This window comes from Elephas maximus, chromosome 10 (assembly GCF_024166365.1).
Source record: "Elephas maximus indicus isolate mEleMax1 chromosome 10, mEleMax1 primary haplotype, whole genome shotgun sequence".
Taxonomy (NCBI): Eukaryota; Metazoa; Chordata; class Mammalia; order Proboscidea; family Elephantidae; genus Elephas; species Elephas maximus.
This window is the reverse complement of record NC_064828.1, coordinates 78,619,608-79,773,040: the sequence shown is the minus strand read 5'-3', so window position 1 is coordinate 79,773,040 and position 1,153,433 is coordinate 78,619,608. Positions and strand designations below refer to the sequence as shown.

The following is a 1,153,433-nucleotide window of genomic DNA, read 5'->3' as shown; positions in this document are numbered from 1 at the left end:
ACATATTCACCGTCACTGGGAAGACATAACACCCATTGAGCAGGAAGAAACAGGGTCACAAGGAACCTGCGTTAGCACAAGACTCAGGGTCCACACCCTTCCCTTCTTCTCGGAAGCTCCCTCCCAACTATGCCATCATTTGCCACAACTCTCCTCATCTTTTCTCAGATTTGCCACTTCCTCTTCCCTCTGCATCCTGATGTCCATTTCCCTTTGAATTCCCTGGTCTGGCAATGGACAGAGCCCCTCTCCTGCCTGTAGCCCCTCCCCGCCTTTCATTCTTGGCCTTTGAAGGGCTCCTTCTTCTGCAAGCACTTTGGGTGCCTGGACTGGGCTAGGGGCTGGCGAAGTTGGTTAATTCAGTGAAGTCTTTGTTATAAAGAAGCCATGTAAGGAGAATGCTGGGGAGAGGTGGTCAAAGGTAAAGAAATAAGGCCATGTCTAGAAATGGCTATTCTAGACATTTATACAGATGGTCACTTAATTTTTTTAATTCATTCTTGCAAACAAATGCCCTCCCTCAGTCTTTTTATGCTCCTCTCCTTCCTGCTTGGGACACTGTTTTAATAGAATGTGATGTTTGCTGCTGTGGCAACAATGAGTAATAACATCAACACACTGAGGGTAACCAGGCAGAAAAACGGGAAAAGTCTAGTTCTTTGATGGCACCATTGAGCCACTGAATCAATTTTGGAATCATCTACCCCCAGGCTTCTTGTTAAGTAAATAAAAACATCTCCTAGACTAAAGCCATGGTTGGTTCATTTCTTTGTTACTTGCAGCCCAAAACATTCTGATATATATTTTATTCCATGCATGAGATAACGAAGTTAAGGGTGGACTTGGGGATGGACAAATCACAGCTCTGGTGATCAGTCTGGGGCAGGCCCAACTTCTCTAAGGAAAGGGACAGAAAGCCGTATGGTAGATGGACCAACTTCATCTTTATTCATTTAACTTATTCAACCAATATTTATGAGTGGCACCTACATGCCAGGCATCTAAATCAAGAGCAAAACCAACATGGTCCCAGTTTTCATGAAGCTTAGAGACCAATGAGAGAGTAAGACATTAATCAAGTGGTAATCCTAATAAGTATATAATTAGAAGCTAAACTAACTATATGAAGGAAAGGAACAGATACTGCGAAAACATACAATATACACAATATAAAGCTTGGAAGCCAAAAAGACCTCCCTGAGAAAGTGATATTTAGGCTAGAAACTGTAGAAGAAGGAGGAGTGAACTAGGCAGAAGCTAGAGGGCTGAGTGTAGAGGGAACCATGCGTACAAAGGCCCTGAGGCAGGAGGGAACCAAGTTGGCTTGAGAGACCCCAGAGAAGCAGAAAGGAGTTTTAAACTGGTTGAAACATTTGCCTTCGGTGCGTCCCCAAGATCTGGACTTCCAATGTTCTACCTAGACCTACTCTTCCCTCTATCCTACCCTTCAAATGACCTTCCCCAGCTACCAAGACCCCCATTTCCTCAGAAGGGCTATAGAACTGCATTTTAAAAAGAGCAAATTCCAGCCTCTAATTGGTAGACTTCAGACAGTGAAGCAAGAGTTTTAGGCAGGAGGAGGGCCTGGTACCTGGATATCACTCCTCCTACAAATAACCTTACAGTCTTCTCCTAAGATGCCCGTGGGCATTTCGTGGGAAATTTCTGGGGCTGGCTACTTCCTTTTCTTTCTTAGTTACACTAATAACTTCTCCTGAGCTGCTTGGGAAGGCAGGGCCACCCTTGAAAGCCTTACTTTCAAAGGCCTGCAGAGGGACAGTGGGTCCATCTACCATAGGGTCAGTGGGAGGAGCCTGGCTTTGGAGCCAGACTCTAGGGGTGGGGCCTAACCATGGCTTGCTGTATGACCTGGGGGTCATTTAGCTTCTCTGAGCCTCAGGTGCCTCAGTTATAGGTACAAAAAGGGAGTAAGAGTATCTTCTTTCCAGGGTTGCTGTGAGAATTAGAAATAAGTCTACCGTCACAAGGAGAAAAATCCCAGGGCATCCCCAGAGCATTTTAGGCCCAGAACTGCAGGCCCAGGTTTCTCTCTGGATTTGTGCTACAAAGGTGTCTGCCCTCCCAAATTCCTCCATCTCCCATCCAGGCATTCATTCATTCACTCAGTCCTTCTTTCCATTCAGAAGCCCCACACTTAGGACTCTGCACTTGGTTTAATGCATTTCTGTCACCGTCTTGAAATTCCTTTTAGAAGAGCTGCCCAAAGCCATCTATCTAACTTCTTGCCACCCATGGTGTGGTCCCCATCCCGCAGCACCAGTGTCCCTTGAAAGCTTATTAGAAATGCAGGGTCCCAGGCCCCGCACACACCTCCTGAATTAGAGCTGCATTTTAACAAGTGGTTCACAGGACATTCAAACTTGGGAAGTACTGGTCTAACTGGTGCCTTGTGGTACCAGGATTTGAACTCAGGCAGTCTGACTCCAGGGCCTGTACACTCAATCATCATCTGTCTTCTCCTTCCATTTCTGTATTTACTGGAAAATTATCCTTAATTCCATAGGAAAGACCTCAATTTCTGACCTTCGAGAGAGAAGAAGATCCACCCTGCCTGTGGGAGATGGGACAAAAAGGCAGGACTAGGGCACAAAATTTAAGAAGGAACTCACTCTCAGATGCCAACCCTGAACTTGCATGATCCTGAGAGTGCGTGCCTCCTTAAATTTTGAGCCCTGGGTGCCTCACTTGCCTCATTCTAGTCCTGGCCCTTCTGACTGCCTATGTTGCACCCAAGCTGTTCTGCTACTTGGGGCCCTTAGAAGCGCCAGGCTCCAGTCCTGGGAATTCTTGGTTAGAACAGCGTCTAGGCAGGGAACTCCAAAAAGGATGGGATGGCTCAGAATCAGAGTTCAGTGCAACCATCATCACTTTCTGCTCTTAACCCCTGCCCCTGATCACATGCCTCTCAAACTTTATTGCTCTGCATTGGAGATTGCTGAAGTTGGCTTCATTCCTCTTTTAATCTCCCCAGCAAACTCCTCCATGCAGTAACATACAGCCCCTCCCCGGGACAAAGCTGGGGACTATGGTGAGGGGGGACGGGGTTTGCTTTTATATCATTCTCAGAGTACATGCTGCCTGAAGGCAGCTCCAGAGCCTGTAACATCACCTGGGAGAGGCAGAGAATCCCTTGGGAAGGTTGGATCTCTGCTTCAGCAAGGGGGCTAGTCTTCAGCTGGCGAAGCATGGTGGTGGAGTTGAGAGAGTCCTTCTTTAAGAAGGGCTGAGAGACTCAGGAATTTTCCAGGGCCAAGACTCCCAGAACAGACTCTGCTTCAGAACCAGCTGGAGGGAGGTCTTAAAATGAGGATCCCCCAGCCCTAGCCCAAATCCATGAATCAGAATCTTCTGGGAATGGGCCATGGCCCCTGCTACCTTTCTATGAAGGGGAAAAAGGCAGCCATTCTGGGCAAATGCAGCACTGCTGGGATGTGAGCCTTTAGGTGAAGAAAACCTCTCTCTCTCCCCCCACCCCTCACTTTGAGGGAGTGCAGCCTGGAGCCAGAAAGCCTGGCTTGGATGGTGGAGCATGGACTGCACTTCATTTGCCCTCTTAGCTGGGAGGGCTCCTTTGCTCAGTCTACAACCTGCACTGCTGTACACTGTGGCCCTGGGCGGGGCAGGTAAAAGCCCTCCAGGTGATTCTGATGATTCAGCCAGGTGGGAGCCTCTGAGGCTTGGAGCACAGTTGTGACCAGGTGTGATGATACACAGCCACCCCCTTCCTGTGCTGGAGTTCCACAGACATTCTCAGTCCAGTTTCTGTCCCTTTCTTTTTTATCTATCCCAAATAAATAAAAAAGAAAGCCTAGCCTCCAGGAACAACATGAAGGAAAGAAGAAAGGGCACGAAGGTCAAAGGAGGGGGGGAGGAGCCCTTATCTGTATCAAACAGGTTCAGCCCTGCCTTCTCACACAGCTGAGTCACTGCTGTGCATCCTGCTCCATCCCCTTTCCACCCCTTCAGGGCTAGGTTCTAGAGGGTGGGCAGGGCTGATGGCATTGATGGGGAAGTGGGAAGTCGGGGCTCTCATTCCCACCAAAGGCTTGCTGAGCACCCTGGAGAGAATGACCATCCTCTCAAGGCTCCCCAGATTCTTCAGTGGAACAGGGAGGTGGGTTTCAGGGTTAGTGTAATGAGAGGCACTCCACACCTCCATGTCAGGTAGGATGTTCCCAGCCATGTAGTCCTTCAGGCATTTCCCTGGAGCACCATGGTATGAGGGGAGAGTTGGGATGGTGTATCAGTTAGCTTCCACTAATTTACATTGTGAAAATAATCCCCCTCCCCCAAATCTCAGTGGTTTACAATAACAAAGTCCTACTTTTCACTCCCATAGGCTGCAGCTCTTTGTTACTGAACCAAAGCTATAGGAGTAGTCCCTACCCGGGCCATGCTGGGTTTCTGGCACAGGGAAAAGAACAATGGTGGGACAAAGTGATGGTGTTTAAAGCTTCCACTAGGACATCTTACTGATATTCCATTGTTCAAAGCAAGTCACATAGCCATGTCTGAGTCAGTGGAGAAGGGAAGGAGAATTCTATCACAAGGATGTTGTTGTTACTGGACTGTTGTGACCCATATGGTTCTTGATGGCTGATTTTCAAAAGCAGATCACCAGGCCTTTCTTACTAGTCTGTCTTAGTCTGGAAGCTCTGCTGAAACTTGTTCAGCATCTTAGCAACACACAAACCTCCACTGACAGTTGGGTGGTGGCTACACATGTGGTGCATTGGCTGGAAATTGAACTGAAGTTTCTCTCATGGAAGGGGAAAATTCTACCACTGAGCCACTGCTGCCCCATCTTCTCCAGGTAAAGCATCAGTATTCCAGAACTATTGAAACCACGGGATAAAAGTAGAGCAGTTTGAAAATATGCAACAAAAAATTAAAAAATTAATGACTCAGCACAGAAAATTAAGTGGAACAAAGAAACTGTCAAAAATACGAAAAAAAAAAAAAAAGACATCAAAATGACAACACTAAACTCATACCTATCAGTAATTATGCTGATTGTAAATGGACTAAATGCATCAATAAAGAGAAAGAGAGTGGCAGAATGGATTAAAAAAAAACACCATCCATCTATACGCTGCCTACGAGAGACACACTTTAGACTTAAAGACACAAACTAAAACTCAAAGGATGGAAAAAAATATATGTCAAGCAAACAACAGTCAAAAAAGAGCAGGAGTAGCAATATCAATTTCTGACAAAATTGACCTTAGAGCAAAATTCATCACAAAGGATAAGGAAGGACACTATATAATGATTAAAGGATCAATACACCAGGAGGACATAACCATAATAAATATTTATACACCCAATGACAGGGCTCCAAAATATATAAAACAAACTCTTACAGCATTGACAAGAGAGATAGACAGCTCCACAATATAGTAGGAGACTTTTGCTGAAGGACAGAACATCCAGAAAGAAGCTCAGTAAAGACACAGAAGATCTAAATGCCACAATCAACCAACTTGACCTCATAGACATATACAGAACCCTCCACACAACAGCAGCCAGGTGTACTTTCTTTTCCAATGCACATGGAACATTCTCCAGAATAGACCATATATTAGGCCATAAAGGAAGCCTTAACAGAATCCAAAACACTGAAATATTACAAAGCATCTTCTCTGACCACAAAGCATAGAAGTGGAAATCAATAACAGAAAAAAACAAGGAAAAAAAATCAAACATATGGAAACTGAACAACACCTTGCTCAAAAACTATTGGGTTATGGAAGAAATTAAGGGCAGAATGAAGTAATTCATAGAATCAAATGAGAATGAAAACACATCCTACCAGAACCTTTGGGACACAGCAAAAGCAGTGCTCAGAGGTCAATTTATAGCAATAAATGCACAGATTCAAAAATAAGAAAGGGCCAAAATCAGAGAATTAACCCAAAAACTCAAACAAATAGAAAGAGAACAGCAAAAGAAACCCTCGGGCACCAAAAGAAAGCAAATAATAAAAAATAGAGCAGAATTAAATGAAATAGAGAAGAGAAAAACAATCAAAAGAGTTAACAAGAACAAAAGCTGGTTCTTTGAAAAGATCAATAAAATCGATAAACCACTGGCCAAACTGACAAAAGAAAAACAGAAGAGGAAGCAAATAACCTGAATAAGAAATGTGATGGGCAATATCACAATAGACCCAACTGAAATTATGATTAAAAGAATCATAACAGAATACTATGAAAAACTGAACTCTAACAAATTTGAAAACCTAGAGGAAATGGACAAATTTCTAGAAACACACTACCTACCTAAACTAACACAAACAGAGGTAGAACAACTAAATAAACCTATAACAAAAGAAGAGATTGAAAGGGTAATTTAAAAACTTCCAACAAAAAAAAAGCCCTGGTCCTGACAGCTTCACTGGAGAATTCTACCAAACTTTCAGAGAAGAGTTAACACCACTACTACTAAAGGTATTTCAGAGCATAGAAAAGGATGGAATACACCCAAACTCATTCTATGAAGCCAGCATAACCCTGATACCAAAACCAGGTAAAGACATCACAAAAAAAGAAAATTACAGACCAATATCCCTCGCGAACTTAGATGCAAAAATCCTCAACAAAATTCTAGACACTAGAATTCAACAACATATCAAAAAAATAATTTGCCATGACAAAGTGGGATTCATACCAGGTATGCAGGGATGATTCAATATTAGAAAAACAATCAATGTAATCCACCACATAAATAAAACAAAAGATAAGAACCACATGATCCTATTAATTGATGCAGAAAAGGCATTTAACAAATTCCAACACCCATTCATGTTAAAAAAACTCTCAGCAAAATAGGAATAGAAGGAAAATTCCTCAACACGATAAAGGGCATTTAGACAAAGCCAACGGCCAACATCATCCTAAATGGAGAGAGTCTGAAAGCATTCCCCTTAAGATGTGTACCAGGCAAGGATGCCCTTTATCACCACTCTTATTCAACATTGTGCTGGAGGTCATAAAAAAAAAAAAAAGTCATAGCCAGAGAAATTAGGCTAGAAAAAGAAATTAAGGGCATCCAAATTGATAAAGAAGAAGTAAAAGTATCTCTATTTGCAGATGATATGATCTTATACACAGAAAACAGTGAAGAATCCATAAGACAACTACTGGAACTAATAGAAGAGTTCAGCAGAGTATCAGGATACAAGATAAACATACAAAAATCAGCTGGATTCCTCTACACCAACAAAGAGAATGTCAAAGAAGAAACCGCCAAATCAATACCATTTACAATAGCCCCCAAAAGATACAATACAATACTTAGGAATAAATCTAACCAGAGACGTAAAAGACCTATACAAAGAAAACTGCTTCAAGAAGACCAAAGAGACCTACAAAAGTGGAAAATATGCCTTGCTCATGGATAGGAAGACTCAACATTGTGAAAAAGTCTATTCTACCCAAAACGATCTATAGATTCAGTGCAATCCCAATCCAAATTCCAATGGCATTTTTTAATGAGATGGAGAAACAAATCACCAACTTCATATGGAAAGGGAAGAGGCCCGGATAAGTAAAGCATTACTGAAAAAGAACAAAGTGGAAGGCCTTACACTACCTGATTTCATAACCTATTATACCTCCACAGTGGTCAAAACAGCCTGGTACTGGTACAATAACAGACACATAGACCAATGGAACAGAATTAAGAATCCAGACATAAATTCATGGACCTATGAGCAGCTGATATTTGACAAAGGCCCAAAATTCGTTAAATGGGGGAAAAGACAGTCTCTTTAACAAATGGTGCTGGCATAACTGGATATCCATCTGCAAAAAAAAAAGGAACAAGACCTATGCCTCACACCATGCACAAAAACTAACTCAAAATGGATCAAAGACCTAAACATAAAATCTAAAACAATAAACATCATGGAAGAAAAAAATAAGGACAATGCTAGGAGCCCTAATACATGGCATAAACAGTATACGAAACATTACCAACAATGCACAAACACCAGAAGAGAAACTAGATAACTGGGAGCTCCTAAAAATCAAACACTTATGCTCATCCAAAGACTTCACCAAAAGAATAAAACGACAACCTACGGACAGGAAAATTTTTTTTTACAACAAATCCAATCAGCATCTAATCTGGAAAATCTATAAGATACTGGAAAACCTTAGCAACAAAAAGACAAATAACCCAGTTACAAAATGGGCAAAGGATATGAACAGCCACTTCATCAAAGAAGACATTCAGGCAGCTAACAGATACATGAGGAAATACTCATGATCATCATCCATTAACCCAAAAAACCCAGTGCCCTTGAGTCGATTAGAGAAATGCAAATCAAAACTACAATGAGATACCATTTCACCCCAACAAGGCTGGCATTAATCCAAAAAACACAAAATAATAAATGTTGGAGAGGTTGTAGAGAGACTGGAACACTTATACACTGTGGTGGGAATGTAAAATGGTATAACCACTTTGGAAATCGATTTGGCGCTTCCTGAGAAAGCTAGAATAGGAGTACGTACAATCTAGCAATCCCACTCCTTGGAATTGGATAATTTTCAGGGGTTAGATTCTGATTCTGATAATCTCAATGAGTCAAGGTATTCATTGTGAATAAGACTTCATCGATTATCCTTTTCCCCTGTATGTATCTTAACCTAGGAATTCTTATGTGGAGCAAAAGGAATGACTCTCTAATGGTGGAATTTCACATCAGGCTACGAGTCACTGACACTCAAACACTGACCTTATAGCTTTCTATAGCTTGTATACTCTAGGTATTATCTGGCCCTTCATGACAAAGGGGTCGGGGGGATGGGAGGAAGAGAAGTTTCTGAATGGAAGAGCAGGACAAGTTCCTGCGTTGGGGGCTTTCTTCCCTACCTTATCCCTTCCCCCCTCTCAGCTGTTCACTGCTGTCTGCTTCCTTCTTTCTCTATCCTCCTCCCTGTGGTTGAGTTGCACTTATGTCACTGTGTTTCTCTGGTGGACTGGTGGCTCAGCTACCACAGCATGGGGAGGGAAGGAGTGTGACTCATGCCCCAGGTCCAGTGAGTCAGACTGGGGCTGGGGGTGGCCTGGACCAGGGGCTTTCCTAGAATGGAGGTCGGTTCTAGGTGTGCACCTCCAGGTAGGGGGAGCTCCAGGAGAGAGGATCAATCTTTCAACCTTCCTCATTTTTATGAACTCATTCAAGAACCCCTCTTGCCAAGGAAAATGTCAACTCTTGTAGGTTGTGTCTGGGTAGGGCCAAAACAGCTTTGGTACCAATTGTCTGCTCTCCTGGCATCTGGGAGGAAGAAGGAGAAGAAGCAGATGAACAGGCCATAACCTTTTGCTATTGAGACAATTCCAACTCTTAGCAGCCCTATAGGACGGAGAACTGCCCCATAGGTAGCTTTGAACTGCTGACCTTTTGGTTAGCAGCCAAGATGTTAACCATTGCGCCACCAGGGTTCCGAACATGCCATAAAAATAGTTAGAGCCAAAGAGAAGAAACTCGCAGCCCAGCTTTTCACATCCTGGGTTTGAGCCCAGCAAGGTTTCAGAGCTGGAACAATTCCTTTTTGCTCTTCCCAGCAGGTTGACTGAGAAGCAAGCGCACTCTCACTGCCCTTGATTTGAAATCCAGGCTTCATTACTTATTAGTTGAGTGAGCTTGGCGAGTTATTTAACCGTCCCAAGTGTCAGTTTCCTCAGCTAGAAAAGCGGGGTAATAAACTCATCTCATGGGGGCGCTATGCATTAATTACAACCTAGCACTCACTACAGGCAGTTTTGAGTCTCCCAAACAGAGTGGAAGCCCAGTGGATGCAGAAGCTGAGGTGGGCATTACCCTGGCAGTACAGTACCCCAGCGCTGGTGAGGTTTCCTGGGTGGGGCAGCAGCGTGGCAGAAGTTCCAGCGAGGAGCACCAGAGTTGGTTGGAGAGTCAGCTAGCTGCAGGCTGGTTCTGACAGGCACAGTTGGCCTCCCCAGCCTGGGGCACCTTCTTCTGCTCTAGGCTTCTCTTCACTTCCAGGCATGTGGGGGCCTTTCCCCTTCCTGTTGGAGAGTCCTAACTAGTCCCTTCACATCGGAGTGCAAATAATGAATAAGGGTGACTGTGTCCTTTGGATCACGGGCAGGACCAGAATCACTAATTTTTCCTTTTGTCTCAGGCTCCACATGGCCAGGCAGGTCATCGTTGCTGATCCTGTATTTAAAATTTGGATATTTTGATCATCATGGATTTTTTTTGTATTAATTTTGATTTTTAAAAAATATATATTGCATGAAAATATCGTTTATCTAGATTACTGAAGTTCTTGGCATACCCTTAAATTTTTCCATAATGATGGAAGCTTAGGATCTAGCTTTTTGGGGGGAGGAGGGGTGCATTTTGGGAGAAAAGGGCACCTGCAGACTGTGCCTGCCTCCTTAATGACCTTCCCACTGGAGGAACCCCGGAAACTATGGTCCCTGGATGCCCTTTTAGCCCAGAACTGAAACCATGCCCAAAGCCCACCCTTCAGACAAAGATTAGACAGGACTATAAAACAAAAAATAATACACCTGAGGAGCGTGTTTCTTAGTTCAATCAGATAAAAGAGACTAAATGGGCAGGAACTGGAACTGGTTGAGCGGACATGGGGAACCCGGGGGTGGAAAGGGGGAGCATGCTGTCACATTGTGGGGACTGCAACTAATGTCACAAAACAGTATGTGTATGAATTTTTGTATGAGAAATTACCTTGAGCTGTAAACTTTCACATAAAGCACAATTAAAAACAAAACAAAACAAAACAAAAACCTGTGACCTTCCCAAATGGGAACTTTGCTCTGCTCCCACCGGAGCCCAGAATATCCTTCCCAGCCTGGTTTCACACCATCCACTCTCCCACTTCCATTCCCATTGACCTCGGGGATGATTCCAAACCCGTGAAATCCTTTCAGTTCCGTTTAATTCCATAAGTAGTCAAGGCCTATCGGGTGCCAGGCCAACACCTGGTGATGGCATCTAGCGTTCTGACGGCAGGGGGTGGAGGAAGAGAGCAGGTGGGCAGAGAGGTCGGCGGTAAGGGGAGCAGAGCGCAGTGGGGGCACCGGGATGGGCGCGGGGCTGGGGCGTCGGGATGGGTCATTAATGGGTTATCCCACCCAGCCTGAGAGAGCCGGAGCGGGGAAGGCTCCTGAGGAGGCGACAGCAAGGCCGGACTTTAAGAGTCAGCGGAATCCGTACCTGGAGAACTATCACGGGCTTCGGGGCACCTTTGCGGGGAGGATCAAGTCACGAAATTCCAACGTGGTCTAACTTCCTGCCGGGGAGGCCCGGCGGCCGCGGCCTCTGGACTCGGGCCAGGGAGGCGTCACCGCGGCCGTGTCGGAGCGGCTTCCTGGGCGCAGCCGGCTTGGACGGGCGCGGCCGCCGCGGAGCGCGCGGAGGAGGGAGGCGCGAAGGCCTGGGGACGCGCACCTGGGGGACACGGCAGCCCCTCCGGCGGCGGCATGGAGGACAGCGAGGGCGGCGTGCTCAAGGAAGGCTTCCTCGTCAAGAGGGTGAGTGCGCGCCCCGCCCGGGCCTCGGTGGACACCGGCTGGAGCCTCACCTCACCTGAGTGGGGTCAGACGCGCGGGATCCGGCGTCCTCCCTTCCCGTTCCTAGCCCGGGTTGGTAGGATCGGGCTGCCTGGGGTCGGCTGGGCGGAGCAGCGGGGTGCACGGCGATTGAAGGTTGGCATGGAGGCCCAGGTAAGCTTTAGATAGAAAACCGGGGCTGTGGCAGCAGGCAGGAATGAGAACCCCGCTCGGTTAGTGCAGCATAGGGGGAAATGGATGTCTTCAGTAAAACAACTTATTAAAATATTATGAATTGTACAGTGTTTAAATAAAAGTTATTAAAGTAACATATGTGAGCTCTGTAGCTTACAGCGCACTTCCACGTAATTCCTCTTCTCCGTTCTCACAGTAACCCTGTGAGGTAGAAGGGAAGCCTAAGCTGCTTAAACACTGAACTGTGTGAGACTTAAGGGCAGGATCTCGGTTCACGCCCCTCCCCTCAATCCAGCAGGGTCAGTTTTACCACTTATTCCCTTTCACCCAGGGGAAAAACAAAGCTCAGAGAGGTTAAGTAATTTGTTCAGGGTGGCAGAGCCGGAGGGTAGGGGAGCCAGGATTGAACTTCACTCAGGTTGACTCCAAACGTTTTCCCATCCACCCTACAGCCTCCACCGTGGGTATTATTATCGCTGTATTGGAGCTGAGGAAACTGAGGATCAGAAAGACAAAACGGCTTGCCCAGAGCTAGTTAAGAGAGCTGGGACTGGAGCCCTGTGTTCTGACTCCCAGTCAGTCCTTCACATCGGCCCACGTGGCCTTTCCCACAGTGAGCAAGAATCCAGGTGAAAATGGGACACATAGGATAAAAGTAAAAAAGGAGTGAAAGAGTAGCTGAGGAAGACAGTTTGATATTTTTGAAAATTTTTTTAATGTTAACATTGATGTTAACACTAAACATTATGCTAATGACAGCACCAAAAGCAAACAAACCAACCCATTGCTGTCAAGTGGAGTCTGACTCATAGCGACCCTATAGGACAGAGTAGAACTGCCCTATAGGGTTTCCATGGAGCGCCTGGTGGATTCAAACTGCTGACCTTTTGGTTAACAGCCGTAGCTCTTAACCACTACACCACCAGGGTTTCACACAAGTACATAAATCTGGGGATATAAAACAGGGACCAGAGTTTACAGCTTGGGAGGGGTGATGAGGAAGAAGGGGCCCTTCCTCCTACTGCCCTAGCCTGCCAGCCATATCAGTCCCAACAGCCCTGAATCCCAAGTCACTTTCTTGCTCCACACATAACATACCTACATTGTGTTGTGAGTTATTTGGTATAGGAAGGCAGGTGTGTTGTTTGCTCAAAACTTTGTAAATGGGAGTGGTAGGAGGCTGTTGCCCAGATCAAGGGTCAAACTAGATTCAACCAGCAAGTACCAAACTCCACCCTTGCTGCACATGGCTGTGGTGATAGGCCTGCTTCCTCATGGTGTATGGAAGTGGCTGTGCCTCAGAGAGACAACATGTGGGGAACCTCTGTTGTCTCCCACTTTGCTGCAGCTTGTGAGGTGAGAGGAAGAGTGTGAGGTGGGCAAGGGGTTTTGGTCAGCACTGCTGGTAGTTGGGATGGCTGGGCGCTGGTAAGTGGCGTGTGGAGAAGTGGAGTTAACGTGAAGACAAAGCTCTCAGATGGGCCTTTGTGGATGTCTTAGTGTCCTAGGGCTGCTGAACAAAATGCTACAAGCATTTTAGTTATGGAGCTAGAAACCTGCAATCAAGGTATCAGTAGGGCCATTCTCCCTCCAAAGGCTCTAGGGAAGAATTCATCCCCGCCTCTTCTAGCTTCTGGTGGTTGCCAGCAATCCTTGTTGTTTGTTAGTTTGTGGCAGCAAAACTTCGGTCTCTGTCTCCGTCTTCATATGGCCACCTTCCCTCTGTATCTTTGTCTAAATTTCCCTCTTCACATAATGACACCAGTTGTTAGATCAGGGCCCAACCTACTCCAGTATGACATCATCTAACTTGGTTACGTCTGCAAAGACCCTATTTCCAGGTAAGTTCACATTCACAGGTATCTGGGATTAGGACTTCAACATGCCTTTTTGAGGGACCCAGTGCAAGGCTTCCCCCTTACATGATTCTTCACCACCACCTCTGCACAGCCAGGGGAGGGCTAAAGGGAAACCAAATTGCTCCTCAGGATATGCTGGGAGAAGGGTCTGAGTTCTCTTTGGGATGGGCCCTGTTCTGAGGGGCTGGGTTAGGAATTACAAGGTGTACAGAAGCAAGGAGAGTCAGCAGGTCTGGCCCCGAAAGCCCACAGAAGGAGCTTGGCCAAAAAATCTGAAGTTCGTTCCAGCCAAACAAAGTGGGGTTTGGAGCCTGTCCCCAAGGCGAGCAGCAGCCGGTCCCTGTGTGCACAGTGAGGGATGTGGCCCCAATGCCCTGGCTACGGGGCCTGCCTACTGATCAATCTAGCTTTTTCCTCTCCCCTCTGCCCCTCTGCCGTCTGGGTGACAAGAGCAGCCCCTCTGTCCAATGGAGAAGTTTACAGGGCTGTGCCCATGGCATTCCATGCAGTGAGGAGAGTTTTTACAGCCCAGAGGTGGGGCCGGCCCGGAGCTGGAAGCCAGAGTACAGAACAGTCATCACAGGTGAGAGGGAAGGCAGGAGACAGGCAGGGGCATGGCAGATTGGGCTCTTAAATCCTGCCCAGACAAGAAGGAGCAAGGTTCCAGGCTGAGACTCAGGGAGCTCCACTTTAAGGGTTTTAAAGAGAGTGAGGGTGAAGGAGGCACCGGGTCAGCAGTGGGCACGATCGCTTTTCCTTTAAAAAGAGGCAGAGGCACTCTCAGCATTGTTGCCTGGCATGTACACTGGAGCAACACTGTTGGAAAACAGCATTGCAATGTTTACTAGAAGTTGGCCTAGGGATTTTATTTCTAGGACTTCATTCCAAGGAAAGAGTCCCCGGCTGGTACAAAGGTTAATACACTCGGCTGCTAACTGGAAAGTTGGAAGTTTGAGTTCACCCCAAGGGGCCTTGGAAGAAAGGCCTGGATATCTACTTCTAGAAAAAAAATGAGCCATTGAAAACCCTGTGGAATACACAGGAGGTAGCCATGAGTTGGGGCTGACTCGACATCAATATTTTTTTTTTATTCCAAGGAAATACCATAAAAACTCGATGAACAAAGTGTTATTTATGTAGTGAAAAACTGGAAACTATATATCCCCCTGAATAAACAAATGATTAAATAAATGATTATCCTGATGTCAAAAATGTTTGTTTTATTACCCAAAGAGTAAAAAGATTTTTAAAAAATGAATGAAGAAAAAGTATGCATAGAAAAAAGAATAGAAGGAAGCATGAGGAGATGGTAAGAGTTTAACTTCCAATGTTGGACGCAAAGACCCTCTTCCTTTTACTTCTTAGTATTTCTTAAAGTATCTATATTGGACATATATTCATTTTATAATAATAATCACAGTGTACTTTATTGTTTTTAGATAGAATGAACGTGGGCTGGTGGGAAGAATAAAAGATTTGGATTTGAGTACCATCTCTGCTTCTTCGAGGTGATAGGGCTGAGGGAAAGACCTTTCTGTGCCTCAGTTTCCACATCTTTAAAGTTAAAGCATAGAGTAAGTCTTCTGTAAGGGCCCCTCCAACTATAACATTCAGTACCTCTTAAGTCCAGGCCTGGAGTTGCCATCCCCGTTGATGGACCCACTTTCTCCCCTAAAGGGACTTTTGGAACCCAAGCCACTCGATGGTCCAGCGAAACCCAGCCAGCTGCCTGCAGATGAGAAGCCTGAAGGCAAAGGAAAAGTGCTTTTCAGCTTATGCTGCTGTTTTTTGGCCTCTGATCCGCTTTGTCTTCTGCCTTTTGATCAGTTGCTTATACTCTCTGAATATCATTTGGCCTACCTGTAGAGCAAGAATAATGACTCTTTCTGTCAGTTTTGTGGATTACTGGCCTCCAGCTGAAATTGCCCCCCACCCCTAGTCTAGCCTTTTCCATTCAGTGGTTTGGCCACATGGTGGTCAAAGTGATTTTTTTAACCTAAACGTGTCCCTCTCCTGCTTAAATTCTTCAAAGACTCCCCTCTGGTCACAGGAACTCTGCCACATGGAACGTGAAGTCATTGCCTGCTTGGTCCCCATCACTTCCCCCGTCCCTTCACACAGACCAACCTTTGTACAATGTGAAAGGGGACTACACAAGGTGTGAATACCAGAAAGCAGGGATCGTTGGAAGCCATCTTGCTTGAAGGCTGGCTATCATATGCCCTGTCCAACCATCTGTGCTGGAGCTTATCACACTGGGTGGGACCGTTGTCTGTCTCCTCTACTGGCTTGGGGCAGAGTCTCGTTCATCTTCGTTTTCCTTTGGCCAGTACAGTGCTTTTTGCAGTAGTATTCAGTCATTGTTTGTTGAATGAATAGATGGATAAATGAATTATTTCCCTCATCATCTTGTCAGGATTTTTGTTTATTTGAAATTAGTTCTTCCATTATTAAAATAATACATATATATTATTAGCCCACTGCTGTTGAGTTGGTTCTGACTCATAGCAACCCTATAGGACAGAGTAGAACTGCCCCATGGGGTTTCCAAGGCAGTATATCTTTACAGAAGCAGCCTGCCACATCCTTCTCCCATGGAGTGGCTGGTAGGTGTGAACCACCAGCCTTTTGATTAGCACCCAAGGACTCCTTATATATTTAAAAAAAAAAAAAAAAGTTCTCAAAGGTATAGAATGAAATTTCCATTCTCCCCCGTACCCAGTCTTACTCCCTAGAGATGACTATTATCATTTCTGAGGTATCCTTCCAGAATTTTTCTAAAAAGTAACTACTAGTTTAGGTATTATATAGAGTAATTTACATTATATAAAGTAATGTAAATAGAAGTGCTTTGCCCATGTTACTGTGATTCTTGGTGGTCCAGACCCCTGAGCCTCATCTCAAGGCCTCCACCAGTGGAATTCCTCCACTGCAGCCATGCCAGGCACCATATTGTTAAACATTATTTTCTATAATGTATCCTATATACATTTATATTATATCCTATAATATCCCTACAATATATATTTGCTCAATACATAAAAACTTTTTCATATTTTAGATGATTTACTTAACATAGACCCCTGGAAGTGGGATTATTGGGTCAAAGGATATGAATATTTATATGAGGGTCACCAGCTTCTTATTCTACCTACATAGCAAGTCCTTTCTCATCAGCCTTTCTTCTCCTTTGATATCAGTCAGGATTCTTAGTTGCTCATAATGTATTCTACTCTAGCAAGTTTATGCAGAAGGGATTTCACGGAGAGCATTAAACATTAAATGACTTGGGAGGGCCAGAAAACCAGGCTCGGTTTGCTATACAGCCAGGGATGAGACAGCCAGACAAAAACACCCAAAGCCACTACCAGACTGTTTAGTGGAAACAGCACTGCCAACACTGTTGGCCACTTGTCCCTGATAACTCTAGAGATGGGTGCCAGAAGAACCTATCTTCCACCACTGTCCTTGCCAAAAATTCGTATTTCCCCACGTTTGCCCGTTGCCCCTGAAGCTCACTTCCGATTGGCAGAAACTCAGTCACCTGCCTGCTCTCAAAGTGCAAGGGATTCTGGGAAATATAACATTCCATCCAGGAAAGTAGACTGCAAGGGATTTGGAATGGCTATTGAGTGAACCAAGGAGCCCTGGTGGCGTGGTGTTTAAGCACTCTGCTGTTAACTGAAAGGGCAGTGGTTCTAACCCACCAACTGCTCTTCAGGAGTAAAATATGGCAGTTGGCTTCTGTAAAGGTTACAGCCTTGGAAACCCTATGGACAGTTCTCCTCTGTCCTGTAGTGTTACTATGAGTCAGAATTAACTTGAAGGCAACGGGTATTGAGGGAACCGACTTATAATATTTACATATTTTATAATATTTACATCATCTGTTGGTTAACAGCCTGCTTCCTCCTTTCCCCATTTTCAGGTTTAAGGTTCTTTTGCCCTCTCCCCTCTCACCTCACACTACCTCAAGCCACCTTCTCTCTGCACCAGCCACAGCCTTGTGTGCCAGAGATTTTCTGCCTTGAATTCTTCAGCTCCCAAGCACCTCAGGCCAGCCCAGTGAGCTCACAGCAGGACCCCTTCAGAGCGGTGTCATGGAGTCAGGGCCATATGGAGAGCAGTAGAGAAACCCAGTAGCTGAAAACTCAGATCCAAATCCTTTTTGTTTCTTTAAACGTCTCTGCCTGTGACAGGGAAAATTGTCAACCCTGACATTATATGTAGACTAAGCAACTGAGAAAGTGAGGGGAGCAAAAATCTAATATTGAATTTGTCCGCATGTCATTTCATGTGAACAGCTTGATCATCATGTAGAGTAGTAACAGACATATTCATAAACTCTTTGTCAGATTAACTTTGTTGTAAAATTTACATAGTTGCCACAGTAAATGCTGTATATGCACAGGGCAGAGCTCACAAAGCCCACCTTTGTGCACAAATAGCTGTGGTGCAGATGAGTCCTTCTTTATGTTTGGTTCTCTAACAGCTCGCAGTACTTGCTGAGCACAGAATAGAATCACAGCATCATAGACATGTGAATTGGAAGGGGCTTTGCTATTAATAAATATCAGGTAAGGAGATGAACAAATCAGGAAAAGAGTCTTTGATTCAGATAAAGTACTTGGAGTCCCTAGGTGGTGCAATGGTTAGCACACTTGGCTGCTAACTGAAAGGTTGGAGGTTTGAGTCCACCCAGAGGCACCTTGGAAGAAATGCCTGGTGATCTACTTCCACAAAACCAGCCACTGAAAACCCAACTGAGCACAGTTCTGCTCTGACCCACAGGGGTCGCCATGAGTCAGAATCCACTCCATGGCAACTGATTCAGCTGATTACAGCTTTCTTGGTTAGAAGCTAGCCCTAAGTTGGGCTCTGCTCTGGGAAATATGCCCAGAAGTTGCTTACATGAGTGAGTACCAAACTCATTTCTTTCTGGTCCCTCAGCAGACATTTCGCCATCCATTGGTCTGTTCTAGAAACATGCCCTCTGCCTCTGCCTGACTGTCCTGGCTGTTGGCTCTGACCCGCCTGAGAGCCACACCTGCCCTGGCTTTTTGACCTGTCCTACCTGGCTAGATAAGACTGTTAGGTCCTTAGCACTGGTAGACTGTTTGTGGCTTAACTTCAAAAATCGCCCTCATCCTTTTAACTAGTAAATATGCTTTATAGGACTCTATCAGAGGAAAAAATCAGAGATGCAGATCAAAATGTATATGCAAAGATATTCATTAAAAAGTTGTTTATAACAGTGAAAAATGGAAATAACCTCAGTTATAAACAAAAGGGATTGGCAAGTAAATTATGCATCCATATGGTGGTCATTTAAAAAGATGTTTTAAAGACATTTAATGGTATGAGAAGATGCTCAGCAAAACGAAACAAACCCTGAAACTAAAGCTATATATAGCACGGTCTTGATTTTAAAAACAAACAAACCTAGAAAGAAAAAACTAAAAGGGAAAAAAGACTGGAAAGAAATACAAAACGTTAACAATAACTGTCGCCAGTGGTAGAATTACATGTGGGTGATTTTTCTCTTCTTTATATTTTGCAAGGAGTCCTGGTGGTGCACTGGTTATGTGCTGGGCTGCTAACTGAAAGGTTGGTGGTTCGAACCCACCAGCTGCTCCATGGGAGAAAGGTGGCAGTCTGCTTCCTTAAAGATTACAGCCTGGGAAACACCATGGGGTAGTTTTACTGTGCTCTATAAGGTCACTGGAAACCCTGGTGGTATAGTGGTTAAGACCTACGGCTGCTCACCAAAAGGTCGGCAGTTTGGATCCATCAGGTGCTACTTGGAAACTTTATGGGGCAGTTCTACTCTGTCCTATAGGGTCGCTATGCATCAGAATCAACTTGACAGCAATGGGTTTTATAAGGTCACAATGAGTTGGAATTGGCCACAGGTTAGGTTTTTTATATTTTGTAGTTTCTTTCAAGATTTATACCCACGAAAAGGCCAAATGGAAACTAGAAGGTCAATTCCAAAGATATCTGCTACGCACTCAAAAGGGATGACAAGGGACCTGGTCAAAAGTAAGACATTCTTCCTGGTTGGAGAGTTGTCTCCGTGGCAGTCTGGTTCCCTATGCCATGGGGGCTCTCTCCCTGAGTAAGATATCTTCTCTTGACAGTTCACCTGTAACAGGGCACTTTGACTTCCTGTCTGTCTGCAGGGTCACATTGTCCACAACTGGAAGGTGCGATGGTTCATCCTCCGGCAGAACACGCTGCTATACTACAAGCTTGAGGGGGGCCGGAGAGTGACCCCTCCCAAGGGCCGCATCCTCCTGGATGGCTGTACCATCATCTGCCCCTGCCTGGATTATGAAAACCGGCCTGTAAGTGAGAGCCCCATTTCTCAGCTTCTCCCTGCCTCAGACCCTTCCCACCTCTGGTCTCTCTTGTGAAGGTGGTGTGGGTAAGGGCAAGAGCTCAGAGTTATAACCGGAACACCTGGATCCAAATCCTGGCTCCACCACTAACCAGGTATGTGACCTTGGGCAAGTGGTTGAACCTCTCTGAGCCTTAGTTCCTCGTCCATACAATGGTATAAAATAACTATACCTATCTCGCATTTTTTTTTTTTTTTTTTTTATCTCGCATTGTTGTTGTTTTTTGATGAGGATCATTAGGGTATACCCCATTGCCATTGAGTCAATTCTAACTCATAGCAACCCTATAGGACAGGGTAGAACTGCCCCATAGGGTTTCCAAGGAGCAGCTGGTGGATTCGAACTTTTAGCTAGCAGCCGAGCTCTTAACCATTGTGCCACCAGGGCTCCATCATTAGGGTGGTGATTCATTAAGACACTCTGTAGACTAGGAGGCCCAACACAAATGTAATTATTGGTATCTTGGGATTTGGCATGATGACTTTCACCCCCTGAGGTATGTGGGTTCCAGAAATCAGGGGTAGCTCAACCCTACCATCAGAAAAGTAACTGAATTGATCAATAATTTGTTGAGGGCCCATTATGTGCCAAGAAATTTGCTAGGCATGGAGGACTCACAGATGACAATGGTAAGATCATTTCTTCTCATGGAGCTGATGATCTTGTGAGGAAAGCAAGTCGTTAACTGAAAAACAATGAGAGTTCCAAACACGGTACAAACATTGTTAGTGCAGAGAACGTTCTATTCCTGAAGAGGAGGAGGATTTCTTTAGTGGCTGGCTGGGCTAGGTTTGCCTTCGAGAGGAAGAGAGATTTGGGTAAGAATCTGAGAGAGGAGGGAGCAGGCGTTCCCAGCAGGTGAAACATCTTAAGTATAAGTGAGGAGAGGAGCATGTGTGGAGAGAGATGAGGGTGAATTCTGGGGATAAGGACCTCCAGTGTGGCAAAGGGGAACATTTCATAAAGGAGTAGTGGGAAACTGATGGCGAGCCATTGAAGGGTTTTGAGTGAGAGAATGGGCTGATGAAAACTCCCTCAGGAAGACTGACATGAGGAACTAAGGCTCAGTTCCTAATAAGATTGATTACTGGTCCACAAAGAAAGGGCCTTGCCATTTTCTGGGCTACACAGCCTCCTAGATTCTGTGCGGTCCGGTCCCGTGGTTTTTGCTGCCTGGGATCCTTCCACCTGCTCTGTCCCTGGAGTGCTGGTTTGACTGGCTGTCTCTTCCCACAGCTGCTCATTAAGCTGAAGACTCAAACATCCGCGGAATACTTCCTGGAGGCCTGTTCTCGAGAGGAGAGGGATGCCTGGGCCTTTGAGATAACAGGGGCTATTCATGCCGGGCAGCCAGGGAAGGTTCAGCAACTCCACGTACTGAAAAATTCCTTCAAGCTTCCCCCTCACATCAGCCTGCAGTGAGTGCCCCACCTGCTCCCACCCTTTGAGCTTTCTGGCTTTGCTGCAGCCTCTTCTGTCTGTGGGGAGGGACAGGCCCTTCTTGGGGTCCCTGTTGGAGCTGCGCAGGCCTGACAGGCACCCCTATTGTGCTTCAAGGTCTTCAGCTGCAACCCATTTATATTGTTTTCTCTGCCTGGCATGGCCCTACCCACCCACCTATGCAACCTCTCGGGGCCTCTGCTGTCTGTGCCCACTTCAGTGACCTGACACCTCCCTTTAGTTTCAGCCACAGTGCTCAGGGCTATGCCGCAGCTCCCAGGAATCCTTACCAGCTGAGTCATTCGTCTTGTTTGCAGCCTGGTGCAAGAATGATGTGTTCTGGTAGCCATTGCCTTCTTGCTGTAGGGGCTACTTCAGTCATTCATCCAAGAAGCACTTACTGAGTGCCTACTACATGCCATGCACTGTGCTAGATGCTCAGGCAATGCAAATAGGAATAAACAAGGTCTCATCTCAGGGGCCTTCCAGCCTAAGCACATAAATGCCCATTGCCATTGAGTCGATTCTGATTCATAGCAACCCTACAGGACAGAGTAGAACTGCCCCATAGGGTTTTCATGGAGCAGCTGGCGGATTTGAACAGCTGACTTTTTGGTTAGCAGCCAAGATCTTAACCACTGTACCACCAGGGCTCCAAGCACATAAACAGGAAATGAGAAAAGATTTTCTGTTGGCAGCAGTCATTGTCCCATGGAATAGAAGGAAAGCAGGTCAGTGGTGGAGGCGATATTATAAAGGGAGAATGGATGGAAGGAGTTCCCGTCAACAGTCCATCTGCAGAAACAGTCACTGACCACCCAGGCAGCAGAAGTGGAATACTGACTTAGTCATCTAGTGCTGCTATAACAGAAATTCCACAAGTGGATGGCTTTACTAAAGAGAAATTTGTTTTCTCACAGTCTAGTAGACTAGAAGTCCAAATTCAGGGCATCAGCTCCAGGGGAAGGCTTTCTCTCTGTCGGCTCTGGAGGAAGGTCCTTCTCATCAATTTTTCCCTGGACTAGGAACCTCTCCACAGAGGAATCCTGGGTCCAAAGGACGTGCTCTGCTCCCAGCACTGGTTTCCAGGTGCCACAAGGCCCCCATGTCTCTGCTTGCCTCTCTCCTCCACATCTCAGAAGAGACTGACTTAAGACACTATCTAATCTTGTAGATCTCGTCAATATAACTGCCACTAATCCACCTCATTACATCATAGTGATACAATTTACAACACACAGGAAATCACATCAGATGACAAAATGGTAGACAATCACATAATGCTGGGAATCATGACCCTAGCCAAGTTGACAGATATTTTGGGGGGACACAATTCAATCCATAAGAGATACTCGTCAAAGACGTGATATGATGCTCACCAAAGACTCCCAGTGAGGCATTGGAATTTTGATTGTGCACCCTCTGTGCGCCTAGGGCCTTGCTAAACCACGGTGAGCTTGGGAAGGAGCGACAAATAGAGTGGGGAGGTGGGTGGAGCCTGGTGGTGGATGACTTTTAGAATTAGCCGGAGGAGCTTAGACTTATTGCAGTAGATCACAGAGAAGCATTGTGGGTTCCTGCACATGCTTAATTTGAAGCTTAATGTGTTAGCACTTTAGTCTTATTACAGCAGTAATACCTGTTTAGTCTAGAAATATTAGAACATTTAGATGAACAAAAAAGAGAAAAGCAATCTGCTAAATCCTACCTCTCAAATTCTGGAGTGTAACCGAATGCACCTCTTTCTTCGTGGTGTGTATCACACAATTTGCCACTTGCTTTACACACTTAGTGGTGACTCTTGGACACTCCCTCATACCTGTCAGTGTGATAAGGGCCCCCTCACCTTTCCTTCCTTCTGTGCAGTCGTATTGTGGACAAGATGCGTGACAGCAGCAGTGGGATCCGGCCAAGCCCCAACATGGAGCAGGGAAGCACCTACAAAAAGACCTTCATAGGTGAGCCCACTCCTCTCAGGGTGGGGGCAGGGCAGTGGACCTGGGGACATGGTGCTGTTATGACCCACCAACCTGCCTGAGATGGCATTGGCTGTGGCCACAGCTCTGGGCAGCAGGTATGGCCTTCAGGCTGCTTTTGGGTAGAGCCCAAAGGCTACCCATGAGGTCAATGTCATTGAAGTCACAGCTAAGCAACCCAAGGAGTCCAGGCTGTAGCCTCTTGTCTGACTGGCGCTGCCTGTTCCCTGATGCAGGCTCCTCCCTGGTGGACTGGCTCATCTCCAACAGCTTCGCGGCCAGCCGTCTGGAGGCAGTGACCCTGGCCTCCATGCTCCTGGAAGAGAACTTCCTCAGGCCCGTAGGCACCCGTAGCATGGGAGCCATTCGCTCTGGGGATCTGGCCGAGCAGTTCCTGGACGACTCCACAGCCCTGTACACTTTTGTAAGTTGGGGGGGGATTCCTCCCACCACCACAGCAGACAGCGGAAGAGGCAACACAGCAGGGGCCGGGGGGCTCACTGTTATGAGTGAGAGGCTGTCTTAGTTATCTAGTGCTGCTATAACAGAAATACCACAAGTGGGTGGCTTTAACCAACGGAAATTAATTTTCTCACAGGAGGCTAGAAGTTTAAATTCAGGGTACCAGCTCTAGTGGAAGGCTTTCTCTCTCTGTTGGCTCTGGAGGAAGGTCCTTGTCTCTTTCAGTTTCTGTTTCCTGGTCCTTGGAGATCTCCATGTGGCTTGGCACCTATCTTCCCCATCTCTGCTTTCTTGCTATGCCTTATTTGCTCTTTTTATATCTCAAAGATGATTGCCTTAAAACACACCCTACACTGGTATGGCCTCTTAACATAGCAAAGAAAATCCATTTCCAAATGGGATAATAACCACAGGTATAGGGGTTAGGATTTACAACATGTATTTTGGGGGGACACAATTCAATCCATGGCAGAGGCCTAGGGGTTGGGGCACAGCATCATCCTGAGGTGGAGTAGGGTGTCTGTATTGAGTGATTTCATTTCCCCTGCACTAACCCCAGATCTTGGGCCTGGGTCTTCTGTAACAGAGTACTTGCTCTCTCATTCCCACTAGGCTGAGAGCTACAAGAAGAAGATAAACTCCAAGGAAGAAATCAGCCTCAGCACTATGGACTTAAGTGGCACAGTGATAAAACAAGGCTATCTGGCCAAGCAGGTATGGCTGCCCTTTGAGCTGGGAGGAGGAGGACAACAACCCCCAAACTTGGGAAGGTGGGGAGGGGCTTGGGAGGACTCCACAGGGAGGGCAGAGCCCAGGTTTCCTACAGCGCGCAGATTACCTGCCAGCAGGATCTGCTGAGGCAGAAGCCCAGCGCCAGCCACAGGGAGCAAGTCGAGGACATGCACATCCACACACTCACATCACATGCTCACCAGCCACCAGGACTGTCCAGGAAAAGATGTACGTGCAAGCAGTGATCACATTAGCAACAACTTCTACATCACTGCCCAGTTTCAAGTATTTGACTTGAAGGACATTGCCAACTGGTTGATGTTTTACACCTGCTGGCCTTCTACTCCCTGAGGCTTCCTGGTGTCTCTGCCTTCCTTTGTGGAACTCTGACCACCACCTTGACACACTTTCTGAACTGAAGGAGAAATAATGATTTTCTCCACTTGCTTCAGTCGACTGAAGACCCAATTCTGCATTATAAGCTCAATGCTTAAAAACTGACCAGGGCCACCCCTCCTAGACCTCATTTGGGAAAGCAGCCATGTTGAGTGGGAGGCACACCTTGTCACAGTCACACCTGCAGCATTTGCACGTGTGCCTAAGGTGGTACAAGCAGTGTACAATTGGCTGCTAACCCAAAGGTTGGTGGTTTGAACCCACCCAGCAGCCTCACAAAAGAAAGGCCTGGCAAACTGCTTCCTTAAAGATTACAGCCAAGAAAACCCTATGGAGCAGTTCACTCTGTAACACACGGGGTCGCCACGAGTCGGGGGTCAACATGACGGCGGGTAACAACAATAACATGAGCACCATCACTGTGTCCGGGCACATGAATGTGCAAGCAGACCTTTTGCACACCCTGGTGTTTGTGCACACGTTATGTGCTGTGTGAATGTGTGCATCTGTACCACAGATATGGACACAGCACAACGCCCTTCCCATTCCTAGTCTGAGCGCGTGCTTAGCAGTCACCTGCTTCTTGATATCAGGATCCCCATCTGCTCTTAGTTACCATCCACACAGCTACCTGTCTATCCCCAGGGTCCAGCTTCTCCTGGCCTGATGGGAATCCTAATGAGGGAGGCAGTGGGACACCTGGAGGTGTATGAGGAGGCCATGGGAGAGATTGAGGGTGTTCCAGATTGAAGGGCTAAAGAAGGTTTGTGGCCTAGGGAGTGAAGCCAGCCACACACACACCAAGCACACACACACACACACACACACACATTAATATCTTTTTATGCCTTTACATTTTAACATATAGTGTTTATTGTTGTCATTCTTTATGAGATGGTCAAGTTAAGATGGTTTTATTGCATATGTGTATGCACGTGTATAAGTGCAGCTGTAGGTTTGTTTTTGAACTAAGTTAACCCTTATAAGGCTGGTGCCCTTGAGGTCAAGTTTGCATGTGAGCTCCCAGTCCAATTGATGCCTCCGGCCTCCTGTCCTCCTTATGCTCTGAGCTTCGTCTGGGAAATGCTCCCCTGCCTCCTTTCCTTCAGTGCTGACTCTCCTTGCTCCTTGGTGTCTACTAAATGTGACAGTATTTTTGCAAACATGTCCCTGAGCAGGGGATGCCGTCAGGGAAGTCTGTATCATGGGATTGCAATCCTTGGGCTTCCTGCAGACTGTTTTTAGGATGAAGGAGCCCTAGTGGTGCAGTGCTTAAGCACTAGGCTGCTAACCGAAAGTTCTGCTGGTTGAACTCACCAGCTGCTCCGCAGGAGAAAGATGTGGCAGTCTGCTTCCGTAAAGATTACAGCCTTGGAAACCCTGTGAGGCAGTTCTACTTTGTCCTATAGGGTTGCTACGAGTCAGAATCGACTCAACCGCACCCAACAGCTTTTAGAATGTAGTCCTGCTGGAGCGGGCTGGCTTGAAGGAGGTTTGGCATTAGACGCATGGAAATAAGAGAGGAAGGGATTTCAGGCTGTCACCAATGAGCCTTGAACCCTTTCTTTGCCTCAGGGGCACAAGAGGAAAAACTGGAAGGTGCGGCGCTTTGTTCTGAGGAGGGACCCAGCTTTCCTACATTACTACGACCCTTCCAAGGTGAGTGTGCCGCTGCATGTGCTCTGGGTACCTGTGTTGTGATGCTTCCAGACACTTCTCTCCCTGCACAGCAGGCAACTGGTTGGACTTCCTTCCTTTCTCTCAGGGCCCGCTGTAACTCCCCTGCACTGTGCCTTTTCCTCCGCAATCCAAGCTACTCATAACAAAATCAACTCTTTTCTGTCATCACACAGTTGCCTGCTCAGTGGTTTCTCTATGCCCTTTTCTGTACTTCCTGTGGGAGGGGATCTTCATTATTTTGAGGGGAAAAGCCTCTTTTAGTTTCTCCAAAGAGTGAGGTGGGCTGATAACTAGACTTTTAGCTGGCGCTTCCCAGCCTCTTCACCCTATTCTATCCAACCAAAATCAAAAACCAAACCTGTTGCTGTGAAGTCAATTCTGACTCATAGCGACCCTATTTAGGACAGAGTAGAATTGCCCCATAGAGTTTCCAAGAGCAGCTGGTGGATTCGAACTGTCGACCTTTTGGTGAGCAGCCGAGCTCTTAACCAAAGATCCCATTAATTCTGCCCCCTCAACCTTTTGTCCTCACCTTTGTTTTGAAAAATTTCTTTTACCTTATAATATTTAAGCTATAACTTATTAATTTTCTTGGTTAAAAAATAATAACCAAAGAGTTTTTATTCTGAGTTTCAGAGAATAAATATCACCACATGCTGAGGTAATCTAATTGCAGTCAAAAGCAAAGAAAAACACCCTTTTAGTCAGGCTGTTCAGGCTTGTCTTGGTGGATATATAATTTTCATTAGTTCTTTGAAGTAGTGAAAATAGTGTGCAGACCCTCCCTACTGGCTTCAGCCAGGACCCTGCACCTGGGTGGGGGAAGGATTGTGAAGGAGCACAGCAGGCGGCCGTTTGAGCCCCTGCCTGACCTGCCAGACCACAGGGAGGGCCAAGGGCCTGGAGGGGCGTGGCAGGAGAGGCTTCCTGAAGGGTCAGCCACCTGGTCCTCCACTGGCTGACCTCTGCCCGGGTTGGGTTGTGGTGGCCTGGCTACAGGATAGAGTTCAAATTCCTTTGTGGCCACCTTAAGCCCTTTTGGAAGTAAGGCAAATAAATAAGCTCTCTAGCTTTGCTTTTAATTCTCGCCACAGTCTAGCCCAAACTTTCTTTGTGCTCTTGATGACTCTACTGCCTCAGCCTGGTCTCCGTCCTGAAGACTTCACATGCTTGGTTTGCTCCCTGGCTTTACCCTCACTATTCCTCTCACTTGCCCTGAGTGCCCTACTCCTGCCCCCAGGATCTGCTCACCTCTCAAAGCCCAGTTCAAGTCCCAAAATCCTCTGCCGAGGCCGCCCTAGAGCCCCCCAGGTTGTGGTGGGTGTCGTCTTCGATTATTCCTTAACTGCATTATGTTCTGCCCTACCTAGTGCTGGGCCTGTAAGGAGCCCTCGTGGTGCAATGGTTAAGTGCTCGGCTGCTAACTGAAAGGTCTGTGGTTCAAGCCCACCAGCCGCCCCTCAGGAGAAAGATGTGGCAGTCTGCTTCTGTAAGAATTATAGCCCAGGGAACCTTATGGGGCAGCTGTACTCTGTGCTATAGGGTCGCTATGAGTTGGAATAGACTCCAAGACACATAATAGCAGTGCCAGGCCCACCACGCAGCACGAAACCCAAACCAAACCCACTGCCATCTAGTTGATTCCAACTCATAGCGACACTATAGCAGAGTAGAACTGCCCCATAGAGTTTCCAAGGCACGCCTGGTGGATTTGAACTGCCTATCTCATGGTTAGGAGCCGTAGCACTTAACCACTACGCCACCAGGGTTTCCATGCAGCACGAAGATGACTGATTAATTGAAGGGCTCCTGCAGCCTTCAGTACTGTTTGATGCCTGGTATGTACAATTGCTCTGAGTCACCCCAGAGAAAATATACACCCGAATTTTGTTTCAGAGACGTATAAACAGCATCCAGTGTACAGGAATGCCTCTCAGTTTTCCAGAAATGGTCACTACAGATATGTCTTTTTCCGACCAGTGGATGAGATGCACACAGGGCTGAGGACTCTGGCGTGTGGTTCTCCTGATAGGACTGGACCAGAGGCTCTGTTTGCAGCCTCTTCAGGAATGAAAAGCAGATGGGCTTTGAGCCTGTCTGACTTGGTAATGGCAGCATTATGAGCACTGCTGCTGCTGACCATGAAATAACTGAACTTCCTTACTGGTGCGTGTAGCTTGGCCACGTGAAGTCCAAGTTCAGCTGGCCTGACTTAGGGTGGTTAGAGGGGAGAGTGCAACTCTTTCCTTTTGTGTATTCACAAAATTCCTAATTAGATGTCTGCTCCTCTGCAGGAAGACAACAAACCAGTCAGTGGGTTTTCTCTTCGTGGTTCACTCGTGTCTGCTCTGGAGGATAATGGCGTTCCCACTGGTAAGGTGCAACTTCTGCCCCGGCCTGAAGACCTAGGGGGCCTCCCTCCTTCACTCTCATTAATGCTTCAGTAGTAAAAGGCTGAGCTTTGGGAGCTGAGTAGGACTTGCTCAATAAGGCAATGAAAGGTGTGAGTTTTGAAACCAGTTTCAGAATTAGAGAAAAAGGTATGTCTTTAATATTCTTTCCCCTCAGTTTCTGAACTTGCTGGCTTATAAGCTCCACCCAGGAACAACAGCTAAGGTTTACACAGCACTTTAGGGTTTACAACACAGTTTAATACTATTATCTCACCTAATTTTATAAGAGCCAGCTAAGGTAGGCAGATGGTATCATCCCTGTTTTATGGATGTGGAAATTGACATTCAAGGAAGTTAAACAATTTGAAGTCAAACCTGATAGCTTCCTGCCTCCAAGTTGGCACAATTGTGCCCTACTTTGTTCAGGAAATACTAGGATCTTCATGTGTTGAAAAGATGACACTCATCTCTACTGCTTTTAATGTGAACATATTGGACTCTTTCACGTGAATGGATGATTGTAGATCTATGGCTGGCAAGACAAAAGGGCTTCCAAGCAATGTTCAGGCACACCATTGGTGGGCCTTAAGGCTTGGGTGAGGGAGGGGGAATGGGAGGGAGGAAAAAAGGAAAGCATGCATCTGGTGGGGATTCCCTAACCGTATAATTTGTATTTACGAAATACTTCACTATGCGTGTGTGTGTGTGTGTGTGTGAAGCTAAAAGCAGACATGAATATTCACTCACTGATTTTTTTCTGCCTAGGAGTTAAAGGGAATGTCCAGGGAAATCTCTTCAAAGTGATTACTAAGGATGACACACACTATTACATTCAGGCCAGCAGCAAGGCTGAGCGAGCTGAGTGGATTGAAGCTATCAAACAGCTAACGTGAATTCGGCTGGAGTCTGAGGGAACAGGACCTGGATGCCTCCCTGCTACCAGAGGATACATACAGGGTTTCTTGGAGAATGGGAGTGTGTTAGGACTTCTGACAAAAAGTTTAACAAGCAGGTAACTTCTTCGTCCATTTTGGAGTGAGACTGGGGAGTGCCTCAGTTACACACAGCAGTGTGGTGCCATTTCCTTCTGCATTTTCATGTTATCAACCTGGAAAGGCTACAACAGCCACTGGCATCAGCATCTTCACTTTTGCCAACCACCACAGGCAGGCCTTTCCTTGGGCACCAAAGTAAGTTCCCCTTGTTGTAACAGTAACACTGGACATGTTGCAACACTGACTAGAATTCTAGTCTCGTGGCAGCTCTCTGAAATGACATCTAAAACAACTCTTTCTTTGGAATTAATAAAAATAATAAAAAGTGACATTTGTTTCCAGCTACTACCGCAATCCCAACAAAAGTTTTATAGTGTTCAAAGGTGTCTCACGCTTGAGGCTGATTATGCAAACATCTCAAGTGACTGCCATCACCAAGACAAACTTCATTTAAAAACGGGAGTGGTGGCAAAACTTTAGTTGAACATTTATAGTTTTGCTCTGAAAATAAGCCTGTACAAGTACTATACATTGCAGAAGTCACAGAGTAGGTTGGAGTGACTAGTTACACACACACACACACACACAGAGTTACTTTTCAATGAAAAATGGATGCTCAAAAGAGATGCATAATAGGAGCAGCAGCTGTGAAATTTAGATGAAAGGACAGAAGGATGTAAATGGGAAAGAATTAAATCAAGGCAAGAAATTTTGGTTTTAAAATGAACATTAACTGAAAAAATAGGTATTAAGAAATTTCACCAGTTGGGAGGTAAATCTGAAGTAGTGAAAAGTCTGTATCATGCAGTATTTTTAAATAACGTTTTTATTACTTTCAAGTTTATACAGTGATTTGGCACAAACTATTGCCAGCATTCTTGCCAAGTACAAGTGCTCAGACTTGCTTTACTGAAAAGACTAGATGTATAACTTTCATTTAAGGGGAGTGGATACTGCTAAAGTGCTCAAATAAACGTCCTCTTAGTTTCAACTTTCTCCTTTTAATAGTTTAGAATACCTGACCTGAATCATCAGGAATTCCAAGCTAATGAGGTTTTACTGTATGCCTTACACTGTAAGTTTAAGAGACCTTGCCTTTTTAAAGCACCATTTTCCATTTAGCATTTTGCCAAGGCCTAATGCCCCTGGAATTAGTTTATTGCTTTGTGAATATCAGCAGGTGTTCATCTGAATTAAAAAACTACATTTGGTTTGATGGCTTTCTGCCTTCAAATTGGCACAATTGTGCCCCACTTTGCATAGGAGATACCAGGATCTTCACATGTTGAAGACACTCATCTTGAGACAAATTAGTGAACATGTCTCGGTAGGATACCGGCACTTGAATTTTTAAAAACTTCTATTTTAATTATTTTTGGTGTAAAAGTACCCAGGTCATGCATGCTTCGAAGTACAACTGAGTTATAACTGTACCGCCTGGCACGACGTAATGTATGTCTCTGAAGGCTCCCACTGTTTGCCTTATTTTGCTATAAAACTGATTATAAACAATGGTTTAAATGTTCCAATTTTCTCTTGGCCATTTTTGATTTTCAATTATCTATGCATAAATGCAACCCAAACTATAGCTAATTTTCAGTTTTAAGTTGATAACCATTTGACCTCTATTATCATGAGCAGTGTAGGGAGTAAATGAAATTGTCAACATTTTAAATGAAAAGGCTTTTGGGGGAGAGATCCAAAATTTGGGCAAGCTGTTCGATTTTCTTTATCTGTCTTCTTCCTCAAGTTATCCTCATGATTGAGAGATATTTTTAGGTCAGCAGGGTGTATGCATACTTTAGTTCTCTCCTTCATGGTATTAGTGAGGCACTGATCTTTCCCTGGCAAGGATCAAAAATTTGCAAAATTTTTATGCAACTGAGCAAAAGGCTTGTATAAAATCATTCACCATGGAGGCCACCAGTGTTCCTAATAGTCATGGCTTCTGGAGTATTAAAACAATTCTTCTGCCTGTAGCAAACATTTAAGGAGCACCTGTTATATTTAGGTAACACTTCTGACACTGTGACCTTTATTGACTTTTTGATACCTCAGGAAGACAGAGTGAAAATTATGTGCCAAGGTAAAGATAACACCTTGATTACATCCAAATTCTCCTCTAAATCCCCAATGTGGCATGCTAGCTAGCAATCATGGCTCACCTTTGGAAATATGCCATCTAAAGTCAGACTTCTGGATGCTGCTACAGGCTGCTCAATTAAACAAAGGGACAAACCTTCACAAATGCCACACACTATCTTCCTAACCCATTCTTCTTATATTTTCCAGTCCCTTTAATATTAAGTCTAGTTCTGGTTTTACTAGGGTGGGTTAGGTTTAATCTTCTAGATATTTAAACAGCTATTATAATTAATAAAATTAAATATATCTTGTGCCTCAATTATATGGGTGAAGACAAGAAGACCAAAGAAACTTAAGATTTCCTCTGTTTTGACTACTGTAGTTATAACTTCAATGTTACCTGTAAAACTTATTTTACACATACACCTTTAAAATAATTAGCTCTTAAAGATAAAAACTTGTTGAAGAATTGCTGCAACTGCGTTCGAGCAGATGCCTGTTTTTTTATAAAGAGAGCTGAAGCTCCAGGTGGCATCTAGTGGCTATTTTAGTGGAAAAAAAATCAAAAGCTGGGTGATGAGACTCAAAATAACTACATCAAAGCAGCAGCATCTCTCTCGCTTTTTTTTTTTTTTTAAACATAATTTATACCCTGAAGTACGAACTCAGACAAGCAGCTTAAGTACACCGACAAGAACCACTATGATAAATTCTCCTTCAACCACATGCTGTCATTGGTCTCAAATAGGTAAAAGGCACACAACCAATGTAATTCTGTAATTGCATTTTTACAATTTTTCCCCGTTAAGAGTCAGCTTTCACTGCTGTTAAAATTTGCTCTAAAATCTCCTTTTGAAAGAATCTGCTAAACAGATCCTTTCTAGCAGGTACCTTTTTTTTTTAATTCCAGAATTAATCTCTCTCTTATTGTAAGATGTTCCGAAGGCACATAAAATGCGCTGTTCATCTGCCCTCATGTTTCTGTATCAAGACTAAAATGAGTAGAATTAAGGTCTTAGTATTCAGAATGCTCTTAACTAGTGACAAGAAGGAAGAAGCCTATAGTTAAATATCCCAAAAATTTATTTAATGTTTGCTCGAATACATTTTATAGAAAGACTGGGACTGTTTGCTTTGAGTGCCCTTGGTTAAATCTCATGGAGGTACTGAATTACAAAGGAGTGCCAATCTGGAGACATCAGAGAAGGAAATCACATGCCCAATTTTATGACTATTCTTAAAGATTTTAGTCTCTGGTGAAATTAGGCCACTCCCTTAAAAAATGCTCCATGTGTTGGAGCTACTGTGTGAAAACAGCTGATATTTAGGAGGGCATTTCACGGTCTGGTCTGTCGGAACATTTAAATACTTGGAAATAAAAAATATTCAGCTTTAAAGTTTTCAATACTGGAAAACTTTCAAGTCTAGGGTTTATGCAGTCCAGCCAGGACGGGCTGCTTTGTTTTCCTTAAATTGGACTCGGTTTCCCACAGTTAGTCTTCAGCTTTGGCTTCCATTTCTTCTGCATCGTCATCTCCATCCACTTCTGCATTTTCTCTCTCCAGCCTCTCCAACTGCCTCGCCAGCTCGGTCTCGTCGGTATCTGTGACCACTTTGGGCTGTGGAAGCAGAGGCATAATTTCAAAGTGAGGTAGTAAAACAGGACACAAATTCAATTTCACCGTCTAGTATTTTAACTCAAGGAAACACTTTTCTTCCTAACAAGTCTGCCGTATTTGTTTATTTCTGAGTGCTGACATATTACCAGTAACTTCCAGTAGATAAATAATGGAAGAATTTCTGAAAATAAGACAACACAGCAAAATGATATGTGGGTGTATTAAAATGGAATACCATGTTCTGTCATCTTTACAACTGAAACTAAAAACATATGAAAACAACCTTAATGGCTATATATCTTTAAAGCAAGCCCACAAATAATAGATATCCTGTTTAGCAAACAAACAAAAAATGCATGTCTAGACTCAAAATAAATTACTACTCTTTTTCAGAGGGAATCATTACACACACGCACCACACACACACACACACGTACACACATGAGGAACTTAGGTTTCCTTCTTACTGAGATGAGGAAAAGACAGGCTACTCTTGTTTCTAATTCTGAGGTCAAATTTTAAGCATTCCACGTTCAAATTCTGATATTACTCCTTTTTATTGTCTATATTTTAATGGGAGAAAAACCCAACACCACTGTGCTATGATGAATTACTCAGTACAGTCCTTCTTGCCAAGGTCTTCCAACTCACACCCAGGTGACTGGGTGGGGCTGTGCAAACAACTGTGGTCCACCAAGGGGATTGGTCAGTTTTGCCTTAAAAGAGAGCCAATTCTACAGCACAAAGAAGAGCCCACCACCACCAAGGAAGGAGAGACCAGGCAGCAGAGACCCGGCAGGGAGAAGGCATGGTGTGCTTCCCGCCCCACAGAGAGAAAGTCGAGTGCCTTTGAGCACAGGCCAAAGGAGAGGCTGTCCTGATGGAAAAACTGTATCCTGAGTGTTCCTCAGCCTGAATGGTAACTGTGACTTCCCTAATAAACCCCATAATCCTGAGTGTGGTCTGTGAGTTGTAATGTGGCCACTGCAATGAATAATCGAACCCAGCAGAGAAGTAGAGTGTGCTGTAGAAGGGACGGCTGGTGTTGGAACCGGAAAAGATGGTGAAGAAGAGAAGACATGTCTGACCTTCACCTCATGGGAATCAGCCTTGGGCTGTTGATCTTTTATTTATTTAATTAAACTTTAAATGAAAGTTTACAGAACTAGTTTCTCATTGAACAGTTGGTATACACACTGTTGTATGACACTGGTTAACAACCCCAAGACATGTCAACACTCTCCCTTCTCAACCATGGTTTCCCTATTACCAGCTTTCCTGTTCCCTCCTGCATTACAGTCCCTGCCCCAGGGCTGGTGTGCCCCTTTAGTCTTGTTTTGTTCCATGGGTCTGTTCAATCTTTGGCTGAAGTGTGAACCTCAGGAGTGGCCTCATTATCATTACTGAAGTGAAAGGGTATTCGGGGGCCATACTCTCAGGGTTTCTCCAGTCTCTGTCAGGCCAGCAAATCTGGTCTTTCTTTTTGAGTTAGAATTTTGTTCTACATTTTTTTCCAGCTCTGTCCAGGACCCTCTATTGTGATTCCTTTTGTTTAACATAATGTTCTCCAGGTGCATCCATGTTATGAGATGCTTTACAGGTGCAACACTTTATCGTTGTGTAACGCTCCATTGTGTGTATGTACCGCTGTTTGTTTATCCATTCATCTGCTGACAGGCATCTAGGTTGTTTCCATCTTTTTGCTATTGTGAACAATGCTGCACTGAAGATGGGTGTACATGTACCTATTCATGTGGTGAGTGCTTTTTTTGTGTGGTGCTAACATTTTCTTTGTTTCTCTTACTCTCCTGTGCTGAGTTCCTTTTGCTTGTGGATTTCTTTTTCATTCTTTCGTTTTTGAAGATTTTGTTTTTATTGAGAATTATATGTTTTTCTTCTTTATTTTGATGAGTAGGTTTGGTAACTTTCTTTGTGGTTACCTTGAAATGTACTCGTATCTAAGTTTGAGCTAGTCTATTATTACTTGGCATCACCTTGCCTTCCTCTCCATTAGAAAGTTTTATATCTAACTGTTTATTCCCTCTTTTATTGTTCTGACACTGTCGTCATTTATAGATTAACCTCTCTCGTTCCCTGTTGCAAATGTTTTGGTTTTGGATAGTCCTTGAGAGTTCATTTCCTAGGTTGGTATCTGGCTGGTACAATCTTGTGTCCTAGATTCAGGCTGTGGTCTGATGTCCTTTGTTCTCAGACCAAAGGACTCCCTTTAATAATTCTTGTAAATCTGGTTTGGTTTTTACATATTCTCTTAATTTCTATTTATCTGGAAATGTCCTAATTTGACCACCTTATCTGTATGAAAGTATTGCAGGATATATTATTCTTGGTTGGCGATTTTTTTCTTTCAAGGTTTTATACATATCATCCCATTGTCTTCCTGCTTGGATGGTTTCTGCTGAATTATCAGAGCTTAGTCTTACTGTTTCTCCTCCGTAGGTAACTTTGTTTTTCTCGAGCTGCTTGCAGGATTTTTTGTCTTCAGTTTTAGCGAGTGTGATTATGATATGCCTTGGTGTTTTTCTTTGAGGGGTCTATCCTATGTGGGGTTTGTTGAGCTTCTTGGATGGTCAGCTTTTCATCATTCATGATATTAGGGAAGTTTTCTGTCAGCAATTCTTCAACGATCCTCTCTGTGTTTTCCGTTTCCTCTCCCTGTTCTGGAACTTTGATCACTCAAAAATTTTTGCTTTTGACTGTACCCCACGATTCTCAGGGTTTATTTTTCTTCATTCTTTTGTCTGATTTTTCCTCAAACAGAGTTGTACCAAGTATTTGTCTTCAATTTCGTTGATTCTATCTTCTGTTGTTTTAAGTCTGCTCCTCAGCCCTTCTGTGACACTTTCCATTTCTGAAATCTTAGTTGGTTATCTTTTGGATTTCTAATTGTTGTTTGTATGATTTCTAGTTGTGAATTTATCTTGGCATTTTGTTCCTGTATTACTTTTCTGAATTGTTCCATTTTTTTGTCTATATTTTCCACGAATTTGTCTGCCTTCTCCACAAATTTTTCTATTTTTTCCTTATTTTTGTCTTCTTTTGCTTCCGCTCTTGGATTGCTCTGAATATTAGAGATTTCAGTTCCCTGTCAGGTAGTTTTAGTGCCTTTTCTTCTACTGGCAAGTCATTTGGTGTTTTCTTTTGGATGGCTACTGGAACCATCCTGTCCTGCTTTTCATATGTTTTGATACTGTCTGCTGTCTTTGGGACATTCAGTAGTTATTTTCTTCATTTCTTGATTGCAGATTTGTTTCGTCCTATTTTTTTGTTTTATTTGGTTATTCTAAACAGGTGGGCTGTGCAATCTTTGATGTTGCGTCTGTAGTCACCATTTCCAAAGGGCAGGGCCAGTAATTCAGGTATGGTACAGCAGGGCAGGTCCAGCTGAAGGGGAGGGGCTGGCATGGGTTGTTTGTGGCACATACAGGTGCTCTGTCTCTCCTGCTGGGAACTTCATGAAGCTGCTTTCCCGTACACCCTGTCTGCCGAACTCCAACGTAGGTAGGGTGAAGCCAACTGGCACGAACACTGTACTTCCCAGCAGCCCAGCTACTGCAGCCAGCCAGGAAACTCAGAGGTAGAGCAGTGGGGAGAGAATGGGGGGTGGAAAAGTGTGTATTGCTGGTTACCAGGTGCTGTCTCCTGCTGGGAATTCCATGAAGCTGCTTTCCCATGCTCCCAGTCTGCCCATCTCTGACAGGAGTCCAAGATGGTGGATGTGTACTGCGTTAGCTGATGGGGCCCTCCAAATGTATCTCTCTTAGCTCTCTGTCCTCTGTCAGGTTTTTATTCCACTTGGTGCTTGGCTGAGTTATCCCTTCATTTGGCACTTCAGGTTCCCACAATGATATTTGTCTCTGTTTTATTTAGTTTTTTGGGTTTGCTGTGGAGGGATCGTGTGGTGCTTCTGTCTATGGCGCTGTGTTGGCCGGAAGTCTGGGGTGTTGATCTTGACTCTCCTTTCCCCTTGTGAAGTTAGAGGAGGTCTGACACTACTCCTACACTGTTTTTACAACCAATGACTACAGTCCTGAATAGCCATCCTGTGATATACATGACAGTCCAGTGCTAATGGCTCTTATTCACCTATAAAAAGCCCTCTGAACTAACGATTATTTTTATGGTTAGCAAATTAATAATCCTAATTGTATCTGATGTTTTAAAAAGCAGTGGTTAGGTATCTTAGGATGCAAATCATTTAGATGGTTTAAAAGTTCTTAAAACACTTAAGAATAAGGCAAAAAAAAAAAAAAAGGGTACTGATCTCACCTCCATTTGAACATTGAAGACACCCCTCTTTTCTTCAATCTTTTCTTTGATAACAGCCATAGCTTGGTTGAGGACAGAGAGACCTTCTGTTCTCTCCAGGGTGGTTGTAGTCATCACATACCGAGGAGGAGCTATTAGGTTAATCTAAGGGAGAAAGACAAAAATTCAATTATGAATGTACCTACTCAACATACAACTATAAGGATGTCCAACGACTGTTTTGTTAATATGCTGCATCAACATAGCACCCCAAAACTAATCTCCAAATTCTGCAGTTCAGCAATTTGGGGTAGTTTGTTAATTCAGCAAAAGCTAATTATAGTGATCTAGTCCAGTAGTACAAGCAGTCCACTGCAATACTGAATATAAAGAATTATGACTTCTTGGTGTGCTATGGTGGCTAACCTAACTACAGCCATCTAAACTAACGGAAGAAAGAGATGCTGAGCAACAACCATCCAACTTATTTTATCACTAATGAAACATTCAGACTAAACCTCTTAAAAGCTGTGACTGGGGCACTATAAGCATTACAAGGTGCTATGAGCATTTTGGGCCTAGCAACTTTTTATTGTATAGGAGGTTTAAAATGATAGCCCCCAGCACTAAAAACCAGCAGGAATCTCCACCCACTGTGACAGCAGCAACAATAGCACCACCACCACCAACAAAAAGTCTCCACTTAATCTCAAACATCCTAGAAATAACACCAAGAACACTGCTCCAGGTTACGGGCAAAAACATACTCCTGTTATGAAACGTGATCATTACAAAAAAAAAGAAAACAAGGTTCTGATTTGGTTTGGGTGCATGCTTCCGCAGGGAGATTACTTACCTTGATGGGCATGGTTTCTGTGGAACAATTCAAACCTGCTCTCAGGGCTTCTTTTACAGCATCAATACCTTCATAACCATAGCAAGCCACTTCAATATCTAAAATTAAAAATATTTAAAAGCTGATACCAAAAATTATAAAAATATCTCAACGTTTAAAATAAATCAGAGATGTGGCAGATACGCTAGTATTCAAATACTTAGGAATGCTTTCATCACCCTTTCAATTAGAAATCAATCCCAACTATAAACTTTCACAATTGAAATCTTTATTATGAAAACTTTCAAAATTAGAAGAAGAAAAAAAAAAAAAAAAAAAGCCTGTATCTTCTCATCCACATCAAGCCACCTAAAGAAGAAGCTATAAAAGACAGAAATTTAACAGACAACTTAAATTCTGGCTATGAAATTCAGGAAAGAGATTCAGGGTTTAGCTCTCGACTCATAGTGACCCTATACGACAGTGTGGAATTGTCCCATAGGCTTTCCTAGGCTGTAATCCTTATGGAAGCAGATCGCCAGGTCTTTTCTCCTGCAAAGCCGCTGGTAGGTTTGAACTGCCAACCTTTTGGTTGGACTGCTTGGGTTCAAATCCTGCCTCCAACCTTTCTGTACCTCAGTTCCTTATTTGTGAGATGGAGATAGGAGTATGTGGTGAAGACTGAATGAAGCGTAACCAAAATGGTTTAGAACAGTCACTGACCATGTATTTCACTTACAAACATGCATAAACATGCATAACCCTTAACCCAGCAATTCTACTTCTAGGTATTTTTCTTACAGAACACTGTAATGGTAGGTACATACATACAAGGTTGTGAATTTGCAGTGTTTTGTAATAGAAAAAAAATGGAACAACCTAAATGTTTATCAAGAGGGGACTGGTTTATAGTAGGGTTTATCTGTTCTAAGGAATACTACCCAGCCACTAAAAAGACTGAGAAAGATTATTATATTCTGCACGGGAGGATAACTAGTAGGGACCGAGTGGAAAAAGCTAGCTGGAGAAAATTCTGCACGGTATGATCCTATCTTTGCTAAAAAAAAAAAAAAAAAAAGGAAAAACATATTTATATTCACATACATCCCAGTATATGTACAAAAAAAGTTTGAGAGAATATATTCCAAACTATTAATGACAATTAATCCAAAGGCATGGGAGAATACTGTTATATTGTTAGAATATTTTAAAGTATGCACTAAAACACAACAATAAACCCCTTTTTAAAACAGGGCTAACTTAAAGTCAGTTGGGCTTATATGACTGTTAGCAACTTGTGTTAACATATACATTTTAAGATAATGCAGTAGAAGCAAAATAATTTAATTTCTTCAGCTCTTCTTGTTAGGAAAAATAAACACCTGGAAAAGTTCATTGATGTTGCTGCGGCAGTGTGTTCTCTGGCTCGTTACTTTAACAGTTTGTTTTTGGTACATGCAATGTATTTAAAAAATCATTAATACTTACCTGCTCGAATTTTAACAGCCTGTGGAGTCAAACGCCTATTAATATTGTCAATGAGTACTCGCCGTTCATTTTCATTCAGATCTAAAGTATCCAAAATAGACGGGTCTCTGATGAAAAACAAACAAACAAAACACAAAACAAAGATCAAGTTACTGGTAACTGTGAAACCAAACATGCTACCAGAGGACAATGGTTAAGAGGGCAGGTTTTACTGTCAGAATTTAAGTTCTAATCTTAGCTTTGCACTTTAATAACTATGTCTTTGGGCCTTTCTAAACCCTGGCGTCCAAATGTGTAAAACGGGGATGAAAACGGTATAACTCACAGGTTTATGGTGAGTATTAAATGAGACAATGCAAGTAAAGGACTCAGCAGTGTATGCCAAATAGAACACAATCAATGAATTTTGGTGATTATTGAAAAGAAAATTTTAGCACCCTGGCTAAAACGATCAATTTAAAATGTCTCCAAATACTTATGACATTCTACTACAATTAAGCATTTCCATGTAATTAGCAATTCCTGCTTCAAGGAGTTTATAACCTAGTTTGAAAAGAAAAACAGTATTGAAAAACTTGTAAAAATAAAGAAAAAGTGTATCCATGGGAGCCAGGAAGGGCCTCATGGAGAAAGTGGGTCTCATCTGACGCTCAGACCCTCCAAAGCAGCATGAGTCAGGGACCATGACCTTACTTACTGCTGTAGCCCCAGCACTGAGCACACCACCTAGCTGCCTGCTGAATGGACAAATGAAAACAATGAAATAATGACAACACTTTCACTTTCTTACAAGTAATTGTAAGAGAATTACCATTTATAAAAAAGGAACTGTATGAGCAAATACCAGTTTTAAAAAGCATGAGGTCTGGTTAAGGAATGAAAGGCAAAAGAATTTGGGTGAAGGGAACATTCATTCAGCTAATAACTAAGTACAAAGCAACAAGAAGACAAACCAACTGAAAACAAGCAAATTTTACAGGAAATACAAATGGTCAATAAGCGTATGAAAGATGTTAACTTCACCCACAGTCTGGAAAATGCAAGTCAAAACAAGATACCATTTTGATGGGCAAAAGGAAAAAATGTGATATATCTGGACAGTAATTTGGTAAAACCAAGTAAATTTAAAGATACCTATAATCCTTTTTTTTTTTTTAATAGTCCTATGACCCAGCAATTCCACTCTTAAGTGGAAACTCTCAAATACCTATACATGGAGACATATACATGGAAAAACGAAAAAATAAGAAGAAAAATTACTTATCAACAGGGAACAGATAAAACATATTCTCACAATGAAATACTACACCGAAGCTAATATGAATGAAGCAGGTATATATCTCTCGATTTGGAGAAATCCTGCTGAACAGCAGCTGAGTAAAAACGCAAGCTACAGAAAGATACAATGATACAACAAATACTAAATACAAAAAATGATTCGACGTATACTTTATGGATACATGTATTTAGTCAAGTATAAAAACAAATGATAACGATACACACTAATTTCAGAATAGTGATTACCACAGATGAATGAGGGGAATGGATAGGAGGGGTAAAACACTGTTTCCAACACGCTCAGAAATTTCTCTTAATTAAAAGAAAAAAATGTATGAAGCACATCTGGCAAAGAACTAAATTACTTAGATCTAGATAGTGGTTACATGAGTGATGAGGCAAGAGAAGACTGTTACAAGGGAAGGGAACAACATGAACCAAGGCCTAGTGTTAAGGGAGGGGGTGCTGGAGGTGGAAGCTAGAGATGTAAGCTGGGACCAGGTGATGACAGTAAACCACATTAATAAATACACTGACTGAGGATATAGAACTGAAGTCAAGCAGACAGAAATATAAAGCAGTGCTTAATGGTTAACAGCACCAACTCTGGATCCTGGCTCTGGCATTTGCTAGCTATGTGACCTTGGACAAATTACTTTAACTCTGCCTCAATTTCCTCATCTATGAGACAGGGATAATAACTTTTACACTAGAGTTGTTGTGAGAATTATATAAATGTAGTTATTATTATTGTTGTTCCCACTCTTTCCACAATATGATACGAAAAAAGACAAAACCAAAAATAAAGAGAAGAGAATTCTAGGTCACACAGGGCCAAACCAGATGGGATTTGGAGCCCCAGATGAGGCTGCTTGCTGGGGGTTCTGACAGTCGCATTCTGAGGGCTGAACGGACTAAAGCCCTGAGGCAGCCCATGAGTTGGAAAGTAACCTCAGTGCAGTGGTGAGGCTGCTTGTGGAGCACTAACATTTAGGAAGCAGTGGGGGGTGATGAAGTAGAGACAGTAAGTTGAGGTATGCTGCTTGCTACAGGAAAAAGTAGAGGGAAGGCTGAGAAGCCTGATTCTTAGATAAATGGGACAAACTGGAGCATGCTTTTATGCTGACAGAACAAAACTAATAAAAGGAAGGGGTAAACACTCAGAGGGAATAATGGATAGAAAGAGATCCTTGAGCAGTAGCTGGGCTCAGGTGGGAAGATTAGGTTGAAAGCAGGAAGGATAAGAATTCCAGTGTCAGGAGAGCAGGAGGAAATGACAGGTCGAATGGAGGTAAGTTTGCTGAGATGGTGAAAGGAGGTAGAGGGGGTTCTTGTGCAATGGCTTCTGTTTTCTCTACAAAACAGGTGGTGAGCTCACCAGCTGGGAGGGAAGGGCGGTGGAGTGGATAGGGCGTGGAGAAGCTCTAAAATAGCTACTCTAAGAATGGGAGGAAGAGCTGAACAGGAACCAGAAGCAGAGAGAATACGGGGCAGCAGGAGGGCCCTGCTGAGGTTGGAGACCACGAATATGAGGTGACACCAACCCGCAAGACTGTCATTTTTCTCTAGCAGCACTCAGCAGCCTACAAGTACAGAGAAGACAGGAACGTCACTTCAGGGTTGGACGTAACAAAAGGACAGACAGGGCAAAAAGTTCATGATATTGGCAAGAAAGCTGTTGAACTGAAGGACCATGGTGTGTCTATGCTGGATTAGAAATAGAAAGAAAAGGCAGGAGACAGGGAGAAGTCAGGGAGACGAAAAAAAAGTTTGGAATTAGAGCCCAAGATAAGAGAATAGGACTAACCATATGGATGAGAGCTGGAAGAACAGAAAGCTGTGGGAAAAGAATGAAACATGTGAATTAAAGGTTTTAGACAGAGCAAATCCTGGTGATTGTAAAGCCCAGGGTAAGGCTACAGGAAACAGTGGCTGAAGTAATGTGGGCTGAAAGTCAAAGGAATTGAGGTAAAGAAAACAGCAGGTTAGTTCTGAACAAGACGTTTACATTGGTCCTGAAGTTACCTAGGGCAATAACAAAACTAGGAGAAAGTGGAAAATGTAAAAGGGAGCAATGTGAGATGAAACCATATAGTTTTGGCCACGTAGGACTGGCCCAGATCATGGGTCTCTATACAGAAATATTCTAATTTAAATTTGGCAAGGGTTTAATACGTGAATGTTGTCAGGTTATCAACTTGCGTGCTAGACCTGGCAGCCGTGATATCAAGGTAGAAGCAGAACCAAGAAGGCGTTCTTACGAGACTGCATGCTTAAACGCATCATAGGCACCATATCCAGGTCTCCTGTACTTGTCATCAAACACCCAGGCGGTCCTCTGGAACAGGCTCTCCAGCTGCTCATCCTTGGTGTATTCTAACACCTCAGCCACGTGACGAAGAATGCTGTACACCTGGAAACAAGATGAGGGGCTCAACAATTCAAAGATGCCTGTAACACTTTATGGTGATCCATTTCCACACCCCAACTCTAAAAGGTTGCAATGATTTATAAACAAAGCTGCAAATTATTTAGTCTGTGGTAGTATGTAGTCCAAGCTTAGTTATTAAAAGTACCTAAACCCCGCATCTGAACCAACTAACCAGAAAAAAAGCTACATTTTAGCTTTTAGTAAGAAAAAAATAACTATATTGCTGTAGTTCAGGTCACAGAACTATCAAAGAGATGTATAAAAATAGATATTTTTACATTTTAGTAGAAAGCATATAAAAACAAGCCTTTTGTTGGTTTGACTACAATTCCTTAACAGTGAAAGATCTTCACACAAATTCTTTGTCCATAGAGAAATACTTGCTTTCCCATAGTAATAGACTCGTGCGCATATAATAAATAGAAATAGCGTACTTGATTTAGAGTCCCAAGGCTTGGGTCAAATCTTGACCTTCGAAAAAATTAACCTTTCTTAACTTCAGTTTTCTCATCAGAAAAATGTAGACACTAGTATCTTTCCTTCTTATTGCAGACAGCTCTTGCACAGATCAAATATATGCCAAGCACATTATAAATGGAAAACTATTATGCAAATGTAAGCTATTATTCTATTCTTATTCCATGAGAGTACAGAACCACAACTGAGATATTTTACACTCATTTTGGTCTGTTATCCTTTAACAATTACTCTTCAACCCTTCCTTCACCCTCCGCCACCAAGCTTTTTTCCTTTTAAAAATAACAAAAGGCTTAGAGAAGAGAGCCTAAGAGGAGGTGTTCATGTTAGTTATACATGAAAATTAAGTGAGGAAATGCAGTAACATTGGTTATTTCATTTTTAAGTCTCCTTTCCTAATGTAAGATCTACTAACAGTCATTTTAACATCCGATGAAGACAAAACAAAATGGAAGCTTCCTAGAGCAGTGCTTCTCACACTTGGTGGCGTCTGAGGGTCTGCAGTTCTAGTAAACAGCCAGGCGGTACCAATGCTGTCGATTCAGACTACATTCTGAGTAGCAAGGTCCTAGAGTTTAAAAAAGATTTTGCAGGAATTTTACTAAGGTGTTTTCAAACTATAGTGACAGTAATCACACCATTAAAACAAAGGGATGATCTGGCGATGGTCTGATAGCTTTTAGATCTTTATTCTCTCTCTTTTATTACGTTTAAGTAAGATTTTAAAAATCTTCTCATCACTTGAACATTGTTCTTAGCATTTTCCCTCGAGAACAGGAATACACATGGCAAAAGAGAACAAACGACATCAGAGAAGGGCAAAGAAAACAGCAACAATGGAATTAGTGCAATCGAAAGCTGAGGATACAGGGCGTGAAGGATGATCTAAGTTGGACCTGAGGACAGAGAAACAGAAGGAGGAGGAAATGACTGTGCTTGCTTTATTACTGCTTATTGCGAATGAGAAGCAGGTAGGGAATTACAGAAAGAAATCCCTGTTTTCTTGCATTCAAAGAAATTGTACAAATCCTCACTCAATGCCTGCTCATTCTTAACAGACAACAGCTGGTTGTCCCTACGGCCCTTATCCCAGAATAGGGTTGAAAGTCCAGAACTACGAGTTCTGACATCCCAGTGAGACATAAGCCAAATCAAATAAAGTCATCCACAGTTAACTTAACCTAAAATGGCTTGAAAACACTAACTCTTAGGGGGAAACAGGGAGTTAGTGCTCAAGGGATACAGAGTTTCTGCTAAGGGTGATGAAAAATTTGCAAAACAAATAGCAGCGACAGCAACATGATGAGTGTAATCACTGTCACTGTACTGTACAAGTAAAAATGTCTGAAATGACAAATGTTTCGTTGTATGTATTTTACCATAAAACAAAATCCACTAACTTTTTGGCACAGATCTGGGCAAATCAACATTCCCCATCACTTTAGGTAAGGAGAATTTTAGATCACAAGCTTTAAAGCAGTAGCGCCATGAGATACAAACACTGTAGTCATATTCCTTGGAAAGTAAGTCTTCAAATTATTTTTCCATATAGTGTATAATTGGAAGTATTTCTAAAAGTTACAGAAAATGTAGGGTTTTTTTGTTGTTGATTTTATTTTATTTTTTGGCCAGGAAGGACACATGCTGATTATTTATTCAGCACATCAGATAGTAAATTAATGTAACTCAAAAATCAACTTACAGTTTTGGACTTGGTGAATTTGTCTTCACATTTAATTGCTTCCTCTGGAGAAACTCTTCTTTTAGACAGATCAATATATCCTGTCATGAGAGAATTTTGAAAAAATTAGCATTTTAAAGCAGTATCTGTTCAGGTGCCATCGTATTACTGTGACTAGTTTTCATAACCAAATAGTTTGGTGGGTATACCTACAATTATTCCCCACTAAAATCAAAGTGACAAAATATTGCATAAGTACAAGATGAGAGATTTTGATTTGTTCTCAGAAATGCATTTTTATCATCAAGTGAATATCCTCTATCATTTTAATGAAGAGAATGCATACTTCACAATTACCCAGATGAAAGCTAGTCACATTCTCTCCCTGTGCTTCAGAGAATAGGAGTTCACTCTGATGGAGTTTCAGAAGCCATCCTGGGTCAACAAAACACCTGAAACAAATCAGAACTACCTTCTACTGGCTAACGTATTCCCGTAGTAGTAGCCGCAGAGGAGCCCTGGTCGCACAGTGGCTACTCGCTTGGCTGCTAATGGAGAAGTCAGTGGCTTGAACCCACCAGCTGCTCTACAAGAGAAATATGTGACCCTCCAGGGTCATTAGGTGTTGCAATCAACTTGAAAACAGTGGGTGGGTGGGTGGGTCGTAGGTGCTTTACTTGAGCATTTCACTGAACCCTCTCAACAGCCCTACATGATACCTCATCATCTCTTTCTGTACCACCCCTCCCTTTTTTTTTTTTTTACCTGGAGAAATTAGAACTCAAGAAAGGTTAAAAAATTTCCCAAGGTCAAATAGCCTGAAAATGGCTGAAATCCACAAACCTGTGCCTGGTTAGGACTTCTTGAGCAGTGCTGATGAAAGGTGGTGAGGGTAGAATGTCCTTGCCTTGTTTCCAATAAATTGGGGGTAAAGTGTGCTTGTAGATTTTTCACTATCAGATGAAGGTAGTTCCCTTCTATTTCTAGTTTGCTGATCTTTTATTACAAATGAGTAAATTTTGTCAAATGATTTTCTCCATCTATTAATTATATGTTTTTTTCTGTATCGTTAAATATACATGGATTTTCAAATTGAGTTTTTCATTAAAAATTTTGTATATGTCTACACACACAGTAAAATGCATTCCTTCTAGTGTATAGTTCTGAGTTTTAACAAAAGAATATAGTCGTGTAACCACCACCACGATCAAGATATAGAACAGTTCCATCCCCCCGCCCAAATTTTTCCTGTTTTCAACCCCACTCCAAGCCCCTCCCACCCACTAATGTTTTTGATCCCTACAGTTTTGTCTTTTCCAGAATGTCAAATAAATGGAAACCGGCACGCAGACCTTTAAGTCTGGTTTCTTTCACTGAGTACAATGCATTTGAGATTCATCCAGATTACTGCATATATCAGCAAGTCCTTTTTGTTTCTGAGTGGTATTCTATTGTAGGGATGCATCAGTTTGTTTTAACTCATTTACCAGCTGAAGGACATTTAGGTTGCATAAGGGCAATCGATGCAGCCTATTCTACTTGTCACACCAACGGACTGAAAATCAAATCTCACTTCTCGACACCCATTAAATTGAAGGAATTCAGTTCTACTCTAATTCCATTTCTGACTGCAGATGCAGTGCCATTTCTTCCTCTGACTCTAACCCCCTGGAGCTAAGTCGAAGCTCCCAAGTTAAAGGGCAGTCCTCTAGACTGCTAAGTCTGCCCAAGACTTCAGATGCCAGCCACAAGCTTGGGGGGTCCCCAGGCCCCCATCACTTCTGCCCTGCTGGCTACAAACTTGGTTTCCTTTACTCCCTTCAGGATTCCAGACGTAAACTTAGGGGTCCCCAGGCCCTCCTCACTTCTGACCTAGTGGCTTCCACCACCCCTTCGGATCCCGCGACTCCCTAGAATGACTCACGGAGCTGAAGAAAAGTGCTCTACTTCTGATTCCAGTTGCTGACTACTAAGAGATTCAGACAGAAAAACAGTCTTTCACATTTACCCATGTATTTTCCATTTCTGGCATGACTTCTCTTCACCCTGAAGAACTTCCTTTAGCATTTCTTGCCATGGAGGTCTGTTTGACAATAAATTCTTAGTTTCTATTTGTCTGCAAATGTCTTCATTTTACCTGCACTGCTGTTTATTTTCTCTAGATATAGAATTCTGGTTTAATCTTTTTTTTTTTTAGTACTTTAAAGGTGTCACTCCACTCTCTGGCCTCCATGATCTCCAATTAAGAAGCCAGCTGCAATTTCTATCATTGTTGCCCTGTAGGTGTCCTTTTCCTCTAGCTACTTTCAAGGTTTCTCCTTTATCTGTTTTTCACTTTCATGTGCCTAGATGTAGTCTTATTTGTATTAATAGGTTTGGTGAGCTTCTTCAATTCATAAATGTGTTTATTACATCTAGAACTTTTGGTCATTATTTCTTCAAATATATTTTCTACGCTTTCTCCTTTTCCTCTAATATAGACCTATAGATACTGGATAGGATGCTGAGGTTCTGCTCCATTTTTTTCCCTCTGTTTTTAAGACCAAATAATTTTCAATGAGCAATCTTCAAGTTCACTCACCCTTCTGTCACTTTCAACCTGTTGTTTAGCTCATGCAGTGAATTTTTTAGATATTGTATTTTTCAGTTTTAAAATTTATATTTGGCTTTATGTGATAATTTATAATTTCTCTGCTGAGATTTCATTTTGTTCATTCATTACAAGCACATTTCCTTTCATGTCCTGAACAATTATAGTATCTGCTTTAAAATCCTTGTCTGCTAATTCCAACATCTGGGTCATCTTTGGGTCAGTCTCCACTGATTGCCTTTAGTCTGTTTCTTCACGTTTAGCAATTCTGGATTGTACCTTGGACATTGTGAATGCTACATGGCAGTCTCTAGATTCCTTACGTTCCTCTCAATTATACTGATTTTCTTTGTTTCAGCAGGGAGTTAACTTGTCTGGAATCAAATTATAAGCTGTTTCCCTAGGTGGGGAGCAATCGAAATCCATTTTATCCTTTTGGGTTGCTTGAAGCCAGAGATCTGATCACAGCTTACATATCAACTTAGTGGCTCTCTGCTTTCTCTGATTCCCACCACTACCACTTTCCAGCTGCTGGATCATCCAGAACTCTGGTCTCTGATTCCTGGAGTCAGTAAGACTGTGGGTTTTCCACTATAGCTTTAGCTGCCCTGGTTGAAACTGTCTGCAGTCTCAGGCCATAAAAGCAGAAAACTTATGCAGTGCAATTCCCTTCTTCTGTGTCAATTCTATCTTCTGCCCGCTTTTGGTTGCTCTCCATCGTCTTCGGTTTTTTTTTTTTTTAATATTTGTTCAGAGTTTATAGCTATTATGGGTTAACGGGTCCATCCAGTGTGAGCTATGATATTATCAGAAATGAAATCTTTTACACTTTGCTTTTTTTCTTATTCTACCCTGGAGATCTCTGCGTATCAGAACATTCAAATCTCATTCTGTATAAAGTTCTATTGCATGGGTATGACATAACTTTTTTACCTAGTCCTCATTTTGGCTTCCTGTGTTTAATTAATACCATGCAATGCTGCTATGGACATATTGCTACACGTATCTATTGTACTTATGCAAGTACACCCTTCCACTTCTTTCTGATCTCAGTTGAAAATATATTTGATTTCTTCTTTTGTATATACGTTTATATAAAAAAAAAAAAATCACATAATCTATAAAGATTCTGTTCGAATTTAAAAGACGTGACCAGACATTTTGTTTGTTAAAAACATTATGTTAACCAGTGTCCAGAACTATGCACCATTCTAGGTCCTACTAGCGCAATGATGGACAGACTCACAGAAGTTTAAGGAATAGTCCCAGTCTTCAAGTAACTGGGACTCTTTTTTGGAGTGTTGCAAGTAAGCCACATCAAAACATTTAGAATAATCAACGTGCTAAGTGGTAGTCACTACCCAAAAAATAACATGTTCCCAAAGTCTGTCATTTAAGATTACTCTGAAAAAAATGAAGTGCCAATCATGTATAAAATTATTCACTTGGAGAAGTGAGAAAGTATCAGTGAACGGTATGGCTAAGAAGATTCAGAAAGACAAGTTTAATCAAGATGACTAACAGATAGTCTTTTAAGCATTATGGTAACTGCTAACTGGACACGAACAACTAATAAATTACAGTAAGATGGCTGGAACCAATTATATTCAGCCAGCTGAAGCCAAAACCTATTTAACGGTATTGTGCATTGTGTTAGAAAAAAATGTGTTCACAAAAGTGATGGTTCACATGGGGTCTAGAATAAAGGCACTGAATGAGTAAAAATTAATATTCATTCATTACTGTCTACAAGATCCACATAGAATTTGGGGGACACAAACATTCTGATTATCAGAGAGCTATATAATACTGGGTTGGGGGGCGGGGGGTAGATATATTGCTTTCTCAAAACTTAAATATAAAATATTCCTAAAACCCATGTACTTTTGTCCCATTTCCATGTTCTGATTACCATCTTAGCTTTAAATCAAAACAGGGGCATCCAAGATAAACCCATTCAAACCTACCAATGCATATGAATGAATTTGTACCCTGGTTTTCTTCTCTTCCAAGTTTGGCCAACGGGAGTCTGCTACCAAGATCCTAATTGTTGTTGTTGTGTGCCATCAAAGATCCTGATCACCACTGGAAATAAAATTCAAGTGTTTTGACCCACAAAAACTAGCCCCTGGAAGTATTAATTAAATCACTACCAATTTAAAAGAGGTATTGCTTAGACAGCTAACTGGCATCCTTTTCTAACAACTTTGTATAAAAAATAGTTTAAAAGAATTGTTTTTGTTTTTTTTTTTACTACAATAGGTAATTTATAAAAAACTGTTTTTAGATCTTTTTTTAAAACAACTAGATAAATAAATCTTTTTTTAAAACAACTAGAAAGCTAAATTACATTTGAGATAAATTTCTCATTTACCTTTTTCTTTGTCCACTCTAATGACAACCACACATTCGTTCCTGCCAATTCGGATGAGTTTGTTTATAGAACGGATACGCCTTCTGGACAACTCACTAAGAAGAATCATGCCTTCAATGTTGTTGTATTCTAGGAGGCTGACGTAAGCCCCCATCTCGGCAATGGACCTCACATTCACCATCACTACATCTTCCACCTCAGGAAATTTGTGTTGATAAAATCTACAGCTTAAACCTGGCATTCTGCAATTTAAACAAAAGAATCAAATTATACATTTAGTTATGATCAGAGAAGAAAAATCAATTTTCCATTATCTTGCCATTAGGAACAAAACACAAGATAAAGGAAAACAACGTTTATTAGTTTTCTCACCTTTTTGAATTTCTTAAATGGTACCTAAAAAAGACATAGATATTCAAATACGGAATTCAGGAAATCTTTATCAGTTTCATACAACCTTTATTCTGAGTAACATCTAATAAGCTCCATCAAGAATCAAGCTTTAATTTTTATTTTGTTCCACATTTTTGTAAGGTTTAGGTGATTCTTGCTACTAGTTTCAGAAGAATCATAAAAAGTAATGATCACTATAAAGTACTCTTAATCTAAGGATTAAAGGTACTCTCCAGGGCAAATACTACTTTAATACCACCACTTTAAGGAATAACCAAATGATGGGAAGCATCACTACTATTATAAACCTACGAGCAAAACTAAGCCACTCTAAGTCAGCTAAGATTGTACATACTACCATCCACTGTATAAAGGGAAAAATCCCTTCTTCCTAACTCTACTATTTGTTATGGCCAAAACCATAATTACAGTATTATGTGTCAAGGAGAAAAAATCGAAAAATTGATATATCACGACATTAAACATAACTAAAATACATTCTCCTTTCTTATTTTCTTCCTTTTCAAAAAAACTTGAATTTAATTCACAATTACCAAAATTTCCAGCTTCTGTTTTTTCCACTCTTAAGTATTTTTTGTTGTTGTTGTCAAATAAGTATACCTAATCTTGAGTATTGGTTTACAGATCTCCATCATAATGTTTACATAAGTTTCTCTTAACTTCCAAGTATTAAATATACTTAAAGCTATTTACTTTGATCCACCCAAGCTACTTCGGCACCACTCCTTTTTTCTACAACAGTGGTTCTCAAACTTGTTCAGGTGGTGGCGTGTCTAGAAGTCATTATTCTCTAGCAAACACGAAATAATTCATATTAATGCCATTAATATGATTCATGAGCCTGAAATCATACTATGGATAAATGCATATTTTAAAAAAGGAAGCTCTGAAGCTAATCAGGGCTGATCACATATTTTTCTGTTAACCTTCACATATTTACGACTGTCAGAGTTCTGAAGGTAACCAGCAACAGAACCTAAGATCTAAGAAAAAACTGTGAAAATTCATTTAATAACTTATTTTTTTTGTTAGTTGGGAAATAAGGCGGCTGTTGCTTTTCTTTAGTGGTAGGACACTCACATCCAGCTCATGGAGCACTAGACTTTGGCTGCAGTGTAGTTTGAGAACTGCTAACTGGCCCTCACATTATACTCCCAGTGGCTTCCCACTGACTTATACAGCTTTCTCCTACCTACAGGGCCCTATGTCATTTGCCCACTGCCTATCTCTCTAAGGTAACACTTAGAGAGTGCCAATGCCCTCCCATTTTACAGACAAAGAAATCAAGCACGAGTTAAAAAAAACCCAGTCCTTTCATATACTGCCAGCAAGTGATACAGCCAGGATTTCACCCATGCAGCTTGGAACCAGAGTCTGCACTCTTTCCACCAGTCTACAGTTCCTCAGTGTTACCAACAAATATCTTACAATTAGAAACATCATACTTCAACAAAAAGCAACATTAATATACATATTCAGTGCTGGATCACACAGCACAGATCAGGGCAAACTATTAGTACTAGTACTAATCTGTCCTATTTAACAAACAAAAAGCAACATATTAACAACAGTGGCAGAGATGTATTTCTTTTGTAGTTTAACAAAATAGGGATTTACCAAATAAAGGGAACCAGACATTTAATGGCCAGAATTATCCACCAAGAAACAGCTGAGCCAGTGTTTTTTTTTTCAGTGGTTTTAAACAGGGATTTTTTTGAACAATTGTTATCAAGTGTCTGTACGTATTCAAATTTGAGAGCTAAAAACAGTTTCAAACTAGGTATCAAAATAAATGATATAATGGAAATACGTGACACAGTTTAAAGAGATTTAACAGGTGTTAACCACACTTACTTACCAACTGTCCCCAAATGTACAGCTGATAATTTTGGGGATGAAATGCTTAATCTGATGGTTAAAGAACACAGGCAACAGTGTAAGAATCCTGAAAGTAAATAAGAGTGCTACTTCTTTAGGAGGTACAAGTCTCTTGGCAATATATAGACTAAATAAAGGAATACTGCTGATGGTTTCTGCGTGTTAGTCACACTAAAGATAAGTAGCTGATAAGGAGAAAAACAATCTATTTCACAAAGAACCTGTATACTGGTTGACAGATTTTTGACCACATCTCCTTATGAAGTGCAAATGCTAATAACACTAGCTTTTTGTATCACTCAGGAAACAGAAATGACATTAGCTATTTTGATTCAGCGCTTTATCGTTTTTCAAAGCACTTTGACATATTTTATTTGGACATCAACAACAAGCCCTCTAGTCAGGCACTAGCATGGTGAACTTTGTGAACTGCCCTAGACATGGGTTCCAGATGTTGTTCTTGTCTTACCAGCTATGGTTGCTCAGGGTACTTCCTTTAAATTACGGTTTTCTCGTCTTTGTCATGTACCACACATGCTTGTTGAAGGTATCAAATGAAATAAAATATATGCAATAACATTTTGATTTGTGTAATGTGGTATGTAAACATTTAAAAAAAAATTGCCGTCAAGTCAATTCTAACTTATAGCAACCCTGCAGGACACAGTAGAACTGCCCCAAAGGGTTTCCAAGGAGTGGCTAGTAGATTCAAACTGCCGACCTTTTGGTTAGCAGCTGTAGATCTTAACCACTATACCATCAGGGTTCCAGTATAAAAATATGATATTAAAATGCAAAGCAGGTATTATTTTCATTTTATAATTCACTAAACTATTAACTTTTGCAGTATCCACTAAGTGCCAAGCACTGTTGATGCAAGAAAGGCTCCGACCTAAGGAACGAAGTATACAGCAGGAAACCAACCAGTAAGTAACTACAATACAAAGTACTATGAAAGGAGCACAGTGAATCAATTAACAGAGAACTGAAGCACAGAAATATTAAGTGACTTCTCAGGGACAAATGCATGATGAGCACCAGAGCAGGAGCTAAGCCCACACATTCTGACATCAAATGCAAGGCATCCTTCTCTCACCTACAGAGCCTCAATATGTTAAAAAATACTACAATACTGTATGTGCTCTGAGATTTAAAAAACAAAAAACCACCCATCTTCAAAATATTCTGGAGTCCCTGGTGTTGCAGATGATGAAGTCCTTGACTACTAACGTAAGGTTGGCAGTTAAAATCCGCCCAGAGATGCCGTGGAACAGAGGCCTGAGGATCTGCTTCCTGACGAAAACCCTAGGAAGCACAGTTCTACTCGGAAACACATGGAGTTGCCGTAAGTCAGAATCAAGTAGATGACAACTGGTACTAGCATGTATTCTGAGATGAAAAATATTATCCATCTCTCAAAATATACTAACTGAACTCCAAGCTAATTTCAAATTGTCAGTAATTTTGCCTGGTCAAATGGTATGTTGGATTTCCTTCTTTAAACCAGTACACAGCCAACTCACCAAAACGCAGGCAGGGAGTCCACATTCCTTTGCAAAGTAAAGAGCATAATGTGATGGGGACTGGGGACAACTCTCCTGATAAGATAATTATAATTCCATTCTAACACAGTTGTGCTCTCTGAATACTAGTTTTTAGTATACAGAGCCTACACTAATAAATCTTTTAAGCTACTTTATTGTAGTTGACATATAGGAAATATCACCAGATTTCTGCACACACTACTGTGCATTAAGCAACTACATCTTTTGAGAACCAGTAACTGTAATTTGGCATCAAATGAACTGAAAACTGGCAGTAAGGTTCTATAACAAGTAATTCTGAAACTGCTGAAAGACAGAGAGTTACAAGTTTCTTCCTTGAAAAACAATTCAATCAAGAGAAAAATCAAGGCTTCCTTCGTTTTTCCCAAGAAAGTGTTTCTTGCTTAATGAAATTAAAGCAGCGTTAAGCTTTGGAAATAATTAAAAGGGCCTCAGACTGAATACTTATGTAGCCTGAAGTATTCTTTTATTGTACCCTTTTAGTTACGGATAAGTATACAACCACTGCGTGTTCCTACAGTTCTATTCTCCTTATTGCCGCAACACGGCAAACTGATACTAAGAGTAATAAACTCAGTAGTATGATTTAGTTTCAATTCAGGGGTTGACGTAGTCTACAGATATGCACAAGAGCGACAGAATAATATGAGGCTTTTTAAAAAACCAATTATTCGATGAATCAACTATTCTTGGATCTTCGTTAACTCAGATCTTTTCAACATGGAGACCCACTCCACTGGTTCCTTGAAGAGTCCGGTCTGGTTTCCATTTAGAAACCATTTTCGTAGTATTGCTGGGGCGGAAGAAAAAGGACAGCATACTCAGGCCCGGAAATAGCAAAGAGCTGCGTCCTAGGGCGGGGTAGGGGCTGACAGTGTTGTCCCGAGGCCGCCCCACCTCAAGCGATCTTCACTTTAAGCACACTGGAGAGGCTGTACTGTTCACTTGGCCCACTTTCTATCACGAGGTTCCTCTACTCGAACAATGACGACTCTTGCACACGAAAAGGTCGCCTCGGAATCGGCGAGGCGGCCCCCTGCACAACCGGCGGTGTCCGGGTACTTCCCGCTCAGGGACGGGAAGAGGGAGGGGGTCCCAGCCCGGGGCCCGACCTCGCGACCACCCGTCACGGGCCACAAACCAAAGTATGTTCTTGCAGAAATCGAGCTGGGGGATTAGTCACCTGAGGTCTGTGTGTGAGTCCCGCACCGGGGTCTCGCGCCGCCCTCTTTGATCGGAAAGATGAGAACTGCTCCACCAGCACCAGCGAGCGAGCCTTCTCAGCGTGCGCTTCGCTCACCCCACTGCGCATGCGGAACGCCCTCGCACCACGCAAACGCCAAGAGAATAGAGGCCCTTCTTCACTAATCATAGAGTCCAGGTCCTCCGAGAACTGGAAAGAATGTGGGTCACAGGAAGACCGGAAAAACGCGCCGTCTCGCTACCTTTATTCTTCATGTAGTAACCTGCAAGGCTCGGGGAAGAGGTAGGACTCTGATTCTTTGTCCGTGAAGAATGGATTCTTTCTCAAAGCTTTAGTCAACCACGAGGTGGCGCTGTGAAAATGGAAAAGGGGAGGAGGAAAAGGAGTGTCCTCTTATCTCCTGTCGCCAGTCGCGTCAACCGCCTTGCGCAGCCGCCGGGGGACCGAAGAGGAGGGCCCGACCGGCGAACCGGGATTGAGGGGTGGTTCCGCGGTGCGCGCGCCTCAACATCCGGGCACCACCTTTTCCTCGTCCCCTCCCTGTTCATGTGCTAACAGGAAACGGAACTGGAGTGCGTGTCCTGCTGCTTCTTAGCAACGCGAGGGGCCACGTGACCCAACCAGCTGACTCGGGTCGGGGAAGTCACAGAGGCTGCGGGAACTGGAGGTAGTGCATCCACGGTTGCCCGGCCGGGGACTCGAGCCGAATAGTCATCGTCAGAATGTCGGGCAAAGACCGAATTGAGATCTTTCCCTCGCGAATGTAAGTAAAAGAATGGGAAGAGCGGCACTCAGGCTCAGGAACGCTTGGCGGGAGAGCGGTCCCTTCATACTGTGGACCAGCAGCGAGGTTCCTTGTTTTCTGGGCCCATCCTGGCTGCACTCTCTCCCAACCGCTTTTCCTGAGTCTGGGGCGAGGCTCTTCGGCGGCCCCACACCAATTCCTCCGGAGTGAACCAGACTGGACAGAGCGATTACAGCCCATAGATCAGAAGCTTGGCCTGCTGGCTTTTGTGGAGGCGCGCTGTCTCTACGCATTAATCGAAGTACTCATTCCCCATACCCTTATTAAGGCCTACTATGTACCAGGCAGGGAGTCCTGGTGGCGCAGTGGTTAAGCGCTCGCAGTTGGAACCCACCAGTCGTTCTGCGGGAGAAGGATGTGGCAGTCTGCTTCTGGAAAGATTTACAGCTTTGGAAATCCTATGGGGGCAGTTGTGCTCTCTCCCATAGGACCGATATGAGTCAGAATCGACTTGAGGGCAGTGGGTTTTGGGATGTACCCGGCCCTGTGCCGAGCCCTGGGTTTATATAGCTGAACCGTCACCACCTCTGCTCTCACAGACTCCACAGCTTAGCCGATAGACAAGCAAATGAGGTTTGATAAATGCTCTGAGGGGGGAAGTTGAGTGCGGTGGGGAACACACGGAAGAGATACCTAAACCATACGGGGGACTGAATGGACTCGCTGTACCGTGGACATCAGATTAGATCGTGGATCCTCTTATTCCTTTTGTAAAAACCCATTGCTGTTGAGTTGATTCTGACTCAAAGCGACCCTATAGGTCAGAGTAGAACTTCCCCGTAGAGGTTCCAAGGAGTGTCTGGTGGATTCGAACTGCCGACCTTTTGGTTAGCAGCCGTAGCCCTTAACCCCTACTTAACCACCGTGCCACCAGGGTTTCCTTCCTTTTTCTATACCCAGTCAAATGTCGCTTGGAATGGGAAGATATCCTTGAGTTTCTGAGGCACTTCTTTTGCTCAGTCACCACCGCACCTGGTTCACACCCCTGTTAATACCATCCGTCACATCGTAAAGCGGGTATTTGTTTGCATATCTTTCTCTCCCACTGGACTGTGATCTTTCTTCAGGTGGAGAGAAGAGAACGTCTTGATTATTAACCCATAGCAGGTCCACAAAAAAAAAAAAAAAATGTTCCTTGAGTAAACTTATGCCTTGGAATCTGTTCAGCTATGGGGCTGCTTTTCCCTTTTGGCCCGAATTCTTTGACAGGAGGACTAGCATAGGCGTTTGACCAGTTTGTAAAAAAAAAAGACTTGAATTTTTCTGAAATGTGCCTAACAACCTGTGAAGAGTAAAAATTGTTCTTACCTGTGCTCTCTCTCTCTCCCTCCTCCTCTTTCTTCTGTTTTTCAATGAGGAAGCAGAAAATCAGTTTTGGCTCAGACATTTAGGTCTTCAGTGGTCTTATCTCTTTGAGGTTTTCTGTTGTTTTTCCTCATCTTGTCCTTTTTCTCAAAGAATCTGAGAACACTTAAAATAAAAATTATATTCAAATTCTAAACCCAGATCTCTGACTGGGTCAGGATTCCTATATCTCTTAATGAAACAAAAAGTTTTATTTTTTTCACTTTTACCTTCTGGCTTTCTAATAGCTGCTGCACTGGCTGGGGAGCAAGCCAGTTGTGTAGAAAGGCAGTTTCAGTGAAACAAATAAGGATCAGGACTACCCAGGGTAGTCAGAATGCTCACATTTCTTGTTTTTACTTTGTTTAGGACAACCAAAGTGAAATATGCTTGCCTGAGCTTGACAAAAAAAAATGATAGGTTTGTGAAGGTGAAATTGCTAATTGAGAGGAAAATCAAGTGCAGGAAGTAATTGCTTCTCTAAAGGCCCGACAGCAGGTACTTCGTCATATAGTCAGATGTCTTTGATTCAACTGGAAACAAAGCTGTCATCTTAGTTGAAGGTCAGACTTTTTTTTCATAGTGCTGAGTAGCTCTGAAAGATTTAAAAGAGCAAGTTTTTTTGAGACCTGGGCTAGAAGATGCACCGGAGACTACTGTTTCATAGACAGTTCTACTTAAAGTATTATCCTGCGAAACCCTACTTTTGCACCAGAGAAAGCAACCAAAAGGCTTGTAGGGTTTTGAGTCCACAGGGGTCTATCAAATCCAGGTTCAGCCACATAGCTAGCCGTAAGCCCTTGAGCCAGTCTCTTGTACAGTCTCAAAAATTTAAATTTGCCCAGTAGACAGAGGTGCTGTTGCCTTGGAGGAAACTAAAATTGGCATGTAGAATTTAATCTTAGCAGTCAGTTCACCTTTATACTATAGACTTGCTGCAATCTGAGTACTTACTAGGTTTTGGCTTAATTTGATCCAAGTCTTTTGAGCCTAAAGTCTGGTGGATAGTGTCAACAATAAAGTATGTTAAATGTACACAATGGAGCGGACAGCTCTTGCTCAGGCCGAAATCTGAACCAGCTTCAGTTGGTTCGATCTCCAATCAGACCAGTCAGTGCAAAGTCAGCCACAATAGATCTTTTAAAGAAAGATGCTACTTTTCATCTTTAAGGCGAGGCAGTGTGGCACGTGGTTGGGGCACAGCAGACTTAGGTTTGAGCCTTAGGCGATTCCCTGGAGCGAGACCCCTGTGGTTCAAGTTCCTACCTGCCTTTTCTTACAGAATGACTCTGGGAAAGTTGCTTCATCTTTCTGTACCTCATTTTCCTGATCTCAAATAATGTCTGGAGTTCGTTCCATCTGTAAAATTGTCTCAGTAACCTTAACCTGATGGTAAGAGATTTTAGTATAGTCCCAAGAATTTAGTCAAAAGACCCGTGAATACATGCTATTTTAAACCACCCGTTGTGTGAAATTATATCCCCATTAACAAATCACTTTAAGTGCCTAGGTTGTGCAATCTGTGGTTGAATTTTATTACGCAAACCCTTTTTTTTTTTTAAATTACTAAATTTTATGTGGCATATGGCAGCAAGAACAGAAATGTCAGTTTCTGCTGTTGTTTTCTTGACTTTGGTATTGCGGCTTCTGATTGGAAAAGATTAAAATAAGGAGGTGAGGAGTCCTCAGTGTAAGTTTAGCTTGTCAGTTCTCAGGATCTTATATATGTCATTTGCTACCTAGAGTCATTTAAAATTAATGATTGGTATTTGGGTCTCGATTGATGATGTCAAAACACCTTAATGCTGTGGTATAAAATTCAAAAGATACAAAAGAGTATAGTAGTAAAAAGTAAATCTGATTTTTTTTACGTAGCCCCATTCCCCAGAGGTAACCACTGTGACCAATTTCTGTGGATCCTGTCTGGAACTATTTCTGCATCTCTCTAAGCACATTTATTCATTACTTTGTATAACTGAGACCACTGTAGATGTTGTTCTGCTCCTTGCAGTAAAATATGAGGAGATTCTTGCATATGTGTACATGTATATCTTTCTCTCTTTTGTGGCTGCATGTCATTCCATCGTGTGGTGCACCATGATTTATTTAAAATTTAGCTTGTTTCCATATGTTTACAAATAAAGCTGGAATGTTTATCCTTGTATGTGCTTTTCCATACACACAGAGTAAATTGGTGGGATGAATTTCTCAGTGGAATTGCTGGTCTGAAGATAAATCCATTTCAAATTTATGTGTTAATGGACAGATTTTTTTTTTTTTTAATCTTTAAAAACATCTGTTATGTAGCAGATGAGAACTACTTTAGGTGACGAGAAAGACAACACACAATACAGGCAAGGTCAGCACAACTGGACTAAACGAAAAGCAAAGAACTTTCCTGAATAAACTGAATGCTTTGAAGGCCAGCGGACCAGGGGTCGGGGTTTGGGGACCACGGTTTCAGGGGACATCTAAGTCAATTGGCATAATAAAATCTATTAAGAAAACATTCTGCATCCCATCTTGGAGAGAGGCGTCTGGGGTCTTAAACGCTAGCAAGCGGCCATCTAAGATACATCAATTGGTCTCAACCCAGCTGGATCAAAGCAGAATGAAGAACGCCAAGGACACAGGGTAATTACAAGCCCAAGAGACAGAAAGGGCCACATAAACCAAAGACTACATCAGCCTGAGACCAGAAGAGCTAGATGGTGCCCGGCTACAACCGATGACTGCCCTGACAGGGAACACAACAAAGAACCCCTGAGGGAGCAGGAGAGCAGTGGGATGCAGACCCCAAATTCTCATAAAAAGACCAGACTTAATGGTCTGACTGAGACTAGAAAGACCATGGTGGTCATGGTCTCCAGACCTTCTGCTGGCCCAGGACAGGAACCATTCCCAAAGCCAACTCTTCAGACAGGGATTAGACTGGAGAGGGATGCTGGTGAGGAGTGAGCTTCTTAGATCAGGTGGACACTTAAGACTATGTTGGCATCTCCTCCCTGGAGGGGAGATTGAGAGGGTAGAGGGAGTTAGAAGCTGGTGAAATGGACAGGAAAAGAGAGTGGAGGGAGGGAGTGGGTTGTCTCATTTGGAGAAGAGCAGTTGGGAGTATGTAGCAAGGTGTACGTAAGTTTTTGTGTGAGAGAGTGACTTGATTTGTAAACTTTCACTTAAAGCACAATAAAAAGTAAAAATATTTTAATTTACAAATCAAATGAGTATTTAAATTATGCTGGCATCATAAAATAGGGCTCCTGATAACTTATTATGATTTAATCAATATATATTCTAGAGAAATAGTTGTTTATCAGAATAATTCTTTCTGTTTTAAATGAACTTCTCATCTACCAAACGCTCAGTGTGGAAAAACGGTAGTATTGAAAAATCAACCAAACCTGTCAGCCACAAATGCCATATATTCTCACTGTCACGGCATCAAAGAATAAAACATTTTAACACTGTGTTGGGGAGGTATTTTGTTTCTTTTAAACAATGGGAAGAAATGTCTTTGACTCTCTTTTTTAGGGCACAGACCATCATGAAGGCTCGATTGAAAGGAGCACAGACAGGTCGAAACCTTCTGAAGAAAAAATCTGATGCTTTGACTCTTCGATTTCGACAGATCCTAAAGAAGATAATAGAGGTAGAATGAACTTTGCTTAGAACGATATTTATTTGAGAATTATCTAAGGAAGATCCAGCCTGGCCCTTGGCATTTTTAATTTTTCTCTAAGTTATTATAATTATTTTTTTTTTCAAAAGTAAAAATGGCATTGTCTTTATAACAAGCTTCAGACAGTTCATTTAATGAAATCCAAACTCCTTAACCTTGCCCGAAAAGTCCCGCTTGATCTCTAGCGCCTTTGCATTAGCTGTTTTTCTACCTGAAATGCATTTTCCCCAGGTCTTCTCACCACAGGCTTCTCTTACCATTCCGTTCTCTTCAGAGGGGCCATCGTTGATCACCCAACCAGCAGTGACCCCTGTATTTCCTTCTGTCACATCTTGTTTTATTTATACGGTAGCACTACTGCATGATGTTTTCTAGTTTGTTTCCCCTCACTAGAATATAAGCTTCATGGGAGCAGGGGCTTTATCTATGCAGCACTATTTTTCCAGGGCCTAAAGTAGTACTGACATGTACATTTTAACTAATGCTTTTTGGATAAGCGATATGTGAAATACATTAAAAAAAAAAAAAATGCTTTTTCTCCCATAACCCCTGTCTCCCCATAACCCTGGCATCCATCCTTCTATCATTTCCCACAGGTAGTTCCTTTTTATTTTTTAATATTTTGTTGTATTTTAGGTGGAAGTTTACAGAGCAAATTAGTGTCCCATTCAATAAATTGTACATAGTGTTCCATGACATTGGTTGCAGTTACCACAAAAGGTAGTTCTTTCTGACACTTTGGTTTATATACATAAAATTCTAGAATTCTATAACATTCTCCCCTTCCTTCCGTGGTGGCAGAACGTGGACAGCTTTCTACAGTAATACACACCAAAAAAACCAAACCCAGTGCCGTCAAGTTGATTCCGACTCATAGCGACCCTATAGGACAGAATAGAACTGCTCCATAGAGTTGCCAAGGAGTGCCTGGTGGCTTTGAACTGCTGACCCTTTGGTTAGCAGCCGTAGCACTTAACCACTACGCCACCAGGGTTTCCTCAATACAAACATCTGTTTTCTTCTTTGTAATTGCTTCATGGTACTCCATTGCATGGATAATGGAATGTAACCACTTCTCTGTTGATGAATATTTAGTTTTACCTTTCTTTTTGCCCTTAAATTCTTATGTGTGTATATGCTAACATTTTTCTACAAAAGAAATCTTAGAATCTAGAGCCAAGGATATATCCATTTAAATTTTTAATAGATAACTTCCAAATTGCTCTCCGAATTATTATACTGCTTTGTTATATTCCTACCAAATGATGTGTCGGGGTGTTTTTTCCTTAAAGTCTTCCTGATTGTGTATTAATTTTTTTTTTAATTTGTTGCCAGTTGATCAGACTAAAATCGGTATTATATTAATTTGCACTGCTTTTGATTATTTGTGAGGTTGAACGTTTTTTCATGTTTACTGGTAATTTGATTTTTTTGGTAAATTTCTTCTCATGTTTATTTGTGGATATAGACATGTATGTATATATGTGTGTGTCACATATTTATACATATATATATATGTACGTACACACACACACTTTTAGGGGAGGCTAGTGTGTATAACGTTAAAAATATTTTCTCCAAGCCATTTTTTTTTTTTTTTTAATGATATCCTAATTTTTGTTTGGTTAAATATGTTAGTCTTTATATAACATCTGGGTAAAATATTAGAAAATACTCTATTTTACTCATTTTTTTTAACTTTTATTTTTAATATGTCTGGAATTTTTTTTGGTGTGATGTGATGTGGGAATTTAACTTTATCATTTGCAAATGATTGCCAGTTGAATGGTCTCTTTACTAAGTTTCCATGTAGAACTGGGGTTGCTTCTGAACTCCCTTCCATTTCATTCACTTACCTGTACTAGTATCAAACATACTTCCTTATCATAGCTGTACATTTTTTATACCTGATAAGGCAATTCCCCACCCGTCTACCTCAGTTTTTCTTCTCCTTCAAAAAAATTATTGGATATTTTCAATATTAAATTGTCCAGAACCAATATGCCATTAAGATTTTGACTACAACTGCAAAGAATTTAGGAGATTAATTTGAGTAAACCTGCATGTACCCATTAAAGAATAAGATAGGTCCTTTAGTAAAGCTTCGTAGTTTTCTATTATGCTGTTTTAGTTATAAAACTCATGGTCTTGCAACATTGTTAGTGACCGTAATCAAAAACATTCAAGCAAAATTGGAAATTTTTGTTTCATTTTGTTATCACATTATCAAATTAATATTTACGTGCACGCCAAGCATAAAATACTGATGGTTATTAAAGGAACGTAATTATGATTTCCTTGCTAGAAACTTGATTAAATCTGTTGGTGTATGTTTTTCCAGACTAAAATGTTGATGGGTGAAGTGATGAGAGAAGCGGCCTTTTCACTTGCTGAGGCCAAGTTCACAGCTGGAGACTTCAGGTAAGAAGACTAAATGAGGTGTTTTGAAATTCATAATTTTATTTAAAAACCATTCTGAAATTTAAAAATATATATGCTTAAAGACAAATTATGTAGTAATAATAAAGAGCACTTTTAACTCCATGGCCTTAACACCCTTGTTTCCATTGCCTTCCACATGTACCTTTTATATAGTTGCATACAGAGAACACTTAATATTTAGTAGTTTGTTTTCATTTAACATTGTATCATAAACATCTTTCCACGTGGTCACATTGTTGCATAATCTTTATCTTTTGTGTTGTTAGGTACCATGGAGTCAGTTCTGACTGATAGCGACCCTACATACAACACAACGAAACACTGCTTGGTCCCCCTGTGCCATCCGCACAATCCTTGCCGTGTCACTGTGTCACTTTGAGGGTCCTCCTCTTTTTCACTGACCCTCTACTTTAGCAAGCATGATGTCCTTCTCCAGGGACTGATCTCTCCTGATAACATGTCCGAAGTATGTGAGACGAAGTCTCGCCATCCTCGCTTCTAAGGAACATTCTGGCTGTACTCCTTCCAGGACACATTTGTTTGTTCTTCTGGCAGTCCATGGTATATTCAGTATTCTTGCCAACGCCATAATTCAGAGGCATCAATTCTTCTTCAGTCTTCCTTATTCATTGTCCAGCTTTCACATGCGTATGATGCGAATCCTCAAAGTGACATCTTTGCTTTTCAACACTTTAAGGAGATCTTTTGCAGGAGATGTGTCCATTGTAATACATAATGTGATTTCTTGACTCCTGCTTCCATGGGCATGTTTACCTAGCTACATCATAATTTATTAACTCTCCTAATGCTGGACCTTTGGGTTTATTTTTAGGCTTTTGGAATATTAGAGAATGTGTGCAGTGAATATCTTCATGCACATACATCTTTGTTTCTATTGAAGTATTTTTTTAGAATAAACTTTTGAGAACAGAATTGATTAAAGGGCACTAACTTTATAGCTTTTGTCATATCAGTTGGAGTCCTTGAGTGGCACAAATGGTTAAGCTCTAGGCTACTAACTGAAAGGTTGGTGGTTCAGACCCACCCAGAGGTGCCTTGGAAGAAAGGCCTGCGATCTGCTTCTGAAAGGTCATAACCATGAAAACCCTGTGGAGCACAGTTCTACTCTGCAACTCAAGGGGCACTGTGAGTCAGAATCGACTTGACTGGTACTGGTCATATCAGTATATGCATAAAGTTGTATTTAAGCATAGAAAATGTTTTACATTATTGCTTTACAAAGGGGTTGTGCCAATATGCATATGTTATTCTCAAAATAACTCTATGGGGTAGACAGGGCAAATGTTACTATTCTTAATTTAAGTTAATTATCTTCCTGAAGTCACAGGGCTAGTTAGGGGCATAGGTGGAAGTTGTTTTCAGGGTTTCCGATTTTAGTCTTCTTTTCCCAATGACATGATATGTCCATTCTTTTTTTTTTTTTTATTACTTTGGCGAAAATACGATACATAGGCCGTTTTAACAATTTTTACATGTACGATTCAGTAACATCGTTTACATCCTTCAAGTTGTGGAACCATCCTGTCTCTCCTTTGTGAGATCATTTTGCCACCGTTAACATAAACTCAGTACCCCTTAAGCAAACATCTTCCAGTGTCTCCATTTTTAACCATTAACCAGTTGCTGTTGAGTTGATTTTGACTCATGATACCCACATGAGTAGAACTGTGCTCCCTACGGTTTTCAAAGGATGATTTTTCGAATGTAGATTGCCAGGCCTTTCTTCTGAGGTGCTTCTGGGTGGACTTAAGCCTCCGATATTTCAGTTAGCAGCCTGGCACTTTAACATTTGTACTATACGTGGACTCTTCCTCCATTCTCAGAGTGTGTTATCTAAGAGCTTTACCTGGTGATAGGTCTTTCAGCCTGAGGGGCATACTGCCCTTACCACTTTGGTAAGCCTTAAGTTTTGCCACTGTTGGTAAGAGAACAAATAGCATTGATTATTCCAGCAGAAAGAGGGAATCAGTAGTGTTTCTTATGTGAATGTGGTTAAGAGTAGTTATGGAGAAAACACATTTTATGATAGTAACGGGGGGGGGTCAGACAAGGCTGATGGAAATGAGATAGGTTCCGGAGTAAAGGAATTGAACTGCTTAACCAGTTGAGCAGGAAACCTAGAAGGAAGCAAAGTTTTCTCCAAATTACATTAGGTGAATAATTCCTTAAAGTCACATCCGTGCACCACATGTATGACTGGAAACTCAAGCATTTTTATGTGCTTTCAAAGTCATTGTTCATTGCTAATGCTTTGACTGTGGAGCCCTGGTGCCTCAGTAGTTAATCACTTGGCTGCTAACTGAAAGTTTGGTGGTTTAAACCCACCAGCTACCCCATGGAAGAAAGATGTGGCAGCCTGTTTCCGTAAAGATTACAGCCTTAGAAACCCTATGGGAATTTCTACCCTCCCCTGTAGGGTTGCTGTGAGTTGGAATCCATTGGACCGCAACAGGTTTAATGCTTTGAATGAATGATTTTCATTTTCTGCTCTCTGAGGCCCTCCTCTGGCAGCAGAGATTTCTCTCCTTTTCTGGAAAAAGGCAATTATCAAAATTTACTTAATTGTGACGTCTCATGACTCGATGGCACACAGCAACAACATTATTCATGGCCTAATTTAATGTTGAAAGTATCCAATGGGCCCCTGTAGGTTTATTTCTCACTCTAAAAATACAATTAATAAAGGCTTTTCTTTTTCTGCAGCACCACCGTTATCCAAAATGTGAATAAAGCCCAAGTGAAGATTCGTGCAAAGAAAGATAACGTAGCAGGTAACTTTTCAATCCTGTAGAAGCCATGGGGGAGAAAATATAACATTTAAAAATTAACCTGTTTATATAGCATGAGCTTGATTTCCCAGTTTCTCTCTTCACCTTAGAATCAGTTGATATGGTTTTACATGTTAAAACCATTGTAACAGCCAGGTTGATTTGACTTTTTTCATTCACTGAGACTGGCTGCAATCCCAAACTTAATCTCTTGACTTTTCAGTATTTGATGAAAAAGAAACACTGGAAGCAGTGATTGAAAAACAGTACTTCAAGGATATTTTGTGACTCCATCCATACTTCTCTGTTTAACAGGTGTTACTTTGCCAGTGTTTGAACATTACCATGAAGGAACTGATAGTAAGTATGAAACACTTTATGTAAGGCCATGGCCCTTTCTTTGAGAGTAAATCCACCAATTCGACTTCTGTGTTGTCTTTCTGTAGAACCATAATGTATTGTTTGTAGTTTCCAGTTTGGGTCTTTCAAAGTATGATAGGATCTTAGACACTGATGCAATCTGACTGCTGAATCTTTGTAGATTTTTATAGCTTCTTCCCAGTTTTTTATAATTGCCTCACCCATTCCTAATTTGATAGCGTTTTTCCTTTTTTTGATAATAACATCTTTCCAAAGGTAATCAACTTTTTTTTTTGTTGTTGAAACAGTGTTCTTTTTTGGGCACTCATAGCTCATTGGTTTATATAATATTTAATTAAGTCACATAGAATAACAAATACATGCAGTCCCTGACTTAACAACAGGGTTTCATTCCAACTCTGTTGTATGTTGTTCCTGACATGTCAGTGGAACACCTCTTTTTTTTTTTTTTTTAGTTTTCGTTATTATTGCCTTTTACAAATCAGTATCTGTATAAATCTGATCTTTGAACATCTGTGAGTAAACATCTGAGAATGATAACATCAGCAAATTACACCTTGCAACATTGTAGTACGCATTACCGATGATAAGATGTACCAAAAAACACAACAGTCGTTAAGTCTAGTTCGTTGAAACTCGAACATGTTCTGAGTCACCTGTACAGCTTGAATAAAGAAGCAGAGCGTCCCAGAGTGTCGCCTGTTAACAGAGCACGTTACTATATTGTAGTCATCAGGCAGTATGATTTACAAAGGGAATGTGGGACATTGCTTCATCTAGCAAGCCAGTGAAGTGAAGGCTGGGCAAAAGCTTTTCCTGTGGTTACGTTTAGAATAGTGTCTTTGTGGAAACTATTCTGCAGCATAGTCCTGTGGTGAGATGGGCACCTCATGTTTGCATTTAACAGGGGTCTGAATTTATCTTTGCATATTCAGTAGTAGTCTGAATTATCTTCTATTTTGGAATTTTATGAGGAAGATTGTTTATTCTCTGTAATTACAAATGTTGTCTGCCTGGCTCTTTCAGGTTATGAGCTGACTGGGTTAGCCAGAGGTGGAGAACAGTTGGCTAAGCTAAAGAGGAATTATGCCAAAGCAGTGGAACTCCTGGTGGAACTAGCTTCACTGCAGGTGAGTAGCAGCAGAGCTAGAGAACCCCTGCAGTTTCATTTCTGATACGCAAATGGGAGGATCAGGTCTTGAGTCAGTGCATACTGCAGTCAGCAATCCGAACTCTCCATGAACCTGTGTGAAGCAGGCACAAGATCTTTTAATTTCTGAAGTGGTGCCTCCTGCATCATTGTCACTACTTTTTATTACTAACAGAATGCTATGCAGTTTTGCTAGGTGAAAAAAGCAACAGTTACTACTAGACTTAAGTATAAGTATAGCATGGTTTATGTATGAAAGTCACTTTTTTCCTTTGTTAACATAGATCTGGCTTACTTTATGTCTTTATTTATATGAGTCTGGAGTAAACAAATTATACTGGCCTGGAAATACGGTGTTAGGTGTGTGGAAGTCTCCCAAGAATTTCCTGGTTTTTAAGCATGTTGAAAAGTAGTGGTGTTGGTTCCCAAATATTTTCTACAAGTGCAATCCGAGTGGAATCAAGTAAACAGGGCAGGAGTAGGAAGACGTTGTGCTTACCTTAGTTGTCCTCTTAATTTTAGACTTCTTTTGTTACTTTGGATGAAGCTATTAAGATAACCAACAGGCGTGTGAATGCCATTGAACATGGTGAGTATAAGCTGCTGTGGAGGCCCTTGGCCCATTCACTTATCCACACCACCACACTGCTTACCAGCCTCTAGGAGTCAGGTGCTGTACGAAGCACTGAAGATTCAGAAGTGAGTAAGACGTTGCCCCTGCCCCAAGTGGGGAGGGAGAAGTGTATTAGTGGCACAATGAAGTGTGAAGGGCTTCAGTAGAAATGTGTGTATGCTTGGGGGTTGTTATAGAGGAGAGTGGTGAGTTAAAAATAGAATGTCTTCTTAGTTTCTGGTTATTCATGGAGTTTGTAAAGGGTGCAAGAGCATTTCAAAGAGCCCCCCATGTTTCCTTTAGTTCCTTTCATTGGTCAAGCGATGCATCTTTCTAATGTCTTCTTTAACTTTAAATTTCGCTCCTTTAGGCCTTATGTCCTATACGTTCTCTATTCTCCTTGATTTCAAAAAATAAATTTTCCCGTTTTGATTCATTTATTTTCCATCTCTTTTATTAGTTTGAAAATATGATTGTTAATGTCGACAATACTTTTTACTCAATTTCCATTAAGAAACATTTCAGTTTTAAGGAAAGAAAGAAGCCAGATCTGACCAGTAAAGAAGTTATTTTACATAAGGCTCTATTAATGTTTCAAAGGAAGTTATCTCATGTTTTAAAAATGCAAAACATTTCTTGTCTGCTTCCTCTAGTGCCTTGTACATAGAACTATAAGCAAAGCGAAATGAGTAACAGTGCTCACCCTTAAGGAGTTCACGTTCTAGAAGCAAAACAGACAAATTCTGTATAAAGTAGAGCCTAGTGACTGACATAAAACTCAATATATTCCAGTCCTTCTGCTCATCTTTTTAACCGTAAATTGCTCTAGTATTTAAAGTAACATCTGTGGTTCAATGTTAGATATTCGTATATAATCAGTATATTTGATGTGTTGTGCATATTTTAGTCTAGTATGTTATCTGTAGATAGAAGAGACACCAGAAGGGCATATACCAAAATATTTACAATAGTTACTTTTGAGTGGTTGGATTACATTTCATTTTTGGTTTTTCAAGATTTCTGTATTAATATGCATTAATTTTACAATTAGAAAAAAAATAAGTAACATCATACAAATGAGCCCTGGATTTTGAAAGGAGATTTGAAGTTCTTATGTATTTTTTTTTAGTCATCATTCCGCGGATTGAACGAACCCTTGCTTACATCATCACAGAGCTGGATGAGAGAGAGCGAGAAGAGTTCTACAGGTTTGTTGGAATTGACAGTATTGATCACTTTTTTCCACATTGCAAAGGCTTGATTTGCCAGGAGTCTAGTGGAGTTATGTTCTTTAGAATTATACTTTATTCTAATAAATAGGAAGCAAGAAATAATATTGCCAAAGGCTGTGGAGACAAATTTTTGTCAAGTTTTGCACATACCTAAAACATGGTATTTCCAGAAACTTTAACAGGCTTGAGTATTCTTTAAAATGAAACAATGATTTAGATTGGATGTCTCCCACATGCAAAAGATGGAAGAAACTGGAATGAATTGGTTGATCAATAAATATGTACTGCATGTTGAGTATGTTCCAGGAGAAAGAAAGTATAAAGCACTTGGGGGCATCATCGTCTCTACCATTAGACAATTAGCATAGTACTTTAGGAGAAATAATGAATGTATAGGAATTGGTTGTGAACTTTTAGAGCCAGTAGAGTTAAATAAAAGTAATACTAAGTAGGTGGTACAGGGGTCAGTGAAGTGGGAGATAGGGGAAGGCAGGATTCTGGAAAGACATGGCAGTTGTAGACCTTGAGGAATATTATCCGAGTGTATGCATAATCTTACTTATCAAACGTATTTAGCTTCTGCCCATTAATGACTTTCAGAGTTGTATTAGAGATTATTCAAATTGAGTGAGCCGACATTTTAATAAGTGTCTGAATGCTCAAAGCCTGTTCTTTAGAGAATGGATTTCGATATTTAACTTGAAATATGAGCTTTTGAAATCAGTTATTTAAAATATATGAGCATGTATTCTACTTTTTAAAAAAGGGTTATAAGTAATATACTGAAGTTAAAATTGATAGAGGTAAATTTTTGTTCTACCTTGTGGGTGTTTATTATCCTTATTACAAAACTAGAAGAAGACAAATCTACTTAGTACTGAAAGAGATCTATGGCACACGGCATTCAGCAAAACTCCCCCTTTACAGGTTAAAGAAGATACAGGAGAAGAAAAAGATTCTCAAGGAAAAGTCTGAGAAGGACTTGGAGCAGCGAAGAGCAGCCGGGGAGGTGACAGAGCCCGCTAATCTTCTTGCTGAAGAGAAGGATGAGGATCTTCTGTTTGAGTAATCTTTCCTGCTCTGGTCCTTTTGGAAGCCCTAACGCTGGCTCCGTTCTAACTCACGGTGTGTAGGCTTGTTTGTGTGGCTATTTATTTTTTTGGCCTAAGAATCTCACTGGTTGTAAAATTTCCCTGGGTGGGAATTTCACGGGATTACTTCTGCAGGATCACAATTCAGCAATGGTATCAAGAGATTTGTAGAACCCTGCCAAGGAACTTGCAGGATGTATCACAGGGAAGTGTCACCTATTGCATTTAGGTCTGTGTTACAAGTGATCTGCTTACCCGGCATATTAGGGAATACTGCCATTGGAAACATCAGTGGTCTCAGGCCAACACATGCAGGTCAGCTACCGCTGTGCACCCTCTGTTCCTGTGTACTTGCAAACCTAGTGCTGTTGTCTGAGATTGCTGCAGCCGTCCTTGTGTTACTGTGGCCCTCCTCTCCAAGTTTTATGAATGCCTTCACTTATTTTTCCTTGCATGGCAGGTCTCTGTCCTGTCATGGGAGCACTTCTGCAAATTTAAATGTGACTGGTGTAAGCAGAGTAAAATTATTTAAAAATAAGTTGTTCCCTTTTTATTAATTTCTGAGAATAAGTCTTGTTGTCATCCACAGAGTTTTCTTTACAAACATGTAGGAGGTCATGGGTAGCCTCCCTTCTGTGTTCCTCCAGACACCAGCGTTTTACTAATAGGCTCACTGTGTTGTGTTTTGGGATACTAGTAAGTATGATTGCCAGTGAGTTAGGAGGGCTTCACAATATCATTTCTTTCCTAATCTTTAAAGAAAAATTCTCATTCCCATTTTGGAGTAACGAGGTAGCTTTTCACTATTTTATAAGCAGTAACAACTCACTGTCTTTCATATATGAAGGTTTGAGTAGACATAGCAGGTGACTGAGGTTCTCAGTGCTGTTTGATTTGGTGTGAGCCATCCATGATTACTCAGTCTTTCTTGCAACCATTCTAGGCATTTTTGACATGATTGGCCATGGGACAGTTTTTTAGTGAATGAAATTGTGACACTAGTCTTATTAATATTTTAATTGATAGCACAGCCTAAATTAAAACACAAACATTGCCATTGAATGGATTCGGAGTCATAGTGACCCTATAGGACAGGGTAGAAATGCCCCATAGGGTTTCCAAGCCTGTAATCTTTACAGATGCAGACTGCTGTATCTTTCTCCCACGGAAAAGCTGGTGAATTCAAACCACCGACCTTTCGGTTAGCAGCCAAGGGCTTAACCACTCCTTAACGTAGCCTAGACTTTTTTAAAGTAGTATATGATTTAGCAAACATTTAATACCTGCTATATAAAAAAAAAAAAATTTTTTTTTTTTTTTATAAAATTATAAGTTACTATGTGCCAGGTACTATTTTAAGTTGTTGCATATGTTATCTCATTTAGCACAACCACCCTAAGAAACACATATTATTTTAATCCTTCATTTCACAAATGAAAATTTTGAGGTACAGGGAGCTTGAATAATTGGTCCTAGGTCAAAAAGCTAAAAAATGTTGAATCTAGGATTTAAATCCAGGCAGTCTACTTTCAGAGCTTTAACTTCTATCCTTTCTGCCTTCTCTTTATTTAAAACTTTGAGTATTAAAGGTAAGATACAGGGCCTGTCCTGAGAGAGCTGCTTTTTAGGAAATCCTGTTGCTGTTGACAGGATAACATCTCAGATTCAATGTAAATTCAGTAGTGATTAGAAAAGCAGTAACAACTCCGTTCACAATCTTTTAAAAATAGGTAATTTTGAACTACTTAACATTAATCCTCACAACACCTTGGTGAGGTGAAATATTTCCCTCTTGTAGATGAGGAAACTCAGGCCTTGACAGGTCAGATAGCACAGCTGGAGCTCAAGCCACGCCTGTCTTGACTTCAGAGCCTTGGTTCTTAAGCACTACATGCTGCCTCCAGGAAGCCTTTATCACTTGGAAGGTGGGAGTAGGGGGCCAGGTTAGTGCTTTTTCATTTAGGTAGACTTTCTTTTTTTAATTGACAGTTGAATAATCTTCACATGTACAGATCAGTGACATTAATTGCATTCATCATGTTCTCAACATTTACTTTCACTGAGCCAAAAAGTACCCTAGTTTTCTCCTGTAGCTTCTTAAAGTTCTGGTATTTATCTGCTTTGGTTAAAATACCTACAAAAGTGAAGATGGTTTTATGGCTTAGCATATTGTTAAATCAGAAGGAAAAAGTGGAGGTGCTCTGGTAGGTGGGGGAAGGAAACACAGCAGCAGTAGGAACAGACAGCTGGGCTGGGGTTGTAAGTGTGTGTGTGCGTGTGGAAGTGTTTGCTGGTGTCTGGTTTGCCTCTGTTGGGTAGTAAAGAAGAGAGAAAGAATGGAGAAATGAAGTCCATGCCAGCAACCCACATCTTACCCTCAATGTCCTCAAATCCCTTGCTGCGTATAAGCTAAATAAGCCTGAATATCATTTACCTTCTTCCCCAGAAAACTTCCAAATTTACAGCCTTGTCTGTCCATCCTTTTTTTTTAAAAAAAAAACAATTGTGGAAACAGGATCTACATCTTTGTAAACAGGGGGAACTCCCACAGCGTAGCCTGAAATTATTGAATAATAATTTAATAGGTATTTTGTGTTCTACTTAAAGGTTCTAATAGTCTTGCTTCCACAAAGGCCTTTTTTGAGGGCGGGATGGTTGCAAAAACTTGAAAAGGATGGTAGATGTGTGGAGGCCTTGAATGGCAGAGGATATGCACACAGCAAGACACAGCTACTCAGTGGATTTTTTTATTTGAAATATAATTTTATTTTTACAACACAGTGTGCAGTATGACATCTCAAGAGTGCAGATACAGGATAGGAATACAAAGGGGATTAACAACAGGTCTCAGGTTACCTTTATTAAGGCTAAGTCCCTGGTTTATATTTTCCACACACATTCACAAAATTACATTCAATTTATTCATTAGCAGTACTTATTCCTCAGGCCAAGAGAAAAGGAAAAAAAAAATCCAGATATTAGATTTTCATAGAAAGCAAATCTGGATTAGTCTAAATACTATTCCTTCTGTTTGTTCTGACTTATGAAATTTTAGTAAAGGAACTTATTTTCTTATTTGGATTTTCCGTGTACATTTCATTAGCTGTTGGTATCACTTCTATAGTAAGTGGTTAAGATGAATACCTTCCCCACACTGGGGTCTTAAATCAGAACCACAGAGGGACAGGAAATGGAATTTGGCCAGAATGGTTAGACAGCTAGGCTTAGCCAAAAACAAACAAAAATAAATCTGCCATTCGGTCGATTTCTAACTCATGGTGACCCTGTGTGCATCAGAGTAGAACTGTGCTCCACAGGGTTACAAGGCGTATAGCAAGGTTTTTTTCCCCCATTCTTCTGAGGATGTCAGCAACAACTCACTTCTCACTTTGTTTAGGGACCGTTTTGATAATCAGCACATCCGTCTCACTTAGATTGAGAAAAGTTCTGGGCGTAAACATTTCTCTGTTGTCACTGCTGATGAGGAAAGAGAACTACAGGACATCAGTGACCCTCAAAATATCTCACCACCTTGAAGACTTCCAAAAAGTATACCATGGTGTGTGCCTGTGTGCTGGATCTGATGGGTAAAGCCCCAGTGCGGTCCACCCGTCCGCAGGTTAGCTCAGACCAGCACGACAGCCACTCACTCACACTACCTAAAATCTCAGTCTAACTTAGGCAAACTGAAAGCATTGTAGATCTTAGGGTTAAAATTAGTTGTCGGTTTTGATAAGCAGATCACAAAACTCCACTGTCTACCATAGACTACCCTTCATTCCTGAGGAGAAAGTAAACTGTGGAAAACTGAAAAGATTAAGTGCTAAGTATATTCCTTGGTTTTCAATACCGAAAATCAGTGTGACCTTTGCATTTTGCTGTCATAAGGTGGGGTGTTTCAGATTTGAAGAGACAGTATATATGGCATTCGTTCCTTCTGTCCAGGAATGTTACTTTCTTCCTAAGAAACATCTTCACAATTTTCCACATAAGACACACTCCCCAGGGAATGCAGAGGCCATGCATATTTGTACAGGAAAAAGCAACACATAAAAACTGTCTACATTTGTTCAAATAAAATCTATGTGGAGGAGAAAAATCAAATATATACACAACACTGAGACAAAATTACTCATTAAAAACAACTTTTATGTTAAATTAAGTTACAAGTCAGTATTATTCCAGTGTTTAGCTTTGGGAACAGGAAATGCCATAGCTAAAGTCTTCATAAAAAGAAAATCAAGACGTTCACATTTGAGGTTTTTGGTCACACATCACACTGTCCCTAAAAGCTTGAAAAGGATACAAGTTAACTTCTCATGCCAATTATAGAAATTGCATTTTAAAGCTACAGCTAGAGAGACAATACAAAAATACAACGAGCTTAATTTAAACATTTCTTTTACGATTTAGCAAGCTGTGGCATTCTGATCATAAAGAGAACTTCTTAGGATAAAAACCTGTGTGTAAAAGATTTTTTCCCAATGTTCTTTTCCTAAAATGTTCAAATAACTTTCAGGTCTTCTTTTCCTTCTGATCTCAAAGTCAACTGTTCATAGTATTTTCCTAGAATATATATATATATTATACTCCAATGCTGAACGAGTGTAATCAATGATCATTTGTCAATCTATGAGATATCAGTATACAGTACAGCAGCTAGCTTCATCAACAGAATTCCAGTTTATTACCTACATACAGCACAGCCACAGGACCATCCTGTGCTCATACATAAAAATGCCAAAGCTGTCAAAGTGTTACATTCTCTGTTGTATATAACAAACTATTTCCATCATGAGGAAGAAATTTAACAGTTGATAGAATGTTCACCACTCATGCAATGTAACTTACGCATTCTGCTGTACTATGCAGATCGAAGAAAGGAAGTGAGGTTATCAAATTAGTTGAGACCATGTAAGAAAAACAGCTCAAAAATCATTACATTTTTTAAAAGATGAGCATATGTTGTATAACTTTCACTAGACCACCGTCTGCTGAGTATGCAGAAGTCTGATCCACAAAGTTTGAGCTTAAAAAGCTAGTGCTGTTAACAATGTTTTTAGAATTAAAAGACATACAAATGGATTCTAGCCTAACAGAGTAGCTCCAGACCAAAGTGGCACCATTTTGGTTTTTCTTCATTTTTCAGGAAAAGTATTTCTGATGACTAAACCAATCTCCTAAGCAAATACTGTCTCTTGCCCAGTGCATAGAAGCACAGTCCTAAAAAGTTCCCATGAAGCATTTAAATGTTAAATAACACCAATATTTACAACTATGTGAGGCATGGACTGATGTGAACACACACACACACACGTTTTTCCTGGAAATATGACTAGGCAGAGAAGATTTAGGTAGGTGAAAAAAAAAGTTTTCATATGGATAAAATGAAACTGCTCTACTGAAAGCTTTCATTTATGAGGCAAGAGGTAAAGCCATTTGTAGAGAATAAAGAATGCTGTACACAAATTGATCAGGGGACTTTCTTCTCACTAATGTAAGAGATCTACAGCTTATTCTGCCTGCCACCTTATACTCAGGAGAGTCTCACTGAAATATGGGGGCTATCCTCGTATTGGCAGTTTCCCAGATCAAGTCTAGTCATGCCACAGAATGGACGTTTCCTTCACTTCAGCCAAGTGGATGGCACCCACTGAGGTTCAGTATCAAGTTTGTTAATTAACCTAAGCAACTCCTGATAGGCTTTATCAAGATCTGAATTCACAATTGCTGTGTCAAAGTAGTGGCCATTGTTCTGCTCCATCTCTCTAGTCTTCTCAATGATTTCTCTCAGCTCTTCAGGCTGCAAAGAGAAGATAAAAACAGGTAATCTCCTTCCTTAACAAGATATAGGATGAGTCAGAGAGGGGTGAAGAACAATAAGGAATGAATTGCTTTCCTTCTCTCTTTCAAAAGAGTCAACCTTTAGTGGCTCAGCTGAAGCTGAACATCCTCTCAGGAGCTCTGCCCCAGCCCCACTGTGGCCACAGTAATTTCTTTTGCTCCAGTGTCTACTGAACTCCAATTACGAGTCATTTGGGACTCAACATATTCAGTTTTATACTGCTATTTAGGTTTTCCTATATTTCTGTCTTAGTCCACTGAGATGACTGTAAGCTTCAAGAGCTCAGACTGTTACTTTGAATTCCCTATACACACTTTGGAAACATTTTAAGGCATCATAATTTTTCTTAAAATTAACATCTTATGTAACACAGAGCGGACCTTTCTGGTTTGCAACCAGGGTGGCAGGCTCCAAAGCCCTAACTACTCTTGGCTCACATGAAGAACACCCGTCCTTTATATCACTTGCAGAGTTAGGCAGGGTAAACATTATGGGAACAAAAACTAATCATTAGGATGGGTTACCTATTTCTCTGAGAATATTGCTGGTCAGCCCAAGATTTAATAACTTTTTTTTTGAGAAGTGCTCATCTTAGTATTTTAAATTACTTCTGTTTCAATACACGAAAAAGGTATTTACAACACAAAAAAGTATCCTAACAGTTCTGGAAACTACATACCATTTAAAAATACTGGGTAAAGGAAAGGTGTTTCACATTGACAAGCAGGTGGCAAGGCTATGTGGAAAACTTATCCAGAACCCTCTGATTATCAGGCCCACGTGTTCAAGAGAAACTACCCTAAAATCACCCCTGTAAGTGAGAGAGCTAATTAAACTCAAGCCCAAGTGTGCGACATCACACATCAATACTGTATTGGAACCACAATATAAAAGAACTTAAAGCATTTAACTGCTTGAACTTCTGAGACAGGAGGGAAACGTTACAAATAGGGCAGCACCGGCTTGTCCTGAGGCAGTGCCTTGTGTCACTCCCTAATTTTCATTCTGGAATGTTGTACATCTGGCTATGATACAGAGGGACTTTTGTTCCCAGCAGGGATTCTACTTCGCCATTGTAACTGAACACACAGTGACATTTTAGTCAAGACTGATGTCCACTCAAAGCTTGAGATTACTGACAGAACATTCTAGGACTCAGAATAGAATCTAAACTTTGTGATGCTAGAACTGAAATGTAAATACTAAGCTCCATATCTTACATAGATGCACATGAATATTCAAATTTAAAGAATTATTCTTTCTTTTGCCAAAGATGGCTTACATAAGCTATTGGGTACTCTGTTTTAATTTCATCTTATTTTTAAAATTACAACCAGAGACTAAGATGAAAACAAAATGTTTTTTGTTTAAAATTTTTTGGACTGAGAAAATATGCCAGTGGCAAAACTGACTATCAATAAATACTCAAGTTAACCACTCTCAATCCCTCATGCAAGTAGAGCAGAGTTAGAGACTCAGCAAATTTAGATAACTGATTAAGTTTTTACATCCAATGAGTAACACCATCAGCTTCCTAGCTAGCACAATTTCATAGAGTCAAATTGAGGGTTTGTTTTTAGCTCGATAACAATTCTACTGTGTGAGTAGTAAGGCACTACTGGAAATATCAAAAGATAAAAATATAAGAGGAATAAAAAAAAGTCAGGTACACCACCCTCTACTATAGAATACACATTTCTTTCAGGTGCACATGTGTCATGGATTGAATTATGTCCCCCACCCCTCACCCCCAACCAAAATGTGTGTATCAATTTGGCTGGGCCATGATTCCTGGTATCCTGTGATTTTCCTTTATGTCGAAAACCCTGCCTCTATGATGTTAATGGAAACCCTGGTGGTGTAGTGGTTAAGTGCTAAGGCTGTGTACCAAAGGGTCGGCAGTTCAAATCCGCCAGGCACTCCTTGGAAACTCTATGGGGCGGTCCTACCCTGTCCTATAGGGTCACTATGAGTCGGACTGGGTTTGGTTTTGGCTTTTATGATGTTAATGAGGGAGGATGGGAGGCAGTTGTGTTAGTTAGGCAGGACTCAATCTACAAGACTGAGATATAAAAGAATCAGACAGGCAGGGACTTCATACCACCAAGAAAACAGCACCAGAAGCAGAATGTATTCTTTGGACCTGGGGTCCCTGTGCCTGAGAAGCTCCTCCACCAGGGAAGACTGAGGACAAGGACCTTCCTCCAGAGTCCACAGAGAAAGAAAGTCTTCCCCTGGAGCCGACGCCCTGAATTTGGACGTTTAGCCTACTTTACTGTGAGGAAATAAATTTCTCTTTGTTAAAGCCATCCACTTGTGGTACTGCTGTTACAGCAGCACTACATAACTAAGACAAGATGGAATGTTGAACAAGATAGATGTTGGGCCATAAAATAAGAATTGACAAATTTCAAAAGATTAGTATCTTACAGAGCATGTTCTCTGACTGTATTATAAATCAGTAAGGTATTTTTTAAAAATCACAAATGGGTGGAAATTAATATATGTCTAAATAACGCATGGGTTTAAAAAAAAAAGACAAGGGAAATTAGAAAATATTTCTAAGGAATGATAATGACAGATGTAACAGAAAGAATGTGTAGGATGCAACTGAAGAGCTGCTTAGAGAGAAATGTATAGTTTCAAATGCCTGTATTAGAAAAGAAGGTTTAAAAACCAATTATTTAAGTTTTTACCTCAGAAACTAGAGCAAGAAGTGCAAATTAAAGCCAAACTAAGTACAAGAAAAGAATAAAGGAAGTCAATTAAATAGAAAAGTGACAGACAATAAAGAAAATTAACAAAGGCAAAGTCATCCAACTTAGTTTTTTTCCCCCGAGTAGTTTGGTTATTCCTGTTTGATTTCCATATAAATTTTAAAATCATCTTCTCAATTTCTACAGAAAAAACCCAGTAGAAAAGTCTAAAAAAACAAAAAACCAAATCCGTTGCCATCGAGTCGATTCCGATTCGTATCTACCCTATAGGACAGATTAGAACTGCCTCATAGCGTTTCCAAGGAGCACCTGATGGATTCAAACTAACGACCCTGTACGCCACCAGGGTTTCCACAGTAAAGCCTACTGGGATTTATTTATTTATTTTGGTAATAGCTTTATTGATTACTGAAAGAATATTCCTAAACCATACAGTTCACCCTTTTAAAGTGTACAGGTCAGCAGTTTCTAGTGTAGTCACAGAGTTGTACAACTATCACCACAATCAATTTTAGAACATTTCATCAGCCCAGAAAGAAACCCTCTACCCTTTTTCATTCACACCCTTCTATCCCCACCCCCAGCTTCACTCCTAGGCAACTGCTACATAATTTGTCTCTCTGAATGTACCTGTTCTGGACATTTCATGTAAATGGAATCACAGAATATGTGGCCTTTTGTGGCTGGCTTCTTTCACTTAGCATAGTATTTTCAAGATTCATCCATGTTGTAGCATGTTACCAGTACTTCATTCATTTCTATTGCCTGTTTTTCAAGACTTACAGTAATCAAGACAGTGTGATTTGGCATAAATAAAGACATAAAGATAAATGGAAAGGAACAGTCTAGAAATAGCCCACACATATTTGGTCAGGCTATTTTTGACAAAGGTAGCAAGGTAATTCAGTGAAGGAAAAGACAGCCTTTTCAACAAACAGTGCTAAAGCAACCGGATAGCCACATGCATCGCACTGAAGGAAAGGGCACTGAGATGGATCACAGACCTAAACATAAAAGCTAAATCTAGAAAGCTTTTAGAAGAAATGTAGGATTAAATCTCTGCAGTCTTGGAGGAGGCAAATTTTTCTAGGCAGACACAAAAATTACTAACCATAAGAAAAAAAATGCTAAACTGAGCTTTATTAAAAACTTCTGATTTTCAAAAGAACATAAAATTTCAATGGGAAAAAGGAAAAGAAAAGCAAGAGCATTCAAGCTTAGCTCCCTGCAGATGTGGATAATCTGTAGAGAAAAGAGGGTAATCCATGAGAACCTGTTGAGGACTCTGGGTGTCACATAATGCCCTGGGAAATGCCACAGACTCATGTGAAGAAAATCAAGTCCATGAGAGCCAAAATATGACCTTGAGTATATCCCACCTGAATTTAGAGACCATCTCAAGAATAGATTTGAGGCACTGAACACTAGTGACCGAAGGGCAGACAAGTTGTAGGATGACAGGAAAGAAAGCAAAGACCAAGATGGATGTCAGAGGAGACTCTCAAACTTGCTCACGAACGTTGAGCAGCTAAAGCAAGAGGAAGAAATGATGAAGTAAAGAACTGAACGGAAGATTTCAAAGGGCAGCTCGAGAAAACAAAGTAAAGTATTATAGTAACATGTGCAAAGAGCTGGAGATAGAAAACCAAAGGGGAAGAACACGCTTGGCATTTCTCAAGCTGAAGGAACTGAAGAAAAAATTCAAGCCTCGAGTTGCAATAGTGAAGGATTCTATGGGGAAAATATTAAACAATGCAGGAAGCATTAAAGAAGATGGCAGGAACACAGAGAGTCATTACACCAAAAACGAATCAGTTGATGTTCAACCATTTGTTCAAGAGGTAGCATATGATCAGGAACCGATGATGCTGAAGGAAGAAGTCCAAGCTGCTCTGAAGGCATTGGCAAAAAACAAGGCTCTAGGAATTGACAGAATATCAATTGAGATGTTTCAACAAACAGATGCAGGGCTGGAGGTGCTCACTCGTCTATGCCAAGAAATCTGGAAGACAGCTTCCTGCCCAACTGACTGGAAGAGATCCATATTTATGCCTATTGCCAAGTAAGGTGATCCAACCGAATGAGGAAATTATAGAACAATATCATTAATATCACACACAAGCAAAATTTTGCTGAAGATCATTCAAAAACAGCTGCAGCAGTATATTGACAGGGAACTGCCAGAAATTCAGGCTGGTTTCAGAAGAGGACGTGGAACCAGGGATATCATTGCTGATGTCAAATGGATCCTGGCTGAAAGCAGAGAATACCAGAAAAATGTTTACCTGTGTTTTATTGACTATGCAAAGGTATTCAACTGTGTGGATCATAACAAATTATGGATAACATTGCAAAGAATGGGAATTCCAGAACACTTAATTTTGCTCATGAGGAACCTTTACATAGATCAAGAGGCAGTTGCCTGGACAGAACAAGGGGATACTGATTGGTTTAAAGTCAGGAAAGGTGTGCGTCAGGGTTGGATCCTTTCACCATACCTATTCAATCTGTATGCTGAGCAAATAATCCGAGGAGCTGGACTATATGAAGAAGAACCGGGCATCAGGATTGTTGGAAGACTCATTAACAACCTGTGTTATGCAGATGACACAACCCTGATGGCTGAAAAGTGAAGAGGACTTGAAGCACTTACTAATGAGGATCAAAGACCACAGCCTTCGGTATGGATTGCACCTCAATATAAAGAAAACAAAAATCCTCACAACTGGACCAATGAGCAACATCATGATAAATGGAGAAAAGACTGAAGTTGTCAAGGATTTCATTTTACTTGGATCCACAATCAACACCCATGGAAGCACAAGTCAGGAAATCAAACAACCTGTTGCATTGGGTAAATCGGCTGCAAAAGACTTCTTTAAAGGTTTAAAAAGCAAAGATGTCACCTTGAAGACTAAGGTGTGCCTGACCCAAGCCATGGTATTTTCAATCACATTATATGCATGTGAAAGCTGGACAATGAATAAGGAAGACAGAAGAACTGACGCCTCTGAATTGTGGTGTTGGCAAAGAATATTGAATATACCATGGACTGCCAGAAGAACAAATAAATTTGTCTTGGAAGTAGTACAACCAGAATGCTCCTTAGAAGCAAGGATGGTGAGACTGCATCTTACATACTTTGGACATGTTGTCAGGAGGGATCAGTCCCTGGAGAAGGACATCATGCTTGGCAGAGTACAGGGTCAGCGAAAAAGAGGAAGACCCTCAACGAGGTGGATTGACAGTGGCTGCAACAATAAGCTCAAGCATAACGATTGTAAGGATGGTGCAGGACAGGGTAGTGTTACGTTCTGTTGAGCACAGGGTTGCTATGAGTTGGAGCCGACTCGACGGCACCTAACAACAACAACATAACAACTTTACCTTTGGATTCTTGCCCTCTTTGGCCAGCAATGCCCGAAGTCTTTCTTGTGAAGGGGGTGCAATGAAGATAATGTATGGTTTCAAGTCTGAATTCCGGAGGGTCTTCAGTGACTGGAAAAAAAAAGGTATATGGATTTTTAAAATTATTTCCATCCATTATCTATTTCCCAATTATGTACTTGGAATACTACAATGTCTTTTTTTAAATACTGCCTATGACTATTTTCCAAATATCTTCAAATAACAAAAAATATACAATACTTTAAGATCATATCATTCAGTATAAGAATGTACTGTATGTGTATTATTCTATAAAATGTTAGTGCTTGCACTTTTATGTAATGAAATATAAATGAATGACACTGCAGGAAGATAACAATGTTATGCTAAAATACCCTGATAACAAGATCACAGATTTTAACACCCATATTAAAAATCTATTTCGGAGGAGTTAGAAATGAGGCAGTCACCTTACTATGTACCAGGTACTACATGTAAGCAGAATCAGAAAGAAAAACTGCATACCATGCATGCAAAAGAAAATTCCAGAAAAGCACATATAAGAAAAAGTGGACACTGTAGCAATGAATGTAGGTGAAGTGCACAAAGCTTGATCAAGGTAAACAATGTCATTAAAAAGTGCATAAGGGGAAAGGATGTCTTTGGTAAAGGATATGACAAATAAAATTCCGCAATAACACCAACAACACACCAAAAAATATGTGTGTGGTTACACAAATATGTATCTAGGCATATGAATATATGAATATGAATACATGAGTACATATGTGTACAGACAGAAGTATCTATAGGCATATATACATACAAGTATGTGTGTGCATGGATACATATCCATATCAATAAACCACATACGGGACACAGGTACAGACACTTCTTAGACATAACCAAACAATTCGCAAGATTGGTTTTTGGGGTTTGAAGATTTAGTGACCATAGTCTCGTGGGACGACTTAGGTAAATGGCATAATATAGTTTATAAAGTATAGGTTCAACATCCCAGTGTGGTGAGTAGTGTCTGAGGTCTTAAAAGCTTGCGAGTGGCCATCTAAGGTATAATTATTGGTCTCTACTCGAATGGAACAAAAGAGAAAGAAGAAAACCAAAGACTCAGAGAAGAAAGTAGTATATGGGACTCATAACTGACACGAACCATGGCCACATCTGCCCTGAGACGAGAAGAACTAGATGGCGCCTGGTGACCACTACTGACCATTCTGATCAGGGTCACGATAGATGGATCCCTAACAGAATGGAAGAGAAATGTGGAACAGAATTCAAATTCTTAAAAAGTCCAGACCAGCTGAGACTAGAGGACTCCCTGAGACTATTACCCTGATACATTTTAAACCTTAAACCAAAATTATCCCTTGAGGCTGCCTTTTAGCTAAATAACAGATGGCTCCTAAAATAAAGAATATCACCTGCAAGTAACGAGTTTAAGAGAGATCACCTACAGGAGACCAAATGGTCAAAATCACTCTAAAGCAAAGATGAGATGGCAAGGGGGCGGGGAAACTACAGTACTCGAAATGGTACAACCAAAATGGAATGAATAAGAATAATGATACAATGTGAAAAATGAAACCAATATCACTGAATAATATGTATAGAAATCGTTACATGGGAACCTAATTTGCTATATAAATTTTCACCTTAAACACAATAAAATACTAGTTTAAAAAAGAAAAGCGGACTGTTTGTATTAGACTGTAGTTTTCATCTTGCCACTGCATGACTATGTGTTCTTAAACTGAAGAGCTCTACAAATACGGGGATGATAGAGACATGCCCTTTTCTATTTAAAAACATTAAGAAAATTACGATGATATGCTTAACTACGCTAAGTTCTTTGGTAAAATCTGTTAGCCCAATGATATAAAGAACTCTGAAAGAATTCGGTAAGCACGGTTTTCTTAAATTTTTCTTAACTAAATATAGAGCCAAAGCTCTTTGGTCAACTAAAAACAAACAAAATTTGATTACTATTTCAGGAGAGCCATTTGAGAGTCAGTTCTCCTTTATGTACATCTCTGTAGTGACCATTGACTATGCTGCCTGAATTCACATAGCAGTAGATCCTATCATAGTAAGGAAAGTTTTATTCTGAAGATGTGTAGTCCAGGAAAAGAAAAAAAATCTGCAAAATCTAAACAATCTAAAAAATGCACGTTTCTAAAATTATTTTATCTTTTTAAATAGAAATCTAAGAGGCATTTGTTAGTAATGTGAAGCTTTTGCTTAGCCTGAAAATAGAAACAACTGAACATTCACTGTGATACTTGTTATTACATGTATAGTGGCATTTAAAACCATAAAAAGCAGCTTTAAATTTTCAAATTTTTCTCAGATCAGAACCAGAAAACAGAAATTCTTTTATAATACCTAAAATACTTAAATACTGGTAGCACTATATTTTAAGTTTCAGGAAATATATACATGTGTATATATGTAGGTATGTATGTATTTTTCCCCCTGAGGAAACTGAAAGAGATTTGGCAACCTGTCTAATGTTACAGAACAAGTTAGTAGAAAAAAAATACAACTTAATTAGGTCCTCTGGTTCTTAGACCAAAATATAGTTGGTTCTAAATTACTTTGCAAAACATGCCCTCAAGTTTAACACCCTAAATTCAAAATTCTAACTTTACCTGTGCACGAAGACTTAAAAGACATATTTTGCCAGAGTTGATCACTTGCCGTACAGAATCTATGCTGGTTCCATACAGATTTTTCTCAAATTCACCATGCTCGATGAACTTCCCAGCTGCTATGTCGGCTTCGAATGCTTGCCGTGAAACAAAGTGGTAATCTCTACCAGCTACTTCATGGTCTCGCCTACTCCTAGTTGTATCTAAGCAAAATCGGGTAAAAATGATGGTTATGGATGAAAGTAAGGGTGGGAGATAATTCTGCTAGTCAGAAAGAAAGTTTTACTTTGTGATACAGATTATGAAATAATGAATTGAGGACAATATTAAGAGCTCGTGTGTTTAACATGGACTGTTCTTATCTCTAGACTAAGAAATGACCAAAAATGTGTTTTCAGTATCTTAATAATAGTCACATTTGAGCAGAACTGTGCTCCACAGGGCTTTCAATAACTGATTTTTCAGAAGCAGATTACCAGGCCTTTCTTTCAAGGCACCTCTGAATGGACTCAAGCCTCCCTGCCTTTTGGTTAGCAGTCAAGTGTGTTAACCATCTGCACCACTTAGGGATTCCTCCACGGTATGAGGTACCATACAATCTTAAAACATAACTTTTGTTTTTCGAGATTAAGTCTAAGTTTTTATGTTCTGTATCAGTATTAAAAAATCAGGAAGCTGACTGCATACTGAACAGGGAATTATAAGCCCAAACTGAAACTCATTTAGAAAGAAACTAGTATCATCCTCTTATCTTTAGTAACAAATTACCAAAAGATTCAGTTAAACAAAGTTCCAGTTTCATTGACAACACTGGCTGGATGAAATGCATGAGAAATTTCCCTACATAGTTAGATGTTCTAAGGTGGTAAAACGGAAAAGCACAGGAAAATTGGAATGCAGCCACACTTACGAGGCACTGCGGATGCAAAACGGTCTTTTTCTTTGTTCATGAGCCTCTGACGCAACTCATTCTGGCCACAGTTCTGTGGACCAATCAAGACGATAGGTCTTTTCCTATTTGCAGGTTGATGATAAAGTGACATTTCCTCATAAGTTAAGATCTCCTCATTGTCATAATCTTTGGAAAATAAAGTTAAACCTTCAATCAGAATTATTGCCATGTAACAAAGATATAGCTCTTCCAAAAAAAATTGCAAAGAAGACAATTTATGATCATTAAAAATGCTTAATTTTTTGGATAATGACAGTAATAACTGGGTAGTATTATATGATGACCATTTCCCTGTCGTTATATCCTTGCTGGGATACTATGAAAATGAATCAGATAACTACTGTATATATTAATCCTTCCTAGGAATTCTTACTGCTTCTCTTGTTTCATACCATGTTCGAATGTCTAATACAACATAATTATACTACTGCTTATGTAATATAGCTAATTTGCAGCCAATACTCTGACATAGGGTGGGGCACCAAGAGATAAACAAATGAGAATAATACCTCTCATTTTTATAAAATGGGATACTAATACTTCATTTGGAGGGTTGCTTTAAGGATCAGGCATAATATGTCTACTGAGCAGAATACCTGGCATACACAAATATTTATAAATAGTAGCTAAAACTAGTGTTATTAAGAGAAAGCTGGAATACCTTCCTGTAACTGTACACCTTGAAAATAGGTTATAACTGTGCTATCCATACTATCTGCATTTATAGTTATTCTAGAATATTAACCTGGAATCATGACTCAAGATGAGGTGTAAATTATAATGGGTGGGTTATATTCTGATAGCCTGTAATCCAGATGAAATCAGAGCTGTCAAATGGTGAAAGCAAACACAGACAAGCAGCAGCCTGCTATGGCCTTCCTTGTTATTTTGCCTGACTAGGAAAGACCATCCGATGTGCAGTCTGACCTCCTCAGCTATATGTTTCACAAGGGCAGGGACCATCTTGGTCTTGCTGGTCCTTAGCACCAAATCTGACACATAGTAGGAGCTCAAAATATATTTGTTCAAATTCCAACTCAGCCATTGTATTAGCTGTGAGAATTGCAACAGGTCACTTTAATATCTGAACTTGAATTCATTCATCTGTAACCTCAAGGAATTTATTTTGAGAGCTAAATGGACACATGTATCTAAGCATCTGATACTGCCCCTGGAACGAGGCAGTTACTTTAAATGGTAGTTTTTAAAAATACTGATAATGATGACACTATAATGAACTGCAAATACAATCTTTTCCCTTTCCAAAATGCTTTCCCCACTGAAGAATCTGAGTCCCTTCTTCAAACATGTATGATCAGATGTACCTGTAGCCTTTAGCTCTGCCAAGTTTCCTACAGTAGCCCTTACAGCTGAATCAGTTAATTTTAGTCTGTTTCAAAAGATGAAGAAACAGAGATAATCACTTACCCAAGCAGAATTAAAATTCAGTAAATCTTCTTAGTTAAATAATTTGTCAATTAGCATTTAAAGATGCTTATTTTAGAAAAAAAGAATTTTTTTATTAAAGTCAATAGAATCTCAGAACTGAGTTTGTATGGAATGTGTCAATAATCTGTAACATTTTAAATTTATGTTAGGTGCTGACAAATCAGTTTTTGACTCATGGCAACCCTCTGTGACAGAGTAGAACTGCCCCATAGGGTTTTCTAGGCTGTACTCTTTACAGAAGTAGACCGTCTGGTCTTCCTTGAAACCACTGATGGGTTCAAATTGCCAATCTTTTGGTTAGCAGCTAAGCTCGTAACCATTGTGCCACCAGGGCCCCAAAATATTTCAAGGTATTGAGAGAATAAACCTTAAAACTCTGTAAGTATCTTTGTTTTATTATTTGGCTTGTTTCTATGACCTAAAGCAGTAGCAGCAAATTCAAATGGCCAAAGGACCAACCAAGAAGGTAATGAAAATCAGTAAATCAGGTTGAGAGTGGTGAAGACTGTTGAACTAGACAGTACGTGCCCAATATAAATGCAACAGCCATTATTCAGGTTCAGCAGACTGTTGTCACTTGGGAATATGAGCCCAGTGTTGTCCAAACTTTTAATTTTTAATCTTAGCAATAAATTAAAATAACAGAACAAAAACCACTTCTGTGTGCCTGACTCAGCCAGCAAGTAGTAGGATTGTGGAATGTGTTGCTTTTGTGACATGAGTTATTATTGTAGACGAAGTCTTCATTCTTTACTTTAAACACAGCTGTATTGTTAGAGCTGGTAAGAAGTTTGTATTACTTTTACAAACAAAGAATTTAAGTAGGAGAAAAACTGAGGAAACTATCAATATTGTATCTGGACATTAAATAGTACTTTAATTTTTATCCTAGTTTTTCCCAGAATTCATAGTTTCCCACAGAAAATAATTTCTGTCAAATGACTTTCTCAAGCACAAATGATACATCAGTGAACAAAACAGGCCTAAAAGAAAAGCTCTCTGAATATTGGTTTAATTTTTTTAAAGTGTCAGGACTGGACCCCTTTCAGATATAACTTCAACTGCATCTGAGAGTAGAACTTACCATCATTTTTATTGGCATTATATAAAACTTTTTTCCTCTTCTTTTTATTCTTCTTTGCACACCATAGTTTTCCTGTTGAGCAACCATAAGTACGACTATAAATGTGGTATTTGTTTTCTTAAACCAACCTACATATTACAAATTGAAGAACACAAATTATTTTTAATTTATATAATTTATAAACACTTATTACACTGTTCACAGAAGAACTATTTTTGGAGATGTATTTATAATTTTCCACTATTAACAGATAATCTTTAACACTTAAATCTTGTCTTTTTACAGTCCTAAGATAATCAGTTTTGCCTCTCACATGAATACATCTTTCTTAAAACTTCTAACTGATTTGCAAATTTAAACATGGGTCCAGATAAAGACCCAAGAAACCTCTTATTAATGTCAAATATAAGTGTCCAACCTGATTTTTCTGGCTCCTTATCTTCTTCTATGGTCTGCTTCATGGCTTCTCTTTGCTGCTGAAAGCTTTTCCCTTATCAGCAGAAAGAAAAAGAAGAGTAAAATATTTACGATAAAAGGAAGAGGATAAAAAGTTTTTTTTTTTTTTTTAAATCAAGGGGAAATATTTAAAAGAAGTAATTCTTCATTTATATTCCTCTCCCCCCATGACATGACAGTGATGTTAGCTGTAATATCTAAGAGCCTACGAATGTGTCAAGTATTAAGTAAACTGTGCTCTCAACCAATACTATGGCATATATTATTGGAATATATATCATCTATTAGAAAAGATCTATTAAAAAAGTCGGAAACAACTTTTTTTTTTGTTAGAAAAGATAAGTAACAAACCAGTCCTAGAAAATCTTAACAGTTCAATTTTTTAAAAGTGTTCACTGAGCTTTACTGTGTGGAAAGTACTATGGTAGGTGTTAGAATGATTCTGATCACTTAGAATTATCTCAAATTTAGTAAATCAATTCTGGGAGTTAACTTTCCAAAATAATATATGGTCATTCATTATCACTTTTCAATTCCAGGACACTATTCTTTTATACTGCATTTATTATTCTTGTCCCTTTTGGGGGGGAGGGGAGTTATATATATGATGTACGCATATGTATGCATGTATGTATATGGTTACAATTTTTATTTCCATCTTTAAGCTAGCAATGATACAGATAAATGGAAAACACATTATGTTTTTCCTCATAGGATTAAGATTTTAATATAGGGGACTTCCACAAGGTTTCTGACCTCCATCTAATTTTCAGACCTGTACCTTAAAATATTTTTTTCTGAAGAATAAAAGTGGTTTTACTTGGAAAATTCTGTATTATATTACAGTTCTATACTTTTATATCTAATTCTTCCAGTTTCAAGCCAGGGATTCTTAAAAATCAGTAGGTAAATTCCATTCATGTGGATAATCCGTAGAATTTACTGCGTTTCGTAAGAGTGCAAGCAAAAAGATTAACAGAGTATGACACACATAAGAAATAGTAAAGGACACCAAGTTATCTCCAGGAGCTGTACAGACTGCTTTCTAGGAAAACAAGTAACTATGATTAGAGGAAAATATTTAAGAACACAATTAAAAAAAAAAAAGTATTTGACTTTAAAATACTTAAAAAAAAGTTAAGAACAAAATAGATTTAATCATTTACATTTAAAAAATATTTTAAAACTATACAGTGATGTACTTCTGTGGCATATTTCTACAGCAGGAACAATGATTGGTTATTGTGTAATAGGAGCAGACAATAATGGGAGATAGACATTATGACCCCTTAAAATTCTCTTAATTTTGACAGAAAATATTGTCTTTTTGAACTATAAGGCATGAATAACCCTATAAACTAAAATTAAGGTGGGTCTATTATTAATCCTATGCAAAAAGTTAGAAACGGTGTCATTGAAATGCCCTTGGCTCCTATATCTACTTTCAGAAACTCAATGTAATCAATCAATCAATAAACACTAGTTCTAAATATTTACAGGCTAAGGCTGGCATGGTGAGAGGATATCAAACTGACACTTGGCACAAGCACTAGGTAGAACCACGATGGCTGTCCAAGAATCCAGAATTCTAGAGGAATGTCCTATAATGCGAAGGGCAGAGCCCTGGACAGCTCTGGTTCTTTTCATCTAGACTACAGTGGGACATAGGGAATAGAAATGAGAAACAGGGACTTCCAGTAAAAAAAAAAAAAAAAAAAACAGAAAGGAAACAACAACAATGAAAAAATATCCCATTGGTTTTATAATACAAAGTTTAAAGTCTTCCCAACTAAACTGGAAAATAATACTAGAAAGCCATTAAAACCAAAGGTTATAAATAATCCTCTAAACTTAAGATTAAGAACCTCATTCTGCCTTACTAAGGACTATGCATATAGACAAAATTTATTTGCAGTTTGTAGAATTGGGCTCTCTGAGACATTACACACATCTTAAGAAAAAAAAGTAAATATTATACAGAAATTTCTTATATCTTAGAAAATCTTAGTTTAGTCTGAGACAGAAGGGAGCCTTTATAAATTGTTCCAAAATCTCTGGACAGCTTCCTCTGTTCCCACTACATGTTTCTCTAATAGGGGGCATTTCTTAGGGCTCATTGTCATCAAGCCCTCTTTTCTACAGGATCTCTTGCCCTCTTTCTCCTAAATCTTCAATTACTTTTAGTCAAATTCATGTAAGGCAATCTGTGATGGTTGAGATCTTAGGGTATGAGTAGGAGGGATGATCTTAAAAAATTATAATGGCAAATATAAAGCTAGGAAAACTTACAAAAAGCCTGAGGTCTAATTCAGAAGCACCGCTGCAGGAACAACTATTTTTAAAAATCACCTTTTATTAATTTAGGAGACACTGCCTGGATTAATAAAATAAGTAAGTTGTAGTCTCTGACCTTAAGAAGTGTTTAACTCAGGCCAGTTAGTGGTAGGGAGGAGAGATAAAATGAGTATAATGTAGAAAGTATTATAATAGAGGTATACAGACATGATACCATGGAAGTATAAAGTAGGGGACATTAAAAAAAAAAAAAGAAAGACCTGGTAAGTATTAATGGATATGCTGTAAAGTCAAACAGGGAAGAAAAGCGTATGCATTTCAGTACAAGCACAGTGGCTTATACGATGCAGATATAACAAATATTTACTAAACGAATACCCTCATCATAATATATGTCTTCCTTTGCCTTCTTTAATATCTTATTCTACTCCCATTTGTTCTATTCCTCTCATTCCATCCTATTCCCACCCTGTGAACTGTTAGAACACTTTGTAGGAACAATTATATGTATACACTTCATTCTACTATGTATCATCTTTACTTTTTCTGAGAAACACGTCCCCTTAATAACCTTAATGTCCAATGTGAGTTTTAGTTTCCTGTGAGAGATTTTCTTCGATAATAATAAAAATTTTTGAGGACCCTATTTCCATACTAAGATACCTTCTTGCTACCTGCCATCAAGTCGGCCCCATGAAATGCTGCCTGGTCCTGTGCTATCTCCATAATCAGTTAGAGATCAGGCTGTTGCGATCCACAGGGTTTTAACTGGCAGATTTTTGGAAGTAGATTGCCAGGTCCTTCTTCCTAGTTTGACTTAATCTAGAAGCTCCACTGAAACCTGTTCAGGATCATAGCAACACACAAGCCTCTGCTAACTGACAACTGGTAGCTACACACGGGATGCATTGGCCAGTAATCGAGCCAGGGCTTCCTGCACGGAAGGCAAGAATTCCACCACTGAACCACCACACGGCCCTGCTAAGATATCTTAGAAGTGATGAATTCAGCAGTGTTATTACTCTCCTGACTTCTTATAAAGCAATGCATTTTAACATATTCTTTCTTATACATCAAAACTTTTAGATACTCCAATTGATGATAATCTATTGTTACAGTACGAGGGTTTAATACAAGTTTTGTTGTCTTGATAGCAGGATAATCTACAGTGAATGTAGTAGGACATGGGGCTAGGTGATGAAGTAACATCGTTCCACTCTAAAATTCCCCAAATTGGTCATACTTCTACTCAAGATACTTATGCTACAGATACAACATAAAAACTCAATTATAAAAATTACACACCTATATCCCTTTTTTTTTTTTAATCCCTTATGAGCTTAGATGCAAAAATCCACAACAAAATTCTAGTCAATAGAATTCAACAACATATCAAAAAAATAATTCACCATGACCAAGTGGGATTCATACCAGGTATGCAGGGATGGTTCAACATTAGAAAAACAATTAATGTAATCCATCGTATAAATAAAAGACAAGAACCACATGATTTTATTAACTGATGCAGAAAAGGCATTTGACAAAGTTCAACACCCATTCATGATAAAAAAAACTCTCAGTAAAGTAGGAACAGAAGGAAAATTCCTCAACATAATAAAGGGCATTTATACAAAGCCAACAGCCAATACCATCCTAAATGGAGAGAGTCTGAAAGCATTCCCCTTGAGATCAGGAACCAGGCAAGGATGCCCTTTATCACCACTCTTATTCAACATTTTGCTGGAGGTCCTAGCCACAGCAATTAGGTTAGATAAAGAAATAAAGGGCATCCAGATTAGTAAGAAAGAAGTAAAAGTATCTGTATTTGCAGATGACATGATCTTATACACAGAAAACCCTAAGGAATCCTCAAGAAAAGTACTGAAACTAATAGAAGAGTTCAGCAAAGTCTCAGGATACAAGATAAACATAGAAAAATCAGTTGGATTCCTCTACACCAACAAAAAGAACATCGAAGAGGCAATCACCAAATCAATACCATTTACAGTAACCCCCAAGAAGATAAAATACTTAGGAATAAATCTTACAAGAGATGTAAAAGAACTATACATAGAAAACTATAAAACGCTACTGCAAGAAACCAAAAGAGACCTACATAAGTGGAAAAACATACCTTGCTCATGGATAGGAAGACTTAATATTGTAAAAATGTCTATTCTACCAAAAGCCATCTATAGATACAATGCAATTCTGATCCAAATTCCAACGACATTTTTTAATGAGATGGACAAACAAATCACCAACTTCATGTGGAAGGGAAAGAGGCCCTGTATAAGTAAAGCATTACTGAAAAAGAAAAACAAAGTGGGAAGCCTCACTCTACCTGATTTTAGAACTTGTTATATCACCACAGTAGTTGAAACAGTCTGGTACTGGTACAATAACAGATACATAGACCAATGGAACAGAATTGAGAATCCAGACATAAATCCATCCACGTATGAGCAGCTGATAGTTGACAAAGGCCCCAGTTCAATGGGGAAAAGACAGTCTTTTTAACAAATAGTGCTGGTATAACGGGACATCCATCTGCAAAAAAATGAAACAAGACCCATACCTCACACCACGCACAAAAACAATCTCAAAATGGATCAAAGACCTAAACATAAATCTAAAACAATAAAGATCATGGAAGAGAAAACAGGGACAAAGCTAGGAGCCCTAATACATGGCATAAACAGTATACAAAACATTACAAACGATGCAGAAGAGAAACTGGACAACTGGGAGCTCCTAAAAATCAAACTCCTATGCTCATCCAAAGACTTCACCAAAAGAGTAAAAAGATTACCTACAGACTGGGATTAAGTTCTTGGCTATGACATTTCCAATCAGCAAATGATCTCTAAAATCTACATGATACTGCAAAAACTCAACTACAAAAAGACAAATAACCCAATTAAAAAATGGGCAAAGGATATGAACAGACACTTCACTAAAGAAGACATTCAGGTAGCTAACAGATTTATGAGGAAATGCTCACAATCATTAGCCATTAAAAAAACCCACTGCCGTCGAATCGATTTGGACTCATAGCGACCCTACAGAAGCAAATCGAAACTACAATGAGATTCCATCTCACTCCATCAAGGCTAGCATCAATCCAAAAAACACAAAATAATAAATGTTGGAGAGGTTGTGGAGAGACTGAACACTTATACACTGCTGGTGGGAATGTAAAATGGTACGACCACTTTGGAAATTGATTTGGCGCTTCCTTATTAAAAAAAAAAAAAAAAATTTTTTTTTTTTTTAAATAAAACTAGAAATAGAACTACCATATGATCTTGCAATCTTACTCCTTGGAATATATCCTAGAGAAATAAGAGCCTTTACATGAACAGATATATGCACACCCATGTTCACTGCAGCACTGTTTACAACAGCAAAAAGATGGAAGCAACCAAGGGGCCCATCAACAGATGAATGGATAAACAAATTATGGTATATTCACACAATGGAATATTACACATCGATAAAGAACAATGATGAATTCGTGATACATTTCATAACACAGAGGAATCTGGAAGGCATTATGCTGAGTGAAATTAGTCAGCTGCAAAAGGAAAAATATTGTATAAGACCACTATTATAAGAACTTGAGAAATAGTTTAAACAGAGAATATTCTTTGATGGTTATAAGAGGGGGGAGGGGGGAAGGGAGAGGGGTTTTCACTAATTATACGGTAGACAATAACTATTTTAGGTGAAGGGAAAGACAACACACAATACAGGAGAGGTCAGCACAACTGGATGAAACCAAAAGCAAAAAAGTTTCCTGAATAAACTGAATGCTTCGAAGGCCAGCACAGCAGGGGCTGAGGTTTGGGGACAACGGTTTCAGGGGACATCTAAGCCAACTGGCATAATAAAATCTATTAAGAAAACATTCTGCATCCTGCTTTGGAGACTGGCGTCTGGGGTCTTAAACGCTAGCATGCAGCCATCTAAGATGGATCAATTGGTCTCAACCCACCTAGAGCAAAAGAGAATGAAGAACACCAAAGACAGAAGGTAATTATGAGCCCAAGAGGCAGAAAGGGCCACATAAAGCTGAGACTACATTAGCCTGAGACCAGAAGAACTAGATGGCCTGGATACAATCGATGACTCTCCTGACAGGGAATACAACAGAGAACCCCTGAGGGAGCAGGAGAGCAGTGGGATGCAGACCCCAAATTCTCGTAAAAAGACCAGACTTAATAGTCTGACTGAGACTAGAACAACCCCGGAGGTCATGGTCCCCAGACCTTCTGCTAGCCCAAGTCAGGGACCATTCCCAAAGCCAACTCTTCAGACAGGGAATGGACTGTACTATGGGATAGGCAATGATACTGGTGAAGACAGCTTTTTGGATCAATTAGATACATGAGACTATGTTGGCATCTCCTGTCTGAAGGGGAGATGAGAAGGTAGAGGGGGTCAGAAGCTGGCCAAATGGACACGAAAAGAGAGTGGAGGGAAGGAGTTTGCTGTCTTATTAGGGGGAGAGCAATTATGAGTATATAGCAAGGTGTTTATAAATTTTTGTATAGAAGTCTGACTTGATTTGTAAACTTTCACTTAAAGCACAATAAAAATTAAAAAAACTCAATTATTTGAAAAAGTAAATGCATAATTTTAAAGTGAATTTTTCTTTGCAAAATGCCTGCATTTTAGATGTTCGTTTAATACCAAGCACTTTCTACTATGTTGTCTCTTACCTGGAATGAGCCCAGCAAGGGGCTGATTATCTTCATCCCCTTCCCGGTAGGCCTGCCACCAATTTGGATCTTCTTGACTGATGACGTGAAGTATATCCCCTTTTTGAAAAGACAGACCTAACTCTCGACAGGGAACATAGGGGTCATCTGAGGGGTCATAGTCAAAATGAGCTTTTACATGGATCTAAAAGATAAAGGTAAAAATAACATAGCAACAATAATAAAGAAATGGTAACAAAATATTCAGCACAAATATAAAGTGTTACTATTTTTCACTGGTGCAAGGAAACTATGAGTTGAAAGGAGGGTATTTAGTTAAATAACAGTACTTTTTGGGCAGTATTTTCTCAGACTCATCTCTTGTCTTCACTCACGTTAGTCTCTCTGTTGATTGCAAACATGTATAACAACGTCCAAAACACTGTACTGTTAGCAGCTAACAAGCTGGGGTGCAAAGGTGTTTCAAAGGCAGAAGGGATGCAGAGAACTCCCAGCCCCCTCCAATCCCTGACCTGTGAAAACAATGACTCTGCAATAAATTATGCAATTCCTAAGCCACTACTATCAGAAAAGGGAGATCTTAGATGTCACCAAATCTGGTTATCTAAACAGGTATGTGTGTGTCAGCTTCTCTGAGGCTGTCCTCCCTCCTGGTCCCATTGTAGTGCAAAAGTGCCTTCATCTCAGTGTTTTTTCTAAAGGGACATGTTTAGGTTCATGACACAGGTAACAACTCAAAATGTTAAAATTATCAAGTTTATAATCGATTCCTACTTGGGGTCTATGTACGTTTTGAAATAATTACTCATGATACAAGTTATTTTTGCTAAAAATAATTAGCAAAAGTAGTTCTGAATATCTAAATAAATCAAAGAACTGTGTTATGCTATTTTACATTCAAGGTAGGTAAGAATTCACAGAAACTTTATAGAAAGCTATTTCTTGGCCTTTTTTTTCTAATATGCCTCTGTAAGATTTAACAAAGTACTCTGTATTTCTAAGAAGATATAAGGGAATTCTCTTTAACTTCTCTCTCTCTTAATTTTTACCTAACCTGGGCAAGTAGCATTTCCAAAGTCTGTAAGAAGCCAACCATCATCTAATGAGATCCAACACCTACAGGCAATGAGCGTTTTTGCCCACATAGGTTAAAGTGCAAGTTCTGGTTCAACGAGCCAAACAACAGATTGGCAGCCTGAACATTTTATAATTCTGAGTCCATTTTTGTCCCTAATTGCTGTCTGGCTTTCCTTAAGTCGGAAAGCCCGGTAGTGCAGTCGTTAAGAGCTACTGCAGCGAACTAAAAGGTCCGCGTGGCAGTTTGAATTAACCAGGCACTCGCTGGAAACCCTATGGAACAGTTCTACTCTGTCCTACAGGGTCGCTGAGTCAGAACTGACTTGACAGCAATGGGTTTTTGTTTTTTTCCTTAAGTCTTTTACCTTCAAGTAACTGAAGCCATGTATCATAGAGATAATACCAGTCTGCCTGATTATCTTCATGTTAAAATTTGATAAACTATTTTTTTTTTTTAAGTTTTTTTAATTGTACTTTAGATGCAGGTTTACAGAGTAAACTAGTTTCTCATTAAACAATACATATATTGTTTTGTGACACTGGATGCCAACACTACAACATGTCAACAATCTCCCCTTCTCGACCATGGGTTCCCCATTACCAATTTTCATGTACCCTCCTGCCTTCTAGTCTTTGCCCTGGGCTGGTGTGCCCCTTTAGCCTCATTTTGTTTTATGGGCCTGTCTAATCTTTGGCTAGCGGGTGAACCTCAGGAGTGACTTCATTACTGAGCTAAAAGGGTGTCTTGGGGCCATACTCTTGAGGTTTCTCCAGTCTCTGTCAGACCAGTAAGTCTGGTCTTTTTTTTTTTTTGGTGAGTTATAATTTTGTTCTACATTTTTCTCCAACTCTGTCTGGGACACCCTACTGTGATCTCTGTCAGAGCAGTTGGTGGTGGTAACTGGGTACCATCTAGTTGTGCTGGACTTAGTCTGGCGGTGGCTGTGGTAGTTGTGGCCCACTACTCCTTTGGACTAATCTTTTCCTTATGTCTTTGGTTTTCTTCCTTCTCCCTTGCTCCAGACAAGGTAAGGCTGCTACAAGCCTTTAAGGCTACAGATGCTACTCACCAAAGGGCAGTGTAGAACATTTTCTTTATAAACAGTTATGCCAATTAAGCTGGATATTCTTCAAGACCATGGTCCCCACAGCCCTCAGCCCAGTAATCTAGTCCCTCAGGGAGTCTGGATGTGTCTATGGAGCTTCCATGACCTTTCCTTGGACAAATTGTGCTGGTTTCCCTAGTACTGTGTACTATCTTACCCTTTGTCAAAGTTATCACTTATTTATTATCTATTTAGTGATGATAAACTATTTTCTAAGTGATAAAGGCATACATATAGATGTCCTTCCAGTATGTAATAGCCTAGAATGCTCATAAAAGCAACAGCCTCTTTCAGAAATTTGACTTGGGGGTGTCATTAGATAACTTTTTTTTTTAATTTCAAAAAAATATTTTAGTAACTACTATATCTAACTTAAACGTGGAAGGTTAAGGCTCAATATACAAACAGGGAAACTGAGGTAAAGCAACTGATCCAGTTAAACCTGTAAAATACCTAAAAATAGAACTTAAATTTTAGTCTGATTTATTTGTAGCTTTTTGTTGATGTGCAAATACCCTTGGGAATCTAAAAATGGAAATTTTAGGGATCACCTGAGGTAGTCAAAAGATAACTTTTTGTATCAGATTCCCTAGAGACCTATAAAGTCATGCTACTTGTTAGCCTGATGATGATTTTATCAAATCACTTTCTGAAAGCAAAACTCACAGAATGTTATTTTTGAAAGTGTTATGCTCAGATCACCTACCTGGGATGTTTATTGAAATACTGAATTCTCAGGCCACATTTCAAACTTTCAGACTCTGCATTTTAATCTAATTTCTTGGGTAATCCCTTTGTACACAAATTTTAGGGAATTATTGCCCTGGGGAAATCAGATATAACAGTAAGGAGGGTGTATCTACCCCTTCTGACCTTTACCAGATGTCAACACAATCATCCAGAGATGATTCCTTCCCCTAGGCTATTCTGGCCTAGGTCTCATCCCTTAAATATTCTGATTTAGCTGGTTTGGAATGAGGCCCCTCCTTGTTTAAGCCTGGGAAAGGCTGCCAGGAGTGGTATAGAGGGCACACTTTCTGGATGTATTTTTCCTAAGCAAAATTTATCTCCTATTAGAGAAATTACCCATTTAACTAAAATCTAGGTATTGCCTTGCTATGCAGAATGTGATTCTATTCATATACTCTGCTGATCTATTCTAGAAGTTATCTCCACCAGTCTTTTCCTCTCCAGCTTTGGTGGCTGATTTATTTTGTTTTCCATATAAAGGAAAACAAAGCCCTTTGTAAACGAAGGTGAGATGTGACCCCTATGTGAAAGCTTCAAGGCTAATAATGCTGTAATAATACCAGTACGGGTGTATCTGATCAAAGCAGTGTTTGGTTTCTAAAACAAATTAAACTTTTTCTGTTTAAATTTCAAATTATAGGAGTCTTTAGAAACAATTCTCTTTCAGCACAACATTTCCTTTTTTTTTTTTTTTGAGCTATTCACATCTGAAGTCCTAGTGATGAAATGGGAAAAAGGTAAAGGGGTGATGATCACTACAGTTTGCTGACATCTTTCCTAAGGGATTCAGTGCTCTAGAATAATATTACTTTGTAATTTTTATTTCTATATTTATTATTACAGTAAATTTATCTTTAACTTCTAAAATTACTTGTGGAAGAGAAATAATAATCTACAAAATAGTGGAAGTGAATCTTTATCTTTAGCCTAGCTTTTACCCCTAAAGGAAACCCCAGTGGTGTAGTGTCCTACAGGGTCACTATGAGTCGGAATTGACTCAATGGCAATGGGTTTTTTTTTTTTTTTGGTATTCATATTACCCTTAAAGCAAAAAAACAAAAAATCCATTGCCATCGAGTCGATTCCAACTCATAGTGACTCTACAGAAGAGTAGAACTGTCCCCATAGGGTTTCCAAGGAGCTGTAGCTCTTAATCACTACACTACCAGGGTTTCCAGTAAGAGACTAGAATTAAGGACAGCATTAAGAAAAGTCTTTGCTGTGTTAAGCAACAGTATAAAACTCCATCCCTCAGTCCTGGGATTCCTTTCCTCAAGCCCTCAGAAAGGAGAATGTTTATTATTTGTTCTCTTCCTTTTTTTTTTACGCAAGAAGTTTGAGATATCCGTGGGACATCCAACTGATGTGTAATATAATAAGCAGAGTTGGAATTGACTTGACGGCAGTGGGTTTGGTTTTGGTTTTTTAAACAGTCAGAAATATGAACCTTAGGGCAACAGCAAACTTAACAGAGCAATTGCCCTAACTTGAACAGGGATCTCAGTCTAATATGCACTGATATTTTCTGTATTTCTGATAAGATATTTATAAAAGTCTTACTGCATTATAAAATTCCAGATCTTCTCCCAAATGAGAAAAAATTAAGATGAAAATTGTATAATACATTTTTACCTCTAACAGGAAAGTAAGGAGCCCTAGTGGTGCAACAGTTAAGTGGTCTGCTAATTGAAAGGTCGGTAGTTCGAACCCACCCAATGGCTTCGCAGGAGAAAGACCTGGCAATCTGCTCCCGTAGATTACAGTCAAGAAAATCCTATGGGGTAGCTCTACTCTGTCACTTGGGGTGGCTATGAGGTGTAATCGACTTAACAGCACCAAACGACAACAGGAAAGTAAATGCATTTGACAGCAGTGATACTCAACTTTTCCTTACAACCCAGTTATCTTTATAGGCTGCAAAAATCCTGAAACAACCATTTTTAAAAATCTGTAGAATTTTTTACATGCACATAAAGTACATGTAAACAGACTGCTCCTTGACCTGCTCTCCCCACAATAAACACAACTATAGCCGAGACCTCTCCTTTGGGCTCCAGACTAACGTATTCACCCCTCTGCACTACCTATCTCCACATGGATGCTCCACAGGGATCTCAAACTTGTGAAACGGAACTCTAGATTGTTCTCCCAAAACCTGTTCCTCCTCCCATTTCCTTTTTAGTAAGTGGCACCACTACTCTCTACCTAGCTGCTCAAGCGTCCTTGCTTTTTCTCTTTCCTTCACTCTCCATATTCATTACAAGATCCCGTCACTTGTACTTCCAACAGAAAGACTGATTCTTTCATCTTCTATTGCCCCTGTTATCATCCAAATTTAAGCCATCATCATAGTTTATTTACCCTTACTTCAGCAACCATTTCCTCAATCTCCTTGCTTCCATATTCTAATCCAATTTCCACACAGCAGCCAGAAGTATTTTTTAAATACAAATCAGATCATGTCACTACATTTAAAATCCAAACTCTTTACCATGACCAAGGTCGCCTACCTGGTCTGACCTTGTCTACCTCTCCACCCTCATCTCTCTCTTTTTTTAAAGTTTTTAAAATTTTTACTGTGCTTTAACTGAAAGTTTACAAATCAAGTCAGTTTCTCATACAAAACCTTATATACACCTTGCTATATACTCCTAGTTGCTCTCCCCTTAATGAGACAGCACATTTCTTCTCTCCACCCTGTGTTTCCATGTCCATTCAGCCAGCTTCTGTCCCCCTAGGCCTTCACATCTCCCCTCCAGACACAAGATGCACACACAGTCTCATGTGTCTACTTGATTCAAGAAGCCCACTCCTCACCAGTATCATTTTCTGTGTATAGTCCAGTCCAATCCCTGTCTGAAGAGTTGGCTTCGAGAATGGTTCCTGTCTTGGGCTAACAGAAGATCTGGGGACCATGACCTCCAGGATCCCTCGGTCTCAGTCAGACCATTAAGTCTGGCCTTTTTACTACAATTTGTTCACTCTCATCTCTTACCACCCCTCCCCACTTCCATTCCACACCCGAGTTTGCACCACCCACACAGGTTTCCCAAACACAAAGCCTTTTAGAAATTATACCTGCAAAGCTCTCCTCCTGGCAATTAAGAGGCCTGGATCAATCACATCCTATGAGTTCCAGCTTCAAGTTACCTCTTCCAAGAGACTTTTCCTGATCACTCTAAGTTAACCTCATCTTTTTCTGTTCTCCATGACCAAAAAAAAAAAACCCACTGCTGTCAAGTCGATTCTGACTTATAGTGGTCCTATAGGACAGAGTTTTTTTATAGGGCAGAGTAGAACTGCCCAATAGAGTTTCCAAGGAGCACCTGGCGGATTCGAACTGCCGACATCTTGGTTAGCAGCCGTAGCACTTAACCACTACGCCACCAGGGTTTCCTCTCCATGACCACATCCTGCTTATTCCCACCTTAGCACCTACCACAAGCTATAATTGTTTTATGTAATAATTATTATTAACCCAGTGCTTAGCACAGTGCCTAGTACACAAAGGAATTCAATAGATACTCAGTATAAGGAAAAAAAAATTGTTTGGGATCCCTAAGAATATATTTAAATTATTAATACCACTGAGCTAATGTCTAATTCTATGATTCGAATCCCTGAATTGTGATTTTAGCAGCCTCATAAAGTTCCTCTTAGACCACATCTCTCTTCTGTCCTCCTAGCTCAGACCCCATAAATTATCACATGTGTAGCACTTGAAAAACATCAGTTGTAACCTCAGTCATATTAGAGTTCTCAAGTCTCCTACAGGCAAAGGGTAGAATTTCAAATATAAAAGTGCTTTCATGGTCTTCCTCAGGAGAAAGAAGTGGCAGTCTGCTTCTGTAAAAATTATAGCCTTAGAAACCCTATGGGACAGTTCTACTCTGTCCTATAGGGTTGCTATGAGTTGTCAGCAATGGGTTTGGGTTTGGGTTGTCCTCCTCAGAATCCAGACTTAACCTGTCATAAACACAGCTACTATGAGGTTAACTCATCTACACTTCCAATTTCCTATCATGGTATTCTAATTATTTTCTTTAGATAAATAGTAATGTAGATCTTTTAATATTTAGTAGCTGTGTGGGACATAACATACTAAATTGCACAGCAGTTAAAAGCATAGATTCTGGAATGAACCTGGGTTCCAGTCCTGACTGTCACTTACAGAGAGTGGGCTTGGGCAAATAACTTGACCTTCTAAGTTCTAGTCTCAATAACTGTTAACTGGGAATAATAGAGATATTTATACTTCATAGGGATGCTATGAGGATTAAATGAGATACAACATATAAAATGATTAGCACAGTGCCTGGCACCAGAGTAAATAATTGTAATAATAATAAAAAAAATAGCTAACATTTATTGAACAATAATCTCTAAATCAAGGGAAGAAATAAAAACAATGATGATAGGGAAATAAAAGACTAAAAAGTTGTGGCAGAATTGTGAGAGTGGCAAGTAAGTATGGTCAAGAAATAGTGATAAATTCCAAACATGCTGCCTGCATGTGAAAAAAGAGGTACATTTTTAAGGGTGGAAAAGAAGAATTCTTTTGACTACATTAGTAAGATTCCATTAGAGCTTATTCAGCATTCAGTGATAAATGAATTAGGCACAACCATACCTATCAATTATCTAAATAAGGTAAACAAGATTCTAAAACCTACTTGAATACTAACTTTAAGCCCACTGCCGTTGAGTCGGTTCCAACTCATAGCAACCCTGAAGGACAGAGAACTGCCCCATAGAGTTTCCAAGACTGTAAGCTTTATGGAAATAGACCACCACATCTTTCTCCCACAGATTTGCTGGTGGGTTTGAACTGCCAACCTGTCAGCTAGCAGCCAAGCACTTTCAGTACTGCACCACCAAGGCTCCTTAGTACTAACTTCAGCACTCTATATTAAGCAGACCAGGCAGACTTTCTGTGTGGAAACATAGAGCTTTTCAGTTAAAATCACAGACTGTTAAAAATGGGAGGGACCTTAAGAATCATCTAGTCTAGTGAATTCCTCATTTTACTGCTGAGGAAGCTGAAGCTGACAGCAGCTAAGTGATTTGTCTATGCAGCTTCAGTTGGTGGTGTTAGGTGTTGTGGAGTCAGTTCTGACTCAGAGCGACCCTGTGCACAAAAGAACAAAGCACTGCCCGGTCCTGGGCCATCCTCACAATCGGTACGCTTAAGCCCATTGCTGTAGCCACTGTGTCAATCCATCTCATCGAGGGTCTTCCTTTTTTTCTGCTAACTCCCTACCTTACCAAGCACGATGTCCTTCTTCGGGAACTGATCCCTCCCACCCCCCAAACATGTCCAAAGTATGTGAGATGTCGTCTCACCATCCTTGCTTCTAAGGAGCATTCTAGTTGTAGCCAGGAAAAACCTTAAAAATAGCAGCTTTAGAAGGAGGCTGGAATGAGAATTCAGGTCTCTTGATGTGTAATTTGGTACTCTTTTCATTACACTGTGTTGAATCAAATTGATCTATCCCCTCCAGTACAAAGTATAAAGTGACCCAACAACTGGATAATATTCTAAAACCTCATTTACAAATCATTTCCTCTTGGTAACAATGTTGCAAATGACAACTGGGTTCCTAGAGAGCCTAAAGAAGCCTCCTGAATCGATTATACAGCCAGTCCCCGGGTTATGAACGAGATCCTTTCCTAAATCTGTCTTTAAGTCAAATTTGTAAGTAAATCGGAACAGGTACATATAGCTCTTATTTAGCATTAATCAGTCAAATGCTTGTCTCAGTATATATTTTACCTTCTCATGCATGTAAAACACTTAAGAAACACTGCCAAATCATACAATGTTTTCACGAGCGTCACAAAGTAGTATGTGGGTTCCTTATTAAGAACCATTGTATTTAACTGAAATTTTTAATATATTAGCCTTTATGGCAGACCATTCTTAAGTATGAACTGTCTGTAAGTTGGACGTTTGTAACCCAGGGGCTGCCTGAATAACAAATTAATTTACGGTTCCTCGTGAGTTGACCTACCTACATAGTCACTAGTCTAAAGGAAGGTTCTTCTACTCCTTTTTTGGTGAAACAGAAAGGACAATAATGACTACAGCCAGGAGATGTTGGTTCTAATAAGCAGTGTGATGTCCCTACATTTCAATTTACTCCTGTAAGAGTTAGATATTAGACTAAATGAAAAAGAAGTCTCTTTCAGCTAAAAAATTCTAATATGTCCTCCTCCATAATACTTCAATTACAGAGTAATCTAAAGTTTTACATATTAGTCTGGGAAATCCAAAATTTCTTTTAAAGGGCTTCATGAGAGAAGGAAAAAGCACAGTGTGAATAACGTGTGTCCTAGGATAAATGTCCCAGCACCCAGGAAGTGAACTGCAGAGGTGCCCTCTGCTACCAAGAACGTGGCCACTGGCTACTATGTGTGGATGCAAAAGAGACTTAACTACTCCTCCTGACATGATTTCCTCTAGCAGTACATCTAACAAGTGCTTACAGTAAGGCTTCCAGTAACACCTACTTTGTTAATCTTTCTTAAACACGTTTCTTTCTAACATCACAAACCGTAGATCAAAAAGATACCTGCTCTTGATAGATCATGACCTATACTATAATGATGCTTGATAAATTGGTTTTAATTTCTTTTGATCATTAATCCAGTAGATAATTATTCTGCATATGCCAACTAAAATTATGATTTCCTATCATTGTTTTCTTTGTGGAAAGTGTCAATATGAGCCTTAATGACAGTAGTTGATTTCAAACCTGTTAGGTTTGATTAAAAAAAAAATTTGTAAGAATATTACTTGACAGCTCTTCAAAATAAAACGAAAAAAATTGCACATCGTTATTTCTGTTTTAAAAAGACTCTTAATAATCAAATGCTGTATTTTAAAAGGCATAAGCCTGGCATCCATCTTCTCTCTCCCTCTTTCCCTACCATCTTTCTTAAGTTATTTCATTTTCTAGTTAAGTAGCTCCTTCATTTTCTACATAAGTAGCTCCTGAGATTGCTCTAGTTAAGTAGCTCCTGAGATATCCACATACCCTCCAAGAGACATTCCTTTGGTCTTCAAATTAAACCAGTCATCTATTCTTAATCAATGACAGGTGGGAATTAAATACCCACTGAAAGATGAGTAAAAGTATTTTATCCTTTTATCAAAATGATCCGTGTTCTAATTTAATTAGTAGGATATTCTAATTCTGCATACAATAACAAGCAGCAAATATCAGTATAACACTTTATTTTATCCATAAAGGAATGACTTTTTGAAAATTCCAAACTCTGAAAAGTAGAAAAGAAATGTCAACATGTCATAATGTCTGAAATTCATTTTCAAAATACAAATGTCATTTGCTCAGAAGGAGGAACAGATTATTATAGATATAAAAGTAAGGGCATATTCCAGCCCTCCTCTACTGTATCTCCTAGTCTATAGAGCTACTTTTGAAGTTACAGACCAGGTAAGTAGAGAGATGTATAAGGGCACAGTACACAGAGAATCAGGCTGTTTGAATTCAGAGACAAACTCTACTTCCCCATTTCTCTTGCAACAAAGAACTGTAAACAGAAGGAAGGGTGCAGATGCAACATCAAATTCAGTATGTTCCTTTAAGATTATGGGAAAACCATGGAATAATAGCTGAAATATAAAGCATAACTGTGATGAAACACTGAAAAAAAATGAAACTATGTTCTCTTTTGAACTGCTGTGCTTTTATAAAAGTTAAGAATAATAACAGATGCAATGCATCAGGCTTCCGTGTTAATCCAGCACTTTGAAGTCTATCAATTTTAACAACTTTATTGAGATATAATTCGTGTCATACAATCTGCCCGTTTAAAGTACACACAATTCAGTGGTTTTTAGTACACTCACAGAATTGTGTAACTATCACCACCATTGATTTTACTTTATCAGCCCAAACAGAAACCCCATACCCATTAGCAATCACTCCTAACCCCTAAACTTCCACTCCCGTACCTGAGGAAACAATAGCTTATTTTCCGTCTCTATGGATTTGCCTATTCTAGACATTTCACAGAAATCATTCAATTATGTGGCCTTTTGTGATGGGCTTCTTTCACTTAGCGTAATGTTTTCAAGGCTCGTCCATGTTGGAGCACGTATTAGTACTTCATTCGTTTTTATTGCCAAATAATATTCTGTTGTATGGATGTATCATATTTTGTCTTCCATTCATCCAGTTGGTCGACATTTATGTTGTTTCTACTTTCTGACTATTATGAATAATGTTGCCATGAACATTCAGGCACAAGTTTTTATGTAAACATGTTTTCAGTTCTCTTGGGTACGTATCTAGGGGTGGAATTACAGGCAGTCCCCAGTTTATGAATGTCTGACTTGCAGACAACTCACACTTAACGGGCTGCCGTAAAGCCTATTATATTAAAAATCTGAGTTAAACACATATAATGGTTTGTAATAACAAACCCATGCACTACTTTGTGACTCTCATGAAAACACTGCATGGTTTAGAAGTGTTTCTTAAGTGTTTTATATGCATTGAAAGGTAAAATATATACTATATGCGAAGACAAACGTTTGACTAACTCACGTTAAATAAGTGTGTACCTGCTCTGACTCATCTACAAATTCGACTTAAAGACAGACTTAGGAATGGATCTTATCCGTAACCCGGGGACTACTTGTAGTGGTCATATAGTGAGGAACTCTATCTTTTGATACAGCAAGCTGAGCAAATGTTTAATACATGCTCTAAAATAAGAGTTGCACATATTTTGTAAACGCACTTCAGCCTATACTAAATGTTGTTAGGTTAAATAAGCCCACTGTAACTACAGAAAAGGACAAAGTTAAATGTCAGAAATTATAAAAATGAAATATTTTCTACTTTTTATTTAGAAAAAATTCAGAGTTTACTAAATTTGAATTATTTCATGTTTCATTATTTCACTTTTTTTTTATAGTTTTTCTTTCATTTATTTTTAAATTGATTTTTCACCATGGTTTTGTGACACAGCAGACAAATTTCAGAAAAGTGGGCAGGGTTGCTATGTCAGCTAAAACGAATTCTTGTTATATCAGAGGATCTTTGTCTTAATCCATCTTACTTCTGGCTAAAAAAAAAGAAAACCAAAAACCCTTGGGTCGAGTCGATTGCGACTCATAGCAGCCAGTTGATTTTTAACATATTTTTAACCAGCTCCTTGCAACACTTTATCCATCAGTAATTTTGGTGGTATATTTGGTCTTATTTACTGGGACACCACATTTATTTTATTTGGAAGCTATTAAAGTGTCTATTAATGTGAGATAATTTTAACCCATGAATTGTATAAATTAATGTTATCTCTACATATTCACATTTGTTTAAATCAAACCTACTGAAGTTAGCTTACTTGAGAGTTAAGAAATATTTAAAGTGACACTGCTGATACTCAAAAGTAAACGGTAGCCCAGGGTAACAAACATTAGAACACAAAAATCACTTACTACTGTTTCCTTGGCAGGAGGAGGCTTGATCTGTTGACTGGGAATCAGCACAAATGTCAAAGTACCATGCATATCAGACTATAATAGAAAGATTGAATTGTTTTTTTAATTTATTATTTATAAAAACTTTTCATGATCTTATGATTAATATTCCCTAAACCAGACTATTCTAGAACACTTCAGTAGACTTAAAAACAATAAAGATGAATCCCATTTCATCCAAAGCACAAATCATGCTTTTCATGGACTCCATTAAAACTGTCCTGGAATATGGCATTTTGCAATTCTGGTCCATTGAAGAAAGCCACTTAGTCCGTAAGTCTTGGTTTTTGTCTTCCATTCAGTGTCCAGCTAGGAAGATTCCACAGTGAAAGGTTGGTAGGTGCCACAGATATTTACTCTGACATACATAAATTCTAATACAGTAGAACCTGAATTAGTAATTGTGACCAGGATTAGAAAAGTAATCTAAATATGCAACTATTCTCACTTTCCAGATGGCTTGTCTCAGTCATCCATTCTATTTTTTTATTTTATTTTTTATTGTACTTTAGATGAATGTTTACAAAACAAACTAGTTTCTCACTAAACAATTAGTACACATACTATTTTGTGACACGGGTTGCCAACCCCACAGCATGTCAACAATCTCCTTTTCTTGACCCTGGGTTCCCTTTTACCAGCTTTCCTGTCTCCTCCTGCTTTCTCGTCTTTGCCCCTGGGCTGGTGTACCCATTTAGTCTCATTTTGTTTTATGGGCCTGTCTAATCTTTGGCTGAAGGGTAAATCTTAGGAATGACTTCATTACTTAGCTATAAGGGTGTCTATTTTTTAACTGTACTTACTGGTAGGTTCATTGTTATTTCTCAGTACACCACTGACTGAATAAGGAGTTGAGGATGTTTCCCAGATTCCACAATAGACATTAGCAGACATGAGCGATTCTAATGTAGCAACTGATACTAAGTAATTAAGAATATAAACTGGATTTGCGGGTATATAAAAAGTTATCATATACTGTCCTAAAAAGGTGACTATAAATGACTTCCTGATTATACCAGCACTGTCCAATAAAACTTTCTAAAATGATAAAAATGTTCTATATCTATGCTGTCCAATATGGTAGCCAACATGTTGCTTCTGAGCACATGAAGCACAGTTAGTATAAATGAAGAACTAAATCTTGAATTTTACTTAATTTTTACCTAACTTAAATAGCCCCATGTAGCTAGTGGCTACTATATTAGACAGTGCAGGTCTATACCACCTATACTGACTAGTATTGTTAGGGAAACAATAATCAGTTTTAGATAACAGACAACAAAATAAACATAAAAACTATGAGGGCTCAGGACTTGGATTTATTCCTGTTCCCCCAGTGGCTAGCACATAATGGGCACTCAATAAATATTTGCTGAATAAATTAATAAGTTACATTATTACTGATTTCAGAGACAAAATGCAGTCGGTAGTAATAAAGCTCAAATAAAGTAAAAAGAACTATTGGTGGCATCCCTCAAGAAGTAAAAAATCTAGTAACAATGTGCAATTACATATGAAAATTAGGCTAGAAACTGTCTAGTGCTCTTAACAATTTTTAAAAATATATTTTATTCTTAAATCTAATAACAAGGAAAACAGCTTTTAAAAAACCTATCAATGATTCTTTAACTTGTGTCCACTTACCAATATGTCAAAAACCTCATTGACATCTTTTCCCCGAATTTCAATGCCATTTATCTCCAGAACTTCATCTCCTTCATGTAACAGACCACTTTTCTCTGCAGCGCCTCCTTTTACTATTCGACTAATGATGACAGAATCCATTTCATTACGAACTGTAGCACCCTAAAAAAATTCAATATCAATTTTAAAATAAAAAATTTTTAAAGATTTCTTCATTTTTAAATTATTTTTTGTATTTATACATATTCAACAGTATCAGCCTTCAGTTATCTAAAACCATGTATGAAACCTATAATCAAATTTGTTCTGTATATATTGAATGCTGTTCAAATGGTTACATTACATCTAGATGTAATCAGTGGCCATGACTTATGACCATAAAAGTCTTCCTTTTTTAATTCAAAAGTATAACAGTGGGATGAATACCAATCTGGTTGATAATTCAACATGTTAAATATTGTAGCTGTATCCAATTCACATTAAAACGTAATGTTTATTAATATTAAATATTAAATGTATAATATTTATTATACAAATCAGAAGCACAACTGTAAAATGTATGCTCAAAATTTGGAAATATGACCTAAAGAATAAAACTTTTACTTGAAAATTTTCTCATGACTTTCCAAATTCCTTTGGGAGGAAAAAAACCAGTTACACAAACTGTCTATAAAATAGGGTTCATATGTCCTCTGAAAGGGGGGGTGGGGGGAACTAAAGCACTGAGAGAAGACTAAAAAAAGAAAACAAAAAGTTTTACATATAAAAACTATAAACCAAATACAAACATTAAGGAATACACACTTCTAAGAATATCTGAAGTATACAAATAAATGTGTTTCAACAAATTTAGCTGAATAAAAACATCAGAATTTCTAACTATTGTTAAGGAAAGTAAGCTGGGAGAATAATCAAATTATCCCTTCTTTGTATCTCAACAATTATTTCACAAGCTATTATTTCCACCATACAGGTGAGAAATGATGATGAAAAAACCTTTCTTAGCCAAATAAAGGGTAAAAGCAGGAATATAAAACAACTAACAAATGAACCTCAAAAGATAAAAATCACCAGCAATGCAGTGCGGCCTTAAATCATCTGCTATTTACAAGACCCCCTGTGCAGAATTAATCTCAGATCAGAGATGTGGAACACTTACCAATGGAATATCGCGAGCCTTTTCTATACGAACTATTTTTACAGTTTCTCCTCCATATTGCCCAACGCTTTCATAAACTCTCTCATCTGTAATGGGCTCTAGCTGCATTTCCTGCTCAGCAACCTTATCATGGGCCAGTAAAAGTGCCTGTTTCAAAGAAATAGAGCATTTTAATAAACAGAATGATCTATTTATGTAGAGCAATTTTTCAGCTAACTGTGTATATAGTATTCTGATCATTAAATCTCTAAAAGACATGCTATAATTATTACGCAGACCTATTTCCAAACTTCCTACCTTACGTTCAGATGCAATTCTATATGCTTTACAGCTAATAAATGTGTTAGGTATGTCAGGGCATACACTGGGATGAGTTATGAAAGTCTAAAATACTTAGGACACTTAACACTTAAACACTCTAGGTAATTAAGGATTTATGAAAAATGTGTTACAACCAAAAAAAAGGAGAAAGTTTTGTCTAATTTTTAAAGAATAAAAAGTTGTTTTAAAAAAATTTGGTTAATTTTAAATATGAAAATATATTACCCAACAACAACAATAATTTTGCTAAGGCAGTTGCAAACACCAAAAAAGGTCTCTTCCAGTAACAGGAGTCTAATTTTTTTTTTTTTTTTAATGATGAATGCTACGAAAACCATATAATGCTTTGTCTATTTTCTACCTGAATATGCGGGGCATTCAGCAAGGCAGTTAATTCTTGCCCTTCCTTCTGATGAACTGGCTTCAAAACAGCTTGTACCTAAGAAATACCAATAAATATTACTCTTCCTAGGCTGCAGAAAATATCAGGAGCACTTATACAGGTTAGTATTTTTTTTTTAAAAGTATAAATTAAAGTAGTTACGACGGAAAAGCACTAAAAAGGACTATAAGGAAAAAAAAAACATAAAATTTTTCCCCCCAGTTTCCAATCTTGTTATCATGGTAACATGATAATTCCTTATTAAAAATACTAGATAAGATTTTAATATTTAAGCCTATGAATGAAATATTTTCTTTTTGAAAGTTATAGCCAACATACTATATAATAAACTAATAATAAGAACATAAGGAACTATAAGGAACAGAAGCATTAAGGGAAGAAAACCTTGCTATTTTACAGTTGTATAGCCCTTGTTTATGTAACTATCCTGTAAATCAGAGACAGTTTAGGGGTTACAGACTAACAAGATAAATTTATATTAGAGTAATGAAACAATAACCTTAATATAGTGAACTATATTACTTTTCCTTAAGTCAAGCAATCCTAGGATAAACTCCACTTGGCTATGATAAACCTTTAGTATGTATCTTTATCTGTAAAATGGCACCTACCTTTTAAGTTTTTAAAAAGATCAAGATAATCCATATAAAATGCTTAGCACAGTACCTAGCACGTAATAAATTATTACTTTAATATATTTCTTGATGAGAGATATACGTATTTTAAGATTTCTGCATTACTATTCCTAAATTACATTGGTGTATAGAAGGCTGAACATAGTTTTCGGAACTACTATCTGGTTTTAATATCTAGGTTACACTATCCTAGTATAATGAGTTAGGGATCGTTCAATCTTTACATGTTAGAACAGTTTATTTAACATAAGAGTTATATGTTCCTGAATGTTTTGATAGAGCTTAAGAATAAAATCATCTGGGCCTGGTACCTTTTTTAAGGGTGGATTTCTGACTAACACTTGATTTCATCTATAGTTGCTGGTCTATTTTGTTTTTGCTATCTCTTCTTGAGTCACTATGGCATTCCTATTTTCTTAGAATAAACACATACTTGATGGCACTTTGACATTTACTCATATGAAGATATAATTAAATTTACTGTTCTTTCAATTTAGTTTCTTCTGCTTTATTTAGTGTATTTCCCTTTTCGATTTCTAATCATTTGAATTCTATGTTCAGTGCATTTATTGTTTTAATATAAATATTTAAGGAACAAATTTTGGTCTATGGACTATACTTTTCCCCAAAAGAGTGTGCTGTGTGTGATCCCACTGTCAATACCTTTGATTTTCTTCCCTTTTCTGTCCTCAAACCCCGGGTTCCTCTTTCTATAATTAACCTGTTGCCATCAAGTTGATTCTGACTCATAGAGACCCTATAAAACAGAGTAGAACTGCCCCATGGGGTTTCCAAGGAGTGGCTGGTATATTCAAACCGCTGACCTTTTGGTTTGCAGCTAAGCTTCTTAACCACTGCGCCACCAGGGCTCTGCTTTTCTAATTACCCACCAAAAGGAGTGCTTTGCGGTAACTCAGATACCAAAACCAAAACTATCACCATTAATGAAAATGTGCAGAAGTGAATCCACATACAGTAGAATTTTTAATAAGACTAATTCATGATTGAAACAGGAACCCAGCAATGCTATAATATCTTTTATGACTATTGTAAATCATTTTATTACTAGTTCCCCTATCAAATGTAAAAGATAATAATTCGGGGATTAATTAATTTGACTGCAACAAGTGGATACAAAGCAATGACAGTACCAAAATCAGCCTGACTTTTTTGGAGGTGTTTGAACCTAGAAAAACAAGTTTCCAATTACAGAGTTCTAAACAGGATAGCATGGCAATTATTATCTTCTTTAAGAATTCCATTAAATCTTACTAATGGACAAGGGCAGTGATCCAAAAAAGCTGATTTTTAAAATACGGTGTTTACTTTTCTAAGATATACAAAATTTAGGTTAATTTAAAACGAAATTTATATTCCCTGATTATATACCTTTTGACAGCTGGAGAAGGTAACTAACTATGAAAGGAAAAAGACAACTCTGGATTAAAAATGTGCCAAAAAACCCACTGCCATCGAGCCGATTCCAACTCATAGTGACCCCGCCCCATAGGGTTTCCAAGGAGCAGCGGCTGGTGGATTTGAACTGCCGACCTTTAGGTTAGTAGCCGAGCTCTTAACCACTGTGCCAAAGTACCAGGTCAACTCAATGATAATTTTCTGTACTAGACATTTTTTCCTATTTCTACTTTTAGGTCAGTTCCTCAACATCTATGAATCCTCCCTTCTAATGAAATCAGAACTCCTGTAGTAACAATTACTCCCTTCCCATTACTCCTTTTTTCTGTCTTAATCTTCCCAGTTGCTACCTATTCTAGTGTTAACACACACCACCAGCTACTTCAACAAAGGCCTCGGGAATTAGAAGGCTATTGTTACATCCCAATGTCTTCTTTCTATTAGCCTATTAAAGTGTTCAAATTTCTTATTTTTAAAAGAAAATACACTCTTTTGATCTTGTACTCTTCTCTAGCTATACTATTTTCCTTCAGAGCCAAGCTTTCTTATTTTTAAACTAATTTTTTTTTAATAGAAATGGTATATATGTTACATGTAAAAAATCAGAATAGGTAGCCAACAAGAAGAAAATAAAAATGATCATAATTCCCAAACCTAGGAATAATCTCTTTGGTATATATCCTTCCTGTATTTCTATTACCAAAATATTCACCATAATATATCTATACATGACAAAGGACTTGTAACCTGAACATATAAAGAATGCTTATAACTCAGACTAACAACTGATTTTAAAAATGAGGAAAAGATCTGAACAGACATTTCACAAAAGATGATACAGGAATGGCCAATAAACACATTGAAAAATGCTCAGCATCAATAATCATTATAGAAATACAAATTAAAAGGAGATAACATTACACACTTGGTAGAAAGATAAAACTTATAAAGACTGATAATACCAAATGTTGGTGGGAATGGGGAACAAATGGAACTCTCATATATTGCTCACGGGAATGTGAAATGGTACAGCCATTTTGGAAAAAGTCTGGCAGTTTCTTGTAAGATACACTTAGCATATGATCCAACAATTCCATTCCTAGGTATTAATCCAACAGAAACGAGAACATTTGTTCACACAGTGACTTGTGCACAAATGTTTATAGGAGCTTTATTCATAATAGTCCGAAACAGGAAACAACACATGTATCTATCAACAGATGGATGGATAAACAAACTATGGGACATTCATACAAGGTACTCAGCAAGAAACTGCAGGCTCCTGAAACACACAACATGGATGAATTAGAAAACATTATGCTGAGCAAAAGACTACATATCGTCTGATTCCATTTATATGAAAAGGAAAACGCAAATTTATAAAGACAGAAGAGATCAGAGGATGTCTAGTGCCTGGAGCGGGAAGGGGATTATTGACTACAAAGTGGGAGCTTTGTGGAGTGACGGGCGCTTCTATAATTCAACTGTGATGGTAAATTACAAGGTGTATACATTTACCAAAATATATTGAAGTATATAATAAAATGCACCCATTTTAACTGTGTATGAATTATATCCCAATAAAGCTATCACCAAAAAAAGCATCCATAATTCCTAAATTTAGGAAAAATCATTTTGGTATATATCTTTTCTTTATTGTTTATTCTTATTTTTACCAAAATGAGATCAAACTACTCATACTGTTTTACGTTTTTCATAATTCTTATTTGAATCTAATAAATTATTAAAATATCTTTTTTGATGTTATTCAAAACGGTCCCTGGTGGTACAGTGGTTAAAGTGCTCAGCTTCTAATCAAAAGGTTGATAGTTTGAACCTACCAGCTGCTCCATGAGAGAAAGGTGTGGCAGTCTGCTTCTGTAAAGATTTCAGCCTTGGAAACCCCACAGGGCAGAGCTCTACTCTGTCCTATAGGATCACTATGTGTCAAAATCGACTCGACAGCAACAGGCTTATGTTATTATGTTTTCATTTCTATAACACAAATATGACCATTCTCATTAGCTATCATTTATAGTTTCAAGTCTAAGCTCCTCAGCCTTGAACAGAAGGACCTCCAGCTTTGCCTCTTTTCCAGCCTTGTCTCATAGCATTTCTCATGTCTTTTTTGCCCCAGCCTTAACATGCCTGTTGTTTCCTCCACACACTATGCTGCTTCCCCACTATGACTGTGATCATGCCAGCTATTCCAGCTTCCTGAGTTGCCTCTATTTGCCTAAATGATGCTGCTTACTGGTCCAGCTGTGAGAATTTCTGTTTTCTTTATGTTGAAGTGTAATCCATACTGAGGGCTGTAGTCTTTGATCTTCATCAGTGCTTCAAGCCCTTTTTACTTTCAGCAAGCAAGGTTGTGTCAACTGCATATCGCAAGTTGTTAATGAGTCTTCCTCCAATAATGATGCCATATTCTTCTTCTGATAGTCCAGTTTCTCCGATTATTTACTCAGCATACAGACTGAATAAATACGGAGAAAGGATACAACCCAACACACACCTTTCCTAATTTTAAACCACACAATACCCCCTTGTTCTGATTGAATGACTGCCTCTTGATCTATGGACAGGTTCCGCGTGAACATAATTAAAGTGTTCTCGAATTCCCATTCTTTACAATGTTATCTATAATATGTTAAGATCCACATGGTCGAATGTCTTTGCATAGTCAATAAAATACAGGTAAACATCTTTCTAGTATTCTCTGCTTTCAGCTAAGATCCATCTGATATCAGCTATTTCTCTCGTTCCCTGTCCTCTTCTGAATCTGGCTTGAATTTCTGGCAATTCCCCGTTGACGTACTGCTGCAACCAGTTTTCAATTGTCTTTAGCAAAATTTTACATGCGTGTGACATTAATGATATTGTTCAATAATTTCCACATTCTGTTGGGTCACCTTTCTTCGGAATGGGCAAATATGGATCTCTTCCCATTGGTTGGCCAAGAAGCTGTCCTCCAAATTTCTTGGCATAGACAAGTTTGTTGAACTTGTTTGTTGAAGCATTTCAATTGGTATTGCCAATTCCTGGAGCTTTGTTTTTCGCCAATGCCTTCAGTGCAGCTTGGATTTCTTCTTGGATTTCACTACCACAAGTTCTCGATCATGTTACCTCTGGAAATGGCTGAAGATCAACCAATTTTTTCTGATCCTTCCATCATGATAAAGAGAGAAAATATTTAAGTTGTCAAGGATTTCATATCATTTGGATCCACTACCAACGCCCATGAAAGCAAAGCAAAGCAAACCAAACCCAGTGCCATTGAGTCGACTCCGACTCGTAGTGACCCTCAGGACAAAGAACTGCCCCACAGAGTTTCCAAGGAGCGCCTGGCAGATTCGAACTGCCAACCCTTTGGTTAGCAGCCATAGGATTTAACCACTTTTCCCCCATGAAAGCAGCAGTCAAGAAATTAAATGATGTGTTGTACCAGACAAATCTCCTGCAAAAGACCTCTTTAAAGTGTTGAAAAGCAAAGATGTCACTTTGATGACTAAGGTGTGCCTGACCCAAGCCATGGTATTTTCTATCGTCTCATATCCACGTGAAAACTGGACAATGAAAAAAAGGGAGACCAAAGAAGAATTGACGCATTTGAATTATGGTGCTGGCAAAGAATACTGAATGTACCATGGACTGCCAGAAAAATAAACAAATCTATATTAGAGGAAGTAAAGCCCGGATGCTCCTTAGACATGACGATGGAAAGGCTTCATCTCATTTACTTTTGACATGTTATCAGGAAGAACAAATCCCAGAAGTACATCCTGCTAGGTAGAGGGTCAGCAAAAAAGGGAAAGACCCTAAAGAGACGGAATGACACAGTGGCTGCCAACAATGGGCTCTAACACACCTACAATTGTGAAGATGGCGCAAGACCGGGCAATGTTTAGTTCTATTATTATACACAGGGCCACTGAGAGTCAGAGCTGACTCAGGTATATAACAGCAACAATTTGCCTAGATAATACTTGCTTGTCTTAGTTATCTAGTGCTGCTATAACAGAAATACCACAAATAGGTGGCTTTAACAAACAAATTCACTTTCTTACAGTTTAGGAGGCTAGAAGTATGAATTCAGGAGAATGACTCTAGGTAAAGGCTTTCTCTCCATCAGCTCTGGGGGAAGGTCCGTGACTCTTTTCAGCTTCTGTTCTTCGGTTCTCTGGTGATCTTCATGTAGCATGGCATCTATCTTTCCCCATCTGTGCTTGCTTTCTTCTGTGCCTAATTGGTCCTTTTATACCTCAAAAGTGATTAGGTCTAAGACACCCTACATTGAAATTGTATCATTAACATAAAAAAGGAAATTTTATTCCCAAATGGGATCACATCCACATGTACAGAGGTAAGGATTCCAACACACATTTGGCAGGGAGTGTTCCATAACAGTGTTCATCTTATAAAACTGGCCGCATCTGATTTAAAACTACTAATGTTACTGTATTCCCACTAATTTTATTGTACTAGCTAGTACTATACTAAGCTCATGGAAGACAGGAACTATACATTTGGTTGTAGGTTAAAAACACACAAAACAACTTTGCTCCTATACTGTACATCTTTAAAAGCACTTCACAAATGTATCATTCAAGAAGTTTATTTTCTATATGCTTTTCCTTAAACTAAGAAGTCTTTTTCTCATTAATTCACAAGAGTTCTTTATGCATTTTTTACACACAAGATTTTGTTATCCATATATATATTTATATATACACACACATCTCATTACCTCCAAACCAAGTAATCAACTATCATTTCCAGTCTGTTGGTTTGCTATTTAACTCTCTTAAAGGTGTCTTTAGATAAGCAAAGTTCATTTAATAAAGTCCCAAGTTCTCAACTTTTTCTTTATAAAAAGTTAAATTACCAAAAAAAACTTGTTCAGCATTCATTAATATCTTAGATCATCAAAAATATGTCCTTGAATAATTCTGACAAATATTTTTCTTACTATCCAATTTTACAGTTTTACATACAAAGTTAACTCTTTTCATGAAATAAAGCTCTGCTTAAAAAAGAAAAAAAATTGTTTTTTCAGGATAAAGTGCATGCTGCAAGTTTTTTTTTTATCACAATAAATTAACATGCGATCAGTAGTAATTTATTCAAACAAGCTTATATTCACATCAGTGTTTTCCAGTAACACTGCCTTACTATCAGTAACAATTACCTTGTAGATGTCAACAAGATGTTCCAAATACATACCTCTTGTACAAGATCTTGTGCATTGGAGATAAGAGGAAATGGTGGACTGGCCTTGTTCATATGTACTGTGACAGCGTTGTGTATCTTAAATGCATTCTGGAAATCTTTATTTTGCACAAGTTGTAAAAGCAGTGAAATATCCTCCTGGCTCTGAGAATCTACCAAAGTATGTTGGATGTGTTTAAGTGAAGAAAACAAGTCTTCCACTTCTAGTAGGAGAAGGAAAAGTTATCCAAAAATTAATCTTTTCAGTCTTAACTCACATACTTATTAAAATAAAATTTCTTGAACTGGTAACAATTTAAATTAAAAAAAAAAAAAACCAAAAACCCTAAACACGCATATTTCTGAGTGCCAAATCACTGTCATTTCACTGATTTTTAAGTAAAACTCTATAAAAATTGTATGACAGAATAACGTGGCTTTTTTTTTTTAAGTGTTTTAATTATAAAACTAAAACGTCAGGTACAAAAAACAAAAAACAAAAGGTGATACAGAAAGTTAAAAATCAACAATAACCCCATCACCTGGAAACAACTTTTTTTAAAAAAACATTTTAGGGTGTTTCCTTTTTCATTCAACAGTACAGAACCAAACCAAAAACCAAACCCAGTGCCATCGAGTCGATTCCGGCTCATAGCAACCCTACAGGACAGAGTAGAACCACCCCATAGAGTTTCCAAGGAGCGCCTGGTAGATTTCAACTGCTGACCCTTTGGTCAGCAGCTGTAGCATTTAACCACTACGCCACCAGGGTTTCTAGTAGCTCCCCCTTATTCACAGCTTCGCTTTCCGTGGTTTCAATTACCTGTGGTCAACCATGGTCTGGAAATATTAAACGAGTAGCGTGATGAAATCTCGCGCCACCCCAATCCGTCCTGCCCGGGGACTACATTCACATAACTTTTATTACAGTACATTGCTATATTTTATTATTAGTATTGCTGTTAATCCCTTACTGTACTTAATTTATAAATTAAAACTTATCATAGGTATGTACGTATAGGACAAAACATAGTGTTTTGGTACTATCCGTGGTTTCCGGCATCTAAGGGGGTCCTGGAACATATCCCCAGCAGATAAGAGGTGACTACTGTCTATTGTAATCATCTTCCTACATACCAAATAGTCTTTAAAAACATTATTTATAAGAGCTACATAATATCAATGCCCATGGAAGCAGCAGTCAAGAATTCAAACAACAATTTGCATTGGGTAAATCTGCTGCAAAAAATGTCACTTTAAGGACTAAGGTGTGCCTGACCCAAGCCATGATGTTTTCAATTGCCTCATATGCATGTGAAAGCTGGACAATAAATAAGGAAGACCAGAAAACTGATGCCTTTGATTTACGGTGCTGGTGAAGGATACTGAATAGACCATGAACTGCGAGAAGGACAAACAAATCTGTCTTGGAAGAAGTACAGCCAAAATATCCATTCGAAGCAAGTACAGCTAGACTGTGTCTCACATACTTTGGACATGTTATCAGGAGGGCCCAGTCCCTGGAGAAGGACATTATGCTTGGTAAAGTAGAGGGTCAGTGAAAAAGAGGAAGACTGTCAACAAGATGGACTGACGGTGGCTGCAACAATGGGCTCAAGCATAACAACTGTGAGGATGGCGCTGGACCAGGCAGTGTTTCATTCTGTTGTACACAGGGTTGCTATGAGTCGGAACCAATTTGTCAGCACCTAACAACAACACATGATATTCTATTATATGGCCACACCATAATTTGTGTAGCCATTACACTAAATCTGAGCATTTAGTTGCTTTCGATATTTTGCTGTTATAAGTAGTAATTCTCATTTTAATATATAATGATCATCCTTGCATATAAATTTGTCTGAGATCTCAATGTTTCCTTAAAATAATTTCTAGAAATATAATTTTTAAATAAAAGAATCTGAAATTTTTAAAGCCAACAAGCTTCCTAGGGAGGTTTTACTAATTTACATCCCACTGGCAATATTTTAACCAATATTAAATATTACCATTTTTTAAAATCCTCTTTCTTTGATTAACAGGGAGGCTGAAGGTTTATTCGTATTTCCCATGCACTTCTTTTGTGGTCCATAAACTCTCAGGAATATGTGAGTCTCTTAAAATTGTATGGAAAACTTGGGGTTTATGTATGTGTGTGACAGCCTCTGACTGTGCACAGACAGGCATGCATTTTTCTTGGAGAGGGTCCATACCCAGTTATGCAGTCTCATTATGCCGTAATGGTTAAGAAACCAATGATAATCTCTGCTCCCCCAACAGGTGTGTGTACATTTACCATATTTGTTGCAAATATTTTTCTCATTCAACCATTTGCCTGTTAATTGTATCTGTGGTAGCTTTTCCTACAGAAGTTTTCTATGCTTACATGTTAAGAATGATCCACCAACTTTGACTTCTTTTACCATTTTTATCATTATAAACTCCCCTTAGGCCATTAAATAAATCTTTACTTAAATGGCTTCTATTTCATAATTAACTTTAATTCACCTGGAATTTATTTTGGGCACAGATTTAGGGTGAATTTTTAACTTCATTTCTTCCTCCAAGCGATTAACCAAATTATTTGAGCACCACTTACTAAATACGAGTTGCCATCAAGTTGATTTCAACTCTTGGCAACCCCATCGTGTCAGAATAGAACTGTGTTCCACAGGGTTTTTAATTGCTGATTTTTTGGAATTAGACTGCCAGGCTTTTCTTCTGAGGCACCTCTGGGTGGACTAGAAACTTCATTAGTGGCTGAGCTCATTAATCATTTGTACCACCAAGGAACTCGTTTACTGAATAATCCTTCCTCTTTCACTGAAATATGATGCCATCAAATTCTTACACATATCAGGGTCTCCTTTTATTCAATTGGTGTATCTGTTAGAACCACAAAGTCTTATTATAGTAACATTATTGTCTTTGTTCACATATTGATATTGAGCACCTGCTTTATCACTGCTATGGATTGAATTGTGCCCCCCAAAAATGTGTGTTAACTTGGCTAGGCCATGATTCCCAGTATTGTGTGGTTGTCCTCCATCCTGTGATCTAATTACCCTATGTGTTGTAGGTGCTAACCTTTACGATGTTAATGAGGCAGGATTAGAGGCAGATATGTTAATAAAGCAGGACACATCTACAGGATTAGGTTGTATTTTGAGTCAATCTCTTTTGAGATATAAGAATGGAGCAGAGAGGAGAGGGGCCTCATACCCCCAAGAAAGAAGAGCCAGGAGCAAATCGCATCCTTAGGCCCGGGGGTCCCTGTACTGATAAACTCCTGACCCAGGGGGAGGCTGAAGACAAGGGCCTTCCCCCATAAAAAAAAAAAAAACAAGAAAAAGAAAGCCTTCCCCTGGAGCTGGAGCCCTGAATTCAGATTTCTGGTTAAGAGCTACGGCTGCTAACTAAAAGGTCAGCGGTTTGAATCCATGAGCCGCTCCTTGGAAACCCTATGGGGCAGTTCTACTCTGTCCTATAGAGTTGCTATGAGTTGGAATCAACTCGATGGCAAAATGGGTTTGTTTTTTTGTTTAGACTGTGAGAGAATAAATTCCTCTTTGTTAAAACCATCCACTTGTGGTATTTCTATTACAGCAGCACTAGATAACTAAGACAATCACTTTTTCAAAGATTCCTTGACTATTTAAAATGAGTTAAAGAACCTTTTTTTTTTTTTTTTTCAAGATACTCCTCATTCCCTCTTTTCCATTCTCTCAAAAAGAAAAGTTCTACTGAGACTTTGACTGAAATTAAACCACTAAATAAGTCTGGGAAAACTCATATTGGAAATTATCTGTCTTATTACACCATTAATATAAAAAATCTCTCCATTTAAGTCTTTTTGTTAGTTTTCTTCACATAGGAACTGCAGAAAGGCTGTTGGTTTTTGTATATTTATCTTGTATCCCACTATTTTACTGATCTCAATTACGGACTCTGTAATTCTTTAGTTAATTCTTGAGGTCCCCTTTTTTCCCCCAAATGAAAGGAGCTTCAGTTCTTATTATAAAACATATGGTCATTAGTACAGACACTCCTTGATTTACAATGGGGTTCCATTCTAATGACTACTCCATTGTAAGCTGGTTCTGATGTAAGTCGAATACCTCAGTTTTTTTTTTAAGTTTTCATTATTACTGCCTTTCATTATCAGTATCTTTATAAATCTGATCATTATTTGTCTTTGGGGGTTGGAAACATCACATCTGAGAATGGTAACATCAGCAAACTAGTGCACTGCAACATTGTATGTAGTACATGTTACTAATGATAAACTATAATTCCTCATAACTTGAATGTGTCATAAGCCAAGGACTGCCTGTAGTTACAAATACAGCAAACTGAATGATTACAAAGCCATAGCTGTCATTAGAATAACCTAAGACGTTGTGACCCAGAGTTAGATAAAACTTGAGAGATAGCCAGAATTTAACCATGCTAATATTCTGTCCACAAGAGTAGGTAAGAATATGAAAGGTCAAATTACATCAAATTGACAGATGTTACCACAGAGTTACCAAGAGTGTAAAGAATTTTTAAGAGTGTAAAGGATTCAAGAGCCTTAAACTGTCTTTAAAGCGAGACAGAAAATATTTAAATATTTTAAGCAAAAAAAAAAAACAAAACCAACAAAGCCATTAAGGTAATCAGCTACAATCTTATGGGGACTACAGACTTCCCTGAATGGAACATAACTCTGTAAATAATGAGATTCCTATTAAAATGATTAGTAAATGCTAAAACAAGCTCATCCTGGGTGTCAGGGCAAAGATCTTACCTGAGCAAAAGCCTAGAGGGTAAATGTCTCCCTAGTGGTCTCTTCAACCCCTGAGAGATTAAAGTTTTAAAGTAAAAAAAAAAAAGCTTCTGAATAATCCTCTCCTGTGAACCAAGCCAACCACAAGAACACTAAAATACTAGTACTAAATACATTTTAAAAAAAAAAATCTGTAGTACTACCTCTCAGCTATAACTACTGGTCTTATTTTGTTATACTATACAGCTTTTCAGACTTTTAATGCTGATATAACCATACAGATTATACTGTAAATGCTGTTCTGTAATCTAATTTTTCCAATTACTCCTTACAATAAATTTTAGGATAAAGCTGCTGATTAGATAATAAAAACATTCACAATTTTGATTCATACTGCCAAATTGCCTTCTCTATATACTAATTCACATTCCTACCAGCAATGAACATTGAGTGCCCATTTTCACAAGCCCAGGCCAAATTAAAAATGATCAATCTATTAATTTTTGATGATCTAGTAAGGGATAAAGAACTTTTTTCTTTGCCTAGTACTGAAGTCGAACACATTTTCACAAGGTTAATAGCCATTTGTATTTCTTGTTTTGTCTATTTTCTGTTTAAATGATGCTGCCTCAGTCCAATAACATTCTAAAGGTCACATAGATGGGTATTATCACATTAGCCAGAAATGAAATAAGTTCACTGTCTTTACTCAGTTCTTTACTAATAAATTCTGAATGCAATTCTAACAAAGGGTCTTTTCTTTCATATTAAGTATGATGTCATAATGAATCATAATTTTTGGCAACATGAATTCAGGGATTCTCATTTCGGCACACATTCTCACTCATATTTTTCACATAAAATTCTTAATTTCAAAGGTCAGAATATTTGGTTGTAAGTTAAAAAAACACAAAAAACTTTGTTTCTATACTGTACATCTTTAAAAGTCCTTCACAAATACATATCATTCAAGGATAGTTTATTTTTTTATACACTCAAAGAAATGGTCCATTCGCTGATGGGGCAATTTAGGTTTTATCTGTAATTTAAAAAAACCAACAAAAAAAAACCTCAGTTCTTTAATAATCTGTACAATTCCAGAGGGAATTTTGAAAGTCGAATCAGCAGCTAAATCAGACCTGGCAAATTAATATTCTCTTCTATAAAGATGAAGACCCACAGACAACAGAGCAAGAATACAGAAGAGATAGAGAAAAGAGACCCCCTCCCATACACAGAAAGAGATGAGAGACCTGCTTTCCCACTCCCAAACACATAAAGAGAAGAGACACAAGGAGAAAGAGTCACATGGACAGAGAAATAGAAAGGGAAATGAGAACCACAGAACTAGAGAGAAAGACCAACACAAGTCAGGGTGGGGAGTGGGCAAAGAGGTACAGAGGGGTAGGCAAGATGGAGGGTGGGCACAGGTGGAGACACTCTGCAGAGGGGAAGGCAGAGGTAGGCACAGCAAATTTGGCTTTGGTAACAAATTCCCTAGCAGGAAGCTCTTCAGTCTTAATTCTTTGTCCTGAGTTGTATCTATTTTCTCTTACTTGATTTTCAGTAGAAATTGTTTTAAGTATCCATCATCTTCACTATCATTTCATACAATATTTCAATCTTGATTACTTAATGTCAAAAGAGGAGACATGTGATTTAAAAGAAAATAACTTATATTTACTTGTACGACACAGCTATTTGAGCAGAGAAATACAAACATACACGTAAGTCCACAAATCTACCTCCTGAACTCTTTCCTCTCCCAGCAGCCTAAAAACGTAAACGAATGAAGACTCTAAAATAGGCAAGAGAAAGAAACCACTAAGAGCTGCCCTATCTGAAAATTTTGTCTTCAAACATTCTCTTAGCCTTAAGCCATAAGTGTAAGACTAGGCAGCCATATTAGCGTTAAGACTAGGCAGCCATATGAAGAATTTTTTGGCTGTGAGGATAGACACTAAAACAACCCAAGGAAGCTGAGGAATCTCCATCTCTGGAGATCTTTCAAAGCAACAGTGATAACCATCTTGCCTGGATTAGCTTTGTTTATTTTTACTTATCACTCTTATATACCCCCCCCAACATGAAAGCAAACAGTTTCTAGAGCTCTATTCCAGCATTAAAATTCTTCCACTTCGAAATGAAGAATAATAATAATACCAGTTCTTTTAACCTATCCTCAGAAATTTCTAGATTCCAATCAACTTCATGACTTTTTTCCTAAAACTTTTAAGATTTCTTCTTTTCCCCTAAACTCTATAATCAAATAGACTATTCAGATGAGGGACTTCAAATTCCTGAATATGAAAAAATTCTATCAGTTTGTTGTTTGTTGTTAGTTGCCCTCAAGTGGATTTCAACTCATGGCACCCCCATCCCCCATGCCATATGGTGAGTAGAACTGCTCCATAGGGCTTTCAAGGGTGTGAACTTTTGGAAACAAATCACCGGGCCTGTCTTCGAAGGCCTCTCTAACGGTTCAAACCACCAGCCTTCTGGCTAGTAGTTGGGCGATTAACCATTTGCACCACCCAGGGACCTACCCTATCTATCTGCGGGATCGAAATCTAAAGGTTCATTCACGAAATCTTTGCTTAAATAGCTTTTTCACTTAATAACATAAAATTCAGATCTCTGAATACCTATTTTTAGTGGACTAGGTCAAATTGAATTTATTAGAAATAATCGGAAGCTTATGAAAGATCCTCAACAGTAATCGCTTAACAAACTGCCTTAAATTAAAAATAAATATGAGGCTATTATATAAGCAAATACAGTTGAGAGAAACAGCAGAGCAAAAATCCTACCCCTAAACTTGGTAAGACAATGGAAAACTATCATTGAAATGACCACTATTCAACCAAGGAAAAAAATTTCATAATTTTTCACTGGACAAAATTGAAAGGAGCTTGCTGAGAGGAAAAAACCCCAAATTCAGAGTCAGAATACCCAGGTTCTAGCAATGGTTTGATCACTTATTAGTTGTATTATATATCACTGACAACCCACCTCAAGTCCCTGGTCCTTTTTATAAAATGAGGGTGTTTGAGTAGGACAGTATTTCTCAAACTTTTTTTGTCAACAATCCATTAAAAAATATATGTACTTTATTTCTCAACTCAGTATACACATACCTATTTGAAACAAAAGGTTTATGAATACTTATGTGCAATATACTTTGAGATTTTCTATTTTATACTAGTTCGTAAAAAATTACTGGTTGGTCACCAAAAAACCAACACCTGTTGCCATCAAGTCGATTCCAACTCATAGCAACCCTACAGAACAGAGTAGAACTGCCCCACAGAGTTTCCAAGGAGTGCCTGGTGGATTCAAACTGCTGACCTTTTGGTTCACAGCCATAGTACTTAACCACTATGGCACCAGGGTTTCCCACTGGTTGACAGGAGGGCTAAAATAAAAAAGACAAACAATGACAAGTGGTGGTGTGGATGTGGAGAAACTAGAATCCTCATACACTGCTGGTGGGAACGTAAAATGGTGCAGCTGCTGTGAAAAACAGTATGGCAGTTCCTCAATTAATTGAACACTGAATTAAAATATGACCCAGATTCTACTCCTAGATCTATATCCAAGAGAACTAAAGGCACACTCACATAAAAACTTGTACAGCAGCACTATTCACAATACTAAAAAGGTGGAAACAACCCAAAGGTCCATCAAACTAATAAATGGATAAATAAAATGTGGCAGAGCAATATACTAAAAAAAAAAAAAAACCCTTTGCCACTAAGTCACCATTAAGAGGAAAAAAGTACTTATTTCATGTTACAACTTGAGAAGAATCTTGAAAACATTACGCTAAGTGAAAGAAGGTAGTCCAAGAAAGACCACATGTTGTATAATTCCATTCATATCAAATGTCCAGAATAGGCAATTCCACAGAGACCAAAAGTAGATTAGTGGTTGCCAGGGGCTGGGGGAAAAGGAGAAAGGGCTGTGACTGCTAATAGGCATAGTTTCTTTTTGGGGTGATGTAAATGTTCTAGAATTAGATAGTAGTGATGGCTGTACAACCTTGTGAACCTACTAAAAACACTGAACTGTACACTTTATAAGGATGAATTTTATAGTGTATGAATTGTATCTCAATAAAACTGTTATTTTAAAAATGAAAAAAAAAATTGTTGGTTAAGATCCAAATTGATTTCATGAACTAGATCAGATGATCTCTCTAGTAGCTTCTGATTCTCACAAAAGTTAAATTTTATTCAAACCTACAATGCCCAACATGTTTACCTACATTTTTTTAATGTAGTTTTCAAGACAATTCTGCCAATTGAGGCTCAGAAAAGTTAAGTAACTTGCCCGAGGTCATCAGCAATTACATGGAGATAAAAAGTATTTAGTTTTGACTCTAAAATCTCAACTCTTCTAATATGCCATGATCATGCATTTCTGAATATATCATAGTTGTAATGAACAAGGAAGTCCTGGTGGCGTAGTGGTTTAAGTGCTGCTAACCAAAGGGCTGGCAGTTCAAATCCGCCAGGCACTCCTTGGAAACTCTATGGGGCAGTTCTACTCTGTCCTATAGGGTCGCTAGGAGTCGGAATTGACTTGATGGCAGTGGGTTTGGCTTTTGGTTTTGTTTATAATGAAGCAAGCTTTTGAAAGAGAGAAAAAATTAAAAGACTGATTATTACTTAATAGCTGGAACTAAGTTTTGACACATTTAGTTGTTCAAAGACCGAATGATACAGCAGTTGATTATTCTTCAGTAGAATTATACATTTAATAACCAAATCACACATCTACACATATATTCTAATTTTTAATATTTAGCTTAGTTCTAATTTTAGTAATTTGATCAAATCCGAAAAATTTCAAGTGGTTCTAACACTTTAAACATAAAACCTAGAATTAATAGGTTTAACCATTTCAGTTTGGGGGAGCGGGACCATTGAAACAATGGCTAATAAAGTTTGTTTGGAAATATCTACAGCAGTTGAAGAAAAATGTGATAGCTAAAATAATTAACTTTTTAGAAATATGCCGAACTAAAACTCAAGGTTTCTTGGCAATGGAATTTTGTTTACTGGTTTTAAACTTTACTTTAAAAGTCAACCTTGAAAAAGTTTATTAAAATCAGCCAAAATTCTAATATAATCAATGGTCACTCAAAAGTCAGAAAGAAATGTGGAAGAGATATTTTACTTTAAAATGTCCAACACTGGAATACTTCTTTAATAGCCTGAATGTCCAGAGGATATCTGGCAAAAAAATATATACACATTAATCAAGACTGATACATGCTATTATTAACATTATGAAAATGTTTTATTCACCCTAATTTTCTTCCCCTTTTTGGGTCTTTTTTTTTTTTTTTCCTTATTCTTCTTCACAATAGCAGCATCTGGTATAGATTAGAAAGCCCCTAATCAGAAATATCAAGAATTTCCTTGTTAGCCACAAAACAGCTCACCATGGAGGTGTGTGTATATGTCTGTCTTTTCCTGGGATCTCTTCGAAGGAATATCATATAGTTACACATAAGATAGCAGTCTTTCCTAGTTTACCCTTTTAAATATTTCATCACCTGTATTCACTTGTCCACTTTCTTGGCCCAGAATTACTTAGCTGTGAACTCAAAGAAAGTGAAATCTATAATCTAGAGATATATGAAAATTATTCTACTCTACTCCATCCACTCTAACCTGCATCCTGTTCTTTCCTCAAGCTTTCTCTCACAAGGTAGTTTGCTTTGCTAACAGAAGAGAAGACAGTGATATTTATTTGTATCAGTCTTAAAAACCCATGCCAATTTAAGGAAAGTTGCTTCCCTAAGATATCAAAATTTTTACTATTTATAGTATTTATAATACTAATATTAAATATTCACTTGAAACTAAGTTCCCATGTTACTAATCTCTAATTTTAGATAAAATTCTCACTGCTTTCAAGCATATTCCGTTCATCCCATCTATTTCTATCAATTCCATTCCTGTACTTCTATTATTTATTATACATTGTCAAATTTACAAATACTTTCATAAAAAACACACAATCCCAGTCAATTAAACCTTTCCAATCACATTTTCAATTCTTAAATGAGTACTTTGACTACTCACAGATAAACGATGATGTATCATTTGGAAACTGAAGGCTCTCTCTCAAAGAAATTAATCAGTTGCCCCATCCCTTCCTTACTTAAAACCAGCTGCTTCTGGCTGTGAAAAAGGCTGAGACATTGTCTCCTATAATGTGTGTATTAATCAAAATACTGGCAGGGGAGTACTATTTCCGGGAGAACTTCTGCTATAGTTTGATGAGTTAGCAGATTTTTAACATGAAAAAAATGTTCGTTACTACATTTCATTTTTAAATGAAAACTTAAAACTGATTATATCCAAAAATAGGCTATGACCGACCATCACAACTTCATAATTTGTTAACTTTTCATGCTCCCTATAATTAGCAGATATCTGCGTTGCTGAATATATTAACATTTAATCTATCACCTATTTCTCAAAATATTAAATCTTCTCCCATCCAAGAAACGAATTAAAAAATACTTGGTATTGTACTTCAAATTACGCTAAAATAAAATGTTTAAGAAAATCTTAATTTCAAGAATCATGCAAAGATATTCTTGAAAACCACAAAGGATTGCAAATCGGAAGAAAATGTAGCTGTCCTTTAATCTACACTTGTAGCAAAGTTAGCAAAGGAACGTACGATACATACAGACATACGAAAAAGCAAAAAATTTAGAAGAAATGTTCTCCAATTTTCTGTGCTTACCAAACAAACTTTTTCACTAAGTGAGTTGGCTTAAGCTGTATTTGCTTCTTTAATGCGATTATATAAATATTGTCTATCAGATGAACATTTATGCTTAATACAGATGAAGCAAATGGACAAATACATTCATCTTAAAGAAATCTAAACAGAAAACCAGAAGAATCAATCCAGACTTGGGCTGGATATAGTACAATGTAAACTTCCTTCATGTCACAGAGAATATTTACAGAATGTTCTAGTAAAACAATTAAGGGATGGTGGATGATGAGGGTTAGTGAGAGACAATCAGGAATAAAGTATTTTTATTCCAACGAAACTCTTAGGAAAAAGAATAGCATAAAATTCCTTCATATAAATGTATTTTAGAAAAAATATGAAGTCTTTCAGTTCTCACTATAACATCTAAAGACATTTAACAGACTTCACTATCACTTAACACATGTCTACGGTTTCTTAAAACACACAGAAGCACGCACATTTGCTTTATCAACAAATATGGACCCTTGCATTCCCCTTGAGAATGGGAACAAGACAAGGATGCCCTTTATCACCACTCTTATTCAATATTGTACTGGAAGTTCTAGCTACAGCAATAAGGCAGTAAAGGGTATCCAAACTGGAAAGGAAGAAATAAAACCACTCTTAATCACAGACATCAAGAAAATCCCAGAGACTCCACAAGAAAGTTACTAGAATAGAAGAATTCAGCAAGTGACAGGGTACAAGATCAGTGCACTAAATCAGTTGGGTACCTATACACTAACAATGAGGACTCTGAAAAGGCAATCAAGGGGACAATACCATTTAAAATAGCCCCCAAAAGGATAAAATACCTAGGAATAAACCTAACCAGGGACGTAAATGACTTATACAAGGAAAACTACAAAACACTACTGCAAGAAATTAAAATAGATCTACACATATGCTCATGGATTGGAAGGTTTAACACTGTGAAAATGTCAATACTACCAAAAGCAATCTATAGATAAAACATAACCCAGATCCAAATCCCAACAACTTTTTTTAATGAAATGGAAAAACTAATCCTCAACTTTATATGCAAAGGAAGGAGGCCCCAAATAGCTAAAGCCATATCGAAGAAGAAGAACAAGGTAGGAGGCCTCATGTTTCCCTATCTCAAAACTTACTACACAGCCATGGTAATCAAAACAGCCTGGACTGCTTCAATGACAGACACACAGACCAACAGAACAGAATTGAGGACCCAGAAATAAATCCATCCATCAGTAACTGATCCTCAACAAAGGGTTCATTTAATGAGGGAAGAAACAGTCTCTTTAACAAATGGTGCTGGCAAAACTGGATATCTATACGCAGAAAAATGAATCAGGTTCCATACCTCACACCATGCACAAAAACTAACTCAAAATGGATCAAAGACCTAAATGTTAAAGCTAAAACTATAAAGTTCCTGGAAGATAACAAGATCAAAACGAATTTTTGACATGAATAGCCTACTAAACAAATGTACAAATGATAAAACTTAGGTAACTGTGACTTTCTAAAAATTAAATACTTACGCTTATCAAAAGACTTTACCAAGAAGTGAAAAGAAAACCTACAGACTGGGAAAAAAGTCTTTGACAGTGACAGATCTGATAAGGGTCTAATCTTTTAAAAATATAGAAAACTTCAACAACAAAAAGACAAACAATCAAATGGGCAATGGACATGAACAGACACTTCACTGAAGAAGACATTCAGGGAGCCAACAAAAACATGAAAAGATGTTTGTGATCATCAGCCATTAGAAAGACGTAAATCAAAACTATGACGAGATACCATCTCACCCCTGCACAAATGGCAATGATCAAAAAAAAAAAAAAAAACTGGTGAGGCTGTGGGGGAATTGGAACTCTTATATATATAAAATATATATAAATAGATATAAAATGATAAAACCACTATGGAAAACAGTATGGCACTTCCTTAAAAAAGCTAGAGATAGAAATACCTTGTGATTCAGCAATCCCACTGCTATGTACATATCCTAGCAATATAAAGAGCAGTGACACGAATATATGTAAGCACACCTATGTTCACTGCAGCATTATTCACAATAGCAAAAAGATGAAAATAACCTAGGCGCCCCTCAATGGATGAGTGGATGAGCAAGTTGCAGAACACACAAACAATGGAATACTACATGAGGAGTCCATGAAACATAACATGGATGAATCTGGAGGACATTACGCTGAGTGAAATAAAAAATAGTGCTATCGTGAGTGAAATAAGTCAGTCACAAAAAGACAAATTTTGTATGGTCTCACTATTATAAAAAATCAAGGATAGATATATACACAGAAAGCAAAATTCTTTGATGGTTGCCAGGGATAGGAGGGAGAAAGAGGGGGAATCACTTTATAGGTAGTAGACACTCGTTAGTGATGGGAAAGGCAATCCTAAATATAAGTGAAGTCAGCACAACTTGACCAAGGTAAATAAAGACACGAAGAAGTACACGTGAAAAACGGACAATTTCGATAAGTGCTGTAACACATACAATTCTGCAACAACAGCAAAACAACCAAAAATATGTGTGTGGTTATACAGGTAAATACAGATGCATGTATGTGTATAGGAAGGCATATGTGAGTAAATGCACATGCATGTATAGGTTTATCTGTAGGCATATGTACATACATGTTTGTGTGTGTTGCATATATATCTACATATATAACAAACCATAGGAAACAGTTATGGAGGCTTCCTAGACATATCCAAACAACTCGTGGGATTAGTTTACTGGATCAAAAGGCTTGGGACCATCGTCTTGGGGGACAACTTAGTCAATTGGCATAACATAGTTTACAAAAAAAATGTTCTGCATCCTAGTTTGGTGAGTAGCATCTAGTGTCTTAAAAGCTTGTGAGCTGCCATCTAAGATCCAACTATTGGTCTCCATTCACATGGAAAGAAACCCTGGTGGTGTAATGGTTAAGAGCTATGGCTGCTAACCAAAAGACTGGCAGTTTGAATCCATAGGCGCTCCTTGGAAATCCTATGGGGCAGTTCTACTCTGTTTTATAGGGTCACTATGAGTCGGAATCAACTCAACAGCAATGGTTTTTTGTTTTTTTTTTTTTTGGTATTCATATGGAGCAAAAGACAATGAAGGAAATCAAATGCTCAAAAAAGAAACTAGTCCATGGGACTAACAACCCACACAAACCACAGCCTCTTCTACCCTGAGACCAGAAGAACTAGATGGTGCCTGGCTACTGCTACTAACCCGTTTTCACCAGGAACACAATAGAAGGTCCTGGATAGAAAAGGAGGAAAATGTAGAACAAAACTCAAATTTCTAAGACAGGCCAAACCTACTGTTCTGACAGAGACTGGAGGAACCCCTGAGACTACTGCCTTAAGATACTCTTTGAACTTGGAATTGAAGCTATTTCTGCAGGTCACCTTGCAGCCAAATAATACATTGGCTTATAAGATAAACAGTATCACCTGTGAGTAATGTGCTCCCTTACACAATTAACTATAAGAGACAAAACAGTCAACATTTACCCAAAAGCAAAGATGACAAGGCAAGGAGGGGAAGGGAAGCTAGATCAATGGAAACAGAACAAACAGAATGGAAATAATGAGAACGCTGACACGTAAAAATTCTCAACAATGACTCAGAGCAATTTTATAAAATTATTCCAGGGGAAACTAATTTGCTGTGTAAACTTTCACCTAAGACACAATTAAAAAAAAAAAAAGAAATGTGGACCCTTAATGAATCTAATACAAAAGCTGATGATGCAGATGTAGTAGAAACTGCTCCAGAAGTGGGATAAAGAGACTTAGTGAGGGACAAATCTAGCCTTTGGGCAGGTGAGAAAAAGGTACTCCACTCTGGGTAGCCACAGCTCGGCCCCATGAAGCACATCTGGGTGTCAGTTCCCCACTCAAACTCTGCTTTGTGTAGTACACCACTGCAGAGCCAGAACCGGCAAATTCAAACACGGCCCTACCACTATCAGCTGTGCTGTCCTAAACAAGTGACTTAACTCTGAGGCTCAATTTCTTCACCTCCAAAATGGAGATTATAGAGACCTGTTAATAGGATTATTGTGGGTATATTACATACAATGGCATTTGCTAAATCACCTAGTACAGTGCTCAACAGACACTCAAGTGAATGGAAAAACAACAAAAACTCTCCTTCCACAGAAGAGTGGAAGTCTCCTTCTCTTCACATCTATAAATAATACATTGCCAAGAAATAAAATATTTCATTTAAAGTTAGCTTGGTTTCAAAGAGAGCACAATTAATATATATATATCCCAGCATTTCTCAAATTGAGTTGTACCAAGTCCTAACTGTAATTCAGTGAGCAGCCAGGTATGTGCAGGAAGGGGGCACTAAGTTCAATGAGCACTCAACATCAACTTCTCTTGGAGATTCATAACGCCTATTAGCATTCTAAAGGCTCCAAGAAGTTGTGTAGTAAGAAGCTGTTTATCTCGTTTAATCCAGTGTTCTCAAATTTATCTGATCACAAGAATTTGGTGGGAGGAGCATATTTTATGTGTCGATGCCATATGAACAATACCAGTCCCTCTTCTTGCCAGTCATTAATTTAAGAAATCAAATAGATTTTCAGCTACACATATTAACTTAATTACTATATTTTACAAACTTTAAGGAAATCAAAAATTCGAAATCTGAAAATTGCTTTTTCAGTTTGTGAGTTTCATCTAAAAGGTGAGTTTCGAGGATTTAAATGTTAGGTCACACGTAGAAAATTTTAATTCAAAGATTATATCTAAAAAAACATGTTGCAGTGACTGAACTTATTTAAGCCACATACTTTAGCTCTACCTGGCTCACAGTAAGAACTGACCTTGGTCTAGAATTTGAAGGTACCATTTCTTACATTCTCTTACCCCACTCTTCCTTCCCACACACATTTATGTTAAGGCATACATAAACTAAAGCAAAAACATTCTGCTGTTTTTACTCACCTAATATTTTCACAGCATAATGAGGACTTTCTAGGACAATTCCTTCTTCTGTATCAAATATAGGGTTATCTATTCCAGTCTTTGGAGGAATTTGGGCTAGTTTCTTAAGTCTCATGGAAGAATTAAGGTCAAGTTCTTGTTTTTTCCCTTCTTCCTCTCGCCTACGCCTCATGTCTTCCTGTTGTTGCCGAATGCGTTCCAATTGTGCGCTTCGACGTACTGGCATCATCCTGGTGCCCAAATCTCCTGGGCAGTCAACAGCCATCTCTCGGTGCTTCTGGTGTTCCTCTGGTGATGCAAGATCAACATTTTTTACTTCGTTGTCTGATTCCTCTGTAACATGCCCATTCATATAGGATGTTGTCATGGTTATCTATAAGAACCTGTACCACTTTTTATAAATCAATTTTTCCTATAAAGCCAATTCTCTTGATTCTGTAGTATAAAATCCATGTTACTTCCACAAAAAAAAAAAAAAAAACCACAAAAACTTCTCACATCACATAATAATGCTATGAAAAATATCCACGAAGGAAATCTATGGGGAAAGATGAGGGGAAAAATGTATAAGAATTACAATACAAAAGCAAATTTTACATAGCTCATTTCTAATCTCACATAATATAGAAATATCTAGCAAGTATATAATATAATTTTGCTACACTGGTGAGGCACTTTCCTTTCATTTTACAGATAATGCCCAGGAAATCAAGATGTCTCAAAAAAAATCTACAGAATCTGAAACATACTGTTTAATTTTACAGCTGAGAAAATGGATACACTGAAAAAGGAATTCGCTTAGTAAAGTTTAGCAAAGTAAGAAAGCTTTAGGTACTAGTTTGGTAGAGAACAGGTTGCTTAAGGTATAAAAAAGTGTTTAATCATCTTTGTATAGTTGTCTCAACACACTACTTTACACTCAACTATTACACATGGGATAAATAACTCCCTGGTTAACTGTTAAAGAAACCAATGAAGATCAATTGACTTGGTACAGAGCAAACTGTGCTGGTGGATCACCTGAGATATTAAACAATATTTGGGGGCAGGGGGCAATTCATCTTTAGGAGTTCATGAGATAAAGAAGATACTTAACAAACAAGAAATTTTAATTAGCAGCTAAGGCAGAAAAGGACTACTTTGGTTATCAATCTATATAATCAGTCACATTAAAAAGGAACAGGGTTAACTCTTTATGGGGAATCATTTAGAGAAAATAATAATATCTATTACCACTCAAAAAATTTTAAAGTCATAAACCAAAGTCATAATGTACAGCAAAAAGAACATATTGGAAAGCTTATTTTTAATTCTGGTTCTGCTACTTCTTCTGGCTTTATGATTTGAGGCCAGTTAGCTACCCTCTCTGAAGAACCTCAGATTTCTCATTTAAAAAACTTACTTATAAGATTGTTGTGAGTTTTAAATGAAATAATACATGCAAATTTTAAAACAAAATACATATATGTATATTAATTCTTATATTAATTTGATTCTCCTATTTTAAGAAAAGTCCGTTGACAGTATTTTAGACAAGAAAAATATTTTACTGATGACACTGGCGTGTCTTCAAGCCATTTCTCAGTCATAAACAGGCAGATTATTTATATCTGTGTAAACCCACATATTAAATCTAATTAATCTTCTTTCACTCAAGGTTTCAAAAATATTTACAATAATAAACCAACTTTCTCCTTGAGTTGAGCCATCACTTCAGTAAATAAGTTGGTTAGAGCATGATGCCAACTAAGCAAAAGTTGTTTTTTCAGATAATATTCCTAATACCAGGCAATCTTCTCTCAAACAAACACCTAGAGTCACACTGAAAACAGGTACAGAAGACCTAGACTACCAGGAAAATCACTAGGCCAACAACGAAAAAAATGGAGGCAAGCTACATGAACCATGAGAACTACATTTCCACATGAATTTTAGTAGATTCTTCTGACTTCCATCCAACTTTACCACTCTCTCTTTTTAACTATAGTGATCTACTAAAAAGTACTTATTTACCACTAGATTTCTTTCTATTTCATTAGAATGAGAGCTGTTAGATTTATGTCAGGCAATTTTTAAGCTTCATATGTTGATTACATGCAGATGCAAATTCAGCTAATTTAATGTTTTCATTACAAGTAAGCAGAAATTTGTGTAGGAGTTACTGTAGTGCTCTGCTTAAGTTTAATTTCAAAAACCTAAGAGTGTACGTACTCCCAGAAAGTTAAAACTCTCAACCACCTCTATTTACAAAAATTTACTGGATATTAAAAACCAAAGTTAAGAATGAGTAATATATATTGTACTTAATATGTATGCTAGTTTACAAAAACTATGTATCTGAAATTAAAACTCTCAGCTTAACAACCAACAGACTGCAGTCTTACTCACTACGCTAGATCATGGGGGGAAATTACAGACCATGCAAGAGACTGGGTCAGGTGCTCAGGGTCAGAGTTCTCACACTTAGGCTACTATCATGCTTGTCTATCTGGATCTAGCCTTTTCCTCTGCAAAAAAAATTTCTGCAACCCGGTATTAATCCACTTAAAATTCCATTTGATCATCTCCTCAAAGTATTCACAGCCTACTGGGACGGAATGTAAAGAAAATAAATGATTATTCTTCCCCAGTTGGTCTCTCCTCACTAGATTAAAAATCCATTGAAGACAGGGGGTCATGTCTTATTTTTATACCCCAGTGCTTAGCATAATACAAGACCTATAGGAAATTCTAAAAAGTATTTGTTGAACTAAACTTTGAAATGTCACAAATTTGAAGGACACACAGTGGATTCTACAACTTGGTCTGTGGTAAGGGTGAGAGGAAACACTCAAAACATAAGAATACATTTCTTTGTGCTGTATTTCAAAGAACAACTAAAAATTAGCCAGATTCAAAACAAAACAAACAGCCAGATAGAAAAACAGTATGTTCCAAGTAGAGGGAAACACATGACCAACAGAAAGGAGGAGTATGATAGTAAGGTACTTTCAGAAAGCTGAATACAATGCAATAAAGCTGGATGGAACGATGGGAGGATATAATACATGAATAACTATGGAAACTGGGAAGGCAAGCAAAGGGCCAAACTGAGAAGTATTTGAGAGCTAAAGACTTTGGCCTCTACCCTGAAAGTATTAACAATCACTAAGGAATTCTTAAACAGAGGATGATATGATTATAGTTACTTTTATAGAAAGTGGAGGTTGAAGTGTGGAGGACTGACTAAAGGATGGCAATGGACCAGCTTAAAGGCAACTATAAGAAATGGGGAAACTCTGGCAGCGTAGTGGTTAAGAGCTACGGCAGCTAACCAAAACGTCGGCTGTTCGAATCTATGAGGCACTCCTTGGAAGCTCTATGGGGCAGTTCTACTCTGTCCTATAGAGTCACTATGAATCAGAATCAACTCGACGGTAACGGGTTTAGTTTTTTGTTTTATAAGAAATAAGAAATGGGGTCCTGAACTAAGACAGTGAGAGTAAAGATACATTCAAGAAATTCACAGGGCATAGAATCAATAGAACTTGGTGTCTATATTAATATAAGAGGGCAAAATGATACGAACAGGAGGAAGAGGATGAGTCAGGGGAAGTAGGCACAGTAATGCCAATAGTAGTAATAACAAGTACAGCTAACATTTCCTGAGCACTTTTTTATGTGTCGGGCAGTATTCCAAGCACTTCACACAGTGAAGTAAGTATTCACTTACTTAATATTCATTAGAACTCTAGAAGTAGGCCTCTTTTTCAGAACAAGGAATGAAGACTAAGGTAGGCCTTAAAGACAGGATGTAGGAATAAGGAAGGAGCAATACAAACTAAAACCAGGAAGAAAAAAGGCATGGGAAAAGTACAAATAAGAAGGGTAGTTTAACTAAAGCAGTCAGTTTGTACAGAAGAGTGGTGGAAGATATGGCCAGAAAACTTGATTGGGTACAGCTCATACAAGGTCTTAAATATAAGTCCTAACTCTCTAGACAGACAGTCATCAAAGATTTTGAAAAGAGGAATGATTTACACATAAATTTAATTGAACATTTATCCCTGGCTAGGAACTAGGCTTATAAAAAGTGGGTCTCTGCCCATTAGTCTAACTACCTAAATGTCCTGTCAGCTCAAACCAAACCCATTGCCATCAAGTCTATTCCGACTCATAGCAATCCTGTATGGCATAGTAGAACTGCCCCATAGGATTTTTAAGGCTGTAAATCTTTTTTTTTTGTTTTTGTTTAAATCTTTACCAAAGCAGACTGTCACATCTTTCTTCCACAGAGCAGCTGATGGGTTTGAACTGTCGATTTTTCAGTAAGCAGCCAAGCTCTTAACCACTGTGCCACCAGGACTCCTCAAATGTCCTACAAGGATCTAGAAATTCATGTGTCCAAAATTAAACTCATATTAGAAGTTCTTCTAGAATTCTGTAGTTTTAGCATGAAACAGGCAATCCATGAATATTCTAGCTCATACCAAAAAAAAAAACAAACCCAGTGCCCTTGAGTCGATTCCGACTCATAGCGACCCTATAGGACAGAGTAGAGCTGCCCCATAGAGTTTCCAGGGAGCGCCTGACAGATTCGAACTGCTGACCCTTTGGTTACCAGCTGTAGCACTTAACCACTACGCCATCAGGGTTTCCATTCTAGCTCATATATGTAGTCAATATATTTAATAAACAGTGAAAGAGTCTCTGTCCAAAGGAATTACACTATACCTCTCAAAAACAAAGCTTTTTGATAGTTCAGAAGACTAGTAAATGACCGAATGAGAGAACTACTTCCTTTTATACAAATAATAAACTGTCATTTGGAAGACAGGCCTGGAGATCTGCTTCTGAAAGGTCAAAGCCTTGAAAACCCTATGGAGCAGTTCTACTCTGCACACGTGTGGTTGCAATGAGTCGGAATCAACTTGACGGCAACTAACAACAACATGCAGATAACGGAGTTACAAGTTACTGGCCCTAAGAGTCTTCCTCCCTTCTCAGTCCAAACAAACATCTCAAAAGGTCCACATTTCAAATCCTTATCAGAATCCTGTCTCCCACACCCTCCCCAAAAAATAATAAAAATCTTTTACGCAGTCCACGAAGCAAGAAAACAAATTTTTCAAGCTGGTAGGCTAAAGCTGTTTAAAGGCTAACTTCAAAAGAGTGGGGGAGAAGAGGCTTTGCTTGTATGAATTAGCTATGATAAAAGGAAGCTAAATAAGCTTCACTGGAGATGTATAAATGATTGAGGGTGGGGGGCCTGAAATAGGCTGAGGGGTACAGGCCCACTGAAAGCTCAATACCAAGAAGCAGAATCATTTGTGTATGAGCTGTGGAACAGTACAAGTTAGCAGGAAGACAATTTCCTATATATCATTTTCCTGATTCTTAAGCAAAGGTAAATATAAAGCAAACACTTCATATGCATAAACATGGTCAGTATACACTAGTGTCCAGAACTCTAGAATTTTTTTCAGTTCATCCTTTCTCCCCATCTCCTGCAAATAATGCCCTTTGACCAGCAGCTGGGAAGTCTCATTTTAAGTGATCAGCATTCCTCAGACATTCATTCTAAGGGGTTGGACTATTTGCTTCCATAGAAACAGCTTTGTCAGCTAACATGGGATTCAGGCCAAGAACAGTGAAAAGAACTTACATTATTCAAATTAGAAGACCTTGTCTACTAACCTCTTAGCTTCTCTTCTCTGGTTTTTCACAGAATTCAGGGTTTCTTAGTCTGTAAAATAGAAAAATGAGATGATTAATCAAGTGTAAAAGTCTGCAGTGTTTTTTTAAGGGGAAGAAGGAGAAGGGAGGCAAATTAATTCAATGACACCCAATTCTGTTCATAGATTGCTATGATTTCTTAGTGGGAAGTTGTAAAAATGCACCCAACTTCTAAGTCTCTAGTGGACATCAGCTAAACTCAATATCAATCATCTAAAATCAGTGATGAGAAAGACTCAATTTAAAAGCTTTTTAAAAAGGGGATAAGCCATTTTAGCAGATTTTTTTTCATGATGCTTTTTGACTTCTAGGTTAATTAAAGGCTCAAACAAAAACGCAGTTGTTTCTTTTAACTACAACTTCTGGATCTATTTTAAACATAACACGTAATTGATGATGCCAAGAAAGTAAGACGTTTAGGATCCAGAAAGATCAAAAAAAACTTTTTTTTGACACACAGGAACCACAGTTAACTAACGGGGAAATGTTGGTGCTGTCATGAAGACCAAGAAAGAAGAGGATCCTGCACTAACGGAGTTTACATTCTGGTAGGACAACAATAAGCAAACAAACGATTTCAGAAAAAGGGCTACAGAGAAAGTAACACAGGGTAAAATAATAAAAAGTGATGTCTGAACAGGGCAAAATTAGATAAAATGGTCAGGAAAGTCTATTTTTAGGAGGTGATATTTGAGCTACATGACAAAAACCAGCCATCCGAATATCCAGAAACAAAAAGGTTCCAGGTTGAGGGAACAGAAAGTGCATTTCTTTATGGATGTTTCCCCCAAAATCTTAATTGTACTACTATCTCCAATATTTTTATCTTCCTTAGCTGTATCATCCAATCAGTTGCCAAACTCATCGATTCTGTAAGGATTTTTAGAATCCATTATCCTAAATTAAGCATTCATTCTTTTCTCATCTGACCTATTTTAATAGTCTGATTTCATTTCCTCCCTAATTATCCCTAGCCCCATGTGCCTAACACATTCTCTTTTTTCAAGTCCCAATTTAAATGCTATCTTCTCCAGGAAGTCACCACTGCTGGTGTGAATGTAAGATGGAAATCGATTTGGCGCTTCCAAAAAAAAAAAAAATTTTTTTTTTTTTTTAAAGCTATAAATAGAAGTACCACACGATCCAGCAATCCCACTCCTAGGAATAAATACTAGAGAAATACGAGCCATCACACAAATAGACATACACACACCCATGTTCACCGCAGCACTGTTCATAACAACAAAAAGATGGAAACAACCTAGGTGCCCATCAACAGATAAAGGGATAAGCAGACTATGGAACACTATGCAACGATAAAGAACAATGATGAATCTGCGAAGCACCTCACAACCTGAATGAATCTGGAGGGTATTACGCTCAGTGAAATAAGTCAATCACCAAAGGACAAATATATGAGACTATCACTGAAAAAACTCATGAAAATGTTTATACACAAAAAGAAACAATCTTTGATGGTTACGAGAGAGGGGAAAGGTGGGAGGGAAAAAACACTAAATAGACAGTAAATAAGTGGTAACTTTGGTGAAGGGTAAGAGAGTACACAATACTGGGGAAGCCAGCACAACTTGTCCAAGGAAAGGTCATGGAAGCTCCACAGACACACCAAACTCCCTGAGGGACCAAATTACTTGGCTGAGGGCTGTGGGGACCATGGTCTCAGGGAACATCTAGCTCAAATGGCATAACATAGTTTACAAAGAAAATGTTCTACATTACACTTTGGTAAGGAGCATCTGGGGTCTTAAAAGCCTGGGCAGTCATTTAAGATTCTCCACAGTTCTCACCCCTTCTGGAGCAAGGGAGAATGAGGAAAACCAAAGGCACAAGGAAAAGATCAGTTCAAAGGACTAATGGACCACAACTACCACAGCCTCCACCAGACTGACTTCAGCACAACTAGATGGTGCCCAGCTACCACCACTGACTGCTCTGACAGGGATCACAATAGAAGGTCCTGAACAGAGCTGGAATAAAATGTAGAACAAAATTCTCACTCACACACACACACAAAAGACCAGACTTACTGGTCTGACAGAGACTAGAGAAACCTCTAGGGTATGGCCCCTGGACACCCTGACAGCTCAGTACTGAAATAACTCCTGAGGTTTACCCTTCAGCCAAAGATTGGAGAGGACAATAAAACAAAACGAGGCTAAAAGGGCACACCAGCCCAGAGGCAAGGGTGAGAAGGCAGGAAGGGATGGGAAAGCTGGACAAATGGAAATAGGAAACCCAAAGTTGAGAAGCGGAGGATGTTGATATGTCATAGATTTGGCAACCCATGTCACAAAACACGTGTATTAATTGTTTAATGAGAAACTAATTTGCTCTGTAAACCTTCATCTAAAGTACAATGAAAAAAACTTAAAAAGTAAATAAACTTTCCTGGCCTTTCTCTCACCAATGCAGTTTTCAATTTTCTTAAAAATTTCTTTATAATAAGCCCCCGTCATTGTCCTGTGTCCTTCAAGAAAATCTACCAAGATTACCCCTTTGGAATTCCAAAAAACAGTCACCATAACCTTCTGAGTGGTTTCCCTCTCTTGGTTCATCTCTGAGGTCTTCCCGGCCTTTCTCAAAACACTTGATCCATCTAAAAATTGTTGTTTCACGTGGGGCAGCATTCCCATAAACTTGCTGCAAAGCTTCAATGATTTGGGAATATGTCCACTTGAGTTCTGTTAAAAATGTGATATTAGCCCTGACCTCAAAATTGTTTTTTTCCATGGGCACAAAAAGTATCCATTTTTTTCTGAAGGCACCCTAACGACACTAAGACAAGTATATTACTGAGAGAACTTTTCTTCTGCCATTCACTGATCACAGAGACATGTTTAAACAACTTTTGTTTGGAATAAACACATACGTGTATGAACTGGAACCCTAATAACAATACTTTTTTTTTTTTTTTAATTGTAAATAGTTATATTCATATGTGTGTTGCAAACATAGCTCAAAACAATGCCTGGTCTACAGTTAGTGTGATACAAGCGTTTACTATCATTATCATTACAAGGGGGCCATGATGTGGACTAATTTCCAGATGCATAGCACAGACAAGTGTTACAGATTCTTATGAGAGGGAAAATTTATGTGTAGTGAGAATGGTCAGAACAGGTTTCAACAAAGAGGTGAGAAGACGTAAATTAGATCTTGAAGGAGAGAATCACAGAACTGAGAGTTAATGGGGATTCAGCACTCACGCAATCGATGGCTTTACCTCACAGAAGATCAAGGGCCCCAGGGGAGAGGTGGACTTCCAGTGGTTATCCAGCTAGTTGGGTGCACGGCCCTGACTAGAACCCAGTTCTAATGATTTCCAGATCTGTTTGTTTTACCGTTCTGTCTCCAAGCAACTCCTGTCCAAGTCATTCTAGGGTAGCTAAAATTAGAGAGCTATGCCTCCTTAATCCATACGAATGCTTCCTCTTGGGGCACTAATACCAGTCTGAGTTTCATATATGACCTTTTCTCTGCCATTTCCTTGGGAAAGATTCAGCAGAGCAATGAATTTGACAATCATAGGAAAGATCTTTCACAGAAACATGGGAAATGGATAATCATGAACAGGCTCTAGGTGCTAACAACTAACATTTATTGAGTACCTTCTGTGTCAGGTACTACATTTTCTAATTTTAACTTCCACAGTAATCCTCCTTTATACAGAAAGAAAAACTAAAGTCTTAATTTCTTGGTATCTTAGCTTCATAGTTTGCCAAAGGTCTCATAATAACAAAATGATTGGACCAGAGTTTATACAATGGTCTATCAGAATCCAAGGTCCATATTCTAACCCTGGGACAGAAAGGTGGTTGCACTGTGTGTACAAACACCAAGTGATCAGTAGTGCCTGCCTGGAGCACTATCGTGAAAAACTGTGAGCACAGATGTTGGATCTGTGGCAGGAATAATGTACAGTCAGCGATGTCTGCCATGGGTAATAGATCCAGAATCAGCAGTACTAAAAGTGCATTTGCTGGGCTGGCTAACATCAGCCTGTACTACCCAGAGTCCAGGCTAAGGCTGTCAGTGAGAGGATTCACTTCTTTCAGAGAGAGGGGGTCGACTTGATGTCACACAACAACAACAGCATCTTATAGTCTCTGAGTGGCACAAATGGTTAAGTGTTCATCTACTAACCAAAAGGTTGGCAGTTTGAATTCACCCAGAGGCACCTCAGAAGAAGGACCTGATGATCTACTTCCTAAAGGTCACAGCCACTGAGAACCATACAGAGTGCAGTTCCGTTCTGAAACACACTGGGTCACCGTGAATCAGAATCAACTTGATGGCAACTGGTTTGGTTTGGTTTGCTTTAATAGAGTAGCAACACTTTTTGACTAACCCTCTATCCTTACCATACAACCAGATAATCCCAATCTTAGGTATCTGCTCAAGAGAAATGAAAACTTATGTTTATAAAACAAAAACAAAACCACCTATATGCAAATGTTCATAGCAGCTTTATTCACATTTGCAAAAAAAAAAAAAAATCTGGAAAGAACATAAATGTCCTTCCACTGGTAAATACATACACTGATAACCCACACAATGGAATACGTCTTAGCCATAAAAAGGAGCAAAGTACTGATACACTACAACATTAATGAATCTTAAATGCATTATGCTACGTGAAATAACATTGCATTTATATAGCATTCTGAAAATAGCAAAACTATAGTCGGAATCGACTCGACAGCACTGGGTGGTAGGTTATAGGGACAAAAAGCAGATCAGTGGTTTCCCAGGATGGGGGAAAGGGGTTGACTACAAAGGGGCACAAAAGAATTTGGGGGGATGATAGAACTATTCAATATCTCAATTGCGGTAGTAGTTACACAACTGTATGAAGCTGTCACAACTCATAGACCCATATACCAAAAGTGATGAGCTTCACAGTATATAAACTATAAAACACAGTGAAAAATGAAACTACAGTAATTAAGACGATATATGTGGTATCGGCAATGGAACAGAATATATTAATAGATCAATGTAACACAATTAAAAAGAAAAACCATTGCCATCTAGTCAATTCCAACTCAAGGCGACCCTATTTAAGACAGAACAGAGCTGCCTCATACGGTTTCCAAGGAGTGGTTGGTGAATTCAAACTGCTTGTCTTTTGGTTAGCAAACACTTAACCACCACACCATCAAGGCTCCGTGTAACACAAAAGAGTCCAGAAATTAACCCATATTTTCAACAAAGCTGCTAAGATATTTGAATAGGAATCGTGCTGTAACAAATGGATATCTATATGGAAAAATAATGAATGTAAATCTTCATTCACATCATATATAAAAACTAAGTTGAAATGGATCATAGACCTAAAAAATAGAACTAGAAGAAAGCACAGGAGAAAATCTTTATGACTTGAATTAAGCAAAGATTTTTTAAGCAGGATACAAAAAGCACAAACTATAAAAAGAAAACATGGTAAGTTGAACTCAAAGCTATAAACGAGACCAGACTTACTGGTCTGACAGAGACTGGAGAAACCCTGAAGAGTATGGCCCCCAAGACGCTTATAGCTCAATACTGAAGTCACTCCTGAGGTTCACCCTTCAGCCAAAGATTAGACAGGCCCATTAAACAAAATGAGACTAAATGGGCACACCAGTCCAGGGGCAAGGACAAGAAGGCAGGACGGACAGGAAAGCTGGTAATGGGGAACCCAACAGGAGAGTGTTGACACGTCATGGGGTTGGGAACCAATGTCACAAAACAGTATGTGTATTAATTGTTTAATGAGAAACTAATCTGCTCTGTAAACCACCTAAACAAAGTACAATTAAAAAAAAAAACTATATTTGTTCTTAAAAAGACACTGCTAAGAAAATGAAAAGGCAAGCTACAGAGAGGGAGAAAATACTTGTAAAATATTTATGTCAGCTATATATAAAGAACTCTTTGTTGTTACTTGTCATCAAGTTGGCTCCAACTCATGGCAACTTCACATATAACAGAATGAAATGCTGCCCAGTCCTGTGCCATCTTCATGATCGTTGGTATATCTGAGTCCAAGAGAACTCTTACAACTCAGTAATAAGTTAAAATTAGGGCTTCACCAAAGAAAATAAACAAATGGCAAAAATAAGCACTTGAATAGATACTCAACATCATTACTCATTAAGGAAATGCAAACTAAAACCACAATGAGATACTGGCATAAGGACAAGACATACAGATCAATAGAATAGAACTAAGAGTCCAGAAATACTCCCACATTTATAGTTAAATGATTTTCAACAAGGACGCCAAGACAATTCATTGGAGAAAAAACGGTCTTTTCAACAAATGGTCCTGGAACAATTGGATAACCACATCCCAAAGAATGCAGTTGGGCTCTTACCTCACATCATATATAAAAATTAACTCAAAAAGGATCAAAGACATAAATGTAAGAGCTAAACTATAAAATATAAAACTCTTAGAAGAAAACATACACATATCTTTGTGTATATCTAGGCAATGGTTTCTTGGATACGATATCAAAAGCAAAAGCAACAGCAAAAAAAAAGTCAGACATCATTAAAATGAAAAACTTTGTGTTTCAAAGGACACCATCAAGAAACTAAAGAGAGAGCCCACAAAAAGGGAGGAAATATTTGCAAATCACATATCTAATAAGGGACTTGTATCTAGAATAAAGAACTATTACAACTCAATAATAAAAAGACAAATAACCTAATTAAAAAATGGACAAAGGATCTAAAGAGACAGTTCTCCAAAGAAGATATACAAACAGCCAGTAAGCACATGGAAAGATGTTCAAGATCATTAGCCATCAGGAAAATGTAAATCAAAACTACAGTGAGATACCACTTCATAACAAAAAAGATGGCTATAAGTAAAAAGACAGAAAATAGCAAGTGTGGGGTTCAGAGAAATTGAAATCCTCACGCACTGCAGGTGGGAAAGTAAAAATGATTCTGTTGCTGTGATCGTTAAGGTTGTGAGTCAACTTGGCTGGGCTATGATTCTCAGTGGTTTGGCAGTTATGATGTAGTTTGGCAGCTGTATGATGTGATCGCTTTCCATGGTGAGATTTGATATAATGTGATCACCTCCATGATGCAGTCTGCTGTGAGCAGCCAATCAGTTGAAGGGGAGTTTCCTTGGGAGTATGGCCTGCATCTGAGTGGACACTCTGGCAAGGCTTGTGGACTTTTGCTTGCTCTGGATCCTGCAGCTGGTTCCTATTTGCCTGACCTCTGGTTCTTGGGACATGAACTAGGAGCTTACCTGTGATCTTGCCTGCCAGCCTTGGGATATACCAGTCTTCGCAGCCTCTGAGCAAGACCCCTGCTCTCTAACCTACCGATCTTGGGTTCACCAGCCCCTGTAGCTAAATGTACCAGGAGAAGCCTCCAGCCTGACTTACAGATTTGGGACGGTCCAGCCTCTACAACTTTGTGAGCTATCTCCTTGACAGAAATCTCTCTATATACATATTTACATGCTTTGCTGGTTTTGCTTCTCTAGAGAATCCAGCCTAAGACAGTCGCTGTGAAAAACAGTTTGCCAATTCCTGAAAAAGTTAAATATAAAATTACCATGTTGTTGTTGTTGTTAGGTGCCATGGAGTTGGTTTCAACTCATAGCAACACTATGTACAACAGAACGAAACACTGCCCAGTCCTGTGCCATCCTCACAATGGCTGTTCTGCCTGAGCTCATTGTTACAGCCACTATGTCAACCCATTTCGTCAAGGGTCTTCCTGTTTTTCGCTGACCCTCTACTTTATCAAGAATGATGTCCTTTTCCAGGGACTGATCCTTCTTAACAATGTACCCAAAGTATGTGAGACATAATTTTGCCATTCTTGCTTCTAAGGAGCGTTCTGGTTGTCCTTCTTCTAAGACCGATTTGTTCTTTCTTTTGGCAGTCCATTCATTGCCAACACCTCAAAGGCATCAATTCTTCTTTGGTCTTCCTTATTCACTGTCCAGCTTTCGCATGCATATGAAGCAATTTAAAACATCACGGCTTGGGTCAGGCGCACCTCGGTCTTCAAGGACACATCTTTGCTTTTTAAGACTTTAAAGAGGTCTTTTGCAGCAGATTTGCCCAATGCAAAGTGTCTTTTGATTTCCTGACTGCAGGTTCCATGCGTGTTGATTGCGGATCCAAGTAAAACGAAATCCTTGACAGCTTCAAACTTTTTTCCGTTTATCATGATATTGCTTACTGGTCCAATTGTGAGGATTTCTGTTTTCTTTATGTTGAGGTATAATCCATAATGAAGGCTTTGATCTTCATCAGTAATTGCTTCAAGTGCACTTTCGGCAAGTAAGGTTGTGTGATCTGCATAACGCAGGTTGTTAATGAGTCTTCCTCCAATCCTGATGTCACCTTCTTCATAGTCCAGCTTCTCGGATTACCTGCTCAGCATACTGATTGAATAAGCATGGTGAAAGGATACAACCCTGATGCACATCCTTCCTGACTTTAAACTACGCAGTATCCCCTTGTTCTGTTCAAACGACTGCCTCTTAATCCATGTACAGGTTCCTCACGAGTATAATTAAGTGTTTTGGAATTCCCATTCTTTGCAGTGTTATCCCTAATTTGTTTGTAAATTATCACATGATCCAGCAATTCCACTCCTTGGCATATACTCAAAAGACTTCAAAGCAAGGACTGAAACAGATACTTGCACACCAACATTCACTGGGGCATTATACACAACAGCCAAAAAGTGAAAACAACCCAGGTGTCCATCAACACACAAATGGATAAACGAAATGTGGTTTACACATACGATAAATAGTAATCAGCTGTAAAGATAAATGACATTCTGATATATGCCACGACATGGATGAACCTTGAAAACATTATCCTGAGTAAAATAAGTCAGGCAAAAAAGGACAAACATTGTATAATCCCACTTATGTGAAATATCTATAATAAGCAAATGTACAGGTACCAAAGTTTACTAGTGGTTACCAGGGTGGGTGGGAGGGCGAAAATGTGGAAGTACCGTTTAAGGGGTACTGAATTTCTGTAAGGGTGATGAAAAAACCTGAAAACGGATAGTGGAGACTGGTTGCACAACATGGTGAATGTAGTTAATGTCACTGAATTATGCACGTAAAAACTGCTGAAATGGCAAATGTTTTCTTATATGTATTTCGTCAAAATAAAATTTAAAAAGAAAAACGCTAAGCTGATACATTCCTCTTATTTTACAAATGACAAAGGTCCAGAAAATTTAATTCATTCAGCGAGGCTGAACAAACACTCCGTGGCAGAGATCAATAAACTCATAAATTCAACAAAACAATGATAAGCAACAGAGCAGCAACAGAGTAAATGGAATAAAAAGTACTGCCAAATAAACTGCCTTACGCTGTATATTGAAATCTAAGTGCAAAAGCAAACACATTTTTAGTAATACATTCCAGCATATAATATATTCTCCATCATCAATTGCTTACGATCTGGCTGGAGAGACAAAACATATAGAAATGATAAATTAAATAGTTACATTAAGGGTAGCCCAAAGAAAGAAATACTAGAAATGTACAGGGCAAACATATTTAACAGCTAATATTATTTATTAACTCCCTCTGCGTGCAGACCAGTGTGCTAAGTACTTTATATAGTTAATTCTCAAACAACCCTCCAAGTTTCACTACCATCATCCCCAATAACAAATGAGACATGTTTAAAGAAGCAAAATATCTTGCCCAAAGGACACTTCAAAATAAACATACTAGATAATTCTTACAATATCTTTGTGTGTAACTTAAAAAGAATTACTAACCCTATTTTATAGTAGGATGGTTACTTAAATGGTCTGAGTACCTAGTGATGTTGGTAGTAGAGGTGGTAGTGGTTATAGTAGTAGAGGTAAAAGCAGTAGCACTATTTACCAGGCACAGTACCACAAATTTCACATACATTATCTCAATTATCCTTCCAACTACCTTACGTTATCATTAGTTCACAGATGAGGAAAACAAGTATGGAGAGGTTAAGTTGCTTCCCAAGATGATAAATGTAATAAGTGGCAGAGCCAAGACTCATACTAAGTCTGTAGAGCTCCAGAACAGAAGCTTTTAACTTTTGCCATTCGTCTTAACCACTACTCAGCGGAGAGAAAGAAAAATTCCTATTGCTCATTAAGATTAATTCTTGGTTTAGTGTTTTGAAGGGTACCTTCTTAAGATTTCCTTCACTTGTTCATAAAGATTCTCTGAGAAACATTTGCAGACCCAAGTAGCTACTACAGGCAGTCCTTGGATTATGAACAAGTTCCATTCCTAAATCTGTCTTTAAATCTAATTTGCACATAAATCAGAACAGTTAGGTATAGTTCATATCTAACATCAGTTAGTCAAATGTTTGTCTTAGTATAATAGTGTATAGTGCACTTGCTTTTTTAATGTCTAAAGTTTGGCCTTACAGATTCCAGAGAACAATGGGAGTGCATCCTTCCCCATGTCCTTCTGTAAATTTGGGTATTGCTCTGTTATAGCAGTACCTTGCAATACAAAGAAAAGTTGTGGGAACAAGAGATCCTCATCACTTTTTTTCTAAATCAGATCATTAACCTCCTTATATACTATGTAAAGAGCCTCGGTGGCTCAGTGGTTAAGTGCTCCGCTGCTAAGTGAAAGGTCGGCGGTTTTAACCTACTAGCTGCTGTACAGGAGAAAAACGTGATAATCTGCTTCCGTATACATTACAGCCTTGGAAATTCTATGGGGCAGTTCTACTCTGTGCTATAGGGTTGCCATTAGTTGGAATTGACTTGATGGCACATAAGAACAACATGGAAACCCTGGTGCCGTAGTAGTTAAGTGCTACAGCGGCTAGCCAAAAGGTCAGCAGTTCGAACCTACCAGGCGGTCCCTGGAAGCTATACGGGGCACTTCTACTCTGTCCTATAGGGTTGCTGTGAGTCAGAATTGACTCGATGGCAACGAGTTTGGTTTGTTTTAAGAAAAACATATATTATGTGTAACATTCTTTGCAGTAAAAAATACTGTAAAAAAAAAAAATCAGTGGAAAAATTCTCCATTTGCTCAGATCAAACACAAAGTTGAAGGTCTTTGGAGATATTCAAGGCCACACTGGAATGGTAGGAATTGGTTAGAAGCCAAAGAGTATCAAAGATATCAAATGTTTGGTTACTTGAACTGCCCCATTATCACCTTCAACTCCTCAATAATAAAAGATTAAATGCATCCAAAAGATTAGCAAAGTTTTTGAAAACAATAAGTACTACGACTAAAGGTAATTTATAACATTTCCGAACTGGCTAGAAAGGGATTTTGAACACGTGGGGGTAAAATTACCTGCAATGTGGCTTTTCAATATATTGCTACCAATCAAGAATATATACAGCCTAGTTGGAGAAAAAGAAGAATGGTCTAGACAAGGAATAGAGCCAGTGTAAGAGATAGACGATAAAGCCAGAGTTGACTCTGAATGCTAAGCTAAATTGTTTGAATCTTCTCTTGCAGGCAGTAGCAAACTATGGGTTTCTAAGTTGAAGGAAAAAAAAGAGAAAGTGTTTTTTTGAAAGATAAATGTAATCTACACTGTAACCAGAGTTATCTGAGAGAGGCCACTTGGGACAATGTTTTTACATATGGGTAGTAAAGGAAATACCAGAAAAAATGAAAAGAGATGATTTCAAACAATGATTATTATAAAGGATGATTTGATAGGATCTGGAGACCAAGAACCAAATATAATGCTACAATATTGAGCATGAAAACTGAACCTGGGAGAATTATGAAACCTTAAAAGAAACAGGAAAATTCAGAGAACAAGTTTTTTCCTCTGAGTGGGGATGGGGAGTAGAATTGGAAAGGACATGATAAATTCCACTTCAGAATATATTTCAAGTGGGAGTGTTTGGCAGGCTATTAATTGCTAGACAGTGACTCCAAAGAGGTCAGGCTAAAAATGACAATTTGTAATTTACATATTCATAGCTTACCTTTGTAAAGCTTTTAAGTTTCTACAAGAGTTTCAAGCACATTATCTCATTTGATCTCCACAATTGCCCTGAAAGGTAGGCAGATCAAGTACCTCCATTTTCCAGAAGATATGTGGGCATTAAGAGTTAAGTCATATACATCTAAGTCAACTGGCATAATAAAATCTATTAAGAAAACATTCCTCATCCCACTCTGGAGAGTGGTGTCTGGGGTCTGAAATGCTAGCAAGTGGCCATCTAAGATGCATTAACTGGTCTCAACCCACCTGGAGCAAAGGAGAATGAAGAACACCAAGAACACAGGGTAATTATGAGCCAAGAGACAGAAAGGGCCACATAAACCAGAGACTACATTAGCCTGAGACCAGAAGAACTAGATGGTGCCCGCCTACAGCTGATGACTGCCCTGACAGGGAACCAGCCGAGAACCCCTGAGGGAGGAGAGCAGTGGGATGCAGACCCCAAATTCTCGTAAAAAGGCCAGACTTAATGGTCTGACTGAGACCAGAGGGACCCCAGGGATCATGGTCCCCTGACCTTCTTTCAGCCCAAGACAGGAACCATTCCCAAAGACAACTCTTCAGACAGGAATTGGACTGGACTATGGGATAGAAAATGATACTGGTGAAGAGTGAGCTTCTTGGATCAAGTAGACACATGATACTATATGGGCAGCTCCTGTCTGGAAAGGAGATGAGAGGGCAGAGGCGGTCAGAAGCTGGCCGAATGGACACGAATATAGAGAGTGGAGGAAGGAGTGTGCTGTCTCATTGGGGAAGAGCAACTAGGAGTATATAGCAAGGTGTGTATAAATTTTTGTATGAGAGACTGACTTGATTTGTAAACTTTCACTTAAAGCACAATTAAAAAAAAAAAAAAAAAGAGTTCAGTCACATAAACCAAAAAAACCCGTTGCTGTCGAAATTGATTTCAACTCAAAGTGATCCTATAGGACAGAATAGAACTGCCCCACAGAGTTCTCAAGGAGCAGATGGTGGGTTTGAACTTCCAACCTTTTGCTTAGCAGCCACACTCTTAACCATTATGCTACCAGGGCTTCACAGCTTGAAGTAATAAAACAGGAACTAGAGTCTAGATCAGTGGACAGTTATGTGGATCCATGGTGCTATATTACTTGCATCTTTGTAAAACATGATACCATGTTGAGTACATGCTTCCTTCAAAAGTCACATAACTAAGTCAGTTCTTTTAAAACTAAAGACAATTCATCTTTGCCCCTCAACTGACTGCTTTGTAAAATGAATTTCAATATATTAATTTCACAGACTACAAATTTACTAGAGCACTCAATTTTGGTAGCATGGCATCTACTGCTCAAAGTTTGTAAATTCTCAGTTAAACAAGAAACAGAGACAATCAAGTAGAGAAATGGTAGAAATGTGTAGGAATTTTCCTACTATATTTGTAAAGTGAAACAAAGCTATTAACATTCTTAGTTTCCTAGTGACATTATAAAAATGTTATTCCTTACTCTGCACTGCCCCAACTTCAGTATGTGCTGCCCAAGTGAGCCCCATGTCCTAACCTGACAAACTGTTTTAATAATAAAATATTAATTTGCAGCTTGAAAAACAAACATCCTAAAAATACAATAGACTAGCTGCTATCAGATAAATTAGCTGTCCCCCTGGGGTGAAATTTAAGTATTTTGAAAATTATAATTGCAGTATCCCCTAAATACATTTATATATTTTTTCCATCAATTCTATCACCATAACACCTCACATACACCACCAGCTTCTCCATTCTCATACCACTATCTTAAATCATATACACATTACCTCTTCCCTGGGTTTTTCTATAAGCTTCTCAACTAGTCTCTCCAACTTCGGTCGTTCTGGTTGCCAATCATTTTACAAAGTACTGCCAGAATAAATTTCCAAAAGGACACATACTACTAACACGGTGGCCCTTTTCAAAAGTTATTGCTTTACTGAGGATTTACCATGTATCATTCATTCAGTCATTTATTCATTCAATCTGTATGCTGAAAAACTAATTAGAAAAGCTGGACTATATGAAGAATACCAAGACATCAGGATTGGAGGAAGACTTATTAACAACCCATGTTACACAGATGACACAGCCTTGCCTGCTGAAAGTGAAGAGAACTTGAAGCATTTATTGATAAAGATCAAAGACCACAGCCTTCAGTATGGATTACACAACATAAAGAAAACAAAAATCCTCACAACTGGATCAATAAGCAACACCATGACTGTCATGGATTGAATTATGTCCCCCCCAAAATGCGTGTATCAACTTGGTTAGGCCATGATTCCCAGTATTGTGTGGCTGTCCTCCATTCTGGGATTGTAATTTTATGTCAAGAGGATTAGGGTGGGATTGTAACAGCACCCTTATTCGGGTCCCCTCCCTGATCCAAGGCAAAGGGAGTTTCCCTGGATGTGGCCTGCACCACCTTTTATCTCTTAGGAGATAAAAGGAAAGGGAAGCAAGCAGAGAGTTGGGGACCTCATACCTCCAAGAAAGCAACACCAGGAGCAGAGCACGTCCTTTGGACACAGGGTCCCTGTGCCTGAGAAGCTCCTTGACCAGGGGAAGATTGAGGACAAGGACTTTCCTCCAGAGGCGACAGAGACAGAAAGCCTTCCCCTGAAGCCGACACCCTGAATTTGGACTTGTAACCTACTAGGCTGTGAGGAAATAAATTTCTCTTTATTAAAGCCATCCACTTGTGGTATTTCTGTTATGGTAGCAGTAGATAACTAAGACAGAATTTGGTACCGAGAGTGGGGTGTTGCTCTAACAGATACTCAAAATGTGGAAGTGGTTTTGAAACTGAATGTGTAGAGCTGCGACAGCGGCAGAGGACCAGCGCAGCAGAGAACCTGCAGCCGCCAACAAGCAGCAATGACAGAGAACCAGGAGCAGCGAAACCAGGAGAACAGCGCCAGACAGCGCTGGAGCCAACCCACAGAGTGAGAGAGCTGAGTGCCTATGCGCAGGCTTCCTGGTGGAGTGGGGTGCCTCTGGGCACTTATTGGTGGAGCTACTGAGCTTTGGAACACTTGCCCCAGCAGGGCAGATGCGGGCATGAGGCCCAAGGAGCCGAGGGGCCGAGAAACCAGGAAACAGAAGCTGAAGAGACAAGGAAGACAAGAAGCTCAGCTGCCTCAGTCTCGAAAGGTATGGCCATGACCTCAGGGGTTTCAATGGGTGGAGCCACGGCCTCTGGTGTTTCTAAGGGTGGAGTCACCACTTAGATGGAAGAATGCTGTGCCTAAAGCCAAGGGAGCAGAGTTGCTGTTCCAGTAGGCCTGGAAGGCGGGAGTTGAAGCCCAGGGCCAAAGGGCCTCCACTCAGAATCTGGAGAGTATGGCCAATACCTAGAGTCTAGAGGGCAAGGCCACTGTATAAACTGTCTGAGAGAACAGAGGATTATTTTCAAAGCTTTGAGGGCTAACGTAATGTGTTCTGCTGACTTGCTTGGTGCTGTTATGCCTTCTTTCCCTTCAGTTTCTCCCATTTGTAATGGAAATGTCAAGCTTGTGCCTGTTCTGCCATTGCACCTTTGGAAGCAGATAATTTCTATTCTAGATTTCACAAATGAAGAGGAATTTTTGGATTTTGGACTTGGAGTTAAGACTTTTGCTATGATATGATGGGATGAATATGTTTTGCATGTTTGGAAGAATGTGATTTGGGGGGCAGCCAAAGGGTGGAATGTCATGGATTGAATTATGTCCCCCCAAAAATGTGTGTATCAAATTGGTGAGGCCATGATTCCCAGTATTGTATGGTTGTCCTCCATCCTGTGACTGTAATTTTATGCTGACGGGATTAGGGTAGAATTGTAACACCACTCTTACTCAGGTCACCTCCCTGATCCGAGGCAAAGGGAATTTCCCTGGGGTGTGGTCTGCACCATCTTTTATCTATTAAGAGATGAAAAGGAAGCACGCAGAGAGTTGGGGACCTCATACCTCCAAGAAAGCAGCACCAGGAGCAGAGTGCTGCTTTCTTGGAGGTATGAGGTCCCCAACTCTCTGCAGACACAGGGTCCCTGTGCCTGAGAAGTTCCTTGACCAGGGGAAGAGTGAGGACAAGGACCTTCCTCCAGAAAAGAGAGAAAGCCCTCCCCTGAAGCTGACGCCCTGAATTTGGACTTGTAACCTACTAGAGACTGTGAGAAAATAAATTTCTCTTTCTTAAAGCCATCCACTTGTGATATTTCTGTTATGGCAGTGTTAGATAACTAAGACAATGACAAACAGAGAAAAGACTAAAGTTGTCAAGGATTTCATTTTACTTGGACTCACAATCAACACTCATGGAAGCAGCAGTCAAGAAATCAAAGACACACTGCATTGGGCAAATCTGCTCCAAAAGGCCTCTTTAAGGTGTTGAAAAGCAAAGATGTCATCTTGAAGGCTGAAGTGCACGTGACCCAAGCCACAGTATATTCAATCACCGCACATGCATGTGAAAGCTGGACAATGAATAAAGAAGACCAAAGAATTCATAACTTTGAGTTGTGGTACTGGTAAAGAACACTGAATATACCATGTACTGGTAAAAGAACAAACAAATCTGTCTTGGAATAAGTACAACCAGAATGTTCCTTAGAAGCAAGGATGGCAAGATTACGTCTCACATACTTTGGACACATTATCAGGAGGGATCGGTCCCTGGAGAAGGATGTCATGCTTGGTAAAAGTAGACGGTCAGCGAAAAAGAGGAAGACCCTCAACGAGACAAATTGACGCAGTGGCTCCAACAATGCGCTCAGGCATAACAAGGATTGTGAGGATGGCGCAGGGCCGGGCAGTGTTTCGTTCTGTTGTACACAGGGTTGCTATGAGTTGGAACTGACTCGATGGCACTGAACAACAACAACATTCATTCACTCTGCTAAGCATCTTACATGCATTATCTCATTTAATCCTAAAGAAAAACCTTCTTCTTCAATTTTGTACCTTAGCAAAGAGAAGTAACTTGTCCAATGTCAAAAGCTAAATGACACAGCTGGGACTCAAAATGATGTATTTCTGACCCCCAGGCCCTTTAACACATATTCTGTTGAACCTGGGCTTCTATCCGGTTTCATTCCAGTTTGAGCCCCTGCTGAGAATGTGCAATTCTAACAAGTTCCCTGATGAGAATCTGGATTTCCATCCTAGATACACTGAATCAGAGACTACATTTTAACAAGATACCCACGTGATTCTTATGTATAACTTCCTGGGAACTTGTTAAAGATGCAAAGTATCAGCAGGAAACTTGTTAGAAATACAAACTCTCAAAAGAGGTTCCAACCAGAATGAATTGGTTCCAAGTCCTGTAGAGAACACATTTCAAATTTCTTAGCTTGACATTTTTATAGCTCCCCCTGACTTGGTCCTAGAATATTATTTCCATTTTATCACTCACTACTCCCTTCTATGGAAACCCTGGTGGCGCAGTGGTTAAGCGCTACGGCTGCTAACCAAAGAGCCAGCAGTTTGAATCTGCCAGGCGCTCCCTGGAAACTCTATGGGGCAGTTCTACTCTGTCCTATAGGGTCGCTATGAGTCAGATTGACTCGATGGCACTGGTTTGGTTTTTGGGACTCCCTTCTATCTTCTGAATCAAACTACACCTACTTCTCACTTATCAACTATCTCATTATCCCACATTTCACATGTAAGACAATATTAAAAAATCTACTATCTGACTATTTTGTGCTTTAACAAGATGGTGGGCATGGCAGCAACAGCTGAAGGGCAACCCCTCCCTTGAGGAGGGTCTCTCTGGGCGGCCTCCAGGAAGCTGGGCTGTGCTGCCCTGTGTCTTCTGCTCCCTCCTGCCAGCGGTGGCACCACATCCAGTTGCCAAGTGGGGCTCCTCTGCAGCTAGGGCATCTGAGGGAAGGCACAGGCAGCACAAAGCCAGCGGATGCCTGTCCCGAGTTTCCAGCTGCTATACCGCCTGAGGCCTTGCAGCTCAAACTTGCTGTGGGGTAGGAAGGAATACAAGAAAGAAGCACTGGAGAGGGTGTGTTTGTAAGAAATGTGTTCCAATCTTAATGACATCCTGAACTGAGCTGAACTGAGCCGGAAGCCTCCGCCTTGGTAGGGCCGGGTGCACAGCCTGGTTCCCAGCACCCTCACAGGAAGCTCCAAGCCTTGGTGACTCACCAGGCCCAGAGGGTGGAGCAGGCTCTGGTATCATGGTCCCAGGGCTCACAGGGGAAGGAGTGGAGCCCTGGAGGCAGCTCCACAAGGGAAGTTCTGACCCAGCACAGGAGGAAAGTAAAATGGTTATGTTGTGGGCCCTCCAGTCACACAGCCTGGCTTTATCCAGTTTTGTTGTCTCTAAGCCTGCTTCTCCACAGAGGAGTAATCCATCGCAGAGCCCTGATGATGCCGTGGTTAAGAGCTTTGCTGCTAACCAAAACACTGGCAGTCTGAATCCACCAGCTGCTCCTTGGAAACTCTACAGGGCAGTTCTACTCTGGTGCTATAGGGTAGCTGTAAGTCAGAATCGACACGACGGCAACAGGTACGGTTTGGTTTTTGGTTTGGATGACACAGTGATGAACATATCAGTAAATCTTAGCCGTCATTATTTCCATGACTACATTTTCTTAAAAAAAAATTGGCTAAATAGATGGTCTGAAACAGAAAAGAAAAAATCCTCCATTTCCACATAACGTTGATTTTCACCTAACAACCTGATCTTTGGAACCTAACAATGTCACTAAGTGAGGAGTATATTTGCTATTTCTCATACAAGCCAAGCAATTTCCCACTTCCAAGGCTCTGACGTATTGTTATTATCCCAGAAAAAAATTCCCTGTTCAATTTTTTACCTGTTAAAAATTCTAGTCAAAAAAATTCAAGATCATAGCAAAAAACTAATATACCACAAGCAAGTGGGATTCATACCAGGTATGCAAGGATGGTTCAACATCAGAATATCAATCAACGGAATCCACACAAACAGAACAAAAGAAAATAATCACATGATCATCTTGAGCGATGCAGAAAAGGTATTTGATAAAAGTCCAACACCAATTCCTAACAAAAAGTCTCATTCCTCAACAAAATAAATGGCACCTATACAAAACCAACCACCACGTGTCTGTCAGTTTGTCATACTGTGGGGGCTTCTGTGTTGCTGTGATGCTGGAAGCTATGCCACTCGTATTCAGATACCAACAGGGTCACCCATGGAGGACAGGTTTCAGCTGACCTTCCAGACTAAGACAGACTAGGAAGAAGGACCCGGCAGTCTACTTCCGAAAAGCATTAGTCAGTGAAAACCTTATGAATAGTAGCGGAACACTGTCTGATACAGTGCTGGAAGGTGAACCCCCAGGTTGGAAGGCACTCAAAAGATGACTGGGAAGAGCTGCCTCCTCAAAATGGAGTCGACCTTAATGACATGGATGGAGTAAAGCTTTCGGGACCTTCATTTACTGATGTGACACGACTCAAAATGAGAAGAAACAGCTGCAAACATCCATTAATAATCAGAATCTGGAATGTACAAAGTATGAATCTAGGAAAATTGGAAATCTTCAAAAAATGAAATGGAACGCATAAACATCGATATCCTACGCATTAGTGAGCTGAAATGGACTAGTATTGGCCATTTTGAATCAGACAATCATATCGTCTACTATGCTGGGAATGACAACTAGAAGAGGAATGGTGTTGCATTCATTGTGAAAAGGAACGTTTCAAGACCTATCCTGAAGTACAACGCTGTCAGTGATAGGATAATATCCATATGCCTACAAGGAAGACCAGTTAATACGACTATTATTCAGATAAATGAACCAACCACTAGGGCCAAAGATGAAGAAATAGAAGATTTTTATCAGCTGCTGCAGTCTGAAACTGATCGAATATGCAATCAAGCTGCATTGATAATTACTGGTGATTGGAATGTAAAAGCTGGAAACGAAGAAGGATCAGTAATTGGAAAATATGGCCTTGGTGACAGAAACAATGCCGGAGATCGAATGGTAGAATTTTGCAAGACCAATGACTTCTTCATTGCAAATACCTTCTTTCACCAACATAAACGGTGACTATACACATGGACCTCGCTAGATGGAACACACAGAAATCCAATTGACTACACCTGTGGAAAGAGACGATGGAAAAGCTCAATATCATCAGTCAGAACAAGGCCAGGGGCCGACTGTGGAACAGACCATCAATTGCTCATATGCAAGTTCAAACTGAAACTGAAGAAAATCAGAGCAAGTCCACAAGAGCCAAAATATGACCTTGAGTATATCCCACCTGAATTTAGAGACCATCTCAAGAATAGATTTGATGCATTGAACACTAGTGACCAAAGACCAGACGAGTTGTGGAATGACATCAAGGACATCATCCATGAAGAAAGCAAGAGGTCACTGAAAAGACAGGAAAGAAAGACCAAGATGGATGTCAGAGGAGACTCTGAAACTCGCTCTTGAGCATCGAGCAGCTAAAGCAAAAGGAAGAATTGATGAAGTAAAAGAATTGAACTGAAGATTTCAAAGGGCCTCTCGAGAAGATGAAGCAAAGTATTATAATGACATGTGCAAAAAGCTGGAGATGGAAAACCAAAAGGGAAGAACACGCTCGGCGTTTCTCAAGCTGAAAGAACTGAAGAAAAAATTCAAGCCTCGAGTTGCAATAGTGAAGGATTCCATGGGGAAAATATTAAACGACGCAGGAAACATCAAAAGAAGATGGAAGGAATACACAGAGTCATTATACCAAAAAGAATTAGTCGATATTCAACCATTTCAAGAGGTGGCATATGATCAGGAACTGATGGTACTGAAGGAAGAAGTCCAAGCTGCTCTGAAGGCATTGGTGAAAAACAAGGCTCCAGGAATTGATGGAATATCAATTGAGATGTTTCAACAAACAGATGCAGCATTGGAGGTGCTCACTCATCTATGCCAAGAAATATGGAAGACAGCTTCCTCACCAACTGACTGGAAGATATCCATATTTATGCCTATTCCCAAGAAAGGTGATCCAACCGAATGTTGAAATTATAGACCAATATCATTAATATCACACACAAGCAAAATGTCGCTGAAGATCATTCAAAAACGGCTGCAGCAGTATAAAGACAAGTTACTGCCAGAAATTCAGGCCAGTTTCAGAAGAGGACGTGGAACCAGGGATAGCATTGCTGATGTCAGATGGATCCTGGGTGAAAACAAAGAATACCTGAAGGATGTTTACCTGTGTTTTATTGACTATGCAAAGGCATTTGACTGTGTGGATCATAACAAACTATGGATAACACTGTGAAGAATGGGAATTCCAGAACACTTAATTGTGCTCATGAGGAACCTTTACATAGATGAAGAAGCAGTTGTTCGGATGGAACAAGGGGATACTGATTGGTTTAAAGTCAGGAAAGGTGTGCGTCAGGGTTGTATTCTTTCACCACACCTATTCAATCTGTATGCTGAGCAAGTAATACGAGAAGCTGGACTATATGAAGAAGGATGGGGCATCAGGATTGGAGGAAGACTCATTAAGAACCTGTGTTATGCAAATGACACAACCTTGATTGCTGAAAGTGAAGAGGACTTGAAGCTCTTACTAATGAAGATCAAAGACCACAGCCTTCAGTATGGATTACACCTCAACATAAAGAAAACAAAAATCCTCACAACTGGACCAATGAGCAACATCATGATAAACGGAGAAAAGACTGAAGTTGTCAAGGATATCATTTTACTTGGATCCACAATCAACAGCCATGGAAGCAGCAGTCAAGAAATCAAAAGACGCGTTGCACTGGGCAAATCTGCTGCAAAGGACCTCTTCAAAGTGTTGAAGAGCAAAGATGTCACCCTGAAGACTAACGTGCGCCTGACCCAAGCCATGGTATTTTCAATCACATCATATGCGTGTAAAAGCTGGACAATGAATAAGGAAGACCAAAGAAGAACTGACACCTTTGAATTGTGGTGTTGGTGAAGAATATTGAATATACCATGGACTGCCAAAAGAACGAACAAATCCGTCTTGGAAGAAGTGTGGCCAGAATGCTCCTTAGAGGCAAGGATGGAGAGACTGCGTCTTACATACTTTGGACATGCTGTCAGGAGGGATCAGTCTCTGGAGAAGGACATCATGCTTGGCAGAGTACAGGGTCAGCGGAAAAGAGGCAGACCCTCAACGAGGTGGACTGCACAGTAGCTGCAACAATGAGCTCAAGCATAACAACGATGGCGCAGGACTGGGCAGTGTTTCGTTCTGTTGTGCATAGGGTCGCTATGAGTCAGAACTGATTCGACAGCACCTAACAACAACAACAACATACAAAACCAAAAGCCAACATCATTCTCAATGTAGAGAGTTTGAAAGCATTCCACCTGAGAATGCGAAAAAGGCAAAGATGCTCTTTATCATCCCTCCTATTTATCACTGTGCTGCAAAGTCCTAGCTACAGCAATAAGGCAAGAAAAAGAAATAAGGGGCATCCAAATTGGAGAGGAAGAAGTAAAACTATCCCTATTAGCAGATGATCTAACCCTATACAAAGAAAACCCCAAAGATTCCATATGAAAACTACTGGAACTAATAAAAAGATACAGCAGAATAGCAGAACACAAGATCAACATACATAAACCAGTTGGATTCCTCTACACCAACAAAGAGAACTTCGAAAAGGAAATCAGGAAAATAACAGCATTTATAATAGCCCCCCAAAAGATAAAATACTTAGGAATAAATCTATGCAGGGATGTAAAAGACCAATATAAAAAAAAAAACTACAAAATGCTTCTGCAAGAAACCAAAAGAGGCCTAAATGGAAAAACATACCACGCTCGTGGTTAGGAAGGCTCAACATTGTGAAAATGTCAACTCTATCCAAAGCAATCTACAGGTATAATGCAATCCCAACCCAAATACCAACAGCATTCTTTAACAAGATAGGAAAATTAATCACCAACTTTATATGGAAAGAGGCCCCAGATAAGCAAAGCACTACTGAAGAAGAACAAAGGAGGAGGCCTCATACTACCTAATGTCAGAACCTATTATACAGCCATGGTAGTCAAAACAGCCCGGTACTGGTGCAATGACACACAGACAGACCAATGGAACAGAACTGAGAACCTAAACATAAATGCAGCCACCTATGGTCAGCTCATCTTTGACGAAGGACCAAAGTCCACTGAATGGGGAAAAGACGGACTTTTTAACAAGTAATGCTGGCAGAACTGGATGTCAACCTGTTAAAAAAAATGGAACGGGACCCATACCTCACACCATACATAAAAATTAACTCAAAATGGATCAAAGACCTAAATATAAAACGTAAAATGATTAAGATCACGGAAGAATAAATAGCGACAACGCTAGGGGCCCTAACAAATGCCATAAATACACCATAACTAACAATGCACAAATGCTGTAAGATAAACTAGATAACCGGGAACTCCTAAAAATTAAACACTTATGCTCATAAAAAGACTTCACCAAGACTGTAAAAAAAGAACCTACAGACTGGGAAAAAACTTTTGGCTACGACATATCCAAGAAGGGTCTAATCTCTAAAATCTACAGAATACATCAACACCTCAACAACAAAAACACAAATAATCCAATTTAAAAATGGGCAAAGGATATGAACAGATACTTCACCAAAGACATTCAGGCAACTAACAGACACATGAGGGAACGTTCGCAATCATTAGCCATTAGAGAAATGCAATGAGATATCATCTCACCCCGACATTACTGGCACTAAATCAAAAAACACAAAAAATAACAAATGTCGGAGAGGTTGCGGAGAGATTGGAACTCTTATTCATTTGCTGGTAGGAATGTAAAATGATACAACCACTATGGAAAGCAAGATGGCACCTCCCTAAAAAACTAGAAATAAAAACACCATAGTATTCAACAATCCCACTCCTAAGAATGTAAAACCCGTTGCCTTCAAGTTGATTCTGACTCATAGTGACCCTACGGGACAAAGCAGAACTGCCTGATAGGGTTTCCAAGGAGTGGCTGGTGGATTCAAACTGCCAACCTTTTGGTTAGCAGTCGAGCTCTTAACCACTGCGTCACCAGGGCTCGGTGCCTAGGAATACATCCTAGAGAAATAAAGGCCAACACACGAATAGGCATATGCACACCCATGTTCACTGCAGCATTATCCACAACAGCAAAAAGATGGAAACAACCTAAGTGCCCATCAACGGATGAATGGATAAACAAATTATGGTACATACACACAATGGAATACTACACAACGATAAAGAACAATGATGAATCCTTGAAACATCTCACAACATGGATGAATCTGGAGGGAACTGTGCTAAGTATGTTAATTACAAAAGGGCAAATATTGTATGAAATTACTATTATAAAAACCCAAGAAAAGGTTTACACACAGAAAAAAAAACTTTGATGGTTATGAGGGAGGAAGTGGAGAAATCACTAACTAGACTGACAAATGTTAGATTTGGTGAAGGGAAAGACAACACGTAATATAGGGAAAGTCAGCACAACTTGACCAAGGCAAAGTCATAGAAGCTTCCTATACACATCCAAACCCCTTGAGAGACAGAGTTACTGGGGCTGAGGAACCATGGTCTCAGGGGGACATCTAGGTCAACTGGCATTAACATAGTTCATAGAGAAAATGTTCTATGTCCTACTTTAGTTAGTAGCATCTGGGGTCTTAAAAGCTTGCGAGCGGCCATCTAAGATACATCCATTGGTCCTATCCCATCAGGAGCAAAGGAGAATGAAGAAAACCAAAGACACAAGGAAAGATTAGTCCAAAGGACTAATGGACCATGTGAACCACAGCCTCCACCAGTGTGAGCCCAGAATTAGATGATGCCCCGCTGCTACCACCACGGCTGCTCTGACAGGGACCACAATAGAGGGTCCCAGACAGGAGAAAAATGTAGAACAAAAATCAAATTCACAAAAAAAAAAAAGAAATTACTGGTCTGACAGAGACTCGAAGAACTCCCAAGACTATGGCACCCAGACACCCAGCGAACTCAGAACTGAAGCTACTCCATCTAGCCAAAGATTAGACAGGCCTATAAAACAAATAATAACACAGATGAGGAATGTACTTCTTAGTTCAATCAAGTATATGAGACCAAATGGGCAACACCTACCCAAAAGCAAAGACGAGAAGGCAGGAAGGGACAGGACAAACAGACACAGGGAACCCGGGGTGTAAAGGGAGAGGAGGAGAGTACCTGCACATTACAGAAACTGCAACTGATGCCACAAACCAATCTGTGCATAAATTTTTGAATGAGAAGCTAATTTGTGCCATAAACTTTCACCTAAAGCACAATAATTTTCCTCTTCTTCTTTCATCAAGTGTCTTATGAAATCTTCCTTAATCCTGCCTGCCTCCCTCCACAAGCTATGTTTACATGGTACTTAATCTATGCCTCTGCTAGAGCATTTTATGCATTTTCTAACTTGAACTGAGGAATGTTCATTAGTCTTATCAACCCAAGTAAACTGCAAGCCCTCTGAGGCAGAATTTGTCTGATTCATATTTGATGATCTCATACAATGTGCAATATATACTGTGCTAGGTACAAATGTTTTTTTAATGAATCATACGTCAGAGTATCATTTATCAGAGAAATGCATATGAGGCTGAGTTCTAACCATTCTTCTTCCATCAAACTAACACATTCCTTTCAAGCAATGAGAAAGAGTAGTTTTTGTTTAAAGATCTTTTCTGGAGCCAATGTCCTCAAGTCTAGAATTCCGGTGGAATAAAGACGTAAAATAAACAGAAAGTTAAAGGAAAAGACCCTTAAGGTCTAAGTCAACATACAAAATACAGACATTCCAAAATTAATGTTAATTTGAAGATCATTGTAACAGATTATATTAAGGACTCATGAGAGTAGTTCATTATTTTTTTTACTTTAGTTCACTTCGGGCTAAAATAAAACTAAAAAGAAGGCAGCAAGCATAGAAACAGAGCATACATGTTTTGATGGTTAAGATTGCGTGTCAATTTGATTGGGCCATGATCCTCAGTGTTTTGGCAGTCATATAATATTGTGATCACGTCCCTGTTGAGATGTGATATGTGATCACCGCCATGATGGCATCTGCTGAGCGGTACTGGTGGGGGCAGGGCCTGTGGTGGCTCACCGCCCCCCTCAGCCTTCATCTCTCCACCCTCTGCTGCCTAATCCTTCCTGCTCTCTTTGCAGAAGCTTTCGCTTGTTCTGGGTCCTACAGCTGGCTCCTGTTCATCTGACCTCCAGTTCTCAGGACCTGGGCTAGCAACTTACCTATAGCCTTGCCTGCTGATCTTCAGATTCACCAATCTTCACAGCCTGCAACAGCCCTGTTCTCCAGCCTGCTGATCTTGGGTTCGGCAGCCTCTGCGGCTACGTGAATCCGGAGAAGCCTCTCTCCTGCCTCTTAGACTTAGGACATTACAGCCTCTAAATACCACGTGAGCCATTTCCTTGATATAAATCTCTCTCTGCATATATATATTTATATGCTTTACTGGTTTTGCTTCTCTAGAGAACCCAGCCTAAGACACATGTACAGAAATAAGATGTGTGTATACTATAAATACACACATCTAGGGTACCATTTATGACAATGTTAAAAATTAAAATCACCTAAAATTGTTGCCTTATCAAAAGAAAATAACTATTAAAGCAAGAAATTTAAAACTTAAATAATTTAATATGAACTAAAAAAAAAAATTTTTTTTTTCTTATTGGAAACCCTGGTGGTGTAGTGGCTAAGTGCTATGGCTACTAACCAAAAGGCTGGCAGTTAAAATCCACCAGGTGCTCTCTGGAAACTCTATGGGGCAGTTCTACTCTGTCCTATAGGGTCGCTATGAGTCGGAATCAACTCAACAGCAACGGGTTTGGTTTATTTTTTATTATTAGCATAAAGATTTGACAATGTCAAGGCAGCATTCTGATACATGCCATACAAATTTAAAGTGCCATGCCAAACTCTTACCTATCCCCATCAAATCTTTTCCATACTGCAAGGTACTAGGCCCAAGGCCAGAAGGGCCTACTGATGACTCCGGCTTACGATAATGAACAACTAAAGCACTTAATTTTCTGCCTACTTATTTTGTTATTAATGTGCCCTACGGTCATCTATTGGAGCCCTGGTGGCTCAGTAGTTAAAGAGCTTGGCTGCTAACCAGAAGGTCAGCACTTTGAACCCCCCAGCCACTCCTAGGTCAGCAGTCTGAATCCACCAGCCAATCCTTGGATACCCTATCGGACAGTTCTACTCTGTCCTATAGGGTCGTTATGAGTCAGAATCAACTTGACAGCAACGAGTTTGGGTTTTTTTTTTTGGTCATCTATTATTAAATGTTTATATATAAGTATCTAATCTTCCAAACTAGACTGTAAATACTCAGTAGCAACTCCAGTCCACTGATAGTCTGACTGCTTGGGAGTCTTTATTGAGAAGATTCTGAGACCCTACCCAGAAAAAATATTAACATGTATACCACGTACTTGCTACTGCTGTAATGCCCCCTTTCCGGCTTTGTTTTCATCTTTACTATTCCTACTGCCTCTTGGAAGAAAAAAGTACGACTATAATGCTCCTTGGAAGCAAGATGGTGAGACTGCATCTTACATACTTAGGACATGTTGTCAGGAGAGATCAGTCCCTGGAGAAGGACATCATGCTTGGTAAAGCAGACGGTCAACGAAAAAGAGGAAGACCCTCAACGAGATGGATTGACACAGTGGCTGCAACAATGGGCTCAAGCATGACAACGATTCTGGGCATGGCACAGGACCCAGCAGTATTTCGTTCTGTTGTACACAGGATCGCGATGAGTCAGAATTGACTCAACGGCACCTAACCACAACAATCCTACTACCACACATTGCAGTGCGATGGATCACTCTTAAATGGCCTTTCTCACCATGGTCTTGTAACATCTACCAAATGACTGGGTGGGTCTATAAAAATAAGGTGCTTGTGGTCCACCAAGGGGACTAGACAGTTTGCTAATAACGCAAACAAGGTGCATGGCACCCTTGTGGGGGTGGAATCATGCACATGAAGTGTAGGGAACCCTAATGAGATTGGTCAGTTTTGCCATCCCACTAGACTTAAAATAAGCCATCCCAGAGGCAGAAAGGTGGAACCTCACTACTACCAAAAAGAGGAGACGGGGTGGAGCGCATCCTTTCGACCTGGGGTCCCTGCCCTGAGAGCCTCCTAGGCACGGAGAGAGAGATGGAGGAGCTGTAACATGGAAGACAGCTAGAGATGGTGGCGCTGCAGTAGCAAGAGCTTTAGTGGCGCAAGACAGCAGCGGTGGCGCTTGCTGACCCAGAGTTGTAGTAACATTTGCCCCAGCAGCAGAGGGTGAGAAGAAGCTGTCCTGATCGAGAACTGTATCCTGAGTTGTTCCTGTTACTTCTGAGTTGTTCCTGATCCCAAGTTGTACCCTATTACTTCCCTAATAAACCACCCAACTGTAAATACAGTTGGTGAGTTCTGTGAGACACTGCAGTGAATTATGGAACCTAAAGACCCAAAGACCAGAAGCCTATTTGTTGTCTAACTGATTCCAAGTCATGGTGACCCGATGTATTACAGCATGGTTAGGCCGCTGACAATAAATCAATCCCAACTCACAGTGACCCTATAGGACAGAATAGAACCAACCCCATAGGGCTTCCAAGGCTGTAATTTTTACGGAATATACTATACCTTTAACTAAAAATTGAGAGGAAACTGGTTTACCAAAGGGATAAAAGCCTTAATTATAAGAAAAGTTTCAAACAGGATCACCAACATTTAAAAAATATAAGCCAAGGTGATAATTTTGATTGCACTGATTCATCATGTTAACAACGCAAATGACAAACTCTCAAAGAATCCTAATAACTAAGTTAACATGGCTATATTGCTTTCCTCTCTAGATGCTTAATTTTTGTGTATTCCACACAGGTTTTCTCCCCTTTAATTTGGTTGTGAATACTCTGGTCAATTACTTTCCCTGAAACACGTATGTATCTGAAATTTCAGCCCTCGAAAAGCATTAAAACCTCTGTCCTCAAGTGATTTACAGTTTACTACTAGAGAAAAGAATATGCTCCAAAGGTCAGCAAATCCGTTGCAATTCAAAATTGCTCACCATAAACAAAGAGAGAATAGTGTTTTTAAAGAAATACCAAGCAACTGATTCAGAGTTATCAGAACAGAAACTGAAGCAGTAACAATAGAGTATTTTCAGGATTAGAAGTAGGGTTTTGCAACTGGAACAGGAAAGGAGAATCTAAGAAAGAATAATTACAGGATTTGACTGATGAGAATACACATGGCACCAAGTTTAGAATCCAATGAACTCTTGGTACTGTAGTGTTGCTAACAGAAGGTATGAGTCATGTTCTGATTTTCACCAGATAGTCTTACAGGGCAGGAAAACATACAGGAGATATTATATAACAAGAAATAAGAACGAAAGGAGTCTAGAAGGTCACTAGACTGTAAATACCATAGTTATAAAGGTTTACTAAAATATACTTTCATTCAACAATGTAAGCACCCACTTTGTGCAAAAATCTTGGACAGTCATTGGCAAGAAAAAGACTGCTAGGAAAGAGTCCTTATTACCTTCGAGAAACTTAAAATATAGGATAGGAATCAGATAAGCAAAAAAACTATAAAATTACAAAGCAATTTGGTAAGTGCTGTACTAAAAATGGAAACCCTGGTGGCGTAGTGTTTAAGTGCTACGGCTGCTAACCAAAGGGCTGGCAGTTGGAATCCACCAGGCGCTCCTTGGAAACTCTATGGGGCAGTTCTACTCTGTCCTATAGGGTCGCTATGAGTCGGAATCGACTCGACGGCACTGGGTTTGGTTTTGGTTTTTTTGTATTAAAAATGTAGAGGAAGAATACCTTAAGAGAACTTATATAAAGGAGAAAGAATATAAGGCCCAAGACAGATAGGAAAGATGTCCATTACCCAAAAAGAAAAATAAAAAAAGTAAACAAAATATTAACATCAACTTTGACACTGGCAAAATTAAACAAATGCTATATCCAAACAAAAGACTGTAAATCACCATAATGAAATTCAATTCTGCAAACTATCATTTTTAAGCCTATTTAAAAATGTGTAGCGAAAACAATCTAGTGAAAAACACCGCAAGAGTAATGCTTAAAGAGTCAATAAGAGAAACTGCTGAAGCTGTCTACAGCTCGATCTCACTACATATGTAACCTATTTATAAGCAGGGCAAAAAATTGCTTTCTTCTGACTTTCACTATTACTTCCAAAATGATGAGAAAAAAAAAAAAAAACCTCAACACACAATTATACAAAATGTTAATTATTTATTACTGACCCAGTCTATGGCAACCGAGTCACACGACTCCTATAAATTACTGCATCACATCAATACTCACATGATCTATTTAAAATATATTTATTAAAACATACAACAGTTCATTGCTATTTCATTTAACTGTCACAAATCAGGTTTGTATTCTATCTACCTCTTATCTAACATTAAAGGAGTGCTTAATATAAACCAGGTATTGTGCTAACCATTTTTGATGCATCGTCTCAATTAATCCTAAAAATAAGGCCCTCTGCGTTAGATAGTAGTATCATCCCCCTTCCGCAAATAAGTAGTCAGACTTTGATAAGTTAATTTTCACAGTCACACAGAGGTACAGGAGGTATCTGAGTACAAGTCTATCTGATTCTAGAGTCTGAGGACTTCGATCAGTCCAAGTACTGTAACACCGCACTATAATGCCTGCCAGCGTGTACCTGGAGAAATGCAATAAAAAACCATTAACATGTTCATCAATTTTTGTTTATATCTTTGTTGTCAGGTGCCATCAAGTCAGTTCTGACTCATGGCAACCCCATGTACAACAGAACAAAACACTGCCCAGGGGGTCCTGTGCCATCCTAACAATCACTGATATGTTTGAGCCCACTGATGCAGTTACTGTATCAAGCTATTTCGTTGTGCGTCTTGCTCTTTTTTGCTGACCCTCTACTTTACCAAGCATGATATTCTTCCCCAGGGAATGGTCCCTCCTAGTACAAAGTATATGAGACGAAATCTTGCCATCCTCGCTTCTAAAGGGCATTCTGTACTTCTCCCAAAAAAGATTTGTTCATCCTTCTCGCAGTCCATGGTATATTCAATATTCTTTGCCAACACTATCAATTCTTTGGTCTTCCTTATTATCCATCTTTTGGATGCATATGATGTAACTGAAAAAACCATGGCTTGGGCCAGGTGTACTGTGAGTCAGAATCAACTCAACAGCAATGGGTTTTGGGGTCAGGTGTACTTTAGTCCTCAAAGTGACATCTTTGCTTTTTAACACTTGAGGGACATCTTTTGCGGCCGATTTGCCCAATGCAATATGTCATTTGCTTTCCTGACTGCTGCTTCCATGGGCATTGATTGTGGATCCAAGTAAAATGAAATCCCTGACAACTTCAGTAACTTCTCCATTTACCATGATGTTGTTTATCAGTCCAGTTGTGACGATTTTTATTTTATGTTGAGGTGTAATCCATACTGAAGGCTGTAGTCTTTGATCTTGATCAGTAAGTGCTTCAAGTTCTCTTCACTTTCAGCAAGCAGGGTTGTGTCATCTGCATATTGCAGGTTGTTAACAAGTCTTCCTCCATTCCTGAAGCTGCATTCTTCTTCATACAATCCGGCTTCTTGGATTATTTATTCAGCATACGGATTGAAAAAGAACGGTGAAAGGATACAACCGTAACACACACACACACACACACACACACACACAACCCTACCTTTTCTGATTTTAAACCACTCAGTATCCCTTTGCTCTGTTCGATCTACTGACTGCTTCTTGGTTTATGTACTGGTTCCATATAAGCACAATTAAGTGTTCCAGAATTCCCATTCTTCACAATGTTATTCATAATTTGTTATGATCCACAGTCAAATGCCTTTGCATAGTCGATAAAACACAGGTAAACATCTTTCTGGTATTCTCTGCTTTTAGCCAAGATCCATGTAACATTAGCAATGATATCCCTCGTTCGACGTCCCCTTATGAATCTGGCTTGAATTTCTGGCAGCACCCTGTCAATGTACTGCTGCAACCGTTTTTGAATTACCTTCAGCAAAATTTTACTTGCATGTGATATTAATGATATTACTGACTGGTCGGCAAGTTCCGCTTTCTGTTGGATCACCTTTCTTTTAGGTCTGTGATCCATTCTGAGTTAATTTTTGTATGAAGTGTAAGGTACGAGTTTCATTTATCTGCCTAATAGTTACAATACCATTTTCTTTAAAAAAAAAAAAAACTATGCTTTCTCCACACGCAAGAGAAAATCTTTATGACCTTGGGTTAGGCAAAGAGTTCTTAGATATAACACCAAAACTGAGAGCCCTAATGAAAAAAATTGATAAACCAGGCTTTATCAAAATTTAAAAACTTCTGTACTTCAAAAGACACTGTAAATGGATGAAAAGGCAAGACACAGTGGGGGAAAATATTTGCAGATCACATATGTGATGAAGGACAGTAGACTATAAAGAACTCTCAAAATTCAGCAATAAGAAAACAATTCAATTTAAAAATGGGCAAGAGATTTGGATATTTTTCCAAAGAAGATATACAGGCATCAAATAAACATATCAAAAGATGCTGAACATCATTATTCATTAGAGAAATGTAAATTAAAACCACAGTGAGATACGACTACACACCTGTTAGAATGGCTTAAAAAACAAAAACAAAAAAAACAGTGATAAAACCAGGTGCTGATGAGGATGTGAAGTAACTGGAAGTCTCATACACTGCTGGTCATATAGCCACTTTGGAAAACTGTTCGACAGTGTATTAGTTCCCTATGCTGCAGTAACAAATCACCACAAACTCAGTCACTTAAAACAACACAAATTTATTATTTTACAGTTCCATAGATTAGAAGTATGACCCAGGTCTCACTGGGCTAAAATTAAGGTGTTGGCAGGGGTGCAGTACCTTTTTGGAGGCTCTAGGGTGAAACCATTTTCTTGACTTTTTCAGCTTCTACAGGACACCCACAGTCCTTGGCTCGTAGTCCCCTTCCACCATCTTGAAATCCAGCAATGTTGCATCTCTCTGACCCTGTTACAACTTTTTCTGACTCTACACTTCTCCCTCCCTTTTCCCGTTTTAAGGGACCCTGTGATTACACTAGTCCACCCAAATAATCCAGGATAATCTCCCTTAAAGTTAGTTGATTAGTAACTTTAATCCCACCTGCAACCTTTGCCACGTAGTCTACCAAGTTCACAGGTTCTGGAAACTAAGACTTCTTTGGGGGCCATTATTCCGCCTACCACAGACAGTTTGTTTTTGTTTTTATGAAGTTAACACACACTTACCGTAGGACCTAGCAATCCCACTTCTAGCTAGAGGCTTACCCAAGAGAAATGAAAATTTATGTTCACACAAAAACCTGCTGATAAAGATTTACAACAGCTTTATTCATAATCACAAAAAACTAAAAATAGCTCAAATGTCCTTAAATTGGTGAATGGATGAACAAACTGTGGTACATCCATACAGTGGAATGCTATTAAAAAAAAAAAAAAACCCAAACCCATTGCCGTCAATTCTGACTCATAGCAATACTATATTCACCAGTAAAACAGAAAAAACTGCTGTTACACTCAACAATGTGGATGAATCTCAAATGTATAATGCTAAGTGAAAGAAACCAGATTTAAAAGGTTATATACTGTATGATTCCATTTACATGATATTCTAGAAAAGATACAACTACAGGGAAGACAACAGATCATTGGTTACCAGGGGCTAGCAGGGAAGAGGAAGGTTGACTACAAAAGGGCAGCACGAGAGAATTTTGGGTGGTGGGACTCTTCTGTGTCTTGATCGTGATGGTTGCACAGCTTTATACATTTGTCAAGATAACTGTACACCAGAAGGAGTTTATTTTATTTCATATAAATTAAGGACAATGTTAAAATCCTTTAAAAGGAGGGAAACAAAATACACTTCTCACCCACAAGTGGCAGATACTTTTAAAATCTAATAATGCCTAATGTGGGCAAGGATGAGAAAGCACTGAGACTCAAATTGTTGGCAGGTATGTAAACTGGTACAATTTTAGAAGGTACTTTGTATATAACTAGTAAAGCTGAAAATGCATATCAACCTATGACTCAGTATTTCTTCTTACAGGTAGGTATACATCTAGGGAAATCTTCGTACATGTGCTAAAGGTGACATGCACAAGAATATTCATTAAACATGGTTTGAAAAATTGAAAACAACTCTTCAGTAGGGGAATGAACAAACTGTAATTAGTGGTTATTAAAAAAAAGAAGAAAAATTTGAATAAGGGAAAGCAACCTCACCGATTTCATGTAATGATTTTGAGAAAGGTAACTTAGTGGTTTGTTCACTTATAGTAATAGAATATAGCGAAAAGAGCACTGGACTTGGAATCTGGAGACAAGTAGTTTAGCATTTACTTCCAACTATGCCACTAACTGGGCTGGGTATGCCACTAACTTAAGAGTCAGACTATGGGCTACTCAATTGCTACAAGCCTCACTTTTCCCTGACAAATAAGATAGGTAACAAAGTCACTAAGATTATTTCCAACTCAATGATCCTATGATTCAATAAGTGTACACTGTAATCAAAAATTATATTCCAGAGCACTTATCCATATTGAGGAACAATTTTTCCCAAAACCCCCCAAATCAGAAATCAGAGAAATAGGGCAACTTAGTATACCAATACATAAATGGACCAAATTTCTTGGAATATGTGTGATGAGGTTTTAAATAAAGACCATAATTCACGAAGAGCATATAAATAAACATTACTAGACCACATCAGCTAAACCGACTATACTGACTTGAGTCACCCTCAGGTGGACTGGTACATCTCTCCCTTTTTAATGTTCTGTAACAAGCTGAATTATGAATGCCTTTCCCTTTACTTGTCAACTTTAAGTTTGGCTAGCCGAAAGTCACTCAAGTACAGTGTTTAAGATTTATGCAATTTTTTTACAAAGATAAAATGAGGAATTGCTTTTCATACTTTTGCCTGTTTTATTTCTGAAGCTCTTACATTATTACTAATAGCTTCAGTCTAATACAATAGCCTTTTGAAATTTATGACATGCTATGTCCACAGGGATCTAGTTCATAATCCATGAAGTATGAATAACTTTTATTACCACCAACTTATATTTCAAAGACACCAATAACCAGTATTTCATTTGTGCCTACTGCAGAATTTAATAGGTAATTAACTTCTGGTATAATCCAAAGGCATAATTAGAATACAATTATTAATATCACTATGAGTCGGAGTCGACTGGACGGCAACTTTTTAATAATCATTAATATCAGAAATATTAACAGCTTGTCAGTCAACTTAAAATTTCAAAATTCTTATTCACAAGTTTTCCAAATGGAAATTCTTAACAATTCTAAACGAATATGGAGACAAAACACACACAACTACATACTCCTTCTAAAAACCTTCTGGTGATCAGATTTTAATTTTAGCGTAAACCGCCAAGAAAAATCTTTCGACCGAAACCTAAATTCCGTACTCATTACTGTACGTCGCATCAACTGAACAGGTGAGTTGTTATTAGGAAGTTACATAATTTGCTGCAAAAACCGAAACGCCTTTCATTGAAACGTAGCTTACAATCTCCAGCTTCAACGTTCACTTTGCAATCTCCAAGTATCAGAAACCATTAACCATTAGGCTCTTTAAAAAAAAGGGGTCACAAGGAAGCAAGAAGCTCTTTATTTGTTGAAAGAACGCAATGAGCAGCGGAATACCGGGAGCTGAGTCAGGCAGGGGAACGCATTCGGCCTTTTAAAGTGTTCCCCCCACCCCCACTCCCTGCCGACATCCCCTACCCGGCCAGAAGGGAGTCGCGAGCTCAGAGGCTGGAACGCAAAGGGCAGGCGATACCCGGCGCGTTCCTGCAAGCCGGGCCTGGCCGACAGGAGCCCCCGCCAAGGTGCGTCCCTTCGCCAGCCAGGACAGAAGGAACGGGTACTGCGCAGGCAGCGTTCCTCCGAGGGACAAAGGTTAGCCTCACGCCCTCGGCGGCCGCGGCTCCCGCTGCCTGGGGCAGTCCACAGAGCAGCCCCGGGTCCCTCCCCGGCGGAGCGCGCGGCGCGCGGGGGGCACAGGGTCCCGGCCGCCGCGGCTCCCGACCGCCCCTCCCCCGCCGCGCTCCCGGGAACCTGTTGATTAAGATCGCCACACCGAGCTGCGCCCCGTCTGCCTCTTACCTTCGCGCCACGGCCGCCGTAGATCCTCCCGCCCCAGCCGCTCCTAAGCACTGCAGAAGCGACGGCCCTCCGGCAGCCCTTGAAATATCGCATAAAGAATCCAGAAACTCCCGATTCCCCACCTCGCAATCCTTAGTCCCCGCCCCCGCCCCGCCGCCAGCCTCCTCCGTCGCCGCCGTCGCCACAGCCGCCAGCGGCTCCACCTCGAGACCGCGCGAGACCGGCCCCCGCGGCTTCCGCGAGACCGCGCACGCGCCCCCGGCACTCTGGCGAAGCGGACGCGCCTATCCCAGTGCCTCCCCAGTGCGCCCCGCCCACTGCTCCGCAGAGAGGCTGGCGCGGTTCGTCCAATCCTGAGACGGCGGGGAGAAAGTGCCTGCTCATTGGCCCTCTCTGCAGCTCCCGAGCGGCCGGTCGCGCGCACTCGCGCGCCTCTCAATATAAAATGCTAGCTGCTTCAGGCCCGCAGGCATCAGGCAGTTGCTTTGATTTAAGCCTGCAGTTTAGGCTGCATGGGGACGCAAGGGTACCTGAGCCAACCAAGCTCATGTTCTACAGCCCTTGGCGCTTCTTTCCTTCGATGATCGTCACCTACTGAAGAAAATCTGATTTCCCTCTGAGGTGACTGCTTGTTCTGTCAAGCACATGACATAATCTAACATTTGTTTCAGAAATAAGCCATGGCCTGATTAAAAATCTGGTGTGTGTAGTGTCCTACAGAAACATCCTCTACTACCGCAGAAGACTCCAAAAAGCTATCAGCTGGACACAGTTTTCTGAAAACCTGAAAGAAAGAATTCCTAGGACCAAAATCTTGCTTTTGGAATGGATTTAGAGTTACCTAGGCCAACGCCTGAATACTTCTGTTTTGGAAGAAGTACAGCCAGAATGCTTCTTAGAAGCAAGGATGGCAAGACTTTGTCTCATATACTTTGGACATGTTATCAGGAGGGACCAGTCCCTGGAGAAGGACATCATGCTTGGTAGAGTAGAGGGTCAGTGACAAAGAGGAAGACCGGCAACGAGATCAACTGACATAGTGGGTGCAACAATGGGCTCCAACAAAGCAGTGGTTGAGAGAATGATACAGGACCAGGCAGTGTTTTGTTCTGTTGTACTTGAGGTTGCTATGAGTCGGAACCAACTTGACAGCACCTAACAACAACAAGCCAACCCATGTGCAACACAAGGCTGGTCCACTCAGGACCTGTTTATGTTCCCTTCTGAATAGGGCAGAATTCTGGGAGTGAGTTCCATAGGGCAAGAAATTCAAAGCAGATTGAAATGCATTCTAACCATTTTATAGAAGCCTGATCAAAAGAAGGAAAGTACAAAACAGAAATTCAAATTTTCGTGGACTCCGGACTTCCTGGAGCCATGAATGTTGAATGAACCCCTGAAACTATTGCCTAATGTAATCTTTGAGCCTTGGATCAAAGATACACCCTGGGGCCTTCTTGGAACCAAACAATAGTTTAGCTTATCTAATGAAAGATATCTGCCTTGAGCATTGTGCTCTTTTAAGAACTACCTATGGAAACAAATTGACAACAGCAACCTGAAAGATTGGATGGGAAGCTTAGGGGGCAGTAAGTTTGTGTTAATGGAGGAGCAATTCTCCAGGGGAGTGGTTGCACAGGTCAAGGAGTGTGATCAGTGTCACCGGATGGTGCGCGTGGAGGCTGTTGAATTGGTGTATGTTTTGCTGTGTATATTCTCAACAACAAAATAATTTTTTTTTTAATGCATTCTAACTAGAAATAACAGCAAATTTACCTCAACACTTATAATAAATCCATTGTATGGTCTCTGCTTTGACAGTAAGCAAGAACTCTGTGTTCCAAGGCGCCGTGCCCCACTCTTGAACGGTTCTAATATTTACTAATTAACCTTTCTGTTAGGCTGAAATCTGCCTTTCTGTCACTTCTGCCTATTGATGCTAGTTTCTCCCAGAGGCATGCTTATTGTATTTAGCCACATCTTCCTCAAAGCACTTCTGTTATGTCAATTATCATGTCCTTCCTCTTTTCCTCTCATTTTCCCATCTTCAGTCGCAATATCCCCAGGTCTGTACTTGCAAGTTCTTTCACCTTCTTCTAACTCTCCTCTGGACATCTATGGGTGAACTGTGGTGCCCTCGACTAAGCAAATCACTTTTCCAGGTGGCCAAGATCTCTTTGGATCCCTACCCTTCCTAGAGTTTTTTTTTTTTTTTTTTTTATCATCCTCGTATCTGATCAGCATTCCATCCAAGTCTTTATCCCAGTCATTTATAAGTGTTTAATAAGACAGGGATGAGGATGGGACTCTGCAGGACGTCACTAGAGCTCTTAATCCTCCTGCCATCAAATGTTTATCGGTAGACTCTGAGTACAGACAATCAGCTGCAAACCTACCTGAGCTGTCTTCCTGCCATTTTCCTCCACGGAGATACCATGAGAATTTGTGAAATGTACAACCGAAATCCAGATAAGCAGTCTCCAGGATTCCCTAGAAACTGTTACTCATCCCCAAAAAGGAAAAATGGTTAGCATGGTATGACTTATTTCCTTTCTAAGTTCTTAAATGCATAAAATAAATAATAATTCAGGGAGCTTCCTCTAACTGAGCATTTCTCAACCTCGGCAGTATGGGCCTTTGGAGCTGGATAATTCTTTGTGGTGGGGGGCTGTCCTGTGCATGGTAGAATGTTGAGCAGCATTGCAGACCTCTCTCCATTAGAGGCCAGTAGGCCTGCTCCACTGCCAGTTGTGACAATAAAAAATGTCTCCAGACTTTGCCAAAGGTTCCCTGGTGGGGCAAAATCACTTCCAGTTAAGAACCACTGATATCTAGCTATTCAATGAATTGACCTCTAAAGAGAGTATTTCAAACCCATACCTTCTAATTACCTGGCCTCAGGCAGTACAGGTAGTCCCCGTCATAACAATGATATTCGAGTTACAAAGAATCTCACTTATTTTTTTTTAATGATTTGTTTAATATTTTATGTACACACGAATATATTAAAATATGTCTGTAAGTTTATATGTAATGTTTCCAACCCTCAAAGAGAAATAAAGATTGGATTTATAAAGATACTGACAATAAAAGGCAATAATAATGAAAAAATTTTTTAAATGAGGCATTCGACTTAGAACTAACATGACAGAGTCACTGGAACTGAAACCCATTTTAAGTCAGGGACTACCTGTATGCAAAACATCCCCGTTCAAATGAACCCTTCAGGTACCGAGCCCTTGCTCCCCTAGCTGCTCAGATCCCTCTGTCACAGAACCTCATCCTGGAAAAATTATGATTACTATCAGTTTGAGGTAGCAGCCACTGCTCTCAAAATATGTGGGAATTCCTTTGTGAAGTGTTATACGGATGTTTATTATTATTATTATCTCCTAAAAGTATTTTCATTTTAATAGAGGGCAGTAAACCCTATGGCAAATAAGGAATCTACTCTCTCATAAATTGAGACATTCTCAATTTCCAAATGACACAAATTACTGGTCTTGTTGAAGGGAAAAAAAAAAAGAAGGGTAACTAAAAGAGTAGAAAGTATAGAAACTGGAGGCAAGGTGATTGAATGTGAGCTTTAGCTTTGCTGAGAAGTAGTTCTGTAATTTGGATGCATGACAAGCTTCTTGGGCCTAAATTTTCTCATCTATAATGTAAGGAAGTTAACTACTAAGTAGTTTTTTCTAGATTCTGGTAGCCTTTGCATATGGTGTCTAACGTGAATACTATATCCATTGCTGTTAAGTTGATTCCAACTCATATTGACCCCATAGGACAGAGCGGAACTGCCCCCATGGGGTTTACAAAGCTGTAATCTTTATGGAAGGAGCCCTGGTGGTGCAGTGGTTAAGCACTGGGCTGCTAACCAAAAGATTGGCAGTTTGGACCCACCAGTTCCTCTGAGGAGGAAAGCATTCCATAAAGATTAAACCCTCGAAAACCCTATGGGGAAGTTCTACTCTGTCCTGTAGGGTCGCTATGAGTCGGAATCAACTCGACAGCAACTGACTTGGTTTTTTAATCTTTATGGAAGCAAACTGCCACATCTTCCTCCCATGGAGTGGCTGGTAGGTTCGAACCGTTGGGTAGCAGCCAAGTGTTTAACCATTGTGCCATCAGGGCTCCTCATAGATACTATAGGGGTTAAGAAAATATAATATTCATCTTAAAATAGAATGAAATGGGTAATCTGTGGTTTAAAACTGAGTCAGAACAGCTGTTCATCCTTGTCACGAGGCAGTTCACTCACTGAGTCATCCTGGCAAATTTGTAACCAAGTATTAAGGAGGAGGAGTGAAAGCCAAGCTGTAAAGTCAAGTGCACAAGGAGAGAAACCACTGTAAATACTTTTTGTCCTTCCTTATCTTGGCATTTCTTTAACCCATCATCTGCCAATATCCCCTATTACACGTTTATGTAATCAAATGTTGTGCTACTTTATTTCATTAAAGTTTTTAGAAAAACATACTAATATTACATCTGACCTATTTGCAACAGGTCTAAAATCTCACTTTCTAAGACTCTACCATTCACTATTATATATGAAATTTTTAACTAAAGTTATTATGTTCCTTATAGTCCTTTAACTAATGTTATTATAAGGTTTTATCACCTCTATGTACTAGTGAAGTCTAGGTTTTCATAACTAAATACTAGGTTAATTACTTATAATTTTCTGAACCAGATGATCACAGATAACCTAAATCAAAAGAGTAGATTCACTAATTCAAATATAAGAGAAGTTATGAAACAACAACAAATTAATAGTTACCTTTTTTAAAATTATTAAATAAATATCTAAAAGAAAAAAAACAAAAAGCAAACTGACAAACCAGGAACATTTCTAATTTAATTGGGTTTTATAATTATTATTATGTTTGTTCAGAACTTCTTGACCTTTCATAAATCTGGCAAAAAATACTGTCTCTAAGCTAAAAACATTCTACAGTTGTTGCCATGTAGAATGGGAGATCCCAGTATCTCCAGTTGGCATCAGTTTCATTCAGTACAGATCAGTATCACTCAACTCCATTGATTTTCACAAATATTCACTCACTAATTTAAAAAATATATAGTGAGTTCCTCCTATGTGCTTAAGCACTGGGTCACACAAAAACAAACCAAATTAAACCCATTGCCATCAAGTCTATGCCGACTCATAGCGACCTTATAGGACAGAGTAGAACTGCCCCGTAGGTTTTACGAGACTGTAATCTTTACGGAAGCAGAATGCCTCATCTTTCTCCCATGGTGGAGTCAAACCACTGACCTTTTGGTTAGCAGCCAAGCACTTTAATCACTGCTCCAGCAGGGCTCCTGCTATAAAATTACCCATATCTTTTCTCACCAAGCTCCAAAACAAATTTCCATTTTGTTTGTGTAACAAATCTCAGCTGCTGCTTTAATTCATACTAATATGTGAATACCTGTGACTGGGTCTTGGATGGTGTCTGAGCTGAATTCCATAGTTGTCTAAACTCACCATTTCTAATGCCTCTTCCCTAATGCTCTCTTGAACTCATTCCAGTTGAGATATAACTCCACCTCTCCTTTTGTCACCAGTTACCTCCACTTTGCTAAATGCAAAGATTGTTTTTCAGTCCTCACCTTACTTGACCTGTCATCAGCATTTGATGCAGTTAATCATTTTCTCCTTTTGTTCACTGGGCTCCTGAAATACCATTCTCTCTTTGCTTCTCCTCCTATGTCACTGGAACCTTTTTCTCAGTCTCCTTTGCTGGTTCTTCCTTATCTCTGAGTGCTAAAATTTGGAGAGTTTCAGGGCTGTACCACTGAATATTTTACTTGCATCCCAACTCTACCACTTGCCGACTACATGGCAATGGGTTTGGTTAACAGACCGCTTGCTAGTTGTTTAATCAAAGCAAGTCACTTAACTTCCCTGATAGTTTCCTCATCTACAAAATGAAGATAATAAAAATAGCTACTTCCTATGGTGATTGTGGAAACTAAGTGAATTCATGTATGTAAAGTGCTTAGAACATTGACCGGCACCATATATATTAACTATTCGACATTATTTTTATTATCATTTTCTTCATCACGCATTCCCTAGATGATTTCATGGCTTTTAAATTCTATCTACATAAAGTCAACTTCCAAATTTATCTCTATCCTGAGCCTCTCCTTTGAACTCCAGAATCATGTATCCAACTGTCGGCTCAACATCTTTATTTGAATTTCTTATGAGCATTTCAAATTTAACATGTCAGAAAGGAAAATATGAGCCCAAGAGATGGAAAGGGCCACATAAACCAGAGACTCCATCAGCCTGAGACCAGGAGAACTAGATGGTGTCTGGCTACCGCCAATGACCACCCTGACAGGGAACACCACAGAGAGTTCCTGATGGTGTGGGAGAAAAGTAGGGTGCAGAACTCAAATTGTAGTAAAAAGACAAGACATGATGGACTGACTGAGACTAGAGGGACCCCTGAGGACATGGCCCCCATACTCTCTGTTAGCCCAGAACTAAAATCATTCCCAAAGCCAACTCTTCAGAAAAAGTTTAGACTGGATGGTAAGACATAAAATGATACTGGTGAAGAGTGCTTCTTGGCTCAAGTAGATACATGAGACTAAATGGTTAGCTCCTGTTGGGAGGCGAGATGAGAAGCCAGAAAGGGACAGGAGCTGGTTGAATAAAAAAAAAATTAGACACGGGAAATACAGGGTAGAAAGGAGGAGTGTGCTGTCACATTATAGGGAGAGCAACTGGGGTTACATAACAATGTGTGTATAAGTTTTTGTATGAGAAATCGACTTAAACTTTCATATAAAGCACAATAAAAAAATTTTTTTTTAATGTCAGAGCTTCTGCTTTTCAACCAGTTTTTTTTTTCTTTTCCATTTCAACACATGTTAACCCCATAATTCCAATTGTTCAGGTTTTCTTTCACCCTGCACAGCCAATCCATTAGGAAATCCTGTTATTTTCACCTTCAAAATATATCAAGAGCCTAACCACGTCCCACCAGCCCCACTGCTACCACCTTATTCCAAGCCATCATCATCCTTGCCTAGATTACTACTTTATTTTCTCAATATAGAAAACAGAATGACCCTGGTAAAACAAAAATGAGGTCAAATCACTCCTCTGCTTAATAGCCTATGGCCCAACACTGTCTTCACCTCCTTGACCTCACCCACTACTTCTCTTTCCCTTTTTCATTTCACCTCAGCTTCTCTCTCAAGCCTTTGAATTTGCTATTTCTTATGCCTAAAAAGCCCAACCTTCACATGGCTACTCCCTCCCTTCCTTTAGGTCTCATCTCAAGTGTTTTCAGTGACATGTTTCCTGTGCCACCTGAGGTAAAATAGCAACATCTCCCTGCACACCCTATGCCCCTTACCAAACTTTATTTTTTGCTGTACTTATCATCATCTAGCATATTGTGTATTTGCTGTCTATCACTCCACACTTAAAGGTAAGCTCCATAAGGGCAAGGACTTTGTATATCTTATTCATCACTACTTTTATTTATATTCCCAGCATCTAAGCCAGTATCTGACACACAGATGGTACTCAATAAACGCTTGAATGAATAAATGAATGGAGTAGAAAGGGATAGGTAGACTAGGAATGATGAAAGGGTCAAAAGCTTTGTCAAATACTTGGCCTATGGCTACCTTTGTGTTAGGAATAATTTCTAGGTGGTAAGAGTGAGAGGGGAGATGGGGTGGCAAATGAAAGAGAAAACCATCTTTTACCACCTTTCTCCTTTGCTTCATAGGTCTCTCCAGCTACTGTAAGAATTCCTGACCTAACTGATACAGCCAAGAATTAGAAACCAAAAAGTCCCTTCAAAAGCTAAAATAGATATAACTAATTTATTGCACCTTACTTTTCTCCTGAATTTATACACGTTTCGGACAAGCTTAGATATCTTGTTTCTGACATGTAACAGATTATAAGGACTCTTTAATGTGTGACTCTTTAGTGGATGTGTCTGTTCAGAGCATACATACAGCTGACATGGAACTGGCTGGGGGATGGCTCAGCCTGAATAAGGGAGTTTCTGATGGAAATGACATATCAGATATAAGAGGAAATTTTCACTAAGAATTTGCAAAAGCTGTCAATGGAAGCAGATGTCTGAGACTTTACAAACTTCTTTCTCACAGAAAAGCCATAACCTAAACGTGAGATAGACTCCAGCAGAATTGGAATTGCTATTGGCCCTCAAACAGGTTTTTAAAAACGTGTGGATGGAATGAGAGATCTGGAATACAACGGACCCCTTTAGAGTCATTATGGAAAAAAAAAAAAAACTGTTACTTTTTCCTTTTTCCAGAGTAATTTTTTTAGAAGAATTTTTCTAACAGTATTTGGAAATACAACTTCTGAGATCACGTGAATGTAGACAATGTGTAGCTGGCCCCAGGGCCTGATAACCAAGTACTCTGACAAAGTTTTCAGCCCTCCAGGCCTCTGAGTAACACTTCAAACAAAATTCAGGAAGATGGAGCAACAAACATCAATCACGCAAACCTTGTGATCTCAGCTCACAATCTGGCAACAGGAATAAAAATGCACTGATTTTTTTTTTCTTTTAAGTATAGGATGAACGTAAGAGATGAATACACGTAGGTAAAAATGTATGAATTAGCTTTTAATGAAGCTGAACTCCAAAGCGTTCCCTAAACTCACCAAAAGGGGTTCAAAACTTCAGTTAACATATTTCATGAAAGGTTTGGGAGTTCTCATATAAAATATACCCAGAGGACAAGATCTTCTAATAGTAGATTTAGGGGATAAATGAGACTTTGTGACACAAAGTTACATGCAAAGGTAATCTCTCAGGTTCTCTGGGTCCGGAAACCCAGTAACCCAGTGCAAATTAGCTGGGTAATTCTGGTTCAGGGTCTCTTCTGAGGTTACAGTCAAGATGTTGTCTGGGGCTGAAGTCTTCTGAAGGTATGACTGGGACTCATGGATCCCTTGCAAGAAGGCTCACACGTACATGGCTGTTAGCTAGAGGTCTCAGTTCCTTGCAGTGTGGATTCTCCTTAGGACCCAACACCTGGCTTCTCTCTTGGCAAGTGATTCAAGAGAGAGTGCCACCAAGACAGGAACTACAGGGCCTTATTATAACCTCCTATGCAACTCCACACACAGTATCACTTCCAGCCCACATCGAAAGGAAGGGGAATTAGGTTCTACCTCTTGAAGGAAGAAGACTCAAAGAATCGGTTGACATATTTTTAAAATCATCATATAATCCAGTGTTTGATAAGTACTGTATCCTGTTACCAGTTAATGTCAAGTAGTTTGTGACCTTTCGGTACAGAAGATTACCAGGCCTTTCTTTCAAGGAGTCTCTGGGTGGCTTCTAACAGCAACCTTTGGGTTAGTAGTCAAGCATTTAACTGATTGCACCACCCACAGACTACTGATAAGTGCTATGTTGCTGTTAGGTGTCCTCGATATGGTTCCAACTCATAGTGACCCTATGTACAACAGAATGAAACACTGCCCGGTCCTCAGCCATCCTCACAATCATTACTATGTTTGAGCCCTTTGTTATAGCCACTGTGTCCATCCATCTCATTGAGGGTCTTCCTCTTTTTAGCTGACCCTCTACTTTACCAAGCATGATGTCCTTCTCCAGGGACTGGAGATAAACCATAAAAAAAAAAAAACCCAAACGTGAGTCAATTCCAACTCATAGTGAACCTACAGGGCAGAGTAGAACTGCCCCATAGGGTTTCCAAGGAGTGGCTGGTGGATTCGAACAGCCGACCCTTTGGTTAGCAGCCATAGCTTGCCGTAGCTCTTAACCACTGTGCCATCAGGGCTCCAGTATTTAAAAAAAAACCCACTGCAGTCTATCGACAGCAACAAATTACTGTGTTAACACATTTAGGGCTGAGGAGTATTTTATCTGTGATCTTGAAGTTTTTACTCTCCTCTGAGCAATGACCGCTAGGATCAGCTAGAGAAAATCGAATAATGTTCAAAGCATCATCACACTCTATTGTCTGTGTCTACATTCACTCTATTAGTAAGTGTATTATTTGCTTCCCTTCCAATCCTAATGAAAGCCTACTTCAGTTCTTGCAGAAAACCCTTATCCCTTCCCTCCCTTCTTACAAAGAGCATAGGAAATGCCTTAACCCCACAGCAGGGTTGCTTTCCATCCAAAGCAAAAGATTTTTTGATGTAGCACTTTATCAGAAGTTCAAATAAACTCATACTCCAAAATCCTATGGAGTTGCCCTTCTCTTCAAATTTAGTCCTAAGTGAACTTAAATTGATTCCCGTGGCATGAATTGCCCTCTCAGAAGTCATGTTGCTTTTCCCCTAGCAAGATAGGTTTGGATGGAGCCCTGGCGGTGCAGTTAAGCTCTCAGCTGCTAACCTGAAGGTCTGTGCTTGTGGCAGTCCGCTTCTGTAAACAGCCTTGGAAACCCTACGGAGCAGTTCTACTCTGTCCACCAGAGCGGCTATGAGTTGGAATTGACTCAATGGCAACAGGATTTTTTTTTTTTTTAAAGACAGGTTTGCCTTTGTGCTCAATGAGCCTCAGAGACTTTTTATCCCCCCCACCCCCCACCCCCCGCTCCATCCTCTAAATCTGCTGGATGTGTTCAGAGATCCTCCAAATAACAGACAAGTTATACTAATGGTGAGGTTTTCATACCAGTTCAAACACACACACACACACAAACAAAAAACACCCTAGTTTGACCAATGATCTACCTCTTATAGAACCTCCTCATCAATCAACTGGAAAATGTGTTCTTAGTTGAAGCTTCAGACTCTGGGAATTGAGCCCTTCTGCACCACCCATGCTGGCTCTCCAGTCACAATATCCAGGACCCTGGCTTTCTCCTGGTCTCATGCAATGGTGGCAGCATTTCTAGTAGCAGGGAAGGTGGCTGCCATCTCTGTGACAGGGGCTTCTGTGACAGAGGGAGTGTGTGACTGCTGATGGCTTAGGTAGTTTTTATGTAAAGGCTTTTCTACTCAAGTATTTTGCATTTAAGGACCAATCACAGAGATCATCAACTTCCATAAAATAAGCTCCAAATTCTTCAAAGAATTCACACAACATTCCTGGAAAGATAACACTTTGCACCTACTTGCAATAGCTGTATTAGCTTATTGGTCTTTAGTTGAATTTTGCTTAAATACCAACATTAGCCAGTCCATTCCATCACATTTGTCAGCCACCTGCACTCAACATTAATATCTGGTAGTTATACAACACCACTCATTTACCCATTCATATCAACATTATCATCATTTTCTTGATGTTTTAAAAGTATAGCTTTAAAAAAAGAATAATGAAAAAGCAAAATAGTGAATATATTTTCCTTATAGTAAGTTCTGTGTTAAGAATTGTGTTTGACAGCGCAGATACAGAACATTTTCATAATTGCAGAAATTACATTGGACAGTGCTGTTCTAAGGAATTAGTATGGTATCCTATGAACTAGTTTTACAATAGATTGATGTGGGAAATAAGAAACATAAAGGAGTACTGGTACACAATTCTAGAAGCTTCATGTTATTGTTTTTTGTGCCATAGAGTCGGCTTTGATTCATAGTGACCCTATGCACGGCAGAAGGAAACACTGCCTGGTCCTAGAAGCTTAGGTAAACTTAAAGGAAAATGTAATAAGTCTGTCCTGTGTGTCTTCACAAAGAATAATGAACATTGCAAGTCTTAGTGCTGCTATAACAGAAATATCACAAGTGGATGGCTTTAAAAAAGAGAAATTTATTCTATCACAGTTTAAGAGGCTAGAAGTCTGAATTCAGGGTGCAAGCAGAAGGTTTTCTCTCTCTGTTGGCTCTTGGAGAAGGTCCTTGTTGTCATTGATCTTCCCCTGATCTAGGAGCTTCTTAGCGCAGGGACCCCGGGTCCAAGGAACGTACTCTGCTCCTGGCTCTGCTTTCTTGGTGGTAGAAGGGCCCTCTGCTCTGCCCGAATCTCTCTTTTATATCTCAGTAATGACTCAAGATACAACCCAATCCTATAGATTGAGCCCTGCCTCATTAACATAACTGCCTCTAATCCTGCCTCATTAACATCATAGAAGTAGGAGTTACAACACATAGGAAAATCACATCAGCTCACAAAATAGTGTACAACCACACAATTCTGGGAATCCTGGCCTAGCCAAGTTGACACATATTTTGTGGGGACACAATTCAATCCATGACATTGCAGGAAGTTGAAATAACCCGGTTATGGGATATTAATAACTTTTCTTTGGCTACAAAGACTGTTTTTAAGAAATCTATTTCAGCACATTATTAAAAGAAAGCAGGGTTGTGTGTGTGTGTCATTTTTAAACAATTAAAATTTGCAATTTCATGCTAAACTTCAAGTTTTTTCTTCTATAAAAATATGGAATTACTTTCTAAAAATCCATTTATTGAGGTACAACTTGTATCCAATAAAATGCACTCATATTTAAGTAGTAAGTTCAATGAGTTTTGATAACTATACACACAATTGTAACCATTACCCCAGTTAAGATATAGAATGTTTCCATCACCCCCAAAAGTTTCCATGTACCATTTTACAACTGATACCATTCAGCCCACTCTAACCCAGACAAGCACTGACCTAATTTGCTTCTATTAATTAGTTTGCCTTCTAAAGCCTCATATGAATGGAATCATTACGTATGTAATCTTTTTGTGTCTGGCTCCTTTCACTCAACATGTTTCTGAGATTCACTGGTGATGTTTCTTTTTGTTGCTAAGTAGTATCACTGTAATAACATACCACAATTTGTTTAACTATTTACCTGTTGATGGGCGTCTGGGTTGTTTCCAGGTCTTGGCTATTATGAACAAAGCTCCTATGACCAATTGTGTATGAGTTTTATTCTGAATATGTGTCTTGTTGTGAACATGTTTTCACTTTTCTTGAGAAAACGCCTAGGAGTAGAATCGTTGGGTCACATGGTAAAACTATTTTAACTTTATAAGAAACTTCCAAACTGCTTTGCAAAGGGTTTTTCCACCACAATGTTGAAAGATACAGTTGTTCCACTTACTCACCTATGCTTGGTGTTGCCTGGTATTGCCATCAGAAGAACTACTAGGTAATAAGTCATGCTTGTGACTTTCTAAGAATCAATTTGCCCGAGATCATGTCTCAAGGAAAGATTTCTGTAATGAGATAGGTATCTTCCAATTAGAAATTGTTGGTTTATGCATATTCCTAATTTAAAAATGGCCATTTTGGTTGCATGGAAATCTTTTTCACACTTGATTGTGGAGATTGGAAAGAAATCGCTTTCATTTTTGGAGCAGCACAGAAAAGAGGAGGAGAAATCCCCTGGGCTCTGGGCCAAAGGGAACAGGTGGAGGATTTTCATCTAGAGGGCCACTGTCCATAGAAATATGTGAACTACAAATGCATTTTTTCACATATGTAATGTTAAATTTTCTAGTAACCACATTAAAAAAAAAAGAAACAGGTGGAATTAATTTTTTCAATATTTTTATTTAACTCAGTATGTATATAAAATATTATTTCAACGCATAATATTAAAAATTTTTAATTAGATATTTTACCACCTATTTTTTTAATACTAAGTCTTTAAAATCCATGTGTACTTTACACTTGTAGTACATCTTAATTCTGTATGAATTTTAAGATGAGTTTTTCTATTTCTACAAACACACACACACACACACACACAAATCACTACTGGGATTTTGATAGGGATTGAGTTGAATCTGTAGATCACTTTGTGCAGTACTGCCATCTTAACAATTTTAAGTCTTCCAATCCATGATCATGGAATGTCCTTCCATTTATTTAGGTTTTCTTTAAATTCTTCAGCAATGTTTTGCAGTTTTCAGTATACAAGTTTTTCACCTCCTTCATTAATCCATACCTAATATTTTATTCTTTTTGATCTACTATAAATGGAATTGTTTTCTTAATTTTCTTTTCAGATTGTCCATTGATGGTGTATAAAAACACAACCGTGCTAATCTTGTTCCCTGAGACTTTGCTGAATTCATTTATTAGCTCTAGTAGTATTCTTGTGCAATCTTCAAGATTTTCTATGTATAAGATACACCAATAGAGATAGTTTTACTTCTTCCTTTCAAATTTTGATGCCTTTTATTTATTTTTCTTGCCTAATTGCTCTGACTAGAACATGCATTCTTGTTTCTGATCTTAGGGAGAAAACTTTCAGTCTTTTGCCATTGAGTACGATGTTAAGAACATGCATTCTTGTTTCTGATCTTAGGGAGAAAACTTTCAGTCTTTTGCCATTGAGTATGATGTTAGCTGTGGATTTTTCTTACTGCTTCAGTTTTTAAATTTAAATTAATTAAAATTAAAAATTTAGTTTCTCAGTTGCACTAACTAGCCACATTTCAAGTGTTCAACAGCCACACATGCCTAGTGATTATAATATTGGATTGTGCAATTCTTGGGAGATAGCTATGGGACAGAAAGGGAAAGGTGGAGGTGAGCATATTCCCTGTTTCAACTCAATTCACAGTAGAAATACTAGTACTAATTGCATGAAATTCAAGTTAAACCTATTTCTATAGTCCATTTAAGAACAGAAATACCATTATCTCTACTTAAAAGGCATGAGTTCTGATGTGAATTGTGAATTTGCTTTTTATTTAGCCGTTGAACTGCTTGAGTTCAAATGCCACCGCCACTATTTTCTACCTGTGACTTTAAACAAGTAACTTAGAGCGTTTAAAAATCACTGTCACCATCTGTAAAGCAGGGAAAATAATAGTACCCCTCGGACTATTGTGAAAAATTAAGCGAGATAATGTGTACAAAGCACTTTGTAGAATGACTAACAGCTTTTTTTAAAGTGGTTGCTTTTAAATATCCCAACTATTCCTTGGGTGGGGACTGTAGTTTCTTTTTTATTTTTAAAAGTATATGGGGGAAAAAAAAAGTATATGGAATGTTTTTAGCTTTTTGAAAATGGCAATTGTCTTAGGCTGCATTCTCTAGAGAAGCAAAACCAGTCAAGCATATAAATATACTTAGAGAGAGAGATTTATATTAAGGAAGTGGCTCACGCGATTGTAGAGACTTGAGTGTCCCAAGTCCGAGGGTCAGGATAGAGGCTTCTCCTGATTCACGTAGCTGCAGGGGCTGGTGGACCCAAGATCAGCAGGACAGAGAGCAGAGCTTTTGCTCAAGGCTGCAAAGATAAATAATCCTATGATCGGCAGGCAAGACCGCAGGTCAGAGGAACAGGAGCCAGCTGCAGGATTCAGCTCAAGCAAAAAGCCCCCGATCCTTGCCAGAATGTCTGCTTATACTCGATGCAGACCACATACCCAAACAACTCCCTTTCAACTGATTGGCTATTCACAGCAGATCCCATTATGGGGGTGGTCACATACCAAATCTCAACACAGAAGTGATCACAGCATTATATGACTGTCAAAACACTGAGAATCACGGCCCAGCCAAGTTGATGCACAATCTTAACCATCACCGCAATCATTGATTCAATAAATGCTGTGTCTTCAGCTAGAATACACAGATGAGAAGGACATGGTCTCCACCCTCCTGGAGCCCACAGTGTCCAGTATGGGAACCAGCACACCGTTGGGCCAATATCTGAATGAGAAAATTAACCAAAGAGAATACCAATGACCCAAAGAAGCTGTATAGATAAAAACTGAGTTTATGAATTGAAAGTCTTGTAGTTTTACACAGTTCTCTAAAAAAAAATTCTCTAGCTTACTTTAAAATGGATTATCCACAATTAAAATACCTATGATCTAAGAAATTAGATGGACAGTGATTTAAATGCTTGGTGATCAGTGTTAGCCTTTATTTCTGCCACATGGAAGACACTGCTTTGTTTTTCCCTTGGTTGGCTGTCCATTTCCTAAGCGGTGCTTGTCTTTCAGTTTCATGCGTTGTATTTTTCTGACCAAAGAAAAAGTGAGAGAGGAAAAAAGAAAAGATGGAGAAGTGAGTTCAATGTATTCAAATGTCTGAAACACTAAATATTTTTAAAAAGTTACTACTGTTAAGTATAAAGTACTTTTAAAAACTAAATAGGAGCAAAATAAGCAATTGAAAAAGTAAAATTACATTTATGATAGTGTTTCTTCTTAAAATAAAAATAATGATCCTTTGGACATACAATGTCATATTTCAAATCTAGAGGTTGAAACAATGTCAAATGAACCTCTTATTTTCTTAAAATTTTGGCTTGTGAAAGGTATTTCTACACAAGTAAGAACTTAAAAGTTAAAGATTAGATAAAAGGGCTAACGAAGTGCTTTTATTCTTTAAGACACATACATATGTCACATTGTTTAAATTATGCACTTCTTCATCTGTGCTGAACTGTGTCATAAGATTCTGCACAGGTAAGAGTCACACCTTGAAATGTGTCTACAAATACATACCCAAATAACTTTCACGTTATTTCAATGGTAATAATATGAAAACTTTACTAGTAATGAATTATTATTTTCACCTTAAAAAAAAAATCATCTACCTTTCCCTATAAATCAGCAGGTCACAATTTAAGTATTTGGAAGCCACCTTTTCAATTCAGGAATCAAATTATAAGTATGGTTTTGTATATATATATATACAACCCAAACCAATTGCCATTGAATTGATTCTGACTCAGCGACCCTATAGGACAGAGCAGAACTGCCCAAAAGGGTTTCCAAGGAGCACCTGGTGGATCTGAACTGCTGACCTTTTGGTTAGCAGCCATAGCTCTTAACCACTATGCCGCCAGGGTTTCAGATATATATATATATATATATAAAATCATTTTTGCCATTCTTTGCATTGGCAGATGTCTCTTTTAATGAGGCTTCACTATATGAAGTTTTATTGTTCTAGAACATATCAAAGGATGAAATCAATATAAACTACTAGGCGATCTTCAACGGAATTTCTCTCTCTAAATTCTTTATGGTATAATGGGAGACGTTAGGGTTCAGGACTCTCTGTGGGTGGATGCAGAAACCAGCACAAATCACCAAGTGTGTCACCTCATTGCTGTCCACCACTACAGAACAAGTTAAAGGGACTAGTCAGAACATCTTAAGGGGGGAAAGAGGTGACAGAAGAACAGGTACAGACTAAGGAGGGTGTGGACCTTTGTGATATTTTGGCCGCATTGTTTTCCTCAAGTACATTACTTCTTGGACGTGTGAGCATCTTGGTGGGGCCCTGTTAATAAACTAAGTGCTCTGCCTTCCATGAGCCAAGAGGTAAGCATGCCACAAAGCTAGGCCAAGGGACCTTTTCTCTCACATGAGAGCAAACTGACATAAAGATAGAAAGATTGGCTGGTGGATCTCCATTCAATCAGCAGGTCAAGTGATTCCTGGTTCATCAACCTTCCCTTCAATTCTGTGATCTCATCTCCTGTACACACATATACACATAGCATTAGCTATGATGGTGGAAGCAGATGAAGAGAAGAACGAGCCTTTTAGCCAGGCCATGGATACAATGGCCAAAAGTTGTTATCGCTGCTCCTACTCTTTCTATGCCTCTAGATGCTGCTGCCATAGCTGAGATATGTTTCATTCTTGGCAACTCACTGCAAAGCTAGTGTCTCAAAGAAACCTAGAATACAGTAGATCAGGGCTGCCACACACAGCTGTGCAGGTTGTGCACTGTACCTAGGCTACAATGTGCATGGGGTCCCCAATCACTGTTGTGTGGAATCTGAACAACTGTATACAACAGCTCTGCAGGCACTCTATAAATATTTGTATAATTTTGGTATGAAAGAAAAGAGATCTTGGCTGCCTAATCTAAGAAAGTAGGTTGGGAGAGAGTATGGATGAGGCAAATGAATGAATCTGTCTTGGAAGAAATACAACCAGAATGCTCCTTAGAAGCAAAGATGGCCAGACTGCATCTTACATACTTTGGACATATTGTCAGGAGGGATCAGTCCCTGGAGAAGGACATCATGCTTGGTAAAGTAGAGGGTCAGTGAAAAAGAGGAAGACTGTCAATGAGATGGACTGACCCAGTGGCTGCAACAATAGGCTTATGCATAACAATTGTGAAGATGGCACAAGACTGTCAGTGTTTTGTTCTGTTGTACACAGGGTCGCTATGAGTTGGAACCGACTCGATGACACCTAACAAGAACAACAACATGGATGACGCTCAAAGATGAACAATAGGAATGAGAATGAAGTGTGGAAGAATGAAGCACTGCAGTAGCAGCTGCGTGTAACTATCTTCCAGTGCCTCACCCCGCCTCCGATGACACCATATTTTGACCCCGATGAATCCTAGAGCAGAAACCACAAGCCTGAGTGACTCCCCTAATGACATTTTATCTCTATATTTTCTACAGGAAGGTATCCCCAGATTTACTACAACAGAAATAAGAAGATTCCATGTTAAAAGATTCAATTTATTGACAACTTGTTGTGCAAGTGGCATATCTATTCCTTATAGCTATAAAGAGACATAATTTTGAAAACTACCTGTAGGCTGTCTTACATGCTTCTTCATCACATTTTTTCTCCTCACACTCATGCCCCTGAGAAATGGGGTGACAGATTAGGCACGGGATTGAGGAAATTAGAAGAGGACTTGATGTTAGGGGAGACAGCTAGAGGGAAAAAAGGTGGGAAAAGTGGGAAAGAGGTCATGCAAGAGGGGGAAGTGAGAAAGAAAAAAGACAAAAGCAGGGAGAAAAAAGGCACAGAGGGAGAGAGAATTTATCTGGGTCTTAAATTCAAATGATGTTCTCACCACCTCACCAAAAATGTCTTTATTCTTTCTAATGGAGCTCATTGTTAAACTTCACAAACAGGTTCCCTTTTAGGGTCCTCCCACCCTTTCTCTTTTTAGCCTGAGTTTCATAAGCAGAGAATATACTTGACTGCTTAGGATTCCAAGGAATTTAATTTTCAATAGTTAAGAGGGAAGTGGAGAAGGAAGATGGGTGGGGGTGGCAGGAGACACCCAGTATTTCATAAATGATTCCCCCCTCTCTTCTGGAAGCTCTATCCTTTGTCTCATTGAGTTCCATCTTAGAAAAATACCATAGAATCATAGATAAGCCTACTGTTGAGGCTCACTGTAAAGAAATCAGATAAGAAGAACGAAGCCTAGAAAGGTAAGAAATTGAAAACTCAAAAAAGAGATGGACTCAGGTCCAGAGAGAGAGTTTAGCCTAGACCCTGCCTTGCAGCCTTTTCATAAAAACAGCGCATTTGAAGGGTCACTTTATCCAACATCTTACTCAGAAAGAAAAAAAGTGTAATTCTTTCAAGCTTTGAGAGCCTCGAGAGATGAATTAGAGACAGTGGCCCCAAGTACCATTGTCCAGGAGCTGGTGAGTGTGATTCTGGAGACGTTAATAATACCTGGGATTCATTTTACTGCAGCAGAGAGCAGTAATGATTCTGGCTTCTGCTTAAAATTGAAGTCAGAATTATAGGCTCATTTCTAGTCTATAGTCAGTCTGAATTCAGTGGAACGAGAAATTAAGATTCTACTGATCTTTGCTTTTCTTGGGGTTGAGGGTGTAATTGTGAGTAATAGAATGTGAAAGAGGAAATAGAAGTGATTTAGAGGAGAGTGAAGATGGGGAAAGAAATGCCAATCAGAGGGAAAACTGAAAAACTATACAAGCCTAAGGAAAAATAGAGGAGAGAGAGATGGAAAGAATGAGAAAGAAGGTGAAAGAAAACAAATAGGGAAAATAATTAATACTTTGTGGAAAACTGCATACCAAATTTGTATATTGTGCCATCATTGGGATTTACGAAGTTTGTAGTCAAATTTTGCTGAACATTTGCTGCATCTTTGCTTGGCTCCTAATTTTCAGAACCCTGTTGCAAATGCCTCCTAAATTTTCAAAGAGGAGCTACCAGGACCTCAAGCACACCAGCTTATAGGATCATAACAGCAGAAAGGGCCTTAAGACACCAATCACGTCCTCAGCCATATGTATACACATTTATTGTTGAGGAAACTAAGGCCCCGAGAGATTAAATGACATGTTCATGTAACAGAGGAAGTACAGAATCAGGACTCAAATCTACGGGTTTTGATTCAATGTTTAACAGCTGGTTTCTTCATTGTTTTCTTCTAAATTTCCTCCAAGTCCTTTTCCCAGTTTGTTTCATGGACTCACTACCTCCCAGTCATGGAGACTCCCAAATGCTGTTATACCCAATTTTTAGCTTTTTTCCTCTTGGCCACACACGTAGTGAATCAATAAATCTTGTTGACTTTGTCTTCAAGCCCTCGTTTCTATTCTGATTGCTTCTTCCCTGATTCAGGACTTTGGCACCGTTTACCTGATCTATAATAATGGCTTCCTAACTGGTCTCCCTACCTCTTGCCTCCTCCAGGTTCTCTTGGGGCTTGCTGTCAAAGTAATCTTCCTAAAACATAACACTAATTTTGTTGTTTCTTTGTCTTTCAGTGGCTTTTCAGTACCTAACAGTAGTATCCTAACTAGCAAAGCCCAAGACCTCCATCATCTGGCCCCTGCCTAGCTTTCTAGCTTGCCTTTCTCAGTATTCCTAAACTGAACATGCCCAGTACTTCCCCCTCTTGATATTGTCCCATCATTCTCTATAGCCATCCAGGATATCATTTCCCCTTTCCTAACTCAAAGACTGTCTCTCCACAAAGTCTTTCCTAATTCTCTGTCCTCAGCTAAAAAGAGGTTCTCTGCTTTTCTCTTAAAGCACTTGTATTACATTATATGTTATTTGTGCATATGTCTTGAGGTCAGGTAAAATGTCTTACTTATCTTTTTACATCTCCCAGAGTCTGCCACACTGCTTCATATATAATGCTGTCATTGTTAGGTGCTGTCTAGTTGATTCTGATTCACAGTTACCCTATGTACCACAGAACGAGACACTGCCTGATTCCGCACTGTGCTCATAATCATTGTTACATTTGAGCCCATTGTTACAGCCACTGTGTCAATCCATTTCGTGAGGGTCTTCCTCTTTTTCGCTGACCCTTTACTTTACCAAGCATGATGTCCTTCTCCACGGACTGGTCTCTCCTAATAACACGTCCAAAGTACGTAAGACAAAGTCTCAACATCCTCATTTCTAAGAACCATTCTGGTTGTACTTTTTCTGAGACAGATTTGTTTGTTTTTCTGGCAGTCCATGGTATATTCAATATTCTTCGCCAACACCATAATTCAAATGCATCAGTTCTTCTTCAGTCTTTCTTATTCGTTGTCCAGCTTTCGCATGCATATGAGGCAATAGAAAATACCACGGCTTGGGTCAGGCACACCTTAGTCCTCAAAGTGACATCTTTGCTTTTTAACACTTAACCCTTTTGGGACTGGTGGTATATATAGCTACCACTTACTTTTGTGCATCTGGGGTTCACTGGGAAGCTACTGTCCCAATGACGGTACGTGCTGCTGGCAGGCAGGGCCCTATATAACAGCTTGAAATGGAAAAAACAGGCATGTGCTGCAAATTACTGTTTTTATAGGGTACTGAATGAGCTGGTGCTGAATCGCTGAATTTGTGGTAGGAAAAACATGAATTTTGAAAATTTTTATTGGGTAAACATATGTACCTCTGGGCTCTGTGGGTAGAATTTGTGTTCACAAGAGGTACACACATGTACCTCTGGACTCTGAGGGTATGATTTGTGGAATGAGGCATAAGACAAAAACCATATTACCTACAAACAATTCAGACACACTTAATAATTCAGCATGCCCTCCATTACTGAAAACACATAGTATCAACAAAAAATTAAAATGAAAAAATAATTGGGTCACAACAGGTTAAAGAGGTCTTTTGCAGAAGATTTGCCCAATGCAGTACGTCATTCGATTTCTTGACTGCTGCTTCCGTGGGTGTTGAGTGTGGATCCAAGTACAATGAAATCCTTGACAACTTCAGTATTGTCTCCATTTATCACGATGTGGCACAGTGGTTAAGACCTCTGGCTGCTAACCAAAAGTTGGCAGTTTGAAGCCACCAGCCACTCCTTGGAAACCTTATGGGACAGTTCTACTCTGTACTATAGGGTTGCTATGAGTTGGAATCGACTCAGTGGCAATGGGTTTGGTTTTTTGGTTTTAATCATGATGTTGCTTATTAGTCCAGTTGCAAAGATTTTTGTTTATGTTGAGATGCAATCCATATCGAAGGCTATAGTCTTTGATCTTCATCAGTAAGTACTTCAAGTCCACTTCACTTTTAGCAAGCAAGGTTGTGTCATCTGCATATCACAGGTTGTTAATTAGTCTTCCTCCAATCCTGATGCCATGTTCTTTTTCATATAGACAAGATTCTTGGATTATTTGCTCAGCACACAGAATAAATATGGTGAAAAGATACAGCTGTGATGCACATTTTCTTGATTTTAAATCATGCAGTATCCCCTTGACTTTTCGAATGACTGCCTTTTGGCCTATGTACACGTTAACAATTAAAAGTTCTCAAATTCCCATTCTTCGCAATGTTATCCATAATTTGTTATGATCCACACAGTTGATTGCCTTTACTTAATCAATTAAACACAGGAAACATCTTTCTGGTATTCTCTGCTTTCAGTCAAGATATCTGACATCAGCATGTTATTCCTAGTTCTACATCCTTTTCTGAATTCGGCTTGAACTTCTGGGAACTCCCTGTCGATGTACTGCTGCAACTGTTATTGAATTATTTTTAGCAAAATTTTACTTGCATGTGACATTAATGATGCTGTTCAAAAATTTCTGCATTCCGTTGCATCACCTTTGTTTGAAATACCCACGTAAATGGTAGGCACATATATGAATCTCTTCCAGTTGGTTGGCCAGGTAGCTGTTTTCCAAATTTCTTGGCATAGACGAGTGAGCACTTCCAGTGTTGCATTTGTTTGTTGAAATATCTCAATTGGTATTTGTCAATTCCTGGAGCGTTTTTTTTTTTTTTTTTTTGCCAATGCCTTCAATGCAGCTTAGACTTCTTCCTTCAGTTCCATCGGTTCTTGATCATATGCTAACTCCTGAAATGGTTGAACATCAACCGATTCTTTTTGGTACAGTGACTCTACATGTATTCCTTCCATCTTCCTTTGATGCTTCCTGTGTTGTCCAATTTTTTACTCATAGAATTCTTCAATATTGCAACTCGAGGTCTGAATCTTTTCTTCAGTCTTTTACATATAATAGGCATTGAATTTGTGCCAGAAGTGAAAGAATCAGTCGCATATAGGATAAAGATAACCATACTCAATGCCCTACATCAATTTTAAATTTCCACAGCTAAATAAACAAGGGCTTCAGAATGTACATGGAATGTACTAATATATTAATGATATGCAATGTTAGTAGTAATACTGCTGATAGATTTATCCTTGCCTTTAGCAAGGATGAGGAAAACATTTGCTTGTATTGGGCATCTCTTGATTTCTTCAAGTTTAGTTTGATTTCTTTTTGGAAAAATATTCAGAGTAGAAATCGATAGATGAAAATTCTGTAAAGGAGATTTGCATTTTTCTTGTAAAGTACAACAGCATTTTCTTACAATGTTCTCAGGTTCAATAATGTAGGTTGGAATATAGGCAAAATGACATTACAGTGAAGTTCATCCGGTACTTTTGGAAACTAAAGCCTAGTGGGAAGGTCCAATGACAAACCCCATTTCTACAAAAATCTATCCCATAATCATTTGCTTTTTTTTGTAGGACTCTTGCAAGTGTACCTAAAAATACCTTTCAAGTGTTCTTGGTTTCTGAAGTATTATTTTTTTTCTCTCCATTGAAGCCCAGTTAAATGTCCCTCTGTTCCTTCCACGATGTGCTTTTACACACATGACTGGAGCTGAAGCCTACTGCATCCATTCGGTTAGATAATAACTTACAGGAGGGTCAGCAGCCAGCAACAGGAGAGCTCCATAATTGCCTAGAAAACAACCTCTAAAGTAAACCTTTGTTGCTAAAAGTTAAAGGTTCTTATACATGGGACTATATAAAGAAAAAAAAAAACTGCTTAAAACATTGAACAATGTCTGCCCGGTGAGGTCAAGGCCAAAGATAGAAGCAGGAAGAAGAGAGAGCTAGATGATTTTAGATCTACAAGAAATTTAGGTGTGGATCGCTCTCCTTCCGAATCAGCAAAAATGGAGTCCCATTATTGTTGTAGTTTGGGTTCTGACTACAGAGCTCATCTTGGAGTGGCTGCTCACGCCTGATGCCCTAGAGTCAGGGAACTGGGAAGGAAACCCAATTCCACTGGTGCAGAAAAAGAATCCAAAGTGATGCCTACTACTTGAGAGACAGCTTGAGGATAGGCTTTGAGGAAGAGTTTCTCCTGTGTAGGACCCAGAATGGTACAAAGGCCATGAAGGCAATGTAGCAAAAAATCTGGCTGGATTCCTTTGCTCTTAATTACTCTATTCCAGAAACCCGAAATGACCACTGGATACCAGGGATCACAACGAATCATGTAGTGAAATTTGTTCCATACCTGAAGTGTCTGAGTAAGTTCTCATGCTCCTGTAAAAACAAACAGTACAACTCAATATTTTGCCAGCGTAACCACAAATATTTAGAAAAGAATTACTAGGTATGAGATAACCACTCATTCTCTAAATGCTTTGTGGGAGGTAATGAAACATGTTTAGCAAGCTTAGGATGTTATTGGTTATAATGAGTATTAGACTAGATTTACCTAAATTTCTATAACATGCAAGCCATAGACGTGAACTGTACCTAATAACATACAATCTATTTTAGTTTATCTATCACCAGTCCCCGGGAGAAAGATGTGGCAGTCTGCTTCCATAAAGATTTACATCCTTGGAAACCCTGTGGGGCATTTCTACTCTGTCCTATATGATCGCTATGAGTTGGAATCAACTTGTTGGCAATGGGTTTGGGTTTTTTTGGATCACCAGTCACTCAGAGAGGCAGCACCATCCCTGCTGCCTCCCCTGCCCCTTGGGGTTAACTGCTGCTGCTCAGGGGTTTAAGTAAGCAGAGTCAATTGTTTTGGGGATATAGGCTCTCACAGAGGACTGGGGAAAATTCTGGAATGGACAGATGCCTGGAGTTAGTAGAGGTTAAAACCTCTGCTAGCTTCTTCCCCACCATCTCTATGGCCTTGACTGGGCAGCAGCCCTTGGGAATCTTCCAGGCGAACAACATACCAAAGTGCTTGCCCAAGTTACTACATTTCTTACAGAGTAGTGGGTAAAACAGGGGACTTACAGTTAGTTTCCAGGTTATTTCACTTTCAGAAATGTCTTTGGATAAAGAAGTTCATTTTTCTGCACTTCTGACTTTTTAAAATTAATAACAGTAATTAAAAAACATATTTTCTTAATCTCACTGGCATGCTAAAACATAAACTTAAGTAACTTATTTTCCACCAAATCCTTGTTTTTTTGGCCACATTTTTAATAGATATTTTGGAAGTATTGCTGTTTGGGTAAAAGAAAGAGTTTGAGAAGAATAAGTACCCTTAGATATTATCTTCTCAGATAAGTGTAGAAAGACACAATTACGATACACTTTAAGGGGTCCAGCAAATATGGCCAGTTCAAGCTCTGCAATGAATCTCTCAGAAAGCAAATGTTAAATTAGTGACTTGCTGAGGTATTTGCAAATAAATACTCAATATACCCGTTGTCATTGAGCTGAATCTGACTTATGGTGATACCATGTGTGTCAGAGAAAATTGTGTCCCAAAGGGTTTTCAATGGCTGATTTTTTGAGAGAAGATCATCAGGCCTTTCTTTCAAGGCACCGCTGGGTAGACTAGAACCACCGACCTTTTGGTTAGCAGCCGAATGCCTAGCTGTTTGTGCCACCTGGCACTCTACAGATTCATATAAGCCTTCACCAAATGGGTGTGGTGATTTAAATGAAGGTTGAGCTCAGTGATAAAAGTTTTCAACAGGCTAAAAAATATCGAGTAAAAATACTTTAAAAAAAGGTACATATTATGATAAAGGCTGCCACTATTCTCTTTTAAACAAAGCTAAGAGTCACAGTGGCACTATTGTTAAAATACAGAAGAAATATAAATGCTTATAAAGTAAACCCTTCACTTCGAAAGGTCCTATTGTGATATTACACAAAAGTTGGAGACTTCATAGTTTTGCACTCTTCTGGATTTAACTTGCTTGATTTACATTTAAAGACGAGGGAAGCTGAGGACAGAATATTCAATAAGGTCATTGTTCAATTTTTTGTTGTTCAGTGTTCCAAAATATGCAATTACAAAGTGAAACTGAAATCCATGGTCTTGGAGAAGAAAAGTAATATAAAGAACTTATTTATCAACCTCGAAGTGTCCTGACTTAAATCCTACAAATGTCCCAGGAATAAAGCGTCAGTAGATTTCACTCAGTTTTTAGATATTATATCTTTCATTCACAATTAACACTCTGAAATTAGGTTCGAGCTAGTAATTGTGTTCCCGAAGTAAATAGGCAATAAAAAGGAATTCATCCTTGATTAAACCAGGCTTTACTTAGAATCAAAATTTGCTTATTTGCTTTGTTTTGCCTATTTTCCCTAACAGAGTCAGCAGATAACTGGCACAAGAAGCTGGGTAGCTGGAAGGGCAGGGCCTTGAAGAACTGAGGTTTGCTAACCTTCAAGACTTTGTTATTTTTAAAACAATACAAATTTTACTCTTTGTATTTACTTACTTGTTGCCATGAGTCGATTCCGACTCATAGCCACCCTAGAGGACAGAGTAGAACTGCCCCATAGCGTTTCCAAGGAGCTCCTGGTGGATGCAGACCTTTTGGTTAGCAGCCGTAGCACTTAACCAATACGCCACCAGGGTTTTTTCTCATACTTTCTAACAGTGATCATAATACAGAAAGTAACAAAACTGAGCAGCTGCAGAGCACTCTTCTTCCTAAAATTTCAAGTTATCCTTATAATTTTCAATATTTTAAAAAGCCGCTGAGAGCTAACCTAATGCTTCAGGGCATACATTATGTGCAAGGAGAAAGGAGAGAAGTTGAAATGATTTAAACAGTTCATGAAATTTTGAATTGTGGTGTATTTCTGAAGCATTAGAGAAGGGTGGGACATTGGGCTAAGGCAGGGGAATGAAATAAAACAGAAGAAAGACACAGGGGTGAAAAGACCCATCAATTATTCTTTGGGACAAATTCCTAAATTGGAGGGATGCATTTTTATCTTGCTGGTTTTTTAGAAATCTTAAGCTTTTCTATCAAAGTCATACTCATATACAGTGGTTAAAGGTACTTTTCCTACCGAATAACACCTCCATCTCTTTCTCTGCATCTTTTTTTTTGTTGCTGTCGTTGAGAATATACACAGCAGAACATACACCAATTCAACAGTTTCTACATGTACAAGTCAGTGACATTGATTACATTGAGTTGTGCAACCATTCTCACCGTCCTTTTCTCAGTTGTTCTCCCCTAAGTTTCCTAATTTTTCAAGTTGTTGTTGTCAGTTTGATCCCATATAGCTAGATCTTGAAAAAACACAATGCTCAGGGCAGACATTCTTTACTAGTTAAGCTAAATCATTGTTTGGTTTTAAGAAGACTTGAGGGGATATTTTTGGTTTAACGTTTAAAAATTATCCCAGGGCAAGAGTTCCAGAGTTTCATCCAGCCTCCATGGCTCCAGAAAGGCTGGATTCCATGAGAATTTGGAATTCTGTTCTACATTTTCCCCCTTTTGATCAGGACTCTTCTATAGAATCTTTGATCAAAATGTTCAGTAATGGTAGCCAGGCACCATGCAGCTCTTTTGGTCTCATGGCAAAGGAGGTAGTTAAAGGTACTTTTTCTACTGAGTAGTACCTCCATCTCTTCCTATGCACCTTTTCTTTTTTTTTAATTCATTTTTTGGAGGCCTCCATCTCTTCCTATGCACTTTTTTTTTTTTTTAATTTATTTTTTGGAGGCAACTAACCACACATTCCACATCCTCCTCCTATTTCTAACTCTTTTTTTCCTCTGTTGCTCCAGGCAAATAGAGCTTAACTGTTGTGCCTTGGATGGCTGCTTGCAAGCTTTTAAGACCTCAGGCACTGCACAACGAACTAGGAAGTAGAACAGAAGCACTAAATGCGCTATTAAGTCAATTAACTGGGCTGTCCCATGAAACTATGACCCTAAACCTCCAAACCAAGAAACCAAATTCCATGAGGTTTTCGGTTATACATAAGCAGCCACAGCAGCTACTCTTTTTTTGCTAAGTGTATCACATAACTTTTGCTGATTCAGATTTTCACAGGTGTACAACTTATTGATAGCAATTGCAGTAATTGGTTGGGGAACTCTACCCTTAATCTTCCTCCATATCTCATATGCCTTTTCTTCTCCCTTCTCTTACTGTTTCTGAATGATGGCTTCTGTTTCTATCTCCTCTCTCCTGTTTTGTTTTCTTTTTCTTCTTTGTCCTTCTTCCTCCCTAACACATCAGACTTATCAGTAGTCCTGGTCATTCTTTAATTCCACTGAAAGAGCTTAGTGGTGACTGTCAAGAAATAACAGATCAATGTTTTGAGGGAAACTTTTCTATTTTGGCTACTTCTCCACCTTGAATCTGAAGCAGAAAAATTTCCATGGGAGGTAACAGTATTGTCGTGTTGAATCTTATTTTTCTCTTTTTTCTTGTTTTTGAATCCAAATTTCAGAGAGCCTTGGAAGAAAGGCCTAGCGAGCCACTTCTGGAAAATCAGCCTTTGCAAATCCCGTGGAGTAAGGTTCTACTCTGACACACACGGAGTTGCTGTGAGTCAGAGCTGACTTCATGGCAACTCTAAAGTCATATACAAAAAATTCCTGAAAGAAGTATCCCTTGACTTTGAGCCGATCGTTCTTCCTCTGGCTATAAATGGGAATCCTTATTCTGACTATGGGCTGCAGGACAAGCCCTCACAAAAAAGACCTTTGCTAAGCCCACTTTGTGCCTAGGCGTGGCTTCTCATAAGGCTTGTAAACTTGAGCTGGCATTGTAATCACTTGGAGGACTAGTAACACAGAATGCTGTGCCCTGCCCCAGAGTTTATGATTCAGGAGGATTGGGTGGGGCCCTGTACATATCTAACAAGTTCCTCAGTGATGCTGCTGCTGCTGTTCCAGGAGCCATGCTTAGAGAACCACTGGTATAAGGAAGTGCTAGATATCAAGCAATGTTTACCTTGAGCAGACAACCTAAACTATCATGATTCAGATTCACCAGCACCTTAAATGTCTTGACCCTTGGAGCTGGAGGCACTGAGAAATTGTGAGAAACGTGGCAATGCGGGAGCTGAAGTAGAGATTACTCTGAATTTAAGGTTTGCCAATCTTCTAAGGATCAAGCGTATTCTTTCGTTTCCCTTGACTCCTACTTAAAAAAAAAAAGAGTTGCCATCGAGTCAGTTCTGACTCATGGCAACCTAATGTGTGTCAGATCAGAACTATGCCTCGTAGGGTTTTTGATAGTTGATATTTTTGGAAGTAGATTGCCAGGCTTTTCTTCTAAAGTCTGCCAACCGATCAGTTAGCAATTGAGCCCATTATCTGACCCAGGGACTCCTACCTCTACTTAGCTAGGAGAAAAGGTTAAAAAGAAAGCCAGCTTTGAGTAATTACTCTTCAGTTAAGATATTTTGTGTAAGCTATTTCTTGACAGAATAGCCAACTTTCTACACTATTGGAAATTATTAACGACAATAGTTATTATTTACATGGACCTCGTGGTACAGTGGTTAAGAGCTCCGCTGCTAGCCAAAAGGTTGGCAGTTTGAATCCACCAGCCACTCCTTGGAAACTCTATGAAGCAGTTCTATCTACTCTGTCCTATAGGGTCACTATGTGTTGGAATGGACTCGATGTCCCAAGCACTTAACATACTCTTGATCACTCTATGTCTTGGAACATTACAACATATCTACATGTGTTTACTATTTCAATCCCATCACATTCCCTTAAGAAATCCCTCAGAGCACATTAATATTTGACTTTGGCATGCATTCTATAATTTATTTTAGTAGATCATCCTAGTGATTGAAATTACGTAAGAAACATGAAACAGTCCAGAGCCTGGGCAGGAGAATGTCTAAAGTTCATTCAGGACAAACGACTTTATGCTCATTTTTGAAAGCTTCCAGGGACAGGCTCCACAACCTCTAGAAACTCCTTCTGTAGTTTACTACCATCTCATCAGATACGTATTTTTTTTTAAATGTGTTTGTTTACTGATTGTCTGCTATATTACTTCACTTTATAATAAAATTCTTCTTTGTATTCAGTTAAAAAGAGCTTTTTCTTTAAATTCACTTTTAAAATTTAGCCTTCTGTGGACTTGAGAACAATTGTTCAATATCTTCCTTATATACTGGAAGATGGTAGTTGTCAGTTGTTAGCATTCTTCTCTTCAGTTTACATAACCTCAATTTCCTTACTGCATTAAAAAATTATTTAATACTTCTTGCGCTCTTCTCTCCAGTTCCTCTCTGAGTTCAGTTTATTGGGTAGTATAGTGGAAAGATTACTTCAGAGAGTCTACATGATAGAGAATCATCTTTCTACTGTATTCAACGTAAGTCAAATCTACATTAGATTTGTGCTCAGTTCTGTTTGCGTTCTAACCTAGAATCTGAGCCTTTTATTCTTCCTTCCTTCTTCCCTTCCACGCTCCCCTCCCCTTGTTTTTTTTCCCCCTATATTTTATATTCCTATTCTTTTTTGGAGGAAATACCATGCATCTGGCATTGTGCATTTTTTGCTATCATCTTACTTAATCCTTACAACAACTCTGCTGTTGCGTGCTATGGAGTGGATTCTGACTCATAGCAATCTTACGTGACAGAGTAGCACTGCCCCGCAGGGTTTCCTAGGTGGATTCCTAGGCTGACTTCGGAGCTTCTGTGGGCTTAGAACCTCCCATTTTTGGATTAGCAGCTGAGCACTTAATTAACCATTGCGCCACCAGGGCTCCTTATTGCAAGAACATTTTAAATTACATTACACGGAAATGGTAATGGGAACATTCTTAATTTGTTCTATGTTTTAAGTAGAACACTTTTAGAATCTTTATTAAAAATAATGTTGGTTCTCGGGCTTCCTGGATCAAGTAGCCACATGAGACTGTGCTGGCATCTCCTGTCTGGAGGGGAGATGAGAGGGCAGAGGGGCCAGAAGCTGCCCGAATGGACACGAGGAGAGAAAGTGGAGGGAAGGAGTATGCTGTCTCATTAGGGGGAGAGCAATTAGGAGTGCATAGGAAGGTGTGTAAATTTTTGTGTGAGAGACTGACTTGATTTGTAAACTTTCGATTAAAGCACAAAAAAAAGAATAAGTATCAAAATTTACCAAATATATTTGAAATATCATGATTTTTCTGCTCTTCTATATTTGTGTAATGATTTATATTGACAATTTTCTTAATTTTTATTCTAAGCTTGCTATATTTTGCCCCCAAAAGTTCTAAGAATTTAACACTTATTGTCACAAGCATGAGTAACCCAGAATTTTCTGTATTCTGCTGTCTTTGTCAGATTTACAATCCAGATAAATTATTTGCTTTATAAAATTAGGAAAACAAGACTTGATATTTTTTCTATAATGAAAAAAGATTATATAAAATAATAGACTGTCTTTGCGTATCTGAAAAACAGTCCAGTAAAAGTCAGGGCTAGGTTCTTTTCTGTTATGGGAGCTCTTTGATCAACTTTTTCTATCAAGTTTCATTGTCTGATTGTGCCAGTTTGGGCCTCTCTGCATTTTGTTAAAATCATTTACTTAACTTAGGTTTTCGAAGTTATTAAAGCAAGGTTATGTATTATCTTTCTCAACAACATTTTACTATTCTTTCTATTGGTTGATATAACTCCTTTTAAGTTTCTAATTTTATTCCTTTTAAATAACTGCCCCAATGGTTTGCCAGATTTGTTGTTCTTTTTGAACAATTAACTTCAAATTAGTTTAACAATTTCTAGTTTATTTTCTTTTTAGGTTTATGTTTTCTGTTTTCTCCTTTTCTAAGGTATTCAAAATATTTAGAGATAATTCCCTTACATTCTTCATTTTCATTCTTGCTAATACAAGCATTTAGATTTCTAAATTTCCCCCCCCTTTTTTTTTTTTAGGTGTTATCCCAGAATGATCAGGTTAATGTCTATCTTTACAACCCTATAATACTCACTCAAATTCAGCTTGGAATTAACCTATGAAAATTATGATACTTTTATCAGATTGCTAAATTATTAGTTGGAAATGTAGAGAAGTATAAAGATAATAACAAAAAGTACCTATAATCCCTCACTTTTTTTTTTTTTTTTGCGCTTTAAGCGGAAGTTTACAAATCAAGTCAGTTTCTCACACAAAAACTTATACACACCTTGCTACATACTCTCAATTGCTCTCCCCCTAATAAGACAGCCCACTCCCTCCCTCCACTCTTTCTTTTCCTGTCCATTTTGCCAGCTGCTAACCCCCTCTACCCTCTCATCTCCCCTCCAGGCAGGAGATGCCAACATAGTCTCAGGTGTCCACCTGATCCAAGAAGTTCACTCCTCACCAGCATCCCTTTCCAACCCATTGTCCAGTCCAACCTCTGTCTCAAGAGTTGGCTTTGGGAATGGTTCCTGTCCTGGGCCAGCAGAAGGTCTGGAGACCATGACCACCATGGTCTTTCTAGTCTCAGTCAGACCATTAAGTCTGGTCTTTTTATGAGAATTTGGGGCCTGCATTCCACTGCTCTCCTGCTCCCTCAGGGGTTCTCTGTTGTGTTCTCTGTCAGGGATGTCATCGGTTGTAGCCAGGCACCATCTAGTTCTTCTGGTCTCAGGCTGATGTAGTCTCTGGTTTATGTGGCCCTTTCTGTCTCTTGGGCTCAGTCCCTCACTCCTGAGATAAACACCCCTAACTCTGAAATAAGGAGTGCTCGTGGCGCAGTAGTTAAGAGCTTGGCTGTTAACTAAAAGGTCACCAGTTCAAATCCACCAGCAGCTTCTTGGAAACCCTATGTAGCAGTATCTGTCCGATAGGGTCGCTGAGTTGGAATGGACTCAATGGCAATGGGTTTTGGGGTTTTTGGTAATGCAATGATTAAGCACTTGGCTGCTAACAGAAAGAGAGAAAAGACCTGATGATCTGCTCTAGTAACGCCATCAAGGCCATTCTGACTCATAGCAACCCTATGCCCCATAGGGTTTCCAGTGCTGTAATCTATAGGGTCACTATGAGTCAGAATTGACTCAACAACAATAGGTTTTTTTAGTTTAATCTTTAGGGAGGGGGCCCTGATGGCACAGTGCTTAAGTCTTGGCTGCTAACCAAAAAGTTGGAATTTCCAACCCACCAGCTGCTCCAAGGGAGAAAGATGTGGCAATCTGCTTCCATAAAGTTTACAGGCTTGGAAATCCTGAAGAACAGTTCTACTCTGTCTTGTAGGGTTGATATGAGTTGGAATCTACTTGATGGCAATGTTTGTTTGTTTTTTTTTAAATCTTTAGGGAAGTAGATCTTTAGGTCTTTCTCACACGGATCTCCTGGGTGGGTTTAATGCCAACCTTTCCCTTAGCATCCAGGTAAAAAATTGCACAATCAGGGCTCCCTCCTGTGAAGACTACAGCCTAGGAAACCCTATGGGGCAGTTCTACTCTGTCCTATAGGGTCACTATGAGTTCGAGTCGACTTGAGGGCACACAGTAATAACAACAACAACTCCAAAATGTGAACACTGTGAGTCTATTATGTTTTCTGCAGCCCACACAATTGACATCAAGCAGGCAGCCCAGAATGACAACTGAATGGTGGAGAAGCTGGCGGGACAATAAAAATTAGGCAAGTTTGAACCTAACGCGGATTTTTAGGAGTTGACTACATAGTCATTCAATGATACTACTTCTCTCTCTGAACAGGTGACAAGCACCTGCATTACACAGACTTTAAAGGACACACATATTTACATTACTTTAGGTCATAGAACCCCTTAGCATTCCCCTGCCTCACATACCTGGATTTTTCAACTTTGACAGCCGTATTTTTGAAATCGGTCTTTTCTTCAGAGGTTTTGCCATCCATCTCTTCACATATATTTGCCTCAATTTTTTCTGGAGTCAAGGTAGTTTGAAAACATCTTTCACCTTCAAAAGTCAGCGTTATGTTTGAGATGGTGACGTGTTTGGAGGGTCCTTTGGGCTCATTCTTAGTTTTTATATCTCGTAGACACCCAGTCCTCAGAATGTTTTCATCTTTTGCCTTTGAAAATAATAAGCAACAGCAAATTGGGTAATAGAAGAGCATCATACAGAAGTAGATTATTTATGCAGTGGTTAATAAAGTGATCACTCATTTCATTCATATTTGCTGAGTGCCCAGAGTGCACAGGTGCAGTAATGATGAAGGGAGGCTTGGTGCTGGGGGCCACTGGGAAGAGCAGAGACTGGTGTTAGAAGGAGGCTCTCAGGGTGGGGCCGGGGGCCTGCCTCACTGCTGTCTAATGCAATGCATTTAAAATCTCAAGTTGTTTCAGAATCCATTGAGGCTGGATGAACACCTGAAACTATTGCCCTGAGATAATGTTTAAACCTCAAACCAAAACTTTTCCCAGAAGTCTGCTTTGAACCAAGCAACAGTTTAACCTAATTAGTAAAGTATGTCTGCCTTGAGCATTGTGCTCTCTCAAAGAGTTATCTATGTGGGATCAAACAGACAACGGCATCTCGAAAAGTTAGATGAGAAGCTTATGGGGCAGTAACTTTACATTAACTCTGGAATAATTTGGGAAAGGATAGTTAGAACAGTTACACAACTTGAAGAACGTAAACAATGTCACTCAATCGTACATGTAGAATTTGTTGAAACAGGGTATCCTTTGCTGTGTACATATTCACAAAAAATAAAATTAAATTAAAAAAAACTCATGTTGTCATGCACATGAAGGCCACCTCACATGAGAAAGTTAGTACTTAATGACTTCCTTTCTTTGAGTTGTTGGGGTAAGGAAGGTTTTCTAGCAATGCCTTGCCACCTACTCCTCAATCTGAGGCTGTTCTTGATTCAAGAGCATCTAATAGGTGATGTGGGCAGGGTAATCATAATAACACTAGTTTTTTTGTTTGTTTTCATTTTTTTTAAACTTAGAACCTGTACCTAAAAATTAACACCCTACAACCTCCTTTTTCTCTTAATTTTCCAGTTTCTCTTAATGCCCTACCTGTCCTGGTCACTCCCTGGCTACCTCTGAATTTCTGTCAGGTCACTCAGCCCTACTGATACCATCCCTGTAATATTCTTTGTGTTTGTACCTTCTTCCTCCCATTGCCACCACCTAGTCCCTTACCTCTCCTACACTACCCTGAAAATACTGCAGTAATCTGTTTCTTTAAAAAATGAACTTCAACAGAGAACCCCTGAGGGAGCAGGAGAACAGTGGGATGCAGACCCCAAATTCTCATAAAAAGACCAGACTTAATGGTCTGACTGAGACTAGAAGGACCCCGGCAGTCATGGTCCCCAAACCTTCTGTTGGCCCAGGACAGGAACCATTCCTGAAGCCAACTCATCAGACATGGATTGGACTGGACAATGGGTTGGACAGAGATGCTGATGAGGAGTGAGCTACTTGTGTCAGGTGGATACTTGAGACTATGTTGGCATCTCCTGTCTGGAGGGGAGATGAGAGGGCAGTAGGGATTAGAGGCTGGCAAAATGGTCATGAAAAGAGAGACTGGAAGGAGGGAGTGGGCTGTTTCATTGGGGGTAGAGTAATTGGGAGTATGTAGTAAGGTGTATATAAGTTTTTAATGTGAGAGACTGACTTGATTTGTAAACTTTCACTTAAAGCACAATAAAAATTATTAAAAAAAAATTGAACTTCATTTTTTCCCCCGACGATGAAATATGTATTTACTACAGAATATTTGGAAAACCCTATAAGGCATAAATAACTACTACTCCTACAGTACATTTCATTCTGGTATTTTGGCTTATTTTGTATCTGTGTGATTTGAGATCATATTAGAGTTCTGCATCCTACCCTTCTCACTTACAATTTTACTGTAAGCATTTTCCTCTTGCTTTTAAAATTTTTGGTAAAACTACCCCAAATTTTTCTAATTAAAAATTAAGTACTTTTATTGTAGGAAACAGAATATACAGAAAAGTGTAAAGACAAAAAACATGACTTGCTTATAATCCCACAATCCAGAGATAAACTGCTGTTAACAAGATGGAGTTTTTCCCTTTTGTTGTGGGTGCGTGTAAATATATTTGTACATGATAGGGATAATATTCTTCCTTTTTCGCACAACCCTATATCCTGAGCACCTTTCTAAGTCAAGAAAAGTTCTTTAAAAATGTGATAATAACTGGATATTCATTCACTGAACAAATATTTCCTGAGTGACTATGATCTTTCCAGACAATATGGTAGGTCCTAAACAAGATGCACATGGCACCTGTCCTTCATGGATATACATTTATTTAGCTCTTCCTCTGCACTGGATATTTAGGTTGTTTCCATGTTTTCATTATTATAAACATGGTACGATTAACATCTTTGTAGCTAAATCCTCATTCCTATTTCTCATTAAGTCCTTGGAAAGACTGTTAGAAGTGGAATCACTGAATCAGTGGGTATTAATATTTTTAAGGTTCTTGATTCATTATGATTTCAAGAAAGTTTGTACCAATTCTCACTTACCAGGAATGTACACAAGTTCCAAGTTCACCACACCTTTACTAATGTTGAATTTTTTCTTAAATTAAGTGTCATAGATTAAATTTTTTTCTAGATATGCATTTCTTTGGTTACTAGTGAGGTTAAACAGTTTTTCACTCTACTTATTGTTTCTTCTTCTGTGAAATACTTACCCTTACTTTTGGCCATATTTCCACTGTGGCCCTACTGAAGGTTTTTCAGCAGTAGTCTTCACACTGACCTCTTTACCTACAATCTGTCCTGCCATCAGATTAGTCTTTTAAATACACGGCTCCTTCATTCCCTTCCACAGAAGACTTTGGTGGCTAAGGCTTATCCAAAGAGTGAAGTCCAAACTTCTTAATTTGGCATTCAAGGGTTGCAAGTAACTTCCCAGTCCTACATTCTAATATTTTCCACATGTATTATGCTTCAGCCAAACTGAACTAACCATTCTTGGATATGGCCCTGTGTTTTTTTACTTTCTGGCCTCTTCTAAAGCTACTCACTTCTTTCAGTTTTTCATTTTCCTACTTCCAATCTCATCTTTATCTACAGAAATTTCATTTCATCCTTCAAGGTATTGGGTATTTTTATATACACATTTAAATCTTAAAATAACCCTTGCATTATATTAATATTCTCCTTGTAGAGATGAGAAAACTGAGGCTCATGTAGGTCCAGTGACTAGTTAAAAGTCACAGAACTAATATGCAGCACAGTAAGATTCTACCCAAGCCTTCTAACTTAGGTTCCAGACTTTTTTTCCACCAGATCACAACTTTCTGATAATGGGTAAACTTTGATGGTAAGGATGTCTCAGGACATCTTCCAACAATTTTATATCAGATTCCCAGGGATCAAATCTCATTATCAAAATTAGGTCAGTTAGAATAAAAAAAAAAAATTTTTTTTATTTTTTAGGTCCCATAAAAAAAAATTTTATTTTTTATTTTTTTATGGTCCCATAGCATTCTGGTAATCAATGTCAGTCAGCCAACCAAGAAGAGTGAACTTGGTTATCATTTTTGTTCTTGATTATTAAAGAATTGAAAGTCCAAAAATTGGAAGCAGCCAAGATGTCCTTCAGTAGGTGAATGAATAAACAAACTATGGTACATTCATACAATGGAGTATTATTCAGCAGTAAAACAAAATGAGCTATCAAGCTACAAGACAATATAGAGGAACCTCAAATGCAAACTGCTAAGAAGCCAGTATGAAAAAGCTACATACTGTGATTCCAAGTATATGACATTTAGAAAAGGCAAAAATATAGAGACTGTGAAAAGATCAGTGGTTGCCAGGTACTCAGGGGGAGGGGGAGAGGGATGAATAGGTGGAGCACAGGGCATTGTTAGGGCAGTGAAAATATTCTCTACCATACTGGAATGTTGGACACATGACAACAAGCATTTGTCAAACCCCACAGGACTGTACAACAAAAAGAGTGAACCCTAATGTAAACTATGAGCTTTGGTTAATAACAACATTATCCATATTAGCTCACCAATTGTATCAAATGTACAAGAATGTAACACGTTAATAATAGGGGAAACTGTGTGTAAGGGAGACAGGGGACATAGGGGTGTATATGGGAACTCTGTACTTCCTTTTATTTATTTATTGTGCATTAGATGAAGGTTTACAGAATGAACTAGCTCCTCATTAAACAGTTAGTACACATATTGTTTTATGACATTAGTTAACAACCCCCTGTCATGTTAACTCTCCCTTCTCGACCTTGGGTTCCCTATTACCAGCTTTCTTGTCCCCTCCCACCTTCTAGTCCTTGCCCCGGGGCTGGTGTGCCGCTTTAGTCTCATTTTGTTTTATGGGTTGGTCTAATCTTTGGTTGAAGGGTAAGCCTCAGGAATGACTTCATTACCAAGCTAAAAGGATGTTGGGGGGCCATACTCTTGGGGTTTCTCCAGTCTCTGTCAGGCCAGTAAGTCTGGTCTTTTTTTGTGGGAACTCTGTACTTTCTGCATAATTTTCTGCAAACTAAAACTGCACTAAAAAATAAAGTCTACTAAAAAAAAATAAAAGAAGAATGAAAATCTTTCACATCACTTACTTTTTCCTCTTCCTTGGCCCTTAATATGTCGTCGTTTTCAAACACCACGGTGACCTCTGGCCTGTTTGTGTCATCAGAGATCTCTACGACTTCTGTGACTTCTGTGACAATTCTTACATCTGGGATCTCTGTAATCTCATTTTCTGGAACATCCGTGACGTCGGTGACGTCGGTGACGTCTGTGAACTCTGAGAAATCCACACTGTCCATGGCGTGGGCGGGGTCTGTGTACGGATGCACACACGGGGTCTGCAAAGCTGTGAACGCTGCAATATCCATGATGTCCACAGAGCCTGTGATTTCTGTGCTATTTGTGATTTCTGAGAGGCTTGAGACTTCTGACACTTTAGAAATTTTGTTCTTCTCCTGATTCAAGAGGGCAATGAGTTCCACCCACTGAGAAAATAAGGCTTCCTGTTTACACGCGGGGGCGCAGAGCTGTAGGTAGTAGGCTCGACCACTCACCAGCTTTACTTTGAGGCGCATGTTCTTAGCATCGTGCACAGAAAGAGTCACCAACTGCAGAGGAAGGAACCTGCAGACAAAGGCAAATGTAACATCATCTGGAGGTCTAATTGTAATAATATCTTTCATTTTATATTTTGTAACAGTTTGAAGAAGGAGACTCAGGACAACAGGCTTGTCTCTCAGACAGGTCTGAGTAGGGAAAGGCATGTTCGGGGCAGTACTTTATTGTGGTTGCCATGTTCCCAGGTCTGGTCCTTAGCTTTTGAGGCCTTGGACTTCAATTTTTAGTACACTGAGAAATAATCAGGCTTGTGTGGGCCATGTGGTCTTAGTCATATTCCTAAGACCTCAATGTATTAAAAAATTAGAATGCCATAGCTAAATAACATATTGGCCTGGAAAATAAAGAATATCACTCATGAGTACAGTGATTCTTTTAAAAAATCATCTATATGAGATCAAATGGTCAACAATTACTTTAAACAAAGATGAGAAGGTAAATGGAAAGAGAAACTAGATTGACGGAAATGGAACAACCAGAAAGGAAATGAGAATGTTCAAGCGTTGTGAAGAATGTAACAAATGTTACTGAACAATTTGTATAGAAATTGTTGAATGAGAACCTAAACTGCTATGTAAACCTTCACAGAATACACAATATCATTAAAAAAATTTGAACGTCAACTGTTATGGATTGAATTATGTCCCCTTTTTTTAGAAAAGATACATTGAAGTCTTAACCCCTGGTACCTGTGACTTTGTCTGGAAACAGCATACCTGAAGATGTTATCAGCTAGGTTAACATAAGGACATACAGGAATAGGGTGGGTTCTAATCTTCTGTGACCCCGTCCTTAGAAAAGGGGAGAAGATGCATAGAAACAAAGAGAGGAAGAATGCCTTGTACACTGCAGCTGCAAGCCAAGGAATGTCTGGAGCTACCAGAAGCTGGGAGGAGGGCTTGGGATAGATTCTCTCTCAAAGCCTCAGAAGGAGTCAGCATAGCTGACACCCTGATCTTGGACTCTCAGACTCCAGGACTGTGAGATAATAAGTTTCTATTTCTGTAAGCCGCCCAGTTTGTGGTATTTTCTTATGCAGCCCTAGAAAATGAATATATCGACGATTTACCGTGAGAAATTGTCCCATTTAGTAAATCCTACAACGTTGATACTTACAGAAGTGATTTGCTCAAGATTATACAGCTAATTCTTGGAAGAAAGACCTAGTGATCTACCTTCAAAAAATCAGTCATCCAAAACTGTGGGGAACACAGTTCTACTCTAACACACAAGGGGTTGCCATGAGTTGGAATTGGCTCAACGGCAGCAGTTTTTGTTTGTTTTTATACAGCAGGTTAGTTAGTGGCTGAAATAAGACCAGAGCTAATTCTGATGCAAGGTGAGAATTGGAGGGAGGTGAGGGGCATATTCTAGAGAGGTAGTTTATTATGAGGTTTTACTTCCTGTTATTTAGATTTAATTAAAACAAATTAACCACCTGTTTGGCCGCCAGTTTATGGTGAATGCTTTCCCTCAGTTTTAAGGATGCAACTCTTTTGTCATTTGCAACAGGGATGACAGCCCGTGGAAAGCTCCTTTGGAGCAATTGTCCGTGTTTTCATTTTCAGCTCCCGGGGGAGGGCAGGTAAAGCACATTTTGTGTAAGACTCTTAACCTCGTTCTTTTGTAACTCGCCTGGTAAGCACCAGTTTCTCCGCAGAAGGTGATGTCAGGAGGCTTTCAAACATGTGTTCTGTATCTTTCTGGGTGGTGGGTGTCAGGTGTGCCAGCAGCATCACGTTGGGGATCTTCTGGGTGTGACTGGAAGAACAGATGCCTACGGTCACCCAGTTGGCTCGGTTATGAAGGTAAATGGATTCACCTCTCCTGTTGACCTGAATGCAGAGAATGAGAAGAGTTTTCTGGTAAAGTACATGTTCCTGACCACCCTGCTTACCTGAGCAGTGTAAGGGATGAGAGAAAATAAAGGAGAAATGGATCATGATGCATTTGTTTTTTCACTTGTTCATGACACTGCTTAGAGACATGGTCCCTGGCCCATGGGGTTCTACCAGGGAAGGCAAACATTAGACAATCACGTGCTTTTACATATATATATATAGTTTTTTTTTTTTAATTTACTTACATATCATACAATTCACTCACTTAAGGAGTACAATTCAATGGTTTTCATTACATGAGTTATGCAACCATCGCCACAATCGATTTTCGAACATTTTTATAACAACAAAAAGAAACTTCATATGCATCAACTCCATTTCCCCCAACCTCCCCATCAGCCCTAAGCAACCACTAATCTACTTTCTGCCTCAATAATTTGCCGCCTTCTAGACATTTCTTATAAATGGAGCCATACAGTATGTGGCCTTTCATGTCTCGCTTCTTTCATTGGGCATAATGTTTTCAAGGTTCATTCATGTTGTAGCATATATCAATACTTATTCCTTTTTATGGCCGATTAATATTTCATTTTCTGGAGATATCACATTTCATTTACCCATTTATCAGTCTATGGACATTTGGGTTGTTTCCACTTTTTGGCTGTTTTGAATAATGCTGCTATAAACATTCATGTTCAAGTTTTTATATGGACATATGTTTTCATTTCTCCTGAATATATATCTAGGAGTAGAATTTCTGGGTATATGGTAACTCTGTGTTTAACCTTGTGAGGAACTGCTGGACTGTTTGACAATGAAGTACGTAAATATTATTTGAAAAGTGTTACCAAGTTCAAGGTGCTGTTGGGAGTGTATAACAGGGGACTTGACTTAGCTTAGATTGGGGATACATGCTGGTAAGTGTTTGACAACCGGCTCTCAGAAGACACACACACATACACGCACACTCACACTCTCCAGTTTGTTATAAATTTTACCGATATAAAAGATGTGAAGCACAAGTAATAAGATACAATATTCTTTATTTTAGATGCCATATAGCCAACTCATTCTCACAGAAGCCCTTATTGACTTTTGCCAAACTCTTGTGCCCGTAACCTCAAGAGCATAAATATTAGTGAAATAATAGAAATAATGAATTTTTAGTGTTTATTGCCTTTCTTTTGAATATAATTTATTCAAATATCAGTTTATGTAATCTAATTTTTATAACGGTTGTGTTTAACAACAGAACAACTTTGCAAGCTTCCTGAACACTTAACAATCAGCTGGTTCCAACATGCCCTAGAGATAGTATCCTGGAAGCCTCCCCTGAGGAAGAGACTTCTAGCTGAGGCCTGAACTGTGAGGGAGAGAAACTAGCTGGGCGAAGAGGAGAGCTTTCCAGGTATAGGGACAGCATGCCCAAAACTCTAAAGACCCAGAATCTTGGGCAGGAAAATCTCTGCCAGTTGGCAGAGGAGGAATCTGGAAAGTGGGCAGATAGGGATATGAAGGAAGCCAGGAAGGGGTTACACTTGGCTTCTCAGCCATACAATAAGTGGTTCAGCTGAAAAATGAATCACTTAATAACCAGTGTGTTTAGAAAGAGGTTGTTGCACACTGTTGATTACCTGCAGGAAGACATGGCCTTCTCCTTCCTGATTAACAGAATCCTGATTTTGTCCAGTATCCATTCTCAAGGCTGGTGACCCAGCTCAGGGGTAAATCCTGATTAACCTAAACCAGTCATGGTGATCCCAACCCCCTGGCCAGAGACTGCTGTCAGCAGGAGCATGTGACCCAGGCCTGGCCAGTGAGACGCAGAGGAGACCTCCTGGTGGCTTCTGGGAAAGGCTTCCCAGGCCTTACAAAGAGACACAAGGATTAGACATATCTCTTCTGCTGCTTGCAACTGTTGTTGTGTGGTCTGGATGTGATGTCAGAAAGGGAACTAGCTTGACAGTCACAGAACTAAAAAACAGAGCCTGAGTCTTTGATGGCTCCCTGGGAGTGAGGTGATACCCTGTGACTTTTTTGTTCTATGTGAGATAATTGTTTTTCCTTTTCATTTAGGTCTATTGGAAACCCTGGTGGCGTAGTGGTTAAGAGCCTTGGCTGCTAACCAAAAGATCGGCAGTTCAAATCTACCAGGTACTCCTTGGAAACACTATGGGATGGTATGAGTTGAAATCAACTTGACGGCAATGGTTTTTTTTTTTTAGGTCTGTTGAGTCAGGAATCTTGTTAGCTTGATGCCAAAGACATCAAACTGAGAGAAGTTGTATATTTTGAAGGGAACAAGTTATTAAATTATGACACCGAGCCATGCACAGTCTGCAGACTGCTAACTACCGCCTTGGGTGTAGTGCAAGTGCCATGTAATTTCATTAGAGTGCAAAAGGTAATTTGAAAAGGGCACAAGAAGAAATGTGAAAAAATATAATGATTACTAGTAGGAAAGAAGTATGAAGACGGTAAAACACAGCAAGTCATGACTTATTACATGTGTTCCAGGGGTCATCCCGTGAACATGAGATGTTTCTCGAGGCTTCACCTCTGCTGATGGTACACCGGAGATGAAGGGATCTTGCTGGTACCCAGGTATCAACGTAGAGAACATGTTTATGGATGATGAATTTTCCTTACCTTTTGAAGAAGTGTCTGTTGTCCTTCCTGTTCCCCCTCCATGGAGTCAGCTGAGTAGCTAGCTGCTTGAATATGTTGGAGTCAGAAGTAATAGCCTAGTGTTTAGTGTTAGGCTTTGATATGGCATTTCTATGGAGTTTGGAGGTGTGGCCTAAACTATTTAACTCATTTCCTCGTTTCTTGGTCTGAACATTTTAATGTTGAATGTTTAGAGGAAAGCTAGAACTGCTCCCAGCTGCTTTGAAAGGTACGTTCTTATGAAAAGGAGACTTTTCTCCTCAACACTATTTGACACTTATATTTTCCCTTGAGTCAAAATTCAGTTTAACCCCTAGTTGTGCCACAGATTTTATTCTTTAAAATGTCTTCTAAATCTGTGAAAGCCGTTACCTGAATGATTTCCTGTGGCAGGGTATTCTTAAAAATCACTATAATCCTTTCATGTAATTTTGGAAGAATGATAGATTATTTTGGTAGCATTAAGACAGAATTTCTTGATAAGAGTTTGGTGAGAAAATTTGAAACAGAGTCATTAGACTTAAACAATGTAATTATTTTTGACTGTTTAAAGTTCCAAAACTGACTGTTTTAATTGTACCACACATTTCCCTTGCCACATTTAAAACAATTCTCCACCCAACCTTTTCAGCTGTCTTTGAGAAAATTAATCACTACAGTTATGGGAAATGAACTCAGAGTGTGAGTGTTATTTACCTGGATAAAATTGCTCTCTAACATGGGAGGAGATACGAAAGGGGGATACTCTCCGCCATCTAACATATTTTGAAGATCCCCTGGATCCTGGGACTGTGGGATGTAGAGGTCACCAGGCTCATTGGTTTTTGTGGTAGATGTCCTGTTGTTCTTCTTCATTGTGCTTACATACAAACATGGAAAATTGAGAAAATGGGAATATGATTAATGGATATAGAGAGAATTTAATGTAATAATCGAATTGCCTCATTCGTTCATTCAATGAATTTTATCAACACACATGCTATGCCAGGCACTGTACCAGGCACTGGAGATATAAACAGGAGTGGTAAGATTCCTGCCTCATGAAGCTTATTCTCTACTGGGGAGATAGATTGTTGTTGCTAGTGGCTGTCGAGTCAATTCCAACTCAGGGCAGCCCCACGTGTGCAGAGTAGAACTACTGCATAGGGTTTTCAAGGCTGTGACCTTTCAGAACCAGATTGCCAGACCTTTCTTCTGAGGAGCCTCTGGGTGGATTCAAACTGCCAATCTTTTGGCTAGTAGTCGAGTGCTTAATCTTTTGGACCACCCAGATTAGGCAAGCAAAGAAAAAAGAAAAGATGTTGGATGATAAGGGCTATAAAGACTAAAACGGATAAACATAATAAAAACTGACTGGAGTGTAGGGCTGGCAACACTAAATATGGGGGTTAGGAAATGCCCATTTAGAAGGCCTCTCAACATATGCTCCCTACCCCTCAACCATTATTTTTTTCTGATCAATGGTAGGAGCCCTGGTGGTGCAGTAGTTAAAGTGGTTGGATGCTAACCAAAAGGTCAGCGGTTTGAACCCACCAGCCGCTCTGTGGGAGAAAGATGTGGCAATCTGCTTCCATAAAGATTTACAGCCTTGGAAACCCTATGGAGCAGTTCTACTCTGTCCTATGGGATCACTATGAGCCAGAATCAACTCGATGACAATAGGTTTTTTGGGTTTTAATTAACAGTACCACCACCCTTTCCACCATGCAGGGTTCCCAAATCCTTTTTTGTAATTGGGTGAGGTATCAAGACTATACAAAGCTGAGCCCTGGAAGACATGGCCCACGGACTCTCTGTTAACCCAGAACTAAAACCATTCCTGAATCCAACTCTTCAGAAAAGGTTTAAACTGGCCTATAATACATAAAATCATACTTGGGAAGAGTATGCTTCTTAGTTCAAGTAGACACATGAGACTAAATGGGCAACTCCTGTCCGGAGGCGAGATGAGAAGGCAAAAGGGGACAGGAGCTGGTTGGATGGACATGGGAAATCCAGGGTGGAAAAGAGGAATGTGCTGTCACATTTTAGGGAGAGCAGCTGGGGTCACTTAACTGTGTGTGTATAAGTTTTTGTATGAGAAACTGACTTGAGCTATAAACTTTCACTTAAAGCACATTTTAAAAAAAAGAGAGGAAAAAAAATTTAGTAAACTGAGATCACTCTTCCCAGATCATTTGCCCATGACTGAACCTTAGCTCTTGGTTGGGAGGCAGGTATCTCTCATTGATGACAGTCATTCATCCCCTGCCCTCTCACTTGGCTCTCCCTTTGGAAGCTACTCGACTAAGGGCAATGGCCTTGCTTCACAGGAGCTTACATTTCATCTACCAGAAAATGACAAAATTCTAAGAAGAGAGCAAAGTCAGATGCAGCTCTGCACATATGTTCACAAGATCACCCTCTCCTCTTCACCAACTCCAAAGCAGTTAGAGGTAGCAGACTTAACTGGCAAGCAACAGCTCTTGTATATCTATGTCCACCTCAGTCCTTCCTCAGAGACTCTGTTATTTGGCCTTCCTCTAAGATTTTTCTCCCTAGCTCAACTAAGGATAAGTGGTGAAAATGCCTCATTGCTGTCCCAGGCAGGGCTGGAGAATGCAGAAACCACATTACACTGTCTGACACCCTATGAGCATATAGCACTGGGGCATGGAGAGCTGTGAGAATTCCAGCTCGAGCAAAACCATCTCCATTAGGACTTCTATGGGTGTCAACCCAATGCCTTCCTTCAGCACATCTTATGCACGTACAAAAGGCAAAGTAAAATGAGTCAAGAAGAGCAGGAAGGTGAAATAGTCTAAGAAGATAAATGTGAAAAAGGCATGAGACAATAAGAAAGAAAATTCAGAATAATAGGTGAGATTAAAAAAAGAAGAAAACAGGAACCTAGAATAGAAAAGATGGGAAATAACAATCAATAATGTTTATTTAGTGCTATTTTGTGACAGGCAGGAAAGGCTTTACATGCACTCTCATTTCATTCTGATAACATGAAGCAATAGGCACTATTAAGATGCTGGCTTTATAGACCATGCAACTTAGGCTTAGAAAGGGAAAGTAATTTACTCAAGGTCACACAGCATATAAATCCCCACCCCAGGGCTCAGACACTTGCAGTCTGACTAGGGGAGTTTATGCTGTACCCTATTGTTCAATCCTGCCTTGAGTGCTTGAATAGATGGATGTGAGAGTTGGTAAAAGTAAGAGGGGTCAGGATAGGCCAAGATGGATGGGAAACAAGAGAAGGAAAGAGAGCAAAAGAATACCAAAAGTGCCCTTTCCTTTCCTTTTCCTCTTCTTTTCTCTGACAGAACAATTTAGTCCTAAATGCATCAGGTGGGAAACAGAGAAGTAGGAATCTGTGCTCAGTGGCACAGCTTAGAACTGAAGAAAGGTAGGAGGGTATGTATTGCTGCGGAAGAGGAGGGTAAGGAATCAGGGTCCAAGCAGAGTGAGGAGGGAGTCTGGGCTGGAGAGAGGATGGTGGAAGAGGTGTAGATTAATTATATATATGGGGATAGATGAAATAAAATTGGAAACTATGAGAATCTATGGAGTCCCTGGGAGGGGCAAACAGTAATGCTTGGCTGCTAACTAAAAGGTTGGAGGCTCAAGTCCACCCAGAGATGCCTTAAAAGAAAGTCCTGGCAATCTACTTCAGAAAATTCAGCCACTGAAAACCCTTTGGAGCACAGTTCTACTCTGACACACATGGGGTTGCCATGAGTTGGAAATGACTCAATGACAACTGGTTGGTTGGTTGGATGAGAATCTATACTGACATAAATACATGAATTAAAAGCTTGATGAGGAACAGAATATTTACATACTTTGAAAGTATCCCCACCAACATACTTAGGAATTTGAAAGAAGCCAGGCACATACTATCTAAATGAAGTGATAAAAGTGAACATCACCACTAATGGGACAGATCACCTGATAGGATGCAATAAGAAGCACACAGCATCTCTTGTGTGGCATTCTACCCAAAGATGGCATACCATGAACCCAATCAAGAGGAAACAGACACAAACCCAAGGACATTCTACAAAGTAACCAGCCTGTGAATTTAAAAAAACACCAATGTCATGAAAGTCAAAGATGGACTGAGGAACTGTTTCCAACTAAAGAAACAGGAACAACTAAATATAACCCACAGTCCTGAACTGGATCCTTTTGCTTCATAGGCCATTATTGGAACAATTGGCAAAATCTGAATGGGGTCTCCCAAATTAGATGGTGGTAATGTGCAATGTACATTTCCTGATTTTGATGGTCATATCTATATCTATATATATAGATATATGTTATGTATTACAATGACATGTGAAAAGACCTGGAGATAGAAAACCAAAAGGGAAGAACACTCAACATTTCTCAAGCTGAATGAACTGAAGAAAAAATTCAAGCCTCAAGTTGCAATATTGAAAGATGCTATGAGGAAAATATTAAATGATGCAGGAAGCATCGAAAGAAGATGGAAGGAATACAGTCACTGTACCAAAAAGAATTGGCCAATGTTCAACCATCTCAGGAAGTAACATATGATTAGAAACTGATGGTACCGAAGGAAGAATTCCAAGCTGCACTGAAGGCATTGGTGAAAAAAAAGGCTCTGGGAATTGACAAAATACCAATTAAGATGTTCCAACAAACAGATGCAGTGTTGGAAGTGCTCACTCATCTATGCCAAGAAATCTGGAATACAACTACCTGGCCAACTGACTGGAAGGGATCCATATTTATGCCTATTCCCAAGAAAGGTGATTCAATGGAATGTGGAAATTATCGAACAATATCATTAATATCACATGCAAGCAAAATTTTGTTGAAGATCATTCAAAAGTGGCTGCAGCGGTATATCGACAGGGAACTGCCAGAAATTCAGGCTGGATTCAGAAGAGGATGTGGAACAAGGGATATCATTGTTGATGTCAGATGGATCTTGGCTGAAAGCAGAGAATACCAGAAAGCAGTTTTCCTGTGTTTTATTGACTATTCAAAGGCATTCGACTGTGTGCATCAAAGCAAATTATGGATAACATTGTGAAGAATGGGAATTCCAGAACACTTAATTGTGTTCGTGAGGAACCTGTACATAGATCAAGAGGCAGCTGTTCAAATGGAACAAGGAGGTACTTTGTGGTGTAAAGTCAGGAAAGGTGTGGATCAGGGTTGGATCCTTTCACTGTACTTATTTAATCTGTATGCTGAGCAAATAATCCAAGAAGCTGGACTATATGAAGAAGAACATGGCACCAGGATTGTGTTGTGCATGTGGAACAACCTTGCTTGCTGAAAGTGAGGAGGACTTGCAGCACTTACTGATGAAGATCAAAGACCACAGCCTTCAGGATGGATTACACCTCAACATAAGGAAAACAAAAATCCTCATAACTGGACCAATAAGCAACATCATGAAAAACGGAGAAAGGATTGAAGTTGTCGAGGATTTTATTTTACTTGGATCCACAATCAACACCCATGGAAGCAGCAGTAAGGAAATCAAAATATGCATCGCACTGGACAAATCAGATGCAAAAGACCTCTTTAAGGTGTTAAAAAGCAAAGATGTCACCTTGAAGACTATGGTGCGCCTGTCCCAAGCCATGGTGTTTTCAGTTGCTTCGTACGCATGTGAAAACTGGATGATGAGTAAGGGAGGCTAAAGACGAAATGACAGCTTTGAATTGTAGTGTTGGTGAAGAATATTGAATATACCATGGACTGCCAAAAGAAAGAACAAATCTTTCTTGGAAGAAGTACAACCAGAATGCTCCTCAGAAGCAAGGATTGAGAGACTACGTCTCACATATTTTTGACACGTTTTCAGAAGGGATCAGTCCCTGGTAAGGACATCATGCTTGGCTAAAGTAGAGGGTCAGTGAAAAAGAGGAAGACCCTCAACGAGATGGATTGACACAGTAGCTGCAACAATGGGCTCGAGCATAACAAGGACTGTGAGGATAGCGCAGGACCAGGCAGCGTTTTGTTCTCTTGTACATAAGGCCGCTATGAGTTGAAACTGACTCGATGGCACCCAACAACAGCAACAACAACATATTGGTTATGTAGGAGAATATCCTTGATTGTGGGGAATGCATAGGTCATCAAATTAGCAAGTTACTCTCAAAAGATTCAGGAAAAAATTATTTGTACTGGATATACAACTTTTCTGTAAGTTTGAGATTGTTTCAAAATATTTAATGGGATTAATATTATAAAGAAAGAGGAGGTAAAAGAAGCTTTAGAGGAAAAATATAGAGAAAAGGAATTAGGGTCTGAGTTTAGACAGGGAGTGAAAAAGCTATATTTAACCATTTCAGGTTTCCAAAGAGGGAGATTTACAACAATTGAAGAATTCTCATGGTGATTGGAAGACCAGAAAAAGCGCCATTATTACCTGTTTTTCTTGCCTGAATAACTTATCCAGTAGGACAAAGCATTTATTCTACTATCGGTTGGTGGTTGAGAGACAATGAGGCTGCCTTATAGAATCAGAGGACACAGCAAGTGCTCAAAAGGTCAGTGGAATTCCTTGTGGCCTAAATATATGCAGTCTTCCTAGGATAGGAGAGGAAATGATTAGAAAATCATTAGATGAGAGCAAGGTATGATGTAGGAAGGAAAGCAAAGGTCAGCAACCTTTTGGCTCGGGGTTACAGAGCAGGACCAAGCAATGTCACAGTAACTCTTCACCCTTAATTTTTCCAGGACAGTTATGTCCCTAACAGTTCACATCCTCCTCTTGAGATATAGAAATATTGATCACTGAAGGCAGCATTCTTGGTATATTGAATTCCCAGGAGAAAAGAATAGAAAAGCTTTGAAAGTGAATTAAGTAGAAGAGGAAAGGAGAAAGAAGAGACGAGAGAAAAGGGAAGGAGAAGGTATAATGACGTAGCCTGCCTGTATGTACCATCAATTCTTACCTCAACACAGGGCCAAGCCACAATCTTTTCTTGAAGATGAAGTTTTTAACTCACTTCAGTTTGGGCTTCCTCCTTTTCATGATGAAGTCTTTTGTGAAAGAAACATAAAAACAGAAAATGAAGAATATAGAAAGGAAGCTAATTTCAATATTAATTTTATACTTTTCTTATTTCAAATGTGAAGAGCCTACCTTCTAACTAAATTAGGTGGGTGTAGTCAGAGGGCTGCTGTGTATGTCTGAACTGAGCCGTTGCTGATGATCCTAATCATGGTTTTTTGGTGAGTGAAATCAGTCATGAGTTCATAGGTCATAAACAAACAAACAAGCAAAAAATGAAAACAACCAAACCCGATGCTGTCGAGTTAATTCTGACTCATGGCAACCCAATGTGTTACAGAGTAGAACTGTTCCATAGGGTTTTCTTGGCTGTAATATTTACAGAAACAAATCCTTTCTTCATGGTGTTGTTAGGTGGGTTTGAACCGCCAACTTTTAGGTTAGTAGACAAGTGCAAACCGTTTGCATCACCCAGGGACCTTTCATAAATCATAATTAGCCTGAAACTGTCAAACGGTGAAGTCCTGGGCTCCTATAACCAATGAAGGTATCTGATAACATGACAGAGGAAGTAACATAGACTCAAATATCCTGTGTGCAGTGGAGGGTCATAATAAGCCTGAGAATTATTTTCTTCTCATAAAAAGCTAGAGCAGCCTATACAACTCTCTAACTTCCTAGCAGATGGTAGGTAGGTGTGTATACGTATATGTTTACACATGCATATGCTTACTATTTTGTCACTTTTATAAAGTTCTCACATCATAATGTGGTCGCAGTCATTGTAGATAAACCTCTTCTCCCCCTCCATAAAATTCTCAGCTAAATAGTCCCTTCAGGAATATCTGGACCGGGTGAACAACAGATCATTGTTGTCAGAACTCAAGTACTAAGCCAGTAAGGGGACTGGAATAGTAGGAACATAATGGACTTAGAGTCAGACATATTTAGGTTCTTTCACCTGGTACTTTTGTGACCTTGGTCAAGTCATTCAACATATCAGAGTTTGATTTCGTTATTATAAAATGAGGCTGATACTACCCAGCTCAAGGCAGTGTTGGGATGATTAAATGCACTGATGTATAGAAAACAGTGAACACTGTGGCTATCACATAGTGAGACTTGTACGGTGGCTGAATAGGGTATATATATATAAAAAAAATATATATACACACATATATATATATTTTTCCACAATCACTGTTTATATTTTTCCAACAATTTATGCCTTTTGCTAGGCCCATTAACTGCCCTTTACATCTAATTAAGCACGCAAGATACAGGGCAATATTGCAGATATGGACTTTAACTGGGTTGCCAAGCCAGGACAGCATAAAGGAATCTAAAACTGAGATAGACTCTAATTTATCCTATCACTCGTCGATTCTTTACATTTTTGGTTATTTCTTTTGAATTAGTGCTTTTTCCCTTTCAGTCTTTGTTTTTCTCTATTTTTCGGTTCCATTGGAGTGAAGAATGAATTCAGCAGATAGTCACACCAGATTGCACTTTTCTGGAGAATTACGGTATAATTCTCATTTGAAAAAGCATTGTTGGCTACGTTTAGTAAAGGAAGAGAGATTCTGTATTAAATCTGGTTACCAGACCAGAAACCGATGCCGACCATTTACTGTGGAAACCAACCTCAGGGAAGCAATGAGCTGTGTACTTTTCAGGGGTGAAATTACTTTAGCTTTGTTGTGGACTTTTTATGATGTCACCTGGACTTCCCCATCTGGGTCATGCTTCTAGGGGCTCCAAAGGCCCTTAAGGCTCACAGGAGTGTGAATATGAGGTAGGTTTACCCTGTGGGGATGGTGGGATATCTTTAATTTCCCAGGAATAAATGAATTACCTTCACTGCAGTCATCTGGAGTTATTAGGAAATTTGATGATTTGCTTTTTAATGGAAATCAGGTAAGGGGAGGGAGTGGGAGTCCTGGGAGCCAGTATCGAAAGGTTTTGGTTGGCTTTTCTGGCTGCCTAATTCGGAGGAATGTCTATAAATGCCCCCAAACGTTTTCCACAAGTGTTTGCTATTTACCATTCCCATGTGCCCCCGTTCAGTATTTTATTATAAGGAATTTTCAAACCTATGGCAAAGTTGAAAGAATTTTATAGTGAACATCCATACACCCACCAACTAGATTCTTGTGTGATCTTATTCTCTTTATTGTGTAATTTCTTGTTTATAATTACACAGTGTTTACCTGCCACTCATGAAAGATGTTCTCTGGGATACTTGGTGCTTTGAGATTAATTCTTCATAGTACTTAAAGCATACCATTTACTTAGGTGACTTTCTCTAAGAGTCTTAACACTCCAATAAACCTGTTTTTAGGATGGGCCCATCACAATCACTTCTAGGTTAGCGTTCTGGCTGCACCTTTGTGAAGGTCTGTGGCCCTCTCTCTTGACCTTGGTGCCCCAGATAACCTTCCAGCTTTGAACAGAAAGCCCTGTGTTCACCATTTTCTCTCGTATTTGAATAATTAAGAACCACAGGCTTTTCATTAATTCGTTCAGTTCTCAGTCACTTACGGAAGAAAATTGGGGTAATAGTTCCAAAAATCAAAATTTAAAAATAATCCAGAAATCTTATTTCAGTTCCAACTCAAAGCCTCAAGAAAAAGAGATTTAGTAACCAGGTGTTAATTCTCTGAGTTTTCCTGCTTGTTCTGGTTGAGGCACAGCAACCGAAACTAGAAGGGATAGAGGAAGATGGAAAGAGGATAGACACTCTGTCCCCGAGTTATTAGAATTATCGAAGAACAATCCACTCCCTTCTCCTTCATGTTCGCACCAAAGTTGCAGTAACCAGTCACTTACAGTGAGGTGAGGCTGAACCAGATCTCTAGAGACGTCCTGGATTTCGACCAGGAGAATAATCTCCAAATAGCACGTTTCCACTCTTTTCACATTTCATTAGCAGAAGGTGTTTCTTTCTGTCAACCAGGCAGGCTACTAATCACTTAGTGAAAGAAGCCCCAGGCAGGCTGCTATGGGCATTGTTCTATTGCTCCTGCATCACAATGTGCTGACATAGCCTCTGAAGTAAGAAAAGAACACAGGAAAGGAGCAGTCCCAAAGGTCAACCCTGAGATTCAGTGTTGTCAGCATCCCTGTGGAGCCAGGACAGCTCTGAAGAGGAAGTTCTATTTTGGTGTGAAGTTTTCTTTGGAAAGAAAACTCAATTCAGCGATGTTACAATCTTGGAAAAAATATCATACACTTTATGCCATTCAGTCACCCTATATCCTAATCCCCAGAGACTTGTTTAAGTCACTTTGGACCTCTGTGAAGAAAAGCTTCAAAAGAATGTAGCATTCTCAGAAGGCAGTGACCTTTTCTCTTTTATATTCCTACCTCCAGCATCTAGTGTATTCTGGACACATGCTATATCCCCTTAACCATCGAGTTGATTCCAACCCATAGTGAACCTACAGGACAGAGTAGACCTGCCCCATAGAGTTTCCAAGGAGTGGCTGGTGGATTTGAACTGCCGACCTGTTGGTTAGCCGCTGAACTCTTAACTGCTGCACCACCAGGGCTCCTGGACATGTGGTATAAAAACCCACTGCCCTCGAGTCGATTCTGACTCATAGCAGCCCTACAGGACAGAGTAGAACTGCCCCATAGAGTTTCCAAGGAGCGGCTGGCGGATTTGAACTGCTAACCTCTTGGTTAGCAGCTGTAGCACTTAACCACTATGCCACCAGGTTTGTTGTTGTTGTTGTTGTTAGGTGCCGTCGAGTCGGTTCAGACCGACTCATAGCGACCCTATGGACAACAGAACGAAACACTGCCCAGTCCTGCGCCATCCTTACAATCGTTGTTATGGTTGAGCTCATCATTGCAGCCACTGTGTCAATCCACCTCGTTGAGGGTCTTCCTCTTTTCCACTGACCCTGTACTCTGCCAAGGATGATGTCCTTCTCCAGGGACTCATCCCTCCTGACAACATGTCCGAAGTATGGAAGACACGGTCTTGTCATCCTTGCCTCTAAGGAGCATTCTGGCCACACTTCTTCCAAGGCAGATTTGTTCGTTCTTTTGGCAGTCCATGGTATATTCAATATTCTTCGCCAACACCACAACTCAAAGGCGTCAACTCTTCTTCGGCCTTCTTATTCATTGTCCAGCTTTCACATGCGTATGATGTAATTGAAAATACCGTGGCTTGGGTCAGGAACACCTTAGTCTTCGGGGTGACATCTTTGCTCTTCAACACTTTTAAGAGGTCTTTTGAAGCAGATTTGCCCAATGCAATGCGTCTTTTGATTTCTTGACTGCTGCTTCCATGGCTGTTGATTGTGGATCCAAGTAAAATGAAATCCTCGACAACTTCAATCTTTTCTCCGTTTATCATGATGTTGCTCATTGGTCCAGTTGTGAGGATTTTTGTTTTCTTTATGTTGAGGTGTAATCCATACTGAAGGCTGTGGTCTTTGATCTTCATTAGTAAGTGCATCAAGTCCTCTTCACTTTCAGCAAGCAAGGTTGTGTCATCTGCATAACAGAGGTTGTTAATGAGTCTTCCAACAATCCTGATGCCCCATTCTTCTTCATATAGTCCAGCTTCTGGTATTACTTGCTCAGCATACAGATTGAATAGGTATGGTGAAAGAATACAACCCTGACGCACACCTTTCCTGACTTTAAGCCAATCAGTATCCCCTTGTTCTGTCCAAACAACTGCCTCTTGATCTATGTAAAGGTTCCTCATGAGCACAATTAAGTGCTCTGGAATTCCCATTCTTCGCAGTGTTATCCATAGTTTGCTATGATCCACACAGTCAAATGCCTTTGCATAGTCAATAAAACACAGGTAAACATCCTTCTGGTATTCTCTGCTTTCAGCCAGGGTCCATCTGACATTAGCAATGATATCTCTGGTTCCACGTTCTCTTCTGAAACCAGCCTGAATTTCTGGCAGTCCCCTGTCAATATACTGCTGCAGCCATTTTTGAATGATCTTCAGCAAAATTTTGCTTGTGTGTGATATTAATGATATTGTTTGATAATTTCCACATTCGGTTGAATCACCTTTCTTGGGAATAGGCATAAATATGGATCTCTTCCAGTCAGTTGGTGAGGAAGCTGTCTTCCATATTTCTTGGTATAGATGAGTGAGCACCTCCAGCGCTGAATCTGTTTGTTGAAACATCTCAATTAATATTCCATCAATTCCTGGAGCCTTGTTTTTTGCCAATGCCTTCAGAGCAGCTTGGACTTCTTCCTTCAGTACCATCGGTTCCTGATCATATGCCACCTCTTGATATGGTTGAATATCGACTAATTCTTTTCGGAGAATGACTCTGTGTATTCCTTCCATCTTCTTTTGATGCTTCCTGTGTCGTTTAATATTTTCCCCATAGAATCCTTCACTATTGCAACTCAAGGCTTGAATTTTTTCTTCAGTTCTTTGAGCCTGAGAAATGCCAAGCATGTTCTTCCCTTTTGGTTTTCCATCTCCAGCTCTTTGCACGTGTCATTATAATGCTTTACTTTGTCTTCTCGAGAGGCCCTTTGAAATCTTCTGTTCAGTTCTTTTACTTCATCAATTCTTCCTTTTGCTTTAGCTGCTTGACATTCAAGAGCAAGTTTCATAGTCTCCTCTGACATCCATCTTGGTCTTTTCTTCCTTTCCTGTCTTTTCAGTGACCTCTTGCTTTCTTCATGGATGATGTCCTTGATGTCATTCCACAACTCGTCTGGTCTTTGGTCACTAGTGTTCAATGCATCAAATCTATTCTTGAGATGGTCTCTAAATTCAGGTGGGATATACTCAAGGTCATATTTTGGCTCTCGTGGACTTGCTCTGATTTTCTTTAGTTTCAGCTTGAACTTGCATATGAGCAATTGATGGTCTGTTCCACGGTCAGCCCCTGGCCTTGTTCTGACTGATGATATTGAGCTTTTCCATCGTCTCTTTCCACAGATGTAGTCAATTGGATTTCTGTGTGTTCCATCTAGCGAGGTCCATGTGTATAGTCGCCGTTTATGTTGGTGAAAGAAGGTATTTGCAATGAAGAAGTCATTGGTCTTGCAAAATTCTATCATTTGATCTCCGGCATTGTTTCTATCACCAAGGCCCTATTTTCCAATTACTGATCCTTCTTCTTTGTTTCCAACTTTCACATTCCAATCGCCAGTAATTATCAATGCATCTTGATTGCATGTTCGATCAGTTTCAGACTGCAGCAGCTGATAAAAATCTATTTCTTCATCTTTGGCCCTAATGGCTCGTGCATATATCTGAATAATAGTCGTATTAACTGCTCTTCCTTGTAGGTGTATGGATATTATCCTATCACTGACTTCAGGATAGATCCTGAAATGTTCTTTTTGACGACGATTGCAACACCATTCCTCTTCTAGTTGTCATTCCCAGCATAGTAGACTATATGATTGTCTGATTCAAAATGGCCAATACCAGTCCATTTGAGCTCACCAATGCCTAGGATATCAATGTTTATGCGTTCCATTTCATTTTTGATGATTTCCAATTTTCCTAGATTCATACTTTGTACATTCCAGTTTCTGATTATTAATGGATGTTTGCAGCTGTTTCTTCTCATTTTGAGTCGTGCCACATCAGCAAATGAAGGTCCCGAAAGCTTTACTCCATCCATGTCATTAAGATCGACTCTACTTTGAGGAGGTAGCTCTTCCCAGTCATCTTTTGAGTGCCTTCCAACCTGGGAGGCTCATCTTCCAGCACTATATCAGACAATGTTCCACTGCTACTCATAAGGTTTTCACTGACTAATGCTTTTCAGAAGTAGACTGCCGGGTCTTTCTTCCTAGTCTGTCTTAGTCTGGAAGCTCAGCTGAAACCTGTCCTCCATAGGTGACCCTGCTGGTGTCTGAATACCGGTGGCATAGCTTCCAGCATCACAGCAACACACAAGCCCCCACAGTATGACAAACTGACAGACCCCAAATGATTGTTTGTTGGATGAATGAATGAATGAATATAAAAAACACATGGTAGACTCTCTCTGAGTCCTGGTGACACAATGGTTAAGCGCTTGGCTGCTGAAAGGTTGGTGGTTTGAATCCACCAGCCACTCTGAGGAAGAAAGATGTGGCAATCTGCTTCCTTAAGGTTACTGCCTTGCAAACCCTATAGGGCAGCTCTACTATGTCCTATAGTGTCCCTATGAGTCTGAGTCGACTCAACGGCACACAACAACAGCAGCAGCAGCATCTCTCTGAAGGTATCCTGTCTCTTGAGGATATGTGATTTGTTTAGGAGATTCTCCTCTTCCTGTACTATAGCATCCTTCTTCACCTTGGTATTTTAGTCAAGTGCTGCAGGCACCCACTTGTCTGGCTGCCTCCTTGACTGCTCATGAGGATGGAAGGGTACCAGGAGATACGAGCTGACTACTCAGGCCTCAAAGGTGGCAGTACCCTGATTGTACTTCATTGGGGTCATCATATTCCAGACTCAAGCACTTGCTTTTTACAGGGCCCAAAGAAAGTTTCACTCTCTGAATAAATACAGATAATGGAAGTTTTGGGGTAGATGATAGTGCTTTTTCCTCTAAGAACTGTAACTTCCACTAGGCACAAGGCGTTGGTGTCGAGGGAGACCACTGCATCCTCTCCCATAGAATGCGTATTAGGCAGTTTTCCCGGAAGCAGTCGGGGTTCGGATGTATAGCTTGAATGCTAAATAGCAGCAGACTCTAGTGATAGCTCTCCAGAAACCACTGACTCAGTCTGCAGGCAAAGGTAGCCTCTTCCTGTGCAGGCCCGGAGGGCTTCCCCTGCTATCTTTGCCTCAGAACCTGTCGTTCCCGTGGTCTAAGCCAGGCGCCCTCTTTCGGAAGGACAATTTCTTCTTTAGTCATAAGTACTGTCAATGAGGCTTCTAATCCATTTCTTCATTCCACATATTTATCGCATGATCAGTCCTTGCCATGTTCCTGATCTTCCTGTCTCAGGTCCAGGAAACATTTTTGCACAAATCTGATCTCATCTCTTCAGCATCGATGCTATTAATTCTGAGGTAACTTGCCATAATTCTTTTGTATCACCTCACTTCCAGTTTTTGAGGCTCATGGTATATTAAAAAGGGAAGAAACACAAAAAGAGGGTTATAAAAATCATGGCATATTTAAAATTTTTGCCTTTAAAATATTAATGCTTTTCAACATGCACAGAATATAAAACCATGTGTATAATCTCATTTGGAGATGACACCGTGAGTCTGAATTTGAGGCTCTTTGTCAAAGTGAGGTCTGTGACCAATTTGCCCTCTGTCCTTGCCCCTTATGAGATGGGCCCTACTGGTTTCTGCCTATATGGGTTCTCTCAGCTGTGTGTTCTAAGCTTGGGATATGAAAGTTTCCTGCCAAGTTGTGTCTCTGGCTTCCTGGTGAATGCTATGTGAGGCCAGTTCTGTTGCTGAGTTCAGTAATAAGTACCCACTACTTACTGGGCACCATGCCATGCTGAGGCTGCAAAATGAACAATCTGTTCCCTCCAGGAATTTACTGTCCAGTGGGGGAGGGGTCATATAAGCTGATGATTTTAAGGAGATGCATTGATAAAAGAGAGAGGGATGCACGGGGCTCTGGGAGATGAGGGATACTTAGTCCAACGTGGGATTTATCAAAGGCTGCCTGGAGGAGTCAATGCCCAAGCTAAATTTTGGAAGATTAGCCAGCATGAGCAAAGGCACTGAGGCATGAGATGACATGGTTTGAGGGGGTAATTGAAAATGGTTTCCTGTTATATAGTTGGAGGGGAGAAAAAATGAAGTTGGAGGAGGGAGGCACTAGGTTGTGGAGGGCTTTGAATGCCATAACTTGTGTCTTGGGCCTCATCTGCTGTAGAGGTTTTCTAATGATGAGCTTTATCGTGGGGAGAGTTAATTCTGCACTGATCACTCTGGTGGTGGTGTGAAGGATGGCTCTGGGGAGGACAGTTCCTGAGGCACAGACACCAAGCCAGTGCCAATGGGAATGAAAGGAAGGATTTAATTTAGAAACTATTAGTCAGTAAATCTGACAGAATTTAGTGACTAACTGGAGGTGTGGAGGGAAAAGTAGGATGACTCAAAGGTTTCTGGTTTGGGAAACTGGATGAATGGTAGTGCCGTTAACCAGGACATAAAATATAAGCAGAGGAACAGGTGTAGGAGGCAGAGAGAATGAGTTCCTTGTTTGCAGGAACCCTTACCTAGCATGGTGCCTTGTATTCAATAGGTATTTAGTAAAGTTTTTCTTCTTAAATCTTCAGTGGCTTCCCCATGCTCTTAGAATAGGTGACATATATCATAACTGTGTGTGTATTTAGTATTATACCCAAGAACCTATATATTTGTGAGCTTGATCTGGCTCCATCTTGGCTCCAGTTCACTCCAACTGTATCTCAAACCATTTCCCCCCTAATCACACTTCTGTCTCCTTTCTGATGTCATTCTCCTCAAGCCCTTTTCTCCGTCTGAAATTCTCTTCTCCCATCTCTTAGCATGTGTGGCATACTTTCACTCTTCAGATCTCAGCTAGAATGTCATCTGTTTAGAGTCATTCCTAGATTGCTGGGCCAGCTGACAAATGATTGTCTCTCAGCTCCAAATCCATCACTGTACACTCTTCATTGTGATGCTGTGGCTGGAACTCTGCAAACTGTTTTTCTCTTTTGCCAGCTGAGTTCCTCTATATTAGACTAGAGGGAGCCTGGAAACCAGGAGGAGGGAAGAAAATTGTGTTCGATCTTGTTTGCCTGTTGTTTCTGTCAGGGTCACCCTGGCAACAGCAGCTCGTTCTAGCCTCCATTTTTTTCTTTTTTTGGCACTTTCAAATCAGCAGCTGCACAGTCTTCCCTCCTTAAATGGTTCAGTCCCAGCTCCAAAGGGCTCTGAGCCTCTATATTCTAATTAACCTCATCTCTTTCTTTTTTTGCCACCATTCCCACCCCCAGCCCTAGAGTGGTGGTTGCTTCCTGTGGTTATTATCTCTGACATCTCAGTGTTTCCTTTTGCTTTTCCAGGCCTCCAACACCAATTTAACTTATTGCTACATTGTCGTTTTTGTTAGTTACTGTCCAGTCAGCTCTGACTCATGGCAACCCCATATATAACAGAATGAAATGTTGCCTGGTCCTGTGCCATGTTCACGACCATTAGTATGTTTAAGTCCATTGTTGCAGCCATTGTGCCAGTCCATCTCATTGAGGGTTTTCCTTGCTTTTGCTGGCCCTTTACTTTACCAACCATGATATCCTGCTCCAATGACTGGTCCCTGAGTGACGTGTCCAAAGTAAGTGACTCAGAGTGTCGTACAATATTCTGTGATCCACATGGGTTTCACTGGCTTATTTTTGGGAGTAGATCACTAGGCCTTCCTTCCTAGTCTGTCTTGGTCTGGAAGCTCCACTGCTTCAGGATGAGTGACCCTGCTAGTATTTGAAATACTGGTGGTGTAGCTTCCAGCACTGTAGTAACACGCAAGCCACTACAGTATGACAAACTGACAGGCTGGTGGATTCCTATATTAAAGCCCCTTTATTGAAATATTGGAGACTTGGTGGCACAGTGGTTAACAGCTAGACTGCTAACCAAAAGGTCAGCAGTTAGAATTTACCAGCCGCTCCTTGGAAACCCTATAGGGCAGTTCTACTCTGTCCTATAAGGTTGCTATGAGTTGAAATCGACTCGATGGCAACAGTTTTGGGTTTTGGTATTGAAATTCTTAGTGTGATTTCTGCTTTTTTTAAAGGCTGGATGCTGACATAATCACCAAATCTAAATTAAGCCTCCACTCAGCTGCTATCTAACAGAGCTTCGAATTTTCTTCACAGACTTTTCATAATCTGTATTTTTTTGTTTCTTTGCCTTCTCATCATCTGTCTCCTCCACTTGGATATCAGGGGCTTTGTCCATTCATCCCTGTATTCTCAGTGCCCAGCATGGAGCCTGGCATACTGTAGGAGCCTAGCAAATGCTTGTTAAGTAAATGATTGAATTACTACAAAAATCTACAGGAGAAAATGTCCTGACAAAATAGCCAAAATTGAGCAATTCTTTAACCTTTGGTTCCAGCCCAAGTTATTATGTGCTCAGAGTACTGATGAACTCTATAATAGTGTAACTCTTTGTTGCAGAAAGACAAGGACAATACTTTTTATCATCAAGTTAGGATGCAATGCATTATTCAACCTATATCCTTCATCACTGGAATAATAAGATGGACAGTTTATTTGCTTGGAATTTTGTACTTAGTAAATCCCCACTTTCTAAAATTGGTAATGATAATGACTTACCTTGGTAGGTTTTCATGCAGATCAAGAGTTGGTGTGGGTTAGATCCACAAAGTTTTGTTGCTTAGCAAATAATTAAAAAAAAAAATTAAAGCCATCCAAAATATTCACTTGCTGGAACATAAAACATCACTTAATAACATTTACTTGGTAAAATTAATGTTTTCTTTTTTTCATTGTGTTACATGGTTTGAGACAACCAAAATATAGAACCATAAAAGCAGATTAAAAAGGAACTGCTTAACTTCCACACAATGATAAATAAGAATCTGAAAACGTCTTCCACAGTCTTTTATTTAAGTACCAACTACTGAGACAAAGAAGAATTACAGTAAGTCATATATGCTTAATTCTTAAATAATTTTGGTCAAATAAATGCAAATAGATTAGATGACATTGACTTGTACTGTGTCAAGTAGAATCATTTCACTGGACCTCAACTTTTAAAATTTTGCTTGTTATCTACCTCAAATGTATTCATATCTTTTTTTTTTTTTTTTCCAAATAAGAGGAAAAATGTCCCCTTTTTCCCCCAGGCTAATTGGGCCACTGTGCTCCTTAAATCCAACCTATCTTTCTTCTTCCTCTTGCTCCATCTGGGATCTTACTCTTTCATTTTTAGTATTCCCACTACTGTTATTTCTTGTGTCTCAAAAGATGCAAACAAAAATTTTCCCTCCATCTTGTTATGGGTTCAAGTTATCATCCTGTGTCTTTCTTTTCTATGGAAAAGTTTGAAAAAATTCATATTCACAGCTTCTATTCTGCAACCTGACTTTTGCCCTCAGTCCACTCTTGCAGTTCACAAATGATTGCCTAATCAATAAGTCTTTTTGAGTCTTCATCCTTCTTGCCATTTCCTTTGCATTTGACAGTTGATTATTTTTCCGTCTTGAAACTCTTTCCTCCTCGGTTTTTGAGACACTGCATTACTCTCTTTCCTCTCTTCCATAAACTGCTCTTTCCTTCACTCCATTCATGCCTTTTTCCTCTAGTACCCCAAATTATAGGTTCCCCATGGCCCTGTCCTCTTCTCTTGGCAAGACCTTCCTTGATATTCTTTTCTATTCATCCTTACATATCAAATACCACTTTTACATTGAACGATAAGGTTGTATCCAGTCAATATTTTTTTTTGTGAACTCTATCCTGTACTTTCCCATTTCTCCTTTCCTTCCTAATGTGATAAAAAATTTTTCCAGGTACTTATCTGCAATTTTTAGGGTTCATTACCTATTTTCTCCCTCTATTCTAAGGAGCTGTAGATTTTTGAAATTTACTTTTATGGCCTGTAAAATAAGTTTTGTTTTTTTTTTTTAAATCATTAAGTATCTTTCCTCCAAATTTGCTTATGATTCTTTGAGTATAACCTGGAAAAAGCAGATCAATAGCAGGTTCTCTCCTAGTTTCTAATCTGTGTTTTCTGGATCCCGATGCTATTTTCTCCAAATGTTGACAGAAAAATAGCTGTATTTCTTAATATTTTGAATCGCCTTTATGCCACTTAACCTTGCTAGATAATCTTAACTATTCCTTTTATCCAGACAGAACTCCATCAGAATGCCATGACAGTCTTCCCTTTTTCAATAACAAGGCCAACACAATAAATTTTTAAATAATGATCAAGGATTTTTTTTTTTTATTCATTAAGTTTCAGTATCATTACAGAAAATGTTATGGTACAGAGTTGTTTAACATTATTTTTTTCTTTGCTCTTAATTTCCACATGAATGCTGGTAACACTAATATCTGTACAAGATCAGTCTTTGATTTTAGTTTTTGTTCTGTACAATTTTAAATGTATTGGTTAAAAAGGCTGTCAGCACTTAAGGAAGCATTTTTACCCCCAGTTTGTTTGTTCAAATAAAAGTTTTCCAGTTACTGCCCAAGAGTACTGTGCCATGAGGCTACTGGGCTGAGAAACCTCCCTGAATGCTCTGCAGGGGAAAGTTCTCCTGGAGGTGGGGCAGGCCTCTACCCAGTCACTCTTCTTTTGGCACTGTGCACATAAACACGAAAGACATGATAAAGAACAAGCAAAGGCTCTCTGTAAAGCGGTTATGAAGCATACTAAGAAGGGAAATCCAAGTGTTGCCTACGCTAGTATAAACAAGCAGACAGCCTTGATTTAAGAGCATAAGTAGTTGTATTTTAAAGATGAGAAAAACACAAGTTCTGCAGGCACCTACCGCTGTCTACTAAAAGCTATCGCTATCAGACCTAGCATTGAACACACAAAGCAATTTGCAAGAAAGAAAAAATTTGCTTTGATATAATCAGAATAGAGTTGTCTGGTAAGGGTTATTTTTAGGTGTTTTTTTCTTTAAAAGGTATTTAAATTCATTTGAAATATAGTTCAAGATGTTGACTATACAGATCAATTTTTATCCAAATCAGAAAAACTAGCTGTGCCGTTGCATATGACAGGATACAGTCAATGATATGTGGACATGCATCAAAGCCTTCTCCTGCTGGTGGCCATCATAGCCGTCCAATGACCATGACGTCCACCACCTCGCCCTTGTGGAGCTCCACGTACTGCTCTGTCTTTGGAGGTAGCATCAACAGCCCGTTGGCACTGCGCATGCTCATCAGACGGCTGCTCATCTGATTACCTGGAGAGAAATACTCTCGTTACAGCAGCACAAGCCTCAGTCTGTACAGTTGGAGCCCTTGTAGTTCTTTTCAAGATGAGAACAGACAGCAGAGGTGTAGGTCTTTGAGAGGAGGAGAGATGATCGGACTTCCTGTACCTTTTTCAGGGGGCCATGCTGCTGTATCCTACCACCTTCTCACTAACACTTTAAAAATAAGCATTAAAAATTATTGCTTAAAAGAATAAAAGCAGGATTTTGTAACATTATGCAAGATGCTACCAGTTTCTCCATTCAGGCAGAAATGCTGTGGGTCTGAAAAGACTTTAAGACCTTTTAAAATAATGATGATGATAATAGCAGCAATTCCAATTTATTTAGTATTTACTAAGTGCCAGACATGATAGAAGGCATTTTACCTAATTATCTTATTTGATTTTTACAAGACTCAAAAGAATTTAGGCAACTTGTCTATGATCCTTGTAACTAGTTAGTAGCCAATTTAAATACAGGTCCCTCCGATGACAAAGCCCATGTGCTTCGTCATCTATGTTAGTTAATGTTTGCACTTGATAGGATCTTTGCTAAAAAGTGATACAATTTTCCTGTGGAGCATCAAAAGGTAGGTAATATATGACTACAGAAGTTGGGAGTAAAAGTTGAAAAGAGGCAATAGCTATCTAAATTAGTTTTAAAGAATTTAAATTTACTATTTTTTATTGTGGCAAGCATATATATTATAAAACATTTACCATTTTAACTTTTTTTACATTAATTACATCTATCATGTTATTATTGATATTGATTTCTCTGCCCTTAAAATTTACCAATATTTAGAGTATAGCAGAGGATACAGAGAACTACATTATATTTATAACTGGGCTTTTATCTCACATTTCAGGGCATGTTCTGGCATAGCCATAGTACCTTCTTTTCCCTGCAACCAAAGTTATACTCAGAACTCACTGGTTTGAACAATCTTCTATATATCTTACAGAAGATGTAGAACTATCTTCTATAATTTTTACATTTGTATGTTCAAGTGCCCATCTAGAAAATATGGTTCAATGAATAACTGAACCTTCATTTAATTTTTAAAAAATTTTTGTCCTGTTATGCTGTACTGTTTAGGAATAATTTAACTCATCAAGCCTTTTTAAAAGGAATGTGTATAATAATTAAAAAAACCAGATATACATAAGGAAGGAGATTATATATAAATTTGTGTTTTAACAGGATGGGTGCATAGGGTACGTGCAGTTGTGAATGACTAACCTGTACTCTGTGCCCAAGGCAGTGGTTCTTGGTGATGCCAAGTCAGTATACACCGATGGTATTCTGGGCGAGGATCCAGTTTCACGTCACATGATAACTACAGAATAAGGAGAAAAAGAAAACAAATCTGATTACCTGATCATCTCTCAAAAACACAGGGTGGTGGAGGTTATGCAAATTATATAGTGGACAGGGGAAATATCCTTGGCACTCTGCTCTGGTCCACCACTGCCACCTATGTTCTTAACAGAAGAAGTCAAGGGGCTGGGTTGCTCGGGTTGGAGGAAAAAAGAAAGCCAAGAAGCTGATATCCATGGTGAGGAAAAGAGCAGATGAAAAGGGTAGGGTTTATTTTTGAAGTCTACTTATATGGGTTGTGAGGACAGAAACCTCTGTACTACAAATTGAGAAATCAAAGGGGGTATATTAACACTGAAAATAGAGGGGGGTCTACCTCTTTTATTTATTTATAAGTTTATAAATAAAGAATTTATACTTTTTATAAATATATTTTATCATACACATTTATATGTTTTTTTTATAAATATATTATTTATAAGTTTAAAGACATAAGAATCAAATAAACAAGCTCATTGTCCACCTGTCCATCCATCCATCCATTCATCCACCTACCCATCTGTGCAGTAATATTTGCTGAGGACCTAACATGTGTTAGGTACTGTTCAGCTATTTATTTACACATCTGTCTTCAACATAAAAGGAATAGTAACTTTCTTTTTCTCTAGAATGGTCCCTAATGTCACAATACTGATACATAATTTCATTATGGCAAATAAAAGCAGTCTTTACCAAAGGTTATAAAATTTTGGTTTAGCCACATCATTAAAAGAGTTCCTCTGGATGACTCTTTCCTATATAATTGCAAAGAACAAAGTAATCCTTGACTTCAGAATAACAATTTCAGTTCACACACATGATATCATAAAATGACAAACTGATCTTGAAGCTGGTGGGTTTTTTTTTTTTTTTTTTTGCTGTGTGTGTATGTCATTAAATTCATCCTGAAATCTGATAAGTTACAGTAAAAATGTGTTGGTAGCAGGTACCTAAGAAGTATTCCTTAAACATATTTTACACAGTATATAATTCTTGATTAGTGGACTAGTTCAAGGGTCAGTTCAATGTTGGAAAAAATAAGACTTGTTCCAGTAAAAGAGAATCAATATTTTCTATCAGTACAATAATCATTTAAATTATTATATCTTAAAATGGTTTAGAAATCCTTTATTTAACTAAAAGAGATATTGCTTAGATCAAATAGTAAGACAATTAAAACTTGAATATCCTGCAAATTTTGACTCAAGTCTATCTCTAATCTATTCTGGCTACTATGTCTTTAAACATTCCAAATACTCACTCTGACAATCCAAGTTCTTCCTCTGGAATCCAGAATGAAACTCAGTTCTAGGGTGCTTTCCCTTGATTAAATCACGTCCAATTCTTTTGCTTGATATCGGTTATGTTTATACTCTATTTCACATTTACTGACGAGGTAAACCAAAAACCATACTCGTTGCCATCGAGCTGATTCTGATTCACAGTGACCCTATAGGACAGAGTAGAACTTCTCCATAGGGTTTCCAAAGCTGTAATCTTTATGGAAGCAGACTACCACATCTTTTTCCTGCGGAGTGGCTGGTGGGTTCTAACTGCCAACCTTTTGATTAGCAGCTGAGCGTTTAACCACTGGGCAACCAGGGCTCCTTACTGATGGTGTAACTTAGCATTATTCCTAAATTGCTTTGTGCTTCTCTCAGGGTAAAAATCTCTCTCCCTCTTTCTCTGTGTGTGGTGTTTTTCAGTATGAAATTATAAGAGCTGTTCCAATAGCTGTGCTATCTGCTAACAGTGTTTAAGCAAGGTTTCTTCCCAGTTGATGGCATTGATTGCTTAATGGTAGTACAAGCACTGGATTGGGCATCAGCCACCTGGGTTCTATTCCCAGCTTCCCTGCTAACTGGTTGTACTGTATTGGCAAGTTATTTTGCTTTCCAATGCCTACTCATCTAAAAATAGGGTTGTAATACATAATGGTTAAAGTGCCTTCAAAGTTTATGATTCCAAAGATTTTAAATGATTATTTTTCAGCCAATTTAAAAGAAACTTATTTTGTGTTAAAGGAAGATATTCATGTAAATTTAAGAAACCAGATCAGCTGCATCAAACTGAAGTGAATAATTTTTTTTTCACAGTCTCTTCACAAACTGCTATTCCTTTTGCAATAAGAGATTAAACTGATTAGATTTTTTATGGTGTTTGACTGAAATGTAGAATACTTTATTAACCAACTGCTTGTACAGACATTACAGTTCTCGCAATTTACATCACGTAGCTTAAGGAAGTACATAATTACTACGAGTTTCAATATGAATCATAGGTAAACATAGATACATTTTTTGGTGAAAAAGCAATGCAAATGACTGTTTCATTTCTGATGACTTTTTCTATTCATTCAAATTTGGGCAGTCACAGTGGGCTAAGACTTTTTCCTTTGAATATCTGCCTGGCACACAGTAGTCACTCAAGAGAGAAAACTGTATCATTTGGTATATATGGTCTACATGTAAATGTCTAAAGGAGAAAAATGAGGGGAAAAAAGGAGAATATTCTGTCCTTCCTCTTTGTCACGCCCATCTTGTCGTGAAGTGACCTCAAAGAATTCTCAAACAGAGCAAACAATTAATTACAAAGACAAAGTAATAATGTTACCACAGAACTATTCATGTGGTATAGGAGGGCACCCTTCTTAGGGATCTTGATAAAGGCTTCACAGGGAACGTGCTGCCTGAGTCTTACAGGATTTTCCAGGCAGAGAAAGGACATGTCACAAGTGAGGGGAAGAGACTTTCCAGGAAGGGGCAGAAGCACAGCATAGGCAGGGGACTTCATGCCCATGCTGAAAGTAGCAAACACCTTGGAACCCTGGTGCCACAGTGGTTAAGAGCTTGGCTACTAACCAAAAAGGTCGCCAGTTCAAATCTACCAGCCGCTCCTTGGAAACCCTATGGGGCAGTTCCACTCTGTCTTATAGGGTTGCTGTGAGTCAAAATCAACTTGACAGCATGGTTTTTTTTTGGTTTTGATACGGTCAGAGTACAGGATGGGAAGCAGATGAAACTAGAGAGGAAAACAGGCTTTGGAATGGTGAACCTCTTGTATTTTCTCTCTTTATATAAATAGTGGTAGATATATATGCAACAGAACATTTTCTTATGCTCTCTTGAGGAGTTTGCATTTAACCCTGGGGGCATGGGAAGCAATGAAGGATTTTAATTAAAGATTATGACATGACTAGACAGAAAAGCAATTAGAGGAGCCAAGATTAGAGGGCAGAAAACTATTAAATATGCCAAAGGTTATAATATTCATAAATGTTGGAACTATCATGTAAACTCAGGCTTATTTGGCTTCAAAACTCAGGGGACATCGATAGGAGAGGGAGCTTGAGGAGAGTGGTGAAGATTTGGAAGAATGCAGTAGGGATGGGGATTAAGTAAATAAATAAAGAATTGCCAAGGGGAATTTTGGGCCCTGCTGGAATTGGAGATTTACAAAGTATAAGTGATAACTTAAATAGCTGTATATGCCTTGTTATGGATTGAATTGTGCCCCCGCCACCCCCAAATATGTGTTGTAAATCCTAACCTCTAAACCTGTGGTTATAATCCCATTTGGGAATGGGTTCTCTGTTATGTTAATGAGGTGGGATTAGTATAGCTTGTGTCTTGAGTCAATCTTTTTTGAAATATAAAAGAGAGCAGACAGAGATGGGGGAAGATCAATGCCAAGTCACATGGAAATCTACAAGGAACCAGGAAACAAGCTGAAAAGATAAGGGCCTTCCTTCATGGCTGAAAGAGACTGAAAGCCTCCCCCAGAGCCGGTACTCTGAATTTGAATTTCTAGCCTCCTGAACTGTGAGAGGAGCCCTGCTGGCACAGTGGTTAAGCACTGGGCTGGCTAACCAAAAGGTCGGAAGTTCTAATCCACCAGCCGCTCCTTGGAAACTATAGGGCAGTTCTACTCTGTCCTAGGGGGTCACTATGAGTCAGAATTGACTCCATGGCAATGGGTTTGGTTTTTGAAACTGTGACAAAATAAATTTTTGTGTGTTAAAATCCACTTGTGGTATTTCTGTTATAGCAGCAGTTATCTGTTTTAGATAACTAAGACATTCCTTTACTTATGCTTAGTGGTGGCCTGGAATTAAAAGATAAAAAAAAAAAGGAAGATTGATCCAAGTTTGTGGATTCTCAGAGTGGGTTGCAGTGAAAGGCAGAAGAGGCAAAAGAGTTGAGGGTTTTGGCAAAAAGTTGAATTGATATACCATAGGATTTAGGTTGGATGAGGAAAGTGGTGAAGCCAGAAGGGGTCTAGGGACTGAGGGAAAAGGGTAAGGTCTGGGTGTTTATCTTATATCTACTGACAGATAACTTGCCATTATTCCTAAATTGTATATCTGAGTTAATTTTTTTTTTTAATTTTGAGATTGAGCAGTTCAAGGTATTGAAAAGGATGTGGGGGTAGGCTGCTGAAGTAGAAATAAGGGTATTCAGAGTTATGGAGGTAAAGCAACTGATGCTGGGAGGTGAGGTAGAGAGGAAGAGTATTAGACAATTGCCAAGACCTGAATGTCTGTGGGGGAATGGCCTCTGAAAGGCTTAAAGGCAGTGATAAGGAGAAGGTGACAGCTCCCAAGGACTCAGGGGAACTGCTGGGACTAAGTGCAGCACAGTATGAGGAAGAGAATTTGTGAAAAAACAGAGGACTACAAGAAACAAATCATATTTTGGAGGGAAGCCCAGAATGAAATGCCAGAGGTCCTGGTGGTAATGGAGGCCTGGACTCTTTTGGGGTCTAATAAGAGCTCCCAAAGGGTGGTTAAAGAAGCTTTATTACAGTTAAGTTTTTGGTAAGTGCTATAAAAGTTATGAGGCACTGTTTTCATTAGTCTGTTGTTGACTACCAGAGAGATATTTTTCCAATCATTGTCTGTGGCAAGCTGTTAATACTAATGGAGGTTATCTCAGGTTTGTTTGGAGAGAAAAAAGCTGAGAACGACAGTATAGGAGGCTCTGATGGAATATTATGGAAACAAATATTAAAGCTGTCCTTTTGTGGAAACATTGGGTCTACAATTCTACTTGATAGATTTGTGTTTCTGCCTGTGTGTTGAAAATCAGAAATATTTCAACTCCAACCATAACTGACCAAGGGAATGGCTAATGTATTTATCCTAAACCGATGATCTTCAGAAAGCTTTGATATAAAAGGATGGCATTTTCTGTGCTGATTCTTTAAAATAATAGAACATTGCCCTCCTCACAGGATGGCTACATTGAAGTCCAGCAGTGTGACTACCATCAGTGGCACTTAACACTCCAACTCCCTGCCTCAAAGCAGCAAGAGTGGGCAGAGCAGTGACCATGGCAACCACTTTGGCTGAACTGCTAATGGACAAGAGCAAGAACTGATGTCTTTAAGCTACATCTTTTATGGTCAGAAGTTAACATATGGTTCAAGGAAGTGAATAGGGTTATGTTCTAATGTTGCAGTTATGTATCAGTGAAGATATGAGAGTGATTTGGGATGTTACAAAAAAAAAAAAAAAAAAAAGAGGCAAACAGCCAAGCATATTAATAAGCCATTCTGGTAGCCCCAGTGACACTGCTCTGTGGGGGAGATGAGTTTGGCTGATTTTTGAGCCGGTTCTCAATTCCCTGAGCTTACATGAACAGTGCATTAAGCATCAGTTTGATTAAAGAATACCATCTAGTCATCCTTGTCAGAATGGATGGCTGCCACTATGTCAGTCTCAAGAGATGGTGGATATTAAAATGAGAGGTGTGCAAAGTCAAAGAGAAGACCTCTTTCTCCTTCATAGAAATGGGGATTTTTGTTTCTTAAATTTAGCAAATATGAAAATAATGAGTATTACTGGTTTAAATGTCTAAATCTAAGCTTTATGGCTCTGACCTTCCAATTTGATCAGAATACTTTTTGTTTATTGATGGCTTTTTTTTCTTTTTTTGATTTAATTTCAAATAACACCATCACTGTGTCACTTTGTTTTCAGAAATACTAAGTTGAATTTTTACTGAAATTTCAAGAAAAGAAGAAGTTTCATCATGTACTAGTCCACAAAATCTCAGTATTCAGGTTGATGTTAAGATTTTCTTAATATATTTACTTATCTGTTCTTTGACTTGATGGCAATGGGTTTATGGGTTCTTAGAGAAATATTTTATTAATATTTCCTCTTCTATGTCTTATGTTCTTCTTGTCGATTAATCAAAGCATTCTGCCATATCTGAATTTATTCCAGAACTCATGAAAAATAATGGTTTGATATTGTAGTTCATACTGCCAAGAAAGCTGTTCATTAGTAATACAGAAAGTATGTAACCTAATTAGTTCAATAAATCAAATTGAAGTTAGTGGAGAAGAGGACTCAATTTCCCAGTGACTTTTACCATAGGTGTAACTCCTTGACCTTAGTTGTCAATCAGCAGAATCTCTTTCTAGACCCTTTCATGGTTTTTTTGTTTTTTGAATTGTTTAAAATTTATCAGTGAGGCCACAGAAGAAGTGAACAGGTTAATTACTGCCCTGTGTGTGTTTACACTGGGGAAAGAAAATTCTTGTCCCTTCTTCCATACAGGTTTAGTGTTAGGGTGGTGCCAGCCACCATGCTAAGGACCACTTTCCCTTAAGTATCCACTCAAATTCTCAAGCTTTGCTCTCTAGACTCCCATATGGATTTCTAGGTGGAAAAAATAATTTGTTTTAGAAGTTGTGAAATAATGTAAAAGGGGAATAAAAGGGACCTCCTCCCCGCCCCAATTTTCTATCATTAAGGTAAGAATATAACCATATTTTTCCTCAAAACTGATACAAAATTCTAGATGTTTGTTTTGGGCAGTTAGGAAATCACATCCTTAATTGTTTCAGGCTTCAACTTTGGTTTCTAGTCATTACAAAACATTACCCTGGCTTTGATGATGGTCGGCCGAGGATCCAAGATTCCCTGCATCTTTCTCAGTGCAGGCACAACAAAGAGATTGCAGGTGACCACGGCTGACACAGGATTCCCTGAAAGTCAACCAAGAAGTTATTTATAGTACAGAAATAAAAACTTGCCAAATAATTATGTCTGTCTATTCCTTCATAGACAGCGACGGATGCAACTAATTACTAGTCTCCTTTTCTGAAGCACTTTGAATTCAAAAGATGCCAGAATATAGCTACAGTCAATCAAATGTCACAGAGGATGTAAACATTTGGGTCCACTAGGGAAATGCAAAGATGTCCCGAAGCTGTTTAACACTATTACAACAGAAATAACAATTTTATTTCTGCTTTCCTTATGACCATGCCTTTAAAGCCATTACTAACTTTGATAAATTTTAAATTTTAAAGCAGTTCAAAGGCCTTGTGCATCTGTATGCTATATTTTAAACTTTTAAAATTACCATAGTAATACATGCTCAGTACAAAAAAAAAATTAGAAAGTAAAGTATAAAGGAATGTTATCCATAATCCCCCACCCAGAAATATCCTTAAAATTTAAAAATAAATTTTGGATTTATTTAGGTAAATTTGTTTGGATAATTTGGATTCTTCAAATTCTTTTGATAACTTTGAAAGAATTTGGTATTTATCTTCAAGTCCTTCACATCTTACATAATTTGTTTTTAATTAATAATTTTATTAAAAATTTGGAATTTTAAAATGAAATTTTATATAAAATTTAAAAATAAACCAAAAAATTTAAAATAAAATTTTAAATGGTTCAAGATGTGAAGGACCTGAAGATGAACACCAAATTCTTCCCAAGTTACAGAAAGAATTTGAGGGTTCCAAAAATACTTCCTCCAAGAGCAAATCTGATATATCAGGCAGTTCAAAGGAAGGAGGGTGGGCTGTAGAAACAATACCAGGCTGGGAATAAAAGATTTGGTTTCTTGTTTGTTAACTGACCAAACTGTGAATTTGGGAACTTCCAAACCTTTCTGAGTCTACTTTACTCATCCCAAAACGAGAGATTTAGGCTACGTGTTCCTTAAGGTCCTTTCTGGTTCTAATTTTATTAATACTTTCATATAGTTGTACGTGAGTATGTCTGTATCTAATGGGGGTAGGAAATGGGCTATTAGATTTTTAGGTCCTCTTGGCTAAGTCCCAAACAGCTAAGTGTTGCAACTGCATCATTGAAGTGACAGGCAATGCTTAGTCTATGGTTAGCTATAACCATACCTTTCAATTCTCCCTAACTAGGACACACCCAGATTTGTTCTTGGAGAAGCTATTTGGATTCCTAAATTCTTTTTATAAGAGAACTTGTTAATAATTTTTGAGTCCTTCATATCTTAGATCATTTGTTTTTATTTTAGAATTTTAAAGACATTTCTGGGTGCGGGGATTATGGATAACATTTCTTCAAACTTATCTGTATCTTCTAAATCTTTTTATACTGAGCATGTATTACTATAATTTAAAAAGTTAAATTCTGTAACATTATTACTTTATAAAATTACACTGTGAAAAGCTAGTTATCTGTCTGAGAAAAAAGGCTGGAAGGATAGACACCAGAAAGTTGCAAATAGTGATTATTTCTGGGTAGAGGGGATTATGAACAACATTTCTTTATACTTACCTGAATTTCTTAATTTTTTTTGAACTCAGCATGTATTGCTACGGTAATTTTAACTGCTAAAAAAATAGTAAGTAGATACACAAAACTTTCAAACTGCTTTAAATCTCACCAAAATCAGTAATGGCTTTAAATGTAGATCCTTGAGGAAAGAAAGCAGAGATTGAATTTTGAATTAGAAAATCCTTGTAAACTCAAATTATTTTGCTGCTTCTACAATCTGAACATGTGAGTTGTTGCTGCCCTCTTTTGGTTCATTAAGGCTGAGCAGAGAAAATTCTGAATTAAAAGTACTAATTTGAAAATGCGTTATTTAATTTTAACTTCTTTGGCAGGTCAACATGTCAACAAACGTAATGGACAAAATAGGCTCCTACTATAAAGTCCTTTGTTATAGTATCAACTGATGGCATGTAGGCTAAGTCATATCTTCTGTAGATAAAATAAATAGTGTCTTCTGGGCAAAAGAAAGCCAGGAAGAGGAGCATACTTTTTTAAAAAATTTTTATTGTGCTTTAAGTGAAAGTTTACAAATCAAGTCAGTCTCTCATACAAAACCTTACATACACCTTGCTTTATACTCCTAGTTGCTCTCCCCCTTATGAGACAGCACATTCTTTCTCTCCACCCTGTGTTTCCGTGTCCATTCAGCCAGCTTCTGTCCCCCTTGGCCTTCACATCTCCCCTCCAGACAGAAGCTGCCCAGACAGTCTCATGTGTCTACTTGATCCAAGAAGCCCACTCCTCACCAGTATCATTTTCTGTGTATAGTCCAGTCCAATCCCTGTCTGAAGAGCTGGCTTCAAGAATGGTTCCTGTCTTGGGCTAACAGAAGATCTGGGGACCATGACCTCCAGGATCCCTCTAGTCTCAGTCAGACCATTAAGTCCGGTCTTTTTACTAGAATTTGGGGTCTGCATCCCACTGCCCTCCTGCTCCTTCAGGGATTCTCTGTTGTGTTCCCTGTCATGGCAGTCATCGGTTGTAGCTGGGCACCATCTAGTTCTTCTGGTCTCAGGCTGATGTAGTCTTTGATTTATGTGGCCCATTCTGACTCTTGAGCTCATACTTACCTTGTGTCTTTGGTGTTCTTCATTCTCCTTTGCTCCAGGTGGTTTGAGACCAATTGTTGCATCTTAGAAGGCTGCTTGCTAGTGTTTAACACCCTAGACACCACTCTCCAAAATAGGATGCAGAATGTTTTAATAGCTTTTATTATGCCAATTGACCTAGATGTCCCCTGAAACCATGGTTCCCAAACCCCCTGCCCCTGCTACTCTGGCCTTCGAAGCGTTTGGTTTATTCAGGGAACTTCTTAGCTTTTGGTACAGTTCAGTTGTGCTGACCTCTCCTGTATTATATGTTGCCCATCCTTTCATCTAAATTAGCTCTCGTCTACTATCTAATTAGTGAATCCCCCTCTCCCTCCCTCTCTCCCTGTTTTCTCTTCTCTGTTTAGACTATTTCTTGAATTCTTATAATAGTGGTCTCATACAATATTTGTCCTTTTGCAACTGACTAATTTCACTCAGCATAACACCTTCCAGGTTCCTCCATGTTATGAAATGTTTCACAGATTCATTGCTGTTCTGTATCAACGCATAGTATTCCATTGTGTGACTATACGATAATTTATTTATCCATTCATCTGTTGATGAGCACCTTGGTTGCTTCCATCTTTTTGCTATTGTAAACAGAGCAGCACACTTCTTAATATAATAGTTTTCAGAGTACCTTCCTAAGGAAGCTCTATGTTGTAGGTAAATTTTGAGACTACTTTACATGTTCTCTCTCTTACAATTTTCTATATGATAAAAATCCCATCTCTTTTATGCCGATAGATAAGGGTTAAAAATGTTTTAAAATCTTCTTCTGCCTTTTTTTTTTTTTAAATCTCTATTTTCAGGTTTGTTCTTTAATATAAAAAGCAAATAAATATCCCAATGCAACCAGAATTCAAATCTGAAAGGAGTAAATAGATTATTTTCTGAAGGAATCTGTGCCCCCAAATAAGGAATAGGACACTGCTACAGATCAGATTGCAATTTTAAAAGGTTAAGTTTAAAAAAAAAAATAGCAAGTAGATACACAAATATTTAAACTGCTTTAAAACCTATCAAGATTAGTAGTGGCTTTAAATGCATGGCCCTCAGAAAAGTAGAAATAAAAAGTTGAATTAAAAAATCCGTATAAACTGAACCCCTTTGCTTTTTTTACCCTCTGAACTTTCGAGAAGCTGTTCACAGGGGAGGGGGTGGGGGATGGCCATAGAGACTGGTACTGAGTCTGATTTGGCTGAGAAGCACAGGTACTTGTATCTCCTTCCTCCCTGCTCCCCATTCCCCCAGCCCAAATCTGGTAAGGACCAAGGGCAGCTTTGTTGTTTTTGCTATAGTATTTGCATGGGTGACTCAAAGCCCTTTAGTCTCTTGGGTACAATAGTTACAGTTTTAGGAGGTGACTGAGCTGCTAACTGATCAATTCAGGAAAAGATCTAGTAACAGCTAACACTTGATAATCATCTTTGGGTTTGGGAAGTACTTTGAAAAATACTATCTCATTTGACTTTCACATTAACCCTATAGAAGATATTATTCCCAGTTTACGGGTGAAGAAATGGGCTCAGAAAGGATAAGTGATGTGTCCAAAGTCAAAGAGTTAGCAAGTCGTAAAGCTGGGACTGGAGTCCAGGTCCTTCAGATTCCAAATCAAGTGCTCTGATATGGGACAGGTCATGTGGCAAGTCCAAAGAAATTTTGGTCATTTTTCTATAAAAGCAGAAGAAGCTACTTCAATGACTCTTACCTGGTAGTGCAAAGATTATTTTTCTTACACCATCAATATCCAAAGTTGCAAATGTTGTTGGCAGACTAGAGAAAAAAGAGGTTATTTGTAAGTGATTGCTAAGTAATCTGAGGAATAAATTAAGTACTCCAGAGTTCTTGCTGAGTGACTACCCACACAGATCATTTATCATATAAAAACACTTTTCTGTTGACTCTCTTTTAAATCTTTATACCCTGAAGTGTTTTAAGAACATTTAAATAAATTTGTTTTTAGCATCTTCTGTTTTCAAGTAATCAAACTTTCTGGTTTTCTGTGGCTTACTTTTTCTTTTATTCTTGTCTGTGTCACAGAGGTACATCTCAAATCCTGAAATTTGCCCGTACCTATAGTTAATAATATCTACACTATTGTTGCTGGAATAACAACCATCCTTATTATCAGAAGACTGCCTGATCATACATGTCTACCAGATAACTGCCTACTGTTCAAGATGAGTATTTTTTTTTTCTTTCCCATCACCAAAAGTAACATTATCTACTATCTAGGACAAGATGAGTATTTCTTAACATTGTAAAACCATACTCAGTGATAAACATAAAAGTATCCTTTACTCTTATGAAAGGAGCTTCTAGAGATGTTAAAATAAATAAAATACCATGACCAGAACAAAATTAAAATGATAGTAGTTTAAAAATATTCTCAAATTATATTTTCTCAAGATTCTGACAGAGCCCTTATCAGGGTGTGGGGAGAGATGAGTGACTTGGTGGGGGCAGTTGAGAATAGATTTTTTTCTATTGAGTACCATTTCTGTAGCACGTCAGGGAAACTTTTCATTATATTAATAATGATTGAACAATGCAGAATCTTTAGGGAATACTGTAATTTCCATAAAGCTGAAAAATTATCCCTTTAAGCATCTGAATTGTTTATATTTTTTCTACTTTTGCAGGTTTGATTTTTCAAAAATGGATTACTCCCACATTACTTTTTAAAAACAATACGGTGACATTAACATTTTTTGATGATTCACTGCCATCATTGTGAACCCATTCTACTCTGTTATAATAGAGTGGTATTAGGTCACATGGTATGGATTGTTTTCACCTATAAACTATAACCACCCCACGTTGCTGTGTTTCTATAATTCTTGTTTCTGTTATTTTTTCTTTTTTCCTAGTTTTTTCTGTTGCTTCTTTCAATGCTAAATTTTTTTTTTTTTTTCTTTCAATGCTAGACTGCTATCACCTCCACCCGTAAAGCTGACATTAAGGCTTAGGAACTAGATAGCAGTAGTAATAGCACTATTGTTATAGTGATAATAGTAATATGAGAAAATACTATTTTTAACCTAACATCTATGCACTACATCTATTATTTAATTCCCACAACAATCCCATGAGGTGACAATTTGTACCACATTTTATGGATGAGGAAATTGATATTCAGAGAGACTAAGCAATTTGGCCAAAATCACTCAGCTACTAAGTGAGGGAACAAAGATCTGAACCAAGATCTTTCTGACTCTATGGCTCATATTTGGATAAGACTTTCAGAGGTGTGCTGTGAAGTGTTGGTACATGGATTTTGTGACATCTATTTTGGCTTCTCTGAGGCCTTTTATGCTTACTTCTTGATTCTTTGCTGTGTTTTAGAAAAGTGAGATTGTCACATAGGTTTATGGATCAGTTATCTGTCAATGATTGTTACTGTGATAATTTCCAAGACACATTCTTGATAACAGCTATATTCTTTGTGGATGACCCATAAAAACAGTGATTGGTAGATTTGGTTGATAATATTCCAAATGCTTTTTCTAGTATCTCTTCTATAAAACGAAAAAAAAAAAAAGCATTCTGAATGCATTGTATGTGGGAAGAGCAAAGCTAAATTGCACTTGAGCTTTTTATATTTCTTTTTGTCCTACTATTAAGTAATAATTACTTTTAAATTCTTCTTACTTTTAGATAAGTATAAAATTCTGACAATTAAATGAGGCCCATTTAAACTTCTAAGCCACTTTCTTATAGCAAACTAACACAGATAACAGGAGTGAAGAGGGAATGCGTAACACCTTCCTCCTTCTATTGCATTTAAGCCAACTTAAATCACAAGGCTGGGCGTCTTTTGCATCCTGCAGACAGGTAATATAATATCTCTAAAGGTACTCATTTTAAAAGATTCCATTACAACAAAACATTTTGTACTTAAGCACTGCTATCATGAGTGTCCTGTTGCTAGACTGTGAGGCATTTGTTTAAACTCTAGAAAGCCATTTCCTTGGAACTTATCACCTATTGCTCATTCTCCTCCTTGAGACCACACTGTAATAGCATTTGAGCAATGACGGAAGTCACAGAGTTGTTATGACTTTAAGGGAGAAGAATAAACATTAGAAACTGATGAACTCCTGAGGTTGAAACAAGTTGTAAATAATAGACTGAAGAAAGAATATCAACATCATAAATGCTGAGATTATTTTAAATCATAAATAGTACACAAATAATTCTCTAGAGGTGAGATTAAGAAATGCTAGCTTCCTTCCCACTGCAAAGAGAGCAATCAGTTCAATTTTCGAGGTTAGTGAGAAGCACATTGATGCTTTTGGAATGTCTACTGTATTCTAACCAAATTAGTACTGTCCACAGGGAGAGGATTAAAAAAACAGCCTGTGTACCCCCACAGCATAATAATATTTGCTCATGAGAAAATATTATTCTTAATATGATGTAAATCCAAGAGTTTCAATAATAAAAGGACCTTGGCAGTGGCAGCCAAACTGGGGCACATCCGACAGGTAAGTACAGAAACATAGTGTCAAGAATTCTAAATTAAATCAAATGTGGAGAAAGCTTTAGGGATCATCTTACCTCTGAACTTAGATGGGTAAATCATGGAGGTAAAATCTGATCCCTGTTCTTGAACTGACAGTAAACAAACAAACAAAAATCCAAACTGTTGCCGTTGAGTTGATTCCGAGTTATAATGACCTAACAGGACGGAGTAGAACTGCCCCACTGGGTTTCCAAGCAGTGGCTGGTGGATTTGAACTGCTGGCCTTTTTGGTTAGCAGCCAATCTCTTACCCACTGCGCCACCAGGGCTCAGGTACCCAATAAATCAGTGATACTAAGAAAGCTGGCTTGATGGACACTTGAGACTGTGTTGGCATCTCCTGTCTGGAGGGGGGATGGGAGGATAGAGAAAGTTGGAAGCTGGCAAAATTGTCACGAAAGGAGAGACTGGAAGGGCTGACTCATTAGGGGGAGAGCAAGTGGCAGAACGGAGTAAGGTGTATATAAACTTATATGTGACAGTCTGACTTGATTTGTAAACGTTCACTTGAAGCTCAATAAAAGCTAATTAAAAAAAAAAAAAAAGCCTTCTGTAATTTGTTGATGATTGCCATAGCTCTCTTATAACAATTGGGAAATCCTCACTCTACTCTCTTTTAGGGTTCACATGAGTGCCCATCAGAGTATAATTCTGGACTAAAATATCATTACTGTTGTCTCTGGCAGCATGGAGGTATGCTGGGATGCTCACCCTTACACTGAAGACATTGAACAGGGCATCAAAGCTTCACTGAGTAACAGGGACCTAATGAGGCAGACTACTGCTTAAAGACATGGCCACACATGTTTCACCAACTCCAGTGTTTGGTATTCTTTGAGAATTTACAACTGATTGCAGAAAGTCCATCGGTTCTTCCTTAGGGGGTCATTAGTTTTTAGGACACATACAAGATCTTTGCATATGGTCATTTTTCTCTCCTTCTGAGGGGTATTAAAAAGCAATGTGAAACATCCCTTATGACATATTTTTGCAAAAACAGAATCTGAATCTAATCAAGTCTTTAGATCTAACTTCCAGTCTGTAGAATATAATGGAGATAGTGGAACAAGTTAAACACCACCACAAGGAAGCCATCAGCCAAATGTATTCTTTAAGACAAGTGACCCAGTTTCTTCAATAAGTTAATGGTACGAAAAAACAAAGGAGGGGGGAGGAGTAATTATTCTTGTTTAATAAAGACTTAACAATCAAATACAATAAGATGACTTTACTTGAATCCTGATTCAAACAAAATAATTACAAAGACACATCCTTTTTCTTGATATTTGGGGGTAAATTTGAATATGACCAGGGTATTGGATGTTATTAAGGTATTTTATTTTTTAGGTGAGATAATACCATTGTGATTACATAAGATAAAGCCATCATTGTTGTTCATGTTATTATTATTATTTGAGATGTGTACCAAAATAATGTGGTCTGGAATTTGCTTTAAAACAACCCAGGTCTCTCTTCCCCTACAAAAAAGGCAGGGGGTGGAGATTAATAAAACAAGTATAAAAATGTTGATAATTAATGAAGTTGGGGATGGGTATGTGGAGGGCTCATTGTACTCCCTAATTTTCATTCTAAAATGCCTAAAGAGAGAAGCAAATGAGGAGAAAGAGAAAAAGAGAAAGAAAGAAATTGGAACAGGAATTAAAAGGGAGGAAAGGTTTGGAAAGTTGCTTTCTTTATTTATATCAGACCTAGTGATTCATAAGGAAGATGAATTCCCATTTCAGGTAGGAGTTGTACAAAGAATTCTAATACTATAATATTTCTTGTTATTAGAATAATCTATAATAGAAAATGTAAAAATAAATCATTCAAATCTCTGTTAGTCAAAGTGAGCCAAACAAATCCCATATATGAGATAACAAGATTATTTCCATACCCTGGCTTCATAAAAACCCTGCCAAAATGGATCTGAGCATGAAGATCAATGTCCAGCACCTGCTTGAGATAGTCCTGCAAATACGAAAAATAGTCACTTTATTTTCAAACATTTTAATATCAGACTTTAAAAACTTTAAATTAAAAACTTTAAATGAAAATAAAACAAATGTACAAGACTGAAATGAAAATAAATATTTTTCTTATTTCAGTGAAGTTGATTTGCTTAAGACAAATATTTCTTCATTTATTATTCAATAAATGTTTATCGAGCATCTGCCATATGTTGAGTGCGATGGTAGGTGCTGGGGGATATGGCCCTGAACAAAAGAGACAATGTCCCCACCCACATAGTGAGTACATTCTAGTAGGGAGAGTTAGAGAATCAATACATTAACATATAATATTATCTGATGGGTTATGTCTCTCTTTTAAGACAGAATTTTATGTCTGAGAAAGGATGGTAACAAATATGCCTTAAGAAGTTGTACCTGGGCAGGGAAGCCATATGTATATATGCTACACTATTTTGCTTAATGGACTTGAAGCAATATACATTCCTTGAGAAGAGCCTTGATATTTTCCACAGGCTACCAAATCTAAATATGTCAACTAAAATGAAAAACAGCTTTTATTCAGGGAGGGAGCTCTAAAACAGAAAGTCAAGAGAGTTTAATTGCTCCAACTTTATATTCTGCCCACAAAAACACAATCAACCTATGGTTACAATCAACCGATAATGATCTGACAAATCCTGATCTCTGTAAATGAAAGGCAAGCTGCCTTGCAGTTGGTTTTGTAGGCATAAAGAAAAAAAAATTATAGGTCGTAATATTTTTTTTTTTTTATTACCTCTAGGTCTATTACTGAAATCCTGATTCACTAATCCAAGGGTAAGTATAGTAATCTATCCCAAATTTGAATATTTTATAAGCTATAGACGTTTTATTTTCTGTATGTTTCCTTCTATCTCCACAGCCTCAGCCAACATCACTTCTCACTTTAATTACTGATATAGATCTCCCTACCAGCAGTCTAGGAGCCCTGGTGGTGCAGTTGTTAAAGTGCTTGGCTCCTAACTGAAAGGTCAGCTCTTCGAACCCATTAGTTGCTCCAGGGGAGAAAGATGTGGCAGTCTGCTACGGCCTTGGAAACCCTTTGGGGACATTCTATTCTGTCCTAAAGGGTTGCTATGAGCTGGAATTGACTGGATGGCAATGGGTTTTGGCCAGTAGTCTTGCCCTCCTCCAATTCATTCTTACACAGCATTAACAGAGATATTCTGAAACCAAATCTGATCATTATATAATACTTGAATTACTTCCTGGTTCCCAGGAAAAAGTCTCATCTTTTTTATATTATATTTAACATTCTTGTATTTTCAAGCCCCCTTTTACCAATCATTGCTCTTACCACTCAACCCTCTTCCCACTCAGCCCTACTCCTCTCTTAGACTCTCTCTCCGCATTCCAGCAAGACTATATTTCTTTCAGTTTCTTAAGCTCTTTTGCCTCCTGATCTTTGAAAATGTTCTTCCTTTTGCCTGGAATACTATTTCTTCCTAGGGTTCTTTCTCCACGCCCATTCTTATCTCAGTCATTGTCTCATCTCAGACTCTCCTAAATTCCCAAGGCTGGATTATTTATTTTTCAAGACTATATTATTAGAGGAGCCCTGGTGGTGCAGTGGTTGAAAAGCCTGGCTGCTAACCAAAAGGTTGGTAGTTCAAATTCACCAGCTGCTCCTTGGAAACCCTACGGAGCAGTTCCACTCTGTTCTATAGGGTTACTATGAGTCCGAATTGACTCAATAGCAACGGGTTTGGTTTTTTTTTTTTTTTTGATTATTAGATGCAACATGTTTCAAATTGTTATATTTTTCTGATGAACTCATCCTTTTATGATTAAGAAATGTCTCTCCTCTGTATACCTAATATCGTATTTTTATGCAAATACAGCACACCTTCTGCATTTGCTTGCCAGCCTGGCCCCCCACGCCTCGCCCCCGGAATTTTCGCAAGCATGCTGTGCTAATTTTTTTACAGCAAAGTGTGGAAGAGGATTAGCATAGTGGCACTTGTGAGGATGCGCTGAAGGGGGTGAGAGGGCACGGCTGCCAAACAAATGCAGAAGGTGCATGTTATTTGCTTAAGAATATGGTAATCCTTACCTTAATTTTCTGTGATATCAATACAGCTACACCAACTAGCTTTTTTTTCATAATTTTTATTGTGCTTTAAGTGAAAGTTTACAAATCAAGTCAGTCTCTCACAAAAAAACCCATATGCACTTTCCTACACACTCCCAATTACTCTCCCCCTAATGAGACAGCCTGTTCTCTCCCTCCACTCTCTTTTTGTGTCCATTTCGCCAGCTTCTAACCTCCTCCTCTACCCTCTCATCTCCCCTCCAGGCAGGAGATACCAACATAGTCTCAAGTGTCCACCTGATCCAAGAAGCTCACTCCTCACCAGCATCCCTCTCCAACCCATTGTCCGGTCCAATCCATGTCTGAAGAGCCGGCTTCAGGAATTGTTCCTGTCCTGGGCCAACAGAAGGTCTGGGGGCCATGACCACTGGGGTCCTTCTAGTCTCAGTCAGACCATTTAAGTCTGGTCTTATGAGAATTTGGGGTCTGCATCCCACTGCTCTCCTGCTCCCTCAGGGGCTCTCTGTTGTGTTCCCTGTCAGGGCAGTCATCAGTTGTAGCCGGGCACCATCTAGTTCTTCTGGTCTCAGGATGATGTAGTCTCTGGTTCATGTGGCCCTTTCTGTCTCTTGGGCTTGTAATTGCCTTGTGTCCTTGGTATTCTTCATTCTCCTTTGCTCCAGATGGGTTGAGACCAATTGATGCATCTTAGATGGCTGCTTGCTAGCGTTTTACACCAATTAGCTTTTGGTGTAACTTTTTAAAATAATTTTTTAAATTTCAACTCTCTGTATCTTTATAAAGGTGAGCCTCTTATTAGTAGCATATAATTAGCGTTTCTTAAAAAAAATTTAAAATGACAACTTTTAATGGAAGAATTTAGCCTATTTACATTTAATCTGATTACTACTACATTTGAGTTTAAAACTATCACATACTATTTGTGTTTCATTTTTCACATCTGTTTTTGTTTTCTTTTATCCTTCTTTCATGCCTTCTTTTGGATTTATCAAATAGTTTTTTTGTATTTTATTTCTTTTCTATTAGCTTGTTAGTAATATATTCTTCTTTTTTTTTTTTGGTGGTTATTCTAGAGATTACAACATACATCTTATTACAGCCTGCCATAATTTGGTATTTTAATGACTTCTCAGATAATGCAAGAACCTTACCAAAAAACCAAACCCATTGCTGTCGAGCCGATTCCAACTCAGAGTGACCCTATAGGACAGAGTAGAACTGCCCCACAGAGTTTCCGAGGAGTGCCTGGCAGATTCGAACTACCAACCTTTTGGTTAGCAGCCATAGCACTTAACCACTACGCCACCAGGGTTTCCGCAAGAACCTTAGAACAGGTTAATTCCATTTACTGCCCCCCCCCCCCACTTTTTTGGTACTGTTGGTGCCATATATACACCACACACACATGGAATTGTGGTGGCACCATGGTTAAGTGTTCATCTGCTAACCAAAGTTTGGTGGTTTGAATCCACTCAGCTGCTCCATGGAGAAAAAGACCTGGTGATCTGCTCCTGTGAAGATTACAGGCTAGAAAACCCTATGGGGCAGTTCTGTTCTGTCATAAAGTGTTGCTATAAGTCAAAGTCAACTCACTGGCACACAACAACAAATACATACACACATACACACACATTTTATTTAAAACATATTTTAAGTATACATTTTACATCTGTTATATATGTTTTCTACGTATACTATATATAACAAACAAACAAACCCATTGCCACTGAGTTGATTCCGACTCATAGTGAACCTGTAGGACAGAGTAGAATTGCCCTGTAGAATTTCCAAGGGGTGGCTGGTGGATTCGAACTGCTGACCTTTTGGTTAGGAGCTGAACTCTTAACCACTTTGCCACTAGGGCTCCACATACACTACATAAACCGTATATATTCTACATATATTTTAAACCTCATTATTATTAGTTTATACAATCAAAACTCAGTTATATTTACTCATGTTTTAACCCTTTCTTTTTTTCTTCATTCCCTCTTGCAAATTTCCAGGCTTCCATAATTTTTCTCCCTGAACAAAATCCCTCTAGTGTAGGTCTACTCAGTTTTTGTTTGGCTAAAAATGTCTTTATTTCACCTCCATTTTTGAAGGAAATTTTTGCTGAATATACAGTTCCACGTTGGCAATTATTTTCTTTCAACACTTTATAAATGCCATTCCATTGTTTTCTGGCTTCCATCATTTCTTTCGAAAAGATGCTGTTAGCCTTATCATTGATCCTTTCATCCACTGATCCACTTTTTTCTTGGTTTTTAGTTTACCATCATTGCCTAGGTTTCTTTGTATTTACCCTGCTTGAGAGTTACAGAGTTTCTTGAATCTGTGGCTTGATATCTTTTATTAGTTTTCCAAAACTCTCCACCAATCTCTCCTAAGTATTGTTTCTGCCCACTCTCTCTCTTGTCCTTTGGGACTTCAATTACAGCTGGTTAAATCTTTTACCACATCCTACATGTCTCTTTTCCATATTTTTCAAACCTTCTCTAAAATTTCCATTTGATTTCTTTTTAATAGATTCCAGTTTGCTAGTGAAAGTACCCATTTTGTCATTTATTTTTCTTAAACATATTAATTACAGTTATTAAGCAGTCCCTATCTGATAACACAAATATCAGGATCACTTTTAGGGCTGTTTTATCACTTTTTCCTCTTACATTTTAGTCATTTTGTCCTATTTCTGGCATCCCTGGTAATTTTTTTTAATTGAAGCCCAAAATGTTATGTATGAAAAATTGAAGAGGTTCTGGATGATTTATTTCTCAAAAAGTATTTAATTTCTTCTGACAGTTAAGGTAAATGTGGAGATCTTGATTTAATAAGGGATGGAGGTAATTTGAGTCTGTATTTCAGTCATTGTGAAGGTTTATTTACAGTTTGTCCTTATTCCTAGAGCATAAACCTTCATGGGTTTAAACAGAAAGCCTGAGATGTTTGCAAGAGGCTCTCTTCCATGGCAGGCCCTGAACTCCTATGCTTGCTGAAGATTCTATTTACTTTATTAGCCTCTCAGCTACTCTTTAATGCTTGACTTCTTGGCCTCTTGTACCTTTACTCCCCTTAGTAATTAGTAAATGCCTTGACAGAAAATATAGTGAAGAATTCCAGTTCTACTTCTCTGTGGTTACTTTTCTAGGGATCTTGGTACTTTGAGTCCTGGCTATCTTGGTTGTTCTCTTCAAACATTTGTTTTTTCTTTCTCTTCTTTCAAAACACTTTCATTTTATACAGCTTTCATAGTTGTTCTTGTTGAGAAGGTTGGTCCAAATAAGTTACTCCGTATCAGCAGTAGGAATCTCCAGACCTTTCTTATGTGCTTGAATAGCACTATGTGCCTCTGACATCACACATTTAGCTCATATTGCAGTTGTTTGATAACTGATATGTATACCTTACTGAAGGAGCCCTGGTGACGCAGTGGTTAAAGTGCTCGGCTGTTAACCAAAGGTCAGTGGTTTGAACCCACCAGCTGCTCTGTAGGAGAAAGATGTGGCAGTCTGCTTCCACAACGATTCTCAGCCTTGGAAACACTACAGGGCAGTTCTACTCTGTCCTACAGGGTTGCTACGAGTTGGAAATCTACTTCATGGCAATTGTCTTGGTTTGGTTTGGTTTTACCTTACTGAACCACAAACTTTGTGAGAACAGGAACTCTGTCTTTTTTTCTTTTATTTAAAGTTTTATTTTGAGACAGCTGTAGATTCCTATTCAGTGGTAAGAAATAACAGAGATCCTGTGTACCCTTTACCCATTTTCCTCCAATGGTAACATTTTATTAAACTACAGTACAATATCACAAACAGGACACTGACATTGATACAGTCAAGGTACAGAACCATTGTATCATCACAATGATTCTTCAAGTTGTCTTCTTATTTTAGCCACACCCACTTCCATCCTACCCTACCTGCTCCATAACCATGTCAATCACTATTCTGCTCTGTTTCGATAATTTTGTCATTTCAAAAATGTTACATAGATGAAATCAACAGTATGTAGCCTTTTGGGGCTGTGATTTTTTCACTCAGAAAAATTATCTGGAGATTTATACAGGTGGTTGTGTGTATCAATAGTCTGTACCTTTTTATTGCTGAGTAGTATTTCATGGTATCACAATTTAACCATTCACCTGTTGAAGGATTTCTTGGTTGTTTCCAGTTTTTGTCTATTACAAATAAAGCTGTTATAAATATTTGTGTAGTGGATTTTGTTTGCGTGAGCTTAAGTCTTCATTTCTCTTGGGATAAAAGTCCAGGAGTGTAATTGCTGGATTGTACATTAGTTGAATGTTTACTTTTTAGAAACTGCCTAACTGTTTTTTTGCAGTGGCTGTTTAGGGTCGCTATGAGTCAGAATCGACTCGATGGCAACGAGTTTGGTTTTGGTACCATTTTATATTCCCTTCAAAAATGTATGAGTGATCCAGTTTTTCCACATACTTGTTGGCATTTGGTGTTGTCACTATTGTTTATTTTAGCCATTCTGACAGGTGTGAGATGATATATCATTGTGGTTTTAATTTGCAGTTCTCTAGTGGAATCGACTCGATGGCACTGTTTTTTTTTTCTAGTGGCTAATGATGAACATCTTTTCACTTGTTTATTTGCCATCTGTATTACTTCCTCCAGTGAAATGTCTGTTCATGTCTTTTGCCCATTTTCAAATTGGATTTTTTTACTGTTAAGTTTTAAAGTTCTTTTTAGAATCTAGATACTAGTCCTTTGTCTAGTAAGTGGTTTGCAAATATTTTCTCCTACTTTGTAACTTGTCCCTTCATGCTTTTAACAGGGTCTTTCACAGGACAAAAGTTTTTAATTTTGATGAAGTCCAATTTATCAATTTTTTTTCACAGATTCCATTATGTAAAACTATTTAAAAAATTTTTTTTTTTCTAACAGTACATGGATATACATTCTTTGCACAAATATTCAAAATAATAGAAAAGTATCAATAGCTGGTTTCCCATTTCACTCCCATCTTGATCCAATGAAAAGTAACCAAAACAAAAACCAAACCCATTGTCGTTGAGTAGATTCTGACTCCTAGTGACCCTATAAGATAGAGTAGAGCTGCCCTGTAGGGTTTCAAAGGCTGAAATCTTTACAGACACGGACTGCCACATCTTTCTTCCACAGAGCAGCTGGTGGGTTCAAACTGCCAACCTTTCAGTGAGCAGCCAAGCACTTAACCAGCTATGCCACTAGGGCTTCTTAATGAAAATTAACTACTCTTAAAATACAGTATACCTCTTTCCAGTGATTACTTAATATTAAATAAATGTTCAGGTTGTCAGTTTTGAAAACCATGTAATATTAATGATCAGCAGGATGATATTCATAATATTTGGTACCTGATAGGACATGGACTCCAAAGGACATGGGCCCTAAGAACTAGAGCAGCTATAATAGTGCATAACAGCTGAATATAAGTCCATAATATCATTATGAATATTTACAAATGACATGGGTATCAGGTCTTCTTTTTTATTCTTTCATTGTTCTGTTAGCCCTAGAAATTCATTCTAAACTCTAGTGATTAAAACATAATTTTCAATGACTTAATATTTGTGATAACAGGAATGGCTAATGCAAACACCCCTTCATTATTGTGTGTCTCAATCTATTCTTGTGTCCATTTATTTTCTTTAAGTGGGCTAATCAAGTTCATAGCAAAGGTACTATCCAGATTTAAAGGAGATCTTTTGTTTTATTTTTTCCACCTCTCTTGATGTGGCTTTCTCAGTTGGTCTCATTTAAACCAATTATTACTTTCCTAAAGCTTCAGAAATTCTTGAGGTCTTCAATAAATTAGGTTCTCCTACAATCCTCTAGATAGGAGCAATGGTGATTTAGTAGTAGAATTCTCATGTTCCACGTGGGTGACCCAGACTTGATTCCTGACCAGGGTACCTGAAGTGCAGCCACAATGTCTGTCAGTGGAAGCTTCCATGTTGCAGTGATGCCGAACAGGTTTCAGTGAAACTTGTAGACCAAGATAAGCTAGGAAGAAAGGCCTGACAATCTACTTCTGCAAAGCAGCCAGTGAAAACGCTATGGATCACAACAGTCCCATATGCAAACAATCATGGGTATGGCAAAGGACCAGGCAGCATTTTGTTTTGCTGTGCCTGGGGTCACCATGAGTCGGGGGTGACTTGATGGCAGGTCACAATAACTACAACAATCATCTGGAAGATTAGAACCAAGAAAATGCTGCCTAGGACCAGGCTAGACTTGATAGCCCTTACCCACTTCTGTCCATATGACCTCTCAACTTCAGCAGAAGCTTAGAATGTATTTGCAGTAAAGAATTTTGTCCCTGTGTGATTGAATATGCAGTGATCAAAAATTCATATGTTTTACAGAAGCAATCCTCAAACCCATTAAAATAGCCTTCAGGCCTTAGATTAAACTAGTCCTATTTTTTTTTTTTTATGGTGTGCTCCATTTAAACAAATAGTGCTCGCTTAATCAAATAATAGCTCCCCTAAAGAGCTCACTCACTGAATGAACGTTTTTCCTCAGGATTCTCTTCATTGCACCCAGATGTAATTTCTTTGGAAACTGCTTCTGGCAATGTATATATATGTTGGTCTTAATGTACTCATTCACCGTAGTGTTCAGTGATTCCCCATAGAAGGGGTTCCTGTTGAGAAATATTTTATACTATGGGAAACAACTAACCAAATCTGTCCTCCCTATCTGACCTTATGTGTCTGAGCCATCATTTTACATACACAGGTCTAGCCCACAGAAGTGATTAATTATCTTTAATTCCTTAATTATTTTTTATTGTGCTTTACATAAAGGTATACAGAGCAAAGTAGTTTCTCATTAAACAATTAATACACATATTGTTTTGTGATACTGGTTGCCAACCCTGCCATGTGTCAACACTCTTCCCCTTCTCGACTTTGGATTCCCCATTTCCATTTATCTACATTTCCTTTCTCCTCCTGCCTTCTCATCCTTGCCCCTGGGCTGGTGTGTCCATTTAATCTCATATACGTGGTTGTGATACGTGTATTATTGTTTGTTTCATGGGCCTGTCTAATCTTTGGCTCAAGGGTGAACCTAAGGAATAACTTCATTACTTAGCTAAAAGGGTGTCCAGGAGGCCAGACTCTCAGGGTTTTTCCAGTCTCCTTCAGACCAGTAAGTCTGGTCTTTTTTTGTGAGTTAGAATTTTATTCTACATTTTTCTCCAGCTCTGTCCGGAACCCTCTATTGTGATCCCTGTCAGAGCAGTCAGTGGTGGTAGCCGGGCACCATCTAGTTGTCCAATTTATCATTTTTTTTCTTTTATGGCTCATACTTTTGATGTCAAATTTAAGAACTCTTTGCCTATCCCTAGATTCTGGTGTCTTTTTTTTTTTAAACAATGAATCCCAAGTAAATTGCACATGCTTTCATTCATTCATTAGTTCAACAAGAATATTATGTTTGAAAATTCTATATGTGTTGGGGACTCAATGATAAATGTTTGACATGGTCCTAAACAAAGATGTATTGTTATATACTACTGGGGGAGGGGGCCTAAAATAAGTAAACCAATAAATAAAACAATTACAAATTGTGGTACATGCTATGAAGAAAACAAGCAGGTTCTAAGACAGGGAATAATGGAAGGAGATTAAGGAAAGGCTATTTTAAGTGATAATATATTAGCTAAGCCCTGAAGGATAAGAAGGATTTAGCCATGTGAAGTGCAGAGTAAAGAGAATTCCAGGTAGAGGGGAAGTACATACAAAAACTTCTGAAGCACTAAAGAGTGTCTAGAACTGAAAGGGCAATAGAAGGAATGAATGAGTGGGTGAGAAGCATAAGATGAGGTTGAAGAGATAGGCAAAGGCCACACCTGCAGGGCCTTGAAGGTTATGACAAAAAGTCTGGAAACCAGATGCTGATTATATATTTGTTAAATGAATTAAAGGATTTAATTTTTCTGAAAAAAATCCTCTCTGATGTTAAAGATTCCCTTTTTCATTATTTTTGAACATGAAGGACAGCTTCCAAGCTAACGTGATATCCTTGTGCCAGAGGGAAATCCTCTACCATATAGCAATGAAGGCTGAGAATCATCATTGTTCTTAAGACTTTATCTACCAAGAGAAGCAGCAAGGATCTCTGTCTGATATTCTGAGGCCCAGAGCCAGATAGGAAGAAAAAAAAAAAAGGAATGGTTAGAGCAAAGTCATTTCCTCAACTCAAAAATAAAAATGCCTGTTGCCCTCACGTTGATTCTAACTCATAGCAACCCTATAGGTCAGAGTAGAAGTGCCCCATAGGGTTTCCAAGGAGTACGTGATGGATTTGAACTGCCTACCTTTTGGTTAGCAGGTGTAGCTCACCATAGCTCTTAACCACTCCACCACCAGGGCTCTCGTGTCAGAAAAATTGTGAAAGACTTTGAAATGGGCAAAAAAGATTACTAGTTGTCCAGTGTAGTACAAACTTCTGGCTTCTTTGTGCCTTTCATTGTCTTTGGACTATTTTACAATATAAGTTATAGAAAACTGATAGGAATGTATATGGTTTTTATGCAAAGAAATGTAAATGAATTCCGTCCAATGGAGAGGTACTGATTATTCCTCTGTGGGTACAGACCTTTTTTTTTTTTTTTTTTTTGCATCTATTAGCAAATTTATTGCAGAATTCCTTATGATCTATGTGTGTATATTCCTCGAAAGCTTCGTTGAACTGGTCGTAATATCTTACTGGTTCCTTTATCAATTAATAGGTTAAATAAAAGCTTTGACATGTGTTTGTTTTATATGTTTATTAGAGTCATGATTTTATCTTTATAAATTATACTTTAACTGTTCTGGAGGCTCTACTGAGATGCCAATTGATTTACCTGACAGATCCAGGTAAACCTCATTGCCTGAGAAGTGTACCTTATGGGTCGCTTAGGCCTAGGTACATTTTTCCTTGTTTCCTAGAGTGAATCCCAAGCAGCAATGAAACTAACTTTACTGACTTTCTGTTTCTCTATTTTTTTGCCCTCTCTATTTTATTGATCATGGTTCTGCTTTTTTATTCCCCCTTAGTGGCAGCAGTAATTGGTAATTTGGTTTTATGGTCTGACCACTTAGTGATCTCTCTAAGTGGATGATAGAAATCTACCCTCTGTTGGGTAAGAGAAGACAGATAATTTGGCTTGTAGTCTTTTTTAATTCTGAGGTGCCTCTGGGTGGACTTGAACCTCTAACCTTTCAGTTAACAGCCGAGTGTACTAACTGTTTACACTACCCGGGAGTCCCTCTTATTTGTCAGTGTTAAGAAAAATAAAAGTATACATTTTACTTGGGTTTGTTTTTCCTAAATTCACATGGGGTTATAGGTCAGATAAGCTAACACTACTCCTGCATAACATAATATAAAAAATGTAAAACTGTATTCAACTCCATTGAATCATTATTCTGACAAACTTTTTATGTCAACCGTAATTATGTTCTATAGTATGTCAGCTTGAAAATGATTTTCAAGATCTTTAAGTAATTTCAAATCTTGAACTGATATTAAATCGAGCTAACTAATGAATAATCATCAGACACTTAAATGATTTCTAAGCAGGACAGAATACTGGAACATTAATTACTAAGCATAATTTTAAGTTAATATGCTTTTAAGTTAATATATTTTACTTCTTATTTTATATGCTACAGAGAGGCTATATCTTTGGATTGTGTTAATGAATGTGCTTGTGCATCTTTGCTATGTTAAGAAGGTGCAAAAGGAAAATTGTATTCTGTGTTTTTTGAGCTTTGATAGTCCACTAAAATGCTTGCTTACATATGATTTTTCCTTATTCCATGCTTCAAGTTTTCTCTGTGAAACAGAAATAAGTTATTTTCTTAAATGTTATAATTAATATGGGTAGTTGCAATTATACTGGGAACAAAAATGGCAGAGAAATAAAACTATGTGTGTTGTTTTCTTAAAGAAAAAGTTTTTTTCTTTGAGTCCATTTCTCAAGCTTTTGGTCTCAGGGTCCCTTTATGTTCTTACATTAAAATTTACTAAGGCTCCCGAAGAGTTTTTATTTATATGTGTGGTACCTATCTATATTTACTGTATTAGAAATTAAAACTGAAAAATTAAAAAATATCTATTTGTTGGTTCATTTGAAAATAGTAATGATGAAGCCATTTTATGTTAACATAAATAACATTTTTTAATGCATTATTTTATAGTTTTAAAAATCTCTTTAATGTCTGGCATAACAGAAGTCACCTGGAATCTCAGATCGGCTTCTACATTTAATCTGTTGAGATATCACACATCATATACCTGCTGGGAAAGCGCCACTGTATGCTCATGAAAGAAGGGGAATAAAAATGGCAAATAGAGTCTTACTATTACAGTTTTGACCTTGTGGGCCCGCTTAGAGGGTCTCAGGGGCCACCAGGAGTACTCAGACTACTCTTTGTCCTAAATTAAAGTGCCAGACTGCTAAACCAAGATCAAGCAGAACGAGAATTACGTAGGGTTGAATGAACTGATAAGGCAGATTTTACTGTGATTATTTCTTGGGAATATTGTTGATTAGTTTTAGTGTTCTACTGCTACATGGCTCTAAATTTGCAAAATAAACTCAAGGGGCCTTATATGGTTAATTAGCACTCTTGCTGCTGCTAAATAATAATCAGGTTAAGCCTAACCAGACCAGCCTGTTTTGTGATCAGTACTAATCTCTGTGCTTATTTTGATCATGTCTGTGTTCGGAGACCGGGAGAGACACTGTTAGGAAAAATCGAGATACTTTGAAAAGAGCAAAAAAGATTACTGGGTGTCCAGTTCAGCGCATCCTTCTGGGTTATCTGCACCTTTCATTTTCTTTGAGCTATTTTATAATTCTGTGGGTTGTAGAAAGCTTACGGTAATGAATATAATTCTTTTGTTTTGGGGGCAGAGAATGGATACATTTTTTTAAAATAGGTAACTGTTAAGCTGTAACTTTCGGTGTTCTGTAAAAATGAGAATTCTTTGAAAAGATTATGTGGGGCAGGGTGAGGTAGAGGTGGGGAGAGGTTTTGAGGGAAGTGACTATGCAAGAGACATTTCTCCTTAGGCTGGGTAGGCGACAGAGGCCCGTGGGTCCAACAGTAGCAAGGACCCTTCCCCCTACTCTCCTTAGCAAGCAATACATTGGTGAGGTAGCCAGACTTCACAGCGGGTGGCTGTTAATTACTCCCAAGGGTGCTGCAGCTAGATCCTGAGGCTTCCAGCCTCCCAACAATGCCCAGGATTGCTAGCATGGCCCAAGGGAGCAAAGACTTGGGCTCTAAAGGCACTGCATGGATACTTAAGAAATACCTAGTGTGCAGCCATGACCAGATGGGTCCTTGATGCTTTGGTACAACTTAAGGCCCTACTGGTTCCTTGGCATAATTCTTGGAGGGGTGAGGGCTAGTAGTGGCTTAAATAATATTTCCCTCCTGTCCTGTGGCAAAGGTGCTCAGAGTAGGATTTAAAGCTGAATCAAATACATAAATTTCTTACATACCTGAGTTTCTGCACTTAAGATTTACGCCTGCCACATAATGCCTCTGGATCTTTCTTTGACCTCCCTGTCTTTTTAGTGGCTGGTTTTCAGGCTCAGCCACTGAGCTAAAGAAGATGTCCCATCTTTTATGCTCTTCTTTCTGCTACTGAGGTACACTAAAATTCTTTCTGGGACTAGAACTTATGGGTTGACAGGAGTTTGCTACACTTATGCTTTACCTCTTTCTTCCTGGTCCCTTTTCTATCTTATTCCCACTGAAGGAGGTGGGAAGGATAATCATTAGCTCCTACTTTGGGATACCACATTCCTAAAATCTCTTTTCTAGCAAATTAAAAGTTTAGTGTAAGAACCTTATCGTACAGAGAGTAAAGTAAATAAAACCAATATTCTTTACTATTGGCTCTATTGTCAGCAAATATCTAGGACAACTGACATCTTTATTGGCACTAATAATGAAGGCTAAGGTTGAAAAATGTTCTGTTGTTAGCACAGCTAACAACAACTGCCAAGTCTGTGTTTGCTACAAGCTTGTTGCCTCTCCAGTAGTACTGGAAAAGATAATCTTTAGGCCTGCCAAAAGGCATTGTCCCACAGTTAAGATCATTAGGAACTAAGATAAATTATACATGAAACACATTCTGGAAATAACACATTTAACATTTAAATACCCCGAACTTCAGTTTTTGCTCGTGTGATATAAGAGTACCATAAGCAGTTTGATGGCAGTGAAAACAAACATGTTGCAAATTATTTATTGTTCTACTACACTGTATACCTCAGCCCCTTGCCTTTGTGATCTCAGGAGCGGTCTGCACCGATCTGCTCCACCTGGAGCTAAAGACTTATGGGAGGCTTTGAGGGAAGACTAATTTAGTAATCTGTCTGCTGTAAGGACAACACCCACCTACACTTAGACACCTTCACTCTGGGTGTAATTTGAGACAGTAGTCTTGGACTAAGATTCCCTCTTTTTCATCTACGGTTTTTGGCAGCTACAGTGCTATTCTCAAACATTCTAAAACTAAAGGTTGTGAATGGAAGGCAGGCATTCTCTGTTCATGCTACTGAATTCTGATATTTGCTCTCAGAGCCAAATAGAGTTCACTGTCCAGAGTCAGGATACAAATTTAGGCAGTTTTACAGCTAGAGAGGGCAGGGCCCAAAACAATCATATATATATAAGATCTGGCTTAAAATAAATCAAGCTCTTTGAAAATATGAATTTTCGGAAAAACTGTTACTATGATATTATGGTTTTTCAGGTTAGTCATTAATATGAGATAAAAGAAAATACATACAGGGATTATAGGCTGGCAAAACATTTTAGGATCTGAAATATTTTTGAGCCCAAACATAAGGCTATTTATTGTAGTAAAGAATATTTTGCTTTTATTGCTTATTATTCAATGAATTCAATAATTATCATCAACCAAACACATTTCATTGAGATATACAAACTTAATGATTCTGAGATTTCAAATTGGGATTTTTACAGACTAAGCACACATCATGTGCAAACATTAGTCCTATAAAATCCTATATATACGTGAAGGTATGTATTTTATTTTCATTAATCTTTCTTCTTTTTTTGCCAAGAGGGGCAAAGGAAATACCTAATTTTCAGTTTCTTTCCTGTGGGGAAAGGGAGCTAAGGGTTCTTGGTAGGGTTTGGAATATGTGGTGGGGAAGTTGGTCTCTCTAGGAGGTCATGTTTAAATTTAAGAAAAAGGATCTTGGAGCTTCCCCTTGGAGGTAAATATCATGTATAAGGGAAGTCTAATACAGTAAAGTTGAGTCAGAAACAAACCAGTAAGTCTCCAGGAGAACATCAAAACCATTGTGCAAGTTGTGGGATTCTCTGCTCTGCTCCTGAAGTAAGCCCCATGACCTACCCACACTGCATCCCTTTTAGAGTGCCCAGTAATCTTTGAAGTCCCGTGGATTTTCAGCTCTGTGGGTCCTGCTTATGGATACCAGACGTCTGTCAGACCATAGCTAATGGACTGTATGCAAGGACATTACAGTGGGCTAAATTTTCATGGGCCCCATTTTTTCATACCTTTTCCCCCATGGATACACCCCCTGATGTGATGATGACATCAGCACGACTGATACCCTCATTCAAGGCATTGAGTAAGTCATCTGGGCTGGAAAAAAATAAAGACAAATAAATTAACACACAGAAAAGATTTTAGATATATTGTCAACATAAAACTCAACTACCTTATTTCCTGAGTGGGCATTAACATGAGTAAAACACTATCTTCTGTATAAAGTGGGAATCTAAAAGGTCCCTGCCCACCAGAAGCATAACTCTTACTGCAGAGAAAGAACCTCGTAAGTGCTGAAGCAGTGGTTACTGGTGCTTTCACCAGGCTTTTTATCTAGTAACCAAAAAAACCAAACCCACTGCCATCGAGTCGATTCCGACTCAAAGCGACCCTATAGGACAAAGTAGAACTGCCTGATAGTTTCCAAGGAGCACCTGGTGGATTCAAAATGCTGACCTCTTGGTTAGCCGCCATAGCACTTAACCACTACCCCATCAGGGTTTCCTTTTATCTAACAGGGCAGTATAATGAGGGGAAACCGTAAGGTGTTGGTAGTGTATCCAACCACCCCGGTTCGCCTGGCAACGTCTGGGTTTTAGTATTGAAAGTCACACGTCCTAGAAAATCCTGGGCAAATCAGGGCAGTTGGTCACTCTACATAATTGTACAGGTCAAAACCCTGGGAAGAAGAGATGAACTGAAAGCAAGGATCTTATATTTTGGACAGGCCAGAGGGATAAGAAGGTCTCCAAAGATCTAACTTGAGAATGACTAAGTGAGAAAAAACAAAATATCAGGGATCAGGGCTTATGGAGGGACAGGATGGCATGGAAGAGCTGAAATGGACTGTTCTGTTAGCACTTTACATTCATGCAAAGCTACTGGGCACTTGCATTTCCCTTCAATTGATGAAGTTCAGAAAAGGTGCATTTGAGGAATATCTGTCTTGCCCACATCCTCATTTCCTGAGAGCTTCCTACTCTATAGGGCCAAACCAAGCCAAGCCAATTGCCACTGAGTTGATTCCGACCCAGGGCAACCCTACAGAAGAGAGTAGAACTGCCCCATAGTATTGCCACTATGGAAACTGGCTGGTGGATTCAAACAGCCGACCTTTCGGTTAGCGGCTGTAGCACTTAAAAACTGTGCCACTGCCTAACTTCTCTTTTCCGTTTCTCCCCTATGGGCATCTAACACGGACATCTAAAAAGGGAATAATCCTGGCTTCTAATTTTCTAGCTCCTGTTTTTTAATCCTTTTTGAGGCCCAGCTGTACTCTTGCTCTTCGGTTGAATGAAATAATCCTACATTAGCCCCAAATCGCCTTCTCTGCTTAAGCTAGCTGCAGTAGGTTATTAACTTGAAATCAAATGATTCCTCAATAAGACAGAATACATTCTCCCAAATCTCTCATTGTAGTGAGGTTTATTTATGTCCCTTTACTTTAATGTACTACTCGATGAGAGAGGAAAAACAAGGAATGGTAGAGACTCCAGATGGCATAATTTGTGACTAGGACATCATTTCACTTTTTATTCAGGGTAAAAAAGAGGAATCTGAGATCTACCATAGTTGCTATCTTCACAGGCTCTACAAGAGATAAGCTAGTTGGGAGGCAGAGATAAATTTAACAGTGTGAGCTCTGTAGTCAGATCGCCTGAATTTAAATCCTGGCTCCACTACTTTCTAGATATATAACTTTGGGCAAGTAGCTTAACTTCTCTTTGCTTCAGTTTTCCGTCTATAAAGCAGGGGTAATAAGGTTGACATGATACATAAAAAAGACTTGGAACAATACGTGGTGCAAAGTTTTCAAGAAAGGTTAGTTGTTATTATTTCTACTGTTGCACTGACAGAAGTTCACCATACAAACAACCTACACCCTGGCTTAAGTCCAACTTTGGCATGCTCTGAGTTCTTATCCAGGAGACTACCTATGACTAACACAAAAGAAAATAAAAAACTGGGGGCTCAAATACATTCACAGAGCTGCATGTGAAAAGCCCGAATGGTGCAACAGCAAGCCAAACCTGGCTGTAGCCTGAATAGTCCCATCTGCTATTAGGTTCTCTCACTGGACCTGGGTAGAATTCGCCTCCTCCTTACATACTGGACTCTCCATGAGTGCACTGGGGGTTGCTCTCGTTCTGGAGAGTGAGTTCCCGAGGAGGAGGTACAAAAGTCAAAGTTTGAAAAATGGCTCACATGAGGTTCAGCCAACCAACACAGGGACTCTTTAAAGTCATTCAGTTAATTGCTTTATGCACGCAAAAAAAGCTACCTGGGTATTCAGTGAAGGTAGGATCTATGTGTAAGATAACAAAACAAAACAAAGCAAACAAACAAACAAACTAATATATATTTAGATTTTTGAGGTTAAACTGGCTGGGCAAACATGTTAGAAGAATTATATTCAATAGTGAGTATATTTAAAGTATTTTAGAACTAAGTATTTTGAACAGATTTCTCATCAATTTTTTCATTTGGCTTTATGGAAAAAGATTGAAAATAATTCTGTTGTGTTGAAATACTACAAGATCTTGCTGGGTCACACTATTATCAAGGTAGGCCAAATGGTTGAATTATGGAGTAAATGGGAAAATATCACAAAGAGAACCATGTGGAACATGGTTCAAGTAAATGGATAATGAATATTATCAGCAAAACACAATTTTCTGCTAGTACGATGCTAATCTTACCAACTTTGCAATATACAATTTATAACATTTATTGACTCTATAATATTGACTCTATTGGCGTTGGGATTATCCTAAAGCCATTGGCAGCAAAGCAGGAATGGTGTACACATCATCATGATATAAATTTCTGAAAGTGGAGAAAGGCCCTGGGACAGATTAGCTGATGGTTACAAATAAATATACCCAGTGATTTTTTTATTATTATTAATTGTTCTGATATTATCAGTGAAAGGTTTTCTTCCATTTTGCAAAACTGCAGAGTCACCAACCCCTCACATAACATTTTTTAATTTGCAGAAACAAACTAAAAGGGGTTTTGTCCCAAATTCTTACTATAATTTATCGTGTTTCAAAGAACATGCTCAATGTTGCTTTCCACTCTGTAGTATATGGATTCACAAAATCATCACATCTCAAAGGTGGAAATGCTTTTGGAGGTCATCTTGTCCAGTATCACAGATGGGTCCATTACTCAGGTCCTGCCCTTTCCCTCTCCCTTTGCCCTTAAATCTGATTCTATGTCATGTACTTCTGGTGTCCAGAATCTGGTAATAGATCATGGCTTACAAGAGGGACAAGTACCAATGTGTGATAATAGTCAGAGGATCTGTAACTTCATTTATACTGCATGCTGTATCTCCACAATAAATCTGTGAGGTAAGCTGAATGGATATTATTATGCCATTTTTACAGAAAAGTGACAAGAGTCAAAGTAGCATGTTGAAGGGTAGACAGAAAAGTGGCAGAACCAGGATCTCGGTACTTTCTTAAGTGTTTATTCCATCCCACTGCCCAATTAGAAGAGATTGTTGAATTTTTTCAAGTATATGACATGCCGTACAAGGAAAAGTCTCATGAGAATGGACCCTTGTGTAAGAACATCACAAACAGATGATGCTAAAGGAGCAGGTAGGGATGTCTGGGATAATCAACAGAAGACTGATTGTGTGGACGTGTTCGTGTAGTCCCGGGAATAAAACAAACATAATTCTGAATCCTATATTTAGATGGAAACTAAGATTCTGATTAAACACAACTTGAGGACTTGTTCACAAGTCATAAATTTGCTTTCTTTTGTATGATTCAGTTTATATTTTTAATTATAAAATATTTCCAACATAAGATAACAATATAAAAAACACCCATATATCCATTTCTCTCATTTGACAAATGCTAATATTATCCTCTGGTGGCGCAATGGTTTAGTGCCTGGCTGCTAACTGAAAGGCTGGCAGTTTGAACCCACCAGCTGCTCTGTGGAAGAAAAGGCCTGGTGTTCTGCTCCCATAAAGACTGTAGCGTAGGAAGCCCTATCGGGCAGTTCTACTCTGTCATATAGGGTCACTGAGTTGAAATTGACTCAACGACATACGACAACAACAATATTATCTCATATTACTTCAGATCCATCCCACTGCATATTGTACACCTGCTGGGTGCACAAGTATGCTATATTCCTCTCACCATCTCCCTAGCTACTATGGGCATAACAGCTACTAATGGACATCAAGTAAAATCTGCGCCTTAGGGGAGATGATTGCCCTCTGAAGAAACGCAGAACTCTGTTAAGCTATCTTAGTGGGGTAAAGGAGGAAAGGCTGTTCCAGTAAATCTAGGATAGAACTGAACAGGGGCAATAAATGATGTCCATTGCCTACGGGAGGACTTCTACTTTTATTACCCCCTTTTGTCTTTTATCGCTCTCTTTTATTACTCTTTCCCCTACCTGTTCTCTGTACATGCTATCTGGCGTGCAGACATTGCTTATGCAGTTAGTATTTAATCCTGGGAGACAGGGACTTCAGGTGTTCTCCTCCTAAGATGTGAACATGGGCATGCTTGGATGCGATTTAACATCATCCTGTGGACGGGAGTCTAACTTTAGGAAACCTAGGCTGATGATGATGTATGCTGTTCTACTCATCCTGTTCTGTTTGTTTTGCAAGTAACAAATGCCTGTTGACCTCACCATTAGAACAGTGTCTGGTCTGTGCTCTACTCCAAGTGGCTTCACTAACAACTTGTGAATATAGTGATATTACACCTTCAGATAAAGGCTATTGACCATTTATTTATCTAACTACAAAAATCCACGGCAAATAATAATGATAAAAAAATCCAACTTAAATTTATTTTCAAAATATTTTCTTACCATTGTCAGTAGGGTGGCTGTTGGGTTAAGTAAATTAAGCTTTCTGGGTGTACACCAGTAGTTTTCCTTTTCTCAAAGAATGACATTTTAAAAGGATATTGTGATGTCATTTAATTCTTCCTTCATTAATAAGTGTAGTTTTAATTACATTTGGATAGTAATTAATCATTTCTTTAAAGAAAATTCTACTACTACATCAGCTTGATTTACTAATACTTTCATTTTAGCTTGAATTATTAAGTACTCATTGTTCTCTTAAAGCACCATTATTATATGAAAATATTCTGTAACAAGGTTGATTTAGTTCTAAATGCTGAGAATGTAAGTCCTAGGTGACAGAAAAACAAAACAAAACCCATTGCCCTCAAGTTGATTCTGACTCAGAGAGAAGAGAGCCATTAATTGAAAGCCTGGGTGTCATAAGGTCTTAGAATCCAGTTTTGTCTCTACTGATAAATAATGACCCTGAAAAACTAACATCATTTTCTGGGTCTCATTTTCCTTATTTGTAAAACGGGAACATTTGCACCAGGTCCCTTCCATCTCTAACATTCACTGATTCTAAGCACTTGAGGTTGGTTGGGACCTAGTTCATGCACAAAGGTATCATTTTTAAGTTAAACCAGAAGTCTACTTTGATGTTGTAAAAATTATCTCTTTCCTCCAGCAGTTCTGTTTTACCAGGAGCTGTCCTTAATGTTGTGCTTATTTTTCCACTCTCTGGTTGTTCCTTAAAGTCAAAATCAAACTAGTTGCTGTGGAGTCAGTTCCAACTCATGGCAACCCCATGTGTGTCAGAGTAGAACTGTACTCCATAGGGTTTTCAATGGTTGATTTTTTTAAATGTAGATCTCCAGGCTTTTCTTCCAAGGTGCCTCTGGATGGACTTCAACCTCCAACGGTTCACACCACTCAGGGACACACCACTCAGGGACGCTGGCTCCTTACATTGTTGGTATTTTCCTTGGTGTACTGAGACTTCTATTTACCCTTAGGGCTCAGGAAGTTGCTAGGGTCCCTTGGACCTGATGGGAATGGAATTGTAGTGGGAAAGAGGATCACAAGTGGTAAAAGGCACAGAACTCTCAACTCCTGAACTGGCGAAACATCGCTGACAAACTGCTAGTCCTCTACTGGAGTACCAAAAAAAAAAAAAAAAAGCCTCTCTGCTTCCTGGACTGCTTAGTTGTAAAGATTTGGATTTTCCCAGCCTTAGTAGTCACTCACTGTTGAAATTAACTTAGTGACCTGGGAGATCAAGTGGTAAAATACCTAAAAGCACAGTAAAAAAACACAAAGAGATAGATGTTGCACAGGATGTAATAAGAAACTTGAAGAACAGATTAAGAGACTAACATATTACCAATAGGAATTCTGTATGGAGAAAAAGGAACAGAATGGAGGTGGGAAATAGAGGGAAATTTCATTTATTTGAAAATACTCAAGCTTGAAGATGAAAAGGTTTACTGAGCTCCAGCTAAGATTGATTAAACACACACACACACACACACACACACACACACACACACACACACACACACACACACACACACACACACACACACACACACACACATTTAAGCATATCCTGGTAACATTTTGAAATTTCAAGAACAAAGAGAAAATCTTAGAAGCTGTCAGACAGAAAGATTGGGTTACTAACAAAGGAAAAAGAATACTGGCTTTGGAGTATTCACCTACAATACCAGAAACTAGAAAACAGTAGATTATTATCAACCAGCAATGCTCAAGTCCTATATCTAGTCAGACAGTGTTTACCTATCAGGATGGAAGAATGATATTTGTAAAAATGCAAAGAGTCTGATAATAATTCACCAAGGAATGTATTGGAAAAAAGACTCTCAATGAACAAATGAATCAGAACAAAGACCTCAAGATTGAAGAAGATGCAGAGGAGAGGAAATAGTATTGAAACACACACACATTTATTTATAAAAATATAGCTAAATCTAAATGGATAATGACTGAATAAAGTAAGAAATTATATGAACTAAACATGGATTCTCAAAATAGTAGAGACATACTATAAAAACCCTTAATAACTGTCCAGAACTAAAACCACTGTCTCAGTGGAGCGGGAGGAAGGAGGTAGGGAAGCAAAAGTATTCTAACAGTCTCATGTTACTGGTGTAGGGGAGTATGGGAGAAATAGGAGTGTCTCATTGGAGAGATATAGTTAGCACTTTTTAAAAAAATACTGTAGAGAAATGTTTATTTAATTATGAGTATCAGACATTGAAATTAAAGCCTGAGGGGAATGGTAAAATACAACATAACTTTCCCAAAATAATGAGGGGACAAAAGGGAACAAGTAGTACCTGGATCAAACCAACAACAGGGAAAAGAAAAAGGAAAAAATAACAAAGTTGTACAGATAGTAAACAAAGTAAGGTGGAAGAAAAAAATCAAGACAATCATTTAGTTATGTTAAATGTGAATAGGCTATTTCCCTCTTTATAGTCAGATATAAGATTGAGCTAAAAAAACAAATCCCATTTTAATGTTATTTACAAGGGGTACACTTAAAGGGATGAAGGGTTGAAAATAAAGGGTAGGACAAAATAGACACCTGGCAAATGTAAACAAGCAAGAAAGCATAACGGCACATTAAGTCAAATTGGAATTTAAAGTTAAAAGAACCAAAAAGGATAAAGAGATGCAACAAATCATGATAAAAGGTAAACTTACAAAGATGATACAACAACATATGAGTGTCTCACAGCACAGGGTCTTAATTCGTCTAGGCCTCATGATTGCCCTGGCAAATCCCTGCACGTTACAGTTACTCAATAAATGAACTGAATGAATCCTGGCCTCAACTCAATCTTTCCATAGTAGCTTTGGGAATGAATGGTGTTTAATTATTAAACTATAATGATATTATGGGCAAATAATATTGTTGGGGATGAAGAAGAAGACACTTAACATAGAGGGTAGAACTAGGACTGATGGATGGAAGGAACAGGGAGGTGGACTTTAGCTCAGCGTACTGGAAAAATATCCTTACAATAACCGCCATCCAACAACAGAAAGTTATGCCTTATGAGGCAATAAGATCTTTCTCACTGAAAGGGTTCAAACAAAACTTACGGCTCACTGGTAGAGATTCTCCTCAACACCTCCACTGGGTGGAAAGACTGGAGCAACTAACTTCACATGTTCTTTTAGATACTAAGATATACTGAGTCTATGGAAACACTGAAAGTTACATAAACACAATGACTGTTTTCTGTTTACATATAGACTAAAGCACAGATTGAGAAGCTGACTCCAGGATTGCAATAAGGTACTCATCTTGTTGACCATACTCTTCTTCCTCTCAATTTTTAAGCAGCAGAGATATTTGACTATTTGACTTGAGTGAAAAAATAAAAGCACCCTTTCTTCCTAACGCCATGACATTCACCTTCAATTGGGGAGATGGTTACCAATAACAATAATACTGTAATTAGAGTTCTAATTTAATCAGATGTCAAAAAAGCTTAAACTTAACAGAGAGAGAGAGAAAGGAGAATGGAGAGGCATATCTGAAAATAAACCTGTCAGAATGAAGGTGGCTTTCTTGAAAACTATGTACAAATCAGGTTCTGTGAAGGAAGACTATATGTAGATGGTATATGTTCTGAATATTGTATCTTTTTCGATTTTAATCTGATTGCTTTAAAGGCCCATTTTAAGTTCAGATTCTTTTGTTTTTTAAAATCTGCATCTCTCTTAAGTTACTATAACCCTGATTCTGGCATAAAGTTCTTTTTGCTTGAGCATGAAGCTTGCTCTAAAATTCAAAACCAAAACCAAGCCTTTACCCTAGTTTATATCTTACGGATTTCAGACAGAGCATCAGAATGCAAATGTAGTTTTATTTTAAAATATTTAATATAAACACACAGACGGACAACAGCCACTAATTAGTTTCCTGTATCATCTGTTACGCCAACTGTGAGCTGCAGCATCTTAAGATGAGTGAAGATGACGGTGGAATAGTGAGAAAAAGTTCTATGATTTGGAGATGAAAGAAGAGTAGCAGATAAAAAATAGTTTGAGAAATACACAATCATATACTAGTTTCTCCAGAGGTCAAGGATAAATTCCCCAACTACAGATATTTTCTGGGTATGTACAGAGCTCTGGTAGCGCAGTGGTTAAGAGTTTGGCTATAAGCAAAAGGTTGGCAATTCAAACCCACCAGCTGCTCCCTGGAAACCCTGTGGGGCAGTTCTACTCTGACCAATACGGTTGCTATGAGTCAAAATCTACTTGATGACAATGGGTTTGGTTTGGTTTTATAGAATCAAATTACATACTACATGTAGCCATAATTTAGTCCTTCTTCAGTCCTCCTGAGGTTCTGGCACTATGGAGTCATATAAAGAAATAAAGTATATCTCTGCCTTTAAATTTACAAGCTAGTGAAGAAAATATATGGAAAAAATTTAGAAAAATGAGTGAAATAAGCAATAAAATTAGTATCGCTGATGGAATTTAAATATATTAATTAAAATAAAAATACATATAGTAGGAAATGATATAAACGCCGAGTGGGACAGAATGATTAGAAGTCGTTTGGGATAATTAGAAAAGGTTTTCTGGAAGATATTACTTTTTGTAGGGTTAGTATAAGAAATTTCTAAAGGTACAGTAATACTTGGAGGTTATTCTTAGAAGAAACAGTAATACCAACCGTAATAGCAACTAGTGAAGATTAAGAAAGAAAATTGTAATTGGCAGTAGATAAGCCTCTCACCCAGGGTGGAGAGAATCTCTTGTTATTAACCATATGTTTGCTAAGGTAGAAAGAATATTATTGGTTAGCCAATAGAAAATGAGAAACTTCTGCTGATGTATGATCAGAAAACAAATCAGCTATGTTGACTCAGAAATTAAAACTGCATTTTGAGCAGAAAAGGGTTTTTTCATAAGGGAAGCAAGCAGTTTATAAAGATGGTAAGAACCAGTTATATTCAGATTTATATTCTCCCTGATGATGAGAAATTCCTACTTTAAGAACATTAGGTAAGCACAAGGAAGCTAGGATGTATTTGGTTCACAAATTGGAAGACGTAAGGCACTGAGCTTTGGCCAAATAATCACTGTACTGTTAAGTCTATCTTGATAATTTCAGCGCAATGTGCCAGTTTCATAAGAAGCCAATTTGCTATCTCAGTGCTTGTTCCTCTTCTGCTTCATGCCTTAACGTGAAGAGGCAGCTTTGCAAATTGGCAGCAGCAGGAGCAGGCAATTCAAATCCAAAACACCAACCTATGACAAAGCCAAGCGAGCCCAGCATGATTCGAGTGGGGCAGGCTTCTGTGATGGCAATTTTCCAGAAGGGGGAACCCTTTTCTTAATTATGGGAATTTCTCAGCCTTTCACGCTTTGAAAGGCTAGAGGGTCCAAGTGAGTAGTTTGAATGCTATATTACTGAGCTGTCTTAAAGTTGATGTAGCAATATAAACAGCTCAATAGTTAAAACCAGTCTTAGGAATGATATGAATTCAATTAATGTTGAAATTTATTTTAAAAATTTCCCCTAGTGGATTTTGTGTATTTGGATCACGATTATTGCTTGTCATATTCAAGAAGTAAATGTGTAAGATCATCTATTTAAGCTTGGAGGAGCAGCTCCCTGACTTTCTAAATTAAAAGCCTCCTAAGTCCATTTGGAATTATTCCCCCTAAGATCTTTTTCTTCAGAAATATAAAAGAATCACTCCAGACACCCAGTGCATTTTTTTTTTTTTGTGATGTGTGTCTCAGTTGCTAATACAATCCTGCTGTCAGCACCATACTTTATGGCTTGTTCCTATGGCCAAGATTTTTCGACTCACTTTTAGGGGGCCCTGTAAGATTCTTTTGGACAGCTGCACAGTTGGAAGTTTCCAGGCTCCATGGAAAGAGGGGGTTGACACAGGAAAAGATGGTAGGGTTGTCTAATCCAGGGGAGGTACTCCTCCTAAGTGCTGTGGATATAGTGGTGACAAGACATACCTTGTCCTGGTCTTCCTGGAGCTTACTACAGTCTGGTGGGAAACAAAACAGCCCTGGTCCAACATGAACAAATTCTTTTTCTACTCTATTCAGTCTACACAAGAGAGCAATTTCTCAAAGAAATGTTTCAGAAAACTGAGGGAAAAGACAAAAAAATTGTAAAAACACAGAATCACATATATACCCAAATGACCAAAATCTTTACTAAGTTCTAGCCACAACTGTCTTGGATGGCACATGAGTTGGAATTGACTCAACGGCAACTGGTTTCTGAATTGATTTTGGGGTTGCAAATACATTTTAATCTGTAGGCAAATATTCAAATACAGAATCCATGAATAATGAGAATCGGCTACATGTATATACTTATCTGCAGATGCAGATTTCCTCGTTTGTCTTTGACTCTTCCCCTACACCAGGGAAACAGTAGCTCATACTGCTTAGAAGGACAAAAGTTGGCTAAGAGGTTATTGAATCAAACATGGAAAGAAGAAAACTAGAACATCTACTGTTCCATATTCAAGGTAGAAATGGGATGGAGCTGAAAAGTAGCTTCGTATTATACAAATCTGTGCCAATTTGAAATCTCTAGGCTGACAAGTTTCATATTTGGGTCATACCCACTATTTTCCTCTTTCCCTTTCTGTTACTTCCTGGCATTTACGGAGCAGCTACCATGTGCTGGACCCTAATTGCTGAAGATAAAGCTATGAACAACTTGTTTACATGTTTACCAGCAGTTGAGGGTAGGATCTATGTTTTATTTATCATTTTACCCCCATCATCAACACAGCTTTGTGCTTTGCACATGGTAGGCACTAAAAAATTGGTCATAAAATAAAATAAAAATATAAAAGCACTCTCAGACAACTGTGGGTATGTGCCAAGATTTAGTTCCACAGATGATCATAATTTATTTACAACTGACAAAGATTTGAAACAATCTAATGTCTGACAAGGGATTGTTTGAAAAAAATCATATTATAATTTATACTGAAGAATAATATGTAGGCGATAAAGTAGAGGAATATGTAATGATATGCTCCAGCAGTTGTAAGGGTGGGTGGGAGGGTAAAGAGAGAGAGCTTATAAAAGGAAAGGGGCTTTTCTGTCCAGAAAAAGGAGAATTGTCTATTTTATAGTGAATAAGAAGTAGTTTAGTTAGGGGTGCAGAAAGTAAACTTAATAAATCCTCCTGTGATTTGTCACCACTTCTATATGACATAAAGATCTAGTATTCTGCAACCCAGGTCCTTATTATTCATTTGTAGCCGATTCTCGTTATTCATGGTAATTATGTTCTGTGAAGTCACTGTAAACATTGAATTAGGGGATACTGAACCATTGCTCTTAGGGGAAACACAGGGTTAGATTCCACCTCCAGTAGGCCAGCATATGGTTCAGGTTTTTCCCCTTTAAGTGCTCACGCATTTTGGGCTCTGTACACCATTAGGAGTTTACACTTAATGTCACCCATGGTATTGGTGTACAATAGCAAGATCGCATGGTCTTTGAGTGATCTAAAGCCACGGGCTTTGGAGATCATTTACAAACATCATTGTAAAACAAGCCAATCTCATCAGCTTTGCAAATCTGCTCTCCACATAACCCTTTTCCTATATAACACTTAGCAGGTATTTTTAAAAATTCTTCCGTAGCCACTTGATCTGCAGAACCTGCCTTGTCTCTAAGTTTAACATTTTTGCTCTGGACAGCCTTTTTTTTCATTGTGGTAAATATGTATGTAACATTTGCCATTTCAACATTCTTCACATGTAAAATTTAGTGACCTTGATTTTATTCATCATATTGTCTAACCAACACCATTGTTGGTTTCCAACTTTTCCCATCACCCTTCACAGAAACTTGTGTACAGCCTTTTGAAACATGTCTGCCAGCACTAGCCAAGGAGGGTTTAACATTTTCCTGACCATGGATAACTTGTCTGTAAATTTCTCTGGCTTTCATCTCACTATGCTTTTTAAAATAGGTGATTTAAGTCCTCTCGAAGATCAAAGACTATAGCCTTCAGTAAGTGCTTCCAAGTCCTCTTCCCTTTCAGCAAGCAAGGCTGTGTCATCTGCATATCAGTACGGACTACACCTCAACGTAAAGAAAACAAAAATCCTCACAACTGGACCAATAAGCAATATCATGATAAATGGTGAAAATATTAAAGTTTTCAAGGGTTTCATTATTACTTAGATCCATATTCAATGCCCATGGGAACGGCAGTCATCAAATGACGTATTGCAGTTGGGCAAATCTGCTGCAAAAGAGCTCTTTAAAGTGTTAAAAAGCAAAATTGTCACTTTGAGGACTGAGGTGGGCCTGACCCATGCCACGGTATTTTCAATCACATGCAAAAGCTGAACAACGGACAAGGAAGACTGACGAAGAACTGAAGCCTTTGAATTATGGTGTTGGTGAAGAATATTGACTATACCATGGACTGCCAGAAGAACGAACAAATCTGTCTTGCAAGGAGAACACCCGGAATGCTCATTAGAAGTGAGGATGGCGACACTTGGTCTCATGCACTTTGGCCATGCTTTCAGGGAGGACCAGTCCTTGGAGAAGGACACTATGCTTGGTAAAATAGAGGGTTAGTGAAAAAGAGGAAGAACCCTCAGTGTGATGGACTGACACAGTGGCTACAACAATGGACTCAAATATAGCCACAATTGTGAGGATGGTGCAGGACTTGGGCAGTGTTTTGTTCTGTTGTACATAGGGTTGCTATGAGTCAGAACAGACTGATGGCACCTAATAACAACAACAACATTGCTGGGCAAGTTACTTAACATCTCTGGGTTTCAAAATTTGTCCTTTTATTGTTCCAATAAAAGTGTGTCTCACACACTGTGAGAAAATATGTCTTAGGGAACGCATTTTAAAATACACATAACAGGCCTCTCTACAACCTTTTAGCTCAGTAATGAAGTCACTCCTGAGGCTCACCCTTTAGCCAAAGATTAGACAGGCCCATAAAACAAAACCAGACTAAAGGGGCACAGCAGCCCAGAGGCAAGGACTAGAAGGCAGGAGAGGACAGGAAAGCTGGTAATAGGGAGCCCGAGGTTGAGAAGGGAGAATGTTGACATGCTGTGGGGTTGTTAACTAATGTCATAAAACAATGCGTGTACTAACTGTTTAATGAGAAGCTAGTTTGTTCTGTAAACCTTCATCTAAAGTACAATTAAAAAATACACATAATATTTATAAATGAATGCTTTTCAAATACAGTTGTTAACTCTCAGGTATTTGATACACCCTACCTGTACTATTTACTGGAAACGCTGGTGGCGCAGTGGTTAAGCGCTATGGTTGCTAACCAAAGGGTCGACAGTTCGAATCCACCAGGCGCTCCTTGGAAACTCTATGGGGCAGTTCTACTCTGTCCTATAGGGTTGCCATGAGTTGGAATCGACTCGACGGCACTGGGTTTGGGTTGGGTACTATTTACTATATTTACCTTCTTTTAAAATAAAAGATGCAAGGAGTAAAGGTAAATTCCAGTCTAGCTCAATCCAAATAGTTACAAAGTCTTACTCTTCTATTTTAAACTGATTGTCAAAATTATGGTAGGTGATAAGGATAAGAGTTGAGAAGCACAATCATGCAGAATTTAAAAACTGTGTCAGAGCTGATTAAGGGTTCTGTGCCATTAACATTCTTGAGCTATTTCTCTCCTTGCTTTAAACATAGGGTAGGGTTTCTCCCCTGACCCTGCTTGTTTCCCTGGAGAGCTTTACACAGAGGCTTTTGTATAACAACATTTGCTTTCATTAGCAAATGGCTACGTAGAAAGGAGAAGAATAAAGAGGGAGGCAACATTCACAGAATACCAACAGGCTGTAGATTAAACGTACCTTGTTTCCCTTGCTAAACTCCCAGCACAGACTTCCATTACAACAGTTCTAAATTCTTTCCTCCCACATTCCACCTCTGCATTCTAAACCTTTCACCCTGGGCCTCTTCAATATAGCACTCTAAGGCTAAGAAAGCCTAGATTTGCATCAAATGTATATTTTAAAAATTGTTCTCAGTTTGATGTATGGTATTGCTATCAGAGAGAAGGGTATACACAAGAGACTTGCATAGTCTCGGAATAACCTACATCCTGGTTATAGTTTTGTTCTTCATGCTGTTTTTAAGGCACATACTGGAGTTAAACTTAATATCAACAATTTATTGGAAAATGTCTACCACAATCAATAGTGTGAGTCCCAACAATTAAATATTAGTATTCTAATATACGAGCATTACAGTGGTGTTTTGGCCTTTATGGCAAAGTCATGGCAAGTATGTATAGCATATATATGGCATATATATGGTATACTACTAAGTAATCATTTTTTATATATACATAAGTGCAATGAAAGGAAGGGGAATGGACATAATCATAGCTTAGGACAGAAAGGATAAAAAAGCTCCTTTTACCTTATAATATTGCTTAGAGCTCATTACTGCACTTGGAGGCAGGGCCTGAGCCAGGGCTGAGTGGGAAACAAAGACTGAAGAATCTGGTGAGTTTGTTCTGTGGGGCTTCAGGCCTGCTTGCTTTAGAGATCATATCTCTATGCTTTTTAAACCCTTGGACCCATTCTGCTGATTTCTGTGCCTTTTTTAAAAGCTGTAAAGTTGTTTTTTACCTTCTTTCAAGCAGTGTCTGCATCAGGATAGTTTTTAGGCGTTGGAGGTGTATATGAAAGGACCAGTTACTGGTCAGGTCCAAATTCAAATAAGCAGTTTTTTTTTTTTTTTGCAGTGGGTTCTTTCTACCCACTTCCTAGGGCCTGGGAGTCTGATGCAGGGTGATACAAGGCAACTTGTGACACTGGCTTCATCAGCATGGGCTTTAAGTTGGCTAAACATTCAGGCAAATACAAATGTTGAACATTTTAAAAGGAATGATGTTTGAAAATATGTCAAAGAGTCTTTACTCCAAATGTTCTCAGAGAAAGAAAATAAAACAAGGAGGAAAAATTAGAACTGTTAAAGGTGGGATGATATGATAGCTACTGCCTTTTAGGTTGCTAGCATGGTGCTTTGTCCAAGGATCCTAGTTTGAGCCTAAGCTGAGGTTGACAGGTATCAGAGCATATCTTGTGAAATAGAGCTCTTCAAAAACATCCATTTAAGGGAAGAAGGACCCAGGCATTATCTTACAAGACTGAAGTGACAAGGTGGTCATCGGAAAGAGAGGGGGTGATAATGGGTGACTGATATGTCATTGTATCCATCACTCAGATTTGTCTCCTGATGTCTCTATCAGGCTGATGAAGATGAACCTCTAACCAAAAGCCCATTGCCGTAGTTGATTCTGACTCACGGTGACCCTGTAGGACAGAACAGAACTGCCCCATAGGGTTTCCAAGGAGTGGCTGATGGATTTGAACTGCCAGCCTTTTGGTTAGCAGCTGTGAGCTAGTGAACTGGAGCTAGTGCTTGGTGAAAGATGGCAGAACAGCAGTGGTGTATAGTAGTGGGATACCAAGAAAGAGCAGACTTGCTTTTGATCGCATGTGAGACACTGCTGGAGATTTATAGAAATACTTGGGGAATTTAACAGAGGGCTGCGTTAACTGAGCAGATGGGGGCAAGATGCTTTTCAAGATGGGCAATTATAGTCAATGTGCCTCCTTTGTACTTATAAGTGGGTGCAGCCTGGAGAAACTTGTCTAACATAAGGATATCAAATTCAATATAAATGCCTTAGAAAACAATTTTACTTAAACTTCAAATAATCAGGTAGTGCTAATTTTGACATTCTCTTAATCTTCTAATCTATGTGTTTCCTGTCTTTCTTGAAACAAGTAAAGGTGTGACGAGGAATAACACCATCACCATTAGTTCCACTAGGATAAAGCCAACACTACCAAAAAAAAAAAAAAAAGCCCTGAAAATTTAACACACACGCAGGAAAGCAAACTATTTCTCCTGTTGTAATAGGCATTCCAACAGAATGTCTATTCCTAAAGGACATAGACACTTCTATAAGTCTCTGGTTTTTGAAGAATAAGATGAAGTGAAAATTATGGTTTCATATTTCTGTCTCAGCAGCAGCAACTCTACCTAGTTAGTACTCCAAAAATTCATATTTGCACAGTGACAACTTTTCAAAATAAAATCCAATACTTACTTGTCTCCCACAATTCCCAAGTTGATTGTAGGGTAACCATGTTCCTGAATTGTTGCTAGGAGGGTTGAACGATTACTATCTCGAATCTTTCCTGGTAAGAGGTCATCTTCAGGATTTAGTAGCTACAAAGCCAAAAAACCATCACAAATTATTCTCTTAGGATAATACTGCCTGTTATTACTGGGGAAAAAAGAAATCTAGTTAACAGTTTAGGATATTTAGCATCTAAAACAGTATCTGACACATAGAAGGTATATACTCAAAGGATCTTTGAATACATATTGACATAGGAGGATAAGAAAACGTTCCTCCTAGAATTAAAAAAAATGTACAAATTTAAATGGTGACTGAACAGTAGGCCAAATATCACAACAGCTTTGGCTAGAATTTGACAAAAACACCTTGGAGATATTGGCCTTCCCAGCAATTGGTTACTGGAACAAAGTAATTACAACAATTCTCTTTTTTCCACCAAATGTTATTTTCCAATTTGTTTTTCACTGAGAACATTTGAGGTAGAGGCTGCATGACATGATATTCTTATGTCTGAAGGGAATGACTGTTTACCTTTTCTTTCAACCTTTTTGATCTCTTTTCTGAAGTGGGCGCAATAGTACCAATTAAGTTAATCTTACATGAAGGAGAGGGAGGCATATGCTTTGTTTCCATTACTACAACTTTAAATGATTAACTCTTAGCTACACATACCTACAACTGCATGACTCTGAATTCAAACACCCTTTAGAGATTTAATATCTATTACTGTTTTGTCTATGGAGAAAATTTTAAGATGCTTATTTTATGCTAGGATATTTCAATGAAACTGTGGTATAGTAGGAAGAGCTTGGAAGTCACATAAGGTTCAAATTCAAATCAGACGAACTCCTTATGCTTTAGTTTTCTCATCTATAAAATATACTAATAAGAACTACCTTGCAGTGTAGGTGTTAGGATCAACAGAGATAATGGGCACTAAATTAATGCAGATAAATATTCATAAATGGAATTCTCCTTTCTTTCATTTTGATGTATGATGCTGAAAAAGCACCTATTTCTCCTGAGTAATTCACATACTGTTACTCCTAGATGCTAGTGTAGATGGAATTGGTTTATAATGTGAACATAACCTATTAGATTATAAAATACTTAGAGAAGGGTCCTTAACACTCACACACCACACACACACAAATATGTGAATTTATGTATCAGTTTTAAGAGGTACTTTGATTTAAAAAACATTATAAAGTGAAAAAAAGTACATCTTTGAATTGAAAAAATATGGAACGTTATCTTGGAAGGTTGGAGGCAAATCTGCACATTTTAGATGTTTAGGCTGATAATATGACCAATACTCAGGGCTTAATATTTCAGTTCTCTCAAACAAAAGCCTCAAACTCCACCAATCTTCTTTAGGCAAACTCCTTCGCTCTTTCTCCTGATTCTTTAAAAAAAAAAAAAAAAAAAATTTATTATTTTTTTTATGACCAATACTCAGGGCTTAATATTTCAGTTCTCTCAAACAAAAGCCTCAAACTCCACCAATCTTCTTTAGGCAAACTCCTTCGCTCTTTCTCCTGATTCTTTAGTGATACCATGTTGCCAGGCCTTTGTCCCCTTACGATACCCACTGCCCACTGCCATTGAGTCGATTCTGACTCATAGCGACCCTGCAGGACAGAGTAGAACTGCCCCACAGAGTTTCCAAGAAGCGCCTGGTGGATTCGAACTGCTGACCTCTTGAGTAGCAGCTGTAGCACTTAACCACTACGCGACCAGGGTTTCCCCCCTTGCGATAGGCTGGAGAAAAACTCTGACCATCTTATCGGGTGTCACCTGGAAGCCTTCCATTTAAATACTAATTTAACTTAATCAGATGCCATGTGAAATCACAATGCGCTTTTATCTTTAGTCACTGGTAGTGCTTGGAAAATTGCTATTGTAGTGCTAATACAGATTAATTTTCTCTGATCTTAATTAACACATGGTTATACGAAGTCATTATAATTAAAAAGGCCAAGGTTTGCAGCTCTTTAACTCCATTCATCATACAGGTTGCTTCAGACAGAAAATTGTGTAGTTGTATCATTTTTTTTCCCCCACAGCAGGGTACTGGCCACCAACTAGGTAAGATTTCCTTGGCATTAGGGTGTTTTCATTGCCATTCATGTTCCTCTCAATTATTCTGCTGCAGTTTCAGAAATAACAATAATTAGAGATCATATCTGCAAAACTGACATAATGAAATAGTAGCTAGTTAAATGAGAATGTGGGATTTACAGCGCATTTTCAGCATTTTCAAAGAAAACACAAAAATGAATAGAAGATTGATTGTAAGGCTAAATATACTAAAATAGCCACAATTTTCCCCTTAAATCTGAATCTTATTTTTTAGTAGCTTGTACTTCTAGCTTCTGGTCATTCTAAAATATTTTCACTGGATGCCTGACACATACCACAATTAAAATACAAAAGAAAAAACAAACAAAAGGTAAGCCATTACCACCACACCTTGTCACTTAAAAAAAATTTTTTTTCTTTTTTTTTATTCTGTTTTTGGTGAAAGTTTACAGAGCAAATAAGTTCCTCATTAAACAGTTAATACACATATTGTTTTGTGACATTGGTTGTCAATCCTGTGACATGTCAATTTTCGCTTTCTTGACCTTGGGTTTCCCATTTCCATTGTCCAGCTTTTCTGTCCCCTCCTGCCTTCTCATCTTTGTCCCTGGGCTGGTGTGCCCATTTAGTCTCATTTACATGGTTGGACTACGTGTTTAATAACCTGTTTATTAACCGGTTTATAAACCAGTTTAACCTTTGGCTGAAGGGTGAACCTCAGGAGTAACTTCAGTACTGAGTTAAAAGGGTGTCTGGGAGCCATACTCTTTGGGTTTCTCCAGTCTCCGTCAGACCAATAAGTCTCATCTTTTTTTGTGAGTTAGAATTTTGTTCTATATTTTATTCCAGCTCTGTCTGGGACCCTCTATCGTGATCTCTGTCAGAGAAGTCAGTGGTGGTAGCCGGGCACCATCTAGTTGTGCTGGACTAGTTCTGGTAGAGGCTGTGATAGTTGTGGTCCGCCTTGTGCCTTTTCTTTTCTTCATTTTCCCTTGTTCCATACAGGGTGGGAACAGTAGTTGTATCTTAGATGGACACTTCCAAGCTTTTAAGACTCCAGATACCTACTTACTGAAGTAGCACACAGAATATTTTCTTTATAAACTATGTTATGCCACTTGAGCTAGATGTCCCCTGAGACCATGGTCCCCAGCCCTTAGCCCAGTAACTTGGTTCCTCAGGGAGTTTGGAAGTCTCTATGAAGCTTCTAAGACTTTGTCTTAGTCAAGTTGTGCTGACTACCCCAGTATTGTGTGCTGTCTTACCCTTTACCAAAAGTATCACTTATTTATTGTCTAGTTAGTGTTTTTCTCTCCCCACCTTCCTTGTAACCATCAAAGATTATTGCTTTCTGTGTATAAATAGCGGTCTCATACAGCATTTGTCCTTTTGTGATTGCCTTATTTCACTCAGCATAATGCCCTCCAGGTTCATCCATATTGTAAGACGTTTCACAGATTCATCATAGCTCTTTGTCACTGTGTAGTATTCCACTATGTATGTACCATAATTTGCTTATTCATTCATCTGTTGATGGGAACTTAGGTTGTTCCAACTTTTTGCAATTGTGAATAACACTGCAATGAACATGGGTGTGCATATGTCTATTTGTGTGACAGCTCTTATTTCTCTAGGATATATTCTTAGGAGTGGAATTGCTGGATCACATGGTATTTCTATTTCTAGTTTTTTAAGGAAGCACCACATTGTTTTCCAAAACAGTTGTATCATTTTGCATTCCCACCAGCAGTGCATAAGAATTCCAATCTCCCTGTAACCACGCCGACATTTTTTATTTTCTGTTGTTTTGATTAGTGCCAGTAATGTCAGGGGGAGATGGTATCTCATTGTAGTTTTTTTTTTTTAATAATTTTTATTGAGCTTTAAGTGAACGTTTACAAATCAAGTCAGTCTGTCACATATAAGCTTATATACACCTTACTCCATACTCCCACTTACTCTCCCCCTAATGAGTCAGCCCTACCAGTCTCTCCTTTCGTGACAATTTTGCCAATTTCTAACCCTCTCTACCCTCCTATCTCCCCTCCAGACAGGAGATGCCAACACAGACTCAAGTGTCCACTTGATACAAGTAGCTCACTCTTCATCAGCATCTCTCTCCAACCCACTGTCCAGCCCCTTCCATGTTTGATGAGTTGTCTTCGGGAATGGTTCCTGTCCTGGGCCAACAGAAGGTTTGGGGACCATGACCACCGGCATTCCTCTAGTCTCAGTCAGACCATTAAGTCTGGTCTTTTTATGAGAATTTGGGGTCTGCATTCCACTGATCTCTTGCTCCCTCAGGGGTTCTTCATTGTGCTCCCTGTCATTGTAGTTTTGATCTGCATTCCTTGTCACTTTCTTATCTTTTAAATTTCAGTTTCCTGTTTCTGTTATTGTCCATGGTGCTACCATCCTCCCAGCTTTGAAACATTTACTTTTGATTTTCTTTTTCCCTTTATAGTCCACTCTGTTCCCAAAGGTCTTAATCATTAAGTGTTTCCTAACCCTTCTCCTCCTTGACTCTACATTTTAATTCTTCTGTTACCAACCTCTCCCCACGCAATTCCAGGCATTAATTATGTTATGCCTGAATTTCTGCAAAAGCCTTATAATTGGCAGTCTTGTCTTGAAACTCTTTCCTTCTGAGAAATAAAGTAGAAAAATCAACTTGAAAAGCTGTACTATTACTTGCATAACAGATAAACTACCAAACCATGACAAGCAATACAAACTATCTTAAGTCAAACTGTTTTAACACAAGTTTGCTCACACTTACATGTTTCAGGATAAGACCATGGACAAATTGACTTAACAGCAGCTCCATATGGAGTCCTGTATTTCAAAGATGTGATTGATTGTTTCAGCAACTCACCTATTTTACAAATTCTGACCAAACTTTGCTCAAAGCTTACTTACAAACTTCTATCTTAAAACTACCCCATGATCAAGCCCGCCCTCAAGACCCCATAAATAGTCATTGCTGTAGAGTTGATTCCGACACATCACGACTTCGTGTGTTACAGAGAAGAACTGCTTTATAAGGTTTTCTTGTCTGTAATCTTTATGGAAGCAGGTCACCAGGACTTTCTCCCATGGTGTCACTGAGTGAGTTCGAGCCGCCAACCTTTAGGTTAGTAATTGAGTGCAAACCATTTGCACCACCCAGGAACCTAACCCCATAAATACGTGTTATGTATGTTTCTGTAATGCTCTCAAACAACATATGTATAAGGCAGTGTTGTGTATTTTTCTGTTATATGCATATGTTTGACTTTGTAAAGCTCTTAAACCAATATGCAAAAGTCACTTATATGTGACCTAGAAGTAGAAATTTTCTGAATTTAAAAATTCACAGAAGAATGAGAAGTGTGTAAGGTATATCACAAACAACTTCTTTAAGTTGGGTTGGAACCTACATGATGTGACAAAAGAAAATGTATACTCAAATATCTAAAGTGGCTTTGAGATATAAGAAAAGTTATAAACTACCCCCTCATCTCTGACCTTTTAGAAAAGATGCTACATACTGCTAATCTCTGACCTTGGAGAGAAGATGTAACACACTAGTCTTTGTTAAACATGACATCATGAGCCTTTATCATGTGGGGCCAAGGACAGAAAATCACATATAAACCCAGAACTATGGCTCATTCACTGAGCAAAGGCAGAGGCAAGAGATATCTCTCTAGACCCTGCCACTCTCTGAAGACCATGAGCCTACCAGAGACAATGGATGAGTCTTTGCCTACCACCGCCATCCTCAGACCCCAGCTACAAGGAACCTCCACTGAACATGAGCCATGGTCAAGTTTTCCTTCCAAGGGCATCTGTTAAAGGTAAAAGCCTGCAGTCTAAAGGTGTGAACTCTAACCATTGGACTAATATCGTCATGATTCTCTAGTCCTAAAGGAATGGCTTGTGGTCTTACCTGTGTGTGCCTTGTCAAGACTACCTTGCAATAAGTGAGTTTATGCACGATAAGCTTGACCTTTTTTTTTTTTTAAACTAAATTTTAAAATAACATCCCACAGGGCAATACCCTTCTATAATGATCCTCTTTGAGACACTAGTGAGACTCTGTCCAGGTAGTGCTCTTCCTTGTTCAGAAGTTTTAATATATACAGCTTTGTATGACCAACAGGTTCCCCTGGTGGTCCTTCCCTGGTATTTTAGGACTTTGACAGTCATGGAAATCCCAACAAGACTTGGGCAAGACCCCATGCCACCAGTACGCACTATCCTGAGGTCTCTTGAGCCTCCTTGTTCAGGGGATTCCTTCTCAATAATGATAAGTATGGAACTTATTTTGAGCTCTTATTCTTTTTTGTTAAGTTCCCAAAGCCAGCTGACGTTTTTTTTGTTTGTCTTAGAAGATTTCCAGAACATTTTGGTTATCTGATCAGATTTGTACTAATTTTTGTTTTCTTTGGTGCAGGTCTGCTAAAGCATTGATGTGATACTAATTGTTCTGTCAATTGGCCACACTGTTGTGTGTTTATAAGAACTTTTTAAAGTTTTCTCTGTGTTTGTACAGTATTATGGATCGCTTTTATATGGTCTTTCTAGCCATGGTCTTATAACTCCCACCAAATGACTGGGTGGTGGTTGTTGTTAGGTGCCTTTAACGTCGACTATACACATGGACCTTGCCAGAGGGAATACACAGGAATCAAATTTACTACATCTGTGGAAAGAGACGATGGAAAAGCTCAATATCATCAGTCAGAACAAGGCCAAGGACTGACAGTGGAACACACCATCAATTTTTCATATGCAAGTTCAAACTGAAACTGAAGAAAATTAGAATAAGTCCATGAGAGCCAAAGTACAACCTTGAGTATATCCCACCTGAATTTAGAGACCATCTCAAAAATAGATTTAGCGTGTTGAACACTAATGACCGAAGACCAGATGAGTTGTGGAATGACATCAAGGACATAATACCTGAAGAAAGCAAGAGGTCATTAAAAAGACAGGAGAGAAGAAAGAGACCTAAATGGATGTCAGAAGAGACTGTGAAAATTGTTCTTGAATGTTGAGTAGCTAAAGCAAAAGGAAAAATGATGAAGTAAAAGAGCTGAACAGAAGATTTCAAAGGGCAGCTTGAAAAGACAAGTATTATGATGACATGTCCAAAAAAACTGGAGACAGAAAACCAAAAGGGAAGAACACAGCATTTCTCAAGCTGAAAGAACTGAAGAAAAAATTCAAGCCCTGAGGTGTAATACCGAAGGATTCTATGTGGAAAATATTAAACGATACAGGAAGCATCAAAAGAAGGTGGAAGGAATACACAGAGTCACTATATCAAAAAGAATTGGTCGACATTCAGCCATTTCAGGAAGCACCATATGATCAGGAACCGACTGTACTGAAGGAAAAAGTCCAAGACGCACTGAAGGCATTGGCAAAAAACAAGGCTCCGGGAATTGATGGAATACCAATCGAGATGTTTCAACAATCGGATGCAGTACTGGAAGTGCTCACTCGTCTACGCCAAGAAATTTGGAAGACAGTTACCTGGCTAATCGACTGGAAGAGATCCATATTTATGCCTACTCCCAGGAAAGGTGATCCAACCAAATGTGGAAACTGTTGAACAATATCATTTATAATGATTGGGTGGGACTATGTAAATAAGGTGCTTGTGGCCCTCCAAGGGGATTGGAAAGCTTGCTAAGAATGCAAATAAGGTCCATGGCACCCTTGTGGGGTGTGACCATGAAAATAAAGTGTATGGAGCCCTAACAAGGAAACTGATTAGTTTTGCCATCTGCTAGGCTTTAAAGAGAGCCAGTCTCAGAGCAGTGGGGAGGACGTCACTATCACCAAGAAAGAAGAGCTGGATGTGGAGCATATCCTTTGGACCCATGATTCCTGTGCTGAGAACCTCCTAGACCCAGGAGACAGGAAAAGAGAGCTGTACCACCTGAGACAGCGAGAGATAGCGAGACGCAGCAGCAGAGAAACAGAGGCAGCAGAACCAGGAGACCAGCAGGAGATGGCAAGGTGGGCTCCCTGGCCCACAGAATGAGAAAGCTGAGTACCTATGAGTAGGTGGCTTGCTGGCAGAGTGGGGTACCTCTGGGCACTTAGTGGAGGTAGTCTTGCTGATCCATGGAGTGAGAGAGCTGAGTGCCTTCTGGAAGGACGCTTGAGTGGAGTGGGTTGTCTCTGGGCACTTACTTGTAGAGCTAAAGAGCTTTGTAACACACTTGTCCAAGCAAGGCAGAGGCTGAGTTGGCCCAAGATGCCAGAGGGGCCAAAGGGGCCAGGAGGCCTGCCTGTGGGAATGGCTGAAAAGAAGCTATCCTGATCAAAGAACTGTATCCTGAGTAGTTCCTGATCCTGAATTGTAACTTGTTACTTCTGTTAGAAACCTATAATCGTGAGTATGGTTTGTGAGTTCTGTGTGACCATTGCAACGAATTACCGAACTCAGCAGAGAAGTAGAGAGTGTCATGGGAAGGATGGCTAGTGTCAGAATTGGTAAAAAGTTTGGAGAAAGGAGGTATGTCTGACCTCTGCCTCACTGGAGTCAGCCTTGAGCTGATTTTTGATTCTATCTCCTTCCCCTTGTGAAGTTAGATGACGATGTTGGATAACGTCATCATGCATTTTTACAGTTTGAGAAATTGGCTTTGGGAGAGAACTCCTCTTTATCCAGTCAGGCCCTGCTGAGTTTTAGCATCAGTACGCAGGAGCTCAACCCAAGTTGAGGACTTTAGACACAATATATAAGCAATGTTTTCCCCTTTGACCTTTAGTTAAAGAATTCATGGATTCTTCTACTAATAAGCTTGTGCTACTTCCTGGTGTTACTCTGGCTTCTGTTCTTTATAAAAATCATAATTTCATCAAGGACAACTTGGAATTGCAGTGGCCATTTTGAAGTACTTTTGACATGACTAAAATTATTCATTTGAAAAGCAGAACAAAAAGGAAATATGATTCTGAATATTCAATGACTAGCATTTATATTGTTATGAAAAGCTTCAAAATTAGAATTTAAAAACAATGTAAAAGAATCTAAAAGTTCTTTTGTTAAACTCTCATGAGGAGATTCTCTGTCTTGTCTAAAAGAAAAATCATTTAGTTTACTGTAAAAGACTTCTTTGTTTCCGTTATTCAGAGATTTAATCCTATGGTCTTGATGGAATTGTCAAGGACCTCAGACATCGTTTGATTGGGTTGTAGTGACTCACTTTCTCTCCTTTTACATATTGAAATCGGTTTTCTAGAATCTAAGACCTCCCTCCTCCTTTGATTAAATGGGATAATATGTGCAAGGTGCTTAGCATAGTGCCTAGAACATAATACTGTCTACTACTGTGCAGAAATTCAGAGAGAACTGCAAAGAGAAGGCTGGGGGTTTATTTATTCCTGGTACTTTTCAATTCAATTTCAGCAAATATTCAATGACCCTCTACTTTGTGCTAAGAATTGTGTTAGGAGCCAGTATTGTTACTGTTAGGTGCCGTTGAGTCAGTTCCAACTCATGGTGACCCTATGCACAACGGAACAAAACACTGCCCGGTCCTAAGCCATCCTTACAATCGTTGTTATGCTTGAGCTTATCGTTGCAGCCACTGTGTCAATCCACCTCGTTGAAGGTCTTCCTCTTTTCTGCTGACCCTGTACTCTGCCAAGCATGAGGTCCTTCTCCAGGGACTGATCCCTCCTGACAACATGTCCAAAGTATGTAAGATGCAGTCTCCCCATCCTTGCTTCTAAGGAGCATTATGGTCGTACTTCTTCTAAGACAGATTTGTTCATTCTTTTGGCAGTCCATGGTATATTCAATATTCTTCGCCAACACCACAATTCAAAGGTGTCAGTTCTTCTTCGATCTTCCTTATTCATTGTCCAGCTTTCACATGCATATGAAGCAAATGAAAATACTGTGGCTTGGGTCAGGTACACCTTAGTCCTCAAAGTTGACACCTTTGGTTTTTAACACTTTAAAGAGGTCTTTTGCAGCAGATTTGCCCAATGCAATACGTTGTTTGATTTCTTGACTGTTACTTCCATATTTGTTGATTGTGGATCCAAGTAAAATAAAATCCTTGACAACTTAATCTTTTCTCCATTTACTGTGATGTTGCTTATTGGTCCAGTTGTGAGGATTTTTGTTTTCTTTATGTAGAGGTGAAATAATCCACACTGAAGGCTGTGTACTCAGATATTCATCAGTACGTGCTTCAAGTCCTCTTTGTTTTCAGCAAGCAAGGCTGTGTCACCTGCATATCACAGGTTGTTAAATGAGTGTTCCTCCAATTCTGATGCTCCTTTCTTCTTCATATAGTCCAACTTCTTGTATTATTTCCTCAGCATACAGATTGAATAAGCATGGTGACTACCACAGAAAACCAAATACACAACCAGGACCCATCAAAAAAGTGGTGCAAATCTAGATTGATCACATCTCCAGAAGATAATGGTCTAATTTAGGCTGAGAAGTTACTAGAAGTAGGACTGAGAAATGAAACGGAAACCACATCTTCCAAAATTGCACTATGATTTGCACAACAGATTAATTGTGCCAAACTATGACATGTAACACAAGCTATCTCAGCTTAAATTGTTTTAATACCAGCTCATTGAGAACTATATATTTTAAATCCATGAACAAACTGATTTAATAGTAACTCCACATAAACACATGTATTCCAAGGATAAGACCAATAACCACCAGCAATTTGCCCAGATTACAAATTATGACCAAGCCTGCTCAGACCTCCCATGCTAACTGTAGCACACCAATACCCTATATAAGTATCCTTCTGAAAATTTCCCCAAATTATGACCAAGCCCTGCCAGACCTCCCTTGCTAACTGCCCTAAAATCACCCTAGGACTAACTCTAGCACAACAATACTCTATAAGTACTCTTCTGAAAATTTCCCCTTTGATACACTACTGAGCATCAAAGTCAAGTACTGAGTCAAGGTGGTGCTTTCCTTTATTCTGCAAATTTAATACCCAGTTAAAAAAATTTTTTTTTTATGATCAGTAAGTTTCCTTCATGGTTTTGTTTGGGGGTTTGGATACTGCTATAGCTCAGTATCACACATCAACTGAGATTATCTTTCTTAAATACCAATTTCATGCCTTTCTCCTCTTCTCCGAACTGTCTCCCATTCTACTAACCCATGATCATTTTCTACTTTATTTAAATACTATGCCAAAGGCTCAAAACTCACTTCCTTTGAGAAAACTGGCATTAAAAATTTTATTCAATTCAGTTGTATTCTTCATGAACTTTGTACTTAACACTTCTATCATTAGCTAGTTTTTTTATCTAATTAAAAAAAACACATATTTCTTTTAAAATTTCTTATCATAAAATAAGTATAGATTTACAGAAAGTTGCAAAATAATACAGAGTGGTCCTGTGTTCACTTCACCCAGTTTCTCCCAATGGTAGCATTTTACATGTTGCTGTTGTTGTCAGGTGCTGGTGAGTCAGTTCCGACTCACAGAGACCCTATGTGCCACAGAATGAAACACTGCCTGGTCCTGCGCCACACTCGCAATCATTGTTATGCTTGAGTCTATTGTTGCAGCCACTGTCAATCCATCTCATTGAGGGTTTTCCTCCTTTTTTTCTGACCCTGTACTTTACCATGGAAACCCTGGTGGTGTAGTGGTTAAGTGCTACAGCTGCTAACCAAAGGGTCGGCAGTTCAAATCCACCAGGAGCTCCTTGGAAACTCTATGGGGCAGTTCTACTCTGTCTATGGGGTCGCTATGAGTCGGAATCGACTCCATGGCACTGGGTTTCGTTTTGGTTTTGGTACTTTACCAAGCATGATGTCCTTCTCCAGGGAATGATCCCTCCTGACAACATGTCCAAAGCTGTAAGGCGCTGTCTCGTCATCCTTGCTTCTAAGGAGCGTTCTGGTTGTACTTCTTTTAAGACAGATTTGTTTGTCTTTTGGTAGTCCACGGTATATTCAATATTCTTCACCAACACCACAATTCAAAGGCGTCAATTCTTCTTCAGTCTTCCTTATCCACTGTTCAGCTTTTGCATGCATATGATATGACTGAAAATACCATGGCTTGGGTCAGGCGCACCTTAGTCTTCAAGGTAACATTTTTGCTTTTTAACACTATAAAGAGGTCCTTTGCAGCAGATTTGCCCAATGCAATGCGTCTCTTGATTTCTTGACTGCTGCTTCCATGGCTGTTGATTGTGGACCCAAGTAAAATGAAATCCTTGACAACTTCAATCTTTTCTCCGTTTATCATGATGTTGCTCATTGGTCCAGTTGCGAGGATTTTTGTTTTCTTTATGTTGAGGTGTAATCCATACTGAAGGCTGTGGTCTTTGATCTTCATCAGTAAGTGCTTCAAGTCCTCTTCACTTTCAGCAAGTAAGGTTGTGTCATCTGCATATTGCAGGTTGTTAATGAGTCTTCCTCCAATCCTGATGCTCTGTTCTTCTGCATACAGTCCAGCTTCTTGGGTTATTTGCTTGGTATACAGATTGAATAAGTATGGGGAAAGGATACAACCCTGACGCACACCTTTCCTGACTTTAAACCAAGCAGTATCCCCATGTTCTGTTTGAACAACTGCCTCTTGATCTATGTAAAGGTTCCTTATGAGCACAATTAAGTGCTCTGGAATTCCCATTCTTCGCAATATTATTCATAATTTGTTATGATCCACACAGTTGAATGCCCTTGTGTAGTCAATAAAATACAGGTAAACATCCTTCAGGTATTCTCTGCTTTCAGCCAGGATCCATCTGGCATCAGCAATGATATCCCTGGTTCCACGTCCTCTTGTGAATCCGGCCTGAATTTCTGGCAGTTCCCTGTTGATATACTGCTGCAGCCACTTTTGAATAATCTTCAGCAAAATTCTGCTTGCGTGTGATATTAATGACATTGTTTGATAATTTCTGCATTTGGTTGGATCACCTTTCCTGGGAATAGGCATAAATATGGATTTCTTCCAGTCGGTTGGCCAGGTAGCTGTCTTCCAAATTTCTTGGCATAGAGGGGTGCGCACTTCCAGCGTTGCATTTTACATAATTGTAGCATATCGAAACGAGGAAACTGAGATTGGTATAGTGTGCATGTATAGCTCTGTCATTTTATCAGGTACATAGATTTGTGTAACCACCACCTCAATCAGGATATGAACTATTCTGTCACCACAAAGGTATCCCTTGTGCTACCCTTTTACAGTCATAGTTCCCTCCTTCTCCATTCCCTAACCCCTGGCAATCACTAATATGTTTTCCATTTTTACAGTTTTCTCATTTCTATAATGTTATATAAATGGAATCATACAATATGTGACTATTTGAGATTGGCTTTTTTTACTCAGCATAAGGCCCTTGCGATTCATCTAAGTTGTTCCATGCAATGATAGTTCGTTCCTTTTTAATTATGGTTTCCTGTTTCTGACTATTACAAATAAAGTAGAGCATTTATATATAATGTAATTATGGATATGGCAGAGTTTAAGTCTATCATTTAATTTTTTGTTTTCTGTCAGTTCCCTCTGTTTTTGTTTCTGTTTTCCTGTAGATTACTTGGGTATTTTTTACAATTCCATTTTGATTTAAACATACAGTGTTTCAGAGTATATCTCTTCTTTATATATATTTTTACTGGTTGCTCTAAATATTACATTATACACATATAACTTTCAACCAGATTGTAAGCTTCTCCAACATTTTTTTCTATCCTTTTAAAATTCATTCTATTACCTATGCTATGCAGATGACAATTTATTAATGTATGTAAAATATGAAGCCCAGAGTCCAGCGTCTAAGCTTAAGAACGAAGCAAGAGAATCTCTTCTCAATTGCCTTTGAGGGAAATGGTGGGGATACAGACAAGGAGTTTTAAGAGGCAAGGTTTGGACTATCCTGGCACAGATGGCTTGTCGATTCATGTTAGCTTTTTGATGCCTAATATACCTTGATTCATTTTCTGCAAACCTAGTAGTCAGCATACATGGTTACTTCAAAGTAGTACATTACAGAACATTTATTACTGTTATAATGAAGAGGTATAATAACACTTGCCACCTACGTACCTCAGAGGGGTGTAGTAAAGATTAATGAGATAATATTAGTCAAGCATTGTTAAACCCCTAGAAGAGAGGTACTATATAAATACATGCTGCTATTTTTTGCTATTGTTTAGTATAAGTGACTAAAACATCCTTTTATAATCACCTTCGAGCACTCTTATAATAAAATAAGAAATCTAAGCATGGCTTAACTGAAACTACTCTATCATTATGAAATACACTAAATAAAATTTAATATAAGAAATTAATTCATTGTAAAATTTAAACTTCATATCCAAGATTACTGTCATTAACAGAAATTTACACAATTACTTTGAAGATAAAATAACATGCCAGCTCTTCAGTTTTGGAAAGAGATAGACTAGCTGGCATAAATATATTACATTTACAGCTCTGAAGTAAGACTATTAATAATTAGTAGAAACTTCTGTTGTACCACCGGTGGCTTCATTGCCAGAAAACATACTATAAATTGTGGTGGGATCAAAGTTGGAAAAGAGCACATTCTAGTTTGTCTATCAGTCCCTTGAGCATAGGGAAGGAAAAATGGAGAGCTAAGAGAAGATGGAGGGAGAATGGAAGGGAAATATAAAAAGCTCCTTGAAGCAGCAGAATGGGGCCTGGAAGGGGGGTGGGTAGTTGGGTGGAAAGAGACCTAAGACACCTGATCAGAAAGACTACTTTTGTTTCTCAGTCCTGTCCCATTTCGAGCATAGCAACAGGGCAACCAGACTCTTTTTGTTTTTAAACCACAATGTGCTCTTTGTGTATAAGATGAACATAAAGAAAGGAAGAACAAGTACACATCTTCATAATAGAATGCTGTGCAGCTAATAAGGAAGATTTCATATAATTTCAACATAAACCTATATCCGTAGGGAGGAAAATGGAAAGAAATCAAATTATTATCATGTTTAAGTTATGGTATGGTGCATTTACATATAACTTTTCTCTATTTTCAAAATATTTGAGGACGATAAAAAATAAATTTAAAAGATGTACATATTATGACAGCACAAGGCAGTATATGAGAAATGCCAAGTGACTGATCCAAACAAAGATCATCGTAACTATTCAAATCTGGTAATCTTCTACTTCATGTAGGAAGAAACATTTGAACTGATTTTGAAAGGCTGATAGAATTTTAAAGTGACTGGATTTTAATGAGAAGAGATGAATACAGACACGTAATCTGGTTAGATGGCATGTGATAATAATGGCCTGAAATGTAGTGGATGCCAACAAATTTGTTGAATAGCTGAATTAATGAATGGGTATAAGCACTAAAAATAGGCCATCATCTTGGCCTACTGATGCAAAGATTAAAATACAATAATAACACCGAGTTGGTAAGGGTATGTGAAAATGTGCACTTCACAGAATTTAAGGGAGGGTTAATTGATATACTTCTGGTGGCAATTAGGCAATAAATAATATCAAAAGTCTTAAAATAAAAAGGTATCTTCTTGGACCTAGCAATGCTTCTACAGATTTAAGAAAATAATCAAACATGCAAACATATATGGATGCTTATCATAGCACTATTTTAATTATGAAAAATGGTAAATTAAATGTCTAACAGTCGGGAGCTGACTAAATTAATTATGACAAACCTATATAATAGAACTGTTACACAGCCATCAGAGATGGACTATAGGTATGTATTATTGACAAGGAATTATATTAGTGATATAATACTTAAGTGAAGAAAAGCAGATCATAAGGTAGTATTTGTAGTGCTGTCTTATTTTCGTAAATAAATATATATTCACATGTATACAGAAGTAAGTCTGGATGACTATATATCAGAATGCTAGCAGTGGTTTCTTTTTCTTGTTTGCATTCCACTAGAATGTAAGCGTCAAGAAGGTAAGGATTATTGTCTTTTTTGTTTATTACTGTACTCCCAGCAACTAAAATAGTACTTGGCACATAGTTGGGGCTAAAAAAATACTAATAAATGAATGCTTATTTGTATTTTCTAGTTTTCATATATGTAAACTATTATTATAATCTAACTGCTTTTATGTTAAAAATAGGTGGATTAAAAAAAAAAGTCACTCAACCTTGGTAAGAAAAGTTTCAACAAATGGTGATGCCATTATAAAACCAGGTGACTCAGGAAGGAGGTATTTTGGGGTGGTATGAAAGGGAAGATGGTAAGTGAGGCCAGGTAATGGTGGAATATCAGGTGGAAATATCAAAAGGAAGTTGAAATGGAGGTCCGAGCTTTCAAAAAAGGTCAGGATCAGGGATGTAGATACAGAAATTACCTGCATATATGTGACATAAAAGAAAAACTCTATGGGAAAATTTAAAGACAGTGAAAGACACAGCAGAGTGGAGTCCTGTGGAATACCCCATTTAGGGCAAAGAAAATGAATAAGAAGCAACAGAAGAAAAAAAGTAGTAGTCAGGGAGTCAATAGAACAGAACACAAAGAAAGTGATGGTCAAGTTAGTGGGTAAGGAGTGTCAGTGATGTCAAATGGTGCAGACAGGTTAAAGAGGATGAATATTAGAGGGTGATTTAGAGATCAGGAGGTTATCAGGGTACCCAAGAAAGCAGCTTCTGTAATAATGGTGCACTAGTCAGATTTGGATGAGGCACTGGTGATTCAGTGGTAGAAGTCTCGCTTTCCATGTAGGATACACGGGTTTCTGGGCAATGTACCCCATGCAGAGCCACTGCTCATCTATCAGTAGAGGCCTGTATGTTGCTGTGATGCCGAACTGGTTTCAGTGGATCTTCCACACTCAAATGGACAGGAAGAAAGGCCTGGCAATCTACTTCCAAAAATGAGCCAACAAAAACCCAATGGATCACAATGATTTCATCTACAAGAGATCACGGGGATGGTGTACGGCTAGGCAGTGTTTCACTCTGCTGGGCATGGGGTTGCCCTGAATCAGGGGCTGATTTGATGGCAGCTAGCAGCAACATCAGGTTGGTGAATTTTAAGAAAAAGTGGATAATGACAAAGGAAGGGCAGTGTTTTTTTTTTTTTAAAGAAATGTAATAGAGAATAAAAGAGGGGACTAATACATCAGCTCAAGGAGGCAAGAGGATGTTTAAGTGTAGATTTTCTTATAATAATGGTTGCTGTTGTTACTAGTTGCCCTTGAGTTGGCTCCCACTCATGGTGACTTTGTGTAAAACAGAACTCAACACTGCCCAGTCCTGCACAATCCTAACAATCATTGGTATGCTTCAGCCCATGGCAGAAGCCATCGTGTCAGTCTATCCCTCTACTTTACCAAACACGATGTCCTTTTCTATTGATGATAACGGTAATTATTGCATACTTGGGTATAGAAGGGGGACGAGCCCCTAGAGAGAAAACAATCAAAATCACAGAAGAACCTCCACACAAACAGATATATGCACACTCATGTTCACTGCAGCACTGTTTAAAATAGCAAAAAGATGGAAGCAACCAAGGTGTCCATCAAAGGATGAATGGATAAATAAATTATGGTATATTCACATAATGGAGTACTATACAATGATTAAGAACAATGATTAATTGGTTAAACATCTCATAATATGGAGGAATCTGGAAGCCATCAAGCTGAATGAAATTAGTCAGTTGCAAAAGGACAAATATTGTATGAGACCGCTATTATAAGAATTCAAGAAAAAGTTTAAACACAGAAGAAAATATCTTTTGGTGGTTATGAGGGTGGAGAGGGAGGGAGAGGAGTATTCACTAGTTATATAGTAGATAAGAACTATTTTAGGTGAAGGGAAAGACAACATACGAGAGAGGTCAGCACAACTGGATGAAACCAAAAGCAAAGAAGTTTCCTGAATACAACCGAATGCTATGAAGGCCAGAGTAGCAGGAATGGGGGTTTGGGGACCAGGGTTTCAGGGGACATCTAGGTCAACTGGCATAACAAAATGTGTTAAGAAAATGTTCTGCATCCCCCTTTGGTGAGTGCCATCTGGGGTCTTAAAAGCTAGCAAGCGGTCATCTATGATGCATCAATTGGTCTCAACCCACCTGGAGCAAGGTAGAATGAAGAACACAAAAGATATAAGGTAAGGATGAACCCAAAAGAAAGAAGGGGCCACATAAATAAGAGACTATATCAGCCTGAGACTGGAAGAACTAGATGGTGCCTGGCTATCCCTGATGACTGTCCCGACAGGGAACACAACAGAGATTCCCTGATGGAGCAGGAGAACAGTGGGATGCAGATCTCAAATTCTTGTAAAAAGACCAGGCTTAACGGTCTGACTGAGACTAGAGGGACCCTGGGGGTCATGGTCCCTGGACCCTTTGTTAGCCCAAGACTGGAACCATTCCTGAAGCCAACTTTTCAGACAGGGGTTGGACTGGACTATAAGACAGAAAATAATACTGGTGAGGAGTGAGCTTCTTGGCTCAAGTAGACACGTGAGACTATGTGGACAACTCCTGTCTGGAGGCAACATGAGAAAGCAGAGGGGGACAGGAGCTGGTTGAATGGACATGGGGAATACAGGGTGGAGAGGAAGAGTATGCTGTTTCATTAGGGGGAGAGCAACTAGGAGTATGGTGTGCAAGTTTTTATATGATAGATTGACTTGATTTTTAAACCTTCACCTAAAGCACAGTTTTAAAAAAAAAAAAGATCAGACTTACTGGCCTGAGAGACTGAAGAAACCCCAAGAGTATGGCCCCTGGCTCAGTAATGAATTCACTCCTGAGATTCACCCTTCAGGGAATGATTAGACAGGCCCATAAAACAAAACGAGACCAAAGGGGCACACCAGCCCAGGGGCAAGGACTAGAAGTCGGGCGGAACAGGAAAGCTGGTAATGGGGAACCCAAGGTCAAGAAGGCGAGAGTGTTCACATGTTGTGGAGTTGACAACCAATGTCACAGAACAATATGTATACTAATTGTTTAATGAAAACCTAGTTTGTTCCGTAAACTTTCATCTAAAGTACAATTAAAAAAAAGTGTTAGTTATAAAAAAAAAGCCACAGAAGAAATAGGAAATAATATAGAAACCAAAGTTCCAAAGAAGGTGAGAAGCGATGAGTTCAAGGGTAGAAGTAGAAGGACTGTTCTTGGAAAAGAGGAGAAGTACATTTTCCTCGTAGAATGGAGGAAACAAAGATAGCTGAAGGAAGAGGGGAAATTCTGATAAAAAGAGAAGAGAAGATGAGGGAGCCTTCATTTAGTTCACTTTGGCAAATATTTTTTAGCTTTATATTTTCCATAATGCTGGTGAGGTCATCTGTCAAGGGTGAAAAAGTAGGGCTGCTACTGAGGTTTGAGGAGTTTGTGGAATGTTTAAATGAGCTATCCACTGGAGCAATATGCTTGGAAATCAACAAGACAGAAAATATCAATAACAGAATTTTTGAGCAACTTTAAGTGCCAAGTTAATATAAGATGGCAGAATTTTGTAGTGAGCCAGGTAATCACAATTCTATGATCTTCTTAAGTAACGCTTTTCTTCTTGAGAGTAAAAATAAATCGGAGCAAGAATCCTTGAGAAGCACAAATGGTTAAGTGCTTCACAACTAGCTGAAAGGTTGGTGGTTCAAGCCCACCCAGAGGTGCCTTGGGAGAACAGGATGGTGATCTGCTTCCCAAAGGTCAGAGCCTTGAAGACCCTATGGAGCAGTTCTATTTTGCAAACATGAGGTCGCCATGAGTAGACAACTAACAACTTCAGTCATTCAGTTTGGACATTAGAATAGTAAGCAAAGGGATTGATTAAAAGACTGACAGAATCTGAAGTGTTAATGAGGACAATTTTAAAGTGGTGAACCGTGGTCTTCAATCTAGATAAGAAGTACAGTATAGCTAGAAGAAAGTAATGGACTACCTAATATCATAGGTTCCAGAGATTGCCATCGAAAACACTGGAGAAATGAAATTAAAGGAAGTTGTAATGGGAAGCACTGTGGTATAGTGGAAATAAGTCATTAAAGTCAAAAAGACTTAGGTGGGAAACCAGGTTCCACCACTTACATACATTATATATATGACGGACAAGTTGCTTTGTTTCTGCGGTTCAATTTCCTCTAACATAAAATAGGGGATAATTATACTAACCTCATAGAGTTGTTTGACTCATAAAGCACCTAGCAGTACTAATCACAGCAGACACTCAACTTACCATTTATTTATCTTTTCTATTGTTAGTGAGTACATATATATATATTTATTGTGCTTTAAGTGAAAGTTTACAAATCAAGTCAGTCTCTCAAACAAAAATTTATATACACCTTGCTGTATACTCCTAATTGCTCTCTCCCTAGTAAGACAGCATACTCCTTCCCTCCACTCTCTCTTTTCATGTCCATTCGGCCATCTTCTGACCCCCTCGGCCCTCTCATCTCCCCTCCAGACAGGAGATGCCAACATAGTCTCATGTGTCTACTTGATCCAGGAAGCTCATTCTTCATCAGTATCATTTTCTATCCCATTGTCCAGTCCAATCCCAGTCTGAAGAGTTGGCTTTGGGAATGGTTCCTGTCTTGGGCTAACAGAAGGTCTGGGGACCATGACCAGTAGGGTCCCTCTAGTCTCAGTCAGACCATTAAGTCTGGTGTTTTACGTGAATTTGGGGTCTGCGTCCCACTGCTCTCCTGCTCCCTCAGGGATTCTCTGTTGTGTTCCCTGTCAGGGCAGTCATTGGTGGTAGCCGGGCACCATCTAGTTCTTCTGGTCTCAGCCTGATGTAGTCTCTGGTTTATGCCGCCCTTTCTGTCTCTTGGGTTCATCTTTACCTTGTGTCGTTAGTGTTCTTCATTCTTCCTTGCTCCAGGTGGTTTGAGACCAATTGATGCATCTTAGATGGCCACTTGCTACTGTTTAAGACCCCAGAAGCCACTCTCCAAAGTGGGATACAGAATGTTTTAACAGGTTTTATTATTCCAATTGACTTAGAGAGGACATATGTTTTAAAGATTCTAGTTTTTACAATAGCAGCTGCTCATGGAAGGCCTCTGTTACTAACTGTGGCCATAAAATTATAAAGATGTAATAGATAAGCAAAGGCATAGTGGAGATAAATACACCTAATTTGAGAGACGAATGAATGAATATGAATGAGTTATGAAATATTGCTGAAACAGACTGAAACACTGTCCTAAAAACTAGCGGAACACAAAGCATCTATTCCTTCCACTGAAGGAATAATTATTGCTAGTACTTCGGGTAACTAGATAACAAGCACACAGCTTGACTTCCTGGAGATAATGGCAGCTGGCTGACTGATGTCCAATCTAAAGACCTGTAGGTCACCATTTAAAGCTTTAAGAGGATCAGCATGTATTCTATATATAGAGAAATGATGTCACCAAGAGTCAAAATTAGAAAATAAAACTGGGAAATATAAAGGCTGAGAAAAGAGGAGGAAGATATAGCTGTATCCTAAGTGTAAAACTTGGATCTCCTGTCTTCTATTTATACTCATTCCCTAGACTACTTTATCTGGTCTCATGATTTAAAATACTCTGTATATGCTGATAACTTCCAAATGTGTATTAGCCCTGACCTTTCCCTTAAACTCCAGACTAATGAGTTCAATTGCCTATTCAATATTTCTACCAGAATTTCTAATAGTATCTCAAACTTAACATGCTTAAAATATAATTCTTGATTTCTACTCCTTGATCTTTCCCACTTGGGTAAACAACTTTATCCTTACAATTGCTCAGGTCAAACCTTGGAGTTGACTACTTACTTACTTTTATGCTCTACTTATACTCTTTTATTGATTGATTGATCGTTCTTTAAGGGAAAGTTTACAAATCAAGTTAGTCTCTCATACAAAAAATTATACACACCTTGCTATGTACTTCTAGCTGCTCTCCTCCTAATGAGACAGCACATTTCTCCTCTCTATATTTCCTATGTCCATTCAACCAGCTCCTGTCCCCCTCTTCCTTCTCATTTTGCCTCCAGACTTGAGTTGCCCAGATAGTGTCATATGTCTACTTGAGCCAAGAAGCTCACACCTTACCAGTGTCATAATCTATAACTCTACTTATACTCTTATACTCTACTTTTAATTCATTAGCAAATCTTGTTGGTTCTACCTTTAAAATCTATCCTGGCCTGGATTACTTTTCATTATCTCCACTGCTACTACTCTGGTCAAACTCTGCTGGAATAGTGGAATAGTTTCTAACTAGTCTCACAGCTTTCTCCCTTGCCTGTCCTATACTCTGTGACACACAGAAACCAGAGTGAAGTTTAAAAATTTAAGACATATTATGTTACCCCTTCCTTAAAACTGGCCATTTAGAATAAAATGATCTACCTTCTGATTACCTCTCCAATCTCATCTCCTTTTATTTTACCCCTTGCCCTCTATACTTCAGCCACATTGACCTCCTAGCTGTTCCTCAAACATTACAAGCATGCATCCTTCCTCAGGGCTTTTCCATTTGTTGCTTCCTCTGTCTGGAACACATGTCTTCCCATTCGGCATATGTCTGCAATGCCCTCAGATTTCCACTCAGATATAACCTCATCAGTGAGGTCTGATTGCCCTATCTATAACAGAAGACTCTACCAACTAGGTTCAGACAGGAAAACAAAACTCCTCTTAAGTATTTCAAAGGGGAGTGGGGAGGAAAGATTTAATACAGAGAATTGATTAAAAATGTGTAGGAGGTACTGGAGGAACAAAAGGAGAAAAGTGTGTTTCCAAAGATCAGTAACTGCAGGAAGCTACCCTCATCCATAGGGCTGTCATGGTAAAGTGATATCACTTTGAGTTGAGGAGCTTGAACTTCTGCAAATGCTTCTTACCTTCTTTGCATCTTCTAATATCACATGAATGAATCCCAATGGTAAAATCTAATTAGATCATGGCTGGCAAGAGAACCTGGGAAATACAATTTTCAGCTAGGGGAGAATATAAAAGGGCTGATGTGGGATAAGTTTCAACAGACAACATATGGCATATACCACTTTCATTCTTTATCATCTTACCCTTCTTCATTTTTCTTGATACCATTATCACTGTTTGTTTATTGACTATCTCCCATTAGAACATAAATTTTATAAGAGCAGAAAATATGTCTGTCTTGCTTGTTGCTATATCCCCAGTAGTCAGAACAGTGCCTGGTATCAGTGGCATATTAAGGGTGGAGGGATGGTGGGAGTGGTTTTCACCAGAGGAGGAAAGTATTTTATCACTGATATTGTTTAGAATTGCCGGTGCATGGTGATAATAAAAAGCACACTGACTTTATTCAGTTTTTTTTTTATTGTTTTATAATTGTCTACAGTGTCCGTTAGTTTGTTGTACTGTGGGGGCTTACATGTTGCTGTGATGCTGGAAGCTATGCCACCGGTATTCAGATACCAGCAGGGTCACCCATGGAGGACAGGTTTCAGCTGAGCTGCCAGACCAAGACAGACTAGGAAGAAGGACCCGGCAATCTACTTCTGAAAAGTATTAGCCAGTGAAAACCTTATGAATAGCAGCAGAACATTGTCTGATATAGTGCTGGAAGATGAGTGCCCTTGGTTGGAAGGCACTCAAAAGATGACTGGGGAAGAGCTGCCTCCTCAAAGTACAGTCGACTTTAATGACGTGGATGGAGTAAAGCTTTCAGGACATTCATTTGCTGATGTAGCACGACTCAAAACGAGAAAAAACAGCTGCAAACATCCATTAATAGGTGGAACCTGGAACGTACACAGTATGAATCTAGGAAAATTGGAAATCATGAAAAACGAAATGGAATGCATAAACATCAATATCCTAGGCATTGGTGAACTGAAACAGACTGGTATTGGCCATTCTGAATCGGACAATCATATAATCTACTATGCTGGGAATGACACCTTGAAGAGGAATGGTGGTGTATTCATTGTTGAAAAGAACATTTCAAGATCTATCCTGGAGTACAATGCTGTCAGTGATAGGATAATATCCATACACCTACAAGGAAGACCAGTTAATACGACTATTATTCAAATTTATGCACCAACCACTAGGACCAAAGATGAAGAAATAGAAGATTTTTATTAGCTGCTGCAGCCTGAAATTGATCGAACATGCAATCAAGATGCACTGATAATTACTGGTAATTTTAATGCGAGAGGTAGAAACAAAGAAGAAGGATCAGTAGATGGAAAACATGGCCTTGGTGATAGAAACGATGCTGGAGATCGAATGATAGAATTTTGCAAGACCAATGACTTCTTCATTGCAAATACCTTCTTTCACCAACATAAACGGCGACTATACACATGGGCCTTGCCAGATGGAGCACGCAGAAATCAGATAGATTACATCTGTGGAAAGAAACGAGGGAAAAGCTCAACATCATCAGTCAGAACAAGGCCAGGGGCCGACTGTGGAACAGACCATCAATTGCTCATATGCAAGTTCAAGCTGAAACTGAAGAAAATCAGAGTAAGTCCATGAGAGCCAAAATATGACCTTGCGTATAAAATCTGAAGAATAGATTTGACGCATTGAACACTGGTGACCGAAGACCAGATGAGTTGTGCAATGACATCAAGGACATCATACATGAAGAAAGCAAGAGGTCACTGAAAAGACAGGAAAGAAAGAAAAGACCAAGATGGACGTCAGAGGAGACTCTGAAACTTGCTCTTGAGCGTTGAGCAGCTAAAGCAAAAGGAAGAATTGATGAAGTAAAAGAACTGAACAGAAGATTTCAAAGGGCGGCTCGAGAAGACAAAGTAAAGTATTATAATGACATGTGCAAAGAGCTAGAAATGGAAAACCAAAAGGGAAGAACACACTCACTATTTCTCAAGCTGAAAGAATTGAAGAAAAAATTCAAGCCCCGAGTTGCAATACTGAAGGATTCTATGGAGAAAATATTAAATGACGCAGGAAGCATCAAAAGAAGATGGAAGGAATACACAGAGTCATTACACCAAAAACAATTAGTCAATGTTCAGCCATTTCAAGAAGTAGCATATGATAAGGAACCGAAGGTACTGAAGGAAGAACTCCAGGCTGCTCTGAAGGCATTGGTGAAAAACAAGGTTCCAGGAATTGATGGAATATCAATTGAGATGTTTCAACAAACAGATGCAGCGCTGAAGTGCTCACTCGTCTACGCCTAGAAATATGGAAGACAGCTTCCTGGCCAACTGACTGGAAGAGATCCATGTGTATGCCTATTCCCAAGAAAGGTGATCCAACCGAATGTGGAAATTATAGAACAATGTCGTTAATATCACATGCAAGCAAAATTTTGCTGAAGATCATTCAAAAACGGCTGCAGCAGTATATCGACAGGGAACTGCCAGAAATTCAGGCTGGTTTCAGAAGAGGATGTGGAACCAGGGATATCATTGCTGATGTCAGATGATCCTGACTGAAAGCAGAGAATACCAGAAGGATGTTTACCTGTGTTTTATTGGCTATGCAAAGGCATTCGACTGTGTGGATCAAAACCAATTATGGATAACGTTGCAAAGAATGGGAATTCCAGAACACTTAATTGTGCTCATGAGGAACCTTTACATAGATCAAGAGGCAGTTGTTCCAACAGAAGAAGGGGATACTGCCTGGTGTAAGGTCAGGAAAGGTGTGCGTCAGGGTTGTATTCTTTCACCATACCTATTTAATCTGTATGCTGAACAAATAATATGAGAAGCTGGACTATATGAAGAAGAATGGGGCGTTAGGATCGGAGGAAGACTCGTTAACAACCTGCGTTATGCAGATGACACAACCTTGCTTGCTGAAAGTGAAGAGGATTTGATGCAGTTACTAATGAAGATCAAAGACCACAGCCTTCGGTATGGATTATGCCTCAACATAAAGAAAACAAAAACCCTCAAAACTGGAACAATGAGCAACATCGTGATAAATGGAGAAAAGACTGAAGTTGTCAAGGATTTCATTTTACTTGGATCCAAAAGCAACATCCATGGAAGCAGCAGTCAAGGGATCAAAAGACGCATCGTGTTGGGTAAATCTGCTGCAAACGACCTCTTTAAAGTGTTGAAGAGCTAAGATGTCATCTTGAAGACTAAGGTGCGCCTGATTCAAGCCATGGTATTTTTAATTGCATCATATGCATGTGAAAGCTGGACAATGAATAAGGAAGATCGAAGAAGAACTGACGCCTTTGAATTGTGGTGTTGGCGAAGAATATTGAATATACGATGGACTGCTAGAAGAACGAATAAAGCCGTCTCGGAAGAAGTACAACCAGAATGCTCCTCAGAAGCAAGGATGGCAAGACTACATCTCACATACTTTGGACATGTTATCAGGACGGATCAGTTCCTCGAGAAGGACATCATGCTTGGCAGAGTACAGGGTCAGCAGAAAAGAGGAAGACTCTCAACAAGGTGGATTGACACAGTGGCTGCAACAATGGGCTCAAGCATAACAACGATTGTAAGGATGGTGCAGGACCGGGCAGTGTTTTGTTCTGTTGTGCATAGGGTCGCTATGAGTTGGAACCAACTCGACGGACCTAACAACAAGAACAGACAATGCATTCCCTTTCCTGAGGGTACCCAGTGCCGTCGAGTCAATTCCAACTCATAGCGACCGTATAGAAAAGAGCAGAACTGCTCCATTGGGTTTCCAAGGAGTGCCTGGTGGATTCGAACTGCTGACTCTTTGGTTTGCAGCTGTAGCACTTAACCACTACGCCACCAGGGTTTCTAACGTGAGGGTAAAGATTAGTAAAACCCTTTCTCTAAGGAACAACTTGACCTTGGGTTAATTTTCTAGCTCCATTCCCCTAGAAATCTGACAAAGACAAAATGTCAGCTTGTTACCAGGCAACATTTATAATAGTAAAAATTATCCCTGGTTGGTAACTTGCAGATGGACAGTGAGGAACTATAAATACCTAGTAGGAGCGACAGCTTTGGGCTCCCATGAGTACGGTGACACTTGTAACTGACATTTCCCTAGTGGGGACCGTGAAAGTTGTCTAAAATTGTTATAACAATAGAACAATAAACCTATAACAAAAGAAGAGACTGAAAAGGTAATTTAAAAACTCCCAACAAAAAAAAGCCCTGGCCCAGACATCTTCACTGGAGAACTCTACCAAACTTTCAGAGAAGAGTTAACACCACTACTACTAAAGGTATTTCAGAGCATAGAAAAGGATGGAATACTCCCAAACTCATTCTTTGAAGCCAGCATAACCCTGGTACCAAAATCTGGTAAAGACACCACAAAAAAAGAAAATTACAGACCAATATCCCTCATGAACTTAAACGCAAAAATCCTCAACAAAACTCTAGCCAATAGAATCCAACAACATATCAAAAAAATAATTCACCATGACCAAGTAGGATTCATACCAGGTATGCAGGGATGGTTTAACATTAGAGAAACAATCAATATAATCCACCACGTAAATAAAACAAATGTCAAGAACCACATGATTTTGTCGATTGATGCAGAAAAGGCATTTGACAAAGTCTAACATCCATTCATGATAAAAACTCTCAGCAAAACAGGAATAGAAGGTAAATTCCTCAACACAAGAAAGAGTATTTATACAAAGCCAACAGCCAACATCATCCTAAATGGACAGAGTCTGAAAGCATTTCCCTTGAGAACTGGAACCATACAAGGATTCCCTTTACCACCACTCTTATTGAACATTGTGCTAGAGGTCCTAACCAGACCACTTAGGCTAGAAAAAGAAATAAAGGGCATCCAGATTGGTAAGGAAGAAGTAAAAGTATCTCTGTTTGCAGATGATATGATCTTATACACAGAAAACCCTAAAAAATCCATACAAAAACTACTGAAACTAATAAAAGAGTTCAGCAAATCATCAGGATACAAGATAAACATACAAAAATTAGTTGGATTCCTCTACACTAACAAAGAGAACGTCAAAGAGAAAAATCACCAAATCAATACCATTTACAAGAGCCTCCAAGAAGATAAAGCACTTAGGAATAAATCTAACCAGAGATGTAAAAGACCTATACAAAGAAAACTACAGGACACTACTGCAAGAAACCGAAAGAGACCTACATAAGTGAAAAATATACCTTCCTCATGGATAGGAAGACTCAACATTGTGAAAATGGGTATTGTACCCAAAGCGATCTACTGATACAATACAATTCTGATCCAAATTCCAATGGCATTTTTTAATGAGATGGAGAAACAAATCACCAACTTCATATGGAAAGGGAAGAGGCCCGGGTAAGTAAAGCATTACTGAAAAAGAAGAACAAAGTAGGATGCCTCACACTACCTGATTTCAGAACCTATTATACTGCCACACTAGCTAAAACATCCTGGTACTGGTACAACAACAGGTACGCAGACGAATGGAATAGAATTGAGAATCCAGACATAAAGTCATCCACCTATAAGCAGCTGATATTTGACAAAGGCTCAAAGTTCGTTGAATGGGGAAAAGATAGTCTCTTTAACAAGTAGTACTGGCATAACTGGATAAAAGCATAACTGGATAGCCATCTGCAAAAAAAATGAAACAAGACCCATACCTCACACCATGCACAAAAACTAACTCAAAATGGACCAAAGACTAAAAAAAAAAATATAAAGTCTAAAACAATAAAGATCATGGAAAAAAAAAAACAGGGACAACACTAGGAGCCTTAATACATGGCATAAACAGTATATGAAACATTACTAACAAAGCACAAACACCAGAAGAGAAACTAGGTAACTGGGAACTCTTAAAAATCAAACACTTACGCTCATCCAAAGACTTCACCAAAACAGTTAAAAGACAACCTATAGACCAGGAAAAAATTTTTGGCTACAACAAATCCAATCAGCGTCTAATCTCTAAAATCTACATGATACTGTAAAACTTCAACAATAAAAAGACAAATAACCCAATTAAAAAATAGGCAAAGGGTATAAACAGGCACTTCACCAAAGAAGACATTCAGGTGGTCTACAGATACATGAGGAAATGCTCACGATCATTAGCCATTAAAGAAATACAAATCAAAACTACAGTGAGATACCATCTTACCCCAACAAGGCTGGCATTAATCCAAAAAACACAAAATAATACACGCTGGAGAGGTTGTAGAGAGGCTGAAACACTTATACACTGCTGGTGGGAATGTAAAATGGTACAACAACTTTGGAAATCGATTTGGTCCTTCCTTAAAAAGCTAGAAATAGAACTACCATACAATCCAGTAATCCTACTCCTTGGAATATATCCTAGAGAAACAAGAGGCTTCACACCAACGGATATATGCACACCCATGTTTATTGCAGCACTGTTTACAATAGCAAAAAGATGGAAACAACCAAGGTGCTCATCAACAGATGAGTGGATAAACAAACTATGGTATATTCACACAATGGAATACTATGCAATGATAAAGACCAACAATGAATTCGTGAAACATAACATGGAGGAATCTGGAAGGCATTATGCTGAGTGAAATTAGTCAGCTGCAAAAGGACAAATATTGTATCAGACCACTATTATAAGAACTGAAGAAAAGGTTTAAACGCAGAAGAAAACATTCTTTAATGGTTACGAGGGTAAAGAGGGAGGAAGAGGGGTATTTGCTAATTAGATGGTAGATAAGAATTATTTTAGGTGAAAGGAAGGACAACACACAATACAGGGGTAATCAGCACAACTGGAATAAACTAAAAGCTAAGAAGTTTCCTGAATACAACCAAACACTTCAAGGGACAGAGTAGTGGGCGGGGGGGGGGGGCTGTCTGGGGACAGTGATTTCTAGGGACATCTAGGTCAAGGCACAACAAAGTGTATTAAGAAAGCATTCTGTATCCCACTTTGGTGAGTGGCATCTGGGGTCTTAAAGCTAGCAAGCGGCCATCTAAGATGCATCAATTGGTCTCAACCAACCAGGAGCAAAGGAGAATGAGGAACCCCAAAGACACGAGGAAAATATGCGCCCAAATGACAGAAAGGGCCACATAAGCCAGAGATTCTATCAGCCTGACACTAGAAGAACTAGATGGTACCCGGCTACCACCAATGGCTGCCGTGATAGGGAATACAACAGAGAATCCCTGAGAGAGCAGGAGAAAAGTGGGATCTCAAATTCTAGTAAAAAGACCAGACTTAATAGTCTGACAGAGATGGGCGGGACCCCAGAGGTCATGGCCTCTGGACTCTCTGTTAGCCCAAAACTAAAACCATTCCTGAAGGCAACTCTTCAGACAAAGATGACACTGGACTATAAGACATAAAATGATACTGGTGAGAAGTGTGCTTCTTAGCTCAAGTAGACACATGAGACTATGTGGGTAGCTCCTGTCTGGAGGCAAGATGAGAAGGCAGAGGGGGACAAGACCTGGTTGAATGGACACGGGAAATACAGGGTAGAGAGGAGGAATGTGCTGTCACATTGCAGGGAGAGCAACTTGGGTTACATAACAATGTGTGTATAAGTTTTTGTATGAGAAACTGACTTGAATTGTAAATTTTCAGTTAAAGCGCAATAAAAAAGAATATAAGAAAAAAAAGATTGTTATAAGAAATATTTATTCGTACTTAGGACATGGAACTTCTAAGCCATGGCAGCTCCCACACCTTTCTATTATAATTCTTGTTTCCTTGCACCTGAACTGTCAGCTGAAAAACAAAGAGAGTAACTCCAAGATGGCTCAGTGGCAAGGAAAAGTAACAGGGTAAGAACAGAGATGGTACATGATGGAATCTAAGGAAGACTGTGGAGTCCTAGTTCCTTACCCCCATAGATCTGGTTATCCTTGAAGAGGTTTTGCCTGATTCTGTATGGCTTCATTCTCCCACTTGCTCTGGGCTGCTGCACTTAAACCAGTTTTTTTCTTCAGTCACAAAAATTTTATTTATTATTATAGTAAATACTTTCCTGGCATTTGACATAATTCAGAACTATTTTTTGAAACAAGTTCAAATCTATGAGGTTAAACCAGCTGAAATATGTCTTTATTTTTTTTAAAAAAGAGAAACAAATCCATATAATAACTGGTTACCATCGTTGAGTGGATTCCAACTCATAGCAACCCTATAGGACAGAAAGAACTGCCCCATTGAGTTTCTAAGGAGCACCCGGTAGATTTGAACTACTGACCTGGTCAGCAGCTGTAGCACTTAACCACTACACCACCAGGGTTTCCTTTCATATAATAGCAAAATACAAAAATAGAAGCCAAGTGACAGAATGAAAAAGAAAGCTAAGTAATGGATTTAAGAAACTTTTGTTTCTATGCCTGACTTGTTGCTAATGGTCCTCTTTATCCTTCCTTTGTTACATATGTAAAACAGGTACGATAATAACTTAACAGTAGCCTTGCAAGTAAGGAGGAGTTTAAAAGGAATTATTAAAAAAGTATACAAATACTTATATAAATACTTTTGTCTTGCTTCAGTGAAGGTATCCTTGTAAATCAGGTTCTAGTTATTTCTTACTATTGTTTCAAACTCTCAACTAGAAAGATGTCAGTTGTTTTCCAAAGTGATAATCCCAGTTTATCACAATATTTTTAATTAAGAAAGACAATTACTATTAGAGCTGTCCTTTTTGAGGAGAAAAAGAGATAACTGTAGCACAATTGGTAAAGGTCCCAGGCTTAAACATTCACATCCAGACCAAAAAGAAACTCAACCTTTTTCTGTGAAAAGACGGAAATACCCAACCAAGTAATGTGAAAGCTTTCTGTACTCAAGGAATTGCCCGGCTATTCCAAGCATGTAATCACTCCCTACAGATTCCTGATGAATTAAAAATGTTCTCTAGTTACTCATAGCTCATCAGGTGTGCTGTTCACCTTTGGTAATTCACATTCGTCACTGGCACAACTCTGAGGGATGTCCTCATAACGGTTCTTCAGATCCTCATACAAAGAAACAGTTTCTTGTGACTGAGCAAAGGGTAACAACTTTTCATTCAATAACATCTGCATTTGGAATTCTTCCTTAGGAGTCTTAGCATTTTCACAATGGTAAAGCAGAAATACCAGGTTCGAGGCATAGGGTACAATATGACTACTTCGGAACTTCCACAGCGTTTGTTCCTTGTAACTGTAAGCAGTTAGGGGCTCCTTGTATAGGGTCGCTGTGAGTCGGAATCGACTCGATGGCACTGGGTTTGGCTTGGTTTTGGTTTGTCTTTGAAGTAGCCCATGAGTGAAAGCAGTGGAAGGGTCTCTGCATGACCAAACTGCAGGATGACTGGAAAAGAAATTTGGTGAGACCTTTGTTTCTATTCAACTGCTTTGTCCAAGTGCTAAAGGATATCCTCAAACAGGATGCAGCTGGGCCAGCTATTAATAGTACAGCCATATCCTCTTTTCCAATATTGTTTCAGATCATTTAAATACTCTAATATCTTTGCATCGTCTATGTCAAAAACATCACACCAAGGAGGCTTAATGCCTTTAATTGGCAGGTCAAACGAACAGGTGGAAAAAGCTACCTGGATTAAATCTGTATATAAATCCTTTACTGGCACTTGTAAATTAGCTGCAACTTTTTGTTTTTTAAATGTCCTCCATTTCTGGTCTGGTTTTGAAGGCTTCTACATGGTAAAGACCTGTAGCATTCCTTTCCACTTCAGTGAAACACTTCTTACAATGATCAAAACCTCATTAGTTTATCATTAATCCCTGGAAGTCCACACTCCATGTCTGCGACGTCGGGCGGTGGAAGGCCTGGTTGTAGTGCTGCCAGAGTTCCTGCAGAGAGGCTCCGCCGCTGTCCACGCATTGGTGCTTGGAGCTGGTCACAGCCGCAGGCGGCTGAAATCCTCTGGGACAAGAGGTCGGGGAACAGCGAGGCCAGGCGCAGTGCCAGCTGTGGCATGTCCTGCTGCCCCTTCTCCACCAGCTGTCCGTCCCTTCAATTCGTACCACAGCTGCCTGTTGGCCAACTCAGCGCCCCTGTTCCGGCCGCCGGTAGCGCTGGCCCTGTCACCTGCCGGTCCGTGGGCCTGCAGCAGCCTGTGACACTGCCGCAGCCTATGGACCTGCTTGGCCGTGGGGTAGCGGGTGCCCTTGCGGAGGACCACAACCAGCTGCACTGGTGTACAGGTCCCTTCCAGCAGCTGTGTCCCTCCGGGGTGCCTTGGGGTTCGGAAGAAGCCCAGGGTTAACGTTCTCGGAGAGTCTTGGTGCCGAAGTAGGGGTGAGTAAGTACCGAGGCCATGGGGTCCCCCGACTTCAGGAGGGAGCAGCGCGCAGCCAGGGTCGCAGTGGACACTGCAGGGACCCTGAGGAGGCGACGGGGCTGCGAAGCATCATGTGGTGGTTTTTTTTTAATGTTTCTAAATTTCATGATTTCTGGTTCCCTACAGCTTGACATTCCTCCCCTACTCCCACCCAAAGTTAGCTGTTGTTCTAGCCCTGTATGACAATATAGTTTACCCTAACCCAACAAATGTTTATCAGGTACCTCTATGCCATGCATTATACTGGAAAAAAAAAATACTGGAGACAGGATAAAAGACAAAGCACAATGTCTCTCCTCAAGGCTTGAGATCCTCAAGAACATACCCAGAAAACAACAGTCCAGTATCACAAAAGTATTAGAGAGAACATAAGCAATATAGTTTAAACAAAGTCTCCTACTAACTAGGTAGGATGCAAAGTTTTGCTCATTCTATTTAGCTTTCCCAAACCACCCGTGAACTCAGGTGCACAAAGCAAATAAGAATGGTTCATTGAGTCAATGAGTTTATCAGAAATTTCTTTCCGACGTTAAGCATAGTGTCAGTTGGTCCTAGGGATATTAAAATCATGACCATGTGGATCAAATAGAAAACAATGTTTGTTTTGGGTCAGTCAGTAGTTTTAGGAAATAACAGGTGCACCTACACTGGGTAATACGGAAATCTAGAATGTTGCTCTTTCTCTCTACTAGCAAAACAAAATATTCTGTTCTATCCTTTTTTTTTTTTTTGGTCCAAGCCAAATAAGCAATAAAATTCACAGAGACCTTTGAAAATTTCCATTTCCCAAACTTCAAAAATTAAAACCAACATTAACGAAGGACTCATTTTCTGAATAAAGTTAGAGATTAAGAAAATAAAGTTCTGCTAATTGCCTTTTTAACAGTAAGATCCAAATGAATAATTTTTAAAAATCTTGACGGTTTCTGGTTCTGATAAAAGGTTTTGAATTTCCAGCAGATTCACTTTTCAACATTCCCAGTTTGACCTCAGAGCCTCCGACTGAAGTTTTGTACAACTTAAGCAAAACAGGGAACAGGAAGATTTTTGAGAGTCCTTAGAAAAAGACAACTTAATTCGCCTCCTAAATCAGGCCTGAAATGACATTTGACGTATTCTGAAGAGCATGCCACTAAAGACGTTGTTTTTAGAGAAAAATTCTGATGATCAAGCCGCTCCTGATGATTAAAAATCAAATGGAATTTTAGCAAGAAGAAGGGCTAGCCATGGTGTCCTGATTCACTAAATTTCTCACACAGAAGTGGCCCATCATCTCAGGCAGCAGGGTGGGCACAATGCATTGTCCTAACACACTAAATACTTGAGTTTGCACAGTTAAATATCTATAGCTAGCAGATAACTGTTTTTTGTTTATGTGTTCTGAGAGTATGGAGAGGCCATTGGTTATAATATTTCATTCTAATAAATGAAAGGGAACATTTCTTAGTATGTAATTTCTAGCTCTTCTTTCTCATCTTCTATACTTGAACTATCCCAAGACAAACCTTTTATTTCTCTGTTAAAGGTATATGGACCCATAGTAAGATCTATTATCCACAATGCTCTATTTATAACACAGAACAAATGTCAGAAATAACTTTCATCTGAAAGCACCACCCTTCTCCCTCCCCTCCTTTTTTTTTTTTTTTTTTTTTACCTCATTCCCTGTTGACATGACTGCAACCACTGGAAACTTATTAACTTCAACCTCTGTGACACCTACAGTTGCCAGAAGACCAATCTCTGAGGGGCCCATGTGGGTTCCTTTGGCTAACACGCATTCCCCTCTTTTAATGTCATGGCCGATGGGTCTGAAAGTCAAAGTAGAACCATAAGCAGTATGACTAGGAATAACATTTTCCCAAATGAGGGAGGGAAATTTTAGTGTCAGAAGAGAACACTCAAGGGGAGAAAAAGGTCAAGAGATGAGGCAGGAACAGGATAAAGAAATGAAGAGATTCTGAAAACTCTATGCTTTTTTGTGTTTAAAATTAAATTGCACAAATGAAGACAAAAATAGCGTTTGTATTTATTACTGCTAAATACAAATACGTTATTCAGCATTTAAAATTATTTTACAAATTGCTTTGTAGCACATTACAGCTAAAAACACCAATTGCAAACTTTCTTTGATATAAGGCAAGAATTTGTATTAAAATGTCTAGTGGTATTAATGATAAAAAGTCCATAGTTGCTTAGCTCTGTGGCGCAAAGAATAATGCTAATGAGGTTACAGTTTTAGAGGTAATTTCCATTTGGACCACGTAGGTTGGTCTTGTTCTATGGGCAGAGAGGTATATTCATCTTAGTCTGTTGCCACAGGGATGGCAGAAGTGTAACTTTGTTACAAGGTGATATTAAACAAATTAGTACATTTTCCATTGTAAGAACAATAATATAAAGTAAATGCACTACTAATGGTAGGATAGTAGATTCATTTTTGTATATAAGAGCAGCAGATTATTTCGTTATTATTGGTAATCAGTAGAGGATGGGCTACCAGCTAATTGTATAAACAGCCAATTCTGGGATTATGGGTATTAATACCAACTTCTGGATTATCTAGGGGTAGAGCTAACTGGATTATGCACAATCATGAATTTGCCTTCTTTACATGTTGCTTTTGCCTATTCCATTCACCTTAAGCATCTTCATTAAAAAGCGGGCAGGACAGACATAGGATGCAGAATTCAGAAAATTCATTTTGCTACTTGTTAAAAGCCCCGAAAGCTAACAGCTAATCAATACAGTTGTAGATTTAAAATAGTCATGCTCTCCTGAGTTCATGATTACGCAGAAACAAAAACTGGCTATACATTCTATATGTTATGAACTTACCTGATATCTTGGCCTGGTCGAGCCTGAACCAGAATTCGCACTTCAAGTTCCTCAGTGCCCTGTAATAAGAGTACATCACACAATTTCAAACAGAAATTATGATCAGTAGAATTTATCTACTCATATGCTTTTAGCATTAGATAGGCCCAGAATATACAAAAATATACAGAAACATGAAACCATTTGCTAAACCTTTGAAAATACTATGAATTTCTACTTCAGGTTCCTGAAAAATTAGAAGGTTTTGTGCCAAAAAATAAATATCTTCTTGTTCACATTTCTTTAATGCACCAATTCAAATATTGAACCTTGCTTTGTAAGCAGCATTCTGAAGGGGAAAAATGATATATATGTATGTGTGTGTGTGCACATACATATATGGCTACCCTAATGAATAAAGTGAATGGGCATGGAGATAACCTCTCTTCTATTCCCATGAATCATGGGTTTGACACTGTAACAAGGTTAGCAAATAGTTCTAGAAATTTCAGTGAAGGACTTATAGTTTGCCTGGTAGTAGATTTCTGTAAATTAATGGTGACCATCAATTTTACATTTATGGGCTGTGAATAATATTGTGACATTGGAACTGTGTCTTATCATCTGGCAGAGTCTGTGGATACATGTGTTCTGGAATTCAATGCTCTGATGGTTTCTGTAATGCCAATAAATCTGCTTGGACAATTTTAACAGCAGACAATGTGATCTGTATTCCAAGAGTTGAATTTTATATGCCCTACAAGTTGATTAAAAAGAAAATCCCCAGATCAAGAAAAATGGCTGTCTCTTAGGCACGGCTGAATTTCACTATATACCCAGCCCAAGAGAATATATACTTATTTTTAACATCAGGCTTTTAAATATAAGATAAATTTCTTCACAAAATAATTAAGAAAGCCTGTTATTAAAACCTCAGCTGAAACTATTCTACTTAGTAAGTGGCTGAGACTCTGGTTTCAATAATTGCTACTAGTTTTAGCGAGATGAAGATCTGCTTAGATCCTAAAAAATCCCAGGGTCCTTTATTTTTAGGCAACAGAAGGGGAGCTGACATAAATTTAGTATCTCAAGGCTGGCACAGATCTTCCCTGAATTACAGAAAATCAGAGCTGAAAGGGTCATTTGGTTCAAATGCTTGGCTTAGTGTAATGTTCAAGAACTGGTCCAAGTGTTCCTTGTTAAACTCTTCTCTATTAAATTCTGAATTCATTATAACTACTTCCATGTTTTTAGCAGAACAAATTTCTCAGCTAGAAGGTATGTCAACAGGTAATACCTCTGCTCTTCTATCTTGAGATATTTTCATTTCTTATTTGCATGTGGAATTTCTTGGGTCAAACATGGTTTAAATTCTGCTATAATAAAGGCAACGATCATCAAAACAAAACAAACAAACAAACATACAAAGCCCCTCCTATTACAAAACGTTTTTCAAGCCTAAGGCCATTCCTTATTTATTGAAGACCCATTCACTATAATGTAAGGTTCCAACATAACAAAAAAGCTGGGTTCATCTCATAAACACACAGAAAACGAGCCTAATAATATACTGCCATAGGAACAATGGCGCATAGGACCTGGTAATGACGTACATCATCTGATTCCCTGATAAGTTCAGTATCTTCCACTTGTACTACTGCATCAGCACCGCAGGGGATTGGAGCACCTGTTGTAACCCGCATGACTTGTCCTGGCATTACTGTCTGAGTTGGCTGAAACACAAATATGTAAGAGAGTTGATTTACTTTGCTGCTGCAAAGGAAAAGTCTGCAGGAGATGTAACATTTTCAGAAAACAAACCATAAAAGGACAGTCTTAGAATCTTACTCATTTTGGGTCAATGTAATAAAAGCTACCCCAAAACAGGTGCATTTACATCAAACAGGCTTTAACTTGATTAAAACTGCCTTTATACGTTCTTTAAAGTAATGACAATTAGATGGCTTTTTTTGGCTCCCTATTTTCCTTTTGAAGAGCTGCCACTTGCATTTGCCATTATTGTCTTTCACTCAAATAATGTGAGTTTTCTCAACATATGTAAAGTGATTTGAGAATCTGTAATGAAAAAAATGCTAGGAAATATGATTTTAAAAATGACAATTGTGAAAAACCAACACCCTGGTGATTTACTGAACTTCAAATGTTTGAGAAATGCAATGCTTTATTAACTAAACTTTTTGGTTAAATAAAGGCAAACCAGAAAAATTAATCAATTTTTATTATTGCTCTTGAAAATCTTTTAAAGCATATTAGCTCACCTCTCAACTAATAATAAAAGTCTAGCAAATATAATTGAATCATTTATAAATGATTCCTGTATTTGTAATGATTTAGATTAAACATTATGTCCGAGATTCTCATTGTCTGAATTTTCATGTGGATGGTGTAGGAGGCTGAGGTAAATATGTTCTGACCACAGGACTTGTCCTACAAACTTCTCCAAGCATGAGGAAAAGAATATTTCTATAAGATCCATCTCATAGGTTTGATCGGGTCTCAAAGAGTCACTTGTCCTGGGCTACAATTTAGGTCACAGTTGAGGAAAGGAATGTGTCAAACTCCCCCTAAAGAAAACCCTGAGACCAAATTAATTCCCCAACTAAAAAACAAAAAAAAAAAAGGTATTTTTCAGATGTCTGCTTCATAAATATTTAAAATCTTAGGGAGTGGCTAAAGAAAAATACCCTACCTCTGGAAGTAAAATCAAAGTAAATCTGAAATTTTATTATTAGAAAAGCTTTAAAAAGCCTCTCTCCATAGTATTATTGCTGCAAATAATACCACCAATAGCTAATATTTATTGAACTTTCAGTCTCTGCTAGGTACAGTTAAATACATTATATATATAAATACATTATATAAGCCCTATAAAGAAAGGGATTTGTTTTATTCTCTATTTGCCTCTCCAGATCATATCCCCTTTGTCTATTATGTCCTGTGCCCCAGAAGGCTGACCTCTATGGACTATTTCTACCAGGTTCCTGTCACTCCAGCTTCTGGCTAGATTTAGCCAATGGGAAAGGCCTATAGTGAGACTAAAGGGCAGGAGAAAAAACAGAGGTTTTATTGCCCTTGCTCTTTCCCTGTTGGGGTGCAGTTTGGCAATGGTGGTGTATTTCTGCTACTGAGAGAACAACTGTTGGGCAGCCCTTTTCCATACCTATGAATCTTCCCATGTTCAGGTACCATCCTCTCCCTTGGCCCTTTCAGACCTACAGGTGGTAATGGTGTCTCACTGTTGCTAGCACCTGGGTGCACATTCCTTTGTTGGTTTCCTTAATCCCCTTATAGCTATGCCTTGCATTAATTTCTTTTTTATCACCCCTTATTGCTATATCATCCTGAAGTCTAGAAAAGGTCTGGTACAAAGTAGGCACTAAACAAATATTTCCAGAATGGCTAAATGTGCATTATCTCATTTAATTATCACAACAACTACATGCAGTAGGAGGTTCTATTATTAGGACCATTTTATAAGTCTGGAACCTAAAGCTTAAAGGGATTAACTAAGGTGCCCAAGATTAACCATTATTAAGCGGTAGCACTGGAACTTAAACTCAGGTATGTCTAACTCCAAAGACAAAGACTCAAGTATTATGCCATATCCTCCTTAATACATCAGCCATTTATGCAAATAATTTTATAATGCCATTTCTTGCAAAAGATTGGTACTGGGTCAACCAACTCTCCATACATAATACTTTTTTGTTTATAACTACAGCTGTCCCTGTCCCCCCCGCCACCCCGTCACTGGAGAAGGAGATTCTTGAATCAGATCTGGCATTTAGCCACATACTTTACATCTCCTTATCCTGCTATTTGAACAAAAGACATTCCAGGCTTATTCAGAATTTGTTACATTGTAATGTAATTTTCCACCAAGATAATGAACAGGATTTAAAATGAAGAGTTTACAGCCATATGCATTTAAAATTTATTGTTTTACTTCCAATCCAAAATATCTCTTATTCTCTGAGGCTTCTCTTAATCCACTATATATGGCCATTTTGCAGTGCATTGATTTTTGATGAAATGCATTAAAGTTTTGATATGATATGTATATTTTTTAGTCCAGGTGCTAATGTCAAAACTATCTCCTGAGCCTGTAGAATGATGGTATTTAATATAGACCTAAAGAGCTCCTTCTTTTGCTGAAAGTGCCTTGTTGGCTAAGGTGAAAAGTGAATTGAAGGCAGTTGATTCTCAAGCTGTGATGTGTTAACCTAAAGCCCTTCCTCAATTTAGTTGGGTTCAATGTGCTATATTCTCTAAATTTACCTTTAAGTTTTACTATGGTTTGATCTGTAATTTTCTCTATTTCTTGGTTTAAACCATCTTTTAAGATGTTTTTGTGTGGCTATTAAATAAAAAACCTTGGCTCTTCTCCAAGGCCAGCAATTCTATACGGTGGGTGAAAGATTCTTACCAGCTTACACATATTAAACCCAATATTAAAGATATCATTGAATGTATGAACATATTTATATACTCACTCAGAGTAGACATATAAACTGCAACTGAATTGAATCAACTGAAAACCATACATTCTGGCAATACACCAAGTACTTCCTTTAGATTAAGATTAATAGTTATTCTTTGCTTTTTATCTTTATTGATATCCCTTATATGCTTTACATAGAGTGAAACAGTTCAAATCTTGACCGAGTTGGATTTTTTGAGCTTTGTCTGATGATAGAGCTTTAGGTAAAATTTTCTAAGGAAGTGTCCAGTGTTAACCAATGGTACCAAACTATGAGGGACTTAAAAAAAAACAAAAACCAAACCCAGTGCCGTCAAGTCGATTCCGAGGGACTTAAGGTCAAGTATTTTAGTACACCAATAAACCATTCTGTAAATCACTACCTGAATGTTTGCAGTTTCACCCCAATGCTCAAGGGTATGTACTTTCAATAAGTGAACAATTTGGCTCTGGCAAGATCTTGGAGATTGCTGTAAAGTCTGTGTGGTACATCAGTTATAAATAAAGGACACTCCAGGTAATTTGAAGAAAAGTACCCTTTTCTTCTTTAGTTTTGATCTTTTTTTCCCATCAAACTTTTATAGGAATTTATAAGAAGTTTGCAACTTTTAAGTTTCACAACTCTTCTTGTGCTCCTAGTTCTCTAGTAGAGTTGGAGGGCTTAACTAATAGTAAATAAGGTTTAAGAAGTCCTCAAGGCCCTCAAGAATCTGCTAGTTAGTGCTATGTATACTAATCTCTGGCTACCACAAACTATTTGCAGTTTCCTAAGTACTCCATGGAGCCCTCGTGGTGCAGTGGTTAAGAACTCGGTTGCTAACCAAAAGGCCAGCAGTTGGAATCCACTGGCTGCTCCTCTACAGTTCTACTCTGATCTATAGGGTCGCTATGAGTCAGAATCGACTTGATGGCAACGGATTTTTAAGTGCTCCATGCAATTTTTAAAAACACCTCTGGGTCTTGTCTTACATCCTGAGCTCTGTCTGGAATGTTTCTTTCCCATTTCTGCTTTTACAAAATTGTCTTAGGCCCAGCTCTAATCTCATCTCCCTAACCACTCCAGGCTGAAATACTCAACCTCTCTTTTGTGCTTCACAGCACTTGACTGATACCACTAGTTAAACATCTAATATACTGTATTATATTTAGTTGTTTATATTCTGCCTCCACTACATGTAAATTCCTTAAGAATACTAATCGTATCTTAATCTACTTTATATTCCCAGAACCTAGCACAGTCCCTGGTCAGTTGAAGATCAGACAAGCACTCCCTGAATAACTCTATTTTGTGGCTTCCATGGAGCACAGCTCTACTCTGACACACAGGGAGTTGCCACGAGTCAGAATTGACCTGACAACAGCTGTTTTTTTCCTTTTTTCATAGTAATGGCTGGATGAAAATTATTCCTTGTGATAAATGAATTCAAAATGGTTTTCTTGAAGTATGATATGGTTTTCAGACCACTATTACTGGTAAGACAATGCCTATCTAATATGTTTTAGAGAGGTTAAAAAATCTGTCCTTCTAAATTTCCCTGTTTGCAACATAAATTGGGGAAAAGTCTGAGAAGACCATCTAGAAATTGTAGTTCTATACATAACATCAACGTTTATGCAAAAAGAAAGACTCGCCTAATCCTGGTGCTAGTATATATATGCTTGTGGGACATGTCTGTGAGACAGATCAGCAACATCATGACATATCAATAGGAACAGATTCTTTAAATTAAGAAATGACAATTTCTTTGGTCCTTTCTCATGGGAGCCATCCTTTAATCTCTTTGATAATCTTCTGTCCAATTCCTTTCTAAATTTTCCGTTAACTGATAGGAGAAGTTTAGAAATAGATGGTGAAAGTCCATGAAGTCAAAATCTGATATTAAACCTAAAGGACCTATGAATCTCACCTGTTCACCAGCTTGGGATTCCCCAATGATGAAACGGTCTCCTGGGCCATCAGCAGCTGCGAGATGGAACAGAACCAAGAACAAACATCAGTATGGACCAGTGTCAAGGAACAAGGACTCAGTACTGGAATTCTAAAATTTGACTCGAATTATCTGATAAGGCTTCAGAAAAAAGGAATACTTTTCTGGTCTCTTATATTACACAATGGTTTTGTTACTACTAGTTTGATCTCTGGTAATTACTGACAATTCATAACTACCAACAGAAATGATCTTAATTGGCCTTTTTTTGGTGTTACTGTAGATGGTCTTCCTGTCACTCCATAATTTCCACATTTGTGCATTTCTAATAGGAAGTTTGTTTAGCCTAACCTTCTAAATAAATACCACCTTATCCAAGTGTATGTATATGAGATGTATATGCCACTTTTAGGGTTTTTTTTTTTAAATTAAACTTTTAAAAAATGAACAATTTAAAACATACATAGAAGTTATTGCTTCAACAATGATCACCATTTTACCAATTTTGTTTCATCTATGCTCCCACTATTTTTGCAGTATTTTAAAGCAAATCATGATTTTCTTACTACAGAAAATTAAAATATAAGTTATTTTTCAGAGTCCCATACTAATGATCTCAAATGTGAATAACCTCATTTTTAATTATTTTCTGGTAGGGAAATAATCATCAGTTTGCCACCTCCCATATACAACTGACACATTTTCTCCTTTTAATTCTGGCACAAAAGGAAATTATCATGGTTTCAGAAGTAAAACAAAGCTGAATCTGAATCCTGCTCCTGCCTATTATCAGCTTTATGATTTTGAGCAACTTACTAAATCTCTCTAAGCTTCAGTTCTTTTGATAAAAATGGGGATAATGAATATTTTAAAATAATATCTTTTAAAGCTGTTCATTCCTTTCATTCATTCATTCATTCAGTAAATTTCTACTAAGTGTCTTCTATACGTCGTGTCATACTACGTGCTGGGGACAGAATATAGAGTAATACCAGTCATGGCTTCCATCTAAAGCAGTGCCCGCCTGTTTGCAATGTTTTTCAAACTCTGGATCACAAATGGAGGTTGGTTGTAAAATCAACTTATAAACAATTAAAAATCAAGTTTATTGTGTTAAAACATATATATGTATACCTAAAAACTTTACCCATTTTTAAGTGCACAGTTCAGTGACAGTAATTACATTCACCATGTTGTGCAATCATCACCACCATCTATTTCCAAGTTTTTCATCACATCAAACAGAACTCCACACCCCTTATACAGTAACTCTCCCCCAGGCCCTGGTAACCACTGATAAATTTTTGCCTCTATGTATTTGCCTATGATAGGTATTTCATATAAGTGGGATCATATAACATTTGTCCTTTTGTGTTTGACTTATTTCACTTAAATAAGTAGAAATAGTTTTGTTTTTCTTTAATAAAAAAGAATACAAAAAATATGTTTCATCACATATGGTAAGGACAAATATTATTTCATGAAACTTGTTTTTGTTTATATATATGTGTGTTTATGTATATGTTTATATATATGTATGTAATGTATATATGTGATTTATATGCAAATTTTTTCCCCTACTGGATAATAAGTAATAAGGATCTATCTATCCTACTGGCTTGTGATGAGACAGATATTAACCAAATAATCACATTAATGAGTATGTAAATACAAATCAAGAAAGGAACATGGTTTTATGAGAGTATACATTTAAAAAAGCTAAAAGTCCTATCTGCCTCCCTTCCCCTCAAGAGTCACATATTGCCTCTTTTGTTTCCCCAGTGTACCCTAAAATAACTCTAATGATACCTCCTTAAAGTATTTGCAGTGATTTGCTTATTTGTCTCATGGAAATCTTTAGCATTGGCCATGTAAGTGTTCAACAAATGTTCAATATGTGAAGTGCTCAAAATATTCAATAGATGTATGAGTGTGGATCGTAGGACTCTTTATTATGCAGATGTGAATGAACAAATATTTTTTCCCTCTTATTTTACAACACAAAATGCCATATTTTAAATGCCTTCCATTTTCTGCAATCCGCGCATATTTTCTTTCAAAACTTGAGTCAACATTTTTAGAATGTTTAGAAAGACTGCTCTAATTCTGTATAACTTAGATAATATCATTATTTTGTCTAGCATAGTTTTTTTTTAGTGCCTAAGCTCAATAGTTGATGCTCAATAAATATTTGTTGAAAGAACAAAGAAATGAATTTGGCATTTCCATAACACTTAGGCAGGAAGTTTGCAGACTAACTTGTACTTACTGGTATTGTGTTGTGCAGGTTTTCTTAAATCACTTTATAAATGTGTACATTTTATCTCTTCAGCTAGATTATGAGCTCCTTAGAGGTTAGAACCACTTCTATCATCTCTTTTTGGAACCCTTTGCTCTTTACTCTCCATCTCCACCCTTTCTCCTGTTCGCCCACACATGCACATGTACACACACTCAAAATGTTTATATCAATGCTCAGTAAGAGACTCTAAATAATTGTCACTGAATAATAAGAGGCTGGAGATCATCTGGGGCAGTATAGGGGCAAACCTGGTTGAGAGTCTCAGGGAGGTCAACATCTGAAAGAGCCCTTAAGTGATTCTAAGAACCAAGAGCCTTTGTTATCAGAGAAGATGCTCTGGGAAAGAAAACGTACTTACTTGAACTATGCTCTCCACTTTACCCTGAACCTTTCCATCTGTTAACTGGTAGCCATTTGTCACTTCTCTCTAAACGTCTTAAAATACTTTATAGCTATATTTCTGGCCTTATAAGGAAGGTTCAGTTAACTAACAACATATATATACCGGTGTTCAAATTTTAAGGTCCATACAAATCATCCAGGGAATCTTGTTAAAATACAGATTCTGATTCAATAGGTCTGGAATAGGGCCTGAGATTTTATATTTCCAACAAGCTAATACTGCTGGTCTATGGACTACTCTTTTCAGGAGCAAAACACTATAAGATTGAACTGAATATAGACAAATTCAGACTAAAAGAAAACCTAAGGAATAAAAAACTAGTGAACTACCACAGGAGACCTGATTTTACATCTTTAACACCAAGGCTCACTATTTATTATAAAGACAGGGCAATAATTATCGATCTATCTAACTTGCAGGCATCTATCTTAAAATACCTATTAAAGAGACAGGTAAAAAAAAGGTTGCCATTTCAAGATGAATTCTCTAAGTTTAGGTGGGAAGGGGAGGGAATGAATGGAGGGATAGTGTCATATGAACCTAAATCTTGAAAAGAAACTAAATAAGCCACATTATGTCATTAGAAAAGATGGGGAGATTCTAAGGATTTCTGTCAAGGCTTAGAATCTCCCACCCCATCCTCCTAATTTTGACATATCTATTAATAAGCTTTCTTTTCTGCTTTGTAACTATAGAATTTAGTTTGAAGCAAGTGATAAAAGCAACATAACCCAAACTCTAACAGCGTTACAGCTGTAGAATTCATAATGCTTAATGTTAGACTCTGAAGCTGCTTCCAGTTCCTCCCTTTTTAATGCCCCACAACACTTTTGTCTTCCCCACCTCTTTATTTGAAGATTCCTGGCTATATCACTTGATATAAAATTGTTACAATTAGATAACTATTAATTGTGGCAGCGTTTTCTCATTTCTTATAAAAATGAACTTTTAATAGAAAATGACCATCCTCAACCATCTGCCATAGAAGTAGCCTTCATTTTCATCTTCTAGCCATATGTGACTTCTCTTTAAACCTCTCAAAACACTTTAAAGCTATTCATTTATTTTCGATAATAAAGAATCTCATCATTTCCATGTTAGGACTGAATAAACTGAGGCCTGTTGACATAGCATGACTTTCAGAAGGCCCTAGGAAATATCCTTGATAGAAGAATAAGGCAGAGGGATTAAAAATTTGTCCAATTATGGAACTATACTGCCAAGATGGGTGATAGGCACAGGGTCATAGTATTTATGTATACACTAAGATTTTATTATAGGAAGGGGTAGGGTGGGTTAGGGGCAAGCAAAGGGGACAAGGCTGGAATGCAAATTAATACTTGCTACAATTATGCTGAGGGGCTAAATCGGGTGAGTCCTTTGGGGTTAAATCTGCTGTCATTTCATATGGAAAGCAAGAAGCTGGGAGTAGGACGGAGTTAAAAAAAACAAAAAAAACCCAAACCCACTGTCGAGTCAGTTCAGACTCATAGTGACCCTATAGGACAGAGTTGAACAGCCTCATAGAATTTCCAAGGAGTGGCTGGTAGATTCAAACTGCAGACCTTCCAGTTAGCAACCGAGCTCTTAATCACTGTGCCACCAGAGCTCCGGATAGATGAGTGAGAAGGCATTTTATAGTCTCTACCATCATCTTCCAGGGAAAAATGCCCATGTATTTTTAGTATTGGGAAAGAAAGTACAACTTTTCCTTAAATAGAGTACTTTAAGGCTTTTGAAATTAACTAAAATGAATTATTCCAAATTTTCTAACTGTTCACATGAATACTACTCCGTATCATAAGGCTCTGACAAACGAGTTGGAGAACCAGCTGTGGCCAAAGAGGATTTAAATGGACAAACAAGAACCCCTGGAACATTACTTTTGCAAAAGAAAAAAAAAACTAGCTCTAAATCAAAAAACCTGTAGACTGTCTACACTGAATTTGAGTATTCAGTTTGACCTCCTGGGAGGAAGTACGACAAAACGTTAATAATGGCCAGGCAGTGAGATAACGGGCAATTTAAAAATGTGCCTTTTGATTTTCTGCATTTTCCATAAGCATATATTTCAATCAGGATGTAAAAAAAATTAAATTCACTTCACACAAATGGCAAGGATTTCTCTTAATATATCCTTGAAGAAATGTATATTATGCATGCTTCTCAAATTAGTTCTTGGTTTGTTCAAAATATTCCCTTTTTCTTAATGATTCCAAAATGAGTTCTGAAAGGATAAGCCTTTCCAATTGAACTTTTGCAGGAAAGCTGAACTTGGGATTCTGCCTGCGATATTTTGCCTTTATTAACATCTAAGAGACCATAAGGCAGTGGAGGCCACATCTCTACAGGGGGTTGTGAAGGCATAAAGAAGATGATTAGCTTATTTAGTGTGAAGAGAGAAATCTTTGAAAACATAAATAAAAATAATGTATTAATTTTAATTGATAATAGGCAACTTTCATTTTCTTTGTTTTTATTTCTCAAATTCACTCCTTCCTGAATGTAGTTTTACAGTTTTTAGGTCTTCCTGTTATAACAATACTTGATTCCTGCTTTCTTTCTTTGAAGCACATATTCTTTATTATTCTATTTTTTAAAAACTGTTCCTACGTATATCTTGTTTCCTTAGTTACTTTATTACTGTCTTCAGTTTTCAACCCACATACCTTAAAGCAAGTGGTCCTCCAACTGGTGTGGAGTTTTATCCCACATGTTTCTGAAGGATACTGGCTAATGCTTAGTGATCCAGAGCAAGTTAGCAATCTCTTTACACCTAGAGGGTTAGCAATGCTCACAGGTGCCACTGGTTATTACTGGAAGGCCTAAGGCAAAGGCAGAGGAGAAGAAAAAAAGGGAGAATAAAGGGAATGGGGAGAAAGGGATGGAAGTCAAGGAAGAGAGGGGTGGAGAGAAGGAGGTACACGTGGTAGAGAGCCACAACAATTGCCTTAAGGATACCCTTTACCAAAACACTGCTTGGGGGCGATATTACAACACAGAAGAGACTAATGAATGCATTTATCTGCAAAGAAATTAAAGTCATCTTAATTACTGATAACGGTAGAAAGGCCTTTTAGGATTCATAGAATTTGTTTTCCTGAATTATAGACAAGGGTGAAAAGATGTAACTGAAAAATTCAGCACGGTTATAAGACTAACTGCCACTTTTAGCCCATACCTCTTTGTCCACTGATGAGTTTTGCTGTCTCAATTATGATGTCAATATATAGAGACACACCAGCCATTCCTGTTTTGAGACTTAACTATATCCACCATACTTATCTATTGTATATATTAGAGAACTAAAAGCACTTTACAAGAAAGAAAGAGTGTGAATCAGCTGCATGGTAGATAATCTCTTAAACTTTTTATACTGTGAGGTGTCATTTTAGAAATTTTTGTTTGAAATAAAACACCATCACTCCAAAACAAAAGAATAATATGGTGAATGGTAATTTTACATACAAAATTTCTTTAATAGATTCTACAGTAGCAGAAAGGTTCTATTATGGTTCATGTGGGCTAACTGTCTTTTTTGGCAACAAGAAAAGCTCTGAGTAATAGTTTCTTTTTATTGAACTGCTGCTACCTCATGCAAAATCACAGAACAACATTTCTGTTTGAGAATGATTCTCCTTTAAATAATTTATTTTCCCACCCTCTCCTGGTTTGTATTACCAAGAATGTAAAAAGTAGACTTTCTTGTCACTTTGGTATTTCATCTACTGTAGTTGTTTGTTATACTCTGAAAGTAAGAATTCTTTGTCATTTTATATCAATCCCATGTGACTACATATTATAAGATCAATATAGAATTTACTTTTTTAGTTAAAAGTAAATAACAAGACACAAATAAGACTAATAAAAGCCAATGAGGCTATCAGAAGAATAAAATAATTTTCTTTCTGGGCAATATTCAGTATAGTAAATACTTCAGAAGGAATAAATTTGGGGAAAAAAAATCATGGGAGACATTCGAGATTTGTTATTTATGCTTTGGCTTTCCCAATTTCAGAAGTACTCTCATCTAGTGAGATCATGTTATTAGCTGAATGAGGTTCATCCAAGATAGTCTTCCTGAGAAAAAACACACTAGTGGGAATGAAAAGGTAACTCTCTACCATTGAATTTACATAGAATATGAGAATAATAATTCAGATAAATATTATCCTTTTTCAGAGATGGTCTAAGTAAATGTGTTAAAAATAATAATAGTAATAATATTATCAAACATTTAAAAAAAAACAATTATTAGTGCTATTTTGTGGTGTGTGTATGTGTGCGTGGAAACCCTGGCAGCGTAGTGGTTAAGTACTACGGCTGCTAACCAGAAGGTCTGCAGTTCAAATCCATCAGGTGCTTTTGGAAACCCTGTGGGGCAGTTCTACTCTGTCCTATAGGGTCACTATGAGTCAGAATCGACTCGACGGCACTGGGTTTGGTTTTCTTGGTTTTTGTAATGTGCATGTGTGTGTGTGCCAGGTACTTCTCTAAGGTTTTCTAGGGCCTCATTTAATCCTCACAACAACCTGTTAAGTAAGTACTGTTATAATTTTCACCATTTTACAGACAAGGAAATTTAGGCTTAAAGATTATAGATTGAACTGGTACTGGCACTGACTTTGCTCAAAGCCCCTAACTTTAACCATCTGTAAACTGCCTGCAACATAAAAAGATACTGCTAAGAGATGGTGATAGAACACAGAAGAGATTAAGGAATGTATTTAATTACAAAAAAGAAGAAATTATTTTAATAGCTAAATGTAGTTTAAAAAACAAACATAAAACAACCAGTAAAAGACTCCATTACTGACCATCAAAGAGGAATTGACACACTTTAACAGCTTTGATAAACTGGGAAATATTCTTAGACACTTCTTCAACTCTATCAGTCATGAATTAATAACCAATATCAGTGTCTAAGCAACTCAGTTGCATTTTCATTTTGGGTTCTGAGATTGAACTTTAGGCAGGCAAATGCTACTTGGTATTTATTTGCTTGTAAGCTTTATATAATCTCAGGCAACGCTGAGGCCTGAGTTGCCAGTACCACCCAGGGCTCCAGAGCTTTGAAAGATGGGATCTTCCAGGCAATTAGAGATTTTCCCTCATGCTTTCTTTCATGAAGCCCTTTACTGATGTTTGAGTTTAAAGCAGGAGAATAGATTATCCTACTTTATCCATGTCTTGGGAATCTGCTCTTATCTTCTTGGACTACATAAATATTTTCAACTCAAAAACATTCGGAAAACTGTCTGCTGCCTGGCATGTGTAGGGGCAGAGGGAATAATTTATAGTACAGTGCCTTTATTCAATTCCTACACATTTATTTGTAAACAAGAATTTTCATGTAATCTGGTACTTTCACTAAAAAGCTTTAATGAAGGTTGTGTCAGAAAACAGAAGATAGATTAATGTGGTTATCTGTGAAGGAAGTTGTTCTGACAACCACTGGGGAAACAGATGCAACAGTTGTTGAGTACCTGAGCTGAGCCAAAAGTCTGAAAAAAACAATATGAGTTTGATGATACTCAAGAAAATAAAACATTTACCTCGGACGGCATAGCCATCTTTTACTGATGCTGGGAAGGGGGGTAGGTTGTCTTTTGCATACACATCTTGAGCAAGGACTCGGCCCATTCCATCTGAAAGAAGAGAAAAGGAAAATGTGAATGTTGAGAGCAATGGGGTAAGCAGGCAGATGTAAACAAGATGGGCCTGTGTGCTTATCTGACAGCTTATAACTGGGCTCAGTTAGCCCTCCTGATTTCTATCCCAAGTAATAGGATACAGAAGAAAGGGATGCAGCCTGGTGCCTGAAATAAAAAAAAATTAGATTCAGTCAATTCTTAATACTGCTTTGCAGAGGTTATCTGAATATGGCTACTACATACTCATCAAAGATATAGTCATGTATTTTAAAATATCGATTATAAATTGTTGATGTGTCATGCTTTAACAACCCAAATATGATTTTCTTTAAAAGGAAAGCCAATTCCTTTCATACCCCTTGACTGAGTAATTTCACTTCTGGAAGTCTACCCTAAGAAAATGGATAGATATTTATATGTATGCTTATTTCAAAGTTGCTTATATGAGTGAAAAAGAGACAAAAAACCCAAAAGATCAATAACATAGGAATTTAAGTAATGTCCTATCTTATGATAAAATATTATTCTGGCTAAAGTAATATTTATGAAGAATATTCATTGACAGGAAAATTCTTATGAAATGTTTAAAAATGTGCTAAATTGCACATGTAGTATATAATCTTAACTGTCATTAAGACAATGTGTATACATCTATACAAAAAGACAAGAAGATACATGAAAATATAAAGCATTTGCCACATTGTACAACCATCAGCACTGTTTCCAAAGGTTTTCCATCAACTCATACAGAAACTCAGTGCTCCTTAAGCAATAATTCCCCATTTCCCTCTCCCACCAACCCCTGGTAACCACTAATAAACTTTGGTCTTTATGCATTTGCCTAGTCTAGATATTTCATATAAGTGGGATCATACAATTTTTATCCTTCTGTATCTGTCTTATTTTACTTAGCATAATGTTTAAAAGGTTCATATATGTTGCAGCATGTATTTGAACTTCACTTTCATTATGGCTAAATAATATTCCATTGTATTTGATATACGACAACTTGTTTGCCCATTTATCTGCTAAAAGACACTTGGGTTGTTTCCACCTTTTGGCTACTGTGAATAATGCTGCAATGAATACTCGTGTACAAGTATTTGTTTGTCTGCTTTCAAGCCTTTTGGGTATACACCTTGGAGTGAAATAGCTGGGTCACAGGGTAACTCTAGTACAACTTCCTGAGGAACTGCAAAACTTTCTCACAATGGCTGCACCATTCTATATTCCCACCAGCAAAGCACAAGTGTTCCAATTTCTCCAAATACTTGCCAATACTGGTTATTTTCCATTTTTCTGATAATAGCCATCCTAGTGAGTGTACAGAGGTATCTGATTTGCATTTTCTCAATGACCAATGGCATTGAGCATCTCTTTATGTGCTTATTGCCCATTTGTATATGTTCTCTGGAGAAATGTCTATTCAAATCTTTTGCCCATTTTTAAATTGTGTTGCTTTTCTGTTGTTGAGTTGTAGGAGTTTTTCATATATTCTGGAAATTAAATCCCTACCAAATACATGATTTATCAATATTTTCTCCCATTCTGTAGCTTGTCCTTTCACTGTCTTGATAAAGTCCTTTGATGCACAAAAGTTTTTAATTTTGATGAAGTCCTAGTTATCTATTTTCTTTTCCTTTGTTGCTTGTATTTTTGGTGTGTCATGTCTCAAGATCCATTGTCAAAAGCGAAGCCCTGAAGCTTTACTCCTAGGTTTTCGTCTAAGAGTTTTATGGTTTTAGTTTTTATATTTAGGCCATTGAGCCATTTGAGCTAATTTTCATATGTGGTATGAGGTTTGGGTCCAACTTCATCCTTTTTTGCATGTGGAGATCCAGCTGTCCCTCTACCATTTGTTGAAGGGACTAATCTTTCCCCCATTGATTGAACGTGGCAGGGTTTCTTTCTGAGTTCATAAAAATGTTCTAAAACTGACTGTGCTGATAGTTGCACTTATCTGTGAATATGCTAACAACCCTTGGATTGGGCGAATTGCATGGTATGTGAATTGTATCTGAATAAAGCTGTTATTTTTTTATTTTTCTTAGTGCAATAATTTATTGAGAGCTATATACTTGGTGATTTCTTAAAATATGTATATATTTTATTGCTGTATAGTATTCCATTGTACAAAAATACTATGATGTGTTTATCCATTCTGCTGTTCAGCATTTGAGTGGTTTCCAGTTTTTTTTTATTATTAATAAACCTACTATGAATGTTTTTGTACATGTCCTTTGGTGGATGTTTCTACTCATTTTTGTTGAATATATACTTTGGAATCCTGATGGTACAGTGGTTAATGCTTGGCTGCTAACCAATAGGCCTTTGGTTTGAAAACCCACCAGCTGCTCAGTGGGAGAAAGATGTGGCAGTCTGCTTGCATGAAGATATACAGCCTGGAAACCCTGTGGGGCAGCTCTGTTCTGTCCTTTAGGGTTGCTATGAGTTGGAATCAACTTGACAGCAATGGGGTCTGGTTTTTAGTTGACTTTTGAAATGGAATTACTGGATCTTAAAAATAGGCATATACTTAGTATATACTGCTAACTTTTCCTCCAAAGCGACTGTACCAATTTACACTCCCAAAAGCAAAGAATTAGGGTTCCAGTTGGTTTATATTGTCACCAAACTGGATTTTTTGTCTTTTAAATTATAGCCAATCTAGCAGGTGTATAGTGAGTAGTGTCTCATACTGGTTTTCATTTTATTTTCTCCATAATTAATAATGTTGAGCATCTCTTCATATGCTTATTATCATTTATATACGTGCTTTTAAGAAGTGCCTGTGGAAACCTTTTGCCCATCTCTCTCCCATTTTTTTTTTTATTGTGGTTAAAATATATAACCAATATTTGCCATTTTAACCATTTCTTTAAATTGTACTTTTTGATGAAGGTTTACAGGACAAATAGCTTCTCATCAAACAGTGAGTACACATATTGTTCTATGACATCGGTTAACAACCCTACAACATGTCAACACTCTCCCTTCTTGACCCTGGGTTCCCTATTACCAGTTTTCCTGTCCCCTCCTGCCTTCTAGTCCTTGCCCCTGGGCTGGTGTGCCCCTTCAGTTTCATTTTATTTTATGGGCCTGTCTAATCTTTGGCTAAAGGGTAAACCTCAGGAGTGACACCATTATTGAGCTAAAAGGGTGTCCAGGGGCATACTCTTGGGGTTTCTCCAATCTCTGTCAGGCCAGTAAGTCTGGTCTTTTTTTTGTGAGTTAGAATTTTATTCTACATCTTCTCCTGCTCTGTCCAGGACCCTCTATTGTGATCCCTGTCAGACCAGCCAGTGTGTTATTTTTTCTAAGGCAAGGACAAGAAATATTTTTTAAAAAGAATAATATTTCTCTCATTTCAACATATAACTATATTCAGACATATATTTAGAAGAATCAAGAAAATAATATCTGTAGCACACATATACCATCTTGTCTTTATAGACCTTTTTAAGCATCATGGAAAGAAAATAAAACATTTCGTTTGGAAAAAAAGAACTGCTCCATACTTAGTTAAGGTTTTTAATATAAATTTAACAACATATATAACTAGTTAAGGTTATTAATATAAACTTAAAAACATATATAAATGGCTAGTTTTTCATTTGGAACTCACGCTGTCACAAATACAAGGGTTGCTATCTTTAAGGTGATTTAGATCCCTACCAGATTAGCTCTGCCACTGAGGTTGGTATCAAGATAACTTAATAGCAGAGGTTAAGTCTCTTCAAAGAGAAAAACAAGTTTTGGTCAAAAGCCAAAGCTGAGGGAGAAGATATATTGGAGACAAATACTCAATTGCTTAGAAAATGGTTAAGGGCTCCCAGATGGCAGCAGATACAAAAGAACTGAAGGAATAAATGTCAGTGTACCTCTCTGCTACACAAGTCACTATATCCACATCTCTTAGAAGGGTTTCAGACTAAACAATGGATGTCTGACCAAATGACCCACTTGGGAACTTAAAAGGTATATTAGTAGTGTTGCAAATTACTTCTCCAAATGGAACATTCTCTCTTTTGCATGTATAGATAGATATAGAGACATACAGATATACTTACATAGATGCTAAACAATTCCTTCCCTTTGTCCATACGTGAAGTGTAAGTTTTAGTGTTGAATAAACTTTGGGTATATAATTTTAAAAAAGGAGTCTCAGTCTCCAAACATAAACAGGAACCAGGCAGAAATGATTTCTCACCTGAATATTATGAACATTTTAAGCTTAGCATTCTGTAGAAAAAAACATTGAGCTCCCAAAGCTGTGGGAACCAGAGGACTTACTGGGAGATGTAATTTGAGGAAAACATGAGCAAAATTCCTGTTTCCCAGTTGTCCCATTCCAATGAGGGCCCCATTTACAATAAGAAAAAGACAGTTTCCCCAGTATATAATTAATATGACTAATATGCTTGCTTAGGAACATTTGGTGGTAGGAGTTTGTGGCTCTTGACAGACTGCAGTGAGCATTGCATTTTGCCGAAAGTTACGCTGTGTGCCAAGGAGCTATGGTCCTGCTTTTAGAGTATGAGAAAATAATGTCCATTCTGTTTTACTTCCTCCCACACACTATATTCCAAAAGCTCTGTAAAATAAAGAATATATTCAATTTTGATGAAGATCATAAAACAAACATGCATGTTTCTGGGCTGTGTAGAGGGTGAGAAATCTTACAGGCAGGACTATGCATCACTGGGGATCCTGGACCATATATACAATTAAGTGATCTTCAAGAGGGGGATAAGAAGGAAGGAGTGGAAAGGACTGGCTGATGATTTACGTTGTTTTGTATGCTATGCTTACTTGTGCTGCAAGAAGACCAGAGGCAGAAGTGGTGGGCCAAAAGGGTTTTTATGTTGTCAGCAGGACACTGGTGTAAGATCCAGGTTCCCACATAATAACAGTCATTAATGAATTCCCTAATAGCCAAAGTATGCTTTTTTACAATGGGATGACTGGCCTAAAAAATATCTTCAGAAAGAGTCTTTATAGATTCAAATGGCTGACAATAGTCATACATCTGTGGGAAATCAAGACAGAGAGCAATTTTTAAAGTTAAGTATGACTTGTGAGTATTGAACTCAAATGTGTTCTCTAAAGGCTAAAAGGGAAATATTTAACTTGATGGGTCAGGCATTTATCCTTACCCAGATAATAATCTCTTCCCGCTGCCTAATTTGTTAGGAGAAATGAGTGGGTTTTGGACGTAAAAGGGAAAAGCATCTTGTAATTTCTCAAAATTACTCATCAAAATGATTTCACAGTTGTAAAGCTCCCTACACAGTTCTAAGAAGGCTTTGGAGGAAGTCAAGGGGAATGCTCCAAGTTCAGAAAATTGATTCCTTGTCTCTTTCACTTTGCCTAACTAAGATACTATCAGTTGCATGAATTAGGAGTGCAAGAAGAGTGTGGTAGGTAACAGAAGGCTGAAAGGGAAAGATATTATTTAAGACTTTCTAATATAAAACATGGATAGCAGTCATTTTGCTACTGATTATAAGTTCCTCAAAAGTTTATTTATGTTCACGGTGACAGCACTGACACAGGCACATTTAAAAGCTACCATCGCACCTAGTCTGTATGAAAGGCTTTTTTTACCTAACACACCTATCCATGTGCTCACCAAGATAGTTGAGAGGGCAGTCTTGAGACATACACTTACTTTGGCCAAATGACAGTTGGTACGAACAATATTAGGTAATGCCAAGGATTGAGAGGACTGCTAAGAAAAGTGAAGTATACTTAGATTTCAGTGGCTACATCATTTTAAAAAACTTTTAAAGTATAATATAGAAAACTTTATGATTATTTTTATAGACACTAAAATAAACATTTAACATGGTGGGTACCCTCAGGCCATTCTCAGTATAATGTGTTCCCCATATCTTCAGCATAAGTTTGAATGACTAACTAGACCAAATTTTGGCATATTATGGATCTCACTTATGTTTTGTAGGCTTCAAATCAGAAGGAGTAAATAATTCAGGGTGTAAGATCTCCTTTGGTAAAAGCCAGTACAATTAACCTTTAGTTACTCCAGAAATCATATTTATAGAATAGTACAATAAAATCTTTATGCTTACAGAACACAGCTTGTTTGAAATGTTACTGTGTTGCTCATCTAAGAATGCTCATTATGTGCCAGTGTGATGAGTAAGGGAAAGCACTGCAGATCTTATGTCATAAAACAGAAAAGCTTTGCTCAAGGTTACAGAATTTGGAATAAATACAAATATTCTTATTACCAGAAATGACTAAGTCATGATTTAGCAATATACAAAGATGCAAGAGAAGGGGTAATGAATTAGTTCTTAGGTTGGATAGTGGGGTGCCTTAACTTACATCTGTTACATATATTCATTTCTAGGTATAAAATACTAAAGTTTAAAAAATAACTGTGACTGTAACAAGCATTTAACTTAATTGTGATGCAATTAATTACTTCTGTGTGTGGCCTTTCTAGCCATGGTCTTTTAACTCCCACCCAGGTGACAGTGTGATAGGGTAATTGTGGCCTATCAAGGGGATTGGTCAGTTTTGCCTTAAAAGAGACCGAATTCTGGAGCAGAGGAGAAGTCTACCACCACCAAGGAGGGAGAGACCCACGGGAGAGACCCAGCAGCAGGAGACCGCGTGGTGGGCCTTCTGGCCCATGGAGAGAGAAAGCTGAGAGCCAGGGAGAGGCATGTTTGTGAGCACAGATGGGGAGAGGCTGTCCTGAAGAAAGAACTGTATCCTGAGCGTTCCTGAGCCTGAATTGTAACTGTTACTTCCCTTATAATAAACCCTACAAACGTGAGTGGGTCTCTGAGTTGTGTGGCCATTGCAATGAATTATTGAACCCAGAAGAGGATGCAGTGGGAGGGACAGTAGATGTCAAAATTAGTAAAGATGGCAGCGAGAGGAGGCTTGACTGGCCTCCACCTCATGGGAGTCAGCCTTGTACTATCGATCTTGGTTCTCCTCCCCCCTTGTGGGGTTGGAGGTCAGACACCTCCCCCATGCTGTTTTTACATTAATTAAAGTGCAAAATATATTTTGGGGTGGAAATATTAGTTTTAAAAAATACTTAAAATGTTCTGAGGTCACTGAAAATGTTTCAGTTACAAACAAGTGCTTCCTCCTTTCTGTACTTGATGGAAACCTTTTCACATCCAGGTCAGATGAGTAGGCTGTCAGTGACAAATGCATAGCACTTATACCCAGTGAACTTGTTTGTTAGGATTTGGTACGAACAAACAAAATGTTCTTTCTATAATTTGAACAATTTATACTCTTCTTTAGAGGTAGTTTCTCAATCATTGTTGTATAAATTGTCACATGCTCTGTAAGAAAAAAATTATTTCCTTAGTATAACTTCCATAAATTTTGAGCTATATATCCTACTATGTTAAAAATAATTCCTAACTTTTTCAACATTGATTGTTCTTATATTAGGATAGTAATGTGGCTATTAAGAAAAAAATAGAAAATAAGATTAATATGTCATAAATATTTTATAAAAAGAAAAAAAATGTATGATGAAACAAAGCTCCTTGATGGTATCCAAGAAAAATTACATACAAAATATAACAACTATGCTATTGACTTTGAATAAATACTCTGGAGTATGCCCATATTGCTAAAATCCAAGTAGAGAAATTAGTAAGAGATTTCAGTCACAGGACTGCAACAGAATTACAGAATCAGTCAGTGTTATTTTCCAATGAGAAGATATTAATAGTTGATTTTTTTTTTTTAAGCAAGTTAATGAGGTAAATTGAGACTCTGCAGAAAAGGAGTTAACAGAAACAGAAAACAAATTTTTAGCCATATTCAAGAAATCCTGTTTTCGAAGAAATTGAGGTAAAGTTTTAAAATTACAAATCTATCCCAGTCTTCTGCACATTCAGACACATTACAAAGAGGGACATTGATTACAATTATAATTCTTGTGTCTCTGATTTTCTTCTTACGTTTTTGTTTCACAATTAAATGAAAGGAAGATTAGGGTTTCCCTGACACATAACCCCTGCTGCTTGGGGTGAGCTAACAGCCTGCCAAGAGGTGCAAAGTCTACTTGAGAAAATAGTCCAGAAGGTTAACTACCATAGCACTGGATGCTCTACTGGGAAAGCTAATCCATTCAAATTTAAAAAGCTATTACCAAGTTCTCATTCCTGCTATTCCTCTTGTGGAAACCCCGGTGGCTAGTGATTAAGAGCTACCAAAAGGTTAGCAGTTCAGATACATCAGCTGTTCTTTGGAAACTCTATGGGGCAGTTCTACTCTGTCCTGCAGGGTCGCTATGAGTCAGAATTGACTTGACAGCAACGGGTTCGGTTTTGGTTTTCAAGTCTCTTCCAGATACTGGCAAATCGTTTACTGCCACTTGTCTCTGTATCTGCACTATCTTTTCTCCTGTGGCTTGGAAATCTCGGGATATTTACATGTATCTTCATGATTCTACCAATACAATGCTAGAAATTATCACAGGAATTAGATATTCCTATTTTCTTTCCATTTTAAATGAAACATTTTTTTTACATTGCTTTCATTCTGAAACCTAACTTGATGTTATTACTAGACTATATAGCGTTTCAAAATAGGTACAAATAAAAAATTTACTCAATAAGCTATACCAAATACCCTATAGGACTGAGTAGAACTGCTCCATAGGTTTCCAAAGAGCAGCTGGTGGATCTGAACTGCTGACCTTTTGGTCAGCAGTCAAGCTCTTAACCACTGTGCCACCAAGGCTCCATATCAAATAAGGCATGCATATTTAAAATGTAAAAAATAATAAAGTACCCCAAAAGAATGAAAAACTAAGAACCAATAAAGACTGTACCTTGTTTTAACAGCAGGTGTATTTAATAAAAGTTGTGTAAATTGACAAAGTAATCTTACTGAAAAATTAATTCTCCTTACCTTTTTGATTAAATATGGATTTTCTATCAAAATTGCTTACAGCATTTATAACATTTTTTAAAAGGAAGATACATACGGAAACATATAATGCTATGCATGAGAGTGTGAAATAGGAAGATTAGTCTACCAGGTTACCACATAGGGATAATTAGGCCAAGGTCTGATTCCTATGTGAATGAGTAAATTTACTCAATCTTTAATTACAAAAATAACTCATACAAGGGCTGTAGTGAGTACCATGGTAAAAGCATGTATCTGGTATCCACCATCCTGGAGGAAAAATGCACCTGAAAGCACATATACAGACAGCAGACTGGTAATATAATCTTCAGGTAATTGTGCTGTTCTTCATACCCACAGGTTGTGATGATACATACACACGCATATCACAAGTATATATAGAGAGGGATTTAATGAGATGCAAATTCTTTTTCTTTTTATATTTGAAGAATGCAGGGAGAAGTATAAAGGTAATGATGTAATAAGTTGCAGAAGTGGAAGAATATACATGATGAAATGTGTGTATTTTACTGGTGCAATGAAGTTCATGGAATAAAGAGTCTAAAGAGATGAGGATACCCAGAGGGAACTGTGAATGAGTTCAAGGGGCCACATTTATGGAGAGATCTACAGCAAATGACAGCACAGACCAAAACTCCAAGAGATATCTGTAAGTAGATAAGGTCATCCCAGGTGAAGACCTTATTAGTCTGGAGGTAGTAATTTGGATAGGAAAAAAAAAAAGAGAAAATTATATATATATATATATATTTAAATAACTATCTCAATTCTCTGCTTCTGTTTCCTATAGATTAACCAGAGACAAGCACAAAAACAATGAATACTGCTATTTAATTATATTTTCTAAGTAGATAGGGAACGCATGCCTGAATGACCTGGGTGGGTAAAATACAAATTAAATTACATTAAAATGCATACGTTATCCAGAGATTGTTATGTGGGCCAACAAAACAGAACCAAATTATTCTAGTTTTTAGTCTCTGTAATTTATAAGCATTTACTCCAGGGCTATGATCTTAGAATCCCACGTGGAGAAGGGAAGGAAGGGTACCAGCTACAAAATTCCAAATATAGCAGATTAGTGAAAGCTGGATGATATATATATACATAAAATCTCCTTTAACAGTAGCTCACAATAACTCTATTGGGCAGATATTATTTCCAAATTCTGTCTTAGTTATCTAGTGCTGCTGTAACAGAAATACCACAAGTGGATGGCTTTAACAAAGAGAAATTTATTCTCTCACAGTCTAGGAGCCTAGAGGTCCAAATTCATGGTGCCAGCTCCAGGGAAAGGTTTTCTCTCTCTGTCGGCTCTGGGGGAAGGTCCCTGTCATCAATCTTCCCCTGGCCTAGGAGCTTTTCAGTACAGGGACTCTGGGTCCAAAGTAAAACGGGGCTCACAAGTAGTTCCTACTCTGTCTCTGCCCTATGTCCTGAAGTTGTTTTCTTTGCAGAGACTTCCTTCAACTAGCTGACAAAAGAAATGAGCAGGAACTAGTTTCTGACACCATCTTAATACCTAAGGTCACCTGCCACCTGATCTGGAAGAAGACAGGAACCTTTCTCAAAAAAAAAAAAAAAAAGACAGCATGGACTTAATTAGAGAGCAAGGAGTTTGATCAGCACTAAACCACCTTCCCCACCCAGTGCACTTGTGTACAGAATAAAAATTGACCTGCCCCTTTAAATAAAAATTTATAGAGCCCCAGCCTGTGAAACATAGATGCACCCCTACTTCCTGCCCTTAATCCCATAAAACCTCTCCCCTGAGACCTTTCAGATAGGCAGACTTGGACAGCAAGCAGCCTGACTGTCTCCTTGCTTGGCCAACCAATGATGTTGCCTTTTCTTCTCCCCAACTTAGTCTCTGTCATTTTGGCCTCAGACTGAGTCTAACTGAGCAGAACCTGGAGTTCCTAGCAACAAAAGGACGTGTTATTCTCCCAGCTTTTGTTTCCTGGTAGTATGAGGTCCCCAGGTCTCTCTGCTCACTTCTTTTATATCTCAGAACAGATTGGTTTAAGACACAACCAAAAAAAAAAAAAAAAATTTTTTTTTTTAATCTTGTAGATTGAATCCTGCTTCATTAACATAACTGTCCTAATCCCATCTCATTAACATCACAGAGGTAGGATTTACAACACACAGGAAAATCACATCAGATGACAAAATGGTGGGCAATCACACAATACTGGGAATCACGGCCTAGCCAAACTGACATATATTTTGAGGGGACACAATTCAATTCATGACATTCCACCCTCTGCCCCCCTAAAATTCATATCCTTGCCATACTCACTCCTTTGTATCATAGCAAAAGTTTTAAATGAGACTGGAAAGTTACATAGCTTGTACAAGGTCTCTCAGCTAGTAATAGGTAGACAGAGCAAGGTAGAGAGTATGTCTGATGGCAAAGTTCCCCCCAGTATAACTAACTTCTTTCTTATTCCCTGCCAGCGCCTGAACAATCAGGAGGAGTTAAAGAACATGACAATTGAATCATCTTGGTGAGGATTTTCTGCTACTTGAAATCAGGAGCTTCTGAATTTCTTCTAGAGGGCAGGGGATCTCTGTTTAAGAGAGATGCTTATCTTTAGCAGCTAACTTATAAGTCAGAGACAGGAACATGGCCTCTGCGTGGTGGTCAGGGTTCTAAAAGGGAAACTTCACTGCTTCAAACTGAGTGCCAACAGCAAAGCTTAAAGTCTCCTTGACTAGAATTGCTGAAACCTTTTACACAAAAACAAAAAACCCAGGTTAGATGCTGAAGTCATGGAATCCCAAATAAGAAGTTTGGAGCTCATAATCTAAAATAAAGCTCCAAAGAACGCAGAATCCTTTCCATTAAAAGCTGTTTATTTTTTTCATTGTTAAGTAAGAAAATTGGGAATTGCAGGGAATAGTGCTGGAATATTTTAATCTACCTTGAAGCAGCTAGAGTACCATATCAAATGTGAGGCTGTAATTTATTCCTGTCATGCATTTTACAAGCAGATGAATCCCAAATGACAGTCTCACAAATATTATCATCCATTTTTATGCTAGGTATGCCTCTTCCAAGAAACCAAAGGAAGGCTATTTATAATCAGTGGGATACTTCTTGCTCCTTAAAGGTCTTGCTTGCAGATAGAAGCTGAAAATAGATACGTTAAAGAACAGACCAGAGACAACAGAAAATTCATTTATAGCCAAAACAGATTAAAAAACAAAACAAACAAAAAACACTTTGTACATGCATGCACATCTAAGCACTTGCTTTGGATGAATAATTTTCATATTGATTTGAGATGCTGTGTGGTATAGTGGAAAGAACACCAGACTGGGAGTCAAGAGACCTGGGTTCTAAAAAAAAAAAAATTTTTTTTTTTTTTTAATTATAACTATCTGTCTAATTTTAAAGAATATTATCATATCTCTTTGGGCCTCAGTTTTCTCATTTTTAAAATAAGAGAGACCACTTGATACCCAAATTATCCTCTTATTATAAGTGTTTAAGTATTTAATATACTATCCTCCAAAATTCCTTCATAATGTCATAGATATAACTTTCAGAGCAACCACCTCCAGCATTTCTGGTAATGATTTATGCCTAGTTTTTAGAGATCACTGTTGAACCTTATCAGACATATAAAAAGTCATCTTAGAGATGGTACAGTCCCACAGTGGTCATAGATTCAATGGTTCAGGATCTCTCGCACAACACATGGATTTTTCTCTAGGGGCTTCTGTAATTGTAGTTGTTAGAGTATTCACATAAGCAAAATATTTGGGATTTCAGAGAACTGTGAAAGCCTTTCAGCTCCCCCAAAATATTTTTCTTACTCAGTGATTGATGGATGAAATAGAATAGAGGTGCATCTAGCGGAAACCAAAATGAACTATGAAGGTTTGCTCATTAAAAAGAAAATATCCTTAGTAAACGTAACATTTTAATGTTCATTGAGAATGAGTTTCTCATCCTTTTTTTCTGGGGAGAATCCTCTTTTCATCAACAATAGAGTTTTTACAAGTTGTTCTTGATTTATAACAATTCAGTTTATAGTGATTCACACTTACAGCATTTATTAGGCCATAATGACAGATAGTAAACAAATATGTCAGTCAGTTCTCTTAAATAAAACACATGAACAAGATACTATGGGAACATGGAGGAAGACTAATTAACCCAGGTAGGAAAAGGAGGGGGTTGACTTCCAAACAGTTTTCATAAAGGAGAGACTTCATAAATCTGATCTTAAAGAATACATAGTAGCTAGCCAGGCAAAAAAGTAGGATAAAGTTGTTCCAAGCAAAAATAATATAGGCAAAGGCTTAGAGATAAAGGAGAACAAGAGGTAAGAGACAGCATGGCAGATTTGGGAAAAAGCAAGAGCTGATGAGAAGGAGGTAAGAGAAGAAACTGAAAAATGTAGGAAGAAAGGGTCTTATATGTCTTGTCAAGGAGTTTGGATATTATCTTGAGGTTATGGGGAAGACTACTTAAGAATTGTATGTATGGAATGCTAACAACAAATTTTCCATTTAAACAGATTACTTTGCCATCAAATTGGAGAATGGATTGGGAAGATGCTAATTGGCGCAGGGAGACTGTTGCAGTAATCTAGGAAATTAGTAATAAGGACCTAAAATAAGTTTAGTTTTGGTCATTTTAAATTTACTAGTTGTTGTTGTTGGCTCTGATTCATAGCGACCCTATGTACAACAGAACAAAACACTGTCTGGTCTCGTGCCATCCTCACAATCCTTGCTACGCTTAAGCCCATTGTTGTAGCCACTGTGCCAATCCACCTCATTGAGGGTCTTCCTCTTTTTCACTGATCCTCTGCTTTACCAAGTATGATGTCCTTCTCCAGGGCCTGATCTCTCCTGACAACATGACCAAAGTATGTGAGATGTAGTCTCGCCGTCCTTGCTTCTAAGGAGCATTTTAGTAGTACTTCTTCCAAGACAGATTTGTCTGTTCTTTTGGCAGTCCATGGTATATTCAATATTTTTCTCCAACACTACTATTCAAAGGTGTCAATTCTTCTTTGGTCTTCTGTATTCATCGTCCAGCTTTCGCATGCATAGGAGACAACTAAAAACGTCATGGCTTGGGCCAGGTGCACCTTACTCTTCAAGGTGACATCTTGCTTCTCAACATTTTAAAGAGGTCTTTTGCAGCAGATAAGTTTACTAGTGCTGTTGTCGTTAGGTGCCGTCGAGTCAGTTCCAACTCTTAGCAACCCTATGTACTACAGAATGAAACACTGCCTGGTCCTGCGCCAAGCTCACAATCGTTGTTATGCTGAGTCCATTGTTGCAGCCACTGTATGAATCCATCTTGTTGAGGGTCTTCCTCTTTTTTGCTGACCCTCTACTTTACCAAGAATGATACTCTTCTCCAGAGACTGATCCTTCCTGACAATGTGAATTTACTAGTAGGAGGTATGTAATATAATTGGTATATGAGTTGGAAATAAACAATGTCTGAGCAGAGATACAGAATTAGAAATAATTGCATAGGTGGTATTTGAAACCACTGGCATGCATGAGGTCATCTGAAGTGAATGTGCAAGATGTGAAAGGGCCAAAGACTAAAACTCTAACGTTTATATTCAAGGAACTAATAATGGAAGTCAAGCCTGCTAAGGAGCCAATAAAGAGACAAGCACCACATGTTTACTATCACTCTCCTGCGGCAGACTGTGAGTTCCATGTGGCAGAAGTTTTGTTTTAGTCATCTTTGTATTTCCAGGATTTAACATTGTACCTGATATTTAGTAGACAGCTAATGAACATTTGTTGAATAAACTGAACTATGTTTTTATATATGGTGATGTTTACTAAACACCTAACTAGTGTGCCTCATAGGTCTAATTCTAATCCTCTTTTGCACTAAAAAATTGAGTTTGATCCAACTCAAAAGCTGAATACAAACCTCATTATTATTTTATATCATCATAGGTAGAACTACTTGACAAAGAAGTTATCCAAGCATGAAGGGTATGCTTACTTATGAATGACATCTGATTAATTTATAAATGATGGGAAAACAAGCACATGAAGGAAAACAATCCATCTGACAGCATTTTTTTTCTAGAGGAAAAGTAGGAATGGCCATTTTCAACTTTTTCCTTAAAAGGACTGGGAGTTCAGTCTAAATGTGATTTGGCATACACAGTTAGATTTTTCTAAAAACTGATGTTAAGAGAAACTTCCCTGAAATTACAAGAGGCCAGTAAGACTTAATTTTTATAATAGGTAGAGCATTATTAAATTTCTTTCCAACTTAAGTTTATATTCATATTTTCTGAAATTGCCTTGGTGTCAAATGATAGCAATAATTATCTGAACATTCTGTGTTTAATAATAGAAATAAACTTTTTTAAATAAAAGTGATTTCTGGAATCATATAGATTAATTTCCTACTCTAGGGAGTTTCCTAATCTCTATTTTCTTTAATGAGGAGTAAAACAATAACCAAAGGAAAGTTTTAAGCCTAATGATATACATATCTAAAAGAACGAAAGTAAAAGATGTAGGATAAGTGCAACTGTATAAAGACAATTTTTGTCTAAGCAGGACTAGGGACCAAAGAGATAGAATCTGGCATCTACTATTTCTCTAGTTTAGGTTTTTAAAATTTAAGTTAATATCATTTGATACATTATCTTTTTTTTTTTTTTTTTTAATTTATTACTCGAAGAAGAACACTGTCATGTAGTTAAAAAGAAGAATGGAAGTATTGAGAACTTAATCCTATTCCTTTTTGGCTGTTCTCTCTGAGCCTGAGTTTCTTTACTGAAAAATTAGACTGTTTGTATAGATGCTCTCTAATGCACGTTCCAGCCTGAATATTTTATCATTCTATGAATGAAGTCCTTTTTTTAAAAAAAAATCAATCCTTTTACGTTGTTTTTAGTAACATGAGGAAACAAGAAGCTATATTTTACTCAGAATACATTAAAAAATAACTTCTATGCTGAATTTTTAGAACTGGAAGTTGTTGATTAAACACTGAAAACACCGGGGAAGACTACCTTTCCACTGTCTTTCTATAAGTTGCTCTCAGTGCACTAAAAGCAGAAAATGAGAAGACAGAGAAAGCAAAAAAAGTGAGATCAGACTGGCGGCTTAATAATTCTGTGGACAAATTATTTTTTACATTTTACATACATGTTTTCCACAACAGGAAAACTCGATTACAAGGAATATTAGTAATCTCCCACTTCTGACAGAAAAGATATTAGACAGACTCAGGGTTAACTATATTCTTCACTTAGTGCTTATAGCCCTCTTTTGTGTAACCAGTTGCCATCCAGTAGATTCTAACTCATAGTCACCCCATGTGTGTCAGAAAAGAACTGTGCTCCACAGGATTTTCAATGGCTGATTCTTCTGAAGCAGATCACTAGAACTTTCTTCCAAGTGACCTCTGGGTGGACTGGAACCACGGATTTTTCAATTAGCAGCTAAGCAAGTTAACTGTTTGCACTGCCCAGGGTTTACAGTATTGGTATTTTGATGGGCAGCAGCAATACAGTTGATATTTTCCCATTTTTATGAAAAGAAGGTTTTATGGATGCTGAGGTACTGGTGGTTCAGTGGTAGAATTCTTGCCTTCCATGCTAGAGATCCAAGTTAGATTCCCAGCCAATACATCTCATGCGCATCTACCACCTGTTTGTTGGTGGAGACCTGTGTGTTGCTATGATTTTGAACAGGTTTCGGTGGAGTTTCCAAACTAAGACAGACTAGGATGAAAGGGCTGGCAATCTACTTCCAAAAATCAGCCAATGAAAATCCTATGGATCGCAATGGTCTGATCCGCAACTGATCATGGGGATGGGGCAGGAACAGTGTTTCATTCCATTGTGCATCGGGTCATCATGATTTGGGGGCTGACTCGAAAGCAGCTCTGTATACCTTTAAGACTGACCTTAGAGTTGAGTAGAAATAAACGAAAAGTATGATAGTAATAATTGTGATGATGATTAGTAACTCTTCTATTTCAGGAAAACTATGTTGTTATATGTTACTTGAAAAAAATGAAGAAAGGGCAATGGACAAATATAACAGTACCTCTGTAGTTGATGATTTCTGTCCCCAGCACCGGAGTCATCTCCAGGACTGTGATGAAGGCTTTGTCCATAGATGTCAGAGGAAACGGAGACATGCGGTGTCTTCTAGCCACCTTGGTGATATCGACAGCACTGTGACCTAAACAGGGAGAGAATTGAGAGAATACAATGCTGAAACATGTGGGAGTCACTTATAAATATCAATAACTTCCAATTTCAAATGTCCCCAAAGGAAGATCGAAAGGTAAGAAATTATTTCTCCTGCTTCCAAAATATAGCCTGATCTGGTGGAACATTATCAAGTTAGCAACGTTACATCATATGTCAAAACTTGCTGAAGTTTAATAATGATATTGGCTAATCCTCTTTGAGTTCGTTCAATATGTCAAGACCTGTTCTAAATTAATTCGTTAATCCTCACAACGGCATTATGGAGAAGCACCATAATCATCCTTATTTGCAGATAAGGAAATATATAGGTTTAGAGAGATTATATATCTTTGCCTAAATCACACAACTAGTAATAAAAGGGCCAGGATTCAAACCTAGGTAGTTTGGCTTCAGAGTCCATGTACACTATATTTTGAACACTTAATGAGCTATTCAGTAAACTGAAGTACCCCAAACTTGAATTTCTTTAGGATTTCATAAGAAGTTTTCTTTCTTCTGAAAAAAGGTTAGAAGATTATTATTTATCTACTCAACTCCCTCTGTGACGTCATATAGTCCCATGGCATTAAATATCACCCATACACTGACTGCTAATTTTCTATCTCCAATCCTAACCTCTTCCTTCAACTCTAGATTTTTGTATCATCCAATAGCTGATAGATAATAAACATCTCCAGACTTGTAAATCATCGAACATGCACTTGGAATTGTAATAGGCAACTCAAACTTAACACGTGCAAAATCAAACTCTTGATTCCTACACTCCCATCCCACCCACAAGATACCTTTTACTGGTGCAATTCCCTTAACAGTATACAGCAACTCCATTCTTCCAGTTATTAAGCCAAAACCTTGGAGACATCCTTGTTTCTTCTCTTATGTCACAATCATTTCTATTTTTTTATTTTTATAATTTTTATTGTGCTTTAAGTCAAAGTTTATAAATCAAGTCAGTCTCTCACACAAAAACTTACATACACCTTGCTACATACTCCCAATTACTCTCCCCCTAATGAGACAGCCCACTCTCCCTCCACTCTCTCTTTTTGTCACAAGCATTTCAAAGTTACCCTTAAACTATATTTGGGATCTGATAATTTCCCACCATTCCACTACTACCACATTAATCCAAACCATCATTTATTTCCTGGGAAAATCGAAAAGCCTCCTAACTGGTCTCTCTGCTTCTATCCTTGTCCTATTACAATTTATTCTCCACATAGGAGTTACAAAGATTCATTTAAATTGTCAGATCATGCTACCTCTGCTTACCAACCCTCTAATGACTTCCCATTTCACTTACGGTAAAATCTTAGCTATGGTCTACAAGGCCCAAGATGTTATGGCATCTGCTGTTCTCATCTCCTACCTTTTCCTCCTTCTTCACTGTGCTCCAGCCATACTGGTTCACTGCTTTTCCTTAAGTATGCCAAACACATCTCTCCTCGGGGCCTTTGCACTTGCTATTTCCTCTGCCTGGATCACTATCCATCCCTCATATCTTTCAGGTATTTGCTCAAATATTATGTCATCAGAGAGGCCTTTGCTGAACATCCTATATAGAATAGTACCTATCATCACTCTCTATTCCTCTTACCCTACTTTACTTTTCTTCATGGGGGTGTATGTGTGTGTATCCGTTCTCTTCTCAGTAGAATGTAAGCTCCATGAGAGCAGAGACTTTGTCTTTTTTGTTCACTGCTATTATCGCCAATGCCTAGAACAGTATGTGGAGTATCTAGCACATAATGGACAATAAAAATAAATATTTGTTCAATTAAAAATGAATAATAACAAAAAGAGACTTCTTGGAGCACTATATGCTCAAGCATAAATAACTTGGGCTTCTCCATGGAAACTTACAGGTCTACTGTCCAAAGGGTAAACAGTAAAATGAGTAACTACAGACACTGTTGGTTGGTTGTCCTAATCACCACCCACAGCTTGCTTCTCCCCTAGACACTTTGCAGCTAAGAGTGGCCTTATGATATAACTGTCGCCAGTGAGATGTAAGAGTAAGTTCCTGGGACAGGCTTCCTATTAAAAATAAAAAGATAAAGCTTGAAGAGGAGAAAACTTTCCCCGTCTATCTTTATTCTACCTGGAATATGGTTTGGCTGGATACTGGGAGGTGCTGTAGCCATTTTTAACCATGAGGTTAAAGTCCACAGAATAAGCATGGAAACATGAAGAAAAGGGCCTGAGTCCCTGGTAACAACAATGAGCTGCTGTACAAGCCCTGGATTGCCTGTCTTCATACTTCTGATATCTCAGACAAATAAGCTCCCATCTCTTTAAATCACTTAATAATGGTTGGATACGTCCCCCAGTAGTCTGTGAGTTCTTAGTTATTGCATCTTATTAAATTTAGCAGCCCTCCCCACCCCCATGTTCACTGAATTGACTTAAAGGGACTACTCCAAAGAGTTTCCATCCTAAGATGAATGACACTGTCGTAAGTGCCCAAAGAAAAAGACATATAAAGATGACCATACTCTTAATGATATTTCTTCCCCACAAGCAATTGTAAAATCACAAAATTTCCAAAGCTTGAAAGATATTAGAGATCATTTAATGTTAAATTTGAATAACATTTTCTAGTAAAAAATGTAGGTAAACACTTAAAAACAGGATTATGTGTAATTTATCACTTTCACTGAGGTCTTGGCCTATTCATTCAGGTGCAGTAAAACACATTTCAGAGATACACACGTCCTTCAACCAATATTTGTTGAGTGCATTCTATAAACCAGGCACAGCTAGAAACTGAGGATACACAGAAGATATACCCTGCCATGAAAAAATTATAGCTCAGTAGAAAGACACGTAAATAAGTAAATCATAACAAGACCAAAAACAAACCAAATCCACTGCCATCAAGTCATTCCGACTCATGCCGACCCCATAGGGTTTCCAAGGCTGTAAATCTTTAAGGAAGCAGGCTGCCACATCTTTCTCCCACAGAGTGGCTGGCGGGTTTGAACTGCTGACCTTTTGGTTAGCAGCTGAGCGCTTTAACCACTGCATCACCAGGGCTCCTTAATAAAAGCAAGAGGGTAGTAAACTACCTGATGGTTTTCTAACCGTAGAAATTTGTAATTCTCTAATTCTTTTTTTTCGGTCTGGAAATTGCAGTGTGGAAATTTATGTCTGGAAAAATCTCTCCTATCTTCTGAAATAATTTTTTATTTTGTTTGTATTTCTGTACAGCAATTACCACTATCTTGTGTTGTAGAGATTGAAATATTTCCCTTACCTCTGTGAGTAGATTGTAAAGTCCTCAAAGGTAGGGTCTATATCTTATGAATCTTTATATCCTTCACTACTTTTAGAACAGTGTCTTCCTTATAGTTAAGGGCTCAACAAATTCAAAGTGGGAAGGGAAAAGCAAAGTGGTGCTTCCTGCTTTGCTCTTTTGCTCGTCTAAGTCAGCCCTTCAATATTCACAGATTCTATGTCACAAGTGACTGCCTCACTGGATAAATACTCCAAGCTTTGATGCTAGGGGTTAATACTGCTCCCTGGCTAAACAATTTGCATGTTAATACAGAGAACTTCTGGATATATAATAACTTAAAGGAAGTCTCAAAGTAGGAATATTTTCATTCCCTGGCACATTAGAAGGTAGGTATATGTGTGCGTGAATGTTTTCAGCAAATATTTAACAAGCACCTTATATGTGCCAAGAGGTTTTTCTCACTCATGACCCACTCCAAATCACACAGAAGGAATAGTAAGCTACTTCAGCATTAAAAAAGGGCTAACTTGGTCCTGCAAATATGAGGATAAAACTATTTGTCACTTACCTTCTCCACATAGGAAAGAAATTAATGAAATAAACAACAGTCGCTCTTTATAAGGAGTTACTAAATAACGTTAATACATCTAGTTCTCTTGTGCCCCTCACCAAACGCAGGATGACTATGTGTCCATACCTGTTGCCGCTGAGTTGTTTCTGACTCACAGCAACCCTATAGGACAGAGTAGAACTGCCCCACAGGGTTTCCAAAAGCACCTGATGGATTTGAACGGCAGACCTCTGGTTAGCAGCCGTAGTACTTAACCACTGCGCTGCCAGGGTTTCCAGGTGTCCACATAAGGTTTAATTTAAGGAAAGTTTGTAGTTAAAATAACTTTGAAAACCATTGACCTTGGTGATTCAATGTTCCCATTTTCAAATCAAAAGTGGACAAACAATGCCCCAGGGTCAACACCAGGGACATACACAAAGCGGGACCAGTAGTTGTAGGCCCAGGCTGAGGACACACGACACTCACACGTACAGCTCAGGCTCTCTTACAGAGGTCTCCCAAGAACTAGCTCGGGGCAGCCCATTTTAAGAAGGCATACATTTTCAAATAAGTTTGGTAAGCAAATAGTTGTGTTTTCATTTTTTTTTTTAAAGAAACACAATCGGAACTATTATCTGATGTTGACACCAGTGATTTACAAGGAGCTTCAAAATGAAAGCTTTCAAAAATCTTAAAAATAGTGCAGTGCAATGAATTGCTTTTATATAGTCTTTCTAGCTACGGTCTTGTAACTCCCACAAAACGATTGACAGGGACTATGCAAATTAAGTGAATTGTGGTCTACTGAGGGGATTGGTCAGTAATGGTCCTAGGGGGAGGGCCATGCCTTTAAATTGAATATAAGGGCCAATACCACATAGGTTCAGGGGGACCTCACTAACATCAAGAAGTGTCTGGAACAGAGTATCCTTTGGACCCAGGGTCTGTGCTGAGAACCTCCTAGACCCAGAAGAGAGAGTAAATGCTGAAGATGACACGAGATGGTGAGAGATGGCTGTGGTGGGCTTGCCAGCCCATGGAGTGAGGGCTGAGTACTTCTGGGTAGGAGGTTTCCTGGTTGAGGTAAAAGAGTTGTAACATTTGCCCACACAGGTCAGAGGCCTGAATGTGCCCTGTGTAGGGGTTACCTCAAAGGATCCTGTTCAAGGGCTTCCTACAGCAAGGTGGAACTGGATGCCTCTGGGCAGGGGCCTTGCCAGTGGAGCTAAAAGAGCTGTAATACTTGTTTGTGTAGGGCAAGGGAGGCAGGGGTTGCACACCTACCCCCTGGGCAGTGGGAGCCCCGCAGGCCTGGGTAGCATGGCAGGAGCCTGCGGCAGAGGCTCAGAAGGGCCCAGTGGCAGAGCAGAAGCCTTGGGAGCTGTGCAAGCCTCCTGAGCAGCACAGTGTGGTGACAGCCAGAGGCAGTGGTGACGTGAAGACAGCATCTGACATCTGATCTGAACCATGGTATGCCTGCCCAGCGACATAAGATGGACATGGGTAATTTGTGGGAGGGTAAGTGGTTCTCCTTTTGAGAATCTCTTGTTATTGTTTACCATTCGCTTTCTATAAATAATAATGGTTTTCACTTTGCCAACACTGTGTGTCTTGTGTGTCCAGCTCGATTACAGATCAATGCAGCACCCACAGAATGGTTGACACTGTTGGGTGTATGTGTCTCATTCCTAGCAGTCTTATGGCTGCCTAGAAGTTTGAGCACAGCCTATCTGCTTGTGCAACGCGGACAGACAAGACGTACGCATACAAATATTTATCTCTGACTTCTCTTATTTTGTAAGTTACAACCCCCAAAGCACATTAGTGCCTTGGGCTATTAGAGAACTCAATTAGGCAGGGAAAAGAATCAAGAAATATTCTCTCTACCACACTATCCCTTTTCTTAATTTTGAGCCTAGCAGAGAAGTCTGATGCGAGAGGAAAAAAAAAAAAAAAAAAATTAAGGAGAAAAAAGCATCCATTTTGTCTCAAAGCTAGGTAAGTTATAGCCTGGCAGCCAGTTTTTATTTGGGTGGTCCATAAAATCCATTTAGGTAGAAGTAGAAAAGGAAGGAAAGACCTGTTTTTTTTTTTAAAAGGTAAGAAGGTTATAATAAAAGGAAGTTTGTTCTTTGGATGAACAAAATAGTTTCCTATAAAGTAAAAACTATTTCATGGCCAGAAATACATTCTAACAGCTTCCTTGCAAATGAATACCAACAGTCACAAAGGTGATCTGTGAGACCACTGGTTTTACTCAAGTTATCTACACTATGAAGCAAAACAAAACATTAACAAAAAACATATATCCTACAGAGAAAATGATAGTGTTCAGAATATTTATTTTAATTTACTATAGTAAAATTAGCTGATGATATATGTTTGTTATTGATAATTTGTAGGTAGGTTAGTTAATTTGGCAAAAATAAACTACGAAGTGTTTAGGTATGGGACCTTTACATGGGGGTGAGAGTTGGGGGGAGTCTAGGCATCCTTCCCAATAGTAGCTGTCTTAACTGAGCAAAGAGTTAACAGGCTGAATTATTATAACATCTAAATTGATAGTAAGATCCCTAGGTGACGCAAATGGTTTGCACTCCACTGCTGACCAAAAGGTTGGCAGTTTGAATGCTGCCAGCAGAAAGGCCTGGCCATCTGTTTCTCTTAACACTACAGCCAAGAAAACCCTGTGGGTTGCCATGAGTAGGAACTGATTCGACAGCAACTAACGATAACAAATTGACAGCATTTATCTGAATTGGATCTAATTTTCTGAAGTAGATTTCTAAGATTAAAGCAATTCTAAAGTAGCCACAGATTAATGATCTGGGATCTATCTATTAAGCCTAGATTTCTGTAAGTATGATTTAATTTGTCTCTTTTATATTTTCTGGTTCATAAATGCAAATGTTGGTTGACTATATATATATATATATTTTTTTTTTGATTGACAATATTTTAGTTCAAAATCTTTGTAGGGAAAATACTCAAAATGTTATTGCGATTTCCTTTCTTCCATGCAGCACTTATAAATCACTAAAGAGACTATATGTAAGGACTCAGTACAAAAAGGGTACAGGTTTACTCAGGATTACCATCATCAATGACATGTTTAAATACTACAGGCAATGTCCATGATTTAGAAGGCCTTCAGTGGGGCAGAGAGAGTACAAATGGTTACCTTTATGCTGAGTGAGCAAAGAGTTACAATAAGGGTTTTTGTTACGTAGCAGTAACCTTTCTCTTGAGGCATGGCCATCTTTGGAAATGGAGCTGTTTATACCAGTGATACTACTTTTTCCTACTTCAAATGCATCCTTTTCAACCTGCCAATTCTTTTTTTTCTAATAATTTATTTTATTTATTTTTGTTCTTGTTGAGAATATACACAGCAAAAACACATGCCAGTTCAAGTTTCTACATGTACATTTCAGTGACACTGATTATATTCCTCCAGTTGTACAACCATTCTCACCCTCCTTTTCTGGGTTTTCCTACCCCATTAAAAGAAACTCACTGCCCCCTAAGATTTTTGCTGTCAGTTTGATCCCACATGGATAGGTCTTAAAAGAGCATAATGCTTACGGCAGATATTGTTTACTAGTTAAGCTAAACTATTGTTTGGTTTTAAGAATTAGGAGATATTTTTGGTCTAAGGTCTAAAGATTATTTTAGGGCAATAGTTTTGGGGTTCATCCTACCAATTCTTAATACACAGTGTTTCACCTTGGCTTGAAAATCCATTTTTTAAAAAAATTAAAAAGTAAATGAAGAAAAGATGGCTTCAGATCATTAAAAAAAAAAAAAAAAATTTTTTTTTTTTTTTTTAGTAGAACAGAATATAGTAGAAACAAGATGTTCATACAGGGTTTTCTTGATTAAATGTAAAACCGCAGGAGGATACTTTATTCTTCAAAACAACCAGTAAAAGTATTCCCTAAACTACTTAAAGTGTCAATCATTAGTCATTTTTCAGATATCCCCAAAATCTCAAAATAGAGATTTGTTCTGTTTTTTTATTAATATTACTGTCTCTATTTCCCATAGTGTTTGTAGCTCAATTTCATTTTATCTCTACTTCCTGGATTTTTCTGAAAAGCAAACCACTTAACACAACGAGTAGATTTCCTAGGAAACTTAAAGAGCTAAGATGACAGTAATGTGTTCAGGCTAAATAGCTGGGGTCTCTGGTAATTCAAAGAATGTTGTGATTCAGGTGTACAAAGCATTTTGTCTTTCAAAGAAACCTCTAATATTAAGAAAAATTGGGTGCAAAGCTCTCCTGAAAGACTGATAATGGTAGAGTCCATAGGCCCAGGGCTTTAGTGCACTTTGTATATCTGAAAATAATTTCTTATATTGTCTTCAGTTTAATAGTTTTATAAGTGTTTCTATTTGTTCATTCAGGAGAATGAGCCACATAACATTTCTGAAGTATGTTAATGTCATGAAAGAGCATGGCTGAAAGTATTCCTGGGATTTCTGTGCATCAAGATTATAAAACAGAGCATGGCTGCCATAAAATGTTTGTTCTATAATTTATATCAATGGTTCATTATCATGCATAGGATGAATTCCTTAGAAATGTATGTAAGATCCACCCTTGCTTACCTTTTCAGCCTCATCACTCATTACTCTACCACTTGGAAATTTGATAGTATTGCAGATATCATATTACATCATACTATTTCATATTTTCCTGCCTTAGCATATATTGTTCTCTCTGCCTAAAATAACTTCTCTCTCATCCTTTTGTTTTCTTGGTAAATTACTACTCTTCCTCCACAATTTTCTTCAGTAAGGAAGTATTAAAATAATGATGGGGACACGTCTAAAAGATCCTGGAGCCAGCTTGAAGGGGTTCCTTTTGGTCAAACCCGGGACAATTTGAACATCAAAATAAATTAGGATAATAGATTACAACCCATTGAATGAAATAAGAATCCTTAAGTAAATACTAATATAAATAAAGAAGGGAATAAATAAAGCTCTTCCTTATAGCAAAGCATCAACTAATAAATGAAGAAATGATAGAAAACCACCACATAGCAACTCTCACGTTAATAACTGGTTCAGAGAAAAATCATCAGTGAATACTGAAACTAGAAGATGAAAGTCTCAAGAAAAACAAGATATTTATATAGTCTGAAATTATCTCCCCATAATATACTTATTAATTACAAAACAAAAACATTATTTTTATAGTAGAGAAACCTGGTAGGCAGAACTCTAAGTGATCAAAGTTAACACCAATAATGGGACAAATTAACATCATTAACCTTCTAATATGATGCACTAAGAAGATCACAACATCACATATGAGGTATTTCTGACAAAAATATATAATCTGAGTGGAGCAATGGTTAAGTGCTCAGCTGCTAACAAAAAGGTTGGTGGTTTGAACCCACCAATGGCTCTACTGGAGAAAAGATCTGGTGTAAAGACTGTTGTTGTGTGCCAATGAGTGGAATGAAAATCTTATGGGACAGTCCTACTGTGTCTTACAGGGTGGCTTGAGTAGGAATCCACTCAATGGCACACAACAATAACAATCATCAAGAAACATCAGAAAATGCTAATTTGAGGGGCATTTTCCAAAGCAACTGACCAAATATTTTAAAAAATGTTAGCGTCATGAAAGAAAACTAAACACCTAAGGAACTGTTCTAGATTAAAGGAGTCTAAAGAGACATAATAGCTAAATACAATGCATGGTTTTAGATTAGATCCCAGATCATTAAAAAAAGTTATTTTTCTTTCGCTGTAAAGAACATTGTTAGAAAGACTGGCGAAATGTAATTTGAATGAAATTAGATAATAATATTGTGGCAATGTTAATTTCCTGATTTTGATAACTTTACTATGCTTATGTAGGAGAATGTCTTTTTTTTTTTTCCCTTTTCACCTTTTTTTAGGAACTGCACATTGAAGTATTTAGGGGCAAAAAGGCATCATGTCTGCAATTTTCTGAAGTCTAAAACTATTTCATTATAAAGAGTAAAAAAACAAAAAACCCAAACTTTAACAGTCTCTCCTCTATGAAGCAACGTATGGCCCTTCTATTTTTTTCTGCCCTGAGGCACTAAAAATAATCTATTTTAGTAATCTCATTGCGTATTGTATTAACTACATATCTCATGGTAATTATACTTATTTATATACCTGTCTGTTTTTACTAGATTATCAAATTTTTGAGAAAGGAAACAGTATCTTAATGTCAAGGCCCAAAGGTGCTGTGTGCCAAGTCAGAAACTGACTGAGGGTCATTCTTGACCTTATCTATTCCATTAGCTTCCATATCTAGTTCCCAATTTTATCAACTCTAGTTCCTTAATATTTCGAAAACCCTGCTCTATCATTATATTTCTATTCCTTCAACTTTAATTTAGGTTCTTATCACACTCCTGCCTCTGATCTTGCCCAGACTCAATCCATTTTCCATCAGCAGTAAAGTTTCTTTCAAAAGTTCAAATTTGATGTTGTTATTTCCATGTTTAAATTTGTTTATTAGCCTTTACAATAAGTCCAAATCCATTAGCATGGCAAATAGGAAGTTCATCTGCAAAGAGTAAATAGCCAGTTGGAGGTCATGATCTAATAACTTCTTCAGCTTCCTTTGCCCCTTATTCCCTACCTCCTCCTTACCGTCCCTCTCCCGTCTGTGTGTCACAGCGCCTGGAGCATGATAATCTCTACGTAAGTCTTAGACACTTGCATTAATATGAGATAAACAGAACTAAATTCAGGTGGGGAGAACAGATTGAATTCTCCATTTGCTCCTTCACATCATTCTCCATTCTTAACCCTGCTCTATACCCAAGATACTAGCTATCATTTATGGACTTGATCAACAATCTCTCTTCACTGTGGCTTCTATTTGAGTTCAGTCAAAGAAAGGCATTGGCTGAAGAATGGAGAGCAGACAGGGTATTTATTCCTTTGTTCCCATCATCAGGTTGATAGTGGTTATGTTCCTCTACTTAAGGCCACAGATCCTGTGGAGGCAGCCCACTCTGAGAACTATGAGTCTCTTTAGGTAACTGCTCCTTTCCCTGGTTCCTTGACAGGTTAGAACCCCTGCTGAGAATTTGCGTTTCTAACAAGTTCCCAGGCGATGCTACTACTGCTGGTTAGGAACCAAGTCTGAGAACCACCGGTAGAGCAGTGGTTCTCAAAATTTATTATACATAAGAATCACCTGGGGATCTGGATAAAATGTAGATTCTGATTCAGTATATCTGGGATGAAAAGGCAAATTTTCAGCAGGGGTTTGAATCAGAACAAACTGACTCAAAGTCCTGCTCCTTGAAGCTTAGGGGTGGTAACAACTCCCAGCTATTAGTAGCCCCAAACGTTTTTTCACTTTCTCTGGCTTTCCTTAATTATGCCCACTCTGTTGTAACTAGTTCCTCCATTAAATTCTCCTCCATTACCCTGTTGAGAGTGTCATCTGTTTCTTGCCAGGACTCTGAGTGATACAGAAGCCAAGGTGAAAATGGACACAATTATTTAGGGAGGAACGTGAAGATAAGTACGACCAGATTCCTGATTGTTACTGGAGATCAGTGGGAGCTAAGGCTAGAAAGGTAACTAAAACCAGGCTGGCGAAGCCCCTGAATGCTAGGCTTTGGAGTTTGAACCCATTTAGGGGTTTTAAGCATGGGAGTGATAACCATAAAAATTTCTTGTAGACAACAAATTCTACCACAGAAAAATAGAAATATTTGCCCAAAACCCCATATCTAAAAAGATAGGTCAAGAATAAAAGCCAAAATCTCCTGAATTTTTAATTTGGTGTGCTTCCTCCTACACCACACTATAGAATTTTTTTCCCAACTTTAATTTCATTTAGTAAATATGAATTGAGTGTCTTCTATATATAGATGAGATTCTTATCTCCCAAAGTCTCACAGAACAAATAAATCATGCTGTGTTTTAAGGAAGAGCCCTGGTGGCTCAGTGGTTAAGCGCTCGGCTGCCAACCGAAAGGTCAGTGGTTCGAAATCATCAGCAGCTCTGCAGGAGAAAGATGTAGCAGCTTGTTTCCGCAAAGATTACAGCCTTGGAACTCTATGGGCAGTTCTACTCTGTCCTATGGGGTCGCTATGAGTTGGGATCGACTCTTTGGCAAAGGATGTTTTAAGAAAAAAAAAAATAAAAGAGCAAGTATATGCTTGTTTTAATGTACGAACAAAATACTATGTATGATAATACAGAAAAGGAAATAACTAATTCTGATGAGACAAACTGTATAAGGCTTCACAGAGGAGGTGACAAGTGAGTTGGGGTTTAAAACAATGGGAAAAACAGGAGGAACATTTGAAACCTGAGAAACAATGAACAGAACCACAGAGGTTTGAAAGTACTCTTACAGAATGAGGAACTGCCCAATGAGGTTAGAGGTTGGAGGTGAAAGGAATGAAATATAGGGCATAACCAAAAACAAAATTAATCCAATGCCGTCCAGTTGATTCCAACTCATAGCAACCCTATAGGACAGAGTAGAACTGCCCCATAGGGTTTCCAAAGAATGCCTGGTGGATTTGAACTGCTGACCTTGTGGTCAGCAGCCATAGGTCTTAACCACTACACCACCAGGGTTTCCATATAGGGCATAAGGCTGGTCAGTTCAGTTAATGACAAATTTTGAAGGGACTTAACACTGTAGGAGATGGAGGACCATTCAAGATTTTTAGTACAGAAGTAATACATACTTTAAAATGTAATATTTGATTGATAATGGATTGGATGGGAGAGAGACTGGAGCCAGGCAGAGCAGTTAGTGTGCTACAGCAATCCTAAAGGTGAAAGATGAAGAGGGCCTGAACTAATACAATAGGAATTAGAAAAAGGATACTTAAAAGAGCCGTATCAGAGGCTTCTGAAACTGACTGTGCTCTTGGGAAAAAGAAGGTAAATATAATAGTGAGGTTTCAAGTTATTAGGGTATTAGGTAAGAGGGAGTATCATTCATTAAGAAAGCAATACAGGAAGAGGAACAGTGTGGACAGAAGGGTGCTATATTTGGCTTCTGATGATGGAGAGGTGAGATGCAGGGGTAATTCCAGTATGCAACAGTTTGGAGCTTGGGAGAGAAGGTAGGCCTACACTGGAGAGTCATTAGTATACAGGTGATAAACCCAATAATGAGAATCAATAATTTTACATATTATACCCAGGATGATAAAAGGACACATCATTGAAAAGAGACTTGGAAGGACAATATATAACCATTTCAAGATAAATTCTATAATAAATCATTAACTTAATGTTTTAGTTAACTGAAACAATATTGACAATGCAGAAGCTGAAAAGACTGACTAGAGGTAATAAATGATTCAGAAGTTTTAATGTAAAATAAAAATGTGATAATCTAAGAAAACAAAACAAATAAAAGGCAAATACTAAGGAATTACTATGAAGTTTCACAAATAAAAAAAAATATTTGAGATCTAAGTGAACCACATGAAGATATATTTTAAAAACAGTTGATTTATTTAGAAGATTAGATGAAAAAGCTGAGTGGGATGGTGCCTGCAAACAGTATAAATATTTATCAATAAACATTTATGTAAGTGAAATGCTAATTGTCTCTAGTTATGTAAAGAAGGATGGTTTAAGTGATGATAAACACCTGTTGTTTGATCCAGTAAGCGCCAATCAAGAGGATAAGGGATTATACCACAGCAGGAGAGAATTAGGAAAATTCTTCTAAAAATAAGTGCTAAAAGAAATTGGCATACTTCTCCAAGGAATATTTGAAAATTCTCTTCCCTGGGAATCATAAAGAAAAGAGAAAACTTCCTGTTTCCTTATAGCAAGTTGCAAGAAAATTAACCAAAAGTCTTATCTATCTAGGATACGTTGAAGGGCATTTAAGACTAGAGCCAAAAAGTTTGATAATACACTCCAGGCAAGAGGCAGTAATAGGCCCTGAACCTAGGTAGCAGTAAGGAAAATGAACGAAGGGATAAAGGTCAAAGTGAAAACATCAAATAATTTGAAGAGAAGGAACAGTTAAGAATAATAGTATTGGCAACAAGGAGATTAGGGTTTTGCCTGCTGTTTGTCTTCTCTGCTCCCACTCTGGTTTCTTTGGGTATTCTGCTGTCCTTTGGCTGCTCTGCTTGCCCAGGATCATCTTCTCACTTATTTTTCAATGGTTAAGCTCTGGGCTGCTAACTGAAAGCTTTGCAGTCCAAACCCACCAGTCCCTCTGCAAGAGAAAGATGTAGCAATCTGCTTCCATAAAAATTACAGCCTTGGAAACCATATGGTTATTATGGTTATGTTCTACTCTGTCCTATAGGGTTGCTGAGTCAGAATTGACTTGACTGCAATGGCTAAGTTTTATGAGAGACAATCAGTGAGCCAGATCCCAGGAAGAGTACCAGTGAAGAATGGACAAGGTACTGCAAGGAGCATAGTGTGAAGAAGACAGTAGAGAAGACAGAAAAATACTGCATTGTAAATAGGTTTACAATAAAATAGGTTGACTACAGGGCACTACAGAAGAACAAAGGAGGGGCACTTTGCTCAGATTTGGGAGGTGACAGAAAGACTCCTGGAGGAAATGTAGGATAAGTAGGAGTTACTGAGGGGTAGGAGCCCCGGCGGTGCAGTGGTTAAGCACTCCACTGCTAACCAAAAGGTCAGCAGTTCAAACTACCAGCTGCTCCCAGGAAGAAAGGTGCGGCAGTCTGCTTCCATAAAGATTACAGCCTTGGAAACCCAATGGGGCAGTTCTACCTTGTCCTATAGGCACACTATTAGTTGGAAGTGACTTGTGGCACGGGTTTGGGTTTTGCTTTTATTGAGGGGAAGGATGGAGGAATGTTTTGAGAAAGAGGAAACTGTATGAAATGAAAAGTTCCATATGGCTGGTATGAAGATGGTAGAGGTAAAACAAGAGGCAAGCAAAAGCCCAGTTGCAGGCAATTTTAAGGAGCTGGGCCTTTCTCCAGTAACAATAGGGTGTTATTAAAGGGTTAGTCATTAAAGTAGTATGACAGGTTCAGATCTACATTTCACAAAGATAAAAATGGCTGCTGTGGAAGAAAGCAAGACCTGAGGGAGAAAACTAATTAGTAAGTAATTGCAGAATTCCAGGAAAGAGATGTAGGTTTACCAAAGGGCTTCTGATACTCTTAGATTCCTACACCAGAATGTTCATTCTGTGGTTATTCTTCAGATTCTCTATATGCATCTTGTGGATTTTTCTGTATGTGTGATGCATTCATAATCTATAAAGTTAGAAAAAAAACAGATGATGGTGGTCTAAATTAGGATAATGGCAGTGAGGACAGAGAGAAGTGAATGGATTAGAGAAATATTTAGGTAGAAGTCACAGGATTTAAGAAGTTGACTGAATATATACTGTGAGGAAGAGGGACAAAAAACAAATGTAAACACTTGGTTTGGACAACTAGGTGGATAGTAACGTCATTCATTGAGATTATAAATGCAGTTTTGGTCATGCTGCGTATGAGATACTTGTGGAACACCAAGAAGAGATCTATAATAGGCAACTGTAAATACAAACCTGAAGTTTAGAAAAGAGATAGGAACTAGAGTCACACAGATAGTATAGAGTGTGGACGGAAGGTCTACGAAAGAACTCTGAATAACATCAATATTTACTTAATGACTGGGCCAAAGAAAAGGTGCCTTCACAGAAGCTGGAGAAAAAGTAAACGAACAGTTTAAGAGGAGCATTAGGAGAAAGCATACCAAGGAAGATAAATGGTTCAGGGAGGGAGTGATTAAAAGTACTCAAACTTGAACTGCCTTCCTTAGGTCACACCTGTTGCTAAGTTTTCTCTTCCTCTTATATTCTAATAATGGTCCAATGTGCATCCATTCTCTTAAATTTGTTTTCAGAGGTGGCAGCCAGATTATCTGATAAATTTATCTAAGATTCATGGATTCTAAAGGCTTAATCTGTTAACAGTGTCTTCACTCTAAATAATAAAAATATTAGTCATACTGTTGTTGTTGAGTCAGTTCTCACTCATTGCGACCCTCTATGTACAACAGAGTCCTGTGTCAACCTCACAATCTTGCTACTACGCTTGAGCACACAGTTGCAGTCACTATGTCAAAACATCTCGTTAAGGGTCTTCCTCTTTTTCGCTGACCCTCTACCAAGCATAATGTCCTTCTCCAGGGACTGTTCTCTCCTGATAACAGGTCCAAAGTAAGTGAGACAAAGTCTCACCATCCTTCCACCTAAGAACCATTCTTCTAAGACAGACTTGTTTGCTCTTCTGGCAGTTCATGGTATATTCAGTATTCTTCACCCACAGCATAATTCGAACGCATCAGTTCTTCTTTGGTCTCCTTATTCATTATCCATTTTCACATGCAAATGAATGACATCCACCTTAGTCCTCAAAGTGACATCTTTGCTTTTTAACACTTGAAAGAGGTCTTTTGCAGCAGATTTTCCCAATGCAAATACATCCTTTGATTTCTTGACTGCTGCTTCCATGGGCTTGATGGTGGATCCAAGTAAAATGAGATCCTTGACAACTTCAATATTTTCTCTGTTTATTAAGAGGCTGCTTTTGGTCCAGCTGTGATGACTTTTGTTTTCTTTGAGGTGTAATCCATACTGAAGGCTGTGGTCTTTGATCTTCATCAATAAGTGCTTCAAGTCCTTTTCACTTTCAGCAAGCAAGGTTGTGTCATCTGCATATTGCAGGTTGTTAATGGGTCTTCCTCCAATCCTGATGCTCCGTTCTTCTTTATATTGTTGTAATATTAACAATAATAACAACTAACATTGAGTGCTGATTTTATACTAAGTGCTATACTATTTAATCCTCATAAAAATTCATAAGGTTAATACTATTAACCTCATTTTACAGATGAGGAAACTGAGGCAGAGAGGCACTAAGCACTTACCCAAGTTCACACACCCAGTAAGTAGAAAAACCAAGATTTGAACATAGGCAGTTTGATTCAAGAGCATGTGTTCTTTTATATGATGAGCCAGTGAGGGCAGGTGTTTGAAGCCTGTAGTTCTTTGAAGCCCATCCCTTAAAATATACTAAAAAGGCAACCACTTGCTCTGCTTATATGTAAGCCTGAATTTGAGCAGCACATCACATTTAGAGGGTACAAGCATGTTACATACAAAAAACCTTGCTTAGATTATTTATGTTAATTGAAAATTGTTTTATTGTTTCCTTAAATAAGAATTAAAGTTCAAGACCTATAATATTTTAATTACTAAGAGAATTTAATGGGCTGAATCTATCATTACGGGAAATACTCATCAAACCTGATGGTAGTAGGGTGATGGGCAGGAGTCTTAGGGATAAAGTTATTAACATTAAAGTGATGCTAACAGAGAGGAATGGGGAGTATGCAGCAATGTGTATATAAGTTTTTGTGTGTGAGAGGCTGACTTGATTTGTTAACTTTTACTTAAAGCACAATAAAAATTAAAAAAAAAATAAGGTGATGCTAACAAAACTAAACATGGAACATTTATGTATGTTGTTGTTGTTGTTAGGTGCCGCTGAGTTGCTTCCGGCTCATAGCAACCCAATGGGACAGAGTAGAGCTGCCCCATAGGGTTTCCAAAGACCAGCTGGTAGATTCGAACTGCTAACCTTTTAGTTAGCAGCCAAGCCCTTAACCACTGCACCACCATGGCTCCATTTATGTGTGGGTATTAAAAATAAAAAAATATGGAAACAGAGATAAACGGAATTATAAATAGAATAAATGTCACTATATTATAAATTTTAATTAAATCTAATTTCTGAAACCTTTTTTTTTTTTTTGCCTGGAGTGCTAAGATGGCTGGGAGGAAGGCTAAAAATTGGAAAGTTCAGGTGACCAAAATAAGAGTAGGAAACTTTTTACACGTGAAATAGAAAAAGCAAAGCCTCACAGAAAGTCAGGAGTTGCAGTTAAACTAATACATATAAAAAATTTCTTTTAATAGTTCTGGTAAGAATTTTTAATGAATGACATTCATTTCATCTGCATCCCTTTGATTTTCTTCTAGTCTATAATGAATGTCTTTAATAAAACAGTAATGTCTTCAAGTAAACATGCCTTTAAGATAAAATTCTTTTACAATTAAAAGCCCATTAAAAACCAAGAATGAGTGTTCCAGTCCTTGAGAACCAGCAAAACATTTGGCACAAAAAAGTTGCTGAGTCAGCTTCAGAATAGAGCCATAGGAAATCCCTGACTTCAGGAGCTACTCAACTGAATCATTATTCCAGTTTCTTGCAGCTAAAATGCTAAAATCTCTTAACTCATTCATAGGGAAAGTCAGTTTTGTCTTTATATAACTAAAACCCCAAAGCCTCTATTTTACTTATTTTGCATTTTGTTCAAATAAGAATCACAAATTAGATTACAGTGCAGTAAGTTATTCTGCATTCTAGAGATAACTAAATGTTGATTATTAGAGAATTGAAACATGACTTAACTATTCCACTGCCTTCATCAATGTAACTTTACTAATCCAGAAATCTTGCCCAGGAAGATAAAAGTTGCAAATAATTTTAATAATTCACTTATCATTCCAAGGACTTCCTGAAACACTAGTTAGCTCTTACATAGAGAGCATCAAAGACAGTTTACATACCAACACCCTTTTAAATCCTTGTCTCCAAATCCTTGCCTTGGCAGCGGTTTAAGGCACTGCTGTGGTGGGGTCAGGGAGGAGGACCCTCTCCTAGGAGTGAGGCCAGAGGCAGGTATAGTCCTAGCCTTCTGCAGGATAGGCACTGGATCTGGCCTGCCTGGCTCCAGCCCAGCTGAAAGGAGTCAGTCAGCCAGGGGTGCCCAGAGTCTGGCACAGTAGATTATACCGGTTCCAAACTTAACATCAATATGCTGGTTTCACTTCTAAGGCAAAGAAATACAAGAGACATTTGATCAAGGTTCCTCTGGAGATGAAATATACAGATTACTTTGTGATTGACAGTGAAAACTCTATCAGATGCTTACATGTTATGACCTATTATTACATTGTGAAAATGTACAAATATCTGAAATGTAAGAAAAGTGAGCCTTAAGTTAAGATGGAAAGAAGACAGATTGGAGGCTTAATGTTGTTAAGATGGCAACACTACTCAAAGCAATTGACAGATTCAATGTAGTCCCTATCAAAATTCCAGTAGCCCTTTATTTTTTTTGCAGAAATGGAGAAGGTGATTCTCAAATTCACATGGAACTGCAAGAGGACCCGAGTAGCCAAAACAATCTTGAAAAATAAGATTAAAGTTGGAGGACTCATACTTTTTGATTTAAAAATATACCACAAATCTAAAAAGTGTGGTACTGACACAGGACAGATATATAGACCAATGGAACAGAATTGAGAGCCCAGGAATAAATCCATATACCTATGGTCAACTGATTTTTGACAAGGGTGCTAAGTCCATTTAGGGGGAAGGAATAGTGTCTTCAACAAATGGTGCTGTTACAACTGGATTTCTACATGCAGAAGAACGAAGTTGAACCCTTGCCTCGTACCACACACAACAATGAACTCAAAATCAACCAACAACCTAAATATAAGAGCTAAAGTCATAGAATTCTTAGAAGAAAACATAGGTGTAAATCTTCAGAGCCTTGGCTCTGGCAATTGATTCTTAGATAAGTTACCAAAAGTGTGGGCAACAACAAAAAAATGCATCAATTGGACTTCATGAAAATTTAAAACATTAGTGCATCAAAGGACATTATCAAGAAAGTAAAAAGATATATACAAAACGGGAGAAAATATTTCCAAATCATAAGTCTAGTAAGTTTAATTTTCAAAATATATTAAGAAAAACTCTTACAATTCAAGAACAGTATAAAAAAGACAAATGACCCAGTTAAAACATGGGCAAAGGACTTAAACAAACATTTCTCTAAGATGATACACAAATGGCCAAACTAGCATATGAGAAGATGATTAACGTCATTAATCATTAGAGGGATGCAAATCAAAACCACAATGAAATACTACTTTGTATCCACTAAGATGGCTATAATAATAATAAAAGGAAAACAAGAAGTGTTAGTGAGGATGTGGAGAAACTGGAACCCTAGTACATTGCTAGTGGGAATGTAAAATGGTTCAGTTTCTGTGCAAAACGGTTGGTTCCTCAAAAAGTTAAACATAGAACTACTATACTACCCAGCAATGGCCCAGTGGTTAAAATAGCACAGTGGTGCTAACCGAAAGGCTGGCAGTTTGAAGTCACTAGTGGCTCTGCGGGAGAAAGATGTGCCAGTCTGCTTCCATAGAGATTTACAGCCTTGGAAACCCTATGGGGTGGCTATGAGCTGGAATCAATTCTATGGCAGTGGGCTGTATACCCAAAAGAATTAAAAACAGGAAGTCAAACAAATAATACACATACACGTTAATAGCAGTACTCACAACAGCAAAAAGGTGGAAACAATCCAAATGTCCAACAAGATGAATGGAAAAGCAAATTATGGCATATACATATAATGGAATATTATTCAGCCATAAAAAGGAATGAAGTACTAATACATGCCACGGCGTGGATGAACTTTGAAAACACGCTAAGTAAAATAAGCTAGACACAAAAGGTCACCTATTATATGATTCCATTTATATGAAATACTCAGACTAGGTAAATCCATAGAGACAGAAACAGACTAATGGTCAACAGGGGCTGGGGAAAAGTGGGAATGGGGCATAAGTGCTTAATGGGTATAGGGTTTCCTTTTGGGGTGATAAGAATGTTTTGAAACTATATAGAATCGGTGGTTGCAAAACATTGTGAATCTAATTACTGTATTTTTATGCAAATAATATGCCTCTGTTTGACAGCCATGCCCTGCCCTCCCCCTCGCCGAGGTATTGTCATAGGCTCTGCTATGTGTTTTTTTTTTTTTTTTTTTTTTACATATTGCTGTGAAGAAAAATTAGCATAGCATGCTTGCAAGGATGCCTCACAGAGAGAGGACATGGTTGGTCAGCAAACAAATGACAAAGGCATACATTATTTGTGTAAAAATACGAAGCATGTCACTGAATGGTTCATTTTAAAATAGTTATTATTTTTTCTTAATTTCCCATTACTCCTTCTCCCAACCCCTGGTGACCACTGATCTTATTTTGTCTCCCTGGATTTGCCTATTCTAGAATATTTCATATAAGTGAGATAATAAAAATATTTATCCTTTTGAATCTGGCTTATTTCACTTAACATAATGTTTTTAAGGTTCATCTATGTGGTGGCATGCGTCAGAACTTTATTTTTCTTTATAGCTGAATATTATTCCATTATATGTATATACCACATGTTGTTTATCCATTCATCTGTTGATGGGCACTTTGGTTGTTTCCACATCTTGGCTATTGTGAACAATGCTACAATGAAATTGGTGTACATATGTCTGTTTGAGTTGCTGCTTTCAATTTTTTTTTGGGGGGGGTATATACACCTAGGAATGGAATTGCTGGCTCATACAGTCATTTTAACTTTTTGAGTAACCATCAAACTCTTTGCCACTGTGGCTGCACCATAAAATGGTTAATTTTGTTATATGAATTTCACATCAATTAAAAAAAAAAAGATTGAAGGGAAGAATACTGATGACTAGTTCTGCGTGGACTTTGGCAGCAGTATAATTATTTGATTATTCCAGAGGGGAAAAAAAAAAAAGAATTAGAGGGATTATAGACCCTGTCTTCTTATGATGATCATAAAACCAAAAACCAAACCTGTTGCCATCCAGGTGATTTCGACTCATAGCAACCCTGTAGGACAGAGTAGAACTGCCCCATAGGGTTTCCAAGGAGCACCTGGTAGATTCAAACCGCTGACCTTTTGGTTAGCAGCCATACCTCTTAACCATTATGCCATCAGGGTTTCCTTATGATGATCAATTAGATCAACTATTACCTGAAGACTTTATTCTTGGAATAGAAGACAACATTTCATCCCTAACTCCTATAGAAGTGAAGCGTGAATAAAACGTGAACTGCTTTAGTCATTTTAGATTTGGATTGAGTTGTTTCTTTGAAAATAATTTATGAACTCTATCTAGTTGGTTAAAACCAAAAAAGAAAAACCAAACCCACTGCCGTCAAGTCGATTTCGACTCACAGTGATCCTACAGGACAGAGTAGAACTGCCCCCACAGAGTTTCCAAGGAGCAGCTGATGGATTCAAACTGCTGACCTTTTGGTTAGCAGCTATAGCTCCTAACCACTGCACCACCAGATTTCCATCTAGTTGGTTAGGGTGTTGTTAAAAAAATCTTTGCCTACCTCACAGGTACTCATGCTGACCAACACTTGGAGATTGTAGCTGTTGTTGTTAGGTGCTATCAAGTTGGTTCTGACTCATAGTACAACAGAATGAAACACTGCCTGGTCCTGCACTATTCTCACATTCGTGGCCATATTTGAGACCATTGTATCAGTCACTGTGTCAATTTATCTCATTGAGGGTCTTCTTTTTCGCTGACCCTCTGCTTTACCAAGCATGATGTCCTTCTTCTGGGACTGGTCCCTCCTGATACCATGTCTAAAGTACGTAAGATGAAGTCTTACCATCCTCCCTTTTAAGGAGCATTCTGGCTGTAGTTCCTCCAAGACAAGTATGTTTGTTCTTCTGGCAGTCCGCGGTATATTTAATATTCTTCCCCAACACCATAATTCAAATGCATCAATTCTTCTTTGGACTTCCTTACTCATTGTCCACTTTCATATGCACATGACGTAATTGAAAATACCGTGGCTTGGGTCACATGCACCTTAGTTCTCAAAGTGACATCTTTGCTTTTTAATACTTGAAAGAGGTCTTTTGCAGCAGATTTGCCCAATGCAATATGTCATTTGACTTCTTGACTACTGCTTCCATGGGCGTTGATTGTGGATCCAAGTAAAATGAAATCCTTGACAACTTCAATATTTCTATTTATCATGATGTCGCTTACTGGTCCAGTTGTGAAGACTTTTGTTTTCTTTATGTTGAGGTGTAATCCATGCTGAAGGCTGTAGTCTTTGATTTTCATCAGTAAGTGCTTCAAGTCTTCTTTATTTTCAACAAGCAATGTTGTGTCATCTGCATATCGCAGGCTGTTAATGAGTCTTCCTCCAATCCTGATGCCACGTTCTTCTTCATACAGTCCAGCTCCTTGGATTATTTGCTCAGCATACAGATTGAATAAGTATGGTGAAAGAATACAAACCTGACTTTTCCTGATTTTAAACCACTCAGTAACACTTTGTTCTGTTAGAATGACTGCCTCTTGATCTATGTACAGATTCCTTATGAGCATAATTAAGTGTTCTGGAATTCCCATTCTTCTCAATGTTATCCATAATTTGTTATGATCCATACAGTCGAATGCCTTTGCATAGTCAATAAAACACAGGTATTCTCTGCTTTCAGCCGAGATCCACCTGACAATAGCAATGATATCCCTCATTTAACATTCTTGTCTAAATCTGACTTGAATTTCTGGCAGTTCCCTGTTGACGTTCTACTGCAACCATTTCTGAATGATCTTCAGCAAAATCCTACTTGTGTGTGATACTAATGATACTGTTCGATAATTTCTACATTCTGTTGCATCACCTTTCTTTGGAATGGGTACAAATACGGAACTCTTCTAGTCAGTCCACCAAGTAACTGTCTTCTAAATTTCTTGGCATACATGAGTGAGCGTTACATTCCTTTGATGAAATATCTCAGTTGGTATTCCAACAATTCCTGAAGCCTTGTTTTTCACAATGCCTTCAGTGCAGCTTTGACTTCTTCCTTTGATACCATAGGTTCTTAATTATATGCTCCCTCCTGAAATGGCTAAACACTGACCAATTTTTTTCGGTACAGTCTGTGTATTTCTTCCATCTTCTTTTGATGTTTCCTGCATCATTCAATGTTTTGCCCATACCCAACCCAGTGCCATCCATAGAATCATTCAATATTGCAGCTCAAGGCTTGAATTTGTTCCTTAGTTCTTTCAGCTTGAGAAATCCTGAGTGCGTCCTTCTTCCTCTTTGCTTTTCTAACTCCAGGTCTTTGCACATTTCATTGTAATACTTTACTTTGTCTTCTCAAGCCGCCCTTTGAAATCTTCTGTTCAGCTCTTTTACTTCATCATGTCTTCCATTCGCTCTAACCACTCTACACATTGAAGTGCAAATTTCAGTCTCTTCTGACATCTATTTTGGACTTTTCTTTCCTTCCTGTCTTTTTAATGACCTTCTGCTTTCTTCATGTATGATATCTTTGATGTCATCCCACAAATCATCTGGTCTTCCGTTATTAGTGTTCAATTCGTCAAATCTGCTCTTGAGATGGTCTCTATGTTCAAGTGGGATATATTCAAGATTGTACTTTGGCTTTTGTGGACTTGTTTTAATTTTCTTCAGCTTCAGCTTGAACTTGCATATGAGCAACTGATGGTTTGTTCTGCTGTCAGTTCCTCACCTTATTGTGACTGACGATATTGAGCTTCTCCATCGTCTCTTTCCACAGATGTAGTTGATTTGATTCCTGTGTATTCCGTCTGGCAAAGTCCATGTGTACAGTTGCTGTTTATGTTGTTGAAAAAGGTTATTTCCAATGCATAGGTCATTGATCTTGCAAAATTCTATTATGCGATCTCTGGCGTCATTACTATCCTCAAGGCCATATTTTCCAAGTGCCTATCCTTTTTCTTTGTTTTCAATTTCTGCATTCCAATCACCAGTAATTATCAATGCATCTTGACTGAATGTTTGATCAATTTCACACTGCAGAAGTTGGTAAAATCTTCGATTTCTGCATATTTGTCATTAGTGGTTGTTGTGTAAATTTGATTAATAGCCGTATTAACTGGTCTGTCCTGTAGATATATGAATATATCCTATCACTGACAGCACTGTACTTCAGGATAGGTCTTGAAATGTTCTTTTTGACAATGAATGTGATGCCGTTCCTCTTCACTTTGTCATTCCCGGCATAGTAGACCATACGATTCTCTGATTCATGGGAACCAAGAGCATTATTCAGTATATTGGCACATCCACCCAGTTAGGAATTACAGAGAACGGGAAGGCCATTCAGGACACATGTCACTCTGGTAGTCCAAAAGTGGACATAATGACCCATCATTCATACTAGCAGTTGCCTCCTCAGAAGCAGACTTCCATTGTTCTAACATTCAGATTAAGCTACTCTCTGGAAACAACAGGCAAGAATCTGGGTTCCCTGAGCTTCTGTTAAGGTTGTTGGTATAATTTGGGAAGGGTGATGTTTAGACAACATGATGAACATAATTATGTCACTGAACAGTACATGTGAAGATTTCTGAAATTTCAAATGTTTTGTTATGTATATATTTACCACAATTTAAAAAAGAAAAAAACGTACTTGTACAACTTACCTTGTACCGGTCTTTGTAACAGTTCCATCCTCCCTATCAAAAAGTGCAATGAGTGGGAATATGGATTTGTTCAGGAACTCAGGGCCGTGAATAGAATAGTAATTTCCCACTTCCATGTATTACCCATCCCCAAACCTATCTTCATATTTGACAATTGTAGATTGAGGCTACCTATCAAGGCTGCATATTTGACAATTGTGGATTTAGGTTCTGCTTTTTTTGTTTAGTGGCCCTTTATTTCAAAATAGTCAATATTTGTTTACCTTCTCCTGAAAAAATCAACAATATACCTAGACTGTTATGCTTCAGAGGTTTACTGAAATATTCTCCCACTTTTCACAAGTTCTCAACCAGCACCTGAAGTATCTTAATTTTCCTACTCTGGGCCTACCTAATTATCATAAAACTTTACTCCTAGAATGTGGTCCTTTGCCAGAGACAAAATCTTTGCCACATGGCAGAATTCACTGAGGTCACCAGAGCCTGTCAATTAGCTAGAGATAAGAGGATTAATATATACATTAATAGTAGATAGCTTTTGGATTAGTCCACGATTCTGGAAAGCTTTGGGAACAAGGAGGAGTTTTTGACCTCAGCAGGAAACTCAGTGAAGAGTGGTTAGCAATTTAAAGAACTTTTGAGTGTTCCAATGCTTTCTAAGGAGTTGGCTGTAGGGGCTAATACAAAAGGAGATAAAATCGAGGCTAAGGAAATGCCTGGACTGAGCATCATGCCAGATAGGCAGCCCTCACTAAGATTAAAAATATAGCCCTTATAATACCTCAAGAGATGAAATCTTTGGTTTAAAAGTAGTCAAAGAGGTTATTATAGAACACTAGCGATTAGCTCCAGAGTCAGAAAAGAGGTACTGGTGGAAATCTGGATGTAAATTGCACAAGGATAATCTAACAATGGCTCTTTAGTAGCAATGCCATCAAATGAAATATTACAAAAATATTTATATGAAATTACCCACCACTGCAAAAACAAATTAGCCACTCTACATAATTAAAATTTGCAGGTAAACTTTACTATGTCTCATCTGTCACCAGTGTAATTCTAGTGAAACTAAAAAGGTAGTATATAGATAAGAAACCAAATGAATACCTCCAAATGGATTTCATACCACTACTCTCTGCAGTAGGTTTTGAATATCGTGGTCATTGTTTGCTTATTCTTGGGAAGGAATGAAGCCTTTCCTTGACAGAGAGCTACAGCTCTAACAGTAGCAAACACATTACCTGAATTTTTGTTCTGGTCTCTGTCTCTGGCTATAGAGGCACTCATTCTATTTGTCCTGTTAAAAGAGTTTCGCAAAGCTCTGCTGCCTACTCAGAAACTTTACTGACCATATCACTCCCAATTTTCAGGAAATATAGAAAGGAAAAATATAATTCTCGAACTCAAATTAGCAAAATCTCAGAGATTCTTCTATTTCCATTGTCTACGATATTAACTTTAATGCCAATAAGATCAATTCCTGGAGTTCACTGACTCTCCCACATGCGTTAGATAACAGGCTGGCTCATACAACTAGGAATATTACATGTGATTCTAAATTCTACATTTTTGCAAGCAAACATGGCCAAATAGTGCAAATTTTACCAACAGGTGTGAGCATCCTTTCCTCAACATCCTTCTAAAGAATCCTTGTATGACCTAAAACCCAGAGACCTAGTCTTTTGGAAGAAACATCAAAGAAAGACAGTTCTGGAAACCCACTGGAAAGGACCTTATCAGGTACTGTTAACAATTAGCACAGCTGCGAAGCTCCAAAGGTTTCATTCTTGGATTCATGTCTCTCAGTTAAATAGACATAATTCATTCTTAAATTAATGTTAGATGGTCCTAATGGATGATGGGGACCTCAAGCTAAGCACTTTTAGGGATCCTCTAGAAAAAGATAGTCCTCTGAAGGAGAAAACTTCTACTCAAGACCTTTGATCACATGAGATATTCAGAGCTTTCACCTAAAATCCATAAAACAAGAATGCTGATTGCCACACTTCAATTTGCATTCCTTTGTTCTTTATTTTCAGAGTTATTTTCTTTCCTCTTTTGCTGGTTTAAGGCTTCTTATTACTATGTTACATATATTGCCTCTGTTCTTAATATTGCTTTTTGTATCCTTAATCATTCCCTGGTATGAGTTCAATACCTGGCTATACTTTCTTGTGAACTGGCTAAAGCATACAACCAAACGGATTTTGTACACATTTTTCTTTCCAAGTCATCCAGATTCTCTTGGTTCAAGTTCCTTGTAATGAGTCAGTTGGTTTCCTGGGTAACTGGACTCAACTAGCAGGTGACTCTTCAGATGGCAAACTATATAACATGCCAGAGAGACAGAAATTTGAAACTTCCTATTACATCATATGAAAAAGAAGAGATTCCTGTATCCACCAAAATAATACTTGGACTTTTTGTGGTAACTTGCCTTAACCAAAATTTAATGAAAATGGAAATTGGATAAGAACTAGGAAACAATGGTGTATTATTTCGAGGCTGTCTCACTTGCAGATCTTAAAAGTAAGATCCTCAGTGGCTGGTACTGGATTTATGGTAGAAAAGCCTTCTGGCTGCTACCCGCAAACTGGACAAGAATTTGTTATCTTGGTAAACTGATGCCTGATTTCAGGAGAGTCTCCAACATCATCTTGGGTCCATGTTGGCCCATCAATTTCTCTTCTATGAAAAAAAGATTGTTAGATAACTTTATTTAAAAAGGGAGAGGGGAGAGAAAAAGTGGGCCTTGATTAAAGAATCAAAATCCTGACCACTCATGGGAAATTCTGGATTGCTTTCTTCTCACAAAGCCTCTTGGCTTCATGATTTACAGGAGGCCCAGAAAGAAGAGAAGACCCTACATGTTATGATTCAGAGAATAGACAATGGTACCAATGCTAAAGAAGTTGCTTGAAAGGTTCATGAAGTTAGACACTTGAGATGTAATATTGGCCTCTCAAGGAATAACGTGCTGCTTTAGTGTAAGAATGTCATTCTTACAACCCTATAGACCTCTCTGGGATCTTTGGTATTACTAAAAAAAATCCAGGAAGCAAACAAAGAAATTATAAAAATTAGGTAATATGGCTAATAACCTGGTCCTGTAAGCTCCTCAGACTGGATGTGGAATCTATTCTTTGGCTTAATTTTCACTCTTCTGACACCTGGCAGATAAAAGGACTACAAACTCTGATTGTAATCCTTCTCTTCACATTTGTGTAGCAGGGTTCAGATGTGTGATTGCCACAGTCCTAAATGCTGCTGTGCATCTGCTGTCCCACCAAATGATTCAATAAATGACCATCTAAGAAAAAAAAATAGATAAATTTAACACTTATGGAGGTTGAAAAAATCTCCCCCAGATACTTGATATACGATTATGATATCTCAGCTAGGGGTGAAAGTCTGGATTGGTCACACCCTTTAGATATTAATGGTCTATCTTCCAGCTAAGGTTGAAGAATGATCATAAGGGGAACCCTGAGACCTGATTAAAGTAGAAAGAACAGGAAGAGTACACACGGATTAGTCATCTTGACTGGGGGGAACTCAGAGAAGGCTTCACAGAGGAGATCACACTTGAACTGAATCTTGAAGGATAAGTAAGAGTTTTCCAGGAAAAGAACGAAATAGATATTTTATGCAAGAGGGAAAAGGGTCAAAGAAATAGAGGCAGTAGATAGCATTGAGGGAATTAATGGGGAACTGCAAATAGATTCCATATGACTGCAGTATGGTAGTGCATGGCTGGGGCAAGGAGAGGGAGATACAAGTAGTCAAAACAAGCAGTGAAATATTGGAGGTACAAAGTTCAGAGGTCGAACAGCTCCCGGTGACGAAAAGTATCCTGGGTGGGCCATGGGCATGGGTATGAGTTAAATGTGGTGTTGAAAGGAAAAGACTATAAATTTATAGAAGTCACAGAACTACGAGGCTCAAAGCTTGGATGGGCTATCTAACCCATTAAAACCTGTTGCCGTTGAGTTGATTCCAACTCATAGCGACCCGACAGAACAGAGCAGAACTGCCCCATAGGGTTTCCAAGGCTGTAATTTTTTTGGAAGCAGACTGCCACATCATTTTCCCATGGAGTGGCTGGTAGGTTTGAACCGCCAACCTTTTGGTTAGCAGCCAAGTGAGCTTAAACCACTGTGCCACCAGGACTCTTGGATAGGTCTAAATGACTATGAGGGCCACCTACATGACTATTTCATCATAACAAAACATGATCAGAAAAATCTGAACTATCATGGCCATTCAAAGTGATTAATAGCCAACAAGCCAGTAAGAGCATAACTGAAATGAAAGACAGTCTTTACAACATAAAGAACCATGATAAACGAAAGAAGCCTCAAGGAATCTGTTCTCGACAACAAACTATTTTTGTTCCTAATCACCATAATGATTATCAGTGGCTCATCATTATCTCAGGATCAAAAACAAATGGAAATTAATTATACGGTAGATATCACAAAATGCCACTGATTTTATTTATTTATTTTTAAATTCATGATCTCTGTTCTTCTATTTTAGTGAACACTCAGTCATCATTCTCCCCTGACTCTTAAGCTGTTTGTTTATCCTTAGGGTTTTTTTTTTTTTCCCCAATTTCAACCTTAGATCTTAGTGAGGGATAATAAGACTTTACATCTCTTATTACTGAGCAGCCTCCCTCAGATTCACATGTCTATCAAATGTTGGGTGAACTCATGAAAGTATACAAGTTAAACATGCCAGCTTGTGCCTACTTCTAAAAACTTCTAAGATAAAGGTGCTGGGCAAACAATTGCCCATCAACTCAAGGGTTTCCCAATAAGGTAACAGATTTACAACACAGTAATGGGAAAAATTTCCATTAAAGAAACTAGAATAAAACATGAACTTTTATCTCTCTGAAGTTCTCCAATTAATTTTTTGATTGCTAACTTTTTAAATAATACAGATATTCTACTGGAAACATAAATTATCCAATTTCCTAAAATCCCAGTTGTGTGGGTACCTAGTAGACCCATTTCAGTATGGTCCACCTATGCTTCTTTTTCTGCTAATGATCAGGAAGGAGGTGCGATGATGCTAATAAGCGACAGAGAACAATGATAAAATAATTAGCATTTTTAGAGCATTTTTCTCTTAGGATTTTATAGGTCTTAAGGTATTCACTGTCACATCATTTCAAGGATACAGGTGAGGAAAAGCTATTTATAGCTCTTTTTTTATAAGATAGAAAGATGAATAGTACATAAAGTTGAATGACTTCTAAGTTAATGCTATTAGTCATCAAACCAAAAAGTAAAATTAAGGATTCTTCATCCTTGGTTCAGGTCGCTATATTCTAAAACATGCTGCCTGTGAAGGTAAGGTCTTTTAGGAATTCATATTCAAAAGATGATTATATACCCTCACAGGAGTCACATGTTCTTATTCTTTATTTTTTAGTTAGACTCCTTTAATTAATTTATATTATTTTCAGTCAGTTTGTTTTCAAATAACTTTTTGGCAGTGGGGCAATTAAGGAGGAGTTCTTATCTTAGAGTCGTAGGGAAGTTTATTAGTAGCCTACTAAGAGTGCTGTCAAAGTTCTGCTCTCAACTGGCAAAATGACTAGAAAAAGGGAAATACTCATTAATGCACTGATACTAACCAATGTTTTTAGAAGGTGAATGCCCTAATATTCATGTTCTTGGTATAAACCTTCCCCATTGCTCCTCTTCAGTAGCCCATCTGCAATGATGAAATACTTACTGGCTCTGAGAATGTTCTCCTTGCTGCTGCACCTGGACTGGACCTGCAGAGAGAGTATAAACTCAGTAATTTAGGGCTTATAACAGGGATAGCCATATATACAAATTTAACGGGCAAGCTCCTGAGGTCTAGAAGCAGAGGCTTTATATATCTCAGATATCAAAACCAGTTAGTCAAAATATTTTACATTTGTTCTATGTATTTTTTAATTTATCCTTTCTCTAAAGAAACTTGACTTTTAGAAAAAAAAATTGGGGTACGATACGGCACAATGCTGCACAGAGTTTAAACCAAAAGCAATTTTTTTTGATGTATATTTGAAATCAGCATCTGTAAAATATTTCAATTTCCCACATATTCTTAAATCACTTAGCATATCTCTTGATTCAAGTAATAAAGTAATGCAATTCAAGTAATAAAGTTGTAATCAAATATTCCACTGTAGTAATTTTCAGTATATATAGATATATTGAGGAAAAATACAGAAATCCTTTTATATACAATTTTTACCTCTGATTTTAATACCTTTATTATTTGATTATAATTATAATATTAGTTATGAAAGATGCTCTTGTTGGAAATCAATAAAATTGAACTTAATTATTTACCTGTTGTTGTGTGTATATGGAAACCCTGGTGGCATAGTGGTTAAGTGCTACGGCTGCTAACCAAGGGGTCGGCAGTTTGAATCCACCAGGCACTCCTTGGGAACTCTATGGGGCAGTTCTACTCTGTCCTATAGGGTCGCTATGAGTCGAAATTGACTCGATGGCGCTGGGTTTGGTTTTTGTGTGTATAGTTTATCAATCAGCAAGTCTTAGCTTTGTGAGTCAAACCAAAGTGGAACATTCTTTTAAATGTTGCAAAACTGTCGAATTCAAGGGCCATGTACGATGGCATCCAAACTGTCGTTAATTTCAGAGAAAACTCTATTTAAGCTTTATACCTCTTCTTCCCACTCTGCAGTAGCTTGCCCAAATGGATAGATACACAACAAATTAATTTCTACAACTTAACACAATCTATTTATTGTAATGAAACAATTTATGAAAGGAATGTTGCAACTTAGGGTGGGTTATGGTTGTCCTTCCCTGAAAAAAACAATTGTTAATGTTTAAAGAAACAACAATTAAAAAAAAAAATCACAAACATACACACGAGAGAAAAAAAAAACACACACACACACACCAAAAAAAAAAAAAAGGGAAAATAATTCCAAATATTTAAGTTATTCTCTTTTGGCCCAGATTGTTTAATTAATTTAAATACACTAGAATGGAGAAGCTATTGGAAGATAATATTCTTATATTCTTTTACTCACAAGTCTTACTGAAGAACAATTCTGGACCAAATGGGAAAGAAATCAATGATTGCTTAAAAAAAACAAAACAGGAAGGGAGACATGAGAGTGAGGAAAAGAAAAGGAAGAGAGAGAGACTTGTGGGAGTGAATCTAGAAAAGAAAGTATAAGCCTATAGGGGGTGACAGTATGTAAACGCAGAATGTTCTGCTATTTCTTATTGAAAATTCATACCAAGAGGGTAAGAATGACTAATGAACTTGCTGCAAAATAAACAAGCCAGCTGGCATATCATGGAATGAAAATGAGAGTGACTATACCACTATGGCCTTAAAGGAGAAAAGAAACACTAATCGACAAGTTTAATAAAGAGAGAAACTGAGTTTTAAGAAAGTGATTCCAGAACACAAGAAAAAGCTAAAAGAGTGAGAAAAATCTGGGAGAGAGTACGAAAAGAAAGGGGGGAAATGTTGAAAGACAAAAACAGAGTTCAAAGAAGTCAAATGGAAGTCAAGAAAGTCTTCAACAGGATGTAGAAATAGAAGGAGCCCAAACTCATAGCGCAAAGCAACGTTTGCGAATGGAAAGCAGCTCCTTTGATCAGTAATAGTTACTCTTAAGTCGTAGCCTCTATTCCTCCAGAGTTCATCTTTAAGCCCTTCCAATCTAGAGTGGAGCTAGTGTATGGATAGAAACAAGAGATTTATAATGAACAGAGCAGTTCAGATGAGTAGTTCAAATTGTCTCACAAAATGTTTCAACAGATTTAAATAATGTCTAAGTGGAAATGGTGGTGAAGAACTACTTGGCTTTACAAAAACCAAACAAACTAAACCAAACAACAAAAAAACAAAACACCCTCTCCCCCTCCTTACATGGTTTAAAAAACTAACAAAAATTCTTAGCATGAATTTAATAAAGAAACTCAAGTGTTGCTTTGTGGCACCTCAGTTTAGAACTACACAAGTCAAAAGCTTTGGAAGAGAAATCTGCATAATGAAAACAATTCAATTCCCTGAATCTGAGCATTTAACAAGGTTCACCGTATAACCAATGTATTCCCATTTACTTTACATTGGCTATTTGAACCAGATTTGAGAAAATAAACTTTTAAAATCAATGACTGTAAGAATTTATTTACTTCAGTGATCTCAAATATTGAAAAAGCCATGTGGAAAATAATTTAAAAAAACTCAACTCTAATATTTATGTAGATAGCAAATGACCCTCTCTATTGCACCACGAAATTAGTCATCTTTTAAATATTTACTTCATTTTATAAAATCCCAATATGAAAACTTTTACCATACCCTCAGTCGCAATGTCATGGGATTTACTTGAAAGAATAAAGCTGAAAACAATTATTATTCTTGTTCTCAAATGTATGAATTAAAAAGAAGGTAACAGAGGTCTCTGTCTAGTTTTACAGTTGGTTGTTGTTTTTTTCTCTACATTACCCCGGCTATATTCAATGGAAAAAAAGGAAACTCTGAAAAGCAAAATAAAACTGAGATTTTTTACTTAATACCAAATTTGTCAGGGATTAATGAAAGGTATGGTGTTGGATTATCTACCTCTTTATTCTATTGGATCATACTGTTTAACTGCAATTAACATCTGACTTCATGATGTTGACAAGTAATTACTATTTCAACTCAAATCAAAACTAATGTGTAGAAACAGTACATGAAAATCAATGGAAGAAATGAAAAACACTAGAGACTTACTGAAAATTTAGATATTCATTTACTTATCAAGACTGCTTTGAGACAACAAATAATTAATTTCAACATGTGTTTACACGTGTGATATAATTTTTGTTGACAGTCATATTGTCCTTAAGATATCTTAAGACATCAAACAGGAAATGAAAGGAGAGAGTGAGCACGTATTAAATGGTAAGGAAAAAAAGTGAAAATGCCTTAAAAAAAGCTGAGAAAATTTTAACAAACAACCACAATCTTTAGATACAGTTAGAGAAGTGACTTACCTTATGCTTAGGTCATAACAAGAATAGCACAGTGTATAAAGTCAGCTCTTCATTATGGGAGGTACAATTGAAAGCCATAGGTTATAGTAACATGAATTGCTACACAGAAATGAAGACTTTTTCAGCCCAACATGAAAAGCTAACTCTCATGGGAGGACATTTCAACTTATGTTTAATGCAACATGAACAACTGAGGGTGTAAACACCAAAACACACGAATCTCACACCAATAAGAACGAGAAGGCTCAATCTCTCAGGAACACAGATTTAATCTGTGATCATAATTTGTGACACACAAGGGAAGGCACGTCACTGTAACACTGAAAGATGCATGCATATGTAATAACCATCCACTGACTCCCCCACACTCGGACACACGCAAGCCCACTAAGATACGGGGAAAGAATGTAGTGCCAAGCTGTAATGATGAAAGCAGGACACACAGAAGCACAGCAGTGGTCATGTGATTTGAGAGGTGTTCTTCCCTTAAACCATCCCATCACCACGCTTATTTTAAAGAAGCCAGATAAAGACCCCTTTCAATGCTGCAGTAGCTACGAGCCCCCAGCTTGAAGCTAGTGTGTGGAATTTTGATCACCGTTCCCTGCGATGTCAGGGGCTCTCCAGTGGAAGCCAGATGTGTAACACCAGTTAGTAGGGTACAAATGTGCAAATAACAAACATCCTTTCCCTTCTGCATTTCACAGAAGTGAGGGAGGACAGAAACAAATAAAACAAAACCCATGTTAAGAATAGGTTCATAACAATATAAGGATGTATAAATATTAAAATGGTGATTGCATTTGATTGCAGGTTAACACAACTCAGGTTTCATAAAAACTGCCTCTATTTTGCTTATCGGGCTATTTTGTATTCTTTTTCCTTGTAAATGCATGGAATAAATGTATAAAATATAGCTCACATTGAAAAATTCTGAGCAGTTGGTCAACTAGGGTTACAGTCAAAAACGAAAGAAGTCATCTTCTTTGATGAACTTAAGAAAGCCTCATCTTCCTACTTTTAGCATAATTTTGCTGTCTAGCAGTTATATTTTAAATAAGAAATTATGCTTCTATATATCTGCTTACTTACGTAATCTGAGAAGTTCTATGGCAATGGTGTGGAAAGACTCAATTTAAATTTTAATCTTTTTTACATTCTAAAAAATAAACAACAAAAAGGAATATCTATTTAGAAACTCTTAACAGGCTTCCTGTGTAGTTTTCCCTACTGGCAATCAAACTTATTTTAACATGGGCTGTTACTGTCAAGAACAGGGTCCTACCAGCTCACTAAAAACATTTTCAACTTTGCTTTCCTATCACTGATGACAATAGTTACTTCATCTATTTTATTCTTTTTCTATGATATGAATTTTGTTTCACGTGTGATATCCCAATTTAGTTAGCAGATCGGGAATTGTTCTCTCCCTCACCTTCTTAGCAGGCCAGAATATCTTGACCTTTCCTTTAGCATGGGTTAAATATTTTAGGCTCTGTGCCCTCCCATAATCTGTTTTCTCATTGGAAAAAAAAAAAAAAAAGATGGTTGTGGACCTAGCTCAAAGTATCAGTGATTTGTTTTTTTTTTTTTAATTTTGTGTCAGTGATTTTTAAGCTATAAAGGTCAAAACAAACGTCAGTAGTTGTTATGATCAGGGGAGCCACTGACAGCTATGATGTAACTGTGATCAACAGCCTCCTTATTGTTATTCCCTCATTAGAGGAGACAAGGAAAGCTCTTGTTTTTGACTCAAAGAGAGAGAGAGAAAAAATTCCATGTACAGTGATATGTTTTTCAATAGGTATTGACCAGAACTTTTTAGACATGCTACAGCTATATAGCCAGCCATATGTACTGACAGGAAAAAAAAGCCATAAAACCTAAGACCTGGAGCAAAGTCTGAACTAGCTCTTCTAGATTATGCCTTGCACTCTTGAGCTTCTAGACCTCAGACAAGCTGGATCCTCTCCTGGAAATATGCTGTTGTTGTTTTCTGATCCAAATACTAGTTGTTCTTTAAGATCCATCTTAAATTGCATTAGCTGCAAAAAATAGTCCCCAAATTCCTCAATCAGAAATAATTTCTTCTTTCCCTAAGCTCTTTTCTTCCACAGCATTATTAAGATATAATTTACTACCAGAAAATTCACTCATTTTAAGTATATAGCCCGATGAGTTTTAGCAAATGTTTGTGGTTGTGCAACCATCACCATAATCTATTTTTAGGTTTCCTTAAATTCTTAATGCATTTTATCTGAACCTCCAATCATAGTTACTAGTATCATAGTTATCACATTACTCATGTTTCAATTATTGATGTGAGTTTCCAAATAGACTGTAAATTCTTGGAGGGAAAGGGCCATGCCATTTATTCCTTTTATATTTCCCACTGTATCAAATATAGTACTTTGTACAGAGTAAATATTTGCTGAATCTGAATGTTTAGTTTGTGGAAATTATTGTTCTTTTCAATTTCAGCAGACTAAAGTTTATTTTTGATATTTAAGTATGACCACAGTCATTCCTGTACTATGTAAAGCTGTTTTATCAGCTTTAAAATGATTTTTACTTAATTGAACCTTGTTAGTGAGCTAGCAAATGGAAGGTATGTGGGTTATAGCTAAGAGACATCTTGGTGTCTTACAGGATGGTCTCAAGAATTCAGAAAACACATTACTATCAATATTACTTAAAAAAACAAACCAAACCCATTGCCGTTGAGTCAATTTCAACTCATAACGATCCTATAGGACAGAGTAGAACTGCTCCACAGGGTTCCTAAGGTTGTAATCTTTCTGGAAGCAGACTGCCAGCTCTTTCTACTGTGGAGCGGCTAGTAGGTTCAAACCACTGACTTTTTGGTAAGCAGCCAAGTACTTAACCACTGTGCCACCAAGGCTCCTTAATATTACTTAGGGTTAATCAAACGGTGACGTCTGGAGTTCAGTAAAGGTTTTTCTATACTAAGGGTTTCAGCTCAGGTTAAGATGGTTCCTTATATTTTAAGAGAGCAGGATGTTCTACATCTCATATGATGAAGTCACTAGAATGACAAAGATGACAGATTTCTGATGCATCATGGTCCTTTCTGACTTTAATTATTCTACCTTACTAAACTTATTTAAGAGTTATCTGCCTCTGAAGAACAAACTTCTCTGAGTACCATTTATTCTTAAAGAGAAAGCTTAAAAGGATAGAGGAAAAGAGCTTCACTGACATTTACTCAGATTACTTGCCTCTTTAGCTTACCCAAAAACAGAAGGTTTGATTTAAACAACATTAAGCCAAAAACTCTACAATCCTAGAGTCTTAAATTCTACTTCTTTCTCTTCTCACTTCTAATGACAAAAATGGAAAATTGTTCTTGAAAAGATCCCTTCCATAGTTCCATTCATTCATCACTTTATCCTAATAAACTAAGATACAAATATTGGGCTCATCTGAGACTAATGCCATCTCATTTGTGTTTAATTGGACTTCTGACTTGACAACACCTACATTCAGTTCAAGAACTCAAAGAATTTTGGTTTATATATGACTTGAAAGGCAGTATGATAAAGGGAACTTCCTTTGGCATTCAATGGTATGGCATTCGATTCTGATACTGCTTCTTCTCTTCCTAGCTGTTTGACTTTGGACATGACATTTAACAACTTAGAGCTTTAATTTCCTTATCAAAAAAAAGAAAGAAAATTAGGTAGGATAATGTATATTACAGTGAAAGTGACTGTAAGTGAAATAAAAACCAAAAAAAGCCCAAATCCAATGCCGTCGAGTCAATTCTGACTCATAGTGACCCTGTAGGACAGAGTAGAACTGCCTCATAGGGTTTCCAAGGCTGCAATCTTTTTTTTTTTAATAATTTTTTATTGTGCTTTAAGTGAAAGTTTACAAATCAAGTCAGTCTGTCACATATAAGCTTATATACACCTTACTACATACTCCCATTTACTCTCCCCCTAATGAGTCAGCCCGCTCCCTCCTTCCAGTCTCCAAGGCTGTAATCTTTATGGAAGCAGAAGGACTCATCTTTCTCCAGCAGACTGGCTGGGGGGGGGTTTGAACCACTGACCTTTTGGTTAGTAGCCGAGCACTTAACCACTGCACCACGAGGGCTCTGTGTAAACGAAATAGAGCAATACAGATCTAAGTCATTATTATTATTCCTATGCAGATTTTAAGTCAACTATATTTTATATGGGTCTCTGGGTGGTACAGATAGTTAATGAGCTTGGCTGCTAACCAAAAGTTTGGCAGTTCGAGTCCACCCAGAGGTGCCTTGAAAGAAAGGCCTGGTGATCTAGTTCTGAAAAATCAGCCACTGAGAACCCTACGGAACATGGTTCTATTCTGACACATGTGGGACTGCCATGAGTCAGAGCTGACTTGACAGCAACTGGTGAATGTTTTACGTGGGTAGAACCGGAGGCACGATGAGAATGAAGTTTGTTCCAGGTCATGCCACGAATCAGTGATAAATAACAGACTATGCTGTGAATTTCCAGACTAACGCCTCAGGAAAAATCTGATTAAAAGTCTGAGGTTAGCTCTGTAAGGATTAATCTAATTAAAAAAATTTTATTGCGTTTTTGGTGAAAGTTTATATAGCAAATAAAGTTCACATTTAACAATTTCTATACATACTGTTCAGTGACATTGGTAGGATTAGTCTGATTGTGTTGTATGACTCAAGCCACCACCCATGCATGGTTCTTGGTTTCCTCATCTGCAAAATGAGGATGTTTCCAGGGGTTCTCCTTTGGGAAATCTATGGATAAAAGTCTGAAGTCCACTGACTGGGATGGGGGAAAAAAGTATGATTTTCTTTTATCATGAGCTTAGGCAACTGTCAGTAGAACCTTTTACTTTAAGTTATCCATAAGTTGTTATGGATATTTAAAATATTCTTTTCATTCAAATTACAGTAGTTATAAGACCTGCTGCTAGATTTTGTTATTTAGTGCATTTAAAAAGAGGCACATATTACTATAACATCACAGTTTGTTCTTTAAAGATATTTTTATAATGATTTCAATTTAAATTTCTTTGTAATCCTAAGTATTTTATTTGATACATTTAAAATATTTTTTTCTGAAAATAAGTCTGTAGGCTTTGTCAGAGTACCAAATGAGTCCATGGCATAAAAGAGGTTTAAAAACCTCTGAATTAAATGATTTTCAAGCTCCTTTTCATCTGTAAGATTTTTTTTTTAATTAATTTCTATTAAGCGTCAAGCGAACATTTACCATTCCAGTCTGTCACATGTAGGTTTACATACATCTTACTCCCTTCTCCCACTTGCTCTCCCCCTATTGAGTCAGCCCTTTCAGTCTCTCGTTTCGTGCCAATTTTGCCATCTTTCCTCTCTATCTTCCCATCCCCCCTCCAGTCAAGAGTTGCCAACACACTCTCCAGTGTCTACCTGATTTAATTAGCTCACTCTTCATCAGCATCTCTCTCCCCCGCCATCTGTAAGATTTTGTGGATCTAAAAAATCTTTTCACCTCTATCTGCTGCCCTTTATCAAATCATATATAAAAGGAGCACCCAATTTTTATTTTGGGAAAAAAATCACATAAAATTGTTCACTGAACTAACCAACAGCCCATTTAATAGACCATCTAAGAATGAAAGAAAAGAAACATGGCTGTTTAAAAAGTTATGAAAATCTCAGGATTAAAAAAATTCTGGTTCACTAGTTCTTTTCCCATTGGTCTAGACGATGAATTGAATGGAATGATCATTTAACAGTCATCATTTACAACCGTTTAACGAAAGATGAACTTCTATTCACATACACGTGTGAGTGTGTATCATCTCTAATTACTCTTTAAATTCTTAATTATCAGTTGCCCATAGATGGAGAGCAAGAACCCTATCTATTGACTACATATAACATAAGATCTTACAGGTACATAATGATTACAAGCAATATAATTTTTAAAAATTTTTCCAGGGGATGATTCTTAAATGTTTTCCTACTGTTGTATGAATTTATTGTCTTTAATGCCACTGAGCTTTTTTAAGCCCTAGATACATATGAAGAATTCTTCTTTCTCACTACTGAACTCTTCTGAAAGTAGCTGCAACTATGGCAGGTTACACAGTTGGTGAACTGTATTATAATTACCACTGAAAATCAAAAGCTTATATATCCTCCTTCACAGGCAAGGTCTTTACTTGTTCTCAAAGAGAATACTATAATATGCAGAACATGCCTAAGAACAGAACTGATAATCACCATGACTCAACAAAACAGGAAGCTGGTCATCAATGGTGAATCTTCCTAAGGTATTTCCTATATAATGTTTTAAATTTAAGTGAAGCCACTCTCAATGACTTCTAAAAAAATTGTAAATCCCAGACTGGTCCCCCTTGGTACCAAGAACATTTTGATTTAGTTTTTGTTCTGAGAATTTTTAGTGTTGGTTGTAAGTATATGTAATGTATTACAAAGCTAAGAAAAATAGTTTTTCAATTAGTAGTGGTTTTGAATTATTCATAATATCATTTCTCAACATTCAAAAGAATAATTGATTATTTTACAGAGTAAATTATCTTCATTCTAGTAGTCACACACACACACAAAAAAAGCAGGGATTATTACTGGTCTTAGGTCACAAAGTAAAGTGATAATGGAAGTCAGCCTTTTGACTTCCCAATTCAGTTCTCTGGATACTATTATATAGATTGTCCTATCTTTTTAACCTACCAATGGCAATCACTGCATTTATAATCAGACCTTGAATTTTCATTGCCCTTTTGCTCTTGACTATTCCTTTAACAATGAGAATCACTGAAAATAGGAATGAGGGTGCAAGCATGAAGGGAAACTAGTATAATGAAAGGCAGTTTGGGAACTGGCACTCTAGAGCCAGACTCTGGATCTTGGCTATGCTCTGTCATTAGCTGTGTAACACTGGATTATTCCTTCTTTCTTAGCTTTCTCATGTATAAAATAAGGATAGTAATAATATCTATCTTAGAGAGTTGTGAATAAATAATATATATAAAGTGCTTGCTTAGAAGAGTATCTGGCCCATAGTGAACAGTATGTGAGCATTAGCTGTTAATATTTTTATTGTTGTTACCATTCTTTTCTTTAGATGATATTCTGGACCTGTAACAAAAAAAAAGTTGACTAATTTGTGATTTTGACAGCTCTCATAAGTAAGGTCAAGAGGGCAAGTAAGATTAGTTAAGTATCTGAATATAAAATTTTCACAAAATACTGATAAATTTTATGAAATAGAGCCTAAGGGATTGACACAGTCACAAATATAAAACCCAAATTCTAGAACATTTGTAATTATTATACCTTTTCTGGCACTTCTGAAAGAAGGTCACATTTGTTTTCATTAAACATGAGTTTTGAAATACTGTGGTTCTAACTAGATTTCCCTGGCTCTCATTCTTTAATGTCACATGACTTACTCACATTTACAAACAACCTACTACTTCTACTCAGTATAATATACTATGTAAGTGAGTAAGGCTGCTATATTTTGGTATCAGTTGAAAAAGTTGTAGCTTTATTTCTTTACATGTTTAACTAGCATTAAAAAGGCACACGAAAGATATATATAGGCAAAGACATATCTCTGCTGTATTAGTATACTGGCAATAATTTAGAAAATGTCTAGGAAGTTCCTTAGAAATAAGAGCTAAGCTTTCTAAAGCCTTGTATCAAATCTACCTGTGGTATCTATTGTTAATCAAGTCTCCCCTGATAGAATCAAGTAAATAAAAAATAGATACACAGTTCCTGACTTACAATGTATTTAGCTTACAACAAACCGCACTTACAACAGTCTTTTTTTTTTTTTTTTTTACATCTTTAGTAATATGTACTAACATACAATGTTGCAGTATGTAATTTGCTGATGTTATAAACTCTCAGGTGTGCACTCACAGATGTTCAAAGATTGGATTTATAAAGATACTTATAATAAAAGGAAATAATAATGAAAACTACAAAAAAAAAAAGACATATCTGATTTATGTCAGAACTGACTTAGGATGGAGTTGTCGAAACAGAATGCTGTTGTAAGTTGGGGACACCTGTAGTCCAAAATTTTTAGACTCTTGTTTGCATTTTATGTCCTTTCCACTTGTTCTGAATGCTCAAGTTTTTGGTATTTGGGCTAAATCAACTGAAAAGGCAGAAAACCTACTGTTGTTAAAACGGAACTTTTAGCTTACTGAGAAAGGATAATAGCAAAAAGTTTTTTTTTTTTTTAAAGGTAAACTCATGATTCTTATACAAATATAAAATGAACAAGTGTCAAAGATTCTACCTAAACTCTTCATTAATAAGACAACCAGTAGGATGTTACGGTTGGCTCAAAAAAGAAGAAAAAAACAAGATGAAACACATATATGGACTATCAAGAATGCTGAAATTATTTTCAGATAGATCAGTTGGTCAATAACAGGACAAAACTCAACTGCACCTCCAGTGGACACAACCTGAATTTCTATGGACTAGGATCATTTGCATTACAATGAGTTTACCTCAATTTCCAAAACAACAAAAAAAAAAAAACCAAAAACAAACCCATTAGAGTCAAGTCAAGTCTGACTCATAGCAACCATATAGGGCAGCGAAGAACTGCCTCATAGAGTTTCTAAGGAGTGCTTGGTGGATCCGAACTGACGAACTTTCGGTTGGCAGCCATATAGCACTGATACGATGTTGTAAAATAGCTCAGACAGTGAAAACAAAAACAAAACAAAAAAACAGTTGCCATCAAGCAATTCCAACTCATAGTGACCATATAGGACACAGCAGAACTGCCCCACAGGGTTTCCATGGAGCAGCTGATGGATTAGGACTGCCGACCTTTTGGTTAGCAGCTGAGTTTTTAACCATTGCACCACCAGGGCTCCCAGATAATGAAAGACAGAGATAAACCAAAAGGATGCCCTAGATAGGACAGGTAATAATCTTTTTTATCCATTTTAAAGTCTTTTACAATTTTACCTGACAATTTTATGGCCTGGGTGTACCTGTTAATAGAATATGATTGTTAATTGAATTCTAGTGAATTTTTCAGAGTTTGTCCCCTCGTGTATTCCTTTGGTTTCTAGGAGTGTATGCAATACTTACTGGTCGGGGTGGGGGCCAAACCCGTTACTGTTGAGTCGATTCTGACTCATAGCGACCCTGTAGGACAAAGTAGAACTGCCCCATAGGGTTTCCACGGAGCGGGTGGTAGATCTGGACTGCTGACCTTTTGGTTAGTAGCCAAATGCTTAACTACTGTACCTCCAGAGCTTCAATACCTACTATAGTCAATTTAAAATGGAATGCAGTTTTTGTTTTTACTGTAATAGTAATCATTTATCATATAAAAAAGGGAGAAATTTATATGAAACATACATTGTTTCTTTTAAAATTTGGCATAAAATATAATTTCCAAGGCTTAATACACAAGAAATTTTTGTAGTTTCCTTTTTTCCTCAAGTCCAATGAACACCCAGTTTGAATATTAGCCTTCTTGGTAAGATTTAATCATGAAAAGTCCTAGGGGAAAGAGCGACCTATTAAAATCAAAGAAATGCAATATAATTCAATATTATCATATTAAAAAGTTAAATATATAGACTTTGGATTACTATCTAATTCAAGTATTACATTTCTGGATAAAGTATATATATTTCTGGTTGAAGCTGCACTGTAGACACTTTTTTAAAAAAACTAAATAATCACGTGTAAGAAAAAGTCTGACTAAGAAGAGACATTCTTAGAACATTGCTAAATTTAGGTTTATAGGTAATTTGAGTTGATTCAGAGAACTTTAATTACCTTGCAATTTGCATTTGCTCCATCTACATTACTGGTTCTACACTTCCTTATACTAGTATAAGTTCATATTCATATAACTCACTCTAAGGATGAGCAGAATAGGTAAGATTATATTGTTGTTGTTGTTGTTAGGTGCCGTCAAGTTGGCTCCGACTCATAGTGACCCTACAGGACAGAGCAGAACTGCCCCATAGGGATGCCAAGGAGCAGCTGGTGGATTTGAACTGCCAACCTTTTGTTTAGCAGCCGTATCCCTTTTTTTTTTTCTCAATATAAATCCTATAGCTGTAGGTCCAGGAATATGTGCTAATTTGATCTATTAAACCTAGAGACTTGTGAATATAATGAATCCTTCTCTAAGCAATCAAAATAAATCAAAACAAAAAAGGAGAAAGTTATACTAGCTACATGACCATGGCTAAATTACTTAATTTTTTAAGCATTAGTTTCCACATATACAAAAATAAGGATAATTAATTTATTGAACAAATACTTCTTGAGCATCTACCCAACACCAGGCTCTGATTTAGGCACAAGGAATAAAACATGAACAAGATTGATAAGGTCCCTGCTCCCTTGAAGCTTACATTCTAATACGAGTAGATAGACAATAGGTACATGAACTAACAAGTAAATAAGTACAGATAGCTTCAGATAATGATAAGTACTATGAAGAAAAAAACATAGTAATGGCATAAAAGCGACTAGTGGTAGCTATCTTAGAGTGGACAAGGAAGACGTCTCTGAATAGGTATCATTTGAGTTAAGACCCAAGGCAGTCAGATGAAGATAAGGAGAAGCGAAGGCTCAAATGCTTTGGGGGGTTCCTCCCTTATAGCACTGTTGTGAGGGTTAAATAATGCAGGTAGATAATTGTTACTTATGATGATAATAATGGAGATGAGAAAGATGATGGCGATGATGACTATGATATCAATTACCAAAAGCAAGGTACAGGTAGTCCCTGACTTATGACACATCTAAGTTACAATGAACTGCACTTACAGCTGTCCTTTTTTTTTTTTTTTTGTGGTACACCTTATTGTTAGTACCTATCCCTGCGAGGAAGTTACAGGGAAATGCAGGCAAGGGATATGGAAAAAATTGCTGAGTTATGTGAACACAGTCCAAGCATTTGATCAGGATGATATGATGGAAGAGATGGGTGGAAAAATCACCCATAGGGCAAGAATGCTGAATTTAGAACTTGGTATCGCCAATGTGGGACAGCTCATAGATCACAAAGAAGGGGAACTGACAGATCAGGACTTAATGGATTTGAAGAGGAAAGAAATGCTGAAGAAGAAAGAAATAATGAAGAAGAGAAAGGAGAAAAATTGTCAACAAATTTTACAGTCAAGGGATTAGCTGGAGTTTTTTTCTAAACTAAGTCAGGGGGTTCAGTTGCTTCAAAACATGGACTCAAATGCTGATCATTTTGCTAAAGTCAATAGACAGATTTGGGGACCAGGAATACGTTACCGTGAAATATATGAAGAAAAAAAGGACCATACAGACAATTCTCCCTAATTTTCTGATAGAAATGCCATCTCCATTCCCAGGGATAATTCAGAACCTTCCACAAGTGGAGTTATTATTGAAACTGACAAAATGTCAGGGTCAACCAATTCTTCTTCATCGTAGGAGTAAATTTTGATTTGTGTATCTTTTTATGTATGTATTAAAATATATCTGTAAGTTTATATGGAATGTTTCCAACCTCCAAAGACAAATTAAGATTGGTTTTATAAAGATATTGACGATAAAAGGCAATAATAATGAAAACTTTAAAAAAAAAAAGGGTATTCAACTTACATCAGAACAGACTTATGAAGGAGTTGTTGGAATAGAACACTTTTTTAAGTCAGGGGCTACCTATACTGGAATTACCCTTCTCAATTGGTCCTGGCCTGGAGCTGTTTGTACCCTCTTCCAAACAAAAGACTGGTAATAAAAAGAGATAGAGCAGGTATTCAGATTTACGATTTCAGTAAGGTGGGACCTAAAAACTGTTTTCTTGTAAAGAATTTGATATTTCATAAGAAGCAGCGAGGGAGACCCTGGTGGCTCAGTGGTTAAGAGCTCAGGCTGCTAACAAAAAGGTCAGCAGTTTGAACCACCAGATGCTCTCTGGAAACCCCATGGGGCAGTTCTGCCTGTCCCATAGGGTCGCTATGAGTTGGATCCACTAGACAGCAATGGGGTTTTTTTTTTTTGGTTTTAAGACACAATGAAGACTTCTCTGATAAAATACAATTTTTTTGTGTGTGTGTGGTTTACTGAGGTTTTACTATGTGTAAATTTCTGCATAAAAGTTCTTGTGATACTATATTGATCCATGACAGCTAATACACTTAATAACGTTGTCTAGATAACTGGATCTGTACTTAAAGCGTTGAGGCATTTTCGAAGTTGTGGAAAAAACAAGTTGCCTCGGATACAATAATCATCAAATTAGTGAAACCTGAATTAAAATGAATTTCTATTTTCAGCAATCATTAATTCTGTGTCCAAAATATATAAGCTTTATTTAGGTACAGAACAATGTTATCAGTCATGCCAAGGAAATTAGTCAAACTCAAGAGGACACATATATGATTTCACTTACATGAAATATCTAGAATAGTCAAACTCATAGAGACAAACAGTAGGTTACCAGGGCCTGAGGAAGGGCGAGATGGGGTGTTATTGCTTAAAGGATACAGTTTCTATTTGAGGTGATGAAAAAATCTGGAAGTAGTCAGTGGTGGGGTTGGACAACATTGTGAATATAATTAATACCACTGAGTTGTACACTTAAAAATGGCCAAAATGGCAAATTTTGCTATATATATTTTACCACAATAAAAATTATATTAAGAAAAAAAATATATCAGAGTGATTTCAGACACAGCTTAAAGCAATGACATAGTATGAGTACATCTATTTAGTTGGAAAATATTGCAGACTAAAATTTTGAAATGGAGCTTGGTTATATCTGAAAGTTAGACAGTTCTAAGTGCAAGGATAGTGGTATGGACGGGCTGAAATACTGGTACTCACAGGCCTAAGAACATTTCAGAAATACGACTATCATTGACCTTTAACCCACTGCCTTTGAGTAGATTCCAATCTATAGGACAGAGAAGAACTGGTCCATGGGGATTCCAAGGAGAGGCTGGTGGATTCGAACTGCCAACCTTTTGGTCAGTAGCCAAACACTTAACCACTGCGCCACCAGGGCTCCATTGTTGACCTTTACTACTTGCTGAAAGTGGTAATTGAGGTTGAGTGAATAATCCCAGGTTACTTTGATTTGTCCTTTAAACTCTTGAACTGTGCTGCATGGCTCTAAAACAGATAAATTGCAGAGGTTACAGATAAACTTGCTATATGTAAAGGGAAATGAACCAAAGGAAGTCAATTAGATGATTCTGACTGCTGGTCACACATTTTTTTGTTGTTTGTTTAAACTTCATCAGCCTACATCACGTATTAAAGGTTGCAGCAACTGACAGTTGTGTGGCTCAGTTACTGCGCTTTCACTGATTTTCTTTGGGAAAGCCCTGAGATATAAATTAAGTAACACCAAAACTTTGTAACTCATGGCCTAGAAAAATCACTGAGGGGCTATAATGATTAAACATGCAATTTCAAGACCATTCATTTGCTTCCTGGGGGTGGAGTGGGGTGGGTACCTTGTTTAATTTATTTTCCAACAAACAAAATGCATACATGAACAATGAATGCTTAATGGCACTAATGAATAAGACTGATCATTTGCTAATTAACCAATGCTCCTAAAAATATTTAAAATATTAAAGGCAATTATAAAATTATTAAAATAACCATTTGGAACTGTGATGGGTATGAAGGAGTTAATATTTTATATATTTTAAGCAGGATGATTAGGTTGTGAAACTGGATGGTAAAACAATTAAAATTAGTTTTAATTTGGCCTGAATTACTTACATTTCAGACTCTGAACCAAATATTTGAGACACAGGGTACAAATGAAGATTATTCAACATTTCCTCATACAATCTCTTTCAGCTCTTACTGGCATCCTTTTTTCTCCTTCCTACTCTCCCACCAGTGTGCACTCATTGGAGGGTGGCTACCCCCACAAATGAGAAGAGCAAAGACTAATTCAGCAGCATCTGAATACAGAAGACCATTCTGGTTTTCTCATTTTCACCTCATTCCCGCCCCATTTCCTCTTTCCCCCCGGGAATTCTCTTCTGTCAAGCATACATTCTGGTTTTCTCATTTTCACCTCATTCCCGCCCCATTTCCTCTTTCCCCCGGGAATTCTCTTCTCTGTCAAGCATAGTACAGAAGCTCCTCATTACTTACTGCAGCTTCAATATTAAATAGAAAGGGCTAGATTCCTAAAGGAACTTTTCCTTTAGTGCAGATGCACACAGATGACTTCTCAAAGAGCATTAGCTCATACCATGCATCTCAACAAGAATACTTAAGAATGGTAGCCCAAATGGAATTAGATTTAATTGTTGTGTGTTGGGATAATAGCAAGTTGCCAAAGACAGAAAAAATAGCAGCTAGATGGATTTTTATGACTTCAGGCAATACTGAGTGCAGTATGGTATGGATAAAGTCTCAGAAATAGATCCTTCTTTTCTTATCCTGAGGCAGACTTAGAAACAGAACAAAGAAAATTGGAAATATAACTAAAAAATCTGTCTACAAAAGTCCATATGAATCTAAATTTCAACCAGGGTTTCATGGAATATGAATCCAAAAATATCTTTAAGGTCTTTCTGAATTCTCCAATTGCTCTATACATTGATGCTTATGCCCTGCAACTTTTTAAAATGGGAAAATCAGAACAAGTGAACTATTCTTTAAATACTAAAGCAGAAATGGAATGAAAAAGCAGGGCTTGTTTCCTTCCTTCCTTTTTCTTTTCCCCTCCCTCCTTCCATTTTCTCTCCCCCTTCCTCCTCTCTCATTCTTTATATCCTTAAAGTACTTATTTGAGTACCAACATAGCTACTTCTCTCATTCCTCAATTCCAAGGGTGAGGAGGTCAATTTGAGACTCTCTTCACTCCTGCTAGGTCCAGTGTCAATAAAGAAGTCATGAAAAAGACAAGAAAAAAAGAAAAGACCAAAATGAATGTCAGAAGAGACTCTGAAACTTGCTCTTGAACATAGAGTGGCTAAAGTGAAAGGAAGAAATGATGAAGTAAAAGAGCTGAACAGAAGATTCCAAAGGGTGGCCCCAGAAGACAAAGTATTATAATGAAATGTGCAAAGACCTGGAGTTAGAAAATCAAAAGGAAAGAACATGCTCGACATTTCTCAAACTGAAAGAACTGAAGAAAAAATTTAATCCTCGAGTTGTAATACTGAAGGATTCTATGGGGAAGATACCAAATGATGCAAGAAGCATCAAAAGAAGATGGAAGGAATACAGAGTCACTGTACCAAAAAGAATTAGTTGACATTCAACCATTTCAAGAGGTAGAATATGATCAAGAACCAATAGTACTGAAGTAAGAGGTCCAGGCTGCACTGAAGGTATAGGTGAAAAGTAAGGCTCCAGAAATTGAGAATACCAACCGATATGTTTCAACAAATGGATACAGTGCTGCAAGTGTTCACTCATCTGTAGCCAAGAAATCTGGAAGACAGCTACCCGGCCAACCAACTGGATGAGATCCATATTTGTACCCATTCCAAAGAAAGGTAATCCAACAGAATTTGGAAATTACCCAACAATATCATTAATATTACACATAAGTAAAATTTTGCTGAAGATCATTCAAAGGCTGTTGTAGCAGTACATTGACAGAGAACTGCCAGAAATTCAAGCTGGATTCAGAAGAGGAACAAGGAATATCATTGCTGATGTGAGATGGATCATGTCTGAAAGCAGAGAATACCAGAAAGATGTTTACTGGTATTTTACTGACTATACAATGACATTCAACTGTGTGGCTCATAACACATTATGGATAACACTGTGGAGAATGGAAATTCCAGAACACTTAATTATGCTCATGAGGAACCTGTACTCAGACCAAGAGACAGCTGTTCGAACGCAACAAAGGAATACTGTGTGGTTTAAAATCACGAAAGGTGTGCGCCCAGATTATATTCTTTCATCACATTTATTCAATCTGTATGTTGGGCAAATGATCGAACAAGCTTGACTATATGAAGGAGAGTGGGGCATCAGGATTGGAGGAAGACTCATTAACAACCTGTGATATGCAGATGACACAACCTTGCTTGCTGAAAGTGAAGAGAACTTGAAGCACTTACTGATGAAGATCAAAGACCACAGCCTTCAGTATGGATTACACCTCAACATCAAGAAAACAAAAACCCTCACATGTGGACCAATAAGCAACATCATGATAAACAGAAAATACTGAAGCTGCAAAGGATTTCATTTTACTTGAATCCACAAATAAGCCCACGGAAGCAGCAGTCAAGAAATCAAATGACGCACTGCATTGGGCAAATCTGTTGCAAAAGGCCTCTTTAAAATGTTTATACAGCAAAGAGGTCACTTTAAGGACTAAGGGGCACCTGACACAGGCCATGGAGTTTTCGAGTGCCTCATATGCATGTGAAAGCTGGACAATAAATAAGGAAGATCAAAAAAGAATCGATGCCTTTGAATTATGGTGTTGGTTAAGAATATTGAATATAACTGGACTTTCAAAGAACGAACAAATCTGTCTTGGAAGAAATACAGCCAGAATGCTTATAAGAAGTGATGATGACGAGGCTTCGTCTCACATATTTGGACATTTTATCAGGAGGGACCAGACCCTGGAGAAGGACATCATGCTTGGTGGAGTAGAGGGTCAGCGGAAAAGAGAAGGACCCTCAATGAGGTGGTTTGACACAGTGGCTGCAACAGTGGGTTCAAGCATAACAACGATCATGAGGATGGCGCAGGACTGGGCAGTGTTTTGTTCTGTTGTACGTGGGGTTGCTATGAGTTGGAACCAACTTGATGGCACCTAACAACAACAATGTATAATTCACATCCAGCTGTTTTATTATTAAATAATCATATTATTGTTATAAAACCCTTACTGTGTTTCATAATTCTTTCCTCACTTTTTCAAATAACAAAAGTTGCATGGAAGTGAAAAACACTTGAAAAAGTGGCTTCATTAATGATGTAAGCACATATATTTCACATCACAGATGTAGTATGTGATATCAATTTATCATGCAATACATTGGTACTTATTTCTGGATATAAAATACCATGCTGAAGAACTAAAAATGAATCTAGATTCCCACAATATTGAAGCTGGAGAGAAGCAAGTACGATAACATGAGAATACCTATGAGATACTCTGATATTATATACACGTAACTATACAAGTTGGACTTTTCAACGTTAATGGAAAGGACATCACCCTATATTCTCCATTTCTATTTCTTGCTTAGCCTGTTGGTAATGATGGAGTACCTTGTGAAAAAAAGCTCAATTTTTCTACAATTCTTAATTCTTATAAAAACTGAGAATAATGAGAATAAATATGAAAATCCTATCTCCAAGAGATGCTGCCAAAAGGTAAAAGGTTACTATTAAAAAACTCTTGAATAATAGGCATGCTATGAATGGCACTGGATTGGTTTTATGAATACACAGGATTATTAAGACCGTAAATGTTATAGATCAATCTACTTTGGAGAATGATAGCTACAACTATAAAATAGGGTAGCAAGCATTTACTAGACAACACAAGTACGTGGCTAAAGATACATGGTAAAGACTATCGGTATGACTAACATGGATTCCATAGCACTGAAAATACGCCTTTTAAGTAAACCAGGCAGACTTGCTTTAGCCCTTGTGTATATGCTATTCATTTCAACTTATAATGCTTACTAGACTCCTCTCTTTTTCAGGGTCTCCTGTATATGAACCACCTAAATGTATTATGAACTTAGCACAGCAGAGCAGAGGATTTAAAAGGTGATATTTTGCATGCTTTTCCAATTAGTAACATATATGAAGAGGCTCCAGGTCATAAAATTAGTATTTATTGAGCACCTATAAAAAAAAAAAAAAAAAGAGCACAGCTGATAACCAAAAGATTGGAAGTTCGAATCCACCAGCTATTCCCTGGAAACCCTATGGGGCAGTTCTACTCCGTCCTATAGGGTCACTATGAGCAAAACCAACTCGACTGCAGTGCGTTTTGGTTTACTTAGGACCTATAGATATTGCTAGCAAAACTAAAAGTGTAAACAATCAAGTAAAAATAACACAATTATATAAATTTCAACTTTTATAACTCATTCAAGACCTCAAATCAATATCCATTATAAACTTTTCAAGTTCAGGGTATGTCTTCTATGTGTATTTGGAACTCTCAATGAATTTTCATGTAGAAAGCAAAATACACTCTGGAAAATCAGGATCCAATTCCTTTAAAACTGTACCATTACCAATTGAACAGAATTAAAAATCCTGTTTGCTATGTTTATCATGAATTAACTTTCTCATGAAAATCTTTTCCACTTTCTGAAATTGCACTAGATCATCCCTACTGAGGAACATGAAGGTCAAATTCACTCCATTTTATGGATGGGTCCATTAAGATTACAGCCAAGAAAATTGAGTGCAACGGTTTGACTCTGTAGCACATGGGGTCGCTATGAGTCTGAATCGACTGGACAGCAACTAAGAGCAACCACAAATTCGGGCAAACAGAAATGCAATAACAAGCTTAATATTTCCTAGTAAATCAGAAACACATCTGGCAGTAGAAACTACCTCTCTTAATTGAAGGTCATATATTTGTTTTACTTTGTTCAGCTGGTTCAAAAACCTGTAATTTTATTTACAAGATACAAAGCACACAGGAGGTACTTAATAAAGGAAATAAAGTATTATGCAGAAAAAACAGCGTTTACGAGGGAGAGGCCACACACTACAGTTTATTGAAATTTTGTATAGGTATAAACCCTATATGTAAACATCCAATTCATAAATTCATTCAACAAACATTGATTGATGATGCTGCAGGGAAGTCCTTGTGCCAAATTACCAGAGTTTTTCTCTACCTTCCACTACAATGAGTATTCTAAGGAAAAAGTCCCATTTGAGCTGTGAGCGGAAGAAAAGCGGCTGTAGCTCCCATCGTTATTCAGAATTTGGCAGGGTAAAAATGCCTTGGAGTAGGTTGCATTCTATTAGATGTCAAAATGCATATTCTCAAGAAATATGTTGCAGATAGTAGCTAGATTACTACAGTAATATAAGCCTACTTAACCATCAACTCAGCTTATCTACAGTGCTATTTTAGCTTCTTAAGGATTACATAAACTTTTAAGCACTACTCTAAAAATTAGGTCACCATTTATAAAGTTGTTTTCATGGGAAACTGCTTTGTCCCACTTCAAAGCTGGTGACTGTCTTTAGAGTATGACAAATGGAATTCAAGGACAATATAAGACACACACACACACATATATATACAGCACTATTTTAATTAGCCATAATCTTCTGGGGTGTGTGTGTGTGCATAAATAACCCAGGCACTACAAAGAAAGGGATTTTGGAAAAAAGGGTCAACTAGCAGAATGAAAAGAAAGATATATTTTATAAATAGATGTTCATATATTTCATATTCAATATACTTCACAATGATTACAAAAAAGAAACAAGACAGGAATTGTACAAAAGTGCTGATGTTAACTCAGGCAAAGTCAAGTTGATAGTGAAGCCAGTAACACTTGCTTGGTCAGTTCAGTTGTGGCTAACTGCGTATGCAAAATGTATTTTACTGTGTGATATAAGCAGCACATAACGTGTTTGCAAAAGTTAGTTAAAACTAAAAAGAACTTTACCTATGGATCGTTAGTATAATAATCAGTATTAACAATAATATTTGTTAATGTTTACTAGGTATTCATGCACTTCAGGGGAAGCCCTGGTGGTGCAGTGGTTAAGAGTTACAGCTGCTAACTAAAAGGTCAGCAGTTCAAATCCACCAGGCGCTCCTTGGAAACTCTATGGGGCAGTTCTGCTCTGTCCTATAGAGTCACTATGAGTTGGAATCGACTCGATGGCAATGGATTTATGCATATCAGGTACTGCACCAAGCAGTATTAAGTGATTCAATCCTTATAATACCCTAAAAGATTGCATCATTCCCATTTTACAGGAATAGGAGGTGCAGAGAGGCTAACTTGTCCAAACTATAAATAGGTAAGGTTGGGTTTCACATCCAAGGCTGGGATTCAAATCTAGCCTAAAACTTGAATTTTTTAACACCATGCTAAATTGATATGTGGTAAGTCTATTTCAACAATAAGATATTAATAACTGTCAAAGCATGAACACCTTTAGAAGATGGTAAGAAGCTGGTTAAACTATTTGCTTCTTCAGAAAAATTAAGTTACTTAAAAAAAAAATCTAAAATAAAAACATGCATCATACTCTTAAATCCTAAATTCACATGGCAAGCAAAAGAAAAAAAAAATTGCTGCTCAGTCGATTGACTCATACCAACCCTATAGGACAGAAAAGAACTGTCCTAAAGGGTTTCCAAGGTGTTATTCTTTACAGAAGCCAACTGCCATATCTTTCTCCCACTGAGCAGCTGGTGGGTTTGAACCACTGAGCTCTCAGTTAGCAGCCCAGTGCTTACCCACTGTACCGCCAGGCCTCCTTACATGGTAAATATGAAGCTATTTAGAGACTTCAGTATCCAAAAAAAAAAAAAAAAAAAAAGACAATATTGAGGATTCCCAAAGAAGACATTTTAAATGTGGCTTTAAATAACAAATGCTTCAAGAAGTATTGAATTGCTTAGAAGTGAAGAAAGAATTACTATTTTTTTTCTCAATTCTGAGAGAGAATTAAGCCCTAATGATATTGGCATTCACTGTATGTAATGAATTAATTTCTCTTTTATGAATCTAGAGGGGAACGATCTTTACAGAAGGCTTGAGGAAACAGCCATACACATCATTTTCTGTGTTCTGTGGCTTGAGAAAGAAAATGCTTTTGAAAGAGGAAAAAAGATGGCCAGGGAAAATCGATAATTCCATTTGCTGAAGTTTAGGCCATTCATTTCATTGTATCCAAATGAATGTTTGTGTGACAAAAGGAAACGAAAATTTACGCTGCTGGTAGTCAGGAAGATTGGTGGTAAGCCAAACCTGTTTGTAAATCTATGGGTATGACCCACAAGGGTTTCCAGTACAAGGTATGACCATATCCATTAAACCTCTGTAATTTACAGGAATCTGTGCAAGCCATGCATTGGCACTACCTCCCAGATAGAAGAGACAGTTGGATTAATTAAGAAAGAAGAGACATAGAGACAAAATGCTGGTCCATGGTTCATAACAGCACACGAAGGAAAGAATAATGCGTATTAGCCCAGTGAGGAGTAAAAATGTCATTGATGTCAAGAGTAGTTTTCTTTCACTATTGGATGGACAGCAATAAAAAAAAGTTACTGGAAATTTATATGTTGATCCTTCTTCTCACTTAAATTTGTCTGCCAATACTATTCCTTTTGCATATTGGTAACAGATGAAGAAGCCCTAATCAGAGGCCTGCATACAATTTATCAGTCAACAAGACTAGATTCTAACTTCAGTTTTGTTGAAGGCTAACCAAGGAATATTTTCCTACTTGCTTAACAATAAACCTCAGCTTACTATATTTTTTTACTTGTGTACCACTTCTGATTTGTATATGAATTTATGAGGGCATGATTTTTCATAGACTTTTAGTTCCCAGTGTTTTTTAAAATAATGCCAGGAAGACCGACTGCAGTCACCAAGGAAAAAATTGCACTGGTCTCAGGTAAACTTCAGGTTTCAAAAATAGGGTGAGGAGGTCAATTATACAGTTTGAAACTCTCTTCCCTCCCATTAGATCCAGTGTCAATAAGGAATTAGAGCTGCAGAAATTGGAATAATTGCTTGATATTGTTTGAGCCATACTCAAGAAAAATTGAACTAGCTACCCCTGCTCTTATTTAATGGAATATCACAGTATATTACAGGAAGAATCAGGCACAGTAAAATTAAAATAGTGACTGAGATTTGAGGACTTAAAAAAATGCATGTAAATCTCAGGAATATTTGATTCTAATATATAATGGGGTATTTGAGATTAGGTTCTAATTTATGATGCAATTAACATGTGTTTATTAAATGCTTACTGTGTGCTAGATGGGGGAAGGGGGCAAAATCCAAAAGAAACTAAACCAATACCTCTACACAATCAAGTTTTATATTCTTTTATTCGATTATGGCATAATTAAATGTTATTCATTGAATCATTCATTCAATATACACTTATTGAATACTTACTGTTTACTCCAGACTGATCTTGCCTGTGAATAATAGATTAAAAAAACCAACCAACCAACCAAACAAACAAGAAAACTGCCCGTTTTCTGGGAGCTCAGAGCACAAGAGGAAGACAGTAAAGTACAAATACAATTATAATACAGCATGATAAGTGCTACGGTAGGAGTTAGAATAAACTTCTAAGCGGACATGTAAGAAATGCTCCTAACTCACACTCCTGAGATTTAAGAGCACTTTTAAGAGACAATTAAAATTTCATCACACGGAAAAAAAGAAGGAAAAATCAGAGAAAAAGGCAAGTGTCATTAAAAGATGTGAGATAACCTGGCCATTGGGCAATAGCAAGAAGTACGGTAGGAGGTTTTTAGCCATGATAAGGAGTGGAAGGAGGAGATACTCTATTTAGCAATGTGAAGATAGATCAGAGATATTTACGGAATAAATGATGAAGGTAGGGCAACCAGTCTGGAGGTTAATCTAGTAATCCAGATGAGAAACCCAGCTAAATCACTGAAAGCAGTTCTAGAGGGAAGGGTATGAATTTCAGAGATACAAAAATGGCAGAATCTATAGGACTTAAGTATTGATAAATCATGTGGGGTATGTTGCTAGGTGTCGTCAAGTTGGTTCTGACTCATAGTGACCCTATATACAAAAGAACGAAACACTGCCTGGTCCTGTGCCATCCTCATAATCGTTATGTTTGAAACCCACTGTTGCAGCCACCGTGCCAACCCATCTCTTCGAAGGTCTTCCTCTTTTTCACTGACCCTCTGCTTTACCAAGCATGATGTCCTTCTCCAGGGACTGGTCCCTTCTGACATGTCCAAAGTACTTGAGATGAAGTCTCACCATTCTCACTCCCAAGGAGCATTCTGTCTGTATGTCTTCCAAGACAGGCTTGTTCATTCTTCTAGAAGTTCATCGTATATTCAATATTCTTCACCAACACCATAATTCAAAGGCATCAATTCTTTTTCGGTTTTCTTTACTCATCGTCCAGCTTTCACATGTATATGAGGTGACTAAAAATACCATGGTTTGGGTTATGCCCACCTTAGTCCTCAAAGTGACATCTTTGCTTTTTAACACTTTAAAGAAGTCTTTTGCAGCAGATTTGCCCAATGCAATACATCATTTGATTTCCTGACTGCTGCTTTCATGGGTATTGATAGCGGATTCAAGAACAATGAAATCCTTGACAATTTCAATATTTCTTCCATTTATCATTATGTTCTTATTAGTCTAGTTGTGGGGATTTTTGTTTTCTTTATATTGAGGTGTAACACATACTAAAGTCTGCAGTCTTTGATCTTCATCAGTAAGTGCTCCAAGTCGTCTTCACTTTTCAGCAAGCAAGGTTGTGTCGTCTGTATATCACAAGTTTTTAATGAGTCTTCCACCAACCCTGATGCCACATTTTTCTCCATATAGTCCAGCTTGTTGGATTATTTGCTCAGCATACAGATTGAATAAGTATGGTGAAAGAATGCAACACTGATGCACATCTTTCTTGATTTTAAACCATGCAATATCCCCTTGTTCTGTTTGAATGACTGCCTCTTGATCTATGCACCAGTTCTGCATGAGCATAATTAAGTGTTCTGGAATTCCCATTCTTCTCAATGTTATCCATAATTTGTTATGATCTACACGGTTGAATGCCTTTGCATAGTCAATAAAACACAGGTAAACATCTTTCTGGTATTCTCTGCTTTAAGCCAAGACCCATCTGACACCAGCAATGATATTCCTTATTCCACGTCCTCTTCTGAATTTGGCTTAAATTTCTGGTAGTTCCCTGTTGATGTACTGCTGCAACCACTTTTGAATGATCTGCAGTAAAATTTTACTTGTGCGAGATATTGATATTGTTCGATAATTTCTGCATTTTGTTGGATCACTTTTCTTTGAAATGGGCACAAATATGGATCTCTTCTAGTTGGTTGGCCAGGTAGCTGTCTTCCAAATTTCTTGACATAGGACTTAGGTATTGATAAATCACATGGCATATAGGTTTCCAGTCTGAATAAATGGGAAGTATCGTATATTGAAATAGTGGATACAGGAACAAATTTGGGGCTGAGTTATGCTTGAGGTGCTTGTAACTCTGGAGAGAAATGTGGGTGGAAGAAAGGAGTTCATGCCAAGATAGTTAACAAAAGTACTATATAAGCAGAATAATAATGATGACAATGATGAGCATAACAATAATAAAAATAATGGTTGATTATGAGATCACCCAAAAGTATATAGAACTTCACCATCCAACAGAACTTTCTGTGATGATGAAAGTGTTCTATATTTCACTAATATCGTAGCCACTAGATACATGTGGCTAGTGAGTACCTGAAATGTGAATAATGCAACCAATAAACTAAACTTTAAATTTTATTTAGTTTGAATTTTAATGAATTTAAGTTTAAAAGCCACATGTGGATACTAGCTTTTGTGTTGGACTGTGAAGACATATAGGCAGAAAAGAAACAAAGGACATCTGTGAGTGAATCAAGGTTATCACTAATATGTAAGGGGCAGTAGAAAAATAACCAGATAGGTAGGAGAAAAGCAATATAGGGTACTACCATCTCTAAGTACAAATGAAATTCCCTTGAAGGATGATCAGGGTGAGTGGGAGTTGGTAAACGAAGCTTTCTGGAGGATGGACTTGAGTTATGAAACGGAGGAGGAGATTACAGGCAGATAGAATAGCACATATAATGGCCAAGAAAAGAGAAGCAACATAATATGACAACAATAAGGTTCACCTTAACTAGAGTAGTATGCACAAGATTGGGTGACGGATCATCTTGGTTTGCCAGGGACTGAAGGGGTTCTTGGGATACAGGGCTTAAAAGTTTTAAAACCAGGATAGTCTGGAGGTGAAGGACTTTCAATACTAAAACCAGGAAAATCCTGGGCAAACTAAGAGGAACTGGTCACTAGAAATTAACATTAGATATGTTATTATTACTGGAAACCCAGGTGGCACAGTGGTTAAGTGCTACAGCTGCTAACCAGAAGGTCGGCTGTTCGAATCAACCAAGCACTCCTTGGAAACTCTATGGGACAGTTCTGCTCTGTCCTATAGGGGCGCTATGAGTTGGTATCGACTCGATGGCAGTGGGTTTGGTTTTTTGGTTTTTATTATTGGTATGAAGAACTTTCAAAGAAAGGCAGTGAGGCATTTTGTCTTCATACAACAGGTCAGAGCTAGTTTACTGTAGGCTTTTAAGTTAGAGAACTGAAGTGAATTAAAGCAGTGCTCAGGAAGATTAGTCTGGTACAAGAAAGAAGAACAACTACACAAAGGGAACCCAATTATTTAGCTACTATTTTTATAGTAATCCAGGTCTGAGGGGATTAGGGCTAAAGCAATGATGTTAGAAAAGAGAAAGAAACATATTTACTCCGTATTTACTAAGTACTAGACATTATACTAGATTTGAAATAAATTATATATCAATTCTCTTAAAACCTACATGTAGAAACTTCATAAACTTTAGAAACGTCGATCTACTTATTTGTTCATTCACTCATTCATCATTTCCCAAATAGTTTTTGTGTGCCTTCTCTATGACATGCCAAACTCATCATCTGCCTTCCCAGTGCCAGGATCTGAAAGTAGGTCTGGCTACCAAGCTCATTGTATACGTTAGAAGTAAGAATTAAAAGGAGATAATTCAAGGGAAGAAATAACAAAAATGATAAAATTTAATGACACATTGGATGTCAAAGATGGAAGATAAGGAAGTGTAAAAGATGACTACAAGATTTCTATGTTGGGAAACTTTAAAAACATGACCTTTCATAGATACCAGACACATAGATAGTACAGCTGGTGTATGTGCATGTGCACGTGTGTGCGTGCGTGCGTGCGTGTGTGAGAGAGAAGTCTGGACACACTGAGTTTAAGACCACAAAAGACATTCAAACAAGGAGCTGGAAATGCGGGTAAGAATGCAGGTGAGATATGTCATTTTAGTGCATACCATAATATGCCATCACTTATTTGCGCTGTAACTATTCTTATCTTCAATTAACCTACTTTGTTTGTAAATTCTCTATTGCATAGGAAAAACTATAACATCATGACAATAAGCTAATCTATATGAAGCTGGATTTCCATCTAGGTATTTTATTTATTTCATTCCTATTTGCATGAAGAAAGATCCATATATATATACATATTTTTTCTCCTTATCTAAAATATATAGTTTATATTTTAGTTTTAAGACACCTAGCTCAAAAAATTTAAAACTTCTTACCTATGCATTAATATTTTCTCATTTTAAACTTTAAATTTCTCATTTCTTATTTTCATTGATGATCTCTTTTGTATTTCAAATGATCATGGTATATAAGGCAGTGTATGAGGATAACAGAAATTCACCAGTATCAATCGTAATAGTGTATTTTAAAAAACGCTTTAAAAACTCTTTTTATTATGGAAAATTTAAAATATAGGCCCAAGTAGAAGGAAGTACCCATTACCTTGTTTCAATAATTATCAGCCAATTCTTTTTCAAGAATGTTCTGATGTGATGAATTTATCAAATATCCTAAAGAGAGTCATGTTTTTTTTTCACAGTATCTTATAGAAAATTTATGGCTCATCACTTATTTTGATGTTAGAGAGAGGTATGTATTTAGTTTTTCTCATCCTGGACAAAACAACTTGTATATGCCAACTTCTTTCTAAAAATTCAAAAGTGAGGTAGGAGTCAAGAAGCTTTGATAGCAGCACTTGTGTTTTCAGAAAATACTATTTCTAACAGATTTCTTCACGAGATTTCCAGTTTCTTGGCCACCGCATACATGTACCATGCAAAAAAAAAAATGCACAGAAAAGTGAAAGAGTGGAACATCATAATCAACTGTATCGAAAGAAATAAATAAGTTTTAAAAGATTTTCTAAGTAAAATTTTGTAAAGTGGAAACTTCCAGGTGATTACCTCACGGAGTACAATCTTTACGGCTATTTTGTGGTTCCGTGGTGTTTAAAACATGGACCTATCTTTTCTTTTGAGACATGAAATGCTACATTGTTTAAAGTCTAGATTATTTTCTTCCTCCTGTTCCTTTTTGCCTCCTGTGAAAATGTAGATCTACTATCTGCAGTTCAATAGAAACTTCTATGTATAAAAGTTCTAAAATGTCAGTAAATCAAGGTTTATTTAATTGTTGGTCCAACAGTGTTCTCAGAGTTTAAAGGGCAGCTGCTTTGTATGCTACAACTTAAAAACTCCACATTCTCTTGAGGTAGCTTAAAGGTTCTTAAATGAAGTACAATTAAGTTTCAAACTGTCCCCTCAACAGGAAAAAAGCCAGTTAGTTTTAGGATTTCAGATGATCTAAATTCATCTTGTTGCCTGGAAAGCTAAGATATCTTTAGATAAGTCTTTAAAAGGTTCAGTCTGGACCAGTAAAAGCCTGAAGATTGGATGCTTATGAAAAAATTTTTTATTTAGATACTGGGTTACAAATCTTAAGAGATTTATGTCTAGTGTATATTCTAGCTTTTAAATAAGTCAGGAAGAATATAAGAGCATTATCTCTACCAGGAGATAGTACTAATTCTGGTTTGGGTTTGAACTAAGGAATTCTGAAGCAATCTTTTCTAGGGATTTTTTAAAAACAAACATTGCTGCCACAAAGTTGAAGATAGGTTAGAAATTTGGAAGGTGAGCTCCTCCGTTTTATTACTTGGTTTGAAGGAATGACAATAGTGTACAACCCAAGTCACTGATTTTATTACTTTCAAGATATTTTATGTATTTCAAATGTGAAGCCATTCCCAAAAGTCAAGAAATAACCAGCAGATTATAATTATATTTAAATAAGGCACACCTATTATTAACATTATAAGAAAGTCATTGTGTCTTTGGCATATAGTAGGTAACCAACTGGTATTTTCTAAATGACTACATGAGGGAAAAATAACCACAACAAATTACACAAAAGGATGCCTTTCTAATATTTCCTTGAATTAAAGTTTTGCATCTCACAGATACATCTAAAAACCAAATCAAACCTGTTGCCCATGAGTCAATTCTGACTCAACAGCAACCCTACAGGACAGAATAGAACTGCCCCAAAGGGTTTCTGAGGCTGTAATCTTTATGGAAGCAGATTGTCACATCTTTGTCCCACCAAGCAGCAGCTGGTGGGTTCGAGCCGCGACCAACCATTCATCTACATCCTCGCATAAGATACATACTGTGAAAATACAAGACTATTGCATGCCAAGCCACAAAGTTGATGACTTTTAGTAACTCCTGAAAGCAGAAAGTATAGTATTTAAGACAGAACAATTTTCTGCCACTCACTTGCCAGCTTTATGACTTGGGCAAGATATCTAACCTCTTTGAACCACAGTTTTGTCTATAATATGAGGATGACAAAAATATCTTTTCTAAACAAGGTTGTTGTGAAGATTAGCTGAGATAAGATAAATGAAATGTCAAATACAGAACTTGTCACAGAGTAAGATAACTATTTTTTTTTACAAATGCTCAACTACATGGAGTAACACTCGTTGAGTACAATCAGCCAGGTGAGGTTACAAATTGTATAGTTTTTGAACAACTCATGGATAGATTCATTTTTAAGCAAGGGTTGTTTTTTCATATTATGAATGCTACAGAAGCTAGTGACATGCATTTGGTAAAGCCAATGTTATACATTAGCATTGGCAGAATTTATTTCTTCAAGAGTGGAGGTAACTGAAAATGATGTAACTGAACGGAAGAAGAGATTGAGCTGTGGAAAGTTTGGCTGCTTCCATAGTGATGCTGTGACATAAATAATGCCCTAATAGTCACAAGAAGCTTCCACACGAAAAATGGAAACATGAGGACATTCTGTAAAAATTTAACTATTAAGGCTTACAGTCTGAAATTTTGTGAAACAGACATTTACCAATTTGAGATTAAGTAAAAAAAAAATCATGGAAGGTTATTTATGTCCTGAGGACTATCATGAATATTAGATTCCTTAAGGATTTCTTCATCTCATTTGTCATTATAGCATCATAAATTAAACATATACATCACCTGTGGAGTCCACAGAGATGTGGTATCGAGTGGAATAGGGAAACCCTACCACAAATGACAAAAAGAGAAACAAACTTTATGACAAATTTAGAAAGCCCACATGTCACAATGAAAAAACAAACCCCGAAGAAGCCAGAGTTCATTTAGGAGCTGAGTGCCATGGAGCAAATGCCACAGCAAAAACAATCCCCTCCCAAAATGGCATTCCAACCTGAGAGCCCTCCTGTATACATGCTGTCACAGAGAAAGTAATACCCTGATGGATGCTGTAGGCTGTGATTGGAGATGATGCCAATGGTAGACTTCTTATACACTCTCATGGAAAATGGAGAATTGCCTGGATGAAGTGGCAGAAAGAAATGGGTTATATATTTTTTAAACTGGAATCATCATCCTGGGGCATAAAGAAAAGACTACGGAAAATGTGCTGATGAGATGATATCAACCTTCTCTTTCAAGACTTTGCTGATACTATAATTCATTTACTTTTCATTACGTTGCTTCTCTCTATAAATATATGCTTCAGGAAGAAATTAATTCTCCACAAAATCAGTTTTAAGAGGAAAAGAGCTGGGACAGCTACAACTTAAAAAAGGAAAAAAAATTAAAGGTGGTTTTAATTCTATTGACTCAATACATTCAACTTTTGAGGCTATAGGTTTAGTCATGCTATACCTTTCCAAACATTTTCTTAACTTTTTTAGCCAAAAGATAATATTCCACCTGTGATTCTGCATACGCTACCTGGTGTTTTAGACAGTGCCATCTTGTTTTTTTCACGACATTCTGAGATAATATTTTTGCTCTGATTTGAGCTGACAATATTGGCCTGCATATGGTAGCTATCATTGCCTGTACAAAGTAAATATATGTAGAAATATCTTTTAAGGTAAAATAACAGGATCATGAAATCCATAGACTATTCAAATCCTTTTATTTACTAATCATCTTTTAAGGTGCATATAGTCTTTTCTCTCAGATACTAAACAGTGTTCTTGCTTTGGAAAGTACATTTAAAATATATTCAAAGTCTGTTAATAATATTTCAATGAACCTCCTTTACAGAGACAAGAAAACCCATTTATGTTGTGGTTTAACACATTAACAATATAAAATTAAACTCCTAAAAAGGCAAAGAACATAGATTGAATTTAATATAAAATTTTTTGTTAAAAGAACATGAATCTCATGAGTGATGAGCTCTTCTAAATCATAAGAACCTTTTGAAAAGATAAGTATCAAGGAAATTATTTTACGGAGTAACCTAATCAGTTATTTTTAAAAGGGGTGTGAATCTTCTGTTCTTATAAAAAATAGGGGAATTATATTAAATTTTCATTTATTAATCATTTTGGATGCTTTCATGTGTCTGTGGTTAATAGGACAGGATTGGAAGTAATTTAATGCAAATATTTAGCTATCAGACAGATACATACAGGTCGGCAAACTGGAATCTTTGTCTTTAATATAAGTTTAATAATGAATTACCTTGTTTAAAGGAATCATTATGGAATTCAGGGGTGGTAACAATCAATTTGGCTATTTGGGCTTTCTGGAGCCTTGATCATTAGAATGTGATGAAGTGACTGACGAAAAAGTTACCCACGAAAAAATGCAGTATAAAAACATAGAACTTTCCCCCTAAAAGAGGTGACTTTTCCCCTTTGGCACCCTCATCCCTTTCAGCCAAGAGCAAAGTGCAAGGCAAAATAAGGCAAAAGGAAAAGAAAATAAGAAAAATGGTGAGGGCGAGCATGTTGTTGACCACGTATGAAAACACGTGCAAAGTATACCTCAGATACACTATAGGTAGATGAGCACGAGGGAAGCCGAGTCTGGTTTTGCAGTGGGGAAAAGAAAACATTGTTAAAGAGGAAATGATAGCATAGTAAGGGTCTCAGAAGTTTAAATGGCTCCATCACCAACACATCTGCCAGATAATAAAACCGCCTTACAAGCAGACACTTGAGTTGGAACACATTCCAAGGCTCAAGCTACTTGAAGAACCTGGTGACAAAAAAACAAACAAAAAAAACCTGACTTAAAAAAAAAAGAATCCACAGGGGAGATGATTCTTCCTCTGACCAGGATCTCGTATGATCTCTTGCTGAGAAGATTCTCATTTGTGGGAAAAAGCAGCAAGCTGGATACTTTTTCCTATGGTGCCACACTGATCTTCATTGCTTTAACACTAGTAAACTACATGTGAGGTTACTTTTAGGACAGCTTTACTGTACATCTTCATATTATTCTCTAAAGAGGGTGCCAAAGCCAGCTCGGGATTCTGATCTCCTACTACTACCATACCAAACGCAGTATCACTGAACCTCCATATTTCAATAGCAACACCATGAAAAGTTCTTCTGTACAAGATATAAAAAATTAATCAGAAAACTCTTCTTACCAGACCTATCTTCCATCAGGCAGGTCTGATTTTTTAAACAGCTATTTTATACTTAAACCATGCTTAATCTTCAGGATTCTGAATTCATAATTTTTTGACCTGTTCTTAATTTCTAGGTTGTCACAATCCCATGTTAGATTTTTTGGCCCGTTTTTTCATTAGGTTATACCATTATCACATTAGGCAATGTGATAACATTGCCATGTTAGCTGAAATCTCAAAGTATGCATTCTCTAGTTACGAATTCTACATCAAGTTCCAAAATACAAAGTTAGAGCAGGCTAGTAAAGGTATAGGAGATGAGAAAGTAGAGGTGTTAGAAATACCCATATCATCTGATTTGCTCTTTAACTGCCCTTTTAGCACGTAGCAGAGCATGATGTAATAGGTACTCGATAAGTGCTTATTGAATGAACTTATAAAACTCTTCTCCTGTCCTTTAAAAACTGAAATATGTGAAATAATATTCATCAGATTTTAAGCTCACAATGTAAAAGTAATTCAAATGAAGATTTGTGATAAAAAGTATTATTGTCACTTAATAGGTCGCTTTCAAGCAGTTTCTAAAACATGGTCAATTCTTTATATATTAGGAAATTAAAATTTTTTTCCAACTATATACACATCTAATTTTCTTTAGCAAGATGCTATTCTAAGAAAACCTTTCTCTGCATGTTTGTTCTGTTTGTATAACTAAACCCATAAAACTGAAAAGCATTCTTTCAAAACAGTTTGAGAGCCTTGTCATTTTTCCCTCAATTCTTCATTTTCTATCAATAAGGAATTTTACTTGTCAAGAAAATATTTTATTAGTATCTTATTTTTGTATAAAAGTCATTTCCGTGATGGGCAATTCTGTAGTAAGCATTAAAAACCTCACAAATGTGTCACTTCCACTCCAAATGATGTTTTAGGCTAATATAGGTAATTTTCTAAGTCTTTCATGAGGTTTTTTTTTGGTTCTAAGCACAGGAGAAGATAGATTTTTGTTACTTTTCAGTAGAACTGAAGCCTCAGAATTGTATTAATTAACTTCTCATATTAAGGGAATTTTAATAAAGTGAAAGTGAACAGAATTAGCCTATTTTCTGAAGAGATAATCCTAAAATTAATTTATTGTCATCATCATTACTGTAGTTTGGTCCTTATTGGCCAATACATATCTGACCAATACGATTTACTTATATTAATAATTACATATATATAATTATATATATATAATTATATTACTTATATTAATAACATGCATTTCTTTTCTATGAAATAGTAACCCAGTGCCATTGAGTCAATTTTGACTCATAGCGACCCTACAGGACAGAGTAGCACTGCCCCATAGAGTTTCCAAGGAGCGCCTGGCGGATTCGAACTCCTGACCCTTTGGTTAGCAGCCGTAGCACTTAACCACTACGACACCAGGGTTTCCAATGAAATAGCACTGTGACTAAATATCAAAATGTCAAACAAGGAAGGCTTAGTAGGCTAAAAAAAAAAATATTCTACATACAAGAACTAAAGGCATTGACACTTGCCTAAAGAAAGTAGAGTCATATTCAAACTGAGGCAAGCTAGTAGGGTAGAGTTATTTCTATCAGAATGAATACTGATGTTTATTCATCTATGGGCTAACGCTCTAGATGGTCTTCCTCACTCAATCAAATTGGTTGATTCAATGCAGATACCTTTTAGGCTTTTCAGTATTATATATTAAGGTACAGTATATTAATAATGCCAGGGTGTCTTTCCCTATAGAAGGTATAATAATTTTAGATTAGGACAAATAAGAAATTTAGTAGAAATCAAAAGTTGGTTATGATCTTCAGTGGAAATATATTTATTCAGATGTAATAAAAACTGTAATGCATAAAGCAAAAATACACGTTTTTAAAAAGTTTAAGAAAGCAGGCATGGAATTTAGCTTTACACTATAATTCCCTGTAAAGCACCCCCAAAAGAGAAGAGGAATTCATAATCTATAGTCAATCTGTATAAACAGCTCCATATTTGAAAGGTTCAATGGTAATTCCATGGTGGGTTTACTTTGTGTGTATCAGGGGAGAGGGATGAAGAGCAAGTAGAGACAAGAATGCAAATAAATAAATAAAAATAAAGGTAGAAGATCTCAGGAGAGCAACAATTTTAAACACATGCTTCCATGCAGATTGATCTGAAACTGTCCCCACAAAATCTATCAGCTTTCCTTTTCTCAAGCTCTAAAATTAAGATAATGTCACAGTCCCTATTATAAACGTTTCCATGTCAATGTCATCTTGACACACTGATCAGCTACAGCAGAGCACAGGAAACTTCTGTAAAAAGGTAATATTTTAAGCTTTGTGGGTCATACGGTCTCTGCTACGACTATTCAACTCTGATGTTGTAGAGCACAATCAGCCATAAATTATACATAAATGAATGAGTGTGGCTGTGTTTCAATAAAACTTTATTTTTGGATGCTAAAATCTAAATTTCATATAATTTTCACACTTCATGAAATGTTCTTTTGGTTTTTTTTCCCCGATCACTTAAAAATGCAAACACCATTCTTACTTACGGGCTTACAAAAAAATAAAAAAGAAAAAAAACAGGATTTGGTCCATGGACAATAGTTCGCTGACCGCTGAGTTAATCGCATTAACTTAATGCCTGAAAAGTCCAAAAAATCCTAAAGACAGTAATTCCTATTTAAGAAAAATATATGAAGAATTAGTTCAGAACCAAGGCTAGAATGAAAACACTGGTCTAAAAAAAAAACCTATAAAATCCTAACTATCTAATTCATTATTTATATTAGCCTTTTTATTTCATACTAACCCTATTCGGGCATTCAGGAAATTCATTCTTAAACATTTAAAATCAGTCTTCAAAAAGCTTATTACCTTCTGACTTGATTCAGACACTTTCTATAACACTTATTAAGAATACTGTCTTAAACTTATAACTCCTGCCTTGAGTGACTTTTTCTACTGCAAATAAAACCATACATTTATTTCTGTTAGAAAAGCAAGTACTTATAATTATCATATTTCTTCTACTTTACCACCTTTCTTCTTGGTTTCCCTTTTATTCCAATAACCTCTCTTCAAAAGCCATTTTCCCTTTTATTGCCTGTCAAAGCTTTTAAAAAATTAACATACTTGTTATATTCATTAACATATTTGATTAGTCACAATCTATCTGTATATATTTGTAGCTGGATAGAAATTATCATATTACACAGACTATAATAAGAATACAAAATATATACATCTTCATATTATTCTCTACAATGGGCAGCAAATGAAAACATAAAATTGTGGCTGAGAGGTATTTTCACTCCTTGCCTCTTTTTTCTTTCTTTCTATCTGCCTTTATTTAATGAGCATTTATCTACATTTAGTCAGAAAAATTTCACATTCAGGCTGTTCCTGGCCCCATTGTTTCCACTTTGTATAAGGGACATAAAAAGATGACGTATTTTTAAGTTAGAATTCAGAAATCTAATAAGTCCCGATTTTTGCTATAGAACAATCAATGTAATATAAAGAAGTATACTTTCATATGAAAAATAAAGTTTAATATTAGTCCCAAAATTACATCTTAACAGACTATTCTACTTCTATCATTAATCACCTTAATAAATAAGGATAGATGGGTCTTCTCTAAAAATATAGTATGCCTTATAGCTCATACTACTTGAAACATCAATGATTTAATTAAATCTTTTCTCAAAACTCTGATCTCTCGCCTTTCCAACTATTAAATAAAATATTTTAGTGGCAACATAGTTTTATTTTTTTTTATATACTTCACGCTTTTGTGTGTGGACACCTACAATAAATTTTTACAAAATGGAATAGTCACCTGTATGCCAGTTTACCTCATTTTTGAAACAAAATGTGTTTGTATAGTTGCTGGTACTGAGAGTAACATTATTTTGCTTCTAAGCAAAAATTTCTTAAATATAAGGCATATTCTAAGGCATATTGAGGTAATGTGAGTTACAGGAGAAGGAGAAAAACTGAATGTTCAGCTAAGCATTTGATTTGCATCTTTTCTTAATTGAGCTCTTTAGAGAAGATGCTATTTGCTGTTTGATAGTTCTTTTTCCATACTTTGCTAGTAAACAGGATCCTTAGAATGATATACTCATATTTAATCTTTCTAGAAAGAAGGTAATCACAAAAAAGTTAGCCCCAATGAAATGACACAAAAGATGAAGACATTAAGATAAATCATCATATAGCAGTATAGGTGGTTAAAAAAAAAAAAAGGAATTGCGGAGTGGCATGAACTGAACCAATTTTCAAAGCACAGAACTTTTAATTTGATCCTAATCTTCTAACCCTAACTCTTCACCATGCAGACTTTAGCAAGTCTCAACTTTCTAGTTGGATTGACTGAAGGAAAAGTATCTTCATATATTCACATACCACATATATTAATGTTACTGCATTCTTTTTAGGCTTCTAGAATAATGTTCAGGTATGTTAATCATAGAATTCATACTAATTTTTCCTTTAATAGTAGAATGGCTTCTAGGGACTATGATTTCTCAAATTCTATAAGACTACCCGTAGAAGAGAAGGACAGGCTCAAAAGAGAGAGATGAGATACTTATATTAATTCCCTTCTTTGTTTAGCTAAGAGAACTGAATGATTAAATAGAAAAAAAACTTTGAAATTAATATAAACATATACATGACAATGTATGCTATATAATTAAAAACAAGCTGAGGAAACAGAATTACATTACTAATTTTTATTACATTTTTTATAACTATTGCTATAGACCATTATAGCAATATGAATTAAACGTATGGCAATAATCTTCAGAGAGGTAATCAGGACCTAGAATTCATCAGGACTTCCAGAAGAAGTCAGGGTTAAACCTTGCCATAAATTATTTATTGCAAGAATTTAGGTTTTTGTCTGCCACATTTATACCAGATAACATTTTAGAGATTTTCCTTTCATTTTTCATACAAAAACATATTCAGCAGAAGGACCAAACATTCCAAAAGTCTGAACTATCACAAAAATATTACTATTGGTCATATGATGCATGTACAGTACCAGGTGGCTCTATGTGTTCTCCTTCAAAGTGTTGTCTTCGGTATACTACCTACATTTCAAGTATTTGTAAGATGTTACACGAAAATGTTCCTATGAAGATGTTAATTGCCTAATTTCCTTATTTTTAAACAACCAAAAAATGGTACCTTATAATTAATTATTCCATAAGTATCTGAGTTAAGAGAGGTTTATTAACTGAGAAAAAAAGTGCCTACTTGTCAGATTACCTAAAATGACACTCTAATATTGATCATTTTCCTTGACAACTGAAACTGAATCATCAAGGCTCCACGCCTCGTATCTAACCTGTAATTTAAAATCCTGCTGACACATCCAACAAGGGGCAGAAGACAGGGGCGATGGAAAAGCTCCAAATGAAGTCTCATGAAAAGATTCTCGGAAAATTATACAATTGTATAAGAAACACTGACTTTGAAAAGGAAGTTTTTATTTTGCACTGGGGCCAAAATGCTCTCAAACCAACTGCAATGTTAATGTAGCTTAAGGATCCTCAACCCTGCAAAATTTAATCTTTAGTTCATAAATGTGAGCATGAAGCTGTAGCTAGAAAAGAGAGAAAGAGATTGGGGAAAAGAGACAGAAAAGGAAAAAGATGGAGATGAGAGGACAAACCAATCAGATTTGGAATTACCAGTCAGCAGAAGTTTAGGAAAAAAAAATCACCGAGTGAAATCGTACATTTACTCTGAGAGAGTATCCTTTCACATTGCCTTCTAGGTGATCTCTGAGCTCCTCCAGCTTTCGATGGAGCTACATGTAAACATCAGAAAATGAATTGAAAAAGCAACTTGTTCTCTTTTCAGTTTTCCTCTTTTTCCTTTTAAAAATAAGATCATAGCATTATACATTTCTCACTGCCTTTGGCAAACATTTCAAAACATTAAAGATATTTGTATAACACAAGAATACATGCTCAATAAACCCAAATTGGAAGCCAATATTTTATTTTGTTTAATTACAAATCTTTTTTCTCCAAAGTATTGGAGAAAATAACGATCCCTATAATCCTCTAGAGATTTACTTTAAAATTTTTCTATTTGGCAGAAAATGGAATAAAGGTATTTGAAGATTATAAAATTTGTGTTTTCTTTCACAAACACTTTTTGAGTTAAGGCTGTATCTATGTTAAAATAAACTGATTAAACCCTAACATGTATCTTTTGTTCTTAAACATATGTGTGTGTGTTCGTGTGTGTATATACATAATCACACTGTATATACACTTAAAAACAATAAACATACAATTATAATTTGAAGCTCTACATATGCAAAAGTGGAAATTAGACAGAATTGCACAAACACACTTGTCGGCACACATAATCTAGTTTGCAGCAGGTGATGCTGCAGTTATGAATGCCATTTTTCTTTTTATTTCACTATCAATAATTTTAAGAAAGATATCTTGCACTGAACCTTCTCACCTGAATGAGTCATAATCTATGGTCCAAACAATAATGAATTTATATTCCCTGAAAGACAGTGGTAAAATATGAAACCTCACAGGTAGACAGTGAGGAATGCTAATATAGCATCATAAACTCATTTTTTCTGACTGAATCATCTTAAACTGCCTTGTTTTTAAAATAGGCATATAATCAATATTTTCTATCCCCTTTGATTATTCTTAGTGAAATAACATTTTAATAAAATAGCTACCCACTATAAAGCAGTGTTAGAGAACAGAGAGGATGGCTTGTCTGGAATAAAGGACACAAGCATACAAACACACCTTCATCCATGTGCACTCGTGTGTGCACACACAAATAAATAAAAAGAACAACAACAAAAAGTAAAACTAAGAAGGCAGAAAAGGCAAGGAGAGGAAAGAGTGCAGAAATTCGTGTTTTATAAATTGCTAAATGGAAATACAGTGGAAGTGTGTAAAATTCTGAAACGACTTAATATTAGGCCTCAAGGTAGTTAGGGAATTTTTGGACATCACAGTGCAGTGAATTATCTGGCATTCTGATTAATTTAATAGTTACAACTGCTGTAAGGACAAATGGACTTAAGATATAAGTGAGCAGTTAATTTTTTTGGAGGGTGTCTTCTGCATATATTTAAAGTTCAGCAAATTTTCTAACTTGCATTTATCATGGTAACATTAAGAGTGATCAATGGTTATGTCTGCATTTCTTAAGGGTAATAACTTGTTTACCTTACACTGTGATTAAATGTTAGAGTATTGAGTGCCCAAAACATATTAACCAAATGGATATTTAGCAGTTAGAAAACAGGGTCATCAAATCAGAAATCTTTAAGTTGTAGATAGCAGGTTAAATACACAAATGAGTGTTATATCAATTTTTTTAACTTTAAAAAAATAAAACAAAGGGGACTCAGGGTATTTAAACGCTATTAGCTCCATGTGGGCCCATTATGCTAAAAATTACTAGCATCATATGAAATTCCTTTTCTCTCTAATTCTTAAGATGACATATATTAAATATGTGTTATTAACTTATAACTATTACTTCTCTAGAATGGGCTACAAATGGTAATGACACTAAAATAACATTTAATTACTTTTTACAAAAAAAAGTAAAAAAGGGAGGGATTCTGAAAATAAATATTAGTTCTCTGTGTAAGAGGAACTTAACACACAGTCAGTGACATCAATCAGAGGAACGGTTTACTCTAGAACCCCAAATTATAGGCACCTTGAATGAGGCAGTTGCCCTTTTCTCTTGTTTGTGGTGCCATTCAAAGCTAGTTATTTGGCAGCTTGCCTTCAGCTGGTTGCTCTATGTGTAGCTGAAACAAAAAAAATATATATGACCCAACAGCCAATAAAAATATTGAAATTAAAAAAAAAAATGGGATGGTGAAAAATGGAAAAAGCCCCCTCCCTCCCACCACCCTCCAAAAAAGAAGTGTAGGCTATAGACAAAATCTTGCCAAAAAAAAAATGTTAGAAACATATTTACTTTGAGGGATCCAACTCTACTAGCAACTCCTTTGCTTTCATCCGGCCGTCTAATTTGCTACAATGAGGGAAGATGGATAAAAAAAGACAGAATAAAGAAAAAGTGAACTTAAAAAATTGTCTACACATTAGTAAGTAATACATGCGAAAACATCAATTGACTCTTTGAGGTACCTATTAGGAGGCCTAGAGTTAACAGAGACTGCATGACACGCTCTGCCAATAGTCTGGTCATTAGAATTCAGCTTTTCTTATGGCACTATTCCTGAGATAAGGAAATGGGCACTTACGTTTGGTTATCTTGGGGACTTCTGATGAAGCAGTATCTGGAGGAGCATTACATTTACATTTGGCTTACAGAAAACAAAGAATTATAAATATACCTAGGCAGAGAACTTTGTTTCTTTCAGGGTCTTAGTGTCTATTCCATTTAATATCAGAAAATATCAATGGTATGACTAGAAACGTGAATGCTCTCTAAGTGGAAAGATCAATCCTAACAAACATCACTCTTGACTGGTGATGGAGTGAAGTTCCTCTGCTTGCTGACCCAGGCACTGAGGCTGTTCAGCTGTCACTGAGATTCCCAATTAAACAGTTGTGCTGCCCAACCAGAAAATTTTAATGCCAGACCAATGCTAGATACATTCACTCCCTCAATGCTTTCTGTCATGTCTGCTGAACTGTCCTCTAGCGTAAAACAGGGGAAATGAAAGGTAAGCTACCATTTTTAAAACTTATTTCACATCACAATATAAGTGAGGAAAGGAAGCTTCTCAATACAAAGTGTTTTATTAGATGACATATAAACTGGAAATTCTTTTGCTTTTAGTAGCATTTTAGTAAGAATGAACATTTTGCTTAAAGAGAGACAAAAAATAAACAAAAATCTAAAAAGATGGGAAAGCAAGCTTTAGAATAAGTGGTTTTACACTATGAATTTCTGCACTGACAGGGTGACGATTTTAATTCAGACCAGCAGAGATCAAGGTTAGCTAAAATACCCTGCTTGGATTAGGAGACAGCAGAATTAGTGTCAGTGTGGTGCCAAGTTCCCAGTGTTAAAAGTCCTCAGAAAAAAATAAGAAATGTGACGTGCTACAAAATTATATTTCGTAGACGATTGTTTTACTCCTTGTTGAACATCTGAGAGCATATGGAGATTGCTTAGGAATAATACTGAGAAAACAGCGTTTCTATTGCGAAAAACTTATGCGGGTACAGAAGAATTGGATCAATTTTTTGCTTTACTTGAAATAGTTTTTACTAAATTTTCAGCATTATCCTAAGTTATGCACAAAAAGATAATCCCCAATTCTCACTCTTATTAGTTAAATAAGATTCTCAAATTTAGAAATAATGGATACTGAATAAAATGTCCACATTCCTTAAGAGGGAGTCTCTGGATGGAGTTCATAGTCATTCTCCTGGAGCCCTGGTGGCGTAGTAATTAAGAGCTTGACTGCTACAAGGTCAGCAGTTCACATCCACCAGCCACTCCTTGGAAACACTATGGGGCAGTTCTACACTGTCCTATAGGGCCACTATGAGTCAGAACTGACTCAACACCACAACAGTCATTCTCTTGTGCTATTTTCATTGATAGAGAACATCTTTAAATCAAAACTGTTTCTTGTATTATGCAGAGCTTCACTGTATTTTGCTTAAAAAGATAGACTTGGTAGTTTCCTATGAAAAATATACTTTAATGCCTCTAACTGCTTTCTGAAGACTTTTTAGAAACTGAGAAGACTTTCAGGACTGTTAAATACTAACAAGTGAGCACCATTTTCTACTTGTCTTTATTTCTGGAAGTTTTTTTCAGGTAAGAATTTTACATATGTTAATATACCAATGTTTCAGACAAAGATTATATGAAATCCAGAAACATGAGGTATCTTCCTCAAGGTTAAACAAGAAGTTAGTGACAAATCTAAGAACAACACCCATAGTTACTGATTTTAAGTTAAAATTGTATTCTAGTAACATGCCTGACTAAAAATATGTTAAAAAGTGATGCTTATAAAAGGATGTATATGTACATGTAAAGTCTATCTATCATTTGAAGAAATTTTACCTATTACTATAGTTATATATGGAAGAAATTTTTCCTGAATCGTTTCAGTTCCAAGTGTAATTATAAGTAATTTAAAGAATGAATTATAAGAAAAAGATACATACCAGTGAACTCTAAATATGAAAAGTAATCTATAATATCAATTTAAATAGAGATACTTTGGGAGCAGACAGTTCATCTGTTAATGCTTGAATATTTTCTGTGCACAAATCTGCCTTTGGAATTTTGAAACTATTGTGTAAGAGGAAGGCTTTAGAAGCCAATGTGGTTTTCAATGCTAGTAATGATTGTAATACAAGCTTCATGTGATTTTTGTGACTCCTGGAACAGGTAATGATAATAATAAAAATAATAATAATAATACCTAATACTAAATAACTTCAGAGGAAATTTGAAAAAGATGTGTCTCAGAAATTAAAATTTGAGAAAACAGAGAAAAGCGGAATCAATAGATTTTAAAACATAATGCTCTCATTTATTCTAGTCAATCTTAATCATCAATTATGACGGAATACAAACAAAAACCAAACCCACTGCCGTCGAGTCGATTCCGACTCATAGCAACCCTATAGGACAGAGTAGAACTGCCCCATAGAGTTACCGAGGAGCACCTGGCAGATTTGAACTGCCAACCTCTTGGTTAGCAGCCGTAGCACTTAACCACTACACCACTAGGGTTACCTATGATGGATTATTATTTTTTCTGTAATAAGAACTTAAAAGAAATTGCAAAATATTAGCATCTGGATAAGGTGAATTAATTTACTCCTCATGATAATTATAAGAGCCTCATGTCATTAGCTACCTTTATAGATTCTGTTCTTTGAGGCTCTTTATCAATAATTGAGAGAGGTTAAAATGTTAATGTTTATATTACATACAGAATCACTGCAATACAAATGAAGTTTGAGAATTGGGTACAAAAAATTGTGGGGGTTATGAGTTATTTGAGATTATTTATTTGCATATGGTGGAAATCAAAATGTTATTAGCCAAATGAAAAAGTCATTATTAATCATTTTTCTATCCTGAAGAAATCCTTTGACACATATTTCACTGAGATTTTAAAAGATACTAACCAGAGGATCAAAAACCATTTCAATCTTCTATTTAGCTGCTTAGTTAGAATATATTTAGCAAAATATCCATGAAAAAGAGCCTTAAAATACAGTATTGTATTACATCTTTTGCAACATTCTGGGAATCTCTCTTCAGGGATGAATTACTAGGAATCTAACCTCAGGGGTTAATCAGAGAAATGACACTGCCATTTGTATTCACCTTTTTAAATAAGAGTTTGGGTTTCTGAAATATCATGCAACAATTGAAATGGTCTGAATGTTAATTCAGCATGTGTTGTCGGTTCTTTTTGATTCAGCCCAATATTACAAAACTGAGCTCCCTGTAAAATCATCTCCACTGTTACAAGGTAGAAAACCACTCAAGCCCCACTCTCACCACCATCCTAATAATAAATAATTGAGAATTTTATATTCTTATTAAAGCACATACATATATTTTGGAATAGAAAGACAACTTTATATTTACTTTGAAAACAAGAGACTTCAATGAAATTGTGGGCTTCTTGCAGTCACATTTGGGTAGGTTTCCATATCACTGAAGGGTATGTATTCACACTTTTCTTCAGTTACAAGATTTATGGTGAAAGATTTTGAACAAGGGCTGCATATGTTATGTGTTTCTTTGTTTTACTGATGAGGGAACTTCAGCGATTTTCTAAGGACATATCAAAAAAAAAAAAACATAGCTGGTGTTAAATTTGGGAAACCCTGGTGGCATAGTGTTCAAGTGCTATGGCTGCTAACCAAAAGGTCAACAGTTCAAATCTACCAGGTACTCCTTGGAAACTCTATGGAGCAGTTCTACTCTGTCCTATAGGGTCGCGGTGAGTTGAAATCGACTCGATGGCAATGGGTTTGGTTTTGGTGTTAAATTTTCTGACTCTCATGTCCTTTCATTAAATTCAGGCTCAAAGGAGCCCTGGCAGTGCAGTGGTTAAGAGCCTGGCTGCTAACTAAGATCAGCAGTTCAAATCCAGCTGCTCGGCAAGACAAAGACAGGCAGTCTGCTTCCGTAAAGATTTACAGCCTGGGAAACCCTATGGAGCAATTCTAGTCTGTCCTATAGGGCCGCTATTAAGTTGGAATTAATTCGATGGCAGTGGGTTTGGCTTTTTGGTACCTATGGAATGACTAATGTGGATTTTCCCTCAACTTCCAAGAAATATTTAATATTGATTTCCTGTTGTTAGTTGCTTTTAGGTTGATTCTGACTCATGGTGACTCCATGTGTGCTAGCAGAACTGCTCCATAGTTTTCAAAGTGGTGACCTTTTGGAAGCAGATCACTAGGCCTGTCTTCTGAGGTGCCTCTGGGGGGGTTCAAAGCACCAATCTTTCAGCTAGTAGTCACGTGCTTAACCATTTGTGCCACCCAGAGACTACCGGTTGACTTAGGTTAAGATTATACATTGATTTAAATTAGTATTTTACAGATTAAATAAATATTTCTGTTTGTCCCAGGGACTGAACTGCTTTTTTTTTTTTTTTTAAGAGTCATCTAATTTACTTTCAGAACTACCTAAGAGACAAATATTTTAAACCCTATTTTACTAATTGCACCATGCCTCTGCTGTTGCTGCTTCTTTTTATATATGGGTATTAATGACAGGATATAAAATCTTTTTCTTAGAAACTGTTAATCTTCCAACCAATATCACTTAGTGTATTTTAGTACAGCTATTTTTTTATAGATTGTTTCTGTCAGCTATGACACGAGGAGATTTTAAAAAAAGTTTTGCTTGAGAGGCCAAAATTTAAATTCCTGTAAGTAATGTTTTTTGAGATCTGGTTTATATTTCACTTCACTATATTTCAGACTTTTTAATAAAACTTGTACCTCAATAGAACAGTTTTAACTTGTGATTTTATTAAGGAAAAGTGAAAAAGAGGGAAGAAATGAAAGATAAGTATTAATTATATACCTGTCAAAGAAAAATAAATACTCTAATGTGTTTTTGTAGAAAAGGCAGTACCATTATAATACTAAACCAATAAAAGGACAGAAAAAATTAAGGAAAGAATTACAAGGAATAGTGAAGAAATGAGAAGTCAAATGATAGAATCTTGGTAGCAAGTTACAGATCTTCCCACCCCCTTGAAATTTTTTTATTCTAAAATATTTATTTTCAAGGGTCCAATTTCTTATAGTGTATTTACATTTGTACTTATTTGTTTATAATTTATTATAACTTTCTGATTTTGATCCTTGAGTTTCTATAATAGCTTTGATCCCAAGATAATACAATCTACAAAAAATTAGACTTTTAGACAAGTTATTTCATGCTCACTAGCCAGAGAATAATTCAATTCATGTTTTATTTTTCTAAAGTTTTTACCTGTCTAAAAAGAAATTATGAAGTCCATCAAAGGTATGGTATAAAAGGGTTACTAGGTACTTTAGATAATTTTAAAAATAATACATTATATATTCTTAAGAATTATTTATGCATAAGTCAGGAAAAAAGTTTATCTTCAAAGTTCCATTGAAATGTAATATAATTTTCTACCCAGCAATATTAGCCAGAACAGAATACCTTAGCCTGGATATAAAAATGGTCTGGTGTAAATACAGCTATAAAAACAACTCTAGTTGGCTTTATGCAAATTTGATGCTACAAATCTGAAAAGCAGAGAAATGATATCCCTATTATTATCAGGTCCTATCTAAAAAATAGAACAAGCAAAATATATTTTTCTGGTTTTAAAAATAATGTACATTGTAAGATAACTAGCAATTTTACACCAATGCGGTTTTGCTTCCTACTTCTCTAAGCACATATTTTACTTTGAGTAATTTTCCACATCATTAAATATTCCTAAAGATATGATTTTTAAAGTTATATAACAACTCATATATGTATGTACCACACATTACTTAATCACAGACATTAAGATTGTTTCTAATTTTTCACTCATATGAATAATACTGTGATAAATAATATTGTACATAACTCTTAGAAGGTCTCTGATAATTTCCTTTGAATAAACTTTTGAAAACAAGATGACTACTTAGAATGTAAGATGTAAATTTAAGAAAAAATTTAAGGTCCTAGATACACATATATATATAAACCAAACCCGCTGCCATTGAGTCAATTCTGACTCATAGCGGCCCTATAGGACAGAGTAGAACTGCCCCATTGGGTTTTCAAGGAGCAGCTGGTGGATTCAAACTGTCAACTTTTTGGTTAGCAGCCAAGCTTTTAACCAGTGTGCCACCAGGCCCCCCTCTCTCTATATAAATATAATGAGTTGTATTCTTGAAAGATTATACAAATTTATATTCCTAGTATAAATAGGAAAGCTCATATCATTGCTAATTATAACACTGATGATGATCATTTAAAATAGTTATCAATTTGATTGCAAAATTGGTATTAAATTTTTAATACATGTCTAATGAGAGGGCACATTTCCCCCACATACTTCTTGCTCATGTATTTCTTTTATGCCCTTTACCCATTCTATTTTTTTCCCCTATAGATTTATAAGAACTCCTTGAGGCTATCAATCCTTTACCTGATAGATTTGTTGCAAATATGTATATATTTTCCACATCAGTTCCACTATAAACTCTTTGAAAGTAGGGTTAGTAAGTCTGTTCAGTGCTGTATCTCCAATGCCTACCACAATATTTGACATATAATGTGCACTTAAAAATATTTACTGAATACATTTCTGAGTTAATCTATATTTTCTCTTTAATGAAAGTAGAATGAGTAGAAAGAAGAGATAATTGTGAAATTTTAGAAGACAATCTATTTTAGAAAATGTATCATTTTAAAATACAAAGACCTACAGAATAGTTTAAGATATACTCTCTATTAAAGTCATGTATAGGACACAGCCAGCTAATTATATAGATTCAAATCATTCCTATGTCTAATCAATTTTGCTGCTGAAATAATGATGGCATAGGTTATTTTTGCTGGGCTGCTTTTGCTCAAAATATGTCCCAAACCCTTGAAAAACAAGATAATAGGAATCAAATTCTTAAACTGAAAGCTAGTATTTTAAATTTCTTGTTTTTCTACAGTTCTCACTTGCTTATCCTTATAATATGAACAAAACTCTACTCGATACCAACAGAAATCAATATTCCATTTAATAGAGATAAACTTGACCTAAATGACAAAGGTCTTACATGAAGTTAGAGTACTTCCAGTTGATCAAGTCTAGCTTTATGAGTGGAATGCAAAAGCCAAAATAAATAAATGTCAATTATTCTAAAGTCATTGAATCAGAGAGAAGGGCTAAACAGAATAATAAAATTTACTGCGTTGGTATAGAAACTTATGTTAAAGAAATACAATTATAAGCCTGCAAGGATCTTTTGAGGCTAATTTAATACCTTGATGATACGAGTATGGAGACTGAGGTCTACCAGTCCTCACAAAGTTATAAAGAGGCAGACTGGTATCCAATATTTAGTGCCTCATAGTATACTACTTTTATATAGTCAACACTGTTAACTTTTCAAACAACTTTGAGTCTAAAATTTTTAATTGTTTACCAGTAAATCAGTCAAATGCAAATGCTAAAAACTGCTTCTTCCAGATAATTATCAAATTGAATTAATGAAAATGTCAAAACGGTATATCCATGGCATTTGTAGAAATTATAGGGAATCATGGGCTGAAAGTTCTGCATATACTTTAAGATGGGTAAAATTAACACAAGTTGCTTACTTAAGACTCTAAAACATTTAACTTCCAGAAGATTATCTATAGCATTGCTATTAAAACTGCAAAATAGAAAACAATTAAAACACCTGAAATAGGGAAATGGTTAAAAGGCTATGTTATACCTATAAATTAGAATATTGAACAATAATAAGTTATAGAATATATTTTTAAAAAACCATGTAAAGATGCTCATGATATAGAAAGATGTTCATATTACTAAGTAAATGAGAATATAATGATAATATAATGATAATAGCTAACATTTAGTGTGGGCACTTAGAGTCTAAACATTTTCATAAGTGATTTATGTGCCTTATTTGGTGCAAATGGTTAAGCTTGGCTGGTAACTAAAAGATTAGAGGTTCAAGTCCACTCAAAGGTAATTCAGAAGAAAGGTGTGGCAATCTACTTCTGAAAAGCCAGGCACTGAAAATCCTATAAAGCAGAGTTCTACTCTGACAGGTATAGGTTTGCCCTGCGTCAGAATTAACTCTATGGCATCTGGCTATTTAATTCCTTAAAATGGCCTATGAGACAAACGATATTATTTTCATTTTACAGATGAAATAATTAAGGTTATAGAGGTGAGGTAAATTTCCGAAAGCCACATATCTAATAAGCGATCAAGCTGAGATTCAGCTCCAGGCTGTCTGACTCTAGTACCTGAGTTCTTAATCACTATCTTCCCATTATGATCCATTTATATAAAATATTTAAATGTACAGAAGAAGAAAAAACCAGAATGATACATAGCAAGATGTTAATAGTGGTTATTTATGAAGGGTAGCTTTACCAGAGCTTTTTCATCCTTCTTGTGAATATGAGTTTTCTAAATTTTCCAAAATGAGCATACATATTACCTTTTTTAATAAAAAGGCACCATGCCACTTAAAGACTATTTCAGTGATCAGATTATTAATTCTATAGCTAATAATTTCTCACTCTCACTAATAAAATTTCATTCACAAGTTGAGATTTTAGAGTGGCAATTATACAATTCACAGTTAAGTAATACTTCAATAATGAACATAATTCTTTGAACATGAAATAATCTGAAAGGGATGTAGGGAATTCTATTTTCAGTTATATGCAAAGTCAGAGGGGATATTTAACTGCTGAATAAAGGAACTGAAATGAATGTAAAGTCCTGTGCACCTGGCAGAACAATACAGAACCACCATTAAAATAATTTATAAACTCAAAATTAACAGTAAAATACCTTATTATCTAATTTAGGTTTTATCAAAATATGAAATATTCTACCACATTGGGTACAGCCTTTCTCGTTAGAAAAAGAAGAGAACAATCTTTTAATTGAAGTCTCAAAATCTGTTCTGCTATCAAACCAGAAAAAGTAGCAAAACAAGTATTTTGTTACAAAGGAGGAGAAGCCAGACAATAATGACCAAACCAAAACCAAACCCATTGCCATGGAGTCAATTCTGATTCATAGCAACCCTACAGGAAAGGATAGAACTGCCCCACAGGGTTTCCAAGGCTGTAAACTTTATTGAAGCACACTGTCACATCTTTCTCCCACGGAGTGGCTGGTGGGTTCCAACCACTCACCCTTTCGTTGGCAGCCAAGCGCTTTAACCACTGTGCCACCAGGGCTCCTTCCAGACAATAATGAAGTAAGGCAGGAATCAGTTACTCCATTGCCTATTATTATTGTTGTGTTGGATGCCACTGAGTAGACCCGATTCACAGTGACCCCATGTGACAGAGTGGAACTGCCCCACAGGGTTTTCTAGGCTGTAATCTTTATGGGAGCAGATCACCAGGTCTTTCTCCGCGGAGCTTCTGGGTGGATTCAAACTGCCAATCTTTTGGTTAATAGCCAAGCGCTTAACCTTGTGCCATCAGTACCCCTAACCCAAAACCAAACCCTTTGCCATGGAGTCTATTCCGACTCATAGTGACCCTATAAGGCAGAGTAGAACTGCCCGATAGGGTTTCCAAGGAGCACCTGGTAGATTCCAATTGCCAACCTTTTGGTTAGTAGCCCAACGTTTAACCATTACGCCACCCTTAATGCAAATAAGTGAAATGGCCTGGAGGGTCTAAAGAATGCCAGTTGAGTACTGTTGTATGTCAGTGTTGGTCTAGCAATATAGATCTGTTTTTTTAAATTTTTTTACAAGGAAAAGGGAAAATTTGCATTTTTATTTGAAATCTCTCAGTTTTTAAATGTTTGAAACTAATTAAAAAACTTTTAAAACACCAAATGACCTGTTCCCAACTATATATCCAAAACCAATTATCTTCTTATAATTAGGTTATTACCTAGGAGAGGGCTCTGTGTGTACCTATTAATAGGCAGGACACCCTGGGAAAACATTAGTTATTATCCAAATGCAGAAGTAGCATCACACTGGAAGTAAACAGAGTAAACTGGGAATTACAATTTCTGATCTTGGATCTTCAAAGGACTTCATATAGTCTTCTTGCATTCTGAACCAGGGTGGAGAAGCTCCTTTTTCTGTCCCAGAATTAACCTGGATCAGCCATTTATAGTGCTTAAGCCTGCTGCCTGTGGTCATATGCATAAAGGTGTCAGATATTTGGACCAAGAATGGCACTGTCTCTATGGAAAAATAAGATTCAACCTACATAATTTTGATGCAGAATATTTTTGGGAAACATAAGCCAGTTTGCTCATTTGATTACACTGGTAATTTTTAAAGTGTTGTCAGAGGACTCAGGAGGGTCTCTGAGGCCCTTTCAGGGATCCATAATGTCAAAATGATTTTCATAACAGCTGTTGTTGTTAGCTGCCACCAAGTTGGCTCCTGACTCATGGCAAACCCATATACAGTGAATAAAACGCTGCCTGGTCCTGTTGCCATCCCCGTTTTTTTTTGGTCCTGTTGCCATCCCCGTGTTAGGTTGCAGATTGGGCTGATGTGATCCATAGGCTATTGGCTAATTTTCGGAAGCAGATCACCAAGCCACTCTTCCTAGTCCATCTTAGCATGGAAGCGCTACTGAAATCTGTTCAACATTATAGCAGCAGGTTGACAGACGGGTGGTTCCAGGCAAGAATTGTACCCCTGAACCACCAGTGCCCCCTTTTCATAATATTACTAAGATACTATTTGCCCTTTTAGCTGTGTCGAGATTTACACTGATGGTACGTACAAAAGCAACGGTGGGTGAAACTGCTGGTACCTTAGCACAAATCAAGGCAGCGTCTCCAAAGAGTATTATTAGTAGTCATAAAAATAATATAAAAGCCAGTTTCATAAAACATTGTCTTCAATGAAACAGTAAAAATGATTAAGTTTAATTAATTTAGTTAAAACTTTACCTTTAAGTGTAACAAAATGAGAAGTATGAATAAAATACTCCTGCATATCAAAGGACAATGGTTGTCTCAAGGAAAAGCACTTATGCAATTGTCTGAACTGCAAGCTAAACAAGTCAGGTATTCCACATAACACAATTTTTACATAGAAGAATGACTGACAAACTACCACTATTCAGGCTAAGATGTCTTGTAGACATTTTCCTGAAAATGCATGAAATAAACTATCAATTCAAGGAAAACTGACAGTATTTGTGGCATTGTTACCAATGATAAAATTTTAGCTTTGAAGCAAAAATCAGAATCTTGAAAAACTTATCTGCCACTGTGAGCTTGACAGCTACCAATAGCAAAGACTTTTTTGATGAGCTTGGTGGTTAATGAATTAACAAAGATGACTTTTTCATATAATACAATGAAATATGTCAACATTTGTAAAAACTTGCATTTTTCAAATGACCAATACACATTTTCCAAAAAAAAAAAAAAGGATCTGGGGTAAAAGATCTATTCAAAGTATAGGATAGGCCAATGGATTTTAATGTAACAGGGTACAAATTAGTCCTTGACAAAGTTTCAGATTCCACATTGCACCTAATCTTTAAGAGACTACCAATTGTAAAGTTTTGGTGTAGTATCAAAGAATATTCACAAGCATCTGAAAATGCTCTTAAAATAGTCCTTCCTTTTCCAGGCTAGATTTGTTTCTTTATCCTCTTCAGTCAAAACAATATATTGCAACAGGCTGAATACAGAAGCAGATGTGAGAATACAGCTGTCTTAAGTTAGAAATTAAAATATATATATAAAAAATATAAAACAGTGGTATTATTTATAGATTTTTTTGCTTTGAAAGTATAGTTATTTTTCATAAAAATGTCATTTATGATAACATGTAAAGGCTTTATTATTACTTTAAAACAAATAAATACATATTTAATTTTTTCTCAGTTTTAATTTCTAATACAGTAAATATTGATACAATACACATAAACAGAAGCTATTTGGGGTTCTTAGTAATTTTTAAGGTTATAAAGAGAGGTCCTGAGACCAATAAATTTGAGAACTGCCGGATTTGACAGGGATGCTGTTGTTCAACATCTCCCAGATGGGGCAGTTAACTCTGCACAAAAGAAAACTTGTATTTTTATGTTCAGAGTGTGTATTTTTGATCACACTGTTTGTTCAGTTGAATGGTCTCCAATTTTTTTCTGTTGTTTGCAAGATTCCATGTAGAACCCATAAATTTCTACGATGAACAGATATTGATATGCCAATAGTGGAATATTTTCAGACAAAAGCAAAGAAACTTGATGTGTAGTATAGCCTTAATAATTTTGTTTAGACTCTTAAAAATAGTGGAAAATAATCTGTAGGCCCCAATTAGTACCTTGATTTAAGCTACAATTACAGCAACTTCGTGGGATTCTCCAGAGTCTTAGGAACCTCAGGTTTAGAACCAGTGAACTACCCATATCACATAATCACCTTGGTTTTCACAAAAGAAAATGGTGACAATATGGAATAGTTTTCAAAAACTAACAACACTGAGCATCTCAGAGACAATATCGTAGTTTTATTGGATCAATAATGCCATTTTTATATGTAAAGGAAATCACACTGCCTTTTAGGCATACCCAAAACCCCTTGCTGTGGAGTCCATTCCAACTCACAGTGAACCTACAGGACAGAGTAGAACTGCCCAATATAGTTTCCAAGGAGCGCCTGGTGGATTCGAACTGCTGACCTTTTGGTTAGCAGCCGTAGCTCTTAACCACTATGCTACCAGAGTTTCCCCTTTTAGGAATACACATTAAAAATCCTGAGTAAAAAATTAGCTTATTATTTATCCAGAGCAATTAAATTCTTTTGTTCAAAGGAAACAGAAACCTACAGAAAGGTCACAATTCTGCATTTTTGCTTGAATATTAAATTAGACATTAGTGTATTAAATGAATACTCCCTTCATACAAATTTTTAAATTACTGTATCAATTTTAGATCAATTAGATATTGAGAGCATTCACATTTTCTTCCTAAGAGGAGGAGAAAAATAGCTTGCTGGTTAGTTTGGGCACAAAATTCTACAGTAAGCTTTAAGATAAAGGAATATGTGATTATAGACTACATAGATTTATTTAAAGTCAAATTTCAGATGCTTAGGAAATAAAAGGATAATTGAATTGGTCTCTTTTTAAAAAAAATATTTTCTATTTAAATAATATCTGTAAGGAATGCTGCACTGATTGAAAGTATGGATTTCCCACCCACACCTGGGTCATTGTTTTCTACCTCAAGCCTCCTGATTTGACTTCTAATGGAGCTGCTACTGCCCTTCATAATGGAAAATCAGCATTCGTCCCAATTGCAAATCATGTGGACTTTAAAACAGAAATTCTCTGTCACAGAATTATTCTTTCAGCAAATCATTTTTTGGGGATTATCATCATTTTAGGCTTTCAGTCCTCTAACTATTGCCTCCTCTTCTATAAATAAATCTACGTATTATTTGGCTTCTTTGGCTTAAGCATTATTTTACTTAGGGCGATAAGAGACTAAAAGTCCAAGTTTGTTCTTAAAAGATACTTCATTGTGTCATAAAACAAGAAGAATGAATATTCACCATTTCAGTCAGATTTCATTAGGAGAAAATATCTCATATAAAAAAAGAAATGACTTTTTCCTATACACAATAAAATATATCATTTCAGCAAATTAATATTTTCTGGAGACAATGTTATTCTATGGAGAATTGTTTACAAAAGATAATACACAGTTGCTTTCATTATATTTGCATGAGTGAACAAAAGGAAATCAAAACATGGTACATTTTATAGATCCTGTTTTCACTATAGCTGGATAATCTTAAAGGATCAAAGCATATTTCTAGAATATTATCTTGGAGTATACATATAAACCAGTAACCCAAAATAATGTTTAATATTTTAGTAGTTGATGGAAGAGAAACAGATGTACACACGCAAATGGACAGATAGATTTCAGCTTAAACACTGTCCAGTGATAAGAAGCTACAGAAGGAAAGGCTGGAACTGTTAGTTTTTAATCGTAACTTGGTTATTTAGTCTTTTTATTTCCAAAACAGACTAGCTTAAGTGCTTCTGATGGTTATTCCCATAGTATTCTGTATTCTTGCTGATAAATCATAGCACTTATACTTTACTGTAACTTGTAGTTGTTTACTTTGTCTGTAAAAGCAAGAACAATGTTTATTTGCTCACAGTTGCCTTCCCAGCACCAGGTAAAGATTTATTTAATGAATTAATAAACTCTGTTACGGAAGCACAGATTACCAGTTCCATCACAGACATGAAGCTCAGAAAAGTTAAGAAACTTGCATAATGTGGTATAGTTATTAAGTAGAGAAGCCAACATGTGAATCCAGGTCTTCTATCATCAAGTCTAGTGCTCTTTTCAGTGCTGATAATTCCAAACTGTAGTATATTACTTATGTAAAGAAAATATATTTGTACATACATTTTTCTGCACATAACAAACTGTGCATGTCTAATCTGAAAGGGAGAAAGGGGATTGTTATGGGGTTTGTCCTGCTAACAGGTACTACATTGTAAATATCAACCAAGGTGCAATAACAATGTCAAACTCAACTGGTATTTCCTATTTTGATCTGGATGTTACTCCTTGGATGTCTCACACATACCTCAGACTGAACACAATAGAAACCAAAATGCATTACCTCTCCATTGTTTTATCCTCAGAACTTGCTGTTTTTCCTTTATTCCTTAATATCATCAGCTACCCAATAATTCCAATTAGAAACCTGAGAATAAATTTTGACTTCTTCTCTACCCCAAAGATTTATGCTATAAAAATTAAAATAAGCTAAGTGCTAAAATTCGTGGCCCTGAAATTTGACTCAATAGGCAAAGGCAAAAACAAACAAAAGCCAAAAAACAAAACAAAGAAAAACAAAGCTTTCAATATTTAAAACAAGGAAGAACTGATATTTGAAATTGAATTTCTGAAGTCACTGAATTATACAAATTATATACTAATTTAAAGTTCTAGCCAGAACATTCTTGACTGGTGACAACTGCATTTAAAATGGTCATTAACAGTGACTATTTTATTTTATTATTTTTTTTTAACTCTCAAAACCTCCACTCAATACAAAAGTTCATGTTTGGCTTCTATTTATGCTTCATGTCCTCGATGAAATGTAACTCCTTGGAGAAGTCTTCGCTGACCACCTTTTCTAAGTTAGGTGCCCTTCCTATTATTTTCTATCACCACAATTTTTTTTTCTTCTTAGCACTTAATTATAATTCATAATTATTAAATTATAAAATTAGAATTTTTTATGTTCATCTTTTCATGTTTATCTACCTGTTTATTTACAGACTAAACTGTAAACTCCATGAAGGCAGAGAGTATAACTGTCACTGATATAAAAGCACTCATAACCTATAAAAGTACTCAATTAAGCATCTTATAATTTATAAGAGACTTTTCATTAGAGAGATTTGACTTTCTTCACTCCTTTCAAAAACCAATATTCAAACTTTTATTATATTAGTACTCTAACTCAGCATTAAAGATTTATTTCTTAATCACACTGATGAAATAATTATATCTTTGAGCTATACATGCAAGTGATGACAAAAAGTATCCAAAATGAGTAAATTTTATTTCTAGATTAAAAAACAGCATTTTATTTAAATGTACTTAAGGTTTGAACATCTAAGTGTTAGCTAAGGAAAAATCAAGACAAGCTCCTTGCTGTCAAATTTTGCAGTAAGAAAATAAATTCAATAAATATTAACATTTTTATTTTTAGGATTTTATTTTTGTGAATTTGGAAGTTATCAATTGATTTTAAAAATCATATTTAATATCACTTTTGTTAACTAAAATGTAATTAAAAAATTTTTTAAAAGGCTTAAGAACTACTAGGTATAACTGAACATAGCTTATTTTCAAAAAAATTTATACTCACAGTATATTATTAAAGAAAAAAATACTGTATCTTGGATAGTTTGTATTTTCAACATTTAGGTTCTAGGCATTTGTTGAATGACTGAGCATTTTTATAGAGGACCTAACTTTAGTTTTAACTATTCCTTACACTTTTGAAATTAATTTAAGGAAGTCAAAGCATAAATTTTTTTTTTTTTTAGTTAAAAAATATGGATGAAATTTTTCTATGGAATTTAATGAAGTCAAAGCATAATTTTCTTTTTAATTAAAAAACGTGGATGAAATTTTTCTATCTAATTCAGGTTTTGCGAACTGTTTGCATTCAACTGAAAATGTAGCTGACTGGCACCCATATGACACTAACATACATTTTATATCTAAAATGTTCTTATAGATTTTATTCATTGTAGATTTAAGACCCAGATTTTTTAAACTATAAAATTATCATCAGTTAATTTTGACACATCTAAAAGAAAAGACCTACAACAGTGACATTCTGAAGACTTTGCTGAGAAGGTTGTGTTGTGGAATATAGAATCTACTGCACTACCCACATCATGAACATTTGAGATTGCTTCTAATCAAATCCAATTATAACGTACATAAAGCTGAAGGAAAAGTTAGAATTGAAGAGGACAGCTATATAGGTCCTTTAACTGTATGACACAGAAAAAGTCACAGTTTGAAAATTAACTATCAGATTCCTAGAATAAGTTTAGTATTTAGCCTGATATCTAACAGCACATTTTATTAAATAAGAAGGAATGTTATTACTAACTATTTGATACCAATATTAGATCTGTCACATACATAACCTGAAAGTACAAACGACTAACTTAACCAGGGAAGAAATCTCAAGAGTAAGCAGTCATAGCCACAATTAAGTTTTCTAGTTAATTTGTCATATGCTTGAACATCTGAGGCAGCTAAGTGTCTAATCCTTTCTTTGCCCCATAAATGATTCCATACTTGGGACAGATTATAAAGACTAAGAACCATCTCCCCTCAAAGGTTGGCATTAAAACTTTCTTTCTATCAATTTAGAGTTGTTTCCAAATATTAGGCAGCAACATTCCAAGTTGAATATGTTTGAAAAAATTTGGAATGATATTAGAGCAGGGAGCTACCCCAGCTTGGACAAGTTAAAAAATCCCTTTGGTGAGTCTTTTATTTTGTTAATCTTGTTGTTTATTGGCCAGAAATACATTCATTCTCTGAAAAAACAAAGAACTTCACATCTGCACTGATGACAATGCTAAAAAAACAAAAAGTCTACAACAAAGAAACAGAAGCTCCAGAAAGTGATACCTTAGCTGTGATATAGGGGTACACATTTTGCATGAAATCTCTATTGTCCTCCTGTTGGCCTAATATGACAATTTGTGAAACAACGGATGGTAACTATCTTATAGTCCATTCATCATTTTTCATAGTATTATCTCACATGCAATCCAACCTTGATAAGTAGGGGGGAAACACTGGTTAGTTTTCCCAGAATTACATAGTAGAGCAGGTGTAAGGTACCAAGAAACTGCACTCACTTTTGGTGTTGGGCAGGAAGCTGTAGAGAGGCGAGATGTAGCCTGAGCACGAGGCGATTCAGAAGGAGTAGTGCTGAGGGAGGCTGTGTCTCGTGGGAGCACCTGAACGCCACGAGAAATAATGGAGTCTGGAATCTGAAAAAGTAGAGCAATGGTTTAATATTCTGAAATGTAAAGTCAATAACCACACCTAATTTTTTGGCATTCTTTGCTGTTCAGCTGTCACATATTTGGTATCACTTACTGTTAGTTTTAAAATGCATCCAAAAATTTGGAAAATGTTAGAAATCTTTAGATTTAAAATATTTTTCATAACCAAATAATATTTCACAAAAACTTTTCTAGATAAGAGGCAGTATATCACTGTGGTTAGAAGTGAATGTTTGGCATTTATACATCGGCTTTACCATTTAATAGTTTGAGATCTTGAGCAAGTTATTTAAATTTAGAATATTTTCCATTTTCCTGTCAGATTCATTCTCCACCCTTCTTCACCCTCTGCTCTAAGCTGACTTGTATGGACAGCATTAACAAGCTATCTTTGGCCCTCTGGCTGCTAGTTAGGTTCAGTCAACAGCAGCTATTGGCAAAAGACTTACCATGGGAAGAAAGTGAGGTCTGGTATTTATTCTCCTGGCTCCCTCCCTACCAGGTCACCAAAGGTTGGCTGTCCCTCAACTCAAGATAACAGCTCCTGTCAGGTGGTCCTTGCTTACAGCTCTTTCTCAGGGTTCTAACAACAGCTCCCTTTCCTTGCCTCATTAGACACAGGGGCATTAAAACATTCCACCTGACTGCTTCTAGTCTCAGGGCACTGTGTTGCTTTCCCTAAACTCTGCCCAAATCATTGTAAATACTAGAGTCCCTTATTAAAGTCTCCTCAATCACCTGGTTTAAGTGTGCTATCCAATTTTTGCTGGGGCCCTGACTGATATATCTTTTGAATCTCCATTTTATTTATATGAAAAATGAGGATAATGACAGCACCTGCTGAACAGGATTACTGAGAGGTTTAGTAAGAAAAGATAATGTATGTAAATAATTTGGCATCTCCAAGTAGTAAATACTTAATAAATGCTGGCTACTGTCATTGTGTATCATGGACTGCCAAAAGAATGAACAAATCTGTCTTGGAAGAAGTACAACCAGAATGCTCCTTAGAAGCAAGGATGATGAGACTATGTCTCACATACTTTGGACATGTTATCAGGAAGGACCAGTTCCTGGAGAAGGACACAATACTTTGTAAACTAGAGGGTCAATGAAAAAGACAAAGACGCTTGAAGACATGGATTGACACAGTGACTAAAACAATGGGATCAAGGATGACAACGATCATGAGGATGGCGCAGGACCGGGCAGTGTTTTATTCCATTGTACACGGGGTTACTATGAGTCGGAACAAACTCAATAGCGCCTAACAGCTACAACTGTTTCTGCTGTTATTATTACACCTACCAGCATAGTAAAGGCTGATGAAATTGAGTAGTAGCAGTAATCCAAAAATATACAAACAAAAAGAGAAATACTAGTGTAGGTTATTTTAAAAGTTATTAATATTCATATTTCTTATAAAATTTATTATTTTGGGCTAGGCATAATTTATTTAATGTTCTGGTTTAATATTAATAGGCCCATGTCTTCTAATTTCAGAATGAAAATTTGATCACTTTTCAAAGTTTTGTGCACAAGAGTTGAAATACATATGACACAAGAACAAGCAATTAACATTTAAATACTGACTACGTGAAAAGGAAGAAGTATCCTGACTTTGTGACCCAAGACGTGCTCTTGATCTTATGTGTCATATCTTCCTCACAAAGGACATAAAATTATGTCCACAGAAGCTCCTTTATTTAGTTTACACACCAACATGCTCAATACCTATGGTACTGCACCATTTCAGAGCTGGGCAATTTATGTGACTTATGAACAATATCCTCATAACTAGGATGAAAAGCAATGAGAATTCTGAGAAGAAAAAGGGCTCCATCTGCTAGTTCATTGAATGTTTAATTGTGATAAGTATTTTCAAGAAATGAAGAAAGTTTAATTCAGAAGAACTATTTGCTGCCACATATGTCTAATAAAAAAGACCACGTATTGGAAAGAGGAAGGAAGTCAAATGCCCCTACTATGCTTTGCATGGCACTATGACCCCTTCCTTCACAGTAACTACTACACTTACACTGCACTTACATGTGTGATAGTTTGATCAGGATCTATCTCCTACACTAGAAAGTACTGTCGTGATGATGGAACTATTGATACTATTGTATGTCTAGTACCTAAAAAAGCACTTACACAAAGTAGTATGTGTTTATGTGACCCATATATCTATCTCTCCACACTTACACACATACACATGTGTGTATATTTACTACATATCTTTGTGTTAGTGTGTATGAATGTAAAGAAAACATTTGGATATTTGAGGGGAAAGATAAGTTTAATTTTTGGGTAAATCATCATTGTGGATCTAGTTAACATTGGCAACCATGACTTTGCAATTTTGTTACACAGTGTGAACATAGTTTTTTTTCATTTCAAAAGGGAAACCTATGATAGAAATAGATACTTAGAGATTATTTGCAGAGCAATTGTAGCTGAAGCCAGAGAAGCAGATGAGATCCTCAAGAGAAAGACTATATGGGAAGAATATACCAGGACAAAACCTAGGAGAAAGAAGACAAAATAGACACTGAAGAACAAGATGGTGGTTGTCACTAGTTGCCTGAGAGGCATTTCATTGCTTGGTGAAGACAGAAAACTGATTACAAGGGATTAAGAAAGAGTCTGAGGTAAGGAAATGAAAGCAGTGAATATGGATTACTCTGCTGATGGACATCTGTATTGTTTTCATTTGGGGGACATTATAAATGACACTATGAACATTGTTGTCCATGAATCATGATACACATGTGCATAAATTTTGGGGATATACACATATTTGAGAGTAGAACTGAACATTAAAGGGTATGAATATTTTCTTTTACTAACTTTCGAATTGGTTGAACCAATTTATACACATCTCAACACAGAAAGATATGAGTTCCTCTTATTCCAAAACTTATCTCTACTTAGTATTTTCAGAATTTTTAATTTTTTCAAATCTGATATCTCATTGTGACTTTAATTTCTCTTTCCCTGATTGTTAATAAGGGTGAGCAACTTCTCATATGTTTACCTGCCATTTACATTTTCTCTTATGTGAAGTCTCTGTTCAAGTCTTTTGATCAATTTTCCATTTATTGGTTTTTTTTTCATTGAATTATTAGACTTTGGTATCTGTTCTGGATAACTAGTCCTTTATCAATTGTATATGCCAAAAATATCTATTCCTACTCTGTAGCTTGTCTTTACACTTCCCTTATCATGTTCTTTGATGAACAGAAGCTTTCAATTTTGATGTAGTTATATCTATCAGTTTTGTTGGGTTTATATCTATCAATATTCTCCTTTATGGTTAGTGGGTTTTGTGTCTTAAAAAAGAATTCTTCTTGATTCCTTTTATCAGAGTACCAAAACCAAACCAAACCCGTTGCTGTCAAATCTATTCGACTCATAGCTACCCTACAGGACAAAGTAGAACTGCCCCACTGGGTTTCCAAGGAGTGGCTGATGGACTCGAACTGCGGACCTTCTGGTTAGCAGCTGAGCTCTTAACCACTGCACCACCAGGGCTCCATAGGGAACTACAAAAGTCTATCCCTCTACTAAAGCAGCAAATAAAATGAAAAAAGAGTGATCCGAATCAACTTTACCAGAACTCTGGAAACTAATAAAAAGTTTACAGTAACTATGCAAATGAGTAATCAAGAAAAAAAATAGCTGAATCTTGGTAAAAGAGTTTTGTGGCATTTTAACTTACTCTGGCCCTATCCACTGCTACCCAGCTGGGTAGCATCCTTGAAGACAACAGCCCACATTCCTGACATAGGTTTCCATTACTGGAGAGAGCAGAGTCTTTATTTTCAAAGAACTGTGGTTGCTTGTTTTGATATGGCTGGTGGCTCCTTGAAGAAAGGATATCACACTCAAAAGACTTGCTTTTATTTCACCTAACTCAGAACTCTCACAGGGCTGAGGTGCCTAACTAGAGAGTATTTGGCAAAACATTTAAAGGCAAATCTGTTAGCTGATGCTGCCTAGGGTAAGGAATAACATTTGAGCAAACAACAGACAAACTGAAAAGCCTAGGAGTAAAGGCTGAGAAATAAGATGAATTGGGGAATAAGGGCTTTGAAAAGCTCCTACATATGTCTGGGAATCTAGAAGAACACACACATGCCCAGGGCTGGACATACATTCAGGAGAGACCTGAGAAGGTCCTAAGCTTGTACCTCTGGCTCATCTTCAAGCTCTGGACAAGGAGGAAATGATGGCTCAGGGCAGAGTTGTAAACTACCCAGCTGAGTGCTGAAGATGTGCCCCAAGAGACACACAGAACCCATCTGCAAAGACTGGAAGGTTTTTCTTCTTTTTATTCCAGGCATTAAAATAAATCTCTGTTGAATCACTAGCTGATCACTAAGCTACCAGAACAGAGACTTTAGAGGCCACACACAACAAAGAATCCAGATTTGACAAAATTAGCTGGAAGAAAGTCACTAAACAAACAAGTGCAGAAGCAGCAACAACAAATCCTGGAGAGGGAGGCTGATTTCCAGAGCTTCCACATTATAATATTCAAAATGCCTAATTTAGAACCAAAAAAAAAAAAAATGGAGAGGCATGTAGACAGACAAGAAAGTATTGCCCATACACATGGAAAAAAAAAAAAAAAGGAAAAGAAATTCATAGTAACTGTTTCTGAGGAAGCCCAGACATTGGACTTAATAAAAAAAGGTTTTAAATCAAGTATTTTACATATGCTCAAATACCTAATGAAAACCATTGACAAAGAAGAAAATCATGAAAATGAAGTCTCATCAAGTACAGAATATATATATATATATTTTATTAACTTTTATTGAGCATCAAGTGAACGTTTACAAATCAAGTCAGACTGTCACATATAAGTTTATATACACCTTACTCCGTACTCCCACTTGCTCTCCCCCTAATGAGTCAGCCCTTCCAGTCTCTCCTTTCGTGACAATTTTGCCAGCTTCCAACTCTCTCTATCCTCCCATCCCCCCTCCAGACAGGAGATGCCAACACACTCTCAAGTGTCCACCTGATATAATTAGCTCACTCTTTATCAGCATCTCTCTCCAACCCATTGTCCAGTCCCTTCCATGTCTGATGAGTTGTCTTCGGGAATGGTTCCTGTCCTGGGCCAACAGAAGGTTTGGGGACCATGACCGCCGGGATTCCTCTAGTCTCAGTCAGACCATTAAGTCTGGTCTTTTTATGAGAATTTGGGGTCTGCATCCCACTGATCTCCTGCTCCCTCAGGGGTTCTCTGTTGTGCTCCCTGTCAGGGCAGTCATCGATTGTGGCCGGGCAGTCATTTTTTTTTTAAAGATCAAAAATAAACTTTGAGATTATGATGAATACAGGGGGGTGAGGGGCTTTCAGGAAAATTGGCAAAAAGATTATTAGAATGCTCTGACTTGTGAACACCTGTCTGGATTACTTGCATATTTCATTATTTTACACTTCCAATATTTTACATTTCTGCAAGCTTTAGAAAACTGATAGTAATGCAATGGTTCTTGTCCATAAAAATGCAAAAAAATGTTGTCTTGAGAAGATGCAATTGATTATCTCCCTGTGTATACTGACCAAGTTTTCTACATCTTCATAAATTCATGCCAGCATTGTGACTGACAATACATGAGTTGGCTTTGCAAATACTAAAGCCACAGAATTAACTTCTATCTAGAAGTTTTCATAGGGAATCTCTGATTCTACTTTTAAATGTCTTTCATTTTGTCATTCCCAAGATTAGGAAACTAAGTCCAAGAAACTCCACCATACTGCACCAGCAGTACCTGTCATTTGGGCGAACTGCTCTCTTCTCCAGTCACCAAAATTTCTTTACCACGTGTAAGTTACCTTCCTTACCACAGGCAAGGCTGAGACCTGCTACCCATGTGTATTCTTTGAATTCTCCTTTGAACTGGTTCTAACAGTTTACTGGTTCTCTCACTAATTAATAAGTTAAATAAAATCTTTCACATAGACTTACGGTATTTTATATTTCTATGAGTGTCATGACTCTACCTTTAAAAAACAGTACCCTTTAACACCTATCATAAGTATGTCCTCCAAAGGATTTGGTTCCATGAGTTTATCTAAATATTTTTCTCACTCCACTGCTGCTTATACCTTAAAGCTTTTTTGCTCAGATCAGTAAACTGCCAGAGTAAACATTCTATTGTTTAAAATTCTTAAGCTGTGCACTGTAACTTATCATTCAAGTATTTCAAACCAAGGTCTAAAATCATGATTCTCATTCTTAAGAAGAGTTTTTTAACTAGCTAGTTACCTTCCAGACCTTTACCCTCTTTTTCTCTCTCGCCCTAAGAGGTGCTGCAGCATAGTCGTCAAGAGTGCTGATTCCAGAGCCACAATGCCCTGACCTGAATACCAGTTCAGTCTAGCTAGTTATGTGTCCTTAATCTTTTTGAGCTTCAAATTTCTCATAGGTAAAATAAGGCATAAACAGTTGATATATGTAAAATGTTTAGAAGAGTGACTGACATTCAATAATTACTATTTTAATATATCAAAATCCTCATGGGTAGAAACAATAAAATCATATGTACATACATGTATATACATACACACACACACACATATATATGCATGCTTATATGTTCTTTAATTTTCTGACCAAAACTTTACTACGTGTCTCTGATCTTTTGCAATGGTGTCATTTGTTTGCAGATGAATCTATAGGAGTGGCAGGTTGCTAACTCTTAGCACTTGCTTTCTCAAGTCTCAAAAAAATGCTCCAGAATGATTTTTCCTGAATGGCCATGTGGATTTGACATATTGTTTTTTCCATAATCTTTATCAAGAGGAAATCACCAAGTCTTCTTTCCAGGACTAGCAGGAGATTTTCTTGCATCCACTAGAGCTTGAAGATCGTAATTATTCTGGACTTGTTCTCCAGAAAATTTAATTTCTCAGTCAGTGAGACAAGATGTCCTATTACATATCTTCTTGGTATCCTCCCTCTTTGTCTTAAATTCCTCCTCTGGCTGTCATTGTGCCTTTGATTTTTTAATCTATCAGTTTCCATGAAGCTACGAAGCACAAGTTGTCATTTCAGATTTGGATCCAGTCTCATAGAAAAAACCTTCACACCTATTTTGCAGCCACAGAAGGGCAGGATTTATTTTCCTTCTCTTCCTGCTTCTGGTCACATATCCCTCACTCTCTGTCCTTTTGAATCAAGTTTTAATTCTCATCCTAACATAAAGCTTCAGGGTTTCCTATTTGATACATTTCAGTCACTATAAGGAAGATTTTTCCTCTAGTATGTACTAAGGTGTATTAATTAAGATGCCTTTTGGTAACAGACAACAGGATACCCAACTCTAATTAATTAAAAAAAAAAAGGTAATTTATTAGCTCATGTAACTGAAAACTCAAGAGGTAGCTACAGTTCAACAGGGGCTTGAGCAACTGTTTCAAACTATGTAATCAGGACCCAGCATCTCTTTCTCTTCCATTTCCTAGGTTTTTACTTTACTGTTGGTTCAATTATTAGCAGGCATTCCCAAGATGGGAATTTTTGAGATTGTATATTTCCTCAAACAGAGTCTGTGTCCCTTGTCCCTAGTAGTTCAAATAAAATCTAAAAGATGTGACCTACTAGCTCTGACTGACCTGAATTATGCGTTCCTTGAACTAATAACTCTGGCTAGGTGAAATGGATATGCTGATTATTTTAAACCAATCAGAGCCTAACCTGGAGGTTTCATCAATCCCACCCAAACTGCATGATTTGGAAGTCTGGTGTAGCGTTAAGAAAAGGTGAAGTGAAATGGCTGCTGGAGAGGTAACTAACAAATATCCATTACAAGGGGTATTCGTCAAATGTCTTTATCTCCTGAAACAGCAAACTGATTAGTTTGGCACTAACTAGTAATCAGATCACTAGTAACTAACTATGGAGGGTCAGTACCTTGATTATGCTTTACTTTCTTGATCACAAAAATGGATAATTTAGTTAGGAAAGTACCAAAGTAATAAAAAGAACAGCTCCTTAGTTAGAGCGTACTTTATGGGCTGTAACAATTTATTCATTTTTGTATTGTGTTTTGCACCTAGAAAGAATCTTTAAAATTCAACTCTAAATTTACAAAATTTACACATTTTTACCCATATATATATAATCTCATTTGCTGTAAATAACCTCTTGTGACATACAGGGTAATTATTATTTCTGTTTTAGAGATGAGAAAATTGAAACTTAAATCTTAAATAACTTTCCCCAAGTTTAATTAAGTGGTGGAGTCAGAGTTTACATTCAGGTCTTCAGATTTAAATTTGCATGATTTTTGTATTATTCCACATTGCTTCACAGACCCAGAATGTGACCAACTGAGGGAAACTGTAACTTTTCTATAGGTAATCTAACCCTCTCTTCTGAAATTAATTTTTTAAATTTTACATTGGAAAAACTTGTAAAAAAACAGCCAAATAATATACAGGGATATCTCAAATGACTGGTCTCACGTAAAAACTTTCTGAAATACTGACAACAAACCAGGTCGTTCAGAGCCAATGTGTTAATGAAGTTAGTTATCAGGAGGGACCAGTCCCTGGTGAAGGACATCATACTTGGTAAATTAGGTCAGCAAAAAAGAGGAAGAGCCTCAACGAGATACACTGACAAAGTGGCTGCAACAATGGGCTCAAACACAGAACGACTGTGAGGATGGCGCAGGACTGGGCGGCCGACTCGATGGCACCTAACGATATAACAACAACAACTAGATACGCATTCACAGAATTAACACAGCTTCTATAGGAGCATGAAGAATATTGAAGACTTTCCTCTTCATTACTTTCAGTCACTTATTTCTTCTTTTCTAAGGATGCCATGTCTGAAGAAAAAGGGCAGAGTACTCTTTGATGTATAGCTCTGATTATCATTTTTGTCAAAGAGTACAAAAGTATCAGTTTACTTACAGCACAAAAAGACCAACATGAGGGGAAAAAAAAGAACAATACTGATACTTACAAGGGACTTTTAAATACCAGTTAACAAACGATAAAAGTTCCTGTGTGTTCCTGCATGATGTCATATGAAGACACCCAATTAGAAGAGTTTAACAGTACTTCTCAATGAGTTTCTCAGAGAATTAAGCACTAATGTTTTAAGGCATTCACTGTATGTAATAACTTCCCTTCTATGCATCTAGAATGATACTAGTTAAGTCAATCCTTGGGAGAACTGGAAAAAAAAAAGTCAAATCATTTTTGGTATAAAAAAAAAATACTCACCTGAAACTCAGAATAAAATAATTTAAAACCCTGGTTATGAATACAGATACTTCTACTTACTTTAGTTTGAAAACCAGAACGATAATTATAGTTGCTGTGGTTGCTTAGACAAGAATAAAAAAGACAGCCCTGCTTCGCGTTTGGCTCATGTTGTAATGTTTATAATTTATAGCACAGCTGTATCTGGAGAATTCACATACTAGTTGTAAACTGAAATTCACTAATACTTTTACTAATCAAGATTTAAATTCTCTACCTGGCCTCTGACTAACCCAAATTTCTTTCCAACCAGGTATGACTTACTGAATATAAGGGCTAAAGTCTTCACTTGGATTTTTATCTTCCAAGAGACTACTGATGCTGAGTTTTGTTTTTAAATCCTGGGTGTCATTGCTTCCTAATTATTTAAAGCCAAACTCTATTATAACTTCTTTTTATCCTCTTATTTTACATATGTATTAGGGAGTCATATTAATTTTTTGTAGCCATGGTCCAAATTATCACTGCTAAATGATTTATACTTATAAGTTTAATCTTCTCTAGCCCAGGAATTTTTGAGAACAATCATTCAACCAGTGATGAAAAGAACAAGTATCCTTAAAAGTTTTTTATTTGAAGATTAGAAATCACAGAATTTGCATAGAGATACAACTGTCTAATAAGTTGTAAAGAGAACATAATGAAGGAAAAAGAGATTCAAAAAACACAAGGAAAAAAAGGAAGTTTAGTATAAATTAAATATTAGTTTGACCAATTTATTTAGATCTTAAGATCTAAAGTGATCATCTTAAGGGATCATCTTAATTAAGCCAGGTAATTTATTTAAAGATACGTGATGAAATTGCTATAAGAAAACAAAAAACAAAGAAACTTCTGAGCAATGAATTTCTTGGAAGTCATGTGATAAAGGCTACAGAACCTTAATGACAGCAGAGTACTTCAGACACATGAGAAACTCCACTAAATTAAATTCCTTGACAGAATAAACTCAGTGGCACAGTTTCCCAAAACAGTACTGTTCAAGATCCATCAGAATTAAACAACCCATCTTCCAAGATATGATACAGCCTACCTCCAAAGAGAGAAGGCAGGCGGAGTGCTCACAAAAATCATTAATGCAAAAGCCTCTTGTCTTACCCGTTCATCTGCACTGTGTGTTGCATGATGGGAATGATTGATGAGACCAGGGATGGGCTGCTCACCGTGTGCCATGACAACAGCAGGACTGGTGTAGAATGGATGCTTCTAATGCACAACACATAACAACTATGAATACAGTGACAGGAAAACATGAAACTATACAAGCAAAATGATGAAAGGAAAAAGGGTAAAAACAAATGGAACAATGAAATGTCAAATTTTTCCAAAATGTACAATGATACAATCAGCTTACATCTCAAATGCTATATGCTTTTTTTTTTTAAAGATTGAAATGGATTATACTTTTTACTCTTTCAATGAAGAGTAAAAGGGAAAGAACATATAATGATTTTAAAATGCACCCTATTTCACCAATCAGTTCCATTAAAAAACACACACACACTCACTCCTTAAATACTTACTAGGCTTAAGTAAGAACTTAATGGATCACTGGATGGATTTGGAAGCAGAACGATTAGGTCTTTAGTGAAAACAACACATACTGGTCGTCCGAGTGAACACTTCAAAAGGATATCTCTATGATCCTTTCTAATCTGTATGTTGTCAAAAAAAGTCTGACACTATGTTCATAGCCAAAATATCTGGATGATTTATAAAACTCTAGGAATTATTTCCTATAGCAATTAAATTTTCAATCTTCATGCTCTTGGTCAATAAACAATCATCTTTCCCAGAAGTAATATGCTATTTTCTGAAGATATTACAACATACCGGGTGGACTATACTACCTATGGATAATTATGTGAATCATTTCTGTGACTTTATGAAAACAAACTTATTCAAGTTCTTTATGGTATTCTAGTTACCTCCACAATTTCCCAAAGAAAAAATCTGTAATATGCTGGTACCATCTTATTAATACCTATCGCTTCATTCAATTAAAATTGCAAACACATTATATCCAGTTGCTCTCTATACCACTAAGGTAATTTTTTTTAAGTAATATTTGAATAAGTGCTTAAAGAAAATTCAACAATTGCTGAAAAGTTCTGTCTTATAAAAAAAATCTTTATTAATCTTTCCCAATTCATTTTTTGAATTATCTAAGCTCTTCTAGCTCCAGTTTGCTGCTTCTCTAAGAATTTGTGAATTTTTGATACTCTGAGCATATGAATGTTTTATATTTAATATAATGACAAAAACGGTATCTCCGAAGAATTTTTAAATGTCACATTGTTTATCATTGCAACTTTTACTCCAGTAGGTAACAGCAGTATCTCTGAGGCCTCAGGCGTCAGAACAAATGTGAGTATCTTTAGGACTTTACATAGTGGAGTGAACACAGTAGTGAATTGTCATGAATATCCCAGTTCTTTCTTGAGGATACCTTAAAGAGGTATTAAACTTATGGAGGGACAGGATAAGAAAGAGGGAAGAAATCAATACATTTTCCTGTGGTCCTTTAGAACTCTGGGTCTCTCTCAGGACGCTTACCTTGGCAGCAATGGCTGCTGCAGTTATATGTGATGAAGAACTGTCTTCTGTTGAAGCAACACCACTGTCTTTCTTCTCTTCTTCCTCTTCCTCACATTGAACCCCCTTGTCTTCTGTCTGTTTATGGGGACTGGTTGTGGGAGGAGGGGAAAGAGGAGGTGGTGGGGAAGGTAAATCTTCAAGTTCATCATGCACCTCCTTTACTTTTACAATAGCATCACGTAAAAGGTCGATGGCGTGAGGTAGAGCTGGCAGTATGAACTGAAAGCATTCCTGTGTGCAAGAGGAAGGAAAAAAAAATGAAGATGGACCACTTTTCTAGGCAGACAGAATGGTGTCAATCAGATTTATTTGTGAATTTGAATCTGCATTCTTCCTCCCCATCGGCCTCAAGAATAAAGAACAATATTTAAAGTATTGTGTTTGTAACATGAAGTGAATATGGCACGTATTACCATATTCTCCATAAACTGAGGGGTTACAGTACTGTCTAAGCACATATTGCATTTTTTTGAAGGAAAATTTATATACAACTTTGGAGTTAAAATAGGAAATAGTTTTGACCTTTTTAGTTAAAGCAGGGCACTAATGAGGATCAAATTATTTTATGAAGAGATCTAAAGTTCTGATTAACATTATGAAGTATAAAACAAAAACCAAAAATAGCTAGGAAAATTAATATAACATGTAAAAAATAGAAATAAGCTTGCGCAGAGCATTGCATAAAAGCCTACAGAGTGTGTTGATCAAGTGCTCACCATTATTCATAGCGACCCTATAGGACAGAGTAGAACTGCCCCACAGAGTTTCTAAGCAGTGCCTGATGGATTCAATTGCCGACCTTTTGGTTAGCAACTGTAGCACTTAACCACTACATCACCAGGCTTTCCCATCATTACACAGAGTGTATCAACAAAAGAGAATAGGCGAGAACTCTAAAAACGGAAAAAAGGACCAGATACGTTTGAGGAATGGGTGGAATATTTTTTTTACATTTAAAGCAACTTACCTTAAAATCTAAGATGCAAAGAAATTTAAAAATTTTTGTGGGTTACTAGGATACCTGGAAGACGCCTAATCTTCTGACCTCTCTTTGTATGGCTCAATCATTTTACTGTTTAAAGACTGTGTACTAAAAATTTAACTTCACCCAAAGAGAGGTCTGGCTTTTGCCTCCGTTTTGTGGGAGGTTATGTTTAAGCCTTGGATTGTCTGATAGGAATGCCTCTGTTTGTGTGGGGGCTTGGGTCATGTCGAATAGTTTAACAGTGTGACTTAGGGTAGGGGCTTTGCATCACACGGTCTCAGCCCAACCTCCAGAGGGGCTGGAGACTGAGAACAGCCACGTGGGTATTTAGCCATGTCTACATGATGGTGTGTGCATAAAAACTCTGAACACTAAGGCTCAGGTGAGCTTTCCTGGTTGGCCATCCTCTGAGTATACTGTCATACATCAATACTGAGAAAGTAACACTGTCTACGACTTTCCAAGGAGAGGTCAACCGAAATCTTCGTGTTTGGAACTTGCCTAGACTCTGCCGTATATGCCTCTTCCCTTGGCTGTAGTGTAACAGTTTTCAGTGAGTTCTGTGAGTCCTTTTAGAGAATTATCAAGCCCAAGGGCAGTCTTAGAGACCCCAAACTTGCAAATGGTGTCAGAAATGAGTGTGGCTTTTTGGACTGCTCCCTAACTTCACAGTTAGGGTCAGGAGTTAGGATGGTTTTGTAGACTGTGCTCCCCTGAATATCACAAAGATAGAAAAAATCCAAAATAGGAAAATTCCTCAATAACCTGAGAGCAGAGAAAACTTTCCTAATTATGACTCATAATCAATAAGTAATAAGAGAAAAGATAAATAAATTTGACTACATACAAATATAAAGCATTTGCATGGCAAAACTATCATAAGCAAAGCAAAAAGGCACAATTTAACAGACAGGAAAAATATTTGAAACATATCACAAATAAAATAATAACATGCCTAATATATGAAGAGCTTCTAAAAGAATATGGGCTCGAGAAAAAGAAATTTGAATGGATCTTAGTAACATGAATAGATGTTCAACATTCCTCATAATAAAAACATAATCTAAAACTACACTGTTACCTTTTCTATTAAAAAAAAAAATTTTTTTTTTTTTTAGGCTAGCAAAAATCCAGAAGTTTGACAATGTATGCAGTTAGTAATGATATGAAAAAACACGCACTCTTACACACTGCCAGAGGAAATGCAAAATAGTACAACCCCTACAGAGGGGAACTTAGAAATACATAGCAAAATTATATATGCATTCACACTTTGACCTAGGAATCTCACTCAAACGAATACGCTCCACAGACATACTGACAAATATACAAATATACAAAAATACATCCAAGTTATGCAGGATTATCTGTAATGAGAAAGGATTAAAAATAACCCCAACGTTCATCTACAGGGAACTGGTTGAAAAAATCATGGTACATTTGCACAATGGTATATTAAGCATCATTATAAAGGAATGAAGAATATCGCTATATACTACCATGGGTTGATCTCATGTATGTATTGGCAAGTGAAAAAAACAAGGTAGAAGAAAATAAGTATACCACAGTTTATTTAAGAAAGGGAAGAAATGAGTACGTATATGCGTGTGTATGTTCTACTAGAACTAGTGATCCTTGGAGAAATAGCTGATTTTACACGTGAGGTAGGAACTAAAGATGAGCTTTGTGGAAAAATCTTCTCATACCAGAGAGAAGGAAATTATCAAAGGCTTCTAAGGTCATGTCAAAAGAACAAAGGAGCCTCCTTGAATAAGATCCATCTGGCTAAACATGGGATAATTTCAGCATCGATATGGAAAATAAATACAAGTTAAAATACATGAAATATGTTTATATTTATGAGTTAATGATGCTACTTAAGAAAGGAACTGGTCACATTTGGAAGATTCTAGGGAACCATCAAATTATTTCAAAAGCAGTACATAAAGGAAAAGACTCAAGCATTTACCTTACCTTTCCAGTACAAACTGTATATTCAATAGTAACCAAATAATAGATGAGGGAAGTTTCTATTTATGGAAATATTAAACTAATAAATAAAGAATGATATAATTAAAATACCATTACTCTGCAACCACTAATTAATAAATGGGGCCCTGGTGGCTGCAGGTAGGCAGTTCGAATCTACCAGCCACTCCTTGGAAACCCTATGGGGCAGTTCTACTCTGTCCTATAGGGTTGCAATGAGTTGGAATCAACTCAATGGCAACATATTAATTAATAACTGGATCTAAAATATTGAACATCAATGGCTGATAACATAAAATGAGAGCCAATCAGACATTATGTGCCCTCTGATGAAAAAACATATGACTACCTATGAAGCAGCTTTGTTAAAAAAAATTAAAAACTGAATCCGACCAAGATTTTAGATTTAAGCATTAATTCATCACAAGAATTACAGAGACCAAGGAACATGGTAAACTATACCATGGGATGAATCAGTAACATCTAGACTGGGAAACTATAGAGGACTAACAACCCAGTTTTTTCAACAAACTGTGAGAAAAAACAAGAAATAGAGAGAGATCCTATAGATTAAGAGATTTAAAAGTAATATGTGGACATTATTTGGATTATGATTCAAGCAATCAAAGTATTAAAAAAAAACAATTTTTTTTTTTTTTTTAGATTTTTCAGACAACGAGATACTTGAACATGGAGAGCTATTTATGACATTAATTATTGTTTTTTTTATGTGATAGTAGTATTGTGGTTATGTCAGAAAGCCTATATTTTTAGAGATACACAAGGAAATATTTAGGATGAAATAGTATGATACCTGGGATGTTTTGAGGATGTATGGATTATGCCAAATTGCTATTAGTTGGTTTTTTATTGGAGCTGCATATGGAGAACACGGGGATTCACTATATTAATCTGCCTATTTTATGGATAAAATTCTTCATAATGAAAAAAAATTTAAGTTTAAACAACAATGTACGTTCAATTCTGTTAGATAAATAATGAATAGTATGAAAATTGCCAAGCAATAGTTAGCGTTAGTCTTCTAAGTTGGTCTTTCAACTATCTACCAAACCAAACCCATTGTCATTGAATTGATTCTGATTCATAGCAACCCTATAGGATGGAGTAGGGTTTCCAAGGCTGAAATCCTTACAGAAGCAGACTGCCACATCTCTCTCCTGTGGAGTGGCTGGTGGGTTTGAACTGCTGACCTTATGGTTAGCAGCCAAGCGCTTTAACCACTGTGCCCGGGCCTCCTTTCAATTATTGAAATACTGCAGCAATATCTTTACAGTCTGTCTTGGGAGCTGTAAGTCTTCCTACCTTCTCAGAAACACGGTATCTTCCTCAGCTCTGTCAACAATTATTTGAAGTTTTTATTTCCTTTACTGAGCTAGATACTCCCTATATTCTCCAAACCCAACATCCAGTGCTGTCGAGCCGATTCCGACTCATAGCGACCCTACAGGACAGAGTAGAACTGCCCCGTAGAGTTTCCAAGGCTCCATAAGGTTCCTTAACTGCATATTCCCATAAGTGAATACTGGCATAAGTGGAGGAGGTAGAACGAAGGATAGTGCAATTAAGGAATCTTGGTGCATTTTGGTTATGGTCTAAAAACAGTTCTATGTTGATAAAGATCATGGAGTCCCATAGGGAAGGAAAGAGTGAGAATCAAGCAGAGATAAATTTTATACAGGTGAATAGCTCTTCCATTTGCTTGTCTGGCCATATGTTGCAAAAGCCTAAAAGATGGTGCTGCCATTGGTTTTCATGCCTTGAGTTCTCTTAAGCAGAGATTTCTAGAGTGACTGGCAATAAAATATGCAAAAGAAGAAATCAAGATTTATTATTACACATATTTTATTATTTAATTTTTGCTTGTTAATTGCTTTTGATTTCCTCAATTAAATGATTTTAAAAAAGTAAAGGTTCCCTACATATACAAAGGCTATTCCATGTGACAATTTAAGTTGATATTTAAATAACTAAATGAATTAGACCAGTATCTTTTGATTCTTATTGAGGTGGTCAAGTATGAAGTGAGTTCTGTCTATGAAATAAGGTGAGATCCTGGTCCGGTTTTCATTATAGTGAGCAGGAAGCTGAACTATTTTGATTGAATCTTCTTTCTGCACTATATCCTTCATATAAATCCCATTCTCAGGGGCCCAGAAAAACCAACATAGATTGCTCATGATGGCATGAATTAGATAAAACCAGTTCTAGCAATCATAGATCCATTATGATTTCTATCTCTTAAAAGAGCAGTTCAAAATTACTGTTTTTTCCCTGTCTAATCTGAAACCTAACAACAAACCAACTAAAAAACAGTAGATGCCTACTTCTCCACAGAGCTCAGAATAATACCATTCTGGGAATCAGGGAATTAATGCTATCATATTAATATTATTACTGGGAAAATGTTAAGAAAATGATTTGAAAAAATTTTAAAAAGCCATTTCTGTGATTGACATTGATATATATATTTCAGTATTTTCTAATTAACGCATGTGTGTTTTCTTTCAGAAAAACTGAAAAAGTTGGTTCTTAACTTGAAAAATTTTTTTCTCATTTGGAATTTTCTTAACAAAAATAACATTAAAGAATAAATTGTATCTTGAATAGTAATCTATATTTATCTTTTCAACAAAATAAAAACTGGAATTAAAAATATAAGTCTTAAAACTTTCTTTAAATTACATTTAACTTAACAGTTAGGAAGAAATTTAAAATGCCAGTAACACTTGGAAAAGCATAAACTTGTTGAGGTATGCTTTTGAATACAAACATTATAACTAGAAGGGTTAGCAGTAAAACCCTGCTTAATCACTGGCACGCTTCCCCAAGTAAATTTCAAAAAAGTAAATAATCACCCAAAATAGTAGAAGCTGCATTTCACCTTTAAAATTATTTTACAGCATAATCAACCAAACACAGGTATAAACACTTAAAAATATGATCTTATGTTATTTTTAGATCTTTGTGTTAAATTACTTTTCTTGTTATCAAGGAAACTAAGAGCAACGAATTCAAAAGAATGAGCCATAGCAAAGGCTGTGACGAATTAACCATAACCAGAGAGGTCTGGTCCTTACTCTCAGCTACTAGGAGGTGATCTCTGGGCCTCTGAGTGTCATGTGCCTGTAAGGGTGTCTTTGCTTGCCTGGAGGTTTTGGCCGCCAGACAATCTAATGGTCCATGATTTATTACGGTGGCTTTGGGCCATGCAATATCAGTTTTGCCCCTGGAAGAGACTACAGACTGAAGGTATTAGCCCAACCTTGGGGAGGGGCTGCAAACTAAAGGTCAGCCATGTGGGCAGTATCTGATTAAGCCACAATAGAAACTCTGGACACCAAAGGCTTGAGTGAGCGTCTCTGGTTGGCAGTACTCCGTGAACATTGCTACATGTCAATACCAGAATAGTAGCAAGTCCATGGCTTCACAAGGAGAGGACAATGGAAGCTTTGTGTTTGGGGCCTTTCCTGGACTATCCCCTATGTGCTTCCTCCTTTGCATAATATTAATCTGTAACCTTCCCCTGTAATCAACAACAACCATAAATGTAACAGCTTTCAGTGAGTTCTGTGCGTCTTTCTAGTGAATTATCAAACCTGAACTTGTAATTGGTGTCAGAAGTTGAGGGCAGTTTTGTGGACCGCTCCAACTTTGTAATGGGCTAACTGTTTACACCAAATTGTATAAATCTCAAGGTTGCTTACCTGAGATCCTTTCTTGCTACCTGGCAGGTTAATTATGAGAGTTTTCCCTCTGATTCCACATACAGGCCTGAAAGGAAAGAGAAAGTGGATAAAAACCACATCATAAGAAATGTTTTGTTTAAATACATTCAACAACAAAAAGCAATCATTGTATGTTACATGTGAACAACTGTGTTAGGTTTAAAATTGTTGCTATATGATTGGGCACTGTGGTTGAGATTTTTACAATAATGGTTAGTGTGATATTTTGGAAAAATGCACCGAATGTGGAATCAGAATAAATTATTCACTTTCAAGCTATTTGGCCAAATTTCTCTTCAGCTTCTACATATCTCAGAGCTGTTAACATTTCAATGATAGTGCAAAACAGTAGTAATATTTATGTTCCAAAGCCTAACACATAAGGTGATCAAGAGTTGAGATGGGAATATGAGCTCTTTCTTCTCAGGAAATTTAAATGCTTGACTGTCAGTTGGGTGAGGTTGGACAGCTAAATTATTAACAGATTTATTGGTAATCACAGACAATTTAAGCTAGAAGGGTTTTTTCAGAGACCACTGTCAATTTTCAGGCCACACTTAAGCCAATCTGTCGGGTAAGAAACTGGTCTTGCATGCATAAAGAAGTGTAAAAGCACTGGAGGGCTGCCTTGAAGAGTTGAGGGCCGGCCGGGATTTTCATACGAGAGTTAGAATAATCATGCTCTGTCATTAACTGGCTGTGTATTTTGATCTGGTCATTTATCTCATTTTCATCATTTAAAAAACAAAGTGATCAGGCTAGATTACTCTATTTCTAAATTTTTAGAACTAAGATTTTTAAAGTCATACCTAAAAAAAAAACCCCATGCTGTCGAGTCAATTCTGACTCATAGTGACCCTATAGGACAGTAGCGTATGGTGGATTCAAACTGCTGACCTTTTGGTTAGCAGCCATAGCACTTAACCGTAGACTACGCCAGGGTTTCCTTTAAAGTCATGTGTGAATGTTTTTTCCAAAACCTCTTCCTACGATCAAGTTTATTCTTCAACTATTCTCCCTCTCTGAAATAACCTAAAATTATCTTTTATTATATTGTTTTTTTTTCTTTGTCCCGTTTACAATCTGAAAGAGAAAAGTTGATAACAGTGTTATTTCAAACTTTCCATACTCTTGAAAATGGTAACTGAATCATCGTTTAGTCTTCTTCCTTCGTCTTCACAGTTTAATAAAAAATTTGAAGGCTATTTTTTAACCTTCAATCTAAGTGATATTTTTTCAAAATTTTTAGTTCTAGCAGTCAGAATTGGAAAGTTCTTTAATGAAGGCCAGAATGGTACTGAGTAATTATATAGCTCTTAACGTACTTCTATTTACCAGAAATTTTACTTTTCTCAACTGAAATACTACATTGTAGCTTTTTATCAATTTGATAGCTAATTGTAATATTATCAGCAATATGATTGGTATGTCATCAATTCAAAGATCCTCTTGTTTCATGTGACAAACCTAGTCATTCGTGATATAAATCTAGGATTTTAATTAAAAGCATAATATTCTCTTACAGAATATCATGTGAACTGCCTCAAGAAGTTTCTAGCACCTTTCCCCTTAAGAATTAAAAATATTTCCATAACAATTATTGCATGTTATGTGCCCAACATTTCTGTGATGGAGAAGAAAATACAGTTATTCACATAACATGGAAAAAGAATTTAAGGTAAAGAGAATTAAAAAAAATTTTTTTTTATTGTGCTTTAAGTGAAAGTTTACAAATCAAGTCAGACTCTCTTACAAAAATTTATAAACACGTTGCTTTATACTCCTAATTGCTCTCCCCCTAATGAGACAGCACACTCCTTCCCTCCACTCTCTCTTTTCCTGTCCATTTGGCCAGCTTCTGACCCTTTCTACCCTCTCATCTCCTCTTCAGACAGGAGATGCCAACATGGTCTCATGCGTCTACTTGAGCCAAGAAGCTCATTCTTCACCAGTATCATTGTCTATCCCATAGTCCAGTCCAAACCCTGAGGTAGAGAGAATTTAATTGATATATGTCTCTGAAATCTTTGTATTTTTACACAGAAAGTTCACCCCATCTTGTGTTTAGTTTCCTTTTCTATGTATAACGGCCACATGTTTATCCTTACGGTCAATGTTTCTAAACAATATTTTAATTTATCAAGTATTACAGAACTTGAATTCTATTTTTCAAGAAAGTTGTAACTCCCTTCACCACAAGGTTGGTGGTAAATGAAAACTTAGTTAATTCTTTTTATTTCAACTCTTTGGGCCTCTCATGTCTTCAACAACATTTAATCTAATCTAGATTGATCCTAATAGCATTACTAATAAGGCTATTTGTATAAACTTCAGTCAGTTTTGTGCTAACAGAAGAGTTTTAATATGTAGACAATTATTTTTGTGTCTGAGAGAGAAAGAGAAAGATGTAATTAAAGATTTTGCTGTACAGACAAGAGAGAGTATATGTTAATTCTGCTCAATCTCTTTAGACTTTTACTTAAAAAAAATAGATTTGACTTTTTTTTATTCTTTGTAAATTCCCTGATCTTTTGAAGTGTTTACAATTTCATTTATAGAACTTCTAATATCCAGAGTTGCTGCAAAAGTACTTTACCTTTATATAAGCCTTCATGGTTAATATAGTATTTTCATAAACACTACCTCATTTAACAACTTGTAAAAGTATAAGCACCAAAATCTTAACATATTCCAATATTTATTAAACAACTAAAAATATGCACTAAATGTAAGGGGAGAAATGGAACCCAATCCTTAAGAGTTTGCAAATGCAATACAAAACATTGAAGCATATAAACAAATAACTACCATAGAAGATAGCAGGTAATGAAACAAATGGATACAAAGTACAATGAATTCAAAATTAAAGCAGTATACTTCTAGCTGAGGGTTTAAGGTAAGACTTTATGGGAAAAGTTGCATTTGAGTTTTATTACGAAGGAAGATATTACAACAGGTAAGAAAAGGCAAGAAAAAGAGGTCAGTTTAGGTGGAAGGAAAAAACTATGCAGATGCAGAAGCACAGAGAAAAGAAAGACCCATGTGCGTTTTGGGTAGGTGAAGCCTTTCTACTGGTGAGAGCACCGTATTTACAGAGTGATGTGAGATAAGAGGTAGCAGTAGGAAGATGCTGGAGTCTGATACATGAGTAGTTTTCAAAGTGTGATTCCTGGATCAGCAACATATGCATCACTGGGGAACTTTTTAGAAACGTAAAACCTTGCACCTTCCTCCCCAGTATCCCACCCCCTACTCTTTGATGTTGATCTACTAAATCAGAAAATCTGGAGGAGGGATCCAGAAATCTGTGTGTTTACAAGCTCTTTATCGGATTCTGACCCATGGTAAAGTTTGAGAACTACTGTGATAGGCTATGCTTGAATTTTGGCACTACCATTTACTATCAGTATATAAAAAAAATAATGTTGGTTAAATTACCAAACCTCTCTAATCCTCACTTTTCAAAACCTGAGTTGTTGTAAGGATTAAATAAAATACAATGTATAGAACAATGTCTAGTGCATAATAGGCACTCAGTAAATGCTTGGCCTGTCTTCCCTTAAAAAATACGCTGGGATTAAACTCTGGAGATAATTGAATTCATTGTGAAGAGCTAGAATGTAGTCTCAAGGCACTAGGGACCATTGGTGAATTCTACTCAATATTATCAAAGCACTATTTCAGGAATAACAGTCTAAGATCAGCTGTAAAGAGATGCTATAAAATATCAAGAAAAGAAACTCTGATAAAAAATAGATAACACTAAATACAAGTTAATTACAGTAAGTAAATAAGTAAATCACAGTAACTCTCTGGGCTGTGAACATTGTGACAACTAGTACTTGCCCTTTAATGTTATGTAAATTTTCCCTCCCCTCGAAGTGATGGATTCATCACAATCACCTTAACTTCTTCCAAGTGCAGCTTTTAAATCATTGAAAAGGCTTCCAGTTGTGTCTTGCACTAAAGTAATGCCATGTAAGAACCATATGTACCTGTCCTGACTTACCTACAAATTCTTAAAGATCTCATTCGTAATCTGAGGACTGCCTGTAATTTTTGGCTAATGTTTGTGATATTTGGTTCATGTTCTGTGGTGTAACTGTTTCAACACTTTATACAGGGCCTGCCTTGCTACAGGGTCACTATGAGTCCGAATCGACCGGATGGCAGTGATTTTTTTTTTTTTGTGGGGGGGGTTAGGGAGGAGGCGTATTTCTTTTCTACTGTTTTTTTCGTTTTGGTGCAGAGAACTGACTTTTTCTTTTGCTATTAATAGTATGGCAATGAGATGACAGGTAAATAACATTTAACATTAACTAACCAAAACCAAAAACCAGGTTAGTTAATGTTAAATGTTATTTGCCTGTCATCTCACAGGCAAATAACATTTAACATTAACTAGTGCTTGCTATATGCCATACAACACACTTTACCAATTATTTTCTTGTAACACAACAACCCAGGAGGGAGGTATTAGATGATGCCATTTTATAGATGAGGGAATAGAGTATTGGTGATGATAATTTGCCTAAGGTAACGCTCCTTGGAAACTCAGTGGGGCAGTTCTACTCTGTCCTATAGGGTTGCTATGAGTTGGAATTGACTCGACGGCACTGGGTATTGGGTTAACACAACAGTTAGATGCAGAGCTGGGATTCGAACTCTAAGTTAGATGATATAAATGAAAGAATGTATGATGTATATTAATACTACTGCTTTGAGGAAAATCAACTCTCTAGAGGTCTTTATGTTGTGTTTTCTTCATCATTGGGCATTTTTAATTAAAGGCCTTTTTTAGGCTTATTATTATTATTTTTTTAACTTGAAGGTTTAGAAAAGGAGAAATAAAATTACCCACAAATTCCCACTTTAACCAAAGTATCCATTATATGTATCTCCTTTTAGTTCTTTGTATTTAAATATAAATTACTGTCACCTTTGACAGAAAGCAATTACTTGCCTTTTAGTTTCAATTTTTATGTATTTCTACATCTGATACAGAAGATAAAAATATTATTTTCATCAGAACTATAGTTAGAATATCAACGTTATTCAATGACATGTTGAGACATATTTGCCTGAGTTTATACTTAAAAATAAACCTCAGAAATAAAAAAGGAAATAGAAATAAGATGAGGATTTTTGTGTAATTCCTTTGAAAACAATTTTCTAGTTTTTGGCTTCTTCAAACATATCAAATTGGAGGAGGTAAGTGGGCCACAAATAGTCAATATTAATGGTAATGCAAAAGCAGGTTTTTTCTTCTTTTTTTAAATAAAGATTATATATGAAAATCAGGTCAACTACGCTTGTAAACAGGAAACCCTGGTGCGTAGTGGTTAAGAGGTACAGATGCTAACCAAAAGGTTGGCAGTTCAATCTACCAGGCACTCCTTAGAAACCCTATGGGGCAGTTCTACTCTGTCCTATAGGGTCCCTAAGAGTCAGAATTGACTGAAACAGGTTTATGCTAGTACACAAGCTTGAATAATAGATTGAATTGCCGGTAAATTAAATGCAAACTCATCTAGTGGGGATTTACTAGGGGCAAAAAACAAACACAAAAAACTGAACTTATTTGCAGATTAATCGTGGGATAATTTAACTTATTTTTGTTATTTAAAAGTATCTGATACCCCAAGTATATACAGTGACCATAATGAAATGACTGAATCAGTCAACAAATATTTATTGAGTACTTACTATGGGCAAGGCACAGTGCTAGGGAATGGAGTTACAAGAGTGACTAAAACAGTGTTTCCCTAGGGGAGTTTACGGGTTTACTTACATAGATTACTTTCCAGGACCTATATAATTAATGTAATTAATTAAAGAACTCGGACTTTATCCACAGGAAAATGAGATATCACTGAAGAGTTCTGAGCAAAGAAATAATATACTGATATATGTGTTTTCAAAAGATATCTCTGGCTGCAACATGGAAAATAGATTGGAGAGGTGTAAGACAAGAAGTAAAGAAACCAGTCAAGGAACTGCTGGAATGATACAAGAGGTGAATTAGGGTGGTTGCAATGGTAATAAAGAAAAGTGGACAGGCTATAGTTCGTTAAGCATGCTCTGACCTAGAAAGAAAATAATGAGACAGCTACCTTTTTATTCTAAAATATTTTTTTTCTGGAAATTTAAATACCTAAAGAATAATTTTTAAAAATGGGACATAGTTGAATGAAAACCAGCCCTAGTCTATATTTATAATAGAAGTTCAATATACTATGGTAAATTTGATCACAATACACACAAGAATTTAATAATGAAAAAAAAAACAATTTTGTTTCTCTTAAAGAGGTATTTTTATTAAGGGTTAAACTCACGTAAAAATTTATAATGCATGTATAAAATATTGACAATAACAACAAAAACCCATCTATGTACCTACCATCTAGGTTAACAGACTGTTACTGATATTTTCAAAGTCAACTTTGTGTGCTTCACTCTGATCTCAAACCTCTCCCTTCTCTTCCAGATAACTTATTACACTGAAATTTAAAATTATCATTCACTTATTTTTTTTGGAACTTTTACTGAGATATAATTTTTTAGAAGAAGTTTTACTGAGATATAATTCACATACTACACAATTTATCCATTTAAAGTATAAAGCTGAAGAGTTTTTACTATATTCACAGAATTGTGCACCTATCTCAATTTTAGAAAATTTTCATCACTTCTCCCCTTCAAATCCCACACCCATTAGGAGTCACTGCTCATTTTCTCCCGGAACCCAGCCCTAGTCAACCACTATGTATTTGCCTATTGTCGAAATTTCATATACCTGGAGTCATACAATATGTGGACTTTATGACTGGCTTCTTTCACTTAGATAATGTTTTCAAGGTTCATCCATGTTGTAGCATGAATCATTTATTCCCTTACTTTTTAAAAAATAGTTTTGCACAGACATTTATGTAGATATATTGTTCAGTTTATCATGTTTTTGAAATTTACACAAGTGAAACCATATGTATATATTCCTACACAGGCAATGCTGGTGTGCAAATGGTTAAGTGTTCACCTACCAACCGAAAGGTTGGTGCTTCGAACCCACACAGAGGTACCTCGGAAGAAAGGTCTGGTGATCTGCTTCTGAAAGGTCACTGCCACGAAAACCCTATGGAGCACAGCTCTGCTCTGAAACACTTGATGGCAGCTTTTTCTTTTTAAAAATATTTCAGCATGAATTGTTTTTCTCACTCAACAGAGTGTTTGTAAGACTTCTTCATGCTGATGTGTGTAGCTATAGTTCATTTTCACTGCTGTAAAATATTCCATTGGTTATTATATACATATCTACAAACATAGAAACACACATACATATGTGTATGAGACAGGATTACATTGCAAAATATATTTCTGACTGTGGCTTATGGTCAAAAAAGCTTGAAAGCTACTGTTTGAGGATATATACCTAGAGGTGGAGTTTATGAGTTACTGGGTAAACAGATCTGTAGCTTTATTATATAAAAGCAAATAATTTTCCAATGTTTGACACTGTCAGCTTTTTTTTTTTTTTTTTTAAAAGCCTTTTGGAGGTAGGGGATATACGGGAACTCTGTACTTTATTATTTTTCTATAAACATAAAACTGTTCTAAAAAAATAAAAGCTATTAAAAAGATCTTCTGGATAAACAGATGATAGGTAAGTGATAAAACAACTATGGCAAAACATTAATGGTAGAATCTATAAGATTGTTCAATGTAAAATTCTTTCGACTTTGGCATATGTTTGAAAACTTTCATAATAAAAGTTTGGGGTAAAATTGCCTCTTAAATTGTAATTTTAAACGTAAACTTTCTAAGAGTTTTTCAGACCCTGCAGACAACAAAAAATAAGAGAATAAAGAGCATTCAGTGTAATTCACCCTATTAACAGACTAAAAAAAATTCACAAAATCATATTGATTAAAGCAGAAAAAAACTGGACAAAATGCAGCACCCACTCATGATTCAAAAAACTCTCAGAAAGCTAGGAATAGAGAAGGAACTTCCTCAACTTGAAAAAGAGCTTCTACAAAAAGCTAACATTATGCTTAACAGTAAAAGACTGATACTTTCGAGGTCAAGAAAAAGATCATCCACTCTCACCACGGCTATTCAAAACAGTATTGGAAGTCCTGGCCAGCACAGTAGGCAAGAAAAAGAATCAAAGGCATACAGATCAAAAAGGAATAAATAAGATGGTCCCTATTTGTAGGTGGAATGATTATCTATATAGAAAATTCCAAAGAGTTAAAACAATACAAAAACCAAACCAAACCAAACCAAAGAAATCTCCCAAAACTCTTAGGACTAGTAATACTAATAATTCATCAAGGTTGTAGGGTAGAAGGTCAACATAAAAAATCCATTGTATTTCTCTATACTATTAATGAACATGTGGTAAATACTGAAATTAAAAATAAAATACCATTTAAAATTACTCAAAACAAAATGAAATACTTAGTGAAATTTAACAAAACATGTATAAAATCTAAAAAAAAAAAAACTAAAATCTACGTGCTGAAAATTACAAAATATTGATTAAAGAATCAAAGACCTAAATAAACGGAGAGATGTACCGTGTTCATGATTTGGCAGACTCCAAATAAAAATAATATCGATTTTTCCCAAATGATAAACAGGTTTAATACAACTCCTATAAAAAACCCCAGCAAGATTTTTATAGATACAAACAAGCTTAATCAAAAATTTATATGGGAAAGTAAAGCCACCTGAATAGCTGAAACAATTTTGTTAAGGGGGAGAAATCAGACAATCCAATTTTAAGACTTATTGCACAGCTAGTGTAATCAAGACTGTGTGGTACTGATGGAGAGACAGACGCATAGATCTATGGAACAGAGAGCCCGGAAACAGACCCACACAAATACGCCCAACTAATTTTTGACAAAGATGCAACAGCAATTCCACAGAGTAAAGACAGCCTTTTTGACAAATAGCCCTGGAGGAAATAGACATACACAGGCCAATCTCCTTCCCCTGACACCAAAAACCAACCAACCAACCAACCAGCCAACCATCTAACCAACAAACACACACAGCAACAACAATAACAACAATAAAAAACTCCCTAAAACCTTAACCTAAACCTTGTACCTTATGCAAAAAATTTAACTCAAAATGGATCACAAACGTGAAGGTAATATATAAAACTACAGAGCTTTGAGAAAACTTTGGGGATATGGGCTAGGTGAAGAGTTCTTAGACTTGACACTGAAAGCACAATGGCTAAGAGGAAAAATTGATAAACTGGACCTCATGAAAATTAAACCTTTTACTCTGTGAAAGACTGAAGAAAATGCAAAGACAATCTATAGATTGGTAGAAAATGATTGCAATCCACAAACTTGACAAAGGGCTGGTATCTAGAATATACAAAGAATTCTCAAAACTCAACAGTAAAAAAACAATCCAATTAGAAAATGGGTAAATAATATATACAGATATTTCACCAAAAATTATATACAGATGGAAAATATGCACATGAAATCATGTTCAACATTGTTAGCCATTTGTTGTAATTAGTTGCCACTTAGTCGGCTCATGGCAAACCCATGTACAACAGAATGAAACACTGTCCAGTCCTGCACCATCTTCACAATTGTTGCTATGTTTGAGTCCGTTGTTGAGGCCACTGTGTATATTAAGTGCCTTCCAACCTAGCAGGCTTATCTTCTGACACTGTGTTGGATAATATTCTGTTGTGATCCATAGGGTTCTCACTGGCTAATTTGTGGAAGTAAACCGCCATGCCTTCCCTCCTAGTCTGTCCACCATGGGTGACCCTGCTGGTATTTGAAATACCAGTGGCAGAGCTTCCAGTATCATAGCAACACACGAACCACCACAGTATGATAAACTGGAAGATGGGTGTTGGTGTTAGCCATTAGGGAAATGCAAATTAAAACCACAATGAGATATTCAGACCTATCAAAATGGCTAAAATAAAAAATGATAACAATAAATTTTAGAGAGGATGCAGAAAAACTGAATCACAATGCTGATGGGAACACAAACTGCTACCAAACCAAAACCCAGTGCCGTCGAGTCGATTCCGACTCATAGCAACCCTACAGGACAGAGTAGACCTGTCCCATAGAGTTTCCAAGGAGCACCTGGCAGATTTGAACTGCTGACCCTTTGGTTAGCAGCCATAGCACTTAACCACTACGCCACCAGGGTGTCCACAAACTGCTGCAGCTACTCTGTGTAACATTTTGGCAGCTTCTCAAAAAAGTAAACATGAAGCTACCATATCTCCCAGCAATTTACACTCCTGCGTATATATCCCAGAAAATCAAAACTTTTTCACACAGTAACCTATAAAAAAAAAAAAAAAACACCTATACATGAATGTTTATAGCAGCTTTGTAACAGCTCGGAACTGGAAACCCAGATGGCCATCAACGGGAAAATAACTGACCAAATATGATACATACATACTATGGAATACTAATCAGCAATAAAAAGGAACAAAGTATTGATACTTGTAACAATTTTGTTCAATCTCCAGGGAATATTCAAGTAGAAATAGCCAATCTCCAAAAGTTATAAATTCGATGACTCTACTTGTACAGCATTCTTGAAATGACCAAACTATAAAAATATAAATAACAGATTAGTGGTTGCCAAGGGCTAGAAAAGGTAGGTTAGAAAAGGTGGACTGGCAATGGAAGGGCAACAGGAGGAATCTTTGTGGTGATGGAATTGTTCTGTATTGATCGCATCCACGTCAATATCCTGGTTGTAATATTGTATTATAGTTTTGCAAGATGTTACCATTGAGGGAAATTGGGTAAGAGGTACACAGGGTTTCTCTGTACTATTTCTTATTACTGCATGCCAATCTACAATTGTCTCAAAATAAAAAAAAATTAAGAATTTTAAAAATGTACTGTATTTTTCAGATGTTTGAATATAAGAAACCAGCTGGTGTTCTACTGAGAAAATATTAACTGGGAGATTTTCTGTTGGGTTTGCTTGTATTTTATTTATTTTTTTAAACCATCTTTTTGCTTTCTACTCCTCTTGTTGTTTTCTGTTTCTTTTTAATTTTCTTCTGCCTATATTGTCTTGAGCATTTTCCTCATTCTATTTCTTCCTTCTATTTTTGGAAGTTATATACTCTGCCTTTCTTTTAGCATTTACCCTAATAATTTTAATACAGATACTTAACCTTACAGAACTAAAGTTAGTATCTTTGACTTCCTCCTGGAAAACACGGGGCCTTGAGAACACTTAACTATGATCGTATCACCCCAATTTACATGCCATTGTTTTCAAATATGACTTCCAGCATATTTTTTCTCCCATAATTCAGATATAACTTTTATTGCTTTACATGGTCTATTTTTTTCAGATTTGTTCATATATTTACCATTATATTTGTTTTCTCTTCTTTCTTACATCCTAGACCCTCCATCTGAAATCATTTTTCTCCTACCAGAAGTATAAACTTTAAAGTCTTTAAGCAGGGTTCTTTGTCTCCTCATTTTTGTTAGTCTGAAAATGACATTTATTTCTCCCTCGTCACTGAAAGACAGATACCTTGGTGGGTGTAAAATTCTTGGTTAAGTATCTTCTGTTTCAACTACTGTTGAGAGGTTACCAATTAGTCAAACTGCTATTTAATGTATTCTGTTTTTTTTTCCTCTCTCTAACTCTAATGTTTTTAGATTTATCTTTATAAATTGTGAAATTTATATCTGTCAAAAATAGTATAAACAAAAATAAAAGGCACATGACAAATAGGAAAGTACATAATAAGCCAAGTTTAAAATCTTAATATATAGAAAAACTCATAAAATTTGCACCAACCTGGAAATTGATATGATATGAATACTCAATTTAAAAAAGAAATACAAATAGCCAATAAACAAATGTAAAACATTTAATATTTCTATTAAGCAAAAAAAAAAAAAAAAAAAAGAACATGTAAATAATGATGTACCATTTATTGCTTATCACACTGGAAAAATTTAAAAATAATAGTATTAAGATAAAAGGTATTCTGCATTTATGTTACAACTTTATTGAAGTAAAATTTACATATCATACAATTCATTTTTCTGGCAGTTTGTAAGAGCTCTCCTTTTTGTGTGGTGTTTTACACTGTTACTACGATTTGTCGTTGTTGTTAGGTGCTGCCGAGTCAATTCCAACCTGTATCGATCCTATGTACAACAGAATGAAACACTACCCGGTCCTGCACCATCTTCCCAATCCTTGTTATGCTTGAGCCCACTGTTGCAGCCACTGTGTCAGTCCATCTTGTTAAGGGCCGCCTTCTTCTTCGCAGACCCTCTACTTGACCAAGCATGATGTCCCTCTCCAGGAACTGATCCCTCCTGACAACATGTCCAAAGTATGTGAGACATAGTCTCACCATCCTTGCTTCCAAGGAGCATTCTAGTTGTACTTCTTCCAAGACAGGTTTGTTTGTTCTTTTGACAGTCCATGGTATATTCAATATTATTCTCCAACACCACAATTCAAAGGCATTAATTCTTCAGTCTTCCCAAAAGCTTGAACCTTACGGCTTAACATCTTTGATAAATGACCCTGGTTATTACTGAGTTTGGCACTGGGGGGGGTGGGGTACTGAGTTTGGGGTTCATACTGAAAAATGCTACAAAGTGCATACACTATAATTAATTTGGAATTTCAGTGACCCCTTTGGGAAAATGAGCTTTCATTTGTGTTGTCTTTTCTATTTGGGGAACTTTTGCTTGATGATACTCAGGTTTTACTAAAAGGTCTAATATTCCTCCATGTAGGCTCTGGCAAGTTAATAAGTTTTACCTAGAACCTATTATTTTCCATTGAATTGTGTCAATCTGACCAAAAATTGCTACGTACACCTTAAGAAACGAGGATCCCCATATCCTTGTTTTGTGCGGTATTATTCGGTGAGTTTATGTGGTCTTTCTGTCTCCTTTAGATCTGAGAGCTTGCTTCTGGTCTAGAGTGTTGTGTCTAAGTTTCTGTCTTGTATTAGGTTAGTGGCTATGGCTGACAATTGATTTTTTTTGTAAGGCTGTCTTACAGCCTCAGTTCTTTTCTCATCCAAGAAAAACCTGTGTCTTGTGTCTGTCTTTTGATTTAGATTTTTAGTAGGTATAGTGAAAAACTTTGAGTCAATGGTAAAAGCAAAGCCTTTCTAAGTAACTTAAGCTAGATATTATATGAAATGTGTTTTATTTAAAGAAAAAGGATAATTTTGTCTTAAAATAAAACTAAAAGTTCCAGAGTATGAAAAAGGAGGCATAGGACAAGCCTAGGAAAAAAATTGCTGAAGGGCTTTGGTATTTACTGAGTAGATAAAAGGCTGTAATAAAGAGAGAGCAAAACTGCTTTCCAAAAGAATAGCAAAAGGAAAAGAAATTAGTTATCTTTTGCCTTTCGAAATGCCTAGATCAACTTAAACATATGTAAATGAACCTGAATGTCCCAATCTTGTCTCCTACCATGAGTCAAAAATATGGAGGGTGGGGTAACATCAAGCCTCCCTGCTCCCCAGTCTCCAAGGTCATATACCTCCAGGAAGCTTACTATAGTTAACAGAAATTGCATGGATCCCAATCATAAAAGAACTGTAAACAAGTTTTCTCTATTGTATGGGAACTTTAAGAAGCCAAAAAATAGAAATCACAATGAGATACACCTGAAATGGCCTGGGAAAATGTTTCCAACCCTAGTCAAACACTTAAGGTTATACCCATATCAGTGAATTGGTCAGCTGAGCAGAGACTCTGTGATTTCCAAAGCCAGCTGATAAAATCTTTAAGGGATAAAATTACACTGGGAAAATATGGGAAACAGTAAAAGTTGAAGGAAAACTTAGAATGTTTAAACAGACTTTCAATAACAGTTATGTTTTGTGGTATACAGGCTTAAAATAATTTCTAAGACCTTTTAGTTACTGATGTTAAATTGAGTTAATTGATGTTTATCATAATTAAAGCTTATATACTTTTGTTTTTTATGCCACAAGTGTGTTTGTGTGTGTGTATATATGTGTGTGTGTATATAATATATATATATTTGGGTCTGCTAATGAGTGTTCATTTTTGCCATTTAAATGGATACACTATAAGAGATATGCAACAAAGACAACATTTAAGAGGTTTATTAAAAAATTATTTAATATGATCAAAAGTTTTATCTAACTAAAGTTTAATGGTTTAATTTATGAGATTTTTAGGAGCTTTAATGTTAAATAATATAAAAAACAAAGAATTGGGTTTCTTGCTGTTAAAATAACAAAATTTCCTTTGATTTCTAAGCTGAAGGGTTAATTTATTCTTTGTGTAATCTGCCTCGAAGACAAAGGTTTGGTCTCGTTAGAATAAGATTCCTGAGTTGAAAACCAAGCCACATGGCTTTAGGTTAATGCTATCCTTGTTGTGGTGAGATGGTATCTCATTATAGTTTTGATTTGCATTTCTCTAATGGCTAATGATCATGAGTATTTCCTCATGTGTCTGTTAGCCGCCTGAATGTCTTCTTTAGTGAAGTGCTTGTTCATATCCTGTGCCCATTTTTTAACTGGGCTGTCTTTTTGTTGTTGAAGTTTTGTAGTATCTTAAAGATTTTAGAGATTAAACCCTGATCAGATACGTTGTAGCTAAAATTTTTTTTCCAGTCTGTAGGTTGTCTTTTTACTCTTTTGGTGAAGTCTTTAGATGAGCATAAGTTTTTGATTTTTAGGAGCCCCAAGTTATCTAGTTTCTCTTCTGGTGTTTGTGCATTGTGAATTATGTTTTGTATTCTGTTTATGCCATGTATTAGGGCTCTCAGCCTTCTCCCTATTTTTTCAACCCACATGGCTTTAGAAAAAAAAAAAAAAAAAAGTTTTTACCTTTAAGATCTTTGGTTAAACAGCTTAAGTATTGTTTCTCAGTAACCTATAAAAACTCCTGACAATTTTGAAACTTCATGGAAAGCCACAAAAATTTCATAAAGGAAAAGTGCTAAAAAGCTTTATTTAATAAATTACATGGAACATGTAGTCAAAACCAAGAGAAATGCCTGATTCTCTTTGGGTTAAAATTTATATGTTAGTATTTCCTTTTGTGTTTTTGCCTAATATTAGGCAGCAAACATGTAATATTATGTCACAATTTTATTATTATTTCTTAATTACTAACTTGGTCAAAACTTTATCAAAGCCAATGGTTTGATTAGGGAATTCACATCCTTTACCTATAAAGCTTTTTAAATTAGTATTACTTTTTATTACTATTCAGGTGTTTAGAGACTTAACGATCTTGGTGCATTTTTGATATATACAGTACATTCGATATACCATATCCTTATTATATAGTATTATGTCTCAAAATTATTATGTATTATATCTGAAGCGCTTTAAAAATATGGTTAATGGTTATATCTAGAAATATTTTTATCTAAAGTTTTCTTTTAACTGATTTTATTTGGCCTTTATGTTATGCTTGTAATTAATTTCTATCAGGTCTTTCACTATAAGAGTATTATTTTTATAAATTCATCATGGCCATATTACGTTTTGTCAGCTGCAGATAAGTTCTTAAATTGCTGATTTGCTGAAAATGTTTGACCAAAATATCTCAACAAAAAAGACGGACTATATTGGACTTGCGAAAAGGACTGTGACTAGACTGAATAAAATTTACAGAAATCCTATGCAGAAGCTGTCAGGTTTGCAGACTGCGGCTGATACAGAATCATGTAGAACAGATATTAACTACATAAGACTGAGTAAAGGAAAGGGACGTATAGGTTTTAAGTGGGAATACTGCTGATGTTTTAAGGTCCTACTTTCTAGATATAAGAAACCATTTTCCTTTCTCCTAAAATTATCTAATGGGTTTAGATATTGTAACTCTTGGCTTAGAAGTTCTTGTTGGTAAAAGCAATGTGGTAACTCTATCATAACCAGATAAGTGTCTGAAGTTCAAGCTATGATTTTACAAAACAGAACAGCATTAAATTCCCTATTCTCTCAAGGAACAGTTTGTGCCTTAATAGACAAATGTTGCTGTGTTTCTATTAATACTCAGTCTGAGGTTTTGCAGAATGTAGTTGCTGCTGAGGCCATGAAAAGCCATTATTGATGCTATTTATGTATAGACAAACACCTTATAAGATTTCTTTCCTTGGTTCAAAAACCTTAGGGTCTCGGTTTCACTGGTTATTTCAGACAGTTGGCCTAATATTATTGTTAGTGCCTCTATTCTAATTCCTGGTTTGCTGTACGGTGTCTGGGCTCTTAAAAACAAGATGCTGCCTATCTTAGTCATCTAGTGCTGCTATAACAGAAATACCACAAGTGGATATCTTCAACAAACAGAAGTTTATTCTCTCACAGTCCAGTATGCTAGAAGTCTGAATTCAGGGTGTCAACTCCAGGAGGAAGGCTCTCTCTCTGTTGGCTCTGGAGGAAGGTCCTTCTCATCAATCTTCCCCTGGACTAGGAGCTTCTCCATGCAGGAACCATGGGTTCAAAGGATGTGCTCTGCTCTCGGTGCTTCTTTCTTGGTGGTATGAGGTCTCCAACTCTCTGCTCACTTCCCTTTCCTTTTATCTCTTGTAAGATAAAAGCTGGTGTAGGCCACATCTCAGGGCAACTCCCTTTACATTGGATCAGGGATGTGACCTGAGCTAAGGTGTTACATTGAACCCTAATCCTCTTTAACCACAGGCAGAGATTATGGTTTATAAAACACAGGGAAATCACAAAATGGAGGACAACCACACAACACTGGGAATCATGGCCTAACCAAGTTGACACATATTTTTGCAGGACATGAGTCAATCCATGACAGTGCCCAATTACCATTTACTGATCATTTTTCATCAAAGATTCTATAACAAGATTATAATCCAAGGAAGGAATGATGAAAAACTTGTAATTCTCCTGGAATCCAGATTTCTGGCTTTCATGGAGGTTAGGGTAACCCAAATAGGCCATAGCCCTTGGTGTCCTTTTTGAACCTCAAACTTTAGGGAAAAAAATCTTTAAGAAATTTATCAATCATTATGGGACAATAACGGACACAGCAACCTCGGTTTGTATTTGAGTCACAGCAGTGTCTGGCACCCGTTTTAATGGAGACCTGGTGGCGAAGCAGTTAAGAGCTATGGCTGCTAACTAAAAGGCTGGCAGTTTCAATCTACCAGCTGCTCCTTGGAAATCCTATGGGGCAGTTCTACTCTGTCCTATAGGGTCGCCATGAGTCAGAATTGACTTGATGGCACACAACAACAACAACAGATGAAGTTGCTAATGAGAAAAAAAGCACAACAGTAATCTCTGACCTCATTAGCCAAGATGACGTCAGACAACAAAATAGCCTTAGAGTTTTTTATTAGCTCAAGAAAGTGTAGTCTGTACTATAGCAAATACCTCTTGTTGCATGTGGATAAGTAACACAGGAGAAGTAGAACAGGATATACATAGAATTAAATAGTAAGCTACTTGGTTACACACTGTAACACCCTTACAAACACCAGATTTATTTGATTGGTTACCATCAGGAACAAGTACATGGGCTAGATCATTACTGCAAGAGACAGTAATATTCTTAGTCTGCATCCTGATAGCATCAGGCATAATAAAACCTTCTATTGTCTTATACACTTTAAAAAAAGCCTCAGGCTAAAATGCTAATGTATATTGAATATGTTCACTTTAGCAATGTGATTGTTAGGATCCTGGTAAAGAACCAGATGATACCCAGTGGGAAACCAGCACTGCGAGTTTAAAGAGCCTGCCATGGCAGCATTATAAAGGCTCAACTAAGTCCAGGTATTAATCATCAATGTGTTATCTCCAATCTCGGATCAAAAGAAAGAACAATTTAGGAGATAATATTGGAGCCATTATTCCCTGTCTTTGAGCATAAAGAATGTGACCCAGCTGGAGCTGGACTGGCAAAGACTCATATACTCGAGTCACAGCAGTGTCTGGCACCCGTTTTAATGGAGACCTGAGATATAAAGACAATAGCTAAAATAATAAAAATCTTTTAGTGAAACATTCACATAAACAGGGCATAAAAGCCATTCTTTTTCTTTTAATATTTAGTAAATAGTTATAAACCAGCAAGAGGTCAGTAGCCACAATGAAAGGCCTAGGTCCAATATTTGCCCCTCCCCGAAAATATGCCAAACAAGTCTGATCTGGGCTATAGTTCAAAATGGACACTGGTCTCGAATGACCAATGCCCAAAAAGAAATGGACTGAGACAGAGCCCCCGCAGTGCTGCATTAACAAACCCTGTTTCCTTTGCTGGGCTTCCCACCCACCTCCCAGTCTTGCTTTTACAGGGTCACTATGAGTCAGAATCGACTCGATGGCAACAGGTTTGGTTTTGCTTGGAGGTTATATGTAAATCCCATTGTGCCTGCGCAGCATGATTAAGAATGTTGTTGACATAACTTGTATGAACTCCCTGCTTGTAAACCCCTTTAAAACTAATTTGCCTGCCTGCCCTTGGTGAACAGTCTTGGCAGTAGCAGCTCTGACTGACTCCTTTCCTTGTACAATGAAACAGAAGTGCCTTTCCTGTTCTCCCACCTCAGTCTCTTGTTTATTGGCCAATACTAGTCATGCCAAGCAAGAACCTGGAGTTTCCATCCAGTAACATGAGGGCTTCAAGTCCTCTTCACTTCCAAAAAGGAAGGTTGTATCATCTACATAATGCAGGTTGTTAATGAGTCTTCCTCCAATTTTGATGCCAGGTTCTTCTTCAAATAATCTAGTTTCTTGTATTATTTGTTCAGCATACAGATTGAATAGGTATGGTTAAAGGATACAACTCTGATGCACACCTTTCCTGACTTTTAACCATGCAGTATCCCCTTGATCTGTTTGAATGACTGCCTCTTGATCTATGTACAGGTTCCTCATGAGCACAATTAAGTGTTCTGGAATTCCCATTCTTCTCAATGTTATCCATAATTTGTTATGATCCACACAGTCAAATGCCTTTGCGTAGTCAATAAAACATAGGTAAACATCTTTCTTGTATTCTCTGCTTTCAGCCAGGGTCCATCTGACATCAGCAATGATATCCCTGGTTCTACATCCTCTTCTGAATCCTGCTTGAATTTCTGGCAGTTCCTATTTGATTTGTATAGGTGTAGATTTCATCTTATTTATCCTGCTAGGGAACGGCTTATACGCGTGGATCTGAAAATTGATGTGTTTCTAAGTTTTTTGTTGTTGTTGTTATTATATTTTCAAACATTTCCTTTTCCTAATTATTATTCAGTTCTGGCATGCCAATTTGATTATATTTTATATCTTCTAATTATCTTCCTTTGAATTAGGGTGTTGCCAAAGAATATTGAATATAGTATGGACTGCCAAAAGAATGAACAAATCTGTCTTGGAAGAAGTACAACTAGAATGCTCCTTGGAAGCAAGGATGGCGAGACTACATCTCACATACTTTGGACATGTTGTCAGGAGGGATCAATCCCTGGAGAAGGACATCATGCTTGGTAAAGCAGAGGGTCAGTGAAGAAGAGGAAGACCCTCCAACAAGATGGACTGACACAGTGGTTGCAACATCGGGCTCAAGCATAACGACAATTGCAAGGATGGTGCAGGACTGGGGAGGTCTCGTTCTACTGTAGATAAGGTCACTATGAGTTGAAACTGACTCAATGGTGCCTAACAACAACAACTATCTTCCATGCTTCTTAACTGCTCCTTCATTTTTATGTCTCTTCATCAACCTGGGGTGTATTCCGGATAATTTCTTCAAATTGTTTCATTTGTTTCCCTAATTCTTTCTTCAGTTTATATAATTTGCAGGCCAATCCATGTATTAAGTTTTAAATTTCCATTATTATATCTTACTTATTTAAAAGTTTGTTTAGTTTTTTTTCAAATCTGTTTGTTCCCTGCATAAAGTTGCTTCTTCAGTTCTTTAAATATATTACATCTATTTCTTTTGTTTTGTTTTTGATAATACCAGGATTTTAAATCTTTGAGGGTCCATCCATAGCGTCTGATTCCTTATGGTGACTTGATTTCTGTGTGTTTTATCTCTTTTTTTTCTCTGACCTGGTAGTTCCCTTAGAACTTTATTTATGAGAAATCTTTGAGGTCTAGATTGAAATAAAATTCTCCTACACAGGATTTACTTCTGTCCATTGCCTGGGGATGCTTCTAATGCAAGGCCACTTTAAATTATCCTCTGCTTGATGTTTTTAAAACTGCACATGTAGTCCAAACCTGAGCCATCTATGGTTATGATACTGAGGGAGTAACAGCTGGATTCAACCTCCCCTCCAGAGTGAGGGATACCTAAAGAGTCAATCCTGAATCGAAATCGTTTACTCAAAAAACACACTGAACTGATGTTATGCTCTATATACGATGATCTATAAACTGAACTAAAGCTAAGCTACAGTTGCTGTGCTCTGTGCAATGATCTAAGGATACCATGAGGAACCTGCACCACATCATTCAGATTATTATATGAGTTAAAATTAACGGGACCCAGCTATCACAAATTTCTTATGGGGCCATGAGATTTAGCAAAATAAAAAAGCTTGGGGGTGGAACAAGAGGTTGAGAGTAAAAGGGGCAACTTTCCTATACTGAGGTACTCTGTTTTAAGTTGAATTGTGTCCCCCAAGATATGCATTGGAATCCCAACCCTTATGCCTGTGGATGTAATTCTATCTGGGAGTAGGGTTCTCTTTTTTATGTTAATGATGTCACCTCAGAGTAGGCTGTGTTTTAAAACTAATCACTTTTGTGAACTAAAAGGGGCAGATTAGGCACAGAGAAGAAAGCACAAAAAGGGAAAGACAGATGTCAGGTGGGGATGTTCTAGGAACCAAGGAATGCCAAGAAGCTGAGACAAGGATTTTCCTCTAGAACAGACAGAGAGAGAGAGTCTTCCCGTAGACCTGGTGCCCTGAATTTGGACTTCTGGCCTCCTAAATTTTGAGAAAATAAATTTCTGTTCATTAAAGTCACTCACTTGTGGTATTTCTGTTACAGTAGCACTAAGAAACTAAGATATATTCCCTTCCCAAACTCTGTCTCACTTGTCTTTTGCAACCTAGTGCATCTCCTGTGTGATGTTGGGTTCTGGAAGCTGTGCCTGAAACACTGAAGAAATGCCCCATGGGAATGTGCATGTTGTGTATATTACATTTCTGTCCTATAGCCTTTTTATAAACTAAGTAAATCTGGTATTGAGTTAAAAAAGCAGAAATTCTTCAAGATGGTGATAGTGTTAATGTTATTATTTTAAATGACTCATGTTGTTTTAACGTAATCTAAATAATAAAGATTAACTTGATTCACTAATATAAAAATCTAAATTTAGCGAAATTTTTGTTTAGATTTTTTTAAACCAATATTAGTCCATTTTAGACACCAAAAGAAAAAAATAACTCCTCCCCAATAGTAGTTGTGACCCCAATACTCCCCAGCATGCTGTCCCCTTTTTCAAAATGGGCAACTTAGAGCTTAACATAACTAAGGCAATGATAAACCTATAAGTTGTTCTTCTGCCTGCCTCCTTCACTTACCTCTGTTAATGACTTTGTTTTGACCAAATGTTAATGATTTTGTTCTTTGTTTTAAACTGATGCAAACAACCTTTTGTTCTGTCTGGACTACCTGTGGCATAAAAACCCCACAAGAAAGTTGGAGCCCAGGTATCAGATATGTATATCTTCAGCCTAATAAAGAAAGTCTGGCAGGGGACTACAAAGACACTTGCAACCCTTGTAAGTTTCTATATAAGTTCTAATGTAAAATTGCTCTTTGGGATTCCATAAAGAAAGCCTGTGTTGCTGCTGGGTCCCCGGTGATGTATACATCTCCTTAATAAACTTTCTCACTCTTTCTGACTTGGAGTATGTTTCTTTGGCTTGACTGCTCCAGGGCACGGACCCTAATCAGGTAACACAGTAATGTCTTTGTTGGGGAATTTATATTCAACTACTGAGTGGGTGAAGCACAGAGACCAAATTGGCAATAATGGTAGATAATGGGGCAAATTGTGGCAAAAAGAGATCGTTGCTGTGTGCTGTGGAGTTGATTCTGATTCATAAGCAACCCTACATGACATAGTAGAACTGCCTCATAGGGCTTTCTAGACTGTAAAATTTGCAGGAGCAGATCATCAGGTCTTTTCTCCAGCAGAGTGGCTGGTAGGTTTGAACCGCCAATCTTTGGGTTAGCAACTGAATGTTTAATCATTGTGCCACCAGGGCTCCTTAAAAATAGATTTGCCCTGTTGTATTTCATATACAAAAACTAAAGTACTTCATAATAGAAATATTATGGAAAATTATATGTAATTAAAAACGAACTGAATATTTAAAATATAATTGAAGAACAGGTTACTATGGATTATACTGGTAAATTTTCTTATAAAATGAAAAACTGCTTATCAATTTTTCTTCCTATAAATTTAGATATTCATATATTAGGTTTTCTTAGTGAGTAAATCTATATAAGACCTTAAGACATTTCTATGAGCTATGTGATGTCACTAAAAAACTAAGTAGAGGTCACAAATCAAGTTAATGACAAAATCAAGACTAAAACCCAGATAAGTCATCCCTGAATGTAGAAACACAGTCATTGTTTTATTGCTGTTTATGAAGCTGAAATAAAAAAAATGATACATTTAGGAAAACATGGGAAATTTGATCTTTTCAAAAAATGTGGCATACACTGTAGATTCAAGAAGGTTTTATGCTGCTATTTTGTGAGGACAACTCAATTAGCTACTAGAACAGTAAGTGCTAAACCTAATTAAATAACTTGCCTGTAGTCACATAGCTAGTAAATACCAGACACACTCACAGGTCTGATTTTAAAACTACAGCTTTTGCTCTTTTTAGTCCCAGTCATGGAGCTGTACTACTGTTATAATGGTGGTTCAAGAACCTAAAACCCAGAAAGAACACCCATCTCTCTGATGAGTGGAACCAGGGAAAGAGACTCTTACTAAGAACCGGGGTGGAAGGAATCTGTTATTTTTTCTGCATCTTTCTTTTTTCTCTTTGGCTCCAAGGTGGCCCCAGTTGTGAAGAATTGCACAATAGCATGGAGGTGGTGGTGGAAGGGGCTATTAGCCAGGAGAAACCTCTTCTAGCCAGAGGAACTGGGAAGAGAGGCCCTTGGAAGCCAGAGAGTGTGAGGAAATTCTTGGAGAGAAGTGAGCTGGAGAATGAATTGACACAAGTCTCAGGCTCATTTCTGAGCTGTACGTGCGTGTAACAAACTAGAGAAGCATAAAAAAAAAAAAAAGAGAAGCATAGGACACTATATATTCCACTGCTCCAGTCTCAGACTGACTCCTGAATGGTGAATGTCCTAGGTAGATCCAAACAGTGCAGCAAAGGCTGAACTACCACTCACAAAAAGTGAGACAAGACTTGTGGTCTAAACCTAGCCAGATTGACTGGCTGTTAAAAAAACAAAGAAATTTAACGTTCTATACTCGACGGCACTGGGTTGGGTACTGGGTACACAGTATTTTAAAGGACCCAGAGTCTAACAATACTCAAGCTGTCCAGGATACAGTCCAAAATTACTTGACATACAAGAACCAGGAAAATCTGACCAATTCTCATGGTAACAGACAATTAACAGATGTCAACTGCAAGGTGAAACAGATATTAGAATTGCCAGAAAAATAATTTTAAGCAGTTATTATAACCATCCTCAATGACATAAAGGTCAACACTTTTGAAATCAACGCAAATATAGAAGTACTCAGCAGAGAAATAGAAGCTATAAAAAAATATGAAATGGGAAATTTTACAGCTGAAAAATAGTATATCTGAAATTTAAAAAACCCACTGGATAGGCTCAAAAGCAGCATAGAAGTGAAAGCGGAAAAAAGTCAGTAAACATGGAGTAGATCAATAGAAACAATCTGACGAAAAGAGAGAGAGAAAAAAAAAAGGTGAAGAAAATAATCACTGCCTTGGGAACCTATGAGACAATCTCAAAAGTTCTAACACTCATGCCACAGGAGTCCCAGAAGGAGAGGAGAAAGATTGGTGCAGAAAAACTATCTGAAAAAATAATGGCTGAAAATATTCCAAATTCGGTGAAAGACATAAATTTAGATTCCAGAAGTTCAGTGGACCCTGAAATGATACACTCAAAGAAAGCAATGCCCAAATACATCATGATCAAATCACTGAAATCAAAGATTAAAAAGAACTTCAGTGCTGCCAGAGAAAAACAACACATACACATAAAAGAAGATCAATTCAAATGACTGTGAAGCCAGGAGACAGTTGAACAGCAGTTTTAAAATGAAAGTAAAAAAAAATCACCTTTTTCTGAAAGAAAAGTATGGTCAACTCAGAATTCTATATCTAGTGAAAATATTTTTCAGGAATGAAGATGAGAAAAAGATATTTCCAGATGAAGAAAAGACAACAGATTTTTTTTTTTTTTTTATCCAGCAGAACTGCTCTTAAAAACTAGAGCTCTTAATCAGTAACAGCACACAACAGCGATAAACACTTACTATGAATCAGGTATGGTTTTAAGCACTTACTGGACTTACTCATTTAATTCAAGGAGGTTGGTATTGTTAATATCCTCACTATACAGATGAGAAAACCAAAACAAAAAAGAGGTTAATTAGCTAGTAAGTGATTGAGCCAGAAGAGAACCCACGCAGTCTGGCTTTAAAAACTGTGCTCTTCAACTTTCTTTACATCACCTTTCAACTTAGAGAACCCTCGATGAGATGGAATGACACAATAACCACAACGGTGGACTCAAACATACCAATGGTCATGAAGATGGCACGCCACCGGGCAACATCTCCTTCTGGTATAGATAAAGTCGCATGAGTTGGTACCGACTTGGAGGCAACTAACAACAAGAACCTCTCAACTTGTAGAAAACAACTGGAGGACATTAAGTTAATTGAGTAGATAAAAACCACTTGAAAAATTAGATTTACTAATTAAAAAATTATTTTTTATTAAATGCTGCTCTCTAGGCATAAAAATAGGGGTGCGAGGCACCAATTTGATACATTACTTCACCTGGAAACAAATGATATCAGAGCTAGGGTGAAACACTGATTTATAAACAGTAAGTATAACAATAAACTTTTTTTGAGTATTTACTACGTGCCATAAGTTGTTCTGGTAGCTGAGGATGTAAAAATGAATAATATAAAGCTCCTGTTCTTAAGGATATTCTACAAAATATGTTAGACAGAAGAGTAAATAGCTAATTGTACTATAGCAAGCCGTGCTATAACAGAAGCATGTAAACAGCCCAAAAAACACACAGGATAGAAAGTTGTAGAAAGGAAGAGCTGATCTAATTATGTCAGTTGAAATAATAATCATAAGAATAATAAAGGGTTTGAGAAACACATAAAATTAGAATTTAGGGAAATACTCCACAGTTCCTTTTTCTGTAACTAAGGTAGACTACTGTATTTTTATGCAAATAAAGCGTGCCTTCTACTTTTGTTTGCCAACCGCACCCCCCCCCCCAGGTATTTTTGTAAGTGCCACTATGCCAAGTTTTTTTACTTGTTGCTGTAAAAAAGTTAGCATATTGGGCTTACAAAAATACCTCACAAGGGAAGAGAGTGGTTGGCAAACAAACATAGAAGGTGTGCACGATTTGCATAAAAATACAGTACTATCTTTGCTTCAAAATTGTAAATAAACTCTCCAGTCAAATCAGTAATAAACAGAAAGAAAAGCTAGAAAAAGCTACTAGGATGCTGTGCATAAATTTTAATTTTCGAAGTCTTCAACATAAAGATTATGGGCTTATGCCAAAGTACTTAGAATCAGCTCCTGCAGATGAATTTTTTATTCACTCGGCAGTCCACTGCCCAGTAATTATGGGGATACAGAAGGCAGATGATGATTTAATCTAGAAAAACTTTCCAATAAAGCAGAAAGTGATATTCTAAACTGTATCAAGAAAGCTATATTCAGTTTAAAGGATTACCTTACACAGTTGCAAAGAACAAATTTTCCAGGTATACTATGGGGTTTTTAGGGTAGGGACCGTATCTTATTTTTCTTTCTATTCCTAATATCCCTAATGGAGCCTGGCAAACATATTATTATATTTGCTGAATTAAATTTTTATTATAAAAGAATAAGAGATGAAGTTTAATTCTCTCTTGCCTATATTCTTTGTATACCAGAAAGAGAGTTCTTGTAGGTTCAAAAACCTACTCAATTTCATAGCAAAAATGGGATCAAATGTGACCCTTGACCTTGTAGGTATAGGTAACATGTAAGGGTTTAAAAAAGAACAGCACACAGGGATCAATTTAAGTTCTTTAAAGGCTGGCATGAACTTTTAAATTTAAAATCTCTCATGCTACTTTAATTCTATTTTTGCTCTTACTAAAATTAAATGTTATAATATAGTACATGTGACAGCAAAGAGAATACTAATGAGCCATTCACATTCTTCTGTAGCTGTGGTTCAAGTGCCTGCCATTAATGGGATATAAACTTAGTCTAAGTAATAGAAAGAACATTATGACTGATATTCCATACAACTAAATGGATTTATTTTTATTTTCATATTGCACACAGGATACATAAATGATTATAAATAATGACTGTGAAACACTGCAATTATGAAGTTATGAATTTCTAGGTTGTTTCTGAAGTCAACTGCCTAGCAGTCAATGGTCATCAAATCAAGAGATTCTAAGTTGACACTTCTGTCTTTAACTCAAATGATGTATGTTGTCCTCATTTAAGGACCTGTAATTCTAAGAGCTGCTAAAATAAATAAAGTATCAGATTGAGGATAGATGTGTCAACAAAGACATAGTTTTAAATACACTATTTAATAATTTAAATATAGTAAGTTGCCAATAGTTTAAAGATCATCAATATGAATTTAGCTTTTTTTCATGATCACACATCAATATGCCTATTTACAAATTGGGACAAAAATTCCTAACTTGTAGCATAAGTTATTTTAATAAACTCTGCTGTTTAATATTATTAAATTCGTATTTAGTGACATTAATGAATATCAATCGATAATTACAAATAATCACAAAAAAGTACAATTTTACCTGTCAATAAACTAGACTCTTCTCTGGGTTAGAACTGACAACTTTTAGCAGTAGTATAATAGTCTCTAAAAGTTTAGGATGTAATATAGTAGGAAAAAAAAAGTATTTGAAGGAAGATGTGGCCATGATCTAGTCAGACAAGCTACTAAGACTCTTAAGTCTGTGGAAAAAACGGGGCAAACATATGTACTGTGATGAAAGTTTCTTAGGTTTGTCAATCTATTGCAGTGATTAGTGGCATGGAGTTAATTCTCTTTGCAACATGTGGGTGACTTTCTTACCTAGAGAGCATGCCCAGAGGTGTAACATTAAGTGATCCCATCAGCATTGCCAGGGCCATCCCTGGAGCTTCCCGCTCTATTACTTCTTTTGTGGCCTGTAATTAAAGATTAAATAGCAGACTGAGTGAAATTAGCCGAACAGAAGGAAGGTAGACTAGTAAAATTTATTTAAAAATAATTATAAACCATGTTTTCTGTAAACCATCCTTTCTAGGCCCCCAAACATTTACCTTTATTTATCTTTAGGACCACTGAATAAAAGCAGAGGACCAGGAAAACTTTTACATTAGCAATTCTTTCTCATTTCCTACAGTTCAGAAGTATTTCATAGGAATCTCATCTTGCCTAACAGCCTAAATTAAAAAAAAAAAATCATGCCTCAGATTGCTATAATAGCTCAAGAGATTTTCAGAACACTAAAAATCTAGATATTTTTCTTTGCCTATTATTGTTGAAATAGTTTGTCCCTGAAAACCTGAGATCATCTTATATCCCTCCTAACCCTGTGATTTTATGACATGATTAATAGAAATTCAAGAAATTATCAAGTTAACTTTCTCCATGGACTGGCCAGAAGAAAAACTCTAGATTTACTATCTCCTATACCTTTTTATTATTTTTTTTATACCTTTTTATACCTTTAATATAAATTAATTATATGGTTTTCTTAAAAAGAAGTAAGAAAGTGATCAGCTTTAATAATATACTAGGGATTTTAGGATATGGTATTCTTAAGATGTGTTGTTAAGCCTGCAATGAGCTATTGAAGGAGGGAGGAAAATTTCAATTTCTAATGACGAAAATGACTTTTAGATTAAAAGTTGAGAGTGAAACAGATTCCGTTTCCAGTCTTCTGTTTCCATAAATGAAGGAGGTTACAATAATTGGGAGGAATACAGAAAAAAATCTTGCAAAATAAAGTATTCTAGTAAATTAGAAGGACGAAAATTAAATATGGGAAAATACAGGAAAGGTTGGTATTTCAATATTAGAAGTAGACTGATAGTTTCAAATAAGATCGCAGCTTTGTGCAAAATTTAGGTTGAGGACTTGACAAATTAAAATTCATCAAGTGTATATATATTTTTATATTAGATGTTAACTGATGTTATAAACAACCTTCTAAGATGCATAAAAATTAATCCCTCATAATTATATAGACTACAAGATTATTAGAACTGATGTGAACTACTAGTCCCCTGAATTTCAGTATAATGTAATATTTAATAATGGCAGAAATTTCAAAGGAAGTTTAATATGACTATAATGCCCCCGGGAATTCAATATAATCTGCTTTAAAAATAGGGGGCCTATAAAAAGGGGGCCTATAGGCAGCAGAAAAGGAAACTATTTAATTCCTAAATTTGGGAGCAAATTACTTTCATATAAGTGTATAGCTAAAAAATGGCTAGCTAGAACCTCTTCCTTACTTTCCAGATTTAATCCATCTGGTATGATTTCGAGGTCTTCTGAGAAGAAACATGGAGATATCCAGATAATAAATTGTTTTATTGAGGTTTACAACTTCTAAGGGATCTTAAGCCTTGATGGCTCAGTGGTTAAGAGCTCAGCTGCTAATCAAAAGGATGGCAGTTTGAATCCACCAGCTGCTCCTTGGAAACCCTATGGGGGCAGTTCCACTCTGCCCTATAGGTCGTTTTAAGACACCTTAAAATCTTAAAGCCCTAAAGATCAAGCAAGGGGATATTACTAACAATCTTAAAAGAGCTCTTTGAATAGGGTTAATATTTACTTCATCACCTGCTTGAAAGTCACATAAGCAATGGCTAACATTCAATCAGTCTGGGGAGCCATGTAGAGATGATAATGCAATCCAAAATATAGTGGCCCACTTTATTTAAGGACAAATGAGTGAAATATGAACAAATAGCTGAGAGGGAGTTTCTCATTTAAATAGATACTTGAAAGCACAACATTCATCCACTGATACAACAAATATTTATTAAGCATCTTAAGAACCTACTGGGTACTAAGTGGAGCCTTGGTGACTCGGTAGTTAAAAGCTACGGCTACTAACCAAAAGGTTGGCAGTTCGAATTCACCAATTGCTCCTTGGAAGCCCTACAGGACAGCTCTACTCTGCCCTATGGGGCTGCTATGAGTCGGAATTGACTTTACGGCAATGGGTTTTTTAATGGGTTTAAGTAATAAGAGGAGTGTCTAGGTGGTACAAATGGTTAACGTGCTCAGCTGTTAACTGAAAGGCTGGAGGTTGGAGTCCACCCAGAGGTACTCAGAAGAAAGCCCTAGTGATTTACTTCTAAAAAATCAGCCACTGAAAACTTATTGAGCGCAGTTCTACTTTGACACACATGGGGTCACCATGAGTTGGAAATGTCTCAATGCCAACTGATGTGTAGTAAGTATTATTCTAGGCATTAGGGATGCAGTAGTGAATTAAATAAACTTCTAAGAGTATATAAACTCACTGTCACCTAATACATGTAGCACTCAATTCACAACTTATATATGGGGAGAATTGCCTAAAAGAGTTGCAGTTCATTAATTTTTCTAGATCCTCTAAAGTACATCATTGGATTTGGTCAGACCACTGACTACCTAGAATGCCTTATTTTCACTTTTCATATAATTCTTTCATTAAACTTTGTTTTTGGATAGATTAAAACAGCTCAGTGAAACTCATATTTACATTAAGGAAGTCTTTGAGGCTATTGTTCACCACATTACACCGTGGTCCTCTTTAGTAGGACCTGTAGGAGAAATTCCTCTCAGATCTTATGATTAGGAATGGGTACTCTTCTGTGCTACTAGTTTGTTTTTAAATTACGATGCTTGTAAATCAAGTTATCCTTGAGAACACAGACAAATTTGTGAGTTCTTTTTAGTAGGTTTATTTTTCTTTGCCCTGCTTTGTATATTTAACTTTAAAAAAATTCTGTTGTGTTTTATGTATTTGGGTAAGCTATATTAAATATTTTATATAATAAAATATAATTTTATATATTTATATAAAATATATACTTACACAGAAACCCTGGTGGCATATATTAATATATATTAAAATACATGAATGAATGAATGAATGTATATATTCTTTAAACAGGGTTTCGAATTTTTTTCAAACCTAATTCATGGAGTGCAGTTTTCTTTCTGGAAGATTTTCTACAGAATTTGGGCCTATAGACATAAAAAACCAAAACCAAACCCAGTGCCGTTGAGTTGATTCCGACTCATAGCGACCCTACAGGACAGGGTAGAACTGCCCTATAGAGTTTCCAAGGAGCGCCTGGCGGATTCAAATTGCCGACCCTTTGGTTAGCAGCCACAGCACTTAACCGATAGGCCACCAGGGTTTCCAAATAAATCTTATATATTTCAGACCATAAAAGGAAAACATATATTATGGTATTATAGTGATGTCACTGAAAGGGTTCTTCTTTATAGTGGTTAGTTGTGGAGGGAGTCAAACTCTCTATAGGACTAGACTCAAGTCAACCTTTTCAATACAGTTCTCCTAAATAATGCACAAACATAATTTCTGTCATATCTATATCAAATACATCATCTCAATAAAACACTAGAACCCTTCTTTTTTTTTAAATTTTCTCTTCCTCTTAAGCTGTTTGGTGTAGCAGAAAGATCACAAGCTTTGGAATCAGGCAATGACACTACAGAGTTAAGGTCCACGAAAGTAGGGAGTGGATCTGTTGCAGCACATAGCAAAGTGTCCAAAACATCGCATGTGCTCAATAAATATTTGTTGAATAAAAGAATGAATGAATGAATGAATGAGCCAATCTGTTTAAATCCTGTCTTTATCACTTAGTAGCTCTGTGAATTAGATCAAAATATTTAACCTCTTTGAACTTCAGTTTATTTATAAATAAAATAGACAATAATAGCGGTTCAAATCCACCTGGCGCTCCCTGGAAACCGTATGGGGCAGTTCTACTCTGTCCTAGAGGGTTGCTATGAGTCGGAATCGACTCGATGGCAATGGGTTTGGTTTTTTATACCTTATATGAGGGCTATGAGAATGAAATGATACAAATAAGTCATCTAGCACAGAGTAGATGTTCAATACATGTCAATTCTCTCTATACCTCTACTTTCCAATTCTCCTGAAATCTTTGCAGTTTTGATCATACCAGGCAAAGAACAGGAACAGTACAACAATTCAGAAAGCAAACCTAGAAACAGTGGTTAAGAACCAAAGATGAGAGGAAAGAGGACTGAGAGCAAGAGCTCAAATCTAAGAACGTTGGGAGGTGGGTGGCAGGAAACAGAATACTGAAACAGTGGAGTCTAAATTAAGGAGAAAGCAGCCAAAGGGAGTGAGGATTGGAAGACGGACATGAAAGTAAGAGGTGGATGCAAAGATCTGTAAGCCATAAATAGGGACGCACAACTAGAAGGCAAAGAACAAGGGAAAAAAAACTTAATTTAGAATAAAGAAAAGAAAGATCCCCATCTAAATTATTAGAAAATCCAAAGAATAATTTTAAGAAATATAGCTTTATCACTTTTAATTACATATACTAGTACAATATAGATAAATAAAGGTTATTTGTGTCTGAAAATGAGGAGGTAACAAGTATTCATTATAATGCCATTCGTTATCAGTGGCAAAAAGGATGCTGTTAAAAGTTTGAAACCATTTTTTTGGGGGGCTAGCTTAAAGTTCTGCTTCCAACTTTCTTATACGTTATTGATTTGAATATCAAATCCTTTTTTTCCTTGAGAGATAGTAGAAACTCATATTCCTACTTCAGATATAACTTTTTCTGAATTAGTAGGTTCCAAAACAACAAGGTTTAATTGGACTTAGCTATTCTCTTTAAGATATTTAACTTTTAAGTACGAAAGCTGCTACCTCCTATAGAAAATCACATTTTGTGATCTTTTTGTTTTAACCTTGACACTTTGACTATAACACTACATTCAGAAAGATGCTTCAAAGATAGCTCAAGTTTCAAAGAGTGTCAAAAACAATGATTATTTAGCTCAAAGAACTCATCCATGAAATTCGACTCTATTCTTTAACTTCATAGGAAAAACTGCTTTAAGAAAAACTTATTGCTAACAGGCAATGATGTTTAAATACGCATGGGATGTAAAATAACTAAATTTAAATGTGCAAACATTCCTTATACCCGTGGGCCTTTTTGTGAGAAAACACTGTAGTGGTCTTACGAATCACAGTTCTGTTCTGACACACATGGAGTCACCTTGAGTCAGAACAGATTTGACAGTAACTGAAGAGTGCTTTTATTTATTTTTATAGATATACTTTTATTAAAAGAGCAGAAGAATTTGTATGTTAATACTTACATGCCTGTTACTTAATTGGGCCAATTAATAAAATTTCCTCCTAAAGATTAATGCAGTAACATCTGCTGATTAAATAATCTTAAATAACAAAGAGTCTCTTTGAAACACCAGTTAATGGATACTGTTGATTTTGTTAAACTATCAAGGTGGGGGAAACCCTGGTAGCACAGTGGTTAAGTGCTATGGCTGCTAACCAAAAAGTTAGCAGTTTGAATCCGCCAGGCGCTCCTTGGAAACTCTATGGGGCAGTTCTACTCTGTCCTATAGGGTCGCTATGAGTCGGAATCAACTCGACGGCACTGGGTTTGGTTTAGTTTTTGGTATCAAGGTGGGAAGCATCCCTGGGTGATGCACTTCAGAAGATAGGCCTGCTTCTGGAAAATCAGCCATTAGAAATCCTATCCAGCTCAGTTCTACTCTGATACATCTAGGGTCACCATGAGATGAAACTGACTTGGCGGCAACCAGTTGTTTGTTGGTTGATCAAGGTCGGATATGGTTAGAGCAGTGACTGGCAAACTTCAGAGTGCATTAGAATTTCCTACAGGCCTTGTTAAAACATATATTGCTGAGTCCTATCCCTAGAGATTCTGATTCAGAAGGCTGCGTGGGGTCTCAGAAATCTGCATTTTTAGCAAGTTTCTGGGTGATGCTTTTGATAGATGGAAAGAATGAAACAGATTAATGATAATTTGTACTACTTGGTCTAATCGTCATAATCACCTTATCTTCAACTCTGTAAAGTAGATTAAAATAAATGTGAGGATCTTCAATCAAAATAGAATATAGACCTAGGGAGGAGATAAAGTAGGTAAAAATAGGCAGTTTAATGGCAGTTAATTAAATTTTCCTGACTCTACCCATCAAAAGGCAAACATTTAATTTTATTTACATTTTTAAAAAGGGCTATAATAAATCAACAATTTAGAGGCTGCCCCTGTAAGTTTCCTAGGGTACGAAGGAGCTATTATTTTTGCATAAACATATACTTATTTTTCCTCAAGACTAAATATGGTGGATAAAGTTTATGTAAATGACAATCTCCCAGGGACGTCTCAGGAGTACTAGGTATAAATCTATTACTTTCTTCCCTCATTTAATAAACAGAGCAGAATGGAAGTATGAGTGTAAGGGCAGCATTGAATTTACTCTAATTAACTAAAACATGCATTTTCAGATTTTGTTACCTTTATAGTAGTTGCAAAACAGTTCTTAAACAATCATAATACAACAGTGTATCAAAATAGGGTGATAAAGTGATTAAAGACTAGTGCTACTAAGATGGAGAAGATGTAACCAAAGAATCAAGGTAGCATTGACTTTGCAGATAACATCTTATTATTAATGTATATATTCTCCTTGAAGTTTTAACCTTCTTAAATATCTGTATCTTCTACTGCTGAAGACGCAGTAGAGGAGATACTCCATTTTGTTCTTGAGTTCAAGTTGTACAATATTTAAAAAAATCTGGTTGTGATGAGTGGGAAAAGGAGATGGTATAATTGCAGGGAGAAAGCAAGACAGAAAGAATAAAATTTAAATACTGTGGGCAATTTCATCTTTCACTCCATTCAATGAACACATACTTTACAGTGAGCATGTGATGGGAAGTTAAGATTCTGCTGTTTCCACAGTTCATCTCAGTTCCCTCAAGCTTCACTGAGTTAATATATCATTGTGCTAGGTAAAGTTCTAGTGTTTAAAGACAATTACTTGTTGTATAACATGGCTCGGAAACCAAACCAACCAATTTATCTGGCTCAACATAAGGATTTATTTAGACCCTAACCCTTGTTCAGTAACCAACTCCAGTTTACAGCAGTTAATACTCCTTAGCATTACAACTTTTCCTTTTCCCTACTGAGTTATTTTCACATTACTTTCCTTCTTTAAGTATTAATTTGATAATCAAATTATCAAACCCAAAACCAAGAAACTCAAATGAGCAAAGTTTTATACATGACATTTTTACAAAAATGCTTATCTTCAGTTTCTACTTACATACATACTACTACTTTACATCCCATTCTAGGGAAAGATGACATGATAGTGATATTTCTATGGATTACAAGCATTTTTATATCTGTAATATATATTTATTAATTTTTGGTATTACATTCTCCCTAATGGTAGGGTATTGGCTACATATTTAAAAAATGTTATTTTAATTCCTGTTCCTCAAAAGTTGGAATGTAGATATGGGAAAAAAAATTTGTTTCTCAAGTCTGCAGAATGATGATCTGATTTGGACTTACACTGAAAGACTGCTATGTGATCAGCGAACTGGTGAACATACTACCCAGCCGCTTTGCTTACACTGAAAGACTGCTATGTGATCAGCGAACTGGTGAACATACTACCCAGCCTCTTTGCTTACGCTGAAAGACTGCTATGTGATCAGCGAACTGGTGAACATACTACCCAGCCTCTTTGCTCCAGCCATTTTTAACTAATGTGGTTTGCAGTGTATAAGAGAGGTGGAAACATAATGGTTGCTCTAAAAAAAAAAACTATACATTAGTTTTCTACTACATTAATGATCACATAATTACTTGGCTTACTTAAAGCAATGCAAGATTTTAATATTCATGTAATAATACTACTTTTGGCTGTGCTTAAATATCTTAATTAGGAATAAAACTCCTACTTAGAGCTTATGAGCACTATTCGCAAATGGCTTGTTGCCAACTGATTTTAGAAAGTATAAAACTTTGCTCTTTTGCCCTGAGGTGTGATAATTTTCACTGGTGGCTTCTTAAGAACACATTCATGTTAGAAGCACGTAATTATCACATCTTAAGTTCCCTTTCTGCAAAACTGGGTTCTCACCAAAACAGGCACATGTGACAGTGAGAGGAAGAGGAGAGAGGTAAGGTAAATGAAGTAGAGTGACTGGGAGAACTGCTCAGAAGAGAGAAAAATAAAAAAGTAGCCCCTTTCTATTTCAATTATTATTATAAGGTGTTGCATTTTGTTATCTCATATCACCCTCAGTAGTTTTAAAACTGGGGTCAACTGGGAAAGAGGAAAATGAGTACAGTATTTCCTAAAAACAAAAAAATTCAGTATTCCCATTTTGTTACGATAAGCTTAACTAAATAGAAGTTCCAAGAGTAAGTGTGAGAGACAAACGTATGCACACACATTTATTTGGATACCATGGCACTTAACAACAACATGGCATGCTGTAGTCTGAATTAAATAAGTTGTTCTCTACAGACATGCTTATCTAAAGATTGATTTTAAAGCAACTAACTTCTCTCTTTAGGATTAGGCTTTTTATTTCTCATCTATAACCTAATAACCTAACAGCCAGGCATTATTCACATATTAAACGAATACCAGCTTTTGCTCTTATTCTTTCTGACATTTCTGTCTGTTTTCCATTTGTAGAAAGAGGGTAATGACAGCTGCTACCTTCCTTACATGACTAGAATGATAACAGTATAAAGAATTTTTAGTTAACTAAAAGAATGTCACAATATTTATAATGCAAAGTATGACAATGTTATATGTCATATTAACTTATATTGCACTGAGAAAGTTCTTATTTCTCTTATTCACCATACTGAAGAGCCAAACATGAATACTTAGCTACAGAATTCGATAACAGAAGAAATACTTATATCTAAAGTTTTAATTTATGATGCCTTTCTTATAAAACATCTATGGATATTTTCTATTTAAATAGTTAACATGTTTACATAATACAGGGAGACACATTTTACTACTTCTCTTTTTCCAAGTGAAGAAATAGAGGCACCAATATATTCTATGACAAGTTCAAAGTCGGAGTAAATCAATAGAGAACTCCAGAAGGGAACTCAGGCTTAGATTCCAATTCTGAATTTAATTCATTAATCTAATATTACATGTTCTCAGCTTAGAAGGGATCGTATCTATTTAGACACAGGAAGGATATTTCTATCATTCTGCTTAAATATGATAGAACATATCAGCATTATCTCTAACACATAGCAAGTACTCAACAAATGCTGGGTACTATCATTTGTATTAGGGAGCCCTAGTGGTGCAGTGGTTAAGTGGTTGGCCACTAACCAAAAGGTATTCAGTTTGAATCCACCAGCCCCTCCACAGAAGAAAGATGTGGCAGACTGCTTCGATAAAGATTACAACTGTGGAAACCCTATGGGGCAGTTCTAGTGTCCTACAGGGTTGCTATGAGTTAGAATCAACTTGATGGTAAAAGGTATTATTTGCATTAAAGCATAAATCTAAAGTCATCTATGTCGGAGACGTTACTGTTATGGAGTGATGTCAAAGCAACTGTGAAAACTGAATAGTTCTTATCAGCAGCACTGTAGAATAGAACGCACGAGGAGGTCTGTTTTTGAATGTGTATGAATAGTTACCAGAAGATGTCTGAAGAATGCATCATGTCCGCAACAGCCTTGAAAACTTATTGCAGATTTACCAAGACAGTAATTTTGCAGACACCAGGTACCAGGAGTACAGCTTTGGATATTACCATAAAAACCTTCAGAGAACTGGATAGGGAAAGGGTTGTAAAAAGTTTGAAAATATCTTGTTAAGAAAAAAAAAAAAAACAACACCTCCTGGATTTAAGGTTTTTCTTGAATTCAATGGAAAACAGCAATGTAATTATGTACCTAAGCAAAGACGGTAACATATAAGCAAGCATCCATAACTATGTGTGGTAAATACATTGCTTAAGTTGGTAAACAAAATTTCTATAATGATCAGACATTAAATTTTACAGCAGTAAAAACAACAGCACCCTATGCCTTTTTTTCTTGTCAGGATGGGAATAAGACTCCGGATGGTTTAAAGGGGGCAAAGGAAAGGGGCATTGTTCCACTCTGCTGCTCATACTAATCAGAATATTCATTTTTTATCAACCATCATTACACTTCATAGTAGAAAAACCTACTCTGTAAGTCTCTACAAATGTAAAAATGGATGAAAAAGTGAGTTACAACGTAAAAGAAACACAAAAAAGAAAACATTATTTATTAAATAAAATAGATATAAGTTAGATGAACAAAACTTTCATTTTTAATATATTGGGAGAGAAATCCTTAAACAAAAGACCTAAAAAAATCAGAGGCCAATTTTTTTTTAACTGTTTGAAAAAGAGGCTCAGTTATCCTTTGTCACTGGAAGAAGAAAAACCACTGGAATGTAAAAAAGAACACAAATTATTTTTAAAAATTAGAGTTTTTTTTTTTAATTTCGCAAATAAAGACTTTTTTTTGGTCAGTATATACACTCTAATTTGAAAGCTTAAGGAAATATTTTATTCTGTAATTATGAGATTCTTCCAAGGAATCAAAATTTACATGTATGTGTGCATGTTTTGGGCATGGAATTTGGAACTAATATCTCAGAATCAGGATCTGTAATTTAAGCTCTAAATAGCCAGACACCTTCATAACATCTAGACCATGGCATACAGAATCAGGTAGCTCACTACATAAACAAGGCCAACAAGTGGCACAAAGTTTGCACCCAACTGCTAACCCTGGTGACATAGTGGTTAAGTGCTACGGCTGCTAGCCAAGAGGGGGGCAGTTCAAATCTGCCAGGCGCTCCTTGGAAACTCTATCGGGCAGTTCTACTCTGTCCTATAGGGTTGCTATGACTTGGAATCGACTCAAAGGCAGCAGTTTTTTTTTTTTTTTGCTAACCTAAAGGTTACCATTTTAAACCCACCCAGTGGCCAGTGGCACTAGGGAGTGGGCAGGAAGAAGTTGGTTGTACTTTCTGTTACTAAACAAATCCTGTCATCTGCTCAGAACGCAGAATAGATGGAAATGACCATCCCATTAACACACATACGCACAGACATACATGTTACACAGAGGCTGCTCGTTATAACATTTATTCCTTCAAAATTGCCTTGCTGTTCATTCTAACCCAATGACATGCTCTAGAAATTGTATCTCTAAGATTGGCTCAGGATATGCAAGAGCCAAACCAAATTCAAGAATTAACCCATTTCAGGTTTATAAAACTAACCTGAAAGATTTTGTATGCAGGTAGTACTATTTTATTTTAATTACGAACAGATGTTAACTCCGGTCATCTCTTCTATTTATCTTCACATAATAAAAATTAAGTGTCCAAAGAAGAGAGTGCCACAGTAGAACAATAAGTGGGGTAGATGGACATTTTGCTCAAACACTGAAATAGGAAAGGCAGGGTTCTTCTATACCCAACTAGATTTGCCTCTAGGGAAAGGATAGCAAAGAAAGAAATGGGTGGGGACGTGCAAGGCAGCAACACTAGATTCTGTTATGTCCTGGTGTCCCTAAGAAGCTTTCTTTCTTTCTTTTTTTTTTTTTAATTAACACAAGGTGCCCAGAAGCTATTAGCCTTTTTGTGATTTTCTCAGAATAATTTCAAATGCCACAACTTTTGCAAATTCTTTATTTTTTAAAACTCTCTATACCGCAAAACGAGGGATCCATAGAAGGGACAATTTTCCTAATCTTTTTGTCTTTGTCCGTCAGCAGCACTGACAAGAAAACATCAAAGAGAAACAACAGCTGTCTAAACTTGGAAGAAAAAAGAAAAAAAAAAAATTTTGATATTATGACATAGTATTCATTTACAGCATCTCAAAATAAGTCTGGTCTAAATCAATCAGGGCAGATGCAATTCTATTCTTAAAGTTATTTATAAAAATAGAGAAAAAACCTGAACTGTTCTTGTGTCATTGTTTGAGAAATGTAGATTAGGAAGCTAAATTAATACTAATTAATAGAAACCTAAAAACATTAACCTGCTAAAAGCAATAAAGATCATTTAAAGCAAGGGACAAAAGATGATATGACATTTTCATAATTGAAAAATAACCTTTGAATTACCTAGTAGGTAACTCAGAGCAATATGAGACAGTATAATGCTTTGAATCTAAAATGATATATTCTGAGTATAAACCTATACAGATAAAATGGCATTACTTTTGTTTAAAATATGACAATAACACTAGGCTAAGAAAGGAGTGACATAGTAGGACTATTCTATGAACTGCTTTCAAGATTTTTTTAAAGTTTTTCAATTAAATGGTTAGCAAAATTATTACAAGTGAGAAGCAAAACTATTATATGTGAAAAGTAAAACTTTAAGGAGGCATGTAACATATATGTAAATTAGAAAGCACAATGATAAATGAACCCCTATATACTCATTTCCTTATCCTATTCCACTGCCCTCCAAAGGAATAACTGTCCTCAATTTTATCATTTTCTTTTATTATAAAAATTATTTTATTAAATACATATTTATGACTAAACAATATGCTGTTCAGTTTTGGTTATTTTTGAGTTTTATAAAAATAGTATCATGCCAGATGTAACCTTCTGGGGTTGACTTTTATCACTCAATATTATTTTTTTTAAATATATTTTATTTTACATTCTCTGCTGAATATTCTGTTGTGTGAATATTTCACAGTTAATTATTATTAATACCTTATCCAATATTTTTTCTTATAAGCATAAAATGGTATCTCATTGTGATCTTACCTAGCAATTGTTTAATTTTTAATGAGGTTAAGCATCTTTTCATATGTGTATTGGTCACACTTACTTCCTCCGTAGTGAAATGCTTGTTAACATCTTCTGCTCAACTGGATTGTTTATCTTATTACTGATTTGTAGACTTTCTTTATATGTCCTGAACATGATTCCATTATCAGTTACATGTGTCACAAATACTATCTCCAGTTTGTGGCTTGTCTTTTCTCTTTTTATGTTTTTTTTTTTATGAATAGAAGTTCTTAATTTTAAGATAATAAAATTTATCAATCTATTATTTTTTATTTTTTTTATTATTTTATGGTACCAGGTTTAGTTTAAAAATTTTTCCCTTCCCCCAAGTCACAATAATATTCTCCTACATTTTCTTTTTAAATTTTGTTTATCACAGTGAAGAATTTTTCCATTGGTAATTATTTTCATCCATGGTGTAAGGTAGGGGTCTAATTTCTTCTCTTTTTTCAATATGGGTAAACAATTGCCCTAGTACATTTATTCAATAGACCCTTCTTCTCCACTGAACTGCAATGCCTCTATGTAAAATATCAAAATTGTGTATGTGAGTGTGTTACTGGCCTTTTAATCTGTTCCGTTAGTCAAAGCTGTCTCTCTCAATCTCTGCCTTTACCACATTGTTTTAATTACAGCTTGATAATTAAGTGTTGATATCTGTTTAGCAAGTCTCTCCCACCTTCTGGAATTTTTTATCTTTGGCCGTTTATGCTTCCATATTTTGGTTTGTTAAATACCATGAAAAACACTGTTGGTCTGAGATGGGACTATGCTGAATCTATTTGGGTGAACTGATATCTTTATAGAACGGAACCTTCCTATCCATGAACATGGACTACCTCTCCAATTATTCAGGTTGTCTTTAATGTTTTAAATAAAGTTTCTGCACACATTTCTCAGACTTCCTTTGTTAGATTTATTCCTAGGTACCTTATGGTTTTTGTTACTACTATAAGATGTTTAAAACTTAGGTTTGCTGCTGATGTAAGGAAATAAAACTGATATTTATTAACTGTTTTCCTAGCACAACCTTGCTAAGCCCTAATTCTAAAACTAAATTCTTCAGGGTTTCTCTCTTCAGACTATCATATTATCTGAAAATAGACAGTTTTGATCTTTCCTTTTCAATCCTAAGGCCTTTTATTTATTTTACTTGTTCTAACAAGAAGCTGGGATGGTAGATCTCCTTATTTTATTCCAGTTTTTTTAAAGAAAATTCTTTACGTGCTTCTGTATTTCTCTATTAAAATGATCCTTGCATACAGTTTATTTTTTTTTCAGATATGTTACTATTTCTAGATGGTTTAAAGGTTTTGAGAGAGAGAATAACTGTTGAATTATATAAACACCTTTTCTGCATTTATAGAGATGATTTTGTGATTCTTCTTCCACGCAATTAATGTAGTAAATGATATAGACTTTTTAATACATTGTATGGCTGTGATAAACACAGTTCAAAGAATGCATTATCTTTTTAAAGTACTGATGAATTTAATTTGATATTTTTCTTTAGGATGTTTGCCTCTCTGTTTCTGAGAGAACCTGGCCTATACTTTTTCCTTTCCTCTACTCTTTTTGCCTGGTTTTGGTATCAAGGTTTTATTTGCCTCTTAGAATGAGTTTTGCTTTTTATTCTGCTCTCTGAATGACTTTGTATAAAACTGAAATTATACCCTTAAAAACTGGCTAGATTCCATATGCAAAACCATCTGGGCCTGGTGCTTGCTATCTTTGTGGAACTATTTTAGAATATTGGCACAAAGTTATTCAAGGTATTGCTCCATTATTAAAAAAAAAATCTCTCCTATATATGTAATTATGAACCTTTTTATTTTTGCGCCTTTTACTTTTATGGGTTAATTTCATCATAAGTTTTCTATTTTACTAGGTGTTTCATTTCAAAGAACACCTTTTGGTATTTTTGAACCTCTCATTTTTATGCTTGTTCTCTATTTTATTAATTTCCATTTTTATTTTTATTCATAGCTGTTCTATATTTCTTAAATGACAATTCTAAAAACTGTAATCTTTTCGAGTTTTTATCTATTGATTAATGGTTCTGCTGACTCTTGCTTGTTCTTGTTGAGTTTTGGTAGTACATTTATTGCTTAATCTTAATAATCTGTTGGGTTTCTAGTGACCTAAATTGGGGAAATTTTCCTTTGCAAAAAAATACAATTCTGCTTTTACCTCTAATCAGAGGGGCTCCATGGACTGATTCCACTTCAGCCTCCTTCGAGGGTCTCAGCACCAAAACCAAACCAAATCCTTTGCTGTCGAGTTGACTCTGACTCATAGTGACCCTACAGGACACAGTAGAACTGGCCCATAGGATTTCCAAGGAGTGCTTGGTGGATTTGAACTACTGACCTTTTGGTTAGTAGCCATAGCTCTTAACCTTCATGCTACCAGGGTTTCAAGGGTCTCAGGGTCTCTGGAAATTCCCTGCTGCAATTCATACATTGCTGCTTGCCCAAGGACAAGTGCCCCAACAGTAGAGCTGCTATAGGCATCTGTCCTCAGGACATCTCCCTCTCCCAACTCTGGACTTCCCACAGTTTTGGCTCCTGCTCCCTGCTGCTCTGGCCTTCAATTCATGCTAGTTTTTTAGGGAGTGAATCTGAAGGCTCACAGTGCATGTCCTTTTACAGGGTATGCCTCATAAGGTACGTCCTTTTTCTAAGCTTTTCTTAAGTGGGAAGGTCTCTCAAAGTACCAAATCAACCATTACACCAGGCCATACACTATTTGTAAACTGCTGAACTTTTAAATGATCTCTTAAATGATGTCTTTTATGTCATTACGTTGAAATTTTGACACCTATTGCTAGACTGCCGTATAGAAAGTGCACCAATTTATACTCCAAACAACACTGATCTTCTCTCCAAAATCTTGCCAAACCCAGGCAATCTCAGTTTTAAATAGCTAACTATGTGCACAAAGCAATATATTATTTTTAAATTTACATTTCTTATCAGTTATACTTAGTACATATCTAAAAGCAACTTGCATTTTTTTTTCCTGCAAACTGCCTATGTATCCTTTGCCTATTATTCTATATTAGTAGCCATATTCTTCTTACTGAATTGTTAGAAAACTTCATGTATTGAAAATACTAACCCTTTGGCAGTCATGTCTACTGCAAATATTAATTTTTAAATTTGGCATTTATTTATAATTTAATTTTCCTTAGCCGTCGTTTCCCATTAACGGGCTTTAAATGTTTATATAGGTGGTCCTATCAATATTTTCTGGGTTTCCCACCTAGAAAGATTTCTTTTATCTAGAGATTATAAAAATAAGCTCTTAATTTTTACTCATAAATTTATAGTTTTTAATATTTAAATACATAATTTATCAATAGTTTAATTTTGTGTAGTATGATCAATCTTTTCCATCAAAATGAGTACCTAAATTTCTCAACACTTTTTATAGATTGATCCTTCTTTCCTCCAATGGTCTGAAATGCCACATTTCTATCATGTTAAATTCTAATTGTACAGATAGATATGTTTAATGAAAAATCATTTGGTTGCAGTTATCTCCTACTCCATTTTCCTATAATGTATCAAAATATTTTAATCACTGTGCTTTATATATTTACTTCCGGTAGAGTAAGGCCCCTCATTGTTTTATTTTTTAAAAATAATCTCTAGCTATTTTCATACATTTATTGATTTTAAATAACATTTGGAATCAACTTGGAGTGCTCCCCCCAAAATGACTATGAGAATTATATTAAATTTATCCATTTAAAGAAAATTAACGATTTCAAAAAATATTTATAGCTAAGAACATGGTATGACTCCCTTATTCATTGAAGTTATATTTTATGTCTTACAATAAAGCTGTCTTTAGTTAGATCCAGCAAATCCTTAAGTTTATTCTTAGGTATTATATAATTGTCTTTTGTCTTACTATTGCAAATGAGATATTTCTCTATTACGTTTTCTGGTGAGTTGTTACTAATACAAGTAATATAAGAATATAGGTTTTTATAAAATAACATACTCTTGTACTCAGCCACTTTGATGATCTCTTTTTGATCCTAATATTTTCTTGACTGACAATCTTGGGTTTTCTAGGTGAAAAATCATATCTATCTATCTATCTGTATATATTTATATATAAAGATAATATAGTTTCTTCCTTTCTAATATTCAAATCTCTTATTTCTTTTTCTTAATTTATTGGGCTAGCTAGAATTTCTCGGACAAATAATAGTGGTAATACTATCTTCTTCTTGTTCCCAAATTTAATACAGCTCCTCCAGTGTTTCAGCTTTCTCATTATATCTGTTGGTTTTTATGATGAATATTTTTTATCACACTTAAGTAATTTCTTTAATTCTAGTTTACTATCTATTTTATTTTAACCAGAAAAAAGATATTGAATTTTATGCCTTTTTGGAATGTAACAGGATGATCATATGATTTTTTCCAATTAACTTAATAATGATATGAATAGAATTAATGAATGTCTAGAACTGACTGTCCATCAATTTTAAAATAAACCCTACTTTAGAAAGGTATATATTTAAATGTCATACTGTATCATGTTTGTGTATATTATTTTGATATTTCTACATCTATCTTTACATATGATTATGGCTACAGTCTCTATAGTATTGTCTTTATTCCATTTTGGTATCAAAGTTTGCTTTCTTTACAGAAGAGCTGGGATGTTTTCTTCATCCTGTCTGTTAAGATACAGTTTAAGCAACAGAGGAATAAGATAGGCATTACCTAATATTTAAGTTCTGATAAAACTCACTCATAATACCTCATGCTTCCTTCTTTCTACTCTCTCTTTCCCTAAAATTCTGTCATAGCTAGTTTACCAAATGACAGTTGCTGGGAATCAAGGTAATTATTTACTAAAATCTGTTTTCAGTTTAATTTGAAGACATATAAGCCTAGTCCATAATTTCAGGCTATTATAGTGGCATACGTATTTTCTACATGCATTCTAAAATTTATTTTGATTTAGAATTTTGAATTATTTATTTAGTACAAAGAGTTGAAATGAGGCCAAATATACATGTATAGCACAAAATCAAAATAAAATCATGTCCCCATATTTTTACTTCCACAAGTTTTTTTTTTTTAAAACCAAAATCACTCCTCAACAAAGAAGGAGTTGTCTTATGAAGACTCTCGTATCTCATTGCATTCTCTTTAACAAAATACTGTTTGATGAAGGCCCATTAGCCCATTAGCCTGAAAGACCTCTCCATCAATAACTAGTTTTGGATGCTTATAAAGAATGTGTGTCAGAAGTGATTAATAAAAAGCAATATGGTATAAGGTTATGCTCTGAATGTTAGGATGATATAGGAAGGAAAAAAAAAAAGGAATGTACTATTGTTTGGCAAATGGGTACTTGAGATTTGGAATAAAATTTCTAGTAAAACCTTAAAATACAAAAATTTAAAATTTTATATCTTAATAACTAAGAATTAAGGATGATGTGCCATGGAAAATTTTTAGATAAATTAAAAAGAGACTATAGAATTTGAATACAATCTTTTATAAAATTTCCATGAAAAAATGTATTTTCTTAATAATACATTGTTTCCCATGTGGTTTTAAATTTGTATTTTAAATTAGTGACTTGAGTATTTTACTATTTTATCTAAATCTCTAAAAGGAGACATATAGTATTTAAGATGGGTAATCGCCCCTCTTCTGGATCTTCTCATTGGAAAAATAGGGGTGTCACATTATATTTAGTGATATCTCCCATTCAGGCATCTATGGTAACAGATTGGAGAAACAGAGAAAGGAATATTCTATTCCTCTCATTTTTCCATGATTTATGAAAGGAATCAGAAAGGAATGTGGTCTCAGAATGAGGCTTAAGGTTTGGACTGATGACTGAAGAGTACTCAGAGGTACCACTAATGGTATTTAGCCATCCCTGTAATGACTATTTGGGCCATAATGATTTGCAGCTCTGGGTTGGTAGGCTATATATAAAACAAACAAACCTGTTGCCATCAAGTCAATTCCGACTCATGATTTTAATTATTTCTCATGTATTTAAGACTGGAAAAGTCCAGAAATTTTCTTGATTTAGTACAAGATGATGCCAAAAATGCTTTAAAAAATTCTTAAGTACTGATTTTACAACTTCATTTGGGGATAACCTGAAATTAGAACTATGAGATATGACACAAAAGCTAAAAGGCAAAACAGAAAAAGTTTCTAGAGAACTGCCATGCTTTTAATTTTCTCATGGACCTATGGGCGGCAAAAACACAATGACTAAAACAAACCAACAAAGAAACCTGACTCAGAAAAGTAGAAGCAAATGCAAAGTAGCTTCTTGGTTTTTTTTTCCCTCCAGCATAGGATTTTCATCTTTGAATCTATGTTGTAGATTAATGGATACACTTTACTCTGTATAAATAAATAGAAAAGAAATCCATGCTTCTTTCTAAAACTTAAATAATGCAGATGTACTTTACTCTGTTGCTGTTACAGTGATCCATATTTTTTGAAGTTTTAAAAACAAATTAGTATAAAGATAACCCTTTACATGATTTAGAAGAGACTACAAGAAATGCATTAACTAAAAGCATAAAATTTAGAAATTATAAAAATTTGCACCAAATACAAATGGTCTCAATGTTAAAACAAACAACAAAAAAATAATAAGAATATGCCTCTGGTTCTTAATTTGTGGAGGAAAGACCCCTGCTTGTCATACAGCAATCAAAAAGTGTCCTCTAGTTAATGTAAAAAGCACTGATTATACAATTAATAAATAACAATCTCCATTTACGTATACTATACTTTTTCATAAAGATGGATATTACAATTAATAAAATACCAATTCATCTAAAAATATTACAGAACTGACTGCAATAATAAAAAAAATCATTATTATTTTTTTTTCCTGATCAACAGACTATAAGGTATAATTACTACCAGGTTAGTGTTCATTAACTTTTTTTTGTTAGAAAGAGTTCTTCATCTTTGAAAACATTGGTAAGCAGCTGTCATGGATTGAACTGTATGATTGTCCATCATTTTGTCATCTGATATGATTTTCCTGTGTTGTAAATCCTATCTCTACGATGTTGATGAGATGGGATTAGTGGTAGTTATGTTAACGAGGCAGAACTCAATCTACAAGATTAGATCGTATCTTACACCAATCTCTTTTGAGATAGAAAAGAGAGAAGTGAGCAGAGAGACATGGAGACTTCACACCGCCAAGAAACAAGAGCCAGGGGAATAGTGTATCCTTTGGACCCAGGGTTCCTGCACTAAGAAGCTCCTTGACCAAGGAAGATTGATGACGAGGACCTTCCCTTAGAGCGGACAGAGAGAGAAAGCCTTCCTCTGAAGATGACACCCTAAATTCGGGCTTCTAAACTCCTAGGCTGTGACAGAATAAATTTCTCTTTGTTAAAGCCATTCACTTGTGTTATTTCTGTTACAGCAGCACTAGTACTAAGACAGCAGTGCTCTACTTATCAAATGTTAACCACATTTATTCTCCAGGTCACAACTAGCTTGACTATTGTTCCAGATAGATAGCATTACATCTTTGAAGTGATGTTATTGCCTCAGGACTGAATATGCCTTTTTTCTTTTTAGCGATGCATACACAAAATTAAAACAGACAGTAATCTTTCCACCTAGAGACAACAACCAGGAACTCAGTTAATCCCACTTCAGACAATTTCTTTGTTATTCATACCAAAACAAACAAACAAAAAAACCAAACCCACTGCCCTTGAGTTGATTCTGACTCATAGCAACCCTACAGGACAGAGTAGAACCGCCCCATAGAGTTTCCAAAGAGCACCTGGTGGATTCGAACTATTAATCCCTTTCTTCCTTTGCTCTCTCAATTATTGCTTCTAGCACTCTGGTTTTGTTTCTCACTCTCTCTCTGTCACACACAGGCACACACACCCCTCTCATTTTTCTCTCATGAGCCAAAAACCACCTCAATCAGGGCTAAATATAAGAATGGTGAAATCTTCCAACAAAAAAGGAAGCCACATGTTTTAAATTAAAATGAAAACAAAAAACAGAAAAAAATCTAGACTATCATTCTCAACTAAGTATATATGCTTCCCACAGATTTGAACATTAAAGATAACACTGAAGTGATTTTGAATTCAGTTTTAATTACTAAATTGGGTTCTATTATTTTTCTTCATTGCACACATTTCATATTGCAGTAACATACGTAGGCTTTCAGAGGTTGACTCAAGAAACTACTCTCTGAAACCTCCATGCTCATTTAGTCAAAAAATGCTGTTGATTGCACCTAGAGAGTCATTTATCCCTTTCTACCCTCACCTGCATTGACCTAATTTAGGTTTGAACTATTCTAATAACCTCGTAATTGGTGTTGTAGCTGAATTTACTCTTATCATTCTCTATTCTGCTGTCAAAGTGGTCTTTCTAAAATGCAAGTATCATTATATTCATTCCTTGTTTAACATCTTTCAAAAATATTACATTTCCTACTAGAAAATATTCAATTGCTTTTTATGACACAGAGATCTGCCATCATCTGAGCCCCATCTACCTCTCCAGCCTCCTGACTTGCAATTTCTCTCTCAAAATTCCTTTTTCAGACATGGTGACCTATTGGCAGACATGATTTCAGCCATTATGCCTGTACAGTAGAGTGGATTAATAAAAAATATTAATAAATATTCATACAATAGACTACTACATGGTACTGTGAATGAACAAATGCTACATGTAACAATATGAATTAATTTTACAAACAATGTTGAGCAAAGAAATTCAGAGACAAGAGTGTAACTAAATGATTCCATTTGTATAAAGTTTAATAAAAAAACAAAAGTAATCTATGGTGCTAGAAGTCAGAATAGTATTTTTGAGGGCTGGGTTGTGACTGGAAGGGAGCACAAGGTGGGTTTTCTGCAATGCTGATAAGAGCCTTGTTTCTTGCTTGGGGTACTGGTTACGTGGTTCAATTTTTGAAAATCCATCAAGTTGTGCCTAAACTATTTGTGTACTTTTTTTGTAAATTTAAATAAAAGCTAAACAACAACAGCAACAGTTCCAGAGTCACTTCTTTGAAGACATTCCTGATTCCCTCAGGCAGGCCTCATCATTGCTCCTGATATATATATATACCACTACTATACCAATTTTCATGTTATATTTTACTTAAGTAATTCTTTTTGTTTTCCAACTATAACGTAAATTCCGAGTGCTATGATCATAATTTTCTATCCATGTATCTCCAATTCCTAGCACAGTGCCTGGCAGTTAGTGGATACTCCAATATTATGTAAATGAGGGCTTCTTAATCTCTACACTGTTAAGATTCTGGGCCAGTTAATTCTTTGTTGTGGGGGCCGTCTTGTGCACTGTAACATCATTCCTGGCCTCTATTCACCTGATGTCAGTGGCACTCCTCTAATTGTGATGACCAAAAATGTCTACAGGTATAGTCAAATGTTCTTTGGGGACCAAAATTGTCACTAATTAAGAGCCACTTATGCAAATGAATGTTTCTATGGAAAAATACAAGCCAAGTGCCAAACAATTCACTTACCAATAGACTTTGGGCTCTGAAATGGGTTGCAGGTTAAGGGCAACTGAAAAATAGGCTATCTTGAACACTGAAGGGGAAGTGGAACTCTACATATCAGAGAAGTTTATAAGATACTTTAAATGTCTAGATAATCAAATGCAATTCACATCGTGTGCTACAATGTTTCCCTTGAAATCCCTATGGGGAAAAAGAGTTTTACGATGCAAAAACACTGTAAATAGGATTGAAGTGAAGTAGTGTGTATTTGGTATTTTAAAAAATGACTACTAAGAGTAGCTATGTGTATTCAAAGCCTTAACCACCAACTATTTTGCAAGGTTTTTAACCATAAAATATTTAACAGTGAACATTCTATAAGAAAAGGATAGTTAGAAAATAAACTATTAAACATCAACTATGAAAAAACAAAATCTTATAAGGGTAAAACTAGCTTGTTAAAGTAATTGTATTTTATTAACTTCATGTCTTCGATTCAGGATGTGTTTTTGAACTTGACCTCTGTTGAGAATGACAGTGATGAAATTATTATATTAATGAGTTTGAGAAAAAACTAATTGGATTATTATTTATGTGTCAAAATAATATAGCTAAAACCTGAATCTTACCCTTCCAAAATTATTTCCTGACAAATAATTCTTTTAAATTCCTCTTTGTGATTAGAATCAGTCTTTAAAAACAGACTACTGAGCCAAAATAAAACTGAACAAAATACAGGCAGTTTATAAAAGAAGAAACAAAGATGGATAAATGTACAAAAATTGTTAAATCTCATTTTATTAATTTATAATGTCAATAAAATCATATAATTTTCAGCTATCAAATTGGTAAGATTAAAAACGATAATGCATGTACTCTCACATACTGATAGCATGACTATAGAAATTGATACATATATTCTGGAGGGCAATTTGGCAATACGTATTATGAGACTTTACATTTTGTCTCAGTGATTCTACTTTAAGGAAGTGCTTCTAAAGTGATAACCAGAAAGGAATATAACAATTTATATAAAAAGAATATTTATGATAAAAAAATAGGAAACAACCTAAATGCTCAATGACATGGAAAAGTTAAATTAACTCATAGCTTGTTTACACTCCAGCTATCAACAAATTGCATTTTTTGGAGAGCAGATATTAAATGGAGAAAATCTTACATTATATTAGAAGGATAGTGGCTAAGAGCAAGGGTAATGGAGTTAAGACTAAGCAAACAAAAAAACCAAATCCAATGTCCTTGAGTCAATTCTGACTCACAGTAACCCTGTAGGACAGAGTAGAACTGCCCCATCGGGTTTCCAAGGAGTGGCTGGTGGATTTGAACTGCCAACATCTTGGTTAGCAGCTGAGCTCTTAACCACTGTACCACCTGGGCTCCATTAGTAAAAGGCAAGATAAATTGTAAAATTTCTTCATCTTTTCCTTCTTCTAAACAACTCTACAATTTTAGGTTAAACTCACATCTTTACTAGCTATGTCACAATAAAAAGGTTGCTTTTTTTTATGCTCTTATTGAACAGCAATAATATGATAAATGCTGTGCTCCTAATATTCTAACAGGAACCAGGAAGTATGCAAATTTGAAGACAGATTTTTCTTGTTGATAAAAGAGATTACTGCAGATGGCCTTGTTTTACTTTTTAGTCACTAACCTTGATGAGAAGCATGACATCTAAAAGGCCTCCCCTTTTACCCCACTCACAAAAATCTATCTTAATTTTGATCAGAATGCATCGGGTTGGAAATGAGAAAATAATTTAACCTATAAGAGTATTTTATTTCAAGATTTTTGCTTAAGATTTCTATAAGGGGATTATTACCTCTGATTGCAAAGTAAATAAATAAGTATACACCTACTACTATACTATGGTTATAAACAAACAAAAAAATGATTCCTGGACATCTGAGATGTTTTTATGATACTTAAATGAAGAGAAAATACTCTCAATTTCTTTGTAAGTGCTAAATATTACAAGAAATCTAAATAGAATTCTAAGATAAATACAAAAAGTTTGGTGATGTTTGTATTTTATAAATATTCACACACCTAACTAGTGAATTTTTCAAGTATTGATTTTGGTGTTCATGAAATTAAAGGCTGTTAAACAGAAATAAATGAATTTCAAGGCAAATAGTTGATGTATCTGAGGCAATTTACTTTCTCACAGTGATCTCTCTCCTCACCCTACCTGACGGACCACTTGTGCCACAGGTGTAATGAGTTAGTTCCTGGAAGCAACCTGAAATATTTGATGGTAGGAAGGGAAAGGGAAGAGAAGGAGGTTAGGGAATACACAGACTGCTTATTAATTCCTGGTTTTGTTACTGTCTGTATTCAAAATGCAAGGAGTGAAACTACCTCAGTGGAATATTCATGTAAGGAAGCTACATCTTTAATCATCTTTACCATTCTTCAGTAAGAGAAAGGAAAAAAAAAAAAAAGAAAACTTAGATGATAATTTCTTAGAGAGTAGTTCCTATAGAGAATCTCCTGATTGCAAGGGAATTTAGAGGTTTTTCTTGTTATGAAGTATAGAAAGGGTCTGAAGCCTAACGAGGGTGCGATAGAGATACCGCCTTTTCAAACTAACTTTCACACAAGGGAAATGCATTATACCTCTCTATTTTCAATTTGGTTCTCCCCAAAATAAAAACAAGATTTCAGAGATCATAAGAAAGGAAAAATTATACTTATTAATAAACAAGTTTAGTAAAATGATGTTATGCGTTTATTTTTTCCTTATGACAGATCTTATACTTCAAAATAGATGCATAATTTTTTTTGCTTTAAAAATTTTTTTCAGAATGAATACAACTGAAACAAAAACTTTGTTAAATTATTCATTATTGTTACAAAACAAGTTAAATTTGGATGTAACTCTGTTCTAGTACCTTTTTCCTACCATAAGAACCTTGATCTTCTTATAGCTGTGCTGTGCAAAGAAATAGCTTTAGTAGGGCATCAGGGGAAGAGAAGAAAAATTAGTTACTAAAACTTTCTTAAGTAACTTACTAAATAGGTTACTAAAACTTATACCAAGTATACCTTTAAAGGAATCAGAGTGAAGTAGTGAGCAACAGGAATAAAAGCTAACTTCTACCAAGTCTGAGAGCACACATCAATACAGGGAGGACAGGTTTCTAGTTCAGATGACTAAAGTCCATCATAAAAACCAATTAATATGACTGAAACTTCTGACACCAGGAATTCAAGTGAGTTCTAGTTGATAAACCAAAACCAAACCCAGTGCCATCGAGTTGATTCTCTTAGTGACCCTATAGGACAGAGAAGAGCTGCCCCATAGGGTTTCCAAGGAATGGCTGGTAGATTCGAACCGCCAACCTTTTAGTTTGCAGCCATAGCTCTTAACCACTGCACCACCATCCTTTTAGTTGATTAAAAAAAAAAAACAAAACAAACCCACCATTGCCACTGAGTCAATTCTGACTCATAGCAACCCTATAGCCAGAGTAGAACTGCCCCTAGGGTTTCCAAGGAGTAGCTGGTGGATTCGAACTGCTGACCTTTTGGTTAGCAGCCATAGCTCTTAACCATTGCATCACCAGGGCTCCAAATTTTTAGTTGATAGTAAGGTTAAATTAAATTCCTGAACATTTTCAAAATTAATATAGACTTGGGCCTGGGGGTGGGGGGAGGATAGCTCACTGGGCTTACAATTACTTTCAAGGATGCTAGTTCTCTGTCTCTAGCGATTCTCAACTGTTCCTCTATAAAACAAATAAGCCTGGTTTTCGGTAATGATGTTTACTAATAGCTACCAATGAAGAGATCACTAATCTGTCATGGGATGCTCTAGGCATAAAATTAAAGAGATTCTTATTGGCATTTAAATTATTGCCAGTATCCTTCAGTAGTGATGATGCTTTAGTACAGAAGACACTCTTATTCTGGAGTCAATGATGCTCAGAAGAGATGAGGGGTTTTCTTATATACAACCAGTCTGACTTTGAACATTTTCTTCAAATAACTGGAAGAACAACATTTTGTGGATATTAGAAGTGCATTTTTTGCTTATATGTTTTTCCCTTCTTCTGGAATGTAAGCCTCCGTAAGGCAAGGCCTTACCTTTCTGTCACATACTCATACCTAACTACATGGTAAAGGACAGCTTTTCTCAATAGGTTTTGAGACAATCATTATATGTAATGTATTAATTTCTCTCCTATATATACAGAATGGTACTAGTTTATGTACCCTCCTTAGGAGGATTAAGGAAACAGTCACTCAAATCCTTTTATCTTTTCGGTAGTTTAGTGAGGAACTTTGGTTGAGAAAGGCTGAATAGAGTATGTAAAATCACTAAAAATTTGTTGAATTCATAAAGAAAACATTATCACCTAATGGACATTACTTCTTTCCTAAATACATTATTATTGCATACTTAACTACTCCAGTTTTATATCCCTTGAAGACAAGGATCAATTCTTTTTAGCTTAAGGAACTCCTGTAAGGTCTAAAAAATTATGGAACAAAGTTCAATTCAATTCATTGTGTATCACCAATGGATTAAAACACACGCACGCGCACACACACACACACACACACACACACATGCATGCATGCACTTACTAAAAAAAATTACTACCTAGGTCATATTCCCAACCTACTGAATGAGAATCTCTGGGGGTTGGGCCTAGGAATCCTTTTAGAAAACTCTCTCTAAAGGCGAGGCTGCGTATCTATGATAGAGGACCAAGAAACTGAAATGAAATCTTGTTCCCATTGCTGGTTCCTCTAAACATGACCTGGTTGCCTCATCTCAGTTCCACTATGTTCCTTTAAACCTTGCCAAACAAATCCTTACCTCTTCTTTAGAAGCTTGCATTATTACTTTTCAAAGATATGCCATCATCCTGTCCTAAAGTTGGTTATTTTTTAAACTCAACCTTCATCAGAATCATTTTTGCTGTCACCCAAGCATCCAACATCTATGCCATTTCAACTTCATTGTCCCTTTTATTCTCAGAATGTAGGCTCTTCTAAATCTTATTGCTTGGCCTTCCACAGTCTTTATAAAAGTTTATAATTTCTTTTACTCCTAGTACGATATCCTGAATTTATCCATCTTTCATGTTAATCATATAATTTCGCTGATCTCTGCTATTAATTTCCTTTTAGATAGACAAAAATATCAAAAGCTACTGAAATGACTTTCTTGACTTTCCTAGAGCAGTCTCTCTCCATACAGACTTTGTCTCTATTATTAGAGGAGGAGGGGGGAGGTTTTGTCCATACCATTTTTCCATATTCCCTAAATTTATCACTGATTTTGCATTTTCCTTTTCCCTTTTTTATGAGAAAAAAAATTAATTAGGATACTCAGCATCCTAATTAAACTTTATTTCCACACTTTAAGCACAATGATGCTGTGTATACATATACACACAGGACATTTCAAATTTACACACACATAAACAGCCCACTTTACATCCCCTCCTTAGACTCTCGAAATTGTTTGCAGGTTTCACTAAAATTCTCTGATTGTTGCATTTGATCTTGTCTTGCACTTAAATATAAGTGACTACAACTATAAGCTTTACAGCGCAGATAATTTTGTATTGCAAGTTCTTTTTATACGCCAAGCACTTTGCGAGTAATGGAAAATTGTTAATTTTTAAAGTTTACCCACACGCAAGAAAAGATTGTTCAAAAGAAGGGAAAGACAAATACATAAAAAGGATCTCTGAAGAAATGATACTACATAAATTACGGGGATACTGAGAGATGATATTCTCAAAGGAAAAAAATGGAGCAGGGTAGAAAGGGAAACCCTGGTGGTATAGTGGTTAAGTGCTATGGCTGCTAACCAAGAGGTCAGCAGTTTGAATCCAACAGGCACTCCTTGGAAACTCTATGGGGCAGTTCTACTCTGTCCTATAGGGTTGCTATGAGTCGGAATCGACTTGATGGCACTGGGTTTGGTTTTTGGTTTGGAGGGTAGAAATCTACTTTAATCTACATTACAAAGAACTGCAAGAAAACTAAATTTATTATTTTTAGAGATGATACTTTTAAGTTTCATAAAATTCTTCTGGTCTTACTAAAAAGAATAAAATTATTAGGAGTAATATGTCATCATGAAGCCCTGGAAAAATTAGGGAAAATAAGAAATAATTTTAGTATATGGAAAATTATTGAAAGATCCCATACACAAGGAACTATGTACACAATATATGATGTTAAAAGACAACTGAAGCAAAAATGATGAATGATTTAGGAAAAAAACTCTATTCCTAAATAAGGAGAAGAATGTTGGGTTGTATAAAAAAGCAGAGAGGAGGGATAGTAGTGAGTTTAAACAGTCAGTTTAGGAGTAAACTGGACTAGATTATTAAACAGTGAAACATTTTTCTATATCTAAAAGTTTTGGGGCAATATGTAGGTTAAACTTTTCTTGGAAATAATTATCAAGACAACAGAAGAACAATGCCAGTAATTTATCCGATGCAGAAAAACTATAAGGTGGCAATATGGGCCAATCAGCAAGTTGCAAGGCTGAGTACATACAAGATGAATGCAATGTCTCAAGTAAATTAATGGGGCAGCCATGTGCAGCGAATAGGCAGGGGAGGCAGTAGGCAAGCAAACTCAGTCAGCAGTCCAACTTAGGTGTACAAATCAAGTGGAGACAGCCAAAGTGCTAATCTTCATCTATTTATAATATTACAGGCATAGACTGCACAGGCAGGCAAATGGCACAGTATCTGGTAGGCCAGGGTATTGGGAATGTTAGGAGAGCATATAGACAATGCTGGGCAGCCTAAAATGCTGAAACAGCAGGTGGATATGGCGGTCTCAGGCCATTTGCTGATGGACAAAGCACCAGCAGGCAAAGAATGCAAATCATTCAGCAGGTGAGTGAAGTGGGGCAAAAAGTAGAGACAAAAACCAAAGGCGGTCAAACAGGAAGACGGAACAGCAGAGAAGCAATGACAGATCATCAGAAGCAGTTCTGTAGGCTAGTGACAAGCTGCCAGTAGGAGAACAAAACACCATTCAGGAAAAAATGAGATTGAGAGTGAAGCAGTCCACTGAATTGGGAGTCTTCCATCTAGGAAACAGGAATCAATGAGCCGTTATATGAGAATCCACAAGAGAACAGCACACAAATGGAAACAGCGGATGGATCTGAACTCTATTGCCCAGGGATACAGAATGACCCTAGAACACAGATACATAACAATCCACAAGGAAATTAAACAGATGGGAAAAATGGGTCCAAGCATTTTTTTTATGATGATTAAAAAAAACCAAAACACTAGAAATTATTAATCTGGAAATGATTGGCTGGGATTGAAGTCTTCGCTTACCCCTTTCTGGAGCCCACAAAATGGGAATGTTGGGAATTTCTGCAGCAGAAAAACAGAAGAGAAAAGGGATTTCTGACTCCCAGTTTGAGGAAAGCAGATCAAATTTAGGGCTGTATGAACTGGTTCAGGGAATCAAGAACCAGCCTAAACCTCCCCCTCCCTCAGAATCAAGCCATTTCTGAGGTCTGGGAAAGGTTTAGGAAGCCCTCACCCCATCATTTCCCACAACCTCCCCTTTCACACTTACCTCCAGTGCAAACAGTTTCCAGCAAGGAGGTACTTGGGAAAACTTATTCCCATATTTATACCATGGCAAGATTTGAGGATGGCCAACTAATAATACTTCCTGTGGGATTCCTTCCACCCTTTGTGAATGAACAAAGGGGACAGATTACTAGAAAACTATCCACCTCTTTGAAAGTGGATAAAAAAGGTAGCAGGGGCAGTAATACCAATAAATAAATAGTAATACCAATAAACAGTAATACCTTGGTAATCTCACCCATTGCTATGGATTTTAATTCCATTTATATGTTGACGGTTCTCAAAAATTATCTCTCAAGTCCAAACTTCACCTCTGAATTCTAGATTCATATATCTAACTGCCAACATAACATCTCCACTTGGATGTTCAAGTTACCATGATCAAAGTAAAACTCCCTATCTTTTCCCTTTCTAGTCTTTTCCATTTTAGTAAATGGCAACTCCATCCTTCCAATTGTCCAAGTCAAAATCCTGGGACTTATACTTGACTCTTTCTCTCACTCCATCTACTATGTCTACCTTGAAAATATATCAGTAATCTAACTACTTCTTACTACCTCCATATTCACCATCGGTCTAAATCACTATCAGTTTTCACTTGGATTATTTCAATAGCCTCCTAACTGGTTCCCCTGTTAAAATATAAGTCAGATCATGTTATACCTCTGCTGGAAGCACTCCATCACACTAAGGTTGACTTACAGGCCCTTCATGATCCTTCCTCTTCCCACCCCTCTCTAATCTCATCTCTAAAACTTTCCTCTTCAGTATCATCACATTGACCTTTATGCTGTTCCATGAACATGTTACATACACTCCCACCTCAAAGCCTTTGCACTTGTGGTTTCTTTTGTCTGAAAGACTCTTCTCCTAGAATTTCCCATGGCTTGCTCCCACCCCCTATTTAGGTCTTTGTTGAAATGTCACTTTATCAATGAGGCCTTCCTTGACAGCCCTATTTAAAATTACAACCCTCATTCTTGCCTGTCCTACTTCCCTGGTTTATTTTTATCCACAGTATGTATCACCATCTCTAATTCTATAAATTTTACTTATTTACTTATGTGTGCCTCCCCAACTAAAATGTAAATTCTGTAAAGGTGGGGACTATTGACTTCTTTGTTCATTGCTGTGTCCTGAACAGTGTCTGGCATATATAGAGTAGGCACTCAGTAAATATTTGAGTCCATGAAGTATTAATTTCTTGTAAGGCTTCTTCCTTCTCTGTATCTAATTCTCAGAGCATTCTTCTAAAAGCTTGTAGTATGCATACTATGAGCTTCTGGATTAACAGAATAGATATTAGTGTACTGTATTATAGGAATGTTCTAAGACAGAGGTTGGCAAACTACAGTCTACAGACCAAATCCCATCTGCTGCCTTTTTTTATATGGCTCACAATCTAAGAATGATCTTATATTTTTAAATGATTGAAAAAAATCAAAAGAATAATAATATTTCATGACACATAAAAATTATATGAAATCTAAACTATCAGTGTTTATAAGTAAAGTTTTACTGGAGCATAACCAGCCTCATTCATTTATAATGTCTATGGTGCTTTCCTGCTACAGGGCTGACAGAGTTGAGCAGCTGCAACAGGAATCATATGGCTCACAAAGCCTAAAATACTTGCTTTCTGGCCCTTTAAGAGTGTTTGCTAACCTCTGTCCTAAGTTATTTTATATTTAGAAAAAAAAAAGTAACAGCTAAAGTTTGAATAAAGCTAGACTAGTAACTTTATCGTTAATACTGTTGCTACTATTGCCCATGTTGCACCTATGAGAGAAGGTGGGTTTACACTACGATTTTCTTTCAATATTATGCAAACAACACTCTCATTCCGCTGAATATTATTTACTACTGATGATATGTTCAGTCATCTTTTCATCCTCAGAGAGCAGCCGCAACGGACAGGTAAGTCTTGAAAATGGCAAAAAGGGAGCGAGAGAGGGAGTAAACAGGGCCCACAAATAGAACTCATATAAAAATATCACATAATTAACCAAAGTTCTAAATAAATACCCTTTGTAACAATAGTGGGAACTTGGCATGATGTCAATCTCTTTTAAGCCTCATTCAATGAGGTTGTGCCTCATTATAATAGGGGTCTCCCATACAATGTGATCCTAAATCAGAGCAAGCAAGAGACACGTTGTAATAAGACTACATCATATTTATTCACTACTCAAAATCAACAGTTATTTTCTCATTGGTTCAAATGTTTACATTTTGTAGGAAAGTGTTTTAAAAATTTATGAGCTCTATTAAAAATTACCTCCTAATTAAAAGTGACCTATTTCCTTTTTTTTATTTCCTTCCAATAAAGTCTTACCCTAAGGCTTATTACATGCAAGGACATTACGTGCTGCAATCAAACTTACGTAAAAGGATGAAGAAGGAAGAAGCAGAGGGGAAGAGACTTAAATTATCCCAATGACATCCATCACTATAATTCTATCTTCAATCTTCATAGAGAAGTATAATTTATTTCCTCTTATGTCAATCGGAAACTCTGTGGGGCAGTTCTACTTTGTCCTATAGGGTCGCTATGAGTCAGAATCAACTTGACGGCACTGGGTTTTTTTTTTTTTTTTCTGGGTTATGTCCATCGGTCCTTCCAGCACAATCAACTGCTTCTCTGCCTTGTTGTCTTGGGCTTTTGCTCTCTCTCTCTCAGTGAAACTGACAAGAGTTCATTTTCAAACTCCATACTTACAACAGGTTTACTGCTTCTTCTCAGCAACTTCTGAAGGAACTTGGATCCTTTCTGTAAATTCTCATCTGTGTCATTAATGATTAACTGACAGGGTTACTCTCTCCACTGAACATTTGTCTTCCATTCTTTTTATAGCAGCTAAGTTATTTCCAAGTTCCAGTATGAGGAAATAATGCTGGTGAAATTATCAGAACCATTCTAAATTGTTTATTTTTGTTACCTGAATCCACTTTTTGACTCCTTATCAGTTTCCTTTTATCATAGGCAATGACATAAAGTTACATATGGTCTCCTTTTCTAATACAGTGATCTGAGAAGCTCATAGTACTTGACAGATATAGACCCATTTGTTACCATCTTATTACATTTTGTGTGGAAAGCAGTAGTAAGTCCATTTTACAGACGGAGATCAATATACAGAGATTAATTCACGTTCTTGATTTCTAACTATAATTAAGAAAAGTATAGCCTGAAATCTTTATTCCTAAAACTATGTCTTTAGATAAATTTGTTTTTAAATACCTGCAAACTATTTAGTGATATTTTGTTGTCAATGTCTTAGCATAGATTTGGCAAAAGCAAATTATTCTGGTATGCCAGCCTTTGTTCATTTTATGAGAGTAGCCATGTAAGGGTGAACTGGAAAGGAGATTTTAATTTTATCACACTGATAAATTCAAGGTAAAATAAGCATTTAGCATATCCTCTCTGTTGTTTCTTTTTCCTTTTCTACAACTATACTATTGGATACTTTAAGTCTTGTCACGTTTGAATTTTCCCCCAGAGAAGTTTTTTCAATATTTATTCAACCACTATCTACTTAATCATTTTAAGCTAAAGCTCTTTTTATTTATATTGTAGACAGTAATAATAGCAAGTATTTATAAAACAACTTCCTGGTTTTAGCACTTTACTTAAATTAACTCACATTAATATAGCTTACCCTATGAGGTTTTTTTATGAGGTAAGTACTCTATTTTACACATAAGAAAATTGAGGCATAGGAAGTTAAATAATTTGCATAATGTTATGCACTAGTATAATTCAAATCCAAGTAGTTTGTGCTCTTAACCACTATACTATGCTGTCTCATAAATGGATAGTTGGCCAACACTAGTTTTCTAGTAAGAGCTCTAATTAGATGTAGAATTGACCATGATTTGTATGTCTGCTGATATGATCTTTCTGCCCTATAAAAAAAAAATAATAATAAATTTTTTTTTTAAGGGCCCCATAAAAGCTGAATATATATTCTGGTACAGAATGTGATTAGCCATGTGATTAATACATATATTTAAAAGGAAACTGAAGACAAAATTTTATTTATGGGTCCTTCATATATGGTAGTTCTGTTCTTGCCTTATTCTCAAAATTTCTAAATTCTGACCTTGAGGAGCAATGTAGTTTTCCCTCTTCCATGTTGCCATGGGGATAGGAGCCTTTCAACTTAATAGTTTTAATATAAAAAGTCACTTATTCCCCTAACTACTTTATCTAAATGGCCTAATTTTGCACTTACAACTTTTCTACTGGTGCAATTATACTAAGGAGCTTTCTTTTTGATGAATAAAAAAATGAAGGGTTTATGTCTTAGGAAACTCTGTGGCTAGTGGAAACAATAAATTTTTCTACTTTCCAACGGGAAACAATGAAAGCCAAAAGAAAATAAGGTAAAAAATATACATATAAGGGGGAAATTATGGGAGAATGATGTATCTTGAAAGTGTGTGGCAAAAAATACTTTAAATTTCTGCCATAAACCTATGCTTCACCTTAAAAACATTTTTGTGGGACAGCATGAGATACACATTCAAGGCATGACATGTTCAAAATACTGTTTTTTCAAAAAGAATGCATATTATCCAGGAATGCAAAAATAATAAAAAAGTAAATGAACTTACAATACAAAATACAATAATTACCTTTATCAGAAGAACTGTCAGATAAAAGAGGAACAAACCTTCTTTTGTACATTGCCAAGGGCAGAATTAGGACCCGTGGGTAGAAATTACAAGGAACCCTGGTGGTGCAGTGGTTAAGCACTCAGCTGCTACCTGAAAGGTTGGTGGTTTGAACCCACCAGCCATTACGTGGGAGAAAGATGTGGTAGTCTGCTTTTGTAAAAACTACAGCCTTGGAAACCCTACGGAGCAGTTCTACTTTGTCCTATAGGGTTGCTATGAGTCAGAATCAACTTGATGGCAATGGGTAAAAGGGGGTGAAAATTATAAGGAGACAGGTGACAGTTTGGTATGTTTGGACCTTATAACAATTAGAGTAGTCAAAGAAATGAATTCCCAGATGGAAGAAGAATCAATTGAGATGTCCAGGCAAAGACTGGGAATGCTGACATTTTGTGATTTCTCTATGGTTATATACAGTTTGTCATTGTATATAACATAACATACTAAGCTAAATAGAGATACAGCACTGAAAAAATATACAAAAAGATATTCCTTGATTGTTTTAATGCTAAGAGAAATATTGACTGAAAATGTTTCAAACAACAAGTCAATAGAATTGGAACCTGGTGCCTTATAAGCAGTTTAAATCATATACACAAACAATGGTGTGGATAGCCACTAGTTTTACAGATTAAATTAGGACTTTTTTTAAAGCCCGGGGGGGGCGGGGGGTTGGAATTTGCAAAAAATATTGAAGCTAGTCCTACTGGTGAGGTGTTGTGTGCGTTTGAATCAAAGCTGCCAATTCTGAAAAGGATCTATTTTTAGAGAGCCTTGATGGTGTGATTTTACTGTATCTAACGGTTGATAAAAATTATAAATTGTGGGTTCCTAGAATCTCTGAAAAATAAAAGTTGCTGTTTCTTATCTCTACAGATGGTTTTACTCCAGCTGTTCAAAGAAAAAGGTAAAATAACATGGGCCTAGTTTATTCAACCTTCTTTGTAAAGTGAATCTTTGCTCCAGACAGGGAGAGTTTCTTAGCTTATCATTCTCTGTGCCTTATTCACAGTTTTCTCCTTCTTTGTTATCCTTTACTCTCTAATCTCAATATTCTTCCTCTCCTTCAATTTCAGCTTAAGTTCTACTTTTTTAAAATAAATTTTCAATGATTACTAAGTTCTTTCTTAATCTTTCTTTAAAAAAAATCTTTTGGCCTGAACTGGCTGGACATTTCTGTTACTATGTTTATATCATCTTGTTTTACCATGTGACTACTTTAGGAATATATGTACTTCAGCATTAAGCTCAGTAAAGCTCATGGTACTCAATAAATACTTAATAAATTGAACAAAGACTATGAATGTAGTTCTTAGGAAACTGGTAGATCATAAATGTGTCTCTATACTCTGAAACATGCATTACTTTTCTATAAACAAACAAAATTTTCTATAGATAACAAAAATAATTATAAACCGCAGTTATAAAGTTGGCTATCACTAAAACTCTACCCTGAATATCATATATTTAAGACTTTTCAAGCCAAATTCCAAGAATTTTAAACTACAAAGGAATTGAAGACCTAAAACAACATAAATAGGTTCAGCTATAGTTAAATGTATTCCTAATTAACTTTGCATCCAGTACCTTTTAGAAGCAGGATGATATCAGGAAGTGTATTTATCCAATTGTAGTAAGAGTGTAGAAGTGGCAAATTCCTATAAATCCATATTCCTCATAAAAAAAAAATAGACTACAGAAATTCTTATTAATGTTTCTTTGCCTCCGTAGTAGTGGGGAAATGCTGACTTTATATTTTAGACATATCCGCCAGGTATATTTGTAGCTAACAATAACTACCAGAAGTAAAATGGTTAGCCGCAAAAGTACTTGCGTCTACTATACGTAATTAGAGAAAATAGGTAGTATTATTAATGAAATGAGGAACAAAACAGTAAAGAAAAAAATGAACATTTATTGAGCATCTACAGAGGTAGCAGGCATTATGCTAGATCCTTTCACATGCATTATTGCTACTTACTAGCTTGGATAACCTTGGGCAAGTCAATTAACATATCTATGTCTCAGTTTCCCCATCTTTAAAATGGATACAACAATAGTAGCTGCCTCATATGGTTGTTTTAAAGGTTAAATGAGTTAACAGGCATTGTATTTTAGTCAAAACAATCCTAGTACTACTAAATAAATACTCACAGAGCTCTAGAGTATTAGTATATGATATTTGCCAGTGAAATGACCAAATTTCCCTCAAAATATTGATACATAGCTGAAATATTTATATAATTTAAATGAGCCATGTTAGTGATCAAATTTTCTTTCAAAAACAGAAATTAATAAACATGGCATTTTTGCTATATTTATGTTATATGTGGGATGGTTTCTCTAATTGCTAAAATGCCAATGTTAACCTTTAGGCAAAGCTGCCTAGTGTCAATTCTCACTGACTTTCACAAGAGTCACGAATTTAGAATAATTAACATGTAGTCAGTTATTCCGGCCAACTTTGAGTCCTTCCTAATACTTACAAACTATTCTTATTTTTTGAAGCATCATAATGTAGGAACTAATAATAGTTAATGACTGCCTAAAATAATACTTGACCTACAGTAAATACACTTATAATTATGAAATACATGAATTTCAACAAACTGATAGTGAAACAAATTTTTAGAAAACAAATCATTTTTTTTTACTTTGTATTAGAAAATTAGGTATGCCATGGAAAAATGTTCCTAATAACATAAGCAGAAAATATTTATAAAAAAGATTAGATAGTATTCGGTCCAAAGAAATCTAAATATTATAGAATGCAAACAAGTTATGCTCTCTCAAATTAAGTCTTTTCTTTTCCTAGAAATTCAGGTTTCCTTAGTACCAGATTTTGAGTAACCTCCCTTTCTAGCATTTTGTCAGATACCTCTTTACTCTCATACTGAACATTTTTAAATGTGTCTTCCTTAATACTAAATTTATAGTTTCCTAAAAACTTTTTTTTTTTCTAAAAACTGTGCCTTTTAGTTTTCTTTTTTTTTATTTCATAATGACAGATTGATTATATCAGGATACTTTCGTTAGGAGGCCTTGCTAAAAACATTAGTTTAACAGATTTTTAAGAATGAGATTTTACTTACTACACAACAAATTCACTTATTTAACCAACTTTGAAAGTTCCAAATTTTATGGATTGTTCATTTAGAATGAGAGATATTTCCTTTTTGTTTTGCTGTATTATCTATTGAGCCAATGGGGCAATATACTTCAAAATGGCAGAAAAGTATTTATTCTTTGCTCCTTCTAAAATCAAAAACTTAAGAAACAAAATCCAACATCATTTCAAATTACTAAAGAACAAAAGGTAAGAATCAGAAGAAAAAAAAAAAATGTAAGTAAAAGTGAAATATAGGCCAGGAGTTGGCAAACTTTCTGCAAAGGGTCAGATGGTAAATACTTTAGGCTTCATGGGCTATACAGTTTGGGTCCCAACTACTCAAGTTCTGATGCTGTAGCCATAGACAATGCATAAATCAACGACTATGGCTCTGTTTTAATAAAACTTCATTTATGGACTGTGAAATTTAAGTTTTTATCATTTTCATGCATCAAAAAAAAAATGTTCTTCTTCTTTTGATTACTTTTCAGCCATTTAAAAACATAAAACCCATTCTTTGCTCACAAGCCATACAAATAAAGGTGGCAGGCTGGATTTTAGTCAGTAGTTTGCCGATCCCTATAATAGATTATAAGTTCCTTCAGGATAGGGACCATGTCTTACTCATTTTTTAACTCCAGCACCCAGCATGGCATCTGATACACATTGAGGATTAAAAACAAAAAGCTTGATGAATGAATGAGTAGATGAAACATAAGGTGTACACTAGTCTTTTAATATTTTAATTCATGATCTACCTATTAGTATAAAACCCTTAATTATGGCATAGCATAGCACTCTAAAAATTATTTTACCTTATAAATATTAAACAGTTTTAAAATTTGCTATAACATATTATAACAAATTTATTTTCAGCTATATAGTTTTTTTAAAATGATTCTTAATCTGTGAGTCTCCTGTAGAACTTGTACATTTATGTTTAAAGGGCTTTTACTTCACCTTATCTATATGCCTTTAAATTTTCACTTTTTAAGAATAATAAAAAATTCTTTGGGTAAGAATATCTTCTTTGGGCATAAATTGCCTGTAAGTTACAATGGAACATGAAGAGATAAACAATACTTTGTATAGCAAGGAGTTATTATGTTCTACATAATTTCATAATGACTAGTTTTGTACCAGTGCCAAGAGATTAACCTTCATCACAAAATGTAATCTATTCTTCAAAAATTAAGCTTATCATATCAAAATAAAACTCTAAAATATCAAACAATATGAATTATTATGGTATTATATGCTAGCTTTAACAGCATCTTATGTTTGAGGCAGGTGGAAGGCCAGCAGCATACACTCTCAGATAAATTATACTCTAAAACGCAGGGCCTATGAATAGAAAATTCATATTTAGAAAAATCAGCTCTATAGCCTTAGTCCTATAAAATATGTAAACAGGATAAACTTTATTAAACCTGCTATTTCATCTGTTTAATAGACCGAGGAAGAACTGTCAGGCTATTAAATTTTTCATTTTTTCTAGGGTGTATACCCATTGACAAAAGCTTTAGATCGCTTTATTCATTAATTTATCATTTTTCCCTTTTCATGTTTTTTTTCCTAACAACACACACATCCCACAAACAACTGTCCTTTGTGTTTGTAGATCAACTAATTATTGAGAATTATTGACTAAAGTGTTTGTACCTTAAGGAAGAAGTTATATATTATTTTCATCAAATTAACATTTGTGTTTTCTGTCAATAACTTCTGATTCTATTTAAAAATCTTTATGACTCTAAATTGTATATAGGTAAATGTGGTCTCCAAATAGTTTCTTCTTTTTTAGGCACAATTATCTAATACAAACACATTTAAGACAAATAACTATACAATTACAGGTCCAGAGTTATATTTCTAAATTCTTAACATTTTTTAGTGTATTTTAATTATTACAAGAATTTCAATTTCTTAAGAGTGCAAAAGAAATGAGAGTTTAGTAGCAGAATTTGTTTTGGGTGGCCCTGTATTGTTGCCATATTTTTCAAAGGTTTAAAAAGTCTACTGACTTTTGCCACAGATATTCACATTATATGCATTTATAAATATAAAATATGAAGTACAGTGAACTTATTAAAGATCAAGCTACTCACAACTAGTCTATTTTCAAAAACAGATATTAGAGAAGACATTTACGTGTAGTTTAAATTCATTAGAAACAAACCCTAATATAACTTTAACCAGGTAGTTGCTATAGGCATGTATGAATATAAGAGTACTTCTACAGTTTTCAAGTAACTGAAAAACTTTATTTAAGAATAAAACCCAAAACCCAAACCCAGTGTCGTCGAGTCGATTCTGACTCATAGTGACCCAAAGGACAGAGTAGAACTGCCCCATAGAGTTTCCAAGGAGCACCTGGCGGATTTGAACTGCCTATCAATTTTTTTTTTTTTTTTTTTTATCCTTTGGTTAGCAGCCATAGCACTTAAGCACTACGCCACCAGGGTTTCCATTTAAGAATAAAGGGCTCCTCAATTTCTGATATAACGAAACACATGAGTCATGGAAAGAGACAGATTCTTGTCAACTAATAGTACCAAAAAATAAGAGGAAAAAAAAAAAAACCAGGAAAGAAAAAGAAACAGATAAGAGAATGGTAGAAATTTAAGATCGCTGATTAATGGAGATGGAAAAGATAAAGTATGTCACATGCTCTATCAAAAGTAAGAAATAATTTAACAAGTTTGTGAAGATTTCATGGGCATACTTAAAATCTAGTATAAGACTGTATTTGTCCACTTGGCAGTTACATATAAAACATAGCAAATAATAAAATATTTAACCCTCGGAAGTTAACCCTTATAGATCACTTACTAAAATGCCAGGAATAGTTTTCACTGAATCCTCACAGCCACTTTCGTACATGTGTACTATCAGTATTCCTATTTTATAGGAAGCTGAGGTACAGAGCAGTTAAATGAAAAGTCTATGGTAATCTTGTTAATAAGTAGCACAGCCAGAATTTGCAGCCTAGCATTTTTGGTTATTAACTTGAAGATCCAGAAGATACAAAATATAAAATTTTATGATACAAATTATTTCCCCACAATTAAAAATAATTGGTATCTGGTTATAAACAAATTCCTTAGTAACACTTTTCAGTTTACCTGATATAAAAATAACCAATATTATGAAAATACCAAACCACATCACACGAAAAATCAGGATACATAATAAAGCCAGTCATTTACTTCAATCCCTTAACACAACACCCACACTCCAAAAATCTATGTCTTCACATATATAAGCAATTTTCTTACAAACAAAACAAAGCACCAACACACCTTTACAGAAGACAGCTTCTCCCCCAATTGTACTTTTTAGTTTATCTCACAATTTCAAAACAAATATAAAAATTGTTCAAAGAACCATTTCTCCTCAGGATCCAGAAGCTAAATAAATTGTGTAAAAATGACCCCTTTTAAGTAGTTGAAATTAACAATCTCCCAATATAACTTTATTCTGATTACTTTAAAAGCAAAACTATTGTATCTGTAACCCTAATTATAATAATCCATGGGAGAAAGATGTGGTAGTCTGTTCCCATAAAGATTACAGACTAGAAAACCCTATGGAGCAGTTCTACTCTGTCCGACAAGGTCACTATGAGTTTAATAGACTGGATGGCAATGGGTTTTTGTTCAATTATAATAATACACAAAGATTTCTGTGCTACGATTTTCCTGTAGTGGAATATATTTTATAGTGTGTTAACAAAACTACATTTTTATGTATTTCTAAGAACAGTGGTTCTTAAGTGTGGAAGTATGGTCTATGGGCCAGCAACATCTGCATTACCTGGGATCTTGTTAGAAATACAAATTCTCAGGTTCCACTACAGATTTGGAAACCCTGGTGGTGTAGTGGTTAAGTGCTACGGCTGCTAACCAAGAGGTCAGCAGTTCGAATCCACCAGGTGCTCCTTGGAAACTCTATGGGCAGTTCTACTCTGTCCTATAGGGTCGCTGTGAGTCAGAATTGACTCGATGGCAGTGGGTTTGGTTTTGGGTTTACTGCAGATTTACTGAATCAGGAGCTCTAAGGGTGGGGCCCAGGAACCTCTGTTTTTAACAAGCTTTCTGGCTGATTCTGATGCAGGCTACAGTTTGAAAACCACTATAATAGAGTAAGAACAGTATTAATTATTTAACAAGTACAGAGCAAAAGTATCTTGCTGTTAATAGTAGATAGAACAGTGCATTGATTTGAAAATAGGAGATAATCAACTTTAAGTTGAAATTCAGCCAGGAAACACTTTTTGGGAGAATAAAGAAAATAATGCTACAAGTGGTAATATAACATACAGCTCTCAAGTGACATCTGAAGTTTATGTCTTCCTTAACAAGAAACTAAAGGCTTTTTTTTGCTTAATCAGGGAGCAGTGTTTACTCTTCATTCTTTCCTAATTTTTCTCCCTGTGCAAAGGTTGAAGGTGGCTCTTGAGCATGAAGTCTAGATATTAATTCTGCTTTTAGACTTATTAAGTTTAATATATAAATGCCATTCATATTAAAAATTATAAAAAAATAACCCTCTTTGATCAAAAATACTGTAAAACTGCAATAAATATTCCACTGCAGTCATTCTAATGTGCTTGGAGACCAATGACAAAGGTACCTCAGGAAAAGGGAGGTCAGATCAAATTTTGAGTTGTACTAACAAAGCAGATCAGACCAGATGCCATGCTTTGAGTCAGAGTTCTGTTGTCCCCTCCTTTGGCAAAGTGCCCAAAGCTCAGTTGGTACCACAGACCACTGAGTAAATGAAGGATTACCTTCTGGACCAGTTCAATCTTCCTCATGTTTTATTATTTCAAGTTCAAGCCCCAAGGAAAAAAGTCAAGAAACATTTATATATGTATATATATATATAAACCACAAGTCATTTGTTCTACCTAGCAAAATTACAAATATAATGTAAGAAATAGTAAAATCGATGAAAAATAACATAATTAGTCTACTTCTTGAATATGAGAAAGGCATATACTATCTCACCTCTGGAGTGACATCTCGTGGTGCAAACCCTGTTCCTCCAGTTGTTAATATCAAATTAAGTTCCTTTTCATCACACCAATCTATTAGAGTTTCCTGAAAGAAAACAATAGTATTGTCACATGCAGAAGGAACTGTCTACCTGCTCAATAGCATCCAAATCCTCCAACACTTCATATACAGTGAGGAAACACAGATTCTCTTCAACAATCAAGAAGAAAATTTTGAAGCAGAATTCACAGAACAGTTTCACACTTAATCAAAACACACTGCAGTTTTGGGTATTTATTATATTCATTAAAGAAAATGAGAGTACAAGCATCGAATTCTTGAAAGTAAATGAAACATGGGAAGATACCTTGAAAAGTTCGTAATCAATGTTTATTACACTCTTATATGGCATATCTGAAATTCTTTTCAGCTATTCAAAATATATTCAAGAAAAAAGATCGATCACTACTCCTTTGTGTTAATTATGTGATCTTATTTAATAACTGCACCAATCCTGTCAGGTAAATATTTGTACCTCAATTTTATACATAAGGAAAAAGACCCATTTGTTTTTTCATTAATAGATTCAGAAGGGGTGAAAAAACTTATTCATGAGCTCACAAACTAGTAGCAGGATGAGCAGGGATTCAAAGCAGGTCTGTTGGACTCTCAACTTATCCTCTTTTCCTTACACTCTGCCTGTCATGGTCAATATTTTCTGCACAGGTTGCTTACGAAAGTTTTACATTTTTCAGTAATTTACTTTACAGGGCTGCCTTAAAAGCAAAATATAGGAATAAATGATTGTTTAAAGTTCATATTTTTCTAATGCCAATTATTATGATATTATAAGAGATTAGAGTCATATATCATAATTTTGAAGCTGGCTGACACCATAGCAGATGTGCCTCTTCATTTTCTAGATGAGATAGCTGAAGTAAAAAAGTAGTTAAAGGATTTACCCCAAGTTACACAGCTAGTTTGTGAAAGAAGTGGAACTGGGATCTTTGCAAACTCTTCTACCTATTGCTAATTCTATTCATCATCCTGCTTCTCAGCTACTTATTAAAAAAGACTATAAAGTATTTATTTAAATTGTAATTATATCCTTGTTTCGGTATTATATTGTTTCATTATCTTTTTCCAATGCAAGAGCAAAATTTAATAATAAAATTACATCATTTAGTTGCTGATAACTAAACGTGAAATATAAGTATTAGGCTGATACCTCTACAGGTTGCCCCCAGCTTACATATTAAAGAGGAACCTCGCTTACAAACCAGGGCTTCGACCTGTTCCTTCTGGTTTGAACATTCGCTGAGAATTTGCATTTCTAACAAGCTCCCAAGCTTCTCTAGAGGGACTTTTTTTTTTTATGATTAACTAACGGTAACAAACTATTTTTAAAAAGACATAAGTTGTAAATTACTAAGAGCCTAACTGGAGAACTTTCATCCCTGATTTAGTTATAATATTTTTCTGTGGAAAGCTCACTGAAAATCATTGAGTATTATAAGGGCGATTATTTGGTGGTTTCATTAACCAGATTTAAAACTTCCATTGTCAGGTGATTTTATCTATTTTAAAAGTTGAAAAGCCTAAATACTCTCATTCTAAGTAGTTAACTATTATTTCTGGTATATAAAAAAGATGTGATTGACACAACTCAGTACTGGGCAGATTAACTGACCTCGTTTCCCTCTAATGGATCCTAGAACACTTCAGATCTCTTAACATTCCTAAGTGCTCCATCATAGTACCACAGTGCCTGTGTACAGCTTTCTCATCTCTGACCACACTCCATTTATATGAGATCATTATAAAACTGATATGGATTTGAAGTTGCAGCAATATCTTAAACACTAAAGTAGACATATCAAATACCAACTTTCAGTATGCACAGTTCACAATGCTAATAAAGATAGTCAAAATAGCTTTTACTGAAGAATTATACTATTTGGCAATATTTCCTTAGAACATAATTCATGCATTGATTAAATAAACATTTACTGAGTTCCTACCGTGTATTTGACGTTAAGAAGTAAAAACAAAAATAAATAAATAAATGAAGCACTGATTTTGATTTCAAAGACCTCACAGTCAAGTAATGGTTCTCCACCTTGGCTGCACACTAGAATCATTTGAAGAGTTTTAAGAAGTACTGATACTTAGTCCCACCGTGGGATGCAGCTTGGAGACTGGGACTTTTAGAAGCTCCCCATGTGATTCTAATATATAGCCAAGTGATTGGGAACTACTAGCATAAAGAGAGAATCTGTTCAGTTACCTGAGGGCAAATTTCATAGCTAACTCAACTGGGTGAGCCTACTAAGATGTCATACAGCTTAAAATTAGTTACACCATAATAGCATTATTCAAGGTTTTCCATTCCCAAGATGGACAACTGGTTAACACCTACTTTGTAGATTTCCTTCACTTGCCTTCATCATATTTGACATCTCGAACTTAAAGATTTGTTCAAGTATTTGGGAAGTAATCAGTCTTTTGTTGTCCAAAGAAATCAAATGACATATTGCACTGGGAAAATTTTCTGCAAAGGACCTCTTCCAAGGGTTAAAAAGCAAAGATGTCACTGTGAGGACTAAGGTGTGCCTAACCAAAGCCATGATGTTTTCAATCAACTCATATGCATGTGAAAGCTAGACGATTAATATGAAAGACTGAAGAACCGACGACTTTGAATTATGGTGTTGGTGAAGAATATTGAATATGCCATGGACTACAGAAAGGATGAACAAATTTGTCATGGAGGAAGTACAGCCAGAATGCTCCTTAGAGGCACGGGTGGCAAGACTTCACCTCACATACTTTGGACATGTTATCAGGAAGGATCAGTCCCTGGAGAAGGATATCATGCTTGGTAGAGGGTCAGAGAAAGAGACGAAGGCCCTCAATGAGATGGACTAACACAGTGGTTGCAACAATGGGCTCAAGCATAACAGCAATTGTGAGGGTGGTGCAGGATGGGGCAGTGTTTCGTTCTGTTGTACATGGGGTCCCTATGAGTTGGAAGTCACTCAACAGCACTTTACTACTACTACTACTGACATTAGTTTTTCTTAAGAAATAATTGGAAGATGTTACATTTTAGGAATCCTGGTGGCACAGTAGTTAAGAGCTATGGGTTTTTTTGTTTTTTTTTTGGTTACATTTAAAATATTTTTAACAAATGGGTTAAAAATCCACTATAACTCTTTAAGTGGAAGATTTTAAAATGGGTTAGGGTTTTCTGTTTCTTAAGTTTTTTTAAACTGCAGTTATTAGTTTTTATAAATGATAAAAATACCATTTATACTAACAACAATGTGAACATTTCCACAAGTTTGTTTTGAAAAGTAATTATTTTCTTACTCATTGTTAAAAATACAACGTCTACCATAAAGGCCAAATAAAGTATGACAGGGAAAAGTGCTGATATAAGGAGTTTGACAAGTGTCAGCTCTGTCTTTGTTGTTGTTTGCACATTTTTGCAATATTAGAACTATCTTTGGATTCTTTGTAGGATTCCTTATAAATGAAAATTTGTAAATCCACTTGAAATAGGCACATATAAACTACAGCATATCATAATGTGCTTAAAGTGAATGAATAAGTGAGTGGGGCACAGTCATCCCCTCTGAGTAATGGAACACCCACTCTCCTCCCAGGATAGCTTGCCTACTACATGTGTCAGATGCTACGTGATGTAAAGATGGAGCACAGATACAACGGTCAATCTGAATGCTGAAGGTTAACAAAGCTTAATTTTTTGTGAAAGAAAAAAATAATCATAAAAAGAAGTTCACTATTTTCTTTCCAAATCCCAACAGAATTTCTTGTAAACTTCCTATGGTACATGTACTTTGTGGACTGATGCTCTACACCGAACTCCTCAAAGGTTTGTTGTTAGTAGCTGCCGTTGAATTGGCTCCAAATCATGGTGATGTTACATGTAACAGAAAAAAATGTTGCCCAGCGTGCAACTATTTTATTTCCAGACGATGGCATAACATCTATTACCTAATATTCAGTAAATGTTCATTGAATGGGCAAAAACTTGCGTGAAGTAGAGACTCAATAATAACTGGGAAAATTTAATTAAAAGTTGACATTCCAATTGTTGATGATGAGTCATTAAAGGCTGTAATCCTCTAATATGATGAAGGGAATGCGGTTCAAGTGTACAGCATCTCTGCCCCTGTGTACAGTTAGAGAGTAGCTAGTCTTTTCTAAGTCAGGAAGGTGAACATTTTTGGTCACCAGCAATGAGCTGGCAATTAAGTATCAATCTCTGATGACAATGTGCGGATTTTTAAGAAATATTAAAACCCTAAAGCCTTGTGTGTTAAGGATATATATTTAATGGACAACAGTTCGGTCGTGTTCACAGCCATGCTGACTTTGTATCAAAGAAGAATTAGGAGAAAGAAATCCAATATCTCACTATCCAGAGATTCCAAGGTAAACACTTTCTCTGTCTCAAGGTGTTCTTTACTTGAATTAACTGCTCAACAATAACAAAAGGACAGTTCAGTTGCATTAAAACTACACTGAAGTGAAGAACTAATGCCTTATCAATTATTTGCTGCTTTGGAGAAAAATCAATTATTTTTACTTTTCATTTTAAAGTGCTAAATTACTGCAGTCTATGTTTAGAGATGTAAATTGGACAATAAAGATAATTAAAACTGCCCAAGAGCACTTAAATGTATTTATCACCTGATCTTTTAAAAAAGAAAAAGTTCTTAAGTATACATTTCATATATATATTCAAAGAAAAAAGTTTGACAGGCTATATAAAACATTAATAAAGGTATGTATACTCTGAGTTGAGTAAATAAAAACAAGTTTTATTTTCTTCTTTATGCCTTCCTGTGTTATCTTTAAAAAGATATGAGTATATAATTACCTCTTTTTTATCTTTTTATTCTGAAATAATTACAGAATCACAGGAAGATGCAAAGAAATGTACAGGGAAGTCTCACGCATCCTTCACCCAGGCTTCTCCCATGTTAATACCTTACATAATTACTATAGTACATATCAAAACAGGTAACTGACATTGGTACAATCCACAAGCTTATTCAGTTTTTATCAATTATACCAATTATATATGTATCATCACCATGTCTCCCTCATGCTACTCCTTTGTAGACATACCCAATCCCTCCCCTAGCCCAATTCCTAAGCACTGGCAACAACTAATCTCCATAATTTTGTTATTTCAAGAGTATAACATAAATGAATCAGACAGTTGTATAACCTTTGGAGATTGGCTTTTTTCATTCAGCATGCCCTTGAAATCCATCCAAGTTGTTTTGTGCATCAACAGTTTATTACTTTTGATTACTTGATAGTATTCCATGGCATGGATTAAAGAGTTTGTTCAATCATTCACACATTGAAGGACACTTGGGTAGTTTTCAGTTTCCGGCTATTACAAATAAAGCATCTATGAACATTCATGTACAAGTTTCTGCATGAACACAAGTTTTCATTTCTCTGGGATACATGCAAAAGAGTGTGGTTGCTGGGTCATATGGAAAGTGCATGTTTAGTTTTGCAAGGAATTGCCACACTCTTTTTCAGAGTGGTTGGACCACGTTACTATCCTACCAGCAATGTATAAGTATCCAGTTTCTCTGCATCCTCACCTGCATGTGGTGTTATAACAAATTTCTATTTTAGTCATTCTGATAAAAGTGTAATGAAATCTCACTGTGGTTTTGACTTGCACTTCCCTAACGGCTAATGTTGTTGAACAGCTTTTCATGTCCTTTGCCATCTGTATATCCTCTTCAGAGGCAGTGGTGGTTCAGTGGTAAAATTCTCATCTTCCATGCAGGAGACTCAGGTTTGATTCCCTGACAATGTGCCTCAGACGTAGCCACCACCCATCGCTTAGTGAAGGCTTGTGTGTTGCTGCGATGCTGAACAGGTTTAAGTGGAGTATCCAGACTAAAATGAACCACAAAGAAAGGTCTAGTGATCCGCTTCTGAAAATCAGCCATCGAAAACCCTAGAGATCACAACAGTTTGATCCACAACCAATTGCAGGGATGGTGCAGGATGGGGCATCATTTTGTTCTGCTGTGTATGGGGTTACCGTGAGCTGGGGACTGACTTGACGACAGCTAACAACAATATCCTCATCAGTGAAATGTCTCTTCGTATCTTTTGCCCATTTTCTTATTGAAATTTTTTACTATTAAGTTTGAGAGCTCTTTATATCTTCTAGATAGCTATTTGTTGACTATGTGGTTTGCAAATAATTCTTCTCAGTCTGTAGCTTGTCTTTTTATTTTCTCACAGGTTCTTTCAGAGCAAAATTTGTTAACTTTGATAAGTTGTAATTCATCAATTTTTCTTTTTATGGATTTATTGATATAGTCATAAATAGAATAACATTCAGCCAGAAAAAGGAATGAAGTAACAACACATGGTACAACATGGATGAACCTTGAAAACATTACGTGAAGTGAAAAGAGCCAGTCACCAATACCTACATACTACATGACTCCATTCACATGAAAGTCAAGAACAAGTAAACCTACAGAGAAAGAGAATTGATCAGTGCTGGGAGGGAGAGGGGGAGGGAGAGGAAGGTAATAGCTAAAAGGTATGGGATTTCTTTTTGAGGTGATGAAAATTCTCTTTGTGGTGATGGTTGCATATGTGTGAACATACTAAAAACCACTGAATTGTACACTTTAAATGGGTGAGTTTTGTGGTATGTGATTTATATCTCAATAAAGCTGTTGAAAGGAAACCAGGGAAATCTTAAATGAACAGTTGTGCAGTTGCTCTACACTCTGGAGAACAAAAGTAGGTAAGTGTTGATGATTCAAGTACTATAAGCACATGTCTAAATCATATAAAAATGTAATTCCATGTTGTATTTAAGATAACAAAAGATCCTTTCAAAGAAATATTTTCTCTTGATTTTTGACTAACGAGTTATGCAGGAATCTTGATTAACAGATGTGCTGTTTATTAAGGTGCAGTTAACAAAGCTTGTTATATATATCCCCTTCATTTTTTTACCATTCTAAATTTTGCTTTGCCTATATCTGCAAAACTCTTGTCTACTAGAGGTCAATTCCCCATCTCCAAACTGTCATAAATCATTCATTCTTTAAAATTTACTTAACTGTACACTATAATTTTTTCCATTTTCATTATGTTCTTTCTGAGATTTCTTTGAGATCTTTTCTCTGGAAGTTTAGTTATTATACTTTTTTTTTAATTTCTTTTTTTAGAACAGGATAAACCTAAAGTCCTTGTGTACCTATTACTGAAAGTAGCAGTGAGCCTTTTTAGCTTCACTAATTTTACAATACTTCTAGTAAGATTAAGTTTGTATCTGGACAATGTGACTCCACATTCAAAGGATTCTAAAAAATTCAAGAAAACTTAAATGTGTTTTTGCATTATAGGAAAACTCCTCCAAGATCTCCTTTCATATGTCTTCTATTTCACATTGTCTCCTGAATTAATTTAACTTTTCATTTATTTTTTCTAGTCAGGTTCTCTTATTTCTTATCCATTAGTCATACTTTATCTGTATTGTATGTATATTCGGGACAAGAAATCCTCCTTCCTTTGGTCCTTTTTGGATTTTCCATCTATTTCAAAATCCATTGCCATCAAGTGAATTCCAACTCAGAGCGACCCTATAGGACAGAGTGGACCTGCCCCATAGGGTTTCCAAGGAGTGGCTGGTGGATTTGAACTGCTGACCTTCTGGTTAACAGCTGTATCTAACCAGGGCTCCACTTTAAAATTAGTATTTAAAAATGCATTTCCTTAAAATCTTATTAAAAATAACTTTTCTCTACTGGAGAAAATACTAGTGCATTTTCTTGTATTGGTTTACATAGCTGAAATTGTCATTGTTTTTCAAAAAGTAAATATAAACAATATTATTTACTAGACTCAAGCAAATAGCAAATGATTACTTAAATGAGAATAATATGGGTTTCTGGGATATTTTGGGGGTTGCAGGTACACAGGCTAAGAAAGTATCCTTATCCAAGTAGTATTTATGCACTACTTTTCATACATTCTCATTTTCTATCTGCATATGTATATAAACATATGTGTTTATAATGTATAATATTTTTAAGGTTTTTATGTGTGCTTGTATAGTCCTTAGGGCGCCTCCTGTCCTGAGAAAATACTAAAACTAAGATTTTGTCACACTTCAAATTATCATTTGCTATCTAACGAAAAATAAAATGTCAACCCAAGGTGCCATTTCAGGCCAATGGTATCTTTCTCCTTCTAAAAAAATAAGAGTTGTTCTTTGATCCAAGTGCTCTGATACTTAACCCTTGGACCAGTTTGAGTTTAATTCTATTTATTTAAACACCAAGTATTACAACTTTCAAATACTGTATGTACTACTTACAAGGATACTTTAAAGACCGTGAATGATTAGAGTTCAATTCACTGTTGGTCTTAATCAGAGCAATATAAAACTCCGCAGTGACAGCATTTCAAATGGCTGCTGGACAGTAGATTGCTAAGTTCTATGTTTATACTTTAGAAGTACCTTTAATCAACACGATTTTCTCAGTCTTTACTAGTCAGCAATACATTGTCTCACTGCTGAAAGAAACTGAAATGAGTTAATGTAATTACAGTCACGCATCTAATTATCCAAATATAATTAATCTGTGCCTAGAAACCTTCTGTGTATTGTTCTGAACAAAGGAAATCTGGGCACACAATTGTGCAATAGTCATGATAGTATCAGAACACTGTACTGTGATGAGGGGCAGGTTACCTCAATTCTTTCACAAAATATCAAGAATTTGCTGCTGCTGATGGAGTCTCATTCATGCCAGTTATGCACTTGGCAGAGTACACAGTACATAGTAAGTGGCAAATAAATGCTTATGTTATTTTGTATGAATATTTTTCTATAGTTACATTGTCTAAGTATAAAACCAAACCAAGCCCAACGCTGTAGAGCTGATTCCAATCCATAGTGACCCTAAAGGACAGAGCAGAATTGCCCCATGGAGTTTCCAAGGACCGGCTGGTAGATTTGAATTGCTGACCCTTTGGTTAACAGCCAAGCTCTTAACTACTGCGCCACCCTTAGAAAACCGAAGTAGAGTCAGGGTTTACTATAATCCTTTTACCACTGTTAAAAATTAGAATGTCGTATTTTTAAGAAGTAAACTGCTAAACAAAGTAAGTCAGTGATTTATAGAGCTAAATAGATTTAAGAGATATGCTTTTGACCTTTTTATCATATTTTCCCTAAGGCCTTCCCTGAGCTTAAGAGCCAAATCTTATGCATGTTTATATTCTCTAGTGATTTGAATATAGTAAGTGAGTTGAGGAAACCCTGGTGGCGTAGTGGTTAAGTGCTACGGCTGCTAACCAAGAGATCCGCAGTTCGAATCCGCCAGGTGCTCCTTGGAAGCGCTATCAGGCAGTTCTACTCTGTCCTATAGGGTTGCTATGAGTCGGAATCGACTCGACGGCAGTGGGTTTTTGGAGTGGGTAAGTGAGTTGAACAAATGGTGATGATTCTACTCACATAAAGTATGTTCTTTATGTGTGTTGCTGTGATGCTGGAAGCTATGCCAGCGGTATTCAAACACCAGCAGGGTCACCCATGGCAGACAAGTTTCAGCTGAGCTTCCGGATTAAGACTAGGAAGAAGGACCCGGAGGTCTACTTCTGAAAAGAATTAGCCAGTGAAAACCTTATGAATAGCAAGGAATCACTGTCTGATATAGTGCTGGAAGATGAGCCCCTCAGGTTAGAAGGCAATCAAAATACAACTGGGGAAAAGCTGCCTCCTCAAAATAGGGTCAATTTTAATGACGTGGATGGAGTCAAGCTTTCAGGACCTTTATTTGCTGATATGGCATGACTCAAAAGGAGAAGAAATAGCTGCAAACTGCCATTAATAATCAGAACGTGGACTGTATGAAGTATGAATCTAGGAAAATTGGAAATCATCAAAAATGAAATGAAATGCATAAAGATTGATATTCTAGGCATTAATGAGCTGAAATGGACTGGTACTGGCCATTCTGAATCAGACAATCATATGGTCTACTATGCTGGGAATGACAACTTGAAGAGGAATGGCATTCCATTCATAATTAAAAAGAACATTTCAAGTCTATCCTGAAGTACAACGCTGTCAGTGATAGGATAATATTCATACATCTACAAGGAAGACCAGTTAATATGACTATTATTCAAATTTATGCACCAACCACTAAGGCCAAAGATGAAGAAATTGAAGATTTTTACCATCTTCTGCAGTCTGAAATTGGTCGAACATGCAATCAGGATGCACTGATAATTACTGATGATTGGAATGTGAAAGTTGGAAACTAAGAAGAAGGATTGGTAGTTGGAAAACACGGCCTTGATGATAGAAACGATGCTGGATATCAAATGACTGAATTTTGCAAGACCAATGACTTCTTTATTGCAAATAACTTTTTTCACCAACATAAACGGTAACTATACACATGGACCTTGCCTGATGGAATACACAGAAATCAAGCTGACTACATTTGTGGAAAGAGATGATGGAAAGGCTCAGTATCATCAGTCAGAACAAGGCCAGGGGCCACCTGTGGATGGATCATATCATTAATTACTCATATGCAAGTTCAAGTTGAAATTGAAGAAAATTAGAACAAGTCCACGAGAGCCAAAGTACGACCTTGAGTATATCCCATCTGAATTTAGAAATCATCTCAAGAATAAATTTGACGTGTTGAACACTAATGACTGAAGACCAGATGAATTGTGGAATGACATCAAGGACATCACACATAAAGAAAGCAAGAGGTCATTAAAAAGACAGGAGAGAAAGGAAAGATCAAAATGGTTGTCAGAAGAGACTCTAAAACTTACTCTTGAACATCGAATAGCTAAAGCAAAAGGAAAAAAATGATGAAGTAAAAGAGCTGAACAGAATATTTCAAAGGGTGGCTTGAGAAGACAAAGTATTATGTTGACATGTGCAAAGACCTGGAGATAGAAAAACAAAAGGGAAGAACATACTCTGCATTTCTTAAGCTGAATGAACTGAAGAAAAAATTCAAGGCTTTGCAATACTGAGGGATTCTACAGGGAAAATATTAAATGACTCAGGAAGCATCAAAAGAAGATAGAAGGAATACACAGTCACTATACCAAAAACAATTGGTTGATGTTCAACCATTTCAGGAGGTAACATATGATCACGAGTCGATGGTACTGAAGGAAGAAGTCCAAGCTGCACTGAAGGCACTGGTGAAAAACAAGGCTCCAGGAGTTGACCAATACCCATGGAAGCAGCAGTCAAGAAATCAAAAGACACATGCATTGGGCAAATCTGCCACAAAAGACCTCTTTAAAGTATTGAAAAGCAAAGATGTCACCTTGAGGACTAGGGTGTGCCTGACCCAAACCTTGGCGTTTTCAATCGTCTTGTATGCATGCGAAAGCTGGACAATGAATAAAGAAGACCAAAGAAGAATTGACACCTCTGAAATGTGGTGTTGATGAAGAATATTGAATATACCACGGATGGTCAAAAGAAAGAACAAATCTGTCTTGGAAGAAGTACAACCAGAACGCTCCTTAGAAGCAAGGATGGCTAGACTACGTCTCACATACTTTGGAAATGTTATTTGGAGAGACAAGACTCTGGAGAAGGACATCATGCTTGGTAAAGCAGAGGGTCAGCGAAAAAGAGGAAGACCCTCAATGAGATGGATTGCCACAGTAGCTGCAACAATGGGCTCAAGCACAGCAACAACTATGAGGATGGCGCAGGACCGGGCAATGTTTCATTCTGTTGCGCACAGGGTTGCTATGAGTCAGAACCGACTCAGCAGCACCAAACAACACAACAACAATGTTCTAGGATTGATTGGAACTTTGAAGATGTTTTTGAAATAAATATTTAAAACTATATAATAGGAAAAATCAGACACGTCATCTCAAGGTGACTCTACTAGGAATCCTTAGTAATGTGCTCAATATGAGAAATGCAATGTCAGTCTTTCTCCAATCAGGCATATACTTGCTACTGAGGAAACAGGAATGACTGAGATATGGAAAAAAAAACACAAACCAACCAAACAAACAAAAATTCCTCTTAGACTTCTAGGATTAGTTTGCTCTGCATCAAAACAAAAGAGAGCTATAACACTACCAGGTACTAAGTTCAATTTATAATCAGGCATTCAATATAATTTAACAAAAACTAAGAAGCCTTTTAGAACAGGAGAGAGAACCATTTATCTCTTCAGAATATCAAATTTAGTCCTCACAGATGTTAAACACAGCTGAGAGACAACATTTACATGCAAGGCACACTGCTACAGTCTATGAGTTTTGCTCAATTTTTTTGTGCTAGCTCTAACACTATCACTTTTCTATTATAGATAAAATCTAGATTTTTTTTTTTGTTCCTATTGAAACGAAAAAAAAAAAAAAAAACTAAAACTAAACCTGTTGCCATTGAGTCAATTCTGACTTGCAGCAACCCTGGTGGTGCAGTAGTTAAGTGCTCAGCTGCTTATCTGAAAGGTTGGCAGTTCGAAGCCACCAGCTGCTCTGCAGGAGACAGATGTGGCAGTCTGCTTCCATAAACATTACATACAGCCTTGGAAACCATATGGGGCAGTTCTACTCTGCCCTATAGGGTCACTATGATTTCCTAAGTCTAGGTTGGCTATATTGTGGCCACTGCTAAAGAACTCTTCAGCAGGAGAGGGGAATTAGACAAATCAGATTATCATATGAGATAATGGCAAGAATATTTATTTTCACTTTACAGAGAGATCATACTAAATAAGAGAAATTTTATGTGACTAGCCTGATGGTGAACAATTTATGATCAAGAAGTTTAATATTTTCTGAATTCCATGATCAATGTAACCATGGAAATATTAAAATATGTTGTTTCCAAGGTTGATGCTTTGGAATACCACTTAATAGAGTATGTTTGGATTTGTTTCAGTACCATGCTAGTTATTAAAGAAATTATAAAATATAAGAGAAAAAACGAAGATGACAAAATCTTTCTCTTTGACCTTTACTATTATCAGACTCTAATCTCTATGGAAAACATTCAGTATTAACTCTTGCTTCAGGGAATCATAACCTTGGAAGTTAAACTTTTTAATGATTCATTCATAATTATTATAGGTTTTACTATATTCTATGCTTTTTTTTAAGAAGTATACTCTTCATACTTCTATGAGGCAATGGCAAATAATATTAGAATGAACAGTTGTGATACTAAGACAGTACAGAAACACAGATGTTTATTAGTATATGGTTTCATTTTTGCCATCATTAGTATTCTCCCCATTTATTATCCCATATTCATATGCTGTACCTATATATTATATTCTTCTACAGACGAGGATTTGTTAAATCAGTAGTGACATATGAAAGGAATAAAACTCTGGTCTCTAGATTCCTAACTCTTTATCCATTACTACCACAGTTCCAGAGGGCTTTTTTCTTTTCGTACATTATTTCCCCCTCTGTGCCCATGTCATCCTATCATCTCTCTCATTCAAAAACTCCTGATTCTTTTATCTGCTTTAGGCTATTAGAGCAAAGGTTCTTAGTCCATGTTATCATCATGGTCCACGGTTTATATTTTTTATAAAATCACAGATGAAAATGTATACCTATGTGGATTTTCCTGAGGGATAGGCGTCAAGATATCTATTAAAAAAACACCAAAAAATTAAGTATAGCTGCTCTAGCAGGTAACACAACATAAGCACACATCCAAATAACAGAATTTAGTATTTCTTAGATAGCTTCTTGTCACCTGGTTCTATCATACCCTTATCTGCCTCAAATATGTTAAGACCAGAAAATTATAAAATTAATTATACACACCTTAGGCCTAAATTAAATTATTACCTACCAGTCCTTTAATCTTTTCCTTTCCTCACTATTTAGCCCAGCCCATGGATTGCCGTTGTTGTTGCTGGGTGCTACAGGGTGAATTTCGACTCATAGCCACCCCATGTGCTGGAGCAGAACTGGCCCCACAGGGTTTTCTAGACTAGGCTAGGCTTACCGAAAAAATCATGTTTGTGTGTGCGTGTGTGTGTGGTGAGAGAAAGAGAGAAATTTAAGAGCTTTATTGAGGTATATTTCACAAAAGTCACTTATTTAAAGTGTACAGTTAAATGGATTTTAGTATATGGACAGAGTTGTACAACCATCACCAAATCTAATTTTAGGACTTTTCTTTATACTCCAAAAAGAAACCTGGTGCACATTAGTCACTCCTTTTCCCAATCTCCAGCCCTAGGCAACCACTTTCTATCTCTATGGATTTGCGTACTCTGGGCATTTCACATAAATGGAATTATATAATATATGGTCTTTTGTGACTGCCTTTTTTCACCTGGCATGTCTTTAAGGTTCACTCATGTACTTCATTCTTTTTTATTGTTGAGTAGTATTCCATTTTATGAATATACTACCTTTTATTTATCTATTAGCTGATGGACAGTTAGGTTGTTTTCACTTTTTGGTTATTATGAAAAATGCTGCTATAAATATGTGTCCATATTTTTGTGCAGACATAGTATTACTTTCTCTCGGGTATACAACTAGGAATAGAATTTCTGGGTCATATCGTAACTGTGTATCTAGCATTTTGAAGACCTGCCAAACTGTTTTCCAAAGTGGCTGCCCATTTTACTAGGTTTACTTTTTATTGTTAGTAACAATAATAACAGTGATTCTTTATTGAGCACTTGTGTTATATGCCAAGAAGAACAGTGCTAAATGGTTTTTAAAGTGCTATTTCATTTAATTTTCACAACAAACTTTTGAGTTAGGAACTATTATTATTCCTATTTTAAAGTAGAGGAACTCAGACTTCAGGAGGACAAATGTAGGAATTAAAATATGAACCTAGATCTATTTGATCAGAGTCCACTGTCTTAATAATAACACCTTGTGGCTTCTCATTTCTTCTAGACTGCATATTACATTTATTTTATTTCCTCTTCTTCCCAATTTTTTTCATATTAAATCTAAATATAACACCCTCTACATCTGTTAGTAAAGAATCATTACCCACCAAACTGTATTGCTTTCTGAAAACAGTAATGATTTTTCCCACTTTCTAGATCGAATCTGTGGATTTTCTTTTGCGTTCTCCAGAGCATGTTTAGAATCCTTTGCCATGAGAAAGGGCTCCGATCTCTTGTGTAACATTTGTTCTGCTCTTTTTTGCATTTGTTATGTACTTCAATATGACCACCTTGATAATGATTTACTTCCACTGCTTCCACATTTTTCTAAAATTTTATTGCTTCTTTACTTCTTTAATAGTAAAACCCTTAACCTCTCTAATAAGAGAGACTATAAAGAGAAGTAAGGAGACCTGGTGACACAGTGGTAAAGCACTCAGTTGCTAAACAAAAAGTTGGTGGTTCGAACCTACTAGCCTCTTCGCATGAGAAATATGTGGCAGTTTGCTTCCATAAAACATATCAGCCTTAGAAACCCCATGGGGCAGTTCTACTCTGTCCTTTAGGGTCGCCATGAGTAGGAACTGACTTGACGGCAATGGGTTTGGGTTTTTCTCTTTTTAAAGAGAAGTAGAAAGCTATTATTCAAATCCTTTCGTCTCTCACCTGAAGACCAGTATTCACTTATGAAGAGATACAAATCATTATTACCTCATGTGGCACTGGGGGGTCGGGCGGGGGGAGTCAAACATTAAGTATTATACACACTCTGCTGGTAACTGGAGCAGTTTTTTAGTGACCCCACATTAAATGTCTCCTCCTGTACTGCTTTTGTGTCAGCAGTGTTCTGAAGAAGCTGCTTTTAAGTGTATTTGGCAGCAGGCTCCTCCTTTATTAAAAAAACAAAAACCCCAAACCAGCTCCTGATAAGTCGATTCTGACTCATGGCGACATCATGAGTTGCAATTAGAACTGTGATGCGTAAGGTTTTCAGGCTGCGACCTTTCAGAAGCAGGTTGCCAGGCCTTTCTTAGGAGGCACCTCTGGGTGGGTTCAAATCACCAAACTTTTGGTTAGTGGTTGAGTCCTTAACTGCTTGCACCATCTACGAACTCAACAACTTGATAGGCAGTGTCAAAACTTAGAAGAAGTCATCCTGACTACTACTTTTTAGAAACCATGCAAACCTATATAGTTCTTCCCTTTCAATGTGTAGAACACAAGTGTTTTAATTGGAAAAGCCGAATCTTTCCTCCAAAACTGTCAACCCAAATCTAAAACCTTTTCCTATAGAAGTGAAAATAGGAAGAATCTGCTCTTATAAAAAATATAATCTGTCACATACCCCTTCCTAACCCCTAGTTTGTAAAAACCTAACATATCTATGAATATCTTCAGACAGATTTTTTTCTTGTCATTTTGGTTTCATAGTCTCTGAAACAGAGACAAAAAGAGGTGAGCGTTTTAAAACAACAAGTTGTGTAAAATGGTAAGCGCAGTAACATCAGAAACTGTCTAACTTCAGGGGGGATAATGAGAATCAAGATCAGTCCAAGGCTGATCTCTGTGAGGTGGAAGTCAGACGTATCTCTACCCTCCAACCTTTTTACCAACTCTGACACCAGTTGTCCCTCCCATGGCACTCTCCACTTCTCTTCTGGGTTCAATAATCCATTGCAATGCCCACGCAGAACTCTCAGATCATACTTACAGGTAAATGGTTTATTAAGGAAGTAACAGGCTACAACTCATGATCAGGATCAGGAAGGATATAGGCAAGTCTCCCTTCTTCTGGTGAAGGACAGCTCTCTCAGCTCCTCTTGGCCTTGCAGGCCTCCTCTTGGCCCCCAGAAGACAGTCTTCTCTTGGCCCCTTGAGGGCAGGATCCTCTTGGCTTTGCTGTCTGTTATCATTGACTCTGCTGTAAGGGCCCTTCCAGGCCTCTCTCTGTCTTCAGTGTTATGGCTCTTGACACATTTTACAGCTCTTTTAGGAGGTTCCTTGCCTCCTTTCTCTCTCTGACTTTTCTTTCTTCTTTCTTCCTTCTGCTTCCGTTCCTGCTTCTTTCAGTTTCAAAAACTTCTGTGGGGTTGGCTCCATATATACACAGTTCCTTGTCAATCTCAAGGCATGCCCCTCCCAGCAGGGGGGGGGGGCACAAACTGACCAATACCCTCTCAGTAGGCCACAGACACTTCATTGACATACTAGGCTATAGTCACCTCATTTGCATAGTCCACAGCCACTTCATCTGCGTAATAAAATGATCAATCCCTGAAAGCTACATACCAATCACAGGGCAGGCTGCAGTCCAGGACCAGACAAAAAGCTTCAAACCAAGTTGTTTATAGCTTACCCAGTGTCTTAGTCATTTAGTGCTGCTATAACAGAAATACCACAAGTGGATGGCTTTAACAAAGAGAAATTTATTTCCTCACAGTGAAGTAATCCAAAAGTCCAAATTCAGGGCATCAGCTCCAGGGGAAGGCTCTCTGTCTCTCTTGGCTCTTTTCCTCAATCCTCCCCTGGTCAAGGAGCTTCTCAGGCACGGGGACCCCAGATCCAAAGGACATGCTCTGCTCTCGGCACTGGTTTCTTGGTGGTATGAGGTCCCCCCTCTCTGCCTGCTTTCCTTTCATCTTTTGAGAGATAAAAGGTGGTGCAGGCCACATCCAAGGGAAACTCCTTTTACACTGGATCAGGAATGTGACCTCGTAAAGATGTTATAATCCCACCCAAATCCTCTTTAACGTAAAATTACCATCACAAATTGGAGGACAATCACAGAATACTGGGAATCATGGCCTAACTAAGTTGATAACACACATTTTTTGGGGGACACAATTCAAACCATGACACCCAGTGTGATGGTTAACGCTGTGCATCAACTTGGCTGGGCCATGATTCTCAGTGGTGTGACAGTCGTATGATGTTGTGATCACTTCCATGATGAGATTTGATATAATGTGATCACCTCCATGATGGGATCTACTATGAGCAGTCAATCAGTTGAAAGAGGGTTTTCTTCAGCGTGTGACCTGAATTGAATATAAGTGGACATTCTGGCAAGGCTCATGGGCTTGCTCTGGATCCTGCAGCTGGCTCCTGTTCGTCTGGCCTTTGGTTCTTGGGACTTGAGCTAGTAGTTTACCTGCAGTCTCGCCTGCCTTTCTTGGGATTTCATCGATCTTCACAGCCAGTGAACAAGAGCCCTGCTCTCTGATCTGCTGATCTTGGGTTTGCCAGCCCCAGCAGCTACCTGAATCAGGAGAAGCCTCTATCCTGACCCACGGACTTGGGACGTTCCAGCCTCTACAACCACATGAGCCATTTCCTTGATATAAATCTGTCTCTCTATACGTTTACATGTTTTGCTGGTTTTGCTTCTCTGGAGAACCCTAGACAACCTAAGCATAAGACACCCAAGAAATGTAACAAACCCTCTGGGGTAGAAAACTAGGGCAAGAGTAACTCCTCAGGTCTTGGGAAAAAAAACTCTAAAACAATTTTTTCCAAAGAACCAAGGCAAAGGCTACATAAAGGAACTCTTTTCACCACAGGTAGGCAACAGTAGCACTAAAAGTTAAAAATGGCTCTAAATAGAATGTAAAGTAAAATCATTTTTCCGTATAAGCTCTCTTTTTTGGAGCTTATACTTGTGTGAAGAAAGGTAACCAATGAAGGTAAATTATAATACTGAATTTTGCACACTTCTAATATTCTAATACTTTAATATTTTAAAGGAGTGTTATGAGACAACGTACTTAATATCTTAAATGTCATTAAGCTGCATACTTCATTATTCATAAAGTGCTTTCACATATATAACTAAGGAAATAATACACTTGAAGTCTCCCTCAAAAAAATTAGTCAATGTATAAATACAAATTCTGAAGCATTCTTAAAAATTAATCATGTTTTAACTATTCCACTGGGAAAAAAAGACAACCCAGAGAAGTGGGAACCTCGAAAATATTCCCTACAATGTGTCTTGATTCATTTTTAAAGAAATTCTAAAATGGGAATTTTCCTTTTTGTAATTGAGTGATAATTAAATCTGTTTTAAAGTTGCTATTACATGAGATTCCTATAAACATGTTTTTACGTTATAAAAAAAAAATCCTTATACAGCCCCTCTTTTCTCAGCTTTCCCTGAGAAAGGATGCAACAGTGTGTCTGCCTCACTTTTTCTTATTTCCCTTCTTATCTTCTCCTCCCCACACCATTTCCAAGTGGTGGTGCTTCCCCTGGGTAGGGGCAGAGCCAATCTCCCTAGGCCCCCTTCAACCATGACCCCAGGGAACCCCATCCTCACCTGGGCACAGGCTGCAGCACAGCTGGAGCAGTGGGACATGCAATGGCAGCAGCTGCCTCACGTTCAGGGTCATCAAGAACTACTGATCCACCAGCTGTAGTAGTACACTAGCTTAGGGAATAAATAAAAGAGTGACTAGGAACTGTTTTGCGGTGTCAGCTAAGGAAAATTCCAGAGGACTCAACCTTTCTTTTTGGAAGCCTAGAATCTTGCATAATAGCAAGGGGTATTTAGATAACAAGTCCCTGAGAGACTGATTCCTGCCACCTAAAATGTTCACATGGCTCCAGCAGACACGAGTGTCTTCGTAATTTTAAAATGAGAAATTACTGTGAAAAATTAGAAGCTTTAAGTCCATACGATCCCACTGTATACGGTTTCCTTGTAACCATTTTACAAAGGATATCAAATTAGAGTAACTCACTGATTTACCAGAATAAATCACTTTCTCAGGGACATGATCAAAAACGATCATTGAATTCACTCCATGTAAGTAAAACTACATGTAAACTCGGCCCTGCAGCAGATGGCAACTCAAATTTCAGTTCAATTTCTTTAGTTTTAGCTGGACTTCTTATAGTCTACCTGGCACATGCATGGTTCAAGTGTCAGCCAGAGATTTGTATAGTTTACAGAATTTGAAGTTCCCTTCTCTAGCTCTCTCCTTTTTGGGATTTCTTCCCTTACTTTAAAGTAGCTGTGGTTGCTCCAAACTCTGTTCTTCCAGTCAGTAACCCTGAAGGTTTTAGTTGCCAGGCAGGCCCAAATGGGGTCTACTCTCAGGTTAAAAGTTGTAAAAATGAGATAGTCAGTGTCATTCCTTTCTTCCAAATGTCATCCTCTCAGTTTGCCTGTTTTGGGTTACTTTCCAGTGCTTTTAAATACTTAATGTTTTCATTTCTTTGTATGGTCCAGCATTTATAGTTACCTGTGAAAGTGTTGGCCTAATAGGTGATACTGACCTATACTGGAATGGAACTTACCCTCAAACCATTTTAAAAATGTATTTTATTTTACTTATCAATAAAATTTAGAATTGCCTCTATGAGTCTGGAATTTGACAACCGTTCTACTCACTGTTGAAGAATAGGCAATATGAAAAAAAGTCAGTGACTATATGAAAAAGGTTTAATTACATGTATTTCCTATTATACAACTGTAAACTAGGTTCTAGAAATAACTGCTGGTGAAAAATAAAATTTTTGTATTTTAATCTGTTACTTTTTGTTCCACATTTTATTTAGTTTTTGGTCCAAAATTAGAACATTTTTAGTAAATTTTATGATTCTAAAAATACATGCTTATTAAAAAGTGAAAAAAAATTCAATCAACATAAAAAAGTATGAAGACATTTAATTTAAAAATCATGAAAATTTTATCAGAGATAACTCATTTTAAACTTTTGGTAAGCATTCCTCCAGACAAATTTTAATACATAAATACACACACATACAAATAGACACACAGGAGTGTTTTTAACTTGCTTTTTAAATTCAGAAATATGTCAAGAATGATCACTCCATATCAACTCACTGTGATAATTTTAAAGTCTATATAATATTTTGTATATTTTAATTTAAAAATTATATGGTAGATATTAGGCTGCTTTTAGTTTTTAACATTTATAAAAAAACTCTGTCTACCTTTAACTGTCAGGCAGTGAGGCAGAAGAAATCATGGACCAGGATGGGTGTGACGACTAGACAGATACGAGGACAAAGAGACTTCCCAGCTCTGGGTTTATGAACTTTGGGTTTGTACTTCTTGAAATGTGAGTCACTGTCAGGTGGATTAAAGCAAACGAGAACATCTGAAAAGCATATACTGTGATGCTGGGTACTTAAAAGGCACTCCAAAAATAAGTGCCTCTACACACATTATAAAACTATCAAGGCAGCAAAGATATTTAGTCAATCCATATTATTTATTACTGCCTTCCATATATATCAAAATGCGTGTGAGAATACATCTTCATATGGAGGTAGCCAGTTGGGAAAAGAAGTTGTTCTGAAATATTTCTTTGTCTGAGACGTCAATGATGTATCTCTGACAAAATTTCATCTATGATAGGATTTTCCTTTGAACATTTTGTGCGAGGCTAAATATAGCTAGAAAATAATTGGGCATGAATATTATGTAATTAACTTAATTCTACTGAAAAATCTCCTTAACAGAAACATTTGGAAACAGTTTTATTTCATTCACTGGTATTTGGCCCTCTGCAGAATATAAAAGATTTGATTTTCAAATACCTTTAACAATAACTATCACTGTGGTTTAGTTTTCCATTAGAATACATGGTTCAAAAAATATTTTAAAATGTCACAATATACTTTATATGTCTATTAGTAAAGAATAGCAGAGGAAGTTCATTTTTGTAAGGTTAAAGAAAGTATAGTCATCTAATGGAATTCTAGCCAAGTCTTCTGTGTAAAGATCTTATGCAATAATTAGTAAGTGAAACAATAGAACACTGATCTATCTATAGGCAGCAAAAAATAGCAGAAAGACAGGTAGGCCTAAACTATCTTTTCAAAGAGAGCCAAGAATTGTTCACTTTACCAGATCAGAATGTTCCAATGCTGAGAGGAAAATTACCCATTCTACATTATACAATGGTAATGCTATGTTCTGGTTAGAAAAAAGAGACTAGATGATCAAAAACACCTTAGAGGAGAAACCTGTAGGTATTTGATATTTCTTCCATCAATCCTCTGGGATACTCTTATTTTGGAGGCAAGATAACACAGGAAGGGGTTCTCAATTAAGTGAATAGTCCCAGAGTAGAGAGACAGAAAGAAAAAAAAAAGCACTAAACTATTTGGTTGAGGGAGTAAATTAATTTCCAGGTGTTTGCTCTTATGTGCATGCACTAAAAACTATCCAACATTCATTATTCTCCCCAAATACGCTTCTTCTTTTGAATTCCTTAGCTCAGGGCCCGGCACCATCCTTCATGAAGTTCTCTAAGTTAAAAATCTGAAAGTTAGTTTTTATTTCTATTCCTCATTTCTGAAGTCAACTTGGATCACATCACATAGTTGTCATTTACTACATGCTTATTATGTACCATATACTGTGCTAAGTATTTTACAAACATTTAATACTCATAACAACATAAAATAGGTGTTATCTATATTTTTAGGAAGACTCAGATTAGTTAAGATTATACACAAGGTGACAATCCTATTAAGGGCAAAGCCTTATTATTAACCATTGTGATGTACCTCTCATGCTTTTTATTTTCGTTGCCACTGACAAAAGCCTTGTCTTTATCGCTGTTCATCTATATTAATATAAAGCTTCTTAAGTGGTTTGTCTCTAGGCTGCCTTCCAATCCATTTTGATAGGAATAATAAATGCACTGAAATAAATCTGAAAATGTCTCTTCTTGCTTCAAAATCTTTAGAAACTTCTCCTCTAAGATCCACAACTCATTTACAATATGATTACAAACTAACTTTCCAGCCTCATCACCTATAATTATTCTTAACAACCCCTTGACTTTATCGAACTTGCATTTCTTAAAAATACTGTCCTTATTCAGGTTTTGTGGTATTTTCAATCACCTTATATACATGTGAAAGCTAGAAAATGAAAAAACAAAGAAGAATTGACATATTCAAATTGTGATGTTGGCAAAATATATTGAATATACCGTACAAACAAATTAGTCTTGGATGAAGTACAGCCAGAATGCTCCTTAGACATGAGGATGCAAGACTTCATCTTGCTTTCTTTGAACATGTCATCAGAAAGATCAATCTCTAGAAAAGATTATTCCCTCTTGGCCGGAAATGGAAATCTCCTCAGTAGGGGACTTTGAAATTTGATAAAGTGATTGTAAATATTTTCTGGAGCAATTAATACATAAGCCAACAGAATAAAAAATAACACAGGATCTTCCCTAACATGCTAAAAAAGCAGTATAATCAAAAGAGTATGGTCCTGGAAAAGAAATAAGGATACCAATGGAAGAAAAATTGAGAAAAAGATGGATTTATTTGTATGTCTAGGCATATAAAAATTTATTATATGACAAAAAAGGTAATTCAAATCAGTAGGGAAAAGATGAGTTTTTCAATAAAATGGACTAAGAAAATACGTCAGTTAAGTCATTCCATATATAAGTAAAAATAAATTTGTATCAATATAAATTGCAGATAGATTAAAGAACACTTAAATATTTAAATTTAAAGACAGACCCAAGATGGTAGTGTAAATTGGCATAACTACTTTGGAAAACAGTTTGACATCTCAAAAAGTTGAAAATATACACTGCTTAAAACCCAGGAATTCTATTCGTCAGTATATGCCTCAGAGAAATTCATACATGTGTACCCGAATGCTTTTAAAAGAATGCTTATGGCATCATTTTTTCATGAAAGCCTAAAATGGAAATAAGCCAAACTCGACGGCAGTGGGTTTTTTTTTTAATAGGATGTCTAAAACTGTAATACAATGGAGAACTTTACAGCAACAAAAAAATATAAGAAACATTAGGTACGGGCAGTAACATGGAAGAATCCCACAAAAAGTAGTGAACAAAAGAAGCAAGATCCAAAAGACTGCATACAATATAATTTAATTCATATAAAGTTCAAAAAGAAGCACAAATTAATTATAATATTTAGGGATGTACACACAGCAGGTAGAACTAAAGAAAAGCAAAGAATTGAAAATGATAAAAATGCAGGATATTGGTTACACCAAGGTTGGAAAAGAGGGTTGTGACTGAGCCAAGAATGTATTTGCTTTTTGTCCCTTATAGCCTTTGGTCGAAGCATGCATTCACTATTTTGAGGTGAGAAAATATTGTAATCAATAAATGCATGCTTAATTTAAGCTGCATATAAACTAAATAATGATTTTCGGTGCTAGAAACATCATGAAAGGTACTACATTTGACAAAAATTGAATTATCTTTGATTAATCACATATTTCTAAAAATAAAAATACACATGCATGTTTATTAATTATTAGCCAAAAGTTGGCAGTTCGATCCCACCCAGAGAGGCTTCAGAAGATAAGCCTGGCAATCTGCTTCTGAAAGGTCACAGCCTTGAAAACCCTATGTGGCACAATTCTACTGACATACGTTGGGTCACTGTAAGTCAGAATCAACTCGATGGCAACTAATAAAAACAACAAGAAAAAGGCAGTAAAATTCAAATTTAAACTCAATTGTACTATTTAGGTAGTTTAATATTCCCAGAGATTACCCAACTAAAATGAACATTACATCCAGATTTCACATTTCCCTGAGCAAAACAAAAAGTTTACATCTCATTTCAACTGAAAGTGCTAATGGTGCCATCAAATATTGAAATGTTTTATAGCAGTTTTTCTTCCAATACTTTTGAAACCAAGAATTAGTTATACATTTTTTTAGGCCTCAGGTCTTAAGCTCTCTAAAGCTGTTTTGGAAATAATACCAGTATTAGCTATAGAATTTCAAAAAACAAATAATAATAACTGAAGCTTCTGCTAATTAAAAAAAAAATTTTTTTTTTTCTTTTTTCTGCTAATTAAACAACTAAAAAATTTGTTAATCATCTGGTTCTAGGACAGACCTTCCCCCGGGCTACATTCTCGGTTCCCTGTAATTATTACTTCATACAGCTTTTCTAGGAGATTCCATTTACTAGCATAGCCTCTACTAATTCTTGTATGATGACAAATCCCAATATCAACCACTAAATCAAACCTCTCTTCTAGTTTCCAGGCCCATTAATCTAATGACTTTTCGTACATTTGGTTATCTGAGAGGGATCTCAAATTTGAAAAGTTCAAAACGTTTCCTCTTTCCTCTTAAACACATTCCTTCTCAAATATATGTCCTCTTTAAGTGAACAGTAGCACCATCTACTCAGTTTCCCCACCAAAAACCTGAATCAATTATCAAGTATTGTTGATTGTAGCTTCTTCGGTAATATTTCTGAGTGGACTTTTACTTTGGCCTCACTGCCACTGCTTTAGTTCAGGTCTTAATCATTTCACACCTAACAGTCTTATCCTTTCTTCTAGTTGGACTCTCGTCTTCCCCACTGAATCCATTTTTCTCACTAATCATAGAAAAGCTTAAAAAATATAGTAAATCTATTATGTTATCTTCTGTCTTAAAAATTACATAATGGCATCCCATAGCTTTCAGGATAAAATCCAAACTCCTTAACATGGCCTAAACGCCCATTGTCACCCCTATATATCAGCAGTCTTTTTAAGGAACCCTGGTGGTACAGTGGTTAAGTGCTCGGTTGCTAATCGAAAGGTTGGTGGTACGAACCCACCAGCTGCTCTACAGAAGAGTAAAGATTTACAGCCTTGGAAATCCTGTGGGGCAGTTCTGCTCTTTCCCACAGGGTCGCTATGAGTTGGAATTGACTCACTGGCAATGGGTTTGGTTTGGTTTTGGTTTATACCCTATGGTCTACCAATGATCTAGGGCAATATTATCTCATATTTACTCTTTCATACACAAATCTGTCTCTGCATAGAACTCCAACTTTATGAGTTTTCCTTTTGGAAAGACTTTACTGATTACCTATTTCAAATGGCCAGGTGCCTTTTCTATGTATTTCCACAGAATATCACTTAATACATTGTATTATAATTGTATTATAAGACAGAGCAAGACAGATTTAAATTTTATATCCTTTATAGAAATGCTGCCTGATTATTCACATATACATTTATTGATTGCTTAAAGTTTCTAGAATTCAAACTACTTTTCTGAGTCACTATAAAATGTACTTCAAGAAGTAATATACTTACGTTATTTTGACAATTTAACCACACCTGATTATATTTTAGACAAGTAATTACTGAACCTCAAACAATTAATTTCAGCAACTTCACCTTTATTCATTTCTATTTCTTCATCTGAAAATTAATTACACCTAAGGTTTCTTCCAATCAAAATATTTTATGAGTTTATATCAAGTCAAAATATCTCCTGACACTCCATTTTTAATTCTGATGCTAGAATATAATTATGGTACTAATCCTTGATGTTGACTACACATTAAAACATCTGACATATTGCAACAAATAGTATCTCACATATTAAGGATCAACAGGCTTAACTGATTAAAAAATAATTCAAGAAAATTAAAGAACTATATACTGAACTTTGCATTCATTGAACTTGATATTTAAAAGTTTAAATCAAATCAAGATTAATAAGTTCTTGAGATCGTAACATGTCATTTTAAAAGTATGGTTTATCCTTGACTACTACAATCAAACTGTTAAATTTGTTTATGGAAAAATGGCAAGTTTAGTTCTCATTAGATTGTAAACTGCTTTGGACAAAGTTAACATGGAAGATTAATATTTCATAAAATAGGACTCAGTAAAATGTTAGAGACAGAAGAATGGAGTCATGTTCTAACTTTCAAAACGTAAGGTCAATTTCTCACTTACTGTATCATAAACTTTTAATTTAAATTGGCATATCGTGTTTCAAAGGAACCAGGAAAGATTTACTAGAAGGCTTATATTATTTATAATTGTTGAAGGAATAAAGAGAGAAGTAATTATAATCTATAATGCACACTAATGCTGATACATAGTGCTTTCTCAAGTAGATTCTCAGTGAAATATATGGGAAGGGGTTCTGTTTTTGATTCTCCTAATATTTCTTTCAGATATACATTACTAATGGGAGATAAAATTCAAGGGTGATTATCTGATTCAATATAAAAAAAAATTCAAATAGGCTAATTGGGGATTAAATGATGCCCTAACATATCTAAAAAGTCAATTGTATAAAGAAAAAGCAATTCTTCCCCCACCTCCATCCCTGCCAATAAGTCTTTGTAGAGGTGAAAAATGTCATACTATACCTTGATTTCTTCTATTTCGTCTGGTACTATCTTGTATGCTGATATAGTCCCACCCAACCTGAAATTAGGAGAAGAAAATAGTCTCAAAACTGGTAATAGTGTATTAAAAAATATGGAAGATTTCTGCCATTAGCGTAAGACTGCCACAGATAATTGTTCAATGCCTGCTCCAATAATCATGGAAGAAAAACAACCATTTTGTGCTAAAGTTTTCCATATATTAGTTACATAATGAATGACTACTGAAAGAGAAACATTAAGTTAGATTTTTAACTATAAATTTCTCTAATTGATGGTTTTAATGATGCTAAAATTGGGACTTTATCTGCTGGATTCTGTCACAACTAACATATATCAGGAACCAATTGCAGTCATAGTGTTTGCTTCTTTTAAAAAATAATTTAAACAGGGAGTCAGAGAGATAATATGCATCCAGTTCTGCCTAAGGGAAAGCAATGAGTGTTCGGGGCTTATAAGCTAAATTTGGGGGTTACAAACAATTTGATCCTTAAAATCAGTTCTTTCCTATGTGACAGTGATGTCTCTACACGTTATATTCACCATTTTGAAAAAACAGCTAAGATTTACATAGAACTTACCATGTACCAAGCACGTCACATATACTATTTAATTCTCAAACTCTCTCCACTGCATAAATGGGGAAATTGGTTCAGCAATTTTTTCCCAAGTAAGTAAAGGAGTTAATAAGTGAAGCAGCTGATTAAGATCTATATAAGTGCAAAAAACATACCAGATTTGGAATATACAGAATGGAATAAAAAAGAATAATGTTTTATATTAATTATATTTAAAACAACATTCTGAATATATTAAGACATTATTAAAGATAATTTTACCTGCTTTTACTTTTTAAAAATGTGGCTACTAGAAAATTTAATATTATATATATGACTTGTATTTGTGGCTCCTATCATATTTCTATTAGGCTCTTAAGTGCCAAGATTATCCACTTGCCTTTGCTCTAATTCAGTGCTTACAAAGGAATCTTCTGGTTACTTTCAAATTTATAAGTACCTCAGTATCAGAAAAAGGAGTATCATAAATGGAGCACGTAAGTATTCTGAATACTTTAGAACATGTCCTCTCCCAAATATAAATTAATAAATGACATTCTGGTTTTTATTTAAAAAAACACACACAATCCAACTAAAAGATTTTGATTTAAGCTCTTTGATATTTATATCCATTTATTCTTGCTAATGAAACTACTGTTCTGATTTGATTTCAAAATTGCTTCCATGGACTTAAAGTGCTGTGCTTGAATGGTAAAAACAGCAATGAAATTTTAATTAATATTCTGTAAGATATACCAGAGACGTAGAAAATAAGACCATACTAAGATAAGCAGTAAAAGAATAGCACTAGAGGTTACTAAAGTGATAAATGACACAACTTGCTGGGGGAGGTTTAAAATAGGCATTTTAAAATTTTTATTGACAGTTATTAAAGTTATTTAGTTAGAAGTTGAGATTGCTGGGTTATAAATGAAGACATTAGAGAAAAAAAAAACAATGAAAACTTCATAGCTCTGAAAATAGTGAGTTCATCATTTTATTCACTGAGTACAAACTGTAACCCATACTGACCAGGTCATGTGGATGCAAAGAAAAGTCATATAGGTAAGCAGATGAGTAAATAAGCATTAATAGTATAATACACTAAGTTTTAGTGTAAGGATGGCGCAGGACCAGGCAGTGTTTCGTTCTGTTGTGCATAGGGTCACTATCAGTCAGAACTGGCTCGACGGCACCTAACAACAACAACAACACTAAGTTTTATAACAGAGCTCACTAGAAATTGAAGGTTTGAAATTATTTTTTAAAAAATTGAGAAAATTTACTTTAAAAAGAAAAAAAGTGCCTATCACTGTACAATAGAGTGGTTTTTCATAAAAGCAGTCTACACCTGCTACATAAATAGCATACCATAACAGAACTTGTTAGTAAGACAATGATTTGTTAGTAAAATAATGATTGAAAGATACCAATGGTCAACTTCTGGAATAAAAATAAAAATAAGGTTGCTATGATACACTTCAATCCTTCTTCAACAAACAACTCATTTTTCTCTTGAATAGCAATACTCAAAATACTACCTTTCCTGGAATCCAATCCTAGGAGGGTATGGAAGGGTATGTTTTCAGATTAGTACTTTTACTCAATTTCAAATCAATGACTAATGGTTCCACTGTTAAAAAGGCAGGTTAAGTATAAATGGTTTAACATATTCCCACTTAGACTAAAATGGAATATACAACATACTTGGAGCCCTGGTGGTGCAGTGGTTAAGAACTCGGCTGCTAATCAAAAAGTTAGCAGTTCAATCCACCATCTGCTCCTTAGAAACTCTGTGGGGCAGTTCTACTCTGTCCTATAGTGTTGCTATGAGTTGGAATTGTCTCAACGGTAACTGGTTTGTTTTGTTTTTTAAATAAATGACATATACATATTTGCATAAGAATACTATGTTGACAAAGTAATAGAATGACTAGATGATCAAGTGGCTAAAACAGGAAACCTGGAGGGACTATATTATACTAAACACAGAAATGAAACTGGAGATTAAAACTGATATAAACAGAAAGTGGGGGTCAAGATGGTGGAATAGTCAGATGCCTTATGCCATCCCTCTTACAACAACAACAAAAAAGACCCCCCAAAATAAGTCAGCTGGATATATATGAGAATCTAGGAACCCTAAGCATCAAAGACAAAGCTGAAGAATCAGACTGAGTGACAGGTGCAAGGAGAAACAATTCAAAAACAGCAGGAATAGAGAATTATGGATTGCCAGATCACTAGTGTCCTGCTAGCCGAACCTGCATGGCACAGACATATTGAGACAAGCAGCAGCATCTTAAGCCAAAACACACCCCATGTGGTGCAGCTAAGCAGGAGCAACTTTGCATGCAACTCCAGAGTCAAACAGGAGTGACACCACACCTGCAAAAGTTAAATGCACACACCCAACCCACCATGTGCACCACAAGCACCTTCCCCACAATGTCACATGCTGAGGAGCACTTCCTCCTCTTCATCCATCCACCACCCCGCTCTGACACCAGTCTGGCAGCATTTAACAACACTACATCCCTTAAGCCAAGAACTCAAGGCATCAGTCCTGAGATGCCCGCCCCTTCACCCGGCCACTGGCGCAGGGGATCCACGAGCTTGCAACACCCTCCATCCCCTCTGATCATCTGCACTAGTGCCTTATGGGTGAGCTGGCACAGCACGTCCACATTGGTATAAGGCAGGCAGGGTTCCCAGCTGAAACCCATTTTCACTGGCAGCAGCCAAGTGGGAGCTTCAGCTCTGTGGCATTTGACACTGCTCTGCCCCATAAACTGGTAGCTCTTGGCCTGTTCTGAGGAGCCTGGCCCACTTCGCAGGGAGTCCATGGACTTCCAGTGCTTTCATACCCTCCAATCACCTGCACCAGTACCTTGCTGACTGAGCTGGCACAGCATGCCCTCATTAGGGCAAGGCGGGCAGGGTTCCCAGCTGAAGCCCATTTTCACCTGTAGCAACCACATGAGAGCTGTAGATCTGTGGCATTCAACACTGCCCGGCCCCCTAAGCTGGTAGCTCTCGGTCCATTCCAAGGTACCAGCCCCTTTGCCCAGCCTCTGGCGCAGGGGGTCCATGGACTGGAAGTGTCCTTTACCCTCTCCAAACACGTACAACAGTAACTTTCTGGTCATGCCGACACAGCATGTCTTCATTAGGATGAGGCAGGCAGGGCTCCCAATTGAAGCCCATTTACACCCACAACAGCCAAGCAGGAGCTGCGGACCTGCAGAATTCACTACCGCCCTGCTCCTTAAGGGACCTCAACTGCCCACACTGGGGGCCCTGAGAGTCAATGACAACCCCAATCTCTCCAGCTAACAGCACCAGGCACCCCAAAATCAGCTGCACTCCTCCCACCCCCACTGTGCACTCTAGTGGACAGTAACACACTCTTCAACTGGGCACTCAGGAGCAGCTGACAGCCCCCTGCCTTGCCCGCCGCATTGCTCCTTACCGGAACCAGAGACTTGTGCCTGCTTCAAACACCCCCACTGAGCTCTGCCTGCCCAGGACTGTAAGTGAGGGTCTCTGTACCACACACTCAGTGACTGATGACCCAGGCACCTTCACCTCAACCATCTAGCAAGTGTTGGAGTGCACACACAACAACCAATCCAAATACCAGGGAGAACATCCTCTTCATCCATGGCCAGGTGACCAGCAGGACAGACGCATCACATCACCAAAAACACCACCTACACCCTCAGCAGTCCCATAAGAACAGTGAATACAGTCCCTTGCTCACACATCTAGTTGCTGCTCTACCAACCTGGAGACAGGAGGTGAGAGCTTCAATGTGGCCACATTAGCAACTGAAGAAGCACAAACACCCAGCTTATGTGGATATATCAAAACAAAATAAAAATTCAGGACATAGTAAACAAATATACAATCAATCAATAAATATAATAATTTCTTGATGCCTCAGAGACAACAGACAACATCAAATCACATAAAGAAGCAGGGCAAGATGGCTCCAGCAAGTGACCAAAATAAAGAGCCAGAACACCTTCTGGAGGAAGATAAGGCAATGGAACTACCTGCTGAAGAATTCAAAAGACTAATATACAGCACTCTCCAAGAGCTCAAGAAAGAGATTAGGGAAAACACAGACAAAACCAAGGAACACACAGACAAAGCGATAGAAGAATTCAGGAAAACCATATAAGAACAAAACAACAGAATAAACAGGCTACTACAAACCATAAAAAAGACGGCAAAATTTCAGAATTAGACAAGTCAAGAGAAGGTCACAGGAGCAGGATAAAGACAATGGAAGACAGAATTAGTGAGATTGAAGACAAATCCCTTTACATCAATTCATTTGAGGAAAAATCAGAAAAAATAATGAAGAAAAATTAAGAAAGCCTCAGAATTATGTGGGATACTATCAAGAGGAAAAACCTAGTAGTGGTCGGAGTGCTAGAACAGGGGGGCGTAATGGAAAACACAGAGAGAAATGTTGAAGATTTACTGTTAGAAAACTTTCCTAATATCATGAAAGATAAGATATCCACCCAAGAAACTCAATGAACCCCATACAGGATAGACCCTAAAAGAAAATCACCAAGACATTATAATCAAACTCACCAAAACCAATGACAAAGAAAGAACCCTGAGAGTAGCTAGGGAAAAACAAAACAAAAGAGAACCAATAGGACTAAGCTCTGATTACTGAGCAGAAACTATACAGGCAAGAAGGCAATTGGATGACATACATAGAGCCTTAAAGGAAAAAAAAAAACCAAAAAACTGCCAGCCAAGAATTGTATATAAAGCAAAACTGTCTCTCAAATACGATCGTGGAATTGGGTCATTTCCAGATAAACAGAAATTAAGCGAGTATCTAAAAACTAGATGAAATTACAAGAAATATTATAGGGAGTAGAACCCATAATATCAGACAATGATCCAAGACTAGGATGCAGGACAGATCAACCAGACACCAACCCAAAAACAGGGAACCAGAGATGTCAACACATAAATGACAAAAACATCAAAATGAAAAACAGAGAATAAACATTGTAGTCATAGAATTTCCATATGGAGAGGACGTCAAGGCGGTATCAAGATATTGAGACTGGTTTAAAAATAGGAAAATAAAGGTATATTTCAAGGTAACCACAAAGGAAGCTAACAAACCCACCAATCAAAATAAATAAAGAAGAAAAACATAAAGACTTAGTAAACACAAAATCAACAATAATAAAAGAAATGGAAAGAGAATTCAAAAACAAAAAGAACCAGTACAGAAAAATAAGCAGAACAAAGAAACCGTCAACACCACAAAAAAAAAGAACCAAAACAAACAAAATGACAGCAATACCTCATATCAATTAATAATTACACGGAATGTAAATGGCTTAAATGCACCAGTAAAGAGACAGAAAGGGACAGGAGAGATTAAAGAAAAACGACGACAACAACAAAAAACACGACCCATGTATATGTTGTCTACAAAAGACAGATGTTAGACATGAAGACATAAACAAACTAAAATTCAAAGAATGCAAAAAAAATATCAAGTAAACAATAACCAAAAAAAGAGCTGGAATGGAAATATTAATCTCCAATAAAAAAGACTTTAAAACAAAATCCACCATAAAAGATAAGGAAGGACATCACATAATGATTAAAGGGTCAATGTACAAGGAAGACTTAATCATAATAAATATATACACACCTAATGACAGGGCCCCAAAATACATAAAACAAACTCTAACAGTATTGAAAAGAGAAATAGTTCCACAATAACACTAGGAGACTTCAACACACCATCAGTGAAGGACAGAACATCAAGAAACTCAATAAAGATACAGAAGATCTAAATGCCACAATCAACCAACCTGACCTCAGAGACATATACAGAACACTTGGCCCAACACTGGCAAAGTATATACTTTTCCAATGTACATAGAACATTCTCCAGTATAGGCCACTTTTAGGCCAAAAGCAAGCCTCAACGAAAGCCAAAGCATCAAAATAATATAAACCATCTTCTCTGATCATAATGCCATAAAAGTAGAAATCAATAACAGAAACAGCAAGGAAAAAAATCAAATACATGGCGCTGAACAACACCTTGCTTAAAAACAACAGGATAACAGAAGAAATCAAGGATGGAATAAAAAAATATTCATAGAATCAAAGGAGAGTGAAAACACATTTTACCAAAACCTTTGGTGACACAGCAAAAGCAGTATTTAGAGGTCAATTTATACCAATAAACACACACATCAAAAAAGAAGGGCCAAAATCAAAACATTAATCCTATAACTCAAACAAATACGAAAGAGAGCAGCAAACAAAGCCCTCAGGCACCAAAAGAAAGGAATAATAAAGATCAGAGCAGAAATAAATGAAATAAAGAACAGAAAACAATAGAAAGAATCAACAAGACCAAAAGTTGGTTCTTTGAAAAGATCAATAAAATTAAAACCATTGGTCAAACTGACAAAAGAATAAGAAATGAGACAGGTGATATCACAACAGACCCAAATGAAATAAAAAGGATCATAACAGAGTAGTATGAAAAATTATACTCCACCAACTTTGAAAACCTAGAAGACAAATTTCCAGAAAGACACTACCTACCTAAACTAACAGAAACTGAGGTAGAAAAACTAAAACACCCATAACAAAAGAAGAGATTGAAGAGGAAAAAAAAAAAAACAAAAAAGTTCTGGCTAGGATGGCTTCACTAGAGAATTTTACCAAACTTTCAGATAAGAGCTCATACCAATACTACTCAAACTATTTCACAGCACAGAAAAGGAAGGAATATTCCTGAATTCATTCTATGAAGTCAGCATAACCCTGATACAAAGCCAGGCAAAGACACCACAAAAAAATAAAACTACAGGCCAATATCCCTCATGAACATGGGTGCTAAAATTCTCAAAAAAAATTCTAGCCAATAGAATTCAACATCATATCAAAACAATAGTTTTTCATGACCAAATGGGATTCATACCAGGTAGCAGGGATGGTTCAACATTAGAAAATCAATGTAATCCACCACATAAATAGAAGAATCACATGATCATCTAAATTTGACAAAGTCCAACACCCATTCCTAATAAAAACTCTCAGCGAAATAGGAAAAGAAGAGAAATTCCTCGACATAATAAAGGGCATTTATACCAAATTTTATACCAATTCAAGAGTCAACATCTTTCTCACTGGAGAGACTGAAAGCATTCCTCTTAAGAACAGGAACCAGACAAGGATGCCCTTTTTCATCACTCTTTTCCAACATTGTGCTGGAAGTCCTAGCTAGAGCAATAAGGCAAGGGGGAAAAAAAAAAAATCAAGTGCATCCAAATTGGTAAGGAAGAGGTAAAACTATCCCTATTTGAAGATGACATGATTTCATACATAGCAAATCCCAAAGAATCCACAAAAAAGCTACTGGAACTAATAAAAAATTTTGGCAAAGTTGCACAATACAAGATTAGCATACAAAAATCAGTTGGATTATTTCACACCAATAAAGAGAGCTTCAAAAAGAAAATCAGCAAATCAATACCATTTACAAAAAATACTTAGGAATAAATCTAGCCAGGGACGTAAAGGACCTATACAAAGAAAACTACAAAACATTACAGCAAGAAACCAAAAGAGACCTACATAAGTGGAAAAACACGCTCTTGAAGAGGAAGATTCAACATTGTGAAAATGACAATACTACCCAAGGCAACCTATGGGTAAAACGCAATCTTGATCCAAATTCCAACAACATTCTTTAATGAGACGGAGAAACAAATCACCAGTTTTAAATGGAAAGGGAAGAGGCCCTGGATAAGTAAAGCATTATTGAAGAAGAACAAAGTGAGATGCCTCACACTACCTGATGTTAACCCATTGCCACTGAGTCAATTCTGACTCATAGCAACCCCATACGGTTTCCAAGGAGTGACTGACGGATTTGAGCTGCCAACCTTTTGGTTAGCAGCCATAGCTCTTAACCACTGCACCACCAGGGTTCCTACCTGATATCAGAACCTATTACACAGCCATGGTAGTCGAAACAGCCTGGTACTGGTACAACAACAGACACATAGACCAATGGAACAGAATTGAAAACCCAGATGTAAATTCATCCATGTATGAGCAGTTGATACTTGGCAAAGGGCCAAAGTCTGTTACATGGGGTAAAGACAGTCTCTTTAACATTTGGTGCTGGCATAACTGGATGTTCATTTGTAAAAAAATGAAACAAGATCCATACCTCAAACTATACAGAAAAACTAACTCAAAATGGATCAAAGACCTAAATACAAAACCTAAAACAATAAAGATCATGGAAGAAAACATAGGGACAATGCTAGGGGCCCAATACATGGCATAAACGGAATCCAAACCATAATTAACAATCTACAAACACCAGAAGAGAAACTAGGTAACTGAGAGCTCCTAAAAATTAAATGCTTATGCTCATCAAGAGTCTCCACCAAAACAGTAAAAAGAGAACCTAGAGGCTGGGAAAAAATCTTTGGCTATGACATATCTAATCAAGGGTCTAATCTCTAAAATCTACAAAATACCTCAACACCTCAACAACAAAAAGACAAATAACCCAATTAAAAAAATGACAAAGGATATGAACAGACACTTCACCAAAGACAACATTCAGGAGGTTAACATAGACACATGAGGAAATACTTGTGATCATTAGCCATTAGAGAAATGCAAATCAAAACTACAATGAGGTACCATCTTCACCCTGACAATGCTGGCACTAATAATAAAAAAAAAAAAGCAATGAGGTACCATCTTCACCCTGACGATGCTGGCACTAATAAAAAAAAAACAGAAAATAACAAACGTTGGAGGGGTTGTAGGGAACTCTTATGCACTGCTGGAGGGAAAGTAAAATGGTACAACCACTATGGAAAACAATATGGCACCTCCATAAAAAGCCAGAAATAGAAATACCATATGACCTAGCAATCCTACTCCTAGGACTATATCCTAGAGAAATAAGAGCTGTCACAAGAATAGACATACGTATACCCATGTTCACTGCAGCACTATTCACGATAGCAAAAAGAAACAACCTAAATGCCCATCAACAGATGAATGGATAAACAAAGTATTGTACATACACACAATGGAATACTATGCAAAGATAAAGAACAATGATCAATCTGAAGGGCATTATGTTGAGAGAAATAAGTCAATCACAAAAGGACAAACATTGTATGAGACCACTATTATAAGAACTCAAAAAAAGGTTTACACACATAAAAAAACATTTTTTGATGGCTACAAGGGTGGGGAGGGGGGAAGAGGAGGAAAAGTCACTAATTAGATAAGAAACAAGTGTCAACTTTGGTGAAGGAAAAGACAACACACAATATAGCGACAGTAAGTACAACTTGATCAAGGCAAAGTCATAGAAGTTTCCTAGAAACATCCAAACACCTTGAGGGACTGAGCTGCCAGGACTACTGGCTGGGGACCATAGTTTTGGGGGACATCTAGGTCAAGTGCTATAACACAGTTCATAAAGAAAATATTCTACAACCTACTTTGGTGAGTAGCATCTGGGGTCTTAAAAGCTCGAGACTGGGCATCTAACATACATCTATCAGTACCAACCCATTCGGAGCAAAGGAGAATGAAGAAAACCAAAGACACAAGGAAAATGTTAGCCTGAAGGGCTAAAGGATCACGTGAACCAGGGCCTCCGCCAGCCTGAAGCCTGAAGAACTAGATGGTGTCGGGCTATCACCTCTGACTGTTCTGACAGGGATCACAACAGAGAATCCCAAACAGAGGGGAAGAAAAATGTACAACAAAATTCAAACTCATGAAAAAAGACCAGACTTATTGGTCTGACAGAGACTGTAGGAGCTTCTGAGACTATGGCCTCAGACATGCTGCTAACTCAGAACTGAAACCACTCCTGAAGCCCCTTTTCAGGGAAAGATTAGACAGGCTTATAAATCAAACGATAACACATGTGAGAAACATGCTTCTTAGTTCAATCAAACATATGAGACCAAACGGGCAACTCCTGCCAAAACCAACACGAGAAGGCAGGAAGGTACAGGAACTGGATGAACAGACATAGAGAAACCAGGGTTAAAGGAAGAGAGTGCTGTCACATTGTGGGGATTGCAACCAATGTCACAAACAATATGTGTATACATTTTTGAATGAAAAACTAACCTGAGCTGTAAACTTTCACCTAAAGCAAAAACAACAAAAATCCTGATATAAACACGAAGAAAAAAAAAGAAGTCCAACAACCAGAAACAATTTAGAAATAATTAAAGGAAACAAGTGAGTCACAAGCATCTTAGTAGGAGACTGGGTGGAAACTGTTCAAGAAGAAAATTTAGTTCAACCCACGTAATGCCTATCTTTTTTGCTGCTCCCTGTCCACAATCAAAAAATGGTAACTTTACCACCTATTACATTTGATGGTAAAGTTGGAGGGCTCACACTTCCTGGTCCTGAAACTTACTACAATGCTACAATAATAAAGTCTGTGTGGTACTGACAAAGAGTAGACATAAGAACAATAGAACTGAGAGGCCAGAAATAAGCCCTCACATTTAAGTTTAACAGATTTTTGAAAAGGAAGCCAAAGCAATTCAATGGGGAAAGAGTAGTCTTTTCAACAAATGGTGCATGAATCACTGGATATCCAAATCCAAAAGAATGAAGCTGGACTTCTACCGCACACTATGTACAAAAATCAAGTCAAAATGACTTAAGTGTAATAGCTAAAGTATAAAATTTTTATACTTGAAGTTGTCAAGGATTTCATTTTACTTGGATTCACAATCAACAGCCATGGAAGCAGCAGTCAAGAAACAAAACGACGCATTGCACCGGACGAATCTGCCGCAAAAGAGCTCTTTAAAGTGTTAAAAAGCAAAGATGTCACCTTGAAGGCTAAGGTGCACCTGACCCAAGCCATGGTGTTTTCAATCGTCTCATAAGCATGCAAAAGCTGGACAATGAACGAGGAAGACTGAAGAAGAACTGACGCCTTTCAATTACGGCATTGGCAAAGAATATTGAATATACCACGGACTGGCAACAGAACGAACAAATCTGTCTTGAAGGAAGTACAACCAGAATGTGCCTTAGAAGCAAGGATGGCATGCTATGTCTCACATACTTTGGATGTGATATCAGGAGGGATCAGTCCCTGGAGAAGGACATCATGCTTGGTAAAGGAGAGCAAAAAAGAGGAAGACCCTCAGTGAGATGGATTGACACAGTGGCTTAACAACGGGCTCACACGTGACAACTGTGAGGATGGTACAGGACCAGTCAGCGTTTTGTTCTGTTGTACATGGGTCACTATGAGTGGGGACCAACTCATAAGAATATTAATACTTTTGGTCACAATTGACTGCTATTAACTAGTAGAATCTGAATTCCGTACTTAATGAGGCAATGATGGACATAATGGTGACAGCATCATAGTAGGATGTATTCATACTAGTAATAAAGATAGACTTAGAAAGTAAAGTCTATCAATCACCACCTTCAAGTCTGACATACAAATTATCTCTTAAATAAATTCTTATAGAAGTTACTACTTTGTAGAGTCAATATTTAAATGACAGTTCCTACGAGGTACTTTATAACAAATCATTTGACAATGTAAATAAAAATACATGTTTACTATTGAATCTGAGTTTTCAAGAACTGACATCTTTCATGCTAAGGTCATTCTACTAATTTTTCTAATTGCCATATATAAAAAATATATATATATTTTTATAGTTAATACTAAATCAAACTATAAGAAAAACTGTCAATTCTTAAAAAATATTCCAGCATCTATAAAAGAGAAATTACAGTAGAATTTGTTTAACTGATATCACGGGAACAAATAATATGTTTGCTGAATTTTTAAATCTAGATTTACAGAGTTGCATTCTGTTTAGTTATTGCTTTCCTGTATACTGTACTTTTTTTTTTTTTAATTGGCTGCAACTGCTTAAAGGCAAGTTGAGTATATTAGCTAATGACCAACAACTAAATCAGTTAGTTTCCTGATGTCTAAAATCATACCAGGGTATTAAAAACAGTGGTAATTCTGATAGGGAGAGATTTGTTGTCCAGATCTCTAAATATTATGATAATCTTAGAATTTATGTATATTATCAGCAATTTCCAATTGAAACTTGACTATATCTGGCTCTCCTAACTTACTGGGAGGATTAAATGTGATAATACATTTATTTCCTTAATATAACTTCCTTTAGCAGACTTTGATTTGCATTACTTTTCTGAATGAATTACTGTCATTATACTAAAAAACAGAAATTTGATGATAGTGATTATTGCCATAAGTGAAACTATTCCAGAAAAAAAAAATGATCCAAGTTCATTTAGGAATAGTAATGTTGAAAAGTAATTCAGAGGTGCTCAGAAATACTTTCATTTTCTCCCTCCAATCAAACCTGCTTCTCTTCCAGTTTTCCCCAATTTTTGACACAGTAAATGTTAAACAATTCAGTAGCCCATGTCAGAAATGTGGAAATCTTAGACATCTTTCTGTTTTTCAGCCCCTACAACAATTGATGACTGTGTCACATTTCTACTTGCCTTAATTTATCTGGAAAACACCTATTCCTTCCATTTTCACTGCCTTACTTTAGGAAAATTATATATTTTTTAATCTCTACAGTTTTAATAGTATCCTCATCACAACTACTTAAGTTTGATCTTTGCAAAATGCAATTTTTGTCACATTACTTCCTTATCTTAATTCTTTAATAGGTATCACCTTAAGTAGTCTGATGAAATAATTCTTTATAAACCTGATTCCTGACTCCATTTCTTGTCTCATTTTCTGCCAGCATCTTCTTTGTTCTAGCCATGCCCAGTTATTAGTTTTACAAATGCATTAGGCAATCTCTTGCCTTTATATCTTTATACTATCTCTGTCCTGAATGTTCTTCCTTGTCCCACAAACATCTAATTATCCTTTGGGATTCAAATACCACTTTCAGAAGACTTATCTGAACTCTGGAAGCAGAGAAAAACACTTCTTCCTCTACTGTAACTGAATAGTGTCTTACTCATATCTGTATAATAACACTTGTCCCATTATCGAAATTATTTACTTAGAGTCCTATAACCTCCATGAGATTATGAAGGTGCAAAATGTATTTTAGTTACCTTTGTATATCTAGCACATACAGAAGACCCAAACCTGCTGCTGTCAGGTTGATTCCGACTCATAGCAACTCTACAGGACAGAGTAGAACCAGCCCATAGGGTTTCCAAGGAGCTGCCAGTAGATTCTAACTGCCAATCTTTTGGTTAGCAGCCTTAGCTCTTAACCACTATGCCACCAGGGTTCCATCTAGTGTATAATGAGTACTTAAAGCTTGGAAAATCAACCAATGTTTGGTGAATTAGTGAACGAAGCTAGAAGAGCTAGACAGAATTTTTACCAAAATCCTTAGCAAACTCACTGACAGAAAAAAAAAAAAAAAATTCAGCATCTCTATTTTAATAACCTTTATCATAAATTTTTGGCACACATAATCTGATACAAACTGACTTCTTTTATAAAAGAATTCTTAGATGTATTAGGTTGGGCAGTGTTCCACTCTCAAACCATTCACCTTGACTGATGAAGCAAACATGATATATTAGTGATAACCATAAGAATCCCAATTATTGATCCATACATTAAACCTTAATGAATTAGTCTTGCTTAGGACAGAGTATTCTAAAAATATCTGTGTACTTGGCTTGGTTCCTGCCATGTGTATGATGTTATCAGATGCCACTTTTAATTAACATTAAGTAACATGAATCTTATTTTTCTCCAGGAAGATCATATTGTCTAAATGATGCCAAATATTTCAATCCCATTAGACAGTTTCTTCTATCAAATATAAAAGACTCCTAGCCTTGCTTAACAAACACATGTATTAAATACATTCTGATTATTTTTAGTGCTTTCTATGTGTAAGAACCTGGAGTAGCCAATAAAGTGCTAGTTTCCAGCTCTAACTAAAATTCAAGCTTAAAAAGTTACTAGAAATTCTATCTCCTGGTAATGTGCTTTACACTGGTTGATTTCAAAACATGCAATATTAAGAAAAACATACAGCACAACAATCAAATCAATAAACTGAGAGTCTCTTTATTCAATTATATTTCAATTATTCAATTAAATGAATTACTAATTCATTTAAATATTTCAACAATTATTGTTTTTTTTCTCATAACTTATGAAAGATTTAATAAATGCTATAAAATCAGCAGGTACCTCAAACAAACGATACTTTTTTTTTTTTTAAGTAGACTTCATTTTTAGAGCATTTTTTTCCCCTTAAAAAAGGTACTTATTTTCTCATAACTCAGGAGGCTACAAGTCTGAATTCAAGGAATTAGCTTTTTTTAAAGCAGTTAATTTTAGGTTCACCAAAAAAATGTGCAGGAAGTACAGAGTTCCCATTTACCCCCATTTCCCTGTATACTGACATCTTTTTTTTTTAATCTCAATAAAACCCTTACCTAAAAAGGAAATTATTAAATAATGTTTAGATTAAACCATAATCTGCCACATATAATATAAAATGCTAACCTATGCATCAATTTTTCAAAATGTTTTCTTGGGAAAGAAGTCTATAAACCAATTGCCCTTTAAATTTTATTCCCTTGGGGAAAGCTAAGAATCCAAAGGTTTTAATGTCACAATTTCAATTACATTCAGAGAAAAGGCATGTTTTAGGAGAAAGGTATAGAATCTGAGCAGAGCTGGAAACACAACCCTACGAAAGCAAACAGCACTTGAAATTTTCATATATTCTAAATAAAGTATACTTTTATGTCATTCCCAAAAGGGTCTGGAAAGTGGATGCGTGTTAATAGCACAAAGGCAGGATCTCGGGTCTGCTCTATTTGAACAATAACAACTAGAAAGGCACATATTACATCAAACACACAGGAATAAAAGTTAGGTTAAAGGGAAATTGTGTTCAATGGTGTTGAAAGTGCCCACTTGGGTATCACACAATTGGCTGAACAGCTCATTAAACAACGTAAGTGGAATACAAGACTTTTTGAAAGAAAAAAAAAGTAGGTGCAAAAATACTAAATAAGTTCATATTATAAAAATGTCCAGTCTAAGAATAAAATGTCTTGAGAAGTACTTTGAGTTTAGTGAATAAGGTAAACTATATGAATTATTGCTAACCAAATCACACTAATACTTAGGCATAAAAGGAAAACTTAGATTTCTCTCTTACTGCATTAAAATTATTTTCTTCTTTGTGGGCATTTTGAGAAAATACTCAACATGAAATATTAGGAAAATTAGTCCAAATGATGTCAATATTAAAACCTTATACATATAATGGCTACTATTCTTATACAAGCGATTAAAATATAAAGATCCTCTAGGGATCGAAGGAAATAAAACACCTTGCTTGGTGGCATTTGGAACTCTGAATTTAGTAATCCCTCACTTCTAAAAGGGAAGATGGTCATGACCTAGGAACGGTATTATCAAAGAAACTCTCCAAATCAGAATTCCTAAGGTTTATTCGAGAGCAAGTGTATTACTGGCAGTGATTCGTTTCTTGTGTCTAGTATTTCTGGTACTCAGTTAGACTTATACAATATACACAAATGAGCTTATCACTTGCCATCTGATATGTTTTATCTTGAGGCAAATCTGGCCCCAGTGCACTTTTCCAGGGCAGGAGTAGTTCCTCTCTTTATAGGGTGGGTCAGCCTGTACTGTTGCAGTCTTCTCTGGAAAGACTAAAGTACTCAGGCTATTAATCCAAACGGCACAGAGGAAGGAAATGGGCTGGATTAAACGGTGTAATGGAGGAAGTAAACGGATAGAGGAGGAATGGAAGAAATATGTCTTGTGATTGCAAAGACATGACATTAATTTTTCTAATGTGGCCAGATATTAAAGCATATGTAGTGAGAACAGCAAAAAATATTTTAACAACTGGGGCAAATAGTATCATCTGAATAACTGTAAACATACCAAGGGGATAAATTCAAAGATAAAATGTATTTGAAAGTATAGGTTTTAGTTTTTTGTTTAAAATTCCATTTTTTATTCTACACTGTATTTAATCCTTTACAAAAATTTATCAGACAGATAAAAGGAAATAACAGGCTTGGATAATAGTTAAAGCCCATTATTTTAAAGAAGACTATGGAATGGGTAAGGTCCCTGGGTGGCACAAACGATTTGCATTTGACTACTAACCTAAAGGTTGGCAGTTCCAACTCAACCAGTGGCGCTGTGGAAGAAAGGCCCGGTGATCTGCTTCCATGAAGATTCCAGCCAAGAAAACCCCATGGAGCAGTGCTACTTTGTAACACATGGGGTTTCCATGAATCAGAATTGATTTAATGACAACAGGTTTAGTTTGGTTTTACAGAACTGGTGATAAGAATTGAAAATTTTAATATTCTCTATTCAGAAAGAAACTGTTTAATGTATGCCTGTGAGTATGGCCACTATTCAAATAAATCTTTAAGATTTTCTGACATGAAGAAATGATGCTTTGAATCTCTATGACTTCTCTTTCTGCCACGTCTCTCTTTTGCTTCTGCCCTCATCTTTTGCTTTTAAGGGTTCATATGATTACACTGAGTCCACCTGGATAATACAGGATAACCTCTCTATTTTAAGGTTATTTGTAAAGTTCCTTCTGCCATGTGTGGTGGTTAAGGTTGTGTGTCACCCTGGCTGGGCCATGATTCTCATTGTTTTTGCAGTTATGATGTGGTTTGGCAGCTATGTAATGATGTAATCACTTCCATAATGAGATCTGATACAATGTAATCACTTTCGTGATGAGCTCTGTTATGAGCAAGTACTCAGATGAAAGGGAGTTTCCTTGGGGGTGTGGCCTGCATCCAATACAGGTGGGCTTTCTGGCAAAACTCGCTGGTTTTTGCTCACTCTGGATCCTGCAGCTCATTCCTGTTCATCTGAACTCTGGTTCTTAGGACCTGAGCTAGCAACTTACCTGCCCATCTTGGGATTTGTCAGTCTCTGCAGCCTGTGAGCCAGAGGCCTGTTGTCTGACTTGCCAGCCTTTGGTTTGCCAGCCCCGGCATCTACGTGAGTCAAGAGAAGTCTCCACCTAGCCCACATACTTGGGACTTCCTAGCCTCTACAATTTTGTGAGCCATTTCCTTGATATAAATTTCTTTCTATATATATTTATCTACTTCACTGGTTTTGCTTCTCTAGAGAACCCAGCCTAAGACACCATGTAATCTAAATTTACTCACAGGAGTTAACACCAAGGCTGAAGATTGTGGGGCCAAAATTTGGCCTCCAACAGGTCCAAGAGTAAAAGATGGGCAAGCTACCTGAGTAATCAAAAGAGCCATGACATGGCCTGAAGTGGTAACAGTGGGAATGGAAAAATATACAAATTCAAAATATATTCTTGAGGTAGAATTAACAGGTACTGATAACAGATCACATATTGGGAACTGGGATGAAGGCAGAGACAAGGATAAATCCAGGATTCTGGCTCGAGGGAAAGAGTGGAAAAGAAGCAGATTTGAAGGGGGTGATCACAACTCATATAAGCTGTTCATATATTTTATTTCTTCTACTAGAATGTAAGTTCCTGGAGAGCAGGATACAGATTTAATTAATTCTGAATTCCATACATATCTAAGATAATGATATATAGGTACCAAATAAGTATCTATTGATTAAAAAAATTTATGTAATATTCCCCAAATTGTGTCTTGAGGCATTAGGTGTTCTCCCTCCCCATCTCAAAGTTACATATGTTTAGGAAACCAACATGCTAAATCCCTTTCTTGGAGATAATTATCAAATACTTATTAGTGTATTGAAGGCACTGAGAACTCTAATTTTACTACTAAAATGTACTTAATTAATTCATTCAACAAATATTGATTAAGCACTTAACTATGATCAAGGTTTGAGGATACATTAGGAAGTAAAACAGACAAAAGTTCCTAGCCTCATGGAGTTCACATTTCAGCGTGGTGGCAGAAGGGAGATAGATAATAAATAAACAAGTAAAATATATAGTATTATAGGTCATGATCAGTGTCGGGAGGAAAATAATTCAGGGAAGGAGATAAAGTATTGGAGAACTGTAATTTTAAAAACGATGGCTGAGCAAGATTTTACTAATAAGATGACATTTAACAATCTGAAAGAAGGAGAAGTGGCCACCTAGATACCTGGGAAAAGATCATTTCGGGCAGAAGCAACAAGTACAAACGCCCTTAAAGTAGTGGGCCTGTGTAAGAAACAGTAAGGTGGTCAGTGTGCCTAGAGCAGAATGAAGAAGGAAGAGAGGTCCAAGGGGTAAGAAGATGACAGATAATGTAGGAGACTGTAGGCCATTATAAGCAACCCTGCTATGTAATTTTATTTAACTGCTGCACCAGCAGGGCTCTGGTTGAGAAATATTTAGGGGATTATTGCAATAATCAAGGTAAGATACGATGGTGGCTTAAACCAGGCTGAGAGCAGTGGAGGTGGCTGAAAAGTGGTAAGATTCCAGACATATTTTGAAGGCACAGCTGACAAGATTTCCCACCACATTAAATGTGGATGTGGGAAAAAGAGAAGTCAGAGATGATTGTAAGATTTTTGACTTGAGAAACTGGGAGGATCCTGTCGCCATCAATTAATAAAGAGCAGGTTTTGGGGATGGGAAAGATAGAGTTCAGTTGTTGACATTTCTAGTTTAGAATTTCCATTCTATATCCAAGGAGAGATATCAAGCAGAGAGACGGATATACAAATTTGGAGTTTGAAGGAGATATGTAAATATAAATTTGGGGGTCATCATTGTACAGATGATACTCAAAGCAATGAATCTGAATGAGATCAATAAGATCATCAAGAAATGAGACTAAATGAGTACAGATGAAAAAGAGCAGCAGTTCAAGGACTGAGGTCTAAGATACTTGAATGTTAAAAGAGAACTTGCAAAAGAGACTGAGAGGAAGCAACCAGTAAGGTAAAAAGAATTCTATGAGACTAATATCCTTGAAGTCAATTGAAGAAAGTCCTGAAAGCCAAGAAGGGGTGAGTGAGCAAGTATGTCAGTACTGCTCATAGGTCAAGTAAGAAGACCTCAGTAAGGACAGTTTTGGTGAAATGATGAACATTAAGTCCCAATTAGAGTTTGAAGAAAAAAATGGAAACCGCCTAATGAAATATTGGATTTAGGCAATGTAAAGGGAAGCTTTGCTATAAAGAGAAAAATAAATGGGATGATAGTTGAAGGCGGAAAAGGGCTCAAAAGACTTTAAAGGATGGGAGAACTAACAGCATGTTTATATGCTGATAAGGAAAATCCAGTAGAAAAGGAACATTAAAGATTCAGGAGATAGGAGAATTGCTGGAGATATGTCTTACGTGGATAAGAAGGGAGGGTATTTAGTGCACAAATGGATGGCTTGATCTTCCTAGAGGCCTGCAAGAATATTCATGTATATTCATCACTAGTAACATAAGAGAAGGCAGTGTTTGGACTCAGATGAAGAAAGGTAGATAGATGTGGTGAGAGCATAGGGAAATTTTCTTTTAATTGCTTTTCTTTTCTTCATAAAATAAGAAACACGGTCAAAAACTAAGAAGCAACGATTGAGAAGGTGATAGGGGTTTGAGGAAATACAGGAAGGTATGACAGTCATCGAGCTTAGTGGGAGAAAAAACTGTACGACAGCAACGGTTGGCAAAATCTGGCCTCCTGTCTGTGTAAATAAAGCTTTATTGGAACACAGTCATGCTCGTTTGTTTATGTATTATGTCTATGGCTACTTTTGTGCTATAACAGTAGAGTTGAATAGTTGTGACAGAGACCATATGGTCCACAGGCTAAACTATTTACTATCTGGTCCTTTACAGAAAAGGTTTACTAACCCCTGGGCTAGAGAAACAAAGTGTCAGGATGCCAATATGAAGTTAGTGATCGTGAATATAAGGACAGATCAGTCAGTATGGTTGTATGTTTTTCTCCAGTTACATTCAGCTGCTTTGAATCAGGAGGAAAATAGATGGAAAGTTAGGATTTAACCAACTTTATGGATTAGCCAAGTGTATGAGTTTCTTGTGGTTGTTGTAACAAATCACCAAAAACTTGGCGGCTTTAAACAACAAAAATTTATTCTCTCACAGTTCTGGAGACCAAAAGTCCAAAATCAGGACTACTATGCCAAAATTAACATTTTGGCAGGACTGTACTCTTCCATCTTTTGGTGGATGCTGGCATTCCTTGGTTTGTGGTCACATGACTCCAATATCTATCTCTGTCTTCATGTGATATTGTCCTCTGTAAGTGTGTCTTCTCTTCTTCTGTCTATATCAAATCTCCCCTTGCCTTTCTCTTATAAGGACATTTGATATTGCATTTAGGGTCTACTGTGATAATCCAGGATAATCTCTCCAACTCAAGATCCTTAACATAATCATATCTGCAAAGACCTGTTTTCATTATAAAGTAATTTAGGCTCCAGGGATTAGGACCTATTATCTTTGGGTGGCCATTATTCATATTACTCTACCAAGCAAACATAATCAAACAAGAGAGGGGCATAAAAAATAAGGGTGCATTCAAGGGAGTAATATAAAGATTGATCATAAAATATAACTGGGTAAGGAGGGAAATGAAAGGATTATAAGGAGCTGAGAAACCCTGGTGGCACAGTGGTTAAGCACTCGGCTGCTAACCAAAAGGTTGGCAGTTCGAACCTACCAGCCACTCCATGGGAAAAAGATATGGCGGTTTGCTTCTGTAAAGACCTACAACCTTGGATACCTGATACAAGGTCATGACTAACACACTCTTCAAAAACCAAAGTAAAAATTAAAATTTGATTCTTGTCTAACTAAATTTCCTTACATTTCATAGACATGTGATAATTTTTAATAGTACCATAAATAAGAACCATGCCATTATCTGTATTCCTCACTGTCTTGAGACAGAATCACACCCTCTTCAGCCTCATTTCACAGTATTAATGCTTCCCCTACACTATCTCAATGAACTTACTACAGTTGCAGCAATTCAAAACTACATATACCTGTAGGGATCCAAACTTTTTCACACAGCCACATCATTGTGTACACTGCCTAAAATGGTCTCTAATTGGTCTCTCTTGGAAAAGAGTTATATGTTCTTTAAAGCTAAATCAAAGTCAATTTCTCTGGGTAATTTTTTTTTTAAATATCCTTCTCCTATTCCCTCAATGTTTGTCATTCTTGAATGGTTAAACAAGAACTCCTCTATTTTACCTATATCTTGTACCTATTTCTATTATTTTACTTTATAACTCTGGACTATAAATTATGGTTCTTTTCTTAGCTGTTCTACCCACTATTGAAAGGCATACGATACGTATATTTCCATTACTAAAACTGGGGTACTGAAGCCTCTATTATTGTTGAATTGTCTAATTCTGTCAATTTTTGCTTCATACATTTTGAGGCAATGCTGTTAAGTACATATATGTTAAAAATTGTTATATCTTCCTGATACAGTGACTCTTTTCATTATAAAATGTCCCTCTTTATAATATATTATCTATATAACTGTCTCCCCTACAGAATTGTGAAGATGCAGGAACAGCGCGAACTATTCATTTCTGTATTCCAGAACTTGGCCTAGTGCCTAGAATAAAGTAGGACGAAGTATATGCTCTTTTTAAAATCAATTTTAATTTTCAGTAACTTAGAAGAATATAAAATAAAAATTCCTCATCTTGCCATTTATACTGCTCTCATCACTTAATGTTGGTGTTTCCTTGTTCCCCTCTCCTTTTTTCTGTCTTCATACTTTCTCTGGATGTTTTAATTCTCTCTCCTGGTTCTAATTACCATAACCATGCAGATAGCCTCATATCTGTATCTCAACACTTAATTCTCCTGAGTGACTACTAAGTCTAGAAGTACAGTTGAATACACAATAGTTTATATATAACATTACAGTATGTGATAATATTATCTGTGCATCCAGATTTTATAGCACTCTGTATGTCCAACCACCAATAAATACCTATACCCAACAGCCACAAGAAATTGCAAATTTATCACATGGCAAACTAAGCCCATTACATTCACCTCTAAACCTAAAGTTCCTGTATTCACTACTTCAGTTGGTGGCATTACTATCCACTCTGTTACTTATGTCAGAAACTTGGCAATTTCTCTAGATCTTTTTTTACTTCTATAGTTATTAATATCCAAGTTTTTAATTCCTCCTCATTGCCTGCCAACTGTTCCACCATTCCCTGTCTTCTTTCCATGACTGTTTATGTATTATAACATCTAAGATGTATCAAGCATTACATTCATTTTTGGGTGCTGATAGTCATACTTTTGATTCCTTAATCTTTTACTGAAGAACAAGTAGGAGTTAGTTACCCTTGGGGAAGGATATTCCAGGCAGACCAGATAGCATGAACTTGAACTTTTATAACAGACTGCTATCCAGCTTCCTTGTTCCTCTATGAGTTACAACATTTCTTTGCCAAACCCATCTTCCACCCTCTTATCATGGTAATCCAACTAGAATGTTAGCATTCGATTTCCCTTTTGAAGCCCACCAGCAGTTTCTGATGACATTAAGAGAAAATTCAAAGCAACTAAAAGCCCACCAGCAGTTTCTGATGACATTAAAAGAAAAGTCAAAGCAACTGAACGTAGCTTAGGAGATCCTCTGCCTATTTCCCCAGTCTCATCTGTTCCAACTACTTTCCTCACACTTTCTTATGCAAACACCAAACAAAATTATTAATTTAAATAATTAATTTCATCTTGTACTCTTTATTATCTCCATTAGGAATGCACTTCCTGCTGCGTCTACCTTGAGAACTCCTATTTCTCTTTTCACCTGACTTATTCAGTCTGTATGCTGAACAAATCTTAGAAACTGGACTATATGAAAAAGAACTGGGCATAGAACTAGAGTAAGATGCATTAATAATTTGTGATACGCAGATGACACAACTTTGCTTGCCGAAAACGAAGACAACTTGAAGCACTTACTGATGAAGGTCAAAGACTATAGCCTTCAGTATGAATTACACCTGAAGATGAAGAAAATGAAAATCCTCACAATTGGACCGATAAACACCATAATCAATGAAGAGGAAACTGAAGTTGTCAAGGATTTCATTCTACTTGGATTAACAATCAATGTTCATGGAAGCATCAGCAAAGAAATCAAACAACATATTTTGTTGGCAAATCTGCAAAAGATCTCTTTAAAATTCTTAAAAGCAGAGATGTCACTTTGAGGACTGAGATATGACCCAAGCCATGGTCTTTTCAATAGTCTTACATGAATGTCAAAGAAGGAATGAAAAAGGAAGACAGAAGAATTGATGCATTTGAAGTGTGGTGTTGGTGAAGAATATTGAATATACCATGGACTGCCAGAAGAATGAACAGAACAATCTTGGAATAAATCCAACCAGAATGCTCCTTACAAGCGAGGATGGTGAGACTTGCACTCATTTATGTTGGACACACCATTAGGAAAGACAAATCGCTAAAAAATGACATCATGTTTGATAAAATAGAGGATCAGCAAAAATGAGGGGAAGCCTAAATGAGATGGATTGACACAATCATCAACATGATGGACGCATACATATTAGCAATCACGAAGATGGCGCAGGACCAAACAATGTTTAATTCTGTTACACTTAAGGTGGATATGAGTCAGAGCTGACTAGACGGCATCTAACAACAACAGCAACGGGAATTAGCCATCATTAGTATCTCCTACAGGCACTTAGGTTATACCTGGGTGACTGCCATGGGCTGAACTGTATCCCCCCCAAAATGTGTGTCAACTTTGTTAGGCCATGATTCCCAGTATTGTGTGGTTGTCCTCCATTTTGTAATTGTAATTTTATGTTAAAAAGGATTAGGGTAAGATTGTAACACCCTAACTAAGGTCACATACCTGATCCAATGTAAAGGGAGTTTCCCTGGAGTGTGGCCTGTACCACCTTTTATAAGAGATAAAGGAAAGCGAAGCAAGCAGAGAGGCGGGGCCTCACACCACCAAGAAAGCAGTGCTGGGAGCAAAGCATGTCCTTCGGACCCGGGTTCCCTACACGGAGAAGCTCCTAGTCCGGGGGGTAGATTGATGAGAAGGCTGACACAGAGAGAAAGCCTTCCCCTGGAGCTCGTGCCCTAAATTTGGACTTTTAGCCTACCTTACTGTGAAGAAATAAATTTCTCTTTGTTAAAGCCATCCACTTGTGGTATTTCTGTTACAGCAGCAGTAAATGACTAAGACTGTGACCATATAATTTATCTGTATCTAAATGAGGAATAACACAGGAATAGAGATAAAGGGAAGGGGGAGAAGAGAAAAAGGAGGCAGTAAGAGTCGCTGGGTACTGCGATGATTAACATGTTTGCCTGCTAACTAAAAGGTTAGAGGTTCAAGTCCATCAACAGTTCTGTTTAAGAAAAGGCCTGGTGATCTATTTCTAAAATCTCAACCATTGAAAACCCTATGGAGTATAGCTCTACTCTGACACACGAGTTGTCATGAGTTGGAGTCGACTCAGTGGCAACTGGTTTTAAGTCCTCAGTACAGTTAAACAACCCTGACCTTTAAGAAAACAGGGGCAATGTCTTTCAGATTATTTAACGTTTGACCACGGGGGAAAGATTATTGAAAGAGATTGCCCTGAGCTATAAAAGAGAGTAAGAAGTCTTAGCCAGAAGTTGAAATAAAATTAAGCAAAAAAAAAAAAAAAAAAAAAGTGGCAATTATGAACGACAGGCAAAGAAAAATTGTATAAAAACTGATGTACACTACTTGGGTCAGCAGTTAATAATATTTACAAAGTCTTAATGAAAAAACTGAATACGGATTTAATACAAAATTGTGATATTAACTGCAATGGAAGGATAGTAGGAAGGAAGTGGAGGCTGTTGTTAGTTGCAGTTAAGTCAGTTCCAACTCATTGAGACCTTTTGTACAAAAGAACACAATGTCGCCTGGTCCTGTGTCATCCTCACAATTGTTGCCATGTTTGAGCCACCTGTTGCAGCCATTGTGTCAGTCTACCTCTTTGAGGGTCTCCCTCTTTTTTTCTGACCCTCTACTTTACCAAGCATGAGGTCTTTCTCCAGGGATTAGTCCCTCCCAGTAACATGTCCAAAGTAAACGACACAAAGTCTTCCCATTTTTGCTTTTAAAGAGCATTCTGGCTGTACTTCCTCCAGGACAGCTTTGCTCATTCTTCTCGCAGCCCACGGTATATTCAATATTATTTGCCACCACCACAATTACATTATGTCAATTCTTTGGTCTTCCTTATTCAACGTCCAGCTTTTTTGTATGCATATGAGGCGATTCTAAGTACCATGGGTTTGGTTAGGTGCACCTTAGTAACAAAGTGACATATTTGCTTTTTAACACTTTAAAGAGATCTTTTGCAGCAGATTTTCCCAATGCAATATGATGCTAAGAGGATAAGAGAGCTAAGATCCTCATCTACCATAATGAGAAGCTGTGGTACACAGAATAATGTCCCTGCCTCCCCCAAGATGTCTAAGCCCTAATCCTTGGAACCTGTAAATGTGTTAGCTTACATGGTAAAGAGAAATTAAGGTTGCAAATAGAATTAAGGTTGTTAATCAGCTGATCTTAAAATAGTGTATTTATCCTGGATCATCCTGGTGGGCCTAATGTAATCACAGGGTCCTTAAATATGGAAGAGGGAATCAGAAGAGAGAGCCAGAGAGCAGTGTAAGAAGGACTAGGCCCATGAGCCAAGTAAAGAAGCCTCTAAGGAGTCAGAAAAAGCAAGGAAATAAATACTCCCCTGGAAAGAAATACAACCTGTTAACACCTTGATCTTAGCCCTGTGAGATTTGTATGGAACTTCTGAACTATAAGAAAACAAATTTATGTTGTTTTAAGCTACTAAATTTGTGGTAATTTGTATGGCAGCCTGAAAAAACTAACAGAGAAGTCAATACTTAATGCGTCAAATTGATATTACAGAGGACACAGTTTGAAATATGTATGTAAATGTGTGTGTGTGTATGAAATCAGGTATTAGATAAAAGAGAGTCACTGATTCTGGGAAACAGCAAGAAAAAAGAAAAGAGCCAGGAGGATGCTAACTTTGGTTGTTGTTATAGGCTATTTTAGCATCATTTGACTTTTTAAACCATGTAAAAGTATTGCTTCAACAAAGGATAAAAATTAAGTTAGGAAAAAACAATCATATATACTAAGGAGATTATTTATGCAGTGGGAAAATCTGATTGTCTGCTCTTCTAATGCTTACCAGGATTGAGACTAGAGGATTCAGCTAAGCAAGTGATCTTTTCATTCTTTTTTTATTTTTACCATTAACTAACAATTCACACTTATTAACTGTTTCTGGTGTATGTGTGTCTTATTTTCACAGTAGATTATAAATTCCTTGAAAAGCAAGGACAGTTCTCATCTTTTTAAATATCCCATTCAGTGATTAGCATTCTCGTATGCACACATACCGAACCCCACTGCTGTTGAGTAGATTTTGACTCATAGTGGCCCTACAGGACAGAGTAGAACTGCCCCATAGGGTTTTCAAGGAGGGGCTGGTGGATTTGAATTGCTGACCTTTTGGTTAGCAGCTGATCTCTTTAACCACTGTGCCATCAGGGCTCCATGTACACATAAGGTACTTTATATGTACTTGTTGAATAAATAATATGGAAATGTCTTGCATTGGGAAACATTAACAATTAAGGATGTGTCTTGCTCATTTTATTCTTTTGATTTCTCTCTATTCCTGTGTTTTCCCTATTCTCCACTAAAGTGTTTTATCCAGGCTGCTTGCCAAAGGTAATTCAATATTCTGACAATCTGCCTTAGACATCGTAAGCTACTGAAGTTATAAATCTGAACAGCTCTGAAGGATCATATCCCTACAGCATTCTTTATAGCCCTGTCACATGCATTTGTAGTAGCATGAAAATTCAAACACTAAACAAGAAATGAAGAACCAAAGGCTCTCTCAATAAGATTGTAATTTTAATTGCCTTATCTACATATTTACGCTGTTTGGGGGAAACAAAGCTAAAATGATCACAGAAGTGGTTTTCAACAGGTAGTGATCTGTCCCTCCAGGGGACATTCGGCAATATCTGGACACATTTTTGTTAGTCGCACTTGGGCGGTGCTACTGGCATCTAGTGGGTAAAAAAAAAAAAAAAAAAATAGAGCCCAGGAATGCTGCTTAACATGTGACAATGCACAGGAAAGGCCCTCACTAACCAGGAATTATCTAGCCCAAAACATCAGTAGTGCTGAGGCTGAAAAACCCTACATTAGAGAAATGATGATGCCAAATAGAAAATGAAAAAAAACTTGTTTTTTTTACATATTCACAATATATTTATCCTAGATTCTTACAGAGATTAAAGTCTATTACTTAGGCTAGCACTTACTACTCTCCTTAGCTCTGCTCCAATCTGTCTTTCCGACATACTAATTTAATAGTAACAACAAAAATGTATCATTTATCTAATTCAAACAAATTTAGTGAGCACCTGTAATATGCAAAGCACTGTGCTGTGTTCTGAGGAACATACAAAGAAAAAATTTAGAACACAGGAAAATTTAAGTCATCATCCTTGTCTATTAAGAACTGACAATATAGTTGGGAAAATGTGATATAATTATTGTAGCAAAATACAATTGAATTTAAAATAAATGATAAAACTATCACAGAGCAGAGTACAAAACACAGAGAAGAAATGCGGGTGGACTGGACTGGATCTGACAGAAAAAATTAATTTAAGGTCTAAAATAGATTGAATTTAGGTAGGTAGAGCTAAAGAGAAAAAGTACGTCATATAAGACACACGGTATGAGTTAAGGTAGTGAAGAGTTACATAGATTACCTGGAGCAAAAGCTGAGCGTTAAATAAAATAGGATATATGGCTAGGAAGACACAGTGGGGTAGAACCAAGGAGGTCTCAAATGTTAGGTTGAGTAACAAAGCAATCAGGAGTAACTCACATTTCTTTGATCAGGAGAATAGCTTATGAAGGTGCATTTTAACAACATTAAATATTGGAGGATGAAGAAGAGAGTACTGACAGAAAAATCAGAACAGGAGTAACGACAATAGTTCATGCACACGATAATGAAGATCTAAAATCAGAAAAACATACTAGATAGAAGCAGGGAACACTAAGGAAGAATAGTCAGAACTTTAAAAAGTATACACATTGCATTTAACATTTTAAAGACAGTTTGGAAAGCATATTTTAGATATGCTTGCAAAACACTGGATGGAGAAAACCCCAGCTTGCTACCAGCTCTAATACAAACGAGTTACAAAGACTTTAGATAAATCACTTAATCTACCCAAGAATCAGATTTTATTTTCAGTAAATGTGCAAAATACTTATCAATTGACCTACCTCATGCCTTTGTCACCAGATGCAAATTAAATAAGTCATATAAAGTAAATGCTACAGAAACTGATTACTATTGTTATCTAAAGTAAGAAAAAGCTGAAACAGTACCAGATTACTTTTATAATTATCATGAATATAGGCTTCCGGAGATATGATGATCTTGAGATAAGTTACAATTATCAGAAACTAAAACTCGAATTCAGGTTTGTATAAAAGTTTATTTTGCTTAGTTACAGTTTACTTTATTTTGATAGCTCAACTATTTAATTTCTGTATATAAATTAGTTGAAAGCAATCTAAATGTCTGAAAATAAGCACTTAGTTACATAATTTATGGTGTATCTAGGTAATATTTTTCAAAGATTAAAATGTTTTCAAAGATCATTTAGTAACAAGAGAGCACGAGATAATATTAAACAAAAGACATAAAATATGAAAAAATCCAAAGGAAAATGAAAAACTTCCCAGAAAAGTATACAACATTATAAAAACTGATAAAAGAGGAAGTAAAAAGAAAAAGTTTGAAAATGCCAATAACAAAGTAGAGATTTATACGGCAGGCAAATCCACTTCTAAAAAGATACTAAGATCAAAAAACAGACGGTTTTTACAAGTGAGTTTCATAGAATGGTCAATCAACAGATAATGCCTGTGTTATATAAATAATTCCAGAGCAAAAAAAAAAGATGGAAAACTTCCCAACATCTTAATAAAGCACCACCCTAGCATCAAAACAAGGTTAACTTCTTTTTTAAATGTAGATTTAAGAATCATAAATAAAGAAATAAACTGGATCTGTTGTTGCTATGTGCCATTGAGTCGGTTCCAACTTATAACCACGCTATAGGACATAGTAGAACTGCCTCATAGGGTTTCCAAAGAGCAGCTGGTGGATTTGAAATGCTGACCTTTTGGTTAGCAGCCAAGCTCTTAACCACTGCACCACCATCTAGCACTATACTGAATAAATAACACAGCATATCCAAGTAAGGTTTGTCTCTAGACTAGAATGATTTAATGTAAATGAAAAAACAATACCATCTTAATAGATACCTAAGAAGTGCTTGACAAAGTTCTATATTCACTGATGATTCAAATAATCAAAAAGTAAAACTTCAAGTAAGCTAGGAATAGGAGGAAGATTCCTAAACCTGATTAAGGGAATATATAAGAAATCTGAAGTAACATCATACTAAATGGTGAAAAGGTAGAAGCATTTTCACTAAAGTAGGAACAAATTAAGAAAGCATAGTATCTCCAGTTTTAATTAACTTCATATTGAAGGCCCTAGTAAAACAATATGATGGGTGGATGTCATGGACTGAACCGTGTCTCCCCAAAATATGTGTCAACTTCATTAGCCCATGATTCCCAGTATTGTGTGGTTGTCCTCCATTTTGTGATTGATGTAATTTTCCTATGTGTTGTAAATCCTAATCTCTTGCCTGTGGTTAATGAGGCAAGACTGGATTACGTTGAAGAGGATTAGGGTAGGATGTAACAACCTCACTCAGGTCACATCCCTGATCCAACGTAAAGGAAGTTTCCCTGGGGTGTGGCCTGCACCACCTTCTATCTTACAAGAGATAAAAGGAAAGGGAAGTGAACAGAGAATGGGGGACCTCATACCCCCAAGAAAGCAGCACCGGGAACAGAGCATGTACTTCAGACCGGAGGTTCTTGTGCTGAGAAGCTCCCAGACCAAGGGAAGACTGATGACAAGGACCTTCCTCCAAGAGCCGACAGAGAGAAAAAGACTTCCCATGGAGCTGATGCCCACTAGACTGTGAGAAAATAAGTTTCTCTTTGTTAAAGCCATCCACTTGTGATATTTCTGTTCTGGCAGCACTAGATGACTAAGACAGAATTTGGTACCGAGAGTGGGGTGCTGCTCTAACAGATACCTAAAATGTGGAAGCAGTTTCAAAACTGTGAATGGATAGAGGATTCAGAAGGAAGTGAGGAGAACTGTTAACACCGGAGATGGCACAGATGATGAGAAGCAGCAACAGAGGACAGGCAGTGTTAGCGAACTGGCAGTGGCAGAGAAATGGCAGTGGTAGAACCAGGAGACCAGCGTGAGACTGTGCTGGAGCCTACTCATGGAAAGAGAGAGCTGAGTGTCTGTGCACAGGAGGCTTCCTGGCAGAGTGGAGTGCCTATGGGCACTTATCGGTAGAGCTAGGCTTGCTGACCCATGGAGCAAGAGAGCTGAGTGCTTTCCTGCCAAAGTGTACTGGTGGAGTAGGGTGTCTCCAGGCACTTATCAGTGGAGCTACAGAGGTTTGGAACACTTGCCCCAGCAGGGCAGATGCAGGTGATGAAACCCGAGAGGGCAAGGAACCAGGAAGCAGAAGCTGAAGAGACAAGGAACACAGGAAGCTGAGCTGCCTCATTCACAAAAGGTAAAAACCAGGACCTCTGGGACTTCAAAGGGTGAAGCCATGGCCCCTGGTGTTTCTAAGGGTAGAGTCACCACTCAGATGGACTAGGAGAATGATGTGCCATAGAGAAGCACAAATAACTAAGACAATGGACAAAAGATTAACATGCAAAAATCGAAATACCAATAATGAATAATTAGAAAACGTGAGACACCAAAAGAACTATGCTCACCATAGGAAACACACACATACACAGACATCCTAGGAATAAACTTAACAAGAAATCTGAAAAATCTGCTTTTCACCAAAGAAAGCTCTCTGTGTGTTCACTCGTGCACCTGTTGGTGAAGATATTCAAGTTTCAGTTCTTCTGGACACCTAAAGGTTAATGCTCAATGTTACAGGTTAGGTTCCAAGCTTAGGGCCCACACTGAACTCAGCCTTTGAAGGTGATTTTTTGGGATATCACTATGTTTTAATTTTTTAAAATATGAATGCTTTTAGTCAGGACATGACCTAGGTTAACACAGCTCCTAACTGTCCTTATTGTATCATACCAGGACACTTTGTATGTTTATAAAATCTATCTAGCATTTTCCATGTTTATAAGTCCAGCAACTGAAGTCTGGCAACTGAAAATATCTGAGTTTGTGGCTCTAGATTTTATTACATTTATGTCGCCGTCAGTTTAAAGCAGTATTTGTGTTAGAATAAACATGCATATAATGTCCAAAATAGCCATACAATTTACATGTTCGAGTATTAAAATATTTGCTTCTCAATTCTATTACCTTTTGCTTGTGCTTTTATCCCCATGTTAAACCATGATAAACTGTTTGGTTGCAGGATTACACTTTTAATCTAATGAGAAGGGGAAGTAATACAGGCAGTTCTGGGTTATGAACGTCTGACTTACGTATAGCGCATAGTTATGAACCAACCCCCTTAAAGCCTATTATATTAAAAATTCAAGGTACATACAACAATTCATAATAACTACTTTGTGACACACATTAGAGAATTATTATTATTATATTATTATGTTAAAGATGTTTTAGTGTATCTGGAAGTGTTTAATGTTTTTTATTCACAGAAAGGTACACTATATACTATATACTAAGACCAACATTTCACTAACTGATGTTAGATATGAACCACACCTGCTTCAACGTATGTACAAATTCGACTTAAAGATTTAGAAACAGAACTTGTTTGTAACCTGGTGACTGCCTGTACTGTATTTTTACACAAGTAACACACATTATACATTTTTTTGGTAACTGTGCTATGCCACGTGTTACATGTGTTATTTACATGGGCTCATTATTTGTTAAAGAATACTGTAGTGTGGTTAGATCTTAGTAAATGAATATGTTCTTGATTAAAATTAGGTAATTAAAAAAATAACATTATAGCAAATGCACTTGCTACACAAAGGGAATGAAAAAGCCTTATAGAAAATCTCACCAGTGAGAATACAGAAGTAAAGAAATAATAAAAAAGAATACCTTTTTCTTTGTTTACTTCCTCCTCACACCTTACAAAATTCCTATTTTCCTTTTCCATGATTAGTGGATGTCAACAATATGAACTATTTTTTATCACTGGAAACCCTGTTGGCGTGGTGGTTAACAGGTATGTCTGCTAACCAAAAGGTTGGCAGTTCGAATTCACCAGGTGCTCCTTGGAAAGTCTATGGGGCAGTTCTACTCTGTCCTATAGGGTCGCTATGAGTCGGAATAGACCTGATGGCAATGGATTTGTTGTGGGTTTTTTTTTTTTTGTATGCCAAGAAACGGACCTGAAGCTAAACTTCATGCCTTTCATAAAAATCAACCTCATATTCAGTCCCAGATCTAAAGAAAGAGAGATAAATTGGACTTCATCAAAATTCAGAACTTTTTCTTTGTGAAAGACACTATTAGGGAAACAAAAGGGCAAGTTACAGACTGAGAAAAATATTGGCAAATCACAGCTTCAACAAAGGGCTTTTATATACCCATCTAAAGAACATTTAAAGAACTCTGAAAACTCAACGGTAAGAAAGCACAGAACCCAATTTAAAAATGAGCAAATGACTTGAACAAAAACTTCACAAAAGATGGTATGTGGATGACAAATAAGCACATAGAAAAATATTCAACACCATTAGCCAATAAGAAAGTGAAAGTTAAAACCACGATGAGATACCAGGGCATACTTATCAGATGGCTAAAATAAAAAACGTTGACAATACAAGCGCTGGATGCAGAGCAACTGGAACTCCCATACATTGTGCTAAGAATGTAAAATGGTACAGCCACTGGGAAAACAGCTCGGCAGTGTTTTAATAGTTAGACATACACTTACCATAATATACACAGCAATATCAGTCTTAAAAATTTATCCTAGAAAATAAAAACGTATGTTCATAGAAAAACTTGTACATGAATGTTTGAAGCTCTACTCATAATCTCAAAAAACTGTAAACAACCTAAATATCCTTTAATAGTTGAAGAGATAATGAAATTGTGCATATCCATACAATGGAATACTATTCAGCAATAAAAAGGCACAAAGTATTGATACATGTAACAACTTGGCTGAATCTCAGGGACATTATGCTGAGTGAAAGAAGCAGTCTCAAAATGGAGAACCGATCAATGGTTGCCAGAGAATAGGAGTGGGGGAGAATGTGACTACAAAGGGGTAGCATCATGGAGCTTTTCGGGTGATAGGACTGTTCCGTAAGCTGATTAGCAGTTATATGAATTTATACATGTGCTAAAAATTCACAGTACCCTATGTCCCCACCACCAAAAGAAGTCAATTTTATTGTATGTTAATTACTTAAAAAAAAATCAGTTCTAAAGAAAAGCTGTTTAGTACAACTAAAAGACCTTAACCTTCATGCAAATCACTAATGAAAAACCAGGTCTTAAAAAAAAAAAAAAAAAGGTCTAAAGCAGGGGTTAAAACTGGCAGCTTACAGCTTTGTTTTACTGAGCTTGCAGTGTTTTATTAATTTGGTTAAACACTTAAAACTAAGGAAATTTCACATAAAACTATGGGCTTGACGTTTTCATTAAAAAACAAAAACAACCCTAAAGCTAAAAGATCTGGCAACACTGGTTCAACATAACCACAAGACAGCAGTAGCTGAGAACATGTACCGACTTCTTTACGTTTGGGGCAGGCCACAGTTCTGTCCACCCTCATTCAATGAACACATATGCATAGACAACTGTCCTACATCACTTGCATATTGCTTGCTTTGTCCCTTGTTGCAGAATGGTCTATCAAAAATTTGTGTTTCTCATTCCTTAGCATAGATTTATTGCCAGGAACGGGCTGTCCAGCCAGGGACTGTATTTCCCAGTCTTTGGATTTAGGTGTGGTCATAAAAACTAGTTCTCAACAACCGAATGTCAGAGAGTGATATGTATCACTTTTAGGTAGGGGTTTTTAAGAAACGGACTTTTCTCCCCTTCTACAAGCTGTCACCTTGAGGACTAAGGTGCACCTGATCCAAGCCATGGTATTTTCAATCACCTCATATCAATGAGAAAGCTGGACAATGAATAAGGAAGACTGGAGAAGAATTGTTGCCTTTGAATTATGGTGTTGGCAATGAATATTGAATATACCATGGACTGCCAGAATGAACAAATCTGTCTTGGAAGAAGTATGGCCAGAGTGCTCCTTAGAAGCCAGGATGGCGAGATTTCATCTTACGTACTTTGGACATGTGATCAGGAGGGAGCAGTCCCAGAAGAGGGACATCACGCTTGGTAAAGTAGAGGGTCAGCAAAAAAGAGGATGATCCTCAACTAGACGGACTGACACAATGGCTGCAACCATGGGCTCAAACAGCAATGACCGTGAGAATGGCACAGAGCCCGGCAGCGTTTCGTTCTATCGTGCATGGGGTTGCTAGGAGTTGGAACTAACTCGATGGCACCTAACAGGCACCACCACCACCAGCTGGAAGCAGAGGTCTCAAAGGTTTTAAGTGATGATGGAGCCAGGCACACAGGAATATTCACGGTGGACTATGACATGAAAAAGAAATAAAACCTCTATTGGATTAAATCACTGAAAATTTGGGTTTTACTTATACAGAATCTAGTGTTACTTGAATTCTGTACTGTCCAACAGTATAGCCATTAATGATATGTGGTTATTTAGATTTATTAAATAAAATAAAACTTTCCTCAGGCATACTAGTCACATTTCAAGTGCTCAACAACCACATATAATTAGTGACTATGGTATGGTATTAGACAGACAGCTCAGGCAGAAAATTTTCACCTTCGCAGAAAGTTCCATTACACAGTGCTGCTGTAATACACCCTTGTCGGCACTTGAGTTTGTGACTCCTGATCTAGGAACTGAAGCAAATAGTAACATAATACACACGTCAGTTTTTTAAAAAATTACTCTGCAGAGATTACTAAAAATACTATTTAACATCTGTACAACCGTTACAAGTTGAGAAACACTTTCACATACATTATCTAAACTGGCACAGCCATGCATACAAAAATACCTCACAGGGGGAGGGCACAGTTGGCAAACAAACATAGAAGGTGTACATTATTTGCATAAAAATAGTAACAGCTCTCTTAAAAAGGAGTAATGCAGTAGATGTACCTTAAAATTTTTTTTTATTATTATTATCAAATGGTCCAGAACAGATCTAGAAAACCAATTTAGGTAATAACAAATTTAGAGTCCCTGGGTGATACAAACAGTTAATGCGCTCGGCTGCTAACAGAAAGGCTGGAGGTCCAAGTCCACCCAGAGGCACCTCAGAAGAAAGTCCTGGCAATCTACTTCTGAAAAATCAGCCATTGAGAACCCTACGCAGCCCAGTTGTACCCTGATAACACATGGAGTTGCCATGAATCGGAACTGGCTCTATGGCAACTAGTAATATCAAATTGATAATAACCGATTAAAAAAGATAAAACTCTCAGAACAGATTCAATTGGAAATCATAAATCCAAACTGATAACAAATTTCTCTTATGTTGTTATTATTTAATTTAAATTTTCTTTTTGGAATAAATCATGTATTTATGTGGTAAAAAAATTCCAAAGTTAGAAAAATACAGTGAAAACTCTTCCTTCCCACCCTATCATACCAGTTTCCTGTATTCCTCTATGCATATAATAACAACTGCATATCTATCTCCCCCTTACTACTTTTACACAAGTGTATACACTGTTCTGCATACTTTCTGTTGGTCATTAAGATAAGGCTTGTACACGCTTTCAAAAAAGATGGTTTCATATAACGAATACTTCTGGTTCTTAAAGATTCTATCAGTTTTAGTTCAAATCAAACATACCACTGAGTTTTATTTCTTCGTATCTGTATGACTTTCCTGGATTCCTTCCCTCTCCTCCCCAAACTCTCTCTCTCTCTCTCACACACACACACACACACACTCTCTCTCTCTCTCTCAACTTGCTCTTTCTTTACCCAGTTTTCATCTCTGTCCACTCCCCATATTATTGCTAATTGTGTTGGTTTTAAAGTAATAATAGAAAATTTAATAAACTAAAAAGTATTTGCAAGACATTCAAGGAAATAATTTAGGTAATTCAGAAGCTACTATGTGCTTCTACTTCCTTAACTGCCATTGATTTCTGTTCCTGCCTTGCAGAATTAATTTAGAAACATAGCCGCTCTGTTTTCTTATATGTAATTAATACTTAAATGAACACAATGATTTATGAAACTTCATGTCCATTATCAAAAGATGACTACTATTCTCAGCACATGTGAAATAAAAAAAAAATCAAAAGTACTCATTTATTTACTTGTGGGTGTTTTTATTGTTGTAAATATATATATAACAACATTTGCCAATTCAACCTTTTTCAGGTGCACAATTTTGTGATATCAATTTCATTGTAGATATTAATGATGACTATTAAGTGCTACGGCTGCTAACCAAAGGGCTGGCAGTTCAAATCCGCCAGGTGTTCCCTGGAAACTCTATGGGGCAGTTCTACTCTGTCCCATAGAGTCGCTATGAGTCAGAATTGACTCGACGGCACTGGGTTTGGTTTTTGGGTTTTATATGGGCCCTAGAGCCCTGGTGGTGCAGAAGTTAAGAGCTCAGCTGCTAGCTGAAAGATCAGAAGTTGGAATCCACCATTCGCTCCTTGGAAACCCTATGGTGTGGTTCCACGCTGCCCTGTAGGGTCGCTATGAGTCGGAATTGCCTCAACAGGCAACGGTTTGGTTTTCGGTATACGGGTCTTACTTTTGCAACCATCCCCTAGTTAATGAGGAACTAAGTATATGATACAAAGTTAATGTAACGATCCAAGATACAGTAAAAAGAAATGACTTGGGTTCAGAATCTGTCACTTATAAATCTATGTAGCCTTGGAGCAAATAATTTAATATCCACACTGGTTGCTTATAAAATAGAATAACATCATCTACCTCACAGGATTACTGTGAATAACAAATTTTAATGAAAGTATGAAAATATGTAAGAGCACTTTGTAAACTTCAAATAAGCACTAAACAACTGTTAGTGGTTAAATACTGACATATAAACATGAAATGACTACAGGTAGTTTCCGACTTACGAAGGGGTTCCGTTCGGACTGCCCCATTGAAAGTCGGTTCTGATTTAAGTTGAATACCTAATTTTTTTTTAGTTTTCATTATTACTGCATTTTATTACTAGTAAGCTTTATTTGTCTTTGGCGTTCAGAAAATTGGATATAAACTTACAGATGTATTTTAATACATACATACATACGTAAACCCAAAACCTAAAAACTAAACCCATTGCCACTGAGTCTGTTCTGACTCATCCCCCAAATTTACTCCAACGATAAAAAGTTGGATGACACCGGCATGTTGTCAGCTGCAGTAATAACTCCACTTGAGGAAGTTTCTGGATCATCTGGATTATTCCTGGAAATGCGGATGGCGATTCTAGTCATAAAATGAGTGAGAGTTGTCTGTTTGGTCCTTTTCTTTTTTCCTTCATATATTCTGCAGTAACATCTCACTGGTTCTCAAATCTGCCTATTAGCTTTAGCAAAGCAATCAGCTATTAGGTCCACGTTTTCAAGCAACTGAAGCCCCTGATTTAGTTTAGAAAAAACTCCAGCTGCTCCCTTTACTGTAAAATATTTTTACAACTTCTCTCCTTCCTCTTCCACATTACTTCTTTCTTCTTCAGCATTTCTTTCCTTTTCAAAATCCATTAAGTCCTGATCTGGCAATTCTCCTTCATGATCTATTAACTGTTACAAATCAGTGATATCAAGCTCTAAATTCAGTGTTCTTGCCCTATGCACAATTTATCCACCAATCTTTTCCATCATATTATCCTGATTGAATGCTTGGAGCATGTTCACATAACTCAGCAATTTCTTCCATATCCCCTGCATGCATTTTCCCATAACTTCCTGCCAGGAATATGCAATGTTCCAGATACATGGAGAGTCATAAGGACAGTTCATTGTAAATTCAAATACATCATAAGCTGGGGACTACCCATACTCATATTTATTAATGCATACTAAATCTACAAGCCCTCAATAAGCACTTTTAATTTGTAAGTCAACTATTCAAATTCATGTATATGTCTAACAAATACTTTTTTAGCAAATACTACCATGTGCTTGACAAGGTACTAGGTAGGACTAGGGATGAAGGAGAGAATAAGATAGACAATTTTTACAATTTAGAATAAAGGGAAGGGAATATGAAACAGATAACTGTACAAATATCAATTAATTATAATACACTAATAGAGAAAAACTTTTGAAGTCCAGAAACTATAGTGAGCTCTGGCACGTATTACCTTGTACTCTTGCGAATTCATCAGCCCGGAAGGCTCCATTTTTAACTTTTCCTTTTCTTTTACCTATGTTAGAGACTAACAACATACAATATTTAAATTAGTACCTTTCCAATCCTGTTTCACAACTGAAACATAAGGAAGAAAAGCGGCTTATTTGGGTAAAGATATATTTTATACCACTATATTGGGTGACAGTGCTCAAGGTCATAAACATTTTTTAGATTAAAAAAATATATGTTACTACATAATCCTAGCTACACACAATGAAATATTTTACAGAATCATAAATCATATGGAAAGAGATCTGAAAAGATCATCAGAAAATAAGAGTAGTCAAATAACTTTATAAAGTCTACTATTCAAAGGTCAAAGAACATATGGAAATTTTGCCAATAAAAGGGATGCATTTTAAACAGCTTCTTAGGAAAATGTCTTATTCATGAGTCACTTGCCCACTTTTATAAGGCTTAGAGCACTAGGACAAACTTGAAGTTTCACAGAGCCAGGTTAACGATGTAATTTTAGAGCAACAATCTTCATTTAAAACCCGTGTTATGCAGTTATACTCTGATAGATTAACATTAGGCAAATATAGTCAGTAAAAACAAGGTAACGACTATATTTAATTTCAATTAGGAAATACCACTAAATTGCATGAAACTCTTAATATTCTTCCCTCTATAACTTTGTATTCTCGTTAGACTTTCCAATTATAGACCAACAGCATTATTGTTTTACACAAAATGAGAGACAAAGATTTCTAATTTCTACTAGAGTAGAAAGAAAGGGTACAAAATGAGCAGTCTTATTCTCTCATTTAAGATCAACAGACACGTGTTATTTGGGTACAGGCTTTCTTCATATAGTGTTACAGGTTAAAATGTTATCTAAATGCGGACAAATGGATCCTTACATTCACATTAAAATATTTTAAATGTTTCCACAAAATTGCAGGAAAAATAAATATGGAAACATCCACTTAGGCTTTATAACTATTAGTAAAGTGCAAATTCCCACGTACACCTAAGATACAACTTGTCTAAATAATAGACTCCTCGAAGGTTAAAAGGCTATTTTAGTTTTTTTAAATGGAGGAAATGAATTAGTATAATTTAATTTCTGTTTGGGTACAAAGTGAATTTAGGTACCAAAAACTACTGTAGAAATAAAATTTAGTTCCTTAATAATTTTATACATTAGTAGTAGAAAATAAGATTTTATTATTGTTTTATATTATTTGTATTACTTTAGAAAATCTTGATAAGATTTAATATAGTATTTAATAAGGTCTCACACATTTTTCAATTGTTGCAGAAGTTATACATACTACTCAATGCAAAAAGAAGTGTATTTAGTGAAGCTTTGAGGTATTAATTTTAAATTAAGACATTACTGACATTGCATTCTGTGCCTATGGACCAATTTGAGAAATTCCACAGTGAAAAGAGAGTCATCTTTAGTATTAACCATATACTATTTTATAGGTTTTTATAGTAAATATAGTATACCATGGACTTCCAGAAGAACAAACAAATTTGACTTGGAAGAAGTACAGTCAGAATGCTCCTTAGAAGCGGGGATGGTGAGATTTCATCTCTTACTTTGGACATATTATCAGAGGGGACCAGGTCCTAGAGAAGGACATCATGCTTGGTAGAAGGTCAGCAAAAAAGAGGGAGACCCTCAACTAGGTGGACTGACACAGTGGCTGCAATAACGGGCTCGAACATAACAACAACTATGAGGATGGCATAGGATCAGGTAGTGTTTAGTTCTGCTGTACATATGGTCACTATGAGTGGAAACTGACTTGGTGGTACCTAAAAACAACAACATATGGAACATATTTAGAGTTCCGATGATCATCTCATTGAACAACAGACAAGATAGGCATATAAGTCAGACCTGGTAATTTCCTCAAAAATTATAGAAAGAATAATATTTCATTATCAGATCACCTTAAAGGTTTCAAATGTGCTCTTATTAGTTAGGGTACTGGTATGAAATAGATGGCACACTCAAACCGAGTAAAGAAAGAGTTTAATAAAGGGGTAGGCTGGGCTTAGGGAAACCACCAAGGGATAGGACAGTATCATCAAATTAGCAACAATGGTGAGCCATTACACCTAGACCTAATGAGGCAAAGGGAAGAAGGAGGAACTGGAACCTAGAAGGAGCAGCAGTATGGAGAAGGGTTGCCTGACAGAAGCCCTGCCAACCAGGTAAGGAATGAACTGGAAAAATGAACGTTTGATTTTAAACCCCGGACCGAATTTCTTGTTCTTGGCTGTCAACTGAATCGTTTCTAATTTTCTAACAGGAAGGAATGAGGTTCACTTTAATAATTATAAGGAGCCCTGGTGGCACAGTGGTTAAAGCTAACTGAAAGGTCTGTGGTTCGAAACCACTAGCATCTCTGCGGGAGAAAGGTATAGCAGTCTGCTTCTGTAGAAATTTACAATCTTGGAAACCCTATGGGGTTACTGAGTTACAATCGACTTGATGGCAGTGGGTTTGGTTTTTTGGGTTTGGTTTAATAATTATACAATTTTTTTTTTTTTATAAGCTGCAATTTATCCATTCCATAAATATATTCCATGAATTTTCTTCAAGTCTTTCGTTCCTGAGCATGTCACACCAAGCACAAAATAGAGACATAAAACTAGACTAAGAAAATTATTTTAAACGATGAGGAAAAAACCAGGAAGCCAAGCTGTCAGGAATACATGAGTTACAAATAGAAAGAAAAACACTCTGGTTACCAAAAAAAGATGCTGTTTTTCTGGACATATGTTTTAAAACCAAGCACAGTTTATTTCTAATCACTATCTTTTATATATAGTTATTATCACTCTATGTTACGATAAAGTCTCCAAGAACATATTTTAAATATTTAATGTAGTTAAATTACTATTAGTTTTCCCTCATAAATTGCTGGTGGGAATGTTAAATGGTTCAGTCACTTTGGAAAACAGTTTGGCAGTTTTGCAAATTATTAAACATAGATTTACCACGTTGTTGTGTGCTGTTGAGTAGATTACAACTCAGAGATCCTATAGGGCAGAGTAGAACTGCCCCGCAGGGTTTCCTAGGCTGTAATCTTTATGGGACCTGGCAGGTATTTTCTCCCGCAGAATGGTTGATAGATTCAAACCACCAACCTTTTGGTTAGCAGCTGAGTGTTTAACCATTATGCCACCAGGGCTCCTTAGAGTTACCATAAACCAGAAAACCAAACCCACTGCCGTCAAGTCGATTCCTACTCATCGTGACCCTACAGAACAGAGTAGAACTGCCCCATAGAGTTTCCAAGGAGTGCCTGGTGGATTCGAACTGCTGACCTCTTGGTTAGCAGCCGTACCACTTAACCACTATACCACCAGGATTTCCAGAGTTACCATATGACCCAGCAATTCTACTCCTAGGTATCTACCCAAGAGAAATGAAAACATCTGCTCATACAAAACACTGTACATGAATGTTCATGGCAGCATTATTGATAATAGCCAAAAAGTAGAAACAGCCCAAATGTTCATTAGCTGATAAACAAAACGTGATATATTCAGACAATGGAAAATTATTGAGCATTAAAAAGGAACTAAGTAATGATACATGCCAAAACACAGAGAAACCTCAAAACATGCCAAGTGAAAGAAGTCAGATACAAAAACTCCATGTCTTATAGTTCTATTCATATTAAAAGTCCAGAATAGGCAAATATATTGAGATAGGAAGTAGACTGTGGTCACCTACAGTAGGGCTGTGGCGAGTCCAAAAAAAAAAAAAAAAAACTCAAACCCATCGCTGTCAAGTCAATTCCAATTCACAGCAACCCTGTAGGACAGAGTAGAACTGTTACACAGAGTTTCCAAGGAGCACCTGGTGGATTCAAGCTGCTGACCTTTTGGTTAGCAGCTGTAGCATTTAACTACTATGCCACCAGGGTTTCCTCTTACATCATGAATTGGTATAAAAATCTGAGGTATATAATTGGTAACAAACACAGAAGGGATAATGAGAATGCTCAAAATTAGATTATAGTGATGTTACATAACTTCGTAAATATATCAAAAACGTTTTAATTGTACAATTAAAATGGCTGAATTCTATTATGTGCATTTCAATACAGCTCTTTAAAAAATATTAGTTTTTTTCCCTTTTCAGTTGCACGATTGCTTCTGCTAAAATTGTCTAATAACTAAAATCGATAATGTAGTTTGTTTTCCTGTTGGACTATATGTATTTTATTTTCATATCAATTAATGATGTAAGAAAAGATAACCAGAATAGAACTTGCCTTAAAATACTTTTTCAGCAGGATAGACATATTTGCATCAGTTAGCTATTGTTGTCACCTAACTCAGAAGCTTAGAACAACCATAATTAATTATACGGTCAAACGCAAAGTCATGAGGCAAGAAAGTCCACCACACCCACAACAGAAGGGCTCTGCAAAATTATACAGCAAAGGGCTTTGATGGAGGGAGTGGCAAAATTTAGGGCCTATAAATAGAATCTACCACAAATTTTAATTATTTCAATTTAAACACACATTGGCATATAGAATATTATCAATTATACCTCATAATTGTCTCTTAAATCAGTCTCCCTTCTCTCTTCTACCACTGTTGCCTCCCTTCAGGAATTCCATACCTAGACTAATGTGCTGGTCTCCTTGCCTCTAGTTTCGGCTCCCTCTAATTCATTATTCATTTTGTTACTACAGTAATCTGTAAAATTGGGATATTTTGTCTTGATTCTCTTGCAAATATATTGGGAGGCAGTACTGAGTAGAAGTTGTACTTTGCAGTCACCAGTTTGGCAAGTCACTTGTCTTTTGAGAAACATTTTGTTATAGAAATTAAACGAGACAGTGTTCCTTAGAGAGCTGTATTAAAATAAATTAAAATACAAACATAAAATGCATGAATTATAGTACGTGCTGAATGAACTTTTAATAATGATGATGATAATGATGTATATTGCTAATACTATAACCTAGAATACTCTTTATCACCTTACCAAACATGAAAACCTCCTACTCCTTTTGCAAGAGTCAGATCAAGTATTACCTGCTATAGCAAGACTTCCTTGCCTGTGGAAATCCTCAGATAAATTCAGGTACTCTTTCTTCCACACTTCCATTGCACTTTGTACATACCTCTATATTTTCACCCAGCGAATTACAATCACGCAATGGTTAAGCGTTGGGCTGCTAAACAAAAGGTCAGCAGTTCGAATCCACCAGCCACTCATGGAAACCCTATGGGGCAATTTTACTCTATCCTATAGGGCTGCTATGAGTCGGAATCGACTCGACGGCAATGGGATATATTAATTATGGAGCCCTGGTGAGCAATGGTTAAGCATTTAGCTGCTAACCAAAAGGTCAGTGGTTCGAATCACCAGTGGCTTGGTGGGAGAAAAGACCTGGCAATTTACTCCTGTAAAGATTACAGCCTAGGAAACCCTTTGGGGCAGTTCCAATCTGTCCTATAGGGTCACTATGAGTCAGAATCAATTCAACGGCACAAAACAACAACCACATATATTAATTATAAATGAAAACATAAACATAAGAAGGCAGACATAGCTGTGAGCTCTATGAGAAGAGAAACTATGTTCATTTGTGATTGCTCAGTACCAGCATAGAATGTGGCATAAAACAGGCTCTTGGTAAACATTACTGAACTAACCAAAATTAAATGACTATATGGTATGAAAATGAAAAAAAACCCCAATAGTCTTCCTTGTTTCTTCTGTAATTGAGGAATGCTATGGTGATCAAATTCTTTAAGGGAAGGTGGGGGCATATGGGCAACTAATATGATGTTAATTCATTTGATTTTGTGCACAGTACACTTCCTAAGAAACACTCAGGATAATATCATGACCTTCAGAGGAGAAACTGACTTTTTCAGTTATGGTACTTTCACAGAAGTATGTGACTGTGGGGCTTACTGATCTGCAACTTCAAACAACTTATTCTGACCATACATAAAGCACATTTTAAGCATGAAATTCAGAACTGCGGTCATACTAAATCATATACATGCTGGGTATATCTGAGAGGTGTACAGAAGTGTCATTTTCAACAATTTAGGCTTATTTCGATTGGGTCAAAGCTGGTCACTGAAATCTCAAGGTATCCATCCTTCTACCTTTCTGGTACATTAAATCCAATTTTCTGAATGTCACTGAAATCATATATCTTATCTCTTATTGTATATGAAGTAGATGATGGCAGAAGAAAAAAAGTACTACTGCAACTTAGATTAGCAACTTCTTTCCTTCAACAATAATATTTCAAATACAAATGACAGCATATTCATGTGACTAATTCCTAAAACATTCAATTAACTCATTAAACAGGTATTTAGTAAATGCCTATTAGGTGCCAGGCACTTTAGGGATATAAAACAAGCCTCCACAAATTTCATAAAATGAGAATGATGCAAACCAACTTGTCTGAACACAGTATTACTAAATGAACGTCAATAACAATATGATAAACAGGAAATCCACATACATGTGGAAATTTAAAATTATTTTCAAAAAAATCTCATGAGTCAAAACCAAAAAATTAATGAACAACATGAAAAGGCTGCATACCAAATTTTGTAAGCTTTAGTTACAGTGACACTTAGAGGGAAATTTACAGCTCTAAAAGTCTATACTACACAGAGAAGAGAAAATGAAAATTAAAAAGCTTAATGTGCAATTGGGAGCCCTGATGGTGCAGCGGTTAAAGCACTCAGCTGCTTTTAGTAGTTTGAACCCACCAGCTGCTTTGTGGGAGAAAAGTGTGGCAGTCTGCTTCCACTAAGATTACAGCCTTGGAAATCCTATAGGGCAATTCCACTCTGACGTATAGGCTCACTATAAGTCAGAATCAAGTCAACAACAACATGTTTGGTTTTGTTTGGAACGTACAATTAAACAAAAGAACAATAAAGTAAGTCCAAAGAAAGCAGAAGAGATGAGATTAATAAAGTTTAAGTCCAAAGAAAGTAGAAGAGATGAGATTAACATACATATATGCATATATGCAGAAATTAATGAAATAGGAAAATAATACTAGACAAAGCTCAGTGAAGTCAAAAGTTGGATCTTTAAAAAGGCTATTAATTAAGTAGACAAACCTCTGGTAAGATTGATGCCTCACAAAAATTTAAAAAAAAAAGAAAAGAAAATACAGACAAAACACACAGATGAATAATATTAGAATTAAAAAGGAACAAAATTACCAATTCAGGTTTTAAAAGATGAGCAAAATATAAATTATTTTGTGGAAATTAACTGAAACAGTATGACAAAAGAACACATTCTGATCACAATGTTGTTGTTTCATTGCTATTCTTGTTAAAAAAAAAAAAAAAATTCTCGTTAGCTACCATTAAGTCAACCCCTGAATCATGGCAACCCTATGCACAATGGAATGAAACATTGCCTGATCCTGTGCCATCTCCATGATGGGCTGCAGATCAGGACATTGTGGTTATAGGATTGTCATTGGTTGATTTTTTGGGGAGTAGATCACCAGGTTTTCTTCCTAGTCCATCTTAGTCTGGAAGCTCCACTGAAATGTGTTCAGCATCATATCAACATACAAGCTTCCGCGGACAGACAAGTGATGGCTGTGCTTGAAATGCATTGGCCAGGAATTGAACCCAGGTTTCTCATATGGAAGGGGAAAATTACAACACTGAACCATGGATGTCCCTAGCAGCAATATAAAACCTCAAAACTGACTCATAAAGAAAGAGAAAGCCTGAATAGTCCTAACACCATAAAAAATTGACTTAGCGGTTAAAAACCTCATTATAACATCAGAGCCAACTTTCATAGAATTAATCATTCTAATCTTATACAAAATCTACAACATAATTAAAAAAGAAATATCTCAAAATTACTCTATGAGACCAGTATAACCTTGATACTAAAACCAAAACCAGAAAAGAGCAGTACACAAAAGATAAATCACAGGCCAATACGACTCCTAAGCAGAGATGGGAAAATCTGAAGCACAAGAAAAGCAATCCAGCAATGTATAGAATGCATAGGAAAGATAATACGTCTATTGACTAGAGTTCTAGAAAGAGATCAGAAATATATAATACGTGAAAACAATCCAAGAAATAGTAGAAGAAAGTTTCCAAATGCTGAAAGAAATGGCTTATCAAATACCAAGCAAGATAAACTAAACAAGAGCCATATCTAGACATATAATTAGACACAACCCTATGAAATTCAGATCAGAAAGAAATAGAGATTTCTCAGAGACTGAAAAAGAAACAGTCACCCACAAAGAAAATCAGAAATTCTGCAATACTAGAATATAGAAGACAATAGAGAAATGGTTTAAAGTTTTGAGGGAAATATATTTTAAATCTGGAATTCTATATCCAGCCAAATTATCAGTAGAGTAGAAAAATAAAATATTTTTCAAGGATACAAAAACTCACAAACTTTACCTCCTACACACATGTATTTAAGTATTACCTTGAAGGTATATTACAACAAAACTGAAAACGAATTCAAGAATCAATAGCAGGCTTGGGAACACAATGAAAATAAAAGCCCACAATGACAGCTGTGTAGTAGGCCTAGACAGCAAATGGACTCTGAGTAAAAACTAGAGTACTCTGGGAAGGATAAATTCAAAGATAAAAATAGATTCTATGCAACAGATGTAATAAAAGAGAAGATAGAGAAACTTAATGATAGGATGACAGCATATGCTATGAGGGAGGGAACAGGCAATTAGAAACCATTGAAAAAACAGAAAAGCTATTTAAAAAGTCATGATCTAAATGTAAAGCAAATAAAAGAGAGTCATTATTTTGAGCTTGTGGAATGTAAGAAGAGAGAATGCATTTGGTACTGACATTCTTCTTTGAGTAGGAAAGGGTTAAGTGGCATAGACTTGCAATTTTTTCTTTATTAATCTAGTCATACTACCTGCCTCTGCAGTGAAAAACATGTACAAATTACAAAAATATAAACACAATTTGTTGATTTCAATATTTAGAATCAATGCTTACAGAAAGCATGGAAGAACTGTAAGCTCCATTAAGCAGAGGCTATGTGGTTAAATGTTCACCACTGTGACTATGTCCTCAGCACTGAACAAGGTATCTAGTACTTAATAAGCAATGAGTCAAAATTCATCAGGTGAATGGTTTAATATGGTTACAAAAAGTAATGTAAAACTTATAAACTTCCTTTATTATGAAAGTAAAGGTAACGGAATTTGGAAAGTAAAATAATAGAAGTAATCAAAGGAATTGGGGCATGGATTTACTCAACTTAATGAAAGGGAAGTGAAGAGAGGACATCTAAAGTTCGTGTTTCAATAAATGGATACATATTTTGTGAAATAAAAGGGTAACGCATCAAGATACTAAAATCAACATAATTACCAAATGAGGGGTGGGCAAAGAGATGGGATGTTAAAATGTGGGTGGGGGGGCAAAGAGATGAGATGCCACTATTAGATGCCATCAAGTTAGTTCCAACTAATTATAAATAAAGGAATAAAGACTAAGAACTGTGTGGGAAATTGGGAGTTTCCAACTTCCAAGTCAATGCTTATAAACTCAAGACCCGTGCAGTCCAGTTACACTGTAATTTAAAATTTTGTAGTAGCCTTGTTAAAAAGAAGTAAAATGAAAAAAGTGAAATTGACTTTAATATTTTATTTAACCCAATATACCAAAACATTATCAACTGAACATGTAATCAACATAATTTTCAATGAGATATTTAACATCTTTTTTTTTTTTCATGTAAATCTACAAAATCTTTAGTATATATTACAGTCACATCCCAGCAAGGACTAGCCAACTTCCAAGCAGAACACATGGCTAGTGGCTACAATATTGAATAGTGTAGCTCTAGATCAATGTTTCCAATTTTTTTTGATTGGGCATCCACTTGTAAAAAATTTTAGCATGTACTCCTAGGGTATATATGTGTATTTATGTGTAAATTTTATTCATATACTGTTATTAGGTTATAATTCAATATACAAAATATACTTAAGGTCAAGTACTTCATTGTTCAAGAAAGTACTTATAATGGTTTCCCTGATAATAAAATTTTTTGTCTGAGCTTTTATTGTTATTATTGTTGATTTAGGTGAAAGTTTACACAGCAAATTAGTTTCTCATTAAAAAGTTATTACACAAATTGTGACATTGGTTGCTAACCTTGCGATGTATCAACACTCTCCCCTTCTCCACCCCAGGTTCCCCTGTTGCCATTTGTCCACTTTTCCTGTCCCTTCCTGCCTTTTTATCTTTGCTTTTGGGCTGGTGTGTCTATTAGTCTCATGCACATGACTGAACTATGAAGCCCGGCCCTCGTGTGTTACTGTTGGCCCTATAGACCTGTCTAATCTTTGGCTGAAGAGTGAACAACGGGAGTGACTTCTGTACTGAGTTAAAAGGGTATCTGGGGACCATACTCTTGGGGTTTCTACAGTCTGTCAGATCAACAGGACCGATTTTTTTTTGTGTGTGTGTGAATTTGAATTCTGTTCTACACTTTTCTCCAGCTCTGTACAGGACCCTCTATTGTGATCCCTGCCAAAACAGTCAGTGGTGGTAACTGGGCATGATCTAGTTGTACTGCGCTCAGTCTGGTGAAGGTGTGATAGATGTGATCTATGTGTACTTGTGAATAATCTTTCCCTGTGTCTTTGATCTTCTTCATTCTCCTTTGCTGCGGCCACGATAATAATCCATTAATAATCAGAACATGGAATATATGAAGTATGAATCTAGGAAAATTGGGAGTTGTCAAAAATGAAATGGAACATATAAAGATCGATATCCTAGGCATCAGTGAGCTGAAATGGACTGATAATGGCCACTTTGAATCAGACAATCATATAGTCTACTAGGCCGGGAATGACAAAGTGAAAAGGAATGGCGTCACGTTCATCATCAAAAAGAACATTTCAAGATCTATGCTGCAGTACAATGCTGTCAGTGATAGGGTAATATCCATATACCCACAAAGAAGACCAGTAAATACAACTATTATTCAAATTTATGCATGAAACACTAAAGCCAAACTTGAAGATTTTTACCGACCTCTGCAGTCTGCAATTGATCAAAAATGCAATCAAGACACATTGATAATTACTGGTGATTGGAATGTGAAAGTTGGAAACAAAGAAGAATTGGTAGTTAGAAACTATGGCCTTGGTGATACAAATGACCCTGGAGATCGCACGATAGAATTTTGCAAGACCAACAGCTTCTTCATTACAAATACCTTTTTCAACAACATAAGAAGTGACTATACATGTGGGCCTCACCAGATCAAATAGGCAGAAATCAAATGGACTACAGCTGTGGAAAGAGATGATGAAAAAGCTCAATATCATCACTCAGAACAAGGACAGAGGATGACTGGTGGAACAGACCATCAATTGCTCATTTGCAAGCACAAGTTGAAACTGAAGAAAATTAGAAAAAATCCACAATACCCAAAGTATGACCTTGAGTATATCCTATCTGAATGTAGAGATCATCTCAAAAATAGATTTGACACCTTGAACAATAACGACCAAGGACCACATGAGTTGCTGAATGACATCAAAGACATCATACATGAAGAAAGCAAGAGGTCATTAAAAAGTCAGGAAAGAAAGAAAAGACCAAAATGGATGCCAGAAGAGACTCTGAAACTTGCTCTGGAATGCAGAGTAGCTAAAAAGAAAGGAAGAAATGATGAAGCAGAAGAGCTGAATAGAAGGTTTCAAAGGCAGCTCGAAGACAAACTAAAGTATTATAATGACATGTGCAAAGACCTGGAGGTAGAAAACCAAAATGGAAGAGCATGCTCGGCATTTCTCAAGCTGAAAGAACTGAAGAAAAAATTCAAGCCTCGAGTCGCTGTATTGAAGGATTCTTCAGAGAAAACATTAAACAACGCAGGAAGCACCAAAAGAAGATAGAAGGAATACACAGAGTCATTGTGCCGAAAAGAATTGGTCAGTGTTCAACCATTTCAGGTGGAAGCATATGATCAAGAACCAATGGTACTGAAGGAAGAGGTCCATGCTGCACTGAACACAGTGGCGAAAAACAAAGCTCCAGGAATTGACTGAATACCAATTGAGATGTTTCAACAAACAGATGCAGTGCTGGAAGTACTCACTCGTCTGTGCCAAGAAATTTGGAAGACAGCTACCTGGCCAACTGACTGAAAGAGATCCATATTTGTACCAATCCCAAGAAAAAGGTGATAACACAGAATGTGGAAATTATCCATTATTAATATCACACGCAAGTTAAATTTTGCTACAAATCATTTAAAAGTGGCTGCAGCAGCACACTGACAGAGAACTGCCAGAAATTCAAGCCAGATAAAGAAGAGAATATGGAACAAGGGATGCCATTGCTGATATCAGATAGATAGATCATGGCTGAAAACAGAGAATACCAGAATGATGTTTACCTGTGTTTTACTGACTATGCAAAGGTATTTGACTGTTTGGATTATAATAAATTATGGTTAACACTGTGAAGAATGGGAGTTCCAAAACACTTAATTGTGCTCATGTGGAAGTTGTACGTACACCAAGAGGCAGTCGTTTGAACAAGGGGATACTGTGTGGTTTAAAGTCAAGAATGTTGTGAGTTAGGGTTGTATCCCTTCACCATACTTATTCAGTCTGTATGCTGAGCAAACAACCTGAGAAGTTGGATTCTGTGAAGAAGAATGCAGCATCAGGATTGGAGGAAAACTCATTAACAACCTGCAATATGCAGACGACACAACCTTGCTTGCTCAAAGAGGACTTGAAGCACTTACTGATGAAGATTAAAGACTACAGACTTCAATATGGATTACACCTCAACATAAAGAAAACAAAAATCCTCACAACTGGACCAATAAGCAACATTACAACAAATGGAGAAAATACTGAAGTTGTCAAGGATTTCCTTTTACCTGGATCCACAAGCAAAGACGTCACTTTAAAGACTAAGGTGCATCTGACCCAAGCCATGGTGTTTTCAATCGCTTCATATGCAAGTGAAAGCTGGACAATGAATCAGGAAAACTGAAACAGAATTGATGCCTTTGAATTACGGTATTGGTGAAGAATATTGAATAGACCATGGACTGCCAGAAGAACAAATCTGTCTTTGAAGAAGTACAGCCAGAATGCTCATTAGAAACAAGGTTGATGAGACTTTGTCTCACATACTTTGGACATGTTATCAGGAGGGACCAGTCCCTGGAATAGGACATCATGCTTGGTAAAGTAGAGGGTCAGTGGAAAAGAGGAACACCCTCAACAAAATGGATTGACACGGTGGCTGCAACAACGGGCTTACGTATAACAAGGATTGTGAGCATGGCACAGGACCAGACAGTATTTCAATATGTTGTACATAGGGTCACTGTGAATTGGAACGGACTCCATGGCACCTAACAACAACCAGTCAGAACAGGACCAGTAGATGCATCTTAGATGGCTGCTTCCAGGCTTTTAACAACACAGTCACTACTCACCACAGTCAGATGTAGAATATGCTCTTTATATACTACGCTGTGCAATTCAGCTAGATGTCACTCAAGACCATGGTCCCTAGCCCCCAGCATAGTAGCTTGGTCTCTCAGAGCGTTTGGATGTGTCTGTGAAGCTTCTATGACTTTGCCCTGGTCAAGTTGTGCTAACTTCCCCAGTGTTGTGTACTGTCTTACCCTTCATCAAAATTACCACTTATCTACTATCTAGTTAGTATTTTTCCTTCCCCACCCTTACTCTCCCTTGTAACCATCAAAGATTGTATCTTTCTGTGCGGAAACACTTTCATGAGTTTTCATAATAGCAATCTCAATACAGTATTTCTTCTTTTGTGATTGACTTATTTCATTCAGCATAATGCCCTCCAGATTCATCCATATTATGACGTTTCACAGATTCATCACTGTTCTTTATCATTGTATAGTATTCCATTGTGCGCACGTATGACAGTTTTTAATCTATTCTTTTTATAAGCACTTAGGTTGTTTCCATCTTTTTGCTATTGTGAATAATGCTGCAATGAACATGGGTGTGCATATGCCTATTCATGTGATAGCTCTTATTTCTCTAGGACATATTCCTAGGAGTGGGATTGCTGGATCGTATGGTACTTCTAACTTTCAAAGAAGCGTCACATTGTTTTCCAAAATGGTCGTACCATTTTGCATTCCCACCAACAGTGCAAGAGTTCCAATCTCCCTACAACCTCTTCAACATTTGTTATTTTCTGTTTTTATTGATTGGTGCCAACAATGTTAGGGTGAGATGGTCTCTCATTGTAGCTTTGATTTGCATTTCTCTAATGGCTAGTGATCATGAGCATTTCCTCATGTGTCTGTTAACTGCCTGAATGTCTTCTTTGATGAAGTGTCTGTTCGCATCCCTTGCCCATTCTTTAATTGTATTATTTGTCTTTTTGTTGTTGAGGTGTTGAAGTATTTTGTATTTTAGAGATTAGGTCTTTATCAGATATGTCATAGACAAAATTTTTTTCCCAGTCTGTAGATTCTCTTTTTACTCTTTTGGTGAAGTCTTTTGATGAGCCTAAGTGTTTAATTTTCAGGAGATCCTGTTTATCTAGATTATCTTCTGCTGTTTGTGTATTGTTAATTATGGATTGTATGCTGTTTATGCTGTATATTAGGGCCCCTAGTGTTGACCCTATTTTTCCATCCATAATCTTCATAGTTTTTGGTTTTATCTGATATTTCTTCGAATATATTGGTGCCAAGTGTTTTATCTTCAATCTCACTAATTCTGACTTCCAATCCCTCAGTTCTGCTCCTCTGGGAATCTACTGAGTTGTCTAATTCTGAAATTTTATTTTTAATCTTCTGAATTTCTGACTGCTGTCTATGGATTCTTGCAGCTTATTAAATTTTTCATTAAAAAAACAAAAAAAAATTTTCATTATGGTCTTGAATAACCTTCTTAATTTCCTTGACTACTTTATTAGTGTGTTTCTTGGCTTGTTCTGCATTTTGCTGGATCTCCTTCCTGATCTCTTGAAGAGTTCTGAATATTAATCTTTTGTATTCTATCTCTGGTAATTCCAGGAATTACTCTTCATCCAGAAGATTCCTTGATTCTTTGTTTTGGGAGCTTGTTGAAGTGATCATGGTCTGCTTCTTTATGTGATTTGATACTGACCGTTGTCTCCAAGCCATCTGTAAGTTATTGTATTAACTTACGTTTCCTTACTGTGGCCTAGCTTCTTGCTTTGTTTTGTTTTGATATGCCCAGATAGGCTGCCTGAGTGACCTAGCTTGATTATTTGCGCTTCTGAAGCTCTAACGTCCTGTCACCAGGTGGCTAGAGCTGTTACCAGGTATATGAGCCTAGGAGTCCATTCACTTTTCTCGTATGGATTCAGTTCAGGTGTCCAGGTAGTCAGTCACCAAGTGTGTGGTGCAGGCTCTCACCTACAGTCTTAGAGGAGCAACAGTGATTGGCACAGGCAGAGGTATCTGGTTGTAGCAGGGGGTCATGCTCTGACCAAGGCAGGGCACTGACAACTGTGCCCTGAGTGTCTGTGAGGAAAGCATGTCCCTGTTTTCTGGAATGTACAGATGGGTGGGCTCTGTAGCCAGACTATGGTCACCCAATGCTTTTGGGTGTAAGGTCTAGGAGGCACCACTTATTCTTGGACCCCTGTCGCGGGTGGCTAGGTGGAGCCACCAGTCCTCAAGCCCCTGATGGGGTAGGTGAGGACCCTGCTTAATAGGCAGAGTGGTGTCAAACATCAAAAATCTGCCTTTCCACCACACAGCTGAAACAGCTGAAGTCAGACCTCAGGCACATACACCACTGTACTCTGCCACCAAGGGCCTAATCTCCTGAAATGGGCCCACACAGGTTCATGCAGGGGTGAAAGGCATTCAAAGTCCGTGGACAGTTTGTGCCTGGACAGGAGCTGCTTCTGCCCTGAGTTCCCAGTTTAGGGGAGTCAGCAGATTATTTTTTCCCCATTTGTTAATTTGTTCCTTCTTCACGGCTGGAGAGTGGCTCAGGCCCAGGGAAACCCACAGTCACTGAAGCCGGCTTCGGCTTTGGGGCTAAGGCAGAGGGAGGAGGGATCAGATAAATGGGAGAGAGTTCTTTCGCAATGGGTGTTATTTGATCCGTGCTGTGAACTAGATGCAAGCACTTATCGTTTGCCGATAGCGTTGTTCTTCACTGATTCCGAAGGCACGAGTAGACTCTGGGTGGCTCACTCTCCCTGAGGTAACCATGTCCCGAACACTACCACCAGCCCCGCCGCAGTCACATCAGGGGATTGTGCCTGAGGGGTGCCAGTTCTGCTGAGTCAGGTCCTGCAACTCCTCACCGCTTCTGAACCATTTCTCCCTCTCCCTGCTGCTCAATCCAGTTTCTTAACTTTGCCTTTGATGTTCAGGGCTCCTAGCTTGCCATATATATATAATTGATTCACTTGTTTTTTCGGGTCTTTGTTGTAACAGGGATCACCAGAAGCATCTGACTACTCTGCCATCTTGGCCCCACCTCCAGTTTTTGGTTTTATATGTAGGTCCTTGATCCATTTTGAGTTAGTTTTTGTGTATGGTGTGAGGTATGGACCCTGCTTTATTTTTCTACAGATGGACACCCAGTTTTGTCAGCACCATTTGTTAAGACGACTGCCTTTTCCCTATTTAATGGACTTTGGTCCTTTGCCAAAGATCAAGTGGCCACAGGTAGATGGATTTACATCTGGGTTCTTGATTTGTTCCACTGGTCGATGTGTCTGTAGTTGTACCAGTGCCAATCTGTTCTGACTACTGTAGTTGTACAGTAGGTTTTGAAGTCAGGTAATGGGAGGCTTTCTACTTTGTTCTTTTTCTTCGGTAATCCTTTACTTATCTGGGGCCTCTTTACTTTCCATGTAAAGTTAATGATTAGTTTTTCCATCTCGCTGAAGAATATTGTTGGTATCTGGACCTGGATTGCACTGTATTTGTAGATTGCTTTTTTTTTTTTTTTTTTGGGTAAAATTGACATTTTCACAACGTTGAGTCTACCTATCAATGAACATGGTATGTTTTTCCACATTCTTGGTTTCTGGCAGTAGTGTTTTGCAGTTTTCTTTGTATAAGTCTTTTACATCCCTGGTTAGATTTATTCCTAAGTATTTTATTTTTTTAGGGGCTATTATGAATGGTATTGCTTTCCTGATTTCCTTTTTGTAGTTCTCCTTTATTGGAGAATATAGGAATCCAACTGATTTTTGTATGTTTATATTGTATCCTGCTACTCTACTAAATCTCTCTACTAGTTCCAATAGTTTTCTTGTGAAGTCATTAGGATTCTCTGTGTATAGTATTATACCATCCATGAATAGGGACAGTATTACTTCTTCCTTACCAATCTGGATCCCCTTTATTTCTTTTTCTTGCCTTATTGCTTTAGCTAGGACTTTCTGCACTAGTTAAATGAGAGTGGTGTTAAAGGGCATCCTTGTTTTGTTCCCATTCTCCAGGGGAATGTTTGCAGCCTCTCTCCTGTTGAGAATGATGTTGGCTGTTTCATATAGATACCCTTTATTACATTGAGGAATTTCCCTTCTATTCCTACCATATTGAGATTTTTTATCAGGAATTTGTGTTGGACTTTACTGAATGCCTTTTCTGTGTTGATTGAGATGATTGTGTGATTCTTTTATTTATGTGGTGGATTATGTTGACTGATTTCCTAATGTTGAACCATCCTTGCATGCCTGGTATGAATTCTACTTGCTCATGGTATATTATTTTTTTTATATGGTACTGAACTCTATTCAACTCGACTGCAGTAGTTTTACTGAATTCTATTGGCTAGAATATTTCATTGAGAATTTTTGCATCTATATCCATGAGAGACACTGGTCTGTAATTTTCTTTTTTTGTGGTGCCTCTTTTTTTTTGCCCGGTTTCGAAACCCTGGTTTGGTGGTGTACTGGTTAAGTGCTATGGCTGCTAACCAAAACCCTGGCAGTTCGAATCTGCCAGGTATGCCTTGGAAACTCTAGGGGACAGTTCTACTCTGTCCTATAGGGTTGCTATGAGTCAGAATCGACTCAACAGCAATGGGTTTGGTTTTGGTTTGGTTTTGCCTGGTTTTGGTATCAGGGCTATGCCGGCTTCATAGAACGAATTTGGAAGTATCCTTTCCTTTTCTATGTTCTGAAATAGTCTGAGTAGTATTGGTGCAAGCTCTTCTTTGAATGCTTGGTAGAATTCTCCAGTGAAGCCATCTGAGCCAGGACTTTTTTGTTGGAAGTTTTTTTTTTTTTTTTAACTACGTTTTTATTCTTTTCTCTTGTTATGGGTGTGTTGACCTCAGTTTGTGTTAGTTTAGGTAGGTAATGTGTTTCTAGAAATTTGTCCATTTCCTCTAGGTTTTCAAATTTGTTGGGGTACAGTTTTTCATAGTACTCTGTTATGATTATTTTTTATATCACTTGGGTCTGGCGTAATGTCCCCCATTTCATTTCTTATTTGGGTTACTTGTGTCCTCTCCTGTTTTTCTTCTGTCAGTTTGGCCAATGGTTTGTCAATTTTGTTGATCCTTTCAAAGAGCCAACCTTTGGTTTTATTCATTCTTTCTATTGCTTTTCTATCCTCCATTTCATTTATTTCTGCCTTGATCCTTATTATTTCCTTTTTTCTGCTGGCTATGGGCTTCTTTTGCTGTTTTCCCTTTGTTTGAGCTGTACAGCTAGCATTTTAATTTTGTCCCTTTCTTGTTTTTTGATGTGTGCATCTACTGTTATAAATTGACCTCTGAGCACTGCCTTTGTTGTGCCCCAAAGGTTTTGGTATGATGTGTTTTTATTCTCATTTGAGTCTAGAAAATTTTTTTATTCCATCTTTGATTTCTTCTATTACGCAGTGATTTTTAAGGAAGGTGTTACTTAATTTCCACGTATTTGATTTTTTTCCTTGCTCTTTCTGTTGTTAATTTCTATTTTTATGGCATTATGATCAGAAAGGATGTTTTGTATTACGTCAGTATTTTGGATTTCGTTGACAGTTGCTTTGTGGCCTACAATATGGTATATTCTGGAGAATGTTACATGTGCATTGGAAAGGAATTTATACTTTGCTGTTGGGTGGAGTATTCCATATATGTCTACGAGGTCAAGTTGGTTGATCGTAGCCTTTAGATCTGTAATTTTGTTGAGTTATTGTAAGGCATTAATAATAATGTGGCTGCAAAAGAGTCCTGCTAGAACTAGGACTGAGCTATGCCATTTTCTTGTAGTTTGTATCATTAGTATTATCTATAATAGGGTGTAAACTTGGAGGAATTTTTTAAAGCCACTTGTTCACTTCATAAGAGTTAGTGTAATTACAGCTATATAATGCTATTGTTGGAAGCTGTTGTGTACTAGGCCTCTGACTCATGGTGACACCATGCACAACAGGATCAAACCGTTGTGAACCATAGGGTTTTTAAAGGTTCATTTTCAGAAACAGATTACCAGCCTTTCTTCCCAGTCCATCTTAAGTCTGGAAACTCCAGTGAAACCTGTTCAGCATCACAGCAATACATAAGCCTCTACTGACAGACAAGTGGTAGCTATACTTGAGGTGCATTGGTCAGGAATCAAAGCTGAGTCGCCAGCATGGAAGGCAAGAATTCTACCACTGAACCAAGCCCAGTTAACCTGGGCACCTATAAGCTATAAGCAGACAAACAAGTGAGGGCATCACTGTCAACCCCTTTATATCATAGAACTTTCTTTTTTAGGGTATCTTGTAATACCTTGCCATACTGTAAATATGCATCAGTGTCAAGCTCTACATTAAATATTAGCAAAGCTTAAAATCTTTCTATTTAATACAGACATATGAAAATAATGCATATTTACATTTCTAAATATAAATTTTTGTACCGTCCCAAAATATTTCCATATTAGATAGGGTAGGCTAAGATGCTATATAATGTTGCCGTTGTTGTTAGTTTCTGTCAAACTGATTCCGACTCATGGTGACGCTTCACGTGTTATGTAGAACTAAGCTCCGTAGGGTTTTCTTGGCTGTAATCGTAACGCAATCAGATCACCAAAACTTTTTCTTCCACGGTACCACTGGGTGGGTTCAAACAGCCAACTTTTAGGTTAGGAGTTGCGCATAAACTGTTTGCACCACCAAGATGCTGTAATAACTCCCTCGAAATTCAATGGCTTAAAAAACAAGAAATTTCTTTCTTATATAATAGTTTAGGTCAGGAGCTTCTGGGACAGTAGTTGCTCTGCTCAATGTAGTTATTCGGGCTGACGAGGCTCTGCTATTTTCAACATTTGGTTTTCAACCTTTCATGACCATCTCCATCTGTTCAGTCAAAGGAAGAAAAACATGGAGGAATATGCACAGAAGTTTACATGGGCCAAGCTAAGAAGTGGCAAATACATAACTTAAGCTCACATTCCACTGGTGGCAGTCAGCATATGGCTACATCTAATTGCAAGGAAGGCTAGGAAATGTAGTTTAGCTGTGTGCTGAGAGAGAAGGGAAGAATGGGTTTTGGTGAACAGGTAGGTAACAGTCTCTGCCACAATGGTGTTAAAATGCTCTCCTCTGGGGTACATGCAACCCACTTCAGAGACCATTGCTCTAGATTAAGTGAGCATATGAGTATGTGTTAAAAATTCAGATTCTTGAGTTTGATCCCTGGAGCTTCTGGTTTTGGATGAGAGCTAGAAATGAGCATTTTAAACAAGCACTGGAAGTGATTCTAATGTAGGTGGTCCACAAATCATACTGGGAAAAACACTGCTATAGACTTCTGGTTCTCAATTTGTAATGCAGAAACACTCACAAACTTGCTAAAGGAGTGAGGTGCCCTAATCTCTTCTCCAACCAGAGTTTGTTTCTAGTATCCAAAGAAAATAAGATAAAGAGAAAACAAGGAAGGGTGATCTGAGACCAATCTAGTATAAAAAATTATTCTTTTAGGAGCCTTCAAAAGATCATAACCAAAATGTCAAGCTACAAATGTCTCAATTATCATTTACTGTTGTTTTTCTTTATTCATTCAATTTCACAGCTTCTAGAAAAAAGAATAATACAGGCCTAGGAGTACTGGTGGCACAGCGGTTAAGTGCTCAGCTGCTAATGGAAAGGTTTGCAGTTCGAACCCTCCAGTTGCTCTGTGGGAGAAGGATGTGGCAGTCTGCTTCCATAAAGATTTACAGCCTTGAAAACCCTATGGGGCAGTTCTACTCTGTCAGATAGGGTCACTACGAGTCAGAATTCACTGAACAGCAATAGGTCTTGTTTATTTTTTTGTGAACATTCATACTGAAGTAACACATAATTAATTCAGATCCAAACCCCCCAAAATTAGAAAGCCAGCCAAATAACATCCCAGCAGTATAAACACTATTTTCAGGTCGATTGTTCCAGCTTGCCTGGTTTGCTGGAATGCAAGCCAAAGCTATCTAGCAAAATTAGGAGTTAAGTAACACGGAGAATTAAGTCTGAAGGGTCAAAATGCTGACATCTTAGGGTATGTTTGATCCAGTCTCAAGGTCCTTTATTTTTACATTTAATCATCAGCCATGGATATATACAGGCCAAAGACAAGACAGCTAATGACATTCAGAATTTTACCATACTGTTACCACAATAAGCACATGATGACATTATTATAAACCAACCTTACCAATGTAAAAAAAAAAAAGCACTAAGACTGTCCCTTCTCCAAATTAATATTACAAATACCACTACATGTATTTTTCCTCTCTACAGTCCCCCTTAATGCACCCACAAGACCATGGCTACTACTTTTGTGCTAATACCTTCCATACTTACCGATTCAGAAAACAGAGCACTACAATTATAGATCTAATTTTAGTATTAGAGTAGTGATATGTTCTTGCAAAGCCAAAATCAAACCCCAGCCAAAGAATGGTTTCCAAAAGAACTCAAAACTTAAAAAAAAAAAAAAGACTTTTTTTTTTGGTTTGGGTTGGGATATTTTCTTATGGTTTTATGAAGGAAAAAGGGTTTAAAAATAATTTAACTCTTCATTTTAAGATAAAAAACATAAGTGGTTTGTCCAAGGTCAACCCAGTCATGTTGCAACACTACAGCCAGGCATAGAATTCATATCTGTTGGCTCCAATTCCAGTATTCTACTTCAACATGATGTTTCTGTCATCTTATTAGATGACATGTAGACTAAACACATCGAATTTTAGATATAAGGTTAGGTACATTTTTTTTAACACACCATAAATTGTATATTAAAAAATGAACACAGTAATTTGGTTACATGTTAATGATTATTAAATTTGTAGGAATCTGCCAAACCTTTTGTCTCCAAAGATATACCAGCATTGTCTGAATAGAAAGGCATTATGGAAACCCTGGCGGTGTAGTGGTTAAGTGCTATGGCTGCTAACCAAAAGGTCTGCAGTTCGAATCCACCAGGTGCTCCTTGGAAACTCTATGGGGCAGTTCTACTCTGTCCTATAAGGTCGCTATAAGTTGGAATCAACTTGACAGGAACGGCTCTGGTTTTTTTTTTGGATGGACTCAGGAGAAATAAGGGAAGAAAAAAGGATTTTAATATAAGGAAAAGCCTCACACTTGTTTAATATTTAATATCTTTTCTGGTGATGTCACACAATAAAGAAATAGAAGTCATTAGAAAAAGCAGAATTGATTATTTTGTTTTATTGGCTATGAAAGTTGTCTTATTCAACGTGATTGAGACCAATGTTGCTTGGTTAATCCATAAAATCACTTAAAATGGGGAATCATAAGAGCGACAAATCCCTAACACATTTTAGTTTACCTTAAAACACATAAATGAGTGTCTACTCACCAATCTTTTGATATAGGGCTACAACTCTTCTGTACGTATGGGTCTTCTGACTGGGGGTAACCTCAGGTTTCTTTCATTAACCACACCAATAATTATTTATAAATTCTAGCAAAACTACCGTTGGGATAAAATAGAGCTGGTTTTTTATTATACTAATTTAAAAACAATTCTTTAGTAACTCAACTTTATGGTATTTCTAAAGCTCAGTTTGAACATCAACAATTTTTTCATCCTCTTACTTCAACAGTTTTTAATATTTAATTAAGTAATTATAATAACAAGATCAACTGGCATAAACTGATTTAGGATAAATACAACTGATTCTTGGAAGTATAAAGTTACTGGGAACAGCTATGCTAGTGAGCAGCCTATTACTTTAATAGCAAAGGTTCAGTATATTATGAATGTGTTTTACAGAAACAATGGAGAAGATCAGTTAATCTAGTCGATTGGCTAAAAGGAAGTCAATTAAATGTGTATATATATTCTGTATTCCTTACATTTTGGCATTTATTTTATTTTACTCATTTCATTATCATGGTTTTCTAACCTACCATATAAAGTCTTTTAAAGTCAAGAACTATTTCATTTCTCCAGTGATTAGAAATATGCCTGACCACAAGAGAAGCTTTATGTATGCTTATTGCAAAAATGTAAGAAATGAGGTCTCTCAACAACTCATCTAATTCTTCACATAATTTCTTTTACAAAGTGTCATTAAAGTTCACTCACATCTTCTTTTATGGAATAAAAAAATCCTAGTATAAAGAAATCACCTTAATCAGAAATACTGGTCACTGTATCCTCTGAGTAGCACATACAATAAAGTATGATAAAGGAAGGATTCTATGTGAAAAGGCCCTGGGAAAAGGAGGTAACTATAGCACAGCATGATGCATGTTCCAAGCCAATGCCACCAAATTCCAAGTTTGCCATTACATTTTTAATATCTTGCAATTTATAAAATCATCAAGTAACACATTAAAAAAAAAAAAACATTACATCTAACAAATCTAAGAACAGTCCATGGTATATTCAATATTCTTTGCCAGCGCCATAAACCAAATATGTCAGTTGTTCTGTCTTTTACACTGTCCAGGTTTTGCATGCATTAAGAGGTGACTGAAAACACCATGGCTTGGGTCAGGCACACCTCAGTTTTCAAAGTGACATCTTCACTTTTTAAGATTTCAAGAAGGTCTTTTGTAGCAGATTTGCCCAATGTAATGTGTTCCTTGGTTTCCTGAATGCTGCTTCCATGGGCATTGTTTATTGATTCAAGGAAAATGAAATCCTTGACAATTTCAGTATTTTCTCCATTTATTATGATGTTGCTTATTGGTCCGGTTATGAGGATCTTTGTTTCCTTAATGTTGAGGTGTAATCCACACTGAAGGCTGTAGTCTTTGATCTTTATCAGCAAGTGCTTCAAGTCCTCTTCACTTTTAGCAAGCAAGGTTGTTAATGAGTCTTCTTTTAGTCTTGATGCCTCGTTCTTGCTCTCGAGTTGATTCTGACACTTAGTGACCCTATATGACAGAGTAGAACTGCCCCATAGGGTTTCTAAGGAGCGGCTGGTAGATGTGAACTGCTGGCCTTTCGGTTAGCAGCCAAGCTCTTAACCACTGCACCAACAGAGCTCCTCATGTAGTCCAGCTTCTTGGAGTATTTGCTAAGCATACAGATAGAATGTTGTTGTTAATAGGTGCCATGGTGTCAATTCTGACTTAACCAAACCAAACCCGTTGCCGTGGAGTCAATTCCAACTCATAGCGGCCCTATAGGACAGAGTAGAACTGCCCCATAGAGTTTCCAAGCAGCACTTGGTGGATTCAAACAGCCGACCTTTGGTTAGCAACTATAGCTCTCAACCACTACGTCACCAGGGTCTACAGGTTATGTAAAATCTATAGGTAATGATATTTTAGTTCAAGTTCAATATCTGATTCATTAATTTTACATCAAAATTAGGGAAATGCCTAATGATCAAATTTGACTTTTTTAGGAACTAGGCATAGAAATAGAGAGGAGGGAAAAAAGTACAATTGTGACACTGATATAAGACATTTATATACTGATATAACATAATTTTAAAAGACTATGATTTCAACAAACATTAACATATGCTATTACAATCGTATACGCCATAGACAGCCTGCACTACCTTTTGAAATTTACATGAAAAATGAATTCTATTTTACTACATACTTTGCTGAAGGTATTTTTACTTGGGGTTCTCAAGTAATGGGGGAACTGTATCCATGGTTTGCTTCATTTTTAAATTGTTTATCTCATAATTACTATAAACTTTAGAGTAATATTAAATCAGCATTTCTCAACGATAATAACTTAAAAAGTGATACTATGTAATTAATATTACTGGCTAGCTGAATGACAAAATAAGTGTGAAGTCTTACCACATTCCATTATTTCAAGTCCTAATACAGAATATTACGGTTCATTAACATGGAAATAGGAGTACATGTGTGGATCTTTGTATATTTAATGTTAAAATTATAGTTCACTACCCAAGTAAACAATTTGTCATTTAACGTCTTAAAGGAAAAAAAATGACTTCGTTTACAAAAATAACGAATTTTTTTTTATATGCTAGGCCAATTATACACATAACTATTTCAAACACATTTTAACAAAATCCTCAGCTATCTCATATATAATTGCATTAATGCAAATTTAATGTTAATAAAAATATTAAACCCTTAAAATTTCTATCTTAATAATTGATAATATAAATTATTAAAGTGAAAAATCAAAGCTATTTTTATTACCATCACACTTAAAAACATTTTACTGACCTTCCAATGCTCTAATTCTTAAGATACAATGTGGTTTGGTAGGCTTCCTCCAGAAAGCTTTACCTTCCCACAAAGCTCTCTTGAACATAGCACTTTCCACAATGTACTACAAAATGCCTGTCTCTTATTTGTTATTTCTTCTAGAGAAGGAGCTCTGCTTATCTCATTTATTATCATATTTTCAGTCCCAAGCTAATTTTGGTGGAATGAATGAATATATCATTTAGGAACAATTTTCTTTTTATTATGTTCTAGTTGAAACTTCCAGAAACTATCTATTTTAAATTAACTTTTTCAACAGCTCCAAAGTTATTTACCAAAATAAGCGATCTGGCAAATTATATCAGTAATACCACTGAAAAATTTAATTAGGGGTCCCTGTTCTGTGAGATGCAAAAAAGACCAGTCTCTCTTTACCAGTACCAGTTGTCCTCAAGTCAATTCTGACTAATAGTCACCTCCTGTGTATCAGAAAACTGTGTTCCATAGGGTTTTTAGGGGCTGATTTTTCAGAAGTAGATTGCCAGAGGACTTTCTTCTGAAACGCCTCTGGGTGGACTCAAATCTCCCAACCTTTTGATTAGCAGCTGAATGCTTTAACTGTTTGCACCAGAATGCTCTCATTATCTCCCACCAATTCAAGTATAAAGCCTGGATAGGCTGTGCAGGGAAACCCCGGTGGCATGGTTGTTAAGTGCTTGGCTGCTAACCAAAGGATTGGCAGTTCAAATCCACCAGGCGCTCCTCAGAAGCTCTATGGGGCAGTTCTACTCTGTCCTATAGGGTTGCTATGAGTCGGAATCGAGTTGACAGCGCTGGTTTTTTTTTTTTTTTAGGATGTATGGAGACTTACTCAAAAACTGAAAAGTAAATACTAGCAGGCAGATCAGGGAAGAGCAGTGGAACCTGAAGTACCATCAAAACTGCAGTGTTTAATATTTACTTTCCTCTAGTACCACTGGCTTCAGCTCAACATAGCAAGGAACGCAGCAGTGAGCAAGTACACGGCAGACAGTGCAAATACAAGAGAAATCCTCTATACTCTTAAAATGCAGAGTCAAAATATCCAAGTTCTTTTTTTTTTTTTCCCCCCACTCTCCATTTTCTCCATGCTCTGATCTCTAGGAAGTCCCACAGCAGCTGCAACAGGAGAGGCCAGAAATGAGTAATCTACAGGAGCCAAAACTGTGATGGAGGTGAACCTACTCAGCAAAGCAGGGATGCCAAAAAGGCAGAACCAAACCTTTTAGGTTTTTTTTCCCTATGCCACTGTCCTAAAGGAGTCCCTGGGCGGTGCCAGCAGTTAACCAAAAGGTTGGAGGTTCAAGTCCACCCAGAGGCACCTCTGAAGAAAGCCCTGGTGATCTGCTTCTGAAAACACAGCCATTAAAAACTGCATGTCACCGCGAGGCGGAACCGGCTCCACGGCAACTAGCTGGTTGGTTACTGTCCTGCTGTGGGAGGGCGGTCGGTCGTCTTTTTCCTGGAGGAACCAAAAAGAGACCCCAGGGAAGCAGGAAGTGCCTGAAAGATAATGAAGGGAGATGAAGGAAGCAATCCCATACAGTTATTTTGACATGACTTGCCCAGGAGTGATTCCGATACTAATTAGCACACCAAAGATTTAAAGACCTTAGCTAAGGGGTAGAGCTACATGCAGGTCCTAGAGTGATCACTAGGTGGTACATACACAAATCAAAAAAACCAAACCTGCTGCTAAGTGGATTCTGACTAACGGCGACCCTATAGGACAGAGTAGGACTGCCGCATAGAGTTTCCAAGGCTGTCAATCTTTATGGAAGCAGACTGACATAGTTTTCCCACAGAGAGGATATTGAGTTTGAATCGCTGGCCAAATTCTGGTTCACAGCCAAGCACTTTAACCACTGTGCCACCAGGGCTCCTGGTGCATACACAGGACAGACACAGACAGTATGGGAAAGTCTGGAATACACAGCTGACTTTAGAACCACAGAGCCCAGAGGTCGAGAATGAAAATATCAACAAAAATATCCACGTAACCTAATTAGGAACCAGGGTCTCCTAAAATAATACTCAATGTCCAGGATAGAAATTCACATGGAAAAACACAATCAACAGACTCTAACGATGAGATAACACAAATGCTGGAAACAGTTTGGCAGTTTCTTATAAAGTTAAATATACATTTATAGTATGACCCAGGAATCTTGCTTCTGGGTATTTAAGAAATTTAACATAAGAAGTGAAAACTTTATGGTCACACAAAAACCTATACACAAATATTCATAGCAGATTTATTTTTGGTGGCCAACAGCTGGCAACAACCCAACGTCCTTCCACAGGTGAATGGATAACACTTTGTGGTATATCCATACAATGGAATAGTATTCAGCAGTAAAAAGGAACAAATTATTGATATATACCACAACTTGGATGAATCCGAAAGACATGCTGAGAGAAGCAAGTCACAAAGGGATTTTTTGAGCTGATGGAACTATTCTGTGTCCTGATTATGGCAGTGGTTACAAAAAGAAAAGTCAGTTGTACTGTATTACATTTTTTAAAATAAAATTAATTTTTAAAGAGATAATAAAAATTAAGGCACCATGAAAACTCACAGATACATATGTAAACCGTTTCATAGGAGTTAAAATCACTTTAATAAAATCAACTATATTATAAAATTATACTGGAATAATTCTAAATTACCTAGATTTATTATTTTTTTTTTCACAGTGGCTAAGACATTTATCAAAGTTGCTAAAATACGGAATTATTCTGTATCAGATTTGACAGTTTATATAGCAAAATGGTAAAGAGATATCACTATCAAATGCCATTTATGAACCTTTACTGAATATTGAATCCACAAAAATCTATAGATAATATGTTGGGAAAATTGAAGAAATCTAAATATAGACTATATAATAGGTTATACTATTGTATCTATGTTAAATTCCCACGTACAATAATGGCATTGCGAACAATGGCGTTATCCTTAGGACACATGCTGAAGTATTCAGGAGTAAAGTGCCATGATGTCTGCAACAATTTTCAAATGATACGGGGGGGGGGGGGAAGTGAGACATTGGTATGTATAAATAAAGCATGTGTTACAAAAGATTAACAACCATTGATTTAGGTGTGGGGTATACTGGTGTCCATCATACTATTCTGTTAACCTTTCTATAAGTCTGAAAGTTTTCAAAATAAAAAGCTGGTGAAAAAAGATGTGATGGATAACAATTAAAAACGGAAACATGAAATTAATGAATTCACAATAAAATGAATTTAGTATAGTACATATAACCTCTATTGAGGTGTAGAATGGCTTACAGTTGGAAAACAGCCTTTTCATTTGTCTCAATTAACCTTTGAACTAAACCATAAATAGAATCGGTTTGACCTGACACTTTAATCAACATCTACCCTAGGGATGGCGCTCCTGTACCCCACAAGATTTAGTCTAAGCATCAGATACTACTGGGTAGTATAATCCCTTAGAACAAAGTTGTAAAAAATTATTTATTGCTATTTTAGATTTTCAAGCAGAAATTGTAACTAAAATAACCACTGAATCAGCCTATACAGAGACCTATCCAGACAGGCAGAGTTTTTGTGAATTTATCTATGACAACAGTCTAATTAAATATCTTGCCAACTACAATTCCTATCCTTTTAGTATTCAGAAAATTTAGTCAATTAATCAATATGTAAGAATTGAGTACCCACTATATGTCTGGCATTAGACCATACTTCCTGTATAAGAAAATTTATGAACATTCTTTAAAGGTATAATAAAAAAAAAATTGCAAAATGGATTAGTTAATTCACTGTTTATTTTAAGCATCAGATTTACAACTGGGTCCAAAAAAAAAACCCAGTGCCGTCGAGTCAATTCCGACTCATAGTGACCCTACAGGACAGAGTAGAACTGCCTCATAGAGTTTGCAAGGAGAGCCTGGTGGATTCGAACTGCCGACCCTTTGGTTAGCAGCTGTAGCACTTAACCACTACACCACCAGGGCTTCCTTACAAGTAGGTAGTAGCATGCATAGTGTGACTTCATGACTGCTATGAAAATTCTCACACATACACACATCCACCACTGCCCACCAAAAACAGTGTGACTTCATTCTTTGTTAAAATGCAGATGGTACCAGAAGAAAAACATATTTTCAGACCATCAGCCACTTAAATCTTGAAGTGAACTGGCTGATCAGATCTTCTCTTCCTAAGAAAAGATTTATTAACGGGAGAAAGGAGAGATGATGAAGGCAACAAGTCAGGGTTAGAAGATGATGAGATGGAAAGGATATGGAAAGAAAAGTAGCAACTCAGAGTCAAACCAAACCCATTGCCATCCTATCAATTCTGACTCATAGCGACCCTATAGTCCTTGATTAATCCTTTAGTAAAGCAATTTTATAACTAGGTTATAATAGAAGGCTACAGAACATATATAATTGGATTTGATGTCCTCAACCTATTATATCTAATTAATTGGGAGGGATGGGAGATTAACAAGGGAAGAGTTTGGAACCTACTAAGAGAAAGCATGAGAAGTTGTAATGTAAATAATAGGCAGAATTCTGGGAGGTAAGAATAAAACTTAAACAGTTCATTTAAAGTAACATAATATGGTTATAGTTTATTCTTTACTAATTGTGACTTATCATTATGGTAACTTACCCATTGCCATTGAGTAGATTCCAACTCATAGTGACCCTAAAGGACGGAGTAGAACTGCACCATAGGGTTTCCAAAGCTGTAAATCTTTACTGAAGCAGACTGCCACATCTTTCTCTTGTGAAGTCACTAAACCCAGTACCCAGTGACCTCGAGTCGATTACAACTCATAGAGTGAAGTCACTGGTGGGTTTCAATCACTGACCTCTCAGTTAAGAGCTGAGCACTTAACCACTGTGACACCAGTGCTACTTTTTTATGGTGACTTACCAGACAAAAAAAAAAAAAAAAAAAACAACAACACTGCCATTGAGTCAATTCCAACTCACAGAGACCCTACAGGAGAGATAAGAACCACCCCATAAAGTTTCCAAGGAGCAGCTGGTGGATTCGAACTGCTCACCTTTTGGCTAACAGCACTTAACCACTGTGCCACCAGGGCTCTTAAATCCTAAAATATTTTCCTTTTTACAAAACAAGATAATACAAGAAAAATACAAAGAGAAAAGAGTCAAGACTTTGTTAACTATTTTTAAGAGCTTTTATATGGAAGGACAAGTAAGCTTTTCTGGGCGCTCTAGTGGAGAGAAATAGAAACAGCAGTGAGACCAATTTGAGCTCAGTGTAAGAGAGGCTTCTGAATAAATTGCAGTGATTTAAGAAAAAGAAAAGGGAGTATATTACCTTGAAAATCAATGAATTTTCTCTCTCTAAGTGTCTGAATACAGAATGGAGCACTATCATTGTTTAGACTGATACTGGGGCTCACTGGGACTTTGGGCAAAAAAAGAAGAGATTAAAAGTCAACAAAAAGTAAAAACTGGAGCAATAAAAAAACAAGCAAGCAAACAAAATACCTCTCTACATGTTATATGTACTAGGGAAAACTTGTTCAGGGAAGACAGATCAAGAGTGGGAAGTGTTCGTGCTGTATGTTCCCATAGGGTAAGCAATGGAAAAACACTGCCTACAATGTGAAGGCAGTGTCTATCGCTCAGAGTGCTTCATTGTAAAACAAACTCTAGCTTTCTTAAACAAAAAACAAGAACAAACCAAAAAAATGTAGAAACTTAGAAAACCAAATGAAGACCAGAAACTCAGGCTCAGAAGATAAGCAGAAACAAAATCAACTCCAAGAGGGAGCAGGAAGAACAACAGCATTTTGGTGGAACAGCATGGCCTGGACTCAATCATACATTTCTTCCTTCTCAGGCCACTATCGTGGCAATGGACATTCTCGCCATTGCTTTCACAAATTTCACTATCATGGCAATGGACATTCTCGCCATTGCTTTCACAAATTTCACTATCATGGCAATGGACATTCTCGCCATTGCTTTCACAAATTGCACTATCATGGCAATGGACATTCTCGCCATTGCTTTCACAAATTGCACTATCATGGCAAATGGACATTCTCGCGATTGCTTTCGCAAATGAATTATAATACGGGGATGGGAAACTAGACAGTAAAAAAAAAAAAAAGGCAGTACATTTCTCCAGTAAGAGTTATATAGACTCAGGTATATTTGATCCTGTCCAAACTAGATGGAATTTCCAGTGCAATGGCCTCCAAATCAATCTGCACCCATACTGGAGAACATGCGTAATTATCTATTAGGAAAGAAGATCATAAGTTCTATATATATTATTATCTAATGCTTTTTAAGGAGCCCTGGTGGTGCAGTGGTTAAACGCTCAGCTGCTAACTGAAAGGCAGGCAGTTCAAATCCACCAACTGCTCTGCAGGAGAAAGATGTGGCAGTCTGCTTGTAAAGATTACAGGCAAGGAAATCTATGGGGCAATTCTACTCTGTCCTATAGGGTCACCATTAGTTGGAGTAGATTTAACAGCACACAACAACAATTTTTTTAGTTTCTATTTCTTTGTGTATGCTTTGTCATGGATAAATATATTAGCTCAATAATACACACGCATAATTAATATGTATCAGAATGTTAAGTCCAAAGTGAGGTGGGAGATTGTTTATGGAGGAACTGTAATGAATGTGTATTAAAACTGTTTTGACACCGCGAAATTTAATGTTAAAATTTAAAACAGTGGACAGAGAGTTTCTTTTGAAAAAAAGTTATTTGGAGTGTGTTTTGGCATTTTCTACCACCCTTAGCTGGGCAGGAGGTGTCAAGGAGGCGCTTTCAAGAAACCATTCAGAGAGTTTGATATGTATCTCTTGGGATTATGGGGAGACTTGTGTTTTATCTTTGCTTGAGAAGACTATAGAAGGAAAACTGACTGGAACCAGTGAAGATGGCAAGGCATGGAGAAAGTATAGCAATGGGAGATGTTGCACTTTTGTCATTTAGCATGGAAAGGCTTCATCAGTTTCCCAGGGACCAAGTGGACAGTACAGAAGGTAAATAGGCCAAAGCCAACTCAAAGGGATTCATCTTGAGAGGGTGGGTGCCAGAGTGAGGAGAGTGCATCAAAAGGAGGCTATGGCATAGAAGCTATAGGAGTTATAAGAGGGAAAATATTGTGAAGTCAGCTAGAAATTCATACTTTTATAAAAATATATGCACAAAAGTGAAAAATCAAACAGTAATATTTATAACAACGTATAACTGCCCTTACCTTACTTATCTACCATAATGATTCTCCTCAAAGTCAACAATTCATAAGTCTTTTAGCTATTGGTTTGTTTCTAGTCTTTCTCTACACATTTTCCCCAACCTCCTTAATGGACTTCCTACTATTGAATCACCTTATATATAAGAATAAACCCCACTGATGTGTGTTTCATAAGTGTGGAAAATGTACTGGAAAGAGAATTATAAGTCATCCAATAATCCTGCACATTCAAGAATTCAAAAACATAAAAGAGTGACAATAATAGAGGACTTGTCAGAAAACAAAGGTCTCTGGGTGAGCAAGAGGTTTGGGACTGGCTACTAACCTAAAGGCTGGTATTCAAACTCAGTGGCGCCATGGACAAAAGGCCTGGCAATCTGCTTCCGTAAAGATTACCAAAATAACCCATTCCTGTCGAGTCATAGTGACCCTACAGGATAGAGAAGAGCTGCCCCATAGGATTTCCAAGGTTGTCTTTCCCCATAGAGCGGGCTGGTGGGTTCAAACCACTGACCTTTCAGTTAGCAGCTGAGTCCTTAACCACTGCACCACGAGGGCTCCTACTCTGTAAAGATTATAGCCAAGAAAATCCTATGAAGCAGTTCTGCTCTGTAACGCATGGGGTCGCTATGAGTCAAAATCAACACAATGGCAATACATTTTGTCTTCTTGGTTTTTGTCAGAAAACAAAGTTTTGGGAAATTAAAAATATGATAAATAAAATATCTAATTGAATAAATAACAAACTTGAGAATTTTTTCATTAATATCACTCCCCTGTTACATCCTAAAACCCATATGAGCAAAGACTATATTTGGTTACACATTGATCTCCAACATACAGTGGCAATAGACACTCAATAAATATTTGTTATGTGAATAAATTAAAACAAAATTAAATTGTATGTTATGTATAAAATGTCTCTGCGAAGAGCCAAAAGAGGAGATTTTAAAGTACTTCTTGCTGTCATTAAAAAAAAAAAAAAAATAGGTGCCGTCAAGTCGGTTCCAACTCCTAGTGATCCTTTGTGCAAATGAATGAAACACTGCCCGGTCCTGTGCCATCCTCACAATTCCAGCTATGTTTGAGCCCATCCTTGCAGCCACTGTGTCAACCCATCTTGTTGAAGGTCTTCCTCTTTTTCACTGACCCTCCACTTTACCAAATATAATGTCCTTCTCCAGGGACTGGTCCCTCCTGATGACATGTCCAAAGTATCTAAGATGAAATCTCACCATTCTCGCCTCTAAGGAGCATTTTGGCAGTACTTCTTCCAAGACAAGTACCTGTTACATTAATACTTGTTACACACACACATAATTTACATATAGAGAGAAAAGCTCTTTTTTCTTATATAATGTACAGGGTAAGTCAAAAAGTATTGCTACAAAACCATAGAAACACTTATTAACAAAAATATAAAAATGTGAAGGTTATTGTTTCTCAACATATCCTCCATCTAGGTCTACACACTTCTGAAGGCAGCATTTCCATCTCTCTCTCTAACCCTTCCCTGAAGAATTCTGCACTCTTCGATTTACATCACATCAAAATGGTAGTTTTGGCATCCTTTGAGAGACCCAAATCATGTTCCTTTAAAATATTCTGGGAACAAAAAGAAGTCTGAAGGGCCAAGATCAGGGCTCTAGAGTGGGTGGGGAGAAATTTCCCAATCAAATTCTCGAAAGGACAGCCCTTGCTCCCCTCAAAGAATGAGCAGGTGCATTGTCGTGATGGAAAAAAATTCCTCAGTGCAACTTTCTTGGCCTTTTTCTCACCAATGCAGTTTTCAATTTTCTTAAACCTTCTTCATAATAAGCCCCCATGACCCTCCTGTGTCCTTTAAGAAAATCTATCAAGATTACACCTTTGGAATGTCAAAAACAGTTGCCATAACCTTCTGAGTGAACTTCTGACTCTTGGCTCATCTTTGCTGTTAATCCAGTCTTCCCAACCTTCCTTAAAATGCTTCATCCATCTAAAAACTGTTGTTTTATGTGGGGCAGCATTCTCATAAACTTTTGTGAAGCTTCAATGATTTGGGAACATGTCCACTTGAGTTCTGTTAAAAATTTGATATTAGCCCTGACCTCAAAATAGTTCTTTCCATAGCACAAAAAGTATCCTTTATTTTGAAGGCACCCTAACAAGATTAAGACAAGTGTATTACTGAGAGAACTTCTCTGCAGCCGTCCATTGACTGATGAGACATGTTTAAACACGTTGTTTTGAATAAACCTGTGAATGTATGAATTGACACCCTAGTAGTAATACTTTGACTTATCCTCGTATTATTTTATTCTTTTTGTATGTATCATTTTATAAATATATAGTTCTTCTTTGCATTTGAGAACAAACTGTATACATAATCTTATGGTAAATATTCCTCAGGACATCAAATATTTATCAGAAAAATCATTTGGAATGGCTGTGTTACATTCCTCTTTATGGATGAATGATAACTTCTTTGATCATTCCCCTATTGTTGGACATAATGTGTTTTTCCATTTTTTTTTCTTAGAGAAAACTATAGAAGAATGAGCATAATTGACCATATCTTTGACCATTTTATTTTTAGGTTGTTCTGTGAGATATAAATACAGAAAAGTGCATAATACAATTTCTTGACCTTTCATATTTTTTATTTTTATCTCTCTATGGTGCATTCTCAGTAATTTCTTTTGACCTATTTCCACTTTACTGTTTCTTCAGTTGTTCTGTTCTGCTGTTAATCCAGTTCACTTGATTTTTCATTTAGATTACTATTATTATTATTTTTAATTCTCGAATTTCTACTTGGTTCTTTCTCAGATTTGCTAAGCAACTTTTATAGTTTCCTGTCCCTTACTGATATTTTCAAGCTATCTTGTTTTTTCAGTTTTATTTGTTGAACATAGTACGTAAACAGTTGTTTTATACTCTGATTCCAATAATTCTAATATTTAATGCCTATGCAAGGCTGTTTCTGTTTTTAGTGTTTCTACTGATTCTCATTCATGGTACTTCGTGTTCTTGTGGCTTTTCATATTCGTTGGGATATAATCTATGCTATTTCTTTGAATTTTAGGATGAAGGTATATTCACCATAGAATCTGCATTTGTTTCTGTCAGGTGTGCAGAAACACTCAGTCATGTACCATTTTAAACTAAATTCATATATTGAAGGTTTTTTGTATAGCCCCAGTGATGTGAATTTGAATTGCAAATTCATTCTAAGGTCAGTTTATGATCATAACTTCTCAAGTACTTTTTTTAAACTCCAGTTTAAGTCATCTCTCTTTCCAGGTCTCTGGGAATGGGGGAGTGTGTGTGTGTTGTGGGAAAGTTCAGGAGTGACTAACCTTCCTCCATATCTTCAGTGGAATGCCATTCAAAAGAAAATGAAATGAGCACTCAAATAAAATACGTATTCGTAATAACGGCTGATTGAAGACATTAATGACTTCATGGGGTTATAAACATAGTTTTTAAATAATTTCAAAGGAGAGGGTGGAGAGCAAACGTTCCTCTTAATATTCCTAACAGAAATAACTTGGTTATTTAAAGTAATCATTTTAAACATATATTCACCTAATAGAATTCCAAACTTAAGGAGTTAACATATATTTATCATTGGAAACAAAAACATTGTGTGAAGAGTTTTTATTTATATTTATTTATTTGAATTAGGAATTGGATATTTTTAATGAAATTGCTTCACTCAGATCTAGAGAGTCCTTTCCAGAAAAAGGGTTTAAAATTCTGGCTTGTTTGTTTTGTATTTTATTTGAAGGTAATATAATACCTTGCAAGTAATTTTTCTAGATCAATCTCTACTCAATGTAACAGACACGTTATAAAAAAAAAATCAACAACACAAAGGTTTTCAAGTATTTCTATCTTTCAGATATTAGTCTAATACTTATGGGTATTTAGCAGACCAGATGGTTCAAAAGGATAAATATTTGTAGCTTAACATTTTAAATAGAGACTATACCCTGTATAATATAATAACTTTATATTAGAATGGCTTCTGTGGCAACAGACTGTTCTTATGTAACTATTTTGGGGTAAGAAGAAAATCTGTTTTAATTTAAAACTTTAAAATAAAACAGGAAAAATACTTTTGAATTAACAGTGCTTTAATTTCAAACTTGAATTTTAGGCCAGGATGCCCATGAATGAAAAATATAATATTTTGGAATTGGGGAACTATAGGTGACCAGACACACCTGAAAAGAGAATTCATAAATTGGAAAATGGTTTTGATTCTGACTCACAGCGACCCTATAGGATAGAATAGAACTGCCCCCATAAGGTTTCCAAGGTTGTAAATCTTTACAGAAGCAGAAGCCACATCTTTCTCCTGACTCTATACACCACTTACTCAAACATTTGCATCTAGAAAAGCTGTCAAAGACCAACTCTCCAGAAAAATGCCATAAAAAATAACTAAAATTACATTTGAAATTAAAAAACGGCTTGTAAATTCCAATTTTGCTATAACAGAGGTTCACAAACTAAGGTATCCTTAAACCAAAAACCAAACCCGTTGCCGTCAAGTCGATTCCGATTCATAATGACCCTACAGGACAGAGTAAAACTGCCCCATAGGGTTTCCAAGGAGCACCTGGTGGATTTGAACTTCTGACCTTTTGGTCAGCAGCCATAGCTAACTCCTCCCTGGTCAGGGGTCGGGACAGAGAGATTGGTAAGTACTGCAACAGTTCAAGTTAGAGATGATGCTAGCTTGAACCAGGATGGTGGCTGAAAAGATGAAATAGATTTGATATTATTTTGGAAGTAAAACTGATGGAATTTGATAATGGGTTAGATTGGGGGGCAGAGGAGAGATGGCAGAAAAAAGGACCAAAACAAACAAACAAACCCAAGAATGAGAAAAAATACATAGCACTATGGTTTTCAAACACTGAAACTCAGATAATAAATGACAGTGATTCCTGAGAGATGGGAAACAAATAGGTAAGCCCTACAACTACATTTTAAAGCACTGAGAGTTTCCAGGCGGCTGGTGCAGAAGGTAGAACCCAGGAAGAGCCCAGCAGATTCCTGAAGTTGAAAAGACAGAGTACAAGGAGACTAGACTTAGTTAGGTACCAGCCTAAATCTTTTTAATAAGTCCCTAGTGACTGTCTCTTACCAAGACACCTCCTAAATTGAAGGAGTTTTCACTGCTTTATATTACATAATCTTGGCGGGAGATCAGGCTAGAATTACCGTGTATGTGAGAAATTTTTCTAAAAGAATCTGGTTCCAAACAGAAAATCGGAATTGTTACTCTTTTTCCTACAACTCATTTGCTATTAGTGCCCAGAAGAGACATGACTTGAGCAATAAGGCAAGAAAAAGAAGTAAAAGGTATACAAATCAGGAAGGAAGAAGTAAGACTATCCCTATTCATAAATGACATGATCTATTTTATACATAGGAAATTCCAAAGCATCCACAAAGAAAGCTTTTACAGCTAAAAGAGGAATTCAGCAAAGTTGTAGGGTACAAGGTCAGCACACAAAAATCATTTGGGTTTCCATACACCAGCAATGAGTAATATGAAAAAGAAATTAAGAAAACTATTCCATTTACAATATCATCTAAAAAAAAAAAAAAAAAACTAAACCATACCAAAACCATTGCCATCAAGTCAATTCTGACTCATAGCAACCCTACAGCACAGAGTAGAATTGCGCCCTAGGGTTTCTAAGGAGCGGTTGGTGGATTTCAACTGCTGGCTTTTTGGTTAGCAGCTCAATGCTTAAGGACTACACCAACAACCTAGGAATAATTTTTAAAAAGTATGTGAAAGACTTACACAATGAAAATTATAAAAAATTCCTGAAAAAGATTAAAGAAGACGTAAATACATGGAAAAACATTCTGTGCTCATGGATCGGAATCATTAAAGTGTCAATACTATCCAAAGCAATTCTATAGATTTAATGCAATCCCAGTAAAAATCCCAATGGCCTTCTTTGCAGAAATGGAAAAGCAATGTAATTGCAAGGGGCCCTGAAGAATCAAGGCAATCTTGAAGAACAAGTAGGAGGACTCACACTTCTTGATTTCAAAACCTACTATAAAGCTACAGTAATCAAAACAGCCTGTTACTGGTATAATAATAGATACATAAGCAAATGGAACAGAATTGAGAGTCCAGAAATAAACCTGTACATCCACGATCAACTAAATTTTGACAAGGGTGTTAAGTCCATCTAATGGGGAAAGAATATTCTCTTTAATTAATGGTGCTGGGAAAACTGAACTGAGATATGCAAAAGAAAAAAGCTGAACTCACGCCTCATACCATATATAAAAATTAGTTCAAAATGAAAAGCCATTATCTTGAAGGGTTTTCAACTTTGGTGAAAAGCAGTCATCACCGCTTTCTAAGTAATTAAAAAAAAAAAAAAAAGTCCCTGAAAATTAGTAACATGGGTCTAGTTTTCATACAAGTTTGGGGCAAAAATTCAGCCTGGAAACATTCCAGGATGGAGAACCAGTGAAAGCAAATCTTCTCTAAAGGAATGTATCCTCAACCCTGGAACCTCAAAATTTCAAGATAAGCCATATATATGGGCTCACAATTAAAAATTACAAACACACAACGATCAAATCATATATGCACGACTCAGCAAAAGCACTGTACAGAAAAAAGTAACCCTCAATGACTTTAGATATTAGAATTAGATAAAAACTACAAAATAATTATGTTAAATTTGTAAAATAATAATAAGAGTTCTAAAACATGACCAATGAAGAGACTGTCAAAAGACACCAGGTGTATTTGAAAATGAACAAAGGTTGGGCTTAGAAAGAAAAATTTATATACTGAAATCTAGGAAAACACAAAGCCAAGCAGTACAGAATTAAAAAAAAAAAAAAAACTATCATAGTGGAACGGCAAAAGACCAAAGACATAAAGACCTTAAAATCAGCTGGAAAGGAGAAAAGCAGATTACTCACAAACGAAGCTTATCAACAGCAACAATAAAAGTGAGAAATGGAATAAACCAAAACCCAAACCCAGTGCCCTCGAGTCCATTCTGACTCACGGCGACACTATAGGACAGAGTAGAACTGCCCCGTAGAGTTTCCAAGGAGCGCCTGGTGGATCTGAACCACTGACACTTTGGTTAGCAGCCGTAGCACTTAACCACTACACCACCAGGGTTTATAAATCCTTAAAAATGCTTCATCCCCAGCTGTCATGGATTGAATTGTGTCCCCAGAAAATGTGTGCTAATTTGGCTAGGCCCTAATTTCCAGTAGTATGTGATTGTCTACCATTTTGTCATCTGATATGTAAATCCTACCTCTGTGATGTTAATGAGGAAGATTAGAGGCAGTTAGGTTAATGAGGCAGGACTCAAAGGACAACATTGGGTCTTATCTTAAGTCAATCTCTTTTGAGATGTAAAAGACAGAAGCCAGCAAAGAGACTGAGGATCTCACACCACCAGGGAAGAAGTATGGGGAGCACAGCATGTCCCTTGGACTAGTGGTGGCTGAGCTGAGAAGCTCTTTGACCAGGGGAAGATTGATGACAAGGACCTTCCCCCAGAGCTGACAGAGAGAGAAAGCCCTCCCCTGGAGCTGGGACCTTGAATTTGGCACTCTGAATTTGGACTTCTAGCCTCCTAGACCGTGAAAGAATAAATTTCTCTTTGTTAAAGCCATTCACTTGTGGTATTTTGGTTAGAGCAGCACTAGATGACTAAGCCACCAGCTTTCCTTTAAGAATGAAGGCAAAATAAATTTTCAGATACAGTAAAACAGAGTTTACTACGAACGGATCCTTACTAGAGGAATTTCAAAAAACTATGTCAAGAAAAAATAAATAATTTCATAATAGAAAATACGGCAAAAAAGACAATGGGTGAATATAAATTAAAATTGACTAATGTACAAAACAATAACAGAATCAATTTGAGATTAAAGAAACAACAGAACTAAAACATCTGAAAAAACAGGATGAGTTATCCAGGTTTAAGCACTTCAAGATCCTGCTACTGCTAAGGTAAGGGTAAACAATGTTGAGAAATAATTCTTTTTGGTATCTTACCTTGCATTTCTCCACATTTTCTGAGAAGAGGTATTGAAAGGTTTTGCCCCAACTATCTTCTTAAGGATAACTGTATAGCAAACAGCCTTGAAAGATGGAGATATTGTCTCTACGTCAGAGGGAAGATATGTTTGCAGTTCAGGACAATAAAAAAAAACGGTTCTCTTTGGAGCGCACGTTGGTCAGGCTTGTTAGCAGCCCCTATTAAAAGGCCAGGATTTCCTAAACTCAGGATTCTTCAACTGTGTGGCAAATCCACTGCATCCATAGCATCCACCTAGGTCTCTCTGCTTTGCCTGTGAGCCTTGGAGTGGGGGTGGGAGAGGCATATTTAGGAGAGCTGAGAGAATCATGAAGCTCATGCTACTTGTGAGCCCCAAGTGTCCTGTATTCTGCCAGTATTCACAAACTGCAAGAAGGGGAAAATCTAAAAAATTCATTTCTTCATACACTTGGAGTTAACTTTAGACAGTAAGCATAATATGCCTGTGAAATTTTTAAGAGTAACTACAAGAAAAATAGAAATAGGAGTGTATAACTTACAAAACAATATGGATGGAGAAAATACAATTAAAAACTCTATCAATCCAAAAGAATGCATGAAAGATAATAACCAAATAAAGAGAAAGGAGGACAAATAGTACAAAGTTAGAAGATAAAAATAACATCAATGCATCAATAATCACAATAGTATAAATGAACATCGCCCTTTAAGTCAGATTGTCAGCTTTGATTAAAAAAATTTCAACTCTAAGCCGTTTTCAAGAGATATACATAAAATATAAGAATATAGAAAACTTAAAAGTGTAAGACTAGAAAAATATTTAACAGGAAAATACTAAACATAAAAAATATTATTATTATAATAACAGGGAAAACAGACTTTTAGACAAAAAGCAATATTAGTAACTATATTGTTCAGGGTTCTTAGTTACAAACACCAGCAAATACTCTAGCTACCCTTAGCACAGAAAAATTATTAAATATCAGATAGCTTACAGAACCCCCAAAAAGACTAGATACTCAAGTTCACAGATGAGTGGCCAAGAGCAATATCATTATTCTACCATCATTGGGTTCAAGCAGCATTGCTTGCACTATCAGATCCTTGGAAACTCTACAGGGCAGTTCTACTCTGTCCTACAGGGTCGCTATGACTCGGTATCGACTCGACGGCAGTGGGTTTTTAGTGGGTATCAGATACTGCGCATGGACTACTTCATCTACTGCTGTTTCTGAAAGTTTGATGACTTTACTCCAAACTTCACCAAATTCAACAGAAAAAGATTCTATGTAGTGCCTCTTTCCTTTCATTGCCCGCTTCCAAATTGAAGCTTCCTTTGCATGGGTATATCTTATTGGCAAAACTGGGGTTAAATAACTTGAGCATAGGATGCTGCGAGGTTAATGATGGCTTCTACTTAGGGGAAGTGGGATTCCTATCAAAGGATTTTCTGAAAATATATGCTAAGCAGCTACAAATCCGACAAACATCCACCTCAGAGATAAGAGGGTGACCGCGTAATAATTAAAGGTTCAATTCACAAGGAAGATATAATTTTAGATATATGTTCAACAAATAACATAACCTAAAATATACAAAATAGAAAATGACAGAATTACAAGGAAGTACTGACAAGTGTGGAGTGTAAGGGTTAAGGTGCTTGACAGCTAATGGAAAGATTAGAGATTCTAGTCTACCCTGAGACACCTTAGAAGAAAGGTCTGGCAATCTACTTTCAAAAAATGTCACTGAAAACCTCATGGAGCACAGTTCTACTCTGACACACATGGGGTCACCATGAGTCAGAGTTGATTCAACGGCCACTGGTTACTGGTTACTGACAAGTGCACCAACATCATAGATGATTTTTTAAAAATACCTTTCAGTCATTCTTAGATCAGATAGATAAAAATTTATCTGTTGTTGTTAGCTGCTGTCAAGCCAATTTTGACTCATGGTGACCATATGAGTTACAGAATAAAACTGCTCAATTGGATTTTCTTGGATGTAAAGTAGATCACCAGGCCTTTTCTTCCCTGAAACCACTGGATCAGTTTGAACCACCAACCTTTAGGTTAGCAGTTGGCACAAACCAACCTTTAGGTTAGCAGTTGGCACAAACCATTTGTGCCACCCAGGCTCCTTAAAAAATTTAGGTAGGATATATAAAATTTGAACAACATAAATAACAAGTTAATCTAATAGATAACTATAGAATCTGTACCTATTAATCAGAGAATATACATTTATATCAAGAACATATGGAACCTTTATAAAAACTAACACAGTAGGTCACAAAGTGACTCATTTATTTACCTTTAATGTTCTTTGCTTTGTATCACACATTAAATGTGAATATCTTTTAATATTCCAAATAGTTACTGTTCAACAATGTAATTTTTAATAGCTACACAGTATTCAATGGTAGGTACAAAGAAAACTATTCTCCATGCTAGACATTTAGTTTATATTCCATTTCTCCCTAATATAAACAACACTGTGATGTACATTCTCATAGCAAAAATATAGCATATACAGATGATTATTTTCTTATCATAAATTCCTAAAAGTATAATTGCAGCTCAAACAGAACACATATTTTTGAGAGTTGGGGATTTTATGATATATCTTCTAACTCTATGATTAAAATGTTTTGACAGCATGTGTCTTGGTTTGGGTCAATTTTCACGGATGCATTGAATCCATTTTATTTGCATAAACGGTTTTTCATTGTTGGACTTCTTCTGGTAGGCAGCTATTGTGTATTGACTTGATATTCCCAGGATAGTTTTTATGGTTTATTAGAGCAGGTTTAGAGTGGAGCCCTGGTGGCACAGTAGTTAAAGTGAGTGACTGCTAATTGAAATGTTGGCAGTTTGAAACCACCAGCCGCCCCGCAGGAGAAAGATGTGGCAGTCTGCTTCTGTAGAGATTTATAGCCTTGGAAACTCCATGGGGTCGCTATGAGTCAGAAGTGACTTGATGGCAGTGGGTCTGAGGCTCTACTCTAGGGTTACTTTAGTCCCACTACTAAGGCATGACAACTCTGGAGTGTCTGCTTAATGTCCTGGGTATTCAATAATGACTCCCCACTGGCTGGACAGAATTTTACTTTCTCCAGCCTTAAATGAGTTCTACGAGTCCATTCATAGCTCCCTGGTAATTATTTGATTGGTCTCATGCATGGAGCTTCACCTTACACATGCACTAATTGGTATTCAGTTACAGGAAACTCCGTGCAGATTTTTGGAGCTCTTCCTCTGCATAGCTCCCTCCTTTCTGGGATGCCGTCTTACAAATTGAATCATCTCTGCCTCCTCTAACTCTAACGTCTATGTCCTTAATTCAGCAGGATAACTTCATTTGACTTGGGCTCCCCTCCCTGCACCGCAGTCCAGAAAGTACCTCAACCAATAAGCCAGAATGATGATAGGGCTCACTTTGCCATTTTTTTCCCCCCTTTTCCTTCTCTCAAAACAAACAGACCTGCACAGTTTGTTGCCAGTGTATGAAGACATTTCCTACATTTTGTCCAGTTTTCAAATTGTTGACAGCAGAAAGATGAGTCCTAGCATCTTCTTCATGGTTGGTAGAACAATTTTTTCTCTCTTATTTTTTTTTTTTTGTTGTTAACTATATCATTTTCATTCAAATCAACTTTTTTGAGAAATAATTTTTAGATTTACAGAAAAATTGTGAAGATAGTACAAAGAATTCCTATATATCCTTCCTCTATTTCCCCAAATGTACACATGTAACATAACCATGGTACATTTGTCAAAACTAACATTAACATTGCTACATCACCATTTAAACACTAGACTTCACTGAGGCTTCACCAATTTTTACATTAATATCCTATTCTGTTCCAGAATGCAATACAGCATGCCACACTATACTTATTATGTTTTACTTGCCTCTGGTCTGTGACAGTTTCTCAATCTTGCTTTTTAAGACCTTGCTAGTTTTGAAGAGTATTGATCATTTTGTAGAATGTCCCTCAATTTGAGCTTGTCTCAAGTTTTTCTCTTGGTTAAACTGGGGTTATGGGCTTTTGGGAAGAATACTGCAGAGGTAAAGTGTCCTTCTCATCACACCATATCAAGGGGTCATGATATCAACATGGCTTATCACTAGTGAGGTTAACACTAATCAGTTAAGCTAGTATTTTCCAGGTTTCTCTACTATTAAGTTACTATTTTTCCCTTTCCATAGTCTGTTCTTTAGAAATGAGTTGCTAAATCCAGCCTGCACTCAAGGTGGGGAAGGAGAGGAAATTAAGTTTTGCCTCCTGCAGTGGGAATATCTACATGTGTATTTGTATCTTTTCTATGAGAAAAATTTATCCCTGATACCCACTTATACAACCACCTATTTATATCAGTAGGGGCTCATGCATATTTATTTTATTTTGGTTTATAATCCAATACTATGATATTTACTTTATTGCTCAAACTATTTCAGCTTTGGCCACTGGCAGCTCTTTCAGGTGGGCTCCTGCATCCCTTTGGTAGGCACCCAATCTTTTCTGTTTTTGACACTGTAAGACTCTCCATGTTTATCTTATTTTTTCCCTTCCCCAGCCCAAAGATCAGTCATTTCTCCAAGAAGCCCTGGTTCCTTTTCTTGGAGAATAATAATTAGAAACCAAAATCTGGGCACTGGATATACTCGTTACTTCTGGGTGTCGCTAATTATAGGTCCCCTCAGCAGACAAAGCTTAGGTAATACAGGTATGTATACTATGGAAACCCTGGTGGCATAGTGATTAAGAGCTATGTCTGCTAACCAAAAGGTCAGCAGCTCAAATCTATCAGGTGCTCCTTGGAAACTCTATGGGGCATTTCCACCCCGCCCTATAGGGTTGCTATGAGTCGGAATTTACTCGACAGCAACGGGTTTGGTTTTGTTTTTTTTTATACTAAGCAACATATACACACACACACCTCTATTTCCATATCTATCTCTTTATATACGCCAAACTAAACATCAGTTAGTACTGATGATTCCAACTCTAATTCATTATGACAGGGTTCATTCTCGCCTTCTGCCCTATACTTACATATAACTTCACTGAAAGTAAGAAACCTAGCTCCCATTTTTGTCATTAATTTCCTTACTTATTCAACCCAAGTATAGATGTAAAGCAGTTTCAGACTTGATCAATGATATCCTGTGAGAAACAGATTTAACAACTTATATAAAGAGTTTTACAGCGTTGCTATGACTCAGAATAGACTCCACGAACACAAGTTTGGTTTGGTTTATACAGTGTTTATGTACAGTTTTTTAAATCATTTCCTTAAATTTTCCCATCAAACACCCTTTCCTGAAGTTACTTAGGTAAGCTCTCAGCCCCCAACATTCTTCATGAGGTTATGCCATAAATGTGTAATACAGTCGTTGTCTGTCAGTTTGTTGGACTGTGGTGGTTGGCATGTTGCTGTGATACTGGAAGCTATGCTACTGATATTTCAAATACCAGCAGGGTTACCCATGGTGAGCTGGTTTCAGAGGAGCTTGCAGACTAAGACAGACTAGGAAGAAGGACTTGGCAGTCTACTTCTGAAAAAACTGGCCACTGAAAACCTTATGAATAGCAGTGGAACACCATCTGATATACTATCAGAAGATGAGCCCCTTAGGTTGAAAGGCACTAAAAATATGACTGGGGAAAAGCTGCCTCTTCAATGCAGAGTCAACCTCAATGACACAGATGGAGTCAAACATTTGGGACCTTCACTGGCTCATGTGGCACAACTCAAAATGGAAAGAAACAGCTGCAAATGTCCATTAATAATTGGAATGTGGAATGTGCAACGTAAGAATCTAGAAAAATAGGAAGTCATCAAAAATGAAATGGAATGCATAAAAATTGATATCCTAGGCATTAGTGAACTGAAATGGGTTGGTATTGGCCATTTTGAATCAGACAATCACGTGTCCTACTATGCCAGGAATGACAACTTGAAATAGAATGGCACAACATTCACTGTTAAAAAGAACATTCAAGAATTTCCCTGAGGTACAAGGCTGTCAGTGAAAGGATAATATCCATACGCCTATGAGGAAGACCAGTTAATACGACTATTACCAAGCACTAAAAATGCCAAAGATGAGGAAATTGAAGATTTTTACCAATTCCTGCAGTCTGAAATTCATCAAACATGCAATTAAAATGCAGTGATACTTACCAGTGACTGGAATGCAAAAGTTGGAAACAAAGAAGAAGGATCTGTAGCTGGAAAATACATCCTTGGTGACAGAAATGAAGTGGGAGATTACATAAAAGAATTTTGTGAGAGCAACGACTTCTTCACTGCAAATACCTTTTTTCAAGAACATAAATGGCAACTATACATGTGGACCTCACCAGATGGAATACACAGGAATCAAATCAACTACATCTGTGGAAAGAGGCAATAGAGAAGCTCAATATTATCAATCACAACAAGGCCAGGGGATGACTATGGAAAAAAAAAATAAAGTAAAATTTTTTTTAGACCATTAATTGCTCATTGCAAGTCCAAGTTGAAGAAAACTATCCATGAGAACCAAAATATAACCTTGAGCATATCCCACCTGAATTTGAAAACCCTCTCTCAAGAACAGATTTGATGCATTGAATACTACTAACTGAAGGCCAGATGAGTTATGGATGACATCAAGGACATCATACATGAAGAAAGCAAAGGGTCATTAAAAGATAGGAAAAAAAGAAAGAAAAGACCAAAATGGATGACAGGAAAGACTATGAAACTCGCTTTTGAATGCAGAGTAGCTGAAGCAAAAGGAAGAAATGATGGGAGTAAAAGAGCTGAACAGAAGATTTAGAAGGGCAGCTTGAGAAGCAAACTATTATAATGACATGTGAAAAGACCTGGAAATAGAAAACCAAAAGGGAAGAACACACTTGGCATTTCTCAAGCTGAAAGAACTGAAGAAAAAAATTGAAGCCTCTAGCTGAAATTTTGAAGGATCCTACGGGGAAAATATTGAACAACACAGGAGGTATCAAAAAAAGATGGAAGGAATACACAGAGCCACTGTACCAAAAAGAACTGGTCGACATTCAACCATTTCAGGAGGTAGCATATGATCAAGGACCAACGGTATTGAGGGAAGAAGTCCAAACTGCAGTTAAGGCATTTGTGTAAAACAAGGTTCCAGGAATTGACAGAACACCAATTGAGATGTTTCAACAAATGGATGCAGTGTTGGAGGTGCTCACTCCTCTATGCCAAGAAATTTGGAAAACAGTTATCTGGCCAACAACCGGAAGAGATACATATTTGTGTCCATTCCAAAGAAAGGTGATTCAACAGAATGCAGGAATTAATGTCACACACAAGTAAAATTTTGCGGAAGATTAATCAAAAATGGTTGAGGCAGTACATTGACAGGGAACTGCCAAAAATTCAAGCTGGATTCAGAAGAGGACGTGGAACCAATGATATCACTGCTGATATCAGATGGATCTTGCCTGAAAGCAGAGAATACTAGAAAGGGGTTTACCTGTGTTTTATTGGCTACACAAAGGCATTCGACTCTGGGGATCATAACACATTACGGGTAACACTGTGAAGAATGGGAATTCCAAACACTTAATTGTGCTCATGAGGAACCTGTACATAGAACAAGAGGCAGTTGCTCGAACAGAACAAGGACATACTGCGTGGTTTAAAGTCAGGAAAAGTGTGTGTCAGGATCGTATCCTTTCACCATATTTACACAGTCTGTATGCTGAGCAAATAATCTGAGAAGGGGGACGATATGAAGAAGAACGTGACATCAGAATTGGTGAAAGGTTCATTAACAACTTACAATATGCAGGTGATACAACCTTGCTTGCTGAAAGTGAAGAGGACTTGAAGCACCTACTTAGGAAGATCGGAGACTACAGCCTTCAGTATAGATTACACCTCAACATAAAGAAAACAAAAATTCTCACAACTGGTCCAATAAGCAACAGCATGATAAGTGGAGAAAATATTGAATTTGTCAAGAACTTCATTTAACTTTAATCCATAATCATCTATGAAAGCTGCAGTCAAGAAATCAAACAAAGTATTGCACTGGGCAAATCACCTGCAAAAGGTATCTTTAAAGTGTTGAAAAGCAAAGATGTCACTTTGAGGACTAAGGTGCACCTGACCCAAGCCATATTTTCAACCAGCTCATATGCATGCAAAAGCTGGACTATGAATAAGGAAGACTGTAGAAGTATTGATGACTTTGAATTATGGTGGTGGTGAAGAATACTGAATAGACCATGGACTGCCAGAAGAAGGAACAAATCTGTCTTGATAGAAGTACAGCCAGAGTGCTCCTTGGAACCATGGATGGCGAGGCTTCATCTCATGTAATTTGGACATGTTACCAGGAGAGATCAACCCCTTGAGAAGGACATCATGCTTGGTAAGGTAGATAGAGGGTCAACGAAAAAGAGGAAGACCCTCAACGAGATGGACTGACACAGCGGCTGCAATAATAGGCTAATGTATAACAATGACTGCGAGCATGGTGCAGGACCAGGCAGTGTTTTGTTCTGTGGTACATAGGGTTGCTACAAGTCGGAATCGACTTGATGGCACCTAACAACAACAGGAATGCAATTGATTGTTTGTACATTGATCTCATAGCCTGGGACCTTACTAAACTCACCTGTTACATGTGTTTTTGCATATTCTTTGGAAACTTCAACATAGATAAGCGTAGTATCTAAGAAAAAAAAAAAACCTGTTGTCATCCAGTTGATTCTCACTCACAGTGACCCTACAGGACAGAGAAGAACTGACCCACAGGGTCTCCAAGGAGCGGCTGGTGGATTCTAACTGCCAACCTTTTGGTTAGTGGCCGATCTCTTAGTCACTGTACCACCAGGGCTCCATCTAAGAATGGTCACCTAAAGAACAGTCTTATTTCTTCCTTTCGGATCTGAATGCTTTATGTTCCTCTTTGTTGCTTTATTGCACTAGCTAGGACTTTGAGTATAATGATGAATAGGAGTGGTGAGAGAGGAAATTCTTGCCTTGTTCTTGCGTTCAGTCTCTCACCATTAAGTAAGACAACAACTGTAGGCTTTTCATAGATACCCTTTATTATTTATATAAGTTTCTTTGACTTCCTAGTTTGCTATTTTCTTTTTCTTTTTTTAATCATATTGGATACGGAATTTTGCCTAATGCTTTTTCTGTATCTATTGAGGTGAATCTCTAGTTTTAGTCTGTTAATATGGTGAATTACATTGAATAACTTTCAAATGTTGAAGCAGCCATAAATTCTACTTAGTTGTAATGTAAGATCCTTTATACGTGTTGCTGAATTTGATTTTCTAATATTGTGTTGAGAATTTCTAGTCTTATAAAATGTGTTAAGAAGTGTTCCTGCTTCTATTTTCTGGAAAAAACTGTGCAGAAATGACATTATTTCTTCTTTAAAGGTTTGGTAGGATTTATCAGTGAACCCACCTGGAGTTTTCTCTTTGAGAATATTTTTCACTACAAACATTCTCCTGTTGCTATCTTTTTATCTTCAGTTTCTTTAATAGATACAGGACTATACAGGTGATCTGTTTCTTCTCGATTAAGTGTTGGTAGTTTGTGTTTTTCAAAGAGTTTGTCCATTTCATCCATGTTACTGTATTTATGAACAAAGAGTAGTTCAACTCATTTCTCTTTATCCTTTTAACGTCTGCAAGATCAGTAGGTAGGGATTTTATTATTGTCAACTTTTTTCTTCCAATTTTTAAAGATGATACTCTATCTTCTGGATTGCAGAGGCTCTGACAAAAAAAGTCTACTGTAATTCCTACCTTTGTTCCTCAGTAGATAATGTGCTTTTTTCCCCTGGTTGCCTTCAAGATTTTCTCTTTGGTTTTTAGTAATTTGAATATGATATGCCTGGTGGTGGCTTTGTTTTGTTAGACATTTTTGGTATTTATTCTGTTTGTTTTCTCTGAGCTTTGGTTTGGTGTCTGTCACTAATTTTGTAAAGTTCTTGGTCATTATTTCTTTCTGCCTGCTCTCCATTTCTTCTCCTTCTGGATTCCAGTTGTGTGTATATTAGAATGTTTGATATTGTCCCATATCTCTTGCCTGTCCTTTAATCTTTTTCTCATTTTTTGTTTCAGATACTTTATTCCTAGATATTTTAATAATTAGAAAAGGGTTCATCAGAGGCCATTAGAACACTACTTTCCATTTGAAACTCTCTTATTTCCCCCATCTCTATGAATTCATTGACTACTTTTTCCCCTTTTACCTCTATGTCTCTAATTTGAGTTTATCTCCTATATCCTTCAAAGGATCACTTTCTTCCATATTGCATATTTCTCATCCTTTTCTCCATGGGTGATTCAATACAAATCCACCGTTTCAATAATGCTTTTTTATGCAGACTCCCAAATTTAGTATCATGTTCAAAACTAAATTCAATATAGTTAATTTCTTCCCCCCAAACCTGTTCTCTTTTCCATTACCTATCTAGGTGAATGATACTATCAACTGCTTACTCATCTAAATCTAAACCATAACCCACCCATTACTGTTGAGTCGATCCCGACTCATAGTGACCCTATGATAAAACCATAAATCATCATAAAATTCTCTTTCTTCATTCCTTAAAATCAACTAGTTACCAAAATATGTGAACTCTACCTCAGATATACTGCTTGAATCTTGTCTCTACTTCACTTATTTTGATGGTTTTAATTAAAGCTTTTAAATAACTTGTTGAATTTAAGCAACAGCATCTTCCAATCTATCTTTCCCATTGCAGGTAGAGTGATTGTTTCCAATTACACATTTGATCACATCACTTTCCAACTTACAATTTATTCATGATACTTTAACATTTTAAGGTTAAAAAGCAAAACTACTTTATACAGTGTCCAGTGTCCTTCATAATTTAGGTTAATCAACATCTTTTCCTCTCTCTCATATTCTGAAAATATCTGAATTGTATATAATTTCAGGGCTTGCTTTAAAAAAGAAACAGTATTATAAAAATTATAAAAGCATGTACATATAAATAAAATGCTAGACTTTTCCCAGGGATTTGCAGAGGGCCTAAGCATTTTAGGAACCTAGAAGCTTGTGCTTCATATATTTACAATAAATCTGCCTCTATTCACAATCCATAAGAAACGATTTGAGATCATTCCTTTCAATGTGTTCTTTGTTCAATTTGTAATACTGCATTTCACCTTTACCTAGCTAAATCAAACACATACTTCAAAATTTTGCTTAGATATCATCTCCTCAAATTTATGACTTTACCTGCCCTGCATCCCTCCGCGACATCAGGTTAGACACCCATCCATTGAGTAACCAAAGCAATGTATGTAAATCGCTTGTCATAATGTCAATCATACAGCATTAGGTTTATATCATATTATCAGTGTACCTTCTTTATCAGAAGATACCAATCCCAGAAAAAGCAAATCCATTTAAAAATAGGAACCAAATTTTCAAGTTAAATAGTTTAACTCATATATCATCTTAAAGAATGAAACTGAAAAGTATTTTAACTTTAAAACATTTTAGGTTATAATTATAAATATGAACTAATTTTTATAATAAACTAAGAATAAACCAATTTTAAAAGTATTTTGTATAATTTTTCTCATATAATTTAAAGATAGCATGATAGAACAGTTCAGAGAAAGTGTCAGGTTATTTTGTAAAATACAATCAAGGTCTTTAGTGTTTTTGTTAAAGCCCTACCTAACCCATTCATACTCAAATAATTCTCCTTTGAAGCTCCTATACTTGCCACGAGGAGCCCTGGTGGCACAGTGGTTATGTGCTCAGCTACTAATCAAAATGTTGGTAATTTGAACCCACCAGCTGTTCCGTGGGAGAAAGATGTGGCACTCTGCTTCTGTAAATATTTATAGTCTTGGAAACCCTATGGGGCAGTTCTATTCGGTCCTATAGGGTCACAATGACTCAGATTCGACTGGATGAGGATGGTTTTTTTTTTTTTTTTGGTACGCCTTTCTTTGTCAATTGTAAAATAATGGAATGCAGATAGATCCTCATTTAGCAAGGGCTTTGAGTGTGATTCAGACTGTTCTGGAACATTCACATATTTCATGAAATTGCTCCCTTTGCAAGATTTATAATTTCACTTGAGAATTACTTTATCTTGTATATTACTGGTTTGGGGATTACATGTAGTAACCACTTGAAAATCAATAGGAATAGCTAGCAAAATTGATGCTATGGGTAGCAAATTAACTGGGGAGAAATGTTTGGGAGTCATTTTATAAACTGTCAGTTAATTAGCAAAATTTTTACTTGTTATCATGACTTACCTCTACGTCCTTGTGACTTCAGAAATCTGAATAAGGAAAACTCAGAAGACAAAGATCCCCTTATAATTCATATCTTTATTCCCAATGTACAACCCAATGTTTGGTAAATAGTAGATAATCATTAAATATTTGTCGACTGAATGAATGAATAATTTAATGCTGTTTCATATACTCCTGGTTCTCTTCCACAAATTCATTAAGGAAATTTCCCAAGTATTCATTTCAATTCTGTCCAATAGGGAACAGAAAGATAAAAAGATTTAGTTGTCCTCAAGTACTTTACTGTCTAAGGGGTGAAAACAAGTATAGGTAAGTTAATATAAAAAATAATATAAGAATCTTAAAAAGTGCAACATACAAAGAGAGAGAGGATAAGGAGTAAAAGAAAGAAGGAGATCATTTGGTATGGAATACAGGTGAGATAGAATGAGAAGGTAAATGGGAGATAAAAACAATTTCATCTAAAAAAAGAAAACTTGTAATTGGGAGGTAACAGAAGAAGTAGGGTCTAGATGGAGATGAAGACCTGAAAAAAGGCACAGAGCAATAATATTTCAAATATTCCTTTGAAATTAATGTGTAGCTTTTTCAGAGCTGTTGAAAGGACCGTCTAGATGGTAGATAAGACTTTCTCCTTGACCTTGTCCTGCTCAACATTTTCATTAATGATTTGGATGAAGCACTTGGTGACTTGCTTACTAAACTAGCAAATATAGTTAACACAGTACATGAATCGGATTCCCAGAAGATCCCTAGAAGCCAGCATAATGAGGCTATTTCTAACACAATGAAATCTGAAATGAACAAATAAGATTTTGCTCACACATCCTAAAGGTAAAAATGGAGAAGACTCATCTTAACCATGAGTACCTATGTTAAAGTACTGGGAGAATTTAGGATGATGTAAAATTTCTAAGGAGAGAGAAAGAGACATTGCAGGAATGGTGGCATAAGGACCTCCACAGACTCTTTTTCTAATCTTAAGTGATGAAAATTTATAAAAATAAAACAAAATGACCATTTTTTTGGTTGGGTTAAGCGCAAAGAACAAATATAGAAACATTTACTAAAGAAAACCTACAAAATCTCAGAATAGCGAGAGTTTGTGATATCTGAGTCAAGACCTGCTCCTTCAAATCCTCCCCCACTCCCAGACCAGCACAGAGAGGTGACAGCTCTACTCCTGCTAAGTGCAGGGAAGAACACAGGATCTCTAGTGCCCCAGATTCCAGTCTAGGGTTACAGTATATCCCTGGGACTGGCAGGCTATCAGCACTTCTTATCTTCCCCAGCTCCATGCTGTAGAAGCTCTGTTCCAGGAATGAGCAGCTGAGAGATCTGTGACTCCTTTCCTCCACCCATGCCCCACTTGCAGAGAAACCGCTCTACCTGAGGTAGGACTGGCCAAGAATGCTCGATCCCCATTATCCTGGCCCTGCTCAATTGAAGGGTACAAGTTCCACACTGGATTTCAACAGACATTTCTCCAAAGAAGGTAAACAAATGTCCAGTAGTACATGAAAAGTTTTTCAACATTATTAACCATAAGGCACTTCCTCAAAATGTTAAACATGGAGCTATCATATGATCCAGCAATTACACTCCTAAGTATATACCCAAGAGAAAAGAAAACACCTCCACACAAAAACTTGTACACAAATGCTCACAGCAGTGTTAGTCATAACACCAAAAAGTGAAAACAACTCAAGTGCCTGTCATCTTAAGAATGGATAAGCAAACCGTGTAATATCCATAAAATGGAATATAATTTGGCAACAAAAAGAAATGAAGTACTGCAATATGGATGAACCTTGAAAACATGCTAAGTGAAAGAAGCCAATCACAAAAGACCATATTTTGCATAGTTCTATTTATATAAAATGTCCAGAATAGGCAAATACATAGAGACAGAGAGTAGATTAATGGCTGCCTACGAGGGGGAGTTTGGGAAAAATGAGTGGCTGCTAATAATTCACTGCTTCTTTTTTGGGGTGATGAAAATTTTCTAAAAATGACAGTGGCGATGATCAATTCTGTGAATATACTAAAAATCAATGAATGATACACTTTAAATGGGTGAATTGTATAGTATGTAAATTATATTTCAATAAATAATAAAGCTGTTTAAAAAAATTCCTAGAAGAGGACAGAAGTGTAGTTGACAAAGCTCCCTACCCACCCACAACCCCATCCCTTCCCGCAAAAAGTTAAAGTGATCTCACAAAGAATTAGAAGAAGTATAACTGACAGAATGCCAGCAAAAGTCTCAATCTCCTAAGCGACATACAGGTCATATCTAAAACACCGTGTTCAATTCTTGCTATTGTCCTTTAAAGGAAACACCAACAAATTGTAATTTATTCTGGGTACCCATTGCCGTCAAGTCTATTTTGACTTACAGTGACCCTACAGGACAGAGCAGAACGGCCTCACAGGATTTCCAAGGCTGTGATCTTTACTGGAGCTGCTGGTGAATTTGAACTGCCAACCTTTTGGTTAGCAGCTGAGCACCCAACCACTAAGCCACCAGGGCTCCTTTTATTCTGGGCAGCTTTCTAAAATACAACTACCTTGACTAAGTCATTGATCTGAATAAATCAAAGAAGTATGTAAATAAAAACTTTATCATGTGTATAACAAATTATCTAATTTTACTATATTGGGAATGTAATATACTTGACCAGGATGCACAACTTAGCTTTGGATTATACCTTATTAGCAACATCTGCCAGTTTTCTAAGCCACTATCCTTCATAGTATCCTGGAAGTAAAAAAAAGTAATCTGTACTCCATTTTATTAACCTGACCTAAAAATTACAATAGGGACCATACCTATTTTATTCAGCATTATATTCGATGCCCTAGAATATTAAGTGACACACAGTAGTTAGTCAATAAATATTCACTGAGTAACTGTTATTTATTTCTTTATTTTTAAGTCATGCCTTAGTGATAGAGGAGAAAAGAGTTTTAAACTAGGTACTTTAAAGTACCCTAATTGCATTTCATTCATTTGTGCTAAAAATGTCACTACCTAATTATGTTGCTTCCAACCTAAGTGAACTGTAAGAATTTGTATCCAATGCCAGGTGGCTGTGAAACTCTGCCCAGAATACAAATGTCCCCTAACCTAACTCTGCAACTGACAAATCACATATTTTTCCAGGTCTGAACATGCTGTTAGTCATTCCATAAAAGTGGGTGAGATAAGATAGAACTTTAAAGAAAAATACCATCTGCTTAACTTATTTTTAAAATAATTGCCTTTTAAGAAACAAGATAATTTAGGCCTGAATTACTCAAATTATTTTCTTCTACCAGAATTATGTTATGACGGTTTTTCTCAAAGTGAGCTGTGCAGAAAATAGATTCAACTCTGAAAATGCTTTTAGGGAATCTATTTGATTTCATTAGGTAACAATGGAATTCTTTCTTGGCTATATCTTTTTTTCAGTATTTTGAGCAGCAGGTGCTTGTAACTTAAATGCTGGAGATTAGTGAAGTCATCATTTCCTTTTGTTCCTGAAGTTAGGGCTCTCATTATCTCATATACAATTACAAAGATGCTAAGGGTGGAGAAGAAAACAGTGTCGTTCAAAGTTTAAATGCAGCCATCAGGCCACTAGAGAATAAACTTCTGTATTGAACATCAACCAAGTGCTGAATGCTAGAATCAGATCTGCCTGAAAAGTGGGGAACAGGCAGGTTTTGACAATGTGTATTCACTATAACTGAGTCTGTTACTCTCTCCATTACCTATTCTTTCATCTAGTCATTAACTCATTAATTTATGTATATGTTTAAGAACTATTTCTACTGTGCATTAAACACTATGTCTGTTGCAGTGATAGAATAATAAAAAAAGAACACAGTTCTCACCCTTAAGGAGGTTATAAACCATTGAGAAATACAAGCAGTACACAGGCAATTACAACACAGTGCAAAAAACTACGACGGGTCCTTAGAAAACACATAGAAGGAACACATGGGAGATTATGAAGGGCTCAGTCAGCTCAACCAGCGTTTTTTCCTTCCTAAATGGGCTATCTTAAATTTAAAAATTATATTCAATTTCTTTTAAGAAAGCAAATAAATATTGGGGTAATTATTATTTACCACACTGTCTAGGTGGGAGTGGAAAGAGGGGCAGCAATGATTGGTCTCCTTGAAACTGCTGCCTCACAATCTAGTGTTACGGAAATTTTCCCAGCTGGGTAAAAGTAACACTCCATAATCTCTCAAAGAATAGTATTTTAGGATTTTAAACTCTCAAAATATCTAGAAACAACAAAATGGTATTTCCTAGTTTTTCTTTCGTCATTTTCTTGTTAATTTGGGCTGAGTCACAAGCAGGTGTTTCTTAGGAAGCTCATCGGGGAAGCATACTTACGGAGACTTTTGACTATCAAACTTCTTTGGCTGCCTATTTGATTGTCTCCCCAACCCACAGCTAGCAATCTTCCACTGAAAAATCCAAGAGTTCATATACAGAACTCAACAGTCATTATTCCATCGAGGCCACCCCTTTGCAGCTATTTAATCTCACTCCTTAGGTACCCACATAAACCAAAACCTAAAGAAACAAAAAATTCTACTCTTCTACTAACAAAATTTGATAAAACATAATGGGAAGTTTATGGTAAGACAACAATTAAATGGTCAACAATCATATATATATAGGCCATACAGAAAAAATATTTTCAAATATTTTAATGCCAGTGATGAGGTCGGCCAAGGACTAGATGTATTCACCATACTTTTACCAAACTTAGCAAAAGAAATTAAAACCAAATGTGATAACAAAAATGAGAGACTCAAAACTGAGGCTGGAAATCTAATCTCTAAAATCTACAAGATACTCCAAAACCTCAACAACAAAAAGACAACCCAATTAAAAGATGGGCAAAGGATATGAATAGGTGCTTTACCAAAGAAGACATCCAGGCGGCTAACAGATACATGAGGAAATGCTCATGATCATTAGCCATCAGAGAAATGCAAATCAAAACTACAATGAGATATCATCTCACCCCAACAAGGCTAGCATTAATCCAAAAAAACAAACTAATAAATGTTGGAGAGGTTGTGGAAACACTGGAACACTTACACACTGCTGGTGGGTATGTACAATGGTATAGTCACTTTGAAAACCAATTTGGCACTTCTTTAAAAAGCCAGAAATAGAGCCACCATACCAAAAAAAAAACCAAACTCAGTGCTGCCGAGTCGATTCTGACTCATAGCGACCCTACAGGATAAGAACCACCATACAATGCAGCAATCCCACTCCTTGGACTATATCCTAGAGAAATAAGAGCCCTCACACGAATGGATATATGCACACCCATGTTCACTGCAGCACTGTTTACAATAGCAAAAAATGGCAACAACCAAGGTGCCCATCAACAGATGAATGGAAAAATGAATTATGGTATAGTCATACAATGGAATACTTTGCAATGATAAAGAATAACAATGAACCCATGAAACATCTCATAACATGGAGGAATCTGGAAGGCATTATGCTCAGTGAAGTTAGTCAGTTGCAAAAGGACAAACATTGTATGAGACCACTATTATAAGAACTCAAGAAAAGGTTTAAACACAGAAAAAAAATTCTTCGATGGTTATGAGGGTGGGGAGGGAGAGAGAGGAGAATTCACTAACTATATAGTAGACCAGAATTATTTTAGGTGAAAGGAAGGGCAACACACAATATAGGAGAGGTCAGCACAACTGGACTAAACCAAAATCTAAGAAGTTTCCTGAATACAACCTAACACTTTGAGGGACAGGGTAGCAGGGGTGGAGGCCTAGGGACCGTGGTTTCAGAGGACAACTAGGTCAACTGGCATAACAAAGTTTATTAAGAACATGTTCTGCATCCTACTTTGATAAGTGGCATCTGGGGTCTTAAAAGCTAGCAAGTGGCCATATAAGATACATCAATTTGTCCCAACCCACCTGGAGCAAAGGAAAATAAAGAACACCAAAGAAACAAGGAAAATATGAGCCCAAAGGACAGAAAGGACCACATAAATCAGAGACTCCATCAGCCTGAGGCAAGAAGAACTAGATGGTGCCCGGCTACCACCAATGACTGCCCTGACAAGGAACACCACAGACAGTCCCTGATGGAGCAGAAGAAAAGTGGGGTGCAGAACTCAAATTCTAGTAAAAAGGGCAGACTTAATGGTCTGACTGAAACTGGAGGGACCCCAGAGGACATATCCTCAGGCTCTCTGTTAGCCCAAAACTAAAACCATTCCTGAAGCCAACTCTTCAAACAAAGAGTAGACTGGACTATAAGACATAAAATGACACTGATGAGGAGTGTGCTTCTTAGCTCAAGTAGACACATGAGACTAAGTGGGTAGCTGCTGTCCGGAGGTGAGATGAGAAGGCAGAGGGGGACAGGAGCTGGTTGAATGGACACGGGAAACACAGGGTGAAGAGGAGGAGTGTGCTGTCACATTATAGGGGGAGCAACTAGGTCACATAATAATGTATGTGTAAGTTTTTGTATGAGAAATTGATTTGACCTGTAAACTTTCACTTAAAGCACTAATAAAAAAAAAAAAAAACTGAGGACGGGAATAGAAAGAGCACAACATCCGGCTGTCAGGTGGCTTTTCACTACGTAGTTTTAAGCACAACTTAGTTGAGCTTAAGTTTTTACATCTCCAAAATGAGAGAATTAAACTGATTGGATATGACTTCCCCGTGGAGGAAAGAAAATTTCAACAGTAGTGTGGGTGACAGATGACCCCAGTGATTCCTACCTCCTGGTATTTACCTTTGTGTTATTCCTTCCTCTTCAGTGTGGTGGAACCTGTGACTTAATTCTAACCAACAGAATACAACATGTAATCATGATAAGGTCACGTTATATTAAGGGAAATGGATGTCACTTCCATTAGTATGTTATGTTATACAAGATTCTCTATTAACTGACTAGAACTAGAGATTCTCCTTGTTGGTTTGATGAAGTAGCAGTCATTTTGAGGAAGCCCATATGGCAAGAAATTGTGAGCAGTCTCTAGGATCTGCAGGCAACTACTAGGATTTCTAGCCAACAGCCAGCAAAAAAGTGGAGGCCCTCAGTCATACAGCCAGAAGGATATGAATTCTGCCAACAACCTGAATGAGTATGGAAGCAGATTCCTCTCCACTTCAGTTTCCAGATGAAAATGCAACCCAGCTGACATCTTGATTGCAGTTTTGGGAGAACCTGATCAGAGGACCCAGCTAAGCAATGCCAAGAATTCTCACACAGAGACACTGTGAGATAATAAACATGTGCTGTTTGTTTTAAGCTACTAAGTTTGCAGTAATTTATTATGTGGCAATATAAAACTAATATAAGTAGACAATACAATCACCCATGTGTTCACTCTGACCATTAAATTACCATGTTCTTGGTAAATGTAGTACATGGTTATCAAAACTTTGTTTAAATCATTAGTTTCAATCTCCTGTACTCTCATTTAGCCAAACTGGTTTCTAAACAGCATAACTTATTCATGGAGCTTCAACATACTTTAAGTACTTTAGATAGGTTAATTAGATGTCAAAAGAAATGAAAAATAAAATTAAGTCAGTTAGGCTTGATCTCAAGAAACTTACAACATATTTGAAGAGACACAATACCAACTGCAAAATCTGGTGAATAAAAAAAAAAAAACTCACTACACACCCAATAAAAAATAAAATATCCGTTGCCACTGGGTCAATTCTGAGTCATGGCAACCCAGTGTGTTACTAAGTAGAACTGTTCTATAGGGTTTTCTTGGCTGTAATCTTTACAGAAGCAGGTTGTCAGGCCTTTCTTCCATGGTACTGCTGAGTGTGTTCAAACCACCAACCTTTAGGTTAGTGGTCAAGCGCAAACCATTCATACTAACCAAGGGACCTACACATCCACTACAAGAGCTAAAATTCAAAGACTGATAATACTACATGGTGACAAGGACATAGAGCAATGAAATGCTCATATATTTGTGGTGGGAACGGAAAATGGAAAAATGGGTATAAAGCCAAGAGAGACCAGAAGTGATGATGGCAGAGGGTAAGAGGAACAGACCCAGTGGCACCAATCCCCTAATTTTGTTTCTAAAAGTTCTCACATCTGATCTGGTTTCTGAAGCTCCTTCTTGATTCTCTGAGATATACTCCTCAGTTACATAAGCAAATTAATCCCCATTACTTATTTCATTAAAATGTTTTTAATACTGAATTGGCTATTTATATGCCTTAGGCAGACAATGCAGATATTGTTCATCTTAAATCATATGTTCCTTGATAACAAGCACTAGGTCTGTTAAATCTAATCTCTACAGTAGTTAAGGGAGCTTTCTGATTAAATAAATTCTAAAAAGAATGAGCTCATAAAAAATTAAACATATATTCTCAGGAATATATAGAAATGAGTGAATGCCTTCTAAAAGCAAAGTATGTCTTTGGATTTGCAGAGCTGGCATAGAAAACAGTATCACAGTATTATAGTACTAGTGCAGATTAAACTGTATTACCCCAATACACACTTTTTAGACCAATAAATATATAATCCTCCAAGCACTAATAAGAACCTGATTAAAAATTATAAGATCTATAGATAGAGATATTAATACAAACAAGACAGCTTTACTAGCTGTTTCGGATTTAGCATAACTACTGCAGCAGAGCAAAATGAAAGATCAATAATGTTTAAAATGCTGCCATTATTAAAAAAAAAAATGCACTTCCACAGTAAATGAAATACATCTGCAAGGGAACAAAGGATGTTATAAAAACTTCTATTTCATTTAATAACCATTACTGGACCCAAAGATAATCTAAAATTAAAATTTCATAAATAGTCGATAAAAATTAACTAAGTTCATCTGAGAGTGCAGTATAAGAATGTACTGCTTTATGAAAAATAACCACTTTGGAAACTACTGTTTATCCTCTGCTGACTGGCATTTTTATGAAATTCAGTTTACCATAGCAACCTGTCTTAACACCAGCAGATAAGTACAGGCTATATTTAGATATGATTGCTTTCCAGACAGCAATCCTGCCTTTCCTTCATATTTAATGTCATGATCCAAGGGACCAAAATATCATTCAATCAGACTGACTGTAGTGTGAAGACAAGTATACACAGGGGGATGAGGCTGTGTTTCAGAAGCACCAAAAGAATGAGAGTTCTCACTAAAAGCAGTAAAATTTCTAAAGAAGTACATACAATAAGAACATCATGTTTAAGAAATTTATAACTAGATAAAACTATTTCACTCAAGTTTTTCTTTGTTCTTAAATGTAAAATGCTGCTATCAAGTATTAATGATCTAAATCTCAAAATACATTTCAACAAGCAGGTTTTTTTCTTTTTTAACCAGTATACTGCATTTGTAAGCTGATATCTAATAACTAAAAAAGAAATCTTTTTATTCTATAAAAAGCAATACTTTACAATCAAGTGTAACAAGAGCAGTAGTAATACAAGTCTGCAAAGGAAACAAGGAAGAGGAATTAATGAAAATGCTGTGGTTACAAAATTACTATGGATTTATTTGTGCTTTATAATCTTTATAATGACAGTGAAAAGAATTTCTATTTTTACTAAATAAGAAAGTTTTATGCTTTGTATTTTGATACTCCAAAGTATCATAATAATCAATCATAGGAAACATCTTTATTTTCTTTACTCTCTAGATGGTTGCATCAAAGTCACTATTAAAGACAAGATGTGAAGTTCAGTTAAAAAATAGCAGCATTTCCTCATCTATAATTTATCCAGAATTTAGGATATTCTAAATTTGATACAACTATTGGAGATTAAAATCTCTTCTCTATTTTTGACTCCTCCTTTTTATAAATCACAAGTGGTCATAACTTGATAATACTTTTCAAAATTTTGACATCACTTAGTGGCTATCTATATGCCTCAGGCAGATGGATACCTTTGGGTAGCATAAATAAACACAAGACTGACATATTTATCACATTGTGCAAAATTCTCAAAAAATATAATCTCCCTATTGGGTTTGGGTTTTTTTTTTTAATATCCTACAATCTAAATTACATATCCCATATTTAGCAATGACCAATAATTCCATGAATTAAACGATTCTTCTTCTGTCTGACATAAACTACGTCTAGAATGGTCCTAAATTTTTAAGTTTTTGCAAATAAGATGAGACACACGCCCCATACACACAATCAGCATAAGCATAATGTATAGTACATAAACACCAACCCGATGCTATCTAGTTGATTCTGACTCATAGCGACCCTATAGGACTAAGTAGAGCTACTCCATAGGGTTTCCAAGGAGCAGCTGGTGGATTCGAACTGCCAACCTTTTGGTTAGCAGCCGTACTCTTAACCACTATACCACCAGGGCTCTGTACAGTACATACAGGTGTTCAATTTCTGTTAGTTTTTTTGCATTCTTGTTATGTTTTCTTTCTCTTTTGATTTTTAAATGGCTTTTAGTAATTTCTATAAATGAATTTGTTTGAATCATTATTTATAGTAAATGGAAACCCTGGTGGCACAGTGGTTAACAGCTATGCCTGCTAAAAAAAAAAGGTCAGCAGTTTATAGTTTACAAATAACCACGAAATCCAAACCATGTTTCTGTTTCATCTTTAGCATATAATCAATGGAAATTTGAAAGTATTTTGAGAATTTCCACTACAGATAGAGAACACAAGTGAATATAATTCAAAATAAAATACTTTATATATAGCACTTCTTTTGCATGTAATAGTCATCTCTCAGGAAGAAATAGCATAAATGATTTTTTATAACTTAATAGCATGCATCCAACCACTTAAAGAGAAAAAAATTAATTATATCATGCTAAGAATAACTTCTTGTATGTTCCAAAACTATTAGGTTAGATATATTTCCATATTTTTACACTCCAATTACAGTGTTAACATCAAGGTAAACTTGACAACACTTTTCAGTGTTCCACAGAGAGATCACATTGCAACGAGGTCTTATAACAAACACAACTCTGAAAAATCATGCGTACAACAAAGTCAATCTTGAAGCATTCATAACCATAAACAGAAGATAAGCTACTCAAACAGTTTAACTGTTTATTTCAAAATTTAACATGAATGCAAGTTATTAATTTAAACAAACCCTTCGGCACATTCATCAGCAAGAAGTGAATGTCAAGTTCCTGTATATGGTCTTACACTTAAACTACAGGATTGTGATAGAGACAAGTATTCTCAAACTACCTGTCTTAGTCACCTAGTGCTGCTATGACAGAAATACCACAAGTGGACGGGATCAACAAAGAGAAATTTATTCTCTCACAGTCTCATGGGCTACAAGCCCAAATTCAGGGCATCAGGTCCAGGGGAAGGCTTTCTCCCTCTGTCAGCTCTGGAGTAAGGCCCTTGTCATCAATCTTTCCCTAGTCTAGGAGCTTCTCCACGCAGGAACCTTGGATCCAAAGGACACACTCTGTTCCTGGCACTGCTTTCTTGATGTTATGAGGTCCCCCACTCTCTGCTCCCTTCCTTCTCCTTTTACCTCTTCTAAGATAAAAGGAGAGGGAAGCGAGCAATCTAATCTTGCCTCATTTAACCACCGGCAGAGATTAGGATTTATGACACACAGGAAAATCACATCAGATGACAAAATGGCAGACAACCACACAATACTGGGAATCATGACCCAGCCAAACTGATATATTTTTAGGGGACACAATTCAATTCATGACACTACACAAAGGAAAGACATTGTCAGGTATCCCCTTCACTTCAATTTTGCCACAAATAACATAATGTTGCTATTATTCCAAACCCAAACCAAATCCATTGCCATCGACTCAATTCCAATTCACTGCAACCCTACAGCAACCCTGCAAGACAGAGGAGAAATGCCCCATAGGGTTTCCAAGGAGTGGCTGGTGGATCTGAACTGACGCTTAACCCTTGCGCCACCAGGGCCCCATTCGTATTATTACAACGGATCGAAACTTAGTAGCAAGACAGAAAAGTCCTCAGGGATTCACAACCTTCTCACCTTTCTTTTCTCCAGTGGCACTGTGCCCTCATTACGCTCACACAGTATGTTGTTGTTAGGTGTCGTCGAATCAGTTCTGACTCATAGCAACCCTATGTACAACAGAACGAAACACGGCCCAGTACTGCGCCATCCTCACAATAGTTGGTATGCTTAATCCCATTGTTGCAGCCACTGTGTCAATCTATCTCGAGGGTCTTCCTCTTTTTTTGCTGACTCTCTACTAAGTATGATGTCCTTCTCTAGGAACTGATCCCTCCTGATAACATGTCCAAAGTATGTGAGAAGCAGTCTCGCCATCTTTACTTCTAAGGAGCATTTTGGCTGTACTTCTTCCAAGGTAGATTTGTTTGCTCTTTGAGCAGTTCATAGTATACACAATATTCTTTGCCAACACCACAACTCAAAGGTGTCAATTTTTCTTTGATCTTGCTTATTCATTGTTCAGCTTTCGCATGCCTATAGGCTGATTTAAAACACCATGGCTTGGGTCAGGTGCACCTTAGTCTTCAAGATGACACCTTTGCTTCTCGACATTTTAAAGAGGTATACAGCATAGCTCATTAGATTCATTCAAACCAGTAATTAGTTTTATTACAATCGAAACACAATCTTGGGTATTTACTATATACACTGTTTAGGTAAACTGCAGATTGTTGTTAGGTGCCATCATGTACCCATGTCATTGTGGAGTTGGTTCCAACTCACAGCAACTTTATGTATAACAGAATGAAATCATTGGAATTTAGAGAACGAAACAGTCATTTTGTTTCTGCCTTTTCGATCTTCTCTGAGGCAGTAAGCCTATCATCTAAGCTCTGGCTAGTTGAAGTTTAAACACACACACACACACACACATTCACATACACACAGAGAGAGAGAAAAATTTGATTCAGTTTAATTTAATCTCCATAGGAACTCCATATCTGCTCTCATTTATGAAGACTAATAGAACATTGCTTTGAGGGCCAATAATGACCAGATCAGCCTGGGTTCTCTGCATCCTACCTTTTCCTCCTCTATTATTTTCTCTCCTTTCTAGTAACACTGGTGCTTGAAATAGTTGATTTTTCTTTACCACCAATTGCTTTCAGCATCAGCAGCTCAGGTAGAAGGATCATAATAAAATCTGCCAGGCATACTAACCTAATGAAATGCTCATTCAATATGCACATCTTATTAACATAATATACTTTTATTTGGAACATTTATTAAAAACATACATGTACTATTTTAACAGCCAATACACTAGTCTAGAGAACTCATCAAATGCCAGTAATTTTTTAAGAAGGATTTTTTTTTTTTTGGGTAACAAAGATATTTCAGACGTAATTCCTACTCAATATTGAAACAAACAATTCAACTCCAAATAGAACCATCTAATGAATCAGTGAACTAGTTGTAAAGATTCATATCAAGAGTCTGGAACAGAAGACACCAAGATGGCTTTTTAAAGAAATTCTCACTCGTGACATGTATACTAAATGAATACAATTGCCACTGGAACAGAATTCAGAATAAAATATTTTCCATCACGACAACTAAGATATTTTTTCCACACTGGGCGTTTCTTTCCTTAAAGAATTTAACCAAGTAAGAAATATATCCCTAAAATATAAATTACAGTCATTAAAAGTATATCTTGACAATTAAAAAAAAAAAAACTTCTTTCCCAATCCAAATAGGCAGGGGCAAGAACAAATTCTTCCTCACTGACTTCTTACATTCTTCTATACTAGAATAACTGGTGCCAAGAGATTAATGTCAAGTCAAGAGAATGAGGCTAAATTAAGAGAACTGCCTGCTTTAAAACAGAGACTATGAGAATTATTTTGTCTATTCAGCACAATAGTGGTCTGAGATGAATTTTTCTTAGTATACCGATTAAATTTAGAATCTAGTGGTAGGTGGCATAATGACTATTACTCTACATTCTGGGAAGAAGTACCAAATTCTCTCAAAATACTACAATTCATTACTATCATCCATTGTTCAACTGTAATTCTCCACAGCTTTTATATCATTAAAGTCCATATAAGCATTTTTTTTACAAAGATTCCATTAAACAGATAAACCTATTGCACCAAAAATATACCTTATGAGTAATACAAAATAAACTTTTTTTATTCTTTCAAATGGGTAAAATCTTTCAAAAAATATAATTTCCTCCCATCCTTATAAGGCAAATAGAACTCTATATGCAAATAAATGTTAATCGGTATTCATTTACTAGGTATACGTACATCCACATAGAATAACTGCACTGTGTCCTTGATTAAGTATTTACAAGGCTGAAGGGAGAACAGTCAATCTTCACAAGAATAAAAATCATGGAGAAAGAATACTGGCAATACTTTTGAGTAAAGAAAAAAGATTGGGAAATGAATAAAGAAGAGAATTGGATTTGGAAACTTATTCTGAACTCATTACATTATAATCATAAATCTTCAATACATTTTCAGCTCTCTGTTTCTTGTGGCTGTATTTTAAAAAAATGACTATTCGATCATTAAGCAATTAATAACCTTCAAATTCAATATGTCCTTGTGTTTTATTCCTCATAAAATTCTCATTGGTTTACTACTGAAACTGCTGGGAGGGTAGATCACATGTGATCTGGAAAAGACTGATTTCTTATTGTAATATATTTCATTGCATGTATTCTACATAGTTAAAGAAAGCACCTGCCACCATTCAATTGTCTTTTTCCTGCTGCTCAGGCCTTTGCCTTGATTTTAGACCTTCTGGTTAGCAGCCAAGCTGTTAACCACTGTGCCACCAGGGTTCCATATATATACATGCATATAACAGTAACTTTACTGAGGTGTTATGTTCATATAGCAGATAGGATACATATTTTCCGGTACATAAAAAACTGTAAAAAATTTAATTTAGCAAATGGAGAGTGGTATCAGAGTAAAGTATATGCTGATGAATGAGACTGACTCAAGCAAAAAAACTGAAACTTATAATACCCCAAAAATCCTGTGCCATATACAGCATTCTAACGTAAAATATATTTGAAAAAGCTTAAAGTAGATGTGAACAAATTCAATTTCACTTTTCAAAGCAAATAAACTGTTAATCATGTTCCCTATCTAGTATCTATTGCTACACAGACAAGATATTGCTAGTGAAGAGTTAATCATTATTCATGACATCCCCCCCTTCTTCTCAAATCTCTTCTCCTAAAAAGAAACTATACCATCAGTCTTCACTATGTGGAACACAAACTATTAGAAAAGCAGAAATTGCTCTAACTTAAATCAGTTCTGCATTACAAATCTTTTGAAAACAGTCACACCGATCATAAAGCTTTAAATCATACTTAGTACTGAAAACCAAATACTCACAAAGAAGGATCTTGTACAAGATCTTTGAGATTTATCCCACTGCGATCTTCTGCAAGATTCCTGAAGCAACTATCACTCACTAAACAGAAAGGGGAAAAGAAAGGAAAATTAGTTTAAACAAAACAATTTGAAGGATTTGGTGTTGTGAATATATGTAGAAGAGAGAGGCACCTAAATTTCATTCAAGGTATTTTAAGTAATATAAAATTTTAATTATCTTCCAATGAGAGATTCTTACTCAGTGATCTTTGAAAAGTCACAAAATCTCTCTAGGATTAATTTCCTTAAACATAAAACTATGAAATAAAATAAAATGATGGTTTAAACTAAATGGCCTGAAAAGATTTCTTCAAGATTTAATGTTCTGAAAACTAAGTCATACTAAAAGAATGCCCTCAAAATATGATATATTTTATGAATCATATTTTTGATCTACATTTAGTTTATAACTACTGGTGACCAAAAGGATTTGTAAAATTAAAACTGGTTCTCTGAATAAGGTTTTCCAAACATCGATACTGATCAGTTTCTAGGTCTGGCAGATTTAGCAACAAATATTAATATTCAATAACCAGCCAATATTTCACTAATAATTTAAGCAGACTTTATAAATAAAACATATAAAACTGTAAACATCTGGATCTTTCATAACATTTAAATTTTGTTGTTACTTTTACAAAACTAATTTACCAGTACATAGTGGCAAATCATGGCTCTCACAAAAACAACTAGAAAAAAAGAGATAAACTACTGCCCCCCCCCCAAAAAAAAATTAAAGATATTGGAAAGCAATGGGCAAAAAAAGGAATAAAAAAACTAAACTTGAAGAAAAGTTAAGATCTCTTCTTAGGTGAGCTGAACCTGCTGATTGTTTTCATTTCTGGGAGACTGCCAATTAGACATAGTCTAAGGCTCAGAAAGAAGGACACCACTAAGAAAAAGAGAAACCAGCAAAACTCTTGATGGTTCATGGGCTGGCATGACAGATTGGAATCTTGTGGCACCACAAAGGCACAGACAATTTTCTCTCTGGGAGATTTGCTGAAGGGCTTGATTGCTAACTGAAAGGTCAGCAGTTCAAATTCACCATCCGCTCCATGGAAGGAAAGACCTGGTGATCTGTTCACATAAAGATTTTAGCCTAAGAAATCTGATGGGGCAGTTCTACTCTGTCCTATAGGATCCCTATGAGTTGGAATTAATTCAATGGCACGCAACAACAACAGGATGGCATAGAGGATGGTGATAGGATTCTGGGTCAGAAGGCAGGCAATATTTTCTGTAATCATGTGGTGTTTAGGAGTCAAAGTCATACTATAGCAGGTGCAGCCTACAACGTTCATTGTAGCATTTCAACATGTCTCCCCTCAAGACATATGCTCTCAACCAAAAGACTCCCTTGGGGAGCAGGGGAAATCAACAAAAAGTATCAGAGCCAGAAAAGCAAAGTAAAATTTCCCACAGTTTCACAATACATAAGTACAAGAGAGAAGAATCTATAGCAAAACAGGTCATGCCCTTAAGACATTTAAAAGGGTGGATCATGTGTACCTATAATATCAACAAAATTGCTATTCCAGACTCCACCCAGCACAATTCTTGGTTGAACTGAGGTGATTTGACCCTCATTAAATCTTTCAAATAGAGGATTGAGGGAAAATAAAATTTACTTCAATTTCTACTGTTCTATTATAAACAATATTTGGCATATAATAAAAATTACTATATGGAAAAAAGCAGAAAATGTGACCAGTAATCAAGAGAAAATATAATAAATACAAGCAGATCTACAGATGACAGTTAAAAGACAAGAAGAACTAGATGGTGCCCAGCTACAACCGATGACTGCCATGACGGGGAGCACAACAGAGAATCTCTGAAGGAGCAGGAGAGCCATGGGATGCAGACCCCAAATTCTAGTAAAAAGACCAGACTTAATAGTCTGACTGAGACTGGAGGGACCCCAGAGGTCATGGTCCCCAGACCTTCTGTTAGCCCAAGACAGGAACCATTCCCGAAGCCAACTCTTCAGACAGGGATTGAACTGGACTATTAGACAGAAAATGATACTAGTGAGGAGTGGGCCTCTTGGATCAAGAAGACACATGAGACTATGTATGCAGCTCCTATCTGGAGGGGAGATATGAAGGCCAAAGAAGACAAAAGCTGGCTGAATTGACACGGAAATACAGGGTGGAGAGAAGGAGTGTGTTATCTCATTAGGGGGAGAGCAACTAGGAGTATACAGCAAGGTGTACATAAAGTTTTGTATGAGAGAATGACTTGATTTGTAAACTTTCACTTAAAAAAAAAAATTTTAAAGCACAATAAAAATATATACTTTAAAAAATGTATAACCTGAAAAAAAAGAATTCATTGGGTGAGTTTTGTGGCAGATTTAACACAGTAAAACACAGGTAGGTAGATCGATAGAAATATCCACACTGAAATAGAGACAAATAAATGAAAAGAACAGGGCATAAGAGCCATTTGGGAACCAAAGCAGTCCAACATATTTGAAATTGCAGTCCCAGAAGAAGAGGAGAGAGAGAATGGAGAAGAAACAATATTTTCAGGAAAAAAATGACTAAGAACATTCCAAAACTGATGTAATACACTAATCTACTGACACAAGTAGTACAACCCCACACTGGAAAAAATTCAAAGAACAGTACCACACAGTAATCAAACCGCTAAAAACCAAAGTTTCACAAAAATCTTAAAAGCAGCAAGGAGAGAAAACAGGACACATCATTTTCTAAGGCGAAGCAATAAGCTTAACACATAAGTTTTCAACAGAAACTATGGAAGCCAGAAGATAACGGAATGATACGTTTTAAACGCTGGGGATCAAAACTGAATTAAGTTTATAACTTGATAAAATATCCATAAAAAATAAAGGTGAAATAAAACCAATTTTCTTATACAATATTTTTATATTTGTTAGCAAAATGAAGATTTAGTGACTGATTAGTTTATTTCAAGTTAACAATTTCATTACATGCCTTTGAGAGCCATTTCTAATCTATGTAAAGGGCAAGTAGAATATAGCACTTGCCTTGTCCACTTTCAAAATCCATTACTTAATATCTTATTTGTATTCTGTATTCCCTTTTCTTACAGAGATCATCTCAAAATTATTAGCTTTAAGACCCCCAAATGTAAATCTGCCTCTGATAGAAATGATTAATACATACAAACAACGATGTAGCAAAAACATTTAAAGTGGAAAAAAGTTTGGATTCTTTTTTATTAATTTTAAAGCAATACCCCGTTGTTTTTAATAAGTAATTTTGACTAATATATCATTTTCATTCCATATTTAACAAAAGCTGATCTCAATCTGTTGATTTATGATAAATTCTCTGCTTTCCATAATTTGAACACAAATGCTCTTTATTACGTCAGTTCCTAGGGAGGGCCTAACAGAGGAAAATAAAATGCTGGCATATGCTAAGAAAAACTGGTTTCTAGCTAAGCTGCACTATAATTGAAGGCATAATATATTATATCATAAAATATGTTCTTATGAAGTTTCTCGCCCAGTTTGGCAAAATGAGAGCTTTGTTATAAACTTCAAGAGCCTGAAAGTTTTGGAGGCTTAATTAAAATGTAATAAACCTTTGTTCCTTTAAAGGCTTGCTACTCAGCTATCTGTGAAATAAGTTTTGCTAAAGAAGGGACTTTTTAAAAAATCCATGACCCATCCAAGTTTTAAATTTAAACAGCAACAAATCCAGAGAAGTAGGGTCTTAACAATAATTCTGAAACTTTGGCTGCCTAAAAGAATATAACTATTGTTTTTAGTTAAGGTTTTTTTTTTTCATCAATGCAACAAACTTTTTTTTTTCCTTCCCTTTGGTATTTAATGATATTATGTTTTAAGGAGCTAGTGAACAAAGTTTTTCATGTATAAATCACACCAAAATCTACCATTTTTGATCATCATATCTTTCTATGTGTTTTTCCCAGTATATGCCAATGAAAGGAATTAGTGTGCCCTTTACTCCACTGATTACTGGACATTCTTCAATATATTAATATATAATCACAAACCAGGAGAAATTACAATAGAAACATTAGTCAAACTGCATAGTACTAACATGAAAATTATATACTTGCACCTCAATCTGATTTATGTTGACATAATAATTAACTTAGAAAACAAAATTACTTAAAAATATTCATAAACAGACTCTTTAACAGAGTGCCTGGTTAATCATATGCAATTTTTTTCTGTATATGTTCATCCTTCCGGTCTATAATCAAGATAATAGTTGACATTTATTATTTGCTAAAAAAAAAAAAAAAAAAGCTAAGCACTACATATTCATTATTTCACTCATGCTAAGTATATTACAGTTATATGTACAACCGATAAGATCCTTACAATGTATTTTCTAAGTCCAGTTATTATGGATTATTCCATCAGGTTATTAGGAACTATATTATGAAAGACTTAGTCTTTCTTATTTATAGGATGACATTTATATACTGCCTGCCTCTGGTCAAGGAGTTTTACGTAACAAGAAAATTTCTACCATTATGAATTCATGTTTAAAAAAAGGCATTGGAGGGAATCACTATTTATAATCTTGATGGTGTTGTCTTGTGTTTAAGAAAATAAAGCATTTAACTATATGAAATTGCTAAGAAGACAGAAAAAACAGATTCTATTAAAAACCCATTCTGTAGTTGCTAAATATCCACTGAAGTAAAATTCTAAGGTGAGGAATGACCCTATAAAAACAATTGATAATTAAAATAAAAATGTAAATGTATAGAGACATTCTAGCTGGTTTAATCTAAGGTAATACCTCAGGCAAACAAAAACCGTAAGCAGAACTTGTTTATTTGCTTGTGTTTGCTACTTTATCTCAATTATTCCGTGCATTTTTATAAAGCTATGGCTAAAGGTAATGCGCGACAAGATCTACTGCAACCTCATTTTGTCATATGCCAAAGACCACGCATTTTCCATACGTCTGTCCAAATTTAACATGTCAGAAATTAACTACCCTCTCTTCCCATGCTTCATATAAAAGAAGAGGAGATGGAGGATGTAGCAGACGCTAATTTCCCTTAGATTTTCTTTACAGGAGCAGCACACAGTCCCTACCTACTGTGATGGTGTCTGTCAAGAGCTCATAACTTCACCTTTTTCAGAGGACTGTCCTTGGCTAATGGGAGCTCCATCACCTGAAATTGCCTGGAAGATTATCCCACATCCTAGGTAAGCTAATAGCCAGTGATTAACTGACTGATGTCCCAGCCATCACGGTCCTGGGCAGAAAAACCTCTGCAATATAATTTACCTTCGCAGTTCTCCTAGAATCAGACTAAGGCTAGACTTCTTCTGAAGCCACAGCTTTGTCTAGCTTTCTTCCCAGTCCTTATATGTTTCCTTCACTCTCTTACAGATTTCTTCTAAAATGACTCCCTCAATAAACCATTTGCAAAACAATCACAATCTCAGACTCTGTTTCTAGAAATCCTGACTTTATAATGCGGAAGAAATGGAGAAAGATGGAGGAAAACACGGTGAGGAGAAGGGAGGAGAGAAGGAGGGAGTAAAGAGGAAAAGGGCAGGAAGATGAGGGGGGAGAGCAGGAGGACGGGTATCAGGAGGTGGGGGAGGGAGGAGGGAGAAGTGTGGAGAATGAGATAAGCAGGGAAAGGAGCTGAGCCTGGGGAAGAGGACCTGAGCAAGAGAAGGGACAAAGCATGGAGCAAATCAGGAGGATGAGGAGGAGCTAAGGAGGAGGAGATGGGGAGGACAAAGGGGGATGCCGAGAAGAGAAGGAAGGCAATGAAGAAAAAAGGTGGATAAGGGAAGTTGGAAGGGGCAAATAGGAAGGGAGGGGAGAGGAGGGGGAGAGCAGGAGGAAGGACACAGAAGGAGACAGAGATGGGGGAGGTGTGGATGGGGGAGCAGGGGAAAGTGAGAACAGGGGAGCAGGGAGAGGCGAAAGGGGAAATGGAGGAGGATGGAAAGAAAGAAGAGGGAAGGAAGAGGAGGGAGTGAGGAGAAAGGAGGGGATGAGATGCAAGGGGGAGGGAAAAAGAGAAGTGGTAGAGAAGGGGCAGGGGAGGAAGGGGCAGAAGTGGAAGGAGGGGTAGGTAAGTAGGAGGAGGAGAAATAGGAGCAGGGGGAAAAGGAAATGGGAACAAGGAGGAGGAGAGAAGCAGCTGGGAGGAGACACAGCAGCAGGAACAAGGAAAAAAATAGGAAAGATAAGCAATAGGAAGAAGAAAGCTGAGGAGAGAGAGTAGGAAGGGGAGGGAGGAAAAGCAAGGGGAAAGAGTATGGGAAAAGATAAAGGAGAGGAGGACGAAGGAGGAGGAGAATGGGGGGCAAGAAGAGTAAGAAAGAGGCAGGAGAAGGGAGGAAGAAACCAACAAATTAAAGGGTTTTAACTGCTCATACAGCTTGAGCAGTAAAGTTAACGGATATAATGTGTAGCTGAGAAGCCATATGGTGTTGGTATATTTGGGTTTCCATTTGGCTGCTTAAATATGTGTCATGAATTACTGTAGCAACTACGGTACTAAAGAGACTAAAAAACATGAAACATTAAGTTTCAACAAAAACCAGACTCACTGAAGAATTAGATACACTCTGCTATCTCAACAACAGCAAAATAGATCTGCAAGAATAACAGTGTATAAAGTCACATGATTTAGACATGGCTAGAACTCATTCTAGCAGCTCAGATTATTATTTATGACTATGAGACTATTATGTCTTGCTATGCACAAGGATATATGATTTTTACACATCCTGGTTACACACCAGAAGTGAGTTCTTTATTAACTACAGTAGTAGTAATAACAACAACAATAATAAACACGGGATCACAGACTGAAACCGAAATTTAAAAGTATGAAGCTTCTAGAAGAAAAACTCCTTTGCAACTTTCACGCAGATTTCTTAGATTAAACACAGAAAATAATAGTAAATTTAAAAACTGATAAATTACAATTCATCAAAATTAAGAACTTCTGCTCATCAAAAAGACATTATTAAGAAAATAAAGGAGGAAATCACAAATTGAGAGATACATTCATAAAACATATATCTAACAAAGGACTGGTATCCAGAACATAGAAAGAACTCCTACAAACCAATAAGAAAAGACAAATAAGTCAATTTAAAAAACTGAGCAAAAGATACGAAGAGACACTTCACAAATGAAGCTACCGCAATGACCAATAGGCCCATGGGGAAAATAAAAAGGTCAACAGCATCAGCTACCAGGGAAATACAAATTAAAACTGCAATTACTACAAACACAACAGAATGGCGAAAGCGAAGGACTGATAAGACCAGATGTTGCACAAGGTTGTGAAACAATCAATACTCTCATACATTGTTGGTGGGACTAAAAAACAGGACAGTGCCTTGGAAAAGTATTATTATAAAACTAAACATTTATCTGCCTTGTGACCCAGCAATTCCATTTCTAGGTATTTACCTAAGAGAAATCAAAGCATATACCCATGAAAGACTTATATAAGAATGTTCATAGCAATTTTATTCATAATAGCCCTAACTAAGAAACCTACAGGTTCATCAACAAGAGAATGGATAAAAACTATAGTATATTCATATATAGAAAGTAAAGATATATACAACATGGATGAATCTCAGTAACATTAAGCTGAGTAAGAAAAAGCCTTACCCATAAGAGCACATACCCTATGATTCTATTTATACAAAATTCTAGAAGAGGTAAAACTACTCAAAGGCAAAAAAAAAAAAAAAAAATCAGAAAAATGATTGCCTCTGGGGGATGGAGACAGGGACTGACTGGGAAAAGATATGAGGAAACTCTCTGGGGTGATAATAATGTTCCTTAAACTGGAAGAGGGCTGGGTTACATAGATGAATACATCTGTCAAAACTCATCAAATGGTACCCTTAAATTTTTATATTTCACAGTTTGTAAGTTTTACCTCCAAAAGAAGGAATCTTAAACAAATGCTGTTGTTAGTAGCCACTGAGTCAGCTCCAGCTGATAACAACCTTATGTATAACAAAACTGAACACTGCCCAGTCCTGCACCATTTTCGTGATCATTGGTATGTTTGAGCACATTGTTGTGGCTATTATATCAATCCAACTCATTGAGCGTTTCCCTCATTTTCAACGGCCCTCTACTTGATATGCATGCTTAAGTGTTCAGGGCTGAAGCGACTGATATCTGTAGCTTACTTGGAAATATATAAAGAATAAGACGAATTGACGAATGGATAGAAGAAAGAACATATGGATATAAATACGATAAGGCAAATATAGCAAAAAAATGAAACTGGGGGTGGGTGTATAGATACTCATTGTATAATTCTGTCAACTTTGAAATTGTTTGAAATTATAATGAAACAGTAAAAGAAAATTAAGTCATAATAATAAAATTAGTTCTAGAGGACAATGTTGAGCAAAGTGAGGAAATTTTAATCTGGACTGTGTATTAGAAAATAGCATTGTATTATTATCAAATTTTCTGAATATGATGTTTCCAAAGTGGTCCTTGTTCTTAGGAGATTCATGGTGATGCATTTAGGAGACTAAATAGTTCACAAATAAAACCATACCAAACACACATTCACAGAGAGAGAGAAAGTAGGAAAGTACGTACACAAGGGTCAATTTATGGCAAAATGTTAATTTTGAATCTAAGTGAAAGAACCTCCACACATCTGTCAGTTTATGATACTGTGGTGGCTTGTGTGTTGTTACGATGCTAGAAGTCATGCCACCAGTATTTCAAACATCACCAGGGTCACCCATGGTGGACAGGTTTCAGTAAAGCTTCCAGGCTAAGACACACTAGGAAGAAAGGCCTGGTGATCCACTTCCAAAAATTAGCCAGTGACAACCCTATATATCACAACAGAATATTGTCCGATATAATGCTGAAAGATGAGCCCTCTAAGCTGGAAGGTACTCAAAATACACAGCGACTGCAACAATGAACTTGTGCATACCAATGTTTGTGAAGATGGCACAGGACCAGGCAGCCTCTCATTGCTTTGTGCATGGGGTCATCATAAGCCTGAGCTGACTCCATGTTAGCCAACAACAACAAATGAAAGGAATATAAATGTACTGTTCTTGAAATTTTTCTATAAATTTAAAACCTCCAATTATTTTTCAAATTTAAAAGTATAGAAGAAAAATGAAAAAATAAGGGACTTTTGGCAGCATTAGCTAAAGGCTTTCCAACTTAACATAAAACAAATTGTGGTATAGTCATACAATGAAATATTACACTACAAAGAACATGAGTGCATGTGGCAACAAAAGGTTGAGTAGAAAGAGCCAGGTACAAAAAATACATACTGTATGAGTCTATTTATGTAAAGTTCAAAAACAAGAAAAACGAATTAATTGTGCTAGAAGTTAATGTTGTGGCGGAAGGCACATAGTGACTGGGAGAGCCACAAGAGGGCATCTGAGGTTAATGTTCTATTGAATCTAAGTGTTGTCTAATTGAGTAGTATAGTGAAGATTTGTATACACTTTTGTATTTTATTATAATTCAACAACCAGTTTGTATTTTCTCCTTTTCAGATCAATCAAGTATGTCTGCAAGCATTTTAAAAAATCAAACTTTTAAAACAAAGACCAGAGGAGGCGGGGCCGAGATGGCAGACTAGGTAGACGCTACCTCGGATCCCTCTTGCAACAAAGACTCGGAAAAACAAGTGAATCGATCACATACATAACAATCTACGAACCCTGAACAACAAACACAGATTTAGAGACGGAGAACGAACAAATACGGGGAAGCCGCGATTGTTTTCAGAGCCTGGAGCCACCATACCAGTCAGGTAACCTTCGGAGCCCGATTTGGGGCAGAGCCCAGGGGAGCAGATGGCACAAACAAGGGGCCCAGCCCTACCCCCGAACTCACTCTGGGAGGGGGCCCAGCCGGTTCGTGCAGGCGACGTGGTGACGCAGCCGGTGGGAGAAGTCCACGGGAGGCAGTGACTGATCTTGGAGCAGGGAGAGCAGCGTCCCAGCCGGGGAACCATCCCGCCGGGATTCTGGCTGGGCGCAGGCACGGCATAAGCATGGGGAGCTGCTCCACCCACCTGAACTAACACCGGGAGGGGGCCCAGCCGGTTAGCGGCAGTGGCACGGCGACGCGGCTGGCAGGAGGAGAAGTCCCCGGGAGGCAGCGACTCATTTGGGAGTCGAGAGTGCACTGTCCCAGCAGGGGAACCTTAACGTTCGGCGGGGGCTAGCAGCGGAGGATCTGACCGTGACTCCAGCAGGCCAGACCCCCCGCGGGCAATCTCCACACAGACAGCACACATAGGCAACACGCCCAGTGGGAATCTCAGATATAATACTCATTCCAAGCAAGACAAGCAACTCTGGCTATATTCTAAGGTACTATTCTCCTATCTCTCTGATCCCTCCCCCACCCTTCCCAGGCAGCTTCATTAACATACGAATAGCCTGAGCCAGAGGGAGAACTCTGATAGGGATCTGACTGCATTTTTTTTTTAGCAGATTTTCTGGAAAGACTAGTTTCCCAGTGATGGCTCGGAGACAGCAGTCCATATCAAACCACATAAAGAAGCAGACCATGACAGCTTCTACAACCCCCCAAACAAAAGAATCAAAATCTTTCCCAAATGAAGATACAATCCTGGAATTATCAGATACAGAATATAAAAAAACTAATTTACAGAATGCTTCAAGACATCACAAACGAAATAAGGCAAACTGCAGAAAAAGCCAAGGAACACACTGATAAAACAGTTGAAGAACTCAAAAAGATTATTCAAGAACATAGTGGAAAAATTAATAAGTTGCAAGAATCCATAGAGAGACAGCATGTAGAAATCCAAAGGATTAACAATAAAATTACAGAATTAGACAACGCAATAGGAAGTCAGAGGAGCAGACTCGAGCAATTAGAATGCAGACTGGGACATCTGGAGGACCAGGGAATCAACACCAACATAGCTGAAAAAAAATCAGATAATAGAATAAAAAAAAATGAAGAAACCCTAAGAATCATGTGGGACTCTATCAAGAAGGATAACTTGCGGGTGATTGGAGTCCCAGAACAGGGAGGGGGGACAGAAAACACAGAGAAAATAGTTGAAGAACTCCTGACACAAAACTTCCTTGACATCATGAAAGACGAAAGGATATCTATCCAAAATGCTCATCGAACCCCATTTCAGATTGAGCCAAAAAGAAAAACACCAAGACATATTATCATCAAACTCGCCAAAACCAAAGATAAACAAAAAATTTTAAAAGCAGCCAGGGAGAAAAGAAAGGTTTCCTTCAAGGGAGAATCAATAAGAATAAGTTCAGACTACTCAGCAGAAACCATGCAGGCAAGAAGGGAATGGGACGAAATGTACAGAGCACTGAAGGAGAAAAACTGCCAGCCAAGGATCATATATCCAGCAAAACTCTCTCTGAAATATGAAGGCGAAATTAAGATATTTATAAATAAACACAAGTTTAGAGAATTTGCAAAAACCAAACCAAAGCTACAAGAAATATTAAAGGATATTGTTTGGTCAGAAAACCAATAATATCAGATACCAGCACAACACAAGGTCACAAAACAGAACGTCCTGATATCAACTCAAATAGGGAAATCACAAAAACAAACAAATTAAGATTAATTAAAAAAAAAAATAATAATACACATAACACGGAATCATGGAAGTCAATAGGTAATCAAATAATCAAAAAGAGGGACTAAATACAGGAGGCATTGAACTGCCAGATGGAGAGTGATACAAGATGATATAGAATGATACAAGTTAGGTTTTTACTTAGAAAAATAGGGGTAAATAATAAGGTAACCACAAAGAGGTATAACAACTCCATAACTCAAGATAAAAGCCAAGAAAAACGTAACGACTCAACTAACATAAAGTCAAACACTATGAAAATGAGGATCTCACAATTTACTAAGAAAAACGTCTCAGCACAAAAAAGTATGTGGAAAAATGAAATTGCCAACAACACACATGAAAAGGCATCAAAATGACAGCACTAAAAACTTATTTATCTATAATTACGCTGAATGTAAATGGACTAAATGCACCAATAAAGAGACAGAGAGTCACGGACTGGATAAAGAAACACGATCCGTCTATATGCTGCCTACAAGAGACACACCTTAGACTTAGAGACACAAACAAACTAAAACTCAAAGGATGGAAAAAATATATCAAGCAAACAATAAGCAAAAAAGAAGAGGAGTAGCAATATTAATTTCTGACAAAATAGACTTTAGACTTAAATCCACCACAAAGGATAAAGAAGGACACTACATAATGATAAAAGGGACAATTGATCAGGAAGACATAACCATATTAAATATTTATGTGCACCCAATGACAGGGCTGCAAGATACATAAATCAAATTTTAACAGAATTGAAAAGTGAGATAGACACCTCCACAATTATAGTAGGAGACTTCAACACACCACTTTCGGAGAAGGACAGGACATCCAGTAAGAAGCTCAATAGAGACACGGAAGACCTACTTACAACAATCAACCAACTTGACCTCATTGACTTATACAGAACTCTCCACCCAACTGCTGCAAAGTATACTTTTTTTTCTAGCGCACATGGAACATTCTCTAGAATAGACCGCATATTAGGTCATAAAACAAACCTTTGCAGAGTCCAAAACATCGAAATATTACAAAGCATCTTCTCAGACCACAAGGCAATAAAACTAGAAATCAATAACAGAAAAACTAGGGAAAAGAAATCAAATACTTGGAAAATGAACAATACCCTCCTGAAAAAAGACTGGGTTATAGAAGACATCAAGGAGGGAATAAGGAAATTCATAGAATGCAACGAGAATGAAAATACTTCCTATCAAAACCTCTGCGACACAGCAAAAGCAGTGCTCAGAGGCCAATTTATATCGATAAATGCACACATACAAAAAGAAGAAAGAGCCAAAAGCAAGAGAACTGTCCCTACAACTTGAACAAATAGAAAGTGAGCAACAAAAAGAACCCATCAGGCACCAGAAGAAAACAAATAATAAAAATTAGAGCTGAACTAAATGAATTAGAGAACAGAAAAACAATCGAAAGAATTAACAAAGCCAAAAGCTGGTTCTTTGAAAAAATTAACAAAATTGATAAACCATTGGCTAGACTGACTAAAGAAATACAGGAAAGGAAACAAATAACCCGAATAAGAAACGAGAAGGACCACATCACAACAGAACCAAATGAAATTAAAAGAATCATTTCAGATTACTATGAAAAATTGTACTCTAACAAATTTGAAAACCTAGAAGAAATGGATGAATTCCTGGAAAAACACTACCTACCTAAACTAACACATTCAGAAGTAGAACAACTAAATAGACCCATAACAAAAAAAGAGATTGAAACGGTAATCAAAAAACTTCCAACAAAAAAAAGCCCTGGCCCGGACGGCTTCACTGCAGAGTTCTACCAAACGTTCAGAGAAGAGTTAACACCACAACTACTGAAGGTATTTCAAACCATAGAAAATGACGGAATACTACCCAACTCATTCTATGAAGCCACCAACTCCCTGATACCAAAACCAGGTAAAGACATTACAAAAAAAGAAAATTACGGACCTATATCCGTCATGAACATAGATGCAAAAATCCTCAACAAAATTCTAGCTGATAGAATCCAACAAAACATCAAAAAAATAATTCACCATGATCAAGTGGGATTTATACCAGGTATGCAAGGCTGGTTTAATATCAGAAAAACCATTAATGTAATCCATCATATAAATAAAACGAAAGATAAAAACCACATGATCTTATCAATTTATGCAGAAAAGGCATTTGACAAAGTTCAACACCCATTTATGATAAAAACTCTTACCAAAATAGGAATTGAAGGAAAATTCCTCAACATAATAAAGGGCATCTATGCAAAGCCAACAGCCAATATCACTCTAAATCGAGAGAACCTGAAAGCATTTCCCTTGAGAACGGGAACCAGACAAGGATGCCCTTTATCACCGCTCTTATTCAACATCGTGTTGGAAGTCTTAGCCAGGGCAATTAGGCTAGACAAAGAAATAAAAGGTATCCAGATTGGCAAGGAAGAAGTAAAGTTATCACTATTTGCAGATGACATGATTATATACACAGAAAACCCTAAGGAATCCTCCAGAAAACTACTGAAACTAATAGAAGAGTTTGGCAGTCTCAGGTTATAAAATAAACATACAAAAATCACTTGGATTCCTCTACATCAACAAAAAGAACACCGAAGAGGAAATAACCAAATCAATACCATTCACAGTAGCCCCCAAGAAGATAAAATACTTAGGAATAAATCTTACCAAGGATGTAAAAGACCTATACAAAGATAACTACAAAGCTCTACTACAAGAAATTCAAAAGGACATATTAAGTGGAAAAACATACCTTGCTCATGGATAGGAAGACTTAACATAGTAAAAATGTCTACTCTACCAAAAGCCATCTATACATACAACGTACTTCCAATCCAAATTCCAATGTCATATTTTAAGGGGATAGAGAAACAAATCACCAATTTCATATGGAAGGGAAAGAACCCCTGGATAAGCAAAGCATTACTGAAAAAGAAGAAGAAAGTGGGAGGCCTCACTCTACCTGATTTCAGAAGCTATTATACAGCCACAGTAGTCAAAACAGCCTGGTACTGGTACAACAACAGGCACATAGACCAATGGAACAGAATTGAGAACCCAGATATAAATCCATCCACGTATGAGCAGCTGATATTTGACAAAGGACCAGTGTCAGTTAATTGGGGAAAAGATAGTCTGTTTAACAAATGGTGCTGGCATAACTGGATATCCATTTGCAAAAAAATGAAACAGGACCCATACCTCACACCATGCACAAAAACTAACTCCAAGTAGATCAAAGACCTAAACATAAAGACTAAAACAATAAAGATCATGGAAGAAAAAATAGGGACAACCCTAGGAGCCCTAATACAAGGCATAAACAGAATACAAAACATTACCAAAAATGATGAAGAGAAACCAGATAACTGGGAGCTCCTAAAAATCAAACACCTATGCTCATCTAAAGACTTCACCAAAAGAGTAAAAAGACCACCTACAGACTGGGAAAGAATTTTCAGCTATGACATCTCAGACCAGCGCCTGATCTCTAAAATCTACATGATTCTCTCAAAACTCAACCACAAAAAGACAAACAACCCAATCAAGAAGTGGGCAAAGGATATGAACACACATTTCCCTTAAGAAGATATTCAGGCAGCCAACAGATACATGAGAAAATGCTCTTGATCATTAGCCATTAGAGAAATGCAAATTCAAACTACGATGAGATTCCATCTCACACCAACAAGGCTGGCATTAATCCAAAAAACACAAAATAATAAATGTTGGAGAGGCTGCGGAGAGATGGGAACTCTTATACACTGCTGGTGGGAATGTAAAATGGTACAACCACTTTGGAAATCTATCTGGTGTTATCTTAAACAGTTAGAAATAGAAATACCATACAACCCAGAAATCCCACTCCTCGGAATATACCGTAGAGATACAAGAGCCTTCACACAAACAGATATATGCACACTCATGTTTATTGCAGCTCTGTTTACAATAGCAAAAAGCTGGAAGCAACCAAGGTGGCCATCAACGGATGAACGGGTAAATAAATTGTGGTATAGTCACACAATGGAATACTACGCAACGATAAAGAACAGTGACGAATCTGTGAAACATTTCATAACATGGAGGAACCTGGAGGGCATTATGCTGAGCGAAATTAGTCAGAGGCAAAAGGACAAATACTGTATAAGACCACTATTATAAGATCTTGAGAAATGGTAAAAACTGAGAAGAACACATACTTCTGTGGTTACGAAGGGGGGAGGGAGGGAGGGAGGGAGAGGGTTTTTTATTGATTAATCAGTAGATAAGAACTGCTTTAGGTGAAGGCAAAGACAACACTCAATACATGGAAGATCAGCTCAATTGGACTGGACCAAAAGCAAAGAAGTTTCCGGGATAAAATGAATGCTTCAAAGGTCAGCGGAGCAAGGGCGGGGGTCTGGGGAACATGGTTTGAGGGGACTTCTAAGTCAATGGGCAAAATAATTTTATTATGAAAACATTCTGCATCCCACTTTGAAATGTGGCGTCTGGGGTCTTAAATGCTAACAAGCGGCCATCTAAGATGCATCAATTGGTCTCAACCCACCTGGAGCAAAGGAAAATGAAGAATACCAAGGTCACATGACAACTAAGAGCCCAAGAGACAGAAAGGGCCACATGAACCAGAGACCTACATCACCCTGAGACCAGAAGAACTAGTTGGTGCCCGGCCACAATCGATAACTGCCCTGACAGGGAGCACAACAGAGAACTCCTTAGGGAACAGGAGATCAGTGGGATGCAGACCCCAAATTCTCATAAAAAGACCATACTTAATGGTCTGACTGAGACTAGAGGAATCCCGGCGGCCATGGTCCCCAGACCTTCTGTTGGCACAGGACAGGAACCATCCCCGAAGACAACTCATCAGACATGAAAGGGACTGGTCAGCGGGTGGGAGAGAGATGCTGATGAAGAGTGAGCTAATTATATCAGGTGGACACTTGAGATTGTGTTGGCAACTCTTGTCTGGAGGAGGGATGGGAGGAAAGAGAGAGAGGGAAGCTGGCAAAATTGTCACGAAAGGAGAGACTGAAAGGGCTGACTCAATAGGGGGAGAGCAAGTAGGAGTACGCAGTAAGATGCATGTAAACTTGTATGTGACAGACTGATTGGATTTGTAAACGTTCACTTGAAGCTTAATAAAAGTTAATAAAAAAAAACAAAACAAAGACCAGAGTTCCTGGTCTGACAGAGACTGGAGAAAGCCTGAGAGTGTGGTCCCCACACACCCTTATAGTTCAGTAATGAAGTCACTCCTGAGGTTCACCCTTGAGCCACAGGTCAGATAGACCCATAAACAAATGGACTAAATGGGCACACCAGCCCAGGGGCAAGGACGAAAAGGCAGGAGGGGACAGCAAAGCTGGTAATGAAGAACCCAAGGTCAAGAAGGGGAGAGTGTTGACATTTCATGGGGTTGACAACCAATGTCACAAAACGATATGTGTATTAATCGTTTAATGAGAAACTAGTTTGCTCTGTAAACCTTCATCTAAAGTACAATAAAAACAAATTCAAACTTTTTAAAAGAAAAACCTCTGCTGTTCATCTCCTTACAAAAGCAGAATAGTAAAAGTAATCGAAAAGCATTTATGGATCTTTTGTAAATCCACAACTGGATACATTTATTATGTTTTATAAAGGGCGTCAAAAAGAAAATTACTCAAACTTTTTTTAAAAAGTCTGTCTCTCCTGAAAAATTGGTACGATTCCTTTTATTAGACAGTGACATCTATAGACTCATTTCTGTCTGTCCTTTGCCTTGGTTTTCCGAATACAGAGTCAAATCTAGTATTCAATTTCAGTATATTGTACTGACTGCTTAGAAAAATAACAATTCTTTTTCATGTGTGAGTGTGTCTATCAGCTTCTATCTCGTGGAAGTCAGTAGGTCATAATTTTTAACAAACAAAAAGTACTGTTACTGTCTACTGTCAGTTCAAATGGAATCAGAAACCAATTGGAAAACTTCTTTTGAAGACTAAAAAAATTTTTACTTTGAGACCTTTTATACAATCTAGAGCTTTCTTTACAAGGGATTGGATGCTCAGCAGGAATTTTCACTCCCGGCCCTAGAAGACAAATCTCACAGATAACTAGCTGTGGAACAAAACTATCAGTCACCAGAAGATCTCTTAGATATATATTTCAAAAATTACAAGAGTCATATTTGCTGTAATCAATTTAATTAACTATGTTAACACACAAGGAGTCCTGGTAGCACAGTGGTTAAGTGTTCAGCTGCTAACTGAAAGGTCAGCGGTTCGACCCCACCAGCCACTCCGTTGGAAAAGGATGTAGCTGTCTGCTTCCAGAAAGATCAGTCTTGGAAACCCTATAGGGCAGTTCTACTCTGTCCTATAGGGTCATTGTGAGTCAGAATCAATTGGATGGCAATAGTTTATGTCAATGTGCAACGTTTCCTAAACCATAATGTGCATTAGAAACACCTACGGAGATTTGTATAAAGATTCTCTACAAAGCCTTGTATTAAGATTCTGATTCAGTAATTGTGAGCTAAGATTTTGCAGTATAGTCAGATTTAAAAATCACTGGTACAGTGGAAAGAATAGTAAGATTAAAGTCTGAATATCTAACTACAGTCTGGTTTTATCAGACTATATGAGCATAAGCTAATATATTAAAATCTCTGGGCTTCAGATTCTTCATCAGTGTATATAACAGGACTAAGAATATTTGTACTTCCTACCACTCAGGTTGCTGAAACGAGCAAGTAAGATAATGCACGTTAAAGCACTTTGAGACCTGTGAAAACTATATTAAAAAGTATGATTAAAAATTATTCAATGCTTATTCAATTATAATTGGAAAAATATTATTATTAATGAAAAGGACTGATAAATATAGAGTGGGTTTCTGGTTATATTCAGGGTTCCTTTGACTAACATAGTACTGTACATTTTCAAGAGCAAATATTTTTATTTAAAAATTTTCTAAATATGCATCTTTTTTTTTAAACATCTCTCCCAATATGGACAACGACCATCAGGATTCCCTAAAGATAAAGGACTCTGAATCACGCAAATCACAGATCCTCTTCTCCAGAGGAACTCTGTTAAAGCCAGTGTGGAAAGTCTCTCAGTGCCCGCAGTTAAAATCTCGTCTCACATTATTCACAGACATTTCCAACTGCTAGCAATCAGAAAACTTATCTCCAAGACACGCTGAGATATTTGGTTCCAAAAATCAAGTGATTTGCACACATGCCATCAAACCAATCATGATCCTTAACTTTCGGAAATCACATCATAGATAGCTCCATGGTGGTGGTACAGTGAAGACGGGACTGAGAAACTACAAATAACAGCAAATCCCTTTGGATTGGCAAATTGATCGCGCCTTTACAAGTTGATTGCCTTTACAAGTTAGTCTTTGAAAAAGCAAGCAATTTCAAAAAGCTTCATTTATTTTCCAGTTACACATATAAATGTTTCATAAAATATTTTGAGTTGCTATATATCCAAAAGTAAAAGACTTACTGACATTTGGTGTGCTATTATAGGTGCTGTTGAGTTGATTCCAACTCATTGCAACTCCATGTGACAGAGGAGAACTGCCCCACAGGGTTTCCCTAGGATGTAATCTTTATGGAGTGGTCCTGGTGGCATGGTGGTTAAGAGTTTGGCTGCTAACCAAAAGTCTGCAAGTTCAAATCTCCCAGCCATTCCTTGGAAACCCTACAGGGCAGTTCTACCCTGAGCTATCAGGGTCATTATGAGTCGGAACTGACTTGACGGCAACGGGTTTAATCTTTATGGAAGCAGACTGCCAGGTCTTTCTCCCACCAAGCTGCTGGGTGGGTTTGAACCACCAACTTTCCGGTTAGCGGCCAAGAGCTTAAGAGCTTGTGCCACCAGAGCTCCTTTACTGACAGATCAGTTTTTGTAAAAATTAAAAGGATCATTATCAGAATGGCAAAAGCATATCTAACTATGAGACCAACATGGGCATTTATTGTACATTTTTAAAAATCTTTTGTACCTAAATTCCAACTCTTATAATTATGTGACTTCAATCATATGTAAGGTTTTTGTTTTTAAATCATATGAGAAGTAACCTAGAATAGTGAGAAAAACACTGTATCAGAATGCAAAAGATCTGCTTTCAAATCCTATCTATACGTCATCATGCATGTAGGGTAACCCTGTAAATAGATTTTAATCTCTTTGAGCATGGGTCCCCCCATTTATACAGTGAGGACAAGTATATCTCCACTATGACACCTCAAATAGTCTGAATATCAAATGAGGTAACATACATATGCTAATAGTAAAACACTATAAAACATGTTATTATAAATCAATGCTACATTCAAAGTCAGTCTAAATAGCTTTGGAATTTTTTCAATAAAAATATACCAACCTGGAAATAAGCTGAGATGTTACTGGGATGTATTATAAGCAAATTAGGGATAAATGCAATCAGATAATTATAAAAACTTTTTTTATTTTAAATTAGTGCCATGCTTATAATTCCTACCAAGCTTCTCTTCTATTTTTAGGTACCATCTTCTCCATCTAATGCTTGCTTATGGAATATTTTTATTAAGTTCCTAAACATCCAGGCATTTCCAAGGAATAATTTATGAAATCCATATCTACTTCATCACATAAAGATATACTCCTATATAAAGGTATCACTACTCTTTAGGACAGCTCATGAATTACTCTTTCCTATCTTTCAGGAGAGAAAAGCAAACAGAAAGAACGCCAAATAATACAGTAAACAACATTTACATGTTTTGCTGTAAAATTTAAACAAGTATTTTAAATATGCAATTATAAAAATGTTTATGTAAGAATTAATCGCTACTAATACAACCATTAGCCTCTTCAAAACTTTGAAACACTTGCAGAAAAGCTCAGGTTTGTTTACTTAATGAATTTTAAAATGTCCTTATCTATATTTTACTGGTGTAGTGGTTAAGAACACAAACTCTGGAGTTAGACAATCTGGACTTGATCCTGGTATATCCACTTAATGACCTTCAGCAAGTTAGTTAGCCTCTCTGTTCCTCAATTTCCTCGTGTTTAAAATGAGGCTAACAACAGCACCTCTCTTAGAGTTGTTGCAAGGTTTAAATAAGTCAATACACATAGAGTGCTTAGAATACTGCCTGACATTTATAAATGTTTGCTTCTATAATTTCTATTACTATAATTATTACTACTACTATTTCTGTTTTGGCTTTGTGATAAATTCCCTTAAAAGGATGAAAGGAAAAGTGAAACATTTTTGGTGGTGGGTGGCACAGTTAAAGGTTTGTCTAATTTAATCAGAAAGATGTGGGCAGAGAACAAAATTAGTCTCAGAAAGCATCATCAGTACCTAAAAAAGTATACTGAACCACTAGTTTACACTGTAATTTAGATAGACCTAGAGAAATTTGAAAGGGTGATATCTGCAGTTCACAGAGGAAATCTTTTTTACAACACTAAAATACATTTGTAATTGCTCTCCTCAGATTCTCAAATTTAACCCAAAGCTGACTGTGAATTTTTTAAGAACTAACCACAAATCTAAATAATTAGAGAAATCCAAATTTCAACAAAGTACAGAGAGCTTTAGAGGTAGATAAACTCCAATGAATATACGTGAAGACAAAAGGCTGATTGAGGGCAATCATTTAAAACCCAAATAGAATTAAGCTGTCACTTAAAAATAAATCTCAGTTGGTTATTTCTGACTTTGCATGCACTTTTCTAACTACCTGTTTGGCACAAGTACATGGGTCAAGAAAATGTACACATAATCAATACTATTATACTGATAAAAATACAACAGAAAATTAACTATATTTATTACATACACAAAAAAGGGGGAAAAAGATTTAAAAAAGTCATTTGCTCAAATACAAACATAGATAGGACTTGGAAGCAATAGCTAAATCTTTACTTTTTAAAAAAACAAAATTCTCCTCATGCTTTCTCATTCATTGTTCTACCCACAACAGGAGGAATCACTAACTTCTCATACCATTAGTTTTGTCTGTTTCTAAACTATATAAATGAAACCACACCATAGGCATTCGTTTTACATCTGGTACCATTTGCTGAACATTATGTTTGTGCAATTTGTCTATGTTGTTAAGTGTAACTGTATTTTGTTCCTTCTCAATGTTGTATAGTATTCCATTGTACAAATATACCATAGTTTATTTATCCATTCCAGTAATAGGAAGACATTTGGATTGTTTTCAATTTGTTGTTGTCGTTGCTGTCGAGTTGGCTGTGACTCATAGACACTTTAAACAAAAAAAACCCAGTGCCGTCGAGTCGATTCCGACTCATAGTGACCCTATGGACAGAGTAGAGCTGCCCCGTAGAGGTTCCTTATGTATAATAAAATGAAATGCTGCCCCATCCTGTGGCATCTTCATGACTATTGGTACGTTGGATTTCACTGTAGTACTGCTATAAATATTCACACACATATCTTTTAGGTCAACATAAGCTGTTGGATATATACCTATACGTGAAATTCCCAGGTCAAAGGAAAATATGTAGAGTCAGCTTTAGTAAACACTGCCAGTTTTCCCAAATGGTAATACCAATTTGTGTATAAGACATATTCATCTTAAAAATACTGATTCCAGATATCAAATACATTCAAATTGAGTCTAGCTTTAGGACTACTTCTGGTTCTTCTTGCACTTGCATCATCAGAATGTAATACTTGAAATTTTTTTAAACCTTTAACAGCTCATATGTTTGTTGAAGAGATATCGTATTTTTATCCAAATAACGTGCTCCTTCTACATTTGGTTGCCAACCACTCCCTCTCCCACTAGGTATTTTCATAAGTGCGCTTTGTAAAAAAAATCAGTATAGTGCACTTACAAAAATACCTCATTGGGGAAGGGAAAAAACCCGGAAGGGAGTGGTTGGCAAACAAATATAGAAAAAAAAGATGGGTGTTATTTGGATAAAAATACAAAAATGATTATCTTCTTTACTCCATAAGTGCAAAACATTTTCATTCCTAGATTAACACCACTTACAGCAATCAATCAGTGCTTTTCTCAGTTGTAAATCTATTTTCTTCCTGTTGTTGTGTATTTTCTCCTGTTAGTATTTGTCCACTTATGAATCATATCAGATAAAGTTTGGCACAAAACCATAAAAGATGAACAAATACTGTCATACATCCATTTTGCAAAATACAATGGTCTAGGTTCTTGCTGCAAAATATTGTGAAGAAATCCTTCCTGTTCAATGACTGAATGAGAATACCATATTTTCTTTTATGTTTAGAAATACATTGATCACACATTGATCCCTGTTTGAGAAAATTCATCTAGGATGGTGTCATCTGAAGATTAAGTCTGAGAATTTGCTTGTAAGATCAATTTTACCATCAACATTAGAGTGCCGCTAGCTTAATGCATTCATGTTCTGATTTTGTTAGTAACTTCTAAAGTCATCTTTTGTCAATTTTCGTATCTTTCCCATCACGGGCAGAAAATAAAAAGTTCTGAATTCTCAACTGCATTCAATATAAGTTAAAAGCAGACTACAAAGATAATGTCTCTGATATTCTTTTATATCTTCTTGAAAGATGATGCAATATTTTGGGCAACGTGGTAAATGATGGATGATACAATAGTAGCAGTTCATTTAACTACTACATCATCCTTTTAGGTGAGTCCATCATTTTTCCCTTTCTTGTTATTTTAATCTTTCTAGGGTAGTTGGAAATACTGAATGAGTAATGATAAAATAATTCTGAGAATAATAAAACAGCAAAACGGTACAAGGTACAGAAAGGGTAAGAATACCACAGGGTTGCTATGAGGCAAAAGCAAGTCAACATTAAATACCGACAACGGTACCATAAAAGAGAATTACGACAGAATATTATGAACAACTGTATGACAACAAACTGGGTAACCTAGATGAAATGGACAAACTCTTAGATGCACACGACCTACCCAAACCGACTCAACAGTAAACAGAACATCTCAACAGACCTGTAACAAGTGAAGAGATAAAGTATTAAACCAGATGGCTTCGCTGGGAGTTCTACCAAATATTTAGAGAAGAATTGACACAAATTCTATTTAAATTCTTCCAAAAGATAGACAAGGAAGGAATACTCCCTCATTCATTCTATAATACAAAAATAACCATGATACGAGAATAAGACAAAGATACCACAAGATGGGAAAATTACAGGTCAATATTTCTTACGAATATAGATGCAAAAATTCTCAACAAAATATTAGTGAACAGAATCTAACAGCATATTAAAAGAGTCATACACTATGACCAAGTAAGATTTATTCCAGGAATATAGGGATGGTTCAACATTAGAAAATCAATCAACGTAACATACTGTATCAGTAGAACAAAGGATCATGATCATCTCTATGGATGCAGAAAAAACGTGATAAAATCCAACACCCTTTTTTGGTGAAAACCTTTAAGAAGACCGGAATAGAAGGGAAATCCTTCAATATATGAAAACCCAATAACCAACATTACACATAATGGAGAAAGATCTGAGAGTTTTCCCCTTGAAATCAGGAACAAGACAAGGGTCACTCTTTCACCATGTCTATTCAATATTGTGTTAGAATATTGTCTTATTTCTTGTTATTGCTATGGTCCTAGCCAGAGCAATAAGAAAAAAAAAAAAGGTATCCAAATCAGGGAAGAAGAATTAAAATTATCTCTATCTATGGATGCCTTGTTGTTGTTGTTGTTGTTGTTAGGTGCCATCGAGTCGGTTCTGACTCACAGCGACCCTATGCACAACAGAATGAAACACTGCCCAGTCCTGCGCCATCCTTACAATCGTTGTGATGCTTGAACTCATTGTTGCAGCCACTGTGTCAATCTATCTCATTGAGGGTCTTCTTCTTTTCTGCTGACCTTGTACTTTGCCAAGCATGATGTCCTTCTCCAGGGACTGATCCCTCCTGACAATATGTCCAAAGTATGTAAGATGCGGTCTTGCAATCCTTGCTTCTAAGGAGCATTCTGGTTGTACTTCCTCCAAGACAGATTTGTTCATTCTTTTGGCAGTCCATGGTATATTCAATATTCTTTGCCAATACCACAATTCAACAGTGTCAATTCTTCTTTGGTCTTCCTTATTGGTTGTCCAGCTTTCACATGGATATGATGCAACTGAAAATACCATGGCTTGAGTCAGGCGCACCTTGGTCTTCAAGGTAACGTCTTTGTTTTTCAACACTTTAAAGAGGTCCTTTGCGCAGATTTACCCAACGCAGTGCTTCATTTGATTCCTTGACTGCTGCTTCCGTGGCCGTTGATTGCGGATCCAAGTAAAATGAAATTCTTGACAACTTCAATCTTTTCTCCGTTTATCATGATGTTGCTCATTGGTCCAGTTGTGAGGATTTTTGTTTTCTTTGTGTTCAGGTGCAATCCATACTGAAGGCTGTGGTCTTTGATCTTCATCAGTAAGTGCTTCAAGTCCTATACTAAGAATTAAATGCCACTAACTTTCTAAGATTTTCCCAGACAGCAAAACTAATCCCACACTTACCAATTTTTCTATGATATTTTACTTATGCCTCCATTTTTGTACCTTTTATATTACAAAAATACATGCTTGATTCTCCAGCCAGATTATATTTCCAAAACATACGTCGATGCCATACACATGGCAGCCCTTTAAGTGTTTACTGAATTAAAACTTGTCAAATATCAGCTGCTCATATGTGGATGGATTTATATCTGGATTCTCAATTCTGGTCCACTGGCCTATGTGCCTGTTGTTGTACCAGTACCAGGATGTTTTCACTACTGTGGTGGTATTGATTCAACTTTCTTAAACTCAAAGAATGATGATAAAATCTCTAGTACTGGATTTAATATAACAAGTACAATTTATATAAGGGACTTGAGCATCTGCGGATTTTGGTATCCACAGGGGTCCTGGAACCAATCACCCGCAGATACTGAGAGATGACTGTATTTTGTTTTTATTGCCAAGCTTGCACTCTGAAGTTGATCAAACATGTAATCAAAATGCACTGGTAATTACTGGTGATTGGAATGTGAAAGTTGGAAACAAAGAAGAAGGATCAGTAGTTGGAAAGAGACCATGGAAAAGCTCAATATCATCAGTCAGAACAAGGCCAGGGGCCGTCTGCAGAACAGACCATCAATCACTCATGTGCAAGTTCAAGCCACAGCTGAAGAAAACTGAAACACAAAAGCCAAAATACAACCTTGGGTATATCCCACCCGAGTTTAGAGAACATCTCAAGAACAGATTTAACACACTGAGCACTAACGACTGAGGACCACATGACATCAAGTACATCATACATGAAGAAGGCAAAGGTCATTAAAAAGAAAGGAAAGAAAGAAAAGAACAAAATGGATGTCAGAAGAGACTCTGAAAGCTGCTCTTGAGCATACAGTAGCTAAATCAAATGGAACAAAAGAAGTAAAAGAGCTGAACAGAAGATTTCAAAAGTTGGATCACAAAGACAAAGTAAAGTGTTATAATATATTAAAGTATTATAATCCGGAGTTAGAAAATCAAAACGGAAGAACATACTTGGCATTTCTCTAGCTGAAAGAGCTGAAGAAAAAATTCTGAAGAAAAATACTGAAGGATTCTGTGGGCAAAATATTGAATAACATAGGAAGCACCAAAAGAAGATGGAAGGAATACAAAAGAGAAACTGTACCAAAAAGAACTGATCAGTATTCAATTGTTTCAAGAAGTAGCACATGATCAAAAAGTGATGATACTGAAGGAAGAAGTCCAAGGTGCACTGAAGGCATTGACAAAAAACAAGCCTCTAGGAATTGGCAGAATACCAACTGAAATGTTCAACAAACAGATTGCAGGGCTGGAAGTGCCGTCCTTCTATGGCAAGAAATGAGGAAGACAGCTACCCGGTCAACTGACTGGAAGACATCAATATTTGTGCCCCCTCTAGAATGTGGACATTACAGAAAAACATCATTAATATCGCACACAACTAAAATTTTGCTGAAGATAATTCAAAAGCGCTTGTAGCAGTACAATGACAGGGAACTGCTGGAAATTCAAGCCAGATTCAGAAGAGGATGTGGAACAAGGGATATCATTGCTGATGTCAGATGGATCTTGGCTGAAAGCAGAAAATACCAGAAAGATGATTACCTGTGTTTTATTGACCATGCAAATGCATTCGACTGTGTGGACCATAACAAATCATGGATAACATTATGAGAACAGGAATTCCAAAACATTGAATTGTGCTCATGTGAAATCTGTACTTAGACCAAGAGACAGTTGGTCTAACAAAATAAGAGGATACCACATGTTTTAAAATCAGGAAAGGTGTGCGTCAGGATGGTATCCTTTCTCCATGTTAATTTAATCTATATGTTGAACAAATAATCTGAGGAGTTGGACTATATGAATAACGCAGCATCAGGATCAGAGGAAGGCTCATTAACAACTGCAGATGACACAACCTTGCTTGTGGGAAGCGAAGAGTACTTGAAGCACTTTCTGGTGAAAAACAAAGACTGCAGCCCTAAGAATGGATTGCAACTCAACACAAAAAAAGCAAAAATCCTCACAAATAGACCAATAAGCAACATCATGATAAAATGAAGAGAAGACTGAAGTTAACAAGGATTTCATTTTACTTAGATCCAAAATCAATGCCCATGGAAGCAGTCAAGAAATCAAACGATGTATTGCACCAGGCAAATCTGCTAAAACCTTTCAACTTTAAAAAGCAAAGATGTCACTTTGAGGACTAAGGTGAGCCTGAACCAAGCAATGGTATTTTCAATCGCCTTATCTACATGTGAAAGTTGAACAATGAATAAGGAAGAATTGAGGCCTCTGAGTTACGGTGTTGGCAAAGAATGTTGAATATACCATTGACTGCTAGGAAAATGAAGAAATCTGTCTTGGAAGAAGTACAGCCAGAATTCTCCTTAGAAGCAAGGATGGCAGGAGCTTGTCTCACGTACTTTGGACATGTTATCAGGAGAGACCAGTCCCTGGAAAAGGACATCATGCTTGGTAACGTAAATGGCCGGCAAAAAAGAGGAAGGCCCTCAACAAAATGCGTTAATGCAGTGGCTGCGACGATGGACTCAAGCGTAGCAATGATTGTGAGGATGGCACAGGACCAGGCAGTGTTTCATTCTGTTGTAATAGGATCACTATGAGTCAGAACTAACTTGATGGCACACAACAACAATGTCTACATTTATATCTACACATACATTGCCTAGTTCTATCTATTAAAAGAGCCTGGGAGCAGTAACACCCCAACAGCAATGAACGCCTAGCATCCAGATTTTGGTTTCTAAATGCCAGAGTTTCTTTGAGAAATGGTTGATTCCATTTCTGAGAAAGGGAAAGTATAAGTAAAACTAGAACATTTTGTGCCAGAAAGTATGGAAGTGCTCAAAGAATTATGAAGCATGCCAAAAAAACTCAGACATCAGCCTGACAGAACGAAATCTTGGAGACTGTGACCATAAAACCCATTGCCATCGAGTCAATTCCGACTCATAGCAACCCTACAGGACAGAGTAGAACTGCCCCATAGGGTTTCCAAGGCTATAATTTTTATGGAAGCAGACCGCTGCATCTTTCACTCTTAAAATATATCATAAATAAATAAATCTTAAAATAAATCATAACAGATTATAATTTACTGAATAAGACAAGAATGCATTAGCTCATGCTCGTATACATTTAAAAATCAAAAGTTCAATGAAGTATCTCCCCCAGAAAATATTTATCAATTATAAGGGGAAAAAAGTAAAATTACAGTGGAGAAATCTAGTACAAATACTACCTTAATGTGATGAAATTATACATTACTAGCAATGAAGCAAAATCAAAACAATGAGCCATCTGATAGGATACAATGAGAAGAATACAGCATCACTTCTGTGAAATTCTGGACAAAGATGCATAAGTTACCTATGATCCAACAAGTTCACTACTAAGTATCTACTTAAAATAATTGGAAACAAAGATATCCAAAAACACTTGTACAAGAATATTCACTGCAGTTCCATTCATAAAAGCAAAAAAATAAAGCTGTAAACAATTCAATGTCCCTCAATAGGGGAATGGAGTTAAAAAATTATAAAATACTCATACAACAGACTGCCATTCAGTGATAAAAAATAACAAAGTACTGACATACACCACAACATGGATGCATCAAAACAAAATAAAGCCAAACACAAAAGAGTATATACTGTAAGAGCCCATTTATATGAAATTTGAGAACCGGCAAAACTAATTTATGGAGACAGGAAAAAAGCTCACCCACGAGTTGGATAAAAGACTTTTTTTGTTGATCCCTTGATAAAGTACTAGTTTCATTAATTATAATTTCAAAAATAAAGTTCCAAACCCAAATTGCACTATTCTCTGATAAGAAAATGAAGATACATACAGAGAAGAATAAATGCATTCAAAAAACAGTAAGAAGTATAAAGGAATTTACACTCAAGAAGAAAAAAATGACCTAATCAGCAAGTTAAATAATAATATATATCAATAACACAAGCACTTTATAGCATAGCAGTATATGCTTAAATTTAATACAAATAGAAAACAGTAATACAAGAACTAGAACAAAGCAGTATACAATAAGTTACAAATGAATGCTAAAGGCATTGTGCATTTCAAACAGAGTTGTACAGAGGGCATGGCTTGAGCAAGAGCAGTCAGGAATGGGGATAGCCTTTGAAGTTGGTAAACCAAACCGACCAGAATGGAAAATTCTACTAAGTGAGATAAGGAAAAATTGATTTTTCTCCTCTTTTTTTCTCTCTTAGCAGACACATGACATGATAAATATGAAATATTAGAAAAAGTCATTTGACTGGGTTTCTCAAAATGGATTATAGAGAAGTAATGTCAGAACACAAAAAAATCAGGAAGACAGTTAAAGTAAAAGAATAAAATGGAATATATGTGAACATTATGAAGTTGGGATTACCAAAATTTGATGAAAAAAATCAATACAGAGGATTTGGAGAAGAGAAGCATCAAATATATGAGATTTTGAACTTCATTACTCACAGAGAAACTATCATTTGCTAAATGATAGATAGGTACTATGCAAGTGCTTTACAGCATTATCTCCTTTAATCTAATCCTTCTACTAATCTTGTAAGACATTGCTCTCCTTTCTTTACAGATAAGAAAATGAAGCTTAGAGAGGTAAACTAATTTTCCAAAGATCTCAGAGTTGACCAGGATTCAAATCCAGACCCGTATAATTAAAAACATTTTTATTTTACTGACCATGAGAAAGATGTCAATGATACAAACAGGAAATTTAGGTGGGGTATGTGGACTGGAAGTGAGGTTGCAGAAGAGATGGATAATAAATAAAAAAATAAATAGAGCTCACATAATCTGAACTTGAAGTAAAAGCAAGCTTTTAAAAAAAACCACACACACACACATATCTGAAAATAATTCACATAAAAAAGATGAGTCCTGAGAATAGGTAATTTCTCTAATATAGAAAATATAACGTAGAATAACAAACCAATATTAACTTCTAATATAATTCATCCAAAACTAAAAAATTATTGTACGTGGCACAATATGAACCTTAATGCTATAAGGAATCCTCTTACAGACCTGGTATAGTAGTTATGTCAAATTGTACTTTAAAAATTTTTTCACTATGGCAATACTGGAACCCTGGTGGCATAGGGATTAAGAGCTACAGCTGGTAACCAAAAGGTCAGCAGTTCGAATCTATCAGGCGCTCCTTGGAAACTCTACGCGGGTAGTTCTACTCTGTTCTATAGGGTCGCTAGGAGTTGAAATCGACTCAATGGCAATTTTTTTTTTATGGCAATACTGTCTTCTGTAAACACACGCTAGCTTCCCATCTATGAAACAGTAGTATCTGCATACTCTAAATAAACGAAGATGTTGTTGGGTGCCAAGGAGTCAATTGTGACTCACAGCTACCCATGTGACAGAGTATAATTGCCTCGTAAGGTTTTCTTGGCTGTAATCTTTATATGAAGCGGACAGCCAAGTCTTTATCTCACAGAGAAGCTGGGTGGGTTTGAACCACCAACCCTTCTGTTAGCAGTTAAGTGCCTGACCATTGTACCACCAGACTTTAACTATACATAGCAAAGGGCTTTTTAGGACTTTTACAAACTTATCTGAACAAGTAATGCTTGCAAAGAAAACTCTACCGAGCAGTAAAAATTACATGAAATTATTCAGTAACAATAGAACTACTGAAGACTTAAATTTGCTTATGAGGGTACAGGGATAATAAATATATTTATTTTGAGCTAAGGCACTTAAAAGTACCTTCTAGAGAAAAACTGCTATTATCCTGACAGTATACTGAAGCTGAATAAAAGAGGATAGTGATAAACTCTGCTAGACAGAAAAAATTAACCCATTAAATTGGCTGAAAATAAAATTATTTGCCTGTAACCGGCCATGATCCAGTCAATACAGGAATGCCCAGACACAGACTATGTGTAATTAATTGAAATGAGAAGAGAACATACTTTTGTATAAGTTAGGATAGGATTCTGACTGCCCAATCACTAACATAAACCTCACTGAACCTGCCATTCTTTATTTTTTCTATTTTCTCCTTCTGACACTTATTTCTATCTCCTTTGGAGTTTTTACATTTCAAGTTATTAAGACAACAGACTGCCTCATGAAAGGCCTGTATCAGACACCTACCTCTCAACAAAATTACCTGCCTCTCTTCTATTAAATTCTCTACCTACAAACTCATCTCCAAGGAGCCAGTAAAAAATAGAGAAAGTTTAACCCCAGCAAAAAAGTTTAAGTCTATTATCACTAGATACCTCATTCCTTGTTTCTTTATATTGTCATCGGCTGTCTAAGGAGTTCCACTAGAAGTATTCTTCTGGAAGAAGGAACCTAGGCTATCCCCTTTTCTCCATCAGTATTTATCCATCTCTCATTAAATTTAATAATTTGATTAAACAAACTTGCTAATATAGTTAATATCCAAGAAAGAGTTAGTATAGATAAATCTTAAACAATCCTCTTAGCAATCAATTCAGTCAATCACAAACTAAGGCAGTATAATTATGCTATAAAAATAGTATCAACTACTAGTGGGATTTTTGATAAACTAGCATTTTTTCACTCGATTCATTGTTAACTGCTGTTAGTAACTGAATTTCCTATAATTCTGATTCCTGATTATTCACCCCCTCACTGCTTCATTCTCTTATTACCTACTCAGGAGACTCAAATCTTTCCTCTACTAACAGCTTACTCCTTTAGGCCAAAAAAAAAAAAAATTCAATTTTTTCTTTAGTTGTTCATCACAAAATAACTCTAACCAAATAAACTTTATGTAATGGGATGGTATACCTGAAAGGAGAGATTGAACAATAAAAAAACAAACCAAATGGGAAAATAAATAATTAGAAGCATACCACTATTAGTGAAAAGAAAAGAAGAGAAAGCACAAAGGATTTGCTCTTGATTAAAAAATCTTGATACCAGTGACCCAGAAAATACAAGGTAATCAGATCGTCAAAAAATTTTAAAGTCTAACAATAACAAGTCTTAGTGAAACCTCATGTTGTTTTTGAGAGTATAACTTGATGAGACCATTTTAGAGAAAAAATTTTTTTAATTTAGTAACATTGAAAACATTTGCACGCTACATGCCACCAAATATATACGTAGGTATTTGTTGTTGTTAGCTGCCATTGAGTCAGGCCCTGAGTCATGGTGATCCCATGCACAAAGTAACTAAACAGTGCCCTATCCTGTGCCATCCCCGTGACTGGCTACAGATAGGACTGTTGTAATCAACAGGGTTTTCATTGGCTGATTTTTGGAAGCAGATCACCAGGCTTTTTTGCCTAGTCTATCTTAGTCTAGAAGCTCAGCTGAAACCTGTTCACCATCACAGCCACACATACCTCTCCAATGACCTACAGGTGGTGGATACGCCTGAGGCGCACTGGCTGGAATCAAACTGGGTCTCCCAAATAGAAGGTGAGAATTTTACCACTGAACCACCAACTACCTCACCTAGGTATATAGCTTGGGGACACTGTCAGATATACAAGCTTCTGGATGCAAATATAAGATTCTCTGAAGCATCATTTGCAATAGAAAAAGTTCTGAAATGACCACCAATAAATAGAAGAATGAGTAAATAATAATATATTAATGCAATGAAATACTCTTCAGCAGTTAAAATGAGTGAAGCAAAGAACTAGGTCTAATGGCTGTATCTCAGACATAATGTTGAGAGAGAAAAAAAGTTACAGTATGATGCTATTCAAATATATGTAGTTTAAAATATGCAAAACACCACTATATATATGTATATAATTTTTTTTTCTGGGTATGAGGGCAAGTATAAAAGTGTAAAAACAAGCATGGGAATGCAAAATACCAAATTCAGAACAATGTTTACCTCTGGGAGGGTGACGAAAGATGAAGTGGAATGATATAGGTAAGTGATTCACAAGAGACTTCCATTTTATCACTGACATTTTATTTCCTAAGTTCAGTTGGTGATTACCTCGGTATTCACAAGATTAATGATACTTTTAAGATAAGATTTATACATTGCTATCCATCCTATATTCTCTCAAAAAGGAACGTTTTATGTAAAAGCTCTGTAGTGGTGTTTTTGTTGGTGGTGCTGTGGAGTTGGCTCTAACTCATACAGACCAGACACATAGCAGAACGAAATGTTGCCCAGTCTTGCGCCATCCTCACAATCATTGCCGTTTCACTGTTGCAGCTACTATATCAATCCGTATCATTGAGGGTCATCTTCTTTTGCCCTGACCCTCTAATTTAACAAGCATGATATCCTGGCAGACTTGTTCATTCCTCTGGAAGTCTGTGATACATTCAATGTTCTTCACTAATACCACAATTCAAATGCATCAGCTCTTCAGTTTTCTTTTTTCATTGTCCAGCTTTCTCATGTGTATGAGACAATTGAAAATACCATGGCTTCGGTGAGACTCATTTCATTCATCAAAGTAACACTTTTGCTTTTTAACACCTTAAAGAGATCTTGTGCAGCAGATTTGCCCAATACGATACATTGTTTGATTTCTTGGCTGCTGCCTCCATAGGTGTTGATTGTTGATCCAAGGAAATCCTTGACAACTTCAATTTCTTCACCATTTATCATGATGTTCTTTATTGGTCCAGTTTTAAGAATTTTACTTTTGTTTACGTTCAGATGTAATCCACACTGAAGGCTACGGTCTTCACCAGTAAGTCCTTCAAGTCGTGTTCACTTTCAGCATGGTTGTGTCATCTGCATATGTCAGGTTGTTTAATGAGTCTGCCTCCAATCCTGATATATTGCACTCTTTCATATAGCCCAGTTTCTCAGATTGTTTGTTCAGTATAGAAACTGAAAAAGCAAGGTGAAAGAATACAACCTTGCCACACACCTTTTCCAGTTTTAAACCATGCAGTACTCCCTTGTTCTGTTTGAATGACTGCCTCTTGATTTATGTACAGGTTCAACATGAGCACAGTTAAGCGTTACATAATTCCCATTCTTCACAAGGTTATCCATAACTTGTTATGACTGACACAGTCAAATGCCTTCACATAGTTGATAAAACACAGGTAAACATTTTTCCTGTATTTTCTGCTTTTAGCCAAGTTCCATCTGACATCAGCAATGGTATGTCTCATTCCACATCCTCTTCTGAATTAGGCTTGAACTTCTGGCAGTTCCCTGTTGATGTATGGCTACAGCCACTCTTGAATTATCTTCAGCAAAATTTTTCTACCATGTGTTATTGATGATACTGTTTGATAATTTCTGCATTGTGTTTGATTGCCTTTCTTTGGAATAGGCATGAATATGAGTATTATAGTATAAGAAGATCTGTAGTAGAATATTATAATAATTCCAACCCTGAAATATAGGCATTCCCAAGGAAGCAACTATCTAGTACAGGTAAAAACAGAATGATAATTGCACCGTTCTTATAGTTTTATGAGATTCCAAAATGCTTCATTATCAGTTGTTATCCAGCTCCCACTACTTAGAGTTGGTTTCCCACAAGAATCTTATCTCCAAATAAACATGAATCCAACTCTGTTACTAGCACATCTAATTGAACTATCATTCAGCTTATATGTTGACCTCTTAACTACAAAGATATTCTGAAAAATCTTGTAGTATGCTTTAACGAAAGGCAGATATACTATGCCATCCCCATTAACTAGCTGTAAGACCTAGTATCAGAAACCCCGGTGGCATAGTGATTAAGACCCATGGCTGCTTATCAAAAGGTCGGCAGTTCAAATCTACCAGGCACTCCTTGGAAACTCTATCGGGCAGTTCTAATCTGTTTTGTAGGGTTGCTATGAGTCAGAATCGACTCAGTGGCAGTGGGTTTAAGACCCAGTATCAGGCAAAAAGACATTAAAAGTTACCATTATATGCATGAAGGAAATTTCACGATAACTAAAAACAAGACATTCAAGTATAATAAACTGTTCCTTGCAGGGTTTTTTTTAAAGCAACATATCCTCAAAATATTAAGTTACCTGCCTTCTAAGACACTGCCTAATTAAAAGCCTATTCAACTACAGAACCACTGAACATTCCTAAAAAATCTTTGTCCTTCAGTGAATATACTGGACAGAATGAGAGCAAACATATTTCATAAAACAAAACCTATCCAAGTAAATGCAAATGTCCCAGAACAAAGCTTATCATGGCCTCAAACAAAGAATGTCAAAATTTAACAGAATTTCATCATGACTAGAGAGAAAATACTTAAACAGAGTAACTTTTATGCATTTACATATGCATTTTAGACTAGATTTCATTTTTCCCATGTAGAAGCTAGAACATAAATTTCAATCCTGGCCCACTAAGAGCTTAAATAGATTCTCGTGTTCTATAAAATTATCTAAGTACAGCAAACGGCATGGGTGGGGTCGCACTTTCTGAAAAACTGGGGTGGAGAGGAGAAGGACATGATCGAGAAAATAAAAAAAAATTTCTAGAACTGAAAGATGAGTTTCTAGACAGAAAGGGAACTAACAAGTGGCTTGCAGAGGAAAATTTTAGAAGACACCCACCAAGAAACATATCAAGAAATTTCAAAACAAAAGGAATAAATAAAAGTTTCTAAAGGTTTCTAGAAAATGAATGAATGAAAAAATGAATGAACAATCAAACAGACACATATACACACACACACAGATATATACAAAGGATCAAAAATCAGAAATTGCATTGGAGACTTGTGGTTTCCGCTCTGACGTGTTAAGAGATTAAATGCTGTTACTCCAGTCCCTACAACCAGAAAAAGCTGGATAGAAAACTTAGGTAACAGGGCAAATAGTTACCCCCAAACCTGGAAAGTCAGGCACATCCAGAGAGATAAGGCACTCGAGACTTTCTTACCTGAAGAACAAGTCATAGCCAGTAGAACACTTACAGATTAATTATGAAATTCTGATGAATTGCTTGAGGCTGCGCATAGAGGACCACGAGAGCAAGAAGAAGCTCCTGTGTGCTACAGTTAAAGGAGGGCTCCTACACTTTTGCAGTCTTTTCCTGTGTGTTCTTATGGAGAGGATATGAGAAAGCTTCCCACATGGCCCCGGAAGCCAGAAAGGAATAGTAGCTATTCTGAGACCCTCCAGATCCTGCTGCACCACAGAAGTAATTCTGAAACCTTATCCCAGCTGGGGAAGAAACTGAGCCCTCTCCAACCTGCTTGGTTCACCTAATGAAAAAAAAAAAGTAAAAGCCATAGTCAAAAGAGGATAGGGCTTTAAAAAATACACTGGGAATACTAGCCTGAGAGGGTACTAGAAGTAAAAGTTCTATCCCTGGAGGAGGAATAGAAACACTTCTGAAGCCCAAACTGCTCATTAAAACACTGAAAAGTAATTGGAAGATTAGAGAACACCCCCTTGCCCACACCCCAACACCACATTAACAAGCCTCCCATAATAAAATCAGTAAATTACAGATGAAAGAGCAGCAAGACACAGGCTGTTTGAGGCACAGTACAAAAGAAAGCCTCAAAGGTAGGAGAGAGGAAAAAAAAAAAAAAAGGAATTTGAAGTCCCAGGTGTCTATAGCCACAGCAAATATTAAACACAGCCCAACTCCAACAGATTAACATAAATCCTCACTAAAAGCCCATTTACCTCATTACCTATTACCCTAAAGGAGATGTCTAGCTTCCAACAAAAAAATTACAAAGCACGTTAAAAGGCAAAAGGAAAACATACACACAAGCTCAGTCTGAAGAAACAAAGCAATCATCAGAACCAGATTCAGATGACACACACATATTGAAACAGGGAATTTAAAATAACTATGATATGATCAATAAGTCAAAGGCTTTAAGGGAAAAAGTAAACTATGTGCAAGACAAGGTGGATACTGTCAGCAGAGAGATGGAACCTATAAAGAAAGAAAAAGGAATGCTAGAAATCAAACCCTCCATAACAGAAATGAAGAATAACTTCAACAGATTCATCAGCAGACTCAACCGAGCCAAGGAAAGAATGAGTGAATTTGAAGAGAGGTCACTAAAAATGTTCCAAATGAAAATGCAATACAAACAAACAAAAAAAGAATGAAAAAACAGAACAGACATCCCAAGAACTGTGGGACAATACCAAAAGGCATAATGTATACATAATTGGGACAACAGAAGGAGAAGAAAAAGAGAACAGGTAGAAGAAATCATGGCCAATAACTTTCTAAAATTAATACCAGACACCATGACATGAATACAAGATCAGAGAACACCAAATAGGGAAAACAAATTAAACACATATACACACACACCCCGAGATGTATTCAAACTGCTGAAGCCAGATGAAAAAAGCACCTCACCTACAAAGGAACAAGAATAAGAACTTCTGTGTAGAAACCACATAAGCAAGAGTGAAGTGAAAGCTTTAAAGCATTAAAAGAAAAAACTGCCACTGTAGAATCCTATACCCACTAAAATTATCCTTCAAAAGTGAAGGAAAAACAAAAAAATTCCCCACATAAAAACTGAAGGAATTGATTGCCAGCAAACCTACCCTGCAAAAATATTAAAAGATGTTCTTCAGGCAGAAAGAAGAAGATATAGGTCAGAAATTTGGATCTACATGAACAAAAAAAGCACATCATAAAAGGAATAAGTGAAGGTAAAATAAATTTAGTTCTCTTATTCTTAATTGACCTAAAAGATAAACAGTTTAATGTAATAATAATATCAGTGTATTGAGTGTTTATACCATACGGAAAAGTGAGATGAATACCAACAATGTCAAAAGGGGCAGAATGGAGGAGTTGAGAATACTCTGTTAAAAGGTAGCTGACACGCCAAAACCCACTGCCTTTGAGTTGATTCCAACTCATAGTGAACCCACAGGACGTCCAAAGCTATAAATCTCTATGGAAGCAGACTGCCACATCTTTCTCCTGAGGAGCCACTGGTGGTTTCAAACTGCTGACCTTTTGGTTAGCAGCCAAGTTCTTTAGCCACTGTACCACCAGGGCTCCTTAAACAGTACCTGCACTACACATGAAACAATATAATGTTACTTGAGGGTGGCTCGAGATTATTTTAAGATGTATATTGTAAAAACTCTACAGCAACCACTGATACAGGTTTTAATCAAAGAAATATAAACGGTACGTAAAGAAACGGGATGAAATGGAATAATGCAAAATGCTCCATTAAAAACAGAAAAGGCAGGAAAAGAGGGAAAAACAAATAGCAGTTGCAACGAACAACAACCAGTTATAGATTTAAACCCAATTATATAACCATTTTAATTATGACTAGCCTAAAACCTTATAGGGCAGTTCAACGATGTCCTACAGAGTTGTTATGAGTTGGAATCAACTTAACAGCAATGGGTTTGGTTTGGTTTTGGTCTAAACACATCAGTTAAAAGGACTGTCAGATTGTATTAAAAAAAAAAAGCAAGACTCACTACATGCTGTCTATAAGAAACCCACTTTAAATATAGAAGACTGTGTTAAAACAAAAGGGATGAAAAAAGGTATAATATGCTAACATTAATCAAAAGAAGGCAGTAATTGTTACATTACCTTCATACAAAGCAGACTTTAGATTAAGATTATCAAGAACAAAAGTGGGAGGTGGGACCAAGATGGCAGAATAGCCAGAGGCTTCCTGCAATCCCCCTTACAACAACGACCCGAAAAAACAAGTGAAATAATTACATTTATGACAAGCTAGGAGCCCTGAACATCAAAGGCAAAGTTAGAAAACAGACTTAGTGGCAGGGGGAGAGAGAGATGGTTCAGAAGCAGAGAGGAGTTACCTCAGTTGCCGGGATACCTCAGGCACCATTCCCGAAAGTGGCTGTAGCAGGCTGGTGGTAGCATTCGGCCACAGTTTCCTCAGGGAGAAGCAGCCAGCCAGACAGCCTACTCACACCTCCAGAGCCAGAGAAGAACAGTGCTCTCGGCAAAAGCTAAGTACCTGCGTATATTTTATCATGCCCCCAGTACCCAAGCTGGCTTTGGTGGCTGTCGATTTCCCTGGGCCCGAGATAGGCAGTGTTGAGTACCCAGAGCCATCCTCCTGGTCTTGAAGAATGAATTCACAATGGGGGAAAGATAACTTGCCAGCTCTACTAACCAGGGGAGCTCAGGACAAAAGCAGCTCTTGCCCAGGCATAAACAGTCCATGGACTTTGAATACCTTTCCCCTCTGCATGGACCTGTGTGGGCCTATTTCAGGACAATAGGCCCTTGTTGGCAGACTGTAACCGTTTTGGCTGTGCAGTAAAGAGGTGGTTGTTTCATATTTGACACCGCTTTGCCTATTAAATAGGGTCCTCACCTACCCACTTCAGGAGTATAAGGACTGGTGGTTCCGCTCAGGTTACCCACCCACCCCCGAAAGGGGTCCAAGGATAACTGCTACCTCCCAGACCTTGCCAACAAAAGCACTGGGTGCCCCTGGTCTGTCTGCAGAACCAACCCACCTGTATGCTCTAGGGAACAGGGACACGCTCTCCACACAGACATTCAGGGGATGGTTCTCAGCCCCCTACCTTAATCAGAGCTTGACCCCCTGCTGCAACCAGATACCAATACCTACACCCCTGCCCTCTAAGACTGTAGGACAGAGACTGTACCACACACTTGATGATTAGCTACCTGGACACGTGAGCTGAATTCATACAAAAAAAGTGAACAGACTCCTACACTGATATACTTGATAACAGCTCTGGACATCTGGTGACAGGACGCCAGAGATTCAAAGGCAAAAATAATCAAGCTAGTTCACTCAAGCAACCCATCTGGGCATATCAAAACAAAACAAAGCAAAAAGATAGGATACAGTAAGCAAACATAAAATAAACTTATACAATAGCTTATAGATGGCTCAGAGACAACAGTCAAACTCAAGTCACATAAAGAAACAGACCAGGATCGCTTCAACAAGCTCTCAAAGCAGAGAATCAAAGGATCTTCTGGATGAAGGTGGCTTCCTGGAATTACCAGGTGCAGAATTCAAAAGATTAATATACAGAACTCTTTAAGACATCAGAAATTAGGAAGCAGATCAGGCAATATGCAGAACAAGCCAAGGAACACACAGATAAAGCAGTTGAAGAAATTGAAAAGGTTATTCAAGAACATAATGAAAAATTTAATAAGCTGCAAGAATCCACAGAGAGACAGCAATCAGAAATTCAGAAGATTAACAATAAATTAACAGAATTAGGCAACTCAGTACAAAGTTAGAGGAGAAGAATTGAGCAAGTGGAAGGCAGAATTGGTGAGCTTGAAGATAAAGCACTTGGCACCAATATATTTGAAGAAAAATCGGATAAAAGAATTTAAAAAAATGAAGAAACCTTTAGAATCACATGGGACACTGTCATGAGAAATAACCCATGAGTACCAGAACAGGGAAGGACAACAGAAAATACAGAGAGAATTGTTGGATACTTGTTGGCAGAAAACTTCCCTGATATTGTGAAAGATAAGAAAATATCAATCCAAGATACTCATCAAACTCCACATAGGTAGATTCTAAAAGAAAGACACTAAGACCTATTATAATTAAACTTGCCAAAACCAAAGATAAAAAGAGAATTATAAGAGTAGCTAACGATAAAGGAAAAGTCACTTACAAAGAAAAGTCAGTAAGAACAAGCTCGAATGATTCAGAAGAAACCATGCAGGCAAGAAGGCAATGGGATGACTTATATAAAGCACTGAAGGAAAAAAATTGCCAACCAAGAATCGTATATCCAGCAAAACTGCCTCTCATATAAGACAGTGAAATTAGGACATTTCCAGATAAACAGAAGTTTAGGGAATTTGTAAAAACCAAACCAAAACTTCAGGAAATACTAAAGGGAGTTCTTTGCTTAGAAGATAAATAATATCAGGTATTAACCCAAGACTAAAACACTGGACAGAGCAATTAGATGTCAACCCAGACAGAGAATTCACAAAAATAAATCAAGACAAAAAAAACTGCTCACTACAGGGAAACAGCGATGTTATTATGTAAAAGAAGACAACGTTAAAACAATAAAGAGGGACTTAAGAAATGTAGTCATAGATCTTTCACATGGAGAGGAAGACAAGATGATACAAAGAAATAAAGGTTAGGTTTAAACTTAGAAAAATACAGGTAAATATTAAGGTAACCATAAAGGAGGCTAACAATCCTACTCATCAAAATAAAATTCAAGAAAAAAAAAAAAAGAGACTTAGCAGGAACAAAATCAACAATGACGAATAAGAGAAAAAGACAATATATAAAGATAAACTAACATGATTCTGTCAAAACTCAACCACAAAAAGACAAACAACCCAATCAAGAAGTGGGCAAAGGATATGAACACACATTTCTCTAAAGAAGATATTCAGGCAGCCAACAGATACATGAGAAAATGCTCTCGATCATTAGCCATTAGAGAAATGCAAATTAAAACTACGATGAGATTCCATCTCACACCATCAAGGCTGGCATTAATCCAAAAAACACAAAATAATAAATGTTGGAGAGGCTGCGGAGAGATTGGAACTCTCATACACTGCTGGTGGGAATGTAAAATGGTACAACCACTTTGGAAATCTATCTGGCGTTATCTTAAACAGTTAGAAATAGAACTACCATACAACCCAGAAATCCCACTCCTCGGAATATACCCTAGAGATACAAGAGCCTTCATACAAACAGATATATGCACACCCATGTTTATTGCAGCTCTGTTTACAATAGCAAAAAGTTGGAAGCAACCAAGGTGTCCATCAACGGATGAATGGGTAAATAAATTGTGGTATATTCACACAATGGAATACTACGCATCGATAAAGAACAGTGACGAATCTCTGAAACATTTCATAACATGGAGGAACCTGGAAGGCATTATGCTGAGCGAAATTAGTCAGAGGCAAAAGGACAAATATTGTATAAGACCACTATTATAAGATCTTGAGAAATAGTAAACCTGAGATGAACACATACTTTTGTGGTTACGAGGGGGGGAGGGAGGGAGGGTGGGAGAGGGTTTTTTTATTGATTAATCAGTAGATAAGAACTGCTTTAGGTGAAGGGAAAGACAACACTCAATACATGGAAGGTCAGCTCAACTGGACTGGACCAAAAGCAAAGAAGTTTCGGGATAAAATGAATGCTTCAAAGCTCAGCGGAGCAAGCGCGGGGGTCTGGGGAACATGGTTTGCGGGGACTTCTAAGTCAATTGGCAAAATAATTCTATTATGAAATCATTCTGCAGCCCACTTTGAAATGTGGCGTCTGGGGTCTTAAATGCTAACAAGCAGCCATCTAAGATGCAGCAATTGGTCTCAACCCACCTGGAGCAAAGGAAAATGAAGAACACCAACCCCACATGACAACTAAGAGCCCAAGAGACAGAAAGGGCCACATGAACCAGAGACCTACATCATCCTGAGACCAGAAGAACTAGTTGGTGCCCGGCCACAATCGATGACTGCCCTGACAGGGAGCTCAGCAGAGGACCCCTGAGGGAGCAGGAGAGCAGTGGGATGCAGACCCCAAATTCTCATAAGAAGACCAAATTTAATGGTCTGACTGAGACTGGAGGAATCCCGGCGGTCATGCTCTCCAGACCTTCTGTTGACACAGGACAGGAACCATCCCTGAAGACAACTCATCAGACATGAAAGGGACTGGTCAGCGGGTGGGAGAGAGACGCTGATGAAGAGTGAGCTAATTATATCAGGTGTACACTTGAGATTGTGTTGGCAACTCTTGTCTGGAGGGGGGATGGGAGGATAGAGAGAGAGGGAAGCCGGCAAAATTGTCAAGAAAGGAGAGACTGAAAGGGCTGACTCAAGACGGGGAGAGTAAGTGGGAGTAGGGAGTGAGATGTATGTAAACTTATATGTGACAGACTGATTGGATTTGTAAACGTTCACTTGAAGCTTAATAAAAGTTATTATAAAAAAAAAAAAAAAAAAGATAAACTACTCGGCACAAAAAAATTAAGTGGGAAAAAGAAACTGTCAACACACAAAAAAAGACATCAAAATGACAGCACTAGACTCATGCCAATCTATAATTATGCTGAATGTAAATGGACTAAATGCACCAATAAACAGAGAGTGGCAGAATGGATTAAAAAAACACCATCTGTCTATATGCTGCCTACAAGAGACATACTTCAGACTTAGACACACAAACTGAAACTCAAAGGATGGAAAAAAATATATCAAGCAAACAACAATCAGAAAAGAGCAGGAATGGGGGTATTAATTTCTGACGAAATAGATTTTAAACTTAAATCCACCATAAAGGACAAGGAAGGACACTATAATGATTAAAGGGTCAATATATCAGGAGGATATAACCATATTAAATATTTATGTACCCAATAACAGGGATGAAAGATACATAAAACAAACTCTAACAGCACTGAAAAGTGAGAGACACAGCTCCACAATTAGAGTAGGAGACTTCAACATACCACTTTCGGTGAAGCACAGGACATTTGGTAAGAAGCTCAAAAAAGACACTGAAGATCTAAATGCCACACTCAACCAACTTGACCTCATAGACATATACAGAACACTCCACACAACAGCAGCCAAGTATACTTTCTTTTCTAGTGCACATGGAACATTCTCTAGAATAGACCAATATTAGGTCATAAAGCAAGACTTAGAAGAATCCAAAGCATTGAAATATTACCAAGCATCTCCTCTGACCATAAGGCCATAAAAGTAGAAATCAATAGCAGAAAAAGCAGGGAAAAGAAATCAAACACTTGGAAACTGAACAATACCCTGCTCAAAAACAACCGGGTCATAGAAGATATTAAGGATGGAATAAAGAAATTCATAGAATCCAATGAGAATGAAAATGCTTCCTATCAGAACCTTTGGGACACACAGAAAGCAGTGCTCAGAGGTCAATTTAAATCAATAAACACACACATACAAAAAGAAGAAAAGGCCAAAATCAAAGAATTATCCCTACAACTTGAACAAATAGAAAAAGAACAACAAAAGAAACCCTCAGGCACCAGAAAGAGGCAAATAATAAAAATTAGAGCTGAACTAAATGAAATAGAAAACAGAAAAACAATCGAAAGAGCTAATAAAATTGATAAACCACTGGCCAAACTGACATAAAAGAAAAACAGGTGAGGAAGAAAATAAGAAATGAATAAGAAATGAGATGGGCGGTATGATGACAGACCCAACTGAAATTAAAAGAATCATATCAGATTACTACAAAAAATTGTACTCCAACAAATTTGAAAATGTAGAAGAAATGGATGAATTCCCAGAAACACACTACCTACCTAAACTAACACAAACAAAGGTAGAACAACTAAATAAACCCATGACAAAAGAAGAGATTGAAACGGTAATCAAAAAACTCCTAACAAAAAAAAAAATGCTGGCCCAGACGGCTTCATTGCAGAGTTCTACCAAACTTTCAGAGAAGAGTGAACACCACTACTACTAAAGGTATTCCAGAGCATACAAAAGGACAGAACACTCTCAAACTCATTCTATGAAGTCAGTATATCACTGATACCAAAACCAGGTAAAGACACCACAAAAAAAGAAAATTACACACCTATATCCCTAATGAACTTAGATGCAAAAAGCCTCAACAAAATTCTAGCCAATAGAATTCAACAACATATCAAAAAAATAATTCATCATGACCAAGTAGCATTCATACCAGGTACGCTGGGATGGTCCAACATTAAAAAAACAAAGTAATCCATCATATAAATAAAACGAAAGACAAGAACCACATGATTTTATCAATTGATGCAGAAAAGGCATTTGACAAAGTTCAACACTCATTCATGATAAAAACTCTCAGCAAAATAAAAACAGAAGGAAGATTCCTCAACATAATAAAGGGCATTTACACAAAGCCAATAGCCAACATCATCCTAAATGGAGAAAGACTGAAAGCAATCCCCTTGAGATCCAGAACCAGACAAGGGTGCCCTTTATCAACATTCTTATTCAACATTGTGCTGGAAGCCCTAGCCAGAGCAATTAGGCTAGATAAAGAAATAAAGGGCATCCAGATTGGTAGGGAAGAAGTAAAATCTCTATTTGCAGATGACATGATCTTATACACAGAAAACCCTGAAGAAAACTACTGAAACTAACAGAAGAGTTCAGCAGACTATCAGGATACAAGATAAACATAAAAAAATCAGTTGGATTCCACTGAACCAACAAAGAGAACTCTGAAGAGAAAATCACCAAATCAATACCATTTACAGTAGCCCCCAAGAAGATAAGATACTTAGGAATAAATCTTACCAGAGGTGTAAAAGACTTATACAAAGAAAACTACAGAACACTTCTGCAAGAAACCAAAAGAGACCTACGTAAGTGGAAAAACATACCCTTCTCATGGATAGGAAGGTTTAACATTGTAAAAATGTCTACTCTACCAAAAGCGATCTATAGATACGATGCAATTCCGATTCAAATTCCAACAACATTTTTTAATGAGATGGACAAACAAATCACCAACTTCATATGGAAAGGAAAGAGGCCCCCGATAAGTAAAGCAATACCGAAAAAGAACAAAGTGGGAGCCCTCACTCTACCCGATTTTAGAACTTATTATGCTGCTACAGTAGTCAAAACAGCCTGGTATCAGTACAACAACAGATACATAGACCAATGGAACAGAATTGAGAATCCAGACATAAATTCATCTACATATGAGCAGCTGATATTTGACAAAGGCCCAAAGTCAGTTAAACGGGGAGAAGATAATCTGTTTAACAAATGATGCTGGCATAACTGGATATCCATCTGTAAAAAAATGAAATAAGACCCGTACCTCACAACAAGCACAAAAACTAACTCAAAATGGATCAAAGACCTGAACATAAAGTCTAAAACGATAAAGATCACGGAAGAAAAAATAGGGACAACGCTAGGAGCCCTAATACATGGCATAAACAGTATACAAAACATTACCAACAATGTACAAACACCAGAAGAGAAGCTAGATAACTGAGAGCTCCTAACAATCAAACACCTATGCTCAACCAAAGACTTCATCAAAAGAGTAAAAAGGTTACCTACAGACTGGGAAAAAGTTTTTAGCTATGACATTTCTAATCATCAATTGATCTCTAAAATCTACATGATAACTGCAAAAACTCAACTGCAAAAAGACAAATAACCCAATTAAAAAATGAGCGAAGGATATGAACATGCCCTTCACTAAAGAAGACATTCAGGCAGTTAACAGCTCCATGAGGAAATGTTCATGATCACCGGCCCTTAGAGAAATGCAAATCCAAACTCCAAGGAGATTCCATCTCACTCCAACAAGGCTGGCATTAATCCAAAAAACACAAAATAATAAATGTTGGAGAGGTTGTGGACACAATGGAACACTTACACATTGCTGGTGGGAATGTAAAATGGTAACAGCCAGTTTGGAAATTGATTTGGCATTTCCTTAAAAAGCTAGAAATAGAACTATCACACGATCCAGCAATCCCACTTCTTGGAATATATCCTAGAGAAATAAGAGCCTTTACACGAACAGATATATGCACACCCATGTTCACTGCAGCACTGTTTACGATGGCAAAGAGATGGAAGCAACCAAGGTGCCCATCAACAGATGAATGGATAAATAAATTATGGTATATTCATACAATGGAATACTACACATCAGTAAAGAACAATGATGAACCTGTGAAGCATGGAGGAATCCGGAAGGCATTATGCTGAGTGAAATGAGTCAGCTGCAACAGGACAAATATTGTATAGGACCACTATTATAACAACTGGAGAAATAGTTTAAATAGAGAAGAAAATATTCTTTGATGGTTACGAGAGGGAGGAGGGAAGAAGAGAGGGAGAAGGGTTTTCACTAATTAGATAGTAGATAAGAATTATTTTAGGTGAAGGGAAAGACAATACAACATAGGCGAAGTCAGCAAAACTGGACTAAACTAAAAGCTAGGAAGTTTCCTGAATAAACTTAATGCTTCGAAGCCCAGCGTAGCAGGGGCAGAGGTTTGGGGACCATGGTTTCAGGGGACATCTAAGTCAACTGGCATAATAAAATCTATTAAGAAAACATTCTGCATCCCACTTTGAAGAGTGGCATCTGGGGTCTTAAATGCTAGCAAGCGGCCATCTAAGGTGCATCAATTGGTCGCAACCCACTTGGAGCAAAGGAGAATGAAGGACACCAAAGACGCAAGGTAATTATGAGCCCAGGACACAGAAAGGACTGCATTAACCAGAGTCTACATCATCCTGAGGGCAGAAGAACTAGATGGTGCCTGGCTACAACCGATCACTGCCCTGGCAGAGAACAAACACAACATAGAACCCCTGAGGGAGCAGGAGAGTAGTGGGACGCAGACCCCAAATTCTCATAAAAAGACCAGACTTAATGGTCTGACTGAGACTAGAAGGATCCCAGAGGTCATGGTGCCCAGACCTTCTGTTAGTCCAAGACAGTAACCATTCCCAAAGCCAACTCTTCAGGCAGGGACTGGACTATACTATGGGATAGAAAATGATACTGTTGAAGAGTTAGCTTTTTGGATCAAGTAGACACATGAGACTATGTTGTTATCTTCTGTCTGAAGGGGAAATGAGAGGGCAGAGGGGGTCAGAAGCTGGCCAAATGGACACAAAAATAGCAGATGGAAGGAGTGTGCTGTCTCATTACAGGGAGAGCAATTAGGAGTACATAGCTAGGTGTATATAAACTTTTGTATGAGAGACTGACTCAATTTGTAAACTTTCACTTAAAGCACAATAAAAAAACTTAAAAAAAGGAATAAAAGTGGGCAACACATAATAATAAAGGGGTCAATTCTCCAAGAAGACATAATCATCACAAACATGTATGTACCTAACAACAGAGCATCAAAGTACATGAGGCAAAATCTGAAAGAAGAAATTAAAAAATCTAATATTATAGTTTGAAACTTCAATGCCTCTCTCACTCACTAACTGGTAACTCAGCCAGGCAGAAAATCTGTAAGGATAATTATTACCTGAACATCACTATCAATTAATTTGACCTAATTGACATTTATAGATCACTCCATTCAACAACAGCAGAATACATATTCTTCTCAAGGTCACATGAAACATTCACTAAGATGGACTGCATTCTGGGCCATAAAGCACACCTTAATAAATCTAAAAGAACATAAATCATACATTGTGAATACATTCTCAGAACACAATGGAACTAAGCTAGAAATCAAAACAGAAAGACTGAAAATTCCCAAATATTTGGAAGTTAAACAATAAACTTCTGAATAATCTATATGTCAATCAAAGAAAAAATTTAAAATACATTAATTAAATAATTAAATTTCATTTAATATACATAAATTAAATAAAAATACAGCTTGTCAAAATTGTGGGTCTGAGGGTTTCAATGGTGAATTCTACAAAACATTTAAAGAAGAAATGATAGCAATGGTTCAACACTTGAAAACTAAGTAATGCCATTCCTCACATGAAGAGGTTAAAGAAGAAAAATGACAGGATCATATGAGTAGATGCAGAAAAAACATTTGAGAAAATCCAACACCCATTATGATAAAAAAACTCCCAGAAAACTAGGAAGACGGGAACTTCTCAATTTAATAAAGAATATCTATAAACCTATAGTTGTGAGAAGGTAGATTCTTTCTCCCTCATTGGGAACAATGCAAGGATGTCCCCTCTCACCACTCCTATTCAACCTAATAGTCTAAGTCCTAGCTAGACACGAAAAGGAAATAAAAGGTATACAGGTTGAAAAAGAAGAAATAAAACTGTCTTTTTTCAAAGATGACATGATTTGCTATATAAAAAATCCAAAAGAATCAACCATAAGACTCCTAGAACAAATAAGCAATTATAACAAGGTTGCAGGATGGACGGTTAGCACACAAAAGTTGATTGCTTATCTAATACTAGCAATGAACAATTAGAATTTAAAATTAAAAGCACAATAATACATTAGCACCAAAATCTAACAAAATATGCACAAAATCTATAAGAGGAAAACAACACTCTGATAAAAAGTAATCAAAGAAGATCTAAATAGAGAGATATTCTATGTTCATGGATAGGAAGATTTAACAATACTAAGATGTCAACTTTCCCCAACCTGATCTATAAATTCAATGCCATTCAAATCAAAAGTCCAGCAAGTTACTTTGCAGATATTGACAAATTAATTCTAATGATTATACAGAAAGTCAAAAAAATCCCTAAGAACAAAATATTGAAGAAAAACAAAGTCGAAGGATTGGCATTACCTGACTTCAAGACTTAAAATAAAGCTACAGTGATCAAGAGTATCTGATATTTGGCAAAAGAATAGACAAATATATCTGTAGAACAGAACAGAGAACTCAGAAATAGACCTACACAGATATAATGAACTGATCTTTGACAAAGGCAACCAATAGAGAAAAGACAGTCTTTTCAACAAATGGTGCTGCAATAACTGAACAGCCATACACACACACACACAAAAAGGATCCAGACACAGACCTTACACCTTTTACCAAAATTAATTCAAATGGATCATAGACCTAAATGTAAAATGGAAAACTATAAAATTCCTACAAGAAAACATAGTAGAAAATCTAGGTGATCTTGGATTTAGCAATGGGTTTTTAGATGCAACACCAAAAGAACGATCCATGAAAGAAAAAATTGATAAGGTGGACTTCATTAAAATTAAAAATTTAGAAGACAGTTTGACAGCTAAACATAGTTTTATCATACAGTCCAGTAATCACACTCCTACGTATTTACCCAAATGAGCTGAAAACTTACATCATCACAAATACCTGCACAGAATGTTTGCAGAAGCTCTGTTCATAACTGCCCAAAATTTAAACTACCAAGATGTTCCTTAATAGGTAAATGGAAAAATAAACTGTGGTACACCTATGTGATGAAATCTCACTTAGCAATAAAAATAAATGAGCCATTAAGCCACAAAAAAGACATGATGGAACCTTAAACATATATCATTAAATAAAAGAAGCAAGTTTGAAAATGCTACATACTCTATGACTCTAACTATATGACCTTCTGAAAAAGGCAAAACTATACAAAAAGGCAAAAACATAGCAGCAGTGAAAAGATCAGTAAATGTCAGGGGTTTGGAGGGAGGGAGTAGGGAATGAACAGGTCAAGTACAGGAGATTTTTAAGGCATTGAAATTATTCTGTATAATATGGTAATGGTGAATATATAACATTATGCATTTTTCAAAACCCATAGAACTGTACAACACAAAGAATGAATCCTAATGTAAAATATGGACTTTAGTAATTAATAATCTGTCAATATTCATTCAACCATTTTTAAAAATTTACCACACTAATGTAAGACGTTAGAAACTGGACAAACTTTGTGGACGGGGTCTTTGTATCCTCTGCTCAATTTTTCTGTAAAACTAAAACTGCTCTAAAAAATAGTCAATTAATTTTTTTAAAAACCGTATTCACACAAAAACCTGTGTACAGATGTTTATAGTGGTTTTATTCATAATCTTGTTTCTATGTCCCTGTAAAGAAAGCATCCGACTAAATTTTCTGACTCTTGCTTGCAGCCAGAATAAGCAAATGACCCTAAAGAAAAAAAAACTACAGATGTCAGCTTACTTCTCCAAGGTTCTCTCCTCTAGAATGTCAGCACCCATAGTCTTCATTGCTTTAGTTGTTCTCTACTGTCTTTTAGCAGAGGATTCTTGAATTTTATCTGGCTTTTCTAGGGTTCTCAGGAGACTTGATCTACTGTCAGTGACTCCATTTAATCCAGAAGCAGAAATCAAACTGTAATCATTTTAAAGACATCTTAAATGGCAGTTAAACTCAAAACATGTGGTACCAATAATGTATATGACTCAATTGAAGAGAGGACAGTATGAACAGCTATTACCAAATGTGAATACATGAGTCATAATAGCTGTTTAAACAGTGTTTCTTAGAAGCAACTCAATTTCAGAGGGTGTTAAAATTGATATTTGATAATAAGTTTGATTTATTAAAAAAAATTTCTTTTCTTTATAGCACTAAACAATATGTGTCTTAATCACCTTATAAAAATCCATACTTTTTACGTACAACCAAAGCAAAGTGAAATTTTACAAGAACTTGTTAATGGTCCTAGAATGTATGTTTTGGAATAACCATTGAAAATGATAGTAGAATGTTATCTCAAATGGAAAATTATCCATATGTCCAGGTTTATCAGGCAGATAATCTCTTAGGTATGTTAATTTTCATAAGATTGACTGAAGTGTCTATTGAGACACTGCTTTTCTTTATTTCAAGCAGGACAGAGAAGACAAATTCCTTCATTAATCAAAAGTATCAAGTACTTGGAAGAAAAAAATCACCATAAATAAGCTCCATTGTAAATCTAACCTGAATTAGACGAAGAAGTTTGTTATTATAGGAGATTAATGAATTTTGGATTCAAAAGACTTTATGTATAATATTTGATATCTATGCACATAACCAAATAGGTTAGCATGAGTTAAGAAAATGTTTAAGGAAGGAAGCCACATGAATATCACATGATTATCCAAGTTTTGATTAGCTATATCACCAAGAGAATTTAAACACATTGACATTCCATATGAAGTCGTATTTTTCTGCCTCTGAACTTCCTCCTGTTACAATCAATCAAGTGAGTAATATGGCACCTGATTTCTACCCTATCATGTTAACAGGTACAGTCGACCCACCATATCCATGGGTTACGCATTCGTGGATTCAACCAACTGTGAATCAAAAATATTTGGGAAAAAAAGAGAAAGTTCCGAAAAGCAAAACTTGAATTTGCTGCGCATGGAGTAACACACTGGCTCCACGCAAATGAAGTGATGTGTAGGCATCGCCTGCTGTAGCCTCCCGCCATTTTGCAGATCCTCTCTCCAGCACTCGTTGTTTGATCATGGTTCCCTTCCCGACATGTTCAATTGCTACTTGTGGTGTATGCACTCTGGTTCTGTGAAAAAAACAGCTCCTAAAAAGCAATTAAGTAATCAAAGCAATCCCTCAAAGGCTGAGAGGGAGTGTAAAGTGCTATCTCTTGGTGTGAAAATAAAAATCTTACATCTTTTGAAAAGTGGCACGTCATTTACAGAAGTGGGCCATGAGGTTGGTAAGAACGAATGGATCATTTGCACAATAAAGCAGAAAGAAGCTGAAATTCATGGAAGTGTGAGTGCGCCCCTACAACAGCAAAAAGGTCTCTCTGGTTCATGACAAAGTACTTGCAAAGACTGAGAAAGCACTAAGTGTTAAGTATAAGCATTAACAACTATTTATACAGCATTTATATTGTACTACATATTATAAGTAATCTAGAGATGATTAAAGGTATACGGGAGGATGTGCTTAGGTTATGCAAATACTGTGTCATTTTATATAAGGGATTTGAGCATCCTTGGATTTTGGTATCCTGGTGGTCGTGGAACCAATCCCCTGGGGGGTACCAGGGATAAATGTACCAAATTAGAAAGTTGCCACATCTTATCAGCAGTGGCTACAATGCATTTTTAAATAACAAAATAGGAGTTTTCTTTTAATTTGAATTTTTGTGATAAAAGTCTCCAACCAATACTTAATATCAATGCAGCTCTTTGATAACAGAAATGAAACACAAGAAAAATTATTTTTTAATTGACATTTATTTTCTCTAAATATTTATTTGTTCATATCTATTTTCCCTGTTCCTGCCTAGAGACAATGATTGGATCACAGAGGAAATAATAATAAAAGAAATTTCACTGCATATTCCTTTGAGTGAGGATAACAATAGCAATGACGCAAACAAAAATGAACATTTACTGCGTGCTTCCTATGTGTCTCACATCAAAGGAATTCCCTTCTATGCTGTAAAAGGCATTCCTTAGATATTTCTGCTTTTGCATAAAATGTATTAAGTCACAAGAGAATGTCACTCCCACCCTAAAAACAAAAAGTGCTGAATAAACAAAAAGTCATTATTTATTAAAAACCATCACAGACCTAGGAAGCAAAGAAATATTAATGAACTAAACTCTGGAAAATGAAACAAGGGCTGCTTTCAGCAGCAAGAGGAAGTCACCATAAATGGAGATAAGAGACCAGGAAAGTTTTTAATGAATATTTAAAGGCCAAGTATGGTTAGAATCCCTAGAACCCTAGCCACAAACACTTGGCAGCTCTTTCCCCCTATTGACCAGGCTGCCACCTAAGGATGTACCAACAGCTGGCCTGGGGCTGCTGTTAGGGGAAAGAAGGAAGCTTCACACGGGAATGGTCACGACGGAATCCTGAAATTTCAAAATAGGTCTATATAAACTCCTACCCCTTTAGTCTTGATCATCAGCAAGTAAATATCAAGAGGAGATGATTGCTTTCTGAGGACAGTAGCAAACTGCTTGCTAAGGTTTGTGTCCCAGGAGGTAATGAGAGAGAGAAATTTTTTTGAGTTGATGTTTGAGGAGTCCAGTCTAGTACTTAACACTACCAGGTATCTGCAGATGATACGAACAGAACATCCATTGAATACTTTGACTATTTGCCCATTAAGGCTGGTCTTTGTGACAAAAAGCACACTATTGTCAGAATGCAAATAATTCAGATGACAAAAACATGATGCGCTAGTTTCAAGGGCCACAATGGTATAGAGAGAGTCAGTTTGTCCAACTGGACAACACACCATAACTTGAATTTTTGTCAGGAATAACAAGTTTGGTAGGCAGTGATGACTTCTGCATCAAAAACACACAGTCTTTTATTGTTGCCACATCTGGTAGAATGGTGGAACCAGGTGGCAATGGTGGTGATCTGGAGTGTGCAGGCTTGATCACAGCTTGATTCCAGACACTCTCATCAGAAAACAGGCTCTTACTCTAGGCATCAACATGGGTAATCTAGACTTTCAACTGGTAGCTGTGATTTGTTTCCACAATTTTGGGCCCCAAAGAGGGATGTGTCTTTAATCAGCTAGTCTGTAGTCTTACCCAAGGGAAAGACTAAAAGGTTAGGCAATTTACAATAACCCAAAGTCAGGAAAAACGTAACATGCTTGACCATTAAGAGTACTGTCTAAGGCAAGGGTCTAAAAACTTTTCTTCTAAAAAGGGCAGACAGTAAATATTTTAGGCCCTGCAAGCCACATATAGTCTCTGGTGCATATTCTTCTTCTTTTTTTTTCTTTTCCAACGCTTTACAAAGATAAGAATTATTCCCAGCTCAAGGGCAGTAAAAAAATAGGCCACAGGACCGATTTGGCACACAGGCTGAAGTTTGCCAAGCCATGGTAAAAGGCAAAGGAGATGCTTTTGATTCAGCCCATTTTGCTAATCAGCAAATCAACCCTTACCAGGGTTGTTCTTCCAGAGTTGTCCTTGGGCTGGGGGGTGGCTGCCACCCAGTGGACACCATCAGCTTTTCACTTAGCCAAAGTATCAGTACAATAGACCCAAATATTTAAGGTAATCTCTTGGTTCATGGAATCAGTCCAAGGGCTTTCCCCACAGGGTCAACTTAATGTCTTTTCCCCACTGCAAACTCTGTTCAAATCTATCAGTTGAATTCAGGTACTATTTCCCCTACCAGCACATGGACCAGGGAGTCTAACAGCGGCAACAGTGGCAGCCAGTAATGTGGGGAGTGAAGACAGAAAAGAAAGGAACTCTGCCATTTTTGACATCTGGAAAGCGCTCCAGCCCAGGGGGACCTTCTTTCTACTGTTTTTCAAGCCACTGCAGCTCTTCCCTGCAGTCACACTCTCAGCAACACCTGCACCTTTCCCATGGCGGACCAGGAAGGATGGTGTCTTGAGTAACTGTGTCCAACAGAGTCATAAAAGTTTGAGTCCTTCCTCTCCTTTAAGTTCCCCAGGACACTTAGTTTTTTCTTTGAAGCAGCTGAGGTCTGGATATATGGGGAAGGAGGGATACGAATACACAGATGAAAAAAGTGGTGCACTTCAGAAAGCAAAGCTTTGCATTTACTTTCAGTTTTGAGCAGCTGCTCACACAGTTCAACCAAACCAACTTCTAATGTTGGTTCACTCAAAGGTCTACATCCCATCTGCTGGCACCATTTATTTCACTGTGGGGTACCCTTTGAGTCAGCAGCCACAGCAATACTGCCTTTTGACTAGGGCCACAGGGCTTGCTACAACATTGTCAGCAAGAAGAGAGTAAACAACAACCAAAGTACAATTTGGGGACAACTTGTTTCAATCCTCACATTCACCACTTAACTTCTAAAAATTCCTAAAAATTCATTAACAGGTAGGACAATGGGGCAATTGCCTCCCAATCCATGCCTAATACCCAACACTGGGTGAAAGCATTCCCTACAGGGTCCCGGGGAGTCTTCCTATAGCTCCTAACCTGGCCCATGGGGACCACTGCCCTTCTCCCAGAATCAAACATGTCTCTCATCACAGCTACAAAAAAGCCATCAGAACTAATAAGGGAGTTTAGCAAGGTTGCAGAATACAACGTAACATATAAAAATCAATTGCATTTTCATATGGTAGCAATGAACAGCTGGAAAATAAAATCCTTTCAAAGTACTGATTACAATAATACAGAAAAATATGAAAATGCTTAGGAATAAATTTGACAATAGATGTGAAAGACTTGTACCCTGAAACTATAAAACACTGCTGAGAAAAGGTAAAGACCTAATTAAATAGAGACATATACCTTATTCGTGGCTCAAAAGACTCAATATTGTTAACATGTTGATTGTCTGAAAACTGATCTATATAAATTCAACACAATTCCAGTCAAAAGTCCAAGTGGACTTTATTATAGAATTTGATAAGCTGATTCTATAATTCATATGAAAATGCAAAAGATCTACAATAACTAAAAAACAAAACTTGGAAAAAAAGAACAAAATTGGAGGGTTAATACTACCTGATTTCAAGAATTAATATAAAGGTACAGTGATCAAAACAATGTGGTATTGGTGTAAAAATAGATGACTACATAAAGGGTATGTACCCTTTACAGGTACATAAAGGGGAGAGAAACAAAGAGCTTAGAAATAAAGCCTCACATATATGGAGAAATGATTTTTTATATAAGTACAAAAGCAATTAAGTAGAGAAAGGTTGTCTTTTCATCAAATGGTGCTGGGACATGTGGATAGCCATACTGAAAAAAGAAAAAAATTCCATCCAAACCTCTCACCACATATAAAAATTAACTTAAAATGGATCAATCACAGATTAAATGTAAAACCTAAAATTGTAAAACTTCCACCAAAAAAAAAAAAAAAATGGAGACAATCTTCCTGACCTTGGCTTAGGCAAAGATTTCCCAGAAATCAATACCAAAAGCATAGTCCATAAAAGAACAATTTGGTAACTGAACTACTTCATCATAATTTAACTTTTTATTTTAAAATAATTATAAACTCACAAAGTTGCAAAAATACTACAGAAAGTCCCACGTACCTTTCACACAGCTTCCCCCAACGGTGATATGTTATGTAGTTACAGTACAATACCAAAGCCTAGAAAAATGACATTGGCACATTACTGTTGCCTACACACCTTATTCAGTTTTCACCATTTTTTTACATGCATTCATTTGTGTGTGTATAGATTTGTTTAACCACCACCACCACTGAGATACAGAAAAGTTCCATAACCACAAAAAAACTCCCTTCTTTATATTTGTACCCATCCCTCACATCACCTCGTCCCTGCAGCAACTACTAATCTGCTCTACATCTCTGTAGTTTTGTCGTTTTAAGAGTGTTATATAAATGGATTCCTATACAGCATCTAACCTTTGACACTGACTTTCTTTACTATGCCTGAAGTCTTTGAGGTCCATCCAGGTTGTCACATGTATCAGTAGTTTATTCCTTTTTATTGCTGAGTAGTATTCCATTGTAAGGATGTACCAGAGTTTGTTCAACCATTTACCCAGTGAGGAACATTTCGGTTGTTCCCAGAGTTTAGGCTCTTATGAATACAGCTCCTATGAATACCCATGCACAGGTTTTGGGGTGAACATAATCTTTCATTTCTCTGGGATAAATGCCCAGAGTACAATTACTGACTTACACAGAAGTGCATATTTAGGTTTATAAGAAGCTGCCAAACTCTTCCCAGAGTGGCTGCACCATGTTACATTCTCATAAGCAATGTTGGGGGATCAAGTTTTTCCACATCTGCCAGTATTTGGTATTATCGCTATCTTTTATTTTAGCTGATCTCATAGGTTCGTAGTGATATCTCATTGTAGTCTTAACTTGCATTTCCATAATGGCTAACAATGTAGAACACCTTTTTATAAACTTATTTACCATCCGACTCTCTTTAGTGAAATATTTCCTCATGTCGTTTTCTCATTTTGTAATTGAATTGTTTGTCGGTATGAGTTTTGAGAGTTCTTTATATGTTATAAGACCTTTGTCAGATATTTTCTCCCAGACTGTAACTTGTTTTGTCAAAATCTGTAATGTGCTGTTCTTATATAAACTCTCTGAAAATATTCACAACTAAGGGAACATATAGAAACCCTCTGAGATACATCATGGAATTCAATACCTCACAAAGACAGTCTGTGAACAAACTATTCACAGAGCATGACTTCTATGTATGTGGGATATCAATACGTATGTTTATATTTAAGGTATATTTATTGTTATAATTTCATTATTGATTCTATTTTATTTGTTCTGCAGCTACGAAAATCACTCTTGTATACAAATTTCTAGTTGCCAGTGATGTTCTAAATATAATGGAAGATACTGAAGTAAAACTTCAATTATGACAAAAAAAAAATGACAAATTCATACAACAATGCGGATAACTCTCAAAAACATTATGCTAAAGGAAAGAAGCTGGGATACGAAAGAACACATACTACACGATTCCATTTGTAAGAAGTTTTAGAGTGGACTATACTAAACAATTGCAAAAAAAAAAATCAGATAGCTTCTTGCTTCAAGGGAAAGGAGATTTTGGGGAAGAGGCACAAAAGATAGAAATGTTTTATATATTGATGGAATGTGGTTTACTAAGGTTTATTAATTTCTTAAAATTGACCACACTGTGTACTTAAGATTTAAGCATTTCACTTTTTGTAAATTACATATCAAAAAAATTCAACCTCCCCCAAAATATGTAGTCTATAACTAAAACCTCTCCATTCATAAAACTTCAGGCTCAAGCGGCTTCATTTGTGGTTTCTACCAAACATGCAATGAAGAAATAACACTAGAAGAATATATAGAAAAAGAATGCAAATATATGTAAATATATAAACATAAGAGAATATATTTTTAAGAGAATATATTTTTAAAAGAATATACAGAAAAAGAGTGAGCCATTCCAACATAACCTTGATATCAACACAGATAGGAAAGGAAAAGTATAAGACAATCTCTCTCATAAAATATATTAAAAAATTCTAAACAAAATAGTAGCAACCAAATCCAGTATTATAAAATGTACAAAATATCTCAACCAAGTTTATTGGAAAGCAAGGTTTAATATTTTAATATTTTAAAAGTCAATCAAGTAATTTACTATATTAAAATTCTCTTTTAACAAAGAAAAAAAAGTCACCTCAGCGATAGTGAGCACAATAATGCCTAATAAATTAATTTTAATAAAATAAAAGTTAAAGGATGGGAATGGAAGAATATAACTACCTTTATTCTCAGATAACATGATTTTGTTATACAAAATGCAAAGTATGTACAAAAAAACTATTAGAATTAATAAATGAATTTAGCAAGGTCAAAAAATATAAGGTCAATATAAAAAATCAATTGCAACAAACTATTAGAAATGAATATTTTACAAATGCTTCAAGAACTATCACATACCCAAGAATAAATCTAATAAAAGATGTGCAAAACCTACACACTGGAAATTATCCAATTTATTTAGAAAAATTAAAGAATATGTAACTAAATGGAGAGATGCACCATATTCATGGATTAGAAGGCTCAACATTTAAAGATATACCTTCATTCCTTTATATCTTCACTGAGGGTAGTGAGCAGAAATTTAATGGTATACAATAGATTTCAAAGTAAAATTCAGCTGGCAACACTATACTATACAGTGGTTAATAGCACAGGCTTTGAAAAGTCAAATCAGACTAAATCTTGTTCTAGTACTTCTTACTTGTTTGTCCTGGGACAAGGTACTGGATTTCTTGATGCTTGATTTCTAAGCTGTTAATTGTTTACTTAGAGACCCAAATTATTGTAATTACAAAAAGTTCATTTACCACTGTTACTTTTATTGCCCAAAGGTCTCAAAACTTGTAAGTGGCTGAGCTGAGCTTTGAACTCAGGTATCTGGCTCTGAAGTCTGTACACTTACTCACAAGGCTATAGTACCTCTACAAAATATGATTTTGGCAAATACAAAGGTGACTTATATACTGTTATGGAAAAGTTTACAGTTGGGGAGGAGAGAAGACATGAACAAATTGCTATTAAAAAGAAAAAAAAAAACCCACTCCCGTCAAGTCAATTTCAACACATAGTGACCCTATAGGACAGAGTAGAACTGCTCTATAGAGCTTCCAAGGTTATAAACCTTTACAGAAGCAGACTGTCACATCTTCCTCCCATCAAGCGGCTGGTGGGTTCAAACTACCAGCCTTTCTGTTAGTAGTCGAGTGCTTGAACACTGTGCCACCAGAGCAAGTAGAAATCAAATGAGCACTGTTGTTGTTGATATGTGCCAATGAGTCCATTCCTACCCATGGTGACCCTACAGGACATAGCAGACCTGCCCCACAGAGTTTTATAGGCTGTAATCTTTATGGGCTCTTTAAAGTGTTAAAAAGCAAAGATGCCACTTTGAGGACTAAGGGACACCTGACCCAAGCTAAGGTATTTTCAATCACCTCATACACATCAGAAAGCTGGACAATGACTAAGGAAGACTGAAGAAGAACTGATGCCTCTGAATTATGGTATTGGCAAAGAATATTGACTATACCACAGACATCAGAAGAATGAACACATCTGTCATGGGAAAGTATAGCCAGAATGCTCCTTAGAAGCAAGGATGGCAAGACTTCACCTCACATACTTTGGACATGTTCTCAGGAGGGAAGAGTTCCTGGAATAGGACATCATGCTTGGTAAAGTAGAGGGGCAGCGAAAAAGAGGAAGACCCTCAATGAGATGGACTGATACAGTGGCTGCAACAATGGGCTAAAACATAGCAACAATTGTGAGGATGGTGCAGGACTAGGCAGTGTTTTGTTCTGTTGTACACAGGAGGGTCACTATGAGTTGGAACTGACTCAAGGGTACCTAACAACAATCTTTACGGGAGCAGATCACCAGGTCTTTTCTCCCATGGAGCCACTGCGTGGGTTTAAACCCCCAAAGATTCAGTTAGCAGCCGAGCACTTAACCGTTGTGCCAGAATGGTTAATATTAAAAAATGGGAATATCAAATGTTGGTGAAATGGAAAGCAACTGAAACTCTTATGCATCCTAGTGGGAATTAAAAATCGTACAATTACACTGAAAAAAGTCTGTCAGTTTCTTAGAAAGTTTCAGGAGACAAAAATGTCTTATATTGTGAAAGGGGAGATTTCATATGTGTACTAAATTATCAATATTGTACAGTTAAGATTTATGAATTTTAAGGTAAGCAAATTTTACCTCAGAGAGTGAATTATAAAAATAACAATACCAATAATTAACTGGGGCTGGAGGTGGAGGGTGGTAATAAAACAAGAATGATATAATAACTGCGTGTCTAGGTGATGGGAACATGTGGGTTTATCATACTACTCTGTTACTTTGTATATTCCTTAAATTTTCCAAAATAGAAAGATTAAAAAATAATAATAATGGGGGATAGCAAGCATCCAAGAAGTGCTGGTGGTGCAGTGGTTAAGTGCTCGCCTGCAAACTGAAAGGTCAGCAATTCGAACCCACATGCCGCTCCATGGGAGAAAGATGTGGCAATCTGCTTCTGTATAGATTACAGCCTTGGAAACCCTATAGGGCAGCTCTACTCTGTCCTATAGGGTTGCTATGAGTCGGAATCGATTCAATGTCAGTGGGCTGGGTTGGATTGAGCAAATGCGTGGCTACTATCCAAAAAATTGTAGGCTCAAGAGACGCCTCAGAAGAAAAGCTTGGTGATCTATTTCCAAAAAACCATCCATTGAAAACACTACTCTGAAACTCACAGGGACGTCCACGAGCTGAAAATGACCCCTCAGCAACTGGTTGGTTTGCTGGTAGTAAGTATATAGAGAAATTATAAAAATATATATTTTTAAAAGGTGCTTTATGAGATGGAACTAGTTAAAGCAATAACTTGGTTAAAATAACCCTTACAGAAAAATCATTACAACTGGGCACATTTGGTAGATTTTGGACATGCAAAGGTAAAAGAAAGTCATTTCAGAAAATGTGAACAGTGTAAACAAAATCATAAAAGTCCTATTGGTGCTGGGCTATTTAGGGAACAATTTGGTTTAGGATCAAGAAAAAAGGAATAATGGGAGATAAACCTTAGAAAGTAGATTGAGGGTGAGATAAAAAAAAAAAAGAAAAGCCTGCAATGTAAGGTGACAGAAAAAAAAAAACAAAAAAAACACTAGACAACAGAGAATCATTCTGCACATTCAAGTTTGGGAATGACAGGATTTAAGAGCTAAACTTTAAAAATTAGTATAGAAGTATTACAATGCCCCTGTAAGAGGTAATGATGTTCTAACAGGGCAGTGACAGAGAGAATGGGGAGCCAAGGTTACAGGCATTTGAGTTGGTAATTGATGGCTAAGATTTTCAAAGGAACCGATATCAAGTTATACTTTTGTAGGTTAAACACTGATATTCTTCTCCTTAGCACAATATAATACTGGGAAAACTAACCTATTAAATATGTTGAAATCTGATGCCAATTTCTCAGGAGTGTTGATACAATTAATGCCTGAATTTCATTTTTGGACGATGTGTTAACTACTATAAAAGCATAACCAAGGATTTGCCACAAAGTATTCCAAAATAGCCATCAGTATATATTCTATGCTTTACTGCTTTTACAGAAATGCTGTTAAAAAGGATTTATATTACTGTTAAGGGCATCTTATTCAATACATTTCTTTATTCCAACCTTCCCACCCCCCATCCCAAATGGCTTTGGCCATGAACACAGTGCTTTATGTTCAGAGGAATAAACTTTACACAACAGAAGTCACCACTGACCTTGTGTAACTTTTAAAGAAGAAAAAAAGAAAGTAAACACATAACTAAATTACTAGTAAAAGCCACCCTGCCTATCTCTGAACTATGTTTTTTTGTCTGGAAAATTTCCACTCAAGTTTAAAATCACAATTTTTAAAGCTGTTTTTATTATTTGAAGGGCTTTATTATAGGAAGGACAAACAACTGTTAACCATCTTAATGAAAATAACAAAAATTTGGGCTTAAAACTAAATTTAAAGTAATTTTAAATTAGACATAAGCACAAACAAATGTAAATAAGTAACATATTGGACTAATTTTCTAAACAAAATAGTAAAAAATTTCTAAAGATTTTTTTAAACAGAAGAGATACCTAATTTATAATTATAGTCCTATTACAACCCAGAAATGAGTTTTCATTCAGTGGTTATTATTCTATGACTTAGTGTCTACAAACAAAGCAACTATTTTAATATTAAATTTTTAATATTCAGTTGTGCTCATGGGGAGATATTCACACTTGAACGCATACGCATATATATATATGTGCACACATATTACATATAGTAAAATTTTCAACTTTTGCACTAACGGAGATAATCGACAAGAGGAGGTAAACTTCGGAAAACTGAAGAGAACAGAGTATTAAATGTATAATGCTTACAAAACCAGGCACTAGAGCCACAGTTTCTACATCCTAATTATGGTTCTACCACTTTTACTTTGTATGAACTCTGGCAACATCTCTAAGTCTCAGAATTCCTGATCTATAAAAGAGGATAAAATATTGCCTATGGTTGATAGTAATGCAGTAAGAATTAAATAATCCAACTAAAATGCTTAGCATGAGACACAGGCTAACATTAAAACCAAGGATTCAGGGGCTGGGGTCTGGGGAACTTGGTTTGAGGGGACTTCTAAGTCAATTGGCAAAATAATTCTATTACGAAAACATTCTGCATCCCACTTTGAATTGTAGCGTCTGGGGTCCTAAATGCCAACAAGCGGCCATCTAAGATACATCAATTGGTCTCAACCCACCTGGAGCAAAGGCAAAGGAAGAACACCAAGGTCACACGACAACTAAGAACCCAAGAGACAGAAAGGGCCACATGAACCAGAGACCTACATTATCCTGAGACCAGAAGAACTAGTTGGTGCCCGGCCACAATCGATGTCTGCCCTGAGACCAGAAGAACTAGTTGGTGCCCGGCCACAATCGATGTCTGCCCTGTCAGGGAGCACAACAGACAACTCCTGAGGGAGCAGGAGACCAATGGGATACAGACCCCAAATTCTCATAAAAAGGACTGGTCAGTGGGGGGGAGAGAGATGCTGATGAAGAGTGAGCTAATTAAATCAGGTGGACACTGGAGAGTGTGTTGGCAACTCTTGACTGGAGGGGGGATGGGAAGATAGAGAGGGAAGATGGCAAAATTGGCACGAAACGAGGGACTGAAAGGGCTGACTCAATAGGGGGAGAGCAAGTGGGAGAAGGGAGTAAGATGTATATAAACCTACATGTGACAGACTGATTGGAATGGTAAATGTTCACTTGAAGCTTAATAAAAATTAATTAAAAAAAAAAAAAAAAAACCAAGGATTCAATCCTCACAGCCACAATAACCAATGCACTCAGAAGGTAACAGAAAGGCATATTTTATCACAGTGAACAATTTAGAGCTGACTACATACAAAGGACAGTGCAATATTCTTTGAAGGGAATATTACATTAACAAGATAAATAATCTTCACATTATATGTGAAGAAATATAAGCTTCCTTCTTTACATTTATAATTCAGATTTGAGGAAATATGAGTTTCTTTCTTTACATCTACAACTGACCTATGTGAAAATGAATAATGAAACAAAAAATAATTCTCTTTAGACAAAGGTACAATAATTTATCAAGCATTTATTACATATCACAAAGACAAATATATATTTAAAGATACCATTTGGTAATATTTAAGATAAAATGGAGTGTAACTGTAAGGCAAAATTAACGTGATTGAAAATCTCATTCCCTTTACTCTATAAAAATAGTAATTGCATATAAAAATGTACACATAAAGGATCTCAACAATAGCATTGTTCATAATACTGAAAACAGCACAATTCTAACATTCAAATGTTGTAGGCAGATTAAATTATTATACAGGCATTCAATGGGAAATTATAAAACCATTTTAAATGATTTTGAACTGAATTTTTAATGGTAAGGGAAAATGTTCATAAAGTCAAAAGAAGAACTAAAGAGTTCTCACAGTATGATTCAAAGTTTGTAAAATATATATATGTATGTGTATGCACAAACACATACATGCACAGAAAAAAATGTAAAGATATACATCAAAATAGTAATAATGGGTATTTCTGCATAGAGAGGATTACAGGAATTTTTTGTTTTCTTCTTTGCATATTTCCCAAATTTTATTATTTTTATATTTAAAAATTTAGAATTTCTAGAAATTCTATTCCTTTACTTTTCACCCACATATAAATTTCCTTCCACTAGGATTTCATAGCCTATGAGATTTACAGTGTGATTCCATGCTTAATAAAATAATATTTTAAATTGTCTATGATGAAATACATGCTCAAAGACTCCCATCTCAGCCTCATAAGCCTGGTGTATACAATGTAGAAAACCAAAATCGAATGCTGGATCAAAAAACAAATTTCTTGGGGGGAGGGGGGACTTGACCAAGAAAAACTAATAATACCAAAGTATAATGACTAACCTAGAACTCTTATTTTGAAATGTTCGATAACTCATGGCAGAGACATGATGTACTAGCCTTTGAAGTCTATATGATCCTTAGATTTTCTTTCTCCTACCTCTCCTCCCTATGTCAATCCAAGAAGTTTGCAAGTTATATTAAAACATTATATTTTCTTTATTTTGGTAGAAATGTAAATACATTTCTTTTTCACCTTGAATTTTTCCTATTACTTAAATCAAATAGCTTTATCAGAAATAAAGGTTTATTACCATAGGCACTAAAATGGAATCAGACTAAATAACTTCTAAAGTTCCCTCCAAACTTGAGATTTTATGCAGATCTAGGTAACTGATGTAAAATTAAATTTTTTAATACAAAGAAACAAGACTAAAATTCACCTTCCTAATTACATGTGTCAAAGCACTGGTGCTGACACAGAATAGATTATCCTCTAGTATCACAAAACTGAGTATTCATTGCAGTAATGAGGAAAGACATTCTTGAAAAAAGTATGCTAGAAAATATTATCTGTGCACACAGAAACTGACAATAAAAATACGCAAATGGCAAGAAAAATCATCTATGAATTAGTATGTCAATTTCTGATTATAAAGCTAAATATAGGCATGGATTTTTTGCATGACACTTTATTCACCCTCCCAGTGTTACAGCACTGAAAATAAACTAAAGAAAATAAAAATAATATATAGAATGCAAGAAGAACATGAATCACCAAAATCAATATTTATTTACAAAGGAATTATTAGTCACAAAGGATTTTAGAGTATTCAGTTGTTGTTGTTGTTGTTAGCTGCTGTTTAGTTTTGGCCCTCAACACACGGCAACCCCACGCATAGCTGAACATTGTGATTCACAGAGTTTTCATTAGCTGATTTTCAGAAGTAGATAGCCAGGTCTTTCTTCCATAGTATTCATATAGTAAAAAATAAAAATAAAAATAAATTTTATAGTCAGTAAATAAACATTTTTTGAGCACGTCTGATGTGATATGAACTTTGCTAGGTATTAGGGGTATAAAAGATAAAAAGCCAAAATTCTTGTACTCAAGTAGCTTATAATCAAGAAGATCAACAAGACTAGGACCAGCGATTACATCCAAACTGAGGACAAACAATTTGACTTATGATAGCATCTAAAAGAATAAAATGCCTAACAATAAATTCAGCTAGGGAAGTGAAAGACTTGTACACTGAAAACTAAAAAGCACTGCTAAAAGAAACTAAGGGAGGCCTAAATACATGAAAAGACACCCCATGTTCATGGACTGTTGTTTTTGTTAGGTGCCATCAAGTCAGTTCCAACCCACAGCAACCCTATGCACAACAGAAAAAAACACTGCCTGGTCCTGTGCCATCCTCACAGTCATTGCTATGCTTAAGCCCATCAGTGCAGCCACTGTGTCAGTCCATCTTGTTGAGGGTCTTCCTCTCTTTTTGCTGACCCTCCACTTTACCAAACGTGATGTCCTTCTCCAGGGGCTAGTCCTTCCTGATACCATGTCCAAAGTATGTGAGACGAAATCTCATCATCCTTGCTTCTAAGGAGTATTCTGGCTGTATTTCTTCCAAGACAAATTTGTTCCTTGTTTTGGCAGTCCATGGCATATTCAATATTTTTCAGCAACACCATAATTCAAAGGAGTCAATTCGTCTTCAGTCTTCCTTATTCTTTGGCCAGCTTTCACATGCATATGAGACAACTGAAAATACCATGGCTTGGGTCAGGTGCACCTTAGTCCTCAAAGTGACACAGCTGCTTTTAAACACTTTAAAGAGGTCTTTTGCAGCAGATTTGCCCAATGCAATGTGTCGTTTGATTTCTTGATTGCTGCCTCCATGGGTGTTGACTGTGGATCCAAGTAAAATTAAATCCTTGACAACTTCAATCATTCTCCATCATGATGTTGCTTATTGGTGTAGCTGCTGGGATTCTTAAATATGACACCAAAAATATGAGTAACAAAAGAAAAATTAGATAAATTGGACTTCATCAAAGTGAAAAATTGCTGTGCCTCAAAGGACTTTATCAACAAAGTAAAGAGATAACCAATATAATGGGCAAAAATATTTGGGAACCATATATCTGATATGATTTTAATATCCAGAATACATAAAGAATTCATAAAACTCAAGAACAAAAAGACAAACAACCCAATTAAAATATGGGCAAGGGACTTGAATAGATATTTCTCCAAAAAAGATATACAAGTGGCTAACAAGCACATGAAGAGATGCTTAACATCATCAGTAATTAGAGAAAGGGAAATTAAAACCAATAGGATGGTTATAATCAAAGAAACAGAAAATAACAAGTATTGGCAAGTATGTGGACAAATTGGAACTCTCACACATTGCTGGTGGGAATATAAAATGGTGTAGCAACTGTGGAAAACATTTTGACAATTCCTAAAAAAATTAAACATAGAATTATCATATGAACCAGCAATTCCCCTCCTAGACATCACCCAAGAGAAGTAAAAACAAAAACTGGTACACAAATGTTCATAGCAGCACTATTTACAACAGTCAAAAAGTGGAAACCACCCAAATGTCCACCAACTGGTGAATGGAAAAATAAAATGTGATATATCCATACAATGGAATATTATTCAGTCATAAACAGGAATGAAGTAGTGATATATGCTGCTTCAAAATATTATGCCATGTGAAAGAAGCCAGAAAGATCCCATATACAAAGTCAGAACACATAACTCCACAGAGACAAATAGCAGATAAGTGGTTGCCAGGGGCTAGGGAGAAGGGGAGAGGAAGACAACTGACTAATGGGTATGGGATTTCTTTCTGGGGTGAAAGAAGTTCTGGAGCTAGGAATAATGATGATGGTTGCATGACACTGTGAATGTACTTAATGATAATGAGTTGTACACTTTAAAGTGGTTAAAATGGTAGATTTTATGTTATAAATATTTCATAACAATAAAGAAAAAATTAGATATAATTCCAAAATCTTCTTTCTTAATGACTTAATGACTACTCTATGTTGTTAGTCGCTGTTGAGTCGATTCCAACTCATGGCGACCCCACGGGTTATGAAATAGAATTATTCCAGTTTTCTTGGCTGTATTCTTAATGGAGGCAGATTGCCAGGCCTTTTCTTCCAGTGGTACTCTATATTACATCCTAAACATGAATGCAATCATTGCCTCATACTTGTTGCATAGCAAGTATGTAAGTCCTAGAGCACCATTTTTTAAGTGTATCGTTTTTAAGACATGAATTCAAAGTCACAAAGTAATGAGATAATAAAAAATATTTCCCTGAAAAATGTAACAGAAAACATCCAAACCTTTTGTACTGGTCTTTAAAATACTCTCATTACCAAGTCACTTCAATAATTTCTGAGGATATCTCTCAGAAATGCCTTCCAGATCATTTTAACAATTAAACACCACAGAAATAATCATCTTATTATGGAACAATCACAAAATGTTCTTAGTGGCTGTTATTCCTTTCTCCTTCCTTTTCCCTGCCTTTAAATCCACTCTTCCCTCTCATTAGAATCAGTTACATGGAGCCAATAGCTCAAAAGTTACCACTGGTCTAGGTAAAACACTGGATAAAATCAAGGCTAGAAGCTCAGAGAAAGGTTATCAAGGAATAAATGGACAAAATAGTGTTTGTGTGCAGGTGGTCTGTGATTAAGTGTAGCAAGGATGTAAGTGCATAAAACTGAAACTGCACCGAAAATGAGAAATTAAGTTACAGAGTTCCTAGTTGGGGATCGCTTGTGTTAAAAATAACATCACTTCTTCCTGCTTCATTTTCCCAGATTATCAATACAATTGTTTTTCTTATGCACGGAAGTATAAACATTAACAGGACTATTCATAAAATATGAAGAATTGTTTGGATAAAAACCACTGTAAAAATGAAACAATATAACCAATATGAAGAAAAACAAAAACCAGTGTAGCATGACAGCAGTCCTAAAGACAGCTACAGCCATTGGAGAGGGATGGTGAATTTAAGTATTTTCATCAGATGTGATTCTAAGATCCCACGTGAGAAATAGGCTATTAACTTTTTTAACAATTAAGACTTAATAATCAACTATGTTAAGTAATGATTATCTTAACATTTCAGATGGAATAAAAATTAGATTGATTAGATTTATGTTTCATTTTAATGACAAATATTTCTGTCATTTATTTTAATTATGTAATATTTGCATGCAAGGTAACTTGTTGAAAACAACATTTAACTTGGACTGAATAAATTAACAGTAAAATAAATATTTTTTCTTAATTTTAAATATTTGTAAGCCTAAGTTGTAGAAGACTCTTCACTTTATCACTGAGGTTGCTCTCAACTGAACAGTGGTTTATGGTCTTGATGGTTATAGCTCCAAACAAAGATGAGAAAAATAAAAGTTCTACTTTTTTCCAGCACCCTTTCCTTTCCTTTTGTCATAATATATTGTTATTTTGCTCCATTTTTGGAAACTCATGACTGAAAACTACACACTGAAGACATGATAACACATACTGTTTCTATTTTCTTCAGTCTAGAACCATTTCTCTTTACCTTTGGAAGCTGGAGTCCCTAAAAAAAACAAGCCTTTAAAATTCCACAAAACTATACACAAATATCAAAGAGTGCATATAAACTGGTAAAATCTGAATAGACTCTGGATTGTGCCAATGTCAACTTCTTGGTTTTGATATTACACTGTAGTTATGCAAGATGTTAACACTGGGATAATGAGAGTGAAGGTACACAGGATCTTCTTGTACACCTCTTTACCACTTTCTGTGAGTCTATAACTATAAATATATAATTTAAAGCCATTATCCAAGTACATGATATTATATTTCTGCAAAATTGAGGACCTATTATGTGCCAGGCAGTATCTACTATAAATTTTACACCTAAAATATTTAATCCTCATAGCACTATGAAGTACACACTAATCCCATTTTAGAAATGAGGCATATATTTAGTAACTACTGGGACTAAATTTGAATCCAGGTCTATTTGATTCCAAATCTAATGTTGTTTCCGTATTATATTACATGTGTTCAATGAGTATATGTGGAACTAATCAGTACAATCTGGCCAAGAGAGAACCAGTTTGGTATGATGGAAGAAGAACTGGACTAAGATAGAGTCAAACTGCCTAACGCTCTGCTACTTATTAGTTGAGAGACCTTAATCAATTTACTAAACCTCTCTGCAAATGTTTTCTTATCTTGAAAATGTATATAATGATGCAGTGATATCTAGAATAAAAGGGGTTTTGAGATAGCAATCTTACAAGAAAAGTAGGAGGCTAACGGACATATCTTAAATTTTCATGGCAAGCACACTTTCTCCATACAATCTAAGTTTATTTGAGTGATTTGGTGGGGGTGGGGTTTTTGGTGGAAATAAAAGGAAGAGCTAAAATACCCACACGTCAAGCCCTTAGTGCTGCCAACAGAATAATACATTCATGTAGTTGAAACTGCTATTGTTAGGTGCCATCGAGTTGATTCCAGCTCATAGCAACTCCATAGGACAGAGTAGAACTGCCCCACAGGGTTTCCAAGGAGCAGCTGACAGATTTGAATGGCTGATCTTTTGGTCAGCAGCTGACCTCTCAACCACTACACCACCAAGGCTCCAACTGAGACTAGTATATACTTAACAACTGTTGGCTATCCTTGTTCTCTTCTTCATTAAATTACTTAAAGGGATGAACTGTTTTAAAATCCCCTTCTCTTTAAAATGAATTCTAACCACTTTAATAACTCATAATTTGAAAAAGTATTACCCAATTTAAGTGTTCTTCTGTAATTTTAATCTTTAAGAGACATGAATTGCCACATTTCCTTTTTCTCAAATCAATTTCTGTACCTTCTAATAACACTTCCACTTTTCTTTTGATGAGCAACTGGTCATTAAAGTAACTACTAAGATAAGGTAAACCCACTGCCATCAAATTCATTCCAACTCATAGCGACCCTATAGGACTGAGTAGAACCAACCCATAGAGTTTCCAAGGAGCACCAGGTGGATCAGAACTGCTGGCCTTTTGGTTAGCAGCCATAGCACTTAACCACTCCACCACCAGGGTTTCCCGAATAAAGTAGTAGTCCATAAAGGAGCTTCTCAAACTTTAATTTGCGTGTTAATCACTTAAGAATCTCATTAAAATGCAGATTCTGACTGAGTACGTCTAAGGGTGGTGCTGCCTAAGATCCTGCATTTCTAACAAACTCCCAAATGACACCTTTACCGTCCACAGATGAAACTTACAGTAGCATACGACTATAGGGTAGTACTTGCTAGGTTATCACAGAATTTTAGAGCTGAAAGGGACTTTATAAAACTTATAATCCATCTTTAAAACATAAATCCTCCTGCGTTAAAGAGGAGAACACTAAAACTCAGAGAATTTAAGGATCACGGAGAAGGTAGTAGTAGCTAGCAGCAGAGCCATAAGAAATCCAGCTTACCTAACTTTAGATTCGATGCACCTTCCACTACATGCCCAAAACCAAACCCTTTGCTGTCAAATCAATTCTGACTCATAGCAACACTATAAGACAGAGCAGAACTGCCCCCTAGGGTTTCCAAGGAATGGCTGATGGATTTGAACTGCGACCTTTGGTCAGCCCCCGAATGCTTAACCACTGTGCCTCCAGGGCTCCTCTACTACACCAGTGCTTCTCAAACTTTGGATACATATATGTATTGTAAGATTACTCAGATAAATCCATACAGGTAGCCTGAAAACCCTGGAATGTGCCATATTACAATTGTTCCTTCCTCAAGTAGCCCAGGGTATAATTAAATTGTGACAAGGTTTGCCAACTAAGATTTCAATGCTTTAAGATAATTACATCCAAACTAGGGGAAAATAAATAACATATGCAAAGTCTCTGCTTGAATTTCAGAAACCCTGCTCTCTGTTGTTTTGACTAATCTATTCCTAAGATATTTTAGGGAAAGATGTGTCCATAATTACCAAGTAAAACAAAAAAACAAAAAAACTGAAAGAAATTTGCCTGAGAAGAGGTCTAATAGGATTTCACTACGGGCAAAATTATGACCAAATTTCATCATAAAAAAAAACAAAAGACCAGTTGCTGCCAAGTTGGTTCTGATTCATGGTGACCCAATGTGTGTCAGAATAGAAATGTGCTCCATTGGGTTTTCAATGGCTGATTTTTCAGAAGTAGATCACCAGGCCTTTCTTCCAAGGTGCCTCTGGGTAGACTCAAACCTCCAACCTTTCAGTTAACAACTGAGCGGGCTAACCATTTGTACCACCCAGGGACTTCAAATTTCACCATGAGACCATAATGTTTGTCCCAGTAAAGGTTATGTACTCCTCTGTCCCTAATTACTGAAGAAAAACAATACCATAGCTGGAACCAACACCCTTTGGACAAATAAAGAATTCCACTTTCAGACAGAGGACTAAAAGCAAAGCATGTAAATATCTGATAAGGAATAAAGGAAGAATGAGTCTCTTTGATCCATCTCTCCTAAAGTGTCTGTTTTGCCGTGAATTGTTTTAAAAAATTAAAACAGTCTAGACAAGAGAAGGCGGACATCATTAATTTTGGCAGATCTTAAAGTAGTATACCAACTTTTCAATGTCAGTAGTTTTTAATCAACTCACTTTGTAAACAAAAACTTATAAATAAAACTTTTCATCATTACTACAAATTAGGAAAAAAAGTGACTTGACATAAATAAAAGATAACAGTAAAAATAAAAAAAAATTTAAAAAGTCATTAAATTCTACTAGAGAATGCTGCCTGGAGAATGTTGCCTATAGAATGTTCTGAGCCGAGCCCCTCTTTGTTAAAAAGGGAGAATGATAAGTGTTCAAGAGGTGTTAAGGGCTTATGTTCATGGAAATAATGAAAGAGACTGAAAGAGAATTAAGAAGGGATATGCTTGCTTTCTGTGATTTGATTTTACTTAATGCTTTGTCCATGTAGTCCCTAACATCATTTAAATGGCATACACTTTGAGAAACACCACACCATGTTGTTTCTTAATCAATACCTCCCTCTGGGTAATTCCCACCATAGCTTAAATATTCTATGGGCAGGAAGTGAATCTTACTTATATTTAATTTCCTAGAGCACCTAGTCTAGTAATTGGTACACAGAAGGTACTTAATGATATATTTAAGCAAACTGAAAAGATGAGTCATTAAACCAAGCAATTTATTTAGAACTGTAGAATTCTTACAGCTGAAAAGACCTATGAGGGATCACCTACCAGTCAAACTTCCTCACTGAAAAATGTAAAAACTAAAGACCAAAGACAGTAAGTGACTAGCCTAACATTCAGACTTGCTTTCAGCAACACTGGGATTTCTTAATTCTCAACCTGACAGCTCTATGAGAGCAAGTGGCAAATAAACAACGTATGGGTGGGTCAGAAGGGCAGCAGATTGATAAGGAGAGGAACGGTGGGACATACACATTCAGAGATAACCTGCCCAAAAATGCTCTGGAAGAAGTAGGAGGAGAAATCTTAAGCTGGCAAAGATACCCAGCAAGAAAGAGCTCCACCCACATTTCCAAGATTCTTACAAGTCAAAGGGAAAAGAGGCAGAGACAACAACAACAGGAGGATGGCTGTGTTCAGAACCTGCCTAAGTCAGGATTTTCTAAATTTCTTTTATCACTACAAGAATTGTCCCACATACTAGCAACCATGTCTTAAACTTCAAACATTTGTTGACTCCACTGGTTTCCTCTCCAAGTTCCCACCCCCATCCTTGAGCTGACTAGAAATATATACTCAAGACTGCAAGAAGAGTGACAATAAAAATATAAAGCACAAGTAAGTCTTAAACTGAATTTTTCTCTCTAAAACCCTACCTTAATAACAAAATTTAAGGCCTTTTCTAGCCCATAGAAAAAGGCTTTAAATTTGAGGACTAAAGCAGAGTCAACTTCCTCAGCAGATACGCTTATAAGATAGACTGGCAATATCACTAGATATAAAAAGTAAAGAATTATTTTATTTGCAAGTGACATAAGTTAAAGGAGGGAGGGTATTGTCAGAATACCTAGTTATCTCAGAGAGTATCAAAAGAACTGGCAAGAATCAGGGTCACTTCAGGGACACGGGGAATTAGAACCTGGGAATCAACCACACCATCAAGATTCTTTCTCTCTGCCTTTACAGCTCTTTGGTCTCTGCTGCTCTGTAGGGGACTTCATTCTCTCCTACTAAAGACAAGTCTTCATGATGTGGGGATGGGAGGGTGGGCATGACCTCGGCAGCTCTAAATCTACTCTGTGCCAGTTTAGCTACCGTGATAACAAAACAGGACTTCTTGTTTCATATATAAAAATCCAACAAAGGATTCTGATTGGCCCAGCTCGGAATTCCTGTCCACCCTGGATCTATTACTATAACCAGTGGGATGAGGTATTACGGTTGGCTACCAAAAACCATACCAAACTTATTGACGTTGAGTCAATTCTGACTTATGCAACCCCATGTGGTAGAGTAGAATACTGCTTCCTATAGCCTTTTCTTGCTGTAATCTTTATGGAATCTCTAGGTGGCACAAATGGTTAGGTGTTGGACTACTAGCCAAAAGGCTGGCAGTTGAAACCCACCCAGAAGAACCTAGTAAGACAGGCCTGGCAATCTGCTTCCAAAAGGTCACAGCCTTGAAACCCCTAAGAAGCAGTTCCACTCTGCATATGTGGGGTCACCACGAATCAGAATCAACTTGATGGCAACTAACAATAACCATCTTTACAGAAATAGTTCACCAGGGCTTTCTTCAGCAGGTTCGAACCACCAACCTTTAGGTTAGCAGCCAATCACAAACCATTCAATTTCCCACCCCTATAACCAAGAGTGGAGTATTACATTTGGCAGCCCCATCAAATGCATAGTGGTGTGAATGTTGGGGAGGGAGTGGTATGAATGTATTAACAGAAATGGGAAGAGTATGCTGGACAGAGAAAATACCTATTTTATTTTAATTCAATTTTACAATGATAGCGACAGCTCTCCCTTTCAGTGTATAACCAATTCCCTATGATACCAACAAATTTATTGGTGCACGGGGAAACAGATTTGTTTAGTTCTTGAGGGAGAATAGCTTTTTCATCAGTCAAATTTTCTTTCAACAGAGGTGTTTAAATATAGGTTGGGTATCACTCAATATTAACATGTTATGACTATACATACTGATGGAATAACAGGATAACTTTCACAATTCACTGAATTATCCCACCGACTTGACAAGACAAGAAGTCAACCCATTATTACAGATGCTTTTACCTAGCAAATAGAAAAGATATGCTTGTGGAATGGAGAATATGAAAGTAGGAGGGCATGAGATAATGATGAAAAAATGAAATATGCTATAAGAAGTTTAGGTAAGCTTTTCATAGAATTTAATCTGTTTAATGTACTAGAAAGAGAATGTATTTAAAGTTCAAATTCAACTGCTGTTTCCAATCAAGGAATTTTTAGAATTAAAGCACCTGCTTACTCATATTCTCTCATTAAAAATTTTTTGAGACTGAACAAAAAGACAAAAATAAAATAAATAAAAATAACTGAATAAACATATACTTTTCCCTCTTTTATCCCTGGAAATAATAATCGATGTTATATCATGTTGGTGACTCAGTAGATGGCACTGTTCCCATTAAATCAAAATGTATCTAAAGATCTGACTTAAAATGTCATAACAGGATACAGGGTATATTATACAGGCTTAATCAAGAACACTAGTATGGTTTTATCAAAAATATAAAATATCCTTAACACTTCTGTTAGTTAATGTAATAAGTCAATCATATCTTTAAAAATGTGGACAATTATTTACAGAACATTTATTTCCTCAGATTTCTCCTACTGTACCCAAACCAAACCCATTGCCATCGAGTAGATTCTGACTCATAGTGATCCTATAGGACAGAGTAGAACTGCTGAAGCTTCACTAAAATTCTGTAAATTTTCTTTTGGAAATATTGATGAATGGTCTAATAACACCTCTGATGAAAAATAAATTGGTCTTTTTCCCCTAATTAAAATGTGAAATAATGGTACTTTTTATTTCTTTTAACAGTACCTTGCTAAAACAGATTAGAGAATAATGTTTTCAAAACACTAACTAGGTTGCCATCATCGAGTTTTCAATATTTTCTTCTAAAACATCACTCGTTGCACTCTTCATTTATCTAACTTTCTATAACTTAAACTTCTTAAGGCAGGGAGTACATCTTATACTTTTTTAATACATCCCACAGCACCTCCTAGTACATATGCATGCCTATAATAGCCCTTAAAAAATACCTCCTCAACAAAGTAACAAAATAAAGTTAATCACTAAACATAATATTCATTGAAAAAATACATTCAATAATTATTTACACAACTGGGTATACAGCAGTGGACAAAAGTAACAAAAATGATACCAATAAAACCTATTACCCAGATTGGTAATTTAACCTGCAAATTTTATATTCAATTTCTTCTAAAGTAATGAGTTTGCTATTCCCATAATCGCTTAAAGGAAATAATTCCCAGAACTTAAACCAGGTAATATTAACCACCCTAAGAGATCCTGGAAGAAGTACAGCCAGAATGCTCCTTAGAAGTGAGGATGGCGAGACTTTGTCTCACTTACTTTGGACATGTTATCAGGAGGGACCAATCCCTGCAGAAAGACATCATGATTGGTAAAGTAGAGGGTCAACAAAAGAGAGGAGGACCCTCAGTGAGATGGACTGACACAGTGGCTGCAACAACGGGCAAGGATAACAACAATTTTAAGGATGGTGCAGGATCAGATGTTTCATTCTGTAAGTCAGAACCAACTCGATGGTACTTAATTAAAAACAGATCTGAGCAGCCATCTTCATTTATTTATTCATTCAATAAGTATTTACTAAGAACTTACATGGTACTATATGACTTCACAGTCCTAGATCTAAACAAATCCCTAGGAATTTTAAAGGGAATCCAGGCAATTCCCCTAGATCTATCAGCCCTGCATCCCACCCCTCTCTCTTTTTCTTGCTCCATATCTGGACCATGATCAGGCCCCTGGAAGATTCCAGATGAAAGCAATTCAGCATTTAAATGACTTAACTACTCATCTGTTGAGCTCTGGTGGTGAAATGGTTAAGCAAGCACTCAGTTACTAACTGAAAGATCTGCTGTTCAAACCCACTAGTGGCTCCACGACAGAAAAGACCTAACGATCTGCACCAGTAAAGATCACAGCCTAGGAAACTCTATGGGGCAGTTCTACTTTGTCCTATAGGGCTGCTGTGAGTCAGAATTGACTCGACGGCACCCAACAACAACTACGACTCACCTATTAGAGTTTAGTATTAGTCACCCTTCTAAACCAAGTACTGACATGGGGCCACTGCTGCCAAAACTATACCACATCCCAAGTCTGCATAGGCTGCAAAACAGATCTAAGATTAGAAACCACATCTAGGCTCTGACGTTACTGTGGCGTTTCAGCTCTCACTAAGCCCAAATGCTCATGGTTCTAGGGTTGGATTTTGTTTTGGTACCTACTTCTCTGTGCTCTTACTAGTCCTTTATCTGTGGGCCTAAAGTCATGACCCAGGACCCTACTCAATGGCAGCATTATGCTGCAAGATAATAACTTCATCTCTTCAGGACTATCACCTATATTGAATTTCCTGATATGCCCTGCCTGCCTGATTGGAGCTAGCACCATTTGAAAATTTAGTGCCAATAACACTGTTGTAAAACTGTTAATCCATCAGTCATAAAGTTATTTAACAACTTACCTCAGTGTTTTGTCCCTCTCAAAGTCTTATTTTAATCAGAAGTGAGTCTAACCATAAAAAATTTGAGAGGAACATTCCTCATTCCTAATCATTTTTCTTTTACCAAATGAACTGAAGAAAACAAACTGTGAGGTCACGTACTCACAATTCAAGAATTCTCTATTATTTTAAAAACTTTAACCTTTCTAGCTTGATATTAATCAAGACAACCTAGCCAGCTACACTCTTTGGTTATTCTCTGCAGTGCAGTGAATTACTTAATATGGCCCTTCTAGCCACAGTCTTTGTGACTCCCACATAATGATTGGACGGCACTCTGCAAATAAGGTGCTTGTGTCTCACCAGCAGACTGGACAGCTTGCTGCTAATGCAAACAAGGTACACTGAACCCTTGCGGCGGGGGGTACCATGAAAATAAGGTGTACGGAACCCTAATGAGGGGATTGGTCAGTTTTCCATCCTCTTAGGCTTAAAGGGAGACACACAGAGAGGGAGGAGCTATAACACTGAAAACTGTGAGGGAGGGCAGCGCAGCAGTAGCAAGAGCCATAGTGGTGCAAGACAGCAGGAACCAGTAGACTGGTGCAAGACAGCTGCGGTGGGGCTTGCTGACCCACAAAGCAGGAGAGCTCAGTGCCTTCAGGCAGGAAGTTTGCTGGCAGAATGGGGTGTCTCTGGGTGCTTGTTGACAGAGCTAAGCTTGCAGACCCACGGAGCTAGAGGGCTAAGCATCTTTGGTCCGAGGCTTACCTGCAGAGTGGGGTGCCTCAGGGCACTTATCTGTGGAGCTAAAGAGCTTTGTAACACTTGCCATAGCTGGGCAAAGGCCGGACCAAGGGGCCGAGGGCCAGAGAGAGGCCGGCCTGTGGCCACAGATGAGAAGAGGCTGTCCTGCTCAAAGAACTGTATCCTGAGTTGTTTCCGATCCTGAATTGTAACATCTTACTTCCCTAATAAACCCCATAATAATGAGTATTGTCCTGAGTTCCGTGTGGCCATTGTAACAAACTAGCAAACCCAGCAGAGAAGCAGAGAGTGCTACGGGAGGGACAGCTGGTGTGAGAATTGGTTAAAAAAAAAAAAAAAAAGGGCTGGAGAGAGGCGGTATGTCTGACCTCTACTTCATAGAAATTAGCTTTGGGCTGATGCCACTGATCTGGATTTTCCTTCCCCACCCCGTGAAGTTAGAGGAGGTCAGATGCCTCCACCATGCCATTTTTACACTCTTACATATTCAGTTTAACTTCCAAAGTCAGCATCTACAGCCAAAGCTATACTCCAAAGTTCCAAAGTAGCTAAGTCTCTTTAAGTACTACGCTCCTTACTAACTGTCAGCATGCCTGTGCTGCCAAGAGAAACCTTGTCACTTGCCCCAAACTGTGATGTCCTCTATTGTATTCTGTATTTAGGAGTCTGCAAACACTCTTATACCTCTAATACCCCAAAATATCTCCAGTTCAGAAAACAAACCAACAAATAAAAATTAGCTGTCTCCCAGTGCTAGGCCTGATTAAGGATCTTAGAGATCTTAGAGATAAAGAAAATAAAATTCCTTCCTTCAAGGAGCTCACAGTCTAATGGGGTTGAAAGACTTACAGTATGTTAGCAGTCAGAATGATGTGGGAACAAATACAACCCAGACTAGGAAAAAAGTAGACAATAAAAAAAATTTACTATCTACTATGTGTCAGAAATATAATTTCTTAGCATTTTTACTCCCTTCCTAAAACAGTCTATCTTCTCGAGTTAGCTGTAGAACCAAAAAAAATACTCTAAAAACAAAGATGTATGTCTCCTGTATGCCTACTTATTTGATTAAATGGAAATATCTCTTCAGTAAGGGCTATTAAACACTTGAATGAATTATAGCAATGATGGAATGTCTTTCTCCAGAAAATATTTTAGTTTGTAGGTACTTAAATGTCAGAGATGCTTTAAGTTTAAGGTTCTTTAAGAGAAAGGGATGAATTATCTAAATTCTCAGTAATGTAAAAAGTAAAGGTAGGGACATTGAGGGATACTAGCAGTCTTTTCTACTCTGTCCTATAGGGTTGCTATGAGTCGGAATCGATTCGAAGGCAGTGGGTTAGGTGGGTAGCAGTCTTTTGTGAAAAATGATACAAGGTGATAGGTAAGTGCTAGAATTATTATTATTACTATTCCTAATAAAGACAAGATGTACTTGAATCTTTGAGTTTGATTTAAAAAAAAGATCAGACAGTACTAAAATAAATAGAAAATAGAAAGATAAATTTTCTTTTTTTGCTTTTGTTTTGTTTTTGCTCTCAGATTGTTCCTTTATCTCCTGAAAGTCTCCAAAAGTATTATCAAATCTGAGTCAGAATCAAGGGCAGTGGGTGGGTTTTGACACTATCTTTTACTTCCATGTTTTTGGGATATCATTAACTACTTGAAATCTCAGATTATATGTGTGAGTGTGGTGAAATAACAAGGATAAAATTAAAAATCCCCCCCCAAAATTAATATCTGTTTGTTCATATATATTACATAATATCTTTTGCTACTGCTTCCCTTGATTTTTAGAATTAGGGTAGTAATAGCTTTGATTAGTATAATACTATTCTTTAACATTTTACAACACCATCCTTTCACACTAATTAGCTTAATGTTAATAATACATGTATATATATAATGATTATATATACATACGGTTAATTATCTATCCAAAGGTAAGAATTTAAAAAGAAAAGGAGTTGGGAGTAGATAATCTCTAAAGCCTTTATGAGTCCTAACATTTTACGACAATACTTTTTATTTTAAGCCCATGATTACTGTTTGCCACTCAATATTAAGAATGACATAACACAGTTAAGGGTATGCTATTTTCGTTATCTTGGAAAATATTCATTTGTGGCATTTAACTTAAATAAATTTGCATCTGGGCCAAGAGGCTGAATGTCTGGCAACTGATGGAACAGATTCAAAAACTAATACAAAACCATTGCCTCTCAAATCTTAAAATTAAAAACAAACAAAATCCTTTGATCCTTGTTTCCAGTGGCCATATACATTAAAGGAACAAAATCTAATTATCTACAATTAAATATAAATGAATTATAGGTAAAAATATAATATTGTTGTAATGTTGCACTTATTATTGCAACATAATATCATAGTCTTGCAGTTGTAAAGCAATACTTACCTCTTGCTCTGAAACACAAGACACTCTCTTCACTGTAAAACTGAAAATCTATTCCTCATAAAATTATTTATCTCAGTGTTCTGTCCCTCACAGACCACATATTTAGGAACAAGGTCTTATCTTAATCAAAACTAATTTTAGGAGGTGGAGCCAACATGGCAGTATAGACAGAAGTACCATGCTGTCCCTCTGTAGCAAAGACCCCAAAAACTAAGTAAAACAGATACGAATGTCAATCTTGGAGCCCTAAGCATCAAATGAAGGTATAAAGAACTAGATCAAGCACCACATGGAAGAAGAAACTGACGGAGAACAGAGAGTGAGGAGAGCTACGGAGTGAAAGCCCCTGTCAGCTAACACGGCACACGTTCACCATCTTGGAGCACAACGGTCACCAACAACTGCAGACAGGGAGTGAGGGAAGGCAACTTCACAAAGCTCCCAACAGGACAGAGAGCACCCAGCAAACAGAGATACACGCTTTCCCACCCCCACCCCTCCGCCCTCGGAAAACGACCCATCCTCACCTCTCCCGTCCCCCTGCTGGACCTGCCTGCTGTGCCAAAGCTGAGTGACCAGCCTGCTTAACTGGACAAGGTAATGAGAACGATCGTGCCCACAGACAAGCAAGCACCAAAACGCACCCAGCCTACTCACCAGACATAACCAAGTTAAAAAAAAAAAAAAATCCAGGATGAAACAAACTAACCTACAATCACTAAACAAAGAAAATAATTTCTGAATGTCTCGGAAGCAGCAGACAATATCAAAACATATTTAAAAAAAACAGGACAGGATGGCTTCAGTAAGCAACCAAAACACCAGATGATCTTCTAGTAGAAGACAAGGCACTGGAACTACCTGATAGGGAATCCACAACTGCCACAGCTTCCACCAGACTGAGCCCAGCACAGCTGGATGGTGCCTGGCTACCAGCACCAACTGCTCTGACAGGGATCACTATAGAGGGTCTGGACAGAGCTCAACAAAAATGGAGAACAAAATTCTAACTCACAAAAAAAGACCAGACTTACTGGTCTTACAGAGACTGGAGAAACCCCAAGAGTATGGCCCCTGGATACACTTTTAACTCAGTGCTGAAGTCATCCTGAGGTTTACCCTCCAGTCAAACAATAACACGTATAGTTCAACCCATGTATATGGGACTAAATGGGCACACCAGCCCAGGGGCAAGGACGAGAAGGCTGGAGAGGACAGGAAAGCTGCAGGAGTGAAAATGGGGAACCCAAGGTCGAGAAGGGGAGAGTTTTGCCGCATTGCGGATTGGTAGCCAATGTCACAAAACAGTATGTGTATTAATTCTTTAATGAGAAACTAATTTGCCCTGTAAACGTTCACCTAAAAAACCACATTCACCTAAAGCACAATAAAAAAAAATTTTTTAAGTAATTTTAACTGTAAAAATTTGAGAGGAACACTTCCTCATTCTTGATCCTTTTTCTTTTACCGTATGAACTGAAGAAAACAAATTGTTAGGTCCTCTTATGCACAACTCAAGAATTCTCTATTTAAAAAAAAAGTTTAGCCCCTCTAGCTTGATATTAATCAAGAAATAGTACTTCTCTTTTTCTTCATCAGATAAGATCTATTTATTTTTCTATAAACTATGAATTGTCATCAGAATAAACATTGACTATGAAGATTCAGTGATTTTAACTATAATTTTTTAACTAATATAAATTTGCATTTGTATACCACCATAGTTTACAAAAATTTTTCCATATAAACTATTACATTAACTCTCAAAATAACACTTCTAGTAAATTTATTGTCTTAAATTTGTTAATGAAAAAAATGAGGCTGAAAGATAATACATAATCTGTATGAAGGCATGTGAATCCTAAAGTTAAATACAGGTCCCTTGTAACCATTCCAATGCTTTTCCCACTATATCAAAGCAATAGCCAATCAAATTAATATATGGCATTATTTTAAGAAATAATCGACCTGCCAAAGGGGCCTGGGAGTCCTGGTGGCGCTGTGGTTAAGAGCCCTGCAGCTAACCAGAAGGGTTGCTAACCAAAACAGCAGTTGGGATCCACCACCTTCTCCTTGGAAACCCCATGGGGCAGTTCTAATCTGTCCCATAGGGTTGCTATGAGTCAGAATCCACTTGATGGCATCAGGTTTGTTTTTGGTAAAGAGGCCTAAGTCTCACTGAACCATTCTGTCATGATTTGTCCTTCTCCTGGAAACAAATGGGATTAACAAATCATCACCCTCTTTCCTTGGCAACGTATAACAAGTCACTGCATCTTTTCCTACAAACTGGATTATGTATTTTCCCTGAGGGAAAATGAATAACTTCTGCACATTTCCTGCTTAAAGATCTTATATTGCTCTTTTTTATATGTTTGATATGTTTGTTCCCATAATTGAGGAGAAACATGTCTCCTAGTTTTCCAAACAAAGCAAAAAGAAGCTGTTACTGAAGCCCACAATTTCCCCATAGAGAATGTAATATGACAGGTCAGAAAACCTCCTTTTGCTGGAGCACAGCCATTTGCTAGTATTTACAGACACCTGAACACAGATTGGAGGCAAAACTCCCCTATTGTCCAACCTTCAATTACTGGGCTAACAAAGCTAGTTCTGAGCACAGGAATTAGATGGACAACTGAGGATGCCCACCTTCAAGTGAAGGTATGGTAACAGTTCAAGTATTGTTTGCATTCCATCATATAGGAAATAGGTGTGAGAAAACTCTTTGATGGGTTTTTGTTACCTAGTCTACTAAAATTTTAATCTAATTGTGATCAAAAGAATCAATGTACATCTTGTTCTGAGAAAAGCAGTTTCAGTATTCCTAATATTGGCAGGCCCTGGAATAAATATGTTTCAACGTTAATCCACAGAATAAAAGAATTAAGCGATCAAAAAATAGTTCAACAGCCCAAACACAACTTGGAGAAAAATAGCTAATTAACAGATGGTTTAAACACAGCATTGAAACCGCTCTCTAGACTTTGCAAGTTGAAACTCTGATGGATTATGAATAAAGATAGAAATTTTCTTATTAAATTGAATAAATAAACTGGAGTAAAGAAGGAAACTCAAAGTGTAAACTTGTGGCCTTATTCCATAACTCATCATTAACCTTCTAGTTCTTCCAGTTATATTATTGACACATTAAAATATTTATCCATTCTCCAAAGTCATCTACAGAACTGATCTCATCTTCATCTCTCCTTTCACCTCTGTCAAACATTATAGAGAACTTAACAGCTATCCTATTATCTTTTTTATCAATCATTTTCAGTCATCTTTATGTAGACAAGTTACAAATGACTTCACAGTTTCTTAGGACTGGATTTCTAATCTCAAAACATACTTCTTATTGTCAGCTGCTGTCCAGTTAATTCCGACTCATGGGAATATCATGAGATTCAGAGAAAAAACGTTCCATAGGGTTTTCTTGGCTAAATCTTAATGGAAGCAGATTACCAGGCCTATCTTTCATGGTACTGCTGGGTGGGTTTGAACTTCCAACCTTTAGGTTAGCAGTCGAGTACAAACCATTTGCACCACCTAGGGACCTTCAAAACACACTACTAGTATATAGTAGTATACTTCAAGTACATATTTTTTAACTATTTGCTTTAAACTATTTTGCCTTCCTTGTTTTTTGCTCAACACAATATACTGCTTCCTCTTTCCCAAGAAACTTTGACTCTAGTACAGTCCTTTTATTTTCCCGTCAAATCGTACCAGTTTTTTTGCTTTTATTTTCTTAGTTTCCTTTCCTTTCTTCAGTTCTCCTATGCAGACATACTCTAAGCTGCCATTCTAAATAACTTTTTTTCTCTCTATAAATCCCTCATACCAGGGGTTTAATTTATTAACATGTATTAAAAAAAAAAATAACTTGTAGGAAACCCTGGTGGTGTAGTGGTTAAGTGCTACAGCTGCTAACCAAGAGGTCTGCAGTTCGAATCTGCCCAGCGCTTTCTCAGAAACTCTATAAGGCAGTTCTACTCTGCCCCATAGGGTCGCTCTGAGTTGGAATCAACTGGGCGACAGTGGGTTTGTTTGTTTGTTTGTTTTTGTATTAACTTCTAAAATATGTCAGGAAGTATTAAGTATCATAACCCTATTTTTTATAAAGTTAGGAAACTTAAGCAAGAATTTTCAAATAGAGATAGTTTAATGATTTGAAGAACGTAATTAATTTGCAAATTTAATGCAGAAATTAAAATGCTATGTAAAGTTTTCCTGACATACAATTTTTTTCTTGAGTGACATTCTTTATAGTAAAATATAAAAATGCATTTTTTTGCTTCTTCAAAATAACTCTCTAAACTGTTTATTGAATATCTACTCTTGACTCCATGCCAGGCATTGCACTAGCCACTGAGGATATGAAATCAGTCATAGGTTGATCCCAAATCATGGCAACCCGTTAAATGTCAGAGCAGAGCTTGTGCTCCGTATCACTCTCAATGGCCTGATTTTGGGGAAGTAGATCACCAGGTCTTTCTTCTGAGGTACCTCAGGGTAGACTCAAACCTCCAACCTTTCAGTTAGTAGCCAAAAAGGTTAACTGTTTGTACCACCCAGGGACTACTACTAAGGATATAACCAACTCATTCATGGTTATTTGAGTTGTGTGATCATACAGAATTACTCAACTGTGTAATCATTTAGGTTTATTCAGTTTGTATAACCATTCAGGATTATCCAGGTATAAATAGGGAAAATTTTTTCTCACCTAAAGTCATTTAACATCAAAAAATCAAACACCCAGAATTAAATCTCATACTAATTGCTCTGTCTGAGAAGTGACTTTTATTGTACATTGTATATCTAAGTTAAACAAATACAATATGAACGGTGTGGCAAAAACACATGCTTCCTACACTACCTTAGCAGGTTTCTTTTGTCAAGACCCCAAAGTCACTGATCAAGAAACCTGCTAAATTCAAGTAGAAAGGGCCTATGAATTTCAAAGTACAACTCTATTTTGAAAGATGTCCACTGTCATCAAAGAGAAGGACTCTCAGCCCACTATTCAGTAATTTGCCCAAACTAGTTACACACCTCAGCATGAAAGAGAAATGTAATCAAAGAAGTACACAGCACTTAGCAATAAGATATCAGAAAAAGCAATGGACAATACACTTATAATAAAAAAAAAACCCAAATATTTTATACTATGACTGCTGTAATAAATTGCATTTGAATAAGCATATGAGTGAGCATGGTTTTTGGTATACAATATACTCTCTCCTTGTGATAATTTTTAATTCCTTTCTAAATTAAACTAAATCTGACACACACCCTTACCCTCTCATTATTCCTCCTCTTTGTATAGATGACTCATCCAATACAAAAACTAATAAAAAACAGTAAATTTTACTTCTTACATATAACTTTGCTATAAAATTTGGAAAAAATAAAAGATTTCATGTTATACATGTCAAGAAATAATGCTAATGCTTTTAATTGGTAAAAATTCTTAGCTTACAATCATATTCACACTTATGGAAGTAATTAATAATTCAATCTAGGTTTAATTGTAGCATGCTAAAAATATACCAACATACTATTTATTTATTTGCATCCTTTCTTGTACTAGGAAGAATTTCAAATAAAAGTATATTTAAAACAGCGTGATCACAGTGCATAAATTAAGCGTGAACTCTTTAAGGAAGGTGAAGCCAAAGTAGAGCCAGGGAGAAGGCTAAAAATGTATCATAAGTAAACCCATTTGTGTATATTTTAATAGATACATAAGACAAATTAAAATATAGCAATTTCTTGGCATATGCATAAAATGTTTTCCAAAAAATTACACTAGAAATCATTAACAGTGATTACCTGTAGGGAAAGATTGAGGGTTGAGGTTGAAATAATGCAGAGGGGGCATGGAGGACAAATTTATTTTTCATTATATACATTTCTGTACTATATCGAACGTATCACATGTATATATTTTAATTTTTAAATATAAATGCCAACCATTTATTAAATATAAATGCATTAGATCTCTCCACAGCAACAAAATTAAAGCTCAAGGACATGGAAAGAACAGAGGATTAGATAATAGTGAACTGAATATCCTTGAAGGTGGGTGAATATGACGTTTTTAGGGGAAATGGAAAGTAGGAGAGGCAGAGAAGATAAATTGTTACTTACTACATTAAAATGTTGGATTTGTATTCAAAGGGCATCATTCCAAGAAAAAAAAAAAACTGCTACTTCTAAGTCCCTCCTATTCCTTGCTTTCAGTCCCTAGCTAGCTCTATGACTTAGGAAAATAACATACTTCTGAGTTTTCTGACTTCAATAAAATAAAGGAAGTTGACTATTAGTGGCACTAAAGATGCATTTTTAAAAGTTATAGTCATTCTCACTAAAATTTAAAAAGACAATATATTGAGTTTTTCTATAAAGCTAAATTTATTGAATTTAGAGGCCTTTTTTATCCAGTGACTGTCCTTCCTGCTTTTTAATGTTCAAATGTTCTTTTATGATATAATGGTGATAACCGATTTTAGTGGGATTTTATTATGCTCTTAGAAAAATAAAAAGCTGGCACTTCTGTGTCCATCCTTCAAACTTTTAAAATACATCTTACTAATTCATGAAATCCAAAAATCTGGGAACCGTCACAGTAGATTTTTAAGGACAGTCATTTTTCTGCCCAGTGGAAGGTTCAAGTCTCCCTTTAATTTGATAAGGAACCATATTTACCTAGAGATAGCTATCTATTTTCCCAGAGGTACAACGTGGAACAGAACACCAGAAATTATGAGGAAGTCATTAAGAATATATGCCCATGCACATTAAATGCTTCAAATGGAACATGAGAGTAATTATTCACCAAGTACCTACCATGACAGTAATGTAAAACATTACGATTAAAAAAAAAAATTGCTACGGTTTCATTTAAGCTCTGAATAATAGAACCAAATACTTCTCAACAGGCAAGGAACACCAGACTAGAAATTACCAGCACTTGAGATGAGAAGGAGCCCTGGTAGCACAGTGGTTAAAGAGCTTGGCTGTTAACCAAAAGGTCAGGAGTTTGAATCTACCAGCTACTCCTTGGAAACCCTATGGGGCAGTTCTACCCTGTACTATAGGGTCGCTATGAGGTGGAATCGACTTGGCAACGGGTTTCATTTTGGGGGGCTTTTTTTTGAGATGAGAAACAGAGAGATATATGCATACAGCAAGTGGAAATGGAAGCAGTTGAGCTGAATTACCAAGATGAGTAGGCCAGAAAATGGAAAACAAGCCAGGGAGTTAGGTTTTAGGAGCAGAAGTCCTTTCCATGCAAAGGGATAATAGTGAATCAAACAGAATGCCTATTACTGAGACTGAAATACTAAAAAAGGGCTTGGTCATAAGAAATAAAGCTATCAGAACTGAGACACAATATAAAAAAAAAAACAGGTACAATATGAAAACATAAAAACCAGCTTAGTTACTAGTTTAGGATTGCTTACATTTCCTTTAACTAGAGAAAGGATTGATCCCATAGATTAAGATCTGGCTAAACTTTCAAATGAGCATAAACAGCCCCACATGTAAAATTTAGAGAACTAAAAAGAAAAGGGGTGAAGCAGATCATTAAAATGAAAGCTAATATTCAGAAATAATACAGAAAGAGCTCTTCACTCCCGCCTTTGGAACAGAAGTGAAAGTATCAACAAAGAATTAGGTAACATATATAATAAAACCCAGAGTCCTGGGTGGTGCAAGCGGTTAACATGCTTGCCTACTGAGTGGTTGGAGGTTACAGTTCACCCAGAGGTGCCTCAAAAGAAAACCCTGGCCATCTATGTCCGAAAAATCAGCCATTGAAAACTCTATGGAGCACAGTTCTACTCTGACACACATAAGGTCACTATGAATTGGAATCAACTCAACAGTAACTGGTTTTATAATAAAGCCACAATGTAGCAAACTCTACACATGTAGCATGAGGTTTAAATTAAATCTTAACATACGGTGTAAGAAATTAGCCATACCAGATGTTACACCCTAACTTATTCTTTAAAATTATATTTCTACCATTTAAGAAATATAGTTCATAACTTGTAACTAAAATACTGAATTCTTGGATTTAGAGCTTTGCCTTTTGGTTAATAAGAAGGTCTTTACAGATTATATACGTAAATCAATAAAATCCCTTTAAAAATAGATTTTATACGTACAGATTGAGGGCAGAATAATGCCCCCACCACCACCACAAAGATGTCAAAATCCTAATCCCTGGAATCTGTGAAGATGTTACCTTACATGGCAAAAGTGATTCTGAACGTGTGATTAAGGTTAAGAAGTTTGAGACGGGGAGATAATCCTGGATTACCCGGGTGGGCCCAATCTAACCATATGAGTCTTTAAAAGCAGGGAATTTTCCCAGGTGTTTTCAAAGACAGAAAACTGGGCAGATGGCAACGTGAGCAGGACTTGACCCATTGCTGTGGCTTTGTAGAAGTAGGAAAGGGGCCACAAGCCAAGGAATACAGGTAGCCTGTAGAAATTCAAGAAGGAAAGAAAACAAATTCTCCCCTAAAGCCTCCACAAAGGAAAGCAGTCCCGCTGATACCTTGGTTTTAGACTAGTAATACTTCTGATCTATAGAACTATAAGATAATGTTTGTATTGTTTAAGCCACCAAGTTGGTGGTAATTTGTTACATCAACAATAGAAAAATAATATGGTATACACTCCATAAGAAACTTGAGTTCTATAAATCAAGATTTTTAATTTTATTTACTCAGCCTAATTCTAGAATACATATGTAACACACATATAGAAAAAAAAACTAGATTAAGAATATGATAACCCAGATTCTAGCCACAGTTTGACAGCTAAATATATGTGAGACTGCAAGTAAACTGCTTCTTCACCATTTGGATACCAACGTCCTTATTTATAAAATGAAGTTTATAAAATAATTGTTATAAAATAAATCAAAATTGCAATTACAGTCAATATTAATTCAGACTCAGAGTTAAAATGATGGCAAGGATGTGGAGAAATTGAAACCCTTATCCATTGCTGGTGGTAATGCAAAATGGTATAGCTGTTGTGAAAAACCATTCAGTTCCTCAAAAAATTAAACACAGAACTACCATATGACCCAGCAATTCCACTCTTAGGTATATATCCAAGGTACTTGAAAGCAGTGAGGCAAACAGATACATGTACACCAATGTTCACTACAACAGTATTCACAATAGTCAAAAGGTAGAAACAACCTAAATGTCCATCAACGGATGAATGGATAAACAAAATATGGTACATAACATACAATGGAATACTGCTGTTGTTATGTGCTGTTGAGTCAGTTCCGACTCATAGCAACCCACATAAAACAAAAAGGAACAAATGCCCGGTCCTGAGCCATCCTCACAATCATTGCTATGCTTGAGCCCACTATTGCAGCCACTGTGTCAATACATCTCCTTGAGGGTCTTCCTCTTTTTCTCTGATCTTCTACTTTACCAAGCATGATATCCTACTTCAAGGACTGGTCTCTTCTGAAAACATGTCCAAAGTATGTGACAGGAAGTCTCACCATTTTAAGGAGCGCTGTGACTGTATTTCTTCCAAGATAGAGTTGTTCATTCTTCTGGCTGTCCACAGCATATTCAATATTCTTTGCCAACACTATAATTCCAAGACATCAATTCTTCTTCAGGTCTTCCTTATTCATTGTCCAGCATTCATGTGCATATGAGGTGACTGAAAATAGCATGGCTTGGGTCAGGGGCACCTTAGTCCTCAAGATAACATCTTTGCTTTTCAACACTTTGAAGAGGTCTTTGCAGCATATTTGCCCTATGCAATACGTCATTTCCTTTCTTGACTGCTGCTTTCATGGGCGTTGATTGTGGATCCAAGTAAAATGGAGTCCTTTACAGCTTCAATATTTTCGCCATTTATCATGATGTTACTTACTTGTCCAGTTCTAAGGATTTTTGTTTCCTTTATGTTGAGGTGTAATCCATACTGAAGGCTGTAGTCTTTGATCTTCAACAGTAAGTGCTTCAAGTCCTCTTCACCTTCAGCAAGCAAGGTTGTATCATCTGCATTTCGCAAGTTGTTAATCAGTCCTCCTCCAATCCTGATGCTGTGCTCTTCATATAGCCCAGCTTTTCAGATTATTTGCTCAGCATACAGACTGAATAAGTAAATGGACTACTACTCAGCCACAAAGAGAAACGAAGTCCTGATACATGCTACAACATGGATGAACCTGGAAAACATTAAGCTGAGTGAAGTAAGTCAATCACGAACGGACAAATATTATATGATCGTTCTTATATGAAATGGCAAAAACATGTAAAATATAGAGAACAGAGTTCCTTAGTGGTTACCATGGGCAGAAGGGGAACAGGGGAAGTCATTGTTTAGGAAGCAGTGAGTTTCTGTTAACGGCGATGAAAAACATGGTATCAAGGGCAATGATTGCACAATATGATGTTACTAAATTGTATATCTGAAAAATATTCAATTGACAAATGTTATATATATTTTTACAACACTAAAAAAAGAAACCTCAGGGTTAAACAGAATATATAAATAGCTATTCAAGATTAGATTAATGAGAGTAACATTACTCTCATTATAAACTGCATTTATAAGAATGAATTCTACACAAAATGACACAAGCAATTAAAATGAAAATGATTTAAAATGTACAACAAAGCCCTTAACAGAAGGATCACATTTTAAGCCTAAGAAAACATCAAAGGTTTCTTGAAAGGAAATCTATAATATAAAAAATATATATGGATCTGATGAGTATCATTATCTAATCTAAATCAGATTATTTTTCTTCTCTTCCTGACACCTTGTCATTGTTCAGATTAGAGAATTTCACAGAAAAATTCATTGTTTTTGATCTTCAGAAACAAACTGTTGACTTCTTTGTGTATTTTCCTCATTGCATTTCAGTACATTTTGTATAAAAGATCAATTATAACAAGGTATTTATGCCATTTCTGAAAAGAAACTCCAAATGGGATTATCATGATGCTGTAGTTCCACCGGACTCTATAAGCTTGCAATGTCGTAAACAGTGATGCTTCCAGCAGACTGTGGTAAAGACTACCAAAACTCTTCAACTGGAAATCTATCCCACTTTCGTTTGGGAGTTTTCCTTTACAAGGGTGGAAAAAGTCATTTCCAAGTTTATTAAAGAGAAAATATTTTTATTGTGATAGCTTTTAGTAATTTTTCAAATGAATTACTGAACTACAATTCTAAAATGATTATTTTCTACTTAACACTGTCATATGTTATCTCAAGTGTATTAATTATTAGGGCCATATGACAAATTCCAGCCAGGTCAAAGAAACATTCTCAAACCAAAATGAGAATCAAGGCAAAAGGATTATCACAATTTGGAATTCCATAACTATTAGATATATTAATGGCTTATATAACTGGAAAACAGGGATTTATTACATGTGTGATTCTGAAGTAGGACACACTTTTAAAAGTCAAGTTGATTTTTGATGACAGCTTTATTTCGCCACACTTAACCTACAGAAGTCAGTGGATTCACAGGGGGACATACAGATGATCTGACAGTCAGACATCAACTGCCTTTCTTGTACTTTAATACTTTGGTTTTATTCATGAGAAAACATGGAGGCTCTAGAAATAAAATTATATACTACATTTAATAACTTTGCAATATGTTATTAAATTAAAAAGTACCTTTTTTAAATATTTCCCTTAAAATCATCATGATGCTGCCAATACAACTAAAGACAATTTCAAGATATGATATAATTTACATAAGCAGTCACTCTATTTATAAATGCCAAGTGTCTCAGTCACTGTTCACCTAAATCAGCAATGACTTGCCTTTTATTTGAAAGTGGAATTACAAGTTTCTTCACATTTGTCTTAGTTATCTAGTAATGCTGTAACAGAAAAACCAGAAGTAGATGGCTTTAACAAACAAATTTATTTCCTCACAGTTTAAGAGGCCAGAAGTCCAAATTCAGGGTGCCAACTCTAGGGGAAGGCTTTCTCTCTGTCATCTCTTGGGAAGGTCCTTGTCTCTTCAGTTTTATTCCTCCTTCTCTGGAAATCTCCATGTGGCTTAGCTTCAATCTTCCCCCATTTCTGCATCTCAAGTACTTGTTTAATCTGTATTACATCTCAAAGAAATTGACTCAGGACACACCCTACACTAATTCCGTTTCACTAACAGAGCAAAGACAACCCCTTCTCAAATGGGATTATAACCACAGGCATAAAAACCAAAAACCAAACCCACTGCTGCAGAATCAATTCCAACTCATAGGGACCCCATAAGATAATGCAGAATTGCCCAACAGGATTTCCAAGGAGAAGCTGGTGGGTTCAAACTGCTGACCTTTTGGTTAGCAGCTAACCTCTTAACCATTGCACTACCAGGGCTCCAACCACAGGCAGAGAGTTAGGATTTACAACACATATTTTGGGGGGGAGACACAATTCAATCCATAACGTTCCACCCTTTGGCACCCCAAAACTCATGTCCTTGCCCCATGCAAAACACCTTCACCCCATCACATCATCCCAAAAGTCCTAAATCAACACAAGTTCAAAATCTCATCATCTAAATCAAATATGGCCGACACTTTAGGTGTATTCCATCCTGGGGAAAATTCCTCTTTGTCTGTTAACCTGTGAAACCTGGAATACAAGTTATCTGTTTCCAGAGTACAATGGTAGAACAGGTACAAAGTACACATTTCCATTATGAATGGCAGAAATGGGAGGGAAAGAAGGGATAAAGTGTACCAAGCAAGTCCCAAACTAAGCAGAACAATTGTCATTATCTGTTAAGGCTTGAAAAGAATCCTCTGTTCTCTGAGAGGGTGTTGGCCCTCCCTAGATTCTGGGTGGAGGCCTCTCGGCCCTAAGTTTCAGCTTCACCTTCCATTTCCACTGGGGCAGCAACTCTGATCCCTCGATTTTGGGCAGTCCCATTCTCCTAATCCACCTGAGTGTCAACCCCATCCCCTCAGCCCCAGCAAGTCCTGTTCTTCTGTCTCTTGGGTATGGCAGCCCTGTCCTCTCAACTTTGGACAGCAGCCCCATCCGCCCGATACACCTTAATGGCAGCCCCACACTCTGGAACCGAGTTGGCAAAGATCCGACCCTTCGAAACCTAGGAGGCAGTGGCCCCACCCACTGGGATCCAGGTGACCCTAACCCCACCCTTTGAGGCCCAGGATGCCCTGCTTCCTGTGCTCCTTCCAACAGTTGTACTAATGTCTAAACTGCTCCAGCAATGGTCTTTTTCTTCTCTTGGAGGATGACAGATCTAGCTCCTTTGGCCTGTTTCCTACCTGTAAAATTACAAGAAGTAGACAGCATTCTTTCCTTTCATTCTTTCTCTGTCCCCTCCAGTCTGAGCTGATGAGTATTCTGTTGTGGTAGCTGGTTAGGTCCATCAGTCAGAGGCTTAAATCTCTTTAACAAATGATTGTGTTGCCACATTCTTCGTGAAAATTCCAGGACACGTGTCCTCAGTTCGTACAACAGTATTTCCCAAAACTTTAAGTTTTGCTTTCATTTTGCACACTTTATTTTTAAGCTCATCTCTTTCCTCCTGCATTTTACTGTAAGTGGCAAGGAGAAACCACATGGCCCCTTTAAGATCTCGCTTAGAAATATCATCAGCCAGGTACCCAAGTTTATCAATTACATGTTCCACCTTCCATCAAACATCTGAACATACTGCAGACGAGTTCTTTGCCACTGCATAAAAAGCATCACCCTTGCCTCATTGTCCAATCACATGTCCATCATTTTCTTCCAAAGCCGCATCAGAAGCATATTTAATGCTCACATTTCCAGCAATATTCTGTTGCTGTTGCCATATGTATTCTCTAAGACGATACAGACTTTCTCTCCTCACTTCCTTCTTAGCCCTCACCAGAATTGCCTTTGATGTCTATAATTCTACCAAGAGTCTCTTCAAGGCAATCTAGGCTTTTACTATTAGGCACCTCTACGCATTACTCAATTCTAAAACTGCTTTCACATTTTAGGTATCTGTTAGAGCAGCACCCCACTCTTCCATTACCAAACTCTGTTGTAGTTATCTAGTGCTGCTGTAACAGGAATACAAGTGGATGGCTTTAAGAAACAGAAATTCATTTTCTCATAGTTTAGGGGGCAAGAAGTCCTAATTCAGGACACTAGCTCTAGGAGAAGGCTTTCTCTCTCTCTTTCAGCTCTGGGGGAAGTTCCTTGTCTCTTCCCTTTTCCTGGTTCCTTGGAAATCTCCATGTGGCTTGGCATCAAGAAAGAAATAAGCTCAGGATTGAGAGTCACTACTCAAATGTCACATAAAAAACCTCAAAGTTGCCACTTGTGCCCTGAAAGAAAGTCTTATTTCTTGAAGTAATACAGATGATACTGCAGAAAACCAAACCGAGAGTCTTATCCTAAGAGTGGCTGAATTACAATACCAATTGAATTCTTGACCTCCAACGGTATCTGAAGTTAAAGTAAGAGCACTGATTGGGAAGAAATGGGATAGTAAAAGATGGGATGGGAACATACGGGCAGATAATCAGGAAGCTGGGGACCCTGAGCTCCTAAATTCCATTGAATCACTCCTGCCAACAGAATCAGCCCTCTTACTCCCATCTGAAGGGATTACTCCATATCTGTCTCCTAAGCCACCCTCCCCAGTAAACCCATTATCCCCTCCACCCCATCTGATGAGATTAACTCGGTTGTGTCTGAAGAGCATTTGGCTGAGATACTGCCTGGGGCAGCATCTGAACCATTGGCTGAGGCATCACCTAGGACTGATGCCTTACAAGACATTGCTGAATGTCCCCAGGACCCACCCCCACATCCCATTTTTACTTCTACACCTATAACTAAATTCCAACAAGCCCCAAAAGGTGAAGTACAAAAAGTGACCTAGGAGGAGGTATACTATACTCAAAAGAACTGGATGACTTTTCTAATATATACAAACAGAAGCCTGGGGAATATGCATGTGAATGGCTATTAAGTAATGCTGCAAGGAACATAAGGTTGGATCAGTCTGAATTTATTGATATGGGCCCATATTAGCACAGATCCTTCATTCAATGTTTCAGCTCAAGGGGTTAGAAAAGGATCTAATAGTCTATTTGGTTCATTCACTGAAGCGTGGATTAAGCAGTGGCCTATGCTAAATCAAGCTGAAGCGCCAGGCCTGCCTTGATATACTGTAAAACTGTAGAAGAAGGTATTAAAAAAAAAAAGGCTTAGGGAAATCAGCATGTTACAGTAGATTTATCAGGTTGGACCCACAGACCCACCCATGGAGTGCCAGAGGACACACCTTTCACAATGGTGAGAAACAAATTTGTGAAGGGATCCCCAGCATCCTTGAAGACAGTTGTGATTGCTATTTTATGTAAGTCAGATTTGACAGCGGGGACTGCCCTACCTGAATTAAGACATCTAACTACAATGAGAAGCCCGGGTGGTGCAGTGGTCTGGTGTTCGGCTGCTAACCAATAAGGTCAGCAGTTCAAATCCACCAGCCACTCCTTGGAAACCGTATCAGGCAGTTCTACTATGTCCTATAGGGTCACTTGAGTCAGAATCGACTCGATGGCAACGGGTTTTGGTTTTTGGTAACTACAATGAGGCTGACTGGACCCCGTGGTGGAAGGGGCCAAGTGGCAGCACTTAATCAACAAAGAACCACGACCAGCCACATGCTTGCTGAGGGTAAAGGGAATGCACAGTGGGTGGTGGAAGAAAAATTAAAAAAAGAAAGTAGTTCTAAATACCAATTATGACCATGTGCCCAATTTCAGAAATAAAGACTATAATTGTTAAGAGTATTTCTTCCTTGTTTTATTACATGTGTATGTGTGTGTGTGTGCGTGTGTGTATGTATATACACACATATATATAGCAATTATTTTTTTTTTCCTCCCTTATAAGATATAAGATGTAAACGGCACTAGTGTGTAACACTCATACATGTTACACACAAGTATGAGTTTGTCTTTATTTGAAGATTGTGTACAGTTTAAGGAAATGTGTACAGGTGCCAAAGTGACAAGGGTTGGACTATGATGGTTAAGGTTCTGTGTCAACTTGGCTAGGCCATGATTCTCAATGGATTGGCAGTTATGTAATGATGTAATCATCCACCATGATGTGATCAGCCAACTAGTTTTAAACAGTGTTTACTTGGGAGTGTTGCCTACATCCAATACATATATGGATCTTCTGGAAAGGCTAGCTCGCTTGCCCTGGATCTTATATCCGGCTTATTATCATCTGACCTCCAGCTGAGCCAGTGGCCTGCTGCATTGCCTGCTAACCTTTGGATTCATCACCCGACACAGCCTGTAATCCAGAGGTCTGCCGCCTGATCTGCCAGTCTTGGGTCATCAGCCCCTATAGCTACGTGAATCAGGAGAGGCCTCCAGCCTGATGCTTGACCCACAGACTTGGAACTTGCCAGCCTCTACAACCACGTGGGCTATTTCCTTGAGATAAATCAATCTTTTTCTCTCTCTCACTAGCCTTTGCTGGTTTGTTTCTCTAGAGGACCCAGCCTAAGCCAATATCAAACCATCGTTTTATCATTATATCCCCAACTGAGCTTGTAAAACATTTCAACATTCTAGTAGTTTTTAAACATTATCAGTTAGTTTTTTTAAATTGGGACATGAAACAAATACTTGAAGTAGAACTCTTTGTATATTCCAGCACCCAAAGATACTATAGCAACTGCCATGAAGAAATACCAATTTAAAATAGTAAGGAAATAAACACATGTCAATATAAAGTATATATGTGAACCCTCAATGAATTCAATAAGTGTTCAAAATATCTAATATAAAGCTATATAAACAGAACTTTTAAAACTACTTTTCAAATGCAAATATACATAATTACGGAACCAAAATTTTGGCTCTGTGGATTCTGCTAATCTCTAAAAATCACTGGACAATCTGAATACATATTAGCTTCATTTCATTTTATAGATCTGAATGTATACCTAAAAAGGAATATCTAGAGAGCGTATTTAGGTATTTCTAATTATTTCCTTCGATTTCACTCCCATCGTTTTTTTTTTTACAATCCTTTCATGAAGAAACGCTGACTTCTGCCTTGAATTTCTAATCAAGATAGCACAGTGAGTTTATACTTAGACTCACCCCATCTGCTGCAGACATAGTAACTACCGACAAAAAAGAAAGTGAAAAAAGATATTTGGCTAGGCTTAAAAAACAATATAACAACTCAATTTAAAAATGAGCAAAAGACTTGACACTTCTCCTAAAGATATATGTATATATATCTCATTTTAGGCAATACACATATGGCAAATGAACATATGTAAAAATCTTCAACATCATTAGCCAATTGTTGTTGTTATTAGGTGCCATTGACTCAGCTCAGACTCATAGCAACCTTATGTATAATAGAATGAAACATTACCTGGTCCTGCACCACCTTCATGATCATTGCTATGTTTGTGTACATTGTTTTGGCTACTGTGTCAATCCATCTCACTGAGGATTTCCTTCTTTTTCTCTGACCCTCTCTCTACCAAACATGATGTCCTTTTCTATCGACTTATCTTTCCTGATGATATGTTCAAAATAAGTGGGCTGAAGTCTCTATCTTCACTTCTAAGGAGCATTCTGATTTTTCTTTTTTTTAAGACTGATTTGTTTGTTCTTCTGGCATCACACAGTTTATTCAATATTCTACCCTAACACCTCAGTTTGAATGCATCAATTCTTCTGTCTTCCTTTTTCACTGTCCAGCTTTCACATGCATATGAGGTGACTGAAATAGCTTCGCATTATTCTGTATGAATAATTTTTTCAACAATATTTCTCTTGCATTAAATGGAAAATACTTGTTTTAGAAAAAACAGGTGAGTAACTTCAGCAGGCTCACTAGAATAAAGCTATCTCAATGTCATCTTCCTTTCAATTTCAGTTATACCAACACACTTAAAATTAGTATCACTTGGTCATAAATAAGCCAAAGATCACAAAGTATCAGCTGTATATTAACTGCATCTAGTTATTTTAAAACTAGATATCAGATGAATTCTGCATAGTTCTGAAAAGTACAATCGAGGATTCATTTTACTCTTCTGTTAAATAGATACCGTGAATATGAGATTTTGAAATACCCTTTCTTTTTAAATAAATTTCCTCACTCAAAAACACTAATTTTATTTAACAGCTTCAAATAACTAATTATGTTATCTTTAAGTCCTTTTACCTCGATGAAATAAAGTTTTAGTGTAATGACATAATACAATGTAGTGGTTAAGAATATGGACGATCCAGACTACCTAGGTTGAAATTGTACCTCAGACAGTAAGCTATGTAACTTAGACATATCACTGTACTTCTCTGTGCCTCAGTTTCCTCATATGTAAAACTAGAATAATAGGTCATAATACCTCATCAGGTTATTATTAATTCTACATTAAAGTGTTCAGTACAGAGCCTGATACACAGTAAGCATTACTTAAGTTTTAACTGCAATTATTATTAGAGTTTATCTCCTGTGATACAGAAAAAGTCTTAGACTGGAGCTTAAATTCTAATTCTGCTACTTGTTAGATCTTTGAGCAATTTACCTGACTTCTCTGAGCCTCCATTTTCTTACCAGTAAAATGATGGACTCCAAGGTCTCTGTTTCAGTTTGAGAATTGCCAACTATGTTATCATGTCATAAGGCAAAAATTCACAACTACCTCTCTCTTATTAAATTAGGGACTCGTATCATCTGTCTCTCTCCAACTCACTCTGCAATTATTCCTTTCTCCTTAACTTCTTGTCATTTTTTTTTATTATCCATTTTCAAATATACTAATTTTCTTCAGATTCCAGACCCACCTTTTTCTTCTATTTGCCTCTGGTAACATTTTCTTAGGGGCCTGAAACAACTGTATTCTCACTTGTCTCTACTTAGTCATGCCATCTCCCATAATCTCAGTCTAGTCATGGTCTACCACTCTGTGATGGAATAATAACACCAACAACACAGCATTTTTATAGCACTTTTACATTCATTATCTCATTTAAGTCACATAACCACCACCCCGTGAAATATTATCAAGCTCAGAAAATGAATGTGACCTATGACATGTAGAGCCAAGATATGAACCCAGGATAATAGCCTCAAAACACTGTGTTTTTTGTGTTATTCTTCATTGTTTCCTTTCTTAGTAGAATCAGCATGAAATTAGTTATCAAGAAAATCTAAATTATTTACAATGAAATTAGTTTGAACATCAATTCTGACCTTGTATAGGACATATCACCACTCTGCATCTGTTTCCCCATTTATAACACTGGCATAACACAAGGGTTTTATAAGGATAAAACAATAAAATATGCTTTATAAAACCTAAGAGACTATACTTTTTTCACTACCTTATTCTTACTAATATCTATCTCTTTCTGATCCGCTGTGTACCTATACCTTCTCCCCTTGGACCATGTAGCAAACTCCTAAATCAGCTTTTACTTACCCTTCTGAATTACCCCCTAGTTCTCAGACTCTTCTGTTGCTTTTAACACATAGAGGAGACCTTCCATGTTTGGAAAGTTTGTTTCCACAGAACAGGGGAAATATAGCCATTCAAATATTAGTTGGTCATCAACTACATGCCAGGAACTGTGAATCAGAAAACACTATGTAAAGCAAAACAAGAGACCTACTAAAATGAGAGGAAGTTCATTAAAAATTTGACCAATTTTTTACCCATCTACAAAAAGCTAAGAGATCTCTTTTCCCTCCTCTCTTTCCATCTCCTCTGATGAGCAGGGGAGGAGAATAATGAAGAAAACTGGGTTCAGTTGGAAAGGCTGTGCCAAGGAAAACGGATGAAACAAGGTATCTAAAAGTCTCCAGCACTTCCAATATTTCCAGATACCCCAAATAAAACATTGGCAACTAAGAAACAGGAGAATAAAGAAAAAATTACTGAACGTATATAACACACTAGTTACTGTCTGAAGTTCACACAGTTACATCATTGAATTCAATATCTACACAACCTTGAGATGTCGGCATTCTTGTTCCACTCAACATATATTTACAAAGCACCTATTATGTGCTAGGCACTGTTCCAGGTACTTACAATGTATCAGTCAACAAAATATACAAATATGCAAAGAACCTTGCACTCTGGAAGTATTCTAACAAAAAGGGAAAGACAATAAAAATGAACCCAATAAGTTAATTAAGAATTATACAGAGGTGGAAACAAAATGTCGCTATAAACAGATGTGCCATGCTGTCCCTTTGCACCACACCCAGAAAGCTAAATAAAACAGATACAAACATCAATCCCAGAACCCTAACCATCAAATGATGGATAAAGAACTAGATTGAGCACTGAATGGAAGAAGAAACTAAGGGAGAACAAAGAATGAGGGGAGATATGGAGTGGAGGTCCCCTGCCAGGGAACACAGTGCAGCATTGCCATCTTGGTATGTAGCCAGCAATGATCACAGAAAGTATGGGAAGGCAACTTAATGGAGCTCACAACAGGAGACTGAGCACCCACCCTGTACACCATTCCTCCCGTCCCACTGCCCCACCCCCTGTGCCACCGTGTCTAAAACATTCCCAGTGCCACATCTGGCCGGCACTGCCTTCCCATCCCTGCCACTTGACCAGCTGCTGAACAACAGTAAGTGAGCCCATGCCATTTCCCATATGACAATTCACCTACCTGGCAAGGGGCTGTGAACATTCCAACACGGCAGCAAGAACATCAGGTGGCAGACAGCGCCTGCCCAGTCCACCCTTGGCCACCTTGCCAAATTAGTGTACGGCAAAGGAGGCTCACCCTGCTTACAGCTGCCTTGCCCAGCCAAACAAGGAGGTAAGAACTACTACAGATGAGCAAGCAGCAAAACATGCCTGGCCCACTCACCCTGAAATATCAAAACAAAACAAAAAAGCAGGACAAAACAAATGAACATACAATCAATAAATAAAGAAAATAATGCCTAAATGCCTCAAAGACAGCGGACAATATGAAAACATATAAAAAGGCAGGACAAGATGGCTCCAGAGACTGACCAAAATAAAGAATCAGATGACCTTCCAGTAGAAGAAAAGGCAGCAGAACTACCTGTTACAGAATTCAAAAGACTAATATTTAGGCTCTTCAAGAGATTAAGAAAGAGATCAAGGAAAGCACAGATAAAACCAAAGGAAAACAGCCAAAATCAAGGAAAACATAAACAATGCAATAGAAGAATTCAGGAAATGAATACAAGAACAAAACATTAAAATAAATAATTAGAAATCACACAAAAACAACAACTAGAAATCCAAAAGATAAACAACAAGATTTCAGAAATGGACAATTCCGTACAAGGTTTTATGAGTAAATTTGATACAATGGAACAGAGTGAGATTGAACACAAATCCATGGACGTCACTTTGGGGAAATATCTGAGAAAAGAATGAATGAAAATTAAGAAAATCTAAGAATTATGTGGAACACAATCAAGAGTAAAAATCTGCACATGACTGGAGTTCTAAAACGGAGGAAAAAATGGAAAACACAGAAAAGATCGTTGAAGATTTACTGGCAGAAAACTTCCCAAACATCATGAAAGACAAAAAGCTGACCCTCCAAGCTCAACAAACCCCATATAGGATAGACCCCCAAAAGTCACCAAGACATAGCATAATCACACTTGCCAAAACCAAAAACAAAGAAAGAATCCTGAGAGCAGCTCAAGAAAGAGGAAACAATAAGGCTAGACCCTGAGTACTCAGCAGAAACTATGCAGGCCAGAAGGCAATGGGATGACCCATATAAAACCTTGAAAGAAAAAAATTCACAACCAAGAATAATATATCCTTCAAAACTCTCTCTCAAATACGATGGCAAAATTAGGGCATTTCCAGATAAACAGAGATTAAGGAAATTTGCAAAAATCAAATCCAACTTTCAAGAAATGTTAAAGGGAATCCTTCAGTTAGAAGACCAACAACATCAGACAACAGGAAAACAGAGGCCAATCTATAAATGATGACAATGTCAAAACAATAAAATGGGAAATAAACAGTGTAGGTATAGAACTTGCAAATGGAGAGGAAGTCAAGGCAATATCAAGTAATAAAAGACTGGTTCAAACTGAGGAAGATAAGGATAAATTTCAAAGTAACCACAAAGAGGGTTAATAAACCTACTCATCAGATCAAAAAGAAAACAAACATAGAGTCTGTAAACACAAAATCTACAATAACAAAAGAAAAGAAAATCCATGAACAAAAGGAACTCAGCACAGGAGTAAGAGGAACCGAGAAAATGTTAGCACCCCCCCCCCAAAAAAAGCACAACAATGTGACAGCAATAAACTCATACTTCTTAATAATCACAATGAACGTAACTGGTTTAAATGCACCCATAAAGGAGACAGAGATTGGAAGAATGGATTAAAAAAAAAGACCCAGCAATATGCTGTCTACAAGAGACACACCTTAGACACAATAACATAAATATATTAAAAAAACAAAGGATGGAAAAAATATATCACGCAAATGGTAACTAAAAAAGGGCAGGTATGGCAATACTAATCTCAGATAAAATAGACTTTAAGGAAAATCAACAATAAAATAACAGGAAGGACATTATATAATGATAAATGGACAACCCACCAAGAATATATAACCTTAATATCTATACGCCTAATTATAGGGCTATAAAATAAACTCTAACAGCCCTGAAAAGAGAAATAGTTCCACAATAGTAGTAGACTTCAACGCACGACTCTCGGTAAATGACAGAACATCTAGAAAGAAACTCAACAAAGATACAGAAGATTTAAAAGCCAAAACCAACCAACTAGACCTCATGGACACATACAGAACACTCCACAGCAGCAAAGCATACATTCTTTCTAACACTCACAGAACATTCTCCAGAATAGACCACATCTTAGGCCACAAAGCAACTCTCAATAAAACCCAAAACATCAAAATAATACAAAGCACACCCTCTTATCACACCATGAAAGTAGAAATAAATAACAGGATGAGGAAGGATAAATAATCAAATATATGGAAAATGAATAACACCTTGCTTAAAAACAACTGAGTAATAGAAGAAATCAAAGAGGGAATTAAAAAATGCGTAGAGTCAAATGAGAATGAAAACACATCATACCAAAATCTTTGGGACGCAGCAAAGGCAGTGCTCAGAGGTCAATTTACACCAATAGATGCACATATCAAAAAAGAAGAAAGGGATAAAATCAAAATGTTAGCTTTACAATTTGAACTGGGATCACAATAAAGGGCCCCAGACTCAGCTGCAGAAAAATGTAGAGCAAAATTAAAACTCACCAAAAAAGAACAGACATATTGGTCTGACAGAAACTGGAAATAAATGAAACAGAGAACCTCCAAAGATTACACAAGAAAACTACAGGAACTAATAGAAAGAATCAGCAGAGCAGCAGGATGTAAGATCAACATACAAAAATCAGTGGGATTCCTAAGTGGCTGGTGGATTTGAACCGCCGACCTTTTCATCAGCAGCCGATCTCTTAAACACTTCACCACCAGGTTCCTTACACACAAAGAAAACATCAAAAAGGAACTCAAGAGAACAGTATCATTTATGATAGACCCTAAAATAATACTTATTAATAAATCTAACCGGAGACATAAAAGACCTATACAAAGAAAATCATAAAACATTACTGCAAGAAACCAAAAGAGACCTACAGAAATGGAAAAACATACCACGCTCATGGATTGGAAGACTCGATATTGTCAAAGTGTCAATTCTACCCAAAGTAATCTACAGACATAATACAATCCTAATCCAAATACAAACAGCATTTTTTAACAAGATGGAAAAACTAATAACTAGTTTTATATGGAAACAAAAGAGGTCCTGCATAAGTAAAGCATTATTGAAGAAGGAAAAGGAAGTAGGAGGCCTCATACTACCTGATCTCAGAACCTACTTACAGGCCCAGTAGTCAAAACAACCTGGTAATGGTACAATGACTGACACATAGACCAATGGAATAGCATTGAGAAACCCAGATGTAAATCCATACACTTACAGTCAACTGACTGTTGACAAAGGCCCAAAGTCCATTCCATGAGGAAAAGACAGCCTCTTTAACAAATGGTGCTAGCAAAACTGGATGTCCACCTGTAAAAAAAAAGAGAAACAGGACCCATACACAAAAACTAATTCAGGATCAAAGACCTAGATATAAAACCTAAAACTATAAAAATCATGGAAAAAAAATAGGGACAATGCTAGGGGTCCTAACATACAGCATAAATCGGATATGAACCATAACTAACAATGCACAAACATTAGAATATAAACTAGGTAACTAAAAATTAAACACTTTTGCTCATTAAAAGACTTCAACAAAAGAATAAAAAGAGAAACTACAGACTAGGGAAAAAAAAATTGGCTACGACATATCCGACAAGGGTCTAATCTCTAAAATCTGTAAGATACTGAAACACCTCAACCAAAAGACAATCCAATTAAAAATAAGCAAAGGATATGAACAGACACTTCACCAAAGTAGACATTTAGGTGGCTAACAGACACATGAGGAAATGCTCAAGATCACTAGCCATTACAAAACTACACTGAGGTACCCTCTCACTGCAACACTACTGGCACTAATTAAAAAAAAAAAAAAAAGACACAAAATAACAACTGCTGGAGAGGTTGCTCTTTGGAAACTCTACAGGGCAGTTCTACTCTGTCCTGTAGGGTCACTAGGAGTCAGAATCGGCTCAACGGCAATGGGTTTGATTTTTTGTTTGTTTGGTATAGTTTCTCCAGAGGGCAGTGGTGGCTCAGTAATAAAATTCTCACCTTCCATGGAGGATACCTGGGTTTGATTCCCAGCCAATGTACCTGATAGGCAGCTACCACCTGTCTGTCAATGGAGGATTGAGCATTGCTATGATGCTGAACAGGTTTTAGCAGAGCTTCCAGACTAAGAATTTCTTCCAATTCTTCCAGACTAAGATGGACAAGGAAGAAAGGCCTGGCAATCTACTTTAGAAAATCAGTAAATGAAACCCTATGGATCACAGAAATGGCACAGGACCAGGAAGCATTTCATCCCGTTGTGCATGGGGTTGCCGTGAGTGGGGGCCTACTTGACGGCAGCTAACAACAATGTCATTTTTCCAAGCAAGACAAGGAAGTTGAGGGTATATACAAAGGACTGAAGGATATGTGCCACAGATAATGAAGGACCAGGAAATTTAAGTTGGACAGAGAAAGGGACAGAGGGCCAACTGAAACATGGTAGGATCAATAAATCATTTCTTGTCTCTTTTCTAATAAATAAGACTTAAATACGTCACCCAAATCACACAGCTACTGAGTGGCATAACTGGAATCAAATCTGAATCCGGGCCCACTTCACTCAAGCAACTGTTTCCATGGTACTGACAGCACAAAACTGCCTCGCAAATTTGATTTAAAATTGGCATACTAACCTCCACCAGGAGGGACCTTAGCAAAATTATGTTTTCACATTTTTTCCCAGCCTCTTTCATCTCCGTTTTCCATGTTCCAAATGTTCTTCAGTGTCAAAACTCTGAAATACTACTAAGATTTACCCTCCCCCTATATCTACAAAATCACTTTCACTTTTCCTGACAGATGGACCTTTGATGAAAATCTGAACCACTAACAATTCCTCTGAATAGAAAAAATATCTATAAATACAAATGGCTAAATAAACTTAACCTTCTTCATGGTGGGTATGTTCATGCTAAATGGGAGTCTGATTAATCAACTTTAACCCCCACTGTGAAATACCCTCGGTAGAAACAATTGAGCTCAATCAAGAACCTTTCTGTTCTTGATTTTCTTTCTAGTACACCCTCCTTTAAAAAAAACATCCTTTACAAAATCCCAGGATTCTGATTTTTATCTTCTCTCAGAGAACGAAAAGTGATGACACTGACATGCTATGGGTCAGACTCACACTTGGGTTAAAGATACTTTATATCTGGAACTGTAAATTGAACATTATTGTAAGTCTGGGACAATCTGGCAAAGCAAGACAGAAATGTAGCCAGTTTGAGGGTGCTACTGTTATTATGAGTAAATGGATGAAATGACAAAGGTCTTATTTATAATTTATTTCAAGACTACTATTTTTAAAGAAACCAACAAGTTAGCATAATAAGATTCCAATCCTGAATACACATCTAACTATGATCAGTGATTATCTTGGAGAAAAGAGGTAGAACTCTGTTGTAAACACTATACATCTCTGGATTTCCAATTAGCAGTGTAGTAGATTTTATGACTATTTGCAAATATTCATTCCGCCTTCCTTCAAAAGGATAATCACTCCTGCCCGTTCGTATGTAAGTTATAGTACTCCCTGGAAGTAAACACCCCTGCACCGTTGACTTTTGCCTTAGCCATATGATGTGCTTCAGCCAACGACATACAAGCAAACATCCAAACAGTTTTAAGAGCCACTGTGTATTTCTGCCAGATTTCTTTTTCCTCTCTGTTATAAGAACAACATGGCCCAAATAGGAGTTGTTCTCCAACCTGCATCCCAGAATTAGAAGATACATAGAGCAAGCACAGAGTCACTGTCAATCTTCAGCCAACATGTAGCATAGCAAAAAATAAACCTTCATTGTTGTAAGCCACTGAAATATTGAGGTCATTTATTATGTAGCATAACTTAGCAAAAGTTAATACAGCATGTATTATTTTTGCAATCAGAAAGAAACAGATTCCACTGCAACTTTTAAGAACAGCAGTTATTACAATACCTCAATGATAACTAGAAAAAAAAATGAAGGAATTACAATCATATTTTTAAAGACATCAGAAAGCTCAGGAAGTGACAAGAAGTAGTAAACTAAAATTCCTTCCTGGGTGAGTTAAAAAATCACCTCCCATTTTCTTTCCCAGGTGCATTTAAAGATTCCGGACAGAGACCGAGAATTGAGTTTGTCCCAGGCAGGAGTCTACTAGTGAAAACAGAAAGTAGGGCTTTTCACTGAGGCAGACATGAAACTAGAAAGCCCCAAATGCAAGGCTAAAAGGGATATTTGCTGAGTTGCATGGTGATGCAGGAGGATGAGGCGCTGAGCTAGAAAGGCAATGTGAAACTTCCCCCAATCTCAATGAAGAAAAAGTCTTGCTGAAAAAGGATTTACCACAAACACATCTCACACACAGCCACCACCTGTCTGTCAGCGGAAGGCTGCATGTCGCTATGGTGCTGACCAGGTTTCAGCGGAGCTTCCAGACTAGGACAGACTAGGAAGAAAGGCCTGGTGATCTACCTATGAAAAATCAGACAATGAAAACTCTATGAAACACAATGGTTCGATCTCCTTGTGCATGGGGTTACCATGAGTCAGGGGCTGGCTCAAAAGCAGCTAACAATTATAGTCATAGTTGGTGATTTTAAGATACCTCTGTCACAACTGATAAAAATATCAGGAAAAAAAAAACACTAAAGATGTAAAAGATTTGAACAATAGTATTACCAAACTGACCTCATTGACACAGAATACTAACCTTTGCAATTGCAGAATAAACATCATCTATTTTACTGGATAGAAAAAAGGAAAATTTTTCAGGCCAACAAACTTTGATACCAAAACCTGACAAAAAAGGAAAATTACAGCCAATATTTTCACGAATAGATGTAAAAATCATAAACAAAATATTAATAAATGGAATCCAAAACCAAGAAAACCAAATCCATTGCCGTCAAGTCGATTCCAACTCATAGCGACCCTATAGTACAGAGCAGAACTGCTCCACAGGGTTTCCAAGGAGTGGCTGGTAGATTTGAACTGCCGACTTTTGGTTAGCAGGCATAGTTCTTTAGCCATTATGCTACCAGCGCAGTGATACCTAAAAGGGATAACACATTATGACAAAGTAGGGTTTATCTCAGGAGTGTAAGGCTGGCTTAACACTTGAAAATGAGTGTAAGGCTGGCTTAACACTTGAAAATCAGTGTAATGCACTACATTACAGAATTAAGAACACAAGCCACGAGATTTATCTGAATTAAAAGCAAAACTTTTTTGATAAAAGTTAACACCCATTCGTAATTTAGAAAATTCTTAGAAAACTAAAGATAGGAACGTCTTTAATTAAGGGTACCTATAAAAACCTACAGCTAACATCATAATTCCACCACCCATCTGTCATTTTATAGTACTATAGTAGTCTGTGGGTTGCTGTGATGCTAGAAGCTATCCAGTATTTCAAACACCAATAGGGTCACCCATGGTGGACAGGTTTCAGCAGAGCTTCCAGACTAATACAGACTAGGAAGAAAGGCCTGGGACCTATTTCTGAAAATTGGTCAGTGGAAATCCAATGACTCACAACAGAATATTATCTGATACAGTGTTGGAAGATAAGCCCTTCAGGTTGGAAGGTACTCAAAATACACAGGGGCCACAACCATGGACTCGAGCATACCAATGATTGTGAAGATGATGCAGGATGGGGCAACATTTTGTTCTGTCCTACAAGGGATCATCATGAGTCATAGTCGACTCAACAACAACTAACAACAACTACATCATAATTAATGGTGAAATAGTGAATATCTTTTCCTAAATTCAGAAATAAGACAACCACTATTTCTATTAAACACTGTCCTGGAAGTTGTAGCCACTGCAATAAGAAAAAACAAAGAAACAAGTATAAAGGTGGGAAAGGAATAAGTCAAATTATCATTATTCTCTGATGATGTGGTTGTATGCATAGGAAACACAAACGAATCTACAAACTATTAAGTATTAAAAATACGCAAATTTATACGGTGCTGTTTACAAGATCAAAATACAAAAATCAATTACATTTCTATGTATTAGTATGGAACAGCTGGAAAATGAAATTTTAATAAACAATACCATTTATAATAGCATTAAAAAACTCAAATCCCCAGCATAAAAATCAAACAAAAAGGTATAAGGGTTCTACATTAAAAACATAAAACACTGCTGAAGAATTTAACGACCCAAATAAATGGATAGATGATTCATGTTCATGGAGTGGAAGACTCTATAATGTTAATATGTCAATTCTCCCGAAATTGATTAGCTTTAAGGCAATCCCAATCAAAATCCTGACAGGTTTCCTTTTTTTTTTTTTTTTAAATTGTTATCTGATTCTAAATGCATATGAAAACACAAAGGACCAAAAAAAAAAAAAAAACCCTGTTGACATGGAGTCAATTCTACTGATAGTGACCCTTTAGGACAGAGTAGAACTGTCCCCTAAAGTTTCCAAGGAGCGGTTGGTGGATTCAAACTGCTGACCTTTTGGTCAGCACTATGCCACCAGGGCTCCAACAAAGGACCCCAGTATAGCCATAGATATGCTGAAAAAGAACAAAATAATTGGAGAACTTATACTACCAGGTATTAAGAAGTGGTGTAAAGCAATAGTAATTAAGAAAGAGACAAACAGACTAGTGGAACATAATATACACTGTAGAAAGAGTCCACCTGATTTATATCAAAGGTACCCTGCAATCCAGTGGGGAAAATGGCACTGAGGCAAATGAATATCCACGTTAAAAAAGAACATTCTTGATCTTTACCTCACATCATTCATACAAATTAATGTAAAATGCATCATAGAGATACAAGTGAAGGGCAAAACAGTAAAGCTTTTACAAGAAAGCATTGAAGAATATTTTCATGATCCTGAAATAGGCAAAGATTTCTCTAACAAGACATAAAAAACCACTAACCATAAAAAAAAGAACTTGATAAATCAGACTTCATTAAAATTAAGAACTTTCATTTGTTCAAAGGCACCATTAAAAGAACAAAAAGACTAACCACAAAGTAGGGGAAGATATCTGAGGCACACTTGGATGGACCACCAACCTTTCAGCGAGTAGTCAAGCACTTAGTTATTTGCATCACCCAGGGACTCCTTTCGTAGGTATACCAACAGAATTAAGACCATACGTTTATCAAAAGGCATATATAAGAATATAGCAGCTTTATTCATAACAGCCAAAAAACCAAAGACGAATGAAATCTCCATTAACAGAATAACGATCCATTCATTCAACAAAATACCACGTAATAACAAAAAGAATGAACTACACACAACATAGATAAATATCATAGACATGATGATGAGTGTTTTAGTCATCTAGTGCTGCTATAACAAAAATACCACAAGTGGGTGGCTTTAACAAAGAGAACTTTATTCTCTACAGTCTAATAGGCTACAAGTCCAAATCCAGGGCGTCAGCTCCCAGAGAAGACTTTCTCTCTCTGTCGGCTCTGGACAAAGTCCTTGTCATCAATCTTCCCCTGGCCGAGGAACTTCTCAGGCCAGGGACCCCGGGTCCAAAGGATGCACTCCGCTCCTGGTGCTGCTTTCTTGGTGGTATCAGGTCCCCATGTCTCTCGGCTCGCTTCTCTCTTTTATATCTCAAAAGAGATTGGTTTAAGACACAATCTAATCTTGTTGTTGTTGTTAGGTGCCATCGATTTGGTTCCAATTCATAGTGACCCTATGTACAAAAGAACGAAACAATGCCCGGTCCTGTGTCATGTCCACAATCTTGTGATGGTTAAGCCCATTGTTGCAGCCACTGTGTCAACCCATCTCGTTGAAATCTAATCTTATAGATCTCATCAATATAACTGCTGCTAATCCATCTCGTTGACATCATAGTGATAGGATTTACAACACGTAGGGAAATTGCATCAGATGACAAAATGGCAGACAATTACACAATACCCAGAATCATGACCTAGCCAATTTGACAGATATTTTGGGGGGATACAATTCAATCTATGACAATGAGTGAAAGAAGTCATTCCATTTATAAGAATTCTAAAGCAGGCAAAACTAATCTATGCTATGATAAAACCTGAATAGTGATTACTCAGGGTGAGGTGCTGATTGCCAAAGGCATGAAGGAGGATTCTGGAGTGCTGGAAATGTTCTTACATCTTGAACTGGGTGGTACTTACAAGAACCTATACATATGAAAAAGTCAACGTGTACACAATTAACATTTGTGCATTTTACCATATGCACGTTATATCCCAATTGTAAAATCTGCTACTACAGCAAGTAATTTAAATAGATGTCTACTTCATCTCACTTATGTTGGACATGTTATCAGAAGGGACATCATGCCTGGTGAATTAGAGGGACAAATCTGCCCACTACAGAGAATAAAAAAAAAGAGAGAGAATACACTGTATTAAAAAAAAAAAAAAAAAAAAACCCAAGACTAGGAGTAAGGTAGAATCCCTGGTGGTGCAAACAGTTAACATGCTCAGGTGCGAAATAAAAGGTTGGAAGTTTGAGTCCAGCCAGAGGCGCCTCAGAAGAAACATCTGGCAATCTACTTCTGAAAAGTCTGCCACTGAAAACTCAGTGGAGCATAATTCTACTCTGACACACATGGGCTAGCCATGAGATGGAATCTACTCCACAGCACATTTGGACTAAGGTGGCCTGGGTTTTAGCCCAACTCTATCACTTAGATGTGTAACCTTAAGTAAGTCATTTAACAGGGCTTAGTTTCTTCACCTACGAGAGTGGATTAGTCCAGATAAACCTTAAAGTTCTTTCTGGATCCAAAACCTTAGTCTTTCAAGTAAACTGTTTAATTAAAAATACATATTCTCAAATTTCAAACTGCCATATAGTCACCTAAGGTCTGAATGCAAAAAAACTGAGTTAGCTCTTACAAATTCTAATTCAAGAACATTAAAATCAGATAACCACATGCTGCTGTTTATCCAGGACTCCCTATACCTGTATTTAAATTCACCAACTCTAGCCTAGATACTTTGGTGCCACCCCTACAGCAGCCAAGAAATCTGACAGCCAGATTACCCTTCCTTCCTTTACCTTACCTTTCTTTTCTAAGGATGGCTTATTCATTCTTCCAGGCCCCACTCAAACACTACCTTCTTTAAAACGCCATCCCTCCTATAGTTATTCAGTCAAAATTAATTGTTCCTTCCTCTGTGCACCCACAGCATGTAGCCTGTTCTTCTTTTATAGCTTTTATTTCATTCTGTATTTTAGTTACTTGCTTTCATGTATGCAAGTGGGTCCTTTCCAGAGAAAGGATATGCCCACTCAGCCAGTCAGATCAGCCAAATTATCCTTGGTAATCAGTGGGTGACAGACAGCACAGTAAGATCACCTTCATACTTTGTTTCTATGTTAACGGTAGCAAGCTACAATAGTAGATACTAAACACCCCTACTCAAAGCAGTGGCAGATTACAAGGAATACTCAAGATACTGACCTAATTCCAACGTCTACTTTCATCTACTCTCCAGTAGAATAATCAAATAACTAAAGGTAGATGAGGAAAGAAGTAAATTAGGCCTATAATGGAGAAAAAAATTTATTAAAATAATTAACAAATTATTTTATGTTATTAAATAGACGGTTGGAGAGGAGGCAAGTGGACTACCCGGGTACTATATATTTTCATCCCTTTTCTGTTAACTGACTCTGCTCTTGTCCTCCTGGTTGGTACAACATAAGCTCTATCCCTTGATCACAGATGACTAGTCCAAGATAATCCAAGTTCTTCCTCAAAAATTTTAGGAACACAACTCTGAAAATAAAGTCAGTCCCTCTCTGAATGGCTGAAGTAGTAAGGTGTAAACAGTAAGTGAGTTGCTGAGAGTAGTTATTTCCAGTGTGGAAAAGGGAGATCCATGGTAAAGTAAATGAGGCTGATCTGAAGAGTAAAACAAACATGAAAAACAATCTGAGGTCCAAACCCTGAATCCAGAACTCCTACGGCCTCACCCTGTATTTGGATTTTGTGAGTCGGATTCCCCAATGTTCTTATAACAAATTTCCCATTTTACTATAAAACCTGCTGCCGTCGAGTTGATTCTGACTCATAGCAACCCCATAGGGCAGAGCAGAACTGCCCCATAGAGTTTCCAAGGAGCACCTGGTGGATTCGAACTGCTGACCTTTTTGTTAGCAGCCGTAGCACTTAACCACTATAACAAATTTCCCATTTTACTATAAATAGTTCAATTTGAGGAAACCCTGGTGGCGTAGTGGTTAAGTGCTACGGCTGCTAACCAAAAAGTCAGCAGTTCGAATCTGCCAGGTGCTCCTTGGAAACTCTATGGGGCAGTTCTACTCTGCCCTATAGGGTTGCTATAGAGTCGGAATCGACTCGACAGCAGTGGATTTGGTTTGGTTTTTGCTTTAGTTCAATTTGAAGCATCTCTTAGAACCAAAAATCTTGTGATAGACTGCTATTTTGGTGACCTCCAATTAACTAAGCATCCCAATATTCATACTCTTAAGTAGCCCCTTCCAAACAATGACTCTGGACTAGGCTTGTAATGCTTTGACCAATAGAATAATGGCAGAAGTAAAACTTCTTAACTGGCCTGGCAGCTTCTGCTTCTTCCCTCTCACAATGCTTGCTCTCAGAGTACTTCTTGGAACCCAGCCATCACACCATGAGGCAAATGCATCAGCAACATAGTGAGACCTACATGTAGGAGAATCAAGGCCCTGGCCAACAGTCCGACATGAACTCCTAAGTGAGAACCTCCAGATGACTGCAGCTATATCAGAACACCAGCTGACACCACCTGTCTTAGTCTGGGTTCTCTAGCAGAACAAAACCACTGAGATGTGGATGGATGGATAAACAGATAGACAGACAGAGAGACAGATAAATAGATGAAGATATACTTCAAGAGGCTGGCTCACGTAATTGTGGGGCCACCAGGTTCAAACCCGTAGGTCAGGCAGCAGGCCAGAGGCTTCTGCAGGCTTATGTTCCAAGATCTGTATGTCAGGCGACCAGAAGAGTACAGGTCAAGTGAGAGAGAGCGTGAGCTCTTTCAGGATATCCATTTATATTCTGGAGAAACCACATCCCGAAGGAAACTCCCTTTTTAACCGCTTGGTTGATCATATTAGATCACACCATGGAAGGTTATTATATTACATTACACTATAGCACAGTAACCAAACCAGTATCTAGCCAAACCACTGAGAATCACAGCCTAGCCAAGTTGACACATAAAATTAGCCATCATATCACCTAAAGAGAAGTATGCAGTTAATTTATAGCAATATTAGAGATATGAAATTGTAGTTTTAAGCTACTGTTTTGTGATGGTTTGTAATGTAAATCCTAATATAAAAGTTTAATTCACATGCAAGTAACTTGGAATTTGATTTTTCCTAATAGAGAATATGTATTAAAGGAGGGGAGGGGCCCTAGTGGCACAGTGGTTAAAGCGCTCAGCTGCTAACCTAAAGGTTGGCAGTTCGAATCCACCAGCTACTCCACGGGAGAATGATGCGGCAGTCTACAGCGTTGGAAATCCTATGGAGTAGCTCTATTCTGTCCTATAGGGTTGCTATGAATCAGAATAGACTCAATAGCACCGGGTTGAGGTCAGCAAACCTTGGTCCACCATGTGTTTTTGAAAATAAAGCTTTATTGAAACACATATTTATTTACTGACATATTGTCTATGGCTGCTTTCGTGATACAAGGGCAGAGCTAAGTATCTGCAATAGAAGTCATATGACCCAAAAGGCCTAAAATATTTACTGTCTGGCCCTTTATATAAAGTTTGGGAAACCTTGCCCTACAGTTCTTGGCAAGTGTTTTAATATATAAATGACTTAAAACATAAACCTACTTTACAACCAAGTCCTCATGCTTAAAGGATGGCATTATACATATTTAGTAGCTTTAGGCTAACACAGTGCAAAGCACATCACATGGTACACTGTTAACAAGACTAATACATTACTCATGGACAGGAAAACAACAGTTATAAAATCCAATCGTAACTATTTAGCTGCTTAAAAGCTTCTGCTTTGGAGGGTCTCCATTATTTGTAACTTTTTCTTATTAGATATGACCCATTTCTGAATAACAGTTAAGAATCAGAAAGCAATTCATGTTTCATTACTATGCAAGCTGACATTTTTCTTTCAAATTAATACTACTTCACAGATTCATCTGCAGAGAAAAACTGGAAAATGTCACATCTAGTACCACCTAAGTCAATAATTCCCAAACTTTCCTGCCAAGAATTGTTTTCGGCAATGCACTGAATTCTATAGATTTCCTTTTGGTATCTGGTATTTCATAAAGTATCCGTTCTCTTTTATATATATTTCTTTCCCTTATGCTCCAAGTCACTATTTCTTCAACCTAAACACAGAAAGTCTAAGCCTTGGCTCCTTATTCCTGGGGCAACTAGAAATATACTATTTTCCTCACCTATAATTAAAAATTTCTCTCTACTACAAACCAACAATCACCTACATAAATGGCTTTATTTCACTATTACTTTATCACCCGGCATTACTTCATGATTTGTATAACATTCTAAATTTTTCAAAACACTTTCTTAATGATAATACCCTAAGGACAGAGAGAGAGAGAAAAAGAGAGACAAAGGGCAGCAGGGAGAAAAAAAGGAGAAGGGACGGCGGGGGGGGGGGGGGCAGGGAAAAATAATGCAATCATATATGGACGTAGAGGCAGTTTCCTCCATGGGTCTGAGGGAGCCTTAGAGAAGGATATCAGAAGCTGCTTCATGTATCTATTTTACTTTATACCTTACAAATGTCAAATTTTCATCCTTAGTTACTAAGTTAGAAATAGCATTTTTAGTCTCTTACTGCCCAAAATTTAAGCTGGAAAACAAGAATTCAGAACAAACATAAGCCTGGTACAATACTGCTATTTAATGATGATCCTAAAATAAAAAATAAAATAGTGAGAAAGAACAGCTTGAGGATAAACCAAAATTGAGGTCAGATATCTAAAAGGTACATTGGTTGCTTTCCGTTACCATGTTTATAAAAATATTCATACTTATTATAATGTACAATCTTTAATGAGTGCCTATCATGTGGGCACACCCATTAAAGGTTTACATTCATTAACTCCCATATCGTAACAATCCTCTGAGGCAGGCATTAGTATCATTCCCCATTTTACAGACGAGAAAACTGAAGCTTACAGAAGTTAAGTAACTCTGAAAACTTCACTTAATTTAGATATAAACCTAAGCAATCTAATCCAGAGTCCACCTACTATTCTGAGTATCTGTGAACATACACTGTTCATTGAGGGTGTATGTCTTATTTTTCAGTATATTTAAGTATATAACAGCAAAATAATGGCAATTTGGGGGTGGGGGAAACACTGTTTTTTGCCTTTCTGATCTTTGGTATATCATACATTTTAAATTAAAAAAGAAAAAGGTAATACCCCAGGAACCCCTAAGTCACTATTATTCTTCTAAACTTGATCACGTGAATTAGTTACTATGCTTTTTTTTTTTTAAATTCATATAATTTTCTATTCTAAATCTTAAGCATCTTACAATTTTTGAGCTTTCTGTAGCATATGATATTGAATAAAATAAAATTGCACATATTATGCAGTCAGAGAAACAGACATTTATTTCTATTTACACTTGGTAAGAATGTCAGTGTCTTTTCTTAGCAATTTTTCCTGTTGAAGAAAGGAAGCCATTTCAAATCAATAATTTCACTGCCAGTAAGCGGTTGCAGATAACATGAATATAAGCAACGATAGAATAAACACAAGGTATGTTTCTGAAATTGAGACTAATAAGATTTTAGAGCTGAATGAGATTTTAGAGATCATCTAATCAACTTTCCATTTTACAAATACTATTAAACTCCCAATGAAAAATCCAAAACAGAACTTGATCCAATGTTCTTTCCCCATGTAACAATACCAGAATCAAGACGGGTCAGTTTTTCCTCTTTGCTATCATAGATTTTTGGAGTAAGATAAAAATACATTTAGTCAGCATTTTAATTAAAAAAAAAAAAAGGAGGTGGTAAGTAATTGAGAAAAAAATAACATATATTCTTAAGGCAAATCCAGGATAAAAAATAAAATTAATTTTCACAGTGCAGATCATTGTGGGAAATCACTACTTCTATAGCAAAAACTTAATAAATATAAAGGTCTTACACAGAATTCCGAAAGATCATTTGAAGGAAAAAGAACACCATTTTCCAGAGGTGTTGAACAGAATTCTGGTGTCTTAAAAAAATGTTTCATTCTCAAGTAAGTTTTAAAAACACTAGGCTAAATAAAGTTCAATAGGACTCACAATTACAACATTACTCACAGTTTTTAATATGCTAATATATAATGTGAATCTTCAAAAAGAGGGATATATTATGAGGCACTTTGAAATTTATTTGACTATGTAAAAACTTTTTCATACCACATCTCCCAGACAAGTATTGCTAGAACAAAATTTAGGAAACACTGGGAGGAACGATAGGAAAAAAAAAAGATTACAGATCTATAGCTGATCATAAGTTCAAAATAAAGCAACATAAAAGGGCTGTTTTAAAAACTAGCAAAATCTTATTCTCTACTACATGTATACAACTACAATTCTAAGACAACCATTCTTAATATAGACTGTGAAAAGGTGGAAGTCAATCATTATGAGTGCTCCTGACACATAAATTAACCATTCGTGATATTAGGGTCCCTGGGTTTAACCACTAATTCTCACACTTTCATCTGCTCCAATTCTAAATCAAAATTATCTGCTAGAGCAGCATTTTTATGGAAGAAACAACCTATAAACACAAGAGGAAAGAGAAATGAGGCAGGTATAATAAACTACATTCTGAGGGGGTTAGAAAGAAGAAAGCAGAAAGGTATCAAGATTTCAAGAAACCTCTAGAAAGGGAGTTGCAGGCCCAGTACTTACACCCATTTTGGTGACAGAAACCCTTCCTCTGAAGATCTCCCTTCCCTCTATGTGATGTTTGAGAGGCTGCCTATTTACTGTCTCCTTTTCAAGACCCAAGGATGGACACGTGCTTCAGACCTGGCCAACTGAAGTCCTCACCTCCCTGGCTACAGTGACTGATCCAAAGGTGGACATGTGAGCCAACCAGGTGAAGAAGCATCCTGGAATGTTATATACAAAATCTTTCCTCTTAACTCACTAGTTGTGACAGGGAAAGCCTGGAATTAACAATTACTATCACCTCCCAAGAAACCCTGGTGGTGTAGTGGTCAAATGTTACGGCTGCTAACGAAAAGGTCACCAGTTTGAGTCCGCCAGGCACTTTTTGGAAACTCTCAGGCAGTTCTACTCTGTCCTACAGGGTTGCTATGAGTCGGAATTGACTCGACAGCAATGGTTTTGGTTTTGGTTTAATCATCTCCCAACCTTCCCCCTTCCCCAATTCTGACTACATGAAGGCAGTCAGTGTGCAACATACTCAAAAAAAAGAGCAATGAAATGGAAAGTAAAAGTCCTTAATTACATTAATGCCTTGATTACGTAGTTTGAGTCCCTAAAGTCAGCTCCTCCTCTATATCCATGTGACTGTATTCGACGGCATTGGGTTGTTGTTGGGTTTTTATATACATAACAAATTCCCCACTTTTAACCTAAGCTAATTTTCAGCTGGGTATCTGTCATTTGGAAACCCTGGTGGCGTAGTGGCTAAGTGCGAAGGCCGGTAACCAAAGGGTCAGCAGTTCGAATCCGCCAGGCGCTCCTTGGAAACTCTATGGGGCAGTTCTACTCTGTCCTATAGGGTCGCTATGAGTCAGAATCGACTCAATGGCACTGGGTTTGGTTTTTGGTTTTGGTATCTGTCATTTGGAAACCCTTGTGGCATAGTGGTTGAGTGCTATGGCTGCTAACCAAAGGACTGGGAGTTCGAATCCACCAGGCGCTCCTTGGAAACTCTATGGGGCAGTTCTACTCTGTCCTGTAAGGTTGCTATGAGTCGGAACCAACTCAACGGCACTGGGTTTGTTTGGTTTGGTTTGGTTTATCTGTCATTTGCAACAAAAAGATCCTAATCCACCTACATAACTTAAGAAAGAGATATATCTCAAAAGAACCTGTAAAGATTAAAAAGATAGGAAGGAAAGAGGCCCCGGATAAGTAAAGCATTACTGAAAAAGAAAAACAAAGTGGGAGGCCTCACTCCACCTGATTTTAGAACCTATTATACAGCCACAGTAGTCAAAACAGCCTAGTACTGTACAACAACAGATACATAGACCAATGGAACAGAATTGAGAATCAAGACAAAAATCCGGCCGCAGCTGGTATCTGACAATGGCCCAAAGTCAGTTAAATGGGGAAAAGACAGTCTCTTTAATAAATGGTGCTGGCATAACTGGATATCCATCTGCAAAAAGGTGAAACAAGACCCATACCTCACACCATGCACAAAAACTAACTCAAAATGGATCAAAGGCCTAAATATAAAATCAAAAATGATAAAGATCATGGAAGAAAAAATAGAGAGAAAGCTAGGAGCCCTACTACATGGCATAAACAGTATAAAAAACATTACTCACAATGCAGAAGAGAAACTAGATAACTGGGAGCTCCTAAAAATCAAACACCTATGCTCATCCAAAGACTTCACCAAAAGAGTAAAAAGATTACCTACAGACTGGCAAAAAGTTTTTAGCTATGACATTTCCGATCAGCACCTGATCTCTAAAATCTACCTGATTCTGCTAAAACTCAACTACAAAAAGAAAACCCAATTAAAGACTGGGCAAAAGATATGAACAGACACTTCACTGAAGAAGACATTCAGGTAGCTAACAGATATATGAGGAAATGCTCACGATCATTAGCCATTAAAGAAATGCAGATCAAAACTATAATGAGACTCCATCTCACCCCAACAAGGCTGGCATTCATCCAAAAACACAAAATAAAAAATGTTGGAAAGGTTGTGGAGAGACTGGAATACTTATACACTGCTGATGGGTATGTCAAATGGTACAACCACTTCGGAAATCGATTTGGGGCTTCCTTAAAAAGCTAGAAATAGAACTACCATACAATCCAGCAATCCCACTCCTTGGAATATACCCTAGAGAAATAAGAGCCTTTATGCCAACAGATATATGCACACCCAGGTTCATCGCAGCACTGTTTACAATAGCAAAAAGATGGAAGCTACCAAGGTGCCCGTAGATGGGTGAATGGATAAATAAATTATGGTATAGTCACACAATGGAATACTACGCATAGATAAAGAACAAAAGTGAATCCATGAAACATTTCATAATATGGAGGAATCTGGAAAGTATTATGCTGAGTGAAATTAGTCAGTTGCAAAAGGACAAATATTGTATGAGACCACCATTGCAAGAACTCGAGAAATAGTTTCAACAGAGAAGAAAATATCCTTTGATGGTTATAAGAGTGGGGAGGGAGCAAAGGAAGGAGAGGGGTATTCACTAATTAGATAGCAGATAAAAGCTATTTTAGGTGAAGGGAAAGACACACAATACAGGAGGAAAAAAAAAAAATACAGGAGAGGTCAGCACAACTGGACTAAGCCAAAAGCAAAGAAGTTTCCTGAATAAACTGAATGCTTTGAAGGCCAGCATAGCAGGAGCAGGGGTTTAGGGACCATGGTTTCAGGGGACATCTAGGCCAAGTGGGACAATAAAATCTATTAAGAAAACATTCTGCATACCAATTCGGAAAGTGGCGTCTGGGGTCTTAAACGCTAGCAAGCGGCCATCTAAGATGCAACAATTGGTCTCAACCCACCTGGAACAAAGAAGAATGAAGAACACCAAAGACACAAGATAATTATGAGCCCAAGAGACGGAAAGGGCCACATAAACCAGAGGCTACATCAGCCTGAAACCAGAAGAACTAGATGGTGCCCGGGTACAACCGATGACTACACTGACAGGGAACACAACAGAGAACCCCTGAGGGAGCAGGAGAGCAGTAGGATGCAGACCTCAAATTCTCGTAAAAATATCAGACTTAATGTTCTGACTGAGACTAGAAGGACCCCAGAGGTCATGGTCCCCAGACCTTCTGTTAGCCCAAGACAGGAACCATTCCCAAAGCTGACTCTTCAGTCAGGGACTGGACCAGACTATGGGACAGGATACGATACTGGTGAGGCATGAACTTCTTGGCCAAGTAGACACATGAGACTATGTGGGCAGCTCCTGTCTGGAGGCGAAATGAGAGGGCAGAGGGGGTTAGAAGCTGGCTGAATGGATGCAAAAATAGAGAGCTGAGAGAATGAGTGTGCTGTCTCATTAGGGGGAGAGCAACTAGGAGTATATAGCAAGGTGTATATAAATTTTTGTATGAGAGACTGACTTGATTTGTAAATTTTCACTTAAAGCACAATAAAAATTAACTTAAAAAAAAAGATTAAAAATACCCAATAAAGGTGGTAACATTTAATATACCTTTTTTGGAAGGTAAGTTGGTAATGTCTACCAAAATTTTTAATTTGTATATAAATTCTACATATAGTAATTCATAGTACAGTAATTCTATGTATAGTAATTAATCTTATATTTTAAAAAACTCACAAATAAGCAATGATAAATGTACAATGTTATTAGCTACAACATCTGTCACAATGAAAAATTAGAACTTCAATGTCCATCAATTAGGGAGTGATTAAATATAGCATAATCTATGATGCAATAAAATCGAGCCACTAAAAAGAAACATGTTCATTCATATGAAGTAATTTCTACATGCCAAGAAAAAGTACAATGTAGTGGTTAAGAGTTTACACTCAAGGGACCAGACAATATGGGTTTAACACCTAGCTTGGTGTCTTAGTCATCTAGTGCTGCTATAACAGAAATACCACAAGTGGATGGCTTTAACAAAGAGAAATTTATTTTCTTACAGTCTAGTAGATTAGAAGTCCAAATTCAGGGCATCAGATGCAGGGGAAGGCTTTCTCTCTCTGTCAGCTCTGGAGCAAGGTCCTTGTCATCCATCTTCTCTTGTTCTGGCAGCATCTCAGCATAGGATCCTCAGGTCCAAAGGACGTGCTCTGCTCCTGGCATGGCTTTCTTGGTGGCATGAGGTCCCTAACTCTCTGCTTACTTCCCTTTCCTTTTATCTCTTGAGAGATAAAAGATGGTGCAGGCCACACCCTTTATATTGGATAACTCCCTTTATATTGGATCAGGGATGTGACCTGGTAAGGGTGTTACAATCCCACCCTAATCCTCAACCACAGAATACTGGGAATCATGGCCTAACCAAGTTAATACACACATTTTTGGGGGAACATAATTTAATCCATGACATTCCACCCTTTGGCCCCCGAAATATCACATTCTTACAACATGCAAAATATATTTATCCCATCATATCACAACAAAAGTCTTAACTCCAAGTCCAAAATCCAAAAATTCTTCTTCATCTATGAAATCTGGAATACAAGTTATCTGCTTCCAAAGGTACAACGGCAGAACAGAAACAAGCTAGACATTCCCATTACAAATGGGAGAAACTGGAGGAAAAGAAGGGATAGCAGGCACCAAGTAAGTCAACAGAACACTTTACATTAGCCCTCAAGGCTTTGAAAATAATCCTCTGTTCTCTGAGACAATTTACACAATGGCCCTGCCCTCTAGACTCTAGGTATTGGCCACACTCTCTGGTTCTGAGTAGAGGCCCCTCGCACTGGGCTTCAGCTCCACCTTCCAGACCCACTGGGACAGCAGCTCTGTTCCGTATGCTTTAGTCACACCATTCTCTGAGTCCATCTGAATGGTGACTCCACCCTTAGGAACATCAAAGGCAATGGCTCCACCCTTTGAAACCCCTGAGGTCATGGCCATACATTTTGAGACTGAGGCAGCTAGGCTTCTTGTGATCTTTGTTTCTTCAGCTTGTGCTTCCTGGTTTCTTGGCCTCTGGGCTCCTCAGGCCTCACACTCGCATCTGCAGTGCTGGGACAAGTGTTCTAAAGCTCAGTAGCTCTACCAATAAGTGCCTGGAGGCACCCCAACCTGCCAGGAAGCCTCTTGCGCTCAGGCACTCAGCTCTCTTGCTCCGTGGGTCGGCAAGCCTAGCTCTAACGGTAAGTGCCTGGAGGTACTCCGCTCTGCCAGGAAGCCTCCTACACACAGGTACTCAGCTCTCTTGCTCCGTGAGTTGGCTCCAGTGCCGTTCTGAGCTGGTCTCCTGGTTCTGCTGCTGCTGGTTCTCTGCCACTGCCACTTCGTCGTTCACAATTTCAAAACCGCTTCCACATTTTAGGTATCTGTTAGAACAGCACCGTGCTCTCAGTACCAAATTCTGTCTTAGTTACCTAGTGCTGCTATAACAGAAATACCACAAGTGGATGACTTTAACAAAGAGACATTTATTTTCTTACAGTCTAGTAGGCTAGAAGTCCAAATTCAGGGCATCGGCTCCAGAGGAAGGCTTTCTCTCTCTGTCCACTCTGGAGCAAGGTTCCTGTCATCCATCTTCTCTTGGTCTGGGGGCGTCTCGGCACGGGAACCTTGAGTCCAAAGGACACGCTCTGCTCCTGATGCTGCTTTCTTGGTGGTATGAGGTCCCCAACTCTCTGCTTACTTCCTCTTCCTTTTATCTCTTGAGAAATAAAAGGTGGTACAGGCCACACCCCAAGGAAAGTCCCTTTACACTGAATCAGGGATGTGACCTGATAAGGGTGTTACAATCTCACTCTAATCCTCTTTAACATAAAATCACAATTACAAAATAAAGGAAAACCACAGAATACTGGGAATCATGGCCTAACCAAATTAACACACACATTGGGGGGGGGAACATAATTCAATCCATGACACTTGGCCTCTTATCCCATTATTTTAGGCAAGTTACTTAATCTCAATCTGCTTCAATTTCTTCAACTATAAAGTGCTGATAATACCAATACTCTTATAAGGATTAAATGAATTAATAGGCTTTTTTAGAAATAGGTAAAAAAAAAAAAAAAAGGCTCTAAAAAATATTTTACAAAAGGGTAAACTCTTAATAAAGTTAACCATTACATTGTCACTCATTTGAAAAGATGTCAAAGATAAGCTGGTGAGGGAGGGAGGTAAAAATGGAAGTGCAAAATCCTACATATGAACAAGGATCACAAACTCAAATATCTGTAGGGGTTAGGCAGACAATATAAATAAGTGGGAGCTATGGCAAACTGGAGAATACATGCCCTATCCCACAAGGGCAACCACTCTAACCAACTATTATGATGCAATGAGGAGATTGCAGTGTCCCTGAATCTTTCAATTTTTCAAAAGAAGCTAAAAATCTCATTTTTATATGAAATATACCTATTTTTAACTTTTCTTATTCTCTTTATTCTTTTTTTTAAAAATACATAATCTACCCTCCCATAACCATTCCAATTATAAAACAGAAAAAAAATTAACTGAACCTGATACCCTATATCAGGATATTCTATTCTATTCTAAAGGACAGAAATATATATTACATGAGAGCTTGAAGCGATCTTAGAGAATGATTCCTTCAACTTAAGGGTAAGAAAAGCTGAGAAAGAATTGATGTGCTCAAGGTTACGAAGTGTTTCTGGCCAGATTAGGATTAGAACATGGTCTCCTAGTGTTATTTCCATGACCCCAGCGCTGCTTAAACTTTTTCACCTAAGTACCAAAAACAGAGAAGAATGATGAAGTCTGGAGTTACATAATGGGCTCACTTGAAATGCCTTGAAAGTTTCTGATTTTTATCTAAAAAGCTCATGTGAATGCTACACTCTACGCCTGATGTATGCATGCTTATCTTAATATAAAATATGCTCTAAATTACTTACTCGAAAGTAAAATTGATACTTCAAGATTATTGCTTGAGAGAGGTGGGGAGGGAAAAACACTAGACAATAGATAAATAGTAACTTTGGTGAAGCATAAGACAGCACACAATACTGGGGAAGCCAGCACAACTTGACCAAGGCAAAGTCACAGAAGCTTCATAGACACATCCAAACTCCCTGAGGGACCCAGTTCCTGGGCTGAGAGCTGGGGACTTTGGTCTTACAGGATATCGAGCTCAATTGGCATAACATAGCTTAAAAAGAAAATGTTCTACATCCTACTTTGGTGAGTAGCCTCTGGGATCTTAAAAGCTTGTGAGCTGCCATCTAAGATACTCCACTGGTCCCACCCCGTCTGAAGCAAGGGAAAATGAAGAAAACCAAAGACACAAGGGAAAGAATAATCCAAATGACTAATGGACCATAACTACCATAGCCTCCACCACACTGAGTTCAGCACAACTAGTTGGTGCCTGGCTACCATCACCTACCGCTCTGACAGGGATCAAAATAGAGAGTCCCAGACAGAGCAGGAGAAAAATGTAGAACAAAATTCAAACTCAAAAAAAAGACCAGAGTTACTGGTCTGACAGAAGCTGGAGAAACACCAAGGGTACTCCTGGATACACCCTTTTAACTCAGTATTGAAGTTATTCCTGAAGTTCACCCTTTAGCCAAAAATTAGACAGGCCTATAAAACAAACAATAACACGTGCAATTCAAACACGTATATGAGATTAAATAGGCACACCAGCCCAAAAGCAAAGACAAGAAGGCAGGAAGAGACAGGAATGCTGGATGAATGGAAATGGGAAACCTGAAGCTGAGAGGGGGAGAATTTGACACATCACGGGGTTAGCAACCAATGTCACAATATGTGTATTAATTGTTGAATGACAAACTAATTCGCTTGTAAACTTTCACCTAAAGCACAGCTTTAAAAAAAAAATAATAATTATTGCTTTTTCCCACAGAACTCTAAGTCTTAGAGTATCCTTTGATACAATACCATTTTCCTCAGTTTGAAAAGCAGGGTACAAATTGTGTTAACACTTCCTTACTTCACCACATCTCATTTCCTTGCTCCTTTAATTTTGACATTAGAAAACTTTTTAAAAGCACAGTAAAATTAATCTCATTCTTTCAAAATATATAACTACTGGCAAAACTACCATAAAGGTTGTTGGCATTGTTTATTTTAAGGACAAAATTTTCAAGAAGTTCTACTTAGTTAATTAAAATCAACTAATTAAGTATAAATGCATTTATCAACTCATTAAACAACCAGAGAGAACTTCTCCTGGCAATATTTCGTTAGACATTTACTTTTTGAGAGGTCTCACAAAAACATTTTTTAACCCAAGTCAGACCCCATGCTATTCATACTGGCTATAGTCACAACTTTGAAGCAAGTTAAACAATTTTTTCTTTATTTATCTTCTCTGCCCAGATGTGAAGGAAGAAATCCCTTGTGGTTTCATTACTTTCTTTTTCAGGATCTCTTTTTTTAATATCTCAAATTCCAAATATGCTTTGTTCTTTTTCAATCCTATTTACAGGAGCAAAGTACATATTTTATCTATATTATTCACTGTTTCAAAAAAGCACAGTATTCAACTTAACCAGGAATCACCAGTAAGAGTAAAAACAGACCCTCATTCATCACTTCCTCCCCAATAGCATATTGCTGATTCTCCACCATACAACACAGTTTGAAGTCAAATGCTCATATGTATTTTTAATATAGTTAAGACTCGTAATACGCAGCAATATATGTACTGTTTAAAAATCTTTGGCCAGTGATGACAGTATTAAGTATATTCATTAGAAATTAACCAATTTAATACTTTTGTACTTTAATTCTCTAATACATTGTTTCCAACCCAAAACTTATGAAAGAACCTAGTTTGAGAAGTAGGCTTCTTTTTTAACAATAGTCATGTATAAACTAGTGAAAAAATCAGGTATGTTTGACAGAACACACACTTCCATCTGCCAGGATTTAGTTTTGTTTGCAATAATGATATATCTACTTACTGACACCATTCTAAAAAAAAAAAAAGATATATTTATATATTCTTATCAATAAATGGGAGCCCTGGTGGCACAGTGGTTAAGAACTCCGCTGCAAACCAAAAAGGTCAGCAGTTCGAAGCCACCAGCTGCTCCCTGGAAACCCTATGGGGCAGTTCTACACTATACTATAAGGTTCCTGTGAGTCAGAACTGACTTGACAGCAACGGGTTTGGTCCGTGTTTTTGTTTTTCATCAGTAAATGGGCTTTTCAGAAAATAATACTGACATATAATCTACAAGAATAAAGTTTGGAAATGAAATAAAACAGATCATCAAATAATTCCATACTTATTAGGATCACTGTCTCCTTGGTTTAGAACCTGGTTTTTTAACATTTTGAGTAACTTTGGAAACCCTGGTGGCATAGTGGTTAAGTGCTACAGCTGCTAACCAAAGGGTCAGCAGTTCAGGTCCGCCAGGTGCTCCTTGGAAACGCTATGTGGCAGTTCTGCTCTGTCCTATAGGGTCGCTATGAGTCGGAATCGACTCAATGGCACTGAGTTTGAAATACTTCCCACAGGTAACTATAATATTTTTGGTTTTGTTGGTTTACAGTTGGAGACCTTGGATAGTGCAAATGATTAGCTTACCTGGCTGCTAACCCAAAGAATGGCAATTGAGTCCACCCAGAAGCACCTCGAAAGAAAGGCCTGGCAATCTACTTCCAAAAAATCAGTCATTGAAAACCCTATGGAGCACAGTTCGACTCTGACACACATAGGGTCACCTTTAGTCAGAGGCAACTCAACAGCAACTGGTTAGTTTACAATTAGCCTTTTATCTAATCTATATTACCTTGTCTTATATTTGTCCCAATAGTTCTTATTTATTTCAAATCTATATCATAGTGCAATGAAAATATGTATTACCAGAGCAAAAATATATTTAAAATAATGTCCTTTTCTACAAATTTGCACTTTTTTCTAATGCACGCCCAGAGACAGACAGATTATCCAATTGTCAAGGGAAACATGGTGCTTACCTTGCTTACCAGATCATCTGTAGTCAACAAATTCACATTTTTTTTCACCACATCAAAGATTCTCCTTCTAGGTATAGCTGGCATCTGTTTCTCAACCCCATGGCACCCTCCTATGGAATCGAAGCCTCTTTTCAAATTTACAATCCTTGAAGGGGACGAATTATCCAGTGAGCAAGGTAAGCACAGGCTTATTTGTGCTTACTTCCTAATCCGTAGAGAAAAATTTCACATGAGGTTCACCCTAAAACCTTGCTTATTGGGTAATCCACCCCTGTCCATGCCACTGTTTTAGCTAATGGATTAAGGTAATGTATTGTCACTTTTATCTAAGTATCGTGGTGCCAAACTTTAGCAGTGGCTAGGTAATGTGATATTAAATAGCCAATGGGGCATAATCTATCTGGTTCTACATTATAAATATTCACGTATTCATTATTTTCTTGATAATGATTCTGTGGGACTTTTATAGTGATAGAATTATTGTGCTGTCTTGATAAATAGCTTCTTTCAAAATAGAAAAAAAAAAAGTAGGTGAAAAGTGACACATCTGAAATATAGTAAGCCTGCTATGTAATTGTTAAGACTGGCTGTAAGTATAATTACTACTGAAACTGTTAAAATATATATACACACATATGTATCTCTTAACACTGGCTGTCCCACATCTTGTTTCTAGTTTCAAAGCAGCAGATATTTATTTGCCTTATGTTATGTATTATCACATTATCTTCAGTCTCTGCTATAAATAGTAATACAAGTAGAGAACACTAGAAACAGATAAATTAAAAATTAAACCTTAGATCACCAAAGACAATATAACCTTCACTTCTGGCAAATCAACATAAGATAGTTATTAATAAAGATATTGTTCTTAGAAATAGAGCAACAGTTTTCAACATAAAATGTTACCATATATCATGTATTTTTTTGTACATACATGTCCTCATTTTCCTGATTAAAAATCATTAGTAAAACTAAAATATCCATGTTACATCCATTACCATAATCTGACTGCCAAGTCATACATGATTCAAGATAGTCAACTGAAATAGAAATGCCATTGCTAAACATTTCCCTTTCTACCATTATTTTTTCAAAATTCTAATACAGTTAATTCATTTTATGAGAAGTTTCAAAAGACTGCATACTATATTTGCAAATTCAAAGCTGAGAATAAGATTACAGGAACATCTAGAAGATGAAAAACTTCAAAGTACAAATACTATCTTTCAACAGATAATCAAAAATGTCACAAAGAATTTGGAAGTGACAATACATTTTCACCAAAATACTATCTAACGTATCATAAAACACGTATGTATGGGGGGAAGGGAGTAGACTATACAACTACCTTTGTAAAATGGTTTTAGATAAAATATTTAAATTCACTATTGTGAAGGATACAGGATATTTTACAAAACAAGTCCTCCACCTTTCAGAGAGCCACAAATTACAAATCATGAAATCAGAGTTTTAAGTGTGGCCTCTTAACTCAATTTTCTGAAGTATAAAATCATAGCACTGAAGCTCAGTGTAACACCTGAAGTTTTAAAAGACACAAAACTGCACAGTATAGCTTCATTTTTGTAGGCCCCCCTCACCATGAAATCACATGTAATGTCATGACCATAGAAATTAAGATGTTTTATAAGTAAAATCCACTATTCATAGACTGAGTGCTGGTGCCCTTTACCCTGATTCTTCTCCATGGTTCCAGGTGCCATCATACCAAAAAAAATGCACTGCCATCGAGTCTATTCTGACTCATAGCAACCCTAGGACAGAGTAAAACTGCCCCATAGGATTTCCAAGGAGTGGCTGGTGGTTTCAAACCACCATTCTTTTGGTTAGCAGCTGAGCTCTCAACCACTGCACCAACAGGGCTCTGCCAGCATAGTAGGTAATATTTATATCAATAACTTTTCAAGAAAAAACCTCTGTTATTTCTTACTTCAAATATCCACTTTATCATCAAGTCCTATTGCCTTCTGTTGCCACTTCTACAAAATAATGCAGCTTCCTTTTCATTCCTTCAGCCACATCCTTACTCTTGGCCCTAGATTTTTTTTTTTCCCCTAAACTACCGTACCTCATTTTCCAGATTGTCTTTAATTCAAAAGTCATCTTCTTTCCTTGATGTTTTGTCTATGCCACCTACCTACTTCACTGGAGCTTTTCAAGGCCTTTGCACTGCATTTTATTCTATGCAAGAGCCTCATCTTCACCTACATAATAATTTACGAGGTTGCCACTGACTTCCAACTTCCCTTAAAAATGCTAGTTTCTTCTTGCCTCTGGTAAGTGTACTAAATTCTCCCTTCAGATAAAGCTCCAATCCATCTAAATACAGAATGCCTTTTGCTATTATCCCCAAAAGCATGGGTAACTTGTTTAGACAATTTTAGTACAATAATTATATACATTGTTTCTTCAAATGTTTGCATACTGGTGTTATCTCATAGGACTGCAGGGAATCAAGAGGGGGCTGCACTTTTCAAGGCACTCTGTAAAACACATATTTACTATGTTACTTGACCAAGGTAAGATAATTCATTAAATAAAACTATTGCTGTTGTTAGGTGTTAGTTCCAACTCACAGCAACCCTATGTACGACAGAACGAAACACTGCCCAGTCCTGCGCCATCCTCACAATCGTTCCTATGTCTGAATCCATTGTTGCAGCCACTGTGTCAATCCATCTCATTGAGGGGCCTCCTCTTTTTCACTGACACTCTACCTTATGAAGCATGATGTCCTTCTCCAGGGAAGGTCCCTCCTGATAACATGTCCAAAGTATGTCAGATGAAGTCTCACCATCCGTCCTTCTAAGGAGTATTGTGACTGTACTTCTTCCAAGACAGATTTGTTCTTTTGACAGTCCATGGTACATTCGATATTCTTCACCAACACCATAATTCAAAGGCATCAATTCTTCCTGGGTCTTCCTTATTCATTGTCCAGCTTTCACGGGCATATGAGGTGAATGAAAACACCATGGCTTGAATCAGGTGCACCTTAGTCCTCAAAGTGACATCTTTGCTTTTCAACACTTTAAAGAGGTCTTTTGCAGCAGATTTGCCCAATGCAATATGTAAGATGATACATTAAATAAAACTATTAGAGAAGCATAAATAAACAATTTAAAAAATCTCCGTGGTTTAACTTTTAAACATCTATGGCCTTTCATTTCCATGGACACCAGACATAATTTAGTTTCTATTAAACTTCAGTCTTACTATTCTATTTTAATTTTCAAAGCATGGCTAGAATTTAAAGTGCAAGTTGAAGGCTGATATACACTGTACACCTTTACATACCGTGATCAGACTCGTTAAAAAACGGCAATGTCAACTCTTAACAACTTAAGGTACAACTGAATTTCCATGCAAGGCACCAGTTTCAGCACCCAAAGAGAGAACAGTGTACCTTCCAATTTGGGGGGCGGGGGCTCCCTTCCCCGCAACAGCTTTATATTAGTTTCTCTATCCCAGGAGCTTTCAAAGAGAAAAATTCAATAGATCACAGTTTACATATAGAAAGAATAACAAGGAAAGGCAATTCATTTACTTAAAAGAGAGGAAGGGGTGCCATAAAAAATCCCCTTTTCATAAAACTCAGCAGGTGAATTAAGCTTTGTACTCAGTATCTACCCGCAATCTCAAAGACTGTTCTACTTAATAATAAAATCAAGTGTCGATCAATTTAGTCCCTTCTCGAACACCGTCTCAACCTGTCAGAATTTGACAAGAAAAAAAAATTTTTTAAAGAAGGGGGGGGATGGAGATGCTAGGATACCCATCTACGTCTCTTTTTCCGAAATCACATCACTGAGTGTTGGATTTCCTTCACTCCAAACTAAACCCACTGATTCCAAATATAGTTCTTTAACCCCCGCCTCGCCACTCAGTTACACACAAACCTTGCCAACTACAAAACCACAGCAGAAACCCCTACAAATGGGCTTGCTATTCATCTTGGAAGTCAAGCCCTGCAGCAACTGCCTATCGCCGAGCTGAGACATATTACCCAAATACAACGCAACGGACTCAGACAGGCAGAGCACACACGGCTTCCGCGAGCGAGGGAAACGCGACCCGGGAAAAGTGAGCTTCTCACGAGCCTCGGGACCATCCCCGTGGGGGGAGGGGAGGTTCCCAGAAGGGAGGGGAACTGAGGAGCCCGATTGGGGAAATCCTCTCTCCAGTAAAATGTTCCGGATTCGCGGCCGCAGGCTGCAGCCCGTCCATCCTCGCTAGGAAATGAAGAGATGGGCAGAGGGCCCTCTGCTTGGGAAGGCGGAATGCAGACACTTTCCGAGGTCCGAGCACAAGCCGATCCCCTATCTCCCGGGAGAGGCGAGGGGTGTCCCATGGGTGGCTGAGGGGATGCCCGGCCCGCGAGGGGCAGCCCGAAGCGGAGCAGAGTTTCACCTGAAGAACACCCGTGGTCAAGTCCGGCCGGTGCCTGGGGCAAGCTCGGCCAGAGCTCCGCGGGGCTGCCGGAGAGGGGGAGGGGGAGGACAAGGAGGGGGTGCAGAGGGGATCTCCCCCTCTCTCGGAAGAGCACTAGCGGAGGATGCACCCAGGCAAGCCGAGAGCGGCACGCTTCACGCGGCGGAGCCGGGATCCCGCCTCCTGCACCGGCAGCGCGGAGCCCCGCAGCGCCCGCCGCGCCGGCCCCTGGGTCCCCGGGGGCCAGGGACTTCGGCTGCGAAGGCACTGAGGCCTGACATTCCACGGGCCGGCCCCAGCTCCCGGGGGACCCACGGAAACCCCCGCGACCACCGGCCGCTTTCGGCAGCTTTAAAACGCACCCCCTGCGCCCCCTCCTCAGCCTGCCCTCCTCCTGGGGGCCGCAGAGCTGGGCCACTACAGCGAGGAGCCTGAGGCAGGTGGGGGACAGCGGCCGCAGCAGTCCTGGATCTCCTCCCCCGGTTACCTGTGAGGACTCCGACACGGATTTGATGGTCGTGGTTAGTGAGGATCATTCCCTCGGTCGCCATGTTTCCCAGCGCAGTCACTGCACTGCCAGGAGCCGGGAGAAGCCGGAGCCCGGAGCGCGCGGGCCGGGAGCGCGCTCGCCTCGGAGAGCGCGAGAGCGAGGGCGCCCGGGGAGCGCTCGGCGAGCAAGGAAGAAGGGGGAGGTGGCAGAGCGCTCGGCGGCCTGCGCCCGGGAGAGGCCGGGCCGGGAGTGCGCGAGTCCGCTGGACGGGGCGGAGCCAGGGAGCGCGACCCCGAGTCCCGGTCGGAGGCTGCGAGCCGGAGGTAGGAGACGCGGCGGCAGCACTGGGAGAGCGCGCGGAGGCGTCCGAGCGAAGCCCGAGAAAGTAAAGGCGCTCTGCGGTGAGCGAGACCCAGAGCGACTAGATGGCAGGAGACTGAGGAGAAAAGAGAGCACACACTCCGCTGGTTGCGGGGGCGGCCTCAGGGATGGGGGCGGAGCTACACCCGAGGCTTGCTACTCGTGAAGAGTGAGGGGAGGGGTGAGAGCTTGCTGCGGAGTTTGGGGAGTGGAAGGAGCCGGCCCAGCCAGGGAAGGCCGGGGCTACGCACCTGGGCGCGCGAGTAGCGCCGGATTGGCTGGGAAAACGAGGCGCGGGTGCGCGCGAGGCACGAACGCCGCTTTAGCCGAGCCCCAGGCAGAAGCAATCGCCTGCCAAGCTGAGCGCCTCGTCAGTGGGCAGCCGAGCCGCTCTCCGGAGGGCTAGTGGATAGCTGAGCACGCAGAGCCTTTTTACAGCTCTAGGGAGCCGCCCTCCTGAAGGCACCGGCGAACTTGGAGGTGGCTTCGAAAGCTGCGTGGGTGACAGAACAGCGGCTACTGTGACAGAGCTCGCCGTGGGCGAAGAAGGAGGTATCCTGTCCCGCGTAATCTTAGCCTCCCGCTACCTCAGTCAGCTCGCGTTGCCGGGGCGTTTCCGCTTCTCCAGAGCTTTAGGGTGCCATCTCCAAGTCAGCACCTGCAAGTCTGTCCTCACAACCAAGCGAAGCTTAGGAGTTTGCGGCAGGGCACCCTGAAGGGAGATATCTGGCTTCTCTTACCCCGTTGTCCCATGGTTTTGTGGCCTCAAACTTCACCGCCACGGTCTGTTTTTAGAGGAAAAGCACAAACCCACTTAGAAAAAGAGAAGGGCATGTTGTTCTCACCTGAACCACAGCTTCAAAACTGGAAATATAATGCAGGCCTTGGCAAGTGAGTTTCATTTCAGTATTTGTGGGATATTATTTTTCCATAAAAATAACTTTTGGAGCCATTTACTTTCATGTGCCTTTCATATTAATCACCTGTAGCTGTTTTATGTCGGTTTGTTACTCTCTTTCTGATCCTTTAAACTTCTGTAATAAATTTGTGTGTGTGTGTGTGTCCCTTCTACTCAGTGCCCTAGTGGCACAGTGGTTAAGCATTCGGCTGCTAACCAAAAGGTTGGCAGCTCGAACCCACCGGCCACTCCTTGGAAACCCTATGGTGCGTTCCTCTCTGTCCTGTATGGTCACTATGAGTCAGAACAAACTCTAATGGCAACGGGTTTGGTTTTTTGTATTCTCAGCCATGGTAAAACCTGAAAACATAAAAATGAAAAGCAACGTAAAGTGTCAAAAAATGTATGATCATCAGTGTTTACACACAATTAAAATCTCAGAGCCAGTTTGATGGTTATGATTTTTTTATTGTTCCAGTTGAAACATGGAATTACTCATTCTCTGAAGATCCACACACTTACATATTTCATTGTAAATAATGGGAAGTAAAAAAGATAGTGGAATTGAGGTGGGATAAGATAAATTAGTGAAATACTTTTTTAAGTGTGTGTATTGCTGGAATTTTTCACAGTGTATTAAAAATTGAAGCCCTGTCATGAACTGACTTCCTGTAATTGTCACCATAAAGCCTGCTGGCCAAGGGATTTGTAACTAGTTTCAAATCAGAGAGAGAGAGATGGAATTATGTCCAAACCATGCTCTTCTTTATCTCAAGCTAAAAATGAAGAGCAAATATTTGGTTACATTGTTATCTTTCTAAACTAAATTTATCCTTTCTCTACCATTTGACATCAAGGCAACTCGTGGCGACCGCAGGTGTTGCAGTGTAGAACTGCTCTATAGGGTTTCCTTGGCTGTACTTCATGGAAGTAGATCATTAGGCCTTTCTTCTGTAGCGCCATTGGGCGGGTTCAAACCACTAATCTTTGGTTAGTAGCTGAATGCAAACCATCTGTGCTACTAGGGCTGACTTTTATTCTCTACAGCACCCTCAAATAGGAAATGATTAGAAAATGCCTTGAAATTTCAGATAAGTTCTAAACCTGCCCACTAACAGCTTCTATGACCTTAAACAAGTTTAGGCCTTTTTCTTCATCCTTTGACTATAGTGGTGGACTGAAAAAGCATCCTTTCAACATAGAATATTCTATAATTCTTCACGGAAACAAATTGGCATCTTTGTTTCATAATTCAGTAGCAGAGAATGAGAGACTAATTTTCTGGATCTATAAAAACGATAATGGTAATTCTACAACTCAATAACAAACAAAAACAGAACCATTTAAAAAAATGAGCAAAGATATTTTAATAGACACTTCTCCAATGAAGATATACAGATGGCCAATAAGCACATGAAAAGATGCTCAACCTCACTAGTCACTTAAAAAAAAAACTCATTGAATCAACTCCAAGGCAGAGTTCCCAACAGGACAGAGTAGAACTGCCCCATACATTTTCCAAAGCCGTAATCTTTGTGGGAGCAGACTGCCACATGTGCTATGGGAAGCAGCCTGGTGGGTTGAAACCACTGATCTTTCTCAGCAGCTGAGCCCTTAAGCGCTGTGTCACAGGGCTCATAAGTTATTAAACCAAAAGCCAAACCTGTCGCTGTTGACTTGATTCCAACTCATAGTGACTCTAATAGGACAGGGTAGAACTGTCCCATAGGTTTCCAAGGAGAGGCTGGTAAATTCGAACTGCCAACCTTTTGGTTAGGAGGTGAGCTCTTAACCACTGCTCCAATTAGACATCGTGGTTAGGTGCTGTCAAGTCAGTTCTGACACATAGCAACCCCACGTACAACAGAATGAAACACTGCCCGGTCCTGCTCCATCCTCACAATCTTTATGCATGAGCCTGTTGTTGCACCACTGTCAGCCCATCTCGTTGAGGGTCTTCCTCTCTTTCACTGACCCTCTGCTAAGCATAATGTCCTTGCCAGGGACTGATCCATCCTGATGATATGTCCAAAGTATGGGAGATGAAGCCTCACCATCCTTGCTTCTAAGGAGCATTTTCGTTATACTTCCAAGACAGATTTGTTCGTTCTTTTAGCAGTCCATGGCATGTTCAATATTCTTCACCAACACTGTAATTCAAAGGCGTCAATTCTTCAGTCTCCCTTACTTATTGTCCAGCTTTCTCATGCATATGAGAGGCTTGAAAACACCATGGTTTGGGTCAGGCTCACCTTAGTCTTCAAAGAGATGTCTTTGCTTTTTAGCACTTTAAAGAGGTCATTGGCAGCAGATTTGCCCGATGCAGTGCGTTGTTTGATTTCTTGACTGCTGCTTCCATGGGTGTTGATGGTAGATCCAAGTAAAATGAAATCTTTGACAACTTCAGCCTTTTCTGCATTTATCATGATGTTGCTTATTGGTCCACTTGTGAGGATTTTTGTTTTCTTTATGTTGAGGTGTAATCCATACTGAAGGCTGTAGTCCTTGATCTTAATCATAAGTGCTTCAAGCCCTCTCCACTTTCAGCAAGCAAGGCTGTGTCACCTGCATATTGCAGGTTGTTAATGAGTCTTCCTCCAATCCTGATGCCCCATTTTTCTTCATGTAGTCCAGCTCCTCAGATTATTTGCTCAGCATACAGATTTGTATAGCCGCAGGGGCTGACAAAGCCAAGATCAGCAAGTCGGAGAGCAAGGCTCTTGCTCACAGGCTGCAAAGATTGATGAATCCCAAGATCAGGAGGCAAGACTGCAGGTAAGCTGCTAGCTCAAGTCCGAAGAACTGGAGGTCAGATGAACAGGAGCCAGCCACAGGATCCAGAGCGAGCAAAAGCCCACGAGCCTTGCCAGAATGTCCACTTATATTTGATGCAAGCCACATGGCCAAGAAAACTCCCTTTCAATCGATAGGCTACTCACAGCAGATCCCACTACGGAGGTGATCACATTATATCAAATCTCACCCTAAAAGTGATCACAACATCATACGACTGCCAGACCACTGAGAATCATGGCCCAGCCAGGTTGACACACAACTTAACCATCACAACATACAATGGAATATTTTTCAGCCATGAAGAGAAATGAGGCTTTGATATATGCTACCACATGGATGAACCTTGAACACACTATGAAAAGGAAAATAAACCAGACACAAAAGGACAAATATTGTTTTATCCTACTCATATGAAATATCTAGAATAGTCAGATACATACAGGCAAAGATAGATTAGTGGTTTTCAGGAGCTAGAGGTAGTAGGGAGTTAATTGCTTTAAATAATAATAATAATCCAAAACCAAACCTATTGCTATCAAGTCAGTTGCAACTGATAGCGACCTTATACAACAGAGGAGAACTGCTCCAGATGGTTTCCAAGGCTAAAATCTTCACTGAAGCAGACTGCCACATCTTTCTCCTGCAGAGAGGCTGGTGGGTTCAAACCACTGACTTTCTCAGTTAGCAGCCAAACACTTAACCACTGTGCCACCAGTGCTCCTTAATAATAATAATAAAACCAAACCCCGTGCCGTCGAGTCAATTCTGACTCATAGCGACCCTATAGGACAGAGTAGAACTACCCGTAGAGTTTCCAAGGAGAGCCTGGCAGATTCGAACTGCCGACCCTTTGGTTAGCAGCCGTAGCACTTAACCGCTACACCACCACGGTTTCCAATAATAATAATTAAACACAAGCACACCACTACAAAAAAGAAAAGCAGCATGAGACTTAAAAATTTTCATTCTGATGAATTAAAAAAAAAAAAATAATAGTGAAATCCATTAAGTGTTAACTGGAAAGGATGAATATGTTTTAAGTCTCCTAAAGTATGTGGAAGTTTGTTAACGTTGGTTATATTTTGTTGAATGTTAGTAGTAAAACTGTTGAAAAGAAATAACAGGATTAAACTGTACAATTATAATAAATGCTTGTCTTCTAACAATTTTCTTATTTATCTCTCTTGAATTCAGCAAGCTTTAAAAAAAATTTACATGGGAAGAATTCAGTGACCTTATTATCTAGTTTGAGTTTTTCTTCTTCTCAGTATTGAATAATATTACAGCATGCACATATTCTTTTCCTTCTGCCACAGTGTCATGGATTGATTTGTGTCCCTCAAAAGTGTCTGCCAACTTGGCTAGGCCACAATTCCCAGTATTGTGTGATTGTCTACCATTTGATTTTCCCTTGTGTTTTAAATCTTATCACTATGATGTTAATGAGATGGATTAGCAGCAATTATGTTGATGAGAGCTACAAGATCGTGTTGTGTCTTAAGCCAATCTCTTTTGAGATATAGAAGAGAGAAGCCAGCAGAGAGACAGGGGACCTCATACAACCATGAAAACAGTGCCCAGAGCAGAGCACGTCCTTTGGACCTGGGGTTTCTGTGTGGAAAAGCAACTAGATCCAGGGAAGGTTGATGACAAGGACCTTCCTCCAGAGCCAACAGAGAGAGAAAGCCTTCCACTGGAGCTGACACCGTGAATTTGGATTTGTAGCTTACTAGACTGTGAGAGAATAAATTTCTCTTTGTTAAAGCCATCCACCTGTGGTATTTCTGTTGTAGCAGAACTAGATAACCAAGACATATAGTATGACGTTTCTTCAAAATTCATCCTTGAATCAAATGTTAGACCAAATAAATTTTTTTGGAATTAGGAGGCGAGTACCATTTTCAATTATTGACAAATATCTCAGGAAACGTATTGCGGGAAAGGGGGAGGATGAGAAGTAAAAAAGTTGAATCTATCTAAAGAATTACAAGTGCATGGGGATTTATTCTCTCCATTTTTAAGGTTTTAATAGTGAAAACTACACAAGTTTGCATTAACAGTTGGAAACAGCATAAAAGATGGTAAACACCTGGCTTCCATAATGATTTTCATTATGAAGATGGAATTTTATCAGTAGAAATGTGGTGTATTTACACTTAGCACTCCTTGGTTTTACTTGTGGTTATCACAATTTCAATATCATTGTTGCTGTTGTTATTTGCTGTCAAATTGATTCATGGCGACCTTAATTACAAAAGAATGGATCATTGCCTGGTCCTGTACTAGACTCACAATTGTTGGTATGTTTGAGCCCTTTGTTGCAGCGGTGGTGTGAGTCCATCTCATAGAGGGTTTTGATGACCTTCTACTTAGCTTACTGACCTTTTCTGGGATCAGATTCTCCTCATTAGCACCAGATGCAGACAAGAATGAATTTGGGAATGAATGATTCTTCCTCTAAGGCTTATTCCACTCTTGCAATGGTCAGATCCTCTTTCCTGATTGGCTGATCATCACAACTACAACTGGGTGAGTTAAAAATGGGTGCAAGCAACATTATGAGTGTATTTAATGCTACCTTTCTCTGCTTAAAAAAATGGGTGAAACAACAGAGAACCCCTGAGGGAGCAGGAGATCAGTGGGATGCAGACCCCAAATTCTCATAAGAAGACCATACTTAATGGTCTGACTGAGACTAGAGGAATCCCGGTGGTCATGGTCCCCAAACCTTCTGTTGGCCCAGGACAGGAACCATTCCCAAAGACAACTCATCAGACATAAAAGGGACTGGACAGTGGGTAGGAGAGAGATGCTGATGAAGAGTGAGCTATTTGTATCAGGTGGACACTTGAGACTGTGTTGGCATCTCCTGTCTGGAGGGGGAATGGGAGGATAGAGAGAGTTGGAAGCTGGCAAAATTGTCACGAAAGGAGAGACTGGAAGTGCTGACTTATTAGGGGGAGAGCAAGAGGGAGTGCGGAGTAAGGTGGATATAAGCTTATATGTGACAGTTTGACTTGATTCGTAAACATTCACTTGAAGCTCAATAAAAGTTAATAAAAAAAAAATGGGTGAAAGGTGCAACTGGTTGATTTTGACCTTTATTTTTCCCAAAGGAAACTAGATTATAATCAACATGAACTTTAGACTGACTGAATTAGGCAATAATTACATTACTCTGTGTATTTCCATGAAAACATTTAAATTAGAAATTCAGCCTATCAGAAAAGAGGGTTCAAAGGTTTCTATAAAACTAAGATTTGAAAATTGGGCACACTCAGAGAAAAATACAGGTCTGCAGGATAGAGAAGGAATCCCTGTGTAGTGCAAATGGTTAATGCGCTCAACTGCTAAATGAAAGGTTAGAGGTTGAAGTTCACCCAGGCCAGAAAGACCTGGTGATCTACTTCCAAAAAATCAGCCATTGAAAACCCTGTGGAGCACAGTTCTATTCTAACAAACATGGGTCGCTGTGAGTCAGAATCAATTTGATGGCAACTTTTTTGGGATGCAGAATGTTGGGAAAATTTTTAATATTTGACTTGGGAAGCCTGATGCTCTTCCCCCAGAAATAGTTTTCTAAGTTAGAACTTTCCAAAGTTTGATGGGAGAAACTCATTTCTATTAATGGAATTAATATTTTGCCTTCAGTTATGCCTTGTTATTCTTTAGTGAAGATGTAAGATAAGCTGAGTCAACTCAACTGCCTATGGAGTTTCATGATACTTATTTGGCAACAATTAGGACAATGTTTTCCAGTGTCAGCCATGTTTATTGAAATTAGTTTAAAGTTTTCCTTGGGGTTCGATTTTATATCTCTGCTACTCAAATTGCTGCTTGAATAATTACTTTGTGCCCTGCTCCTATGTAGTTTTCCTACCCTTACTCTCTACCTCTGAAATCCACCTGGTAATTCAAATATATTAGGATGTTTTGGGTTGCAAGTGATAGATCCCAGTCTAAGAGAAAAGGAATTTATTGGCTTATCAGCTAGGAAGTCCAGCCATATGTATAAGCTTCAGGGTTGGCTAGATTCTGGATCTGAAATGATGTCATCAAGATGCTTTCAGATACGCTTTCTTCTTTATTGCCTTCATTCTCACATTGACTTTTCCTACATGGTGACAAAGATAGTATTGGCTTCTCTAGACTGTAATTTAACACAGTAGCTCTGGGGACACCTGGAGACCCCTGAGACTCCTTCAGAAGATCTGCTAGGTCAAAACTGTTTTTATCCTAATGTTGTTGTTAGGTGCCATCGAGTGGGTTCTGACTCATAGCGACCCCATGTACAACAGAATGAAACACAGGCCGGCCCTGCACCATCCTCACAGTTGTTGCTATGTTCGAGCCCATTATTGAAGCCACCATGTCAGTCCATCTTGCTGAGGGTCTTCCTCTTTTTTGCCGACCCTCTACTTTGCCAAGCATGTTGTCCTTATCCAGGAATTGGTCCCTCCTGATAACACGTCCAAGTATGTGACACGAAGTCTTTTATCCTAGCTTCTAAGGAGCATTCTGACTGTACTTCTTCCAAGACAGATTTGTTCATTCTTTTGGCAGGCTGTGGCATATTCAATATTCTTCACCAACACCTTAATTCAAAGGCATCAATTCTTCAGTCTTCCTTATTCATTGTTCAGCTCTCACATGTGTATGGCGTGATTGAAAACATCATGGCACACCTTAACCCTTAAAATGGCATCTTTGCTTTTAAACACTTTAAAGGGGCCTTTTGCAGCAGATTTCCCCAATGCAGTGGGTCATTTGATCTCTTGAGTAATGCTACCGTGGGCGTTGATTGTGGATCCAAGTAAAACGAAATCCTTAACAACTTCAATATTTTCTTCGTTTATCATGATGTTGCTTATTGGTCCAGTTGTGAGAATTTTTGCTTTCTTTATATTGAGGTGCTCCAGGTGATTATTCAAAACTGGAATTGAGAAAAAGGCATTGGCCAGATTAATAGCTACGTACCAGGTACAAGGAGATGTATTAATTTGCTCAAGCAGTGAAACCATATCTGGAACAACAGCTGCAATTGGAGTCACCACCTAGTTAAGTTTATGATAATCCACTGTCATTCTCCAGGATTTTTTTTTTTGTACAGGCCAAATAGGTGAATTGAATGGAGATGTGGTAGGAAGCGCCACCCCTGCATCCTTCAAGTCCTTGATGATGGCAGTAATCATTGCAATCCCACCAGGAACGTGGTGTTGCTTTTGGTTTACTATTTTCCTTGGTAGGGGAAGTTCTAATGGATTCCACTTGGCTTTTCCTACATAATTGTGCTTATTCCACATGTCAGGGATCCAATGTGAGGATTATATCCCAATTATGCATTTTGGAACAGGGAAAATCACTACAGGATGGGCTCAGGGACCCACTAGACCCCCTGTGGGATGGACTTGAGCTAAGACTCTATTAATAACCTGACCTCCTTATGCCCCTGCTCTGACTGGTGGTTCACAGTAACGTTTTGGGTCTCCTGGAATTAGTGCCAGTTCAAAGCCAATGCCCAGTAATCCCTGAAAAATCTGATTATTTCCTTTTCTCCAATGAACAGTCACTCTCTAAAAGGCTGAAGATTCCTTTGAGGAAGGCTGGTAAAAGATTAATAGTATAAATTTTTGGCAGTGTAGCAGGGGCCTTCCTCAAGGGGACCTGGCCTCCCTTCATTCAAGGGGTTGTGGGTCTGTAAACTGGCTCAAGTCTGGGAATTGATTGAGGAGCTGTGACTCTCTATTCTAGAGATTCAAGTTAGATTGTCCTTCACTTGACCTGGAATTTTTCCACTTATACAAATCAAGTAAATATTTAGTAAATTTCCCATCTTCTTCATTCCTAGGGACTCCAAGACTAAATCACCAATGCCTTAAGTCCATACGAGTCAGACTATTCTGATTAATCCTTTGATTCTGCTGTCCATACGGTAACCATGCCCACCTTGTCTTTGTCCCCACACCTCGGGGTCCAGTCAGCCCCACTGTAGTTAGGTGTCTTAATTCAGTTAGGACAGTTTCCACTGTCAAATCTGACTTACATAAAATAGCAATTACAGCAGTCTTCAAGGATGCTGGGGCTACCTTCATGAATTTGTTCCTCATCATTGTGGTGAAAGGTGTGTTCTCTGGGCACTCTGTGGATGGATCTGTGGGTTCAACCTGATAAATCCACTCTAACATGCCAATTTCCCTAAGCCTTTGGGTACCTTCTTCTGTAGTACACCAAGGCAGTTTTGGCATTTCAACTTAATTTAGCATAGGCCACTGCATAATCCATGCTTCAGTGAACCAACCAAATAAACCATAAGATCTTTTCTAACCTCTTGAGCTGGAACATTGAATGAAGGATCTGTGCTTAGTGGGCCCAATAAATTCAGTCTGATCCAACTTTATGTTCCTTGCACCATTATTCCACACCTTTAATAACCATTCCTACACATACTCCCCAGGGTTCTGTTTGTATTAGAAAAATCAAGCAGTTCTTTTGGGTCATAGTTTGTATTTCACCTCTTGAGGCTCACTGGGACTTATGTCTAGTTATAGGTCTAGAAGCAAAAAAGGGTGGTGGGGGTGGGTCCTGGGGACATTCAGCAATATCTTGTAAGGCATCCACCTCAGGCAATGCCCCAAGCAATGCCCAGGTGATATCTCAGATAAAGGCTCTTCAGACACATTTGGGTTAATCTCATCAGATGGAGTGGGAGGGATTATGGTTTTACTGAGGAGAGTGGCTTAGCAGACAAAGATGGACTAGTCCCTTCAGATGGGAGTAAGGGGTGGTTCTGGTGGCAGGAATGATTCAACAGAATTTAGGGGGGGGTCGATGTCTGCAGTTTCCTGATTATCTGCCCATATGTCCCCATCCTAAGTTTCAGGATCCATTTTTCTTCCCAATCAATGCCCTCACTTTAACTCCAGACACCATTCAAGGTTGGCAATTCAATTGGCTTTGTAATTCAGCCACATTACAATAAGACTCTGGGTTTATTTTTCAGCAATATCAGCTCTGTTATTACAAGAGTTAAGGCTTTCTTTGAGAGCTCAAGTGGCAACTTCCAGGTCTTATATGCAGCACTTGAGCTGTGGCTGAAGCTTTGAGCTTATCCCTTTCTTTCACCACTTTCTCTAGCAAAAGTAGAACCAACCAACTAGCTTCTTTGTGCTTCTCATTCTGATAAACTTGTAGAAAATTATCAAATATGCAGTCACCTAGAGACTTGTCTCTCACAAATATTTGCTCCAATGTTGGTCATACTTTACATGTTTCTACTGACACTTCATGCCATGGTGGCTGTCTCAGGCTGGGTTCTCCAGAGAAGCAAAACCAGCATATATATATAATGTGTGTGTGTATAAAAAGAGATTTATATCAAGGAAATGGCTCATGTGACCCCTAAAAGCTATACATTGTAAGTTTGTGAAGCAGGAGAGAGGATTCTCCCAATCCATGTAGGCACAGGGCCTGGCAAACCCAACATTGGCAGACTAGAGAGCAGTGCCACTCCAGACCATGAAGATCGAAGGATCTCAAGATTGGCAAGCAAGACTGCTGGCAAGCCTCCAGCCCAAGTCCCAAGAACTGGAGGCCAAATTAACGGAAGCAACCTGCTGGATCCAGAACAAGCAAAAGCCCCAGCAAGGTGAGCAGGAAGGAAGTAGGCAGACAAGGGCAGAAGGATGAAGGCTGAAGGGGTGGTGAGCCTCCAAGGCCCTGCCCCCACTGGTACCACTCAGCAAATTCCATCATGGGGGCGATCATGTATCAGATTTCAACAGAGAAGTGATCACAACATTATACAACTGCCAAAACACTGAGAATCATGGCCCAGCCAAGTTGCCACAATCTTAACCACCATAGTGGCTCCGTGGTTAAGCACTTGGCTGCTAACCGGAAGGTGGCAGTTTGAACCCACCCTTCTGCTGCATGGGAGACAGACTTGGTGATCTGCTATAAAGATTATGGAATTGCTATGAGTCAGAATCAACTCCATGGCATCCAACAACAGTACTGCTTTCATACTAATAAACCAAAACCAAACTCGTTGCCGTAAAGTCTATTCCAACTCATAACAACCCTATATGACAGAATAGAGCTGCTCCATAAGGTTTCCAAGGAGCAGCTGGTGGATTCGAATAGCCAGCCTTTTGGTTAGCAGCCAAGCTCTTAACCACTGTGTCACTAGGGCTCCTTCATACTAACACTGAGGCATTTTCTCACTAGTTTTCTTAGGAGATACGGTGGAGTTTTCCGGAGGCTACATGATGTGTAATGATGTCATCATTCTGGCTGCTAATGGAAACTCTGTTTGTGTCTTCTTATTTAAAAAAATAATAATATAGTATATTTCGATAGCTGTCACCCACATGGAAACCCTGGTGGTGTAGTGGTTAAGAGTTACAGCTGCTAACCAAAAGGCTGGCAGTTTGAATCTACCAGGTGCTCCTCAGAAACCCTATGGGGCAGCTCTACTCTGTCCTTTAGGGTCATTAGGAGTGGGAATCAACTCAACGGCAACGGGGTTTTTTTTTTTTTTTGGTCCAAAGACCAAAATTTTGAGAACTATAGATTTAGGTTATGTGTCCATCCCTGTATGGCTTACTGAGCCAAGGGAAGTGGCATTTTCTGATTGGTTAGGCTTAGGTCATATACTAGTCCAGAGAATGGGGATCAGCTATACCTCTAATAAATGGAGTGAGTCTGAGGCAGAAGGGATCTGGATACCATATGTAAAGCTAGTGTCTTGAGAGTTTAGCAGTTAGTTCTACTCATCTTACAGACTGCTATCTCTCCTCATCATTACTTTAGGTTATTCTTTTCTGCAGGCTCTGATTTATATCTTTAATATTACCTACACAGTCAGGTGAACATAATATTCATCAGCACATAGGGAAACTCTTCCAGGAGTGTCCTGACAATTTACAAATGTACAAGTTTACCACTTATTTATATGGCTGCTTATCTGGTAAAAGAAAACAAACAGAAACAAAAAAGTTTGATATCTTAAAAACAAAAACAAAACAAACATTGATTTGTCTCCCTCTTTAATTCAAAGAAAGTATAGACTCTAGGGGAGGTGAATGGCATTTCCTAGAAGAGGGGTCATTAGATAACTGAAAGTAATGTGAGATTTGTTAAATGCAAAAATATTATTAAGTGCCTGGAAGCTATTTGATTTCTTAAAAGGGCTTTGTCTATAAGGCCTTCAATTTTTAGGATTCAATATATATATGTCAAGAAAAGATAGTCTCAAGCTTAAAAACTGACACGGATTGAGGTTGAGTGAACTCTAAAAAAATAAAAACATCTTGCTTTTCTTAAATTGTTAGTTGTTTCCATGTAACCAAAATTTAGTTTAAAGCCCAGCTTCCTCAAATAAATACTTTTGTGTCTATAAAAGCAACTGGGAAAATGGAGATTATTTTGTTAAATTAAGTTGGCTAATAATTAGGGGAAATACGGTTTATCACAATCATCACATAGTGTTATACGCTTAAGCCTTAAATGAAAATCTTAAAATGTTAGGAAGCATTAAGCAAATTTGTGAAAGAAGCAGAGAATATGGATTTTTCAGTTGTCCTGAAAAATCTTATCTTAATAATTACATTTCATATTTATCTTCCTATGTGCCTCCTGCTGTGGGATTAATTGGTTGCAGAGCAAGCCTCCCTTTCCAAACAAAAACTTGTTCTCCTACTATTTCCTAATATTTGTTGGCTAAATACAGAAAATGTGAAGAAATAGTGACTTTGAATTGCTGGCAGTGTAGACTCCTCCCAAGGTGCCAAAGGGGCTGTTAGAAATTTGCCTTGGCACGTAACAGATTGCAGAAGCCTCTGCCTATAAAAGAAAATACCATCTAGAGTGACTAAAACAAACAAACAAACAAAAACCATCATCATCAAGTTGATTCCAACTCACAGCGACCCTATGAGAATAGAACTGCCCCAAAGGGTTTCCAAAGAGTAGCTGGTGGATTCAAACTGCTAACCTTTTGATTAGCAGCCAAGCTTTTAACCAGTGCGCCACCAGGGCTCCATTTCATATCTACTGATGAGGTGAACCAAAAACCAAACCCGTTGCCATGGAGTCAACTCCGACCCATAGTGACCCTATTAGACACAGTAGAACGTTCCCATAGGGTTTCCCAGGCTATAATCTTTATGGAAGCAGGCTCCCACACAAACACTAAAGCTATTTTCTGCCTGAATCTTAAGAGTATAGGGTAAAAGCTTGCACAGTATCACTTGCTGCTTTGACAATTACAACCGTAGACTAGTGATGAAAGTATCAGGTTTCTGTTGGCCTTATTTCATTTAGGAAAGAGTATGACAAACATTACTTGTCAGTTTGTGGTCATGGCAAACAGACAACTTTTAGGAGTGAAATGTTAGCAGATATCTTCTATATAGCTAGAAAGTCAAGGCAAAATAAATAAGTTATAAAAATACTACAAAAAAGTTATGGTTGTAAATGTATTGCTAATGGAACAGGGTGATTTTTTGAGTTGACCTTGAAATGGAAAAGTGTCTCCCAAATACAATCAAGGATATTTGGTTTATCAGTGAGTCCCTCGGGAGTCTGAGTAGTGTGAATGACTCTGACCTGATCAACCATCGGTAAGTTAACCAAGTATGTTTGACACACAAAGAGATCCGTATCTTGGATTCACTAAAATATAGACACCCATGCATAGCCAGCCAACTTAACTGAAGACTCTACTGCTGCACAGGTGAAAGTCAGAATCCAAAGTGAAGTCTTAAAGACAAAGTAGGTTAATAAGGCTACAGTATTTCAATTTGGTGTTTTGAAGAAATACAAAGGTTTGGAGCATTTGAGGGAAAAGTGATAAGGTTGAATTAATAATGAACTTAAAATTTTAATATTTGGGGGATGGCAAATGATTCATTAAGAAGTTATAAATCTCCGCTAGGAAGTGAACTTAGCAAAATCTAGGGGGGAAATGTTCAAAAGGTCAGATACTCGCCTAAACCCACTGTAGTGATAAAAAATAACATCATTTATTTTAAAACATTCAAATGGTGTTCTTTTAATCCAGTTTTAAATTTGGGGATCTGACTTGTTTAAGGCAATCAGTGGTAAAGTCAGATTTTATATTCTTGCCTTTTGTCCTTATTGCTTTGTCTAACCCAATTGGTTTGGAAAATCTCTCAGGACTGCTAAGCAGTCCATACGAGAAGCTGGACTATATGAAGAAGAATAGGACATCAGGATTGGAGGAAGAGTCATTAACAACCTGTGTTATGCAGATGACACAACCGTGCTTGCTCAAAGCAAAGAAGACTTGAAGTACTTACTGGTGAAGATCAAAGACTACATCCTTCAGTATGGATTACACCTCAACATAAAAAAAAAAACTCACATCTGAGCCAATAAACATCAAGATAAACAGAGAAAATATTGAAGTTGTCAAGGATTTCATTTTATTTGGATCCACAATCAACACCCATGGAAGCAACACTCAAGAAATCAAACAATGCATTGCATCAGGCAAATCTACTGCAAAAGACCTCTTTAAAAAGTAAAGATGTCACCTTGAAGTCTAAGGTGCGCCTGACCCAAGCCATGTTGTTTTCAATCACCTCATACGCATGCAAAAGTTGGACAATGAATAAGGAAGACTGAAGAATTGATGGCTTTGAATTAGGACGTTGGTGAAGAATATTGAATATACCAAGGACTGCCAAAAGAATGAACAAATCTGTCTTGGAAGAAGTACAACCAGCATGCTCCTTAGAACCAAGGATGGTAAGACTACATCTCACATACTTTGGCCATGTTATCAGAAGGAATCAGTCCCTGGAGAAGGACATCATGCTTGGTAAAGTAGAGGGTCAGCAAAAAAGAGGAAGATGGATTGACACAGTGGCTACAACAATGGGCTCAAGCATAACAAGTATTGTGAGGATGGCACAGGAGTGGGCAGTGTTTCACTCTGTTGTATGTGGAGTCACTATGAGTCAGAACCAACATGATGCCACCTAACAACAACAACTCAGGCCTGCCGGAGCATATAGGGACTAAAAAAGTACAGAGGTGGCTTTCTTGAAACAGAATGTCGATTTTACATATTCAGCTACCTCAGCTGGTAGAGAGTGAAACTGATCATCTCAGAGCTACAGACCCTGTTTTTTTATAGTCAGGAGAGGAAAAGATATGAGCTGAAACTGGAATATGAACTGGTAGTAATATCTAGGGTCTGGTGACCCGCTCTGGCCTCAATTAACTGGGACTTTGGATACCCTTTTAACATACCTAAACTTCAGTTACCTCATCTATAAAGTGAAGGAACTTTATGCTTATTTAAAGTTCCTTTTAATGCCAAAATTATGTGATTTCTTGTAAACCTTTCCCATCTTGTCATAGCTGCCTACTGCTGCTGTACCAGAAATACAAGTGGGTGGTTTTAAAAAACAGACCAAAAACAAAACAAAAACAGTTCAGAAGGCAAGAAGTCCAAATTCAGGGCACAAGCTCTAGGGGAAAGTTCTCTCTGTCTGCCAGCTCTTGGGGAAGATCCTTGTCTCTTTCAGAATCTGTAGCTCCAGCATCCGTAGCCCTGGCTGTCCTCGATTCCTTGGCGATCCTCACATGGTGTCATATTCCCCCCAATTTGTGCTTGTGTAAAAACTGCTTGGGCAGTGTCTGACCTCCTCCAACCCCACAAGGGGAAAGGAGAACCAAAATCAGCATCGCAAGGCTGACTCCCATCAGGTGGAAGCTGTCCAGACAAGCCTCCTCTCTCCACCATCTTTATTAATTCGGACACCAACTGTCCCTTGCACAGCAAGCACTCTTTACTTTCTCTGCTGGCTTCAATAATTCATTGCAGTGACCACACAGAACTCACAGACTATATTCACAATTATGGGGTTTATTAGGGAAGTGACAGTTACAGTTCAGACTCAGGAACACTCAAGATACAGCCCTTCCATCAGGACAGCTTCCTCCCAACCATGCCCACAGGCACGCCTTTCCCTGGCCCTAGGCCCCTCCCCAAAGGCATTCAACTTTCTCTCTTCATGGCTGGAAAGCCCACCGTGCTGTCTCCTGCTGCCAGGTCTCTGCTGTCACTGCTTCTCACTGTCTTCAATGTTACAGTTGCTTTCTCTCTTGGTCTTCTGCTTCCAGGAGCTTCTCAGGAATCCTGGGTCCTCTCCTGGCTCTTTTTCCTTGGTGGTGGTAGGGGCTTCCTCTCTGCTCTGGAATTGGCTCTCTTTTAAGGCAAAACTGACCAATCCCCTTGGTGGACCACAGTTACCTTATCACACCAAAAAAACCCCTTTGCCTTCGAGTCAATTCTGACTCATAGCAACCCTATAGGACAGAGTAGAACTGGCCCATACAGTTTCCAAGGAACACCTGGTGGATTCGAACTGCTGACCTTTTTAGTTAGCAGCCGTAGCACTTAACCACTATTGCAACAGGGTTTCACCTTATCACACAGTCCTGCCCAGTCACCTGGGTGGGAGTTACAAGACCATGGCTAAAAAGGCCACACAAAAGTAAGCAGTCACACAGAAGCTTGCTTGTCTCTGCTATCCTTACAACTCAGAAGTGATTAGGTTGAGCACATAACCTACACCGATAAAAAAAATAGTGACTCATTAATATAACAAAGAAAACCAGAAAGGATTATATCCACAGGTATGTTGTTATGGTAGGATTGCCCCATAGGGTTTCCTAGGCTGTAATCTTTATGCAAGCTGATCGCCAGGTCTTTTCTCCTGTGGAGTTGCTGATAGATTTGAATCGCCGACCCACCAGGAGTCCTAATCCACTGGTAAAAGGGTTAGGATTCCAACACATATCTTTGGGGGACACAATTCAACCCACAACAAGTCCAAAAATAAGTTTTTTAAAATGCACTTTCAAAAATTTAAGTTAGACTTGAAAGAAAGGAGCCCTGGTGGAGCAGTGGTTAAGCTCTGGGCTGGTCTGCCAACCAAAAGGTAGTCAGTTTGAATCCACTAGTCTGCTTCCATAAAGATTTACAGCCTTGGAAACTCTATGGGGCAATTCTACTCTATACTATAGGGTTGCTATGAGTCAGAATTGACTCAATGATGGTGGGTTTAATTTGGGGTTTGAGAGAAAGGTTTGAATTGGCTGGATACTTTACTCATTACCAGAATGTACAAGAGATTCCTACAGGTTAAGAAGTGTTTCATAATAAATCAATTTTCCCCATATTATTATGGGATAGGAAATCAATGATAATCAGATTAAAAGAAAAGATCTGAAGATCTCAGGAACTAAAATACTATCCAGCGATAACTTGCATAAGACGGGTGTCAAGAGATCTGGGACTTTACAATTAAATTTCTGTGATCTTATGCAATATCATTTACTGAGCCTCTATTAAATCTCAGGCACTGTGTTAGGTGCTCAAAATAAAAAGATAAATAATACATAGTCCTGGGTCTCAAAGATCTTATCATCTGGTGAGGGAGATGGTAGTGTAAACCAATAATTGTAATATACTTAATTAAGTGCTATATAGAGATAAGAAACCTAAAGGTTGGCAGTTTGAACACACCCATAGGTGCCTTGGAAGAAAGGCCTGGTGATCTGAAAGGTCACAACCTTGAAAATCTTAAGGAGTTCAGTTTTATTCTGACACACATGGGGTCACCATAAGTCAGAATTGACTTGAAGGCAACTGGTAGAGGTAAGAAAGCATACAGCAGTGCTTTTCAAACCTGTATGCACATTAGAATTTCCTGGAGAGCTTTTAAAAAATAGAGATGCTTCTCCTGCCTGGAGGGGAGATGAGACGGTGAAGGGGGTTAGAAGCTGGTGAAATGGACATGAAAAGAGAGAGTGGAGGGAGAGAGCGGGCTGTCTCATTAGGGCGAGAGTAATTGGGAGTGTGTAGCAGGGTGTATATGGGTTTTTGTGTGAGAGACTGACTTGATTTGTAAACTTTCACTTAAAGCACAATAAAAATTATTTAAAAAAAAAAAGAGATGCTTTCTTAGTCATCTAGGGCTGTTACAACAGAAATACCACAAGTGGATAGCTTTAACAAAGAGAGAATTATTCTCTCACAGTCTAGGATGCTAGAAGTTTGAATTCAGGGTGCCAACTTCAGGGGAAGGCTTTCTCTGTTACCTCTGGAGAAAGGTCCTTGTCATCAATCTTCCCTCATCAAGGAGCTTCTCAGCTCAGGGACCCTGGGTCCAAAGGATGCACTATTCTCCTGGTTCTTGTTTCTTGGTGATATGAGGTCCCCCTGTCTCTTTGCTTGATTTTCTCTTCTGTATCTCAACAGAGATTGATTTAAGACACAACCTAATCTTGTAGAGTGAGTCTTGCCTCATTAACATAACTGCTCATAATCCCACCTCATTAACATCATAGGGGTAGGATTTACAACAACAGGGAAATCACTGTCAGATGACAAATGGTGGACAATCACACAATACTGGGAGTCATGGTTTAGCCAAGTTGACACACATCTTGGGGGGACACAGTTTAATCCATGACAGATGCTATTGCCTTATCCCTCAGCAATCATGATTTAAATAATCTGGGCAGTGTCCCAGGCAATTGGTATTTTTAAAAACTCCGAAGGGGATCTAGTGCACATCACTGAGATAGAAAAACGGCACCAAAATTAGCCCTTAGGACAAATAGGCGATGATTAAGAAGACAAGCAGAGTCTTTTGGGCAGTGGAACAGCTTTGTGCAAAGGCACGGAAATGATAGCATTCATGGTGTATCGGGAAACCGTAAATAGTTCTGTAGAGCTCAATGTAGAATGTATGGGGAGTGGAGGGTATAGTGAAAGATGAGACTGGGAAGTAGGCAGGACTTCATACTGAAGTCAGTGGAAAACCAGTGACATGGCATGATCTCATTTCTCTTTTAGAAACGATAGCTTCAGTGGCACTGTGGAAGATGGATCAGAGGGACTGAAGTGAGGGAGACCAATTAAAAGGCTGTGGTTATCCAGGCAGGAATGAGGGCCTGAATCAAACCAGTGGTACTGGAAAGGTATAAGATATTCAAAGAATAGATATCAAGGAGGCAGAATCAACAAGGCAGTTGGCTGTGGCTGTTGAGGGAGTAAAAGTACTCTAAACCTGTTGCCATTGGTCGATTCTAACTCCTGGGGACGCCATGTGCTACAAAGTAGAACTGTTCCGTAGGGTTTTCTTGACTGTAATCTTTGTAGGTGCTGATCATCACTCCTTTCACAGCACAGCTGGGTAGGTTCAAACAACCTATCTTTAGGTTAGTAGCTTTAGGTTAGTCGTACTGCCCAGGGACTTTATGGCATATAATTTTCCTTTTTTGTACGTTTGGTGGATCTGCTCAGAATTAAATGCTTTATACATGGAGAGAAGCTCCTTTTAATGGACTCATTAACAGCATCAATGTGGCTCAAACCTGGTCATTTCAAATTCAAGAGCAATCAAATAATCAGAAGCTGCTTATAATCCTTAAATGACTAAATTCCTGACAAGCTTAAGGCCAAGCACTTAACTAACATTTCCACCCAGATTGTGTGGGGAGGGAGGGAGTGTAGCATTAAAACAAAGGTCTGAGAGATTTTAATTAACACAAATGACTATGCCTAGTCTTCAAACCTGTCCAAAGCAAATGGTGTGAAAGCCTCCTAATCCTCCAGAGCTTCATCTGGCGGTGACCTCAGAAGAAAGAGCCGCCCTCCTTATCATCAAACCGACTTCCTTTGGCTCCTTGTTCTTTGTTGGTCTTTGATCCCAAATTCCTCTAAGACAGAAAAAAAGAAAAAAGACAGCGAAAACATAGAGTGCTGTGACACTCACTTTGCAAATCCCCTAAGAAAATTAAATTAGAATGTATGTTAACAAATGAATTCCCAACATACACACCCACTATCTAAGCAAACCTTTCACATGATTTTGAAAATTAAAGTTCTCACCACATTAGGTTCGTTTCTGCCTGTGGTTGCTCTGCCTGTAGTTGCACTGCCCATAGTACCTGATGGGAAACATTAGGGAAATGAGAGCTTCCTTTGAGAAAAGGATTGTTTTGTTTTGAATTGCAAGACTATTACCATTTGTCACAGTATTGTATAAATGTATCACTGTCTCTGGTATTGGCACTGATGTGAAATTTCTAATTGTTGTTTCAGATTATAACTTCATTAAACAGCATTTTTAAAGTTGAAGTGGCAAACCTTTTTTCTGTTGAGAACCTCTGTTCGTCAGGGAAAAATAAAATCATTTGAGAATTACATACAACTAAAAGCAACTTCGAGAGCCTATAAAATATATTTCTAATATTATTTTTAAATAAAAAATGAATGATAAATCCTACACATGCTCAGATAACTCAGATATAGTCCACAAAAAAAAAAAAAAAAAGTCAATTATGGAGAGAACAAACCAAAGATAAGGATTTGCGGGAAGAGAAAAAGAAGGCAGAGAGAATGACAGGCACAGGCACAAGCTGAGGTAGATAAGGGAGGCAATAAAAACAGAAAAGAGAGAGAGAATGACATGGTACTAAATCGGCCCTGTAGTTAATCTGTCCTAGATTAGGGTCCTATGTTCTTTTCAATCTTCAAAATTTATATTTAGGAAAAGACAGTATTTCCCTCCTAGACTTCTCTGGGGTTTTATAGAAAGTGAAAAAATATCTTAGTTTAGGAATTAGGTTCATAACCTAATAATACTATAAACCTAACTTTGACATTCAGAAGTTTCAGGTTGCCTCAAAGCTTAAAAAGCCTATATTTGAGGGCGATATTACTTACCAAGGACCCAGACTTGAGCTAGCTGTGGGTTTCTGCCCCTGCCTTTCAGCGTTTTAGCTTAATGCTGCTGCTTTCCTTTCAGCAGCCCCTGCTGAAGTGAATTGCTACCACCGGGAAGAGTAATAACGAAGTGAAGCAGGTGGTAAAGGTTAAAGACGGAGCAACAACTTGTTTTCAGAACAGAGCGAGTTATAGAGTAAATAATGTCTCAGGAGTGTTCATTTCCCACCTCACTGGGCTTTCCCCTGAATTTGTAAGTGTAGCATCATATTCACAGCCAATTCTGAGATTCTTCTCTAAATAACTCAAGGAAATCCTGAGATTTGGGGGTTGGAGGGTGGAAAAGCAAGGCTGTCAGAATCAAATGTTTTATCACAAGTTATATTATTACTGAAGATAAATCTCTTCTTTAAACAGCAGCAGGTATGATGAGAAATTCAGCTGAATTTAAAGATTGCTTCGTGCCTGTGCCCCCTAAGATATGTGACTGCAAAAGGCCACAAACAGAAACTAGCAAAGGGCTGCCATACACCGAGGTAAAATCGTAATTTTACACTGATGGGGAAGTAAATCCCTTCAGATGTGACCTGTCTCTGTCAAGACCAAAAGGAAAGACTTCACCATAGGTGTCAGTAACAGGACAATATTTTTCTCTTCTCCAAGACTAGATGATAAAAAAAAAAAATATATACAGTGCGTTAAACGGACAAGGCTGTCATTGGAAAAGGTACAACCTGGGCCTCAGGGGAATTTGCAGGTTAGGATTGTTTGAAGTACAACAAAGTCAGTAATATTAACACAACATTGTATTTTGCCAGCCAAACGCTGAGTATATAATGCCACTGCAATGCAGCCAACCAATACACAAAGTAGGGAGAAGAGGGATTCTTGGCCAAGAGCGGTGGGGCAAATCCTCCCACTACTTGGGAATGTGTAGAACAGAAGGTTCTATACTTTAATTTGCAAGAAGGTGTGTCCAGAATTAAATTCCATCCTTTCTTTAACAAAGGTTTATGAAATTCAATTCTTTTGTATAAAGTACTGAAACAAAAAGATCCACTACCTTGCACAAGTGCCCAAACTGGTTTTTAATTCAGTGTCTCAATCATCAGATTTATGTGTCGTGCAAAGAAACAATAATAGACAGGGATTGTGGAGGAAGCTGCAGAAGCTTTTCAAATGGAGGAAACTAGTTCAGGCAGTAGGGTAATAGGGAAGAACTGTGTAGAACACTAAGTTTAATAGTTTAATATGGTCTAATGAAGACTGCCAGTAATACATCCTGGTACCACAGAACATGGCAAAAAAACACCAATCTTTTTTTTTTTCCTAAAAAAAATTTTTTTTTTTTTTTTTTATATAAATGTAGCACACTTTGTCCTAAGGGTAATAGAAGGCCGATCTCTCCCACAGCGTTTCACATTTCCTAAATTACAACAATTTGTGGACTTGAAGCCTGGATGTGGTTGGTACCACTGACTGGGCTAATTATAGAATTGCAGATTCTGTCAACCTGTTTTGGAATCATGGTTGTTTTTTTAATTACTGAGCAAATTAATGTTAGAGAGTATGATTCTTCATTGGGAGGACTATACATTAAACAGTTGATATGTTTGGATTCAAATCATAGCCTTTACAGCTGCAAGAGGCACAGGAAACCATGTATCATACCTTAACACTGTCATTTTATAGTATGGTATAGGAAATGAGCTTTGGCTATGGCATCAGAAGCCTGGCTTCTCTGAGCTTGTTTCTTGTTCTACAACACCTATCACATAGAGTCATTGTGAGGGTTACACAAAGTGGTATATTTTTCACATGCCCTGTAAGATGTTATGGTTGTTTTAGATAAAAAAAAGAAAAACTAAATGACTTGCCTGGGTCATTTAACAGGTGGGCATCAGAGTAAGGACTGCAACTCTTGTATCTAAATCCAGAGCTTTTTCCATTAAATTACATTTTCCCAAAATTTGATGGTGAAATGATTTCAGGTGGCAACTGAGATAAAATTAGGAGGTGCTGGAACACAGCAATAAATACTATAAAACACAGTGAGGAAATTATTCCCTTTTCAGTTCTTTCAAACTTGATGGCATAAAGAAGAAAGTTCCAATTTGGTACTGGTTTTCTTTTTTTTTATTGTGCTTTAGATGAAGGTTTACAGAGCAAATTATTTTCTCATTAAACAATGAATACATATATTGTTTTGTGACATTGGTTACCAACCCCATGACCTGTCAACACTCTCCTCTTCTTGACCTTGGGTTCCCTATTATCAGCTTTCCTGCCCCCTCCAGCCTTCTAGTCCTTGTGCCTGGGTTGGTGTGCCCATTTAGTCCCCTTTTGTTTGGCCTGCCTAATCTTTGGCTGAAGGGTGAACCTCAGGAGTTATTTCACTACTGAGTTAAAATGGTGTCCAGGGGCCATAATCTTGAGGCTTCTCCAGTCTCTGTCAGACCAGTAAATCTGGTCTTTTTTTGGGACTTAGGGTTTTGTTCTACATTTATCTCCAGCTCTGACCGGGACCCTTTACTGTGATCCCTGTCAAAGCAGTCAGTGGTGGTTGCTGGGCACCATCTAGTTGTGATGAACTCAGTCTGGTAGAGGCTGTGGTAGTTGTGGGCCATTAAACCTTTGGACTAATTTTTCCCTTGTGTCTTTGGTTTTCTTCATTTTTCTTTGCTCCAGACAGGGTGGGACCAGTGGAGTATCTTAGATGGCCATTTACAAGCTTTTAAGATCCCAGACACTACTCACTGAAGTAGGATGTAGAGCACTTTATTTATAAACTATGTTATGCCAATTGAGCTAGATGTCCCATGAAACCATGGTTGGGTACTGGTTTTCTTTAAAACTCTTTAAACCTTTCTAATCTCAGTTCCTGTAAAGATTTAGCAGGCTTTGGGTTTCAGCTTATTGCTCGCACATCAAAATTTTGTTCTGTGTATACTTTTATTACAGAAAATTATGTTGGTTTTTCACTTAAAATAGTAATATAAATTTTATTTTCAAAGAATTCATTTAAGAAGTTAAAGAAGCCAGCCTAAACAGAAAATATTGAATAAAGTGACATATAAAGTTTGGAAAACATTGAGCGCCACCAAACCACCTCTCTACCATTTCGCTGTTGGTAATAATCCCTTAACTCAATTACTTTAAAAATCCCTCTTTGAAGAGAAATAATATTTTTTTCTTTTTTTCCTTTTCAATAATCAGACACTGGGTTATAAGTAGGTCAAAACCCGTTGCCATCAAGTCGATTCTGACTCATAGGGACCCTATAGGACAGAGTAGAACTGCCCCATAGTGTTTCCAAGGAGCTGTTGGTGGATTCGAACTGCCGACTTTTTGGTTAGCAGCCATAGCTCTTAACCACTGTGCCAGAAGTAGGTCAACACAACCAAAATCTAGGACTCAGTTAGATGTCAGATTCACCTGGGCTCAGACAAACCCAATGACTTTGTGTATGTTTGGGTTAGAAAATGAAACCGATCTATAATCAGTGCTCAACAAATGCATAGTCAATAAAGCTGGGAGCAATGGATCACTCATGCCTGTGGCTGCTTTCATTTCTGGTAAATGGACAGCTTAATGACCTATCACCTAATTCTCCAGGAGCATATGAGGAGAGGTAAGAAGAGGGTTTTGACCTGTGGGCTGTTCCAGTTCAAAGTTGATTTAATGTTCTTCAAGCAAGGGAAATAATAATAATAAACCTCCTGAGGTAATCAAGTTGAATGGAGCCCTTCATTTTAGTATTTACTTGTTTGATTTGAATCTGGAGTTAAAAGACTTTTGGATCCTTCTTCTGTGGGCCCCTTGAAATGACATTCAGCTAATTTAAAATGAGGTAATAACCCTAATAACCCTCCTCTCCTCCATCTTCTTTATTTGTATCATAATGACTTTATACTGCTTCTGGTTGCATTCGAGGTTCTTATTCAGCATCATCACAAGCTCCTGCTGTCCAGTTCTTATCAAAAGATCAGTTGAAAGAAAAATATGTATGGAATACGTATTGCCTGAAGGATAGGTAGCCTGTCCAATCTTCTAGATTTTCTAAATTTTGCCTACGGATCAAGTGAGAGTGCTATGTACTTAGACCAAACTGTCTTGAGTTGATCCAACACTTATTTGAATTTTAAACTTAATAATTTGTTATCAGATTGTTCTAAAGAATAGAATAAGAAACAGTCTAGGAAATACAGATATAAATTCATTTTAGAAATATTGTTGAGGACATTGGCTACTATATCATACCTATGGTATCCTGCCCCTTTAAGGACCTGAAGGAGAAATTTCTCTCAGGTCTCAGTACCAGGAAAAGCTGTTTCTCCTGAGAACTGTTTGATTATTCCTTCATGGACACTATAAATCTGTTTCTTTTTGCTAAAAATCCAGAATGAACTTTGTAGCCTACCTCTGTCAACTATATTATACATTTTCATGCATTTACGAGGCTTCAGTTATTTTCATTTTGTCTTGATTTACTCATCTGTCTATTTAATCATATGTATTATGTGTTTTTATAAGCTGTTCAAGTCCTTTTGGAATAAGACTAAGAAAAAATTAGAAATACACATACTGATACTGATAGAACATTTTCATTCTTTGACCATGATTTTTCATTATATGCTTTCCAGAGTTTAAATTCATAAATACTTGAAATTTTAAGAATCCTTTCCTTCTACCTCTTAAAGTCAGTCCTCTATTCTTTTTTTTTTTTTTTATGGTAAACAATATGATTTTGTCTAATAATGCCATAAATTCTTTAGAAGAAATCACAAACATTCCAAGAGGCACATTTGGATTGCTAAACCTTACAACCATGGTCGGATGTCTATCTCCTGACCTTCTGCTCTGAAGCAGCAGAGTCTAGTCCAACAAGATTGGTGAGATCAAACAACTCTTAATTCCTAGGAAAGAGGGGGAGGTGGGGGCGTGGGAGCTAACATTTTATTGAACGCCAATTTTATACCAGATAATCATTAAGTTTATCATATATTATCTAGTCTTTAGAAAGAAAAATTTAATTTCCCCTGGAGGGATTCCTTACCTTGGTACAAGATCTTCTGAATAGTTATATTGATAATGATGGTGATGAAATTTATTATAATAGCACTAACTTACCATGTGCCAGGCATTGTGCTGATCCCTTTACAAGTAAAGAGTTCCCCAATGTAAAACAAAACAAGACAAAGCCTCAAACTGTGCACCTATGCTTCTCTACCTACCTTGTGACCCACGAAGATTTAAGAATGCTTGCTTTGGCTCAAAATTCTGCTGTAAGTACAGTGATAATTTCAGGTCATTGGCCTTCTGGTAGTTCTTCAAGGCTTCAATTCTCAGCTCAATCACTTTGCCATGAAAGTCATTCTGCAAGAGAACATTTTTCAAAAAATACTCATATAGCATTAACTTCTTGAAAGTTGCATGAATCTTTTTTTACTCAGAAGTTACAAAAATGATCCCATCATGTTCAATCTTTAAAAGTTGGGCAGAAAGTATCTGAGATTTTTCCCATTTCAAATAGAACAAAATCAACACCATAGGAAGATATGCTATTTGTCCCAAGTTGCTTAAGTTAAAGCCAGAGATAGGTCCCTCCAGCCACCTCCACATGATGCATTTCTTATAAGCAGGACAATTGATAATTCCGAATGAGGGGATTGGTTTAACAATAAGAAGCTAAAAGCCAGAAAGTCTGCTGCCACTGCCCAAGACTGACCTTGTTTTGAGGAAACATGAAATTGCTCAACTCACCTCAGCTATCCTGCAGTATTTTTAAAGCTGAGGGCCCCATGAGATAAAACTAGTCATTTGACTTTATATTGTATGACTGAAATTGCATCCCATGTTCAGCCTTGGAAGACTTTAGTACCTGAAAGATGTTGGCTTGTTCCTGATAACTGACCCATTCCATTTTCCTCTGTTGCTTTTCCTGGTGGAAGAAAGAATCTCTGGGTAACAAAGTAAATTAAAATCAGAAATCAGTTTTCTCTATATATTGCAAGATCCTTAAGCAGCATTGTGGTGTTATAGATCTTGTAGGTTATGAATAATTACTCATTAAAAATTGGATTCAACTGTATACCTCTTATTGGCCTCACCTATACAGTCCACTCTTCAAAAGCTACAAGCTTAATGAATAGGGTCATTTTCTGCAAATGAGTTAGGTATGAGAAGATTGCATACAAATATGATACCTATAAATAAATTTTCAAAAATAAATTAGCAAGTGTTCTGAAATCACATAGCTATTGCAGTGTTGTCATTGTTAGTACAGCTTTTCCCACTCTACCCTTGCTAACATGACTTCCCAGAAACTTACAGTGTCACTCTGACTCAAATATAATATACCAAGGGAACTGGATCACCTATAAAAATTTGCATTGGTTCAGGAACCACCATAGCGTAGGCAGATTACTGTTACATTAAAGATTTTTAATCTATCAGCTGAAAAAGCCACTATTATTCAGAAAGATCATTTTACCTTCCTTATCTCCTTCACTTTCTCTGTACATGATGTCTCCTGGTCACTCCTGGTCTTCCTAGATGATGAGGGGTATTTGGGAGCCTGGTATGAAAGAAGAGAGCTAAGGGAATAGGTGGCCCTAGGAAAGAAGTGCAGACAGTAAATCCAATATACACAGATCCTAGCTATTTGCCTACCCAAACCAGCCCTGATTTTCGACAGTCTGTTTTTAGCTGTGTGGCATCAGCAACCTTGAAATTCTAAGTCCATGCAGTCCACTTGCTTTTCCATCCTGCAAGTTTACCTTGTTTTTTATCTGTGGTGCTTTTTGTTGATCACTGGGTTCTTCTGTTTCAAATGTCTGTGGAGAGACATTTTGACAAAGCTTAAATTAGCGATTCAGGGAAGTAGAAAACCAACATGGGTCAAGGCTTTTGGCTCCTGCCAGCAAGCAACTTCTCAGAGCTCAACATGAAAAGTGTACTACCAAAGGGTGCTCAGAATGAAATGAGTCCTTCTATTTTAACCCTTAAGCATACCTTATAATAACAAAAACTACCGAGTGCCAGACACTACACTGAGTATGTTACAAACATTCTCATTTAATCTTCACAGCTTTTTGAAGAACTATCTTTATTTCCATTTTATAGATAAGAAAACTAAGACTTGAAGAGGCTAAGTCATTTGTTTAATGTCACACAGCTAGGAAAGTACTGAGCTGGGATTTGAGCTGGATCTCTGACTCTGAAGATTGTGCTCTTAATCACTAGGCATGCTGCCCTTCTTTGTTTCTCTCTAAAAATATGAGTAGGGAAAGTTGATCACAAACTAAGATATATGGACATCCCTTGTATAAAGTCTCTGAGAGTTCTGGAGAAGCTGGATTTTGATAAAGAAATTGTGCTGGAAGATTTCTTATCACAAGGATTCAAGAACTCATCTAAAACATCTGGCAATTCATGGAGCTGATTTGTAAATGCCACTGAGAACTAAGGAAGCAGATCTCAGTACAAAATGCAGGGCTCAATGGTATGCTGTTTATCTGTGGAAAGGTGAGATGAAAAGCAGTCAGAGATCACACCACACACCTGTTTATATCACAAGACACAATCTGCTCTTTCAGTCACGTAGTCTGTGAAAAAGAACTCCCGACCTAAGAGCTAGCCTACAAAGGCATTTTCCTCTTGATTTCCCAGCAAAGGGCCCTAATATTGTTTTCTTACACAACGCAGTAGTTGTTGAAAAATTAGAAGGGGATTAGAGTTAGGTATTTACTCGTTTGTTCACTCAACTTATATTTATTGATTGTCTATTATATGCCAAGCAGTTTGCTAAAACCAGTTGCTGTGGGGTTGATTCCGACTTATGGAGACCCCAAGTGTGTTAGAGTAGAACTGTACTCTACAGGGTTTTCAGCAGCTGATTTTTAGGAAGTAGATCACCATGCTTTTCTTCCGAGGCGCCTCTGTGTAAACTCAACTTCCAACCTTTTGATTACCAGCTGAGCTCATTAACTGTTTGCACCACCCAGGGATCCCTAGCATTGTGCTAGGTGCTAGGGATTCAGAGATGAGCAAAGAAATCAAGATCACTGGAGGAGAATACATTCGGGGGGGGGGTGAGGGAGTGGGGGTAGGCAGGGAGACAAGGAACAAGTAAAAATAAAAAATAATAAGAATATATTATGAAAAGTACTATGAGTGACATGAACAGAGTTGTATAACAAAAGTAGGATGGAGCGTGCCCTAGAAGAAGCGAACAAGGAAGGTCTCTGAAGAGGTGACAATTAAGCTGAGACCTGAAGGATGAGAATGAGCCAGCCATGAGAAAATAGCATTACAGGCAGAGGGTAGAGCAAGAGGAAAACCTTAAGATAGAAAAAGAGCTTGACGCGTTTGAAAATATAAAGAGGCCAGTGTGGTAGTTGCATAGAATGCAAAAGGACTGCTGTGAGAGAAAGAAAGCTGGAGAGGTGGGCAAGAGGCATATTATGCCACAATAAGGAACGGCTGTAAGGGTTTCCATCCGAAGAGTGACGTGATTTGATTGTTTTAAAAGATCACTTTGGCTGCTGTGCAAAGAATGAATTGGAGTGAGGAGGCAGGGACATGAAAAAATAAGGTTGGGGGTCAGAGGAAAGGAGGTTCTCTTTGCATTATGGCCTGTAGGACAATACTTTCAAGACACTCTTGGAGGCATACCTTGTTCCATAAAATCTCCATTTCCTTCCGAAGCATCTTGTTTTTCTTTTCCTGTTGGAGGGGGAAAAAAAACAAACCAGAAATTAAAGTGAGATTGGAAGAAATTACTAAGTAATGGGGTAAGAGGAGTACAGGGACACAGTAAACCACAGAGGAAGGCAATGACTAGGCCTAGCCCCAAAGCTAAGAGCATGAGTGATGAGTTTGATAAGCATGATAATAAAACATAATAACTTTAATTATGGTAATTGTAGCATGATACCAATAGGAACAGATTCCTCACACTTGAAACACTTAAGATATTCTGGTCCTACAGCAACTTCTCTGGGGCTTAGACCACTAATTTTTCATTTTTAAGATCCTTTACATCATTAATTTTTAAAATTTTAAGAATCTCTCAGAGAAAACTATTTCTCTTCTTTTTGATAGGTATTCTCTATACTTTCTAAAATGTGAAGAGTTAATATTGTTGTATTCATTAACCCCCAGATGAAAGGTTAAAAAAAGCCAAAAGAAGAATTTTTTCTAGCTAGTCTTTGTTCTTCCCAACATTCTATCTGACTCTCTTTGGACCACCCTGAGCTTTCTAGATTAAGGAAATAGGGGTGTTAGAAGTTAGATGCTAGAGATGGGAGATGAGCACTCTTTATTGCCTTCTACATCTGACAATAGCAATGCAATTGAGCCCCGTTCAGAATGCTGTTCTCTGGAGCACCCACCGACAACTTACTAGGTTCTGCTTCATCTCTTCTGCTTCCTTGATGAGCTCCACTACTGAGGATTCATGAGCACACTTTCCTGCCATGATTTGCCTCATGATCTGCAGACTGGAAGGAAGAGAGACATCATATAACATATGTACTTCCTAAAGGTTAATATTAATATTCTGCAATCAGTCAGAAAGTACTCTGCCATGGGAGTTAAATGGGGGCTGAAATCCAAGAAGTTGTGGCATCCCCTCTGGTCATAGAAGGTCTCTATAACCAGGATGATTCCATTCCTAATTGACATTTGTTTTAGCTATTGGCTCCATAAAAATTCCTGTGCTCTATGATGTTCACAGATTAGGTGTCCAACTTCCAGGTCTCCTCTGTGACCCCTCAGAAGAGAGAATATTTTGGTGTATGACTTTGGAGAAAAATGGGGTTGTTCTTCCCTTGTGGGAAAAAGAAAAGGTGAAAGAACTTGCTGTCTTCAAGCTAAATCCCAGAGTTATTCCCTATCCCAATCTCTGTCTGCCTGCCTGTGTTCCCCCTTGCTTCTCCATAAAGACAGTCTGCTGGCAAGGCCACTTATACCGTTATGGTTGTCCCCAGAAAATCCAAACCATTAAGAAATTTCTAATAAAATCTGAATTGGTACCCAAATCTTTGACTGCAAGAGAAGGTATTTTTTAATATTAATTAACTTCTGTTTTTGTTTCTTGTACTTTTACTTCCTTTTACTTTTTGTTAGCTCTCAGTGGAAAATCTGGTTTTTGTGCTCTCTTGCCTTGAGAGAAGTCTGTGTTACTGGTACTTGACCACAACCTCCTGCCTGACTTTTGTCTTCGAAATTCTGAGTTCCTTGAGATGCTTATGATAAGGATAGAGCGTGGAGGGAGACCCATTGAGGGGCTATTCCCTGAGATTACTAAGGAAACAAAGAGTTGGTAGGTCCCGAGAACAGTGAGCGCCCTAGTCAAGAGTCAAGATCTTAGCAGTCTTGTATATTTAGGGAGATGGGACACTAATCCAGGGGGTGCTAGGCTCAGAAAAGATTGCCATGGCACTGCTTGGCATGCAGAGAGCAGAGTCATCTATCCTTAAGAGATTCTGCAGACATGAACAAGGAAGCTATCTATCAGTGTGACTACGATAGATGAAGATTAAAGACCCTTTCTCTTTTTCCTGGTTGAGCACTCCAGGGAGGAAGAGTTTAACTGTAACCTTGTAGGTTAAGGGCTCTGAATCATGTTTAATTTTACTAAATGAAAATAAAGGATTCCTTGCCAACTTGATTTTTTGGTTACAAATTTATTATCTACAACAGCTAAATTTCCAAGTCTTTTTTTTTCCCAAACAAATGTAAATAATTATTGCTAATCCTGTGGAGACAGAGGTTCTCCGATCTTTCAACCTCTATGAAATCCTAGGGTAGGTAGCCCTTACCTTCTTTGTTTTTCCTCCAAGTTAGACATTAACTTCTGGAATAAGAGATTGTTTTTATCTTCTAAGGGTTTAAGCATCTCTAGCAGTTCCTGCTTCCTTAGGTTTAAGTCTTCACTCAATTCCTCTAAGTAATTGTCATCTGCTTTAGAAATTCTGTGGGAAGAGACACCATAATGCTAGCCTTAGCCTGAGTTAATAAATAGAGACCCTCTTCTCCCTTCTGGGTAGTTACCATCTGGCAGCTCCTATCAATGACTCACCTAGTTTTTGAGTGCAGGCATGATCCTGAAGAGTTTCCACCATTCATCATCTTGAAGGGGAACTTCTACTTTAAGAATAAAGAGGTCTTCTTAAAATACAGTGCCTTCTCTTCCTATCAAGTCATCATTTTTGTGCTTCTGTTCTTGAAACCCCTGATGCATTGGACTGATTTTAGCAACAGCTTGAGGTCACAATAGCCCTAAGACTACAAAATCAACAGGTCTTTTAAGTAGCTCCAACATCACTGGCAGCTTATTGACTTAAGGTACTACTAACTACATTTGACTGGTTCTTGCGTTTGACTGGTTCTTGCCTTAGCTTTAGCCGAATGCCAAAAGCTTTTATTCTGAAGTCTGAATGAATAGGAAAAAAATCACAGCATATCTACATTATGGAGTCCCTATTATGTTAATGGTAGCCTGTCAAAAACAACTCATCAATACTATCTTCCATGGCAACGAATCTCCATGAAATGCCTACTATGTGTAGACACAGTGCTGGATTCTGCGAGGAGAAGGTAAAGACACAGCACCTGCCTTCTGGGGGCCTTAGGAGAAGGAGGGGTACCTTTAAGAGACATTAAGAAAAAAAAAAAAAAGAAGTCAAATTGGCAAATACAGGGCATGAATATAATATTGAATAATACAGGAATCAATTTCCATTATTTTTCTGTCTTTAAAACTTGACATATCACAATGACAAAGTAGAAGAATAATGAACATGTAGTCAGAGGATATCATTTCTGAAAGATCCATACTGTATGTTCTCTTTCCTGGAAGGCTGACCTCCAGGTTCTGATTCTGCTTCTATTTCCTTTCTCTAGTCCAACTCCATGTCTCCTGGACCCTACTATCTCCTGTCTTCATCTATTTCACTTAACAAACAGAAGATAGCCCAGAATAGTTATGCATTTGTTTTTTCATGCCCTTAAACCAGTTTTAGGGTAGTACTTTTAGTGAACACCTCAAATGTGAATTAAGTCATGTCAATTTCAGGTATTAAGAGAGCATATCCAGGCATTCGTAGGGGCATTCTCCAAAGTGACAAGCACTTTACCTTTTAGGAAATCTTAAATGCAGAGTACTGTAGTAGAAATAACACAAAATTTAGTTTATCAGACCTTGGTTTGAATCTCATCCTTACTACCTATCAGCAGCCTGGCTGTGAGCAAAACCAAAAAAATCAAACCTATTGTCGTAAAGTCGATTCCAACTCATAGCGGGTTAGTAAATTACCTGAGCCTCAGTTTCCACTTTTATAAAATGGGAATGATAATACTGACCCAATAGATTTTCTGTGAGTATCAAGTGTGATATTATATAAGGTGTCTGGCACATGTTAGGTGTTCAGATTTTCATAGGTTTTTGTTTATTTGGTTTTGGTTTGGTTAGGAATCTAATGCCATATGTAAGTAGTCAGGAAACCTCGGTGGTGTATTGGCTGAGAGCTACGGCTGCTAAACAAAAGGTCAGCAGTTAGAGTCCACCAGGCACTCCTTGGAAACCCTATGGGACAGCTCTACTCCGTCTTACAGGGTCACTATGAGTTGGAATCGACTCGATGGCAACGGGTTTGGTTTTGGTTTTGCTAAGCAGTCAGATACAAAAACCTGAATTATGTGGCTCTGATGAAACTTAAACTTCAGAGCCCTTCATTTTCACACACCTCTTCTGTTTCAGTCATCTAGTGCTGCTTTAACAAAAATACCACAAGTGGATGACTTTAACGAAGAGATTTATTCTCTCACATCCTAGGAGGCTAGAAGTCTGAATTCAGTGTGCCAGCTCCAGGAGAAGGCTTTCTCTCTCTGTCGGCTCTGGAGGAAGGTGCTTGTCATCAATGCTTCCCTGGTGGAGGTGTTTCTCAGTGCAGGGACCCCAGGTCCAAAAAGGACGCGCTATTTTCCTGGATCTCATTTCTTGGTGGTACGAGCTCCCCATGTCTCTGCATGCTTCTCTCTTTTATATCTCAAACAAGATTGGCTTAAGATATAGTCTAATCTTTTAGATTGAGTCCTATCCCATTAACATAACTGCCACTAATCCCACCTCAGTAACATCATAAAGAAAGGATTTACAACACATAGGAAAATCATATCAGATGACAAAATGGTGTACAATCACACAATACTGGGAATCATGGACTAGCCAAGTTGACACACATTTTTGGGGAGGACACAATTCAATCCATGACATCTTCCAAACACCCTGTACCTCATTTTGTATTCGTAATTTTATATGTGTTTGGAAAGAGGACTCCTCCAAATTATATGCACTTCAGGGTCCAACAAAACTGGATCTGCCCTTGGTTAGATAGGCTATATATCTCCCTTAAGTATCCCCTACATCAAGACTTCTCTTTAGGCAGTCTCTAAAAATAATTTTTCTAAAGCATACATGTGTTACTTGTTTTGTATCATATATAGTGTAATATGACATTAAATTAGGATAGCCATATCAGGCGAAGCATCATGCAATTCACATTGGCTGCCCTAAGACTCCCATGAAAAGTTTGGATGGAATGAGCATGAAAAAATTCCTCAGAGTGAAAAGAAGGAATTGAGTGGGCAGACATTCTTTAATTGTTATTAGTAGCTTCCTAGACTGTAGATGTAGACTGTAGATGTAGCAGGTGATAGCAGAGAGTAGAGGACAAAAATGGCATCGATCACTAAAGCATAAAAAAAAGCATAGCCTCCTTAAATTTCATGTTGTGACATTTGGTCGGCAGAACCATTCCAGAATTTTAAAACCTTTAATGGACAGGCAGCATCCCAACTCACCTTTCTTTCTGTCCTTTCTTAAGAATAATTGAAAGTGGAAGAACACTTGCTATTCTGATGTCCTCTTTTCTATAGCCAATCAGCAACTTTTATTTCTGAACATTCCAATGCCTGTTTCTTCAGCTTGCAATACGACATCCAAGGAGAATATTTACCTTGTAATAATGTACACAGACTTTATAGTGAAGGGCTTAAAAAGTGAAAAGCAGCAGTGAGAGGGGACAATGGATGTACTACGTCATCCCCTGAGGAAGAAGCAAAAGAGAGTGAAGCTCTAGATGATGTTAGAAGTGGAAGGGAGGCAAGTTGACCACTAATTTTTCTTGAAGTAGTAAGTTAAGTCATCTGCTGATTAAGGAGGTAGGCTAGGAAACCTGAAGAGAGCGATGACTTGAGATTTGAATTAGTACTGTGAGCAGTGGAAAAGGAAGCCTACTAAGGAAGAGTGACAGATTTGCCAAGTATGCTAAGGGTCAAGGTGAGCTTGGTAATTGCAGAATTGTCATGGCATGAATCAGCAGTTATACAATTTTCTCTAGCAGTATTTGGCAAACTAGAATCAATAGTAGAGAGAACAGATGGTTGTTTTGACTCTGGGTTGGGACTTGGCAGGAAGGGTAAGCAGAAGTTCATGGGAGTAAGGAGGTTGACAGTACTGGCTAAGAGTATGCATAAAGGGGTATCATAGAGTTCAGGCTCAAGGAAGAAAATGAAGATAGGTGGTGGCCAAGAAAGGAGGAAACAGGAAAGGGCTGAGACTGAGGTGTGCGGAAGAGAAAGAACAGGTGGTTATGATCAGTAAATATACTTCTTATGAAATAACTTGTTGAACCTCTTATTACTGTTTAGATACTCTAGCAATTCATAATTTTCTTCTGCAATAAACTTTATATCTGTTGCTTTCTGTCACTGCATAATATTACTGAAATTCATGTGGCACCTCAAAATAGGTCTTATAACAAGCAATTCACAATGACCTCACCCAACATTATAGCATTTGTTTTAGTATCTGTTAAGAAAAAGCGTGATTGCTCTATAATTAGAGAACTCAGAGAAATACATTTTAGTGTTAGTTTTACCAGTGGAAAATCACATTAGTCTAATTAAGCCAGGTCTCCAAGAGTAGATGTACGTAATTATTTTCATATTAAAGCAAAAATCGAGATGCTTTGGTTGTAATGATAAAATTACAGAATTCCTTGAGGGAAAAAAAAACATGAGGACTTTATGATCCTTTCTGACCCAGGGCCAATTCAACCCTTGAGGGGATTATAAGAATCTCACTAAATAAAATGAGAAGAGAAGTGCTGGCAAAATCATAATAGCAAAATTTACAGGCTCTTAAAGATCACACACATCTCACTGTGCTGTTTGTTAGGACCACTTAACCCCTGCTCTGCGTCTCAAGCTAGGCTTTATCTATACTGGAGTGAACCGAGGCACTTGAGAAGATTGAGATAAATTTCAAAACTTGAATTCTATTAGGAGTCCCTGGGAGGAGCAATCGGTTAACTCACTTGGCTGCTAACCAAAAGGTTGGAGGTTCAAGTCCACCCTGAGGCACCCCGAGGCACCTCAGAAGAAAGGCTTGGTGATCTACTTCCAAAAAATCAGCCATTAAAAACCCTATGGAGCACAGTTCTACTCTGACACATATGGGATCCCCATGAGTCCCAGCAGACTAACTGGCGACTGTTTTTTGTTTGCTTGTTTGTTTTTATTCTCTCAATGTTGTTATTGAAGTCTTTTTGAGAGTAATGCATTTTCTCAATGTGTTCAGATACTTAGCACAATGTCCTTCAAAATGGAATAGGTGATCTTTCACAAAGGCTTTACAAGATGTGGAAGCAAGGATAGCTTTTATGGAATCTATACTAGGATCCTCAATTTCCACAAGCAGTCTTTACTAAAATGGATCTGTCTGAGAATTCAATTCAAAATGTTGGTGTTGGGGTTAAAGAGAGTGAATGACTGTCAATGACTTGATTATAACTCTTTGCAGGTAAGGTGGTTTCCAAATTTTTGCCTCCAACAAAATTGAAGGAAGACCTACTCAAGCTGTCAGTTTAAATTTATTAAAAATAAATTTTGATGGTAAATCACCATATGATTTTTGGTTTATAATTTAGAAGGAATTAAAGGATTTGAGTGACACTGATATAAACAAACACCTTCCATTCCCATCTACTTATTTGTATAAACAAGTTTTCTTGGTGAGTGTTGTATGTAAAGCAACAAATATGAATAAAATTGATGCTGAAATCTATCTTATTTTAGCAATAAGTAATATTCATCTGTGAATACTTGAACTAACTTGGGAAAAAAAAATCCTATCCATCAAATTAATAGAAGCATTTGCAAAGTTATTTTACTTGCTATGCTTAAACATTATTTATGAAAATATATGTTTTTGTTAATTGTGTACTAATAATCTTAATGCTAACTCGACTATGGAGAAATTTAACCACTTAGAGCCTTAAGGCTACAGGAAATAAAAAATTCAACATACATACATATTTTGCAGAGAAGTATGATTTAAAAAAATACTTTCAAGCCAAAGAATACTGCATTAAAAATAAGATTCTGTGGGGGAAGTGGGGCAGAAACAGGAGACCATGGGAAAAAGGAGAAAGTGTAAAAATTTTGGCTGTTAAAAGGAGCTTGTTTAGTTGTTTAGATCTCATTGGATATGGGTATTTAAGCTTTTATTGGATACATTTAAAAGTGATATAGCAGATTTACTTGAAAATGTTAATATAACCATATAAAAGACAATTTTGTAACCATTTAAGTTTACAAAACACAATTTCGATGTCAACTTAAGAACATGTGAAAGGGTACCTAGTTTTTTAAAATTCTTTTAGGACACAAGCAAAAAAGTCTAAAGACCATGGCTCTAAGGCAGTGGTTCTTTGGATTTCATGTATTTAAGAATCACCTAGGAACCTATAATAACTCTGAATTTCTAGGCTCATCCCCTAGAGGTTCCTACTCTGGAGGTCTGGAGGATTTGCAGTTTAATGAGCACTCTCTTGCCATTCTGATGTGTGATGCACTGACCGGTCCTTAAGAAACACTACTCCAAAGTTCCTTCTCAGATCACAGCATATCAACAGAAAACTGCTTACCTGAATCATTTTTTTTCTGGCTTCTCTGTCTTCTCTGGATCATATATTGTGTGACACCTTCATCTTTCACCTTGCAATTCTCTGAGCATGTTTTATGAAACCCACCCGAACATTTGTAAAGAAAATTACTGAAGATATCATTTCATGACCAACATCATTTCATGGCCACATGTAAATTTCTTTCAGAATTAGGTACTGAGAAATTTTTGCTTCTCCTGGGAATCTTGGCATGCATTTTTCCTTGGGAACAACTGAATAAACTAGTTTTGTTTTTCTTTTCTGCTGGTTTACTAGGAATCTCAGAGGTAATTTTGTAGCTTCGGATATTTGTGTCCTAACTCCCTGCTTGTGACCTCCTAGTCTAATTAATATTTTTGCTTGATCCTGCTTTTTTTTAAATCAGTTTTTTTATTTTTTTATATTATTTTAATAAATTACCCCCAGATCTTTGGTACAGAAGTATAAATAAATAAACAAAAATTATTATCCTTGTATATAATGAAAAATATATGGCTACAATAGATTGTAACCAAAAGCATTTTCTAGTTTATTTCTAATATGTATATGTATCTATGTCTGTGTGTGTATAATTATATATACATATATCTATTTATACATATGTATAAATGTATAAACATTGCGAAGAATGTGAATTCCAGAACACTTAGTTGTGCTCATGAGGAACCTTTACATAGATCAAGAGGCAGTTGTTCAGACAGAACAAGGGGATACTGATTGGTTTAAAGTCAGGAAAGTTGTGCATCAGGGTTGTGTTCTTTCACCATACCTATTTAATCTGTATGCTGAATAAATAATCCGAGAAGCTGGACTATATGAAGAAGAACGGGGCATCAGGATTGGAGGAAGACTCATTAACAACCTGCGTTATGCAGATGACACAACCTTGCTTGCTGAAAGTGAAGAGGACTTGAAGCACTTACTAATGAAGATCAAAGACCACAGCCTTCAGTATGGATTACACCTCAACATAAAGAAAACAAAAATCCTCACAACTGGACCAATGAGCAACATCACGATAAGTGGAGAAAAGACTGAAGTTTTCAAGGATTTCATTTTACTTGGATCCACAGTCAACAGCCATGGAAGCAGCAGTCAAGAAATCAAAAGATGCATTGCATTGGGTAAATCTGCTGCAAAGGACCTCTTTAAAGTGTCGAAGAGCTAAGATGTCACCTTGAAGACTAAGGTGCGCCTGACTCAAGCCATGGTATTTTCAATCACATCATACGCATGTGAAAGCTGGACAATGAATAAGGAAGACCGAAGTAGAATTGATGCCATTGAATTGTGGTGTTGGTGAAGAATATTGAATATACCGTGGACTGGCAAAAGAATGAACAAATCTGTCTTGGAAGAAGTACAACCAGAATGCTCCTTAGAAGCAAGGCTGGTGAGACTGTGTCTTAGATACTTTGGACATGTTGTCAGGAGGGATCAGTCCCTGGAGAAGGACATCATGCTTGGCAGAGTACAGGGTCAGTGGAAAAGAGGAAGACCCTCAATGAGGTGGATTGACACAGTGGCTGCAACAATGAGCTCAAGCATAACAGCGATTGTAAGGATGGCTCAGTACCAGGCAGTGTTTCTTTCTGTTGTGCATAGGGTCGCTATGAGTCGGAACCGACTCGACGGCACCTGACAACAACAACAACATAAATGAATAAGACATATATATCTTTAAAGAAAGTTTGCTTTACTTGTGGAAGTAGAGAACGGATTGATGGGGAATTTATTGTTATAACTTGGTTGTACTTAGCTGTAAGACATATTTGAGGTTTCAGAGGTACCATCAGGATAAAGGGGAGAAGGTGAGACTAGATGGACTTAGGGGACTAGCTGGATACCTGGGGCTTCACTTCCAACAGGGAACTGTAGTATGCACCAAATAGGAAAATAAAGTAGAATCTCCTCATGTGGAGCAGTACAACCAGTCATAAGGGAAACAAAGTTTACAGAATTCCTATGGGTTGGTGAATATGAAGGTGTCAATATTCCTCCAAATATATCATAAATCTTTTGAGGCTCTCTCAAAATAATTGTTGGTAATGGGCATAAGCTAGAAATATGTATTCAAAAATCATTTATTGGCCCTACATTTTTTTTTTTTAATCCTATTAAATACTGTGATGGCTAAGGTTGTGTGTCAGCTTGGCTGGGCCATGATTCTAAGTGGTTTAGCAGTTGTGTAATGATGTAGTTTGGCCATTATGTAATGATGTAATTTGGCAGTTATGTAATGATGTTGTCGTCCTCCATGATGAGATCTGATGTGATCAGCCGATCAGTTGTAAGGGTAGTTTACTTGTGGATGTGGTCTGCATCCAGTATATATATGGGCACTCTGGCAAAACTCAATTGTTTGCTCTGGATCCTTCATCCAGCTCATCCACCATCTGACTTCTGGATCTTGGGACTTGAGCCAGCCGTCTTACCTGCTGATCTTGGATTCATGGGCCTCTGCAGCTATGTGAGTCAGGAGAAACCTCCAGCCTGATGCCTAACCCACAGACTTGGGACTTTCTAGCCTCTAAAAACATGTGAGCCATTTCCTTGGTATAAATCTCTCTCCCTATGTATGTATACATATACACTTTACTGGTTTTGCTTCTCTAGAGAATCCAGCCTAAGACATTTGCTTCTGAGAATGGTTCTAGAGAAACAAAATCATAAGGATGAACCTTCTAAATTGGTTCTCAAGTCTGACTAGTTTTGAAGGTGCTCAAAACTCTACCTCCAGTAGTAAAGAGGGCACTGATAATCCATCATGTGAGGTTGCAATATTAATACAAAAAATATCACCACCAATAAATCAAATATTGGTGAGAGGTGAGGCTCTGGGTGATCACATGTTTGATATATTTCTACAATTCCGTCAGAATGAGAAGTATAGGAAAAGGGATTGGTTGGTCCTACTTTCACTAGATAAAGTAGTGAAAGAAAGAGATGAACTCAGGGCTTCTGAGTCACAGCTCAAGTGCTGCATAAAAGGCCTCAAAATTGCCACTTGTGCTCTGAAAGAAAGCCTTATTTCTTATAATAACAGAGATGATATTTTCAAAAACCAAACTTGTAAGAGTGACTGAATTACAACATCAACTGAATTCACAACCTCAAATGGTGTCTGATGTTAAAATGAGGGCATTGATTGGGAAGAAATTAGATCTTTAAACTTGGGATGGGGGCATATGGGCAGGTAATCAGGAAGCTTTGGACACTGAGCCCCTAAAATCTATCCAATCACTCCTGGCAACAGAACCAGCCCTCTTACTCCCATCTGAAGAGTTTACTCCATCTTTGTCTCCTAAGCCACCCTCTTCAGTAAAGCCATTATCCCCACCTCCCCTGCCTGAAGAACCTTTGTCTGAAATATCACCTGGGGCAGCATCTGAGTATTTGCTTGGGGCATCATCTGGGACAGTTGCCTTACAAGACATTGCTGAATGTTCTCAGGATTCATCCCCACCACCCATTTTTGCTTCTAGACCTGTAATTAGACTTAGGTCCCAGTGAGTCCCAAAAAGTGAAGTACAAAGTATGACCCCATGAGGAGGTACACTACACTCCAAAAGAATTGCTTGACTTTTCTAATATGTACAAACAGAAACCTGGGGAATATGTGTAGGAATGGCTACTAAGAGTGTGGGACAATAGTGCAAGGAACGTAAAGTTGGATCAATCTGAGTTTATTGATATGGGCCCACTAAGCACAGATTCTTCATCCAATATTTCAACTCAAGAAGTTAGGAAAGGATCTAATAGTTTATGTGGTTGGTTCACTGAAGCATGGATTAAGTGGTGACCTACACTAAATCAGGTTGAAGTACCAGACCTGCCTTGGTATACTATAGAAGAAGGTATCCAAAGGCTTAGGGAAACTGTGCCCAGAGGATGAGCCTTTTACCACAATGGCGAGGAACTAATTTGTGAAGAGAGCCACAGCATCCTTGAAATTGCTATAATGCTATTTTATGTAAGCCAGATTTAAAAGTGGGAACTGCCCTAACTGAATGAAAACACCTAACTACAATTGGGCTGATTAGACCCTGTGGTTGTAGGGGCCAAAGACTACTAGGTGGATGTGGCTATGGATAGTGCAGCCAAAGCAGTAATCTGAATTGTCTGACTTGTATGGACTTATGGCTTTGGCTACTCAGCCATGGTGTCCTTATGAGTGAAATTAGATGAGAAACTTACTAAATATTTACTTGACCTGTACAAGCAGAAGAATTTTAGTTCAAGTGAATAGTAGTCTAACACAAATCGCCAGAATAGAGAATCACAGCCCTTCAACTAATTCCCAGACTTTAGCCAGTTTACAGACCCACAATCCCTTGAATGAAGAGGAAGCCAGGTCCCCTTGAAGAAGGACTCCAATACACTGCCAAAATATTTATACTGTTAATGTTTCTCCCAGCCTTCCTCAAAGGCATCTACAGCCTTTTACAAGAATGACTGTTCATTGGGGGAAAAAGAAATAATCAGACTTTTCAGAGATTACTGGACACTGGCTCTGAACTGACGTTGATTCCAGGAAACCCAAAATGTCACAGTGGCCAACCAGTAAGAGTGGGTGCATATCGAGGTCAGGTTATTAATGGAGTCTTAGCTCAGGTTTGTCTCATGGCGGGTTTAGTGGGTCCCCAAACCCATTTGTTAGTGATTTCCCCAGTTCCAGGGTTCATAGTTGGAATAGACATACTCAGTATCTGGCAGAACTCCCACACTGGGTCCCTGACATATGGAACAAAGGCTATTATGGTAGGCAAAGCCAAGCAGAAGCCGTTACAGCTGCTGCTACCTAAGGAAATAGTAAACCAAAAGTAATGCCTCGTTCTTGAAGGAATTGCAGAGATTAGTGTCACCATCAAGGACTTAAGGATGTAGGAGTGGTGATTCACAGCACAACCCCATTCAACTTGCCTCTTTGGCCTGTGCAAAAAACAGATGGATCTTGGAGAATGGCAGTGGATTATCAAAAATTTAACCAGGTGGTGACTCTAATTGTAGCTGCCGTTCCAAATGTGGTTTCACTACTTGAGCAAATTAATATATCTCCTGGTACCTGGTATGCAGCTATTGATCTGGCCTTTTTCTCCATACCTGCTTTGAAGGACCACCAGATGCAGTTTGCCTTTAGCTGGAAAGGCCAGCAATATACCTTCACTGTCCTACCTCAGTGATATATCAACACTCCAGCCCTATGTCATAATTTAGTCTGCAGGGAACTTGATTGCCTTTCCCTTCCACTGGATGTCACAGTGGTCCATTACATTGATGACATTATGCTGATTAGACCTAGTAGGAAGAAGTGTCAATGGCTTTGAACTTAATGGTAAACATTTGCATTCTAGGGGGTGAAAAATTTATCCCACAAAAATTCAGGGCCTTCCACCCCAGTGAAATATCTAAGAGTCCAGTGGTGTGTGTCATGTTGAGATATTTCTTCTAAAGTGAAGGGTAAGTTGTTACATCTGGCCCCTGCTACAACTAAAAAGTAAGCACAGCACCTGGTGGGCCTCTTTGGATTTTGGAGGCAACATATCCCTCATTTGGGTGTACTACTCCAGACTATCAAATGACTCTAAAAGAAGCTACTTTTGAGTGGGGCTCAGAGCAAGAGAAGGCTGTGCAACAGGTTCAGGCTGCTGTGCAAGCTGCTCTGCCACTTGGACCATGTGATCTGGCTGATCCAATGGTGTTTGACAAGTCAATGGCAGATAGAGATGCTGTTTGGCAGGCCTCTATTGGTGAATCACAACACAGATCCTTAGCATTTTGGAGTAATACCCTACCATTCTCTGCAGATAACTATTCTCCTTTTGAAAAACAGCTTTTGGCTTGTTACTGGGCCTTAGTAGAGACTGAATGCTTAACCATGGGCCACCAGGTAACCATGTGGCCTGGGCTGCCATCATGAACTGGGTGTTGTCTGACCCAGAGAGTCATAAAGTCAGACATGCACAGCAGCACTCCATCATTAAATGGAAGTGGTAAATACAAGATTGTGCTCAAGCAGGATCGAAGGCACAAATAAGTTGCATGAGGAAGTGGCCCAAATATCCATAGTTTCCACTCCTTTCACATTACCTGCTGACTCTCAGTCTGCACTATGGCCTCATGGGGAGTTCCTTATGATCAGCTGACTGAGGAAGAGAAAACATGCCTGGTTCACAGATTGTTATGTGCAACGTGCAGGCACCACTCAAAAGTGGATAGCGGCAGCACTATAACACCATTCTGGGACCTCCCTGAAGGACAGTGGTGAAGGGAAATTCCCCCAAAAGGCAAAACTTTGAGAAGTGCAACTGGTTGTTCACTTTTCTTGGAAGGAGAAATGGCCAGATGTGTGACTGCATGCTGATTCATGGGCTATGGCCAAAGGTTTGTCTGGGTAGTCAGACAAATGATTGGAAAATTAGAGACAAAGATTTTTGGGGAAGAGATATGTGGATAGACCTCTCTGAATGAGCCAATGAAGTAAAGATATTTGTGTCTCATGTGAATGCTCACCAGAGAGTGACCTCAGCTGAAGAGGATTTTAACAATCAGTTGGACAGGATGATGTGTTCTGTGGAAACCAGTCTTTCTTTTTCCCCAGCTACTCCTGTCATTACCCAATGGATTTATGAACAAAGTGGCCATGGTGGCAGGGATGAAGGTTATGCATGAGCTCAGCAAATTGGACTTCTACTCACCAAGGCTGACTTGGCTACAACCACTGCTGAATGCTCAATCTGCCAGCAGCAGAGACTGAGTCCCTGATATGGCACCAGCAACTTGGTACAGGTTGATTATGCTGGATAGCCTCCATCATGGAAAGGGTAGTGTTTTATTCTTGCTGGAATAGATGCTTACTCTGGATATGAATTTGCCTTCCCTGCACACAATGCTTCTGCCAAAAAAAACCATCCGTGGACTTATAGAATGCCTTACCCATCATCATTGTATCCCACACAGCATCACCTCAGATTAGAGGACTCACTTCACAGAAAGTGAAATATAACAATGGGCCCATGCTCATGGAATTCACTGGTCTTGCCATGTTCCCCATCATCCTGAAAACAGCTAGCTTGATAGAACCATGGAGTGGCTTTTTAAAGACACAATTATGGTGCCAGCTAGGTGGCAACACTTTGTAGGTTTGGGGCAATGTTCTCCAGGAGGCTGAGTGTCCAATATATGATGCTTTTACTCCCATTGCCAGGATTCACATTTCCAGGAATCAAGGGGTAGAGATGGGAGTGGCACCACTCACCATTACCCCTAGTGACCCGCTTACAAAATGTTTGCTTCCTGTCCCCACAACTCTATGCTCTGAGGGTCTAGAGGTCTTAGTTTCAAAGGGAGGCATGCTCCCACCTGGAGATACAACATGGATTCCATTGAAGTGGAAGTTAAGAATGCCATCCAGCCACTTCAGGCTCCTCATGCCTCTGGATCAATAGGCAAAGAAAGGAATTATCATATTGCCTGGTGTGATTGACCCTGACTACCAAGGAGAAATCGGACTGATGTTGCATAATGGAGGTATAAAAGAGTATGTCTTGAATACAGGAGATCATTTAGGGCATCTCTTAGTACTACTATGTCCTGTAATTAGAGTCAATGGAAAACTACAGCGACCCAAATCCAACGTGACTACTGACGGCCCAGACCTTTCAAGAATGAAGGTTTGGGTCATCCATCCAGGCAAAGAACCATGACCAGCTGAGGTACTTGCTGAGCGTAAAGGGAATACAGAACGGTTGGTGGAAGAAAGCAGTTCTAAATACCAGTTATGACCATGTGGCTAGTTGCAGAAATGAGGACTGTAATTGTTATAAGTATTACTTCCTTGTACGTGTGCATTAAATATTTTTGTTTTCTTCAGTTATAAAATATAAGATGTTCACGGGGCTAGTGCAGTTTTGGTTGTATGCATGTTAGTCGATGTTCAACCATTTCAAGAGGTAGCATATAATCAGGAACCAATGGTACTGAAGGAAGAAGCCCAAGCTGCACTGAGACATTGGCAAAAAACAAGGCTCTAGGAACTGACAGAATATCAATTGAGACGTTTCAACAAATGGATGCAGCGCTGGAAGTGCTCATTGGTCTATGCCAAGAAATCTGGAAGACAGATACCTGGCCAACTGACTGGAAGAGATCCATATTTATGCCTATTCCCAAGAAAGGTGATCCAACTGAATGTGGAAATTATAGAACAATATCATTAATATCACATGTCAGCAAAATTTGCTGAAGATCATTCAAAAGCAGCTGCAGCAGTATATCGACAGGGAACTGCCAGAAATTCAGGCTGGATTCAGAAGAGGACATGGAACCAGGGATATCATTGCTGATGTCAGATGGATCCTGACCGAAAGCAGAGAATACCAGAAGGGTGTTTACCTGTGTTTTATTGACTATGCAAAGGCATTCGACTGTGTGGATCATAACAAATTATGGATAATGTTGTGAAGAATGGGGATTCCAGAACGCTTAATTGTGCTTATAAGGAACCTGTACATAGATCAAGAGGCAGCTGTTCAAACAGAATAAGGGGATACTGAGTGTTTTAAAATCAGGAAAGATGTGTGTCAGGGTTGTATCCTTTCACCATACCTATTCAATCTATATGCTGAGCAAGTAATCCGAGAAGCTGGAGTATATAAAGAAGAACAGGGCATCAGGATTGGAGGAAGACTCGTTACCAACCTGCATTATGCAGATGACCCACCCTTGCTTGCTGAAAGAGGACTTGAAGCACTTACTGATTAAGATCAAAGACCATAGCCTTTAGCATGGATTACAACTCAACATAAAGAAAACAAAAATCCTCACAAGTGGACCAATAAGCAACATCATGATAGACAGAGAAAAGATTGAAGTTGTCAAGGATTTCATTTTACTTGGATCCACAATCAACACCCATGGAAGCAGCAGTCAAGAAGTCAAATTATGCATTGCATTGGATAAATCTGCTGCAAAGGACCTCTTTAAAGTGTTGAAAAACAAAGATGTCACCTTGAAGACCAAGGTGCGCCTGACCCAAGCCATGGTATTTTCAGTTGCATCATATGCATGTGAAAGCTGGACAACCAATAAGGAAGGCTGAAGAAGAATTGATGCCTTTGAACTGTGGTGTTGGTGAAGAATATTGAATACACCATGAACTGCCAAAAGAACAAACAAATCTGTCTTGGAAGAAGTACAACCAGAATGCTCCTTAGAAGCAAGGATGGCAAGACTTCGTCTTATATACTTTGGACATGTTGTCAGGAGGGATCAGTCCCTGGAGAAGGACATCATGCTTGGTAAAATACAGGGTCAGCAGAAAAGAGGAACACCCTTAATGAGGTGGATAGACACAGTGGCTGCAACAATGGGCTCACACATAACAATGATCGTGAAGATGGCACAGGACCAGGCAGTGTTTTGTTCTGTGGTACATAGGGTCGCTATGAGTCGGAACTGACTCAACAGCATCTAACAACAACAGCATGTTAGTTGTATCATGTTATGCACAAGTATGACTTTGCAATTATCTTTAGAGATTATGTGTGGCTTAAGGAGATGTGCACCTGTGCCAAGTTGACAAGGGGTGGACTATGATGGTTAGGTGTGTGTCAAATTGTCTGGGCCATGATTCTCAATGGTTTGGCAGTTATGTAATGGTGTAGTCATCCTCCATGATGAGATCTGATGTGATCAGCCAATCAGCTGTAAGGGGAGTTCCATTGGGCATGTGGCCTTTTTCCAGTATATATATATGGACATTCTGACAAAGCTTGCTTGCTCTGGGTCCTTCATCTGGCTCATCATCATCTGACCTCCAGTTCTTGGGACTTGAGCCAGCAGCCCACCATCTTACCTGCTGATCTTAGGATTCATTGGCCTACACAGCCTGTGAGCCAGCAGCCCCCTGTCTTACCTGCCAATCTTGGATTTATCAGCCTCCGCATCCTGTGAGCCAGCAGTCTGCCATCTGATCTGCCGATCTTGGGTTCTTCAGCCCCTGCAGCAACTAAGTGCTGCAACTAAGTACTCCAGCCTGATGCCTAACCCATGGACTTGGGACTTGCTAGCCTCTACAACTGCATGAGCCAGTTCCTTGAGATAAACCTCTCTCTCTGTATATATATATATATATGTATATATACTTCACTGGTTTTACTTCTCTAGAAAACCCAGCCTAAGACATATGTCCTAGAGCCTGTCCCAGGGTTAGAAAGTCAAATAAGAAAAATAGGACAAAATTCTTGCTTTTATGACTTCCCATATTTGAGTGAAAATCCTTAAAGGGCTGCTGGCCACGAGCATAGTGTTGTAAATTAAGGAAAGGTGCTCCCCCTGGGCAATAAGGCCCTTCAGGTGCAAGGCCTGGCAAGTGGAAGGGATGAGAGATAGATTTCAGCCTCCACTGGACCCCTGGGTGAGAGTGCCCTTATCAGGATCCACCTGCACTATTGTATGCAGAATAAAACCAAAAAAAACCCATTGCCATTGACTTGATTCCGCCTCATAGTGACCTTATAGGACAGAGTAGAACTGCCCCCATAGGGTTTCCAAGGAGCAGCTGGTGGATTCGAACTGCCAACCTTTTGGTTAGCAGCCAAATGCTTAACCACTGTGCCACCAGAGCTCTTGTATGCAGAGGAGGCTCTTAAATGAGAAAAGCTGATAGGGACTGTGCAGAGTTAGAGGACAGCAGAGGCCTTGTCTATAGTGGGGCATGGGGGTGGTGAGATGCCACTCAGCTCCAGCTGAGAACGTAGACCCAGTCCTGCCAATTCATTATGATTTTCAAGAGAAGTTAGAAATCTTGATTTTTGTTGTGACCTTCTGAATTTTAAATACTGTATAGACCAAATATCATATGTATGGGCTGCTTTTGGCCTGCAAATTGCAGTTTTGGAACCAAAATTCAAGATAGTTCAGTCCATTTTTTCCTTGTGTATTCTAAGCTTTTCTTTTCTAATTGAAATTATCAATTTTAAAGGAAACATGTAAATCTAGATAATTCAAGCAATTTGTTTAAATTGTATGAAATATTAACTTGATCACCTTTCCTAATTCAATAGATTTAGATTCAGCATGTCAGTGAATGACAGGGAGAATACTTTTCAAAGTAAAATGAAAACAAAAACCCCAAACAGCAGATATTTCTTGACACCTATTGCTAGGCATTACGTGGGACATAAAAAAAAAAAAAAAAAATTCGTCACCGTTGAATCGATTCCAAGTCATAGCAACCCTATTAAACAGAAAAAATGTAAATTTGTAAAGACGTAATGCATCTCAAATTAGACAGTCATAATGAATAGCCAAAATCCAAAGTAGGCTCAATAGTCTAAACTAAGCAGAGAATTTTCTGTTTTACTTATTCATGTAAGCTTATATACTACTTTAACTGAAAAGATGAGGAATGTAATATGTAATTTTCTTAATTCAATGATAAAACAAGCCAAAACAGTTGCCGTTGAGTTGGTTCTGACCCACAGTGACCCTATAGGGCAGAGTATAATTTTAGGCACTAAAAAGTAAATATAAATGCAAATTACACACCTCTGTTTCCTATATTGCTTCGATGATCAGATACCAAAAAAGATGGCACTTGTATTATTAAGCCTTTCTTCTGTATAGCAGCATTTTTCTGGCTTTCTCATTTGCATTTGCAAATTAATTGACGATTATAAATGATAATTAGGAAAATATAAAGAAGCAGAGCCTGAATAAGGATAGTGTTTTTTCAAAGGCCTTGTGGTCTTGGTTGACAAACGAGAATCTTCTGTTCGTAAACTGCTCTTTTTCATGCAGAAAAAAATTGTTCAGAGACTTCTTTAGCATATTAAATCAGACTCCCTTTCCAATTTGAATTTGAGTGCACTGTAGCAAACTTTCTGAATGTTACAAATTAAAGCATCAAATAAAGCACTATTTTGTAAACTACAGAATCTTTTTAAAGAAGTGAAAATGTTATTACTCAGGCACATGTATTATAAAACCAAAAAAACCCACTGCCGACTCATAGCCACCCTATAGGACAGAGCAGAACTGCCTGATAGAGTTTCCAAAGAGTGCCTGGTGGATTCAAACTGCTGACCTCTTGGTTAGTAGCCGTAGCACTTAACCACTATGCCACCAGGGTTTCCATGTATTATAAACCAAGCAGTATTTATTAATAAATAAAATGAAGCACATTACATAGTGACATATCATGACAACAAAAGTTCTTAATTAGGACACTAAAATTTTAATTCATTAAGGACTATCTACTCCCATGTCCAAATGGTCACAAAGCTTGATTTAAGGAGCTCAAATTAATTAAGTCAAATTTCTTTGGAAGTTATGATATGATCAACATTAGAAAACATTTGAAAAATGAACATAAAAACATAGAACATAAAAAAAAGTTAAGAAAAAAAAGGTTAAGTGTATTAATAGCTATACTAGAAAGTCACGTATAAAGCTACTCAGGCATGTGATCACGATGAGAGAGAGACAGATGCAGTCTTGTGTCTTGCCCATCGAACAAGCTCAATAATTATCAAATTGAAGTTGACAGTTGAAAATGTCAGCATTTTTTAAGCTTGAAACGTTTTCACATGTTGTGGACACTGTTATTTGCCTACTTCAATGCCTTTTCTTTTTTCTTTGTGACCAGCCCCGGGGTTAGAATCACAGTTGTTCTGAGCCAATTGTAACAATTCAGATTCACTTTACCAGTTATAGGTCTAAGGGTGGACATGTGCTTCAGTCCTGGCTAATGAAACATAAGGGGAAGACTGTTGAGGTTTCTGGGCAAAATTTTTGCTCTCTAATGAAAGCAAAAAAAAAAAAAGGTAAAGGTATATTACTTTCTACCTTTTCTTTAAGGAACCCTGGTGGCGCAAAGGCTAGGTTCTTGGCTGTTAACTGAAAGGTTGGAAGTTCAAACTCATCCAGTGGCTCTGTGGGAAAAAGACCTGACGATCTCTTCCCATAAAGATTACAGCCTAGAAACCCCTATGGAGCAGCTTTACTCTGTCGCATGGGATCACTATGAGTTGAAAATTGACTCTATGGCAAACAACAACAACCTTGTCTTTCCTACTTTGGACTCTGTCCCAAAAGGACATAAAGCTTGGATCTACTGCAGCCATTTTGCAGCAATGAGGTAGAAGACCAAGAGAAACATAAAGAAGCCTCTGACTCATCATCCTGACATGGTGGAACTGTTGAAATAACATTGGAAACACTTACCTTCAGATTCCTCTTACATGAAAAATTAAATGACTTTATTGTTTAAACCACTGAGAGCTGGATTTTCTGTCACCTGCAGCTGAGTGCATTCTACCTGGAATACCATGTCCACACAGGACCAGTAGTGTGCTGGAACCAAATCATACTGTCTTATGAGTGATGATTGTGCAAATCTCTTCCCAATTCCACATTCAGCGACTTCAAGTTTGTAGCTTTATATTATCCATAACGGGAGTATTTACACTATGGTACTAGGCAAATGATATATATTAGAATTTTTTTTTTCAAAGGAGAGCTGATTGATAAACATTTATCAGCATGCTACTAAGTGACTTACCTTACTCCTACAGGTAACGCACTAACAACTACTCTGTTACCTATCACTTTTAAAGTGCATTTTTAATAGCAAGTGGATAATGAATCATATCAAGACTTTTTAAGTATGAAATTTTAGAAGAGAAGTTAGCAATTTTAAGAAGAGCAAAATTAAATCTTGATTGATTTTAAGACTTACCTAAATTATATAGCTATTCAAGAGCAAAGTAACCTTTACAATTTCTGACCTTTTCCTCCAACTTTAGTGATCTTTCTAGTATACTATAGGGCCATTATATTATTTATATTATATAATAATTCTGTGCTTGCCCATTTCTAGTCTCAAATAAAAACATAAAGCTAGTGAGATATTCAATTTCTCTATAAACAGACCAGCCTGGTTTTGATAACGCATATAATAAACCGTATTTAATTATATATTCTCAATTTTGGTCTATTCAGCGAAGATGCAGACCTTGAAGAAGGCTGACATATGGAAATAGTTATCATGAGATTAAAAACTGCCAACAACCTTCAATCATCATTACTCACAGTAAGTCCCAATGAGTGATGGGATGATCAGAGTTGGGCTTGAGCTGCTGAAGTACACCAAGGGTAGTTGCTGCCCACACCCATTTCCAGAGGCTGGCAGATTGTCAGCTGAAGTCTGGGTGCCTCTGGTCAATTGAAAGTAGTCAGACAACCTTGAGAGAAAGGAACTGCATTGTGGGGATAAAATAAATTCTCAAAGGATCAGGGCTGGACTCTTGGCACAATGTAATGTCAGAGTCTACCAAACTATGTTTGAATAGCTGACCAAATTAGCCAGTAAAAACATCAGGTATTGAAAATACTCAGTACTAGTTAGAAGTGGAAACCCTGGGTTTTTAGTTAGAATAGTTGTGGGAGCTTCATAGTGCTAGTGAAAGTGAAATTAGTACATTTCTGGAAAATGATCATACTATAAACTACATATTAACAACCTTAAAAATAAAGATGCAAAGTCTTGACAAATGTTGACTTTGGGCTGATGTGTATGAGGGGGCTTATTACACCAGTCTACTTTAGGGTACAATTAAAAAATTGTTTAAATTTATAGAAATGTTTATAGTATTTGGCTCAGGACTTCAAATTTTTGTGATTTTTTTAAAGGAAACACAGATGTAAAGATTAATAAACATTCATTATAAAGTCACAAAATTTGGAAACAATTTTCTAACAATAGGGAAATAGGTGAATAAATTATAATATATCCATAACAAAGGCATACAACGGAGGCCTTAAAGCCATATTTTGAAGAATAACAGAAAACACAAAAAATATGATGTGAATTAACAGAGAATACAGAACAGTACAGTCTAGATGTGTGTATGTGTGTGTGTTTAAAAAGCCTAGAAGAAGATGCACTAAAACAAAGGTGTTCTCAGTGATTATATTTTCCTCTATTATCCTGAGTTTTCCAAATTTTCTATAATAAGCACATATAGGCTTTTAAAATTAAAAATAGGTTTTCTTATTATAAAATCAATAATGCTAATTTTTAAATAAAAATATAGCTCAAGAGGAGGAAAATATTGAAACATCTATATTTAGAAAAAATTACAAATATAAAATTAAAGAATAGAAGAAACAAATATCTTTCAAGCCACTTGCAAGTAGTTCTGACAATGAAGGGTACCTGTCTCAGTCAGAGGCTAGTACATAAAAACAGAGAGATTAGTATGATGAACCCCCTCATTCACATCAGTCGACATTTACCCCGATGCTGCAGCATCTTTGTTTTTAAGGTGTGAAAATGCAATATATTGTCTAATTGCTTTTCAAAAATGTGCCAATTTCACTTTCACTAGCACTGTAAAATTCCTACAAGTACTCTAACCAGTACGGAGTATTTTTCAATATCTGATTCAAGTCTTGAAGGGAAAAATCATGTACCAAAAGCATGCACCCTCTGAGTAAGGGAAAAGGTAGATTGACCAATAATGAATGATCAGGGTGTTGTGCAAGAAGATAGATCCAAAGGCTAGGTGTTGTGTAGAGTTTTGGAGGATTTGGGAATTGACAGTGAACATTTTGGGTAGCAAATGCTATCACTGTGAGGCTACCGAGAGAAACAACAATGGGAAAAGGACTTAGACATTTGCTCTGCATTCAGAATGCACCCTCCTTTTTGGGGTTTTCTAGGAACTAGAGTCAAGAACCAAAGAGTGAAGAGAATGTTATACTGATAATTACTTTGTGATTCTCCAACTGCGTTTCTTTGAATCTGAGAGCAAGCTGAAGATGAGCTAAGTGAGGCCCAGCACCATTTATTTGAATTATGATTCTCAAAGCTCAGACCCTGGGTGCCTCAGGTGTGCAGTTACTTGACTCCAGAAATCTGGCTTTCTCACATAACTTCAAAAAGCCCTATTCTAAACCAGTAACTGTCAACTTGTTTTCTTGGGCAACATATAAGACCAATGATATTCCATATGGAACATACTCCCATGGTGCTCCCAGGGTTAGAAGGCATTTCTGTAACTTCAATTCTTTCTCCCCAAGTTCAGAAAGCAGTGATAGCGTTATTATAAAGAAATCCTTGGCTGTGCTTAGATCTGTATTTGAACATAGTGTTTTAGTTATCTAGTGGTGCTATAACAGAAATTCCACAAGTGGATGGCTTTGACAAACAGAAACTTACTTTATCACAGTTGAGGAGGCTAGAAGTCCAATTTCAGGGCTCTGGCTCTAGGGACGGCTTTCTCTCTCTGTCAGCTCTGGGGGAAGGTCCTTGTCTCTTCTGAGCTTCTGCTCCTGGATCATCTTCATGGGCCTTTGCATCTCTCTTCCTTTACCTCTGCTTGCTAGCTTGCTTGTTTAATCTCTTTTATACCTCAAAAGAGATCGGCTTAAAACACACCCTGTGCTAACCCAGCCTCATTAACATAACAAAGACAACCCATTCCCAAATGGGATTATAATTACAGGCATAGAGGTTAGGATTTACAACACATATTTCTGGGGGATGCAATTCAATTTATTTAAAAAAAATTTTTTTTTAATTCACAAACTATGGCTGTCTTTGACAGGTAGGGCAACTAGGGTAGCCACTCTGGGCCCCATACTCAGAGGCTGGGCTGCATAGGTGATGCAGCTTATGCCTCTTTTCTGAATTAAAACCACTTTCAAAATTTCTTTTTTAAATGATATCCCAAGAGGCTTAATAAAGCTGCTGACAATGCAGTCTCCTTTCAAGTGAGATTATCTTAGGCAGGTTGGACAGATTCAGTTGCCAGGTCTGCACACTCAGCTAGGGGTGGCCTTGCTTTTTAACTTTTCTCACGACGAAATTACAAATAATCTTACTGGAAATGACACTGTACTCTCTCTCATCTTAAATTGGCCCTTTTACCTTGAAATTAAAACTATGGGGCAGAGGCAAGTAAAGAATGATGGCTGATGACATTTATTCTTTCATTAAACAATTATGTATTTAAACATTTACTATGTCTATTCACTGTTTTAGACACTGGGGATTCAGCAGTGAAGAAAGACAGACAATATTTATCTCTACTGCCATGAAGGTCTCATTCAAGTGGGTGGAGACAGACATGTGACAAGAAACAAATATGGAAGCGCTGGTGGTTCATTGGTACCTACATCCACTCATTCATTTAGCTAACAGGTACTAAAAATGCCTAATATGTGGTAGGCATTCTTGGTGCTTTCACATGAACTATCTCATTTAATTCTCGAAACAACCTTGTCCGAAAGTGTATTGTTATCTCTTTTTTACAGATACATAAATAACACAGTTTATTGTAATAGTAAAAGATGGAGCAATCAATATGTCCAACATAAGGAATTTGTTAAGTAAATTATGGTAATCTATACAATAAGGAGCTATATTTTTCAGTTATTGTAAAGATATCCATATGATAATATGGAAAGCTCCCCAATACATACTGTTAACTTAAAGAAAAAAAAAAGGAAAATTCAGAACAGGGTTTAAAGTCAGCTCTTGTTTATATTAAAAAAAAATACATACAGTTATTTATATATGAAAAGGATATGGAAAGCTACATAAGTAATTCAATAGTTATCACCTTTGGAGAGGGGCTGGGAATTTAGGATGGGAGAAATATTTTTTTCCTTGTATATCCACCCTTTTGAAAGTCTGAAATATTAATCATACACAGAGATTACTTTTTCAATTAAAACTCCTGTTAATAGTGTTTTTAAAAGAATGTTGATTGGCCTTCTTGGAGTTATACAGATATAATTGGTTTGTTTAGGGTCATAGGAATTTAGTTCCTAGAGCCTCAATTTAGGAATGAAGGTAGGTAAAGTCACATTAAAGAAATGTGTTAACTTGTGTGCTTGTAGGGGTGTGTGTGTATGTGTGTATGGGTGTGCGTAAGTGTGCGCTGAAGGGCAAGTGGGGCCCTGAGTCAAAACTGAGGGGCCTAAGGTGAGCTGAATGATTTAGGAAATGTGCTAATGTTTCATTCTTCATAGTTCTACCACCTAACAGTGCTTGGCGCTTAGTAGGCAATTAATGTTTGTTAAAAGCGTATGAGATTATCTGAGGATATTAAGAGTGAAAGTGCAATGTGGATAATTTGCATGAAGTTAAAGCAATTTCTGGGGTTTATAATGCAGTTTGATCATTCTAGCTGGATGAAGATGCAAGAGAGAACATGGTTCAGAATATAAATTACTCAGCTCCTTCTTATCCCCAATTGCAAGGCATATCCCCAAGTTTGCTGATTTGGAAAATCCTTATTTTTTGCAAGGGCCGAATTCCCTTGCTTGCTATTTATCAGCATTCTGCTGACAAGCCTTGTTTCTTCTCTGTCCTTAGCCCCTTTTTTGTTTTTCTTGTTAAAAGATCTATTTTAAAAAAAAGGCAGTTCAGTAGCCCAACTATTTCAAAATCTCATTTCATCTCATTTGTCATTTATTAATGGGCCTGTTTCTCTCCAGTGTTTCTTATTCCCCAGATATATTTGAGGAACTCTTTTAAATCCCTGGAGCTATTATTTCCTCACTAGCTCTTTTTACTGCCTTTTTTTTAAAAATCAGACTCAGACTTTAATCACTATGTATATTGCTTTTGAAAAAATTTTCCCCTGCTTTTCCATTTCAAGCACATTTCTCCCTCCCCACCCTCCTCCACCCCTATCGAGTACTCTGAAAAATCCCTAGCAAGGCCAGCCTGGGTATATTTTAGTTGTGAGGAATTTATCACATGTATAATAATTTATTGGAGCCCTGGTGTCGCAGTGGTTAAGTGCTCAACTGCTAACCAAAAGGGCGTGCTTCGAGCCTACCCAGCCGCTCCACAGAAGATGTGGCAGTCTGCTTCCGTATAAATTTACTGCCTTGAAAACCCTCGGAGGCAGTTCTGCTCTGTCCTATAGGTTGCTATGAGTTAGAATTGACTCAATGGCAGTGGGTTTGGTATGATAATTTATTACTACAGATTATTTGAGAAAAATCTGGTCTTTTTTTAGCCAACAATTTCCTATCTCTTCCATCATTAGGCTCCCCAAAGATGCAAATCATTCTGTAGGTGTTTCACATTTTTTCCTAATTTAGATGAACTATTGGTTTTTTAATTGTTTAAAATAGGCTTATTTGGAACCCATTTTTAATAAACCCTGCCTTCTAAACATGTCTCTTCCCTGTGTCCAATCCTTCAGACCCTTTTAATGTTCTCCTTTTGCTTTTCAATACTCACTTGGTGCTATTGAATAGCAGACTCAAGAAAAGAAAAGAAAAAAAAAATCCTTCAATCTCAGAAGGGTAGTGGAAAGAACGTTAGGTTTAGTGTCAGGAGTCCACTCTTAAGCTTTCCTCCTCACTCTTTTTATTATTACTATTTTGGATTCGGGTTTCTTCTTCCCCTCTTTCCACCATCTATCTCTATCTCTCTTCCCTTCTTATCTAATATTGAGAAAATGCATAAGAAATTTTGCAAAGACTCTGAATGTCTGTGAAAAGGGCATTATGTAAAAGTTCAGTATTATTATGCTGGAATTTTGCCATTGCACTGTTTGCAAAAGAGTACGAATAATATTAGCTCCTTTCAGCCTCCAGTCCAAGGAAGTTTAGTTACCAAACTAGCAGGAGGACAGTTCTTACACGGTAGATCTACAACAAAGCTCCAAGACACTAGAATTACACCATTATTTTTCTTTATGATAATTATGGTCATTATTATTATGTTCACCCTCTTGGAAAATCATAGCATTGAAGGGAAGTGAGGGCAGGATGTGCTGCTGCCTTTGCTTACTTTGTTTAAATGAGGAAAATGACAATGGAGGAATAGGTCCTGGTTGTGGTCCAAATGGCCCAAATTCCTCAGTTTACTTGTGAGGGGGTAAAAGATGCAAAGATGCTGCATAATGCAAATGGAATTTGTATAAATATTGCCATGATGTATGTAGATATAAGGGAATGTACTGCCTCCAGAGCCTCTGGGAGAGAGGAGGCTGCACTAGACATACCTAGACGTAAAAGGATGCAGCGTCCTACACTGGGCAGTTTAAGAAAACCTCAGCCAGGCTCAAAATAGCTTTTGCTTCCTGGATGCCACAGTTGGAAATCTCCACCATAAGAGCCACTCCATTGGACTATATTTGTAGTCAACTATTGTATTCGGAGCTCCTGTATAAGACTAGGTGTTTATGTTTAAGGCAAGTAGCTACTAACTCACTGTAAGTATGCAGAGGGTTGATTCTCTGTGGGAGAATCAAGCTTTCAAAGGTGACTCCTGGATGGGGCCTTGAAGGATGCTTAGGGGTCACAAACACAAATATCCTGTTCAATTAACATAGGCATGTGGAAAAACACAACAGCTACTACGCTGCTTGTGTTGCCCAGTAAGAATAACATCTCTCTCATTAGTGTACAAGTCCAAGAAAATGGTCAAACAAAACATATTCGGGAGACCTAGGCTACTAGCTTGAGACACCTCACTTAAATATATGGAGAAAGGACAGTGAGATATTACAAATTGAAGGTGAAATGTGAAAAAGAAAAAAAAAGTCACTGAGACTTGCGTGTTACTTAAGAGAACTCTACTGCCATTGACTAATTTATCACAAGGATTGGCAATCTTTCAGAAGCAGGGGTATAAGAAATGACCTCTATTTGTCTGAGGAAAAAGAAACTGGTAGAGCAGGATCTGCTAGCCCTGAGTGAGCAAAGGGCTTCTTTATGGTCCAAGGGTGCTGAAATATTTCACTATTTATGCTAACACATTCTTGTTTAAAATGCAGATGTTTGTCAGAAACTTTTTAATCAGATTGCCTTGTATAACCTAGCTGAGATTAACAAGGAGAGAATGGAAAATTAAATGGGGGAACAGAGAGGGGAATTTTAGAGCTTGAGGCCTGGGTGGAAGTAAAAATTGCAGGTGGGTGTGAGTCCTCTGGCAGGCTGGAGGCAGTTGAGGAAATCTGCAGCTAGTACGAGTGGGTACTGCGGGAGAGGGAGGAGGCAAGCTTTGCCTACTGTGCAACTTTGCCTAGGGCAGCTAATTGCTTGTGCCCAGAAAATTGTCTCTGGAAGCCTTGGGCAATATGCAGTAGGTTTTCCCTGATGCCTAGTTTATCAGGTTAAGTTGAAATTTGGTGGGGAAGAGAGGAGGGAATGAGGAGCTGAAAGAATTCCTGAGCTGAAAGAATCCTCAAAGGTCACCAACTTTTTCAACAAAGAATCTCTAATGACAGGAGAGGGAACTCAAAAGCCCAAGGTCATCCAGGATAAATAGATAATATCTACTTATATATGTATATTTTTTTAATTCAAAGATAACATCTTTGAAATCTCTTGGTTTATCTTAAAATTTGATGTGAATTTTATGCTTGATTAAATATATCCATGTTTGTTTTAATTTAAAAATATTTTAAATTACCACAGTATACTTACCAGTCTCCAGATAAAGTTGTCTAAAGCCCTACTCTTGACATTTTGAATGACATGGACTGGACATACAGCTGGCGGGGGCCAGAGATAGGGTAAGAATTCAGGTCTTCTGACTGTCCTGCTTACACCCTCTCAGCTGTGTGTCAGTGGAGAGGAGCTTTAACAGTGCAAGGTGGTGAGGACAGTGGGCATTTGGGGAAAGTGGAAGGGGACTTCACTTACTTTATCATTTTTTTCTAGGACTGTCCCTGGAATGAGGACCATATAAAGTGAGAGAAGGGATTGAACAGCCATCGAGTCTCTGTTATGTGCTCAGACTTTGTACTGGATACATTACATTTTGGTTTTTTAATGTATTTTATAATTATTTTATTTGTTGTTGTTGAGAACATACGCAGCAAAACATACTCCAGTTCCAGTTTCTGCATGTACCATTCAGTGACATTGGTTCCATTCAAGTGGGGCGACCATTCTCACCCTCTTTTTCTGAGTCATTCCTCCCTTATGAACATAAACTCACCGCCCCTTAAGGTTCCTATCGCGTCTTTAGAGTTGCTGTTTTCAATTTGTTCCCAGATATAGGCACACCTTATTTTACTGCCATGCTCTGACTGCCAGTTTCCCAAAGGATATGCTGATTTCTTTTATTTGGTTTCCTGTTTTTTGGACTTTTGGTACAGCATTGGACAGAGCTACAATGCACATAGATCTACGGTGTTAAATGCACATAGATTTAACACTTTCTTTACACACTTGACCAAAAATATATAACCAGAATATATAACCATTATTTTTGGTATTATAGTTGTATATGATACAATTAGTGGTGATACTTTATTTGTGTGGGAAAAGCATATAACCAGGGGCTAAATGTTCCCTAGAATCAAAATAAGACATACAGTCACAGGACTATTTATGCAGAATTAAGTAGAAAGTGGAACCATATTTCCGTGAGGAAGTTGTTCATTGCTGTGTTCTCGGCACTTGGTGCGTGCCTGGCACATAGTATGTGCTCGACAAATGTTGGTGAATGGATTACAAGATTAGACTCTGGAGCTCTCTCTCTAGTTGCCCATTTAAAACCTGTTTACTTTTTAGAGCAAGTTACATAACTTATATTTACCGTTTTCGCGCTCATGTTTCCGTTAGAACACAGTGAGGCTGAACTAGTGTGATTATAAAACTCCCGGTAAATCTTGGGGGGAGGGAGGAACAAACTGTTGTATGTTAACAAGTATATCTGGGTAAAAATTAATTGCTTTAAAAATATTGTTAGAAAGATTAATTTAAAACACTCATTGACATATCTTATCTTCATATTAGGATGAATCTTATGAATTTGTCATTTTTTTGGTAGATCGTAAATGACAGAATGTTGGCAATTGCATATGGTTTGATCTTAGTTTATAAATTACCAGCTAGCTTGTATGTCTACTTTAAAGCAATGGAAACATTAAAACTTGGAGAAAATGCATTAAAATGTTCATTAAAAGGGTTCTTCTTTGCTTCCACATGCCAGGGGCTGAAAAGTGTACTCAGAAATCAGAACAAATATTATAGTGCCTTCATTAAAATATGTGAAGCTGACACCTTTCTTACGTACTTTTATGGGAAACTGCAAATCTCCTACCAGAGACTGTGGAATGCCCATCTGAATGTACTATAAGAAGATTTAATGGTCTTAAATATTGACTACCTTAACACATAGCAAACCCTTCCATTTCTAAAATTAAAACAAGTGCTCCCAATCGTTATTGTTAAAAAAGGATGGTAAAGTTATGTGTTTTATCACTAAAAACATAATAATAAAGTGGGTTTATAATTCGTTTTTTGCTAAATATTGTCCACAATGATAAGAGACAGGGAAGTTAATTTTGATCATTTATTATTTTAACAATTTAAAATCCCTAATGCCCACAACATGTGAAGCGTTTAGGTTTGGGCTAGGCTAATGGCCCTGGATCTACAGCAGTGACCATGAGCACAGTCCTACATAGGAAATAAAGCCCCTCAATTCTGTCGTCATCCATAGCACCTTTAGCTACTGTTGTCACTGCCCCAAGAGAGATCTCAGGGGGAAAAAAACCCTGCAAAGCCAAAAGGCATGAGAGGAAGAATTACCGGACTGCTACTTCTACCTTCTAACTGGTAACCAATGTGACCTCTTTCTTCTCCCAGTTTCAAACTAATTGAAACATAAAAAATTTATCCATTCAGAACTCAACTATGCCATGATCAGTTGCAATCCACCCAAAAAGAATTGTTTATGTACACCAACTATCAGAATTTAGCAATTAAACTGTAGTAACAGTTGTATTTTATAACAGTTGATATAGCATCTTAAAATTAACACAGATAATGTAAAATGACTTACCCATGATTAGTTGACAAATACTACCTGGACTGCTGCAATAGTTTCTTTAATGCTCTCCATTTTTCCACTCTTATTTCTTTAAAACCTGGTCTTCCCATAACCAGAATGACTTAAAATAAAATAAATTATATTGGTTATTCCTTTGCTCCAAATACCTCGACGGCATCTCATCACATTTAAGATAAAATCCAAACCCCTTAATTTGGCTTTCAAAGCCCTACAGAGTCAGGAACATTTTTAACTTTCCAGCTTCACCTTTATCACTGGCCCCTTGCTCCCTTTACTCCAGCCACACTGCTCTCCATTCTCTCCTTGGTGTTGGACCACATCAGAGTATTTGCACCAGCTGTTCTTTTTACTTGGAATGCTCATTCCCTGATCTTTGCTTGGATCCTTCTTGTCATTCAGATCTCAGCATAAATGTCACTCTTTCAGGGTCCTTCCGCAACTACCCATTCAAAAGTAGCATCCCACTCTATCACCTCACCCAATTTTAATTGTCTGCTTTGCACTTAACAAAATCTGAAATAGCATATTCATTCGTTTACATATTTATGAAATCTGGCACTAACTCCTCAAAACACTCACACACATGCACGCACGCACACACATCACATGCATGTATTCACTAGAGCTGCGCTGTCCAATAGGGTAGCTACTAGCCATACATGGCTATTTAAATATAATTATTTAAATATAAATTAGATACAATAAAAATTGAGTTGTCCAGCTGCATTAGCCACATTTCAAAGGTTGGATAACCCTGTGTGGCTAGTGGCTACTATACTGGACAGTGCAGATATAAGATATTTCCATTATTTCTGAAAGTGGTATAGATAGTGCTCCTACAGAATATAAGCTCAAGGAAAGAGCAATTTTTTTTTTAATTTTTATTGTGCTTTAAGTGAAAGTTTACAAATCAAGTCAGTCTTTCATACAAAAATTTAGACACACCTTGCTATACACTCCTAATTGCTCTCCCCCTAATAAGACTGCACTCTCCTTCCCCCGGAAACCCTGGTGGCATAGTAGTTAAGTGCTACCGCTGCTAACCAAAAAGGTCGGCAGTTAGAATCTGCCAGGCGCTCCTTGGAAACTCTATGGGGCAGTTCTACTCTGTCCTACGCGGTTGCTATGAGTCGGAATCGACTCGACAGCAGTGGGTAATTTTTGGTTCTCCTTCCCTCCACTCTCTCCTCGTGTCCATTTGGGCACTTCTGCCCCCCTCTGCCCTCTCATCTCCCCTCCACACAGGAGATGCCAACACAGTCTCATGTGTCTACTTGATCCAGGAAGCCCGTTCTTCACCAGTATCATTTTCCATCCCATATTCCAGTCCAATTCCTGTCTGAAGAGTTGGCTTTGGGAATGGTTCCTTTCTCGGGCTAACAGAAGGTCTGAGGACCATGGCCTCTGGGGTCCTTTTAGTCCCAGACCATTAAGTCTGGTCTTCTTATGAGAATTTGGGGTCTGCATCCCACTGCTCTTCTGCTCCTTCAGGGGTTCTCTGTTGAGTTCCCTGTCAGGGCAGTCATCGGTTGTGGCCAGGCACCATCTAGTTCTTCTGGTCTGGGCTGATGTTGTATCTGGTTTATGGTCCCTTCTGTCTCTTAGGCTCATAGTTACCTTGTGTCTTCGGTGTTCTTCATTATTCCTTGCTCCAGGTGGGTAGAGACCAATTGATGCATCTTAGATGGCCAGTTGCTAGTGTTTAAGACTCCAGATACCACTCTCCAAAGCGGGATGCAGAATGTTTTCTTAATAGATTTTATTATGCCAATTGACTTTGATGTCCCCTAAAGCCATAGTCCTCAAACCCCCGCCCCTGCTTCCCTGGCCTTTGAAGCATCCAGTTTATTCAGGAAACTTCTTGCTTTTGGTTTAGTCCCGTTGTGTTGACCTCTCCTGTATTGTGTGTTGTCTTTCCCTTCACCTAAAATAAAACTTATTTACTAATTACTGAAAACCCCTTTCTCTCCCTCCCTCTTTCCTCTCATAACCATCAAAGAATATTTTCTTCTCTGTTTAAGCTATTTCTTGAGTTCTTGTAATAGTGGTCTTATACAATATTTGTCCTTTTGCAACTGACTAATTTCACTCAGCACAATGTTTTCCAGATTTCTCCAATACGAAATATTCCATGGATTCATCATGTTCTTTACCGGTGTGTAGTATTCCATTGTGTGAATATACCATAATTTATTTATACATTCATCCGTCGATGGGCAACTTGGTTGCTTCAAACTTTTTGCTACTGTAAACAGTGCTGCAATGAACATGGGTGTGCATATATCTGTTTGTGTAAAGACTCTTATTTCTCTAGCATATATTCCAAGGAGTGGGATTGCTGGATCGTATGGTAGTTCTATTTCTAGTCTTTTAAGGAAGCACCAAATTGATTTCCAAAGTGGTTGTACCATTTTACATTCCCACCAGCAGTCTCTCCACAACCTCTCCAACATTTATTGTTTTGCGTTTTTTGGATTAATGCCAGCCTTGCTGGAGTGAGATGGAGTCTCATTGTAGTTTTTTTTTCTTAATAATTTTTATTGTGCTTTAAGTGAACGTTTACAAATCAAGCCAGTCTGTCACATATAAGCTTATATACACCTTACTCCATACTCCCACTTACACTCCCCCTAATGAGTCAGCCTGCGTCCTCCCTCCAGTCTCTCCTTTTGTGACCGTTTTGCCAGTTTCTAACCCTCTCTACTCTCCCAACTCCCCTCCAGACAGGAGATGCCAACACAGCTTCAAGTGTCCACCTGATACAAGTAGCTCACTCTTCATCAACATCTCTCTCCAACCCATTGTCCAGTCCCTTCCATGTCTGATGAGTTGTCTTCAGGAATGGTTCCTGTCCTGGACCAACAGAAGGTTTGGGGACCATGACCGCCAGGATTCTTCTAGTCTCAGTCAGACCATTAATTCTGGTCTTTTTCTGAGAATTTGGGGTCTGCATCCCACTGTTCTCCTGCTCCCTCAGGGGTTCTCTATTGTGCTCCCTGTCAGGGCAGTCATCGGTTGTGGCCGGGCACCATCTAGTTCTTCTGGTCTCAGGATGATGTAAGTCTCTGGTTCATGTGGCCCTTTCAATCTCTTGGGCTCATAGTTATCGTGTGACCTTGGTGTTCTTTATTCTCCTTTGATCCAGGTGGGTTGAGACCAATTCATGCATCTTAGATGGCTGCTTGTTAGCATTTAAGACCCCAGATGCCACATTTCAAAGTGGGATGCAGAATGTTTTCATAATAGAATTATTTTGCCAATTGACTTAGAAGTCCCCTTAAACCATAGTTCCCAAACCCCTGCCTTTGCTCCGCTGACCTTTGAAGCATTCAGTTTATCCTGGAAACTTCTTTGCTTTTGGTCCAGTCCAGTTAAGCTGACCTTCCATGTATTGAGTATTGTCCTTCCCTTCACCTAAAGTAGTTCTTGTCTACTAAGTAATCAGTAAATAACCCTCTCCCACCCTCCCTCCCTCCCCTCCGCAGAACCACAAAAGTATGTGTTCTTCTCAGTTAATACTATTTCTCAAGATCTTATAATAGTGGTCTTATACAATATTTGTTCTTTTGCCTCTGACTAATTTCACTCAGCATAATGCCTTCCAGGTTCCTCCATGTTATGAAATGTTTCACAGATTTGTCACTGTTCTTTATCGATGCGTAGTATTCCATTGTATGACTATACCACAATTTATTTAACCATTCATCCGTTGATGGACACCTTGGTTGCTTCCAACTTTTTGCTGTTGTAAACAGAGCTGCAGTAAACACGAGTGTGCTCATTGTAGTTTTGATTTGCATTTCTGTAACGGCTAATGATCTTGAGCATTTCCTCGTGTATTTGTTAGCAGCCTTGATGTCTTCTTTAGTGAAGTGCCTTTTTATATCCTTTGCCCATTTTTTAATTGGGCTACTTGTCTTTTTGTAGTTGAGTTTTTGCAGTATTGTGTAGGTTTTAGATTAGGCGCTGATTGGAAATGTCATAGCTAAAAATTTTTCCAAGTTTGTAGGTAGTCTTTTTACTCTTTTGGTGAAGTCTTTGGATGAGCATAAGTGTATGATTTTTAGGAACTCCAGTTATCCGGTTTCTCTTCTACATTGTTAGTAATGTTTTGTATACTGTTTATGCCATGTATTAGGGCTCCTAACATTGTCCCTATTTTTTCTTCCATGATCTTTATAATTTTTGATTTTATATTTAGGTCTTTGATCCATTTTGTGTTAGTTTTTGTACATGGTGTGAGGTATGGGTCTTGTTTCATTTTTTTTGCCAATGGATATCCAGTTATGCCAATACCATTTGTTGAAGAGACTGTCTGTTCCCCATTTAACTGACATTAGGCCTTTGTCAAATATCAGCTGCTCATATGTGGATAGATTTATGTCTGGATTCTCAATTCTGTTCCCTTGGTCTACGTATCTGTTGTTGTACCAATACCAGCTGTTTTGACTACTGTGGCTGTATAAAAAAAAAAAAGTTTCTAAAATCAGGTAGAGTGAGGCCTTCCACTTTTTTCTCCTTTTTCAGTAATGCTTTTCTGATCTGGGGTCTCTTGCCCTTCCATATGATGTTGGTGATTTGTTTCTCCATCTCATTAAAAAATGTCATTGTAATTTGGATCAGAATTGCATTGTATCTATAGATGGCTTTTGGTAGAATAGACATTTTTACAATGTTAAGGGAAAAGAGCAATCTTGTCTATTTAATTCACTACTGTATTCACAGTATTTTGAATTTGGTACATAATAGATGCCAAATTAATATTTCTTGAATGATGAATGAATGAGCTTTAAGATAAATATTTCTGAGCATTGATGTGAGTGAGTTTTGTAAAAGTAAATGACGACATCACTGCTATTGGAAAACAGTATGGCTTTTAGGGGAAGAGGACTTCGATTCTCCTTGCCTTTCTTCCTGGGAAGAGTTTCAATTAACCACATTTTCCACCAACTTTACTTTTGCTTATTTGTTTTGTTTGTTTACTCAAAAAACACTAGAAAATAGATCTAGTTGTAAGAGGGCTTCAATAATTCTCTAATCCTCAGTGGTGGCTTCTTTGGCTTACAAATAAAAACTGTTAGTAGGAATCCACGGAGGTGAAGTGGAGGAGGGCAAGTAGGAGCGTAGGCTGAATATTATCTTCTGTGCAGTATAGTATTTTCCCTAGATGTCTAAAAAGACAGTGTTATCAATCTAACATCCTTGGTAACCACTTCTCTGAACTTTGATTAATGTGGGTGTAAAATGTGTCTGATGTAGCCGCATGTGTCTGAAATATTCTGAGACAGGAAGAGTCATAAGGTATTTGCATTAAAAAATGAATTTTAAATAGTTAATGGGGAATGAGATTACTTACTATAACCAATAAAATACTATATTACTGCATTAGAAGAAAAAGCAGGGACGTATATCTTGCCAGACTTGAAGGACAAATAGAGCCAGTATATTTTTACACCATTAAATCCTTGGCTATAAGTGTCTTGTTCTGTTTTCAAATCATCACAATGAGGTTCAGGTTGAAACTTGTGAATGACTGGCTCTGTGCCTAGCACTTAAAAAAAGTCAGTGTTGATTTCTTTTCCTCACCCCATTCCTCTATTTTAATAATCAAATATATTTCAAAGCTCTTACAAGGGAGCTCACTGGTTAGCTAATGAAGAATTTTTACATCTTGAACACCTCTGGTTGGTTGAAAGGCTAGGGAATGACAAATAACCTGAACACCAGTTTAGAATGGGTGAACTTGAGTAATAGTAAAACTGTTCCTCATTTCCTATAATAAAATTGACCACAGAGTGGGGGTTAGGGCACTGTGGAAATATAGTAACCATAACCTGGTCTGAAACAGTGTACAGATGTTTCATGCACTATTATATAATTGGAATATAATTTTTCCAAATCGTAGACTTTATAGCTTTAGAATCATTGCTAATGTTTTCCATACAATTGAAATGGAGAAAAACACAGAACTATAACAGGGTTTCTTTGTTGTAAGATAGAATAAGGAGGTGTGTGTGTGTGTGTGTGTGTGTGTGTAACGAGAGAGATAAAGAGAGGATAAAAAATTAGAAAGGTTGGAAGTATGTTTGATTTTGGAAATTAAGAAAATAGAAACTTGATAGGGTTCAGAAAGTCTGTCCAGGCTCTGGACTAGATGGTCTTTTGCTCTAACTCTCCAACATAGAGGGAGGCCTCAGCATTTCTGGGTAGTGTTCAGTGGCCAGAAGAAGCCCAGCCCCGCGTGATGAAGGTGCTTCAGCAGAGGCAAGGCTCCTTATGCCTACAAAGGCTCTGGTGAGAGGCAATAAAGGAGCATGGGGGCCACGGCACAATAATTCTTGGAACCTTGATGAAGAGTGATGTGGTTAGAGTGACCCAGTTTCAGATGCACCCATGTAGAAAAGAAGGGAATCTTTTGACTGTGGCCAAAACACAAAAACCAAAACCAAAGAGTGTCCTGGGTGGGAGTTCCCGTGCAAAACCCACATTTTCCGGAAAGTGAGCCTCCTTTATTAGAATCACTATTTCTTGAGGGATGTCCCCTATTTTCTCTTACTTTGTGTATTTTTTAGCCTTGAATAGGAGAGAGAGAAAACAGTGGGGAGAGCAAAGCCAGAGACGAAGGGATGGGAGAAAGAAAGGAGGGACAAAATACGGCAGTAAGGAACATTTGTGAGGATTCCAGATAAGCCTGGAATTCAAGACCCACCATGGCCCTGCTTACCCAAGGGTAGCTGGTTAATATATATTCAGATAGATACACAGATGATAAGTAGATAGCAGATAGATACTTAGACACAGAAGCATCACTTATAAAAATGTGCTCCATATAAAAAAATCAAATGTCATCTTCTCCTGTGTGTCATCAAAAGAATTTTCCTCTTTTCTCCTTCGAACAGCAGAAGTCTGTCTGGATAACAAAGATCTGGTTCCTGGAGCGGGGTGATTGTGAGAAGGAGGTGTAGAGAGAGAGGGGAAATAGAAGAGGAAGGAAAGAAGATAAATGCTTCTTTTGGGAATGCTGTTCAGAGATTTCCTTAGATGCTCCGGCAGTTGCAGAGCTGAGCTTGTGCTTTGAGTTGGCTCCATGGCTTCTCTCCTAGACGTGACAATAATTGAGCTCTGAGCGGAGGCCGCAGACTCATAGAGTCTACATTACCTTCACTTTTCTTCTCACTCTTTATAGCTCCTCTCTTCTTCCTCCTTCCCAACCCTTCCCCAGGAACTTTCCTGTAGCAGGGCCTGGACGCAGGGCAGCAGCAGGCCTGCAGAGAGGGAAGTTGCTGTGGCAGCTCTGTCTTGATTCTTTCTTTGACCTCCAGCTTCTTATCATAGGAAAAGCTTTGAGGACACCACAGGACTCACGGCCCTATTTCACCTCTGCCAGGTACTCACCATGCCTGAATATTGAAGAAAGGAAAAGGATTAATGGCATTATTTTGTTGACTATTTTAACTCAACCCTGAACCAAGAAGTAGCTGGAAGACAGTGAAAAAAATAAGTTTGGCAAATAAACAACTGTTCTCTTTTAGAAAAAATCTTTGCATGACAAATCTCGAATTGGACAAGTAGGATTAGCACTTTATATTGCATAAGCCATCTGTCATGACAAGTTAAGTAAATCAAATTACAGATCTAAAATCCCTAAGTGATATATTATTTTACAAATGATCACAGCAATATTTGTGACATGGGTGTTGCAGAAATTAAAAATATGGGGTCAGAAGGAGGCAATCTCCTGATGCTGTAGTTGCTGCACCTTAAAATCTAGTCACCATGACACTACCAGACCCATGTCCCTTAAACTTCTTTTATGACGTCAGTTTCCTGCTCTAGAAATTTCAACCTCCCAATTTCAAATATTTTTTGTCTTCCTATGCACTTTCTTCTAAACTGACATTCCTAAAAATTTTTAATCAGGCTTTCAAAGTCCACATCTAGGTTCCTACCACCCCTTAACAAGACGTCTGTTCACTTAAAGCTTATGCCTATAAATATACCATGACAAGCTTGTACTGCTATTTATCTCCTTTGGTTTGATCCCTTTCCTCTGGAGTGTGCTTCATTCTATGCAATTACTCTGCTCCAAAACAGTTCAACATCTTGGCTCAGGTCAAGCCCTCTAACATCACTGCAGCCATCCCTGAATGCAGCTTAATTGATATCTCTCTCCTCCAACCTTCTACAAATCTTAAAAGACTACACAATCTAGTTTTTAGTTATATAAACTTGATCACTCTTAAATAGCAGAACACATGAAAGAGCCTGACAACCTAGTAAGCATAACAGTGTCTAGCTTATAGTAGTCACCCAATAAATATTCATTCATTTGCTCCTTTCATTGTTATTGTATACTATTTTTTCCCCAACAGGCTAGCTGCTAATTGAGGGAAATGATCATTTTGGTTCCTTGCCTATGTCTCCCACAGGGCCTGGCATCCTGGAGAGCACTCAGCTGGTAATCAGTAAGTACTTCCTGACTGAATGATTGATTGACTAATGCACTTTGCATTCAGATTCCAAGTACAGAAGCCCTTGAGAATGCCCGGATTTTCCTCCAAATGATCTGAAATTGACCTCTACTGCACAATGGAAAGTTCATTGCTCTTTTGCAGATGGAAAAGTTGAAATACAGAGAGAGAATTAAAATACTCCCCAAATCATGTAGGAGATTAGCGAGAGCTACAAGTGAGAATCGAGTCAGTTTGTCACACTGTGGTGGCTTATGTATTGCTGTGATACTGGAAGTTATGCCACTGGTATTTCAAATACCAGCAGGGTCACCCACAGTAGACAGGTTTCAGCAGAGCTTCCAGACTAAGACAGACAAGGAAGAAGGACCTGCAGTCTACTTCTGAAAAAAATGGCCAGAGAAAACCTTATGAATAGCAGTAGAACAGTGTTTGATATAGTGGCAGAAAAAGGGGCCTCTCAGGCTGGAAGGCACTCAAAATATGACTGGGGAAGAGCTGTCACCCAAAGTAGATTTGACCTTAGTGACGTGCATGGAGAAAAGCTTCTGGGACCTTCCTTTGCTGATGTGGAATGACTCAAAATAAGAAGAAACAGCTATAAACATCCATTAATAATCAGAAGGTAGAAGGTATGAAGTATGAATCTAGGAAAATTGAAAGTGAAATGGAATCACAAAGTGAAATGGAATGCATAAAAATCAATATCTTAGGCATTAGGAAGCTGACATGAACTGATATTGTCCATTTTGAATTGGACAATCATATGGTCTACTGTGCCCGGAACGACAATTTGAAGAGAAATGGCAACACGTTCATTGTCAAAAAGAACATTTCAGGATCTATACTTAAGTACAATGCTGTCAGTGATTGAATAATATCCATATGTCTATAAGGAAGATCACTTAATATGACTGTTATTCAAATTTGCACACTAACCATTAACGCCAAAGAAGGAAATTGAAGATTTTTACCAACTTCTGCAGTCTGAAATTGATCAAACATGCAATCAAGATGCATTGATAATTACTGGTGATTGGAATGTGAAAACTGGAAGCAAAGAAGGATTACTAGTTGGAAAATATGGCCTTGGTGTCAGAAATGATGGTGGAAATCGCATGACAGAATTTTGTAAGACCAAAGATTTATTCATTGCAAATACCTTTTTCAACAGCATAAATGGTGACTATACACATGAACCTTGCTAGGTGGAATATGCAGGAATCAAGTTGACTACATCTGTGAGAAGAGACAATGGAGAAGCTCAGTATCATCAGTCAGAACAAGGCCAGGGGCTGACTGTGGAACAGACTATCAATTGCTCATATGCAACTTCAAGTTGAAGCTGAAGAAAATTAAAACAAGTCAATGAGAACCAAAGTATGACCTTGAGTATATCCCAGCTGAATTTGGAGACCATCTCAAGAATAGATTTGATGCATTAAACATTAGTGACCGAAGACTGGAAGAGTTGTGGGATGACATCAGGGACATCATACATGAAGAAAGCAAGAGATCATTAAAAAGACAGGAAAGAAAGAAACAACCAAAATGGATGTCAGAAAAGACTCTGAAACTTGTTTTCAACATACATTATCAAAAACTAGTGGAAGAAATGATGAAGTAAAAGCATTGAACAGGAGATTTCAAAGGGCAGCTTGAAAAGACAAAGTACTATAATGAAATATGTAAAGACCTGGAGTTAGAAAACCAAAAAGGGAGAACTTGCTCAGCATTTCTCAAGCTGAAAGAACTGAAGAAATATATTCAAGCCTCGAGTTGCAGCTCCTTGGAAACCCTGTGGGGCAGTTCTACTCTGTCCTGTAGAGCCACTACAAGTCAGAACCAACTTGGCTGTGACAGGTTTGGTCTATGGAATTATGGGCAAAATATTGAACAATGCAGGGAGCATCAAAAGATGATGAAAGGAATACATACAGAAACTGTACCAAAAAGAGTTGTTCGACTTTTGACCATTTCAAGAGGTATCATATGATCAAGAACCGATAGTATGAAGGAAGGAGTCCAAGCTGCAGTGAAGGCATTGGTGAAAAACAAGTCTCCAGGAAATGACTGAACACCAGTTAAGATATTTCAACAAACAGATGCAACGCTAGAAGCACTCTCTGGTCTATGCCAAGAAATTTGGAAGACAGCTACCTGGCCAGCCGACTGGAAGAGATCCATATTTGTGCCCATTCCAAAGAAAGGTGATTCAACAGAATGTAGAAATTATCAAACAATGTCATTAATATCACACGAAAGTAAAATTTTGCTGACAGTAATTCAAAAATGGTTTCAGCAACACTTTCATAGGGAACTCCCAGAAATTCAAGCTGTATTTAGAAGAGGATGTAGAAGGAAGGATATCATTGCTGATGTCAGATGAATCTTGGTTGAAAGCAGAGAATATAAGAAAGGTGCTTGCCTGTGTTTTATTGACTATGCAAAGACATTTGACTGTGTGGATCATAACAAATTATGGTTAACATTCCAGGACGCTTAATTGTGCTCATGTGGAAGCTGTACATAGACAAAGAAGCAGTTCTTCAAACAGAACAAGGGGGGTACTCGTAGCTGTTTTTAGGTGCTATCAAGTTGGTTCCAACTCATAGCGATCCTATGCACAACAGAACGAAACACTGCCCCGTCCTGCACCATCCTCACAATCGTTATGCTTGAGCTCATTGTTGCAGCCATTGCGTCCATCCACCTCGTTGAGGGTCTTCCTCTTTTCCGCTGACCCTGTACTCTGCCAAGCATGATGTCCTTCTCCAGGGACTGATCCCTCCTGACAACATGTCCAAAGAATGTAAGACGCAGTCTCGCCATCCTTGCCTGTAAGGAGCATTCTGGCCGCTCTTATTCCAAGAGAGATTTGTTCATTCTTCTGGCAGTCCGTGGTATATTCAATATTCTTCGCCAACGCCACAATTCAAAGGTGTCAACTCTTCTTCGGTCTTCCTTATTCATTGTCCAGTTTTCACATGCATAGGATCTGATTGAAAATACCATGGCTTGGGTCAGGTTCACCTTAGCGTTCAAGATGACATCTTTGCTATTCAACACTTTGAAGAGGTCCTTTGCAGCAGATTTACCCAATGCAATGCGTCTTTTGATTTCTTGACTGTTGCTTCCATGGCTGTTGATTGTGCATCCAAGTAAAATGAAATCCTTGACAACTTCAATCTCTTCTCCGTTTATCATGATGTTGGTCATTGGCCCAGTTGTGAAGATTTTTGTTTTCTTTATGTTGAGGTGTAGTCCATACTGAAGGCTGTGGTCTTTGATCTTCATTAGTAAGTGCTTCAAGTTCTCTTCACTTTCAGCAAGCAAGGTTGTGTCATCTGCATAACGCAAGTTGTTAATGCGTCTTTCTCCAATCCTGATGCCTTGTTCTTCCTATAGTCGAGCTTCTCGTATTATTTGCTTAGCATACAGATTGAATAGGTATGGTGAAAGAATACAACCCTGACGTACACCTTTCCTGAGTTTAAACCATGCAGTATCCCCTTGTTCTGTCCGAACAACTGCCTCTTGATCTATGTAAAGGTTCCTCATGGGCACAATTAAGTGTTCTAGAATTCCCATTCTTCGCAATGTTATCCATAGTTTGTTATGATCCACACAGTTGAATGCCTTCGCATGGTCAGTAAAACTCAGGTAAACATCCTTCTGGTATTCTCTGCTTTCAGCCAGAATCGATCTGACATCAGCAATGATATCCCTGGTTCCATGGCCTCTTCTGAAACCAGCCCGAATTTCTCGCAGTTCCCTGTTGATACACTGCTGCAGCCGTTTTTGAATGATCTTCAGCAAAATTTTGCTTGCATGTGATATTAATGATATTGGTCTATAATTCCCACATTCGGTTGGATCACCTTTCTTGGGAATAGGCATAAATATGGATCTCTTCCAGTCAGTTGGCCAGGAAGCTGTCTTCCATATTTCTTGGCATAGATGAGTGAGCACCTCCAGCGCTGCATCTGTTTGTTGAAACATCTCAATTGATATTCCATCAATTCCTGGAGCCTTGTTTTTCACCAATGCCTTCAGAGAAGCTTGGACTTCTTCCTTCAGCATCCTTTTCCTGATCATATGCCACCTCTTGAAATGGTTGAATATCGACTAATTCTTTTTGGTATAATAACTCTGTGTATTCCTTCCATCTTCTTTTGATGCTTCCTGCATCGTTTAATATTTTCCCCCATGGAATCCTTCGCTATTGCAACTCAAGGCTTGAATTTTTTCTTCAGTTCTTTCAGCTTGAGAAATGCCGAGCGTGTTCTTCCCTTTCGGTTTTCCATCTCCATCTCTTTGCACATGTCATTATAATACTTTACTTTGTCTTCTCGAGAGGCCCTTTGAAATCTTCTGTTCAGTTCTTTTACTTCATCAATTCTTCCTTTTGCTTTAGCTGCTTGACACTCAAGAGCAAGATTCATAGTCTCCTCTGACGTCCATCTTGGTCTTTTCTTCCTTTCCTGTCTTTTCAGTGACCTGTTGCTTTCTTCATGTATGGTGTCCTTTATGTCGTTCCACAACTCATCTGGTCTTCAGTCACTAGTGTTCAATGCATCAAATCTATTCTTGAGATGGTCTCTAAATTCAGGTGGGATATACTCAAGGTCATATTTTGGCTCTTGTAGACTTGCTCTGATTTTCTTCACTTTTAGCTTGAACTTGCATATGAGCAATTGATGGTCTGTTCCACAGTCGGCCCCTGGCCTTGTTCTGACTGATGATATTGAGCTTTTCCTTCATCTCTTTCCATAGATGTAATCAATTTGATTTCTGTGTGTTCCATCTAGCGAGGTCCATATGTATAGTTGCCGTTTATGTTGGTGAAAGAAGGTATTTGCAATGAAGAAGTAGTTGGTCTTGCAAAATTCTATCATTCGATCTCCGACATTGTTTCTATCACCAAGGCCATGTTTTCCAACTACTGATCTTTCTTCTTTGTTTCCAACTTTTGCATTCCAATCGCCAGTAATTATCAATGCATCTTGATTGCATGTCCGATCAATTTCAGATTGCAGCAGCTGATAAAAATCTTCCATTTCTTCATCTTTGGCCCTAGTGGTTGGTGCATAAATTTGAATAATAGTCGTATTAACTGGTCTTCCTTGTAGGCATATGGATATTATCCTATCAGTGACAGCGTAGTACTTCAGGATAGATCTTGAAACATTTTTTTTTAAATAATTTTTATTGTGCTTTAAGTGAAAGTTTACAAATCAAGTCAGTCTGTCACACATAAGCCTATATACAGCTTACTATATACTCCCATTTACATTCCCCCTAATGAGTCAGCCCGCTTCCTCCCTCCAGTCTCTCCTTTTGTGACCGTTTTGCCAGTTTCTAACCCTCTCTACCCTCCCATCTCCCCTCCAGACAGGAGATGCCAACACAGCCTCAAGTGTCCACCTGATACAAGTAGCTCACTCTTCATCAGCATCTCTCTCCAACCCATTGTCCAGTCCCTTCCATGTCTGATGAGTTGTCTTCGGGAATGGTTCCTGTCCTGGGCCAACAGAAGGTTTGGGGACCACGACCGCCGGGATTCTTCTAGTCTCAGTCAGACCATTAATTCTGGTCTTTTTCTGAGAATTTGGGGTCTGCATCCCACTGTTCTCCTGCTCCCTCAGGGGTTCTCTATTGTGCTCCCTGTCAGGGCAGTCATCAGTTGTGGCTGGGCACCATCTAGTTCTTCTGGTCTCAGGATGATGTAAGTCTCTAGTTCATGTGGCCCTTTCTATCTCTTGGGATCATAGTTATCGTATGACCTTGGTGTTCTTTATTCTCCTTTGATCCAGGTGGGTTGAGATCAACTGATGCATCTTAGATGGCCGCTTGTTAGCATTTAAGGCCCTAGACACCACACTTGGAAGTGGGATGCAGAATGTTTTCTTAATAGGATTTATATTGCCAATTGACTTAGAAGTCCCCTGAAGCCATAAAAAAAAAAAAAAAAAAAAAATTTTTTTTTTTTTTTTTTATAAGCCATAGTCCCCAAACCCCCACCCTTGCTCCACTGACCTTTGAAGAATTCAGTTTATCCCGGGAACTTCTTTGCTTTTGGTCCAGTCCAGTTGAGCTGACCTTCCGTGTATTGAGTATTGTCCTTCCCTTCACCTAAAGTAGTTCTCATCTACTAAGTAATCAGTAAATAACCCTCTCCCACCCTCCCTCCCTCCCCCTTCTCGTAACCACAAAAGTATGTGTTCTTCTCAGTTTATACTATTTCTCAAGATCTTATAATAGTGGTCTTATACAATATTTGTCCTTTTGCATCTGACTGATTTCACTCAGCATAATGCCTTCCAGATTCCTCCGAAACGTTCTTTTTGACGATGAATGCCACACCATTCCTCTTCAAGGTGTCATTCCCAGCATAATAGACTATATGATTATCTGATTCAATACCAGTCCATTTCAGCTCACTAATGTGTAGGATATCGATGTTTATGCGTTCCATTTCATTTTTGACGATTTCCGATTTTCCTAGATTCATACTTCATACGTTTTAGGTTCCGATTATTAATGTATGTTTGCAACTGTTTCTTCTTGTTTTGAGTCGTGCCACATCAGCAAATGAAGGTCCCAAAAGCTTTATTCCATCTACATCATTAAGGTCGACTCCACTTTAAGGAGGCAGCTCTTCCCCAGTCACCTTTTGAGTGCCTTCCAACCTGGGGGGGCTCATCTTCCAGCACTATATCAGACAATGTTCCACTGCTATTCATAAGGTTTCCACTGGCTAATGCTTTTCAGAAGTAGACTGTTGGGTCCTTCTTCCTAGTCTGTCTTAGTCTGGAAGCTCAGCTGAAACCTGTTCTCCATGGGTGACCCTGCTGGTATCTGAATACCGGTGGCATAGCTTCCAGCATCACAGTAACACTCAAGCCCTCACAGTATGACAAACTGAGAGACACGTGGGGGAAGGGTGTACTTGGTGTTTTAAAATCAGGAAAGGTGTGTGTTAGGGTTGTATCATTTCACCATACTTATTCAATCTGTATGCTGAGCAAATAATCCAAGAAACTGGACTATATGAAGAAGAATGGGGCATAAGTATTGGAGGAAGACTCTTTAACAACCTGCCTATGCAGATGGCACAATCTTGCTTGCTTTAAGTGAAGAGGACTTGAAGTGCTAACTGATGAAGGTCAAAGATTACAACCTTCAGTATGGATTACACCTCAACACACAAAAACAAAAAAGTCCTCACAACTGGATCAATAAGCAAAGGGAGAAAATATTGAAGTCATCAAGGATTTCATTCTACTTGGATCCACAATCAACATCCATGGAAACAGCAGTCAAGAAATCAAATGACATATTGCATTGGACAAATCTGCTGCAAGAGACCTCTTTAAAGTATTAAAAAACAAAAATGTCACTTCGAGGACTAAGGTGTGCCTTACCGAAACCATGGTATTTTCAATGCCTCATATGTATGTGAAAGCTGGGCAATGAATATGGAGGATGGAAGAAAAATTGATGTCTTTGAATTATGATGCTGACAAAGAATATTGAATAAGCCATGGACTGGCAGAAGAACAAACAAATCTGTCTTAGAAGAAGTACAGCCAGAATGCTGCTTATACGTGAGGATGGCGAGACTTCTTCTCATGTACTTTGGACATGTTATCAGAAGGGACCAGTCTCTGGAGGAGGACATCATGCTTGGTAAAGTAGAGGGTCACCAAAGAAGAGGAAGACACTCAACGAGGTAGACTGATATAGTGGCTGCAATGATGGGTTTAAGCATAGCAGGATTGTGAGGATGGTACAGGATCAGGCAATGTTTCCCTCTGCTGTAGATAGGGTCACTATGAGTTGGAATTGACATAACGGCACCTAATAACAACAAATTTTCATTATAATGTTGAGGGAAGTTTAATTTATAAGCTGTCTTTTTGCATTCATAGCAACGTATCCTTAATCCTGAATCCTAATACCTTTGCCTATAGTTATTTTCACTCAGGGATTAAATAAGAAGTTGTACCCACTGTGTCATTGTCCTTGATTTGATTCCTGAATTAAGGCTAAACTAGCTTTTAATGTCTAATCCAGAAGTAACAATACAACAGTTATGTATTTAACCAAAGAAAATAACTTCTCCCAACTGAAATAAAAGGTAGTTTAAAGAGACAGAATTGTTGCACCAAGTTAGCGAAAATGTATTTCATCCCTGGCTCATCTGTGGTGTATGGATTTCGTAAGTGATGATTAGTTTCTCCTAATCAGTTGAACAACCATTTAAGGATCAGCTCCTTGCATAATTAACAGAACATTAAGCACCATCACTCTGAGTTGAAAAAATTATTTTGATTAATAGCAAATATGCACAGTTTAACATTAAGACATTAAATAGTGTGATCTCAAACTATTATTAATCTGTTTTTTTCCCCAAGTATTAAGAGGGTATTTGTAGCTAGCTCAGTGACCAATGTTTGCAATTCCTGAAGTATTTTTATTTTTCTGGTTGGCATTGAATTTAATATACCTTTTCCACAGAGAATAAGAGCATAATACTAGTATGTGACCGATCTTCCTATTTGTACTAATTCTTACTGAATTGGTAAACAGCATGTTTCTGAAGCATCAAACAAAGAAAACAAATAAATATTAAACTTTTACAAATCATTTCAAGAAGAATTAGTGAGTAATTGGGGGCACAGATCTGGCAAGAATGTTAAAATGGAGAGAATGGTTATTAAAGATGTTAGGAGCCATACAGAGCAAGATTCAGGAGCCAGTTGAAATTACAGAGTTGATCAATGTATAAATATAAAAGTGTGGATGCGAACAAGACATTAGAGAAATGAAAGATGCAGAAGACTCTTCCTACTGAAACCTGGTCTAAAGAGATATTCAAATAGGGTAGAACAACTGGAAAATAAATCTTAAAATCAACAGGGGGTCAGCAAAGTTGTTTAAAGATTTGTTCTCTCAGTAGTCCATAGAAAATTGCATTAAATTACACAAACATAATTAAAGCTAAACATTCAGCATGTGAGGCAGCACCATCTTGAGCTGGATGGTAGTTGATTCTGACTACACTTTGGACACTGAGGACCTAATTAGTCTTTGCAAGAAGGTGTGAAGGTGTCAGTCAATTCTGGAGTTAGTGCTGATCAGGATAGGTTAATGGAGACACTGGAATATTTGAAATTGATAAGACGAGGGGCAAGTTTCAAATGCTGTTTGCAGAAGTTTAGAAATTTAGTGAACATGCAGAAAATTTGGTTCAGGTCTGTTTCTGAAAGCCTACAAGTATGTGCTAGACATTTGTCTTTTTAATTCTCCTGTCACCAGTCTCAGTAAGGATTACTTTTTAAAAGGATCATTTTGTAGGCTCCAACCAATGGGACACTGTACAACTAATTTAAAATGATCATGTCATTTTAATTTTATTACAATCTATCAGTTAAGTAGTCCCTGGGTGGTACAAATGTTGAAACACTCAACTACTAACCAAAAGGTTGGCAGTTCAAACCCACCCATAGGTACCTCAGAAGAAAGGCTTGGCAATCTGCTTATGAAAGGTCACAGCCTTGAAAACCCTAAGGAGCATAGTTCTAATCTGCATACATGTGGTCACCATGATTCAGAATCCACTCGACAGTAACTTTTTTTTTGTTCAATCAGCTCACTAAGGGATATTTGTGTTTGACAATGTAAGCGTTAAATGAATGGTAGTAAAGACCACAAAATTCTCAAGAAACAATCTAATAACATGAGTTCCACTAGATCAACTTCTCAAATATTAGCACTCTTACGTATTGCCTGGCTAAAACCAAAACCAGTTACTGTGGAGTCTAGTCCAGCTCATGCCAACCCATGTATGTCAGAGTAGAATTCTGTTCCATAGGGTTTCAATGGTTGATTTTTTTTTAGAAATAGATCACCAGGCCTTTCTTCTAAGTTGAAAATTAAAAATATAGATTTTCAGGATCTTCTTCAGTGTTTTTTTTTTTTTTTCATTGTGCTCTAGGTGAAAGTTTACAGTTCAAGTTAATTTGTCATACAAAGATTTATACACATATTGTTATGTGACACTAGTTACATTCCCTACAATGTGACAGCACACTCCTCCTTTCCACCTCGGGTTTCCCGTGTCACTCCCAGTAGCTCCTGTCCCTTCCTGCTTTCCCATCATGCCTCCAGATAGGAGCCACACGTTTGGTCCTGTGTATCTGCTTGAACTAAGAAGTACACTCTTCAAGAGTATTATTTTATGTTTTATAGTCCAGTCTAATCTTCCTCTGAAGAGTGGGCTTTGGGAATGGTTTTAATTCTGTGTTAACAGAGTGTCCGGGGGCTATAGCTTTGGGGGTTCTTTCAGTCTCAGTCAGAGCATTAAGTCTGGTCTTTTTACAAGAATTTGAGTTCTGCTCCACGTTTTTCTCCTGCTCCATCAGGGACTTTCTGTTGTGTTCCCAGTCAGTTCTGTCATTGGTGGTAGCTGGGCACCATCTAGTTCTTCTAGTCTCAGGCTGATGGAGTCTCTGGTTTATGTGTCGGTTTTGTCTCTTGGGCTAATATTTTCCTTGTGTCTTTGGAGTTCTTCATTCTTATTTGCTCCAAGTTGTTTGGGACAAATTGATGCATCTTAGATGGCTGTTTGCAAGCTTTTAAGACCCCAGATACCACTCACGAAAGTGAGAGATACAGAACATTTTCTTAATAAACTTTGTTATGTCAGTTGTCCTCGATGTCCCCTGAAACCATGGTCCCTAGACCCCAGCCCCTGCTACTCTGTCCCTCAAAGTGTTTGGTTATGTTCAGGAATCTACTTAGCTTCAAGAATTTTTTGAGGTCAAGGATCATTGTCTTATTTGTTTTTTCGTATTTGCTTCAGAAACTAGTGTGATGATGCTTAGCAATAGTTACTAATTATTTGTTGAATGAATAAACAAATGAATAAATTTTTATCTCTCATGATTATTTCTCATTCTGGTTTATTCTCACTAAACATCCAGAGTATTTTCAGGTTCTATAATGTTTTTTTGTAATGTTTGCCTAGGAGTTCTAATCTTAAATTCATGTCTTATATTTGGAGTTGCTATACATTCACACAGTCACATTAAAAAAATATTCACTGAGCTCATATTATATACCAGGACTGTTATAAACACTTGGCATATATTGATGAAATAGACCTAGATCTGTCCTGCATCACATTTCTAGCTCTAAGGTTGTAAAATTCTGGGAATATAATTATATAAGTTTCTCTCACCAAAAAGTTTATCTTATAGAGTCTTGAATTAAGTAGAAAATCCATTTTGGGAACTTTCAAAGCTCACTGAGGAGAAGAGAGATTGGCTTAAAGCACCAGGGAGTTTTATTTTTGCACATAAATATTTATGTGTGTAAAGGGGGTGTGTGGTTAATTATGAGTGACGGGAGGAGAATGACAGATGCTTAGATCCTCTGTCCCCATGGAGAGACAGACCTCGCTTGTTGGAGTGTAGTGGCACACCGTGTGGTCTGTGTACTGAATCACTGATTTAAATATTGCAGCAGCTGGAGTGCAAAGTAGATCAGCAAATACTACAGGAGGAGGAGTGCATATATCTTGAATACAAAGTAAGAATGAAATAGGTTTGCACAACCATATTGAACGAAGCCGTGGATGGCCCTTTTCTCTTTATATTTCAGAGCAACTGGGCATACCAGGGGGACATGGGCAGGTAAATGATTAAGGGACCTGGTGTTGCTTCTTAAATCTTAAATTTCTATTCCCTGCATGGGGCATGAGAGAAAGAGAGAGAGAGAGAGAGGTCTCATGCTGCCAGGAAAAAACCTACTCAGAGAATTTATCTCCATAATGAAAGCACTAAACCAAACAAGTGTAGTCTCTACTTCCGTACTCATGGGGAAAATGAAAATGAGAAACTCCAGTTTTCTTTAGCAACTTTCACTTTATTGCCTCTACTTTTGGTATGATCTGTAGTTCAAGATCCTTTTCTCAATTTTCCTTTAATAAATAATATTTATACAGGGATTCCTAGTTTGCAAATTAAGCTTTACCTCATTTACTATTATTTCTCCTATTTTACAGATTAGGAAATTGGGGCCCAGAGAACTGAAATGGTGTTACACAAAGATCACTCCTACAGTCAGTTGCAAAACCAAGGCTGGATTCAGGTTCTTTGAATACAAAATCGGAGGCATCATGCTGTTAAACTCCTTTTTGTTGTTGTTGTCTCTTCTTTCTCTTTATAATCCCAAAGTCAGAAATGACAGGAAATCTGGGGGAGTGAGGCATCGGGGGTGGGAGGTGAAAAGAATGGTTAATGATGATGGGTAGAATTTTTCCACTTACAGATATAGTGTTGAAAGGAGTAGGAAAAAAACAAAAGGCAACCTTAGAAGAAGTATGAATTGAAACAGTAAATGTATAGATGCATTTCATACTTGAAACAATAAAATAGCTAAAATAATAACTCCTTTTCTCAATATTCTGGGGCCCTGGCGGCACAGTGGTTAAAAGTTTGGCGGCTAACCAAAAGGTTGGCAGTTGGAATCCACCAGCCACTCCTTGGAAACCCTATGGAGCAGTTCTATTCTTTCCTATAGGGTTGCCATGAGTTGGAATCGACTCAACGGCAATGGGTTTGGTTTTTTGTTTTTTCTTCTCAGTATTCTCTCTATTCTATCATGTGCATTGAAGAGTTCACATCATCTGGTGAACTCTTGGAGAGACCTTCTGACAAAAAGTATTCTTCAGATTTCCATGCTATCATAAAAAGAGCCACTTCAATCTCAACCTGAAAAAGTCCATGTTGGTTATCAGAAATTGACACTCCACAAAAAGGGGCCAGGGTCATCTAACATGTTAATTCCTTGTGAGTCTGAGCCACAGCTCACCATCCATGTTGATACCAGCAAGTTTTGTAATGTGCATGTGGAAACAGCAGGGAAGAGTGAGCTGGATTTCATTCTGCCTCATGCCTCATCAACCAGATGGTTGGCTGTATCAAAGCCAGTAGCGCTGATGTCAGAGGCGAGAGAACACAGCTGGATTTTTAGGTTCAAGTGGAAAAGGGAGTCTATAATGCTGAAAGTTTGGGAGGAAATTGCCTTTGGACTAGGAGATAGAGCCAACTAGAACTGATTGAGAGTTTTTAACGTTAAGTCCTACAGCAACATTTCTGTGTTATTGCTTTTTGGTCCATGGTAGGATTTGAATCCCCTTTATCTCACACCTGCTAACAGGCTTAGTGGTGCCAGTCAGCTAGTTATTGTGTACCAGATCTAGAGGAGGTTTTATCACTGACATATTAGACCTCCACCAGCTCCTGGCTACTACCATGAATCTTCTGTTACCCTTGAGATTTCTGGTGATTAGCCTGAAGCCAAAAGGTGTTAAGGGTGAAAAATAGCTAGAAGACCAGCACTTAGGAACTTGATGAAGATCTTATTTTCACAAGTACATCAGTATAATTTCACTTCTTGATTAGGCTGTGAGAAAGATAATATATTTGTTTTCTGGCTTGGTCATGCTACCGCTAGCAGGAAATCTAATTGCTGGCATATCAGGGCTATTCTCTTACCAGGACTCACACAAGGTAGGAGACTTGGAAGAAGGGCCTCTCGTCTTTGTTCTATCATGGTTGCTGCTGTCCGATTCTATACAGTCCATTTGAATACGAGCAGTCTTTTGTGTCAAATTTGACCATGGCTCCAAGGCCATGGCATTTAGTGTCTATGTGTTGCCACATCAGAGATCTTGCCACTACTGGCCATTGCATGGTGGTGGGGTCCAACTCTTTTAGTCACACCTATAGACTGCTTCCCTTCCAAAAAACTCCCACTCTAGAGGAATTCTCTCTCTCCAGAGTTCAGGACACTTATCTCTTGTTTTTCAAGCACCAACTTCATCCCAAACATTTAGCCATGAGGTTGGGGGAGTGGGAGGGGTATTGCCTTCAGGGTCTCTTCTGAAACACAAAGCAGCTACTACAGTAATTCCCACAAAGCAAGGGAGGCTGATCATACTCTTGGAAGGTCCAAAAACAAAAATTTTTTTTCCCTTTCATTCTTTGTGTTCTCCTACTGCAGCAAGAACAAGGTAGAGTTAGTATCTCAATGAATCATACTGCCACAGAGAAGTAGGTGACTTGTAGGTTACCGAGGTTCAGTAAAAACTTGTGAGATATGCACATACTATCTATGATTGAATCAAGTTGGGAATAAAGGACCAGAAAACGATTGAGCAATGATTTGCAGATGGGTGCTTGATTCAGGAGGATTCAGGCAATACTTCACTGGGACAATAAATGTGGCAGTTGGTGTTGGGAGAGTAACATATCCAGGGAGGCAGGGCTATTCAGTCTTAAATGTGAAGGAAGAACAAATAGTATTTCTATCACCAGGAGTGCCCACATATATGTGTGCATAAAATGCTTAAACAGCAACCCCTCTGTGATACTGTAAAAAAAAAACATTTCTCCTACAGTTGCTGCAGCAAAAACGGTACTGTGGATTTTAACCCATAGGAATTAACCTATGTAAATGACTTCTGGATAGCAGGGAGGTTTTTTTTTTTTTTTTTTTTTGTAAAAAGCACTCAGCCCAGAAGTAGCTCTTTTCTTGCCAACTTTCTGGGTGATTTATACAACTGTTCCTACTGAAGAGTGCAAAGAGAAGGAATTTTGCAGCAGAACATGATTGTACAACTGGAAGCAAGAGATGTCCCCTAAAGTTCTAACAATTCTACAGAAGCAGAGTGAAGAAGATCTGATGGACCAAGACAAAGACACTTATTTTAATTGTAACAGTACTCTGATGAGATAGAGTTAAGAGTTAACAATTATTATTTGTAAATAATAACTACTACATGTTTGTTATGTTTATGGCATATTAAAATAAAATAAAGAAAAAATAACAAATATGCATTAAATGGTTACAATTTTTCTAAATGCCTTTGGTAGGTTAGAGTTCCTGGGTGGTACAAATGGTTAAGTGTTTGGCTACTAACCAAAAGGTTAGTGGTTTGAACCCATCCAGGGATGCCTCAGAAGAAAGGCCTGGCAATCTGCTTCCAAAAAGTCACAGCCATTGAAAATCCTATGGGGCACAATTCTACTCTGCAACACGTGAGGTCATCATGAGTTGGAATCAACTTGACAGTAACTGGTTACTGGTTGGTAGAAAGCAAATTTGAAAAATAGCCACATTTGTTCCTTCCCTGTGTCTACACCTCTGATGGTGCCTTCCCACACTGACTCTGAGATAGCTGTATGCCTTTTATTGGTAATGGCATGGCAGGCAGATATTGAAAAGTGCCTGAGTAATGAGACTTTCATTGTTGCTGCTCTTAAAACCCTGAAAGTTGTGTGAAAAAAGCTCAGGCTACCCTGGACTTGTGATCCAGTTACCACCATCAACAGATCCAACAGTAAGCAAAACCCCAGATGCAGAGTCAACTAGCTGGTCAGCAATTGACTGTAGAGACATGAGTAAGCTGCACTGACACCAGCAGAAAAAACTGCCCAAAGGAGCCCAGCTAAAATTGTGACCTACCAAGTTGTGAACTAAATAAATGGTCCTTGTTTTTAGCCACTAAGATTTAGAGTGAATTTTTTTTTTGTAGTTTTGTTACACAGCAATAGATAATGAATATAGTGCCTCACACACATATGGCTCAATAACAACCCTATAAAATATGTATTATTATGACTCTTATTTTACATTAGAGGAAGCAGAGGCAAAGAGGGAATGAGAACATGGAACAGGCTTACGCAATTTGTAAATGGTAGTGCTGAGATTGAGGCAGCCTGATTCCAGAGTCCATGCACTTAATTGTTAAGCATAATCAAACATTTACCTTATGTCTTAGCTAACTGTTTATTAAACCAAAGGAAAAAAAAAAAAAAACTTCAAAAAATGGTTCAGTTATTTTCAATTAACTTTTTATTTGTCTATAAAGCGTCTTGTCTTAAAATGAACCCCTCAGGGTACTTTCACTTTTGACCCTGATGGAGTAAAAGGGATCAAATTTATTAGCACTGCTTAAAAAAAAAAAAAAGTGGGGGGCAAAACATATGAAACAATGGGTTTCAGACATTGGACAATAAGCGAAACAGTGAAGTGATCCCTGAGACAAGGAAAATAAATGAGGAGAGACCTACAATTGGCCCAGCTTATTATCTGGAATTTCCAGGCTGCAACACAGGTAAGGAGAACCTGAACAGAGCCTAGCAGTCTTGCTGAATTGAAGAGACAGAGCATGGGGTTTAGAAAAACCAAAGTGGCTGGAATTTGCAGGGAAATATATGGAGGTAGAGATTGTTGCACAGAGGGAGATGTTCAGATATCTGTAGAGGAAACCCCTTGAGTCTTTGACTGAGTCATTGTCTGCTCATACACATGAGAAAATTACCTGGCGTCATGAAAAGGAGTAGGTAGGTTGCTTAGGGTGAGGAATTGTTGATATTCTCAGTCAGAGTAGTAAGATTTAACTAATACACAGGGCATGAAGTAGACTTCACAGAGGGCATTGCATTAGAAATGGGGCCAAATTAATCCTAGACTAAAAGCTTTCCTGATTACATAGCAATAAAGCTTAAGAACAATCCTTGAAGTGACCATGCGGACTCCAAGTAACTTAACTACATTCTAGAACAAAGCCTGTTTAAAGAACTATAACAAAATCACACACACAATGACATAGAATTCAAAATGTCTCACATCCAACAAAAATTTCCAGGCTTTGAAAAAAGCAGAAAAATGTGATCCATTAACAGAAGAAAAATCAGTAGAAGCATACCCAGAAATGACAGAATTATCTGACAAAGACATTAAAACACCTAATATAAATGTAGTCCATACGTTCATAAATACAGAGGAAAGTGTGACTATGATGAGAAGAGAAATAAAAGATATAAAAAAGACCCCAGTTGAACTTCTAGAGATGAGCAGCAGTATATCAGAAATAAAAAATATATTAAATGGATTAATAGGGAAATTAGAATGCTGCAAAAGAAAAGATCAGTGAATTTGAAGACATCACAATATACACTATCCAAAATGAAACATATAGCAAAAAAAATTTGGTAGTGATAAAATTGGGGACTTAAGGGTCACTATTTTTTTTTTATGAGTTGGAATCCACTTGATGGCAATAGGTTTGTTTTGGTTTTGGTATCAAGTGGTTTAATGTATGTATAATTGGAGCCCTAGAAGGAGAGGACTAAAGAATGGAAAGAAAACTACTTAAGGAGATAATAGCTGGAAATTTCCAAATTTGATGAACACTATAAGCCCACAGATTCTAGAAGTTCCACGTATCCCAAGTAGAAGAAATGGAAGAAAACCACAAAAGGCATATCATAATAAAACTGCTGGGAAAAAAAAAAAAACTGCTGAAATCCAGTGATGAAGTGTTTTAGTCATCTAGTGCTGCTATAACAGAAATACGAAAGAGAAATTTATTTCTTCACAGTAAAGTAGGCTAAAAGCCTGAATTCAGGGTGTCAGCTCCAGTGGAAGGCTTTGTCTCTCTGTTTGTTCTGGAGGAAGGTCCTTCTCATCAATCTTCCCCTGAACTAGGAACTTTTCTGCACAGGAACCCCAGGTCCAAGGGATGCGCTCCGCTCTTGGTGCTTCTTTCATAGTGGTATGCGGTCCTCAACTTTCTGCTTGCTCCCCTTTCCTTTTATCTCTTGCAAGATAAAAAGTGATGCAGGCCACACTGCAGAGAAACTCCCTTTATATTGGATCAACTATGTGACCTGAGCGAGGGTGTTACATCCCACTCTAATCCTCTTTAACCACAGGCAGAGACTGTGATTTTATAACAGGAAAATCACAAAATGGAGGACAACCACACAATACTGGAAATCATGGCCTAACCAAGCTGACACATATTTTTGGGGGGACACAATTCAATCCATGACACGAAGCAAAATCTTAAAAGCAGCCAGAGATAAAAGACAAATTACATACAAAGAGACAAAGGTAAGAATGATAACAGACTTAAAAAAAAAAAAAAAAGGGTAGGCTCGAAGAGAATGGAATAACATCTTTAGAGTATAACACATTGCTGTTGAATCGATTCTGACTCATAGAAACCCTATAGAACAGAATACAACTGCCCGCATAGGGTTTCCAAGGAGCTGCTGGTGGATTCAAACTGTTGACCTTTTGGTTAGCAGCCAAGCTGTTAACCACTGTGCCACCAGGACTCCATTCAGCAGGACAACTTCACTCTATTTGGATTTCCCTGTCTGCACTGCAGCCCCGAAAGTACCTTAACCAAAAATCCAGAATGATGATAGGGCTCATCTTGCTTTTTTTTTTTTAAACTTCTTTCAAAGCACACAGAACTGCACAGTTTGTTTTTTAGGGTACTGGAGGGAGGGGCAGAATCTGCCAATTTAATATTTTATACCTAGCAAAAACAGCTTTAGAAAAAAGGTGAAATGAGGCTTTTTTGGAAAAACAAAAGCTGAGCAAATTAATCACCAGCAGACTACATTGTTAGAAATGTTAAGGAAAATTCTTCAAACAAATGGAAAATAATACCAGAAGGGAATGTGGATCTACACAAAGGAATGAAAAGGAATGGAAATGGCAAATATTTAGGTAAATATAAAATATATTTTTCTCATTAAAAAACTCTTTAAAGATAATTGATTATTTAAAATAATAACAGTGTGTTGGAGAAAAGTAATATATGTAGAAATAAAATATTGACAACAATAACAAAAAAGATAGGAGGGGAGAAATAGAAGTATACTGTGATAAAATTCTCACAAAACATTTGAAGTGGTATGATATTATTTGAAGGTAGACTGTGATAAATTAGATGTATGCTTTAAACCTGAAAATAAAAAACTTTCTACAAACTTAGGAAAAGGCTCTGGCCATGAGAAAAAGCCACAACAACTGGTTTTAAACTCATTCAGTCAATCAACAACTCATCTTAGTAATCATCGTTTTGCAAACCAACCAATCAATGTCAGTGTCTTGCTACTGAAGTCAATGAATCCAGGATGGACTTAACTTCCATAAACATGTCTCTGAATGCCAGCCAATCAAAAGCAGTTTGGCACTTCTACCCATGATGTTAATTCAACCTACTTTTTAAGTACCGTCAAGTTGATTCTGGCTCATAGCAACCCTATGTACAACAGGGTGAAATACTGCCCAGTCCTGTGCCATCCTCACAATCTTTGTTATACTTGAGCCCATTGTTGCAGCCACTGTGTCAGTTCATTTCATTGAAGGTCTTCCTCTTTTTCGCTGACCCTCTACTTTACCAAACATGATGTCCTTCTCCAGATAACATGTCTGGAATATGTGACACATAGTCTTGCCATTCACGCTTCTAAGGAGCGTTCTGGTTGTACTTCTTCCAAGACTGATATGGTCATTCCTTTGGCAATCCATGGTATATTTAGTATTCTTCGCCAACACCACATTCAAAGGTGTCAATTCTTCTTCAGTCTTCCTTATTCATCATCCGGCTTTCACATGAATATGAGGTGATTGAAAACACCATGGCATGAGGAAGGTGCACCTTAGTCTTCAAGGTGACATCTTAGCTTTTTAACACTTTAAAGAGGTCTTTTGCAGCAGATTTGCCCAATGCAATGCATCATTTGATTTCTTGACTACTGCTTCCATGGGTGTTGATTGTGAATCTGAGCAAAATTAAATCCTTGACAACCTCAATCTTTTCTCCATTCATCGTATGTTGCTTGTTGGTCCGGTTGTGAGGATTTTTGTTTTCTTTATGTTTTATGTTGAGGTGTAAACCATACTGAAGGCTGTAGTCTTTGATCCTTATCAGTAAGTGCTTTAAGTCCTCTTTGCTTTCAGTAAGCAAGATTATGTCATCTGCATATTGCAAGTTGTTAGTGAAACTTCCACCAATTCTGATGCCGCATTCTTCTTCAGATAGTCCCGCTTCTCGGATAATTTGTTCAGCATACAGATTGAATAAGCATAGTGAAAGAATATGACCCTGACACACACTTTTCTTGACTTTAAACCATCCAGTATTCCTTCGTTCTGTTCAAACAACTGCCTCTTGTTCTATGTACAGGGGTTTCTCATGAGCACAATTAAGTGTTCTGGAATTCCCATGTTTCACAATAATGCCCATAATTTGTTATGATCCACACAGTCAAATGTCTGTGTGGTAAACACAGGTAAACATCTTTCTGGCATTCTCTGCTTTCAGCCAGGATCCATCTGACATCAGCAATGATTCTCTTGTTCCACGTTCTCTTCTGAGTCTGTCTTGAATTTCTGGCAGTCCCCTGTCAATGTACTGCTGCAGCTGCTTTTGAATGGTCTTCAGCAAAATTTTACTTGTGTGTGATATTAATGATATTGTTTGATAATTTCTGCATTCCGTTGGATCTCCTTTCTTTGGAATGGGTACAAATATGGATCTCTTCTAGTTGGCTGGCTAGGTAGCTGTCTTCCAAATTTCTTGGCATAGACAAGTGGGTGTTTCCAGTATTGCAGTTGTTTACTGAAAGACCTCAGTTGGTATTTCACCAATTCCTGGAGTCTTGTTTTCTGCCAATGTTTTCAGTGCAACTTAGACTTCTGTCTTCAGTACTATTGGTTCTTGATCATATGCTACCTCCTAAAATGGTTGAACGTTGATCAGTTCTTTTTGGTACATTGATTGTGTATATTCGTCCATCTCTTTTGATGCTTCCTGCATTGGTCAACTTTTTTGTCCATAGAATCCTTCAAAATTGCATCTTGAGGCTTTGATTTTTTTCTTCAGTTTTTTCAGCTTGAGAAATGCCAAGCATTTTCTTCCGTTTTGGTCTTCTAACTCCAGGTCTTTGCACATTTCATTATAATACTTCACTTTTTTTGAGCTGCCCTTTGAAATCTTCTATTCAGATCTTTTACTTCATAATTTTTTCCATTCGCTTTAGCTACTCTATGTTCAAGAGCAATTTCAGAGTGTCTTCTGACATCCATTTTGGTCTTTCCTTTCTCTGCTGTCTTTTAATTACCTTTTGCTTTCTTCATGCATGATGTCCTTGATGTCATTCCACAACTCATCTGCTCTTCAGTCATTAGTGTTCAATGAGTCAAATCTACTCTCGAGGTGGTCTCCAAATTCAGATGACATATACTCTAGGTCGTATTTTAGTTCTTGTGGACTTGTTTTCATTTTCTTCAGCTTCAACTTACACTTGAATACGAGCAATTGATTATCTGTTCTGCAGTTGGCGCCAGCCTTGTTCTGACTGATGATACTGAGTTTTCCATCATCTCTTTCCAGAGATGTAGTTGATTGGATTCCTGTGTTTTCCATCCGGTGAAGTCCATGTGTATAGTTGCTGTTTATGCTGGTGAAAAAAGGTATTTGCAATGAGGAAGTTGTTGGTCTTGCAAAATTCTATCATGCGATCTCCAGCATTGTTTCTATCACCAAGGCCATATTTTCCAGCTAAAGAGCCTTCTTTGTTTCCAACTTTCTCATTCTAGTCACCAGCAATTATCAATGCATCTCGATTGCATGTTCGAACAATTTCAGACTGCAGAAGTTGGTAAAAATCTTCAATTTCTTCGTCTTTGGCCTTAGTGGTTGGTGTGTAAATTTGAATAATAGTCGTATTAACTGGTCTTCCTTGTAGGGATATGGCTATTATTCTATCACTAATAGCGTTGTACTTCAGGATAGACCTTTAAATGTTCTTTTTGACAATGAATGTGACGCCATTCCTCTTCAATTTGTCATTGCCGGCATGGTAGACTATATGATTGTCTGATTAAAATGACCAATACCAGTCCATTCAGCTCACTAATGCCTAGAATATTAATCTTTATGTGCTTCCATTTCATTTTTGATGATTTCCAATTTTCTTAGATTCTTACTTCATAATTCCACATTCTGATGATTAATGAATGTTTACAGCTGTTTCTTCACATTTTGAATCATTCTACACCAGCAAATGAAGGTCTCAAAAGCTTTACTCCATCTACATTATTAAAGTTGACTCTATTTTTCGGAGAATGGGAATTCCAGAACACTTAATTGTGCTCATGAGGAGCCTTTACACAGATCAAGAGGAAGTTGTTCAGACAGAACAAGGTGATACTGATTGGTTTAAAGTCAGGAAAGGTGTGCATCAGGGTTGTATTCTTTCACTATACCTATTCAATCGGTATGCTGAGCAAATAATATGAGAAGCTGGACTATAGGAAGAAGAACGAGGCATCAGGATTGGAGAAAGACTCATTAACAACCTGCGTTATGCAGAGAACACAACCTTGCTTGCTGAAAGTGAAGAGGACTTGAAGCACTTACTAATGAAGATCAAAGACCACAGCCTTCAGTATGGATTGCACCTCAACATAAAGAAAACAAAAATCTTCACAACTGGACCAATGAGCAACATTATGATAAACAGAAAAGATTGAAGTTGTCAAGGGTTTCATTTTATTTGGATCCACAATCAACAGCCATGGAAGCAGCAGTCAAGAAACCAAAAGACTCATTGAATTGAGTAAATCTGCTGCAAAGGACCTCTTTAAAGTGTTGAAGAGCAAAGATGTTACCTTGAAGACTCAGCTATGGTATTTTCAATTGCATCATATGCATGTGAAAGCTGGACAATGAATATGGAAGACCGAAGAAGAATTGATGCCTTTGAATTATGGTGTTGGTGAAGAATATTGAATATACCATGGACTGCTAAAAGAACAAACAAATCTGTATTAGAAGTACAACCAGAATGCTCCTTAGAAGCAAGGATGGCAAGACTGCATCTTACATACTTTAGACATGTTGTCAGGAAGGATCAGACCCTGGAGAAGGACATCATACTTGGCAGAGTACAGGGTCAGTGGAAAAGAGGAAGACCCTCAATGAGGTGGATAGACGCAGTGGCTGCAAAAATGAGCTCAAGCATAACAATGATTGTAAAGATGGCTCAGGATCGGGCAGTGTTTCGTTCCGTTGTGCATAGGGTTACTATGAGTCGGAGCCAACTCGACGGCACCTAACAACAACTATTTTTAGGAGGCAGCTCTTCCCCAGTTGCACTGTGAGTGCCTTCTAACCTGAAGGGCTCATCTTCTGGACTACATCATACAGGGTTCCGCTGCTATCCATAAATTTTTCACCGGCCAATTTTTTTCAGAAGTAGACCAGCAGGTCCTTCTTCCTAGTCTGTCTTAGTCTGGGAGCTCCACTGAAACCTGTCCACTGTGGGTGACCCTTCTGGTATTTGAAATACCAGTGGCATAGCTTCTAGCATTACAGCAACATGCAAGCCACCACTGAGAGACGTGTGGTGATAATCTACTTATAGCTCCCAAATCTGCTGATCCCTGAACGTCACACTTCTCAAAAGCAGATGTAAAATCACTTATCTGCTCTGCCGTGAGATATATGTCTGACCAGCATAGCTCTTCCTTCTTACTATCTTTTTTTATTTCACGTATTGAGTGGTGGTCTCATCATCCCTTGATAAGCCCCATAAAAAAAGCCCTATAGCAACCAGTAAAATGAAATGAAACAGAGATATAGCTAGTAAGTCAATAGTGAAGATAAAATGGAATTGTAAAAAATATTTAATTACTCCAAAAGAAGGCGGAAATATATGAAAATGAACAATGAACAGATGGGACAAGTAGAAAGATGGCAGATATAAAGACAAACACACCAATAATCACTTTAAATGTAAATGATCTAAACAATCCTATTAAAATGCAGAGGTTGTCAGATTGGATTACAGGGCAATACACAACTAAATGCTGTCCATAAGAGACCAACTTCAATTCCAAAAGCACTGATAAAGAATGAAAGGATAGAAAAAGATATACTGTGTAACTTCTAATTAAAAAAAAGCTGGACTGATTATATTAATATCAGATAAAGTAAGTTTCTGAACAAGTAATATTACCAAGGATAGTGATAAACGGGACATTTCATCAAGAGTACATAAAATTCTAAATATGTATGCACACAATAACAGATTCAAAATACACGATGAAAAAACTGATAGAACTGAAAGGAGAAATAGATGATTATAGGTGGAGATTTCAACATTCCTCTCTGAGTAACTGATAGTAAAAAAAAAGCAGGTAGTAAATCAGTAAGGATATGGAATACTTAAACAATATTATCAAACAACTTGACCTTTATTTAAAAAAACCTTACTGAACAAAAGCAGAATATGCATTCTTTTCAAATGCTCATAGATCATTCACCAAGATACAGTATATTCTAAGCAATAAATGATCTCAGTAACTTTAAAAAGGTTTAAATCACACAAAGCATGTTTTCTGACGGCAAGAGAAATACCTTGAAAATCCCCAAATATTTGGGAATTTAACAACACATTTCTATATAACCCGTGGATCAAAGAAGTAGTCACGGGAAATTACAAAATATTTAAAATTAAGTAAAAATGAAAACATGGCACGTCAAAACTTTGGAGATGCAACTACAACGGTGTTAGAAGGAAGTTCAAAGTATTAAATGCTTATATTAAAAAAGTCTCAAACCAATAAGCTTAGTCCTAAGAAGCCAGAGCAAGAAGATCAAATTAAACCCATATTAGGAAGAATACAGGAAATAATAAGGATCAAATCAGAAATAAATAAAAAATAGAAAAACAAATAGAGAAAATTAATGAAATTAAAAGCCATTTTTAAAAGAAAATCAATGAAAATGATAAGAAAAACTTTAGCTAGAATGATCAGGAGAAAAGGGTGAAGATGTAAAGTATAAATATCAGGAATGAAAGAGTAGACATCACTAGAGATCTTCTAGATAGGTAAAGTATAATAAGGGAATTCTACAAACAACTTAACGGCACTAAATTTGACAATTTAGATAAAATGGACAAATTCCTTTAAAAAACACTGTATTAGTTTCCTAGTGCTGCTGTGACAAAGTATCAAAAACCGGGTGGCTTAAAACAACAAAAATTTATTTTCTTGTAGCTCTGGGACTAGAAGCCTGAAATCGAAGTGTCAGCAGGGCCATGTTCCTCTGAAGGCTCTGCGGAAGCATCCTTTCTTGTCTCTTCCTAGATCCTGGTGGCTCCTGGAAATCCTTGGCATTCCTTAGATTGTGGCTGCATGACTTCAATCAATGCCTCCATCTTCACATGACATTTTCCCCCCTGTGTCTCTATATCCAAATCTTTCTCTCTTTTTCTTATGAAAACACCGTTTGTGGATTTAGGACCCACCCTAACCAAGCGTGTCCTCATTTTGACTTGATTACATTCATAGAGGCCTGATTTCTGAATAAGGTCACTTGGACAGGTGCAGGGTTAAGAATGGAACATATCTTTTGGAAGACACAACTGAACCCACTACAGACACAAACCGTCAAACTCACTTAAGATGGAATACATAATCTGAAGAGCCCTATTTCTATAAAATAAATTGGATTCTTAGTTTAAAGACACCCCACAAAGAAAACTCTAGGCCCATATGGTGAATTCTATCAAAAATTTAAGGAAGAAATAATACCAATACTACACATACACTTTCAGAAAAAAAAAAAGAGGAGAGAATATTTCCCAGCTCATTTCTTGAGACCAGTATCACTCTGGTAGCAAAACCAGACCAAGATTTTATAAGAAAGCTATAGAACACTACTACTCATGAACAAAGGCATGAAAACCCATAATAAAATGTTGCCAAATATAAATATATAAAAGAATATTATATACATGTATCTGTATGAAACACATAAAAATAATATTACATCATGACCAAGCAGGATTTATCTCAGGAACGCAAGGTTGATTTAACATTCGAAACTCAATCAATGCAATTCACCATACTAACAGACTGAAAAAGAAAACCATATGGTTATTTCAATAATGCAGAAAAAGCATTTTACAAAATTAAACATCTATTCACAGCAAAAACAAAGTAGGGAGAGAAGGGAACTTTCTCAACCTGGTAAAGAGCATTTCTAAAAAACCTACACCTAGTAGCAAAACTAATGTCTTATTTTCCTGGGGCTGCCATAACAAAATGCCATAAAATGGGTGGGTTTAAAGAGCAGAAATGTATTTCCATAGTTCTAGAAGTTTGAATTCGGGGCTTTGGCAATGCTATGCTCTCTGCAGGCTCTAGGGGAAGATCCTTCCTTGTCTCTTTCAGCTCTGGCTTGTAGATGAATCCTCATACCCTGTCTCCCCCTTTGTGTCTCTCTCTCTTCTTTCCTTTGATACAATACTACTCAGAAGAGGTTAGTACTAGGACTCACCCTGCTCTGATGTGACCTAACCGATAATATTTTTAAAGAAAGATCCCCTGTTTCCCTAAACGAGGTCACATTTACAGGTATGGGGATTAGCATTTCTAACGTATCTTTCTGGAGGACACAATTCAAGCCATAGCACCCAATGATGGAAGACTGAATATTTTTCTCCAAATATCAAGGACAGTGCAAAGATATTTTCTCTCACCACTTTATTCGCCATCATAGGGAACATCCCAGCCAAGGCAATAAAGCAAGAAAAAGAAGTAAAAGGTGTTCAGATTTGAAAGGAAGAAATGAAATTGTCCTTATTTGCAGACTGCATGATTATCTATTTGGAAAATCCAAAAAAAACTCCAAAAAGCTATTAGAACTTAAAAGTGAGTTAGCAAGGTAACAGATACAAGGTTATTATAAATTATGTAATAGGATTTGAAAATCAATTGTATTTCTATATTTTTGCAGTGAACAATTGAGAATTTAAATAAAAGACAATACCATTACAATGGCTTCAAAAACTGTAAAAAAAAAAAAACCCTAGGGATAAATTAAAAAAAAAAGTGTACTAGACCTGTACATTGAAAACAATAAAATGTTGTGAGAAATTAAAGAACACCTAAATAAATGCAGAGATATACCATGATTGAATGATTAAATATCTTTCAGATATCAGTCTTAGCAGCCTTTGTTTTTTGGTGGAACTTGGCAAGTGGTTCTAAAATTTATATGGAAACTCAAAAGATCTAGTAGAGACAAAACAATTTCAAAAAAGAACAAAGTTTGAGGACTTATAGTATCTGATTTTAAGACTCACTATAAGGCTAAAATTATCAAGTGAAGAGTGATTTTGGCATAAAGATAAACGTAGATGAGTAGAACAGAATAGAGGGTCTAAAAATAGACCCTCATATATATGGCCAATTGATTCTTGACAAGTGCCAAGGCAATTCAATTAGACAATATAATCTTTTCAACAAATGTACTGGAACAATTGGGCATCTATATGCAAAAAGAACCCTCAGGTGTCATTTAGGAGAGAGCCACTCTATGAACGGACAATTGGAAAAGAGATTCAGGGATCATGAACCTTATAAAATGATGCCTAACAGAGGCCTATTCCTGGTATATTTCACCTCTGAGGTGCATTTTGGTACCTTAGGCTATGAAGATGGCTTATATTTCTGAAGATTGGTGCTCTTAAGAACATAGTGTATTACTTATTAATTTGGGCTGAAGAGCTGTCCCTTTCCTGGTCCACCCAAATTAATAAGTAACAGACTATGTACTTAAACTGTCAATCTCACACACATCTGTCTAAGGTACTTGTATTTGTTTTAATAGAAAATATAGTAGAGATCTCCAATTATATTTTGAAAACACTTAACCTCTGACTAGAGCCTTTGTATGGAAAGGGGAGATACGCTGAAGGCACAAGAGAGAGGGGTATTTCTTACTTCATCAGGTATAATTCTAGGGCTTAGCACACCTAGCTAGTTTAATGGTCCATTACTTTTTTAACCCTAAACCTCAACTACTTCGCCTAAATTTTCCATGTTGATCTTTTTTCAGTCTATAGATGGGATGATTTTTTTTCAAAGCAAAAATAATATACGGCCATTAAGGAAGAATTAAAATATAGAGAAAAACGTGAAGAAAGAAAAAAAACTTGCCTGTTAGTAGCAAATAGTTTTTCCAGTCTCCTTCTGTGCCTCTTACCTGGCGTAGCATAACGTTTAAATGTGATGGTGGGTACATGTGGTACCTGGGGAAGTAGTTCTTAAAATCATCTCTTTATGGTTTATATCCCTAGATACATGCTAAAAAATAAGATGGCTACCTTTCAAACAAGGAAATCATGACTAAGATATCTTCAAGGTGGGGTGATCAACTCTTCCTGGTTTGCCTGTAAATTTCCTGTTTTAGCACGCAAAGCCCCACATCCAAGGAAATCTCTCATTCTCATGCAAACTGGGATTGTAGAGCACCCTACCTCAGAGTCTGCCAATAACTCGTATTCTTTTACATAGAGCTAATTTTTTTGTTTCTGTCATCAATTTTGGAAACCCTGGTGGCATAGTGGTTAAGAGTTTGACTGCTAATCAAAAGGTTGGCAGTTCAAATTCGCCAGGCACTCTTTGGAAACTGTATGGGGCAGTTCTACTCTGTCCTACAGGAGTCGGAATCGACTTGACGGCAACGGGTTTGGTTTTTTATTTTGGTCATTGACTTTGGTAATTGGAAAAATGTGTGGGACCTCGGTTTTCTCATTTGTAAAAATGGACATGATGTTTTCTCTAATCACTACATAGTTACTTCCAGGAAAATAACAAGGAAAATAACCTGTGGAAGTTCTTTGGCAAGGTAAAGGCATTAGTGAAATATTTGCTGATGGTGGTGTTACTGTCTTAGAGGTGGAAGGGATGTCAAGTCTCCATATGATGCCTAAATTTCATTTTTCACCAATAATTTCAATAGTTTTATTTTAATCAAAACCTTTTTTGCAAGCGGCTGAAAAGTAGGAGAATCTACTAATTTAATTTTGCTTCCTTTCTCTCTTCCATCTTTCTCTTTGGGAAGTTAAGTAGCTAAAACCTGGGTTGCAGGAAGAACTGCAAGGCAGGATAGTACTTGACAAGAATCTAATCAGTTGAACAAGAAAGTTTGCCTTAGGGAAGGTACTGTGCTGAGCTCTGTAGGAAAAGAGCTGGTGACAGGTGTATCTCAGGGTTCCCAGCTATGATGCTGGATTACAGTATTTACAGGCCACTTCAAAGGAGTTACACAATCCGTGTATATTATGTAATACTGCCAGCAGGATCTGTGGTAAGTACCCTGTAATCAAACACATGAATATTTTTGCAGTGGGATATGTAAGGACTATAAATAGCTTCATACCCATTCAGGTCAGGTTTGACGACAAATGAGTTATGAAAAAGCCTTCAGTTTTAAGGGCATTTGGGGTTTTGTAATTGTAGATGAGACTGTTTGCATAATTTTGAGTGAATCATGCTAGTACCTTTTGAGTTGAAATCATGGAATATTAAAAGACAGAAGAGACATTCAGGTTCTGTTAAGCGTGTTGGAAAAATCTAGGAATGGTTAATGGTGATGGTTGAACAACGTGATAAACATAATTAATGTCACTGAACTGTACCTGTGGAGACTTGAAATGGTGAATGTTTTGTTATACATATGTTTACTGCAGTTAAAAAGAAAAAAAAGACAGAATTTAGGAGTCATCTTGTCCAACCGTTTTTACTACGTAGGAAATAATAACAATATTAAATGAGCACTTAACATAGCAACCAAAAAAAAAAAAAAAGAAACCTGTTGCCATCGAGTCGATTCCAACTAGTAGTGACCCTATACCAGGCCTTTCATTATCTCGTTTAATGCTGCTTGACCATCACATTAACAAAGGACCAGACCCAGGTAATACTTGGGTAAATCACAAAAGGTTACTTACTAAATGACACAGAAGGAAATCAGCATGGTGGCAAATTTCTCCAATAAGGCAGAAGACTAAGCTTTTGGGATTTCCATTCACCATACACAGTGATTGGCTGCTAACTCTGAGTGACCTAGCAGCTTCAGATGTTAAACTGATTCATGAAAGCAGTTCTTCCTTAATACTCCATTTAAAAATAATTTTCAAGCTTTATTTCTTTTTCAGCTTCATCAGTCTCTTCTATCAGAATCCCTGATTATAATAATAATTTAAAAACCCGAACCCACTGCGGTCGAGTCAATTCCAATTCCTAGTGAGTGACCCTGTAGGAAGGACAGAGTAGAACTGCCCCATAGGGTTTCCAAGGAGTGCCTGGTGGATTTGAACTGCTGACCTTTTGGTTAGCAGCTGGGCTCTTAACCACTACACCAGCAGGGTTTCCTATTATAATAATAGCCTTAATTTAGTGCCTAACACGTGCCAGGAACATTATCTCTTTCAATCCTCAAAACACTTCAAGGTGGATATTGTTATGGATTGAATTGCGCACCCCAAAATATGAGTCGGAGTTCTAACCCCTGTGAATACGACCCTGTCTGAAATGGGGGTTTTCTTTTGTTACAGTTGTGAGGTATTACCAGAGTAGGGTGGATCCTGAACCTAACCACTTCTGAGATATAAAAAGAGCAGAACAGACAGAAACACAGACGGGGGAAGAAGTCGTATGAAGACAGACACATGTCAGCTGTATCTACACGTCCAGGAACACCAAGAATTACAGGCAGCTACCAGGAACTGAAACAGACAAAGAAGAACCTCACCCTTGAGCCATGTTCTGAATCCAAACTTCTGTCCTTCTGAACTGTGAGAAAACAAATTTCTGTTCTTTCAGGCCACTCAGCTGTGGTATGTTTTGTTATGGCAGTAACAGGTAACCAAGGCAGAAATGATCACTGCCATTAACAAATAAGGAAAATGAGCTTCCAAAAAGCTAACTAACGTGCCCAAGATTGCACAGAAGAGGCAATGGGTTTATTGTTGTTAGGGACCATGGAGTCAATTCTGACTCACAGCGACCTAATATATAACAGAGTAAAACGTGGCTCAATCCTGTGCCATCCTCATAATCATTGCTATGTCTGAGCCAGGAATGGATTACCCGACAAGCAAGGTATGCACAGGCTTCTTGTGTTTCTTACTAATCTGTAGTGCATAGTTCACCTGTAAAAACCTGTGTGAAACTGTGCACTATAGATTAGTAAGTAAACTCAAGTAAGCCCATGTGTGTCTTGCTTACTGGTTAATTTCCCCCTGGAATTTTGAGCCCATTGTTGCAGCCACGGTGTCAATCCATCTTATTGAAGGTCCTCCTCTTTTTTTGCTGACCCTCTACTAACCCCGATGTCCTTGTCTAGGGATTGGTCCCTCCTGATAACATATCCGAAGTAAGTGAGACGAAGTCTCACCTTCCTCCCTTGCTTTTCCTTTATGGTGCAGCCTTGAGGGCCTGCTTTAAGAAATGTGCTCTGCAGAAATCTAAACATAAAAAAAAAGATTATAAACCTAGATAAATTAGGACCTTGTTAGTTACATTATAAAATACTACTTCACAAATTTTCTTAAATAGCAGAGTTTCTTTAAATTGGGTTCCTTGACACATCAGGTTTATTGGACATTAGTTACTTGATGGAGAGCCTGGGAAACTACAGCCATATGCCGCTTAATCAGAAATGAGGATAAAGAATTTCTAAAACAATAAGATAAATCACTAGGAAAGTACACTTAAATATATTCCATTTTCCATCAGTACGTGTATCCTGGAAGTGGATTGATTTGGGCTGAAAAGATATTCTTGCCTAGGTAGTGAGGAATGAGTTTCAGAAGTCCTGCATTAAAAACAACTCTGTCAGATGTCATTAAGAGAGTTGCTGCACTGAACTGAAAACCGAAGACAAGATTCCTATTTATGAAACAGGCAGACCAGGTAAATATGCTAAGCTAAATGCTGTATGCAAAGCGATGCTGCGAAAACCCAACTAAAAATTGTGCTACAGTTATTTTTTATTTCATCAACATCTTCAAACTTGTAGATCCCTTGCCTTAATTTTAATTCTATTTCAGATACTACACATAGAATAACTAAGAACTACTTAAAAGACACATTGATAAGAGCTACTAAAAGTGATTTAATATTACAGAATAATAACAAGGGGTTAGTAGAGAAGTGATAGAGTCCATAACAAGCATATTTTGAGTAAACAAAAATTAGCTTTCTTCAGGAGGATTCTTCAAAATGAGACAGTGACAAGAAGAGAAAAATAATGTGAAGGGAAATTGAAAAATAAGCTTCTGCTTTAATAAGCCCCTATAATTAGATAACAAGATATATGCATGATTAAACAGGGCCCAACTACAGAGACTTTAGATTGATTCAGGAAAGCAGTTCTTCCTGAATATTCGATTTGAAGTAGTTTTTCAGCTTTACATCTTCAGCTTCATCAGTCTCTGATTTTGGATTGTGCCATTGTTTTTCAAACATAGGGATTTCATTTTGTCATAATAGTCATCTGATGTACCTCTGCTTCCCCCTCATTTTTACAGACTTCTCCACATTTGATCACTCTACACCTATAAGATACTTGTATAAGTTTTTTCCTTTCCTAATAATAACAATGGAGCCTGGTGGTGGTATAGTGGTTAAGAGCTACTGCTGCTAACCAAAAGGTCAGCAGTTCAAATCCACCAGTATCTCCTTGGAAACCCAGTTCTACCTCGTCCCATAGGCTTGCTAATAGTCAGAATCGACTTGACAGCAATGGGTTTGGTTTTGGGTTTTTTAATAATAGTATCTGCCATTTGTGGGCTTTATTTTTGCTAGAGTGTGTGACAAGTGTGCTATATAATTTATTCTCATCTAAGCGCCTAACAACCTAATGAGTAAACCAAGGCTTAGAGAGATTATGTGATTTGTTCAAGGTCATGCAGACCTAAGGGTGGAGCCAGAATTTGAACATGTGGGTCCGCTTGGTTACAGGGTCTTTACCCTTAAACTGTTGCATGACACCTGACTACCCTCCAGGCTTTTGAAGCTAAGATATCCATGATGGTGGTGGTGGTGGGGAGAGGGGCATGATCCTTACAAGGAAACCTGACATCGTCTATCTAGTGGAGAGAGGGAGAGCACTCCAAAAGATTTCAGGCTCTGTCATCTGGTAACTGGGCAGTAATGGGTTCCTTTTAGAGGAACAAATGTATTTATTTCCTACCTCTAATTATAAATGACTCTTTAACTCTTTATTATTTCAGAAGATCTTTGAAGGAATAGGTGGACAGCTATTATTTTAAATTTTAAAGTTAGGTCAAGAAAGAGAATTAATCAGAAGTTAAATGACATGCCAAGGGAATGGAGTCTGAGGGCACTGAGAAGATGCCTCTGGAATAGGCTCTGTGGGGAAAAAAAAAAGTCAGATAGAGTAATTGACCTTCCCCAAACCAAAACCAAAACCCATCGATTCCAACTCATAGTGACCCTATAGGACAGGGTAGAACTGCCCCATAGAGATTCCAAGAAGCACCTGGTAGATTCAAACTGCCAACCTTTTGGTTACCAGATGTAGCTCTTAACCTTTATGCTACCAAGGTTTCTTTGACCTTCCCCAAATGTTTCTAATTTAATGGGATTGGGAGTTAGAGCTCTTGATTTTTTTCCTTCAGTGATTTCTTTCTTCACTACTAGTCTCTGGCCCTGAGTGTTGCAAACTGTTAACAGTTTGAGTCCACCCAGAGGAGGCTTGGAAGAAATGTTTGAAAAATCAGCCACTGAAAACCCTATGGGGCATAGTTCTTCTTAGACATACATGGTGTCACCGTAAGTGGGCTGACTCCACACGGCAACTGATTAAGAAAGTATTTGCCCCAGAGGAACTGTGTTATCTAAATTTATCTCACTGTACTTTAGGACTATCCCTTGAAGACTACTACACATACCTATAAGCAGTAAATCAAGGTCCATGTTTCTGTAATGGAAGGAAAGAAAAGTAACAAAACAACTCGTTTTATTAAGTCTGATTTTAATACTCCTTAAAAAAAGAAAGGAACTGGCATGATATTTTGGCAGCTTTTTGACAGTGCCCATGTTTGATTTGATGAGATGCGTGCTCCTATTTGAATTGTATCCAAAAGAGGGCAGAGAGTTGGAAGGCTTTTACAAAAGAAAAAAAAAATCCTGGTTATCGTGAGCCTGGAGTTTCTAATTTGCTTTTAATTTTTTCGTTTTAAAAAGCAACGAATAGGTCTTAACAGATGGGCTAACACTTGAGTTGGAAGCATCCTTTGAAAAATTACAAGCAATGAGTATCTTATACAGATGTAGAGTTCAAACACATGCAAATCATAGCGAACCACACAGGGTGAGGCAAGAGAAACAGAAACTTTCTGAGAAAGGAGGTTTAGAGAAACAAATACACATGCTCAGAGTTATAAAACAGTCTGCTGTGGCTCTCCAGCATAGTTTTTCAAACTGTCAGTCATGACCCATTAATACATCATTAAATCAATTTAATGGGTTGTAACAATGAACTTGAAACAAAGGGGGTAGGGAAGGGGGACAGGAACAGGAAAGACCAGAGTGCACCAAGCGTAACAAGGATAAATGTTTCATGATTTTTTGGTTTTGTTTTGGTTATGCACTATATAGCGGATCATGACGTAAAATTTTATTTTTTACTGGAGGTCCTGGTTAAAAAAATTTCTTTTAAAGATGCTGGTCTAGAAGATGATTAATACAGCTATATCTCAACATGTCTCCATTTGTCTTGTTAACACCTGAGTTGTGCTTCTGAGTATGTGTAGTTAAGGAAACCCTAGCTGTCCTGAGGAGAGTTGGCCAGGGAGGGCCTGTGAAAATGTTCTACCTGTCGAACTTCTCCGGCAAGACGCCTGGGGCAGACTTAGAAGCCTTATGCCTATTGGCGTGAGGTGAATATCCAGAGAACAAGTGATCAATTGCCCTTCTTTTGTGGACCCAACTCCAAGAGATGCTACTTACAGATCTAAGACTATAGTGTGATTGTTGTTGTTATTAGCTGCTGCTGAGTCAATTCTGACTCAAGGCTGACCCTGCGTGTGCAGTGTAGAACTGCTCCTATAGGGTTTTCAAGGCTGTGACCTTTTGGAAGCTGATCTCCAGGTCTTGATTCCAAGATGCCTTTGGGTGGACTTGAACCACCAGCCTTTGAGCATTTAACTCTTTTTGCCACCCAGGGACTCCTATAATGTGATTAGGTGAACAGAGGAGAATTAAGAAGTGACAGATTGTTTCTTGTAAATATGTTAGTGAAAATAATAATAATGATAGTCTAACATTAATCTAACCAGACGAATTGTGCAAAGACATCATACTTGAAGAAAGCAAGAGGTCATTAAAAAGACAGGAAAGAAAGAAAAGACCAAAATGGATGTCAGAAGAGACTCTAAAACTTACTCCTGAACGTTGAGTAGCTAAAGCAAATGGAAGAGATGATGAAGTAAAAGAGCTGAACAGAAGATTTCAAAGGGCAGCTCAAGAAGACAAAGCCAAGTGTTATAATGACATGTACAAAGAGCTGGAGTTAGAAAAACAAAAGGGAAGAACATGCTCAGTATTTCTCAAGATGAAAGAACTGAAGAAAAAATTCAAGCGTCGAGTTGCAATTTTGAAAAGTTCTATGGGCAAAATATTGAACAACACAGGCAGCATCAAAGATGGAAGGAATAGGGAAAGTCAATATATCAAAAAGAATTGTTTGATGTTCATCCATTTCAGGGGGTAGCATATGATCAGGAATGGAAGGAAGAGGTCCAAGCTGCACTGAAGGCCTTGGTGAAAACCAAAGTTCCAGAAATTGATGCAATATCAGTTGAGATGTTTCAACAAATGGATGCATCGCTAGAAGTGCTCATTCACCTATGCCAAGAAATTTGGAGGACAGGTACCTGGCCAACTGACTGGAAGAGATCCATATTTATGCCTATTCCAAAGAAAGGTGATCAAACTGAATGTGGAAATTATCAAACAATATCATTAATATCACACACAAGTAAAATTTTGCTGAAGATAATTCAAGAGCAGCTGCAGCAGTACATAGACAAGGAACTGCCAGAAATTCAAGCCAGATTCTGAAAAGGAGGTGGAACCAGGGATATCATTGCTGATGTCAGATGGATCCTGGCTGAAAGCAGAGAATACCAGAAAGATGTTTACCTGTGTTTTATTGACTATGCAAAGGCATTCAACTGTGTGGGTCATAACGAATTATGGATAACATTGTGAAGAAAAGGAATTCTAGAACACTTAATTGTGCTCATGAGGAAACTGTACATAGATCAAGAGGTAGCCATTCGAACAGAACGAGGGGATACTGTGTGGTTTAAAGTCAGGAAAGGTGTGCATCAGCATTGTATTCTTTCACCATACTTATTCAATCTGTATGCAGAGTAAATAATCTGTGAAGCTGGCCTATATGAAGAAGAACATGGCATCAGGATTCTTGGAAGACTCATTAACAACCTGCGTTATGCAGATGTCACAACTTTGCTTGCTGAAAGTGAAGAGGACTTGAAGCACTTACTGATGAAGATCAAAGACTATGGTATGGTTTACACCTCAACATAAAGAAAACAAAAATCCTCACAAGTGGACCAATAAACAACGTCATGATAAATGGAGAAAAGATCGAAGTTGTCAAGGATTTCATTTTACTTGGATCCAGAATCAACACCCATGGAAGGAGCAGTCAAGAAATCAAATGACACATTGCATTGAGCATATCTGCTGCAAAAGACCTCTTTAAAGTGTTGAAAAGCTAAGATGTCACCTTGAAGACTAAGGTGCACCTGACCCAAGCCATGGTGTTTTTGATTGTCTCATATGCATGTGAAAGCTGGACAATGAATAAAGAAGACGGAAGAAGAATTGACACCTTTGAATAATGGTGTTGGTGAAGAATATTGAATACACCATGAACTGCCAAAAGAACGAACAAATCTGTTCTGGAAGAAGTACAGCCAGAATGCTTCTTAGAAGCAAGGTTGGTGAGACTTTGTCTTACATACTTTGGACATGTTATCAGAGGGATCAGTCCCTGGAGAAGGACATCATGCTTGGTAAAGAAGAGGATCAGCAAAAAAGAGGAAGACCAGCAATGAGATGGATTGACACAGTGCCTGCAAAAATGGGTTTAAGCATAACAATGATTGTGAGAATGGCGCAGGACCAGGCAGTGTTTCATTCTGTTGTACATAGGGTCACTATAAGTCAGAATTGACTCAATGGCCCCTGATAACAACATTTATTAAGGAGTCCCTAAGTGATGCAAATGGCTAATGTGCCTAGCTGCTAACCAAAAGTTTTGAAGTTCGAGTCCACACAGAGATGCCTCAGAAGAAAGGCCTACTTTTTAACATTTATTGAGCATTTACAGTATGCCACTACCGTGCCAAGTATTTTATATGGATTATTATGTAACAATCTGAGGAGTCATGCACTATTATTTTCATCCATAGATGAATAAATGTATACTCAGAGATGTACAGGAATTTGCCCGAAGTTACACAGCTATTAATGGTGGAACTGGGACTTAAATTTATGTTTACTTGAGTCTTTACTAATTTGATATACTGCCTCGGTTGCCTAGATTTACTGCATCTATTGCCTAGGCTTAAAGGTTTTTTTTTTTTTCTTTCAGTAGAATAGGGAACAAGAACTTAGTCCTAGAAATAATCCTGAGTCCTTTTTTTTTTTCCTTCGTTTTCCATATCCAGTCCATTAGCTCTCCCTCCAAAATATGGAATATTCACTACCCACCCACTTCTCTCCATTTTACTGCTTTCACCCTAATCCAAGCCACCATCATCTCTCATACTAGACTACAGAATAGTTTCCTAACAAGTCTCCAGATGTCATTCATACTGCCCTACAATCCGTTCTCCATGGGGTAGCTAGAGAAATCTATTAAAAACATAAATCAAATAATGCCACTGTTTCACCTAAAACTCTCTACTGGTTTTCGTTTGAACTTAAAATACAAATTTCTTAGTGTGTCAAGACCTACATAGACTGGTCCTTTCCTACCTCTCCAGTTTCATCACCTACTGACCTTCCATAGGCTCTGATTTGGCCAAGCCTCAGGGCCTTTTATCTGCTTTTCTCCTTGCCTGGAAAGTGCTTTGCCCAAATCTCCAATCTAACACAAGACCCTCCTCTGCAATATAGATGAGGATGTGTTCTCTGACCTATGTAATGAAGCTGACTTCTCTCCTGCACCCCTGCACCATTTGCCTCAGATTTATTTTCTATGTAGCACTTACGAAGTACTTTGCAGCACCTAATCACTGTCCAGAAATATTTGTTTATTCTTGGTCTCCTCCCATAAGCTCCAAAGTACTGGGACTTTGTGTTCCTGTTGGCTGTATCCCTAGCATTTTGAAACATGCCATGGAAATAGTAAGTACTCACAAATATTTGTGAAGATATATGTAAATAAGGAACCCTGGTGATGCACAGTTAAGCAACTCAGATGTTCACTGAAAGGTTGGCAGTTTGAGCCCACCCAGACACTTTGTGGAAGAAAGACTTGGAGATCTTCCTCTGTAAAGATTACAGCTAATAAAACCCTATGGGGTAGTTCTCCTCTGCCACAGGGGTCACTATGCGTTGGAATCAACTTGACGGCATCAAAAAACAACACATATTCGTGAAGAAACGAATGAATGAATGAATGAATTTGCTCTAGAATTTTTCAAAGGACCAAATTCTGGGGGTGCCAAACCTAGGCAAACTGAACAGAGTGAAACTAGAATGTTCTCCTTGTCTTGCCAGGTGGATGTGGTATTTTGAAGCCAAGGCTTCTGTTTTAGACACTAGACCAGAGCTCCTCCTTGGTGTGGCTTCTTTAGTTTCTGCTGCATTTGGCTCTCCTTCCTCGTAGAACTCATTGCCATGACCCTGATGGACTTGAAAATACTTGTAATGTGGTGTCAGAAAACCAGAGCTCCATGACCTCTCCAAATATTGATTTCCGTATCTGTAAAATGAAACTATCTAGTAGGAATGTTTTGAAGATTAAACAAGAAAAAGTATATGAAAAACAAATATTCGCTATTGTGATCCCCTGTCTCTCATGCTACTTTGGAGGAATGCGATAGTGGATGTGAAAGTGCTTTGTTACCACCGACCTCAGGAAAGTGTCTCTATCCTCCAGATTGCTCAAGCCAGAAGTCTGGGCGTCATCCTTGAGGTGTTATTTCCCCACATCCAACTACCCACCTTGTCCTATCTATATTTCCGCCTTTCTGTAAAATTGGCATCCCCATTTAAACCCCTTTAGATTTTGAGTTCTGGCCAGGAGGCCAAGTATTTGATTAGATGAATTGACATGCCTGGAGCTCAGAGATTTTTTAAATGTTGGTTTCTTTCCATTTATTGAGGAAAATTTGTTCGTACCTTCCTCCAAAACACCCCTACTTTTCAGTTGTGCACAATGCTTCCCTGTGCTATAGCCATCAGAAGATCAGAGTGCTTTCTCGTGCTTGCAGTTGTAACGACTCCTTTTGCATACAAGCAGGGTGAAGGAATAAATCCACCAACAATCTCCCCCTTGTATTCCTCAGGTGGACTCCCTGTTCTGTTGTTGTTGTTGCTAGGTGCTGGTTCTGACTCATAGTGACACTATAGGACAGAGTAAAACTGCCCCATAGGGTTTCCAAGGATCAGCTGATGGATTTGAACTGCCAACCTTTTGGTTAGCCACTAGATGGCTCAAATGGTTAACTGCTTGACTACTAACCAAAATGGTTGGCAGTGCAAACCTACCTAGAAGCACCTCAGAAGAAAGGCCTGGCAATCTACTTCCGAAAGATCACAGCCTTGAAAACCTATGAAGCACAGTTCTGCACACATGGGAAATCAACTCAACAGCAACTGCTTTTTTTTTTTTTTTTTTTTGGCTTTATACTTCACATGATTTAAATAGTTGCTGAAACCTGATACAATTCCGCCTGGGTATCTCAGCAGTTCTACTTTACTCCTAACTTCTAATTGGCTGAAATGGTCACATACTTTAACTAGACTGTCTTGCATGCCCACCATTCTCCTTCATACTCGTACCCGGGAAGAAGCTTATATTCTCACTTGCTTGCCTTGCACTTTTGTGGGTAGTTTACCACCTTAGTTTCTTGGTTTATTATGATTTTTTAATAAACTTCATTTCCCCATTCTTTTTTTTTCCTTCTCATCTAATTATTTACCAGCTGGACTACTGTAATGGCCACTAAGTGGTTTCCCTGCCTTTAATCTCACACCTCTCCAATCTAACTTGCTGTTATTATTATTACCTCCTCCCCTCAGGGCCATCTCGCGACTTCCACAGCGACAATTAGGCAATCTGGGAAACAAATTAAAGTCAGAGCAATAGAGTTGGTGAAGCATGGTTCTTACCTTTCTTATCCATCTCAAAGGAGCTACTCTCAGTGTGCTAACTGTGGACCAAATAAAAGAGTAGTGCCCCAGCAGACCAATTCCAGGTCTGGCTGTGCGCTAAATTGCTGGTTTTCCTGGGCAGCTCAGGTCATGTCTCTGTGTCTTGGTGTCCTCATGTAAACAATGACGATAGTAATAGTTAATGTTCCTTTTGTATTTACTATGTGTCGAGCACTGCTTTACCTTTTGATGTAAACGTTATTAGTGTTTGCATTTTACAGATGAGAAAAATAAGGTACAGAGAGGTTAAGGAACTGGTATAAAGGCACACAGCAAGGAAGTGTTGGGGCTATAATTCAAACCCAGGCAGCTGCACTTGGATGCAAACTCAAAGTCTATATGTGGATGCTGTAAAAGGAAGGAGTTGGATCAGAGGAGCTTCTGGGGTCTTTCTAGCTCTAAAAATACCCTAAGCTCACATGCCAGAGAAGGCTGCTGGTTCCCCCACAAACACAAAGGGCAGGAACAAAGCTATGTTAAGGTGTGACACTGCAGCCAGTACAGTTCATCCTCAGGCAGGGAACATTGCCTAAATATAGAACTTCCCTTAACATTGGAAGATGTGACTAAACTGGGTTAGTTGCCGGGCGAGGAGCGAGAGGCAGAGCAAGCTGAAAGGTGTGCCGGCTGCACAGTAGTGCTGCGTAACAATGTAGGGCAAGATTTCTCCCTGAGCTCTGCCCTGCTTGCATCACTGCTTTCATTGTGGGATTATATAATGCTGATGAAGGTAGATTACTCTATGAATCAACCTGCCTCTCACAGAAACCAGGGCATTTTGCCAAACCCTTTTCTACCAGGATGACAATTTCATGCCTTTAGGTTGACTTTCTTTACATTTGTTTGTCAGATGCAAGAAAAACTCCAGCATGTGTCTGATCCACGCACAGCTGGATTGTTTTTGGACATGTGTATCTTCTGGCAATGCTAACTTCCTCCTCTGGTCTGCTTTTTGGAAGATGTTTCTAGAACCTTTAAAGCCTTAGCTGGATCTTTAGCCAAAGGCATATGAAGGGTTTCACAAACATAATTCCATTAATCTATACAATGCTAATGGAACTATGTGGAAGAAAGAGTACCATGGAAATAGAGCTGGGACACAGGCCTGAACATGCGAATTGTAGCGCTGGTTCTGCTACATACTAGCTCTGTTGTTTGAGGGCAAGTCCCTTAGTCTTTCTGAGGGTTTCTTCCCCCCCGCCCCCCTTTATTTAAAAAATGGGATTATTGTGAAAACACTGCTTGGTCTGCTTCACAAGGTTGTTATGAGGATCAGTAATGATTTATTTTCCATTGATGTAGCTCTTGAATGTTTACAAAGCACGTTCAGGTAAAAACATGTTATTTTTTTCCTCCCAACCACCCTGCGAGGTAGATAATTTTCTTAATCTAATGTTGCTGATCAAAGCAAAATGTAGAGAAATGTTTAATTGCTAAAGGCAACACAGCTGGTAAATACTAGAAAGGACTTTTTTGTTCCCCATTCTATTTGCCTCACTCTCTCTCTCTCTATATATATTTTTTATAGTGCTTAGGAAAACACTTCATCCATAGTAAATGTTCAACATGTATTTGTTGACCAAATAAAGGAGTGAAAGAACCTTTATTTTCCGATGCAAACATGCGAATGTTTTGAAACACTTGAGCTGAGAGCGGTGTTATTAAGCATACAGTTTTACTCACTCATTTACACATACAAAAATAATTGTGGAATGCTTACCAGGTGCCAGGCCTGGGTCTAGGTGCTAGACATGCAGCTGTGACAAAACAGACTAAGTCCCCGTTCAGGTAGAGCTTACGTTCTAGTGGCGAAACAGCTAACAAACTTCCATCTCGATGTAAACTTCTATAGAGAAGACTACACAGAGTAATGGGGATAGGGACTGTGGGGTGGGGGAGAAGGAAGGAAGGTAGTCAGGAGAGGCCTTTCTGATAAGGTGACCTCTGAGCAGAGACATTGAAGAAGTGAGGTGTATCTAGGGAAAGATGATTTCAGGACAAGGAAATAGCAAATGAAAAGGGTGGGAATGTGCTTGGGATCTTTAAAAAAAAACAGCAAAGAAGCCAGTGTGGGAGAAAGACGGGATTAGAGGTCAAAAAGTTATGGGAGACCCTATCATGTGGGCCATGCAGGTCAATTTGAGGACTCTTGGCTTTTACTGTGAGATGGAGAGTCAATGGAGGGTTTTGCACCAAGGAATGACCTGATCTAACTACATTAAAAGGATCCTTATGGTTGCTGTGTGGAGAATAGATGGTAGGAGGGAAAGGTGGAAGTAGGTAAACCAAAGCTGTTTCAATAACGTAGGCAAGAGATGGAGGTAGTTAGAAACGGTCAGATTCTGAATACATTGTGAGGGTTGAACTGACAGGATTTGATAACGGCTTGGATGTGGAGTGTGAGAGAACTTGTGTCAAAGATGACTCCAAGGGCTTTTCGGGTGTGTGTGTATGAAATTTTATGTGGTAAAAAAAGTATAGCAAAATACTTTCCATTTCAACTGTTTTTACATATATAATTCAGTGACATTATGTTCATCATGTTATGTGACCATCACCACTATGCATTTCCAAATTTTTCATCATCCTTAAAAGAAACTCAGTGACCCTTAAACAATAACTCCCCATTTCCCACTCCCACCTGCACCTGGTAACCAACCACTAATAAACTTTGGTCTCTTTGTATTTGTCTATTCTGGATATTTCATATAGGTGGGATCATACAATATTTGTCCTTTTGTGTCTGACTTATTCCACTCAGCATAATGTTTTCAAGGTTCATCCAAGACTTAGCATGTAGCAGAACTTCATTTCTCTGAGGCTGAGTAATAGTCCATTGCATGGCTATACCATATTTTGTTTATTCATTTATCTGTTGATTAACACTTGGGTTATCTCCACCTTTTGGCTAATGTGCATAATGCCGCAATGACCATTGGTGTACACATAAATGCTTGAGTGGTGTTTTCAGTCTTGGTTTCATGCAGGAAACTCTGGTTTGATTCCTGGCCAATACACCTCAAGTACAGCCACCACTCTTCTGTCAGTGGAGGCTTGTGTGTTGCCGTGATGCTGAACAGGTTTCAGTGGAGCTTCCAGACTAAGACAGACTAGGAAGAAAGGCCTGGTGATCTACTTCCAAAAATCAGCCAGAGAAAACCCTATAGATCACAACAGACCAATCCTGTCGTGCATGGAGTGGCCTTGAGCCAAGGAACAACTCCAAGGCAGCTAACAGCAACAATGGTAATTCTATGTTTCACTTTTTGAGGAATCGACAAAGTGTTTTCCACAGTGAATGCACTATTTTACAATCCCAACAGCAATGGATGAGGGTTCCAGTTTTTCCACATCCTCAACACTAGTTTTCCATTTATCCGATAATAGCCATTCTAGCTGGGGGTAAAGTGGTATCTCATTATTTTGATTTGTATTTCTCTAATGACTAATGAAGGAGCCCTGGTGGTGCAACCCTTAAGCCCTCAGCTGTTAATCAAAAAGGTTGGTGGTTTGAGCCCACCAGCCAATCTGTGGAAGAAAAGACTTGCTGATTTGTTCGCATAAGGAATAGAGCCTAAGAAACCCCATGGGGCAGTTCTACTCTGTCCTATACGGTTTCTATGAGTTAGAATCAACTCACTGGCACACAACAACAACAAGAATGCCTAGTGATGGGAGCATTGGTGGTTCAGTGGTAGAATTCTCCCCTTCTATGCTGGAGAGCCTAGTTTGATTCCTGGCCAATGTAGCTCATGATCAGTTACCACCTGCCAGTCAGTAGAGGCTTATGTGTTGGTATGATGCTGAACAGATTTCAGCAAAGCATCCAGACTAACATGGACTAGGAAGGAATGTCTGGCGATGTACTTCTGAAAATTAGCCAATAAAAGCCACATGGACCACAGCAGTCTGATCATGGAGACGGTGCAGGACCGGGAAATGTTTCATTCCCTCCTGCGTGGAGTTGCCATGAGTCAGGGCCAACAGGACAGCTAACAACATCAACAAATGACTAATAACATGAGGATCTTTTCATCTGCTTATTGGCCAACTGTGTATCTTCTGTGATGAAATTTTTCCCGTTTCTGCAAAGAAGGCTGTTGGAATTTTGATGGGGATTGTATTGAATCTATAGGTCATTTTGGGTAGTATTTACTTAATAATATTAAGTCTTCCAAACCTGGAACATGAAATGCCCTTTCATTTATTTAGGACTTCTTTAACTTCTGTCAGTAATGTTTTATAGTTTTCAGTGTACAAGTCTTACATTTCCTTGGCTAAGTTTATTCCTAAGTATTTTATTCTTTTAGATGCTGTTGTAGAAGGAATTGTTTTCTTAATTTTCTTCTTAGATTGTACATTACTGACATATAAAGACCAAACTGATTTTTTTTTTTTATTGTGTTTTAGGTGAAAGTTTACAGCTCAAGTTAATTTCTCATTCAAAAATTTATACACACATTGTTTTGTGACATTCGTTGCAATCCCCACAATGTGATAGCACATCCCTAACTGCCCATTTGGTCTCATATATCTGGTTGAACTAAGAAGTACATTCCTCACGTGTATTATTTTTGGTTTTATAGTCCTGTCTAATCTTCATCTAAAAAAAAACTTTTTTTTTTTTTTTCAGTTCTGGGTTAATAGTGCATCTGGGGACCATAATTTCAGGCGTTCCTCCAGTCTCTGTCAGACCATTAAGTCTGGTCTTTTTATGTCAATTTGAGTTCTGTTCTTCATTTTTCTCCTGCTCTGTCCCAGGCTCTCTGTTGTGTTCCCTGTCAGGGCGGTCATTGATGGTAGCTGAGCACGATTTAATTCTTCTGGTCTCAGGCCGACGGAGTATCTGGTTCATTTAGTCCTTTGGGCTAATATTTTCCTTGTGTCTTTGGTGTTCTTGATTCTTCTTTGCTCCAAGTGGAATGGGACCAATTGATATATCTTAGATGGCTGCTCGCAAGCTTTTAAGACACTAAAAGCCACTCACCACTCACCTAAAGAACATTTTCTTTATAAACTATGTTATGCCAATTGACCTAGAAGTCCCCTGAAACTATGGTCCCCAGGCCTCAGCCCCAGCTGCTCTGCCCCTCAAAGCATTTGGGTGTCTGGGAAACTTCTTTGCTTTGGTTTTGGTCCAGTTGTACTGACTTCCTCTGTATTGTGTGTTGTCCTTCCCTTCACTGAAATTGTTACTTGTCTACTATCTAGTTAGTGAATTCCCCTTCCCCTCCATCCCCACCCTCATAACCATCAAAGAAAGCTATTTTCTGTATTTAAACCTTTTCTTGAGTTCTAATAGTAGTGATCTCATATAATATTCATCCTTTTGTGACTGACTTATTTCACTCAGCACACTGCCCTCCAGATTCATCCATACTGTGAGATGTTTCATGAATTCGTCATTGTTCTTTATCATTGCACAGTGTTCCATTGTGTATATGTACCATAATTTGTTTATCCATTCGTCTGTTGATAGGCATTTAGGTTGTTTCCATCTTTTTGCTATTGTGAATAGTGCTGCACTGATTTGCTATTGTGAATAGTGCTGCACTGAACATGGATGTGCATATGTCTATTCATGTGACATTTCTTATTTCTCTGGTATATTCCTAGGAGTGGTATTGCTGGATTGTATGGTATTTCTATTTCTAGCTTTTTAAGGAAATGCCATATCATTTTCCAAAGTGGTTGTACCATTTTATATTCCTACCAGCAGTGAATAAGAGTTCCAATCTCTCCACAACATCTCCAACATTTGTTATTTTGTGTTTTTTGGATTAGTGCCAGCCTTGTTGGGGTGAGATGGTATGCCATTGCAGTTTTGATTTGCATTTCTCTAATGGCTAATGATCGTGAGCAGTTCCTTATGTGTCTGTTAGTCACCTTCTAAGGAGCATTCTGGCTGTGCTTCTTACAAGACAGATTGTTTGTTCCTCTGGCAGTCCATGGTATATTAAATATTCTTTACTAGCACCATAATTCAAAGGCATCAACTCTTCTTTTGTCTTCCTTGTTCATTGTCCAGCTTTTCCATGCATATGAGATGATTGAAAACATCATGGCTTGGGTCAGGCATACCTTATTCCTCAAAGTGACAACTTAGATTTTTAACATTTTAAGGAGGTCTTTGCAGCAGATTTGCCCAATGCAATACATCATTTGATTTCCTGACTACTGCTTCCATGGGTGTTGATTGTGGATCCAAGTAATATGAAATTCTTGACAACTTCAATCTTTTCTCTGTTTATCATGATGTTGCTTATTGGCCCACTTGTGAGGATTGTTTTCTTTATATTGAGGTATAATCCATATTGAAGTCTTCGATCTTCATCAGTAAGTGCTTAAGTCCTCTTCACTTTCAGCAAGTAAGGTTGTGTCATCTGCATAACACAGGTTGTTAATGAGTCTTCCTCCAATCCTGATGCCATGTTCTTCTTCATATAGTCCAGTTTCTTGGATTGCTTACGTAACATACAGATTGAATAAGTATGGTGAAAGGATACAGCCCTGACCCAAACCTTTCCTGATTTTAAAACACACAGTATTCCCTTGTTTTGTTTGAAGGGCTGCTTCTAGGTCTACATACACGTTCCACATGAGGATGATTCAGTGTTATGGAATTCCCATTCTTTGCAATGTTGTCCATAATTTGAATGCCTTTGCATCGTTAATAAAACACAGGTAAATACCTTTCTGGTGTTCTCTGCTTTCAGCCAAGATCCATTTGACACTGTAAATGATATCACTCATTCCACATTCTCTTCTGAATCTGGCTTGAATTTCTGGCAGTTTCCTGTCGATGTACTGTTGCTGTTGTTGTTAGGTGCCGTTGAGTCGGCTCTGACTCATAGCAGCTCTATGCACAACAGAACGAAACACTGCCCGGTCCTGCGCCATCCTTACAATCGTTGTTATGCCTGAGCTCATTGTCACAGCCACTGTATCAATCCACCTCATTGGGGGTCTTCCTCTTTTCCGCTGACCCTGTACTTTGCCAAGCATGGTGTCCTTCTCCAGGGACTGATCCCTCCTGACAACATTTCCAAAGTGTACAAGACACAGTCTCGCCATCCTTGCTTCTAAGGAGCATTCTGGTTGTACTTCCTCCAAGACAGATTCGTTTGTTCTTTTGGCAGTCCGTGGTATATTCAATATTTTTTGCCAATGCCGCAATTCAAAGGTGTCAATTCTTCTTCGGTCTTCCTTATTCATTGTCCAGCTTTCACATGCATATGATGCAACTGAAAATATCATGGCTTGGGTCAGTCTCACCTTAGTCTTCAAGGTGACATCTGTCAGTTTGTCGTACTGTGGGGGCTTGTGTGTTGCTGTGACTCTGGAAGCTATGCCACCGGTATTCAGATACCAGCAGGGTCACCCATGGAGGTCAGGTTTCAGCTGAGCTTCTAGACTAAGACACACTAGGAGGAAGGACCCAGCAGTCTACTTCTGAAAAGCATTAGCCAGTGAAAACCTTATGAATAGCTTGTCGATGTACTGCTGAAATCATTTTTGAATTATCTTCAGCAAAATAATACTTGCATGTGATAGTAATGATATTGTTTGATAATTTCTGCATTCTATTGGATCACTTTTCCTTGGAATGGGCACAAATATGGATCTCTTCCAGAAGGTTGGCCAGGTAGCTCTCTTCCAAATTTCTTGGCATAAATGAGTGGGCACTTTCAGTATTGATTCCATTTGTTGAAACCTCTCAGTTGGTGTTTTGTCAATTCCTGGATCCTCGTTTTTCGCCAATGCCTTTAGCACACCTTGGAATTCTTCCTTCAATACTATCAGTTCTTGATCACACGCTACCTCCTGAAATGGTTGAATGTCGACTAATTCTTTTTGGTACACTGACTTTGTCTATTCTTTCCATCTTCTTTTGATGCTTTCTGCGTCATTCAATATTTTGCCCATAGAAGGCTTCAAAATTGCAACACGAGGCTTGAATTTCTTCTTCAGTTCTTTCAGCTTGAGAAATGCTGAGTGTGTTCTTCCCTTTTGGTTTTCTAACTCCAGGTCTTTGTGCATTTCATTATAATACCTTACTTTGTCTTTTTGTAGTGCCCTCTGAAACCTTTTGTTCAGCTCTTTTGCTTCATCATTTCTTTCATTCGCTTTAGCTACTCTATGATCAGGAGCAAACTTCAGGTTTTCTTCTGACATCCATATTGGTCTTTTCTTTCTTTTTAATGACCTTTTGCTCTGTTCATGTATGATGTCCTTGATGTCATTCCACAACCCCTCTGGTCTTCGGACATTAGTGTTCAATGTGTCTAATCTATTCCTGAGATTCAGGTGGGGTATACTCAAGGTCATACTTTGGTTGTCATGGACTTGTTTTAGTTTTCTTCAGTTTCAGCTTGACATTGCATATGAGCAATAGATGGTCTGTTCTGCAGTCAGCTCCTGGCCTTTATCTGACTGATGATATTGAGCTTTTCCATCGTCTCTTTCCACAGATGTAGTTGGTTTGATTCCTGTGTATTCCATACAGTGATGTCCACATGTATAACTGCCATTTATATTGTTTAAAAAAGGTATTTGCAATGAATAAGTCATTTATCTTGGAAAATTCGGTCATGTGATCTCCAATGTCATGTCTATCACCAAGGCCATATTTTCCAACTATTGATCATTCTTTACTTCTAAGTTTTTGCATTCCAATCACAAGTACTTATCAATGCATCTTGATTGCATGTTTGATCCATTTCAGACTGCAGAAGTTGGTAAAAATCTTCAAATTCTTCATCTTTGGCATTAGGGTTGGTGTGTAAATTTGAATAGTAGTTGTATTAAGTAGTCTTTCTTGTAGGGGTATGGATACTATCTTATCACTGACAGCACTGTGCTTCAGGATAGATCTTGAAATGTTCTTTTTGATGATGAATGCAATGCCATTCCGCTTCAATTTGTCATTCCCGGCATGGTAGACCATATGATTGTTTAATTCAGATAGCTAATACCAGTCCATTTCAGCTCACTAATGCCTAGGGTATCGATCTTTATGAGTTCCATTTCATTTCTGACAACTTCCAATTTTTCTACGTTCATGTTTCATACATTACATGTTCTGACTTTAATAGATGTTTATAGCTGATTTTTCTCATTTTGAGTCGTTCCACATCAGCAAATGAAGGTCCCAAAAGCTTTACTCCATCCATATCATTAAGGTCAACTGTACTTTGAGGAGGTAGCTCTTCCCCAGTTGTATTTTGAGTGCCTTCCAACCTGAGGGGCTCACTTTCTGGCACTATATCAGTGTTTTGCTGCTATTCATATGGTTTTCCCTGGCCAATTTTTTCAGAAATAGACTGCCAGATCCTTCTTCCTAGTCTGTCTTATTCTGCAAGCTCTGCTGAAATCTGCCTACTATGGGTGACCCTGCTGGTATTTGAAATACTGGTGACATATTTTCCAGCATCACAGCAACAGGCAAGCCACCATAGTATGACAAACTGACAAATGAGTGGTGGTTTCCCTTTAAATGTCCTCAGATAGAGGATGCATTAGATATTAAACTGATATGAACAGATAGTACACTTGATCTTAGCTAAAAGGCTGAGAAGCGATGTTTACCGCTATTAAATTTCCCTCTGAGAACAACCATAGCTGCATCCCATAAGGTTTGATATTTTGTGCTTTCATTTTCATTTGAGTTTAACTATTTTCTGATTTCTACATTGTCCCATTGGTTAACAGTGTGCTGTTTAATTTCCATATATTTGTGAAATTTCCAGTATTTCTTCTGCAATTAATTTCTAGTTTCAGTCCATTATGATGGGAGAAGACACTTCATATTATTTAAATATTTTTAAATTTATTGAGACTTGTTTTTATGACCTAGCGTATGTTCTCTACTGGAGAATGATCCATGTGCACTGGGGAATGAAGCATGTGTACTGCTGAAGAATGAGTACTGCGTTTTTTTGGGTAGAGTATTCTATATACGTCTGTTAGGCCTGGCTTATTATCAAAAAAAAAAAAAAAGGCTCATTGCCACTGAGTCAATTTTGACTCATAGTGATGCTATAGGGCTTCCCCATAAGGTTTCCAAAACTGTAGATTTTATGAAAGCAGATTGCCACATCCTTCTCTGGTGGAGCAGCTGGTGGGTTCTGGTGACTTTGAACCACTGGCCACCAGAGTTGGTATATAAAAAAAAAACCAAACCTATTGCCATCAACCCGATTCCGACTCATAATGACCCTATAGGTCAGAGTAGAACTGCCCCATACAGTTTACAAGGAGTGCCTGGTGGATTTGAACTGCCAACCTTTTGGTTAGCAGCTGTAGCACTTAACTACTACGCCACCAGGGTTTCCCAGAGTTGGTATAGTGTTGTTCAAATTCTCTATTTCCTTACTGTTCTTTTTTCTAGGTATTCTGTCCATTATTGAAAGTTTGTCCTATTAACTCCAGAGCCAAGGTTTAGCCCCTTCTCTGAGAATGCAGTCATAATCTACATCCACTGCGGCTACAGCTGCTCCAACAGGAAGAGGGGGAGTGGAAACAGTAGAAAAAGAAGTTTTTCTACCATTTAAAAGTCATCTTTTTCTTGTGTCAGTATGTGGTTAGTTGCTGCAAGTCTCTGCTTATTTTTGGAGTTCTTACAGGGTTAAAATTACAGATATCTAGTTGCCTTTTTTGGTTCTTGCATGGGAGGATCAGGATCTTAGACCTGCTCTTGCTGCCATCTTGTCAGATGTCTGGTAATTAAACGTTTTGACCCACAGGGGTCTTTGGTGATGGCTGATAGATTATAGTGTCCTTGTAATATCAAAGACAATAAGGTCTGAACTGGTTGGAACAATGTCATAACACTGTGTGACCTCATGAATAGCATGTAAACACCACTTTCAAAGTCTGTTGTTAAGTTCTATCGAGTCGGTTCCGACATATAGTGACCCTATGTACAACAGAATGAAACACTGCCCAGTCCTGCACCATCCTCACAATCATTGCTATGCTTGAGCCCATTGTTGCAGCCACTGTGTCAACTCATCTCGTTGAGGGTCTTCCTGTTTATCACTGACCCTCTACCAAGCATGATGTCCTTCTCCAGGGACTGGTCCCTCCTGATAACATGTCCAAAGTACGTGACACAAACTCTCACCATCTTTGCTTTTTCTTCTAATTCTAACTTCTTTAGAATGTCAGCTCCAGCAGTCTGTGGTGCTGCCATTACCACTGCTGCCACGATTGTTACTACGATCTGATTCCAAGGTTTTTGGTAACAGCAACTGAAAGAATCGAGAGTTATCAAGATTATAAATTTTGTAGGAAGAGTAGGGTCAGGGTGATAGTGGGGAAACCAGTTTAGTTTTGGGGATGCTATGTTAATTTGGGACTCATCATGAACTTCCAAGTGGAGGTGTTGTGTAGAATATTGGATAGGTGACTCCGGAAGTTAGGGGAAAGGTCCAGGCTAGAGATAAAAACTTGAGAATTGTTAGTATATGGAAGGTTTTTATATCTATGAGGCTGAATGAAATCACCTAGAGTGTGAGTATGGATAAAGAATAGATCCAAAGTTTGAGTCCTGGGGCATTCCTCATTTTAGAGGTCAGGAAAATGAGGAGTAATAGGCAGAAGACACTGAGGAGAAGGAATTGAGGTAGGAGGAAAACCAGAAGGAAGTTGTGATGTAGAACCTGAGAGAAGAAGCATTCCAACAATGTTTCAAATATGATTCCTCAGAAGACAGAGGGAAAGATTGCTAGAGCAATTAACTCAGTTCGCACTCTGCTGACTGGTTGAGTTAGGTGAGAAAGCAAGTCGTTCCCATTTGGTTTGATAATTTGGAAGTAATTAGCTAAGTTTGACAAAAGCTGTTGGTTGGAAAATTCTGACTGGAGTAGATTCAAGAGAAAATGCTAGAAGACGAAGTGGAGATGGCAAATATAGACCCTTTGGAGGAGTGTTGTTGTAAAGGGCAACAGAAAAATAGTGTGGTAACTGGAGAATAATTTGATGTCCAAGGAGAGGGAGGTTTGTTTGTTCTCTCATTAGGAGGGGAATAAGAGAGCATGCTAATGGGAATGATCTTATAGAAAGCGGAAGAATGATTATATAGGTGAAAGAAGTGAGAATTGCTGTGGTGATGTCCGTGAGTCAATGACAGAGATGAGATCCAGGCAACAAGACAGGGGCTAGCTTTAGACAGGAGCATGGCAAGCAGATTCATTGTTATAGGAGGAAAGGTAGAATATATGGGTACAGACACTGGTAGGTTGTTTGATATACAAATGGGAGCACATGGAAGTTTTCCTTGATTGCTTCTATTTTCTCAGCAATATAGTAAGCAAGGCCATCAGCTAAGAGTGAGGAGGGGGAAGAGTAAGACTTATGAAAAGGCGTGACATCCAGAAGGGTGGGAGAGTGAATGGACTAAGGAAATGTACGAGTAGGATTTCCAGGAAACATTTTATAAAAATGTAAAGGGGTTATTTTAATGACTAGAAACCAAAGGCTAGGAATTTCGTACATTTTTTGACGGCATGCCCATGGAAGCCATCTGCAAGACTTGGGATCAAAGAAGAGTGGTCCCCTACCTCCAGGAATTTAAAATTGAGTGTAAGAGACAATAACACATGAAAAATCCAAATACTATTTAAAAACAAGAGAAGATACGTATGTGACAGGAAACATACCAAGTATGTTTAAGAACTTATAGGAGGAGAGAGGTGATGTAGAGGTGATATGATGGTTGGGCTTGGTGGAATAGATAAATTCATAGAGGGGAGGGCAAAGATAAAGGAAATAACACTACTAGAGATTAAATCCTAAAGGGAAAGAAGCAAGGAAATATTGCCCTGGTGGCACAGTGGTTAAGAACTACAGCTACTGACCAAAAAGTCGGCAGTTCAAATCCACCAGCTGCTCCTTGGAAACCCTATGAGACAGTTCTACTCTGTCCTATAGGGTTCTTGTCAGTTGGAATTGAATTGACTGGACGGCAATGAGATTGGTTTTTGGTTTTTATGTTGCATGCATATTTATCTGAAATTCAAATTCAACTGGCTGCCCAGCATTTTTATTTGCTAAATCTGGCAACCTTAGCACCAAGCTTTAGGGAAACCAAAAGAATGTTACTTTGAACCAAGGGAAAGGAGACTTGGAAGAATGAAAAATGCATTCCGTGGTGACAAATGCTTCAGTGAAGCTGTGGAAATGAGATACTGTCATTAGGACATCACTGGCAGGCTATGATACAGCAGTGAAAGCAGAGGCCCATGGTAACAGATATGGACCACTCAATAGAGAGGTTTGGCAGTAAGAAAGGAGAGAAATACCCAGTCGAAGGCCAAATGTGGAAATGGAACCCAGGCTCTGAGCTCTCAGGATGCTACATGCATTTAGAAAATGCATTAACAACCAAAAGCCAATCTTTCAGGTATTCTGAAAGGCGGGAATTGGCCATATGGTGGAGTCACAGCTTAACTGGCTTGGTACTCCAGGGCTCAGTTATCTTCTGGTGGGGAGCAAGACTAGGGAAGGAGATGCCATTATTGCAAATGAAATATGAGAGAGAAAAAGAACAGAAATCCTACTGTTGTCAAAATGTTCATTTTAATTCAATTGTAGACCAAATTCAGATACTGCCAGATGGAAACTGGATTATGAATTTCACATTCTATATTGCTTAATGGAAATACACTCTTAATACGCTCTTTATCCAGGGAGGCCTGCCCTATATTGGAGCTTCCTTCATTATGGCTGTATAAATGAAATCTTCAAAGAAATTCCATGAGAGCCAAAAACTGCTATGAAAAAAGCAATGGCACAACTTTTCCTGCCTGGCCACCAGGGGTGGGGGCTTGGTCACTGAGGATAGCAAGACCAAGGGCTGTGGACTCTCAATGGGTAGAAGCATCAGAATGACAGTGACTTACGCCTCTCAAGCAAATTCTTATACTTAGCTGCCTCAAAGTTCCGTGGTATCATTATAGAATATTTATTGCTAAAATGCCTGCCCCCTGCAAAAAAACGGTGACAGCTTTTCGAAGGGGTTTTTAAAAGTGAGGGTTAACAGAGCGACCTCTGACAATAACTGCTAATGGATTAGGGTCAGGGATGGCTGAGTACTCACAGATTTTAAAAATATTGTAATCTGTCTTTCTCTCTGAATGGAGTGTTCATCTGGCCAGTTCCTGTGGTTAATTAGATTGTTAACTCTGTCTATTTATAGCAGCAAACACTTCACTGGTATGTAGCAAATGCTGATTATTAATCAGGGGCCTCTACTGACTCAGGGTAGAATGAAATGTAATTATTCAAATTAGGTTTAGGCCAAGGTCCAATGACCTCACAGGCAGCATCCTGATTTTGCAAGCACGTCTCTGCAAGATGTAGAGATTCCAGTGTTCGGGAACCGTGGGGTGAATGAACAGTGATGCTGAGTTTAGGCATCTCCCAGCATCCTTAAAAGAATTGGCTTCTCTGCTATAAATGCACCTATGCACCTGCCAGCTCGTGGTTCAAAATCAGCCTCACCGAGTAAATCATTATACAAAGTAGCTATGGATGTAGAATTTTAATAGCAAATCAATGAAAGTTAATTTTCATGGACGCTATTAGCGAGGCTGTCCACCAAGCCTGTCTCCTATCAAATATCACATTACTTAATACTTTGGAAGAAAAGTTAAGATTTTATGTAGGTGATTTAAAAAAATAATAAAAAGACGGACATTGGAATGACTTAAGCCTCCTGACTATATTTGACCAAATGTCCTCCCCAACATTTACCATTTAGGCCTTTAGTGAGAAATAAGGATACCCTCAGGGTAGGTAGGAGTCCCTGGGTGGCGCGAATGGTTAAATGCTTGGCTGCTACCAAAAGGTTGGTGGTTTGAATCTAACCACAAGGTGCCTCAGAAGAAAGGCCTAGTGATCCACTTTTGAGGGATCAGTCATTGAAAATCCCACGGAGCACAGTTTTACTCTAACACACATGGGATTGCCAGGACTTGGAATTGATTCCATAGCAACTGTTTTTTATTTTTTATTTTTTTTAATTTTTGATTCAGGATAGGAAGAATGGAGGAAGAAAATCTACGAGGAGTTCTCTGGGGAGTTTGCAGTTGCTCTGAGGGGAGCTTCAGATAAAGGGAGAATTGGTCCTCCCACATCCAGCACTGATTCAGGAGTTTGTGAGGCCAGCACTGCTGCCACCTTGCCTTCCTCAGCCCCTTGGGTTAGGTATGTGTTACTTTGAGCTCCTGCTGCCTGTGTGGCTCTTAGCTTTTCAAACGAAAGTGAGCTTCCCTTTTATTCTGTGGAATTGAGTATTTAGCACTTGAGGGTCTTTTCATTTTCATTTAGATGTTCTGAGAAACCTGGAAAGTATTTTTAACTTCCTGGTGGGTGGGGAGGGGAATAAGTAATTTAACTCTATTGCCATTTACCTGGTGTTTGTCTTAGCCAGGGATTGTTTGGTTCCAAGCAACAGAAATCCTCTCAAATGAGCTTGAGCAAAAATGAGGGATTTTATTAAGTAGGTACAGAGGTATCTACTCAAGAGCAGGATGTTCAGCTGGGTCTCACAAGGATCCACAGTAAGACTTGGAGAGTTTTGTACTCTTTGGGGCTGCGGTCTATTGCGTCTCAGTTTTTCTGAGTATTTGCTCCTTCTTCATTTCCTCCGAGGACTGCATTTCTCTTAGCTTGTACACGGCTCATCATGGATGCCTTCATATGGTACCCTCAGTCTCAGAGTTACAAGATATTCCTGGTCTAGGCCCAATAGCTGTCTAACTTAATCTCATTGCCTAAAAAAAAAAATATATATATATATATATATAGCATTTTAAAAATTGAAATATACTTCAAATAACATAAAATTTGCCACTTTAGACCATCAGAAGTTTTAAAAAATATATTCCCTATGGCTCTGCAACCATCACCACTGTCTAAGTTCAGTACATTTTCATCACCCCAACAAGAAACCCCATACCTATTAACTTTTAGTCTCTATTCCCCCTTCCCCCATCCCCTGGCAACCACTTTTTCTATGGATTTTCCTATTCTGGACATTTGCTATAAATGGAGTCATACATATGTAGCCTTTTGTGACTGATTTCTTTCACTTAGCATAATGTTTTCAAGGTTAATGCATGTTGTAGCATGTAACAGTATTTCATTCCTTTTTATGACTGAGTAATTTTCCATTGTATGAGTATACCACATTTTGTTTAACCATTCATCAGCTGATGGCTGTTTGGGTTGTTTCCAGTTTTTGGCTATTATGAATAATGCTTCTATGACCATTGGTGCACAAGTTGTGTGTGTGTGTGTGTGTGTGTGTGTGTGGATGGTGCAGGGCTGGGCAGTGTTTCATTTTGTTGTACGTAGGGTTGCTATGAGTTGGAATCGACTCAACCACACCTAACAACAACAAAAATAGGCAGTTCTTTCTGTATATACCTAAGAGTAGAATTGCTGGGTCATATGGTCTATTCCGGAGCCCTGGTGACGCAGTGATTTAAGCATTTGGCCAGTAACCAAAAGGTGGGCATTTCAAATCCACTAACTGCTCCTTGGAAACCCCATGGGACAGTTCTACTCTGTCCTATTAGGTCACCAAATATGAGTCGGTGTTGACTCAATGGCAACAGTTTTGGTTTTTGGTTATGGTCAATTCTATGCTTAACTCTTTGAGGAACTGCCGGACCGTTTTACACAGCAGCTGCTCCATTTTACATTCCCACCAGCAAAGTATGAGGCCCACTGCTTTTTAATTCTAAATTTCTGGGAGACAGAGTCTGATTGTCTCGTTTTGACCTTAGGATTAGTCCCCTTTGGGCAGTTCAGTACAGCTCAGGATGGGGCTGGGAAATGGGAGGTGGAAGTAGGATGGTCACGTGGCACAGCTACGTAGGCAGAAGCCCGCTGTGGAATTGTTTTCAGAGAAGAGGAATAGGCTGGATATTTTGGGAATGTTTTTCTGCCTGTCTAACCCCAACCATACCAAAAAACCAAACCAAACCCACTGCCGTCAAGTTGATTCCGACTCATAGCGACCCTGTAGGACAGAGTAGAACTGCCCCATAGAGTTTCCAATGAGTGCCTGATGGATTTGAACTGATGACCTTTTGGTTAGCAGCCATAGCGCTTAACCACTACGCCACCAGGGTTTCCCAACCCCAACATACCACCTTTAAAACAGTCCAGGATCATGGAAGTGGTCAGTTAAAGACAATTTGTTATCTTTAAATTGAACTGAGCCTTGAACTTTGTTTTAGGACAAGGCACAGAACTCTCTATGACTAGTAAAAGGTAACTTGCTCACTTTGAATAAATATTTCTTACATCAAATCTGTGAGGCAAATAAAACCTCCAATCCAGCATGGAACTGTTAACCAACACGTCCAAGATCATGAAGTACAGTAGTGACAGTCCTGGAATTAGCACTTGCAGCCTCGGTGCTACTGACTAGATTCTCAGGCCACCTGTTGGCTGGAAGCTTAATTGTTGTCCTTCCTTGTTATTTTGGAACCTGGATTTCCATTCTTTATTCATGCCTTTGGGGAGTTTTTAGATAAAACCTCACTTACACATTCCAAAAATGAGTTGCTTTATCAAAATCCCAGGATGCAGTCAAGCCCATCTGTTTCCTCTCCTGCATTAACTTATTTGTTGCAGTAAAGCCCCAGACCTCAGAGAGATGCAGTTATGGGAAAGAACAGTGATTTTGAGGGAAAAATTTTGGGTCATTGAGATGTATTCCCCCTCTATGCAAAGTCTGTGTAATGCGTGCAGCAGCCCGCGATCACCTTGGCATGAAGAATGGCTCGTGTTTGAGCAGCTGATCATGCAGCCTGTGCATGAGGGGAATAGTAAGCAAAGGATTCCCACCACAGAAGGTTTAACAATCAGGAGCTTAAGATACTGCGATGGAAATGAGGCCGGTTGTGCAGCATTTTAACTGAGCCTTACCCTGGAGCCTGTCTCCTAGTATTAAGGCTCTCAGAATTTATTGATTTGGATTCAGATGGGGAAGAGGGATTTAACATTTCCCTTATTTTCTGTGAAAGTCAAGACAAATGCACACTAGCAAATCTGGCGTCAATTCTGTGTGTGTGTGTGTGTGTGAGAGAGAGAGAGAGAGAGAGGGAGAGAGAGAGATTAATTAAGTAGCAGATGTAGAGATCTAAGGGTATAAAGCTAAATAGCAATGGATAGTAAGCCTTAGAGGTTCTTTAGATTTACTCCACATTTCTGGTGATTTATAAAAATTTACGGCCATTCTTTGTTTTATTTGTATAGTTCAAAGGGACAGAGGTCATCATTTCTGTTTTCCAGCATTAAGAGGTGAAGTCAGGTGACTGTCCCCGTGGAGTGGCAATTCAGATGTTATGTGAGTCCACCTCTCAGATCACAGAGTGTGGGCAGTGTTGTTTCTCTCCTAATCTTGTCTTCAAGAGGGCCTCCAGGCACGGGTGGTGACACTGACAGATGATCCCTACCTGGCTTCTTATTGAGGCCCCACGTTGTACACAAAATGAGTGAGATAGTTGATGCCTCAGTCAGGAATGGACAGCTAACAGGTCAATACAAACTCAACCCGAAATTGCTGTCACAGCAGCTTGTCGCAGCTTTTGGCTTTGATGTACAGCCACAGCACTTCGTAATGCGGCAAATGCGGTGTTGACAGACTGCTCCATTGTGTGTAACTGTAACCAGAAGTCAGGTGATCTGGAGCCTAGTTCCAGCTTAGTTTTGTAAACTCGGGGAGATTTCCCAATGCCTTTGAGATTGTTTCTTCGTCTGTTTGAGAGGTGGGGTTGAAGTTAGACTTCCCTAACCAGAATTGACTAGGACAATGCATGTGAAAGTACCTTAAAAAAAAAAAAAAGAAAGAAATAAGAGGTATGGTCAATACTCTAAAGCTAGGCAGAATTCCCTTGAGAACATTTCCTGTTCTAGGATGGGAAAGTGAAGGAAGAGAATTAACATTGTTCTGAAGCAGGCATCACATATTTTGTCTCTTTTAACCCCATCAAGAATCTCTGGGTGGTGCAAAGGATTAATGTGCTCAGCTGCTAAACAAAGTCCACCCAGAGGCTCTTTGAAAGAAAAGCCTGGCTATCTACTTCTGGAAGTCAACCACTGAAAACCCGATGGAGCACAGTTCTACTCTGACACCCATGGGATGGCCATGAGTTGGAACCGACTGTACAGCAACTGGTAGTTCAGTGGTAAAATTCTCACCTTCCAAGTGGGAGACGTGGGTTCCATTCCCCGCCAATAAACCTTATGTGCACCCACCCATCTGTCAACGGAGACTTACGTGTTGCTATGAGGCTGAACAGGTTTCAGTGGAGCTTTCAGACTGAGATGGACTAGGAAGAACGGCCTGGGGACCTACTTCCGAAAGTCAGCCAACGAAAACCCTATGGATCATAATGGTTTAAGCTACAACCGATCATGGGGATGGTGCAGGACCTGGCAGTGTGCACTAAGTTGGCATAAATTGGGGGCTGACTTGACAGCAGCTAACAACAAACAACAATCCCATCAAGGTGGGTATATTATTCCTATTTTGCAGATGAGTTCACTGAGGCTCAGAGAAGGTAAGTGACTTCCTCAAAACTGCTCAGTAATTGACAGAAGCAAGACTAGAAAAAGTTTGTCTGATTCCAAAGCTGTGTCTAAAATATGTGGTCCCCACCTCAGGGTTCAGCCCAACATTTACTTCTATAGTAACAGCCCATCTTCTCTCCGTTGCTTCAGCCACTTTTAACTGCTATCTGACCTTGGGCAAATTAATCCCTTTGAGTCTGGTTTCTTATGTTGAAAAGGGGATTAATACCACTGGCATTGAAGGCTTGTGTGAGGATTGAACAAGCCAGTCCATGTAAAATGCGTCACTGGTGTGGGCACAGAGAAGATGTCTCATCTCTCCCCACCTCATCCGTGCTCCCTAAGTTGGACCTGTGCCTCGAGGCTTCCCTTCTTCTTTCAGCAAGAAGAATGAGAAAATGTCACTGCACATTATCTTTTCATTTTTACTGACATTAAAAAAATTTTTTTTTGAGAGATATCCTTAGATACTTTCTAAACCAGGCGCCTAAGCAAGTTCTCTGGGGAAGACTATACCGCAGTGGGAGGAAGGAGTGTGCCTCAAGCTGTTGCTCCATGACAGGTGACTCAAGGCAGACATTTTTGACATCACTGATTATTTTATCTGTCTTTCCTTAATAGCCAAAAGCCATGGCTCCATTATTCTCTCCTACTGCCCATTATTAATCCCATTTAACCTCCATCAATAAGTAAAGCTGATAAAGTCTATTAAATAGCATTATTCCACTTTAAGATGGTGATTCAAATCCACACACTTAACTCTCCTTCCTTCCACCCAAATTCCACTTGAAATGGCCAAAGAAATATTGGAAAACATTTGCAGCAGATCCTGAGAGCAGAGAAGGGTGCTGCCAACAGGCCATAAAATTTTTTAAAATTCTTAGAAAATACAGTTTACATAATACTGAATTTAGAGTCTTAATGTACAGTCATGAGAAATTGTTATTTATAAATTTATCACTAAAAGCTTAATCAAAAACTTAAAAATACAGATTTAGGGAAGTACTGATCTACCTGCAATTCAACACAGGTAAAGGAAAGGCTCATTTGGAAAGTAAGTGAATAGAGTCCCTCTGCAGAGCTCCAGGTAATCTCCAAGCTCAGAACAACTGGAAGGAAACGTGGACCAAATCTGACCCCTACAAATGACCTTGGGAAGGAAGATCTTGACTCCCCAAGAGCAGCTGGCCAGGGTGTTCCACTCTTGCCATGAACTGCCATGTTAAGTGAAATGGAGGTATCATTACACCAGGTTCCTATAGAGGGAACTCAGGAAGGGGCTGGCTTGAGGAGACTACAGCAAAGACAGAAAAGCATCCATTAGCCACAGCAGTGAACTTTCTTGTATATGCTCCCTCCTAACTTCCCTGGTGGTATGGTGGTTAAGCTCTCAGCTGCTAATCAAAAGGTCAGTGGTTCAAACTTATCAGATGCTCCACGGGAGAAAGATGTGGCAGTCTGCTTCCAAAAAGATTTACAACCTTGGAAACCTTATGGGAAATGCTACTCTGTCTTATGGGGTTGCCATGAGTCAGAATTGACTCGACGCCAATGGATTTCTTCTTCTTTTTTTTTTTTTTGTGGAAATTCTTGGTGCAAACTAAACTGCCAACCTTGAATACTAAAGCTACAAAAATATAAAATGATTTTCTGAACTAAACAGTCTGAACAGAGATCCGAGCAGTTTCTGATAAGCCACCTTTAAAATCCTGAAACAGGAAAAATGTAAACAGTTATTTCTTAAACTCGAGTTTTTGTTGAACACTTATATTATGTGCTAGGCATTATGCTAGGCACTGAAGATATGACAAAGACATATTTGGATGCTGCCTTCGTGGAGTTTAAAATCTAGTGGTGGAGGGGTCCTAAGTGACGAGAAAATGACAGTACAGAGTGGTATGTATCGGATGGGAGAAGTACAGGGTGCCATGAGAGCACATGGCAGGGGTAACTGACTGAAAATGGGATCACAGTGGCAATTATCAGCTGAAACCTGAAGGATGTGTAGGGGCCAGGCAGGTAAAAATGTTGAGGTGGATGAAGGTTTCATTCAGAGGTAATATCACGTGCAAAGATCTGACAGATCAGACAGAAAGAGATATGAGACGATCAAGGAGCTGCAAGGATGGGTAAATAGGGAAAACTCACTGAGCCTGAAAGTTTATTCGATACATAGTCCCAAATAAGGGAGGCCAGTCAGAGCAATCAGAAGAAATGGCCCCTCTGAAACGGACTTATTCCAAGAAATAAAGGAAAATAAATTAAGTGAATTACCAGTTCCTTTCAGTATTTTTTTTTTTTCATTATTGTGAGAAATATTTATTGAAGATCTGTTGGGGGACACGCTCTTTTCTAGTTGGTGAAAATACAGCTATGGCTAGAATAAAGCCTGTTTCCTCATGGAGTTCTTATTCCTCTGAGGAGAGACATAGTAAGCAGGTAAACAAGTAAACATTTTTTTAAGTCAGATGGAGGTAAGAGCTGTAGAGAAAATTAAAGCAAGACAAAGGCAAGAGGGAGTGCTTGGACTGCACTGGAGTGATAGCTGCTGTTTTATGTAAAGTGGTTAGAGAAAGACTCAGGAGGAGGTGATGTTTGAGCAGAGACCTCTGTGAGGTGAGAGAGCGAGCCATGCAGGTCTTTGGGATAAGCATGCTTTAGAGAGAGATGCACAGGCGTGAAACTCTGTGAGAGGAACATGGCTGAAGAAAGAATCAAGTAGCCGGTGTAAAGTAATCCGAAGGGAAGTGAGAAAAGATGAGGTCAGGGAGGTACCAAGTTCCCTGGTCATCATGTAGGGGCCTCATAAGCTGATTTCTTACTCTTCCTTTCAGTATTTTAATACCTGATTAGAGAAGACTCTCTATTTGTGAAAACAGAACACTCTGAATTTAGGAAATACAGTCATCAGATCAGAAATACAGACCTTAAAATTTTGAACAAGGGCAGCATTGAGAAAATTGGATCATGCAGTACATGGATAAATAAACTGTGGTTTATTCATGCAATGGTGTTTACGTTGAGAACTTCCCTCAGAACTGAGAGGAAAATAACAAAAACATAACCATAAAACATGTAAAGGAAAGATGTATGGAGGATAAACCCAACAGATCCAGCCAATGTAGAACTAATAAAAATACCAAAAAGAGAGAGTAGCTGGAGGAAATGCTGCTTTCTATTAAAAACAAACAAACAGAAAGAAATCCCTAAATCTAAAGAAACAGTTGAGTCTTCATCCTAAAAGGACCACTGGGTATTAGATAAAATCGGAGTGTTGACTGCCACACTGGGATACAGCCTAATGCAGGTTCCTTCCTGCACTCAGAAAAAAACAAAACGAACAAAACAGATTAACTAGAAAGTTAAGAGTGTCAGCACACTAATTGCTGCAAGTCATGGAATATCATCTCCAGAATTTTGAAGGAGAAGGTTGTTACCCAAGGATTTTTTTTTTAGTTTATGTGTGACAGCTATAGAAAATTTATTCTCAGACAATCAAGATCTCATAAAGTGTACCATACTCTTCCTGAAAAAAATTCCTTGAAGAAGCCTCATAGCAATTCAAGAAAGAAAGAAAAATAAAGAACTTGAAATTGGGGGAATCCAGGGCATCACAGAATTTTTTACAAGGAAAGAAACCAGTAAAATTTAGAATTAGTGTATAAATGATTGCTGCTGACGTGACTATGAAATTTAGCAAAAATGTTTAAAAAATGATAATTATCTGGATCCAAAAAGACAATTTATTCCGATAAAAATTTGAGAGTGTGGAGAAAGAGGTAAAGGAGTGTGGGGACATGGATTTTGTCTGGTTCATTTAATATTTTATCATCAGCGTCAGAACAGTGCCTGGCACATGTAGGTGTTTAATGAATGAATGAAGAGTGTGCTAAATCTCTATAATCAATTAGCATGAAAAACTCCTATGAATCAAAAATAAAAAAGACTATCTAATATAAAGACAAAATAAAAAGGACCAAATGCCCCCCCCCGCAAAAGCAAACTGAAACCAAGAAAAACAACTTCAACCTAGCTAATAATCAGGAAAATATAAATTAAAACAGCAAATATATACCAATCCCCACCCATCAGTCTGATTGTCAAAGATCAAAATGTCTAACAATACCAAGCGTTGGTGATAATATGAAAAAGCAAGTCCCTCAGTCTATCAGTGGGACTATAATTACTACCAGCACTTTAGAGAATTTGTCAATATCAAACAGAGTTGAAGATGTTCATCCCTTATAACTTAGCAATTCCACTTCTAGGCATATACCCTAAACAAGCTCTTGCAAATGTGCCACCCCTTCACCCTCCATGAACTCTTACAAGGATGTTCATTAGGTATTGTTTGTAACTGTGAAAAACTGGACAGTCTAAATGTCCATCAAAAAGGGGATAAACTGTGGTTTATTCATGCAATGGGATAATATACAACAGTTAAAATAAGTGAACTAGATTTTTGTGTTTCAACTAAATATCAAAAATACAATGTTAAGTTAAGAGAAGCAAATTACAGAATGATATGTGTAGCATGCTAACTCATGTACATCTAATGGGCACCAAAAACCAGACACACATCACTGTCAATTTTATATGCCTGCATAGGTACCTGGAGCCCTGGTGGCACAGTGGTTAAGAGCTCGACTGCTAACCAAAACCTCAGCAGTTCAAATCCACCAGCCGATTGTTGGAAACCCTATGGGGTAGTTCCACCCTGCCTTAAGGGGTCACTATGAGTGGGAATTGACTTGACGGCAACTTTTTTTTTTTTTTTTACATACATACTTAGTAATAGTAAGAAAGAAGAAAGGAAAGGACACATGCCAAATTTATGATAATGGTTGCCTGGGGGAGGGGCAGAAGAATTCATGAGACTGTGGATTGAAACAAAGGGCTCCAATTTTATAATGTTTTACTTCCTTTGTTCAAAAAAACCTGAAGCAATGTGACAGAATGTTAACATTTGTTAATCCCAATGATGGATACATGGGTGTTTGTTATATTATTCTTGTACTTTTCTTTATTTTTAAAACCTTTCACACTCCCCCAAAAGTGTAATAAATATCTAACCTTATGTCCTTACAATAATGATGCTGTTAGAAGACTGACGGTTGGTTTTCCACAGGGGAGGGAGTAGGCTCGTGTAACTTCCCAAGTAGTATTTAAAAAATAAAAGTCATGTGTATGCTGTGTGCGTGCATTGTTTTATGGAGAGGGCACAAGTCTAGCCCTTCCAAGGTAATTTGGAAATATGTGTGTGGAGATTTTGATTTGCAGATACATAAATGATGCTATTGGCATTTAATGTCTGAGCCCAGGAATGTTAAATGTCCTGCAATTTGCAGGCCTGCTCACACCATTAAGAACTGACCAGTCCAAAATGCCAATTACACCCTTTGAGAAATATTGAGTTAGAAATTACATTCTGCTGAGGATAACAGAAAATCCTACTATTAGTGATTTAAACATGTAAGCACTTTCTTTTCTTTATGTATCAGGATGTTTGGAGGTTGCTGGCATTGGTTCAGTGGCTCAAGGATGTCAGGGCTCACTTCACAGTGATTCTATTTTGCCTCTCCCTCACTGTCTTAAAATGGCTGCTGAAGCTCTAGACATCAAGTCCAATGTCCAGACAGGAAGAAGAAGGAGAAGGAAAGGGTAATACTTGTATTCAGAAAGCAAAGGCTTTTCTAGAAATACCCAGTGAACTTCTACTTACGTTTTACTGTACTATATGGCCTCTGCTTACTGCAAAAGAGTTTAAATGCTGGCTTTACAGCTTTTATACTAGAGGACAGCAAGGAAAAAGAGGTTTGGAGTGGGTGTATATAAGCCAACTGACAGGATCTGTTGCAAAAGTGAATAGGTTAAATCTTCATACTAAAATAAAAAGAGTAGGTGTATCAGGGTTCACTCAGGAAAACAGAAACCACTCTGAATAGTTAAAACAAAGGGAATTTAACTCTGGAAATGGGTTACATAGGGGATAGAAGAGCCAAAAATCTAAACTGGGACAGTGAGGTAGTCCAGAGATTAGCAACCTCAGGAAACCACTACCCACTCGTGCTAGAAAGACACAGGAACAAGGCAGAATTACTGGGGTCACTTTGCAGAAGCTGGAACCAGGACATGCTCAACCAGCAGGAACTGGAGCCAGAGAGGGGCTGTAGTGATGGCAGAAAACAATACCTGAGAGGCAGGGGGAGAGAAACATCTAGGCCCCCTTTCTTCCTCTGGTTTCTTTCATTGACTACACCCAGCTAGAAGCCAGCTGACACAGGTGCTAGGGAATTCAGGGGTCTCAGCAAGATGCAGAAGGACTAGGAATACATGGGAGAAAAACCACATCCAGGACCAAGCATACTGGGTCAAAATATAAAACACATTTCTATGTTAAAAAAGGAAGGTATGGACAATAAAAATAAATCAGGGGTGGCAAAATTAATAAGAGATGCTGCAGAATTCAAGGCACAGGCCATTACATGAGATGAAATTTTTCTTTTTCTTATGGCTAATAGGTGCAATCCATAACAAAGATGGTAAGGATTATTGAAACTTTAAGTGCTAAATAACATGGCATCAATTTTATAAATCTAAATCTTTTAGAAATATAATGAGAAATTCACAAAAACCATCATCATGGAAGGGTACTTTAGTCCCCTTGGTAGATCAAAAGTAGGTAAGGGCGTTCGGCAACAGCTCATATGGAAACGTATGGCACCTGCAAAATCTGCAATCAGAGGTGTGCACAGCTTAAAGTGCTTTTATTAGTACACGGGAAAAAAAAAAATAAATGGATTAAGGGTTCAACTCAAGAAGACATAAAAAAAATATATAAGTTTAGGAAAGGAATCAATAAAAACAAAAACAGACACCAATACATTAAAAGAAAAGTGAGATGGATAAATTTATCAGGAGTTCATTTCAAAAAGATCAATAAAAGAGACACTGATAAAAACTTATCACACAAAAAAAGAGAGACGACCCAAATATACTGCATTAAGAATAAGAATGGTAATATAACCACTGATACAAAGATTAAACATATTGTAGTCGTCACACTCCACCATCCGTCTCTCAGTTTCCTGTACTGTGGTGGCTTGTTTTTATTGCTATGAGGATTGGAAGCTATGTCACCAGTTTTTTAAATACCAATGGGCTTACTGTGGTCAATAGATTTCAGTGGAGCTTCCGGACTAAGACAGACTAGGAAGAAAGGCCTGGTGATCTACTTCTGAAAATGAGACAATGAAAACCGACACAGTGCTAGAAGATGAGCCCCCTAGGTTTGAAGGCACTCAAAATAGATCGTGGCTGCAACAACAGACTCAAGCATACCAATGATTACGTGGGGTCACCATGAGCTAGAGTCTATTCAGCAGCAACTAACAACGAGTCACATTATATATGACTTAACCCTAATGACTGTGAAAATCTCGGAGATAAGGATCATTTTTTTTAGGGAAAAAAAAAAATCGCAAACTTGGAAGAGGCCTTACTGGAGCTCACAGGCCCTGCATGTCTGGCCATTGCAGCCCTCGGGCTTTCTCATGGGCTGCGTCCCCCATCCCGTTGGTGCTCCAGCCACAGGGGCCAGTTTTCACTTCTGTGGTACTTTCCTGGCTCAAGGATTTCAGTCATGATGCTCTTTCCGTTGGCATTGCACTTCCGTTTCTTCCTCTGTGTGTGGTTGTTTTGGCTAATTAATTGTCATTATTTGGATGTCAGTTTAAATGTTAATGTCACTTCCTGGACGCATGCTTCCTTGACCTCCCAGATGAATTTAGGTCCCCAGTTATGTTCTGTATGGATCCATTCATTTTCCTGTGTGATATCTATCACAATGAAATGAAAATTGAATGTACTGAGCTGCCTCCCCTATTAGACTACAAACTTCCTGAGGGCAAGGACCTCATCTTATTTGACTTTGCATCTCCAGCATCTAGCTAAAGGATACACTGCAGATGCTCAGAGGGTGTTTCCTCAAAATATTTCCTCTCCCCCCGCCACTTTCTTTCTCCCTCTTCCCCTACTTCCCTTTATCTTTCTTTTTTCAACAGCCCATAGAATAATCAAGAAGCTTAGAATAAAGAGTGCCCTGTTCGTGTGCTTCTTTAGGTCCCACTGATGTTCTGCTCTCCAGATTCCGATGTTCTGTGAGGGCGGCATGTGCGGGCAGGTCTCCCTTTGGGGGTCCACAGAGTGTTTCTCTCTAAACAGTGCTGCTTATCAGGAGCTGCCTGGAGCTGGTGACTCAGAGAATGGCCCAGCAGCCCTAGCTGTTGCTAGGAAACTGTGGTTCCCCTGTGGAAACCAGCACAACATTTGCAGGTTGCCCCTGAGAACTTAAGAGGAAAAGATGGGCTGTCAGGGAAGGTAGAAGGAAAAACAAAAAGCTAAATGTGAAGAAAGTGATTTTCCTTGCCCAGCAATAAATGACATGTATCTATGGGGATTAGAGACAAAAATAGTCAAAAGAGAGGTTGGCGTCATTAAAAGAAAACTCTTTTGTTCTTGTTACTTTTGACGTTGTAAAAATGTACTGAGAAAACATGGCCAAGAAGACGTCTGCTCTGCAGACATTCTCTGGGTTTTCTAGAACTTTGGCCATGGAAAGGGTTTGGAGAAGCGATAGCAATTCTACCCCAAGATTCCGTCCACGTGGGCTCTCTGGTCAGGCAGCTTTCGAAAATGAGTGCCTGTCTTGACCTCTAGCATGCCTCTGACCAGCCACAAATCAGTGTTAACCAGGTTCACACAGAGAGGGGACAGCAGAAGAGGAATAATAAATAAAATATAGCAGTGGCTCTCAAAGTTGACCGTGTATCAGAATTACCTGGAGGGTTTCATAAACACAGATTGCTGGACCCTGTCCCCACAATTTCTGATTCAGGAGACCCGAGTAGGGGCTGAGAATTTACATTTCTAATAAATTCCCAGGTGATGCTGATGCTGCTGGTCCAGGGACCACACCTCAGGAACCTCTGCCCTAGACTATTAGATCGTTCAGGGAATTTAGAAATCACTTTCCTGATGAAGAAACCGAGGTGCAAGGAAGTGTAGTGAGTCACCCAAGGTCACTTAGCTACAGGTGGTGGGCTCAAACCCAGGCTTCCTGAATTGAACACGTCTTTTTCCACTTCAAAACTCTCTCCAAGTGGTCTATCTTTCAAAATTCTCCAAAAGCCTCCAGATGGCCACCAACAGGGTGGTCCTCCCAGGCGAATGACAAGTTGCTAAATCCAACCCCAGTAGCGACAGCTTTGAATAAGAACCTAGAGACGGTTTGCAAAAGGCTTTGTGTTCTTTCCCACATTGTCTCTCATCTTTCTAAAAGCTGTATATAGAAAAGGAAGCATGTTAACGAGGAGCAGACACAGCTCAGAAGGGCTCCAACACATTTCCAAAGAGGCATGCCTCCAGTGCCCTGCTGCCAAGTTAGGGCTGCCGGTGGGAAGCCCCATCAGCTTTGGATTCACCGGGCAGGTACTTTCAACTCTGTGTGTGCTGAGATGGCTTCAGGAATATACTTGAAACTTAATAAATACAAATTCTTTCCACTTTCTTCTGAAGATGGGCTTCATCAGTCATTAATAGGCAGGGCTTCGAATTGGTTGTTTTTGGCCCAATTCCCTGCTGAGAATTTGCATTTCCACCCCAGATTTACTGAATCAGAATCTACATTTCAACAAGACTCCCAGGTGATTCTTGTGTATAATAAATTGTGCAAACTTCTGCTCTATTAGTGATTTTCAGAATTGGTCCCTAACCAGCAGCATCAGCATTGCCTGGGAACTTGTTAGAAATACAAATTCTTAGCAGGGAGTCAAACCAAAAGTAACAGCTTTGAAGCCCTGTTCAGTCTGGTTTGAACCCTTGCTAAGAATTTGCATTTCTAACAAGTTCCCAGGCAATGCTGATGCTGCTGGTTAGGGACCAATTCTGAGAACGACTGTTAGAGCAGTGGTTCGTATATTTATTTATACATAAGAATCACCTGGGAATCTTGTTAAACTAGATTCTGATTCAGTATATCTGAGGTGGAAACGTAAATTCTCAGCAAGGGTTCAAGGTGGAATGAACCATATCTATAACTCATTAATTACTAATTGTAACCTGCAGATTGTAAAAAGAATTAGTCAAACATCTTTTATTAACAAAACCAAACCAGCTACCTTTGAGTCGATTCTGACTGATGGCAGCCCTGTATCAAAGTCAAACTGTGTTCCATAGGGTTTTTATGGCTGGGATCTTTCACAAGCAGATCAGCAGGGCTCTCTTCCGAGGCACCTTTAAGTGGATTTTAACCACCAAGCTTTCAGTTTGTAGCCAAGTGCTTAACAGTTTGTGCCACCCAGGGACTCCTATTTTATTAACAGGGCCTAGGTAAAACAAAACTGGGATCAATATGGAGTTTCTCTTTGTTGGAATCCACCAGCCGCTCCTTGGAAACTCTATAGGGCAGTTCTACTCTGTCCTATAGGGTCGCTATGAGTCAGAATTGACTAGACAGCAATGGGGTTTGTTTTTGTTTTGTTTTCATGACTCTCCAAGGTCCTCCACTCTTTCGTATTCACCTTGATTCTGGTCCTATGTTCTATTCCTGCATAATCTTGCTCTTTATTTACCTTAGCTAAATTCTGCTAAGATATGAGAAGAGACAGATTTAAGGGGTTATTTATCCATGGATCACTTAATTTTAATAAAGGACTTTTGCAGATAAAAACCATCAATGCTTGAAAAAACAAAGCTCTAATGATGAAATTTTGGGCATGATGGGAGGGGGAGATCACTAAGAACCAGAGCTTCACTCAGAATTTTTTATATTGTACCTCATAGATGGCTGCTAATTTGTCTCCTGTTAAGGTTTACCTTATGTCTTGCTGTGATAGAAATACCACAAGTGGGTGGCTTTAACAAACAGAAATTTATTTTCTCACAGTTTAGGGGGCTAGAAGTCCAAATTCAGGGCATCAGTTGTGGGGGAAGGCTCTCTTTCTCTGTCCACTCTGGGGAAAGTCCTTGTCTCTTTTCTGCTTCTATTCCTAGATTCCTTGGCAATCATGTTGCTTGTATCTTCCGTTCCATTTGTGCTTGCTTGCTTAATCTGCTCTTTCATATCTCAGAAGAGATTATTTTAAGCAGGGCTTTGAACTGGTTCACTCCAGTTTGAACTCCTGCTAAGAATTGCATTTTTGCCCCAGATATACTGAGTCAGAAGCTACAATTTAACAAGATTCTCAGGTTCTCATAATTGGTCTCTAATCAGCAGCATTAACATGGCTTGGGAACTTGTTAGAAATGAAAATTCTCAGCAGGGGTTCAAATCTGGATGAACCAGTTTGAAGTCATGGATTTAGGACACACCCAACACTAATCCTGGAGCCCTGGTGGAGTAGTGGTTAAGAGCTTGGTTGCTCACCTAAAGGTCAGCAGTTCAAATCCACCAGCCACTCCTTGGAAACTCTATGGGGGAGTCCTACTCTGTCCTACAGTGTCACTAAGAGTTGGAATTGATTCAATGGCAACATTTTTTTTCCTACACTAATACTGCCTCATTTACATAACAAAGAAAACCTATTCCCAAATGTGATTATAACCACAGGTATCAGAAAAACAAAACAAATCAAACCCATTGCCTTTTGAGTCAATTCTGACTCATAGTAACACTACAGGACAGAGTAGAATTGCTCCATAAAGTTTCCAAGGCTGTAATCTTTATAGAAGCAGACTGCCATGTCTTTCTCTCATGGAGCGACTGGCGGGTTCGAACTGCTGACCTTTTGTTTAGTAGCCAAGCACTTAACCACTGCACACCACAGGTGTAGGAGTTAGGATTTACAGTGCATATTTTGGGGGGACACAATTCAATCCATAACACCTTATGTACTCGTAATACTGACAGAGGCTGGTGCCTTGTGGATCGTCACTTGTATTTGCTGTGTTTCTAGTCTCACAAAAACTTCTTGCCCACTAGATGGCATTCAGATAGAGCTGGTGGACAAATTCTTATTTCTATAGCTTAATGACGCTAAGAGGAATAAACTGGAGAGTTTCTCCTTCCTGTGGGCTTTTATTTTTTTTATGTTGTTTCTGTCTCATGGAGTGAATTATATGTATGTGACTGCTACTGAGAGAGGGCAGAAATATGACATTTTACCATGTATGATGTTTATAGATTTCAATGTGCGTCATACACATTCCCTTTGAGCTCACTTTTGAATTTGTAGAAATTAACATTTCTGTTTACCTCTGAGAAAACAGAGGTTCTAATAAGTCAGCTGGGAAGTAGCAGAGCCAGAACTTGATTCTAGACCTTTTGATTTCTGATTCTAAACAGACCATACTTTATTCAAAAAGAGTACATCAGGAATATATCGTAGAGAATACAGAGTTTGGTGGGCTGAGTGAGCAGAGAGGCCCTTGGAGGACTAACTGGAATAGGTTAGGTAAGGACTCTGGCCAGTGTGTGGAAATACTGAGAAGGGGACATTATGGTGACCAGCTGTACAAGGAATACCGCCCCCTCCCCTGTGAATGTCTTTATTTGTGTGCCTTAGGTCTTTAGCAGGGCAGAAAACAGCATAGTGTGACCTGTGACTTTCAGGAAGTCAGGAGATTATTAAAATGTGATTTGGGCCAGCAGAGAGGAAACCCAAGCCAAGCCTGTTACTGTCGAGTTGATTCCGACTCATAGCTGCTAACCAAAGGGTAGGCAGTTCAAATCCACCTTGGAAATTCTATGGGGCAGTTCTGCTCTGTCCTATAGGGTCACTATGAGTCGGAATCGACTTGACGGCACTGGGTTTGGTTCGGTTTGGTTTGGTTTCATAGCGACCCTATAGGACAGAACAGAACTGCCTTATAGGTTTTCCAACAGTGGCTGGTGGATTTGAACTGCCAACCTTTTGGTTAGCGGCCCTATCTCTTAACCGCTATGGCCACCAGGGCTCAATGATGCTTGAAATGGAGCAGAGGGTTTTGCCAGTTACTTAGGTCAAGACAAGACCTAAGAAGGTGAGGAGGCGATGTCAAAATCACATTCCAGCTGAAAATGCAAAATGATGGTGGGCAAATAGGAGGACTTGTGCAGACCGAGGTCACCCAGGAATTATCTGTATGTTGTCTACTCACTTAGCTCCATGTAAGTACTATACTGTGTTGTCTTTCATTAATATTTTCTTGTAGTAGAGTGCTTGTCCTATATTTCAGATGTTCCCACGAGTGCTGGGAAAAGGAACCAGCAATGTCCCATGCGTTTAATTACTTCTAGGAAGTTAATATAGCAATAGTGTTGACTAAGGAGTTAAAAGAGGAGGGCATTTCAAGATGTAGGTTAGCAGCCACAAAGGTACTAAGAAGGCAATGAGTTTAGTTAGTAGGGAAGACTGAAAGCCCCTGCCTGGATGGAGTGAAGATGCTGGGAATAAGAGAAAGTAAAGTTGGCAGGTAACTAGAAACTGAATTAGGCCTGGTATGTTACACTAAGGAATCCCTGGGAGGGGCAAATGGTAAGTGTGCTCGGCTGCTAACCGAAAGGCCTGACAGTCTACTTACGAACAATCAGCCACTGAAAACCCTATGGAGCACAATTCTACTCTGACATGCATGGGGTTGCCATGAGTTGGAACTGACTCACGGAAACTGGTTTTATTTTTGGTGTCACACTGAGAAGGGCTGCCTTGATGGCGGACATTTGGGAATCACTGAAGGTTTTTAAGCAAGTGCCCTCTTAGGAAGATTATTCCAGCAATGCACAGGATGGGTTGGAGTAGGAAAAGCCTGGAGGTCTAGGCTACTGGGGTAATTTTCATATGAGATAATAAAGGGCTGACCTTGAGTAGAAGTGGAAAGGAAGGACAGATATGAGAGACACTGAGATGTCTCCTTTTTTTAACCAAAGAGAAAGTCAGTTGTTGAACATATTGTCCCCACTAGGATCTTGTGTATGAGAAGCAGGTTTTTGTGCTATTCTTTTAACCTCACATTCTAGCTGCTTGTTTTCCCAATGTGGTCTCCTGTTGTCTTAATGGAGCAGTAGAGCTCTGCTCATTAAAACTGTGCAGCACATTGCAAGTATCACTCATTTTAAGTAACTGATTTTATAACATTGCAAACCTGCCAAGTTGATAAATTAGGCACTGTACTGTTTTACACAATCTGGAATCTCAGATTTAGGGAATTCTGAAAATTAGCAAATCCCGTGGCAAATGGCAGCACCTGCTGGCAAATGTGATATTACAGGCTAACTCTAGTAGACAATATAATGGCCCAGAAAAAGATGAACAGAGAGCAATGCTGTAGGAGCTGGAAGAGTTGAGGAGAGGAATCGATAGGCTTGGGAGAAATTAATATATTTTGGGAAGACAGAAAAATCAATCAATGATGGCAGGAAAAACCCAAAGTTGGGCAAATCAAAACCAAAAAACTAAAAAAGATTTAATATGTGTCTATAACTATGCTGGGTGCTGTGAATAACAATATCAGTGTGATGTTAGACAGGTTCTTGACCCCATGGGCAATTATACATTCAGAATGATAAATTCTAAGGCTCTGAATTCTGCAAAAAGGTCTTCTAGAATAACACTGCAATGACCAGCACTTCCAGAATCTGATGACCTTTTCCAAACCTTCTTCAACAATAATTTCAAATTTAATGCTTTTGAGAAATGTTATAATATTAGAAACATGTGTGTGTGTATGTGTGTGTGAGGGGAAGGCATGGATTCACCTTAGAGTCCTTCTTTCTAGAATTCCTATATTCTATAAAGTCATGTTTTTTGACTATACGATTATCATACATAATTCAAGGGAGATACCAAAATCCCCAAATGGTCTAGTCATAGATCCTCAGGGAGACTGGTGTGTAAGACAATTTCATAACTTCTTGTTTGCTTATATGTCATCTTTTATTCCTACTTTGAGGCAAACATGGTCAGCAAACTGTAAAGAACTATGTGCAAAACTCTATACTAGTTATTGAAAGGGATAATACGAGGCATAATATATATCAATTACCCCCCTCCCCCCCCAAAAAACTGGTTGGTATGGTAGGAGTAAGTGTAAAAAGTTAATGAATAATAAAAAGTAATCTATAAGAAATGTGGTAAAGAGCATAGTCTCTGGAGCCAGACTGCCTGTGTCAAAACCCTGGCTGTGCAGCTCTCTGGCTAGGTAACCCTGGGCAAGTCATCTAAGCTCTCAGTGCCTCATCTGTAAAAGGGAGATAATAATAGCACCTGCTTCATAAAATTGTTGTGAGTTTTAAATAGGTTAATATATGTAAAGTGCAATACAAAGCCGTCTGGCATATAGTAAGCACTATATGTGCTAGTTACTATTATTATGGTAAGGGGTAAATGAGTTGTATATTTAGCAAACTCTGTAGGAGTTAGTTGTAAATCCTTTTGGGAAATGGTAATATACATAAAGAAATAGTGTTTAGAAGAAAAGAACACAGAAGGATGAACTAGGGAGGTTTATTGTGGGCTACAGGGTGATTCATATAAGATGAATTTTTGAAAAGAAGTCCAATTTATATAAGACGAGAGGCAGGTAAAGCAGCCTGCATCATGTTATGGATAGGGAAATGTATGCCACTTGACATGGGGATGCACCGAGAAGCTGGTCTCCTTGCAGCAGAGGGGGAGCAGTGGAAGTGCTACATTGGAATGGCTGTGGAGAGCCTTGAATACAGGCTGAGAAGACAGAACTTTAGTCTGAAGACTTTTGGGAGCAACAGATGAAGATTGAATGGGAGAGTGTGGCATATGAGGGAAATTAATCTACACTGGGAGGGTGAAGGGTCCAGGGGTAGGAGGCTGGTGAGGGGTCAAGTCAGTGTCGGACCAGAAGTGCAATGATGACAGTCTGGACAAGGCGAAGGCAGATAGAAGGTTGGTGAAATGGACCCCAGTGAGGAAAACTGGTAGAACCTGGTGACACTGCATGTGGGACCAAGGCGGGGGTGGGAGGAGATTCTACTTTTGAAGGTAGAGACATAGGGATAATTGAGGTATCATCAACTGGCCTAAGGAGGAGGCTGGGAATGCCACAGATGGTAAATTTTATTCTGGACATGTTGAGTTTGAAATGATAAGAAAAAATGAACACTTGGGCAGTTTCTACAAGAAGCTCAGATAAAAGTCCTTATCAGTTCTAGGGCAAAGCTCTCCTTGAGTATGGAGTCTATCCCTAGACAGAAATCCAAATGATTTTCTCAACTTTGCATTTGATTATATGTAATGTCCTTGTAGGACTAGTGACTTAACTGCTTTTAGGCTGTACTTGGGTAGCTTATGTCTGAGCTCCTCAAAAAGCACTTGAGCAATGTAAAGTTTTCCTCATTAGCATGAAGTCTGGGTCATCCATCCTGGCTAATTCACATTCAGCCCTTTGTGCTGACTTTCTGCCTGAGACCCCAATGCCTGTTTTCCAATTTAGCGTTAATATTAATGATGACTGCTAGAGCAGAAAACCAGATCAGTATGCAAAGTCATAGACCTGCTCCCTGAAGAGCTTCTGGTTTACCACATGTAAAGATCTGGGGCAGTTTTTGTCCTTCAGGTGAAGTCTGGCAAGCCATGAGAAGAACTCCTTTCCTCAAGTGAAAGGCTGATGCCATTAGAGAGTGTTTGCTCTTTGCAACCTCATTTGGCAGCGCACTAAGCCCGGGTTCATTAAGCTGTAAGCAGCTGTGTAGCAGCACCAGAGGCTTCTGAGGGCACTGGGCTGAGGTGGTAGCTTCACTGTTAACTTCTGAGCCTGGGGCCATTTCGAGCTCCGTAGGAGGAACAGACAGAGTAGTGAATGTAGTGAAATTGAACACAACTGGATTTGCCCTACTATTGAATTAAGGGTATTGGCTCTGAGATCCAGAAATAGTAACAACGTTACACATAAAACAAGATGAGGTAGATTTTCCAAGGTATCATTTGTTTTCTCATTTCAAGGCTTGAGTGGTAAGATGTAATAGGGATAGGAAGTAAGTAGAAATAAAAATACTAATGTAAAGCTTGGTCTGGTTACAAAACATACTTAGATGTATTCCTGTTTGTCTTAGGTTTTTGCCCCCCACCCCCTTTTTTTTTCCTGTGTGACATTGTGGATGGGTTCAAAATTATCTCCAGGTTGTGGGATTTTCTGGTGTGCAGAATCTGTTTACCTGTACTTCTTTGACTTAGAAGTTGGCAATGCCTCCAGTGGCAGTGAGCACAAATAGCTCAGTATGCATTGAGTCATACTTTCCATTTTTATAGCTTTTGCTTGTTCTATAGTCTAATTTTAGGCATGACTTATTTTTTCTCTAAGTGCTATATTAATAAAATTCCCAATGCCTTGAATGTAGCAAAGAGTCAAACGTTTGTTAGATGACTGTTTTTCATAGTCATAGTAGGCAGCAAAGAGCTCAGGAGGAAAACTGTTCTTTGGCTTTCGTGATGCTATTGCACAAGCGATACAGGCCTACGAGTAAAGCACACTTAAGTTTCAATCCTATGTGACCATAGGCAAGTTACTTAAGCCATCTGAATCTCTGTTTCCATATTTGCTAAATGGGAGTGTAGACTCTTCACAGAATCATTGTGAAGAATGAAAAAAATAACATACCAAAAGTGCTTGTTTATATGCCCTTAGAAAATATTTGCTGAAGAAATGAATAACTCTAAGGGAAAATTTCAGAAGACATGGACAATCACCCAAATGAAGCCAAGTTTCTGAAGTGTCATGCTGATGGCTTAGCATGCATCATGATATTCATCATATACTATAATCCTCTCTTTTTCATACATATTTTTTAATTGCCAGGCTTATGGTGGAAAGGGAGTGTGGGTATCTCCTTAACTGACACGAAATTTTTCTAAAGTTGAATTTAAAGGGGTTTGCACTCTGTTTTCAATACTGTAAACCAAGAGCAAGGATGGGTTCTATAAGGTATATTTCTACTTGTCATGAGGCCTTAAGAGCGCTTAAAATGACAAAAAAAAAAAAAAAAGTGTGAAGTGAGCTTCGTGAAAACTTCATGTCTCAAGAGAGCATTTACAGACAAAATAGTGGCATCATGGCCTTGAGATTGGCCCTCTGCCTCCGTGAGATCCACCAGGGAGACTCATGTGCTCATTGACTTCCCAGATCATTTTTGAGCGTCAGCCCACCAACCATCATGAAGAGAGTGCGATGGACCTATCTCCATTTTAGGGCTTCACGTTTCCTCACAAAGTAGTGTTAAGTAGAATTATTCCTGGGAAAAAAGAAGTGGAGATTCATTTTGAAAGTACTGCTAGACAATTTGGTCTTTCCCATCAATAATCCATAACTCGAGCAACCAGAGAAAGGAGACAGCCTCAGAATTCATGAACAAATCCCTCAATGAATCAGGTACAATCTGACAGAAGCCCTCAGGTGCCTTTTGGCCCATCTGTCTCTAAACTTAATGCTGGCTGTGGAAATCAAGCATGTGGTCCTCAGGTAGATTGACCAATGGGCTTCAGAGCCAGTAGGTACAGCCAGTTCCAAAATGTTATAACTTGCCCTTGCCCCATTTTTAAAAGCTTTGGCTCACTTCTCAGTCATGTCTTTTTTTGGCATGACCTAACTCAATTTATATTGCCTCTCAAAGGCAGAAACTTATTTCATTAACATTAAGCACACACACACACCTACCCTACTAGATAACGGTCTGAAGCTATTACGAGAAACTCTTTTCATGTTAGCAGTCACCTGGGGTGTCTGTTTTCTAGCTGCAATTCAGAACTCCTGGATAGGGTTATGAGGCCATATGCAACTTACTTATAACTTTACTCATATATGACAATGGGGAACTCCTGAAGATGGCAGCAGCACTTTAGATTTCGCCAGCCCAGAAAGGTCTTGTGGTTAACGCAACCAGAAATCAAATGATGCTGGCAAGCTCCTATTTGTTGTCCCCTCCTGCAACTGCCATTTCAGACACTATTTCAGATTACAACTTCACCTCTCTGAGTCTTGCACAGCGTAAGGCATAGAAAGGAGGACGTAAAGCCTAAGAAATGACTAATCCTGTTTGTATCAAAGAAGGAGGGAATTTTTAAACATTTCAACATCATCAGCCCCTCCATTTTCCTTGTATATGTGGATTATCTCTTTCCATGAGGGTTAAACTGATAAAACAGAAAGGGATATTGTAGATCGTACACTGATTTTTTAAATGATTTACTTTCCACTGGCTACTCAGACTATTAGACAAAGAATGAGCAAGTTGAACCTTCTGCTTTCTTTTGCCAGAAATGCCCATTAAAGAAAATTAATATTTATTCTGTAATTACTGAACACTAAATCACAATGCCTTGTACATATAAATATATTTATAAATATAAATCTGAGCTTTTCATATCTGGTTTAACTTTCTACATGGAGCTGAAGATGTAGAACATATTTTTTAGATGGAATAGTATGTTTATATTCATAGTTTTTTAAACTTAATTAGATTTTTAAATTGGAAAGGCAATATAAGCTTGTATTAAAAGTCAAAAAATTCAGAAAACGTAGAAGTTAGTAATCACCCTACTCCATCCTTCTTCTTAAGGTAACTCATGAAAAAGGTGGCTGTGTCTTCTTCCACATTTTTAATATGCTTATAAAAAATTTACCCCCTCCCAAAAGTGGGGTCTTACTATACACATTATTGAAACTTTTCCAGATACACATCGAACCCTTACATGATGTTTTTTATTGTCATGGAGTCAACTATGAGTCATGGAAATCTTATGCATAACAGAACAAAATGGTGCCTTGTCCTACATTGTCTTTGTGATTGTTGGTATGTTTGAGTCCATTGTTGTGGCTTTTGTATTAGTACCTTCCAACCTATGGGGCTCATCTTCTAGCACTATATCAGGCAATATCCTGTTGTGATCTATATGGTTTTCATTGGCTAATTTTCAAAACTAGATTCCCAGACCTTTCTTCCTAGGCTGTTTGGTCTGGAAGCACTGCTGAAACCAGTCTACCATGGATGACCCTGCTGATATTCGAAATGCCAGTGGCATAGCTTTCAGCATCATAGCAACACTTAAGCCACCACAGTACGACAAACTGACAGATGGGTGGTAGTATTCCATAGTGACGTAACATAATTTATTCAATCGTCCGCATTGATGAACATTTGCACTATTTCCAGCTTTGTTGCCACCACAAACAATGCTGCAGTTTCCTGTATAGCCTTATATACTAGGTGCTTGTTTTGTTCCTGTAGGCCAGAGGCCCCAAAGTGGAATGTTGCGTAAAGAAGCCTGTGTACTTTTGAGTTTTAACGAATACCATCAGGTTACCTTCTGAAATGGTTGTAACAATATTTGAATGTTTATTTGCCCACATTCTTATCAACACTTGATATTACTAGTATTTAAAAAAAATCGCCAATGTGATGGATAGAAAATAGTATCGTCTTTGAATTTGTATTTTCCTGGCAAGGCTGCATGGCAGAGTGTTGAAGAGCATGACCTGAGCCCAACTGCCTGGCTGTGCAGCTTACTAGACGTTTGGCATACTTAATCTGTTTGTGGCTCAGTTTCATTGCCTGAAAATGGGAAAAATAATAGTACCTGCCACAAACGGCTATTAGTAGGATTGAGTTAATATTTGTAAAGGCCTAAAATGGTGTGTGGTGCCTTGAAGAGCATCTGACACATAGTAAGCACTGAATGAATTAAATAAGTACATTCTAGTGATGCTGAACATCTTTTTATATGTTTACTAACCATTTGCATTTCTTCTGTTAAATATGGATGTTAATATGTTTAATTTTTAGTGTAAAAAAGCAAGGCTTTTTTTTTTTTTTTTTAAACTTATCAGATGGCTCCTGGAGGAAAGCATAGAAATCCCCTCTCCTTATCCTGGAAACATCATTGCTTGGAAATGCCAGAAGTGGAGAATTTTGCTGCAATGTTTAGGTGAGAAAGAAAAGAGAAAGGCTTTGGAAGATGGAAATCGGGTTTTCTAAGTAAATGAACATTTCAGGGTTAACTCCTACTTATATAAAAACATGACTTGAAATTCTCTTTCCTAATAGATGGGACCTCAGTTTACCTGTACAGAAATTTAAATCCATTAAAGGCTTTTCAGAAAGAGAGCTACAAGGCAGCTGGAAAGCAATTTAATTGCCAAGGGTACAGTTTTACAAATGAGAAATAGTTATTTGATATCTTCGATTTCAGACTAGCTCAGCCTTTCTTGTAGAGATTACTAACCACTTACCTCTCTTCTCAATTGATTATTTTTCATTTGGTTTTGTCCTCTCCAGGGAATCTTGTATTATTTATCAATCACATAAATCTAAAAACACCCAGCATCAGGCTTGCCTCAATGTCAGAGACAACTATTTCTTGTGTTCTTCCTCTCAGCTTCTATCAGCAACATGCTGTTTTTATGTTTTTGCTACATATCTTCAGTAGGACAAAGAGATGCTCTTTCATCAGGCACCGGTTTTAGTCGGTTCTGGTTAAATTCAAATTCAAACAGTTCTATTGCATTTTGGAATTATAAGACAGAGCGGGGGAGAGGAAGAAACTGTCTGAATCACACTGGCATTTGTGCAGTGCTGTATTCTTAGGCAGTATCAGCCTGATTTTTATTGAATCTTAAAAATAATGTCAGGCAATGAGAGTTTTTATGGAAATGCACCCCCTTCATATTCCCGATGTCAAACATCCCAACCTGGTTCCACCACCATGTCTATTGTTCCAGGTCATTCCCTCTAGTGCTTGGACTACATCTGTTCTTCCACCTCGCCTCCAATTCTTTGACCCTATCACCTTTGCACTGATCGTTATCTCCCCTCGTGCCTTTAAGCCCCTCCTTAACAGACTTAGATTCCATGCATACATTCCTTTGCATACATCATTCCCTTGCGTACAGCCTCCATTCCCTTGCCTCTTTTTTTCCTCCAGCCCCTACTCTGAATTAATGAGTGCAAACCCCAGGTGGATCATGCAATCAGCCAATCTTATAGCACTTTCCTACTCAATTGATTCCCTCTCTATATACGGTTTTTTCACCCTTTATCCTCTCCCCTCCAACCTCTAATGTCTCTCCTTACTCCCCACTCTCAGCTCATGACATGGCTTCTGATTTTACTAAGAAGATACAAGCAATCAGAAGAAAAATCCTCACCACCAAATCTCATCGCTTACCTGCCTCTGTGCCCACAAACCAGCTTTCCCTGTTGTTGAAGTGGAAGAAAGTCCCTGCACCTCTGTAAGGCAGCCCTTCCATGTTGTGCTGGGGTCTGCGTGTCCCCCAACCCAGTTTATTCAAGGTACTCAAGGATACCACTCCCACGATTTTACATTCTCTCTCCTGTATGATCAGTTTTCCTTTCTCTACTAGATCACTACCGTCAGCATACAAACATACTGCAATGTCCTATCTCAAAAAAAGTTTAATCATAAGCTTTATAAACAAATCACTATGTAGCATTTTAATAAAGTGAAATATTATGCGAGAAATAAAAAACACGAAGCTGGTTCCTTTCTCTTAAAAACAAAAAACAAAACCTGTTGCCATCAAGTCGATTTTGATTCATTGTGACGCTATAGGACAGAGTGCAACTGCCCCATACAGTTTCCAAGGAGCGCCTGGTAGATTTGAACTGCTGACCTTGTGGTTGGCAACTGTAGCTCTTAACTACAACACCACCAGAGTTTGCTTCTTTCCCTTAGAAGAAGCATAAAACATTTATTCATAGTCTAAAATTAGTGACACGGTAAACAGACATTTTATAAAACAGGCTAAAGCAAACCTTGTTAATTGTTATATTTAGAACAGGATAGACTTCAGTACAAAACAGAAATTGGAGTTATTAGCAGGTTTCTGTGGAGGAATTAATAAAACGGACATTGATGGGCCAAAAGCTTCTCATAAACTTAGGAAATCATGTAACTTTGATACAAATGATGCTTAGCAGTGGTACAGCTTAGACTCTAGTATTCCCAAGAAAGTACCAGAAAGATAATATTCAAACTCTTAGTGAAGCTGTTTAAAGCATTGATAACCTATGTATATGTTGCCTAAAGAAACTGAACACTTTTGTTTCTCCAAATACTTGAATTGTGTTTCCCAGCACTTGTATGACTCATCCCCCATGAGGATACAGGGGTAGTTGCATTGTACCAAATTGGCTCTGCTAGTCCAGGTCACTAGGCTCATTGGAGCTTCTCATCTCATGCTGGTGGGGGTTCTGGTCCTGTGATTCACAGAGATGCTTAGATGCCCTGTGCATGGCTGCCAGCCCCTCCGCTGACTACTTCTGTTAGACTTCAAAGTCTCTCCCAGCCACACCTTCATCTGGGTCACATCCTCTGTCCCTTACCACTGAATACTGCAGGTACATGCCTGGGACCCAGAGTTGCCTCTTTGAGGCCTCAAGCACCTGAGTAATTGAAATCTGTGCAATTTTGGTTTCATAATGCCTGTTTCCATGCAGAAAAGGGATCTCTGATTGTTGGAAAGGTAACAAACCTTTCTTTCACATCTCTCATCCAGAAGCCATACTTCAGACACTCACTCCAACTGCTGACCATGGTCTTATCGTAAAAAAAAAAAATTATTTCTTTAACTCCAAATACCATCTAGCTACTGCCCTATTCCCACCACCCACCTGCCTATCTTTCAAAAAATTATGAAAACGGCTCGTAACACTCTCTAAAAAAAAGTTGTAAATTTTTGTAGAAAGATTGGAAGAACCAATTCAGAGATACTTCTATTTTGGCATTCATTTTGTTTATCTGTGTCTGTTTGCCTAGAATTTCTTTTATATATATTTTTTGTTAAAGACTAAACTTTTTAATGAACTTTTCAATCTTTAGTGAGTTTTGAGACTTTAGAAAAATATACTTATATTACTATTTTAAAGATATATTTAAAAAAAAAACCCAAATCTGCTGTGGCTGAGTTGATTCCGACTCATAGCGACCTTATAGGACATAGCAGAACAGCCCCATACGGTTTCCAAGGAGCAGCTGGTGGATTCAAACTGCCAGCCTTTTGGTTAGCAGCTGGTTAGCAGCCAAGCTCTTAACCACTATGCCACCAGGGTCCCTAAAGTTGCTATAAAGTCACAAAATAAAAAAATGTAATGAATCTCATTTTCATTACATTTTTTTAATATCTCATTTTCAAAAATACTTGCTACTTCCTTCTTGCGGTAGAACATGTATATTATCAGGGAGGTAACTAAAACCAAACCAAGCCCTCTGTTGTCAAGTCGATTCTGACTCATAACGACCCTACAGGACAGAGTAGAACTGCCCTATAGTTTCCAAAGAGCGCCTGGTGGGTTCCAGCTGCTGACCTTTTGCTTAGCAGCCATAGCGCTTAACCATTACACCACCAGGATTTCCATCAGGGTGGCAGTTGGTTTAATAACAGAGTTCATAGCCTGTTGTTAAGCTTCTTATGAGTGGGAAATAGGAAGCACTTTGCATGCTGGTGTCTGCTCTTCAATCCTTATGGCAAAAAAAAAAAAAAGTTACTCTAAAATCAGTTTCCAAACTGGACCTTCCATGTTCACTGTTGTTTCTGGCCACTGTCTTTCTTCTGGCTCCATCTATGAAAAGAGTACAAGCAGCAAGTGTGATGGGAGCATCCTCAGAAACAGGGCTAGCCAAAAACGCAGGTGAGATAGACGCCTTCATGGTGAAGTGGGAACCCAGCTTACTCAAGATAATGTCTCCACCGGCCTTTGCTTCTCCCCCCTCCTACGTAACTTCAAATTTCCACTTGCAGAAAGTGTTGGGGAGAGGTAGGCCTGTTTAGGGCTTTTCAGAGAGGAAAAAAGCCTTCATGGGGATAGTTGATATTCATCCCGTAAGAAAGCAGCACGGTTTGGCTAGAGAAGAACTGAACGGGTGTCTCTGTCCTGCAGGGAGGGGCAGGACGTCTGTGTAGAATTACATATGGATGATGCTGAAGGGAAAGTCCTTGTAGGCAAAGACCTCCTGGGGCTCCATGGTATTAACTTGCCAGAGTATTCAGAAAGGAGGTGGACAGAGGCTTTGCTTTAGTTTTCTTACTAGCATTATCAACCTTCTCTCTCTACTGCCCAACAAAATTCCACTTGAATCTCTATCCATTCTAGGTACACTTGTGAGTGGTAATAGCCAGAAGGACTGGCTAGGAAAGGTGTGAATGGCAGCTAGAAGACTAGAGTCCAGAGAGTACTTGATCTGGAGGGCCTGGTGGCTGTGGTCACATTTGGAGTACGTAAGAGGGCCAGAGAGTTGTAAGAAGCCACAGGGTGTACAGAGGCCTGCCTGCCTGTCCAGAGGGCAACAGGGATTTTTTTCAGGCATAGGGCATCAGTGAGATTGTTCAACATTTGCCCTTAATAATAAATAACAGCTCAGATTTGTATCATGCTTACTATATTCTAAGCACCATTCCAAGCATTTTATATATATTCCCTTATTCAATCCCACAATGGTCTCATGGAAGAGACAATTTTATCATGCCTGTTTTACAGACAAAGAAGCTGAGACATAGAAAGTTTAAGTAACTTGCCCTAGGTCAAGTAGCTTGTAACTGACAGAGCTGAAATTTGAACCTGGCAGTCTGGTTCCAGGCTCTGTGGCCTTACCCAGGAATGGCTGGTTGACCAGTTATTCAGAGTCACTGACTTGAGCTAGGTAACAAAGATTAGGGGGGAGGGGGCTATGTAGTGGGGAGGCATCAGCATGAAAACTCTAGCCAAGGAAATGAATACTTGGAGGTGATGGTAGGATGGATGTTGCACCAGAAAGGAGGGCATCTGAGTGGGATGAAGGTGCTCTTTGCATGCCACTTATGGGCCAACTTAAGCTATCTGTACAGGTACTCATGGAAATAACACAAAGAGTTAGCTAGGTACAGCCTGTTTGAATTCCTCTAGGCCCAAGGCACATTTTTAGTGCTTTATAATATAAGCACTTACATTAATGCTTATTTTCATGGTTGCTGCAGAATTTCAGATAGGAAATATTTAATGAGTTACACTCTCAGTTCAAAATATTCACATTTTCTGTCTGGCTAAAATCACTGCAGGCTAGTGGATGCTCTGATTCTGAAAAAGAACCAAATGTTTTTAGTGCCCCTTACTTGGGGAAAAGCAAGTTAGTTCCAGGCTATTTCCAGTTAGATTTTTTTTGACGTTCTGGGTCTTTCTGTCATTAGATGAGTTCTAAGATCAAGGAGTAGAGAAGTGACTGAGCTCCAGTTGCTCCAATAAAATACATGTCACATGGTCAGTTTATTTCCAATCAGAAGCTTAGATATCCAGACCAGGCAACCAACCACATTGTACTTCACACATTTTCACGATCGGTTTGGGATTACACAAGGCTGATTGTGATTGAAACTAAGCTCAAGAAATGAAGCTTGGTGCTTCTCTATGGATATAACAGCTGTATTATCATTATCCTCATCAACTTCATTATTAACAACAACAAACATTTTTATGGTGCTTTACAATGGACATATCATGGTGCATGATGTTGAGTTCACTTTGCTTTTTCTTCATTACTTTTGTTTTCTTTTAAGGCAAGTACTAAACTATTGGACATTGACATTAACCCTTTATTTGTTTTAAGACTGTGTGACAGGGACATACAAAACTACTAACTCTTATCTAGAATAATTAGGCAAAGGTAAAAAATACAACAGCAATAATTGTGTCAGTTGACTTGGGTAATTGAAGTATTGTAGCCATTGAATAAATAAGCAAAAAAAACAGACTTTGTAAGGTCAGCAGATAAAAGGATAATTCCACGTAAGTAGTCTTTTAGGAAACCCTGGTGGCGTAGTGGTTAAGTGCTACGGCTACTAACCAAAGGGTCAGCAGTTTGAATCCGCCAGGTGCTCCTTGGAAACTCTATGGGGCAGTTCTACTCTGTCCTATAGGGTCGCTATGAGTCGGAATCGACTCAATGGCACTGGGTTTGGTTTTGGGTTTGGTAGTATTTTAATATTAACGTCATTTCATGTTGGAACACTTGTCTTAGAAGCACCTAGAGCTGATTGCAATAGTGAATAAAGATAAAGACACCAGGAGTTAAGCAATAAAGTTGCTACAGGTTTTAGATTGAAAAACTTTCTAGTAGAAATGATCTAACTGATCAAAAACAACTGTAACTGGGAATATAACTTATTTTCAGTTCATCCTTAAAAGATACGTTGTTGTTGTTGGGTGCTATCAAGTTGGTTCTGACTTATAGCAACCCCGTATACAACAGAACAAAACACTGCCCAGTCCTGAGCCATCCTCACGATCTTTTGCTCTGTTTGAACCCATTGTTGCAGCCATTATTTCAATCCATCTCCTTGAGGGTCTTCCTCTTTTTCGCTGAACCTCTACTTTAGTCCCCTTCTCTGGGGACTGGTCCCTCCTGATAACATGTCCAAAGTACATGAGATGAAGTCTTGCATCCTTGCTTCTAAGGAGCATTCTGGCTGTACTTTTTCCAAGACAGATTTGTTCGTTCTTATGGCAGTCCGTGGTATATTCAATATTCTTCACCAACATTGCAATTCAAATGATTCAATTCTTCTTAGGTCTTCTTATTCAGAAGATATGTGCTCATGTGTTATTTCTTGATTTGAGGTGCTGGGCAAATAACTTGACCTCTCTGTGTCTCATTTGCAAACTGGCATTCTCTTGCTTGACCTCTAAAAGAAGGTTACAGCTGAGGGCCAGCTGACAGGAATGCTTGTAAAGAACAGGCAAAAGTGCAGTGACATGTAAATGCTAAACGCCCATGATAATGACGTTGAGTGGGAGGAAAGGTGTGTCGCCTCCTTTTGCCTAACCAAGTCCTATACAGTTTGACCTCCAGGAAAGCCATTTTGTTTGTGGGTGTGAGAGCATGCATGCATACATCTGAACTATCCTAGAATATAGATTTAATAATTTTTCAAGTTGGGTTTTATTTTTATCTCTATGTCTTCAGAATTTTATAAATGTCAAATCAGTAACATATTGAAATATATAAAATGACAGTATTTTTTTTGCAGGAACTTATTTTTTCTCTGGGATCTGAGCTTGGATATATAGATAGTTGGAAACAACAGCTTTTCTTCTCATTAACCAACTTTAAAGGCAACTTCAGTTTAACAGGCTGTAGGTGAGTGCTCCCAACCCAGTCAGCCTCTCTCTGCTTGAGCGCAGGCAAGAGTAATTCACACTCAGTGGGAAGCAGAAAGGGCATGGACTATTTTCCTGAAAAATCAAAGTAAAAACTCTGAGTCTGACAAATAGTGACAGCCCCCACCCCAAACCCAGAGGTAGCTGTGTAACCAGACTATTGAGAACGTTTCCCACTGTTGTCACTGAAGTGTGTGTGTTTATTTCTCTGAGGGGTTACTCCCTAGAACAGTCTTCCTGGAGTGACTGCCCTCCCAGTAAGATCTCATTCTAATTTTGCATTCAGGTGTTACTTCCTGGAAGAGGGTCAGAAACCATAAAGACGAACAAGGCTAATAGTAGCTAAGCCCCAAATATTGTAAGAAATAAGGATCATAATGAAAAGACCTCATTTGAGAGGAGAGTTAGGTTCTTACCTGAAAACTTGCTTGGACTCTATGATTTTGGGTTCTTTCACATTCTGCAATATCTAGTTTTGTTCTACGAAAAACACCAGGAAATTCAAGTGTAGAGAAGCATCCCATTTCTCAAATGCTTTTTAAATTAAGATACCTATGTTCGGCAAAGGCCTCACAATATTTGGCAATGTCCAAAACTGACTCCAGTTTTTCTATCCTTATTAGAAAACACATCTGGGCTCATAACCTGGAGTCTACAAAAGTCATCATCTATTGTTTCACCAAGAACTTTTTGGGAGAAATACTTTACCCATTGTTCCTTTCCATTTGACACTTGGCATTGGAGACAGTGAGGAGAAAGATCGTGAACCTTGATTATAATACTGAGTCTGCTGAGTCTCTGTCCAACTTGATTCTTCATCCCATGTGTTCTGCTTCTCAGGTAAATGTAGTGGCAAGTTTGTGTGTCAGTCATGGTTTCTGTCCTTCATCGTGAATAGATGTTGTTGTTAGGTGCTGTCGAGTTGGTTCTAACACGTAGCCACCCTATGCACAACAGAACGAAACACTGCCCAGTCCTGCACCATCCTCACAATCTTTGCTGTGTTTGAGCCCATTGTTGCAGCCACTATGTCAATTCATCTCATTGAGAGTCTTCCTCTTTTTCACTGACCCTCTACTTTACCAAGCATGATGTCCTTCTTCAGGGACTGATCCCTTCTGATAACATGTCCAACACCGTAATTCAAATGCGTCAGTTCTTCTTAGGTCTTCTTATTCAGAAGATACGTACTCATGGGAGATGAAGTCTCACCATTCTAGCTTCTAATGAGCATTCTGGCTGTACTTCATGCAAGACAGGTTTGTTCGTTCCTCTGGCAGTCCATATTGTATTCAATATTGTTCTCCAACACTATAATTCAAAGGCATCAATTCTTCTTTAGTCTTTCTTATTCACTGTCCAGCATTTACATGCATATGAGGTGATAGAAAACACCATGAACAGATGTAGCCTTTGGAATTTCCTTTCTCCCTATATTTTCATCTGTGATCGGGGCAAACTACCACTGTTTCTATCTAGCATTCGAACGTAGCTAAAACAAAGTCGAAGCTTTCTTCTTCCAATTCTTGGAGTGCCTACCAGTACTTACGTAATGCAAATGGTTAAGCACTTGACTACTAGCTGAAAGATTAGTGGTCCAAACCCACCTAGAGGCATCTCAGAAGACAGGTCTCGTGATCTGCTTCTGAAAGGTCACAACCTTGAAAACCACATGGAACAGTTCTACTCTGCACGCATGGAGTGGACTCAATGGCAACTGACAATAACAGCTACATGCAAGGCACTCTTTTGGGCACAGAACACACCATTCTTCTGTAGTTCAGTGGAATGAAGCTTTAGATGAGAAAATATATGTAAAACTGGCACATATGTTCTCCTGGGGGCCTTCATGTCTTTTCTGTTACTTATATCTCAGTGATTTATCTCTTCTGAATATGAGCCCACAAAATAGAAAGAGGATCTAGTTGTACATTGTGCAATATCATTGCTGAGTTTCAATGTGTTACGTTTTACAAATAGAACTGTAAACCTATTTTTGATGCTAGCTAGAGACTTCCTAGGAAAAGAAGGAAGAAGGAAGATTTTTTTTTTAAGAGGCTCAAAAGGCCATAAAACTCTCAGAGGCTTTGTTTCCTCACATTTAATCCCCACTTCGGGGTATTATTTGGTTTGCAATAATACACAGGATAAAGTCTGTCTCTACCTGTACAGATTCTTCCAGGTGTGAATAGAGGACATGATTTCTAGCAGGGACTGTAAGGAGCCCCAGCTTTGATGAGTGGCTCTTTGATGAGTCCTTTGATCTTGCTCAATTTCTAGGAATCTGTTTCCAGACACCTGACAATAAGCACACTCAGCAGAAACTGCCTTCAGACTTCATTTCCCTCCCACCAAGGGAAGCCATCGATCATGCCCTTTTATCTCTTCTGCTAAAGCCAAATTGTGTCTCTGGCCTGAACTTGATGAGTTGATATTAGGGTTCTAAACTCCCTCAGTCTTGCTTTTTTACTCAGATGAAGCTGCTATGCTGGACTTTTGATGATAGTGAATGAAATGAGATCCAAGTTCAATAACTCCTTAGAAGTTTATGATGCCTGAGGAAGTGTGAATGGGCAGGGTTATACTAACAAAGGCTGAATCTGGTATCCTTAAAGATCTCATTTCCATCCACTTTTGTGCCTTTTCTAGGTTAACAAGTCCCATTGTTGAATATAACTCAAATATCGAGGATACTGTGTTAGAGTCCCTGAGTGGTGCAAATGTTTGCATGCTTGTCTGTTAACTGAAAGGTTAGAGGGTCAAGCCTACCCACAGGCACTTCGGAACATAGGCCTGGTTATCTACCTCTGACAAGTCAGCCATTGAAAACTCTGTGGAGCACAATTCTCTTCTGACACACACAGGGTAGCCAGGAGTCAGAATGGACTTTATGGTAACTGATTTGGCTTTTGGTTTGGTGTACCACTACGACATAGTCCTGCCAGGCTGTGGATGGTGCAGGTAAGATTAATAGCAGGAAAAGAGAAATGACTAACTGTGTAGTAAGAAAATAATGCTATTTCAAGTTTCAGAAATTAAGAGCATATCTCTATGAAGAGAGTTTCTGGGCTAAATTGAAAAGGAAAAAGAGCAAAGATTTGGAATTTTTTAGGGTATATAACCTAAAGAGAGGGTTGTCTTAGGCTGGGTTCTCTAGAGAAGCAAAACCAGTAAAGCGTATAAATATATAAATAGGGAGATTTATATCAAGGAAACGGCTCACGTGGTTGTACAGGCTGGAATGTCGCAAGTCCGTGGGTCAGGATAGAGGCTTCTTCTGATTCACGTAGCCACAGGGGCTGGCAAACCCAAGACTGGCAGGTCAGAAAGCAGGGCTTTTGCTCACAGGCTGTGAAGATGGACAAATCCCAAGATAGGCAGGCAAAACCACAGGTAAGCTGCCAGCTCAAGTCCCAAGAACTAGAGGTCAGATGAATAGGAGCCAGCTGCAGGATCTATTGTAAGCAAAAAACCCACAAGCCTTGCCAGAATGTCCACTTATATTTGATGCAGGCCACATGCTCAAGGAAACTCCCTTTCAACTGATTGGCTCCTCACATCAGATCCCATTAAGGAGGAGATCACAACATCATATGACTGCCAAACCACTGAGAATCATGGCCCAGCCAAATTGACACACAACCTTAACTATCATAAGGGTTATAAAACTCTTACTCAAAATGTCCTTTTCTGAGCATTTCACTTAATGCTGCTAAATCATAGTTCCTAGAAAAGCCCCAAATCTACCCTCTTAGTCTTGTTGCGGGACTCCTGGAATGGGATCCTGTAGTGGACATCCACTGTTTTTTCCTGCTGTGAGTCCTTCCCTCCTTATGCTGGTAACAACTACCCCTCCTGTGTTACATTTGACTCTTGTCGGGGGGCTTCCTACTGAAGTCTCATGTCCCCTCTAATTGACCACATGTGCACACTCACACACACACATACACACTCATGCACACAACCAAATAGGGCATGATAAGCCAGGCCAATCAGGCTCCCTTTTCAGAAATTTAAGTCCTAAGTGGACTGATTCAAGGATGGGAAGTGGTTGGAGCAGTGACCTGAAGTGATTGTCCATTATTCCTTCTATGGCAATTTCCCAAGCTGCCCTTATTCCTGACTGCTGTAATGTCTAAGGTTCAGATTTTCCTTAGTTTTTGTAATTTACCCCTTGTCCTTTCTTAGTGTTGTTCAAATTAGCTCGAGTCAGTCTCTGATGTTTGCAACCAAAGAACCTTAATCGATACAGATCTTTACTTACTTGAAATCACACTGCCCAAGGGCATGATGGCAGCCACTGAGATGACAATGCCATTTCTGTGTGAGTCTTAAGACAGCCCCCTGAGTGTTAGAATGAAACTGTTTTCTTTGTGGTAGCTTGAACCTGGTCTTTTCTACATTCTGTCCTCCCAGTGACTTTGACCTAGGGCTGGCCTTCTTTGGACATTTTGTTCCCAGGCCAACTTCCTTAAGCTACCTCTGCTCTACCGCTTTGGTACTAAAACCTTTATGTTTTCTGTCTCCAGTAGCTTGTCTAAATGTTTCCTAGTTTCGCTATAATTCTGCAGCATGCTCTATTTTCTTTCCCTGGAGATTGACCCTTTCAGGAATTCCTGTCTCACAGGTCCATCTCTCCTAAACCAGGTAAAGGGCTGAGTACGAGATTGGGATAGACCTGGGTTTACATCTTGGCCCACTACTTACTGGGCAACTTTGGATCAATTACTAAATCTCTCTGAGCCTTGGTTTAATTTATTGAATCAGGAAATCACAGGCTCTCTGTAGCTCAGAGTCTGAGACCCCCAGTGTCTGAGCCTCTCTCTAACAACCTGTGTACTTAAGGATACTTGTGTTGCAGGCTGCTGAAGGCCAAAAAGCAAACCAACTCATTTCCTTAGGCCGAAGCTCCCTGCTGGAAGTTAACCTACAACCCTCTTACGTATATGAGCTCTCTCTAGTGATTTTTCTTTTCAGCGCAGCCTTTGTATTAGGACTTCTGCACATCTAGTCAGCAGGGGTAGTTCATAGGCCCATCCTGTGCCTAAACAGGGAATGGACAAGGCTGATCTGGTCACCCCAATCCTGTACACTTGATTTGGCAAAGGGGTACACACAGTCCCTGCGAGCTGGCCAAGCTACTCCACCAGCTTCTAATCACTTACCAGTCTAGGCAGGCTTCCTGGGCAGGGAGAGGAGTGCTGAGTTACATCAGAAAAAAATAAATCAATACAAACCAATTTCTTCACAAAAGAAAACCTAATTAGTCACACTGTTGCCCAGATCAACAGTTTCTCTCTCCCAGCAGCTGACACATTCTAATTCCTGCGTACAACTTCATTCTAACTCCCATTAATGAAAAATACACAATCCATTTTGTTATGGTCAAGGTTAAGCCTTGCCAAGTTCGTTTTCTAAAACACAATCAATAACAGAAACTTTTTACTGTGGTCTTAGAAGGGTTTTCCCAGTTCAGAGAAAAGTCAGATTCTATGTTAGGAGAGTAAGTATTTAGGAAATGGTGGTCTAATCAGGGGTTGATTTTTTCCTGGCAAGATACAGAACTAGGGGAAGAACGGGAGAGGTATGACCCCAGCTCTGCCTTCTGGGAAGAATGAGCACTTCCCGTACGCCTTTACTGCTTACAGGTGCTTTGTCTCACTACAGGAGCCAAAAGAAGTCAAAGACCACCTACCTGTTAAGAAAAACTCAGTCTTTCATTCATTCATCATTCATCACTCTTCCCAGTGAACTCAGCAGCCAATATGACTGCTGTCTTCTAGGGCCAGGATAGAGCATTCATCACCATGCTGCCAACCTACAGGTTGTGAGTGCAAATTACCTACTGTGTATAGTTATGTGTGTGGACTTAGAGTCACACTACCTAGGTTCAAATCCTAGCTCTGCCACTCACTAGCTGTATGACCTTGAAAAGACTACTTTACCTTTTGAAGCTTCAGTTTCCTCACCTGAAAAAAATGGGGCTAATACTGTATTTCTTCAGATCTAAGATGGCACCATTACTTTATGTATAACTAAGGAAGACAAGCTGCTGCCAATGAAAATATGATGCAACACCGATTATTAAAAAACAAACAAACAAACCCAAACCCAGTGCTTTCAAGTCGATTCCAACTCATAGCGACCCTGTAGGACAGAGAAGAACTGCCCCATAGAGTTTCCAAGGAGCGCCTGGCGGATCCGAACTGCCGACCCTTTGGTTAGCAGCGGTAGCACTTAACCACTACGCCACCACGATTTCCACACTGATTATAAGATTCACTAATTTCAGTGAGGTTAAAATGGTACCAGTGTGAGGACTAAGTGAGATAATCCATATAAAGTGCTTGCATTTTTTTGGCACACAGTAAGCCCTTAATAAATGATTATTGCTATTTTTACTACCAGAAAGTGGCAGTTTGGGTAATTTGAACAAATTATTTAACCCTCCGTGCTTTATTCTCTTCATCTTTAAAACAAATGGGTAGCCATGTAGACCTACCACCCAGTATTGAGAAGAAAAACTTATTAAAAAAACTTTTTTAGGTTCTTTCCAAAATAACCAAACCCATTGCCATCGAGTTGATTCTGACTCAAAGTGACACTATAGAACAGAGTAGAACTGCCCCACAGGGTTTCTGAGGAGTGGCTGGTGGGTTGGAACTGCTGACCTTCTGGTTAGCCGCTGTAGCTCACCATAACTCTTAACCACTGCACAACCCAGCCTCCTTTTTAGGTTCTCAGCAGCTTTAAACGTGAAACACTATCAACTCTTGCTATTCATCTTCCCTGTCTGAAACTGATAAGGAAATATAAAAATATATATATACACTGCATATTTTCTATGTATGTATTAATTTCGTTGGAATTCCAAGGCCAATTTAAAATTTTAATTTAGAACGTTTGTTTCTGTCGCAATTGTTGAAAAAGAACTTAAAATTTTTGCTTTATCTTACAACAACTGATTTTTCATGAATGTTTTGCTTTCTATTGAGAGGGGAAAGGTACCTTAATATAATACTCTCCATGTAAAAAATACCTGATTGCATAATTTTGTATATTTATAAACTCCCACAAAGTTTAGAAGACTAGTGGGGTTAAGCACAGTTTTAGTGTTTAGGTGAGGAAGGAAAATAAGTTTCAAACTATTGTTAAACACAAAGGAGGTTCGTTTAAAGCACCTCCCAAACACTACTCATTCGAGGCCTTGCAATTAGATCCATTTTGAGTAGCAAGGAGCTAGACCAATAGCATCAGCTGTTGGGTGAGAGAAATTCAATTTAATTCAAACTTCAGTTAATGAAACTTAAGTATGAAGTAGGCACGGTTCATGGTCCTAGATGCAAAAAAATTTAAGACTAATTTCTTGCCTCCACCTCCCCTACACACCCCACCCCGCCCCCAATGAATTTACAGCCTGACAAGAAATGACTTATAGTAATAATAATACCTACTTATAAGGACGGCACTGGGTTTTTTGGTTCTGGGTAAAAGGTTCATAAAGTTTATAAGTTATATATTATTTAAAAGAAAAATTCTTTTCTTTACGCTGTAATAAATACTATAAAAGTGGTTTGGGAGTACCAAGGATGCAAAAATTAACTCTGCCTGAGTAAGCAAAGAAAGGCTTTAAAGGTTATACAGGAGTTTATAAATTGGAGAGGTTGGGAAAGGGTACTGCCTGCAAAGAAAACAGTGTTTGCAAAAGTTATGGGTAAAGGATCAAGGTTCTATGTAGCTAATAATGACTACAGTGTAATTAATGTACACTGTGTGTGTGTTTGTATGTACAAGGTGGGGTCAGTTGTGGTGGTGATGGAATAAGATGGGATGAGTTTGAGATAAGATTGTGAAGGGTCTTAAATGTTTATATAGAAGAGTTTGGACTTTATTCCATAGGCAAAAGGAATAAATTGAAGAAGTGTTTGGATGGTAGACTTAATGAGATGTCATGATGGGCTGGCTGTAGGGTGGTGAGAGGTATAGAGGAACCAGCAATGATTTCAGTTGTCTAAATTTGATCCTAGAAACCCTGGTGGTGCAGTGGTTAAGTGCTCAGCTGGTAGCCAAAAGGTTGGTAGTTCTAACCCACCAGCTGCTCTGCAGGAGAAAGATGTGATGATCTGCTTCCATAAAGATTTAGAGCCTTGAAAACCCTACGGAGCAGCTCTACTCTCTGTCCTATAGAGTTGCTATGAGTCAGAATTGACTCTACGGCAATGGTTTCTTCTTCTTCCTCTTTTTTTTTTTTTTTTTAACTTGGACTCCTGGAAGTTTGGGAGGGGTGTACTGAGCTGAATAGTATCTCCCAAAAATCCATGCCCACCTGGACCCTGTGAATGTGACCTTATTTGGAAACAAGAACTTTGCAAATTCAATCAAGTGAAGATGAAGCCACATTGGATTAGGATGGGTCCTATTCTAATATGACTTGTGCTCTTACAAGAAAAGGGAAATTTGGACACAGAGACATAGACACACGAGGGAAAAGGCCATGTGGAGATGGAGGCAGAGATTGGAGTGATGTGTCTACAATCCATGGAACACTAAGGATCGCCAGTAACCGCCAGAAGCTAGAAGAGGCAAGAAAGGAGATTCTTCCCTAGAGCCTTCGAAGAGACCATGGCCTTGCTAACACTTTGATTTCAGACTTGTAGCCTCCAGTACTTTGAGAGAATGAATTTCTTTTGCTTCAAGCTTCTCAGTTTGTTATGGAAGCCCTAGGAAACCAGTATGGGGGAGTACCACACACTGATAAGGGACGCAGGTGGAGCAGCTACAGCAAGAAAAGCACGTGGCTGAGACTCAGGAGACCTGGCATTTGGTTGGAGCTTCTTAAAAAAAAATCTTTTTCAATAATCAGATCAGGTTATTGTATTACATAATACAATGCAATATTGTATTACGCCTTGTTTTTCTTATGTTTATGAGAATAAAATGGAGAGGAAGTATACCAAGGTGATTTAGGAGTCAGACTGCATGAGTTCAATTCCCAGATCTGACAATTACTTACTGTGATCTTGGGAAAACTACTTAGCCTGCAGTTTCCTCATTTGGAAAATGGAGAGTAATAATAATACCTATTTATAAGGTTTATAAAGTTTGTAAGTTATGTATCTGGCACATAGTAAGCCCTCAATAAATGGTAGCTCTTCTTTTTAGTATTATCTCTGTTATAAAATTTTGCATTTCAAAATGGATGCCATGATAGTCTGCGCAAGAGGAATGTTATTAATGGATACATTTGTCCTTTAATTTGAGGCATTACAGCATGGTGGTAAAGAATATGAACTCTGGAACCAGTGCATATGGAATTTAGTCTGCGTTTGCCACTTGCTAGCTGTGTGATCTTGGGCAAGTTACTAACATTTCCGAGCCTCACCTTCCTCATCTGTAAAATAAGGCTAATGATAGCACCTACCTCATAAGTTTGCTGTGAGGATGAAGTGAGTTAATACATGTAAAGTGCTTTGACCAGTGTCTGGCACATCCTAAGTGCCATGAGTTTTGTTTTTGTTGTTGTTATTATAACCATTCTTTTTAGATTGGGAACAGTTTGGGAATGGGGTACTCCATGACTCCCCCAGAAGTAGCTGCTTTTCATGTCAGCGACTTTGTTCAGGGGCATGCAGTGATGGCGAAGTCCCTGAAGAGACAGTCTGTACACTTGAGGAGTCCTGCCGGCCACTGAAGCTGAGAACCATGGCTATCTGCTGAAATGGCTCCTCTGAATTAAATGGGATCTTTTTCTCCTCAGTTTCTGTGTGGGAGGGGTATACATTTGGTTTGGTAATGAGTTTGCTTTTTGAGCCAAAGAGAAGTGAATAAAAGAAGAGAGGGATGAGGGGCAATCACAGAAACCTGGAGGCTCACTCAGCTCCTTCACGATGAAAAGGGAGCCTGCATTTCTGCAGAAACAAGAGGGAAGCAACTAACAATCTCCAAGCTCATTATGATTTAACTTTGAGATAGTACGAAATGACAGTAATGTGACTACTGAAGCCTGTTTTAACTCTATGCGAGACAAAAGAGTAGAAATGGAGTGTATTAGCAGCCGCGGAAAGATAACCTCCTCGTTTACAAGCTGTGCATACATTAGTGTGTGGATGTACTGTTAAAAGCTACTAAATTTCTCTAAAGTGGCCATTTCCCCTTCTCTGGCAAATGATGGAAAAACCTTTGTTGTGCACTTACTTGAACAAAAGTTTTGGAAACCTTTAAGACATTTGCTCTCTGTTAGAAGAACGCAAACTCATGACCGATAGTGGCAACAGATGGGAAGGAGTGATGAAGTCCGAGGTGGGCATGTTGCCTTGTTCAGCTCAAGAGTAAAGTATAAACTCATCTGCTTTTTTTTTTTTCTCCCTGAAAAGGAGCATTTCCCTTTGTGTCAGAGTGTTGTAGAGGATTGAAAAAGAAGAAGCTCAGTGCCCTATTTTCGCATTCACTAACGGTGTCAGCTTGACTTTGCTTCTCAGTGTGTCTATTCTTGTATTATTATCATGGTTATCAACTTTTTTTGACTTTTCCCATCTGAGAAGTACAAATTATCCTCACAATTATATTGTGAGACAAAGCCTGAATGGAAGTTCTGGACATTAGAGTTTGACCAGGTTAATGACATAAACGGGGAACTTTGTAAATTGACTTTGTGTTAGAGGAAGTGTCCACGATTATTGAACTTAAATTTTTTAATAGATATCATGTTAAGAGAAGTTTTGAGAATCTCAATGAATCCGAAGAATTTTTAAAATTCCAAGCCAAGTGAATTAATGCACCAAAATGTACTTCATTGTGACATCAAATGGGGTTCCTCAAAAAGTTAAACACAGAATTACCATATGACCCAAAAATTCCAGTCCTAGGTATATACCCAAAAGAATTGAAAACAGGAACTCGAACAAATACATGGACACCAATGTTCATTGCAGCATCATTCATAATACCCAGAAAGTAGAAATAACCAGTGTCAATCAACAGATAAATGGATAAATAAAATGTGATATACCTACACAATGAAATATTATTCAGTCATAAAAAGGGGTGAAGCACTGATACATCCTACTATATGGATGAGCCTTGAAAACGTTATTCTCAGTGAAATAAACCAGACACAAAAGGACAAATATTATGTGATTCCACTTACATGAAATATCCAGAATGGGCAAATTCATGGAGGCAGGGGTAGATTAGAGGTTACCAGGGGCTGGGGGAATTACCGGGAATGGAGAATTATTGCTTAATGGGTACAAAGTTTCTCTTTGGGGAGATGAAAATTTTAGAAATAGATGATGGTCACGGTCACACAACACAATGAATATTATCAATGCCACTGAATTGGATACTTAAAAATGGTTAAAATGGAAAATTTTATGTTATGTATATTTTACCACAGTGAAAATATAGTAAAATAAAATAAAATAAAGATATCAAAAAATAAAATAAAGGTATCAAGGGACAACTGCACAATTGCAGAGACACAGGTCTGTAAGTGTAGTTCAGTCAGCTATGCTTGTTGAATTTTAATGGGGCATTGAGCCCCCTGTATAGGAAAATACAAAAAAAAGAAGAGAGTCTATTTTTGTTCTTGAGATACTTCCTCTGTCTTTTGGCATTATGAATTTGTATGTACAGCGAAGTAGAAGATGGTGTGAATCAGGTGACCAGGGGTCAATTCCTCTTCTTGCCTCTTTAGAACCTTGAGCAAGCTACTTAAATCCTTGTAGGTTGAAGTGTCTTCATTTGCAAACCGAGGGGGTTAGAAATGCTATTTTTTTTATTTCCTTTTCAGCTCTAAAGGTATGTGGTTCTGAGTGAATGCAAATTGCCATGTGTGAACAAAATGTGTTGTTCACTTACTTAGCGACACTGAGAACATACTACGAGCTACATACTCAATGGGGTGGTGGGTGCTGAAGACAGGACACTTGTTCTGCTTTCAATAGGTTTGTAAACCAAGAGGCAAAATTGGCCAGCTAGCTATTACAATACACTGTGTTCGGTGTCCGGCTGCCTAAAGCTGTGGGGGTACAGAGAAAGGCAGGGCTAGATCTGTGGCTGGGCAGGGGCAATAACACTGGCTGTAATGGTGATATTTGTGATAGGCCCCAGGACAAAAGGCAAAATTCATCAGGTGGGAAAGACGGGGAGGATGCCTCTCTGGTAAAGGAGCAGCCAATGCGAATAAAAGGTGTGAACATCCACCATGTGCTTGAAGGGTTAACTGAAAAATGGATATATCAATAGTGGAAAGTAATGGGAGGCAGGAAGAATTGTTTGGAACTTGACTGTGAAGAGCTTTGAGTATCGTGCTAAGAACTTTTTACTTTATCCTAAAAGCATTGAGGAACCTTAAAAAAATAGGAGCCGTGATCAGATTTCTTTCAGAAAGTTCACTCAGGTGGCATTATGGAGTCTAAAGAGAGGGAGAATGGAAGGGAGGGGAAGCTCTTAGGAGGTTATTTTGGTTGTCCATGAGAGCAGTGATAAGAGCTTCACCTGGGGCAGTGACAGTGGGAACAGGAAGAAAGGAACACATTGAGAGATGGTTCAGGAACTGAATCCACTTATTCATCTACTCAGCAAATTTTTATTCATTGCCCACTGCATGTCAATGTGAACCTGGCATTACATGAAGAGAATATAAATACTGTTGAGGTGTTGAGGCGGAGAGTGGTCTGAGTGGAATGAAATGAAGTGGTGCTAGTTTGGGTGGGCTTCCTGGAGGAAGTGAAGTTTGACTCAGGTTTCTGAGGAGGAAAAAGAGACACGAATTGGTAGAAAGAGGCAGGAGGACATTTTTATGCCTGTGTGAGAAGGCAAGAATGAGGACCACACCAGTCAGTTTGCTTGGCTAGCAAAGAGAATCTTTTGTCAATGCAGAAAAAAGTGGAGAGATAGAAAGCATTTGGGTGGGAAGATGGAGCAGAAATATCTAAGTATGATGTGCTAAGCTACAGGGAACCGCTGGAGGTTTTTAAGAGGGAGACTGTGTGGTATAATGGAAAAAGAGAGGGAATTAATGTTAGAAGACCTGGATTATATCAGTAACTAGTTAGGTCAAGGAGCCCTAGTGGTGCAGTGGCTAAGTCCGGTTTGAACCCACCAGCCCCTCTAAGGGAGAAAGATGTGGCAGTCTGCTTCCTTAAAGATTACAGCCTTGTAAACTCTACGTGGCAGCTCTTCTCTGTCCTATAGGGTGGCTATGAGTTGGGATCAGCTCGATGGCAGCAGGAGCTGGGTCACCACTGAAGTCACTTGATGTCTCTGGGGCTCAGATTTGTGTTGTTCGGATGGGAGCAAAAAGAACTCTTAAGAAGGGAGCCCAGTTGAGAGAAAACCACAGTAATCCATTCAAAAATGCGTGTGAAGTGCGAACTATGAACCAGGCATTATACAGACATTAGCAGAACAAAAGAGGAATAAGAAGTGGCAGGGAAATGGGCTTCCCACGCTTCTGGGAACCTGGAGGCAGAGATATTGCCCAGGGGTACCTGGGTACCTACCTCTACTTTCTACCCTCCCACCCTACTCACCTCACTTCTACCTCAGGATGTGGCCTTACTGTTGCTAGGTTTGGCTCAAGAACAAAGAGGGTGCTGGATATCTGGGAATGTTTCCTAGTAAAGGCATGGATTGTTTGCATACATTCTTGAATAGTGATACAAGTGCCAGACTTCCAGGGCAGTAGGACCCTACTCTGCTTGGGCAGCATCACAAAATCTGAACTCTCTAAGTGCTCTGGGAACCAAGGAAAGCTGTGCTGACCATGACTTCATCTGCTTCTGCTCTGGGTGGCTGCTTTGCTGTTTCTAGAATCCTCCACCAAATAAATCAGGCACTAAGTGGGTGTAGTTTCTCCCTGCCAATCTAAACCTATCTTACTGCTTCATCAGTCTTTGCTCTCAATGGATTTGTAGCTTAGTAGGAAGATACTTGTTATGGATTGAATTGTGTCCTCTTAAAATATGTGTGGAGCCCTGATGGTGCAGTGGTTAAGGGCTCAGCTGCTAACCAAAGGCGGCAATTCAAATTCACCAGATGCTCCTTAGAAACCCTATGGGGCAGCTCTACTCTGTTCTGTAGGGTCACTAGAGTTGGAATTGACTCGATGGCAATGGGTTTGGTGTTTTGGAAAATATGTGTTGGAATACTTACCCCAAAGCCTGTGCATATAATCCTGTTTGGAAACAGGGTTTTCCCTGTCATGTTAATGAGGCAAGATCAGTGTAGGGTGAGTCCTATATCTAATCACTTCTGAGTTATAAAAAGAGCAGGTTGGACACAGAGGCAATGTACATGCTGGGACCAAGGAACCAAGGGATGCTTGGGATACCAACAAGGAAGGAATCGACACAGCCAAAAAACCCTGATTTGGACTGTTAGCCTCCAGAACCGTGAAAAAATGAATCTCTGTTCTTTAAAGCCACCCACTTGCGATATTTTTGTTGCAGCAGCACTAGGTAACTAAGACAATAGTAGTACATAACTAAACAAATTACAATATCTTTGTTTCTGCAGGCTGGCAGGGTGGAATGAAGAGCTGAGATAAGGCAATGCACTCTGCTGAGTTTGGCCGTTCCCTAATTTTAGGGTTCCAACAGTTGAGTGTCTTTTCGTTTCTCTCTAAAACATTGTCCAAGCAGGGGCAGTACCCTGCTTGCCCAGGAGACAATGTTCTCTGAGGGCCTGGGCAGGGGCTCGAGTCAGGGAAATGTGATTCTCCCTGCTCGCTGTAAAAGTAACCTGGATTTTCCTGCTGAGAGTTACCTTGCCACATCTGCTCATCTTTCTCTGTCCTGGTCCTTCTTGGGCTGCCAATTTGAGGGAAGCCGATTGATGAAAATGATCTTCCTTTGTCTTTTGTAGATGCTTACTCAGACGCCAAGCACTGAGCAGAAGAGACGGACACCAGGCTCCTGAGAATCTTGGGGCAGAAAGGAACCTCAGAAGCCGCTGATTCCACCATTCCCCTCAAGAGGCTTAAACCTGCTCTGTCATTATTTAGACATGAAAATTAAGGCAGGGCACTTATCCTCTTTGGTGTAATTTGCTCGTCATTTGAAAAGTTTAATATGAGGGTGAAATCGTATTTGGGAAGACATTTTTGCAAACTAGAGAATTACGAAACGCAATGCACTATTTAATTTTCGAAACTTTATATAGCATTTTCTAGCCTCCAGTGTCTATTAGCATTTTTAGTTTTATCAGCTGCCTTAAAGCTTTCTCTTTAAGTTCTTTCAATTTTGGTCAAACTGCTGATAGGCAACTGCAATTCACGTTCTTTCTGAGGGACACCTGAAGCCAGCTTTCACTCCTAATTGGGTATCCAATGCCAGATTTATATTTCTTTTTTAAAAAAGGGAAATGAAAGCCTCAATAGAAAGGTTGTCTGGCAACCAGATAAAAGAAGGAATTTCTTTCAGGCTTTCCAAGAAGATAGAATGGAAGTCTTGAAATATAAATTACTTTTAATGGTGTCTTGAAAAGGTGTTATTTTCTACCATCTGCCTCTTGCCCCTCTTCCTGAATATGGCCTGTGCAAGCAATTAAATCTTTGTGTATCTTTAAAACAAGTAAAAGTAGAGATATTTTAGGAGATGGAAGGAAACTTAGAAATGTCCTGGTTTATCTATTTTCTGAATCAGGGGTTTAGAATAGGGAAAGATTTCCCCTTCATCTCCAGCTCTTTAGTTCCGAGCCAAGATCAAACCCAGGTTTCCTAACTTTTAGTTCAGGGCCCTCGCTAGTAGACCAGAGGTAAGATATGAACACAGCTACTAACTACCTGGTGGTCAGGGAAGCAAAAGTGGGTGACAACATCAAGATAAGCAGGCTGGGGGACATGGATTGTCTTCCACACTAACAAAGGGCATTTGAGCCAGAGGATAACTGAGACTTTAGATGTTTACCTCAGACATAAATTATCTGCTGAGTTGAATTTGAATTGTACCCATTTAACAGAAGAGGAACAATTGGTTATTTTTCTTCTCTCCTAGCTCAAAATTGCTCCTGTTGTTTTGATTTTCTGCTCTGATCTCCCCTAATGGAAATCCTGTTGGCTTTTCTGGAGTGTCAGGTTTTGAAGAATAAAAGCACCTGAGAGGGAAAACATTCTTCTGGTCAAACCCCATGATTGTCTGAACTCCCTGGGCATTAACACAAACGGCCCCACTTGAGTTTTCAAGGTCAATGCCTGGGGCTTAGAAATAGTTGTTTCATGAGATCCCACTGTGATGGAACATTTCTTCCCATCATTCACATAGAAATGATTTTCTACTAAGCCTAGAGGGGAGCAGGACCTACTTTGGGGGGTGCAGGCCTGGCCTGCCTGTCTGTCTCTGCCTCTGCCCTAACCCATGGGCTCTGCATCCTTTGAAGTGCATGACCCACCTCTAGGTAATTTACCTTGTTCCCTCCTAGAATTTCTTCTCTGATGGACTTGATGGCAATGGGGTCTTCCCTAAAGCCTTGACATTCTCACCTCTGCAGAAGTGAGGCTGTGGAATTTCAGGGGAATATTTACAGTTACACAACTTCAGGTAGAGCAGGCTAGGAGAATTTAAGTGTTAAAAAGTTCTATGTAAAGGGGATTCTGGGCACACAGAACCGGACTCCTAAAGCTGGAAGGGGCTTCAGGATTATCTACGTCAAGGAGTCCCTGGGTGATACAAAAGGTTGGTGCTTGGCTGCTAACTGAAAGGCTGGAGGTTCAAGTCCACCCAGAGGCACCTTGGAAGAAAGGCCTGGTGGTCTACTTCTGAAAAACCAGCCATTGAAAACCCTGTGGAGCAGAGTTCTACTCTGACATGCATGGGTCACCATGAGTCAGAACTGACTCGATCAGGATGGCAACTTAAAAAAATATATATGTATCAAGGGAGGTGGGCTTGGGTGTGAGACACTGGGGCCCTGCTGTGGCACAGGATCAATGGGAAGGCCAAGACTTGGCAAAGGAACACATATCTGTTTATGGAGATCTAGCAGTGCACACATGAGGTGGAAAGGTCTGGGAAAAGCAGTGGGGCTCTGAATAACCCTGAGAGGTGCAGTGGCTTGGCTGAGGACACAGAGGTGGTTCCCTTTCCTGTGCTACAAGCCAGGCAACTCTGTCTCCAGAGCAGCTGGTTCGGTGAGGTGAGGGAACTAATCTTCATTTAATGAGTCAGAGTGAAGCCAGATGTCTGGAGCTGGAGTTGGGCTGCGTGACTTCTGCCACCTGCTGCTGGCAGTTTGTTCCTGGGTCTACCACCTGAACTTTTGCCCATGGAACAAAGCAGCGAGCCACTCCTTCCACCATCAAGGTAACGGAAAGGGTCCTTCTCTCACTGTTCCATCATGAGGGCAGCATATCTGGTGACTGTTGGTGTTCGAAAGTGCCAGTGAATCACCCCATCTGCCCTCTGGCTCCTGAACCAGGTGAGAAATGGGAGTCCAGCAGCCTCAGTGTGTCTGCATTCTTCTAATCCCAGGAAAACATGCTTAGACTTGGGGACAACAGGGACTTCACAGTCTACCCTGAGTTGAACTCATGACCACATCTGAGGCAGGTGGCCGGACTCCATAGGGCACTTAAGGCATGGAGAAGTCTGGGGTGTGGAGGAAATCACAGAGGCCCGTGGGCAGACCGGACCCAAAAGAGCCAAGGGGAGCTAGTCAGCATGTTCAGGACACCTCTCTGTACCAGCAGATGGGACATAGCAGAATGGAGAAGACAGAGGTGGGAGTGGCGGGAGGACTTTCTCCCTGGTATACTGAAGGCACCAGTTCCTATTTTATGGGCTGACGCAGGAACAATGGGAAGAAAACAGATCCTTCGTACTCAGCCTCTCTTTTTCAGCAAAATCTACTTACGTCATTTGTACCTTCCAACCCAGTCACATTCCTCACCCACTGCTCATCCGAGACATTGTCTTTGGTGTGCTTTGTGTATTCCCCCAGCTCACATGGTGGTGACCACACAGTAAGTTTCTTAGCAAATCCATGTTGAGACCTGGGCTTGTACCTGGTGTAATAGGGACAATCCAAACCATCAGGTGCTCATCCTAGGTTGGCTCCTCCCTGAGACAAGGATTTGGGTGTGTGTGGTTCCTTTGACAGGGAATACCAAGAAACACCAGTAGGGGAAAGGGGAAGAGAGAAGGGACGTAGCAAAGAGAAGGCAGCCAAGAAAAGGGTGTTATCAAGCAAGTTACCACTTGAGAAACTGGAGCTATCGCCCTGGGGAACTCTACAGCCAGTGTGGAAAGACGCCTGGAGTTATTTATTCTGGGTTGAGCAAGGGAGAAACCAAAAAGAACAAACTCCTTGCTGTTGAGTCCATTTCGATTCATAGTGACGCTATAGGACAAAATAGAACTGCCCTGTAGGGTTTCCAAGGAATGCCTGGTGGATTTAAACTGCCGACCATTTTGGTAGCTCTTAACCACTATACCACCAGGCTTTCCAATAGAGGGAGAGGGAGCTGGCATTCCCAGCCTGCGATGCATAAGACATGTAATTTGGGCTCTTTGGAGTAAATACAACCTAGCAGTTAGTTGAGAGTTGCTCACCAACTCCATGTGATCTTTCTTTATGTTTTTGGTTGCTTTTGCCACAAGAGGTTTGCTAAACTCTGTTCTGAGGTAGAATGTATTGAGTTGTCTCAGTTCAATAGCCTGTTATACTGACACACCCACTCTGCAAGGAGCTGGCAACCTCTAAGAGATACCAAGAAAACAACAACCATGAACAACCCTCCATAACCAACTCTGTAACTGGACGAGGTCTTACAGAAACTGTCAAGACAGAATGGCAGGTATAGTCCCCTGGAAGCCCCATGGGATGCCTACTGCTCCTGAGTTGCCTACCTCATGACAGATATTGAGAGTGAATTAGCTTGTGACAAGTTTCATCCTCTCTGAGTATGGGATGAACCCTGTCTACCTGCTACTTGAGCATTCAAAATGCTGGCACGGGGACCTAGACCACCCCCTGGGGCTGCACCTGGAGACCACCCCCTGGCTTTTCTTGAGGTAAGTCATGAGCAGGTGACAGTGCCCTGAAGCGGTCTCCTGCGCTTCCTGGAGTCTGTGCTCCTTCCTGCTCTTAGGAATCTTCACTCTGCACAGGTGCCCCAGGGAATCCTTCTTTGCAGTTTTCAGGTATCTCCTCTGATATTTCTCAGGCATGCAAATTGCTAAACCAGGACACAACAGTGAGTGAAAACACATTTCCTAGGCTACAGTTCAAGCATCCTTGAGGGCAGAGCGCTCCATTGGCTCCCCTATTTCTTGGCACAAAGTGAAGTAGTATTGGGGGTACAAATATCAGCCTACATAATCCAGGTGGACAAAGTGGAGCTTTATTTCTCTGTAACTGAATTTAACACTCAAATTTTCTTTTTAATTAATGGTGGTAAATTTGATCTTGCCAACTCAAAGCAAATTTGGAAGTCTTCATTTTAACTCAGTCTCTTTTGAATCCTCAGATGATTGAAAGTTTTTTCTCCTTTCTCCACCTTTCTTTCCAGGCTGTGGCCCCACGGAGAGGTGCCTGTCTTTCTGGCTTTAGCTGACAAGTCTCTGTTTCTCACTGTTGTGTTGGCACTAAACGCTCTCTATCTATTGCTGAAGTGCCCACCCCAACACCTGTCCCGTGGCATCAGGTCACAGGGTCCAACCAGTTTAACCCAGTGCCATCGAGTCAATTCTCAGCTTTAACACCCTCATCTTTTTATTGTTACTTTACTTTTAAAATTAATTCCACAAAATTGCAAAGAAAATAGTAAGTCTTAAATATTGCAATATAGAACTAAGTTAATTTCCCAGTAAATATTCCACATTTTCCTGTTGCATTGAAAAAAAATCCTAAGCGTAGATTTGTTCAAATTTTCTTGAGAACCTTTTTCTTTTTTAAAAATTGTACTTTAGATGAAGGTTTACAGAACAAACTAGCTTCTCACTAAACAATTAGCACACTTATTATTTTGTGGCCTTAGTTGCCAACCCCATGACATGTCAACACTCTCCCCTTCTCGACCCTATTACCAGCTTTCCTGTGCCATCCTGCCTTCTTTCTCATCCTTGCCCCTGGGCTGGTGTGCACATTTAGTCTTGTTTTGTTTTATGGGCCTGTCTAATCTTTGGCTGAAGGATGAATCTCAGGAGTGACTTCGTTACTGAGCTAAAAGGGTGTCCGGGGGCTATACTCTCAGGGTTTCTCCAGTCTCTGTCAAAGCAGTAAATCTGGTCTTTTTTTTGGTGGAGGGGAGTTAGAATTTTGTTCTACATTTTTCTCCAGCCCGGTCTGGCACCATCTATTGTGATCCCTGTTAGACATTGGTGGTGAGGCAGGGGACCTTTCAGATGTTGTCCTGACCCTATATTTAGGGCCGTAGGCGGCTGGGGCAGGGTGGTGGTGGTCCCTGGAGATACCCCTGCCATCCCAGACCTATCCCACCATCCAGTTGGCCCATATCAAGGGGCCCTCTTTGAGGTCAAGGTGTGTGAACACTGTGACATCACTGTAGCATTTAGAAACTGGGAACATTCTGAAAGCCCATCTGTGGGAGAATGATTAAATAAATGAAGGCAGGTCCATTTTATGGAATACTAGGCAGTTGTTAAAGCGTGTGACGTAGCTCTCTTTATCCTGCCATGGAATCACCTCCAAGATATATTAAGTTCTAGAACAACAGGTATGGTATGATCCCATTTTGGTGTATATGGATGCAAATGCACACAAAATCCTGGGTGGACACGTATCTAGTGTTAAGCAGGGCTTTGAACGGGTTCGTTTTGGTTCAACCCCCTGCTGATAACTTGCATTTCCACCCCAGATACACTGAATCAGAATCTACATTTTAACAATCTCCTCAGGTGATTCCTACCTATAATAAGTTTTGAGAGCCACTACTCTACTAGTGGTTCTCAGAATTGGTCTGTAAACAGCAGCATTAGCATTGCCTGGGAACTTCTTAGAAATGCAAGTTCTCAGCAGGGGTTTAAACCAGAACTAACCAGTCTGAAGCCCTTGTGTAAACAATGTTACCAACAGGGGAGTGTATGAATGGGGCGGGGGCAGGTGTGTGGAAAGAGATGTTCAATTTTACTCAAGACTCTTTTGTGTTATACAAAATATAAAACTGAACCTGTTGTCATGGAGTCGATTCCGCCCGCTGGCGACACCATGTGTTACAGAGTAGAACTGCTCCATAGGGTTTTCTGGGCTGTAATCTTACGGAAGCAGATAGCCGGAACCTTCTTTCGTGGTACCTTTGGGTGAGTTCAAACTGCCAACCTTTAGGTTAGCGGTCCAGCGCAAACCATTTGCTCCATAAAGAATTAACAGGAATGTATTAACGAATTATAAAATGTTAACAAGTAAAGACATAAAACAAACAAAAATTAAAAAAAAAAAATAGCATGAGTCATACAGAGGATGACCTACCTGTCTCTTCCCGCTCTGCCTCCGAAGTAACCTGTCCACTCACTCTCTTTATCAAATCTGACGGGGATCCGGATGACTTGTTGGCTTTAACTGAATTCTGTCTTTTTCACTGAGATGCTATTAGTGCAAAACCTTAATGAATAGACAGAGGGCCAAAAAAATATAGCTCCCAACTGCAATCCAGACCACAGCCCATGTTGTCACAGAGGCCTTTGGCAATCCAAAACGAATAAAGTTGAATCAAGTGACAAGGGGAAATCAATATCTTATTCATGTTTAGCCTGCCCTAACGCCCTCCATTACGTGACTCACTACGCAGAGAATCGACCCGCTTCTCTTCTGGTGGAACACGAGGACACTAAAATTTTCATTTACATATATTCACTTTAGGAGGAAAACTGCACTTCATAAAACTATTTTCTTTCCCTATAAACCTTGTGGATTAATAGCTGAGTTTCAGAGACCCTAATGTTTGACTCAGCTCCAGTCCTGCACCACTAAGTAAGCTTTCTTGCAGGAATCGTTCTCAGGTCAGGACAAGGATAATTAACAGTCATTAATAAACATCACTCATCACAAGGTTCTTCTTCCCCTGAGTTCTAACATACTGTTTATAAATGCTCTTTAATGTGCTGAGTGCGCTGTCCACCCCCACCCCCCCAACCTCCAGGCAGATGTACATGCGGAGGGAGGGTAATTGGTGCTGTCGTTATGAGCCCTGGACTGTGCAGACAGACCGTCTTCTCAGATCACTTCTCCCACCTCTGAGTCAAGGGTTAATGGGTACCTCGAAGACTGCTTGGGATAGAGTGGTGGGGAATCTAATTACTGGCTCTCGTGGGTGGACCTGTGTGTATCTTTATGAACCAGAAGGAGTTGAAATAATCTCCAACTCTGCCTGCTAACTACCTCCTGGAAGCTACTGTTATTTTGGGGACCCTAAGGAAATTATGTCCTAATCGTAAATCTAAAATGTCTGCTATTAGCACTCTCTGTTGCCCTTACCTGATTCTTATCGCTCTGAAGTCTTCTTGATCAGCTGCAATTAAATTATCTCCAAGAGAACCTGGATTATTTCTGTTTGTGTAATCACCATCCCCAGTCTGGGTTCCTGTCCTCATTTGTCCCTGCCTCCCTTCCTCAATGCCTCATCACTCCTTACCTGGTAAGTTCTTCATGGGTTCACGTGCATAATTCACTCTTTTCAAACAAGTTAGAACACATTATCTGTTGTCTGCTCTTTGAATATGTGGGTGGACGTTTTAAAGCATAGATTCTCGTACCTTTATTTTCTACAGGCTTTTAGTAGGCAGCTGAGCCATTACACGTCAGAGAAAGACCAAGTAGGATTGATGGTGAACATTGTAATTATGGTTGAAACTTGAAGGCCATTGCTTATATAATATTGTCGTTTTCTGATTTGTGTGTTCTGGTAATGTACATCTATGTTTATTTTGTTGGTGGGTGAATTCTTTATTCCCTGGAACCCTTGAAAAATAACATTTCTCTGTCGTTAACACGTGGGTGAATATTCTGCATATATAAACCTCTCCCTGTCTTCAATCTTTCAGGCAGACATTTTCTCTGTGAAGGCAGAAGCTAAAATTTAAAAGCACCTCGCCTGACAAATGATTGGGGAATTATTCTCCTTAAACCAAAGGAATGCCAAAACAAATCAGCTCCCTAAAGTGACGTGAGATCTACTGAAGCTGTGCCTGGGAATATTAATAAATGAAAGAGGTGCCCGTGCCCACAGCTTGTCATTTCAGTGCCCCACAACCCTGCAGGGAGCAGACAGGAAGCGTTGGAGCTCCTTTAGGAGGTTGAAGCCTGCCATCTAGAGGCTACTCTTTAGAATTACACTAATATTTTCATAAAGTGTAGGAATGGTGTCTGCAGAAAGTAGCCTTGGAATTTATCAAAGGTGTTACTGGCATTCACTCACAAATGCCATGTAATTTGGGGCTGCGCTTTTTCCCTAAGCTTGAAAAGTTGAAAATGACCATCAGGGAATCTTCGATGTCTTGCCTTTAGGAAGCAATTGAGAAGGTGGGTGCTGGGGAGGGTACACTGCTGTGCAGTCAGGTTTTTCCCTGAAAATCTGTGATACTGAAAAGCGGGACCATCTGGAATGTCAATGACTGAAGCCGCCTCCAGTTCTAGACAAATGGGTGATCTCTTAAAGAGCCCTTCGGATGAGCAGAAAAACTTCAGGCTTGTTAGCTTAAGTGCCATTTGCCGGTGTACCTGGAAAGATCCCAGCAGGTAGTACAGTAGAGCACCCAATTCAAGAGGCCGAATCATCCATTGGGTGCTCAGCCAATGAAAAGTAATGATGCCTGCTGGTGGTTGGGTGGTTTTCCTTCAACCTGGACAAGGTGGGGGTGAAGAAAAATGAGGGCATCTCAAGCGACTCCCTGTGGCTTACAATTTTTAAGGTTAGGGAATAGGTTTGCTTAAAAAGAAAAAAAAAAACCTGTTGGTTGGATTTCAATGATTTTTCCACATGCTCCTGTTTTCTATGGGTTCTAGAAGTTGAGAAATGACGGAGGAAGGTTTTTGCTATGACTTATGCAGCCTATATGGAAGTCAGAGTGTGGGAAAAGGAGGGGGGAAAGTGGGATTATTGAGATACCAAGATCATGCAAGAAGTAAGAGCAAGTTCAAAGGTGCTGAATGAGTTACACATTTTCAGGCACAGCTGTACTATTCAGTTTTCACATCTGTGAGCTGAAAATGAAGGAAATGATCAAATTTATCAACTGATTATCTTCCGAGTGTGTTAAGTAGTGGGATGGTCTCTAAGGATGTTAGCGCAACAGTCTCTAAGGATGTTAAAAAAAAAACAAACAAAAAACCATTGCCGTTGAGTCGATTCCAACTCAAAATGACCCTACAGGACAGAGTAGAGCTGCCCATACAGTTTCCAAGGAGCATCTGGTGGATTCGAACTGCCAACCTTTTGGTTAGCAGCAATAGCTCTTATCACTACACCACCAGGGTTTCCCTGAGGATGTTAGATATACCCTATTAAAAAGGGTGCTCTGACAGATTAAATTTGTGTTTCTTCTTCTTCTTTTTTAGTACCACCTATCCCTGGTCAGGAAACCCTGGTGGCGTAGTGGTTAAGTGCTATGGCTGCTAACCAAAATGTTGGCAGTTAGAATATACCAGATGCTCCTTGGAAACCCTATGGGGCAGTTCTGTTCTGTGCTATAGGGTCGCTACGAGTTAGAATCGATTCAACTGGCAACAGGTTTTTGGTATTCTTGGTCAAATTGGGAACAGAAAATCACCTTGAAATAAATGCTGCTTGTTCTTTAAAGAATGCTTGAGTAGGCTCCCTTGGTTATGTAAACATCAGACAAGTAGGCCTCCTGGTCCCAGGAGAAGGGCATAACAAGGCATCTTGTGCTTTGAGTGGTTTAGAAAAGGTTGCCTCCTGTTCTGTGGGAGGAACTGGTGGTGCAGGGCCACAGGGAGGGCTGTGTGTTGAATGCAGTTGTGTGGTCAAGTAAGATGGAAATTAATTAAATGCCTGTTGGGTTTAGTGGATCACTCCCTTTTTTGAAAACACTGACTCCAAAGCTTGACTTTGGTGCCCAACCACTCCTGGTTTTTCCTCAGCTTCACTGGCTTCCTTTTCCTTACCTCCTTTGCAGGATCATGATCCTCTGACAACTGAAGTGTTGGCCTTCCTCAAGGCTTGGTCCCACTAAAGTATAATTTTCAAAAAGGTAAAATCAAGACTCTCACACAAATGTAAAACGAACACATCAAAGTTTTTGTTTGGCTCATTAATTAATGAAAGAACCAATAAGATGTTAAAATCAGGTCAAAGGAGAATTTGACGATTAGACAGCGTTTCGGGAATGCTGAAATGAATTTGCTAATAGAAGAATGGTTAATATCCCATAGAACAATAAAGTGTAATGCTTAGAGTCATCGTTCCTGTAGGGTGAAAACCGATTGTAAATCTACTTGGACAGAGTTCACTCACAGTGCTGTTGACAATGATCATCCGCATTGCCGTCGGTTTTCTACAAGACCATGTCCACCCTTACAGAGTCATTAGATAGCCTAGCTGACAGGAGGATAAGCAACAATGCACAGCCCTATCGGGTCCACAAGACAAAGCCCAGAACTCTGCTGAAGGGGCTCCCAATAATCTCTATTGTCCATCCCCAAGTGTTTGACGATCTTTTTTTCTACACAGCCCTGAACACCCTTACTAGTTTGTCCCTCCTCCAGGCAATCTCATCCAACTCAGACTTCGATTGCCTTCAATAGCAGCTGATACTCAAGTTTATATTTTGGCTTCGTTCTCTCAGTTCCAAACCTGTACATCCATATGCTTAACTGACAACTCCTCTTAGATCTTCCTGAGACTAACAGGGAGAAGATAACCTGGCCAAGGTCATTTAGCTTGTTAGAAGAAGAGCTGAGATTAGAATCTGGGACGATTTGATTTTCAAACTGCAGCTAAAAGCCAGTTTTATTAACATGAAGTGGTTTTGGAGGTGCCCAAACTTAGGGAAGCTGCTGTGGATTGAACTGCATCCCCCCAAAAGATAATGTTGAAGTCCTAACCCCTGTACCTATGAATGTGACCTTGTCTGGAAAAAAGGTTTTTCTTTTTTATCAGTTAAGTTAGCAGAGTCATGTTGGAGTCCTAATCTCTTTTGACTACTGTGTTATAAAAGGGAGAATGGACACAGGAACAGAGTCACACATGGGGGAAGACAGCATGTGAGGATCTTCTACAAGCCAAGTACTGCCAAGAAATGCATTGGGCTACCAGAAGCTGAAAGACATGAGAAAGCATCTTCCCCTAGAGCTAACAAAGAGAGAGGATAGTCCTGCCATCGCCCTGAATTCAGACTTCTAGCCTCCAGAACTGTGAGGCAATAAACTTCTGTTATTTAAAGCCACCCTCTTGTTGGTAATTTGCTATGGCAGCTCTAGGAAACTAAGATGGGACTGTAATCTACATGGTAGGCCACTTCCCTTTCTGTCTTATGGTGTGGCATTATTTTCTCTGAGAAGGAGCAGACAGAGGCATAGACTTCACCTTTCTCTTACTGAACGACAGATAAAAGCTCTTTGCTAGTTGGCCTTCCATGGTGAAAGTGTTGCTGCTCTCTGTTAATGGGCCAGGGATAGGTGATACTCCTTTTCTACTGTTGGGATTTGGGTTCTTGTGTCGTGCTGTGGACCAAGCTATCCCCTCCTTTGTCCGGTACAAGGAGAAAGATTTCCTATCTGGGCCTTGGGTGGTAGTGGGGCGTGGGTTGGGGACGAGTTTTCCCATGCAGATGCTTCCCAGGTCTTCTGAGGGAGGGTGTTCCCCATCGTCTACCTCTGTTCTGTTGGCTGTGATCTTTGCTGCCCTTTCCTTTTAACTCCTCCCTCAGCCAGTGTCCACACTTCACTGTAGGAAGAATGAAGTCTCGGGCCCTATTGGCTCCTGACTGGTCTCCTAAGTTTAGCAGCAAATTTTTACCTACGTGGGTGCTTATTTCTTCCTCTGGGGTCTCTTTTTCTTCTCTTTCTGGCCTCCCTGTCCTGAGCCCAGAAACTATTCATTCAGTTGGTGATCAGGTGAAAACATTCAGAGGTGAGGGTGGCCAATAGCCGTACACCTTGCTCAGTGGGGAAGAGCTTTCTGTGGAAAGTGAATTTCTGCCTGGTGGAAAATATTCTTGAGCAAAGGGAGCCCTGCTTCCAGCCAAATCTAACCACTTGCCTGATTCTTCATTCCTTTCTCTGCCAGGAAGCTATCATATATGCAACCCCTGTGTTAATAAAGACCATCTTAGCAGGGACGTTATTTACTTTATTGGGAGCGGAAGTGGAGGAGGAGTCAGATTGCTTGGCCTTCACCTCCATGTAGAAACCAAGGAAAATACATTTTGCTAAACTTGGCATTCCCTAACTTGTAAACAATTCTTAACATAGTATTCTGGAAAAATAAATTCTAGTGAGAAGAGAATTGCAAACTGCAGGGTTGGGGGTAGAACTGGGAGGAACAATTATTTGCCCCCATTTGCTGAGGTTATTGACCACATTGCAGAACTGGTCTCTGCTCAGACCCACTGGGGTCCCTATGTGGCCTGCAGCATCTTTGAACCCACTATAAGCCCCACCCCAGGTTCCTGAAGTGCAGTGGGGGTTGGAGGGGGAGCAGCCCTTGCCCTGGTAATTCCTGTTCCCTGACCTCACAGTCTGCCCCTGTGGCCACCCAACCCTCTGACTTGGGCTAACGCCTGTGCCCTTTGACTCTCCCGACTGGTTCTCAGCCCTTGAGTACAGTCTCAGCTCACTCTTTCTGAGCACATTCCTAGTCTTAGAAGACTCCAGGCTTTCTGCAGTCAGGGTATCCCACGCACACTCCTTTGAACTCTTGCCACTCTGGAAAGCAAAAAACACCTGCCTACAACACATCTTTTCTTCTCAGTTGGAATTCCCTGAAACCGTCTTCTACCATAGATGAAATTGCCGTTTGGTGTAGTTTTTCAAATAGGAATGCCTTAGAAACTACCTTTAACTCTCTTGAATTAAAAAAAAAAAAAAAGATTTTTTTTTTAGGGTCTCTCCCTAGGAAAGATGAGAACTCTCATCTGCCAGCAGTCTCCCTCCCTTTCCAGGGTTGTATTTGGTGAAAAGGAGGCTTTTAAAAAAAATTGAGATATATTTCACATCATAAAACTCACCCTTTTAAAGCATAAAAATTCAGTGGTTTTTAGTATATTCACAGAATTTTGCAACCATCACCATTATCTAGTTCTAGATTTTTTTTATAACCATTAGTAGTTGTTCCTCATTTCCCCTCCCCGTAACCCTGGCAACCACTAATCTACTTTCTGTCTCTGGATTTGCCTATCCTGGACCTTTTCATAAATGGAATCATACGGTATTTGTCCTTTTTTGTCTGGCTGCTTTCACTTAGCATAATGTTTTCATGGCTGGTCACGTTGTAGCATGTATCAGTACTTGATTCCTTTTATGGCCAAATAATATTCCATTGTATGGATATAGCACATGTTTTTTATCCATTCGTCAGTTCATGGACATTTGGGTTGTTTCCAGTTTTTGCTATTATGAACAAAGCTACTAGGAACATTCCTGTACAAGTTTTTGTGTCGACATATTTTTAAAATTCTCTTGGCTAACACTTTGTTTAATTTTTTGAAGAACTGTCAAACCATTCTCCAATTCTATTCTATTGATTTAAATGTCTTCCTTATGCCAGAACCACACTGGTTCCTTTGGTGGTAAGTTTTGAAATTGGAATGTATGAGTGCTCCAACTTGCTCTTTTTCAAGTTTGTTTGGCTATTCTGGGTCCCTTGCGTTTTCATATGAATTTTGTAGTTAGTTTGTCAATTTCTTCAAAAGCAGATGGTATTTTTCGTGTGATTGTATTGAATTTGTAGATCAATTGGGGTGAACTGCATCTTAACAACACTAAGTCTTCTGATGCATGAACACGAGATGTCTTAGTTTTAATTAGATCTTTAATTTCTTTCAATGATGTTTTGTAATTTTCAGTGTACAGGTGTCGTACTTCTTTTGTTAAATTTATCCCTAAGTATTTTGTTCTTTTTGCTGTTATTATAAAGGGAATTATTTTCTTAATTTCATTTTTTGGATTATTTATGGTTACTATACAGGAATACAACTGATTTTTTGTGTATTGATCTTATAACCTATAGCCACGCTAAACTTGCTTCTTACTTCTAGTGGTTTTATTATGGATTCTTTGGGATTTTCTATGTATAAGAGCACATCATCTGTGAATAGAGATAGATTTACTTCTCCCTTTCTAATCTTTTTGCCTTTTATCAGGAGGTGATTTTTATAACCAGATTTGCTTCCACAACAGTCGGTCCTTCCCACCCCATCACTGCTCCTGTCTCCTGTGCAGCTGCTGCGCTCCTCCAGGGTCACACCTCACAGCAAATGACTTTAAACTTGGGATCTGGCATCACAGTCCTAATGGGTATTGGCTGTACCCCTAGAGGGAATTTCTCACTGGCTAATTTTCTCTCCTTGAGGTCCAATGCATGGACAGCTTCTTGTGTCCCCTTCTCTCCCTAGGTTTGTCCTCATACCTCTTCTGGTTTCAATAGTTCCAGGCCCTCTATCTTCTCTCTTTGAAATGCCTTTCGGATTTTTTTTACTGTATTAAGCAGAACAGTCGAATTCTCCTTGTTTCAAACATTTCCATCCATCTGTGTTATGCTAAGGAGGGCTTTCACAATAACACCAAAAATTAAGAAATAAACCAAAACACAACTGAAAATTAAAATACTACTTTAAGACCTATTAAAGCATTTACTAAAGAATTGCTTCCCCTTGGGAAGAAATTTTGCTTCCAACCCCCCCACCCCCCCCACCCCGCCACCGCTTAGAAGTCAGAATAGGCTGATAGGCTGCCATTAGCTTTTCTTAAAGATAATAGTGCCCACCCCAGTATAAAACAAAAACAAAACCCATTGCCATGCAGTGAATTCTGACTTACAGTGACCCCTTGGACAGGTCGGAACTGCCCCAAAGGGTTTCCAAGACTACAATCTTTACTGAAGCAGACTGCCACCCGTCTTTCTCCTACAGAGCAGCTGGTGGGTTTGGACTATGGACCTTTCAGTTAGCAGCTGAGTGCTTTAACCAGCGCACCATTAGGGCTCCATCCCTGACTATAGGGAAGCTAAAAACACTTTTTTTCTTTTTTGAGGAGCTCTAGTCTGATAGTCATTATCCAGGAAAACAGAATCTCCTCAGGTCACTAGGCCTTACATTGAGATCCTAAAGGCACAAGCACCCACCCAGCTTCCTCCCTGCAAAGTCAGTGTGGTTGATGCTGAGAGGAGTCTGAGTCCTTAGAGAATAGCTCTGATCCTCTGCATGTCCTGGACCTGGGTAATTGAGGGGGTGCCCTGTGTGGGAGTGGTATCTCCTCTCAGGTCATGGAAAGAGAAAATAAAAGCTAACCCTGAAAAAGTATTGATTAAGCGTTTGGACCCTGGAGCCAGACTGCTTGGGTTCAAATCTCAGCTCTGCTACTTAATACATGTGTGACCTTGAGCAAGTTACTAAACCTCTGCCATAATCCCACCTTACATTTACATACCTTTATTCATACCTCATTTTTTTCATCTGTAAAATGGGGGTAATAATAGCACCTATCTCATAGAGTTGTTATAAGGATTAAATGAGTTAACATATGTAATGCTCTTAAAACAGTTCTTGGCAGGTAACTAGAGCTGTGTGTTAAAATAAACACACAACAACTGCAACAATAGTAATACCTGGAAGTATTTGTGGACTTCCTTGCCAGACTGTGAGGGGAGGGGAGGGACTGTGCCTTATTTATGGATCTCAGCAACTCAGCACCTAGAACAGTACCTGGCATGTAGGAAAGATCCTTATCAAATATCCATTGCATGAAGAGATGACTGAACCTTTTAGATTTTCTCAGAGGGTGATTCCATATTAGGCTGAAATTCAAAAGGAGATGTTGTTATCAGAATAAGGTTCTTGCCTCTCACTGGTCAAGAATGAGCAGGTAAGTCACGTAGAGTTTACCAGACCAACAAAGCTTTATTGAAGAGACTTGCAAGCGGAGACGAGGAGGGCCTAAGCAACGCATACCCCTGTCTCACAGAACAAAAGACTTGCCTGGGTTTTTGAAAGTTCTTGGGAGGGAAAAGATTCATGTTTATTCAGAGGCATAGGCAGGGGTATGTTAACTATGGTGCGCATGCAGCAGCTTTCTAAGATGGGTCCTGTTCCAGAGGCTCTGGGATTTGTAGCAGGACTTGTTATGGGGCGTCGCACCTGTGCAGTCTCTCGCTCCCCAAGTTTGATTCCCAGCTGCTGCTGCAGCCCCTCACTGCCTGTGGTGGAAGGTCACACAGTGGTCACGGGTGGATTTTCTGTGCATGTCCATGGGTCAGGTTTTATCCAGCTGCTCCTGTAAGACAACTTTAAAGAAGTTTGCAGGCTATTTTCTGATACCCTGCCCTATTGTTCTGAGAAATGGCTTTGTTTCTGTGCCCTGGCCCATTTTCTGTACTTTGCAGATTTGGGGGGCCCTTTGTTCCCTGTCTTAATGTTACCCAGCACCCTCGTGAGTTTCCTTGGGGAACTTTTTTCAAAGTTGCTGGAGAGTGTGTGGATGAAATGTTTCAGCGATTTAAATTTCAGAAGTTAAAGATGCTGCAATTTAGAATAAACAATCCAGGGAAAAGAAAAAGAAAACATTAAGCAAGGTAAGAATAAAGTCCTGATGAAGGTCATTATTTTGGGGGAGGAAGATTCCATAACAAGTCAGATTAAAAACAAAACAAAACCTAATAGAACAGGAGTCAGCCAACTTTTCTGTAAAGGGTCAGATAGTAAATATTTTAGTTTTCATGGGCTATACGATCTCAGCTGCAACTACTCAACTGTGCTGACGTAGGGCAAAAGCGGACATAGACAGTATGTAAACAAATGGACATGGCTGTGTTCCAATAAAACTTTATTTACAAAAACAGACAGTAGGCTGGATTGATATGTGGGCTGTACTAAAACAATATGAAGAATGAAGAGAGGAACATCAGCGAAACTGTGGAAGCTGGAGAAGCAACATGGCCAGAATCCTTTATCAGAAAGGAGAGTGGCTACCACAGTTATACTGGGAAATTCTTCTCCTGCAATGTGTGTAGCTCCAGACAGTACTTAATATGTCTCCTTTGGTCTTAAATGTGGCAAATATGGAGAAGAGACAAACAATGCCATAACTTTTGTGGTAAGAAAGGATACAGGGTTGAAACTCAATTATTCATATTCAAAGGAGGGGGGCAGATAATCCACATTACAGACTCCTTCAATTATATCTGTTTATCTGCAGGATGAATTATTTTTTTTATCTATGTTGAAGACGAGACTTATGATCTGAGTATTCACAGAATTTCAAGCACAATAATGAAAGCATAGTTTGAAAACATCCTCTCCGGACCACTCATGCAGCCCCTCAGCTTCCTACGCCATGCTGTAGAGATTCTTCAACCTCACCTCAGACAGGGATGGGACTTACTCAAGATGAGTAAGCCTAGAAATGCGGCTTCTTCTGGACCACATGTCCACTCAAAGCATGTTATCTATAAACCAATTTAGAAACCACCTTCTTATTCCTGATCAAGGTTTTCTTTCTACTTTGCTCCTACACGGTGAAGAGTGGAAGAAGAAGGAAGGGGTGTTTTACAGAGGCAAACTCTTACTTCCTCACCTCTCCATTCCCTGGAATGGCCCTGTGGCACTGCAGATGAAATAGTTGTGAGTGTTTGGTTTGAGCTCTAATGAGGAAGCTCTGATAGGTTAATTTCCTAACCACTGGAGCCTTTAATGTGGTTGCGAAGATTGCTGAATCATAGAAGAGACACCTTCAGCCTATTGTATAATTATCTCAGGGATTATAAAGGCAGTAAATGCATGATTGCTTTTTTTATTAATACATTAAAGTAGAGATGTGTAATTGGCACTTTAATAATCTAGTGGCAGCAAAGTAGATATTAATGTGCTTACAAAGTGTCAATTACTTTTGGCAATTAATTGGCATCACCTTTCAGTAGCCTTTTTCAATACATCATTTGGGCATCCCATTGCCAAAGAGAAACTGGAGCATCTAAGGCTGAGGGAGAACTATGGGGAACCAAAAAAAAAAAAAATCAAACCCATTGCCACTGAGTCGATTCCAACTCATAGCGGCCCTATAGAACAGAGTAGAACTGCCCCATAGAATTTCTAAGGAGCACCTGGTAGATTCGAACTGCAGACCTTTTGTTTAGCAGCACTATAGCACATAACCACTACACCACCAGGGTTTCTGAGCTATGAGGAAGAGTAAGTTAATTACTTAACAAAACAGTGGCTGATCTTTATATTCTCGATCAATGGGTCTTTGGAGTTTAATAACAGCAGTAATATACTATTCCTTTTTACCCCGACTGATAACCAAAATGATGTAGAAACTTTTCGTAATGTAATTACTGCATATAAATCACTTCATTTCTGAAACATGGCAGCTTCTGAGGGGATGAGATTGCTTTTCAAAATCTCCTTAGTTTAAGAAGAAAAGGTGAGAAATATCTTGCCTCTAATCAAAGTAGGTAAGGATAGGAAGGTGAATTGGTTACATATTACATGCAACTTGGCTGAGAAAGAAACAATAATGTCTGTTGTATACAGCCTCAACTGTTTACAAAGCATATTTATATACACAATTGAATTTAATCCTCACAGCTCTTTTGTTTGCTATAGGTTTGCATGAATTGTGCTCGAAAAAGTTTCAAAACATAAATCTAGTTGCATGTATCACCATCCTAAGACTCATCCAGGTGAAATTTCTATAGCCTTTCAAGGTTTGATGGGGTAGTTGACCTGGTTTTAATAGACTTAAAAATGTTAATATGCAGTATAACAACCACAACAAAAAAAGGTATTCTTACAATTTTGATGAAATAGCCATAATTATTGACAGATACACTTACATTGAAATTGGTAATTGCAACATTACCCTATCTATTGCTAACATGAAGCTATGTATTGAATTTTACTACATGCCTCCTGTTCTCTCCCGAAACTGAATAATGAGATTAAGCATCCCTCAGTAATGAGACCGGATGCTATATTGACTGATTTCTAACTGCTCAGCTCTTTGATTTTTTTTTTTTTTCATGCAACTCAGAGTCTCTATTAACAGTTCTTTCTGCATTTTAGTGTCTAGCCCCAGAAAGTGTATTATAAGGCAACTGAGAGCACTGGCAGAATCAGAACTGAAATTGAGGGCATCCCCCAGGACCCTCAAACCATTTATTTAAAAAGGCCATTTTGCAGGGCCAGAGAGATGGTTAAGTAACTTAGCCGCTAGGAGCAAAGGTGGGAGGCAGCCATACCTGGAATTCCAGTTCCAAGCACCTAGCATCAATGCATAAAATCAGTCCTCTGTGTTTTCAAGTTCTTAGTTGCCGGGGAATATTTATAACTCCAAAGATATATGCAGCATTCATTCATTTATTCACTTGCACATTCAACAATTATTTATTAAATGCTTCTGGGTTTATGAAGTCCCAGGAACTGTGCTACCTACTAGGCATACAGAAGTGAACAAAGCAGACGTCATGGGTAATAGAGCAGAAAGGAGAACACAGTCTCATATTTTTCTGTTTGTAAAAAAATTACTCTGTTTGTAAGCAAGTCTTAATCTGGTAGGGTTAGTTGAGTTCTGTCTTTCTTTCTTTCTATATCTTCTTTTCTCTTTCTCTCTCTTTTTTAATTTTTATTGTGCTTTAAGTGACAGCTTACAAATCAAGTCAGTCTCTCATACAAAACCTTATATACACCTTGCTATATAGTCCTAGTTGCTCTTCCCCTAAGGAGAACGCGCATTCCTTCTCTCCACCCTATGTTTCTCTGTCCATTCAGCCAGTTTCTGTCCCCCTTGGCCTTCACATCTCCCCTCCAGACAGGAAATGCCCAGATAGTCTTGTGTGTCTACTTGATCCAAGAAGCCCACTCCTCACCAGTATCATTTTCTGTCTTGTAGTCCAGACCAATCCCTGTCTGAAGAGTTGGCCTCAAGAATGGTTCCTGTCTTGGGCTAACAGAAGGTCTGGGGACCATGACCTCCAGGGTCCCTCTGGTATCAGTCAGACCATTAAGTCCGGTCTTTTTACTAGAATTTGGGGTTTGCATCCTGCTGCTCTCCTGCTCCTTCAGGGATTCTCTGTTGTGTTCCCTGTCATGGCAGTCATCGGTTGTAGCTGGGCACCATCTAGTTCTTCTGGTCTCAGGCTGGAGTAGTCTTTGATTTATGTGGCCCATTCTGACTCTTGGGCCCATATTTACCTTACATCTTTGGTGTTCTTCATTCTCCTTTGCTCCAGGTGGGTTGAGACCAGTTGTTGCATCTTAGATGGCCGTTTGCTAGCATTTAAGACCCCAGACGCCACTCTCCAAAATGGGATGCAGGATGTTTTAATAGTTTTTATTCTGCCAATTGACCTAGATGTCCCCTGAAACCATGGTCCCCAAACCCCTGCCCCTGCTACACTGGCCTTCGAAGCATTTGGTTTATTCAGGAAACTTCTTTGCTTTTGGTTTAGACAAATTGTGCTGACCTCTCCTATATTGTGCGTTGAATTTCCCTTCACCTAAAATAGTTTTTATCTACTATCTTTTTTTTTTTTTTAATCTAGTTAAGGAATGCTCCTCTTCCTCCCTCCTCCCCACCCTCACAGCCATCAAAGAATATTTTCTTCTGTGCTTAAACTATTTCTTGAGTTCTTATAATAGTGGTCTTATACAATATTTGTCCTTTTGCAACTAATTTCACTCAGCATAATGCCTTCCCGGTTCCTCCATGTTATGAAATATTTCACAGATTCATTATTGTTCTTTATCGATGTGTAGTATTCCATTGTATGAATATACCATAATTTGTTTATCCATTCATCCGTCGATGGGCACCTTGGTTGCTTCCATCTTTTTGCTACTGTAAACAGTGCTGCAGCGAACACGGGTGTGCCTATATCTGTTCACGTAAAGGCTCTTACTTCTCTAGGATATATTCCAAGGAGTAGGATTGCTGGATCGTATGGTAGTCCTATTTCCAGCTTTTTAAGGAAGCACCATATAGATTTCCAAAGTGGTTGTACCATTTTACATTCCTACCAGCAGTGTATAAGTGCTCCAGTTTCTCCATAACCCCTCCAACATTTATTATTCTGTGTTTTTTGGATGAATGCCAGCCTTGTTGGGGTGAGACAGTATTTCATTGTAGTTTTGATTTGCATTTCTTTAATGGCTAATGATCATGAGCATCTCCTCATATATCTGTTAGCTACCTACATGTCTTCTTTAGTGAAGTGCCTGTTCATATCCTTTGCCCATTTTTTAATTGGGTTATTTGTCCTTTTGTAGTTGATTTTTTTGCAGCAACATGTAAATTTTAGAGATCAGGTGCTGATAGTAGATGTCATAGCCAAAAACTTTTTCCCAATCTGTAGGTAATGTTTTTACTCTTTTGGTGAAGTCTTTGGATGAGCATAGGTGTTTGATTTGCAGGAGCTCCCAGTTATCTAATTTCTCTTTTGCTGTTTTTGTAGTTCTAGTGATGTTTTATATACTGTTTATGCCATGTATTAGGGCTCCTAGTGTTGTTCCTATTTTTTCTTCCATGAACTTTATTGTTTTAGATTTTATATTTAGGTCTTTGATCCATTTTGAGTTTGTTTTTGTGCATGGTGTGAGGTATGGGTCTTGTTTCATTTTTTTTGCAGATGGATGTCCAGTTATGCCAGTACCATTTGTTAAACAGACTGTCGTTTCCCCATTTAACAGACTTTGGGCCTTTGTCAACTATCAGCTGCTCATATGTGGATGGACTTATGTCTGGATTCTCAATTCTGTTCCATTGGTCTATGTATCTGTTGTTGTACCAGTACCAGGCTGTTTTGACTACCATGGCAGTATATTATGTTCTAAAGTGAGGCCTCCCACTCAGTTCTTCTTTTTCAGTAGTGCTTTACTTATCCGGGGCCTCTTTCCCTTCCATATGAAGTTGGTGATTTGTTTCTCCATGTCATTGAAAAATGTCAGTGGTGTTTGGATCAGGATTGCATTGTATCTGTAAATCACTTTGGGCAGAATAGACATTTTTACAATGTCGAGTCTTTCTATCTATGAGCAAGGTATGTTTTTCCACTTAGGAAGATCTCTTTCGGTTTCTTGCAGTAGTGTCTTGCAGTTTTCTTTGTATAGATCTTTTACATCTCTGGTTAGATTTATTCCTAAGTACTTTATCTTCTTAGGGGCTACTGTAAATGGTATTGATTTGGTGATTTCCTCTTTGTCACTCTCTTTGTTGATGTAGAGGAATCCAACTGATTTACATATGTTTATATTGTATCCCGAAACTCTGCTGAACTATTAGTTTCAGTAGTTTTCTTAAGGATTCTTTAGATTTTTCTGTGTATAAGATCAAGTCATCTGCAAACAGAGATACTTTTACTTATTCTTTGCCAGTTTGGATGCCTTTTACTTCTTTATCTAGCCTTATAGGTCTGACTAGGACCTCCAGCACAGTGTTGAATAAGAGTAGTGATTAAGGGCATCCTTGTCTGGTTCCTGCTCTCAGTGGGAATGGTTTCAATCTCTTTCTGTTTAGGGCGATGTTGGTTGTTGGCTTTGTATAAATGCCTTTTATAATGTTTAGGAATTTTCCTTTTATTCCTATTTTGCTAAGAGTTTTTATCATGAATGGGTGTTGGATTTTGTTAAATGCTTTTCTTCATCAATTGATAAGATCATGTGGTTCTTGTCTGTTGTTTTTCTGTTTCTCTTTTATTTCCTTCACTTCCCTTTCCATTTCTTCTTCCCCTTCCTTTTTATCTCTATCCAGTGTGGTTACAAAAATTATTTTCAGTGAAGATAATTTGATGCCATTCAGTTTATTAGATCTGGCTAATTTGGGAATGTGAGATAACACAGTCCTGTGGACCAGTCATGTCTTTAGCTCACATTCCTTTTTGGATGGTTTTTAGATCTCCTGGAAGTATTAAGCATTCCCAGGAGAAACACTAGTATTTAAGGATACCTTTTGTTAGTTCCCATTTTCCTCTTTAATTTGTTTTTACAGAGGCAGACTAGAAAGAACGCCAATATCTAGTTCACTGAATAACCACTATTTATTGAGCTCCTACTGTATGCTAGGTACTGTCTATAGGTAATCTCAACTTTCTTACAATAAACTTTTGTGGGGACATTATTATTCCCTTTTTATCAATGAAGAAATTGAAGCTGAGCAAGGTTAGGTGACTTGTCGAGGATTACACAGCTCATATGTGAAAGAACTGGTATTTGAACTCAGAATCATGGGGCTACAAACCCATGTGCCCTTACCTGCTCCTACTTCTTCTAGAGCCCTGAAGGTCTACTACCTGGTATTTATTTGGACTCTTTCTGTTTTCTCAAGTAAGGATATGGACAGTGGATGCATCTCCCTCTCTCCTGCTTATAAGACCGAATAACTACCTTTTTATATCAGATTATCAACTGGTGGTTTTGATTTTGGTTTTGTTCTAAAAAAGAGCTTTAGCTTTGAACTATTTCCAACCGTGGCACAAAGTCTGGCCATGTCTTTCAACCTATGAAGAAAAAGAAAATTTTTATTTCTTGCTGAGGTAATGAGGGAGTTGATCCCATTATTAAAGAGTATTAGGAACATAGGGTCTCTAGATTTTGCTTTCATATAGCATCATCAGCCACCTTTTCCACATGGAAAAGGCAAGGTACAAAGATATAACCTGATCCAACTAATCTTGTATCACTCTGGAGTTAAAAATTAGTTGTAAGACTCATAAAAATTCTTTTGATGGGGTCATCACATGAAGATGATTATCCTTTTAGCAGAAAGATTGTATAGGTTGCGCTGGTGCCTTTTGAAGTTTTGCCATTATCTAGCATGTCTTAGAAGGTGGTCACAGGACATTTGTAAATGAATATCACTGGCTGCGCATTTTATTTTGTTTTAGGAACATTATTTGCTTACTATGAAAATGGAGGTTTTTAACTTGACTTTGAAGTCTGCTGAGCCAGAAAACTGTTATTTGTAGCCGCATAAAAAGCTTTTAACTCTTGATATGTTGCCTTGGTTGCTATTATGCCTGTTTGCACTAACTTCCCATTAGGTCCATGTGTAGGCAACCCTAGTGTCAACAGATAAGGTTTTTTAGGAGTTAGAATTAACTGCAAGAGTCAGAATGAGCCATAGTGCTCATTTGCTAGGGCTTCAAGGTTTGTCTGGAAGCTCAAGTTTACATGCCCAAAACTGCATATGGTCACAATTACAAATAATGGCGACTCAAAATATGCATTCTGGAAGGAATCTACTGCAAAAGCCGTGCATACTCTTAATATACTTGGAATATATGAGGTATTTATTCACTCCATCATTTATTCATTCACTCATTATTTCAACAATGATTTATTGAATGTTTGTATGAGGTACTGGGATAGATAGAGATGAAACTGAAGTGAACAAAACATGTATGATTCTTGCCTTTGAGGAGCTTACAGTGTAGTGAGGAAGACATAGGTTTCTAAAATAAAAACACAAAATAATATAGACTTGCAAATCATGTTAAGAGTTTTGAAGGAAAACTATAGGGTTCTGAGAAAGGGAAAAATAGGGTGGCCAGGAAAGGCTCTGTGCAGAGGTATCATTTAAGCTAAATCCTAAAGGCTGAGTAAGAGTTGGCCACTGAAAAAGGAGGAGAAGAACTCTTCAAGGAGATGGAACAGGCCTGAGGCCGGTAGTGGCTTGGAAGTTCCTTTTCTAAGGAACTGAAAGAAGACCAGTCTGGCCTGAAGGTGGTGAGTGAAAAGGAGAGTGATGCTGGGATCTGGCACAATGGCTTGTAGACTCTGATAAGAGTTTTGAATTTTTTCTGAGGACATTGGGTAGCTGTTAAACAGAGAGTGATATAATATGATTGCCACTTTAAGAATATCACCTTGTCTGCTATGCGGATTTGGATAATGGTTTGGAGGGGGCAATGACAGAAGTAGGGAGACCAGTGATAAGTCTATGGTATTAGTTGAGGTGAGAGACAGCAGTAGCTCAGAATGGTAGCAGAAATTGAATGTGAGGCCAGTGGGAGAAAGAGAAACTGAGCTGTAAATAATGGCATTCAGTAATCTGACTTTAGCAACTGGGAGGATGGAGATGCCATTTAATTGAGATGCAGAAGGCTAGAAGGAGAGTGAATTCAGGGAAGATGATTAAGGTTTTAGTTTTGTTTTAGGTTTTTTTTTTTTTTTGTAGATATCCTTTATCAGATTAAGGATATTAATTCTATTTCCAGTTTGCTGTAAATGTGTGTGTGTGTTTATCATGAATGTATACTGTGTTTTTTTTTAAATCGTGAATATATGTTAAACCTTATCAACTGCTTTTTCTGCATCTACTGAGATGATCATATGATTTTTTTCTTTCTTATACTAATGGTGCAGATTGTATTGAATGATTTTTGACTGTTAAACCAGCTTTGCATTTTGGGAATGAATCCAACTTCGTTGTGATAGATAATCTTTTTTATACATTGCTGGATTTGGTCTGCTAAAATTTGTTTTGAATTAAAAAAAAACTGTATCATAAGAGAGATTGGTCTATAATATTCCTTTCTTGTAATTTCCTTGTCTGATTTTGGTATTAAGATTATGCTGGCCTCGAAAAATGAGTTGGGGAGTTATCTTTCCTGAGTATATAGAAAAATTGGCATTAGTTTTTATTTAAATATTTTGTAAAATTCAAAGTGAAGCCATCTGGGCCAGTAGTTTTATTTGAGGGAATGTTTTTAAACAGTGACTTCATTTCTTTTTATTAATTATAGTTTTGCTAAATTGTGTATATGTTTTCTGGAGAGTCCCTGGTGGTGCACTTGACTACTAGCTGAAAGGTTGGTGGTTTGAACCCACTGAGGGGTGCCTTGAAAGACAGCCCTGGCTATTGGCTTCTGAAAAGTCAGCTTTTAAAACCTTATGGACAGTTCTACTGTGCACACATGGGGCTGCCGTGAGTCAGAATCACCTTGACAAAAACTACCACCACCATCACCAACAATAACAACACTCTTTTATGGAATGTGTCAAATTCATCTAAAAATTTCAAATTATTGACATATGGTTTTTTGTAATATTTTCTTATTATCTTTTTAATGTTTGTAGGAGTCATAATGATACCCCTTTTTCTTTCATTCCTGGCATTATTTGTTCTTTCTCTTAATCAGCCTTTGTAGGATTTTATCACTTTTATTAGTCTTCTCAACAAGCCTATTTGTTTCCTTCGATGGTCCTTTCTATTGTATGTCCATTTTCTATTTCATTAATTGATGCTCTTATCTGTGTTATTTTCTTGCTTCTAGTTTCTTTGCACTAAACATTCTGTTCTTTTTCTAATTCAATGTTCTGTTTTTTTTTTTTTTTTGAGGTGGATACTTAGCTCATTGATTCTCAGCCTTACTTTTCTTTTTTTTGACTGTACGTATTTAGGCTAAAAACATAGACAGAAAAATGATTTGGATATATATTTTTTTATCATTGGTTTAAAAATATTGGGTCATATAATTTTTTTTTCTTGTGATTTTTCTTTGGCTCACAAGTATTCAGAAATTTACATCTTAATTTCCAAACATAGGAATTTTTAAACTATGTAGTTTAATTACACTGAAGCCAAAGAATATACTGTAGTATGATTTTCATTTTTTGAAATGTGTCAAGACTTGCGTTATGGCTCTGGATATGGCAGTTTTGGTAAATGTTCCGTGTGATCCTGAAGAGAATAAGTATTCTGCAGCTATTAGGCCCAGTGTTCTATATGTGTTCATCAGGACAAGTTTGTTAATTGTTTAAATCTTGTTCTTACTGATTTTTTTTGAATGCTTATTCTATGAGTGTTAAAATCTTTCACAATGATTGTGTATTTGAGTGTTTCTCTTTAAGTATTTTTTGCTTTATATGTTTTGAAGTTATGTTACAAGGTGTAAGCAAATTTAGGATTGTTATATTTTTCTGGTGTATTGACTTATTATTATGCAGCATTCCTCTTTAACTCTAATAATGCTTCTTGCTCTAAAGTCTTATTTATCTGATATCAATATAGTTATCACAGCTTTCTTTTGGTTAGTGTTTTCAGGGTATATTTTATTTTACCCTTTCTATATTTTTGTATTATATTTAAATATGTCTCTTTAAGCAGCATATAGTTTATTTTTTTATCTGACGTTCTTTATCTTTTAATTGAAATATTTAGTTCATTTACGTTGATGGTGATTACTGGTACATTTGGGCTTCAATCTACCATCTTACTATTTACTTTCTATTTGTCTAACTATTCTATGTCCTTAAAAAAACTCTTCTGTATTGTAAATAAATATCACTGGCTGCACATTTTATTTTATTTTAGGAACATTATTTGCTTACCATGAAAATGGGTTTTTTTAATTTGACTTTGAAATCTGCTCAGCTAGAAAACTATTTGTAGCTGATTATCTTCTGTTATCCCAAATTAAACATTATTTTATTATTCTTTCGTTGGTTATCCTAGAGATTCCGGTATGCATCCTTGACTGATTAAGGTCTAAGGTAAATTAGCAGGCATTTCATGACAAATTGTTTTTGTTTTAGTCATCTGAATATGTCTTTATTTTTTCTGCATTTTTGAAGGATAAATTTTCTGAGTAAGTAATGCATTCTACGCTTTCAGCACCTTTAAGATACCAATCCACTGTATTTTGGTTCCCATGGTTTCTGTTGAGAGGTCAACAGTCAAACTTATACTTGCTCCTCTGAAAGTAATTTTTTTTTTCCCCTCTCTAATCACTCTGAGTTGAAATTGACTTGATGGCAACGGGTTTGGTTTTGGTAGCTGCTTTCAATATTTTTGGAAACCCTGGTGGTGTAGTGGTTAGGAGCTACGACTGCTAACCAAAAGGTTGGCAGTTTGAATCCACCAGGTGCTCCTTGGAAACTCTATGAGGCAGCTCTACTGTGTCCTTTAGGGTCGCTATGAATTGAAATTGACTCAAAAGCAATGGGTTTCAATAATTTTGCTTGACTTTTTTTTTTTTATTATTGTGATTTAGGTGAAAGTTTATATAGCAAATTCATTTCTCATTAAACAGTTAATATACAAATTGTTTTGTCACATTGGTTGTGAACCCTGTGATGTGCCACCACTTTCCCTTTCTCCACCCATTTCCATTCATACAGTTTTCCTGTCCCCTCCTGCCTCCTTGACTTTGCCTTTGGACTGGCATACCCATTAGTCTCATATACATGATTGAACTATGAAGCACATCCCTCATGTGTGTTATCATTAGACCTATAGACCTGAACCTCAGAAGTGGCTTCAGTACTGAGTTAAAAAGTTGTCTGAGGCCATACTATCAGGGTTTCTCCAGTCTCTGTCAGACAAGCAAGCCTAGTCTTTTTTTTTGGGAGGGGGATTTGAATTTTCTACATTTTTTTCCTGCTCTGTCTGGGACCCTCAGTTGTACCGTCTGCCAGAGAAGTTGGTGGTGGTAACTGGGCACCATCTGGTGGAGGTTGTGGTAGTTGTGATCCATTAGTCCTTTGGACTAATCTTTCCCTTATGTCTTTGGTCTTTGTCATTCTCCTTTGCTCTAGCCAGGGTGGGATAGTAGATATATCTTAGATGGCCAGTCTTAGGTTTTTAAGACCCCAGTCATTACTCACTACAGTCTGATTTAGAACATTTTCTTTATAGAGTATGTTATGCCAGTTGAGCTATATGTCCCCCAAGACCATGGTCCCCAGCCCTCAGCCTAGTAGCTTGGTCTCTCAGTGTATTTGGATGTGTCTGTGAAGCTTCTGTGATTTTGCCCTGGTCCAGTTGTGCTGACTTCCCCAGTACTGTGTACTGTCTTACACTTCACCCAAGTTCTACTTATGAGCTTTGCTTTTCAACAATTTTACTATGCTATTTTTATTATACCTATGATATGCCTTTTTGTTTGTTTTTTATTATGCTTCAGGTTTGTTGGTTTTTTTAAACATGTGAGTTTATGTCGTTCATAGGTTTTGTAAAATTATTGGCCAGTAGCTCTTCAAATATTGCTTCTGGCTAGTTCTCTAACTTCTCTCCTTTGTGGGCCCTGATTTACATATACATTAGGTCTTTTCACAGGTTCTCGTGTGTCTCTTATGCTCCCTTAAGTATTTTCCTTCTTTTTCTCTTTGTGTTTCAGTCTGGATATATTCTATTGACCTATCTTTCAATCCACCAATTCTTTATCTTGCTATGTTTAATCTGCGCTTAAACTGATTCACTGAGTTCTTAATTTTAGGTATTGTAGTTTCGGTTCTGGAATTTTTATTTGATTCATTTTGTTTTTAGTGTTCAGTCTCTTCCAAAATTCTTAATGATGTCTTTTATTTCTTTGACCACATTTAACATATTTAATATGATAACTCTATTATCTGGATCCTCCAAGGGTCTATTTCTATTGTTTGTTATTTCTTTTGGTTTTTGATCATGTTGTCCTTGCTCTTTTATCCCTGGCTGCTTTTTAAAATTTTCTCTTTATCTTTGGTTTTGGCAAGTTTGATGATAATATGTCTTGGTGATTTTCTTTTTGGATCAATCTTATATGGGGTTTGATGAGCATCTTGGATAGATATCCTTTCGTCTTTCATGATGTCAGGGAAGTTTTCTGCCAGCAGATCTTCAACTATTCTCTCTGTATTTTATGTTATCCCTCCTTGTTCTGGAACTGCAATCACATGCAAGTTATTCTTCTTGATAGAGTCCCACATGATTCTTAGGGTTTCTTCATTTTTTAAAATTCTTTTATCTGATTTTTTTTTTAGCTATATTGATGTCAATTCCCTTATCCTCCAGGTCCCCCACTCTGCATTCCAATTGCTCGATTCTGCTCCTCTGACTTCCTATTGAGTTGTCTAATTCTGTAATTTTACTGTTAATCTTTTGGATTTCTGAATGCTGTCTCTCTATAGATTCTTGCAGCTTATTGATTTTTCCACTATGTTCTTGAATAATCTTTTTGATTTCTTCAACTGCTTTATCAGTGTGTTCCTTGGCTTTTTCTGTAGATTGCCTTATTTCATTTCTGAGGTCATCCCTGATGTCTTGAAGCATTCTGTAAATTTGTTTTTTGTATTCTGCTTCTGGTAATTCCAGGATTGTATCTTCATTTGGGAAAAATTTTGATTCTTTAATTTGGGGACTTGTAGAAGCAATCATGGTCTGCCTCTTTATGTGGTTTGATATTGACTGCTGCCTCCAAGCCATCTATAAAATATTGTAATGATTTATTTTATATTTGCTCACTGAGTCTTATCTTGTTTTGTTTTCTTTCAATATATGTGGATGGGCTACTAGATTGTGCTGTCTTGATTCTCTTGAATCACTTATGTCCTATTACCAGCTGGTTTGGGCTGTTACCAGATATATAAGCCTAAGAGTCCATTCACTATTCTTGAGTAGAATCTGATTTTGGGTCACCAAGTGTGTGGTGCAGACTGTCACCTATCCACCTAGAGGAGTAGTGGTGATAGTTGTGTGCACCAGATTCTAGTAGCAGCAGGGGGTCACACTCCAGGGGGGGCAGGATGTTGACAGGCTTCCCCCAAGTGCCAGTGAGGTAGGTGTGTCTCTTCCTAAAGCACTTTGGTGGGTGGGCTCTGCAGCTATACCTTAGGCACCCAATGCATGTACCTCTACAGATTGGTAGGTGTCACCATCCTCAGGCAGGAGGCTAGGTGGTCTGGGGGGAGCTTCAGCCCTCAGTTTCCCGTTGTGGGTCAGTGAGGGCTCTGTTTAATATGCAGAGATATCGGACCTGGGAAATTTGTCTTTCCAGTAATCCGCTAAAACAATTACAGTCAGATCCCTATCAGAATTGCCTTTGCATTCTAATAGCCACCTTGTTGCCTGTAGGGATGAAAACCCAAGACTGTGGATCTCATATTCTTGGCTGGAGCTGGTTCTATATTTTTTGTCCAATTTTGGGAAGTCAGGGAAGGATTTTTGGTCCCTGGGTTTTTTGTAGCTGCTTCTCTCTGGCCAGGAGAATGGGTTAAGAAAAGACCAAAAAAACGAACAAACAAAAAACCGCAGAGCACTTCACTCTCTGGCTCAGGAAATTCCAATGTTAATGAAGCTGTCTGGGAAGGGGAGGGGAGGGATCAGATAGATAGGAGAGAGTAGCACCCTGGAATGTAGACAAAGTTACTTATCTTGCTTGGAGATGACTGTTTTATCTGAGAGGGGCTTGTAGCCTGTGTGCACTGGCTGGGTCGAGATTACCCCCGAGGGTCAGGCCCGGTGTCCTGTGCTCGTGCTGTCTCAGAAGCCGTGGTCGGTTCCTCCACTCGCAGTCCAAAGCCCAGTGCCAAGGTTCCCTGGCTGGGACGCCGCACTCCAGGCTCCAAAACCAGTCGCTGCCTCCCGGTGACTTCTCCTCCTGTCAGCCGCTTCGCTGCGCTGCCTGCATGCACTGGCTGGGCTTCCCCCGAGGTCACTTCTGGGGGCTACAGCTGTGTCCCATGTTTGCGCCATCTCAGGATGCCATGCTCAGCTCCCCTGCACCCAGTCCAAAGCCAGGTGCCAAGGTTTTCTGACTGGGCCGCTGGCTCCAGGTTCCGAGAACAGTTGTTGCTTCCCTGTGGTTGCTCATTCTCAGTCTCTGTAACTCAGGTCAACTCTTTAGATCTGTGTTTGATGGTCAGGGTTTGTAGATTGTCATGTATGTGATCGATTCACTTGTTTTTCTGGGTCTTTGTTGCAAGATTGATCCGAGGTAGCATCTACCTAGTCAGCCATCTTGGCTCCACTCCGTCCTTGCACTTCATATGCCTAGTTATTTTTGATTGTGTACCAGACATTACATATAAAAAATTATAAAGATAACTTGAGGTCTAGGTTATTGTTATCTCCTTTCAGAAAATGGACATATTTGATTCCAGAAGGCATTAGTAATTCTATATCACCTTATTCCAATCAGTGATTGAAAGTATTTGGGTTTAGTCCCTGAAAGGGCCACCTTTCTCTTCTTTATTGTTTCTTTTAGGGTGTAGCCACTTAGAGTCCCATACCAAATCCTGGGGGATTTACTAGGGTTCCCTTTCTTGGCAGTCTCTGAACTCCAATTTTTTTTTTTTTTAATTTACCTGGAAGACTTTACCGAAACCCTAGCATGTTCAAGGCATTGAGCTAGGCATGAGGAGAGTACAATAATACAGCAGTAATGCAATAATGAAGGAGATCTGGTGGCACAGCAGTTATGTACTTGGCTATTAACCAAAAGGTTGGTGGTTCAAAACCACCTAGTGGCTCCACTGGAGGAAGACCTAGCGATCTGTGTTCCCATAAAAATTACAGCCTAGAAAACCCTATGGGGTATTTCTGCTCTGTCACATGCAGTTGCTATAAGTTGGAATCGACTCCACGACACCTAAAAACAATGTAATAATAATAACAAAAATAATACTACAGTGGCCATTTACTAAGCTAGGTGCTAGGCACCATGCTAAGCATGTAATTTCAGAGTTGAGTAGCTGTGCTCCTTGCCCTTGGGGAGTTTACAATTTGGTGGAAGAGGGCCCACCTGGATTAGCTGCCTCCTGAAAAACCAAGAAAGTTCTAGTCTTGAAGGATAGTCAGGAACAACAAATTGTGGAATTTTTATAATTTTGAAATTCAGGTTCTGATTGATGTTGGAAACCTCAATTCTTTTTCTTTGAGGGGCTGAGGGCCAAGGTCACCAGGAACTCTGACAACATAGGTGTTCATGGAAGAACTCGCCAAATATAGTGTAGATAGGATGGGCAAAGGAGAGAAACAGGGACACAGCTGGAGAAATGGGACAGGGAGAGAAGGGAAATTTTAGGGCTCCAACAGAGACAGTGCGCATGTGAAAGGAATAAGGTCCTTGGCGTGGAGACGAGTTGGAGGATTCTAGGACCCCAGCCCAGGGCACAGTTTTTTGTTTTTTAATTTTAATTCTACTTTAGATGAAGGTTTACAGAGCAAATTAGTTTACTATTAAACAATTAATACACATATTGTTTTGTGACACTGGTTGCTAATCCCATGACATGTTAACAGTCTCCCCTTCTCAACCTTGGGTTCCCCATTACCAGCTTTCCTGTCCCCTCCTGCCTTCTCATCCTTTCCTCTGGGTTGGTGTACTCATTTAGTTTCATTTTGCTTTATGGGCCTCTAATCTTTGGCTGAAGGGTGAACCTCAGGAGTGACTTCAGTACCTGAGTTAAAAGGATGTCCAGGGGGCCAAACTCTCAGGGTTCCTCCAGTTTCTGTCAGACCAGGAAGTTTGGTCTTTTTTTGGTGAACTGAACTCCAGTTTTTGTCTCCCTTGTCTTATAGGTCTGTCGAAAGCTCTGTTCAGTTTCTCTGCCTGTCCGTCATCTTTACATGAATTGGAAGATCTCCCTAGGGAAAAAGTGTTCCCAAATGCTGTACTCATCTCTCTGAGTTTCCTTCTTTTTCTGGGTCTTAGCCTCATATTTATTCATTGTCATGTGAGTACTATGATGCCTTCACACAGACTTAGAAATTTTTTTCCCCAGCTTTCTAGATCTCAGTGGGGTGTTGGTCTGATTTGTTGAGTCTACCGTTAAAGTGGTTCTTCTGGAATAGGTCGCTGTCTTTCTAGAACAAAACCTGTGGAAGAAATTTCAGACCTTTTGTGGATCAAGACTTCAGTTTTGCTTTTGTTAAGTTTGAAGGGCTTTTGAGACATTCAAGTAGATAAAAGAAAAGTGTTTAGATAAACAAATTTAGAACTTAGATGAGAGATCTTTGTGCAGAAAAATGTTATCTGTAGCATACAGATGACATTTAAAAAGATGAAAATTAATGAGATCAGCTAAGGAAAAAGTCTAGATAGAAAAAAGGATAGGGATTAGGAATGCAATTTTAGGAACTCTAGCATTTTATTTTATAACCTGAGACTCTGCCAAACTCTTCTATTAGTTTCAGTAGTTTTCTGGAGGATTCCTTAGGGTTTTCTGTGTATATAATCATGTCATCTGCAAATAGTGATAACTTTACTTCTTCCTTGCCAATCCGGATACCTTTTATTTCTTTGTCTAGCCTGATTGCCCTGGCTAAGACTTCCAACACGATGTTGAATAAGAGCGGTGATAAAGGGCATCCTTGTCTGGTTCCCGTTCTCAAGGGAAATGCTTTCAGGTTCTCTCCATTTAGAGTGATATTGGCTGTTGGCTTTGCATAGATGCCCTTTATTATGTTGAGGAATTTTCCTTCAATTCCTATTTTGGTAAGAGTTTTTATCATAAATGGGTGTTGGACTTTGTCAAATGCCTTTTCTGCATCAATTGATAAGATCATGTGGTTTTTGTCTTTTGTTTTATTTATGTGATGGATTACATTAATGGTTTTTCTGATATTAAACCAGCCTTGCATACCTGGTATAAATCCCACTTGATCAGGGTGAATTATTTTTTTGATGTGTTGTTGGATTCTATTGGCTAGAATTTTGTTGAGGATTTTTGCATCAATGTTCATGAGGGATATAGGTCTATAATTTTCTTTTTTTGTAATGTCTTTACCTGGTTTTGGTATCAGGGAGATGGTGGCTTCATAGAATGAGTTGGGTAGTATTCCGTCATTTTCTATGCTTTGGAATACCTTTAGTAGTAGTGGTGTTAACTCTTCTCTGAAAATTTGGTAGAACTCTGCAGTGAAGCCGTCCGGGCCAGGACTTTTATTTGTTGGGAGTTTTTTGATTACCGTTTCAATCTCTTTTTTTGTTATGGGTCTATTTAGTTGTTCTGCTTCTGAATGTGTTAGTTTAGGTAGGTAGTGTTTTTCAAGGAATTCATCCATTTCTTCTAGGTTTTCAAATTTGTTAGAGTACAATTTTTCATAATAATCTGAAATGATTCTTTTAATTTCATTTGGTTCTGTTGTGATGTGGTCCTTCTCATTTCTTATTCGGGTTATTTGTTTCCTTTCCTGTATTTCTTTAGTCAGTCTAGCCAATGGTTTATCAATTTTGTTAATTTTTTCAAAGAACCAGCTTTTGGCTTTGTTAATTCTTTCAATTGTTTTTCTGTTCTCTAATTCATTTAGTTCAGCTCTAATTTTTATTATTTGTTTTCTTCTGGTGCCTGATGGATTCTTTTGTTGCTCACTTTCTATTTGTTCAAGTTGTAGGGACAGTTCTCTGATTTTGGCTCTTTCTTCTTTTTGTATGTGTGCATTTATTGATATAAATTGGCCTCTGAGCACTGCTTTTGCTGTGTCCCAGAGGTTTTGATAGGAAGTATTTTCATTCTCGTTGCTTTCTATGAATTTCCTTATTCCCTCCTTGATGTCTTCTATAACCCAGTCTTTTTTCAGGAGGGTATTGTTCATTTTCCAAGTATTTGATTTCTTTTCCCTCGTTCTTCTGTTATTGATCTCTAGTTTTATTGCCTTGTGGTCTGAGAAGATGCTTTGTAATATTTCGATGTTTTGGACTCTGCAAAGGTTTGTTTTATGACCTAATATGTGGTCTATTCTAGAGAATGTTCCATGTGCGCTAGAAAAAAAAGTATATTTTGCAGCAGTTGGGTGGAGAGTTCTGTATAAGTCAATGAGGTCAAGTTGGTTGATTGTTGTAATTAGATCTTCCGTGTCTCTGTTGAGCTTCTTACTGGATGTCCTGTCCTTCTCCGAAAGGGGTGTGTTGAAGTCTCCTACTATAATTGTGGAGGTATCTATCTCGCTTTTCAGTTCTGTTAAAATTTGATTTATATATCTTGCAGCCCTGTCATTGGGTGCGTAAATATTTAATATGGTTATGTCTTCCTGATCAATTGTCCCTTTTATCATTATATAGTGTCCTTCTTTATCCTTTGTGGTGGATTTAAGTCTAAAGTCTATTTTGTCAGAAATTAATATTGCTACTCCTCTTCTTTTTTGCTTATTGTTTGCTTGATATACTTTTTTCCATCCTTTGAGTTTTAGTTTGTTTGTGTCTCTAAGTCTAAGGTGTGTCTCTTGTAGGCAGCATATAGATGGATCGTGTTTCTTTATCCAGTCTGTGACTCTCTGTCTCTTTATTGGTGCATTTAGTCCATTTACATTCAGGGTAATTATAGATAAATAAGTTTTTAGTGCTGTCATTTTGATGCCTTTTTATGTGTGTTGTTGACAATTTCATTTTTCCACATACTTTTTTGTGCTGAGGCGTTTTTCTTAGTAAATTGTGAGATCCTCACTTTCATAGTGTTTGACTTTATGTTAGTTGAGTCGTTACGTTTTTCTTGGTTTTTGTCTTGAGTTATAGAGTTGTTATACCTTTTTGTGGTTACCTCATTATATACCCCTATTTTTCTAAGTAAAAACCTAACTTGTATTGTTCTATATCGCCTTGTATCACTCTCCATATGGCAGTTCAATGCCTCCTGTATTTAGTCCCTCTTTTTGATTATTGTGATCTTTTACCTATTGACTTCCATGATTCCCTGTTATGTGTATTTTTTTTTTTTAATTAATCTTAATTTGTTTGTTTTTGTGATTTCCCTATTTGAGTTGATATCAGGACGTTCTGTTTTGTGACCTTGTGTTGTGCTGATATCTGATATTATTGGTTCTCTGACCAAACAATATCCTTTAGTATTTCTTGTAGTTTTGGTTTGGTTTTTGCAAATTCTCTAAACTTGTGTTTGTCTGTAAATATCTTAATTTCGCCTTCATATTTCAGAGAGAGTTTTGCTGGATATATGATCCTTGGTTGGCAGTTCTTCTCCTTCAGTGTTCTGTATATGTCGTCCCATTCCCTTCTTGCCTGCATGGTTTCTGCTGAGTAGTCAGAACATATTCTTATTGATTCTCCCTTGAAGGAAACCTTTCTTTTCTCCCTGGCTGCTTTTAAAATTTTCTGTTTATCTTTGGTTTTGGTGAGTTTGATGATAATATGTCTTGGTGTTTTTCTTTTTGGATCAATCTTAAATGGGGTTCGATGAGCATCTTGGATAGATATCCTTTCGTCTTTCATGATGTCAGGGAAGTTTTCTGTCAGAAGTTCTTCAACTATTTTCTCTGTGTTTTCTGTCCCCCCTCCCTGTTCTGGGACTCCAATCACCCGCAGGTTATCCTTCTTGATAGAGTCCCACATAATTCTTAGGGTTTCTTCATTTTTTTTAATTCTTTTATCTGATTTTTTTTCAGCTATGTTGGTGTTGATTCCCTGGTCCTCCAGATGTCCCAGTCTGCATTCTAATTGCTCGAGTCTGCTCCTCTGACTTCCTAGTGTGTTGTCTAATTCTGTTATTTTATTGTTAATCTTTTGGATTTCTACATGTTGTCTCTCTATGGATTCTTGCAACTTATTAATTTTTCCAGTATGTTCTTGAATAATCTTTTTGAGTTCTTCAACAGTTTTATCAGTGTGTTCCTTGGCTTTTTCTGCAGATATCCTAATTTCATTTGTGATATCATTAAGCATTCTGTAAATTAGTTTTTTATATTCTGTATCTGATAATTCCAAAATTGTATCTTCATTTGGGAAAGATTTTGATTCTTTTGTTTGGGGAGTTGGAGAAGCTGTCACGGTCTGCTTCTTTAAATGGTTTGATATGGATTGTTGTCTCCGAGCCATCACTGGGAAACTAGTTTTTCCAGAAAATCCGCTAAAAAAAAACTGCAGTCAGATCCCTATCAGAGTTCTCCCTCTGGCTCAGGCTATTCAGATGTTAATGAAGCCGCCTGGGGAGGGTGGGGGAGGGAACAGAGAGATAGGAGAGTAGCACCTCAGAATATAGCCAGAGTTGCTTGTCTTGCTTGGAATGACTCTTATATCTGAGATTCCCGCGGGCGCGTCGCCTATGTGTGCTGTCTGTGTGGAGATTGCCCCCGGGGGGTCTGGCCCGCTGGAGTCACGGTCAGATCCTCCGCTTCCAGCCCCACGCCCAGCGTCAAGGCTCCCCTACTGGGACGGTGCACTCTCGACTCCAAAATCAGTCGCTGCCTCCCGGGGACTTCTCGTCCCTCCAGCCGCGTGGCCGTGCCGCCCCCGTGAACCAGGTGGGCCCCCTCCCGGGGTTAGTTCAGATGGGTGGAGTAGCTCCCCGTGCTTGTGCCGCGACCGAGTGTCCCGGCTGGAACGCTGTTCTCCCCGCTCCAATACCAGTCACTGCCTCCCGGGGACTTCTCCTACCGGCTGCGTCCCACGCCGCCCGCGCGACCCGGATGGTCACCTTCCCGGGGTTAGTTCAGGGGGTGGAGCAACTCTCCGTGTTTATGGCGTACCTGCGTGCAGTCCAAATCCCTGTGGGACGGTTCCCCGGCTCGGATGCTACTCTTTCTGCTCCAAGATCAGTCACTGCCTCCCGGGGACTTCTCCTAACGGCTGCGTCCCACGCCGCCCGTGGAACCGGCTAGTCCCCCTCCCGGGGTTAGTTCAGGGGGGTGGAGCAGGTCTCTGTGCTTGTGCCGTACCTGACTGGTATGCTGGCTCCAGGCTCTGGAAACAATCGCTGCTTCCCCGTATTAGTTCGTTCTCCGTCTCTAAATCTGTGTTTGTTGTTCAGGGTTCGTAGATTGTTATGTATGTGATCGATTCACTTGTTTTTCCGTGTCTTTGTTGTAAGAGGGATCCGAGGTAGCGTCTGCCTAGTCCGCCATCTTGGCTCCGCCTCGAAACTCTAGCATTTTAGAAGTTAGTTAGAGAAGGAGGCAATAGTAAAACAATGGGCAGGGGTTGTGAGAGGGGTAGGAGAAAACCCTCAAGAATATCCTGTCATAGAAGCAGAGAAAGAAGAGGATTTAAAGAAGTAGAGAAAGATCAAACATGTTTTATCTGATGAAAACTTTGACAAAATAAGGTCTAAAAAGTATCTGAGGAGTTGAGCCTCACAAATATCCTAGAGACACTTGACAGATGACCATGTTTATGAAGCAGTGTGGGTGGACACCCTTAGGAAGAGCAATTCAGAGGTGTGGGAGGCAATCATCCTGGTGACTTTCAATCTCTAATCTGATAATAAGCTCAGTGCTATCTCAACTTGAAAGACATATTTGAAACCTGTGCTGTGTCCTTTTGGCAGATGACTTGGATAATACCTGTCAAGTGTAAAGAAGGATAATGGTGCTTCAACATCTTCTTGATACTTACCAGCTCTTCAGGGAGTAAACCTACGTTTGAAACCTGGTAGCAGCTGTACCTCCTGAGATGAGCTGTCATTGCTCGCTCCCACAGAACTCCCTTTCACACTTGATGCCTCACCAGAACCAGGAGGCTGAGGAAATGCTGTTTTCTCATTTTATAAATATGGGCTTTCTCAAAGCAAGCTATTACCACTTTTTGAGCTCTTGGTGTACCTTTAGTCCTTGGTCCAGAGGAAAATTTAGGCTAAAGAAGAGCCCATTACTTCTATTTGCCAATATTTCAGAAAAAATCCAGTGACAGGGATTGAAAAAAGCAGCAGTAATATGCAGCATGTACCTTATTATTGTCTCCTTATTTTCTTAGGAAACATAAAAGAATGTTTGCTTCCCTGTAAAAATGCTTGGTGATGTGTTTGTATATTTATGATTAGTTTGATCACTGTACTATCTAATGGTATCTAGACTAGAACTGTGACTTTAGTGAAAAGAGCATTTGAACAGCAATAAAAACAGTGAATCCAAAGGCTGTTGCCCTTATGGGATAAATTTGGAGGTAAACATAAGCCCTCACTCTGAGCCTATTGACTTCGAATTGTGTGTAAAATGAACTTATTTCTTTAATTTATCTGATTCACACTTGAAGAGGCAAGTGGAACCCAGGAGTTAGGCATGAAACTATAGGAAACTGGTTCACACAAAGAGAGTGCTTCATAGAGAAGACATTCTGCTGCTTTGGGGAAAAGATGTTTGGACACACTTTCCAAAACCAAAACCCATTGCCATGGAGTTGATTCCAACTTTTAGTGACCCTGTAAGGACAAAGTAGAACTGCCCCATAGGGTTTCCAGGCTGTAAATCCTTACAGAAGCAGAGTGCCACATCTTTCTCCCGCAGAGAGGCTGGTGGGTTCAAACCATTGAACTTTTGATTAACAGCTGAGCACTTTAACCCTGCACCACCAGGGCACACGTTTTAGGATCCCATTAAACAGGATCTTTAATCAACGCAATCCCAGTCAAGCTGTCTAACTCTGCTCTTTTGGTAGATCTGGATGGTTATTAAAGAAGCTCCACTCATATGTGATAATATCTACATGAGTGAAATTAAACAGTTTGTTGAGTGATTGGTGAGATGATAGAACCCTGAAATGTTTTAATTTTGTGTAACTAAGTCACACAATCTCTCTGGTTTTGATCCTTACATCTAAGATGGGATAATGTATTTGTCTTGCTTATATCACAAGATTGTTGAGAAGATCAAACTGGATAATGTATGGAAAGCTCTAGATAAATATGGAGTTTTGTTTACTGTAATGGAACTGAATCACTTCCTTCTCAAAAATTGTCACTATGGCTTTATCTCCTGTCAGTCACTGAGCATTGGGAAGGCCCTCTGTGGTATCACACCAACACCCCAGTTTAATAGCGTCCAACACTCATAATCACTCAGGACTACCACCAACCCTTATTGTTTTTGTTATGTACTGTCAAACTGATTTCAACTCATAGTGCCCCACGTGACAGAGTATAACTGCCCCACAGGATTTTCTCAGCTATAAAATTTTTTTTTTTTATTAACTTTTATTAAGCTTCAAGTGAACGTTTACAAATCCAATCAGTCTGTCACGTATAAGTTTACATACATCTTACTCCGTACTCCCACCTGCTCTTCCCCTATTGAGTCAGCCCTTTCAGTCTCTCCTTTCGTGACAATTTTGCCAGCTTCCCTCTCTCTCTATCCTCCCATCACCACTCCAGACAAGAGCTGCCAACACGCTCTCAAGTGTCCACCTGATATAATTAGCTCAGTCTTCATCAGCATCTCTCTCCCACCCGCTGACCAGTCCCTTTCATGTCTAATGAGTTGTCTTCGGGGATGGTTCCTGTCCTGTGCCGACAGAAGGTCTGGGGAGCATGGCCGCCGGGATTCCTCTAGTCTCAGTCAGACCATTAAGTATGGTCTTTTTATGAGAATTTGGGGTCTGCATCCCACTGATCTCCTGCTCCCTCAGGAGTTCTCTGTTGTGCTCCCTGTCAGGGCAGTTATCGATTGTGGCCGGGCACCAACTAGTTCTTCTGGTCTCAGGGTGATGTAGGTCTCTGGTTCATGTGGCCTTTTCTGTCTCTTGGGCTCCTAGTTGTCGTGTGACCTTGGTGTTCTTCATTTTCCTTTGCTCCAGGTGGGTTGAGACCAATTGATGCATCTTAGATGGCCACTTGTTAGCCTTTAAGACCCCAGACGCCACATTTCAAAGTGGGATGCAGAATGTTTTCATAATAGAATTATTTTGCCAATTGACATAGAAGTCCTCTCAAACCATGTCCCCCAGACCCCCGCCCCTGCTCCGCTGACCTTTGAAGCATTCATTTTATTCCGGAAACTTCTTTGCTTTTGGTCCAGTCCAATTGAGCTGACATTCCATGTATTGAGTGTTGTCTTTCCCTTCACCCAAAGCAGTTCTTATCTACTAATTAATCAATAAAAAACCCTCTCCCTCCCTCCTCCCTCCCCCCTTCGTAACCACAAAAGTATGTGTTCTTCTCAGTTTTTACCATTTCTCAAGATCTTATAATAGTGGTCTTATACAATATTTGTCCTTTGCCTCTGACTAATTTCACTCAGCATAATGCCTTCCAGGTTCCTCCACGTTATGAAATGTTTCACAGATTCGTCACTGTTCTTTATCGATGCGTAGTGTTCCATTGTGTGAATATACCACAATTTATTTACCCATTTATCCGCTGATGGGCACCTTGGTTGCTTCCAGCTTTTTGCTATTGTAAACGGAGCTGCAATAAACATGGGTGTGCATATATCTGTTTGTGTGAAGGCTCTTGTTTCTCTAGGGTATATTCTGAGGAGTGGGATTTCTGGGTTGTATGGTAGTTCTATTTCTAACTGTTTAAGATAACGCCAGATAGATTTCCAAAGTGGTTGTACCATTTTACATTCCCACCAGCAGTGAATAAGAGTTCCAATCTCTCCACAGCCTCTCCAACATTTATTATTTTGTGTTTTTTGGATTAATGCCAGCCTTGTTGGTGTGAGATGGAATCTCATCGTAGTTTTAATTTGCATTTCTCTAATGGCTAATGATCGAGAGCATTTTCTCATGTTTCTGTTAGCTGCCTGAATATCTTCTTTAGTGAAGTGTGTGTTCATATCCTTTGCCCACTTCTGGATTGGGTTGTTTGTCTTTTTGTGGTTGAGTTTTGATAGAATCATGTAGATTTTAGAGATCAGGCACTGGTCTGAGATGTCATAGCTGAAAATTCTTTCCCAGTCTGTAGGTGGTCTTTTTACTCTTTTGGTGAAGTCTTTGGATGAGCATAGGTGTTTGATTTTTAGGAGCTCCCAGTTATCTGGTTTCTCTTTGTCATTTTTGGTAATGTTTTGTATTCTGTTTATGCCTTGTATTAGGGCTCCTAGGGTTGTCCCTATTTTTTCTTCCATGATCTTTATCGTTTTAGTCTTTATGTTTAGGTCTTTGATCCACTTGAAGTTAGTTTTTGTGCATGGTGTGAGGTATGGGTCCTGTTTCATTTTTTTGCAAATGGATATCCAGTTATGCCAGCACCATTTGTTAAACAGACTATCTTTTCCCCAATTAACTGACACTGGGCCTTTGTCAAATATCAGCTGCTCATATGTGGATGGATTTAGATCTGGGTTCTCAATTCTGTTCCATTGGTCTATGTGCCTGTTGTTGTACCAGTACCAGGCTGTTTTGACTACTGTGGCTGTGTAATAGCTTCTGAAATCAGGTAGAGTGAGGCCTCCCACTTTCTTCTTCTTTTTCAGTAATACTTTGCTTATCCGAGGCTTCTTTCCCTTCCATATGAAATTGGTGATTTGTTTCTCTATCACCTTAAAATATGACATTGGAATTTGGATCGGAAGTGCGTTATATGTATAGATGGCTTTTGGTAGAATAGACATTTTTACTATGTTAAGTCTTCCTATCCATGAGCAAGGTATGTTTTTCCACTTAAGTATGTCCTTTTGAATTTCTTGTAGTAGAGCTTTGTAGTTTTCTTTGTGTAGGTCTTTTACATCCTTGGTAAGATTTATTCCTAAGTATTTTATCTTCTTGGTGGCTCCTGTGAATGGTATTGTTTTGGTTATTTCCTCTTCGGTGTTCTTTTTGTTGATGTAGAGGAATCCAAGTGATTTTTGTATGTTTATTTTGTAACCTGAGACTCTGCCAAACTCTTCTATTAGTTTCAGTAGTTTTCTGGAGGATTCCTTAGGGTTTTCTCTGTATAAGATCATGTCATCTGCAAATAGAGATAATTTTACTTCCTCCTCGCCAATCCGGATGCCTTTTATTTCTTCTAGCCTAATTGCCCTGGCTAGGACTTCTAACACGATGTTGAATAAGAGCGGTGATAAAGGGCATCCTTGTCTGGTTCCCGTTCTCAAGGGAAATGCTTTCAGGTTCTCTCCATTTAGAGTGATACTGGCTGTTGGCTTTGCATAGATGCCCTTTATTATGTTGAGGAATTTTCCTTCAATTCCTATTTTGGTGAGAGTTTTTATCATAAATGCGTGTTGGACTTTGTCAAATGCCTTTTCTGCATCAATTGATAAGATCATGTGGTTTTTGTCTTTTGTTTTATTTATGTGATGGATTACATTAATGGTTTTTCTGATATTAAACCATACCTGGTATACCTGGTATAAATCCTACTTGATCGTGGTGAATTATTTTTTTGATATGTTGTTGAATTCTATTGGCTAGAATTTTGTTGAGGATTTTTGCATCTATGTTCATGAGGGATATAGGTCTGTAATTTTCTTTTTTTGTAATGTCTTTACCTGGTTTTGGTATCAGGGAGATGGTGGCTTCATAGAATGAGTTGGGTAGTATTCCGTCATTTTCTATGCTTTGAAATACCTTCAGTAGTAGTGGTGTTAACTCTTCTCTGAAAGTTTGGCAGAACTCTGCAGTGAAGCCGTCCGGGCCAGGGCTTTTTTTTGTTGGGAGTTTTTTGATTACCGTTTCAATCTCTTTTTTTGTTATGGGTCTCTTCAGTTGTTCTACTTCTGAATGTGTTAGTTTAGGTAGGTAGTGTTTTTCTGGGAATTCATCCATTTCTTCTAGGTTTGCAAATTTGTTAGAGTACAATTTTTCGTAATAATCTGATATGATTCTTTTAATTTCAGTTGGTTCTGTTGTGATGTGGTCCTTCTCGTTTCTTATTCGGGTTATTTGTTTCCTTTCCTGTATTTCTTTAGTCAGTCTAGCTAATGGTTTATCAATTTTGTTAATTTTTTCAAAGAACCAGCTTTTGGCTTTGTTAATTCTTTCAATTGTTTTTCTGTTCTCTAATTCATTTAGTTCAGCTCTAATTTTTATTATTTGTTTTCTTCTGGTGCCTGATGGATTCTTTTGTTGCTCACTTTCTATTTGTTCAAGTTGTAGGGACAGTTCTCTGATTTTGGCTCTTCTTTTTGTATGTGTGCATTTATTGATATAAATTGGCCTCTGAGCACTGCTTTTGCTGTGTCGCAGAGGTTTTGATAGGAAGTATTTTCATTCTCGTTCATTCTATGAATTTCCTTATTCCCTCCTTGATGTCTTCTATAACCCAGTCTTTTTTCAGGAGGGTATTGTTCATTTTCCAAGTATTTGATTTCTTTTCCCTAGTGTTTCTGTTATTGATTTCTAGTTTTATTGCCTTGTGGTCTGAGAAGATGCTTTGTAATATTTCAATGTTTTGGACTCTGCAAAGGTTTGTTTTATGACCTAATATGTGGTCTATTCTAGAGAATGTTCCATGTGCGCTAGAAAAAAAAGTATATTTTGCAGCAGTTGGGTGGAGAGTTCTGTATAAGTCAATGAGGTCAAGTTGGTTGATTGTTCTAAGTAGGTCTTCCGTGTCTCTATTGAGTTTCTTACTGGATGTCCTGTCCTTCTCCGAAAGTGGTGTGTTGAAGTCTCCTACTATAATTGTGGAGGTGTCTATCTCACTTTTCAATTCTGTTAGAATTTGATTTATGTATCTTGCAGCCCTGTCATTGGGTGCATAAATATTTAATATGGTTATGTCTTCCTGATCAATTGTCCCTTTTATCATTATATAGTGTCCTTCTTTATCCTTTGTGGTGGATTTAAGTCTAAAGTCTATTTTTGTCAGAAATTAATATTGCTACTCCTCTTCTTTTTTGCTTATTGTTTGCTTGATATATTTTTTTCCATCCTTTGAGTTTTAGTTTGTTTGTGTCTCTAAGTCTAAGGTGTGTCTCTTGTAGGCAGCATATAGATGGATTGTGTTTCTTTATCCAGTCCGAGACTCTCTGTCTCTTTATTGGTGCATTTAGTCCATTTACATTCAGCATAATTATAGATAAATAAGTTTTTAGTGTTGTCATTTTGATACCTTTTCATGTGTGCTGTTGGCAATTTCATTTTTCCACATACTTTTTTGTGCTGAGACATTTTTCTTAGTAAATTCTGAGATCTTCATTTTCGTAGTGTTTGACTTTATGTTTGTTGAGTCATTACGTTTTTCTTGGCTTTTATCTTGAGTTATGGAGTTGTTATACCTGTTTGTGGTTACCTTATTATTTACCCCTATTTTTCTAAGTAAAAACCTAACTTGTATTGTTCTATATCGCCTCGTATCACTCTCCATATGGCAGTTCTATGCCTCCTGTATTTAGTCCCTCTTTTTGATTATTGTGATCTTTTACATATTGACTTCAGTGATTCCCTGTTATGAGTATTTTTTTTTAATTAATCTTAATTTGTTTTTGTGATTTCCCTATTTGAGTTGATATCAGGATGTTCTGTTTTGTGACCTTGTGTTGTGCTGGTATCTGATATTATTGGTTTTCTGACCAAACAATATCCTTTAGTATTTCTTGTAGCTTTGGTTTGGTTTTTGCAAATTCTCTAAACTTGTGTTTATCTGTAAATATCTTAATTTCGCCTTCATATTTCAGAGAGAGTTTTGCTGAATATATGATCCTTGGCTGGCAGTTTTTCTCCTTCAGTGCTCTGTATATGTCGTCCCATTCCCTTCTTGCCTGCATGGTTTCTGCTGAGTAGTCTGGACTTATTGATTCTCCCTTGAAGGAAACCTTTCTTTTGTCCCTGGCTGCTTTTAAAATTTTCTGTTTATCTTTGGTTTTGGCGAGTTTGATGATAATATGTCTTGGTGTTTTTCTTTTTGTATCAATCTTAAATGGGGTTCGATGAGCATCTTGGATAGATAGCCTTTCGTCTTTCATAATGTCAGGGAAGTTTTCTGTCAGGAGTTCTTCAACTATTTTCTCTGTGTTTTTGGTCCTCCCTCCCTGTTCTGGGACTCCAAACACATGCAAGTTATCCTTCTTGATAGAGTCCCACATGATTCTTAGGGTTTCTTCATTTTTTTTTAATTCTTTTATCTGATTTTTTTTTCAGCTATGTCGGTGTTAATTCCCTGGTCCTCCAGATGTCCCATTCTGGATTCTATTTGCTCGAGTCTGCTCCTCTGACTTCCTATTGCGTTGTCTAATTCTGTAATTTTATTGTTAATCTTTTGGATTTCTACATGCTGTCTCTCTATGGATTCTTGCAACTTGTTAATTTTTCCACTATGTTCTTGAATAATCTTTTTGAGTTCTTCAACAGTTTTATCAGTGTGTTCCTTGGCTTTTTCTGCAGTTTGCCTTATTTCGTTTGTGATGTCTTTAAGCATTCTGTAAATTAGTTTTTTGTATTCTGTATCTGATAATTCCAGGATTGTATCTTCATTTGGGAAAGATTTTGATTCTTTTGTTTGGGGGGTTGGAGAAGCTTTCATGGTCTGCTTCTTTATGTGGTTTGATATGGACTGCTGTCTCCGAGCCATCACTGGGAAACTAGTTTTTCCAGAAAATCCGCTAAAAAATAAAAATGCAGTCAGATCCCTATCAGAATTGCCTTTGGATTATAACCGCCACTTTGTTCCCTGTAAGGATGAAAGTGTGAGATTTGGATCATATATGGCTGGCTGTAGCTGGTTCTGTGTTTTTAGTCCAATTAGGGGTGGATTTTTGGTCCCTGGGTTTTTTTTTTTGTTGTTGTTGTTCCTTCTCTCAGGCCGAAAGAGTGGGTTCGGAAAAGACCAAAAGAAAAAAAAAGGGGGGAAATCAAAGCCGCCGGGGAGCCGGAGCCGTTCTCCCTCTGGCTCAGGCAATTCCAATGTTAATGAAACCGCCTGGGGAGGGTGGGGGAGGGATCAGAGAGATAGGAGAGTAGCACCTCAGAATATAGCCAGAGTTGCTTGTCTTGCTTGGAATGACTATTATATCTGAGATTCCCGCGGGGCGTGTTGCCTATGTGTGCTGTCTGTGTAGAGATTGCCCCCGGGGGTCTGGCCCTCTGAAGCCACCCGCTGCCAGTCCAAATCCTAGTGTCAAGGTTCCCCTGCTGGGACGCTTTACTCCCGGCTCCAAAATCAATCGCTGCCTCCCAGGGACTTCTCGTCCCGCCAGCCGTGTTGCCGCGCCGCCTCCGTTCACCGGCTGGGCCCCCTCCCGGGGTTAGTTCAGGGGAGCGGAGCAGCTCTCCGTGCTTGTGCCTTGCCAGCGCCCAGTCAAAATCCTGGCAGCACGATTCCCCGGCTGGGATGCTGCTCTCCCAGCTCCAAGACCAGTTACTGTCTCCGGGGGACTTCTCCCACCGGCTGCGTTGTCAGGCCGCCTGCGCGAACTGGCTGAGCCCCCTCCTGGGGTGAGTTCAGTGGGGTAGGGCTGGGCCCCTTGTTTGCACCATCAGCTCCCCTGGGCTCTGCCCTAAATCAGGCGCCAAAGGTTACCTGACTGGGACGCTGGCTCCAGGCTCCGAAAACAATCGCTGCTTCCCCGTATTTGTTCGTTGTCCGTCTCTAAATCTGTGTTTGTTGTTCAGGGTTCATAGATTGTTATGTACTTGATCGATTCACTTGTTTTTCCGAGTCTTTGTTGCAAGAGGGATCCGAGGTAGCGTCTACCTAGTCCACCATCTTGGCCCCGCCTCCCGCCATAGTATTTTTGATTGCCTCATTTGCATGTACAAGCTGAAGAATGAATAAGGAAGATGAAGAATTGATGCCTTTGAATTATGGTGTTGGTGAAGAACGCCGAATATACCAGAAGAATAAACAAATCTGTCTTGGAAGAAGTATAGCCAGAATGCTCCTTAGAAACAAAGACTGCGAGATTTCGTCTCACATACTTTGGACATGTTATTGGGAGAGACCAGTCCGTGGAGAAGGACATCATATTTGGTAAAGTAGAGGGTCAGTGAAAAAGAGGAAGATCCTCAAGGAGATGGATTGGCACAGTGGCTGCAACAATGGGCTCAAGCATAACGATTGTGAAGATGGCACAGGACTAGGAAGTGTTTCATTTTGTTGTACATAGAGTTGCTATGATTTGGAACTGTCTTGATGGCACCTAACAACAACAATACCATTCTGCTCTGTTTGAAAGAATGGTCCAAGAACACCCACAGCTTGGGGAAGTGGGTAGATGCCCTTGGGCAATGTCTTGGTTATCTAGTGCTGCTATAACAGAAATACCACAAGTGGATGGCTTTAACAAAGATAATTTTATTCTCTCACATTTTAGGCCAGAAGTCCAAATTCATGGTGCCAGTTCCAGGGGAAATCTTTCTCTCTCTGTCAGCTCTAGGGTAAGCTTGTCTTCAATGTTCCCCAGTGGAGGAGCTTCTCAGTGCAGGAACCCCAAGTCCAAGGGATGTGCTATTCTCCTAGCTCTTGTTTCTTGGTAGTATAAGGTCCCCATATCTCTCTGCTCACTCCTCTTTTTTATGTCTCAAAACCTATCTTGTAGATTGAGCCATGCCTTATTAACATAACTGCTGCTATTTCTACCTTGTTAATGTCGTAGAGGTAGGATTTGCAACACATAGGAAAATCACATCATTTGACAAAAGAGTGGACAATCACACAATACTGGGAATCATGGACTAGCCAAGTTGACACGTATTTTGGGGGGACACAATTCAATCCATAAGAGGCAAAAAAAAAAAAAAAAAAATCACATGGAATCAGGAGATGCTCACTTCTACCCCCTCCAAAGGAACCAGGAAAGCCAGGGAACAAAGCAGAGAAGGACATGCAGTAAACAAACCTCTCTGCTGTCCAAAAGTCCTTCTCAAGAAAAAATGGTGAAGTTTCTTTGGTGCCGATTCTGTGCTTTCCAGCTTTTATTCCCAGTTACCCACCCTATGGTGACAACTTTCCAACTCCCACCACGTTCTGTCCCTCCTCCTTCTTCTTTAGGGGAGATCTAAAATATGTGAATTCCCATTTAGGTGTGGATGACTGATAAGAGGTTAAAGTGGACTCCCACTAGAGTGACTTGCATTAGTGTCAAGGCCTTAATTAGAGGCATGAAATTCTGAGACTAGAAATATGGGATCAGCCAGTTCCAAATGGCACCTTATTTTATTAGCTAATCAGCCCCTAAATTAAAATGCCACATTGTTTATCCTCTACAATTGTCAGCGATCTAGGAATTTGCTGATAACATTAGCAAGTTTTCTTTAATTTCAGGAAGATGCAAAATACAAAGCTATGAAGATACGACCCTAAACTTGTTTGTAATACTTAACTCACCTACCTTGGTGCTGGCAATCTCTTTCTGATTCATCTGTAATCTGATAGCACAGGACTTGCTATTCAATCCGTATCACACAACCACCCCCCCACCCACCCCCACCCATTTTCAGCTGGCTTGGAAATGTAAAATCCAATCCTGTTTGTTACCTGGAAGTCAGAAAGGCACTGTTTGTTCTAATGTGTTCTCCTCGATGGCCCCAAATAGTGCAGATCATTCTAAGGATAGGCCTTTCCCTACTTCTTTCAAGAATGAAATTCACCAGCCTTCCCTTTCCTTTATCTAAGCTCAATCTCCCTTAGCCTTTTGACTAACTCAAAGAGAAAAGATATAGTATATTTTTACACAAATAATGCATGTCTTCTGCATTTGTTTTGCCAGCCACAGCCTCTCCTCCCCCCAAGGTGTTTTTCTAAGCATGCTATGCTATTTTTTTTTTTTTACAGTAACATGTGAAAAAAATTGGCATAGCAGTGCTTGTGAAAACATCTAACTGGGGGGATGGCGCAGCTGGCAAACAAATGTAAAAGACGTGTTATTTGTGTAAAAATATGGCCCGTATCTTGGTGTAGGTATTACCAACCAGTTGCTGTCAAGTTGTCTACAACTCATGGTGACCCCATGTGTGACAGAGTAGAAACTGAGCTCCATAGGGCTTCAATGGCAGATGTTTTTGGAGGTAGATTGCTAGGCCTTTCTTCTGAGGAGCCTCTGGGTGGGCTTGAACCTCCAACCTTTTGGTTAGCAGCCAACTGCATTAACTGCACCACCCAGGGACTCCAGGTATAGGTGTGGTGTAGGTATAGGTATAGCTGAGGGGCCTGGCAACATAAGCAGGAGGTGTGGGTGGCCTAGACTGGAAGTTTCTTGGATCCTGACTTACCTTCTTGCTATCCCTCAATGGCTTTGGAGCATGGCTCAGCCACTGAAGGTCGTCCACTGCCATGGGGCCTCCCTGGCAGAGAGCTGACACCCTCACCCCCAGGACAGTTCATAGAAGGTGTTACTGAAATTGAAGAAACATCTCTCACAGTGTCCTTCAGTGAGGCTGGCAAGGTTCCTCCTAGGGGTTTGACAAAGAAGTGAAACATCCTGCTCTTGTTCTCTCTCTTACTCCAGCAATTGATCTGATTACTTTACAGGACACATTAGCAAGTGGTGGATGCAGGCAACAAGACAAGCAGATAACAAACAATTCAGTGAGAAATACATTCCAGGAAGCCAACTTGATGTGATTGGAGAGTTCTTTGATAAATAACCTGTTTACAAACACTTGTTGTTACACTGTATTGAGTAACCCAAAGCTAATTTATTCTGATTTTTTACCATTTTCCATGAGAAGAATAGCTGGGGGGAAATAAAATTTCTGAGGAGTTCAACCTCAAAGTTACTTAATAACTTCTCTGGAGCAAATGCATTTTTAAGTTGATTATTGGCTCACTGAGTTTCTTTGGCCTTGGGATCCAGCAGGCGCCGTTATGTGCTTTGAGGCCTCATTCTCACCCAAAATGGAAGGGTGAAGATTCAGTTCCTATGAAAAGAAACGGAGAGAGTGTTATGTTCTCAGCAGACTCCTCCAGGGCATGATATTCCTGTTTGGTTGGGTGAATTCTTTTAAGGGCACGCTGAAATTGATAAATGGCTCACTTGGCTATCTGCCTGCCTGCCTCCACACTCTTTTATTTTATAGCTATATTTACTTAAGGCACATAAAAATCAAACAGTACCAAAACAAAACAAAAACCAAAAAATTCCAATAGTACCCAAAAACCCCTTTAAAGTCTCCTCCCACTCTTGACACGCAGTTTCCTAGTTCTCTTCCCCACAGGCGGCCACAGTTAGCAGTTTCTTAAGGGTCTTTCCAGAGATCTACTAAGCAAATATTAAAATATTAATATCTTCCTATCTATCCATTCATCCAACCATCCATCCTTCCATCCATCTATCCATCCGTCTATTAATCTAATTCTTTTTAATGGCTGCATAGTATTTCATTTTTCTAAGGTAGCATCATTTATTTAATTAGTTCCTTATTGACATTTGGGGTATTTTGTCTTTTGCTGAAGTGCCCTACAGTGGCTCTGGGCTTTGTTTTGATTGGGAGGGCTTGTAGCTCCTAGATAGTTGGGACAATTGAGGAGCATTTGTAGAGGCTGGGTAAGAAAAAGAGGAACTAGATCAGAGAACAGCTGTCCAGTGGGGAACTTGGGGGGAGTCTTGCTGTGTGGATGATTTCATTCTCTCCTTTACTTCCTCAGGAAATCCTCAGTAAAACTGACATTACCGGAAAATGCTTTTGGAGTTCATTCGTTCATTCAGCATTTTGTTGCATACCTTCTATTTGCCAGGGACTGTTCTAAGTGCTGGGGAGACAGAAGAAAACCAAAGTCCTTGCTATTATAGCACTTACATTCAGTGGAGGAAAAAAACAAATATATAACCTTTTTGAAGACAAAGCAGGGAGAGAGCTACAGAGTGACAGAAGGGTTGGAAATGCCATGTTGTGTGATATCTTACTGAAGCTGTACTCAGGATGGACGCTGAGGCTGCTGGGAAGTACCACCATATCCAAGTCACCTGGAATGTTTGGAAGGCCTCTCACTGCACTTCCACCCACATTCCCACACAAACTTGCCTCCAGTTGGGCTTTGTCAGCAGATGCTGCCTCCATAGTCAGGAATGGGGGTGCAGTTTCCTTTCAATGTATGTGATGAATTTGTGGGGAGGGAGGAGTCAGAAGCAGGAGAGACCTAGAGTAAGGGAAAGGCAGCCGAAGGGCAAATGTGGATAGTCTACCAACAAATTAATTCAACATCACTGTGTTACCAAAGGGGTATCTCATCATTTACTGTTTAGCAGGGGGCAGGGGAAATTATCCATTATTCAACATGAGCTGAGATGAAAATGGCCAAACTTTGTAAAACATGTGAGGTTACCTACTATGGTAACTGCTCACATAGTTTTAATGTGTCTGTAGCACGACTAATTAATTTGCTCTGAGCTTCATTGGAATTGTATTTGGGATGATGGTCTTGATAACTGAAGGCACCACAGAGAGCGAGAACATCAGAAATGCTATTTGGGGCTGCTGTAGTAATAGGAACCTTTTTTAGGGAATTCCCAGTGTCACCAGCAAGGATGCCCTGTGCCCCTGTCCAGCTCCCTCTCAGACCTGCAGGCTGGGCAAGGATTACCAGAGGGCGGGTGGCCTGCAGTGTCATACAGTGTCATGGTTTAGAATCTAGCGTCTGAAGTCAAACTGGTTTGCGATTCCATATTTACTAGCAGACACTGTGCGAACTCAAGTATGTAACATCACTATTTCCTTACCTATAAAATGACTGTAATTTTAGTATTTGCCTCAGAGAGTTGCTGTAAACATGACAATACCTGTGTTTGCTAGCACCTGGTCCATAGTAAGCTCTCACTAAATAGAGCTGCTCTCTTCATCACCATCATCCTCACCATTATCATCATCATTCTTTTTCTTTTCTATGTGTATGTCTAGTTTGTGTTTTGGGATTTGAAGTATTGTATCCAAATTAGTCAAGCTATAAAGGTCAGTTTTAGTACAACTGAAACATCTTCTAAGGCCTCAAAGAAATAGGAAATTGGGTGGGTAACCTGCACCCTGGTCCAGGATTGGCTGCTGCCTAGCCATGTGATTTAGACCAGTGTCTTCATCTCTCTGGCCTCCGATCTCCTGTCTGGTAGGATAGAGAGACCAAGATTAGTGATCTCTCAGGATTCTTTCTGATCTGAGGGGAGTGGCATTTAAATGACCACAGCTATCCAAGTTAGGATGCATTTGGCAGCAAGTTAGCAAAGTAACCAATTACCAGCATCAGTTGCCCTTGAGTTAGCTCTCACTCATGCTGACCTATGTGCGTCAGAGTAGAACTGTGCTCCATAGGGCTTTCAGTGGCTGATTTTACAGGAGTAGATCACCAGCCTTTCTTCCGAGGTACCTCTGGGTAGACTTGAACTTCCAACCTTTTAGTTAGCAGCTGAGCATGTTAACAGTTTACACCACTCAAGGACTCCAGGTAACCAATTAACAGTGGCTTATTTTTATAAAAAATATGTTATTTATGTTAACAAGTGATGGGTTTATTGTTAGTATTTTAAAATTAATAAGTAAATAGTTTAAATTTTCTCAGCTTTAATTTCTAATATAGTAGATATTACCTATATAAACAAAAGCTTTTTGTGGTTTTCAGTAATTTCTAAGAATATAAAGGGTCTGCAGGCCAAAAAGTCTGAGAACTACTGCACTGTCGTCTTATCATCCCCCTTAATAAGAAGACTGGAGCTAGGTTATCCCATGGCTGTTTGGTGGGTCAACGATGCCATCAAATTTCCAGGCTCTTTCTACCTTTCTGCTCCAGTCTCCAGCCTGTTGTGCCAGGCATTTCATGACCACAGGAAGCAGCATCATATCCAGACACCCCATTCTCTCAGTGGCTGCAGGGCCATGAGTTTTCTTGGGGTCCAGCTGACCCGCAGGAGGAAGCTGGATGAAGCTGTCTTCAAAGAGGGTCTTTGCAAGAGAACTTTTCAAAGGACCAGGTGACTCCCATGAAGAGTCTCTGTGTGGAGTAGACACTGAACTGGAGGTTGATGGGAGTCATAAACAGCGGGGCCCAGTTGGAGATTCCCAACAGAGGGGTTGCTGAAGAACCTCAAAGACACTTTGCAGGAGCTTTTGGGCTTTTAGACATTTGATAAACAGAGAGGCCCCAAAGCTATTTTACAATAAAAACAAATTGCATTCCTTTTCCTATAATCCCTCCATCTTGCCTATATCTAACTGGGAGTAGCCACAAAGAACAGCTTAATGAGAGTAAGAGAGGAAAAACCTGACCATAGCCCACTTCCTCACTGCAGGCTTCCCAGCCTGAGTTAGCCCTGAACTGGGGGAGGGGAGACATTTTAAATTGAGAATCTGGAGTTTTGGTATTAGACTGGGCAGGGCTTTATCATCTCAAAGTGACCAGAATACCTTTGGAACCGCATTCTAGATTTTTGTCTAGAGGTTGGGATTAAAAAAAAAAAAAGTCTATAGAATATATTAAAAGGAGCACTCATGAAGAAGAATGGAGTAGTTTTTTTTTTTTTTTTTTGCGTCCCTTTAAAAAAAAAAAAAAACTACTCCATTCTTCTTCATGAGTGCTCATTCAATAATCCACTTAACATACACACAGTTTTCCCCTCAACCGCACTGGAAGTTTTTCAAGAACAGAGGTGGTTTCTTGTATCTCCCAGAGTTCCTAGCTTAGTATTTTGCTAAATAAGTAACTGTTGATTTAAAGAAAAATAAGAGTGTAACATGAATACAAAATCCTGGGTAACTGTCATTATACCTAATACTTTACCAGCAGATATGTCCAGGGTCTACCAAAAACCCAAACCAAATCCTTTCCAATTGAGTCGATTCTGACTCATAGTGACCCTATAGGGTTTCCAAGGCTGTAATCTTTATGGAAGCAAACTGCCACTTTTTTCTCCCACCAAGCAGCTAGTGGCTTCAAACTGCCAACCTTTTGGTTAGCAGCTGAGTGCTTAACTACTGCACCACCAGGGCTCCTAAGGTCTATCAACAACTTGTAAATTAGTAGATTATTGATGCTTCTGATTTTAGTCTATTGGCTTGGATATATATTTCTTCCAGAATGCTTAACACATCACAAGAATATTGTTAAACAATTAACCTTGGGAACAAAAGAGAAGTCAAAAACATTATTTATTACTTCGCCAGTCTCAATAAAGACCCAATGTGCTAATAGCTTCTCATGGAGACAGCTGCCATTGGTTAAGTAAAAACATCATTAAGTTCCACCACAAGTATCAAAAGAGGCAGAAACTACTAGTTTTCTGATTGCTGACAGAAATTAACTGGTTTATGGGTATTCATTCTGGTAGTTTTCTGTAGTATTGTGTTATTTTATGACTGTCTATTAAACACATACACGCCCATTCACATTTATTGACTGGCATAGCTAAGAGGGAACCTTGGTGGTGTAGTGGTTAAGAGCTCAGCTGTTAACCAAAAGGTCGGGAGTTCAAATCCACCACCCCTTCCTTGGAAACCCTATGGGGCAGGCTCTGCTCTGTCCCGGAGGGTTGCTTTGAGTTGGAACCAACTTGACCACACCTAACAACAACAACATAGCTAAGAGACACTTCAAGAACCTCTCACCTACCATTATTCAAACTGTGGCCCAAAGATCTCTAGGGATTTCTGGAAGTTCCATAAGAGACTTTCTAGATACTGGAGGGCCAGGAATAGTGGACAGATCTGTGGGCAACTCAGGGCATTTTGACCTACCTATCTTGATGGAAAGTCCCTGTGTGGTGCAAACGGTTAAGTGCCAGGCTACTAACCAAAAGATGGATGGTTGGAACCAGGGGTGGATTAGCCAATAATAAAGTAAGTATGGGCTTACTCGTGCTTACTTACTAACCTATAGTGAACAATTTCACATGGGTTTTACTCTGATGTGCCGTGGTGAAACCCACGTGAAATTGTTTACTACAGATTAGTAAGTAAGCACAAGTAAACCTGTGTTTACCTTGTTTATTGAATTATCGGCCCCTGGTTGGAACCCACCCAGGAGCTTCTCAGAAGAAAGTACTGGTGATTGCTTCCTAAAAGTCATAGCCAAGAAAACCCTGTGGAGTGCAGGTTTACTCTGAAACGCATGGGGTTGCCAGGAGTTGGAACTGACTTGATGGTAACTGTTTGGTCTCTTGATGGGAGGTTCATTTTGGCTCAGATTTGGATGAAGCTATTAAGTCATGATATGGCCACACAAAATGATCCTGTAAAACCATAAAATCACTGCTCCTAATCATCAATAAGGAAACGCTGGTGCTGTAGTGGTTAAATGCTACGGCTGCTAACCAAAAGGTCGGCAATTCGAATCCACCAGGTGCTCCTTGGAAACTCCATGGGACACTTCTACTCTGTCCTATAGGGTCACTATGAGTCAGAATCGACTTGATGGTGACGGGTTTGGCATCATCAATAATGTGTGCAATAGCTACCTTGATCCTTACTCTGCCCTAACCCCTTACCCAGTTATGGTGATTTTCGTTTTCTATTTTATCTATTGGTTGAATTTCATGCATATTTGTTACTTTTACTCAGAACAACTATTAAAGTTTTTTTTAGTGGCCTGACTAAGCTAGGACAGGTTCTTAGGAGCATCAGGTTTATCTCCCCAAATCAGGATTACATAGGAATACTTGTATTTTCATACAAAAATGTATATTTGTGAACATTCTCAGAGAACTGTTAGAAATTTAATTGGTAATTTCCTGAGCACTCTGGAGCTGAGAAAAAGAGGGTCACTTATCTGTATCCACAATGTCTCTAATGCTGAAGGATGAATAAGAAAATTTGAGATGTGGGTTAATCAAGGTCTAAGTCAAATCTTAGAGAATTTTAGGGCCTCACCCCATCTCCAAGGAGCCCTGGTGGCACAATAGCTAAAAACTTGACTGCTAACCAAAAGGTTGGTGGTTTGACCCCACCCAGAGGCTCTGTGGGAGAAAGACCTGGCTATGTACTCCCATAAAGATTGTTGTTGTTGTTAGGTGCCGTGGGGTCGATTCTGACTCATAGTGACCCTATGTATAACAGGAGGAAACACTGCCTGGTCCTGCACCTCACAATTGTTGGCTATGTTTGAGCCCGTTGTTGCAGCCACTGTGTCAATCCATCTCGTTGAGGGGCTTACTCTTTTTCACTTACTCTCTTACCTAACCAAGCATGATGCCCTTCTCCAGGGATTGGTCCTTCCTGATAACACGTCTAAAGTATGTGAGATGAAGTCTTGCCATCCTCACATCCAAAGAGTGCTCTGGCTGTATTTCTTCCAAGACAGACTTGTTTGTTCTTCTGGCAGTCCATGATATATTCAATATTCTTTGTCAACACCATAATTCAAATGAATCAATTCTTCTTCCATCTTCTTTATTCATTGTCCAGCTTTCACATGCATATGAGGTGATTGAAAATATCACAACATGGGTCAGGTGTACCTTAGCCCTCAAAGTGACATCTTTGATTTTTAACACTTTAAAGAGGTCTCTTGCAGCAGATTTGCCCAATGCAATCTTTTGGAAACCCTGGTGGTGTAGTGGTTAAGTGTTACGGCTGCTAACCGAGAGGTTGGCTGTTCGAATCCACCAGGCGCTCCTTGGAAACTCTATTGGGCAGTTCTACTCTGTCCTATAGGGTTGCTATGAGTCAGAATCGACTTGACAGCAGTGGGTTTTTTTTTTTTTTTTTTTTGTAATGTGTCATTTGATTTCTTGACTGCTGCTTCCATGGGCATTGATTGTGGATCTAAGTAACATGAAATCCTTGACAACTTCAGTATTTTCCCAATTTATCATGATGTTGCTTATTGGTTCAGTTGTGAGGATTTTTGTTTTCTTTATGTTGAGGTGTAATCAATACTGAAGGCTGTGGTCTTTGATCTTCATCAGTAAGTGTTTCAAATCCTCTTCACTTTCAGTTAGCAAAGTTGTGTCATCTGTGTATCTCAGGTTGTTAATGAGACTTCCTCCAATCCTCATGCCAAGTTCTTTTTCATATAGTTCAGCTTCTCAGATTATTTGCTCAGCATACAGATTGAATAAGTATAGCGAAAGCATACAACCCTGATACACACTTTTCCTGACTTTAAACCACTCAGTATCCCCTTGTTCCATCTGAATGAATGCCTCTTGGTCTACGTACAGGTTCCTCATGAGCACAATCAAGTGTTCTGGAATTCTCATTCTTGGCAATGCTATCCATAATTTGTTATGATCCACACAGTCAAACGCTTTTGCATCGTCAATAAAACACAGGTAAATATCTTTTTGGTGTTCTTTGCTTTCAGCCAGGATCCATCAGACATCAGCAATGAAATTCTCATTCCATGTCCTCTTCTGAATCTGGCTTGACTTCCTGGCAGTTCCCTGTCAATGTACTGCTAGAACTGCTTTTGAATGATTTTCAGCAAAATTTTACTTGGGTGTGATATTAATGATAAAGGTTGCAGCCAAGAAAACCCTATGGGGCAATTCTACTCTGTCACATGGGGTTGCTATGAGTCGAATTGACTGAGCGACACCTAACAACAACAAACACTCCATCTCTAAACATCACCCTCCCCCCAACATGCTTCAACTCTATCTCATTTCAGTTCTCCACCCTTCAATGGTGCTGGCAGTGGGGTAAAGCTCAGGGATGGGGTAGGCATGTTGGTTTTATACTTCACTTGGTAGTTAAACAACTTTGCTTTGGTAATTTTTAAAAAGTTGCATGTTTAGTAGATAGTACTTTTTGGCTGCATCAAATTGTTCCTTGGTCAAAACTGCTGCCAGGATCAAAATGTCACTTAACTGACTCTGGACCCTCAACTCTACTTCAGTCAGAGCTTTTCCCTGTTCTGTGTGAGCTTTGGGGAGAGTAAACTTACATAACAAAACTAGGTCTGAAAACTCCTACTTCTTGTCTAATAACTCCATTTTCTTGTATGAAAATGTAGACCCAGGGGATGGAAAGATCACTGTCCTTAGAGTCACAGGGGCTGCAGGCTTGTCCCATCTCCCTACTCACCTGTTCTGGGACTGTGGGCGAATCACCTAATTTCATTACTCTCTAGTGTCTTTATGGATAAACAGATGATGACCATACTTCTGCTACTTGTTAGAATTGTCATAAGTATAAAAGTGCCTCGAAAACAGATATAAAGTTCAATTTATTATATTATGATTTTTCGACATGGATTTGAAATTGCCACTGAGATGTGTTTATGCCTCTACATTAAAAGCGAAGAGGAAAAACAGATTAATTATAAACCCTGAGCTAGAAAACACTTATCTCCCCCCACCTCACCTGTTGTAACCAAAACTACCTAGAGATCTATTGAGGACAAAAAAAAAAAAAAAATGTAATTCAGAGGTTCAGAAAGGAAAGTAAGTAGGCAGCTATGAATAATAGCACCAGTTGAGAACACAGCTGGCAGACTCACAAGCTTAAAGAGGCCAAGCAGGTAATATAAACAAATAAAGCAGTTTAAGAATATGAAAAATAGGAGCAGAAACATGATGGAAAATGGCAATTGATACAATGGTTGGGGGTAATGACAGGGAGTAGTGGTGACTGTAGTAGCCTAGGTGGCAAAAGCGGTTTGCCATCTGCTGCTAACCTGAAGGTTGGAAGTTTGAACCCAACTTGGGAAAGAAAAGCCTGGCAATTTGCTCCTGCAAAACCTGGCAAAACTTATGCAGTTCCACTCTGTAACACATGGGGTCACTATGAATCGAAGGTCGGCTTGACAGCAGCTAACCACAACAGTGGTGATGTGGTGATTGTAGTGAACAGGGCAGCAGGGTTTGGGTCTGTTCATGGGAAACTGCTGTTCTTCAGTTGCCTGCTGATTGTTACCCTGCAGAGATAAGAGCCCAGCAGTCTACATCTTTGAAGAAAGAAGTCTGAATTTGTACATGGAATAGTCTTGTTTTGCTAGGTAGTTAGGCTATGCTGCAGTAACAAACAGTCTCCAAATTCCAGTGGCTTAACAAAAGTTTATTTCTCCTTTGTGCAAAATCTTCTGGGAACTCTCCTGGGCAGGCTTCCTCTGTGCATCAACCCAGCAATCCAGGTTCCACCATCTCAACACCCAGTCTCTTATTTGCAGCGGCCGAGAAACAGACCAGCGAATCACACGTAGGAGCTTTTCACTGTCTTTGCCTCAAAGACACGTGTCATTTTTGCTCACAGTCCATTGTCCAGAAGTCATCATGTGGCCCCCACCTAACTACCAAGAGGCTGGGAGGTATGTCCTAAAAAGAGAGAATAACTGGATGTTGGCCACTAGTAATTTCTACTCTATATTCTTGATTTTAGAAGAAAGGCCTGGCGATCTACTTCTGAAAATCAACCAATGAAAACCCTGTGTATTACAATGGTCTGATCCTCAGTTGATCATGGGCCTTCTGTGGGACTGGGTGGCATTTTGTTCTACTATGCATGGTGTTGTCATGGGTCAGGGGCCAACTTGACAGCTGCTAACAACTGATTTTAAAATATTAGCAACTGGATCAGTTCAAAGAAACAAAACTGAGCAAGTCTACACTGAATGAGCCAAACAAACCCTCCTTTAGTCTGGGTCTCACCAGGGTTCCAGACTGGGACCTGCTCCAGAGTAAAATCCCACAGACAGTGCTGGTCTGTCCTTAGACTGAGATCTGTGTTTCTGAAGGGATGACGGTTACAGCTATGCAGGGACCTATGTAAGGAAAATAGCGCCTATGGCAATATACTTTTAAATTACTGAATGATCTCTCACAGCTGGCAATGGAAATTGTGATGGCCAGTTAAAAAAAAAAAAACTAAACCAGTTGCTATGGAGATGATTCCGACTCACAGCAATGGCCAATGGAAATTTCCAATTGGTGCCCTGCCTCAGAGAGTACCCAGGGCACTTGCCATACCTGCCATACCTTAGTTACATCTCTGCAGTCATGGATACGAGATAAGCACACCTGGTGCATGGAGGGATGCCAGAAGGTGAGACGAAAGGCAGCATGGGGGTCTTGGAAAGGGAAGAATGCCAAAGACCACCACCCACTAACATAACAGATTTTAGCTGCAGCTGACTTTTTTCTACACTATGCTTCTCTATCCTTTCCTTTCCTTCTGAATACATATTCTAACCTCTCCAGAAGCCAGACCAGTCCTACCTAGCTCATCTGAATTGTAGGTACTATAAGAGAACTTTCTGGGACACCAACTGAAAAGACAACCTGACACCAGCCACTCTCCCTACAGCACTCTTTCTCTATTGGGTTCAATAGTTCATTAGAACAGTCACAGAAAACTCATGGAAACAACGTATTGGCAATAACAACTTTAATAACAGAGAAGGATATAAACAAAAGATATGGACAGAAACAAAATATATGTATGAGGAAGAGTGGAAGTGGTACCAGCACTGGGCCTCAGCCTCTGAAGAGGAGCTACTCACCCATCCCTAACACCAATGTTCATTCTCACTCATTGGGGAACTTTCAAACAGGAACCATACTGTGACATGACTCAGTGGGCTCTGCTGTCTGCAGCTCCCCTTAGCTGGCTCCTGGCTCGCTCAGCTGGGTACACTCTGCTGCCATCATGTGGGTTTGGTTGTAGTCTCTGCCTTTTCTGGTATAATCACCTCTGTCGCAGGTTTATGTAACAGTCCAGGAGGGTCATGACACAGGGCCTGGGCCCACACCTCTCCTGACTCTCGTGAGTCATTAAGTCCCATCTGAGACTCTGTGTTCTAGGGTTTTTATTCACCACCAGGATGCTCCTTTCCAGCCAATATGTGTAAAGGTCAACAATAGGGTGAGGCCCTCCCAGTCCCAGCCAATCCCTGCTAAGGTCAGACCAGGTGGGGCTCACAGCCAACCCCAGTAAAGAGCTGGGGTTTTGGAACCGGGATCAAAAGGCCAAATTCCTTCTTTTAGTAAAGTGATTCTACACCATGCCTTACCTGAAGTTAGTTTTTGGAAACGATCCTAGGAAACTGCCCACCATTTATGGCGTTATTTCTGGAAACAAACCAATGCAACCTAAATTTCAAAGAACCGGCATAGAAAATAACTTTTACAAAATAACATTGGTGCATTCAAGACCATGTGTGTGTATGTGTATTTGACATATTTACAACCTGGATTTATATTCAGCCTAGTGACAAGTGCTGTTAAATTATTTGTACGCAATATACTTTACTCATGTGTATATAATTTTTAAATAATGTATCTAGAGGCTTTCAACTGCACTTGTCTCAGAATATATATCATATTAACTTGGCTTGTGGATCATGCTCAAAATTATTCTTAAAGAACACGCTTGGTTGGTTTCATTGAGCCACGATTTTTTGAATATTCTAAAAAGTCAGTGCAAGAAAATGAGACAAATTGTACTGTTCATGTACTCTGGCACAAGCTAGAGAAATATAATTGGGCTTCAGGCCAAGTTCTGAAGGCAATTGGAGCTGCTTATGTCAATTGGGCATAATTACTCCTCGGCTCTTGTTGACAGAAAGAAAAATTGGTCGTGATCCGCGTCCCTGTGCTGGGGATTCAGAGAGACTGGGCTCCAGATCACAGCAGATGGGTACGTGCGGAAGCCACTGCTGTGTCATTTGTGGGGAGCGGGGAATCCTCCAGTTTGGAGAAGTCCTCGTGTAGCAGTTGCCTTGGGCCACCTGTCCTGTGGCTGAGGACAGTGTCGTAGACTCCTGAAGTGTTTGTGGGATGACTAACAAATCTTTCCTAGAGACCTTCACTGCAAGGGTGTCCACCTTATCCTTTCACCTGCCCACCCTACGGCCCATTGTCTGGAGACCATGGAAAGGCACAAGGTCTGCACTGATCATGCTAAGACCCTGCCCTAGATGTATCTCTTCAGTAAATACTTATTGAAACTACTAGGTGCTAGCTGGAAACCCTGGTGGTGTAGTGGTTAACAGCTACAGCTGTAAGCTGTAAGAGGTCAGCAGTTCGAACTCACCAGGTGCTCCTTGGAAACCCTATGGGGCAGTTGTACTCTGTCCTATAGGGTCGCTATGAATTGGAATTGACTTGACAGCAACGGGTTTGGTTTTGGTAGATGCTAGATGCTGTGCTACTCCCCAGATGTCTGGCTAATGAGAACCCAAACTGGGAAGTGTTGGACCTGCAAAAGAGGGGGATGTCTGAACAGGGCAGAGAAAGCAAAAACAGTAGTAGTGTGGACAGGGGAGGAGAGAGGTGGGACATCAGCATTCTGGTATTCTTTTTTGACTTCGGGGATATAATCTCTCCATGCCAAAGATTCTTATGCCTGATGCTATTCTTTCTAGCTGGACACTGATTCCTACCTCCCTGCTTCCTTGTGATCCACATGCCATCAGTTTCCTACACTCTGTGTTAGGTTTTCTGTCTACCTGTTTACTGGCACTTCTCCCTCAGCATAAGTCTTTTACCTGAACAAAACCCACAATCTTAAATTTGCTTGTAAGTTTCCCTTTCATTCCCGTTGTTTCCTTACCATTCTCTTTGCAGCCAAGTAACTCGAAAGATGAGTTCATTCAATGTCTTGCCTTCCTCACAGCCTCCCCACACCCCCGGCCCCTTGTCAGACCACTAGCAGCACGGAGTCTGCCTCTTCTGCTGTGCTAGAACTGCTCCCAGGGTGGTCACTCGTGACATCTGTGCAGCTCAAGCCATTTTTGAAACGTCTACTGTTAATGTTCTGGCTCACCACGCCTTTCCTGAAGCTGTCTCCTCCCCTGCCTTTAGTGACCTCAAATGCTCTTGATTTTTCAATTACCTTCCTGTTCTCTTTTTCTCAGACACATTCACAAGCAAATCTTATTCCACCCACTCTTTAGAGGTTTGGGTTTTAGCCACCTTTTCTTTTTACTCTGTTTACTTTCCCGGGTGGTTTCATCCACTTTCATGTCCTCCGCTAACCCCTATCCATGCTGAAATTCCCAAGTCTGTATTTTCAGCCTAGATTTCTTTCCTGAGCCAGACCATATATCTACTACAGCCATAATTTCTCTACTTGTAAGTTCCTCAGGAACCTCAAAATGAACGGTTAAAAAGTGAGCTCTTGATCCTTTCCCTACACACTGCTCTCCCTCTACCTCAATGCATAGTGTAGTAAAACCTGCAAAAGCCAGAACCTGTGTAAGGTGGAAACCTGTCAGAGAAGGAAAACTCAAATATTTTCCATTAAATAGAGAGCGATAGAAAAGTGGTAAGACTGTACCCTGTGAAAAGTTGCGAGACCTGGAAAAACAAGACAGTCCTGTCAAGTGCCTGCTTTCACAGGTTTTACTGCATTATTATCCCTTACCCAGTTGCCTAAGGAGCCCTGGTGGCAGCACGGTTAAGCACTCAGCTGCTAACCAAAAGATTGGCTGTTGGAATCCACCCAGCATCTCTGTAGAAGAAAGACCTGGCGATCTGCTTCCAGAAAGATTACAGCCAAGAAAACTATGGAACAGTTCTACTTTGTCGCATGAGATTGCTATGATCAGAAATGTCTCGATGGCACCCAACAACCACCCAACCACCATTCAACCAGCCACCATGTCTTGTGAATTCTACCAAGTTTTTATTTTTCAGATTTTTTTCCTTTTTCTTTATCTCTACTCCCACTAGGAAACCTGGTGGCATGGTGGTTAAGTTCTACAGTTGCTAACCAAAAGGTTGGCAGATTGAATTGACCAGGCACTCCTTTGAAACTCTATGGGACAGTTGTACTCTGTCCTGTATGGTCACTATGAGTTGGAATCGACTCGACTGCAATGGGTTTGGTTTTATTTTTATTTTTTGTGTTTACTCCCGCTAAGTCAGTTTAGGCCTCATATTTTTTGCTTGGATTGCTGCACTTTTCTCCTCTCTTGCTTGCCTGCCACCAAACTTGCCCACTTCAATAGATAGTTTCAAAAACAAATTGGATCACATCACTCCCTCTTTAAAATTCTTCAGTGGCTGTTCATAGCCCCTTTGTTCATAGAGAATAAAGTGCTTTATAGCCTTGTGTAGAAGTCCTCTCTGGTCCTATCTCCTGCCCCTTCCCATCCTACTCAATGTTCTAGCCTTGATGAGTGATAGAATGCACCAAGCTCTCTCTGTCTCTTTGCAAATTCTCTTTTCTGCTGGGTTGTTCTCTCTTGTCCAGATCATGCTCTTGCCTAATAACTTCCATTTGCCCTTCGGTCACCATTTCCTCCAAGTCCTTTGTGACTGAATCTTCTCTCCCCGGCCTATTAGGCACTGTCCCAGATCTCCCACAGACCTTATCTGTCTCCGCTAAAGTGTGAACTTTTGAAGGGTGGAACTGGAGTCGTATTTATCTTTCTATTTTTAGCACTTTGCACAATGTTTGGAATATAGTAGGTATTCAAAATGATTTTGGGTGACTGAACACAGAGTGTTGTTATTGCTGTTGAGTCGGTACCGACACAGGGGGATCTTATATGTACCAGAAGGAAATGTTGCCTGGTCCTGAACCATCTTCATGAGCACTGGTGTATTGTGTCCGTTGTTGTGGCTATTGTGTCAATCCGTATCATTGAGGGTTTCCTTCATTTTTACTGGCCCTCTCTACCTTACCAGACGTGTTCCTTTCTAGTGATTGTTCTTTCCTGATGACATGCCCGTACTTAGCAAGTCAAAGTCTCACCATCCTCACTTCCAAGGAAAATTCTGGTTGCATTTCCTCTAAGACTGATTTGTGCATCCTTTGGGAGTCTACAGTATTTCAGTATTCTTTGCCAACACCACAGTTCAAATGCATACATTCTTCTTCTGTCTTCCATTTTTTTGAATAATGGAAAAGGAAGACAGAAGAACAAAGAGTAAAAACTATTTATTTTCAGGGACACGAAAGAAAAATTGACAAATACCATGTTACCACAGTGAGAAAAACCACTCAGCAAATAGCTTCTGCTTGAGTCTACTTGGCTTTGTGATCTCTTGGACCCACACAAGCTTACAAGCTGTAGGTCCAAAGAACAACAGCAGCAACACTATCATTGTTGTTATCATTGTAACAACAATAGCAGATTTCATTTACTAAGTCCATACTACAAGCTAGATGTGTACAGTGAATCATAGGTAAATCATCCCATTTAATCCTTACAAAAAATCCCAAAATAACATTATTATTGTTGCCATTTTATATATGAGAAGTAATTTATCCCAGGTTGTAAGTGGTGAGGCTGGAATTCCAACCCAGCTAGTATTTTATTTGTTCTCCTACATCTTGTAGTTCCCCTTGCAGTTATTTCTAGCCAATGCGGCTAGATGACTATTTCTTGCCTATGCACCATGAGCAGAAGACTTCTGTCAACTCTGGGCTGGGGAATGATTCTCTAGTATCTCTTTACCTCCTGAGATGAACCCTGAAATCCCATCTTGAGATGGCAGAGCTTCTATCAGCCTGAGTCACTGAATGAACAGGAGGAGCAGAACCCCCAGCTACCCTGTAATGGATATGTAGTGTCAGTGAGGAATAGAATCTTAAAGTTTTAAAGCCATTGAGATTTTGGGATTGTTGTCAGCATAACATGTCCCATTCTACCTTAACTATTCAACTCCCCTGTGTCTTTGTACAAGGCAACTCTGAGGCCCCAACTTCTGTACAAAGAGAATGTGCAAAATAGAAAGGAGGCTTAGTACTTCTCAGCAATTTAAATAATCTCTGTCAACACAAAAGAAGGCTGCCAAGTGCCAATTGCTCAAATAGATCTTCTCGCATTACGAAGCATGTATTAAGTATGTTCCATCACCTTGAAGACCTTAACTATCTAAATTGGAGAGACAAGAAGGATGAACCTGCAATCAACAAGAATACAAATACATGCAGTCATTATGTGAGTGCATTGTGGAGGTGGTTAGCAAGTGAATGACATTCATCAGGAGTGAGGAGTGTAGAGCTTGAACTGTCACCTCAGAATTAGAGGGGGTTTATTGCAGGGTTTTCCAACCTTGGCACTATTAATATTTTGGATCAGGGTAATTCTTCGTTGTACATCGTAGGATGTTTAATAGCATCTCTGGCCTCTACTCACTACCTGCTAGTAGCACCTCCAGTGTGACAACAAAAAATGTCTCTAGACATTGCCCGAAGTCCCCTGGGGGGTGAGGAATCACCCTTCCTTGAGACCCACTGGCCTATTGGATGCAGGTTTGTCATGTATATTTCTACTAGAAGCTCGACAAGCTTAGTTTGGGAAAAACGATGCTGCTTACATGGTAGGTTTAAGGAGCCGCTAGAATGTCTGCCCACAGAAGTCTCAGTTCCTGGATGATACACTCCGCTGAGACCTCAGGTTGGGATTTATTATTGTGAGTTAAAGCAGAGAGGCCTTGCTTTCCCTTTTAATGTCCAATATTCTTGGGAGGGATTACACAGTAGGCTCTAATCAGGTATTTATATCTCAAAACAGGGACTTGACAGTAAATTTGAAATAAGAGGGAGAAAAAAGTAGCAAGACACTTTGTTCTGAAAAAGTCAGCAAGACCAAAGAGGCAGAGCTGAGAGCATGAAGGGATGGGGCTCTAGAATAGTGTCACCCACAGCCCCAGGATGACAGCCTGGGCATTTTCATGGGGAGGGAGGAGGATTAAGAGAAGTTTTTGGAATGTGCAAGGACAGTGTGCAAAATTTTGTCAGATGCAAGCTTGGGGGATCTTTGAGGACACTGGGCTCTGGAGTAAGAAGATAAAGAAAAGCCAAAGGAGAGAAACTCCTCAGAGCCCTTACACCAGCCCTGCTGATCTGCCTATGGCCTCCTGTGGTGCTCTCATCTCACCTCACTTCCCTTCATGCTTGAGGCTCAGCCATCCTGACCTTCTTCCAGTTCTTGTAATGGTCCCTGTTTCTTCCTGCTTTTCCACATGCTGAGACTCCCACCAGGAACCACTTTCTTTTCCATCCCAATTCTTTTCTTCCTCTCTTCTGTCTAGTTAACTGTTACTCTTGCTTTAGATCTCAGTTTAGTCTATTACTTTCTCTGAGATTCTTCATAGCACATTTCTTAGTTTGTAATTGAATGTCAATTTATAGAATTGTTTTATTACTGATGAGCTCCCTCCCAAACTTAATGTTCTAATGATGGCAGAAACTATGTCAACTTTTCTCCTCATGGTCTCCACAGCATCAGGACTAGAATATAGTATGTGCTCAAAACATGTTTTTAAGTAAATTCATGAGGATCAGGATTTTTCTACTTTATAATTGTGCCTGGTTGTGTAGGGGCAGGATCCAGAGTGGTAAAAAGAAAAGTAGGAGTGGGTAGAGAAAAGAATTACAGCACAAAGTGCAAATTCATCACACTGAAAGTCTTATCTTTGTCATTAAAAAAAGGCTGGTTCTCCTTGACCCAGTTCTAGGCCACTAAAAATCATGCAGCTAAAAAATGGCATTTCTGGCCAGTATAGTAATCAAAGTTATCATAGAAAGTGTCAATGACTAGACTACGGGACAGTTCTGGCCAGACCCCAAACTTCTTGTTTCATTTAGAGTTGAACTCTACTGACCAACTCTACTGACTATGTGGACTTAATGAATCTGAATCTTAGTTGGGCAGGAAGCAAGCTCTGCTTCTGATTTATCCTCCAGAGTAGCAATGGTGGAGAAGCAATCCCCGACACCCCTGAACCCTGCTCTCCAATGGTGCTTGAACTGGCTTTGAATCACTGTATTTGGGCTGTTTAGAGTTATCTGGTAATACTGGAGATTCCATGTAGGCATGCGGCAATCGCTTTCTCTACTTCAGATGATTTGGACCATGAAATTCTGCTCGAAATTCAGTTTCTTCTAGGTAAGTCCTTATTTAAGGGGCCAGAAAACACTAGAAAAGAAATAGAAAGAGAATCGTCTCTGCTTTACTCCTTACCAAGTCAGCTTTCATGAGGATCAAGGTCAAGACTCAACCAAGAAACTTTTATTAAGTGTTGACTATCTGCCTGGCATTGTGCTAGGGGCTGAGGCTTCAGTGTTGACTAGACAAGTATAGAGCTTACAGGCTAGATTTCTAAAATCATGAGATCTATCTATGTCTGTCTGTCTGTCTATCTATCTATCTATCTATCTATCTATATATCATCTATCCTAACAAGGAGTATATTCAGAAAGGAAATAATCAAGGGAAACTGATGAACATTTTAAGCAAATGTTCTGAACTCTTAACAACTAAAACATTAAAAAAAAAAAATTGCCTGAATACAGGCAGTGAAGAAAGTTTTAAAACTTTAAAATTATTTTACCTAATCAGGAATAAAGATTACTTTGCTTAACAAGGGTTAACAATACATAATGCCGTTTTTTTTAACAGTTGATATGTATACTTGTGTATATATATATCACACGCAAAGAGTGTATATACATATACACGATACTTATGAGCTGAGGTGAATTTTGTTCTTCCGTATCTGATGTGAGCATGTTTACAAACCCAAAAGGTACATGAGGTCTGATGATGGCCCCGAATATTTGAAATCAAAGCAATCTCAGAAAATTAAAGCCATAGAGTAGTCATGTTTATCTCTTAGCCCTTCCTGGTTCTTCTCTTGCTTCCGTTTCTCTTAGGACTGAAACTTATTCTCACATTAGCTAGAAACCAAAACCAAACCCAGTGCCGTCGAGTCGATTCCAACTCATAGCGACACTATAGGACAGAGTAAAACTGCCCCATAGAGTTTCCAAGGAGCAGCTGGTGGATTTGAACTGCTGACCCTTTGGTTAGCAGCTGTAGCACTTAGCCACTATGCTACCAGGGTTTCCACATTAGCTATACACATATGCAAAACATGGTTCTATCACCTACATAAAAGGCGTACTCTGAATGGTCCCATAATGATCCTCTTATCCCAGTCTCCTTCGCATCTCCCTCCCTATTCCATGACATACTTGGGACTGGGACATTGAAGATAAGCCGTAAGGCTTCCTTCAGCATGACTCATGTGTTAGTACAGGTAAAGCAGATGCAAAAACGGGATTAAACACACAAGGATTTTGTTTATTGGGGAAAGCCTGAAGAGAAAATGGGAGAGGACCTGGGAGAGCTGTCATACCACAGCGTAGGCCTTTTCCCCAGTGAAGGAGACAGGGAGGTAAGGTTGTTGGAAACATCTTAGACAGCTGAGCTGTCTAATAAAAGTTCTAAGGCAAGTTGGGCAAGGTTCTTGGGGAGCACCTGACCCAAAGTCACCCATCAGAGGAGTCTTGTGTCTACCAGGAAAGGAACTCCTGTGCTTAGCCTTGGTGCAATCATAGTGATGGATTTCTATGTGGATTTCAGAGAGCAGCAGCAGCTGGGACCCATGACCAATTAAGCTCCCTGCAGTTGGAGGCCTATGAGGTGCATTCTTGTGGTTATCACAATTCATGATTAATTGAGAAGTTGGTCTGGAAAACATGCCTCTTCTATGAGGCAGATGGGAATATTTTCAAGATTCTGAGGAAACATTTGGGAGGACAGATTCCAGTCTCAATTACTGTAATTTCTTTCCAGAATGCTGGCTGTCTTCTATATAGATGAAGCCATAAAAGAAATGATAATTGGGAATGAGGTGAATTTTGTTCTTCTGTATCTGATGTCTCATCTCACAGCGACCCTATAGAACAGAGTAGAACTGCCCCATAGAGTTTCCAAGGAGCGCCTGGCGGATTCGAACTGCCGACCTTTTGGGTAGCTATGAGTTGGAATCGACTCGACGGCAATGGGTTTTTTAGTGGTGGGTATCTGATGTGAGCATATATCATAAATCCAGAAAGGTACATGAGGTCAGATGATGGACCAGAATATTTAAAATTGGAATAAGCTTGGGAATTCAGGCCATAGAGTAGCCATGCTTATCTCTTAGCCTTTCCTGGTTCTTCTCTTGCTTCCACCTCTCTCATATCTGAAACCTGTTCTCTCATTAGATTTAAAGAACTGGTCCACGCTCTGGAAGATACCATGGATTGTCTCCTTTAGCCTTCACTCTGCTGTCTTTTTAGTTGGATAGGTTAGAAAGCTAAAACCTATCTGCATCAGACTCATAGACGTGAAGTTTGTTCTGCAATGATGTGTGCTCAGGGTGAGATTTGGAACAAAGGAGGCAGATGCCATTTTCTTACAGCTGTTGTTGCTGGTAAGTGGGTCATGACATGAGTGTGTTAGAAAAGTTGGGGTGGTGGGACCAGGATCCATGTCTAGTCACCAGCTTTGTGAGTCTGAATGGCAGTGGTGGCAGTGGCAGAAGCAGCAAATCCCTCATCTAGTGTCTTGTCATCGTGGGGTGACCTTGAAATCTTTAGATGAGTGGCTGCTCTCTGATGGATGCCCTCTATCCTCCTAATGTTGTCGTAAGCCCCTAATACCCACCCACTATTTAGTTCTTTTCTGCTTGAAATACCTTTAGTAGTTTCTGTTTACTGCACTCAACTCTGACTATATGGTGACTAAACTCTCTAAAAGAGAAGGTTGTTGTTATTTATTTGTTCATTCATTCATTTGTTTATTTATGCATTAATTTGTTCAACAAATATTTATTTGTCCATTTAGTTATTGAGTATTGGCCTTGTGTAAGACACTGAGGATTCTCTGATGAACCAGACACAGGTTCTGCCCCTAAAGATCTTACAATCAAAAACCTGGATGGGGAGAGGGGGAGGTACAGAGAGTTATTAATAACTAAAAAGATTAAAAAAGGCCAGTGTAAAATGCCTAATTTGCAGAAGATAAGGAAACTAACATGTATTGAGCATCCATATGTATCAAGTATTGTGATAGGGGTTTATATACTTTATCATATTTAGTCATCAATCTATTGAAGCAGTTATCATTACCCCTATTTTTCAGATGTGCAAGCTAAAACTCAGAGATGTTAAGTGTCTTATCCAGGTATCTGAGTTGGATCTGCCTGACTCCAAAGTCAGTACATTAGGAAAGCAAATATTAGTAACTTCAGACAATGTTTTGAAATCACCACGTCCCCTGATGACATGCATGAAGAAAAGGCCTCAGTGCCTTGCGAGCTTCTCAGTGTCTCTGCAGCCACCCCCCCCAGCATTCTTTGATCCATTTCTACTTTCCCATTTCACTTTGATTTCTATTTTTTTCCCTTTCCTTTTTGCTTCCCTGGCCTGTCCATCAAATGCCTTTTCTCTAACTTTCATTCAGCTGTTGATTTCCCCTTTGCTACTTTTCTGCTGCCCTTGCTGGGACCTCTTCCATTTCTGCCTCTCCGTTCTTTCCTTCCTTCATCTTCCCTATATCATATCCTCTCTGTCTCAGTTTTCTCTCTAGGCTCTCTTGAAGCTCTCTGTTCCTCTGTGTCATTCATTCTCTGCCTGCCTGTTACATCTCCCAAAGAGAGCCCCTGGCTTACAGTATTTGGACATCTGTTTTTCTGGTTCCATGTTCAGGTTGAGGAACAGATGATTTTACCTTCTCTCTTGGCTCTGCCTTTGGACGGGAGAGTTAAGGAACTCTTACTTGCCTCCTAGTTCTCTGTGAAAATGCTCCCTTGCTTGTACATAAGAGTTTTAACTTCCCATCCTTGTCACTGTCTGGAACCTGGCCTGTTTTGCTACACGCTGCTCACAAAACTCAGTCCAGTAAAGCTGCTCTCCCTCCTTCTTTCTCTGCTTGGCTCTGTAGGGAAGTAATGGCTTTTGCAGATGTGCCAGCTGCAAAGAGCTGCACATGCATCAGGAAGGCATGGAGCATGAAAATCTCTGCCAGATTTTTATTTTTTAAATTATTATTGACCTGTGGCGCACACTGAATGAAGAATAGAAAACTCTAAATGAGTTTTGCTCCCAGTTACTTTCCTCTTCTGCTCTGATCACATGGTAATTGTGGGAGCCTTTGCTGGAAATTTTCTTCTCTTTTGATGGGCAACGTGCCCTGGTTGGGCTTCTTTAGGGAGGAAGAGTGGTGGTTTAAAGGATAAAAGGGCAGTATTTAAAAACATCATTTTTAGAAACAGAAAGACACTCCGTCATGCTTGTCTTTTTTTTTTTTTTTTTTAAAGCAATTTCAGCTTTTGAAAAGGCTTACATTTTCTCGTTTTCCTTTGAACTGGAGGGAGAAACCAGTGAAATTATGGATCAATTTTACTCTTTATCTCATTTTCCTTGGTGGACTATCAGACTCGGTCCCAACGCTTTGTTTGTCCCCCAAGACTCTAGCGGAATGGTTGCCTTCCAAACCAACTCTTTCCTGAAATTTCAGCAGTAAGGATGCAGATTGCTGTTTTATATTTTGTGGTAAGCACCTTAACCTTTTCAGAGAATGTAATCATCACAAATGAATTATCTCATCCTAGATCTCATTTCCTTCCCATTTAATGAAAACCCAAATGGGTGGAGTTAGGTGGTTTCCTCCAAATAAATCACCTTTTCTTGGCCCTTGGGCTAGAAGGGCCCTTTTCCATCTGAGTGTGGGATGACTCCTAAAAATTTAATGGGATACAAGACTGAATTAGTGAGCAAGTTATCCAGCTCAAGGGAAATAAAAGTTCCATTGTACTTTGTGACAGCGAGGTCACAGCTGGAGCTGGGTATTCAGACTTGGGAACTGCACTCTTTGAAAATTACCTAGAAACTTGAAATTTATAGAGGAGAACGACTGGGGTTGTAAGGTGGCTGAAACCCCTATTATTGTATTTACCACACTGTGGAAGGCATCCTCTAATTTAGAACACAGGACGCTGAGCTGCAACAGTAGTAATTATTGTTGTTGTTAGGTGCTGTCAAGTCGGTTCCTATGCACAACAGAACGAAACATTGCCTGGTCCTGAGCCATCCTTTCCATCGTTGTCGTGCTTGATCCCATTGTTGTAGCCACTGTGTCAATCCACCTCATTGAGAGTCTTCCTCTTTTCCGCTGACCGTGTACTCTGCCAAGCATGATGTCCTTCTCCAGGGACTGATTCCTCCCGACAAAACGTCCAAAGTATGTAAGACACAGTCTCGCCATCCTTGCTTCTGAGGAGCATTCTGGTTGTACCTCTTCCAAGACAGATTTATTCGTTCTTCTGGCAGTCCATGGTATATTCAATATTCTTTGCCAACATCACAACTCAAGTGCATCAATTCTTCTTCAGTCTTCCTTATTCATTGTCCAGCTTTCACATGCACATCATGTGATTGAAAATACCCTGGCTTGGGTCAGGCGCACTTTAGTCTTCAAGGTGACATCTTTGCTCTTCGACACTTTAAAGAGGTCCTTTGCAGCAGATTTACCCAATGCAACGCATCTTATGATTTCTTGACTGCTGCTTCCATGGCCATTGATTGTGGATCCAAGTAAAATGAAATCCTTGACAACTTTGATCTTTTCTCTCTTTATCATGATGTCACTCATTGGCCCAGTTGTGAAGATTTTTGTTTTCTTTATGTTGAGGTGCAATCCATACTGAAGGCTGTGGCCTTTGATCTTCATTAGTAAGTGCTTCAAGTCCTCTTCACTTTCAGCAAGGAAGATTGTGTCATCTGCATAACGCAAGTTGTTAATATGTCTTCCTCCAAACCTGTTGCCCCGTTCTTCTTCATATAGTCCAGCTTCTCATATTATTTGCTCAGCAAATAGTATTATTTGCTCATATTAGTTTCTCAGCAACAGTAGTAATAAGAATCCTTTATTATTTAGTGCATATGCTAGTGATTCACATTGCTTGTTTTAACCACTATAAAAACCCTAGAGGTAGGCATGATTATCCCCACTTAACAGATGAGAAAACTGAGGACCAGAGAAGTTAAGAATCTAGCCCAAATTCAGAAAGTTAGTAAATACCAGAGCCAGAATTCAAACTCAGGTCTTTCTAAAGATGATACCCTTAAAGATGTCACAATTATGCTCCAAGAAGAAGAGATGGTGGATGAAACAGCTGCTTGGGTGGTGAGAAAAAAAAAAAAAAAAAGGGCCTTTTGTTTTTTGCATGGCCGTGTCTTTATACCTTTCCACTTGGTGTGGTGAGAAACTGCATTACCTCTTATTTCCATGCATTAGTAAGGTGAATGCAACCCCCTCGTCCCAATTTACAGAGCAAATGCCATGGCAGAGGTTCAATAGAAATTTTCTCCCTTGTGTTCCAATCTACTGCTGATGTGACAAGGACAGAATTGTCAGAGTAGCTCCTAATTAAGTAGTTCAGAGCTTCATTAGGAAGATGTGGCTGGATGTAGGACTCCCCAGGCAAGTGTTGACATCACAGTTGACACTAATTGGTCCCTCGGCTGGCAGCCTTGGCACAACGTGGGAACTGGACACTGAAGGTAGGGCAGGGCTACCAGGCTTGCTGAAGCTACTTTTGGGGCTGACTCAGAGATCATCACTGTAGTTCAGGAAGGGAATTCCCATCCACACAAGCTAGGGACTAGGATCAGGCTTGTCACTTTGGCTATGTCTCTCTCCTTCAGAGAGCCAGTGGAGCTTCTAGACCCCAGCATTTGTACAGTGGTTGTGTTGTGCTGCTTCAAACACACACACACATGCATGTGTGCACACACATGTATGGGCACATGTGCATGTATGTGAGCATTCAGATACCGTAGAAGTATGGGAGTCTGTTACAGAAGCAGGGCTAACCTAGTTAATTTATCTTCCTGCTTTGAGGATATGAGGCTTTCTGTATAAAAACAAAACAAATCCTTGCCCTTGAATCCTGATAATCAGAGCTAGTGAAAAGTGTTGGGCACCCATTTGTTCAGTCCCAGCGCCATGGCAGAAGGTCTGTGTTGGGCTCTCACTGCACTGGGGGCCTTCCTGACTCAGGGACTTAGGGCTGACTCTTTATTTCATGCCTAGTACCACGTAAGTAACCCTGAGACCAGAAAATACTAACACAAACAACAGCTCTTCAAAGCTTCCCAATTAAGAAGGCGTTGCTCTAACAGATGAACAGATGCCCCTATATTCTGCATAAAAGGCTTTTAATAAACCTGGTCTGGGTGGTTTGAATTCTGGAATGCCATATACTCTGAAAATGCGTATACTCTGTGGGCCACATTTTCCCTAAATTATAATCTCAAGTATTTAGGCTGCACTGTGGCCTCCAGCAGAGTTAGCCCAAGCTGGGTATTCATCTTCCTGAGCTATCTATGAATCCCATGTCCTGCAGGGCACACTGATATGGGGGGAGAAGCACCGGGTCATGCAAACTTTAACTGAGGATTAAGAAATCTGTTAAATATCAGGATTCTGGATCAGGCCCTGGTTTGTTTTTTATTTTGCTCCCTGAGTTACTGAATGACACAAATAACAGTATTTTGATTTCCCAAGGGGCAGTTACTGTTTTGTCAATTCTAAAGGTGAAACTGAAGCTTCGAGAATATGAAGGACTTACACAGGGCTTTATAGTTGGTTAGAGGCAGAGCAACATGTTTCCCTTCTTCTGGCCCTAAATTTGATTTTTTTTTTTGCTATGTGACTTTCCCCATAACGTTTTCTTCTTTCTCACTTGCTGTCCTATAGACTTCCCCGTGGTCTAGCCTAATGTACTTTCAGCGTTCTCCTGCTTGTCACCAAAGTATTTTTGTCAATTTCCATGTGTGATTGATATCAATACACACACCCCATGGGAGCACAGGGTAATTCAAAAGCAATTAATCGGTGGTTACCTACCCCCAGGCATAAGAACATCCGACTTCTGGCACGGAGGCTTCACCAACCTGGTGTTTGTACTGCCTTTCCTGCTGTTAGTTGCCATTGAGTCGATTCCAACTCATAGTGACCCCATGTGTTCAGTGTAGAACTGCTCCGTAGAGTTTCAAGGCTGTGATCTTTTGGAAGCAGATCACCAGGCCCGTCTTCCGAGGTGCCTCTGGACGGGTTCGAACAGCCAACATTTTAGCTAGTAGTTGAGAGTTTAACCTTTTGCTGCACCACTCAGGGATGATGGCTTCCTTGAATCTGAGTGAAGGAAAGAAGGCATCTAGCCGCCCTTTCAACTGTCAACCTACAAAGGGTCTGAAATGGATTAGACTTCAGGACTAGACTTCAGGACTGATGTGTGCCCTATGATGTGAAAATACGTACTGAGCATTTGTAAGGTGAGAGAAACACTGTAACAGTTTATTTACAAATTGGTTTTGACTACTTGTTCATCTATAACCTAGTTACTGAGTAATACACTTCTGAAAGTGTTCGTTTCTTTTTTAATCATCTTGTACATTTTTCCCTCATACCTATCTCCCAGCCCCAGTGGAATTCCATCAAAGGACAGGAAACATGTTGGTTTTTCTTATTTCTCTCTTTCTTTGTGGAGCTTGGAGCAATACTTACACAATTTGGAATCATAGTGGTAAAAACAAACAAGCAAAAAACTATCAAAAATTACTGTATGAAGCTCTTTCTTACATGAACTTAGTAAGTTAATACATATCTGAGGAGGACGTTGCCACTCTTTCTAAATCTAGCCTGGGTGGTTTGAATTCTGGAATGCCATGTGTCATGTACTGTGGCTTTCCAACCTGCTCCAAGGAGTCTAATGCCACTGCCTTGAGCATGATTTTCTTCCCTTTTAGTCACCTGGGCAGCTGGCCCTGCCATCATTCTTCCTGAAACTCCAACTGTGTTGAGCTGGTATCCTTGCTCCCTCCCTGCTGCTAGCCCAGGGTGCATTTTCATCCCTGGGGGCTTGCTGCAGGGAACACTTCCTCTCCTTTGGACTTGGCTGTCTGAGGAAATGAGCACCAAGTGATGAGACGTCTCTATCTTCTTGCTTTGAGACAAGAGTTATCAAATGGTTTGCATTTCAGAGGAAAACAATCGACTCAGTGAAATCACAGACATTGTGACACATTGTCAGTCAGGCACCAGGGGCCTCAGAACTGAGACTTTTACCTCCTTTTATTCTCAAGGAATGTTGTCTTGATGTCTCAGTTTAAAGCCGCTGTAGCTTCTCTTAATGGGACATTTGGTCTTGTTATTCAGGAGGGACATTGGCTCGGACCTTCCAGAGCACCATCTTGGATGGTCAAGGATGTCTTTCCCTGGCTTCCCTGAGACTCGCTGACCATGTACAGAGGGCTGCAGAAACAGCTCTCAGCTTCTGCTTTTAATGAGGATGCAGAAGGGCAGTCGTAATAATTTTTAGCTCAAGGAGATAAAAGAGAAATAATTTTTGTTTTTTAAGGAATGATAACATGCCCTATTATTTGAATAGCAATTAAATGTTAATTGAGATTTCTTCTTTGCCTCAATCACAAGTTGTTTTTAAAAGGCTTTTTAAAAATTTGTTAATTCAACAGATATTTAATATGCTCCTTTTATTTCTTTAACATTAATACGATTTATGAAGTCCTTATTTTGTGCCAGGCACTGTGCTAAGTATTTTTTTTTTAATTGTGCTTTAAGTGTAAGTTTACAAATTAAGTCAGTCTCTCATACAAAAACTTACATACACCTTGCTATGTACTCCTAGCTGCTCTCCCCCTAATGAGACAGCACACTCCTCTCCACACTCTATTCCTCGTGTCCATTCAGCCAGCTTCTGTCCTCCTCTGCCTGCTTATCTCACCTCCAGACAGGAGCTGCCCACATAGTCTCATGTGTCTACTTGAGCCAAAAAGCTCACCCCTCACCGGCATCATTTTCTATCTTATAATCCAGTCCAATCCCTGTCTGAAGAGTTGGCTTCGGGAATGGTTCCAGTTCTGGGCTAACAGAAGGTCCAGGGACCATGACCTCTGGGGTCCTTCCAGTCTCAATCAGACCATTAAGTCTGATCTTTTTACGAGAATTTGAGGTCTGCATCCCACTGTTCTCCTGCTCCATCAGGGATTCTCTGTTGCGTTCCCTGTCAGGGCAGTCATCAGTTGTAGCTGGGCACCATCTAGTTCTTCTGGTCTCAGGCTGATGTAGTCTCTGATTTAAGTGGCCCTTTCTGTCTCTTGGGCTCATAATTATCTGTGTCTTTGCTGTTCTTCAATCTCCTTTGGTCCAGGTGGGTTGAGACCAATTGATGCATCGTAGATGGCCACTTGCTGGCATTTAAGACCCCAGATGTCACTCACCAAGGTGGGATGCAAAATGTTTTCTTAATATATCTTGTTATGCCAATTGACCTAGATGCCCCCTGAAACCATGGCCCCCAGTCCCCTGTTGGTGCTACTCTGCCTTCAAAGCATTTGGTTGTACTTAGGAAACTTCTTTGCTTTTGGTTTAGACCAATTGTTCTTACCTCTCCTGTACTGTGTGTTGTCTTTCCCTTCACCTAAAATAGTTTTTATCTACTATCTAGTTAGTGGATACTCCTCTCCCCCCCTCCCTCACCACCCTTGTAGTCATCAAAGAATATTTTCTTCTGTGCTTAAACTATTTCTTGAGTTCTTATAATAGTGGTCTCATACAATATTTGTCCTTTTGCAACTGACTAATTTCACTCAGCATAATGCCTTCCAGATTCCTCCACGTTATGAGATGTTTCACGGATTCATCGTTGTTCTTTATCGTTGTGTAGTATTCTATTGTGTGAATATACCATAATTTGTTTATCCATTCATCCATTGATGGGCACCTTGGTTGCTTCCATCTTTTTGCCATTGTAAACAGTGCTGCAATGAGCATGGGTGTGCATATATCTGTTCATGTGAAGGCTCTTATTTCTCTAGGATATATTCAAAGGCGTGGATTGCTGGATCATATGGTAGTTCTACTTCTAGCTTTTTAAAGCACCAAATCAATTTCCAAAGTGGTTATACCATTATACATTCCCACCAGCAGTGTTTCAGTCTCTCCACAACCTCTCCAACATTTATTATTTTGTGTTTTTTGGATTAATGCCAGCCTTGTTGGGGTGAGATGGTATCTCATTGTAGTTTTGATTTACATTTCTCTAATGGCTAATGATTTGTGAGCATTTCCTCATGTATCTGTTAGCTGCTTGAATGTCTTCTTTGGTGAAGTGCCTGTTTATATCCTTTGCCCATTTTTTAATTGGGTTATTTGTCTTTTTGTTGTTGAGTTTTTGCAGTATTATGTAAATTTTAGAGCTCAGACGCTGACCAGTCTTGTCATAGCCAAAAACTTTTTCCCGATCTGTAGATAATATTTTTATTCTTTTGGTGAAGTCTTAAAAAAAAAAAAAATTTTTTTTTTTGGATGAGCATAAGTGTTTGATATTTAGGAGCTCCCAGTTTTTAGTTATCTAGTTTCTCTTCTGGTGTTTGTGCATTGTTAGCAATGTTTTGTATACTGTTTCTGCCATGTATTAGGGCTCCTAACATTGTCCCTATTTTTTCTTCCATGATCTTTATCATTTTTTATTTTATATTTAGGTCTTTGATCCATTTTGAGTTTGTTTTTGTGCATGGTGTGAGGTATGGGTCTTGTTTCATTTTTTTGCAGATGGATATCCTGTTATGCCAGTACCATTTGTTAAAGAGACTGTCTTTTCCCCATTTAACAGACTTTGGACCTTTGTCAACTATCAGCTGCTCATATGTGGATGGATTTATGTCTGGATTCTCAATTCTGTTCCACTGGTCTATGTATCTGTTGTTGTACCAGTACCAGGCTCTTTTGACTACTGTGGCAGCATAAAATGTTCTAAAATCAGGTAGTGTGAGGCCTCCCACTTTGTTCTTCTTTTTCAGTAATGCTTTACTTATCTGGGGCCTCTTTCCCTTCCATATGAAGTTGGTGATTTGTTTCTCCATCTCATTAAAAAAATGTCATTGGAATTTGGATCAGGATTGCATTGTATCTACAGATTGCTTTGGGCAGAATAGACATATTTACAATGTTGAGCCTTCCTATTCATGAGCAAGGTATGTTTTTCCACTTATGTAGGTCTTTTTTTGTTTCTTGCCTAAGTATTTTTAAAGCAGCATTTTGCTTGATTCTCTCAAAAATTCTATGCGTAAGGTATTATTATCAATCCTGTTTAATAAATGAGGAATGGGTTAGACTTGATTCCACAGACAGAATCTTAAGAGGTTAAAGATAATTAAGGGCAAAGAGATAATAAGTGTTTTTTTATGGAAATATACTAAAAAGAAACAGTCCTTGCCTTAGAAGTGTAGTATGTTAGAAGCAGAAGGAACCCTTAGGGATTTCCCATACACCCTTTCTGTTTTACAGAATAAAGCTCAGAAAGGTTCAGTCACTTTATAAGGACTCCCAGTAATTAGAGGCAGAGCTTGGACAGGAACTAAGAACTCCAATCTCTCTGCTCAGTGTACTTTCCTGTATCCTGCCTTCCTCCAAGACTTTGGAGTATTGGAAGGGATACCACTCCTTACCTTCAGTGCCCAACATTGTAAAGGGAAAAGTGAGCATATGCGTAACGTAAAAATGATAGGTACAGATGAAAAGCTCCATGAGTCCTAAGAGAAGGGGGAGATGTTTGGGGCTGCTGGTGCTCCAGGAAGATCTGGTAGAAAAAGGGCACTTTAGCTCAACCTGAAGGGAGTGTAAGATCTGAGTACACAGAGGGAGAAGAAAACAGGCATTCTAAGAAACAGTTGGAACAAAAGCTTTGAGTTTCAGCGAGGATAAAGAGGAGAAGTGTCTTGTTGGCAGAGACTTCAAATAGGGAAGTGATGGGAGACAAGGAGGCAGGTTATGCTGAGTCTTGCATGTCAGTTGTAAGCAGGGCAGGATGGAGGAAGATGGGGGAACCAGGCTCTACAAATAATCTAGATGTAAAATGATGAGGCCCTGGGCAAGAGCAGTAGCTACGGGAGGAAGGAGAAAGAATGTTTTCATGTGGTGACAAGATGTAGGGCATTTCAGGATTTGAATATACATTTGGGAAAATAGGTCAATGATGGGGGAAGAAGTGAAGTGAGGAGCTGTCTTTGGGAAGCAGGAATGATGTGGTTCAACTTTAGGGTCAGAGTGAGGTGCAAGGCCAGAAGGCTGCATGCAGCTGACTTGCACCCTATTGATTTTCCTGGGCAGGCCATTTCCACCTCATCAATTTTCTCCGTTGATTGGTCTGTGTTTTCTTGTTGGTTAGAGGTCACTGTGTTCCCTGTAGATTTATTTTTGCCCTCTTTGCTGCTTCCCCTTGTTAGTGTGTGCTGCTCCAATCATGACTGCTAGCTATTGACCAAAAGTGACACTTCTTCCTTGGTAGCTTTACTGTTTGGAGAGAAATTGAGAGAGCAGTGAAGAAGTTGAACTTACTGAGGAGTTTAGACTGAGCTCAGCCATCCTGAGAGAGGTGTTACCATGGACAGAGGTGGTCTGTGCTGGTGACTGGGACCACAGGAAAGAGACATTGTTCACACATGTTAGATGCCGGGCGGACTGTAAGGGACAGGTGGGCAAATGACTAGACTGACCTACTCCACCCCTCTCTGTCCCACGACTGCAACTCAATCAAGCTTGTCAGAAGCAGTCAAGAAATGACCCTGGTCAAAGTTGCTTCCTTATCCTGGTCTCAGTATCTTCCTCTGTAACGTAAAATTTGGTATAGATACGTGATTCCCATATCTGGCTCCTCTTGGCTGATAAAATCATATAATCCTACCCCCAAAAGCTCTGATTCAGTAGGTCTAGAATGGAGCCTGGGAGACTGCATTTTTAACAAACTCTAGGTGATTTTTACAAATTGGTCTAAGGCCTAGTGTTTGGAGACCTCTGGTCTGAGTTCCCTCCAGGCTCCTAGTTTTATACTTTTGCTCTTCTCTTTGGGTCCAGGGGGTCTTTAGGATGTGCTACCTCCCCTTTCTGTGAGGATCTCTGAATTCCCCACTCTTTATGTAACTAAGCCCTTCCTCCTCCTTATGTAAAATATGCTTTTCTACCTTATGAATTTAATATGCTATGTCATGTATCCCAGCACTGTATGCCTTTTAAGTGATATTTTTGTCTTGGAATGACAGTGTTTGGTCCCAGTTAAAGAGCTTCTGAGCACCAAGAAACAGGTAGCAAAAACGTCTTAAGGGGTTTGGGATGGGACAGCGTCTTCCCTGTGAGAGAGGTGGTCTGTAAAAGGACATTCCTGTATTTTGGCTCCATATTATTCCCCCTGACCTTCCCAGGGAGAAGGTGGGAAACCACAGCAGATTTAATTTCTTCCTACCTATAGATTTTGTGTCTCTCGCCAGGTTCCAAATGTAAATAAATACCCTCTAAGCAGCAGAAGTGTTTTAGCCTTATAAAGGGCTTCTCTGGAGAATTTTTCCCTAGGAATAATAATGGAAGACAATGGTGATAAAGAACTTTATTGAGTGCTTACCAGGGTCTATACACCCTGTGCTAAGTACTTTCATATATCATCTCCATTTAATTCTCACAAAAACTTACGAGGTGGATACAATTGCTATCCTCATTGACAGATGAGCAAATGAAGTTTAGAAAGGTTAAGTAATATGCCCATAACCACATAGTAGTGAGTGGTAGAGCAAGGATTGAGCCCAGCTCTTGGTCTTTAAGACTATCCTACTCACAACTCCTAGGACAACATTAGCTTTTTTTAAAATTTGCATATAGGTCTATGTATTTTGACAAATACATAGAGTGGCATATCTAGCCCCACCGTCAAGAACCATCACCACCAACATGTCCTCTGTGCTACCTCTTTGTAGTTACCCCACCCCCAACCCGTGGCAACCACTGATATATTCTTTGTCCCAACTGTTTTGCCTTTTCCAGAGGTCTTATAAATGGAGTCATGTAGTATGTATGTTGCTTTTAAGGCCTGGCTTCTTTCACCTTGCAAAATATATGAGTTTCATCCATGTTGTTGCATGTGTCAGGAATTTGTTCTTTTTATGGCTGAGTAGCATTTCACTGTATGGCTGTACCAGTCTCTTTATTAGCCTGGTGGTGGGAAGTGGTGGGGAGTAAGGAGGCATTCTCTGTCATTCTGATTAAACTTTGGTCTTAGACAGGCACTGTGTCCTCAGGTCTCAGGGCTATTTTATGCCTCTGCCTCCTCCCTGCCCCTGAGCTCAGCAGGTATTCTTGCTCCTCCCCCAGGGGTAGAGGACTTTTTTTCTGTCCTCTTCCCTCAGATGAAGGAGCCCTTGTGGCACAGTAGTTAAATGCTCAGCTGCTAATTGAAAGGTTGGTGGTTCAAACCCACCAGCCACTCTGCAGGAGAAAGATGTGGTAGTCCTTGGAAACCCTATAAGGCAGTCCTACTCTGTCCACTAAGGTCACTATGAGTTAGAATTGACTCAGCGGCAACAGGTTTGGGTTTTTGGGTTCTCAGATGCAATAGATTTTCACCATTTCCCTCAGGATGGCAGTAGTGTTGCCTTCCCCGTATAGTGTAAGGCTTTAATCTGTTGGGTAGTTAGAGTCATAGATCAGGGTCAGGGTTCTTGTGTTTCCTGCAGCAGCTGCTGTTCCTTCCCACAAGCCCGCAGCATGAGGGCTGCTTTCTCAGGACTCTTGCCATTCTTTTTTTGTGAGTGCCCAGAAAGGTCCACGGAGGAGTACCAGCAAGTGGGTAAGGGTTTCTCATATGTCTCCATCCTTTCCAGGAGTTTTATATGCTCTCTCTAGACACACTTGGCCTTTACCAGTTCCTTAGCAATTTTAGCTGAATTATTCTTATGTCCGGTGGATTCTGCCCTGGCTCAGCAAAAGCTCGTGACCCATATTTCCTTGCAGGTGCGTGTGTTTCCTTAGATTTTGAATTCTTGCTTGCTTCCTCAACTCAACCCTCTGATGGTTTCCAGAAAAGTTGTGCATTTGAAATTTGTCTGGTCTTTACTTATTTTTTTGTAAGTGTGAGAGTGATGATTTTTCCAGCTTTTTCCATATCAAGCCGAAACCCTAAGTCCCACCATGCCCTTTTGAACCTCCCCACATTTATACATGTTGTTCCCTCTGCCTGAGAGTCCTCTCCCTTTTTTCCTCTACTTGACAACCTTCTATTTGTCTCAATTCCTATGACCTCATGTTCTCATCTTCTCAGAAGACAGGGGCAGATTTACAGAGAGGTTAAAATACTAAATAATTTCAGGGTTTAATAGACAAAACCCAGGATTTATGGTCAGAAGACCTAGAACTTGAGTTTCAGCTCTATCCATGGCAAGTCCCTTGTCTCACTGGAACCTCAGTTTCCTTATCAGTAAGGTAGGAATGTCAATATATGCCTCACCTCCTCACCAGGTGAGATAGTGTGTATGGCAATGCCTGATACACTCTACAAACTTAGTTCAAGCCCACTGGCCCAAGTAAGAGGCTTGTTTTAAAGAAGACCCTGTTCTTCCCAGCAACTCAGGAGGTTTATTGACCCAGGTGGCACTGGCTTGGGCTTGTCCCAGAGTGGAATCTCTATGGGATCAGACATTAACCTCAGCCAGCAGCCATGAAGTAGAAAAGGTGGAAGGGAAAGGCTGACCTGGTCCCAGAAACCCCATTTTTCCTTGTTTTATTTACAAAGCTTGCTGCCAAATGCTAAGGGAATAAATTGATTTCCATCTTTACTGATGTGTTAAAATTGCCACAGCACCTCATATTACCAAATAGATTTACTGTATAAATTGGAACATAATTGGTACTTTAGGCAGGTCACAAATCTACTTTGGCAAGAGCATATCACTCACAGTACATTGATTATAAAAATTAGTTAATTCAAGACAAACATTGCATTCTCTGATTCTTGGCACAACTCCCTCCAAATCGTGCATGCATTACTGCTGTTGAGCTAAAAGATAGCTATCCATCAGGTCCCTTGATTCTCTACAGGCCTGATCTAGGTGGTACTTATGCTACTGCCTCCACAAAGAAGAGATCGATCTCATTTATTAAATCTGCCAGGCAGGAGCCTAAATGCTGGAATTTAGCAATATTACACTAATCTGTTGTTTTTATTTACTGCGCTCTGTCTTACTGATATAAAACTTCTCATGGAGAATGTTTCCTAATTCATTTAGTTTGATTCTTTCCTCATAAGGAGCAGGGGCGGGTCATTGTGAGGTTCACTTTCATAGAAGTGGCATTTTTTTGAGTGTCTCTGTGCAGTGGACAATGTTGGTGTTTTACCTAGATCCCCTTTGTAATGGTGTTTTGTGTATGTTTGGGGAGCAGGGAAAATGTGTGGGTGCAGCAACCTGGGCTTTGGTATGCTTGCAGTTCCAACAGCAGCTAATGGTTAATGCACTTGGCTGCTTACCTAAAGTTTGGAGGTTTGAGTCCACCCTTGAAGAAAGGTCTGGTAAGCTACTTCTGAAAAATCAGCCATTAAAAACCTTATGGAGCACAGTTCTACTCTGACACACATTGGGTTGCCCTGAGTTAATCTCAAGGGCAACTTTTTTTTTTTTTTCTGACCCTCAGGCTACCTCTCTCATGCTACTTGAGCCTGCTCTGGGCGTTGACATCCTCTGGGTGTGGCCTTTAACCAATGACTGATGGGTTCAGGAGTTAGAAATTCCAGTTCCCTTGACTCAGGTTGGGACAATTCTGAGGAGCAAATTACACTCTAGATTCTGCTGCAGGATCAGGCTAAAGCCACTCTCTATAAACTATGCTTGAAATTGCACTTTTGCTTAGCTTTTTCCCTTCCCTGCCTGTTTCTCCCATGCCCTAATGGCTTCTCCTGGGAGCACTTCCTTAATGAATCATGGGCACTGGAATCCTTGTCTACTTCTGGGAAACCTGATCTAAGATACTCTGTGTGCCAGATATAGACTAAGCACTTTAAGTTCACTTTCTTATTTAAATCTCATGATAAACACTATGAGTAAAGTATTATTAATGAAACCAAACCAAACCCAGTGCGGTTGAGTCGATTCAAAGTGTTTCTACTACCCTCATTTTATAGACAAAGATATGAAACTCAAAGAAGTTTAAGGAATTGAACCACTAGTGTTCCAGTTATCTACTACTGCATAAAAGACCACTCCCAAACTTAGTTTCTCGGAACAACAACAATCATTCATTTTGCTCATGAACTTGCAATTTGGGTAATGCTTATAGGGGCCCGCTCATTTCTGTTCTATGTGGTGTCAGCTGGGGAAGCTCCACGGGAACTGGATGATCCACTTTGAGCAGGGCTCATTCACATGACTGGCAAGGGGATCTCTCCACGTGTGCCTCTCCATGGAGTAGCTTGGTGGCTTGGGCTTTCTCACAGCATGGTGGCTAGTTTCCAAGTTCAAGCATCTTCTCAAGAGACAAGAAGTAAAAGAGGACAGTTTCTTAAGACCTGGGCTTAAAAATGGGCACTGTTTCACGTATGCCATATTCTATTGATCAAGCAGTCACAGAATTTAGATTCAAGGGGAGAAGATAGAGACCCCACCTCTTGATGGGAGCAGTGTCAAAAATTTGAGGTTATATATATTTTTTAATTTTTATTGTGCTTTAACTGAAAGTTTACCAATCAAGTCAGTCTCCCACCCAAAAACTTATATACACCTTGCTACATACTCCCAGTTGCTCTCCCCGTAATGAGACAGCCTGCTCTCTCCCTCCACTCTCTCTTTTCGTGTCCATTCCACCAGCTTCTACTCCCCTCTACCCTCTCATCTCCCCTCTAGTCAGGAGATGCCACCATAGTCTCAAGTGTCCACCTGATCCAAGAAGCTCACTCCTCGCCAGCGTCCCTCTCCATCCCATTGTCTGAAGAGTTGGCTTCAGGAATGATTCCTGTCCTGGGCCAACAGAAGGTCTGGGGGCCATGACCACCAGGGTCCTTCTAGTCTCAGTCAGACCATTAAGTCTGGTTTTTTTATGAAAATTTGGAGTCTGCATCCCACTGCTGTCCTGCTCCCTCAGGGGTTCTCTGTTGTGTTCTCTGTCAGGGCAGTCATCACTTGTAGCTGGGCACCATCTAGTTCTGGTCTCAGGCCAATGTAGTCTCTGGTTTATGTGGCCCTTTCCTTTCTGTCTCTTGGGCTCGTAATTGCCTTGTGTCCTTGGTGTTCTTCATTCTCCTTAGGTCTAGGTGGGTTGAGATCAATTGATGCATCTTAGATGGCCACTTGCTAGCGTTTAAGACTTGGGGTCATATTTTTAAACCACCATACTAGTATGCTAGTAAGAGGTGAGGGCAAGATTCAAACCCTGGTCTGCCTAAATCCACAGTCTCTCCTTTTTCTTTTGCCTCTAAATGTTCCTAGTGTTCATCATTTCTTCCTTCTCCTTATTGATTTAGCTCTTCTTTGGTGTGATGTTCTGCCCTTCATGGAACATATGCCTTGAGAGAAGCATCTGGCGCCCTTTAAGATGCATAATCTACTCTAGTGTGTAGGATCCAATAAACCATCCCTCCTCTGTGGTTAGAAAAGGAGACAAATAAATTATCTTCTTAATTGGAAACTGTAAACCAATTTTGCAAAGTTAAAAATGTTTTAATGGTAAAGATTTGCCTTGTTAATTTGTTTTGGGTAATCAATAATGGGAGATGGGGTTTCTGTGGTTAAGTGGCAGACAGTGATGTGTGAGCAGAGCATGAGTGGATTCAGGGAAAGGACAAAGAAAACATGCGTCTGGCTTATTACAGGGTTTCAATACGTGATAAGTGAATAAATACAGAAGAAGCAGGAGGGCTTGGGGTTAGTCAAGGGCAGGCATTTGGAACTTGGCAGCAGTCTGCAGAGAGGGAGAAATGGGATTTTTGAGCAATGTTATATTTAGGCTCCTGAATAGTAGAGGTGGGGACTTAGTCCCTGAGGCTAGAGTACCAGGCAGGTGTGGGTAATAAAGTAAGAGACAGATAGAAAAAATTATAATACAGAGTCAGAAGGGACCAGAGACAGAATTGGTTGGCTACTAAGTCACTAAGCCCTTGTCTTTAAGCTTCTTAAATTCATCAGAATGAGTCTTGATGGTACAATGATTAAGCACTTGACTGCTAACTGAAAGGTTAGCAATTTAAACCAACCAGAGGCTCTGTTGGAGAAAAGACTTGGTGGTCTCTTCCCATAAAGATTATAGCCTAGGAAAACCTATTGTGCAGTTCTACTCTGTCCAACAGGGTTGGTATGAGTTGGAATCAACTTGACAGCACACAACAACAACAACAATAAAATTCACCAAGTCTAGGAATAGCAGTAGTTTTGGAGCCTAGAGGAGAGCTGAACATATAGGTTGAGTGCTCACTTAAGGCAGCTGGTGGGAAACGGATTGGAAGGAGGCATGTGCAGGTTGTTATCTCAGGAAATCTGGAGAGAGCAATTTTGGCTGACACCCAGAGGCCATGAGAAAGAATTTGGGCTTTATATTTAAAATAGGTCTTATTTTAAAAACTCGCTCCATGACTTTTACTGTTTGATCTTAGGCAACCTATTTTACATTTCTTATCCTCATTTAGCAATCAGTAAAATGGGGACACTAATAACTTTTTTGCAGTGTCATTGAAAATGGTATCAATAATGCACACAAAGTATTTGGCATATTACAGGTACTCACATCTAGCAGCTGTTATGAATAGTCAGGAACTGAGAGATGGTAATTTTCCTGGGAGTGAAATGAGTGAAGCAAAATTGAACTTGGACATTTATGATGAAAGGAATCAAGCTGAGCCCTATAACTAGGTGGGTGCCCAGTTTACTTCCTGGGATAGATTCTGTACTTTGAGTTTCCAATTACAGTAGAATTGTCCTGCTTGTTAGAATTGTCCTGATTGTTCTGTAGCAATAGGATCTGGGTAGTACGAGCTAGATGCCTTCCTGTGGAGGAATGATTCGGAATAAACATCAGGGGCTAGACTTTGGGTATAGAATCACAGAATTTCAGAGCTACAAGGAGCCTAGTGTAATACCATCACACAAAGCTGAGGACTGGGAAGGGGAAATTGCTTACCCAAATTCACTAGCTGTTTTGTTGTTGTCACTGTTAGGTGCTGTCCAATCAGTTCTGACTCATAGCAACTCTATATACAACAGAACGAAACATGGCCCAGTTCTGCACCATCCTCCCAATCATTGTTATGCTTGAGCCCATTGTTGCAGCCACTGTGTCAATCCATCTCGTTGATGGATTTCCTCTTTTCCACTGGCCCTATACTTTACCAAGCATGATGTCCTTCTCCAGGGACTGATTCCTCCCGATACCATGTCTGAAGCATGTGAGACGTAGTCTCGCCATCCTTGCTTCTAAGGAGCATTCTGGTTGTACTTCCTCCAAAACAGATTTGTTGGTTCTTTTGGCAGTCTGTGGTGTATTCAATATTCTTCTCCAACACCACAATTCAAAGACGTCAATTCTTCTTTGGTCTTCCTTTTTCATCATCCAGCTTTCACATGCATAGTAGGCAATTAAAAACACCATGGCTTGGGTCAGATACACCTTAGTCTTCAAGGTGACTTCTTTGCATTTCAACACTTTAAAGAGGTCTTTTGCAGCAGATCTGCCCAGTGCAATGTGTCTTTGATTTCTTGACTGCTGCTTCCATGGGTGTTGATTGTGGATTCAAGTAAAATAAAATCCTTGACTTCAATCTTTTCTCCACTTATCATGATGTTGCTTACTGGTCCAGTTGTGAGGATTTTTGTTTTCTTTATGTTGAGGTGCAATCCATACTGAAGGCTGTGGCCTTTGATCTTCATTAGCCAAGTACTTCAATTCCTCTTCACTTTCAGCAAACAAGGTTGTGTCATTTGCATAACGCAGCTTGTTAATGAGTTCCTCCAGTCCTGATGCTCTGTTCTTCATATAGTCCAGCTTCTCGGATTATTTGCTCAGCATACAGATTGAATAAGTATGGTGAAAGGATAGAACCCTGATGCACATCTTTCCTGACTTTAAACCATACAGTATCCCCTTGTTCTTTTTGAATGACTGCCTCTTGATCTGTATACAGGTTTCTCATGAGCACAATTAAGTGTCCTGGAATTCCCATTCTTCGCAATGTTATCCATAATTTTTTATGATCCACACAGTTGAATGCCTTTGCATAGTCAATAAAACACAGGTAAACATCTTTCTGGTGTTCTCTGCTTTCAGCCAAGATCCCTCTGACGTTAGCAGTGATATCCCTGGTTCCACGTCCTTTTCTGAATCCAGCTTGAATTTCTGGCAGTTCCCTGTCGATATACTGCTGCAGCCACTTTTGAAAGATCTTCAGCAAAATTTTACCTGCATGTGATATTAATGAAATTGTGTGATAATTTCCACATTTGTTTGGATCATTTTTCTTGAAAACAGGCATAAATATGGATCTCTTCCGGTTGGTTGGCCAGGTAGCTGTCTTCCAAATTTCTTGGCATAGATGAGTGACTAATTCCAGTGCTGTTTCTGTTTGTCAAAACATCTCAATTGGCATTCACTCAATTCGTGGAGCCTTGTTTTTCACCAGTCCCTTCAGTGGAGCTTGGACTTCTTCCTTCAGTACCATTGGCTCCTGATCATATCCCACCTCCTGAAATGGTTGAATGTTGACTAATTCTTTTTGGTATAGTGACTCTGTATTCCTTCTATCTTCTTTTGATGCTTCCTGCATTGTTTAATATTTTCCCCATAGAATCCTTCACTATTGTAACTCGAGGCTCACATTTTTTTTCAATTCTTTCAGCTTGAGAAATGCCGAGCGTGTTCTTTCCTTTTGGTTTTCTATCTCCAGGTCTTTGCACATGTCATTATAATACTTTACTTTGTCTTCTTGAGGTGCCCTTTGAAATCTTCTGTTTAGCTCTTTACTTCATCATTTCTTCCTTTCACTTTAGCTACTCTACATTCAAGAGCAAGTTTCAGAGTCTTTTCTGACATCCATTTTGGTCTTTTCTTTCTATCCTGTCTTTTTAATGTCCTCTTGCTTTCTTCATGTATTATATCCTTGATGTCATTCCACAACTCATCTGGTCTTCAGTCATTAGTGTTCAATGTGTCATATCTATTCTTGAGACAGTCTCTAAATTCAGGTGGGATATACTCAAGGTCATACTTCGGTTTTTGTGGACTTAGGTCACTATGAGTTGAAATCGATTAGGCAGCACCCAACAACAACAAAAAGTCACTGAGAGAAGAGGAATTACAACCTGGTCTTTAACTCTTAATCTGCTACAGTGGCCTTTTGGTTAGTACCACTGATGCTGAAGGTACTCTAGAGAGTAAAGTACTAGTAATAACGATGATAACAATAACAAAAACAATCATAATAGCAAAAACATCATCAACTACTCTTACTATTCATAATATTTATTGAATGTTTATTATGAACCAGGAACAAGTGTTTTATATGAAATTTTCATTTAATCTTCACAACTCTTTTTTTTTTAATAATTTTTATTGAGCTTTAAGTGAATGTTTACAAATCAAGTCAGTCTGTCACATATAAGCTTATATACACCTTACTCCATACTCCCACTTACTCTCCCCCTAATGAGTCAGCCCTTCCAGCCTCTCCTTTCGTGACAATTTTGCCAGTTTCTAACCCTCTCTATCCTCCTATCTCCCCTCCAGACAGGAGATGCCAACACAGTCTCAAGTGTCCACCTGATACAAGTAGCTCACTCTTCATCACCTGCTCTCTCCTACTCATTGTCCAGTCCCTTCCATGTCTGATGAGTTGTCTTCAGGAATGGTTCCTGTCCTGGGCCAACAGAAGGTTTAGGGGACCATGATTGCTGGGATTCTGCTAGTCTCAGTCAGACCATTAAGTCTGGTCTTTTTCTGAGAATTTGGGGTCTGCATCCCACTGATCTCCTGCTCCCTCAGGGGTTCTCTGTTGTGCTCCCTGTCAGGGCAGTCATCGATTGTGGCCGGGCACCATCTAGTTCTTCTGGTCTCAGGATGATGTAAGTCTCTGGTTCATGTGGCTCTTTCTGTCTCTTGGGCTCATAGTTATCGTGTGATCTTGGTGTTCTTCATTCTCCTTTGATCCAGCTGGGTTGAGACCAATTGATGCATCTTAGATGGCCACTTGTTAGCATTTAAGACCCCAGATGCCACATTTCAAAGTGGGATGCAGAATGTTTTCATAATAGAATTATTTTGCCTATCGACTTAGAAGTCCCCTTAAGCCATAGTCCCCAAACCCTCGCCCTTGCTCCGCTGACCTTTGAAGCATTCAGTTTATCCTGGAAACTTCTTTGCTTTTGGTCCAGTCCAGTTGAGCTGACCTTCCGAATCTTCACAACTCTTTGAAGTAGGTACTATTAATCTTCATTTATAGATGAGGAAACTGAGGAAGCTTACCCAAGGAATTCCCTTAAGGTCATAGAAAGTGGTAGATCCAGAATGCAGCTCTAGGGCACCTGCTTTTGATCCTTATGCCACACAGCCACCTATGTGTTTTGGTGGCTGGGATGACAAAGACCATGTAAGATGGCAAATGGCTAGTGGGTGGCCAACCCTGGTGTACATGGTATTCCTTTGTAGAACTACCCTCCACCACTTAATAAAATTGTGAAAGTCTTTTGTTGCTACTTGTCTGAGGATCCTGTTCAAGTTACAATTTAGATTGTCCAGAATGTATATTGCCACTATTTTATGCACTAGAAGTGTTTCAGATTGAATATTAACACAGGCTTCCTTTTATTCCACCCAGGGTTATCATAGCTAAAGCTTTTGCTGGCAATAGGGATGTACCAATATCTCCCAATAAAGAAGAAAATTGAATAATAACTGAGATGTTTTTTCTCTGGGTCCTACATCTAGGGAAAATTTCATAAAGAGCTTCTCTGGTGAGCTGAAGAAGTGACTGTTCCATGTACAAGAAAAAAGGGAAAAACTAACTGTAATAAAAGAAGAAAAAGATGGAGACCAGGTACAAATACGAAAGCCAGATACTCAATTTCTCAGCATTGCTTGCAGCTAGAGGTGGTCATGTGTACTACTTTTGGCCAATAAAATGTAAGGGGAAGTCTGCTTGGGGTATCTGAAGATATTTTTGCTTTCCTTTTATAAGGGGTAGGTGGAAAGGAGCACTTACCCGTTTCCTTCTTCTCTCCTTGAACTTGTACTTGATGCCTGGAGTGTGGTTGTTGTCTTGTGGCCATGAGGCAGCAAGCATGAAGATGAAAAACTAACACCCTAATGTTGGTGGAGAAGAAATACAGAAGGAACCTGTCTCCTTGAGCAGCTATACTCCTTTAGGTAGTGTTGAGCAGCTACAGTAACACCAGCCAACACCTACCTTGTTGATACATGAGAAAAATAATGCCCAACTTGTTTACTAAAAAAAAAAAGTACTAGGTATTTCATATGTCAAAAAGGTTTAAAAAATTGCTAAGAAGCTAGTGATTTCAGTGGCTCAAAGAATTAATAGACTTAAGGATAATCAGAAGCTAAAAACTTGGATTAAAAAGAACATGGTGAGCTAGTAGAAGAATCTGAGAAATCCAGTCTGTTGCATAGCTAGATTTTGTGTAGAACTTGCTTTTGTTTCTGAAAATACAATTTGGAAGTCTCTTACCAGCCATTCCTTAGTCTTCCAGAGACCAGTAAAAAACTCAGCAAGACAAGCTATACAAGAATTATCTCTGGATTTTCTGTGATGCACCATGGGAGCTCTGTACTGCTTTGCTGAGAGGCAGGTACCAGCTTAATTTTCAGAAACTGGCTTTGAATGGTTTTTTTGGAGGGAAGTACTGCCCTGTGTATAGTATAGCTCCCACACTGCACATACCTGTCTGCTTTAGAATTGTCTGCTTATGTGCCTGTTGCCCACTAGACAACAAACTTCTGGAGGATTGATGTGTAATCCTTACTTGTACTTGTATTTGTATTATTCCCCAAAGAGTATCATAGTACTCGGCACATGGGTGGTGCTTGCATCAGTCAGGGTCCCAGGAGGAAGCAAATGGCATGCTCAAATAGAGATAATTCTAAGTTTTCTAAAATCACTATTTAGAAAGGTGTAGGTAGGATGTAGGGAACCAGAAGGTATAGTGCAGCACCCAGAGCCAGCAACAGTGGGGAGCCATTATCATCCCAGACCTGAAGAGGCAAAGGGAAGGAGGGGTTACTATAACCCAGAGACACAGCTAGGTGAACAGGGCCAACTTTATTCAAGGACTGTAGCCTGCCTGTGGCAACCCTTAGAGAGGGAGCTGGGAGAACAGACACTCTGGTCTTACTCTCTGCCATCCTTTGATCTCCTGCTGGTGTTCCTCAGTGAAATAATCCAACCCAACTGATTACTAAGGGCAAGGGAGCCCTGATGGTATAGTTTATACACTTTGGCCTTGTGAGGCATAGAGAAGGGTAAAGGGTGGAGAGTGGATATGTAGAGGCAGAAGGGAGATCTTGAGCACAGCACTCAATAAATACCTGCCGAGTGAGTGATAATCATGTTCCAATGGCATGTTACCTGCAGGAGTGAGCCTTAACCTCCCTCCTTCCCTCCCTCTCTTTTCTTTCAGCCTCTCTTTCTCTCACTTGCTCAATTAATTATAACTCTGGTAAGCAACAGAGACATAAAGAGCAATAGGATACTTTTCTTCCTTTTCTATTCTTTTTTTTACAATTTTACATTTAACGCAGGTACAGATTTGTGTAACCACACTACAATTAGGATACAGAACAGTTCCATCACCCCAAAAAACTTTGTGCTCTTCCTTTATGGTCACTCTCACCCTTGCCGCTGGGAACCACTAATTTGTTCTCCATCTCTATCACTTTGTCTTTTTCAAGAATGACATAAATGGAACCATACAGTATGTAACCTTTTGAGACTGGCTTCTTTCAGCATAATGCCTTTGAGATTCATCCATGTCATGTATTATACCATCTGCTTTTGATCTCTCATGTGTTGGATCTGCCCTCACTCAACAACACAATGTCTGCAATCTAGAGATTAGAGCCTTTTACTGCCTGTTGTTTCACTCTTATTAAAAGCTGGTGTTTTAGTCAGACTCCTTTGTGAGGAATAAAGATCCACTTATCCTCACCCAAGAAAAGGGGAGTATATTTTAAAGATTCAGGGCTGTTCTGGGAATTAAAAAAGAAGGCTGTTAGCATAGTTGGTTCTGGAGATGGAAGGTGATTTTGGATTCAAGGCAGTTTTGGAGGAGAGGTATGGTGGACAGTGTGTAGTGGGTCACTTGTACTGTTCCTCTCCCTGTGTGTATGTGTGCTGTTTTCTCACTCTTTACCAGCTGGCTTCTCTTGATTACATATGATGTCTGCCTCCCTCTCCTCTTAACTTCAGCACGTGGCCATCACTGTCTCGCCTACCCCTACTCACAGGATTTTTCAGCAGCAGTGACCACTTCCCATTGGGGATTTGTACTCCAGTTCCTGGGGGGCAATCTGATCAGCTCTGCATATCTTTCAAGCTAGGCCTCATAGGTCTCCAGCCATCTGATAAAATGGCTGCTCTTGGATAGTATGAATACTCCTGTTCTCACCATCTGTGTCCAGTGTGAGTGAGACCATGTGCTATAAAACATGGTAGCTTGGTAAAGTAGATTTCCTTGGAAGGGGAGAATTGAGAGGGGGCAGGCAATGACTGACAGCTTTAGTAGTGCCTATTAGGTAGTCTTTATGAAGGACTGTTGAAATGTTTACTCATTTCTTCAGATATTCTGCTCTTCATTCTTTGAACAAACCAGATTATAGGAAAGATGTATTTGGGCCATCTTGCTTGCTCTCCAGTAGACTGCTTTCACTGAGCTGTGTTTTGTTATTCTGTTGGCTTTCACTGAGAGAAATTGCAAGAAATAGTCCTATTGAAACTGTGACTATATTTTCTGTCATTGGGGACTTCATCCATGAGGTACTTCTAATATGAAGCTCCATGTGAGAACTTTATTTTAGGGACTAATTTAAGGACACATTACTTTCCCTAAGGAATTGGCATACTTCCTTCCTCTTGACAAAGCTGAGTAACTCTCCAGGATTCCCTGTGTGTTGATACCCAGGAAACACAGTTCCCAGTAAACCGAGGTTCAGCTGTAGCAGCTATCCAGCCCCTTATAGACTCCCTATCTGTGTTCTTGGCCTGGTCTTGACAAATTCTTATATTCCTTCATCCTGGTTTTTAAATGTGTGGTTGTTTTCTGTGAGCCACCTCATAATATTTTAAAGAATAAAGGATATGAACAAATGAAAAACAAATGAAACCATGCTAGAGAGAGCAATGGGCTACGAAGTTTAGTTCCTGGACTCAGTCTACCAAATTGACTATCCCACTAGGTCTCTTCCAATAGCAAATGTCCACTGAGGTAACAATCACAGACTTTTCAAGATGAAGAAAGCCTAAGAAATCACCAAATATCATGTATTGGGAATTATATCAATAATTATATGTGCCTATTTTTATGTGTTCTATTTTTTTTTTAAACACTGTGCTAAGCTCTTTGCTGGCATCATCTCACTTAATCTTCACAACACCCCTGTCTTAGTCATCTAGTGCTGCTATAACAGGAACACCACAAATGGATGATTAACAAAGAGAAATTTATTCTCTCACAGTCTATTAGGCTAGAAGTCTGAATTCAGGGTGCCAGCTCTAGGGGAAAGTTTTCTCTCTTTGTTGGCTCTGGAGGAAGGTCCTTGTTATCAATCTTCCTTTGGTCTAGGAGCTTCTCCACTTAGGAACCCCAGGTCCAAAGGATGCACTCTGCTCCCGGCACTGCTTTCTTGGTGGTATGAGGTCCTCCTGTCTCTCTGCTCGCTTCTCTCTTTTATATGTCAAAAGAGACTGACTTAAGACAAAATCTAATCTTGTGGCTTAAGCTTTGCCTCATTAATATAACTGCTGATAATCCTGTCTCATTAACATCATAATCCCATTGCCATCAAGTCAATTTGACTCGTAGTGACTGTATAGGACAGAGTAGAACTACCCCATAGAATTTCCAAGGAGTGGCTGGTGGATTCAAACAGCTAATCTTTTGGTTAGCAGATAAGCTCTCAACCACTATACCACTAGGTCATAGAGGTAGGTTTTACAATACATAGGAAAATCACATCAGATGACAAAATGGTGGACAATCACACAATACTGGGAATCATGGCCTAGCCAAGTTGACAGATATTTTGGGGGGACACAATTCAGTCCATGATAACCCCTAAACCCAAACCAAAACCATTGCCACTGAGTTGATTCAGACTCATAGCGACCCTATAGAACAGAGTGGAACTGTCCCATAGAGTTTCCAAGGCTATAAATCTATACAGAAGCAGATTGCCACATCCGTCTCCCATGGAGCAGCTGGTGGGTTGAAACCACTGACATTTTGGTTAGCAGCTGAGCACTTAACAACTATGCCACCAGGGCTCTTTACAACACCCTTAGATATTAGAGCAAGTTACTTAAAACTCACAAGTATCAGCTTCCTAATTTGTAAAAGGGAGATAATAATACTTTACCTAAGGTTGTTATAGGAATTCCTGGGTGGTGCAAACAGTTAACATGCATGGCTGCTAAACAAAAGGTTGGTGGTTTGAGTTTACCCAGAAGCACTTTGGAAAAAAGTCCTGATGATCTACTTCTGAAAAAACTAGCCGTTGAAAACCCTGTGAAATACAGTTCTACCCTGACACACATGGGGTCACCATGAGTCAGAATTTACTTGATGGCGACTGGTTTAAGGTTGTTATAAAGGTTAAATGAAATAACAGATGTATGATACCTAACGGTGTGTGACACACAGAAGGTACTCAGAAATATTGGTACCTGTTCCTACACTGTCCAAGTGTGTACTGCCAATAGCTCCTTCCCATGTCTCACACATGATGTCAACATTGATTTAACTAATCTAAGTATCTCTTTAGTGCTTTGGTTCTCTTATCTGCAAGTACTTTACATATTTGACTGTGGCCAGGACAGAAATGATGCCTAATATCCCTCTCACAGTTGTGACCACAGAAGGATAATTCTTGGTAAGTACTTTTTGCTAATAAAGATGAGATTTTACCCATGACACTTGTTGTAGCCACCTTTTGATCACCTTTGGGTATGGGGATTAATTAAGGAAAAGTTTATTTTTTGCAAAAATTTTTTGGGGCTGACCATGATGGACTATTTGGCTTTCTCCTGGGAAGGATGAGAGTGGGGAAGGCTTTATCACTGAGCAACTCTATAGTCATTGCTCCTGACTTGACCTCCAGACATCCCTGAAGGGTCTCGCTGATGCTCCTCTAACAGGAGCTGCTCCTTGTACTGTGGGACAGTTGAGAGCCATTAGGCCTTGGCTGTGCTTTATGATCCTTATTATAATCTATCATGGGGCTCATAAGTATTTATCCAGAGAAACTGCCCCTGAGCATCAGTGACACAGAACAGGTCAACCATTTTATAAAGCCCCCAGGAGTTGCCTAACACAGCAGCACTGGATAAGACATCGTGACCAGACAGATCTGAAACAGTCACTGTGATCCTCTGTGCATAGAGCTCAGTGTGGGAATCCAATTAGAGCCAGGGGGACTGCCCTCATCTCATTTCTACCTGCAACCCCTGAAGGAGACACCGATATTGTCACTGAAAGAAAAAAGAATATTTATGCAGAACTCATGAGATAACATTCACATTTCATATCCACTTAATAAATGGTGGCTACTAGGAACAATGTTTTCTCTTTATTCATAATTTTCTGAACGTTGTTCAAACCAACCTGCCTTAAGAATAGGCAAACAAGAAGTATTAGGATGCCACATCTTGAGTTTTCACCCAAGCAATTTAGAATTACAGGTCTAAGTCAAATGTTTTTACTGACCTTCATTTCAGACGTTGAATGACTGATAGTCTGATAGCAGAGGGGGCTTCATTTTCTGGCTGCTAATCTTGTCCTCAAACTTGAATTACACAGAAAATCAGGGGTTTTATACCCGAAAGGGTCCAGGCAAGGGCAATTCTTGGAATTCAGCTGTGGGAGGCTCCAGGGTCATAGCACTCCTATCCAGTCCCAGGGGCTCCTGTGTCACCCGGTTAAGCTTGAACTAGAGGGGGCAACTTTCTTGGTGAAAGTGGTTTTGAGCAACAGACTGGACGCCCTACTCTTCAATTCCCTCCCCAAACTTTCCTTTCTTATGTTAGTGGAGACAATTTCTCTTGGGCAGCCAGCCCTGGGAAAGCAGATATAACCCTCACTCCCTCAACATAGGCCCCTTCTGAGAGATCCTTATTTGAAGACTTGGGACACATTTACGTTAGTCATCCTCCTGCCAGGAGAGGAAGAGCTAGAGAGGTAGTTAATTGTAGCCCTGTCCCTCTCGACAGTGAAACTATTGTCCAGAACCTTTAGAGCCTTCAGTGTCATCTCCGGCCATCTCCGACAAGGCTTTCTTCATCCTTTGTGCCTCCCTTTCAGGGAACCAGATGACATGACCTCAGCAGGACCTGCAATTCCATCCAGCACCTTGACACCGTCCCCTCCTTCAGGACTCACACTCCCTGGCAGCAGCCAGAAGCCTTTCTAAGGAGGGGGATGTTGATTAAGTGAGAGGAGTGAGGCTGAGAACTCCTGGTCTAGGGAGAAAGATGTCAGAAGGGAAAGAAGAAATCAAACCAAAGCCAAAATGCATGACAAAAAGCAGCAAATATGTATTTATTTGGGGACTATAGTAAAATTTGGAACCATAGAAATACAATGCATAAGAGATCAGCTGCTAACCAAAAGATTAGCAGTTTGAATCCATCAGCCATTCCTTGGAAACCCAATGGGGCAGTTCAATTCTGTCTTATTGGGTTGCTGTGAGTCAGAATCGACTCAAAGGCAATGGGTAGCAGTTATAGTAAAATTCAGGTATACGTTATTTAAATCTGGGTTTCAATCTTTTTTTTTTGCAGACACAAATTTATTTTAAGGAGTAGTGTCATGTAATTACAGGAGCTGGCAATCTGAAATTCATAGGGCAGGCTGGCAGGCTGGAAACTCAAGCAAGTTTTTATGTTGCAATCTTTTTTTTTTTTTAATTTTTATTGTGCTTTAAGTGAAAGTTTACAAATCAAGTCAGCCTCTCATACAAAAATTTATATACACATTGCTGTATACTCCTAACTGCTGTCCCTCTAATGAGACAGCCTGCTCCTTCCCTCTGCACTCTCTTTTCGTGTCTATTCCGCCAGCTTCTGACCCCCTCTGACCTCTCATCTCCCCTCCAGATAGGAGATGCCAACGTAGTCTCAAATGTATACTTGATCCAAGAAGCTCATTCTTCACCAGCATCTTTTTCTGTCCCAATGTCCAGTCCAATCCCTGTCTGAAGAGTTGGCTTCAGGAATGGTTCCTGTCCTGGGCTAACAGAAGGTCTGGGGGCCATGACTGCCGGAGTCCTTCTAATCGCAGTCAGACCATTAAGTCTGCTCTTTTTATGAAAATTTGGGGTCTGCGTCCCTCTGCTCTCCTGCTCCCTCAGGGGTTCTCTGTTGTGTTCTCTGTCAGGGCAGTCATTGGTTGTAGCCTGGCACCATCTAGTTCTTCTGGTCTCAGGCTAATGTAGTAGTCTCTGGTTTATGTGGCCCTTTCTGTCTCTTGGGCCCTTGGTGTTCTTTCTCCTTTGGTCCAGGTGGGTTGAAACCAGTTGATGCATCTTAGATGGTCACTTGCTAGTGTTTAAGACCCCGGATGCCACTCTCCAAAGTGGGATGCAGAATGTTTTCTTAATAAATTTTATTATGCCAGTTGGCTTAGATGTTCCCTAAAGCCATGGTCCCCAAACCTCTGCCCCTGCTACACTGGTCTTCTAAGCATTCAGTTTACTCAGGAAACTTCTTTGCTTTTGGTTTAGTCCAGTTGTTCAGACCTCTCCTGTACTGTGTGTTGTCTTTCCCTTCACCTAAATTAGTTCTTATCTACTATCTAATTAGTGAATACCTCTCTCCCTTCCTCCCTCCCTCCCCCATGTGATAACCATCAAAGAATATTTTCTTCTCTGTTTAAACTATTTCTTGAGTTCTCATAATAGTGGTCTTATACAATATTTGTCCTTTTGCAACTGACTAATTTCACTCAGCATAATGCCTTCTAGATTCCTCCATGTTATGAAATGTTTCACAGATTCCTCACTGTTCTTTATCGATGTGTAGTATTCCGTTGTGTGAATATACCATAATTTATTGATCCATCCCTCTGTTGATGGGCACCTTGGTTGCTTCCGTCTTTTTGCTATTGTTAACTGTGCTGCAGTTAACATGGGTGTGCATATATCTGTTGTTTTAAAGGCTCTTATTTCTCTAGGGTATATTCCAACAAGTGGGATTGATGGATCCTATGGTATTTCCAGCTTTTTAAGGAAGCGCCAAATCGATTTCCAAAGTGGTTGTACCATTTTACATTCCCACCAGCGGTGTAGAAGTGTTCCAGTCTCTCCACAACCTCTCCAACATTTATTTATTTTATGTTTTTTGGATGAATGCCAGCCTTGTTGGAGTGAGATGGAATCTCACTGTAGTTTTGATTTGCATTTCTCTAATGGCTAATGATCGTGAGCATTTCCTGATGTATCTGTTAGCTACCTAAATATCTTCTTTAGTGAAGTGTCTGTTCATATCTTTAGCCCATTTTTTAATTGTTTTTTTTTTTTTTGTCTTTTTGTAGTTGAGTTTTTGCAGTATCATGTAAATTTTAGAGATCAGGCACTGATCGGAAAGGTCACAGCTAAAAACTTTTTCCCAGTCTGTAGGTAATCTATTTACTCTTTTGGTGAAGTCTTTGGATGAGCATAGGTGTTTGATTTTTAGGAGCTCCCAGTTATACAGTTTTTCTTCTGCATTGTTACTAATGTTTTGTATACTGTTTATGCCATGTATTAGGGTTCCTAACATCGTCCTAATTTTTTTTCCAAGATCTTTATCGTTTTAGATTTTATATTTAGGTCTTTGATCCATTTTGAGTTAGTTTTTGTGCATGGAGTGAGGTATGGGTCTTGTTTCATTTTTTTTTTTTTTTTTTGCAGATGGGTATCCAGTTATGCCAGCACCGTTTGTTAAAAAGGCTTTTTTCCCCATTTAACTGATTTCAGGTCTTTGTCAAATATAAGCTGCTCGTATGTGGATGGAATTATGTCTGGATTCTCAATTCTGTTCCATTGGTCTAATTATCTGTTGTTGTACCAGTACCAGGCTGTTTTGACTACTGTGGCAGTATAATAGGTTCTAAAATCAGGTAGAGCGAGGCCTCCCACTTTGTTCTTTTTTTTCAGTAATGCTTTACTTATCCAGGGCCTCTTTCCCTTCCATGTGAAGTTGGTGATTTGTTTCTCCATCTCATTAAAAAAATGTCATTGGAATTTGGATCAGCATTGCATTAAATCTATAGATTGCTTTTTGTAGAATAGACATTTTTATAATGTTAAGTCTTCCTATCTATGAGCAAGGTATGTTTTTCCACTTATGTAGGTCTCTTTTGGTTTCTTGCAGAAGCGTTTTGTAGTTTTCTTTGTATAAGTCTTTTACATCTCTGGTAAGATTTATTCCTAAATATTTTATCTTCTTGGGGGCTACTGTAAATGGTATTGATTTGGTGATTTCCTCTTCAATGTTCTTTTTGTTGGTGTAGAGGACTCCAACTGATTTTTGTATGTTTATCTTGTATCGTGGTACTCTGCTGAACTCTTTTATTAGTTTCAGTAGTTTTCTGGAGGATTCCTTAGGGTTTTCTGTGTATAAGATCATGTCATCTGCAAATAGAGATACTTTGACTTCTTCTTTGCCAATCTGGATGCCCTTTATTTCTTTATCTAGCCTAATTGCTCTGTCAAGGACCTCCAGCACAATGTTGAATAAGAGTGGTGATAAAAGGCATCCTTGTCTGGTTCCCGATCTCAAGGGGAATGCTTTCAGACTCTCTCCGTTTAGGATGATGTTGGCTATTGGCTTTGCATAAATGCCCTTTATTTTGTTGAGGATTTTTTCTTCTATTCCTATTTTGCTGAGAGTTTTTATCATGAATGGGTGTGGAACTTTGTCAAATGCCTTTTCTACATCAATTGATAAAATCATGTGATTCTTGTCTTTTGTTTTATTTATGTGGATTTCATTGTTTTTCTAATGTCGAACCATCCCTGCATACCTGGTATGAATAATTCACCATGGTGAATTGTTTTTATTATATGTTGTTGAATTCTATTGGCTAGGATTTGTTGAGGATTTTTGCATCTACATTCATGAGGGATATAGGTCTGTAATTTTCTTTTTTTTTGGTGTCTTTACCTGGTTTTGGTATCAGGGATATGGTACCTTCAGAGAATGAGTTCGGGAGTATTCCGTCCTTTTCTATGCTCTGAAATACATGTAGTAGTAGTGGTGTTAACTCTTCTCTGAAAGTTTGGTGGAATCTGCAGAGAAGCCGTACAGGCCAGGGCTTTTTTTTTGTTGGGAGCTTTTGATTACTTTTTCAATCTCTTCTTTTGTTATGGGTCTATTTAGTTGTTCTAATTTTTTTTTACCTCTGTTTGTGTCAGTTTAGGTAGGTAGTGTGTTTCTAGGAATTCATCCATTTGTTCTAGGTTTTCAAATTTGTTAGAGTACAATTTTTTTATAATAATCTGATATGATTCTTTTAATTTCAGTTGGGTCCATTGTAATATTGCCCATCTCATTTCTTATTTGGGTTATTTGCTTCCTCTCCTGTTTTTCTTTTGTCAGTTTGGCCTGTGGTTTATCAATTTTGTTGATTTTTTTCAAAGAACCAGCCTTTGGTCTTGTTAATTCTTTTCAATTGTTTTTCTGTTTTCTATTTCATTTTAATCTGCTCTAATTTTTATTATTTGTTTTTTTTCTGTTGCCTGTGGGTTTCTTTTGTTGCTCTCTTTCTATTTGTTCTAGTTGTAGGGATAATTCTTTGATTTTGGCCCTTTCTTTTTGGATATGTGCATTTATTGATATAAATTGACCTCTGAGCACTGCTTTTGCTGTGTCCCAAAGGTTCTGATAGGAAGTGTTTTTGTTCTCACTGGATTCTATGAATTTCTTTTGTCCATCCTTAATGTCTTCTATAATCCAGTCTTTTTGGAGCAAGGTGTTGTTCATTTTCCAAGTGTTTGATTTCTTTTCCCTGCTTTTTCTGTTATTGATTTCCACTTTATGGCCTTATGGACAGAGAAGATGCTTTGTAATATTTCAATGTTTTGGATTCTGCTAAGGCTTGCTTTATGACCTAATATGTGATCTAGTCTAGAGAATGTTCCATGTGCACTAGAAAAGAAAGTACAGTTGGCTGCTGTTGGGTGGAGTGTTCTGTATATGTCTGTGAGGTCATGTTGGTTGATTATGGCATTTAGATCTTCCGTGTCTTTATTGAGCTTCTTTCTGGGTGTCCTGTCCTTCACCGAAAGTGGTGTGTTGAAGTCTCCTACTATTATTGTGGAGCTGTCTATCTTGCTTTTGAATGCTGATAGAGTTTTTTTTTTTTTTATGTATCGTGCAGCCCTGTCATTGGATGCATAAGTATTTAACATGGTTATGTCTTCTTGGTATATTGTCCCTTTAATTATGTAGTGTCCTTCCTTATCCTTACTGATGGATTTAACTTTAAAGTCTATTTTGTCAGAAATTAATATTGCCACTCCTGCTCTTTTTTGATTGTTGTTTGCTTGATATGTTTTTTCCATCCTTTGAGTTTTAGTTTGTTTGTGTCTCTAAGTCCAAGGTGTGTCTCTTGTAGGCAGCATATAGACGGGTCATTTTTTTTATTCCATTCTGCCACCCTCTGTCTCTTTATTGGTGCATTTAGTCCATTTATATTCAGTGTAATTATGGATAGGTATGAATTTAGTGGTATCATTTCGATGTCTTTTTTGTGTGTGTGTTGTTCAGTTTCTTTTTCCCACTTAATTTTTTGTGCTGAGTAGATTATCTTTATATATCGTCTTTTCCTCATAGTCGTTGTTGTTGATTTTGTTTCTGCTGAGTCTCTATTTTTTTCTTGTATTTTATTTTGATGTATAGGATAGTTTGTCTCCTCTGTGGTTACTTTCATACTTACCCATATTTTTCTAAATTTATACCTAAGTTTTATTTCTTTGTATCACCTTATCTTCCTCTCCATATGAAAAATCTATGACTATATTTATTAAAAAAAAATATTTATTAGTCCCTCTTTATTGTTTTAATGTTGTGTTCTTTTACATAATAATGTCGCTGTTTCCCTGTTTTAAGCATTTTTTGTTCTTGATTGATTTTTGTGATTTCCCTGCCTGGGTTGACATCTGATTGCTCTGTCCAGTGTTCTAGTGTTGGTTCGATACCTGATATTATTGACTTCCTACCCAAAGAATTCTCTTGAATATTTCTCATAGTTTTGGTTTGGTTTTTTTGAATTCCCCAAACTTCGGTTTATCTGGAAATATCCTAATTTCACCTTCATATTTGAGAGACAGTTTTGCTGGATATATGATTCTTGGCTGGCAATTTTTTTTCCTTCATTGCTTTACATAAGTCATCCCATTGCCCCCTTGCCTACATGGTTCCTGCTAAGTAGTCCAAGCTTATTCTTATTGACTCTCCTTTGTAGGTGACTTTTTGTTTATCCCTAGCTGCTCTTAAAATTCTCTCTTTATCTTTGGTTTTGTCAAGTTTGATTATAATATGTCTTGGTGACTTTCTTTTAAAAGCTGATTTATTTGGAGTTTGATGAGCATCTTGGGTTGATATCTTCTCATCATTCATTACGTCAGGGAATTTTTATGCCAACAAATCTTCAACAATTCTGCCTGTATTTTCTGTTATCCCTTTCTGTTTTGGTACTCCAATCACTCATAGGTTATTTCTCTTGATAGAGTCCTACATGGTTCTGAAGTTTTCTTCATTTTTTAAAGTTCTTTTGTCTTAGTTTTCTTCAAATATATTGGTGCCAAGTGCTTTATCTTCAAGTTTACAAATTTTGCCTTCCACTTGCTCAGTTTTGCTCCTCTGACTTTCTGTTGAGTTGTCTAATTGTGAAATTTTATTGTTAACCTCCTGAATTTCTAATTTCTGTCTATGGATTTTTCCAGTTTATTTAATTTTTCATTGTGTTCCTGAATAACCTTTTGAATTTCCTCAACTAATTTATCTGTGTGTTCCTTGGCTTGTTCTGGATATTGCCTGATTTCCTTCCTGATGTCTTAAAGGGGTCTGTATATCAATCTTTTGTATTCTTTATCTGGTAATTCCAGGAAGGCACTTTCATCTGGAAGATCCCTGGATTCTTTGTTTTGAGAGCTTGTTGAGGTGATCATGATCTTTTTTTTTTTTTTTATGTAACTTGATATTGACTGTTGTCTCCAGGGCATCTATAAGTTATTATAGTTTATTTTATGTTTGCTTACTGTATCATAGCTTCTTGCTTTGTTTTTTTTCGATATCCCCAAATGGGTTGCTTGAGTGAGCTAGCTTGATTATTTTTGCCTTTGGAGCTCTGACATCCTTTCCCCAGATGGTTAAAACTGTTATCAGGTGTATCAGTCTAGGAGGCCACTCATTTTTCTTGTGTGAATTCAGCTCAGGTGTCCAGGTTGCTGGTCATCAAGTATGTGGTAGAGGCTCTGTTCTACAGTCTTAGAGGGGCAGGGGTGATTGGTGTAGGTACCAGTATCTAGTTGTAGCTGGGGGTCACACTCTGAATAAGGCAGGGTGCTGAGAATCATCCCCGAAGTGTCTCTGAGGAAAGCATGTCCCTCTTCCATAGAGTGTACAGGTGGGTGAGTTCTGCATACAAACCATGGACACCCAAAATTTTTGGTTGTAAGGACTGGGAGGTACCAGTTATCCTTGGACCCCTGCTGTGGGTGGCTGGGTGACCTGACCGGAGCCACCAGTCCTTAGGCCCCTGATGTGGGTAGGTGAGTACCCTATTTAATAGGCAAAGTGTTGTCAAGTATCAAACACCCACCTCTTCACCACATAGCTGAAATGGTTGCAGTCTGCCAACAAGGGCCTTTTGACCTGAAATAGGCCCACATGGGTCCATGCAGAGGGGAAAGATACTCAAAGTCCACGGACTATTTATGCCTGGGCAGGAGCTGCTTCTGTCCTGAGCTCCCCTGGTTAGTAGATTTGGCAAATTATCTTTTTCCCCAATTGTGAATTTATTCCTTCTCCAAGGCAGGGAGGATGACTCTAGGCACTCAACAGGGCCTATCTCAGGCCCAGGGAAATCAACAGCTGGTGAAGACAGCTTAGGGGGTGGGGGACGTGGTAAAATATACGCAGGTGCTTAGCTTTTGCCGAGAGCGCCATTCTTCTCTGGTTCTGGAAGTCTGAGTAGGCTGTGTGGCTGGCTGCTTATTCCTGAGGAAACTGGAGCTGAACACTAGTATCAGCCTGCCACAGCCAGTCCTGGGAATGGTGCCTGAGGGCTCCCAGTGATTCAGGTCCGGTAACTCCTCTCTGCTTCTGAACCATCTCTTCATCTCCCTGCCACTCAGTTTCTTTTCCAACTTTGCCTTTGATGTTCAGGGCTCCTAGCTTGTCATAAATATACTCATTTCACTTGCATTTTCAGGTCTTTGTTGTAAGAGGGCTTGCTGGGAGAGTCTGCCTATTCTGCCATCTTGGTCCCGCCCCCTTCTATCATTTTTAACATGTCTTTTTAGTAAGAAATAAATTTTTATTGCATCTGAATACACATACAATTTCATAAAACACTGTTCTACATTGAATGTTACTACATCGGATGCATTCTGACCCCTACCACCATCCTAATATATCCTAAGAAGGAGCCCTGTTGGCACGACGGTTAAGTACTTGACTGTTAGCCAAAAGATTGGTGGTTCAAACCCACCAGGGACTCTATGGGAGAAAAAGACCTAGTAAGCTGCTCCTATAAAGAGTACAGACTAGGAAACCCTGTGGGCCATTTCCACTCTGTCCTGGAGGGTCACTGTAAGTCAGAATCAACTTGATGGCACACAACAATCTATCCTACCTTTCCCTACCTTATTTTATCCTACCTTACCCTACCTTATTCTACTCTAATCAAACCTTTTCTGCTGTTTCATTTAAAAAAAAAGGGGGGGGGGAGGAGGGACTCCTATCTACCCACTAAATTAATTTCATGATCCACTAATAGGTCATAACTGGCAATTTAAAAAATTGTGATTTGTTAACATTCATGGATGCATAGGCTTCTACATTCATTGACTTTCAGAGCTGTAGCTCATCCATTCCTAATGTAACCTATTCATCCTCAATTGTACAGCTGGTTGACAGCAGGATCAGTGTTCTTTCCCAAATTCAAATGGGGCTGCAAGAGGGAGTGTCTTATGGTGCAAAGAGCCTGGGATTGGAATTTTTAGAAGCAGGCTCAGTGTCCTATTCAGAATTTCTGTGGCTTTGAGCAAATCACTTAAACCTTGTGAAGTGAGCTGTTGGAAGGACCAATTAGTTAAGACAGAGGAGAGGCTTTGTAAACTCGGTGAAGTCCAAAGTTAAAGAGTAACTATTTTCTCTGTCTCTCCATAATAGTCTGCGATGCAGGTGTTATCTGTATCCCCTGTCAGTGGTCAGTGGTGCTACAACAGAGTTTTCCTGGCTTTGGAACAGAAAGGAAAACAGTCTTGTCAGTAATCAGCCCCTTTCTCTTCATCATCATGAGTCTCCAAATCTCCTTACCTTTCCCTCTCCTTTTTTCCTAGATTTTTAATTCTCACCCTTATCTTTTTATTTTCTGCCATTTTGTAACAAAAGATCTTTGTTAAATGTCTCTTGATTTTTAGGTCTTAAATTAGTCAAGTCAATGCGTGATCAGAAATAAAAAGTCCGTATGTGGATAACAAGCAAATGCGAAATTGTCTCTAAAGGTCTGTAGTAACCTATAGACCAGAGTCTCTCTCAGTGTGTGAAATGGAAATATTAGTCATCTGGAAATTCATTTAGGATGTTCCACCTGTGTCTTAAGAGAATAATGGCATTCCACAGCAGAAGCAGTAGGAAGGAGTAAGGCATGTGGATCCTGTCATCCGATGTTCCCAGAGGAGAATCATGTTGCCCCTGGGGCTCCCATGTACATGAGATTTTCTCTGATTCTTGTATAAGCATCTGTGGATGGTCTCATGCCAGGAGAAGCCATGCTTTCACATGATGGCTACAGATGGCACCTGGAAGGCAGAGTCTTGCTGAAAGGTGGCTTTGTTCAGAGGGAGGTTTAGTTGGTATCAACCAACTGTCAAATGCTCAGCTTGGAATTTCAGGTTCTGTAGAGATGGGTGTCTCAGGAGGCCCAGTAAGGGGGCACGTTATAGGCAATCCTGGGGGCTCCTCATACTTGGATTACCCTGACTAAATGCTGTGAAAGGCAAGTTGGGCTTGATCTAGTCTCTTGGCCACCCTGGGGCCAGTTTTCTGTCCTGCAGAAGAAAGGGTTCAAGCAACTGGAAGTCACATCTCTAAGGACCTTGATATGTCTTAGAATCATAGGAAAAGTTTGGCTGGAAAACATTTAAATAAATCCATCTGCTTATCTCTCCTGTTTCATACTTGAAAGATATGGTAAGGGTAAGGCTCATTTTGTTTTTTCTTCTATCAACATAAATACTGCTCAAATATCTGGTTCAGTTTTTTTTGGTAATTTATGCATTCTCAGCTCAGTGATTTTCTGCAGAACCAGCCTTTTATGAGAAACTAGAATTTTCCTGGGGAGAAAATTGCCTTCTCTGTCACTGTAATCTATATTTAGTACATAACCACCTGTGTGACATGACCTGAGTTTCCACATCTAAAATGAAGAAGCTGTGCTTAGAGAGGACATGTTTTTGTGGTGGTTAAGAGCACAGAGTTGGGAACCAGGGTGTCTGGGCTTGAAACTCCACTTTTCTACTTACTAGTGGCATGGCCTTGAGAAAATTACTTCACCCATTTGTATTTCAGTACCTCTATAAATTGGTGATTATAATAGTAGTATCTATATCATGAAGATTATGAGTTAACACAGTGTCCAGCTATAGTAGCTGCTCTATGAGATTTGGTGTCATTCTTAGATGCTCTGTAAGGTATCCTATAACTTTAAAACTTGGTGAGAATATTATAATAGTTACATTTAACATTGGAATAGCTATTATTGTTTACAAGATTTGTCTCCATACGTTATATCCTCCAGCTGGGAAAATACAGGCTGAAAAGTCCAGTGACTTGTTTAAGAACATGCTTTTTAAGAGACAAGGCTGACTGTAGAGCTGAACCTTCTGACTCCTAATTTCTGGGACCATCCATCACATGATGATGCCTTTCAGCATTGATATTCCCCTCTTATATGGTCCTCCTCTTGACCTCCATCATTATGTTAAGAAAATACACCATTCTTCAAAGCACTAGATACCACCATGATCTCAAAAGCATCTTCTCTGTATAATTAACACCAGCTGCTGTAATAGATAAACCCCAATCTCAGTGATTTAACACAATAGAAATTTATGTCTCACTGTGTAAAGTACAAATTAGTGTCCTCAGTTGGTGGGTGGCCTTTCATGTAACTGTTCAAGGACATAGGCTTCTTCCAAAGTATCTCCACCTCCTCCAGGACCTTGGATTTCTTTTGTTCAGGTGGTGGATGGGGAAAGAGATCGTATAGACTTTTCACCAACTTTTTAACCACTTTGATGTGGAAGTGACACATATCACATCCTTTCACATTTCAATGGTGAAAGCTAGTTTTGTGGCCCTACCTAGGTGCAAAGGGGGCTGGGAAATGTAGTCTTTGGCTAAGAAATCACTTCCTGACAATACTCCAGGGGAGCATGAAGTTTCGGTCATCAGCTAGTCCTCTTTTCCACACTTACTCACTTGCCAAGCTATGTCTATTCTCTCCCCAAATTTTCTCTCACATTGGCACTCTACTTCCATTCCCATCTACCTCTGTTGCAGCTGCCATCACCCTACTTCAGACCCTTACTATAATATAAAGTCATTTCTTTGCTTCTATTCTCTACATATTCCTTCTGCTCCCACATGTCACAGTCAGATTAATCATCCTGAGCTACTCTTTCAAAACGTCATTTTTTGTTGGCTCCATTTAGCAACAACTCAATGAACAGTGATTGAGCTCCTACCCATGTAAAGTACAGTGCTAGGCACAGAAGGGATACATGAATGAATAGTACTTTGTCCCTGCATTTAAGCTGTTTAAGTCTATTAGGGGAGACTAACATGCTTACAGAAACCATGGTGGTGTAGTGGTTAAGAGCTATCGCTGCTAACCAAAAGGTCAGCAGTTCAAATCCACCAGTTACTCCTTGAAAACTCTACAGGGTAGTTCTACTCCATCATGCTTACAGTAAGCTATGGATCAGGACAGGGAGTAAGTGCTAGGATAGAAGTACCAACAAATTGCTATATATGTATATAGGAAGAAGATATTAAATACTCAGAAAGGGAGAACAGTCCTGTTTAAGGAAAACTGAAGCACAATACTTGGGAGGAGGTAACAAGAATGTACTACTTAGTGTCTCAAGCTATGCTCCAATCTCTGGGCTTCTGTGAATTCCATCTCAGGGAGCTGAGAGAAGTACTGTTGAAACTGTTATGTAACTGAGTAATCTTTAGGGCATGGTGGTGATTCTGAAAAGTGTGAGAGATGAGCAATAGGTAGATGTCTGAATTAAAAAAAATTTTTTATTGTGCTTTAGGTGAAAGTTTATAGCTCAAGTTAGTTTCTCATTCAAAAATTTATACACATATTGTTTTGTGACATTGGTTGCAATCACTACTATGTGACAGCATGCTCCCACTTTCCACCCCAGATTCCCTGTGTCCATTCATCCATTTCTTGTCCCTTCCTGCCTTCTCATCTTGCTTTTGGACAAGAATTGCCCATTTGGTGTCACATATTTGATTGAACTAAGAAGCATGTTCCTCACATGTGTTATTGTTTGTTTTATAGGCCTGTCTAATCTTTGTCTGGAAAGTAGGCTTCAGGAGTGGTTTCAGTTCTGAGTTAGCAGAGACTGATTCAGACTGCTTCCTCCAGTCGCTGTCAGCCCAGTAAGTCTGATCTTTTTTCATAAATTTGAATTCTGTTTTACATTTTTCTCCTGTCTGGGACTGTCTGTTGTGACCCCTGTCAGAATGGTCAGTGGTGGTAGGCTGGGCACCATCAAGTCCTTCTGGGCTCAGGCTGGTGGAGGCTGTGGTTCATGTGGTCCTTTAGTCCTTTGGGCTAATATTTTCCTTTTGTCTTTGATTTTCTTCATTCTCCTTTGCCCTGAAAGGGATGGGACCAATAGATGTACCTTAGATGACTGCTTACAAGCTTTTAAGACCCTAGATGCTACTCACCGAAGTTGGATGTAAAACATTTTCTTTATGAACAATGTTATGCCAATTGACCTAGATTTCCCCTGAGATTATGATTTCCAGCCCCCCTTTTTTTCAAAGAAAAAAGAAACAGGAGAATTTATATTCTATTGTTCAGAATCTATATCTAGGTAGAACTAGAAAAATGGCAGAGCTAGAAAAATAGGTAGTTGAGTTCACTATGAACAACTCATTTCAGATTGGTTTTATTTTTTCTCTTTTAATGAGGTCGTTAGACTTAAAGATTATTGGAAGATAGAGATTCAGTACATCTGAATTTCAGTAGAATTTTGATCTGTTGGAATGAAATTCTTACAGAGAAGTTGGAGCAATCCTGAATGATTTTATGGTTTGGTGGGTTTAAGCTGTTGAATGTATTCATATAAACCTACCCACTGCCGTCGAGTCGATTCTGACTCATAGCGACCCTATAGGACAGAGTAGAACTGCCCCATAGAGTTTCCAAGGAGCACCTGGCGGATTCGAACTGCCGAACTTTTGGTTAGCAGCCATAGCATTTAACCACTATGCCACCAGGGTTTCCACCATATAAACTTAGAGGAAGGCATATAGAGGTGAGTTCTAGGAACCTGTCATTGGCCCTGTTTTTTTAATAAGCTAATAATTTTGGTGGTAGTCTTGATGTTCAAGTTAATGGTTGATATGAATTTGAGAGCTAAGCTAATATCTTTGAGGTACTGAATTTTTCATAAATTCCTCTGGATTGTTTTCTAAACTTAAGGTTGGGTTAAAAAAAAAAAAAAAGACAAATCAGATATTGACCTATGTATGAAAATTTCCTCTGTATATGTTTTATCACTTTTGAAAAAGAAAGAAGCCAAGAAATTTCCATTTTGGCTCAAATGTGATCATGTATTAAAAGTTAACTTTGTACCAGTCTGCACAACTCAGCTAGAAGGATGTTCTTATTTTCTACATTTAAGATTAAAAAAAAAAAAAAAAGATCAAATAAAAGTTAGATTCTGAATCTTCTGCCTGGGTTTCAAGAAAAATTAAGTCAATGAGTTATACCTTCCCCTATGCCTTCCTCAGACCCTACCCTGCTCCCTACTTCTGATGTATAGCCTTGGGGAGAAGGATCAGTGAGAATCTGACTAGGCTCTGATAAATAGAGTTTGGAAATTCAGCATAAACATCTGAGCCCTGGACACTAACTGGGACTCCTGTGGCTGGTAGCATTAGCAGATGCCTAAAGGCTCATCTCTGCTCTTGTAGTACCCAGAATGAAAAACAAGGTGGGGGCCTTCTAAGCTGAACCATTGTTTAGATGGAGTAATTAAAATCATGCTACCATAAGCCAACTCCATCCAGAGAAGTACACTGGACTGTGAACATCTTCTACTCTCTGGCCAGCGGTGGGGGAATATAGAATGGGTCTATACTCCTAACAAGTGGAATTCTTTTCTTTTATAAATGCCAGTGCTAAATAATGCTCAATTCAGTTAAATCATGTAACAAGCTATCCTCTGAGTCATCAAGGACCCATATCTGTAAACATGAAAACAGAAGCTACATGGCCCCTGACAGTGATGTTGCAGAAGTTTCAATGCAAGGCAGGGGGCTGAAAGGCTTTGAGGAGAAGACCTTTGAACCACTCTTCAGATACCAAAGATATCCAGACTTTCAACTTGCCATTTACAGCCTCCACTCTCTGATTAACAGCTTGGACTTCAGTGTCAGAAATATCTGAGTTTTAGTCCTAGCTCAGTAACTTAATTTTGAAACATTGAACAAGTTAGTTAACTTCTCTGTGCCTCAGTTTCCTCATTTGTAAAATGTGTATATAATAACGGTATGTCGACTATTGATTACCCAGAAGACCACTAATACAATCTTTTGGTCAAGCAAAGCCAAGTTTATTAGACTTGTTGCAGTAAGGGAGAACAGCAACTTGACAGTTTTTATAGTATCTCAGAAAGAAGTCAAAAGAGAGTATTTACACTGTTTTGAGGCCTGAGCTGCATGACTTTAAGGAAGGTGTTGAATGGTGGGAGAGGTTGGAACTGGGAAGTTAAGGCAATAGCTTTGGATTGGTGGACACGGTAACTCAAGGATCTCGAAGTGAGCTATTTTAGTTGTTTCATGGTCTTATCTTACAGGAATAAGTATTTCCAGGAGCAGGAAGTTAAGCTATTTTTGCCTGGTCCTACTATTGTTTCCAGTTGGTTTCAGTTCTCAAGTACTTACCTCATAAGGTTGGTATGAAGATTAAATAATTGACAAACATACATAAAGCATTTAGCGTATAACATAGCTCTCAGCAAATGTTAGTCACTATTAACTACTATCATCCCCTCCTTTATATTCCCTATGTTACTTGTGGTCAAAAAACCTCCCACCCCTTATATCTCAATATCTTTGTAAATATCATTCCATCATCCTGGAATTTCTTCTCTCTGGTTATGCTATCCTAGGGAAATCCAACCCAACTTCCAAACTGCTCAGTGACATCTCCTCCATCATCCTTCCTGACCTCTCCTAACAGGAAGAGACCTCTTGGTCTGCTGAAATACATGCCCTTGTTTGGGACTCTCCTTTGACACTTATTATTTTACTTTCTAGTGATGATAATTATGTGCACATAGATATTATTTATCCTGTGATAAGATCATGATTTTTTCCCCTGTATGACTTTCTACCTGCCCCCAGAGGACTTAGCCTAGAGCCTTGTCCACGGAGTGATTTTCTAAATGTTTCTTGATTTAATAAGTATAATCAATTATTGACCAAACATAAATTTGAAGACCTTAAATAAGAACTGCAGCTTAAGGCAAAGTCTGAGTCTTTTTGCATACTTTGCATACAGTAGGTGAATCCAATATTTTGAGCTATCTGTAAATGTGACCAGATGATGCTGGATACTTATACCCAGGTGACAATACGGCAGAAGACGTGTGCAGAAATAGCAAATGGGCAGTACAATGTAATGGATAAAGTAGTGGTGAGAGAATCCACAGAGCTAGTAGTTAAGATCAGATATTTGGGCAAAAAACACAATTTCAAACATGAATCATTAGATAAAATTCATAGCAAGAGCTCTAAGAGGAAATACTTGCTAGACCATTCATTAAATTATTGTTTCCCTTATGTCATGCTCATTGCTTGTTGGGTTACCATATTTATTAGCATTTCCCCTCCTGGGACCTGGCAGTTTCCACGCTATTTTTGAGGTTAACTTTGGAAATAGAGACCTAATCACTTAAGTTAGAAACTGATTATGTTACTTTAATATTTATTAAGATTCCATACATAATTTATTTAAAATTTTAATGAAAAACATGTCATATTGTTTTATAAAAATTGCTACCATTTTATAAATGTGGTGCTTTATTACACATTAACTCGTATAATCCTCATAATAACCCTAAGAGTTAAATGTTTTTAATCTTTCCCTGGGAGGAAACTGAGGTTCAGAGGGTTAAATAAATTATCCAAGGTCCCTCAGCCACCAATGATGGGAACAAAACTTGAACTTAGGTCTGCTTCACCTAGAAGACATAGTTTTAACCATTGGATTAATGGAAAAAAAAAAGAAAAAAAAAGTCCATTAATCCAATGGTTAAAAGTGTGTGTGTACACACACACACACACATTACATATATATACATACACGTATATGTAGCAACCAGTTGCCATTGAGTTGATTCTGACTCATGTGTCAGAGTAGAACTGTGCTCCATAGGGTTTTCAATGGCTGATTTTTCAGAAGCAGATTGCCAGGCCTTTCTTTGGAGGTGGACTTAAGCCTCCAGGCTTTCAATTAACAACTGAGTGCGTCAATCATTGCACCACCCAGGAATATACACACACACACATACACACACATACACACACATACACCATATGGTTATGCAAATAACAGGCACCTTCTACATTTGTTGCTGTAAAATAAGTTAGCACAGTGCACTTATGAAAATACCTCATGGCGGGGGGAGGGTGTGGTTGGCAAACCAATGTAGAAGGTGCCTGTTATTTGCATAAAATATAGTATATATAAAACCAAAAAACAAACCCATTGCCCTTGAGATGATTCCAATTCATAATCTCATCTAAAAGGAAGATTTTTAACTACATGAAACTGTAATGGATCAGGGGAAATATTGCAGAAAAGGTAGTACATGAATATTATATCTGTATAAATATGTATAAACTCAACCAATTACAAATATAAATAAAAAATATATTTTTATAGAATTTGTCCAAAAGGTACTTAACTTTTATCTATCAGCTTTACCTACCCTTTCACACACACACATAACGTCAGTTATATGAGACAAATGTTTATTAATAAATGGGGGTAACAAACTGAATAGTCAAGGATTATCAAAGACTCAAAGTTTATTACTTTATTACTTACATAAACCAACAAAAGCCAAGTGACCACGGGCTCTTTAGCCCTTGAATGGGCTCTAGAGTTTGTATGTATATTTTTTTGTTTGTTTACTGATGTTCTATGCTTTGTTTTTCCTACCAAGATGCCAAGCGTAGCCAATGTGTTCCTATACTAGCATGTAAGAGAGGCCAAGGCTGACAGAAACTAACCATTTACTTTGCATTTAAAGTTTAAACAGGATAATGTATATCTTTTCAAATGGTTCTCTACTCCCTGGAATTAGAATATCTTTCCTCAATCACTTGTGGCTGCCCTTTTCTCTCAAATCAGTTGGGACTCTTACCAAATAAACATAATTTTGATTGATGTTTACCTTGTATTTCTGATGTTTCCTACATTTTTTTTCCTTTTTCCCATTTTAACAGTTATGAAGGAGATGCCTATTTCTGGCCAAGCATGGCTGCTGACTCCCAGGAAACATCGTTCGCAGCCCTCTCTGCTTTCTGGTCTTTATTAAGTCAGTTGAACCATTGAGTACATTCCTCCCAGGCAGAGTGTTTGCACAATCACTTCCTCAAAGGCCAGGCAGAGTGCAAGCTGTCTGTGCTATTTTGGAATAATTCTTTTGCTATAGTCCCTGTTTTCCCTGGTTGTTCATTTCCTAGGATTTTACAACAGGATGAGAGCTTAGAGATCGCTTGGTATTCTCTAAAAAAAAAAAGGGCCCCTCCAAGAAAAAGAAAAAAAACCCAAACCTGTTGCCATCCAGTCAATTCCAACTCACAGCAACCTTAGAGGACAGAGTAGAACTGCTCCATAGGGTTTCCGAGGAGCACCTGGTGGATTTCAACTGACAACCTTTTGATTAGCAGCTGTAGCTCTTAACCACTACGCCACCAAGGGTTCCCAGACAGGCCCAGTGGTTCCCAAAATGTGATCCTGTGGCCTGCAGCATCAGCCTCCCTGGGAATTTGTTAGAAATGTAAATTCTTGAGCCCTGCCCCAGACTTACTCTAGGGGTGGAGCCCCCCGATAAAAAAAAAAAAAAAAAAAAAAACCATTGCCATAGAGTCAACTCCGACCCATAGTGACCCTATAGGACAGAGTAGAACTGCCCCATAGAGTTTCCAAGGAGCAGCTGGTGGATTTGAACTGCCGACCTTTTGGTCGGCAGCCAAGCTCTTAACCACCCAGCAGTCTGTAATTTAACAAGCCCTGCAGATGATTTTGATTTATGCTACAGTTTGACGAATACTGGGTTGAGTCATTTGTCCAAGGTCATGCCGCTGATGGCAGGACACAAACCCAGATTATCTGACACCCAATTTAAGCTCTTCTTGCCCTACCACTTTGCTTCTGCCCCCTCCTGAGCTTAAATTTATTGTGCTTCTTCCTTGTTGGCATTCTTCTGGAATGCTGACATTGATTCAAATAGTTTTAATGAGCTACCTCTTTTCCCCCTCTCAGCTTTCTGAGAAATTTAAGTTCAGGGGCTGTTATTTAATTATATTAATTTCATGTCTGGAGATTCTAACAATTTTTTCAAATTGAAGTTTTAATTTGACCATGATTCCTTGCCGTAAGCAGAAATGTACTGTTAATTCTTCTGGTTCATAGGTTTTTCTTTGCTTTTCAAGCAAAGTTCAGCAGCTGAACAGATGCATTTTTTGTCACTTTTCTGATGCCTTTCATAAGCAATTTTCTTTTTCTAGTGACACTTTTCATCCTACCCTGACAAAACCACACATCAGGATTACACTTTTCAACTTCCTTTTCAAAGCACCAGCCTTGGTGTTGCTCATTGACACCCCTTGTTGAAGGAATGAAGCCCTCAGAACCTTCTGAGGCTTTACTTTGACTCAGTGGCTACCAGACAAGACAAACGCCTGGTCTGCCCCCCTCCACTGTTCAGTGATAAGTCCCTGTGGCTGAGCCTCCAAGGGCATCCACCTTCGTTTAATCTCCCTTCTTCCTGCTGGTGTTTCCTTTGGGCTTCCATTCTCAGGCAAGACACCTGCTGTGGTCACAAGGCACTGGCAGGAAGTTGTGTGTTTTATGGCTTTTTGCTTCTATGAAAGAAGTTTGCACAATGGCTGAAAGGCACTTTTAGCTCAACTGTCCTTCTGCTTGATGTAAAGCTTAACTAGGACTAGGGAAACTCAGAGGGCCTTGGGAGTCAATGTTTCCCCGCCCACTCCCACCCCCCTTCTTTTCTTCCTCCCTAGCACCCTGGTGGAAACCCTGGTGGCCTGGTGGTTAAGAGTTACCCCTGCTAAGTAACAGGTCAGTTCAAATCCACCAGGCACTCCCTGGAAACTCTATGGGGGCAGTTCTACTCTGTCCTATAGGGTTACTATGAGTCAGAATCATCTCGATGGCAATGAATTTTTTGGTTCAGAGGCCTGGTGGCATAGGGGTTAAGAGCTGCTAACCAAAAGGTTGGCAGTTCGAATCTACTGCAGCTCCTTGGAAACCCTATAGGGCAATTTTACTCTGTCCTATAGGGTCGCTAGGAGTTGGAATCGACTTGATAGCAATGGGTTTGGTTTTGGGTAGCAAGTACAATCTGGGGCTTCTCCAGATGGTTTAATCTAGGCCACAACCAATCTGAAGAGCTCCAGGGAGGCTGGGGGATTCAAAGGCTGAACTCTGGAATGAAGTGTACCTCTGGAAGGCCCTGAACCAATGCCCAAGCCCACCCTAAATGGGCTCAGGGGAACTGGAGTTGATGTGGCTGCCCAAGGGCTCCTCTGGGTGACACTGACCCTAGGAACTGACTAGAACCATATGAGTCTCAGCAAGAAAGGGGTAAGGATTTCTAGAAATTTCTTCTTGGTACTCTGATCCATGGCATTTGACTACTTGAGATTAAATTTTGAAACTGAAAACTATAAACACCAATATTTATTTGGTGCCTCTGGGCTTGGGTTTAAATGAATATATCTTTGCATGGTGACTCTGTTCACATACGCTGCTGGCGGGGTCCTTCTTGATGCATAAAGAATGACAAAGATAATGATAATAACTACTGTTTATGGAATATATGCTATGGGTTCCCTTACTAGACATTGCTGCTGATCTTTCTATTCACCCTGCAAGGTGTGGACTGTTAGCCTTACTGTCCAGGTAAGGAAACAGAGACTCAACCTAAGCAATTTGCTAAATGTAAAACACTAAATGAGGAAATTTAGTGACAGTTTTCTTTCTTTTTTTGGTGAGGATTTTGCATAGTGATTAAACACATTGACTCTGAAGCAAAACTACAGAGTTCCAATCCTAGCTCTGCCACTTAGTATATATGAACTCAATCTCTCTGTTCCTCAGTTTCCCCATCTGTAAAGTGGGCATAATAATGGTATTTACTTTATAAAGTTGATATAAAGATGAAAGAATTAGTATACAGTAAGTACTTAAAACAGTACCTGGCATAAAATAATCACTATATGCATGCTGGCTATTAAGAAAACACCAGGATGAAAAAAAGCACTGTTTCACATTATTTGCCAAATGAGCTAATCCTTTAGAGTAGCTTTTCCAAATGTTTAATACTCATTTTCTGGATCTTTCCAGGACTTGGTAATAAAACAATCCAGCGCTTAGTGAGAAAGTCCAAAAGGGGATATATAATTTTTACTTCGAGTAAATAAACCATTTATCACTACTCTCTCCCCCTCCGCTGTCTCCTGCCCCTTTCAGAGTGCTCTCTGGGCACCCTGTACCTTTGTAACTCATGTGGCTGCAAATCACACAGCAACCAGCACTGAATTCCATTTGCAATACAAAGAGACTGCCAGGAAAAAAAGAACGGGCTTAATTAGTAAGAGGTGTTCAAGGTAAAGCCTTTACAAAAGAGCTAACTGAGCTGTGTTAAAGGAAGAAATATGATGAAAGCCACCATTACCAGGGCCAGGATGATGCTTATATTTCCTCAGCCTTTGCCTGCCATATCACATCTGCTTAGATGTTCCAGCTCCAATATCAGCGGTAGCTCAAAGCTGAGATTTCTGACTAGGAAGTCACAGAGCAACGGAAGAAACACGGAGTTTAAGCCCTCAGATCTCTAACCACCCTGGCCAATTAACATGCCAATTTGGGGGATATGAAAGTGGAGGAAACAGGGCCCTATCTCTCAGAGATATGTGTGAGAAACAGATAACAGCCAATCCCAAATACAATGAGATTGTATTGTATTCAGGTCTAAGCCGGAGATAAAGTACTATATGCATGTTAGAGGAAAAACATTAATAAGAAATGAATTTGGATGATAAGACAGGAACAGCTAAACAGAGCTGGGACTTGACCAGGTTACCAGGCAAAAGGGAAGGAGAGGATGAACAAAGGAATCAGAAGTCACAGTTCTAATACTGACGTTGTCATTTTTTGTGATATTGGGAAAGTCTCTACAGCTGCTGGCCATAGTTTTTAATGTCTTACATATTATTCTTAATATGCATTAAGTCCTTTTAAGCAAGAAAGTAACATGATAAGACTTACATTTTAAGAAGATTATTCTGGGTACAATATGGATAGAAAAGGAAGAAGACTGGATAAACCAGTTAAGAGACTATTTCAGGAAAGGGGTTATGGAGGCTGAGGCCATGGTATTTTCACTGAGAGAGGAGGTTTGAGAGCTAGTTTGGGGATGAAGTCTATCACCCTGGGTAATTGTTGGGTGAGAAATGGAAAAAGTGAATTATAACTCCCAGGTTCTGGCTAAGGGAATCAGGGGAATGGGGTCACCGTTCCCTGAACTAAGACACCCAGAATAAGAGTTAGATTGTTGAGGAAAAATAACGATTTAAGTTTTGGATGTTTCAGTTGGGACAACCAAGGAAGAAATGTTAAGAAGGCAGTTGTATGAATGGGCAGGGAGCTTAGAAAAGGGGTCAAGGCTATATAGGTAGAGATGTGGGAATTATCAGCACATTTATGGGAGTGATGAGGTCACCAGGAAGAGTGGAGAGTGGAGAAGAGGGTCTAGGGCAGAACCCATAGGGACACCAGAAGGGAGGATGTGACAATAAGTCTAGGCTTCAGCACTGCCAGTGTGGACAGGCTATTGCCACTCTGGTGGCTCTGTTCCTTCTTTTGAAATAGATTCTAACTTACTGAAGTATTGAAGCTCTGTGAATTGACACAAGTGCTTAGATTAGATTTAGAAACTCCAAAACTTCCTTTACAAGGATTTCTGCATGTTTAGTGATTAATATCCATACAGCTACAAGGAAGACCAGTTAATACGACTATTATTCAGATTTATGCTCCAACCACTAGGGCCAAGGATGAAGAAATAGAAGATTTTTATCAGCTGCTGCAGTTTGAAATTGATTGAACATGCAATCAAGATGCATTGATAATTACTGGCAATTGGAATGCAAAAGTTGGAAACAAAGAAGAAGGATAAGTAGTTGGAAAATATGGCCTTGGTGATAGAAACAATGCCAGAGATCAAATGATAGAATTTTGCAAGACCAATGACTTTTTCATTTCAAATACCTTCTTTCACCAACATAAACAGCGACTATACACATGGACCTCACCAGATGGAGCACACAGAAATCAAATTGACTGCATCTGTGGAAAGAGACGATGGAAAAGCTCAATATCATTAGTCAGAACAAGACCAGGGGTCTGCTGTGGAACACACCATCAATTGCTCATATGCAAGTTCAAGATGAAACTGAAGAAAATCAGAGCAAGCCCATGAGAGCCAAAATATGACCCTAAGTACACCCCACCTGAATTTAGAGACCATCTCAAGAATAGATTTAACACATTGAACACTAGTGACCGAAGACCAGAGGAGTTGTGGAATGACATCAATGACATCATACGTGAAGAAAGCAAGAGGTCACTGAAAAGACAGGAAAGGAAGAAAAGACCAAGATGGATGTCAGAGGAGACTCTGAAACTTGCTCTTGAGCATCAAGCAGCTAAAGCAAAAGGAAGAATTGATGAAGTAAAAGAACTGAACAGAAGATTTCAAAGGGCCTCTCGAGAAGACAAAGTGAAGTATTATAATGACATATGCAAAGAGCTGGAAATGGAAAACCAAAAGGGAAGAACATGCTTGGCGTTTCTCAAGCTGAAAGAACTGAGGAAAGAATTCAAGACTTGAGTTGCAATAGTGAAGGATTCCAAGGGGAAAATATTAAATGACACAGGAAGCATCAAAAGAAGATGGAAGGAATACACAGAGTCATTATACCAAAAAGAAATTAGTTGATATTCAACCACTTCAAGAAGTGGCATATGATCAGGAACTGATGGTACCGAAGGAAGAAGTCCAAGCTACTCTGAAGGCATTGGCGAAAAACAAGGCTCCAGGAATTGATGGAATATTAATTGAGATGTGTCAACAAACAGATGCAGTGCTGGAGGTGCTCACTCGTCTATGCCAAGAAATATGGAAGACAGTTTCCTGGCCAGCTGACTGGAAGAGATCCATATTTATGCCTATTCCCAAGAAAGGTGATCCAGCCAAATGTGGAAATTATAGAGCGATATCATTAATATCACACACGCAAGCAAAATTTTGCTGAAGATCATTCAAAATCGGCTGCAGCAGTATATCGACAGGGAACTTCCAGAAATTCAGGCCGGTTTCAGAAGAGGACGCGGAAGCAGGGATATTATTGCTGATGTCAGGTGGATCTTGGCTGAAAGCAGAGAATACAGAAAGGTGTTTACCTGTGTTTTATTGACAATGCAAAGGCATTCGACTGTGTGGGTCATAACAAACTATGGATAGCATTACCAAGAACAGGAATTCCAGAACACTTAATTGTGCTCATGAGGAACCTTTGCATGGATCAAGAGGCAGTTGTTTGGACAGAACAAGGGGATACTGATTGGTTTACAGTCAGGAAAAGTGTACATCAGGGTAGTATTCTTTCACCATACCTGTTTAATCTGAATGCTGAACAAATAATACAAGAAGCTGGACTATATGAATAAGAATGGGGCATCAGGATTGGAGGAAGACTCATTAAAAACCTGAGTTATGCAGATGACACAACCTTGCTTGCTGAAAGTGAAGAGGACTTGAAGCATTTACTAATGAAGATCAAAGACCACAGCCTTCAGTAGGGGTTGCACCTCAACATAAAGAAAACAAAAGTCCTCACAACTGGACCAACGAGCAACATCATGATAAATAGCAAAAAGATTGAAATTGTCAAGGATTTCATTTTACTTGGATCCACAATCAACAGCCATGGAAGCAGCAGTCAAGAAATCAAAAGACGCATTGCATTGGGTAAATCTGCTGCAAAGGATCTGTTTTAAGTGTTGAATAGCAAAGATGTCATCTTGAAGGCTAAGGTGCACCTGACCCAAGCCATAGTATTTTCAATCAGATCATATGCATGTGAAAGCTGGACAATGAATAAGGAAGACTGAAGAAGAGTTGACGCCTTTGAATTGTGGCGTTGGCGAAGAATATTGAATATACCATGGACTGCCAGAAGAATGAACAAATCTCTCTTGGAATAAGAGCGGCCAGAATGCTCCTTAGAGGCAAGGATGGCGAGACTGCATCTTACATACTTTGGACATGTTGTCAGGAGGGATCAGTCCCTGGAGAAGGACATCATGCTTGGCAAAGTACAGGGTCAGCGGAAAAGAGGAAGACCCTCAATGAGGTGGGTTGACACAGTGGCTGCAACAATGAGCTCAAGCATAACGACGATTGTAAGGATGGCTCAGGACCGGGCGGTGTTTCGTTCTGTTGTGCTATGAGTTGGAACCGACTCAATGACACCTAACAACAACAACAACAACAACAACAGTGATTGATGTATTTTCTAGTTAGTGGGTGCTCTGTTGACATCTCCATTTTACAGATTGTGTCATGGGTTTCAAGAAGTTTTAAATGCTTTACTTCCTGTTTCTCTGGAATTTGGCTGACGAGCTAGGAATTAGATGCCAAGGTTTTGGCTTTTAGACTTAGTGTAATTCCAATTAATTATTCAGAGGTCAAGACTTGCTACATGTAACTTTTTATATTCTTTTCTGGGATTTAATTCTTAATTTACCTCCTGGTTCAATCAGCTAGTGCTCTCCTTTCCACTGGGAAACATTTTTGAAGTGCTACATAGAAACGCAAATTTTCAGTCAATTGATTAATTACTGCCCTTCAACTCCTAACTCCTACTCACTCTTCATGACCCAGTTCAGGTGTGCTCCCTGGAAGCAATTACTCACTCTTCCTCCCTAAAAAAGCAAACCAAACCTATTGCCGTCCAGTGGATTCCAACTCATAGCGACTCTGTAGGACAGAGTAGAACTGCCCCATATGGTTTTCAAGGAGCAGCTGGTGGATTCGAACTACCAAGCTTTTGATTAGCAGCCAAGCTCTTATCTACTGGGCCATCATGGCTCCTCTTCCTCCTTGGGCTGGGCCAGGTGCCTATGGGCAAACTCCTGGCATTCTACCGACAAAGTCTGTCCCCTGTGGTTCTATCCCACTAGATGGTAATCACTCTGAGAACAGGGACTGGGTCTGACTTGTTCATCTTTGAATGGGTACAAAGCACTGTGTAGTAATGAGTACTCCAGCACTGAGTACAAAGCACTGAGTAGGTAGCTCATCAAAGATGCTAAACCCCAGTCTTGGTTCAAATGAGCAAAACTGATTGAAAACAGACACTCCTTATTGAAGGGTGAGAATATCGATCTTCATAGTGGGGTGCACACACCTTAGAGACTGCACAGGATGATCCATCAGGTAATGAAAAAGAAATATTAGAATTATTATGATTATAATTATTGTTTATCCTTTCACTTAAATTTCTATTTTTGAGTAAGTTTAATAACAGATACAACCATTATTACAATTATTCACCATTTGTCAGTTTGTCGTACTGTGGTGGCTTGCAAGTTGCTATGTTGCTGGAAGCTGTACAACTGGTATTTCAAGGTAGTCCCTGACTTACAGACAGGGTTCCATTCCAATGACTCCATTGTAAGTTGGTTCTGACATAAGTCGAAAACCTCATTTTTTAAAGTTTCATTATTATTGCTTTTTATTATCAATATCTTTATAAATTTGATCTTTATTTGTCTTTGAGGGTTGATATGAGAATGATAACATCAGTGAATTACAAGTTGCAACATTGTATGTGGTACACATTACTAATGATAAGATCTACAAAAAAAAAAATTGACAGTTGTGTAGTTCATCATAACTCAAATAAGTTCTAAGTAGAGGACTACCTGTACCAGCGGGGTCGCCCACGGTGAACAGGTTTCAGTGGCGCTTCCAGACTAAGACAGAAGAAACACCTAGTGATCTACTTACAAAAATTAGCCAGTACAACCCTATGGATGACAACAGAATATTGTCCAACATAGTGCTGGAAGATAAGCCCCCAGATTGAAAGGCACCACACAATGGTTGCAACAATGGATTCAAACATGCTAACAATCAAGATGACATAGGACCAGACAGCATTTTGTTATATTGTACATAGGGTCACCATGAGTTGGAGCTGACTCAGTGGCAACTAACAATATTATTACAAGATATATATATATATATATATATATATATATAGTCTTAGTTATCTAGTGCCACTGTAACAGACGTACTACAAGTGGATGGCTTCAAAAAACAGAAGTTTATTATCTCACAGTCTAGTAGGCTAGAAGTCCAAATTCAGGATGTTATCTCCAGGGGAAGGCTTTCTCTCTCTGTTAGCTATGGAGGAAGGTTCTCCTCATCAATCTTCCCCTGGGCTAGGAGCAGCTCAGTGCAGGCACCGCAGGTCCAAAGGACGCGCTATTCTCCTGGCTTTTTTTTTCTTGCTGTTATGAGGTCCTCATGTCTCTCTGCTCACCTTTCTCTTTTATATCTCAGAAGAGATTGGCTTAAGATACAACCTAATCTTGTAGATTGAGTCCTGCCTCATTAACATAACTATCACTAATCCCATAGCATCAACATCATAGAGATAGGATTTACAACACATAGGAAAATCACATCAGATGACAAAATGGTGGACAATCACACAATACTAGGAATTATGGCCCAGCCAAATTGATACACATATTTTGGAGGGACACAATTCAATCCATCTATCTACCTGTCTGTCTGTCTATCTATACACATATACATGTACTTATGGTATATATACCTATATTGGAACCCTGGTGGCACAGTAGTTAAGACCTTGGCTGCTAAGCAAAAGGTTGGCAGTTCAAATCCACCAGCCACCCCTTAGAAATTGTATGGGCAATTATACTCTGTCCTATAGGGTCGCTATGAGTTGGAATGGGCTTGACTGCAACGGTTTTATTTTTATGTATACATATATTTATTTGTATTTGCATATTTGCGGGAAGGAGCCCTCATGGCACAGTGGTTAAGTGCTCAGTGAAAGGTCGGTGGTTCCAACCCACCAGCTGCTCCATGGGAGAAAGATGTGGCAGTCTGCTTCCATAAAGATTAAACCCCGCCAAAAGCAAACCCATTACCGTTGAGTCGATTCCAACTCATAGCGTAAAGGTTACAGCCTTAGAAATCCTATGGGGCAGCTCTACTCTGTCCTGTAGAGTTGCTATGAGTCAGAATGGGCTTGATAGTAACCGGTTTTTTTTTTTTTTTGGTTTGGTGTACAGGTAATCCTCGACTTACAACATACTCGAGTTACGACAAACCGCGCTTACTACCGTTCATTTTTCTTTTGTATATCTTATTGTTAGTAATATGTACTACATACAATATTGTGGTGCATAATTTGCTGATGTTATCATTCTCGTGCCAACCACAAAGACAAATAAAGATCAAATTTATAAAGACACCGATAATAAAAGGCAATAATCATGGAAACCAGAAAAAAAAAAAAAAGTATTCAGCTTATGTTAGAACCGACTTGTCTGAACGGAACCCTGTCATAATTCAGGGACTACCTGAATTTGTATTCACATATGTTGAGGTTTCATGTCCAAAATTTTCATTTTTAGGGGTGGGTGATAATGTTTGAAGAGCTCTAGATTAAAGAATAAGATTACTGAGGCCAAGATTGTATGTGTGATTCCTTTGTGGGTCTCTCACTGGCTATTTTCAAGACTACAGACGTGTTCCCTTATTCCTGGTTGACGTCCTTTCATGCAATTGTCAGCTTTAGGAATTGACCATTGGCCCCAAATCACTCTTCTCTGTCAGTTTATCTTTCCTGCATCCTCACTACCCTGTAGCCTGTGTTTAGCTTTTGGCATAGAGTAATTTGGCTTTGCCAGCAATTTATTGGTCTTACAGGACACAGGTGGCTAGTCATCTTTTATAAAACTAGCACACAGCAGACACCTAATTAATGATGATGATAGTAATAATATAGTGATAATTGAACCAGACATCTTCTGTTAGGAATGTATCCTGTAGGAACTGCTGTCTCCCTTTGTCTGAATCAATGTTTTTGTACTAGTACTTGAAAGATGATTGTGTCTTAAAGATACACATCCAGGTAAGGCAGCAGACCTGAAGGGCTGATATTGGTGGGGTGACTGGAAATTCATGATTCAAGAGAAGGGAGGAGAGAGGGAGAGGGAGGGGGAAATGAGAGATTTGGAAGGTATAGGACTCAAGAAATAATGGTTATTGTTTTTTACTTTGCTATTGTTGTTAATGAGTTGTTTCTGACTCATGGTGACCTTATGCATAGCAGAACCAAACATTGCCTGGTCCTGTGCCATCTTCATAATTGTCCATTGTTGTGCCAATCCATCTCATTGAGGGTTACACTTATTTTCTTTGGCTGTCTACTTTTCACTTTGTTGTTGTTAGGGACCCTTCAGTCTGTTCTGACTCATAGCAACTCTACACAGTGTCCATTCCCTCGTCATTCTCACAATCATTGCTGTGTTTGAGCCCATTGTTGCAGCCACTGTGTCAATCCATCTTATTGAGGGTCTTCCTCTTTTTCGCTGACCCTCTACTTTACCAAGCATGGTGTCTTTCTCCAGGGATGGCTCCTCCTAATAACATGTCCAAACTCTACCTTTGCTTCTAAGGAGCATTCTGGCTATATTTCTACAAATACAGATTTGTTTGTTCTCCTGGCAATCTATGGTATATTCACTATTCCTTGCCAACACCCTAATTCAAAGGCATCAATTCATCTTTGGTCTTCCTTATTCATTGTCTAGCTTTTGCAGGCATATGAGGTGATTGAAAATACTGTGGCTTGGGTCAGGTGCACTTTACTCCTCAAAGTGACTACATCTTTATTTTTTTTTAACACTTTAAAGAGGTCTTTTGTACCAAATTTGGCCAATGAACTGTGTTGTTTGATTTCTTGGCTGTTGCTTCCATGGGTGTTGATTGTGGATTCAAGTAAAATGAAATCCTTGACAACTTCAATCTTTTTTTCATTTCTCATGGTGTTGCTTCTTGGTCCACTTGTGAGGATTTTTGTTTTCTTTGCGTTGAGGTGTAATCCATACTAAAGGCTATAGTCTTTGATCTTCATCAGTAAATGCTTCAAGTCCTCTTTGCTTTCAGCAAGCAAGGTTGTGTCATCTGCATGTCACAGGTTGTTAGAGAGTCTTCCTCTAATCTTCATGCTGCCTTTTTCATTATGTAGTCCAGCTTCTTGGATTACTTGCTCAGCATACAGATTGAATAAGTATGATGAAAAGATACAGCCCTGACACACATCTTTCCTGGTTTTAAAGTTTAAAGCATGTAGGATTCCCTTGTTCTGTTTACTTTATATGTCATTTAATCCTCAAAACACTCCCTCCCCGCCCTGAAAGGTAATACTGTTCTCATTTTACAGATGAGAAAATTGAGCCCCAGAGAGGTGCAATAACTGCCCAAGATCACAGTAAGTGGTGGAGTTGGGATTCCAATCCAGGGCTCAGTGACTAATACCCATGCTCTGAGTCACACAGTCCCAATCCCTCAAGACAGCTAATTCTGAAGTTTCGCTTGTTTACACAGTCAGGAAGTTCTGGAGAGAGATTTGTAGGTCTTTCTTCCAACTCGGAATCAGAAATACTAGAACCTGGTGCTGCACGCAACCTCCTGTTACCACTGAGGAGTTAAAAGCCGGCTTTGGCCTCATAGGATTTGCTAGAAGCAGCACAGAGCTTTCAATAATTGCAGCTGTTCACGGTGGAACAGCAGCCTGGACGCTCCTTCCATTTCCTTTCAGAATGTTCTTTCCTGCTCAGAAATATTTAGTGTGGCTCTTTTTGAATTGTTGAAGTTATAGCACCTGGTGTTTTGTGCACATTTTTTCTGAAAATAAATAAATAAAAAGTGTATTATTTTTCTCCCTGCAGCACAATCTGTCTCTTTCTGTATTCTCTCTCCCCCTTTTAAAATAATTTTAAAGCATTTCTTTGGCACATTCTCCTCCCTTCAGATGTGTCCACCTTGGTGGAATTCAGATTTCAAGAACGTCTGCTCTGATTCCAGCAGGATTTTGAGGACTTTTTGTCAGCAAGTCCCTTTACGCAATGGACTACTCTTTTAATAATGAAAGGAAACCCCCCAAAGCTATTAACAACTGACCCTTCCTGCCCCCCTCCCCTTTTTTTTTTTTTTTTCACTCTTGTTCTAGCATTTTTGGTTAACACTACTGCGGGATAAATTAGAAAACAAAATCTCTGTGGGTGACCAGGCAAAGTTTATTAATCATATAACCCTAGCAGGCAACATAGCCCTTATACAAATATTTGTGCTTCTGTCACTGGCACTCATCTGATCGCTGCCAGATAGTGACAGATTTTAAAGACAATCACATTAAATATTAATCAAGCTTGAAAGATGCAGCCACGCAGCAGCATACTAACGAGTAGGCATTTCCACCCTGCTTTCTGCTGACAGCATCCTCTGCCAGTGTATTATTGAATCTGTTCTTTTTCCTTCATAAAATATCATTTCCAGCATGCTACCAATCTGAAACGACCGTTGACTGACTGAGTGGCCTTGAGCCAGTGACATAGCTCTCACTAGATTATACCCCAGGCCCCAGGGCCCCCTGGCATGCCCACCTTCTTTATCCTAGTTTTCTCTCGCTGCTCCCAATCAGGGGTGTGAGCAAAAGCTAAACGTTCAGTTTGGGAAATAGTGAGAACTCCTGGATGTTAGAAAAGAGAACTGGTCCTTGGGGAAGACTGCATGAAGTCAGGGGCACTCAGGCTGAGAGTGGAGGTGAGGGAAGGATGCTCAGGAGAGGAACAGGAACAATGGTGGGAAGAGGGGGGTGGCCCCAGCTGCCTGGCTTGGGTTGGAGAACAGCAGGAAGTAAAACTTACTAGCTCAGGTGGGCTTGTCAAAGACAAGAAATTAAGAAAGAAGCTCACACTATTTCAATGAAAACTTCTATTCGCCTGTGAAGACTCCTCAAAGACAGAAAGCCTGTGAAACGGCAAGAATTGCCAGCTTATATCCTCTGGGAAATCAATTCCACAGAGCTGCTGCTGTTGTTGTTAGTTGCCGTCGAGTTGATTTTGCCTCACAGAGACCTCATGGGACCTCATGTGTGCAGTGTAGAACTTCTCCATTGAGTTTCCAAAGCTGCGGCCTCTTGGAAACAGATTGCCAGGCCTGTTATCGGAGGAGGCTCTAGGTGGGTTCAAACTGCCAACCTTTTGGCTAGCAATTGAGCACTTAACTGTTCGTGCCACCCGGGGACTCCTATCCCATAGAGAATGGAATTAAAATGGGATTTAGGACTACTCCGTGGGCCATCCCCGGATGATGGGCTCTCTAGTGTTCTGGAAGATGTGGAGAGGAGGGATCAGACCCCTTGAGCTGCTCAGTCCTTACCCACATCAGAGGGACCCCAGAGGCTCCAGAGCTGTTCAGAGTTCCTAGATATTAATGTTAAAGAGAGAATAGACAGAGTTACCAAAAAGAGAAATGGGCTGACAGCTCTTTCAGGGCTTCCTGAGGGATAGAGTTTTGGAAGGGCTGGCCTAGAAGGGGCTCAGTTTTTAGCTTTATGGTTTCGGAAACATGAGTTTGTCTGTTTATTCTGAGATGTTCAGGCTCAGGGAACTGACTCACACTAACCAAACTCATGCGAGACTGATCTATAGGTGGAAATGCACAGTTACTTATTTATGAGAAAATATTTAATTATTAGGGTGGAGTGGGATAAGAGTGTGTATGTGTAGATATTAAACTGGCTGGTTGGCACCTTCTGTCTTCATAGGCAAATCCACAAGTTATAATGAAAGAAAGTTGTTTGTTAAGTACAAGCTCATAAAAAGGACACATTATCCTCTGGCTAATTCCGCAAACACACTGGAAAATTGTTGCTCTTTGGCCTCTATTTTTCTAGGTTCCTTGAAGACCACTTCCTCTCATTCCATTTGCACACAGGCTACTATACATTTATGAGGTTCCAAGTTGTTTCTTGGAGATTAAAGTTTCTCCAGTTAGGGTTTCCTTGGGGAAAAGAAATTAGAGGCCTGCAGGCAAGACAATAGGTGGAGAAAATTAGGGGATAATTATTTATCTCTCGGAGTCCCTGTGTAGTGCAAACAGTTAACGTGCTCAGTTGCTAACCTAAAGTTTGGTGGTTCAGGTCCACCCAGAGGCACCTTGGAAGAAAGGTCTGGTGATCTGCTCCTGAAAAATCAGGCATTGAAAATCCTATGGAGCACAGTTCTACTCTGACACACATGGAGTTGCCATGAATTGGAACTGACTCAACCACAACTGGGTTATTTTGTTTTGTTTTGTTTTAATTCTTCGTCAAGCAACCAACCCATTTAAGCTCCCAACATTCTCTTCTCTCCTTATAAGTAGCAAGAATCATAGAATCTTAGAGCAGGAAGGGGCCTTAGAAAGACCGTTGGCTAGCTCTTTGGATTGGTATCATAATCAGCTTTTCTTGGCTACTTGCTTGACTTCTCACCATAAATCTCTCTGAATCATCCCTTTCCATCCTTTCCTTATTCCTGGATCTAAGGAGTAATATTTTCCTGTCAAGACTAACTACTCTCCTCCTATGCACTTGATCCTGCTTCCCTTGTGGTGACCATATAATCTAGGTCCAAACTGGGACACTTTTCAGAGTAAAGAAAGGCATTATTAATAAAGAAGCCAGGACAACAGGGAAAACTAGGACTGTCCTAGGAAAACTTGGACATATGATCATCACTATTTCTGCCTTTAAAACAAAACAAACAAAAACTTCAATTCTTCAAGTAGTTCTTGTTTCAGTTGCTTTTTCAGTCTCTTCTCTTTATCTGCCTAGAAACAAAACCTCTCATCCATATTTAATTTATAGTGAAGCCTCTTTGTGCTAATCTTTAGGGGTATTGGGTATGGTTGTGTCCCTTAGGTAAGTCTCTTTTCCTGCCTGAGGGAGCAGTAAATGAGGGGATGAAATGAAAGATGATCTTCCTTTCCCCCAGTACTCTCCAGAAGACAGACTTTTGTTTTGGGGGTTCAAGGGGAGAATGCTGAGAGAAAAGAGGTTCTCCTGTATGCCATCTTTGCTGCAGCTTCTACTTCTTCACCATCACACACTCTTGCCCCATGACTTCTGTTGGTTGTTGTTGTTAGCTGCTGTTAAGTCAATCCCCAACTCATGATGACCCAATATGTTACAGAATAGGATTTTCTAGGTTGTAATGTTTATGGAAGCAGTTTACCAGGCCTTTCTTTGTGGAGCTGATGGGTGGGTTTGGATTGCCAACCTATAGGTTAGTGGCCGATTGCAAACTGCTTATGTCACCCAAGCTCCCATCGGTGACTTGTACCCCTACTGAGAGTTCCTAGGTCTCTCGTGACTTCCCAATGTCCAAATTCATCTGCCTTTCTTCATCCCTACTCTCCTCCTCAACTCTGGGGCTTTTCTTTTGTGGCCATTCCTCCTTCTTGAAATACTCTCCATCTTTGCCTCCAGTGTCAGTAAAGTCTCAGGAGGCACTTGTTTCGCGTACCACTCCCACTAGAATTTGAATGCAGGCGCTGCCCCGTCTATCCTCCATCCTTCCCTCCCACTGCGCTACCCTCTTTCCCCCACCTCTACCCAGAGAGCCTGGTCTTCAGCGATGGTTCAATTGATATTTGTTAAATCAAATTAAAATGTTGGACTGTAAATAGAGCTTCAGGGTTGTTTGCAGCTCTCTCTCTTCTCTAGTCTTTCCTGGAAAGATTGAGTATTTTTGACAGTTTGTCTTTCCACCCGAGGGAAGAAACAACAAAAGTGCTTTGAGTTTCATTTATTTCACACAGTAGGAATCAAATTTTCATTGACACATGAAATCTCCAAGTTTAGTCCTCTCATGGGAGATAAAGTGCAAACGTGTAGGGATGTCGGGGCATCAGGATGATGGCCTGATTTCAGGGGCTGGTGAAATCAAGATTTATATCTAAGTTTCTCTCAGCTTTGGAGTTTTAATCCCTCCTGTTCTACAAAGGAGAAGCCCTGGTGGCACAGTGGTTAAACACTTGGCTGCTGAACAGCTCACCATCTGCTCCGCGGGAGAAAGATGTGGCAATTTGCTTCTATAAAGATTACATCCTTGAAAACCCCATGGGGCAGTTTTACTCTGTCCTATAGCGTCACTCTGAATCAGAATCGACTTGATGGCAACAGGTTTGGGTTTGTCCCTTAAAGGGAGTCCTTGGGTGGTACAAACAGTTAACATGCTCAGGTGCTAATGGAAAGGTTGGAGGTTCAAGTCCAACCCGAGGCACCTTGGAAAAGGTCTGGAGATCTAAGTCCAAAAAATCAGTCATTGAAAACCCTATGGAGCACAGTTCTACTCTGACACATGTGGGGTCCCCACGAGTCAGAAATGACTCAGTGGCAACTGGTGGTGGTTGTAGTCCCTTAAACCCCTTATACAAAGTCCATGGAAATCTGAGGGCTAACAGGACATTGCCTGATGATCTCTTTGTAGGTGTTGGTCCAAGGTGGTTTGGCCTCAGGGGTGTGGTAAGAGGTATCTTTACTGAGGATCTATGAAACTTGTGCCAGGAGTCAGATCCTGGGGATTTGCCTATTAACAAGGCAGGAACCAGTTCCTGACCCCTTTCCATCTTCCGCCAAAAATTTCTGAAGGTTCAAGAAGAATAGAGTTCATTTTCCCTCAGTTGCTTCCTGTTCGTTATGTTAATGCCAACCTCATCTTGCGTTATCACTCACAGCCTGACTAGCAGTGAGGAAGAAATATTGATCATTTCCCAAGAAGCTGCTTCAAGGCCCTCTCCAGGGCATTGAACACTTAGCTTTTGGGTAGGGCCAATAGTCGAAAATCCTTTAGACATCTAGATATTTACTTGCAAAGACTCTTACATCTTGTGGCTTGAAATAGAAAATGCACCTTTGCCCATTGGCCGATTCAGACCCAGCACCTATGTGCCAGACACGGATCCACTCTAGGACCCCTTTTAAAAAAATTTTTTATTGTGCTTTAAGTGAAAGTTTACAAATCAAGTCAGTCTCTCAAACAAAAATTTATACACACCTTGCTGTATACTCCTAACTGCTCTCCCCCTAAGAAGACAGCACACTCCTTCCCTCCACTCTCTCTTTTCATGTCTATTCAGCCAGCTTCTGACCCCTTCCATCCTCCCATCTCCCCTCCAGACAGGAGATGCAAACATAGTCTCAAGTGTCTACCTGAGCCAAGAAGCTCACTGTTCACCAACATCATTCTCTATCTCATTGTCCAGTTCAATCCCTATCTGAAAAGTTGGCTTTGGGAATGGTTCCTGTCTTGGGCTAACAGAATGTCTGGGGACCATGACCACCGGGGTTCTTCTAGTCTCAGTCAGACCATAAAGTCTGGTCTTTTTACAAAAATTTGGGGTCTGCATCCCACTGCTCTCCTGTTCTCTGTTGTGTTCCCTGTCAGAGCAGTCATTGGTTGTAGCCAGGCACCATCTAGTTCTTCTGGTCTCAGGCTAATGTAGTACTCTCTGGTTTATGTGGCTCTTTCTGTCTCTTGGGCTCATAATTACCTTGTGTCTTAGGTGTTCTTCATTCTCCTTTGCTCCAGGTGGGTTAAGACCAATTGATGCATCTTAGATGGCTGCTTCCTAGCGTTTAAGACCCCAGATGCCACTCTCCAAATTGGGATGCAGAATGTTATCTTAATAGATTTTATTATGCCAATTGACTTAGATGTCCTCTGAAAGCATGGTCCCCAAACCTCCTCCCCTGCTACACTGGCCTTCGAAGCGTTCAGTTTATTCAGGAGACTTCCTTGCTTTTGGTTTAGTCCAGTTGTGCTGACCTCTTCTGTTTTGTGTGTTGTCTTTCCCTTCACCTAAAAGAATTCTTATCTACTATCTAGTTAGGGAAAATCCCTCTTCCTCCCTCCCCCCTCCTTTCCTCCCCCCTCTCATAACCATCAAGGGATATTTTCTTCTCTGTTTAAAGTATTTCTTGAGTTCTTATAATAGTGGTCTTACGCAATATTTGTTCTTAAAAGAATTTTTTTGTGTGTTGTAAAAGTATGTGTAATACAACATTGGCCAATTCAACATTTTTCATGTGTGCAATCACGTTAATCATGTTGTGCAATCATCACCAATATCTGTTGCCAAATTTTCCATCCTCATAAACACAAAGTCAACGCTTCCTAAACCGTGACTTCCCCTTTCCCCCTCCCTCCCATCTTGGGCTCCTTTTTACTGTCCCTATGCACTTTGCTCCCTGGCTTTGGTGGGCTTTTCCTTCCCACAGACTGCTCTGCCTTTCTCTGCAGTAGCCCCTCTCCTCCACCCCCGCCCCTGGCCCCACACACAGCATTTTGTCAGTCTCTGGGGGATTACAGTCCCTGGGACAGCACTAAGACAATGATTGACAGGTGTGGACTAGGAAAGGCCAGCTCCCCGCCTTGGGTTGGGACAAAGTCTGAAACGTAATGTACACTCCAGAGGTTCCTCGTGGAATCAGGGGGATGTAACTCTCCGTGGGGCTTTGCCTGGAATTATACCTTTGCTTGACTTCATTCTCTTCCCTGTCCTGCCTTCTCTACTCCCTTACTTGTTTCTCTGGAACTCAATTCTTAATGAACCACTTGCCCATGAATCTTCATCTCAGTGTCTGCTTCTGGGGAAGCTGGCCCAATACAGTATTATCTCATTCAATTCTCACAGCTGCTCTGTGAGAATTAAATAAAAATTCTTATTTTTATTATTCTAATTTACAGATGAAGAAACCGAGACCCCTAGAATATAAATGATTTTCTCAGGACCACACAATTCATAAAGTAGGGTGCAGAAGAGGGATTTATATCCAAACTTCTGACTCCAAATCTTAGATCTGGCTAATTCATTTATGAGAGATTTTGATTTGGGAGAAGATGGGCTTGCATGAAAGAAAAACCCTGTCTCCCTGAACTGCAATGGCTTGCAGCTGAATGAAATTAACTTTAATGTTGTTTTTCCTATCTGGCTTAGTTGAATTTTGCAAGCTTCATGTGACCTAGAGCTGTTTTTGTGTAGCTTGCTCTCACTGGCTGTCAACAACATATAAAAAAAATCAATCTGCATGCAGCTCACTGCTTCCTTCCCAGCCACAAGACCTTGACAAGCATCCTTGGTGCCAATCAGCAGCTCCTAGTAATGTAAAATGCAGTGGCAGCTATGGCTTCCCATTGCAGAGTCCCTCACTGAAATCTGTGTTCAGCGGAGCAGCTGGTCCCAGATCACAGATTCCGGCTCATGATGGGGAGCTCTGAGGACACAGTCAGCAAAAGCACACGGCTTGTTAATGACACTGTCAGAAGGTGGGGTTCCCTTCCAGGTATTTCTCAAGAAATGTGGCCCATTTATCACACATAAAACTCATACCTAAGCTCTCATGGTTTTTGTAGGACTATTATTAATAAGCAAAACTTTTCCAAGTTTTTTCTACTTGGTCAGTATAGAGAGAGGTGCTAGGGTCTAAGCTGTCTCTGAATAAGCCCAGTGTTGGTGGTAGGGGGGATTCCAAGAAACCTAAGACCTAGCCCCTGCCCTTAAGAGAGTCTCTGTGAGCCCCTGGTCTAATTATTATCAGAGGTAATAACAACGGTGATGACAATTTAATACTCATCCATGAGCTGCTGCTTTGCACTTTATGAAGTGTTTTCACCACTATTAACTCAGTCTTACTGTGGTCCTGTCGCTGGAGTAGAAACTCAGAAGTTTTGCTCCATACAATTCCCCATCAATAAACAGAGGAACTAGCTCTGTTCCTAGTGATCCAGTCAAAGGTTCCAGGGTTGTCACTGTGAATTACATTTAAAAAAAAATATCTTCAGACACATGAAGTTGGAATCAATAAAGGCCAAAGAACCTTCTGTGGATGCCAATTCTCTTATGGTCTACCTAGATGAACTTCAGGTGAAATCATATTTCTAGCTATAGAAATTTCCACCCATCCTCTGAACCTCGAAAAACAAGGGTAGAGGTTTTTGCTTAATAAATACTTGATCCTATAAGACAATGATTTTTTAATTTGTTGTGGCCTCACCAAGTTATAATAAGATCATGGTATTTATCATGTATGATATTGAGTTCTTACCAAGTGCTAGAAGTTTTGCTAAGCACTTGGAAGTCAAAGAGATATAGGGTGGGACTCATGTCCTCAAGTAGCTTATACTCAAGTTAAGAAGACTCATTTATACTAAGTGGCAGATTCTTGGTAGAGGGGAAAATCTTAGTGGAAGAAGTGATTGTTATGGACTGGTATAGTCAGAGACAGAGAGGAGGTGAAAAACAGTTGCCATTGAATTGATAATGAATCATGGAGACCCCATGTGTTGCAGAGTAGAACTGTGCTCCATGTGGTTTTCAAGACTGTGACGTTTTGGAAACACATTGCTAGGCCTTTCTTCTGAGGTACCTCTGAGTGGGTTTGAACCACTAACCTTTTGGTTAGTAGTTGAGTGATTAACCATTTGTACCACCCAGGGACTCCAGGGAGGAGTTAGGATCATTTAAAAGCTTTAAATGAGGAATAATATCTAGATGAATGGAGGAATATGGGAAGTATGCTCTGGAGCATGGGGTAGCAGAGGGAGCTAATATTCAGAGCCGGGAACGCATGAGTCATTTTTAGAGGACAATGAACAGAAGAGCATGACTGGAGTAAATAATCCTTGGCCAGGTTATTTAACCCCACTGTGCCTCAGGACCTTCAACCTATGAAATGATATTACAATTCCTTTCCCAGAAGTTTGTAGTTTTAATTAGGATGCTTTCTGCCGCATACATCAGAAAAGTCAACTCAAATTGCCTTAAACTCTGTGGGAATTTATTTACTCACATAGGGGGAAGTCCAGAGGTAAACAGAGCTCCAGGCAGAATACATTAAGGCTCAGAATTTAGTTCTCTGCATTTCTCTTGGTTCTGTCTTCTTATGATTTTCAGCTTTGTTTTCAGGCTGGCTCCCTTTGTGTTTTCAAGAGGGTCACCAACAGCAACTACGGCAATATGTTTGTGCATTCATGTCCAGTTTAAGACAGAGAAAAATCTCTTCTCCAACAATTGAATATATGCACCTTCCTTCCATCTGATGGGCCAACGTAGAACATACGCCTACCCCTGGTCCAGTGACCAGCAGCAAAATTGGCTTAGACTAGGGTAGAATGAGTGTTGGAAATAATTAAATAATATAACTCATGGGCATTACCTGGCCCATAGCAGCAGCACTCAGTAAAAGTTTCATATTTTCCCTAATAATGAAAATAGTATTATTTGGGTCAATTGGTATATACACCCGATTATATGGGGAATGTTCTCTCTCTTTAATACGTATCTTTATTCCCTCCTTTGGTCAGGGTACCACCTCACTTCTCACCAGCATGGATTGCAGGGTAGTGAACAAGCTGGGCTTGCCTGGTACATGAAAATAGCCCCAGCTTTAAGTACACAGGTAAAAATTACGACATATGACCAGGGAACGAATGTTGAGGGGGGGCTGGAAAAGAGGAGGAAGTGGGAATCAGAAGAGGAGACACCAAAGTGTTGCTGACTTTACTTTTGCTTCGGTCCACCCAGCTCTGCTCCTGGTGCCATCTCTGCCTTCATAACTCCTCCTTTAGAAGTGTGGATCTCACCAGCAATTAGAGAAAGATTTTAAACAACTCATCCATCCAGGTATACTTAGGACCCCATTTCATCTTTATGTATTTGGCAACTAGCTGAGAAAGACCAGAACTGAGGCTTTCACACCTATTTAGCACCTGGTTAAGCATCAGTTGGCACCTGCCAAATGGGCCTCTACCATTTAGGGGGAATTTGCACTGATTACTGTACTAATTAAGCAGAAGTCATTGCTACTTACAATCATTAGGCTAAATCGGTTTCTGGGGAAAAGTCTTGATAAGCAGCTGCCCAATTAAAATGGATTTGAAGGCACCCCATGCACAAAGGCTCACGCACCACCAGTGGCTCACACACGCCGGCAGCCAGGACAGCCTGGATCTTACGCCCAGGGTCTGCATGACGATTGAATCCAGGGATAGTTGACAGGCTCAGTACTAGGTGACGTGGGCTGAGGAGTCTTAAAGTGAGATCCTCAAACTTAACTGAGTAAATTATAGTAAGTACTAAGCTTAAGGGGAAAGTCCTTCAGTGATTAGATATTTCACACATGCTTTGGCCTGTAATTTTCTTCCCTTTTATTTCCTTTGCATAAATGCTTTTGGAGTAGGGAATTCCCTACCCAGTGACTTTCTGCATTACCCTTAAGTTTACTTAGTGTGTTTTAGACTCCTTTTCTGACTGGGGTGTAGTTTGTTTTTGTTGTTGTTAGGTGCTGTGGAGCCAGTTCTGACTTGCCCTGCACCATCCTCACAACCGTTGCTATGTTTGAGCCCATTGTTGCAGCCGCTGTGTAATCCATCTCATTGAGGGTCTTAGTTTGTCTAAATTACGATTCTTAGGAATTACGTGAAGTTGGCATTTGCTGGACAATTTTGGGGGAAGAGGTGGCTGAGTGTGTGTGGTGGGGAGGATATATAGCAATAGCCTTGATATTCAAGATGTTGGGAATGCTCGTGAGCATCTGAGGGTGTTTCCTGTGGGCAACGGATTCTCATAAGAGACCAAGAACAGCTCACATAACAAGATCCGATGTTACGCCTGAAGACAAGCTCTTTTGAATCAGAGCTTGAACTGCATCTGAAAACTTGCTCTTCTATCTCTTCTTCTAACACGGCAACTGCTTTTTATAGAATGTTGTGTTGGAAGTTAGGGGAGTGCTGAACTAGGAGGGTGTTGTCAAAATATAATATGGAGAAGAGCCAGGTCTACATAGATTTGGGGACAAAATTTACAACTTCGAGAGAGGCTTAAGACATTGTATTGGTTACTTCTGAGATGTAGATGTGCATCCTGAGGTCGGTACATTCTCCTAAATTTTGCAACCAGACACATTCCTATCTTCACTAGATTTTCCTGGGACACTAGGGGAAGTCATTTTTCTCAGGGGAGGTGGATAGCTCCATATTACTACCAATTCTGGTAATGTTTTCGGGCAATTTCATCTCCCTTTGTGGAAGGTCAGAGAGAGGGATTCAACTTGAAGTCAATGGAAAATTTCAAACATGGGTGCAATCCCCTATAGCAAATGCTTCTGCAGTGAAAATCTGTATCCCAGTGATTCCCAATGGCCAATTTGTATCAGGCAATATTCAATGAGGGGAAAACTTTGTCCTAAATAAAAATGTGGACAATCCCTTGGAGCTTGTTCTAATGGTAAACTACTGCTAAAAATCTTGAGGGGGTGAAAGTGCTATGAAGGGGTGAGGGAGCAATAAAGAACACTGCCTTAGTGAAGAGCTTCTGCAGGAAGCTTTTAAAGGAAATTGAGAGTTTAGTGGGGAGGAGAAATCAGAAAGAAATGGCCTAGAGGGTGCAAGCCCTTTCAGAAACACATGGAAGTGTTAGAATTTAATGAAATGAAGGAGGGAAAATCAATTCATTTTATCTTTCAAGTCGAAGGGAAGGGTGATATCTTAGGGATCTTTTAAGAAAAGAACCAGTGATCTCTCATTCTCCCTCCTCCTCCCCCCCCCACACCCCCTCAGCCCAGCTATCTAGATTTACTTTGAGGAATTGGTTTATGCAATTGTGGGAGATTGGCAAATCCAGAATCTGTAGGTCAGGCAACAGGCTAGAGGTTCCTGTAGGCTTATGTGCCCAAATCCGTAGGTCAGGCAAAAGAAGTATGAAGAGAGAGTTCAGCCAAGATATCTATTTATAGTCTGGAGTCAGAACACCCCCTAGGGAAACTCCCTTAAGGTGTTCAACTGGTTGACAGAGGCCTACCCACGTTATGGAAGGTAATCTACTTCAGGCCAACTGATTTAGTCACATGTAACTACTCTGTAACAGCAACTAGATTCACACTTCGCCAAATAACTGCCTAGCCAAGTTGACAAAGAAAATTAACCAATACTGGTGATCTGGCAAAGCTAGAGAACTTCAGATACACAGGTAGCAGATATCTGGGTGACATTTAAATACTATTATGCTGGGGGATCCCATCCACTTAGCACTGTGCTTGGTATCTGCTAGGTGCACATTAAATAACTATTGTGCATATAAAATGAGAATGGACACAAGGTGTTCTGTAAATATTAAAGTGCTACACAACCATTAGATATTATAGCTAATTATAAAATGCTAATGACTGAACCCACCAGCCTTGGAAATCTTATGAGGCAGTTCTACTCTGTCCTATAGTGTTGCTATGAGTTGGAATTAACTCAGTGGCAACGGGTTTAGTTTTTGTTGTTGTTGTTAGTTTTATTTTAATGATTTATCAGGTTCATTTCCAGGGAGGAGGTGGGGTGGGATACAGATGGGAGATGATGCTGAAAGCAGAGAGAAAGAACACAGATGCGGAATGAGGGAAGCTCAAGGTCCCTCTCCTTATTACAGCCAAGAGGGATTCCACTGCTTCTTGACCTGAAAGAGAAGGCCATTTTCATCTTTTAAGTAGCCCTCTGTTTGGAGCCTGGAATGGCCTGGCGCTGTGTTCAGTCCTGGAAGCAGCATATCCCTTCAGTCTTCTTTTCTTTCTGGTCTGATGGCCCAGGAATTCATCCCCTCCCCATTTTGCAACTGCAGTAGAAAGCTGGCTTAAGAGTTCTGAGTTGGCATAAAAGGCCGGTTCCAGCCTCCAGGCCTTGGAGGCCCCATTCTTGACAAGGCCCCTTGGGCCACCAGGGAATTTCCATTGTTCTGCAGGCACTGGTTGTTTCCTGTCCCTGTGACTATGAAGAACATTCCAGAGGCAGCTCCCTTCTGTGGGAACTTGGGTGGTACATGTGGGCCGTTGGCACTTCGCCTGAGCTGTGATGAGAGGCCCAGGAGTTTCATGTGCTTGGTTGCTTCTCTGCTTGTAAGTTTCCCCTGACAAATCCTATTTTATATCTGTACTGCATGGTCCCTTTGATCATTGGGGTTCTTTTCAAAATGAGGCTTGAGCTTTCCAGAAACCTGGAATGGCTGAGGGACAATTGCCATCTGCACAGGGCAGAGGGCAGAGGGATTACAATACAGAGACCTTCTCCCTTGGAGCAGCAGAGCTGGCCTGTCCGTGGAGAAAGAGTGGGAAGGAGAGAGGCAAGAAAAGAAGGCTACTCCCTCTTGATGCTAAAGAGAAACAAATTACCACATGTCCCGTTACAGGGATGCTGTGATTGTAGCTGATAGTTTTCTCCCTGCTTCCAGCAGAATCACAGATTTGCTTGGCTGCTTGGGCTGGCTAGTTTTCATCTTGTTGTCGGGGAAAATAAAGATGGGGTTGCTGAGGGAAGAAAGGTTCTCTCTGACTCCTAAATGAGGACACAGTGAGATGGACGTCCCTGAAGGGGAAGTGCAGGCCAGTGGATAGTTTGTTGATCAGCACCTCCTGCCAGACAGGACAGAGCTGTGGACACAGAGGCTGGCGGAGGCACAGCCTTGCGCCTGGAGGGTTCCTCCATCCTTCAGTGGCCTCCGCTTTAGTTGTCTACTTCTCCCAGAAAGTGCCCAGAAAAGCCTGCTAAGGCCCCCGGGCAGATGCCCTCCCTGTCTCCTGCTGGTGGAAATTCCTTAATCTGGGCAGGTGATGCAGCCTTTTTGTCCCAGGAGGGCTGGCTAGAGTAACTACAGAAGCAATTGATTTCTTTAACTGTTGAAATGTGACCTTCCAGTAGATGGAAGGTGGCAGCTCTTGATCCAAGTGTATCGATTTGCTGTAGCCAGTCTGCTCAAGTTGTAGAAAAACTCCACACAATTGGTTAGCTAAGGAAGCAGAGAGGAGGCTTGGCCAGGCAGACTTGAGTTGGCATGGGGACAGGCACGGGTCAAGCCCATGGGTCTTCAGTAGCTCAAGTGAGGGAATTTTCATCCTTAGTCTCACACTTGTCTGCACAGCACTTCGGTTCAGATTCCCGTTCAGGAGCCTATCAGCCCTGGCTTCAAATTCCCCTTCCCTCACATACTAACTGTATGTACTTTGTACTTAACCTCTTCGCATTAATTCTTGTATTAATAATCTTTGTATTGAGTACTTGCTATGTGCCAGACACCATACTATAAACTCAGGGGATAAGTGGTGAGTAAAATAGTCTGCTCTCAGCTATGAAATCTACTAACCCTAGCACATGTGTAGTGTTGCTGCCTGATGAATGCCCACCTTGTAAGCCTAGAAACTCTCGTCTCCACACTCCAACCACTCCCTGTAGGTCCTGGGAAATTTCCTCTTCCTCTCTACACCTGTGAGGAAGGTCTGGCTCCATTTATGCTCTGGATATGTGAAAAGAGCCAAAGGTGCAGATGGGAGGGAGGCTGCCTGGCTTTCCTCTCTAGCAGTTTAATTGGGAAAGAAACTTGGCCCCAAAGTGGCTCCTTGTGTTCTGTGAAAAACGCTATTTTGTCTTTCCTCAAAAGGAAACTGGAGGCAGACAAAAGCTCTACCTAGAAGAACAGAGGGGCAGCTGATACATGAGAGAGGCCCAGGCGTAAATCATGCAGGTACCAGGAGGTCGGGCTCCGCTAGAATATTAGTATGCTCTTGGCCTTTATCAGTCAATGACCTGCTGAGGAACTGGCTTGTGTGTCTCCTTCTCCTTTGCCTCCAAATCAGACACATTAGATCTGAAAATTCTAGCCCCTACTGCTACCTTCTACAAGCAAAAATAAAAGACAGCTGTGGATGCCTGAAGGCAGCTCTTTAATTTCTCTTCCTCCATGCCTGCCTTTCCAGGGCAGCCATTTGCTGAGTGTGTCAGCTCTGGTCTCTTGCTGTGTCCTTTCCTGGGCTGCCTGATGCTGTGGCTGTACTGTGCCTAAGTGCCACACATGTTCCAAAAGCCATGTTACTTCTAGGTAAATCCTTGCCATCAGCTCTTCTTCCTCCTGAAACATCATTAAAATGACTGCCAAGGACTAAAATGTTATAAAGCTGCAAGGATAGAGGGAATATAGAAAACTAGGAAAAAGGTCAACACATTCTTAGAGGATGGAAATCAGATGAAGCAATAGTCATTGACACACGAAAGCGAGAGGAAAGCTACAGCTTCAGTACCCACAGAAGAGAAGCAATGATGAGAAGCAAGCTGATGGCCCCAGGAGGTACAGCAGATGGGCCTAGCACATGAGGATTGGTTGAAAATCTGTCTAGGATTGGTTACAGCCTGTTTTGATCCACTTCCTTTTCAATCCATTGGTGTGGGAGATACCTGCCCTAGGGTTAGGGGGAAGGCAGAACACAAGACACCTGACACTATGTTTGTTAGTCACATGTATTTACAGCCCAGGGGAGAAATATACCACATGCGGAGCACGTCAACATGGAGTTTGCACTCAGGAATCAGCAGGGGCTATGGGAGGCAGGCTTTGTAGTATCAAGAGGATGGGGTGCCCCCTGGTTCTGTGGGAGGGTGTGACTGGCTTGAATAATTCCATAGGTTGGCAGGGAACTGAAACCTGCTACTCAGGAATGAGCAGGAACTCACCTGGTCCGTCTGATAAGGAGGGTTAGGGATCTTATTTGTAGGAGCAGAGTGAGGAGGAGAACTTGTGATTTGGCCATTTGAGGCCCTCCCAACTTTGTCACATGTCAAGGCAGCACATAATATTGGATCTTAATTTTAGGACTTATGCCATGGACTCCAGCTCCTGTTCCCTACTTCTGCAGACAGGTGACAACCAGACCGCTCCCTTCAACACTCCCAAGATTTCTCTTTAGGAATTGAACCTGGAGAGGCTCTGGATATGAGGACACCATGCACAGTAGGCAGTGAACATATGACACAGCTGGAAAAAATCAAATATTTACATTCGAAATGGTGGGTTCCCTCCAACCATCTTCCTGTGCTCTGCCCTCCAAATGCTGACAGCCAGTTCCTAATCCCTGGAAGAAGAGGTAGCTTCTCCTCTGGTGAGATGGATCAGGAAATGCTTATGTCCTGATGTTTGAGGTCTCTCCCCTCCTTAAATACTATAAGTTGATAAGCCTGACCCAGGCATACAGATCTCATCACTTTATTCTACTTATTTTTAACTATTATTATTTTTTTTTTATCAGGACGTTAACTTGTCTGAACTCAAACTGCAAATTCTGTCTCCCTGCAGAGAGCAGCAGCTGAAATCTCAATTTAGTTCCCTAAGCCTTGGCAGGGATGCTTAGAGCCTGCCCCGCACAAATGTGGTTCAGGGGTCAGCCAGAGACCAGGTCAGAGTTTGTACAAAGAATTTGGGCCTTCTCCTCTCTGGCCTGCTCCTTCGTAGATTGCCCTTCACTTTCAAGCTTGTGAGTTTTTTTCAGATGTTTTATTCTCTGCGTGGTCCAGAAAGGGGCCTTTTCTCAGGCTAGGAGCTGTAATAGAATGGAAAATGAGCAAGACTCTTCTCTTCTTCCAAGTGTCAACTCCTTTCCAGTGTCTGATTACTTTTGGCGACTTTTCAGTGCCTTCGGCAGTTTTTTTTTAATATTTTGTTCAGGGTTTATAGTAGTCTTTGGGGGTGGGGGAGTTTCATCTAATAGGAGCTATTCAAGCATTACTGTATCCTCTTTTTTGAAACTCTGTTTCTAGTAATCTTTTTATTCCATCACTTTATCCACCCTACTTTTAATATTAACATATAACCAGAGAGGAAACCCTGGTGGCGTAGTGGTTAAGAGCTATGGCTGCTAACCAAAAGGTCAGCAGTTCGAATCCACCAGGCGCTTCTTGGAAACTCTATGGGGCAGCTGTACTCTGTCCTACAGGGTCGCTATGAGTCACAGTTGATTTGACGGCAATGAGTTTGGTTTGGTTTTATAGCCAAAGATCAGCAGACATTTGAGGAAAGCATCCAGCATAAAAGATGGAGAAGCAAAACAAAAAATGGGAGAAAGCAGGAGGTGTAAGACTCGAGGGAAACAGAGACACTGCATAGGACAGAGCAAAATTTAAAAGTAACTCCTTCACTATTATGTTCTTGGAGCCCTGGTGGTACAGTGGTTAAAAGCTCAGCTGATAACCAAAAGGCCGGCAGTTCAAATCCACCAGACACTCCTTGAAAACCCTATGAGGCAGCTCTACTCTGTCCTGTAGGGTTGTTATGAGTTGGAATCGCCTTGACAGCAATGGATTTGGTTATAATATTCTTAGAAAAGCAAAAACATTTCATCCATGAAACAAAAGCAGGCTACTGTTTAAAAAGAGAATTGGAGAAGAACAAAAATCTTAGCAATTAAAAAACAGAATTGCAAAAATAAAAGAACTATTCAATAGTGGAAGAAATATCTTATAAAGTAAAACAAAAAGAGAGACATGAACAACAAGAGAGAAAAGATAAGAAAATTAAAAACTCTATCTAATAGGGCAAATATCTGACTAATTGAAGTTTAGAGAGAGAGAACGGAAAAAATGGAGAGAAAATATTATCAAAGAAATAACACAAGAAAATGTCCCTAAAGTGAGGGCTGTGATTATCTAGAGTCTAGACAAACCAGTTGCCGTTGAGTTAATTCTGACTCATGACAACTCCATGTGTGTCAGAGCAGAACTGTGATCCGTAGGGTTTACAATGGCTGATTTTTTAGAAGTAGATCTCCAGGCCTTTCTTCCAAGGCACCTCTGGATGGACTTGAACCTCCAACCTTTAGGCTAGTAGCTGAGCACATTAACTGTTTGCACCAGTGGGGTTAGTAAGTTAGTTAGTCCACAGGCCACATTCAATTTGCCTTTTGTTTTTTAAAAAAGTTTTATTGAAACAAAGCCACAGTCATTTGTTTACATATTGTTCATAGCTGCTTTGCTACAACGGTAGAGTTGAGAAGTTGTGGCAGAGACTGTATGACCCACAAAGCTTAAAATATTTACTCTCTGGCCCTTTACAGAAAAAGTTTGCAGACCCCATTTTAGATTTTAAAAGTCCACCACTGGCAAGCACAACAAGTGTAAAAACATCCCGACAAGGACATTACTGTGAACTTTCGGAACACTAGGGAAAAAGAGAAAATCTTAAGAGATTCCAGAGAGAAAACATCACACACAAAAGATCAGAAATCAGAATGGGATTGAACTTCTCAAAAGCCACAGTGGGGGTTACAAGAGAGAAGTGATGCCTTCAAAATACTGCAGGAGAAGCAACTTTCAGCCTGGAATTTGATCCAGGGAAGGACAGAATGAAGGTATTTGCGGATAGGCATGTCTCCAAAACCTTACTTTTCATCTTCCAAGGAAGACATCTCTCCCACGTGTCTGTCAGTTTGTTGTACTGTGGGGGCTTGCGTGTTGCTGTGATGCTGGAAGCTACGCCACTGGTTTTCAGATACCAGCAGGGTCACCCGTTGAGGACAGGTTTCAGCTAAGCTTCCAGACTAAGACAGACTAGGAAGAAGGACCCGACAGTCTACTTCTGAAAAACATTAGCCAGTGAAAACCTTATCAATAGCAGCAGAACATTGTCTGATATAGTGCTAGAAGATGAGCCCCCCAGGTTGGAAGGCACTCAAAAGATGACTGGGGAAGAGCTGCCTCCTCAAAGTAGAGTCGACCTTAAAGATGTGGGTGGGCAAGGAAGAAGTAAAGTTATCACTATTTGCAGATGACATGATTATATACACAGAAAACCCTAAGGAATCCTCCAGAAAACTACTGAAACTAATAGAAGAGTTTGGCAGAGTCTCAGGTTATAAAATAAACATACAAAAATCACTTGGATTCCTCTACATCAACAAAAAGAACACCGAAGAGGAAATAACCAAATCAATACCATTCACAGTAGCCCCCAAGAAGATAAGATACTTAGGAATAAATCTTACCAAGGATGTAAAAGACCTATACAAAGAAAACTACAAAGCTCTACTACAAGAAATTCAAAAGGACATACTTAAGTGGAAAAACATACCCTGCTCATGGATAGGAAGACTTAACATAGTAAAAATGTCTATTCTACCAAAAGCCATCTATACATTTAACGCACTTCCGATCCAAATTCCAATGTCATATTTTAAGGGGATAGAGAAACAAATCACCAATTTCATATGGAAGGGAAAGAAGCCCCGGATAAGCAAAGCACTACTGAAAAAGAAGAAGAAAGTGGGAGGCCTCACTTTACCTGACTTCAGAACCTATTATACAGCCACAGTAGTCAAAACAGCCTGGTACTGGTACAACAACAGGCACATAGACCAATGGAACAGAATTGAGAACCCAGACATAGATCCATCCACGTATGAGCAGCTGATATTTGACAAAGGACCAGTGTCAATTAACTGGGGAAAAGATAGCCTTTTTAACAAATGGTGCTGGCATAACTGGATATCCATTTGCAAAAAAATGAAACAGGACCCATACCTCACAGCATGCACAAAAACTAACTCCAAGTGGATCAAAGACCTAAACATAAAGACTAAAACGATAAAGATCATGGAAGAAAAAATTGGGACAACCCTAGGAGCCCTAATACAAGGTATAAACAGAATACAAAACATTACCAAAAATGATGAAGAGAAACCCGATAACTGGGAGCTCCTAAAAATCAAACACCTATGCTCATCTAAAGACATCTCCAAAAGAGTAAAAAGACCACCTACAGACTGGGAAAGAATTTTCAGCTATGACATCTCCGACCAGCGCCTGATCTCTAAAATCTACATGATTCTGTCAAAACTCAACCACAAAAAGACAAACAACCCAATCAAGAAGTGGGCAAAGGATATGAACACACATTTCACTAAAGAAGATATTCAGGCAGCCAACAGATACATGAGAAAATGTTCTCGATCATTAGCCATTAGAGAAATGCAAATTAAAACTACGATGAGATTCCATCTCACACCAGCAAGGCTGGCATTAATCCAAAAAACACAAAATAATAAATGATGGAGAGGCTGCGGAGAGATTGGAACTCTCATACACTGCTGGTGGGAATGTAAAATGGTACAACCACTTTGGAAATCCATCTGGCATTATCTTAAACAGTTAGAAATAGAACTACCATACAACCCAGAAATCCCACTCCTAGGAATATACCCTAGAGATACAAGAGCCTTCATACAAACAGATATATGCACACCCATGTTTATTGCAGCTCTGTTTACAATAGCAAAAAGCTGGAAGCAACCAAGGTGTCCATCAACGGATGAATGGGTAAATAAATTGTGGTATATTCACACAATGGAATACTACGCATCGATGAACAGTGACGAATCTCTGAAACATTTCATAACATGGAGGAACCTGGAAGGCATTATGCTGAGCGAAATTAGAGGCAAAAGGACAAATATTGTATAAGACCACTATTATAAGATCTTGAGAAATAGTAAACCTGAGAAGAACACATACTTCTGTGGTTATGAGGGGGGGGGGGAGGGAGGGAGGGTGGGAGAGGGTTTTTTATTGATTAATCAGTAGATAAGAACTGCTTTAGGTGAAGGGAAAGACAACACTCAATACATGGAAGGTCAGCTCAATTGGACTGGACCAAAAGCAAAGAAGTTTCCGGGATAAAATGAATGCTTCAAAGGTCAGCGGAGCAAGTGCGGGGGTCTGGGGAACACAGTTTGCGGGGACTTCTAAGTCAATTGGCAAAATAATTCTATTATGAAATCATTCTGTATCCCACTTTGAAATGTGGCGTCTGGGGTCTTAAATGCTAACAAGCGGCCATCTAAGATGCAGCAATTGGTCTCAACCCACCTGGAGCAAAGGAAAATGAAGAACACCAAGGTCACACGACAACTAAGAGCCCAAGAGACAGAAAGGGCCACATAAACCAGAGACCTACATCATCCTGAGACCAGAAGAACTAGATGGTGCCCAGCCACAACTGATGACTGCCCTGACAGGGAGCACAGCAGAGGACCCCTGAGGGAGCAGGAGATCAGTGGGATACAGACCCCAAATTCTCATAAAAAGACCAAACTTAATGGTCTGACTGAGACTGGAGGAATCCCGGCGGCCATGCTCCCCAGACCTTCAGTTGACACAGGACAGGAACCATCCCCGAAGACAACTCATCAGAAATGAAAGGGACTGGTCATTGGGTGGGAGAGAGACCCTGATGAAGAGTGAGCTAATTATATCAGGTGGACACTTGAGATTGTGTTGGCAGCTCTTGTCTGGAGGGGGGATGGAAGGATAGAGAGAGAGGGAAGCCGGCAAAATTGTCAAGAAAGGAGAGACTGAAAGGGCTGACTCAAGAGGGGGAGAGCAAGTGGGAGTAGGGAGTGAGATGTATGTAAACTTATATGTGACAGACTGATTGGATTTGTAAACGTTCACTTGAAGCTTAATAAAAGTTATTAAAAAAAAAAGATGTGGGTGGAGTAAGGAAATCAAAAGATGCATTGCACGGGGTAAATCTGTCGCAAAGGACCTCTTTAAAGTGTCGAAGAGCAGAGATGTCATCTTGAAGACTAAGGTGCACCTGACCCAAGCTGTGGTATTTTCAATCACATCATATGCATGTGAAAGCTGGACAGTGAATAAGGAAGACCGAAGAAGAACTGACGCCTTTGAATTGTGGTGTTGGCGAAGAATATTGAATGTACCATGGACTGCCAAAAGTACGAACAAATCTGTCTTAAAAGAAGTACAGCCAGAATGCTCCCTAGAGGCAAAGATGGCGAGATTGCGTCTTACATACTTTGGACATGTTGTCAGGAGGGATCAGTCCCTGTAGAAGGACATCATGCGTGGCAAAGTACAGGGTCAGTGGAAAAGAGGAAGACCTTCAATGAGCTGGACTGACACAGTGGCTGCAACAATGGGCTCAAGCATAACAATGATTGTAAGGATGGCTCAGGACTGGGAGGTGTTTTGTTCTGTTGTGCATAGGGTCACTATGAGTCAGAACTGACTCGATGGCACCTAACAACAACAACAAGGAAGACATGCTTCAGCACAATAAGAGAGAAAACCAAGAAAGGGGAAGATTTGAAGGCCTTTATTCAGGACAGTGGAGCCCTGGTGGTGAAGTGGTCAAGAGCTTGGCTGCTAACCTAAAGGTAAGCAGCTCAAATGCACCAGCCACTCCTTGGAAACTCTATGGGGCAGTTCTATTCTATCCTAAAGGGTCACTCTGAGTTGGAATTGACTTGACAGCAGTGAGTTTGGTTTTTTGGGTTTTATGCTGGATAATAATGGGAAATACTGAGCCAACAACCCTGCTTCAGGCCCAGACTGAACAGGTCCAGACTGGGGCAGGGCCAGGTAGAGCTGTGTGGGGTGGGGGCTAGGGGGTCTGATGGCTTGTCTATGTGTTTGACCAAGTGGAGGAGAGCATTGAGAGAGGTTAACAGAACAACTGAGCATTTGTGAATACTTTGTACTAGTTATATAATAGATTAAGCATGTCACAAAAAATGCAATTAGTTCAGGAAAAACCAAATGTAAAAGAAAGGAAGTATAATCACTGTACTGACTCAACAGTGAATAGCAGTTACATAATCAGCCAGGTAGCTGCAGTGGTTCCCCCTTCTGCTGGGTGACCCAGGAAACACCTCTTTCCCCTCTGTCCCCCAGCCTTGGGGAGGCAGGTTCTGGAGTCACTAATCTGTTTGCCCTTTCAGCAATTCCTACACCTTTCTAACTAATTCCGTGTGTTAAGTTTCCCTCTGTTGCATGATCTCCCGTGGGTTTATGGAGTCGGGCCAGTACAGCAGTCAATTAATAATGTCTAAAGTTGATAAATCAGGAAATAGCAGTGAATGATATTTTCAGACATTGCTGTGTAGTTGCGGGGAGGGTAGGGGGAAGGTGAAGAAGATAGTTTTGGTGTTTTTGTTTTTTTGCCTTTCCCAAGAGGGGAGAGTCTGGTCAACTTGCTCCAGTAATGCCATAAAGACATTTCAATAAAGCAAACTAACAAAGACAGAGCAGTATAAACATCTTGTTAGAAATATGGAAGAAATACCAGGAACAATAAAACGAAACAAAAAAAAAAAAACTCACAGACAGTGAAAAGACTTGAATGTATTCAGGCTTGAGGAGAGGAAGTTGGGGTAGGGGTGGAGGGATGAGAGGGTAGGGTAGCAGCATGCTTCCTTTGTTATGTCTTTTATAGTATTATTTGGTTTTAAACTAGGTGGACATATTGCTTCAAGAAATTAAATACGATCCCCCAATATTCTTCTGGGGATTAGCATATTTGTCAACGTCTAGAAACACTCAGCTGCCAACCAGAAGGTCAGCACTTGGAACACACCCAGCACTTCTCCCAGAGAAAAGACCTGATGATCTGCTTCCATAAAGACTGCAGCCTAGGAAGACCTATGGGGCACTTCTACTCTGTCATATAGGGTCACCATGAGTCCAAATTGACTTGACGGCACACACAACAACAACAGACCAACATAGTCACTGGGTCCCATATTTCCACGGGTCAGGAACATCAGCAAGTTAGATAGAGGTAAGGTGGGGTTCTCCTCTAGGTTGACAATTAGGGACCTAAAGAGGAGATCTAAGTTGCTTATCCAATATCAGTATTAACTTGGAAGAGTTGCTTCCTTGGAGTGTTACTTGGATCTCACAAAACAGATATAGTGTCTTCCCTTTCCTAATGCCTCAAGCAGACAGTATGGTGCACAGAAGGTTTTCAATTCTTGCAGGTAGATGAGATAGGTTGGGGAGGGAACACTAGCTTTTATTCTACCTTAAACTTGAAGTGGAAAAACTCTGTGGTGACTCCTGGCTGAGCTGTCTGGGCTTCAGTATAAGCAATTGCCCTATGGATAACAATGATTATTGTTTTTGATATTGCAAAGAGGCCCACTTTATACACCAGCCTTGTATTAGAGATGTTAACCCAACCAAACCGAACCCACCGCCGTCGAGTCGATTCCGACTCATAGCGACCCTATAGGACAGAGTAGAACTGCCCCATAGAGTTTCCAAGGAGCACCTGGCGGATTTGAACTGCCGACCTCTTGGTTAGCAGCTGTAGCACTTAACCACTACGCCACCAGGGTTTCTCTAGAGATGTTAGGAGGACTAAATACTTAGGAGTTGTGGATTGAATTGTGTCCCCCCAAAATGTGTCAACTTGGCTAGGCCATGGTTCTCAGTATTGTGTGGTTGTCCTCCATTTTGTGATCTGATGTAATCTCCCTACGTGTTGTAAATTCTAATCTCTGCCTGTGGTTAATGAGGCAAGATTAGGTTATGTTAAAGAGGATTAGGGTGGTATGCAACACCCTTACTCAGTTCACAGCCCTGATCTGATGTAAGGTGTCTCAGTCACCTAGTGCTGCTGTAACAGAAATTTCACAAGTGGGTGGCTTTAACGAAGAGAAATTTATTCTCTCACAGTGTAGTAGGCTACAAGTCCAAATTCAGGGCATCAGCTCCAAGGGAAGGCTCTCTCTCTCGTTGGCTCTGGAGGAAGGACCTTGTCATCAATCTTCCCCTGGTCAAGGAGCTTCTCAGGTCCAGGGACCCTGGGTCAAAGGGACACACTTTGCTCCCGGTGCTGCTATGTTGGTGGTATGAGGTCCCTCACTGTATACTCACTTCCCTTTCTTTTTATTTCTTGTAAGATAAAAGGTGGTGCAGGCTACACCCCAGGGAAACTCCCTTTACATTGGATCAGGGATGTAACCTTAGTAAGGGTGTTATAATCCCACCCTCCCTCTTTAACATAATCTAATCTTGCCTCTTTAACCACAGGCAGAGATTAGGATTTACAACATATAAGAAAATCACGATTACAAAATGGAGGACAACCACACAATATGGGGAATCATGGCCTAACCAAGTTGACAAGTATTTTAGGGGGACACAATTCAATTCATGACATAAGGGGAGTTTCCATGGGGTGTGGCCTGCCTCACTTTTTATCTTACAAGAGATAAAAAGAGACAGAGGGTTCTCATTACAACCAAGCAAGAATAGCTAGGAATGGAGCACATCCTTTGGACCTGGAGTCCCTGTGCTGAAACTCCTAGACCCAGGGGGAGACTGATGACAAGGACCTTCATCAAGAGCCAACGGAGAGAGAAAACCTTCCCCTGGAGCTGGTGCCCTGAGTTCAGACTTCTAGTCTCTTAAGCTGTGAGTGAGTAAATTTCTGTTTGCTAAAGCCATTCTCTTGAGGTATTTCTGTTATAGCAGCACTAGGTAACAAAGACAAGGGTGAAGGTGAAGAAAATTCAAGAGAGGGAAAACATCAGGAATGGTGACCATGGCTGGAGTACAGAGAAAGTAAGTGACAACCACTGTGAAAACAGAAGCACCCTTATCCCTCAGGAGTGCTCAGAAATATTGGCGATGGTGCTGGGCTTCCTCCTGTTTGTTCTGTCAATGATTTGACGATATTTACTGAGTGCCTTCTATGTGTCAGGCACTGTCTGGGCATTGGAGCCACAAGAGTAAATAAGACAAAATCCTTGCCCTGATTTTATTTATCTCAAATTGATTCCAGGTCCTTTTGTCTTACCAGCCTCTCTTTAAAAGGTCCCCTTTCATCTAATTAACACCACTAGCTAAGTCTAATGTACCAGCCCTCAAAGGAAAGGTCATATATGCTAAGTATACTTCTACTGGCTTCATTAATGATGACCATTTATTAAGTGCTATGTGCCAGGCATCCTTTCAACCTCCCTGCACATTTCAGTTAATGTGACGAAAAGCCAGGTCTGTCGGGCTTGGAAGCTCTGTCCCTGGACTGTGTTATCATCACTCAAATATTAGCATCTTAAAAGTCTAATTTACTTTTCAACTCCAGTCCAGCCAGCTGCCATTGATCGATTCTGACTCATGGCGACCCCATGTGTGTCAGAGTAGAACTGCACTCCATAGAGTTTCCAATGGCTGATTTTTTTGGAAGTAGATCACCAGGCCTTTCTTCCAAGGCACATCTGGGTGGACTTGAGCCTCCAACCTTTTGGTTAGCAACTGAGCCAGTTAACTATTTGCAGCTTCCAGGGACTCCCTGATCCAGCCTGTAGGGGGTTATTTTCAAATTTACTTCTTTGGAGGCAGGACAGTTTTTAAGCATTCTTTCTCCCAGGGGAGTTTTTTAATTGTCCTTTAGACGAAATAAGCCATTAAGCTTAATAAACAGGATCCTTGTTAAAGTATTCTCTTTCAAATGGTAAGATATTCCTTTTTAAAATCTGTTCTCTTGTTTACCCAAATGTCTAGAGAGTGCTTTATGGGATGGCACCAACCTGTAGCATATTAGTACATAAGAGAGTACATTTTCAAACACAGACAATGAAATTCAGTTCCCCACGGTGACTCCTGAAGGTCAGGTGGGGATGGGAGGTAAGGTGGAATATGACATGGGCTAATAGACTCAAGCAAAATCTTCCCATGCTTATTAGGGTATAACTTAGGCCATCTCCAGGGATGTTTCAGAGAAATCCCTGGGAAAAAGAAAAATGGTAATTTCATATTCCAATTACCAGTGTGCTATTTAATTCAGATGAAATGCCTCCAGTGTGCTGGATGCATTATGAGCTCCATCACAAAGACATGCCCCATCCCTCAAGGGACTTCCCTCAAGAGATGAAGTGACACATTCTGGGGTCATAAAGTGGCAGACAAACAATACAAAGGGGAAGGGCACTGGAACTCTTTCCTTATGGCAGACAGCAGAGTAACTGAGTCCTTAGTTACGTTTATTCTCTTTTATGGAGTCTTTTGATATGGGACAGGAGTAATGCTTCATTTATTTTAAGTTTGTGCACACTAACTCAAAATCAAATCTTTAATTGTCAGTGCCTACAAGATAAATAAAAGCCATATAGACTATTTCAGGAAAATGTAAGGAGAGTCAACTTTTCTGTTTTTTGGAGTAACTGAACTTGCTCGTTCTCTGTTGTGGGGGATGATAAAGAGGGAGATGGCAATGTGTGCAAGGTTCAGACCAAACTGGTTTGACCTGAGTCTGCTGGAATGAGTTGTCTCATCTACTGTGCTTTTCTGAGGTGGTGGCGGTGGCAACTTCAGCCCTTTCTTAGGTACCAGTTTAATTGAATATAGTCATGTGAGGCATATGCATCAGTTAAGATTACTTTAGGCTGCAAGTAACAGAAAAAGCTTTGTTAAAGGATGTTTTTAAAAAGGTTAAATTATGACTTTCATACTAATATGGAATGAACACATACCAAAGAATTAATTTAACTCATTAATTAATGAGGGAACCAGTAAGATATTACAACCAGTTCAAAGGAAGATCCAAAGAGCAGACACACATATAGGCAATCAGGGATACTGTAGTAAATTTAATACAGCAGAACTGTGGGAAATCAGGTCTACCAGACAAAAAAACTCATTAGCATTTTTTTTACAACAGTCATTTGCGTTGCTGGCAGTTATATGTAATTATTGGAGTTGCAAAATAGCTCAAAGACAATGAAAGGTGCAGAGACCCCATAGAATCAGATAACCTGGAAGGGTGTACTAGATAATACCTAGCTTTCCATTGAAGATAATTGATCCATTTTAAAAACTTTAAAAATTTTTTCCCTTTCCCTACAGTGGCTTAAACCAGTAAGGAGTTTATTTTTCTCAGGTACCGATAAATACGGAGTTAAGTAGCCCAAGATTGGTGTAGTGGTTTATAGGCGATTAGACCCAGTCTCCTTCTATTTCTTGCTTTTCCATCCTTAGTTTCATCCTCATGATTGCAATATGACTGCCATGCCTCCAGGCAGCTCTTTCTGCATTCCAGGCAGGAAAAAGGGGGAAGTACCGTAACCCTTTTCCTCTTGAAACATTCTCTTTATATTTCAGAAAAGGAACTTTCCTCAAGGATCATATGGCTACCTTCTAGCTGCAAGACTGGGAAGGTGGGTATTCTGACTTCTCACTTTCTATAACAGATGATAGCAAGGGGAAAAGGGACACCCAGTGGTTTTGGGCAGCTGGCTATACCTGCTATACCTGCTACAGTATACCTAATCTTTTATAATGGGGATCATAAAAAGAGTTTCATTACTTAGTATTACAAATAAACTTTTATTTAAGATTTTAAAGATTTAGAGTAAGTATATGCTGCTAATAACAAGTGTAATGGTCAGAACACAATGTATTGAGCTTAAATATTAAAACTCAACCTGCTACTGGGAGGATTATTAACCAAAGCTCCAAGATCAGAAAATTCCTGAGGCATGCAGAGTTGCCTGGAAAGAAAGGTCCAAAAAATTGAGTTGATACATAGAAGGGATTTTTTTCCTTCACTCATCTTTCTAAGAGCAAAAATTGAATCTGAAGATCTGACAGCTAAAGGCTTTTGTGAATGTAGGTGGAATTTGTAGCAATGGAGCATTTGAAGTGTTGTGTTTGATCCAGGAGGGTTATTCTTTTGTGCTTTTTCGCTTAGATTTTCTATTCTTTTTGATGGAGAAACAGACGTAGATGTGTGAGCCACATGCTCCTAGGCAGTACTTAGGAAAGCCTGACCTGTTGTCTGGAGGCGTTTCCCTTCCACTTTGGGAACAGATAGACTTAGTTCTGTTTACATGTATCACTGCTATCTTCTATATCCAAATTTCTATTCTGCGATCTCGTCTCTGCTTTCTATGAGTGGGCTGGGGGTACAGGTAGTTAACCGCTCCTTAGCCATTAGTTTCAGTAGTGATAGCCTGGATTTAGGCATGGTTGGTGTATCAAACACCTTGTTTCAAAAAAATGCCTCAAATGATATTTGGATAGGCTTATAACTACAATTTACTAAGTGTTATTACCTAGGTATCTAGATCCAATTACTGCCACCTATCAGTTTATTGTACTGTGATGGCTTGTCTGTTGCTATGATGCTAGAAGCTATGCCACTGGTATTTCAAATACCAGCAGGGTCACTCATGGTGGACAGGTTTCAGATGAGCTTCAAGACTAAGATAGCTTAGGAAGAAAGTCCTGGCAATACTTCAAAAATTAGCTATTGAAAACCCTATGGATCACAACAAAATATTGCCTGAGATAGTGCTGGAAGATTCCCCCTGGGTTGGAAGACACTATACAATGGTCTCAACAATGGACTGGAGCATACCAACAATCATGGCACAGGACCAGGCAGCATTTTGTTCTACTGTACATGGGATTGCCATGAGTTGGAGCTAACTTGATGGCATCTAACAACAACAAAGATCCAATCACACATGTCTTGTATTGCACCAGTTGATCCGTCCTCACTTGGGGAAGTGGCAAGAGTTGTGTGGTTACTAAAGACCAAAGGTGTGACTCCTTCCTGCTTGGAAGGCTGGGCCATCATCCCTAGTGTGACCCATGCTGTTACCCATGGGCTCTTCCATGGAACAGCCTATTACCTTTTATAGCGTCTTTGCCCTTGATGCTATTCCTGCTATGTGAACCACATCAACTCCCAGTTCTAAGCTTTCTCATTTCTCCCTGTTTCTCTATGGCTATTTTTCTTCGTCTCCTTTTTCCTGTGCCCTTTTCTGTTTTAGTGTCAATTTCTCAGTTTTGTTTCTTTTTATTCCTCTCCCCCACTTTTGCCTTCTCTCTTCTTGCTCTCCCAGAATGTAATCAGGAGGACCATCTTCTCAGGACACTGATGTCCCATCTCTGGGAATTCCTGCTTTTTAGAGACAAAACCAAATAGATTTTTACTTCAAAACATGCACAGGCACAGGGGCCTGTAGGGATCTAAGTCACTGCAGTTCAAAGGCTGTTCACTGATTAGCACCCTGAAGAGACCAGGAAAAATATATTTCAAGGCATTTAACCTTCCGTCTGGGGGTCACAGTACAGGTTGTTCATTTGAATTTTGATGAATAACGTGAGGCTAAGGAACACTTTGTTCTCTGTAAAATGTCAGTGCCCGTGCAATAAAAGGTGAGAAGGGTGAGCTGGTTGGAGAAGTCACTGGGTTTACCAGCACAGTGGACAGTTATGACCCAGGGTTACCTCGGAGGCACCCAGAATTACGAGTTGCCATTGAGTTTTTTTTTATTTATAGCAGTCCCATGTGTATTGGATTAGAGCTATGCTCCATAGGGTTTTCAATGACTGGTTTTCAGAAGTAGATCGCTCTTGGGTTGACTTGAACCTTCAGAGTTTTGGTTAGCAGCCCAGTGCATTAACCATTTGCACTGCCCAGGGATTCTACCTATGAACTAACTGGGAATAAATGAGTGCTCAGTGGACTAGGAAGTCCTGACCATCCCCTATCTAAACGTGGATAGTGGAAAGAGCCCCGAACCCAAAATTAGGAGATTCTTGCCGTTTCCTCTGATAAGAAGTGTGACTCTTGCTTTCTATCACCTCTGAAGGCCTTGCTTTTTTAAATTATTAAATCTACAGTTTTCGGGATCTTTTCTAGCTTAACACATATGATTCAATAATATCCTAGAGGTTTCTATTCTCAATGAACTAAACTAGTAGAACCCTACTGAAGAGCAAGGACTGGTGCTCGTAAGGCATGTTTAATAAGACAGGCATTGAAAATGCCCTGAAGACATCACATTAGGAACAGCAGTGCTTTGTAAACAAACCAAAAAAAACAAACCAAAGCAAAACAAAACCCACTGCCATGGAGTCAATTTTGGCTCATAGCGACCCTATACGACAGAGTGAAATTGCCCCACAGGGTTTCCAAGGCTGTAAATCTTTACAGAAGCAAACTGCCACATCTTTCCCCTGAGAGTGGCTGGTGGATTCGAACAACCGACCTTTCGGTTAGCAGTGGAGTGCTTTAACCACTGCACACCAGGTCTCCTTCAGTGCTTTGTAGTTGGCCTCAAAAAAGTTCTTTATTATTAAGTCAGACTAGAATGTCACGTACTGTTTCTCATGCATCCTTGGAGTTTTGGATTCAAAGAGCTTAAGCAACTTCAGAAAAGAAACTTCAAAAAACATGAGACAGCATACGGCCTTTATCTCTCATCTTTTATTTTCCAAAAAATTGAAAAACCAGAAGCTTGACTCACAGAGAGCAGATACCTGACTGAAATAAGATCTTAGACCATTAGCAGTAAATGCCTCCAAGTTGTAGGTCAATTTAGGAAAAGGTCAGTGAAAAAGAAGAGAGGGAGACCATGATGGTATAATTCTGGACTTGTTGGAGTAGAGACTAGATGAAAATCTATCTTTAAACTATAAGGTGAAGCAAAAAGTTACTCCCCTTGAATCCAAACAGTGCTTCAGTTCCTGATAACACTAAACCCAGAACCCAGTGCCATTGAGTTGATTCAGACTCATAGCGACCCTACAGGACAGAGTAGAACCGCCCCTACAGAGTTTCCAAGGAGTGCCTGGCGGATTCGAACTGCCGATCCTTTGGTTAGCAGCCGTAGCACTTAACCACTATGCCACCAGCAACAGTAATTATAATTACTAAAAAAAAAAAAATAATAATTACTAGTCAAGATTTATTGAGTGCTGATAGCCAGATATAGTATTTATGTGCTTTCCTTATTTGACCTTCTCAGATGTTGTTGTTGTTATGTGCCATTGAGTCAGTTCCAACTCATAGCGACCCTGTGCACAACAGAACCACTGCCCAGTCCTGCACTGTACTCACAATTGTTGCTATGCTTAAACCCATTGTTGGCAGCCACTGTGTTAACCTATTTCATTGAGGGTCTTCCTCTATTTCACTGACCCTCTACCAAGCATGATGTCCTTCTCCAGGGACTGATCTCTCCTGATAACATGTCCAAAGGATGTGAGCCATAGTTGCACCATCCTTGCTGCTAAGGAGCATTTTAGTTGTACTACATCCAAGACAGATTTGTTCCTTCTTTTGGCAGTCCATGGTATATTCAATATTCTTCACCAACACCACAATTCAGAGGTGTCAATTCTTCTTCAGTCTTTGTTCATTGTCAGCTTTCACATGCATATGAGGCGATTGAAAACACCATCACTTGGGTCAGGCACACCTTAGTCCTCAGGGTGACTTCCTTGCTTTTCAACACTTTAAGGAAGTTTTTTTGCAGCTGATTTGCCCAATGCAACGCGTCTTTTGATTTCTTGACTGCTGCTTCTATCGGTGTTGATTGCGGATCCAAGGAGAATGAAATCCTTGACAACTTCAATCTTTTCTCTGTTTATCATGATGTTGCTTATTGGTCCAGTTGTGAGGATTTTTATTTTCTTTATGTTGAAGTGTAATCCATACTGAAGGCTGTAGTCTTTGATCTTCATCAGTAAGTGCTTCAAGTCCTCTTCACTTTTAGCAAGCAAGGTTGTGTCATCTGCATATCTCAGGTTGTTAATGAGTCTTCCTCCAATCCTGATGCCCCTGTCTTCTTCATATAGTCCAGCTACTTGGTTATTTGCTCAGCATACAGATTGAATACGTATGATGAAATGATATAAAACCGACACACACCTTCCCTGACTTTAAACCATGCAGTATCCCCTTGCTCTGTTCAAATAACTGCCTCTTGATTCATGTACAGATTCCTCATGAGCACAATTAATTGTTCTGGAATTCCCATTTTCCTCAATGTTATCGATAATTTGTTATGATCCACACAGTCAAATGCTGAAGCATAGTCAATAAAATGCAAATAAACATCTTTCTGGAATTCTGTGCTTTCAGCCAGGATCCATCTGACATCAACAATGATATCCCTGGTTCCACATCCTCTTCTAAATTTGTTTTGAATTTCTGGCAGTTCCCTGTCAATACACTTCAGCAAAAATTCTGCTTGCATATGATGTTAATGATATTGTTTGATAATTTCCTCATTCTGTTGGATCCCCTTTCTTGGAAATAGGCATAAATATGGATCTCTTCCAGTCAGTTGGCCAGGACCTCTCTTCTAAATTCCTTGGCATAGACGAGTGAGCACATCCAGCATTGCATCGGTTTGTTGAAACATCTCAATTGGTATTTGGTCAGTTCCAGGAGCCTTGTTTTTCACCAATGCCTTCAGTGCAGCTTGGACTTCTTCCTTCGGTACCATTGGTTCCTGATCATACGTTACCTCCTGAAATGGTTGAATGTTGATCATTCTTTCTGGTATAAAAAAAAAATAGTGACTCTATATTCCTTCCATCTTCTTTTGTTGCTTCCTGTGTTGTTTAATATTTTCCCCATAGAATCCTTCAGTATTGCAACTTGAGGCTTGAATTTTTTCCTCAGTTTTTTCAGCCTGAGAAATGCTGAGCATGTTCTTCCCTTTTGGGTTTTTATCTCCAGGTCTTTGCACATGTCATCATGATACTTTACTTTGTCTTCTTGAGCTGTCCTTTGAACTCTTCTGTTCAGCTCTTTTACTTCATCATTTTTTCCTTTTGCTTTAGCTACTCGACATTCAAAAGCATGTTTCAGTGTCTCTTCTGACATCCATTTTGGTCTTTGCTTTATTTCCTGTCTTTTTAATGACCTCTTGCTTTCGTCATGTATGATGCCCTTGATGTCATTCCACGACTTGTCTGGTCTTCAGTCGTTAGTGTTCAACTCGTCACATCTATTCTTGAGACGGTCTCTAAATCAGGTCGGATATACTCAAGGTTGTTCTTCGGCTCTCTTGGACTTGTTCTACTTTTTTTCAGTTTCTACTTGAACTTGCGTATAAGCAATTGGTGGTCTGATCCACAGTCGGCCCCTGGCCTTGTTCTGACTGGTGATATTGAGATTTTCCCACATCCGTTTCCACAGAAGTAATCAATTAGATTCCTGTGTATTCCACCTGGCGAGGTCCACGTGTATAGTTGCCATTTATGTTGGTGAAAAAAGATATTTGCAATGAAGAAGTCATTGGTCTTGCAAATTCAATCATGCAATCTCCAGCATCATTTCTATAGCCAAGGCCATATTTTCCAACCACCGATCCTTCTTCTTTGTTTCCAACTTTCGCATGCCAAGCACCAGTAATTATCAGCACATCCTTATCGCACATTTGATCAATTTCAGACTGCAAAAGTTGGTAAAAGTCTTCAACTTCTTCATCTTTGGCCTTAGTGGTTGGTGCATAAATTTGAATAATAGTCATATTAACTGGTCTTCCTTGTAGGCATATAGTTATTATCCTATCACTGACAGCACTGTAGTTCAATATAGATCTTGAAATGTTCTTTTTGATGATGAATGCAATGCCATTCTTGTTCAAGCTGTCATTCACAGCATAGTAGGCCATATGATTCTTGGTTTCAAAATGGCCAATGCCAATCCATTTCAGCTCACTAATGCCTAGGATATTGATCTTTATGTGTTCTATTTCATTTTTGGCAATTTCCATTTTTCCTAGATTCATACTTCTTACCATACATTCCAGGTTTCGATTATTAATGAATGTTTGCAGCTGTTTCTTCTCATTTTGAGTCATGCTACATCAGCAAATGAAGGTCCTGAAAGCTTTACTGCATCTACTTCATTAAGGTCGACTCAAATTTGAGGAGACAGCTCTTCCCTAGTCATATTTTGAATGCTTTTCAACCTGAGGGGATCATCTTCTGGCAGTGTGTCAGACAATATTCTGCTGCTATTCATAAGGTTTTCACTGGCTAATTCTTTTCAGAAGTAGCCTGCCGGGTCCTTCTTCCTAGTCTATCTTAGCCTGGAAGTTCAGCTAAAACCTGTCCACCATGAGTGACCCTGTTCGTATTTGAATACTGGTGGCATAGATTCCAGCATCACAGCAACACATAAGCCCCCACAGTATGACAAACTGACAGATGAGTGGGGCCTTATCAGATAGGTAATATTTTTTCTGTTATTGATTTTTACTTTTATGACTTTATGGTCAGAAAAGATGCTTTGTAATTTTTCGATGTTTTGGATTCTGTTAAGCCTCTCTTTATGGCCTAATATGTGGTCTGTTCTGGAGAATGTTCCATGCGTTTTGGAAAAAAAAGTATACTTGACTGCTGTTGGGTGGAGTGTTCTGTATGTCTATAAGATCAAGTTGGTTGATTGTGGTATTTAGATCTTCGGTGTCTTTATTGAGCTTCTTTCTGGGTGTTCTGTCCTTCACCGAAAGTGATGTGTTGAAGTTTCCTACTATTATTGTGGTTCTGTGTATTTCTCTTTTAAAAGCTGTTAGAGTTTGTTTTATGTATTTTGGAGCCCTGTCATTGTGCATAAACATTTATTATGGTTATGTTTTTTATGTCCTCCTGGTGTACTGACCCTTTAATCATTATATACTGAGTATCCTTCCTTATCCTTTGTGGTGGATTCAACTTTAAAGCCTATTTTTTCAGAGATTGATATCGCCACTTCTGCCCTTTTTTGATTGTTGTTTACTTGATATATATTTTTTCCATCCTTTGGGTTTTCATTTGTTTGTGTCTTTAAGTCTAAGGTTTGTCTCTTGTAGGCAGCATATAGATGGGCTGTGTTTTTTTTTTTTTTTTTTTTTTTTAATCCATTCTGTCACTCTCTGTCTCTTTATTGGTATATTTAGTATGTTTATATTCAGCGTAATCATTGGTAGGTATGAGTTTAGTGCTGTCGTTATGATGTCTTTTGTGTGTGTGTGTGTGTGTTGTTGACAGTTCCTTTGTTCCACTTAATTTTCTGTGCTGAGTTGTTTTTCTTTATGTATTTCCTTTTCACCTTTTTCATTGTTGCTAATTTTGTAATTGCTGAGTCTTTATGTTTTTTTTTTTATTTTGATGTGTAGCATTGTTAGTTTTCTTTGTGGTTACTTTAATATTTACCCCTATTTTTCTAAGTTTTAACCAGTCTTTTATTTCTTTATATCACCTGGACTTCCCTCCCTATGAAAGATCTATAACTACATTTTTTAGTCCCTCTTTTCTGTTTTAGTGTTGTCATCTTTTACATAATGACATCTGTATTTCCCTGTCTTAAGCATTTTAGCTTTGATTTATTTTTGTGACTTCCCTATCTGGGTTTATATCTGGTTGCTCTGTCCTGTGTTCTAGTCTTGGGTTGTTATCTGATGTTATTGATTTTCTAAACAGAGGACTCCTTTTAGTGTTTCTTGTAATTTTGGTTTGGTTTTTGCAAATTCCCTAAACCTCTGTTTGCCTGGAAATGTCCTAATTTTGCCATCATATTTGAGAGACAGTTTTGCTGGATATATAATTCTTGGCTGGCAATTTTTTTCCCTCAAGGTTTTATATATGTCATCCCATTGCCTTCTTTTCTGTGTGGATTTCTTCTTTTTGAATGGAAAATTTTTAGCAACAAAGGAAGACGAAATGTGCTCCTCTCAAATTTATTTCCAGAGTTAAGTTTTATTTAGTTTTAATAGTATTTAATTGTGCTTTTGGTGAAAATTTACCCAGCAAATTAGGTTCCCAACTGACAATTTCTATGCAATTGTTCAGTGACACTAGTTACCTTTTTCACAATATGCCAACATTTGCTTTAATTTGTTCTGATCCGTTTCCAGTGCTCTAGTTTCCCTGCCCCCTTATTTTCTCATCTTTGCTTTAGAGTATTTGTAGATCATAGATGGTATTTTAATGGAGCACCATACTCACGGGTAATATCCTTTACTTTGTGTGCCAATCTGCTATTTTGCTAAAAGGTGACCTCAGGGGATAGTTTTGGTTCAAGTTTTCAAGAGTATCTGAGGGTGATAGTCTTAGGAAGTCCTCTAGTCTCAACTGGCTCAGTAAGTTTGGACTTTTTAAGAATTTAAATTCTGTTCAGCATGTTTTTCCAGTTCTATCTGGATCCATCTATTGTGCCTCTGAGCCCAGAGTTGTGTTTTAGATTTCTGTGTGCAAATAGATGCGGTGTGTGTTTCAGGCAGACCCTCAAAGTCACGGGCTCCAAACTCAGATTTCCATAAGCTTAATGAGGTGACATAAGCAAGCTAAAGTGACCTGGATCAGGAAGACATAAGGAAGGGTGAGGATTGAAGACTGTGGAGGGCACATGCTCCTGCTCAGCTCCAGCTGATTGTTGCCTTCTGGAATTGCAGGTTCACAGCATAATCAGATCTTTTGATTTTTTAAGAGGAGCCAGAAATCCAGACATTTAAATTAAACCTCTCAGTTTTTGAACATTGGCAACTAGCTTAAAAAAAAACTAAAACAGTATGTAGGAATATCGAGTGATGTGCAGGATAAGCAAAACACATCTGTGTGCCA

At 38.3% G+C, this 1,153,433-nt stretch overlaps 7 protein-coding genes, 1 non-coding gene and 1 pseudogene across 15 annotated transcripts; 2 read left to right on the top strand and 7 right to left on the bottom strand.

Annotated features, from left to right (window-relative positions):
• The first annotated feature begins 11,481 nt into the window (after window positions 1-11,481).
• Window positions 11,482-31,615, top strand: PLEK2 (pleckstrin 2). Of its 2 annotated transcripts, none has more exons than XM_049898885.1 (9): window positions 11,482-11,556; window positions 19,811-19,975; window positions 21,266-21,447; window positions 23,336-23,427; window positions 23,682-23,869; window positions 24,520-24,621; window positions 26,611-26,694; window positions 29,010-29,088; window positions 29,874-31,615. In XM_049898885.1, the coding sequence occupies exons 1-9, from the start codon at window positions 11,506-11,508 to the stop codon at window positions 29,999-30,001; spliced, it is 1,071 nt and encodes a 356-aa protein (XP_049754842.1). In that variant the 5' UTR covers window positions 11,482-11,505; the 3' UTR covers window positions 30,002-31,615. The 2 variants fall into 2 exon arrangements, with proteins under 2 accessions (XP_049754842.1, XP_049754841.1); XM_049898884.1 differs by having other exon boundaries at window positions 11,506-11,748.
• A 1,638-nt stretch (window positions 31,616-33,253) lies between these two features.
• Window positions 33,254-56,679, bottom strand: EIF2S1 (eukaryotic translation initiation factor 2 subunit alpha). The gene is made up of 8 exons (XM_049898886.1): window positions 56,268-56,679; window positions 51,228-51,469; window positions 46,285-46,364; window positions 43,936-44,087; window positions 40,397-40,503; window positions 38,930-39,027; window positions 38,095-38,238; window positions 33,254-33,807 (listed from the first exon to the last, which is right to left on the bottom strand). The coding sequence occupies exons 2-8, from the start codon at window positions 51,466-51,468 to the stop codon at window positions 33,682-33,684; spliced, it is 948 nt and encodes a 315-aa protein (XP_049754843.1). The 5' UTR covers window position 51,469; window positions 56,268-56,679; the 3' UTR covers window positions 33,254-33,681.
• A 228-nt stretch (window positions 56,680-56,907) lies between these two features.
• On the top strand, window positions 56,908-72,352 carry ATP6V1D (ATPase H+ transporting V1 subunit D). Its single transcript, XM_049898887.1, has 9 exons — window positions 56,908-57,051; window positions 61,969-62,086; window positions 64,458-64,537; window positions 67,283-67,350; window positions 67,663-67,707; window positions 68,755-68,858; window positions 69,401-69,467; window positions 70,621-70,699; window positions 71,651-72,352. The coding sequence occupies exons 1-9, from the start codon at window positions 57,011-57,013 to the stop codon at window positions 71,790-71,792; spliced, it is 744 nt and encodes a 247-aa protein (XP_049754844.1). The 5' UTR covers window positions 56,908-57,010; the 3' UTR covers window positions 71,793-72,352.
• Window positions 72,353-74,545: 2,193 nt separating this feature from the next.
• On the bottom strand, window positions 74,546-179,289 carry PALS1 (protein associated with LIN7 1, MAGUK p55 family member). 3 transcript variants are annotated; one of them, XM_049898881.1, is made up of 15 exons: window positions 179,162-179,289; window positions 142,792-142,872; window positions 137,148-137,685; window positions 120,641-120,849; window positions 113,325-113,402; window positions 112,643-112,789; window positions 111,484-111,645; window positions 109,798-109,875; window positions 97,393-97,576; window positions 90,336-90,407; window positions 89,918-89,989; window positions 87,343-87,510; window positions 86,433-86,635; window positions 83,764-83,874; window positions 74,546-77,617 (listed from the first exon to the last, which is right to left on the bottom strand). In XM_049898881.1, exons 3-15 carry the CDS (start codon window positions 137,512-137,514, stop codon window positions 77,441-77,443), a joined length of 2,028 nt encoding a protein of 675 aa, XP_049754838.1. In that variant the 5' UTR covers window positions 137,515-137,685; window positions 142,792-142,872; window positions 179,162-179,289; the 3' UTR covers window positions 74,546-77,440. The 3 variants fall into 3 exon arrangements, with proteins under 3 accessions (XP_049754838.1, XP_049754837.1, XP_049754840.1); XM_049898880.1 differs by having other exon boundaries at window positions 142,824-142,872; XM_049898883.1 differs by having other exon boundaries at window positions 137,148-137,435; window positions 142,824-142,872.
• Window positions 179,290-213,055: 33,766 nt separating this feature from the next.
• On the bottom strand, window positions 213,056-229,922 carry GARIN2 (golgi associated RAB2 interactor family member 2). The gene is made up of 5 exons (XM_049897535.1): window positions 229,839-229,922; window positions 223,600-223,762; window positions 220,031-220,230; window positions 217,867-218,401; window positions 213,056-213,346 (listed from the first exon to the last, which is right to left on the bottom strand). The coding sequence occupies exons 2-5, from the start codon at window positions 223,756-223,758 to the stop codon at window positions 213,056-213,058; spliced, it is 1,185 nt and encodes a 394-aa protein (XP_049753492.1). The 5' UTR covers window positions 223,759-223,762; window positions 229,839-229,922.
• Window positions 229,923-242,790: 12,868 nt separating this feature from the next.
• GPHN (gephyrin) lies at window positions 242,791-811,944 on the bottom strand. Of its 5 annotated transcripts, none has more exons than XM_049899421.1 (24): window positions 811,284-811,942; window positions 677,510-677,588; window positions 569,575-569,632; window positions 542,438-542,530; window positions 499,633-499,727; window positions 472,242-472,308; window positions 465,501-465,773; window positions 464,043-464,150; window positions 453,498-453,632; window positions 400,344-400,388; window positions 392,979-393,021; window positions 361,892-362,029; window positions 344,786-344,878; window positions 336,505-336,560; window positions 331,695-331,829; window positions 330,118-330,176; window positions 328,937-329,090; window positions 293,980-294,101; window positions 276,983-277,070; window positions 261,236-261,309; window positions 256,523-256,587; window positions 252,053-252,156; window positions 245,044-245,140; window positions 242,793-243,789 (listed from the first exon to the last, which is right to left on the bottom strand). In XM_049899421.1, exons 1-24 carry the CDS (start codon window positions 811,345-811,347, stop codon window positions 243,656-243,658), a joined length of 2,379 nt encoding a protein of 792 aa, XP_049755378.1. In that variant the 5' UTR covers window positions 811,348-811,942; the 3' UTR covers window positions 242,793-243,655. The 5 variants fall into 5 exon arrangements, with proteins under 5 accessions (XP_049755382.1, XP_049755378.1, XP_049755379.1 ...); XM_049899422.1 differs by having other exon boundaries at window positions 242,794-243,789; window positions 331,710-331,829; XM_049899425.1 differs by lacking the exons at window positions 400,344-400,388; window positions 464,043-464,150 and adding an exon at window positions 433,604-433,675 and having other exon boundaries at window positions 242,791-243,789; window positions 331,710-331,829; window positions 811,284-811,944.
• LOC126084713 (multiple inositol polyphosphate phosphatase 1-like) lies at window positions 321,962-328,928 on the bottom strand (annotated as a pseudogene).
• A 20,076-nt stretch (window positions 811,945-832,020) lies between the features above and the next one.
• CCDC196 (coiled-coil domain containing 196) lies at window positions 832,021-844,249 on the bottom strand. Its single transcript, XM_049899435.1, has 10 exons — window positions 844,200-844,249; window positions 843,940-844,092; window positions 842,520-842,616; window positions 841,790-841,840; window positions 839,872-839,949; window positions 839,607-839,690; window positions 838,995-839,054; window positions 838,348-838,489; window positions 832,277-832,335; window positions 832,021-832,104 (listed from the first exon to the last, which is right to left on the bottom strand). Exons 1-10 carry the CDS (start codon window positions 844,247-844,249, stop codon window positions 832,021-832,023), a joined length of 858 nt encoding a protein of 285 aa, XP_049755392.1.
• An 87,783-nt stretch (window positions 844,250-932,032) lies between these two features.
• Window positions 932,033-932,217, bottom strand: LOC126084880 (U2 spliceosomal RNA). The gene has a single exon (XR_007519114.1). It is a non-coding gene; the product is annotated as a U2 spliceosomal RNA (small nuclear RNA).
• Window positions 932,218-1,153,433: the final 221,216 nt, after the last annotated feature.

What these genes read in the sequence shown, in the direction of transcription:
- PLEK2 (XM_049898884.1), top strand. Translation starts at nt 11,506, where the DNA reads ATGGAGGACAGCGAGGGCGGCGTGCTCAAGGAAGGCTTCCTCGTCAAG. An exon ending in AGGTTGGCATGGAGGCCCAG is followed by an intron (nt 11,749 to 19,810) that starts GTAAGCTTTAGA and finishes GTCTGTCTGCAG; the next exon opens with GGTCACATTGTCCACAACTG. An exon ending in CTACAAAAAGACCTTCATAG is followed by an intron (nt 23,428 to 23,681) that starts GTGAGCCCACTC and finishes TCCCTGATGCAG; the next exon opens with GCTCCTCCCTGGTGGACTGG.
- EIF2S1 (XM_049898886.1), bottom strand. Translation starts at nt 51,468, where the DNA reads ATGCCAGGTTTAAGCTGTAGATTTTATCAACACAAATTTCCTGAGGTG. An exon ending in GCGTTTAAGCATGCAGTCTC is followed by an intron (nt 40,504 to 43,935) that starts GTAAGAACGCCT and finishes GTTTTTCATCAG; the next exon opens with AGACCCGTCTATTTTGGATA. An exon ending in CAGAAACCATGCCCATCAAG is followed by an intron (nt 38,239 to 38,929) that starts GTAAGTAATCTC and finishes TTTCTCCCTTAG; the next exon opens with ATTAACCTAATAGCTCCTCC.
- ATP6V1D (XM_049898887.1), top strand. Translation starts at nt 57,011, where the DNA reads ATGTCGGGCAAAGACCGAATTGAGATCTTTCCCTCGCGAAT. An exon ending in TGTGAATGCCATTGAACATG is followed by an intron (nt 69,468 to 70,620) that starts GTGAGTATAAGC and finishes ATTTTTTTTTAG; the next exon opens with TCATCATTCCGCGGATTGAA. An exon ending in GAGCGAGAAGAGTTCTACAG is followed by an intron (nt 70,700 to 71,650) that starts GTTTGTTGGAAT and finishes CCCCCTTTACAG; the next exon opens with GTTAAAGAAGATACAGGAGA.
- PALS1 (XM_049898881.1), bottom strand. Translation starts at nt 137,514, where the DNA reads ATGACAACATCCTATATGAATGGGCATGTTACAGAGGAATCAGACAAC. An exon ending in AGGCTCGCGATATTCCATTG is followed by an intron (nt 111,646 to 112,642) that starts GTAAGTGTTCCA and finishes GAATTTTTTTAG; the next exon opens with GGTGCTACAGTTCGTAATGA. An exon ending in TAATGCCAATAAAAATGATG is followed by an intron (nt 87,511 to 89,917) that starts GTAAGTTCTACT and finishes TATTTTCCAAAG; the next exon opens with ATTATGACAATGAGGAGATC.
- GARIN2 (XM_049897535.1), bottom strand. Translation starts at nt 223,758, where the DNA reads ATGAAGAAGAACAACAGGACATCTACCACAAAAACCAATGAGCCTGGT. An exon ending in TAGAGAGCAATTTTATCCAG is followed by an intron (nt 220,231 to 223,599) that starts GTAAATAACACT and finishes CTCTGCATTCAG; the next exon opens with GTCAACAGGAGAGGTGAATC. An exon ending in GAGAAACTGGTGCTTACCAG is followed by an intron (nt 218,402 to 220,030) that starts GCGAGTTACAAA and finishes CTTTGTCTGCAG; the next exon opens with GTTCCTTCCTCTGCAGTTGG.
- GPHN (XM_049899421.1), bottom strand. Translation starts at nt 811,347, where the DNA reads ATGGCGACCGAGGGAATGATCCTCACTAACCACGACCATCAAATCCGT. An exon ending in ACGAAATAGAAGAAATCAAG is followed by an intron (nt 542,531 to 569,574) that starts GTATAGTATGAC and finishes GTTTTCTTTCAG; the next exon opens with GAAACTCTAATAGATTGGTG. An exon ending in AGGGTTTTTATGAAGCCAGG is followed by an intron (nt 256,588 to 261,235) that starts GTATGGAAATAA and finishes TTTTTTCTCTAG; the next exon opens with TCTGCCAACAACATTTGCAA.
- CCDC196 (XM_049899435.1), bottom strand. Translation starts at nt 844,249, where the DNA reads ATGATGAATGGTGGAAACTCTTCAGGATCATGCCTGCACTCAAAAACT. An exon ending in TAAACTTGCAGGATGGAAAA is followed by an intron (nt 839,691 to 839,871) that starts GCAAGTGGACTG and finishes CTTTCATACCAG; the next exon opens with GCTCCCAAATACCCCTCATC. An exon ending in AACAAGCCAACATCTTTCAG is followed by an intron (nt 838,490 to 838,994) that starts GTACTAAAGTCT and finishes GTTCTCTTGCAG; the next exon opens with AATGACTTTCATGGCAAAGT.